At 35.7% G+C, this 1117332-nt stretch overlaps 6 protein-coding genes across 23 annotated transcripts in view; 3 read left to right on the top strand and 3 right to left on the bottom strand.

Moving 5' to 3' along the window:
* Window positions 1-140235, top strand: part of LOC145674976 (oxysterol-binding protein-related protein 6-like) — a 172582-nt gene extending 32347 nt beyond the window's left edge. Inside the window, exons 3-20 of one of the 5 annotated variants that reach the window (XM_081745328.1) lie at window positions 3021-3035; window positions 54738-54816; window positions 59538-59677; window positions 61824-61991; window positions 62575-62740; window positions 66186-66397; window positions 75513-75665; window positions 83591-83789; window positions 90470-90708; window positions 96967-97159; window positions 111955-112133; window positions 113139-113351; window positions 114004-114121; window positions 115201-115361; window positions 117136-117280; window positions 124149-124275; window positions 125070-125192; window positions 128217-140235. In XM_081745328.1, the coding sequence (XP_081601454.1) occupies window positions 3021-3035; window positions 54738-54816; window positions 59538-59677; window positions 61824-61991; window positions 62575-62740; window positions 66186-66397; window positions 75513-75665; window positions 83591-83789; window positions 90470-90708; window positions 96967-97159; window positions 111955-112133; window positions 113139-113351; window positions 114004-114121; window positions 115201-115361; window positions 117136-117280; window positions 124149-124275; window positions 125070-125192; window positions 128217-128325 (2739 nt within the window). In that variant the 3' untranslated portion in view covers window positions 128326-140235. Of the gene's footprint in view, window positions 1-3020; window positions 3036-54737; window positions 54817-59537; window positions 59678-61823; window positions 61992-62574; window positions 62741-66185; window positions 66398-75512; window positions 75666-83590; window positions 83790-90469; window positions 90727-96966; window positions 97160-111954; window positions 112134-113138; window positions 113352-114003; window positions 114122-115200; window positions 115362-117135; window positions 117281-124148; window positions 124276-125069; window positions 125193-128216 lie in introns of all 5 variants that reach the window. The other 4 variants (XM_081745310.1, XM_081745300.1, XM_081745318.1 and 1 more) reach the window with 4 other exon arrangements.
* A 12117-nt stretch (window positions 140236-152352) lies between these two features.
* On the bottom strand, window positions 152353-680195 carry LRP1 (LDL receptor protein 1). 4 transcript variants are annotated; one of them, XM_081745273.1, is made up of 76 exons: window positions 679922-680194; window positions 392022-392135; window positions 371751-371891; window positions 363308-363436; window positions 360331-360447; window positions 356979-357101; window positions 355204-355458; window positions 354517-354679; window positions 352284-352509; window positions 350993-351164; window positions 347727-347867; window positions 346693-346873; window positions 345951-346184; window positions 344215-344432; window positions 341571-341760; window positions 337855-338126; window positions 334945-335196; window positions 331870-332012; window positions 327765-328008; window positions 326118-326327; window positions 323836-324081; window positions 319554-319754; window positions 316059-316263; window positions 314239-314412; window positions 313845-314089; window positions 311583-311714; window positions 307343-307570; window positions 304927-305226; window positions 301589-301825; window positions 293432-293605; window positions 290001-290129; window positions 288284-288415; window positions 285670-285693; window positions 281851-282107; window positions 279776-279930; window positions 277475-277719; window positions 272297-272530; window positions 269997-270180; window positions 267150-267354; window positions 262561-262750; window positions 256718-256972; window positions 253227-253454; window positions 250838-251002; window positions 243368-243508; window positions 240197-240313; window positions 235861-236054; window positions 233466-233649; window positions 229824-229952; window positions 228586-228834; window positions 226460-226662; window positions 225326-225513; window positions 223921-224138; window positions 222200-222394; window positions 217517-217719; window positions 216823-216984; window positions 215584-215736; window positions 211815-211939; window positions 211360-211503; window positions 209721-209822; window positions 207628-207771; window positions 205545-205754; window positions 194075-194163; window positions 192264-192515; window positions 190469-190722; window positions 189909-190087; window positions 186749-186972; window positions 183750-183929; window positions 180994-181331; window positions 180116-180254; window positions 175998-176143; window positions 171407-171512; window positions 168223-168466; window positions 166302-166550; window positions 163458-163640; window positions 161608-161734; window positions 152353-157014 (listed from the first exon to the last, which is right to left on the bottom strand). In XM_081745273.1, the coding sequence occupies exons 1-76, from the start codon at window positions 680016-680018 to the stop codon at window positions 156874-156876; spliced, it is 14079 nt and encodes a 4692-aa protein (XP_081601399.1). In that variant the 5' UTR covers window positions 680019-680194; the 3' UTR covers window positions 152353-156873. The 4 variants fall into 4 exon arrangements, with proteins under 4 accessions (XP_081601399.1, XP_081601389.1, XP_081601415.1 ...); XM_081745263.1 differs by having other exon boundaries at window positions 307343-307575; window positions 311585-311714; XM_081745289.1 differs by lacking the exon at window positions 229824-229952 and having other exon boundaries at window positions 307343-307575; window positions 311585-311714; window positions 679922-680195.
* Window positions 680196-753094: 72899 nt separating this feature from the next.
* Window positions 753095-785074, top strand: ND-B12 (NADH dehydrogenase [ubiquinone] 1 beta subcomplex subunit 3). Of its 3 annotated transcripts, XM_081745230.1 has the most exons (4): window positions 753095-753119; window positions 754430-754462; window positions 774863-775006; window positions 784750-785074. In XM_081745230.1, the coding sequence occupies exons 3-4, from the start codon at window positions 774870-774872 to the stop codon at window positions 784928-784930; spliced, it is 318 nt and encodes a 105-aa protein (XP_081601356.1). In that variant the 5' UTR covers window positions 753095-753119; window positions 754430-754462; window positions 774863-774869; the 3' UTR covers window positions 784931-785074. The 3 variants fall into 3 exon arrangements, with proteins under 3 accessions (XP_081601356.1, XP_081601367.1, XP_081601376.1); XM_081745241.1 differs by lacking the exons at window positions 753095-753119; window positions 754430-754462 and adding an exon at window positions 754463-754548; XM_081745250.1 differs by lacking the exons at window positions 753095-753119; window positions 754430-754462 and adding an exon at window positions 754473-754489.
* A 28573-nt stretch (window positions 785075-813647) lies between these two features.
* Window positions 813648-938003, bottom strand: LOC145674929 (ankyrin repeat and IBR domain-containing protein 1-like). 5 transcript variants are annotated; one of them, XM_081745187.1, is made up of 19 exons: window positions 937664-938003; window positions 929458-929675; window positions 912165-912286; window positions 910719-910926; window positions 876878-877057; window positions 873159-873336; window positions 871545-871753; window positions 867005-867238; window positions 864234-864409; window positions 855328-855547; window positions 854625-854759; window positions 852829-852997; window positions 841812-841954; window positions 841037-841264; window positions 837161-837295; window positions 835268-835427; window positions 833361-833490; window positions 827298-827365; window positions 813648-820232 (listed from the first exon to the last, which is right to left on the bottom strand). In XM_081745187.1, the coding sequence occupies exons 2-19, from the start codon at window positions 929521-929523 to the stop codon at window positions 818731-818733; spliced, it is 4263 nt and encodes a 1420-aa protein (XP_081601313.1). In that variant the 5' UTR covers window positions 929524-929675; window positions 937664-938003; the 3' UTR covers window positions 813648-818730. The 5 variants fall into 5 exon arrangements, with proteins under 5 accessions (XP_081601313.1, XP_081601327.1, XP_081601321.1 ...); XM_081745201.1 differs by having other exon boundaries at window positions 835283-835427; XM_081745195.1 differs by lacking the exon at window positions 937664-938003 and adding an exon at window positions 937531-937634.
* A 44658-nt stretch (window positions 938004-982661) lies between these two features.
* Acsf3 (Acyl-CoA synthetase family member 3) lies at window positions 982662-1041231 on the bottom strand. Of its 2 annotated transcripts, XM_081745182.1 has the most exons (10): window positions 1041018-1041231; window positions 1040631-1040700; window positions 1031981-1032423; window positions 1022646-1022969; window positions 1013168-1013324; window positions 1004481-1004681; window positions 1002420-1002565; window positions 1000335-1000574; window positions 997508-997686; window positions 982662-983483 (listed from the first exon to the last, which is right to left on the bottom strand). In XM_081745182.1, the coding sequence occupies exons 3-10, from the start codon at window positions 1032399-1032401 to the stop codon at window positions 983274-983276; spliced, it is 1878 nt and encodes a 625-aa protein (XP_081601308.1). In that variant the 5' UTR covers window positions 1032402-1032423; window positions 1040631-1040700; window positions 1041018-1041231; the 3' UTR covers window positions 982662-983273. The 2 variants fall into 2 exon arrangements, with proteins under 2 accessions (XP_081601308.1, XP_081601303.1); XM_081745177.1 differs by lacking the exon at window positions 1040631-1040700 and having other exon boundaries at window positions 1041018-1041230.
* Window positions 1041232-1101223: 59992 nt separating this feature from the next.
* Window positions 1101224-1117332, top strand: part of LOC145674898 (triple QxxK/R motif-containing protein-like) — a 21128-nt gene continuing 5019 nt past the window's right edge. The window contains exons 1-3 of one of the 4 annotated variants that reach the window (XR_014129063.1): window positions 1101224-1101298; window positions 1111778-1111909; window positions 1117058-1117146. Coding sequence is in view for 2 of the 4 variants with exons in the window: in XM_081745158.1 (XP_081601284.1) it covers window positions 1111808-1111874; window positions 1117058-1117146 (156 nt within the window). In the remaining 2 variants the exon portion in view is untranslated. Of the gene's footprint in view, window positions 1101368-1111777; window positions 1111910-1117057; window positions 1117147-1117332 lie in introns of all 4 variants that reach the window. The other 3 variants (XM_081745158.1, XR_014129069.1, XM_081745165.1) reach the window with 3 other exon arrangements.

The following is a 1117332-nucleotide window of genomic DNA, read 5'->3' as shown; positions in this document are numbered from 1 at the left end:
CTGGGTGTCCCACGCTAAAGGCGCGTATGCTATCCACATAACTACGAGGGAGCTCTTCGCACCACATCTGTTGAGCGTTACTGACTCTTTTTCACTTCCCAGTGAAAGCTAATTTTCGGATTTCACGTTGTGCTGTAGATATATAGCTGTGGTACTAAAGGAGATGTTAAACTTTTTAAAAACACTTTTGATGAGTTAAGAACCCACAATAAACAAACACTGTGTGTTCCTTTCGGAAATGGATAATGCGTATACTCATTGTACACTCATGTCCAAAATGATTGTCGGATATCTATAACATCTTCTTGTAAGAATATAATTTGATAATGATTTTGCAGGGTACTTTTAATACTGATACTATGTGTATAATCGGGAAATGTATATTTGCAGTAAATTTCATAGGAAAAGAATTATAAATACGATAATTAGAATGAGTAAAACAAAATGTTTAGACTGAAAGTATTTGAGAACAGGATCCTGAGAAGAATATTCGGACCCAAGAGGAACGAGAATGGGGAATGGCGGAAGCTTCATAACGAGGAACTACATAGTTTATACGGTTTACCCAACATTGTTAGGGTCGTCAAGTCTAGGAGGCTTAGGTGGGCAGGTCATGTAGCTAGAATGGAAGAAAGTAGAAACGCTTTCAAAGTCTTGACTGGTAGACCCATAGGAAAACGACCATTAGGAAGACCTAGGCGCAGATGGGAGGATAATATTAAGATGGATCTCGCAGAGATAGGAATACAAAGTAGAAACTGGATCCAATTAGCTAAGAATAGAAGTCAGTGGAGAGCTTTTGCGAACGCGGCATTGAACCTCCGGGTTCCATAGGCCATAGAGTTAGTTAGTTAGTTAGTTAAAACAAAATGTTGCTAAATGGACATGAAAGTTTTATTTTCGTTTTACTGTTCTTATTTACTGCTCTTTTGACATGAAATTTGCCACGTACGTACACATGCCGATTATACACATACTAACATTATAAGAAATACCGGGCGAATTCGTTATCAAATTATATTCCAACAACAACGTATTTATAGACATGCGACAATAATTTTGGACATGAGTGTACCTGTGAAACACATTTGATCCCTGATGACACTTGCCGTGGGTACAAACCAAAGTAGTCATTCCGATCCAACTTTAAACTGCAAGTCCTGTGTCATATTACCTCGATGTTGAAGGGGCGTTAAATTCTAATGAATCAATTAATGTAATTTTGTACACTAAACGGAGATATGTCATTAATCATGCATGAAGTAATATCCTGGAGCTGAAGTGGAGCATGGTCCTTGAAATGTTACAGCAGTTTCTGCGTGCTCGTTTTCAGCTTTATTATTTATGTAGCTTTCAGATATTCATTCACAAGTTCGCTGTATAATTTCCTTTTTAATGTATTACAAATTTTTGTATTGTCGTGCAGAGTTCTGTATATTTTATTTTAAATGTCGGATTACCATTGTTTATCTTAATTTCCCTTTCCATTTCACTTTTCAGTGGCGATAGGAAATAAGTCCTGAGATCGGGAAAAAATCGAATACGAGATTTCAGCGAATCCGAAAAAGTGATTTTTGCATTCTGTCAAGCCATCCCGATATGTGTACACGCGCCTAGAGGACATGCCGTTCAACGTATCCATATTTTAAACATAAGATTTTACGATATTCTCTAGTAAGGTGTGTGGGAAAGGGATAGAACTTTTATTCTATCAATCAAAATGAGCTCTTTCGTAGCTAAGCGGTTAACATACGCACCTTTGGCGTGGGAGACCTGTGTTTGATTCCCGGCAGGAGCTCATGTGGTTCGGATTCCACGTAAACCAGTAGATCTGCGTCTCATATAGCTTCGCTGCTGCAAGGAACGTTAAACTCAAAATCAAATCTACTCTCTCTTCCAAAATGTGGGTAGTGTACTAGTAAGTGAAAATTGAAAATAAAATTTTCTCGAAAATGGAAAAATGGTTCTGAAGACTGTTTATATTTCGTATATTAATATTTAATTACAGCTTTATAATGTAGTATAATTTCTTTCGGAGAAACTCGGCAAGGGACAGTTTATTATTTGGGGAGAGTGCTTTTCAAACAGTTTTCTCACGAACAACACAAGCGATTTTGTTTACATTTCATAAATATTCCATGAACAACTTTACAGTATGATAAAAATTATTTCTCTTTTAAAAAATCACAAGGAACAGTTTAGTTTTGTGGGGTGTTTTTTCATCAGACGAAGTTTTCAGAAAACTTCTATTATAATTTTGTTCATCTGTCATAAATATTTCACTAATAACTGCATATAATACGATTTAATTTTAGAAATGAGTGATAAAGTTTAATACTGTGAAACATCTCTTTGATTTCCATTAGTGCCATGGTGTTTTTTTTTTTTTTTCCTAAAATATTTATACTTCTCTTGATTTTTTAAAAAGTACTTGTATCTCTTTAGTTGTATGTCCATATTCCCCTATAGTTAGGAAAAATGTTCTTTCTGTTCCTGGTGAAGTACGTTGTGTTGCTTTTAAGGAATCTTCCTTTCAATGTTTTTCCATAAGAAGTTCTCATGTGACTTATAGAAATATTTTAAGTCTAAATGATATAATGCGTAAAGTCCTACTATTAAGTGCACGTGATTGATTAGTAGATACGAGATGAAAAACTTGTATACTTGGTATATAACTAGTGTAAAACAACTTGTACTTATGCAGGTAAGATAGCTAGCGGTTCTGATTTCTTTTTACAGTAATTCACATGCATAGTACAATAAAATATAAATTAATTTAGTGTCCTAGGAGTGGCATGTTGTTTGTTTCCTTCATGTTCTTTTGTTTCTAATTAAATGTGCTCTAAACCTATGTGTCATTCATTGTATTTCAATGTTTGTTGTGTGATATAATTCTATTTGTCGCCAATTGCTGAACTTCTTATGCATTGTTAACTTTGCAAATGTGTGAAACCATTCTTTGGTGTTACTCTTCTTCGCATGAACTATGTTTACTAACTTTGTTCCCTTCTTTTATGCAGACCACATCTATAAAGGTATTTAGAAAAATCATTTCTCAACTAATATTCAAGATTATGGTGAGTTTGATTTATTTTGGTCTGTTGAAGTATGAGTTTCCTCCTGGTAGAAAAAGAAAACACCCTGTACCAGTGGCTAAGTTAAGAAACATTGGAAATATTTCTATAGGTATTGTAAAGAGAATTTTCAAAAGTGCTTTTAGTTGTGCCACGTGAAAACTTATTTTCAAATAAAGGTATTTTTTAGCTTGTATATATTAGATCCGGTGCTTGATATACGACACTGGTTTAAAATTTCTGTTTTTAAAAATAAAAAGTGTAATATTTCGTTTTTGCTTAATAGAGTATTAGATGTATATAAATCTTAGAATTCGAAATTGGGAATTAAAGATTATGGTTTTCTTTCTTTCTGCCAGCCATTCCTTTTATTCTTATACTGACTTGTCCAAAGTCTTGCAGAAAATATTAAACATCTATGTTATGTTTAAGGAACACCTATTAGCAACAGTAATTTGACTGATTTGTTATCTAATCTTGCAATAACAGCTTGATTCAATCGTTAATTTACAAGACTGTGCATATGTAGGGAACGTTGACGTAGTAGCACAGTGAATAGATTTATTCATTACTTTATGTTCGTATTGATTAGTTGTAAGGTATTTTTCTTTGTCTTACAAGAAGCTCTTATATTTAACTTCCGACAATATGCTAACACACTCAGGAATTTTATCAATTGTCTTATTTTAAATAAAGAAAAAATCGGCTTTCGGCTCTTCCCTGGAGCCTTGTTCATGGAGGATAAAAGTAGGTGTGAGAAATAAAAACACCAAGGAAATGTAAAGGTATTGAATCCTCGGCAAAGGGCAGTAAAGACGTACATTGTCAAGTGCAACTTGACACTTACCTAGTGGCTGACGAGTTGTCAACGATATCAGGACAGGTTATCCTATCATATGTTAACTAAAATACGTTTAAATTTTTTCAGGGAGTTCAATGTCACTATTCTTACTGTCTGAAAAATAGTTACAAAGTAAAACATCAAACTTGTAAACTAGTTAATGGTTACGGTGTAAAAATTGCATCAATAAGGTCAGTACCTCTATCCCACTTGAACTAGTCTTTGAGTTAATAACTTTGACCTTGTACACGAGGAGACCAACATTAGATACTAAAGGTATCTTCTTATTGTTTAACACCTTTTTAAACTTTTGAGGACAGTATATTTTACCGAATGGAGGAATTAATAATAGACAATCCCTTATCTCAGTTTTGGCCGTCAGTTCTCGACAAGTTTGAAAGTAGATTCTTAAATGCACAAGAATTGGGTGTTTTGGGTATTTACGCTGCTATAGAAATGCAAAAGAATATTACTTTTCTATGTAATGAAAATTTACAATTAGGCTTATTAATTAAATGATATTCATCCTTACTTAAAATTTACCGTTTAACATGAAAAGGAGGATAAATTTACCTACTTGGACCTTAGCATTAGACAACAACAATAACAGAGCTAAAGTTTTCACATTGCTTGTAAGCACATGCATATAATTTCATAATAAAATTAATAGAATTACTATTTAGTGTGTATTGTTTTGTTTCTTTTCCGAATCAATTTCGATTCCATTAATTTCTGAAATTTTCATTAGAGACTTAAGGTTTTAGGAACCACTGATGCAGATTTTCTGAGGTTATGAGCCACTAATTTAAGATTTCAGAAATTAATTAAATCGAAGTTGATTTCGAAAAGAAACAAAACAATACACTACAAGGCAATCCTGTTAATTTTATTATGTATAAATAAACATAGGTACACATTATATACATTATAATAAATCCGCACATTCAGGAGTGACAAAAGTTTATACAAGGAAAAACTTCTTTCTGCTTATTATAAGGCTTTCTTCTTTAGAATCAGATTTAAAGAAGGTGAATTATTCATTGAGGCTATGCAGTCTGAATGGATATCTGAAATGAAATGAAATCTTTCAGTTTAACGTTCCATGATTATGCCCTTTAGGCTAAGGGAGACTGATAACCAAGGCAAGTGAATAATAATGGAAGAATTGGTCGAATGGTAACGTAGGAGGAAACGGAAACACCTGTGAAAACCTACGGACACGATGATGCTCCCCACAAACTCATTTGACCGGAGACCACGCACCAGAGGTAAGCGCTCTTACATAGAGCCACTGTGCCCCGCCTGAATGGATATCCACTTTATTTAATCGATACAATCAAGTTACAAGGAACGTAGCTTTCTACAGTTTCGAAACCGAGACTACTGATAGGAAACAAGTTGGACTGCATACTATATTTCCCAAATTGACAACTTTATTGAATAAGAGTTTTCATAGTATGGTTTATATATGTTAACCCCCCCCCTAAAAAATAAGAAAAAGTGGACAAACATATTACCCAATATAAGAGCTATTACACAATTAGTAATGAAAAATTGAGTGTTTAGAAGAGAAAGTGCAGGCTGTCTGAAGGGTTATATCGGCATGATGAAAAAAATTTTTAATATGTCTTAGAGATCCTAAAACAAAACACCCGGTTTCAAATTTTTCGAAATATTAAAAACCAACACAGCACAATACTGTAAACTCAAGAATATATTTGAAGTTAAAGTGAAACTTACGGACTAGTTTTTGAACATCCAAAACTTAATATAGAAAAGGTTTAGTTAAGTAAGGAATAGGATACAGTAATTAAAAAATACAACCAGTATTGGCACAACAGCGATAAAAACATCAGTGTATATTGGCGAATTTCCTTTCCCGAACGAAAAATGCCCAACTTACAGTTTTACAGCGTGCCACATCACCCTTGACGAGTAACAATGAGCAATTGACAGGGTGTATCACTGTTCTCCATGTCTATGTTTCCATGATGTTTTTATTTCTTTTACTCCTACTTTCATCCTCAGTAAAGAAGGCTCCAGGGAAAAGCCAAAAGCTTAGAAGACAAGGATGTTGCTCTAGAATCAGAATTTAAAGAGAGATCGTTATATTTATAATTTAAAGAAAATTTAGTCACATGGATATCGGGTTATTTTAAGGAACTGACAGCTCTAACGACAAGCAAAATATTTTTGGGTGTGATTGTACACCACACACACAGTTAATCATTTTTTAAACTGCGGGAATGGAAATACTATACTGGCAGTGTACATACCTCGCATATGAGAGGCTTTGGAGTTCGATTTCTTATATTGTTCATTCTAACTAGTGTTTCATGGCCTTTGTTTTGGCAACACCAAAGTAATACCCATGCTACATTGAGTTATGATTAGGTTTGAAATAGAAATTATATTTAGCACCGATAATAGCTCTAGTGCGAATGAAATTCTGTAAGTTTTAGGTATTTCTTTCATAGATGTATCCATAAAGAAAAGATAGATACGAAACAGTAGAAGTTTCGGGAAGTCGTACTTTATTTTCCTACCTTGCAAATGATATACTTTTGGATGTTATTCATCCCAAATACTCTTTCTTTCTTTAGAACACTTTGTTCTTATATACAGAAAAGTTAGCAGTGACTATGTAATATAGTAAATATGCTTCATATTTACTATCTTGAAATAATTTAATGGAATAAAAGGAATTATATGTTATAGTAAAATATACTTATGTGCTAAATCTTTAAACTATAGAAGTTGAAGTTTTAATGAAATATTCAAATGCAATTTCGTATTCTTCATTAGAAATTCAATACTGCTAAGGAGGTGAAATGCTTGTGAATGCAGTTTTTCCATTCAACAAATTTTCTTTCTTTTTTTTTTAAAATTTATTTATTTATTTATATTCACAATGTAAAATAACCTTCATGTTGACTTTGCATTATGTTCTAGTGTATGCAATCCAAATTTCATCATTCTACTCTGAATGTCAATTTTTGTGTCTATTGTCAAGTTTCAGTGTTGCTCATGTGTTCAATATTTATGAGTATTTGAATGTGGTACTTTCACAAAAATTGGAAAATCTTAAGCATTTTAGAATTTTAATTAGGGTGACTGACATGTTCATATGCTAAAACACAAGTAGAGTTTTTAAATATATTCCAGTATGTGCAATTTAAGCCTTTAAGGTTAATGATTAATTTGCAAATTTATCCTGAAAGTGAATGTGTGTGTGTGTGTGTGTGCGTATGTGTGTATGTGAGAGAGAGAGAGAGAGGCGTACATAGCTTACAGTTTCTTGTTTTCTTTCCTACTTGCCATAAGTAATGAGCGGAAGGACTCCTTAAAGACGAGACTTCAGGGTTAGAGCGATTCATATCGATATGTGGTTTCTGCTTAGTAACTATTCCAGAATATAGTATCAACTGTTACGAAAAATAAAAATCATAAACAGAATAAATAATTGGTAGCGTACCTTAAAATAAAGGACACAACAGATGAAGGTTATAATGGCCAATATTACGTAGAACCCAAGAAGCTTTCAGTTACTCATTGTTCGTCAGCTTTGTCATTTTAATTTCATATCTAAAGCCTGATCTAACAGTAAAATTAGGTCGAGTATGAAATTACGAAGAGTCTTTTCTTCTCTTTCTGTTTCTTCTTTCTCTATAGAAAAGTTTTGACGGTTGTGGACAAGAGTGTATTGTACATATGCTTTTATATATTAATATCACTAATTCCGATTGCGGAATTAATTTCGAATAAGCACGTTAATTTTATGCATTTGAAAGAAATGAGTGTTTATGGTAATCGAGTCAATAGTTCTTGAACTACAATGATCTTGTAGTTAATAGATATTTCGAAATAGATCAAGTTAGTGGTACCTAGCATGGTTTTTAATGAATCTCTTAGTATATAGAGTAGATATTGAAACAGATGCGAAAAGAAAATTTTCGAGTGCGTATAATTCCTGTGATTTGCAAACGTTCCTATGTAATGTCATGTCATGTTATGTTTTTCGATTTAAAATAGTGAGAAAGTACAGATTTTTTACTTTCTCTAGTTTGATTATAGCATATTTCGGAGACGTAAATGTGTGTTTGAGGTGCTTTAAAACTTAGAAGAGCTTAACGTGTACGTTAATTTTGTTCGTTGGAACGTGTTAAGTAATATACACCGCGTTCATTCATATTAATATTATAATACCCAGATATGCATACAAAAATAAGGAAAACTTCATAAAATTGCTCTTAACTCGGCATACGCTTATTTTAATCGGCATACGCTCATAACAATTACAGGAATCAAAATAGTTGTATTCGAAAGCTTCAAGCATATTTTTTTAGGTGTCAAATCTTAATTTTAAGAACCGATAATGACTGTGCTTTGAAGATAAGCAATAAAGAATATGAATTAAACTTAATCATGCCTCGGTAACATGAAACATAAACATTTCCGTGTTCAGTTGGTGGATTTTTTACGTTTATTATTCATTTCAGGTAATTGCAAACAATTTGTTCTTTTACTTGTTTAATTTATTGAACTCAATCCTTACAATTCAGTCTTCTGAAAAAAAAAATTTGTACTTCCTTTCAACATATGAAATACGTAGTCATATAAATAAATGATTTTATATATATATATATATATATATATATATATATATATATATATATATATATATATATATATATAATGTACAGGTTTACTTTTGGCTCACCACTAGAAAGAATTATTGAAAAATTATCATTCTTTCACTAATTTCCTTCTTATTGACCCCTAAAAAGTTTCCAGTGGGCGACATGAAAATATCTCAGTTGGCATAGATAAAATTCAAGGGGGCCATCATAAGTAATTGATGAAGAATTACAATTCTTTTACGATTTGCATATAAGTACGGCTTCAGGATGTGTAGGAAAAAACTGGTGGAAGAGAATACAAACCAACCTGTGCTAGATAGCCACTAAAAAGCATGAATGCTATCTAACCAAGTCAGAGCAGGGTGAAGCAGGTGGGCCTGCGCAATAGCGCGTTCGAATAAAGCAGGTGCATCAGTGATGGTGAGTACGTGCGCAACCGAAGATAGTGGAAAGAAATGGGTTTTGGCAATGATACGAGTTTCAGTAATACTTGTCATGGTTTCATACTAGTAACACTGCACTTGTAAACATAAAATACAGGTCTTGTACACTGTTCAGAAATATGTCGCCGATGGAAAATAGCATCTAACAGAGCCATCTTTCATATGCATTCACTTATTTTATTCGTCGTAAAGCAGTCGTAATGATTTTACACCAGAACTCTAGACTTGTAAACCTAAAATACAGTACAGCTGTATTACTTTGTACCTAATTGTGTCGCCTGTACAAATTTGTTCCTTGTAAACATGTCTTTTCATGTACAATATTGAATTGAATTTTACCTTAAATCTTCCAAAATGTGGTGCGCCAAAACTAAATTTGCACATTATATATATATATATATATATATATATATATATATACATATATACTTAGGTGTGTATAAACACTACACTCATACAGGTGGACTACTTCCCATGATTTTCCGAAAGTTGTATCTACATATCAAATATGGATATGATGTAGTAAAAGCAAGAACTGTAAAATAACATAGTAAATTTTGTTCTGTCGCTTGTGCACAGTTCCTTTTAGTTTCGCTTAATTACTCATCCTAATAAGTAAAAGTATTGGAAGTAATGTGGTTGCAGAAACCAAAGAGATGTCCGTATATATCCTCTAGATACAGGACGTGAGAAGCATGATTTTTTTGCCGAGTAATGACGTGATATAGCGTTAGTTTCTGCACTTTGACTAAAGAGTTAAAGCCTTGGATAGCGTTCATCAGTTGCAGCCTTTATCTTTCTCGTTTTCCGTAACCTTCTACCTAACTTTCTTTTTAACGTGACCTATCCACCGTTATCTTCTACTTTTAATTATCTCGATAAGTGGCTTTTCCATTATCGAGATAGTGGTAGCAGTTCTCTATTCTTTCGTTGCTTTTTTCTTCACCTCTAAACATTGAATATACTGTGTTTGTTCCTATAATACAATGCTCTATATGAAACAATGATTAGTTAATATTTAATTGCTAGTTTAATGATTCACCACGTTTTTCTTCTTCCCAAAGGCTTATTTGGCCATTCTTATCTTGGTTGTATTTTTTGTTCACATTTCATATCTTCCTAAGTACCAAAAATTAAGGATCTGTTCTACTTTCAATTAAGGTTAACAGTTACCTTTGGACGAAGCAATTATGGCTTTGTCTTTGAAACATTTATTTTCATTCCGTGTTATTTATTTGTTTTCCTTAAATTAAAACTTCTCACATTAGGCAAAGAGAAGTGAACTTTTTGATGCAAATTCAACGAGTCTTTTTGGTAAGTAAAATTTATAAAACCGGAGAAGAAGGAGCTCGCTTAAGTAACACTGAGCTTAGTTCTCGAAATATCGTCCAACTTGATTTACATTAGTTTAGGTTCTGGTTTTTGATGCCATAGATAAATGCTGGGCTAGTAACTTGAGCTAAGACCAAAATTGCCAATTTGAATTTTACAGGAAAGGAATGAAGTTAGTTTAGTTGATTCTGTTTCTGAATTATTAATGTATAAGTTGACCCTGATATTTTAGTATGGTAAGCTTCGTAACTGGAATACCAGTGCAGTATTTTGATAATTTCTTAATGTTTCCAATGTTTCTGAAATGCAGCCCAATGTTCAGTAATATATTCTTGATTTTAATTTTGCTTGCTGCCATGCTCCTTTGTTATAGCGCTTATAGGTATCCATATAGTTTGAATAGCTTAGCAGTGCTCGTGTAGACTACCACTAGCACTAATGCAAAATTGCTTTAAGTTACAAATTTTGTAGCAATCTAGATTAGTATCTGTTGTCTTTATACTCATGGTAGTGTGACATTTTTTGTACTCATTGTTTTGTACTTAACGTTAGGACAGTATGATCACGAAAATAAGAGTATATTATTCTTAAAATTTATGTGAAGGCATGGAGATTATTAACAAGTACACAAATGCCTATTTTTGATAAAGTGAAACTTAAAAAAATTACTGTTTTAAAGTTTTTTTTGTAAAATTTCTAAACTGTGTATTTTCCAGTCGTTCATTATCATAGTCTTGTCATCTCTGTCATCCTGTCATGGAAATTGACTTTTAATTATAGGTGTGTACTAAATACTTAGCTGCGAATGTTACTCTCTGATAATCCTTAGTTTCTATCCATAACCTATTGTTTATTTCCATACATAACACTTTTTTAAGTTTAGTCAATAATAACCTTGTGCCAGTAAAAATCTTTTACTACAATAACCCGATAAAAATGTGAAATTAGTCTGAATGCATTGATCGTCTTATTCAAGTTTTCAAAGAGTTTATAAATTCTGAAGGAAAAGTCAGTTGACTACTGTAGTAATTTCTTTCTAAATTATATTAGAAGGATGAAGCGTGCTCAAAGGGACCACATCATATATATCGATTAGTTGACAAGTTAACTTTTAATAGCCCAAGAGCAAATAAACCCAAGATTACAATTAAATTTCAACTTTATTCTCAAAATATATTGTCTGACTGCACTTGATTAAATGAATGGGATAATACAATTTTTTGGGGAAAAAAACTCGTCATAAAATCTCTATTTATGTCGTGTTCACATTAAGGCCACGAGAAAAATGTCTCTTCAACAAGCTATTTAGCATTCTGGTATTGATATAAATGTCAAATATATCTCGTAAAGCTTTACTTATAGCAAAAAATAAAATGTAATACAAATTTTCAATATCAATGTAGATATTTCTGGTATGGGTATAAAACTAAAATAATACGTACAGTCAGGTGGTAACGTCAAGGAGTTCTTTTTACACCACAAATTTCAGTTTCATTTTGTTACTGTGTAGAAATATTTTGTGTGTTATTCAATTTCAAAACGTCTCTTGTGTCTATTTTATAAAACTGAAAAAAAAAAGAAAAAAAAACTTTTTAATCATCACTTCCACCAGAAAATAAACAAAATAAATTTGGTAAAATATAAAATAAATATTGAAGATATTAAATAGGATAAATTAGCAGAAATTAGGTCTTAATAAATCAAACACAGTGAAAAACCATTCCATAAAAGCGAACAAGGGACGTTCAGGAATTGGATTACTCATGTAAGAAATGTAAAAAATTATAGCTGAAAATCGATCGTTCAGTTTGTCATAAAAAGGAATCTTTGCCTCGTTGAGAAGAAAAGAAAGAAAAAAAAAGTGAAAAAGATTTTGCCACTTTTCATCATCAGCATCACAATCCCGGAATTTAGCATGTTTTCATTTCAGCCATGCATTCCCACCGACCTAGAAAATCTGGAAAACCTAGAAAAGTCAGGGAGTTCAGCTTACTTACAAAAAGTAGTTATAGTACAGAACATGGTATATATATATATATATATATATATATATATATATATATATATATATATCCATGTTCTGTACTATAACTATGGCCTATGAAACTTGGAGGTTTAATGCTGCATTCAGAAAAGCTTCCCATTGACTTCTGTCTTTAGCCAATTAGATTCAGTTTCTACTTTGTATTCTTATTTCAGCAAGAGTCGTGTTAATATTGTCCTCCCATTTGCGGCTAGGTCTTCATAATGGTCTTTCTCCAATTGTTTCCAGTTAAAATTTTGAAAGCGTTCTTACTTTCGTTCTGGTTACATGACCCACCCACCTAAAACTGCTAAACTTAATGGCCTTTAAAATGTTAGGTAACGGTATAAATTATGAAGTCCCCATCATTTCCCATTCCCGTCCCTCTTGGGTCCGAATATTCACCTTAGGATTTTATTTTCAATTACTTTCAGTCTGGGTTCTTCCCTTAAAGTAAGCGTCCATGTTTACTCCTCACCTTAATTTTCTTATTTCGTTCTGTTACATCAAGCGCGATTTTCTGTGTTCGTTTTTGCATTACGTCAGTTCCTTCCTCGAGCCTACACTCATTGTTTTTAATGGAGTGATTTATCTAAGCAGTATCATCAAGAAAATAGCAGAAATTGCTTTTAGACTATAAAATAGTGTCACAGCCTTTATATTTGAATGCAATTTAATGCATGAGTTTTACACTATTATTGTAAGAAAAACATGCCTTCTCTATTGTCGTATATGTCTTTTATGCTAATCATAAACGTACACAAAACAGTGCATAGTCCTGTGAAAATATTAGGACCATGGCAGTGGTAGTTCCTGTTCAATTTCTTTGAAGCGCTTGGGAGAGGTTCCATAGTTCTCAAGCCAGGTAGTTTTAAAACTCAATGTTCCACATTTTATGTGGTTTTTTAACTCTTAAAGGAGGCTTTTTCCGATTCATGTGTACTATTACTTTCTCCTTGCATTTGATATAAGGAATTACTCCCGGAGTTTGGTCACCTTCGTTCTAAACATACTGTATGTATAAATAAACGAATCATAATATAATTTTATAACTAATTACACTCACCAGGAATTAAACTCATTATAATGTTTATTATTATCATTTTAGTATCTACTCAAATATTGGTAATTTTTGGATTATCTGTAGTTGCTATTGCATTAAAAATAATTTAGAATATTAGATAGCACAGAGTATTTATCGACCTGTAAAAGGTTTTCCAATAGCTATAGTTAAGTTGGTGGGAACAAAGCTACTACTGAGAGGAGAGCTAAGCTTTCGAATAAGGGACCTGGCTTCTTGTTGCTCTGCCACTGTGTTACTCTTAAATTACACAGGAATATTCTTGCATAACATCGTTAATTGGTTTCAAGAATCGCCCGCGCTATGCAAAACATTGTTATTTTGAGGTGTAATGAGTTTAAATTTAAAAAAAAAAGTTTAGGGTACTAACCGAGTTTGAGCGAAATAGAAAATACTTTTAAACATATAAAAGTTGAAAATGATGGAAGTAAAATTTTTCAGTTTTACGTCCTACGATTATTCCCTGTAGACCAAGTGAAATGGATAATTAATGAAACTGAATGATTATGAAATAAATTGATGGAATGAGGATGTGGGAGAAAAGAACCGCAAGAAAACCCACAAACACATGGCGTGAGGTCGAATCAAGACTTTCGCACCACTAAGGTACCAAAACTCCGTTCTTCAATTGCAGTTAATATCGTCATATCACAAGTCAATACCTTGCTCTGCTTATACAGTATTTCAATTTAGGCATGATTACATGTTATTTACTACCTTTAGATTCAATTTTTTACAAATTTGAGTTGGCAGATTGACTGCTAATTCTTAAATTGTGTAATAATAAAAACTATTTTGTTCAAAACCGCGTTATGAAAGATAGTCCTGTATTTGTTTATCAATGACGTCTTCTAAAAGAGCAAAAGATGGCAACAATCGAGACTCTTGCCCATTTTCCCTCCCGTCTCAAACAAAACTTTGAGTCTCCTGTTTTGTTTACATAATTCAAATTGTTGTAAATTGTTACAATAGTTCATATTCCTAGAAAATCGAAACGTCCTTGCATTTTCTTTTAATTGAAGAGATACAGAACTTCTTACATTTATTTGACTTACTAAACGTTTGAATAAACAAGTTCAAAAATGTTATGATTCTAATATAATTTTCCTTGCTGGTATCTTCGGAATAAATTGTCAGTGGTCCCTTTGTTAAGAGAAAGTAAGCTTGGTATAAGCTATAGGGAACTGTCTATCCTGGCGCATGTGTATATTTTTCATCTTAGAAATAGTCCTGATTTCATTAATAATACTTTAAAATTAGAGGGAAGGGGAAGTTTTTTTATTTAACTATAACTTACAGAAGATTCTGAAGTGACAACAAACCATACTTCGCTGAAAATTTGAAGAACTAAAATTGAAACCGTTTAAGACGGAAGTGGAAAATGTTTATTGTTATTTCCAGATTTCAAGAAACTCTTGAGAAATACAGGGTGGGCTGGAATTAACTCCCCCCCCCCCTTTTTTTAACTAGTAAATCCTTAATCAATTTTAATAAAAAAAAAAAGCATTTGTTCCTTAAAATGGTAGAATTGTTATGCACCAGTTCCCATAAACGATTGGGCATGGTTATGGCAGACTTCTGCATACACTCCAGGAATACATTTTAAGAATTTGGCTAATTTACTCGTCCATTTCATCAAGAATTATTGGTTTTATCCGATTAACAAACCTCCTAACATCAAACACGGCTTCATCTGTCCACAGGATATTGTTGAAAAGATCAGACCAATTTTCATACCAAGCAAGCATAGTGTCTCCATACTCGAACTGGCGATCACAGTTTTCCGTCGAGAATTCCTGGCAGTAATATGGTTTCCTTGAACAAAAATTCAACTTTTCCTTCAGACGATTTGCTTGTTTATGTTCTCTGAAGATTTCGCGTGAATATTTTCTGAATCACTTGGATATTGCCCTCCGTCCTGGATTTTGAGGGGTGACAGGGTCTCCTGATATCTATTACAGAATCCGTATGCATTAGCTTCAAATTCTAAAATTCTAGTCCTTGAATTCACTGAGGCACGAGGTTCTTTCACACTTCACCATCATTTCTACTTGCACCATAGTCTCCCATACTTAGTACCGGACTCCAGCACAAATACTTGCAATTATATTAATGAGATATTATGTAATAAATTTTATCATTGTAGAGAACACGTTGGTTTTTGTGTCGTCAAAGTTTAAGTACTTAAAGAGTTTTAAACTATTTTCAATAGGAATAAATTCTGCTATACCTAGGTAGAATAATATTTTAGATTGTTTGCCATATTTATTTTAGTTGAGCTTACTAATCTGGTTAGACTTTCGCTCACCCATTAATAATCCTCCTGGGTAGTTCATGTGGAAAACGGATCACAGTTTATTCTTCTTTGGGTTGTACATTACTATTCTTTCACCACTATTCTTCGTTTATGAATCATAAGTAGTAAAACTAAACTACTATATACCTTTCTGACATACAGCATTATTTCGTACGTGTGGTATCCTTTGTGATAAATGGTGGGAACATGACTCCATATTTGGGAGAGCTGTTTGCAATTTTCCATTTTAGTAAACAGACAATTTTTGATAGTAATTTGCAATTAGTATAAGGTTTTTTTTTTTTTTTTGTTCAAAGTTTTTTTTTTGTTTGTTTTTGTTTTTGTTTTGTGACAATATCGAATGGTTAGATGCATCGGCAACATCAAAGAGTAATATGTATTAAACCAACGTTGTTATCATTAGCGTTCTAAAAAAGGCATTATACAAGGACGTCAGCTCTAAATATTTTGTATGGGAAAAACTGTGATTCTTACTACGTAGTAACTACTCCTCTTCAACAGACATCCATATCATTTCCGATTAGATGGTTCTCATGAGAGTAGGAATGTGTTCTCAAAATTTAGTCGTACTTATGTCTGTAGGACATTAAATAATTGGAAGAATATTATAACCAAATTCTATTAATGTTGCAAATTTGTTTATGTTATAGTAAGTTAGACTATTCATGGCTTTGGATTGATTGTTTTAACAAAAGAGACACTGACCAAAGCTTAAAACCCACTTTATTTTAAATTATAATTTGTAACTGTTTCGGATATCTAGCATATCCTTTTTCAGACACTATCGAAATTAATGAAAATACAGACATATATATAAATGTTATAACAAAGTTTAAATTCTTTAACCGTCATATATATAGTCATTGTTATAAAAAAGTTTAAATTCTTTTAACAGACGTATATATATAGTCATTGTTGTACTTTTTTATTTTTATTTTTTCTTTATTTTTATTATTATTATTATTTTTTTTTCTTATTTACTGAGGCCGTCAGCCAATCCTATAAGTCTTCGTGTTCACTTTCCAATTAATCACGTTCCTTCATTCTTGGTTCCCACAAGGGCCTTTTTTAATTTTTTTTTTATAATTTTGTTTTTCTCTATGTTATTCAAACTTCCTTGCCATAATTCATTAATTGGTAAGCCCCCAATCCAGTTCATCAGTTTATCTCTTCCTACCTTCTTTATCTAATCCGCTTCTTTCCACTTCCTTATTATCATTGTTTTCTCCATCTCTAATACTTCCGTCTTATCCCAATTAATTCTGTGATTCGTCTCCTTAACATGTTTGTATATGGCATTGGTATCTTTCTTCCTCCTAACATCATCTTCATGTTGTTTTATCCTTTCTTTCTTTCTCTTTCTTGTCTCTCCTATATATGACATATCGCAGTCCTCACACCATACCCTGTAGATGAACCTTCTTCCTCTTCATTAATCTTTTTAGTTCCTTTTCTATTCTTCTTCTTTATTGATCTTAATAAAGTTTCTCCACTCTTTCTATAAGATCTGACCCCTCCTTTCTTCAATAAATTCTTCAGTTTCTCCGTTTCTTCTCCCATACTTTCTATGCCATGCCGTTTTCCACTCTCATCCTCTTCATTCTTCTTTCTCCCTCTTTTCTTCTTCCTGCCACGTGGATAGGAGAATAGAAATGATAAGAAGAATATGATAAGAAGAATAGAAATGATGGAGGACGAAGAGGAAGGAAGGAAGGAGAGCATACAGAAATTCTACGGACAGTTAGAGAAGAACAGTTACAGCAAGAAAGAGTTAGAGAAGGAAGAACAACGCAGGAAAAAGAAAAGAGGGAGAAAGAAGAATGAAGAGGATGAGAGTGGAAAATGGCATGGCATAGAAAGTATGGGAGAAGAAACGGAGAAACTGAAGAATTTATTGAAGAAAGGAGGGGTCAGAACTTATAGAAAGAGTGGAGAAACTTTATTAAGATCAATAAAGAAGAAGAATAGAAAAGGAACTAAAAAGATTAAAGAAGAGGAAGAAGGGGTCATCTACAGGGTATGGTGTGAGTACTGCGATATGTCATATGTAGGAGAGACAGGAAAGAGAATGAAAGAAAGGATAAAACAACATGAAGATGATGTTAGGAGGAAGAAAGATACCAATGCCATATACAAACATGTTAAGGAGACGAATCACGGAATTAATTGGAATAAGACGGAAGTATTAGAGATGGAGAAAACAATGATAATAAGGAAGTGGAAAGAAGCGGATTGGATAAAGGTAGGAAGAGATAAACTGATGAAATGGACAGGGGGCTTACCAATTAATGAATTAATGCAAGGAAGTTTGAATAACATAGAGAAAAACAAAATTATAAAAAAAAAATAAAAAATAAAAAAAAGGCCCTTGTGTGAACCAAGAATGAAGGAACGTGATTAATTGGAAAGTGAACACGAAGACTTATAGGATTGGCTGACGGCCTCAATAAATAAGAAAAAAAATAATAAATAAATAAATAAAAATAAAGAAGTACAACAATGACTATATATATATATATATATATATATATATATATATATATATATATACAGGGTGGGCCATTTTAATTAATCCACGGAAATATCTGAAAAATGATATAACATAGAAGAAATGTTTCAAGTACACGTTATATATTGCTAAGGGGGAAACCCAATTCCGCCAAAAGTACCCCTCCTCGCTCCCCCTAAATGGGGGTAACGGGGGGTAACTTTGAAATGTCAAATGGGAACATGGGTCGAGTAATACCTCGTTCGAAAGGTCTTGGAAAACTAAGTAACGCTGTACCAAAAGATGTTCCATATTGTGCACCAGTTTCAAAATGGCCGCCATAATATGGTTCGGAAACTCCAGTACCCGTAGTGTGAAAACCATGGAAGGTAAATGAATGGAACAAAATTGAAATACGTAAATATCATAGGGCATATCGAACGGTGTGGTCCCTGTGATCCCAGTGGCCTCCCTAAAGGGGTCTTGTGGGCTAACTTCAAAATTTCAAATAGTAACATGAGTCGAGTGGTACCTCGTTCGATAAATCTTGCAAAATCTAACATATTGCAGGAGAAAACGATTGATGTGAAATGGCAGTGTTCTCAAAAGGCCGCCGAAACATAGTATCCGTGTCAGAGAAAAGGTTTAGTACCCGTAGTATGAAAGCGATTGGAGATAAATCAACAAAAGAAAAACTGGAGTAGCTAACTGACGTAAGGCACATCGAGAGGTGTTGTCGGGGTGACTCCAAGGGCCAACTGAAAGGTATCCGGGGCCAACTTGAAAATTTCAAATAGCAGCTTGAAGCGAGTAACATCACGTTACATAGACAAATTAATATCAAACAGCTTCTGTAAGAAAATTTTCGACATGAGACACCGTTTTCAAAATGATCGCAAAGACATGGTGACTGTGTCTAAGAAAACGTCTAGTGCCCATAGTATGAATACGGTTAGACATAAATGAAAATAACGAAAATTAAATAGGAAAACCACGGAGGCGTTCCAAGGCTCGAGAATAATACAACAGAGATAAAAATATTAGAGTAAAATTGCCATAATGTATAGAGAGAAATCCAAGTCCTGCAAAATAATCTCTCCCTGCGCTCTGTAAGTAAGTGGGGTGGAAAGTAAAGTGAAAGTTCAAACGAGAACTCTACTTTAATTCGTAAATTAAGGCTAACCTTACAAATAGGTATGGTGTGGTTGAAACATTTGTTTGTAAGGATGACGCTGTAGTGACTAAAAAAAGAGAAACTTTTATGCAATGAGTGCTGGTTATTCAGAAAGCATTTCGGGGATATACGTACACACCGTTTCGTCCCTCAAGCTGACAATATGACATTCATGCTAATAGTTAATCAAAATGTAACTGTGGCCATCCGCGTTAACTTAGTGCACCAATTCTCTATGCATGAAGTCTGCCTTCTAAACAGCATTGGGTAGGTCAAGCGTACGCCCGCACCGTTGTCCGGTCGGACATTGAAATTTTGAAGTTAGCCCATAAGACCCCTTCAGGGAGGCCACTGGGATCACAGGGATCACATCATTCGATATGCCCTATGATATTTACGTATTTCAATTTTGTTCCATTCATTTACCTTCCATGGTTTTCATACTACGGGTACTGGAGTTTCCGAACCATATCATGGCGGCCATTTTGAAACTGGTGCACAATATGAAACATCTTTTGGTACAGCGTTACTTAGTTTTCCAAGACCTTTCGAACGAGGTATTACTCGACCCATGTTCCCATTTGACATTTCAAAGTTACCCCCCGTTACCCCCATTTAGGGGGGGCGGGAAGGGGTACTTTTGGCGGAATTGGTTTTCCCCCTTAGCAATATATAACGTGTACTTAAAAAAATTTCTTCTATGTTTTATCATTTTTCAGATATTTCCGTGGATTAATTAAAATGGCCCACCCTGTATATATGTCTGTTAAAAGAATTTAAACTTTTTTATAACAATGACTATATATATGACGGTTAAAGAATTTAAACTTTGTTATAACATTTATATATATATGTCTGTATTTTCATTAATTTCGATAGTGTCTGAAGAAGGATATGCTAGATATCCGAAACAGTTACAAATTATAATTTAAATAAAGTGGGTTTTAAGCTTTGGTCAGTCTCTCTTTTGTTAAAAAAAATATATATATATATATATATAGTAAGTTATACAAATTCTGAAACCAGATCTTAGCAATCGGATTTTCTTGGTTTTGTTTTAAACTTTTGTAGTATTAGAGCTGTTTCCTTTTTAGATAGAAATGTCGTCTTTGTTGAGAAATCAGGTGAAAGTACGTACATGTGGTTCAAATTTCACGTTAAACAGTGGTCCCTTATGGCTTCTGTACTGATAAGGGACGTTAAGATCTTAACAAACAACCTTTATATTAGTTTTATATTAGGTTGTCAGAGAAAGTAATGTCAGATTTTCGAGTTGACATTTTTGACCCTTAGTATCAGTTATTCAAATTGACATGACTTCGACATTACCTACATGACGAATTTGAGCTTCAGTTCTTACTAGTCACATGTGTGTAATACATTAAACATATTAATAGGGATAGAGCTTCATAAGTTCGAGCTTGATCATAATATGGTACAAACCTAATGTAACTTAATTCCGTCGAAATATGAGAAAAGAAGCAACATCAAACATATATATAGGTGGTTCTGCGGTGGTTTGAAAAATTCAATGCTTGAGGCACGAGCGTATAAAAAGAAGGTGGATCGCTCACAATATTGTGACATGGATGTAGTTATCTCACGCATTAGGTTTCTTAGAGAACTCTGCAAGTCGTAGGACGTATCAGTGTCAACCATTTTTAAAGTGAAGATATTTAATACTGTGGGTTCTGCATGACCTGATCATCAGAAACAACAGCGGTTGAGACTTCCAGGAAACTTGTCCATCGGGAAGAAAAGGAACCTGTTCAAATATGTACCGAGGACTCCCTTATGTTAAACATCTTAGGTGAAGAGAAATAGTCGTATTCTTCTCCATGTTAATGCTGCCAAGACTTGTTACAAACAGTAAAACAAACCACATGAATTAAGGTAAGAAATAATCACATCCGGCATGTTAGAGCCTTTCTGTTTCAACTGTGCTGCTTCTGGCGCTGCTGTCAATGTATGTATGTTTTCCCGTACCTCCTTCAAAAGAGAAGGGACAGATTGCTGCGGCCGAGATCTTCGTATGCGTAAGCGAATCTTGTTGGATGCGTAAGCGTTGTCACAATTAATTATTTATGGACTTCGCTGTGCTTTGTCTTGTTAGCCATCCTAAGTAGTCTACGATCTTCACTCGTCAAAACTAAACGACAAATTGGCAACACAGCTGACGTCATTCGCTTCCTTTCCCTAAGCAAAGGAGGGTTTCCTCCGTCAGAGGCGGCAGGGGTAGAGCCGAAGTATGTTTTGAATATTTTCCGAGGGCACACCGGAGATTGACAGGCTCTTGTCTGACGGGTACTTGCAGATATCCATTTTTATGCATCTAAATTCCAGGAACAAATTGGATGCAGAAATTGCAATCTGTTACTTTCGTCCGGTCTGTCTATAGCGAAAATGTGTTCTGTTAAAAGATCCTAGATCCTATTGCAAATAGACCAATAATGTATATGACGCTGTTTTTTTTTTTTTTTTTTTTTTAACCAATCAAGCATTATTTTGCAAGGGCTTGGTGTGATCATGAAATAGCTGTTCACTCTGTACGAAAAATCTGTAAGTATTTTTGAACTGCGATCATGAAAAAATACGTCTTCATGCATAGTTCTTCGGCGTGGGATATCTGGGTTCGATTCCCGGTTGGGACTCCTGTGGTTCGGATCCCACGTTAAAGTGTAGTTTGTTTCATATAGCCTCGGTGCTGAAAGGGATTCTAAATACTAATAAACCAACAACCAATCATGCATACAGTAGTGGCGTATGTAATTGATTATGATATTCCAGATATAAGAGTAATAAAATATACTTGTTGATTGCAACACTACTTCATAAATACACGAATATAGGTTTATAGATAATTTGACTTAGTCCACCATTTACATACTATGTATTTTAACATTCGATTGTTTTATGTATCTATTTAATTTTTGCAATATGGACGTTTTCTTCTGTCAGATAATTTAGTCCATGTTTCTACATGATTCCATTCTTTTGTATTCAGTATTGAAACCACTAAAATGATATTGATGATTTGAGATCTGGCAAAGGGGTAGGTTGTTGAAAATATAGACGGGTAAACTTCCTTTAATATTAGAAAATGTTCATCTGTGTTTTGATATATTTGTACATCTATTAATTATTATTAGAAATAATTTTCTTGACATTTCTTATTCAATGCATAATCATTCTTATATATTTTAATTAATGTTGTATAAAATATCACTTGCTTTCTTCATCTTTAAATTCAAATTTAATTTGCTTTTCTGGCATGAAAATACATCCGAATTAGAGAGGTCTGCACGGGCTCGGGCCTAGAAAGCATAAATCACTTCGGGTCCTGAACGGGCTCGGATCATAAATTTTGCAATATAGAACCATATTTCTCAGGCCTTTTCGAGCATTACTTTGTAAATATACTGTGCAACGATATTTATTGGACTATCCTTTCTGGATAACTTTTAAAGCACAACTTCAAAATTGAACACTAATTGCTGTAAATAAAATTGCAATTTTGCGTTCATTATTAGATTTCTTTAATTCGGGCTTACTTGATTATCGCACGAGCTCGGACCTAAATGCTAAAACATATTTCGGACTCTGGTCGGGCCTCGCATTATAAATTCACGACCCGGGCCTGGCCCGGGCTAAAAATTCAGGCCCGTGCAGACCTTAAATCCGAATGAACGAATATCTTGTACTTGAATAAGAGCTTTGGTTTGTCTTCCTATGAGGAGAATATTTGTTCCCAAGGAGAATATGCACTGCTGGATATTTCAAATGTGACACCAAGAAGAGGTAGCAGCCCAATATATGACAAACATGTAGCTGAAGGTATGAGTGTAAAATTATTACACTTAGCGCTCTGTGCAATATGTGGAAGCCTGGCAGAAATTCTAAAAGTGCTTGGTTCCACCATGGGCGTTCAATGCGACTGCGACACACTATTCTGTCGTAAGGCAAGCCATGCGTCTGCATGTTGCCAAAGGTATGAACTGTAGCTTTGGGAGGTTTGTGGAGTGTGTGGAATTGTGAAATCGAGGACCAAACGTATTCAATCGGCGGGAGACCAAGTGAATATGCCACTGAAACAGTGGAATATCGTGTCCACCTAGGAAGTGTTAGGACGTTACCCTATTTATACTTCAACAATGATCCTGAATTGCTATAGCATGTAAGTTTTGTTTATGAATTTAAAGCTTAACTTTTTCAACTAAAATGTGGTATAGCATAATTTAGTGAAAGGTTAAACCACAAAAATAGTGTGTTTTCAATATAGCAATCTCTCCCTTTCATAAGAAAGGCTATGATAAAGTGGCTTAGCAAACGGCCCATGACCGAATCCAACACCTCGTCGATGTACTGTTCATTTATTAAAGACTGTTAATGCGTATTACACGCGAGCGGGTACTAAATTGAATGACACCCCGTACCATTACGCCTGGTATAGTACCGGTATGCTGATGTAGAATATAGATGTTCTCCAGCATGTTGCCGTGGTACAGTTCGATGCATAGGAAATGTTACAAAAAGTTTAAGTCCAACTTAGGAACAAACTCTTGCGCCGTGTGTTTATGCATCCAGAAATACACTTCTCATCGACTAGTTACTTCTGGTATTCAACCCAACTCACCCCCTCCTCCACCTCTCCTTGTCTAAAGCAGTGTTGACGTAATATACTCTTTCCATTCAGACGAAAAAAAAAAAAAAAAGCAGGAACCAGTTTACGAGGTTTATAGCTCTAAAACAGTCTCTTTCATTCGTTTGTTCTGAAATGCGTTTCTAGAGCCTGAATTAAAAAGAAAGTCACAAAATGTTTCCATAGCTTCATGAAAGCCCTTATTAGCATTCTTTTCCTTCTTCAAAGGCTGCATATCAGATCAAGCTAGGAAGATGCCTCTTGTGAAATCTATGGAAATCGTTAATCATGGCAGTAGGTTTTTTTCTTCCCAAAGTCAAAGGTAACAGTTTCTAGGCGCAAGTGATGTGCTACAGACCTATGCTGTTAATTCTATTGTTCTCCCATCCTGTTAACATTCTGCAAACGTGGGAGTCAAACATCATTTTTAATATTGTACAAGGTGGACTACCTAACTTGAAACGTCCTTGTAACTTCTAAATTAATCGATAAAAAAACTCTGAAATTTTGTACGAAGCACATGTCAAGGAGAGAGAAGCCGTTTGACATTTTCTACAATACTCCAGAAACTGTATTTTTTCAGTTGTACTAGGTAAGATTCTTATATGTCAACTTTGCACGTTAGTCTAAAGCTTAACAGCACCATATTGAAAGCATCAGGATACCTGACTCTAAACTACTATGGATGCACTCTGACCTGTTCGTGTCATTTGCGTTATTACTGTTGTAGAGACCTCCAAAATTTGGATGTTTCTGATACTGTAGTGTTTGTATTATTAGTGAAACTACAAATGCTGCAGTATTAGAAACGTCCAAATTTTGGAGGCCTCTACAGCTGTAATAACATAAATGACACGGACAAGCTATTCGGTCAGTGTGCATCCATAGTAGTTTAGAGTCGGATACTATGGCCATAATACAGTACGTCCCATTAGCTTTCGAACCCGAAAAAAACGTTATAATTTCCGAACAAATGTACATAAGAAAATGAAATTCACAATACACGTACCTTGTTTCATGCTAAACACGAGAAAGGGTTGAACAGAAGCGCACACGTCAAAACAAAGACGATAGGTGGCGCCAGGGGAAGTGCTACTTGGCGTCGTGCGCGTGCATTAGTGTGACTCGAGTCGCTGCATCGCGAGAATGGTTCTGTACACCGTACAGGAACGCGTGTTCATTGTTAAAAAGTATTGGATATCGGAATCGTATCAGACCGTTCAACGTGAATTTTGCCGTGAATTTGGATGCCGTAAAAGACCATCGAAATCATCAATACATCATTTGGTGAACAAGTTCGAAACAACAGGAACGTTGCTTACGGGACATAGAGGCGCGCGCCCACGGATGTCCGAGGAGACAGTACAGAATGTGCGGCAATGTCTTTTGCAGTCCCCTAAGAAGAGCCTGTGTCGATTATCACAAGAGGGATGTGAAAGTCAACTGTGCAAAGAGCCGCCAAAAGAGCCAAGCTGTTTCCATATCGCGTTACAGTCGTCCAGGAGTTGAAGACTACAGATTGGGAAAAGCGCGTGATGTATTGTCGTTGGTTGCAAGGTTTGTTGCATGACAATCCAGGAATCCTAGACTATACTTGGTTCACAGATGAAGCTTGGTTCCATCTCTCCGGTTATGTGAACTCGCAGAATACTCGGGTGTGGGCCGCCGAAAATCCGCATGTGTACCATGAGATTCCACTTCATCCCTTGAAGGTGGGAGTTTGTTGTGCAATTGAGTCCTTTTTGGTGACAGGATAATCTCCAAAGGATTGTGGCCGCCAAGATCCCCGGATTTGCCACCACCTGATTTCTTCTTATGGGGTTTTCTTAAAGATTGTGTCTACAGAAACAACCCACGATCACTGCAAGAGTTGCGAAACAACATTGAGAATGCGATTCATGAGATCACACCGGAGACTCTACATCGGACTTTTCACAATATGGAACGCCCTGTACAAACATGTCTTGACGTCCAGGGAGGACACTTTCAGCACCTGCTGTGACGGTCATGTATTCAGCATGAAACAAGGTACGTGTATTGTGAACTTCATTTTCCTATGCATATTTGTTCGGAAATTATAACGTTTTTTTCGGGTTCGAAAGCTAGTGGGATGCACTGTATGATGTATTTTGGATAAACAGGAACAAGGTGTAAAAATTGACTTAAAAGCTTTATTTCGAAAAAGTGCTTAGGTAAGTATCCATGTAAGGCTTACATGTACCCAATAGACGAAAACATCGAAATGTGTTTCCGAAAATTTTGTATCTCAAAATTGTACCGGAGATACGATCATCACTGACATAGTTTGCAACGCTGCGTAGAAAATCATGTAATTGCAAGAACATACAATCACCTGAAACTATTGGTATGATATGGTAGCACATGGAAGCACTGTTTGTATGTTGTTTCGAAGTTTGGCGTCCCTTTTCAGCACCGAACCTGTGTGAGACATGGACTTACAGTTTAAGGTGGAATGCGAACCATTGTAATACACCCATTTTTTATGCACTTCTACCGGGAACCAAACCCAGAACCACGTATACTAAAAATGCACGTGCTAGTCACTAGACCAGCAGGGAAGCATTTTAGACATTTCTGACAAATACGTCATTTAAATGCAGTATAACAATCTAATTCTATTTTTCGTATCTCCAGAATGGTTTGAAATATAAAATTGCTGTAAACGGCATTGTGTTTTTTTCCTCCATTAGAAACTATATAAGTCCTTGAATATGGTACTCGCGTAAGCGTGTATATACAGTATATATATATATATATATATATATATATATATATATATATATATATATATATATATATATATATATATATATATATATAATATATTCGAAATAAAGCCTTTTGTAAAAAGTCAAATTTTCAATCCCTTCTAACTTTGTTCTTATTTATTCCAAACATGCATCGTGGTAATAGTTTCCGATGTGCTCTCCCCCGTCCGGCTCAGTTGCGTTATTCCGTTTGTTTTGAGTTTTTGCTACAATCTAACAAAATTCGGATGTTAGACTGTAGCATCTGCAGTTTGTATGTATAAAAAATGTGGTATTGTAAGTTTTCGTGTAACATATAGATTTGGAATACATAATAATCAGACGGGAAGTGCATTTGGAAAAAAAATATATGTTTGTATGTTTGGGTTGTCAACACTGCTATTGTGACGTATTGCAGAGTATGTCAAACAACTTTCTCCTCTTGATAATAACTTCGTATAAAATTTTAGCGCTTGTATCATTTAGTTCAGAATTTATAAGGCCGCGTTAAGTTAAGAGGTCTGCCTTGTATATACAGTGTGATTCAAAGAAACGGGAAATTTTGACACTTGTGTAGGCAGCAGTGGGTGAATGGTAACACTGAATAATGTGCGCAGCCTGTCAACGACATCCTACCATTTAGTTATCATGTATGCTTGGAGTGGTGCGCAACGTGCTTTCAAAGCATTCTACAAGAACAAGGATATTGTGGAAGGGGCACGTAGAGAATTCCGCCATCATTTTAATTTAGAACGCCACGATTATGTTTTATCAGCACATTCAGTTAAAACATGGACACGTAATTTCAAGCAAACTGGTTTGGCAATGAAAAAGAAACCTCCAGGCAGTGTGCAAACTGTTCGTATACCAGTCAATATCCAAGCTGTTCGAAATGCTGTTATAAGAAGTCCTGTGCTTTCTTTAGTGAGGTCATTTAAAAGCGAAGTGTTCCTTAGTCGACCTGCTACAATAGAATAATTGAAAGTCAAAATCCGAGAAGCAGTTGCCGAAATGCCAGTTGAGATGTTACGTCAATCATGAACAATGTAACAAAGAGATTGTAGGAATGTTTGCGTAGAGGAGCTCACCTGGAAGATGTCATCTTTAAAAAAATAAATTGTACTGTATGTATTCTAAAACAGCATTATTTTTACTATTAATGAGATAAATGATTTTTAAAACACACTGTTTTCATGTGATTATTTAATTTCAAATTTTCCCTTTTTTTTAAATCATTCTGTATAATGTTCTGGAAACGAAGGCAGTAAGTACGAGGGTCATTTCATAAATAATGCAAACTATTTTTTTTTGTGATTTACATGTTTATTGTTTGGAGAGGATCTTTTTACAGCCCTTCAATATAATCTTCCTCCTTGACAATGAGGAATCCCTATGTCCGGGTAGCTTCTGTATTCCATCAAGGACGCCATCTTTGAAAAGGTGTGGAATGGTTCGTGTAACGGGAACGGCTGTAGAAAGCTCTCCCATATTGAAACCGACGTCCACACATACGTTGTTTCAACTTCGGGAACAGGTCTTCGTCTGGTGGACTCATGTCCGGACTGCAGGGAGCATGTGGTAACATTTCCCAACCGTATTTGCAAAGCTTTATACGCACAGTATTAGCGGTGTGCGGGCGAACGTTGTGGAGAATCAGTGGACTCGTCTTGAGCTACTGCTGTCGGATTTTTTGCGCAGTTTCAGCAGGATTTCACAATAATACGCTGCTGTAACACTTCCTCCGCATGAAACTCTGTCCGTTATAATAATCAGTTGGTGAATGTAAGCGAAAATAATCACTTGCTTGCCCTTTGATTGAGATCAGCGACACTTTTTGGTCTTGGAAAAGATAGAGCTCTCCACTCGTTGGATTGCGATTTCAGCTCCGGCTCAAATCTTTCATCCATGTTTCATCAGTAGCAATAATGCGACGCAGAAAGTTCTCACTTCAACGTTGAATCTTTGTTTCAGCACCGCTGTATTGTCAAGACGTGGCTGCTTCTGTTCAGCAGTCAAGAAGTGGGGGACCCATCGGGCAGAATTTTTTCTCTTCTGTAAATTACTTTGTCAGAATTCGATATACTGACGCAGATGAAATCCCTGTGATGTCAGAAAGTTGCTCACATGTCTCACAACGATCTTGTTCAAGTGCATCTGCTACAAGTTTCACACTTCTTTCATCGGTTGATGGTTTCAGCCTTCCTGGTCTTGCATCGTCCTTTATGTTCACACGAACACTACGAAAACGAGTAACCAGTGTTCGAAGTGGCTGAAAAGCATAGACGGTATGTTTTATTACAATTTTTACTCGACATACCGACTATCTAAATGTTGAAATACAGTGAAGGTATGTTGCCTGGAAGATTGCATTTCTATTTACATAATGAGCCAAAACCATGGAAAGCTATTCCATAGTTACAGGGAAAGGGAACACGGAGAGGCTTTACCCCCGCCCCCAACTTTCTGAGAAAAATAAATGAATATACCTTAATTATAGAGAATTATACACAAAAATGCTCAACAACTAAGTTTGTTTATGAACAATTTTTAAACAGCTTCTCGTGGTACAGTCCGCAGCAAGAAAACCTGTAACATTAGCATGTAAGTTTATGTGAAACTACCCCTAATAGCACAGGGAATCAACATAACGTCTAAATGGCACGAATCACGCTAGGGGAAACCTCGGCATCCTCCCCTGCACACTTATTTTGGAGGCAAAGACTTCGTCGTTTCAAAATAAACTTACATGCTCATGTTGCAAAGTTTTTTGCTGCTGATTGTAGAACTCCCGGACCCCAAATCGGCTGATAGGTATTCCAGACCTCCACAGCAGGCAAGCTGTAAATCAGCCCATACTCAAATTTTCAGATTTCAATGCACCCAAAGTTACCTTCGCACTTGTATACATAAAACAACCAAATCCATCATTATTGTATGTCAGCCACATATATTCTTTAAATTTGGTCTCCCATTGTGCTTTAGTAAGATAATCAAAAAATGCAACGAAATTCATGTCATGAGGGTCAACTTCCTGATAAATGAATTTATTGAGGAAGCATGTAAGAGAGGTTTTTTTTAAAAAAAAAAATTACTAAAAACTTCCATTAATTAGCAACATTAGATTCAATTGAAAGCAATCACCTCAAAGATCTAAATATTAGGGATACACTCACGCTCACAGATCACCGCATACATATTCACGGTGTTGTCCAATTATTAGAAAGACGCAAAAATACTTTTTAACAAAAACAACATATTTTTGATTGCATAAACTACTTTTTCGTATATCGGACTCAATTATGGATTTCTTTAGCATTGTAGACACAAAAGAAGTTCCAACGAACTCAATAATAATACTTTCCGATCTCAGTTTAAACGAGTCGCCTCCATAAACTACATTTCGTTTAGATTGGTCTCATAATTCATTTCTTTCTGCCATGTGATCCTTATCTGCAACCAACATAACCAACATGAGTTCTTGCATAGGAGCAACGGTTGAACTACTTTGTAGACACCTCATTTTAAAAACAAAAAAGGTAGGATAAATAAGAAATATGTCGATGTTGGCAACTTAGAAATTATTTCTAAAGAAGAAATTAAATCTCTGACGTGCAAAGCTATTCGTCAGTTACACGGATTTATTAAAGGTACATTAGCATCCACTTTCCAGTGATGGTATGTCTTGACCACTAAAAACCAGAGACAGTATGTCTTCATCACAGAAAAACCAGAGGCGGTATGGCATACCACCGCATACCGTCTCTCTCAGACCACTGCAAGTAGCCTATCGAGTAAGTCTACTACGGTCCGCTGTTGTCTCACCACAAACTTCACGTAATGCACTCTGAATTTCTGTGGGGGTTTTGCCACGTAAAGTTTCAATCTTCATGTACGACTTTTGATCTTCAATAAACACGTTACTTGAGACACCTGCCACCTCCATTTTCAACATATGTCACAGCCATACTGTATTCCCCCAGACAGCATACAAACACACGTCCTGTTGCCAAAAGACCTCAGCTTCAACTCACGAAATATTTACTTCGATGTCATCATCCACTCCGCAGTGTTGCCTTAAAATAACTAACTAACCCTATGGCCCATGGAACCTGGATGTTCAATGCCGCGTTCACAAAAGCTCTCCGCTGATTTCTATCCTTAGCTAACTGCATCCAGTTTCTACTTTGTATTCCTGTCTCTGCGAGATCCATCTTAATATTGTCCTCCCATCTGCGCCTAGGTCTTCCTAATGGTCGTTTTCCGATTGGTCTTCCAGTGAAAACTTTGAAAGCGTTTCTACTTTCTTCCATTCTAGCTACATGATCTGCCCACGTGAGCCTCCTAGACTTGACAACCCTAACAATGTTGGGTAAACCGTTTAAATTATGTAGTCCCTCGTTATGAAGTTTCCGCCACTCCCCATTCCTCTTGGGTCCGAATATTCGTCTCAGGATCTTGTTCTCAAATACTTTCAGTCTATGTTCTTCCCTTAGAGTAAGCGACCATGTGTCGCAACCATACAGAACAACAAGCATGGTTATCGTTTTATATATTTTAAGCTTCAAATTCCTCGACAGAATTCGCGACAACAAGAGATTTTAAACTGAATAATAACACAATTCCCTGCTTTTATTCGACATTTAATTTCGTGAATATGATTTTCGTCTGTTAATATTGATCCTAGATATTTGAAAGTATCCACTTTATCAAAAGTATTATTTAATATTTTAACGCATCCATAAATTTGCGGTCCCAACGCACTTCCATGTATTTAGTTTTCTCTGTATTTACTTCTAAACCCATGTCCTTGCAAGCGTTTAATAAGATCTCTGCATTTCTTTCTATTGTTCTATCATCCCCTATTAAATTTACATCATCAGCATATGCCATAACCTGGTGAATACCGTTCAACTGTAGGCCCTGGTTGCTATCTTTGATTTTCCTTATAGTGTATTCCAGAACAAAGTTAAATAATAATGGCGACAACGCATCTCCTTGTTTCAGACCATTTTCGACGTGAAAGCTCATGGACAAAAATTTTCCTACCCGGACTTTACTTTGGGATTCATTTAAACATATCTAAATTAATCTAATTAGCTTTCTCGGTATTCCAAGTTCTGTAAGAACGTTGTATAATGTTTCTCTCCTAACCGAGTCGTGCGCCTTTCTAAAATCAACAAATAGTTGATGTACCGGGGTATTGTATTCCCACTTTTTTTCGAGTATTTGGCGAATGGTAAATATTTGGTCGATGGTTGATCGATTTCGTCTAAATCCGCACTGATAATCTCCAATAATTTCATCTGCATATGGGGTCAATCTTGCTAATAGAATATTTGAAAGGATTTTATAGGATGTTGACAGAAGAGAAATGCTTCGATAATTATTACAATCAGTTTTATCGCCTTTCTTGTAAATTGGAACACGATTCTTGCCACTCTTGTGGCAATTTTTCCTTGTTCCAGATAAGGAGAATGAGTTTGTATATCTTGTTCCGCATTGTGTTCCGATTTGTGTTTCTTTAGTTTCTTTATAACTGTTTCTACTTCTGTTCGGTTGGGTTCTGGAATATACGGTTCTGCGGTGTGTATCTCCTTTTCTCCACGCACATTAGTTTTTTACTGCGTGTTCAGCAAATCATCAAACAAATCTTTCCATCTATTTAAGATGCTATCCGTATCAGTGAGAACTGCTCCTTCAGCTTTCTTTAATATATAAGCACGAGGTTGATAGCCTTTCTTAAATTTATTGATCCCCTTATACATGTCCCGAATATTTTTATTTTTACTATTATCTTCAAGTTCCTTAATTTTAGCTTTCACAAAGTTTTGGAAGTTTCCCGCCTGATATCTGCGAAATTTTGTGTAGTTATTTCATTCGGATTTTGTAGCCAGCCTAATTTTGCCTGTTTTCTCTTTCCTGCTAGTTTTATGCATTCCTGGTCGAACCATGGTTTGTTCCTACGTATTTCCGCGTGTTCCAGTTTTTCTTTTGCTGAACTTTTAATGCTGTCTCTAATTTCAATCCAGGTATCCTCAACATTAGTGCACTCCGAATCTTCTAAAGCCGACAATCTAGTCGAAAATTTAATCTGGCATTACTCTCTTACCTGGCTCTCTTCTAATTTCTTTAAATTGAATCTCTCCGTTTTTTTATTTTAGACAATGAATATTAGATTTATTCAACGATAATCTCTCTCGTATTATCGCTGCTACCAGATAGTGATCAGTGTCACAATCAGCCCCTCTAAACAACCGGACATCAATTATGCTAGATTGCCTTCTTCTATCTACTAAAACATGATCAATTTGATTATGTGTTTTTCCGTCTGGTGATGTCCAAGTGTATTTATGAACGTCGCGATGTGGGAATTTTGTACTCTTCACGATTAGGTGTTTGGATGTTGCAAAGCTCACGAGTCTAACACCGTTGTCATTATTTTCCTTATGCAGACCTTCGTTCCCTATAATCGGTTTGAAAATATCCTCTCGTCCTACCTTTGCATTGAAATCCCCTAATAGAATTTTCATATCGTATCGCGGGAGTTGGTCAAGTATCCGTTCCACTTCTTCGTAAAAACTGTCTTTTATATCGTTATCCTTATCTTCAGTTGGGGCATGTACATTTAAAACAATAATATCACGCCACCGTCCCTCAAAAGTGATAAAAGGAAGTCTGTCAGTAACAAATTCAACCCGTTTAATTGCTGGTAATATTCGTTTGTGAACGAAAAACCCTGTTCCTAACTGGTGACTTTTATTTCCTTCCCCGTAAGAGAACGTAAAATTTCCGGAATTCACAAATCATTTCTTTCCCATCTAACTTCCTGAACTCCTACTACTAGGTCCATCCTGTATTTCTCTCTCTCACTCATTACGGATTTTAACGCGCGTGCCCTATAGAGACTTCCAATATTCCATGTTCCAAATCTCATGTCCATTTTCTTTTGCTGAGGTCGTGCCAAGTTATCAGTCCTTGTCCGAGGCTTTTGTAAATGTTTCTGAACATTTTTTTTTTTTTTTTTTTTTTTTTTTTTTAACAGGATGAGGTGGTTAGCTTTACCCAAACTCCCAAGCTAGAGGACCACTCCTAGTCGTCTGTCCGCGACTGCGTATTCAGTATATTCGCAGCTAAACTCTATATCTAGAGGCCTTCTCCTCGATCCGCAACCTAAGGACGCGCCATGCCGCGGTGACAGGAACCCACGATAGCAGTGTTGCCTTAGTGTGCATTATTTATGAAAGGGTCCTCGTAGGAAATGAAAAATGAATACATTTGTTGTCTTCTCGAAAGACTGTTGGTATACGTGTTGACACTATTACGTAAGAAACTAGATTTTTCCTTTAGTTGGACACATTAATATAAAAGAGAAGGCTGGCTGAAAATCGTAGATACTTTTTTTTTTTTTTTTTTTTTTAACCCACTGATAAGTCATCTTGAGTCAGTAGGTATTTTGCTAGACTCACGCGTCATTACCACGACCATCACACGAAATTTGAATATTCGTTATATTCATGACCATTGATGTTTGTTGTATGTGATAAAAACGACTTGATGTTACAGAGTAATCTTGTATTTAACAAATACATACAAACATTAAACACAAAATGACTACGAATATAGTAGAAAATGTGTCTCGTAAAATACTTGATGGCTGTAATCAACTGATTGGAGCATTTGAGATAAAGAAAATGATGTGAAATGGAAGGGGAACGGACAATACGTAATCCTCACATCCTAAACAAAATTCAAATCAGCAACAAACAAGTTTTGCAATCGCTACCTGGGCAACATAGTTTCCATATACTATTTTATACATTAATGAACATCTTTAGTGGTTAAATTAGTGTGCATATTAGATATAAAGGAAATAAATGATATTCTAAAAAATAATCATGTGTTAAGTGTAGATTTGAATAATTGATATTTTCTTTCTGACCAAAACATTTAATTTAATAATTCCATTGTATAGAGCGAGTCTTCCATATATGTTATATGTAACATATGCCAAAGTCTACAGTAATCCTTGTACTTCTTAATTATCGCGTGAAACGTTGCAAAAATACTCTGCTTACGTCACATGTTGGTTTCTTACTGTAAATACAAATAAATTTAGTGGAGTAGTAAACGAAAAGTAACAAAATGAATAAGGTATTTACTGTATATAAATAGGACGCGTTAGTAAGAATGTTGTTGTTGTCTAAAATGCACTAGAAATCATCTGTTATGTTCTATCATTACAAATATTTTAGATATACTGGCAGGATTATATTATTATATTAGACCAGAAACATTAAGAGTCTAACTACTACATCAATTCAAAATTAAATCACGCACAGATTCAGAATATCGAGGGCACCGTATTACAACTGTAAATATTAAAACATGGCTTTGATTATCTTCAAAGTTTTTGTTCTATTAGCACCTTTATACTTTTCCAACTTCTTACCATACACATTGATAATTTGCGGAATGCATATTTTAAATGTAGTGAATTGCCCTGTTAATATACTACAGCTATATATACATATATAACACTTTCTGAAAAAAAGAAAAAAATCTTAAAACTTCGTATTGTACAACCACACACCGTTGCAACAACTACGGTTTTTGTTTTTTGAAATATTAATTTCTTTAAAGTACAAGAATTCGAATTATATTAGTGTGTCTACGGTTTTACTATAAAGCCATAAGTGGAATACTTACGTGACTTAACCAAGGAGAGTTAGAGCTAAAGAAAACGATAGCAGACTTAGGCACATTGGTAATTCAGAGAGTTAGGTTGCCAAAAGAGCATGAACAAGATGGATGTTAATGGATTCAACACATTAAATGTGCTATTATTTTGAGATTTGAAAGCAGCTTTTTCTGGCCTATGTTTAGTCCAAGGGGCCAGCTTTTTTTTTTTTTTTGAGAGAATGTTAGTCTCGCTGATTTCTGTTAATATTAGGTTAGTTTAGGGCAACTACTTACATCATTGTATCCGTATTCTCTTATGTGCGCTTCCGGTCGGTACATATAATCTCTATAGCATTTCGCATATATCATTTCTACATGCACTTCTATTCCACTTTTAAATGAGACACAAATCAATTACGTTTCCTTTAGTTCAACTCATTTCTCGTGTAAATCCTTTTTTTTTTTTTTTTCAGCTTCAGGTTCCTTTCATCTAAACACCCCCTTTTTCTTTTTAGCAACCTCACACGGAAAACCAAATACTTAAAATTCTTAATTTCTTTAACTCTCCCATAAAGACACTTGTTACGAGTACTCCTTTCCGTTTCTTCTTGTGTACACGAGGAACTTCCTTGTCTTTTTTAATTTCGTATTATCACTTTTCTTCAATTTCTCATTCGAATTTGCTAGTGCCTGTTGCATTTTGAATAATCCTTAGCTTTGAATATTATTAAATGTTAATCAGCCCATAATGCGTTTGTCAATAAAAAGTGTGTATATCATTGCCTACTTCTTTCCTGGCATAGTATATTTTCATTTCTGTAAATACTAGTGGTGTTATCTTGGGTTCTCAATTACTATGCTAAAGAATTATCTTTATAACCACCTTTTAAATAGGTTTTTTTTTTTTTTTTTATAAAGAAATATTGTAAAGAATAGCCTTCTTCTCATTTTTTGTCTTGTCATTGTGTAAACAACTCATGTCTTAAGAGCAGACAACGTATTGCTGAGTTTTTTTTTTTTGTTTTGTTTTGTTTTGTTTTGTTTTCTCCACTCTACGCTTTAATTCTGCGACTCTACATTTAAGGTGGGTATACTTCATGTCAACAGCTTAATAAGTTCACGGTCGCAGGTGACATTGCTAGTAGCAGAATACATCTTGTTTTACAATGCAGCATTATTATGACGAAAAGAAATATCACGTGATGGTATCAAGTAGTTAATCTTCAAAGAGCTGCTAGATTTTTTTTTGGGGGGGGGGGGGTAATCCATTACCGCTGATAGAATTTTGGTTGCACGACTTGGCTTATCTATAATAATGCGGAAGCCATAGTGTTACGAAAGTAACAACTAGAGCCATAGTTGTAGCTGCAGACGAATTACTGTTTTAACTGTATTGCTGTATGGCACTTGCGTTATGAATGACGTTTGTTTACAGGAAGGAAATCCCAATTCCTTGTGCGGCTTTTCGCTATATATTAAAAAAATGTAAATTTACGCTTAAGTTACACATATGTTTAGATATAGAAAAAATGCTTATCTGTGAAAGTAATTTAATTTTTATAATCAAGATTGTTGATGTGACCCACTTACTGGTTTCTCAGCTGAAGGGCTTTGCTTAATTGCCTCAAAAGCTAAAGTTCGTATTACTGTAATCATATATTGTATAATGGGAGGTTTTAATTCTCCAGAATACTTAAAGCAATTAATAGCAACTGAAGATTAGCAGTGAGTTCTAGCCAAATTAAGTTGACTGATTACACCAAGTGTAGGAAAGGCTGTAAGTTGAATTTATGGCTACAGAGAGTAATAAATATTTTTAATACAGCGATCATTATTTATTATTAATTAGAACATTTAGTAAACGAATTTTATTCTCGCTAGATATCACAAAGTGAATGAAACAATACGACGCACCGATGTGCAACAGTTTAAGCTCTGCTTTTGTTTTTTATTTCACTCCAGTAATGCAATTGATCTAGATAAAACCAAGAAGGAACACAAGATAAAATGTAATATACAAGATAAAATATGTATGTCTATGGATTAGTCAAGTAAAACATTTCTGCTGTATGAAATAATACACACTAATCAATGTGCGTCAAACAGTGCCTTTTGATAAACATATTTCCAATTGATTCACTTCACTTTAGATCTTACTTTTTCCAACACTGAGGCCGTATGAGACGGACACCATGGATCAAACTCGCAACCAAACGCAGAGCTCTGTCATGAATATTTGGTAAGTGTACGCATCTTTTGCGCTGATCCAGATTAGATTCACAATGAGTGCTCATGTGGTTCGGACTCCACGTTAAGCTGTAGGTCCACGTCTCATATAGCCACGCTGCTGAAAGGTATGCTGAACTCAAATCCAGACCCAATCGTAACCAAACGCCTTGGCTGTTTGACCCCAAAGAGAGTATTTCCAAGTGCCATGAGCACTAGAATACATTGTTGTATCTTATGAACCGTTTTTGATGTATTAATTCTTGATTTTACTAAAGTAAACTGTCACTGAATTCAAAAATGTATTTCGAGATTAGTTTAGCGTTTCATACCAATGATCTCATTAATGTCTTTTAACTGAAATGTAACCTTAGAATTTAATTTACAATTATGAGTCATCAATTTATTCAGTTTTATATTGTGAATAATTCGAGAGGGGTAGTCCTGGAGAGAAGTTTTTAACTCGGAGAGAAGTTTCCCGAGGCGTTTCTCAGATCGGGCTCAACCTGGGTTACCCGTGTTTTTGCAGTGCTAGTTTCATCCCCCGTTTATTTTGAGCGCCTCTCCAGGGAAAAGCTTCTAAAATCATAACTGGGTCTACGTGTTTTAATTGATTATAAAGGAAATTATGAAATAACCTGTTCCGATTAAGAATTTTAACACAAAAATTCAAATTAATGAAATTAATGTTTGAGAAACATCACCAGCGCATTTTTATACTCTAAATGGCAATATCCTTAAAGTGAGTTGCCTGAAAACCATGTATATTCATTAATCAAACTTGTAGTTAAGAACCATCAATGTGTAACTGTATACATTAATCAAGCTTGCAATTATTCCCTCCAATCAATCAACCCGAAAGAGTCCTTCCTTCATGAACTCTTCTCTCAACTTGAGCTTCCTTATGCCTATATGATTAGCATACGCGTTGGAGACCCGGATTCGATTCCGGACGGGAGCTCATATAAATGAAATGAAATCTTTGAGTTTTACGTCCCACGGGTTATGCCGGTTAGGCTAAAGGAGACGGTGGTGATGAAATAATGAGTGAAATGGTGGAATGAAGAAAGTGGGAGGAAACGGGAGAACTCCGAGAAAACCCACGCACACGGTGTTTGTCCACCACAAGGTTCACTTGGCGGGGGGGGGGGGAGCTCATATAGTTCGGATCCCACGTTAAACTATAGGTTCATCTCTCATATAGGCTGCCGGTGCACAAGTCGTTTAAACTAATCAATTAATAAATCCCGTTCCAACTTTATTTTCTGACAACAGCCGAGACGGTAAAATACTGATTTGGTTTGGTTAGCATGCATCAAGTTTTTTTTCCCCCTCGCTGTTCGTAATAATTAAATTATGAATAAGGGAATTAATATTTCTATGTGTTGCTTGCGCTTACTCAACGACGTAATCAGTTTTTTTAATTAAAGTATAATGACGGTTTAGGAATGAAAATATTTGTGAACTGTATAATAACAATCATTATTATTAATCACAAAGTGAGATTACCACTCATTTCCCGGGTAATTTGCGCATTAAGCTTCAACTTGTTGAACACTTCGGAAAATCAGATTTCAAGAATAATATATAACACATCCATATTTACTTATCCACCGAAAGTTTCAATAAGACAACTTGACGCTACATTAGAATAAGTGAATATTTTATTTAATTAATTTATAGATTAACACAGTGCTTCTTAACGAGAGCATTAATGCTCCCTAAGGGTGTTCTCGATTCCAAAGGAGCACTAGGCGATAGACTATTTCGGAGTCGTTCGAAATTTCATGACATGTTGTTAGACTTCTTATTATTGGGTGAAACGAAAGCCATTATACATTTTACAGATTTTCAAAAATTAAATTATTAGACATTTAAAAAATAAATTATTAGACATTTAAAAATATATATTATTTTCTAATCAGCAGCTATGGATTTAATCATTCTGGGAAAGAGCCACTTAATAAAACCTAAACTTTTGCAAAATTGGTTATTATAGCTTTAAAAAAGCATATGCCCTCTAGTGGTGAACAATATAACTGCAAGGCTTTAGGTTGGATTGTTTAAAAATTGGAGGCCTGGAAGTATAGATTAGTTTGAGCCTTTTAGTTGTCAAAAATGGAGCTCAAACGACATGATTTTTGTGCAGTGATCTTCTACGATTTTGAGTACAGTTTAACGCAAGAGCAATACCGTGATAGTTTTGAAAAGTGTTTCGAGGACTCTTCACGCGCAACCGTTTTTAATTAGTTTGTGGAATTTAAACGTGACCGACAGAACCTGACAGACGAGCTTCGCTGTGGATGCTTTAGCACTGTAGTTTCGAATGAAAATGTCGCAGCAGTGAGAAACCATGTGAAAGAAGATCGTCGTATCACATACGAGGAAACTCAGTCAGCCTTGAAGATTGGATTAATTGCCGTCCAATCCATAACAAAATATTATCTCGGCCTTTCCAAACGTTGCAGTCTCTGCGCTTTACATGTGCTTACACCTGACTATATACTTAAAAAGATTTTCACAGGGACAAAATAAAGACGTTTATAATATCGTCACAGGTGACGAAACATGGATTTACAACTATAACCCCGAAACAAAACAGCAGCGGCAGTATATATCAGTATATGTCGTTATATCATTTGGATTCTGTGTCTGTATTTATGTGGATGTTTTTCTCTTCTCCACTTTGAGTTGTCCTAATGAAATTAGTGAATTTATAAAAGCAATAAAATACTGCATTATTTCACACTCCGAAAATATGATACTTTTTAATATTCTGTTTGTAAATAAATAATTTATATTTTTAATGTCACGAAAGTCTTCATAAGAAGGTGCAAGACGTTCATGGATAACCGACTAATAAAAGAACGTAAAATAGTTGCGAGTATAGGCATCTCAAGAATGTCAGTACATCTCAGCTCAAGTTCGAGGGTATGAGGAAGCTATGTGTAAGGTGGCTGTCGTATTGCTAACAAGTGATCAAAACCACATTCGAGTATAAATATGTCGAAACAGTTTTGACTGTTTTAAGTGTCATAACACGAATTCATTCTCCAAGTTGTAACAGCAGGTATCACTTACGCTCATCGCTGTTTACTCAAACCAAAGAATAATTGAAACAATAAATAGAGGTTGATTGTTACGTAAGACTTTCTTGGACAAGCAAGATTATGGAATACTAAGAATAGTTAAGTGACTCTTGCTAAGGCGATATTTCGTTTCAACCCATACACCATGCAAAATGTCAATAACAGTTTGTACAACGAGAATGGTCCAACTACGAAGTGTAGCAGCATCCTAAACAGGGATCCAGTAGACTCAATCCTTAACGTAAGCCCAATGGAAAAATTCAGGGTTCCCACTCGTCTTGAAACGAGTATCCTCCAGAAACTCTGCTTTGTACCAGTATCAATCCTCCATAATCAGTTTATTTTCGCCACAGTACTTCCTCTTCAGTAAAATTTCATATAAATGCTGTTTGTGACAAGGTCATATATAGGTAAAATTCAATTCCTTGCTATACCAAAGAAACTTTTCTAAGTCTCTTGTACGTGAAGCAGAACAGAAGTTGTGCTTTACTTTGACAAAGTCAAATGCTATCCGTAAAGCAACTTCGCTGAAGAAGAAAGATTTTATGTCTATAGATGAGAAAATCACATAACTTTGTACTCAGTTAAAAAACTTGTAATATAATTCTTTTTTCCCCTAATTAAGCTGTCACAGTCACGCAATGTAGATGCCATCTGCCATGTACGAAGAATAATTTTTGTTGTTTGTAAATTTGTTCGGCGCACACTTAAAATGTCATGTAGAAAGAATGAAAATACATGTGCTGGATGAAGGTGGATCGGATAGTTATAAGGGGAGTTGGGAGAGAAAAAAAAAGCACATTACGCTCCGCTTTGTGTATTAATACTATACTTGCCTTAATATTCACTGCATAAGCTACTGTACTTTTCATTTCACTGTTGAGTTTTGAATCTACAGTTGCAATCCTGTTATACTTTCCTGTGTAGAAGTCCTGGAAAATTAGTGATTTGTCCTGGAAATGTCTGGAAATATTTTTGGGGGGAAAGAGAGTGGGAACACTAATAAAAAATATCTGTGTAAGTCTCGTGCAACTAGGATATTGCTCTTCTATAGAGGTAGGTCCACATTTGTGGAAACAAAGTGAAACGTCGGCTAGAGGTGCTAATCGCACGGTGAGAAAGCGAAGCGGAGCACTCAGAAGACACATTCTAGCAGACAGTTAGGTGCGCCAAGGTGAAATGCCTCCAAAAAAGTCACTCTGTTGTGGGAGGGATGTGTCTCAGCACTTTCTGACATAGGATACAACTATAGTGAAATTGCGGAAAGTGTTTGGCGAAGGATTTAACCATTTCTAAGAATGGGATTACCAATGTAATCAAACATGTACCCCAATGTAATCAAACATGCGACAAACATGCACCCCCAGAAGACGCTAGGTATGTACAGCAGCAAGAAAACAACACGCTTTCCCAAACGGACAATGGATGTGGTTCGTCAAGTGCAGCAAGTAGTCGCAAAGTAGAGCCATTGGTAGGATAGTGGAATCACCCAGGATTTACGGCTTAAAGTGAAGTTTAAGCCACGTGTTCACACACTCAAAGCCAGACACATCCGTGAACGCAGGGTACATTGCAGACGGGCGGCTTTATGAACGGTATGTAATGGATGACAAGTGGAAATGTATGGTAATCTTAGATAAAGACTGGGCCTGTTTGTCAACTCCCACACGGGTCCAAACAATGTACCATACCAAGGACCGGGCAAATTGGGTTCGCACTTGTAGCGGAAATTTCCCTCAAGGCTTCATGGTGGTTGCTAATTTTTGTCACAAAGGGAAATTTCCCCTACATCAAGTTGCGCATACTGTGAAAATTAACGCAGCATACTATCAACCGCATGTTCTGAAACCATTTTACCGGCAGGATATTATCCTTTTTTATATGGTGCAGAGGTGTCAAAGGTTTTCATTCATCAAAACAAAGCGTCCAGCCATACGGCTTTGTACAACTGTGCGTACATGGCCCGCCAAGCACGCGACACTGGTATTCGTACTACCCCATATTCCGATATCCATGTCAAGTTCACTGATGTTGCACCGATGTAATTTTATGCCTTCAGTTATTGAAGCGAGCCATTTCGCGCCGTCGTCCGCGCACAGTGCAAGGTTGTGGAAAAGTAGGAAAGGTGAATGGTTAAAACTAGATCAGATTTCTCTCAATAGAAGTCTGCTCCAATGGAAATTCCGGTGTCGGCTATTATCTACAGCCAGGGTAAGCATATAGAACACAATTGCTGGTGGAAACATGGCTTTACGTTCAAGAATAGGTGTTCTAAAATTATTTCCATAAACTGGAACTATCTCTATATGGCATATCCATCTTATAGGGAAATGTCCACCATCTTATAGGGATTTTAACTTTGGAACTACGTATAATCTAAATAAAATCTGATAAAAAAAATACATCTAAGTATCCGACCATCATGAATAATGTGAGCGGGAACTGACGTGTTGAGAAATGATAGATGGTTAGAACTCCTATCTGTGGCAGAAGATACTATCCTAAAATGTCACATTAAGTGTTCCCTGTAATATTGCCCTTACTGAACAAAAAATGAACCGAACATCATATTGTGCAGCTTAGAGGTACTGTAAATGTGTTTACGACTGGCATAATGATTTTCAGAGCCTATCCTGACTTAAAGAAAGTGGCTTTATCAGGAAACAAAGCACCTTTTTTTTAGACATTTACTGTCTTCAGTGATTTTCCCAAACGGAACAAGCGGATTCACAAACGCGAAGAATAGTCATTGCGCTGCATTGCACACTCACAAATCTGTACTCCACCGCGTCCCACACTATTTTCTATTATCCAGTACAGCACTAACACAAGACAGTTAAAATGCATAAATATTCAGTATTAGTTAGTAACTTACAATTGCTGCGTGTTGTACAAATACATTTCTATAACACATTAATGGTCGATTAAACTTCATTATAATCCCATCTGCCGCGGTAATTCACGATTTTTTTTTTTTTTTTTTTTTTTTTTGTTAGGAAGATTATTTAGCATTATTAACATTATAAGTAATATCAATAAGAACTGCTCCAAATTTGTGAAAACGTAGTTCGATTTCATTGTTTATGATTATCCATTTATATAGTGGTAAAATCTGTTCTTTTCTACAATAGTGTTCAGTTGAATTGGTCTTTAGCAATACGGAAATACATTTAAAATAGTTTAAAGTTATATGTGTATCCAGTGCGCCAAGCGCCCCGGACAAAAAATTACGAAGTGCGTATTTTATCAGTCAAGAAGACGTTACATCACCACAGTCGCGAACTACAGCTTTGATTTTGTGGCATGCTATCAAGGGGAGAGAATGACGTTCAAGTCCAATTCATTCCTAAAATGTAACCCATTCCTGGAACAACTGACCCCACAGAGGGGCCAATGTGGAGGAATGTGGATGTCTCCTCTTCACGGCCCATTCCAACATGTCCCAAATTTTCTCGATGACGTTGAGACAAGGAGAATCCATAGGCCAGGTGAGATGTGGGATGCCCACTTCATGTTCAGCAAACCATTTCCGCACACACCTGGATCGGTGAAAGCTCAATTGTCGTCTTGATAGTGGGACTGGGATGTGACCATCTCTCAGAAACTAAAGAAATGGCAACATCTCATGATCCAAAATGGACACATAATCCACAGCCTTCATGTTGTTCAGCACCTCTACCTCAAAGGCCCTACACCAACACTTGAAATACATTCCCACAACATAGCATTACCACCACCCTTCTGTACAACTCTTTGCACACATTCAGCCTTGCAGGCTTCTCCGGCCCGCCACGTCACCCTGGAATGGACGTCATTGGAATAGAGGCACAGCCGGGAATCATCTGATCACAGACTTGACAACTGAGTCCTGCATTGTACTCCTGTAGCAGTTCCTCTCGGATTTGGAATCATTATAGGTCGCTAATCTCCTCAGATGTCTACGGTCGCGCCCGGACATAGTGGGTTTCCTGGCACTGTAGCTCCGAGAGGATTGGTTTCTGCCAGACGGTCTCCACTCTGTAGGGACAGTACCTATCCTGTATTCGGATACGTCAACGAACTGTGCCATCTCCCGCAAGATATTTCCATGTTCACGCTCGTAGAGGGTGGCTTCTTTTTGCCATTTAGTTATATCCCTTCTTCGGTCTATGGTTCAACCTGAAATGGTACCTCGTCAACATGCACGTCTTATCAGCCGCAAACAGTCACAAATAACATACGTATTCACATTCGCAATATCTACTAGCATATTGTTGTGCCAGACCACTTTCTACAAGGCACACTTAGTAATATTTTGTCTAGTGTGCTTATGTTTAAAATATGAAAACTCTTTTTAAAAAACTGCACACTAAATAACTTAGTGACTTCCCAAAGAGTGTAGAAATAGCTCCGTTGTAAGGAGCTGACATCACATTATGGGGCCATTTTCAGATCTCCTGTCTTCTTATAATACTGTTTTTCTCCGAATTTTATATTTCCGTCATTGTTTATATTTTTTTCCCTCTTGTTCGTTTGACAACACAAAGAATGGTGTATTGTCAGTTAGTACATCAGTGCATAATTAACATACAATACCGTGTTTAATTTTCATAAAATGTATTGTATGAGTATCATAAGGCTCTATAAATTTCGAAATACTCGTGGCAAGAACAATTTTTACCAACATATTCAAAGGTTTTTCGATTAGATACTATTGGTGGTCCATTTATCTTGATACGCCCTTGTAACTTTAAACGAATAGAAAAAACGCTGAAATTTGGTACTATGCAAATATCGGCAGGGATACATTGTTCGACATACTCTGTGGTACCCCATGGTTGACGGTGTTGCAAACCCAACATCAAGTTGTATTTTTTCAAAGAGCACTAGGTCGGGTTATTATATATTTCTAATCTTCAACGAAAACGTAACAATAATATGCTTGTCATGCAGTGTGGCAAACTAAGAACACTACAATATCACAAAATCGAAAAACAATCACATTTTGGAGGGTTCTGCAGCAACAGGAATTACGCAAGTGATGGGACTAGAAACAAAGTTACAAGTAATGACTATTTCAAAAAAGTATTTAGATAAGTATCACTTTAAATTACGTAAATGATTTTCAATAAATATAAAGACCATAAGTGCGTTTACAGCAATGTTGTATCTTAAACCATTCGGGAGATACGAAAAAAATAGTTAAACTTGATGTATTACTTAAAATGGTATGTTTGTGAAAACTTGTTAAAATAATTTTTAATTTGCTTTACTTCTATAACTCTACACCAATACTCTTTGGTAGATGAAATTACAATAAGTTCTTGGGATTCATAATTTTAAACAATGTTGTAAACTTTAACAGTTTTATCATATATCCAGAACGATCCGAGAAATCAAATACCTGTAGACGGCATTGTGATCTTCAAATCTATTGAAAACAGTTATTCAGTTTGATGATGTACATAATGTAAGCAGTTTTTCGAAATAAAGGCTTTGAAACAATAATATTTTCAATTAATTGTCACTTCGTTCGTATTCAATGAAATTCGTCATATCATGATCATAGTATTAGACACTAAAAGTACTTTGGATGTGCATTGGCCCATCTGTCTCATTTGCGTTGTACTTCTGTAGAGGCTACCAAAATTTGGATGTTTGTTATACTGGAGCGTCCTTAGTTTGCAACATTGCGTAACAAGTGTGGTATTGTAAGTTTTCGTTTTACATGTAAATTTGAAATATGTTAGAATCTGTTTGTGTTTTAAAGGCAGATAAGAGGAATAAATTATAGTTATGTACAATCCGCAGCAAAAAACCTGCAACATGAGCATGTAAGTTTATTGTGAAACGACAAAGTCTTTTGCTCCAAAATAACTGTGAAGGGGAGGATGCTGAGGTTTCTCCTGGCGTGATTCGTGCCACTTAGGCGTTATGCTGATTCACTGCGCTGTTAGGCGTAGTTTCACATTAAACTTAAATGCTCATGTTGCAGGTTTTTTGCTGCGGACTGTACAAAAATGATAAAGGAAAAGATTATTACAGAAATTAGGTAGTGATAATTACTCAGAAACTAAGCAAATTCATAACCAGATATAATTTTCGGAATACAATGCTATATACGATACCTAAACGTTATGGAGAGTCTTATTTCCCCATACAATACAATACAATACTAACAGATGAAATAAATTATTTCGAAACAAATATATTAGACTTAGAAGAATTAAAGTTCACAAAATATTGCAGATCCGTAGAATCAACTAACCAAAGAATGTTGTGCTCTTCCTATATATCACATTGCGCTTCCGAACAACCGTCTGCTGGAGTATAGGGACGTGACGTAATCAGTTTCATGGTAGTGACTCTACTTACTATGTTAACTGTGTGATAGTCTGTGTGGAGTAGTGAAATAATCTCATAAAATTAATGTAGAAAAGTCTCTTATTTGGAAATGTCTGCCTTATGAATAAAAGTTGGGAACAAAGCCGGTTATAACAGCTCGAAACTTATGTAGGGCTTTCGAAGGAATTCAACAAGTGTAATGATACCCGTGAGTGGTTAAAGAAACTTTCGTTGGGGCAGAAGTCCTTTGTCGACAAACCTCGTGCAGGATGATCACTAACCATCAACGAAGATTCATTGAAAATAGTGACCAAAACTGATCCAAGCCCACGCATTCAAGCTTGCAAGAAGGTTTTAGGTAAGTATGAAACTAACATTTACACTGCAGCATTTACACTGAATCGGTAAAACCTGGAAGGAGCCTTTCATTTGGGTGTCCTATGAACTGGCACCAGACAACAAACCTTACTGTCTCATCATAGGTTCCTTACTATTATCTCATCATAACACAGCTTTTCCGGCAATGCCGGCCTGCATTGGTCAGTAGAAGAGGCATACTCTATCTTCAGGACAATGGTCGCTCTCACACAGCGCATGCAATCCCGGAAAGGATTTAAAACTAGCTGGAAACTTACCCTACTCTGTATTAGCTGAAAACTTACCCTATTCTCTTTATTAGCTATTCCCCACATCGCGCACACCTTTGGTTTATATATTCCGGGTTCGATTTCCGATGGGAAAGTATTGTTCGCATTACGGTGGTTCGAAATTCACCTTAAACTGTAGATGTAGGTCTCTTATAACCTTTGTGCTGAAAGGGATACCAACGTAAACAAACAAACAAACAAACAAAAAGAACAAATCCATCCTCCACATTCTCCAGACTTTAATAACTGACTATAACTTAATCCTGTTTCTGGATAACCATGTGAAGGACAGATAATACAGAAACAGTGATATGGGTGACTGCCTATTTTCATCTCCAAACAAATCGAAAACCATTGTGCTGCCTGCGTCTGGTTGACATAGTTGCAGCTTGCACAACCATTACTTCTAACAAATAAATTTGTCGTTGTTTAACATAACCGTGTTTCCTTTCTACTTCTCAAATGGGTACGAACGTTTTTAATTAGCTAATATAAAAGTGACGTAGTTATAGTATTTCCAGAAAAATATAATAGTATAGATTAAAAAAACTAACAGTAAGAGATTTTCTTTTTAAAAATCTTTGACAGAAACATTAATTTAGAAGAAAAAGATTAATTCATCACCAAAACTTACTGAAAATCCAGTGCAGTAATCAATACATTCGTTAAAAATTCAGGTCACTTTTATACGACTAAAGCAAATATTTGGATCAAATTTTTTATTATTATTAAAACAAACAGATTAATAAAATTAGAAGAGGATATGTGTGGCAGGAAAAAGCATTGACAAAAATACATAAATTGGAAAACAGGCAAATTATGTCTAGGGCAAAAAATTTTCAAAGTAAAATAAATTTGTATTCCGTAGTTCTCTGAAAACATCTTGGAAGTCAACACCACTTTCAAAACCCAGTTCAAACCCTGCATTAAAACTACCAGGAAGAGGCATTACATATTCCAGAACTTGACTTTAAAAAATTATATACAAAAAGCTTACATTGAATCAGAAGCCAAGCGTGGTGATAAACTAGCAAAAGGGATATAAAATTAATATTGAAAAGGCTGGTTGGACCTTAGTTAAGATACACCCTTGTAACTTTTAAACTAATAAATACAAAATGCTGAAATTTTGTACTGTGCAAATGTTGGCAGAAGGGAAACATTGTTTGGCATACTCTTGTATACTACCAGGTTAACAGTGTTGCCAATCCAACGTTATTACATTTTTCAAATGTCACTACATGAGATTATTATATCTGTCAAATCTGCATGTAAAACGAAAACGAAGATAAATAATATCACATTTGTTATTCAGTGCTGCAAACTAAGGACTCGATAGTATCACAAACATGCAAATGTTGGTGGCCTCTATTGGGTTAATAACGCAAGTGAGACGGATGGGGCAATGTGCGTCCAAAATACTTTAGTGTCTAATATTATGATAACGGATTTGGAATGAATAGAGACAAAGATATGAGATATTGATTTTTTTTTTGTTTACTTTTTTGAAAGCCTTTATTTCTAAAAGCTGCTTACCTAGGTTCCTCGTTGCAGGGAAGTCTTTTAATAGATGTGCAGATTTTTTTTTTTTTTTTTAACCCTTTATAGGAACTTAATTTCTCAAACCATTCTGGAAATACGGTAAATAACTTGCTACTGTTTAAAATTTTGTAATTGCGAGAACTTGTTGTAATTCAAAAAGTATTGTTATAATGTCATAGAACTAAAATTAATCAAAACGTGTTTTAAAAATTTCCCATAAACACACTATTTTAAACAATATGGTGTATCAAATTTAACATTTTTTTTCATATCTTCCTGATAGTTTGAGATATCAAATTGCTCTAAATGGCAGTATACCATTAATATCTACTGAAAACCAGCTACGTAATTGGATGTGATACTTATCTAAACACTTCTTCGAAATAGGCCTTTGAAAAGAAGACAAAGTTTTAATTCCTTGTAACTTTGTTCTGTCGATGTTTTCACGATGCGAAATTTCAGTGTTTTGTATCCATTCGTTTGAAAGTTACAAGGGCGTATCAAGATAGATGGTGCACTCTAAATATATGAAACTTAAGAATAGAGATACCACAATATCTGGCATTTAAAACATTTAGAAGAAACTTATATAAATTAGACATAGAAATCTTTCACAAGTTCATAATGATACACAGTTTAAATCTTTCCATCTTTGCATTATATATACAGAGTGTTTCAGATAAAACGTCCAGTGCTTATAAATCCGAAACGGCTGAGAATAAAAAGATGAAACAAAAACTGAGATAGAAAAGTGTCATAGGGCGCATCACATGGTGTTGTTGTGGTGACCCCCAGGGCCCTCCTTCAACGGGCCCAGGGGCCAACTTCAAATTTTCAAATAGGAACATGTATTGAATCATACCTCATTCAATAGTACTTGAAAAACGAAACAACTTTTGTAGGAAACAATTTTCGATTTGGTCCACCGTTTTTAAATGGCCACAAAAAGTGGGTCCTATATCAGATAAAACGTCCAGTGCTTATAAATCCGAAATGGCTGAGAATAAAAAGATGAAACAAAAACTGAGATAGGAAAATGTCATAGGGCGCATCACATGGTGTTGTCGTGGTGACCCACAGGGCCCTCCTTCAAGGGGGCTCAGGGGCCAACTTCAAATTTTCAAATGGGAACATGTATTGAATCATACCTCATTCAATAGTCCTTGAAATACGAAACAACTTTTGTAGGAAACAATTTTTCGATTTGGGCCACCGTTTTCAAAATGGCCGCAAAAAGTCCGCACAACACCACCACTTGATATGCTTTATCATCGTTTATATCTAAGTTTTTGTTTCATCTCTCTATTTTCAGCCGTTTCTGATTTAAGCCTATGAAAGCCTGTGCACTATGTTAAACCATGGAAAGTAATGCAGCTTGACAAAGCTCAGTTAAACCTGTAATACGAGTGCTAATTCGTAAGTCAAGACATTATTTTTTTTTCTCCCGTGCGAACTGGAGACAACACGAAAAAACTAAGATATACATTTGAAAGTGTAATTCCGAATGTTGCTACTAGGTTATGTGCGCAGAGTGGTGGGTATGAGCACGCACCTAATTTCAATCGTTGAGTGACACTGTTTTTGGAATGAAGGTGACGAATCTCGAGCAACATGTTCGCTTCTAGATAGTTTGTCGCAGCAAAATTGACGGGAGTACCATGCAGAGCTACAAGAGACAGTGGGTATTCGTGCTTACCCCATCAAAGAGTGACGAAATGGGGAAGGCGTTTAAATGGGGCAGAGTGTTAACTACTGATCAGCCCCGCAGTAAGACGTCCTATGTTCAAGAACAAAAATTTACGGATCATAATGGTTGAACAGCTAAGTGAGGACAGGGGCTGAATAATGGTAGAATTAGCCCAGCAAATAGGAATTTTGAGTCGATAATGCACAGCATTTATCATAAAGGATCTACGCTTGCAGAAACTTGTACAAAATTATGACATATCACTTAACCAAGATACAGTCCGCAGTAAAAAACCCTGCAACATGAACATGTAAGTTTATTATGAAATCAAGCCTAACAGCGCAGGGAATCAACATAACGCATAAATGGCACGAATCACGCCAGAGGAAATTTCGGCGTCCTCCCCATGACATTTGTTTTGGAACAAAAGACTTCGTCGTTTCACAATAAACTTACATGCTCATGTTGCAAGTTTTTTGCTGCGGACTGTACAAGTCTGGTGATATTTCAGCAAGTATAACATGCCATCCCCCGCTGCCCTATTTGAAGATATCCACTATTCAATAGGGTAAGGCATGCGCACCTACTTCTTGCTATAGCTCTGGATGACATTTTCGTTCATTTCTGCCAGGAATAAATTATATTTTGATGTACGCGCGTTCTTGCGACTCGTCACTCTAATCCCGAACACTGTTAATGACCGAACTTCTTTGCTTGCTCATCTGTTCACATTCTCAATCTGGTGGCAACATTTAGAAGTAACTGACACACTTTCAAATGTATATATGATTTTTATGTTGTTCCCAGAAAAAAAAAAATAGTTTCATGGCTTACGATTCAACCCTAATGTATACTAAATGCCAATTCCCTGTAAATCAGAAGTGTACTAAGTGATCCATGTAAGCATATGTAAGTCATTCACCGATACTATTCAGTGTACAGACTCGGTTTTCTGTTATAATAAAGTTATAAAAATCAATGCTCAGGATATATATTGAGTGATCTGCTTGTGGGAAAGCTACTAATCTACTTGGTATGTCTACGTCCACGTCAAGTATGAGGTTTGGAATTTAATGTAAAGTTGCTTCAACATTTTTGTCGAACGAAACATTTCCATAAATAGAAAGAATATATTTAAGATCAAATAGTGATAGTTGGTCAACCCGCCATGTATCAGAAGTTCGGTTCAAATTGGAGTTCAAAATTGCATTAGATGCTGTGAGCCAGATGTGGTAAGTTCAACGATCGGATAAGGGTGATTTGACTTTTATATTACGCTTGTATCTTTGATGTTATTTCTACTACTGTTTAATACTTAGTAGCTCAATCACTTTTATTTTCGTCTTTATAGACAACAATGAAATTATTTTCCTTTTTTTTTCTTTCCTTTAAATAGAGAATTGAAATTTAGTGTTCCTAGTATACTTACGTACTGAAGATTGATAAATACATAGCAAAGACCATATGATATTTTCATGTTTATAGGTTGAAGTGAGGTTAAATTTGTATTTATTTATTTATTTATTTGTGAACATCAGATATGCAACAGAACTAAATATTCTCTTTGGGTTAAAATCATTATAAAAAAACTTAAGATAATCTTGGGTCAGAACGTCATTACCCTATAAAATACATAATATATATTTCACGATAGTTACTTAGGTAGTGGTTTATATATATATAGTGGTTTAAAAGTTGGATCTTTTCTGAGTGATATATATAGATGGTTATCATTATAATGGGAACAGAAAAAAAGTGAGACTTACCAGATTAACATGGCGCTGGACCACCATTCACCCTCAGAACAGTCCCGAATCAACGTGGCATGGAATTGACTCATAGACGTCGTGAATGGCAGCAAGTGCAATATCTTTGTACACCGTTTCGCATATACTGCATCATTTAAACACAATCAAACTATTTGCTGAGCAAAACAATATATTCACATAAAAAACTACATGCATCATTTAGTTCCGTGAGAGAGGATGGAGGTGTCAGATTCATATCTCCAAAACGAACTGTTAATGTTGTTTCATCTGCTGGGAGGGGAGATGCTACTTGAGCTCCTCTGTCACTGAACCGGAGTTGCATGCTGGTTCTGCGTGACAATCCGCTTTAATGCTCGGCAGGTCCTGTTACTGAGGGTTTTCTCCGACCATTGTTCGTCTTCAGTAACGTGGTTTTGACATGAATTGTGTAGGCCGTTATCATCTTGAACCTTTGTCCCTCGCGACACATTCAACACACTCGGCACTTACATCACGCTTGTACACACAACCGAGCACCAATAATTTGCTCCTTTGGAAATCAGAGGTGTCACCCAATTTATAATATCATCGTCTGCTCAGTTCACTGCATACTCGTTCTGCTGCTCCGCATATAGCACGGAGTTTGTCGTAATACAGCATCTTCAACAGCCCGCAGCTGCAGTCGCCGCCTGATCACTGCCAACGCAGACATGCGCATGTTTGTAATTACAGGTATTTCAGTTACTCTGATAATCATTTGTGTATCTTCCATTGATTTAGTCGCTAAAAACTCAAGTCAACAGAGTCTTATGTTCACCGCATACCTTCATTTAAGGTTAATCACTCACTTAAGGTTGCAATTTGATTTTCACCTGCTATAATCGCATGCTAAGTAGTTGTTCATATCTTTCTTTATATATATATATATATATATATGAGTGCATCCTATGTTTAAATTAATTAATTGGAATGAAGTTTACTTCCTTTTAAGTACTGAGACTATAAGAGAAATAACGTTATTATGCCGTGTACATTCTGTTCCTTGTAACAATGACAGCATGCTAGTAAAAACTAAGCAGGAGTAAGAACGTAATGACGTTATAAAATACGTCAAATACCGAATACTCTTCGTAATAGGATTGTTTAGGGTAGTCTGTACAGGAAAAAACTCAACTTTTAGAACAATATACATCTTTCCTACAAAGCACATTTATTAATCATTTGTAACTAATGACATTGTATTACTTACAGTTTTAACTCCGCCTCATATATTCTTGATACTGAAAAAGGACGTTAAACTAACCAGACAATCAATTTGGTATAACGTTAACTGTCTCCACGAACTAGGCTTCTCTGAAATCACTTCGTACTCCACAAATCTCAACGAATATAGAATTTTATGACTACATCTTCTACCCATATTAAGTACACTGTAATCCTATCTAATCAGATGTGCTTGCATGTATCCAAAGCCAAAGCACTTTTCACCACAGTACTGAATAATACGTGGAAGCTATTTCTTTAAAGAGTAACCGACGAACAACTACTAAAATTCTATGTTCAGTTTCTAGATTAAAAATTAATTACAATAATTAAAATTATTAGTGATGTAGAATGCTAATAAAATATCCTAGACAAATCTCACACAAAACAATCTGTTGTTCCACAACTGTTGTCCTTTAGGCCTGATATAAAGGTTGGTTACTAATTTTTTTTTTTTTTTTTTTTTTTTTTTAACCTGTCTCTCTCATTATTGTTTTTGCTTTATGTTTATTTCTCATGGGTGGTTTGCTGATATTTACAGAGATTAAGGTTTCAAACATATCATTCACCAGAAGTATTAGAAAACAGCGTACCATCATAAAAAGCACAGAAAATAATTGATAGAAAATATTTATATTTAATTTCAAAAATGTAAAGTGTGTATTTTATGCAGTGTGAACTTTCTTCATGCACTTTCATATTTTATTTGCAGGAAGGAAGTGCCGAGACGAATAGCCTATCTGCAGAGTCTAATCACGAACTAGCAAAATCGCCATCAAAGGATAATGCAGGTATCTAGTTTGTAGTCGAACGTATATTCTTTGTAGTGACGAAGCTGAGGAAATCACATCTCTGAATTTCAATAGTGAAATTAAATGAAATCTTTGTGTCATAATTCTGTCCTGTGGGCTAATAGAGATAATTTCAATTCTGTGAATTGGACCGGGAGTGTACACACCCTAGATGTACGGTCCATTTAGCCAATGGTAAGCATGTAGGTGGACATTGAGGAAAACAAGTGGGTTTTATTTTTTTGGTCAAATGCTGGTGATTAAAAGTAAATGCCTACCTAGAGATTCCTTCTTGTAACTAATAAAATTATCTTGGGTGTTGTTCACATATTGCCTAAAAATTTAGATCCTGTTGTTGTTTGTGTTCTCATTACATGAAGTTTACAATTGACGTTTTCGAAGCCGTGATTGAGTCTGAGAATTTAAGTTAGTTGGACCTTTAAAGGTGTCTTGGTTAACGCTTGATATGAAGTGAGTTCGGTATAAAATTAGAAGGCTCATTGTCTTGAGGGAAATATAATAGCAAATATATTGATAAGTATTTAGAAGTTGCATGAATTTTCTTTGTACGTAGTAAATAACTCATACTTTAAATGGTCTAGCTCTGTAAAGAGAGACTTCATTGTATTACAATATTGAAGAACATATATAAAAGTTTGTATAATACAAACATCAAAATCACAGAACCTAATATATGATTCTCAGTAACACCAACAATGTTTGACAAGATAATAAAAACTATAGGCCAACCAGGGTAGAAATGCTTCCCGAACGAAAAAATGCAAAATTATTGTACTCACAACTTCGAGAACAATATGTCGGGTAATTCATTATTTTTAGTCGTAGATGCTATTAATGCACAATCGGATTGGGTGCAGGGGCGGACCAAGGGAAATCTCTCAAGATATTTGGTAACTCCTGGGGTATTTTATCAAAACTTCAAGAAGGAAACGAACAATAATGAAGTACAGTATTTCAGCGAGTAAAAGATAAGACTAAATCACAACAATACACTGAGCAAGGCTATGTGATAATATGTAACAAAACATACAATCACGTAACAATTTCGACACAATAACTGTGTCTTCATCAGACTTCCACTCCTTCTGGCTGTTTGGGAGTTGCTCAAGATCCATGATTTATAGAAAAAGATTTTGGGTGGAGCAGAAAAGATATAACGCAGGGGTGTTCCTAATTTAAAGTTTATTGAAAGCTTAGAAAACCTTGTTTAAAGTTCAGGTATCTATAAAGTAAGGCAGGTATGCTAATGCTAATTATATAAGAGAAAGTTCGGATAATGAAGAGTTGAGATCTGTGCAATTAAAAGTTGTTAAAAATGAAAGGAAGGATCTCATTGTTTCGTAAACATGACTTCCTCTCATTTTCTGAGACACATAAGCTGTAGCACTTGGATTTTATTTCATAATGTGTTTTATGAAGGGTATTTTACATTGTCGAAACTGTAACACTATTGTTTATTAAAAGTGATTTGCTTTGGTCAAATGTTACTTTTATTTTAGGGCAACACAGCCGCAAATCTAGAATTAACGCATTCAGAGTAAAAATCATAGTACATTGTTCAAGTTACAAGACACGGGTAGAATTCGAAAGAAGGAAAGGTAGACATATTTGATTAACAGAAAAAAACTCTCAGAGGAAACTATAATTTCGATCGAGTTTGACTTATCAATTTACGAAAAATATTGAAATATATTTGGTGCATGGGAGTTTGCAGTTTTTGTAAGTGTACTTACAAATGTCTTGTACTGCTTATTGGAGAGTTTATATCTATATCCATCCTTGGTCGGTTTACTCTTCTGCACTAATGTTCTATTGAACTTTCGACTATACAGTTTTTCTTTTCAGTTCTCCATTTCATTTATTTCTTGACTGTCCTTTCCCCCTTTTTTACTCTGAAGCTTCCATATTTTACGGTTCGTAGCCGCCTATCTTACACTGTCCTGTGTTACTTTGTTCGCTATACCATGAATTATACAATGAGTAAGAATCCTCTAGTGAATTTCTGTATAGATTTCTTTCGAATTCACTTTTCATCGAATATTGTACGAGTCAAGAAATAATTGTGACTAAATGAAACAGTTAATACAACTATTTCACTGTAGTTGACTACTAGGCCTTGTAGAATGTCTTAAGTGGAGTGCTAAATGTTAATATCGTGATGTGAAATACGCCACTGAGAGAGACGTCCAGTAATTATCCTCATTGTCTAAGTCTTGTAAGATATGAATTTAAGTTATCTGTACTGTTTCGTGGAGTGAAAAAGTACTTCTAGTGCGGGAAGCAAACACGGATCTCCTGCTTAACATGATGATACGTTAAGGTGGATCACCACCCGGAAGTCAGTACATATTTTAGCTCGTTCCCTTAACTATAAAATGGAGTTATATTTCAGCTACAACACAAGACACCGATTCATTTGGTTGTGTCGTCTGACATCGAAAAATGTAACAAATAAAAGAAAATATTTGATTCGTTTTACAATGAGCACACAAGATGGCACTTACTGTGAGATCTTACTAGAACTGCTCAGTTTAATGGAATGTTTATTTGTGTATGTAAAGTATTTTAAAGTAACAGTCTTATTACGAAATAGATATGTTTGACCGTTATTCGTGTTATGTTTCACATTTTGTTTAAATATTAATTTACATTTAAGAAAATAGTTTTTGAGAAGAAATTTGCGCAGAACGCCATAATGCGTTGTTGCCAAATTTGTACGTTTACTGCAGTAGTCACAATAAGAATTTTCCTGAACTCTAGTGTTGCAGTTCGAGAAGCGGAACTTAGCTGTAAATTGTGGTAATGGTCGAAAACTAATTTCACCAGGAAGTATTCAAGCAGAATTCCATGATTACTTTCTTTATTATCTGACTTCAGTAAACAGTTGGCAGTATCTGGCAACGCAACACTATTCAAGCAACGTTTAGCATAATACCGAGAACACCTAGTGATCCACCTTAATCAACTACGCTTCTTAGTCATTACCGAGATCAACCATACACTTATACTCAAAGGCGATGTGCGTCTCACATCATATGGGCTGTACTACAACTGACAGCTGTTGTGCTTGGATAAATCCATTAACGTTTACAGCCCACTCTCAAGGGGGAAAGCATGTTGTTGGTCTAAGAAAGGACTGAATAGCATCATGATTAATTCTCCAGCATGATAAGCCTGTAATCCGGTGTCGATATCGAGCAGTCGCAGCTCTTCACGCTTTGAAAGTCAATATATTTGTAATTTCACCTGCAGCAAAAATCAGATGATGAGAAATATTGATTGCCGGCTTGTCTTAAATGTATGCAAGAGTCGATATTTCGTGAGTAGAATTGGTTCAATGACTTCAGAATTTTGGTAGCATATGCCATATTTCGCTAAAAAGGAAACGCCATTCTCGTAGAGAATAACACTGGCTGGATAGAATTTTGGTTGAGAACGCTTGGGAAAAAAGACCTTAGGCTTAGAAAATAGAGAAGATAATATAAAAGAAAATTTTAGAGGAGTCTTAACAAACCTGATAATGTATCCTGGCGTGTTTGGTCCTGCGCTGACAACTTCCTTAACTTTTGAGTACTTGACTATGTAAACTCAAGATAAATACATGGCATCGGACGTTTGACCCAACCATATTTTTAGAGCTTATTACGCGTGCTAAATAAATGTTCTGAGCTTTGAGTTAAGTAGGACACATCTAAGAAGAACACTGTAGTTGTGAGTGGTTGTTAACGTTTTACAAAGAAAAGAAACGAGAGGGGGGGGGGGGGTCTAAAAACTTATGAAGAATTGTCTATATGACAGTTTCATTCTTGTTGTGTATTCTAGAGTTAAATCATGGAGTAAGTTAATATTGGTCATATTTCCGTAGTCTCAGTATTATGATTTTGGTTACGTTGAATAGTCTTCTAGTATAATTTATTTTTTGTGAAATAGAAGTATCTTATAAAAGTTCCATATTAATGTAAAAGTAACAAAGAAAATTTAAAATAAAAGGTTTATGCAGAAAAAGTTATTTTTGAATGTCATTTCGTCCCGATGTACGTACTCTTGTCGAAAAGCCATATCTTTCAACATATTTAGACCAAAGATTTAAGGTTTTATAACGAAATTTTTCGAATTTTCTTTGTACCACACATGACAAGAGTAATTTACAGAGGATAAAAATAAAAAAATTGTGAATTTTTATCAGAAAATTCTTTAACTGTTTCATTTGTATTTTATAAATCAATATTTTATTAATAATCCTATAATATGGTATAAGTCATTTTTCTGTGACAGACCCAGGAGTAGTAGTTTACGCAAGGGCAAATTCTTTGCAGTTTTGTTCATATGTCGTAAATAAACTTCTCATTAACAAGCTTACATGCAATAACTCATTCCTCCGAAATAAATCTGCAAAGGTAGTTTACTCTTATGAGATTTTCTCCGACAGTTTCCTCAAATATGACTCATGCGATTTAGTTCATACTTCATAATAAATATTTTGTTAACAGCCCTATAATATGGCATAATCCATTTTCCCATGAAAGATTTACAAGAAATAGTTTACTCTGAAGACGTGAGTTTTCTTCTAAGTCTTCCGAAAGTACTTATGTATTTATTTTTTCATTTCATATTTTCCATCTTTCTAAACACCTTTATATATAAGCTGCTTTGTGTAAATCATACATTTTCTCACTTGCTTCTTTTTGTGTAATTTCCAGGAAGCAAGCGTACGAGGCGTGGTTCGGAGTGGGAGATTCTTGAAGGTCTTAAAGATGGACAGCGATTTGAGAAGAAACCAGATGTGTTTGAAGGATACTTGCACAAAAAGAGAAAGTGGCCGCTCAAAGGCTGGCACAAGGTAATATTAGTATTACAAAATAAATAAATAAATAAATAAATAAAATAATAATAATAAATAAACTCACGGTAGGTATTCTGAAGCACACTAAAGAATTTAAATATAAATTATTTACAAAATGTATAGGGTTTAAGTAGAAAAATTGTTATAGTAAAATTTTGTGAGAAACATATCACACAAATTACTGAGGAATTTAGGCATCACATGCAGGGTGGGGGGACAACAGAGATTACAGTTATATTCTATATAGAATCAATATTGTACCTTAAGTCAGTTTTGCTAATAATTTATCCACGTCTGAACTTACTTATGTAAAGTTAAGCACACACAAAAGCGCTTAAAAATACATTTTGATCATGTAACGTATAATGTAGTTAGGAATAACGACAGGAAGACCAGTAAAGGCAATATAAGATATAAAATATAATAGATTAAGAAATTGGTTAGTGAAAAGATATTGCTTAATCTTATATGAATAAACATTTTCATATGTTTGTAAATGTTTATAAAACGTTGCTGGTGAACAGTTTATTGCTTGTTGTGTAAAATTGATTATTAGTCGTGTTTTCTTTCTGCTGCGTACGATGCATATAACTATAATTGTAACATTTGAATAAACAACACATTTTATATTTAATCATAGACCCATCTTCACACCCATGAATCTTGTTTAAAATGTAAAATTTGTGGTGGTTGTATTGAAGCACATACAAGGGCCGTTCATTTTTAATTCCCAAGCTGATGTAAAAAGATTGTAGGGACGACTTATTCATGCTTGTCCGCTTCAAAGTACTTTTGTGTTGGATTTATACACCAATTCTAACCTTGTCGTATTCTGGAATCAGTCTGGAATGCCTATTGTAGAATGCGCCGGAGGCCCCTCGTCCTCTTAACCTGGATGATTTCAAATCGGTTTCCTTTTAAGGTATATTTCACTGCAGGGAACGGAAAAAGTCACTCGGAACTAGATCCGGCGAGTGAGGGATGATATAGACGGGGATGTTTTTGACCAAGAAGTCTGACATTATTCCTGAAGTGTGAACCAGATCATTGTCACGATTCAAACGTTACTGTCCAAACCCCCACTTGTATGTTCATTTACGACAAACAGAATCGCATAACCATTGTAACATACTCTGCAGACCCCCTTCTTGATAGTTTGGCCACGTGGGACAAATTCGTGAATCACGCTTCAGATCAAGTCGAAAAATACAATCATTAACACTTTCACCCTTAAGTGGACGTGTCCGACCTTTTCGGGCTTAGGGTCATACCCTTAAACCCATTATTCATCCTGTGTGATGATACTACCAGAAATATTGAATTGTTGGCAGCTTTTTCCTTCAAATCCCTGCTGATGGTGACAATCAGTGTTATTATACAGGAAAGTTCAAAGTTTTCATTGGCTTATTTTACCAGTTCTTACACAAAGACCTAGGGATGCAGCGTACATCGGCGAAATTCGTGCCGAGAGTCTTATGTGAGAATCCTCTCAGTACGAATTTCACCGATGCACGCTCCATCCCTAGGTCTTTATGTAAGATTTAATGACATGAGCTGATGGAAATTTCGAACTCTCCTGCAATCAGTTGACGATCAGCCCTCACAAATATACTTACCTGAGCAATTCTATCCACATGCCACCTCACGGATGGGCGATCGTAACGATAATCATTCTCCACGGATATTCTTCCAGCTTGGAAATGTACAGACCATTGAAAGGTCTTCGCGAGACTGATTTTGCACCACTGAATGGTACTTGCAGTATTTCGTACGTTTTTGTAGCCGTTTTGTTTTCCAAGTTTAAAGTAAAATAAAACATAACACAGATTTGTTGTTCCTTTCGACCACCTATTTCACAGTCTAACAGGGATCACATCGTACACAATCATGTCTCACTGAACTGTGCCTGGACTCAGGTGAGCGATAATGCTGTGACGTCATCATGAGATATTGTCTGCCGTATGTACTTGAGGAGAGTATTCCGAGCTATAGTTAATACTTTTCGAGAAGAAAATCTGGGGATTAAAAAAACACCCTTGTATTTTGGAAGCACGATTACAATAATAGAAATAACGTCTTGTTTTTTCAAGTTTTTTCCTTTAATTTGTTACTGCTGTGCAATCAAATATTTTGTCTTTTTCAGCGTTACTTTGTGTTGGATAAAGGAATTCTTGTGTATGCTAAAGGACCTGGGGAAATTGCTAGGAATAAAATACATGGATCTCTTGATATAGGTCTGTCTGTGATCTCAGCTAAACTTAAAAGAAAGCGATTGGATATAGATGCTGAAGAATTCATTTATCACTTGAAGGTAACTCCATTCATTGTTTAGAACTAAGTAATAATATTTCTTTTTAATGAATAAACTAATTGTTCTTAGTGTTCTTTAGATACACTCATTATATGTTTATGTGAAAGTAATTTCAGACCAAGTAACCATCGTAATAGAACAACTACAATATAAGTAATACAAGTTAATAAATGAGATTAATTTCTACGCATTTTTTTTCTAATTTCAGATTTGCGTATGAAAGTTTGAATTCATTAAATCTAACATTATAGACTATAATGAAATTTGTTTCATCTATTTCACAAGAAACTAAATTAGGTTACTTCAAAAATTATAATTTCCAAGCAAGTTGAAGAGATAAGATTTGTGATTTATTAATTTTATAAGAAGCTTTTATCAGTTAATACATACATAAAAAACAAAGTATGTTATAGTAGTGAATTATTAATATAAATAAATAAAAAAAGTAGTTAAAACTTTTCCTTGCTATACAATATAAGAATTTTTAATTCATTTTCGGTGAAACAAGCATTAGAGCATCAAGGTTCGAGCTCAATTTTAAGTTGATTTCACGTGAATTAGAAACGAAAAATTTCATTTTCAGGCAAAGACACTAGAAAACTTTGTGCAGTGGGTAGATCAGTTGAAACAGCATCGCTTATATCGACAACATGTACTGACTTACGGCAACCGAGAAGCACCACTGCTTAGATCTCCTGGCAGTGGGGAAGATGACAGTCCTACTACAGTCCCTCCCACAGTACCAGGCAGTAAGTTGACTGTTAATGATATTTGATTATAATATATCAATTATGATGAAAGTAAACATTTTATTTCCGATCATTGTTGTAAAATATGCTTTCCTTCCTGGTCCTTACACACACCGTATATTCGTGTCAGTTATGATACGTACATAAACATCTTCAGACATTTTATAAGTGCGTTAAGAGCAGACTGAAGGGAGAATTAAATTATTTATTATAAGCGAAAATAACAAACAATATCTAGGAATTATAAGTATAAACATTGTGGATTGCACTCATTTTCTTATAAGAACATTACGCAGAAGTAGTGATTATTTAAGAAGATTCTACTCCCCCTTCTTCAGAGATTGAATAAACAGGGTTTGAATGTAGTACTTTCGAAAACACTTGGTCACCCAGGTTGAACACTATCGGAGAAATGGCCCGGGATCACCTCCTGAAATCATTACTCCACATAAGAGCTTGAAAGAAAACTGCTTCCAGTGTGTAACACCTTGATAATTTCACATATTGATAGCAGGTCTTGTCAATTGTTCATTGAAGTTTAGTGTTCCTTTTATGCACTGAGACTATACAGTAGAACCCAAACCACTATAATGAATTCAAATTCTTCAAGACTCCCATATTAAATCGCATCCGAGATCCCGTGAGCAAGGAAGAGCTACAAGCAAGCCTTGTCAGAGTATATAGATTTGTGCGTACTGAGGATGGCATTGAAATTCATTATAAATGTGCGTTTACTGAGGATGGCATTAAAAATAATTTAGGAATCACTTTCGATTTGGAGAAAATGGACGGGTATTCCTGGGATACTATGGAAGGATTGACCAAATGGGCATTAGACTTACATCTTTCTTTAGGCAGTAAGGTCTCAAATAAACCTTTGGATTTCCTTTACATTTTGACCAAAATTGTTATGTAATTTGAATAAAGTAGCCAAGAAATATGGCGTACAAGTTAGCTACAAATCTTCTTTAAATATCAATGAATAATTCACAGATTTCAAGAAATATTTTGTTAAAATGTTCGTTCATGTGGGAATCAGTGAAGCTCTTGAAGCTCTCTGTCAGTGTGCTGGTTCATACAGTGGTGTGACAAAGAGGAATATTAATACTAGGATAAACAGCACATAAAGAGACGTCAAGTATCATGATTCCGTAGTTTCCAATTTATCGAAGTATCTAAAGAAGTCGAAATCATCCTCTAAATCACACCACAAATAGAAAGGAACGTTCTTGAGTCTTAGTACTATTAAAACCAAAAGTTCTAATTTAAATATGAATGATGGCAAACTTAACAACAACTGGGGTCGATTCAACAATAGCATCATTCAAAATATTTCAGTTCGATTGACGTCAATCCTACCTATTCCCGTACCGCATTTCTTTTTCCGTACGTGTCCATACAGAGGAGCAATTTATCTTGGAGTGTAGTAATTGACAAGAGTGTGGTTCGGTTGTACTGAGGCCGATATGTTTCCCTCCGAACAACTTATAGACAGTGATTACCTGTCAATCTGGGTTTCACAAAGCAACAAAACTGTACGTATTCGTGTATCTGTCTCTCAGCTGTTGTGTAATAGAGTGAAGGTGTTGTAATGGGAAAACTGCGGCCGCCGAAAAAAAAAAATAGCTTTTGAGAAGGGTACGTCATGGCTCTCCCATGTAAATTTTAGTATTTTTCGCATGTTAAAACAGTGTGGAGTAATAGCTTTGTTATAGGACAGGCCATTATTAATGAGAAGTTATGCACAACAGCCCCCTCCACAATCCACATCACTAATGAAATCACATCCAAAGAGGGGTCAGTGAACTCACAAGACCTGTTCTAAAGAAAAACAGATGTGGCAGTTTGTGAGAATCAGCTTGATATGACCATACAAATACATGTGGCCCAATCTTGCAATCCTTCACAAATTGAGGCTATAACTGTTTGCAAGGCCAGTATGCATGCGTTAACATCATGGCATATCGCGGAGCGAAAGAGCAAGAGCTGAAGGTTGTACGAGCGCCACCTAGCTTGTGTCGCTCGAAATTAGTTGTGACAGTGGATGAAGTGTGGATCTATCTAAGTGATTGTGGGGAAGTTCAGACCATCATCTACAAAGGTGTTCATGAAATAGAGCGATGTAATAACGTAAATGCACAGAAAATTTGTTGGAATATATTATAATTATTAACTTTGGCTATAGAGAGAAGCTCAAGATTCGTAGTCAGTGCTGCTTACTACGAAAAACCTGTTTTATCTCTATTTTACACAAACGAAATACTAGCAGTGTATGCCAACGACACCTGTCGTGTGAAATTGCACCATAAAGTCACATGGCCAAAACATATCTGGCCTTCTACCGACGCATAGCATCTGCAACTGGTATCCATGCTATTCCGTTTAAGACATAGTCCGATTAGGAGTTCAGATACTAGTCTTTTGCATGACTGTACTTTTGGACTTTATTAGATTTATTAATTGCCTTTCATCACGTCAGATTCGCACGGTAAATGTCCTCTGGAAAGCCTGTAAGCAGTATTGAAACAATTAGCCATGTTGCAGTTGCAATGGAGTCCACTGTAGTAAAACCTCTGATGTGTAGTAATCCATAGCAGTGGTTATCACATCAAGCATGATAGATGGTGGTAGGATAGAATATCTTAGGTAAGCAGCAACTTTAATTTGTTTGGATGGAAACGGATCGTCCTCTGTATTTGAAGTGCTTTCTGATAGTTGATGTTTTTAGATTTATTAATACATATAAATTGTTTGTGTATACGAGTAGTAAGGACATATTTAGGTGGTCAACTAGCTTTTCTTAAGTAGAATAACTCACGTTACAGTACAATGTTAGAAAAGAACAAACATGAGTGTTGTTTGTTTTACTTCTGTGTTCATCTTTCGTCGACTGACTGACAAAGGAGCGAGAATAACTCTTGAAATTATCACTGCATAGAGAAGGTTAGCGATTGTATTACAATAAGGAAAATGTACCAAACGGTTTCTTTTAATACATAATACCATATTATTATTTACTTATTCATTCATTCATTCATTCATACACTCGTTTGTTGGTTCCTTCCTTTTTTTTTCAAGTCTCTCACCAGTAATCCAAATAATATTATTTCCTTTTGTTTTTGTTATACATTACTATAGTAATCGGCTTGAAATTGTTTCATGGGTTTCTTAAAGCCTTAAATAATATTCTCAGATTTCAGAGCTGTCACTGTTTTTTAAGTTCGGGAAGTTGAAATTATAATATCGGTCTTTTAGGTCGATGGAAATTAACAAATGAAGGAAGCATTTGTTAATTAATTATTAATTTTTGCATGTATATTGGTCTTATGTATAATTTTCTTTTGACTTCATTGATAGTGATTTTTCGTAAATACCTCAGTAAAATTTCAGCATAGTATCAAATTTTGAAGTTGTGACTATCAACTTGTGATTTTAAAATTCGCAGATTTACCTCGAGATGGATCCTTGCCACGGGGAGTAAAACCATGTTCCCCGCCTCCTCTGTTTACTGGGTCATCCAGTCGTCTTACAGCATGGATTCAAGACTCAGGTGCTTTGGATCAATTAAATAAAGATCTCACTTTAGTTCAACAAAACATTTATCAGCTTGCACGCATTTTGGAGCAGATTGAAGCTCTTCCTACGATTGAGCCAGAGGTAAGATTACTTCTGATTTTATAATTATTCTTAAATGCGTTTTATCCCCTTATTTTCATTTTCAGTTTTTCTGCTCTAATTTGGGTCTACATTGAATCTATGTATTTTTTAAATACATACTTGATTTAATTTAATATTGTTGTAATTGTGTAATTAACGTAAATTCTTCTTTTCCTATCCAGTGATATCGCTTATAGTATTTTCTGTGATTTCCTATGCGGCATTCAACAAGTTTACTTTTTCTCTTGTACTCACAACGAACATGATCTTACATGCTTTCGTTAGTTTATTATTCTCTTATCATCTTAATGACTATGAATAGCCCATTTGGACTGTATAACAATTAAAATTTATTAAAACATTTGTGTAGATATGCATTATTATTAACAATATGTACTTAATTAATACAAAAAGTTGTCGACTATAAAAATAGTTGACTTTGAACCACCTGACTAGCTAGTATATCTCCTTCGCTTTGACAACTTTCCATAGACCCTGCAAGGCATCGAGTAAGTGCCTGTTTCAGGAGTCCAATCCCACAATAATCTATTGGTGAGGCGTCGGGAGATTTCACAAGGGATGGACGGAAACGTGATCATTCGAATTCCCGCGTGTTCTGCCTTCCTTGCGTAGAACGTTTGGAATGTTCGAGCAATATGGCTGGAGGCCTTGTCCATTTGTTGTCTCGTCATCGTACAGATGGGATATGTGTTTGATATAGAGGATATTATATATGTGTGATATCCTCCTGGAAGTAAGTTGCAAAACTTTGATGTTGGAAGGTACGTACTTCGACGTGGCAGCCCTGAAACTGCAATATCCCACCACCACCAGAAATCCCTGGGAAAACTTCTCCTTGCACTGCAGCATAAAGTCAGAACAATTCTTATGGTCTGTTCGACTATATACATAAAATGTATTGAACTCTGTTAGTCTCATCCGGGATACATCCGTTTCCACTTCTCTCTTGCGAGGTATGTTTCATACAGTTTCTGGCGTTTGTAAACTTTGGAAGTAGTGCTCTGTGAGGCGGTATCCACTGGCCTTGTGACGCGCTTTCAATGCGAGGTTCTGCCGATTGTTGTTGAAAGCTTGTTTAAGATATCGTGTCATATCCCAGCTTGTCTGCATTGGGAAATTGTCCTATGTGACCGGTCTCCTAGTAGCACACACTGAATGCTCAGCCGACCACATATCGCAAGGACCTGTTCGGCACATTGTCAGATGATGAAATTCATACTAACTTTGTTGACGATTGAACTCTCATCTTTGCATAGTTTCATTATGGCTGAGAGGTTATAATGGGCGGCGGAATATCCACAAATGAACCTTTCCCAAAAAAGTGTAATTTTTAATTTCATCATTCTACTGATCGTAATCAAGTAATAGTTATCTAGTACAGGCTTCAGTGTTGTCAGCAATACACCGGGCCATAACAGAAATTAAATACGTCGTTCCGGCGGGTGCAATGAAAATCAACTATTTTTGTAGTGGGTAGTCTTCTATAGTAACAAGTATTTATGTAGCATATTAGCAGTGATCACTTTATATTAAACATGTTGTATATATTAACATACTTATTATTTAAAAATTTTCAATCTATTATAAGGAATGAAAATCTGCATAAGGAAAGTAATGGCAACGCCGTTAGGCTCGTAAACTTTGCAACAAACAAACAGAAACTTACCGTGAAGTGCACAAAATTTCCACATCGTAACATTTATAAATATACTTGAACCTCACCAAATGAAAATGAAAAAAAAAAAAAAAAAAAAGATCACGTTTTGGTAGATAGAAGAAGACAATCTAGCATAATTGATGTTCGGTCATTCGGAGTGGCTAAGTGTGACACTGATCACTACATTGTAGAGCGCTAATAAGAGGGAGATTATCGCCGAATAAAGGATATATTCAATATCTAAAAGCGGAGAGGTTTAATTTAAAGAAATTAGAGGAGAGCCAGGTGAGGTGGGAATACCAGATTGAAATGTCGAATAGATTCTCGGGTTAGAAGGTTTGGAATGCACTAGTGTTGAGGATACTTGGGTTGAAATTAGGGATAGCATTAACATTTCAACAAAAATTAAATTGGGTCATACGGAAATATATAGAAACAAACCATGGTTCAACCAGAAATGCAATAAACTAGCAGAGAAGAGAAAACAGACAAAACTACGCTGGTTGCAACAAATCTAAATATATAAAATTTCGTTGACATCAGGCAGGAAACTTCTAAAATTCTTAGAACAAAGAAACACGATTTTCTGAATAGTAGGGACGTTAACAAAAATTGTGCACTTCTGGAAAAAAGGTGAAACTCAGGAATGCTTTTTTTACACCCGGCAGAAGAAATCTAGAAGTAGAGCCCAAAGTTTTTGGCCGCCATATTGGAATATGGCCGCCATCTTCAAAAATAGAACTATTTTTCAGAATAACCATTTTAAGTGCAACACTATTCATCCGAATTACATGGTTGATATTTCATTCTCTTCAGAATGAAACAGGCTTTTAAATGCAACATGGACTATATCCATATGATGAACAAGAAAAGGGAAATTTTGAGGAAATCGGAAATTTTTCATTAAAAAATTTCGTTTTCGGAAGTTTAGCCCCCCCTAGAGTCGCTCCAGGTGAAAATACGCGAACCTAATGTACCCTGAAATAATACCAAGGGGTTATGGTATCTGTTTGCCAAATAACATTAGAATATCCTATATTGTGACATGAGAAAAATAATATTTCCTAATCCTGTTTGAAAGTAGGAAATTTGCACTCAGGGAAAATTGCGATCTAAAATTTTTGGATAAATTAATATTCCAACGAATTTCATGGTTAATACTTCATTTTCTTTAAAATGATACAATTTCTCAATTGCAATACTGTCCATGCCACTGTGAGGTATGGAAAAAGGGAAATTTGGGGGAAATCGGGAAATATATCTGAAAACCCTTTTTTAAAAACTGTTTCTTGCTCCTGAAATGATCGCGAGTGAAAGCACGTGACCTTAATATACCCTGAAAAATACATTGGAGTATTTGTAATGTTCTACCAAATACCATTCTGGTATCACACATAGTAACATTGTAAAAAATAATTTCCCAATTCTCTTTATTATACATTAGGTGGTTTTTTGATACCCTTTATTTTGAAACCTGAAGATATAAAGGGAAATTATTTATAACATTTCATTTGTTTGTGTTTCATTTAATTTTACATTATTGGACTTTATTCTTTTTCTTACTTTGACACAACAAACACCTTTGATCCTGACACGTCAAAAACAAGACGGAAAGAAGTATTAGAGATTAAACAACTTTTAAAATAAAGGTAAAACTAAGATCATGTAACAAACCACATTAAATGCCAGTCTCGCAACGTCGACAAAACCATCACCGCTAGTGTCAACACAAATAGGAAATTGGAATTGTTAACTTTCATTTTCACAGTCAGCACACTTGCAAAGCGTTGTACACTACACCCATGAACCTTTGCTCTTGTAACATGCTGCAGTTTTGTGCAATCGTGTAACAAGCCACATTAAATGTCAATTTCAACGCCGTCAAAATCATTATCACTACTGTCAACAAAAGTAGGAAGCTCGAATTGTTCACTTTCATTTTTCCAGTTAGTACACTTGCAAAGCATTGTACATTACATTTGTGAGCATTGTACACTGCATTTTGTACATGCAACGAGGAGTGTTGCACTTTAAGATGGGTCGCCACAAATAAGAATACAAAGTAGAAACTGGATCAAGTTGTCCAAGGACAGAAGTCAATGGAGAACTTTTGTGAACGCGGCATTAAACCTCGGGGTTCCCATAGGTCATAGAGTTAGTTATTGCTTGAATTTAGTGTGTTTGATAGGAGGTAATATACTTTATTTGTAATCGAAGTGTAAGGTACTTCGCGTATTATTTGCGAAGAATATGCACGATATGAATTATGATTACGTACGTTCATCTATAAATCATCATCAGGCTGCCACAGAAAGGAAAAGTAAATTTGTAAATGTTTATTGTCACGCCGAAGGTCTGTTGTATGCCAAATCAAGATCATGTCTTTATTGTATCGTGGGAAGCTATAAAATCTTTATTGTAATTATTTGATCCGTATCTTAGAATACTTTCCTAATCATTATATATATATTTGTGGGATATAATACAGTCTGTGTCACTGTATGTGGTATTCTGTTATTATGTAATATAGTATGTGCTTTATTGCCTTTTATTCCTCTTGTGCTTCTGTGTATTTTGCAATAAGCTAAATGTTGGTGCGCAAACGTGAGATAATTGTGTAGTAAGTATTACCATTAAATAAAAATAACAATCTGTGATTCTTGTATGCTATACTGTAATTTTGAAAATGTTCTAGCCTATTCTGTAATCATTTATGTTGACTGCACATAATTATTAACATGCTAATAATTTCATAAGAATACTATTAATCTGTTTTGTGACTAGTGACAAGTGCACTTGAAACATGGGTTGTAAGCTTTGCTTAGTTAATAATCAAGTCTCGACCCATCATTTCATATATCGTCATGCACCACGATTAAGTTTTTTCATTTATTTATTTTATTTTATTTTATTCTTTTAGAAAAAAGAAGTTATTTTAATGTAAGAATCCAAAGAATACAGCCATCATAGTCTATTGATAAAGTCAGTGCTATTAGACCGTTAACTGAGATCAAGAGTAAATGTCTATATACTGATATTTTTTAGTATTTTCCAAAGGCATATCTCATACCTTCCTGTACATTTTTCTTTCCGTAAATTGTATGCTTTCTTATGAAGCTTATTACTCAGGCTTGTGACAGAGTAAAGCTTTGGAATGAGTTAGATTATAAATGCAAATTAAGTAAATGTATGAATGTCCGAATTTATAGTACGTATGTGGTAAGCTTTTGGAGCGGGACACCAAATTAAAACACCTAATCATACTGGTGGTTGAGGTTTTGGGAACCGAATAAGAAAAACGGAAACGCTTCGTTTGAAAACAATATTATATATTAGCGCGGAGAGATGCCTCCTTTTTGGTAGTTAATAAGGCAGTAATTCGTTGTTGAGAGGATCATTCGTAGCTGCTTGCATTATGTTTGAAAATAAACTATCTATATCATTGAAATTTCTCAGAGAATAAGAACCTACAGAAAATACGCTAGTAGAAAATGAGAAATGAACACCCAAAAAGAAGTAACGTAGAAATACTCTATTCATTGGGCAGCTGGTAAAGGTTGTACATGTGATGATTAACAACAACTGCTCTGTGGATCTGTTGCGATTTTTGCATCAGAAAAAGTTACTCTTTCAACAGTACGAAATCACGTATTTTACGAACGCATTCTCCAGGGCATATTTATCTCTGTTGGACTGCATGGTTATCCCCTATTGATCATGTATGGAACGTGTGTGGTTGGCATTTAGTCTGTTTTGCAACTCCGAGAACAAACCCATAACAACTGCGTCACCGTGAAATACCATATCCGGAAATGACACCAAACACTTCTTGCAAGAGTGCAGATCTGCATTGAAGCAGAAGAAAGGTACACAGTGTTGTGGAGTCTTTTGACACACCCTGTACATTGTGTCCATAGGGTTAAGGCCCTGTGCACTTGAAATTATACCGCAATCTATAAAATGGGTATATAAAATTTCATTCACCTGAGCCAGTTATTTCAGGGTATTTATTTTTCATTTTCTAGTAGTGACTTTTCTTGCTTTTAATGAGCAAACAGGCGACTTCAATTCGTTGTATATATTTTTTGATTGTGATTCCACAATTTTTAGTTAATATTTTACATGTTAACGGCTGAAAGGTGACGTTAAACTTACAGCAATTATAATTCGTTATTTGTGTGGAAGTAATTATTTATTATTTTTTTTTTTCAAAGTTCAGAAAAGAAAATTATCTGATAAACATAGGTCGAAGCACATAAAAATGAAAGAAAATTTATCGGTAACTATTTAACATTCAAAGAGAATATTGGCCATATTCGTATTATAAAAATATTCACGTACAATGAGAGAATAATATTCCTTTCCCTAAAGTTTATGTATTTATTTATTTTTTTACATTCCTCACTCCACCTCATTTGTTAATAAAAGGTTAATTAAAGGTTGGAAACTGTGTAACGTATGTCGGTATTGTCTGTTGAAAAATTGGTACCATGTTTTGTATGTTGATTATAATAGACATAACAAAAAATTAAATACAAGTATCTATTACTATTATATTCTGTCGAGATATTCCATAGAAGGATAAATATTTTGTAAGAGTAGACACAAATGGCAGAAAAAATACATTATAAATGACATTAGTGTCATGGATTGAAAACAGTTTCTATCCAAACGTTTCTTCATTCCCATTTCTGAGTTATTGCTAACCAAAAGACATTACATCTGAAAGATTCAAAATTAGAGAATCTATCTATCCACAGTGTTTTGCTAATTTTCAAATAATACAAGAGCAAACGGACTGAAAGAAAAAAATGGCCAATAATATTAGTAAAAGGAGGAATCTATTGCATTCGTCGAATTTGAAGTTTGGTTATAGTATGTCAGTCGTAATTTCACAGTTTCATTCTTTTGATGTTTATGGTAATAATGTGGAGGAAATGAATAGAAAACCTTCAGTTAAATTAGTACAGTTACTTACATTAAATAATTCGCTATTTCATACACAAAAACATTTTATACATCCTATATAATAATAGAATTCTTCTGGAAGGGGAATGTTAATTTCCTGTTAATATTTAAAAATTGAAACAAATAACATCAACGATGTTAATTTCATTACCATTTTTAATTATTATAGTATTATTAGTCATTTACTTTACATAGCTATAATTTAAAATAACGTTTGTATTTTTAAATGAGTGAGTCGAGTTTTCAATGAAAAGAAGGAAATCGCTGGCGTTTTCTTTCTTTGTTTCTTCGTGTAGTAGTCTGACAGAAACCCCGTCATAGAATTCTATTTTCCTTTGTGATTTGGCGCTGCAGCGTATATAATTAGGTCAATAAGATGAAAACTGAAATTGTTAATATAAACAATATAAATTTGCAAACTTCAAAAAGCTTAGTTGCTTGTTTGCAAATCATTTTCTGTGTTTATTGTATCTGCACTGGCGCATCATATCTATACTGACGTAGTAGAAGATGCGTCATCTCTAAAAACAAATTGATTTTAGTTATGATTGTAGATTTATCTGCGAACTCTTAAAAGGTTCTTAAATTTCTTACAAATTCATAGTTATATCAAATTATTATTATTATTGATCGTATTCTGTTTAGTAAATAAGGATGCTGTGCAGTCATAAAGACATTGAAAATAGCTGAATTTTTACTCCGTGTATGATTGTTTTTCTAAACGTTGAGATCATAAAATTCTACGGAATCAAGATGGAACAAGCTTTGTGTTAAGCTAATTTTAAGCATTGCCATCGATTGTTAAGCTTTGTATTGTCTCCACTAATCTTTCCCTTCTTCTAACTGCATATCATATCACTAAACTTACATGTGTGTCTGTTAGGCTCTTTCATCTTGGGTATCCTTATTTATACTGAGATTTAATGGCGCTGATCACCTTCGTGCACAACATACGTACATAAAAAGGGTTCTGTCCTTCTAGTTAGCACACACTATGCTTTAAGAAATGTTTCTGTCTGTCGTCGAGTCTTCGTTATGGAAACAATTGTGGGTGTGTGAAGCTATAAATATAAAATGGCAGTCAGCGAGTGATAAAACACTTTTTGCTAGCACTTCTGTGTCTTTCTTTTATATTTACATTCATGAGCCAAAAAATTGTGGCCGTTTATAGCATATGGGGCTATTTTAACTTGGATAATTATCTGCATTCTCATAAACATACTCGGCCAAATCTCGACACGTTACTCGAAACTTGACACTAAATCTCGACAGATCTAACACTGAAAAGATAAAGAGGTGAGAGAACTTCAAAATATTCTGAAAATAGCTAACTGTGTGCGTTCGGTGTCTGTTAATATTATATCTCAAGTGGATAGAAGGCATCTAGATAATTTTGATTAGAATTATCATATTGCGATGATACCTCACATTTAATGGAACAGTGACGAAAATTTGGGGCGAAGTAAACTTTTGGAGTGATTTCATATTTTAATAGTGTGCTGAGTACGCTTTCATGCCGACGTAATTTAGGAGAAGCAGTTTAACATTGAGACTGACTGACTGAAAAACCGGAATATGATTATGCACTCCAACATAACTGGTATCACTTTTATGCTCGTGTACGCTCATCATAATGAATCATGTAAGGAAATTAATAAAATTAAATTCTTAAGCGCAGTTGTACCGTGCTGGTGGTGCACCATCAAGTATATATAGCACAGTTCTTCTCTGTTGTGCTGTTTGGATGTGAAGAGGTTATAGATGAAAAGGAGGTCAGGTTCTTGAAACTAAAGTCTCCAAGAAAATTAAAACAAACAAAGTAACAGAGGCATGGACAAAGTTACCTGACGTAAAACTACAATGTGGACTCTTATCGAATATATGTAGTTTTATCGAGACGTTTAAAATATATGAATCATTTCACTCAGAATGTAAAGATTCTTTGGGAAAGAAGTCTTTGGGTCGAACATGGAGGTGAGAGAACAATACAGGGATAAATATTACGGAGTTGCTACTACAATCATGACTAGACTGGCTGTGCACACAGTAGGATTCAGTGTCTGAAATATGTTTCTGCTGCGGTGAACCTTCGGGTGTCTAGAGCTACTCGTAATGTTTTCTGTGAACAAGTCATTGATTACTAACCATACTGACAGTTCTATTCGTTATACTTTACATTGCAGAAAACATGAGACACTGATACTGTTTTTCCTGGAATAATGAACATTTCTCATTCGAATCAGTCCTACGACTTTTTCTCCCTCTAATAAATAACTTCAGTTTTACTGCGTAAACAGAATATCCACTTTGAATTGTCTCTCTCTCAAATCACACCCATTCGAGGCGACATAAAAGGTTATAATATTTTGGCACATGAGTGTAGCGTATATCTCACCAGCGGAGCTCTTTCTTCATTAGAAAATATATCAATGTATGGAAGATACTTTTAAGCTGTTTTTTGATTTTTAGCCAAATGACAGTTGTTCACCAAACGTGAAAAAAGACAGGAAGAAATTTGGCTTAAGAAAAAAGAAAAGTTCCAAAGGAAGCACGATTGATTTGACAGGAAGCAGTCCAATCAAAGGCACAAACTGCGAAGGTGATACTGCTTCCTGTATGTCGGTAAGTAGTCTCGCGCACCACTTTCATCACACACCTCTGAGTTACTTAGAAATGGTTTACTTTTTCCTTCTTGCATGGTTCGCAGTAGCACCCCTATTCATTTTTCTTTCTTAACAATAACGTTTCTTTCACTTCTTTGTTTGATTAACTTTTATGATGATGCTTTTTCTCTCCTCGTTATTTGTTTTGTCTCAATCTTGGTCGTTAAAGATTACTTACCGTGGCAGATAAAGGTGCAAGCTTTTGGTCAATAAAATGCTCCTACTTAGTGGTGCATTTCTAAATTTGTTTCTTTATAGAATGATGATAAATAAGTTATGATTGCAAAAATACTTTTAGAACATCCTTACCTTTAAATTAATACTTTATCTTTCTCTTAGGATTCAGCTGGTAATTGACATTTAATTTGTATAGCATCTTTGCATGCTAAAGCTAACATATTTCGTTTTCCTTTTTCTCGCTTTTCTTCGGACGATACAGATTAGAAAAGTAATAATTTATATTTTCTGTGTTAGATTAAGCTATTTAAATACATAGATTAAGCTAATAAGAGCAGGCAATATAAAACAAAGATACAGCTGTTTCACAGCTTCTATTATGACCTTTGCAAGATTTACTACAAATGAAAACAAGTCATATTTCTGTGTAAAAATAAGTCCAAACAAATTTCATTTTTCGGTTAGTGTCCTGCAGTGTGCAAGAAAAACTTTAATAATAATAATAATAATAATAATAATAATAATAATAATAATAATAATAATAATAATAATAATAATAATAATAATAATAATAATAATAATAATAATAGCAGTGTCAGGTGTACACCACGTGAAGAAGTTTGGTTTGCATGACGTAATATTTTCTAAATTAATATTAAAACAGGAAGTGGTAGTATTTTTATACCACTTCCGGTTTTAGTATATAAATTAGAGTGGAAATGGAATAAATTCGTGGGACATTTAATTGGTTGTAGAAAACTGCTTCTTTATATCTTTACTATTTCATTCTATATCGATCACCATTAAAACCGAAAGTGATTGATTTCTACCGCTTCTGGTGTGAGTAGGTGATTAATAGAGAAGATGGTACCTATTCTTTGAACGCTAAATCAGCTCAAAAAACGTTTATCGTTATCACTTATTCTTTGAAATTGAAGTCATTCGGTTTTATGTCCCATGCTTGCGCCAGATAATCTAAATGAGACAGTGATAATAACGAAAAATTGTGGAATGAAGAAAGTAGAAGGAAATGGGAAAAATCCCGGGAAAACCCATGCACACAGTGTTTGTCCACCAAAACCTCCACTTGACGAGCTGCAGTTAAACCAGGAACTCCACACAACATAGGTGAACGCTCTACCACTGAGACTGCGGAACCTTTCTCTTAAACATTTTTTGCTGTGTGTAGTGCGATATTGAAACTCATGACGAATATTTATTACGGTTTTTATTCTATAGCAATCGATAAAATCAGAAGTAGTTAATTTCTGCTACTTTCGGTGTGAATACAGTGTTAAGAGAGATGATGGAGACTATTGTTAGCACTAAATCGATTCCTAAAAAACTTTTCTCTCGCTCTCTTATATTTTTGCTAATTTTTGCTATATAGAGCAATAGTGAAACCGGAAGTTGTAGTAGATTTCTATTCTTCCAATTTTAATACAGAGTTAAGCATGGAAACGAAATGTATTTTTGGGACGCTTAATTGATTGCAAAAACCGCTTCTCTCTATCTGTTACCATTTTTGTTATATAGTGATCAACGTAAAAACCGAGAATGCTTGATTTCTACCACTTTCGGTTTAAATATCGCGTCCGAAAACGAAGTTGGTTCCTAACTTTTGACACTCTACATCCTGACGAAATTTAGAGGTGATCCATCAAGTAGTTCGTAAGATTTTTTTGTCTCCCAAACATAAGGTCGGACACACAGACAGGGTAAATAAGTAAAGGAGTTTTGGTAAACCAAAATCCTTGATAAAATTAGTATTGGCTTTGAGAAGAAAACGATGTAGGAAAATTTTTGCTAAAATTTCTTGAATTAGTCAACAGTATCGAGTTTAAAACCTCGTGCATTGCCAAACAGAGCAGAGAATAATCTGCCCAGCAAAGATATAGCAATATGGCAAATTTCTTGCACAATACAGCGTTTGAATTGGATATTTTTGTGTAGTTCTAATATGACTCCTTCTAAAGTTTTACGCATTACTTTCTCTTAAATCGTGTTCAAATCTTAGTCTTCCTTTTCTCATATTTCGAGATTTGCAACTAAGAAATGAAGTTTATTTCGACTTTTCTTCAGGTAGATGATTTCGCTTATATTCGAGCGTAAATTTATCTTCGAAAGTTGTAACAAGAAATCTGAAATGCCATGTATACCTGTATTTTGATGGAGATTGACCCCTCATCTGGAATATAACCTGGTATCAAACGTGCAAATACCTCTTCTTGGAAACAACTAAAGATGCTTATATATCTGCCAAAATATATATCTTCGTTAAGTCGAATTTGAGCAGTATTTATTGGATTTAAAATAGAATATTACTAGTATTATAATTTTGTACACACTCGTAAATTCTGCTTTACAGGTTCTGAAGTAACACGGTAGGCTGCCAAAGTAATAAGATATTCTGAAAGAAGTTGCTGTAGTAACAGACGAATGCAAACGTACAGTATACTTTGAAAATTCAAAGTATATTTGTTCAGTTCTAACTAACGAACATATTCAACAAAATTCATCTGTTTTTCTCAGTGCCCTTTCATGGATAACGCGCGTTGGCCTCGGATACAAACCAGAATAGTAATTTCAATTAATTGTAAGCAGTAAGTCCTGTCGTAAATGTTCTCGTTGTTCAAAAGGAATAAATCTCCAGTCAACCGAATCGAGTCAGAATTACTTCGAGAGGCCTTAGCTATTAGTAGATAGTGTGGAAATGAAATAATAATAATAATAATAATAATAATAATAATAAAAATAATAATAATAATAATAATAATAATAATATATTTATTTTAGTGCCATGAACAGCCAGATAGCAAAAATACAGCACTTAGTCATAGAACTAAGGGTTATAACACACATCTTATATTCCTTTTAATATTCATTATATTCCTAATAATAATAATAATAATAATAATAATAATAATAATAATAATAATAATAATAATAATAATAATAATTTTTATTATTATTATTATTATTATTATTATTATTATTATTATTATTATTATTATTATTATTATTATTATTATTATTATTTTAACGTCCCACTGTTATGCTCTTCAAGCTAAAGGAGACGGGATAGAATCCTGTCGAATAAAGAAGAGGACTTCTAAGCTACTTTTAAAATCACTTTATATTTAAAAGCTTGAATTATTAAAAATATCTGTAAAACATATATAATACAGACTATTTACCGTAGATTTGAGGCTGAAGGCGGGGAGGGGGGAGTAGAGGGATTTCAAGAGGAAGTCGCTTCCTTTTCATCTTTTTATAAACGCGACTGTAGAAGATGGACAAAATATGTCAACCATTTGGCGGGTTCTTCGAAAGGATTTTTAAGTTATCACCTAGTGTGTTACTTCGGAATCGGTAAATACAATTTCATTAGTAATCTTGAAATATATTTCTTGCACTACAACTGAAGTACATTCTAACTTCAGACACTTAAATAATAACATGTTTGTGTTCCAAAATACGGAATTGAGTGGCATATTTGCTGCTAAAAAGAGATCCAACATAAATGTGTACCAAAAAATATATAAAACTACTGTATATTCTGAAATAAGGGAAAAAAGTGTTCCTTTCTTTCATATAGATGTAATTAGTGTATAATTTAAGTCAAGATGAGTATTAAGAATGCCATCTGAAGACTTTTTGACTACACAAAGAAAAGTGTCATTATGTGCAAATTTAACTGGATCGTACTTACGTGAGTACATGTTCTTACAATTATGTAGTCAGAAGGAACGTTCTTATAAAACGATGATAGTTATATAAAGAAAGAAAGAAAAGAAAAACAGGATTTGGATTAACATAGTTAGTTCTTAGTACAGTGTTAGTGTAAAAGTTTCTAGTTTCAGTTACACCTTTCTGATAATTAGTGTGGAGTCAAGTTGTTAATGTGATATAGCCATAAATGTGTAATACTGAGGTACACTCATGTCCAAAATTATTGTCGCATGTCTATAAATATGTTGTTGTAGGAATATAATTTGATAATGAATTCGCGCGGTATTTCTTATGATGTTAGTATCTGTATAATCGGCAAGTACATGTTTGTGGCAAATTTCATATCAAAAGAGCAGTAAATAGGCACAATAAAACGAAAATAAAACTTTCTTGTCCTTTCAGCAACATTTTGTTTTACTCATTCTAATTTTGTATTTATAATTCTCTTCCTGTGAAATTTAGCACAAACTTTTACCGATTATACATATAGTATTAGTATTAAATGTATCCTGCAAAATCATTATCAAATTATATGTTTACAAGAAGATAGTTATAGATATGCGACAATCATTTTGGACATGAGTGTACATAGCCGCAGTTTTCATGGTCTCTGGCTAAATCTAAATTTACGTGTTCAAATCACATGAGGGTCACTAAAATAGCAACTAAACGTAACTTGATATATTTATATTACGTAATAATCTACAGAAGATCATATACATATCAAGTCACATATCAAGTCACCGAATCAGGAACGCTACTGCTATTTGGGAAATGACGGTAGCGTCTGCTGTCGTGAACAATAGTGTGTTTAAAGGTGTAGATGTAGCGTCGTCAAATGGTGCCAAAATTAAGCCGTTAATGGGAAGGGTATTTCATAGCTCTTTCCCATGCTCTTTTTCTCGTGCATACACATAGTGAAACAGTGCCAGGATAATAGGTTCACATTCGGGGTGATGATAAAATAATCATATTGAATAGTTAATTCATGTGTATGCCAAATTTAGCCCTTAACAGTGTGTCTACATAAAATCAGATTTGTTAACAATATTGATTTAAACAGTTAAAAATATCGAAACCCTACAATTTAGAATGTTTTAGTAATAGTATGGTAAGTCTTTACAAAATATTTGAAGCTTTTAATCTTCGATTTCTACAAAGCGTAACAAACCTTAAAATATTCTTTTTACATTCGAGCGGCACGTAAATGAAGAAAGCATGTGATAATGAAAATAAATTCATAAATAAATAAAATCACTATTTTAACGGATTTACAGGTTCCGTGGTTCGTACATACCAAAAAAGTTGTTTACGGATGCCCTTCGTCTGACGTCTGTCCGTATTTGCAGAGTACGTGGTTACGTTGTTCAACATAACAAGACAAAATCTTAAACTTATAATAGCTTCCCGTAAAAGGAACGCAAATATGCTCTTACTTGTTCAACTGGAAATCGTTGTTTCCATTACAGCCACGAGTCTTTTTCACTTGAAGAATAGAAACAACCCTCTAAAGATGTTTTTTTTTCTTTCTTTTGTGTTTGTGTATCATCTATTCTGTAATTTTGTAAATGGTAGTTGAGATTTCTAGATCCTCTTTTAATTAAGCCAGTGAGAAAATGCTTCTCACACCATAAACCCATGGAAAATATGTGCAGACACTGTAAAACAGTATTAAAGCCAAATGCCTAGGCAGCTCATAAACGTAAAATCAAAGAGTCATCATCCTATCATCTTCTAGAAAAAAAGTGGCCACGAAAGGATTAATTTTTCTTTCCTTTTTTTCCTTTTTCCCGTCCCTGTGTAATAAAACCTTTATCAAATGTATTTATATAGTGTACTTAATTTTTGGTGTGTGTTTAGGTTTTTAGTTCCTCTATTATTATTATTATTTGAAATTATTTACACTATATAAAATTACGTGATTATAAACTCTTTGTTCATTATTGTTAAGCAGTTCATTTTCAGATCAAAAAAAAAAAAAAAAAAAGTATGTAACGTGTGTTTTCTGTGTTTTTGTAAACAGACATTTAGAACCAAATATTTCATGCTGTAAGCGATTGCTACGAGTTGTGTGGTGAAATATAGAAATTAATTCACTTACCAGAATTGTATTTCTTTCCTTTTCTCTCTCTCTCTCTCTCTTTTTTAATTCTGAGAGAAGGTACGATTGTTATGGTAAGTATACAGACAAACAGAAAATATAGAATACTTTCGTTATTTTATTAAAAATACACAAATAAGAACAATATAAAATTTATGATTTTCAATATCAACATAGTTTTAAGTCATGAAAAAGAAGCATGAAGGATGAAAATACGAACAATATAATAACCTGTCATGTAGTGTACATGTCAAGAGATGAATAATCTGGAAAAAGAAAATGATACGGGCACTGTTTCTGCACGTTCTGGAGATGTAGACATTGATAAATTGTAACACATTGGCAAGTTCCATGGTTCCGCGGATAATTCATGGTTGTATAATGGTAGGACATTGTGGTCAACAAAACAGTAGTAGACGTTGGAAAGTCTCATCACATTATAATTAATGGTAGATGTAATATACAATGACTGCTACTGAATTAGGCACATCTACCTAATACTGTATCGGTCTCCCTCTTGGTTTAAGAACTGCCGTGTCAAGATAATGACTTGACCATCTTCAGGATGTCGACTGAAAGTATTGCAAGCCATACGACCTCCACAGTGGTCCACTGCTGGTCTATGTTCAGTGGTGGGGGCTGTCTGTTTCGAACAGTTCTTTCCCACATCCCACAAATATTCAGCTGGATTCTATTTGGACTCCGGATGGGCCATTGCATTTACTGGAAGTTGGTAGAATGTTACTCGAACCACTCTGTTGTTGTCCAGAGCCTGTGAGCTAGACAGTTGTCTTGCATGATAATACCTGTCCCGTTGACATGAATCATGGTCTTGAATAGGTGTACGTGGTCCTACAGAATTTCCATATATCGTTTGCCATTCAGGAATCCTCTTAGGCAGACTAACGATCTCAATGATGTCCAACTGAAAACACCCCAGGCCGTAATAGACCCCCATCACCTTCCACTGTACCAACCTGTCATGCGGTATCAATAGTTTCATTCTGTTGTCGCCAGATTCGGACTCTTGCATCACCGCGATGCAATCGAAATTGGGACTCATCACTCGAGTTTATCCGTTTCCACTGTTCCGTGGTCCAATCCCTGTGCCCTCGAGCCCATGCAAGGCGTTTAGTCCGATGCCGACTTGTGAGCAGAGGCGCTCGGGTTGGTTTATTGCTTCAGAAGCCAAGGCGATGGAGGGAACGTTGAACTGTTCATGCACTAACACTTTGGATGAAACTCTCAATTTAGCTGGGATGTGGTTTGCAACAGAATTTGGTTCATACTGGTTCGTACGATAAGACTCAGCCCGCGTAGTCCACGTTCATTGAGGGTGCACTGACCTTTTCGGTGTGACTGGTTCCCGGATGTCTTCCCTGCATTTGCATAATTTGACACACTCTTGCAACTGTAGTACACGAGAACTCCAGTTGATTCACAATCCCTGAAATGGAGTCTGTTTCATAAAGCACAACAGTATGCTCTTGGTCGGATACATCAAAGTCCCGTGCTTGTCTCATTCACTTATCTCGACTATCGCACTTTGCAGCCACAGGTCCTGCCTATTTATTCCCCCAAGGCGAATATTCGTGACAATACATATGTAGCGTAGGAATGCGAGAACTTTAAACATTCAGGTGTGCCTAGTGTAGAGGCACGTTAAAGTGTAGTCCTGATAAATGTAGACCCCAAGTGATTTTGAGCATTAACCTATGTCACTATCGTGACGTATAAAGTCAATGTTTTCTTCAATATTATACATAAATAATGTCAAATAGAAGGGGTTTTATTTATTGATTTATTTATTGTTATTTATTTATTAAGATGGCGTTTGCTTCTTAATTCATGATTAACGTATTACTTTTTTTCAGACTAGTTCTTCTGGCCTACCTCAAATGGCTTCTTTAAGTAGCAGCAATCCGTCTCTTCCAACAGCAGTAGCAACGAGGCCTCAGAGCTTACCAGGCCCGGACCACTTACTTCCGTTAGCTTCAGCCCCTCTTGATCTCAAAGTGACAAGCACTCCAGATAATCAAGTGCGAGAGGATTTTATTGTTCTCGCAAAGGATGGTAAGGATAATATAATATAAGCGGGCGGTTGGAGTTATTAGATTTTTGTGACAAGCGTAAAAAAAATTGCTTCAAGTATTGAACGGAAGATCATATGGTCCAACTAATTAATAAGTTGATGAGGAGCCTTGTAGATTTACAAGGTGGAAAGGCACTAAGTGATGTTTTAATTTGGTTTTACTTGAGTTTAGCATCCCTTTCAGCAGCAAGGCTATATGAGACGTGGACCTATAGCTAAACATGGATCCGAACACGTCAGTTTCCATCATTAAGTGCTGTTGAATTACTGCGATCAATTGATGAAATGTGTAGAAAAAGGAAAGGAAAGTGTTCGTTGATTTATAGGAGGGTGCAGTGGTATAGCAGGAGAGCTGACCTGATTCAAGACCTCCCTCTCTCTTAGCGCAGTGATAATGAAAATGGATTGTAAAATTTTAATAAGCAATGGCACGACAGCTGCTTCTAAATAATGTATATAGAATAATCATAACAATATACAGTACTAGAAAAAAATTACTACAGTATGTTTAACCCTTTTACGATCTTGGGTTTTTGGGATATTTTTTAGACTTTCAGTCAGGCAGCTACTGCATCGTCACTATTTATCGTAGGATCATGGTTCATACTTCATTCTCTTCAAAATAGAGCGGACTTTCAACTGGTACCACTTACATGCCCATACCATATACCAGGAGAGGGAAAAATTGAGGGGAAAGGGGGAAATTCCCTGAAAATATTTTTTGTCACACTTTGGGCACCTCTGGAACGGTTCTATCTGAATGTAGAGATCTGAAAAAATCTGATAAATACTACTCGGTAGACTGAATGTGTGTACCAAATTTCAAGCTTCTTTCTTGTATAGTAAGGGCGGGAAAATATTTATCAATAATCCCCACAATTGCCCCAGATTACCCTAGATAACCTGATCGCAGGTAAAAAAAAATCTGAGACATGGTTCGTCCATGGTCCTAGAATCATGGTTTGTCCATCATTCTCTTCAGAATAGAACTGCCTTTCAAACGGTACCATTCACATATCTCCAGCATGTATCTGAGGCGGAAAATCCCGAAGAAAGGGATCGGGATTTTTTGGTTAAAATATCCTTTTTTTTTAACTTTTTTCCCTCTGGACCCTTCCTATGTTAACGCAGAGATCTGAAAAAAAAATCTGATAAATACTATTCGGTGGAGTGAATGTTTGTGCAAAATTTCATTCTTCTAGGTGCAAAAGTAAGCCTACCATAAAATAATAAAAATAAGCCTAACCAAAATATTTTTTTTCAGAACCTCAGGTAAAAATTTCCTGAGACATCCATATTCATCCTAGGATAATGGTTCGCCCATCATTCTCTTCAGAATAGAATTGCCTTTTAAACGGTGCTACTCACATATCTCCATCGTGTATCTGAAGCGGGAAAATCCCCCCACCAAAAGGGATTTTTTGTCAAAATATCCCTTTTTAATTTTTTTTGCCCTTCTGGAACCCCTCTGTTTTACCGTAGAGATCTGAAAGAATCTGATATAAATACTACTCGTCGGACTGAATGTTTGTGCAAAATTTCAATTTTCTAGGTGCAAAAGTAAGCCCGCCCCCCCCCCCCCCCAAAAAAAATATATCCACAATACCCCAGATTCCCGTATAAAACAGGATCTTGGGTAAAAATTTCCTGAAACATCCCTAATTAGCTTAGTATCATGGTTTGCCTATCGTTCTCTTCAGAATAAAACTGCTTTCAGATGGTACCATTCATGTGTCTCCATCATGTATCTGAGGCGTAAAAATAGCGAGAAAAGAGATTTTTTGGTTAAAATATCTCTTTTTCTTACTTTTTTGCCCCTCTGAAGCCCTCCTGTGCTAATGCAGAGATCTGAAAAAATCTTATAAATACTACTCGGTATACTGAATATTTGTGCAAAATTTCAATCTTCTAGATGCAAAAGTAAGCCCGCAAAAAAATAATGAAAATAGGACTAACAAAAAATATATATATTTTTAAAGTTATGACGTCATCCCGTCCTGTGTCTCGACGCAAGAAGGCATGAAACCGTACGTAACGTGTTCTACAATGCCTCTAGACTTAAAAAAACAAAATAAAACAAAGCAAAAAAAAAAAAAAAAAAAAACGGACGAAAAAGCTCAAATAGGAGAATTATAACGCAAAGTACTATAAAACACCCGTATGGTACAAATTATACCAAAGATCGTAAAAGGGTAAATATATGTTCCTTTCTTTTCCTGAAAACTAGTCTGGTTCAGTGTTATTCGCATTGAGAACGCAACACAATAACACAAACAACCATAAAATAGAAACATATGTGCGCATTTTATTGAAATTGATATTGTAGCACACTGAGTTATTCAGATTGAAAACAAGGAAAGCAAAATTATAAATTGAAAAATTTATATGCAGTTTATATGATCCTTTTTCGACAGTTACAAATATTTTCTGTAGATACCTTTCGAAAAGTAGCGAGTCAGTTATTAATAACAATTTATTAATGGTAGTTCATTTTAGACAGATTTCTTTTATTCTTTTTGGCACATATACATTCTAATTTTGTAGTTAACTACCTCTTGTTAATGAGCTACAAGTGTTTCCCTCGGAGCAAAAGATGTTTTGAGAAAATCTTAAGGGAATTCATATCTCAAAACCTCCGCTACCTTTCGACAAGCCGTCAGGTGCCGATAGTTGACAATTGAGATGGTTAGCTTTAACCTTGAGAATTTTCCGGAATTGCTAAAGCGCTCCACTCATGAAAGGAGCCGATATATCTAATGGTTTTTACCAAAACAGACAGGGTAAACAAATACGCACAACCATTTCCTGAATTCCTGTACGTGCTTTTTCTTACTTACATCTCCCTTCACCAGCCTTTGATCTGGGCAGTATTCTGGCCATTGACCTCCAAGAACAAATAGTGGGAATCCATGCTTCTGTGTCTCCAGTCACAAATAAAGAACATCTGTCCCTCATATGGGAATACGAAAGAATTAAGAAAAATAACAAAACGGTATTTTGCGTGGCCAAGATACGCAGGTAAATTTATCATTATCATCATAGGGTAAACATTATTTCATTTGGCTAACTAACGGAGTAATAAATAACAAATGTCTTATGGGAAAATGCAGGTTTCAAGACGAACCAGGCCAAGATAAGCAGGTGGCCAAGTTGACAGGTTTTACTGTAGTTACAAGTGAGTTCAAGAAGTAGAGTTAAATGTTTTCGCTTTGCAGATGATCTAACTCTTTTGAGATATCTAAATCTAAAATTAACGTGACGAAAAAAAAAAAAAAGTGAAAATGTGAGATGAAGGTATTCGGGGTCGGTGGCATAGTTGATATTGTGAGAGTTACTTTTGTATGATGATCTGTAACTCATCAACTACACCAAATTCACCCCAGGTTAATAGTAAGTCCTGTTCTTTACAACCTCGTTATTTCATAAGTACGCAAGACACAAAAACTCAGACTCAGCGAAATAAATATAAATATTAGAAGAGACCAAGGCAGTAGTAGTTAGAATGAAAGGAAATGTGGGAATTATGAAAGTTCGGAGGAAAAAGTTACAGGTGATAGTTTTTGATATTTAGGTTTCGGTCGGAGAACGAAATCTTTATGAACAAAGAAAGAATTCTATTTTAAGGGCTGCTGAATAGAGTTATAAAATGTTTTGAAGAGAGCATTATACTATATGGAGCATAACACGGGTGTTATGAACCATGCGTGGGAGTAATTTTTCCTTTCCCTCTGTTATAATAGATCACTGAATGTGTGTAAAGCATACATTTTCTAAATCTTTCTCATTTTCTTGGTATCTTGCTTCTTGTTTTATGTATCTAGGCCAATTAGAGCCTGAGCTACGAACATCTGAATGTGACCGTGAAATCTGCATTTATAAAAGGGTACCAATAGTCTTACCTTTAAGAATGGATTTGCTAAGCAATAGATTTAAAAGTACGTATTTTCAGAGTTAGAAGTCAAGTCTCGATTCAAATATATTATGATGACGAGCGTCAGTCTTCCTGTTATGCTTAGAGTTTTAAAAAAGAATCAATAACTTTTTGATTTTTATTCGCGGGCCAGATCCGGTCCACCTGCTACTATTTAACCATCATTGGGTTAGGACAGTGTTTGAGAAGAAATTGTTTTTGAATTTACTTAATAGAAAGTATGGGTGGAGATGAACAAAAGGACTACAATTGGAGGCTCCTGCTTCAAGACTAATATGGTAAGCTGGGATCCATAGTACACATTGCATATAGACACGTCTCAATGTATGGCTTATTAATTGCCAGTGATGACAGAATACTAACAAAGATGATGAGCCTTGAATTTAAAAACAGAACATATGGTACTGTTGTTTGAATAAGTATTCTCCTATTTGTATTCCTTAATGCAGAATAAACTTTCCAGTATTTTGGCTACTTACACGAATAACGTTTAACGAATATTAATGAGGCTTAAAAACGAGTTTGGAAGCAAACGTTGGCAGCAATGAATTGCAAGCGAAATCCATATTGGTAGTTTTAAGAAGGCGGAAAGTTACATCAAGATTGATGGAGAAAATTAATCTTCTGCATAGGTCTGAAAAATGAGAAATAACATCATCAATAGGTAAAAGTATATGGGAGTGCATTTTTCACTATCAATTTAGGGCAAGACTATCTATATCCTTTACATAGAAAGAGAAATTCTTCACTCTAAAACTACATAACTTTATAAGTAAATTCTACTTTTACTAAAACAATAAGCACGCGAAGATCTATCTCAATACACAACGTGTACAGGGTCGGTATTTTAAGTAATGAGAATAAATCCTGAAAACAAAATTTATTACAGATATCACTGCAAACCTTTACTGGTCTTGAAAGTATACTCCTTGAACATCAACAGACTTCTGCAGGCGAGTTTTCCACGTTTCGTACGCTCCCTGAAAGTCAGTAACAGCCTTCAGAGCATGCGTGCAAGCCGCTTTGACAGTATCCAGGGTTCCGTGGTGGTCCTTTGAAAACATTTTTTCACTCTGGGAAAGAGGAAAAGTCTGCAGAGTAAGGTCGGGACTGTAGGGAGGCTGAGGAATCGTTGTGATGCCAGTTTCCGTCAGGTACTCTGTAACCACAAAGCAGGTGTGACATGGTATTGTCATGATGGAGCTTCCAATTGGCGGCAATTTCTCGTCCCATTCGGTTGACCCGTCTCTTCAATCTTTTTAATACTTCTACGTAGAAAGCGCCATTGACTGTTCTTCAGACACAAATTCCGAGTGGACCGCACCTTTCTTGTCGAAAAATACAATCAGCAATGCTTTGATTCTAGGCTTGGATATGCGAGCTTTTTTCTTGAGGCAAATACGGAGTGTGCCATCCAGTGCTCTGCCGTTTTGTTTCGGGGTCGTACTCGAAGATCCAACTTTCATCTCCGGTAATGGCATTGTCCAAAAGCTGAGAGTTTCCTTCAATGCGTTCCAAAAAGAGCTTTCGAAACGGCCTCACGGTTTTGAATTTGCTCGTTCGTCAAAACTTTCGGGACGAGCTTGCTGCAAATCTTCCTCATCCCAAGATCCTCGGTGATGATTTTGTGAACAACCGTTTTATCGATTCCTAGCGTATCCGCTATAAAACGAACACTTAAACGCCGGTCCTAGTTCAGCAAATCACACACGTTTTTCATTGTCTCTGGTTCTTGAGGTTGACGGGCGACCTGCGCAGGGTTCGTCCTCCACGGCTCTCCTGGCCTTCTTTGAAAATTGTTTGCCACCTAAAACTTGAGCTTGTGATGAACTTTCACTGCCGTATGCTTGCCGAATCATTTCCAGCGTTGATGCACCAGATTTTCCAAGGCGAACACAAAATTTGATTGCTTTGCTACATTTTGCTCTTGCGCACTCTTCTTTGTAGACGTTTCAAATATGTTGTTGAAAATAGTCAGGAAGCAAAAATGAAAGTATGTGTATTGGTGAATGTAAATTAATTACAAATAGCCTCCATAGATATAGTTTATATGTTCAGCTCAATACCCATACCTCTAGCTATTACATACATCCAGAATTGGTTGAGACAATAAATTTAGTGATCTTGAAATGTATGAAATCAAACCAATGGCAAAAAGACGGGCTAGCTATGGAAAGGAAGTCTATTTTCCACTTTATTAGTCAAAAAAGTTACAAATAATTTTGCAACAAGTGTCTTGGGAAATTCCGAAGTTGGCAACAATGAAATGCAGTCGGAATCCATATTGTGGTTTTAAGGAAGTGGAAATTTACATCAAAATTAGTGAAGGAAATAATAATAATAATCTGCGTAGATCTACTCTACATTCACCATCAATTTGGGGGAAGCCCTTTGTTTCGATTATCCTTTACATGTAAAGGGAAGTTCTTCACTCTAAAAACACATTACTTTGTAGATAAATTTGAAATATCCATTGTTACTAAAACAATAAGCATGCAGAAATCTCAATATACAACATGTATTAAGCCTTATTAACCCTAAGTTAAGCTTACTCGTTTATGTAACTGAAATATTGGGAAGTTTATTCTGTATTGAAGTATATAAATGAGTGAGTACTTTAGTTATTGAAGCATTATTCCATATGTTCTCTCAGTCAATAATACTTTAAGATATGTCAGTTGGTATGTTAAACACAGACGTTATAATAATGCTATTATTTCTATTTTTCAGTTCATGGTAACCTGAAAGCTCTCCTTCGAACAATTCTGACTGAAAGGGATAGGTTGAAGCAAGCCCTAGAATCTGATGGTACTGGTCTAGCACATAATAATTCTTCGTTAGTTGCAAGTCTAAAGAATTCTCTCAACCAAGCTCTACAGCAGAATATTGAATTACGCGGGAGGTTAAACAGGATACATGAGAATTCTGACCTAAGTGATGTGTCTTCCATTCTACCATCATCAGAAGCAGTATGTACTCCTCCTTCTGTACGTAAAATCTTTCTCTTTGTCGTATCATTTAAAAAAGAAAAAAAGGAAAAGGAAGAAAAGAAAGTCAAGAATAATTGTAGATGATACTTCAGAAACAATTTTGAGGTGTAGAACTAGTTCCGGGAATGTGGGTGTTGATTTAGCATCGTGAGGCAATTGAGAAGCTGGCTGAATTCAGAAACATCGAAATCTGCTCTTGAAAGCCAGAAGCAACAGAACGAAAGCTTATGTGCTCACTACAGATCATTCAACTAAAAACCGCTTGGCTGTAACACCGAGAGTTCAGATTTTGTAATTTTATAATAGTAATACTAATAACAAAATGAAGTGCATAAATATAGCATTTTTTTGAGAAAAAAAATATTTTCATAAAACAGGATAGCTAATATTTAGCATGGGAGTTTTTAAGTAATAATAAAGTAACATGTAGTGAGCAAATGAGCATTTGTTGGTACAGAACAGATATTTTAATGAAATAGTATAATTAATATTTTTCCTGACAAGTGTTAAGTCATAAGTAGTACTAGTTCTAAACTTTCTTTTTTTAAACTTCCCTTGGAGTGGTTAAAAGATTAACTATAAATTGAAGTTTTACCTTCAAATAAAACTATTATTTTTTTTCTTTCTTTTAGAAACTTCCATAAAAGTAAGGTGTTGAGGAGCAATCTCATCAATAAATTCAAAGCTACTCACTTTTGCTCCTCCAAATTCTTACAGATCGTTCAAAAATCAAACTAAACGACGAATTTTTTGAACGATCTATAAGAATTTGTAAGAGTGTAAGGATTGGTAAAGTGTTCTTTGAGCTGTGAGAGCTCTTTTATTTATTTATTTATTTATTTATTTATTTATTTTATTTTATTTTATTTTTTTATTTATTTATCAAATTAGCCTCTTAGGTATTGAAAGTGAGTGTCATGAAATAACGCACATACCGGTGTTCACTGTTGTTTCATATTTGGTCTAGGAATTAATTCGTGCGGGTGGACAAGAGATGGCGCAACGAACGAAGAGTCCCACAGTTCCGTGTATCCACACATGTGTTGCAAACCCCTGTCATCGCGTATCGTTCGTAGTATAGGGCAGTGGATTAAAGCGTCAACAACACCAGTTTGTAGTTAAGTGAACATGGCGCAATTTGTGCCTGATAAAGTGTTTTTGCGGGGTGTCCTGCTGCATTACTTTAACATGCAGAAAAGTGCGACTGAAAGTCATCGTATTTTGGTGGAAGTGTATGGTGACCATGCTCTAGCTGAGCGAACGTGTCAGAAGTGGTTTGCACGGTTTAGAAGTGGTGATTTCGGCTTGGCAGACCAAGAGCGAGCTGGACAGCCAAAAAAATTTCAAGACGAAGAATTGACAGCATTGCTCGAGCAGGATTCGTGTCAAACGCAGGAACAACTTGCAGCAGCATTAGGCGTTGATCAAACAACAGTCTCCAAACGCTTGAAAGCCATGGGAATGATTCAAAAGATGTCACATTGGGTTCCACATGAATTGAAAGACAGAGACGTTGAAAGACGAAAAACCATTTGCGAATTGCTGCTTCAACGACAGAGCACAAAGGGGTTTCTGCATCGAATTATTACGGGTGATGAGAAGTGGATCCATTACGAGAACCCTAAACGAAAAATGGCCTGGGTGAAACCAGGTGAACCAGGTCCATCACAACCAAAACGAGATATTCACTGTGCAAAGGTTATGCTGTGCATATGGTGGGATATGAAAGGTGTGGTGTACTATGAGCTGCTGCAACCGGGTGAAACTATGAATGGAGAACGTTATCGACGACAATTAATGCGTTTGAAGCAAGCTCTGGCCAGAACACGACCAGAATGGGAGAACAGACATGATAAACTTATTGTTCAACATGATAACGCTCGCCCACATGTCGCAAAACCGGTCAAAACCTATTTAGAAAATGTCGGATGGGAAGTTTTACCCCACCCGCCGTATTCACCAGACGTTGCTCCTTCGGACTACTACTTGTTCGATTGCATGAACAACGATTTGATTGGACAGCGGTTTATTTCTTCAGAAGATATCGAAACATGGGTCTCTGACTGGATCGCTTCCAAGGATGAGGACTTCTTTCGCCACGGAATCCGTACATTGCCTGACAGATGGGCGAAAGTGGTGGCTAGCGATGGACAATATTTTTCTTAAGGTATTTATGTATTTTGTGTTTGTACTACAGCTTCAATGTGTGCGTACCAACCGCACGAATTAATTCCTAGACCAAATATATTAGTCTTTGGAAAGATTTAGTAAAGAAATTTTACAATGAAGATTGTATTGAAGATATATGTTGAAGGAACATTGAGAAAAATAATTAAATGTAAGGAATATTTAAGATAATTAATGCATATCAAGAGAAATAATAATTAAAGAAAGATCAAAGCTATGTGGTGTTCTTCTTGATATCTGTAGAATTCGGGTGAAGAACGGTCAATCATATATTAATTTCAATTAGGAGGGCTATATTCTAGAATTTCTAATACTAGATAGAGGATAATAAATAAAACTACAAGATTCACAAAATTACATTAGGCATATAAATAATAGATCTATAAAAGTTTTTTGTTTTCTATTATGTGACTTGGTATGTTCCCACGTGGAAACATTGACCATTTTCAGGTGTCAGTATTACGCTGTTCCATGGAATTTGGGCAATAATACCAGTAAACTTATAGTGACAACTAGGGATCCTGCCCTTGATTACGTTCGTGAATTTTGGTGAAGAAGTACAGCAGATTTCCTCTCCCAAAATCCTTTTTTTTTCTTTCTTCTTTTTTTAATTCACTTTCTTTCTTCCCATAAGGTTCGTGTATTTTCAAGTTGAAAAACCATTTCTTTCCATAAGGCTTAGGTTTGCAACTGGATACCATCCCATCAATTACATCCATAGCACGCATTACATTGTTGTACTTACATGCTATGTAATATTCAGAGACATGGATCCTTTGTTTGAGGTAGAGAGCATCGTTTTGTTCTTCCTGTTGGTAACTGGATCTGGTATTTGATACAAAGGCGGTTACGGAGTTCTTATTTCACCTGCATATGTAAATACCACTATCACACTGGAGATCATGTTCTCTTATCTTCTTTTTGTTTTCGTTTGCGCGGACCAAAGTAAAGTTACCGGTTCTTCATTGCAGTACTGTACCGGTTGCTTTAAGCCACTTGATTTGCAACTCTTTCAACAATGAGTACAAGGTGAATTCATTATCAAAGAATACTTCAGCTTACAAAGGATTAGTTACAATATCCAATGAAGTATTTGTCATTTTAGGCCAAATGGATTTGCGTGATCTATTATTCATTCCATTAGAGATAATGAAGGGTGAGTGATACGTAGAGAAATGTTAGGACTTGTAGTAATAGCAGTTTCTAGATTCATCAGTATCCTTCCCTTAATAGATTTGCTTGACATACTGGAATCCATCACATGAACAAAATGTCCAGATTTTGAATCCAAAACGAATAAGTTTTACTTTTGTAAACACCTTACACGACTCGATCATACGATGACCATAATAGGGTACCATTGATTCGTTTGAGTCATTGCCGTAGATTATTACTTAGTTCATCATACAATTGTGAAATTTTCTCAAGTGTATTTTATTACTTTAACTCGACATTAACGTGAAAATATGTCTCTATATACCAAAATTTCTGCTTGAACATTTGAGTTGAGGCAATTGATACATTATAGATCTTCTGCTGTCGACCGGCACGTATCTTTCTTTCCCTTGAGACGCTGTGGAAGCCATTGACTATACATGATGACTGAATATTCTCTACTTTACAAGAGTATATTACTAAAGAAGTTACTTTAAGAAGAAAATTAAGATTTCTCTATGAAATTTCCACAGAATTATTGTTTTCCTTAGTGGAAACGTTTTACCTTAGACTAGGGACTTAGACAAGAGAGAAAGTAAAAAAGCTCTAGTTATCTCACCCAAGTGATTAACAAAAGTTAAATGATTTTTCCCCCCTTTTTTTCAAAAATATGTAGAAGCCTATTCGGACTATGTTCTTATAGCTGGTAAAGATAATATGCAACATACTATAGTTGAAAGTTCTTGGTAATGTGAAAAAGAAGGCCACATTGATATTACTTGAGTTTTCATATACCAGCAGGATATGGTCTCTTGAAAAGTGTATGCTTTCTAAGTTGTAGGATGCAATGTTTCCTAAATATTAATAGCAAAGAAGGAAAAATCTCGTAACTTTCTTGGACAGACTTCTCAGATCCTTCAACTGAACTGTAGTATATATACATACGAAGAAATCGGAGGAAGAAATGAGTGAAACTTGCGTACAGTAGAGGGAATGAAAAGGCGTCAACTTCTGTGGATGGATATACACTTGAACAATTGACTGTACTAAAATCGTATTTCCATATTTTGATTCAACACAATATCGTATGTTACAGTTATGTTACAGTTAAATTAAAACTGATAGCTGTGGTTGTTTTTCTGTAAAGAATAGGATATAATAACTATGCTCTAGACATAAGCCTTATGGTAATAGCAAATCTAGATTGGTTATTAAGTAAACAAGATCCAATTAAAGACTTAAAATATTAATATTTCAGTTTATTATTTGGCAGAATTAAACCTCCTGATTTCTGTCTTCAAAACACTTTTCTAAGTAGGCTAATACTCGATCTGAATAACTGCCTGCTCAATAATAATTAAACATTTAAAAGGTATCCACCGATATCTGTTGATAGGTATTTCACATTTCTTTTTAAAAATATATTTTCCGCAATAATACTTGCCCTCAAGTGGACAGTATCATATTTTGAAGCATTTCTCACTTTAACAATTTATTCTTCCATAGTAGAAAATTGCGTCCTATCCGTTTATTTATTGATTTTTTTCTCCACCAATATAAATGAATTACACTGTATTTAAGCAGAAAATAGGTTGAAATGTATGAAAAATAATATTAGAATTGGATAAATAAAGTGATTTTAACGATTTAGAGAAAGTAGGAAAATTTATACGAGGTGTGACCAGAAAAAAAAAAAAAAAAAGCCAACTGAATTTAGATTTTGTTAACTGAAGCATTTGCAATAAATTGGTTAATGTTAAAGCAACGTTTCTCTTCTTTGTTGTCATGAAGTTTCGACTCACCCTACTGTGATAGTTTCAAGTAAAGGGTCATTCTGTGAAAATATGTGATCGTGTTGTGTCGGAAAGTAGCTGGTCTGAAAGAGAACAAAGGATTAACTTCAAGTTTCTTGTGACACTTATAAAGTCCTCAATTGAAACGTTCCGAATGCTTCACGGCAACTAAGGCATACGATGATACTTCTATGCAAAGAGTGCAAGTCTTTCAATGGCATGAATGTTTTTGTGAGGGAAAGTGTGGTAGAGTCAAGCTCATATTTTAAGGCAGTGCAACTTGTGTTCTTTGACATTCTTGGAATTGTAATGTTTGAGTGGACTTCTACTGGAGGACATTGCTACTGCAATAATGGTTGGACAAGCTGAAAGTAAAACTTCACGAAAAAGTGGAAGAAAGAGGCCTCAACTGTGGAAAAATTGATAGATTCTGCATTGTGACAGCGCGTTAACCATGAGGCTATGTCTGCCAATAATTTTTGGTGCTCAGACACATTACTCATGAAGCATCTCTACTCGGCGGGTCTTGGAGCATATGATCATCTTCTCCCCACACCTTCCGAAACTAAATTCTGACCTCTAGGTATCAAGTTTTGTCTCAGTTGAGAAAGTCATGACGAAAACGAAAACCTCACTGCCACAGAAAATGACTTCCAGTGTTGTTACCAACAGTGGTAGCAACGTATGCAGAAATCTGTAAATGCTGATTAGGACTAGTTTGAAGGTGATAAGCACAACAAGCAATAATGTGGTAAGTACCAGAACATATGAGTCCATTTTTTATTCCACGCGTCGTATTGAACGTACAAAACTTTTCAAAATCTTGAAGTATGTATTGAAAAGTAGAGATACAAGTGGTGGATAATATCAATCCCTACTGGATCGTCTCTGCACAAAATAGAATGCTATGCGTATAACTTGTATGCTTCTGCGGCGTATAAGTTGGGATTTCTTAACCATAGAATTAATTAGTTACATATATATTTCTTTTATAACTTGTTTCGTAGTGAATGTAAAGCTGTTATCATTTATGACAGTATGAATTTGTGGAAAACTGAAAATAAATTAACATAAGTATGTTACGTATGTGCTTTTTTTTTAGATTCAAAAGTCGCTGCACCAATCACTATCATACAGCAGTTCATGCATTAGCACATCCGAATTTTATGATGCTCAAGAGTATCAAGCCGATGTTGTAAGTGAAACTTCTTCAGAAGCCAGTCTGAGCAGCGAAGAAGGAAGCATAACTAGTGAGAACAGCGACCTTGGAACAGAATACACGCCAGCACAGAGCGGTGAGTCACCTGCCAAAGAGATGTTCGTCAATTTGAGCTCGAGTAAGTGATAAGTCCACTTTCTGTGCTGACTGCTCCGCAAGCAATGCGCTGTACAAGTTCAGGCGGACTTGCATCCCTCGCAGCAGCAAATCTTCCACAGCATAATATTGTATTTAGCTATCACTAATCATTCATTTAGGGTACTCATACTTAGCAAGTTGAAGTGCATCATGAAGTAGTTCAGTTAGTAATCTATTGAAAACAAATAGAATAATGAGTAGCATATTAAGACCACATTTCTGCGTGTAGTCACAATTCTTATTTTATTTTGGTGAACTTCATAGCAGAATGTTGTTCATCGGGAAGTCCTAATTTTATGTCAGAACGAGTAATGATTCCTGACAACAAATAATACGTATAGTTCGTACAAAGGAACCCCGAAGCGGGTATAGAAAACAAATTACTTATAAAACAATAAAAGTACTACTTTCACACAGATCAGAAGAAAATGGATCGTAATCTATTTCGCTGAGCGCCCCATCGGATAGGCATGGGAAGAATTGGTTGGGAGAAAGAAAAAAAAAAAAAGAAAAAAAAAAAAAAACAAAGTTCTGAAGTGGAGTTCAGGTTTCCAATGTAGCGCTTAGTTGGCGCTTCATAATTACCTCTTGTTCAGTTTCTCCGCTCCTGTCTATCTGATATGTTCGGCGAAAGCACTTACGGTTTTCCTTTATGTTATGGAGTAGTTTTTTATTATTATTTTGTGATGTCACTTTATAAAATATAAATCGAAATGAAATAAAAATAAAAGATATTTACAGTATAGGTTCGGACATAAGTATGTACTTAAATTGTTTTGACGAGTTTTTGGTCTAGTGTTAACAATTATTACGTATCTTGTTTTTATTTCGTTTTGATTTACTGTGGCCATGCTAGAATTCCTTCGTTCTAATCATATATGAGTTTAATAACGGTTAGTGTAGGAATTGGAAGATTTCTCCAAATAGCTACAATTTCAAGAAGTAGTAACTTCTTGATTGATTGATGTACTAGTAAGTTCGAGACAAATGAAGAAAGTATCTTTGGAATTAAAATAAAACCTGAATATATATATATATATATATATATATATATATATATATATATATATATATATATATATATATATATATATATATATACAGATGGTGATCAGAAAAATGGAAACACCTGAACGAAATTGCAACTTACCAGATTAATATGGTGTCGAGCCACCTTTCGCCTTCAGAACAACCTTGATGCGACGTGGGATGGAGGCATAGAGGTAGTCAATGGTAGCAAGTGGAATTTTACACCATTCCTCGTGCAGGGCATCGGCCAGTTCTGTGAGAGAGGATGGAGGTGGAAATCGTCGCCGGAGTCGTGTTTCCAAGACGGACCACAGATGTTCAATTACGTTGAGATCTGGGGATTGGGCGGGCCAGGGGAGGTGTTGAACTTCATCCCGATGTTCCTCAAACCACACTGGAACAACGCCAGTTGTGTGAATGGGTGCATTATCATCCTGGAAGATGGCGTCATTGTCCGGGAACAACATCCGGACCATAGGATGCTAGTGGTCTCCTAAAATTGCGGCATAATCGTTGGCAGTGATTCGTCCGCTAAGTGTGACCACAGGGCCCAATGAAAACCATGATGTGGCGGCCCACAGCATCACCGAGCCGCCGCCATGTTTCACAGTTGGACGGAGACACTGCAGATCATAAGCTTCTTTGAGCGTTCTCCACACATAAACACAGCCCGTGGTTGGGAATAGGGTGAAGGATGACTCATCCGACCATATCACACGTTTCCAGTCCTCAGCGGTCCAAGTTGCATGGTCACGGCACCATTTGCGGCGTGCGAAAGCGTTATGGTCCCTGATGAGCGGTTTGGCCCGTGCAACACGACCCCGTAAGTTCATGTCATGTAATTCGCGGCAGACTGTGATTGTCGAAACAGGGTGGGGGAGGTGCTGATTGAGTTCCTCCGTCACTTGCTCCGCAGTGGCACGACGGTTCTGCGTGACAATGCGCTTTAATACCCGGTGTGACCTGTCACTCCTAATTTTCTTTTGCCCACTGTTCCGCTTCCCCGATGTGGTTTTCCCGTGTGGTGTGTAGGCCGTCATCACCTTCGACACTGTCCCACGCGACACACCTAACACAGTAGCCACTGCCGTCACACTCACTCCACATAACCGCGCACCAACAATTTGCCCTCTGAAAATCTGAGAGGTCTCCCATTTTACACTACCTCCGTCTGCAGCAGCCACTGGACACTTCTGTTCCACTGCGCCTGACGTAGTATGGAGACCGACCTAACACACCACCACCAGCGGTCCGGCGCTGCGGGCGCCACGACACCACTGCCAACCCATACATCTGACGTGTTGCCAACTACAGATGTTTCCATTTTTCTGATCACCATCTGTATATATATATATATATATATATATATATATATATATATATATATATATATATATATATATATATATATATATATATATATATATATATATATATATATATATATAAAGCAAATCGAATGTAAAGCGATAAGTTTTGTAACTTTTCAGTATCAGTATCTCTCAAAAACTACGTTGAATTTTTAAAATGTATCAACTCCAAACCGCACGTACGTATTTTCATATCATAATTATGTCAACATATTTATGCAACTGCCTAAATTATGTGTCCGTGAAAGTTGGAAATTGATTTGCACTATAACGAGCAACATTGGTGGCGGCACAATGGTTCTAGTGGTAGAACACTCACCTCCGTTGTGAAAGGTTCCTGTTTCAATTCCAGGTAATATGAGTTTGTGATGGACAACGTCATGTCCTGGGGGTTACTTGAGTTCTTTTCCACTTTCTCATTTCACATCTTCCCACTTCCTTATTTTACCAAGTCTTCCATAGTTTACCTGTATTTATTGCTGTCTTCTTTAGCCTAAATTGCATAATCATGAGATTTGATGTGAAGATTTATAGCACGATGGACAAGACACAGCAGGAAGTTGTTATGTTTTAAAGTTGGTGCGAAGATTTTTAATAGCCAGTTCTCCTTGGTGACCCTATATATAACCTATTAGGTAATTTTACCTAAATTTTCTGCCTTTTGTCTTGGGTCTAGGCATTGATTTTATTTGAATTCTTAACTTTTATGCACCTAGTCCGTGCAATATCTATAGAATTAATTTATCCAAATAGTCTGTAAACTAGTATTGCACACTAACGAACGTTAAACGCGTATGGTAGAACGGAATGGTAGAACTTCCTTCCTGGCGAATTGCATACACAACATAGAGAAGTTCAGTATTTAATTGCCACTCTTCGGGCTATAGCTTTCTGAAATTGACGTCGAGAAATGTTCCTAGTTACGCCTCTTGTTCCTAAACGAAGCTTTTTTTTTTTTTTAACCATTGGATTTTTTTTTTTTTTTTTTTTTAAGTTCTGCGCCAATATTGTAAATACTTCTGTAAATGCCAATTTTGTACACATTTTTTTTAAGTAAAACCCAGAACACATTAAATATTTCTGGTCAATTTTATTAGTATGGTAGTGGTACAAACGTTATTCATTTGATTAATAGTGTTAGCGCGAATTCGAGTGGCACAGATCAAATTCTTCAACTGAAAATAATTTTAAATGTTTACGATTTCAATATATAGTTTGAATTTAAAAGCAAAAATGGATCATTTTAGTGATTCTTTTTTTAAAGAATATATTAATTCTGAGGCAGTTTCCAAGCAGTACATACGTTGATGAAAGATTTTATTATTACATTCGATACTGTAAGGACGCAGCGTGAAGATAAAAATAATCATCTGAACCGTGTTTTTTTAAAATCAATTCTCATGATTAAGGCGTGTAGTTCTACAGTGAAATGTTAGGAGAATATCATCAATTGAGAGTAAGACTGTTCAACCAGATGAATGTTGTACGACTTCAGGATCTTAGAACCGAACTAACAGATTAGAATCAAATTAAAGGACAAAAGTATCATTTTGATCGCAAGTGTAATTGTAAAAATATCGTTGTTAGATGCTCGAGGAATAAACCAAATTAAATCGATTGCCCGTTTTTCGTAGATAATAAGGCTAAGTTTTTAAAAATATTCTGTCGATGAGATGGTTGAAAAAAAAAAAAAAATACCTTTTTGTTCCACAAGACAGATCGATGAAGACACTTCATGGAAGTCGCATACTTACGTGAAAATGAAGTTCTATAAAAAGACAAAGAGTAATGATTGTTTTCACATTGTTCGAATCCTGATGGCAGACAATGTGAACGTAACTGTAATGAGACCTCTACCTTAACAAATTAAGCAAAATACTTTTTTCTTCTTTTAATTTATTGCATGAAGTTATATAGGACTACTACTATTTCAGTAGATAACTTAACGTTGGAATTTTACACTTGAATCATATAATAATTGCTTTATAGCTTATGCTGTCATAGTATGATAGTTTTGTAAACGATTTGCACATATGAGTTCCCAAGATATTTTTATCAGGTGCCTTTTGTGTATTCGTGTTTTTATGCATGATCATAAAAGTATTTTGCATGATCTTAGTAAACGGTATGTTGTGCTTTGTTAATATTTGAGTGACTATAAATTAAGTGAATAATGCAAATGTGTGAAAACAGTAATAAAAAATGTTCCTTTAAATAATAAAATAAATCAGCAGTGAAATGTTTCAATTTGAAATCAACGTTTCTTTCATAACTTTTCCCTTGTCCATTCTTCTCCACAACGCTTCCATTATCTTGCTTTTTTCTCTTATTGTGTGCCTTGAATTTTTTTCTTCAGTGCTTCTCATGGAATCTTCCCTTGTTTCATTCTTTTCACATGTACGTAATATTTCGATCTTTTCTTGCTTATATTCTGTGAGAAGCCATTCTTTCCCATTGCCTATTCCATGGTTTTATTTTTTCATTTATTTTTTATTTGTTCATTTTTGTCTTCTTTAATACGCTTTGTATAAACTTCATTTCTGCTTCCTCTATCTTATTCTCCCTCGTTAACTTCCCTGCTATTTGTTGTGTACAATAGTACAGAAGGTGCAATAGTTTTTATATATGATGTTTTTAACTTTTCTTTGATCTTTGTATGCACCTTCTGTACTATTGTGGTGCAATAGTTTTTATATATGATGTTTTTAACTTTTCTTTGATCTTTGTATGAAGGACTCTTCTGTCCCATTTTTAGCTCCCGGTGTAAGCATACGGGTGCTTATAGTTTCACTCGAGAGATAGATAGGTAGATAGGTAGGAAGGAAGCTATATATATATATATATATATATATATATATATTATATATATATTCGATAACTACCAGCTTGATCGGAATGAAATATGGTGGGCAGGTAGTCCAGGCAGGCAGTATGAATCCATGATTCAGGACACTGAATGAATATGTTCGCTTGAAATACACATTCTCTCGTCTCCCAGTCTCAAACCCATTCTTTTTTGATACTCTAAAAGCTGATGTTGAATCTGACCCCTATAAGATTCATAATGTCTGATGAAACCAAAGTGGATAGTAAAACAGTTACACGTTAATGATTTTCACAATAAACGTATTGTTTTGCTCAGCGAGTAGTTCAAATCAAATTTATGTATACTAAAAGCAAAGCTTGAACAATGGAACACACATATTGACATTGGATCAAAGTACCAGATATACTGATCACATTTGTAATAATAATGTTAAGAAAATCCTCATGTAATTAGCCGTAATAATATTTGGCATCGATTTGTTGGATGGAAAAACAGGGTGTGGTGAGTCGTCAGAATCGGAATGTGCGTAATTTACTTTTTATTTGAAATTGCGTAGTTTCAATTTATTCTACTTCTGGAAACAACAACAACAAAAACTACAGAGTAAATACTTAAATTTAGAAGCGGTAAAATGAATAATTCTTAAAATATTATTCTGATAATAAAATAATTTCACTATTCTATAAATTCACATACTAGAATCTCGTTCATTTTATTTTTTAACATTGCGTAATAAAAAACAAAGAGTATACGCTAAAAGCAGGACTTAAAATTTTAATGCAATTTTCGTAAACATTGGACATATTAGTACGTACAATTCATATATAAATAGTTTGCTTATAGCTTAACAAAATGGTAGAATTTACAATAGATCTGGATTTAATCACATGATTTCATACAAAGCAATCCATATATAGATTATAAATAATCTTTGAAATAATCACGAAATGAAATTGAAAAAGAAACATAATACAAATAACCTTTACAACAACAAGGGGAAAAATAGGGAAATGACAAAACTTCTAGGAGATAACAATTAAGAAAACGTATAACTCCTTTTCCGTGTATATTTCGTTTTCTCTGTATTACTGTTGTTATTGCAACTATTACGTTACAATATTTCCATGTTCTATTTATCACACTTGACTGATTTTTCAGTTGTCTTCCTTCTATCCTTAACTACCTTGTACAATTTATTCTTATTTTCTTAGCATTTTCGTCTAACCCCGCTGTAAACTTCTACAATACTTTTGTTGCTCCCACTCAGTATTTGTTCTCATTCTCTCTCTCTTTTTGGTATAACATTGTTTTCGCCGTGCTTCTCTAGTAGTCTTTCCAAGCTGTCTTTTTCTTTGACTGAGTGCCTCACACTTTCTTTCCACCTCGGAGGGAGGGTGTCTCACATTTATGCTTACCCCCCGATATTTAAACCATATCCACAGTTACATGATTTTTACCCGAATATACAATGCGTTTTAACCAGCATTTATATGTTCGTAACATTTCTCAATTTGTGTGAGAAACGCACAAGCTAAAACATTGTGAAATCATTAAGTTGCTTCTTCAAACGTTTGTTGTCAGTGACCTGTTGATAAGACACAACAGGTACATGGGAACAACATTTTGTAAATCTGAGACCGTAACTGGGCAGAAAGCCTAACGAACGATAAGACATTCAAAATTGCTAATTTATTATTATTTTTCGAACTGTTTTCTGTATATCATTAATCTAAAACATTTATCAACTCCTTAAATTTTCCATCGAAGTTAGTTGGAAATATTTCTATGAGACTATGAACCATGAGAAATCTTTTTTTTTTTTTTCCTCAAGGAGGTAAAAGCGCATAGTTACTTTCAGTGTAACTCGAACTAAGCAGATCAGCCTAAGGGCAATTACCATACATTCATATATGGGTTTTTCATGCGTCCACTAGTAACATCTTAAGGAGGATACTACCAACACCGAAATTTCCAGTTTTACTGATAACTACCAAATCCAACGCTGAAAAACTTTGTATTTCTCAGAGACGGTGTACTTCGTCGATACAGCAACCTCATTAGGTCATTCTTCATGTAGACTTATTGATTATAGCGCAACGGTGTTCAACGTTTATATTTTATACAGATAATATAGTAAAAACACGCTAAAACGGTAGTTAATAGTTTTCCATTGTGGAAGGAAGTTGAATCGTTTCCTGCTTTGTTCATAGGCTGTGAGATCGCTGTCAAGCTATTAAGACAATTATGGTAGTTCAGCCACTTATCTTCAAGCCGCTTGGAGGGCTAATAGAAGCATCATGGTAAGAAGTGTAATTCATCGTAGTCTTGGATAATCACCAATCCTCCTACGCCAGTGACTCCCTGAATTATACTCCCTCCCACTCGTCAAGTATCAGTGTATTTAAGTGATTCGAAATATGAGAATACTAGCGAAAGGGCATAATAATAATAATAATAATAATAATAATAATAATGATAAAATTTTAAGTGTCTTAATCGTCCATAATCTTAATATCGCGCTTAATGCGTGCAAGTGTTCGTGTTATACACTGCTCCACAAAACTTAAGCAACCAGGGAGAACGTGGTATAAGTGACGAGTGAGGCCCATTCAACACAGGTTAGTGGAATGCACATACACAGAGACATACAGGGAAGGCGAGCACCCACTCTATCGCATAAGCAGCACCGTAGGAAGCGCTATGAAGAAATTATGCCATGAGGCATCCACCACAGTCCAGTAGTGTCCGAGGCTCCAAGCATTGAGTTAGTGGTTCTTGTTGGGGTACACACCTTGCAATGGCTGGTAGACGACATTTGAGTGGCTTTGACCGCGGGCGAATAATTGGGCGGTTGGAAATGGGCCGATCGCAAGTGGAAGTGGCGCAGGGATTCAAGGTGAACAAAAGTGTTGTGTCGAGGCCGCGAAGTCGCTTCCAAAATGGAGGTGAAGTCAGTGGACATCATGGAGGAGGCCGTCCGAAAAAGACGTCGGCCGTCGATGACCGATTTCTCACAATTTCTGCCAAACGTAACCGTCAAGCTTCATGCTCTCAACTGGCCAATGAGTTGTTTCAGGCTACAGGACAACGTATGAGGCGTGAAACTGTTCGTCGGCGGCTCAATAGAGCAGGACTGTATGCAAGAAGGCCTGTGCTGTGTGTGCCATTGAAACTTGAGCACAAACGTGCTCGTTACACATGGTGTCAGGAACATGTTGCATGGGGGAAACCAGTGGGCGTGTGTCATGTTCTCCGATGAGTCGAGATTAAGCCTGTTGTCTGATTCTGGTCGGACTTTAGTGTGGAGAGAGCCAGGAACACGCTATCATCCAAATTTCATTGCTGAACGGCCGTCCTATGGCTGTGGTTCCATTATGGTGTGGGGTGAAATTATGCTGGATGTGAAAACGGACCTCCATATTGTGCAACATGGCACTTGACAGCACAATGCTACCGGGATGAAATTCTCAATACACATGTGCGCAATTTCAGCGGAGCATTTGGCCCAGACTTCCTGTTCATGGATGACAATGCCCGCCCACACCGTGCACATCTTGTGTCCGAGTATCTGGAGAGCGAAGACACTGTGCGTATTGCATGGCCTGCATATTCGCCGGACTTAAATCCCATCAAGCATATGTGGGATGCTCTTGGGCGGCGAATGGCGTAGCGCAGTCCGCCAGCACGCACTCTCCCTAACCTGCAAACAGCTCTCGTCGAGGAATGGCGCCATCTGCCACAAGACTTGATCAACACTCTGATTTGTAGCATGGAGGCCACATGTCGTGTCTGTATAGCTGTTCGTGGTGGTCACACGCCATTGACTGAATATGCCCTCGCACAATCCATCTTCACATGTTGAGGTATCGTTGTGCTGAACTTTTTGGTCACTTTGTACATTCTAACTGTATTGTTCGTCTTCACTTGTGTTGCATTGTGCATCTGGACCATCTGTTTTTCATTATACTTGGTGCAGTGATCGTGTCGTTTTATTTTCTGCCACTTCCTTCGAGTTGCTTAAGTTTTGTGGAGCAGTGTATTTTCATATATAGTTTTCTGGATGCATGCAATAAATATTCAGTATCCAGGTAACCGAATGTCTTTTATGTGGTGGTTGACATTTCATGCACCTCCTACATCGTTGCACGTAGGACATTTACCAGTTCGAAGAGAAAAGAATCTTACCCTTTTCCACATTTTAAATCTACAATCGTTTCTTACGATTACGAGAATTGCAAAAGTCTAATTCTCCAACTACTCAGGATATTATTTATTTTTTTCCTTTCTAACATACTAGGTTCCCGAACAGAGATTTCCTTTACTATGGTATGTAATAATTACTACTCTTCCAGGCCAGATCGCAATTTTAGTATTACAAGGAGTAACTGAATTTGACGTTTATTCAGTATTATTCTTCCAAGGACTGGGAAGTAGTAAACGATTATATCCCTTCGCATTCTTCAACATACCTTCGCTAATCCTTTTATGAAATTTCTTTGAAACATTCTCATTTCTGTTCCACACTTTGTATTCCTTCTCCAGCTCCAAAACGGTCTTTACTCTGTTGTTATTTCCTCTCCAGTTGCCTTCCATTTTGTCTCGTAATTCATAATATCCCTATTCCTGGATTCTATTAATTCATTAACTTCGCTTCTCAGTGTCATCTCCTTTATTATTCCTCTTCCGATAATCACTGACTTTTTGATCCTTTCTCTTTCCTTAATGTTTGTACATGATTTATTTCTATATCTTCTTGTTTCACCTTTCCTTTTTTAGGCCACTATTTTTTCCTTTCATGTTTAGACTTTTCTTAGCCACTGAGTCGGTATCTCCGTCGCATTTCATATCTTTTGCCACCCGTTTCTCTGTGTAAATCTGTGCTCCTTAAGTTCGTCCTTATTGTCTTGTTGAGATTCCATTAATTTTCCACTTCTGCTGTTCATTCTGGATCTTTAATCTCAGGTGGGGATTAGCGGGACACTTTGTTTACATAATGTGTTACTCTTCGTTTCTTCTTCATTTTGACTTGAGATTGAAATAAGCTGATTTTATCACATGCAAGTATAGCCGTCTTATCATATAAAAAATATTTCTCACTATTGTTAAAAGAAAGTTCCACGCTTTAGTTTTTGTAGAAATCCGGGAAATTGCTTGTGTAAATTATAAGGAAGGGTAGATAATGATAAACTACGATAATTCGTATTCAAAAATTAATTATAATCATTTTCGATATAGAAGAATAAATTTTATACAAGGTTGGTCCTGAAAGATGAGACTAATTTAAAAAAAAAAAAAAAGAACTCATTCTAGTTCCTTAAGATATATTGACAACATGTCCAAATACACGCAGTATTCTTCAAAGTAAATTCCTTTAGTATCAATACAGTGGTTTCAGCGTTGCTGCCACTGTAGCAGCTCAGAAAGTCTTGATCTGAGATGCATCGTAATTGCTTGGACTCTTTAGAAGTGTTCCAAAGCGGCCCTTTTATACGAGTCTTGAGTCTAGGAACACAAAAAAGTCGGCCGGAGCCAGATTCGGACTATACGGAAGGTGAGAAGTTGCCACCTTTTTCGCCTAGAAATTTCCTTACATGCAACGGTACAATGCACATTTGATTTCAGCAGATCTATCAGACGTGCGATTAACTTTAGACTGTAACACCAGCCACACCTCTGGAGCATGTTTTCCCTGGTTCGATTCCAGCTCTCGCCAAGTGGACCTTGAGATGGACCAATACCGTGTGTGTGGGTTTTCTCAAGGTTTTTCCGTCACTTCTCACTTTCCTCTTTCTCTATTATCATCCATCCTATTATTACTTTCTACCTTTGACTTGGAGCATAATCATAGAACAAAAATCTAACGCCAGTAAGAGGCCACACAGACTTCACTCCAGCCTCGTCACCGGGAGCTCTGGACGTTGTTCGAACTCGGAATTTTGTTCGTCCTCTGTGTCTTTCCTCTATTCTCTGAACTCTTTATGCCACCTGCATACTTGTGCTTTGACAAAGACGTTCTCAAAGGTTTATCTTAACATTTCAAGCACGTCGGTATCAAATTTATCAAGCTTGACGCAAAGATCTATGTTTGTATCGTTGGTAGAAACTGCTCTACATTTTCCGTCATGACGCGACACTGAAACATCTCATCTTGCTAGTGATCCGAACAATGTAACACTATGAAGGCAACTTAGTTAGGTCTGAATCTATGCTTGACATTCCCAACCTATCACCCTGCTTCCTAGATGTACCCTGACCGTTCTGATAGGCCTTTCTTAATTCATTTCTTGTCTGTTGGAGCAAACTGTCTACGCGAAGCTGGTTTTAAAAATTGCATCACTAATCAAGACACATGTGAGTGGAATGAGGTTTATACCGTAGATTAGGTACATCGCAATATAGAAATTATTACAATTTTCGAAAATGTACAACACTTCTAATCCCTACTGTTTAACCAGAACGGCGTGTAGCCTCCACATGCAGCAATCCATCTAATACATCATGGCATCGAATTAAACAGGTGTTGGATATGTTCCTTAGGAGTCGGCTGCCACGTTGTTTTTGTACGAATCCAGTCATCGACACAGCTGGAGAGCCGTGACCACAAGGTAACGACCAATCATTCCCCACGTATTTTAGGTGACCGTACAGAACAGTGATGCAGTGGTACACATAATTCTTCGATGAAGCTTCATCATTTGTGTTGCCGACATTATCGTGTTGAAATATGGCGTACGGAGTTGTTTGAAGGAACGGTATGACATCAGTCTTGAGCACTCCCTAATGTAGCGGTGACTCTGAGGTTACCCTCAATGCATGGCAGCCAAGATCATCGCGCAGCGCATGCCACGTAATTACACCTACTTTCTGTCGTTATATGCGTTGGCAGATTGAACTTATTACGATAGCACCTAACGCTTATGTGATCATCACATGAGCATAGGAAAAGTTGAAACGAGACTCGTCTGAAAATAAGTCCATCTGTCATTCAGTACACCAGTGATGTTGTTCACGTGTTCATTGTGGCCTAAGTAGTTTGTGGTTCTGGATCAACAAAATATGACACAAAAATAAGCATGCCGCCAATCCAGTTAAACAGGTCAGTGTCGAACCGTAGATACAGACAGGTTCTCACCTATTACTGTGCTCGAGCGTCGAGCTGTCACATTCTGCAGTTCACTGTCCAATCGTGGCCGCGTACGATTTTCTTCTATCCTCTGTTTTCGCACCGAATTACTGTTACAGCGACATGGCCTGTACGCACCCCAATTTTGTGGTACGAAAAACCATCTTCCGTAGGACTTATGCGGCCTCGTTCAGTCGCAGTCATTTGTTTACATTGCGCCCATTGATTCCACTCTTGTTCATCCACGATTCCCTATCTGAATTCTGCACAAGCTGCCTCTTGTAGTACTATTGTTAGCACCAAACCGAGAACTCTGATCTGCAGACGCATGTCCCATCCCATTGAAATTGGAATTGTTCCTACGTTTTATATCTTCGTGTGAATTTGAACGGATTCCTGTCATTCCTTCTTGGTGTTACAATTTTCAGAAACATCAATGTATAATTAATGTATAGGTACATTCTTTAGTAAATTCAAAATTCATTAAAAAAAAAAAAAAAGAAAAGAAAAGAAACTGTTCACACCCACAGACAGGAATTTTCTATATGTAGAATTACTCTAGTTCATTTAATACGCATTTTATGATATCGCCCTATCATATGTCTGAGGATTAATGTATTGTACCGAATGCAGTATGCAAAAAGATCGTTGTAAAGAAAAAAAATCGAAATAGTGTATCTAGTTAATATATTTTAAGAATCCTGGCGTGACTAAAAAAGCGAATGAACGATTTAAGAAAGACTCAAGAGGGCTGCGGTGGTTCAGTGGTAGAGCTCTCATTTCTGATGTGTGGAGTTCCTGGTTCAATCTCAGCTCCCGCCAAGTTGACTTTGTAATGGACAAAAATTATGTGCGTAGTTTTCGCGGGGTTTTCCCTCTTTTGTCATTCCCCATTATCATCCATCTCATCATCACGTTCTTCCTTAGCCTCAGTGCATCATCATGAGATGTTAAACTTAAGTAAAAATGAAAGATTTCATCTCGTTTTCAAGTATTGCTTCGTGGTCTTATAGATTGAGTGTTTTATTTCTTCGCGTGTGTACATGGATTCAGATCTTTCACAGAATATGATGCTTCGAATAAAATGTTTCGAGCACTGCATATACACGTAAATAATTCATCCCATCTATTTTGCCCATAAATTTGATCAGAAAATGTCTAAACCATTGGCGATTGGATCTCTCTGAAATATGGTTGTGTGTATATAATGAAACTAGCTTCTAAATATTTCTTGAAATACTTAATACGAAGGACAAAGGATCAGTCGGTGATCATCATACGAGTGTTTTTGTTTAATGGAACTTGCTAAATCCAGTGAAGGATATTCTACGAGGTGCTATCCAAAATTTTCGGGACTGATGTAAAAAATAGTTATTTACTGCTCGCAGTAACCACTTTTACATGCACATCAAATCTCTACTTTCGTTCGTTGCTGTAATATTTTCGAGAAATCATTTTACGAATGCCACTTGCGGTTCTTACTGAATCTTTTCGAAGATGTAAAACACAGGGCTTCAAAATCGCACGTGCCTGGTCTTCATGGCGACAGGAAATATGAGTCTGGCACCTAGCTAATTTATAATCATACATATAGACCTATGTATCAAATTGAATTTGTATTATTATAGCACTTGGTTTTAAGAATGCGCTAGACAGAAGAAAATTTTTCGAGCACTACATATAAATACATAATATGTTCATATCTGATAATGATCGTGGATAAGGAAATATTATCTTCTTAGACCATTGGCTGAATTCCTTTGCATACATCACAACGTTCTCTATTTTACTTCCACGTTTGGTGGTATGTTTATTCATGCTTAAATATTCGGTCAGATTTCTCAGACATATTCCATATCTCACGAGTCAATCTATTTTGGTGACAGGTTTCGGTAGTGTAGATGTTGGAGGATTTTTCTGTGCGGGTTCCTCACATTATTAAGGTTTGATAATGATGAATAACAGGAACTATGCCTATTTTTGAAAGACAGGATACTCCAAAGAAATGAAAGAAGAAAATGTGAAATCGTTAAAACTCGTAGTAATGCAAATAAAAACAATAAAATTGGCTCCATTACAAAGCAACATGACTATCGTAACATCAAATATGTTATTAAATTAAAAATAAACGACTCTTAATATATTCTTTAGATATTGAATAAAATGCAACCAAATCATGAATGCTGGCGGATTTTTCTGTATTTATATTCTTTCTATCTTTATGATCAGTACAGACGTAATTTCTGTATTATTTACACATTGTATGATTCGGTAACTTAAAAGTGATAATTTAGAGAGTGCATTCACAGAGACTTCTTGAAAACAATAATTTTCCTGTTAGAAAATTAATATTTGAAATCTGAATTTCTACATTTCTGTTACAGTAGCTACTGATCAAGATAACACAATAAAGTGCACAACAGGACGAAGAACGAAGTTGCCTGCACCTAAACCAGACACTGAAGGCCTCTCTTTGTGGAACCTGTTGTGTAAAAATATCGGAAAGGACTTATCCAAAGTCTCAATGCCAGTCGCTCTTAATGAACCACTGAACATGCTTCAGGTACTTATGAGCACTTTAATTATTCCAAATGTAATTCATGAATAACTGCTATAAAAATGTTGCAACTTAGTAGCTTTCTCTTCTTGATTTTTCTTTCTTTTTCATTTATGTCATAACTTATAGACTAACTATCTAAGCATATTTTTTTGAATTCTGTAAGTTACAACAATTTATATGAGTTCCTAAGTACTATGTTTCTAGTTCAACCACAGGTAACAATGTAAGAAGATTTCATGTCACGTTTTACGTTGCGTTTGTAAATAATCTTACCTGTTCCTTTCATTAATATACATGGTTTATTCTTTGTATGTAGCGTTTAGGATTATTAGTGTGGTATATTATTCGTAAAAAAGTCTGAAATGTGCTAAATTTTATGACCAATGAAATACTCTATACTTTATATTCAAGTTCCATGAATTCAGTAGTCGTGCTAGATAATGAATTGGGGAAAGGAAACAAAAATATTGTATCCTCTTTCTTAATTTGAACATCTTAAAATCTGTACCTTACTGTGGAAAGAATGAAACTAGTTGTACCTTGTGAAAGCTTTATCTTTTTTGTTTCTTTTTTCTTTTCCTGAGCAGCACGTGATTTTTAAAAAATTAAAAATAACTCAATCTGATTCTCTTGTTTAAATCCTTACTGGTCCCTGGAAGTGGAATAGTTAACATTGATTCTCGTGTTTAAATCCTTGCTTGTTCCTGGAAATAAATTCTTTCTTTTATCTATTTATTTCACAGTGTGATTCTCAAAAGCTACTTATTGTTGCAGGATGTAATATGTCTATCTCGCTGCTTGTGAGTTTTTACTTAGTTTACACATCTTGAGGTACCACTTCCTGAAACGTACAAGGTTTAAAATATGTATCTTTATGCATAAAGACATAAGTTGTAGCTGTCCATGTCTCGGTGAATATTTTTGTCTGTAGACATGTTCTGATACGAAATTAATAACTGAATATCAATAAATGAACCCAGCGTGATTTTTTTAAAATTAAAATTTCAGAGAATGTGTGAAGAATTAGAGTATAGTGAGCTCCTGGATAAAGCAGCAGAGTTAGAAGACCCCTACGAAAGAATGGTATATATGGCAGCTTTTGCTGTGTCCAGTTATGGTTCAGCGTACTTCCGTGCTGGAAGTAAACCGTTCAATCCACTGTTAGGTGAAACATACGAATGCATCCGAGAAGACAAGGGCTTCAGGTTCATTGCGGAACAAGTAAGTTGTTTGTGTTTATTTTCTTTATTCTCATGCTTCTCTTTTTTCTTAATTACAATAATATATAAAGAAAGTTGTGCCTCCTTCCCTTTAAGAAAAAAGCAAAATGATAGTATAGTGAACACTACAGCATCAGTAATGGTTCCCTCTGTCCACTGGTACGTACCAATGGTAACCGGTTCATTTTTCGGGTGTCTTATTTGCTTAGGTTAGGGTTATGTACTGTGACCGTATTTTCTGTATTTTAGATCCTATTCGTACAAGCTTATTGCTGTGGATATTTTATTTGGATATGTAGTTAATGTAATCTGCTAAATATTATAAAAGAGGAAGTAACACATTTCCGCATTTCTGTGCCTCCAGATCAAAGCCATGTGATATTGTTCCACTGTTGTGAGTTTCCTTAAAATCCAGTATATCCAGACGTTCTCTGCCCATCCGCTCTAGGTAAAAACTAGTGTTCAGAATTCCTTTTAGGAAGGTATATATCTTTGCTGCAACAGAGAAACATCCAGGGAAGAATTAACATTCAGTCGAATATAGGAACAAGAAACTGTTGTAAGAGGATTTTTGTCGCACTGTAGCTTTAAAAATTGTGTTTATTTTATTTTACTTCTCTTTTAAAAAATACTAATATGCATATCTGGTATAGGTGAGTCATCATCCTCCTATTAGTGTGTGCTATGCAGAATCGCGGAATTTCATCTTCTGGCAAGATGCAAGAATAAAAACCAAATTCTGGGGGAAGTCCATGGAGTTCCAACCTGCAGGTAAGTATCTCCATAAAAGAACTTAAAAATATTAAGCTTTCATCAAACTAAGTACTTTAATGTTAATGAACTGTCAAACTATACATTATAAGTTTAAATAATGCCAGTCTAATGTTTCTGTTAATTTGCCATTTTGTTTAGCTTCGTCGTATAAGTTGCGTATAATTTATTGTTACACATACATCAGCTAATATGATACACTTCTAATATATATAATGCATAAACAAATTTAGTCTCAATTATAGCGGAAGGTACTTTATATTACAAAAGAAGTGTATAACGCGATGTCGCTTTGAGTCCAAATCTATGAACGGGAATGAGATCTCAGTTTACTACTGATTAAGCCAACTGACACTAAATAGTATCAGATATATAAAGCTACCATATTCACAATAGATCACAGTAGAAATAGATAAATAAATAAATAGTATAAGAAAAGGATCTCGTTAAGCAGTACTTTTGCCATCTTTCCTCTCTCCCAACTTATTGGCTACTCTGAAACAATTCATCGAAAACAATTATGATTTTCATTATGCAGTATTCTGAAACTGTGTGTGAATTCTCTTACATTGCTTATTAAGGCTGGTAAATATTCTAAAAAGTTTTAATCATAAAACTGTTTATATCGTTGACAAAAACCAAGATTTTTTCTTTACTTCAGAAATAATTTTTAGCGGTAATTTCCAACCACCTACATTATACGGTGTAATATATAATATTAATAAAATGATATGTTTTAGTTGTATATGCAGATTCTTATGTTTTCCTTGCTATTGTCAGAAGGCACCATACCATATAGTTCTGGATGTAACTATCCTGTCTTAGTTGATGTACCAGTCTTGTGTTCATAGAAAGTATTCAAGTTTTAATGTATATTTATGCAAACAAAATATATCGAAGCGAACAGTCAAGTAAATTTACTAAACTAATATTTTTTTAAACTCGCACAGTAAATCACATTATTCTCTGTTTCGTATAGAAATTAGTTAACTATTCCATTTGTATTTAATCAGAATATAGTTACAATATAAAAATTTAGTTCTTGTGTAGACTATCATATATTATACATTTTCCTGTAGGTACAGTCAATGTGAGATTGCCCAAATTTGACGAACATTACCAATGGAATAAAGTTACGACGTGTGTACATAATTTATTCAGTGGACAAAGATGGGTGGACCAATATGGCGAATTAAGAATCACGAACGGAGATATTACTTGCAAATTAACTTTCGTCAAGGTATGTTCCGTACATTGATATATTACGTATGTGGTTTTATATATATATATATATATATATATAATATTTGCATATTAGGAAACATTAATGTTATTGAGAAATGTAAAAATAAATAACACACTAATAAATATTTTTCTAATTGTAACTGTTGGGTTGGCGCAATTGAAATGTGCGACTGACTTGCGACTTGCAAAGGCCAATAAAGATGAAAACCACAGTACGTACTTAGTCAAAGTAGTCTCAGGCTGCAGACACATACTTTTGCTGTTGCTGAGCCAACGATTAGATTCCATGACAAAAGAAGTGAAGAATCTGCATGTAAAGAAGTTCTCAACCCCCGTTGCACTGCACGATCTTCAGAGACGATGATCTTTGCCTAGAATTGATCGAGATGCCAGGAGAGATAGTTTAACGGGAGAGACGTCGAAAGGATACAAAAGCTGAGGAAGGGTTTATATTGTAACTTGTGGAGAGTAGATCGTCATTTGAGCAACATGTGAACGGGCATTAAGATGCTGTGACTTGACCATTGTCAGAAGTTTGCAATACATTTCGTGGAAGAATGGTTTTCAAAACCACCTTGAAAGTTGATCTTGGTCTGTTACTGTCCTGATTGTTTACGATTGTCGTAACAGATACATTTTTCATCAGGAGTGATAATCCGATGCAAGAAACCTTCCCAGTTATTCCATACACTCAGAAAACTACAAACTTCCAGATGGAGCTCCTTGTTGGACGTGTCAACTCATGCAGCACTCGTGAGCTTAAAGATTTTCACATTATCGATTGTGCGGAACCGCTGAACGACGGTAGTGTGGTGCATGCCTAACTCGTTTTCAGTTGAACGAACATTTTCCAAGGGTCTTCTTCCACGATGTTTCCAAAGAGCTCAGCAGAATATCATATTGATCGCTGGTCGTGGGGCTCTTTTTTAATGTTGTCACTAGCACGAAATTTCACAAACTTGTGGCAAATGATGCGTTCATTTACCACTCCTGGAACAAATGCACTATTGATTTTTTCTATCGCTAGGTATGCATCATGTACTAGTTTAAACTTAAAAGGAGATCTTCGCAATTGTATATCTTCCGTGGTGCAATTTCACATAATCCTGTTCAACAAAACACTGACTTCTGATTGATTATAGTTAGCATACGCACCTTTGACGTGGGAGACTCGGATTCGATTTCTGGTTTGAACTCATATGGTTCGGATTCTACGTTAAGCTGCAGGTCCACGTCTCATATAACCTCGCTGCTCAAAGGAACGTTAAGCTCAAAATCAAATGAAATCTGACTGTTGAACAGCTCATCCTGTTTTCTGAACATATACAGAGTTTGTAACGTCTTACGCGTGACTTTAATCACCTATTGGTTGGTTTAGAGAGAGTGTTTTCTTACCAGATATAAAATTTCAGATCATACATTTTAATCAAATCAAGCCAACACATGGCATTGGTGTTAGTATTATAGATAATTTTGAAATATTCAGTTTATTTCACATGGATGATTGTTTATATTTTCACTGAATAAAAGGAAATAGTATTCATCATACACCTCTTCAAAAATCTTTATGGTGACATGTTTTGAACAGACAGATGGTGAGTATGAATTTTTCCCTCTTTAGTGAATTTTAAAGTGTTCCGTTAATGATCCGGAATGAATTGAATCGAACATGCTTTTCAACATTAATCTTAAAAAAAATCTGATATATACTAACTTTGTGTTTATTAGTTACCTTGCTGTTTATTTATTATTTGTTTTAAATCATGCAGGCTAGTTATTGGTCAGCGAAACGTCATGAAGTTTTTGGGACAATCACAAATGAAGAAGGAAAAGTAGTTCGAAATTTATTTGGTAAATGGAGTGAAGCATTGTACTGTGGTGTGGCACCTTCAGCAAAGTGCATCTGGCGCCCTGGTTTGTATAAGTTATATTTTACTACTCATTCCACGTAAGATGATAGGCAATCAAAACAAACTCTCCTGCTTCCCCTGCCATTACAAAAGAGAATAAGTTATTGACCATATCAGGGAGGGAAATATTCTTAAGATAGAGAATCATGTCAAATCCAAATTCCCATCCCATCATTGTTCCTCATTTTAACTACTATCAACAACCGCTACAAACAATATTTAACTCCTCACCCCCTTTTTCCTTTTAAAAAATGTTATTATTTCTGTATTAAAGATTTGATTTTAGTCGTTTCTTTAAGTTGATTTTCTAGAAATGACCAGGGTGGCGACAAACGTGGAAAAGTCAAGAAATTTGAGAAGACCTGTTAAAGTCAGGGAACTCTGTTAAGAATCAGAGAATTTCGAAGAATGATACTTCATAAACATTTAAAATGAAATAAGAGAGATATATCAAAACATCCTCAAATGATCTTGTAATACTTGATATAGGAAGCTGTGAGTTACTTTACGTGGAACATTTAAGCTTAAATTGAGGTAACGAACAGGAGAATCATTTAATTTCTAAGAGTTTTACATAACTTATTTAAGGAATTTTCATCACGCGATGCCGAATATACTCTTGTAGAGGCTTAGAAAATTTTCCAGTGAAGAAAATAATAGTGTCGGCTTGAAAGTAGTAGTGTTGCCCAGCGATCCATTAACATTTATCCGCATATTCTGTTGTATATTGAACATGTCAAGAAGGATAATGAAGTTCCCAGCTATTCAAGCTATCAAATCATGTCAGATGAGTTGGAAGAGGATAGAATGCTTATTCCTAAACTTTATATATATATATATATATATATATATATATATATATATAAAGCTTCAAATGTAAAACTTCCTTTACTGAATTTCAGACTGACTGTCCTTTCAGTCAATTTTTTTTACAACAATTTATTGAACGTGATAAAATATATATATATATATATAATGCAAAGTAAGTGTTTTAAAACCAGATTTTTTTTTAGTTTTTCGAGATTGTGTTTACAAATTGATATGGAAAACGAAGACAATCTTCTTCCTATGAAAAACGCTGACATCGGTTTTGCTACACATACTGGAAGAAATGTCAACCAATAATGGTTTTGGACATTTTGATTTTCGTCGCAATTGGATAAAATGTCTATAGAAATTTGTTCTTAAACTTTTGAAGAAGTCACTTTTAAATTATAAATTTATTAGATGTTTATTAGATAGAAAGAGATTAGATCTTTCATGTTTGAATCTTAATGTTTCGTCAGGACCTGATATTTGAGTGAATCATATAAAGTCTTCTTTAGCTGAATTAATTGAAAATAATTTGTTAGATAGTAATAGGGCAAATATGTGAAAACGTGCAACAGGGTGGATTATACTTACTTTTGCTGTCTTATTATTGATGGATTCCTGCAACATAAACAATAAGGTTATTTTCAAAGATTTGAAGAGGCATATATCATGTTTCGTTAAAATCGAATAAGTTTTACAATACATACGGTGAAACAGATGGGCGGATGGACAGTCACACAAATGCTAATTGAGTCAAATGGTACAAACATTCGTTCGTACCAATTACGTGTAGTTGTGGATCAAGCTGATTTCTATATTTTATTAATGAAAAAGAAAAAAAATCTAGAACACCCTTTCGATCTGGAATCGTACTTGTTGTCTAATATTGTTATCTTAGGGAGAAAATAAAGACGAAACCAGATCTAAAACTGCAATACTATATTTTATGGCTATTCTTTCGACGAAAAGGAGAAAAGTGTACTTGAGGAAGAATGGACCATGGACCAGGTGAGTGGTAGGTTAAAACTGTACCTACTGCGCCAAATATTCATTTGCTGCATTCTTGCGATAAATTTTAAACATTTAAATGATTTTTATATTTCTGTTGTGTGGAACTTAACATATAACATTTTTTCTATTTACCCTGCGTGTTACACTATTTTTGTTATGTGTCGCGTTAACTGTATTTGCAAACGTAATATATTTCGTTATTTTGCCAAGGTTTACAGCTTTAAAACTTTTAATAAAGTCAGCAAGTGATTAAGTGAACTGATTTTCGTACACCTTCCATTGGTACAAGGGGGAAGAGACACTGTCCCGTGAAAAACATGCATTTTTTTTTATTGTGACAGGTAATACATGCGTGCACCGTTTTTCGGTGAATGTCTCACTGTGACTTTTTCCTTTCATATATGACGAAACTTTCATGTAATTGAAGTTGCAGATTAAAGTTTCAGGGAACATATTTAATTTCTAATTTTGTGCAGGAATTTCTGTTAGGTAAGTGTTCTGTAATTTCATAATAAAGTGCGTTGTATTTGTTTTTATATGCATTATTGTTCTAGTTGATTAGAGGAAGATATATATTACTTGTGTGTCATCGTTATCATGTTTTCTTGGTTTTGTTTTCCCATGAACGTGGAAAAATCTCTGTGGCTAAATTACATATCAGAGAAAATTTCAAGAAGTATTTTGGAAAACCAGAGAATCCTTTCCCGTAAATTTCAGAGAATTTGGGAATCCCTTCCCGTAAATTTTGTCGTCACCCTGAATAAGAGCTGAGTTGTTACGAACTTAATTCCGTGATTCTTTCATTAAAGATTCTGGGAGGTTGTAAGGCACAGGTCTGGGAGATCGGAGTTGTATAGTTGTTTCAAAGAAAGTAGTTTCCAAACGATAGAGTAATTAAATATATAGAGTACTGACGTACAAAATATAGTGTAAAATATCATGATGTCCTTTCATTTGTAAGCATTCCCTTGTGAACGTACAAAAATTATATTTAAGATATACATAATTTATTGATATTATGTAAGCGCATGAGAGGATTATTCAAATTAACAAAAAAAAAAAAAAAAAATGTTTACTAATAAATCCTCCCGTGAGAAGACTAATATTCTCCAAACGTATCGGAACAAGCTAGTTCTGTCTTCAGTAGCAAGGTAATAAGGATTAAAATGGATAAGAGAAATATGATATGGAAAGGGAATACATAACCACCAAATAAATATAACCTGAGAGATTGGTACTAAAAATCACGATTTGAGCACAGTGCGAAGGAAACGCGATGTCTGTGTTACGTTACTATTGCGAGATCTAAAATTACATTAAAGGTAGGTAACCAGATTTTATCAATGTTGCTAAAATTCAGATTTAAAGTCGGTTTATATTTGTGAATAAAGAATGATTCTTTAATCTACCGTTATTTTTTTTTCCTGAACATATCACATTAACTTGCTTTATATTATGTGTATGTTGTTTTAAGCGACAATCCCAACATATCCTCTTCTTGTGACCATCACGATTGTCTAATATGTAATTTAATTCGAGTGTTAATATTGCATTTCGTTTGACCTATATATGAAGAGTAACATTCACATTGAGCACGCTAAATACCTGACCTATTTAGTGGATCAACAAAATAACTTGTAAAGCCGGACACAGTAAATAAGTGATGTGCTCTGGTGCGAGAGGTTCGTGGTTCGATCACAGGCAATGTGAGTTTATGGTAGAAACATCGTGTCGATAGGTTTGTCGTGGTTTTGGCGTTTCCTTCCACATGACCATTCCACCGATTATTTTAAAACCATTCAATTTCATTAATCATCCGTGTGTCAGCCTACAAACATGAGACATGAAAATAAAAATTTAATTTCGTTTCATTCAGTAGTAAGTGAATTGGAACTAGTTTATCATCATACTGTGGTATCTATTTATTTGTTGATTTAACTGTTAACTTAACCCCCGACGTGGAGTCTGACGGACTCCGTGAGTAATGTTATATCTGTATATGTCCTTTTATTTTTAGCTCCACGCCCTTCTCAGTACCTGGTCAGTTGAGTTTGAACGCAGTTCTGCGGGGGGCGGGCTGAAAGTTCATTTCAGTGCTGCTCGAGCGTTTGCGCGGAGTCCGTGGGACTCCATGTTGGGGTTATGTAACATTTCTGTGCCATACCTGATTTATTGTTTCTAGCTGATAAGGTGGATTTAAATTGTGATATCTGTCGAAATTTAATTGTTTCGTTGCAATCCACTTTGAAAATGTCTCTGCCATCCATAGTTAAGGCTTCTGAACCAAAATTTGCAGAGAAAGTCACAAGAATAATGAATGATGTGGGTAGGGATTTATCTTATGTATTGTTTTCGGATGTGGATGATGAAAGGGCCGTCAGTGAAAGTAACCATGAAAGCAAGTGGGAGATATTAGAGAATGACAGTGACAGTTCATCTGATAAAGCTAAATGTGCTATTGGTGTGTTTTATTACGGACGAAACATACAAGAAGTAGAGTGCAAAAATATTGGTGATATTTGTGCTCTTCACGTTTGTAAACTATTGTGTCTGTTAAAGATGTGGTGGTTTCAATGTATTCTGATATCATTTTTTAACAAGAAGAAACAACATTTTATGTTAAGAACAGTAAATAAACTCTGTAGCTATGAAAAATGTTACCATGTAATATGGTCATGTTGCTAACCTACTTGATTTTTTTAAGTAGTGTATACTCTTTGGTTTTTAACTCAATTATGTAATAATACATTATAATATACATAAAGCATTAAAAAATAAGAAAAGGAATACAATTTTAAAAACAGTGATTTTTACGTACAAAAATATATAGATTATATTTCGGAGTCCGTGGGACTTCACGTCGGGGTTTACGTGAAAAATTCGGATCTCGGGGGTTAAGGATTAAGTGTTCAAGACACTTCAGTCGATCTCTAAATTTTCACATGGACCACTACTTATCAAACCACCTATATATCAGTTACTAGCAGAATACCCGTTCTTCGCACAGGGAGAATACGTTTAATTTTAGACATGAAGGGCCGACTTTAGATTTAAACGGCATTGGAAGTGTCACTGTTCATCTCAGCGACTCCGAAAACAATTGATTCGATACTAATATCGGTCATTTTCGATCAGTTTTAAATATATCCTCCCTCCTCATTTCCCTAAGATGCGCCATCAAAATAAAATGATAAAAAACATTCCAGGCCCGAACCTTGTCTATGCTGAAAATTTGATCGAGATCGGTCGTGTGGTTCAAGAGGTAAGAAGTCACAAACATAGTCACTTTCATTTTATATATATATAGATATACATTTATATACATATATATATATATATATATATATATATATATATATATATATATATATATATATATATATATATATATATATATATATATATATTAATTAATTAATACGAGTTTGTTCTATTGGCTAAAGGAAACGATGGTGCAGTAATATTTTTAATGTATAAAGTAATTTGATTATAGTATTAGGGAATTCCCAGAAAGCTCATCGGCATAATTATCATCTTAAGTATGTGGATCCTAGAATTTATATTTAGTGGGAATTAAATTATTTTTACTTGGAGGTCTGATCTTTTCTGGGTAAAGTTTTTCGGGACACTCTCTAATTGCATTCCTTATCGAATCTACGACAAATTTGCATACCAGAAAGTAGCATTCTATTATCAAATCACCGTTCTTTTACATCTTGACTTTTTCTTAAATATGAATAAGATTTCCTCCGTGGCTAAGCGGTTAGCGTACGCACCTTTGGCGTGGAAGGCCCGGGTTCGATTTCCGGCGAGAGCTCATGTGGTTCAGATTCAACATTAATCAGTAGGTCCCGTCTCATATAACCTCGCTGCTGAAAGGGACGTTAAACTCAAAATCAGCTCATTAAATATGAATAAGATTTCGCTTCGTAAGGTCGATTAATGACCCAAGCATAAGAACATTAATTAGTGTATTAACTCAGGCTTCAAATAATGCTCATTACGTAAAGATACTACATAAAATTATTGTGACAATAGTCTTTATATGCTTATACATTTAGCTAACATTAAAGCATTGATTCGTAAAAGAATTGCAAATTTTGAATAAGTACGTATGTTCATAGGCAGTAATCGTGTTATACTGCTAAGGAAGGTACACTAGTTAAATATTTAAGTAGTTTAGTAAATTAAATACATTGACTTTATTATTGATTTTATTACAAGTAATACTTTAGTGTATACGTTAGATACTTTGCAAATTAGTACACAATGGACTTGTCCTTAAATAGCAGAGTATTACTCGTATTCTTATTGCAAAGTATCAGATAGCAAAGTATACTCAAATAATTTATTATAAACAATAGTTTACTTTTCAAAGAAAAAAAAAGTTCAGTTACCTCTTTATTTCTCGTTTTATTAGCAACGCCGTAGACACTTGAAAAAAACATGCATCACATCTTTTTCTAAGCCGTTTCCGTACTGAGCGGTGCAGAGTTTCCCTGAACCGGCAGGTGAAGTACAAACGTGATGGTCGTTGTGTTAAGTGCACAAGTAACAGACCAAAATTCAAACGCATATTTCGACTAGATACAATCAACGCATTAGCGAAAGGAAATGTTTTCTGTAATCAGCTACCTGTAGGTTTTTTTTTTTTTTTTTTTTTAAAGCATAATAAAGAAAATTCAGTAAAATTGTCCATTATGAATATTTATTAACTACAATTGAAGTTACGAGTACTTATACAAAAAGCGTATTTCTAGCAAATAGAAGGTTATCAGTGGCGGTTCTTGAGGGAAATCACATCGGTAGAAATTTAAATTTTGTCGAGATAACGAAAGAAATGTTCATATTTTCTGAAGCTATATGAAATTTTCTTCCAGTACCTTGTGGCGGTAAAATTTAAACTTACGTGACTTTCTTTAAGAACCGTCACTCTAGGTATTAAATATTTTTGGGAATCTATTACTTTGGTAGTATTATTACAAAGATTAGAAATTAATGAAAGAAGAAGCATTGAAGAGGTGATACACAAAAGGTATTTATTATAGGTACAATGCCAGAAGATTATGAGCTTTACTATGGCTTTACTCGATTTGCTATGGAGTTAAATGAGCTGGATCCTGAAATGTCCAAGTACCTGCCACCTACAGACACAAGATTTAGACCAGATCAAAGGTAACTTTTACTCAAATTCTATTTCTGGTGGTAAATTTTTGTTAAATTCGCTTCCAAATGCACGAATATTTTTACCGATATTTCTGTATAGTGATATTTAAAATACGCTTACGAACCTCATTTATTGTTACATTGGTTTAATACAAAAATTTTAAAATATGGATGTGTGTGTCAGTTTTGAATATCAGGCGCGCACACACAAGATTTATGTTGGAAATCACGTAATCTGTGTGTGAAATAGTTTCTCCCAACTTGTGAAGTCCTAAATGTGTAGCACACTCTTTAATGAATGTGTCCCTTTGGTTTGATTTTGAGTGGAAACTCAATCTTCTTTAACCTTCAAAAGCCGTGGTACGAACAACTAAATAATCAATATGTTTGAAAGAAACTCAAGAGGTAGTATATATATATATATATATATATATATATATATATATATATATATATATATATATATATATATATATATAATATAATAATAAAACAAATGATGTGCTTGAATTTTCAAACTAATTGCATTCTCTCAATCAGACAAGGAAACAGTAAACATTTTGGTTGATTAATCAAGTGTCAGTGTTTAAATCTACAATGTAACTTCGCTGAGAAAACCAAAATATGAGATAGAATTCGGAATAAGGGGACAATCAGTTTTCTTTAGATAATCAATTGAAATTATTAATATACTTATACTTGTTACGAGATTAGTTTTAACAAATATAGAAGTAAAATGTATATTAACAAATGTTAGTGGAACATGTTTAATACTTATGTATTTGCTTTTTATTGTGTGTTAGGTTGCTAGAAGAAGGGCATCTTCAAGCTGCAGAAAACTTGAAACTTCAGTTAGAACAATCGCAGAGAGATCGGCGGAAACGAAGGGAACAAGAGGGTATATTCCATGAGCCGCTATGGTTCAAGTAAGTTTATTATTATTATTATTATTATTATTATTATTATTATTATTATTATTATTATTATTATTATTATTATTATTATTATTATTATTATTATATATTATGTGCAGTACCATGCTTTGTGGATAGCGCATGCGCCTTTGGTGCAGGTCCCGAGTTCGATTTCCAGTATGAGATCTTTGAAAAGTTTAATCGCGTTACAGTACGTCGAATTCCACTTTAAACTGTAGGTCCACGCCTTATATAACCGCGGTGCTAAAAAGGATGCTAAGCTCCAATTCAGCAGCTACAATAGCGTCTGTGGAACTACGAGAGTGTCAAAAAGTTTGAATTATTACCATAAACTAATAGAGACAAAGTGTTGTGTTTTATGTCCTTTCTTAAAGGCTTCTCTACATAGTCTCTATGTAGATTTACACATTTCTCCCACGGTTTTTTGACCTGTCGAAGGCTGTCATTGTGCAGCTATGTAGATTACAGGGAAAACCATTGTTCCACCTCCATTATGACGTCATTTGTTTTGTGAAATTAGTGACCCTAATGTGGATTCTTCATGTATGAGAACAAGAAGTCGCTTGGTACCAGATCAGGAGAATAGGATGGGTGCACAATATATCAAAGCTACATCTGGCAACTTCCACAGATGCTGCTTGGGATATATGAGCTGATGGATTGTTTCTTTGGTGAGCATACTGCGACATTCGTGCTTAACAGCATCTCGTAACCTCCTCGAAAGTAAGCAGTAGTATGTGCTAGTGATAGTACTACCTATATAAGGAAAAGTAGGAAAAAGAAACGAGAGCATGGCCTTACCAGTAGACTTTTGCCTTTTCTTTAGGAGGAGCGGACAGTGCTTCCACATCCACCTCATCTCTTTTATTTCAGGATCCTATAGATAGATCCAACATCTGTTCATATTCATCAGATGGGCAAAAAATCCTCATCATCTTGCTCCAAAACATTCAACAAGTGATGCGACATGTCACGCAGTGTTTGTCTCTGGTGAAGAATCAGCAAACGCGGAACCTAACGTACTAAAACCTTAGACATATGCCATTCTTCATGAATAATTTTCCACACACTACCATATCAGACTCCACTTTGCTGCATGATGTTATGGATGGTTGATCGTCGATCATCCAAGTTCAACTCTTCGATTATCCTTGCGTCATACGTGATTGATGGACGTCTGGGTCTTGGCTCATCTGTAAGGGACATGTAACATGTTTGGAAATTCCTTTTTCACCTCACTACAGTGTCATAGGGTGGGCAATCGTTACCATACACAAGTTTCATTTCATCAGGAATTGGCTGGGCGCTGTAACCTTTCAAATGCAGGAACTTTCTACGCGCTTCTGTTTTCTTCATCTTACACCTTACTGACAATTAGTGCAACTTGTAAAGAAAGTAATGACATTTATGAATAATTTTAAGTAAGCCGTACATGTAAGGTACAGTGTAGTGTCATCTTGTTGGCAAGGTGGGATGCCATCTTGTAATATAAAACTTGTCATTACAGTACATTGCACGAATGGCAGAAAAAAAACATTAATCATTGTTAGGTACTTTCCCAGTTAAAGTACAGTCTAAACGGAAAGGTTCAATGAGTCTCCCTAAGAGCAATCCATACTACACATCTACAGCAGGCAAATTCGCAGCATTTTCATCAGTAATTTGACGATTATCTTCTTCAGTCCAGTATATATAATTATATCTAGTGAGAATTCCATTAAATTGAATTGTACTTCGTCCGACCAATCTACCCGTATATACCGGTTCAGGTGTAACAATCTCTTGAACCCATTCACAGAATTGTTTCCTGCGATCTGGGTTGACATCGCTTGGCTGTTGCACCAGTCTTGAAGCGTACACAAGCAACTTACCTTTCTTCAATATGCGTAGCACACTACTAATACTTCCACTGCTCTCACGTGACCCTGCATTGATTTTTTTTTGGGGGGGGGGGTAGTAAACGCTGAAACAGTTCCAGCACCATAACTGAAAACTCAGCACTTGTAGGCGTGCGAAGTCGTCCTGATCGCAGTGGCGGATCCAGCGGGGGGCAATCGCCCCCCCCCAGAAGAGGATTTTTTTTTTATTTTATATATAAATAAAACCCATTCCAGAGTTTGGAGCTCTAGAAAGTAACTCTAAGTAGCAGTATTACAACCCACCGCCTCCTGGATCCGCCCCTGCCTGATCGGCCTTTCTGGACATCACACACTGTTCCTTGAACCTCGAGTTTGTATCATAGACCCGTAATTGTTAGACTTGAAGATGGATCAGTCCCATACTCACATCTTCACTGGCTCAGAATTGCAGCAACTTTCTTTAACTTCCAGTGCTACTTACTAATTTGCTTCCGCTTTTCAAAGCTCAAACGTCCGTTCGCCATGTTGATGTTACTTTCTTATCACTCACTCAGTTGTAAAGCTAGGTTGACCATTCTGCTGCCACTTGTTGAGGAAATGTAATAGTACTTTTCACCAGAAACTTAACCTTGTAGGTTATGAAATAAATTTTCTATGAAAGTTCAAAGTATGTATACATTTGTTTGATACACCGATAAAAAGAATTAAAAATGAAATATGCAAAATAATATGAAAAACGGAATGAAAGAATCAGAGACAAAATAAAATTGAAAGTTTGTTGGAAAAATAATAATTATTAAACGATTGTGGGGGGAGGGGGAAGGGGATTGATTGAGATCAGGTGGATGGTTCGCGGTAAATTACATTGCGCACTTCATTTGTAGGGTAATATTTGGTTGATGATGGTCTTTGGTATCACCATCTACTGTGCATGTGTCGAGAGTCATTTCTATAAATTAAAACTGTAAGGAAAAGATAAAAAAGACAAACATAGTATAAAATGGTGAAGTGAAAATAGCTCCTGAACACAAAAATAATACTAAAGTTAGTAAATATTTTAGTGTTTTACTTTTTTTCTAAAGTAATAGTTGCAAATTTCACTATCGGAGAAACATTTCTTATTTTCTGTCTTACATTTTTTTAAAAATTATTTTAGCAAAACACTCACCGAGACGGGAGAAGAAAATTGGCACTATAACTACAAGTACTGGGAATATCGCAAGAACCCAGGGTTCGTTAATATGCAGATTGAAGCTCTGTGGTGATGAGTATGCGTCGTAGGAGAGGGAGTTTTGTAAATATAGTGATTTCGTCACTAAGAACATTGGCCAAAGATTGGATAGGCATTGATGAATCTTTTGATTTTTTGTTTATAATGTTACTTTCAAAGTAAATAACGTATTGTAAGCTGTGAACAACAACATGGAAGACAGTTACGTCTATATACTTTAGGCAGTTTTGTCGCCCGCGAAAGACATGTAATGTGATTGTTATCTCATTCTTGTGTCTGCATTAAGATCACTTTTCTTTTGTTATTAGCTTGTTAAGGTTGATGATGATATTATTGAGATTTATGACTGTGACAATAAGTTTAAAAATACAAGGAAAAGATAGAATGTAGATATAGGGTAGTAGCCTATGCATAACTCGTGTAGCTTCAGCCTGACAAGTGAAGAGTACGTAATTATGCATTTTGAATGCATTAACTCCGTGCATACACAAAGTGATGCTCAACATTGAATGATTTTCGTTGGTAGTGTTTCCTGTTCGTTTGTTTGTTTGTTTATGACGCGGTTATCGAGTAAAATAAGCTAAGTAGATGTATCAAGATGCTTTGTAGTTGATGCATCTACAAAACTTAAGAAAAAACGAAATAAATACTCATTATATATAACATAATATTTCATAACATATAAAAGTATGAATTCCATCCTTATCAAGGTGTAATGCAGCTGTCTACTGAGTGTGTGCAAAGATCAGAATTTATTTTGAAACACATTTTTTATATATTAAAAGACGGAAAACAAGTAAAACATACTAAACCAATTAAAAAAAACATTAACAAAAGCAGGGTTGATTTAAATTGTAGTAACCCAATTATGTCTGTACGATTTGATGTTAAATGGCTGCAGATGTTTCTGCTTTTGATATATATAATTAAAACAGCAGGTTCTTCTCGAGATTATTATTATCATTATTAGAGAGTAGAGAACATATGGTTAGTGTCTGAATTTTCATGATGCACGTCAACTTTAATATGTACTTGACAGGATAGAGTTATAAGTTTAGGTGTCCTTTATTTTCATCTACTCGTTATTGTATTTAACACAAGATGCCCTAAAATGTATTTAGAAGTTGCTATTTTAATAATGCCATATATTGCTAATTAGCTCGTGTGAAATCACATAACAATGCATGTATGTGAGTATGAGAGTGAATGGATGTAAATAGCACTGATTATTGTATCGTTGTCATAGAAATTTGCCATTGCTATATTGAGGTCAATTTGTATCATACAAAAGCGAAGTGCCTGTTGAAATACGCGTAGTGAAATTATCTTGATTTTATCTAACCTAATTTTTTGGTTACTGAAAATACTGCATATTCATATATCTTAAATTATTTTGTTGGTTTACTTACCCAAATTGTTCGACAATGTTGTAATACATTTTTTCGCAAATTTTGGTGTTCGTCATATGTTAAGAAGCAAAATTTTTGGTGAAAAGTAGATATATATATATATATATAAACATAAATATATCTTACACGATTGTTAATTTAAGGAACTTACATTATTAAACATAATAAAATATAGTATTGTTTAGTGAAGTTAGTGACAAGAAAGAAACTACGTGCAATATTGTATGGTAGAGACACTGCATATCAACTAATATTGTTCCTTACCTCTAGAGATGATTTATAAATTGTCATAGACATGGCTAAACGTTAAGTACTTTCTTTTATGTGAAAAAAAGCAAAACTGTTCATTTAAGAACTGGTTATTGACTATGTGTCCAATAAAATGTTATGATGTGAGAAATTTTAATGCAATATTATTTGAAATGTGAGAGTTAGACCAAGCAATTTTTATCCATATTAATATGTATTTTGTGTCGAGGAAATAGATAATTTTACAATCTTCCATCTTGTTGGTGTTACATTATTTATGCACGTCTAAAACACACATTTGTTTAACATCAATGAATTAATATATATCGAAGGTTGTTAAAATGAAAAGAGTGTGATATGCGCGTGTGTACGTGTGCATACTTGTAAATATATGTATAGATGTTCATTTTTAATTTCTTTTGTTTCTGTGTTATACATTGAAATTGAAGTAACACCATACACATTAAAGTAATGCTTTAATTGAAAAGAATTTAAGGTGAAAGAATGACTACGCTGTTGTATATATGAATTTGGCGAAAACAGAGATATACAGGAGGATCTCCTTTGATTATCGTAAAGTTGGTGCTTAGCGTATTTTATCGGATAAGCTTTAAAAAGTAGTGAGTAACGAAAGAAAGATAATAAAAGTAGTTGGTTTTTCTGTAAGTAAAGGCATATGTTTCGGGTTTCTTTGATTGTGTTGTACACTTGCAATGAGTAAGTGGTAGTCTGAGTCTTTTGTGTAATATATTAGGAACTTTTAGTTTCAAGTATATATATATATATATAATATATATGTTAAATTCTATGGATCAACTTTAAAAATATAAACTGATTTAAATTTTTATTTTATATCATTATATATTATATTGTTGTTCATATATGCTATTTGAAATTTTATCTTTGGTTATGAATGTATGTGATTGAGTGTAAGTGTATATGTTGGAGATATCTCCAGTAGTGTAAGAGTTAAAAGGCTTGTTCGCTATTTTCTGTAATACTATAATTCTTCTGGTAATTTAAAATATGTTGTTTTCTTTACCTTCAAATTTTGGTAAAGCATCCGTAACGTGACTCGCAAATTGTTATACTTAATACTGTGATCAAATAACAGCCAGAAAAGGCCTATTGTTTATAATATAAGAGACATATCTAATGAATTATGTTGAATGTAAATACGTTTATTTGTAATAACAATTTATATACTATAGTTTTCCATTTCATGTGTAAATTATGGCGAGTACTGTATAATCTGGTGACCATTAATAGATTAGTCAACTATCCTGAGCAATAATATGATTTGATCCAAAGTTTCAGTACAGAGTGAGAAAGAGAGAGAAAGAAGAAAAAATAATGCCCGTGATAAATTGATTTAGTATTAAAGCTGAGTTCTACAAGAATCAACTTTGGATGATTGATTTGTGAAATTAAGATTTAAAATACCACCTCCAAGATAGCTTCTTAAGATCAAACTGTGTTTTCCGATGATTGTATCAGTATTTTAATTAAAAAAAAAATAAATAAATAAAGGAGAAAAATGTATACGAAATATGTTACCACATGAAAAATTAACCCTCTAAACGCCAAAATCGGCGCCAAATGATCCAGACACTCGCTTTCTTTTCTTTTCTCTTTTTTCAAGTGGTACATGCATTCGTTGTTTTGGAGATTAAAATATTCTCGAGATCGTGGTATTTTCTATAATTTTGAAAATTTTGAACAGTTTACCAAACAGCCAATCTTAAGTTGCAGCTTGGTGCGACAGATCCCGGTGCAATTCCCGGCGGGAGCTCATGTGGTTTGGATTCCACGTTAATCAGTAGGTCCACGTTGAGGCGTTAAACTCAAAATCAACTCAACTCATGGATTCCATGTTAAGCTGTAAGTCATATCTTATATAACCTCGGTGCTGGAAGGGACGTTAAATTAATCTATCAATTATGCTGCATCTGTGTTAATAACCATGATTTGTATGGATAAACACAGTACCTGGCTTTCCATATCCGTCATATATTTATTTTTTTAAAAAAAAATATTTCCTGAGTAAATGAGAAAATTGTGTTCTTTTGCAAATCACGGTTTTCAGTTTATAAATATTACAGATAGATGGCGTAACTAGTCAAAATATAGCATGTAACGAGTCTGGAAAATTGTGATGCAAACGAAAAATAGCATCGCATATGCGGTCTTCTATGATCATATATTTATTACCGAAATAATTTCAAAAAAGCATTATATAGTTTCTTTCATGATAGAAGGGTTCTCTTTGATCTCACATAATTGTGATGAATCTCTCATCGAAAACCTGACTTTTCCTTATAGGTGTCTCTTTGGTTCTCAATACTACATATCAGTTCACTATGGACTTCACCCTGTGACTCCGTGTGCGTGGGTTTCCTCGGGGTTCTCCCACTTCCTTCATTCCACCATATCATTCATTACTCATCAACACCGTCTCCTTTAGCCTAACCGGCATAACCGTGGGACGTAAAACTTAAAGATTTCATTTCATTTTTTTTTTTCACTCTGTGACTGAAGAGCTGACCGTAAAATTGATGACAAAGAGGCCATATGTACTTCGATATTTTATAGCATATGATAGTAAAGCGTCTTCAGTGGGCTTTCAAAATGGAAGACTCAGCTCACTTTTCGAAAATTAGATAACTAGCGAAAACACGGAACTTTAGCAGTACTTCCATTCTGTACTTCTGTTGTTTCGAGCATGTTGTACGATGACTCGATGGTAGAGCGCTTACTTCTGGTACATGGGGTCCCTGGTTCGATCCCCGGCCAAGTAAGAGTGTGGTGGACAGCATCGTGCTCGTGGGTTTTCTCGGAGTACTCCCTTTCCTCCTACTTTGTCATTCCACCAAATTTTTCATCATTCGCTTGCTTTAATCATCGTCTCCCTTAGTCTAACAGGCATAATCGTGGGACGTTAAACTCTAGATTTCATTTCATTTTTTAGGCTCGAGCCGGGTTTTTATTATGTCACTTCTATTAAAGTGGATATCCTAAACGGGAATAAACGGAAGCTTGAGCGTGAATGTGTCCACAAATTTGACTTTTTTTAATAAACCTCCTGTGCGAAGAATGCACATTTCAGTTAATGTAAATAACTAACAGTAACATATATTGCCCGTATCCTGGAAATAACCTCCTTTGTTACTAGAAATATGATGGCAAATGATGATGGCGTTCCGAGGGTTAGTAAATAGTGTTCGAAATATTTGATTAAAATCCAAACTGAAATTTAAAATAAGATTTCAGATCTTCTTGAATAGTTTCTGGATATCATACGTGTTAATTAATTTATTGTTTTGATGTAGAATATTTATGGGTCAACAGTATGTAGGCAATTTAAGGAGGTACTAAAAAGGCTTATTTTGGTATGATGAAATGTGAAGATTTTATATACATGCAGTTCAGTCGCTGTTTTGTGTTATGATCACATATTGTATGTTTTCGTTTAATTGCATATGTAGATATACATATATTGTATGTGTTACTTTTACGTGCATATAATTTTATATTAGAAACAAATTGGATGATTTTAGTATGTCAACGGTGTGATGCGTGTATTTGTCACTCTTTTATGGGTGTACAAAAACATAGTCATTCTTTGCGAAAGAAGTACCTTGATTTCGCAGTTTAATGAAAAATAGTTGTGGGTCGTAATTTATTTTTAACGAAAAAAAAAAAAAAATAGAAAAAATCTTCAGATGTTAATTGAAAAAAATCGCTAAATTTATAATATCTTCTTTGGTCCTCTCTCCGTTTCTCTTCCTGAAAAGTACTTAATTTTCAAATTTAACTTAATTTGTAGAGAAAATATAATTAACTTTAGAGAAATCTTCCAAAGTAATGTTGCCACATAAAAGAAAGTAATGGGGCAAAAATATCGTAATATAAGGACAATCACGGAAGCACTTTTAATACTAATTAAATAATGTGCTTCGTTCTAACGACAAAATATTTCTAACAATTTTTAAAAACACTGTGAAAAGCAATCTGGTATGTCCATCAGTAAAATGAATGAGTTTGTGCATTTCTCAAGAAATTAATTTTGTCGGCATGAAATGCCAATAACGAAGCCATTTATTTTGCTATCAACTTTTCCAAATATCATTTATTATATATTCAGTATTAATTGATGTGGTAGTGATCAAAATTTAATATTTATTTATATTGTATTTGACCAGCGTACTTTGATATATGAACATATATTTGTGAAGAAAGTATGGTGAGCAGTCCTGAAGGGATTTAATTCTGATGATAGTGTTTATATATATGCTGGAATGTCAATACATTACAACATTCATGCACGATAAAAGTTTAGAAGACATCTGTGATATTTTGATTAGCAAAGCAATTCAGTAATTTGCAAAGAAAATGAAAATAACTGGAGACGTGGTAGTAGTTAAGTCATCTAGTGAAGTACTTTTCTGCAACATAGATAAAGTTAATGATACTATTCTTGAGAAAGTAAACTATGGCTGTAATGAAATCTAAGTGCTAAAATGTGCAGTTTTTATATATGGAACAGTAAGAACATTGTAGGGCAACGAAATATATAAACGTAAAGAATCATTTGATTCCTTCTTTTCGTGAATCTTATTTAGCTTAGCTATACTCATTGCACGTAGGAAAAAATGTCAGTACTCATATTTAAGCCTATAATTGCAAAAGGACTATGTGGAATATTTATAGAACAATTCAGCGTCTATTTTATAGCACATGATGTACTTTGTCGAACTGCTGTAAATTAGATATATACATGAATAACTGTGAACTTCAAAAGATGCATAAAGAATACTGTGCACTTCACTATGTTTCCCAGAGTATTTAACTCTTCAAGATGACATTTCGTCTAAAATGTGAAGGAAAGTTAAAAGAAAGTCTAAAAATAACACGAATGCTTCTAACCAATTGAAGTATAAGAATAATTTGTTTTATAGGGGCATTTCACACGGTGAAAGAACTGGTTATATTTATGGCATACTCAGATGTATTTAACTTGTGCAAGAAGAGAAGAGATTGCTCAGGGCAGAATTTGAAGACAAAATACAAATAAATAAATAAATATACGGTGGAAGTTTAATGTAAGAAATGAAAGGATTGCTTTCATCGAGAGCTGTATCCTTTATTCATGTACTTTCTTTTTATATGTGGCTACTTTTGTTTTGGGAGTTAAGAGTGTTTCGAAAATACAATTCCTCAATATGAAGCAAGAAGCTAATTTTTAATTTATGAAGTTTCCTGGTATAAGATATTGAAACTTGTAGTTGAAAACTAGAAACAAACAGTATTGCGCCATAGTAGGACGATGTACTTAAAAAAAAATTTAATGCTAATATTTTAAATCTTAACATACATAGAATAATTATGTTAGTGCAAAATAAGCTTGCCATTTTTCGTATTTAAAAATTCATTACATAAAGACACCAATTATTATTCATTATTTTGTTCTTATTTATGTAAATATATATGTATAATTTAAAGACAACAAGCCTTAACGCGTCTGTCTTTATGTGTGAATATGGTGTGAAATATATAATATACATATATCTTGTGTTGTGTTTTAAAATTTTAAGCGGTCGATATATATATACATATATATATCAGCAATAAGTTTTAATGTAAAACACGAGTTCGATCAAAGAAAGGCAAAAGCTTGGTTGTGATAAATTCAACTTGTGCTCTGTGGTCTTTCAAGCAAGGACATATTTCTTGCAGGTTGTGAAATATTACGTATTTTCACTTAATTACAAATTCTGTATGCACCAAGGTAACATGTTTATATATATGACATGATAAATAGCTATATATCAGTCATATTGAAGTGTAAATTAAATGAAAGATAAAGTTTTAAGGGCAGAGTGCAAGATGAATGTTTGAACAGTGGATGGTAGTGATATACGAGATTCTGAAGAAAAAAATCAAATTATATATTTGCGTTAAAAGTCCGTTATTCACACTAGTATTTAGGCTCCAATACGTAAGATTTCTAATAAAAGATTGTGGTTGGTAATGTCCGTTTAGTTTTGAACAAGACTATATAATCTTGAATTCAATATTGCAAACTTCTAACCTGCAACAAAATATGCTTCTTTTTTCTAGAAAGAAATAATATTTTCATTTAAAATTATATCAGTTACTATTAAATTTTAATGTAGCATAAAAGTTTATGGAAATCGAATTTTTTTTTAGTCTATTTGTACGCACTGAGAATACGAAAATAACAAATCAATCAGTTTTACCACATTATATCCTCTGCATGTAAAAGAAGTGTAATTTCTACAGTATAAATGTAATTTCTACAGCTGGAAGCTGTCATCCTTGATCACGAAGGTAAGATGAGCTTGTTTTGAGGGTTATGAAGAGAAAGAAGTCAAGATTTTAAAACTGGACTTTTAAAATTATTTGTGATCCAGATGAGAGCTGTTTTATGAAATGGAGCGTAAGATATTTAGTGTTTCGCACTATTGTGCGAATTGTAGTTATCCAACAGTGATATGTACGTTCTATCTAAATTTTCTTTCGTCTGAGATTAATTTCGGACCAATGCAAATCAATTCGAAAACTTCACTTTTTGGAGCATATAAAATCCTCACTGGTACGAAATTATACTTTGTTACCCTTTATCGTTTAAAATAAAGAACCTCATTCACTGTCATCTGACTTTTAAGGTCCCTAATTTACAAAACAAATAACTAATTTGCTACAGACATTTACAGGAAGGTCACATATTCGTATGGCCGCTATGCATTCTTTGATACAAACACAATGTGTGCATGGGTTTATTTTTCTTTTTTCCATAAGATTTCCAACTTGCCGTCGGTCAGAATGATTTGTCATCAGTAATTGAATATGTGTATTAGGTCAAAAGAATGGATACAGAACAGACTTGCATTTGATTAAATATAAAGGGTACGATATTAGATCCTACATTCCACAAGAGTAATATAAAATAGCCTCCCCTTCTCCAAAGAATGTAGAAAAATCTATCTGGTTGCGTTAACACTGATATTTCGTCCTCACCAGGAGTGTATGAAACAATCTACGATTTTAATGAGTATGTAGTACTAATGTGATAACGGCATGGCATGAGAAAACACAAGATTAAAACCGAAACACGTGAGGAAAACAAAAGCAGATGACAGTATATCAAATCTGTTGGAACATTGAGGAAAACAGCTTGTAATCATGACCGAGTAAAAATTATATTCATCAAAAATTAATTCTGCAATTTAGATACGATATAAATATTATTGTTATATAACCACAATTTATAAAGATGGACATTAGAAGAAAACATTGAATGTTTAACCATTATTCATAAAATAGCATCCATCTGGATTACAATAGATTTTATAGTACAGTTTTAAAATCTCAATTAATCACTTCTCTTTAAATTTCAGAAAAACGTCATCCTGTTTTATTTATATTTTTAGCTGAAATATTGACGAAATTAAATTTACAAGGATGTTGAGACTGATTTCATTCTATGTAAGGACACGTTAGGAATACCTGAATATTTATGCATTTATTGCTAAAACAACCCACGTAGGTAAAAGCGATTTAATACATAAATTGACGAGAATGCATCTTTTTCAAAAATAATTATTTTGCAGATAAGGAAAATGAATGAATTACCCGTTTCACAGAAACTTTGGAAGAATATACTCTACTTACATCTAAACTATGAACATACATTCTCCGAAGTAAATCATGAACTTATATTCTCCTGACCGTAGAATACGAATGTAAAGAAAAACATTTTTCTTTCTTTAAGAAAAAAGAAGTCAAATTACTTAATGTTTTAGGATGTCTTTCTTGCGCTCATTATTATTATTCAATTCCAATCATATGCATCGATAAATACGAATGTATAAATGTGAAAAAAAAAAAAAATAAATAAATTGTACGGGTATGAATCATATAGAGATTTTTCAAATAGGTTCTTCTTATGATTTAACTCGGATCTTTATTATATATCAAGTGAATTTCGTTTCACAGTTTGAAGCTACGGTAGATTTCCGAACTATGTGAGTTTAATACTCAAACTGAAAGTAATACATCTGTGACTATTGGTTAAAATAAAATAAGATCAAAGATGGAATCTATTCATCGGACATTGAATCCATCACTTGCTATCCCTTTCTGTTTCTGTTCTAAAGCGACGGAAATTTTTAATTCGAACCACTTCCGGTTTAAATAGAGGGCTAATGGAGGAGATAGAACCTATTCTTGGGACGCTGAATCGATTGCAAAAAGTCGCTTCTCGATATATCTTACCGTTTTTGCTTTATAAAGATAAGTATTGAGATCGAAATACTAGTAAATTTAACTTCTTCCGGTTTCGGTACTGTGTTACAGGTAGTCTCGATATTTTATCTTGAGACGGTGAAACGATTGCTGAAAACTGCTCGTAGTTATTTATTACCGTTTTTACTCTATGGAAATCAGTGTTGAAACCGGAAGTGCTAATAAATTTCAAACCACTTTTGGTTTCTGCAGTGTGTTGCGAGTTTTGATGACATATTCCTTTGAAACGTTGAATCGACTGCAGAAAACCACGCGTCTCTATCTTTCACCAGTTTTGATCTATGGCTAATCTTTACCTTTTACCAATATTGATATCAGAAATTGTTAATTTGAATCATTTCCGGTTTCAGAGTTGGTAGAGGAGATGGAACCTATTCTTGGGACGCTGAATCGATTGCAAAAAGTCGCGTCTCGATATCTGTTACCGTTTTTGCTCTCATACCTGTGGACAGGCAGACAAATGGACGGATGTAACCGTTCTACAAGACTTCCGACATTACGTAAATCATAGTTTGTAAGCCTAAAAAAAGATAAATCGTGTTAGCACAGGCAGTCACTAACCGAAAAAAGCACTCTATTATAGGTGTACTTGTTACCATTGAAGACTCATTTTTATTGCAGTACAATCATCGACAAAAGACAGTAGCGTATCTTATATACAAATTATACGTTATTTTCTTGTGTCGCTGACTGGATAACAGATTATGATCAAGATGAATAATGGTGGAATAGCAATCTTACAGGAATATTTTTTTTTTTTAAAAAAGTCTACTGTTTATTTTTTTAATTAAAATTATATTTTTCATTCTTGATCAAGGGACGTTAATAATAGACTTGTATATATATCCACAGATGAGTCTTAGAAACTAATAATTTTGCTTTGTAATCATTTTCAATTACTACAAGCTTGAAAAATGAGAACCTGTGAAACTGTGTTAATACAATTTCTTGTTCTGTCGTAACGAATGGTGAAAGAAAGAAAAGAAATGCGGAAAAAGACAAATGTGTATTCTGCGTTGTTTAAGATCTGCGAGTAACTTTATTTTCATGCATCGTGTAATATTAGTACTTAAAAAGTTTTACTTAAGCGCAGCAATACTACTTACTTTATATAAATTGTACATATATTATTTCATAAATTACTGTAATGAACTTGTAAAGAAAATTCGTTACAGAAAAAGTAGTAAAATCGATTTCTAGAAGTCTGCGATATAAATGATAACCTGTTATTTTGTGATTTCTGTCCAGAACTGCAATTAATTATTGTACTTAACGATTATTTATTGTGTTCAGATATTAGTATACGTTTTAATCAAATTATTATTAAAATATTACTTTTATACTCCAGTGTTTAGTAATTGTAAAATTTGAAACTTAAAGTGTTTTATTCCAAATTTCCATTTATTTTTCGTTCAGGTTTCACTATGCAAGTTTGCTTTTCTTGCTGTGTACTTAATAAACATTGGTCTTACTATTCAAGAACCAACGTTTTAAAATGAAATGAATAGCAAGTTAAAGAATGTTCCTCATAACGATGAATTTTCCTTTGAAATGATTTTTATAGGAAAATGAATGCAAAATATGTATATACCTGAATAGCCTTTAAGTATTTGTACCTGTGAAAACTGTTCCTTTTATTTCTCGTATAAACAAAATATAGTTCAGTGTATAAGTTCAAATATTTGAGGTTTTAGATGTTCGTAAGATTCTTTTTATCTCCCGTAGTGTGTGAATTTCTTGTTGAATTAAAAAGCACCAAGTTTTAATTATTGTAAATAATCTTAAGAGTCAATTATTCTTTCCTTTTAAAAAAAATGCAATCGAAAGATGTGACCAATGACACCGTTTGTCTAAGTGTAAACATTGGAATATTTAAAATGTAATGACTAATGATAAACAAAATGGCAGCGGGTATAGGTTAATATCAGAAATGAATAAAATAAAAGCATTCATGTAAATCTTTTCATTTATTAGTGTCTTCATAGTGTATTTTTTTTTATTTGTTATAATTAATTTTATTTATATATACCTGAAGAATTAACACTTTTATAATTTCTTACTCAAACTTGTCAGTATGACAAACTTGTCAGTATGAGATGTGTAACTATTTAAATATATTTTCACCTTGCAGATTTTTTCAAGACTTTGAAATACCCACGCAATAGAATATGTTTCATAGCATGTTCGCCAAGGTGAAAGATACATTCCGTATTTCTGTGAGAGGCTATGTTCTAGTCACTGTTTAGCTGTCGAGCGATTCAAGAATGCTTTAATATAAAGGGAACTTCAAGTATGACCAATACAGTAATTCCAAATTCACAGATTCACTTAAAAATAAATAAATTTTTACTACTAATAAAATATTGTTCATGTCAATGTGTGTCTATCACCAGCTTTTCACATAGAAAGGAGTATGGTAGAGCCACCACATTTGGTACACCGATGGATCTTCACCAGATCTAATCCTGTATGAGGCACTTTGTTCACATTTCAACATGGGAGGAAATTATGGGGAGTCAAAATGTACTCATAAAAGGAGATGATAAATATCCAGGACGGTGGATATCAGTGTCAAAATCATAATTTTCGGACTTGCTGAAATGAATAGTAACACTTCTGGCACCGTAAAGCCCAATTTTAGCACCCCATCACTATGAAGGGTGGGGGCAGTGAAAAAGAAAATTAATATAAGTGTCAAATTCATAGTTGGATGAGTTAGTAACACACTCGACGCCGTCCTAGTCCAATTTTTCCCTCATCATCTTAGGGGGAAGCATAAAAAAATTCAAAAAGACCGATATTTATGTTGAATTCATAGTTTTTGGAATCACTAAGCTGATTTGTGGTAGTTCAAATGACATTTGAGCCCAAGTGTAGGCAAGTAGGTACATAGCAGCCGGTCTGGGACATGAGGGGCAACGCCTTTTGGCGTTGCTCTGTTATTTATATATTTCACTCATCTTGAAATGGGCAACGCAAAAGGTGTTACTCTTATTTATTTATTTCAGTGAATTTTTTACCTTCAAATATGATATATTGTATAAAACTTATCGTCCTCGTGCGAAGAACGGGTATTTCAACTAGTAAATAAATAAATAAAAATTGATTATATGTTAATAATATACACGTAATGAAAACTAAAAATGAAATAAAAGCTTCAAGTTTAATTCACGATTATGCCCTTTTAGGCTGAGGAAGACTGATGATTAAGGCAAGTGAATGATGAAAATAATGGTGAAATGAAACTGTTGGAGGAAGTGAGAGTACTCCGAGAAAGCTCACAGACACGATTTTTTTGTAAATATTCTTCACACTCTTCTGCCAATGCGCTTTGCTTAGCTACTTCCGTCAGTCGTTACTACCTCTGTCTCTACAGTTGATCTCTCTTTCTTCGACATTTTCTTTCTCAGTAGTTTAGCTGGTGTTACTAGATTTAATCTGCTTCCTTATAATTAATAGCAGAGAGTAGTTGGTTCTGCCTAATTTCTTCTTTTTTTTTTCATATTTTTTAAAATATTAATTTAATACACATACCGACACATTTCCATCTATGCATGCCGGAGCACCTGAATGGATTTTCTTTTTCTTGTATTTTTGCCTATAGATGCTTTTCCTGTTTTGCCCTTCTCCTCACTAGTAACACTGTGTTCCTCATACTATGTTCCTCACTTGTAATACTGCATTTCTAACTTTTTACTCACTTCTTAATAGTTTGCCACAATCGGAATTCGTGGCTGGCGTTTATCACTTTTACTTTTTATTTTATTTCTTTGCACTCGTGTTTCCTCACAGAGATTACTGATTACGCACTGCATACACCTCTTGAGACAAACAGGTCGGATGGAGCTCCTCCGTGGCTAAGCGGTTAGCGTACGCGCCTTTGGCGTGGGAGACCCGGGTTCGATTCCCGGCGGGAGCTCATGTGGTTCGGATTCCACGTTAATCAGTAGGTCCACGTCTCATATAGCCTCGCTGCTGAACGGGACGTTAAACTCAAAATCAACTCAACTCAACAAATATTGTCGGATATTGTGGCCTAGGCTACGATCACCACAAGAACTACACACACTCAAAACAGCAATATTATTTTTGCTGTTTTTCTTTCTTATACACTTTACTTTACATTATGGATGTGTGACTAGACTGAATTTCCTCGACTTACCTTTCTCTGCAGAACTACCTTGTTGCCAATTTCTTCGTATTCCGTTAGAAGATTTATTCGCTTCAGTGCTGCTTTCCGTTGATTATCCTCTTCTCCCAAGTCGTTGACGATACACCGTCCGACAATTAAGTAATAAAACTGATTTTATTGTGACCAAACAAACAAAGATATTGTAAGAATACTTTTTATTATTATTATTATTCAAAGTACGTCCCTCCTGCATGAATACAGCAGGAAGTAGAATGACCTCTGCAACTTAGTTTGTGGTATGTTCCGTAATGCCGTTCTCACAGCTGCTTGAATGTCTTCAACATTGTCAAAAAGTTGTTCTTTTAGTGGTAATTTCAGTTTAAGGAACAAAGTAGTCGCAGGGGACTTATCTGGAGAAAAGGAGGAGTGCTGGAGCGCATACACTTGTTTCTAGGTCAAATATTCCTGAACAAGTACTGCCCAGTGAGCGGTTGCATTGTCATGGATAAGGAACCTGCTATCTGGGGCTAAGTATTCAGGCTGAACACGGCAAAGTCTCTTCGTGAAACGCTCCGAAACACTTAAATAAACCTGGGCATTCATTATGTGACCTTCTGATTCAAATTAATGATCAATGATACTGTCGTAGAAACACAAGAGCAGTTGTCTTTGCTTTTGACTTCTGAAGTCAAAGTTTCTCCGTATCCCCACATTTCCATACACGTATTCTCCATATTATCCGCACCAAATCAACAGTTTCTGTGCCACTTTTATCCAATTTAACAGAATTTGATATTCGCTTTCTGCTCAATGTTGCGAGCATTACGAGGACCTCTCAGTGACTGCTGGTAGTGGCGTTGTATTTCCCGTCATGCTTCGTGTGAGACAATGGAATGTTGCCAAATTGTAGAGGAGAGATTACTTCGAACGCACATATTGATTTACGGATTGCATTTACTGTTTCGTCACAAGAAAATCAGTATCATTACTTAATTGGTGGACGGTGTGTTACGTGTTCTAATGTTTGTCGTTCTCCGCACTGACATTCTTTGCTTTCTCTTAATCCTCTTTTTTATAGTAGTCCCATGACCCTTTACTAGTTGTATCATTCCTCCGTCAGGATTAAATTTATCCTTCTTCAGTCTTTCTTCTACTGATAACAAGACAATGACTCGTCTTCCTTTTGTTGAGTTTTCCCATTCTCTTTGCCACTTTTCTGTAAGTAAACTTTTTCATCTCCATTTTTTTCCATCCAGTATTTCAACTGCTTTGATGTTCTTACTTTTCCTTTTCCTTTTCCTATACGTTGTCTTTTGGATTTATATATATATATATATTGGTGTTATTCTTGTTATCATTTGTAATGAGACTTGGAACGTTGTTCTGTATGCTCCCGTTAATCTTACCAGTATTATTCTTTGCACGCTGTCTGTTTGTTGTTGTTGTTGTTTTTTATTTTTACACTCTGCCTAATTCTATGTGCCCATATATTTGTGCCATATTTTTTATTGATATTATAATTGCTTGTTTATATATACTCTTAATGGTATTTTATGTTTTCTACTTATTAGTTATTTATATAGTTTATCTCTTTTTCCATCATCAATTGTTTTCTGCATCTTCTTTTTTAGTTTTGAATTTTGATAACTATCAGTTTCAGTTTGGTCATTTGGTAATAGTTTTCGTTAGTAATATTTGTACAATTTCTTTCCAATCTTTGGAATAAGTTCCATCTTATTTCTTAATAATGTTGTTGGTTTCTTAATTTTTTGCGTAGCTATTTTATATAGTACTTCCCATAGATCTAATTTCAAATTTTCTTCAAAAAATTCTCCCAACTCCTTAGCTTTGTGTTATGCAAAGCATTCTGAAAATCTCGTTTTGCTGCCCTATATGCCTCGATTTTTATTCTTCGAATAATTGGATCAACTGTATGCTGGTAACTTTTTTGTCGTGCTCTGTATGTTCTCCTTAGCTACTCTAGTTCTGGCGTCCAAATTTTTGGTTTAGAGACATTCCTTGCCTGTTCTGTTATTGGTATCGAGTATTTAATCGCGTTCTGTAATTCATTTTGTATATGTGTCGCCAATTCATCTTAACTCAAATGAACGATTTGCTTCAGTACAATCTGATAATTACGGACAAGTAGAACTTAATTTGGACAAGATCGTCTGATTCTTTAATTACGAGGCATATCTAGAAAATAAGTTACGAAACTGCCCTAAGATGACATGAGTGGTCAGGGTCGTACACGCTTACGTAGAAGTGGAGGGGAAAACAGCCATAACCTGGCGCAGGGGCAGTTGTGATGAAATTGTGGTACGATAAACATGGTTGCGCGTATACTCTCCCGCAGAGTGCGAAGTAAGCGCGACAATCAGATTTCTCCATGCTAAGAACCTGTCAGGTTCAGATATCCACCGAAAGTTGTGTAAAGTGTATGGACTGGATGTCATAAGTAAAGGTATGGTCAGATGATGTGCAGACAGTTCACACAGAAGGCTGCATCAATGTGCACGACAAACATCGTAGTAGCCGGGCATCCATATTATGCCTAAATTATTGGAAGTTGTGTAGCTAGCAATTCTGCAAGACCGGCGGTTTACAATATCCGAACTTTCATGTTTGTTTCCGCAGATCTACCGTTTCTTGTCACTCAGCGACTGGACTTTCGTTAGTTGTATAAACTATTCGCAATAATAAGAAAGCTCTTAGTGGGTGGTAATCGAAACTGTCCGAACAGTAGTATCCTCTTACTAGTGACGTACCTTAGTGTGTGTCCAACGACGTTGCCATAGTTTTGGTCGCCGTTTCACTCTGATTTAAGACTTACACATGTGGGTTTAAGAGGTCACTTTCCGTCTCTTTCTTTTTCCCCCTTGCTAATGAAAGATTGATACTTCCTTTCGTGTTACTTAAAGTAAATAAATTGAAACACGAAATTTTAACGTATACTACCACACCAATATTTTAATATATCGTACACTATATTTTTATTGTTTTTTCTATCCACAGCAAGAAATTGTGTGTATTATTCACTTTAATTTAATGCAAATCTCATAAATTATAATTTATTCTTAAATGTGTTTTAAAATACTAAATATATCACTTTAAACTCTTAAGAAGAATGAATTGTTTATTTATTTTGCTTATTTCAACTTTGTTTCAATAACTCATAAAAGTAAGAACATTAATTAAACAGACTGCACTAAGTCCCATTTAATCAAATCTCCGGGTTAACAGAATCGCTGAAAGAAATAAGCATTTACTCGTGCCCAACAACGAGTGAAATATTTGTTTTTAAATCATAAAACAGCTTTTTGCAATCGATTTAGTGTCCCAAGAATACGTTCTACTCTCGTTGAATTCTCATAGTTTGGAAGTCTTACAAGATACATTCGCGAAGGGTCCACTCGGGATTCGTGTAAAATCGATTCAAATGCATAGTTCTCCGCGGCCCAATGTGTATTGTACTAATTTTAGCTGCCCATACAGATAATTTACATATTTATGGGTCTTCATATACACGGAATTCAATAATACACTACTATAACGCTCAGACACAAAATTGCTTTTAGTTTCTTTAGATGTAACTGGACTGGCCCCGTGTATATATGTAATCCTTTACGTGAATGATTGTTGACGAAATATTCTCTGAACGTACATACCTACAGACACACACACGTCAATACGGAAATGGTAGGTCTTCACCCGAATCTGATCGTATCTGGATTTACATTAGGCATTTTGACCGTAATACAATGCTTGCTTGTAATAGTATAACATGGAAGTAATAACAGTTACTCACAGAAAAAATAAGATTATGAAACCAATGTTGTAAAGAGTTTGTTTATACCTACAGTCAGAGCCGGATTTAGGGGGTTGCACCGGTGCATGTGCACCTCCTTTCATTGTAAATATACACTATCTAAAATGAGAACCTAGCAGTAAAAACAGCAAGACTTTCTGAAACTTTCTGCCATTATTTTTCCGTTTGGGGCTTAAAAGAAACCAGAGCTTTGCAAAAGCAATAGTTTAAGTCGATTTTCTGAAGGTTGAAGGAAAATGATTCACCAAACAAAACAATATAACATTTTTCAAGTAGGGAAGAAAACAGAAGCCAGGAGGAGAGAAGTACATTTTTCCTGTGCATATCATCACCTTAAAATACTCCCCCCCTACTATGTATCAGCATTGTCAAGGGTAAAATTATTGTCGCATGTCACTTTGAAGAGTTTCAGAGTGATTGGTTACTTTGGTAGTTATTGGTGCACCCCCCTCAGAAAATCCTGGATCCGACCCTGCCTACAGTATTTTTCCACTTAGGAAGTTTTCGTCAACATCAAAAACCGAAGCGTAACTGATATTACTCTGCAATGCCTTTTCGCGAAGTGCCTGGAAGGATTTAACATACAATACCATCCAAGCGGTACAAACTACGGTAAAATTCACATTAGTGAAATTCCGAGAAAATTGTACATAAATTTGATGTATCACTTGCACCTATCGCCATTGGAAAAAACTAAAGTTGAATCCAATATGGTGGATCCAAGATGGCGGCCGGGGTGAGTAGCATGCATATGTTCGAAATACACTCAGCCCTAGCCAGAAGGCATTGTAAGCGGGTTACGTTTGGCAACATCGCACGGAAACAAATGAATGCTGAATTGCATTCTAAGCCATTCCTCCTCCTGTTACCACTACTACTACTACTATTATTATTATTATTATTGCTATGGATCTGTATAGTAGAAGGGCAAACTTATTTTAATGAAAGAAGTTTAATGAAAATTTTAAAAAATAATCGTTAAATCACTTTTTGAATATTATTTTTAATCTTATTTTAACGAAAGAAGTGTTATAAACATTTTTAAGAATAATAATAAAAAAAAGCTTTACTTAGGCCGGGTTTGAACCCACGCCAACAACGATTTTCTTTACTAGCATGTTGCGCTAGCTCACTCGGCTACGAGGACCAAAAGCATCTGGCGTTTACTTTGTGCTATATGTAGGTGATGTGATGTCACCAACAGGGTCGCGATATAGACGTCATTTATTTTTCCTACATTGTTGCCAAGCGTAACCGTTCACAATGCCTTATGGCTAGAGTTCAGTGTATTTCGAAAATACGCGGGTAGCATTGTCAGAGAAGGAGTACTTGATCCAATTTGTTTTCCATATGCCCACATTCATGTCCAGTTACATCTAAAGAAACACAAAGGAATTTTGTGTCCGAACGTTATAGTAGTGTATGATTGAATTCCGGATATATGAAGGCCCATAAATATGCTAATTACCGGTATGAGCCGCTAAATTTAGTACAATACACATTGGGCTACGGAGAACTTTGCATTTTAATCAATTTTACACGAATCCTGAGGGTACACTTCGCAAATGTACCTTGTTAGTTGCACATTGTGAAATGATACTTGCTTGTTATGTCATCAAATTGCATATGCTAAGATGGAGGAACGGGGTTTAAAATGTATGCCAAAAACAGAGTATTTCACATGTTAGGGAGATGAAATTTAGTATATAAACTCCTTATTAAAAGTAAGTGAACACATGCTCCAACATTTTCTGAAATTCCGCTTTTAAAAAGAAAAAAATCTATAATTATTATTATAGAATATATTACTTAAATACTTAATATAGAATTAATTACTTAATTTACGTTCTTAATATGTAATAAAACATACACTCTACTAAATTTTTTCGTTCCAATTTCTTAAACTATATATTATGCTGCAGTTATTGCTTAAACATGAAATACGATCATTATATTTTAGCGGAATTACGTTTAAAGAAAATCACCCACATTAACTATTTCATAAGAAGTAACTAATGAGGTAATGACATATAGCAGTGTTATTAATTGTTTTTATACTTTCAACGAAAATGCCGAAGATATTAATTTCTTCAGCTTGAAGTTTCTATAATTCTTACGTCGAATAACTATCGTATGGCTACACAACTGTATGAAATTAAATATCAATATACAATATAATGAGATGAGAGCGAAAAGAATAATTTCCGTCGGTGCTATATTACTATGGTGATATGACATAGCAATTACTTGTTCCCTCCGTAACTAAGTTATATATTTGGACGATTATTCTGCTTGTATAATTTGTTTTGTTTATCAGTTATCATTAGGATGGTACCAGAGAATAAAGGAAACAGCTACTTTCTTTTTATCACTCAGAAATACCAAAAGTAGTTTCCAAGACTTACGACGACAGTAATGTGTTAGAAATACAAATAATAATGTTATTAAGTATTTTGTTAGGTGCGCACCCAGTAATTTTTGTTGGAGAGTCCGAAATCGAAACACCGGAGGGGGTCCAGATCGAGAGGGTCCCACGTAAGTGTGCCCTGGTGTAGGCAAAGCATACGCACAGTATATTATAAAAAGAAGTAAAAGTTCTTAGGTTCTTGGTCCGAATCTAGTGGACCCCTTCCTTCTTGGATACGCCCTTGGCTGTTGCTACCAGAACTGTTACAAAGTGTGAAGCCTTCCTACGTCGTGATCTTTTAGCACTGAAAAAAAATTATTGTTTTTAATAACATACATCAGTTGTAATTTCTCTTCCTCTTCTAACATGAGGACCTGAACGAATTCTCTTCGTTTCACTATTTTATCATCGGACTATCTTTCCGTCAACCGTGGCTTCTACATAACACTAGGCATCTTTATCGAATAAGGAAGGAAAAGAAGAAAATATAATATTATACCAATGTTTTTCTGGTGTCATGAGGAAAACTCAGTTAAAGAAAATTAATTAGGACGGCTTGTGCTCTAGTGTAGAATTTTATAAGAATAATCGATTCAATATAATGTAATTTTGTAATAAAATAATTAGATATAATGTAAAATATAATTAAAATACACTATTCATAAATTTTTGATTTCACGCTCTATTATATAAATGAGAAAGTTAGATACTTCATCATACATTTCAGATATTATTATTTGATTAGAATTCAAAAGTATTTTATAGATTAAAATCCCATGCTTCTTTTTCAATAGATGTATTCATGTTTATAACTTTAAGAGAATGCACACTCCAAACTAGAGAAGAAGAAAATGAACACTGCTTGTATATGGTTTGTTCCTTCTCACTGGAAGAAGGAAGATTTTCTCTTGAAAGTGTCAAATAAGAAAACGGCATAAAGCATTAGGAGTTTCTAGGCTATTTTTTCTTCGTCGAAACATTTAAGTCACTCCGTTCCTTACTCAAATGACAGAGTAGATAGGTTTTTCTTACTCCCCTATCCCGGTTGAAAAATGTCGCTAGTTAGAATTTTGTTGGCAACATCGGATTTCGGAAAATATATAGGTTTCACTACCATGTAGTATGCGGAGAAGGCTAATAGGTCAATTTTGTGGACCACCCACTAAGGAGGTTAAGAAATTTCCTGAACTTCACAGATGAGATCCATACAACTGGCAGCGGAGCACAAGCTGCTGCTCGTAGCATACGCTTTGACCTGGCTGCTACTCTGTCGGTATCTTTAGTCAGTATTTTGTGTCAGTGATGAATACTTAACAACGTATAAGTGAACTATTATTCCGTAAGTTACAATTCGGACATAACGTTGTGCCAACACCCAAAACATCTGTCATGCAAAAGGGGGAGATACAAGAAATTCCTTGCAGGTTGTAAAACTGTCGAAGATCACCCAAGATCCAGCCGCTCCAAGGTATCAGATTCTTAGGTCATAACTATATGTAATTAAGAAAAATCCACTTGCCAGGAAACGACGACTGTCAAACCAATTCTAGCATGTCACAGTCCACTGTAGTGAGTCGCCTTCACGAACTTTGGAAAACCATTAGAAGCTACCGCATGAGTAGACCCCAGCTCAGGTCCAGGGCATGGATTTGCATTAACAACTACGGTACTGCAAAATTCGAATGATGTGCGTTTCCTGAAACAAGTTGACATATGCGAGAAAAAGTGGGCGTTTTCCCGAAATCTGAATGTGCAAAAACAATGGTAAGCAAGGGCCAACTCGCAGAACCGGTACTGAAACACGGTCGTTTCGAGCATAAGTCATGCTATGTGTGTATGATGAAAGTATGAGGGGTACTTCGTTTCCAGTTTGTTCCTAACGATCGTACCATCAATGCCGGTAGAGCAGATGTATGCTGCACTACGCCAAAAATATCCGGCATATAGTCCAAACCTTGCCCCTTCGATTATTATCTGTTTCAGTCTATGGCGCACTTCCTAAGATCATGAGAGAGATTGGAAAAGACATTGTTAATTTTGAAATTTATTAACCGAGCCTCGTATATGAAGGAATAATCTCGAAGCTTTTCTCATCAGTTCGGTATGTTTTTTGTATATGTGTTAGTAAGCCTAGCTTCGATTCTACGGCCATATATGGTCAAGAAACAGGGACCCTCATTACGTGACAGCAACATGCTTGGTGACTGTTTCTTTGTGTCTGATTTTCTGGACACTCACCCTTCACCTACGCACTGTTCTGGCTGAGAGTTAATTGGACGATAATTCTGGTCCCGATGCTATGGGTGAAAATCGCTATATACAAGCTATAGTTATCAAAAAGAACCTTCAGTGCTGTGCACGAATGCTTAGACGCGAGACCCGTCATGGTCGTCGCTCGGAAAAGCACCCACGAAGGCGCGTGGGGTGCCTTGTTCTAAAACGGACATACGTTATTCTTTTATAAGTGCTCCCCTGTATGGGTTGAGCTTCGCAAGTTAAATTGCTGTTTTGTGTACGTGAGAGCCATTTTTTTCAGTTTATCATCAGTGATCGTACAACATTTGTATACGCCTCAGTGTTATCACAGTTTTTCTAATATTGTGAAGAAATCAGCAGTGAAGTGACTAATAAGAGTCACAGGCAGTGTACTAGTGTATATATGTTAGCACCCTAACATTCGTTTGTATTCTGTTTTTGTGTGATAAACGCTGGCTCCAAATCGTTAAACAGGAAGGAATAATTGCACCAGCTTGGACAATTGCTTATTACTACCAGCAGAGGACTACAGTGGACCCTTGGGATTATCCGACGTGGAACGTCTGAGATTCTTACAACTGCAACGGCCCTAAAGGAGTTGACCGGTCGAAGATGACTGTGAGTAAAATGAAAATTTATTGATCGTGTTGCCACCTCGATGACGCAAAAGCCACCGTAAATATATAAAATAAACGTTTATTTGTCTGTGATCTTTTGATGTTATTTTTAATGTAGTATGAATTATATTAAGTTCCATTATATTCTTCACACATTTTAGTTAGGCTTTGTGATTTGCTCCCAAGGTAATTTTAATTTATTGTTATTTGTGCTTAGTTCAGTCATTTGCACATTTTTTTCATTTTACGGTACTTCTATTTTTGTCTGCCGTTCTCCCAGCTTCAGATAGGACATAAATGTAGATATTGGAAGAAATCGTTCTTCACCGTGGCAGAACTGGGATAAATACGCGCGCGTGAGAGAGACAGAGGTGTAAACTCTGTAGTGGAGGAAACAAACCTAAATGTTACGGTTACATTAACAGAATTCTAACCACGACGGAGACTACGATTTTAAATAACTACAGGTATGTTGTGTATCAGAATACGCACGACTTATGACACCCTTGTAAAATAATGTTCTTCTGATGTTTACAGTCTATTGGAATTTACTCGTGCCATGTAGCTGACGTGCCGTTAACGTCCAATAATTTTATTTATTTTAAGATAAGTGAGGGAGGGAGATGATTTTCTCATTTTTACGAAAATGTACATAACATTTTGGAAGATTAACTTTCTTTCGAATTTTGCTTTAAAAAAAATGTTAGCACAAGTTGAATTTTGTCCACTTAAATAGTACCAAATTAAGAATTTAAGAGGCTGAATAGACAATGACAAACAATATATATATCTTTGATATGTCATTATGAATTCAAAGATAATGAAACAGACAGATTGATGATGCATTTTTTATTCCACCATAAGTTCATGTACAAAATATTTTCGGGTACAAGGTATCACATTGTCACGCGAACCTTGAATTATGTATTTACAAAAATATGTCACATTCCCAAAAGATGCATTGCAGCACCTTTGTGGTAAATAGAATTAAATCGAGATCTCAGTGCCAGTTTATGATTGAAATTTGAGTCCTATTTTCCTCTCACTAACAGCAAATCAAGCTATATTCAAGAAGCACCCTCTTTGTGGTGGATTAAAAACTTTGTTAAGTTTACAGATAACAAGTTTTCTATACATTAAAAGAAACACAAACAAATATGGCAGAGATATTTCTTTGTCATGGACATGGCAAGAGTTTTCGTATCGAAAGGTTAATGGCCTTTCTGTACAATAATATAATAGACTTCTCGTTTATACAAAATATTACAAGTAGTTCAAAATTCCACCACAAGGACATCACACAACCCTTTAAAAGAATAACAATAATACACAACCAGTTTCATTCTTTCGAATTAAGCTGCTTCCAACACTTTGGTATGCGTTCATTTTATTTCGATTTATCACTCTTTAGGGTTCATTAAATACAACCAAAATTTGAGTTTTCCTATCAACGTCGTTCTACCAGCAAATAATCACAACAGAACTACGTTATCGAATAGAAAATCACAACTTACATTGGTAGAAATACAAATAATAGATTGTAAAGTACGATAACTATTTTATGTTCTGAAAATTCTGTAGTTTTCACATGATGTTCTTTAGCCGTACCTATACTTACAACATAACATCGCGAATAAAAATGCGCATAATGCATGTACTATTAAATTTTGATGTGCTTCAACTCACAAATTACGAGTACTACATTTATCTGCATAGTACAACATAGAAAACATTACGAAGATAACACCATGTCGTTTGTATAATATTACGGCGAAGTGGATAATCACATTTTCAAATTCTGCTCCGGAGATTACAGAATCATAACTTGATTTACAAACATAGCTTAAAGAAAAAATACAAGAAGATTTACATATTAAAATGACTAGGAACAGATACAACCATACACTATATTCTCTCCTTTCTTAAGATTAAAACCAAATCATTATCCATCTGACTACACAAAAGCATTAAGTTTTACAGCAATTTTCCACATCCAGAAGAAATATTTAAAAAAAAAAAAAAAAATGTTAAGCCTCAAGCAATAATCATAGATCTGACAAACATAATGTTCAATCTCAGCATGCTAAATATTACTATGGATAAATAAATTTGGAATCTATGGATTATAATTCTTATAATAGCTTTAATTGGTCACTGATTTTACACACAAATTGGTTCTGATGTCTCATTCATGATTCACTTATGGATTTCTCAATTTGGAAACATTTTTTTTTCTCTGTTGCTTACGATCTATTTGATACGACTATGGGTCATACAAAATCAAACAAAAAAGTGGTAACATATCAGTAAGTGATTCATTACTCAATATTAGAAGTGTTAAAATGATTTCGACATTTACAAATATAATTAAAAGTTCAAATTACGCCGTTATGTTTTTCAGGCATAGGAATTATAAACAGTACTGTAACATTCAAATGGTAGTTTTGGAAGTAAAATGAATTTTCAAATTTTTTAAAGTGTGTTAAGTATGACTATAGTCGGCCTAAGTGCTGGTGCATTGGAGGACTACTTTTTTTTTTTTTTAATTGGATAATTTGAAGAAAGCATGGATTATTCAATACTTTTATTTATTTATTATAATCTTTCCAGACAAAAATGTGAACAACGAAATCTTAGTCATTAATAAGTTGAAATTTTGGTTTCATTCGATACATTCATGAGATGGCAACGAAAACGAGAGAGAGAGAGAGAGAGAGAGAGACAGACAGAGACCGAGACCGACCTTACTATTACCTTAGAGGAAGTTCACTTTATATCCCTGAAGTGACTATTATAAAGGTTTTATGTAGAATGAATTAACCAACATTCTGAAAGAGCATTAAAAATGAACTGAAATAACTCTCAATCAATGTTAGCGGAAAGTATTATGCATGTTTGTTGAATTTCCGGTTTCCTAAATTTTGGTACGCAAATAATTCAAACAAAAATAAATAAATAAACTGTAACTCGACATTGTATTTTTAATGTTATTTACTAACTAGAGTAGTTAATAACAGTATTTTGAAGCTTTATACTTGTCAATTAAAAAAATGAGTATTTACACCCTAAAAACTACATCACATGTTAAAAATACAGTAATATTTTTTTCTAATGCACTTTGAGTGGAAGCTCAAATAGGCCGACTATCATCGCACTTTGTAAAATAATAATAATAATAATAATAAATGAATAAAATAAAAGAAGCAAGCGATACACGAAATACAAACTTTTAGAAAATACCGCGTTCAAATGTAGCACTTCGGGCAGCAACACACTTCTGCTAATATCCGTTACCATTTATCCGTTACCATCGACTGACGTGTTCCGACGAATACAGTATACAACATGAAAGTGCAAACTACACGTAGGTTGCATTATGTAGATTTGACGATGTTATCGAATTACTAATATTTCGTATAAAAAGCAAGGTTAAGCATTAAACTCAGCCAGATGGAGATGTAAACCCTGTTATGTACAGCGTACATGGAGAAATATTTTCCCGGACGTAAGCTTTACGAGTGTTAGAACCGATTCAAAGATGACAACGGTAACATGAAAGGAAATCCTTATCTACAAAATCTAAATTTGTTAGTAATGAAGAAGTGATTACTAGAATCTGTGAGGAACATCAAAGAAGATTACAAACAGTAGACAGATGATCTGGAAAGCATCTTTAATTGTTGCGTAGATAATCAATAATTTGAAAATGCATCATGTGTGCACGCATGATCCAAGGATGTTAACAGTATAAGCAAGCAGTAGTTAGCGCCGAATTCATTGATAAGCTGAAAAAAAATTTTAAAAATCTTTTGAACAAATAAATTGTGTGATGGGAGTGTGTGTGTGTGTGTGTGTGATTATATTTATTTGAAATTTATTCCTGAAGATCGAACTTTCAATAAATAACCGTATCATGCTATCTTATCAGTCATCACATAACCTCGTTGATATAAATCAGGCTTCCAACTAGATATTTCGCCAAGAACATCAAACATGTCCTTTTGCAGCCTTCGTATTCTCCAGACCCGGATCTCCTACTATCTGTTTCCCCAATCCAGAAACTTAATTAAGGATGCGAAATTGCCTCGCCGAAAGAAGAAAAATGCACGATACAAGCTCTAAAGATCACAAAAAATGACTTGCAAGTCTGTTTTGACACGAACACTGAAAGAAGTGTCTTGCTGCTCAAGATGATCAATTTGAAAGTGAGGTTTAGTAAAAGTTTGCACATATTATATAATAAAAATTTTCACAATTTTTTGGTTTATTTTTGACTCTGCCACGTATAGCATAAGAAAACAATTACTGAATCTGATATATTATTATATTGCAATATATTCAGAACTATTATCTGTAATGATGCGAAAAAATATGGAGAGAAACAATTGTTAACACTTACACAACACAAGCAAAGAATATAACTCAGAAGCGAGAATTAATTGTACAGCGCAAGAGCGCGGATGTAATAATACAAATCTATGTAATAGCTAAAAACACAAAAATGAAGTATAACAGTCTATGAGCAAATTCCATATCAATCGGTGAGATTCATCATAGTCTTTAACGATGTCCAAGTGGGGACTTTGATACACAATCAATATGAAGTCACATATTAAAAGTAACTTCTTTCTTTTTTGTCCCTTATAATTTAAAACATCAGTATGGAGAAAATACCTAAAACGTTATAAAATTGAGCTGACTGTGTTCTTCTTTCTCCTCGTACATTATATGATGGGAATTTCAAAAACTTCATTATCGGACTCTTCGAAAGCTATATATTCTTTCGCAAAGAAAGACCAAGCTCACATACAAAGAACTTTATGATGGATCGTTTGTTTGGCACTAATTATTTCCCCCTCGCCTCCTCTTGGCTTTAGTTGAGTAACGTGGCACATTTCTTGACTAGCTCCATCACTGCAGTGAGATACAATCACTGGAATCGCTCCAGACAATTACATTCTCCTGAGTGTCTAAAACCATATTTAGCAGGGGGCAAAGAAAAATATACACGTATCTCTAATAAACACTGTAAACATTAAGTCCAAATCTTTTGAATGTTGGATGCAATTACCCTGGTTTCATTTTCTTCCTGCAGTATCCCAAAGTGCTGCTGGACTGTGTCAAAAACTGTGGTTGTTGGTTTCTCTGAAATTTCATGCCAGCTGAAATCTTGATATTCTTTGAGAAATATAGCTACACTTGAGCACAAAACAAAGAGGGATTAAACTGCAGATTCTAGTGAGATTATATTTCCACGCAGGACCAGATTGTATTCTGCGTCAAAACTTCGCTCGCTTTATTTTATTATTTTTTAATGTGTAAATTGATAGACCAAATTCACTTGCATCTCGCTTATTACAGGGTTTCTTTATTGTCAGACAATGGGTCTTTAAATTTTTCTTTCTGTAACAGTCCTTTCTTTTCTTCACTTACTGCAGCTCCCGTTGTCCCAGTGTTGTACATTGTGTCATATACTGGATTTGCAAAGTTTGCAGTCTGTAAAATAAAATAAAATAAAATAATAAATTTTCGGACTTGTACTTTGATACACTAAAATTTTGATACAGCAATAAAAGATGTTAGTTTCTTTCTTATGACGAAAAAGTATAATTTTATTTAGAATCTAATATCACGCCCAAGAAATAAATAAGAAATCGGCATTTTAAAATATTATAGACATGCTTGCGATTCCTCACTCAGTTAGTTGTAGCATCACTTCCGTATTAAATAAGAATTCACGGTAGTCGTAATTGTTAAACATGTGCAGCTGTAACTGTGGAATGTAAATTGGTCACCAACTACGGATAGATAATGGAAAGCGTATTCCATCTCCTGATGGATAGGGCTCGTAGATTTCGCGCTCAGTGGTAGAAAATATATCCAGAACTATATTAACTTCGATAAATTGTGATTTTGTTTTACGTTCTTACGCAACCCAAGATTGTTAAGGATAGAATTTTATATTAGGGATCACGACACTATACTAACAACAAGGTTTGAATCTTGGACCCCGCGTACCAAAAGCGAGGATTCTACGAAGAAAGAATGGGGGTAGGATAGGGAGGGCATCGGCACACTTATACAACGAGCAAGTGTTGAAAAAACGAAACTGCCGACGAGTTAAAAAAAAAAAAAAAAAAAAAAGTAGGAACCACCAAATAAAAGACGTCCTTCCCGCTGGTTTAGTGCTATGTTAGGTAGTTCCAGGTTCGATTTTCAGTAAAAGAGCGTTGAACGCACTATGCTAGTTCGTATTCAACCTTAAGCTGTACGTCCACGTTTCACATAGCCTCGATGATGACGCTATACGTCAATAAATAAACAAATGAAAGGCGGTATACATAATTCAAACCAAAATAAATAGCGTCTCGTAGTGAACTGTCAATGTACTACGTAATGTAACTGCATCCCCACTGGTCCTGATAAGTCGTATTTTCACATGTTCTACCATTTGTGTAATACACATGCGAACAGCGCAAGTGGGGTAGTTGACTTGTTCCGTCAGACGATGATGTGCTAACTATGTAACAAGTTAACTATGATATGCTAACTATGTAACTATGTTGGTCATGTTGAAGTTCAAAAGGATAATTAGTAGGGGCAGGAGTTTTTCGCAATTTGAAATTAAAAATTTCGTATTTTGTCGCATTTTGAAATATGAAATTTCTCATTTTGTCGCTAAATAAATTATTATTCAAGCTCTAATATATGAACACTAATATAGGCCCAATATAAGCAATAAACAATAATACCACTTAGGACAATGAATTACAAAATTTACACATTAACGTTTGAATATCACTTACGTACAAGCCTTCACTAGCAAATTCACTTGCTCGATCTTATATCGACCTCTTTTTATTCACCATTTTTAAAATTATAAGATCTTTTAGCGAACATATTCCACAAAAACACCGAAGTGATGATTTTTGCTGTTTTAACACGACACTGAATGTTCCACATTCCAGAACTACCAGCTATAAACTTCAAACGGAAGTTAGTAGTAATCAACGTTGCAAAAGGAAAGCATTGCTTGGAAAATTGTACTTGTTATTTCTGTATTTTAACAACTGAAATTGACGTTTTAAAAAAGTCGCGTTTTGCGGCATATTTCGCTCAAAATGTCAGTTATCGCATTTTGTTGCGACTTCAAAATACCCATTTACTTTACTCAATCTGACGTAGTTCGTTGAAAAACCAAATCTCGGCTTTGTCGGAAAATTTTCGCAACTTGCGAAAACTCCTGCCCCTAATAGTGAAACGAGTATGTTTTCGTAAATACGATGTATACAATCTCGTTCCAGATTGTTTAACTCACATGGTAACCGCCTTCCTCATTTTCCATGGTTTGTTTCCGCAATCTGATACTCTGTACAAGTGACACACAAAATTCACTTTCATGTATTCTTTTTGGATTCCCGGGCTTGAATCGCATTAATTATGCTTGGACTATTAAAGACAAAATACAATGCATTTCAGTTCTTACCAACAATCACAACGTAATTTGGTGCACATCCGTTTGAGAATATTTGGGAAGCTATGCTCATAGAACGACTATAAACTTCATACACTTCATGCGATGTCGAATAAAATATCTGTTAATCGGGTGACGTTATTTTGATAGATGCCTGCGACAAATTTTGACAAGTCAATTTTATATGTATCTTTTCATTATATATATATATATATATATATATATATATAAAATTCATAATATATATAATTCTAATTCGTGGAGGGCGGAAACCTTTGAGAAATTTATTAGTACAGGTCTGAAAAATTATTTTACGTAGATTTAAATCAAATACATGATAAATGGTGATCATGCGTATGTATAATGATCACTTTTTCTAATTAGTATCGAAAAGCCCCGAAGTTTTACCTTTTCTATGCTTTTCTAGATGATATCAAATTCGAATAATTATTTACATACTTCTGTGAAGATGAAATAAACTGTATATAACTTCCATCTGCATTAATAGAAATAGAAATAAGTAAATAAAACCAACTTTTGTTGCCAAGAAACATTAAAATGAACAAGCAGAGTACTTTTTAAAATTTCTCATGGCACCCTACAAACAAAAACTAAGAACTGATATGATAATTAATTATACCTATTAATATTATTACTTTTTTTAGAAAATGTGGAACTTTCACGCTAAACCATGTAAGTATTTTGCATTTTGACTTACATATATCAAATATAAAGTAAGGAAAGTAGTTTGTGTAAGTCTACCATTGTTTTGTTCTGAAAACTCGTTCAGGCGCTAGATGTCCAGAAAATTTTAAATATATACATGAATTTATCTCTGCAAATTGTTTCGATAGAATAGCGAAGAGAAAGAAAGAGAGAAAAAAGAGCTCGTAATTCGTCCACTGAATATATATGTTAACTTGAAATATTCGTAACACTATATGAAAATAAGAAATACATCACTAATTAGTGGGGACTCGAACCCTAATCTTTCTCTTGCCAGGTCACAATAGTAAGTTAGTACCTTGTATCTATTACTTGATCATTTTATTTATCAATATTAAGTTTGTTTGACAGTATTAATGAAATTTTTGAGTTTTACGTCCCACGGTTATGCCGGTTAGGCTAAAGGAGACGGTGATGATGAGAGATGAATGAAATTGTGGAATGAAGAAAGTGGGAGGAAACGGGAGAACCCCGAGAAAACCCACGCACACGGTGTTTGTCCACCACAAAGTTCATTTGGCGGGAGCAGGGTTTGAACCCGAGACCCCTAGCACCAGAGGTGAACGCTCTACCACTGAGCCACCGCGGCCCTGTTTGACAGTATTAATTAGTTAGATACAGTTTAGTGAAGATAAAACTAATGTAATGGGTAGGTCGGTAAGGGAGTAGAAGAGCGAAGGAATAATAATGTGGAAAAAATATTTAATGTAAGGGAAACGTATAAAAAATAAAAAAGAAATTAACACAAAATAATAAATACATGTATATAAATAGATGCAGTGATGTTTATGAAAACCGCAATATCAAAAAGCAATTACAGAAATACGTTAAAACTTTCAGAATTTGTGGTAAAGTATGCTGTACGAACTATTATAATTTAAGCGTCGTACAGTTTTACACAGCACTCAAACAATAGAGCGTGGTCAAGCGAACAGAGAAATATTGGCAAGCGTTACTACATCTCATCAACGTCAAAATTTCCGATATATATATATACACAGATGACTGGCGTTCGAGTGGGGCCGCACGATCAGTCTGTGAGAAGATGGCTTCTACACGAAATTGGTGGGCGTACACGTCATACCGTCACAATAGTGATGATGAGTAAAAAGTAGTGAATAACAAAGAACAGTTCCTGATTGTCCAATGTGACCCACACCGCTACTATGGGAGCATGAACACTATTGGCTACGTGCTAATAGTAGACAGTTGTGTTTTCGGGCGAGTCTCGTTTCAACCAGTCTGATACTGATGGTCGCATGTGCAATTAGATGCTTTCGTACTGACAATTGTATTGCTAGCTTGTATTGTCGAGTGTCATAGCGGCAAAATGATTAATATCCTACCTTCAAAACTCCGCATGACATACTCAATAAGACAATGCTCGACATTTGTATCCCGGAATATGCAAGCCTTTATCGACGAACGTCGGATACGGCTGCTCCCAGCCTTCATGGTTGCCTATGGAACTTGTGTGGGATATGGTTACTCAGAACCCTGTTGATCACATTCTTCCATCAGACAGTGTCATACACAGCATGGCAAACGACCCATGAGGGATTTGTTGCCAGCTCGTTTGATTCAATGCCAGCACATATAGAGGCTCTGATCGGAACACATGAAGGTTTTTCACGATACTGATTTATGACTTTATGAAGGATTCGATACGTTTTTCAGTTCTGAGACTGTAATCATTTCTGTATAGTCATGTAACCAGTCAGTGGTATAAATTTAATCCCATTCACACCTTTTTGATGATGTAAGTGTTACACACACCAATGTGTATATACAGTTGATCGTTCACAAGCTTTTATTTCCTAAATTGGAATACTTTTAGTTGTTATCCGTCCAACTGGGGCTAGAAGACAAATGCTATTACTAGTACTAACCTTATCTGATTCTAAATTAAAATTGGGCTCCAAAGCATCTGCTTCTTCATCTACATCTTCCCTCAAATACATAGGATTACTAATTTCAACGTTATCTTGCATTCGTACATGCATGAAAGGTTTACCACTGTAAGAAGAAAGAATTAAACAGTTTAAGCATGTTATTACGCACCGAAAAATATCCTTAAAAATATTAAAAAGAAACCTATTAGAAATATTGGAAGAGACAGTATATCTATCTACTTTATCACTAAACCATAATATACAATAAATGTATGCAAATAATAAATCATGAGCAAATATACAATGTGAGTCAGATATATAACTACGTTTGATAGTTGGTGATATATGCTCTCACTGTTTCACTTACCGGAAACTGAATGATTGTGGCATTTGAAGAATAAATAACCATGACAGTACTTCAATCATAGCACCTTAACACTTTGCCATTCGAATATATATAAAGGTTTACGTTGCATATCTAAACAACACGTCCGCCAACAGAAGGACTTCAGGAAGACATTTATAGTGTTCCTGTGCCTTTCGATAGTGTACTTTTCAGGTCAATATCAACGAAGTGCAGTTTAAAACCAATAAAATAAAATTGTAGTTTTTTTTTTTTTTTTCGTAATATTTCCGCTGAAACAAACTAGTTTTTTTTTTTTTTTTTTTTCGATGTCAGCTTTATTTCCGGTAAATAACGGCAGCATAATGTGATCAAACACATAGCCATATTTCTGACTTATCACCAAGCACTTCTTAACTTGTTTCGTTCCAAGCTTACTTTCTGTGTGCTGAAAGGAATTATTTTATATCTAATGACCTACGTGCACTGATCATCTATTACTGCATTCAACTGATTTAAATAATAATCTTCAGTTTATACTCCCCTGACATTCGAGCCCTAAAATGCATGGTTAAAATAGAAGTTCTCGATAATATCAATATTTAACACACTTCGTTGCAATATACCTGCGTAGATTATCCCAGTTTTTCACTACATAGTTATTTAAATCTATTAACTTTTCAACAATTACTCTGTAGGCGTAGATTATCCCAGTTTTTCACTACATAGTTATTTAAATCTATTAACTTTTCAACAATTACTTTGTAGGGACCGTGCCTTTTCTTTGCGCATGTTTTTCTCCTTTGTAAATATCTATTCAGACTCATACAATCTTCCGTCATTCAAACATGGATTTTTGACTCCCCTCCCTTCTTTATTTACTAACTTTGATGACGAGGTTAGTCCTGAATAAAGTGTAATTTCGTTAAAACTATCATAAGTATCGTTTGTTATAAAAACAGGAAGTAAAGCTCAATCTAAGGATCTTAGCGGTAAAATGCCCACTTCTCAAAGCGACACTAAGTTCGATTGCAAGTCGTCATGATCGATTTGATAACAAAAACAGTCTCTCCCTTAACTTTATTTTTCCACCAATCGAATGGATATTATTCATGTATATTTCTCATCGTCTCCTTTAGGCTAATGTTCATAACAGAGGTCAAAAGTTATAACTTAATTTTGCTCCATTTTAATGTAATGCTTCTACCATATACACTCAAATCTTCAATTTTTTCTATTCTGAAACTTTTTTTTTTTAAATCCCTCTCAGGCACACTTGATATCCCAATCATTCGCTCATTTTTTGCTTTCTTTAGAAACCTGCTACTTTTCTCGTGACACAGCTATTTCTAAACTGTTACCGTAGGCCCTTCTGTTACTTCCGATATCTCGCTAAGGTTTTATTTTCCTTATATAATTACAAGATCTAAACAAAATGTTTTTCAGAATTGCATTTTCAAACTTCCTTTACATTATCAGAATATGTATAATTAAACACACTTACCTCCTTCTCTTACGAATGATGAAAATGCCTACCACAAGAGCTGCTATCAAGATTATTATGACTATTACAGCTATCACAATAGACGTAATCAAGGCAGTATTACTTCCATTTTGCATCATTATCGTGTTCGGGAGGTCTTTCTCTTGAGACTGACAACGTAAACCAACATAACCATCTGGACAACTAAAATGGAATATATAACATAGCTTATTAAAGTTATTTTTAAAAATTCTAAACATATTAATTTGTTTCATACTAGTTAGCATCAACCACAACATAAAAATATCACAGTGAAATAAAATACGTAATAATAAAATCGATCACACACATGAGAAAAAAAAAAAAGCTCCGCTGTTCAAAAACACAACTGGAACAAACGAGTCTCAAAGTGAATATGGAAAACGAAATACTTTAGCAATGATTAGAAGCGTTTATATTATCAAAGAAACTATATTGAATAAACATACGGAAACGTTGAAACACAATGTTAATTTGTGATTTAAACGAACTCTCTTTGTTCACTTCAATAAGTAAATATATACAGCCGAGATATAATGAGTTGTATTTTAGCTAAATAAATTGTATGGTGGTAACTGGCGGAGGTTTAGTCACTGGGAAATTCCTCAGTAGGTAAGGCAAAAGAAAAAGATAAGCAAGAACAAAGTAATTAAAACAGGACATGGAACGTACGAACTTCCTATATTACATGAAGTAAAATTAGGTCTCAAGCAAGAGATGAAGCGGATATTGTTGTTGTAATAATAATAATAAAGGTGACGAGTTTCTAATTATTCTAGCAGTAGTTTTTTTTCTTTTTTTCTTTCTTAAATTTACTTTTGCACGGTTTTATTCACTTAATTTGGAATAGTATCACTTTTCAAAAATTTGTTCGTCAGAATGGAAATATGGTTACTATGCACCGTTCAGAAAGCAATCAACCATTCATTCACGATATGATTCATTTATTTTAATGATGTACGGAGAAAATCATTTATCAGTATGACCTACACTGGAAATTGAACAGGTAATTGAAATTCACTACTTAATTTAAAATTTTCCTTTCTTTATCCTGTATCAATAGCATCCGATACAGTTTCAATATCCTGAGGCACAAGCTAAAGCAGTTTTAAATTGCATAAATACTATTCACAGTAGCATGACTACAGATACAGATTTGATCTTTTGTTTAAAGTTGGTTGCTATCTACTCAATTTCCGTTACATTTCATTTTTGCTTTAACTAACATGGTTACGAAAATTGAAGATATAACAGAATATTTATATTGAATAACCTTAAGTAGTACTTCTATATCCTGACATATCAACTTGCTAGGTGATGATATAGAGCGAGTACAAGGAAACGCGATTATCTTCTTGTCAGCACGTAAAAACATTTATCTGGAAAGTTAGATCAGAGAAAGGATAAGGCGTGTAGTTTTGAAAACTAATATCGGTTATCAAGGAAATTAAAAGCACATTAATAGTGGGAAATTTATATTACCACTGTATACAAACCTTCCATTGTTGTTAGTACAACAGAAAAATGAAAATATTTTATAAAGCACAATTCTACTTATATGAACATGGAAGTTGAGCCAATACTGCGAAGGATGAACTGATGTTGAGATTCCGAAATCAAAATTTTGAGGCAAGTATTTTCGGAGAAAATACATAAACAAATGCTGAATGAGAAAAATCTGTGTAATGTAGAGTTCTACAATATGAACACATCATTAACTACAAGGTAACCAAAGAAGTTTTTCCCGTTCGTGATCATCAGAAATGACTATACAGTCACAGTACTCAATGCTAAATATCGAAGCAATCTCTATCAGTATCCCCATCATCCTTTGTTAATGTTCCTGTAGTTGCGCAATGCCCTGACGATAAAACTCAGGAGTCTTGGATGAAATTAAGTCCGTGAGTACGTGCCGCAGTTCTGCCTCTGTCGAATGAATTCCCACTTAAGTGGTTGTCCAGCAAATGAAACAAGTAGTAATCCGATGGCGCTAGGTTCCGTGAGTATGATGATGGCAGTATGTTTCAGTCAAAACGCTAAATAATATCCTGACTGTCCTTGCCACCTGTGGTTCCCGCAGTCCCCTTGCGATTAATCAACGCTGGGTTCTTCAGTTGCACCCGTTAGCACAGCTACGAGTAAAGGCTATTATCAATGGTGTAACGCACCATTGTAATGCACCATTTGGTGACTAATCCATTGAACACAAAGCATGATCTTGCGTGGGTGCAGACGTGATCTTGAGGTGTGAGGCACAGGGTCATTTGGTGATAACCAATGTCTGGTAAGCTTAGGAGTATCATATTGGACTCATTTTTCATCATTCGTGAGCACTAGACTACATATCGTGTTGAGGTGCCGAGACAGCAACGACAAATAGGCTGTCATTGGTTACTAACAATGTGGGGTATTTACTTGCTCAACTTGTACATCTCCCCTACGCAGTGCAGGTTAAGTTTGACTGTTTCATCTGAAACCTGAAAGGTTTCGACAAATTCGACGTTTAATTCAATAGTATAGTTCCATATCCTATCCGAGAAGATAGTTCCATAGTATAATACAGGGTCTAATAAGTGGATAATAACTCGGATTGACCCAAATAGTATGCACTAGAGGATTTTTGTTTTGTTGCAAAGAACTTTTATCCAATTTGATATTTATTACTTCTGGCATTTCTTATAAAACTGTTACGAAAGCAGAAACCAACCATAAATTATTTGCAAAGTGATCACATGTGTCTTTCTTACAGAGATAAATGTTAGACTGTACTCTAGTTTGTAATATATTCGAAGAAGACATAAGAAAAATTAAAAACAAAATACTTACATACAGCTTGGTTTAAGGTTTTTGTCGGGTGACTCGATGCAAGTACCACCATTGAAGCAGAAATTGGCACAAGATGACCTTTCTTCGCAGCGCTCACCCGCCCATTCAGAATAGCACTTACATACAGGTGTATTGTTATCTGGAGATACAGTGCAAACACCTCCATGCTTACAATAGTCATCGTTTCTACATGGATTTTCGTTACCTACTGGAACATTGCATTTACTTCCTATCCAATCATCTGGACATCTACGAAAGCAAACATGAGGTAAATCAAAGTTCATCTTAAGAATATGGGGCAAATTAGAACAGTAAAGATAGGTCAATAGTAATTGCCTTTTTTATAGTTGACGGCAATACTAGTATCATAATTGGTAGTAATAGTACTCGAAGTCATAAGGAGGGGCCGCGGTGGCTCAGTGGTAGAGCGTTCACCTCTGGTGCATGGGGTCTCGGGTTCAAACCCTGCTCCCGCCAAGTAAACTTTGTGGTGGACAAACACCGTGTGCGTGGGTTTTCTCGGGGTTCTCCCGTTTCCTCCCACTTTCTTCATTCCACCATTTCATTCATTTCTCATAATCACCGTCTCCTTTAGCCTAACCGGCATAACCGTGGGACGTAAAACTCAAAGATTTCATTTCATTTCGAAGTCATAAGGAGTAGAGTGTGTTTGAAACAGTCGACGCTGATTTAAACTCCTGGAAAATTTAGGTTTCCCTTTTCTGTTACATTTCACTGAAATCAAACTGAATTAATTCATTAAGAACCAGTATGCTCATTAGTAGTGCGTTCGTGTTGGTCATTTTTATTTACCTGTCATCTTATCCCTATGTTCTTTATTTGAAACAATTTCATATTATTTCATTCATCTTACTGAAGAATTTAGCAAACACACCAAACTTACAAAATATCATTTCCATGGAACACAAACAAATGTTATATTGAAAAATGATAAGAATAAAAGAAGTGAATAATAGCTCATACTAATAAGTGAAGTAACTCACACGAATATATTAACTATTTATTAATTAACTAGTCTTCGGGCAGCTGGGAACTTTGTTCTCAGACCCCGCATTTGCTCGCCCTACAGCCTCGCACATCATAAATCCCTAACATATCTCTAATCTTAAGGGATTTTGAGATATTGCCATATTATTATAACTGCAACCCCCCTTTTTCTCCCTCCTTTTTTCTTCCCTTCTAACGGAAATATCAAAAACATTGAAACACGGGATTTCGAGGTATACCCTTGTTACAATATTTTAACAATTATAACTTCTACACTTTTTCTTCCCTTCTAAGAGAAACATGTAAAACACTGAAACACATCTTTAATTATTTTAAATTAAAAACTTCAATACTAACTTTCATGTCTCTAATCTTAAGAGATTTCGAAATATGGGCATTTTGTTTTAACAATTGCAACCCTGAGTTTTTTTTTTTTTTTCCTTTGTAGGAAAATTATCGAAAAATACGTCTTTAATTATTTTAAATGAAAAATCTAAATACCAAATTTCATATCTCTAAACTTAAAAAAGATTCCGAGATAGGACATCTTATAATAATTGTAATTCCCACCCCTTTTTCCTTTTCATCCTTTCTAGGTCAAATATGAAAAAAAAAAAAAAAACTGAAACACGTGTCTAATTATTTTAAATGAGAAATCCATATACTAACTTTACTCTGTCTAACTTTCAAAGATTCCGTGATATGCACAATTTAAGACAATAACTGCCACCTCTTTTTGACCTTACCCGTCGAATTCCCAAAAGTCTTTCCTTAGTAGGACCTTACGTTACAAATTCTATGTCCTGACCAAATTTCAAGTTTCTAACTTAACCGGTTTGGCCTAGGCGTTGATCGATCAGTCAATAATCAGGACTTCTTTTATATTGAGAAAGATATATTTATCTGTATTTACCTGCATACTGGTCCTTCTGGTAATACAACACAAGTGCCACCATGTTCACAGAAATCGCTCCAACACTTTCGTACAGAATTATTCTTACACAGCTCTTCAGACACAAAGACATCGTGTGGGCATTTACATGTTGGGTCCTTGGCTTTGCAGTCACGGCATTCACACAAATCAATTTCGCAGCGTCTTCCAGTAAACAAAGGAGGACACGTACAGAATGGCTTCTTACCAGTGTACTGGCATGTACCTTAAAAATTTACAATTATTTATCAGTTTAAGTGATAATGCAATGATAATTAAATTAATTTTCTACTATATATAATATTAAACATTTAGTATCTATGAACAGGCAATTTAAAGTGAATCTACTTGACTTCTTTACAGGGTAAACTATGGGATTCACAAGTTAAATTTTACTGGCTAGGGTTGCGACGTTGCCTTCCCCATTAAAAATTTGAAAATTAGATGCTACCAATAATTAGGTCATTATGTGTTCAATATGTCCCTTACGCGCATATTTAGGAAGGAGGAGACCGAAACAAGGTGTGTGGGGAGGGGAGGGGGAAGCAATTTCATTCATACTTTCGTACTCAATGTGAGACCACTAATTGGACCGGTTGAATGCCGATGGCCTAACTAATATTATATATATATATATATATATATATATATATATATAAATTAAATAAATAAGAAATAAACGTGTTAATGCTTTCATTCACTTCTATAGACTTTTTTTTTTTTTAATTGTAAACAGTAAATTATGAAACTACATACTTATGACTTCGGTTGCAAAAATAACAGAAATATGAATTATTCATGACATATTCAATTTCAAATTTTATTTCTGGAGAATTTCACTTTCGAAGTAGGCCAGTTAGCATCCAAGCCACCTACTTAGGTCATAATTGTTCTAATTTGTTCGCTATACCCCATAATTTGTTTACGCGTATTAAAGGGGAGAGATGAGGCCAACTTCACAGTTGCGTACTGCATATCACAGAATCAATCCAATACGTAAGTCATCTGTTCACTACGTACCACGATATTTGTTCAACCTTATACTGGAGCATAATGATCAATTTAAAGTACATTTGGGACTACCACAGAATTTTAAATTGCAATAAATAATAAATAAATAAAAACATATGAAACCTCATTAAATAATTTCTTCCAATTTGTCCACCGTGTCTCATAAATTATGTTACAAATTAAATAACCTCACATCACGAAATAGAACATAATTCGTTTCAATTTGTTCTCTATGTAAAAATTTTTTAGGGCTGTCATCGAACGTATTGCACAATAAAGACTAAAAATAGAATGAAGACAGAATTTTATATTGGAAATTCAAAGAACTACAGGAAATCTCACTAAATCATAATAAATCATTAGTAAACCACAATTTATTCGACTTGTGCACTATGTCCCATAATTTGTTCACGCTTATTTATAAAAATAGCGTCTAACACTTATTGGTGGGGCCAACTTGACGCTTGGACATTCAATGTCACACAGTCAATGCAAACCACAACCAATAATTAAGTTATAGTTTCTTACTACGTCCTATAATTTGTTTAAGGCTTATTTATAGATAGAACGTTTATCACAAGTTAATGGGACCAACTTTACACTTGTACTCGATATCACAGAATCAATGTAAACCACCACCAATAATTAATCATACTTTGTTACAATTTGTTCATGTCCCATAATTGGTTCATCTTTGTTTATAGAGAAAATGAACATCTTTCTCTATAAACCATATAAAGCTTTCAGTTTTACGTTCCAATGTTATACTGTGTAGCTGATTTATTCACAGAGAGCGGTATCACGGTGCTAGGGCCAACTTTACTTTTTCTTACTCAATGTCACAGAATCAATCGAAACCACCACCAATAATTAAGTTATAAATTGTTCCAATTTGTTCACTATGTTCCACAATATGTTCACACTTATATAATCATTGTCGCAGAATTAATCAAAATTCTGTCTCTGTTACAAATTTATCCTTAATTGTTCGCTATGTCCCAATTTAAGGCTAAAGAAATTATAGAACATAATGAAAAAAATTGGAACAAATTATAACCTGATTATTAATTTGGATTGATTCTGTGATATTGATTATACAAGAGTGAAGTTGCTCTTCTTTATTTTGATATCTCTCTCCTTAAATAAGAGTGAAGAAATAATGGAACATATTAAACAAATTGTGGCCTAATTATTGGTAGTAGTTTGAATTGATTCTATGATATAGAGTACAAAAGTGTGACGCTTGCCCCCTATCTTGTATCGGACACACTCTCCATAATTAAGTCTGAACAAACTATGAGACATCGTAAATGAATTGGAACATATTATCATCTAACTATTTTATGATGCTTCTTACGGCTCATGAATTTCCAACATAAAATTCTTTCTTTGATACAAATTTACTCTTCACGAACAAATTATGGGATTTTGTGTACAAATTGTGACCTAATTATTGTCACTGGTTTGGATTGATTCTGTAACATCGAGTACGCAAGTGTAAAGTTGGCCCTACCAGCTTGTTTGGTCTCTCTCTCTCTCTCTCTCTCTCTCTCTCTCTCTCTCTCTCTCTCTCTCTCTCTCTCTCCTAAAATAAGCGTGAACAAATTATACAACATGGTGAACAAATTATGTAATTATGACCTAATTTTTTATTGGAAGTTTTATTCATTTTGTGACTGAACATGGAAGTGTGAAATTGGCAACCAACCAAGGCCTGGAACGTGTATACACACTATGAATTACTTGTAAAATATTGAAAGTATCTTGTAATTTATCACCTTTCACGAGAATTCGTAATTTTCACACGTGATCATTATGACAATTACTAGTCAGTTTCAACAGAAGTTCAGATCTAATACTTCTTGCTTGCAACGAGTGTATTGAATGTACCTCTCTATTAAACAAAACAATTTTTCAGTGTTCTTACGTAACCTCATATTATTAAGTAACTCAGTTCTTGTACACAATGTATTCCTAACATTAGTTTCAATTTATCTCTTTACTCTCTTAACGTATTGAACTCCAGGAGAAAGGAAATGCCCACTTTAACCCGTTCATTTACAGGTTTGATGATTTCGTCTCAGTAAAGTTGCTGAATGGAAAAGAATTTCTTAGAATAGTCAGAAAAAGCAAGACATGTTTGAAAACAACTTACCTCCATTAAAACAGTGACTGGTACACAAATTACGTTCACATCTCTTCCCAGAATATCCTGGAGGACATCTACATTTCGGTTCGTTTCCGGTCACGGAACAAACTCCCTACAAACAGGAATAACCAAGTGAAATTCTACATACAATAAAACTGTTGGCAGACGTACGTGTTTTAAAAATAATGAATCTTTAGTTTGCAATCATATGGTTATGGTAGAAGACTAAAGGAAACTTATAATTAATGCAAGTAAATGGTACTGAAAGACTTTATGGAATGAGAGAGGAGGAGGAAACAGGTTAACTTCAAGAAAACACGTACACATTATGTTATAGCATGGATCGAGGCAAACAATTTTCGTATAAGAAATTTATTTTTTCGTCGGTTTTAAATAGAATACATTTTTCACGTCTAATATACAAATTTCTCACTAGTAAAATAGACTTTTATATCCTTTTATTCGTATTTTATCATATATATATATATATATATGTGTGTGTGTGTGTGTTTGTGTGTGTGTGTGTGTGTGTTAATATTTAGTTGCACAATAGGGTAAGTAATATATATATATATATATATATATATATTTCTAATTCGCATTTTCAATACCTCCAAAACAGTGACACCTCATCTACCAATTGCTGGAAGAAAACTTTACAGTTACATATCAATATCTACTATCGAAAATGGTCAAATTAAGTTTTTCTTTACTTAGCTAGAAGAATGCTTGCCAGCGAAAGCTTTGTTTTGATGTTTAACTTTTTTTTTTTTTTTCCGGCATAAACGCATTCTGAGACATGGGAAAAATAAAGTTTCACAGCGACTCGAAACACACGTAATACATCCTGCAATCGAATTTAAGCCTCCCGTATTACAAGCAAAAACATAACCATATTGTAAGGTGGTGTCTACACAGCAAAAAGCGCATGTAAGTACCATGGGGAAACTTAAGCTCTTGTTTGATTCAACAAAAGGCTACGAATACTTTATTTGTTAATGTCAAGTTTTTAGATACATGAAATTCACTCTTTAGATTAATGTTACTTTTTCGAATATGATCTGCATCCTGAAATACATAAATGTAAGTACATTATCATGAGGGGAAAGTTATGATTGTTAATAAAATGAGAGGACCCAGGAACTCATGTTTACCACAAATTCATATCATGTGCTGTCGAACGAAAGTATCTCACACCTGGGGGTGAATATTGGTTTCCTGCGATTGAAATGTCCTATTTTACGTATGATGCGAAACCAACTTCCGTAATACAAACAATACAGAGTGAGTCATAAGTCTCCATACAAGATGACTAATGTTTATTTTTGATTTTCCAGGTAGTAAGTCTCCATACAAGACGACTAATGTTTATTTTTCATATTCCAGGTACTAAGTTTCCATAGAAGATGACTAATGTTTATGTTTTACGTATTTTCCGGGTAGTAAGTCTCCATACAAGATCCCTAATGTTTATTTTTTATTTTCCAAGTAGTTGAACCAAAGTGAAAGAAGCGAAAGAATGCCACTTACGAAGGAAGAACGTATTGACATCATTCTGTTGGCTGGTAGTGGTACCACACGTCATTTAGCACGTGCGTTCAATGAAACATACAGAACGCAGATAACCCATGACACAGAAGCCAAACTCATTCAAAAATTCAAGAGGACAGGTTCTGTGGCCGGCGAACCTCGATGTGGAAGACCGAAGACGGAAACAAATGTGGAAGACGGATGGTGCTGGCAGTGATGGTCAAGAGTCCGAAAAAGGGAACCCGATGCCTCTCTGCAGAAATTGGTATCAGCCAAAGCACTGGCATGCGTATCTTGCATACTAACAAATGGCACCCATTCAAGCTACAAATGTTGCAGAAGCTGTCAGAAGACGATCCTGATCGCAGGGCAGAGTTTTGTGAATGGGCACTAAACATGTACACTCATGTCCGAGATTATTGTCGCATGTCTATAAATATGTTGTTGTAGGAATATAATTTGACAAGGAATTCGACCGGTATTTCTTATAATGTTACTATGTGTATAATCGGCAAAGACATGTATGTGGCAAATTTCATGTCAAAAGAGCAGTAAATAAGAACAATAAAACGAAAATAAAACTTTCTTGACCACTTAGCAACATTTTGTTTTACTCTTTCTAATTTTCATATTTATAATTCTTTTCCTATGAAATTTACCACAACTATACATTTCCCGATTATACACACAGTATCAGTATTAAAAGTACCCTGCAAAATCATTATCAAATTATATTCTTACAAGAAGATAGTTATAGATATGCGACAATTATTTTGCACATGAGTGTACCATAGTGATCATGATTTCGTTAGTACCATCCTTTTTTTTTTTTTTTTTTTTTCAGATGAGGCAAATTTTTATGTAAGTGGTGAGGTGAACAGGCAAAATGTGAGATACTGGAGTGATACCAACCCACATTGGATGTCTGAGTGCAAATAGCAAGGTGCAGCGAAACTCATGGTGTGCTGCGGGATATGGGGTAACAGGATTGTTGGCCCTTTTTTCATTGAAGGAAACCTTAACGCCAAAGGTTATCTTGACATGTTGAAAAATGACATCTTCATGTCAATCTTGGATGAGAGTGGGGACTTCCCTGCATTTTTTCAGCAGGATGGAGCACCACCCCACTACGGCATTGAAGTGCGCCGATGGCTGGACCAGCAGTTCCCTGGGAATTGGATCGGTCGACGTGGTCCGGTGGAGTGGCCACCAAGGTCACCAGACCTCACTCCCATGGATTTTTATTTGTGGGGCCACCTGAAATCGATTGTGTACCAGGAGAAAATTCGGGATTTGGATCATCTTAAACAAAGAATTAGTGCAGCTTGCAAACAAGTAACAAGTGCACCATTGACAAATGTTCGTCGGAATCGGTTGCAGCGCCTGTCATTTTGTCTCGACATGCAAGGGAAACATGTGGAACATATTTTACAACTGTAGTGTAGTATTATCATCATTTGTATGGAGACTTATGATTCACCCTGTGTTTACGCCTACAACGCTATGAACTCTGTATATGTTCACAAATAGGCTAGAGTTTATATATATTTGCTTAACCATAAAGCACATATATAGCACAAAATCATGGGAAAAAAAAGTTTATTTTATAAGGATTAATTGTGCGTTCTTTGAAAGGAATGATACTAAAATTTCCATATTAAATCTTTTCTCTTCACGAAAGTGCTTTTCGACTAATGACAATGAAAGTGTACACTTAATTTCAATGTAAAAAATAGCAAATTCACGAGCAGATCATATCTACACTTCCCTTAAAAGCCTGTTACTTCAAGTTCCATATACAAACTTAATAAAAGATATTTGGCTAGGAATTTTCGACGGAAGATATTTGGGATGGTATAATATTAGCTTTTTCCTTCGTAATTTTGATACATGGTTATGACTTTCAGACTAATTCAAACGTGTTTCACCGAGAACGGAACCTGAACTGGTTGTACTGAAAGCAACCGTAATAGCCATTCTATTGTATGTGGATGTGCTATTACATATTGTAGTTTACTCATTTTTGTAACAGTGACTATGCTATATTCTTTATGTTTGAGAATAAAATATTGATAGAAAACTGTAAATTTTCCATATACATTTTAACAGAAATTTAAGTTTGTCTTTGATATTGATAATCATTTCGAAGCAAAATATAATAAAGTAGTTTTAATAACACGTTAATAATATCTTTAAGAATTTCTCCATAATTACTCGAATTTAAGACGCACCCCGATTTCGCTGGGTTAAATTAAGTAAAAATAGTAATATGTTCTGTATTTACTATTACAAAAGCGCTCTTTGATATTGGTAATTTTCGGTTATTTTTATATATCCCTCTCCCCTCCCCATGTTGCAGGGCACAGCATGATAAAAATTATCCCAGTCCCGAATGTCATGTATGTTGAAAATTTGATCGAGATCGGTTGGGTGGTTCAAGAGTTAAGTTCTATTTATTTTTATATATTAATCTCCCCTCCTCTCCTCCTACCCTAAGTTCTACCGTCAAAGGGATATGATAAAAACCATCCCAGGTCCGGACCTCATCTATGTTGTTAAGTTGATTAAGATCGGTTCGGTGGTTTAAGAGTAATAAGTCACAAAGACTGTCACTTTTATTTTTATTTTTACATATATACCCCCTTTCCCTCCCGTACCTTGTGCGGTCAAAGTAACATGATGAAAACATCCCAGGTCGGAACCTTATCTATGTTGAAAGTTTGAGCGAGATCGTCGGGTGGTTCAAGAGTGATTAACTCTCGAACATGATCACTTTTGTTTTTATTTTTATTGATTTTTGTATCTCCCCTTCGTCCCATCCCCTACGTTATTCCGTCAAAGTGAAATAGTAAAATCCATCCCAGGCACGAATTTCATTTATGTTGAAAATTTGATCGAGATCGGTCGGGTGCTTCAAGAGATTAAGAGTCACAGTCACTTTTGCCGCTATTAATATTATTATTATTATTATAATAATAATAATAATAATAATAATAATAATAATAATAATAATAATAATAATAATAATAATAATAATAATAATAATAATAATAATAATAATACTTACCTTTACACAATAATTGTCACACACAGATTTTTCACAACGGCTTCCTCGATAATCAGGTGGACATATGCATACCTCCCTTCCATTCTCTTTCTGACAAGTGCCACCATTCTCACACAGGAAATTCACGCAGTTTTCGCACGTTAAGCCTAGAAATATATGTACATTTTAAAAATAACGGAAGCAAAATCTTAGATTTTATTATAATACTGAAGAGCAAACAGCTATAATGATTTCTCGGTACGTAACTAAAAGGATTCAGTTATATGTATAAACTTATCAATTTTAAAATTTTAATTATTTTCTGATATTTTTAAACATGAATATACTCGTATATATTTAAAAAAAAAAAAAAAAAATACAGATTACAGAAACAAATAGAAATTTGAATATAACGTATCTACAACAATTAGTTTTCCGACATTCTTGGATGAAAACCTCGGCTGAATATATGATTGTTTACAAATTTTTAAAATAATAATAACGATTCAAATAGAGGTCGATAACAATATTATCAAAATACTTTCAAATAGCGCTAAAAATGTTGATATCAACTTCTCTTTAACTGGAACGTCTTCTGCCTTCGAGATCTCCAAAGCCATGCTACTTTCCTCTAGGACATTGCATTTGACCTACTGTGCTCTCTGCTGAGAAAGGGAAAACCAGAATTGGTTTTCTTCGGGTTAACAGTTCTGTATAATGTATTGCCTGACGCTTTAACTCCCAGAAGATTTGGGGCTCAAATGTATTCTAGATCTCTAACTTTATTTCCAAATTTTAATGCTGTTAGTGAATTACCAATTTGTGTTTCATTTTCAGTTTAAGAACTAATAATTTCGGTTACTTTCTCATTTGTCATAGAAAGGGCGGGTTAGGAAGTTGAGGTATTACAGAAGGAAAAAATAAAGAGAATGAAGACAAAATTAATTGTTAATTCTGTAAAATTCAATATATCACATTTGTTTTGCTTTATTTATACCAGGTAGTGTAAAAAGTATTAAATATTTTGAGCACGAGATGGAGTTCATATCAAATCTCAAGTATATGAGTCGCAGCGGGTCAGCCCAATGTTATTTCACAGTTAAACCTAGCATATATGCAGGAAGTGTTGAATTCTTATATTCACACATAAGATGTTGCACCGTAAAGCTGAATGAACTTACCGCAAAATAGAACTATATTTTACAATTTTATTTCGATGAAGGCAAAAGTGGTGCCAAGGCCTGTGAAGAAATTTGTGCTGTTTATGGATAACATATGTTACCAAAAGCAACAGCCAAAATATTGTTTAGTCACATTCGTTCTGGAAATTTCGATGTCCAGTACGCTCCTCGCAGAAAAATGGGTGATATTCTGGCGAAAGTCAAGCAAGTCCGGAATGCAAGTAGTTATGACACTGCAAACAACCTAAACATCCATCATCAAACAGCGTTAAACTATTTGGAGAAATCTGGCTACGAAAAGAACCTCGACTTTTGAGTGTCACATGATCCGACTCAAAAACATTTGTTCGACTGAATTTCTATCTGTGAATCGCTAACGAAACGTAACGAACTAGAGTCATTTCTGAAGTGGTTGATCGCAAGTGATGAAAAGTCGTCGACAATGTGCGAAAATGATCGTAGCCAAAGCATGGAGAAAGTTCAAAGTCTATGACAAAGCCAATACTGATGCTCAGAATGGTTATACTGTGCGTTTGGTGGAATTGGAAGGGCAACGTGCATCAGGAGTTGCTGTCGCTCGGCAGAACGATAGACTCGCACCTACTATCAAGAACTAGCACGAGCGCATCTAGCAATTAAAAAAAAAAAAAAAAAAAAAAAAAAAAAAAAAAAAAAAAAAAAAAACGGTCAGAACTGGACAATAGAAAAAGTCGTATACCACGTTTCACATTTCTTTGACCAGAAATCACAGAAGTTCCAGAGCGACAGGATTATGGCGTTGCCGAAAAAATGGCAGATCGAACAGATTGTGTGTATATGTTTATTAATGAAATGGATCAGTTATATTTAATGTGTAATCTTCGCCACTGATTCTGTGAAATATTTTCGTTCTAACCGTTATCTCTCGACATGGCTTGGAGTAATAAGCCAAGAACGAAAGTTTAAAACATTACTGCAAATAAAGATTACTTCGCAGCTCAGTGTCTATTTCTAACTTGGACTTCACCGTGCAGCCACGAAGCAAAGGAAGGAGCTCTCCTCACTTTTTCCGCTTTTGGTGTTGTCACAACCAACCAACTAGGCTCTTCCGTTCATTTTTTCTTTCCCGTGTACAATAACAGTGATTACATCAGAGAATATACCATTTTCAGTAGTTTTCTATTAAAGGGGAAAGGTGAGGTGTTTGCTAGTGAATACAATAATCAATAGTTATTCAATTCATTTTAAGGAATATTTCAAATCTATCTTGCTCTTGTTTGCTCACACAAACTCACAGACATCAAGAAGACAGCGGCGCCCAGCGTGTTATCTAGTATCTACGATTCAGACGCTTCGTTTAATTGCACATGATATTTAAAGATCAGCCATGTTAGATCGAAGTTAATTTTCTCAAATGCAAAGAAAGCTAGTGGGGTATCAAATAACATTAAAACGTTACGCTGAATCAGATTTTATACATCTGTTATTACTTCAGAGTTAAGAGCATTAACACTTCACAGAACTTGTACTTTTGTCGTTCAACAGTCACTCCACATGAAGTTTAAGAACAAACACTAGTGTACGTACGTGCACAAATAGATAATGTGTTCAATGCTCAGTTCGACATTTAATCCCACGACATTATGCTTTATTTGAATAAATACATATTTTTTGACTATGAAGAACGTATCAAGAATACAATATTTCACTAAGTAGCATTTTCCAAATACTAAAATTACGAAGAGAAATTTTATATTGTAAGTTTTGTCTAAAAAGTATTGAAATTAAATTATTATTATTTTATTGTCCCGCGGTTATAACCTTTAGGTTAAGAAGCATGATTGATGCAAGTAATGAGTGTGAAATTGATTTTTGTGCTCTCGGGGAATCCAGCCCAAGACTAAATACACTAAACGCACATGCGCTAGCCACTAGACTAGCGGGGAGGCACTCTGTTGAAAATTTATCGAAACTGACTGTTTCTAGCCAAGGAAAAAGGGTGAGGGGTGGTCTCCATGCACAGGGACGACAGTGGGGATGTCAGGTATACGATGCTACCCGGCTCAGTTGATTTTGAGCTGTTGCAGAGCGCCTGGAGTGTGGATCGCGCCCGCAGGGAGCAGTTGTTTTATGTCGTCAGGAATCATGATGTAACACATGATTGAACAGCGGCATATGATCAAATTTTGTGTGAATTAAAAAAATAAATCCGATGCTGAGAATCTTGCCATGATCCATGAAACTTACGGGGTGAATGCCATATCCAAAATACGAGTCACAATTGCTATCCGTAAGGGAGTTTCTGGCGAAGCACAATGTGGCAACATTGTCTTTGCCTCCTTAAGGACTGCCTCACCTTACTTGTTCCTCTTCTCTCCGATGAAACAGAACCGGAAGAACCATTATGAGAACCGGTGGAAAAAGTGCAAACAGATTCGACACAGTGTGTGAAGAAGATTCTGGTTAGTCTTTTCTAGGGAGTGTACCAAGCGTGGTACAGAAGTGCTGGCAACGAAGTATTGACACAAAAAGAATCTTATTTTAAAGAATTTTAACCAATTGTACATATATCTGCAATATATATTAATTTCATGAATGTAGTTACAATTCTTTTTGGACAAACCTTGTAATCTTCAAATTCCACAATATTTTGAAAAACGTAAAATAAAAAAAAAAGGGACGGACTTATGAACACTCTTAACAAATAAAAGAAATATATAGTGTACAGTCCTCGAAATAATATAGCCTGAAAACTAAGATTAAACTAAAATTCTATTTTCACTAGTACAAAATAGAATTATGGAAGGAAATTTTGTTAATTTGCAATCTTTCGTAAGATTTATAGTGCGTTATATAAATGACATTTAGACTGAAGAAAAACCACAAAATTATTACTTGAAATTTGTAATTAACTACTTCCGTAATTTTATATTATTAATACTGTTTAGCAAACTACACATAAAGCGACTAGTCAGTTACCTGTAAATCCTGGAGGACAATTACATTGCGCCACTCCCGGTCGAGGAGTATAGCAGGTACCACCATTCAAGCATCGCCCTTCACATAAATGCACAGGAGTTTCACATCGCTCTCCGGTCCATTCAGGTGGACAATTGCACTGAAATATACATATATTATATAAACCACTATATTATAAGTTATGGATTAAGCAATGATAGATAAAACATACTACGACGAACTATTATGCACATGACATGCACAGATGAGAAATCCTGAATTAACTACACACATGATCCAATTTACTATATTTATATTGTTTAGATTCTTAGCTTTCTACATACTTACACAGAGGATATTATTATTATTATTATTAATAATAATAATAATAATATAATAATAATAATAATAATAATAATAATAATAATAATATAATAATAATAATAATAATAATAATAATAATAATAATAATAATAATAATAATAATAATAATAAAACACCACACACGCAGATCTGTGTATTATGCCACTATCTTTTAGAATCGAATATCGCTCTTCCCACTTCTCTAACGAAGCCCCGTTCATGAGTCTAGAACCCAGGCGTAAAATGAAGTCTCAATCCCCTCACAACATACGAATTTTTATTTATTTCGTCTGCACATGTACTCTCATTGGCTGGAGCATTGTCATGACGTATAAGAAAGGTATATGAGAATACGTTATCAGAATAGTTCTCACTGGTGAGGTTCAAACGTGAACAGAGGATCCATTGCAATGTAAAAAGAAAGAAAATGCAGAAATGGAACAAAACGCACTTTTTTAAGCCAAATGCATAAAATAAAATGAATATCCTCAAAATTAGTTCTAATAAAGATCACTATAAAATAATTCAATTCATACCTTCAGTGGTGGTGGCGAGCTACCATGCATAAGGTCTAAAAAGCAAAGACCTTTATTTCGGCAGAACTGTGAGCATCGATAGTGTTCACACCTTTCGCCGTCGTATTGTGGTGGACAACTGCACTGTTGTACATCGTTCTTAATCACACAAGTTCCTGCATGACAATTTAAGGTGCAGTGGCGTGGAATAGTTGGTAATTTTGTTTGGCAAACAACTTGATTGTTTTTATCTATAGTCTTCTGTAATTCATCAGAACATACACAAACTCTCGTAGTTGCAGAATTCATTAAACACATTGCAGAGTCATTGCATGGATCAATGCTGCAAGGATCGGACACTGGAAAGAAAAGAGTCATACACGTTATACTAGCATGGAAAATGAGTATACAATATGCAACAAATTTCGAAACTCAGAATGTCCTACTGGAAGGTTTAAATCTACGGCTAAACAAATCTAAGATTCGAGAATAGGCTAAAATTTATGGGAAATTTTACTTTTCATATTTAATTTACCTTCTAAATTGTAACTTCTAATTGTTATATGCATGGTAAGTTCATTGGTTAGAAATATTTTATGTCGAAAATAAGAAATCTTCCTACTACTAAGTTTTTAAGAGCAAACTTAAGAAAACGATATTTCTGAAAAGAATATCATTCCTTCTTTCCCCGAAATAAAATAAAACAACTCTAAAAAATTTGGTGGTTTTACCTCAAAAGAAAAAATGTTATTTATGTCAAAATATTAAACATTCAATATAAAAAGAAGACCAAGCGACGGTCATCTAAGATATATAATTTCTCAGTGGCCAGTACCAAACTGGTCCTCCTTCTGTTATTCTTCGAACCAAAATTTGCAACAACTTTGTTGTCCACGCTGTCTAAAAAGTCTTGATGAGTATAACAAACTTCTTGGGTCACAGCAGAACGTAAATTTGTTTTCAAACAGTGGAAACCACTGAAACTTCTTTCTACTGTACAGTTTCATTTCGATAAAATCAACGAAGGTCAACGATGCGTATTCACATTTGAAACTAGATTTCTTTCTTCAAGGCTCATATCAAGGAAATCAAACACCGCATCCTTAGCACTGGCAATGTTTTTATTGTTCAGGAACAATGTCAACTTTAAATTTGAAGAGGGTCAATTTCTGGACATAACTTCAATTCATCTTAGTTCTCTCCCGTGAGTAAATTTTTTCCTTTATTAGACCTTGTTTAATTCCTGGCTGGTCGAACTTATTCTTTTATCTCAAAAGAGCTCAGTCAATCATCTCTCAGTATTCTCTTCTATAGTAATCTTCTGTAGATTTATATGCATGAACATGTCGAGGTCCTGTAAGTCTTTTCGGGGCTTCTTCAATCTTGGAAGATTACTGGAAGGAGGCAAAGTTCCATTTTTGTCTCGCAAATTGAACATAAACCGTAAGAAACTTTTCTTTAGAACGCAAGTCACTAGTGACACTTGAGATCAATTCCACAGATTTCAGAATCTTGATAGGGTAATAGTTTCCCGCAATTCAAGAGCCATAATGCAGCCACAATAAGTAACTTCATTGACGAAACTGTGAAAACTACCCGTTTTCTCGTCCTCATGTTTAACCAACTTCTCCAGAATTTGCAATATTATTTTATATTTGTTTATAGCTTCTTTAATCTGATATTTTATATATAGCAACCGAGTTAAATACAGAGAACATATCTTCAAAATATCCATCCAAAGACCATATGCAACTTTTTCCTGAATATGATGAAATTTAGCTTTTGCTCTAGGGACTGACTGACAACATGTTGCAAAGTTAACTAGTCCACAGCATTGAGTTTCTGACTGTGTGTGATGCATCAACACTATCCTTTATAACTGAATTTACATAGTGGTCACCGCAGCATACAAAAGTGTGAGTGACTGTTTTCCCAGAAGAGACTGGACACTTAAAAAAAAAAAAAAAAAAAAAAAAAAAAAAAAAAAAAAAAAAAAAACCTGATATTGCCAGCTACATTGTAGCATTGCCCTCGTCAGTAGATAGTTGACGTTATAATAAAACATCTTCAATAATGGATGCTATAGCTTCACCAGTTGTTGTCGCAGCTTTGTAAAACCAATTTACTCAAACCAAATTTAACATCGTAGAAGAAATTAAATACTGATATCAGACATGACTAACTTTGCCAACTCTGGAAAATGAAACTGCTGGCACCAATTCACAAACTACGTATGACAGATCTTCCTTATTCGATGTAGCAGCAATATTTTCGACCCTCCAAGTGAAATACCGACTAGTTGGAAATCTCACACATGATATAGAAAATTATTGAGTGCGACTTGTCCTAGCCATCCCCCCCCCCCTCTAACGCCCGTGAGCAGTATAACATTTTTCTTGTCCTCTATTGGATGGGTCAGTCCATTACTATTCTTTACGCCATTATATCTTTCTTACAGATTTTCATAAAAATGATAAGAAGCCAATATTTAAACTAGGTCATAATCCTTTGCGTCCGATTACAGTAACTCCAAGCGTAGTGGCTTATACAAAATTTATTGAAGTTTAAAATTTCTTCTAAATACTAAGGCTATATAACACAAAACGCACAATTTAACAGGGATCCGAGAATGCAATCATTTGAATGTTCACACATTCAATATCATTAAAGTGCCAATCGTGAATAGCTATGAAAGACAGTCACACTTCACTTTAATCGACTTCATTAAAAATATGGACAGAGAATAAAGAGTAGGTTATTTATTTAAGTATACTTACAGTTTTTAGTTTGTTTGCTCTGTTGGACAATTATAATATCAGTAGCTTTATTGAGACCTTGAATAAGATAGGTATGGTTTCCTCTTCCAAATTTATCCATTCTTAGAATATTATTTGTTTGATATGTTGTAATATATAAGCTGTCTTCAAATACTTCAATTCTATATGGTCGATCTTCTCCTGAAAATTAAAATAATAATAATAATAATACTTCTGGAGTATCAACATTCGTGGCTTACTTTCGCTTTTTCATCCATAGAATAGAAAAGATAAAAGAAACTGCTCGATCCCAGTATTCACTTTAACAAGCTTCAATTAAATAAAATTATAATTTATTCACAGTGAGAACATTACATTTCAATCTTATAAATGGCTTTTATCTGTGCATGAAGTTCAAATAAGAAGAGTGTCTTTCAGGCATATACCAATAATAATATATGTTTACTCTATAGCTAAGCTAATAACAGAAAATCTCAATGCACAACAATATAAATTTTTATAGAGCATTCCTTTTACAGCATACTTCAACTTACAAATCTGAAATGTAATATAACGTACGTTATTATTCGAAACAAGCCTCATAAGTTATGTTATGCTGATATGCCTTAATGGCGCTGTTATAGGGATGAAGACCGAGCTTAAGTACTACCATATCCAGTGCCATAAAAACACACATACTTTGTCAATCTCGTATTGGTAATCATAAAGTATTCGCAGAAATGAACTATTTGACCTAGAAATATGATTTATATCTAATTTAACAGTCTTTCAATGAACATTTAGTAAATGTAAAGTGTTTGGTGTAGCGTTTTGAATTTGTGTATGTGAGGTTAGTCCTTGTATATCGATAAAGGAGACTAAACGCGAAGTCCACTGGATTCACTATTTATCCAATAGAACTTTGAATGAGAATAGATGGTATGTTACATCTCATAGGATATATTGAGTTCAGAGTTAGTGCCTGTTTATCTCTAAAAGGTTAAGGTGTTGGTCTGCTGGGGTGACTATACTAATACCGAATAAATAGAACTGGGAAATCCTCAGTTTATGTATCACAAAAGAGTTAGTACTGAAGACGTGGAAATGTATTACCTGTGGTGTCTAAAGTCCAAAATCTTGAAGGTACAGGAAAGTGTCAGTTTGAGAAAAATACGTTCATCAGCATAATGTAACTTGAAAGTTGTTCGTTTATTACAATTTGTTGCATACACAGTTTTACATGACACGAAAGTTATACAATGGAGACAAAGAAACATTTACAGATATAACGTTATTCTTTCCCAGCTTGTCTAAACGATTTAACAAGTGGTTAGAAAAACAAAACTAACAAATCGACGTGCGTGAAATAATCATAAAGATTTCGATAAAATTATAAAATATTAATTTCAATCTTTACTTCCTAATTACACAGTTATATCTAAACGCTATAAGTGTTGTAAACTAGAGTAATAATAAATTGAGTATGTATACTAACTTTGAACACATATATATGTATGACATGAGTAAGTAATTCGTACGTTTACATTGAACAACGGGTATCATAAACCACCTTGATAGACACTAATTTTACGAAGGTACTTATTAGTCTAGTAAGAAAGACGGCATGCTGCAGGACATTTAAACCTCTGTCGGCGGTAATTCCAGCCCTCCTGATTAATCTAAATGGCAGTAGCCAGATGATTGTCTTTAGTTCTTCCAATAATCGAAGTTGATGAAATCATAGTGATTAGTACGGTAACCTTGATATTAGTCCTAGGGGTGGTAAGAGTTATAATACTCAACTTTGGGTGGAAAGCAACAGACAACTAGAAGTGTATCTTTCGTACGATATCGACCAAAAAGAAACGAAAATACGTACAATGGTCCTTCGCAAATTTGGTAACAGAGGTAAAATATATCATCCTCCATTTGGATCTCCAGGAGGGAGATGTCTTGGAAAAGATTATTGAACGAGAAAGAAACAATGTACGGAAGATAGCTGGAAGAAAGAGATGAGCAAGAGGAAAAAGACAATATTATACATATGTGCACTACTACTGGAAGCAAAAATTAGATAATCTTAAAGAAATTAAATAATATGGATTTGGTAGTTTGTAAAGTTACATGGGAAGGTAATGAGGAATTCAAAAGCCAAAGAAAGAATATTTTGCTCAGGTACTAAGAAAGGTGGTCGTAATTGACAGCAATAATTCTAGTCAAGTTCCTGAAAGAAAAAATAGTGAAAATAAAATTTGCTGATGATAACAGTATCATACTAAGCTTTTAAAAATACGTATTTAATAGCGATTCATACATGCGCATCGATCACTGCGCAAGTAAACGGAAGAAACTATCATAGACAAAAAGAAGAAGGATGCTCGAAAAGATTGAAAGAAAAAGGGACTGATCAATATCTGCTAACAGAAGCCAATAGTAACGCTTTTAGAGAAACTTAGTTCAACTAGAAAATAGGATAAGATATATATATATATATATATATGGAAATCCTCAAGATGTGGCAGGAGATATGGCATCAAATAGATAATGGTGTGTAACTCGCGTCGGACTGTGATTGTTGGAATGTGCTGTTTTAGTTGTTGACTGAGTTTCGCAGTAACTTTTGCCATATTCGTTCTACGGCCCTTGTGACAATTCTCTCCAATGCTCGATGATCTGTTACTGAAACTTCTCTTCCATCCACTATTAGTCTTTGCTGATGCTGTTTTGCCATGATGTCTTTAGGCGATCATCTTGGACACTGCTCACGACTCGCCTAATACATAGGCCATCTTTACATATGTACGAATTAACTTATTTTGTATCACTACCGTCTGTCCGTTTCAACTTAAGCCTTAGTTTTACCTGTGCTGCACACCACCGTGCAATTGTCTCCATTATTTTTATGACTATTTTTATGACTATATATATATATATATATATATATATATATATATATATATATATATATATATATATATATATATATAGAGAGAGAGAGAGAGAGAGAGAGAGAGCGTTACCTGACTGAAACTTCTTCACTAGTTGTCTATCTCTTCCGTCAAGACCTATACTTTCAATTGTATGTGATTTTAAATCTGTCCAATATAGCCGCCGAGCAGGATAATCAATTGCAAGGCCTGTCGGCCAACGGATATGAGTGTCCACGAAAGACTTTCTTTGTGTCCCATCCATTCGTGCAACTTCTATTCTTGAGTTCATTCCCCAATCTGACCAAAACATTTTTCTGAAATAATAACAGTTAAAAAGATTTACTTTTTACATCACTGTAACAGAAATACAATTATATTTAACTTGCCGCATTCAAGAAACTTAGATAATAGATTCTTTGCATCATTACTTTTATGACAAACACCTCTTTATGAAGCTACAATTGCACAAATATTTAATCAGCAACTCTATCATTTAAGATGGAGTTACAAACATATCCACAACTTACTGTTGTATATTGCTTTAAATACATAAAAGAGCCACAGATAACTTCATAAAGTGTTTTGCATTCCTCAGAAAACTTATTTATCTTAGATTTTTTTTATTAGTTGGAAGAATTCTAAAAAAACTAAAACTTCGTATAAAAGGCTTTATCTTTAGCAGGAATACATTTAAAATTGTTTCTGCTGATGCAACTTTTCAACAAGCAGTAAATTCATAATTAAGTTATTGTAAGATAAATTTGCGCAATTTTCTACACTGATCACCAGTTGAATTATAGACAGCAGAACAGTTGCAGAAACCACCCTGCAGAAGCTTCACCAGTGCATATGAATGAAACGCATCGCAAGTGTACTGTTGCCGTGTGCTTCCTCTCTTGGTATCCATGTCAGTGCTGTGTGTGATGGGCAAGATGAAGGACCTGAGTGCATTTGACAGGGGTCCATCGTAGCGGTCAGACGACTGGGTGGCTCGATTTCGGGAGTGGCTGTCGCACTCGGATTTTGAAAGGCAACTGTGTCAAGAGTGTATTGTGAGTATCTAGCTTCCGGTAAAACCTCACGGGTGGTCAGGGGTGTGTCAACGACAGGGATAGGCGCCGACTGGCCCGCATCGTAACAGCCGATAGACGGCCCACAGTGCGTCAAATCGCGGAGAGGTTCAATAAAGGATAACAACGCCATGTTAGCAGCCACACAATCCACAATCACCCACTCGACATGGGGTACAGAAGCCATCGGCCCACGCAAGTACCCCTTCTAACCGCACAACACAGGAAACAACGTCTAGCATGGGCAAAGGAACACCACCAATGGACGGTGGAAATGTGAAAAAAAGGTGCCTGTACAGATGAGTCACATTTCACATTGGTACATGCCAATAGACGGGTACAGGTGCGTCGCAACCGCATGAGGCAATGGATCCATCACGGTAGCAAGGAACTGTACAGACCTGTGGTGGTGGTATTCTCATCTGGAGCATATTTACATGGGCTGAAATGGGTCCCCTAACCCGAGTGACTGGTGAATAGGTGTTACAGATGAACACTACCGCGATCTTCTGGATGACTATGTCCTGTCATTTGCTCGGATCCAGCATCGGGATGGTGACCTTATCTTTCAGCAGGACAATGCGCCGGCCCACCGCTCCAGGATGGCAGCTGACTGGTTTCATGAGCACTCCTCTGATCTGACAACACTTCCCTGTCCATCACGGTCACTGGACCTCAATCCTATCAAACATATCTGAGACGCAATGGAACGACGCCTTCAGGTCTGTGGGAGACTTTGCAGCAGATATGGATTGAGATGTCACAACAACACTTCAGGCACCTCGTACAGTCCATGCCCTGGCGGGTAGCAGCCGGTATCAGAGCGAAAGATGGTGTTTCGAAGTATTAGGTAGGTGTGTCTAATTCAACTAGTGATCAGTGTATAATCAAATTTTATCAATATTTGTTTCAACATCTAATAGAACAGATATTCTTTACATCAGAATGAAAAAAATACAAAAATTAAAATAAAATAAAAATCTTAGGTAGACCCTGCTGAGAGGTATCTGGCTTTTAAGTTGATCAGTATTAAAATACATGACGGAAATTTCCCCATATTCCAAGGCAATTTGAACGTACTCTCACAGAATTTTGTAGATATCTTTCTAAGGGTTTTTACTATATCAAATTTCTTATGGTTGTAACCATGAAACTAACAAGGAACGGACATGAACCTGTCAATCGGAATCCGAATCAAACCTAGTCCATTCGATAAACACACCAAAGATATGCTCATGCACAAAAAATTAGGTGCCATGGATAACGGAGTGAGTCCCTGGGGCCCATTAACCCTGTTAGTATAAAGAAAATCGTAGACTCGCAGTGAAATAGCTATTGCATCAATATTGTTCATTGGAAAGTCATAGTTTATAGTTCATTCTCTTAGTATTTTTCAAGATACATTTGGATTGTGTGTTTTTACCCGGGGCCACTCCAATGGGGTCCAAAGTTGATGGGAGGAATTTCTGGAGGGGAATTTTCCCATCATTCTCCCAATTTTCCCTGTTCAATACGTTATGGGACCAATACAAAACACCTCTGGAAAGCTTGTTTCATGCTGAAGAGAATTAACTATAAACCATGACTTTCCAATGAACAATATTGATGCAATAGCTATTTCACTGAGAGCCTGTGATTTTCTTTATACTAACAGGATTAATGGGTCTCAGGGACTTACTCCGTTGACCATGGCATCTAAATTTTTGTGCACGAACATATCTTTGTTATCGAATGGACTAAGTTTGATTCGGATACCTGCATGACACGTTCATGTCCATTCCTTGTAAGACTTTCTTCGTAAACTGAGAGAAAGAAAGAATTATTCTTACATGTAGAACATCTCTGGAAAATTTGAATGCAGAATATCCATGAACATTCAATATGAAGTGCTATAATGTAACTTTCGCGTGCAATGACAAATATCCAATGGTATAGTAACGATCTGGATTGCTAAGAAGCGACCTCAGGAGTGGAAGTATTTGGTCAGTCAAGAAGTAGACTGCATAGAGCAGGGGTTAGGCACCAGTACAGTAAGTAGAAGATCAGGGTTCGATTCTCAGTTTAGTCGAATATTTTTCACTCTTTGAATTTCATATTAACAATAATTCTTTTCCCAGTGACAACTAATATTAAATTCTACCTGGATAAAGCTTTACTTTACACCTTTTTAATATACTTACCCTGACTCAGGATCAACAACAATATCATGAGGCTTATCCAATTTGGTGTCCACGAGAGTTCGTCTTCTCTGTCCATCCAGGGACGATACTGCAATGAGGTCATATCCTGCATCTACCCAATAAAGCATTTTTCCTACCCAATCAACAGCAATGCCACGGGGATCTTTCAAATCGCTGATCTAGAAATGAAAACAAAACGATTGAAACAAAATACCGTAACGTTCAGAGTAAAAATATTTACACATCCAATGGAGGAATCATAGTTCTTAAGTATATTTTCAGGATTGATTGCAACATCAGCCACTTAAAATTCAAGTCGTTCAAGTATCCCGCATTAAAATCAGTCCAATAAATCTCATTTGATAAACATATATCAATAGGTTTGCCCCAAAAATAAATCTAGTGTTATAAATGTAAAGTATCGATCAGTTATACTTCCAATAAAACAGTTGATCTTCTATTCCTTCTAAGTTCTATGCACCAAATTACCCAAGTACAATGAATTAAATATCGTTATTATTTACTAACATCTCAATTAACTGTAACAATTTATGACTTACCACAACTTCAACATCTTCTCTTCGAACTCTGCGATTTGAATTCGGTGAAGGTAATCTATGTCGCATGATCTTCTTGTTATGATTGTCTGTCCAGAAAACCAAAGGACTGTTGGGATCATACAGAACATCTATAGATTCTATCTTCATAGTTCGCGGGTCTTCGAATAATTGATTTGGTGAGTTATCTCCTGGTTTATAAGGATTTAAAACTCGCAGTTGCGCATCATTTGCTACCATCAGGTACGCTTGTGGTCCTAAAATATTAAAAGAAGACATTTTAAATCAGTACGCAGCATGAACTTACAAAATATAATCAATACAAATATCTGCTAGAAAGTTCATTCTTAATAAATACAATTGGTTTTTATTTTTATTTTCAATTTTTATATATTAAATCGATTCTAAAATATAGTGGCTGTTATCTAGGAATTCAATATCAATTTGCATGAAGACAAATTTGTGTGTGCAACTGAAGAATAGGGGACAGAGAGCTTCATATTGATGCTTTCCTTCAAATAATGCTTGCATCTGAAGTGACTATTTTCTCAATAATCATTACTTCCTGGATTCATTTCTGTTGCTGAAATACAGATAATAGTGCAACTAAGTTGAATGTTTGCCGTTGCAACTAACGAAAGTATAGCTCATAGTCCGCACCATGCGCTTTCTTTCCGCAAATGCAGAATAAAACAAACGTCGCATTATACAATGTGCTTATGACTATAATGCTGGCGCTTGAAACAATGAAGACGGATGCGAAAATGACTTAACATATTCTAGAAGTGTTGAAAGACTGAATGCAACCATACGATATTGCGTGGGTTAAAATTTTTCTGATTGCAGGCTTTTAATGTAGGCTACTGCTACTATGTACTAATCTGCTCATATTTGCTTCAACTTCTCCTAGATTGCACTGAGTTGGCACAGTACGAGGTGGCACACTAACACTGAAGATAAGTAACACTGACTGTACTATGGCCAACTTTGTCAACACTGTATATGTTACGACTACTTGACACTGGACATTTCTACCTCTAATATGCCGTTTCAAAGCTTACAATCATATTTACATTGCCGTTACGTAATGTACTTCTTGGTAATGAACGGGATTATTCAGATCAATACAGTATATCGTACGAAAAGCGTAGCGTTACCCGTCTTTTCCTCTCTAACTGAAAAAGATGATACACTACGCCTCAAATCGATTTTCGATTTATTTGAAAAGGGAAGTGTTGGCTCAAAGTACATAATATATTTTTATGATAAAAAGCTGTTAAAAAAAAAAAAAAGTGCTAACTTTACTGTACGGTCAGCGTGACGGCACCAGATTCAAAGGAAATGGGGACGAAGACAGAAAGCAAAAATACTATTGCAAGCCCTATGAGCTCGTTATATGAAGGGTAATGATATTTAAAGACAGTGCGAGAGAAAATAACAGACTAACATACGTGGTATTGGTCTAACAGACCAACATACACGTGGTATTGGTCTAACATTAAATTCTCATAAAAGGAGAGAGTTTTGTAAAATATATATATTAATTAGTCTTAAATTAAGATCATTAGATTCATAATAAAAACAAAATTATACAGAAATAAACAATATACCATGAATTTTCTTTCCACTACTTGGACATTTGAAGAAATACAAAATAAACAAACTTATCACTAATGGCTATCAATATGCCTTTCAGATCAAAGTATCTCTGACAATATTATCTTCATATCAACTTTTCATATATATTTCCCCTTTCTGCAAAGCTGTAATTAATATTAAAGTAGAAATTTAAACTCACCTTCGGCTACACAGGTTTTGGTCTTCTCCCAACCAAGTGTGTACCCCGGAGCACAATAACATGTATAATTCAATTTTTTCTTGACTTCACAAACTTGAGAGCATGCGCCAAATTTACATGGCGAGACATCGCAGTCGTCTTCATCACTGTTGTCACCACAATCGTTCTCATTATCACATACTAATGTCTCATTGATGCAATAACCGTTCTTACAACGGAATTCACCACGGGCACATAACCCGGCAACTTGACCTAGAATTTAATAATAATTATATGTATTGCATCCAACAACTACCATATAAATAAAAATGATGAGTGAAAACACAATCTTTTCAATAGTTCAGCTGCCACTCTCAATTTGAATTTTAGTGTTTCCTAATGATCACATAATCAACCATCTCTTTGATCACCAATTCTTATTTCATTTTTGTAAATAAGTTATATATGAAGTGAATTAGTTACATGAAGAAAAGAACAAACATAGCCTAAGAGACATTATCATGTTTTGTTAATGTCTACACATCTTTCACGGTGTTAAATTGTCATTTCTTTCACAAAAACATTGCCGTAAAAAAAAAAAAAAAAAAAAAAAAACCTACGTAAACAACAAATTTAGTAAGAGATCTCTTTCTAGCTATGAACTCCTGCGCTAAAAATGCAAAAAAGTGTTTATGAAGTGATTTGATTTTATGTGAACTTAACCGACTTCAACAAAAGCGCTAAAAAGTGGATAATAATAATAATAATAATAATAAATTGCTTAAAAGCCGAAAGTATTATCTATGAATTATAACAAACTAATATGTGCCAAGTTAAAAATATTAATGTCTCATATCAATGAAACTAATTTTGTATTAATTTGTTTGACTTCACACAAACTTTTAATTTGTTATAGATAACAATAATGAATTACTTTCTGCTTTTAAGCTCTTTTATTTTTTTTTTATTTATTTATTTAATTTTTTTTTTTTTTTTACTTGTCTTGAAGTTGGTTAATGTTATTTTTTAAAAAAGGACTTTATTTTCGGTTTTTAGTGTGTGCTTTGAGTCGATTATTCTTCTTTTAGGTACATATAATTTTTCCGCTTTTTCGCTAAACCAGATTAGTGAAGGGTATATGGAGAAAGCATTATAAGCGATAGAATGGTATGGAAATGGAATGGTACGGTAGAACCTTTAAAGGTGGCCGCACGAACGCTCATGATGAGGAACGAAACGGGCGACCAAAAAGGTGATGATTTTCAGTCGCTTTCACGTCTTTAACACTTAGAAAACGAATACCAGCGCCTATTTCACAGCAGGCGGAATTCTCAATTTGCGGAGACATTTTAACTACTCACAAACAAACGTAAACACGGTCGAATGTTTTCGTGAAGGCTTGCTAACAGATGTAGGTACACAGCGCGCATGCGCGAGATGCCAATCACAGCGCTTTAGCGGTGAATTTGAAAACTGTACTTACTTAAAAAAAAAAAATACACCTCGTATTAATAAATAATCAACACATTTAAAATCATATTATATATGAGATAACATGAAAGATATCCCCGATACCAGGGGCGATTTCCTTTGAAACTCCAAAAGATACATTAAACGTAAGAGACCATTCGGTTACTTCAAACTATATCACTTTCAAAAATAGAAATCAATACATAATGGAAGTAAGGCAGGTTTTACAACAATACCAATACTCAAGTTTACACTGAAGTAAACGACATTTCAAGACACTTTTTCCTTTCTCTATTTTTCTTACTTTCTTTAGTACAACCTTTTGTACAATATTTTAAGAAAAATATATAAACGCTACTTACAAGCTGATGGTTCCTCATCCGATCCATCTCCACAGTTATCTATGCCATCACAAACAGACGTATGTGTAATACATTTATGATTTCGACATCTGAAATTAGAGAATTTATACTTTTCACTTCAATCTTGAAAAAAACTGCCTACCTAACTTACAAACAGAACATAAGTGTGTTCTTTCGGCAGCAAAGTAGGCATAATCGTGTAAAAAAGCTGCTAGTTTATATCTCTTGATAGTGCAAAGATTACAGAATTTGCATACTGCTGTGTTTTCGTACTTCTCTTGTTTCAAGAAGCTTTTACAATACTCTATTTTCCTCAAATACTTACAGGCCGCTTTTTCTTTTATATGTTATATTACCTTCCTTTAATTAATATTAAAAGTAAATCATTCGAATGCACATAATATGCAAACATTATCTGAATTTGCCATTTTAATATATTTGAAGATATACGTGTAACTTTTATGGTACTAAATTAACTGAATTCCCGTTACTTTCAGCGGAAGCTGCGCCGTGGGCAGGACTGGCATTTTAGTAAAGCAATTACCAAGTATTTGAAACAATGAAGAGAAACTGGTTCTGTCGTCGACAAGAAGCATGAAGAACCTTCAAGGACAGTTCGTACACCAGAAAACATCGATCGTATGCGCCAGGCTTTCTAGCGAAGTCTGCAAAGATAAACTCGTCGCCATGCAAGAACATTGCACAAGTCAAAAACATTAGTCGGTCACATTTTGAAAGAAGACCTACACTATCATCCATACACAATGCACACTGTGCCACAGATACAAGTATCTTAGAAAAGACTTTTGTGAACTGTTTTTAGACAAATTGAATCGCGATGAAGACTGGCTGGACAACCTTATGATGTCTAATGAGGCGAATTTCTACCTGAATGGATGTGTCAATAAACATAATTTTCGTTACTGGTCGGACACAAATCCTCAAATTCTCCATAAAACTCCTCAGTACAGCTCTAAGGCTGGTGTTTGGTGTAGCATCAGTGTCGTTGTGACACATTGTTTCACCTACCTGGTAATTGGTTTCCTGTTTCGCACACTAAAATGCAGGTCTTGCTCACGTCAGCTTCCGCTGAACAGCAACTATACTCTTTTCGCGAACAAAGACTTCCACCGCTTGAACATGCATGCACAGACCAACGATTCATGGTAAACTAAAAAACAGACCTCTGTAATGTAGACAGCATGGCAACTAGCGCCACCATGCGCTTCAGTTTAGCAGTGTTGCCACTTTCAAGTGTCCCATTTCCAGTGGCTCACCCTAAATTTAGAACAGTATATGGTGCTGATTTGCCTGACGTGTGAAGATTTTAGATTCCAAGTATTCGCCAGAAAATCCTGGGACGACATTTGGTGAAACCAAATTAGAAAACACACAAATTTCAATTAAATGAAGAAGTTTGTACTTTTTGTGAGTAGCTTCAAGAAAATAAAGTATCGGTCCACTACTTCCTCTAAAGTACATCTTGGGCACAACTTTAATGAAAAAGGGGATTCTCATAGGTGAACCTTATAGAAACTTCATCTAGGACATCTCTGCTTGTATGGACAACCTCTGCACTAATGTTGATCACGATACTAGAACCGATTCTCACACAGTTTAACCATAGGAAAATTGTGGGCTTATGCCTGCTCCGAGGTAGTCAATCTGCAGCTGATATCAAAAGCAAGAAGCGATCTTCAGGCGACGAGGGTATGTCGGAAGATATTTAGAAGTGTGGAAGTTGACGTATTAACAATTTTATGATAAGTATCAGCATTTTATCAAAAAAGACCCTGACTACACTTGGAATAATGGCAGAATTCTCTTTTGAGTCCCTCTACTCCTGAAAATATAAATTTAGGGCACCTTATGCCTAAAAGTTTTATGTACAAGAAGTTTGATAAGATGAAAGGAGTGAAAAGGAAGCGGTGATATGTACTACCATGAGCAAAATAAATGACGCGTCTCTTTATTTTGAAGTTTTTTGAAAATATCTCCGTTTTCTTTATATGTTCGAAATTTCGGAAGGTTTCCCCAGCAGGACAGGTTAATAACAAACCCGTTTTTAATATTTGTGTTAGATATTAGCTTAAAATAAAGAAATTAGAAGCAAAAAACATTAAATCGACAGAAATCTCGAGAATTACCAACTCTGCTAAAGTGGGAAATTTTCAAGAACGCGAGGGAATTCTGCAGTTCAACACGAAGCAGCGACATCTATGTCATTGAGAGAAGCGTGGATTAGATCTACAAACGAAAATTTTAACGAAATATTTCTAGTATGTCTTATTATATGCATTATCAGCGAACTCCAAATATATGAATCTATGCTAAGTATTAACGTATAGATAGTGCAAATAGTGGAAATTACCTATGGAAAAAGACGAATTGTTAGCCCAATCGTAATGAAAAATCGTCTTTACTGTAGAACAGGTTCAGGTTACTTAAGAGAGCAAATAGCTCAGTTAGGTAAAGCAACGAGCAACGAGTATACCGAAGATAGACGGTTCGAATCCCGTTGAAGTACTGTTGTCATTTTTATCACTAAGGTTTATTTGGGAAAGAATCAAATTGTAACATATGTGTAAAACTCATGACGATACCAAAAAAAAAAAAAAAAAAAAAAAAAAAAAAAAAAAAAAAAGAGAGAGAGAGAGAGAGAAAATATCGTCGCATTTGCATTAGTGTCTCTAATTTTTGTTTGCAAACAGATTCGTAATTATTTCCCCTGTGCTCACTGATGCATAACGAATGTTTTCCAGTAAATGTTAATTCTAATTTGGAGAATTTTATAGTTTCACAATGTTTCTCACTACATAGTCTTCTATCTACGTGTTTGGATATTTTGATAACAGATTTCCCTATTAAATGTTTAATTTTCTCTATAAATATTTGTCTTAAATTGAAATTGTTTTGAATTTACTACATAAGCAAAGTTGCCCGAAGGAGGGGAGCTCAAGTAATAGATATTCTACGTAAAAGCAACCTATTGTAGAATGATGATGCTTCTTACCTTCAGCACATAATCTTAACGTTAGAGAGTCAGAGAGAGAAAAATCCTGGTTTTTCCTCCTCTATGACCACCCATCTTAAACCTCTACATATCATTGTTCGTCTCACATAATTTCGGCTCTCCAAAGACATTCATATTTATTATTATTATTATTATTATTATTATTATTATTATTATTATTATTATTATTATTATTATTTAACACTCTTTATTCTACATGCCATCTCTCAATTTTTCGATACAGCCCCCTTAGTACTATGAAACTCTCTTCTTCCATAGTGAAATGGAAAAATATCATATAATTGCCACTACTTTACAAGAATATAAACCAAAAACGTCAGTAGAAAGCACATTATAAAATTTACTTTTTGAGGCTCGTTTTGGTGCCCCTCTTTCTCTGGCGCCCCGGGCAGTCGCCCGGCCCTTAGTCCGCCCTTGAAAGTACGGACGCATAACTAAGGACTGCGGAGGAGAGGTTAACCTTCATGTTATGCCACTGGTTTGACGTGTTTGAAATGTTCAGTAAGTGATCAGTTGGTGAAATAATTTCGACGGTTACTGATGTTTAAAGTTTAGCTAAGACAAAGCTACCTAATCAAATACATTTGATATCGCGATGTCACAATTTGATTTTTTCTCACATAAAAAAGATAAAAACAATAGTAATAAAAACCCTTACTCGTACTGGGCTCCTAACTAACTAACAACCTAATTCTTATAGACTAGTTGCTCTGACCAACTGAGTTTCGATTTCTTACGAGAAAGAAGTCTGTTATATTAAGAGGCATGCTTTTCATTATCAAAACTGTTCGAAGTAATACGAACATGGCTTAAGAACAGAGACGGAACTGAATTACCACTCGATTGACCTTGAGGGCAAATCACCAAAGCGTAGAGTTCAGCATGCATTTCTCTGGAGTTGTGTTCAGTACTCCTATCTGCCAGTCATGCTTGTTCGTAGGAGTAATATGTTACAAACCTAACCTTTCGATAGAGCACAATGACAGAGAATCAAAATTAATGAATTCTTGCCCTTGTGAACTTGGGATACCACCATGTGCAATAAAACTGTCGCGTCTTCTGAAGTGATATTTTATCGAAAATAACTCGTTTTCCTTTATATATCCGAAGTTTTTGAGGGTTTCAAAATGAGGAAACGTTACTGACAAACAAGGACGCATTTAGGGGTGGGTCCAGGTGGTCCGGACTCCCCTCTGAAATCCCAACTTCTCTGTAAATTTAGCCTAAATTTAAGGATTATCTTTTAAATTTTATTATAATTTATCCTAATATTGAAGTCGGACTTCTCCCGAAATAAATTACTGCATACGTGCCTGCTGACAATTTTCAATATATTCCTTAAATAAGTAAAATAACTAAATTAGGAGCAAAAAGCTTCAACACGGGCTAACTTTTGTCCACTGCCAATATTGTTAGAAGGGATATTAATAGCAAAAACTGCTAGGCAATGCTGAACCTTGGAACTTCACTCCGAACAGCAAGCTTATTATTGAGAACTACATATGAAACATTTTATCGAAACTTATCTAGCTTTTACCTGGCATGAAATTATTATATACACCAACATTCACTCTCCTAAAATGTGTATCTAAACATTGCTCTACGTATCTCCGAAGCAATGAAAATTATTTATCGAAATATGTGAGCAGGGAATTCTAACAGCCAGCCATTTTATTTAAATCGTAGTAAACCCTGTAACCGGGCGTTAACGTGAAGACAAAGCTTGGTCCATTGGTAAAGTGTTGGAAGAATATTAACTCAATGTTCGTAGGTTCGAATCTATCCACTCCCCATAACATTTTGTTCTTATGTGTAACGATGAAATAAGAAAGAAAAAATGTATAACCGTTAAGACAAAACTTCAACCAAGTCTGAAGAGAACAATACTAAAATAGTAATACATTGACGTCAACCAAAAATTATTTCATGTAGCGTTTAGACGAAATTACAGCTGTTAACAATTGCAGAAATAAAAACAGGCTGTAATGCAGTCTAGACTTCTGAATGCATTTACTTCCTGAAAACTTCCGTCTCGTCATTGGTATGCCGTTAATCATTGTAAAACCTTTCAATTGGAAGTGAAATGACACAAACTAAAACAGTTTTAAATCAATAAATGTCTATGTGTAAAAGTAGGTGTCTTTTATCTGTAGTTCTGAGTTCCTTTTACTTTGAAGTGACAAATGAGAGAAGAAAGTATGGTGTTCGAAAAAAAAAAATCAAATTTGACATTTCAACGAATTTACACGTATTATAAGCCCCTAACACCGAAAAAGTTATTTTTCGATACATGTCCATCAGTTCGTCCGTCCGTTCGCTACACTTTTCTATGCACTTGCCTAGAAGCCATACCGTTCAACTTATCTGCACCAAATTTTAGTTTAAGATTTTTATAGTATTTCCTATAGTTTTTTTTTTTATTTCTCCTACTCCCAAAACAAGGGTAGTTTCCTGTACGATGAAAATAAAAAAAAGATATTTTCTCATAACTGGCTCTAACGATCTTGTTTTCTTTCTTTTTTTATAAATCAATATTTAATTAGCAACCCTATTTTGTGGTATAAGGCATTTATCTGAGAAAAATCTACAAGGGGTAGTTTATACTAAGGGGGTGAGTTTTTTCTCAGTGATTTTCTCAAAATGGACTCAAATGTTTTCGTTCATATTTCATAAATAAAGATTTCATTAATAACTTATCAATATGGCATAACTCGTTTGTCCTAAAAAAAATGCGAGGGGTAGTTTATTCTTGGTGGAGTGTTGTCTGGGCGATTTTCTCAAAAACGACTCAAAAGAGTTTATTCATATTTCAAAAATAAATATTTCGTTAATAACCGAACAATATGGCAAAACTCGTTTGTCCTGAAAAAATATGCGAGGGGTAGTTTACTCTTGTGGGTGTTTTTCCTCCACCGTTTTCTCTAAAATGAGTCAAGCAATTTTGTTCGTACTCAGAAATAAATATTTCATTAAAAACCTAGTAATATGGAATAACTCGCTTACCCTGAAAGAATCCTCAAGAGATACCGTAGTTTATTCGGGGAGTTATTTTTCCCTCACGATTTTCTCAAAAATTACTCGGACAATTTTATTGATAATTCATAAATAAGTATTTCATTAATAACCCTATATTGTAGTATAAGTCGTTTCTATGAAAAACAATTACAACGGATAGTTTATTTTTGGGGTCAAAGTTTTTTCCCCGACAATTTTCTCGAACGACAGGCGATTTTGTTCAAATTTCGCAAATAAATATTTCATTAATAACCAAAAGTATACCTTAACTCATTGTTCGAAACAATTCACAAGAGGTAGGTTACTCCTGACGTGTTCTTTTTGAATGACTTTCCCAAAGTGACTCATTTGATTTTTTTCATATTTCATAAACAATGATTGCATTAATTGGTCTATTATATGTCTAATGAAAATGTGCTCAAAGTGTGAGTTAGTTTTGTAGTATGGATTTTCTTCAATCGAAGTTTTTTATTCGATAATCTGACATTCGATGTATTTGAATAATACGATAATTTTATTCGTATTATCCAAATACACACTTCAGTAACAACTGCGGCCTAACACAGTTAAGAAATTGAATTGAAAAAGTTTAGTGCGGTGGCCCTGTAATTGAATATTTTTTGAGAAACTCCCTAGCTTTTTGTGGTAAACTCAGGCTTTTCTTTTTCGAGCGACAAAAGAGAGAAGAAAATATAGTGATTGTGAAAATAATATCAAATTCAGATTTCAACGGATTTACGTGTTTCATGGCGTCTACATATCGAAAATGTGACTTTTCGACACCCGTCCTTCCGGTCCGTCCGTTCGGCACACTTTTATATGCACTCGCCTAGAGGCCATACCGTTCAACTTATCTACACCAAATTTTAAACTTAGGGTTTACTTAGTATTCTTACAGGAGCTTTTCCATTTTTCCTACCACCTAAAATAAATGTGGTTTACAAACAGCCGAAAATCGAAAAACGCTATTTTCTCAAAAATGGTTTTAACTATTTTGTTTATTTTTCATTAATCAATATTTAATTAACAACCCTATATTGCAGTATCAGATATTTCTCTTAGAAAAATTTACGAGGGGTAGTTTATTCTTGGAGGTGACTTTTTCTCGACGATTTTCTCAGAAAAGACCCTGGCGAATTTTGTACACACTTCATAAATAAATATTTGACCTTACAACATGGTATAAGTCAATTGACCTGAAAAATATATGAGTAGTAGTTTATTCTTGGACTTGAATTTATTCCCAGTGAGTTTCTCAAACACGACCAGTTGGCAACCCTGTATCTCGACAACGAAGCTGAATTCGAAAACTGCAAGAGGACCATTTGTCTCCTTTTGATGTCACGAATCACCTCCCGAAGTTTGTGGACATCTTTCAGGTTCACCCTTAATGAAGCTTCTTTTCGAAAAGTTAACTACTAACTTTAGGCATTGTTTATCTTTTTTTAAATCACAAATGTCGTTATTAATTTTAAGGCAGAGAACTACTTCTGAGAGAATAGATCTTGAAAAATAATTTTAAAACTTAGACTTTTGTTTTCGAGACATTCCAGACAAGACGAGACATTTTACAAGCTATCTCGTGTCCAAAACATTTGCGTCGTATTATCTTGGATGTCACAAAGCGCGTCTTGTCTCTTTCTCGAGACATGTCTTATCTCGTGCGCATTCGTTAACACTTGGGAAGGATTGAAATGAAATGAAATCTTTAAGTTTTACGTCCCACGGCTATGCCGGTTAGGCTAAAGGAGACGGTGATAATGAGAGATGAGTGAAATGGTGGAATGAAGAAAGTGGGAGGAAACGGGAGAACCCCGAGAAAACCCACGAGCGCGGTGTTTGTCCACCACAAAGTTCACTTGGCGGGGGCTGGGATCGAACCCGGGACCCCAAGCACCAGAGGTGAACGCTCTACCACTGAGCCACCGCGCCCCCTTGGGAAGGATTATCTTTCAACTCAAAGCATTGTTTTTATAATGGTTGCATATTTATGATAATTGCTGTCCACATAAATTACAGTCCTTTCAGTTGAATTAATTATTATTATTATTATTATTGAAATTGCAATATCTAGTTTAACGTTGGATGATTATGCACTTACGCTAAGGGAGAATGATGATGAATGAAATGGTGAAATGAAGAAAGTGGGAGGAAAATGGAAAATCTCAAGAAAACAAATACCCATGCACACGGTATTTGTCCACCTCAAATTTCACTTGGCACGAAGTGGAATCGAGCCACGAACCCCCTGCACCAAAGGTCCCTGTAATGCTTTATTATTATTATTATTATTATTATTATTATTAATAATAATAATAATAATAATAATAATAATAATAATAAAAATAATAATAATAATAATTGAAGCGAGCTAAACGAGTTTCAACCGTACGACTCAACCAACGTTTGGGTGCCTGTTCGTTCGTCTGCTCCTCTCATAAAAGACATTTCATTTTAATGAAACTAGTAAGTGCCTTCTTTTAGCTCTGCGAAGTAACTATTGCTTGGAATATGAATCTGCAAAACATAAGAGGTAAAATTAACCAAATGGTGCAAGTTTCCACTTATATATACAAAACAATTTTGCAATATCAACTACGTGAATCTTGTCCCATAAAGAAGCCGAAACCCCTACACCGAAGAGCCCTCCGAGATTTGATCATTGTCCACACGGACTGAAATTGTCATTTGAAGCCAAGACTTTAATATGAAGCCAATAATTTCTTTAAAATAGACGGAAAATTCGGAAGTTATAAGCATTTTCATATTTTTGCCTTTTCCCATAAGCGAGCCGTAGCCCCCTATACTGAAGACCCCCCCGGAGATTTGATCATTGTCCACTCGGACTGAATTTGTCACTTGGAACCAACACTTTAATACGAAGCAAAATATTTCTTTAAAATAGACGAAAAATTCGAAAGTTATAAACATGTTAATAATTTTGCCTTTTCTCATAAGGGGGCCGTATTAGCCTACACTGAAGAGCCCCACGAGATTTGATCATTGACCACTTGGACTGAAATTCTCATTTGAAACCAAAACTTTAATATGAAGCCAAAAATTAAACTTTTACATCAATTTAAATAGACTGGGTTCCGGTTCCCCCCACTATTGTTTAGTTTAGTTAAGTGGTAATTTGTGACAGCTTCACATCATCAAAAGAATATTTCACTTCCCCTCCCCTCCCCCAGGAGTTCGTGCTGGATCCACCACTGGAATCAATAGACACTCTTCCTATTCTTTTTGTCACCCTTGATTGTGTAGGGGCTCCCTCGTACAAATAAAGAAGCGGTAATATTACAATCAAGGGGCGCTATATATTAGGTATTTTTTTAGTTACCTACCCCTAACCGCACAGGGCCATCTTTCGTAGAATAAAAAATATTACGTGATATTCCAATCATGAAAGGGGAGAGGATGCTGTAAATATATTTCTTATTCATTTTGTCTGTCCTGCTTATCAAAAATTACTTTCTGTTGGAAGGCTACTGAAATGAGAGGGGCAAAATAAAAAGTCGTACCCCCTCCTACATGGTTGCTCAAATAAGTACTAAAGAAAGCATTTTAAACTAAGATATTTAAGATTTAAACTAGGAAACTAAGATATCCTACATTATGTAAGGATGGCATATTCAGGATTATTATTATTATTATTATTATTATTATTATTATTATTATTATTATTATTATTATTATTTGAATGTTTTTGGAGCACCGAAATTTTGAGAGACGAACAATGATATGTAGAGGTTTAAGATGGGTGGTCATAGAGGAGGAAAAACCAGGATTTTTCTCTGTCTGACTCTCTAACGTAAAGATTATGTGCTGAAGGTAAGAAGCATCATCATTCTACAATAGGTTGCTTTTACGTAGAATATCAATTACTTGAGTTCTCCTCCTTCGGTCTACTTACCTTATGTAGTAAATTCAAAACAATTTCAATTCAATACAAATACATTGTAAAACTTTTCCGTAATTAAACATCTAGGGAAAATTAAACATTTAATAGGGAAATCTGTTATCAAAATATCCAAACACGTAGATAGAAGACTATCTAGTGAGAAATATTGTGAAACTTTATAAAATTCTCCAAATTAGAATTAACATTTACTGGGAAACATTCGTTATGCGCCAGCGAGCATATGGTGAGCAGTGAGCACAGGGGAAATAATTACGAAACTTTGCAAACAAAATTAAGGACGCTACTGCAAGTGCGACAACAGCATTTTTTCTTTTTTTGGTATCGTCATGAGTTTTACACATACGTTACAATTTGATTTTTCCCAAATAAAAAAATAAAAAAAATAACCGTAGTGTAGTGATAAAAATGATAACGGTACTTCCAGGGGATCGAACCCGCTACCTTCAGCATACAGACTCGTTGCTTTAACTAACTGAGCTATTTGTTTTTTTACGTGAACTGAGCCTGTTCCGGTAAAGACGATATTTCATTACGATCGTCCTACCAATTCGTCCTTTTCCATAGATAATTTCCACTATTTGCTCTATCTTTATGTTAATACTTAGCATATATTCATATATTTGGAGTTTGCAGATAATGCATATAATAAGACATACTAGAAATATTCGTTAAAAGTTTAGTTTGTAGATTTAATCCACATTTCTCTCAATGTCATAGATGTCGCTGCTTCGTGTTGAACTGCAGAATTCCCTCGTGTTCTTGAAAATTTCCCACTTTAGCAGAGTTGGTAATTCTCGAGATTTCTGTCGATTTAATGTTTTTTGCTTCTAATTTCTTTATTTTAAGCTAATATCTAACACAAATATTAAAAACGGGTTTGTTATTAACCTGTCCTGCTGGGGAAACCTTCCGAAATTTCGAACATATAAAGAAAACGGAGATATTTTCAAAAAACTTCAAAATAAAGAGACGCGTCATTTATTTTGCTCATGGTAGTACAGTCATGTCCAAAATAATTGTCGCATGTCTATAAATATATTGTTGTAGGAATATAATTTGATAACGAATTCGCCCGGTATTTCTTATGATGTTAGTATGTGTATAATCGGCAAAGACATGTATGTGGCAAATTTCATGTCAAAAGAGCAGTAAATAAGAACAATAAAACGAAAATGAAATTTTCTTGTCCATTTAACATTTTGTTTTACTCATTTTAATGTTCGTATTTATAATTCTTTTCCTATGAAATTTACCACAAATATACATTTCCCGATTATACACATAGTAACAGTATTAAAAGTACCCTGTAAAATCATTATCAAATTATATTCTCACAAGACAGTTACAGATATGCGACAATCACTTTGGACATGACTGTATGTTCTACTACAGAGCTTATTTCGTTTTATTTTCTCAGCAATAGTTCGTGATCGGTTCAAACCAATCACATCTTTAAGATCACTATTGTTACCGGTGCCAATCTTGAACATTATACGTACCTGAATCTTCCTGGTTCACAAGCCAATGACGCACACAGGCTCTTCAATTCGTCTGAGCCGTCTCCACAATCATCATCGCCATCACATCTCCACAATGACGATATACATTCTCCATTTCGACATGTAAAGTCTCCCTCGGCACAGTGAATATTACAATTATGTTCATCGGAACCATCTGTGCAGTCCTGATCACCATCACATTGCCATTGCCTGTCAACCAATAAAATAAGTAAATAAAATATTATGAACAATATCTATAATAGTTGTTGAACTCTTGAGGAAAAAAAAAATAATAATGAAGAGTAATTTACATTACACTATTTAGAATTATAACGAGTTTTTATGGTTGTGTTAACTTGTATGTTTTTCGCAAAATGCAGAAAACAAAAATTATTTGATTTTTGACTGACTATTAACCCGTCGTTTGATCAAATTAGGGCTATTATAGGATGATAATAATAATAATAATAATAATAATAATAATATAATGTAGTAGTAGTAGTAGTAGTAGTAGTAGTAACAACAACAACAACAACAATTATCAACAAACAATAATTTAATAATTCTACTTAAAATGCTGTCACTTCAGTTTAATTTCTAAACAATCATTAACCGAAAACATTAAATCATTAACTGTGGTTAATAACAACAGCAGCGAGAAAAGAAGTTAGTGAGACCCTAAATTTAAAGATATTGAGAACATTTCAAAAACAGGGTCGTAATACATCAGGAAACGAGTATTATGATGGTTTATCTAACAGATTAATAATTAGTAAATTCAATGTTTAAACAATAATCATGAGACATGTGTATTGTATTGTAAACAATTAAATCACAATTGTACTTGCAACAATGTCATAATTTCTAAGTAACAAACTCCATGCAACCATATTACTTGACAGATTGCAATACTCAAGCATCCATAGATTTGTATTCATCGACAAAAGAAAGTAGCAGGTTTTATAGAACGAATACATACGAAACCTGCTATTTACTTTTGTTAATGTCTGTACAAGGATTCTCTTTAGTTTTGGATCATATTGTGTGTCATCCTAGAGGAAAAGCCACGATTTGGCTCCAAATATAAAGGGAAACTTTCTACAAACTTTCGAATCAAGTACTTCATTTTCCGTTATCTGTATAAAGGAAGAAACAAAGAAAAAATGTTCCAGCGGAGATTTATCATATATACCTACATTAGTTTGGACTGATGTTTGAAGAAGGATTCCAACTACTACTACAAATATTGATCAAGAATGTAAGGTATTTAGAGATATTTCTTATTATCGATTTTTTAAACATTTTATTAGGCTTTTCAGTATATTTCTACAAGTATATCATAGTGCATGTAAGTATCGTTTACAGCCATTGTAATATAAGAAAGCAGTTCATTTCGATATATTTTTGTTAGTACAACTAAACTTACGCATATTTTGTATTTGCTGGCCATAGCCGTTTGTAAGTTATAACGCTGGAAATTTAATTTGCATTTGTAGAAATCAAACATATTCATTATATATCTGTATAAATATCATGGTGTGGGACGAATTCATCTATCTAGTTTCAGTATTTATTGAAACTCACTTATTATCGCTCGCTCGCGTCGCACTACTATACAAATCATTCAATTATAAAGAAATATAAAATTAGTTTCACTACAGATATTCACAGAATATTTGAGAGAGAGAGAGTTGCAATAATCATGCTTTTGTAACCAACGTTAACAAACTAAATTTCAGTTACCAACATTTTAGTTTAACTTATTTAATGCTATAAGAGGGGAGGGAGGAGTATAGAAGAAATTCTAGCCTACAAAGCCAGTTCATACCGAAATCATTACCTATGTTCAACAACAACAGCCGCGAGGAAAGATGTTAGTTAGGGCCTACATTTAAAGTGTCATTCAGGCATTCACCTGGTGGAACTGAAGAAAAACCTCTGAAATAACTCAGTCACGATGGTTAATCCCAATTTGTTCGGATGGAGTTTGATGTTGGACTCTCCGAAATACGAAGCAAGTATGATAACCACTAGCCTAAATCTGTATGTTTAAGGTAACATATAAATCTACTGTTACACTTACACGTAAATACAGAACTGTGGATTATGACACTGGAACTCATGAGGTCCGCAAGTTGTATTGCAATTTGTCTCGTCACTGTGGTCATCGCAGTTGTATTCGCCATTACATCGTAAAGTTCCTCTTATACACCGACCATCTGAACACCTGCAACAAATATATTTGGTTAGAAACAAGTCCAAAGAATATACTTTTACCCACATTATCTAAAATTGTAAGTAAACTACCGAGAAACTGACGGATGCATAATATGAACTTAGTACTAAATGTCTTCAAGTAAAAACATTTTACTTTATGAAAAATAGAGAAGTCAATCGAACTTGCCTTACACTGTGTATCTTTACAGGTATTCCAGGATGACCAGATTTAGAAAATTAAAAAAGGGACATTCGACAAACAGGCATAACAACAACCCAGCTACCGTATAGTTATTCTTATCTCGTTATTCATACCAGTGACGAAGAAGTAACCTTCGATTATTTGCCATGGAATGTTACCGAGTATCGAAACAGAGTTCACTATGGAGCGGTCTATTCGAAAAATACGGAAGTATTTTATAAAATTTCGAAATCTTTCCAAACGAAGGTTTAGGAGGTTCTCTATACAAATAATGCTACGAACTATGAGCCAAAAAGGGGGAGCTTAAAAAAATGCGTTTCGTTTGCTTTTTTAGACATCGGACGACTTTTTGAAAGAAAAAAAAAATCTAGTTGAAATGAATGACTGGTCACCCTAAGATACTTTCGCTCAAAATTCGAAGAGTAAAAACGTGCGAATGGAATGTGAATCGAAATGCATTAATCACTTGACTACCCATCCACTTTCTCACTAGAAGTACTTTAGTGTGGGAACATGTTATATTACTCATTTTACAGCTGCTAGTTTTAGGTATCACATCTCCTTCAATTGTATTCTCAATTTTGCTGAGAAGCGAAAATTACTACACTTGCTTCCTTGATGTCTTCTCAAAAACTTCTCAAATCATATTCCAGTTATTGTGTCAAGTTACCAAAACACTTACAATGAAAATATGAACTATAACATGAAGCGTACATGTGATTAAGTGAAATTTAAGCATACTTTTAAATGATTTCTCCATTACAATCAACAATATTTCCGCTGGATTATAAATTTTATAATCATATTAATGTTTAGAATACAGAAGACATCGCGCTTTGTTACTGAGCTTTTGTAATCGCAGCATTATTGTATCCACACTCTATGAATGTTATTCAACTTTCGAACATACCACTTGCGGAAACAGTGTCTAACCATGATGTGATTTCTCATGTAGTGATTGATTGTGTCGGTTTCATAGTGTCTAATTATCTAAGTAGGCATTTATTTACAAGCAAATCTATAACACCATGATCAAATATAGTTTCCTAATTTCCGCAACGCTAGCAACATTTTAAGCTCCATCTAGATAAGCCGACGCCAAGCAACGTACAAATACAAACTGAACTTTTGTTCTGAAGCCGATATTGTAAAATCAGTTTTGTGTTGCTTACGTAAGACTATCATAGTAATTTTTTAACAAATTTAACATCAGTTAAGTTTAACATTATGCCTTTTTGTAAATTTCCAACTGTATTTTACAGTGATCTTGTATTCTTACATTTTGTTTTCTGGATTTTTTTTTTTTTTTTTTTTTAGATTAAAAAACTCTGAATTGTAACTGAACCAGAATTTTTCTTGGGAAATACTGGAGGTAAATGAATTAGGTAATAATAGATATACAGATATAATAGGATAGTAATATTATAATACCTGTATAATGTATATGTATCTAGGCTCTTACTACTTAGATAAAACTTTCGGCTTTTACACTCTAGGCTAAACATATTAAATCAAATTTCAAAGCATACTATCAGAAGTTCTTTGTTATAAAAGCATTTAAACTTTTCTTTTTAAATGTAATAGTTAAAGGTAAATTATAACGTGATTTTCATTAAATGAACAACAAAATTTTGAAAACTATTACAAAAAAATTCTTGCTTCAAGAAAATGATTTTACGCTAAAACTAAAGAAAGAAATAAAAGAACTATTATTAGAAAATTAAAAGTTTATAGTGCATTTATTAAAACCTATTCACCTGAATTCTGATTCACTGCACTGTCTTGGTGTGCAGCCTTCTTCATCTGAATTATCTCCACAGTCGTTGTCGTAATCACATCTCCATCTTCCAGGAATACACCTATAATAAAAGAATATCCTGTTTCACTACCCTCTGTAAAACTGCAAATGTAAAGATCACTTTCATTAATTGGATCGTTCGACGGACCATCCTACTCTTTTTAAAGTAAACTTATTCATTTTCCTTTCTTTTTTTTCTTTTTAATGTTTTGAGCATATGCCATTATACAAGTATACTTATATTTTTAAAATAATATTAATTATAATTCCCTTAATTTTATATTGATACTAAGAGAAGAAAACACATTTTTAAAAACTGAAGCCTATAAAAATATTTTATATTCATACATCTATATAAGGTATTAGAATTCAGATAATCTAGCTGCATACCTGTTTGAGCTTCTCATCTATAGTGACTGATACATAGCTCACTTGAATTTTTATTTTTTTTAAATTTTATTTATTTATTGACTAATGTTTCATCTAAGAGGACCGCAAGGGTAGATTCTGAGAGCCACTGGCCTATATTATGCCTTGACTCCATAGAACTGACCAATAATGTAAAAAAATATGAAAAAACTGATTACCTAAGAAAATTAACTACAAACATTTAAACAAAAACGACCATCTCATTCACTTGCAAATATTTAATGTGGCTGCTTTTTTTCTACATTGGTGGAAATAATAACGGAATTCGCTATATGGTGACTTTTTGATATACAGGAAATGAACATCTTACTCATTTGCAAGAAGAAATAATAATAATAATAATAATAATAATAATAATAATAATAATAATAATAATAATAATAATAATAATAATAATAATAATAATAATAATAATAATAATAATAATAATAATTGTATTTTGCCTGTTGGCAGCTCCTGGCACTAATGAGGTGTTTTTAATGTTAGGTTTTGCCCTTGAAACGTTTCTTCCACGTTTCTCGATCTTAAGCTTCCTCTTTTAACTCCCAATATTTTCTTCTATTTTTCAAATCATCGATCAGTTGTGTTCTTTTTCCTATTCCTCGCCGTCCTTCCATTTTTTTCCCACTTTATGGCGGTACGAAGAAGGCAAGAAGAAGATAATTTCTTCACAAGATATGTCCAAGCCAATTGGCTTCCTACAAAGAAAACTGGCTAAAAACGTCCCATTTTCTCCTACAAGTTTTAAAACATTTTCGTTTTTTACCCTCTCCGTCCATTTTATCTCTTCCATCTTCCTCAAGACCATATTTCGAAGCTATCTAAATATTTCTCTTCTAACTTTGTAATGTCCAAGTCTGCACACAACCCAGTACTCTATGCATAGTCAAAGATTTTAGATTGACTAAGAACCGAAAACTAAGATTTCGATTCTCGGCTGACGCTCTAGTATGTAGTAAGCTTCACAGAATTACAAGGTTTTTTTTTTTTTTTTTTTCGTATTAATGATCTCTTTTGTTTCCATAGGCATTACTTGAAAGCTACACATGACACCATTATTCACTTACACCAGTTTACAAAGTACTGATCACACACATATAAAGTATACTTATCAATCACGTTATTAGATAATATTTTTCAAATAGGAAAATAACTTCAACTTTACTTACTTGCTATTGTTGCACTTAAAGTATGTAGGCTCACATGTATGATATTCAGAACTGCTACATGTACTCGGCTCGTCCTCTCCTTCAGAACAATCCTCATCTCCGTCACAACGCCACGTCAAAGGAATACATCGTCCTGATTTGCAGCTGGAAACAAGATTAAACTTTAGAACTGCCTGAGTGTTTTAATGCTTTACCATGTATTTTTTCGACCTATTTTACTTCTAGAAAGCTGTCATTTTTCTATATAACATAAAAAATTCTATGCATAGAAGTCTGAATACAACAACTATATACTATATATCTGAATACAAAGTATTTTCAGAAAGGAAGATTTTCTGTGAATGATTTTCTATCCAAATTATACTCAATATAGTTGGTTAAGGAAATGAGCAAAATTTCACTCCTAATTATAAATGGTAGAAGTACATATGCTTCTCTTTCTTTGTATAACTCACCTAAAGTGATCCGCTGGACATTCGCGGTCTTTGCAGTCTGGACGTTCATCAGATGAATCGCCACAATCTCCGTCTCCATCGCAAACCCATACAGACGGTATACATTTCCCATTGTCACATTGGAACTGAAAAATCACCAGTACATACATCAGAAATTCTGAAGGTTTGAAGAACACCGAAATTAATGCTACATTAAAAGATAGGATATTTCAATTTATATTAAGAAAAATAGTGAAGTAGATCAAGTATTCATATTACATACAAATTGTTATATTTTCGACGGGTTCTTGAACATAATTTAGACCTATATTTAAAAAATAAAGAAAAAAACTAATACTTTCATTGGATTTAATGTTTCTCTTGCTGGTTAATTAATACATGTTACATGGAAAATAAATGATGTGGTGGTTGGGATGCTCAATTTATTAACAAAATAAGTGGAAAACATTGAAAGAGCGAACATTAAGATTAACTACTTGTATTTATGAGAGAAGAAGTGGTGAGAAACTTGAAGGAATGGGAACAGAAGTTTAAGAAGAAAGAGATACAGACTGGAAGAAGAGTAAAGTAGTTAGGATGGAGTGAAGAATAAGTAAAGTAAACTTAGAGTAGCGGTAATAGGGAATGTAGAAAAGATCAAGAGAGGTGTACAAAAAGAAATGTTCTTCGGAGGTTTATAATTTAGGACTAAGTTAAAAATTTAAGGTGAAAGAGGTTAAGACAAAAGCGAAGGAGGTAGTGTTTTCAGTAAGCAGGCCAGTATGGAGGTAACAGAAGAAGAACAGAGGGAAATAATAAAAAGAAAATCAGTTTTGATAGTGAAACAGAACACAGGCAGAAGAACAGAAACCCTTAAGAAGGAAGAGAAAGAAGGATTGAAAGCACTACAGAAAAGAAAGGATATTGTGATCGAAGAAGCAGACAAAGGAGGAGCAATAGTGGTCATGAAAGAGAAATGGTACAAGAAGATGAGTAGGAAGTGTGCGATTAAACACACGAAGTAATATGGTAATTATACATACGATGCCAGTGCTGGATTGTATGAATAATATTTTTGAACCGTTAGAAGAAGAGTTAGAGAGGATTGCAGAAGAAATAAGAGAAGGACAAGAAAGCAGACGATTGAAAAACACAGAAGAGGTTAAGAATATGTTAGAAGAGATAGGAAACAGGAGAAAAAATGGTTTTATTCAGTGTAGATGTAAGGGAAATGTTTTCTAGCATTAAAAGAGGGTACGTCTTAAAGGCACTGGAAGAGGATATGAATGATAAGACTATGAGAAAGTCGAAAAGGGAGAAAGGGATAAAAGCCTTAAAGTTGATTTGGGAGAAGAGTGTGTGAAAAAGAGGTGTAAATAAAAGAAGGGCTATGCATAGGGTCGAGATTAAGTTCGGTACTTGCGGAAATCATAATGAACAGTGGGAACAGAAAATGAAAGAAAAAGAAGGCTAGAATCTTATGTTTTGTAGGTATGCAGACAATTGTCCGGAGATATAGAAAGGGACTAGGAGGCAATTACAAAAATTTATTAGGAGAATAGAAGACGAAGAGAAAGCAGTAAAGTTAGAAATATAAATGGAAGAGGAAAAAAAACTTTTTATAGATATGATTATAGAGAACGACGGTGGAAAGTTCACGACAAGGTGTTACAGGAAGAAATGCTCTGCGGAGATTCCTCTGTCTTAGAGGAGCGACATAGATGAGGGACCAAAAGAAGCTTTATACGTAACATGAGAAGAAAAATAGAAATAATAGATAATGACGACAGAAGAAGGAAAAAGGAAATGAGAATATTTGACCTAATAGGAAATGGATACAGCAGAAAGGACTTAAAAATGAGAGGAGAAACAGAAAGGAATAAAAATAAGACGAGGAGTTGAGAAATACTTCGGAATTGAACACAGAGATTCTTAAGATGTTGCTGAGGAAAGGAGTAGTTAAATAAATAGAAAAAGAGAAAAGAAGATTTTAGACTTAGTTAGAGAGAAGAAAAAGTGGAACGAAAACGAGATAAACACAGAAAAGAAAGAAGTAGTATTGGAGAAAGGAATAAGGCAACACAAAGACGACGTCAGATTAAAAAGAGAGAACAATGCAATATAGAAGTACGTCAAGGCAAGAGGACATGAAATAGATTGGGAAACATTAGAAGGGCTAGAGCAGCGCTGTCCAAATGGCGGCCCGCGGGCCGCATGCGGCCCGCCAAACCATTTTCTGCGGCCCACAAAGCTCTCACGATTCGCAATTGTTATTAGCCCTACTGATATTATTTTCATTCATTCATTTAACGTTTCCACTCTTCTTTCGAAATAACGCATCCATTTAGCGCTTCTGTACAACAAAAAGGCGCGGACATCCACGGCAACACCTTTCCCTAAAAACTGAGTTCGTTCGGAAAAGAGCGTCAATGTTTGATAGCACTTATTTGTGTAAAAGTGCATTTTCTACCATGAAAATTGTGAACAATCGCTTCAGAAGCTGCCTTGGAGATTTTTCTTTTTTACATTTCCTGCGACTCACAACAACAGAAATGAATGTAGATATTCCACCTCTTGTAAACGCTGCTAGTCACCCTCATTTGTCATATTGAATAGGTATATAATATTTCAAATACTTTTTCTATATTTTTCTTTTGTAGCGTATTATTATTATTATTATTATTATTATTATTATTATTATTATTATAAGCTGCGGCCCTCCACTTTACTAGTAAAGACGGTTATGGCCCTCAGGCTCATTATAATTGGACACCACTGGGCAAGAGAGAGAGAGAGCGAGAGCGAGAGAGAGAAAGAGAGAGAGAGAAGAGAAACATGATATAGAAATGGAAAGAAGCTTAGGGAACATGGGAAGAAAGTATTGATGAATTGGATGAATGGACTCATAATTTTATGAATTATGAAATGCAGTGTTGGACAAAATTCAGAACAGGTGTGCAAATAATTGTGGACAGTATGTGACGAGCATCTAATTACAAATTTACGTTTTGCACACATGTAAAAAAATGAAGGGGAAAACCTGATTGGCTCTGGAAGAATGAGTGTGTCCTCCTTTCACTTTCTATATATATTTAAGGTGATATTCCTGGATTGATCTCTCGTAACGTGTCTGATGAAAGCGATGTTATATTGCGGAACTATTACACAAATGTTATTAATATATTTGTTGCTTTGGTCAGTTTTGTTTTACATGTTAAATATTTTCAAAGCTATAATGAACAATATAAAAATTGATATTTTCAAGTTCATCAATGGTATATTAAGTAAAAAGCTATAAATCAAATAAGGTAAGTTAAATTTTGTGAACTACGAGTTGAATCAAGAAAAGAAAACCTACACCTCTAGTGATTTGAGTCAACATGTTATTTCTTTGAAGTTTCAACTGCAGTATGGAAACAAAACACGTATTCAAAGGTCATCTCATACCCTAGATCCGACTGATTATTATTTCTGTTTCGGTATCTAGTCGAGACATACATAGTGTATAGTATTTGAATAAGATAATTTTTATAGTGCAAAATCAACAATTGTATTACAATCCGAAATGAGAACAGGAGAGAGGAAAGAAGTCAGCAAATATGCATATAAAGAAGATAAAAGTTCTGAAGTCAACTAATCTAATTATTCGACTCGATTAAAATTACTAAGATTATACTAACGACTCTTATTAATCTCATTAAGAACGAGTGGAGCACACATACACAATGAACATAAAAGCATGATTTCATTTTGAAAATACGAAAAATTGAGTACAACGTTACAAGTTTACCTGATTAGCAGGACATGTCTTCGGTGGACAATTCTGTTCATCTTCTCCCCCAGCACAATCTTCATGTCCATCACACTGTTTCCTTATATGAATACATTTTCCTGGTACTGTGCCATTTCCGGGACACTTAAATTGTGTGCTTAGACATGTATACTGTAAAAGAATAAAATCCAAAAGTTTGTACAATTTGCACTAATCTTGAAAAATTAAATGAAAATTATAATTGCTGAACAGAAATTCAGCTCAATACCTACAATAATACAAGAGTAATAGTGGAATTAATTATTCTAGAATCATTGTTCGACTTAATACCTCTCCTGTTGTTTTATCTGTCTTAATTTAAAAAAAAAATATCCTAAATTAGCCTCTATTTTAACGAAACCCTCTTCCTATCTCAAGTGTATTTATTTTGAAGAATTACGTTAGATCGATGACGTTCCTGTCAGCTGCTGGTAACAGAAGTAACTATGATTTTTTATCCATCATTTACATTTATAAAAAACACGGATATCTAGTTTAATTTACTTCTAATTTTCATTGCCTACTGCTGATCCATTTGCTAGATTCGGCAAAAATGTTTATGAAAAGTATACCCGGAATAAATAATTGGACAATAGTATATATATAATAATTACCCTTGTTGAATCGTATAAACTATATGAAAACTGTTAATTAGCTTTAGAAGTGTCATTAAGAGCAAGGGACTTTGCTGGATATGGAAACTCTAAATGCAGTTAAAAGGTTTTGTTGAAGTAACTGAATAAAGACATTTCTTGAATAAAGAATTACATCTTATGAATTTCAATAGTGTTTGTGGAGTAGATGCCCTCTAGATCTCAACTGCATCAGCGTCATGGTAATATAATGCAATTTGTATAATTTTGACTTCTGCTTATGTACAACTGCACAAGCTAATTTTTATTCAATTACATGCTAATAAATAATAAATAAATAAATCCACACACTAAACTAAAATATAACATCATTAAACCAAGTTAGTTACATTGTCGACACTGTTAGAACAAGAACATTATTTAAGTATTTCAAATAAAGAACTAAGAATTCTATAGTTGCTTCGAAAAGATTTAACATTAATACAAACAAGAAGCTCGTTCAGAAAATATATGGAACCTTATTATATACTGGAATTTAAAAATGTACAGAATTTACATGCAATAATACATTTAACGAGCCCAAACATTTCATTCTACATTAAAAAACAACAAATGGCTAACTTACTTTATCACAATCCATTTCATCGGAACCATCGCCACATTCAGAGTTTCCGTTACACAGTTGTGATGGATGAATACATTTTGAGTTGTTACACTGAAATTGACCTGGTAAACATTGGAATGCTGGGCACCCTTTAGGTTCATCAGATCCATCTCCACAGTCATCCTTTTAAAATATATATTAAAAATTTATTAACCAGAAGTTAATTGACCAGAAATAACACAAAACACTATCACACATGTACAGTATATATTTAAAATACAAAAATATTTAAATTAAAATGCCGCAAAAAGTAAGTGAGCTAAATGCACGTTATCTTCTAATTATTCAGTTCTGACAAGAAACGAAATTTATTCTACTGATTCTGTAAGTAGATACTGAAATGGTTTATAGTGAAGTGGTAGTCTATCACGGAGTGCATAGAGGGGGATTATATTCAGCAATTGAACCAAGAAACGTGAGACCGTGTCGGAAGACTATGCACTTTTTTCTGATTTTCTTCCAGCTACTATAATATGTAAGGAAGATCTATTCAATTAGAAAAGAGTTGTATAGGATTGGGCAGATGAGGTTAATACAAAAATGTAATTAAAAATTCTAACAATTTTACATCCAGAAAAAAATAATTTTAAAAAATCCATTCTTTTGAATAAACTAGGATTAAATCTGATTATGTATTCAAAAAAATGAAACTTACCTGTCTGTCACACTTCCACCAGAAGGGGATACATTTGTAGGTCTTGGCACAAACAAAATGGGCTGAAGTGCAGTTACTTATGCAACTTGTTTCATCGGAATCCAAGACGTAGTTTTCAGGACACATGCATTTCTTTTTACCTCCAGGTGACAACAAACATAACGTACTACATCCACCATTGTCTTCACAAGGGTTGTTTTCCACTATAATAATACAAAATCAGTGTATTGGGTTGATGCAAATGAAATATTCGTCCCAACAGCATCATTTTCAAACGCCAAAAATGTGAAAACTATAATACCCAGTTAATCAAAATAGTCGCCGTCTGCAACCATATATTTCTGTCATACTCAGCTAACGACTGGATTCTGTGGCGAAAGAAGTTTGGAGTATGCGATGAAAAGTTCTCAACTGCACGTTGTACCCCACGATCATCACGAAAGGCTTTCCCTCCGAAGAAGCGACTAAGATGTCAGAAGATACGATACTCGGTGAGAAAGACGTCAAAATACAGTGGATAAGGATCGATTTCATGCAACTCATGGAGCGTATGCAACGTCTTTTCAGCAATATTTGGGTGTGCATTTCATGAAGTTCAGTACTATAATGATCCTCAGTGATGTTTCCGCCTCGATGGGGAAAGAATGATTGATCAACGCCGCCATAGATCACCATACAACCAACATCTACAGGTTTTGGAAACTATCCTGGACTTTGATCAAGATCCAACTACTGTCCTGATCATTTATGATTGTCATAGAACATCCATTTATTAAAAATGACTATGTGCTGTAGAAAACTTTCCCGTTATTCCTTATACTCAGAGAACTGAACACCATTGGATGACTATTCTTGTTGGCCGGTGTCAACTCATGTGGCACCTGTAAGTCAAACTTTATAAGACTTTTCCGAGGGTCCAATTCCACGTGTTTCTGAGGAGCTGATCCGAACATAATGTTGATCAGTGCCCACGGGACTCATTTTGTAATGTTGCCACCGAAATGAAATTGAAAACCAAAAGGCAAATGGTGCGCTACTTGCGATTAATAGCCCAAATGCATTGTTACCTTTTTCAGCTTGCTATGCAGAATGTCCCAGTTTGAATTCGTGGAGAAAAAACGCCTGCGGTCGTGTTCTCCATGATGCATTTTCACACAATCCTGTTCAACAATGAACTGCCTTCTGACTGCCTCGGTAGTCCAGCCTGTTCGATAGTGCATACAGTTTGTAACGTTAAACGCGGAATCTTAGTCCATCCCTGTGTTGTGTTGCTGATACTACTATCCATTTCATAAAGATAGGCCCCTGACTTCGCGGTGCTGCCGTGACGTCCAGTCAAAACTTATACTGCATTGTCGTACCTCTTTGGAATTGTTGGAATGTTGTCTTTTCAATAATTAAGACGTACAAATTTTCTTTGTAGTGGGTAGTGAGAAAAAAATAGAAATTAATGAAAAAGTGTGTATTTTTTCGTACTTTTTTGGTAAATCAATGTTTATAGGACTATATCTCGGAAATGAGATAACATGAAATAATTTCCTGTGCACGATATGTAGGTGCATCTATTACCTGTAAGTTCTGAAAATTTCATTACTCAACACGTAGTAATTTTCTTGTTATTCAGTAAAAAGTGAGACATCATTATCTCTGAATTGCTGCGGTGTATTAACAATATGAAAAAACTTTTAGAAAGATCTTAAAATAGCTTTTTCAACCAAACTGTTTTGACTTGTTTTAAAAGATAAACAATCACAAATATGACATTATGATTATTTCTGCTTTGCGCCCTTCGCTATCGAAGTTTATACGGAGTGCTACGTTGCCACATTTTCCTGGCGCGTATAGACTCTCAGCCGGACGGGTATTTAAACTTGTCACGCACACTGTCCGGCACTTTTTAGAGATATTTTTAAAATGTAATGTCTCCACAGATTTTAAACCAATATCTTAGAAATTAACAGGATATACAGTAAATGTACCAAGTGTTCAAAATTAGAAAAGCAAACTCTTATCTTGTTTGGATTTGCATGTGATGGTCCTCGAAAATTTGTTGCTTTTTGTCAGTTTTTCACTTGTTGCACGCAGTACAAAAATACACTTGCACAGAAACAAAAACACGCACAAAGTTTATTATATGATACAACCATAGTTGATATGTAATATTGAGTTTACACTTCACAGAAAATCTGTTTTCAGATCTAAGAGCTCCAAGCTACATTAGAATCTGCCTTTGAATAGGAATGACGCGTTTTTTTGTTTTTTTTTCGGCGCAGCTTCAGGTTTACTTGAAACAGAGTTACTATCTTGTTCACTCCCGGATACGCCACTGAGCACAGAATAATCAATGTCCTTACTATTAATTACTAACTCATAACCGTCTGAGTCGGAGTCATTCATCAGTTCTGCAATTTCATTATCGCTAAACATTTTGCCTCTTCTTTTTGTAATATCGCCGCTCGTGAAGGAATATCCATTTTTTTTTTTCAATCAAAAAGCACAAGATATACTCACAAAAATATAAATGCCCATTCGTCCGTTTCATTGCAATGAACCCATATGATGTGAGTGTGTGTGGAAGTTTTTGACGCCTACGAACCGAAGGGAAGTGTTGAAGATTTAATCAGTGCGACGTGATTAGACGCAAATACAGCCCTCGTCACCTACTCATTGCATTGTTTACTTTCGTTGAAAGAAAACAAAGGACTCATTCTGTGTTACATTCGGCAGGGGAATTGATCGCAAAACTTGGGTGAACACATGATTGCCAAGGTTACAGTAGGGCTATATTTCTTTTTAACCTTTAACATGTTCGTAAGCTGTAGAGTGTGTATACTGATAAATCTTGAGGTAGAAATGGAGGCATTGTTTATAAATATTAGGGAAGATAGCAGGAGCAGCGATGAGTCAACAAAGCCATGACGAAAGTGAATGAAGTAAGTAGATTAAGAGATGAGTTTTTGGATGTGTTTCTTCAACGTTTTATTTCGATTACATTGACATGTGTACACTCATGTCCAAAATTATTGTCGCATATCTATAACTGTCTTCTTGTAAGAATATAATTTGATAATGATTTTGCAGGGTACTTTTAATACTGATACTATATGTAGAGTCGGGAAATGTATATTTGTAATAAATTTCATAGGAAAAGAATACGAAAATTAGCATGAGTAAAACAAAATGTTCCTAAATGGATAAGAAAATTTTAGTTTCGTTTTATTGTTCTTATTTACTGCTCTTTTGACATGAAATTTGCCACATACATGTCTTTGCCGATTATACACATACTAACATCATAAGAAATACCAGACGAATTCGTTATCAAATTATATTCCTACAATAACATATTTATAGACATGCGACAATAATTTTGGACATAAGTGTGCATGCATTAATATTTTTATGATGTTGTGAAAGGTTATAATAAATACTTTTCCTATTACATTCTTATGAAGTAGGCTTCGCGCTACAAGCTTCCTGAACGCGACAACAGTGCACGACAGCATTGCCGCACTTCCATTTACTGTATGCTGTTTCTTCATATAAGCGCGGGGAATTTAAAGATTGGGTTGCAACATGGCTCACCGCTTAACGCAGAGAATATGTTGAAGTAAACATTTTTTTTAAAAAAATAAATACTCTACCAACTAAACCCTTTTTTGTTTATAGTTCCAAATATTTGGAACACTAGACTTCCAAATTTTCGAACAGTGTTTTGTACGTTTCTCTACCTACAATGGTAAAGGAGATCAGAGCGTCGTACATTTGTTTTAATTACAGAAAAAATATCAAGTGATGAAAATTGAACTTTTCACATCTTACAGTTAATGGATGCATCTACATACTGTACACAGGAAATTATTTCACGTGATCTCTTTTCTGAGATATAGCTCTATAAACATTGATCTACCAAAAAAGTACGAAAAAACACGCACTTTTTCATTAATTTTTATTTTTTTCTCACTACATAGTACAAAGAAAATTTTTATATCTTAAGTATTGAAAAGACAACATTCCAGCAATTCCAACGAGGTATGACAATGAAATATAAGTTTTGACTGGACGTCACGGCAGCACCGCGAAGTCAGGGGCCTATCTTTATGAAATGGATAGTAGTTTCTTGCCAGATATGAAATACGGACATTTCATTCGTACCAACTTACTTAATTTATCTTTCTATTTATTTATAGATACAGACCCATCCGAGTATAACGGAAAAATACGAAAAAAATAACAGATTCAATTGCGAGTCACTATCAGTCATTTTATGTGCAGAATGAGAACAAAGTTATAAAAGAAAAAAAACTCCACTGTAATTTGTTTTCTGGTAAATATAAGACTATACTGGCAACACATACTCATCGCCCTCATCTAAAGCTTCTTCCTGTTGCACAATATATAAACATTTCTTTTGAAAAAATCGGCATCTGGTTTATTTTCCTAAATAATCAAATTAATATATTTTAACCAACAGAGATATATCCTTGAACAGTTCAGGTAGAAATGTTTCGTAGTTCACGGAAATGTGTCTTAAGTTATCTTTCTTAAATGATTTAGTTTCCCAGATTTTAATCTAAATAAAAATCAAAGTAACAAAATCGCATTTTTTTTAAAAAAAAAACCGTAATTTACTCTTATCAAAAATCATAAAATAAGACCCATAAACAAAATGAAGATACTTACTAGGCATTTGCCGCAGTGGATGGTAAGCCTGAATATCCATTGGTCTATGGAGAACTGTGGTTATAGTTCTTCTTTGGTCTCCTCTGTATTTATGACAAGTCTCTACTGATTTTGTTTCCCAATCTGTCCAATACAAGGAATCTTCGAAAAGGGTCATTGCAAAGATATGGTGCAACATGACTCCGGAATCACGTTCTGAAATTAAACACAAACTACAAATTATAACGTGTATTATACTATTTTGAAAATTCATGTTTACAGAATGCATTAAAAGAAAATTGTCGTTATTCATTTCGACAGGCTACCGATATTTTCTCACTCAAAACTTATTTCCTTCTTTTTCACTCGTGTTGATTTCAATCATCCTTCCATCTCATTCTCCACAAAAATAATGGTGAATATAATTTTTCGGTGTTTTACGCATTGCTAGCAGTACCGACAGTTTTCTTTTAGTGGAATACCTTGTTATGACATTCAATGAAGAGAAAGTCATTACCACGGTGGCTCAGTAGTAGATCGCCCACTTCTAGTGCATGGGGTCAAGTGGACTCTATGGTGCACTAATACCGTGTGGGTATTTTTCTCAGAGTTTTCCCGTTTCCTTCCACTTCATTTCACTATTATTATCCAATTCATCACCACCACCTGCCTTAGTCTCGGAGTGTAATCGCGGGACATTCAACTTTAAACTTACATGCTCATGTTGCAGGTTTTTTTTACTGCAGACTATACAAGGAAGGTTTGTACTGTAATTCGTTTTGTTTTTCCTTAAATTAGCTTTGTTTTCTTTCCCCTAGTAACGGCATTCACTTCGGTTAGTTGCGTACCATAAATTAATTCAAATGTCACGAAAAGACGTTAATTAATCAATTTCAATGCGCCTTCTTCTCTCTAGGAGAAAAGAGCGACAAAATCATTTTCACAGCAATAAAATGACATTAAAATGTATTACAGTATAATTTCACATAGGTAATATTAGATACAATATGATCACATTACTGTAGTCACAGTCCAATTATATAGGGTTTAAGTTTAATTTTGGGTGGGCACGGTCCACCAAGATTCATCGCCTTATCATTATCACCTAACACAGTGCAGTTGTGAGTTATGTAACTTCCTCCATACATTTAATTTAATTCTTCTCTTAGCATGTGCCCTTTACTGTGAGCTTATCAACTCATTTATTTACTATCCTCAATCTACATTAACTTTCAGACGGATTTCATAAAAGCTACAGTAATACACTTCCATTTTCGAGCATTTTGTACCCCTAGAAGTAAGTACAGATACATATGCAACGGCTGGGAGCCAGCAATTTAAGAAAAAATCCGGGCACTATTCTACCACACCTTGTTAACACAATTAAGAAAACGGAAATCAAGTATCAAATTATAACAAAAACAATATGTTGCTCGCCTTCGTACTAGCATTAAGATATAATCCACTTTATGCAAATTACGAAGCGGGAATATATTCAAATTATTGTCATGAGTTGATTTAAGTGTAAATGGTCAGAGTTAGTTTAATTATTACTTCTTTTTCTTTAATTGTTTTTTTTTTTCATTTACAAACAGATTCAAATACAGTAATCTAAAAATAAAAAAATAAAACTTCTACTATAAGTGTGCATATTTCAACACTTATCATTACAAGGCATATTTACGGATGAAAAGTAAATAAATAAATAAATAAATAAAATAAAAGTTCAACTATTTGCTTACCTCTGCTTATAATAATATGTTTGTTTCTTCCTTCCAAGTCAGCTACAGCAATGTAGTCCTCTCGTGCATCAGCCCAAAATATTTCATTGGTTGCGTAGGAGATGGTCAATGCATTAGGCCAGCCCAAGGAATCGTTTACTATATTCCTACGGTTGGAGCCATCCATACCAGCTTTTCCTATGTAAGGATTGTCACCCCAGTCCGTCCAGTACATGTACCTAATTAAAACCCATACAAATTAGTCACTTTTTGCTTAAAAAAGAAACCAAATGGAACACAAGAGTTTCGGAATTAATTGAATTACTGCATTAACATCATCATTCCATATGGATATATACATAATCCAAAACAAACTAATTTTCTGAATATTATAGTCATCCAGTTCGAAATAATTAATGATACTGTCTTAATCTTGATTATCAAGTGAGCTATTGGCACTATTTAGGTTCCAGACTAAAGAACAAATATCTGTGATATATGAATGAAAATATTGGAGTCCGTATGGTTACATTCACACAAAGACCCTGATGCATTGTGAAGTCTTTCAATAAACCTGCATAAAACATAACAAATCTACAATTGTAAAGGAATCTTAATTTCTGTTATATATGAATTTTGTAGTTTTGACAAGGAAAGTTAGCTACATATTGAAACCAATACTAGTTAGAGACAGAATAGGGTCAAAGTTTGGAAGTGACATACATTTTGATAGTTATTTTGTAAAACTAATTTGAATACAGTTTCTGAGGGTTGCCATCTTTCACATGGATTGGGTTCTCGACTAATGTCAACTTCATTGTATCAAGAGGACCAAATGTATAAAAGCCTATCTAACAGAAGTAATCATATGAATACAAAGTACAGTGAAGTTTATTGAGGCACTAATAAAAATAATACTCTATAAATACTAAAACAGAACATGTAAAATGATATAGAAGACATCTCATTCAAGGCTAAACCAGGTTTGAAACAGCAAAATGATAACTACCTTTGCTCGCCGATGTATCACGACAGCGTTAGGTAGTTTCAATGAGGAAATTAATTATTCAAGTTATTGAACTAGTTCAATTCAAATACAAAAGCCTAAGTTATGGTTTCACTGTATGTTTATGGGTTGCTTTTGCAGGTATATTTGAGCTCCATTCATACATACACTACAGTACTTTCTTGCTATAATGATTCACACTAAAATTGCTACCTTACCATTGGTTTGTAACAACACGATCTAAAACATGCAAACAGATCTACGAGTGTATTACAAGAAGTAGAGGTGATTTCATAATTTTTATTTCAGCATAGGAGCTTAGAAGGGTTCGAATACCTATTCAATAGTAAATGCAAATGCAATAAATTTAAATGAGAATCAGAAACTACTACACATTTGCAAAATGGGTTTGTAACTTACCCTTCATGAGGATTCAAAACAATGGCTCGTGGTTCTTGCAATCCCTTATTGATCAAAATTTTTCGATATCGTCCATCAAGCTTCGAAACTTCTATCGTATCTATTCCTTTATCTCCCCAATAAAGGTTACGACCAACCCAATCAACAGCAAGTCCATCAGGATTCAATAACGTTGCTGAATGAAGTACCTGAAATTGTATTGCTATGTAAAACTGATTGGCAATTACTATACAATTTGAAGTGTAACTTCATGACAATGTACGGGCATATTGAATCTCCGTCACACCATATATCCCTTTATAAAAGTTTTGAAAGTTAGCAATAAAAGCTTTATCACGTGTCACCAACAATTACTTTGGCAACAATTGTTTATATGTGTATTTTACCTCATTAAAATAACATTTTCTTTAATCATGATATAATGATAATTGAGGAAAGGCAATGTTCCGAGTACCTTCACAGAGTTTTACGCTACTTTTGAGGTACTCCATTTTGAAAAATCCTATTGGCGATAATTAAAACAAAAAAATCGTGAAGAACATCCTGCTTTAAAGTAATTCAACACATATTACTATCAGTTCCTTCCTCCACTGTGAGATGACCCATGTATGACACGTGAGATGACTCAATTTCTAATGCAATGAAGTCATGTTTGTATGTCAACATCTTTTATTTGGTAAATGATGTCATGTTTGTACGGATGGGTTTGCCTCAGCATCTATTATTCGGTTAATAATGCCATTTTTTATGGTAATACAAATTGTAGACATGTATTTGAATACCATACAAAAACCAGTGGACGGGTAAAAGTAAGAAAAAACACAACCTCATGGCTCTTAATGACTTAACTCCATTACTTTTCAAAACTGGACTACAGGATGTTCAAGCCCATAAAGGAACAACTTAATACCATGAACAGGTTTTACCTTTAAGCTAATGTCATCAACTATAAATATTAACAATGATTCTACAAAATAGGAAAACTATAATACGTAAAATGAGAATGAAAAGAAATTAACTACGTGAATTTTCTCATTTCTGAAATCATGTTTGTTCATATCTATAAATGTTTGTAAGTACGACTATGTATCTTCACTAGGTAGAAACGAATATAAGAAATATAGAAATTATTACCTCATAAGTTTGATTTACACCACACATCCTCTTCAAACTGCTGCCTAATGCCGTAACATCGGACCAATAGATACAGTTTTCTAGCCAATCGTAGTCTAAGGCTACAGCATTTGTTAAGTTATGTGCAAGAAGTTCCTGTGTGCCGTGAATGTCAACAAATCGAATATAGTATCGATTAGAGAAGACCAGTTTTAGCGGTTCAGCTGTAAAATATTATATTTTAGTTAAATCTACATAGGAGAAAACAAATTCTAATTTGCAATTTCACGTTAAACTAAAGTTAAATCTAAACTCGCTTTTTAGCTAAGAAAAAATCCTGTTCAGTGAACACAAGTGTTTTATTCTGAACGAAACGAAACATTAAATATTATTATTTAGTTAGGTTAAGATGCTAGCGACAGCTGCTAAAGCAAATTGATATAATTAATTAATTAATTAATAATAATAATAATAATAATAATAATAATAATAATAATAATAATAATAATAATAATAATAAGAAGAAGAAGAAGAAGAAACAATATTTTCATTTTTTTTTATTTATTTATTTTAAAGCAAGTTAACTTGAAGCATATTGGAAGCAGATTCACTGTTACCTCTGACTGATGGCAACCCGAAGCAGCATGCTCTACTAGGAACCATCGAAGAAAGAACTCGTGCTTCATAAAATTATAGTAATTACTAAAAACGTTATAACTAATTAAAAAAGATTAGGTGAATTCATACATTCACCTCTGAGAAATATCCGCTTCAAGTAATACGGATAAGTATTAAATATCAAGCAAACAAATATTATCCTTCAAAAAGGAGAATTTCTATGAAATTTGTTATAAACATATTTTAAAGTGGTGGGAGGAGAGGGAGTAATTTACGGATCTTTGCTGATTTCAATGTTAAGCAGTGGAGATGATTAGGAAGCATCAAGGAAAATATTCATCACATTGCATCAAAATCGAATAATGTTTACTAAAGTTTCATGAAAATTAGATAATTAGTAATACTATATTGTTGTGTTGCGAAATTAATGCAGTATTTTGAACCGAAGTTCAAACTGTCATATCTTGCTGACATTGGACGAAATTAATCAAAATAAAAGCCATCGACGTTAACACAATTGTACAAATTAAAAACAAGGTTCTTGTATCATAAAAGTCTGAGGTTCTGGAGCTTTGATCCAGCTTTCGAAGGCATTCTGAGCACTGGCTTGGTTGCTGAAGATGTTTCACCACAAGAACTTGTATTACGATACACAGAGCTCCGTATCGTAATAAGTGTAACTTCTGCAGGATTATTTATGTACTATTGTGGCGTAACATGATTAGATCATTCCTGTTGACCAATATATATTAATCAATAGTATAATATACCAATGAAAAACCTGGTATTGCTCTCCTATTTATATCGGAGAGAACTGACCTCTTCCGAAGCAAAACCTGAAATTATGCTACTCGCCACTACGTACTTGTTAAGAATGCGACGCCGGTGTTGGAGGAACTTTACAAGCGAAAACGTGATCCAACCATTGGGCAGAATGTTGTTAGTTGCTGCGCAGATTCCGTTTTTTATCGCATGTCTGAATGAGGTTTACAAAAGTGTTCTCTTTGTTACATAAGAGCAGCGGAGAATAGAATTTAAAGCGCCGATTTCTTTGGTTCTCGATCGATTCGTGCAGTATCTATTTGCTCATCTTTTTCTTATTTTTTCTAGTTTCTGCAAATACTGTGCGACAATCGAATGATCAATGTTGAGTTCCTCCTCCGCAACCTCTTGTGTCGTTTATCGACGATTTGCTTTCGTGATCATCTTTCAAATCAACATCATCAAATCAATATGTACATGACCTTTCTTAATTTCTAGGCCAATCCCCACGAAAGAATTTGAGGATCCAACGTTGCATTGATAATTATTTTGCCTTTCGATATTCTATCTTTTCAGATCTAAAAAAAATACGAAAGTACAGATATATATTTCTAAAAGGTTACGTAGCTAGAAAGAGCAGAATATAGCTTTCAAGTTAAACATAACAAGGCATTCTATGACCATATTCATATATTAAAGTTAAGATACCCGAATCCTGCATTAATTTTATAACTACTCAACAGTAAAAAAGATTCACACTGACTTACTTGAATTAGGTTTACAAGTATGTCTGTCGTCACGTAAAATATAGCCTTCCACACAAGCACATTTATATGAGCCCTTTGTGTTGATACATGTTTGTGAACAAGGGCGATCTTCACATTCATTTATATCGACGCAGAGACGTGGATCTTTGGAGTTTGCCTTGTATCCTGGATGACACTTACATTCGTAACCAACTTTTTTGTCGACACATATTTGAGAACACGCATTTGGCTGCTCACATTCATTGATATCTATAAAAGAAACAGAAAAAAAATCAACAACTCTAGCAGATATAAAATATATTTCTTTTCGATTGAGAAACAATAGAGCATGTTTCTGCAGTACTCGAAATAAATTATTAAAAATGAGTATTAAAAATGATTACAGGATTTTTAGTTATAATAAGAATTCTGTAATCATATTTTCAGGTGAATTGCTGGTGACAATATCAAAATTCAAAAATCTAAACAAAAGTTATCCAGTACCTTAAGTGAGGCAATACTTAAATTTCAACATGCATGAAGTTTGTATATCAAAACATTATAAAAATAAAAACAGGTTCTCTACAATTCAAATCATTTTAACATTTATATGTGCGATAAAAGCATTATTTCGAACTTGCGTGTATATATTCGAGTGAAATATGGAAGCCATGAACTATGACTGCTTACTCATCAAGATTTTATATACATACATATCCTTTCTTTGTTTAATCGCTCTTCACGATACTTCTTTCCTGCAAGCTTCCAAGCAATGAAACGAAAATTTACGTAGACTGAATTACCAATCTCAGGCATAATAGGTCCATCTGCCAATCAAGTTTTAATAAAAGCTTCGTGGCAAATCGGCTTGGAAATATTAACAATTTTAACAGTAATTTCTAGGATTTCCAGACTCAAATTTAATCTTCTCTTACAAATCTTGTTATTCGGATCCAAATTTTGTGATAAGGATTGCTGGAACTAAGGATGAATAAATTTCATTACGAATTGTTCCCAAAACCAAACCAGGATCTGCATCACGGGGTTTATAGGCTTCAAAATGTCAGAATATTCTTCACAAATACAAATGGAAAAGCGCATTAAGAATCAAAGAGTTTTTCTCTCTAGTGCATGACCTCTCAGTTTTTCACTTCGACATGGAACTTAGTTTAATTCCAGTTTCAGTATAACAAAGCCGGAAAGCTCAAACATCAATAATTTGTGATAGTGAGTTGTTAACGTTATATAGGGCCACTTACTGCACCTATCTTCATCAGTATAGTCTCCACAGTCATTTTCTCCGTCACAGAGTAACGTTTCGTTGATGCAGAGTTTGTTGTTGCATTGGAATGTACCGGGAACACATCTCCAAGATGTACCATTGTTTTCTGGAACAAGAAAACAATTAAGTACAGTCTTGTTTACAAAATGGACGCTACAGCAACTTCAACTGACGGAGATAAAAATGCAATTTTACGTCGTAATTCCACCTATAACACGTGAATAGAGCTCTCAAAAAGCCGGTGTCCATTTTATGGAACAAGACTGTACGACATGTTACGATAAACTGAGGGCACTTGCGTGAACATAGCACATAATAGATAATTGAATACGATAACTGAAAAACAATGAAAAAGAAGTATACATAAATTTCAAGGGGAAGAAGCGAATAATAATGAATAAGTAGAACTTCTAAAGGTACTTGGGAATAACACATAAAGCAGATTTGATTACTTCCCTCTTCACACTAGCTTAGGCTTTACTCTATAAACATTTTCAAAATTCAGCTACACAGGCAAACCCAGCATATAACATAAATAAAGCAAGTAAAATAGGTTAGAATCAAACGCAAGTTCAATTCTATCCACATATAGTATCCAGCACCCAAAGCAACTGTTTGATTATTCACTCTCTTCCATTTATTAATAGAACAAAGTTTCGAAAGATAAGTAAGTAATGACAATAAAGAAGGAAAGAAAAAATGACTCAATAATGAACACGTAATGCATTTTGCGATGTATTTAACGTACCTAAAAATTGAACCTATATTCTCATTGAACATTATCAAACATAGTAACTTTGCTGACAACATATAGTTATGATGTTTCAACTGTAGACCGTTAGCAAAAACATCGTTTAGTATTATGATCCACGGCTGAATATTTACTATTACCATTTGCTGGTTGTTCTTACATCCAAGAGATTACTGTTAACTAAAAAGAAATACTGAATCCTACAGGTACGAAGTTAGTAACGCCGTATTTGTAGAATATTTACGTTAACTATCACATTTTAGTACATGCTTACAGCTATTTTCTCATTTGACACACTTCCAATCTAGTGAAGTTTCTCGATATCGGAGTCATTAAACAATGTAGTCTATATACTTATTTAAATCCTATTTTACACTTCTGTGTTGATTATTATTAATATTTTAATCATCATATGTAATTTTTCAATGCCTCCAAAAACGACTACCGTTTGGACGAGGAAGGGATTCTAAAATATCTCATTTACACTGAAAGCACAACTCCTCTCTGATAACTGCTGTACGCGATTTTTATTATTATTATTATTATTATTATTATTATTATTATTATTATTATTATTATTATTATTATCACGAAGTGTACAAAGTCTCTGGTAGTAAGTCGCAGTATGCAACAACATACGCAACGTCCTCTTGAAACGAAGAAAATGATTATTTACTGTCCCAAAAGCTACTTACTTTGTTTTCATGATAAGGTTCATGCTTGGAGCAATTTATGGAGCGCCACATTACATTAAACGGAACATAATACGAGGCCTATGGTGTTAACACATCTTTCATTTCGTGTAACACAAGAAATGTTAATGCAGATTCACCTCTGATGCTGAGAAAAGTAATTAGTGCGCAAACTTTACAGAACTCTACTTTGATGGCATTTCAGAATAAATACTACTGCTTTACGGCATGTACTAAATACGTGGGTGAAAGATTAAATTATTTTTAAAAATATTAATAATTTATTTGTTTAGATCATTGTATCTTCACTTTCCGAATTTCGGTCGTAGTTTATATATATATATGTATGTATGTATGTATGTATACAATGTTTTCACTTCACTCTAACCAAGCAAAGACCAAAATTGTTCTCGACGTAAAACAATTCTTCTTTTATTAGAGAAGGGGCCATCTACAAAATTCAATAAAATATTAGGTTTTCTAAAAAGTATTTAGCTTTTTGTGCATGAGATGGCGTTTGTGGCCAAAATCTCAGGGTATATGAGTCCTACTGGGTCGGGTGGAACGTCACTTGACAACTGCTACTAGATGTTCTACGAGTGGTGGAATTCTTAATCGGACGTAAGCTATTCTGTCGTGAAGATGAGAGCGCTTTTGGCAGATTGTTCTACATTTTACAATTTTATTTGTAGAAAGGCACAAGTGCTGCACAAGTTCGTGAAGAAATTTGTGTTGTTTATGAAGAAAACGTTATCAAAAACAATAGCCAAAAGATGGTTCAGTCGATTTTGCTCTAGAAATTTTGAAGCCCAAGACGCAGTAGGCGACCAACCACAGCAAAAGTCAAGCAACACCGACATGTAAGCAATCATGACATCACCAAGAACCTAAACATCCATCACCTTATAGTGTTAAACCGTTTGGAGAAAGTTGGTTACAAAAAGAAGTTTGACAATGGATGCCACATGGTCTGAATCATTTTTACTTGATCAAATTACTATCTGCGAATCTCTATCGAAACGTACAAACTCGACCCATTTCTGAAGCGGTTGATCACGAATGATGGAAAGTGGATAACCTACAAATACAATGTGCGAAAAAGATCATGAATGAAGTGAGGAGAAGCTATACAGTCTATGGCAAGCCAACGCCCAGGAAGATTATACTGTGAGTTTGGTGAAATTGGATGGTTATTGTGCATCAAGAGCAGCTGCAAAACGAGTCTCGAACTTGTACTGTTGACAGTTAGCGTGAGTGCATCTAGCAATGCAAGAGAAAACGGTAGAATGGTCAACGTAGAGCGTGTCGTAACCACGTTGACAACACTAGACAGCATAAATCTTTAGAGACCCGTCAGAAATTAAGAGAACTTGGCTGAGAGGTTTTAATACATCCACCGCACACCACGGACCTGGCACTGTCAGACTATGGTTTGTTTTGATCTCTGCAGAACAACCTGAATGGTTTTATGTTAGTTTCAAAAGAGGTCTGTGAAAACCTCCTCGTGTAACAATCTTTTGACCAGAAACTGAGAAGTTCTATAGCGATAAGATTATGTTGATATCGGAAAAATAGCAGATCATAAAACAAAATTGTGTGTATATGTGCTTTCATAATGTTCTTTTCATATTACATTAAATGTATTTTCATTTTTTAACTCCAAAGGCTATATACTTTTGGACACCCTGATATTACCGAAACACCCTACGTTTAATTTCCTTTGTAAGGAAATACAATTTGAAGGGAAAAGAAAGGAATTTTCATTGTAGCAGTACTTAATGTTGTAGATACATAAGTGCGAAAAATACTAAATTAAGATATAAACTGATGCTAGGAAAATCTTCATCCCATATTTTAATGAAATACCCAATAATATAATGACTTGAGAATTCGGAGGTATGTCTGATCTAAGAGAACTACAGAGAGTTTAATTTATTCCGCAAAGAGAGGAAATAAACAAGAAAGTATAAGCTATTAAGAAATGTATACACATTTTGTATTGGTCTATAGGCTATTGAATGTAGCAGACTAAACACATTGATTGACTAGATTACATGAAATGTACGTATTTAGATTTATATATGACAAAAAATATTAGCGAAAAGCATTCTCAATTTAAGTCCAACAAACCAATAAACAAAAATGTAAATTAGTAACTAAAACAACAGACACATACCACAAAGCTGCTCGTCTTCATCTGAATTATCTCCGCAATTATCCTTTCCATCGCACTTGTCCTCCAGTGGGATACATTTATCATTGTTACACTTGAACTCATAAGATCTGCAAGTGTCGTAAACACATGTTTCTGGTTCATCACTATTATCTCCACAATCATTGTCTTTATCACAGTAGTATACCTGAAAATAAACACATCAACAACTTAAGTTACTATGTTCTATTTTATCAAACCCGTTGGATATGACATATCAGGGTTCCCACCGATCTAAAAAAAGTCCGGAAATTCAGATTATTCGTAAAAACTCCTGGAAAAGTCAGAGAATTTTAAATACGGATTTTTACTTCTCAGAAACCATTTCTCTTTTTGCCCTACCCGGGTATTGATAGGGATATTCCATAAAATTAATTAGTTTGTTTTGCAAAACTTTTCTACCTAGACACACTATATATTACGTGTAATGTAAAAATATAGCTTGCTTTCTTTTTTTTTTTAATACAATATACGGGGTGGATCATTTCTCTTGATACGCCCTTGTAATTCCTAAAGTAATAGACAAAATACGCTTAAATTTTGTACCATACAAATATCGGCCAGGGGACAGTATTGCCAACCCAACATAAAGTTGTATTTTGTCAAATGGCATTACACCAGGTTAAGTATTTCAAATTTGTGTGTTAAATGGAAACTTACAATGCTACATTTATTATTCAGTGTTGCAAACTAAGGAAGCTACAGTATCACAAACATCGAAATTTTGGTGGCCTCTACAGCAGTAATAATGAAAACAAGGCAGACACGATAATGCACATCCAAAAAACTTTAGCGTCTAGTAGTGTGATCATGATACGATGAATTTCGAATGAATGCAAACATAATTACAAAGGATTGAAATTGATTTTTTTTTCAAAAGTTTTTCGAAAAACTGGTCAGATAAGTACCTTACCCAATTCCAGAGATTGTTTTCAATAGGTGTGAAGATCACAATACCGTTTACAGCAACTTGATACCTCAAACAGTTCTGGAGATATTGTGAAATATTTTAAAGTTTGCAACACTGCTTAAAATTATGTAATTCTGAGACCTTATTGTAATTATACTTATCAAAAAGTATTGTTATAATGTCACAGAAGGAAGGTAAATCAAAAATTATTTTAAAAATTCCCATAAATACGCAGTTTTAAGCAATATATCAATTTTTACGAGTTTTTTCATATCTTCCGAATGGTTTGAGATATCAAATTGCTGTAAGCGGGATTATGATCTCTATATCAATTGAAAACTATCTACCTAATTCAATGTGATAATTATGTAAAGACCCGAAAGAAATAAAACCCTTTGAAAAAAGTCAAATTTTCAATTCCTTGTAACTTGGTTTCTATGAAATATGTCATATGATGACCGTAGTATTCAAGATTAAAATACTTTAGTATGCATTACTCCGTACCTCTGACTTGCGTTATTACTGTTGTAGAAGCCTCTAAAGTGTGATTGTTTTTCGATGTTTATCATACTTTAGCGTCCTCACTTCCCAACACTGCATAAAAAGTGTGATATTGTATGATTTCTCTACATATATATAGATTTGAAATTTGTAATAATTTGACGTAGTGCTATTTGAAAAAATACAACTTTATGTTGGAATGGCAACACCTAATCTTGTGGTATCACATAGTATACCAAATACTGTCCTCCTGCCAATATCTGCATGGTACAAAATTTTAGCGTTTCTTGGCCATTAGTTTAAAGGTCACAAAAGCGTATCAAGAAAAATTGACCACCTTGTATATAGACCTGGATATTTGTAACTCGTGACCTGGGAAAGTCATGGAATTCGTGCTCGCCAAGAAGTGGGAACCCTGCATAACTAAGTGATACGAAAAACTCACAAAAAACTCACGAAAAACTTACAAAAATGTACTTATTAAGCCTGTTTAGATATAGTTCACAATAATCAACACGAAAAAATTACAAGAATATACCCAGTATACCTTGATTAAGAAGAATATTACTGTTCATCTATGAAACTACTAGCTGTAACGTATTAGTATTATCCTTGCAGAGAAGATCAATTTCAAATTCTCAAAGTTAAATATTAATCATTTCTGTGATTTTTCTGTTTTGCTCTTTTAGTATTTGTGTTGGATTGTAAAGTTTTACCTGCAATATTTGAATAACGTAAACCGTGGTTACATCCTGCATCCAAAAATATGTAAATTAACACCTATCCTAGTTCCATCCTATATCCAAAAGTGCATATAAATGAACTCCTTCTCTTTAAATTCTTAGCATTTGATACAAAATAAATAAATTATAAGAAGATCTAACTTCACTAGTTTTTTTCTAAAATCGCAGCTTAGTGTATGATACGCAGTAACAAGTAAATTTTAACCTTTGAAATGCATTTTTGATTGGCACACTGGAATTCATCTGCTTCGCATGGTTTCGAATTTGAATTACAGTCTCGTTCTTCAGCTTCGTCTGAACCATCTTGACAATCCTTCTCACCATCACAAATCCATCTATGAGGAATGCAACGTCCAGTATCATTGCAACGAAACTCTGATTTCTGACACCATCTAGTAGCTAGGAGAGGAAAATAAAATAAGATAAATAAAGCATAATAATTCACTTATTAAATCATGCGACTCAATTAATCAACGTGTTATATGTCATCAATTTGAAGGAAACGATATATGTGAAGAAAATATTAACTTGTAATTATAAATGTTACTTTTGAATTTTCTTAAACAATTCAAAATCAAATTCGATACCACTAACGAAATATTAAGGTATAAATACTTAAGTTTTTATTTATTTTTATTTTTTAAAGTTTAAATCCCTATCATCCTGCGATGGTAAGGGAGGCAGTGATGATGATGATAAACGAAATGATGGAAACAGAAAATGGGAGGAAACGGGCAAATCCGAGAAAATCTACGCACACAGCATTTGCCAACTACGAAGCCCACTTGGCACAAGGAGGGATCGAATCGGAGATCCCATGCAGCAGAGGTGAGCGCTCTACCACTGAACTACGGTAGGTTTCACTTAAGAAAAGGAACTCTATGTTTTTTTCTTACTTTTCTCCATAATTACTTGTTTTTTCTTCTTCTTCTTCTTTCAGAAACTAATTACTCACTGCTAAAAAGTTTGATAACTTAAGAGTAAATATGAAATTTAAAAGACAATTTTTAAATTTGAAATTCTGTATTCTCTTATCAATGAGGCATCGTCTTAATTTCAGTACATGTAGATCATTATTCTAGCTCAACTGACCATGTAATATTATATAATTTCAAAATATTTACTTATGCTTTTCTTCTTCATTAAGCAATTGTAAAATTGTTATAAGTTATATATATTTTTCCTTTAATTATCAGTATTGAAGGTTGTACGAGGAGTGGTCAGAAAGTAAGGTTACAAAGTCTGCAGTGAAACGTGTACATATTATTTCATACAACCAATACAGCCAACACATAGTATAATACACATTAAGTTATTTTTCGACATTCTCCATATCGGTTGAGGCACTTGTCGCATCGTAGGATGAGTTTGAGCATTCACTTCTGGTAAAAATCCTGTCCTTGCGTTGTTCAGCCATGTTTTCACCAAGTGTTTCACCTCCTCGTTTGAAGCGAAGCGACGGCCTCCTAGGGGCTCCTTCAAGTGCAGGAGCAAGTGAAAGTCCTGAATCAGCTTCTCCATGCGAGCTACGTTCAAAACTTTTGATGCTGTGCCGGGTTGGCCCTGCGCTCCTCGTCGATGACGTTTTCTCTATCAGCCGCAAACTTTCGACATCATTTTGTGACATCTTGATGAAACATTAGTCTCTCAGTTAACCTATACCAGCTGCTGGTGAATTTCAGCTGCGGTTACATGTTTCGCCCACAGAAATCGAATAACTGAGCGGACTTCCTCGCGAGACCAGTTTTCCAAACGAGTTGCCATTTATGTTTACCTACAACTATTGCCGTAGCTGGCGGGTGGTTGAAACTCTACACAGTTGCCAACTCCATGTATTAAAATTACCGCACACTCCTCATTCCTCTATAACAGACGAAACTCCAGAAATATCGGCCTTGTAACATTAGTTCTGATCCTCCCTTGTATGTAGTCACTTTCAATTTATCCGCTTATGTTCAGTATCCATGTTTCCGAATTTTAGTGTTTTGTAATTGTTAATAGGCAATTACTTCTTAAAATAAATAATTAAAATTTAATTTTTATAATTATAGATATTAACGTCACATGCATATACCAAGGTAACACATAGAGATACAAAAGTTCGGGATTTTTTTAATATTCGAAGTTCTTTCCGCGACTTTTCTAAAAATTTGAGTTTGAGAAACAACAGTACGTTTCACCTTGGTTTTGCCATTACAACACGAAAAACGTTTAATTACTGCACGCTGAAGAGAAAATCTTAAAATTCATGAATCAAACAAAATCGGTCATCCGATTGGACAGACAAAGTGCAAATCAATGGATCCACTCCAGTTTCAACGAAATGTTTATAGAGTTATTAGGTAAAATTTCAATGACAGAAAACGTTTCATTAAAAAAATTCAATAGTGTTAGCAATAACTGTTCTGAAAATGTAGCGGACTTCGTGGTACAAAATTGTCATTTAAAATTGATGAATAAACCGAAACTTCATTATAACTACATATGACATTTACTTGAGGTCACTTGAATTCGGGAGAGAGCGTTTAACTCTACCCACAAATTCTTCACTTCAAAAATTTTGACACAACATATAATAGAAAGAAGGAATTCTGTGAACGTGACGTTAAAATAACATCATACTCAAAATAGTGTTTTACAGCTTTAATTTTGTAAACTGAACTTAATGAAACTTAGAGCAAAATGTTTTTCGAACACAGAACGACATGTAAGCAAGACAAAAACTACTTTTTCTTAACAAAAAGTATCGGTTTCTTGGAAATGAAATTTTTCAGTTTAACGTCTCACGTTAAGCCTATTAGGCTAAGGGAAACGGATGATTAAGGCAAGTGAATGATGATGAAATAATTGGTGGAATGAGATTGTGGAGAGAAACAGGAGTACCCCAAGAAAACTCACGGACACACTGTTGTCCACTACAAACGTACTTGGTGGGGAATCGAGAGGCATGCACCAGAGATAAGCGCTCTACCACTGAGTCACTGTGGCTCCCTAACGGTTTGTTGGTTTAAGATACTTTTTTTTTTTTTTTTTTTTTTTCACGAAAGAATGCATTTAAGCAACCAGTAAAACACGTATCAAAATGTGTAACTTCCTGGAACTTGATAAAATGGTTAGGCAACTAAAACAACAAATGAGATGTGGTGGACGCATAACGTACAGTTGCTGCAAACGACTTTCATCCCAAATTTTGAAAATTAATCAAGACAGCCAGCCCGGACTTGAACATAGGAGTCACAAGTATTGGATGTTTTAAACGGATTTTTTTATCGGTAAGATTCACTACAGGGAAACAAAAGTGGTATTTAAACAGCAAAGTCATAAAAAGTAAGGAAAAAAGTAAAATTTCTGTCCCCCTCCCCCCCAAGAAAAACTGGCTTTTATGGGGGGAAACTAATGTTCTTAAAAAAAAAGCCGGATTCTTGCATCTCTAGTAAAAAGTACTGTCTAAGTGAGCTTTACATTTTGCTGTGCTACAGAAGAATCATTAAGTAGAAAGTACTTTTGTTCAAGAAATCTCCGACCATATTTTTCTCCACATAAATTGCCAGTTCGTCAAGAAATTTTATTCCAGGTTGCACCTAAAAGGACGATGTTTTCATAAAGTTAACTTCAAGTGAGTGACATAAACCTGCTAAAAAGGCCACCGAATTAAATGCTCGAAACTATTTAGATAATAATTAGTATAACATCGCATAGAATACATGATGAATAACAACTTGAATAGTCTTATCTTACATCACAAAGTAGTTGTACTGGAATCGAACAGTTTCAGCGTACGCTGTCACCTCTGTTGATGACTTCTAAAAGTTGCGCAAACTAAAAGCAAGTAAAGATTCCTGCCTTCCAGTGGAGCCTGTCTGAGTGAAAAGTAAAGCACCTCCGTTCTCAGAACTTAAACAAACTCGGCTTCTTCGGAAAAGTACAAAGAACACTTGATAGGGTTTTTCACTCGTTTTAATTTGCTATCCTTCTCGTGAGTGAAATTTGGAATGAATTTCTAGACAACTGTAATTCTAGAAAAGTTTTATTCTCAGTAAGAATAATAAATTGATTGTTTACTTTTCTCTCAGAAAAGCTCACAGGAATGCAAGAAATTTCACATGTTTCCTGTTTGCGCAACTTTGGAGAATCACTGACAAAGGTGACAATGCACTTTGAATCTGTTTGATTTAAATACGACTACTTCGTGATACAAGGTAAGACTACTCATATTTGTGTCATTGTCTTACAGACGTACTTAATGACGTTGTTGAAAATTAGTATTAAAAATGAGTCAAAGACAGTCTTTAAATACAAATAAAAAATGTTATACAAAATACTCAAAATGGACTATGATGGTCTAAAAAGATACAGTTTGATACGTCAGGCTGAAAAAAAATCCTTACTGCCACACTCACTAAAAGTGAGTAATTTACTTGGAAAGGATGCATTATTTTTCTGTATTATTAATTTAATAAAAATTATAAAAAAAGGAAGCTAAAAATAAACATAAGTACAAAGACTAGAGAAGCAAATTAAAAAAAAAAAAAAAACCTTACCGCAAGCTGCTGTCTCATCAGAACCATCGCTACAGTCTTGACCTCCGTCGCACTGCCATGTGATTGGAATACATTCAGTGTTATTACATTGGAACTGGTCTTTGCGGCATTTAAATTCTGTAAAGGAAAGTAACAATATATTAAATATTATATTTACGACAAACATTTGTTCTCTGATTATGAACTCGAAATTAAATAGGTAAAAAAAGAGCTTGAACTAAATTAGTACTTTAATTAGCAATCACGATTTAAGATATGCTGAATTTATCTGTGTTAAAACAAATAAATCTCTTTTTACTATGATTTCATGTAAAAGAAGCACTTTTTTTCTTTTTCAGAGATAATGTTTCTTATATTTTTATGATTCACTTCAGATAGTAGTCTGAGATGTGTTCCTAATCGTCTCCTGCCAATAGGGAAGAGAAATGGCCGTCGAAATAATTTCAGCTATATCAATTCGAAAGAGCGAACATTGAACTTAAGATTCATTCTGTTCTCTTTCAAATTATACAATTTTTTTTCTTTCTTTCTTCACTATATTAAATGTCGAATTTTCCATGAAAGCTGTCAGCATCATCAAGGCTAAGGTAAGGAAATGTTTTTGGTAGAATGAGGTAGATGTAAATTAAATGTATGTAAATTTAAGTGTAATATTTAATTTCCATCATTCTATTCTACTAAAAACCTTTCCATACCTTAGTCTTGATAGCCTTGACAACTGTCACGGAAAATTTAAAGTTTAATAGGATTTATTTCCTTTTAATTTATAATAATTCGAACAAGCAAAAGTGAGTATCTTTTAAGTATATTTTTAACAAATACTTCGAACTTCATCTTTTAATATGCGAATTAACGAGAAAGAAAAGCTCAACGTTTTATCCACTAGGTTACGGCCGTCAAACTTTTCCAATGAGTATTTTGACAAAATAAAAACAATTGAAAGAGGAACGTTTCGCCAGATACCACATTGTAAGTTTTCAACATAATATTTAAAAAATATTAAGCTGCTTATAAAGGCGTTTTCATGATATACTTAAATTACTGTTAATAAGGCTACTGTTCACGTGTCTTCTTTCCCGATGAAAGTAGTACGGCTTACTGGCCACCAGATGTTTTTTAAACTTTTTGTATTATTAGCGCCTACAGCTACTATAAAAGAAAGCTTGCATCGCTCACTTCGAAACTGGAGGAAAACAGAGGTTACAAAGGAATATATAGATAGAGAGGGGCTGAGGAAGTGACAGAATTTCAAGGAGGGAGAGAGTTATTGTCTACTACTACTATCAGAACGTTGACCACAGGTGCGACAAAATATCCTCTTTTCATGCGTAACAAAACTGATTGAGACTTTTCTCTATCCGACTGTTTAGGACTGTTCCCAACTGCAAAAATGGCATCACAAAATACGATTCATTGTTCGAGGTATATTAGTCGTAAAAAGAAATGCATTTATTGGAACAAACATAATCTAGTTTCTACTCAATTCATGTGTGTGTGCTCCACAATTAACTTGATTTATTATAAATTAAGTTTGACCTTGATATATTTCGGTTCTGCTTCTAACAATAGTCAGAACGAAATTATCGCAATTGCATAAATCCATTTCCCTACATAATGAGCAGTACTACAAAGTTTAGTAGTCTTCTTATCGGAAACAATCGAATTATTAGTGACTGTTATACATGAACAATAGTTATCTTCAACAATGAGAGGATCAACAATATGGAGAATCTACATATACCAGGTACTGATGTGTTCATTTTGTTTAGTTAGTTGTTTTAGTTGAACTCTTTAATTGTCTCTTATTTTTATGATTACGTATCTATTTCCATATAGCAATATTGGTGAAGGTGGCGCCATCCTTTAACCTAGAATCAAACTATCTGAAGGTCCAAAACAACCTTAATGTTGTATTACTATATTAGCCATCGTATAGAACACCTTATATCTGACTCTGAAATTTTGACTATATATTATGAAGAGATTTACACAATATTAGAATTATATGTTGTTTTAAAATTAGTATGTCATTCTGTCGCATCAAAGAACTGTCCGTTTTAAGGACAAGATGGGAGCATGTATTGCGGTTGAGAGCGTGTTGTCTTAGACCGGTACCCTTTTCAGTGTACATCATGGTGTGGTTGGGAAAACATAGTACCTATCTTCTTGAGGAGTTTTAAAAAATAGCGGGTTACTCTTAGCAACGAAGCGTGCATTCTACCTCAGCCTCGCGCAAGAGTGAAATTCAGTACAAAACAACGTAAAACATTCTGTACACTATTCAGAAATAATAATAATAATAATAATAATAATAATAATAATAATAATAATAATAATAACAATAATAATAATAATAATAATAATAATAATAATAATAATAATAATAATAATAATAATAATAATAATCACCACCACCACCACCACCACAATTGCCTTTTCTTCAGTTTTGAATCTATTACCTTCCCAAATAGGGAAGGTGTTTCTCGCGCACTCTTTATTATAGCATTTCACACTGAATGCGATTTTGAAAATAAGAAAATGATAAAAATAAACCTAATCCCATGATAATTTAATATTGGGATCTAAACGCATTACGCAATACTTACACATATAAAGCAAGGAAATGAGTGAATTTTAGCAAAGATGTAAATGCTTATGAGAGGATATTTCTACAGGATGAAAGCACGTAGTTGTTATCCAAGAATGTATATAAAAAGAAAGGCTGTCATCGAAAAGAGAAGAGAAAATGATAAAGAGTAAACTTCTAATTTTAGTGATACGTACATGCACTTATTAACACCCAGACAAAAATAAGAGAGATTACTCGTAACCACGGGATTTACAAATTTAAATTAATGGTTAAATTTCAAATTAGAATTTAACAAAGAGACAAGGTGCAAAAATAAAACAGTCATATACGTTATAATAGCAGTTTGTATGAAGATTACCAGGCTATTACACACTGACGAAGTCGAAGGGAAATCCAGCAAAACGATCGTTAGATGAAACCTATTTGAAACTACGACCTGGAAACCTAGATGATATTTGAAATACGTACTAAGCTTTGAAGAAGTACTTAACAAGGAAATTTTGAAATTGGTTATCTGAAAACTAGACAAACTTATAAAGGTCAAAAGCATTTAATTTATTAACTTAAAACAAGGAACATACCGCAAGTCTGTTCATCAGAGCTCAGTTCATGAGCAGCAGCATCATTACAATCATCTTCTCCATCACACCGCCAATTTTTAGGGATACATCGGCCATTTTTGCACTGATGTTGGTTTGGTTGACATGTATGTTCTTCTTCGGCTGCAATAATAATTGTACAAGTACTGTAACAACTTGTAATATATTAAAACTTTGTATATTGTAGTTACAGAGCACTTATGGACATGTAAAACATATATCCACTGGAATCTTTTAGTGGTAAGACATAAAGCTAAATAAGAAATAATAATAATAATAATTAATTAATGTACATGTTACAGTTCAACGCTGGAATGATGATAACGGAAATATAATCAAGTGGAAATTTGTCTCGTGAGCTTTTCACAAACTTCACGTTACACCACAAGTCACAATAATAATAATAATAATAATAATAATAATAATAATAATAATAATAATAATAATAATAATAATAATAATAATAATAATAATAAATAACTATTTCAATCTTCAGGAGAAAAAGTCAAATAAATGGTACAAAATTTTTACTCACTCATTAGACGTTTTGATAAGCTAAATTAGAAAACTCACCCCATCAATATACCATCCTTTGTGGCCTTTCCCAAAAGAAATGCATTCGTTATGCTATATTATAGGGTTGTTAATGAAATATTTAATAATAAAATATAAACAAAATTGCTATAAACATTGTCGAAAGAACTGACCGAACAAAATTATAAAATTATTAATGAAATATATTGATAAAATATAAGGACAACCATCTTAGTCATTCTTCAAAAACTTGTTGAGAAACAGCTCAACTTACTAGTAAACTTCCTTTTCTCGATTTTTTTAAAGAAAAATAACCTGCCAGACTTTAAAGTTCTTGGTGAAATATTTATGAAAAAGGAAAAAAATCATTAAAGCCAATTTTGAGAAACCCGTTAAAAGAAAATTCACCTCACTGGTGAACTACACATTAGTTTCAGGGTGTTTTCGAGAGGAACCATTTACACCATATTCTAAAGTTGTTAATGAAACATTAAAATCTGTGTAGCTGTTTTCCAATACTACTACAATAATAATAACAATGTGAAAAGAATGAACTCACGGTTATCCCGGTTAGACTAAAGGAGACGGTGATGATGAGAGATGAGTGAAATGGTGGAATGAAGAAAGTGGGAGGAAACGGAAGAACCCCGAGAAAACCCCACGAGCAGTGTTTGTCCACCACAAAGTCCACACGGCGCGAGCTGGGATCGAACCAGAGACCCCAAGCACCGGAGGTGAACGCTCTACTACTGAGCCACCACGTCCCCTATAACAATGTGGACATGGTGAATCAGTGATAGGGATTCCACCTCTAACAAGTGGATCCCAGGTTCAATCCCAACCCCCGTCAAATGGCCTTGTGGTGGACAAACACTATGTGCATGGGTTTTCTTGGAGTTATCCCACTTTTGTCATTCCACCATTATCATTCATCTCATTATTACAGTTTCCCTTAGCCTCGGTGCATGATCATGGGACGCTAAACTCAAAATAATAATTCCTTTGGAATTTCTGCAAAAATCAATGACACTAATTTGCAAAGGCTGTCATCAAAATATTAATATAGAACTATAAGGAAAATTATTGCCGCTGTTTCCGAGAAGTGTAGTTGGTGAAAGCCTACTGCACCAGCGAACTCAGTCTTTGGGGAAGTTTAATAACCCCATATTGTAAAGTTGTTATTGAAATATTTAACTGTGAAGTGTACTCAAAACTGCTGGTGTTTTCGAAAAAAAATATCCGCCAAAGCTCACTCCCGTCAGTAAATTATCCTTTTTGAATTTTTCAGAAAGAAATTACTTATATTCTAAGTAGAAAAAAAGCATGGATCATCTAGAATATATCGTCCTGAAAAATCACTTCACAATAAAACTGCTTTTACTGGAATTTTTCAGAAAAATTACTTATTACATTAGAGAATTGGTAATGAAGTGTGTATGCATTTACTTACGAAATATGAACTAAATGAGCTGAACAGTGTTTGAGAAAATCGTCTGAAAATCTCAACACCACATAAACTAGTCGTTCTGATTTTTTAAAAGAGAAAGACGGCTTTTAGTATAATGTTGATAGTGATATATACAATAAAATTGCTGAGTCATTTCGAGAATATCTTGGAAACATTCATTCCCGTCAATAAAGCTCTTTCAGGACCTTTTCGTGAGCAGCAAATGATGCAATAGATTTCCTAATGTTATATTTATGAAAATGAAAAAAGCAGTTTCAGTTAATTTCGAGAGAATAGACATATTTGGTGTTCACTCTTCAGTACTTTCGGATGTACGGAGGAAATCCGAAAAACACCCCTGGAAAAGCCTAGAAATACCCTCAACTTCAAAATTTTGGATCGATACGTTTGACGGCGTGGTCTCGAGACCTGTATGCATCTCGAGGATGAACATCCAGAAACTATTTTCTCGACAAGTGGGAGTCGTGAAACGTGTAATTTTGTTGAAATATCGAATTCGACTTTTTTTTCACAATCACAAGACTTTCATTAATCTTATTCTCGCTCGAAATTCGAAAGGAAAATTATACACGTTTCACATGAAAAATTATATTATGCTTATATACACCGAACACAAAGAAAGAATTATTAAAATCTCCACGAACTTAAAGTGTAGTTCTTTTGGTATCTTTCCTTTGCTTCCTAGTCCTGTAGAAGGGTAATGGATTTTGCTCAAAATGTATTAGCTTGTACTGTTACACGTAGTTTGTAAAAATAGGTGAAATTAAGATTGTATTAAATTTTATTTTGATTGTATATATATTACCTATTACTGCATATGTTTACCCAAAATACAGATTTTGAGTATATATTTTATTAAGTTAACTAAACTGTTCATTTATTAGAGACCCAACATAACACTAAAGCACAGTTTAAAATATTAAATTGAAGGAAATGTGGACTGAAGCATATCAGAAAATTCTTATAAAGAGACTAACGGTAACCTTGGAGCAGGAAACCTACCCAAAAGTTGTTATAACATCATAATCCGATATACAAAGAAACATAGTGCAATAATGTTACTGAAAGTAATGTCATATTTGACAGCAATCATCTTTACTTCAGGCCAAAAGCTGATCATAAATTAATAACAAAATTGAGAAATATCCACTGACTCATTTGGTGCAAAGACAAACTTGAATTATTTATTCTAAAAAATCTCCTCAATAAGAAACCTTTCCTCCTCAGTTTATCACTAGACTGCAGCAAACACTCGTGGATGTTAAAAGTTTTCGTGGAATGAAACTAACAGCAGAGAAAAACATTATAAATAAATAAAATAAAGTTAAAAATATGCACTTCGTTGGAGTTTTAATTTCATCACCCAGTGTACTTAGTATTATATCTAAAGGTATTTTTCAAAACTATGACTTTGAAACTGTGTTCAAAAAGTCGCATCTATATCCTTTGTAACTGCTGAAATTATAACAGTCACCAGGTTATAGAAGTATTTTTTGTGGACGTTCTGTATATTTTGTAAGGATAGTAATTATTTTTCGATTTATACTTTATTCTGCGACGCAAATAAGTTCTTTCTTCGATGAGAGCTGTTTTTCTTACCACGCAACAGGTCAAAGAAGTCTTTATCGTTTATTCATATATATATATTTAAAACGTTGCTTTGTGGTGAGAACATTTTAGTGACCGACGAAGGTTTTCAGTGTTTCTCCCTAGACTTATTAATATGCAAAAACTAAGCACCCCGGACAAAAAATTAGTCACTCCCTTGGTACTCACGTTAATACCGTGTAGCACCGCCCCTGGCATGGATAACCGCCTGCATGCGGTCGGGAAGGGAGTCCACAAGGGTCTGCAAGGCCACCACATTCAGTTGAACCCACTCACGGAGGATAAGATCACGCAATTCCACCAAACGTCGGGGATGCTGATGTCGAAGTTTCACTCGCTGTTCCAAGTGGTCCCACAGATGCTCAATTGGGTTGAGGTCCGGTGATTTTGCGGGCCATTCGAGGTGTGGTAGGGTACCTGAGTGTTCCTCAAACCAGTCACATATGGGTCCAGCTCTGTGAATTCTGCTGTTGTCGTCTTGAAAAATGGGGGTGTCTATAGCAAAGTCATCGCGAAGAAAGTGACTGAAGGGCAACACCTGCTCGTCCTGGATGTTCAAATAAACACGCTGGTTCATGTTCGTGGACACCTCAATGAGTGGGCCCACCCCATAGTACGAAAAACACCCCCAGAACTTGACAGAACCACCCACGGCCTGCACACACTGCGAATGAAATGCTTCATGTGACCGTCGGTGGACACGCCGCCAGGCGTCATTCGAATACAGGCAAAATCGTGATTCGTCAAACCACATGACACGGCGCCGGTCTGCTACTGTCCATGTTTGAGGATTATTGGCCCACTGCAGACGAGCAACTTTATGTGCATGTGTGAGCAGTGGCCTTTTGCGAGGTACCCGACTCCATATATTCATTGCATTCAGTTCCCGTCGCAATGTTCTCTCGCTGACAGGTTGGACTGGGCCTGCATTCACGGACTGCAGTAATTCCTGGCGGGTTTGGAAGCGATTTCGATTCACAAGCCTGGCAACATGTCTTCGGGCCCGATCTGTGAGGATCTTTTTCCGACCACAGTTCTGGCGTCGTGTTTCATGGTCACGTGTGTTATAACACTGCTTGTAGACAAGTTGAACGACCCGCAGCGAAACCCCAACAAATCGGGCAACTTCCATCACTGTGTGGCCATGAGCACGGCCAAACACGATTGCCCCTTTTTGCCACTCCGTCACGTCCGCACTCTTTCCCATCTTGCCGCACACACACCGCTTCGATCGGTTCTGTGTCACTCCACAGTAATACCCTCTGATCGCCTCGAGGCAGTGTACGCACGTTTGGTCATGTATACGACCAAAACGCCATTTGTACCTGTTTGCCGACGAAGCCTTGCTCTCGCGCAGGGGTGACTAATTTTTTTGTCCGGGGTGCTTATGTTTTATGGTTATTTGGAACTGAATTAAGTGTATCTTCTAATCATCTATGGAAATACTGAAACCCAGAGCACATCAGGTGTCTGAGCGATAGAAGGACGCCAGCCATATCGCTTTACCAGTTCGTTATATGAATGTTCCCACTATCAAGTTATCGCAACGTCTTGTGCGTCGTGGCCAGTGGACTAAAATTAACGTTAACTCTTTTTTATGTTCTATTTGCATGCACACACAGGTGATTTAGCCTGAGTGTTTTTGAGAATGAACTGCCAACATTGATCAGGTGATCAGTGCAGCTCGTATCTCGAACCTCTGAGTTCGATGAGTCTTACTCCAGAACTGTGAGCAGAAACCACGCACGTTGCATCGGGCATCAAGTATAATGTTGTGCTAAGGGGCATCCGTTATTAGCCAGTCAAGGACCTAGTTATGGCTAACCCTAATCAGTGAAATCTCAGGTTCACATACCTAGTGCGTCCAAATTATAAACGCGCCCTCCAACATTATTATTCCACTCTGGTGACTATATATTTTTTGCTGAAGACTAATGTCGACCGCCAGGAATTTTTTCGGAGCAGCAGCCATACTACTTTGTGGGATCATCCCGATGTTACTCCCACAGTGCTAATCCCCCAAGTGCATTAATGGTGTAAGAAAAGTATTTATAGTGGAATCCCAATCATAATCTTCCATTCTAATATATAAAAGTGATAAAGGGCTATAGTGTAACAAAAAGCAAAGTGTGATCTTATTAGTGAAAATAATTATATATATTTAGTGTTGAGTGTTGTGATTGTTTCCTTCTACGTTATTTTTTTATAGTATTTTAATAAATAAGCATAGTGTCATTTAATCCAGTGCGTTTTTGTTACATGTATGAATAATGTTTGTGTGCGTTGTGGTCTGAATGATGGTCTGATCATCCGTGAGGTTTTCGAGACCAGACATCCGAACCTCTCTGTACCTAATGCTCATCTCGTTATTGAGACCGGCGCGCAATTTGGGAACGATTTTGTAATTCCTTTTTGGAGATGTCCTTCAACGTCTTACCCAGGTTAAGTCCAGGTCTCCGAAAAATACTCTTGGCAGGACAACGGAGGACACACCCCGGAAAGCGATTATAAATAAATTGACGCCCGAACAGCGACCAGACTTGGCGATTATAAAATATAGAGAAAATACGAGTATTATTCCGAATCCTAATTCTCAAATTATTTATTTGCGTTGCTCCGGTTTTCATATACTCTTACAACAAAATATAGTATATACTACTTTCTTAGTGGACTCGCCTTGCTCTGCTAGAAATAGAAGCTAGAGCAGAGACAGCCAACTGAACGAACGCGTACTACTACTAGTACGCGGACCCTCCTAACTATTACACGCAACGTCAGAAGCAGAGATAAGGCAAACTTCAGTCTGAAAGTTCTTGAGTCGTATTTTCAAAACCACACACGCAAAATATAGCCTACAGTGTACTGCCGGTTGACTATTATGGCCTACTACCTGATATCGGGCAATACAGACACTTGTACATATAAATAAGACATAGTAGATTGTGTAGTAACATTTAAAGTATACTCATTTCACACTTATTTTTAAATCCACAAACTCTATAACTTTTAGCCTGAATTTCGAAATCTAACAATGTAGCTAATAATTCAGTTTTCCTTTTGAATCTTTGCATAATATTTTCTTCCACACAGGTCTTCCATTGTTAATAAGTAGGTTAAACCCGTTTCAACAAGATTATACTGTTGCGACTACAAGTTCAACAGTTCTCCCTACATATTAATTTATCGATATATCCTAACGAAAGTACCGATTTGAGTAGCTTCTTTTGACACAGAAAGAGCGTAATTGTTTATACACCAATGAAAACAGTATTCAAAAAGTAGTTTATCTGTTACGAAGTTTTTGATAGAATAAGGAACCATATTTATTTTTGCTGGCATATATACAATGTGTTCGAAAATGAACTGTCCTAGCATTATCTTATTCCAATAATATACCAACGATATCAGTACAGTAACTTAAAAAAATAAACAAATAAATAAATATAAAAAGTACACATATTCTTTACATATCAAAAACACACACACTGAAAGGTGATTTTTTAAAAATACTTTTATATTAAAAGAAAGAGAAAAAACTTGAACCACGAGAACACTAAACAATATTGGCATAATAATATTATATAATTATCGCAGCAATCTAATAAAGCATCACAACCAACTTAAAGTTAATACATTGGTCCTTATCTAAAACTGGCATATGCTATTGATTTTTTTTTTAGATAAATAAAAAAATTGAACATGTATAATGATAAATGATCTAAACTGTCCGAAAACTCACATCATAAGAATCATAAGAGTTCGTTGTTAAACACACTTCCTGTTTCTTATCATGTAATAGAAAAATAATGATAAATTCGTCATAATCGGCACTGTGAACTTACTTGTTTCTGGAGGATAGTCACAATTTTCTTCGTCACTGTTGTCCCAGCAATCATTTGTACGATCACAAATCCAATCTCGATGAATGCAAGCAGTTGTGTACTTGCAATTAATCAAAGAGGAAGCTGGTAAACGATCTGCTTCAATATCTGTACAATTGCGAGGCGCTGAAATAATTGAAATAACCATTAAGCGAAAGAATAACTTAGTTATCGTTATTTTAAGAAACACAAAATGCTATCAGAAAACATCGTGAATATAATTCTTCAGAATGGTATTTAAAAATAATTATGAACGATCAGATGGTTTGTTAGATTGGATTTATTGTCCCTTTCAGCACAGAGACAATATGGGACGTAGACCTATAGATTAAGGTTCTATCCAAACCACCGTAATGAGTACAAATTTCAATGCTCTCCCACCGGAAATCGAGCCCGGGATCCCGTGCACCAAAGACACATGCGCTTGACATTAAACCAGGAAGGACTGCTAAATATAAATCGAAATATTTCATTGAATACACTGGAGGTCAGTTCAACTGCGTATTTTTCCACCAACTTTAGGTAAACAAACAATCCATATAATTATTAACACCAACCTTCTAATGTATATTTAATTTGAAGTTTTTCCACTCAATTATTTCAAGCACCTCGCTGTAATCTGCAATCGACTTCGTGAGGATTTCATTTTTTTTTTAAAGTTAAGAAAACTTTCCACTTACTAATAGCATTGGATTGGAAAGAATATAATATAGGTACATTATGACTAATGATTCTAGTTTCTCTAAAAAAAATATTTACATATTATTATATATTATTTTATATAATATATAATATATTTAATATATAAAAAAATTTATATATTATTTTGCAAAATGTAAGTTACTTTTAAATATAAACAGTCTCTAATAAAAATATCCTCAAATTCTGGTTAGAATACAAAAACACATTTACTTATCTTTTGTAGAATATGTAAATAATTTTAAATTGAGTTGATTTTGAGTTTAACATCCCGTTCAGCAGCGAGGCTATATGAGACGTGGACCTACTGATTAACGTCGAATCCGAACCACATGAGCTCCCGCCGGGGTAAATAATTTTAAGCTCCAACTACAATCAGTGGGGTTAATATAACAATATGTACATTCTGCTATTCAAATATTGTTAGTATTTAAAAAGCCTTGATTTTTAAAATACTTCTCCAACACTGTTCAAGATTAAAGCGAGGCATCCGAAATCATTAAGTGAAAAGAAAACAAAAATCGGTATTAAGTGTACACCACAAAGAGGAGTTTGGTTTGTACGACGTAATATTTTCTCAATTAATATTGAACCGAAGGTCTATTGATTTCTATCCCTTCGGGTTTAGAAAAAGAATTAGAATGTAGACAGAATATATACTCGGGATGCTTAATTGACTGCAGAAAACAGCTTCTCGCTATCTGTAACCGTTTCCTACGTTAGAATAATCAATGTTATAACGTTATCTGCTACGTTGTAACACCAACGTTAAAACCGGAAGTGGTTGATTTCTGTAACTTCCAGTTTTTATAGAGAGATTAGCGTGGAGAATATATTTCTATGACGCTTAACTGATTAAAGATTTTTTTTTTTTAATTCAATACTGATCAATGTTCAAACCAAAAATGATTCATTTCTGCTTCTTCCGGTTTGAATATGGGATTAAGGGAGAATATGGTACCTATTCTTAAAACACTAAATCGGTTTAAAAAAATAATTCTTACTATCTCTTATTGTTTTTTCTCTATGTAGACTATTGAAACTGGATGGGTTTCTATCACATCCAGTTTTAATAGAGAGTTAAGCATGAAGATAAAATGTATTCTTGGGACGCTTAATCCTTTGCAGCAAACCTCTTCTTGCTATCTATTCCAGTTTTCGCTCTAACGTACAAACCGGAAATCGTTGATTTCTACCAATTTCGTTTTGAATACCGTCTTCATCAACGAACTTGATTCCTGGACTTTCTACATCCTGACCAAGTCTGGACGTACGAACACACGGACAGGGTACTTTTGGTAAACCAAACTCTTTAAAAGTGGATACATAATTAAAAACAAAAATTTTAAAATTTCAAACATGATAAACTGAACTGTCACCAACTAGACAAAGTAAAGTTCAATTTCGTACTTTAGCATTCAGTCCTAAAAGTTCTTTATACGAAATACCTCGTCTATTAGTAAAAGTGTTCGCAATTGAGTTTGAAAATGATGCATGATTAAAAAAAAAAAAAAAAAAAAAAAAAAAAAAAATTACAGAAGTATTCTTATCGTATTCTGAGATCGAGCTTCACCTCACAGCATATTTTTACTTTGTGTTTGGAGCGTTTAATAACCCATTATTCGTTTACTGATAATGTTTTTATACTTACGGCAGTTCATTTCATCACTTGCGTCAGTGCAATCTGGATCGTGATCACATCGAAATGCTGACATTATACACAGACCATCCGAAGCACAACGGAAGTGATTATCGCTACAACTGCAGTTAGCTTCATCACTCCCATCACCACAGTCATTCGCTAGGTCGCAAGTCTTATTTTCAGGTATACATCTATTATTTTCGCATTGGAAGTAACCGTCGATACATTTTCTCATTGCTGAAACAAGCATAAAAAATCTTAATAATGTAATGAGAATTACAAACAAATAGGACAATTTCAGATTAAGATCTAACCTAAAATTTATGATAATGAGGTACGTTGTTTAGAATCTTAAGTGCAGTGTAATATTTAGGTGATATATGGAATAGTTACGTATCGATTTAAAACAAGGAACATTAGTCAATTTATTCAAAAGTTAAGAGAAATTCCATCAAAAGCGATTGTTACTTGAACTAAGTACAGTTTCTTATAAAAATTCTTAATAATCTACTATCAAGGTGTAAACACTTGCAGCATACCGCTTCTTTCCTATTATTTCTACTCATAATAATTAAGTGTCCCGTTCTTCACGAAAAATAAATATTTTAATAATCAACTTTATATATAATGGAAATTCATTTTGAAAACGTAAGGGACATCTAAACTAGACCTAAAGGGGAAATAAGCAAAAGCACAGCATTAAAAAAATCAATGGGTTAAATAAACAAAGACTGCCGAGATACACAATCCGTTAAGAGAGCAGAATAAATTGTGGTTAAAAAAGAACAGAAAAAAAGGAATTAAAAGAAAGAAAAGGCACACAAAGGATGTACTATCATCTTGTAATTTAACGAACAGAGTGTGATTCTTTACTACAAGTTATCACCAATTATTACTATGATATACTTGATATATTCTAGACTATCTACAAATTCTAAGTCCTACTACAATTATAATCCCTTCATACGTGTATACAGAATTCGACTAACTAGATCATAATATTCCAATGTTGTGCTGTGCTAACCCAAGTTCAGATAGTGACTTCACATACAGCATCAATCACATTAGGAAGGTGATACAAGTTTCGTCACTAATGCATTAATATACTTCCTACCATTTTGCGTCGACCTCACGCATTAAAGTAGATGATTTCGTGGTTAATTTGACGGCAGTAGTTTTCTAGAAATAATAAAATTGTTTGTGCTTGCGATTTTTTTCCTAATTTCCAAGCTCATAAAAAATTGAAAACTAGAGTATTACAACATACTCTTTTTAATTAATTATATTGAAGCACATAATTATTGAAAAGATATATATGTATGTATATCCCAATAAACATTGCACAACTTCAAGCATATATAAATCTAACAAGGAGTTCGTTTGCCCGTTTAACATTGCGCAAATACAGACCTGAGTCAAATAACAATATACGCGGATTTTGTTTTAACAGTTTGAAACACTGAAGATTCTGATACCTAACATTTTTATAATTCAAACAGAATTAAAATTGCAGGAATAAATGTGCATACAATTCACTACCTTATAACATGAATATATTTTGAATAGAAAATTCCCTTCTATTGTATTTTATTCTTACTGAAAAATTTTACTTAAGTAAATTATTTTTAAAATATACCAGTTCTAAGCCTTGTATGTTAGATTTTATCTACATTTGACATATTTTCAAATATGTATTTGACATTATGCTGAAAGTATTACAATGATTATCTTTCGTGTTTACAGATGCTGCTGCTGGATAGAAAAAAATATTTATTAGTCCATATACACACGTAATAATAGTTAGGATGAATAACCGAAGAACAGCAGGAACAAGCCGGAAAAAGTCTCAGGCTCGAATAAATATTTCGATATTTGAAGTTTAAACAAATTGAAAGGTATGAATACTTATAAAGCTTTTATTATTATTATTATTATTATTATTATTATTATTATTATTATTATTATTATTGACATTTCAATGTAAAATTTCTAGCATTTTGAAGTAAAAACATTTATTTCACAGATGAACACACAGAAAGTAGATGACATTAGGTATCTACAAACTTGTAAAATAATGACAGGGCAAGGTCCTCCAGTTAAGGCTTCACAATAAAAGTTTTCTGTGCTTGTTAGGGATTTGGAAAAGAACCTATTTTAATTTTCTTCTCATTCAAAAGTCTGGACATTGAATATTTATATAATAAACGCAGATCAGATCAGGTAAAAGTACCAATGACTCCCTTAATCTTGTATTTTTTTTTCTTTCTTTCTTTCTTTCTTTCTTTCTTGAGGAAAAATTGTAAATGCTATAACTAATAAAAACGTTAGGAAGCGAAATTTCTCACTTCCTTTCTTACCAAGAAACAAAATTAAGACAGATATTGAAAGAAATTAGCTGGGTACTATGAATTACAATTCAACTACTCTGACTGAAGTGTAACGCCTCACACAATAGCATTGCAAATACCCATTCGTGGACATTATATTGTGAACAATAGATTTTTTGAGTTCATAAGGTATCTTGAAATATAAATATATAAATATTTAGTTAGTTAATACTTTTCCGAACAGAGTACATACTTATTTATTAAAATTAAAATAAGTCATAACAGTTTTAATAACTTAACGTTACCTTTATCAGAGTTAAAGTTATTGAAACTGTTACGACTTATTTTAATCTTTAAAAATAAGTATATACTCTGGTCAAATAAGTATTAATTATTTAAGTAATAGTTTTAGAGTAAATATGGATAAAGTTAGATATTTAATACTCAGTCATAATTGAGTTTTAGGAAGATTGAGTCTATTTCATTTATAAGTATTTGTAACTACACTTTGAAATAGAATGCGAAGTATATTACATTTCATCCGAAGTAAACATATACAACAACAAATTTCACGAAATATGAAATGTAGTGAATATACATTACAAATACAGAAACAAGGGTTCATAATTGCGCAAGGTTGGTCGTAATAAACATTCCTGGTGCAATTGCATGACAAGATATTTTGGTAAAATATTCTTATTTCATCAAATAACGCAAAAATGATGATAAAAACAGAAGTGCATTTATTCTACCATGCAGAAAAGTTTGTGCAATATAGGAATATGATTTTTAAAGATTTTTTTAATATGGTATAGACAATTTACACTGGCTTTTCTTCCTCTGTCCCACCATATCGAATATTTGTGATGTTATTTCTTAAACCTTTCCTTTTAGCTGCAAGCTTTCAAACTACTAATTCAGGCATTCATTAAATAAATGCTTAAAATATTATCTTCTTATCAGTATGATTCTTATTGTCAATAATAATAATAATAATAATAATAATAATAATAATAATAATAATAATAATAATAATAATAACAGATAAAAGTCATTTGGAATATGTAATTTGCACGTTGTTTTGATAATGTAGTTCATGTAGTTCTTGTCGACTTCTGTGAGTAAGTCCTTTTCATGATTTGAAATCATTAGACTAAGTAATATGAATCTTACCACAATATCTCGGATCTTCGTCAGAATTATCCTCACAATGGAACACACTATCACATGTCAAGTAATAAGGAATACAACCACCGGCACTGCACTGGAAACTGGAGTTATCACAAGTGTCACTCTTGCTCACGCACCGGAATCCATCGGGCATCAGTTGACGGCCCACTTTGCAACTACACACCACCGTGCCTTTTGCATCCAGCTGACAAATATCTTCACAGCCTCCATTCAAAGTAAGGCATGGGTTCGCAGCACCTGCAAATAATTTTAATTTTAAATTGCAATATAAATCAACTTGAATAAAGACATACCAGCGTCACCTATGGGACTTAAATCCTTAGTTTATGGTTAAACTTTGCCTTGCAGCTATACAATGTTAAACTATTATTTTATTTTTTTCAAATTTCTATGATTTATCCTTCTCAATAAGAGGTATAACTATTATTATTTTTATTGTGATTATTATAGTGCGGGACAAAGTAACTACCTCAGATTTTGAAATTCCGAGTTGTGTCTGAAAATCAGGTAATCTATTACAGACATTTTGCATACTAATCTTCAAGATACGATTCGAAAACTTAACTAGTATGTCATCTATAGTGGAAAAAATAGTCCTTCATTCTTGGCAGATCTTGATTATAAATACACATTCCTCGCAACAGGTTTGCTAAGTCCAGGCCCGAAATTTGGTGACCAATAACTCGGGAAATAAATACTTACACTTTACAAAATTTGAGAAGTTGATAGACCTTAACAAGCTTAATACGAGCGTGAAATACCATGGTATGCAGGAGTTTGATTCTTGAGTTATTGGCTACCAAAATTGGGGCTTGGACTCAAGTAACTCCAAACCTCAACTTCAATGACAAGTAGCTCGAGGACAAAAGATCTCCACAGAATAATATTTCATAGCGTAGTAAGCTCATGGTCTACCACCAAATTTGGTCAAATCGAAAAAGTTTTGTCAATCACATTTCAGTGAAATTTCTTGATTTCACTGAGTTCAAACCTTACTTCGATGGTTAATAAGCTGTAAATTAAAGAACTGTATACCATAATGTTTTATATTATATTCGAATGTGTACAAAGTTCGCCAATATTTACCTCCATACCAAGTCTAGTCAAGATCGGATAATTTTTTGTTAATAGCGATTTAGTGAAATTTCATTTCACCAAATCAAAAGTACAAATTTGGTAGTCAATAATTCGAGAAGAAATGATACGATAATATTTCATGTACGTACCAAACTATACGCAGTTAACTACCAATACCAAATTTCGTCAAGATCGGATTAGTATCACCGATAGCATATGGTATCATTGGTTCTAGAGAACAAAATGATATTGCTGAATCTTAATTTAGAACTTTATGTTTCTCATCAAAACAATAAACCTTTGAACTAACCTTCAACAACTCTTACTAATTTTATAACGCGAGACAGAAATGAATGTAACACCCCCAATTACTTCTCGCGTTCCAAATCATTATTGAAACTTAGGAGAAATCTGAATAATGATTGGTAACTATGTGTTTGGTCACGTCTGGGTTGTCAGTAAATAAAATGACAATTGGTTTACACTTTTTTCACTATTCCCATTGGGAAACACGTGCCGTGACCCAACCTCTTGTACTGGATTTGTAACTAAACTATAATCTGGTCCAAATAATATATATAACGCTATTTACATTTTAAAACATCGTGTTTTTAAACCTTGGTTAAAACTACAATTCTTTTACATTTATTGATTGTTTTCAGTTCATAGTTCAGTTATTAATGTTCATAGAATCATTACGTTCATGCAAAAATAATAAGCCTGTGAAACTACAAAACACAAATAGAACTGATGGCCGTATTACATATTTATGTTTAAAAAATCAACTAATAATATTATTAAGGTATGTATAATATTTTCTTTTAACCCTTCGTAGTTTTGTGGCTCTGAATATACGTAATGCACGATATGCTTTTACACTGTTTCTTTTTCTTAACTGTGTAACATGACGATGCTAATACAAATGCTATCCTATCAATATTTCGCTACTGTAATCTTTTACAATGATTGTACTTCCTGAAATGGCTACTAGTCAATCGTACTAGTATAATATTCCTCAATGACAGCTACAATCTAATTTGTAGAAGGATTTTTGACAATTCCCAGACAATGTTTTTACTTACTGACTCGCAACCTTTGCGATGATGTCAGAATGATTACAGAATGCAACAAATTGCAAGGTCACAAAAAGTTTTTTCGAAAAGGTGGGCGTTCTATATGTATTTCGACCTCCTGAATTCGAAAATGATACTCAAAATATCGTATCACCAACAGTTTTGGCACAAATCGCTTACATTTGCAATTGATGACAATACAATATAATGATATTACAATATATAAGAAAACACCATATGAAGCTCAGAAGCAGCGCATCACTTTCAACAGTTGCGCCCCTAGCAGCACACAGCGAACTGTCACATTGGAAATTGCGCTTCCTGTTCGTCACTGTTTTGTTTGGGGAAGGAAGTACGTGTTAGTGTTAGTGTACAATGTCTATCCGAGGCTGTGTAAACTCTCCTAACAGTTTTTGTTATATTTGTGGTGAACTTGTGGTAGAAAAATGCCGAAGAAACATTAGTGATTTCGTCAAAAAGGTCTACCATGCCTATTTTGGAGTGAAACAAGGCAACATCAACAAACCATGGGCTCCAGAGATTGTATGTGTAGAAGATTTACGACGATGGGCGTCAGGAAAGAAGTCATTACGATTTGGCATCCCTATGGTCTGGCGGGAGTAACAATCATACCGACGACTGCTATTTCTGCTGTTGTAATATTTTTTTTTTTTTTTAACACACTTTAGTATCCGAACAACATTCGCTCAGCGATTCGTCCTGTTCCACATGGCCCGGATATACCTATACCACAACCTCCGCAGACATTAGATACGCACGACAGTGACGACATAGATACCGCGCAGGAGACGGATGATACGGAGTTTGAGGTAGGCACAGAAAAGGGCCCTATTCTGTTCAGTCAGTCAGATCTAAATGATTTAGTCCGTGATCTGGGACTGACAAAGGACTAAGCAGAGCTCCTACGGTCAAGACTGCGTGAAAGACATTTGTTAGCACCATTGTTCGTCCGTTACATTTTACAGACAAAGGGACTTGATATTCACACAATATTTTGCTCAAAAGGACTTGTTAGTGTACTGCAGTGATGTACAAGATTTGATAGGTCAGTTGAACATTTCGTACGCGACAGGTGACTGGAGACTGTTTATTGACTCATCTAAAAGAAGCCTGTAGGCAGTTCTGCTGCACATTGGTAATATGTATGCCTCAATACCTGACGGCCATAGTTGAGAACATGCTGACGAGATTCAAAGTGTTGGGATGCTCAATGAATCTGGAGTTACATTTTTACATTCGCATCTTGACGACTTCTCTCCAAATCTGGGTGCTGTAAGTGAGGAATAGGGTGAAAGATTCCATCAGGATATCAAGGGCATGGAATGACGATACCAAGGCACTTGGGATGTTCGGATGATGGGTGACTACGCCTGGATGCTTCACCATGAGTACCCGGAAATGCCGCATAAGAGGAAAAGCAGGGGCCACGCCATAACTTGTAACAAAGTACGGAATGAATGAGCTTAATGCAATGTGTTATCAATATTGGCAATGTATACGATTTGTGCCAAAACAGTGGGTGATAGGAAGTTTTGAGTATCATTTTCGAATTCAGGAGGTCGAAATACATACAGTACACCTACTTTTGCGAAAAAAAAAAATTCACTTATAATTTGTTTTCACCACACGTTGTGGCATTACAACACTTGAGGTGAAATTATAACACTCCACTGGAACGTACATTTACACAAGGTCCGCTCTTCGGCAGCTTGCCATGAATAACCTGGACAATAGCTATGTCATATGTCTGCCCAACAGTAAGAAGACTTGTGACTGGTTGGTTATTTGCGTACTGTCGTAATCTGTCCAATCAGAAGTGAGTTTTGAACCTTCTAAGACAAAGTGAAAAATTGCGTTGTATCCTTAAAAGCGTGTGAGAAAAAAAAAAAAAAAAAAATTCTCGTAATACTTTATGAATGTACGGCTTTGCTCTGCACACGCACAGATAAATCTTTCCATTTTCTTTGCAATTCGGTCACAAAAATATTGAAGGATGAAGTATCAGTGGTGTCAATTTAAGGTCACTTTTATCAAACTGGATGAAAAACAAATATATAATAAGGCTTTATTTCTTGCGAGGGCAAGAGCATAGTGTCGATCTCACATACCACACAATAGTCTTTTACTAAGTCGAACCCCAACTTTGATGGCCAATAACTCGGGAATCAAAAGCCTGTGCATCAAAAATATTCAATATGTGAACTAAGCTTGAGAGGTTCTATCACCATCCCAATTTTCGTCAAGATTGAACGAGTTTCATCGATCACGCATATATACACAATATATACCGGTACTGTCCTTTAAATATTGGCCATTTTAAAGAAAAAATCAAATGGGCCCAGAGATTTTTTTATAAACGTACATGTATGGGACAATACTTTACATGTGGAACACGTCATACTTCTTGTTTCAGAAGAGCGAGACCAACATTTGGTACATTACCTTTATTTTCTATCACAAATTTATCATGATACATTACATAATTTATCACACTAACTAAGAAACAAAAGAACTGAGTAACGAGAAGGCACAAATTCCATAATTCAGTCCAGAGAGAGCCGCTTTTCAAAGCAGGTATGCATTTAATCTTTACAAATTTTATATAATTACTCATACATACTGAAACTTTCAATACAGATTTTGAAAGTAATTACAGTTCAATATTCTATGACACACAGGGCTAGGAGAAAATTAATTATAAGGTGTTCAAAGGTTGTAGTGAAGATTTGCGTTTGCATGATACTGCACTCCTTGTGTGCTCTGATAATTTAATAAATATTTCTTGCTTTATTAGCGTAATTATGTTTTTATTTATTTATTTATTTATTTTAAATAACTGGAATTCCTCCCCTTCGAACTCTCCTAAACGAATTTTTTTGGAAGTCAAAATCTAGCTACATAAGTTTCTCGTTCCTGACAATGGAAGACTCACTTAAATTTAAAGAAAACAGATAAAATCATTATCTTCTCTTCGAAATAAATGTTTTTAATGTCTAGTATTTATCCCATACTTCATACGAAAATGACAAGAACTAAAATAAAATCACTTATCAAAGGTCTTCAACATTCATATTGCAATAGCAACAAACTGTTATCAATTACTATTCATCTTCTCCTAACTGTGACACACAAACTGCCAATACTCACACAGACAATCCTAATAGTTAAGCACATATTACTTGTAAATGTCTCGAAAGATCTGCATTTGCTTAATAGTCACATGTTACTGACATAATTAACTATGAAATTTATTCTGGCAAAATAAGTTTAATATGAAAGTGACACAACGCTTTTTTTTTTTTTTTTTTTTTTTTTTTTTTTTTTTTTTTAAATACAAATTTACCAGAGAACAGTTAGAGAAGGGATGAATACTGTACTATAAACGCTTGCCTTACCCGAACTGTGAAACAAAAGTCTTGATCTGGATGATGCCACATTTACACTACATCACTGAATTGCCAGTAAATTCTTTATTTTATACATAAAAGAAAACATTTCCGAATAATTTAATGATATCTAGAAGCAACACTATTTTAGATCATAATTTTTATTATAAGCAAAGGAAGACGACATTTCACTTTCGACTGTTATTGAGATTTGAAATTACAACAGATTTTATTTTTGTACCTAATAAATACAAGAGAAAATACTTACAATTGTCCGTGTCATTCGCAACAGCAATAATTCCCATTGGCCTAGGGACTTCTTTCCTTAGCCACACAACATCCTCTCCAGTGTATTTATTAGCACGAAGCACTGCATGTAATACCCAGTCGGTCCAGAAAATATAGTCCCCATAAACGGCAATGTCGAATGGATGTTGAGGAGTAACTTTGATTAGAACCTATAGCAGAAAAATAAAACAATTATGGATATCTTGTACGAGTATTTAACCACAATACAGCAATCTATTAAGAATTGCAACAGTCAATGGTCATAATTTCTACCAGAAATGTTTATAAACTACCAAGCACCTGGATCCGCCATAGTGCAAAATGTTCACCTTCTTAGAAGATTATTTTATACAAGAAAACTATGACACCAATGCCAAAAATAACTAGCAGCGGAAAATATATGAATTACTCATTCATTTCCCTGCTAGTCCAAATGAACGAGATTGCACAAAATCTAACACACTACAACAGTTCGAAAGGCTGCTGAAGATGCAACAAATTTAAACAACTAGCAACACAGTCAGCATCTGCTTAGCTTAGGATCTGGTCTGTATCGTTATCTATTAAATATATACACTACATGTCAACAGGCTTATGCCAGCCTTCCGATCCGATGAACATACAGAGAAAAAGAAAAAGATTGGAAATAGTAATTTCGAAGTAAGAGCAGAAAATGAATTAATTATTAGAAAATAGTGAAACACATACATAATACACACACTAATGGAGAGGTGAAATTTCTCCCTTGATTATTTACATGATTGAAGAAACTCAGAACGTTCTCGCCATGCACTTCTGTATTCTATAATGACGATCAAGCGAACATAATTGTCGAATTTTCGCTGTCAGCATTATCATGATATACGTAAGAAAAGTTTTTGATAGGAATATGTGAATTAACTAAAATGCTTTCTTTTTAAATTCTTCTATTTAACGAGATCTTCTTTCTGTTGCAGTATACACATTTTAGTTCTTAGCGCATCTTCTTCTAAGGTTGATAACGACGGTGAGGGTGTTAATTATGTTATACCAATTTCTGTCCAAAGTATCCATGTTGGAATTTAATTTTGATTCCTCCGTTCGATTAAACAAGGTCTTTCTATGAATGATTAAGCTTTTTTGGTCATTTCTGCTTTTCAATGCTGTGGTTTGTATCTTTCAAGTATTAGCCCAATGTTAGTGTATCGCTAGTTTGGCATTCCGAATATATTCTTTCGCTCTATTGTCAGTATTCCTTTCAGTCATGACTACATACAGATCATTATCAAAATAATGGAAATACCTGCAATTTGCAACACGTAAAATGTTTGAGGTGGTGTACTAGGTCATCGTCTGTAGTACGTTAAGCTAATAACGCAATTTTCAAAGATGACAATGAGCAATTCGTACTGCTGGAACTGCTGAGACGTGACTTCATGAACATCTGGATAAATTATAACACCTCCCCTGGCCTACCCCCCAACCTCAATACTATTCAGATCAGTTCTGGAGCTCTGGCTCCACAACAGTTATTCTTCTCATTCTCTCTGACGAAACTGAGTGCTGTATTGAATAAGGAAACGTAAACCACTCATCATTAATATGTCTCCATTCCATGATTAATCAGAGTTGTTTTTCAAGTAACGGTACTTCACGCCGTATTAATCTGGCAAGTTGCATTTTCGTCAGATGTTTCCATTATTTTAATAACGATCTGTGTGTCTTGGCATATACATGGTATCATTACAGACACATGCATAACCTATCGGGTTAGTGTAGGAACTTTTATATCTTCTGACGTTTTCCTCTATGATCTTTTGGGCTCTAATGCTGTGTTAAAATTATGCTTCTTGAGAACTTCTTGAATTTATTTGAAACCAAATGGAGTAAAGGTATAACTATCCATTTTATGGCATCACCACTTGTTTTAATACTGCCCGTTTTGAGTCATGTTTTACCCGATAACACGGATTTACTACTTTTATTTATTTAATAGGTTGGGCAAAAAATATTATTTTATCTGGCAATAGCTACGAATTAGAAGAAGAAAAAAACATTATAAAAATGTCATGAATAATCTCGATTTGTAAATGTTTTTATGTTGTTGCCGTTAGAGGTATATATATAATGTGTGTGTGTGTTATTCAGAAAGACGCCATATAAGTTAGAAGTGTATGGAATTGCTGAGAAGCAATTATCAATTATTTGGAAATATAGTGCTCCTAAGTGAACAAAATAGTGTCTAATCATTTAAATTATTATCGTAATAAACAGTAACAAGTTCTAATAAGTTTACTAGATTAAAAATAAGTAAAATCGAACTTCAAACTAGTGAGTGAGGTTACAGTTTCAACTTTATGTAACCATTTTTCTTTTCAATATTTAAAATTCAATTTCAGTTATTCTGTCGGTATAACTGGAACAAAGAATTGAGACTTTGTGGAAGAAACTCTTCCAAATCTTTAACTCTTGTTTTATTTGAATACACTGACTTTGCATGTTTGTACTGGGTATCGGCTGTGTATCTCTGCGGTCAATCTTGGCGTGCAACCCGTTTTCTTTTCTATGTATGATAGGTTCAGGCAATTAACACCATTATTCTTTCAATTTCCTTTGTTACCATAATGCTGAATTTTTAGACTGCTGTATAGAAGTGCTGAGCATCTCCCATTAAAAAAAAACGTCTCGTACAAAATTAGAATGTCTCGTATATGCATCTTAGGAAAGCATCCCACCCCTTTTTCTTTACTTCTAGGTCAAACAACTAAAAGCGCTGAAATACAATTTAATTATTCTAGATGAAAAGTCCAAACACAAATTTTCATATCTATCATCTTAAAAGATACCGAAATATGGATACCTTATCAAACACGCGTCTTATTATTTAAAATAAGTCCATATACTAAATTTTGTATCTCTAACATTCACAGATTGCGACATGTTAATATAGTAACTGCCACCCGTATTTCCCTTCCTTCTTGTCGAATTTTCTCTTCCTCCTTGTCGAATTTTCTCAAATCCTTCCTTAGTGGTACCTTACGTCACAAATTCTACGCTCATTCCAAATTTCAAGTTTCTAGCTTAAGTGGTTTGGTCTGAGTGTTGATCAGTCAGTCACTCAGGACTTCTTTTTATCTATATACAGAGATAATGAGTCATCCACAAAGGATATATTATACATATTATAATTCTGCAGATGTCATGATTTTGGTTTCAAAATGATTTCAGCATTGTTATATGCTTTAAAAAAATCCTTTCGAGTTTATTGGTAAGATTTTTCTTCAGTCGACTTACATTGTGTTATTTAATGAGTTCAGGGGACAGTAAAACTCCAATTATCCGAACTCAGGTCATCCGAATCCCTAAATATTCGGATCGATATTAGGATTTGGATTGGATTTTGAGTTTAGCGTCCCTTTCAGCAGCGAACTATATGAGAAGTGGACCTACTGATTAACGTGGAATCCCAACCACATGAGCTCCCGCCGGGATTCGAACCCGGGTTTCCTACGCCAAAGGCGCGCACGCTAGCCGCTTAGCCACAAGGGAGCTATTGGATCAATATTAGGAAATAAATTGCATTAAAAAAACTTACTGAAATGCGAAATCTATGTATTCTTTCATAAAAATATAATGTTCTTGAAATACTTACTTAAACTTGCGTTACAATTTGTATTTAATTGGAGTTTTCTGTAATTTTTTACTTATTTATAGTAAAAGTGATCTTATTTTCAACATACATTAGACTTATCTTTTTATTAAACGAATGCAATTTAAGAGAATGTTTTATCTCACAACGTGAATTTGTTTCTTATGGTTTCACCAATTATCCGAATTACGTCCAGAATTCATTGCTCTGGAAAATTGAGTCTCAAAGTAATTCAATTCGGTTTAGTCAAGCTGTCAATGCAGTCGAGCAACAGAATATTTTCCAACAAATGTTTATTTATATATTAACATGGTAAACTTCATGGACGAATTCCTAACTATTACAAAAGCTGACTAATGGTTGCCGAAGCGACTGCAACTACTAGTGGGCAACACGAGAAGATAGGAATGATGAAGATGGAAATACGTTTTTCCATATTAAGAAATAGGAGCTCCCTGCCATATGTTCAACGTTACTGGATGCGGTGGCCACGTTCATTGCAACTCTAAATGTAAACTCTCTTTTTCTTTAAGTTTTATTTATTGATTTATTATTATTATTATTATTATTATTATTATTATTATTATTATTATTATTATTATTATTATTATTATTATTATTATAGATTATGCGCTGAAGAGCAAGAACTTATTTTTATTGAAACACTACTTTACTACTTAAAAACATTCTTTGCTGTTTAAAGACACGTGGTTGTATAAACATGCAACCTATAAGCACCAGCCATCCTTGGCATTCGCTACTTTACAGGATTCTAAAATATCAAACGAATTTTCTTAGACATGTATTTACCTTATCTTACTTCTGAGAATAACCATTTCAGGAGTAAGGGTGGCTTGCTGCTTACTGACAAACAAGTATAATACAATGTATTAGACCCAGTATTTCTTAAATTTAAAGAAAGAAACATTACTATAACGTACCACTCTGTTAGATCCATCGTATTCACATCGCTCAATCTTATCAATTCTTGCGTCACTCCAATACAATTTTTGTGCCTTATGATCCAACGTTAGAGCATTAGGCATTCGAATTTCCGTTGTGATGATGGATTCCATATCATATCCAGTAACATAAGCTCTCTGAATAGACGGGTGGTGAGAATTCCAGTTTGTCCAATACATTCGCCTGGAAATAACAATATTTTTAGTTGATTAAAAAGATAAATAAATAATATACAGCATTTAAAGGTAAAATCCAAGAACGTTAGTTTTAAAACATCAGACAATAACTTTACAATTTATTACTCTACTGCGTCTTTTGTTATTATATGATCACGGAAATTAAATTCATTTTAATATTATTCAATTTTATGTATGTAGGTGGGAATCTCAAAGTTGCAGTTGTTACACAAATCTTTTCCCAAACATACACGAAGTTTCTTTAATACTTTTGAAAGACAAGATAGCGAAATGCACCTTGTTTTAACAGCGCACGATAAAATCACATTTAATGTCTAGTGAGATTGATTACACTAGTAGTGATAATATAGGTAAGAAGAAATCATTTTAAAGAAAAAGAAATGGGCTACACATTAATTAGGCATTTCAAACATGTATAAATCAGAGGTTCAATTTCTCGAATCATTAATATCATAAGAAAATATCATAAGTGCAACACGGCATATGTATTGATATGCAGTCTTTTAAGATAGATTTCAAAGGGACGAAAAATAGCTCCATATATAAGTTTTAAACGTATAATGAATAGGTGTATAAGTATGTAGATTCTACTTTTAGTAGTGGATAATATGGGGATTACATATTTTCAAAATGACTACGATTTTGTTCCCAGATTGGGTCCAATTTAGTCAGTTTATCACTTTTCATGAAGTTTGTAGTTCTTGTCACCCAAGGTTTCTACAATTACAATTACGCAACCAATATCATTATAAATACAAGGCAAATTTCTGTCTCAAAATAATAATAATAATTCAGGCCAAGATTATACGGTATTAGTTGCATCTAAAATATGACTATGACCTCTGTGATATCTTGTGTTCCGTTTGTACTTCGTGGGATCCTCAGATCTGCTTTTAATCTTCATAAAGCAAATTACAGTTCATTTTGAACATATATATTATTGTTATTATGTAATAAGTGCATCCCTTATATTAATTTACATTATTTCATACAAGGAGTCAGGTAATTTATAATTGCTTGTTTTGTCTCCTAGTACACTAGAGAAATTGTACACAACACTGGTCATCGATAAATAGGTTCAGAAGTTGAAAATCTTTTAAAGAAGAACTGGGAAGAGGCTGTTATCGAAATTAGGAGGCGCAAAAATATAGAAGTAGGTAGTAATGGCTTCCTCTATTGGGCAAGATAAAATCTTGTCAAAATGGGCAACAGATAGACTGAATCATCTTCGAAATGGACAAAAGTTGAAGTGTTACTCATGTGCACAAATAAAATTCAGATCGAAATAAGGAAAATTTTGGAAGTAGTGTGTTAATCGAAGAATCAAAGAGGAATTGAATAAACTATTGCGAAGGAATTGATAGAACTATAAACATCGGAAGGGAAAATGTGGTCTAAAGCGAGCTACAACAGAGAGATTCCTTTTGTAAGGAAAGGACTTCAGAACAGGATTAACCTGAAAACAACAAAATTCTGTCGTGCATGAATATAACGCAAAAATTTCATTAAAGAATGTGCGCAGGAATCTATTTAAAAGTGGCTTAAAGGCACGGCGGTCCGGTAGCGAACGAAAATTTATCCCAGCTATGGCGAAAAAGTGGCTTCACTGGGGTAAGTTATATAGAGACTAGACTATTCAACAATGGAGAAAGATAATTAAGTACAGTATATTAATTTTAAGATAAATATATCAAAATAGTAAGTAACACGAAATAACTCGTTGAAAATGCGTATTTTGCAGATAATCCTCTGTTTCTATTTTATTTCACAAATACACAACAAAAAGTATCGCGTACCTTTTCTTAGGTAGTGTTCAGTGATAAAACTATCATTTATACCACCCGTAAAATATCCTACTGAAGTGAAGAACTGGGGGCGTTATTTCAAAATATGGACAAAGCAAAATCTATGTCGTAGAAATATTATATATATATATATGAACAGTGAAAAATATAAGGAGGTCATCAGAGACTGCGTGGTCCAATAATGAATGAGTGATTTCCATCTGGTAATGAAACATTTATGCTAGACGGTGGACTTTGTCATTGATCAAAAACTAATTTCGGTAAATTTCTGTGTTCAATTAACAGGGCAACAGCCCAGACATGAACACTAAAAGCCGGGAAATGGTCCACACATGAACCCTATGGAGTTATTATGGGACATCCTGAGATCAAAATTAAAGTTAAAAGGTTTACGATAAAAATCTAATTGATAAAACACATGCTTACCATTTAGAGAAAGAGCGTTGAATTTTCAATTCTACAGAAAACAAAGATTGAAAGTACGCCAAAAATAAATAAATAAATAAATAAAAATAAATAAATTTAAAAATAAATAAATACATAAAATAAAATAAATTCTTAATTGTAGACAAGCAGTAAGTTATACCAAGTACTGATGTGTAACAGTATTAATAACTGGTCCTATCGCACTTAGATTTAGAGAAAAGCTCAATTTTTCAATAGCTCATTTTGCTAATAATTTATCCACTTCTGTATTATACAATTAATTAACATTTTTTCGCATGAATTTAAGTTTTATGTCGTTAGCACTGACTTTCACTGTGCAAACTGAAGAAATTGACAGCGTAAAAATATAGAACTGGAAATTCATTGTAAAACTTACATATCACAACTGTCCACTGCAATACCTCTGGGTTTGTCATTTTGTCCCAAATGTAGAATCTTTTGTATCGCGCTAGGGGCATCATCTGCAGCCTTTATCTTATTGATTGTTGCATCATTATTACATGTCCAATAGAGCATATCGTTCGCTGAGTCAAATGCAAGACCTTCTACTGAACCTTGATCTGAAATAGAGGAGGCGACTTATAATGTTTTTGAGCATTCATTTAAATACACTGTCATTCGACAAAATTAATTAGAAGATTAAGTACATATTAGAATCGTCATTATGGAGGATTTTTTCTTCCTAGCAATTTCTATAGCTGTTGGGCCTTCTAATTTTATCAAGTGATTGAGTATTCGAATGATTGAGTATACAGTCGACTCCCGAGTATCCGGCTCGCGACTATCCGGTCCAGTTTTCTTTTATCGTAATTAAATGGGAAGGGAAGGCGTTGCATTGGCAACACTACCAAGGCATTGGAAGCGGGCGTCTGCTATGATCCTTCTACGTGTTGTGTGCAAAATACAAGTTGTGACAAGAAAAGAGCAGCGTTTTGCTCATTGTTTCGTCAGTGTGTAATGGACCTCAATACAGTACGCTTGACGCTGTTCCTGATTATAACTATACAGTACGTACAGTACTGTATTCGTAAATTGGTATTGGGTTATGCTTACTTTTTTTTAAGCGTACTACAGTGAAGATTTGAAAATGGGTGATAAACGAAAAAAGTTATAACAGTGAGTTTTGGTATTGGTTGGGCAAAGAAATGAGTGCATAGAACTCCGGCCTATCCGGCTTTTTTGTTAACGGCCTATCCTTTCGCTACATCAGGCTGGATACTCGGGAGTCTACTGTAGTTTCAAAAATTCTCATCTGACTAAAATACTAAATAATAACAAATGGAGGTACAATTTCATGGTAATTTGTACATGATAACTACGTTAATAAAGTACGCGTTTTGCTAATGAAGAAACTCTTATAACATACGGTATCTCTACTAAAAGGCAGCGGCCTTCGGACTACAACCCAGTATTTGTTCTTCCAAAGTGAAAGCAGCAGCTCTGGTCGTCTTGTAATATTTGCACTGTGTATTAGGTAAAAATGCACACAATATTGTGTCTACAAGTAGCTCACACGAAGTGAGTAAATAATTAAACAAAACAATCTCCATGTGATATTACTTCAATATTATTTGAAATATTAAAAGAGTAAATGGCTCATTCGTCAACCCACAGCCAAACATATTGTTCTCAGAAATTTAAATGTGGACACTATACGTCTTTTATAACGTAGACAAAGGTTAAGAATGGGCTTTTAGAAATGCAGACCCAAACGACTTTTTTCTACGTATTGTTAAAAAAGAAACAACAATCACACGTCAATGAAGCTGGACACGTGAAACTCATCACTTAAAAATCTTAATTAAAACTAAGAAAACACGCGGTTAGAAGTTTCCCGAAATACTCCTAAACAAGGAAAAACAAATTCCTCAAAGAACGATGTCCAAAGGGGTGTCAAATTACACTTCCCAAAGTTGGAGGCGATCAAGTCTTCATTAACACCTGAAGCGCCATGTGCGTATATTTTATGCACACTTAGTCTATGGGGGACACGTGCATATATGTTATATACACTCCACGTGTTATTCAACAGACCAGTGAACGATGCTGGTCCCGGAGTAAAACTTCTGATTTTGAGGTTTGCTGCTTAAAGTGTTCACACAAATAAATGTGTGAGTGTCTGGTGAAATCCAACTTCGCGTAGTACCAGAGATCATTTTAAACTTCGATATTTTGATATTTATTTCGAGATTTATCTTCTTTATACTCACCATAATTTTTCGTTCATTTTTTTTTTCTCAGGAATAAAATTATCCATCATTTTGTTTATTTTTATTTTACATCAATTTCTCTGCCACTTTTGATGCTTAGGATAGATCATCTGTATCCATTTTTTTTCTGCTGGAGATATGTTTTATCGATCAGAATAATATAAATATATTTTTCATCTCATTTTAAATTGCATGTAGATTGACTATAAAATCCGTGCTAAGTGCCAAATTGAAAATGTTGAGTAAAGAGCCCAGATTTTACATCAGAACTACTGGCACATAGGCTCACGCGCATTCTTCTGGCGATTACTTTAACTACTTCCACAGTGAATACTAGAGAGCCCGATTTTAACTAAGCAATGTTAAGCATATAGTCCACACTTTGACATTAACCCGTTTATCATTTTAAGCACTTAGCACGGATTTCATTTTCAGTCTACGTATATATATAGTAGAACATACTTACTATCAACGAGTACTTTATGACTGCTGCCATTGAAATGCACACTGTTTATGCTACCTCGTTGAATATCTGAGTAAAATATCTTCTGGCGCTTGTAGTCAAACGATAGACCAATTGCATTTCTCATATATTCCTTAGATTTAATACTTGGGAATGGTGCGTTTGGATTATTTTCGTCGAACATATGGATGCTGTCAATTCTGATGACTCGTGAATACATAAGGAAAGCGTCATAATCTAAAGAAAACAAAAATTAGAATTTTTAGACACAAAACAATAACAAACACTAAAATACTAAATACTATTAACTTTGTGAATACAACTTGACATTTTTACTCAATAATCACTGATCCCCGAAAATCTAGGTACATTATTAAACAATCAACAAACTTCCATTGTCTGTATGATTGCTTCCGTTGCTAACCTTGAATTGGACAAATCGATTACAGAACATATTTCCGTAGCCAAACAAAATTTGACTTTACCCTAAATGACACTGAACTTTTCAGAACGATCAAAATTATTAAGATTTTGAGATAAGTAATTATATGGGTGGGAATATTAACTTCTGTTGGCGATTATACTCACAAGAAGTAAAAGAACACTTCCATGTGTTACGCGTATCTCAAGTTGTTACAATTTTTAAAGACTTTTGTTTACCAAAACTCTTTACCTTGTCCATCTGTCTACAAAAAAACTTCATAAACTACTTGACCAACCATCACAAAATTTGGTGAAACTGTAGAGAGTCAAAAGATACGAACCGAGTTCTTTCTTGGAGCCGATATTCAAACTACAAGCGACAGTGGAAGCGCTGGAAATTAACAATTTCCCGTTTTAACTTTGATCCTTATAAAACAAGAACGGTAATAAATACAGAGATGCTGTTTTCTGTAATCGGTACAGGGTCTCAACAACATTACACCTCCATCCTTAATTTTCTACTAAAACAGAAAGTGATGGAAACCCACCACAACTTCCGTTTCAATATTGAATTAGATGGAACAGAAACAATAACAGACAACGAGAAGCTTTTTTTTTTTTGTGGGGGGGGGGGTCAATTTAGCGCTCTAAGAATAGATACCATCTTCTCTCTTAACCACCTGTTCAAACTGGAAGTGGCAGAAATCCATCACTTCTGGTTTCAATGTTGATCGCCTTAGGATAAAAAACTATAAACAGCGGGAAGTGCTTTTCTGTAATCACTTTAGCGTCCCAAAAATATATTTCATCTCTTTCATAATCTCTCTACTGAACCCGAAAGGGCACAAATCAACTACATCTGACTTTAACGTTGATCGTTAAAAGTGAAAACGGTAACAGCAAGAAGCGGTTATCTAAGCGTCCCAAAAATAATTCATCTCCACCTTAATTTCTCTACTAAAACCTTAGGTGGCAGAAATCAACCACTTTCGATCTTAACTTTGATCGTTAAAGAGTGATAACAGTAATGGATAGTGAGAAGCTATTCTCTACTATTGATTAAGTGTCCAAAGAATATATTCAATTTGAAAATCAACCACTTCCGTTTTTAACGTTGATCGCTATGAATAGAAACGGCAATAAACAAATAGAAGTGTTTCCTTGTAATCGATTAAGTGAAAACAATACATTTTATTTCTATTCTAAGTCTCTACTAAAACCGGAAATGCTAGAAATCCACTACGACTTGTGGTTTCAATATTGACCTACATAGAACAAGAGAGAACCAGTTTTATGGAATCGATTTAGGTTATAAGAATAGGTATTACATTGTCTCTTAACCCCTATTCAAACCGGAAGTGATAGAAATCAAACACTTTCTGTTTTAACATTTATTGTTATAGAGTGAAAACAGCGAGTAGTTTACTGTAATCAATTAAGTGTTCCAAGAATATATTTTATCTCTACTCTAATCTCTCTACTAAACCCAGAAGTGGTATAAATCTATTACAACTCCCGGTTTTATTAATAATGAATAAAATACCACAACATTCAGACCAAACTCCTTCACGTGGTACACACGTGACAATGCTGCTTGTTAAATAACAGCTTTACTATACAGAGCTACTTTTAAGAATTTATCTAACTTATCTTCTTTCTCTCTCTCTCTCTCTCTCTCTCTCTCTCTCTCTCTCTCTCTCTCTCTCTCTCTCTCTCTCTCTCTCTCTCTCTCTCTCTCTCTCTCTCTCTCTCTCTCTCTCTCTCTCTCTCTCTCTCTCTCTCTCTCTCTCTCTCTCTCTCTCTCTCTCTCTCTCTCTCTCTCTCTCTCTCTCTCTCTCTCTCTCTCTCTCTCTCTCTCTCTCTCTCTCTCTCTCTCTCTCTCTCTCTCTCTCTCTCTCTCTCTCTCTCTCTCAAGGATATAATGTGAGAAAAAATCACTTATTTCTTTCATTAACCATTAGGGATTCAACATATAGACAATGAATTGCCCCGAGTATGTGGTCTAAATGGCTCAGCACCGGCCTCAAGAGTAAAGGTTTGACTGCTCACGAGGGACACTGGTACGCGTAGAGGTTAACGCACTGATCCGGTAAGCCGAAGAGCTGGGTTCGAATTTTGGTTTAGTTCAAATTTTCACTCTCTGAGAATTTTATTAAATTCGTGAGATTTTTGCAATTAGACAAATAATGGAAAAACCAAGAAAATTACATGTAGTGTTTATCGACTTGGAAAAAGCTCATGACAAAGTACAAGAGATGTGGAGATGCAGGAGCAGCAGAAGTGTATGAGTGAAGTATATGTGCCTCGCCAAAGATATACATGATGAAACTAGAACAAGAATCAACAGCAGCGTAGATCTCTCGGATTGGACATTTGTCAGGGTAAGATTACATCAAGGATCTTCAATATGTATTCAACCGATTTATGGATGTCCTATCTGAAGATACTACGAGTCACATTTATAATACATCCTATTTTTTTCTCACTAACTAATCACACGAAAACTACGAAACTTGAGTCATTTCTCGACGTAATATCCCTGCAACCGTACACATTTTTCACAATGTCGACGCCATGATTCTATGGCCGCAGCGAACGCTTCTTTAGGAGTATGTTTTGACCACTGGAAAATCAGATGCAATAGCGGCACTGCTAGTGAATGTGCGAACACGGAGAAAGTCTTTCATCGTTGGAAACAGTCAAAAGTCGCTAAGAGCCAGGTCAGGTGAGTAGGGGCATGAGAAATCACTTTGAAGTTGTCAGGAAGAAACAGCTGCGTCACGTTCGCCGGATGCGCTGGTGCGTTTTGGTGGAAGAGCACACGTGCAGCCTTTTCCGGCAGTTTTTTACGCAATGCTGGAAGGAACTTCTTCAAAACCTTTTGGTGTAGGATGCACTCTGTCACCGTAATGTCCTATGGAATGTAATGTGTAAGGGTTACTCCATCGCTGTCCCAGAACATAGCCACTATCATTTTGTCAGCACTGGCGCTTACTCCGATTTATATATATATATATATATATATATATATATATATATATATATATATATATATATATATATATATATATCTCTGTGCGCTTCCATTGAACAGACTGGCGCTTCGTTTCAGGATTGAGGAACGACATCCATATCTCACCCAGTGTCACAATCGATGAAAAGAAAATTCCAATCATGCCATCATCACACGTCAACATTGCCTGACAACATGCACGCGCGTAGCCTTGTGGTCGTCCGTCAACATCCGTGGCACCCACCTGGAGGGTACTTTTAGCATTTTCAGATCTTTATGCAGAATTGTGTGCACAGATTCTTAGGAAATCTTATGGAGGTGATGTGTTCCACACTCATTCGGCGATCCTCCAAAATATCTTTCTCCACTCTTTCAATCACGATGTGCGAGACCGAGATTGTCTTGGTTTGTTGTCACACGACGTTCTACCTTCTTTGAACTGTTGCATCCACGAACGCACATTAGACACATCCACGAGACCATCATCACATGTCTAACTCATCTGGCGATGAATTTCAAGCCGTATCACACCACGCAAATGGAGAAAACGAATGATTACACGCTGTTCTTGTAAGCGTGTTCTGTTCTACTTCTCTGTTCTGTACGTCTGTTCACGTCGCCATTTTACAGTATTATAAGTATCAAAAACAGTCATCACGCTGACTACTGCTACTACAGTTTTATGTGCGGTGTTGCCACCTTTGTCACGCACTGATATCGAGTGCTCGTATATTTTAAAACAAACGGCACGTTTCTATCTGTTACCAGTCCTGAGAAAAAAAATGGAGGTGTTATAACTTGAATGCATCTCATAAAAACTCACCATCTTAGTATATGCTGTTTGCAGATGACTGTCTTATAACCAACAGAGAAGAGATTGAAGACAAATTACAGGAGAGAAAGAAGAGCTCTGGGGAACAGAGGATTAAAAGTCAGAAGGAATAGCAATGAACTTCCACACATGAATATATAAACTTCAGAGATGAGGAGGAAACTACAAATAGAAGAACAGGGCCTAAAGAAAATGAATACATTTGAATACCTAGATTACATTGTGCGAATAAGAATGGGAGTTTAGATGCGGGAGTACAGAACAGAATTAGGATGGGATGAATGAACTGTCAGAAGATCTCTAGTATTCTTTGTGATATAAAGGATAAGAGTTAACGTGAAAAGAAGAGCCTACAAGACTGTAGTCAGACCCGCAACACTATACGAAGCAGAAACAGAGAACCAAGAGACGAAAGACAATAAACTAGATATGGTCGAAATGAAAATGCCCAGATGGATGTGTGGTATTACCAGGTTGGGATAAGATTAGAAATGAAAGCATAAGAGATAGCGTTAAATGACTGAGATCTCGAACAAAGAACAAGAGAGAAAATTACAGTGATATGGTCATGTTCTGAGAAGAAATTATGATTATGTCAGCAAGAGAGTGAGAAGATGAAGTAGAAGGCATAACAGGAAGAAAAAAAATAGTTTGTGTTACTACGGACTTGGAAGATAAGAAGTTAATAGAGGATAACGTTTGAGACCAAGCAAGATGGAAGCGAAGTATCAAAAATGTCGACCGAGAGAGAGTAAGCGAAGAAAGACAGTTAAAAAAAAAAAAAAAAAAGTTTCCTTCATTTACCAAATAATACCTTAGTTTTACTTTATAGTCGCAAGCAAAGTTGTAGCAGAGAAAACTGAGTGATTAAAGCACTTGCAAAAGCTTATTTTGTCTAAATAAGATATTTTACCTTCACATGTATGGCCATCACTTGCTACTTTTCCATGCGCACATGCACAGACAGGATGGGTTCCATTGAATAAACACAGTTCCTGGCATCCACCATTATTTTCTGCACATGGGTTTGTGCCCTTCTGCTTCTCGCGGGAAAACACTTGAATATCCTTCAGAGAATCACCAAGATTCTTTAATAGGTCTGTGTAATTCGATAAGTTGCTTATATTTGCTTGCTTTATACTGCCTTCATTATGCGTTCTGAAAGAAAAAAAATGTTCTGCAGTTTACACAAATCAATATGATTTTCACTGATAAAATACAAGCAGATTTTTAATATTTATTTATTTTAGTAAAGAAAAAAAGAAATGAAAAATAATTTTTGTCTCATTTTTCGCTTGCCTTTAAAGTGTGCAAATTAAATTCAGTTGAGTCACTGGTCATGCGAGTTTGCAGTTGACAACCTGTCCGTGTGTTTTCTCCCGTTTCTGCCCACTTTCTCACTCCACCAATTTGTCCATCGTTATAGACTTACCATTACATTTGTCTCATTTAGCCTACAAAATGCATTACAAATAGAAAGTTTTTTCTCATTTGTTATCTCCTTTCATCACAAGAGCAAGACAAGTAATGAGTAAGACTAGTGAAGTAATGAATAACTTTGGAAAATGAAATGAATTTTTTGAGTTTTACGTCCCACGGGTATGTCGGTTAGAGTAAAGGAGACTGTGATGATGAGTAATGAATGAAATGGTGGAATGAAGAAAGTGGGAGGAAACGGGAGAACCCCGAGGAAACCCACGCACACTGTGTTTGTCTACCACAAAGTTTACTTGGCGGGGGCTAGGATCGACCCCAAGCACCAGAGGCGAACGCTCTAACACTGAGCCACCGCGGCCCCATGAAGAACTTTGATACAGGGTTGAGATTTTACGGACTTACCAAGTCTTTTGAGTTTACTTTTGGTACACAAATTATTCCTTTAAAACTCAGAAATATGATGTGAATTGCGGAGTCCTTACTGATTATTAATGATTATCTCTCTCTCTAAACTTCGAATATATTTTACTCGTGACGGGGATATGAAAAAAAAAATGCAATATTATTAGCTATAAGGAAACAAACTCCAAGAAGAGAACTATATCAATCGATAGAGCTCATTGAGCAGAACAAAATTAGAAAAGTGAGTGTAAATTTCATGTAAACGCTATTTTCGAGAAAAGCTATTTTTCTTTTCATGTAAACTTAAAAATTTGATGACGTACGATAACCATGCCTCTTAGTAAGATGAAACTGATTCTGAAATATACGCTCCTCAAACTTTCCATTACGGAACTTGCAAGACGATACACTACAAAATGAAATCTTCAAGCTTACACGGCATGGTTAATGAGAGTGAGTCCAAAGACGAGAAACTTATCAATCAATAGATACCATTAAGTTGAACAAAATGAAATGTTTAACAGTAAATTTTCATGCGTAGTTTTCGAGAAAGTCGAGAAAAACGAATTTTTATGGCACTGAAACGCATGTCGTTCGTTGTTAATAACCTGACAGTTTTTATTCTTTTGTAAAGACTGTTTACGTATTGACGCACATATTACTTCTAAAACTATATGTACAAAAGAATATACGGGAGCCTATATACATATATAGGCTCCCGTATAACCAAATTTGATGGGAGTGATGATGCTTTGGTGAAACTGAAATAAGGGTTTTCTGATACATAGCACTGTATATTTGCATACAAATTTTAACTGGCAGGTGTCTCTTTACATTTACAGTACAATACAATACAAAATCAAATCTTCAAGCTTTACGTTCCACGGTTATTCCCGCTAGGCTACAGGAGATAGTGATGATGAGAAATGAAGCAAATGGTAGAATGAAGAAAGTGAGAGGAAACGGGAGAACCTCGAGAAAACCCACGGTGTTTGTCCACCACAAAGTTCACTTGGCGCCAGCTGGGATCGAGCCAAGGACCCCATTCACCAGAGGTGAATACTCTACCACTGAGCCACCGCAGTCACTACAATACAGTACAATACATATGTTAAAATAGACGGAGATTGGGAGTACAGTCAACCAATCGTAGCAATGAACTCACTCTTTGACAAATAACTGTTACAGCAAAACAAATACTGTACTCATTGTTTTGTTTTTAAATCAAAGTCGCGTACAACTAAAGGCATTTTCTTGGCAATTCCGATTAAATAGGAAACTTGGTTAAACGGTACTATAATATAACAAAAATTTAAAATTCCATAAATTTTCTAATAAAGAAAATAAAGATAAAATTGTGCCTCCAGCTACTTACATGTCAATCCAATATATCTGATCCTTATACACAGTCAGTGCAAATGGATTATCTAAAAATGCCTTAGAAGATGCCAATGTTTCTCTCTCAGTTCCATCATAATTTATTCTTTCAATGGCGTCTCTTGTTGAATCACACCAATACAGCTTTTGTGTCTACAAAACAAATGACAATGTTAACTACAAAGTGTAGCAAATTATTTTAATACGTAATTAGGTTGAAAAATTGAATTTTAATTTTTTTTTTCAATACATTGAAGTACTTTCGTATGTAGGAATAATTTAACCTTAACTTCTGTCTTCTACATTAACAAACTACATAATGACTGAAAGAAATATATCTGCCATGTGTTTTTCAATTTTAGACCTTGAAGATTACCTTTCAAAATCGAGATAAAAGCTCTAATGAAACGCAAGTTTACTTCCCCCCCTCCCCCAAACACATACGCATAACGTAATTTAATGAAACATAAAATAACGGATGCGAAGGATCAGGGTATAGTAGGTCATATGGAAGCCAAGTGATATTTCTTGCAATTTAAGATGAAACGGAAAAACACTGAATGCAGACAAAAAATCTAGATCTCACTTGGTCTTACTGAAAAGGCTAAAATAATAACTGTGTGACAGTTTTACCAACTAACTAAATATATTAGCTTCATCCGACACTTCAGCCAATATGTTTAGTTAATTGGCTAAACTGTCACACAGTTATTATTTTAAAATAAACGTTGCTTTATTCAGTGATTTGTTTTTCTACTTCAGCAAAGCTAATATGGACCAATTAGTTAAACAATCCTGTAAACAAAAAACTGGCATGATTCTGGCAATCTAAACATACTTAAAATAACCATCATTGATAATGCTTTCCCCTGTAATTGGAGGCAGAAAAGGGTTGAAATCCATTAAGAACTCCTGTATTTCAAAGAAAGTGCTGTATGTTGTAATTAACTAAAAAGGAATTACACTTAAATTGATCTAGCTCAAACTTCCAGGTGTTTATTTTTTTAATTTTCTGATATGCTAGGTCCACATGGAAATTATACCATACAAAAAATTACGAATGTTAGGATAATAATGTCTTATTTACCCACGTCATCATCTTTATTGCTCTCTATATGACTTGTATTTCTTTGTACCTAAAGTTCAGTCTCTGGATAAGCAACATTTAAATAACTTAATTCTGAGAAAAAACACTTCCACTAATTTTCAGTTTCATAAACTGGAAATGTTCTACCTGTGTAATTTAGTTTGTGGATAAGAAACGATAACTAAATTTTATTTAGAATGGAAGTTACTTTTAATAACTTTTTAAATTTATTTTCTTGCAAAGACGAAATACACTTAATTTTCTTTGAACAAAATTTCGAGAATTAAAACTTTTGCTAACTTTATTTTTTCTTTCTCTCTCTCTCTCAACCAAACCTCGAGTACTAGTAGTAAATTTTAGATTATTAACTTATTTTTAAAAAATTAAAAAGCTAAGTTAATTTTTGTTATGTAGTTTTATACTGAAGCGTTTCAATATGTAAAGAATCGACGTAATCTAAACTTCAAAAAATAATTTTTAATAATGAATATTGCAACTATTTGCAACAACGGATTAAACACATCTTAAACAATAACAATAATAATAATAATAATAATAATAATAATAATAATAATAATAATAATAATAAAAACATACAAAAAAGTCAACACAAATAAAAAGCAATGTAAAAACAGGAAATTTAAAATTAGAATTACTCAACATCCAAATCTCTGGGAAAGAAACATAAAGCATTTAACATTATGCGTCAAATTAAGTATACATGTGTACAGTAAGTAAGAATAAAAGAAGTTACCAGATTTATTAGTTTTAATTAAAAGTGAATTCTTCGCATGCTAAAAACGTTTAATCATATACAGTATTTTAAATCGTTTCCAATCTACTCAGGTAGCATTGACAGCACATTTGCTCTAGATTTATGATCTAAAAGCTTTTGATGATAACATTACTAATAAATCTAGAAATCAGTTCCTAGGAATGATATCTTTTTCAATAAGTACTAGCACACACATGAACGCAATAATTACCTCGTGGTCAATAGCCAAGTCATTAATATGGTGAATGCTCTCATTAACTAGAACCAGCCGATCGGAACCATCCAACCGTGCACGTTCAATGCGAGGCTCTTTTCCCCAATCACTCCAGAACAGGAAACCAGATGCCGGATCAACAGCAATGGCCATTGGCTTATCCATATTCCCACTTACAACTACATACCGATTAGAGCCATTTAATCGGGCTACCTCTATGGCACTAAACTTCGGATCAGTCCAATATATGTTACCTGAAGGAAAAAGGTAATTATCAGTAAATTCTGTGGAAACACTAGATAATACAAACAGTGCAGTCATTAGTGTATTTATTGTTAAAAAAAAAAAAAAAAAGTGAACTATAGGCTTATAACACAATATATATTAGGCCAATGCAATGCTCTACTTTTAAAGCTTTACTTGCAAGTTTTATTTAAACACAGTTTGATAATCACATACCATGACCATCAAATGCCTACATTATGATATAGAAAATGCGGGACTCCACTTAATTGAGGTATTGTATACACAATTATGCGTACACCTAAATGCACGTAAGACTATATATACACACTACAATGATACTAGATAAAAAGATAATAAATTATTTGAAATTTGTTGAGTGTTAAAGCTATTGCATTAAAAAACAAGTATAAGTGAATTATACTTATTTTTGCCAGATCATTAATAACAGTCCTTCTTAACCTTATTTTGTCAAAAAACAGCAAAAATATTCAATTCTATTTGAATTTATTAGCGCACAAAATAGAGACTATAAATACCATACAAGAGAGTGCAGGAACAACCTCGAAGCGTCTTTTGAATTGATATACACATTCTCAAATTCCGCAACTTGTTTTCTTCATTTCTTAGAAGCGAACCCTGATGTTTCCAAAGGTACCAATATTTACGTGTTTACGGATACTCTATTTTGTTACGTTACAATGTTTACGGATATTCTATTTTGTTAACAGAAAATAAATATCTATCTAATATTCAACACGGAGTGTCGAACAATCGTACTATCTTTGGCGCATATATCACTTTTACCTTGCCTAAAATAAAATTTCAACTCTTTCCTGAGTATCGTGATTTAGTTTGTGCGTATACAAAGAATTAACATGATATTACAAGTTTCAGCACATGTAAACTTCCACCTTTACAGAAGTCAAATGAAGAAGATAGAAACGGGAATTATTGCTCACTCATATGTGTTCGTCAATACTTACAGAGAACTGAACAGGCCTCTAACACCGAATATCCGTATACCTTCATTATATTTTCATGTTTTCTTATTACGTACTATGCTAATATAAGGTTCCCACTCTAATTCTGATACTGATTTCCTAGACTTCCCATGACTGAGTAATTAAAGTTTTACTGACTGGCAATACCGCGAACACTATAATTTAGGGTTAGGATTAGAATATATATGCAGAACAACCTGATTTTCGTACTGTAAATACTTATTATATCAAACTTCCTTAATTTGGAATACAACAAAACAGTACTTCCACATTAATAATATCTTTAGTATCTCGGCATTCTGAATACACTCATAAACACAAACAAGTAAACACATACCATAAATTGGCCTCCCTCTTCGATTATCTACAATCAACAAATCTTTGTTTGTTTGTTTCTTTCTTTCTTTCTTTCTTTCTTTCTTAGGTAGCAATTAAATTTTTTATTTAATTTGTCCTTTTTCTTTGAAAGCTTTAACATTTTTCAGCGTTCCTCAAAAATTTTCTATGATAGTTATCTTTTTTTCAACTTTTTTATTATCTTCTTTATGGATTTGCTCTACATATCTTTTGCGGGTAGCTAAAAACAAAATTCCTGACTCTTCTGTGAAATATAACAATTTTTCTGACTTTTGCCATATTTTGAAGAATTTTCCTAACTTTTCCCGACTTTCAAGGTCAGTGTGAATTCTGTAATAGTGTATCTTGGAGCTGATTACATTGAAAATATTTTTGTTGTATTTGTTTATTATTAAAATTACGAAACTAATGAAAGGATTACTCTCAATTCTTTCATTCAACACCAACATTGCTTTTTATGTCATCCTACCAAGCTGTTTCCTACTGCCTTAAACCTCATCTTCTCTACATTGCTGCTGTGCCATGAATCTTGTTCTGCTGGTATGTCAGCATCTCCACTTGAAAGCTTCACTTAGGTATGCTTCCCCATCTTATCCATTCCCTGTACTATCTGCAGCGTTTCTTATGTTACTAATTAATAACTTTCTAGCTGACAGATCACCAATTACTTTATACCTCTACTTTATTACAGGAGAAACGTTAAGCAAATATTACAAATACGCAAGCATGCATCTGCGGAAACAGTTATACCACAGAAATATATATATTTAATTTGACAGTGCAATAACTACTCTTTGTTATCATTCTACTTTAGGTTTATGAAATCCCTGAATATCACTCGCATTTCCAAGCTTTCAACTCTCCCCTGTCGCACACAGTCTAGATCACAGAGAAAAACAGAAGAAAGATAAATAGAAACATCACAGAAAATAAAAGGAACGGATTTACTTCGGTAGAAAACTCCTGGAGACACTTTGCCAAAACCAAAGATCACACATCAATGATGGAAACTGTGTTGCAATAAGGCGGGGTTAATTTGCGATTCTTGTGTTCATTCGTGGAAGGTTACCAACGCATGTTGATATTTTTATTGTTATGCCAATGATATGCAAATTTTAAAATTACTGATTCCCATTTATGATTTAACTATCCCCTAAATTTACCTAATGTTTCGAAACGAATAAACAAATTTTAAAAAAGAGTCTTTTTATTTCATTTTTAGCTTCCAATAAAATTTCTGAATCTATCTTGTGAGAGGTTCTATTAAATGTTATACAAAGAGTGAAAAAGTGCATGACTGGACCGGGATCTTCGGCATACAGTACCGATGTGTTAACCACCAAGCTACACTGTCCGCTCCCAAAACAGTCAACACTCTTCTCATTCTTGAAGTCGGTGTCCTTTCACTCAGACCATACGTGTTGCTCTTGGACAATCCACTGTCCACATTCAGATCACTTCTAACGGTTGTCTTGTACTAACGAATCGATGAAACAACCAATTTTTAAAAAACTCACTGGTATCAATTTCTCTATAGGTGAGAATTTAATTTCAATTCGTTAATTTCTTTTGACGACCGAACTTTCCGAAGTAGCATCTCTAATATGTTTCTTCACAAGGACTTGATATTTAGATATTTCCTTGATATTTAGATTTTTTTTTCTCTCCTGTTTTTATCCTGTGATAAAAATTCCAGGAGAGAGAGAGAGAGTCGAAAGCTCGGAATGCAAATAGTATTCAGAATTTTACAAACATATAAAGTACAATGATAATTAGAATTCCTGAGCGTGTCATTAGAATATTCGTTGCATTTTACAGTAAATAAGCAAACTGTTAGGCGACAGCAATAATTACACAATACTTGAAAGAAAAAAACAAATGAGATGAGAGATTAAGATAAAATATACTTGAACGAAATGTAGGGTATGAATCTACAACTACATAATTAGTTCTGTATTACTTGACGAATGAAGAAACATTTACGACATAGAACCAATAAACTACATGAAACATAGAAAACAAATAAAGCATGCTTAGCTTAATTGAATTACAATAAAATGCAATATTATCATGCAATGACACATTTGTAAGTAAAGCTTTATAAAATTTAAGATATTATATTAAAAAATCCTCAACACAGTTAAGCATATTAGCACATAGAATCAAATTTACAATTAAGCAACCTACAAGAATACGTATACTAATAATCTACCTCCAATCCAATCCACTGCCAAGCCTGCAAGAAAAATATGTATTTTCATTTCAGTATGGTGCACACACACACACACACCATACACATACACATATTTAGATGAAAACAAACAACGAAACGCATTACTTTTTTCCTCTGGTAACACACATACCCTCTCTCTTCCCATCATCGAAGCGAAATAAATATGAAACACACTTTAATCATATCCACCTTGTGCTTTGAATAGGAATATATTTCAAATGCTTTTTGAAGAGAGATAACAAGGAAATCATTGGGATCCTTTCTTATTTGTCATATACTACAGGAATATTTTTTTATGTGAAATAAATGTGAACCAAATGGGCGTGTTAAAAAATTAATAGAATATCTGCCTCAACCTCGCCCTACCCCCAAAGAGAAATTAAATAGATGAACAAAAAGGTTAAATTTCTCTCTTACAAGGTATCTACAGATAAAAATTACGAAATAATGACGATAAAATAAGTGATAGAACGAAAACGTAGACAAAAGTGTGAATATTGTGAGGATATCTGCTAGCTGCGATGGTTCACAAAGAAGAATATTAGTTAAAAATTTTGATAATGAAAAAGACAGGCTACACCTCAATAATAAATAAGTACTAATGACTTAGTAGCTGATGTTCTCTGAGGAATTGTTAATTATTATATGCAAAAATGCGAACAGGGCACACAAGCAACACAAAATGTAATACTTACGGTTCCACAGAACAGTCAAGAATTTTTATTATTCTTATTCTTCTTATTATTATTATTACAATTTTAGCAACTAACTGAGATTGTGTCTTGAAGGATAAAAAGACATGAAAAATAGGTTCAAAGAGATAAGTTAAAATTAAACGTACAGTCCAAATAAAGGTAAAATTTACAATAATAAGTACATTTCCTTTACAAATTTCTACCTCATTTTATGTATGTTTATGTTTAATTTAATTAATTTCCTTGAACTATTTTTTTAATCCTTTTTATCCTTGAAGATGGAAGTGTATTTAACTACTGAAATTATTGGGAGAAATTCTTTGTTCTATGTTTAATTTAATTAATTTCCTTGAACTATTTTTTAATCCTTTTTATCCTTGAAGATGGAAGTGTATTTAACTACTGAAATTATTGGGAGAAATTCTTTGTTCTATGGGATCGCAAGAATTTCATTTTATCTTTAACCGAAATTGCTGTGATGAAAATAGAATTTAACAGGTTCTAACTCATAATTGTTAATTTCTACTTACGAAAATGTTGATAAGTAATGGAGTTAACGCCCTAATTAATGATTCACACTAATTGATGACCACAATATTACAAAGGTAAGCCTTATGAAGCTAATGTAATTAAAGAAGTGAATTTACGACTCCTGTAGGATATAAACCTGCTACACGACGAAAAAAATATAAAAAAATTCAGTTTAATACATCTCTAATCACTTTCAAAAAATTGCATAAGAAAACCTCGACGAATTGCTACAAAGAAATCTGTCACATTGTTAGTACTTTTGCTTGAAGGAACTGTCATGGCCAAATGGTAATCTAACTACTTTTGGTGCGGAAGATGTAGATTCGATTCCCAATAGGAATACATATTAACAAAAAAATTGGCTACTTACCAATGAATCCTTCCTTGAAAAATTTAAATATTTTGATGTTTCGGAACTCTCAGCTGGTTCCTTCCTCAGTGGCAAGGTAAAAAGGATTAAAATGGAAAGGAGATAAAAGGAGTAAAACCAGGAATACATACCACTATATAAAAGTAACGTACAAAAAAGATCCTGAGATGAACAGAGCAGAGTGAAAAAAAAGAATGAACTGAATAAAAAAGATGATGAAACGTCAAAATCTTTAAATTTTTCAAGGGAGGATTCATTGGTAAGTAGCAATTTTTTTGTTAATTTTGAATATCCCCCCATACGCCCATGTCATTACAAGGAACACATATTGTTCAAATTCCTACATTAAATGGTAGGTTTGAGTCCTATGGTCTCAAGAGGTGAAAGAAAACGCTATAGTCCAAACAACGAAAACCCGGAACTTATGCTTCGCTTTTGTTGTATGAGAATAATACGTAGCCAGCGGTAAAAAAAAAATTCTGAAGTTTATTTATTATTACGGAAAATAAGCTTGCAAGAATAATATATTCGTTTCCCGTTAATACACGTCCAATGATATATACAATACAAGAAGAGAATCAAATAACGAAAATGAAATGAAATCTAAGTTTAACGTCCCACGGTTATGCCGGTTAGGCTAAAAGAGACGGTGATAATGAGAAATGAGTGAAATGGTGGAATGAAGAAAGTGGGAGGAAACGGTAGAACCCCGAGAAAACCCACGAGCACGGTGTTTGTCCACCACAAAGTCCACAAAACGCAAGCTGGGATCGAACCAGGGACCCCAAGCACCGGAGGTGAACGCTCTACCACTTAGTCACCGCGCCCCCGGAATCAAATAACGATTTTCGATGAACAAACACAATAATTCCTGAAACTTTGAAACAGTATATCATAAATAATGAACGGCTGGCTTCAAATTAGATGTAGCTTGCAACATCTATCACCATATATGAGAATTATCATAGCGAATAGAAATTTTAAGAAGCAAACTCACCTGTAACCCAATCAACAGCAATGCTTTCTACGGACTCAACATGTTCCACAACAACTTCTCTGCCAGTTCCATCACGATGAATTCGGGTTATGCTTGCACGATCACTATCTACCCAATATAAGTAGTCCAATTCTATAAGGATGGAAAAAAATATTAACATTTAGTCCTCCGTAGCTCGAAAGAAAATAAAATTATACGTGAAACAGCAATGTATATCAAACTGACGTCTAGTACATGAGAAGGCATACGAAGTATAGAAACGACTTTCCACAATTTATAAAATCTACATATACTCATTTTTGCATACTGACGACTCTATGATTTTATACAAGGTCGTGAAAGCAACGTTTAACAAGAACAGAATAATTTTTAAGTGTCAATATGTTTAAATATTATATAAGATAAATCCTTAAAATATATCAATATTTTTCAAGAACAGAGAAGAAAAAACTACGCAACATTCAAAACACAATGTTAATACTAAGTTAATCTGTGTTAATCAATGCATATTTTGATCAATTTAAACCACTATTCAAAAATAATATTAAATCATGGAGTTCAAGCTATGTGACTAGCTACATTAGTTTTAAAAGTCAGAAATGTGCTATTCGTACAATACATAAAGCACAACACCGAACAAGTCATGTAAATCTCTGTTTAAAAATGTACTTTTCTTTCTTTCAATCCTCTTCTTTATCTCATATTAATACTTGGCTAAAACTTCGCTATTACAGATAATAGGCTAAATAAAAAGTTTAATTTCCATGCATATAATGAGAGACAGGATATTAAAATTTACATGTTTACAATGTCGGTTAGACTGGATTCCAACACATACCTAATGTTTCAAAGTACTAAAAAGTACAACAAATTAGAGTTTGTAAAATTGGAACCAGCAAAATACTCAGTAAAACAATCTCTATGAATGATCTTTGGTGCCTTTGTCACTTTTACTTTTTTATATTATATTTTAATGTTCGGAATACCAGTTCCACCGCACATTTGCAACTTTGGACAAAATACTCTGTCAGAGCTCAAAATACAAAACTGGCACAAATAGAAGATTGAACACGACGATAATTAATTTTTAGAAACAGAAGCTGATCACTTATAAAATCAATATGATAATAATAAAGGATACATTCGTTTATTTGAAAGTGAAGATTACAGTGTTTCTTCTGCCTTGTTCGTTTCCTTTGGATTACATAAAATGGAGTACTAACTAGCATGATTCTCACAATAACTTTGAGACTGTATCCGTCATTTATAACTCTCAAATGCCATATTTATATTTACTCTTACAATCGAATAACCGGTAATGGTGGAATCGATCAACCAACAATTTAAGAAATCGACGCAGTAGACCAGAAAAGCATATGTCTTCCATTTAAAATGAAATGAAATCTGAGTTTTACGTCCCACGGTTATGCCCATTAGGCTAAAGCAGACTGTGATGATGAGAAATGAATGAAATGGTGGAATGAAGAAAGTGGGACGAAACGGGAGAAGCCCGAGAAAACCCACGAGCACGATGTTTGTCCACCACAAAGTCCACACAGCGCGAGCTGGGATCGAACTAGGGACCCCAAGCACCGGAGGTGAACGCTCTACCACTGAGCCACCGCGCCCCTTGTCTTCCATTTAGTTTCTTTTTGAATTACTGTGTCATACAAAACTTTAATTACACAAATGGAATACAGCAGATCTTTGAACTAACCTGCATGAAAGTCAACGCTTGTAGCCATAAGAACTCTAGATATTGGAGCAAGGACATCTGTTTTATTACTGCCTATAAGTAATCCTCTAATTTCCCAGTTCAGAGAGTAGAAAATGAATTCATCAATTCCTGTAATAAAGGAAAATAATTAAATAAATCCTACAAATAAGAATTTTATTCTTTCAGTTGTATATTTTACATCGTAAAAGAGCAAAGAACAATTAAATAATTAAATCTGAAATCTTTGGTAAAAATGACAGAAATATTATGATTTTAACTAAGAAAGAGATTTTCTACAAAACAGTGGTATCCATAAGACTTTACATTAATTTTGCTAATTTGCTTAGAAAAAATGTAGTACTATTATTTAATTAACGACTCGAAATTTATGAATTCGCAGAAAATGAAGTTTAAAAACTAGAAAAATAGTAAATGTATATATTCACAGATTAATAATGCTATATAGAGCAAAATCTCCAAATAATTCATTTAAATTACGTGTATTACATTCACTTTTTTTGCTATTCGATACAATACGTTTATATCATATATTATTATATGTGAATATGAACGAACATTCATTCATGTGAGATTAAGTAAGTAAACTATTTCCACTCCAACAACTGCTTTCGAAAAGTGTATGTGCATATGTTTACAACGCATTAATGGTATAAACGATTTAGAGAATTTTCAGATATTTGTATCACAACTTTATATGCTCAGTACCAGGTTCTTACAGAGTACCCAAAAAGACCTAACTTTCATTATTCAGTTAATCACTTTTAAATAGTGGTGGGCATAAAAACCGGTTTTCGAAAATTTTGAGAAAACCGGTTCGGTTTTTCACCGAAACCGGTTTTGGTTTTCTCCAAAACCAGAAATGTGTTCTCTTTCTGACTAGAATAGTGTTTTGTTGTTCTCCAGAAACAGTTCCGTTTCCACAGTTCTCACCGAAACCAGTTTCAGTGGAAACCAAACCGGTTTTGAAGAAAACCGAAACCGGTTTCGGTGAAAAAAGAACCGGTTTTGGAGAAAACCGACACCAGTTTCGGTGAAAAACCGACACCGGTTTTGGGGGAAAACCCGACACCAGTTTCGGTGAAAAACCGAAATATTGGTTTTTCGGGTTTCGGTTTTTTAGGAACCGGTTTCCTGTTTTTATAAAAACCGGTTTTGCCCATCCCTACTTTGCCCCCTAGTTTAAAATGTAATCAACAACATACACATAATGAAAGATACAACATTTATTTTATGAGTTGGATATATTAAGTTTTCCCGGGCCATTCTGTTTATGACAATGTCATGCAAGTCACTGAGGAATTTAGTAAGATATTGAACATATTAAAAAAGGAAGTGCCCTACCCAAAATTCGTTCATTTGTTTAGCTTTACATCCTACGTTTACGCCCTGTACGCAAACATGTTTACATATTAACTTCAACTTTGGTATACGTCAATATACCTTATTTATTTAAGTGACTAATTTTCAATGGGAAATCTCATTATCATTTCCTCAATGGATGGTTTATAACAAATACTGAATTGTACACTCCACTTGAAAATTAGCAATGAAAGTGCACTCAGCTTGAAATTACATGCAAATTTAACCAAATGGTACAGACTTACAGAACAGTAACTTCTTTATGTAATATTCACAATGACATGCTGACTCAACTTCTGGTTTTATCAAAATGGTACACATGAGATGTAGGGTAACATTTTTGATCTAACACTATTCATTGATGTAAAATTTATTTTTCATTGAATTAATACGACACTGTTAAATGGCAAAGGTCGTTATGTACATGAGAAGCGTGTAAAGTCATGTGCATAGAAATTCTCATGGTTAAAAAAAGACTATGCTCCCATCGGGAAACGAGTGCGAACAACGGTTTGGTGTTCCGTTAATATCATATATTCTCCATCAAATAACGAAAATGAATTTAATGAAATCATATTAATATTGTCTTGTTGCTTCACAATATGCAGCAGTATCAAACAGATGGATCCAATTTCAGAGCTTTATATCCCTCCAATCACGGGTCAACACTTATTGAGATATATCACACTTGAAGGGGTACGTCATAGATTTTCTAATTACAATATCTTGCTAGATGCCTTTCTAAATGCAGCAACAGTCGAACAACAATTGCCGTTAAATTTTCATTGAATTGAAATCTAAACGATTTTGTTAAGTAAAAAAGAAAGGTTTCTGTATTAAATGATGACTTCGCAACAGAAGGATTTATTTGCTCTAGAAATGCACAGGGCTGTCTCAGCAACTGCGATGAGGCGTATATTTAGACGACATTTTGGATAAAGCCACCCACAGCTAGCAGCATTCTTTGTTGGTACCAACGCTCTTGGAAATGACTGTTTATGTTAGGGGAAGAGCCAAGGTTGCAATGCATTTCAGAGAAAAATATGAGAAAAATTCAAAATAGTTTGGCAGGTAGCCCTTGCAAGTTGCGCCAGTACATAGCTTCAGATCTTTCATATGAATGTGTTGAGGCGACTTTTGCACATGCACTTCCTATCAGTGACAACAAAGATGTGTAAAATTTAAACGATGTTGAAGACGACAGTTTCTTGCAACATTTGAATTCCAGCGATGAGGAGACATTCCATTTAAACGGTAAAGTCAACTGGCACAATGTGCGAATCTGAGAACTAGAGAATCCACATGCAATTGTAGCGATTCGCCGAAAGTAAACATGCTCTGTACTATTTCTACAGGAAAGATGTACGGTCCTTTCTTATTTGAGGCGCAAACAGTTAATGGGAGTCACCCGTCAAAATGCTTCAAAACTGGCTTCTCTCACAACTTAATGAAGACTCTAATGATTCCATTTTTTTTTAGCAAGATGGAGCACCATCACATTGGTACAGAAAGGTTTTGACTGTTCTCAAATAGCACACTGATTCAACGTTGAATAGGTCGCAAGGAACTCGAACATTTAGCATTACATTCTCAGTTCTCAAGGTCCTGAAACATCCCATCGTGTGATAACTTCTTTTGAAGTTACGTGAAAGGCTGAGTTGTGCCTCCATTACCAAATGATATGAATGATCTCAGAAACAGAATCAGAGAGGCAATGAATTCAATGGAGGAAGGAATTTTGCAGAGAGTTTGGGAAGAATTCAGCTATCTTCTCGATGTTGTCCTTGCAACAGATGGAGGGTATACTAGTAAAGACTAAGTAAATGTTAAACAAGAAATTGACATCAAGAATTTACACACACACACAAAAGAAAAGAAAGAAAAAAGTGAACAGCAACCTTTCGTTTAGAAGCCATCTAGATTTAGTTTTATGAAAGACTGCAGCAAACAAAGCCGTCTTCTTAAACTTTTCTTTAACAAATTCGATTCAATACTATTTACTATTTTCATCGCTGAAAGTTGTGAACATGTAAATAAAAACTTTTACTTACCAATGCATTTAGTTTCATCATTTGGATCTGAAGTATAACCAGTGGCGCATTTACACACTCTCTCAGTTTTTGAAATGGGCAGACATAAATGTGAACAATTTCCCTTATTCACAGAACATGGATTAGTTCCTTGCTGTACTTCAGGATCATAAATCTTCAAAGACAATACTTGATCTGTAATAAATATGAATACAGAGTAAGTGTAAAATATTTCAGGAGTCAATGCCACTGCTTTTCAACATTTTGACACTTAAGCTTTTGTCGCCAGTGTTGGGCAAAATCAATTGAAATCAATTGCAATTGATCAATCAATTGAAAGTAATTGCTCTGAAAATCAATTGCAATTGATTTCAATTTGTAATTGACAATTAATTTCAATTGCAATTGAATTCAATCATAAAATTTGCAATTAAATTTTCGTCAATTGTTAATTGTTAATTGGTCACCAGGCAATTGAAACTTTTAATTGTTAATTGTCAATTGCAAAGGGTGCAATTGAAACATTTAATTGTTAATTGCAATTGACAATTGAAACTTGTAATTGTTAATTGTAATTGTTAATTGCAATTGAAATTAGCAATTAAAACTGAAGATAAGAAGATGTGTGTGTATTGTGTTGTCCACTTGTTACTGTTTTACATATTTCAAATAAGGTACTTATAAGAAATGCTGGATACCTACCATCCCTTCCCCCCCCCCCCCTGGGAAGAAAGCCAGGAAACTAAGTATTTTTTAAAATATATTATGTTTATGGTTCTATCCCCCTCGAAAGAACTCTATATGCCCGTCATGCATACAATAGGAATGGGCACCAGCGAGTTCGAGCGAGTTTTCTTTAAAACTCGACTCGACTCGAAGCAGACATCTTTGAGCTCGACTTGAGATCTCGGCTCGAAAAATTTCCCCCAACTCGACTCGAATTCGGATCGAGTTTCCAGTCGAGTCGAGCCAATTCGAGCTAAATCCTTTGTGTAGTTCCCAGTACTACTATCTTCAAGTATCCTACATAGACAATATAATAATCAATGATACTACTACTACTACTATAATTAATTATCATTATAACACCGTGTACCTGTATAAACATGGAATATAGGCGGTTTGTATCGGAATACTAAAAATTAGTTGACTGTCGATCTTGGTCGTCAAGAAATCTTCAGGAGGCAAGGACATCGGTCACGAGGTTCTTGGTTTGAGTTCAGGAGGAGCAAGTATTCGGGCTGAGCCAAAAATTGTTAGAAGTTATGGGACTCCAGCCAAACATGTTCAAAACTGCTCGACCCGGGCTTAGGGTTGTCAACAGCTCAAGCGGCTCCCTCACAGCTTATTCACTTATCGAGCCGAACCGAGAAGTGAGCCGAGCCAACAGCTCATCCAAGCAAGCCAGCTCCAGCCGATGGCTCACACGAGCCAAGCCGAATTGAGCTGATTGCTTACCCCAACCGAGCCCGTTCTAGCCATCGGCTCAGTTGAGCTGACTCGAACCCAGCCTATGGACTCGTTTCAACGGAGCTGGTTCGAGCCATTGGCTCCAATCGAGCCGAGCCGATGACTCGTCTTTACCGAGCCGGTTCAAGCCATTGGCTCAATTGAGCCCAGTCGATGGGTAATCCCAACCAAGCCAGCTCAAGCTGTACGCTCAGTTGAACCAAGCCGAGTCGGTTGACATAACTATTCCGGTTGGGCTTCTACTTTGGCTAAAAAATTGGACCGTGCAGTTCTCAGCCTTGATGGTAAGAACTACAAAAAATGATATGAAATCTTTAGTTTTACGTCCCACGATTATGCCGGTTAGGCTAAAGGAGATGGTGATGATGGGAAATGAATGAAATGAAGAAAGTGGGAGGAAACGGGAGAACCCCGAGAAAATCCACGAGCACGATGTTTGTCCACCACAAAGTCCAAACTGCGCGAGTTGGGATCGAACCAGGAACCTCAAGCACCGGAGGTGAACGCTCTACCACTGACCCACCGCGCCAACTGGTAAGAACTACAGTATATACTTATATTGGTGCTCACGGCGTCATTAACTTGTTCCGCCACCAACGAATTTCAAGGTACTTTGTTCTGCATCTTTTGTGCGTGTTTTGTGTCGCTTTATGCGCCTATTCCCACATTTTGTGCATCACCGGAAGTGGGTCAAAATGGGCCTACAAATATGACGGAACAAGTTATTGCTCTTCTGCCACCAATGAATTTCGAGATTGTTTCCTTCACATCGTTTTGTGCGTCTACTTCCGTTTTGTACGTCGTGGGAAGTGGGTTAAAATGAGTCCCCAAGGTGGGACGAAAACGATCAAGAGTTCCGCCACTATTAAATCTCGAGGTCGTTAATTTCACATCGCGTACCCTTTTGTACGTCTATTTCGACGTTTTGTGCGTCACTGGAAGACGGTCAAAATGGGCCTCGAAGGTGGGACGAAAATGACCCACTGCTCCGCCACTACCGAATTTCGATATCCTTCCTTTCGCATCGACTACTGAATTTTCGTGCTGTTTCGTGCCCCCATTTCCACGTTTCGTGCGTCACCAGAAATGGGTCAAAATGGGCTTCCAAGGTAGGACGAAAATGACACACTGTTCCGCCACTATCGAATTTCGAGGTTGTTAATTTCACATCGCGTACCCTTTTGTACGTCTATTTCGACGTTTTGTGCGTCACTGGAAGACGGTCAAAATGGGCCTCGAAGGTGGGACGAAAATGACCCACTGCTCCGCCACTACCGAATTTCGATATCCTTCCTTTCGCATGGACTACTGAATTTTCGTGCTGTTTCGTGCCCCCATTTCCACGTTTCGTGCGTCACCAGAAATGGGTCAAAATGGGCTTCCAAGGTAGGACGAAAATGACACACTGTTCCGCCACTATCGAATTTCGAGGTCGTTAATTTTACATCGCGTACCCTTTTGTGCGCCTATTTCGACGTTTTGTACGTCACTGGAAGATGGTCAAAATGGGCCTCGAAGGTGGGATGAAAATGACCAAGAGTTTCACCACTACTGAATTTCGATATTCTTCCTTTTGCATCGACTAGTGAATTTTCGTGCCGTTTCGTGCCCTTATTTCCACGTTTTTTGCGTCACCGTAAGTGGGTCAAAATGGGCTTCCAAGATGGGACGAAAATGACCAAGAGTTCCGCTACTATGGAATTTCGAGGTCGTTAATTTCACATTGCATACCCTTTTGTGCGCGTATTTCGACGTTTTGTGCGTCACTGGAAGACGGTCAAAATGGGCCTCGAAGGTGGGACGAAAATGACCCACTGTTCCGCCACTATACCTACCGAATTTCGTGGTCCTTCCTTTCGCGTCGAGTAGTGAATGTTTCGTGCCGTTTCGTGCTCTTATTTTCACGTTTTGCGCGTCACCAGAAGTGTGTAAAAATGGACGTCCAAAGTGTGACCAAAATGACCCATTGTTCCGACACTATCGAATTTCTAGGTCGTTTCTTTCGCATCGTTTAGTGATTATTTTTTTAAAAGTTTTCTGTGCCTACTTCCTCGTCTTGTGCGTCACCGGAAGTGAGTTAAACGGACCTTTAAAGTGGGAGTTAAATGGCTCACTATTCCGCCACTATCGAATTTCGGGGTTGGTTCTTTCGCATCGTTTAGTGTGTATTTTGTACCGTTCTGTTCGCCTACTTCCACGTTTTGAGCATCACCAGAAATGCGTCAAAATGGTCCATCAATGTGTGAGAAAATAGAGCCATTGTTCCGCCACTATCGAATGTGGGGGGTCGTTTCTTTCGCATCGTATAGTGCCTGCTTTGTACCGTTTTGTGCTCCTATTTCCACTTTAGTGCTTCTATTTCCACTTTAGTGCGACAACAAAAATGGGTCAAAATGGCCTACAAGTATAGCGGAATAACTTCCGTCACCATCAAATGAGGTCGTTTCCTTCACACTTTTTATACATGATTTGTGTCGCTTTGTGCATCAGTGGAAGAGGGTCAAAATGGACCTTGAAAGTGGAATGAATATGTCTTTCTCTGCCATATTTGTAGGTCACCTTTGACCCACTTTCGTTGGCCTACAAAACGTGAAAGTATGCGCAGAAACGGTATAAATATGCACTAAACAATGCGAAAAAAGCGACCTTGAAATTCGATACTGGTGGGAGAGTGGATCAGTTTTCTTCCCACATTGAATGCCCATTTTGACCCACTACCATTGATTCACAAAACGTGGAAATAGGCTTACAAAACGGTAGAAAACACGCACAAGACGATGTGAAGGAAACGACCTCGAAATCGTTCCTGACGGAACAGCATTAACTTGTTCCGCCATATTTGTAGGATAACGTTGACCCATTTCCGGTGACGCAGAAAACGAGGAAATAGGCGCACAAAACGACACAAAAATGGAAATTTAGCTTAATTACATGGAAATTTTAAGTTTGTAAGCTTAATTATATGGAAAATTTTATACATTTTTCCTTTAAGTTGGTCTACTTTACGTTGATTTGGGACTTTTAAATTGTATTCATTTTTCCACTGAAAAATATGTATAATTCAACAAGTTGATTTGATTTTGAGTTGCTTTTGGGGTTTAACGTCCCGGTCAGCAGCGAGGCTATATGAGACATGGACCTACTGATTTACGTGGAATCCGAACCACATGAGCTCCCGCAGGGAATCGAACCCGGGTTTCCCACGCCAAAGGCGCGTACGCTAACCGCTTAGCCACGGAGGAGCTCTATGATTCAACAAGGAAATATTTATTAGTTATAATTATAATAATTATCTATATAATTGAATTCATTGTAATTTGGTCCATAACAAACACTTTACCATTTCGTACTAGCTGTTATACCCGTTCTTCGCACGGATCAGATAAAATATCAATGTAAACAAACTGAACAACGAGAGAACAATTAAGAAACATTTCTAACATTGGATATATTTTGTGTGAATATATATCCAACAACGTACATGTGCTTTCATTGGGAAGGCCGATGGGGTTGAATTTGAACGTAAACACTATCGGGAGTGTCACTATACGTCTGAGCAACCCCGATAAATATGGATTCGACACAAATTCTACTACTTTTACATGTCCCGGTGAACACCCCCTCAGACCCCCTTGGTTCGTATTGTGAAACAATCTCCTCTGGCCCCCACCAACCCCCAACTAATACCACGAAAACTATGAATGTGACACTAACATCTGCCATTTTCTACTACTTTTTACATATGCCGGTAAAAATCCCTATAATCCTCTGGTTCCAATTTTGAAAAAAACAATGCCTCTGGTCCGCAGCCGATGGGGGCTGTATTTGGAAGTCAACGCCTGTGGAAGTATCACCATTCATCTCAGCAACAGCTAAAACTATGGATTTGGCACTAATATCGGTCACTTTCCATTAGTTTTACATGTCTCGCAATTCCCCACCCCCGGTGACTCCCGGCCCGCATACAATGCTGGCTAAATTTGAAAATCATCGCTAATGAAAGTATCACCATTAATCTCAGCCACCGCGAAAACTACGGAATTGACATCGGTCATTGTGGATTATTTTTACATGTCTCGTGATCCCCTTCATAATGCCCCCGTTTCTTATCTGATGGGGGCTAAATGTGAAAGTAAACGCGGTCTTGAGTTTCACCAATGAGCTCAGCTACCCCGAAAACTATGAATTTGACATTAATATCGGTCATTTTCGATTATTTTTTTACATGTCTCGGAATTCCCCCCTCTGGTGACCCAAGGCCCGCATACAACGGTGGATGAATTTGAAAGTCATCGCTACTGGTAATGTCACCATTGATATCAGCAACCGCGAAAACTATGGATTTGACACTAATATCGGTCATTTTGGATTACTTGTACGTTTCGGTATTCTCCCCCCCCCCCCCCCCATTGACCCACGGCCCGTAGCAGAATACGGTGAATTTGGAAGTTAATGCGATCGGAGTTTCACCATTGATCTCAGCGACCGCGAAAACTATGAAATCGACACTGATATCGGTCATTTTCTACTACTTTTACATGTCCCGGTAAACGCCCCCCTGAGACCCCCTGGTTCGAATTTTTTCGAAAAAGCTTTGCCTTGGTGTGAAACCTGGACCACGGTATCTTTGACCAAAATTTGGTAACTCTCGGTCGACTTGTCTGGTCCCCAGGCCGGTCCCGGTAAACGTCTCCTGGAGACCCCATAGTAAGGAATTAAAAAAAAAAAACTCTTCGTCTTGGTCTGGGGCCTAGACCAAGCTACCCGTGACCAAATTTTGAAAAGTTTCGGTCCACTCGTCTCGTCCACAGGCCGCACAAAGATAGACACACAGACACACGAACAAACTATTTTATTTATATTAGAAAGGTCAGATCCGCTGTTATTGTATTAGCGCGATGCTTGAGCGATTGATCGTAGAAATTCAAACTCCGATGAGTGATAATTTTATAGGCTTGTTTTATTACAAGTTTAAACTCTTTAGTCAGTAGAAAAGAGGGCGTGAATCATGGGTCAGAGTTGATGACAATGGGTTTTGGCGGGTCTGTGGGTCACAGTGGGTAAGAGTGATTTATGGTGGGTGGTGGTTCAGAGTGGGTCACGGTGGGTTGTGGGTCACAACGGGTGGTGAGTCAATTGGTCGTGGCTAAAGTTTTCATTGCCCCACGCCCTCTCTGAACTACAGTGTTGAAAATTAATCAGTGAAAATCAATTGCAATTGATCAATCAATTGAAAGTAATTGCTGTGGAAATCAATTGCAATTGAATCAATTGCCAATTAATTTCAATTGCAATTGAATTACAGAATTCAATTGCAATTACTTTCCACTGCAATTACTTTCAATCAATTGATCAATTGCAATTGATTCTCCTTTTTTAATGGCCAACTGCAATTAACAATTAACCATTACTTATTTCAATTGTTAATTGCAATTAACAATTAAATTTACAGATTAATTGTTAATTGTTAATTCAATTGAAATTTGCCCAACACTGTTTGTCGCTATACTTCTATTGAACACGAATTGGATCCACTTGTATCGACCCACTATAATTCCAATTTTGTACTCCACGTTTTGCCTTAACAAACGTGGAAACAAATAAAAACAAATTATATGGATCGTGCAACATGGTGCATTCATAAAAAGACCATTGACTAGTTCATTTCCTCTTTAGTTCAACATCATCATGTTTTGTGTAGAATATATATTGGATATAATGAAATTTGAGTGCTGCGACAAGTGAATGCATTGATCATGATCATCAAAAGAAATTGAATATTTGATTAACTTATACAGTATGTTATCTTAACAGTAAAGGGTAACATTTCATCACAAGAAAACACATTTTCACTGAATCACCTACTCCAAAGACAATATTGACTTGAATACAAGCAAATTTAATAATTTCCATGTACTAGTTCTTATGTTATTATTTAATAAATGTCTCAATTTAACTAAACTCTTAGTCTTTCTAACAACTAAAAGTTTCATTTTAATTTGTATATCGAAACAGTTTTTGATACATAGCCGAACTTACAAAGGTATATCATTATTCATACACATATATCATAAATTACGGATTAAAAGGAATTTTCTCGAAATCGTGAACTACATTCACTGTTACAGTAATAACAAGAATCCATATTTCATACGTAGTGCCCGATTTCCTTGATTGGTCGGTAAACATGTAGAGATGCTGGAAGCACGAAGTTAGTGCTGGGAGCAGAGCTGGCATCCTATCTCTTCAAGGAACTATACAACGCATGTCGAATGTCGTAAGCTGCGTTGCTACTAACGTAGCGACTCCGAAGGGACTATCATCCACGAACCCAATTCAGAAGATGGCAGCATAGGGCTTTCAGGTTCCACAGTGAAATTTTACGGTGGAGGTTCTAGTGAAGGAAATTTCACCTAACGATTAACTTTACTCATCTCTTTCACTATTTTTCACCCTAAACTTCTTCGTTTTTCATCATATACGTATGAAGAATCAAAGTGAACCACTGAAACAGCAACTAGTCTATATTTTTTCACGCAAAAATTTTAAATCAAACGTACTTAATCTCCGATATTATTATGCTTGCTTCATAATTATTTAAAAAATAAGTAAACTTCTAATGCAAGAAAAAAAAACCTTTACAATATGGTGACGTTTCACAAGTTACAGAATTAACATAAAAAAGCTAAGTATACCTACGATACATACTTGTATTATTCCTTAATATGACATCATTTTCACCAGTTGTTTTGTTGACGACATGAATAGCTGAATCATCCTGATTAGCAAAATATACCATGCCTTTGTATACAGTCAATGCTGTTGGACGAGCTGATGGCAGATTCAGAGTTTGTATTCGCTGTTCTGCAAAGTCGTAATAATCCACGGCGTGTGATTCACTGTTGATCCAGTATAAGCGCCAGTCTTCCACATCCATTGCTAAACCTATATTTGAAATTTACCATGAATAATAATAATAATAAATATTCATAACATGGAAGACTATAGTTTGTATCATTGTCGTAAGTTTAATACGGCTATGAGCATATAATTTGAAAGGAAAGATTGAATCACACTTAATCTAAAGTATATACATGAAAGATCAAAATACTTATTTTGTTATATAAATTTATATTTCCTAATATCTACAACATAAGACAACCCTCCTATTTTCTGTATATAATTGTAGTAAAAATTATTCACAAATACAAAGATGATATCTGCAATTATGTTTAAATATATATGCTATGCTATGCATATGAGTAAATGCTATTATTAAATGTGAATCGAGAATGCTACAAGAAGGAAAATTAGGATTGAGTTAATTCACAATTTTTATTATTATTTATTTATTTATTTATTATGATGCATCAATCTTCATTCCTCTATTCTACAAATTACTTTATTTTTACTTTACATCTACCATAGTACTGAGCTCTGGAACAGCGAAGGAAGAAAGGAAAAGTTTCGAGGGATTTAGATTATTTTAAGACCCCTAAATACCGATAAAATCAGGTTTGAATGTCCGTCCAACTACAGTCTGTCAGTACGCCCCACACTTTCCCTGATACTTAATTAAAATTTTAAACTTCCAGTTTTTAGGGAACTACTCGCCTTTTCTCCTCCTTTCTGGTACAAGGGCATTTCCTCATAAATGAAGAAACGTTAAAATTTTCTTCAAAATGACTAACAATTTTGTTCGTCTTCTGCCAAAAATCAATGACATTAATGCTCTATAGTATGACATCATTCATTTACTTTTACACATGTGGTAGTAGCTTTCTAGTAAGCTTTTTTTTTTTTTTTTTTTTTTTCTAAATTAGAAAATTAGTCTGAAGAATCATATTCTTTATAAGATTCACTGATTTAGTATTTATATAATTTATACAGAAAGAAATATTGCTCTCTCTGAGTGAAATATATTGACGAACTTGCTTTCTTTAATGTGTATATTTCTGAATATGAAGACGCAATCATTTGTTTATATATAAACTATTTTGAACATAGATTAGGATTTTGCTCTGAATCAGAATTAAGCCGTTCATTACTAAGAACAATGAAGCAAATTAACAACACGAACACATTGTAAAGAACCACTCATTCTATTTTTATAAAAACTATATTTATATTGAGATAATAATAATGCTGAATCTAGTTAATCTTTGCAATTATGAGGGACAGACTATAAATTTGCTATAGCTTATTTACAATAAACTTGTTCGTTCACTGAGATTTGATTTTAATCAATCTTTTCAAACCAAATACTTTAATTATAGTACTGTTATCACGTACAGGATTCCCCACTTATTTAGCAAGCACGAATTTGCAGACCTTTCCTGGTTTTCTAGGTCACAATTTACAAATTTTCAGATATATATATATATATATATATATATATGGTCTAGGAATTAATTCGTGCGGGTGGACAAGAGATGGCGCAACGAACGGAGCGTCCCACAGTTCCGTGTATCCACACATGTGTTGCAAACCCCTGTCATCGCGTATCGTTCGTAGTATAGGGCAGTGGATTAAAGCGTCAACAACACCAGTTTGTAGTTAAGTGAACATGGCCCAATTTGTGCCTGATAAAGTGTTTTTGCGGGGTGTCCTGCTGCATTACTTTAACATGCAGAAAAGTGCGACTGAAAGTCATCGTATTTTGGTGGAAGTGTATGGTGACCATGCTCTAGCTGAGCGAACGTGTCAGAAGTGGTTTGCACGGTTTAGAAGTGGTGATTTCGGCTTGGCAGACCAAGAGCGAGCTGGACAGCCAAAAAAATTTCAAGACGAAGAATTGACAGCATTGCTCGAGCAGGATTCGTGTCAAACGCAGGAACAACTTGCAGCAGCATTAGGCGTTGATCAAACAACAGTCTCCAAACGCTTGAAAGCCATGGGAATGATTCAAAAGATGTCACATTGGGTTCCACATGAATTGAAAGACAGAGACGTTGAAAGACGAAAAACCATTTGCGAATTGCTGCTTCAACGACAGAGCAGAAAGGGGTTTCTGCATCGAATTATTACGGGTGATGAGAAGTGGATCCATTACGAGAACCCTAAACGAAAAAAGGCCTGGGTGAAACCAGGTGAACCAGGTCCATCACAACCAAAACGAGATATTCACTGTGCAAAGGTTATGCTGTGCATATGGTGGGATATGAAAGGTGTGGTGTACTATGAGCTGCTGCAACCGGGTGAAACTATGAATGAAGAACGTTATCGACGACAATTAATGCGTTTGAAGCAAGCTCTGGCCAGAACACGACCAGAATGGGAGAACAGACATGATAAACTTATTGTTCAACATGATAACGCTCGCTCACATGTCGCAAAACCGGTCAAAACCTATTTAGAAAATGTCGGATGGGAAGTTTTACCCCACCCGCCGTATTCACCAGACGTTGCTCCTTCGAACTACTACTTGTTCGATTGCATGAACAACGATTTGATTGGACAGCGGTTTACTTCTTCAGAAGATATCGAAACATGGGTCTCTGACTGGATCGCTTCCAAGGATGAGGACTTCTTTCGCCACGGAATCCGTACATTGCCTGACAGATGGGCGAAAGTGGTGGCTAGCGATGGACAATATTTTTCTTAAGGTATTTATGTATTTTGTGTTTGTGCTACAGCTTCAATGTGTGCGTACCAACCGCACGAATTAATTCCTAGACCAAATATATATATATATGAAATGAATAAAAAAATGCACCAGAGATTCCTAATCTACTATGCATGTACATGTACATGTATATAGTATGTACCTGCGTAGACATTTTGCAAAACAATTTATTTTATAGAATGTCCCCTACTAAATAGCCGGGTTAGGAAAAAAGAGAAATGGGATATGAGAAGTAATAATCCCCATTTAAAATTCCCTGACTTCTCCAGGACTTTTACGAGTAAGCTGAATTCTCTAATTCTTCCATGTTTTCGAGATTTTCCTGGTCGGTGGGAACCCTCATGTAAAATATTTTTCCCAAAACCTCTATTTTCATATAAAGAAAAAAATGAGAAAAGTAGTGACAAAATATACAACTTGCCTCGTGGAATCTGTAAAGAAGGCCAGTCTCTTCTAGATACTAAAACTTTCCTGTTGCTTCCGTCCATATTAGCCATTTCTATAACGAATGCATAACCAGACATATCACTCCAGAATAGCGTTCCTCGAATAGGGTCAACAGCAAGTGATTGGACTTGGAAAATTTTCTCCGTTATAACTTGTGAAACATATTCCCCTTCCAGGTTGCACACCATTATCTGATTATAATGAGCTCCCGACGAAGATACAAACATATTTCCAGATATCCAATCAATTGCGAATCCTTCTGGTTGTTCAATTGCTGAAAACAGATATAACAGTTACATAAAACCTGTATCATACTTGAACTGGGTTAATTTCAAGTTTAAGGAAAAGCAAAGAATTTTGTAAAATATACGCCATTTTAAATATAAGATTAATCACATTAACTACATTATTTTACGTATCTTTGTATTTTAATATTAATCTTTGTATTATATATTACGTGTATGATTAATAATATCTGTAAACTAAATAACATTAAATTGAATACTTCTATAAAACGAAAATATTAACTGAACTTTTTTTCTTTTACAAGCAATAAAAGCTATTTCATTACATCATACTTGACAGGAATATTATGTATAAAAAATAATATCTTATATTATTTATATTATATTAAGACTATCATTTGGCTAGCTTGGGGCTCCGCCCTCAGTCCCTCGCGTTTGCTTGGCTTACGGCCTCGCGTCCCTTATGTATCAGCCTTTGCATCAAGAGTGAACTTCCTGCATTTGCTCTTAACATTTCCTGAATTTAGCCCAGCTGAGGGCTTCACCCCTGATCCTCGCATTTATTCGGCCTACGGCCTCACACCCCTTGAACCCATAATTCTACCAAATTTCAAGTTTCTTTTCGTATTTCAACTATCTAAAAGATAAGATTTTGTATCCCAAGAAAACGCCCATTTAAATAACATGGGAATTTCTTCTTCCCTCCTCTAGACCCCTTAAAAACTAAAAATATTCACTTTTCACAATTTTCCTGTGGGTTAGTCCCGGAAGGGTATAATCATGCCAAATTTCATCATTCTAATCCTGCTGGAAGTGCCTGAACATTTTCGGGTGTAGATGATGTCCCATATAAATAACACGGGAAAGGTTTTTCAGTTCCCCATAAAACCACCCTATAGTTGGAAATTTTTATTTTTGGTGATTTACTTAGCTAACACTAACGAAAACGTTCAAGCACACATACTTTCAAGTTTTTATTCCAATTCTAAGTACCTAAAATATGAGATTATAGGTCCAAAAAAGGGTTCATTTAAATAATATGGAGAATTTCTTTATTCCCCTTTTAGACCCTCTAAAAATTAAAAATATTTACTTTTGGCAATTTCCTGTGTGTTAGTCCCGGAAAGCTACAATCATGCCAAATTTCAACTTTCCACGTCAACCGGATGTACCTGTTATTTTATGCCAGTTCATGTAGTTTTATACATACATAGTTAGGATTAGGATTACAAAACAATCGATTCGTATGTTGTAATTCTTTTCTTTACGAAAAAAGAAATACTCCAGTAAACATCCCTTATTCTTCAACAAATGAATGCTCACTTTCGTAATAGCCAAAATCATTCTAAGTTAACAAGAATAAAACACACTGAAAAAATACAAAAATAAAACTACTACTAATAAAAAAAATCTTTAAAAAGCTTTAAAATAATGTATTTACTCCAGGATTTTACAAACCATGATCTTCTCAGAGTGAAAGTTCAAACTATTATATTAGTGAAAAAAATATCCTAACTCATGAATATATGATGCGTATTTGTGCTGTCTATATACAATATACATTTAGTCGAGATGACTTGTATCAAACGAAATGTTTTTGAAATAACTGTAAATGTAAAGTGAATAAAGAGATGAAAAACAAAAGCAAAAAATAAGAAAAGAATTTCGCATTTATATGAAAGTATGCTCAATGTCTTTTTAAACGGAAGAATTATTTAAAAGCCTAAATAATGCTATCAAAGAGAGCTTGTTATATTCTGCAATAAAAATTGTGATAATTCTTTTTCTAATTTTAAAAACTTTTACAACATAAATTGTATAGATATACTCTCATGAATGAATTACAATAATAGAAAGAAAGAAACTATATATAAAAAGCATAACAAAACAATTACAGGTAATGAATTACTTAACTTTTCGAAACAAACAAAAATACACATAGCTTGCACTGAAAACTTCAATTCACTTAATGATTTATAACTCTCCACCTATTTCATCTAAAAACTTCTTTAAAGATACAGTTTGGAGCTGAAAATTATGTATGTACCACATTCTGTAGATGCTAATTCTAAATAAAATTATTGAACTTCAACATAATTATAATCAAAACAGAGTCAAACAATAATATTCCATTTAAAAATATACCTGTATCTAGTATCACTTCTATTGCACCACCTGTTAGACCGGTTCTTTTTACTTCATTCACTTGTGTATCAGTCCAATAAATCTTCTTTGTCGCAGCACTGAAGTCCAGTTGTACAGGATTATGAACTTGTGGTAAACTGACTGTTGGGATAGTATGATAGTATGGCATCTTGAGGTCTACTCCCCGTATTTCATTGGCCCGTGAGAACAGCAGCACTTTCTCATTCACTGCAGCGGAAAGGAAATGTAACAAACATAATTGCATGCTTTGTAAACACATTATGTATAATTCTTTGTAGTTTTCTATTAGCTGTACCTTCTATTTAAATTATGTATCTAACAGATTTGGGGAGGAAAAGTTAGATATAAATTATAAATAATTAAGAATATATTCAAAAACTAATAATCTCATTAACTGTTATTTGATAATTCAAATATTTTAATTCTGCTTTACTTGCCTATGTAGACTTTCTTTGCTTGTCTAGAAAGAAGTGAAAACTCATGCTAAAAATAGATCTGATATTAAACACACATAATTCTCGATGCTGCCATAAAAAAGGCTTTAAAAATAGCAATTGCAGCTTACTACTCAATCAAATGTAGGAACTTTCTGATTTTGTAAAATCGGTTGGATCAGTGTTTCACAACCAATTTATTATTTATTTAACAAAACCATCTAAATAGAAAAAAACATCTTATATTAAACTTGTAACCGTCATTAATAATGCGATATAACAATACAATAGTTACTATTATATCAAAGCACTTATAGTAGATTGTGTTCACAAAGTTTAACAAATACCTTTCTGAGAAGAGAAGTCAGAGTGATTTGGAAATGTGTGACAGTGGAAATCTACTGGAAAAATTATGTCTATCTATACTATGACTATTCTTGAAATTCTGATGTAAAAGTACTTCTGGCATTTGATGTTGAACCAAGGGATGCAAATGTGAAGAAACAATAAAATGTTTTTCAGAAATTTCCGTAAAACTACTATAAATCGCAAGTTTCTTGCGAAAGTTAAAAGGCTTCAGTTGAAGATCAAAAAGAATTTTAAGAAAGAAAGAAATGTGCTTGATAGTGCGTATGAAGGAATCTATGGCATTTTCCAATTGATAGAGATTTGTGGCAGTTAGTATTGGTCAGATAGATAGACCGTATTTTAAATAGATGATACACAATGTAGATTCGAAGACAGAGTGTATTACTTGTAATGGAAAATACAGTAACTTACTGATTATCTGAGGCCATCGGGACCAAACTATCTCGAATAATAAGGATACGAAATCCATTTTAAGTCTATTCTATAAGTAGACCTTTTTAAATAAGTAAGTAATTTAAAACATCTTTATTATCAATACATCGAGTGCTAAGGCTAAAGAAGAATAATTTCAAGGAACATTTCTAAAGAAAAGCAGTTTTAAGAATGATACAGTAAAATGAAATTGTCCATGAACAGCAATTAACTTTACGAACACCAAATTTAAATTTAATTACAGGTACTAACAAGTGAGTTTCATTTCACAATGTGACAATACGGCAGACTTCCAAACTATGCAAATTCAGTACTCAAACTTGAAGTAGTACATCTGTAACTACAGGCTGCCATTAACTAATAAAATTAATTGTAGGATCTGCTTCTCTTACGCTGAATCGGTATCTGAAAGCTATTACTCGTTATTCCTTAATATTTATGTTCTATTACGATAAGTTGAAACCAAAAATCACCAATTTGAACCACTTTTGGTTCAAATAAATGATTAATGAAGAAGACAGAACTTACTCTTGGAAAGCTGAATAAATTGCAAAAAAAACTTCATCTTGATATTTTTTACATAAAGTAATGGAGAGATCTTGGGCACAGAGACTATCTTCATTATTTTTTGAGAACTTTTCAAACTATTTCCTGAATCATAACTTACTGTATATCTTAGTATTGGGGACTTCCCGTATATGCTAATTCAATCAAATGCTCATTGATTTCGTCCCAATATTATTTATTTACAATAGTATCTTCACATATTTTCCCGACTTCATCACTGAAATCTCTCATTACAGTTATACAGGTATCCATTTTTCTTTCTATGATGTTTTTTTATTTTTTCATATCTTTTATTTTCTTCATTACCGAGCAATCACTACCGTCTTACTCACAGCCTGAGAAGAATATAAAAAATATCGTATATCCTTTGCTTCCTACTTTTTCTATTACACCCACACACAACTTTGAAAATTCTTATTAACTATACGTTATTTTGTTTCAACTTTTATTTTTTGAGCTCTTCTAATTTTCTTTCCTTACATATGGTAAGTATGTTTTTCGTTCCAGTTCAAATTATTTCGTTTTTGCCTGTATTTTTCCCTAGATCTACTTTCACCATCTTTATCTTGCAATAGTCTCTCTGAAGTAATTCCCCTCCCAGAGACCCTATATGGGATATTTTAATTCCAGAGGTATTATTATTATTATTATTATTATTATTATTATTATTATTATTATTATTATTATTATAAAGGTAACCAAGAATGTTCTGTCGCTTTTTGTAGAGGTCTGTGTTCCATTGGCCCTCACACCGTGAGCTGAATTTTAGTGGAGATAAGTCGAAGATCAGTTGTTGGTGTGGGTATATCCAACATACTACCTGGTTGTGGCAGTTCAGTTACACCGTGAACTTGCGTAAGGACAGAGTGAACATTGGACCTCTACAGAGCGTCATAAGAGTGTATATGCTGTATGAGTTTAAACTGGGGTCAAACGCCGCTGCAGCGGGCCGGAATATATGCCAGATCTTTCGTGAGGGTGTCGTGATTACGCGGACACTGCAGCGGTGGTTTAACAAATTTCAGAACAGTGACGAAACAATCGAAAATGCACTAAGTCCCGGAAGAACAACACATGTACAAAATGAAGATCTTCAGGCAGCAATTGAGGCGAACAGTGACCAGACATGTGAGGAACTGGGATTACAACTCAGTGTGAGGGGAGAAACCATTCGGCAGCATCTTCATCGACTTGGGAAGCACTACAAGTTCGGTCGATGGGTCCCACATGATTTGACTCCGGGTCAGAAGGCAACACGAACAGACATCGTGTTTCTTTGGTGTCTCGTCTGAGGAAGGAGACATTTGTGAACAGGGTGTAGACATATGATGAGAAGTGGGTCCTGTATGAAGCTCCACGGCACCGTCATCATTGGTTAGCATCCCATGTGCCGGTTCCAAAACAGCACTGCACCAGAAGGTCCTCCTGTGTGTTTGGTGGACTGCTCGCAGCATCGTGCATCAGGAACTGCTACCAGCTGGTCAGGGCATCGATGTAACAGTGTACTGTCAGCAGTTGAACCGTGTTCAAGAAAAACTATCTGGAGCCATCACTTCTGAATCGCAAATGGGTCCTTCTGTTACAGGAAAACACTAAGCCCCACGTGGCTACGATGACCCGGGACACCCCTCTACGCCTTGGATGGGAAACACTATTGCATCCGCCATACTCCCCGGACATTGTGCCGTCCGATTATCACCTGTTCCATTCCTTGGACAATCATTTTAGAGGACGCCAGTTCAAATCCTTAGTAAAGGTGCAAAATTCACTTGATACCTTCGTCGCTTCACGGCCTACCAAGTTCTACCGCGATGGAATCCATGGCCTTCCAGAACGTTGGCAGAAGGTCGTCGATGCTGATGGAGGTTCGTTGATGCTTTACTTTTGTTCTTCCAGATATGTCTTAGGTGACATATCGATGTTCGAAGGTGGTGGGTGAAAAAGCGAGTTGGTTAGCTTTATAATAATAATAATAATAAATACCTGTAAATATATGTCCTTATGCTGTAAATCTTACGTACAAAACAGATAACTGGGTTTTAAGCTACCGCTAGATTTTTAATTTCTTTTGATTAACGTTATACACAATTTAAGTGCGTTATACACAGTTTAGTGTCATTTAACTCAACAATGACATTAAAACCAACAATATCAACAACATTCATCTTTAGAACAGTTCCACTAATCAAACTTCAAAAACAAATCTTAACGTATCTAGTGTAATGAATTCTTTTATTTTTATTTTATCTATTTATTTTCTTCAGACAAATCATTATTAAAAGCTTTTGTAACAAGATAAGAATATCAGGACGAGTCGTTTAGAGTTTATTTGTAAGAAGTATCAAGCGACTTACATAGATAGTTGCTAGCAAATTTACAAACAACAGAAATATAGAAAAATACATGCTACAACTTACCAACACATGTTTTACCATCTTCTGCTAAACGCATCACATGTGGGCAACTACAATTGTACGTGCCATTAAAACTCAAAAGGCAAAGGTGTGAACAATTACCATTATTCTCCGCACATGCATTTTTTACGGTTCCTATAGTAAAAAGACTTTATTAATTTTCGTGTAATTGAAAGGCAAAAAAACAACAAAACAATATTAAACCACATCTATTTTATTTCAGGGTTTTCTTTAAAATGAAATTAAAGTTATTTACATCCCAAATGTTCTGCACATCTCTAGTTCATTTGAATGAAAAGAAAAAAAGAAGTTATTATTCTTAGTAGGAAAGTAATACTGAAATCAATAACACTGTCATTTGACTTTTCTTTCTTTTGAATCACGTGTTGAACCGTTACATATTATACAATATTTAGATAGGAAAAGGAAAAACGAAAGCTATTTGCATGCATTTGCAAAATATTTTTTCTTTCTTAAAACATAAAAATAAGAAATGGATTTGCTATCTTGAGATCTACGTGCATTTTCCTCGAGGTAAGCACAAAAAATAAATAACGAACTAAAATATTGGTTTAAAAAGATGTAAACATGGAAAGGGGCATAATAGAGAGCTGAGCATTTTCATCTCAGATACTTTCTCGCTGGTCATTACGGATAGCAACATTTATTTCGTCTTTAACAACCAAAGCAACATAAATACTATACTAACTACATTATTTAGAACAAGGTTCATAACATTTAAGTTTCAAATAAATGCTACATATGTTCACGAACACACTTAGCTTTTTCATATTCAACACATTCATCTATTTATCCAGATCTTAACAGAGATAGTTATATAAATCAAAACAACTTAAATCATTATAATGAATAAGAAGGGAAAAATAGAAAAACCTCATTGTCGAAGCACTATTTTAAACATTTGTTGCTTGCTTTCAATAACATGTATACAATATAAGTTTTCATATTTAGGGCAAAACTTCATAATGGACATAGGTATTTAGCCGAAAATAATTATATATATATATATATTCGGCTAAATACCTATGTCCATTATATATATAAGTTGTGTTTGCATACTGCTTCAGTAAATTGACAAAGTAAGATTTTGTTTTTATTATTAGTTTTTCTACGTCTAAACATTGTCAGCTTAGTGAACATATGTGATTTCATTACTTTCTTTATTTATTTAATTTTACGTCTAATACTTATGTCCTATGCACTAAAGAAAATTAATGATCTATTAGAAAACGAATCCGGAGCCACAAAATACCGAATATTTTAATATTCCGAGAATTAATCTTAAATCTCATAATTTAAACGCCTAATTTCGAAATTATCTATCGAAAAAAATCAATTTACAAAATAAATTCCTAACTTTGATCTATAACAAAAAAGAAATCATTTAAGTAACTGACATTTATAATGTAAATTAATTAGTTTTATAACGTTATATTCCGTTGAGTTAGGTTGATTTTGAGTTTAACGTCCCGTTCAGTAGCGACGCTATGTAAGACGTGGACCTACTGATTAACGTGGAATCCGAACCACATGAGCTCCCGCCGGGAGTTGAACCCGGATTTCCCACGCCAAAAGCGCGTACGCTAAACGTTATATTCGGGTATATTAATATTCATGTTCCGACATAAAATGATAAATTAATTGGCACACAAATATTTTATTTTTACATTAAGATATAAAACGAGTAACAAAGATGAATTTTAAATATTATACTAATGACAGTAAATTCATCAGCAAGCTAACGCTAAAGAGATAAAACATTGTGAAACGAATCTCTGAAGAAAACGTTAATATTACGTTATTAAAGTAAAAATATTAATAATCTGAATATTTTCTTGATATTTAGTATCTATCACATATAACACATACTTTTAAAAAACTAGTTTTTTGAGTTCATATTGTGAAATTAAATTAACAGATTATATAACTATTATTACTCATGATTTAATTTTAAAGTAATGATGTTTAATATAAATACACGATGTTTAATATAAATACTTTTATGCAATATTAGAACTGACCATTTTTTTCACTTCATATCTTCGCCAATTATGCTGATCAGTTACAGCTCTACTTACATTTCATTTAAAATCACAATTATAACATAACATACTTCTCCATTTATGCGCAAAAGTGTATAAAAATAATAAGGAACAAAATAAAAAAATGTGTAACTTCAGAAGTTTGTTACTAACACCATTATTTATATTAAAATAAACTAGATTAATTCGTAACAATTCTCACCTCGCGGCTGTCGACTCGGATGTAAGATCTGAATGTCAAACGGCTGTGTCAATGTTCTTTGAATTATACTAATGTCTGATCCATTCCATTTATTAGCACGTATCACTGAGTTAGTTCTCCAATCTGTCCAATAGATGTAGTTTTCAAACAGAGATATTGCAAAAGGATGAGAGAGTGTTTCATGTCCTCGCATGATTTCTCGGTGATCCGTTCCCGCATATGTTGCTGTGTGTATAGAGTCAGATCTAGGAAAGAAAAGCACAGATGCGCAAATAAATTCAATTTCTTTCTGTATGGAAACTATGTACCATAATTATGACATCGTTAGTAGTTTTATATCCCAGTAGTTTTACAGCTTACTTCTAGGATCTGAAGAAATTCTATGAAAACTCACCTTGCATCCACCCAATAAATCCTTCTTGCGTTGTAATCAAGAGTTAATCCATTTGGCCATGCACCACCACTCGTAACTTCATTAACACGAAGAACAATGTGACGACCATCTCCACTCATGCTACAGGATTCAATTCTTGGTGCTTCTGCATCCCAGTCAGACCAGAAAAGGACACTATTTAAATATATACACACATTCATTAATATGACCACTCCTTGTTACGCATGTTTTAAGAATATAATAAGTACAATACGGACGCTGCACATTTGAAAGCAAATATTACAAAAACATATTCTAACTCATTTTATTTAATAAAATGTTGTTTAGTAAAATACGAGCTTGTGTTTAAGTACTACGCTACTTACTCTTTCCAAAATATTGCTGACTAAAACAAATGTACTTTTTATACCTTTGCTTCTTGTAATCTTCAAAAAAGCTTTTAATTACCCTAATGATGGATTAAAATACAGAATAATGAATAGCGTTTTTTGATTTGTTAATAATATATACACACAAAAAAGCAGAACAATTTGACATAAAAGAAAAAAAAACATTATATAGATATATAGATATATCTCAACGAAAATAAAATAATGAAAAGGTCCCGAGTTGGGGAGGACAAAAGGTGAGATTTGAGTAGTCACCAGCAGAGCTAATCCGATCAAAAGTAGGCAGAAAAAGGAAAGTGTATTAATTTTAATTTTGGTGCAACACAAATTTTCAATGACCTTTTCTCGTTCCACCTATCCCTAATTAGGTCAAGGGTAACTGACGAGTATACGTATTAACAAACTGCTTTCAACGAAATAATAAACAGATTTTCACAAATGTTTTTCTTTTGCACGTATTAAGATAAAGCACAATTTCGGCAAATTTTCTCCTCTCAATATTTAGAAGGAATTAAATACTCATTGTTTCTGCTGTAATTGGAAGAAAACAGAAAAAAAGAATGACATTGTTAATCACAGAAATTCTTATATTACTATAGCATAAATTCTTCATATCAAAATAACATAGTATTTCGCTGTTAAACAACGCAGAGAAGTAAACGAATACGAACATGAATGAACAGCACTTCTTGGTGACCTAGTGGCTAAGGTGTCTGCCTTTGGTGCATGAGGATTCAGGTTTAGTTCTTGACAGGAGAGCATCAAACGCACTACAGTGTTTTAAGTCCCATTTCAAAAACCGTAGGTCTTGTTCTATATAGAGTCTTGCTACTGTCAAAGGACGTAAATACAAAACAATCAATTTAACAATGACGTAGGGAAGGGTGAGTCTAGGGAGAAGTCTCCAAATTAGTGAAGTCTTCAACATAATTATATATACGTAGATATAAATCTAGCCGACAGACTGCCGGAGACTCGAATCTCATTCTGCAACTCGCTACGTGGTGTTACAGCTACAAACAATACGACCAGTTTTTTTGAGTTTTGGAATTTCATTCCTCTAGCACCTGCTGGTCGGCCTATTTGCTAATAATTTATAAAAGCAATTGAACACTGCATGCTTAACTCTGCCTTGTGTATATATGTATTTCAGTTAAGTAAAAATTTTGGCTATGTTATTCCTGAAGTAATCCATTGAATATGATCGAGAACACGAACTAACAGTTAAGTAGCATCGTTCTTCACGAATTCATCAGTTTCTATAAGTTCTCTGCTTTCTATATTCTGAACGTTAAAAATCAAGATTTCTGAACCATTAAGAAAGTAAGATATGGCAGAACTGTTGGTATACTAGAACATCAATATATAAATATGTATTCCAAAAATGGAAGTTGAAATTTATATTCCAGTAGGTTACATTAATTTACTTACCCATCTCTTGGATCCAAAGCAATCGCTCGTGGAGATTCCATGTCTCCAGCAATCAAAGTTCTTCGGAAGCTTCCATTTAAACGAGCAACTTCTATCTGATCAAGGTTACTTTCCACCCAATACAAATTTTCTCCTATCCAATCTACAGCAAGACCTTCTGCTGTCGCTAGGCCTACTTGAACCACTACTTCGATATTTGTTAATGCTGAAACATATTTAATTATCTTACTACAAAGCTGGAAATTTGTTGAAACTAGCTTCTGCTATTCCATTTATAGTACAAAAATGGATTTATATATGTCTGTGTATATGTATAAATGTATAAATGTTCCACCATACATTAAAAAAAAATAAATAAATAAATCTTGGTGTTTATTTTCTTTGCCACTTCCTTTTCAAACGTTGTTTGCGGCTGAAATTGATCAAAGATAAAAGGATAAAATTGAACCCCAACTTGGATTCTTTAAATCTTTACATAACCTAGATTAGTTTCCAGATTTAAGAAATCTCACCAGTCAACAACCTCAATATTGAGAGAGTTGAAGAAACCATAGTCGTATTAATATTCAAAAGTACTTTTATTAGAGAACTGAAAAATAATCCGAAAACATTTCAATAACGATAATCTGACTCAGCAAGACTTGAGCATATTTAATATCACCAATGATGCCAAATAAGTCAGCGACTTAAATTGCCCTATCGATGTATACGCAAACATGCAACGAACATCTTGTTCTCATTGTTATCTTCTTTTACTACTTCATCGATTAAGCTCCGGGAAGATTTGCTGAATCGCAAACTTATCCACTAATCAGTTTAACTTGTAAGAATATTATTTATTTCAGTTTTTTTATTAGTGATATTTATATTTGGATAAATATTTATATGTGATGTGTATATTGATGATGTGAAATACTTTGGTCCAGTGTAGATTTGATTGAGCGGGTGTGATAAAAATAAGGAATATATTATTTTCAACAATAGAAGAATATCTACAGAACAGAAAAATAGGAAAAAAATGCTTGAATTTTAATATGATCATGTATATGCACAGATGTCCTACGCGTCTTGCAACGGTTAACAAACATCAACTGGGAAAGAAAAATAATATAGAATATAATAAATATAAAAGAGCTTAGCTTGAGAATAAAATTAAATAGAACATAAAATTGACTAAAATAGATAAAGTCTTTCGTATGGCTACTATATATAACACCCTAACAAATACACAAATTCCGTCAAAAGAAGTTTTAACTAAAAGTAAAACATTCAACTGAAAAGTTAATGCAGCACAGAAAATTGAAAAATCGACTAAGTCCTGGAAAATTTTCCTGGTAAATTCCAAGTGAAACAAAATCTAAACAGGGAAAAAATAAAATAATGAAAAAGAAATCAAATTATACAACTACTAAGACTTAAATTACATAGGAAAATGACACCAGCACAATCATACAAAATCAATTATCCCTTGTCTTATTAGAGATTATCTTTTGAGTACAATGAGGTAATAGGAAACATCAATCACAAATTATTCCAATGTAATTCGACAAAGAAATTCCTTAACAATTTAATGGAATCATTAAGCAGATATTGTGCACAAGGTCCTTTTTCGTCCAAAATTTATCTTCTGCTAAATAATAATAATTCAAATAAAATTTTGTTTCTGAACTACAATAATGTTACATTACAAAACGTAAATATTTTGGGAAAAAAATGTAAAATAATGCAAATTTAAGTGGTGAATAACAATTTTAAAAAGTAGACAAAAAAATACAAACATATAGCATAAACAACAGAAGAAAGCACTCGTACATACCGCTTAAAACGTAAATAAGTAAAGAAAAACTAACAATACCAGCGTAGCTGGTGATTCAGATAAAGGTGGAAATTCCTTCTTCTGGTGACATAAGTAGAAATGAAAGAATGAGTATATATTCGAGCATTTCATTTACTTACTGAGAATTCAGTTTTATAGTGAAATGGGCGTTTTGAAAAACTGGTAAATTTATTTTGTATATACAGTTTTGAGAGCTTTCGGAAAAAAGTAACTAGCATATTTCATATACATAATCTGTAAATAAAGTATGCCAATTTGCTTTTTCCGATGGGAGCACGTTAAAATTTAAAAAGAAAAAAAGTCATTATGAAAGCTTTTTCTCTCAAACTTAGTAGAATGTGTTGAAACACCTCTATTCATAGATTTGTAAGGAGGGTTGCAAATGAATAAACATTATTTTTCTCTTTGGCATAATCTTTTCTACTGAAAAGAATACATAGTTTAAAACAATTACAGTAAAAACTAATTAATTTTAAAAAATACATACTAATTCTGTATCTAAACAAATACGACTAAGCGCACAATAATGGTTTAAGAGAAGAAAGAAACGAAGTATGAAATTCTAGAGCAACAGACATAATAGTACGTCTTACAGAAATTAAGTGCAAACTTAATTTTTGAACATGATCCTCAAATTGACGAAATATGCTAATCTGTAACGAAGCACATTGTATATTCTAATATTAATATTCAGCTTGAAACAAAAATATCCGAACTTTCGAAAATGTACTGAATATAAGTAATGCAGTTAATGCACTAGTAGAAAATTAAAAATGAAAGCATATACTGGTAAATCACGATCTAATCTAATGTAATGAAATTTTATACACATTTTCAACGAGCATGTTAGCTATGTGTAAGTAGCCACTGACTGTCAAAAAACATTTCACTGATAATGCAACAAAAACAAAATGCCTTGAATGATATTTTAGATGTACATTGTGCTGGTCAATGTTACCTGTAAGAATATCAGAGACGATATTCTGTACCGATCCCGCATCACTGCCGTGTACACACTGTGCCACATCCACAAATCATCATCAATAACGCCGAAAATGAATCGTTATCATAAATATAAAACACTAAACATATAATAAGCCACTCGTACTTTGAATTGCTTTTCTCGCTAACCCAATTGACGGGCTAAACAATGGCCAGCTCGAAGAGACAATTCGTAATCATAGTCATAGGCCCAGCAAATCGTCTGCTCCGAATGTCTAGGCGTGCATCTGTATGCAGCTATCATCCAAAACAGGGCTGGCGTGTGTTGCACACCCTCTTCGAACCACTGGCTAAAATGATTCAAAGCGGGCACTTCCTGTGCAATGTGTCGTGTGATTCTGCCGAACAAAGAGTCGGGACCCCTAAAGACTCATGATATGCTTTCGGCTAGAACTCTGTTAAGTGCACGCACTGAGCTCGCATACGTTATCCTGGTATCTTCACAACAAATTAGAACATAGTTTGAGGCGGGAAACATTTAAACAGTCCTTCGGCACGTCACCAATGCTGTCACGAGTTCGGAGTTTCCCGAAGAAAATATGACGATTCCAAGCAAATTTCTTTGGATGTTCATTTTTTTTAATTTTCTACTAGCATACTTACAGTTAACAATTAAACGATTACTAACAACAGATATTTAGGTAGTCATTACTTACATCCACTAACTAAAGTTCCTCTATATATTTTGTCATCAACCACGTCAGTCCAAAATATCATATCTGCACTCTCTGTGTGGTAGAAATCCAGAGCTATTGTATTCTTCAAACTCGATATAAGAGCTTTCACTTGGAATGTTCTCAGATCTACTCCTCTTATTTCATGCCTATTGCTAAATATTACGTATGGCGTTGCTTCAGCTGTAAGAAAAAACAAAGCAAATATATATTTGTATATGAATAAATGGAAGCATGCATTTCACTACATGCCATTTAAAGTTAAGAAATATTAACAGATACTGTTAATTATAAAATATCAGAAGTTTTTGGGACATAAGTTTATACTACTACACATTCATATAAAATTTGATAAGAGCAAACCAAAGATATGGATATAGATGTGGAAATATAATAATTTTTTCTAACATATTATCATAAACGAAAAAAGAATCAGAGCAAAAATAATAGAGCAAGCGATTAAAAAATAAATCTGACAGAAGTTTTAAAGAAAATCATGAAATAGACTCTTAAACCCTGAAAAATTCTCTCACGAAAACAGTGAAATATGTATTTGGAGGCACGAAGTCGCTGTAACACAAACAAAAAAGGAGCCAAAGCTGTAGGATTATCATATGGAATCCATTGAAGATCAAGTTTAAGTGAGAGAGTAAAGTTTCATAACGTAAAATGTAGATATGTAGGTGAAAAGTTCAGAGATTTCTTACAAATGCAAATACATTCTTCAGACAACATGTCAGACGTGTAACGACATATCATATCGTCTAATTTTTGTACTGATTATCTATTTAACCCCTTACACTGAAATGACGAGTCTAGCTCGTCATGGCCTCCCGGTGCCAAATCACACAATGACGAGCTACATTCGTCATAAAATTTAAACTATTGTAGCATCACGTAGAGTTACTACATTGATGCTTTGAAAGTTATATAATGATAAACCATCTATAATACACTTTTGTAACTTATTCTTCAATTATCAGAATTCAGAAAATAAATCGTAGTAGAAGGGCTTGATGTTAGTCTAAGTTCCAACCGTATTTGTCCATCTCAAATACTTTCTCTGCCCAACTCCGACAAGAACTTTCTTTAAGGCGTGTATATATATATATATATATATATATATATATATATACTAGCTGAACCTGCGCTCTCTACACAGCGCATTATTCGCATATGAGCATAAATCGCCTTATCATTCCTTACAACATCTGCACATGCCTCTTTACAGACACAAGTTAAAGACGTATTGATTAAAAAACAGCCAAGGGATATCATAAAGGGGAGATTTTTCGATTATTTTTCTGAATATCTCGCACCGTTTGCAAGATTTGAGCCTACTTCCGGTTGGAGTTTCTAATTCATGTATGACCAGTGTTTTTTTTCTTCTTGCATGCAGTATGTAATAAGCAAATACATTACATACAAAATTAATATAATGTCAGTTATATATGGTGTTCATTGGGCAAAACACTCCCAAAAAAACATCTTAGACTGGAGAAATGGTTATCCTTCCTTTTCCATTGTTATTTGGCTATGAAACAAATGCCGGAGACATATACAACCCCTATATACAACAGTGTGGTGTTGGAATGTATAATGATTAGGATGTGATGTTTTATTTTTTTTAATTTCAACACTTCTAATGTACCCGTAAAAACGTAATAAAGAAATAGTGCCCATGTTTTTTAAATATTCAATTAGAACTGGACAATCTACATGAAATTTGCAATCGATCAGTGAAAACGTTATCCTTCTAGAGCCTGTAGTTTCTGAGATCTCATTGTCGAAAGGATGGGCCGCAAACATATATGCGTATTTTAAAAGAGCTCCAAAGATGGCAGCACAATTCATTTGCATTTATTTCGGAGAAGGCTTACTAAAGGCAAAGGCCTTTGAACAATAATTTAAAAGGATAAACTTTGTGAAAAATATTTCTTTAAGTAATTTATTTAAACTACACTCCTTTAAAAATATTTGTCTTTGTTATAAACGTGAAATCACAAATTACCGTAAATCAAAGGTTTGAATGCTAAGGTTATAGTTTAGAGCTCGGTCGCTCTTAAATGTATAAACCTAGCATTTTAATATGTAGATATTCGTTCAGGAAAAGAGAACTGTGTGATACAAACATATCTCACAGTTAAAACTGCATCGATACGAACATGGAATCAGAAATTGAGTTTTCTCTTGATCCACGTAAGATGAAGATGGTACTGATGTAGAAATATTAAATTTTTCACACAACTTTTAAACAGAAAACCACATTTAAACACAAAATTCAACTCTTAAACTTTCCCCTATTCGTTTTTCTTTAGAAATGAAATCTTTGAGTTTAACGTCCCACGATTATGCCCTTTAGGCTAAGGGAGACGGTGGTTAAAGCAAGTGAATGAAGATGGAAGAATTGGTGGAATGAGAAAGTGAGAGGAAACGGGAGTTTCCCGAAAACACCCACGGACAAGATGTTCTCCACTACAAACTTACTTGGCTAGGGATCGAACCAGACGCTCGAGAGACTCGGCTCACGGCTTAGTCACCACCGAGCCGAGCCGAGAAGTGAGCCGAGTCAACAGCTCACCAAACCCAGCCGGCTCGAGCCGATGGATCACCTGAGCTGAGCCGAACCGAGGCGATGACTCACCTGAGCCAGTGGCTCATCGCAACCGAGCCGGCTCAAACTGATGGCTCATCTGAGCTGAGCCGAATCGAACCGATGGCTCACCCGAGCCGAACCGAACCAAGCCGATGGCTCATCGCAACCGAGCAGGCTCGAGCCGATGACTCAGGTGAACCGAGCCGAGCCGGCCTGGTTGGGCGCAGCATCGTCCTGATTAATAACAAAGAAAAAATACAAGTTCGCCTAGAAATATTTTTTCAGTTATTGATAAATAGATGGAAGTAATAAAACAAAACAAGTCTAGATAAACACAAATGATTAATTTTAAGAACTTCATAGATGCTGTTACACGACCTTAACAATATGTAGGCGTACTCGATCTTTTATATATTTGTACTATTATTTCATTAGTTTTTTTTGAATGATATTTGCAACAGAGATCAAACTAGTGCCCACTGATTTAAGAGATTAATTAACAAATCAGTTACTACAAACTCAAATATAAAACATTTTGTTTGTCTTCCCGTAACCCAACTTCGAAAATTGAACTTTTGTTTTAACATTTCGTAGCAAATAGTTGGCAACTTTCATCTAGTGTTGTCAACAGCTCGAGCGGCTCGGCTCACGGTCAGTCATCATTGAGCCGAGCCAACAACTCACCCAACTGAGCCGAGGACTCAAGCCGGCTCAGTTGGGTTGAACCGAGCCGAGCCGATGGCTCACCCCAAGCGAGCCGGCTCGAGCCGATGGTTCAGTTGAACCGAGCCGAGCCGTTTGACATGACTAACCAGGGATCCCTCGCACCGAAGGTAAGCACTCTACTACTCAGACCCCGTTCTCCCCACTCTCTCTTATCATTCTTCCCAATTTGGTGTAGATATGAGCATTCTGATAGCAAATTATCCTATTTTTCTATTATATCATTTTATTTTATTAGTATTATGATCATAACAAAATTGATTTTCCTTTTCAATGATAAATCGAATCAATGGTAACCAATCCACCGAATGAATAATAACTTCGCAATAAAATTCTAAACGCTCTTTGAACGTCAAAAACTCAGTCCATGTTTTTATCAGAAGATAAAATGACAAATTCATATCGTTCTTTTGTTTCCGAAATTTAAGATTTCTATATTAAGGACAACTGTAGAAACAGTTAACATTCTAGTATACCACCTGGCATATAAAATTCATTATAGAACTTTCATATACTATAGACAACGTTACAACTTAAAACATGGATAGTGAAAAGGATGCACAGAAAATAACTACGGAAATTATTAATAGCTTCCATGTCCTGATATTATATATATATTAAAATAATGAATGTGCTCGACATACTGTCATCAATCAGGACATGAAGGCTTAATTAGCTGTAGTGATTTTCCTCTATCCTTTCACATTTTACACTTTATATGTTTGTTCAGTGTTTGGGATTGTTCTTACATCATTTTCGCTACTCGGGAAGTTCAACAAATGTAAACAAAAGCTTGTGATTGAAAATTAAGATTCAGAGACAATCAAAAGCCTTCCTGCGCATAACTGATAGTGATTTTAAAAGAAAAGTTGTTCCTTTCTAATTTTTATACTTTTACTCTCAAAGAAACTAAAAAAGAAAGACAGACCAAAAATGAAAACCTACCAGTACTTTTACACGAAAATTTGTCGACTTCCAGCATGTAACCATCGTCACATGCACATTTGTATCCACTTTTAATTTTGACACATGTTTGAGAGCACGTTCCCCATTTATCACAAGGATGTACTTCTGAACAGGTAACGCCATCTGTTTGAAGGTGAAGATTCTCTGGACAGTAACAAAGTAATCCTTCTGGAGTGTTGTGACAGTAATGACTACAGTCACGAATATGAGCACATGCATTGTCCCCTGAAAATAAATTTAACGATTTTAGGGCCCAAACATTAAGCAACAGAAATAAAAATCTTCAAAGTCAATATCAATTACGAATAACTAACACATCACTTATGAAGTAGTGTAAAATAAAGAGTTCGACGTTGATTTCCAGTCACAAACAACGAAAATTTAAGAATGTGTTACATCGATAAATCTGCTATACCACAAGACAAAGACTAAGAAGGAACAGCAACACTTATAGAATTTAAGTTAATAATGAATAGACTTTTGCAGATAGTGTCATGTATATGTGTCCCTTTTTCGAGAAAAAGAAAATTATATATATCATAAGCATCTCATTACCTTTACTTTCCGCTACTCCTTAGTCAAAATTGTGTCAGACCGATCATTACACATGCCTATTGAGAATGCGAACTATATTTCATACTCAAGCGGTGTCATCAAGAAAAATACCTTATTCATTTATGTAATAAGTTTAAAAAGTACATAAAAAGAAACTACCTCAAGCACCTTTGTTCGTCCTCCAGAAAATATTAGAATACTCCACGTTGCCGCACAACGTATATTTGGAAATTTTAATAGGAGCTTTAAAGAAATTAAAATAATTCAATTTATCATCTTAATAACTGGTTACAACCTTCTTATTTTGCAAGATTATCTTTTACGCGCGTGTATTCCAATTGCTTTCCAGAGTACTCTCCAGAGAACTTTTAGCTCAGAATTAAATTTTTGCCTCCCCCTTTCCTTCCTCCTAATCATATATCAAACAGAAATCATTAGCGTTGAGGCTTGCAAATCACAAGGAACGCATGCCACGATAGCATAACAAACATACGATGCAGAAAAGTCAAAAACAACATGCTCACATTAAAAGGGTCAACTGTGCAATGAAACCCGTATTGAACATTACGATACTGTTACAAAATCACTTTCCAACGACAGTGTTCACAGTAATTATTGATTTATACGGAATTGTTATGTTCTCCTGGATATGAAAAACTACACTAATATTGTTACTTCATTATTTTCGAACTTGGTTACTGGGATTATTCGACTTGCGAATGCACTTTCAAGCGATAAATCAATATAAGTGCCACCTTGAAACTGTTTCACTTATTTTATTTTTTAAAAAATACGTTTATGCCGTAGTTAGATGTTCATACTTGTACTCAATCATGCTGCCTCTTGAATAGCACTTCTTACCTCGTATCTCAAGTTAGGTGATTTACATAGACAATTACTCTCCACTTTCTTTGGTAACATTTTAAAATTACTAAACTGGGTGCATTGATGGCTTCTTCCTTCCTGAAGAACTATTCTCGAAAAATTAGGGAATCTATAGTTTGTGAGGATTAAGGATTTACTCATTTTTCTAGGATAATTCTTCAAGAGGAAGAACCCAACAATGTGTCTTTTTTAGCAATTTTAAGATGCCATTTAGAATACAATGAAACTGCCTAAGTGAATCACTTATGTTGAGATACAAGGTAAAATGTTCTATTTTAAGTATTTGTTTTTATTTATTTTATTTTGAATGTATAAGGTGGCGTAGAACCTACTTACCAATTTTAAAGACAATTTTATCTTCAACTAAGTTATAAAATTTGAGAAAATATATGGGTCACATCATGTAATGCTGTGTAATTCAGTTTATCTGAGCAATTCCATATTTTTGAAAGAGCTAAAATCAGCTACAGAACGTAAAACTTTAGCAATTTTAGCAGAAGTTCATTTTTTTCTCAAATTCATATCAAAGATGTCAAATTCATGTCTGACATTGAGATAAAACAGTGTTGAGGAAAAACACTGAAGTAGAGGAAAAACATATTGTGAAAGTGCTGTAATATAAATGGCAGGATAGGTAGTCGTAACTAAAATTGAAATGAGAACTAAATAATTTTTTTTTTTTTCATTTATTAGTTATTCCCAATTTAAGTTGATAAGTAGATTTTGTACCACTTTGTATCTACTACAGATGCTGATTAATACGAATAACTAATAAACAGAAAGTTTTTGCACCGTAGCATATGTAAGAAAATGTAGCTTACCACACCGCAATCCTTCATCAGATCCATCTTTACAATCATATTTGCTATCGCACAGTTGATCTACTGTTATACATTTTGTTCTATTGTCACAAAATCTAGAGGGATATTCGCACTGTGGCATAGGCGTGCCAACATCACAGTCCTTGATACCAGGAATACATTGATCTGTTTTCTTGCAGTCATCTCCTGTGCAATTTTGAGTTTTGTTTGCTGAAACAAACAACAAGAGCATGAAATTAGGACAAAATAAACGAATGTTCTGTTAAAAAGAATTAATTAATTGGCATTTATTGTACCTGTCCAGTACCAAGTTATATGAGACAAGATTCACTGTTTTAAGTGGAATCCGAAGCTTCGTGCCGCACAGAGGATCACTATGCCTATCATTTTATCTTTCAATAAGAAATCAGAAATAATATGCCTCCTGATCCTGACGCCACTTTATCTTGTTATGCATGAAAAAGGAAAGTTTATACACGGTAGTAGCATTATACATGAATGCAAATAAGAGGTGAAGATATTGTTAAATTGACGCAAGATAGAAGCCCTCAAATGATTTATCGTACTATTAATGATGATATTTGCGTAACTTATTTTGAGTTAAAGGTTTCTTTCCAGCATAAACGCAAAGTAAGGTGGGAATTATAATTTAACATGGAATCTAAACCCATCAGAAAATAAACCAAAATCGCCACAACATACCACCTGATTCGACATACAAGTGATATTTTGTGAAGTAACTAGCACAAATTGTGCTTTGTAAGGATGTTCCCAATTTACAGATTTTCACGATAAATAATAATAATAATAATAATAATAATAATAATAATAATAATAATAATAATAATAATAATAATAATAATAATAATAATAATAATAATAATAATCGAAAAGAAAGAAAAAAAACGAAAAAATATTCCAAACCTGAACCGAATATTAAATACGCCATTTTCATTGGTTAATTATTTATTTCTTTGGTTGCTAATAGTGCTCAGTATACACTGTTACTGTAAGCTACTATTTCAATGGCTAAGCACAAACAGACAATTATACTTGTATATAATATATGAATTTTCATATCTTGTTTGGATACCACCGAAGTCTTGTACTTGTTAAGTGTGATGAGTCCAATTATTACTACTACCAGGAGGTCCAGGTTCGATTTTCAGTTGGAGTTCATGGGCTCGGATTCCACGGTAAAGCATAGGTTCACGTTTTACACAGCTTCGGTGCTAAATTGGTCGATAATCTCCAAATCAACCAACCAATCAATACTGCACCAAACTAGGAAATCTACAAAACTGAACTGTATTTTTTCTTTTTAATCGAAATGATGTATGTAATAAAAAGAGACTGTTTTATTTGAAGCTACACATCTCATATAGAACATGAACACTTTTTTCTTTTTTTACTTAGTAGCCTACGTTTAGGCCCTACAAGGTAACAGAAAGCAGATCCCGTCGCAAAATCAATCTAAAATAGTGAAAGCTGAACGTGCTAATTGTTCAGCAACTGGAGAGTCCGATCACCTGAAATAGCTATATAGAAATTAGTGACTTACAGAAATAGCTTATATGACAAACAAACGATTACGTAAACTAATAATATGCAAAATTATTTATACTAGAAATAATATTAATAACTAACCACAATCCACTTCATCACTGCCGTCTGCACAATCCCTATTCGAATCGCATACGAAGTGGCGAGGAATACAACTGTCGTCTGCACATGCAAACATATGGTCTCCACAATACGTATCTTTTTTCTTTGTAGGTTTCTTTCCACCGCCTGACGAACAAGCATTTTCGTCACTCCCATCACTGCAGTCAGTTTTATTGTTGCACACTAATTCTGAAGAGATACAAGTTTCATCCACGCGGCAATAGAACTAAAAAGAAACGAGAAACGTTTTACTGTTATTTTCAAACTTATGTTTTTACACATTACTAATGCTTTTTTGTGCTTTTTTACAATATTAACACTATTACTTTCTTTCATTAGAATGTTACATAAAATATAGAATCATTATTGTGATAACCACTGCAGGCTTGAGCAGTAATAATAATAATAATAATAATAATAATAATAATAATAATAATAATAATAATAATAATAATAATAATAATATCATCACAGCAGTCGATATAGCAGTATACGCGTAACCCAAATATATATTTTTTTCCTCTTTGTTTTTCCATTTACTCTGAGATCTGCAGAAGTTTCTTACAATTCTGCATGTGTCCAATACTACTCTTCTGTATTTTCTTTATTATTATTATTATTATTATTATTATTATTATTATTATTATTATTATTATTATTATTATTTTCAATTTCAATTGTCTCAAGTGTATTTTTAAACGTCTTGTGGGCCACCTCGGTATACGATATTACTATGGTATTATTTTCACATTTTTGGTCTCCCATTGTTCTTTTATGTTTTGGGATAGTTGTATTTTTCTATTTTTTCTCTGTGTGCTTTCTACAAGTTTGTTGATTTGGTATAGTAATGTCTATCAGATATACCATTCCGTCTCTTTGCTTATTACTGTGATGTCCGGCCTATTACGACGTACTCCTTCGTCGGTTAGTATTGTTCTGTCCAAGTGAAATTTGTGTTTATCTTTTTCTAGTATGGCTTCCCGTTGGTATTTGTAGCACAGTACTTCTAGTATCATTTTCTGTTTCATTGCTATTTCTCAATGTATGATTTTTGTCACTTTGTTATGTCTTTCCCTATATTCGGTTTGTGCTATCATTGAGCATCCATTTGTGATATGTATTGTTTCTTGATATATTTGACAACTGCATTTATCATCTTGTACTGCGATGTTTTTCATATTTTTTTAAAAATTCTTAAAAAATAATTTAAAAGTATTTTGTATTAATTACCTGGTCCTGTATTCCTTCCATGAAGCGTTCTGTTTCTGGGTATAAATCTCTGATTTCCATCCACTGAACTATCGTTTCTCTATCTACACGTTCCTGGTTGACTTGTTCTGGGAATCACTCATGTAGTAGCTTTTCTCTCCATTGCTTCTTTATGTCTTTTATTGTTTGTAATGTTGGTATTAGACTCCTCCGTCTATCCTAGGAGAAATGGTCTGTATTTGTAGTCTGCTGCTATTATTGCTCTATGCAGTTTTGAATTTTCTTGTTTTCCATAGAAATAATTTCTTAATTTTTGAATCTGACTGTAATGTAGATTTTGGATGTTGATTAGTCTTCGTTTCTTGGTAATGACTCTCTTCAGCAGCTCTTGAATGTAGTATTCTGTACTTTGCTAATATTGTTCTGGTTTTCACTTTGAGATCTGCTAGTAAGCTCTCTGACCATTTTATTTCAAATGAGTATGTCAGAACTGGTACTGCAAATGTATTAATAGCTTTACTTGTGTTCTTACTGTTGAGGTTTGTTTAGCATACATCTTTCAGTCTCTTTTAGTAGTTTTGAATTATTTCTTCTTTTATCTTTTTTAGGTTCTATTCTTCTGGACTGGTTGAATCCTAAAAATTGGTATACTTCTTTCGGCTTCATTGCTTCGATTGTCTCTTCTGTGGATAACTTATATTCTTTGGTTACCTGTTTTCATCGATAAACGTGGATTGTTTTGCATTTTTCTATTCCAAACTTCATTCTTACGTCTGTTGAGAACATTTCGGTGATCTTCAGTAGATTCCTCAGTTGTTTTCCGTGCTCGCATATAGTTTGATATCATTCATATGCATTAGGTGCGCTATTTTAAATTCTGTTTGCCTTTCAGTTTTATGTTGAATCCATACTTCGTGTTGTTCAGTAATTCTGACAGTGGATTTAGTCCTAAGCAGAATAGCAGCAGGCATAAGCTATCTCTTTGGAAAATTCCTCTCCTAATATGTATATCTTCTATCTGTAGTTTTGTCTGGTTATCTTTCAGATGTAGTGTTGTATTCTATCTCCTCATGTTGTTTTGTGCGAAGTGTATCAATTTCTCGTTTACTCTGTAGATATTCAAACAGTGTAACATCCGAGAGTGCGGTATTGAGTCGTATGCCTACTGATAGTCTATGCATGCTGTGTATATGTTACTGTTTTTATCATAAGCCTGGTTTGTTATTACTGCATCCATTATTAATTGTTCTTTACATGCTTGAGAGTATTTTCTGCAACCTTTCTGCTGTTCTGCTAATGTTCGCTTCGCAGTATTATTATTATTATTATTATTATTATTATTATTATTATTATTATTATTATTATTATTATTATTATTATTATTTCTTTTTAATACTAGGTTAGTTAAGAATAAATTTAATATACCGCATGGATAGTCAAAACGAATAAATATATTGTAACTCTATTTAACACATCAATATTAATTTATTTTAACATATAAAGGAACATACAGTCCTAGTGAAGGACGAATTAAATGCAGCACAGTAATACATTAACTGAAACTTTGTTTTAATGACTCAGTTTAAATCTATATTCTTATGTAAACGTTAAATAAAATTATATATACGAATAACAAGATTTTTCTTTAGCAATCTACACATCATTTGAGACTGACAGTTGTCATGTTTTAAATTAGATTTGTTGTTTTTCTGTATTTCTGTTTGGCAAAATTAATTCTTTGGAATTAAATATGAACAACAGAATTCCATTTCAATGTATTGTTTTATTACTGGTGCGAAACGAAGGAGTACAAACTAACTAGTCGCTATAATTCTGATGAATTTTAGTTAACTCATTGACTATCAACAAGATACTTATGTTTCCTTTTACTTACATATCGAGAAAATTGGCAATCACTTCTTTTAATAATATAATTTAATATTTAATCTCCTGCAGACTGCCCTTATTTATATTTTGCTAATATGCTTAGAACCAGCACTTTTTTCCAGCGGTACGCAGTGCTTGTACCTTTTTTTTCTTCTACACATTTTTAAAAGTAGCAATTTCCTTAGATCTTTTTAAAGAAAATGTATTTCTAAAATTAATTTAAATAAGATGCAATTTATGACAATCTGAAAGAAGCTGTTGGTAAGCGCCTGCTTGAAGGAGATAATGTTGATTTCCCTTACTGTACTAAGATTTAGAATTCCAAGTATTGTTCAGAAAATCCTGGACTAAGATTTGGGGAAGCCGAAACTAGAAAAGTAGCATACAAACTCTGTTTAAATGAAAGATCGTGATTTCCGTAACCTTAAGAAAATGAAGTCCCAGACAAACTAGTTCTTCTGAAGCACACTTTGGATGCAATTGCAATATGTTTCCGTGAATTGAAAGGACGATCCTCTCAGATTTATCTCACAGTAACTTCATCTAGGTCATCTCTCCTTGTACGAAAACTTCTGCAATTAAGTTAATTAGGATAGTAAGACCGCCTTTCGCATAGTTTAACCCTGGCAATTATGTAGACTCAGTCAGCCTAGGTTGCCATTCTGTAATTGATACCAAATGCTAGAAGTGAACTAGGAGAAGATGAAGATATGTCCGAAGATGTCTGGAAGTGTGGAAGTTACTGTAACAACCAATTCAAAGTGAGTACCAGTACTCTTTTTCTTTTCTTTTTCCAGAAATGAAAAAAAAAACTGTTTAGAACCAAAGTAATAGTTCACGATTATAAACAAGAACACACAGAATGTCACATATAAAACCCAGTAATAACAACATAAAATGAAAACAGTAGAGTGCCATCTACACACTTAGACCTTGTACATGAAAATACCTATAACACTACACAAAAAAGTAAAAATAACTACCCACTTACTTCCTTCGTCGTATCACATATTTCTCTGCAGTACTTTTCGTCGCTATTATCCCTACAGTCGTCATCACCATCACAATAATATTCTATAGGGATGCAATATTTGTTGTCACATGTAAACTCAGTAGGCAAACACTCTGGGTAGTCTGAAATAGCAAAATATAACTTAAATTTTTATCTGTAATTTTTGAAGACAGCAAAGTTGTGTGTCAGTTTCATAAATGAAAAAGAATGATAACCAGCGCTTTTTTTTCTGGCATTACACAACGGTATGCAGTACCGGGACCCTTCTTCTCTGAAGTTTAAGAAAATGCAGTTTCTCTATAGCTATTTTCTATGTTCGTGTTTATGAAATCAATTTTTCAATTTAAATCGACTGGATAACTGGAACAACAGTATATCATATGCGTTTAAAAGGTAATAAGATCAATAAATTCCGCTCAACACAAAGAGCAGTAGTTCGTGATTTCTGTACCTTCAGGAAAATAAATCTCGATAATACTGTTCTCTCTACAGCACACTTTAATAACAATTGCAATGTATTACAGCGAATCTGAAAGATGGTTCTCTCAGATGATTCTTATAATCTCTTCATCTAGGTAATTTCTGTTTGTACAGATAATTTCTGCATTGATTTTCGTCATAACAATAGGACTGTCGGTCAATCAGTGCCCCCCCCCCCTCCCCGAAGAGGAAACTTTTTTTAAATTTTATATATAAATAAAACCCACCCAAAGTTTGGAGCTCTTAAAAGTAGCTCTAAGTATAAGTATTACAACCCACCGCCCCCCCCCCCCAGAAGTCCGTCCTGGATCCGCCCCTGCTAGGACTGCTTCTTACACAATGTAACCCTAGCACATATATTGATTCATTGTTACTTCGATGCCGTCATTCTGAGGTTGCTAAGTATAGAAAATGATACGACGGACAATATATTGTAAGTGTGTAATTGCTGGTGAATGACGCCCCCCCCCCCCAAAAAAAAAGCACTGGATAAAGCTAATGGATTTTGAAATATAATACAAATACTAAACAAAAATAAATAATAAACTTATTAAGGACTTTGGTTTACCAAATACCGTACATCGAAAACTTCTATAAAACAAATGTAATGTGATTTCAAAACATATCTGCATTTAATGCAAAAATGCAAAGTACAGTCATAAAAATTGATATGTGAAGCAATGAAGTAGTCCACTATATGCTAATATCCTGCGAAAGTATTTGTTGCTTATATAGAGGGAGTAGGGGGAGGGGCAAAGTTGGCCAATTTTTTGATTCTCAGTTCTTTGACGTAGATTATATTTACTTTCTGGACGGTTCCGTGTAAGGCAAGATATCTTTTCACTGAATTGGCCTAGAAGCATAATTCTTATTTCTGTATTTTCTACGGATAATAATGAAAAAAAAAAAAAAAAAAATGTGTGCATACAACGTGGTACTATGGTGTAAGGGGGGAGAAGGGGGCGACAAAGTGAAAGTCTGAAACAGCCCTTCGAAAATAATATACAGAGCGTTTTTATAGGATTTTTTCTGAGTTTTTGTCTTGCTTTGTATTGCAGCAATAGCTGTAATTTTCAACGAACTTAAAAAGTTCGTTACTGAATTCTCTATGTCTGTGTGTCTGTACGTCTGTCTGTTATTTGCATTTTTTTCAATTTTGAACCCTGCATTCGACAGAGCATCGAAAACTATCAGAGAAAGTGATTAAATTTTTCGCGTCACTCTTACCGTTCCCGAGATATTGGCCAAAAAAATGGCCGACTTCCAGATATTTAAGGAGCCATATCTCGGGAATCGTAAGTCAGAGAGAGATTATATTGGTGTTGATCAATATCTGAAAGGATGGTAAATAGTTTGGTACCAAATAGTGCTTGGTGGCCATTGTCTAACTGGCCATTGGTTTTGCCTGTGGCCATCAATTATTATCGTTACCAAAATGTTTACCATACTCTTAGGGATGGATTAACACCAATATTATCTCTCTATGGCCAATTTCTAGATACTTAAGGAGCCGTAGTTCGGGAACCATAAGTTGTAGAGAGATGATATTGATGTTGATCAATATCTAAGAGGATGGTAAATATTTTGGTTCCAAATATTAACTGGTGGCCATTGTCTAACTGGCCATTGGTTTGGCCAGTGGCTAGTTGGATAGTGGCCATCAGTTAATATCGGTACGAAAATGTTTAACATTCTATTAGGGATTGATTGACACCAATATCACCTCTGTATGACTTCCCGTTTCCGTGATATCATCTCTCTATGATTGGCCAAAAGATAGCTCCGATTTCAGGAGATTTAAGGAACCAAATTTCGGAAACAGTAAGTCACACAGAGATCATATTGGAGTTGATCAATATCTAAGAGAATGGTGAACATTTTGGTACCAAATAGTAACCGGTAGCCACTGATTAACTGTCTATTGGCCAACTGGTCACCGTTCCCCAGATATTGGCCAAATTTTTCGAATTTCTAGATATTTAAGCAACAATATCTCGAGAACTGAAAGTCTTAGATAATATTTTGTTAATTTTTGCGAGAAAGAGAAGGTGCGGATAAAAATTTACTTCTACATCTAGGAACAATGACAGTTGTCCTTCCAGCTTTATCTCTCCATTCTTTTTAAGTTCGTTCTGACAATGCTCTTGGAGCATTCTCAACTGGTTTATATTATCGTCACAAGTGTATTGCCTACATATTAGCTTCATTTTGTCAGCGTAGAGTGAGTGTAAGGGTTGCCAGGTTCCCTCAAATTCTAATTTTTCATATATTTTAGGGTTTTGTTTCTTTTCTTCTACGAATAGGGCAGGAATTGTACAAGTGATACCTCGTTGGAAGTGTTCCATAAGTTTTCCAATGAGATATCAATCATTACTCTGTAATAATTAGGAGGGCCCCAACGTAAGAGTCTACGATTTCGTTCAAATCTCTGCCTGGTGTATAAAGGTTAAGTTATTCATGTTCTCTACTACATTGTTGTTATCGACTACGGTGTTTGCGTGGAACACGGTCTCGACGTGTCATCACGCCAAGCTCAATTCTTACTTGTCCAAATACTTGCTACGTTCTACTTACGGCAATTATCATGTTCATCTGAAAGGTCTCCATCACCACAATCAGGATCAGAGTCGCACGTCCATACTTGAGGAATACATCGTCCCGTTACCTTACAAGTGAATTGGGTGGAACTGCATGTTGAATTTTGACATAGTTTCACATCCTCATCAGATCCGTCATCACAATCTTGGTCGCTGTCGCACACCCAGTAATATGAAATACATCGATTATGATCACACTGAAACTGGTCTTTTCTACATGTTAATGTGTCTGGAAGAAATACAAAGATTAGCAATTAAATAAAAGAAACACTTCTGGCAAAACTATGAAACATTTTATAACACTTCAACAGAATCAAACACATTTAAAGCAACTAATAGCAAAAAAGGTAAATACTTTACTGAATAAATAAGAAAATACTACTTTTTCTATCACTCTAACGAACATATTCAACTCTGTCGTCAATCGGAGAGACTAAAAGATTTTAAACATACATGGTAATTAAGAAGAAAATCGTTGGAGGTCATTATCCACTAAAAGGTAGAGTGATTCTTAGATAAGAACAAGACAGTACCCGAAACAAAGGACTGACCCATCTTGTTTTCAATGCCAATGCAAGGTAATACTGTATGATTAGGCATAATGTTCAGTATCTTTCTACAGTGGTTATTTGCTGACACTTTTAACTGTACTTCTTATATGTTGTAGGAGGAAGCGGGTATTGTCGCACTAGGTATTCTAGATTATCTTCTATGATTAGAACTTATAAGCAATTTGGAAGAAGAATTTGATATTTTACATAAAACTATCTTCCAACTAAGAAGATCAAAGACTTGTGAAAAAAATACGAAACAATGACACCATGATTTAACTGACAGACACTTTTTTTTAAATACAAAACAAGAATAATTCACAACTCTTTGGGAATATTTTATCAATATATACTTCAATAATCGTATCAAAAAGTGTATATATCTTCATATAAATTAACTTACATCTTGACTTTATGAATTAGAGTTTATTAAATAAATATAAAATCATATTAACTTACAGAAAACTAAGAACACATCTATTCAGCTTGACTACTGACAATGACTTGCATCACTCAGTATTCGCATTTAAGACAACTACACATTATATAAAGATTTATTAGAAGCTATAGAATATTATTATTATTCTCGTTATAAATGAAGTGCAAGATCTAATTTAACTTTTGAAAAAAATATTTTGGCCTTGTCTATCTCTCAAATTAATTTTATTTGCTTCTATGTGATTTAGATTGTTTTATCAGGTCATCTAAGAGATATTGGGGCTTTTATACACGAGATGGTGTCAGTGTCAAAATTTCAAGGTATATGAGTCGCAACGGGTAGGGCGTATCATCATTTGAGAACTGACAGATGAAGCTAGGAGATGTATTAAATAATAATAATAATAATAATAATAATAATAATAATAATAATAATAATAATAATAATAATAATAATAATAATAATAATAATAATAATAATAATAATAAAAATAATAATAATAATAATAAAAGTGTGTTGAAACTCTTGAAATCAGATGTAACGTATTCAGCCGTTAAGATGAGTAAACTTTCCACAAAACAGGACTACGTTTTAATATTTTATTTTTCTAAAATAAATATTGCGCAAACCCTTGAAGAAATTTGTGCTGTTTATGGACAAGATATGTTATCTAAAGCAACAGCCAAAAAATAGTTCAATCACTTTCGTTTTGGAAATTTTTATGTCCAAGATGGCCCTCGCAGTGGGCGACCAATCATAGCAAAGTGAATAATACTCTGGCTGAAGTCCAGCAAGACTGACATGTAAGCAGTTATGACATCGCCAGACTTGAAAATCAATCAACAAATAGTTTTAAACCATTTGGAGAAAGCTGGCCACAAAATGTTCGAAGTTTGAGTGCCATATGAACCAACTCAATAATAGTTACTCGATCGAATTTCTAACTGCGAATCTCCACTGAAAAAGTAAAAAATTCGATCCATTTCTGAAGCAATAGATCACAAGTGATGAAAAATTGATAACCTATGACAACAATATGAGAAACACATCTGGTCGAAGAAGTAGTTGTTCCACAGTATCTGTTAAAGCCCGTAATGATGTCCAGGAAAGTTACGATGTGCGTTTGGTGGGATTGAAAGGGCATTGTGCATCACGAGCTAAAGCTGCCGGGGAGAACGATAGATTCGGACCTGTACTGTCGACAATTATCGCGAGTGAACCTAGCAATTCAAAAGAATTGGTTAGAACTGGTCAACAGAAAAGGTATCGTATACCACTTTGCCAACGCCAGACCGCATACATCTTTAACGACCCGTCGGAAGTACGATACTTGGCTGAGAGGTTTCAATGCATCCACCGTATATCCAGGACTTAGTACCGTCAGATTATCATTTGTTTTGGTCTCTATAAACCTTCCTGAATGGTGTTAAGTTTGTTTCAATAGAAGCCTGTGAAAACCACGTGTCACGATTTCCTTACCAGAAATGAAAAAAAGTTCTATAGCGACGGGATTATGGTGTTGCCAGAAAAATGGTAGAAAGTAATCAAACCAAATTGTGTACATGTAGTTTATAATGTTACTTTCAAATAACAATAAGCGTATAAGTGTGAGAGCTTCCCATTAGATTACAACTATAAAATTTCTTGTTCGAAAATCTCAAAAATATCAAAGTGTCATATTATGTATCTTCCTTCGCTTAGTTTCTATTATTTTCATCACTCATGATTGCAACCATTAATAAAATTTATTTAACAACCGTTACTAAAAGCTCTGAAAGCTCTTTGACTCAGGTTCCGCAAATACAACTTTAACTGCAAACAGTACGAAGAAGAACACACACATTGTTTGAAACTACTTTTCTTGCTTTGAGGAAAGTTGACAGGTTTTGTTACTTACTACAGGCTCCTCCTGGGCCAGCATTTTCATCAGATCCATCTCCACAATCATCATCTCCATCACATATATATCTCACATCTATGCACTTTAAGTTCTTTTCGCACTGAAAGTGGCCGGCATGGCACGGCGAAGGACCAGTATAGTTAGCTTCGGGTTCACAGGTCTTCTCCTTTTCACCAGGAGCATAACCGTCTCTACAAGCACATACAGCTCCAGAAGGAGTCGCCAAACATAAATCAGGGCACCCGTTGTTGTCCTCGGTACATTCATTGCTGCCTGAAATAACAGCATAGAGTTACTTCTAATATAAACTAGCAAAATTATTATCACTAAATTAACAACAGATATGTCAAAGTTACTAAATGAACAAAGTGAGAGAGCATTAAAACGTTAACCTTATGTACTAACTTGTTTTGTTAGTCAAATGTAATTAAATTTTTCATACATATGAAAACGGAAGAAGAACAAATATTGATCCTTTAATATTTCTAAATGACTAGGTAAAATCAGACTATATGTCAAAGAACATTTCAAATTCTGCAATAATATTTTGAGGACTCGTTACAATTAAGTCCACAATCCTAGTTATGAAAGAGGAAACTTCCCAGTCCATTATATGCGTCACGATAATTACTAATAAACTGCACTGTAATAGATGTCTCTAAATGCGCTCCTTGCCTGATACCAATGCATGTCGCTAGCATGCAAGCAATTCGCAGATTTAAAACTATTGTGGCGATTTAATTCAACATAAAAAGTGCATTGTTCCAATTTAATTATTTCAAAATAGGACAAGAGCTGTAACTATACTTCGATTTAAGCATTAATGGGCGTATTTGTGTATTTCTACAGAAATATATTTGACGATTTAATTGCAACTTAAACTGTACTACAGTATTTCAGCTTAATTATTTCAAAACGGATAGTGATCATACTGAACATGAACGTGCTTTGCATTTATTATTAGGACACAGGGACTGAGTAACCCTATTCATATTTAAGCTTTAATATTTGTATAACCGCACACTGGTTGGTAGATACACACTTTTTTTTTTTTTTTTTTTAATGTAAACAATTACAGCTCTTAGTTAAGCACGATTTCAACCAATAGTGCCCAGGGCGCCGACGGCTCGGGTGCAACAACTAATATAGGTAATGTATTTTAAATCTTGCTTTAAACGACACTCCGATACATTACTAACAAAGTTATAATTATAAGTAGAGTTATTTGTATGAGATCCTTCGGCAGTTAAATTGTTAGCGTTCTCTTATTTCGTGTGCGGGTTCGTACCTTGGTGAAGGCACATGTAGTTCAGTTTCACATTCATCTGAAAGACCTCGTCTTATATAGTTTCGGTGCTTACAAGGAAATGAAGTTTTTTGAGTTTTACGTCCCACGGTTATGCCGGCTAGGCTAAAAGAAACTGTGATGATGAGCAATGAATGAAATGGTGGAATGAAGAAAGTGGGTGGAAACGGGAGAACCCCGAGGAAACCCACGCATACGGTGTTTGTCCACCACAAAGTTCATTTGGTGAGAAAGTGCTTACAAGGAACATTTGCAACTTACAAGATAAGAAAAGAAAAAAAAAGTTTAATTAGTACATCATAGTAACCGTAGTTTAGAAAATCACAAAACGCGGACGCTGGGTATATTACTTTAGATCCACTAGTAATTTTTGTCCTCGCAATACACTATATTCTAACGATTTAACATACTACATTGTAACACAAGGTGAACCGAAATTCAAGACGACAGTTTCTTGAACATGCCAAACTTCACCATGTTGTAAATTATTCATTGTAGCTTTGGAAAATTCAAGAATACTAATAAAACTCCAACTGGTATTATATTTCATCATGCGGTTCCTCCACGCCATATAGTGAATGCTGCGTACTACCGCCCGTTCTTAGATCACAATCATCGTCTTACTTTGTGGAAGAAACAGGGACAGTTCCGAACACGTCAGCCCATTCGTTGTATAAGAATGTCCGTTGCCATAATGATGCTCTTGTGGACGACTTATTCCAGCGGTAAGGATAGGATATCCTTAAATATCCCTTTATACTCGTAAGATATAAGCAGCACTTGAAGGAACTATTTAAAAGATAGTGCTTCCCAACAGAGACCCAATTTCGCATACGATAAGACCCCTTATCATGAGCATCAATAAAACGGAAATGCTACTGGTGTCTAGCGTCTTTCAGCAGTATTCCAACGGGTTATAAATGTGACTGTGGATTATAATAATGCGATGTAAATATTTGTACCTTCTGCAAATGGGAATTTGTATTCTATGAATGTGTTGCAATGACTTTCCTTGCAACTCTCGTAAATGTTTCATTTTCGTGGGATATAACGTAACTATGTGTACAGCAATTCTTGAAATACTCGTACGCTGAATCACGACTACTTAATGATATACAACAATAATTATTTGCATATGTTTAGCCTCTTTTCAAAGATAATCATTGAACCATGAACATCACCATCAAAAATCTCTCCTTAAAAGATTCAGTGAGCGGTTATCAAGTGATTATCCAATTTCGGAGTGTGGAAGTTTATTAAATCGCAGAATTCTTCAGAAGGACGAAAAAAGGCGTCTCCAGGATTCATGTTGTGGACTCAGGCTGATTATTTCGTGAAAAATATCAGTAAATAGCACAAGCCCCGTTCACGCCAAATCCATGTGCTTGCAAAAGAGGATGGCCACTAGCATTGGAGGACGCAATTTGTGTTAACAGAAACAGCAGTGTTCGATTCCTCTCGGTGGAATTCAGTATGAGCATTAGAGTTCTTCATCCGGCAGTGAAGAAAGTTGGCGTGGACCGTGAAATGTGGATTCCCCAAATGCTTCACAGAGGTACAAATTGCAATCATGGAGTGTTCGCTTGATCATCTGACTAGTTACTAGTTAATGTAGATTGTTGTTGTAGGTGGAATCTGGTGTCATCACTTTGAACCAAGTGCACCGTTACTCTAACAGCTAACATTTTCAGACCGGAATCAAAAACAAACATTATGATAAGACAATATTAAACCACATATTATCCATAAGATTTGGGAAATGCTAACACTATTCTTGTAGCCCAGACATGTTATCTTGTAAGTTCCACTTTTCTGAACCGCAGGAAAAAAAAAAAAAAAAAAAAAAAGGCTTAAACATCAGATGCTCTATTCAGAGGTAAAAACCACTGTGCTGCGGTGGTTCAAAAAACAACCACCGGAATTTATCATTACGAAAATTCAGAACCCCTCAAACAATAGGACACGTCCTTTAGTGCTCAGAGAGTCCTAAAAAATATATCCCATAAAATCAGTCACTACAGGTGGCTGTATGTACTGTAAAAAGCTCCATACAAATATGACTCTTAGTTCTCCACAAAATACGGTTAAACATGTTTCATTTGAACATTTCAGGTAATGCAAATTTTATGATCTGAATACTGCAGGATCTATTAAATTTTAACCCCTTCTACTTTTACTTTATCACAAAACACAAGAATTATTATTAAAATATTTCATAATGAATATAGAGATGAATTATGGCAAAAGAATTAAAATAGAAGAATGGTATTTTTTTAAATGCTGTAGAAGGTAAATATAGAAATTTTGAAAAGCAATATGCAGATAAGGGTTAGCTCTTCTAATTATAAGGTTTGTAAAACCTCTCTTCGCATTCACATAAAGAAAAAAAATATATTCAGTAAAATACTTGCCTACTTGAGATGAATTGTCGAACACTCGAATTTCAAATAATGGCGGATTTTCAATGCTTAAAGTATCTAAAGTATTATCTTTAAGGTTGAGACGTTGAACAGTTCCATTTTCAAATTCTGCCCAAAATATGAAATCATCATGGTAAGCAAGACCATATGGATGGTCCAGTCTTTTATCTCCGAACACTACCTGTACAAAGAAAATACTAGCATTATAAAACTTCCACCCTAAAAATAAATAAATAAATGAACTTTTTAAAATTTGACAAAGAAAAGTCTGTGTACCATGAAAACATCACAGTACGTATTCTCCTAAGGTGAGTTAATTTGACAAAGAAAAGGCTGTTTACCATGTAAATATAATCATCATCACAAGTCATTGTAAGTATTCTCCCATGATAATTAAGTCATTTTTTACAAAGTAAGGAACTTTTACGCACTATAGTTTCAAATGACCTCTTCATCTTCACGTAGGACTGGTATGTGCTTTGAAACCGTCAAATAATTGTGATTCTTCCCTCCCTTTCTCTCTCGTTTTACTCCTATCATACCTTTTCTCAGAATACAATTCGCACGCTCTCTTTCCCCTGCGCTCCCTACAATTTCAGCATCTATACTTAATCCGCACAAAAAGAACAGCAATTCTTTATCTCGAAATATGTTTTTCCGAATTACATTTTCATACTTTCCTTTTTCAATGGATAGTTATTGCTTTGCAGAAATTTCTAAGAAATCTCTTGGTCACTCTCTCGTTTTGAACATTTTAGTGACAATTTCTTTCCTGTCTTTCCAACCCAACATTCTCAATAAATTAAATATATTTTCTTACCTCAGATCCCTTCCATTCCACATTTCTCAAAAATCTTGCTTGAACTTCCATATTATCTAAATCTTGCTTGAACTTACACTTCAACGTCCAAATTATCTATCATCCTCGCTTACTTAGTTTTTCTTTACAATAACTGAACTAGGTTTTGCATGTCATTTTAGAATGTATGCATACTATCTGCATAAAAAATTCACTCCAATAGTCTTCCTTAAGGGTAGTTTCTATTGTTATGATTCTCGTTTACTTTCTTTCCATGTATTATGTACAGTTTTATTATTATTATTATTATTATTATTATTTTAAATTTTATTTTTAAATCGGCTACCGACCTCTGTTTAAAATACCGTATTTTCATAACCGTACTTAAAACGATTTAGTATTTTGACTTGAAATAAAGATTACAAATTTGTTTGAAAATATTGCTTTTGGTTAAGCGTATAGGGATTTTTAAAGAAGGGTGTCTTGCCCAGGAGTTTTTGAACTAGACCATGCACTGAATTCACTTTCCATGTATGCGTCCATAACTTTACTCTCTCTAATTCCTCCATTGCAATTTCCACTTCATTTCTTACCTTCCTCATACTTCTTTTTGTTATTTACAAAGTATAACTTTGATAAATCTGCTTCCCGTTTTTTACCTTCTTCATATTTATTTATTATTTTTAAAGTAGTCTTGGAATCTTTCCCTTCATTTTTACCTTCTTCATATTTATTTATTTATTTATTTATTATTGTAAAATAGTCTTGGAATATTTCCCTTCATTTTTACCTTCTTCATATTTATTTATTTATTTATTATTTTTAAAATAGTCCTGGAATCTTTCCCTTCATTTTTACCTTCTTCATATTTATTTAATTATTTATTTATTATTTTTAAAATAGTCTTGGAATATTTCCCTTCATTTTTACCTTTTTCATATTTATTTACTATTTTGAAGTATAATCTTGGGAAATTTTCCAAATATTTTGCTTAATTTTACAAGTATCTACTACATCATTACACATTCTAATGTGGAAAAAGAGATAAATTCAAGTCTGTTCTCTGAAAATACGCATGTTCCACATAAATAAATCACAGTTAAAATGCAATTTTGTTTATCAGCTATTACCTTCATAATTCTTTTACCATAAAACCAACTTAGTTTTCAGTGGTTGTTCTTATATTAAAAATCAAATTGTTAAGTTCAATTCCTCAATTTTACTTTTAGTTCTACATTCCAAAGCATTGTGGATAATGTTTAGTTGATTCAATGATAAACAAAAGTGTATCATATAATATTAAAATTTAGTAACACTACTGAAATCGTATGTATATCCGAAACAAAGCGATCGCTAGAAAAGAAAACAATTATACTGATGAATGGAAGAAATAACAGATTTCATAACATAAATTACTCTTTAGATGCAAAATTCCATGATACACAAAGAATGAAAAATGTATGAATGGACTAAAATTCTAATCCGTGTCTCCAGTTTACCGTGAAAATGTGTTAGCCACTTACTAGTCCACTCGCTGAATAGTAATACATTGTATCACTCTTCTAAGTCGGTGTTCAGCCACTCAGTTCACACGGACTGGACCACATCCTCTGTTGTGCTTGGACATCCCAATCGTCTAAATTACAGAACACCTTTGACGATTGAATTTTATATGTGGAGCAGACTGAGAAGCGCTATGGTTAACGCATCGACACGATAAGCCGGCAACTTGGGTTCGATTCTCGGTCCAGCCATGCATTTTTCTTTACTCTTTATGTATCAGAAAACTATTAAACCAATACAGAGAAAAATATAAAACTACAAAGGAATACTTGCTTCTCTATTAGTGCCATCTAGTCCAATTCTTTCAATCTTATGTAAGTAAGCATCGCACCAATACAGCTTCTTCTCGACGTAATCAATACTAAGACCATTTGGCCATTGTAAATTGTTTTCTACGAAGACTTCTCTGCTTCTCCCATCCATCCATGCTCGTTCGATCTTTCCACCTTGCAACCCAGCTGACGACCAATCTGACCAATACATGTAGCTATAATAGAGAAAAATCATTAATGTAAGCTTTCATATTATTATATTGCCCAAAGGAATAACTTACAAAAATTAATAATTACTTTTTTTTTTTTTTCAATCGCTGCAAATTTTAATACTGAAAAAGGTAACCTTTTATATAGTTACGGCTGTTAAGAAACAGCTTCTTGAAAATAAAACGAGAACTATACTATGCATGTAGCAAAAGTAGAAATGAATTCATAGTTTAAAAGTACGATGAAATTTATGTTCAAAAGGGAATCAACACACGGGGCTTTTACGTTATCACCGAGAGAGTAGCTATTCGTAAGTATCGTGGCTATAGAAAAGAACAAGCGAAAGATTTTTGTAGAAACATTACAATGTTGCTGCTTTGTAACAAGTGTTTAGAAGTCTGTCAATAAATGCATAAAGAAGACATCCATGACTTCTTATGGGCACGAAATGACTTTTATTTCGTTGTGTTTACTTGCGCATGTTCGTCTCGCCATAATGTTTCTACATAATCTGGATTTTATGTTTTATTACGAATAGATTCTTTACCCATTTCTTTATACTGAGTATTATATTATGGAACAAATTCCGGGACCATTCTAATTTATCAATATTAAAGTTGTCAAAAGGAAAAGCAACTGATTCAATAATTCCCGGTATCTTATGTCGGACATTTAGTTCTTTTTAACAATCGTAAGTAAAGAATCTTTTTGCTTCTTGAGAGAATGAGAGGAAAAGCAAGAATCTCTATTTCTTGCTTTTCCCTCCTCACCTCCCATCTTACAAACACACACATTAGAACCACATTCCCTCTCATCCATCCAATCAAACAAAAGATTAACTGTTATCTCCATTGAAAACTTAGTTATTGAGGATGCCTTAGCGATTTACTTACGAAGTGGCAGCAGGGTAACACGTACTCCTTCAAATGTTAATTCGTTTCTTATTTTGCTACCAGTATAAATTCCGATATACCACGAAGCTTAGTTTCTTATCCGGAACTAATGAAGAATGTAAATATTTTATAGTCTGTAAATTCTAAAATAATTTAACATATATCAGGCGGAAAACAATGTACAACAGAAACAAAACAGAAGAGTAGTATGGTTCGACTTTTACTACATAAATATTAATAAGATTTGATGCACAGCAGTATTTGCATTATTAATTAAAATGTTGTGTATATAGAATAAATTTATAGAACTCCAGAATATATTTGCAAACGCAGAATATATTTACACATTAATAGGGTAAAATAAACATATTTAACACTAGACAATGTAAAATAAACATATTTGACACTCACACATGAACAGTCAAGGAAGATTCTGAAGGGCATTTCTGCATGGTGGAATCACAAATCACATTTACATAATTTTTAAGAGCAATATTTACACACTTGATATTTCTGATGCAGGTTATAATGACAGATACCCATCAGATGAATTTTCATTGTCTCAGAACAAAACGATCTTGCTAAGTATCTAATATTTTGTTTCTAATATAACTGCCATTAATTACTCACCCTTTTTTCGGATCTACCACAATTGCTCGGGGATGAAACATGTCTCCATGTATTAGCATTCTCCTTTTGGTCATGTCACTTAGTTTGACGACATTAATAGCCTTAAGACCCTCGTCAGTCCAATACAAATTCTTTCCCATCCAGTCTATTGCCAGTCCTTCACAGTTATTAATACCTTGGTCAAGAACAACTTCTCGCGATGTGCCATCCAATTTTTGTCTTTCTATTACATACCTAATGAAAAAGGAGAATCCTTGAATTAGATAATTCTTAATACTTTGATGATGTTATATTTATGAAAAAGGCGAACTACAGAAATAAACATACTCTAGTAATTGTTAAATATGTAAGATTGACAATTAACCTTAACTATTTTCACATTTCAATTTTGCTTTCTCGAGAGAGTGGAGATGTGCTTGCATATATGCCTACGCTCAAGTTATTCTATTTTAAGATGAATACATTTATTGGTATTGTTGGGTGAAATTGCTACAATATTACAAAGTTAGACTTTATTATATATATTGCGTATTACAACATTGCAAAGTTAGACTATATTAATGATGAAAAATGCAATTAGTTTAAAAGATTAGAGAGGTTGTGACGTAACATTACAAACAACTCAATAGTTCAATAGCATTATATCTACATGAGAGAAAAGCATCTACTCTATTTTCAAAACAAATAAATGGATGAGTTCAAACATTTTAATATCCAAATTTTTGTGCTAGCGTTTACTTACCTTTGATCATCTGAATAATAAATATATTGCGTTTTGACATCATAATCTAACGCTGTTGGGCGTGTAAGATTTGTAATAGGAATCATGACTTCTTGAGGTTTTGGTAAAACTGCCATCGAAATTCCTTTTATCATTCCAGGTCTACCTTTGCCATATAAAAGGAACTGGGCTTGTTTGGCAGCTAGAACGAAAAAACAGAAAAACGGATAATAATAATAATAATAATAATAATAATAATAATAATAATAATAATAATAATAATAATAATAATAATAATAATAATAATAATAATAATAATAATAATAATAAAAACGAACATCTCCACTGTTGGACAAAAAGTACCTATCTCTTTTGCCATCTTCGAGAAGGATACTAGTGACTCATTTAGTAAAACGTTTCTGTAATACTAGCGAACATCTATCAACAATAATATACAATAACGTAAAATGTGAACGTTCTGAGTTGAAATCTCCAACACCTTTATGCTAATATTTTGAAAGACACCTTTTACTGACTAAAGCTTACACAAAATACAATAAAATAAAAGGATTTCCAGAAAAGATAAAGAGATATCAAATTTCAATTCTAAGAGGATAATTAAACAGTTTTTAATGATATTGTAGTCTATATGTCTTATTAATGTTATTATGTGATACGGATGATTTCTTAAGTAGAACTATGACGACTGAATTACTATATTTTATATTGCTGAAATAAATGTCTTCTACATTGTTTCTTTGGTGTATATATATATATATATATATATATATATATATATATATATATATATATATATATATAACTACCAGACCTTTTTAGTAATATTGTCACTAGACCAGCGAGGAGAGCTTTAAAGTTTTGACTTAACTTCAGCTAAGCAAACCTGTGTACTCATTAACTGTTCTTCCTAGAAATTATTTTCATGAAATTTTTTTTAAGTGCGCATGTTACCTTTTCTTTATTAACGTTAAGAGTTTCAAATGTTTCTACCTTTCACCTGAATGGAAAGTAAAATATATTTGGTACAGACTTACTTGCACATTTTCCACCTTTCACAAGACGAAATCCGGGTTGACATAGACACAAGGCAACAGCTACATTAGGTGCATTCTTCTTCCACGAAGGGATACAAATGTGTTCACAGCCTCCGTTGTTAATTTGGCATGGATGTGACACTGAAAAATTAATAAATAGGTATCAGCAATAAGTAATAAACGAAACATTTTAGAACTTTGTTTGTTATAATAGCCACACCTCATCCTATTAAATTTACTGGACTTAAGGGAATTTTAAATTTTATAACGCTTTCTTGTAGTGAATGAAGACACAGTTGATTTAAATAGTTAGTTAATTTTTTAAAGAAGTTTTTACATATAAATAATCTAGTACCTTGAATATTTGTTTGATGCGTGTACTCTTTTTGGTATTGTAATTCAGTAAAGATACACAGATCCCTACTAGCCACTCAAAACTGATATAATAAAGTTTTTTATAGCCAATTCTCTACGTAGTGATTATGTCTACGTAGTTATCACTACCATTCATTATTATTAATTATACTTCATCAAACAATCGCTCCTATACAGTGCAGCTCGCAAAATATTTATAAGTCCACCCCATTTTCTCATCTTCGTGATTATTTACCAATACTATTGCCTTAAGTCCTTGATATGATTTACTATTGTTATTACTATTAACATCATGCATTTACCACAGTACCGTTTTATAGGTTACACGATTTCTTCCACCTCAATGCTATTACGTCGATATGGTGAGGGTTTGTTCATTTCTAGTAGTTATTTATTGTATATGAAAACTAGTGTAGACTCATTCCGAATTACTAATTTCTTCTTTTAAGATAAAAATTTCGTTAACAAAAACGCCAAAGACTACGTTAATGTAACGAAGTATCTGGTATTTTACGGAATTAAGAATATCAATAGTTGAATATTCTCGTGTGCATTCTACATGATACAGGCTCAGTCTCGTATCTGGTATCCAGGATATTGTTGGTCAATTAGTTATTGCTTTCAAAATATATTGTGTCTTGTACAATCGACCAACGGGATGCGATTGAGATGTTTGTTATGAATTTTTCTACAAATAGATTGTTAAGAATTGTTATTACTATTATTGTTGTGATATTGATGAAGATAAGTGAAAATGTTATTTGATTTGATTTAATCAGATTCAATGAGATAGGATTGCAAATGCTATTTGGCTTTCCTTCTATGATAAAACCCTGATTACTTTTGTCAAAGTCACAATTTCGACAAAGAAAAGTATAACAAATGGAACATTTATATTTATACATATATATGAATGATATTTGTTATTAGTTATTGCGTGATGCAGTTTCATTGTAACATGACTGTAGACACTAACAACTAAGCTACCTAATTAGTTGTACCAAAAATTGTGTAAATTACAGTGTGGTAAGTATTTCGATTTTTTTCTTTACGTATAATTATAAGAAAAAGCTCTAACGATAATCATACGTAAGTGAAGTTTATGTCTTGCTTCGGCTATTCTTTTCTTTTGTTACTTATCAATTTAAGTGAAGAAAAAGGAAAAGAACATAAAGACAAGTATGTAAAAACATGACAGTATACACTGTACGATCAACGCAATCTACGTGGAAAACTATGCATCTGTAGAACACTTAATAAACTTTCTTTAGCTGAAGTGATCAGGCTTGGATACTAAGATTTTTTCTTTCCTCCTGCATTACCTCAGAAGTTTTCTTATTTTCTAGTAAGAAAGAGTAGAAATAAGATACATATAATTTGATTAATTCTGATTTTTCTTTCCCAAATTCTAGCAGATTTCTCATGAGAAATGGGACTCACTTTCTCATTCAAGACTTTACACGATTATCGTGAAAAAAACAGTTTGTGCGTTAGAAAATCTAGGTGCGATTTTTTTTTTTTTAATTTTACGAGTTGAGGTTCTCTACATGTTGCTAGAAGTCCTAGAAGTCCGAAGCCCGCTATCTTTTTCTTTCGGATCCATCCCGTTGTTTAACACGACGATGTCCCAGTTGAGTGAAGGCAAACAGTCAACGCAACATCCAGTTTTCCTAGCAGCTATCCAACTAAATGATGATCAGATACGACACTGACTTTGGCGACCTCACGAGACTACTGGATTTAAGGCATTGGCTATTCACATCTAAATACCTAAAGTTTTCTTGAATGAAAGTTCAATGTACAGTATATAAAAATAATACCAATCTTACTATAACTGAATTATTAACTTTACAATTGTTCGATTTCATTTTGTATAGCAAAGAATTTAAAGGATTCAATTCTAAAATATTTTTTGCATACTCAGTGCAGACAATGTTGTTTAATACTTTTTCTTTGCTATTGTAAACTTCAAATTCCAGATGCAGTAAAATTAATGAGGCTTAATCTCAATTTGAAACATCACTATCAGTTAAGGGATCTCCAGGTGGTATGAAGTAGAGATTACGAGATCACGTGGTGGCGTGACAAATTACTACTCTTGAGGAAAATTACATCGGTAAATATTGAACATTTATCGCTACAAACGACATGAAGAAAACCTACTTAACGTACTAGTTCTTGTATACAAGAATTAGAACATAATTTGAAGCAATAAAAGCTTGATATTTACCGATGTGACTTCCCTCAAGAGCAGCCACTGGCGCAAATGAATTAGAACCTAGACCAAGACACGCCGATAATGCTGAGCAGGTGCGCTCACAAAGTGAACTCCATGACTGCATTATATGTTGATCCACGAGCTATTGACATCACGGGATTTTTCCAAAGACAGGTTCTTAATTGCTTTTCAGTAAGCAAAGTAGATATTACCAGTTTCAAAGTTACCTTTAGTCCATCAGATATTCAAAAAACTCCTTTCTCTTTCGCGATTAAAGTACCTTCGAATACTATCAATCAAACATGCATACAATTGATAAAGCTGAGAAAATTATAAACCAAAACTGTATGTCCTTTCCTAAGTTAAAGATAAGATATTCAAGACAGACATTTGTCTACAAATTTCGATTTGTCGATTGTTTTATATTTAATATCAGAAACAAGACCGAAAAAACAAAGATTCCTACTTTTTTTTCTTTAATATACAATTGCTCACTAAATGCAATTTGAAAACATTCTTTTTTAACTTGTTCTTAATCATGATATGATGTCAATTCGTTATTGTTTTATTACTATTATCATTAAATATTAAAAAAAAAAAATAATTATTAAAAGTAAGGAAAGAACTTCAATCAAATACAAACAACGAGGATTTTTTTAAAATTAATACCTACCATCCGGTTGTCTTTGGCGATGGTAAACGTGAATTGCAAACGGACGTGTAAAATTTCCCAATGTATCAAAATCTTCGGAGTGATATTTATTTATTCTAATTACACTTTGGTTTCTCCAACTTGTTACGAAGAGATTATTTTCAAACACTGAAACATCATACAAATTTTGAACCTGCAAAGAGAAGTTAATATATAAATAATTTACAACTTAAAGCATCCAAATTCTTTTTTCTTCTTTCTTTCTTTCTTTTTTTTTTTTTCGTCATGTCAGCATTTTCTCTGATATCGTTTATTTCGAAACAATGAAGCACTAGAAAACAATCTTACCATGCCTTTGCATTATTTAGATAAATACAAGGAAGCAGTCAGAAGTGTATATATATTCTTGGGATACAATGAAAACTCTTGACATAATTAAATAAAATTGAAAAGAAAAGAAAAAAAGTGTAATTAGTATATTTACGACAATGAGAAAAAGTACATGCAACTAATAATATAGGATATACAGATACATCGATAATTATGTACACTCATGTCTAAAATTATTGTCGCGTCTATAAATATGTTGTTGTAGGAATATAATTTGATAACGAATTCGCCTGGTATTTCTTATGATGTTAGTATGTGTATAATCGGCAAAGACATGTATGAGGCAAATTTCATGTCAAAAGAGTAGTAAATAAGAACAATAAAACGAAAATGAAATTTTCTTGTCCATTTAGCAACATTTTGTTTTACTCGTTTTAATTTTCGTATTTATAATTCTTTTCCTATGAAATTTATCACAAATATACATTTCCCGATTTATACACATAGTAGCAGTATTAAAAGTACCCTGCAAAATCATTATCAAATTATATTCTTACAAGATGATAGTTATAGACATGCGACAATCATTTTGGACATGAGTGTACATGCTATAAGCATATGCAATAATAAGTTAACATTTACAAGTAATTGCTGTTTTCAAATTAATCAAATATTAAAATATTTGATAAAATTAAAGATCATTAACTTATAGAAGATATTAAAATATCGAAAATGATTTAGCTGAGACTTTGTACTGAAGAAACAATTCCTTACGTTTACTTCATAATTAATCAAAAATTTTCATTCCATGAAAAGGTGCATTAACATTATTTCATTATATTGCTTAAAATATAAATGTAGGAAAACATGTTAAAAGAGAACTAGAATGCTGACTACAAAAAAGAAATGTATTTGTTGGAACTCTACGTTACAGAAATGTTCTAACTGCAAACATGAGTCATCGTGATGCAATTCCACTTACAGGAAATCCTTCTTTCACAGTTCTTCTCTGAGATCCGTCATAACGAACTCTTTCTACGAAGTCCAAGTAAGTATCTACCCAATAAACATGCTCAGTTGCATAGTCTACCGTTACACCATACGGATAGACTATCTTGTGATTCACTAATACTGTTCGTTCAGAGCCATCTAATAATGCTCGCTCAAGCATAGGAGGGGAAGAACCCCACTTTGTAAAAAACATGTATCTGAAAATTAAAAGAAAATGAAACATTTATATTAAGTCTCTCATTCAAAAAACTTCCAGCTGATACTTTGACCGCTGAATGAAACTACACGTTATAGTTTGTTCTTAAACTACAATATTTCAAGCATACACATACAAACAAAAAAAGAAAAGACTTAATGATAGCTTCAGAACACCTAGATTTTGTTCAGAATCTTATGAAAAATAAACGGTGAGATACATAAGGGTAGATCATTTATCTTGATGCGCCTTGTAACTTTTACACTAATAGATACAAAATGCTGAAATTTCGTCAAAGGCAAATATCCAAAGGAAAACCTGGTTTGACATACACTGCAATACAGCCAGATTAACAGTGTTGCCAACCCAACAAAGCTGCATTTTTTCAAATGGTACTACGTCAAATTATTACAAAATCTACATGTTAAATGAAAACTTACAACAGGAGATTTGTTGTGCGGTGCTAGAAACTAAGGACGCTATAGTATCACAAATGTCGAAAAACAACCAAATTTGGGAGGCTTCTACAACAGTAATAACAAGAGTAAGACTGACGGGCAATGCATATCCAAAGTACCTTAACGTCAAATACTACGGTCATCATATGAAGTATTTCAAACACGTAGAAACACAGTTACAAGGAACTGAAAATTTGACTTTATTCAAAGGACTATTTCGAAAAAGTTTTGAGATAAGTTCCATATCCAAATACAGTATGTAGATAACACTGAATAGAAATAGAGATCATAATATCGTTCACAGCCACTTGATATCTCAAACCACTCTGTAGGTATGAAAAATTTGCTATATTGCTTAAAATGTGGGCACTTTTCAAAACGGTTTTTGCCGTCCTTTGACTTTTTACATCCCAACAATAGTTTCTGGCAATACAATTACAACAAGTTCTCAAAAATTAATTTTAATCAGAGCTGCAAGCTTTACCAGTGTTTACCATATCTCCAGAAACGTTTGAGATATCAAATTGCTATAAACGGCATTGTGATCTTTACATCTAGTGAAAACCATTTCTGCGATTGGATGAGTTACTTAACAGTTTCTCGAAATAAAGGCTCTTGAAAAACGTCAAATTTTCAATTCCTTGTAACTTCATATTCATTCGAAATCCATCATATCATGATAATGGGACTAGACATTAAAGTACTTTAGATATGCATTGACAGGGCGCAAAATTTAAAAGTCAGATGCACTCGTCAATCCAAAAATGATGGTCGCCAGTATATCTCACGTACAGTACAAATTATGAACGCCTCCTCCCACATTCGTTGTGAAGACTTCACATTCCGTATTTTCTCTCACTCAGTGACAATAATTTTCGTGTGAAACAGAAACTGCGCAGCCCTGTGAGTTTAGGCAGAAACCCATTCCTACTGAACAATGGTCGCCAACTCTAAATTTCTAGTTGCCAATGGCAACCTGGCGACCGGAAATTCTGCGCCCTGTATTGATTTGTCAGTTTCACGTGCATTATTACTGTGTATACGTTATCAACATTTGGATGTTTGTGATTCTGTAGCGTGCTTAGTTTGCAACAGTGAATGACGAATTATATCGTAAGTTGATATGTAAATTTGAAATGTGTAATAAAATGACGTAGTGCAATATAAAACAATATGACTTTGTTGGGAAAGCAACACTGTTAATATGACGGTATCGCAGAACAATGTTCTCCGACCAATATCTGCTTGGTACAAAATTTCAGTCTTTCTTGTCTATCATTAAAGAGTTACAAGGGCGTCTCAAGATAAATAGTCCATCCTGTATATGAGACAGTAGCAGTATGACAAACAGTGACGAAAAAAGTTGATATGACCACGATTCTTTCAATCTAATAGTATGATCTCATAATGCTATTTACAAATGTCTCACGTACTTATACAAGAAGGCCAAAACAAATTAAAATCTTAATAACAAAAAAAGTTTCAATGCGAAAATAAAATACAAACATTTTCTGCATAATGGAAAATCACAGTAAATGTTTGTTAATTACCCTTTAAGTGGATCTAATGCAATCCCTCTCGGTTTGCTCAGGTTTACATCAACCAAAATGAGGCATGCTTTCATGGTTGCATTGCAGAGAAATATCGTCTCTCTGCCATCGTCCAGGAAATACCAATTTCCGCTGACCCAGTCCAATGCGATATGGTTCATTGCTGAAATAAATGTAAATGAATAAGTATAGACTCATGTATTACTGCTGTTTCTTTGCAGTTATTGATAATGTTATTTATAGTTGTAAATACAACAAACATAATGCACAATTGAAAAATGAGATTTGTATTAATTTAATGCCTGCAATAAGTAATACTAGAAAGTTAACAGAAGAAAGAGTTAGTCTTCTATTAATTGCTTAACCTCATAAAACTAACGTGAATTCTCAATAGATTCGTTATTACAGCTTTATTCTCTCAAGTATCGACAAGTTCCTACAGTTCAATTTGCATTCAAAGAGGCTACTCGAAATCATCACATTATTTTATGTTAAGGCTTGTTACGCATGATTGAAGACACACTAAAAACAACAAACGTATTATAAAACTGGATATAAAGTCATTTTTATGCAAGTAATTAACATACGTATCAAATTACTACGAGTATGATATTCATAATTTCACTAGAGCTTTCCTTGAAAGTGTGTTTTCAATGTTAAAACTTATACTAATTTTACGCAACGTACTTTCCAAAGAAAACATCGTAGGAGAAGGAAGATCCCATCGCTTCTCAAAATCTCTGTGATCTGCACATCGTAGAGATGTCTTCGAGTTATTTTGGTGTATAAAGCAAACTGTTCCATTCCTATGGTCAAATGTAAGAGCCATTGTTTCTGTTTGGTTATATATACTGTTTCCAGGACATGTAGTGCCATTTAAGAATATTCGTCTCACATCTTGAGTATTTGAAAAAATTATTGTGGGTGGTTCATCCTCAGGAACTGTAAACAAACAAATGAATGTTTTTTTTTTTTAAAAAAAAAAAGTAATAAGTACACAAAACTACATTATAATAATACAATAATTTCATTTACCCAAGTTAAATGTAAAAGGCAATTCTGAAAGACACTGTAAAATTTAAAAGAAAATAGAAGGTTATTCATAAATATTAACGAGAGGAGAGAATTTGATTTATGAAATGCACAGGACGTAGCACCATGGTGGTTAGTCACACAGTCATTAGCACTCGAGTGTATTCTGACGTATGCGTACTTGTAATTAATTAATTAAAAATACAGAAACTGAGAACTGATGAAGATTGCTTGAGTTAATGCATTTACACTGTTTATATCTCGTGAAAGCATTGTTATATTTACTGACTAGGTACTAAACATTTTATTTGCCATTCTACCTACAAAGTGCGTTGTTTTTGGACCCTCCATAATTAGAATAACATAACATCAAATCCCTGTTCTTATTAGAAATAAAACTGAAAGCCTTATTTTCTTGCATAAATTAGTAAATGTAATTGAGTTAAATTTGAAAGTGTTCTCAGTAATACAATATCTATCCGGTCTATCAGATGTACAGATCTTTACGTTAGTACCTCACGAATTAGGGTACATTTTAATGGAAGATGGGACTTTTTTCTCAACACACTCAGAAAAATGTCTAGGATTTAAGAATTATTGGATAATATGCTTTCTAATGGCAATACTATACCAAAACTTGAGTGCAATATCCTCCGACGGTAGTATCCAAGTTAAACACGAGTGAAACACCCGCATTTAAGATGGTACCGAACGTCAGCACATGCAAGTAGCATATATTTATCATGTGACACGAGTCCCCATCTTAACAATATGGATGTTTCACTCGTATTTAAGTAGAACGCTACCATCCAAGGATATCCCACTCCAGCCTTAGCATGGGGTTCCCACCAGAAAGCATATTATCCAATAATTCTTCCTAAATCCTAGATTTTTCCTTACTGCATTATTTACGTAAGTCAAAATATCATCTTCTATTATTATTATCTGGTTCTATAAATCATTAGTCAAATAATCTGGTTCTTGGATTTAAAATCTTGATGACCAAATGGTGGCTCATGGATTCGGCCATTTTTTTTTTTTTTTTTTTTTTTTTAACTCCCTACGTAATAGGAAGAGAGTAGATGGCCACCATAATATACCTGAATCGGGACATAACTTCTAACTTAAAACTGACAAACTTGATTGTACCTATTTAAAATAATACTTGTTCTTCTATTGTGTATCAAACATTTTTGTTTTAATATTTGAGTAATAATACTATGTTCTTAAGTTGCCTATGTTTTTATTATTATTTATCTATTTATTTTTATTTTGGCTAGCTTCCAACTATGATTTTAGTTTGCCATGGCCCTCAGGGCAATATGTAGTGACAATCTCCAACTTAAAAGATTGGAGACCTCTGACTTTAATCATGCATCATATACGGAACCATATGTTTATTCGAACATATTTTAAGACAACTTGCTTACCATTTATAGCTTTACAAGACGAGCCTTCTGATACATAGCCTTGCACACACGAACAGGTAAATGATCCACCCGTATTTTCACACAATTGGTCGCACGAGCCTTCTGCTTGACATTCATCTGAATCTGAGAGAAGGAAAAAAAAAAATAGTATAAAGTATATTTCATTTGTAGATATATATTATCTAACCTAGTCAAGTATTGCCACGTCGTAATAATTTAACATATTACATCTGACAGTTGAACATAATATTACAAATTAATAAAACCACTTACCTCTCTCTACATACTTAATAGAATTTATATTTTATGTGCGCGTGTGTGTTTGTGTGTTATAAAATTACCATATATTAAATTATTTAGCGGTATCTCCATTATCGATATCGAACATTGGGATCGAACCAGGGACTCACTGCACCAGAGGTGAACTATCTACCACTGAGCCACCATCCTCCCTTATTTTATACTTTTGCTTGACATTTTTTTTAAATCAATATTTTATAAATACAACTCTAAACAGATTTAACTTCCTTTATGTAATGATAGAAGTAATGAATAGCACTTATGAAGTAATAATAATAATTAACAATCAGAACTATGTACCAGTTTAAATATTTTCAATTAAACCTTAAATGATTTATCTGTCTATCTAGTTTGATTAAAATACTTCTATCAACTAAAGCAGCTGAATCTTTAGCTTATTTTTAACTCTTGTTTAGGGTGACCACACGTCCCGATCATTTCTCCCTATCATTTTTTAGAAGATAATTTTATTCTACTCATATCTTCTCTAAAATCTAGAACGTTAAGGAAACTAGGAAAAAAGCAACATATGAGCTCCCTCATGGCTAAGCGGTTAGCGTATGCGCCTTTGGAGTAGGAGACCCGGGTTTGATTCCTGGAGGAAGCTAATGTGGTTCGGATTCCACATTAATCAGTAGGTCCACGTCTCAGCCTCGCTGCTGAAAAGAACGCTAAACTCAAAATCCAATCCAAAAAGCAGCATATTATATTATATATATATATATATATATATATATATATATATATATATATATATATATATATATATATATATACCACGCTACCAAATAATAATAATTATGCGAAAGACGTTTCGAGTATAGTTTCAAGGAGTGGTGCATTCGCGAACGGAGTAATCAAACTTTTGTATAAGAGGAAGGTAAATTTTTAATAAAATTATGCTTATCTCAACTAAAATATTTCAGTCAAGTATGAACTTAGATTTTCATACGAATTAACTGGTGATCGAACCATAGATCAAATCACCAAGTACATATGCGAAAAAAAAAAAAAATGGTTATAAAAACTGTAATTGAAAATATTGCATATATTCTAGTATGAATTCTTGCTATAGATAGTTTGTATGTCTTAGCTGTCACAGTAACTTAGACGGAACACATTCTATCGTTAATATGATTGTAATTTTATCACTATTTCTCTTCTTTGTGAGATGAAACGCTTGAAGAATAAACAGAACACCGGATGTATTGGGATGCAGTTATTGATTTATAGATAACAATAGTTCACCTAATCTATAACACGTACATCCTGTAATATGATGTTCCTAGCACATTAATTTGATAACCAATGATAGGAATAAAACAGGATTATCCTAAACCGATAAAACAATTTTGTCAAAATGTTCTGATCATTCCTTATGTACATCATATAAGCAGTAATAGGCTTCATAACTTGACCTATACTTCTTAAAAGCTATAAGGCGTTCCACACGCGCTATAAGGCATGCGCATGATATGTTCATAACTTTCTTATTTTTAATCTGTTCTAGCCAGTATTTAGTATTTTAATTTAACTTTACTTGGTACTTATACTCGTACAAAAACTGCATCGAGTATTTAATACAGGTGTCTCAAAAGTCCCTTGACATAGGGAAACTTATTATCAGAGCTACAACGAAATGTAAGAGGATACGACGTTTTCAATCTACAGTGAAGGAATTTTTTAAAATCGGACGATCCGTCTGGGCTGTACACTCTTTATGCCCCCAATGTTAAATGAAAATGAAACCTGGATCCACAACATAAGTGAATGAAGATCCTGTCTGTTATGCTAACGTGTCAATGGCCAGCCCCCATTTCAAACATGTTCCCACTCACTACACTCTTACAAAATTTGTCCACCTCCTGTCCCGTCCTTTTCTCCCCAAGCCCCAGGTAAATGACAACGTTTCATTTTCATTTAACATTGGGCGCATAAAGAGTGTATAGCTCAAACGGTTCGTCCGATTTAAAAAATTCCTTCACTTTAGATTGAAACCATTATATTTGGAGACAGTTTCCCCTCTTACATTTTATTTTAACTCTGATAATAACACAGTTACCTTATGTCAGGGGACTTTTTGAGTCACTTTGTATACTCGAAAACAAAAATGTATTCAAAACTAGTTATAAGCATCCGTCGATACAGTATCTTAATTCAGAACCTAGATTTAAAAAAAAAAAAAAAGTCTATTCTCCGGTTATTTATCCTCTGCTCTTATATAACTTAAACCCGCACAACGAAAACGTAATGCGGGATGCCTAAAGGAAAGTATATTCTTAAAAACTGAGAGAAACGTGCATACATCATAGCATAGATTTTTACCCCCAAATCTAACCTCCCCTGAGCCCAAAATAAAAAAAGACTACGTGTACGATTAGATATGGTGAAGATATATTTATGTACAAAATTTGATGGCTCTAGAGCCCGTCTATCTCAGGTGTGCCCTTGGAAAATACGCGAAACATACTTCGGTCCCACCCCCGCCCACCCTCTGACGGAGGAAACCCTCACTTTGCTAAGGGTAAAGAAATGAATGACCTCAGCTGTGTTGCCATGACTGTGTTGTCATTCAGTCATTTGGTCTTGACAAGTGAAGATCGTAGGCTACTTAGAATGGCTAACAAAGCAGAGCACAGCGAAGTCTGTGGAATAATTTATTGTGGCAACGCTTCCGCATCCAACAATTGAAAAATCTCGACCGCAGCAACTTGTCAATACGCTTTCGAGGGAGGTACAGGAAAACGCACATCGACAGTAGCGCCAGAAGGGGCACACTTGAAATAGAAATGCTCTAGATCACTCCTTTCTATGCGACACATACATTATTTTTAATATTATTAAATATTCCTACAGAGAAATACTTGGATTAAATTAACTGTTGGTTTTCACTTTAAAAAGAAGAAGGTTATGAAATGAAACTGACAAGATCTAACTGCTATAAATAAATGATTTTCTGTTACCACTATTTCAGCCACCCTATATAATGTTCTTACTGGATTCTCAAAATACAACACTCATTTCGTGAAAAGACTACTCGAATATTACGTACCAACACAATCCGTTCCTTCAGGTTCTTTCCCAGGCGGACAATAACAGTATGCCAAATCTCTTGGACCAGGTTTACACGCATATTTACATTTACTCTCCTGACAAGTATCGGGATTTTCTGTAAAATAAAGATGCTAATTTAAAACATTGTTTTAAAAAAGTCAAAAATAACTTATTTCCTTTCTTTTTATTTGACTTAATAAGTTGCAGGACATGACACAAAAAGTTCTCTTTTAAGGTTTCCCATGAAAGAAGGACTTGCATTTTCGCAGTTACAATATTAAACTACAGCTTTGTTCAAATTTCTGTGTGTTTCTGGTCTTTCCGCGGAAGGCTTCTGTTCAAAAATAACATTACCAATAATACTATACTAATTACATAGAGAGATTACGGTTGATATAAAATAATGTTCCAATTAGACTTTCCTCTCTCTCATTCCTTGAAGCTTCCCGCCAGGGTTGGCTGGTTTAAACCAAGGTGGTTTAAACCAGCTGGTTTAAAAAAACAAAACTGGTTTAAACCAAAAAACAAAAAAATGTTCGTAAAAGTGTAAGTGTTTGTAAAATCTTGATGAACACACATTTGTGGGTTATCACGTTTCACTCCCGTATATTATTCGTATTATATTCAGACTTAAATTCCCCATTCATTACTCAAAAAGATTATACTACAAAAGCAACTTTTTTTTTTACAAGTTTATAAATGTTTATTTTGTGATTTTTTTGTAGTTGTTATTATTGTTATGTAATTGCAATCGAAGAAAAATTCTAAATATTGTTTCGTTTCAATGTTTACTATTGATAAAATACATCGAAAATGCCGTACTTTTTGTGTGTGTGTGCGGGGGGGTCATACAGACCCCACGAGAGGCATTTAGTGAAATAAGTATCTTTGGTATCTATCTATGTATAAATGAGTTTGAGCCAAAGTGGACTCAAATAATTCGTATCTTTATTCACTTTTCTTATTGATATGCAGATTAAGTCGGTGTATTTCTTTAATTTGGACCAATAAAAGTCGTTGTTAACTAACTTGAACTAAATTAGTTCTTCTGTACTCCGTAATACTTTGAAATTGTTCATATGTAATTCTGTGTAATGGTTTCACTTGTGCAACTGTTTATCTTTTTGTCCTTCTGAAATGACTCTTGACAGTTATATTAAGAAGCATGTAAAGATCAGTACAATGTATTTTTTTTTTTTTTTATCAGGATTCCTTCGTGAGTGAGTCGGCAGACGTATCGCATTTGTGGCCAATTAGTCCTGGTTCTGAGTTCAAATGGAGGACAATTTCTCTCGGATGTAACTCGAGAAGCGGTTTTTATTCCGCTTTAAGCTTATGTGACCCCTTCCAGCATAACCCGGTTGTTGCATAATAACATCAAGGCGAAACAAACTTATTTCTGTCCACATATGATATGAATATATAGAGCAAATCATTTAAACCATAAAAACCTGGTTTAAACCAAAAAAAAAAAACGGTTTTTTTTGTTTTTTTAAATAAAAACCATGGTTTTTGCCAACCCTGCTTCCCGCTCGCTTTTCAAGTTATTAAAAACCCACAGAAATTGTTCAAAATAAAACAAAAGTATACGTAACATATTTTGAAAAATTATATCAAAAGATGGCTTAGAAAAAACTAGTTGTGTTTTACTTGTATTTTAAAACAAATCATTTAACATTTTACGTCCATGATGCTTCAGGAGACTGATGGCAATTCAAATAAATGTATGTAAGAAATGGAACAGAAATGTGTAAGGAAACCGTTGCCACTCGAGAAAAACCACGAAGATAATGCCGTTCACTCAAAGCTCATATGAATGGAACCAGGGATCTCTTGTGCCAGAAGTAAGCGCTCTACCATTAGGCCACCATTCTCTCTATATATGTATCCATGTTGTTACATTTAACATCAATTCAAACCAATAAAAAGCTCATGAAGGAGGCATGGGTTCGATTACCGGCGGGAGCTCATGTGGTTCGGATCCCATGTTAAGCTGTAAATCTACTTCCCATACAGTCTCGCTGCTAGGAAAGACGCTAAACTTAAATTCAACCCATGAACGAATAAATCAACTTACGGGGCTGGAGGTATATGATAACATGTATAATATACACCAAAGTGTAGCACTTGCTGCTTCAAAAATGGTTTATTTATACATACGAGGAGATATCAAAAAGTTCGTGCAATTACCTAGAAGGTGACGAACTACGAACCCCTTTGAACTAGAACAACTTTTTCTTTTTTCAGGTAAATCACTGAAGGTACGATGACTGACAAGCTTGAAGCACGGAGCTCCTCCATCTTCACAGAAAATCAGCAAAGCAGATCTACATAGAGATGAAAGAAGTCTAGGAATGAAAGCCTATGAGATGGTATTCATTGACTGGCCGCCTCGTAAAGCAGACCTCAATCCCATGGAAAATATGTGGGCACAGGTGAAGCGTACTCTAAGGGACACTTGGCCTGAGACAGATCCACCAAGAATTTGGGATGATCTGTGGGATATTGTTTCCGAGGCATGGCGAAAGGAGAGGGATTTCTTAGTAAAAATCATAATGGGGCATTTATTAATATTAAGTGGTAAATTGTTAATTATATCCACTGATAACATGAATCAAGGTCATGTTGTAGTTTGTTATTTGACAGCAGATGGCAAGTCGTTAATGAAAAGTAGGAATTTTCAATAAAGGGCCTAAATTAATCTTTGAAGGATGCCAGATTATGCAATAATGGGAAGACAATATATGATTGAAAATAATTGTATATTTCCGATTAAGTAAATATGAAGATAGTAATATTAAAAAGTTATCAAATAAAGCAAAGGAATCTAACTTAGCAAATAAAAGAGAATGCTATCTTTTCTAAGATTTATCAAATGCCTTAGAAAAATCAATATATGTTTAAACACATGTGTATTAGGTTAGTAGTTTCAGCAAAGAATCTATTTTATACTGCATAAAACTGCATATACTTACGGCAAAAATCCTCTTCATCGGAACCATCAGGACAATCAGTAACATTATCACAAAGTTTGGACAACGGAATGCACGTCACATTGTTCGCACAACGAAAATTATTTTTTGGACAAGTATTAACCTTTCTACCTAGAAGAGAAAAACGTGTTAGTCTCTATGCAAGAAAAAAAAAAAAACGATTACATAATTTTAAAACTAAGTGCGCAATCTTCATAATTTAAATATTATTACAGAAACACTGGTATTTTATTCGTACAGTTTAATAACCTTAGGGGCCGTCCACACAGCTATTTTGGCCAATTTTTACCCCCTCCCTCCCCTCTGTCATACTTCGTAGCGCAAAGTGTAACCCCTCCCCCTTTGTTATGTAACACATTTTGATTTTTCGTTTTTCCACAAGTTTGCTTATTTTGGGGATTATTACAATAAAAAAACTATTTTTAATGGTAGTACTTTTGATTACACAATGTTAGTGTTCTGAATATATTTGTGGTGTTTTCCCCCTACAAATCAAAGTGTTACAAAATGAAATTATTCTGGTACTATTTTAACCCCATAAGTTTATTTAATTAATCGGTCTAAATTCTTCGAAACTGAATACTGTAGTTTTCCCAAGGAGATCACACCCATCCTTTTAGGTCACCGATGATTGGCAAGGAGGAAATGATGCAGGAAGATACAGGTGAAACGGGATCTAAAGAACTGACATCGAACTCTTTTTCCGGGATACAGGATGCTTATGCTTCATGTATTTGAAGTTCGTCGACGATGCAAAGAAGTTTTCTCTCTTGTCGACCACAGATTTGAAGTGACCGCACATAGTAGGGACCGAAAAAGTAGGGACATATCGTCAGTGGTGCTATTCTAATTTTTTAACAACCGGTTATATATATATATATATATATATATATATATATATATATATATATATATATATATATCGAGAGAGAGAGAGAGAGAGAGAGAGAGAGAAATGTTAGATGGATATGGATCGGTAGATAGATAGATAGATATAACTCTCGTAGGAAGCAAACCATACAAGGTAGACAAAAGCAAAGTTTTTACTGGACACCACCAAGTGACAAGTAGCAACCTACACAGCACCCTAATATTACAAGGTGGTGTGAAAAAATTAGGTAGCACTGGGAATATCTTGGAAACGAATTATCCAAGAGATGGTTGTCAAAAAGTATTGGAAAGACCTTCATCCAGCAATAGATCAACAATTATTGATAATGGTATGTACCTGTTTCAATTATAAACCAGTTGAGAGTGCTCCAACAGCATTGACAGAACGAACTTTTAAAAAAAATGGAGAGATGGAGTGGGAAGAACAACTGATTTTCCTTTCATGTAAAAGTAAACCTTTTCATCCCTACTTTCCGTTGCTCGCAAAATGTCATCTCTCTATGATTTACGGTTCCCGAGATATGTCTCCTTAAATCTCACAAAATTCGAACTTTTTTGGTCAATATCTGGGGAACGGTGACTAGTTGGTCAGAGGCCACCGCTTATTATTTAGTACCAATATATTCATGATCATCTTAGATATTTATCAATACTAATATGATCTCTCTATGACTTACGGTTCCCGAGATATGGCTCCTTAAATCTCTCGAAATCGGAACTACTTTTTGGCCAATATCTTGGGAACAGTAAGTCATAGATGATATGGGTGTTGATCAATACCTAAGAGGATGGTAAACATTTTGGTACCAAAATATTCACCATCCTCTTAGGTATTGATCAACGCCAATATCATCTCTCTATAGCTTATGATTCCCGAGATATGGCTCCTTGAATCTCCCGAAATTGGCCTCGACACTTTGGGCTAATATCTCGGGAATGGTAAGAGTAACGCGAAAAGTTTTATCATTTTCTCAGATAGTTTTTGATGCTCTATCGAATGGAGGGCTCAAAATTGAAAAATTCGCAAATAACAGACAGACACACACAGATATAGAGAATTCAGGAACGAACTTCTTAAGTTTGTTGATAACCCTCACCACTACACTCATGTGATCTCAGTTTTCATTCTTGATATCTGTGCATTTGAGATTAAGAAATAAACGATTATACTTTGTTCTCAGAGATTGTATGTTTAACCTGCAGCTGTAAGAATTTCAAGGGAAAAAAAAAAAAAGATAGTTAAACTAAATTTTACTGTTCCTTGGTATAACTGGATAAAATTTATTGTCATGTCTGGGTATAACAAACGGTTCTGCGAACTCGAAATATTTTAACAGACGGTTCTAGCGAACCGGTGCGAACCGGCTGAATAGCACCACTGCATATCGTTTGTGAACAGGCTTTCAAGCATCTTCTTTGGACTTCAGTTTATTAATTTCCAAATTCTTCTTGACCTAAATCAGTGCCAGAATGAGAATAAACTCGATTTCTCCAGAAATATTCAAATCCAAAAATGAAAAAAAAATCAGTATGAGATGAATATCCGACGGTTTTTAATATCTTATTTTGCTCTGCAAATCGTGGATCGATCCATGGCGGAAAATAATATTTCATGAAAGAGCTTCTTCTGTTTCACATGGAAAACCCTTAGAAGAATAGAGTGGGTAATGATTCAAATCAAAAGTTTTAAATAAGAGTCTCAGAAATAGCGATACGAGTGAGAACGTGAGGGGATTTTCAAGTGGTGGTTACCAAGGGCGCACATCAGGGGGGCAAGGTGGGGTGCTCGCCCCCCCCCAAGAAGAAATTGTACTTGGGAATATTGAAAACCCAATAGAATTTTTACGTTACAGCAAAATTTGAAACTATATTTGAAACGTCGCTTATACTTGCCCCCCCCCCCCTTGGAAACTACAACATGGGGGCCCTTGGTGGTTACGATCATTAACAATTAACTCCAGAAAAAAGTGCCATAAGTGCAATGCTGCGATAGCCACAAACGAATTTTTATTGTATTGTAATGCACGAAGTGTTCATCACCAGTCTGCTGGTGTCTAATAGTGGCTTTGAATCTCTTCTGCATGATTCAATTTTATGTAGGCTATATGTTCGCAATTTCCCAAAACAATGTTTATTTATTTATAAGAAAGAAAAGAACTGAATAAAATTATTTGTTTAAAAGATTGCATATAAACCTGAGAATAAAAATAAAAATGACAGCAAAAACACGTGTGTTAGGTAACGAAGACGTAAACCTCCTCCTCCCCGTTGTCACACTTCGTAACGCAAGGCCGAACCCACTCCCCCCGTTGACGCGTTACGTAATATGTGGACGACCCCTTACACAAACAATTTCATGCACTATATTAAATATATGTGAATTTACCAATACAAAACAGATGTAATAATTACTTCGAATTTCTGCTACTTCCTTGTAACATACACAGCTAAAATTTGACTTTAAATTTGGAAATTCAAAGGGAAACCAACTTTGCCATTTAAAACACTATTTTCTGCTGATTATCTTGATCGGTTGGAGTAAAGTTAAACGAAAGTACGGAAGTGTTATCTGTTATCACACAAATCTCATCGAAAGCATTATTTAAATATAAATATCAATCTCAACTTCAATACAATTATAAAAGAAGCAATAGCATTGCCATTTAAAAATTTAACTACTCTCATGAGATCTCACAGACTTGAGCCATCACATGTTCCTCTCCAAATTTAAAGATGCTCAACAGATGAAGCTAATTTCTTGTCTACTCTCAAAGTTTGACGTGAACAACCAATGTATAACAGAACAAAATCAAGTACTGTAGCTTGTCGCACTATAATTTGCTTGGGGACCGAGATATCCCACCAGAGTATAAGCGTTAGTATTTTTTACTGAATATCTTAAATGATAAACTCAGTTTTCTATAAATGTTTATCTTTTGCTTTTACATTTTGTTTTATAGCCTACATACAAATCTCAAACGACAAAATATGCCACTGACCCTAGAGAAGGCGTTCCCTTCTGTGGATAGACTATTTTCAAATGAGAAATTGCACCTCTATATTTTATACACGAGGGGCGTATTATGATGATTTACACTTCCTCTTCTCATTCCAATTGCAGTGGACCACTGAACTTGGGAAGGCAGTCAAAGGCTCCTTCGATCTTCATATACCAACTGGAAGCGTCACTGGCAACGAGAAAGACAGCAGCGTCCTATGCAGCGCATTTCTTGAACCCCTGTAAGTGTTACTAACGGACAACGTGGAAAGTGATTATGAAGGACAGCGCTTGACGTCGTGGTTCCTGTTGATAGAGAGCGTGGCCGCTATTGAAATTCATAGGGGATTTTTGGTAGTGTGTGTGCAGAACATGCACCGTCGCAGGAAACAGCGTACAACTGGGTAGAAGGTTGGAAAGTGGGTAGCACCTTGACAGAAAAGAGGAACAATTCTAGAAGGAAAGTGACAATGGCAACACTAACCATCATTGCCGTGGTAAAGAGGATCATTCAAAAGAATAAATACATCACATTCTCTGAGATGAAGGCTATCACAGGACTAACTAGAAATATCCTGCAGCGCATTATGCACAACTACTGGCAATTGGGGAAGGTCAGTGCAAGATGGGTTCCAAAACTATTGTCTGCAAAGCAAAAACAATATTGTGTGGGTATGTGCAGGGAACTTTTGCATGCTCTATTATTATGAACCGACAACGAAGAAGCAATCAATGCAGTAGAAACATCATAACAGTCCACCGCCAAAGAAATTTCGAACATCTTCAGCTGGGTAATTTATCGTTACAGTGTCCTGGGAGACGAAAGGCATTATCCTGATTGACTGCTGGAAGGTAGTGCCACGATTAACACTATAGCGTATATGGAGACCCTTAGACGATTAGGTCGTGCGATTCAAAGGAAGCAGCCAGGAAAATGGGCGGAAGAAGTGCTTCTGCAACATGATAATGCATGTCCTCACACCAGCCGGGAAACCACTGTTGCCATTGATCAACTAGGGTTTGCAATGCTGCCACAGTCTCCCTACTCTCTGGACCTGGCTCCCAGCGATTACCACCTATTGGGAGAAATGAAACAGCCTCTTGAGTGGTAGTCAGTTTGCAGATGATCATGAACTTGAACAAGCGTCCAAACGTGGATGCGTAGGACTCCAAACAATTGGATTCAGGAGGATCTTCTGAAGTTGACACACCGCTGCCAAAAGTGCATAAAGATAAAGGGAGATCATATTGAGAAGGTAGACACATCAATTGCTGTGTAACCTTTATGAATATGTTTGAAAAAAGTGTAAATCATTACAGTACCCCCTCGTGTATTATTGGACAACCATATCCTGGTATTCTGCCGGACCTATCATCCTGCATGGACATGTCACTGTCAAGGACTACATAACCATTTTGAGAACCAGCTGCATTCCATGGTGTAAACTTTGTTCCAGATGGTACTGCCGTGTTTCAAGATGACAGAGCCCCCTCTTCATACAGCTCACATCGTCCAGGGCTCGTTTGATGAGTAAGAAGATAAAATGTCTCATCTATCATGGCCTTCACAATCGCCAGATCTCAATCTCATTGAGACCTTGTGGTCAGTTTTGGAGAGTCGTCTCTACAACTTGTAGATGCTTTGCCGAAAGAATGGTATCCCTTTGACAACTATACGCGGCCTGTATTTCTCAATTTCCTCTCGACTGTGCAGACAGTTCTGCGTGCCAAAGGCAGTCTTACTCGCTATTAATAAAGATAATATGTAAATTTCAGGTATGTTTATATTTTTGTCCACTCAAATGGCTGGCTTCTACATTTTTCTCTCCCTTTCGAATGACATAAGTAGTATTATTTACGAGACCAGAAAATTCTTGTGTCTCGTTTCGAAAACCCATACTTTCCAGAGACAAGAGGTAGACAACCATTCAACACAATGAGACGAGACAATTTTACGAGACGCGACGAGACCAGAGCATAAATAATGATGCTCACCAGACGAGAAACGTTATTTATTTGTTCGAGGAGAGGACACAAAAAGAGATTGGGGCCTCCACTAAGAGGTCACATCAGCCCTTTAGGTGATGTCTAGGACTGGAAAAGGAAGCGGTCCTGGCTTGAGAAAAGAGACTATCCCGGCATGCACCCGGGGGTACTGAGGTAAACCAAGGAAAATCTCAGTCAGGATGGCCGGTCGGAGAAGGGTTCGTGCCCACGTTCCACGTACCCAAATGTCGTGTGGCAGGCAGGTACGCACGCTACCCCTACACCACCGCCTGGGTACGAGATAATTAATCTGTCTCCTTTCAACAAGATCCTCGTCTGGAAACGTGACGATACATGCGCTTTTGTTTCTAGACGAGACAGGAATTGAATAATGATAAAGGATCTAAGTGCAGCAATAAGTAGAATTGACTTGTATCGTTCAAAGTTACGGGACACACTATATATACAGAGTGTTTTGAAACAACACTGTCAACGTTTTCGGAATTGATTTCTGACACCAAGGTAAGACAAAAAGTATAGATCAACCTGGGTGAACAAATGCTTCCTTTCGGAGTTATAGGTTGCCGAAAACATGAAACAATGAACTTTAAAGGTCTATAGCTCCAAAACTATGGGACCTACTATAGTGGGTCAAGACTTACTTAGAAACTAGCATGTGCCCTATCCAAATATCCAAGTTTCAGAATCCTGCGGCACTTCCGCGAACAATTTTTATAGAGGTAGTTGGTGAGTACTTCAAATTAAATGCCCGTAGCCAAACTGCCTCTATAAAAAAATGTTGCGTGAGTACCTTAGGATTCTGAAACATGTATTTTTGGATAGCGCACATATTATTCCTAAGTGAAGTCTTGGCCCGACTACGATAGATCCCATAGTTTTGAAGCTATGGAACTTTAAATTTTTCATACTTTCGGCAGCCTATAACTCCAAAAGGAAGCATTTGTGCACCCAGGTTGGTCTATACTTTATCTTGGTACCAGGAATCACCTAACAAACGTCGGTGTTGTTTTGAAATACCATATATATATATATATATATATATATATATATATATATATATATAATATCTAAATTTGCGAGCATTTGATGACTAAATATCAAGAAGTCTTGGAAACAGTTGAAAGAGGAAACAAACGAGGAAACTAAAGTGATGTTAAGCCAAGATCAACTGGATGACTGATCACTTAATCACTAGTGGCGAATCTTGTCTTTAGGAAAAACATGACAGTAACGATGAGGAAACAGGAGTTGACATTTTTAAGGCACTTTTACATTGCATATCTGGAAATGAAAATAAGAAAAAAATCATTGTCTTCGTAAAAAGATCTTATCTAGGCGCATATTTCTCAACGTGGCATTAGTACTTTCTAAGCAGATTTGCATTTAATCGTTCAACGAGTTCATAATTTTATTTTATTTATTGATAAAGGACCCCGTACAATCCCTATAGAAATTGGATCTCTGTAGAGCTCCAAACCGTGGTATGTTGTAGATATTGTGTTTTTGAGAAAAAAATCTTAATGGGCACAACTACCAATCATTGTCCGTTTGGCCACTACAGGGCCAGTTTAAAAAAAAAAAAAAAACGAAGATATCGATAATATGGATTTCGATGAAAATGACTGAAAGCGTGATATGTTACAAATATTGTGATCCTGAGAAAAGTCTTGATGGACACAACTAACAATCCCTGACAGTCTGGCCACTACGAGGCCACATTTTTGGAAGCAGCCGAAGATAATCATATTCTGAATTTCGGTGAAAATGATTGAAACCGTGATATGTTGTAGATATTGTGATCCTGAGAAAATGTCTTAATGGACACAACCACCAATCACTGACCGTTTGGTCATTACAGAGCCACTTTTATGAAAACAACCGAGTATAAGATGTTTTGGATTTCGGTGAAAAATGAATCTTTCAATTTAATGACCCACGAATATGTCCTTCAGGATAAGGGAGACAATGATTAAGGCAAGGGAATGATGATAGCAGAATTAGTCGAATGAGATACTGGAAGGAAAAGGAGTACCACAAGAAAACCCACGGACACAATGTTGTTCACTACGAACTTACCTTGCTGGGAAGCGAACCAGAGACTCCACGTACCAAAGGTAAGGCTCTACCACCGAATATAAGAGAGAAACAGAACTTTAACTTAGCCGTGGAATTAGAAAAGCACGGCTTACAAGCCGTGAATTACACAGTTAACTGCGAAAGAAACAATTAGGGTTTGTCAGACCCCACTGGAGTTTAAATATAACTTTTTTGCACCAGAGTAGTTAAGGATTAATAAAGGAGTAAACTAACAGAAGAAATTCAGATAGAAATATTCTGTCCCTAGAAAATTCAAACAGACCAGAAATTATATTCCACTACCATAAGCCTACTCTAATCAAATTTCTGTGTGCAGTTCTAGTTCAACGTAATAGATAAATAGCAGTACAGTATATTCTTTCTATTACTAACCACAAATATAAAATACGTACTGTAGTTTGCGAAGTTACAATAAAACAAAATAAAACTTACATGTTCCTACATCTTCATCTGACGTATCAAGAGTTTGATTTTCCGTCATCCCACAATCGGGTTCCCCGTCACACAACCACCCTGTTGGAATGCACTTAAGAGAATACGCACACTGGAACTGTGGCTTACACGAGTGTGGAGCTAAAAGGAAGAAAATACATATAAGAATTATGCAAATATAATTAATCCATATCAAAATTATATTTTGCGTATTATAAGATGTTTGAAAAAAATTTACAAAATACTCCCTATTATAGATCAGAAATTTCTTCTGGAAATTTTGTAATACACTTCTTTATTAGCCACATACTCATTTTAAAAAAAGCATATGTGTTTATTTTTCTAATTTTAAACTGCAGTAAGTTATACGAGAAGATGCTGGAAAGTTCATGAAATCATCAAGAAGAAATTTACCTGGAAAAACCATTTTAATACACTATTCAACGTATTCCCCCCGAAGTTCAATACACTTTTCACAACGATGATGCGACATTTCTAACACTAGCAAATAGAAGGTCTTGCCCTGCTGTGCAAACAAGCCCTCCACCACCACAATGAGTACCTCATCGGATGGAAAATGTTTGCCTTTGAGATGTTTTTTTGAGATGTGGGAAGAGGTGATAGTCGGAGGGAGCCAGATCAGGTGAGAAGGGTGGGTGAGGTACACAGGTGATGTTCTGGAGAAACTGAACACCACTGTTCACTTTTCCTCGACGTTTTTTCTTCAGAGCCTCCTTCAGCTTAATTAAATAGTTGAAATAAACCCCAGCATTGATGGTTTCACCCTTTAAGATATTTGATAAGGATGACACTATCCTTATCCCAAAACACCGATGTAAGCACCTTCCCAGCTGATCTTTGGCTTCGGATCTTCTTCGGTCGAGGAGATCCATTGTGGCGCCACTCCATAGATTGCTGTTTAGTCTCTGGATCATAGTAGTGCAGCCATGTTTCATCTTCTGTCACCAGACTGCGCAAGAACTCACCAGGGTTTTGAAACTTTTGCAAAATTTCCTGTGACATCTGCACACGTGTTCTATTCTGGTCAGCATTCGAACTTTTTGGGATCCATTTGGCACTGACCTTCCGCATGTCCAAATATTCTGCTATTATGACACCCACACGCTCAAGCGATATCCCCACACACGCAGCAATGTTTTTGATCGATATACGCCTCCTCCATTATCATGCCATGCACGTTGTCAATGTTTTCCGTGGTCACTGCACTTGAAGGCCTGCCTGAGCGAGGTTCATCTTCAGTCTCACGATGACCAGTCTTAAAACGCCTCACCCACTTCGCTATTGTTGTATACCCAGGAACCTGTTCCTCCAAAGTATCCTGCAAAGTTTTATGAATTTCTATAGATGATTTGCTTTGCAGCACAAAAAACTTGATGACACTGCGAAACTCATTCTTCTCGAATTTCCTTAGATCCTTCGCCATATCTTCTTACAGAAGCTGTAACAAAGGAAATAATGATAAAATGATCATATACTGGATGAGAGGTTCACAATATATGACCTTTCTAATTACTATAATGATATGTTTCAATTTTTATTTCTTCTTGGTGATTGCATGAATTTTCCAGCCCCCCTTGTATTTCCAATTAACCGAATTTCCGGGCTAACCGAATCGCATGACTTTTATTTCTTTAAAAATACCAACAATAAGTGCAGTATTTGCTTTGGTCTACCAGTTATTTGTCCAAGGGTAGGTTCATTGTTATGCTGTACTCACTCATTTCCCCATTCCCGTCTACTTTTACCCCACGTACTGTATTGAACTGTAAAGGTCAAGAGATAACTTCCAGTTAAATTGTAAACAAATATATAGTACTGTATATTAAAAAAAAAAAAAAAAAAAACTTTATTCCGGTTCAATCGAATTTTCGCTCAACCGAACCACCAGCATCAGTCCCATCAAATTCGATTAAACGGTACTCTACTGTAATTTAATTCCAATATACTTCTAACTATTTTGGTTTTGCTCAATCTGATGTAAGGATTATCCATTTCATTTCTGCGCCCTTTATTGTGAGCAAACAGTACTCGTGTAACGTACAATTTTATTTGACATACCTGGTATATAAAGCAGTTTATCAATATATATATATATATATATATATATATATATATATATATATATAGAGAGAGAGAGAGAGAGAGAGAGAGAGAGAGAGAGAGGTGATCGTTCATTTTTTTACGAACACGGGAAGAAGCAATAAATTTTGAAATATGATATGCAAATAGTTTACTGTAGTATCAATATAAACGTTACATGCAGAGAATTGGATGAATATACATATTCCCACCGAAAAAAAAGCACGAGAAAAATGAGTACAACGAATTGTTTGTTTCATATGTTTTACCTCGAATGATGACATTAAAAATCATTACAAGCACTATTATAATTATGCGTAAGGCCCAGGTCAGTGGTATCTACAGTCCTTCAAAGTAGTCTTCCAAAGAATACACCACTTGACAGGATCATGACGCCACAGTAATGCCACATGACCAATTGTGAACGTAGGGTACTATTCCCGCATTTTTTCTGCAACGATATATACATCGGGCTGTTCGGGAGAAAAGCCCTGAGCATACCTACACGATGCGTTTATCCTTCATGAGAACGCGACAGCCCATGATTCATAACACAACGCTCATGTTACTCGAAGCGCTGTACAAGCCAAGCGCCACTTCCTTGGCCTACACAGCCACCTGAACCTGTTCAACAACGAGTTCTATTGAATGCATCTGGTCCAGACTGCAACCCGCGCGACAAACTTTGAGCAAAGCGCGCTACAATCTACTACAAGGTAGAACAATATTTTGGATGTCATCCAGCATCTACGACCTCTATGAAAAAAAAAAAAAAGCAATGTCTGTTTTTACGCTGAAACAATGTTCAGAAAATACTGACTGTTAAAAAAAAATACCGTTTATTAATTATATCTACTGGTGTAGAACCCTATGCACATAATTTACAGGTATGTATGTAAAATTTCACTTACATGAGACTGTTTCGCACTATTTCTCACTTTTTACTAGTATAATATGAATTTTGGGTTCTATTTTTTAGAAAATAAAAAAGTGAAGAAAAGTAACTATTCTATTAGTTTACTGGTGGGGTTTCCTTCAGATAATTTTTTCAAAGATGGGTCTAGTGCTTTTAACAACTTTTTTAAATTCATATTTCATTAACAAGACTACATACGCCATAATGTTTTTTATTTACTAGCATCAATTACCCGCTTTGCTGGGATAAATTAAGAAAAAATAGTAATGTGTTCCGTTGGTCAGTCATTTTCCGGTGGTTTTTATATTTCTCTCCCCCTCCTCCCCATACTGTGTGGCTGAATTGAGATTTAAACGCCAACGAAAGTGTAACTGTTCATCACACAGACACCGAAAACTATGGATTCACCACCAAAATCGATTATTTGTATATATCTCCCTACTCCCCATCCCATGATGCGAAGCACAGCATAGGAAGTGTCATTTTATTCATCTCAGGGACCTCGATAACTATGAATTCGACACTAATATCCGTCATTTTCAATCATTTTATATATTTCCCCTCCTCTAAATTGCGGGACAGAATTTAAACAGCATTAGAGTGTCACTATTAATCACACCGACACCGAAAACTATGGATTCAACACCAATATTGGTTATTTTTGATCATTTATATATAGCAGGTGGTCCATTTGCGCCGTACAATAGTGAAGTTAGACAACCAACCATATAGTGAAGTAAGCTGGGCTGCCTAAATCCGAGGGGTAACACGCTTACAAATGCAATTGTCTTCGTATGGAAAAATATATCATACTTTTAAGAATTACAAGTCACTTTCGCCGATTCTAAAGGTAACAAACTATATTTGTATAGTATAAGAGACGTGGAAGTTGTTTAGAAATTATTACTGCTCCAAAAAAACATGCATTTAACAACAATCTACATTTACGGTAAATGAGGTAAACGAAAAAAAAAAAAAAAAACAGGAAAGAAAATAGAATTCCCAATACATCCCAATAAATCTTATCACTTTTATGTTTTTCGCGAGAGTGGCAAGTACTTTTACATGTCCCGGTAAACGCTTCCCTGAGACTCCCCTGGTTCGAATTTTGAAAAAGCAAAAAACGCTTCGTTTTGGTCTAGGGCCTAGACCAAGGTACAAGTGACCAAATTTTGGTAACTCGGTCCACTCGTCTGATCCCCAGACCGCACACGCAGACACAGACAAACACACAAACAAACTCTATTTTATTGATATTAGATTCTTCGCTCAATAATTGTGCAGATGAAAGATTTGAAAAATACAAAAATCTGGTCATTGTAGAACTAACTAATTAAAGAAAATCAACGAATTCTTTTATACGACAAACTGAATGACTTGATATCCACCTTTCCTAATATTTTTTGCTCAGATCAGCTTAAGAATGAACTTATCAACTTATGTTCCGATAGTGACCAACACACTTCTCTTCCCCCCAAAACTTGAAATATATTCTCAGTAATGAATTTCAAAGCGTATATCAGGAAACAACAAAGCTGCTAAATATGGTATTGAACATTCCATCAACTTCAGTCAATGAGTGTCCTAAAAAGAGTGAAAACTTACTTAACGAACAACATGACAAATTAGAGACACACTTTCTGAATTACGGACACTTGCAATGAAGAACTTTGTGTTGAAGCTTTGTAGGATACCTGAATACAAAGAAAGAGCTATTAATATTTTCGCCGAAATTAAGAACAGGGTATGGAGCTCATTTACAAGACTGTAAGGTATTAGATAAGGTATTTGGTATTAGGTTGTGTGTTGTAAGGTGTTTTACTTCTTTTTTACAGTGGTCGAAGAGACTGTATGCGATGGCATGCCATATCGCCTCTGGTTTTTAATGATCAAGACACCGTCACGGGAGAGTAGATGCTAAATACCTTTAATAAATCCACTTTTATACACATTAATTGGGGAATAGTTTTGGCACGTAAAAAAAATCTACTTCTTATGTAGAGAAATAATTTCTAAGTTGACAACACCGATATTTTGTTATATTTTCCTACCTTTTGTTTTTAAAATGAGGTGTGTTCAAAGAAGTCCATCTAGTTTATATTTTGATGTGCCATATTGAATTGTTTCTTTCATATGTATGGATATTTATGTCTTCTTGCCTTAATGCATATAAATGTCGTGTTTTGAGCGTGAGCGGATTTAGGGGATGTCTGCTGTTTGGGCGGATCTTTTGGGAGTTTGGAATACCGAAGGGTCCGGAAATGTCCCTGCAGGAAATTGTTAATACAATAACTCGGTTTTAAGCATTTTCGTGTATAATTCTCTATAATACAATATAAGAGGATATATATTTTTTTTCAGAAAGTTGTTGGTAAGGGATCAAAGTCTCTTCATGCCTCCTCCCCGTAACTAAAGGGAAGCTCTACAGTGGTTTTCAGTTATTATGTAAGTTGAAATGCAATTTTTAGGCAACATACCCTCACTGTATTTCAACATTTAGATAGCCGGTATGTTGAGTTAAAATCGTAACATACCGCCTCTGCTTTTTTCCACTTCGAACACTATATTATATATATATATATATATATATATATATATATATATATATATATATATATATATATATATATATATGTATGTGTGTGTGTGTGTGTGTGTGTGTGTGTCTGTCTGTCTACCCAGTTTTCTTTCTTTTCTTTTTTTTACGGCACGTTTCGCCACTGAACTCCTCCTCCCCTAAGTTTTACTGTCAAAGTAAAATGATACGTAAAAACACTCCTAGGCCCCAACCTCATCTATGTTGAAAATATGATCGAGATCGGTTGGGTGGTTCAAGAGTTTTAGTCACAAACATAGTCAATTTCAATTTTATAATATAGATTCTTATTTATTACTTTTTCTTTTTGCAAATTCCAGGAAAAGTAGTTTATTAGTGGGGGTGAATTTTTATTCATACTATCTCCAAAACTACTCACGATTCAATGGCATAATTCGTTATCTCGCAAAAATCCAGAAAGGGCAATTTATTGGTAATAGTGAATCCTTTCTGGGCAATGGTTTTCGAAGTAGTAATAACAATTTTGTTCATACGCCGTGAATATTTCACTGAAAACAATGTAAAAACACCACAATCCAGTTTAATAAGAATAAATCAGAAGAGGACTTCATTGAGAGAGAGTCTATTTCTTAGTTCTAATGATTTTATTCGCATTTCATTAATATCTTCTGAATTAACTACAATATATCACAATTATATTTCTCACAAAATTCCTGAAGAGTTAATTTACGGGTAGAAGTGAATTTGGTTCGGATAATCTGTAAAACACATATATTTTATTCATATTTTTGTAATAATATTAACATTGAACATTCTCTCAACAAATGCACCATTAGTATAGCCTCTGCTGAAAAGGGATATTAAACACCAATCGATCAGTCCAAAAATCCAGAAGAATTGTACTGAATATATGAGTGCTTTATTAATGACATTTTGTTGTGTTTATGACGATTTCCTTTATATAGGGTGTTACAAAAATATGTCTCAATATTTTGGGAACAGATTCCTCGTATCAAAATAAGAAAAAAAAGAGAAAAGAAAAAAGAAAACCTCATAGACCTCTGCTCAAAAGTGGACAGTTTCGGAGTTATATAGAGGTGTCGAAAACGTGAAAAAAGTTAACTCTAAACTAAAGGTTCATAGCTTCACTACTATGAGGCCTACCGTAGTCGGGTCAATACATCACTGAGGAACTGATACGTGAACTATCCAAATATCCATGTTTAAGAATGCTCCATTACTCGCACACCAATTTTAGAGTGTTAGGTGGAGAGTGATCAAGTACTCCGCAACAGTCCTCTAAAAATGATTGTACAAGCATCAAAGGTTCAGAAAGATGGATATTTGGATAGTTCACATACTAGTTCCTCAGTAATGTCTTGACCTGACTACGATCGGTCCTATAATAGTGGAACTATGGATCATTCAAGTTCATTTTTTTACGTTTTCGGCACCCTATAACTACGAAACAATGCATTTTCGACCACAGGTCCATATTACTTTTTTTTCTTATTTTGATATAAGGAATTTATTCCCAAAATATTGTGATAAATTTTTGTAGCACCTTGTATTTCCTAATAAATATTTCATTACTAATTTTGCAATGTAGCGAATTTCTTCGGATGAAGTGCTTTGAAAACACACAACAATTTTATTGAATTTCAAAAATAGATATTTCAGTAGTAACTCTGCAATACGGTATGATTCAATTAATCGCGAAATCTTAGTTCAGTGGGCAGAACGTTTTACTGTTTTTAATACGAGCTTTACTTTCTATATTAATTTTACGAGACATGAAGGGAATCTCTGTGCTTACCAGAACAGGTTCCAACGACGACAACCTCATACATTGTAGTCTTACATTTATTCTTACGGTCTGTCAATGTCGGTTTTCAATATTTACAAATCCATAATATTCTTTAAAATGTTTCATTACCAATAGTACAAATTTGAAAATATTTATACCACATAAAATCTTTATAATGTTGTCTACAAAATAACACTGGCACAAAAATGCGAATATTTACCTGTCCCGATATATATACAAGTGTTTGTTGATATTACTCTTTTAACAATCAATAAATAAACATTGGGTTTAGTAAAATACATCAATATATTGAAAATATTACCGTGGAACAACTCTTTCATATCATTGGTTTTACAATTTTATGGTCACCAATGACCCCAAGTATTCACTATTGGAATTACTGTCATTTGGATACGAAACCCTGATACTGGAAATTGTATGAGCTCTAATGGTATACACTGGTGAATAATACTGATTTAAAAAAAAAAAAAAAAAAAAAAAAACTTCTTTAGATAGTAACTTTACGAAAAATATAATAGATTCAAGGACTAATGCACCATACAAGCACAAAAGTGAAATTCTCGTAGGAAGTGATTCAATAATGACTAACATTACTAGTGTAAAAATGACCGGATTACAAAACAATTAGTTTTTTTTTCTTCATTTTACTTTTTTATTTTTGAGATTTTTTATTCGTACTTAAAAAAAACAATTTGAGGGTTAAATTCGAAGTACAGAAAAAATCAATGTTAAAACATTTTTGCTCCCCTTTAGACTTGTGGCAAATTTACTTTGTGTGGTTTTCATAATAGGAAAGTGCAAAATCCACATGTCTGACTAATGCATTCGCTGTCATACATTCAAATGTGTGAAACATTTTATTACTACAAGGATATCAATGTACTGCAGAAAATATGTAGATGATATCTCCAGTAAAAATGTTCCATTAGAGAAGAGATACAAAGCGAAGTGCACTTACGACTTCTATGAAAGAAGACATATTCATATACGTCCCGTATTTTACAGGATTGTCCCTTGTTACGAGATTGTGCCCCGGCGTCCCAACAAAATTTATCGGGACGTAGAATTGTTTCGTAATCTGTGGAATTGTGATTAACGTTCTCACTCTTAAATTAAACATATAATTGAAAAAAAAAAACTTTCGTAATAAAAATGGCCTACTAATTTGCAATTCTCTTATACTGCGAAATCAATATCACTAGTAGATCAGATAAAAAGTAAGCAGCACTAACTTGGTATGACACTGATCTGTTATGAATATAAAATTAGTTTTATTTCGAAGATCTTCAAAATGATAAATGTATTCTCACAGAAAATATAAGGACTAAATATCCATTTACTATACCCAGTGGCGTATTTAGGGGGTGGCTTCTGGGCTTAAGCCCCCCCCCCCGAAATCTTACTTAGTATAGTAAAGTAAATGAAATATCTTACAGAATTTTCACATTTCCAGGCAAAGCGCCCCCAACCCCGAAAGTTATCAAAGCCCCTCCCGTAACAAAATCGTAAATACGCCACTGACTATACCATATAACTGCGATGGAAAAAGTGTCCCGCATTATTCAAAGAAAAGATACTCCGTATATTTTAAAGGAAGTTTGTTTACCAACAATCCTTTATGTAATTACTTTGCCTGTCCATGTATCCGTCCGTGTGTATCGAAAACAAAACAATCTCAAGAATTACTTGCTGGATCAAGATTATTTTTGGTCAGGATGCAGAGGGTTAAAAGTTAGGAATCTAGTTTACTGATGTTGATCACCATAAAGCAAAAATGATAGAAAACGAGAAGGTGTTACGGGTCCCAAGAATGCATTTGATCTTCATCCTTAATTCTCTACTAACACAGAAGTGATAGAAATCTACAACACATTTTGGTTTCAATATTGATCACGATACAACAAAAAAAGATATTAAGTGATAGCGAGAGATTCTTTTTAATCAACTGAGTTCTGAAAATAGTCTTTTAACCTGCTATTCAAATCAGAAGAGGCAGAAATTAACCACTTCTAGTTTTAACGCTGATCACTATAGAGTAAAACCGGTAATAGGTTGCGAGAAGCTGTTTTCTGCAATCTATTAAGCGTCTTAAGAATATATTCCATCTCTACTTTAATCGATCTATTAAAGCTGACAGTGCGAGAAATCAACTACCACTTCCGGTTTCAGTATTAACTGAGAAAATACCACGCCGTACAAACCAAACTCCTTCACAGTATGTACACGTGATACCGCTTCTAATTTTGTTAATTGCCACCCAAATATTCTTACATCATCATCATTAGTATCCTGCTACAATTTACAAATTACTCTCCCAAATTCAAATCTCTCGAACTCTATGGTCCTATGCTAAACTCTTTATTTTGACCTAAGGGTTTCTTCAACAATATCACCCAGCATCTGTCAAACAAAAGCATGTTTTTCGAGGGATAGTATCGTCTGCCCCTTGCCGCTATCGATGGTATGAAAATAAACTACTGCAACATTGCTCCATAACATTTCGACAGTAGATTCCTATTTTCTGATCAGTTAAAACCGTATTCTTGGACACCGTGGCGAAAAATGTATCTCTTTTTTCATGCATTGTACGAAAAACAAAGAATGGATGGAATTAAAACGAAAGAAGGAAAAAGACTCAACGTACGATACTTTGCCCCTTTCGACAGATCACTCAACGTATCGTTTACTTTACAAGCTACGTCTCCGTGTGTAATAGGTAACAACGTGGACTCGGTGGGGTTGTCAGACCGATACCTGCTAAAACTATGTTCTTTTCTTTTTTTTTTCAGAAAATAAAAGTTATGTATATCTAGTCAGTCATACGAGAAAAGCAAATTGTGTAGAAACACAACATTTCACTTTGGCGGACACATTAGCGCCAAGAAATATTTTCATTTTTTACTGTCCAATCCATAGACAATGAACTAGTGAATACGTTTATCGATCTCTCTATATACAATATCCAGGGTTGTCGCCGGCAACTATGGATCTTAAAGCACAAGTTAAATTTTCGACAGTCTTTATTTTTTAGAACGACAAACGAAGGAAAGAAAGTCACATACCCGAAGCTATCGATAGAAATAGAAGATATACAGTGACTGAAAAAAGTATTCATACACCCAAAAAATTAGTCGTAGGTGCATTATATGTGAGAGAAGGAAAATAAAACTTATATTGAAACAAAGATACGGAATAACACTAACAGTTGCATGAGTTGAAAATCCACCAAGACTATAAGGAGACAAACACAATGTGAATCACGTAATTATGAGACTCAAAAAAGTATTCATACAGCGAGACAGGTATCCTGTTCTGTGCCTTGAACACTTGTAGTGTCTAACTCGAACAGTCGTACTGTACCTGCATTGTCTGTTACCTGCAGTTCACTGCATGTCTGTTAGCCTGTTCTCATTGTGAGTGCTAGTGGTCAACATGGGGCGCAAGAAGAGTGAACTTTCCTTAACGCAACGTGATGGGGTAGTTTCTCTTTATAAAGGTAGGAGTTATCGTGAAATTGCAAAGACTCTCTCAATTAGTTTTGGTACTGTTAGTTCCATCATAAGGAAGTATAAAGAAACTGGAACAACAGAAAATAGACGAAGGTCAGGACGCCCAAAAGTGCTTACACGCCGCGACCAACGGAAAATAGTCAATTTAGGACGTAAAGACCCCTTCAGAAGTGCTGTGTCTTTGGCTGAAGAAATCGCGTCAACGTCTACTTGCACTGTGAATCCTCAAACTATACGAAATGTGCTACATAGTGCCAATTTTCATGCTAGGACAGCTAGAAAAAAACCATACATCTCAGAAGTAAACCGACAAAAGCGCTTAAAATTTGCCAACGAATACCATACTAAGCCTAACGAATTTTGGGATACTGTTATATTTTCCGATGAATCTAAGTTTAATATATTCGGATCAGATGGCAAAAGATGGGTGTGGCGAAAGCCAAACACTGAATTGCAATCGCAACATATTATTCCTACAGTAAAACACGGAGGAGGGAGTGTGATGGTTTGGGGATGCATGGCATCTTCTGGAGTGGGAAATTTAGTTTTTATTGAAGGTGTCATGGATGCTAATAAGTATATTAGTGTGTTGCGCCATAACTTGTCAAGCAGTGTGCAGAAGTTGGGTCTTGACAGGGTCTTTGTTTTCCAACAGGACAATGACCCTAAGCACACTGCTTTGAAAACTAGGGAGTGGTTACTGTATAACGCTCCACGACGGCTTCTGACTCCTCCACAAAGCCCAGATGTGAATCCTATCGAGCATTTGTGGGATTATCTGGGCAAAAAAGTACAGAAACGCCGTCCTTCGAGCAAGGAAGCACTACAAAAGATACTTTCGGATGAGTGGTCTAAGATTTCCCAAGAAATGACCAAAACGCTCGTTCGGTCCATGCCAAGGCTTCTCGAGTCAATAATTAGTGTTAAAGGTATGCACACAAAGTATTAAAATTTTGATTTTCTCATACAGATTGTTAGAACTTGTCGAGATTTGTAGTTCGTGTTGCTGTATGAATACTTTTTTTGAGTTGAGAAAGAACATTTATTTACTTTTGTCATCTAAAGATTTCTTCTTTTGATATTTTTTTTACGAAGAAACATAGTAAATTATGTATATTTTTAGATGATTGTAACATTGTTTTTATTTAACTTTATATATAATCCTACGTCAAAAAAATTGCGTGTACGAATACTTTTTTGATTCACTGTATATGGCAGATGATTCTTAAGTTTACACCTGAACGTAATAATATTAAGTTTATGGTTTTACAAATAGGTCATTTTATGACAAGAAATGGAGTATAAATATTTGTTAGCTGGAAGTAATAATTAATTTGGTTCACCCTTCTAGGTAGGAAGATGAAGTGACACCTTAAATAAAATAGTTCTTGTGACTAGGGTTGTAAGTTTGATTACTATTTGTAATTTGTGTCGTTCTTTTAATGCTTTATCAACTATGTATGAAGCGTTAAAGCTAATAAAAATTTATTGACGAAATTACGAGTAAAATTGTAAGACTGAGTCTGTTGTATAAATTCTCACATTGGACCAAACCAACGAGGCTGGAGTAATGTGCGTATGTCTTTCGTAACAAAATCAATCCATTTTCCTTTTCTCTGTATTGTTCCTCGTGGAGTATTGGATAGCAAGATAATCTGGTGGTCCGTGGATCGACTCTTATTCACACCGTACCCTTTTTGTTTCTTGAGCACACGTAGACAAAGTAAATTTGAAAAAAGACTTTCGCATCATGTAAAATATGGAGCTCACCTGAACCCAAGTTAAGGGTCATTACGTGACTTCTTTAAAGAAACAATAAAATAGAGGAAAAATGTGTTATCTCTGTCTAGGAATGAGAGAATAAATGAAAGAAATAACCAGAGTATGTATGTTCTGTTCTGGAAGATTGCGCCCACTCTTAATAAAAAGGGGAACAATACATAAAAGAAAATCATTAAAGAAAACTAACCTCTTTGAATCTGTCTGAGCATGAGGCAATGGCGTAATTAAGGGGGAGGGCTTGAGTCCGGAAGCCCCCGAAATTTTATTTGCTATATTAAAGTAAAGTAAATGAAGTATCTTGCAGAATTTTCACATTTCCAGGGGGGAAAAAAGGTTAGCAAAGCTTCCCCCCTTCCCCGAAACAAAATCGTAAATACGCCACTGATGAGAGGTAATTCTTTTCCTGCGTTTAGAAACATCAACAAGAAACAATAAAAGAAACTAAAATATTTCAGGTTACATAAACATCTAGGCGAACATGTACGTTTCCATATCTTCTTTACTGTCTAGCATTTGTACCTTTCCTGTCTTGTTAAGAAACTTCAGGTTAAGGAAATCTGGCCATCTATTCATTTACGAAATGAAATCTTCCAGTTTAACGTCCCACGTTTATGCCCTTTAGATTAAGGGAGACATGATTAAGGCAAGTGAATAATGATGGAAGAATTGGTGAAATGAGAATGTGGGAGAAACTGAAGTATCCCGAGAAAACCCATGGACACGATGTTGTCCACTACAAACTTATTCAGGCGGGGATTGAACGAGGGATCCCATGCACCATGTATAAGTGCTTTACCATTGAGCCACCGTGTCCTCCCCTTTATTTACTTACGACAATGACATCTATATAAGCGTGTCAATGTTTTGTTAAGTCAAAACGATAGTATTATATTATTCTATTGCGTCAATGCTATTTCGTTATCTTGTTATTCCATTATACAGGGTGACCCAAAAGTAGGTACACAGTACCGTACTAATCAGCTCATATCATTTCTTATTGTTACCCATCAGGTAGGCTTAGTTTCTTTATTATTTGTTCTTAATGTGTTTTACTTACATCTTAAGCTCGGAAGAGCCAATAACCTCGGAAGAGCAAATAAACCCATAAACTAGAATGTTACACTTGATCAATGCAGGGGTGTATACCAACTTTTGGGTCACCCTATATAGCCTACTCTTTATGGTATGTGGATTTCTATCAAATTATTGTTAAATAATTATTTTAGTAACAGTAACATACTAATCTGACCTTCAGCTGTTAAGTCTTTGTACATCATGCTACATTTTTAAAAGTGTTTATACTTTCTTTTAAGTAACGATTTTTATTCACATTTTTAATACGGTGTCAGAATTCAGGTTCTGTGTCAAAATTATTGTAAATTGTACTATCTGCCGCTCAATAGCCTATTTCTTTAAAACGAAACCCTAAAATGTTAAGAAGTTTTCGTAGTAGACATGAAGTATCCCTCCTTAGTGTAACTTGTCACCATAATATGCATAAAGTTATTTCCATTTTGGTTGATCGATGGCACTGTCTATCAAATGCATTCGTATTACGGAAACAAGTGAGAATCATAAATTTTCAATGAAAAGAATGCGTGCATTAGAAATCACATGTTCTTCCTTTGTGTTGAAAGCAAATGTAGCATATTATTTGTCTGACAGAACAATTAGTATGACCCATCAAAGAACCTAGATGACGGTGATTCTGTATTTGGCATGGATGAAATTCTAAACGAAATTGATGATCAACTCAGCGATATTGAAAGTGTTACGATCGAGAATTCGAAGAAACAATTAATAGTGATAGTTATTGGCCGAGTGGCGATTACCATGGCAACGAGAAGGATGTGACGTCACACTATTTCAGTCTATTTCCCTTCCTCGTTCCATGACCATTCCACCAATCATGATCATTTGAGCTCCCTCGTGGCTAAGCGATTAGTGTATGCGCCTATGGCGTGGGGAACCCGGGTTCGAATCCCGGCGGGAGCTCATCTGGTTCGGAACCCACGTTAAGCTGTAGCTCCACGTCTCATACAGCCTCACTGTTAAACTAAAAAATCAAATCTTTTATAATCATTCACTATCATTAATCATCTGTCTTTCTTTGTCTAGGGCATATTCGTGGAACATAAAAGTAGAAATTTTATTTTATTCGGCAATCACCCAATGGTAACTATAGTTTATCATCATTACTGTGTTACTTTATGTTTGTTTATTGGTTTGAATGTTATCTCATGTATTCAAAACATTTCAGTCGATCTGTAAATATCCACACGAACTAAAACAATTTACGAGTGTGTTCCATGGGCTAAAGAAAACTACAGTAAGCGTGAAAATATTATGGTGAAATAATATTATTAATGTGTAAAGTAGTTCGATAATAGCACTGATGAATTCTCAGGAAGCTCATGGACATCATTCTCATCTTAAGTTTGTAATTGTTGTGTTGAACTCAGTAAACAACTTAGGTTATTTTTACTTGGATTTTTTTTTTTTTTTTTTTTTTAATGTGTTAATTTCCTCGGGCTCCCCGCTGAACGCGTAACTATCGAATCCATGATGAACTTGCATACAAGACATCAGTGTTCTTTTATCAAATCCCTGTGCTTCTATATTGTTGATTTTTTCCTTAAGAATGAATAAAATTCGCTTTGTACGATAGTCGGTGACCCAAACATTAGAACATCCATTAGTTTATTAACTAGGCTGCAAACATGTCAATTATATTGCAAATTAATACGCTACAACTTTGTCCTTAATTATTCGAATATATTCAAATAATTGGTAATAAATAAGTAAATAAATAGTTTACTGAAAGAAGTCTTAAGTTCTGTTACTTTTCTTATTCTTTGTTTTATTAGCAATGTCGTACACATTTGAAAAACGCTTCACATCTTTCGTTGAGCCGTTTCCCTATTGAGCGGCGCAGTTTGACCTGAACCGACATACGACGTACAAACATGGCGGTCATTGTTTTAAGAGCACGAACAGCAGACCGGAATTTAATCGCAAATTTCAACTAGTTAGAGTCTTTCTATTTCAAGTGTGCCCTCAAAAAATATGTGAAACATACTTCGGCCCCACCTCCGCCGCCCTCTGACGGAGGAAACCCTCCCTTTGCTTAGACGATAAAAGTGAATGATCTCGGCTGTGTTGCCAATTTGTCATTCAGTTGTTTGGTCTTGAGTGAATATTATAGGCTATTTGGAACGGCTATGAAGACAGTGCGCAGCGAAGTCAGTGAAATAATTCATTGTGGCAACGCTTCCACATCCAACAATTGAAAAATCTCGGCCGCAGCAACTTGTCCTTCCTCTTTCGAGGGAGGTAGGGAAAACACATCGACAGCAGCGCCTGTAGAGTCACACTTGAAATAGAGGGGCTCCTAGCTAGAATCATCGCATGAGCGCAAGAAAGTGTTCTCCGTAACCAGGTAGCTTTTAAATATTTTTAGTGCAATAAAAAAATGTAGAAACGTCCATTAGCCATTGCTCTTTAACCGAAAATTCAATGTCCTCGGGCAGTATCAGAAACACATTTTACTCGTTCAGACACTGACAACTGCTGCCACCTAGTAAACAAAATCTGCACTGCTTAGAGACGAAGGATAGTCTCTGATGCAGCAGATGCTTTCTTGAAATTGAAAGAAAAAAAAAATAGTGGACTTGAGAACAAAACTGCAAGTACTTTTGCCGTGCACCTCGTAAAATATGTTCAATTTTTAAAAATGACAATAATTAAGTGTTACATTATTATTTTTAAATCTGTAATTTTTAAATCCTACCCCTATAACTGCGCAAAATAAGTGTGCTTCACAGAAAGTTCTGTGGTTCAGATTCAATACTATAGTTGTCCTCGATAAATTACAGAAATTATTGCTCAAGGTATATCTAGAAAGAGAGATTATATATTATTGGCTCCCTGTATATTTGGTATTGAGTTAAGAGATTTTCGCTGGCGATTTTTCACGCAGAATATAGACTTTAGATCAATTCAAATCAAAATAATTTCGCCCCAACCCTAAAAAGTCTCTGTTCTATTGGGAATTGAACCTGTTATACTCACGTCCGCTAAACATTCGACTACCCATATTTTGCTCCTGAATATTACTCCTGTAATATTTCTCTCTTCAGAGCATAAAATTATTGAACAAGCATGAGTGAGCTTTTACCAGCTTTGAGCACGTTTATGTAGTTGTTGATTCCCAGTGGGAGAGCATTAAAGATTTTTGAACATATTACGGTGGTTCGGATTCCACCTTATACTATCAGTTTATCCCTCAAATAGCATCGAATAGTGACGATACAGGAGGTTCTGTTTCTAGAGGAGACAAGTGGATAATGAGAAAATGTCTTAGTGCCTCAATAAGTAGAATTGAGTTCTATCGCTGAAAGTTCTCAGTACCAAGCAGAATACGATTGTAAAGGGTTTATAACTTTAAATTTGTTGCTTCTGTTTTAAAGCACTCACATGGTCGTAGTACATGTTTCACTTGTATTGCGATAACTCATGATCATTGACTATTCTCTGTTTTTTGAGTTTCGGCACTTAAACCCTTTCTAATTTTATTTAATCGCTCTTTTATCTCGGTGACATCGCTACAGGCATCGTTAATATCAAATTGCCGTGAATAAATTCAATTTCTTTTTCATACCTGACCCCTTCTGATGGTTACGCCACTGCCTTGGAATGATATTGCATGTGATCCTTCCTCATATCCTTTATTATGGCAGTCCTTTCTATTCTCTGGGTGCAGGGTACTTCCAACTACGCACTTTTTCCTTCATTGTTGTCCAAAGCTGTGGCAAGGTTGCATTTTTCTTTTATTTATTTATTTATTTTTACCACTGGGCGCTATACCAGTGTAGAGCCCAAGCGTTGATCCAATTCCGAAAATTCCAACATTTTACATTGAAAATACATACTTTCCAATAACGTCACTCCCTTATCATTTTTTCATATCTTCAATAGTTACCGAGATGGCCTATGTACACGGATTTCAAGACTGACGCGCTGTATATTTGGATGTATGTATGTGAATGTATATACCAGCCTAACTTCGGAACGTCTGGAGCAATCTCCACCAAAGTTGATAGACATATGACTTACAAACTGAAAAATAGCCTACTGTGGAAGTTGGAAGGAGTGACATGTAAAAAATAATCCACAACGACTGATGATAGTGTGAAATCCATAGTTTTCGGGGTCACTGAAATGAATAGTGACGCTCACAATGCCGTTTAAGCCCAAGGTCAGCCCCATCTGCAAGGGGTAAAGTGGGGAAAATGAAACATAAAATATAAAAAAATGACAGATTTGTGTCGAATTCATAGTTTTTGGGGTCAGGACGTAGTATTAATCTCACACTGAGCTTTTAAATAATATACTTTTGATGCAAGACATATTCTGTGGGGTAACGTGTTTCAACAATTATGCCAACACACACACACACATTATATTAATCCACAACGACTGATGATAGTGTGAAATCCATAGTTTTCGGGGTCACTGAAATGAATAGTGACGCTCACAATGCCGTTTAAGCCCAAGGTCAGCCCCATCTGCAAGGGGTAAAGTGGGGAAAATGAAACATAAAATATAAAAAAATGACAGATTTGTGTCGAATTCATAGTTTTTGGGGTCAGGACGTAGTATTAATCTCACACTGAGCTTTTAAATAATATACTTTTGATGCAAGACATATTCTGTGGGGTAACGTGTTTCAACATTTATGCCAACACACACACACACATTTTATATATATATATATATATATATATATATATATATATATATATATATATATATATATATGCCCATTCTTCTTACGGAAAGAATAGGTTTATGGGAAATATTTGAATACCCTCCTGCCTTGGGATACTTATTTCAAGAAATGTGTAATGATTTTATATATATATATATATATATATATATATATATATATATAAAATCATTACACATTTCTTGAAATAAGTATCCCAAGGCAGGAGGGTATTCAAATATTTCCCATAAACCTATTCTTTCCGTAAGAAGAATGGGCATTTCAACTAATAATATACTAAAACCTAACATTTTATATACATAAATAAAAAATAATTATATTGCAGAACGTACATTCATTATACTACGAAATACTACCTTATATAGACTTCAAGAATTTATCAAGTTATTGTATACAAGGGCGTTTCCCGTGCTTTTCTTTCCAGTCATGAATATTTTTCAAAAGAATTTTTTTTCAAAACTTTTTTTTACTTGTTTAGTACAATCAGTTTTAATTTGTTTGTGAACTACCGAAAACGAGTATTTTAAAAATATGTTTATTTTATTAAACATATGCACAATTTCTGTATCATTCCTTTCCTAAATTTTTTAAAAAAAATCATGAAGGCTGGACAAGCCCTTCGTTCCAGCTGGTAAAGTTTAGTTTATAAGTAACACGTAAAGGTGAGATATACAGTATGAACTAATATGTGCAATAAACATAGATTCAAGGGAAATGCATATATGTCCGCTTCGTTGTATGCGATTGCTGGCCGGATGACATCACATTAATTGACTAAAGTTCACTTGCACGTTTGTGGCCTGTATTTGTGCTTTTGAGCGTTGTGACTGTTTTTGCGCGCATTGTGACACCGGATTTTGAGCAATTTGACCGTTTTGAAACTTGGAGGTTCTGGCTTAGATCAAAATATTTTATATAAATAGGTAACCTTAAGGGACGGTTTCCTCCACCGTCTTCTTCGTTCCGCCAGTGTACTGAAGCAATGTAACGTATCTATACTCAAAGTCCGGTATGAATTATAGTAGTGTTGCTACCAGTGGCGTACAATATGCAAGGGGATTTCAGGTATTAATTCCTCTCCTTGAACAAGAAGTTATGAAAGATAAATATTTACAAAGATCGCACGTCTTAAAACAATATGAGCTTAGGTGCCTGAATTCTTCCCTTGACGAAATTCTGTGTACGGCACTGGTTGCTACTACTCTTGATCCAGCTCATGTATTATGCATAGTTAGAGTAGCAATAATATTTGTGAGTACATAGTCTCATTAACTGCTGGAAAACGAAAATGAGAGCTCAGTCAGAAAGTTCTCCTCCGCCAAGCATTTCGAAAAGAAGAAAGGGGAAGGGACAAAAATTCGGTGTTCTTACAGCTGACGTCCTTATGCAGTACAGTGCCGAGCAACAACAAATTTGCCGCACAGTAAAAGTAATAAATTGCACATTATGGAGGAAAATTGGAATTTTCTAAGTAATAATTAATGACTGCAAAACACAATTCACTTGGTTTCATAACAGAGCTGCTGCTAGCAGAGAACTTTGAGGAATAATATGAAGTTTACAGCATATCTTTTTCATCATAATTTACAAAGGTCTGAAAAATTAAGGAAGCGTGGTCCCCTTCTTGTGAATCTGTTTCACTCTACTTTGGTAAGAACCAGGTCAAAATAAAGTCAAAGTTACAAATTCATTTTCCCGTTTTTGTAAGTGTAAAAATAAGCTACTTTTTAATTGCGCAATGAAATTAAACTCCATGTAAAAGATAAACTAGAAATAAATAATAAAACTTACGACAATCCGGCGGTTCATCTGAGCCATCCTCACAGTCTGGAGTATTGTCACATTTCCACCGCTTTGGTATACACCGTCCATTTTCACAACGAAATTCTTCTTCTGCACACGTACCTGCAGAAAATAAAAGGAGAAAATTAGTTCACTGACGTACCGCCAAGGGAAAAGCTCAAAATTAATTCATACATTATGATCTATCATATCACTTCCAGTCACAGGTTTTATGGTCTCTTTGTGACTTGTTTAATTACTTTAATGGGTGTGGTAAAAAAAAGAAAAAAGAAAAAATAATAGGAATGCAAATTTATGTCTCTAAACAATTCACCACACTAGTCTCTTCTGAAGAATCAGATGTGACAAAGAAAAATAACTCTCAACCCGTACAGTGTCATCGCGAATGTATTTATATTTACCAGTCCAGTAAAATTATAGAAAGACAAGTCTTGTTTCTCTGCTGGTCTATACTCTAATAGCCAATTATGTTACGCTAGATTAGCGTTTTTCAAACTGTGGTCTGCGTGGTCTGTCCTTGTGATCCTATTACATTGAACATTAGTCGGGAGAAGACAGATAAAAACAAAATTCGGCTTGCTTATATCCTATGTAGATGTAATATTGTAAAAGAGTCTCGGAAGCTGAATATTTTTTGAATTCTTATTTCAGCAGATCTTAAGATCTTTCTCTTCCTTCGCAATCATCTGATGCTCTAAAAAGAGTTCTTCACCATAATTCAACAACTGTCTGATGTGATCCTTGCAGTTCGGACACTTTCCTTCTTCTGTTTCACAGAATCACAAATTTCGTCATAATATGAATGCTGACCGATCCTTTTTCTCCAATTCTACACTTGCATATATCAATCATCCCTCTCAGTCTACATATTTGAATCTCTCTCTCTCTCTCTCTCTCTCTCTCTCTCTCTCTCTTGCAAGTCGTCCACTATGAACGCAAATGGCTTGGGATCAAATCTTCGACTCTTGAAACCAAGTTTAAGCGCTCTAGCAAATGTGCTGCGTAACTCTATAGGTTTGTTACTACAAGCAGTGTAATTTTAGATTTTGTTCCGGGGGGGAAGGGGGGTATTTTCCGCCGACATAAAAGTTTCACTTTTTATACCAGTGTTTTACTATACACTTGATCAAACAATGTGTGTTTACCACACTCAAGGGAGGGGGTAATTACACTCCCCTATTGTCCAAATGACGCCCCTGGAACACTTGCTTGCAATTACTGGGAAACAGAATTAAATTAATCACTGAATAACACTCATTTTTTGTCAGTAGCTTTTACAGCTCTGCGCTCGCATTACAGACTTTGAAACCTACTGCCGTGATTGACAATTTCCAAAGATTTCACAAGAAGCGTCTTGCTAGCTTGATGTGATATGCAGTCTTTGACGAAGGAAAAGAATGCAAATAAAGGCGTTTATGAAGCGATGGGAACATTTTGTGACTTTTTTTTTTTAATTCAGGTTCTACAAAGGCATATCAAAACAAAAGAATGAAAGAGACGGGTTTTAGAGCTATAAGGCTTGTAAAACATGGTTCCTTTTTTTTTTTTTTTTTTCGTCTAAATGAAAAGAGTATATTACATCACGCAGACTGCTTTACACAAGGAGAGAAGTGGGTTGAATACCAGGACCAGAAGTTCACCGAGAAGTGTATTTCTGAATGCCTAAGTACACGACGAAAGAGTTTGTTTGTAATTTGGACTTAAACTCTTTGTAACATTTTCTAAGCCGCGAACTGTACAACACATCTCTAGTTCGATGGGCCTCTGATTTGGTTCCAAGTCACGTATACTTTTGGTGAGCATAATCGTGTCTATACGAGTCTTCTGTGGTTCTCCCATTTTCTCTGACTGACTTTAATCCAACATTTTTTCATAATAATTAATTGTTCTTATTTATCAGTTCCTTTAGCTCAAGACATAAGTTTTATTTTCTGATACCTGTTCCCGATAAACTTCCCCATCTGCAAAACAGCCAAGTCAATTCTACATATTGAGGACCGCGGTGGCTCAGTGGTAGAGCGTTCACCTCTGGTGATTGGGGTCCCGGGTTCGATCCCTGCCCCCGCCAAGTAGACTTTGTGGTGGACAAACACTGTGTGCGTGGGTTTTCTCGGGGTTATCCCATTTCCTCCCACTTTATTCATTCCATCATTTCATTCATTACTCATCATCACCGTTTCCTTTAGCCTAACCGGCATATCGTGGGACGTAAAACTCAGAGATTTCATTTTTTTTTCATTTCAATTCCGCATATTAATCGTGTTGTTTACAATGTTTTGTTTCGAAAAATCCACGTTATAAAATAAAAATAAAAATCGGTTTTCCTTCAATGTTCCATCACTTTTACATCATCTTCGAAAACAGTTACTACTGCTGTTAAAAGTTCAATTCTACATAAGAGGAACTCAAATAGTGGCTGTACAATCGAATGCAAAATTAATGCTCCATGATGAGTAAATAAATAGCCTTATTGCTGTTCTAATTCAACTCCAAACCAATCAATACACAGTTCTGTTTACCTTTTAAAAATATACGTGATGATCGTAGAACAATTTCAACATTTTTGTTTCCTTAACTTTAACCCGCCGTCGCACGCGCCGCGGAGTCACACTCCGCGGATAGAGAAATTTTAGTTTTCTTAGAATTGTTAAGAGTTTGTGCTGTAAAATATACATGCACAATTGTCAAAAACGTTGCAAAGAAAATATGAAACAGTTTAATATCGCTTCAAAACAAAATGCACATTAAAATTAAGATATAGGCCTATAAATAAATAAATATTGCGGAGTGAGACTCCGCGCGCGTGCCTTGATATTACAATTGACCACGCGTGCTATGGAGGGTTAAATAATACATGATATTAATCAAAAGAATTCGCAGAAACAGTACATTGCAACAAATATCTTTCAAATTATCTGTCTTTTTGAGAATATTTTATACACACTTTAAGAACAAGAAGCAAATTTTCTTGATTTACTTTTATAGAATAATTATCTGTCCAGAATCAATTATTAACACAACAGTTTTTAAATAAAACAATTATAGTCTTTCTCAAGATTTATTATTATTATTATTCTCCTCTTACTGTGATTAACCTTCAATTCTTTACAACTTCTCTATCAACACATACATGTGGAACCAACAAAGGATGTGTCAATAAGCACTTAGAACGTGAACACTAATATACAGACGAAGAGCCATGACTTAAATTTTACTTTACTATTTACACAAAAAGAAAGGATTTACATACAGAATTCATTAGGGTTTCAGTTCATTGTCAACAAAATTTCTATTTAATATTTATTCGTTCTACTCGAACATATTGTAAGAGTTTCCTCGTGTGTATATCAATGGTTAGCTTTTTTGCTTTGGTATCGGAAACCCAAGTTCCAAAGCGGAATAAGTAATTAAACTAAAAGCGGTAGTGGATCCAAGAGAGGGACGGGGCATGTCCCCTCTTTTTAAAAGGAAATGTAATTATTTTTGTGTTATTTCAACAACATGAGCAGACAAGAGCATTTTTCTGTGATAGTCTGCATACTCTACCTAATATCCTCAAATGAAGAGAGATGAATCTTCGAAGGTCAAGGCCTAACATGTGGGGAAAAACAATGTTCGAGATGTGTTTTATGTGATTATGGTCCCCGTCATCACACCGGAACCTGAAAGCTGATACTCCAAATTGAACGTACCAGCAAGAAATAGTGGGAAAATAGCGAAAATATCTCAAATCTATTCCGCTCAAGAAAATTTTAGTTTCGTCCCTGATTGTAAGCTTGCGTCATAAATAAGGTTTTGCTTCTACTCAAGTTTAATAGCTTCGGAATGAAAAACTAGCATATTTTCTCTTATTATAGAAAGAAAGCAACTTAACAAAAGAGTACTCATATTGAGCCACTCTGTCTGATGTTATTGATACGATAGGGAGGAAAAGAGCACACTTTTGTTAGCAACTGTACGTAAATACCCTATGCGTTTAGTCATAGTAATGAGAATTCTAAACAAAATCACTCAGCAATCAACTCGTTGCTAAAATTATAAGCAGATGATGACTCAGTGTTTCCGTTAGAATAAGTAAATAAATAGGCTTATTTCATGCTACACTGGTGAAAGGGATCATTACGACAGTAGCGAGATGGCAGTAGACCTATATAAGGTTAATGAGAAATGGCCTAAAACAGTAATTAACTTTTATATTTTAATTTCTGTTTAACTAAAATATTGTCCAAATATAAGATATATTTGATGGTTTTTATTTTGCTGGAAGAAATTATTGTTTATGTGCTGTACACGTAGCAAAATGCTATTTATGTGGTGTACATTGTTAATATATTGTTGTTTTACGCACTTAATACTTGTAAAACTATATAATAAACTAACGTTACCAAATTCTGCCTGACAAATTTCAAATTTGCAGTTTTTTTAAAAAAAATCTTAAAATGATTATTACATAATCACCTATTTCATAGCACAGAGGAATTACTTCAATCGAGCAAATACACATACGCATTACAAGCGGAAATTCATGTTAAAAATTGTTACTTTTTCAGCATTATTATAGTGAAATCTTGGGGTTTTACGTCCCACGATTATGGCGATTAGGCTGAAGGAGACGGTGATGATGAGAAATGAATGTAATGGTAGGAAGAAACGGGAGAACCGCGAGAAAACCCACGCACATGGTGTTTGTCCACCATAAAGTTTACTTGGCGCGAGCTGGGATCGAACTAGCGACCCCACGCACCAAAGGTGAACACACTACCTCTGAGCCACCGCGAGTCCCTTCAGCATTAATATATTGTATTTAATATATTTATTTGAGTTACAGTATCTCTACAGTATTCTTTTTAAACATTTTGTATCTCCTGAAGAAGTCGTGAACTTAGACTTCCTAAGGCGGAAAATTAATTAAATAAACAAATGCCTAAATTACTCCAATCATACTTGGGTGCAGTCCCTATTGCATTCAATAAGTGAGGTTTACTATAAAAACTATGGAAAGTCACTACAACTAACTATACTTCTATACTTCCTAAAACCTGAAACAGATTAGCAAAACACATTTAATGATTATACATCCTGCTATATATATATATATATATATATATATATATATATATATATATATATATATATATATATATATATATATATATATATATATATATATATATATATAAAACGGAGCAAAATATGTCATTCTTTTTTATTGACATTTTGTGTTCTCAAAACGGAACAATCAGGATTAATTGGGACGTATGATCATTCTATCTGCGCGGGATTTCCCCTCGGAACTAAATCTACGTTCATGATCAATGTGTGTTACCGGTATATTCATAGTATTGAAAGTTCTCCCTCAATCTGGGGAAAATCTGAAATTATCTCGCCTCGTACTTTATTTCTTTTAACTTACGAAACTCAAAATATATACTGGTTGTATCTTTCGAATAATTATCAATTAATTGAGTTTCTGATGGGCATGTCTTTATAAGTACGAAACGAAAACAGTAACAGATTACCGTTTTCTATTTAAAAATATCTTGTTTCGTGATTTGTCAGTAAGCTTTATAATACTGACGTCAAATAAAATTTATAGGAACGCAAAATCACATATTAAACGAAAGTGATAAACTAGTAACTAGTGTTAAAATGGCATAGCAGATAATAGGGAAATTTGTCCGATGTTAATTCTTTAAAGAAAGAACTTTTTAAAAAAAAAAAAAAAAAAAAACGCATATCAGAAGTAACCAGGTCACTTTTACAGTTACTACATTTTATTAAATTTACGTAAAATTTGATAGTACTGCGATGTAGTACTAACAATATTGATATCATTACGTTTATACATTCTCCTCTACAGAAACAGTACGTGCCAGTATCTACACAGTTAAGGCTAAGTGTGTGGCAGTACACAATTGAAATGCTAAAATAATAATAATAATATTGCTGAGTGTATTTCAGTACATATTTTCTTTATTTTAAGTAGAGAAGGTATCATAGAGGTAAGACAGCATTTGATTGCATACTTTATCGACATGGTGTGTATTTAGGTGCTTAAAATTTCGTTTAATGAATATAGGGACTTACAAAGTAGTACGTGACAAGTTTCCGAAAGCGAAACACTTCGCAAATTGCGTTAAATTAATCACTCGCCATAATTTTCTAATACGCATATTCACAAACTGTCTCAATTTACAAAAAAACAGAAAAGTTAGAAAGTTTGGTTTTACGTCAACACTGATGGACTGTCATGATGGACAAGACCTGCTCCGAAACACGGCCGGGTTTAAATCTGGTTGTCGGCGAGTACGCAAACCATCATTCAAAATCAATCTTTACAGCAGGGTTGCCAAATAAAAATAGTCAAAATAAGGGACGGGTTATGAATTTTAATAAGTATTACGGGAAAGGTTTCGATGAACATGATATATTAGTAGATAATGATCTAGGCATGAAATAAAAAGAGTAATCATTTAGTCGCAAAGAAATAGAAAAAGTATGAACTAACCCAAGAGTTATTATAAGAAAACAGATAAATCTTACTTTTCAAACATTGGATTTAGATTACTTAAACTTTTTTCAAAAAATCATACTTCACGCTTCACTTAACTGCACTTATAATCATGTTCAAGTTCGAATTTTTCTTTAGGCTGTCGAAAAAAAAACTCATTGCAACTTGAAGTCAGCGTTGATTGCTATTGTAAGTTCAGCTGTAAGTTCAGCTTTCATCAACTGGGCAGAACACCTAGTTCGTGTGTCAGTCCATTTCAAATTCATATGCGAGAAAACTCTTTCCACAAATGAATTTGACGGTGGGGTGCTTAGGAAATAGGAGACGGCCTTAACTAATTTGGCAACTCAGACCTTTTCTGCAATAGCATTTGCCATTTACTGCTCACACTTATGACGACTCATTAAAAAATTGCGGGCTTTAAAGTCGTTGTCTGAGGTAAATTTATCATTTGGGCAAAATACGGGACTTTTGCCGTCCCGTACCGAAGCTCCCCGGGACGCTCGGCAAAATCGTAAAATAAGGGACTGTCTCTTAAAACCCGGGACATCTGGGAACCCTGCTTTACAGGCCACGGCCCCGCTACACTATCTCTATATCAAGATAGCTAGATTACAGTACCACGCCACCGGTCCCAACTACCAAGGAAATTCGAGGGAACGATGACTTGTATCGGATTATGCGAAGAGTGTCACTTTCCAAACCAGTCAATATTACAGGGGCCCTATTTTAGTACATAGATATGTCATTCACGAGGTTACATGACTGCTTTCAATTGTGTAACGTGCTATGGGTCTTGTTACTTCATATTTCAACGTGGACACAAATTAGTAATACATCGTTGCAGGTGTCTAACATTCGTGATAGACCGTTGCAACATACCACATGGCATGGTATCATACTCCTTTCTAGTCACTACTTCCAAAGTGTTCAAATCACGTGGTTTTATGGCACACACTTGAAGTATTCACAGAGAAAGAAATTTAATGGAGTCAAATCTGCGCTTCGCGGCGCCCACTCAATATTTCCGGGACGTCAGACAACGTGGCCTGGAAAAGTGTTAACAATGCATAAAGTGCACATTGTCCACATCATATTCACACTTTATGAAATGGCAAGGACCGTATTGGATTATTCAGTTGAAAGTAAATGTAGGCAAGGACCGTATTGGATTATTCAGTTGAAAGTAAATGTAACTTCATTAACGACATTACTATAGTAAACATAGGTACATAATACCACCTGGTATCACATGGATCACCCTGTATTGTCACCAGAACAAATACATTACACAGAATTTGAAGCACACATGTATAAAGGAATATACATTTTCTTTCTGAGCCTTATCATACGATGACTTATCATGTAAGTCTAAGTAAGTCTCTTATGACTAACTACGGCTCGCTCAATGTGAAACATTCTTGAAAATGTTATAGTGATCGAACTACGAAACACTGAAACTGTAAAGTGTGCAACGCCTAATGAGATAATTATGTATGAGACTAACATAATTCATGGTCAGAAGTATTTTTAGGCAATTCCCCAATATGTGCGTTTCTATTTTCCTTATACTCATTATCTTAGAAAATGAAATATGATGGCGTAAACTTTGGTGTAAAAAAGTGTTTAGAATAACCTTTCAGAGAATTAAAAATATTTTATTCTCACGTGACACAAAAGAGAGAGAATGGAGGAGAGAGAGAGAGAGATCGAAAAATCAATCTTGTGAGTGCGGAAGTAGATTCCCCATCAATAGAAACGTCTGACTTTAAGAAACACTGTGACAGATAGTGCAATCTGTTATTGGGAAAAACTGAACATACCTAGAATCTAAAGTTATAAATATTATAATTGTTAGATCGACGTTACTAACACAAAAATAAACAAAATGACTACTTTTCATTCGTTAAAAAGTTTATATTTAATGGTAACTACCTTCAATAAATACTTATGTCTCAATTGTTAACATGAGTAAATGTAGTAAATTATTTTAGTACATGGAGCTGGAAATGTGCTTCCAATGCATATCACGAAGCAAAATTCAATATTCAGAACAACTTTTGGGCAGTTCGTATGCTACATAAAATGAAATTTTAAGTTTACACGCAAACCTATGTAAAATAGGAAATTTCTGTACTGACAGAATTTATAAAACACATGACAATGATTTTGAAACATCCATTTACGTAGAACTGAAAAATTTATAGTTTTATTATTATTATTATTATTATTATTATTATTATTATTATTATTATTATTATTATTATTATTATTATTATTCTATTTTGTGCAAGGAAGTCATTCATATATATCATATTTATTTCCTACCTTTATCCAAATTAACAATGTCACTGCAGTAAATACATTTTTTTTTTTTAAAGTGTGTTTAAACAGTAAAATATACATATTAATGGGTCCAATCGGTTCATGACTATACTTGCAGTACAGACACTCATAAAACTCTTAAGATATTAAATCAAGTAATATGATAGTTCTAGTTTATTTTAATACAAATGCTATTTTAGGCATATTACTATCTTTAAAAGATAGGGAGAGAGAATTTTAGCGAATACTATCATAATAAACGAGAATCCCTTACCATATGATTTGCGTGTACGTTACAATTGGCTAGTTCAAGCATTTTTTTTTTCAATTATTCATTTAAAATGTATGAAAACAAGAACATCAGAAAAGAGAAATTATGTATGCGATTCCCGGAGAGACTACTCGATCCTAACATAAAATATCCATATCTTGTAATCGAGTTGAAAGGAAAACAGTGAGTGCTTTTACCAGTTCACCTAATTACAAGATAACATTCAATACATTTATATAGAGAGTAGGGGAGACCGGGGCTGGTTGGCAGCAGGGGCTGGTTGACGAACTGCATATAACTCCTTCATTAATTAACATAATGAGCTGTTGCTGCTGTCATAAAAGAGCGACCTATTGATGCAGCTGCCACCTTCATATGGAATTTGTAACTTGCGGATTATGGCGTCTCTATTAGATAAAGAGTGTTTTTGCCAGTCTGAAATATTTTTTTCAGTTCTCCGTCACATCACAGAATCGTCAGTACTTGGAGTTCAGAGGTAAGTAATATAGCATTAGTTAGTCTGGACTTTGTTTTTATGGATATTCAAACATAAAACGTAAATGCCAAACAATTGCTGAGTAATTACGACTTTGCTGCACAACATGGGCTTGGGGTTAGTTGGCGTATAGCATTTGGGGTTGGTTGGTAAGTGCGCCAAACAACCCCGTGTGGAATTTGTTTATTTTTTTTACTTTTATTGTTACATTGTTTGTTTTATTGTTATGTTGCTTACAATATCAAATATCAAAAATGTTTACAATATTTATTGTTATGTTGTTCTATCAATATTTTACTTCAATGTTAGAAAATAGCATGCACGTATTGGATTACTGTCAAAATTTAGAAATCGAGATAAGATTGTATGCCGGATTCTGAATTTTCTGAGTAGGCCTAATTCTCAGGATCAAGAATATTTTGTATTTGCTCTTTTGTTACAAAAATAGGGGCCTAGCTATTGCTTTTTCTTTCTTTGTGGAAAGTAGGAAATAAATTGCATTTCTCGATAATTCAGCTAAAACATATCTGTTTCTCTTAGCTACTTTGTGAACAGCGGGAAATAAACTAAGTTTCTTTTATAGTTCTTGATAGTTCAGTTATTTTAATTACATTTTGAAATAATATGAAGAATTAACCTACACCAAATCACATATTAAAACTGATGTGGTTTGATAATCTTGTAGCTTTCAATGTCATGATAACCAAGCTACAATGAAAGAAGCTTTCATATTTCATAATGCTGATTCTTTTAAATGTTGTGAATAAAAGTCATTTCAAACTTCAAATAGCCTGCTTCATTGCAATATATATATACAATAGAATTTAGAAAAATAACGTTTATTTCTAATAAATCCAATTTTTGTTTGTGTTTTGCTATATTTAAAAAGTATGCCAATTAGACCCACAATATCAGTCAACCAGCCCCTTACTAGGGGTCGGTTGGCATACTCTGTTTTAAAAGAAAATTTCTCGAAAACTGTAAGCAACAAAACAAAAACAAAAAATTGAATTTATTAGAGGAAACATTGGTCTGTCCGTACACATCCATTACATTGCAATAAAGTGCACCATCTGCTCATAAAAAAAAAAAAATTAATAAAAGTTCGCCAACCAGCCCCGGTCTCCCCTACTTGAAAACATTTCATCACACAGAGGATAATTCGTGTCCTGGATTATAACAGTACGAACTATAACTACAATTTCTAATCACTAATAAAAGACCTGCAAATTTCATTTAAGTTTACCTAATGCCTACATTTCCAAATTGTGACATTATTTACTCTTCTGGTGTTCTTTACAAATAGGTCTTAAAACAGAGAATACCGGAAGTAGAGATGCTCCTAATATACTTTTGGACTATTCTGAAATATATCTGAATTTTAAGAATAGGCTGTAGCGAAAAAAAGGAAAAAGAAAAAGAAGAAATAAAGGGAAAAAATACTTTACTACTTGAAACAGCCAGCTACTTTTAGTTAACTCTCAGCTGAAAAAAACATAACTTTTTTTTTTCTAAAGTTACAATTTACTTTAACGGAAATCCTTACTGAGCATATAAATTGTCAAACAGTGTGCTCATTTACATTCCAAACAATGATTCTTTGTTCTGTGAATTGCACCTGCATCTGTCTTCCTGGCATTTAAATGAGTAATTTATAGTTGACTACATTTCATCCACCCAAAATAACCGTACTTATCTGCAGTTACATAGAGTGAGTGCGAACTTTAAATCTTAATTGACGATCACATAACAGATGTTCGGAAGCTCTGAATTCTTGAATTGAATTTCATCTACTAGTTCGTGAACTGCATATTTTTCATACTCATTAATAAACTCTAGTTGATATCGTACACAAAACAAATCACTACTAAGTTGATATCGAAGCTCACACACAAATCAAATAAGGAAAATGTGTACGAATTAAATGAGATCTGATATTTCATACAACATATGTTGAGAATAGAACACTTGTCTACCCTTGAAGTCAAGGGAACGGATAAAGCACAGTTCAAGAACTATATTCGTTTTCAGAACGCCATGAACACAGAGGGCCAATAAAGTCAGAAAAAATGGCGATCTTATGAACAGCACATTACCTTAATGTAACTTCTCTCAAACTGTGGATCGTGAACCACAACCGAGGTCGGCCCTTGTTCTTTGATTAAAAATTAGTTCAAACCGGAAGAAAAACATCAACTGAATTGCGTATCACGCAATATAGTTGAAAATCTTAAGCAGGCATAGTTTAGACCAGGGTTTCTCAACCTGAGGGTCGTGAGAGGTGTTTTAGAGGTATTGCGAATATAAGCGGAAGATATATATTACGGCAAAAATTGATCCAACCTAGACATTTAAAATGAAAAGATGAAACCTGTTGGAATATGCTCTATGCACCGGTTTTATTACCCTGCAAAAAATCCCAAAAAAATCCAGTTGTGGGGTTTCCGCCATTTTGAATACGTAGTCTGTCATTTTGGAAATTATAAGAGGGTCGCTGGCAAGAGGGTGTGATAAAGTGGAGGTCGCGATAGGAATTAGGTTGAGAACCACTGGTTTAGACAAATAACACATTATGCTGTTTAATAAGGTGAAGATCATACAAATTCTAATACCTTATAGGCCTACAAATTTATTATAAAATATTCTTAATAACCTTCAATTATTAAAAAAAGAAAAAAACTAATAAAATAGCTTCTTTCTATTAAAACCAATATATTCTAATAACGTCTCTGAACAGTCTTAACAATGTTGTGCTACTTTGTTATATTAATTAGACAATATCATGAATGTAATTACTGTAACCTGGAATATTGTAATTGGGCAGCAGCCTGTTGTATTCTTTTTCTTTAAATAAATTAAATTAAGAAAATTTTTAATTAATATTACTTAGATATTTTCAAATTACAAGTACATTGGTATATACTAAAAACTAGTGTTTTTCTTTAGTTGCACGAAACCAATGCCGGAACACTGCCATTAAATATAGGCCCCTGTCCGACTTTCGTCCAATTTCTCTCCTCACTAATGTTTTAAATTATGATTACTGTACAGTAAATTATTTCAGTGATCTTATAGGCTATCTGGAAGTTTGTTAAATAAAGAAATAACGTGAAACAAGGTGTGAATAATACTTCAGTTAGCCATCCCCGCTGGTGTATTGCTAGTGGTACGCCTTTGGTGCACGGGATCCTGGGTTCGATTCCCAGAAGGAAAACTGAAAATATGAACTAATTCCATCTTAAACTGTAGATCCACGACATTTCATGTATATCACTTGTACCATAACTAAATAAATAAATAAACAGAAATTCAGTCTACTATCTATTCACTAGGTTAGTAGCAGAAGCAAAATATGTTGTCAACAATCTCCAGATCAATGATGTTTACAATTTATTCGTTTATTAATGCATTATCGAAATTTGGTACACCCTCTCAAAAAGTCTTCTAATCCCGAGCAAAACCGATAAAAACAGTTTTAAGCGCAGTTCTGGCATAAAATCACATAAAGCAAGAAAATTGTATTTTATGTTCTATCTTTCACAGAAAAAATATGTGAATCATGCGTTTATGTATTTCCATTAGACTTGTCTTGGATACACATGATTCCGGTTAGATTGCCGGTTACAAGCATAGAATATTTCAGTGCTGGTTCAGCATGACAAAGAAATGAAGTTTTAAGTCCAACGTTTACGTCGGCTAGGCTAAAGGAGACTGTGATGATGAGAAAAGAATGAAATAGTAGGATGAAAAGGGGGGAGGAAATGGGAGAACCCCTAGAAAACCCACGCACAAGGTGTTTGTCCATCACAAAGCTCACTTGATGCTAGCTGTGATCGAACCAAGGACCACATACATCACAGGGAACGCTCCACTACTGAGCCACCGCAACCCAGCATGACAGAAATAGTAGCAATAGAAGCTGATATTTTGATCACACATCACTCAATTAGTAAACAGCCTGGCTGGTCAAAGTCCTACACGGGTGTAACAATCAAATTTTAACTCCGATTATTAAATTGTGTGGAATCAATTGAGAGATTACAAATATCAGCCGATCTCCTTTGGGTTCGACTGTAAGCAAATCCGGCAAACGTAGTTACGACAAGATTAAATCCTACATTTTTCTTCACATTGATGTACAGTACATCTTTGGAGCATCCGAAAATAGATCTCTCTCTATTATTTAAGGAATAATGTAACTCTGTGGAGAACGCGAATGTGTTGTTTGTTTCTTTTCCGTACAAATTACGTTATAACGTATTTTGACATTTCGGTAATGTAAACTGCTTTACGGAAGATACTTATATATATAACCCACAACATCTGGTATCCTTGGAAATTTGTAAACACATTAAAACAAACAGATTTTGCATACAGCATGTGCAGGCCACTCGTTCTTTTCGTCGAGAAATCATAAATAAACTATTTTAAAACGAAACTACAGGACAAAATTATTCTGGCACAGCCAACATAAAAAAGTTGTTTAGGTCGTGAAAACACATTGGAAACAAGCTTGTTGCCAGACTTCAACTCGTATACGAGTATTATAGGCCGAAGTTTCTCAAACTTTTTTCAGGTAAAGACCAAATTTGTTAGACAGTATGTTCTACCTTGTCTCTTTCGAAAATCATTGAGTATATGTTAACACAATATATATTAACATCAGTATTCTTAAACTTTTAAATTACAGAATTATTTATTCTCTGTGTAGTATCAATTAAAATTCTTTAATTTTAGCATATCGTTATTAATTAATACATGAAAATATATAGTAGTTTCTTTTAATGGTAATAATTGCAGGCTATCACGAACATTTTATTGGGTAGATTAGAAATGAATTTCACGAATTATCAGTTCTAGAGGAGAAAGTGAAAGATGTATGTACGTAATTTCCAAACCACGTTCTTTTCTTCTGTCATTTTTAAATTAACGTTCAATCTAAGAGGACCACAAGACACTAGAGGCATCCAGGATGTTTTGTAAGGAAGGCATGTCCCTTTATTTATGAAAATTGAAAGAACTTCACGTGTAGTCCAACGGTATTCTTTGGGGGACATCAGCGTTGTAGGAAGCCTGTCACAAGGACAGACCTCGAAGGTCACTTGGGATCCGCGAACCACAATTTAAGAAACGCTGTTTTACGTTGTTAAGATGCTCATGTATACAAACTGTACATTCTAGAAGACAAAATGCAAAATGTCTGACGAACGCAGAAATTACAACTAGCCTTCTTATAGAAATCTTGCACTGCTTGAGTATTATACTTCAAGGTGGTTTCTAACTCACATGGTGTTTGAAACCATGTATATGGTAAACTGGACATTGAAGAGTAGGATTAGAATAGTGATAGATCAAAAATTAGAATTGGATAACATGTTACGAGAAACTAAGTTATTGTAGAAACAAAATTATTCATTAAGTGCCGAAGATCCGAGTTCGATTCCCGATGGGGACTCATTTGGTTTGAATCCCAAGTTAAGCTCTAGGTTCACGTCTCATACGAGGCGCATTTCAAAAGAAAGGGCTGATATTTAATTGGAAACAGGTAAGTAAGTTTAGCAACATTGTTTTATTGGGTAAAAACAAGAACACATCCACTTTATTTTCCAACATAGTCACCATTATTTTCCGAACACTTTCTGTACCGTGGCACAAGTGTTTTTTTTTTTTTTTTTTAACTTTCTGCATAGAAGTTCGCCGCCTGGGAGTTCAGCCACTTCAACACTGCCGTTTCCAATTTATCAGGTTCTTCAAATCGTTGAGATGAAAGCCACTTTTTTAGGTGCAGAAAGAGGTGATAGTCACTTGGTAATGGATAAGCTACGATTTTCTTTAACTTTTTTTATTCACTTGCTGCTACAAGTCGTCAATCTGAATACTTAGTCTTCCACTCTTCTCTTCGTCGTGGATATTTATACGGCCTTCTTTGAATGCACGACACCATTGCCGTACCTTTCCATCACTCATTACACTGTCGCCGTACACTGCACACAATCTATATATATAAAAGAGAACGTACAAAATCCTTTGTCCGCTCATCACGCTAATACGGCTGAACCAATTTCTTTCATTTTTGGGGGGTTATTAGGATTTGGACCCTAGATGGTTTTTATCATATCACTTTAATTTTTAATTACCAGTGTCTTGAGATAATTGACCATTCAAGTGTCCATAACGTACAAATCCTTTGTTATTAGTTCATCATAGGTAAAAATAAACGTATTTATATGCAACCCGCATGACCGTGTCACTCGGCGGGTTAACATAAATGACAGGCGATATACAGCGGAAAATAGCTTGAATCTTCTGTTTAAAATTTTTTAATTGATTTGCTTATTTTTACAGACACTTTTACAATATGCCAGCACCGGGATGACCGCAGCGAAGCGGGGCGGGTTAACATAAATGACAGGCGATATAATGTTAAGATTTACTGCAATCTTCTATGGTTTTTATCATATCACTTGAAAGCGAAAAAGTAAAAATTATCTAAGTAACAAAGTTTATTGCGTTCCGGGGTGACCGCAGCGAAGCGGGGTGAACGCTGCTAGTTCTCTATGAATTTCAGCAACACTTTGTCCTTTGGGATGAAGATATCTAATCACAGAGTGGACCTCGCACCTGGCGGGATTGTGTATGCGTGCAGCCATTTTAACACGCTCCAGCACACACGAAAACAAACGGATGAATGGCGAAACTATGGTTGTTTGATAGCCAATGGACCAAGTGATGTTACTGCGCAAGCGTGATCCGATCACTATTGCCAGTCGGTTATAATAAAATATCGGCCCTTTCTTTTGAAATTCGCCTCGTATATCCTCGCTGCTGGACGGAACGCTAAACTCCAAATCAACAAACGAAGAAATTATTCACTCTTATTCATCAATTAAGACTTTAAACGCCATGTGTATATACTATTTTAATGTACACTTGGTCTATTACTGGGAGCCATGTTCATATATGTTATGCATATTTCACATATTATTCAACAGACCAGTGAATGCTCCTGGTCTCGATGTAAAATATCTGATTTTGGAGCTTGGAGCTTAAAGTATTAATATTCCCCCGATATGTCATCTGTTAAAAATAAGAAGTTTATAGTGCCTTTTATCTGATGAATATTAAGTGACGTGTACAAGTGACTATGTATGTAATGAGCCCTAATTACCCAATAACCCTACTATTCACTTTCTGTATGAGAGCTCCTCCGTGGCTAAGCGGTTAGCATTCGCGCCTTTGGCGTGGGAGGCCCGGGTTCGATTCCCGGCGGGAGCTCATGTGGTTCGGATTCGACGTTAAATCAGTAGGTCCACGTCTCATATAGCCTCGCTGTTGAACGGGACGTTAAACTCAAAATCAACTCAACTCACTTTCTGTATGCGAGGTGTTCTTAATTTTAAACCTACCTTTCCAGTCTTTTTTTTTTTTCTTTCTTAATTTCCAGTTTTTCTATGCTCTTTTCAACCACAGGGAAAAGAACTGATCATACTTAGTCTCAGTCTCGTCTCAAATGACAGACTGCGGTCTTGTCTCGATCAACAGACGCTTGTCTCAATCTCGGTTTCAGTAGAAGGTCAAATCTCGATCTCGATAATCTTGAAAGAAACTGTGCGAAAATTAAAGTCGTGTAAGAAGCGTCACTTGCATTTCTTACTTTTTTTTCAATTCATTCTTGACTGGACAATGTATCAATATTGTTTTATCAATATAGAAGTACAACAACTTCTTTTAAAATACAGTAAAGAGTGCGAAGATCTGTGCGTGAAAGAAATACCTATGTCCATTTTCGTCTAGTTTCTCAAATATTAATTTTGTTCTATCACTTTGAAACCCAAAAGATATTCTAACTAGATATAAGCATGAAGAAAAAACTCCGATGGGTAGAAGTATTTTCCTTGTTGCACGTTGGATTAGTGGTGCAGCGCCTACCTCTAGCGCTAGGGGTCCCTGGTTCGATCCTAGGTCAAGTGAGTTTGTGGTAAACAACAATGTGTACATAGATTTCCTTGAGGTTTTCCCGTTTTCTCTCACATTCTCGTTCCACCAACTCTTTCATAACCATTCTTTGTCGTTAAATCACGTGTCTCCTTTAGCCTAAAGAGCACAAGCGTTCGACGTAAAATTTTATTTCAAATTACTAATATTCCGTAATATTCAGTATTATAGTGTATTTTACTCGTATGGGAGACCGGGGCACGTTTTCTAACTGGCTTTAGTTCTGAAAGCATCCGGTAGATCGCTCCTGTGGGTGGACTGGCTGAAGAAGCAATGCTTGGCACGCCATTTACGCAAGTTTCAGTTGAGTAGCTGTGTTGACGTAGGCAGGAGATCTTGTGAAATCAGTTTTTCGATGGTGAGTAAAGTATCAGGTTTGCATTAAAACTTAAAATAAATGAACTAGCGTTAAACGTACTGTTTTGACATTGCATGTATTAAAGACGGTGTTCTTCCTTTACGTAATGATGTGTGTATTTTGCAAATAATATACACCATTACTCGTCAAGGTTATGTTGAAATTCAAAAATGGCGATGGGGTAGGTTTACCAACAACATACGGGGCACGTATTCCAATATTTTTCCGGTCTTACCGTTAGTCAGTTTCTTTAATTGTAGTAGAAGTATAACAAATGCAAGTAGGGCCTACTGTGTAAAAGAATGTCGGAAATAATAATGTATGGTACAAAATACGTAGCCCTGGACCAGCCACGCAGCCAGGCGGGGAGTAAAAAAAAAAAAAAAAACCTAATGTTATTATATGCTGACTTTTTTTTTTTTTAATGACGTCCGAACAATTCCGTCGAAATATCGAAGCTGCTGTGGCCTTATCCCTCCCACCCAAATATTACTGAATACGTGCTTGCCACTGACCACATAGTATATTGTGTAAGAAACTAATTCAAGTGATGAAGATGATGATGATTGTTTATGCATTTATTGCTTTGAACCTTTCTCCAACTCTCAGGCAAAGGAAAAGTGGGTGAGGTGCACAAAATGCAAGAACTGGACACACGAAAACTGTTCAGAGAGAGATGTATTTTTTGTTTGCGTTAATTGTGATTCGGACAATTTCTTTTGTTAACTTGTTGACTAGGCCTACCATAATCTCACTTCTGTATACTGTCCAAGCAATAAGCAAAAGGCACATTTTTAGTAAAAGCAACAATTTATTACCTGTGAAGTAGTAACATGTAAAGCATGTGTGTTTTAGTATGTGAAGTAGTTGGAACACTTAGCCCTGTATAGTTTTAGTAGGTTGGCCAACTTGCCCCGCATACGGGGCACATTTTCCAATGTTACATGATCACACTTAACCATTGGTACTCAAAACCAATATTCATTTTGTGAAACAATACCTGTTCCACTTCGTTCATAAAGGTATAAGGAATATAATAATATCCTGTTTACCTCTAAATAGGTTTCAGATAAAATACCACAAATGCAATTTTAAAAAAAAGTTGGCAAATGTGCCCCGGTCTCCCTTACTTTCAAAAATTCAACATTGTAAATTTTTATCTGACGTATGTTAAAAATTAATTACAAATCTGTAAGGAAGCGAAACAAATAATATGAGTGAACAATAATATGAGTGCTACTGACAACAATACTACATTGGTTATTTTAACCAGTTACTCACTCTAAAGTTAATTGAAGAAAGCGTAAGGAAGCTTTTATTCGGCCTTCATCAGTATTCGTGTCTCTCCGTCTGTTTCACGGTAACTCCTAAAATGTATTCGATTTTAATGAAATTTGGCACAAGTCTCCTTTAAATTGCAGGAAAAAAAAAAAACTACAGTTTGGGGTTACAATTCATCACGAATAAGAAGTGTAAAATTCTGATTCAGGTTATTTCCACAGCTTGCTTTCCAATCTTCAAAGAATGGAAAGGTATTTTTATGTTAGTTACTTCCTCTTCTCGAAATTTAAAAAATAAAATAAAATAAAATAAAATAAAATAAACAAGTTCCACGAGAATTTCTTTAAACAAATATTTGATTTTGGTGTTATATTTCACACATTTTCTTTAAGGCTCGCCAATCATATCCTCTATCCAGAGTAAAATTAGTATAGAATAAAATATTGGATTTACCTCTTCCCGATTTTTTCATTTACTTGTTTGTTTGTCCAACCAATGATCACTTTTGTAAAACTCATTCGACTTTGATAAATATTATGTATAGTTTCTTTCACTTTTTTCAGTAATTCTAATGCTTGCGATTAAAATTAGTCCAGAGTAAGTGATGACTCCCTAATGTGGGATGCATTACCCTTCTCCCCTCCCCGATTAATATGATCCACGATATCTTGGATTTAAAATCAATCAAGAACAAGTGAATGAACTTGCCACCCCCTTCCTCCAGTTTTTTAAAGATATTCCATAATAATGTTCGTAAAAGTTTTTCGATTTTGGAATAATATGGTGTACGCATTTATTGGGATTTCCACTCATTCCTCACTACTTGAAGCCAGTCAAATATAAGAACTCCGTTACCCCTTCCCTCTCTCAAGATTAAAAAAAAAATGTCGGAAATAACTGTCCTATAGTAACTTTCGTTTAACAAAATGGTCGAATATGGCGTAATATTGTTTCAGTATTTTCAATCGTTTCAAATGCTTGAAGTTAAAAATGGGTCAGTAATGACGGAGTATATTTTGTATGCTGCACAACCTCCATCATACGAAATTCCAAGCACACATCAGTTGACAGTACCTAATTGCTTAAATATTGATATCATACATGAAGACGAATGCAAGGAATCAATAAAGAAATTAAAATCAAGTAAATCTAGTGGACCTGACCAAATACCTCAGTATATATATAAAGGATGTCGCGATCTAATAGTGAAGCCTCTGTGTTATATATATAATATTCTGAAAACTCAAATATTTCCTGATAAGTGGAAACTTAGTAAAGTTTGTCCCATTCACAAATCGGGTAATCCTGATGTAATTGAGAACTATAGGCCAATATCATTAATTTCAACACCCTCTAAAATATTTGAACAGATTTTGTACAAAAGAATATATTTAATATAATCATGTAAAATCATATATTTCTGAATTCCAGCATGGCTTTTGTCCTAAAAGATCTACAGTGACAAATTTAGTAACGTTTACTCAATTTATATCTAATGCAATTAACAATGGTAACTCAGTTGATGTAATTTATACAGATTTTGCTAAAGCGTTTGACAAACATGATCACTCTATCTTGACCAAAAAATTGGCTATGTATGGTTTCTCCAATAGTTTGTTGAAATTGATCATATCCTATGTATCAAGTCGAAAACAGTACGTTTCCTATTATCAAACTAATTCAGTACAGTATGAAGTTCTATCAGGTGTCCCACAAGGTTCCAACTTAGGACCATTATTTTATGTGTTATTTATAAATGATCTACCGCAAACAATTAAGTCATCTCATTGTTTGCTGGTTGCAGATGACCTTAAAATATATAAAAGTAGTTAATAAAATAAATGATGCCTTAGATTTGCAGGCTGACTTAAATAATTGTTACAAGTGGAGCATAGAAAACAGATTGTTTTTTAATGTAAGAAAATGTCTTGTTATATAATTTTCTAGAAAATTAGTAACATATAAATATGAGTATAAGATGAATGACGAAATACTACGAAGAGAGGATAAAGTGAAAGATTTAGGTGTGACAATTAGTTGCCGTCTTACATATGAAAACCATATTGAATCTGTTATTAATGATGCATACAGAACATTGGGTTTTATAAACAAAAATACTGTTGATTTCAGAAATATAAATGCAATTTGCAGTCTATACAATAGCTTTGTAAGAACTAAATTAGAATATGGATGTATAATTTGGGCTCCCTGCTATCAATATTATATAAAAAGGATTGAACGGGTACAAAATACATTTTTAAGATGTCTCTTTTATAAAAAACATAAAAGGTCATCGTATCAAGAAAGAATATCGTATAAAACCCTTTTAACGGAATTTCATTATGATAGCTTGTGTGATAGGAGGGAATTAATTGATCAAATGTTCTTGTACAAAATAGTTAATGGTTTGGTCGATAGTCAGGAATTATTACATTCATTAAATTTTAATATTAGGAAGCACAGTCTACGAGTTCGATTACATTTTCACTGTTGTAAGTCTAATACACTCGTACATCAAAACTCGCCAATAGCAAGGATAACTAGAAAGCATAATCTATTAGTGAAAAAATGTTGTAGTGTCGAGTTTGCAATGAATATTGAATATTATATTAGCATAATAAAAGAATACATTAATAAGTAAAACAGTACCTTTGTAGCTAATGAGGACCTACTGATTTGCAATGCGATTTGGACCATGTATATTTAGAAACTACAAAACAAATATCAAATACATATGAAATTATATATAGGAATATCTACGGTTTGCACTTTGTTCATGTATTCACTTTTTACACATTTATAACAAAACAATGTATTTACTCTTTTACTATGTAATGTATTGAATGTATGTACTATTTTCTTTCATAATTCTGTATACGTTTGTTACTTTTCTTTTCACTTTGTTTATTCTTTTCTCTTCTTTCTTTTTGTAATGTCCGTCTTTATTAGTTTTACTGTGTAATTTTATAAGAAAAATACCTGTAATACCTATTGTAAAGGGAGCAATAGCTCTGTAATAGGTAATAACGATAAATAAATAAATAAATTTTCTCCGATTTTATATTACATCTTTTTACTGAAAATTAATTTTAAAAAGCTGAAATTTTTATACAGTAGAACATGATGTGTGCTTTGTTGGAGGTTAGAGAATTACTCCTATGGTTTGAGGTTCAAATTAGTGAGGACGAAGAAGAAAAATCACTTGCTTCAATATCAACAATGTACACCATCACTAGTTTTAGAGAAAAATATTTTACACAGGTTCCATGTAGTTTGTCTTTAGCAGAAAATTGCCACAACGCAATTAAAGATTATATTAAGAACAAGTTTTACTCATTTCCCATATTAGGAAAAAATAAAGAAATAGAAAAATACCCACCACATTATATGACTATGGTATTGTATTCTCTATATAAAACAAAGTCTTGACTGACTGACTGATCAACGCCCAGGCCAAACCGCTTAAGCTAGAAACTTGAAATTTGGATAGGGCATATGATTTGAGATGTAAGGTCCCAGTAAGCAAGGTTTCTTGGAAATACAGCGCGGAAGGGGGATAGAGATGTGGCAAATTTTTATCCTAAATTGTCCATATCTCGGAATCTCTGAAGGTTAGAGACAAAATTTGGTATATGGACTTCATTTAAAATGATTAGACACATTTTTAAATGTTTTTGATATTTGACCTAGAAGAGAAAGAAATGTGGTGAGAAGACATAAGTTTCACCATTCTTTTGATATTTGTCCTAGAAGGGAAGAAAAACGGGAGAATGGCTATATCTCAAAATTCGTGAAAGTTAGAGACATGAAATTTAATATTTAGATCTTTCATTTAAAACAATTAAAGACGCCCTAGACGCGGTTTGGCGTTTATTATATATATTCCCTAGGAGGGATGAAAAAGATGGGTAGAAAAAAGTGGAGGTTGCAATTGTTAAAATAAGATGGTGATATCTCGAAATCCCTGGAAATTAGAGGCATGAATATTGGTATTTAGGTTCTTAATTTAAAATAATTAATGAGGTGTTTCAGCATTTTTAAGGTTTCTCTTAGAAGGAAAGAAAAAGGGTTGTAACTGCTAAAATAACGTGGGCATATCTCGAAATTCCTTAAGATTAGAGATATGTTAGGGATATGAGAAGTGCAAGGCCGTAGGCTGAGCAAATGCAGGGCTCTGGGGAAGAAGTCCTCAGCTAGCCGAAGGTTAGTATACGCATACATACATCATGGTCCGGAAGTGGGCTCCTCGTGACTCCAGAGTATCTCCGCAAAACATCTGCGAGAACTTGGCGCAGAATTCAGCTGTGTTAAGATATGGATGGTGATCATACCGATGTTTATGACTCTTAAGACTTCAAGGTAACTATGTACAGACATTCTACCATAACTCACACTATACTGTTGAAACCAAGGGGGGTACGCCCACTTCCGGACCACCCTGTATATATATATATATATATATATATATATATATATATATATATATATATATACAGGGTGTTTAATAAATAATGGTCATAAATTAAACCGTAGATACTACATGCCAAAACTAACAAAAAAGTCTTAGTAAACATGTGTCCGCAAACGCTTCGTAACGGAGATAGGGGCTGTCGAAAGTGTGGGAAAATGAAGTTAGAGACGAATATCTCAAAAAGTATGAATCGGACAGAGGGTGGTCCAATGAATGACTATCGAAGTCAGATATGCGCTATGCAGAAATGCATGGTTGATAACTCTGCAATGTGCGCGCAGGGGATTCCCCAAAGAAACGGAGGGATTCCCGGAAAATTGTCTAAGGAAAGGGGGCTCGAGATGAATATCGAGGGCGAGTCTATCCACCAGTAATTCATAAGTCGTGGTACCAGGTCGAAAGCTCGAAAAGATACAAAATGGCGGACAATGTTTACGTGCCGGGTGTGGTTGCATAACCAGCAGGAAATGAGAGAGGTACTCGAAGTGTGGTGATGTACATTGTAAATGGCTCCAGGAAGAATTCCAACAACTAATGCATACGTACAAGTGTGGCAGCACTTAGGTAAATCAAACAGTATGCAAGGCACCAATGAAGCATTATGTGCTAAGCAGTTAACGTAACGAATATCCGCAAATTGGATTGCAATGGAAAAAGCATGACAACATTCGAGTATGTGGGAGGCGAATCAAATATTGCACATGTTGAACGCGTAAGTGTATTACAACAAGCAAAAAATTATGGACATGTCGTGTTTGTCCGTATTAACAAACAGAAATCGTCATGTTGGTAATGTGTACAGTATTAACCATAAGGTAAACAGTAAATACCCAGATGTGTAATCACAGAAGAGATGCATGAGAAATTAACGTACCTCTATCATTAAAGTAAATGTTGGAAGTGTCGTCCATTCATGCGAATGCATGCTCGTACCCGTTTTCGCAAAGATCCACGTACTCGTGATAACATGTCGGTATCCTGTTGAATATGTCCGCACCATTGTTCCACCCTTTCTCGAAGGTCTTCTAATGTTGCAACAGGGGTAAAATAAACTTGCGATTTCACATGGCCCCAGAGAAAGAAATCTAAAGGATTTAAGTCCGGGGAGCGCGGTGGCCTAGCAATAGGAACCCCACGTCCTATCCACTTTCCGAATTGGGCATGTAAATGTTCTCTGACACGATTAAAGAGAGGTGCTGGCGCTCCATCATGCATAAACGACAGTCGCTGACGCCTATCAAGAGGTATATCTTCGAGTAGAAGCGGCAAACCGTATTGGGGAAAAAATCCAAACATGAGACTGCGGTTAATGCATTAGGAAGAAAGAATGGTCTTACGAGCTGATCATCTAAGAGTCCTACCCACACATTTAAGGAAAACCTACGCTGATGTCCTAATTCCAATATTGCATGTGGATTCTTAGAGGCCCATACATGAGAATTGTGAAAATTAACAATGCCATTCCGGGTGAATTGTGCTTCATCAGTAAATAGGACGTCATCAGTGAAATGAGGATTGCCAGTAATTTATCTGCGAAGCTCTGACAAAACTGCATTCTCGTCGGAAAGTCTGTGGGAGGGCAGAGGTTGGACACGTTGCAGATGTTATTGGTACAACTGCTGTTCATGGAGAATGTGCCATACGAGAGCATTGGATACCACCACCTTTCTTCGATTGCCTCTCTCATTTCCTGCTGGTTATGCAACCACACACGGCACGTGAACATTGTTCGCCATTTTGTATCTCTTCGAACTTTCGACCTGGTATCACGACGTATGAATTACTGGTGGATAGACTCGCCCTCGATGTTCATCTCGAGCCCCCTTTCCTTAGACAATTTTCCGGGAATCCCTCCGTTTCTTTGGGGAATCCCTTGCGCGCACATTGCAGAGTCATCAACCATGCATTTCTGCATAGCGCATGTCTGACTTCGATAGTCATTCATTAGACCGCTCTGTGTCCGATTCATACTTTTTGAGATATTCGTCTCCAAATTTCATTTTCCCACACTTTCGACAGCCCCTATCTCCGTTACGAAGCGTTTGCGGACACATGTTTACTAAGACTTTTTTGTTAGTTTTGGCATGTACTATCTACGGTTTAATTTATGACCATTACTTTTTAAACACCCTATATATATATATATATATATATATATATATTAAAGAGTATATCATAGTATACTATAATATTGGTGTGTATAGCGTCTATAAGAAAGAAAGAAAGAAAGAAATAGTTAATTTACAATGTACAAGATAATTTTGTTTTAATTTTCTGATTTCTTCCTTATTTTAAAAATGTACTGTTTTAAAATTAAATTTTGAGTCTTGTTTTGATGGTGGATAAGCCTTCTTAGAGCTTTAACCTCGATACATGAAATAAGGCCGAAATAAATAAATAAATAAGTTTAATAGACTACCATAGAAGAAAGTTCGTAATTGATATTGTAAAATATAAGCCATGAATAATATTTTAAAAAAAGGCATAAACAACTACATTACAATCCCGTTTAACTGAATTTCAGGGTTAATTAAATTATTACACCGTAGCTATCTATCATGCCGGGGGATTTTCCAAGGATTTTGTTTAGTTCTACCAGGCTAATACCAGGATTTTGTACTTTTAATAATATAGGCCCTAAACACCTATTTAAACATTTTCCCACATTGTTTAGTAGTTGGTTGAACTCTAGTCAGTTGGACTGGATAATAGTTACCAAACTGACACTATTATCAGGTTCACACTAAAATCTTGGTATTGATATTCCTGAATTTCCATGATTAAGTAAATTTTCCCTATTCCGCGATATCGGACACACTATCATTTACAGCAGCGTTTCCCAACCGGTGTGCCGTGAATGGGCCGCTGGTGTGCCGCGAGGAAATCGAAACAAAATTATTAATTCTATAGCATAAAATTAGAAAACGTAGGGAAAAATGTACATTTCTATTTCACACTACTATGAACCACTACTATGAATCTACAATTTTAAGTTTCATACCGTGTTACTTTTTGTACATTTTTAATGTTGAAGAAAGTATGTATCATTGTTATGACCATTATTGCTTCTTTGTTGTTGCAGACTATTTCGTAACTTGAAAATTTAAAATATCATTCAATCTCTTCGACAAAGCAAACATGTATACAAATTGTGTTTTAAAAGTAAAAGAGATTTGTTTGTTTGTTCGTTCGTTATTTAGTGATCTTCCTTCTTAGTGAAAGGTTGGGTACAGTTTTCGAAAAAAAAGCGTATTTTTAAAAACCTGTTCCAATAGTTAATTGCAATTGTTTTCTATTTTTAAATTAGAATGAAGAATAAGCATAATGATTTACCACCGGGGAAAACTAGTGATCGAGCTTTCTTTTGTGTGAGAAGGAGATCAGTAATCACAGGAAAAAATACCACTGTGTTTTATGTTTACAAATAATAATATCTGTAAGTGTGCCGCGAGAATTCAAGTTATACGCGTAGTGTGCCGCCGTTTGAAGAAGGTTGGGAAACGCTGATTTACAGTAAGGTTTAGAAAAAGAAATAATTTTCCTTATCGACTTCCACTCCATAGAAGTCCAACGCTTTCCTTTTTATTTTTATTTTTTTAAATACAGTATAAGGGTATATACTTATTATAATCAAACTACCTGTGTTTGGCTTACAATAAATCACTAGTACCAAAACATTAGTGATAACTTTAATATATTTGCATTCTGAGTACAGTTACAAACATAAACAAGTAAACATGTATTATAATTTGGCCTCTCTCTTTGATTATCTACGATCAACAAATGTGACTATTTCTGTAGTAAAGAATTTGGATTTCTTTACTTAATTTGTTCTTCTCTCAAAGTTTGAGGCTTAAACACCTTTTGGCGCTTCTCAAGCTTCTTTATTTCTAAAGGTAATTTTCTTTTTCACTTGCTTTCTTATTATCATCTTTCTAAATCTGTTTGATGTGCTCCTTATATCTTCTGTGGCAGAAAAAACTGCGAAATATAGTTCTTGACTTCGGCATATTTTGAAGCACATCCTTTTAATTCTCTGACTTTCATGATTAGTATAAAGTCTGTATGTGATATGTGTGCCATTTAAGATGCACTGTAAAAAATTACGCTCATATTTACTGACCAATTACCGTCAATTCTGGCTGTCAAATGATTACTCAAAAATTTACGGTATTACTGTAAAATGTATGGTTATGGGCCATAAAAAGGTCTTATTTATGCCCTATTACCATAACTTTAACAGTAATACCGTAAATTTTAGCGAATTGGTTGGCAGCCAGAAATTGGCGGTAATTGTTCAGTAATTGTTTGCAGTGTGGAGTCCGAACCACTCCAATGCATTCAAATTTCAAGCCTCTCCACTGGAAATCGAACCAGGGTTCCCATGCACTAAAGGCACACGCCAGAAACTAGACCAGTAGAAAGGGATTTCTTCGCAATGTTGTTGATTGCTAATGATTTCAGTTTTGATTTGCATTGCAGTCTACACCTAGAAGTTTGATAAATAAATAAATATAGCTTCCCAATCTACTTCACTGTTCTGAACCAACACCGAATATGTCCCCACTCGAACTATGGACCAAGCGCTCTACAGACACGCAAGCTAACTACTTACATAAACGGAAGTACTTTATTTGCTATGAAAAAAAAGTGTATATCATCACTTAATATTGAACGTTTTCACTCATTAACTCAAACAAAAGAGTGGCTCTTGTAACATCTTGTATAAGACAATAGACACACACTATTTGGATGTAAACTGTCACTTTACTTCATATTGATCATAGCAGATGGTCTGCAAGGCTGACCATCTGCTGGAAGATGCAATATCACCAGACGGCACTCTTATGCTTCAATGAAGCAAATTAGCTTCGTTATCAACTGCAGCTTGTATCTGTAAAGTAAGACTTCAGTCTGAATTTGATAGAAGTCAATTTCCCTCTCATCTTGTGAGGAAAAGAGAACGAAAAGTTTAAACTGATAAGAGGATATTGCTACTGAAGATTACACTACTGTCATGTTCAATAAAACCGTAAACATGATATAATTAAGCCCTTATTACAAAATGGTGTGAAGAATTACATGTGTAAATGTCACAAATAATGTAACAAAGGCTGAGAAATCGAATTTAGGTCTCCTCAACACTTTCTTTTGTGTATTAATTTTCTTTTTTTCTTTTTTTAATCCTTGCAACACACATCAAATAAATAAAAATTTGTTAAAATATTAAAAGATCATATTCATTTGCTAACGTGAAAAGATCAGAAACTAAGGTTACAAGGCCGCTTATTCCTGGGATATAGAGGAATGTGGCATGTGCGGTAACAGAGTTGGCAACTGTGCAAAGTTTCAGCCACCCACCACCTACGACGTTAGTTGTATGTGAACACAAATGGTACCTCGTTTGGAAAACTAGTTTCGCGAAGTCCGTTCATGTGGGCGAAACATCTAACCGCAGCTGAAATTCAGCGGAAGCTGGTAGAGGTTTATGGGGAGATTGTAATGTCTCATCAGCATGTCATAGAATGATGTCGAAAGTTTGCGTGTGGTAGAGAAAACGTCACCGACGAGAAGTGCAGTGGCCGACCCAGTATCACGTTGTTGAAGTAATTTCGCTGGGACATCGTCGACTACCTTCCCTACACCTCGGGCCTCGCTCCAAACGACTTGCACCTGTTCTCGCACATGAAGGAGCACCTAGGAGGCCGTCGCTTCGCTTCAGACGTGGAAGTGAAACACTTCATGACAACAGGGCTGAACACGCAAGGACAAGATTTTTACCACGAGGGAATCTTCAAGTGCATCAACCGATATGGAGACTATGTCGAAAATCACAATGTATGTACTACCTGTTGGCTGTATTGATTGTATGAAATAATATACACGTTTCATTGCAAACTTTGTAACCTTACTTTCTGATCACCCCTTGTAGTAATTAATTGTTTACTACATTTACTAAAGTCATATTTAATGGTGATGGTATTATTTTACGCTTCCAAGGCATTTGGTTCTACTCTTTTTTTTTTTAATTATTATTGTTATTTGTATGAAATGATTTTATACTCGCCAGTGTAAGTGCATATCGTTTTAAGTTACTTTCGAGCGTTCTTCGGACTATACTGCAATTGTGTAAGTGTCTGTAAACTATATTCATTGTGGACTATTTGTTCTGATGTTATTCAAAAGTATTGAAGAGTTACGGGCAACCAGTCTGAACTTTCTCGCTCCCATTTCTTACATCGAATTAAGTTTTCCAGTTATTACGGAAATATTTATTTATAAAATGCGAACTAAATTATAAAAGAAGTTTACGGAGAAATTTGTCAGAAAGAAACTCTCTTCCAAGCGTAAACTACCCGTTATGGATTTCTTAATGAGAAATAGCCTATGCCACATTGAAACATTTATTTATGAAGAACGAACAAAAGCATTTGAGTAGTTTTTGAGAGATTGCGGAAAAGAGCTCACTTCAAAAGTAAACTATCCTTGCTGGATTTTTTCGTAAGTAATGAATGATGCCATAATTGTAGGGATGTTAATGAAATATTTATAAAATATGAACGAAGTCACTTTTTATTTATTTATTTATTTATTTATTTATTTATTTTGAAAACCATCCAACACGAATCTACCAACAAGAGTAAACTACCTCTTCTGGATTTTTGCCAGAAAAATGGCATACGACATTGAAGAGTTTTAAATGAAATACTGATTAATGAAAAATAAAATCCGAGCTATTTCTCAGAAAATAGCACATTTTAATTCATTTTTACTCTCCAGGAAACTACAGTTATTTTTTTTAGGGTAGAAAGAAAATTCGAAAAGCCCTTAGAAAATCTTTTTTAAAAATGGCCCGGATACGTTGAACGAAATGATTTCTACGCGAGTGTACACACATTGTAACGGATAGACATCCAAAAATAACTTTCTTGATACCTAGAGGGCCAAATGTGTAAATCATTCAAATCTCAAATTCGACATTTTACTACCATACGTTCTTCTTTCTTACGTCGCTCGTAAGTAAAAAGAGAGAAAGGTGGGCTCACACTGGAAACTACTACAAACACGTTTCATTAAAATAAGAAAAGAAAACATGATCGTTACTATCTTGTACTTCAGAGCTTAGTTTTGGAATTAAATGGAGACATGTTTCAGCAATATTTAGGTTTACGTCTCCCAAAGTATTAAATACGACTTCATTGGCATCGATAAACAACAATAGCACACAAGAAACTACTTAAATAAATGGGACATTTTTCTGATCTCCTACAGGCAAACATTGCGTCAATATCTTCTGCGGTATCACAAAGTGTAAAGTATATTCATACGAGTGAAAAATCGGAATCACTCTACGGAAAAGTTAAAGCTGATATTACTTTATATGCGTAAAACGGTCTGACCCAACATAGGCCTAATACGACATACAGTTGTCACGCGATTGCTTGTTAATCCATAAATTTAATCAGCGAAAGCATACAATCCTTATTATAGAAAAAAAAAGTTTACTTTTTAAGTAAAGCTACTGCAAAATTCGAAACACTTAAAAAGTTGTGGGTTCCATAGACATCTACATATTGATATCGTTAATCCTATTAAAAATTAAAAACGCTCTAATTCCCAATAGTTCATAGTCAAGTTAACAATTGTTGCCAAATGCACTCTCTTAATAAAAAGAGCTCTTTGCACGTCATTAGAATGCAGGTAATTTGCAGACGAGCCGAAGGCTTGAGAGCAACAACTAGTAGTCGTTTCCAATAAAGTTTATTATTATTATTATTATTATTATTATTATTATTATTATTATTATTATTATTATTATTATTATTATTATTATTTACATCAAAATCTACCTCCCATGATGTGTAGCGCGAAATTTTAAAATTACAAAGGACTTAATAATTAGTTAAAATCAATTTTGAGACAGACTCTACCTGTCTATAGAAGCTTATAGAGTTACACTATTACTACAGAACAAGTGTGTCGCGATGCTGTGTAAGTTCAATAAAGTGTGTCGTCAATCAAGAATGGTTGTGAACTACTGTTCTATCGCAGTGTTGTGTTAAACAAGTGAATTTCGTTTTACAATGTGAAACTACAGCAGACTTTCAAATTACAGAAATTCAATACTCAAACTTGAAGTAGTACATTTATATCTACTGATTGCAATAGTTTAATAAGATCAAAGATAGAACCTGTTCCTCGGACGCGAAATCCATTTTAAAAGTCATCACTCTCTATGCCGTACTTTTTTTTCTATGGGGATAAAAACTGAAATCAGAAATTATTAATTGAAATCAATTACGGATTTAATAGATGGTTAAAGGAGGAGACGACTAACTCTTGGGAAGCTGAATCAATTGCAATAAACTGCATCTCGTATCTCTTATAGTTTTTGCTCTACGGAAATCAGTATTGAAACTGGAAGTCGCAGTAATTTAAACCACTTCTACTTTTGGTAGAGTGATGGTATGTTCTCTTGAGATCGTAAATCGTTTGCAGAAAACAGTTTGTCGCTATATAATACCATTTTGTTCTATGGTGATAAACGCTGAAACCGGAAATGGTTAATTCGAACCAATTCAGGTTTGAATAGAGAGTTAACGGAGATGGCACCAATTCTTGGCATGCTGAATCAATTGCACAAAACTGCATCTCCGTATCTCTTAACGGGTTTGCTATAAAAAATCAGTATTGAAACTAGAAGTAATTTTAAATTTGAGCCAGTTCTGGTTTAGGTTGAATGTTCGGAGTCGCAGTACGTTGCCTTGAGATGCTGAAGCGTTTGCAGAAAACTGTTTCTTGCAATCTGTTACCATCTTCCTTCTATAGCAATAAACGTTGAAACCAGAAATTACTAACTTGAACCAGTTCTGGTTTGAATAGATGGTTAACCAAGATGAAACCTATTCTTGGGATGATGAATCGATTGCAAGAAAACCGCATTTCAATATCTTTTACAATTTTTGCTCTGTATTTGTCAATGGACGGACGGAGAAAACCATTCTAATAGACTGCCGACACTTTTGCATGGCATAGTCTGGAAATCTAATAATATCTTAAATAAGAAGTTAATATGAAACGTAACTGACAAGTGAGACAACAAAGTATACGTTTTATTATATTCTTTTTACAGGTTTTTAAAGATTATGGAAGTCCAGTCACTCGTTCAGACACGATTCTGTTCTCGAATAGGGATGGCCACAAAGTTCTTGGAGATCCGGTTTTCAGAACCGGTTCCGGACCTGGATCCGAAAACCCGGTTCCAGAACCGGATCTTAGGAACCGGTTCCATACCTGGATCCGAAAACCCGGTTCCAGAACCGGATCTTAAGAACCGGTTCCAGATCTGGATCTGAAAACCCGGTTCCAGAACCGGATCTTAGGAACCGGTTCCAGATCTGGATCTGAAAACCCGGTTCCAGACCTGGATCGGAAAGCCCCCAAAGACCCGTAAATGAGGCATAAAGATCACCTTCAAAAATAATGCAAAGAGGACCATGCGCTTGTGCTTTCCTCGCCCAGACACGCTTGTGCCCCCAGAAAAAAATTTTGGTCCACCAGTGGGTGTTTAGCCAAATGAGTTGGCCAGTTTGCCTATTTAACCAATGAGTTTGCCAGTTACCCAGTTTATTTAGCCAAATGAGACAAGCTGCCGCCGCCTGGGCGCCTGCCTGTCGCTTCCACCATTTCATGTAGCATACTGTTCACAGCTTGCCAGCAGCTCGGGTTTAGTGTAGGGATGGTCACAAAGTTTCGGTTCCAGCGGAACGGTTCTGTTTCAGAACCGGTTCCAGACCTGGATCCGAAAAACCGGATCCAGACCTGGATCCGAAAAACCGGATCTTCTAGAACCGGATCCGTTCAGACCCGAAAACCGGTTCCACTAGGAACCGGTTCTGGCCATCCCTATTCTCGAATTGAGTGATGTAGCTTACTAAGCTAATAACCATAAAGGCTTGAGAAATCCAAAATCACAGATGCTTTATTCGTGACTTGAAATCCGGAGACCACGTTCTGTGGGACGAAAATGAAAATTTTAAATTTTATTTCTTACGTCGTACCCTTAACACTAAAGGAGACGAAATGGTTAATGGAAGTGAATTATTATGAAATAATTGATGGAATAAGAATGTGGGAGGAAATGGGAGTACTACTAGCAATCCTACGGACACGATGTTGTCCATCACGAACTCACTTGGCCCGCGATCGGACTGGGGACCTCTTCGTACAATTGGTGAAAGTTATATACCTGAATCACCGTGACCCTCCACATTCAGTCTTTCATAGCGGAAATCGATTGGTTATGACTAAAATCACGATGTTTAGACTGAGGTAAGTATGACCATGCCCAAGTATGACCATTCACGTCGAAACTCAAAGTAGGCCTACATGATTCTGGGCGTACACCAACTTCCTATACTACACCGCAATTTTAGTTAAAATCATTATTCTCGTAATCTACACCCTGTATACTGAGATATAGAACGAGATTAAATGAGCAACTGTATAGACATGTTCAAACATTCTCTACAACGTATTTTACTAGCGTAAAAACTAATCGGCCTGATGATTAGTGGATATTAGACATTATTATTATTTTTTTTTTTTTTTGGTTCAATATGTATGTCTACGTTGTTTTATATTATATATATATATCATTTTGCGTTTGTGTAGGTAAGTACTCTAATGTAAATTCACTAAGTTGCATGCTAGTTGCTGAGATTGAGAGAAGAGCCATATTACGTGAAAAATAAATGATCAGAATATTGAACCTTAAGAGGGGGGAAGGAAATCGTATGAAGTATAAATAATTTTGATTTATAACGCTTTAATTTGATGCCTGTTATATCCTTACATAAAAAAAATGTAAATATAGTATTGTATAATCCGCTTTTTTCTTCTTTAATGTGGACATAATTTGAAACACCTTAAAACCAAACAGTACTACCTATTTCATCCAGGAGTGCCGTTGTTTATTTGGAGGCGCTGATGTGGTCAACAGTGAGTCATGCGCCGCCTGTCTCTGTATTGGCGAGTGCTGCTAATGCACAATATCGAAAACAAACTGAACAAAGCGTCACGTTCCAACACAAGGTACGGAACATATTATGAAACGTGCTACATTTTGAAACTTTATAACATACTCCTAAAAACATGAAAAATAAAGTTGTAAGAATTTGTCTTGATGGTCTTTAGAAATCCTGCTGTAAGCACTTAGACATCCTAATGCATCTCTTTGTTAATCCTGTTGTAAGAACAGCCAAAAAAAAAAAAAAAAAAAAAAAAAAAGTAGAATTGTAAAGGATTTATCCTTACTAGTGGCGTAGCTAAGGGGGTTCTAGAGGTGGCTACGCCCCACATAGATCCAAGTTTAATCCCACGTAGAAAAATCAAAAGTTAAGAAAAAAGAACTCATGGAAATAATTGCAAAAGATTATTGAAGTTTTAGCCAATACAAACTGTGTACCGTTCGACAAATATTTTCATCTATACTAAAAACAGAAATATAAAACCTTACATTTCATATTTCAGTCTTTATTCCTGTTTTGTGGTTATTGTTAGTATGCTGGACCCGGGATTAGGGTGCGAAATTCTTCCAACCTAGGTGGGGGGAATGTTTCTTCTCAAGTGGAATGTTTCTTCTCGTGAGTTCGTACCTTACCCGGGACCCACGACCCCGTCTATATCCCAGTAGGCCCCTATCTTCCCTATATTCTCCGTCGCTCCTTTAATAGGAGGCGTTTCATACACTACACCACGGCGGGACCCTAGCCCCCTCTAGGCTTTAGTACTAGCTACGCATCTGCTCATCACAAAGCAAGAGAGAGACAGAAAGAAAGTGCTCAAAGAAGTGAACAGGTGAACATACCTGAAATAGTAAAATAACTCGCATACAGAAGCATTGCATACTTCCTAATGCGAAATGTATGTCCCAACGACCAGATCTGTTGCTAATTTTCTGCAGATTAGCAAAAGAAACAACAATCTCTTGCAACGACAATAAGAACAAAAGCTTTGCAAAGGAGTTAAAAATGGTGATTAAGGTTGACCATATATTTTTTCCAAAAATGCCGGGGAGAATCGGGAGAACTTGTAACGTTATTTGAATTATGGGGGATATGCATGTACTTGTACCGATGTTGTAATAGATTAAGTAAACTAAAGAGCCCTATAACTGATATTTCATGTTGGCAAATGTGTGCAATTAAACAACCGTTACAACATTATGCATAAAGAAACATGTTCCTGTTTACCGGACTTTCTTTCTTTCTTTTTTTTTATTTATTCGGAATTGTCTTCTTTGGAGGCAGAACGACCTATATTGCGTGACCGAGTTGTTAGTAACGTCCTAAATGAGCTGGTAAGCTTCAAAGGACCGGACTTACCCTACAGTCCACCGGGAACCGAACCCAGGATTCCTTGAGTACAAAGCATCGAGCGTTACCACCCACGGGGTCACTTGCACCTAGATATAGGCCTAAGTATGTTTCCGAACATCTAAATGGATCATTGTACCACATCTAATGCGCAGCAATATATAAGACAGAGGTCATTTTTCTACTATTGCGTAGTATATTTAAAAATAGGAACTCGAAGGATACGTAGTCTTAAAACTGGGGAGGAAAAAACAGCGATAAATCAGAGCTGAACACGAGTCACTTACGTTAACCCGATTTGACCCGCACCTAAGTGACGCAGCGACAGAATCCGAAACGTGACCTGAATGACTCGATCTAGGAACTGTAAAGTTTGGCGTCAGATTTTCCGGGTTAGCGTCGCTGACTACAGATTGAGGGGTCCCGGGTTCGATTCCCGGCGAATCCGAAGCTTACATCGGGTTCGAAACTTGACCCGATCGAGCCATTCCAATATCCCCTCCCCCATCATCTCCCTACCTGTGCCTAATGTCTAAAGTCCAGAAAGAAATGAAAATCTAAAACAAAGCGTCAGGTTTGATATTATGACATTATAATAATGAATGCATATATGCCTAAAACAATAGTGCGGTCGTGGCTTGTATGTACAAGATGTTTCATGATGCACTGATATTACAAGATGTTTCATGATGCACTGATATTACCTATGATATTGTAAATTTCAAGGCTTCTAGGCAAATTTAGTTCATGGCGTGAAATTACTTGAACTCTGGGTGTTGTTTCTGCTTAACACAAGGCAAGACATCCTTCACGCCATGAACTATACTGTAGTAATATAATGACAATGTACTATTTTGAAGGCATATAAACTTGAAAAAGGGCATAGAAATAAATGATTTACTATCGAATTACGACACTAATATTCATTGTCACTTATTACCCCCCCCCCCAAAAAAAAAATAAAACAGTGACACATTGGGCAAAAGCAAAGTTAGGTATGAAATTCTTATTAGTTGTTATGAACAATTGCACCTTTTTATGTTGCAGTCTGGTATTACCTGACCAGGATAGCTGTGCGGTTTTGGAAGGATGGCGCTGCTGTTGTGTTTACATCAGTTTCTTGGCAAGCGCGGTGGGACAGGGGAGCGGAGAGTTTCACTTTGCAGTGTATCCAACGGTTTTTTAAAGTTGCAGTTTAGATGTTATCCATAGTCTAATCTCTTTACGCCGTAACTTATGTATGTATTGTAGTGAACCATTCCTGCAGTAATGCAGATGTATTGTGAATAGTGATTTATGAATGGAAATTAACAATTTAAGAACAACATAGCACAGTTGACAATTCAGTGAGCTTCTACCGTGTATTAAGCAGATTGTATAAAAATTGATTACGTTTTATTCGATTTCATTATAAAACAGTAGCAGCCTGTAAAACGCAGGAATGACAATGTCAGTGACTAAAAGATTAATTTTGGGTTGATAGCTTGAAGAAATAACCTCTGGACTAACTCTGAATTTCTCTTAGGTTTTAGCTATCATGTTACAAAGAATTAAATCTACTAACTGTTTTCACACACAATATAATTTTGAAACTTGGGAGCCTAGTGTTATATTTGTGTCTATAGTATATAATAATGCTGATACGTTATTCTGTTGAACATCTTAAAGGTATTTGTCGATTGACTTCAAAGGACTGAGTTTAGCTCGTAAACACAAGTTGCCCTTAATTCAAACATATCAGATGTACGGTCTTGTTTACTAAACCTGCTCCTCCCTGTCCTCTATCTGTAAAGCCCTATATTGTTATTCACATATGAAATTCAAAGGCAAAGTCAATCGTCGTTATTTAGTTCTATTTTTATTTCAAGTGTAAGTATTAAAATGCGCTACGCATGGTTGTAAGAGGTTCGGTGCCTTTTTAAAAAAAATACTGAACTGACACATCTAACATTGGCACTCATCTTCTTTATAAATTGATGTAAGAAACAGCCGATTTATTTCCAGCCATTACTTCATCACCGGTATCTTTGAACAATGAGATAACAATGGAAGACAAACTTCGTTCTTTTCAAACTTGATAATTTGAAAAACTTATGAAGTGGTTTTGTTGTTCAAATACATATTCGCTGTAATCAATTTCAGAAATAACATTAATCTTAGAATAACGTAATGGCTGTAAGAGTTACCCTGAAAATTTATTTTGTATGTTTTCTTTTTTACGTAATTCAGAGATTTTGTCTGAATTTTACTGGAGTTATAAGGAACCTTCAATTATCAGGCACCCCATTTTAATCGCTCCCCCTCCGCCGTCAATGCAACACTTCTAACCGTCTCCCCAGGAGTCCTGGGTCCACCCCTGATTGAGATGGTACATAAAAATAACTTTGTCTAATCTCTGTCATTATTTAGCATGGTTTAGTATTTTTTTTTTTAAAAAAAAAAAAGATATTTCTGCCACATTTACAAAACTTTATTTGAAAGTTTTCAAATTGTGGCAGAAATATATATTTTTTTAAAATTACTAAACCATGCTAAATAATGACAGAGATTAGACAAAATTATGTACCATCTCAATCAGGGGGTGGACCCAGGACCCCTGGGGAGACGGTTAGGAATGTGGCGGTGAAAGATTATCAGTTCTCTCTCTCACCAAACTTTCGAAGTACATCCGAATATGATGTTAATGCAAATGAATTTTCTTACTCAAGAACCCCAATCGCTACGCCCCTGACTTGAACATATGCGTGAAGTCGTTTATTACGAACAAGACAGAAAGAACTGTGATAGATTGATTACAAGTAGTCCGGTTAGAAACACTGCTGCTTGCATTTTAGTTCCAAAACCGGCCGCCCGCACTCGTTCGCTGGTTGTGTTATATTGTACAATAAAACTAAATATTGACGTTATGAAAAGTATTGTTATTGCATTGTTATAACTATGACGTTATCTTCTCGCACCAGCCCTAGAAACTGCGCTCTGATTTTGTGTAACTGATACGCAAACATAATTGTATTCGTTTGTAGTTTGTTTTTTGGCATGTAGTAGGCCCTAGTGTTCGAATTATTTTTTAAACGATTAGGATGGGTTAATTATTCCTGTCAGAGATGTGTTTTTTTCATTACGTATATGAGCCGAGAATAAGCTTTCACGAGAGACCGATTTCCCCGGCATCCGCTGTTAATTCGAACACTGGCAGCAAGCCCCGGCTTGAGAGTTCTGTGACTATGACAGGGAAATATATAGAGAGAGGGAGGGAGAGCAGTTGAAGCAAACAATTCTTGTCACTCACATGCCCATACATTTACTCCTACGATAACTTAAACCATGCTTGTTTCCACAAAGAAAGTACCATGTTTTCGGCAAAAACGTACTGAGTTTTCAACACTGCAGAACACTGAATCACGAGTGGGTTGTCACGTCTTAGTTGCGTTCTGTTTACTTCTTAGTTCTGTGTTTTGCCACCATAAACAACGGCAATCCCATCTGAAACGGGTAGTACATATGAAAGATGTGGTGAAAAGGAAGTTTTGTAGTCGGACTGAATTTACTTCAACATATATTTCTGCGTTATTTATGCACAAACGGAAAAACGAATTGGATTTTCAAGTTACGTAGTTGTAAAATAACGTGATTGCACCACAAAATAACAATTTCTAATAATTATTTTTACTGGAAGTATTCAATGATTAATTTTATATACTGTTATTAGAATTTTATATACTGTTTCTTGCTCTGCAATTTAAAAAAAAACATACTTGGAAACTGCTTCCTGTCGCAAAGCCAAGTATCGTGAATTTCCTTGAAGTTAATCATAATATAACTTTGGTTTTGACAGATATCCTTGCAATTATGATACATTTTATGTATGAAAAACTTAAAAAAAAAAAATCTCAGACGATGAAGTAGTACGTTTAGCATTAACGAAGAAGTCTGTTTCCCGTCATCTGTCACGGAACACTTGACTTACTATAAATAAGATCAAGGGCTTCTTTATTATTTGGCAACAAGAAGTCGGAATTAATCTCATTTCTGTGTCAATTAAAGTATTAACAGTTTAGGTCACAAAAACCACTTGAATATTGTAGATGGTAGTAGTAAAGAGCGAAAATATTTTAACGAATATGCTCGAATGATGTATTATTCGTACATCAGATCTGAATCTTTTCAACCTTATCTCGATCTTCTATACCGACCGCACAAATTGAATCAAATTTCTTAAGAGGCTCTATCACGGTGAAATTAAAACATCGCTAATTTTACAGTAATTATGTGATATCTTCAAATAGATAAAAGATAATCGAAATGTGGAACAAGAGCGCCCTAGCCAATATTATTTTACATGAGGTACTTTCATCACGACTCACTTATCTCCTTTCGATTTCCAGCCATTTTGAAAATCGGCATTTATTTTCGCATTTCTAAATGGCTGCAAACGGAAAGATACTAGGTGACTCGTGATAACGGTATCTCATGAAAAAAAAATATCGTCTAGGGCGCTCTTATTCCACATTTCGATTATATCTTTTATCTATTTGAATATATCACATAATTACTGTAAAATTAGCGGTATTTTAATTTAATTCGTTTAATTAGGCCTCTTAATTTATTTTGTTATAGCAGGTTGGTTGTAAGTGAACAGAACTTACATATTCATTAATTCTCCTAATTATAGGAGAATGATTACATATTAGAATTTAACGTATCTATTAGGAAATATTGCTCCGAAAATAATTTATTCATTAGAAAGTAATTATTCATGCTCAGTGATGATTTCAGGGGGTGGCCCGAGGGAAAATATTCCCCTCCCGGAGCTATGAATTTTCCTCGGGCATATCTCCAATCATGTTCAACGTGAGAGACCAGTATTTTCGCAATACTATTTTCATCCCTCGTGTACTGGAAGTTTCCTTCCGAGCAATCTTCTAAATTTATCACTGTTCACACCTATAATACAGGGTCTTTGTAAAAAGAATTACTGAATTCTAAACGCTTGTCATGTATTTTGTGTGTTCAATTAACAATTTTTGTTTTCCTTTCGCAGACTCGGAAGAAAATCATGAAATTTGTTACCTGGAAAAGTGAGACTGCTGTGTCATTACGTTTCAACTCCACCTGACTTTAACCAAAACTTCTGGCGTCACGGTGTCGGTCGGGCAGTGCAATTGAGAATCTAGTCCCGAAAGCACCGAGTTATTCAGTTTTAGAGCTATAAAGCTTGTAAACATGGTTCCTGTTTTTTTTTTTTTTTTTCCTCGTCTGAATGGAAAGAGTATATTACGTCACACAGACTACATAGGGAGACTAGGAGGGCGAGGTAGATTGAATACAGGAGTTGGTAGTCCATCGAGACATATGTCTGAACGCATAAACACATGGCGAAAGAGTCTGTTAGTACTTTGGACTTAAACTTTTTGTAATGCTTTCATTGTTACGTTTCATGTGTTTCAGAATTCACAAATACTATGTCTATTACATGCTCACACACCTTCGGATTAAACCATGGACCATGAACTACCGTGCTGACTAGTGTTATCCACACGATAAGATGAGACAAGAAGTAAAGTTTTCTTGTTTCGTTTTGTAAATTTATGTATAAAATTTATGTCCTGATTTTTATTACGTTAGTCTAGAACTTATCAAAATCCTTCCGAGTCACATGAAATGTATGAACGGTATCATACAATAACATTACTGAGTATATTATTACTGAGTATATTTTATTACTGAGTATTATTACTTTATTACTGAGCATATTTTGTAAAGGCTTGTGTACCTTTAAACGTTGATTAATGCTCTTCATTCTGTTAGTACAAGCACTATCTGTAGTTTCTATACTAGGAATCATGAACATTAAGAGGCTCCATCACGATTAAATTAAAATACCGCTAATTTTGCAGTAATTATGTGATATCTTCAAATAGATAAAAGATAATCGAAAAGGAACAATAGCTACTTAGACAATATTATTTTACATGAGATACCGTTATCACGACTCCCTTATCTTCTTTCGATTTCCAGCTATTTAGAAAATCGCCATTTATTTTCGCGTTTCTAAATGGCTGCAAACTGAAAGCTACTAGTGGTACCTTATGAAAAATAATATTGTCCAGGGCGCTCTTGTTCCATATTTCGATTATCTTTTATCTACTTGAAGATATAACATAATTACTGTAAAATCAGCGGTATTTTAATTTCACAGTGATTAGGCCTCTTAAAACAGTGTCTGAAATCTAAGATTTGGGCTAACTAGTGTTTTCCGTGAGGTTCGTGAAATTTCTCATCTCGCCTCAAATTTAAAAATGTACTTCTCTTCTCAACTCTTCTTTCGTGGGCAACACTAGTGCTGTCTTAGTCATATTGTGTACTTTTCTATACTGAATTCTATACAATTACATTCAATCGATCTATTTAAAAAGTCGGTTGATGTAGCTCTTCATGAGTCAGTATTGGTCTACTATATATTTCTCGAGTTACATTCTGATTACATTATATGGTATTCGTAGTTGTTGTACGTTGTGTGAATGCACGTGTGTGTGTATTATGATTTACTCGTGATGTATATATAAATTTGATGTGTGCCTTTAGTAGTAATATGTTATTTTAATAATTATGTTTTGATTTTTAACTGAAATTTATACTAACGTTAACATAATTAATTTAGAGACAAATCATGATTAGCCTTAACTTAGCCAAGTACAACAAGACTAAAAATAAATAAATAAATAAATAAATAAATGAAGCTCAGTGCATAAATATATTGAACCCTATATATAAATTAAAAAATAGTGTAAGAAATTAAATACTACATGTTAATGAATTATAATCTCTGTTATATATATATATATATATATATATATATATATATATATATATATATATATATATATATAACGAAGTGATAATGAATAGAAAGAAATAAAACCTTACAATAACGGACATGTGTGGGAATTACCAAGAGGAAGACTACAAATACATTAAGAAAGACAGTTAGAGCTAATTATATCTTAATAATTGCTGGTTCTTTTACAATATAGTTGTTCACCATTAAAGGGAACAATACTATACAATTGAACACGTCAAGAGAGACGAACAGGATGATTATCTTTGGAAACATATGATACCGTTACGGATGCGAGAAAAAATCTTGAAGTAACAGAAAACAATTCAACATTCGTAGTTGAATCTCTCCGAGATTCTGCTTCTGCTTCGTCAAATTTGGTTGAAACAGACACTCTCTCCTAGTAACAAAATATCATCCACCATAACAACTTTTGATTTCTGCCGACGTCTTAGATTTAAATCCATCCCCACCCTTCCACTTCCTGTTGCGTGAGTACAAATTACACATGCCGCTGGTCAAGGTATTCACAACAGCTTAAAAGAAAAAAAGAAGGCGTAGAGCGACTTTGAGCTGAAACAAGAAATGCACAGAAACCGGCATCTTCAAGTACAGAAATTGATAATACGGATAAGAAAAGATTATTATCTCTTCATGGCTTATTATCAAACATTGTATTTAGTCTTAACGCAAAATTAGTGTTCATGCCAATTTATTTACATCATCCTACAGTTATATTGAAAAGAATATATTATATATATATATATATATATATATATATATATATATATGCTTAATACCATAAAACAAGACAAATTCTTAAGAAGTCTTTGTCAATTCACTGTTTTCTTACAATTTTTAAAGGAACGCACAAATTAAAATTTGAAATTCATGTTTTAGAATTGTAGTCTCAGCTCCCACCAAGTGGGCTTTGTAGTGGACAAATACAACGTCCGTGAGTTTCTTCTGGATTCTCCTGTGTGTTCCTATTTTCGTCATACACAATTCATTCACCTCATCACCATCTCAACCTCACTGCATAATCGTGGGACCTTAAAAAAAATTGCATGCAGTGTTGCCCTCAAGACAAGATTATTAACAATGGAATTCCACGTTTCATTTTCGGACAGCCCTACTTCAAATCCAAGAGTTTCAAATACTGTTTTATATTATGCAATAGATTAATAATTAAAAGAAAAACATAAATGGATAAACTGATTGTAATTTTAAGAGAATTTATAAACGCTTAAATATACATAAGTTATAGATTGCGAAAATTAGATATGTACCTTTTTATGTTTTATTTATTTATTTATTTATTTATTTTTAATCATTGAAATTTGTGAGAGTTGTCTTTATACAGCATTGATGGTCAACACATTGACCGTGGTAGTTTGTATCATACTGTCTATATCCGATCATTATTACTATTTTATGATTGCCCAGTAAACTGATAAGCAGATTTCTAAAATGGCAAGTAGCTCTCAATCCTAAAACGGTTGCCCACTCCTGCTATGTAGCAACTATATTTCCTATTACTCAGTAGAATATTCTGCCAAGATTAGTTCCAAAAGTAAAATACATAAATTTACAGGAGACGAGGAAAGATTCCCGAAAATCAAGACGAGACGATAAAGAATCCTATGCGAATCGAGAGAAGACTTCTATAGAAGTTACCAAACGAGATAAAAAAAAAAAAAAACTAGTTTTCGTCTTCTCACGTGGGCAAAACTAATCGCACGATTTTACAGTCAGGCATTATAGCGCGGTTCACCAGGTGAGACTTAGCCTCAGCTTGTTTTTAAACGTTTTGCGCAGGGGCGAATCCAGGACGGACTTCTGGGGGGATGTAATACTGCTACTTAGAGCTACTTTTAAGAGCTCCAAATTCTGGGGTGGGTTTTATTTATATATAAAAAGAAAGTTTCCTCTTCTGGGGGGGAGCCGATTGCCTCGATCGCCCCCCTGGATCCGCCACTGGTTTTGCGATAAATTTGAAATGAAGCACATTTTAAAGATAAAACTCATTAAAAATCATTTGACATATGCAATACAAACAAACGTCTTAGAATTCGTTCTAGATAGTTGAAGTTAAAAAAAAAAAGTATATTCATAGGCTTGATAATTTCTAGTTTTTAAATTTCCAGCTCTGTAATGAGGCCTGAAACAGATTTTGCCTCATCAGTAACAAGTACTGTGTCGAAGGCAAACATCCCTCCTACAGACTGAAAGAGGAGAGATGTTACTTGAGGGCATTAGTATTGGGCTAGGAATTACTTTTTTTGTTATTGTTTTTTTTTTTTTTTTTTTTTTTTTTTAACCAGTGACCTGTTAGCCTTTCATGGAATTAAAATTAATCGGAATTTGACCAAATCATTTGATCGCCAACAATCAGCATTTGATCACCACGCGTAGTTGCGTCATACGCATAATTTGTAGGGGGTAGTAAGTTCACCTGCTCACCCACACGGAGGCAGAATTAATCGGTCCTGAACCAGATCATTTGATCGCGTTGGATCGCCATTAATTGACGCTTGATTGCCACGTGTGGTGAGACGCAATACACATAATTTGTACAGAGTTAAAAAGTTAAGCAGGTAAGCATAATAAATCGGAATTGGGTAAAATTGTTTGATCGTCGTTTGATTGTGTTTCATCGCAAACAATCATCGCTTCATTACCACGCATTGTGATATATTAAGCATAATTTTGTAAGGAGGGTTAACCTGTAAGTCCCCATGTAAGCATAATAGATCAGAATTGAGCCAGACAGTTTGATCATGTTCGATCGCATCAATCAACATTTGAGCAGCATACATAGTGGCGTCGTATTTATAATTTTGTAGGGGAGTTAAATAAGTTAAACTGTTACAACCAGGAGGCAAAATTGAACGGAATTGGTCCAGATCATTTGATCGTCGTTTAATCGCGTTTCATCGCTACATGCATAAATTTGTAGGAGGAATAAACTAAACCTGTTAGTCTTCCATGAAAGCAAGATTAATCAGAATTGGGTCAGATGTTTGATCACATTTGATAGCCACGAGTAGTGACGTAATATTTATGTGCCTATCCGTCCGGGTTACAATCTTATATCTCAAGAACTACTTGCTGGATCTCCATCGAGTTTGGGCATGGCATGGGCTAACAAGTTAACCTGTTCGGCCCCATGGAAGCAAAATCAATAGAAATTGGGCCAGATAGTTTTATCGTGACTGATCGCCACGCGTAGTGACGTAATACACATTAATATGTTAACTTCTTCATATCAATGGAGGCAAAACTGATCGGAATTGAACCAGATCGCTTGATGATCATTTCATCGAATTTGATACGAACAATCAGAGTTTCATCACCACACACAGTGAAGTTAATACGCATAGTTTTATGGAGGAGTTAAGCTGGCCTGTTCGCGCCAATGAAAGGAAAATTGATCTGCTTTGCAACAGATCTTTTGATCGTCGTTTGATAGTTTAAAATTTCCACGATTATGCCCTTTAGGCTAAGGGAGACGATGATTAAGGCAAGTGAATGATGGAAAAATGGTGGAATGAGAAAGTGGGAGGAAATTGGGAGTACCCTGAGAAAACTCATGGACATGATTTATCATCAGCAGCACAAACTTACTTTGTTAGAGATAGAACCAGGGACCCCACGCAGCAGGGTAAAAACTATCACTGAACCACTGTGACTCCCGTTCTTTGCTCGAGTTTGAACGTCAACAATCATTTTTTGATCGACCTCGTAGAGCATAATACACATAATTTTGTAGGGGCTATTAAGTTTACGGGTTAATGCCCCATGTAAGCAAAATTGATCGGAATTGGGCCAGACAACGGTTTCATCGTTGTTTGACTGTTGCCAATAACCATTGTCTGATCGCCACACGAAATGACGTAATAAGCATACTTTTGTAGGGAAACTAAAAAGTTTACTTGTTGACTCTCACGGAAGCAAAATTGATTGGAATTGGGCCAGATCGTTTGATCATCGATTGAACGACAACAAACCATAGTTTGATCGTCACGTGTAGTGACGCAATATTCATAGTTTGGTAGGGGAACTAATAAATTAGCCTGTCAGCCTCCCATGAAAGTAAAATTGATCGGGACTGGTCCAGATCATTCGATTCTCCCTTGATAGTCAACAATCACTGTCTGGACGCCGCGCTTAAAAACGCAATATGCAAGATTTTGAAATGGGATTAATAAATATGGGGTTCGTAATAAAGGGATTTATTTGGACCTGAACGACATCGGAAGTGCCACTGTTCGTCTCAGCGACCCCAAAAAACTATGGATTTGGCACTAATATCGGTAATTTTTTCGATCACTTTTAAATATCTCCCCCTCCGCTAAGTTGCACCATCAAAGTGAAATGATAAAAATGATCCCAGGCCCGAACCTCACCTATATGGCAAATTTAATAGAGATCGGTCTGTGGTTAAAGAGTTATTAAGTCACAGTCACTTTCATTTATAAATTTGATTTATTATATTTAATATATATATTAAATATGTTATTATATTTACTATATTATTTATATGATTTATTTATTTTACATTAATGATTATAATTCCCCTTGTCTCCAAAAACAACTAACAGAATTCACTAGTTTATCGTTGATCGATTACAATCCAAAGAAACAAGATTATTCTTACAACTTAAGGGGATTAGGATTAGGAATTCGATTTCTGGGCTTTCGATATCTATGGCCATTACACTACTCAGAGAATCGGGAAGGAAGCAGCAGGGAACCATCATGTTAGGTACCATTCCGCATTTGTCTGGTGTGAATGAGGAAAACTTCACTCAAGATGGCTGGCATGGAAAAGCTTTTACACTTTTTCGACCAAGTGTCCCCACCGGGAACTGAACCCGGGACCGCTCGCATCAAAGCCGAAAGTGTTAGCGACACGCTAGGCGGAGCCAGTTGTGTCTTAATAAAACGTATGTGCCAGGTATTATCGTTCACTTTATCATAAAGGAAATAATCCCGTACGAACGTCAAACGGAAGATTTCATTACTATCTGCTCGGTACAAATAGGTAAACTACATATATTATTTTAGTAGCGCCTCATATTTCCTAAAGTATCAAAACAGAAATCTACTGAACACGATAGCAGCTACATTTATTCTAAACACTAAAAATGGATTTAGTTCATAAATGTTATAAAAACTCATACTATTAACAGGATACCTCTACCCCGGAAACTTACCTGCCTCGTGGCTATGTAGTTAAGGTAAACGAATTTAGTGCGGAAACTCTGGTTCGGATCCCGTTAAGGTATACGTAGGTCCATCTTTCGTATAGCATCGGTGTGGAAATGGACGTTGAACTCCATTCCAACCCATCTACCACGGACCGACCTACCCACATTAACGTTTATGCATAGTCCTGCACACTGAGAAGTCAAAACTAACTTTCTCCAGTGACAATTATTGTACAAAGCTTGCAGTTCTCGTGCAATAATTACGTTGTCGAGCAACTCTGCAAAAAGTAAGGAGGATTGTCTTGAATTGCTCGGTCTCACGTGATCTCAGCACTTCAGTTTTTTTTTTTTTTTTTTTTTTCACTTCACCACTCTCTTCGAACCATGAGTGCACGCACTCCCTCCGGTCTCGAGAAAGAAAGAAGTACGAACAAGTTCTCCGGCGCGAGACGAGATATTCTTGGAATAATTTATAAAAAATGGAAGAAGTTGTAACACTTCATGTCATCAGTTATTACCATAAGACAGTATTTTGCTTCCCTCTAAGCACCCGTTGAATACCAATGCTAACCTATATCGTACAATATAAAACAGGCCAATTTTCATATCTACCTGCAATCCATCCTTCCCTGTAAATACAAGAAAATTTTCAGCTTGAAAGAACTGTACACATGTGCAGTGGAGTATTTACGATTTTGTTTCGGTAGGGGGGGGGGGCTTTGCCTAGAAATGTGAACATTCTGCAAGATATTTCATTTACTTTACTATAGTAAGTAAGATTTCGGGGTCTTAAGCCCGGAAGCCCCCCTAAATACGCCACTGCAGATGTGTATTTAATATTTCCATACAATATATTTTTAAAAATCCTGATTACCGCCCGTCCTTCTAAAAGCTTCTTACATCATTATACATATATACACTCAATTTTGCAATATGTAACTTAAAGAAGGAAGATAAGCTATTGATTTACACAATTCTATCTATGAGTAAATAAATTTCCAAAGATAACGTTCTGAGAAGAAACTATCTTTAATGTCAGCTCACTACAATACGTTAGGAAAAATATGAATTGGGAATTACAACCGATCAATAATTAGTCATACGAACATTAAATTCTTGCTCCCGATAACCCACTCATATTCATTATACAGAATTAAGTGAATAATAGCAGCGTTGTAATAATCTCAGAGCATATGCCTATTTACAGTGTTGTGTTCAATATTTTTCATTGACGGATATTACATGTTCAATTATTTCACTAATTTTTACATACTTAAAAAAATAATAACGAAAGGTAATTTACTCACGACCACCAAGAATTTCTTATCGCCGGGAATATTGCCGCCTATGACCTTTAATTACTTTCTCAAGAATGGCTGGAAACTACTAACATTATACCGTAATAACATTGTACAAAACTAGTAGTCTTAGTTGTTTTAATAACTACTCCCTGAGGAGTAAGCTGGGAACGGCGTACTCATTTCCTTTCGGTTGCTTTCAATCATAATCAATTTTAAGATTTTTCGCTTACAATTCTCAACACAAAAATCAACTTCCAAAAACATGCTTTCCTTTGAAAATTCGTACTAAAAAGTAACAAAAAAATACTTTTCAAAAGTAAATGCATGACTAAAGAGAAAAATATACAATCAATTTATATCATAATTTGATTTGATCTAACTTTCAGTTTAGCGCTCCTTTTAGTTTAGCAGGGAGGCTATATGAGACTACTGATTAACATGGAATCGAACCCGAGTCTCCCACACAAAGGCGCGTACGCTAACCGTTTAGCCACGAGAGAGCGCAATTTATATAAGTTGCTTGGAATATTTTTAAGTAACTGTATCGAAGAGATGAAATTTTGGAAGAGACCATAGGCTACTTAGAATAGGCATACCCTAAAAACGGAGAACGGATTTCACATCAAAAGGAACGATTTGTGCCAAAAATTGAAGATCTCACGAGCTTCTCATGTTAGGAAGATGAAACTCAGTGCGTACACTTATTTTTTAAACCAAGTACTTATACACATATGACTTCAATCGGGGAAAATATTGTGTGGGTAAGATAGCCCTAGCACCGACGGGAGAGATAAGGGTGTGACGTAAAAATAATCGAGAGCAACCAATATTCATATCGAATCTATAGTTTCGAGGTCGTTAAAGTCATTGACGACTATGCCAATTAGATTTAAGCCCAAGTTTAGCAAAGAACGTGCTATCAGCTGGGCCGGGAATTGACATTACAACCCCTCGTCGTTATTTATATTACTCAGTCTTTCATGTTTTGACGGGATTTTTCTCGAAGTTTTGCCTTAGCGTCATCTTACGAATCGAGAAAAAAGTTTCATTTTTTTTTTTTTCATATTTAATATTCAATAGGCAACGGGGGTCCCAATTTGAGTTTTCAAAGTTCTCCATCCCACTCACACATGGAGAGGGGAGCTTGCTAATTTTATCACAGGTTAATTTTCTTTTCTTTTTCGAAAAGTTTTTTTTTTTTTTTTTTCATTCGATGCTTATATTTGTTTAGTAAGAAAGCACAAAATCTTTTAGTTGAAATATTCGGAACTCAAACGAGCCAAGAATAGGTGCAAGTAGTAACTGACAGTGGGAGCATAATAAGCTTTGCCTACAGCAGACTGAAGGAGAATGTTAACGCGAACAAAATACCTAAGAAACCATGGGTTACAGAACATATGTTGCAGAAAATGAGGCAAAAGAAGACATGGGAACAGGTTGATACACAAGACAGAAAGATGTACAAGAAATTAAAGAACAAGTTACGAAGGAAAACAGACAGAGCAAGGGAAGAGGCGTATAAAAGAAAATGGGAGGATATAGCAAAATTAGAAAAAGTTTAGAAATATGAGAAAATGTACAAGGAAGTTGATTTTATGGAACTTCGGAGGAAACAAGGGGTATTATGATGGCAGCAGAAAAAAGAACGGGAAGGTAGCTACGAGAGCAGTGGTCTTAGCAAGATGGAAAGAAGATGCTGAGGAATTATATGAGGGTAGAGACAGATCATGTGGCGTAGATGCTGAAGTAGAAAATGAAGTAGGAGAGGATGATAAAGTGTTTAGTATCTTCGGAATGAGCTTAATAATAATAATAACAATAATAACAATAATAATAATAATAATAATAATAATAATAATAATAATAATAATAAATAATAATAATAAAAATTCCAGATTAGGAAAGGAAAGGCAACCGGAATAGGTAATATATCAATCGAATTAATTAAGAATATGGGAGACGAGGGTAAGAAAGAATAGGTCCGACTCTGCAATCTATATATTAAAATGCTAGGTTTGTATGATTGTGGTCAAGAAAGTTTATATGTTTGTGGCCATAATGTATATTAAATATGCTAGGTTTATACAATTTGTGGTCAAATCTTTTCGCCAATGAGATCTCGAAAATCACTAGTGCCAGAAACGTGCGGTTTTCGCTGGTCGGTTTGAAATTGTGTAATTTCCCACTTCTCATGGTTTTTTTTTTTAAACTTGTCTTTATTTTTCTATTCCACATTTTAGGCGTCGTTTTGACCACAGTTTAATATTGCCACTAGGACGTTAAGGCAGATACCGTTGTGAAAGGCAACCAGTAGAGGAGTAACGTATAGCGAGTTGATGGACATTTCAGGTGCTTTGAATGACTGAACTGAACTGAACTGAAGAGTGTCTGTTTATCCTCTCTGGTGGGAGAGGAACGGACTTCCAGCCAGAGGCTGCTTTGTCCATAAGAGTGGTGAAAATTGTTTTGTTAGATGAAATGAGCTGAAGCAGCATTTTCACAAAACGTGTGGACGCAGAAAAGCAGAGAAAGATCTCTTGGGGAGGTTAAAAGCTGTCTGTGTTGGCTTTCGTCATATGTCTGCTGTGGTATGCCTTGGGAGGAGGAGTGGAGGTAAGTTGTTTTTGTGTTTAGTAGTGTTGAGTGTGTGGTCAAGTCTGGGTTTGTGTTTTGGATTTTTTTTTTTTAGTTATTATTTTGTTGTTGTGTCCATTCTGTTGAGTAGTGTTTTGTGTTTTTATTTGCTTTAGTGCTCTACTTTTAGTTTTGTGTTCTAGAGTGTGTTTTTGTGTTCATCATTGTTTCTCATGTGTTAGTCTTTTGTGTATTGCTTTGGAGATGAGTTTCCGTTTGTGTGTTTCCTTCGTTTCTTGAAGTGTTCTTCGTTGTATTTTGTGTTCTTCTATGTTTTAGTGTTCTTCATTGTTTTCTCATGTGTTCGTCTTTTGTGTACTACTTTAAAGATGTGTTTCTTGTTTTTGTGTTCTCCTAAGTTCCTTGAAGTGTTCTTCATTGTATTTTGTATTCTTCTATGTTTTAGTTTTCTTCTTTTGTTTTGTTCTTCATTGTTGGTGAATTTTGCGTGTGTGTTCTTCTTTGTATTGTGCTAATGGTAGCTTAGTTTGTGGATTTTCCTTTGATTGTGATTTTGCTTTTCTTCTCAGAGTTCATGGTTGTAGTTATGAGAGAGATAAGATGTATTGTAAGGTTGTGTTAATGGGATCTTGTTGGTCTCTTCTGTCGTACGTTGCTAGATGCGTTTGGTAGAAACGTTTATTCTTGAGTTGTTGGCTGTATCTTGAATTCAAGTGTTCTATGGTTTCGTCGATGGGAGTTATGTTAGCAAGTTGATATAATTCTTCTCTGGGAGTGTTGAAGGCCATGTAAGTTCTCCTTATCCAATAGCGCTCTGCCCTTGCTACGTCTTCTATGTTGTTGTTTGAGAATATGGGGTGGCCATAAAGGAGGAGTGGTCTAATTGCCGTGAGGTACAGGTGTCGTCTGTTTCTTTCTGCGAAGTGGGCGTGTCTGGTGAGAGGCAGAAGGGCACCCGTGGCAGCAATTGCTTTTTTCCTAAGGAGCTTTATATGCGTTTGCAGTGTCAGTTTGTTGTCAAGTGTGATACCCAAGTAGTTTGCCGTAGGCTTCGGGTGGATGTGTTGGTCACCAATCTTTATCGTTTTCTGCAGGTCGCTGTAAATTCCTCTGTGGTTTGTGGGTGGGTAGAATAGGAGAATTTGTGTCTTATTGGGATTTAGCTCCAGTTTCCATTTTTCGCACCATAGTTTGAAGTACACAATTTGGGTCTGGATGTTTTTTAGAATGTATTTTACTGCTTTCCCCGTTGTCCAGTATGCAGTGTCGTCGGCGAATAGACCCAGCTTCGTGCTCAGATGGTTATGGACAGGTGTGTCATTTACGTAAATTATGTATAGTATGGGTGCTATAGTTGAGCCTTGGGGCACTCCCCTTTCTACGTTTATGGTGTCCGATAGCTGTTGGTTGATTTTTATTTTCGTGGTTCTGTTGGAGAGGTAGTTGTTGACCCATCGGATTATTGTTGTAGGAAGATTGAGGTCTGCAAGTTTCGTTATCAGTCCTTCGTGCCACATGGCGTCGAAGGCACCCGTGAGGTCCAAGAACGCTGCTCCTCCACGCATTCTCTTATTGAGAGCCACTTCTATGTCATTGTATATTCGGAGTACTTGGTCTATGGTTGAGTGATGTGTCGAAATCCTGCTTGGTTTGGAGTTAGCTGGTTACTGGTGTCGAAGTATTGGTGTAGTCTATTTACCAGGATCTTCTTCATTAGTTTAGAGATGGTGGAGGTAAGCGAGATGGGCCTGTAGTTTTTTGACTGTTGTTTGGGTTTCCCCGGTTTTGGAATGATTACAGTTTCGGATTGTTTCCACGTAGTGGGGATGTAACCCGTTGCTAGGCTAGCAGTAAACAGGGTTGCCAGTTTTTGGTGTAGAATTTGGGGAGCTTGCTTAAGGTGCCTGTTGTGTACCCTGTCCGGTTCTGGGGCAGTATTCCTCTTCTTTTTGAGGGCGTGTACTATTTCCTGTATCGTTACTTCACTGACGAGTATTGCTGTGTCGCCGGGATGGTCGTCGTTGAGATTTGTGTTAGGTTGTTGTAGTGGTTTATATTGTTGCGGATGTGGGTTGCTCTTGTTTGGATTTGATTTTGTTCTGTGCTGTCGGGCGGGCTGTATTGGAACTTTTCCCGCATAACGTTGGCAAAAAATTCTAGTTTGTCTTTTGTAGTGTTGAGCTGTCTGCCGTCTATTGTGTTGGCAATTTTTCCACATGGTTTTCGAAGGCTTGTAGACCTACAGTGAGGCGTACTCGGATATGGAATTATAAGAAAAAAAAAGTATTAGCATCTGGTATCATCTATCACTTAATCCAAGTTTGCCACACACTCTCCCCAATATTCTATATATTAAAAGACTACAATTATGTGTTTGTCTATAGCAATTCACTCCATTTGAGAGTTTTCCTGTCCTTTACTTGTGTCCGTAAAGGGACTTGCACAGATATAGTGAAAAGTGGGAAGGAGGTTCATGCTCATATTAGAACTGTGCGCTGTGTAAATAGCGCAGGTTCAGCTAGTCTGTCTACCTATCTATCTATCTATTAAAATGCTACAACAGCAATAGAAACGCCTGAGCTCCAACCTCTAACTTTTGATTTCAACTCTAACTTTAATTTACGGTTATTTGTTATTTCACGTTTAACAAAGAAAAATATTTTAAAGTATGTGTACTTTAAATAAATTAATTAAATAGATCTTTTTCATAAAGTTTATTTTTTTTAATTTTTGTCAAAGCCTTTGTATTTTAATAAGCCTTCACCAAAATCAATGCAAAAGAATTATACTGCCATCTTTGGAGTTCTTTTAAACTATACGTTTATGGAAGTTTATATGTTTGTGGCCATGGCCAATCCTTTTGACAATGAGATCTCGGAAACTACGGGCTCTAGAAAGATGAAGTTTTCACTGATCGATTGGAAATTTTGCGTAGATTGTCCAGTTCTAATTGAATGTTTAAAATAAACATAACCATTATTTCTTTATTGCATTTTTACGGGTACGCTGGAAGTGTTGAATTAAAAAAAAACTAAAGCATCATACCCTACGCATTATACATTCAACACCACATAATTGTATACATGGGTTGCATATTTATCAGGAGTTTGTTTCATGGCCAAATTATAATGGAAAACGAAGGATAACTATTTCTCCACTCTACGATGAATGTTTATTGTCTGGAGTGTTTTGCCCAATGAACACCATATATCACTGACATTATAATTAATTGTGCGTGTAATGTATTTGTTTATTACATACTGCAGGCAAGAAGAAATAAAACACTGACATACATGAATTAGAAACTCCAGGCGAAGGTATGCTCAAATCTTGCAAACGGTGCCAGATATTGAAAAAGAAATCGAAAAAATCTCCCGTTTACGGTATCTCTTGCCAATTTTCATCAAGACGTCTTTCGCTTGTGTCTGTAAAGGAAGATGTTTAGATGTGACGAATAACAGGGATATTCAGGTTCATACGTGAATGATAAGCTGTGTAGAGAGCGCAGGTTCAGTTAGTGAAATATAAGAAACAGGGAAGTGACTATCTATCTATTAAAATGCTACAATAGTAGCATAAGCCCCTGAGCTCCAACCTATAACCTCTGATTTCAAACCTTTGATTTACGGTTATTTGTGATTTCACGTTTAACAGAAGTAAATATTTTAAACTATGTGTACTTAAATTATTTACGTCGACCTTTTTCATATAAAGTTTATATTTCTCAAATTATTGTTCAAAGCCTTTGTATTTTAATAAGGCTTTTCCAAAATCAATTCAAATGAACTGTGCTGCCATCTTCGGAGTTCTTTTAAATTATACGTTTGTGGGTGTTTATATGTTTGTGGCCAATCCTTTCGACAATGATCTCTCGGAAAGTACAGGCTCTAGAAAGATGACGTTTTCACTGATCGATTGCAAATTTTGTGTAGATGGTCCAGTTCTAATTGAATATTAAAAAAAAACATGGCCATTATTTCTTTATTACATTTTTACGGGTACACTCGAAGTGTTGAAATTAAAAAAGAAAAAAAACTAAAGCATCATATCCTACACATTATAAGTTCCAACATCCCCTTAATTGTATATATGGGTTGCATACCACTCAGGCGTTTTTCATGGCCAATGATAATGAAAAAAGAAGGATAACCATTTCTCCATTTTAACAGTAAGTTAAATCTTTATTGTTTGGAGTGTTTTGCCCAATAAACACCATATATCACTGACATAATTAATTGGTGTGTAATGAGTTTGTTTATTACATACTGCATGCAAGAAAAAAGAAAACACTGACATACATGAATTAGAAACTCCAAGCGAAGGTAAGCTCAAATCTTGCAAACGGTGCGATATTGTAAAAAGAACCTAAGAAAATTTCCACTTTATGGTACCCCTTGCTGATTTTTATCAAGACGTCTTTCATTTGTGTCTGTAAAGGGACATCGACAGATGTTATGAGGAATGATGAGACTGATGCTCATATGTGAATGATGCGCTGTGTACAGGACGCAGGTTCAGTTAGTGAAATATATGAAACAGGGAAGTGGCCAAAACATTTCCTGAAGATGATCATGGTACCGATGGCTAAGAAATTGAACTTAGGGAGATGTGAGGATTATTAAATATTAGTATCATATCGCGCGCAGCAAAAGTTTTGCTTTGAATACTGAACAGAAGGTCGTACGGAAGAACAATGGTCGTATGGAGGAATAGTTCGCGTTTAAGAGAGGTAAAGGACAAGAGATGTAACTTATTATAAAGGATGATCGGTGAAAGGTTTACAAAAAAGTATATTTTATTTATTGATCTAGAAAAGGCTTTGACCGCGTGAATTGGGAAAGAGCCTTCATAATCAAAATGGCATTTCGGTAAAAAAAAGTAGAATGATTAGGAATATACGGTTTGGAGATGATATGGCGCTTGCTGCGGAATCAACAACGTGTTAGAAAAACCTGAGAAAGGGTTGTGAAAAATAAGAGATGAAAATAAATGTTAGAAAGAAAGCCATGATGATTGGAACGAGATGGTTGGTGTCAAACATAGAAGTAGGAGGGGAGAAAATGGAACAGATGACTAGTTTTTAATAACTAGGTAGTATTAGTACAGTGAAACCTCTCAATAACGGACACCAGTGGGACATGAATTTTTGTCCGTTACTGAGAGGTGTCCGTTACAGAGAGGTTACAAAAATTTAATTTCTCACAACAGTAATTGTATGCAGTAATATACAATGAATTCATTACGTATGAGCGTACATACGTACAATTCAATATGAAAATACTATATTTAGTACGTATTTGAATTACTGGGAGGGATGAAGGAGAAATTCATTTGTGTTAAATAAGATTATTGCTAGGGATGTGTTAATATATTCATATACCGTACCGCAATAGATAATGCGTGTATGGTAATTTTCTTAAATACATGTCATCACCCTGTAAAAATATCCATTAATTCAAATAAAATTGTCGGGAAAGATGCAAAGCCCAGAGGAAAAGGTCTAATTTGCTAGGGAAGGGAAGATATTTCGCATACGACTGACCCTGCATGAGTGTTATTGCTTGCTGAAGATTTTCTAGGATTTCCACCAGAAAGTATTTTTTTGCGGGCAAAAAAAAAAAAACAAATCAAGTTCAGCTTGAAGTTGTATTGTTTGATGGCTCACCAAGTCTAGACTCATGATAGATACACTTATAGGGAAAAGACTTTTCTGTCTACTGTAATATATCGCACAACCGAGAATAATTCCTGTCCGTTATAAAGAGGTTATTGAAACGTTTTGGGAGAAAAGGACTGTCTGTGTCCGTATCTGAGAGTGTCCGTAAAAGAGAGGGTTTTGTTCCGTAAGAGAACATATATTTCTGCCGGGACAAAAAAATCTGTCCGTATTATAGAGGTGTCCGTTATTGAGAGGTGTCCGTTAAGGGAGGTTTCACTGTAGTAATAGTATGAAATGTGAACGTGAAATGAAAGCAAGGACAGAAATGGCGAAAGAAGCCTCTAAAAGAAAGAAAAGTATTTTGTGGGACCCTGAATAGAGAGTTGAGAAAAAAACTCATAAAATGTTCCGTGTGGAGTATTGTACTGCATAAGTCAGAAACATGGATATTACGCAAAAGTGATGAAAAACGACTGGAAGCTTTCGAAATTGGATGTGGACAAGAATGGAGAGAATTAGCTGGGTCGAGCGGAAAACGAATGAGAGGATGTTAGAAATGATAGGGGAGAAAATAATAGTTTTAGATATTGTTGAGAAAAATAAGAAAAACTGGTTGGTACATTGGCTAAGGAGGAACTGTATTGTGAGGAACGTTCTAGAGGTATACTAGCAGGAAAGAGGAAGGGGGCGATGGAGACTACAATTGATGGACGTTATTAAAGCAGAAAAATTTTACGAGAAGACGAATATTCTACACCATGGAATAGCTAAAGACCGTTGAGCACGAAAGTTTGTCAGTGAGGCAACTCACCTGCCAATAATGGCAGAATACCCACGATGATTACATATTTAGTTATTTTGCAGTCTTAAGTTAAAAAAGCTCACTCTGCTTCTGTTCAGGCAAAATTCAGCCTATATCTTGAAACGATTGATTGTAAGAATTAAGTATATGGACCTTATTCTGTGTATTCCATAAACTACAATTTTGCTCGAAACTACTTTCCTCTCTCTCTCTCTATTATATATATATATATATATATATATATATATATATATATATATATATATATATATATATATATATATATATATATATATATTCGAGATAACTGCAAAACCTAAAATCCTCCTTCCCCCCTTAAAAACAAATAAAAACCCAAGGCTCCAAACATGGATACTTTTCAGAATATGTTGAGGACATCAAAATAAAGATCTCCACAAAAATCCAGCTTCTTCGGATTTTTTTCGAGATTTTCCTCTGAATTGTCTATTTTGTCTGGACTATTAACTAACTAACTCTATAGCAGCCCATACACGTAAACACATGCCTGAAGAAACAGCCCGACTTGTATGAAAAATGATAAAACCACAGGCAAGTTGATCGTGTATGGCCTCGTTCATTCATGTTAAAAGTTTTCAAAATCTTCTGAAAACATGTTTGATGTTTTTGCCGTTCTGCGTGCATGTTTACCGTCTATGGGCTCGTTCATGCAAGGTGGCTGTTTTATATTTAGGTCCGCCAATCACGACAGCGGAAGAAATCACGTGAGTCTCTCCTCCGTCGCATGCCAAGGTCGTGCAGTTGCAGAAAGAAAAAGCACGCGTTTCCTCGTCCTCCACATTTCTCAAACTACTTTCAGTATGTTGGACAGCACGTTGGTACGTGTGTGGGCAAAAAATTCTTTCAAGATGCATGATGAAAGAAACCTTTCATACATGTTGGTAATGCAAGTGCGTGCGTCTATGGCGCGCGACTATGGTATATGGAACTCGGAGTTTGGATGCCGCATTCATAAAAGCTTTCCACTGACACTTGTCCTTACCCAGCTGGATCCAGTTTCTCCTATTTCTGCGAGATTCGTCATAATATTGTCCTCTCACCTACGCCTACACCTTCCTAATGGTCCAACTGAGTTCCCAGTTAAAATTTTGAAATAGTTTCTACTTTCTTCCATTATAGCTACATGACCTGTCCACGTAAGCTCCTACACTTAATGACCCTAATAATGTCATATAAACCGTATAAATAATGAAGTTTCTTCCATTCCCGTCCGTCTTGATTCGAATATTCGCCTTAGGATTTATTTTCAAATATTTTCAGGCTGCGTTCTTCTCTTCAAGTAAGCGACCATTTTTCGAATCATACAGCACAAAGGCATAAATATCGTTTTATATATTTTAAGCTTCAAATTCTTCGACAAGATTCGCGAAAACAAGAGATTTTGAACTGAATAACAACATGAATTCCTTGTCTTAAGTCGACATTTAATTTATTCATGGATATGGTTTTGGACAGTTAATGTTGATCCTAGATATTTGGAAGTATCCATTTTGTCGGAATTATTAATTCATATCTTAATGTATCAATCATCTGCAGTATTACGGAACGGCAAATTTCCATTAATTTAGTTTCCTATGAAGTTTACTTCCAAAGTCTGTAAGCGTTTAATAAAACCTCTGCATTTCTATTGTCCTCATATCAAGTCCTATCAGATTTAAATAATAAACATAAGCCATAACGTGGTGAGAGCCAATCAGTTGTAACCCCTAGTTGATATCTTTTGATTTTTCTTATAGCGCATTCGACAACAAAACTGAATAATAATGGAGACAATGCATCTCCTTGTTTCAAGCCATTCTCTACGTGAAAGCTCATGCTTCCCTACCCTTTGGGATTCATTTAAACACGTCTTAATTACTCTAACCAGCTTTTTCTTATTCCGAATTCGGTAAGAATGTTACATAGTGTTTCCCTCCTAAGAGGGAAATCGATAAATAATTAATAGTCCATTCTACATTTCTCTAACTCATTTGTTACGGATTTTAATGCGCCGTCCTGTAAACACTTCTTATAGTTCATGTTCCAAATCTCTTGTCCATTTTACTTTGCTGAACTCATCCCAAGTTATCAGCACCGATCCGAGGCTTCTGTGAATTTTTTTTTTTTTTTTTTTTTTAAAGATGAAGTGCTGTTAGCCTCATCCAACTCCTAAGCTGGAGGACAACCCCCTGTAGCTTATTTAAAATATTTTATTTATTTTGGTTTAACACATCTGAAACAATCTGATCTTTCTTGACTTTTTTTTCCTTTCTTTAAAATCTTGTTGTAATACGGATACTATCCATCACAGCACCGAAAATTCAACTTTATTAGCGTTTAACGAAATAAAAAATGTTCACATATGAGACACAGTAGTAGGCCCCGGCGTATATTGCGTCGAGTCAGCAAAAATTTTTGTGACGTCATAGGTCAAAGGTCAATGACCTTGGCCCGGGGTCAATGACCTAGGGGTACCTAGGACCACCCCCTCTAAATTTTGGCAGGGGTACCTTGGCCCACCCCCTAAATTTTGGCAGGGGTACATAGGACCACCCCCCTTAAATTTTGGAAATTGCCAAATCTAAAAATTGGGTGTGGTAGCCTAGGACCATAGTATGTACCTCTATCAGTATTGGGGGTCTATGTCGTTCCCTTTCATGGGTAAAAAATTGCCAAAAATTCAAATTTCGGGGGTTTTTGACCTAATTTATCCCCTTTGATGAGGTATTATTACCCTATATGGTTATATGGGCGTATACAGGGGTCCATTACCTTTCATAAGACATGGGTATATTAATGCACCCTTTGAAAAATTTGGGAGGGGGTACGTTGGCCCACCCCTTAAATTTTGGAAATTGCCCAATTTAAACATTGGGTATTATAGTACAGGACCCTAATATGTATCATGATAAATTTGGGTGGTCCACCTCGTTCCCTTCTAGGGGTACACAATTGCCAAAATATAAACGTAAGCAATACGTTGTACCACGTGTTTGGTTTCGACCTAAGTTATCCCTTTGATGAGGTGTTATTACCCTATATGGTTATATGGGCGTATACAGGAGTCCATTACCTTTCATAAGACATGGGAATATTAATGCACCCCTTTAAAAATTTGGGAGGGGTACCTGGCCCACCCCTTCATTTTTAGAAATTGCCCAATTTAAACATTTGGTATTATAGTATAGGACGCTAATATGGATCACTATAAATTTGGGTGGTCCACCTCGTTCCCTTTTACAGCATTTGCACACGTCCCCGGCAATGCCGGATCCGGTTCCGACAATGCCGGCGATGGAGTCGGCGGCAATGTAATCAAATGGTAGCTGGCACACGCTTTCCGACCCGGCAAAAAAGCCGGTGGAACTCCCGGCTCCGGCAAATGCAGCCGGACTAGCCGCCGACATGTCGGTGCCGGCTCCGGCTCCGGTTTTGTCGGCGGCAATGTTTTATTATGCGTAGATGCACACGCAGCCGGTAAAGACGGAGCCGGCTTGTTGATAGGTTTCTTCAATCTAGCTACAGTGAGTGAGTGGCAAGGCGTTGTGTATCCTTGTTTCTTTTCCTGTATTTGGATTTTTTGTTTACTTCAGGTTTTTTGTTATTTTCTTTTTTTCACATCATATGAATATATAATGAAGAATGAAATAATAAAAATGGCTGTGAGGTACCACAGATATAGTGGCTTGCTATTTACATAAATTCTCAGCAAGGGAAATTCGGATCTTGTTTGAATTATCCAACTACGGCAACGCGTAAAGTGAGTTTCACACATGTATGTATGTATATTAATTTGTTATCTTCTACAGCTGAAACTTACTTAAACGATTTAAACAAAGGGGTCGTTGGATTCGTTTTGATAGAGAATATGTCTTAGCATATATGAAGTCATAATTTTTAAAAAATCAACTTGCCGGAAATGAACAAAATGGAGATACGAAGAAATTATGAATCTAGGATAGTTATCCAGTGCTTATCCTGTTAATTATGCAACCCAGTATATACGGTATAAATATCCATCATAATCGTAGAAGTAGGCATTTTCAAGCATAACAAAGGTTGTAAATAAAATTAAAGTAAATAAAAACTACAACACAGCTACAGAAAGAACTGAAAATGCACAAACAGAACAAGAAAATTTCTATTCTTGTGGTTGCATACTGTTTTACCTTATAGATCGTAATAAAAATATGTACTCTGTCTTGTCTGGTATTTGTTCCATAGAACGATTGTATACTGAGTGAATAGGCAGCCGCAATGTTGCCTTTGTAGAGCTTATTATTATTATTATTATTATTATTATTATTATTATTATTTTAAATAGCTTGATCTCAGCATGTTTCAATTTTGAGAAATTTAAATAGATGTTAAAATTATGGCAACAAAAGTGAAAAAAAGAGAAAGAAACCAAAAGAAGGCCATATACCTCGTGCGCACACATCCACACACACAAAGAGCAAATATACCTTTGTGTACTAAAGAAAAGATATTTGGGGATTTAGACGTTAATGCTCCTACGTCACTTGATTGACGTAATACAATTAACTTTGTTCTTTGCATTGAGCTATTTCTCAGATATTGAACGACCCTTCCATTTATTCAAGTCAGTCTGTAATATTACACGGCTCTTGCAAAAAAAAAAAAAAAAAAAATCTGAACAGCGCTGAATATGATTACTAATTCGTTGTACTAAGAAATCGAACGTTTGTTTAGACATTTGAAAGTAATTAATAAAAAAATTTCGAATCATATGTACGCAGCTTTTCATATAATGTATAAAACGGACTCATGTTCTCTCCTTCACGTTCAAACTCAAACTACCTTTCGGCACCGGCATTACCGGGATGTGTGTGCAAAGCAGCGCCGGCACCGACATTGCCGGATCCGGCTCCGGTTTTGCCGGCTGCGTGTGCAAAGCAGCCCCGGTTCCGGTTCCGGCATTGTCGGTGCCGGATCCGGCATTGCCGGGGACGTGTGCAAATACTCTTAGGGGTACACAATTGCCAAAATATAAACGTAAGCAATACGTTATACCACGTGTTTTGTTTCGACCTAAGTTATCCCTTTGATGAGGTGTTATTACCCTATATGGTTATATGAGCGTATACAGGGGTCCATTACCTTTCATAAGACATGGGTATATTAATGCACCCCTTTAAAAATTTGGGAGGGGTACCTTGGCCCACCCCTTCATTTTTAGAAATTGCCCAATTTAAATATTTGGTATTATAGTATAGGACGTTAATATGGATCACTATAAATTTGGGTGGTCCACCTTGTTCCCTTTTTTAGGGGTACAAAATTGCCAAAATATAAACGTAAGCAATACGTTGTACCACGTGTTTGGTTTTTGACCTAATTTATCTCCTTGGATGAGGTCCTATTACCTTATATGGTTATATTGTAATGCATAGGTGTTCATTTCCTATCATAAGACATAGGTACATTGGTGCATCCCTTTCAATTTTAGGAGAGGTACGTACCTTGGCCCGCCCCTTAAATTTTGGAATTTTTTTGATTTAAGCATTCGGTATTATAGTACAGGACCTTAATATGTATCATGATAAATTTGGATGGTCCACATCGTCCACTTTCATGGGTACGAAATTGCCAAAATATAAACGTAAGCAATACGTTGTACCACGTGTTTGACATTTTGACCCAATTTATCTCTTGGATGCGGTCCTATTACCTTATATGTTTATATGGTTATGTATAGGGGTCTATTCCCTATCATAAGACATAGGTACATTTGTGCACCCCTTTAAAATTTGTTAGGGGTACCTTGGCCCATCCCTTAAATTTTAGAAATTGCTCATTTTATATATTTGGTATTATAGTACTGGACCCTAACATGTATTATGATAAATTTGGGTGGTTTACCTCGTTTCTCTTTCATGGGTACATGTTATATGGATATGTACAGAGGTTTATTACCTTTATATGTTTATGTTCCCTTTTAAATTTGGGGAATTATCAAATAACAAAATTCGGTAAACTTTTTTCTAGGACCCATTGGTGTTCCTCTTATGGCCAAATATTCAAAATTTAAAGGTTATTGACCGGCTTTATTATTGAATAAGTACAGGATTTATTACTTTTTCATAACACACAGGTGTATTTGTGTACCAATCTTAAATTTTGGGAGGGGTACATTTCTTATTGTCATATCAATAATTGGTAATGGTTCTTAAAATTGGATAGTATCTCATTCATTGGGTAAATCATTATGATCACGTAATCAGTTATTGACCTATGATGGAATTAGGAGTCCAGGACATTGGAACATTGAAACTTTGTAGGATAATTTGAGAATTGTGTCATTGGTTTTGATTATTCCCGCCAAATATAAACGTAAGCAAGACGTTGTACCACGTGATTGACCTTGATGAGGTAATGTACAGGGATTCTTTTCCTTTGTTGTGGTACTTCTTAAGTTTGAGTACACACACACACTTCTAGAAAACAGTTGGTTCTACTCAGGTAAACAATTGACGGACATTATTGACCTTATTGAACATATAATGATATGATTAACTCTAAGACTTAGGTATATCAAGAGAAGTATTCTTTAAATTTGGGAATGGTGATAAACAGAATTTTAACATAAGGTGCGAAATTTGAAACAATACATTGAACTTTAGTCACAGCTCATAGTCTAAGATCATTGGTGGTGATTGATTTGAAATCTGATAGCTAACCTTATGGAATTTTATGACTCATAGTCTTAAGGGAATACATGCTACAACACTGGCAAAGTTATTGTTGATGCAATTTGATTGGCTGATCACTATCTTTCCTGCAATCTGATTGATCACTATCTTTCGTGCAATCTGATTGGTTGATGAGTTTTAAATCTTTGCTGTATTCAGTTTGAAGTTTTGTTTTACATTTAAAAATCTTGGTTTCGTTCAACATTTTGCACTCAATGATAAATATGATCAAAACCGTTTATTTGTTAATCGAATAGTTAAAAACCGGATAAAGTTTGACGGTTAACCGTGAAACGTAAAAATTTTTTAGTTTGAAATTTTTTTTTGCTTGAAACATTTTGTTTGAAAATTCTTGCTTTCAAATTTTTTGTTTGAATTTTTTGTTTGAGAATTTTGTTTGAAATTTTTTTGACAACTTTTGTTTCAAAATTTTTTGTTTAAAATTTTTTGTTTGAAATTTTTTTCGTTTCAAAATTTTGTTTAAAATTTTTGTTTGAAATTTTTTTCGTTTGAAATTTTTTGTTTGCAAATTTTTGTTCGAAAATTTTGTTTAAAATTTTTTGTTTAAAACTTTTCGTTTCCAAATTTTTTGTTTGAAATTTTTTGTTTCAAAATTTTGTTTGAAATTTTTTTCGCTTCAAAATTTTGTTTGAATTTTTTTTTGGTTTGAAATTTTTTGTTTGAATTTTTTTTTCGTTTCAAAATTTTGTTTCAAAGATTTTTGTTTGAAATTTTTGTTTCAAAGTTTGAGTTGACATTTTTAAAAGTTTGTGCACTTATTAGTAAAGAACTGGAACTGTTTAGAACAAAAACCTCTGGCAACATTGTGGTGCAATAGTACACGTCAGAACATGATAATGCAACGTCATCAGTTTTTCATCGTATATAAGTATCGTTCGAGTTAGTATTCATGATAACATCATCATGGCTACTTGTCTGCAGTTTCTAAACACGCGTGATGTGATGAAATCATTTACCAAGATTACTGATTTACAACAGAATGTACCTTATAGAATCTTAGCTAGCCAAAAAATCCCTACAAAGTTTGGATTAAGAATCGTAGTGAAGCTTGAAAATGATAAGAATATAATTTTACCAGCAAGATATTTACCCATGGAAGCATCAAAACAAGAAGAACTGCTGCGTTTCTTAAATACTGGATCTGTATCTTTATGTTACAAAGGATTCTTGGGTCGAAGCCATCAATTTGAATTTAGTACACAGCCAGATTCGTCAGCCATTGTGATGAAATCATGAATCAGCACATTAGACGTAGTTGTATGAATTTGGTTGATCGGCATGACGTCAGCAACTGTGATGAAATCATGAATTCAAACGTCAGCACATTCCTTTCCAATGACGTCAGCAATAACTATAAACCAGCAAATACAGTGTCATCCCACGAAATCATTTGAGCAAGTGCTTTTCAGGAGGAAAGATGTGTACTTCTAACGATAAAGAGTTCATCTTCGCAAGCTATTATCCAATAAATATATTTCAAACAAAACATGTGATGCTTGGTATCAGTGCTAGAACATTTGAACCTGTGATTCGATTGGGTAAAGCAGAACAATTTGGTGTACAACTGACCTGTGAAGAATGGCAAATATTATGTTCACGAATCGACCAAATGAACGATTATTTTCATGATGAGCTAAATGTAACCATAGTCAAATCATTAGGCTCAAATCATGAAGTGGTGCTGCGTACAGTCCTCGAAGAGAAGATGGTGTTGTTACGTAAAAAGAGTACATTTCATGTCCCTCGCAACATGGTGTATCTAACACAAACGGAATGGAACAAATTCACAGCGTATTTCCGTGTGTGAAACATGCAGTGGAAGTGTGCAACAAAACTAGTATATTCCTGAAAAAGTACTATTTTGAAAAATGTGTTATGCATATTGTACAACATGTATCTAGATATTGTGATGGTTGTCAACATCGTTCGTGGGTGCATAACTGTATTGATAAACAGTTTATTTGTGATCAAATGGACATTGAGTTTCCACCAATTGATATTGCATTAGACCTTAAAAGACTTCAACTGGAATTAAAATTATACGCTAAAGACAAACTAGTGCAAGAAGTTCAAAATACATTGTATCGACAATATCCAGAACCACTATCTGGTATGGATGTATGTGGAGTGTAATAAAATGATCCATTTCAATGAATTGTGTTTTTTCATTTCAAGTACAACCCCAGGTTCCGACGTGTACTATTGCACCACAATGTTGCCAGAGGTTTTTGTTCTAAACAGTTCCAGTTCTTTACTAATAAGTGCACAAACTTTTAAAAATGTCAACTCAAACTTTGAAACAAAAATTTCAAACAAAAATCTTTGAAACAAAATTTTGAAACGAAAAAAAAATTCAAACAAAAAATTTCAAACCAAAAAAAATTCAAACAAAATTTTGAAGCGAAAAAAATTTCAAACAAAATTTTGAAACAAAAAATTTCAAACAAAAAATTTGGAAACGAAAAATTTTAAACAAAAATTTTAAACAAAATTTTCGAACAAAAATTTGCAAACAAAAAATTTCAAACGAAAAAAATTTCAAACAGAAATTTTAAACAAAATTTTGAAACGAAAAAAATTTCAAACAAAAAAATTTTAAACAAAAAATTTTGAAACAAAAGTTGTCAAAAAAATTTCAAACAAAATTCTCAAACAAAAAATTCAAACAAAAAATTTGAAAGCAAGAATTTTCAAACAAAATGTTTCAAGCAAAAAAAAATTTCAAACTAAAAAATTTTTACGTTTCACGGTTAACCGTCAAACTTTATCCGGTTTTTAACTATTCGATTAACAAATAAACGGTTTTGATCATATTTATCATTGAGTGCAAAATGTTGAACGAAACCAAGATTTTTAAATGTAAAACAAAACTTCAAACTGAATACAGCAAAGATTTAAAACTCATCAACCAATCAGATTGCACGAAAGATAGTGATCAACCAATCAGATTGCAGGAAAGATAGTGATCAGCCAATCAAATTGCATCAACAATAACTTTGCCAGTGTTGTAGCATGTATTCCCTTAAGACTATGAGTCATAAGATTCCATAAGGTTAGCTATCAGATTTCAAATCAATCACCACCAATGATCTTAGACTATGAGCTGTGACTAAAGTTCAATGTATTGTTTCAAATTTCGCACCTTATGTTAAAATTCTGTTTATCACCATTCCCAAATTTAAAGAATACTTCTCTTGATATACCTAAGTCTTAGAGTTAATCATATCATTATATGTTCAATAAGGTCAATAATGTCCGTCAATTGTTTACCTGAGTAGAACCAACTGTTTTCTAGAAGTGTGTGTGTACTCAAACTTAAGAAGTACCACAACAAAGGAAATGAATCCCTGTACATTACCTCATCAAGGTCAATCACGTGGTACAACGTCTTGCTTACGTTTATATTTGGCGGGAATAATCAAAACCAATGACACAATTCTCAAATTATCCTACAAAGTTTCAATGTTCCAATGTCCTGGACTCCTAATTCCATCATAGGTCAATAACTGATTACGTGATCACAATGATTTACCCAAAGAACATTTACCAATTACTGATATGACAATAAGAAATGTACCCCTCCCAAAATTTAAGATTGGTACACAAATACACCTGTGTGTTATGAAAAAGTAATAAATCCTGTACTTATTCAATAATAAAGCCGGTCAATAACCTTTAAATTTTGAATATTTGGCCATAAGAGGAACACCAATGGGTCCTAGAAAAAGGTTTACCGAATTTTGTTATTTGATAATTCCCCAAATTTAAAAGGGAACATAAACATATAAAGGTAATAAACCTCTGTACATACCCATATAACATGTACCCATGAAAGAGAAACGAGGTAAACCACCCAAATTTATCATAATACATGTTAGGGTCCAGTACTATAATACCAAATATATAAAATGAGCAATTTCTAAAATTTAAGGGATGGGCCAAGGTACCCCTAACAAATTTTAAAGGGGTGCACAAATGTACCTATGTCTTATGATAGGGAATAGACCCCTATACATAACCATATAAACATATAAGGTAATAGGACCGCATCCAAGAGATAAATTGGGTCAAAATGTCAAACACGTGGTACAACGTATTGCTTACGTTTATATTTTGGCAATTTCGTACCCATGAAAGTGGACGATGTGGACCATCCAAATTTATCATGATACATATTAAGGTCCTGTACTATAATACCGAATGCTTAAATCAAAAAAATTCCAAAATTTAAGGGGCGGGCCAAGGTACGTACCTCTCCTAAAATTGAAAGGGATGCACCAATGTACCTATGTCTTATGATAGGAAATGAACACCTATGCATTACAATATAACCATATAAGGTAATAGGACCTCATCCAAGGAGATAAATTAGGTCAAAAACCAAACACGTGGTACAACGTATTGCTTACGTTTATATTTTGGCAATTTTGTACCCCTAAAAAAGGGAACGAGGTGGACCACCCAAATTTATAGTGATCCATATTAACGTCCTATACTATAATACCAAATGTTTAAATTGGGCAATTTCTAAAAATGAAGGGGTGGGCCAAGGTACCCCTCCCAAATTTTTAAAGGGGTGCATTAATATACCCATGTCTTATGAAAGGTAATGGACCCCTGTATACGCTCATATAACCATATAGGGTAATAACACCTCATCAAAGGGATAACTTAGGTCGAAACAAAACACGTGGTATAACGTATTGCTTACGTTTATATTTTGGCAATTGTGTACCCCTAAAAGGGAACGAGGTGGACCACCCAAATTTATAGTGATCCATATTAGCGTCCTATACTATAATACCAAATGTTTAAATTGGACAATTTCTAAAAATGAAGGGGTGGGCCAGGTACCCCTCCCAAATTTTTAAAGGGGTGCATTAATATTCCCATGTCTTATGAAAGGTAATGGACTCCTGTATACGCCCATATAACCATATAGGGTAATAACACCTCATCAAAGGGATAACTTAGGTCGAAATCAAACACGTGGTACAACGTATTGCTTACGTTTATATTTTGGCAATTGTGTACCCCTAGAAGGGAACGAGGTGGACCACCCAAATTTATCATGATACATATTAGGGTCCTGTACTATAATACCCAATGTTTAAATTGGGCAATTTCCAAAATTTAAGGGGTGGGCCAACGTACCCCCTCCCAAATTTTTCAAAGGGTGCATTAATATACCCATGTCTTATGAAAGGTAATGGACCCCTGTATACGCCCATATAACCATATAGGGTAATAATACCTCATCAAAGGGGATAAATTAGGTCAAAAACCCCCGAAATTTGAATTTTTGGCAATTTTTTACCCATGAAAGGGAACGACATAGACCCCCAATACTGATAGAGGTACATACTATGGTCCTAGGCTACCACACCCAATTTTTAGATTTGGCAATTTCCAAAATTTAAGGGGGGTGGTCCTATGTACCCCTGCCAAAATTTAGGGGGTGGGCCAAGGTACCCCTGCCAAAATTTAGAGGGGGTGGTCCTAGGTACCCCTAGGTCATTGACCCCGGGCCAAGGTCATTGACCTTTGACCTATGACGTCACAAAAATTTTTGCTGACTCGACGCAATATACGCCGGGGCCTACTACTGACACATAGGTCTAAATATAGATCTTATTGAGCTGAGCAAAATAATATGGGCAAAGTGTAAATCCTCATGCGTAGTTTTCCAGAAAAATAGAGAAAAAGTTCTTTTTCGATCTAAAAGGTAATGTACGATAACCTAAATTCGAAATAATGTTCTCATCAGGCATTTCGTTATGACAGTGGCAGGACGATAGTACACCGTACGATTAATGAGGTAATACCCAGGCCAAAATTATGATTAACTTTTGGCTTTAATTTTTGTTTAAATGTACAATCCAACGATGTAATTGTGTTTAAATGTACTTGAGCCACCGTTCCCCCTTAGTACTTCTTGTATACAGACTTTTTAAGCAGTATGAAGGCCTTTTCCTTTAGCTTGTTGAAAAAAAAAAGCTTAAATTTTTACCAATGCGACATTCCTCAAGAGTCACCACTGATTTCTATTATATTTTAATTCTTAAAAATATTGGTCATTGATAATACCCTAACTCACTATTAAACTGAGTTTACTACTACAATTAATATAAAAATTTTTGTAACATACAGCTACACTACTTATATCATAATAAACGAGAAAATACGTTCATATGTATCCCGTTTACTTTGTCAATTAATGAAAATTGTGGCTTTTAAGAAATAACATACAAAATTGATGAGTTGATTTTTAGTTTAACGTCCCTTTCAGCAGCGAGACTATGTAAGACGGGACCTACTGATTAACGTTGAATCCGAAACTACATGAGCTCCCGTCGGGAACGAATCCGGGTCTCTCATGCCAAAGGCGAGTACGCTAACCGCTTAGCCACGAAGGAGCTCACATACAAAATGGAGATAGAAATTATGTGATGATCAGCAGTGAAACCGGCATAAGCACAATTCTAAACGGCAATCATATCAGTATATTCGTCATGCTATCCTGGAATGTTATACATCCTTGCTTTAGAGTTTCGTAATGATGTCTGCTGAAAGACAAATGGCATGATAAGGATCCTTGTAATAAACGGCAAACGCCTTAATGCGTCATGCTAATACAGAGGTTGATTCATTTATGATGTTAATGTGCAACTGTATCGTGCATGCACAACCCATCGCCGTGACTAGTGCTCTCAAACGGGTCGGATTGTCGGGTAGGGTCAGCTCGGGTCAGTTCACTTTGCTCAACTGAGTTTAGGTTGAGCTTAAACTCGGCTGGAGTCGAAAACTGCTGCATTTCACTAGCTGCCTAATTAAAAATAGCAATTTTCAATTGATTTTATAGAAACCATAAACCTATTTTGAACACTTGCAGCTAGTATTTTTATGGTAAATGCTTATTTCTGTACTTGTGTGTACTTTAATTTTTAAATGTGGAAGATTGATTTTACCAATCGAAAGAAAGATTGGATATGGACAACCAAGCCCAAGCGGGGCCGCGGTGGCTCAGTGGTAGAGAATTCATCTCCGGTGCGTGGTGTCCATGGTTCGATCCCAGATTGTGCTAAGTGGGCTTTGTGGTGGAGAAACGCCGTGTAGTGGGTGTTTTTCGGGTTCTCATGTTTCCTCCCACTTTCTTCATTCCACCATTTCATTCATTTCTCATGGTCACCATCTCCCTTAGCCTCGGTGCAGAATCGAGGGACCTTAAACTGAAGATTTCATTTCATTTCACCAAGCCCAAGAACATCGATACAAGAACGAGATAAAAATTGGATATGCAAGACGAAGTGCATAGTAATCTTGCTCTTGGCCTTGTTTTGGTGATCACGAAGTAGCGATGAGCATATTTTCTTGCTTTCCGTATAGTATGAAAGACCATAATCAAAATCACACTTGGTCTTCATTTGTGCCGATGAGGCGAGCATTCTTGGCTCTTGTATAGCATGAAAGACCACCAAGACTACGAAATGCAGGACCAAGACTTGACTGTGCAAGACGAAGAATAAGACGCAGTATTGATGACCAAGACCCAGGGTGCGAATTGTTTGAATTTCATTTGTTGGGCTAAAAGTGATGAAATAAAATTAGTACTTTATAATTAATTATCACATTGTATTTTTAAATTTTAAATTACAAAATTCACATTATGTATCTTCTTACTTGCAACTACGTATATATACTGTAAAATAAGTTTTAATTACCGAAAAAGAAAAAGAAAAATCAAAGTGGCGAGGGTCTCGGAATCATAAGAACCTATGTTGGAATGAAAGTTGAAGGGTTGGAAAAAAATCACAGGTGTTCTCCCGTTTTCTCAACCCTTATCACTGTAGATAAACGATTTTCTTTTGTCTCCGCAAAGAGACTTGCTACTGCCTTCCGAGCAGGTGAGACACTGACCTTGAAGAAAAAGTTCGTCACAGAACTAAAGCAAGAAAAAAATAATAAATTTCTCCCACGTCGGACATTGGCGTCAGTTATAAAAAGAAATAACCAAACCTCAAAAGTGCCAAATATTCCCTAAGATGCATATACAAATCCCCCGCTTGATCTAGCTAGTGGTTAACGTGTAAGACTTCGGTACACGTGGTCCGGGTTTAATTCCCAATGGGAGTGCATTTTGGCGTTCACCCAGTGTCGTAACGTAGTGCTCTCAAACGGGTCGGGTCAGGCTACTCGGGTCGGGTCAGATCGGATCGGGTTGTTGGATCAGATCGTTGGATCGGATTGGATCGGGATCGGATCAGATCGTTGAGAACACTAGCTGTGAGATTGCCACGAGACGAGCAATACTTTCTCGTTAGTCATGCAATACAGCAGTGTGGTCGAGCGTATTCTGATGTCGATTTTTGGTGGGGTTCATTGTGGCCCTTTCCGTTGCTAAGTTCACGGCGTCACACATTGCATTGTGTAATTTTCGTGTAGGTCGTGCCACTGTGAACTGTATTAAACGAAAATATGCGACACAGAGTCCTGGGCACACCACACCGACGCGAGCAACTGGAAACCGAACTCCTATGAAGAGGACCCCGCTGCTATTGTGTGTGGTCGGTCGGCGAATAGCGATTTCCGAAAATCCACACACACAGCGTGCGATGGCTAGAAAATACCGCACATCGCAGGTAACAATCAACATCGCCATTCCCAGGTAGCTTATGGTAGTTCGCAAGAGCAGTGTACACACCTTGAAACCATGTCATGTGGCTGAGCGAAAAAGGAACTGCAGGAGGCTGTATAAACGTCATCTTGCGGGTGATCGGTGGAAGTTTGTTGTTACCCTTGATGAGGCGTGGATTTACGTCACAAACTGTGGTAAAGTTCGTGTCATTACATACAAACCTGTCGACGTCAAAGGCTGAAGCAGTTCTGCCAGTGCGCAGAGACTTTCCCAAAACAATTCATGATTGTGACCGGTTTTTTGTGTAGAGACTGATGCCAAGGGCCGAAGCACGTTATTCCGCCAGTGTACATAGAGTTTTCCAAAATGGTTCATAATTGTGGCTAGTTTCTCGTACAGGAACAAACTGAGTCTCCGAAAAAGGGAGAGAAACGTCAAAATCAATGCTCCGTACTACCATATTCATGTCCTAATTGAAATGTGCAGTATTAAATCCCAGCATTGTGCAGACAAGGGTGAACTAGGTTGAATTACACCACAACAAGACATCCAGCCACACGCAGAAAACATCGCTGGATTCTATCGCGGTATGGAACAGGACACTGGAATTTCAGTAATTTCCTTCTCTGATATCCCTGTCAGGAGTCCAGATGTCAGCGAATGGACTACTGTGCTTTCGGACTCCTCTTGCGGCGCCTGTCCCATCGTTGAGTGCGCACCGTTTCTGGCCTGTGGAAAGCCTGTAAAAGTGGGATGCAAACACTCAAGATCCAGTTGCAACGTAGTATCCTGCAATGGAAACTCCGATGCCGGGCAATAGTCAGCAGAAGTAGCCTGCAGATAAGAGCGCAACTGGTGGTGGAAACACGGCATTTCCTAGCTAAGCGGGGCATTCAAATTCGGTTCAATATACATGAATCAATTTCTGTAGTAGAGTCACACTAAAAGATATCGCTACCTGCGTGACTGCTGTACAGTGGCATAACTGAGGTGCCCGCAGGGTTTGGGGGCCCACCGCAAAGCAAATGTCAAGAACTATAGGCTACAAAAAGTGAGCTGAATACGGAATAACCATTTCCCTGAACATTATTTACTTTAGAAAAGAAAAATATGCTCTGGGTGAAAATTCATCCATTCTAGCAACATCAGTTTTAAAAAATCATCTTAACACTCTAAGGTTAAGGGAAAATAATTTTTGCCTTTTTCGGTGAGTATTAATTTTAATTGTAATTTTATTATATTCCATGAATTTATTAACCATTGTCTTCTACAGGGGCGTAATATAGTGGATGGGTATGGGAAGGGAGGGCCAAAAATAATCCTGCGGGGGGCCGACATTTTTGCGTTACGCTACTGCTGCTGTATATAAAGAAGCAGTACAATAATTGCATAAAAACAAATTGTATGAAGTTTGGAGTGATTGATGGGCAAACTAAAATTATTAAAAGGAAAAAATAGTGCGTTCAATAAACCACGAGTTTAAAACTTACTGTGTTCAGCAGTCCGAACACTTCAGCGTAACAGTAAATAATGTGAGATTTCGTTTGTTAGAAATACTTGTAGTTTTATACCTATTATCTTTTGCCTTAATTTTATTCTTAGAATGAACGCACACATTTTGTACTCAACATATTAGAATAAAAATCTGCTAATCATCTTGGGAAAGTGAGTAATCAGTCACTGACGACGGCAGTTATAATATTGCCAAATACTCGTTGTGGAATGAAAGTATGACATTTATTTTACTAGCGTAATAAAAATTGAACTCTTCCTAAATGTAATACAAAATATAATAATTATTTATCTTCTTTATAACTGAAGAAATGTTCTTCAATTGTAATAGTGTTACAATTCAAGGAAATCAAGGAACTAGTCGAACCGATTTACACAGTTGCATGTATCTGTGTGACGTAGACAGCTGCTAGGTTTCTACATCTCTACACGCTTCAGTGCACGGGATAATTAATTTTAATTAAGAACCTATTTAGGATCATACGTCATAACATTTGGTTCTCATGACAAAATGCATCTAATTCTCAGTGCTTCTGTTTAATGCGGCGTTAAATAACTCCACGATAGCGTTAAATGGGCCTTCATACTTGAAGTACGAGGTGCACACCAAAAGTACATGCCGTTTCGTTTCAAATTCCAAGGAAATACAGGGAAATAACCTACGTATTTCTCAACTGCCATCGCTCCGCCTATTTTGTGCTGGCATGGTTATTTTTGGTGATATGTTTCAGATACTTACCAGAGATAATCTACTGGCAAAATGGCATCCAAGAAGAGAATATTTGAAGTTTGGAAAAAAAAAGTCACTCGGGGCTAAATCTGGTAAGTAAAAAGGATGTGGCAGTAAATTATCCATGTGGAGGATGAGATTACTATTTGTCATTTGTGGTTGTTTCTCAGTCAATTTTGGCAAAACTTCTGTATCCAAAATTGTACGAAAATACTCGCACGTAATTGCATGAAATTTCGGAACAAGTTGGGGCAATATCACTCCCGGGAATCGCAGAAGACAACGTACAGTACAGCATCTCCTCATTGGATGCCATCTGACGATTTTTTTTTTTGGGGGGGGGACTGTGAATCTTCATTTCTACTGCATCGACTGCGTTTTTGTTTCTGGATTGAATAATGGAATTTATGATTTAACCATTGTCACAATATTTTCCAAGAAATTCTGTTTCTCTTCCAAAGCGTGTCAAATTGATCAAATCATTGCCTCTTTTTCATTAAGCATTCCTGGAGCCCAGCGAGAAGAAACTTTTTCATTGTTAGAGCTAATGTATCATAAATCTCCTGAATGGTGACACGCCTATCTTCCATTTTTGGACGTCCAGACCTCTGCTAATTTTTCACACCGTTCGCCCTCGCACCACTTCCTAACAGCATTTTCTGCAAGGGGACTATCACCACACACATCCTCCAATTTGCGATGAGTATCGGCTGCATAGTGCCCAGCTGCGGGGAGGAATTTCATAATTTCCCGTTGCTCTTCAACCGAAAATTCCATGCTCACAGGCACTATCAGAAACACGTCTTACTCGTTCAGGCACTGACTCAACTGCTTTCATCTAGTAAACAAAGCCTGAGCTGCTTAGAGACAAAGGATGGAGGTCTCCAATGCCGCAGTTGCTTTCCTGAAATGACAAAAAATGTGGACTTTGAAACAAAACACCACGTACTTTTGGTGTGTACCTCGTACATGGACTATTTCTTGACATCTTGTATGCTTCTCCAAGGAACAGTATTAGAAAGTGAAACACAAAACTGCAATTAAGTCTGCAGGTTTACAATGGTAACATTGCCCTACCAGCATTTACTTACCTAAAAATTGGTTTAGTGAAAAAACTGTAAATGATTGACGTATAACCAGGGGGTAAAACTGCGTGGGAATGCGGGGCTACGCCATCCCCTCACCTCGAAAAAGTATGTAAGGCGTCCCTCCAGTTCCTTAAAAAAAATACAATGGGCAAAGATAGGCAGCGGGAACGGCGTGGCGACATGCCGCTACCTACTGTCCCCCACCTTTTTAGATCCACTTTTACACCTGCGTAAAACAATTTGAAATTTCTTTTCACTATGAATGGTCATTGTTTATACGTATTCTTGAGCTTCATTTTATAGATTACAGTCGTTCTGGTGTATTTCAAGACAGTGGACACGATCTTGATAGACAAAGCTACGTCGTTAGCATCCCTAAGAAGGCATTAACGCAGATAATGTCCAGGTACAACCTCAGACTGTTTTACTTCCACAAACTTCCACGAAATATTGTTTACCATGGGCTTATCCATTACCGTTGATGAAACACAAAGATCTGCTCATCAGGAGAAGGGTTTCAGAGCAAGCAAGCACTTCTACGGTTTAATTTCCCAAAATTACATTGCTACTCACTCACCTCTGTATTCAACATGCAAATATTTATTTAGATCATTTGTACGATGCTTCAAGGTTTACATTTCATTTCCATTCTCTCGTATGAGTCAAAGAGGAAAAGTTTATAAAATAAAATATTCCAATTTAAAATGAAAATGTGCCTTTACAAATTTACACAGCTAAACATATAGCTCTATAGAAAACTACTAATGTTGACGATAAAAACTGTGGATTAAAAACTTGAAAAATACAGTTAGTCTCTTACAACACAATACGATTAGTATCTTAGAATAACATTTTTAACGCTTTGCATGTTAAAAAATAATCACAGTCCAATTACTGCTTCAGATTTTTTCAAAGCATTGTTTATAAGTGTTTAAACCAAAAAGCTTTAAAGAACACTACTGAAATTATTTTCCAAAAGGCTTATCAATTGCTGTATATAAAATGCAATCTCGAAAGAAAAACTCCTACAATAATAATGATAGAGGGCACAATGGCTGAGTGGTAGAGTGCTTACCTCTGGTGCATGAGGTCACTGGTTCGTTCCCGGGCCAAGTATAGTGGACAACATCATGCTCGTAGGTTTACTCGCGGTACTCCCATTTCCTCCCACATTATCATTCCTCCAATTCTTTCACCATTGTTCATTTGTTTTAACCCTCCGTCTCCCTTAGCCTAAGAGACATAATAGTGCGGGACGTTAAACTGAAAAAATTCAATTAAATCATAATGATGATAACGCACATTATTTTATTTGTTCATGTTCATAAACATAGTCTATGGGTTATAAAACGAAAAGAAGAGAAAATATGAGCTTATACAATTCAATGTTCACATAGAAAGCATTTTCTTGGCTTTGAATCCAGTGATAGTTAATCTGAATAAAACCAAGGAATAAAACACCGGACAGAAATGCAGAAGTACACAAAATTCATAAATCAATTATCACATAAAATAGTATGCATTACGAAAAGTGAAAGAAATAATATCTTTAGATATTCCAATTTTCACTGTTATACTTCTATAACTGTATGAATCTTACCAGTTAACGAACGCTTGATTTCTTTCGACTAGTACTACTACGGTAACAATAAAAATGATAGTAATAGATAGTAATAAATGTATGCAGGAATATACAAAAGAAAAAAAACTAACCCCCTTTTTCCAATTTATTATATTTGTTTATATTTGCCTCAGGCGCTACATTTACATACTGTCATACACTAGCAGTTTAATGCTGTATCTAGTAGAAAACTAAATAGCAGAATTAATAATGATTAGAGCCTGGATTTCTATGAACAAACCAACCACGAGATATGCATGCATATGTGCATATATTAAAAAATGCATTAAAAATTTAATATACGCGCTAAAATATACACTAAGAAAATAAAATCTCAGTTTCGTACAAAAATATCTTACCTTAATGGCATATGATGCAATGAACTGTGAACGTTTTTCTTACGTTTTCTTCTGTAAACCCTCTGCTTTTATCAGCAAGAAACGTTTTGTAGATCGGAAAGTTCCTTTCTACATCAACAAAAATCACTGGTGCATGTGAAACACACCAAATGTTTTCGTGTGTTAGGTCCTCTTCCAATTACTTATTTTCAAGATTAAGTACATTTGCAATGTCCCAAATTGTTTTCTATCACGGATTTTTGCCAAATATTTGGCAAAATTTATCTGATGCTATTTTCGCAACACCGTGAGTTTCACTGGATAAAGTCTGCGATAATTCTCCCAACAAGGAGAGAATGTTGCAAAGCATTGTTACGGGATTCCAATTGTATGATAATTACAGGTATTCAGTAGTGGTTGGGTTCCTACTTGCAGAGAAACATTTTTGTGGCACATAAATGGCGGCTGCATTATCGGCATTTAGTGAGTCTACATATAAATCAGGGCTGTAATAATGATAAAGACTTATGCTGGTTTGGAAAGAATTAAGGTCATATTATATATATATATATATATTTAGTTTAACGTGCCTTTCAACAGGGAGGCTATATGAGACGTAGACCTACTTATTAACGTGAAATTCGAACCACATGAGCTCCTGCCGAGAATCGAACCCGGGTCTCTTACAGGAAAGACGCGTACGCTAATCGCTTAGCTACGAGAGTTCTGTGTATATATATATATATATAGTGAGAAAGAGGGAGGGCGTTAAGGCATAGAGTTAAGATTACAGTTTGATGATAATAGAATGCTGGAAATTGTCAAGATGAAAACTGACTTTATCGACTCGAATATGACCCGATGAATGACTGCTGACCATACAAATGAGTCTCAGTATAACTTTATGATCAGAATAAGATCACGAGTGCCTTTTATTCTTACTTTTGAGAATGATAGAATGGCAACGTGGACACATGAGAATTCACTATTGTACGAGGTATAGATTCACAAACACGGAAAACTCAACTTTTAATAGATTGTAAAAGTATTAAAGAATGAGGAAAGTGTATTTGATAATCTCCAACTCAACATAAAATATCTTCTCATAGGGAAAAGAACACGCGCCGTACATAGGGATGCGCTCGAGTCGAGACATGTCTCGAATCTCGACTCGACTCGACTCGAATTCGAGTCGAGATTCGAGTCGAGACACACTTTGTAAAATTCGAGACGAGTCGAGACAAACGTATTTCTCGACTCGAATTTTCGAGTCGAGTCGAGACGGCTCTTAAAAATCTCGACTCGACTCGAATGTCTCGAAAATCTTTCTATAATTTTTAATATTATTTTGAAGAAAGTATTCACTCAGAAACAGCCTTGAAACCAATTCCAGCTTTTATTCCTTTAGAAAGGTACAGAACGCATAAAATAAATAGTTAATCTTTAAAGATCAAGATTTAATTTTCAGCTCAATTCAGTTAATTAGAACTAATAGTTAATGTCATTGTATTTGGTTGTACTGCAAATATAATGATAATAATTGATTATCTAGTTTGTATAAAACTATTATCCGTAGTCTAAATCTAGTTTGTACGATAGAGTGAACTTCATAAATTCTCTGAATGAGCAGTTGGTAGTCTATAGTAATTTAGAATAGTTATAATTATTGTGTTTTCGTTCCCATGAACGCAATAGGGTTACGTAACTTCTGGATTATTCACTTGCCCAACTATTCTGAGGCTTTAATATGTTGCAGCATATCACGAGCTACGGATAATATATAATGTAACATTTGTTGTACATCACATATTATGATACGAGACTATTTTACATAGTATATCTTATCTAATATAAATAAAATAAAGAGTTTGTATGTGTGTTTGTCTGTCTGTCTGTGCGACCTGGGGACCAGACGAGTGGACCGAGAGTTCCCAAAATTTGGTCACGGGTACCTTAGTCCAGGCCCCAGATCAAGACGAAGCGTTTTTTTTAAAATTTCGAACCAGGGGGGTCTCGGGGGGGACGTTTACTGGGACCGACCTGGGGACCAGACAAGTTGACCGAGAGTTACCAAATTTTGGTCACGGATACCTTGGTCCAGGTCCCTGTCGAAGGCGAAGCGTTTTTGTCAAAATTGGAACCAGGGGGTCTCAGGGGGGCGTTTAGCGAGACATGTAGTAAAAGTAATCCAAATTGATCGACATTAGTGTCAAATCCATAGTTTTCACGGTCGCTGAGATCAATGGTGACACTTCCATCAGCGATGACTTGCAAATTCAGCTACTACTGTATGCGGGCCGGGTGTCAGCGGGTGAGGAATACCGAGACATGTATAAATAGCCCATATTGATTGATACTAGTGTCAAATCCATAGTTTTCGCGGTCACTGAAATGAATGGTGATACTTCCACAGGTGTTGACTTACAAATACAGCCCCCATGCGAAGAATGGGTATATTAAGCTAGTATTACAATAAATGGACTGCTTGGATGCCAAGAACTAGTACAGATAAGTACCATCAACTTCTATGAATAGGTATTTTTTAAAAGGATTTTTGTAAACAATAAGTTATAAAACAATGAACTACATACAGTAGTTATGGTTTTGGTTCCCAACATAAAAGAAATATGGATTGTTCATGAGATATTGAACTTCAACTTTCACTCCTGGAAAATTTCAATTTTGGAGTTAGGCCACTTGGCATCAAAGCAGTTCACTGTAAGATAAATACATTCCGCACATTAGTAGCATAGTTGTTCAGGAGCCTTCGATTTCCATCCTCTCAAATGAAAGCTGAACGATTGCTTGATACTTGCTGACTATATAGGAGAAATAGTGTATTAAGTTTTCGAGCTTTGGTGCGTATCCGTATTTACACTCTAATATAACTTTAAGTTCACACTCAAATCGAGCTAATTGTTTAATGCATTTCGAAAGCTTTTGTTTTTATGCAGCTCATTAAGGAAAATCTATTTCATAATCGTAACATTTATGTACTAAGAAACTATGAACGTAAAGTGGACTCGACCTAGCCCTGTGGCCGCTGTGACTCAGTGGCACAGCTCTCACCCTTGGTGTGTGAGGACTCTGATTCTGTGTGTGTGTGTGAACTCCGCGGCTAGTGTATGCGTACAGAGTCGGAAACGGTAGGTATTGTTTATACTACTTACAACGTTACCCCCCACATAAAATATAAATTCACCCTTTCTCCCTTCTCTTTTTCGAATACAATGAACCGACTCTTTTGCTGAAGAACGATGCTAAAAGAAAATTGAAACATCTGTATCTAAACTTTCTTTGAAGCGCAGTCTTTTGTATTTGTAAGGTTTTGCGAGTGTTTTCGAGATAGCCAAATTTTTACCATGGACTCCTGCTGCGAACTGACCGTGAGTAAACACCCAATCTCGCTGTGCTCAATTTCTCTCGCACACGTGAAATGGGTTTGTTGTTTCCAAAACAAATAGGAAGTTACCTTGTGCTTTTGCATTTCTGCACGCACACAGGTACCATTGTTGTTTTAATGATCAGAAGAAATATCAAAACCATCCGATATATATGAATACAAAACAGCTAACAGAGGGAGGCAAAGATAAAAGTAGGCCTATACCAAGTTTTCCGCGTGGTACCATTATGGAGAATAAATATTTGATAAAGTCACGTAGATGCGCTTAAACCTATTCCATCTGTCCTTATAATTTTTCTGGTCTCATCAATTTCTGAGGAGAATACGTACAACATATGTCCAAATTCCATATATACTCTTTCTAAACTAATGAGTAAACTCATTAAGAACACCAACTGATATCAATAAACAGGAGAGAATAAAATACTTTATACTTCTATCATTTGGTACACATCTCTATGAAGCACAGCTTGTTTCTTTTTGAAATAGCTCCTTCGTGTCACAGCTGTGGTTAGTTTTGTTTTGTGTTAGGATGAAAGAGAGAAATGCAACATTTGCTTCGAGGTGAAGTTATATATATTATTAAGATGAGCGGTGATTAAGCGAGGTTTAACAAAGAGTGCCTTTCGGATGCACAATTTAACGGGTAGTTGCAGTCCGTGTTGAGAATCGAACCAAAGCTATGTAAGACATGTTAATATTGAGCTCTTTTGTGGTAAAAGTGAACTTCAGAAACACACAAAAGACTTGAAACATCAAGCTAATGTAAAGCAATTGAAAAATAGCCTACCTATCGCTGCATCTTTTCTGTGGCTAGAAACATGCAGTGTGTAGCAACAAGAATCGTGTTAAGGACTTTTTTTTCGAACATAACATTCCCTTCCACATCATAAAAGACAATATAATGTTTGTTAAAAGAAAGTGCACATAATATTTTTAAATTTTGTTTGTGATCCTATCATGCATACTTATAAATAATGCCTTTCATACTACGAGAATGAGTTCAACTATACGTCATGGCCCATCTAAAGCGGGGCCGCGGTGGCTCAGTGGTAGATCGTTCACCTCTGGTGCTTGGGGACCCTGGTTCGACCCCAGCTCGTACCAAGTGAACTTTGTGGTGGACAAACACCGTGTGCGTGGGTTTCCTCGGGGTTCTTCCGTTCCTCCCACTTTCTTCATTCCACGATTTCACTAATTTCTCGTCATCACCCCTCTCCTTTAGCCTAACAGGCATAACCGTGGGACGTAAAACTCAAAGATTTCACTTCATTTTTTCCCTCGAAAGCGATATCTTTCAAAATTATTTATTGTTAGATATTGTAAATTTACGGTATCTATTTTAGTGGACGGGAAATTTTGCATCTAATCGGATAATTTCATGGCTTCTAACAGGAATTCGCAGTTACGAAATTTGCATCACTGCCTTTTGAAAGGATGCCTAGAAAAAATACTACTAGAAAATAACTGAAAACACAAAATGGATTTGATAGCCAAATTCACGTGATCTTGGTGCGTCATCATTTTTCTTTAAATATTTGTATTTAGTATTAGATTAGAGTTTAGTGTCCCTTTCAGCATCAAGGCTATATGAGACGTGAACTTACAAATTAACGTGGGTTCAGAACCACAGGAGTTCCCATCGGAAACCGAACCTAGGTCTCCCGCACCAAAGACGCGTACGCTAATCATATGGACAAGGGTGTTCGATATTTAGTAATGTGTACATAAAGTTGTGAAATTGCGCTTGTATAATGGAATGCAATTCCTTCTACTGACATAAACCTTCACAATACTTAGCTGGACAAAGTATCTTTAAAAAGAAAATGTCACTCTTTATGTTTCAGTTCCTGGTTCGACTGAAGGATGGAACAAATTGCAATGAGCGTTTTTGGATCCTACTTTGTGTAGTTGATTCATCATAAACTTGGTATTTGATACGGATATGAACTATTACACTTATTTGGTGTTTATTTCTAAATAATAAGTCCTAATACAATTTCATAAAGTTGTAATTCTTCTTTAGTTTGTATCACTTTACACAATGACAAATCCAAAAGGTGTGTTGTATCGGTGCAGTACCAGTTTTTCACGTTTTTCAAAATGTTCCAAAACCCAAAGAATAATCTTTAATTTCTGATATTTTAGTCGTCACAAATTACAATTTTATAATGTAGTCAATGTTTATAATTACTGGGCAGTTGGGCGTTTAAACTAATGACATTATAATAAAGTCAAAACCCTAATTTTGAGTTGAATTGATTCTGATTTTAACGTCCCGTTCAGCAGCGAGGCTATGTGAGACGTGGACCTACTGATTAACGTGGAATCCGAACCTCATGAACTCCCACCGGGAATCAAGCCCAGGTTTCCCACGCCAAAGGCAAGTATGCTAACCGTTAGCCACGAAGGAGCTCCACCATAATTTTAGTGGGCGATAAGAAATATCTCGCCAGTGCTTTTACAATAAATAAAAGTTTATAAGTATTAAAGAATAGTGGTAAGAGATTTTATAATAGCTCTTTTATTTATGAGATATGAGTATTTTGAAAAAAAAAAAACAACTAAAGAATAGATTGGCGGAACCACAAAAGACTCGTAAAATAAACTTTCTTATAAATACATACGCACCTTACTCACCTTTTATAAGTGCTATGCTTACGTTCTCCATAAAAACAGAAATTCTCTTTTAGTGATACTTTACACAAGATCATGAAGTGGGTTCAAATTTAATTAAAGGCAAAATACAATACAATAATCCACAAATATTGCCTCAAGTGAGTTTAAAGATTTCTAAACACTAGTGCGAAACCGGGCTCTGCCGTTGCGATCGATTTACAGGTCTTGAGACGAAAGTAAGAAGGGTCTTACGCACACAGTAAGTAAAAACAATTAATATGCCTGTAACTTTCCCCCAAATGGGTGTATCTTAAAACTAACTTCACCATTATTTTTCTAATTAAATTCTAGCCCGAAATTATGTATCATATTACCCTATTCCCATTTTGAAAACTTGACCTTAATTCAAAATGGCGGATTTCAAGATGGCTGCCATCAAGGTCATATCTCCCATACGACTTCCCCCCAGGACTTATATGTATCCACATGGTTTTTCTTCACTTTTCTTCATTAACGCTCCGTTTACAAAGGGTAGTAAGGGACTTCTGTGGTAATCTCTAATAACCACATTACAACTCTTAAAAGTTATTAAAAAAAATAGAAAACATGCTCCATGGCAAAAATTTGTCATCACAAGTAATGATGCATACATGCCTTCTATCAGCAAAAAAAGTTTCATTGAAATTGGAGCCGGACATTTGAGTGATGTCCCTTGTGGGATATGATTGAACGTGACGTCAGAACACATCGCCCCCCTTCCCGGAATTTACGGGAATTAGGTGACCTGAGTGAGCACATGTGGTGCCAGCTCTCTCCAGCGACCTATCAAGGATCATTGCGTGTATGCCAAGACGTGTCGCCGTTTTTATCCATGCCAAAAGTCGACGTACTGACAATTAGGTAGGTAGTCATGATGGTCCGGCTGATGTGTGCGTATATTTTAACTCGTACATTTTGTCTCGACTCGAATTTCGAGACGTCTCGACTCGAATTCGAGTCGAGTCGAGACAGAGATTGTCGAGTCGAGACAGAAACATATTTTCGAGTCGAGACACGAGTCGAGACAACATTTTCTCGAGACGAGTCGAGACAGGCTTAAATCTCGACTCGACTCGACTCGAATGCATCCCTAGCCGTACACAATACTGGCACGTGTATCTTATAACAAAGAGTTACGTCAAAGTAGGCATACAGTTTATTATTATTATTATTATTATTATTCAGATAATTATGACTAGTAATTATATCATATGTATTATGACTATTACATTTATTATTTTTTCTAATAATCATTGTTGGTATTTAACCAACAACCAACAGAAGTGGATAATCAAACAATACAGGGAAGTAGAGAATGTTGACAAGGTTCGACGAAAATATGATACAACAATTTACAGATTACTAATAAATTTTGATGAAAATAACTCCATCTGTAATGCGACAAAGAGTGGTCAGTGTTACTACTCACGACAACGAAATGTTAGATGTCCAAGTATTTATCCAAAGTCCAAAAAAATTAAAGAAGAGAGCTTTTCGTGATTTAGACATTTCCCATAGATCTTTGGAGCGTCTCATGCAACATTTAGATTTGAAAATGTATTGGCTAGATTTCTTCAAAGATTTTAGAGGATTATCCAGATCACAGATTACAATTCTGTGAGGTAATGTTGAATGCTGAAAAACAAGATGGCATCATTCGAAAAGTGTATTGGTGAGATGACGTGAATTTTAAACTTTCAGATGCTGTTAACAGGAATAGGTGTCTATTACGCAACAGAAAACCTCTATGTAACACTTAACCAACAATTGAGCCTACCTTTTTTAATGGATCTGTTACCCACGACCTGTATCTTAACATGCTATGAGACACCGTTATTCCACAATTACGGCGTGATGACTTCTATTTACAGCAAGATAGAGCTCCTCACCATTATGCTATAATAGTGTGCTAATTTCCTGACAATGAATTACCCAATCGGTGGATAGGCCGACAAGAGCCAGTTGAATGACCACCACGATCACCAGACCTCACGCCAATTGATTATTTTTTTAGGGGTGCTGTCAAAGATGACATATTTTCAAGTAAACCACACCCTAATGACATGATTAATTCCACAAAAGAGAACCATGCCAAGAAATTAATAACGACAAAAACCTCCACACGAAAATGTGCTTGCATGTAGCTTCTTAGCTCTGTATTGGGTGAATTTTCCTAAACATATAAATATTGCAGATTTCAAACCAGAAAACTTACAGTATAGTTCATTATCATGGAAACTAATTTTAAGTCTCCCTCTCCCACCTTCCAACCTCTGTAGAGTTATTAACTGAAAACAGGGGTAACAATGAAAATAATTTAAACCTAGCCTTTTGTTACAATAAAAATACAAATATTGTGAATATTTAATAACTTCTTTAATTCTTTTCGTTGGCATACTTTTATATGTAAACCCGAAGATTTAATTCGTTGGCCACAGACCCGTTCAATATATTCAAACCCAGAGACTCCGGGCAGGACCCAAAGATCCGGGAACCCTAGTGGAGGCTGATTAGATAGACTCGTGCAAGATGGTATTCTCGATTGCTACCCTACAATTACGAAGAAATATTATTTTATTTACATGTTCATTTTGCATAATGTAAAATTCAATAAAGGGTAAAATGACAAGGGTATCGCAATCACCACAATTGATTCTGTACGCAACGTAGGTTTAAGCGTCGTTACTGTAACAACTGTCTACCACGTGTGGAACTAATTTAAGAAACAAGTTGACTCGCAGAAACACAGTAATAAAACCACCTCGTAAAGCTCACGTGAAGGAAAGCTACGCAGCATTGTAGTAGCACTTCGTTCGACAATACGAACACTTAAAAAATATCAGAATATTTGATATATACAGGATATATAACTATATAATGGATTCCCAAAGGGCTTCCAAGTAACACTTTTTTCATAGAATTGGACATATCTACCTAGCAATGTATTTTAATACAATTATATCTACTGTTCTAGAACAAGCCAGTGGAGCTGGTCTTGACATGTGATGAGATAAATGAGAGAGGAGGAGAAAGATCCAAGAATTGAGAACAAAGGTAAAGAAAGATCAGTTCTACTGTTCGTGTGAAGTTTAAAGTCCGCTTTCATCTACAGCTCAAAACGGATAGCAAATATTTATTTCAAACCTTAAGATCATGGGCGTCTCTGGCGGGGGGGGGGGGACCAGGGGAACGCGACCCCCCAATAGTTTGAAGTACAAGATATTCATATTTTGTTCTAATTTAAATTTATTTACTGACGACAGAATAACATATAAATAATAGTCTAATAATTCTACTTATTTGGAATGTAATATTCAGACTGTGAAACGATTATAACAGAGACCTTGATATACCTTAGGGGGTCCGTGAAGGTAAGCCGAAAGGAAACAAATGGAATCGAAGATAATAAAAGGTTGGGCTAGGTAGTACCATTTAAATCACGTTCTTTGATGTCCCCCCAAATTTTACATGCCAGAGACACTAGTGCTTAAAACTCTCCACTTGCTAAGATTACCTCTCATTTTTTGAAATGCAGTGAATAAATGAGACAATGTAGAATAGTATATATATACTAGCTGAACCTGAGCTCTCTACACAGCGCATCATTCACATATGAGCATGAATCTCCTTGTTGTTCCTCACATCTGTACATGTCCTTTGCAGACACAAGTGAAAGGCGTCTTGATAAAAATCGGCAAGAGATACCGTAAAGGGGAGATTTTTTATTAGGTTTTCAATATATCGCACCGTTTCCAAGATTTGAGCCTACTTTCGGTTGGAGTTAATTTATATATGATCAGTGTTTTCTTTCTTCTTGCTTGCAATATGTAATAAGCAAATACATAAACTAACTCTATGGCCTATGGAACCCGGAGGTTCAATGCTGCGTTTACAAAAGCTCTCCACTGACTTCTATCCTTAGCCTATTGGATCCAGTTTCTACTTTGTATTCCTATTTCTGCAAGATCCATCTTAATATTGTCCTCCCATCTGCGCCGTCTTCCTAATGGTCGTTTTCCTGCTGGTCTTCTAGTTAAGATTTTGAAAGCGTTTCTTCTTCTTCCGTCCTGGCAACATGACCTGCCCACCTGATCCTCCTAGATTTGATGACCCTAACAATGTCGGGTAAACCGTATAAATTATGTAGTTCCTCGTTATGAAGTTTCCGCCATTCCCTATTCCCGTTTCTCTTGGGTCCGAATATTCGTCTCAGGATCTTGTTTTCAAATACTTTCAATCGATGTTCTTCCTTCCGAATAAGCGACCATGTTTCGCAACCATACAGAACAACAGGCATGATTATCGTTTTATATATTTTAAAATAAGCTAATACATTACACATACAATCAATTATAATGTCAGTGATATATGGTGTTCATTGGGCAAAACACTTCAAACAATAAAGATTCAACTTAGTCTGAAGAAATGGTTATCCTTCGTTTTTCATTATCATTTGGCCATGGATTAAACGCCTGAGAAGCATGCAACCCCTATATACAATTATGTTGTGTTGGAATGTATAATAGGTAGGATATGATGCTGTAGGTTTTTTTTTTTATTATTTCAACACTTCCAGTGTACCCGTAAAAATGTAATAAAGGAATAACGGCCATGTTTTTAAAATATTGAGTTAGAACTGGACAATCTACGCAAAATTTGCAATCGATCAGTGAAAACATCATCTGTCTAGAGCCTGTAGTTTCAGAGCCTGTAGTGCCAAAGATGGCAGCACAATTCATTTGCATCTATTTTGGAGAAGGCTTATTAAAATGCAAAGGCTTTGAACAATAATTTAAAAGGATAAAAGTTATGGAAAAGATCTCTTTAAGTAATTTATTTAAAAGTACACATACTTTAAAATATTTGTCTTTGTTACAAACGTGAAAATACAAATAACCGTAAAGCAAAAATTTGAAATCAAAAGTTATAAGTTGAGCTCAGGCGCTTTTGTTGCTATTGTAGCATTTTAATAATAATAATAATAATATTGTATATATATATATATATATATATATATATATATATATATATATATATATATATATATATATATATATATATATATATATACAGGAATATCTACAAAATGTTATTAAACCAACTACTAGCCGTTTCTAGACCTTATAGTAATTATAAACCAGAGATCAGGGTGCGCAGTTTATTATATCATAACTATTGAGCACTCAAATTTAGACATTATACGTGTGATCTTGAAAACAATTATATTAGTTCATATAGTATCGCTTTCTAGATACTATCTGACTCATTTCCTACATTTTTTATATTCTTCATTGTCTCTAAGTCATTCACTAAATTAAAAAATAAAATAGTGGGGATTAGCTTTGGGGAAAAGCAGAATTGAAGACGACACCATTCTCATAGAAAGTATGCTTCCTAACCATACTTGTGAGCATACAATAAAAACAGCCACACACAAGTTCGAACTGCTTAAATTCAATCAACAGAGGGGGGACAAAATAGAAAAACCATGTAAAAACCCTTAGTAGGGTAAAATTTTTCACAAACAAGGCTTCAAAAAGCAATCCGTAGGCTTTGCTTTGCTACAGGCGACAACTATTATTTTTCTATTTCTCATAACCTATGTGAGTAAAAAATCATGTTTGCCACTCGTAAATTTCATGGAGTCGCGGAAAATTCAAGATGGTGGGCAATATGGCGGTCCGAAAACAAAAACAAATTAGTTTTTATGTGTTATCATGTTTGGAATCAATTTCTACGTTTTTACGGTCGTAGAATTAAAAAATGATATCAGAAATAGCGCTAGATGCATACAGAAAGACACAGACAAATGTGGCAAATAATAAAATTACTATAAGCTTAAGGAACATTCATGTAAAATGGTATATTGTCGTTTAAGATGACTGGAGTTCTGTTTGTGGAAATACAGCGAAGGAATGTTCAGAGAAAACGAAAACGTTAATCATTTGTCGACGCTGAATTTAAAGATTGTATTGTACACCTAGAAAGACGTATTGTTTGACTGCCTTCATATGAGAACACGTCTTGGCATTAAAAATTCTACAGTCCGTTCACACACCAAAATCATATTGATCGGTTGATGAAGAAACAAGCAAAGATGAACACAAGAACGGCGAAATTAGTGATTTAAGACGATAGGCTTCCAACTACAGGTGAAGAGATTTTTCAGCCTGCGAAAGCTTCTATGCGATCATTAGTCAATAATGTTAATTGTCAGGTTTATATTTTCTGTCAAAAAGGGAAGATGACAAAATACTATCTGAAGTTTTAACATTCGAATGTGCTTCTACTATTCGCAGACTCCAATAAACCACTTCGATATCAAATAGGTATAGAAGACCTGATTGCAGTGGTAGCACACTATCATCCAAGCTGTCAAAGGAATGAAGAGAGGGCAATTAAATTTAAAGTACTTTTGAAACCACTGGTACTTCACAGATGGTACTCACTGATACTCCATGGAAACTCTGTATTCTCTAAGGTAGCTACTGAGCTGGAATGAGGATTTCATGTTGCAAACATTTGCACAATAAAAGAAATAGCACACATATATAGCCAACTGACAAAAGAAAAAACTGGCATTTCGTTGACAGTTAGTAACAAAGATACGAAGAAAATGCAATCTGAATATTATGTAAACAATATACAATTTCGAAAACAAATATGCAGAAAATTGCCTTCTGCTTGTCTTCAAGAAAATTAAGTACAATCGAAGCTGTAGAAGCTGTCATGACTCAAGAGGGCTCAATGATGAATTTTCAAGAAATTATTTCTCAAATATGTTCTATAGGCAAAGAAAATCTGATCAGACCTTCAATTTATTCCTGGAATTGAGGATTGCAATCAATTAACTTTAAATGTTGAACGCCAATGTTTGCTGAAAGCCTGTATACCTTTCTCCGCTGACATACAATGAAAGAGGAAGATTATGTGACATGGCAAAAGACTTTGCTAGAGTGCGAACACATTCAGAATGTATAATGAGTCATACGCAGGAAGACTAATGGCATGATGATTCTGCAGCAATATGTTCAGGAAGAACAATAGATATAAAGGACATCCTAACATACGAACTTACCAGTAATCCACCAGCAATTTCAAGACCTGATAGCTCACGTTCAGCAGACAAACTCCAGTTTTCATATACTGACAGAAGAAAAATACACTGATTTGACTGCTTCAAGCAATGAGCACTGTGCTGTAATAGTAGATGGTATGTGTCTTGTACATCGACTTGGAAAACCAAAAGATGCTGCAACATTTGAGGACTTTCGCATGAGGCAGATACGTATTTCAGGTACTAAACAAAGAACAAACACTTCAAAAGAATTAATGTTGTATTTGTCAGATACACTTACTGTAAAAGGTGCAACAAGAATAAGAGAATCAACTCTGCCCAAAGTTGGAAGTATTAGACACCTCATTTAAGATCGAAATACGCCTTTACCTAAAAATTGGTAGCAATTTATCAATAACTCTGAAAATAAAACAAATTTAATTACATTCCTGGCTGAGCAATTCATTTCTAATGGTACAAATCTGCTTGATTTAGAGTTTATTGTTGATGGACTAACAAAAGATGAAGCTGATACATTATATTGCACAGTCCACAAGCACTACAGAAAGGTTATTCGACAATAGTTATCCACCCTGACGAGATTGGTGTTCTTGTTCTTTTGATATGGCATGATTTTTCTACAAATATGTGGATGCAGCGAAGTAATCCAATTAGGTACATCAATATACATGCCATTGTTCTTAAGTTGGAATGTGCAGTAAAGAATTTTCTGCTTGGTTTTCACAGCATAACAGCATGTGATACTGACAGTCAATTCCTTTTAATAAGGAAAGAACAACTTGGAAAGTTTTCATTGAACAACCAGATTTGTTGAAAAATATAGGACTAACTAGTACAGTCATTTTTCCATGATATTGAAACATTTGTAAATTGTATAGCTTATCCACAACTATACAAGTGTGGATGCTTTATGTGTTCATCTATTTCAACAGGGTAAGCCATTCAATAATCTAGCGCCGATCAGCGATGCCTTGACGTTACATGCACAACGTGCTTCGTATCGAACATTAGTGTGGGCTAAAGCTGCAGAGCAGAATCCTTGCTTACCAGCTACTACTGACTGTGGTTGGGAGTTAGAAGATGAAGCTCTCAAAACTGATTTTCGTGATCCTTTCCCTTAAAAAAAAAAAAAAATAAATAAATAAATAAAAATAAAAATAAAAAAATTACCTGCATATGTTTTAAGAAGTTCTGTGATGCTTCATGTACCTGCAAGAATGCTTAAATGATTTGTACTCCAGGATAATCATTTCTTGGAAGAATATGAGTGAATCCATTTATAAAATACAATGACAAAACAAGTGATGAAGAAGACTTTTAAAATTGATTACTATATGAGCCTTTCATTATACTTGAGTGTGTTAACACTACATTGGTTTATATCCAAGTCTGTACATAAAATTGCTTGTGTTTTGGAATGAATGTGCACCATGCGCGGAATAGGTTCAAGTTGAGGCTTTTTAATATTGTTTTGTTGATGGTTCAAATATTGTGTACATTGTAATTCTACTTACGATATCATTTTAATATGGAGATGCACTAATTTTTAAGATACATTGTTTGTTAATCATACGTAGTATTGAAGAATGTTTGGTGCTCTTTCAATTCACTGAGAAATTCAGAAATTATACCTTTTTAAAGGTATATTTGCACGATGGTATTCAGATGATTTGAATACAATTTTTATAAACATAACTGAAGTGAAATAAACCTTTCGTTTCTTTTAAATAAGTGAAGTTATATTTTTAAGTTCGTTATGATTCGGGAATGCCGGTACTTGATGGTCTATAAACAAAGATTATTATGAATACGTATTCTTATGTTTAATGTGGTGGGCCTTAGAGTTAATGACTTGGTTACTTGCATAACTATTCATGCGATTGAGATTGAGAAGTCGAATGCTCTAAGATTTCATGTTTCCAAATTAGGGATGGTATCGAGACGAGACGAGACGAGACTTTGTACAGTCTCGGTCTCGTCTCGGTTTAAAAATAGCTGTCTCGGTCTCGGTCTCGTCTCGAGTCAAAAATCGCCGTCTCGGTCTCGGTCTCGTCTCGGTCAACAAATGCTTGTCTCGATCTCGGTCTCGGTCTCGAGGGCCAAATCTCGGTCTCGTCTCGGTCTCGTCTCGAAAGTCTCGAAATAAATAGGTGAAACTAAAATTGTAAAAGTATTATTATTGTAAAGTCTGTCGTTTCTGCTTCTTATTTTTGGCCTTATTCTTGACTTAGAATTATAGTATGGTGTACTTCTTCAGAGCTAATTTGATAGCGCTGATGCCTTCCATGCGTGTGTTCCAGTTTCAATCATCAGCGGGTATATCATATCTGGGATAAAATTCTAATAGTAACTCATATTTCACTTTCAGCAAAAGACTTTCTCATATGGCCTTAGTACTGCCTATACAATTAAACTCTATTAAATTAACTTCAGTGCTATAGAGTAGTTTCTTTCCTTCCTTAGAATAAGAATTGTTCAATACATTCTAACGGATAACGCAACACACAGCAGCATGAATGTATTTAATCGTACCGAAATTGAAATTTTACAATTTCTCATTTAGTATCCAATACATTCTGTTTTGACTGTCATTTTAAAAACATAATATAACGTTCATTATCTGAACAAATAGGATAAATTATTACTACAATATATTAAATATTTTGTTTAAAATTGATCAAATGCTTTATTACCGTTTCACATCTACGTGTTTAATTGACACCTTATAACACGAAATTCCTGAACTTTGTGGTGGGAGCTACGGCACTCATCTTTGCTATGTGTGGCCTCGGGTTGCATCACGAAACAAGTTAGATTCAAAGTCAGATGTTTCGCATAGTTCGCGTCTAAATTTAAGTACATTCTGTTTCTTATACAAGTTCCTAAAGTTGTAATGCATTACCTACGCATACGTATATCCACTGCCGTAACATAGATTAAGCTTATTCCTGAGCTCTTAGCGATGCATGTGATCTTTATTCGAGAAAACCAATAGTGCGTTCATTACGTTGAAATTTTATATTGATTGAAAATTACTTGCGAAATATGAATATACATAATATATAAGTATATAGTTAATTCGAGCTAGCTGTATCTATTTTCTCTCTCTCGCCAAAGCAAGTGATTTTAACTTTCTAGTTTTCTTTTGTATTAATTTTCGTAGTTTTTCAGCAACATGAAGTATTAAATAGTCAAAAATATTTTTTTTTCTTCGCTGTATGACTCGTTAACTTTGGATCCAATTTTACCCTACCTTACCTAGTAAATTTACACAGTATATATATATATATATATATATATATATATATATATATATATATATATATATATATATATATATATATATATATATATATATATATATGAACATTAGTGGTAGACTATGTTAAGTCACTTTTTGGTCAAATTCAGTTAGAATACTTTTTAAAAATAGACTACGTTCTTTCTAGTGGTGTAATAATGTAAGTCTAAAGCCATCTTACTACTTTGTAACTACTTAGTATAGTTTGAAAAACAGTATTATAGATCTTATTTAAGGAACCGGTTTTTCGCTTCTGTAAAATTACGAAATTATGACTTGGTTTAGTTTACCTCTGAGATCTCGATATAAAATCATCACCATCATCATAATCAAGCATTATCAATCCACTGCTGGATGAAGTCTTCCCAAGTTTTCTCTACAACTATCTATCTTGGGTAATTCTTTTCCAGGTTACTCCCCAGTGGTTCGTGATTTTGTCACAATTTCTTGTATGCGGACATTTCCTAGGCTGTTTTTGTCATGTGATATCCAATCTAAAATTGTTTTCGTCTATCAATCATAATTTTGTCTTGCGATATGTCCATCACATTTTTCGGTCTATTTTAAACATTATTTTATTAGTACCAGTCATTAGTTGCCAAATAATTCATTTCTATATATTTGGGCTACAAATAGTTCATATCCTCTACTTTTGGAGCACAGACACTCTACTTTTTGATCTTCGGATCTGGCAACACTGACTCAATTATTTAAATCAACACAATGTAAGAACCCCCATTTGCTGTAAAGGCTAGTACGCTTGATTTTCGTTCGCATGGTCCCGAGTTCGATTCCCGGTGGCGGTAATGTTCCACGACCAAAGTTTTTCGGGTTCCAATATGATTAGTAACTCCACGTCTCCTTTAGCCGCCTTAGCATACACCAGGCCTAAGGCTTAGGGAGAACAACTATTTCTACTGAAAAGTTGACAGTTACGTTTAATTTCAGTTGCAATTTGCTTTTACATTTATTGCTGGAACGAAAACTGACATTAACATTATAAGTACCCCAAAGACAATGAAAAACATCGTGTTTTGAAAACATTCTTGCACCATAAAACAAATTACGAGTAATTTTAAAATATTTTGCACTTTAGCGACGTTATTTGCACTATATTTATAATAATATTTAGCAATTTATTTAAGTTCGCAACACTGCTTAAAATAATGTAACTGCGACTTGTTGTAATTAAAACTACCGAACACTAATGTTATAATGTTCCTGCCGTTTGCGTTATTAGAGATCTCCAAAATGTTGATGTTAGAGATATGTATTGTCCTTTGTTACACTGAATAATGTATGTGGTATTGTGGTTTTACTTAATATTTAAATTAGAAACATGTAGAGTTCTTTCGTGGCTAACCAGTTAGCCTATGGCGTGAGAGACCCCCCGGGTTAGATTCCCAGCGGGAGCTCATGTGGTTTAGATTCAACGTTAATCAGTAGGTTCAGTCTCATATAGCCTCCCTGCTGAAAAAGGCATTGAACTCAATACAAAATGAAATTAAATTTTTGAGTTTTACGTCCCACGGTTATGCCGGTTACTCTAAAGGAGACTGTGATGATGAGAGATGAATGAAATGGTGGAATGAAGAAAGTGGGAGGAAACGGGAGAACCACGTGAAAACCCACGCACTAAACAAAATTAACTGAACAGAAATATGTAATATCAAACGTAGTGCAATTTGAGAAATTACAACTTTATGTTGCGTTGGCAACATTGCTTGTTTATCTAGTGGTATTGCAGAGTATCTAGAAGAATTTCCCCTTCCATATTTCACACAGCATGTTAAAAAAAATTAGCATTTTTAATATATATGACTATTATATATAATAGATGAAATACCCATTTTTCGCATGGGACCAGTATTTGGAAGTCAAGGCCTGTGGGAGTATCACTATCTCAGCAACCGCAAAAAACTATGTATTTGACACTAATATCGGTCATTTTGTATTATTTTTACATGAATCGGTGTCCCCTGCCCAGCAGGTGAACCCCAGCCCGCATGCACTGGTAGCTGAATTTGAAAGTCATCGCTAATGGAAGTGACACCATTGATCTCAGCGACCGCAAAAACTATACATTTAACACCAATATCGGGCATTTTGGATTACTTTTACATATCTCGGTATCCCTCCTTTGAACTCCGGCCCGCAGCTGAATGGGGGTGAATTTGGAAGTTAATGCGATCGGAGTTTCACCATTGATCTCAGAAAACGCGAAAACTATTTGACACTAATATCGGTCATTTTGTATTATTTTTACGTCTCGGTACTCCCCTCCCCCGCAAGTGAACCACGGCCCGCATGCACTGGTAGCTGACTTTGAAAGTCATCGCTAATGGAAGTATCATCATTGATCTCAGCGACTGCGAAAACTATGTATTCGACACTAATATCGGTCATTTTCTACTACTTTTACATGTCCTGGTAAACGCCCCTCCTGATTCAAAATTTAAAAAGCAAAAACGCTTCTTCTTGGTCTGAGGCCTGGGACATGATACTTGCCACCCAAATTTCTTAACTCTTGGAATCTCGTCTGGTCCCCAGGCCGCACACAGGCAATCAGAAAGACAGGTACGCTCAGCTATACACTGTATAAAATGGGCTTCAATCCTACTTCTTTCTTTACATTGGATAAAATGTCAAACTATGGTTTAGCCCCTCCCTCGATCATATCCTGGATCCGCTGGTATATTATATATATATATATATATATATATATATATATATTATATATATTATATATATTATATTGAGAGAGGGAGAGAGAGACAGAGATGACTATACACATCAGTAGTGGATTTTGTTTCGGGAGAGGCTTGAGAACGAGTAAGAAATATATGTATTGTACGTGCAATGCGAAAAAATGATCACAAATCTATTTCGGAAGGGTCCGATAGCCATCCCCTTAATACGCCATTGAACATTAGTCAACTGTTCCCATATTACCTAATACAGCAACGAAAGAAATTTTGAGTAAAGGTCAATCTTAATAGTTGTCTATATCAATATTCGAGACGAGACCGAGACTTTCGAGACTGACCTAAGTCTCGTCTCGGTCTCGTCTCGATTTATAGAGCCCCGTCTCGGTCTCGGTCTCGTCTCGGTAAATAAAAGGCTGTCTCGATCTCGGTCTCGTCTCGGTATATAAAAGGCCGTCTCGGTCTCGGTCTCGTCTCGATAATTCGAGACGATACCGAGACGAGACCGAGACTTGTCTCGGTCTCGGTACCATCCCTATTCCAAATATTTCCATTCAGTTTACTTTACTGAAATGTGATCTCATTTTTTGCTTATATATATGTTAATCTCCTTGATGTCCTTGCCAATCACGTAAATACCTTATACTGTATATGCCTGGTAACATTTTGAACATATTGTTTTTAATGCAATAGCCACAAAAGCATGAAAATCGACAGCACGTTTGATGCCATTGTCAATTTGAACTTACTATGCCATATGTCAACTTACTTGAACTTGAAGCCATATGTTAACTGAACTTCGCTATTTGGCGGCCATCTTGTCCACCACCTTTGATTTCTGGTGACTCCAAGGAACTGATAGGTGGCAAATGGGATTTTCTGCTAAAACCAGTTTTAAGAATCATAAAAATAATGATTGCCACTTGTAGCAGAGAAAAGCCTACGAGATGTAAACTTATTTCCCTTTTGGGCGGTCATCTTGCCCGCCATCTTTAATTTCTGGTGACCCCACGGAATTGACGGATGGCAAACGCAATTTTCTGTTACAACCATTTTTAAGAATCATAAAAAACAATGATTGCCACTTGTAGCAAAGAAAAGCCTACGGGTCGCAACTTTTCACTTATTCATTCCCTACTTCAGTCTTAGTTCTACTAGCCAATGGTGAAAATCAATACGCGCGAATGAAGCCTAACTATGGATTGATGATACACAGGTAATGTATACGTAAGTTATGTTTAATAAATACTGTAACTGTATACACAATTTTAATTATTATTAAATTTTTGCACACATTGAGAGCCTATATTGAAGTTCTGTTTTACAAAAATGAACCAAAATGTGTTGGTTCAGACTTCGTAGAAAGCAAGCTTTTGAAAAAGCTTTATCATTGTAATATATTAGCAGGAATTTTAAATTAAGCACTGTAATTAAAAGCAAAATACTAGTCTTTCGGAGGAAATAAAAACACCCTCACTGACGAACTATAATCAACAATTGAACAAGAATATTCAATCTTGAAGTAGTGTATCTATAAGTACTGGTTGCAATAAAGTAATAAGATCAAAGATAGAACTTATTCCTCGGATGCTGAACCTATATCAAGATGCCATTATTTGCAATCCCTTACTATTTTTGTTCTATGGTGATAAAGGTTCAAATCAAAAATCATTTATTTCAACTACTTCCTGTTTAAGTATAAGGCTAAGGAAGGAGACAAAACCTATTCTTGGGACGCTTAATCTACTGGGAAAAACTCATCTAGATAGCATTTATTGACTTTGCTCTACGGAAATATATATTGAAACCGGAAGTAATAGTAAATTTGAACCACTTTCAATTTCTGTAGTGTTTTTCATAGTCATAATATGTTATCTTGAGACGTTGAATCGTTTACACAAACCACCTTCTTCTTGTTACCGTTTTCGTTCTATGCCGATGAACGTTGAAAGCGGAAATGGCTAATTTTAATAATTTCCGATTTGAATAGAAGGTTAACGGAGCAAATGGAATCTATTCATGGGATGCTGAATCGATTGCAAAAGAACCGTATCTTGACAACATTTATCGATTTTGCTCTAGGGAAAATCAGTATGGAAACCGGAAGAAATAGTAAGTTTGAACCACTTCTGGTTTTAGAGTGTTCAAGATAGTCATGTCATGATATATCTTGAGACGCTGAATTGTTTAAATATTATATATATATATATATATCGTTGCTACCACTTTCGTTCTATGGCGAAAAACGTTGAAACCAAAAATGACTAATTGGAACCACTTCCAGTTTGAATACAGAGTTAATGGAGATTATGGAATCTATTCTTGGGACGCTGAATCGATAGTAAAAAACTACATTTCGATATATCTTACCGTTTTTACTCTGATACCTGTCGACAGACAGACGAACAGAGCCTTCTATAAGACATCCGATACTTATGCGTATCATAATTTGGAAGTCTAATAAAACGTAAGCATAATTGGTTCCCTCTGATGAAATTATCCTGAGAGCTACGGTATCTTATGCAAATTTCAATAATGCAAGAAGAAAATAGTAGACGTAGTTTTTTTTTGTTTTTTTTAAGTAAAGAAGTCCGATAAAGAGTATATTCGATATCGAAAATTAAGACAACTACTATAGTTCTTGTCTGGTTAGGAGGAAGAGCAGTGGCGGATCCAGGGGAAGACCCCCAGAATAGGAAACTTTTATTTTATTTTATAAAATAAAACCCATCCCAGAGTGTTGGAGCTCTTAAAAGTATCTCTAAGTAGCAGTATTACAAAACACCGCCCTCCTCCAGAAGTCCGTCCTGGATCCGCCCCTGAGGGAGAGGATGTAAATACTGCTAGCATGTATTAAAATCTTAGATTTAATCTGAACCATGAACACTTTTCACCTTGAGTCTGAAATTTTATTTTGTTTTGATTTTTCAATTGCACCTTTAGCAGTTCAATGTAAACGACAGATACATTAATGGACTTGACCAATGGAAGCTTCTTGCGCATCTTTGTTATAGTGTATTACATTGTTACAGAACCGCATAGGAAAATCTTAGTAATTAATTCAAAAATAGTATTAGCGTTTAACACTAAAATAATAATAATAATAATAATAATAATAATAACTAGCTGAACCTGCGCTGTCACAAATGAGCATGAATCTCCTTGTCATTCCTCACAACAAATGTACAGGTTCTTTTCCAGACACAAGTGAAAGACGTCTTGATAAAAGAAATCGGCAAGGTATACCGAAAAGGGGAGATTTTTTCGATTATTTTTTCAATATCTCGCACCGTTTACAAGATTTGAGCCTACTTCCGGTTGGAGATTCTAATTCATGTATGATCAGCATTTTCTTTCTCCTTGCATGCAGTGTGCAATAAGCAAATACATTACACACACAATTAATTATAATGTCAGTGATATATATGGTGTTCATTCAGCCAAACACTTCAAACAAAAAAGATTCATCTCAGATTATAGAAATGGTTATCCTTCGTTTTTCATTACCATTTGGCCATGAAACAAACGCCGGAGAGATACACTAACCTCGTATACAAATGTATGGCATTGAAAAGTATAACTCGTAGGATATGATGCTTTTTTTTTTTAATTTCAACTCTTCCAGTGTACTCCTAAAAATGTAATAAAGAAATAACGCCCTTTTTTAAATATTCAATTAGAACTGAACAATCTACATAAAATTTGCAATCAATCAGTGAAAACGGCATCTTTCTAGAGCTTGTGGTTTCCGAGATATCATTCTCCAAAGAATTGGCCACAAACGTATAAACCTAGCATTTTAATATAATAATAATAAAAATAATAAAAATAATAATAATAATAATAATAATAATAATAATAATAATAATAATAATAATAATAATAATAATAATAATAATAATAGGCCCAAAGATGAGAGATGTACAAATCGATAGATCTAAGTGTTAGTATCATGAACAGTTTATGAGAAAATAAATAAAGAAAAAAAAATACGCTAATTTGTAAACCTGAATTTTGATGCGACGATACGAAATTTTTTCCACTTCTGAGGTGAAGCAGATACTGAAATGTATCCTCAAGACAGTATGTAACATGGTTAATTATCATCATCTTTAACATGGTTAACACGTAATATTATGATCTTTTAAAGATTAATTTTCTGTTTAACTAGAATACTGCCCAAATTTTAGACATATCAGTCGCTAGATTAAATAGAGCTGAAGAAAATAACGTGTGTGGGGGTAAGTTCTCATAAGTAATTTTCGCGAAATTGAAAAAAAAAAACGAATTATAGAGTTAGAAAGTATTTCGTTAGTTTCCAATAATATTTGAAGGTTTTTCTTATTTCGCTATTATACCATCTGTATCCACTGCTACTTGAAATTTAGGAATTTTGATTATATGGTCACTAGGGATTGCCTTTTTCGAAAAAACTTTTTTTATTATTTTCGAAAACGTTTTTCCGAAAATTTTTCGTTTTCCGAAAAAATGTTTTTCATTTATCGATTTTTTCTTTTTCCATTTTTCGAAGAATATTTCGGTTTTAGAAAAAAAAAATAGTTTTCGAAAAATGTGGCCATTCCTAATGGTCACATCCTTCTACGGACAGCTTTAAGAAAATTAAAGTACTATCACGTCGTACGTTCGAATAAAATGCTTCGTGTTTACATTTCAGGTGCAACTCTCTAACAGCTACAATACAAATTAAAATCTGAATATAAAAATAGAACAGGTAGAATTTATTAATTTTTGTATATTCACAATCCTTTTCTGCGGAAGAAACCAACTTTTGTAATATTGTGCGGAACTAAAGCAGTGTACGTAGTTTTGAAACTGGAGTATGACTTGCAATTTCATTTATATTCCTTTTTCTAATGAGAGTTTCTCACATTAACATTCTGAAGGACGCTGATTAAAGTAATTAAGCGATATGTTTCACATACTTTACATGAGAAATAATTACGCAATGGAATATAATTTCGTTTTCTCTTCCTTTTTGAGTGAACCCTAAGAGAGAACTTATTTCCCTGAAAGATCAAGTGTCTTGCTCATTGACATGGGGCACATTCACCATCTTACTCAAGATTTTCTTTTTTATGTATTTTGCTGCCTTCCAACATTAAAGTTTTCTATTATGGATAATTATGCCTTCCCCCTTAACAAACTTTTTTTTTTTAAGTATTTTGCTCCTTTCCAACGTTTCTATTACGGACTTTCCACACATTCTAATGTCATCGTTTTAACAGACTTAATTACTGTAACATGTTTCCTGTAACGCGTACGCGTATACGATAACTGAGTTAAAATAAAATGAAATTAAGTTTTAACTTATACTATATTATACCCTGTAGGTTTAAAGTGACAAATTATTAATTAAAGTGAATTAATATGGAAAGATACTATAAAAGGCTATACAAGACGGAGATCTACGGCTTTAATGTGGAATCCGAACCACAGGAGCTCCCACTGAGAACCTATCGATTGGATTGGGCATACGTTTGTCTACCTAAAATACCACATACCTACGAAAGCTTACACAGACTGCGATCGAATCAAGACACCAGAGGCGAGCGCTCTCCACCTCTGAACCATCGTGTTACAATATCAAATTATTTGCATATACATAAGGGGTATATTATATTGATTTACAGTACATTTTTAATTTTACATCATACACTATCCAATAACACTTATATCAGCAGAAATAATAATAATAAAACACCTTTCAGATATAACTTCATGAAATTGAATGCACTAGCGCGGTAATCTTCCATAATTGTTAACACTTGAAAAAATATTTAAGGATAAAGATCACCATAATCAATCAATAACACTTCATGGATATGAGAAGAATGAATTAGCAGCCCCAGTCTCAGCACTGCTGACCTGAAATGTGTATTATATGTATATGAATTAACATATATTATGTACGCGAACAATTCTTATTTACAAAAAGATCCACGTCGTTTTTGTGCTATTTTTTCTTCAGATCTAGTATGTAAAGAACGTAACAATATGCATTATTTAACATTAGCATCAGGTGGAGACTCCAATGCATAACAAGAGTTTTGCACATTAACAAATGGGAAACTTCAGATTTTCTTCTGCAAAGCGAGACCGAAAGTTCCTTGTATAAAGTCCTGAGGGAGATGTGTGGTGAATGTGGTTAACCGGCCGCTCGAGCAATGTTAAATTGGATGATGTAGGATCTGCAAGTTATGAGTCCTATAGCCGTCATTGCTGATTTTCACGACCTGATTTACTTATATATATATATATATATATATATATATATAAATTATTCCCTTCGTAACCAAGTGGCTAACCCGGCACAAGATCGACTCACGTTGCGTATAGTTGCCACAGACACACAAAATATTTATTTTACTACTTCGAACAGAGAAAAAAAATACCCCGTATTCATATCGTTAGTGCTGAACATGGACAGTAACCATCAATTAATCAAGGAATCAATCATAGCAAAATTATCAAATGAAAGGAAATGAATGTAGACATAAACAAGCGGTAGTGTCATGTGCACACTACATAAAGGAGTTTGGTTCTCAATTAACACTGAAAGCGAAAGTGGCAGTAGAAATCAATTAGTTCTGGTTTTAGTATAAATTTTAGACTGGAGACAATATATTCCTAGGACACAATTGACTGAAGAAAGCAGATTCTCGTTACCTGTTACAGTTATTTTTCCTTTTATTCTATAGCGATTGCCGTTAAAACAATTCCACTTCCAATTTGATATGGGGACAGAAGATATGGGGATACCGTAGTCTAGTGGTTAGAGCGTTGGATTCATGTCCGCGTGGTCCCGGGTTCCCGGCCGGAGCTTCCCAATTTTCGGCGTCCTCCCAGCGTCGTGAGGCAAACTGGGGATCACGTGAAAACAACGCGTGACGGTCAATAGGCCTAGAAAGCTCCCGATACGCTGGTTAGTGATATGGCGATGCGACTAGGCTGGACGTAGTACCACCAGACGCTAACAGATAGCGTGGAGTGTCTCAGGCCTACAAACCCGGCCGGCATTTTTGCCGATCCCAAACGTTTCAGCATTCTTGCCAATTTGATGTCGAGAACATAATCCAAACAACCCCTGCGGGGCTTCTAACCCGTTCCTACTACTACTACTACTACAACTACTACTATTACTACATTAGCTGTGGTGGATCTATATAGTACAAGGGCAAACGTACTACTACATTTGCTGTGGATCTATATAGTACAAGGGCAAACTTATTTTAATGAAAGAAGTTTAATGAAAATTTTAAAACAATGATCGTTAAATCACTTTTTGAATATTATTTTTAATCTTATTTTAACGAAAGAAGTGTTTTAAACATTTTTAAAAGTAGTAAAAAAAACTGTCCGTAGGCAGGATTCGAACCCTCGCCAAAAACATTTTTGTTACTAGCATGTTACGCTAGACCACTCGACTATCAGAGCCGACAACAATTATCGTTTATTTTGTGCTATATGTAGATCATGTCTTGTGATATCGCATCTGTATCGACCAATCAGATCAGAGGATATGCTGAAACGTTTGGGATCCGCAAATATGCACCCGGCCGTTACGCCGTTTTCTTTTTTCTTTTTTTTTTATGACAGAAGACGGTGCCTCTTAGAACGCTACATCAATTTTTAAAAAAGCTTGTCGATATTGCTTATCGGTTTTGCGCTATATAGAGCAATATTGAAACAAAGTTGTAGTGGATTTCTGTCACTACTAGTTTTAGTAGAGAGTTAAGATGGAGATGAAATGTATTTTTTGAACGATTAATCGATTGCAGGAAACCACTTCTCGCTATTTATTTATTTATTTATTTATTTCTTACTCTCTCTCTCTCTCTCTCTCTCTCTCTCTCCAATGATCAACGTTAAAACTGGAAATGGTTGATTTTTATCACTTCAGATTCGAACATAACTTCCATCAACGTATTCTATTTCTAACTTTTCGAAATTTCGAACTCGATCATGGCCAAAATTTATGGTGATCCAAATAATTCATTAGATTTTCTGTCTCCCGGACGCACCGGCAAGGTAAATACTACAAGTTTTGGTTTATTTTTTAAGAAGAAAAAAAAATACTACGATACTTACTAATCACGTGCTTGTTCAAAAATCCACAATGAATTTTATGTTGTGCATGTTACGGTGAAATCGTCATGCTCACAAGAGCAGACAAGTGGTTCACTAAACAAAAAATGAAGCATCATAATTACGTACCCACCCACATTCACTTAACTGTGTAGTAACTTGTAAAACCAACACGGCATGCTGACTTCCTTCACTTGCATTCAACTTCTACTAGTATATAGAAAGTAGTAGAGCCTTTTAGAAATTACAAATACGAAACGAATGCTGAGTGCTCAAATGTAATTCATCCATACATACCAGTTTCTTTTATTCAGTACACTGTGGATAGTTATATACAGGAAACTCCTTTAAAGTTGTTGTAATTACTACTTTAAAAATCATCCAATTTCAAGATCTGTCCGACATAAATACATGGTGCTTTCCAACAAACAAATACAATTTACAGCACACATTAATTTTATTAAAAGACACGCAAGATATAGAGAGGGCTTCACAACTTTGGGTGTCTACTATAAGTAACTGCAATTTTAAAAGATCTCAGTACGTTTAAAAAGGAACATGTTACGCCCAATTACCCAGTCATTTCACAGTAACTGGGCAAGATCGGAAATTATCCAAATGCTTGACATGTTTAAATATCTTCAAGAAACCGCTTGAATAAGAACATATTTTCTTTAATTAAAACAAATTTAGAAAAGAGTTGTAAACCTTCACTAAATCGAATTTATACTAACTTTAGCATTGAACTGAACCACCAATAACTCTACCATGTAAAGACAATAGTACTTAATTCGTGGTAACTAGTCTTATCTTTATAGCTATCTATAGGCCTACTGTTGATACAAGTTAGGTCTAATTTAATATTACGAGGGCACATTATCTACATAACGCTTCTTACACTGTGTATCTTCTAACGCCTGATTTTACGGAATTACATAGAAGTCTATTGGCATAGAGTACTGATACCAATATTTCGGAAGTAATTGGGTCGAGGCTGGGGTGCCCGGAAACGTCTGCTCACGAGATTTCAGGGGGAAGGGTAATTTTTCATTTAAAATGGCAGAATCGAACTCTAATTGTTTCTTATCTATCGCAGTTTCAACTAAGTCCCATTAAATGGCAACGGTGTCGCGCAGAAAATTAATACAGTAGACTTTCGTTAGTCCGGCACCCAACAGTTTGGAATTTCCGATGGTCCAATACCAGGATGATGTAGTTTTTTCTTCTATCAAACTTCTTGTAGATAAACAATAGTACGGTAATACTGTATTAGTCTGCATTCTTTAAGATATAGAATTAAAATTAAGCTTTGGTTGTTTTAAGTTGAAATGATCCTGTTGTTCCTGGTAAATACTACTTGCTGCCAATCATAATGTTATAGGCCTAGCTATACTCAGTCTACGTCTTAGCGTTTAGCGATCACACGAAGCACAGCACGATAATCAGGCATTTTTGATAATCCGACATTGGCCAAGTCCCGATCCCGAACGTGCAGGATTATCTGCTGTAGTAAGTATGCTTTCTCACCATGTACGAGTAACTAATTTCCTGACAGTGAGATTAAACATTTCCATTTACAGCTTGAAACGTTTTTGAAACACTCTGTAGGTGGAGAATGCTAAATATTGTAAAAATATTTTCTTCAACAGAATGTGACACCCGCTAGAATTCCATTACTATAAAATGTCCTTTACTTACAAAACCATTACCCGTAGCAGGGGCCTCACATCTTCATAAAAGAGCAATCAATGCAGTTACTTACCTAAAAGACAGAAAAATACAATAAATAAATAAATAAGTAAATAAATAAATAAATAAATAGGTATTTGATAAAATAAAACATTTAAAAAAGTAATGATATGATCTTCAACTGGAGAACAATTTAAGTACTAATTCGTTAAGAAACATCCTCAACGGACATTTAAAAATTACGTAAGTTCACATTATTTCATAATCATTCTTCACTACACTACGTTAATTTGTTGAGCACAATTCTCAATTGAACGCTGTCCATTAGTAGACTTTCGAGAAACTCAGTGTTACATAAGTCATCTTTACACAGTCAAAAAACAAATATTATTATTATATATATATATATATATCTCCAGCTTAACCATTATCGTACAGAAGTAATTTAGCGTATTTTTTTTAAACATGAAATGCTCGTACAAGTTTCCGCAAACACGACTAAATTTAAATGGGACATTGAAACAGGATGTACTGTACCTCGAATTTAACTTGACCGTTGTACGGTATACTTACTAAAGACATGGTAACTCAGGTAGTACACTGATTACCGGGATATGAGAGTCTATATTGAACAATACTATGTTCGTGGATTGCTTTTTGATTCTTTTATCATATTTCATTTATCACCCACTTTTTTTTTTTTTTTTTTTTTTTTTAGCTTAGCCTACAGGACGCTCCTAATAGTTTTATTTATTTCCTACGTACTGTATACATCTTGCAACTCTGTGTTCCCTAATAGTTGAGTAGCAAGCACAAGTGTTCGGGCGAGAATCGTCCTGTGTTCAATGCACGATGGGTAGCATATTGGCCTATATTCGTACACTGAACTGCATCTTTTCAAATAGTCGCGGAGATGAGTGTCACTAATCTAATGAAAATCCAGTGGTGGCTCTTCAGGAAAATAACATCGGTAAAAATTAAAACAAGCTAAAGAAGAAAATGGTTTGTACAATCCGCGGCAAAAAACCTGCAACATGAGCATATAAGTTTATTGTGAAATGACGAAGACTTTTGCTCCAAAATAAGTGTGCACGGGAGGAGACCGAGGTTTATCCTGGCGTGATTCGTTCCACTTAGACGTTATGTTCATTCCCTGTGCTGTTAGGCGTAGTTTCACAATAAACTTATATCCTCATATTGCAGGTTTTTTTTTTTTTTTTGCCGCGGATTGTACAAAAATGAGGACATTAGGCAAGTTTTCTTCCCTTAGCTTGTAACATTAAAATTTTAATTTTTACCGATGTGACTTCCCTCACGGACCGCCATTGAGAAAATCCAAATTCATTGTGAAAGAGCTGCCCGCAAGGTTACACAGAAAATAATTGTCACTAAGATAGTCAAATTATTATATGTTTAAATAATCATCCTATTTGTCTTGATCCCACTTAAAATGTCAGGTAATAGTTTTCGATAAACCAATATATCGTTAAAGACTAACACCGCTAAAGAACACAATATGAAATTAAAACATTTCCGTTTCTCAGAAATCAATTTAACTAACTTTATTAAAAAGTTTGTTTAGCAAAATTATTCACTACCTGGTTTATCAATAATACCTAGACTCACGTGCTAAAATGTCTATTTTCTTTCTTTTTTTTTTTTCGAAAATAGGAATTAATTAACAACCCATGGAAATCTTTAGAATTTGGCTCTTTAAACAAATTATTTTCTATTTGAATTCCATAACTTTGAGTTGAAAAATAAGAAAAAGTTCAAAGTGGAACTCAATTCTTCGAACACAGAAGCCATTTCTTGCTGTCTTACCGTTTATGCTGTATAAAGATCAATATTCAAACCATAGATGGAAGCGGATTTCTACTACTCCCGGTCCACTAGAGGAATAAAGTCGGATGCAGCATATTCTTGCGGTACTACATCAATATTAAGAAAACTGCTTACTACTATCACCGTTTCTTCACTATGACAACCTGTGTTGAAACTGAAATGGTTAATTTCTTCCACTGGTTTGAATAAAGGGTAAAGGTTCTCTCCGATCCCTTGAAACGCTGGATCGGCTCCGAAAACACCTTCTTACTATCTCTTACAATTTTTGTTCTATGAAAATTAACTTCAACAGGAAGTGATAGTAGATTCCGGTTTTAGTACACACATCAGAATGAAGATGCAATATCTCCTTGGAATGCTTAATAGATTGCAGAAAACCATCTTTCACTATTTTCGCTCTATGGCGATCAAATTATAAAACCAGATGTGATTGAGTTATACCAGTTCCGCTTTGGTATAAATCCAGAATAAACGGCTACGGGAGGTGACATCACCTATTCTTCGGACGCTGAATCGATTCTAAATAATTGCTCCTATCTCGTATCAAGTTTGCGGTTACATATTAAAACCGGATGTTGCAGTAAATGTCCACTGCTTCCGGTTTTAATAGAGAGATATGATTAATAATGATATATTTTCTTGGACGCTGAATCGATTTAAAAAACAGCTTATATCTGTAACCGTGTTTATTCTACGGCGATCAATGTTGAAAATGGAAGTAGTTAATTTTCACCATGTCCTGTTTGAATAGAGAGTTAATTGAAGAAATTGAACATATTCTTGAGACGGTGAATCGATTCCAGAAGACCGTTTCTAGATCTCTCTTACTGTGATACCTGTCGATTACTGTGATGGACAGACACAGTCGTTCTGTAAGATTTCCGATACCTATGCATAGCATAATTTGGAAGTCTAAAAAACGCTGACAGAGATTCAGTTTGTAATCACACTCACTACGCCATTTCTCATATCTTCTAAATAACTCGGTAACAACGATCTATAGCTTTCATTTATTTCAGAAAGCAGGCTGTTTAATAATCACAGAATGCTTTTAGACGAAGTAATAATAGTTGATGTACAAACCATACTCGACTGTAACTCTTGCTTCTTCCCATTTCATGCTGTGGCCGATGAACAAAATAGCCACGTGCAGGAACACTCGCAGGATTTTTCTTCAAGGGGATTTCATGTGAAACAACTATTTACGCAGATTGTATAACTTCATTAAGATGAGTGAAACGGCACCTAAATTGCAAATAGATTCAGCACATCTTCCTATACTCCCAATGTAGTTCTTTACGGAGTAACAATATTCAGAATAATTTAGTGGAAGGCAAGAGATGGATGTCAACACTTTACTCAAAGACAAATTGAAGAAATTTTCACATAATAATCCGTTCACTTTTCAATTACTATAATCCATTTATTATTGAGAACGCTTTTATTTACACTCCAATAATATGTTTCCAATAATAAAATCTCACAACACTGAAAGGTACGAAATATCAAAGGAATGCACGGATTGAGGGCTGATTATTGAATCAATTTAACTTGGGACGAAGTTTCAACTTACTTGTGAATATTTGGTTACTCCGTTAGCAGTATACTGAGAGATTACCAGAAACACGTTGCCACCTATTGACGATAGGAGCATCTTTACACTCACCTTAACTACGGTTAGTATACTGGAGTATTGTAGTATTTAATATAAATATACTAAATAGTATAATGTGTGAGTAAGCAAATTTAATGTGTTTTCACAAGTTTCTCGAAGAAATTGACACCCTTCGAAAAACCTGCTCCCCTTTGCCTCATTCTGCAGGTGGCCAGCATAATGTGGAACATGTCGCAAAAATTAGTTTCTTTGAACGTTTTCCTTATGCCAAATTCTGCTGGTATCTGCTAATAATTTATTAGCGCTTCTGAATTGTGAATTATTGGAATTTGTTGATTGATTGAGAGTCTGGTAGATTTGTGCTAACGGTCGTGTTCTTTTTGCGTGTCTAGAATATGGCAACATCGAAAGCAATCCCATACCTTCGACTACGACGGGAAGAGGACACAACAGGCGCGTCATTTAGGGGGGAAAGGAGGGGGCAATTGCCCCCACCCCCAAAGTTTGAGGAATACATTTACTTTAATAGATTATCTACTAATACACTAGTACAAAACATGAAATTCTTATGTCGGTGGTGTTCCTCCCCCCCCTCAAGCGAAATCTGAAATGACGCCCCTGGGACAGAATTAAGGTGAACCCAATACTATGAAGTAATTAATGAACTAGCATGCTACCCATTAATTTGAATACTCAGTATATAACGTCATAAATTGCACCATAGTTTTCTCGTCTATAAGAGAAGACTTGGAAACAATTATAAACTTAGGTATGTTTTTTTACAAAGCAATATATATTGCCTCATAATAGAAAAATCTACAATAAAAATAATAAAGGAAATGGACGGGAGTTGGCCAGGGCTTATATTTAAATATATTCCCTCGTCATTCGAATAGTGAAAATGGAAGGAATGCCGCCTGGGGGAGGGGGGAGGTAGGGTTTGAAAACGTTATTTCCAGTGTTAAACAAGAACACTAACTATAATATTTGTCTTTTTCAACAGCATTTTGTACTATTAATAAACAATTTACTTGTTTCCAAAACCCAAAATGACTTTATACACTATTAATACAAGAGTGAAGGGAAATACCTAAAGTAGGAACATTAGTCAATCCTTCACTAGAATAGTTATCATCGGTAATTGTTTGCTAATATTTATTAAAATAATCTCAGGTGCCATTCTGTGGTTCATTAAACAATAATGGCAAGACAAACTTCCTTATGATTTCCACTAAATAACAATACTAAGAATACATAAAGAATAAATACATACATCATATCACATTGTCTATTACGTACAAATTAGTTAACAGTAACACATTAAAATATTGTCATGATATCCAGAAGTACCAGATGCAAAACTCGCATATTGAAACTACTGGTTATTTTTTTTTTCTTTTTAATACTTGAGACTATGCAATTAAGCATAGGCACATTTTTTTGATTGATTACTTTGTAAAAAAAAAAAAAAAAAAGTATTATTTGAACAAAAGAGAAAGTAAACTTCACTCTGTTGAAATATTACGTTGAATCTTATTTGTTTGAAGATCTTATAACATGTTTATTTCTCTTTCGCACTAACGAACATCAATTACAAAATTATAAAATTTAAGAAGAAAAAAAAAATTGTGCAATCCACTAAGTTCGGAACTTTCCTCAATTTCATTATGACTGTTTTTATTTCCTTTAAGAGTACTCCATACTCATTACAGAAACTTGTTTCCTTTTAACCACAATGACGAAGGAAGAATGAAAGAAAAAAAAGAACAGGTAAATAAACGCGTGTTCTTCCCCCTTATTTCCTTTCGTGATTCATTTCGAAAACGTCAGAAACATTTGTAACATCCTTTTTATGGCTTCACTCGGGAAGTTTCTCAAAGGACAATGAGTGGTAATTATGGCTCATGTGAAGAATGGAGTTTTACTAATTTATCTACCATTGATATCAAATATAAATCCTTACCCGATCAAAGAGGGACACGCGCATTAAGTGGACACTTAAGAATCATAAAAGTGAATACGAAAGTAACTTCCTCGAATATTTAGAAGGATAAGTCATAAGTATTTTAATATTTCTAACAGCGTGTATTGGTCGTAATCGACAGTATGTACAAGGTCAAACTGGCCTACGAGTTAGTGTGATAAGCAGAATATTTAGTACGGAGGTTGCCAATACGTTAGTATCTTCAGTCATTTTTTAGTGATAATGACGATGAGTGGTCAACAACGTCTGATACTTGAAATGTTAACCTATGAGTTCGAACTCGGGCATAACGCTGGGCCAGCAATCCAAAATATTTGTCACGCGAAAGGAAATGATGTAGTAAACCAAAGCACAGCAACTCGTTGGTTCCAGAAATTTCGAGTAGGTTGTAAAAATGTCGAACATCAGCCACGGTCTGGCAACCGACCAATTGTAATAGATTCTGAGGTCATACGACACCCCCTGAGGAAAATTGATCTACTACCGCACGATGATTCTGAAACAAACTCGACATGTTCCAGTCCACTGTACTGCATCAACTTCACGAACTCGGGAAAACCATCACAAGTTGCCGAGTTGACCCTAGCTCAGGTCCAGACGGGGGTGAATGTGTGCCGACAACTGCTGCAATATACGCGTGATGTACGCTTCCCGAAACGAACTGTCACATGCGATGAAAGTGGGTATCTTTTCCGAAATCTGAATTTGAAAAAAAAGAAAGGGAAAAAAGTAAGAAAGTGGTTGAACAAGAGACAACTTCCAGAACCGGTCGTCAAACAGCGTCATAGAGTCATGCTCTGTATGGTGGAACTACGAGAGGGTAATTCACAAAGTTCCTTCTTCACGGTCATACCACCAATGCCGACGTTATTCCGAACAGTTGGAGCGGCTGTATGCAGCACTACGCCAAAAATAACCTGCATTGGTAAACTGAAAGCGCGCCTGCTGCAACAGGTTAACGCAAAACAAAACTCGGCCTGAAAAACGCAACAAAAATGCAGCAACTTGATGATATCGAAATGATGCCACGCCCGGTATACTGTGCTAACCTTGTCCCTTCTGTTTACTTACTACCTGTTTCGGTTATATTTCCTAAAATCATGATGCTGCTTCACAAACCAACAGGAGGTAGAAAGAGCACTGACTGACTTCTTTGCCTCTAAAGACAAGACGTGTTATCGACTTGGAATCGAGGATGTAGCAGGAGGGTGGCTGCAGAAAGTCCAATACGAATACCTGATTTTACCGTACTGTAAAAAAGACATGTACGTTGTGTACTAGAATATTGCAAGACTTGTGACTTATCCTTGTACGTACACTATAAGGAGCTTCAGTTGCGCAGAAGACGAACTAAACAGGATTTTCATAACGAGATTCGTCAGCTCTCCGAATAAAAACAGATATATTTTCGAGACGAGACATCCCTTTCACAACAGATTTTTGTGCCAAGCACAGCCTCAATTCTTGTCTTTTGAGCATGCCTATACAGAGTGGAACTCTCACCATTTGACTTTAAGTTCAATTAGGCTTTCAATAAATTTATTTTAAAAGCTGTTCCTGCTTCCTTTCTCTCCAGGATTGTCGTATCTCCAGAAGATTGTTTGAGTGCACAGGTTCAAAATATATTCTACGTGCCTATGAGCTTACGCTATCAATAATTAGTTATCTATGTCATTTACGCCTTATAATATAGTAGTTGTTGCGCCTAAGCCTTCGGCCCTCTGTAAACTAAACTAACTCGTTAGCCTACGAAACCTGGAGGTTCAATGCCGCGTTCACAAAAACCCTCCATTTACTTCCATCCATACCCAACTTGACCCAGTTTCTACTTTGTATTCCTATTTCTGCGTGGCCCATCTTACTCTCGTCCCCCTATCTGCGCCCACTCTTCCTAATGGTCGTTTCTCCAACTTGACTTCCAGTTAAAACTTTGAAAGCTTTCCTACTTTCTTCCATTCTAGCTACATGGCCCGTCCACCTGAGCCTCCTCCTGACTTGATGACGATAATAATGTTCGGTAAACGGTACAAATTATGTAGTTTCTTGTTATGAAGTTACCGCCATTCCCCATTCCTGTTCCTCTTCGGTAAGACTATTTGTCTCAGGATCTTATTCTCAAATACTTTCAGTCTACGTTCTTTCCCCATAATAAGCGATTATGTTTCGCAACCATACAGAACAACAGGCATGATTATTGTTTCATATATTTTTAGCTTCAAATTCCTCGACAGAATTCGCGACGACAAAAGATTTTGAACTGAACAACACGAATTTCCTGCTTTTTGTCGACATTTAATTTCTTCGTTAATAGTCTATGGTTTTGATCCACTAATCGGTTAAAATAGTGTTTCATTAAAAGCTTTGTTTGTTTGTTTGTCCTAGCAATAAACAGCAAAAGCAGATTCATGTTCAGTATCATTACCCATTTTCAAATAATGAAATTTAAAAAATACAGTTTAATAGTTAAGTTTTAATTAAACCTTCACAATGTATTACTGCAGAAATATGCACGAATGTTACTCGTAATACTCAAATTTAAATATGGTTACAGTTATAGGTGTCCTTCAGCCGGTTCGCGCGAACTGCTATTATTTGTTTTTTTTTTTTTTTTTTTTTTTTTTTCAGTTCCTGGTCCTGGTTGTTAACACTTATTTATTAACCTCTTATATTCAGTATTAACGAAAAAAGTGAAGTCAAACATTTGCACAACTTGATTCTAGTTAATATAACTATTACATAATAATATAGTCAAAAGTGATAATAAAATATTAGTTAACTTATGAATTCCTACTACAGACATATCCGGTTGCAATGATGTGAACAGACTTTTGGGGAGATGGTTAAACTTCAGGTCAAATGTAGAAAAGACTATGTAGATTCTATATTACAAAAGCAAATTATCCTAAAATGGATGGAACATAGTCAAGAAGCCGAAACATTAATATTAATGCCAATGGAAAGTTAATGAAAAACAATAATTCCTCCACTTTTCTTTATTTAAAAAAAAAAAAAAAAAAAAAAAGGAAGATGGCTGAAATTTAGCTTAAATATAGAACAAACTATGTAGATTCTACATTCAGGAAGGAAATTATCCTAAAATGGATGGAACATAGTAAAAAATCACGAAACATGAATATAAAAATCAATGAAAACAATGAAGTCGTTCACATACCTTCTCAAAAACTATTGCAAAGACATAATGAAGAGTTTAAAAACGATGTATAGCACAGTAAGGGAAATAAGGATAGAACAGTATCAAAAGTCAAGATATTTGAGTAAAACCAATAATAATGATAAAGTATATGCATCTTCTTCGAATTACCCAGGGCGTCCCACACGGAGGTTACGTGCTTGAAATATATCACATCTGGTTTTGGAATCTCCAGACTCGCACACTATCGGTCAACGCACGCAACGTGACTTTTGAACTGATCAAGTGACACAGTCTGCTCCTTATGGCAAACCGGATAGGCCCTAATAGACTCTGGTTTGAATCACACCACTGGTTATAGTCCTATTTTGAAAATTAAATTTGCACAATGTTTTTCAATTACATCGTCATAATAGTTTCATATTTGTAAACTGCCTGCACACTAGCGACGTCTATTGGCATCAGACAGGCAGGAAGCGCATGTACTGACATGTATTAGCATAGGAATTACACACAGGTTGCCATGTTTTTGTATTATAAACTAACAGACGTGCCCGTTCTTCGCATTGATTGAACAGTATGCAACTAAAACAGAGAGTAGATTGGTTCTGTAACTTCAGGAACTCCTGTGACACTCTATACTTTGTAAACTTCCAGAATGTATGACCCTCCCAAATTTGTCGATCCTCAAGTCGAAAATCGAAAAAAAAAAAAAAAAAAAGAGCTTCGTATGTAATTAAATCTGGTGAATATCTACTTATGTACGAAGTCTGGTGGCTCTCCTTCCTATGCGAAAATCTGATGTCATACACACTCACATATTCTTTTATATATATATATATATATATATATATATATATATATATATATATATATATATATATATATATATATATATAAGTATAAAGAGGATATTATTGTTAGTTATTTACAAGTGTTACATAAGTTTATTGTAACAAAGGCTAGGTTTTAAGTTCTTTTCATTATCGAATGACAACAGTCCGCGCTCGCATCTGCTATGTGGAGGATCAAGGGGGGTTCAAATTTGCCAGCGTTGGTTTTAAGCAGCTTTCAGCGTATATTTGTTGAATTTGAATGTTTAACTAAATTTGAAAAGAGAGACTTTCCAAGGAATTGTGCTCATTCTTTGGATTTTTTTAAAAGAATAAATATAGCTCATAAAACTGCTTATGTATTATATCAAATTTCTTACGATACTATGCAGAACACCAGTATTATAACAAACAGTCGACAAGTTCTATCAAAGCCCGAGTATTTATATAGAGGAGGAAAGTCATTTTTAAAAATACAAGTTTTAAGATATTTGAGCGACGAAACAATGGTTTATTGTTTTGCACATTTAATTAAACATGAAAACTGGTAAGTTAATTGAGAACTAATTTATTTGTATTACTATTTCAAAGTTGTGGACTGTATGTATAAGCTGCTGACATAATAAGTATTAGAATAAAGAAAATATAACACAAACACTGAAGACCCCGCACATGAAGCTTCTGCACAAGAGCACAACACAACATTGTAAAAAACAGACTTAACAGTACTTTTGCCCCCGCCAAGTGAACTTTGTGGTGGACAAACACCGTGTGCGTGGGTTTTCTCGGGGTTCTCCCGTTTCCTCCCACTTTCTTCATTCCACCATTTCATTCATTACTCATCATCACCGTCTCCTTTAGCCTAACCGGCATAACCGTGGGACGTAAAGCTCAAAGATTTCATTTCATTTTTTAACATTACTTTTGAAAAGAGAGACAAGAGACCGCCAGAGTAAGAGGCTACAAATAGAAACAAAACTGATCTGAAGAGACATCTGTACAGAGGCTCAAACGCTGAAAAAGATAAGCCTCCTTTCTAAACTTATTTTTATGAAACAGGCAGAATGGCCCAAACAATATTTTTAAAAAAAAAATTAAAGGGATTTTAGGGAAACAAAGATGAGTAGCACCTATGACCAAGGGGATGGGGTCAAATCGGCCTGCACAACATTAATTATATTTTTTTAAACAAAAAATGCAGTTTATTCCAGTTGGAAAAAAAGGTGAAAATGAACCTTTCATCAAAAGAAACAACAAAAAAAATCCTGAATACATATTAATCCATATAAACTAAATAGAACAGAACTTGCGGGCAAAATTGACCCCCTTTTGGTGTTCCTAGGGTTAAACATTTCAGTTTAACGTACGTACCATTCATTATGCCCTTTAGGCTGAAGGAGACGGATGATCAAGGCAAGTAAATGATGGAAGAACTGATGGAATGAGAATGTGGGAAGAAACGTGTACCCCGTGAAATCCCACGGACACGATGTTATTCACCACAAACTTACTTGGCCTGAGATCTACGCAGGGACCCCACACACTAGAAGCAGCGCTCTACCACTAAGCCACCGTACCCCTAATGATTTGACAACCGCATAGGGCCTAATTATTAGTTCAAAATTAATTTTGATTAAAACCACTGTACAATAAATGTTTTGAAATATACATTATCAACAATTAGTAGGGTTATTTTATTTTTTAATTTTACGATAAAGGGCACACACGAAACTTGTTTAAAATAATGCAGTTCTTGCGATACCAGTGCGTAGTACATCGCTATTGTCGAACAAGAGTTTAGTGTAATAAAATGTTACGGTCACATGATAGAATGTCAACAAACCATGTGATAACCGTAATTTGTGTTAAGAATGACGTCAAAATTAGCACAAAAGGGTTGTGGAAAATAGGACTTCAAGTAGCGAAGAGGTATTATATATATATATATATATATATATATATATATACAAGGGCGGATCTAAGGGGGGGCTACGGGGCTATAGCCCCCCCCTTGACGCTCAGGTTTACACTGGATAAAATGGGCTTCAATTCAGCTTTACACTGGATAAAACGGCAAATTATGGTTTAGCCCCTCCCTTGATCATATCCTGGATCCGCCACTGTATATATATATATATATATATATATATATATATATATATATATATATATATATATACACGAATAATCAGGTACGCGTCAATAATCACCACTGTTTTGTATTAATTTAATTAATTTGTTACATCTAAGTTTGCTTAGTAGTAGTGTTTATAAGTGTTAGAAGTAACAATGGTAATAACAACAGGCAGAAAACTTCAGTTTCAAATTTGTCTCTCCATAAATGTCTCTGGTCTTTGGGCCTGTCTTAGGTTAATTGTGGAAAACCTACCTTTCTCTGATATTTTATATACTGCCTTGCTTAAGCTATAATATTACCAGTGGAAAATACACATGCGTTACTTTTCGTTCTTACAAAAGCACAAACAGAAAAATATTTAAAAAAAAAAAAAAACACACACACATATAGGCCTATTCCTATTCAGACAGAGAAAGATTCCACAGAAGATCTTAAAAATACAATGTCCTAAAAGTTCAATCTTTAGTATACAGTCCACAAAAAACTATAGTTTACTAGGTAGTACATACTCAGCTGATTGATGCCTTTATCAAACTTATTTTTAAGTAGTATTTCTACCTAACTAAAGAAATTCCCCATCCAAAACTGTCTTGCGTTTGTGCCGCAGTTGGGAATCAAACTTGGAATCACATGTGCTAACCATGGCTATAGACGAGCACCGATCTCCTACATAGCTCACAAAAAAGTTTGTCACAAATATACAAGAAATGTTCTATTGTCACTTTGTGCGCTTCTATCGACACAAATATTCACTTATCTGCTTGGCAATAGCAACAGAGTTAGTACCTCATTACCTTTAACCCCTTGACTTCAAATGACGAGCCTAGCTCGTCATGGCCTCCCGGTGCCAAATCACATAATGACGAGCTACACTCGTCATGAAATTTAAACTATTGTAGCATCACGTAGGGTTACTACATTGATGCTTTGGAAGTTATATAATGATAAACCATCTATAATACGCTTTTTATAACTTATACTCCAATTATCAGAATTCAGAAAATAAATCGTAGTGTAAGTCAAATAATGTTGGTTACGAAAAAACAAAGAAAAAGAAAGAAAGAAAGGAGAACAACTGAAGAACGACTAAGGAATGCGAATACATAGTATCGAAGGATAGGAACACAAGCGAGTAAGAGAAAAGTGCTTGGAATGTATATAAGAAAAGGTGGTTGAAAAAGAACAATAAGGTGCTAAAAGCAAGCAGTGTGTATAGACTACTATCATTGTGCGACTATTAAAGTGTGTGTTTTTCTTTCTTTCTTTTCAAATGCGTTAAGAATAGCATACGTGATCGGCAATCAACCAACAGGAAAATCTAATGTGAATATAAATCGATTGCTATCGACATACATATTCCAGCTGGAAAAGGGGTCCATATTTCAATCCTAATTTTAAAAGATTATTATTTTATTCGAATGTATTTAGTATCCAACTTTTCTGATTGTAATCTCTTGAATATATTACACTGATCAGAGCAAACGAATCAGTAAAGAAGTTTATTTCAATGGACGAATTAGTAATACAGTATATACCTAATAATGGTGTTTTAATATATTTTTCGGAAACCGAAAATCGAGTTTTGAAAGTTAGAGTGTCAAAAAAAAATCAATTTTCGATCTTCAAAATATATTTTCAGTTTTCAAAATTGATTTACGGATTCAGTGTTCGATTATTGTTTTCTTTCTTCACGGCGTAAACTTTATTTAAGGTGAATGTAAACGGAAATAATGAAACAAAGTGAGGTTAATAAACAGAAATAGTACACTCGCATGTTTGAATGTGTTTAATTTGTGCTATAATTAGGCATAGGCTACGATTGTAATGTTCTACAACACACACACGTTACATACATATGTATGGTATAGACGTTTCTTGCATCAAAAACGGCTATTAAGTTCAACGCAGCGTGTTAAGCCCTGCTTTGAGTCCCGAGATTAGTACCTTAAACCATAGTGATTGCAGATGCCGAACAGTATCTACACCACGGCATGAGACTGTACTCGCACGAAAAGACAATGTCACAGTACGAAATAATAATAATAATAATAATAATAATAATAATAATAATAATAATAATAATAATAAATAAACAAATAAATAAATAAATAAATAAAAGTGAATGATGTCACGTACTTTCTCCTAGTAGTCAGGTACTTACTCCTACTCTGTACCGCGATGGCAATCCATCGCAGTTACACTTGTTTTTATCAACTTGACTTGTTGGCACATCGTCACATTTTTATTGGGATCTATCGCCGAAACAATGCTCCGAAGGTTATCATGTCATATATTATCGTCTTCTTTTTATCTCTAGCATCAGCCTCCGCTGATTGATTTTATTTTTTTTTAGTTTAACGCCCCGTTCAGCAGCAAAGCTATATGAGACGTGGACCTACTGATTAACGTGGAATCCGAACCACATGAGCTCCCGCCGGGAATCGAATCTGGGTCTCCCACGCCAAAGACGTTAAGCACGGGCTCTAGCTTTAAAACAACCCACGCAGATGTATTTATTCTGAAAGTCCTAATGCTATGTTAATGAAGTACTATCTGTACCACAGCCGCTCAATATGTAATTACTGTGTGTGTTGCAGGAGCGCACCCACGTGGCAGATACACCGGGTCCGGACCCCCTCCCCAAAAATCTTCGTAAGTACATACATTTGTACACTTAATAGAACTATATTTGTTTGGCCGAGAAATAATTGTAGACAAAAAAAAAGTCTTTGCTCATAATCTGAACTATACTTCATTGACAAAAAAATTTAGTTCCGGTTTTATCATTTGTCGTGAGAATACTGGTGGTAGTACTCAAAACTACTTATCGTTTCTTTTCAGGTGTACTCTACATAAACGCATTCGATATTACATAAACGTCATGTTTTGTATTATTAGACTACCCAAACTTTGTACCCCTCCCAACAAAATTTCTGGGTGCCTGTCTGGTGTGTTTTCTTTACTTCACAAAACGCATTAAACAAGAATGGTGCCCTTATTGCCCCCTAAAAACAATCTAGCTAAGCTACTGCTTATAATATTGTTCTATCCCACACAGTGCGGCAATTTGAAATCGAGACCGATTTTTCTCAACATGTGGCACAGCTTTGCAAGTGCTGTGGTACAAAGAAAATGAAAGAAAGAAAGAAAAATAAATATTTCAGAGTAACTAAGTACCCGGCTCTTTGAGGCGATCGCAAAGCGTATTTATTGCTCATGCGTACGCTTGGAATACGCTGACCGTGTATTTAAATGTAGATGGCTAATCTCAAACGCGAAAGCAATAAAAACGCGGAGAAAACGTCAGCTCGAGCGTACTTGGTGAGTTTCGGAACAATAGACCGCCTGCTGTTTAAAAAAGATTTCAAAAGGAAGGACAAAAAGGAAAGATGTGTTACCAGGCAAGGGGATTGTAGCAAGAAACAGCTGATTGGAAGATGGTTTGTACAGAGTATTGGAACTCTGTTAGTATAGACCTGGACCTGGCAAAAAAAAAAAAAAAAAAAAAAAAAAAAAAAAAAAAAAACGGAAGTGAAGCCCTGACTGGCTCACAGTATGATTTACAACTCTGGCAAAAGTAAAATTACTGAATAGCCACCTTGGCCGCGTTCGCTACAGGGAGTAACGCATCAAAAATGTTTTCTCAAATAGCCACTCTGTAATACTAAATACATTGATCTTGACTGACAAGTGTGGGCGTGGTAGTGTAGACAAGTGTTGCTAAGCTGTGTCGTTGAGTTGAACGTGAAACAAAGAGCGAACATCAAGCTTTATGCGCGTCTGGGTAAGATTGCTACAGAAATGTTGCAACAAATGTGTGGGTGGTATGTTTATCCCGTGCGCGTGTATGTGCATTAGGGTGGAGTGAAAAGAGGCCAAAAAAATTTTTTTTCGAAATTCGATTTTGGATAGGGGGCAAAAGTTGCATCATATCGTAGTACTTTACCATGCAAAATTTCAATTTTCTAAAATAATTTTTAGCCGGGGCGCAATGGGCCTTAAGTTTGATAGAGTTTATAAATGAGTGAAAAGAGCCCAAATTTTTATTTTTTTAAATTCGAATTCGGATATAGGGCAAAAGTTGCACCATATTGTAGCACTTTACCACCGGAAATTTCAATTCTCTAAAATAGTCTTTAGCAGGAGTGCAATAAGCCTTAAGTTTGATAGGTTTTGTAAATAAACACACGTTTATTGTTCATTTGTATAATTATTAGGCAGCTCTTCGCTTGAAGGAGACTGTAATTTGAAGGTATTATGATTTGTTGTCATGTCCAGGTGGATTTCTAAAGCTATCGAAGTTCATATTGTATGTTACAAACTACATCAATCCAGAACTCACCACATGGAGGTGGCTACCGTCGAGTTCCATCCCACTTACCCACCAGTATTAAATTGAATGTTTCATAAATATCATTCACGTCTTCAAGCAAAATACTGTGACTTTATCTGAAAAGTAGTCATATATTTTCTTAAGTCAAATTTGGAACGAATAAAGAAATCTCTCCTGGCTCACATACTGACGTAGAATCTTCACTAAGTATTTTCACCAATCTTTCCACTGCTTGCGTATAACATGGAAACTCAGGGATATCTATACTTGTACTTTCTCAAGAACAAATTTTCGCAATTTGTCATCTGTGATATGAGTCAGTATTGGCAGCTCTGTTGTTACACCCTTTTAGTTTACCATTTCTGTGTAATTACTAGCCTCGAAGTTTAACACTGGCACTTGGAAGGAACGAGCTTCACTTTTACATTGTTTTCTGGATTGGAGGATTTTATCGGTAGCAAGGATTCGCGTAGCTGATCTGTAGTCACCAATCATGGCAATAAGAATATTTTCAGAATTCGCATAGAATGCATTTCTGGAAATTACTTCATTGACAAAAGTCATGTATGGTTCTTGTAAATATGTCGAAAGTCTTATGGTCAAGAACAAATGTTTAGCTCCGTATTTGGCAAGAGGTTTCAGTTTTATGCTGAACCACACTGGTACATACACTTTTACTACGAATTTAATGAGAGTTTAGAGCTTCTCTGAAGAATTTGGCATTGATATATATAGACGCAAAAGTCTGCAAGCCATTGTTAACCAGCGAGTATGCGCAAGTTTCCTAGGTTTCTTATCTGCTAGGTTTTTATCACAGCCTCCTCTTACGACAGATTGACATATTTCATACAAATATCTTTGATCATAACTGAGATGACGCACGTTTAGGTATGTAGGGAGTTCTGAAGAAATCTTTCCGAAGCTGCACACTGGATTCGTCTCACAATTCACCAATGATCTATTAATAGGACCAGACAAAGTACCAGTAGTCACATCATCGATTTCTTTCAGTAAATGATGAAGTGGTAGTTCAATGATGTGCAATAAACGTATGCAGTTTTTACACTTTTACGATTTTTCGCAATCTCTCTTTGTATTTTACTTCTATCAATTATGTTTTGCAGCTGCTCTGGACTTACAATATTAAAATCTTCCAAAACTTCAGTAGCAATAGCTGCATTTTGTCTTCCAGTCACGCCGGTTTTCTCCTTTACTTTTGCTAATGTTGGGAGGAATTTTCTCACTTCTATGCATCTAATCTGTGATTGCTTTCTTGTCTTAAAGGATACTTCCAACTAAAATCAGGATCTCCTCCATCTTTAGCGTGTTCTTTATTGCCTTCGTTTCTTGTTTCCAAAGAAGGACGAGGAGTCTAAAGATTCAATAATGTAACTGGTACTGTTTTGGTTGAAAGTTTTACCGCTAGTTGCTTTTTGGCTTTCCTTTCTTCTCTTTTCTTTGTCCAAGTAACATCAATACCACCGATTACCATTTTTCTACTCATCCTTTGGTCTGATAAAACACTCTCTCCGATTCAGGCATTTTGAGTGTCCTGTGCAACGACACACCGTGAAATCTAAACACTTGCAAGCTGCTATAACAAATGGTTTATTGCCTGCTACTTCAATTCTTGTAATTTATTTCTTCTTTCATGCTCCCTCTTACTGCCAATTTTAAAAATATTTTCAGTTTCCAGTGGTAACTGTTGATCACTATTGATACACAGCCGAACGAAACAACAGGAATTGAAACACGATACCAAATGTCTTCCACCTTTTCTGCTACCTTCGTGGAAACCAAATTCTCTGCTGGTTCTTTACTTCCGCCCCCTTCAGCTGCTGACGCGTAAATAAATAACATGCCATAACGTCTTCGTAAGTTGGAAGCGTTCTCCAGTCGCGACCTTTGGCACTACGAAACATCTCTTGTGCTCTTGACATATTCTACCTTGTTGATTTTACCATCTTTCTTCTTTATAGCACAAAACAAAAACACCAGATGTTAGGCTGTAATACAATGGTAGATAATAAAGCCACCAGTAACTACAAAAGCGCAAAACTAATCAAATCACTAACGTCACAACACGGCCGCTAACCAGATCCGTACCCCGAGCACAGGTACAACACTAATAACAATCGTCAAGCTGTCAAACAGTCGCATAAGACTTTAGCACCTGCACGAGTGCGCGTCCTGATTTCGTTCTGTACCCTCTTATCTCCACCCACCAAACTATCATACTAATGACTTAGTACTGCCAACAAGTTCATTATACCAGAAAAAGACTGTTACTAAATAGCAAAAAAAAAAAAAAAAAAAAAAAAACTTCTTTATGGCAAACTAGCAAATTGCTTATAGTTGATCACTTTTCGTCTAATTATTCCCAAATTTCAGGGCCATTGCGCCCCGGCTAAAAATAATTTTAGTGAATTAAAAGTTATTGTTGTTATCTAGTGATACAGGATGCATCTTTTGCACCCTATCTACACTAAAACTTACAGTCTGCTTCCAGCGAAGATATGCCAAATAGTTACATAGTAAATGGAAATTGATTTGCAAAATCTTAAACTTAAGGCCCCTTGCGCCCCGGCTAAAAGTTATTTCAGAGAGCTGAAATTTTCTATGGTAAAGTATTATGATATGATGCAACTTTTGCCCCCGATCCAAATTCGCATTTCGAAAAAAATTTTTTTCGCTCCACCCTAATGTGCATGGCACAGGTGTTTCGGGGGTGGACGGTAGATAATTTAAGTCGACGAACATCCGGGTGCAACAAGGACAGTGAGAATACAAGAACTGGTGAAGAAAGTGAGGCCATTGATCACGGAATACCGAAATGCGACACTGTGAATCCTTGCTGAATAATTGCATATGGATAAAGAAACTGCGGCAAATAACCCACAATCTCAAGAGAAAGGTCTATGACCGTTTCGTACTTCATCATTAACAAATGACCAATAAAAGAACTGGGTTGATCACTGAAAAAAAAAAAAAAAACTCATTGCTACCGCCAATAGAGACTAACTTCCTCCTGAATATCGTTACTGAGAATGATATAATGATTTTCCAATATGATGAAGCCCCCCTCCCCCCCAAAAAAAAAATTGCCAGTCAAAATACAAAATCAAACTTTTGCTCATTGTTTTTTACGATAGTAAGGGCATTCTGTTTATAGAACAAACAGTTAATGCCTCAATTTACCTTCAAGTATTGAAGCAGTTAGTGCAACGTACAACACATGTGAGGCCCGAGTATCGCGGTGATAAGTGGCGTCTGCTCCATGACACAAGGCAGTGATTGGGCAAGACTTTTTGTTCCTAAGTCCCCGGCTACTTTAAGCGATCGCAAAGCGTATTTATTGCTCCTGCGTATGCTTGAAATACGCTGACCATGTATTTAAATCTGAGCGGCTAAACATGAACGCGAAAGCAATAAAATCGCTGAAAAAACGCCGGCTCGAGCGTATTTGGTGCAGGTCGGAACAATAGACCGCCTGCTGTTTAAAAGATTTCAAAAGGAAGGACAGAAAAGAAAGACGTGTTGCCAGGCAAGGGGATTGTAGCAAGAAACAGCTGTTTGGAAGACGCTTTGTGCAGAGAATGGAACTCTGCTATTATAAAGTATGTGTGTATAACAAAAGAAAATTCACAAAAATAGAAGGAAATTCCGAAAAATTAGCTAATTACAGAAAAATCTATGTAACACAATAGGGTGATTTCTCGTGATACACTTGATTGACAGTTAGCTGATGCCATGGTAATCTATAAGCAAAATATTTGGCTTTAGGCAAAAGATGAAACAACGAAATAACTTGAATTTGAGCCCCTATCTCCGAAGCTCGAACTCCACCCCCAAAACAGATAACCACAAGTGTAATCACAAAGAGAAATTATCAGTTGTGTTTGAAAACGTGTCCTGTGTACATATCCAGTCATGGTTAGTGTGTTTAACACAGAGGCGTTTATAATCGAAATACAAAATATGCCATGCCTATATGATTTAAGAGATCCGAACTACATGAATCGTGACTTAAAAATAAAAATGTGAAGAGAAGTGGCTGCGATATTTGTTCCAGACTGAAAGGGAATGGAACGGAATTCTCAGAATGAAGAAGGTAAGAATATTCTTATTTTATGATTTCATTTAATACTGTTAAGTAGAGCTACATCGAGCCAAATTGATGTTCACTATGAATAATTAATAATAATAATAATAATAATAATAATAATAATAATAATAATAATAAATACTTTGTTAAAGTTGTGCCAACTTCCAATATACCTAATATATACCAAACCTTCAGGCGCAACAGTCCGAAAGGGCCAGGGTCGCCTATGCGTCATTTTATGGGGTGGATGATGGAACAATTGCCCTTAGATGGTTTAAGCCATAGATGTGTGCACAGTAGAAAGGCGGAAAATGCCACCTCTAATAGTTTGGTACTTAGGTATATCGAAAATGTTTTAAACAGCAAAGACCATAATTTTAAATTGGGGTTCAATACATCTTATTCTCTTTCCAGTCTTTGAAATGACCGAAAAACTACGTTGCCAAATTATTTCGAAACTTAGTTTTGTAAAACAAACACATAATGTTTCAGTTTCCAGACATTTCTTTCCATGCAGCTTAGAAATATTCCTGGGAAAGATATGTTTATTTTATTTTATTTATTTATTTTAACTGTAACTGCTCGTGTTTTATCAACTTTGTTCTGAAACTGAAAATAAGGTGCTAAAATTGGAAGAGAGTAGGAATTTCAGAAGAAGCCAAAATCATGAGAGGAAAAAAATTAAAAGATTAAACCAGAGAATTGGTTAAAAATATCATGATGTAAATTTTATACTTGGTGGCTTGGAATTTAGCGGTCCTTTCAGCACCGAAGCTATACAAGATGTGAACCTACAGTTTAAGGTGGAATCTAAACTACCTTTATGCGCTGAAACTTTTCAATGATCTCCCAGAGGATTCGAATCCGGAACCCCATTCTCCAAAGGCACGTGCATAGCTAGTAAAGTATAAAGTAGTGTAAATGTTGGAAGTTATTGATTGGGGTCTAATATTTGTTTTCGATACAGAGGATATCTTTAAGAAAATGCCTCTTGCTTCGTCTCTTTCGACTATATCAGCGAGGCTACATCAGACGTGAACTACAGCTCAACGTGGGACCCTAACCACATAACCTCCTGCCTAGAATCGAATCCAGGTCTACCACTTCTGGCGCGGGAAATGAAAAGAAAAGACCTGGAAACCCTGACTGGCTCATAGTATGATTTACAACTTTGGTGAAACTAAAATTACCGTTTAGCCACTTAGGCCGCGTTCACTGTGGGGGGTAACGCTTTGTCGACTAGCCTAGTCCTAAAGGGGCTCTGTGTGTTGCCCTACCCTCTCTTTCCCCGTGCGATTACTTTTTATTTCTTAAATTCAAGTCTACACTCAAAGGTTCGTACTTTGATGACGTTAACAGCCATCAGGAGAGTTCCGACAAGTTTTTCAATAGCATTACAAAATTACTTCCAACAATCTTGTAGCACTGACGGCCAGGGCGCAATGATGTACGGATGCAGGAGGATCGTATCTTGAATGTTCTAAAGTAAGTACTTTCTATGTTCACTCTTTTTCTCTACAGCTCCAGTCTCGGTTTCAAATTGTCGCACTATATGTATGTAAAATATGGCAAAATAAATTTTTGTGTGTGTCAGCTGCAATTTACATAAAGTTAACGGTTCGATTATTCTGCTTCAGGTGTTTTCCCGTGAACTAGGTTACAAGAATATAGAAGATTAGAGATTAGAGACGAGGTTCTAGAAAACATCTATATAGTTATTGTACACATATACACACAGGTATATTGATATCGTGACACAAAATTACAATTCGATAAATTCGGTTTACCCGAACAGAATTGCATGTTTTTAGCACATGTTATGCGTAGATGCATTTGCATTATCTAAAATGAACATCAAAATCGCACTTCCCATTGGTCTAGCACCTATCGCGTGTTCCTTTGGCGTTTACGTGAACATGCGTTCGATTTTCGGTGGCAATAACGTGATGCAAGAATACATTTATCCACTTCGTGCTGACTTTCGTATTGTTCTTTCTATCAATCATTCTGAATATCTAAAAGTTAGTATTAACCAGTAGTAGGAGTATATTCAGAGCCGTGACAATCAGTGAGGGACGAAGTGTAACGTACCGAGGCCTCCGGACGAAGGGGTCCAGGCCCGCCCCACATCTACTGTTTGTAGCTCATATTATCTATCGCGGAATACTTAAATTACTCTGTTATTCATTGTGTGTGAGATTTGTACATTTTGAAGTTTCATATTAGTAACGAACTTGATTTGATTCCTTTTCCCACTGCTAATATGCAAGTAATTTTTAAGAAGTAAAAATAATTAAATATTAAAACATCTAACATAGCTTGCATCGCATTGTCCAATACATATTATCTTGCAGAAAGCCAAATTAAGCTGGGTCCCTTGAATGCAGAATAGCAAAGGAGTCACAAACGCCGGTGAAACTGATCAATATATCATAATAAATTATCTGAAGATATATTACACACTTTGTGTGTTAGTAAGTCTTTGTTGAAAACATAGTAGGCTGACTTGTCTTGTTTTAATGGCCTTACCCATTCGTGGCTCTCAGAAAGAGATAGCTAGAAGCCCGAGGAAACAAGGCATCACAGAACCAATCGGGGAACCACATACGTATATAAATTCAAAAACTGTGTCATTGAAACTTTAGTAGAGTCAAAACAAATTGTTAAAATATTTAAACCAGTTAGCAATTCACATTTTGTGTAAAATATTATATATATATATAATAAGATGACCAACAAGAACGTAGCCAGCCCAAAAATGTAGGGGGCGGTAAAGTTAGGAGACGACCCAACCATATTATAGTTCATTTGCAAGCCTACCGTGATAATTTTAGGGGAGCCAGTGAAAATTTAGGGGAGGCCCCCTAGCCCCCCGTGGATACGGGCCTGTTGACCAGATATCTGGTTTTAAAAGGGATCTTCCTTTTGTAGAGAATCGGCCCGTGTCCTGAGGAAAGTGCAAACGGGACACAAATTGTCCCATTTTTTAAAAGAAAAAAAAAATAAAAGCGTTCTCATTTTTAATAAAAGCGTTCAGTTTTGGCTTGCAATTACATAGTATTTGTGTGATTTCTTGTATAGACTTCGACAGTGTTCAAGGAATTCAGACATTAAAAGAAGAAAAATTAAGAGAATCTATTCTGGTATCTGTTAAATATTATATAAAGCACAATGTAAAAATTAAAATCGGATGTAAGTTTCGTTTCACAGTGTGAAATTACAGTAGACTTTCAAACTGGGAATTTAATACTCAAACTTGAAGTATAGGTCGACAGAGCGATGAGCGGGTCGTGGTCACAAGTGAAACTTACATCAAATCAAAACACACTTTCTTCTGCAGGGTTACCAACTACAGAATATGTTTCAATAATCTGCATCCCAAGTAAAATACCATCCACGCACTTTTTGTTTGATCGAATGTCATGTGAAATGTACGACAATTTTGAAATATTATTCAGTGCATTATTACTTTAATAATGTGCAATATTATTTAATACGGTGTTTAGAGGGAATTTGATATATTTAGTAGGATAACTGGTGATTGATGGACCATTGGATTTTTCGCTAGTAGCATTGATTTATAATCCGTAGTTCGCGGAACAATACTGCCCTGTCGCGACGAAACGCTGTAACTTTGGCGGAGCAGTTTTGAGAAAAAGAGCCGTAAAGTCGCCACCGACCGGCTAATTTCCTACTTACATCGAAATTCACTTTGGTATATTTTCAAAAGTATTTGACTCAGCTCAATGCTGGGCCTGGTGAACATAAATATCGGTGGCGGGAAATTCAAAAATGCTTATAGCGACAAAACAATGTAACTCAAGTCACAGCGTTTTGTCGCGACTTCTTACTACTACTAGATGAATCTAGGATTTGAACCCAAGATTTGAGCGATTTTGAAACCAGAATGCTAAATGCTTTTATTTGTTCTACCAAGTACACACAGAGCCGTAGCTAGAGGGGGGCGAGCGGAGCGGTCGCCCCGGGCGCTGATAGAAGGGGGCGCCGAACGAGCAAGAAGAAAGAAAAAGTGTTCGGAAAGAGCATACGACGCTGCGCCCTATATGACTATTGGCGACCTACTAAATCAATATTGTTGTCGGTTTGCAAGGAAATAAATTTGTTAATTTTCTTGCTCGCTCCGCTCGCGATTCACACTTTTCAATAAGAGTCACAACAAATTTTTAATTATTACTTTGATTGACAATGTGATACACAAGGTGCCGAGTAATGACTTATTGTGTACGCAGGAGCGGTTTTAAAATCGGAAACGGCCAAGTCTGAAATACGCGTTCAGCGTTGTAAGGGTGATGTGTTTGCTTAGTTAATCACGATTTCTACCCAATCGGATTAATCACTATGGTGAGAATGAAGGTACGGAAATGAGAGGAGCACGCAAGCTGCTGTTTGCGCGGGAATATTAAAAGTGTACGTAAACAAGAGTAATAATAACTTTTTTGAACTTGTAGAATAGGGGCTTCAGGCGTCAGAACTTAACCCAACGAATTTTGTCACCTATAAACATATTCTTCACCTCCATCGAAAGTCAGAGGGGGCTCCTCCTGAATTTCCGTTATTCTTCACAGTTTTTTTTTTTTTTTTTTTTTCGTAAAAGAACTAACAGTTTATGGTCTATGGAATCCGGATGTTCAATGCCACGTTCAAAAAACCTCTCCACTGATTTCTATCCTTAGCCAACTGGATCCAATTTCTACTTTGTATTCCTATTTCTGCGAGATCCATCTTAATACTGTCCTCCCATCAGCCCCTAACGATCGTTTTCCGATTGATCTTCCACTTAAAATTTTGAAAGCCTTCCTACTTTTTTCGATCATGAGCTGCTCACTTGAGCCTCCTAGATTTGATGATTCTAACAATATTTGGTAAGCCGTATAAGTTGTGATGTTCCTCTCTATGAAATTTTCGCCATTCCCCATTCCCGTCTCTCTTGGGTACGAATATTCGTCTCAGGATCTTGTTTTCAAATACTTCCAGTTTATGTTCTTCCCTCAGAGTAAGCGACCATGTTTCACAACCATACAGAACAACAGGCATGATTATCGTTTTATATATTTTATTTTAAGCTTTAAATTCCTCGACAGAATTCGCGTCGACAAAAAATTTTGAACCGAATAATAACACGAATTCGTTGCTTTCAGTCGAATTTAATTTCTTCGTGGATATGATTTTGATCCTAGATACTTTAAAGTATCCATTTCATCGAAAGTATTATTTGATACTTTGACGGATCCATAATATGCAGTATTCTGCTGTCCTAAGCGAAAAGACCTTAACTCCACATTTTTCGAAAATCGAGATATTGGTATGGGAATGTTCGTAGTAGAATTCTGCATCTATCTAAAGTGAAATTGACGTGGTTTGACCAATAGGTATGGGGGTAATGACGTCATGAGTGTTTACCTTATGTTCAAAACTGTAACTGAAACTAAGCAAAAAGACTAAGTGGCAATACATAAACAAAAATATTTAACTGTATTACCACACAAATTTTAGATCGTGAAAATATATTTAATAAAGTTTTACTGAAATACAACAACAAATTTGAACGTACAGCCTAAGCCAAAACACGTTTTGCTTATTTTCTCGAAAGTATGTGAAATGGAGCTAAGGCTTTTTTTGCTTAGCAGAGCAGTATTACGATCGCAACGAACTTCCATGTATTTAGTTTTTTCTGCATTTACTTCTAAACCTGCAAGCGTTTAATAAGGCCTCTGCATTTCTTTCGATTTTCCTTCTATCATCCCTTACTAAATTTAGATAATCAGCATCGCCATAACCTGGTGAATACCATTTAGCTCTAGGCCCTGGTTGCTATCTTTGATATCCCTTATAGCATACTCCAGAATAAAGTTGAATAATAATGTCGACAACGCATCTCCTTCTTTCAGGCCATTCTCGATGTAGAAGCTTGTGGACAAGAATTTTCCTATTCGAATTTTACTTCGAGATTTATATAAACATATCTTAATTGCTCTAACTTGCTTTTTCGATATTACAAATCCTGCAAAAATGTACAATGTTTCTTTCCTAAAAGATTCATAAGCCTTTCAAAAATCAACAAATAATTGATGGAGTATTGTATTCCCATTTCCTTTCGAGTATTTGTCAAATGGTAGATATCTGATCGATAATTGATTGATTTCTTTTACATCCACACTGGTAATCTCCAATAATTTCATCTGCATATGGGATCAATCGTGCTAATAGAATGTTTCAGAGGATTTTATATGATGATGACACAAGAGGCCTGCCTATAGGAAAATGCCTCGATAATTATTACAATTTCCTTTGTCGCCTTTCTTGTGAATTGGAACAATGATTTATTCTTTCCACTCTTATGGTAATTCCTCTTTATTTCAAATAAGGAGAATAAGTTTGTGTATCTTCTTCCAGATTTTCCCCTCCAACTAAAATTAACTCAGCCGGAATTTCGTCTATACCAGGAAATTTGTGTTTCTTTAATTTCTTTATAGCGATGGTTCTGCTGTGTGCAATTCTCTTTCCTACGGACATTAGTTTTTGCCTGCGTATTAAGCAAATCGTCAAAGAAATCTTTCCATCTATTCAAGATGCCATCTGTATAAGTGAGAATTGTTCCGTCATCTCTCTTTAAATTATATGCGCGAGGTTGATACCCTCTTTTAAATTCGATGATGCCCTTATACATGTTTCGACTTTTTTACTATTATCTTCAAGTTCATTAATTTTAGCCATCTAAAAATCATGTTTCTTTGTTGTATACATTTTGGAAGTTTCCCATCTGATGTCAATGAAATTTTGTGTAGTTATATCGTTCGAATTTTGTACCCAACGCAGTACCGCCTGTTTTCCCTTCTCTGCTAGTTTAATGCATTCCTGGTCGAACCATGGTTTGTTCCTACGTATTTCGGCGTGCCCCATTTTTTATCTTGCTGAAATTTTACTGCTATCCCTAATTTGAACCCAAGTACCCCAACACTAGTGTTCTCAAAACCTTCTAAAACCGATAATCTATTCGACACTTCAATCTGGTATTTCCCTTTAGCCTGGTTCTCTAATTTCTTTGAACTAAACCTCTTCATTTTTCCATCTAGAAAAGGTCCATGTGTATTTATGAACATCGCACGAATTTTTACTCTTCACGATAAGGTTTTTGGATGTTGCTAAGATCACGATTCTAATGCCGTTGTCATTACTTTTTAAATGCAAACTTTCTTTCCCTTTCGCATTGAAATCCCCTAATAGAATTTTCATATAGTATCGCTGGAGTTGGACAAATACCCGTTCTATTACTTCTTCGTAAACACTGTCTTGTATATCGTCATCTATAAAAGAAAGTCTATCATTAACAAATTCAACCAGTTTATTTGCTAGTATTAAACGAATAGAATTTAAAATGCTATTTGTGCGGTCATATGCAGAATAAAATTACAAAAGTTGTTTAAAATTATTACAGGAAATTAATGCTGTCACCTATTTCGAATATTTTAAAAGCACAGTTTCTAATGTATTTACATTTCATTTCTTATCGATAGTATGAAACGTTGTAAATAGCTACGAGGGCTGCTATATATATTTCTGGCCTAATAATGAAAATACGAATATTTATCAACGAAAATGGTTTTATTGTTTTTCAAAATATTCTCCATCAAGATTTATACACTTTTGCATGCGCTCAAACCAATTTTCGAAGCACTTTTTCCACTCCGATTGAGACACCTCCAAAACATGGTTTTTGAATGCTTCAACAGCATTTTCTGGCGACGAAAATCGTTGACCACGCATTTTTTTCTTGATGTGTGGGAATAAAAAGAAGTCATTGGGTGCCAAGTCAGGGCTGTACGGCGGATGACCCATCACTTCGACGTTTTGGCCGGTCAAAAATGCGCTGGTTTGAGCCGATGTGTGAGAGCTCGCATTGTCATGGTGCACAATGATTCGTCTTCTCTTGTTCATTTTTCGAATTTCTCCGAAGACTTCAGGCAAACAAATGGTGGTGTACCACTCAGAATTGACCGTCCTACGTTGCTCAAGCGGAACAGTCGCCACATGACCAGTTATGCCGAAGAAACAGGCGACCATTTGCTTCGAAGTGCTTCTTCCACGAACAACTTTCGTTGGATTTGGCTCGTCTTGGAAGACCCACACGGTCGATTGCTGTTTTGTTTCGGGCTCATACGCATAGATCCATGATTCGTCACCTGTGACGATCTTATAAACGTCTTTTGAAGCACCGCGATCGTATTTTTTCAGCATTTCTTTACACCAATCCACACGAGCTTTCTTTTGAGCGATTGTCAAATTGTGCGGGATCCAACGAGAACAAACCTTTTTTACGGCCAGGTGTTCATGCAATATCGAATGTATGCTGGTGGAAGAAATGCCTAGGCATGCCTCTATCTCACGGTAAGTCACATGACGGTCTTGCATTATCAGTTCACGTACGGCATCGATGTTTTCTGGCACAACGGCTGTTTTTGGACGACCTTCACGGAATTCGTCTTTGAGCGAGCGTCGGCCACGATTGAATTCGTTGTACCAGTTTTTCACAGTGCTATAGGATGGTGCTTCGTCGCCATACAAAGATTTAAGTTCATCGATGCACTCTTGTCGTGATAATCCACGTCGAAAGTTGTGAAAAATGATCGCACGAAAATGTTCACGAGTTAATTCCATTTTTTTGCCAAGTTGATTTCTTCAAGTACCTGTAAAAGAAAAAAAAATTGTCGTAAGTCAAAAAGTTCTGAGTACATTTATACTACAAAATGTCAAACTTTCCAATGGAAATGTCAGATTGCACCTGGCAACACTTAGTGTTGCCTAGGCCAGAAATATATATAGCAACCCTCGTATTCATAACTGTTCTCAAAATGGATTTGTATACAACCAAAGGTAGTTTTATAAAGTTTTAATAATAATAAAAAAAAAAATCCTCTTGAAAACAGCTCTTATTTGAAGGGTAAGGGGAAAAAACAAGGAATGTCCATGTATGTGCTTTTTCGGGTGCTTTGTCCTATCTGTTGGTGACTCTTGGTACTATTTGACTGTATATGCCATGCATACGTAGATGTAAAAATGTCCATGTAAAAAGGGTCAAAAGATGTAACTAACCCTACTCTTCTTATGCGGTTTTCAATATTAAATCGCAATTTTCTCGAAAATGCAGTTTTGTGACATTTGTAAAAGAATACATAATGATCGTTTTTGAATGTTGCAATAGTCTGTACAGGCAGCTTGATAAAAGTTCAGCACATCATAACAACAAAAGCTGCTTATAAAAAAAAAAAAAGTTTGGTATGGTGAATGTAGGGGGGTCGCCGAATTTTACTTCGCCCCGGGCGCCGAAATATCTAGCTACGGCTCTGAGTACACATACCGAGTACAAAAAAAAAAAAAAAAAAAAAAAAAAAAACGAACGCAGGATTTACTAAGATCACACGACCCGTTCCGTTTCACTCGTGTAGTTTCACACTGTCACTAGTATGACGATTATGCAAACCGATTGATCGTATTGGAATTACGAATATTTTCACGAAAAGTATGACACGGAGTTGTCAGATGTTTCTAGTTCATCGAAATCTGCAGAGTGAATGTGTTAACCTCGCCATCTGAGCATTCCTTTTAACCTCTGCCTCATATCTACCCCAAATATCTCATTTGTTTTCAGTAAAGAACCAGAAAAAAAAAATCAGCCTGCAGTCAAATCATAGTAAAATCTGAGAGGATTACAGAAATAATAAACTGCAGTGTAACATTACACTTGCGTTAGACAGAAGCATTTTTCGAACGCTGCTTATTATAAAGAAATTAATTCCAATTTATTATGCCAACATACAGCTAGCGGCGTAGTAAATTCTTACGATGACCTTGGCGAAAAATGTTCGCGGATCCCTAGGCAAGAAAAGTCTGTAACGCATCAGTTTTTTTTTTTTCCCAAGTAGCTAATGATAATAATAAATTTTCGAAATCAATTAATCTCAACGATGCTATTAGTGCTAAACAAATGAAAGATCTGTTTGCTTTCATTATTGCAATGTTAAAGTGAGCTCACTGCCTGTCGCCTATGTTAGTGGCCTAATATTACAAGAATAGATGATTAAGTTTGTTTCAAGCAACCATTATGTAATGTTTTATGTTAACAAATCCGAATTCATTAATTGTTTATATTTACACTGAATCTATGGGTCTTTATAAAATCAGTATCAAATTGTATTTAGGTTATTTGGCTTTGTGAGGCTTCTAAAACCGTGAGGTCCTGGGCCATTACCCACAGACACAACAAATGCATCAAACTATTAAATAAAAATAACTAGGAATGCAATGGATGTACCCGATTGCAATGAAATGAGCTGAGAGAGCTTAAACTACGTAATCATTCCTGGCCATTATGCAATAATAAATGCCATTTTTAATTGTTGACAAAAAAATCGCGTGAAATATTTTTCCCCATGTTAAGTCTATGCAAGCGTTTTTCGGTGATTATTCCTCGATGGTACATCGGATTTTTGATTTCGACCTATGTTGTCACTCAGCACGACATACTCTATCAGCGTGCTAAGTTTGGTTGAGATCGGCCAAATGGTCTAGGAGGAAGCGTTTTTCGGTGATTATTCCTCGATGGTACATCGGATTTTTGATTCCGACCTATGTTGTCACTTAGCACGACATACTCTATCAGCGTGCTAAGTTTGGTTGAGATCGGCCAAACGGTCTAGGAGGAGTTCGCGGACAACCAAACGGCTAACCCGAGTATAAGAGCTTCGCTTCGCTCAGTTCAACTAGGAATGCAATGGATGTACCCGATTGCAATGAAATGAGCTGAGCGAGCTTAAACTACGTAATCATTCCTGGCCATTATGCAATAATAAATGCCATTTTTAATTATTGACAAAAAAAATCGCGTGAAAACTTTTCCCCCATGTTAAGTCTATGCAAGCGTTTTTCGTTGATTATTCCTCGATGGTACATCGGATTTTTGATTTCGACCTATGTTGTCACTCAGCACGACATACTCTATCAGCGTGCTAAGTTTGGTTGAGATCGGCCAAACGGTCTAGGAGGAGTTCGCGGACAACCAAACGGCTAACCCGAGTATAAGAGCTTCGCTTCGCTCAGCTCAATAAATTATTTTACTTTCAAATGGTCATGCCGTGTTGTTTAATATTAGAAGAAGGCACAAGTTTTTATTATTGCTGAAATAATAATTCTTTCTGTTCGTATGCCTATCTTTTAAGAAAGATAAGATACCGAGCACTAACAACATGTATTATCTGCTATCGACACTGCCTCTCCCACTCGATTACTTTCTGCTTTTGTCTCTAACACGTTTAGTTTCCTAATGCTTTAAGCCATTGGCAACTCTTCTATGATGTAAACAAAGCGACACTAGCGACCTCAGGAAAAGGGAGTCAGCGCTTGGTGACACAGTGACAGTAGTATATTACTAAGCTACAAGTAGAACCTGTTCCTCGGATGCTGAGTTCATATCAGGAAGCCATTACTCGTTGCCTTACTGATTTTATTCTATGGATATAAAGACTGAAACCGGAAATTGTTAATTTGAACCACTTCTGGTTTCAATGTATGGTTAAGAAAGATGATAAAATACTCTTGAGAAGCTAAATCGATTGCAAAAAAACTGCATCTCGATATCTATTACTGTTTTTGCAGTAGGTAAATCAGTATTAGAACCGGAATTGGAGTAAATTTGACCCACTTCCGGTTTTGCAGGTTGTAATGGTATGTTCTATTGGCATCCTGAATCGTTTGCAGAAAACCGCTTGTCGCTATCTAATAACCATTTCCGAATTGAATAGAAAGTTAAATAGAGAAGATGGACCCTATCCTTGTGACACTGAATCGATTGCAGAACACCTCATCTAAATATCTCATACCATTTTTGCTCTGATACCTGTCGACAGATGAACGGTCAAAGCTGTTTTGACTTCCGATTTCTGCATGGCATAGTTTGGAAATCTAAAAACTGGTAAAATCGAAAGCAAGAGACTTCTTACTCACTGGCACCACATAACAATGATTATACCTGGGTGGCCAATTACATTATACCAATTTGCCCAGTGTATTATATATATATATATATATATATATATATATATATATATATATATATATATATATATATATATATATATATATATATATATATATATATATATACAGTAGAACCCCTCTCGTCCGCCCTCGGCTGGTCCGACACTCCGGTTGATCCGACCGTGCTCTAGCCGAACTTCTCCCGACTCGTCGCTGACTCACGAGGCCCACTGTCGTTTTCTGCCGTCGCAGCATAGTTGTTTACTTGCTGTTACCGCATATCCGCTTTAGTGCTCCGTTATTTCTTGTATCGTTTCTTTCATTTGTGCATGTTTCCTGTACTGCGCAGTGTTTAGTGCTTACTGTTCGTTTGCTTTTGCTATAGACGTGTAGAGAACAATACCAACACCCTCCTATAATAAGAGGGTGTTGACAATACAGTCATTTCTGAGTTCAGATATTGTTTATTTTACTGTAAATACGTATTTCTCTTGTATTTTCTGATAATCCGCCCTTTTTCTTGCGTTCCGACCGTACCCCCAGTCCTAAAGATGACAGATTAAAGGATAAATATCTGTCTATTAAAATACTACAATAGCAATACAAACGCCTCAGCTCCAACCTGTAACTTTTGATTTCAAACCATTGACTTACGGTTATTTGTGATTTCACGTTTAACAAAGACAAATATTTTAAAGTATGTGCACTTTAAAAAAAATATTTAAATAGATCTTTTTCACAAAGTTTACTCCTTTTTAAATTATTGTTCAAAGTCTTTGTATTTTAATAAACCTTCTCCAAAATCAATGCAAATGAGTTGTGCTGTCATCTTTGGAGTTCTTTTAACTATATGTTTGTGGTCAATCCTTTCGACAATGAGATCTCGGAAACTACAGGCTCTAGAAAGATGACGTTTTCACTGATTGATTGCACATTTTGCGTAGACTGTCCAGTTCTAATTGAATTTAAAAAAAAAAAATAGTCATTCTTTCTTTATTACATTTTTAGGGTACACTGAAAGTTTTGAAATTAAAAAAAAAAAAAGCTAAAGCATCATATCCTATGCATTAAAGATTCCAATAGGGGTTGCATACATCTCAGGGGTTTCTTTCGTTGCCAAATTATAATGTAAAACGAAGGATAATTTCTCCAGTCTAATCTTTATTGTTTGGAGTGTTTTGCCCAATGAACACCATATATCATTGGCATTATAATTAATTGTGTATGCAATGTATCTGCTTATTACATACTTCATGCAAGAAGAAAGAAAACACTGATTATACATGAATTAAAAACTTCAACCAGAAGTAGGCTCAAATCTTGCAAACGGTGCGAGGTATTGAAAAAATAATCGGAAAAAAAAAATCTCCCATTTACGGTATCTCTTGCCGATTTTTATCAAGACGTCTTTCACTTGTGTCTGTAAAGGGACATGCACAGATGTGAGAAATAGCAAGGAGATTCATGCTCATATGTGAATGATGCGCTGTGTAGAGAGCGCAGGTTCAGCTAGTATATACATAAAAAGTCTTTTCACCCTAATTTATAAAAGAACAAGATTTACTCAAGGCCTCGCTCAGGTGGGATGTAGCTCATTATCACTGCAGGTATTACTTTTTTTTTGGGGGGGGGGGGGGTGTCAGAAAAGAATTTAATGTGGTACATTATGGTCCACGGAGAATGGAGACTTTTTGTCTAACCCGCGTTCTCGAATACTCAAACGGGTATCCGAACTGCCTTCCCCGAAAACAGTGATGATTTCAGTGTGGAGCTCGGGAAAAATTCCCCCTCCCCCTTGGCAGATATCCAGTCGTGCTCAGCAACGCTTACAAGTATTTTTACAGTACTACTTTAACCCCCTGAGTATTGAAATTTACCCCTCCCGGAAATCGTCTAAAATCATCACTGCCTTGGAAAGTTACCTAATCAGATTTTGGTGTTTCAAGTTTTGCACTGTGTCAACCATAAATTTTCAATAATCAAGATACGTTACAGCACTAAACTCAGCAACCGACTGACTACAACTGACACAAAGTTAATAACATTAATGTCATTATGAAGGATTATTATAGCAATGGAGTAGATTCTCCCTTGTTGCCTAATTCAGCCCCACTCATGATGAGTATTCATAGATGGCCTAGGGCTATGTTTTAGCTAAGTTTAATGTCGCTGACTTATCCTTCTCAGTGGTTAAACATGGTTTGATTACATGCCGTTCTTTGTTTTCTTTCACTTTCTTATTCATACATCATTCACATACCTTTGCTATCCATATCCTTCAGCTCACAGGATTTTAGGATTTAAAATTTAGATTTCTGAGCTTTCGGCATCTATGGCCATGTTAGCCCGGCACATTTGAGGAATGACGTCCCTCGGCGGTCACACTATCCGAGGAAAGGGAAGGAAGAAAGTGGCCTGGGATCTATATGTTAGGTACTACCGCGGCATTTGCCTGGTGTGAATGAGGGAAAACCTCATTCAGGATGGCTAGCCTAAAAAGCTTTTTACACTTTTTTGACCGAGTGCCCCCACCGGGAATCGAACCCGGGAGCACACAAAGTAGTACTTCCACGAGACGAGATGAGAAATGAGGTTTTCTCGTCTCGTTTTACAAATTTATGGACAAAATTTAGGTCCTGAGTTTGTACTTAATTTTATTTAGATCATATCTGAATCCTTCCTCGTAATAAGATGTTAGCAAAGGGCGTGAAATAATAACATTTAAACCGCATTTACTATCAAAGTATTACGTATATTGTGTAAAGACTTGCGCATTTTTAAATGTTCTTCACTGTATTCATAGTCACTATTAGTTATGATATGAATGTATGTAGCACTAAAACAGTATGAGACTAGTGCTGTTAAAATTTCTCGAATAATTAGCCGAATATTCGTTATTGAAGTAACGAATAATCAAATAACACATAATTCGAATATTCAGGTAAGACCAATTCCATTTCAAACCAGGCAAACCACAATTGGTCCCCATCATAGTCTCAGATTTCATTTATTTTTTGTATATGGGATCTACATGCAATATTATTAGACCCATATTTTTTTATTTTTGCTGAAAAAAATTTTTCCTTCGATATACAGCCTTCCAAAATGGCTGCCCTCCTCTCGGATTACTCGAAAAATTGAAAAACATGTCAAATTAAAAGTTTTGTTGTAGAGAAACTAATGTACTTAGTAACATAATCGCAATAGCAGGAAGAGTATAAAGTTGTATGTTTCGTTGGAGGGTAAAAATTCGTCTATTGGTCCAATAGGAATCGCGCAATTCACTCGCAATGTTGCCAACTTTGATGAAAATTTTGCTAACTTCAAACTTTTTTTTTTCTGTTCTTACGAGCAATATCAACCATCTGCTTGTAGCATCGAAATCTACTCCATAAGGTCTCTTGAAAATGTAAAGGACTTGCATTTCTGATTATTACATCCCACGTTATAGCATGATGAAAAGCTGAAAATTTCATTAAGACGCCATGTTTGGACGCCATTTTCTCAAAAACCCCACCTTTTAAAAATCTGAATTTTTTACATGTATTGGAAAAGTACCTAAGTATTTAATATCCGTTAACCGTTCATGCGGCTGAAGCCCCTAACATTCGCAATTAATTATTGAAATTTCGATTTTTGTACTTGCAATGTAAATATTTCCTATGGGCATTTAGGTCCTATACACAAGGCGATTTGAAAGGGAGTATGAAAATTTTGAGAGATGAATCCTGACATCAAATCCAGTAAAAAAGTTCCTATAAACATGAGTCGAATTCCGCTTCGTTTTCGAGTTACAGGGTTTCCAACTCGGGACCAAAAATCGGCTCGCGACAATGGAAAATAAAATTTATATTTCGCGTTAAATCAGAAACTGCGTGCTAAAGTTATGATGAAGTTCAGAAAGTTGATTTGTATCAATATGAAAATTTTTACGTGCGTTGCAATTCGGTTGGCAGTGTTGCCAACTTGGTAGAACTTTTATTTCTTTCCAAATGACACTACGTGGATTTTATTTGATATTTGGTATTCATTAATGATTGCAAACATCACATAAAGCACAATTTTCCCCACATCACCACAGTTTTCGAAAACTTACATGGATTTCATTAAAAGGTTTATCTCGTGCGTTATTGATAGTTTGCAAAATTAAGTGTGAATTTCACTCGATGTTTGTCATCATTAGTAAAACCAAAATGTCGAATAAAAACTACGTCTGTGTAAGTTGTAATAATCATAATAATAATAATAATAATAAAAAGAAGAAAAAAATATTCTTTATTATTGCAAAACCTCTCATAACTCCACGCATCAAGTTCGAACTTGTTCAAGAAGTTCTGCTGAAACCACGAAACAGTTTATTACGAGGTTTGGTGTCGTGAACATCGTCCTAGTGTTCTCTGGAACCATGAAAATTGTTTTTACTGGTAACATGACATTGTAGTGCACTAGTTACAGTGTTCGTGTGAATAACAATGAGGAAGTCCTATTACAGTAAGGACCGTATTAAATGTGTTGCTGATTCTAAAAGGCATAAGATAATTGTGTACAGAAAGAATTCTTGACAAACATTTTATTTTGTGGTAAAATATATGTATTGCGTACAGCGCGTCTGCCAAAACGTAGCATTAGGAGAGGATGATTATTTGTGTAAAGGGTGTTTTGAGTATTTACCGTGAACAACGTGAATGTGTGTGAGATATTGGTGACCACGAAAGAGATGTAAATATAAAATTATGCACCAGCAAGATAAAGAATTTGTTCCTCTGAATGTAGATTTTGAAACCATTAACCAGACAGCTAACATTCTAAACAAGAAAGTGTCCCCATTAAAACGGCCGTTATCGGTGAAACCTAGACTACGGTGAAGGATTCACATCTCAAAATTTTTCATACTGGCTTTCAAATCGCCTTGTGTACAGAACACAAATAATCATCCTCCCCTAATAGTACGTTTGGGCTGACACGCTGTACGCAATCCATATATTTTACCGCAAGATAAATTTTTTCTCTAGAATTCTTTCTGTGCACAATTCTCTTACGGCTTTTAGCATAAACAACACACTTAATACGGTCCTTACTCTAATAGGACTTCCCCATTGTTATTCACACAAACACTTAACTAGTGCACTAGAATGTCATACTACCAGTGTAAACAATTTTCATGGTTCCAGAGAACACTAGGACGATGTTCACGACACCGAAACACACAAACTATCAATAACGCATGTGATAAACCTTTTAATGAAATACATGTAAGTTTTTGAAAACTGTGGTGATGTTGGGAAAATTGTGCTTCATGTGATGTTTGCAATCATTAATGAATACCAAATATCAAATAAAATCCACGTAGTGTCATTTGGAAAGAAATAAAAGTTCTACCAAGTTGGCAACACTGCCAACCGAATTGCAACGCACGTAAAAATTTTCATATTGATACAAATCAACTTTCTGAACTTCATCATAACTTTAGCACGCAGTTTCTGATTTAACGCGAAATATATATTTTATTTTCCATTGTCGCGAGCCGATTTTTGGTCCCGAGTTGGAAACCCTGTAACTCGAAAACGAAGCGGAATTCGACTCATGTTTATAGGAACTTTTTTACTGGATTTGATGTCAGGATTCATCTCTCAAAATTTTCATACTCCCTTTCAAATCGCCTTGTGTATAGGACCTAAATGCCCATAGGAAATATTTACATTGCAAGTACAAAAATCGAAATTTCAATAATTAATTGCGAATGTTAGGGGCTTCAGCCGCATGAACGGTTAACGGATATTAAATACTTAGGTACTTTTCCAATACATGTAAAAAATTCAGATTTTTAAAAGGTGGGGTTTTTGAGAAAATGGCGTCCAAACATGGCGTCTTAATGAAATTTTCAGCTTTTCATCATGCTATAACGTGGGATGTAATAATCAGAAATGCAAGTCCTTTACATTTTCAAGAGACCTTATGGAGTAGATTTCGATGCTACAAGCAGATGGTTGATATTGCTCGTGAGGACAGAAAAAAAAAAAGTTTGAAGTTAGCAAAAATTTCATCAAAGTTGGCAATATTGCGAGTGAATTGCGCGATTCCTATTGGACCAATAGACGAATTTTTACTCTCCAACGAAACATACAACTTTATACTCTTCCTGCTATTGCGATTATGTTACTAAGTACACTGGTTTCTCTACAATAAAATTTTTAATTTGACATGTTTTTCAATTTTTTGAGCAATCCGAGAGGAGGGCGGCCATTTTGGAAGGCTGTATATCGAAGAAAAAATTTTTTTCAGCAAAAAGAAAAAAATATGGGTCTAATAATTTTGTATGTAGTTTCTTATTTTAAAAAATAAGTTAAATCTGAGATAGTCGTGTGGACCACCCTGGACGATTTGAAATGGAATCACTCGTAATTAATTGTTCAAATTTTAACCACTATTTGAGACCTAAGACTTGGATGCTATTGTCACCCACGAGACTTGTATAATCTCTCCTCTCCATAATAATCTTGAAAACGAGCCGACAATTGTAATGTTTCACGTCTCGTTTCGAATATATATATATATATATATATATATATATATATATATATATATATATATATATATATATATATATATATATATATACACCCTCCATTCCAAAAGAAACCGAACTTTTGAAAACAAATAGTACCACTAGTGCCATCTGTTGTAATATTTTACCGGTAGATGACTTAGTCCCTCATTGACAACTGGTATAAATGTCATGACATTTGGATGCACGGCAACAAAGTTATTGCGTTTCAACTGTCAGTGTGTTGTGTACATAGGTCGGAAAATGAGTTTCAAACAACGAGCTGCAATTGAGTTTTGTGTTAAACTGGGTAAAACTTTTAGTGAAACGCACCAAATGCTACAAAATGCATATGGTGATGAGTGTCTGTCCCGTACGCAAGTTTACGAATGGTTCAGGCGATTCAAATCGGGTAGAGAGACGCTGGATGATGATGAAAGATCAGGCCGTCCCAGAACCGGATTATCGGAAGAAAACATCAAAAAAGTGCGTGAATTCATCAAACATAACAAAAAATCGTCGGTGAAAGTTATTGAAATGGAATTAGGCATTCCTCAAACAACCGCATACCGCATTTTGACCGAAGTTTTGGGCCTTAAGAAGGTTAATTCGCGGTTTGTACCACACAAACTCACCGAAGACCAAAAAGTTGATCGAATTGCGCATCGCAAAGACATCGTTAAAAGTGCTCGGCAGGATCGAAACTTCTTGAAATCGATTGTAACTGGTGACGAGACGTGGTGTTTTGAATATGAGCCCGAAACAAAGCGGCAAAGTGCTGAATGGAGAGCGCCGGATGAAGGAACACCCAAAAAAAGTCGCTTGGTGAAGTCAAAAGTTAAGGTGATGCTGATTTGTTTTTACGATTCAAAACGAATTATCCACAAAGAATTTGTTCAGCCCGGCCAGACAGTCACTGGAGAGTTTTACTTGGGCGTTATGAAGCGTTTGCTGGCAAGAATTCGTCGTATTCGGCCCGAATATCGCGAAATCGGCAGTTGGACTCTTTCGGACGATAATGCACCATCACATCGTTCGCGACTTGTAACTGAATTTTTGGTCAAAAATCACATTATTCGGTTGCACCATCCGCCCTATTCACCAGATCTCGCTCCGTGCGATTTCTATCTGTTCCCGAAAGTGCATTTGGCGATGAAAGGAAAGTGGCACGCATCGATTGATGCCATTGAGAAGGCGACGACCGCCGTCCTAAAGACCATTCCAATAAAGGACATGGAGAAGTCGTTTGACAACTTGTTGGAGCGTGCAAATATGTGTATCGATGCAGAAGTGGAATACATTGATTAATAAAAATGATTTGTTCCAAAATGTACATTGCTTTTTGTTTTTTTAAAACGTTCGGTTTCTTTTGGAATGGAGGGTGTATATCGTCTCTATTCGCGTCTCGTTCGCCACCTTAGCATAACCATGAGAAGTTTAACTAAGTGATATATTTTATTCTAATAATTGTCTTCAAAGCAAATTAATATGTCGTCAATATTATTTAATTCCTCAAAGTTACGAACACAGCTTACAAACACTTTAAGCATTAGTTTTATGTTCAGTTTTACACAAATGCGTGTATTTAATTAGCAAACTAATTAAATTTACTGTCTGCGATATTGACATTCCATTAGCACTGTGAACAATTACGAGAAAACATAATTCAGCATTCAAAATATTCATTACTCATATTTATTCATGAAGTACCAAGTCACTATATTGACAACAATCAAATATAACTAACTATTAGTAATAAAATATAACACATCACTACCATGTAAGTTTTTTCCTCATAGCTCTCCAGTCATGTGAGTTTAATATTTGAAATGTTGATAAACATAACTATTCAAACTTAATCAGCTTTCACTTGTGAGTTATGAAAACAAAAGTATTATTATTGGTTAAGTTTTACTACAATTCATAAACACATATTGTTCACGTTTGCACACGTTGTTTTGAAGCTTAACTATTAAATGAGATGAGTTAGAAAATTTCAATTCATGAATGAGTAATATTTAAAGTTAACGGTATGTACAATCCATCACAACCGGTACCGTTAAAATCCTGAATAATCTCTTATTTACAACTTTCGATGGATTTCCTTTTTAACATAATTACGTGTGTCAAGTTTTCTGTACAATGGAATTGTGAAAAACAATTCATTACAATACACACTTAACTACTTTTAGTAATGTAGTAAGAAAAAAACAGTTTTTAGTTTAAAGTTCCATGGTTATGCCATTTAGGCCAAAGAAGATGGATGATTAATGAATGTGAATGACTTAAATTATTTTTTTTGTAATTTTCCACAGGAATTGAACCCGGGACCACGTGCACGAAAGACATGTGCTACCCAAGGTCAGGAGGAGGCTAGTAGTAATGTAGTAGGTACCGTAGTGTCTCAATTGTTGTTGTATTATGGTGTTTCCATATTGATAATGGTTTGAGTAGGTCCAGGAATAACTATAAATAGTCTGTGTTGTCATTAAAGGGTGATCTGGCGAAATCTATCTCCCTGACTTCTCTCTGACATTTGGAACGCAATTCTGATTACTTTCATGACAAGTGTCGGATGACGTTGACATATATACATACATACATGTGTGTCAACACATTACATACAGGGTGGTCATACATCAATGATGGAAAATTTGGGAGATGAATCTACAGGTAAAAACAAGCAAAAAATGTCATATGAACATTGGATGAATGCGGCTTCGTTTGGACGCCAGAGGCATCTGAATTGTTATCTTCCGAAGCGGCAATTTTCAATATCGCAAGAACGGAGCAATGTGTTGGCTTGTATTGGTGACAAAGTTGTGGGACCACACTTCTTACAACAGCGATTTAACGCAAGCAATATCATATCTTCAGTTTCTGACCCAGGGCCTACCTATTCTGCTTGAAGACGTGCCACTGAAGACATGACAGTGTATATGGTTTATGCATGATGGCGTCCCTTTCCATTCATGTAACTTCACCTCTGGTGCTAGGGGTCTCGGGTTCAAACCCTGCTCCCGCCAAGTGAACTTTGTGGTGGACAAACACCGTGTGCGTGGGTTTTCTCGGGGTTCTCCCGTTTCCTCCCACTTTCTTCATTCCACCATTTCATTCATTACTCATTATCACCGTCTCCTTTAGCCTAACCGGCATAACTGTGGGACGTAAAACTCAAAATTTCATTTCATTTTCCATTCATGTAACACTATTCGCGCATATCTGAACCAAACATTTCCACGCAGGTGGATAGATCGTGGTAGCAGACGAGCATGGCTCCCACGTTTACCCGACCTGAATATCATAGTTGTTTTCCTGTGGGGTTACGTGAAGTCTTGTGTATACACGGCCCCTGCATGATGTTGAAGATCTTCGCCAGCGTGTATGTGCTGCATTTGCCACATTACGGCAAACGCCAGCGATATTGCCAACAATCAGAGAATCCTTTCGCCATCGTGTGACTGTTTGTCTCGAAGAACGAGGAGGACATATTGAACACCTTTTGTAGGATGGAATTATGTTGACCACGGTAAGTACAATACCTCTTGCTTTTGCAGTACACTGGGTCTCATCTTCCATAGGTGTTTTGTACGATCTGCACGTATCATCACTAAGAGTGTTTAACAGTTTCTTTGTAGCTTCCATGCGCCGCCACTGTTCCGCAGGACGTGTGCATAATTGGATTCTTCGGATGGGGTTTGGGGTTTCCCTTGATATCTTTTGACCAGACATTCCTATTTCTCTCAATTACAAAGATACTGTATTCGAACATTCCGACTCCCATAGTGTCCCTGCAGCGTAGCCATTGTTGCCTTTGTTTATTAACATCTGTTTCTGTTTGTTCCATGTAACATCCCCTCCTACAATTTTTCAGTGTAAATTGCTCATTTTTCTCCGCGTTTCATTCACTTTCTTTGTGCCCCCCTCTGGCGCCGCCACTATTTCACCATCACTTATGCATAATTGGTTTCTTCGGATGGGGTTTCCTTTGATATCTTTTGACCCGACATTCATATTTCTCTCCGTTCTTGCAACATTGCAAATTGCCGCTTCGGAAGGTAACATTTCGGATGGTTCTGTCAACCAAGTAAGGTCAAGGCAGCTATGGAGCCAGTAAAGGCGACCCCGTGAAGAGTGAAGACAGATTGAGGGTGTCATTAGTTAGTCTAATACAGAGGCGGCCTTTGGGGGTGGCGACTGGGGCATCCGCCCCAGGCCCCGCGATAGGATATTCTCTTGTCACAGTCAGCTCAAATATGCGGGGCCTCTGCAACATTCGAATGTACCGTAGCTTAGAGTTAAGTGAATACTTTGGCTAATAATACGGTGTGGTGGATTTCTTCGGAAACCAGTTTTCATAAACCAGAACTTCTTACTCAATATTTTACTTTTAGAAGCCTTAAATTCCCGAAATCTACACCATTACTATGAAAGCGTTTTGCATGATATCTTTGGTTTTAAAGTACCGTAATAATTACACCCTTGAGTTTCGGATTAACAATGGGTCAGCAAACAAGGCGACGCTAATACCATGCACGTGACTCTAAATGGCCTTATCTCAACTTTTCTTGTCGAAATAGAGTGAGAAGTCAGGTTGTTTGTTGCTTTTGGGTCAAAAGAGTGGTTCTGTTGCTACGCACACCTCTGAGTCATCGCTTCCAAGAAATAGCTCCTATTGCACGCCTTGTGTAGCACCTCAGTTTGACTTCGGAATTCGGACCACGCAGTCGTAGTGAGATGTGGATACGTAATATTATGATTAGTGCGTGAGTGTCTTCCGATTATTCGTTTATTGGGAAAAGAATAAGTGACCATCATGAGTGGCAGAGACAGAGACAAATTCAGTAAATACGAAAGTGGGGCTGCGAAAGCCAAGAAAAAGAAATATAAAGATTTCATTCAGAAGCAAAAGGGATCTTTGGACAAGTTTGTTGTAGCGGTAAAAATCAGCGGATCAACACCAAAAACTTGAGAACACGGATGATGATTTGTCTGTGACAGTGAGCGACCCGTGTGATGCGACAGACCAGGTTGTGATACCAAGTTTTGCGTCCGACGAAGAAAACAAACTAGCCGGCAACAAAACTGTTTCTACGCCTTGTTGTCCCACAAGCAACAATGAAAACTTGGTGGAATTCTCTGGAGACAACGTTGTTGCAACAGACTCAGAAAGTGACCTCTCCTGTGAAAGCGCGACCATTCCTCTGCATACTTCTGACACTCTTCAAACGACGAGCACACTGCTCGAGGACATATACGATCCTGGTAATTGGAAACATATTAACAGTGAAGTGCGTGACATGTTAGTGGAGAAGGGTCCAATCAGGCTAAGTGACTGTGAATACCCAAAGGACGAAGCTAACAGACATTTTTCGAACAATTTCTTTACACGGAGGATGCCGAACGGAGAAACAGTGGATAGGCGATGGCTAAGTTATTCGAAAATCAGAGACAGAGTATTTTGCTTTCCTTGTAAGTTGTTTGGCACGACAGCTACTAGAGACCAGTTAGCAAACGAAGGCTGCTGCGACGGGAAGCATCTTGGCGATAAACTTCAGCACCACGAAGTTTCTGTAAATCACGTTAAGTGCATGACAGCGTGGTCGGAATCAGCTCGGAGAATGTCCAATGGTAGCGCAATAGATAACATGATGCTAGAACGAATTAGAAAAGAAAAGCTGCATTGGCCCGCAGTGTTAACAAGAATTCTAGCGATTGTACAGTACCTTGCCGAAAACAACAGCGCATTTCGTGGGAGAACGGAGAAACTTTATGCGCCGAACAATGGTCAGTTTTTAGGCTTAGTTGAGATGCCGGCCAAATTCGATCCAACCATGCAAGAATACCTCCGCCGAATTAAGAACGACGAGGCTCACAACCATTACCTCGGGCATAGGATCCAAAACGAGCTTATCGACCTGATGGCGTCAGAAGTAAAGGGGAAAATTATTGATAGAGTGAAACTTGCTAAATATTTTGCCGTCATCCTTGACTGCACGCCTGATGTTGGCCACAAAGAGCAGATGTTCCTAATATTGCGTTTTGTGGACGTATCAGATCCGGAAGTGAAGGTGGTGGAGCACTTCATCGAATTTCTGGATGTGGACAACGCAACAGGAAAGGGGTTGTCTGAAGCTCTTCTTGCCGCACTGGCGAACCTCGGTCTCGACATCGCCGATTGTCGTGGCCAGGGGTACGACAATGGTGCGAACATGAAGGGAAAACACCAAGGAGTTCAAGCGCACATTCTTCGCATGAACAATCGAGCATTTTACACTCCGTGTGGCTGCCATAATTTGAACCTTGTTTTAGGAGACATGGCTAAATGCAACTCCCAAGCAGTGACGTTTTTTGGTGTCACACAGAGAATATATAAATGCTTTGCTGCCTCGGCTGAAAGGTGGAAAATTTTGGAAGAAACCGTGTCTTTCTTGACTACAAAATCACTTTCAGAAACGCGTGGGAGTGCCGCCTGGAAAGTGTGAAAGCAATGCGTTATCAGACGAAAGATGTCAGGGAGGCACTGTTGACTGTCGCAGATACTTCCAATGATCCGCTAGTAAAAAGTGAAGCCGAATGTCTTGGAAATTATGAGTTCGAAAGCTTCGAGTTTATTCTGAGCTTAATCATATGATATGACATTTTATTTGCTGTGAATGCTGTCAGCAAAACTTTGCAATCAGCTGACATGCAGCTCGATGTGGCAATACAGCAAATCAAAGGCCTTGTTACTTTCTTGAGAAAGTACCGGGAAACCGGATTCTCCGATGCTACGATCGCAGCAAAGGAAATTGCGTCCGAAATGAACGTAGCTCAGAAATTCAAGGAACGAAGAGTCAGATGCAAGAAAAAACAATTCGATTATGAGGGTAATGACGAAGAAACATCTTCGCCGGAGGAGTCCTTCAGAACAGGATATTTCTTATGGATAGTGGATCAAGCACTTACCTCAATGGAAAAAAATTCGAATAACTGGAAGAGTATGCTTCAATCTTTGGATTTCTATACAATTTGAAGGGTTTGCGGTCATTAAACGACGAGTATTTGTTAAAGTGCTGCATGGATTTGGACATCATGTTACGCGCAGAAGATTCACGGGATTTGGACGGAATTGACTTGTGCGCAGAATTGAAGATTTTTCGAGAAATGCTTCCTGATAACATCAATGCCGCCCAAGAGTGTCTTCAGTACGTTTGGCCCATTCGAGATTCATTTCCCAACATCGTTATTGCATACAGAATTATGTTGACAATTCCTGTGACAGTTTCCAGTGCGGAAAGAAGCTTTTCGAAGTTGAAACTTATCAAAAACTATCTACGATCAACAATGTCGCAAAGCAGATTGTGCGGTTTAGCTATTTTGTCCATCGAAAAGGAAGTTGCCTCAACAATGGACTACGAGGACCTTATCAACGATTTTGCACAGCGAAAAGCCAGAAAAGTGGACTTCCGTCTGTGACCGTCAAAACAGCTGCTTCGTAAGTCAGTGATAGTTTTATTATGTGTTCTAGTTTGTTGATCTTGCATGCATGTAAAATGTTTCCGAATCATTAATGTCGTAAGTTATATCGACCCCCATGCCATAAGAACCCCTTACCCCCTCAAAAATTTCACCTATGTTTTCTGGCCTCAGCGGGGGCTTCGCCTACCGACTCCCCCGCCCGGGGCCGCGCACACTAGTAAGACCGCCTCTGGTCTAATACACTCATTTTTGAATGAGTAGAAATTTGGCAGCATAGAGAAAATGTTTTCCTTTTCATGTGTGTGTGTGGGTGAATGAGTGTGTTGGAGAGCAGTTTTTAGAAAAAGAAGGTTAATGGGGGAAAGGGGTGTGATTTTAAAGGGGACTGCAATCCCTGTCCTCAACTCGACTGACCAATGTCCAATGTAGGAAACCCTTGTCTTTCTCCACTTTCCTCTTCCGCCTACCATCACCCACGCCTTTGTCTGCTTAAATAGGCCGTAGCACTCTTCTCACTTAAAGGTCTTTGAGGGGGAAGTATTTGCATGCTTTCTTTTGGAGCAAAATAAATCACGCCGGAAAAAATCATGTATTTGGAGTCTGTATGATGCATACAATATTTATTTATATAAATTTGCATATCAACTTTTTGTTAATATGCATATATGGAAATGATTGATTTGCATATCGATATTTTAATTATATTATATATATTTAATAAGGAGTTAGTTGTAGAAGCATAATTCTATATTTAGGTAATATTATGTATGTGTAATTTTGTTTGTTTATATATTTTGAAATTGGGGGAGGACTTAGATATTTTATTGCTTGATTAATCATATATCTTAGCTGTAATATGGATGGAATAATGGAGAGTTACTTTTCTTATTAATTATTATATTGATTCGTATGAAGCTTCCGATTCACTCAGAAAGTCATAGCGTAGGAGCTATGTATGAAAAAAAAAAAAGTTTTAAAGACAGAGTTTTTGTTTCGTACGATAGCTGTACTCTTGTAGTGGAGTATATGGAGCATCGTTGCTATCCGTAAGGAGCAACTTGAATAAACTACTGTGTAGTTTTAAATTTGCAAATTGCCTGCACACTAGTGCCATCCATTGATATCAGGCAGGCACAAAGCGGAGCGGCAAATGTTAACTATTACAATGTAACGTTACTCACAGACAGGATAACAGTTTGTGTCAACGCAACGAAAAATTGTGCTTTAAATGGTGATAATAGGCATAACAGTTTTAATTGATTCTTACACGTTTTGTTTCGTTATGGTCCGCAATATTTGCGAAGGCTCATACGGAATATGGCCATGAAACATTTTTCTCTTATAACGATCCAAGGACTTTCTATGTTTAAATTGTTAATTGTTACGATGATTAGATTACAACTATATACGGCTCACTGTAAGAATGATGCTAATGTAAATAAAGTGCTATTGTATATTTCCGCCCTGATCCAACAGATGAAGCATCGTTGCCAAGTCGGAAAGTCACAGTATCTGTCAGATTTTAAATCCATATTTAATATTTCATATATGGGAAATATGTGAAGTACTGGCAGGACAGTCAACCCAACAATGTAGGTGGGACCCGGTTAGAGAGGCCCGACCCAACCATATTATAATTCATTTGCAAGCCTACTGTGAACATTTTAGGGGGATCGGCCCACCCTAATCCCCTGTGGATACGGGCCTGAGTACTGGTAATTTGTATAACTTTCAGCTTCTTCAATATAGTAGGGCTAGTTCATAGATAATGCCGAAACAGAGCATATGAAATAATTTGTTCTTGCAGCATTCAGAGCAAAGATCTCAATAACATATTTGATATTTTTATCAACCTGGCAGTTTAGCCATTTCCGATCCTTTGTCGAGTGAGGCTTTAGAAAAGTGGGACTCAACATCAGAATGGAATGAACCGTTTTTTGCAGTTGATTTCGTCCAATATCAGTGTTGGTTCTTTGATTTTGCTACTAGGCTATATCCTGTATTTTTACCCGTTTTAATGATTGGCGTTAATGTAGTAAGCTTTAACTTAGAAGAATATGGGTTCAGTTCATATATATATATATTTTTTTTTTTTACATCACTCTTCTTTCTTTAAATGATACTCCAATAGATTTTTTTTTTAGGCGGGTGTCTAAATAACCGGGCACAGATTGTTAATCTGTCGGCAAACTGATATGCCACAAAAATTATTATTGTTGCGAAAAACAAACTAACTTATACTTTTGGGGAAAGGGGAATAAAATGATACTGTCAGGCATGAACTGTAATTTTCTTGGTGCATTCGCATATAATTGAGTACAGATTGATAATGTGTGTGCAAACTGATATGCCATGAAAACGATAATTCATGATAGAAAAGTAACATGCATCAACATATGCTACAGTAGAATATCTTAAGTTAGGACTGTAGGGTAGGTTACGTTAGATAAGTGCTTGTATGTTGTCTTTACAAGTCCTTAATGTCGGTTTCACACTGATATAGAGTTCCCACAATGTTTGCAATGCTTTCACAGGTATAAAATAAGTATATACCAGGTATATAATTGTACCGTCACTAGTAGGTATGTGAAACCATTGCAAATACTGTAGGAACTCTATATCACTGTGAAACCGACATTAAGGACTTCTAAAGACAACATACAAGCACATTGGTGCACTGTGAAGAAAGACTGTCCCGGGGGAGTCCTCTTTTATATGTACTTATTTAAATCGTTTTTATAGCACTTGTAATGACTTCAAAACAGGGTATGAAATCCTGGGGGAGATTAGGGAAATTCCCCTTCCTTAATATTTTTGGAAGAAAATATTCCATTTAAAAACTTATGGGGGTAAATAAAGGGACACTGTTGTCACAAGTTTGCAAATTAATTACAGTGATTTACATATAATTAAAATGTATTTCAGATGTAATTAATGAGTGAGCGTGTGATTAATGGTATCCCTAATCTTATTTATTTATTTATTTATTTATTTATTTTAACTCCTGTCCTCCGTACTTCGATTGTTATGATTTCGGAGCCTGTCTCAAACTAGTAACACCCGTAAACATAAAATAAAGCTGTACTATAGTGTGTAGAAAAAAAAACTTCCGCCGGAAGTTAATTTCTAATACAATCCTCTTTCATATATACTCACTTATTTTAACATAAAATCACCAGAGAGTGGCTTCTACACTATCCTTACTCTGCACTATAAATAGCTATATACCAAACAATGTAATATGGCAAATTAATATAGACCTGTTCAGATAAACTCGGGGAACATAATAGGACGGCAGTGTTAAGTTCACATTGCTATTTGTTACATACACACTATAAAATACTAAAGAAAAAAGGTGAATTTCCTTTCAGAGTTTTGAAATTACGATAGATTCCAAACTATGTGATTTCAATATTGGAACAGATCTATAACTTCAGGCCACAATAAAGGACTAATATGAGAGATGGAAATTGTCCATCTGACGCTGAAACCATACCAAAGAAAGTTTCTTGCCACCTCTTACAATTATTACAATACACTAATCAATATTGAAATCAAAATTTCTACTACTTGTTACTACTTCCCATTTCAATAGAAGAATATCGCTCATATGAAATCAAATCTTCAGGTACTAAATCCATTAAAAAAAAAAAAAAATCCCTCGCCGCCCCTACTATCTTTTTTGATGTTCGGAAAATAACATAAAACCAAAATTAGCAGTAAGTTTCTATTATTTCTGGTTGCAATACAGAAGTAAAAGTGGAGATGGGAATTAAATGAATATTAATAACCCGCATCTCGCTATCTCTTTTTCAAAACGGACAGACACAACCGTTTAATAACTTTCGACATTTGTGCATAGCATAGTTTGGTAGTATAAAAATCTGTAGATCATACCGACAATTCCGGTTTTCCGCATTGCTTTGAAAAATATGTAGATCTACAGATAAATCTGTACATCTGGCAACGCTAATTACTGACGTGAAAGACCGGCAATATTGGTGATGAGACGTCATAATGATGTAATAGTGACAAAATTTCCCGTTAATTTTCCTCCTCCTTATGATATAAGATGATAATACTTTTTTTTTTTTTTTTTTAAGAATTTTCACATCTGGAATTCATATTTAGAACTAAATTAAAAGCGTGAACTAATATTGAATCTATTTTCTGTGGATGCATATCTTCTATTTTGCAATTCAATCCCGATCACGTAGGTTTGTTTTGAATGAGATCATTTTTACATTGAAAATGTATTAGAATGTGCGTAAAGGAGTTCATCGAAGTCAGCCATCGAGTGCTTCCCGTGTAATATGTAAAGGAAGAGGAACAAGTGGGACTTCTTCACACATGCACTACACTTACATATATCTTCTTTGTACATTTACTAGTTCTCAAAATTTCTCCCTGTTCGCCACCGCCTTGTTCACCTGGGTACTAACCCCTCTTTCATTGTCTGAACATCTCTTCCGATTTTGACGTTTTGTTTTCCCGATTGTGACATTTATTTTTCACGTTCTTTTACCTTATTATAATTATTATTTTGTAGATTATCTATTATTTTCCTATACTTATTACCTTTTACCTTTCTTCTACTATTCAAATCTTAAGATTAGACATGTTTAATTACTTTTGTAAATTGTCAATAAGTTTTGTCCAAGACAGTGGTAACGTCCTTTGCGTCGCGTTTCTGGCGCTAAACAGAAGAATATGTGTAAAGGAGTAAGTTGGTCAAAGTGACGAAAAGAGAAACAAAAATAGATAAAGCCTGTTAGTTAAGTATTTCTTACTATATATGTAATACATTAACAAATTGTATGATTTATTCCAGTAAAATAAAAACAATTATTATTAGCAACGATTGACACAGCTTTTAACACCGCACAAGTACGTTTTATTTATTTACTAGCAGAATACCCGTTCTTCGCACGGGAAAAGCACGTTTCATTTTGGGCACAAAGGGTTGAATTTGAATTTAAACTGCATCGGAAGTGTCACTGTTCGTTTCAGAGACCTCGAAAAACTATAGATTCGACACTAATACCAGTCATTTTCCATCGTTTATAAATATTTTCCTCTCCCCCAGTTGCCGGGCTAAATTTGGATATTAACGACATCGGAAGTGTCATTATTCGTCTCAGCGACCCCAAACTATGAATTAGACACTAATATCAATCATTTTCGATTAGTTTTAAATATCTCCCCCTCCTGTAAGTTGCACCGTCCAAGTGAAATGATAGAAACCATCCCAGGTCCGAGCCTCATCTACGTTGAAAATTTGATCGATATCGGTCGGGTGGTTCAAGACTTATGAAGTCACAAACATAGTAACTTTCATTTTTATATATATCGTATAGATATATTTATTTTCTTGGAAACTATACGTGAGAATTTACCCTCAACTATGCAATTTTAAACATAAATTAAAATTTAATAGTTAAGGTAATTTTAGGATATATCTACGTATTGTCCTGTTGGTACTGTCATAATGAAGACCTTAAGAGTCTTCATCCCGGCGAAATTAAAATATCGCTAATTTTACAGTAATTATGTGATATCTTCAAATAGATAAAAGATAATCAAAATGTGGAACAAGAGCGCCCTAGACAATATTATTTTACATGAGAAACCGTTATTACAACTCACTTATCTGCTTTCGATTTCGAGCCATTTTGAAAATCGGCATTTATTTTCGCGTTTCTAAACAGCTGGAAACGGAAAGCCGCTAGGTGACTTGTGATAACGATACCTCACGCAAAATAATATTGTCTAGGGCGCTCTTGTTCCATATTTCAATTATCTTTTATCTATTTGAAGATATTACATAATTACTGTAAAATTAGCGGCATTTTAATTTCGCCGGGATGAAGACTCTTAATAAGAATATATTTCAGTTTTAGCTTCATCTCAACTGTCGCAGTTCTCGTATAGCATCAATTTTCATGTTTACGAAGAAATCGGATTTTCCCTATTCTCTCGAAAACTATGCATGAAGTTTTGCACATATCATTCTGTTTAGCTCAATTAGATCTATCCATTAGTATATATTGTCATCTTTGGATAATTTTTTTTTACGTTAAACGCTAATAATGTAGAATTTTGAGGAAAGAACGTAAGATAAATACAAGAGTTATCTAGTTTCTCTACCACACCCGTTAACCTATTTGATCATATGTGTGAGATTCACGAATAGCTTATATTAGGAAGTCTCGATTTTTCCTCTTGCTACAATGCTTCGTGGAATCTTATCAGGAGTTGTGTGTACAAGAGAACTGAGAACTTAAGTCACGACAAATAACATTTTGGTTGGTTATTTTGAGAAACTTGCCTTCCGATACAGTAGTAACACTTTTTTCTCTTCATAGATGTCCCTGTTCTGTTTCAAATATCACCTCCACTCCTGAGAAGGGATGTCGCATTCTCTAGCTAAATCATAAACAGATCAGGTTTGACATGTTCTGAAGTCTTTACTTTGTTCTATGTATTAAAAAAGTCCTAGGTTGTAGTTTTATTTTATTTTATTTTATTTTTTTTTTTAATATATGCCTTACAAGCAAAAATATCCAGTGGACATGGAAGGATCTATTGTCTGTATACGTTTTATTAGCTTAAAGGAAAAAATAAAACTGAAGATTTTAATCCATACCAGCTGCACTCATGCCTCTTAAGTTTCTGTTCGTATTCTGTTAACACATACTGATGAGTAGATATATAGGGCCGCTTTTCACGTTGTATTAAGGGTTAGACTAACGCGTGATGTTAACTTACGTATTTAGAAACAGTAGTAAACTTAACAACTATTTATATTGAAAAACATCAACCTCGACATTTTAGCAGGGTTGATCAAATACATTTGGAGTAATCGAGGCAAATGAGATCTATTCTCTTTACATTGATTTCTCTTAATCCGATTCCTGGCAGGAGCTCATAGTTCGGATCCCACGTTAGCCTGTAGGTCCACATCTCTCATATTGCCTAGCTGCTGAAAAGGCACGCTATACTGAAAATCAAATCCCATCAAATCAATCAAATTAATTCCATTTTCAATGGAAAACAAGAGAGCTTAGCAAAAAGAATACTTCCGGATCAATACCATGGAACAACTAGACGCGTTTTTATAAACAACTAGACTTTTTACCAGAGTTTGGAACAACTATGAAAAGATGGAATGGCAAAGAAAAAAAAGCTACTACTAAAGTCCCGTGTTTTTTTGCTAGTGATCTTGTTTCTGTAAAATAAGATGGGATATTGCATCTCGAAATCTGATTAAGGTGCCTTATTTCCAGATGCAACATAATGCCAAACTACACAATGTATCTTTACAGTCATTCCTATGACCAATCTCCAGTAATATGATGTGTAGTCGATAGCGCAATGGTTTCTATTATTGAGAACCTAAAATACACACAAAGGGGAAAGCTTGAGTTATCGAGCGATAAATTTTGTACGAGTATGGTAAATGGGAGCTGGTCATTTACACGTTAGTGTAAAAGACAGTAACTTCATTCACTTATGCTATGGGTCCAGGTAAACGGCAACGTTGCCTTTTCATCACCATTGGGCGCATAAAGAGTGCACAGCACAAACGGCTCGTCCGATTTAAAGAATTCCTTCACTTAGATTAAAAACATATTTGGAGAAGGTTTTCTCTTACATTTTGTTGTAACTCTGATAATAACAGAGTTAGCCTATGTCAGGGGACTTTTGAGAACCTTGTATATAGTTCTTTTATAATATTTATTTATTTATTTACTAAAATTGAAGGACTACTCCCTCATTAACTTCGACACATTCATTTTCATATTTTTAATATCAAGAAATAACCATTTTGCCTGACACCCGGTACAGTATGTATTTTTCTCTCCGTACATCATTGCCCAGATGAATGTGATATTGCAAAATCTATGCTAATCGTGTGGATTTGTAGCTTCGGAAAAAACTTCTAAATTACTGTTTTCAAACATTTTTTTTTTAATCTTGTTAAAACGCATTTTCTATAAAGGGTAATTAGACCTTCGAACCATCCTGCACACGGAGACGTAGTGAGTGCGATACTCTTGGGATGGCCATGAGCCTGAACCCAGCAATAGGAGATGATTAACGATGTGTGGAAAACAGCTCATGAACGAGCTACGTTAGCGCTTTAGTTTTAACTTCAGACAGTATCAGCCTGAAGCAGCAAGATAAGCAACGTTCTGAATCATGATGTTTGGTGAAATTTGACCTTATGTATGATGTTGCTAAGTGCAGTTGAGAAAAATTAACTTAATGGGAAAAAGAAAAGTGACTATCGTAAAGAATAAACTTCCCGACATTATAGTATTATTGTTTGATCACTTTCTTTCATTGTACAAACATTCCTTTCACTGCCAGCTTTTGATAGATAATTACTATATGTATGATATTAAATACTGACAGTGTTCGAAAATAAATGGTTCGTCTCCCAATGACACGCCTCGCATATGCCGGTACTTTCCTCTAACTCTTGTTTATTTTCAGATGTCTCTTATGGTTATATGGCTAACGTACACTCATGTCCAAAATTACTGTCGAATGTCTATAAATATGTTGTTGTAGGAATATAATTTGATAACGAATTCGCCCGATATTTCTATCTGTATAATCGGCAAAGACATGTATGTGGCAAATTTCATGTCAAAATAAGAACAATAAAACGAAAATAAAACTTTCTTCTCCACTTAGCAACATTTTGTTTTACTGATTTTAATTTTCGTATTTATAATTCTTTGCTTATGAAATTTAGCACAAATATACATTTCCCGATTATACACATAGTATCAGTATTAAAAGTATCCTGCAAAAACATTATGAAATTATATTCTTACAAGAAGACAGTTATAGATATGAGACAATCATTTTAGACATGAGTGTACACGCCTTTGGTTCAGGAGAGACCGGATTCGATTGAAGGGTCCTCTGCAATAACAAGGTAAGTGAAAAGTGGAGGTTTTGAGTCACGTTGAAAGTTATAAACTTGAAGTGCAACGCGGTAATAAACAGGAGTAAATCTATGTATACACGTCTATGGAGAAAAGTGATGTAGCACATGGTCTGTGCTTTGGAGCATAAAATAGCGAATATCAAAAATGCGGAGTAATGCATAACAAAGGTGGAAAAGTAGGCATTTAGCTTGTTATTGCATAACGTAAAGTAATGGTGAAAAGAAAAAGGACAGTAGGAACACACAACGACGTGTGTCACACACGCGCGTTATGTATCGCAATACACGAGAATACAAAATATCAATAATTTGAGCGTTGTAGGCAACAAAATCCGTAAACTGTCTTGTTTAAAATTTTAAATCTGATACGTCTATTTCAGATTCAGAATCCGAAAGCGCAATTATATATATATATATATATATATATATATATATATATATATATATATATATATATATATATAAGAGGTTCAGCACGTTCTTGTAAAACTGCTGCTTGGCTGAGTAACAAATCGTAGCAAAGCTTCCACATCCTTCTTTGAGTCCTTAATTCCCGATTTGGATGGTTTCTTGAGGAAGAACAGAATGATGTCCAGTGGGGTGCCTGCACGGTGGCACGTTTCCCAAACTGACAGATCCAGTGGGGTGTTTTAAACCTCCTCCTTGCCCGATTTATTAGTAAATCCGAAAACCGGATTCGGATTAGACATCCGAATTACAAATTATGTCTGCAACTTTTGGTTTACAAATCAGACATCTGAAATCCGGATTTAAATATGAATCTGCATATACAGAATTCGAATTTTTCAAAATTCGAATATTCCCATATCCCGATTTTTGATAGCACTGTCTGAATTTCCATATTAACATCGAGGAAAGAAACAAACCACTGAATTTGCCCTGATTTTGCATATTCCTTTGTCAGAGTTCGTTTATCTTTCTTTTTCATCCCTTCCGCTTCTGTCATTCTTCTTCGACTGCTTCGATTTTGTCCAGTTCGAAACAAAATAGTCAAGCATGTTTCCGTAGCAGTGCTTTCACTTGAACCGACCCTTGAAAACAAAGTTACTGGCAGAGGTGCATTTCGCCAGCCCCCCCCCCCACCTTGGAGTTTCGAAAAAAAACCTATGCCAATCGTTTGTGCTACGTTTGTGCCGGAATGTACCGCAAAAATTTTCGTTTGTACCACTTCCGCTACGAAGTTATAATAGTTTTAAAGTGGGGGGGGGGGCTGGGGAAACGGCAGCCCCCCCACCTTGGAATTTCGAAACGAAACCTATGCCAATCGTTTGTGCTACGTTTGTGCCGGAATGTACCGCAAAAATTTTCGTTTGTACCACTTCCGGTACGAAGTTATAAGGGTTTTAAAGTGGGGGGGCTGGGGAAACGGCAGCCCCCCCCACCTAGGAATTTCAAAACAAAACCTATGCCAATCGTTTGTGCTACGTTTGTGCCGGAATGTACCGCAAAAATTTTCGTTTGTACCACTTCCGGTACGAAGTTATAAGGGTTTTAAAGTGGGGGGGGGCTGGAGAAACGGCAGCCTCCAAACTTCGAATTTCGAAACAAAACCTATGCCAATCGTTTGTGCTACGTTTGTGCCGCAATGTACCGCAAAAATTTTCGTTTGTACCACTTCCGGTACGAAGTTATAAGGGTTTTAAAGTGGGGGGCTGGAGAAAAGGCAGCCACCAAACTTGGAATTTTGAAACAAAACCTATGCCAGTCGTTAGTGCTAAGTTTGTGCCGGAATATACAGTAAAAATTTTCGTTTGTACCACTTCCGGTACGAAGTTATAAGAGTTTTAAAGCAGGGGTTGGGGAAACGGCAGCCCCCACCTAGGAATTTCAAAACAAAACCTATGCCAATCGTTTGTGCTACGTTTGTGCCGGAATGTACCGCAAAAATTTTCGTTTGTACCACTTCCGGTACGAAGTTATAAGGGTTTTGAAGTGGAGTGGCTGGAGAAACGAAAGCATCCAACCTTGGGGAAACGGCAGCCCCCCCACCTAGGAATTTCAAAACAAAACCTATGCCAATCGTTTGTGCTACGTTTGTGCCGGAATGTACCGCAAAAATTTTCGTTTGTACCACTTCCGGTACGAAGTTATAAGGGTTTTAAAGTGGGGGGGGGCTGGAGAAACGGCAGCCTCCAAACTTCGAATTTCGAAACAAAACCTATGCCAATCGTTTGTGCTACGTTTGTGTCGGAATGTACCGCAAAAATTTTCGTTTGTACCACTTCCGGTACGAAGTTATAAGGGTTTTAAAGTGGGAGGGCTGGGAAAACGGCAGCCTCCCACCCAAGAATTTCAAAACAAAACCTATGCCAATCGTTTGTGCTACGTTTGTGCCGGAATGTACCGCAAAAATTTTCGTTTGTACCACTTCCGGTACGAAGTTATAAGGGTTTTAAAGTGGGAGGGCTGGAGAAACGGCAGCCTCCCTACTTGGAATTTCGAAACAAAACCTATACCAATCGTCTGTGCTATGTTTGTGCCGGAATGTACCGCAAAAAATTTCGTTTGTACCACTTCCGGTACGAAGTTATAATAGTTTTAAAGTGGGGGGCAAAATTCAGAAACATCAAATTCAATACAAATAGAGATAGAAACATTGAGTTAACGGGAATCGTTAGTGCGCTTATAAGCACTAAGCACTAACGTTAGGGCTATCATATTTTGGGATTTATTCAAGATTTTTGGTGGGGGAGCCAATTTCAGAAATATCAAATTCTATACAAATAAAGGTAGAAACATAGTGTTAACAGCAATCATTAGTGCATCATTAGTGCACTTATTCGCACTAAGCACTAACGTTAGCGCTACTATATTTTGAGATTTATTCAAAAAATTTGGTGGGGTGGTCAATTTCAGAAATATCAAATTCTATACAAATAGAGATAGGAACATAGAGTTAACGGCAATCGTTAGTGCATCGTTAGTGCACTTAAAATACTAAACACTGACGTTAGTGCTACAATATTTTGGGATTTATTCAAGATTTTAGATGGGGGCCAACTTCAGAAATATCAAATTCTATACAAATAGAGGTAGAAACATGCAGTTAAAGACAATCGTTGTTGCATCGTTAGTGCACTTAAATGCACTAAGCATTAAGGTTAGCATTACCATATTTTGGGATTTATTCAAGATTTCTGGTGGGACCAACTTCAGAAATATCAAATTTCATACAAACATTTAGTGCTTTCTAGAAGCACTAACAATACACTAATGAATGGCATTAATTTTTTGTTAGTGCTTGAAGTTGACGCAAGTTCACCGTGCCCTCCAAAGATATTGTACCTGTAGCACCTACACTAATGAAGTACTAACGTTAGGGGTTGGTGCACTAAGAACCACTAACAATTGCACTAGAAGATATCATTAGTGCTTTTGAATATGGCGGAAATTTGATGCAATTAAAAATTCCCAATAAATGTCTTATAGGAGTTTAGTGACATTTAATTGTCCATAACTACACTAATATTGAAGGACAAACGAAACTGTTAGTGTTTTCTAGAGGCACTAACGATGCACTAACGATTGCACTAGAATAGATCATTAGTACTCTTGAATTTGACTGAAATTTGACGCAATGAAAAATTTCCCATAAATTTATTATGTGTTTCGTTACATGTAATTGGCCATAACTAAACTAATATTGAAGTTCTAACTAAATTGTTAGTGTTTTCCAGAAGCACTACCAATGCACTAACGAATGGCACTAAGTTTTAGTTAGTGCTTGAAGTGGGGGCGCTAAGTTCACTCTGGCCTCAAAAGGTATTTTAATTGTAGCACATTTACTAATGAAGCACTAACCTTAGGTGTAGATGCGCTAAAAAGCACTAACAATGCACTAACGATCGCTCTAGAAGAGATCATTAGTGATTGTGAATTTGGCGGAAATTTGATTCAATGAAAAATTTGCCTAAATTTCTTGTGAGTCTCGTGATATGTAATTGGCCATAACTACATTAATAGTGAAGCACTAACAAAATTGTTAGTGCTTTATAGAAGCACTAACGAATTGGACTATTTTTTCCGTTAGTGCTTAAAGTGTCGGTGCGAAATTCACGCTGACTTCCCCATAGGTTTTTTTTTACTTGTAACACCTACACTAATGAAGCACTAACGTTAGGTGTTTGTGCTCTAAGAAGCAATTACGATGCACTAACAATTGCACTAACAGAGGTAATTAGTGCTTTTGAATGAGATGGGAATTTGATACAATGAATAATTTCCCATGTGTTTCTTATGGGAGTTTTGAGACTTATAATTGGCCATTTCTACACTAATGGTGAAACACTAACGAAACTACTTGTATCTTCTAGAAGTACTAACAATGCACTAACGTATAAAACTAATTTTTTCGTTAGTGCTTGTAGTGGGGGCTAAGTTCACGATAAATTCGAAAGTTTTCTTTCCTTGTAATATTAGTGCTTCCTAGTGCACCAACACCTAAGTTTCGTGCTTCATTAGTGTAGGTGCTACAAGTAAGAAACCTTTGCGGGCCAGCGTGAACTTGGTTTCCACTTCAAGCAGTAACGAAAAATAAGTCCATTCGTTAATGTATCGTTAGCGCTTCTGCAAAACACTCATAGTTCCGTTAATGCTTAACTATTGATGTAGATACGGCCAATTATATGCCACAAAAATCCCATAAGAGATTCATGTGGAATTTTTCATTGCGTCAAATTTCCGCCAAAATCAAAAGCACTAATGACCTCTTCTACTGAAATTATTAGTGTTTCTTAGTGCATTAAAACCTAACGTTAGTTCTTCATTAATGTAGGTCCTACAAGTAAAAAAACCTTTGGAAGCTTTCATGAACTTGGCGCCCCACTTCAACCGATAACGAAAAAATTAGAGCCGTTTTCGTTAGTGCTTCACTATTAGTGTAGTTATATTCAGTTACATCTCAGGAAACTCACATAAGAAATTTAAGGGGAGTTTTTCATTGTGTCAAATTTCTGCCAAATTAAAAAGCACTAAAAATCATTTCCAGTACAATCCTTAGTCCATCGTTAGTGCTTCTTCGTGCACCAACCCCTAACGTTAGTGCTTAATTAGTGTAGGTGCTACAAGTAAAATATCTTTGGTGGTCAGCGTGAATTTGCGCCCTCTTCAAGCACTAACAAAGTAATTAGTGCATTCGTTACTGATTCCTGAAAATACTGACACTTTGTATGGAATTTGATATTTCTGAAAATGGCCCCCACCAAAAATTTTGAATAAATTTCAAAATGTGGTAACACTAACGTTAGTGCTTAGTGCATTTAAGTGCACTAATCACGCTCTAACGATTGCCATTAACTCCATATTTCTACCTCTATTTGTATAAAATTTGATATTTTTGAAGTTGGCCCCCCACCAAAGATCTTGAATAAATCCCAAAATATGGTAGCACTAACGTTAGTGCTTATTGCGTTTAAGTGCACTAACAATGCACTAACGATTACCGTCAACCCCATGTTTCTACCTCTATTTGTATAGAATTTGATATTTCTGAAGTTGGCCCCCCACCGAAAATCTTGAATAATCCCAAAATATGGTAGCACTTACGGTAGTGCTTAGTGTACTTAAGTGCACTAACGATGCACTAACGATGCGCTATGTTTAGTGAAAATCTGTCTGCATAAAGATGGGTGGGGGGCTAACTTCATATGAAGTTGGTCCCCCACCAAATTCTTCAATATCTCGTAAACGCTGATAGCACTAACGTTAGTTCTAAATGCACTGACGTGCACTAACGATGCATTAACGATGTGCAACGTTTGGTGTAATTTGGAAGAGGTGGGGGGCCAACTTAAGGCACTTTTTTTTTGCGGTACATTCCGGTAAAAACGTACCACAAACGATTGACATAGTCTTATCTCGAAATTCCAAGATGGGGGGTTCTGGAAACGGCAGCCCCCTAGTTAAAACTGTCATACTTTTGCACTGGAAGTGATACAAACAAAAATGTTTGCGATACATTCCGACACAAATGTTGTTAAACGATTTGCATAGGTCTCGTTTCGAAACTCAGAGGGGTTTGAAAACGGCAGCACCGTAGTTTGAAACTCTCGAATCTTTGCACCGGAAGTAGCACAGAAAAGAGTTTAGCGAAAAGTTCCTGTTCAAAAGTAGTTTAAAGAGTGGGCATAGGTTTCATTTCGAAATTACTGGGTGCAGGGTTGCCGTTACCACAGCCCCTCTTGAAAACTCATATAACTTCGTACCGGAAGTGGAACAAACGCAACTTTTTGCGGTACATTGCGACACAAACGTAGCACACACGATTGGCATAGGTTTTGTATCGAAATTCCAAAGTTGGAGGCTGCCGTTTCTCCAGCCCCCCCCCACTTTAAAACCCTTAAAACTACGTACTGGAAGTGGTACAAACGAAAATTTTTGCGGTACATTCCGGCACAAACGTAGCACAAACGATTGGCATAGGTTTTGTTTTGAAATTCCAAGTTTGCAGGCTGCCGTTTCTCCAGCCCCCCTTTAAAACCCTTATAACATCGTACCGGAAGTGGTACAATACGAAGCAAAAAACCTGCAACATGAAAGTTTAAGTTCATTGTGAAACTACGCCAACAACATAGGCAACCAACCTAACGTCTTTGTGGCACTGATCACGCCAGGATAACCTTCGGCTTCGTCCCCCTGCACACTTCGTTTGGAGCAAGAAATGCATAGACCACGTGACTACAAACCACAAATTTCTCACAAGATGGAGTAATAGATTGAGGTTCTTCTCATTTCTCTTCTCATTTTACATCCTCAGTTTTAAAGAGAGAAAAAGAGAAAAAGGTCAACGTGATAAAAACTAAATAAAGAGGAATATGCGAAATATAAAGGAAAATAAAACGTGAGCATATATTGACAAATGACACATGCACTTCAAAGGAGACCATCTCAAATTTTGTTATGAACCATATATAATAACTGTGAGAATCAGCAAACCACAAAGACATAATTACACACAGTAAGTGTTATACAACACATATTTATTTAAACAAATAAAAATGCTTGCAGAAAGCTGAAAATGTCTTTAAAATCTCAACCATAACTGAAACAAGAGATTACTTCTCTATTGTTTTTCTTCATAGCATCCATCTACATGGAGAAATGAGAAAGAGATAACATCTTAAGAGATTCGCACGTATACAATATCGGAAACTGCTAAATGGAAAAAAAGTACCGTCTTTGGCTGGGATTCGAACCCAGAACCATAGTGTTAGAAATCCAACACACTACCAATGTAGCTAGTCTGACAGTAATACCCTGTTCCTCCATCATTACCTATGAAAGATGGAATGGAATCTGCAGAAAACTACGTCTAACATGTCCACGACAGACCGCCTATAACCTATGTCTAATTGGTACTTAAGAGGGAGAAGGAGTGCGTCACAGCGGCCGGAATATTGGTGTTCAATTTAACATGGGATCTCAACCATTTTTTAGGCAAATCACGGTTTCATTTCGTTCTTTCGCAAAAATGTCTCAGTAGCGCACTAAATATGATGCATCTCATTTTAAAGGTGCAATTTGAACGCTGTGCGTGATATTTTCTTCTTATAAATACAGATAATTATAATCCAAATTCCCATAAGAAAATGATCAAAATCAGACGGAAAAGTCTTCTGTTTTTTTACAGTAAGGAAAAGAGCTAAAAACTCCGGACTTTTTTGAGAATGGAGTACAATCTTTGTATTTGTGCGCTACTGTACTATTTTTTCGCTGTTTCCAAAGACATCCATTTCACAATCGATGAGAAATTATATCCTTCATAATTGAATCTACAGAAATCAGAAATCAGATTTTTTCGTGTTCACGTACTTGGCCGTATAACTGCTAGATGTCACTATAGTCATTCCTCATCCCCCTTTCCTTCTCAGCGGGAGCCAGTCCTTTTGAAAATCTACTTTGAACTTCTTAACAGGGGCGGGAGGAAGGAAATCATTGTGAAGAACGGGAACTTCAAACACGAGGAATGGCAAAATTTATGACCTCTTTGGTTGATGGTTTCTGTTTCAGCAGTACAGTGTGTTTGTAGATGGTTTCTGTGAGAAGAAGTAATTTGTGTTTGTAGCGATAAAGTCAACCTTTCGACAAAAAATTGTGAAGGAGAAGCCGAACCAAAGTCTTCGTTTATCTATTCCAAGAAAGAAATGAAAACTTCCTGCAGGCTAAGAATATACATGCAAGAGAAAAAATAAGATACATTATTATAATCTTTAGGATAGATTAATTCCGGAAATATTCTTTGTTTACCTGTCAAAAAATCAAGAATAATATGGTATAAAGCTCTTTCATCAGCTTCCATCGTACAACATACTAGATACACACATTTATATACATACATACATGTACATATATATATATATATATATATATATATATATATATATATATATATATATGTAGTGGCGGATCCACGATATGATCAAGGGAGGAGGTAAAACCATAGTTTGCCTCTTTATCCAGAGTAAACAGGATTGAAGCCCATTTTATCCAGTGTATACCTGAGCGTCAAGGGGGTGGGGGGCTATAACCTCTATAGCCACCCTTGGATCCGCGCCTGTATATGTATACTATTTACAGTGCCGGAGTTACGTGTAAGCGAAACGAGCTATAGCTTAGGGCCCCGCTCTCTTGGGGGCCCCAAAATCTAAAGAAAAATTGGATTTCTAAAATATAAGAAAATTTAAAAAAATAAAGTAAAATTTATATATACGTAGCAACAGTGCTTCCTGCTGTGTAGCCTACGTTCGTGTAATTAATAGGGCTCCTTCTACCAGTCTGCTTCCTAAATTATCTCTAGTTTCTTCATTGCTGTATGTAGGGTGCGTATGTTCATCTGGACACATAAAGGACCCCATTACCTTCAACAGCTTGGGGCCCCACTAAACCTAAATCCGACTCTGACTATCCCTTTATGCATGTTTGCTCCCTCTTTTTTCGAAGCAGTGCTTCTTTGATATTGCTTCCAATTTCGGCAGGTTTTACCAAGGGGGGAAGAGTCCTTACTCATTCCAGGCATTCAAACTAGGGACTGGACTACTTGCTTCCAACATTCTGTCCCCCATGTTTCCCGGTCTGAATCAATTGTCTAAAGCCCATAAAACATTCAAATTCATATGTAGATGTTGCTCATTAGTGTCGACACCTAAATATTTCTCAATCAACGGTAGGAGTGTTTGGTATCCTCAATCTGTCTCCCCCTTATTAGCGGAGCGGTAGTAATATTCGGTAGTAATTCTTTTTAAAAAAATGTTTTTTAATGTATGTAGTAACGCATAGGAAACTAAATTTTAATATACCCTAGTAGTATAGAAAAGTACCATACGGTACCTTACCAAAATAAACACCCTATGCCAAGGACGCAAACATTAACAATAATAAAAAAAAGATAATAATAAACATTTTAAAGATATTCTTTCATTAATCAAGTCGCACTTAAAAGTTTAAAAAAAATGTTTATGCGTGACTAAAAAAAAGGGATGCGCTCTCATATAGGCTTACAGTTACTTTATAAATTCTTAAAATGACGCACTCCATTCTTTTTATTTAGTCTTGCATAAACAAAATTATTTTTAACTTTTTAGTGGGAATTTATTAACAAAAGAATGTCTTTAAAAGATGTCTTATCATTTTTTTTAATTCGTTGGACACCTTTTCCAGGATAAGGAAGTTGAAAATAAAAACATATTAAAATTTGCTTTTAAAATAAATAGGTATATTGCAAAGTATGAAAGTAAGAATGGAATATTGTATTGTCACCGGACTTACATCGCTCTGCAACAGTTCTTAGTTCTATGACGTCAGGAAATAAGTTCAATTTATACGAACACTTATTTAATGTTTGAAACAAACACCTGTTACATCCTTGTACACTCATGTCCAAAATGATTGTCGCATTTCTATAACTGTCTTCTTGTAAAAATATCATGTAATAATGATTTTGCAGGAGACTTTTAATACTGATACTATGTGTACAATCGGGAAATATATGTGGTAAATTTCATAGGAAAATACAGTAATTATAAATAAGAAGATTAGAATGAGTAAAATAAAATGTTGCTAAATGGACACGAAAGTTTTGTTTTCGTTTTATTGTTCTTATTTACTGCTCTTTTGACATGAAATTTGCCACATACATGTCTTTGCCGATTGTACGCATACTAACATTATAAGAAATACCGGGTGAATTCGTTATCAAATTATATTCCTACAATAACATATTTATAGACATGCGACAATAATTTTGGACATGAGTGACACATCTTTTAATTCTATTGTTAATGAAGTGGTCTATTTCCCCCAATAAAAACCAACATCAAGCAGGGCATGTGCTCCCTCCTGTCCTTCTAAGCCGGCCCCCAAGGCTGAATGTAACATTGCGGCTTTTTACTGTTATAATAGGAAAAACTCAGGATGGTCAGCAACTGGTATCGAACCCAGGACCATTCGAATGTGAAGGCGAGAGAGAGGGTAAATCTGGTGGTCATATTTTGAAAAGAAAATAAGGAAATTGATTCCACTAAAAAAAAATGATTCACATTGTCAATACATTTCAAATCTTTGTCTGGGTTTTCTGCCTTTCAATTCCAAGTTTTTTTTTAAAACCACGAAGGCTCTAAATAAATTAGAATATCGATTCTCCCGTGTGTGTGTTTTTTTCTTTTTTTTTAATATTGGCATGGTTCTTCATTTTATATCAGATTCTTCCCGCACTATTCTGTTATTTACCATAGGTAGAATCCTTTGAGAAAGAGACAGGCGACAAGTGCTTTAGTTCTCTATGGTATGTTTGTGACCGTTGTAGATATTTGAGTGGCTCTCTGACAGGGAGCTGACGGCTGATATCATGTTGGTCCCTCTTATTTATTTGTTTCTTCAGTTCTGTTTCTCTTTTAGCCAAAAGAAAAGAATTTCACTCTTCTGTCCCATTTACAGCCGTAACCATCCCCCTCCTACGCTGTCCAACTTTGACCACATGCAGGGGAAAACGAAGGAAAAGGACGGGTGCATTTGCTTTGACGGCATTTCAGCGACAACCCCATCTGTTGCCAAAATAAGGAAACACTTTGCACTGCGATATCTTCGATTTGTCAAGGTCACTTGACTCCCGCCGGCTCTTAAAAAAGCTAGTTCTACACGTGCATAGAAAAGTAAAATCAAATGAGTAGTTAGTACACATCACTTTGTCTGTCTCACTCTATCTCTGACTATAGAAATAGAGGAAGAAGAAAAAAATATAGAGGTGAGAACACAGGAAAAACAAGCAAAAATATAAGTTGCAGGAAAATGAATATCAAGGAGAGAGAGAGAGACATAGAGACAGAGAGAAAAATAGAGGGAACGGAGCAAATGATTTAATATACATCGGAAAAGAAGATTCACAACTGTGCTATACATTTAGTGTATTGAATACTCTGCAGGCCCGTATCCACGGGGGGGCTAGGGGGCCGCCCCCCCCTAAACTTTGGCTGGCCCCAATAAAGGTTTCACGATAGGCTTGCAAATAAACTATAATATGGTGATGAAGTATAATATGATTGGATCGGGCTCCCCCTAACTTCGGCCGCCCCCCCCTAAATTTGTGGGCTGGCTACGGGCCTGATACTCTGTTTCTTCTAAATTGCTTGCTAGATGACAAATATTAATTTGTAAAAACGTAGCAAATGCTCGCGTTGTCTTGTTTTCTTACTATTTCAGTAATAGTGGAAAACGTGGTTTATGCAACATAATAAATTACTAATTTTCCCACAACAACCATGTAGATGTTGTTGATGATTTTGAGTTTAACGTCCGTTCAGCAGCGAGATTATATGAGACGTTGACCTACTTATTAACGTGGAATCCGAACCATATGAGCTGCTGCCGGGAATCGAAGCAACCATGTACTGTTGGTAAGAAATTTCTAAGCAAAAGAAAAAACTGATCAGCAAAATACATAAAACGATAGTCCTGCAAACTATTACTTAAAGAGAATTTATTGTAAACTCAATACATCCATGTGGCGGTATATAGTCGTAAAGTGATTAGAAAACTTAATATTAAACTGTCGATCACATCGTTTTACTTATTTGAATTCAATGTCGTATAGATTCGGTTTTAGCTCTAGATTTCAGCGTTCTCACATCGATTCTTAACTTGTTGGAAATATGCATTAATCGAAATTATAAAAACATACGAAATTTAACTAGCTAAAAGAAGAGAATAACATAAAAATCCGGATTAGAGTATTACAATAAACATGTGTATTTTCTTTAGGGTTTGCAAGTCATAGCTTATAGGAATTATAGAAAAAACGTTCGTTGTGAAAGCACAAGAAAAAAAAACAGAGAATAGACACAAACCTCAGGTGGGTTTGAACACGAGAAGGCGGAGGTAGTAGACTACTCTACTAAACCGCTCGGCTATATCTTAATCCTCTAGTACGTTTTGATAAATATTGTCTATAGTATTTGCACTTTACTTGTTTCTGTTTTGTTGTTTGTCATATAATGTATACGAGTGGCGAATAATAGAATAGAACTGTTTTAGACGAGTATAAACAAATTTCCCGGACAAGTTGTAATCTTATATGTATCTAAATTGCACAAATAAATCAGATTAAATCTGTAAAGTGCTTCGTGGGTTTTGATGGAAGTTAACTGTTGCATAGTTACGAGTTTTTGTTTATGCCCACCACTCGATGGAAGTTATGTTCTTAAAAAATAGTAACTGCTACTATATTCTAATGTATTGGATTTAAAAAAATGGAAAATATTTTGTTACTAACAGTGAGTGAGTATTCTTGCGTGCAACAACAGTTGATTACAGGCACAGCTACTTCTTCTACGCATGCCTTTCATAATACGACGTCATGTATAGCAATATGTTGCATTATCTTATATTCAAAGACGTTCTAGCACTTTTACTTTGGTGTGTAAGGATGGCGCAATATGATCATTCTGTACGCGAGAGTGTTATCGCTCTAATTGAGCATGCGGAATTGAGTGTTCCTGAAGCAGGCGCTCGATTAGGCGTGCATCGTGCAACAGCGTTCAGGTGGTGGAAAAAATATGAGGAAACTGGAAGCCTAACTCGAAAATCTGGAAGTGGTCGGCCACGAGTGTCCTCACCGACACAAGACCAACGATTAATTGATCAATGCTGTCGACAGCCTTTCATGTGTGCCCGAAAACTGCAACAGTCTACCGCCTTTCCAGGTTATGTAACTACAATCTGACGGCGAATTCGGGCCGCAGGCTTAAGGTCCTTCCGGGCTGCTGTTAAGGAGAGATTGACAGAAGATCACAAAGTCAATAGACTGGCGTTTGCAGAGCTAAATATTACTTGTCACTGGGACACTGTTGTCTTTACAGATGAAAAAATATTTTCCACTGGAAATTTTGGGCCAACACGTGTGTATCGCCCATCTGGAAGACTGTTTGATCCACAATATATGGCCCGTTCAGCGCGAATGGGTCATGTGACGATTCACTGTTGGGGATGGATATGCGAGACTGCAGGTTAGGTGGTATCCATCGAATTATAGGCCGATTTAATGGTAAAAAAAATGTTGATCTTCTCGACTTTATGCTCCCTGAAATAAAAGCACATGTTGGCGACGACGTACTCTAATCCGGATTTTTATGTTATTCTCTTCTTTTAGCTAGTTAAATTTCGTATGTTTTTATAATTTCGATTAATGCATATTTCCAACAAGTTAAGAATCGATGTGAGAACGCTGAAATCTAGAGCTAAAACCGAATCTATACGACATTGAATTCAAATAAGTAAAACGATGTGATCGACAGTTTAATATTAAGTTTTCTAATCACTTTACGACTATATACCGCCACATGGATGTATTGAGTTTACAATAAATTCTCTTTAAGTAATAGTTTGCAGGACTATCGTTTTATGTATTTTGCTGATCAGTTTTTTCTTTTGCTTAGAAATTTCTTACCAACAGTACATGGTTGCTTCGATTCCCGGCAGCAGCTCATATGGTTCGGATTCCACGTTAATAAGTAGGTCAACGTCTCATATAATCTCGCTGCTGAACGGACGTTAAACTCAAAATCATCAACAACATCTACATGGTTGTTGTGGGAAAATTAGTAATTTATTATGTTGCATAAACCACGTTTTCCACTATTACTGAAATAGTAAGAAAACAAGACAACGCGAGCATTTGCTACGTTTTTACAAATTAATATTTGTCATCTAGCAAGCAATTTAGAAGAAACAGAGTATCAGGCCCGTAGCCAGCCCACAAATTTAGGGGGGGGGCGGCCGAAGTTAGGGGGAGCCCGATCCAATCATATTATACTTCATCACCATATTATAGTTTATTTGCAAGCCTATCGTGAAACCTTTATTGGGGCCAGCCAAAGTTTAGGGGGGGGCGGCCCCCTAGCCCCCCCGTGGATACGGGCCTGCAGAGTATTCAATACACTAAATGTATAGCACAGTTGTGAATCTTCTTTTCCGATGTATATTAAATCATTTGCTCCGTTCCCTCTATTTTTCTCTCTGTCTCTATGTCTCTCTCTCTCTCCTTGATATTCATTTTCCTGCAACTTATATTTTTGCTTGTTTTTCCTGTGTTCTCACCTCTATATTTTTTTCTTCTTCCTCTATTTCTATAGTCAGAGATAGAGTGAGACAGACAAAGTGATGTGTACTAACTACTCATTTGATTTTACTTTTCTATGCACGTGTAGAACTAGCTTTTTTAAGAGCCGGCGGGAGTCAAGTGACCTTGACAAATCGAAGATATCGCAGTGCAAAGTGTTTCCTTATTTTGGCAACAGATGGGGTTGTCGCTGAAATGCCGTCAAAGCAAATGCACCCGTCCTTTTCCTTCGTTTTCCCCTGCATGTGGTCAAAGTTGGACAGCGTAGGAGGGGGATAGTTACGGCTGTAAATGGGACAGAAGAGTGAAATTCTTTTCTTTTGGCTAAAAGAGAAACAGAACTGAAGAAACAAATAAATAAGAGGGACCAACATGATATCAGCCGTCAGCTCCCTGTCAGAGAGCCACTCAAATATCTACAACGGTCACAAACATACCATAGAGAACTAAAGCACTTGTCGCCTGTCTCTTTCTCAAAGGATTCTACCTATGGTAAATAACAGAATAGTGCGGGAAGAATCTGATATAAAATGAAGAACCATGCCAATATTAAAAAAAAAAGAAAAAAACACACACACGGGAGAATCGATATTCTAATTTATTTAGAGCCTTCGTGGTTTTAAAAAAAAACTTGGAATTGAAAGGCAGAAAACCCAGACAAAGATTTGAAATGTATTGACAATGTGAATCATTTTTTTTTAGTGGAATCAATTTCCTTATTTTCTTTTCAAAATATGACCACCAGATTTACCCTCTCTCTCGCCTTCACATTCGAATGGTCCTGGGTTCGATACCAGTTGCTGACCATCCTGAGTTTTTCCTATTATAACAGTAAAAAGCCGCAATGTTACATTCAGCCTTGGGGGCCGGCTTAGAAGGACAGGAGGGAGCACATGCCCTGCTTGATGTTGGTTTTTATTGGGGGAAATAGACCACTTCATTAACAATAGAATTAAAAGATGTGTCACTCATGTCCAAAATTATTGTCGCATGTCTATAAATATGTTATTGTAGGAATATAATTTGATAACGAATTCACCCGGTATTTCTTATAATGTTAGTATGCGTACAATCGGCAAAGACATGTATGTGGCAAATTTCATGTCAAAAGAGCAGTAAATAAGAACAATAAAACGAAAACAAAACTTTCGTGTCCATTTAGCAACATTTTATTTTACTCATTCTAATCTTCTTATTTATAATTACTGTATTTTCCTATGAAATTTACCACATATATTTCCCGATTGTACACATAGTATCAGTATTAAAAGTCTCCTGCAAAATCATTATTACATGATATTTTTACAAGAAGACAGTTATAGAAATGCGACAATCATTTTGGACATGAGTGTACAAGGATGTAACAGGTGTTTGTTTCAAACATTAAATAAGTGTTCGTATAAATTGAACTTATTTCCTGACGTCATAGAACTAAGAACTGTTGCAGAGCGATGTAAGTCCGGTGACAATACAATATTCCATTCTTACTTTCATACTTTGCAATATACCTATTTATTTTAAAAGCAAATTTTAATATGTTTTTATTTTCAACTTCCTTATCCTGGAAAAGGTAATTTATTATGTTGCATAAACCACGTTTTCCACTATTACTGAAATAGTAAGAAAACAAGACAACGCGGGCATTTGCTACGTTTTTACAAATTAATATTTGTCATCTAGCAAGCAATTTAGAAGAAACAGAGTATCAGGCCCGTAGCCAGCCCACAATTTTAGGGGGGGCGGCCGAAGTTAGGGGGAGCCCGACCCAATCATATTATACTTCATCACCATATTATAGTTTATTTGCAAGCCTATCGTGAAACCTTTATTGGGGCCAGCCAAAGTTTAGGGGGGCGGCCCCCTAGCCCCCCCGTGGATACGGGCCTGCAGAGTATTCAATACACTAAATGTATAGCACAGTTGTGAATCTTCTTTTCCGATGTATATTAAATCATTTGCTCCGTTCCCTCTATTTTTCTCTCTGTCTCTATGTCTCTCTCTCTCTCCTTGATATTCATTTTCCTGCAACTTATATTTTTGCTTGTTTTTCCTGTGTTCTCACCTCTATATTTTTTCTTCTTCCTCTATTTCTATAGTCAGAGATAGAGTGAGACAGACAAAGTGATGTGTACTAACTACTCATTTGATTTTACTTTTCTATGCACGTGTAGAACTAGCTTTTTTAAGTACCAATTAGACATAGGTTATAGGCGGTCTGTCGTGGACATGTTAGACGTAGTTTTCTGCAGATTCCATTCCATCTTTCATAGGTAATGATGGAGGAACAGGGTATTACTGTCAGACTAAGCTACATCGGTAGAGTGTTGGATTTCTAACACTATGGTTCTGGGTTCGAATCCCAGCCAAAGATGGTACTTTTTTTCCATTTAGCAGTTTCCGATATTGTATACGTGCGAATCTCTTAAGATGTTATCTGTTTCTCATTTCTCCATGTAGATGGATGCTATGAAGAAAAACAATAGAGAAGTAATCTCTTGTTTCAGTTATGGTTGAGATTTTAAAGACATTTTCAGCTTTCTGCAAGCATTTTTATTTGTTTAAATAAATATGTGTTGTATAACACTTACTGTGTGTAATTATGTCTGTGGTTTGCTGATTCTCACAGTTATTATATATGGTTCATAACAAAATTTGAGATGGTCTCCTTTGAAGTGCATGTGTCATTTGTCAATATATGCGCACGTTTTATTTTCCTTTATATTTCGCATATTCCTCTATTTAGTTTTTATCACGTTGACCTTTTTCTCTTTCTCTCTCTTTAAAACTGAGGATGTAAAATGAGAAGAGAAATGAGAAGAACCTCAATCTATTACTCCATCTTGTGAGAAATTTGTGGTTTGTAGTCACGTGGTCTATGCATTTCTTGCTCCAAACGAAGTGTGCAGGGGGGCGAAGCCGAAGGTTATCCTGGCGTGATTAGTGCCACAAAGACGTTAGGTTGGTTGCCTATGTTGTTGGCGTAGTTTCACAATGAACTTAAACTTTCATGTTGCAGGTTTTTTGCTTCGTATTGTACAAACGAAAATGTTTGCGGTACATTCCGTCACAAACGTAGCACAAACGATTGGCATAGGTTTTGTTTCGAAATTCGAAGTTTGGAGGCTGCCGTTTCTCCAGCCCCCACCCCACTTTAAAACCCTTATAACTTCGTACCGGAAGTGGTACGAACAAAACTTTTTTCTGTACATTCAGGCACAAATGTAGCACAAACGATTGACATAAGTTTTGTTTTGAAATTCCTAGGTGGGAGGCTACCGTTTCCCAGCCTCCCACTTCAAAACCCTTATAACTTCGTACCGGATGTGGTACAAACGAAAATTTTTGCGGTACATTCCGGCACAAGTGTTGCACAAACGATTGACATAGGTTTAGTTTTGAAATTCCTAGGTGGCGGACTGCCGTTTTTCCAGCTCCCCACTTTAAAACCCTTATAACTTCGTACCGGAAGTGGTACGAACGAAAATTTTTGCGGTACATTCCGGCACAAACGTAGCACAAACGATTGGCATAGGTTTCGTTTCGAAATTCCAAGGTGGGGGGCTTCCGTTTCCCCAGCCCCCCACTTTAAAACTATTATTACTTCGTGCCGGAAGTGGTACAAACGAAAATTTTTGCGTTACATTGCGGCACAAACATAGCACAAACGATTGGCATAGTTTTTGTTTCGAAATTCCAAGGTTGGAGGCTTCCATTTCTCCACCCCCCCCCACTTTAAAACCCTTATAACTTCGTACCGGAAGTGGTACAAACGAAAATTTTTGCGGTACATTGCGGCACAAACGTAGCACAAACGATTGGCATAGTTTTTGTTTCGAAATTCCAAGGTTGGAGGCTTCCGTTTCTCCAGCCCCCCCACTTTAAAACCCTTATAACTTCGTACCGGAAGTGGTACAAACGAAAATTTTTGCGGTACATTCCGGCACAAACGTAGCACAAACGATTGCCATAGGTTTTGTTTCGAAATTCGAAGTTTGGAGGCTGCCGTTTCTCCAGCCCCCCACTTTAAAACCCTTATAACTTCGTACCGGAAGTGGTACAAACAAAAATTTTTGCGGTACATTCCGGCACAAACGTAGCACAAACGATTGGCATAGGTTTTGTTTTGAAATTCCTAGGTGGGGGCTTCCGTCTCCTGAGCCACACACTTTAAAACCCTTATAACTTCGTACCGGAAGTGGTACGAACGAAAATTTTTGCGGTACATTCCGGCACAAACGTAACACAAACGATTGCCATAGGTTTTGTTTCGAAATTTTAAGTTTGGAGGCTGCCGCTTCTCCAGCCCCCCACTTTAAAACCCTTATAACTTCGTACCGGAAGTGGTATAATCCGCGGCAAAAAACCTGCAACATGAGCATGTAAGTTTATTGTGAAACTACGCCTAACAGGACAGGGAATGAACATAACGTCTAAGTGGATCGAATCACGCCAGGATAAACCTCGGCCTCCTCCCGTGCACACTTATTTTGGAGCAAAAGACTTCGTCATTTTACAATAAACTTATATGCTCATGTTGCAGGTTTTTTGCCGCGGATTGTACAAACGAAAATTTTTGCGGTACATTCCGGCACAAACGTAGCACAAACGATTGCCATAGGTTTTGTTTCGAAATTCGAAGTTTGGAGGCTGCCGTTTCTCCAGCCCCCCACTTTAAATGACATAATTTCTTACCGGAAGTGGTACAAACGAAAATTTTTGCGGTACATTCCGGCACAAACGATTGCCATAGGCTTTGTTTCGAAATTCGAAGTTTGGAGGCTGCCGCTTCACCAGCCCCCCCACTTTAAAACCCTTACAACTTCCTACCGGAAGTGGTACAAACGAAAATTTTAGCGGTACATTCCGGCACAAACGTAGCACAAACGATTGCCATAGGTTTTGTTTAGAAATTCCAAGTTTGGAGGCTGCCGTTTCTCCAGCCCCCCACTTTAAAACCCTTATAACTTCGTACCGGAAGTGGTACAAACAAAAATTTTTGCGGTACATTCCGGCACAAACGTAGCACAAACGATTGGCATAGGTTTTGTTTTGAAATTCCTAGGTGGGGGCTTCCGTTTCCTGAGCCCCACACTTTAAAACCCTTATAACTTCGTACCGGAAGTGGTACGAACGAAAATTTTTGCGGTACATTCCGGCACAAACGTAACACAAACGATTGCCATAGGTTTTGTTTCGAAATTTTAAGTTTGGAGGCTGCCGCTTCTCCAGCCCCCCACTTTAAAACCCTTATAACTTCGTACCGGAAGTGGTACAAACGAAAATTTTTGCGGTACATTCCGGCACAAACGTAGCACAAACGATTGGCATAGGTTTTGTTTCGAAATTCCAAGTTTGGAGGCTGCCGTTTCTCCAGCCCCCACTTTAAAACCCTTATAACTTCGTACCGGAAGTGGTACAAACGAAAATTTTTGCGGTACATTCTGGCACAAGTGTAGCACAAACGATTGACATAGGTTTAGTTTTCAAATTCCTAGGTGGCGGACTGCCGTTTCCCCAGCCCCCCCCCCACTTGAAAACTATTATAACTTCGTACCGGAAGTGGTACAAACGAAAATTTTTGCGGTACATTCCGGCACAAACGTAGCACAAACGATTGGCATAGTTTTTGTTTCGAAATTCCAAGGTTGGAGGCTTCCGTTTCTCCAGCCCCCACTTTAAAACCCTTATAACTTCGTACCGAAAGTGGTACAAACGAAAATTTTTGCGGTACATTCCGGCACAAACGTAGCACAAACGATTGGCATAGGTTTCGTTTCGAAATTCCAAGGTGGGGGGGCTGCCGTTTCCCCTGTCCCCCCACTTTAAAACTATTATTACTTCGTACCGGAAGTGGTACAAACGAAAAATTTTTGCGGTACATTCCGGCACAAACGTAGCACAAACGATTGGCATAGTTTTTGTTTCGAAATTCCAAGGTTGGAGGCTTCCGTTTCTCCAGCCCCCCCCCCCACTTTAAAACCCTTATAACTTCGTACCGGAAGTGGTACAAACGAAAATTTTTGCGGTACATTCCGGCACAAACGTAGCACAAACGATTGCCATAGGTTTTTTTTCTAAACTCCAAGGTGGGGGGGCTGGCGAAATGCACCTTACAGGCAGGTCGTGTCGCCTCCTCGCATCTACCAGAGCTTGCTTCACTAGCCGCAGACAGCGGCGCCCTCTGTTATCCGCATCGGGAAACTGCGACTCCATGCATATCAATTGCGTTTTTCTCATAAGACGCTTCGAATGCACACTAGAGGCGACAAAAGGAAAGTAAGTCCTTACGTCTTCTTTAATCTGTGAGGTGACTCGACTTCCTTGTTATTGCAGAGGGGCCTTCAGTTAATGGTGGAACTCATGTGGTTGGGATCTAACGTTACCCTTTAAATCCACGTCTCATGTAGCCTCTGTGAACGGAATGCTACATTCCAATCCAAGCACCCAGTCTATTGTGTATTTTCAAGTTAGTTCGAACTGAAAGGAAATATGATCTTGTACCAATAACGTGGTCGGATTCTTTGCGTATCACGAAATGTAAACTTTATGAACTGGAGATACCCACATAAAACAAGTACTTTGGTATGTTGTTTGTATTCGAAATTGATTTTGTAGTTCCACCATAGCACTGGCGCAAATCCGGGGGGACGAAGGGGACATGTCCTCCCAATCCGATTTGAAATGTGTTTTTTGGGGGAAAATGTGATGTCCTCCCAATCCGATTTGAAATGTGTTTTTTGGGGGAAAATGTGATGATTTGTGTCCGATTGCCACAAAGGAAAATGAGATGACATTGACATCCACCCAGAATAAACCTCAAATCTGCCCGCATCCTAGTGTTGAAGACAACTCTGCTCCCTGATCCTCCACAGGATTGTTTTTCAACTTCACAATTATTTTGAGCATCGCTTAACAAAAACAAAAAACTCTTACTTGTCTTCCCCCCCCCCCCATTGTTGAAGACAGATTTGCGCCGCTGCACCATAGTGCTGCTTGGAGCCTTCGATTAGAATCAGGCGCGCACCCAAAAATTTATGTTGGGAGGGATCCAAAATTTAGGGGGAGGTCCAATACTACAAGGCACTAGGTCTATGTAATATTAAACCTTTGTTATACTGCATTCGAAAAGAAGATACAGTAATTATTAATTACTGCCACCTTTTTCTCAGAAAATATATCTAGATTGTCTTTACGTACAACAAAGGAAAGAATACAGATGAATGTAAGATCAAATCTTACATCAATCTTTTCTGTGCTAAAAAAAAAAGTTTTATTAAAGTGTACAAAGGTATGTCGAGTTAGAAATATTTTTTATGGGGATGGGGAGTCTGAGTCCAGTGAACCTCCTGCGTGAATATGTGTCTGATTAGAATCATTATTTCGTTTCGTAGATACTCGGGAAGAGAATATTTTAAAATACAACAAATTCAAAATATAAAGTCAGCCAAAAAGTAACACACATTTCACCGTAGCTCGGTAATGATAAGCGCTCGCAAAATTAAATTCTTCAGGCAGAAGCATTGCTCTTTTGGAGCATCTCATAACCCTTTGCTTAACAAATTTAAATCTTCTACTAAAGAGGATACTAGATCCTTTCATGAGTTAACGGTCGTTGTGCACATTGGTTTACTTAAATGTTGGAACTTTTATTTACATGCACTATATTATTTTTAACAGTTAAGCGCCACGTAGGCTCCATGGGACCTACACCTGTATATATCCATTTTATTTCGTTACTTCCTCAGAAAGCCGTTGATCAGATCATCGTGAGACTTTCTCATTAGAAGGCAAGAGTATTGTGCTAACAGTCCATTAATATTGCATTTCTATTTTTTTCATTTACAAAATTATTATAGCAGTCATTTACATTTTCCATTTACAAAATTTACCACGACACACTATGTATTTTTTTTTTTTTTTTTTTAAATAAAGTAACAGTTAAATGGCGCTGTAAAGATGAGTTTGCTGTTATATTGTTACAGTTCTGAGTTTAATTCTGTTAGAAGTAAGACTGAATATTTGGTATGTTACATTCATATGCGGCTGTATCTGTTATCAGTTAACTTTACTTTACCTTTTCATGTTGCTATATCCGCACTCGAAAAGCAAATGGTTCAAACTAAGTCTTCAAACGTTACTTTGGATAAGTTAAGTATATAACTGAAGACCTAAACTAGCACTTACTTTAAAATGAATTACTCTGAGAAAAAAACAGTTAAATGAAAAACACCAGCATCTGGTAACGTCTTCGTTCCTTTTAAGAAACGAGGAGCGCAATAAGTCTTTTGTATGTGTTGTATGAAAATTCGAATACGGAATCAACAACTCCAACGTTTATGCGTGCTCACCATATTACCAATATTAACAAACAGGGCCAACGCATGACTTCTCTAGAGTGTACTATAAAAGTAAGATGTACGAACATTAGATCCTGAAAGTTTGAGTTCTATCTCATGTTTCCTTGTAGTTGCGAGAGCAACCTATATTCTTGGCAACCACCCAAAGAACATTATGATTTTCTGTTCTTGGTGCCAACATCGAAGCATCAAGAGAGAGAGCAATGCTACTTCTTTGACATTTCTTTGGGTTCTTGATAGCCCTACGTGGGAGGATTAATTCCACTCCATATCTCTTCATTCTAGCGGACCACTTGCATCCTGTGATGCAGAAAATCTACTTTTCGGTGGCCTTTGTTGCAATAAGCCAATTCACTCACTGGTAGCTCCATGTGCTCTATGCTTTAACATGAACATTTGTTTCAACACAAACATTGTTAAATTTTAAATTCATATGAAAATCATCAGAAAGTCAACATAATAGAGAATACAGAGAAGTAAAAAAGAAAAAAAAGTACTCACTGTAATTACATAATTCCTAAACGAAAAGACTTGCACTCACTAATTTAATGCGTAGTGTAGTAGGGGTTAAAGTCGTAGTAGGCGGAGCTAGCAATTTATGCCGCACATGAGCTGGTGGTTAGTGGTCGAACGAGCCAGTCTTAGCCAGTGCAGCAAAAGACAGTCGAGTAGCAAAATAGTTAAGACTCGCTTATTTGTTGAACACAAGACGAGAACATTCACGAAGTGAAACGGCATTGACAGAGAGTTTGGAACACCGCTACTAATACGTCGAACAATATGGCCTGCATTCGCGATAAATTCGAAGCTCCAAGCCGAGAGAACAGTTAAAGCTGTGCACAAGAAAACATCCGGATGACCACGATCAGCTACAAGTCTGGCACCCAGTGCTGCCGTGTTGTAAACATTTCACCCGATCACCGCAAAAATCAGTTCATATAAGAGTGCGCGAAAGTGGGGTGAGGTGGTGAAGTGTAAGACGCATTTTGAAGAGGGCAAAGTGGAAAATGTGCATTCCAAGACTGCTATATGCGATGAATGAGGACGACCCAGATCAAAGGATGAAGTACTATGAATGGTTTCAGCACATTGTTGGCTAAGAATTTGCAGAGAAGTTTTGTTGGACTAACGGGATGCAATTCAAACTTAAAGGACTGTGAACCACCACATCTGGGTCTGCTGGACTCCTGTAAATCCTCACGTGTGGACAGAGCAGTGAATCTACAGGAGGTTGTTGTGTTGTGTGGTCTATCAGTACATGGTATGATTGGTCCCTTCTTCGAGGGTACCGTGACTGGTGAGGCATATCTTGATATGCTTCAGACAAAGATTTTGCCTATCATCCAAAACCTGAATGGTGATTAAATGTTTTTCATATGCAACAAGACAAAGTCCCACCTCACTACTATCGAGACGTTAGGTTCTATCTCGATAAAATCCTATCCGGACGGTGGATTGGTCGAAGAGATCCTGTTAACCACCCATTTCAGTCTATTGACATTTCTGGTCTTCATCTGAGGAACCGTCAAGAATGATATGTATCGACAAAAACATCAATAATAGACTACCTAACGTAAAGTCATATATTGCCATTACACCAGACATACTAGCCGTAGTTCGGTGTGCTGTTCGGCGCCATGGGCGTTGTATAGAAGCTGCTGGTCATTTCGAACACATACTATAACCCTCTCTCAGTGCCAAAAATTGTCAAGTCAAATCAAATTTGTTTCGACACATGGACAACAAAGACTAAGTACATGTTGATCCCTTTATTTAATGAGCCATTACGTCTATTATATAGAAATAGTACTCAGTTTCCATGATTGCCACAAATTATTATTCCAGTTCATGTAAACCTATATTATTTTTTAATGTACTGAATGTTCGGAAATGATTTCTCACATGAAAACGTAAGAAACCAACGTAAGTGCACAAATGCAAACATTTCGGAGTCATAGACCACCAATATTGGCGGTAACCACGTAAAATTGATCATAACTCGAGAACGCAATGTCGGATGAAAGTCAGCTAAAAGAACAGTTATTTTCGCCCAGATTCCATTAATATACCAGCGGATATAGAATGTGTCAGTTATATGTAGTTCCCAATCATTTTTTTTTTTTTTTTTTTTTCGTTTCTGGAAGACCTTGTGAATTACTTTCTATGCTTCGATATTAACCCTGTCGCCACTGCTGTTCCACATCCACTGGTAAATTAATGGAATCTAAGCTCAAAACAAGCTCAATGCCCTCTTACCCGACCTTCATCCGACATTTCATTAATTCTCGAGTTATCACCCTTTATTTTATCGGCAGTCTGGAGCTCCAAAATTACATTTGTCAACCCATGTTGTTCTCTATTATATAGCCTGTCTTCCTGTGAGATTTAATTTTGCACACTTTGTGTATGTGTATATAATATATATATATATATATATATATATATATATATATATATATATATATATATATATATATATATATATATATATATATATATAATGATTCTTTACAATAACTTCCTAGTACTTCCTGAAAACAATTTACATTATGAACGGAATATATTCTGGGTACCGTTTGTTAGAAATCCCAAGATCATCATTACGTTTTGAAGGTGATGTATAGAAGACGTTACAGCGCATTTTCTTTTTTTTTTTCCTTCTTTTTTTTTTAAGTATTAACCGAGCGGAGTGACGAACCCTTGTGAACCTGGCCCCCACACCTCTCGGTACAAACGATTTCAGCATATCAATAAAAAGTACTTCGTTTGTACCGGTTTGTACCGCAAATATTTTAGTTTGTACTATACTGCAGTATGAGAAATTAAGAAAACAGTGGGGGGGCCAAGTTCACGCAGCCCCCCCACATTGTCCTAGGATCGATTTAATTGGCTCATTTGAAACATTTTCGTTTGTACCGGATTGTACCGTAGTTTGTTTCGTTTGTACCGTTCTGGATTATGAAAAATTAACGAAACAAAATGGGGGCCCAGATAAAACAGGCCCCTAAATCACGACTTTATACACTGGGTACACATGAGTTTTGTATGCTATATGAAAGTACGTCGTTAGTGCCGGATTGTACCACAAAGAGTTTTACTTTAGCCATAATAGATTATGAAAAATTAAGAAAACAAAATTGGGGGGGGCTGTGTGAACCTGGCCCCCCCACCACGTCGTGCAAACGATTTAGTTGGCTCATTTGAAAGATTTTCGTTTGTACCGGATTGTACCGTAGTTTGTTTCGTTTGTACCGTTCCCGATTATGAAAAATTAACGAAACAAAATGGGGGCCCAGATCAAACAGGCCCCCAAATCACGACTTTATACACTGCGTACACATGATTTTTGTATGCGATATGAAAGTAAGTCATTAGTACCGGATTGTACCACAAAGAGTTTTATTTTAGAGATAATAGATTATGAAAAATTAAGAAAACAAAATTGGGGGGCTGCGTGAACCTGGCCCCCCACCACGTCGTACAGACGATTTAGTTGGCTCATTTGAAAGATTTTCGTTTGTACCGGATTGTACCGTAGTTTGTTTCGTTTGTACCGTAGTTTGTTTCGTTTGTACCGTTCCCGATTATGAAAAATTAACGAAACAAAATGGGGGCCCAGATCAAACAGGCCCCCAAATCACGACTTAATACACCGAGTACACATAATTTTTGTATATCACATAAAAGTACTTGGTTAGTTCCGGATTGTACCATAAAGAGTTTTATTTTAGCCATAATAGATTATGAAAAATTAAGAAAACAAAATTGGGGGACTGTGTGAACCTGCCCCCCCCCACCATATCGTACAAACGATTTAGTTGGCTCATTTGAAAGATTTTCGTTTGTACCGGATTGTACCGTAGTTTGTTTCGTTTGTACCGTTCCCGATTATGAAAAAATAACGAAACAAAATGGGGGCCCAGATCAAGCAGGTCCCCAAATCACGACTTAACACACCGGGTACACATGCTTTTTGTATGTCATATGAAAGTACTTTGTTAGTACCGCATTGTACCACAATGAGTTTTTGTTTAACCATAACAGATTATGAAAAATTAAGAAAACAAAATTGGGGTCTGTGTGAACCTGGCCCCCCCACCACGTCGTACAAACGATTTAGTTCGCTCATTTGAAAGATTTTCGTTTGTACCGGATTGTACCGTAGTTTGTTTCGTTTGCACCGTTCCCGATTATGAAAAATTAACGAAACAAAATGGGGGCCCAGATCAAACAGGCCCCCAAATCACGACTTAATACACCGGGTACACATGCTTTTTGTATGTCATATGAAAGTACTTTGTTAGTACCGCATTGTACCACAAGGAGTTTTTGTTTAACCATAATAGATTATGAAAAATTAAGAAAACAAAATTGGGGGGCAGTGTGAACCTGGCCCCCCCACCACGTCGTACAAACGACTTAGTTGGCTCATTTGAAAGATTTTCGTTTGTACCGGATTGTACCGTAGTTTGTTTCGTTTGTACCGTTCCCGATAATGAAAAATTAACGAAACAAAATGGGGGCCCAGATCAAGCAGGCCCCCAAATCACGACCTAATACACTGGGTACACATGATTTTTGTATGTCATATGAAAGTACTTTGTTAGTACCGGATTGTACCACAATGAGTTTTATTTTAACCATAACAGATTATGAAAAATTAAGAAAACAAAATTGGGGTCTGTGTGAACCTGGCCCCCCCACCACGTCGTACAAACGATTTAGTTGGCTCATTTGAAAGATTTTCGTTCGTACAGGATTGTACCGTAGTTTGTTTCGTTTGTACCGTCCTGGATTATGAAAAATTAACGAAACAAAATGGGGGCCCAGATCAAACAGGCCCCCAAATCATGACTTTATACACCGAGTACACGTGCTTTTTGTATGTCATATGAAAGTACTTTGTTAGTACCGGATTGTACCACAAAGAGTTTTAGTTTAACCATAACAGATTATGAAAAATTAAGAAAACAAAATTGGGGGGCTGTGTGAACCTGGCCCCCCCACCACGTCGTACAAACGATTTAGTTGGCTCATTTGAAAGATTTTCGTTCGTACAGGATTGTACCGTAGTTTGTTTCGTTTGTACCGTCCTGGATTATGAAAAATTAACGAAACAAAATGGGGGCCCAGATCAAACAGGCCCCCAAATCACGACTTAATACACCGAGTACACATGATTTTTGTATATCACATAAAAGTACTTGGTTAGTACAGGATTGTACCACAAAGAGTTTTATTTTAGCCATATTAGATTATGAAAAATTAAGAAAACAAAATTGGGAGGCTGTGTGAACCTGTCCCCCCACCACGTTGTACAAACGATTTAGTTGGCTCATTTGAAAGATTTTCGTTTGTACCGGATTGTACCGTAGTTTATTTCGTTTTTACCGCCGTAGATTATGTTAAATTTCTTATGTTAAATATGACTTTCGAGAAACTTGAATTTGTCATGGCAGGTCAACCTGGCCCGCACATGTTTGTTTTCTTTCAATTCGAATCAAAGCGTCACCAATAATTTGTACCAGTATGTATCAATTTATAGCATCAAAGTTAGAATTTGTACCGCCATCAATTTCGAGAAATTTGAATTTTTGATGGCAGGTCAAACTGATCCAGAAAACATATATATTTTTCAATTCGAATGAAAACGGTACCAAAAATTTGTACCCAATATATGCCAATTTGTACCAGCAAAATAAGAATTTGAACTCTTACCAGGTTGTAGACGTTTGAATTTTTGTTGGTGGGTCAAGCTAGAACGCACTTTATTTTCTTTCTAATTTGAACTAAAAATTTGTACCCAATATATACCAATTTTTACCACCAAAATTAAGATTTCTACCCCCACAAATTCCGAGAATTATGAATTTTTAATGGCGCGTCAGGCTGGGCTGGAGAATTTATTTTCCTTTTCAATTCGAAGCAAAAAAACTACCAAAACTTGTATCCAATATGCACCAATCTGTACCACAAAAATTAGAAATTGTTCCCCGAATATTTTTTGAGAAAATTGAACTTTTGTTGGGAAGTCAATGTAGTCAATCTGGACAGCACAAGTCATTTTTCGTCTCAATTCCAACTAAACCGGTACCAAAATTTCTACCCAATATATACCAATTTGTAGCACCAAAATTAGAATCTGTACTACCACCAATTTCGACAAACATACATTTTATTGGCGGATTAAACTGACCCGCAGAACTTTTTATCATTCGAATTTGAATCGAAACGGCACCAAAAATTTGTAACCAATATGTACTAATTTGTATTACGAAAATTACAATTTGATCCCCCATGAATTTCGAGAAATTTTAATTTTTGATGGCGAGTCAAACAGGCCCACACAACATATTTTTCTGTTCAATTCGGATGAAAACAATATCAAAAATTTGTAAGAATTTTTACTCCCACCAATTTCTACAAATTTAAATTTTTGATGTGTCACGCTGGCCCGCACAACTTTGTTTTTCTTTCCAATTCCAATCAAAGCGTTACCAAAAATTTGTACGCAATTTGTACCACAAAATTTAGATTTGTACTCCCACCAATTTTGAGAATTGTGAATTTTTGATGGCGGATCGAAGTTACCCTCATGACTTATTTTTCTTTACAATTCGAATCAAAACGGGGCCAAAAATTTGTAGCAGATCTGTACCAATTCGTATCGCTAAAATTAGAATTGGAACCCGCATCAATATCTAGAAATTTTAATTTTTGATGGAGGGTCATGCTGGTTTGGGCAACTTATTTTTCTTTCAAATTCGAATCAACACGGTATCAAAAAAATTGTAGCCAATATTTACGAATTTGCAGTATCAAAATTAGAATATATATCCCCACCAATTTCGAGAAATACAAATTTAATTATGCGGGTTTAACTGATCCGCACAACTTATTTGATTTTAAAATTCGAATCAAAACTGTACCAAACACCTGTACCCTATATGTACCGATTTGTACCGCCAAACTTAAAATCTGTACCCTCACTAATTTCGAAAAAAAAAAAAGAAATTTTCACATATAACAGGTGAAGCAGATCCGAAGAACTCTTTTCCCTTCCAATTCGAATCAAAATGGCAACAAATGTTGGTACCCAATATGTACCAATTTGTGCGACGAAAATTAGAGTTATACTCCAACTAATTTCGAGAAATTTGAATTTTTGTGGTGGTAAAAGTTCTCCTCCACTGTTTTTTTTTTCATTCTAGTTCGAATCAAAACGGTACCAAAAATTTGTACCCTATATGTAGAAATTTGTATCAACAAAATTAGAATTTCTACCCCCACTAATTTCGAGAAATTAGAATTTTTGATGGCGGGCCAGGTTGATGACAAGGTGGCCCGGACAACACATTTTCATTAAAATTAGAATCAAAACGGTACCAAATATTTGTAACCAATATGTACCAATTTGTACCACCAAAATTAGAATTTGCACCTCCACCAATATCAAGAAATTTGAATTTATGTTGGCGGTTCAAGCTGGCCTGCACAACTTGTTTATCTTTCTAATTCGAATCAGTACAGTATCAAAATTTTGTACTCAATATGTACCAATTTGTACCACCAAAATTAAATTTGTATCCCCAGTTATTTCGAGAAATTTGAATTTTTGGTGGCAACGTCAAGCTGGCCCCCACAACTTATTCTCTTTCCAATTCGGATCGAAATGGTATCGAAAATATGTACCTCATATGTACCAATTTGTACCACAAAAATTAGAATTTGTGCAACTACCAATTTTGAGAAATTTGAATTCTCAATACTCGATCCAACTTGACGTCGAAACCTGGCTCGCCCAACACATTTCTTTTATTAATTCCAATCAAAATGTTACCAAAAATTTGTGCCAAATAGATATCAGTTTGCGCCATCTATAAACACCGAAGACAAAATTATTTTAATATTTTTCTACGGTGTACCAAATGTTAGAAAGAATAAAGGAAAGCATTATCACAAAACGAGTTGTTCGATAGGCGGCAGATTAAATGGATAGCATTGGCATTTGTACAACTTGGTTGGGGGAGAGAGAGTCAAACATCTACATATGTTGATGACTCCAAAATATTTATGAGCGAGTGATTTTTTCCCCAACCATTTGTGAAAATGGACAATATTAATTTTTATTATAGAACTCATTCAGAGGATCAGTTCTGTGAAGTCATCTCTATTCACTCATATCTCCGTTTCGAAAACAGAGTATAAGTTCTAATTTTGCTTATACAACTTTTTACAAATTCAGTTACCATCAATAATACACTCCAGAGTTAAAATGTTTAATGGAAATAGTAACAAATTAATTTGCGAAGTAGTGATGTCGAATTTTAAAAAAATGTGTTTCTCTGGTTTGCCTTGAGATCAAATAGATAAACATATTTGAGTAAGCATTTCAGATTTATTGAATTGGTGCAGGTACAATGTAATATTTTTTGGTTACAAATTGTCTAAAAAAAAATTTGGACAATTTTCATATGAATTCTGAATAAGCCTTTGGCATGAAAGAGTTGACTTGGTGATAAATTTTCCGTTCGTTGAATAACAATTTCTTTATTCATACATGATTTTGCTCATGCAAATCATAAGCAAATTTTCCGTTCTGCTTTTATGAATTGCGGGGAAATTTGGTTGCACGTTCTCGTTCGAATCGAATACTATTTTGATTGAATACAAAAAAAAAAGGGATTGCCATGCCCAGGAAGACTGCAATGAAAATTTAAATTTCTAGAAATTGGTAAGGTTGGAAATTCTAATTTTGAGAGTACAAACTGGTACTTACTTCGCACAAACTTTAGGTAACATTTTAATCCGAATTCGTAAACGAAATGTGTTGCGCGAGCCAAGTTTCGACGTTAAGTTGGCTCCAGCACTGAAAATTCAAATTTCTCCAAATCGGTAAGGGTACAAATTCTAATTTTAATGGTAGAGATTGATACATATCGAGTACACATTATTGGTACCGTTTTCATTCGAATTGCAAAGAAAAATAAGTTACGCGGGCCAGTTTCACCCGCCACCAAAAATTATAATTTCTCGAAATTAGTGGGGGTACAAATTCTAATTGCGTCGGTACAAATTGGTACATATTTTGTTCAAATTTTTGGTGAGGTTTTGAGTCGAATTTGAAACAAAAATAAGTTGGCCGACCAGTTTGACCTGCAATTAAATTCATATTTCTTGAAATTGGTTGCTGTACAAATTCTAGTTTTGGAGATACAAGTTGTTACATATTGGCTACAAGTTTTTGGTACAGTTTTGATTCGAATTTGGAAGAAAAAAGTTTTGTGCTCGCCAGATTGACCGCCTAACTAAAATTCAAATTTCTCGAAATTGGTGAAGGTACAAATTCTTATTTGGGTAGTTCAAATTGGTACATAATGGGTAAAAATTTTTGTAAGGTTTTAGATTCAAATTGGAAAGAAAGTGTTTGTGAGTCAATTTGAACCGCCATCAAAAATTCAAGTTCCTCGAAATTGGTGGGGCTAGAAATTCTAATTTTTGTTGAAAAAGTTGTACATATCGGGTACAAATTTTTGAACAATTTTGATTCAAATTGGAAAGAAAAATAAGTTGTGTGGGCAAGTTTGACCTGCCAACAAAATTCTGTCTGACGTGACTTGCCACGCTCCACGAAATTTCTTGGGATATAAATTCTAATTTTGGTGTTACAAATTGGTACACATTGGGTACAGAGTTCTGATACCGTTTTGATTTGAATTGGGAAGAAAAAGTGTGCAAGCTTACCTGACTCGCCATTAAAAATTCAATTCTTGCGAAATTGGTGAAGGTGCAAATCATAGTTTTGGAGGTACAAATTGTTTACAAAGTTTTAGTACCGTTTTCATTCGAATTGAAATAAAATGTGTTGTGTAGACCAGTTGACGTCATATTGATCCTCCATTACATCCCAATTTTGTCGAAATAAGTAGTGTGTACAAATTCTAATTTTCGTGGTACAAGTGGGCGCATAGTGGGTACAATTTTCTGGTACCGTTGTGATTCGAATTTGAAAGGAAAATAAGTGGTGCAATCCAGTTTGACCCGCCATCAAAACTAAAATTTCTCGAAATTGGTGGAAGTATAAGTGCTAATTTGGTGGTACAAATTGGTAAGTATGGGTACCAATTTATGGTGCCATTTTGATTCGAATTGGAAAGAAAAAGACTTGTGCGGCTTTGCTCCACCCGTTACCGGTATCAAAAATCAAATCTTTTTCGAAATTGATGAGGGTACAAACTTTAATTTTGGCGTTACAAATTTGTACATATCGGGTAAAAATATTTGATACCGTTTGGATGTGAATTTTAATGAAACATAAGTTGTGCGGGCCAGTTTAACCCACAAACCTAAATCTAGATCAAACAAAAATCATTGTCTTACATTCCGCTACTAACCAAGTACTTTCATATGACATACAAAAATCATGTGTACCCGGTTTATTAAGTCGTGGTTTGGGGGCCTGTTTGATCTGGGCCTCCATTTTGTTTCGTTAATTTTTCATAATCCAGAACGGTACAAACGAAACAGACTACGGTACAATCCGGTACAAACGAAAATCTTTCAAATGAGCCAACTAAATCGTTTCTACGACGTGGTGGGGGGGGGGGGCAGGTTCACAAAGCCCTCCCAATATTGTTTTCTTAATTTTTCATAATCTATTATGGTTAAACTAAAACTCATTGTGGTACAATCCGGTACTAACAAAGTACTTTCATATGACATACAAAAATCATGTGTACCCGATGTATTAGGTCGTGATTTGGGGGCCTGCTTGATCTGGGCCCCCATTTTGTTTCGTTAATTTTTCATAATCGGGAACGGTACAAACGAAACAAACTACGGTACAATCCGGTACAAACGAAAATCTTTCAAATTAGCGAACTAAATCGTTTGTACGACGTGGTGGGGGGCCCAGGTTCACACAGCCCCCCATTTTTGTTTTCTTAATTTTTCATAATCTATTATGGCTAAAATAAAACTCTTTGTGGTACAATCCGGTACTAACCACGTACTTTTATGTGATATACAAAAATCATGTGTACTCGGTGTATTAAGTCGTGATTTGGGGGCCTGTTTGATCTGGGCCCCCATTTTGTTTCGTTAATTTTTTATAATCGGGAACTGTACAAACGAAACAAACTACGGTACAATCCGGTACAAACGAAAATCTTTCAAATGAGCCAACTAAATCGTTTCTACGACGTGGTGGGGGGGCTAGGTTCACACATCCCCCCAATTTTGTTTTCTTAATTTTTCATAATCTATTATGGTTAAACTAAAACTCATTGTGGTACAATCCGGTACTAACCACGTACTTTCATGTCGCATACAAAAATCATGTGTACCCAGTGTATAAAGTCGTGATTTGGGGGCCGGTTTGATCTGGGCCCCCATTTTGTTTCGTTAATTTTTCATAATCCAGAACGGTACAAACGAAACAAACTACGGTACAATCCGGTACAAACGAAAATCTTTCAAATGGGCCAACTAAATCGTTTGTACGACGTGGTGGGGGGGCCAGGTTCACACAGCCCCCCAATTTTGTTTTCTTAATTTTTCATAATCTATTATGGCTAAAGTAAAACTCTTTGCGGTACAATCTGGTACTAACCACGTACTTTCATATCGCATACAAAAATCATGTGTACCCAGTGTATAAAGTCGTGATTTGGGAGCCTGTTTGATCTGGGCCCCCATTTTGTTTCGTTAATTTTTCATAATCCAGAACGGTACAAACGAAACAAACTACGGTACAATCCGGTACAAACGGATATCTTTCAAATGAGCCAATTAAATCGATCCTAGGACAATGTGGGGGGGCTGCGTGAACTTGCCCCCCCCACTTTGTTTTCTTAATTTCTCATACTGCAGTACAGTACAAACAAAAATATTTTCGGTACAAACCGGTACAAACGAAGTACTTTTTATTGATATGCTGAAATCGTTTGTACCGAGAGGTGGGGGGGCCAGGTTCACAAGAGTGAGTGACGAGCAGGTTTCATCTTGGACTATATTCAGCTAGACCTGTTTCCCGAATCAAACAAATTGACTGAAACTTTCATTTTTAGTGAGCCAAGCAACAAGTGGTACATTGCATTGAATCAAAATTTTCGTATAGAGAAATTACAAATGTAGAAAAGAGGGGAGAGTCAAGGTATAAAGCCTACCAAACAAGTAAATAAACATTTCAAATTCTGTGAAAACTTCACAAAGTCACGGAGAAACCTTCACTTTAATTTCCGCAAACGGTAGATGGACACATTTATGTAATGCGTTTGGGTACGCATATGTATACCACGGTAAGAATGAGAAGTACATTATTATACTTCTTAGGTATAAATATGTGTTGGAATTTGATGTCTTTCCAGAGCTGATAACATACCACATACGGACGTTCATCTTAATGTGAGACTGAACATTTTTCCCCACCGCAAATCAATTTGTTTATACAAAAATGTACGGTAATTTATGTAGTCGGGAGGCAGAATCTGGAAAAGTCTCCAAAATAAGGAGTTGGATCAAACCGAGAGAGTAAAAGCAACCAGTGGTCCTAAATCATCAAGCCCACTATCCTAATCATTTTTATACCGCTGGTCGCTTGATGTGAGCGGAATTTCTCCCTGTACATCCCCTCCCTCTCTATTGTAACTAAAAAATGACCGCTTCTAATACAAGGCCATATCTCCGAAAGTAATCAAGATATCAATGAATTTACTTTTCTGGTTTTATATGTAAGGAGTGCTTTACATTTTTTTTTCTATTCATGCTTTGGATAGGTCCAATGGTTCTTCGGAAAATTTAACATGAACATTATACACTGACATATTTTGTCCTTAATATTTTCTTCTTTTGCTCTGTATCTCTCCAAAATTTTACCTTGAACACCATTGACATGGACTGCAAAACACATTACGTACACCTAATAAACACTTTAGAATCATTAAGATTTGTGACCTCGCAAATAAATAAATAAGTTAATTAAATTAAATAAAAAATAAAGTGTTGAAAAGTCTTTACAATGCCTTTGTATGTAAACGAAAGAAGTGTCTGGCTCAAAGATCCACTTCAATTCCATATTAATAGTCAGATGAGCGAAAAAAAAATGAGTGCAATGACGTTCAAGAAATTTACCACGCCACCAAATTCCACTTGTGTTCTTCACTCATTCGATCACAGATCCGTAAAGGCTGTTACATCCATGAGTTTTACCACAATGTGCATCAACGTATCATCTGGTCCCAATGTACTGGATCTAATAGAGTTGAACCTACGTAAACAGTCCTAAATTAACGAAAACGTTTGCCTCATTTGATCAATTTAACACTAGCTGCGTCAATATTCCCCTGGCTCTATTACAGATAAATTGCACAAATACAGTTAAATCCGTATTAAACGTAAACTGTCTTCGGTGAAAATGTGTCTTTAAGGTAAACATTTTGTGGTTACATGAGCTTTTAAACAATGTAAGCTGTGTAGCAAATGGAAACGTGTATTACAATGAAAATAAAACACGGTACTAACATGATTCTGTTGGGGACATGTTTCACCGTAACAAGTATTACATACCTATAATTACAGACATTTTCCAAGTTTATTTTACTGGTCAGTATTCCAGCGAGTGAATGTGGTAAAATAGTTTTTAAGCGTGAATGAATGAATATGAAAACTCGTAGCACAACTTGAAACAATAAATTACAAAAGAAATATTTTGAAACTAGAGTATTCAAAAAATAAACCACTCCCTACGGCAAATCAGTTTGTTCAAAGAAATTTGCTTAATCAATCAATCATGCAATGAAGTTTAGTTAGTTGTGTCGTAGCAGGAAGTTCTAAGCTACAGGGACGGAAGAGAGTATTTTGAAAATGAGAGGACAACAAATCGAATTGTCCGAAAGAAAAAGGTATTTCCTCTTCTGGAATCTCTCCTCTAATTTCTATGTTCCAAATGCCACCGTAGCTTGGAAAATTTTGCTGAAAATAGATGAGAACCCTTCAATCTTCATTGCCATTTCATAAATCGAATAATATAGGCCTCCATCTCTTTTATTACTCTTTATTTAATCTTCCTAAAATAACTACGCTTAATTAGTATTAGCTATATAAATATCCATCATTAATTACCTCCGAAAAAGTAGAAAACTTGCATTTTTGGCTGCCATTTTTTTACTATCTGACTGGCCATAACTTACATTTCGAAGGCTTTTAGATGTCATTGGGTTTACTGCACAATGTATACAATACTACAGCAACGTTGGTATTGGCTTATTCCTGTTTCACTGTTTGTAAAATTTTGAACAGTTTCGCACATTTGTAGAGTTATATTATGGGATGAACTGTATCCCTGTACTGCAGCAACCGACTTTTTTTTTATAAGGGAGGATATATATTGAAAAATGTTCACAGTGATGCCTGTGAAACTAAAAGAGACGAATGGTTAATGAAAAATGGTTCGATTACATGTAAACGAATTACAGGATTGAGAATGCACGAGAGAACGGGAAAATTGCAAAAAAAAAAAACCCGCGAACATGGTGCTGTCTACCATAAACTCTCATGATTAGGGATCGAACCAGGGATCCCTTGCACCAGAGGAAAGCGCCCTATCACGACAGTACCGTACCTTTATTAAATGATTGATACACGTTACTCAGGGCCGGATTAAAGGAGGGGCTTAGGGGGGCTGTATTCACTCTGATTAAAATCTCAACTGACTGTCTAAAAAAAATCATATTAGGTACAATTATCACCATAAGATAACATATGACCACAAATATGAAACATATTTACTTAACTTTCCTACTGTACTTCCACAGAAATGTTTTAGGTGGAGTCAGCAGGGGCCACATATTTTTTCTAGCCCCGGGCCTCCAAATGGGTTGATCCGGTCCTGACATTACTAGTCGAAAATCATTTTGTGTTTCCACATATATATCATATTAGTTTTCCAATTAAGTTTCTTGAGTTTGAGCCTATGTAATCCAACACCTGTACACAGATCTGCCATAAAATTACGTATTTTTACATATATTTAAAAATATATTGTAAATAAAGGTGTGTATGCTATTTTCTGTTCAGTCGTTCTGTAACCAATGCGAATCGCGATTATATTGCCAATAATAGCTGGTATTGTAGAAGCTTTCTCGTGGCTTGGCTATACGATAACTGGTATACTTGTCATCGGTGCCAGAGACCCATGATTTGATTCCCGGAGGAGCTCATGCGATTTGGATCTCACTTTAAGATCTAGATCCATGTCTTACATAATCCTTGTAACGAAAGGAAACTTCAAACTTCGAAACACTAACTAGCCAATGATAAGTATTGCGAGGTCCCTTTTTTTTTTTTTTTTTTCCTTTTCTGTTTTAAATTTCATCTTGTAGAGAGAATCCCTTGACGTGAGTCAACCGAATGAATAAATAACGAGTGATTATTAAGGCTTCAGTTTTAAAGAGGATGTTGCCGAAAGAAATCAATGAAGATGTGCAGCATTTACTCCGTTACACACTACAACGAAAACTTAAGTTCGAGATAACACACGCAAACAAAAAAGGAAACTTTTTAAAGAGAAACTGAAGTACCTAGTTATCTGAGTAAGATAAAGGAAAATAAAAGAATGCTAACACTACTAAAGTTATTACTCTTTAAAACCCGTAGAATACTTTTATAATTAATAACAATATCTATTGTTATTCATTTGGTATTAACCCCTTTCTGCATGATTTTCTATTTTAGCAATAATAATAATAATAATAATAATAATAATAATAATAATAATAAATTGGAAATCCTCATATGGGAACTGGAATTTTAGATTTTTCACTTAATTCCGACGAGAAATAAGTAAGTGCCATATATGACACACAATTCACAAAGAACATACCAGATGACACCAAAATATCTTATTCATACACGTCAATATCTCACACATCAGACAAAACAGTCATTTGATGCCTTCGATGAATCACAAAAAAAAGCTAAAGTGAAAAGGGGTATGTGCTATATATGGCACGGCATGCGGTAAGGGGTTAAATACATCGCAGTAACCTATACTTCAAATATCGAAAAGTAATTGTCGCTCTAAATATTCTTCCTTATAGAAAGAACTTCGGTTAATGACGATACTTCCTTTAAAATAAGGTCTTACTTCTTCGAAAAATACATGTTTCAAGTTTGGATGAAGCATACAGGGTCACTCCATGCGAAGTGATCGAGAAAAAAGAAAAACTGCCGCTCGACCTTTTCAAAAAAAAAAAAAAAAATCATGAGTTTATTCTATATAGGGCACTTCAAAAACCACAATTAATTAATTATTTTTTTTATAACATCCCATGGCGACACAGCGACTGCCGCCATTTTTCGATTTTTCGAATTTAGGCGTTTGCGTTGTTTTGAATATCTCAGCATGTATTTGTCCTACGAAATTGAAAATTGCTGGACGTCTCCAACTCGTGCAGAGCTAAAACTCTGATCTCTTAACATTTTCCTCTAAAACCACTTGAAGGGAGTGAAATCAGGGTCTACACTAGCAATATATTTGGACATTGAAGACATGTTTGGGAAGAGGAAACAACTGACGTAGTGGTATGAATTTGTGTGTGCATGTAGTCCGGCGTCATAATTAATACACAAAAATTTACAGACCTGTAGCTGCTCCTAAAGGCCTGAAAAAAAAAAATCGTATAGTTGGGGAATTATGCCAATTTAGTATGTTTCACTGTCCAATATCTCTAATGGGCCTGGATTAAAAAAAAAAAATTGAAATATTGGGAATAGTTAGTCCTTTAGCATACCATAACACACAACAAAGCGCGTTTTGTGTTTTTGAGCAGAAGGGAGTCAAAGTATTAAGTAATGACGTCATACTCTAGGAGGTGTTTTGTTCACAAATTCAACTGGAAATTTGTTGTTGTGAAGTAAAATAAAGTAGGATCAACAGTTAATCCAGTCAAGGCTCTCAAGCTCGTCTCTTTCCTCAAGTTGTAACACTGTCTTAGCAGCACTGGTGAAGAATGCCGCTATCAACAGAGGACGAGGAAAGTCAAAATATACCCTTGACAAAGAAGTCCGTAAGTACTCCTTGAGAAGTACAACTAGAGAAAAGAGACGAGCTTGAGAGCTTTGACTGGACTAACCACTCATCCTACTTTATTTTACTTCACAACAACAAATTTCCAGTAGATTTTATGAAAAAAACACTACCTAGAGTATGACATCATTACTTAATACTCTGGCCCCCTTCTAATCAAAAACACAAAACGCGCTTTGTTGTGTGTTATGGTATACTAAAGGACTAATCCCAAAATTTCAGATTCTTTTTATCCAGGTCCATTGGAGATATTGGACAGTGAAACATGCTAAATTAGCATAATTCCCCAACTTTTCATTTTTTTTTTCAGGGCTTTAGGAGCAGCTACAGGTCTGTAAATTTTTGCGTATTAACTTATGACCCCGGACTACATGCACATACAAATTCATACCTTTACGTCAGTTGTTTCCTCTTTTCAAATATGTCTTCAATGTCCAAAAATATTGCTACTGTAGACCCTGATTTCACCCCCTTCAAGTGGTTCTAGGCAAAAAATGTTAAGAGATCAACGTTTTAGCTCTGCACGAGTTGGAGACGTCCAGCAATTTTCAATTTCGTAGGACAAATACATGCTGAGATAATCAAAACAACGTAACCGCAAAATGGCTGCAGCCGCTGTGTCGCCATGGGATATTGTAAAAAATAATTAATTGTGGTTTTGAAGTACCCTGATATAGGATAAATATTCATGAAAAAAAAAAAATTGGAGATGGTCGAGCGGCACATCCTTGATCACTTAGAATGGATTGACTCTACAGTAACTCGTTCCTCGCGATTAGCTACGTTTTTCCAGACATCAAGAAGGTTTTCTTTCTTAATACAGTAGGAAGTCGAAAATCCGAACTAATTGGGTCCACAGGAAGTTCGGATTTTCAAATTGTTCGGATTTTCGAAAATGACCAATAAAATGCCATTTAGGCTTAAATATACTATATGGTATGCTCTCTTATCGATACAGTGGTTATGCAGAACATACAGTAATTACAAAACCGCACATAAAGTTACTTACATTTAATGTTTTTGAAGAACCTGCGCGTACACTAAATTACACTGTTCTTGTAATTCACTCTTAAAACTTAACTTGTGTAGGTCTGAGGGAAAATAAAAATATGGTTCGCAAACAATTACATATGAATGAGCTTTTGTAAAAACACTGACTATAAACAAAGAAAATTGAATTAGTGTACTGTCACTAGCTTCTAGGGACCGCGTTCGGATTTTTGACGTTCGATTATCGACGCTACTGTACTTCACTCTGAAAAAAATATCAGTTTTAAAAATAACTCTAATAGCCACTAGAAACAGTGGCGTAGGAGAAACTCATCAAGGGGGAGCTCGCACACAAACATCATTATATATATATATATATATATATATATATATATATATATATATATATATATATATATATATATATATATATATATATATATATATATATTGGTCTAGGAATTAATTCGTGCGGTTGGTACGCACACATTGAAGCTGTAGTACAAACACAAAATACATAAATACCTTAAGAAAAATATTGTCCATCGCTAGCCACCACTTTCGCCCATTTGTCAGGCAATGTACGGATTCCGTGGCGAAAGAAGTCCTCATCCTTGGAAGCGATCCAGTCAAAGACCCATGTTTCGATATCTTCTGAACAAGTAAACCGCTGTCAAATCAAATCGTTGTTCATGCAATTGAACAAGTAGTAGTCCGAAGGAGCAACGTCTGGTGAATACGGCGGGTGGGGTAAAACTTCCCATCCGACATTTTCTAAATAGGTTTTGACCGGTTTTGCGACATGTGGGCGAGCGTTATCATGTTGAACAATAAGTTTATCATGTCTGTTCTCCCATTCTGGTCGTGTTCTGGCAAGAGCTTGCTTCAAACGCATTAATTGTCGTCGATAACGTTCTCCATTCATAGTTTCACCCGGTTGCAGCAGCTCATAGTACACCACACCTTTCATATCCCACCATATGCACAGCATAACCTTTGCACAGTGAATATCTCGTTTTGGTTGTGATGGACCTGGTTCACATGGTTTCACCCAGGCCTTTTTTTGTTTAGGGTTCTCGTAATGGATCGACTTCTCATCACCCGTAATAATTCGATGCAGAAACCCCTTTCTGCTCTGTCGTTGAAGCAGCAATTCGCAAATGGTTTTTCGTCTTTCAACGTCTCTGTCTTTCAATTCATGTGGAACCCAATGTGACACCTTTTGAATCATTCCCATGGCTTTCAAGCGTTTGGAGACTGTTGTTTGATCAACGCCTAATGCTGCTGCAAGTTGTTCCTGCTTTTGACACGAATCCTGCTCGAGCAATGCTGTCAATTCTTCGTCTTGAAATTTTTTTGGCTGTCCAGCTCGCTCTTGGTCTGCCAAGCCGAAATCACCACTTCTAAACCGTGCAAACCACTTCTGACACGTTCGCTCAGCTAGAGCATGGTCACCATACACTTCCACCAAAATACGATGACTTTCAGTCGCACTTTTCTGCATGTTAAAGTAATGCAGCAGGACACCCCGCAAAAACACTTTATCAGGCACAAATTGTGCCATGTTCACTTAACTACAAACTGGTGTTGTTGACGCTTTAATCTACTGCCCTATACTACGAACGATACACGATGACAGGGGTTTGCAACACATGTGTGGATACACGGAACTGTGGGACGCTTCGTTCGTTGCGCCATCTCTTGTCCACCCGCACGAATTAATTCCTAGACCAAATATATATATAGGGGGCTTGAAAAATTAAAAATCCAGTGTTAGGTCACCATGGCAACTAGAAATACGAATCTGGCGCCTAATTTAAGGCCAAGCCATGTGCGCCTATGTATCAAATTCGTCGCCACGTCAGAATTTTTGATCGCCAGGTCGCCATTGGTGACTGAATATTTCAGTAAAGCTATAGACATTTGCATAAATTATATCTTGCAACAAAACTCTTATGATCTTGTTACTGGACTAAGACTTCAGGTTTCGTGGCATGCCCGTAATATATAGCAAAGCAGTATATAGAAATCATTAAATATACCGGCCTGAAAAGGTCAGAAATATGGCATTTGAAGCAAATAGCTGACCATGTACAGGGCCAAATGAACATATTCTCACACCCAAGATTATACTTCAGCCTCTCCCACTTCCGTCAAAGAAAATATATTTGTAGTTCTTGTGTTGTAAATTGCAATAATCTAATTGTCGTCACAATGAATTCTGCATTTAGTCGAGACTACAAAAAATTTCACTTTTAATGCATGTTTATAGGAAATTTCTAGTACAATGAATCAATTTATTTTATAACACACAAGGCTGGCGAGAGGGAGTCAAATATGTGGTAATAGGTTGAAGCCAGTGGCGTAGCAGCTGCCCCCGCAACCCCCGCAGTGCGGGGGGGCCCGACGTATAGGGGGCCCCGAAGTCTTGCGATGAATAAAGATTTAAAGAAGTAGAACTTCAGCCTTACTTCTGTCGGCTTTACAACTAGGGCCCCTTCTCTATACTTTGCGGGAGGGCCCGCAAAAGTGTGCTACGCCACTGGTTGAAGCCTAAGCGCTAAATTAAGCCTGACCACTATCACCGGTATGTGCACCATGTAGCAGGCTAGACTAATATTATTTTCAGTTTTCTTTAGTTACACGATATTGGGAAACCGATGAAATTTGCTTCTAGGTAGAGGGAAGTTCCCTTCGCCACAGCCCATAAAGATCTCTGGCCGGCCAGATGGCGCTCTATCTACTTGGTGATGCATGGTTAGCCAATCACCGCTCCGACGCCATTATTTTTGGCTTCATGGACTGGAGTTTGATAGATCTGGATTCAGATAGCATCCCAATTACATTATGATACTAAACGAACACTGGATAATTTTAGTGCTACAACTGGAAGTAATGGGCCCTTAACAAAAAGTCGCGCGCACAAATAATCCGAATAAGCTGGAGCTCAGTAATGTAGAAACAGTATATATTCAACATACTTTTTTTTTTTTTTTTTTGTTTAATGCTCTCTATTTGTTATCGAAGTTAGTAAATTAGTAACGTCAAACAAAAGGAGATCGAAACGATGAAGGATACTGTATATAATATTTGTTGAAATCTTAAGTAGGGTTAAATTTAGAGCTTCCAGGATTTTTTTAAACATGATTAATCCTTGTTTTTCTTTGTGATATATGATAACAAGGGGAACACAGCTAGTGAACCGAACTCGGAAGCTTCCAGTGTGCATAGCTGTGGAACACAGCCTCTGTTGCCGAGCCTGTATACGGCCAAGCTTGGCCAGTAAACAGTGACGACGCCAGCTGTAAGTTCCTAGGGGGGCAAAGGAGGGGCAGATACATTTTCGGGGGGGGGGCTATTTTCCACAGCAAAAATGACATTTATTATGTTTGACTTACTTTACATTCTGTATTTCATTGTTGTTTTTATATTAGGCCTATATGATAAACTTATTTCAAGTAAAATTTGTAACTAACAAATAAGTAACTTATGCACATGAAATATTTTTCATTGCAACTTTTGAAACCTAAATTGAATTACTTTCGCGTTTGCTACAAGTAACAAATTCGTCTAGTATTATATGTTACGTATATATATATAATTTACAAGGGGCTGCTGAAAATCCAGTAATCCAACCCAGAAGGAGTGTAGGTACTAGGTAGAAAGATGAAACTGTAGTTTTGAAAAACATGTTTTCAACACACTTTCATATTAATAATGAAAACAAGTTTTCATATTAATAATGAAATTCTTATTGCTTTCTCAGGCCTCTGAAGTGATTATGTGTGCCCAAACAGCGAATTTCACGAACATCCAGATCACAACTATTATAACATTTTTGTTCCAGCAAGGATAGTCACCAAAGGAAATTAATGAGAAATTCAATGAAACACTACGGGACTCTCCTCCATTATATACAGTGGTGAAGAAGTGATGGCTTAGTTCAAACGTGGCGGTTTCTCAACAAATTATGCTTTACATCCAGGATGACTTTACATCCAGTGACTGTTCCCGAAATCATGGATGCAAATTGTGACATTATTCTTGAAAATTGCAGCATTTCAGCCAGTGGTAGATATAACCTGGGGCCGGGGTTCCTACGCCACCCAAGTTTTTGACTGACAAAAAGAATTTAAGCTATTATTTATACACTTTTTAAAGTGTATAGCACTCACGATATACTTATTATAGTCTGAGGTCTGGCTGCAACCCCCTTCCTCAGTTTTTACCGTCTCAGTAAAACTTGTGTCAGAGATTGTGGGCATTTCTTTGGAACGCGTCGGTAGTATAATTCAGAATGGCTTGGGTATGCGCAAGTTCTTGACACAATGGGTTCCCAAAAAATCTGTCAGGAGAATAAAAGAGTGACGGCATTAAGAAAAGTCTTCTTCCAGTTTGAATGTAATGCTGATCATTTCGCTCACGAATAGTAACCATGAACGAAATATGATTGTACCACTATGATCCTGAAACGAAACAACAGTCAATGGAGTAGTAGCACTAATTTCTCCCTCGCCCCAAGAAGTTCAAGACACAGAAGTAGGTTGAAAAACTGTTTGCAACATTCTTCTGGGATACGTGTGGAGTCGTACTCATAGACTACCTCCGCAACGGTCAGATATTTAATTCAGAATCCGTACATTACTCACAAAACTGAAAGAAGAATTTAAAGTTCAACACCGCGGAAAATGAAAAGAAAGGAATTGTGTCCCTTTAAGAGAATACGCCTGTCCATCGAACCCCTGCGAACACAATTAGCATTGCATAATCTAGGATTTCAATGTCTAGGTCATCATCCTTATTCCCCAGATTTAGCTCCGTCTAACTATTGCCTGTATTTATTTCCCAAACTTAGATCTGATTGAACTTCAGATCTGATAAGGGTAGTGTTACGAACAGTGGTGCGAGGAAGTCTCCAGATTTTTTAACTTCTGCAAAACTGGAGCACTGTACAAAGTATATATTGACTCTCGGGGGAAGTGTAGAAGTAAAACTTCACCATTCCATGTGCACTCCTGGGTTGGGCTACGAATTTTTCAGCAGCTCCACGTACATTTCTAGCCAATATGTTAGACGTCATGTCAGTACTTTGAAACAAAATAAGTAAGGGAGCACTAGTGCATACCAATTACTAACTAAAGATCAACACTCTGACAATACGTTTTATTGGGAGCTAAATAAATAATCGATTTAATTCCATACATTTATTATCATTTGCAGGAAGGGAAAACACAACTTTTTTTTCCTTCAAAAAGTTAAGCCCTGGTAGTCGCAAATTAAGCTGTTATAAGCCCATCTTCCGAATATTGAAAGCCGAGAATAATGTTTCACGAAATAGAATTATAGAACCTTTAAATAAAACAAAATATGAAACTGAAAACTTCAAAACTGGATAAATACAAACAAGTTATGTAATTGGTTTTACCTTTCTTTTGTTTCCAATCGAAGTTGATCCAATGAGAAGAAAACAAGTGGACCAAATTTACTATTGTTCGCTAGGCACAGTAATTAAAATTCATAAGAAAGAACTGTAACTAAAATTTACCGGAAAAGATGCTAAATTAGAAAACAGAAATATGCGTGCATATCCAGACGCTCCAAGAAGAAAGCTTGAGGACTATCTGCCACATAGTAAATGTATAGATAGTACGATCTGACAATGAGATTGGTTATGATATTGATATAAAATGCTATATGTAGAATGTTTTATGATGTAGGAGTCTGGGGGGCAGTCAGGGGGGCAGGAGTAGCCACCAGGGGGGCGCTCGCCCCCCTTGCCCCCCCTCTGGCGTCGTCACTGCCAGCAAATGAAGTGATCCTTATTCTTAGACGATGGGCTACTTGTCCAACAAATTTCCTTCAGATCCGGCCAGTACTTACTAAGAAATAAAGTATATACAAGCAGAGCCGAGCCTGCCCTGGCCGAGTCGACCACCAAGTATAGCGATCTTTATTCTTTAGATAATAAGCTACCTGCCTATCCAATTTCGATTATATTCGGCCAGTAGTTATCGAGAAACGAGATACAACATACAAGACAAGTCTAGCCGAGCCTGTCGCCGACCGAACCCAGACATCAATTGGTCTTTATTCCTTAGGCGATTGGGTACTTGGACGCCCAATTTTATTTAAATCTGGGCAGTAGTTATCGAGAAATCAAGTATCACATACTCGTACAAACAGAGCCGAGTCGAGCCTGTCCTTGGCCGAGTCCTGCACCAAGTATAGTGATCTTCTTTAGACAAATGGCTATCTGTCCACCAAATTTCGATGATATTAGACTAGTAGTTACCGAGAGAAAAAAAAGTGCAACATATAAGGCAAGCCGAGCCGAGCCTGTTGCCGGCCGAGCTCGGCCATCATATAGTGATCTTTATTCCTTAGATGATTGGGTACTTGCGTGCCAAATTTGGTTTAAATTTGGCTGGTAGTTACCGAGGCATAAAGTACTACATATACACACATACCTGGAGTAAAACTACAAGCTCCCGTATCACGTCGGGAGCTAAAATGAAAGGTCCTAATATTGCATATGTAACATAGTGCATATAAGCAGAATCCACTTTCAACATCACAACACTAATGGGAAGTGGGGGGGGGCTTGAGCCGAATGAGCACCCCCTGGCTACGCCACTGACTAGAAGGAAAATACCAAAACGGACAAAAAAGCAATCTATTATCTTCCATTTCAAACAAAGTTATGTTCAGAAGCACTGTAAGAGAAAAAATCAACCAGAAAAATAATATTTATGTATACATTACAAACGGCCTAGGGCTGTAGTGCCTCAGTGTTTGAGCGTTCACCTCTGTGCGTGGGGTCCCTGGTTCGATCCCAGCTTGCGTAAAGTGAACTTTGTGGTGGATAAACACCGTAAGCATGGGTTTTATAGGGGTTCTCCCGTTTCCTCCCACTTTCTTCATTCCACCATTTCATTCATTTCTCATCATCACCGTCTCTCTAAGCCTCGATGCGTAGTTGTGAGACGTTAAACTAAACATTTCATTTTCATTTCATCACAGGCGGCTCGCTTGGGAAGTCGCATTTGTAATAATTATATAGTTTTATCGCTTTAAACTAAGAGGAAGAAAGTTACCCAATGTTTTAGTTGTTGTATGCAATATATAATACATTAAATGCGTTTTATTTTCTTTGTCTGAAATGATAAAACTTTTTTTTTTATTTTTTAACCAATGAAACTTTCCTCGCGAGTCACCTCTGGTATGCAGCATATATGCGTGCGTGACAAACATTGCCAGCAATCAGACTAAATTATTCGTATAATTAGGGATGCACAAAAGACAAAATTTCAGTGTCTCCTCCCGAAAATGTACTGTGAAAGTGATGTATTGTCTCCAAAAAAAAAATATATATATATATATATATATATATATATATATATATATATATTTTATTCTAACAGCTGTCCCGTCTTAAAATTTCGTCACGAAAATTGTCCCACCTTGTCTTGTGTGCAATCATCTTCGTACTTATTTACGAACTATATAGTACATACTGCACCGTGTCTAAATTAGCCTAATTCTGTCAAAATTGGAATAATTTATTATTCGTATATAGCATTCTTTAAATATTCGTTGCTCTAATATTTGAACACAATTCATTATTCGAACGATTATTTGGATTATTCGAATAAAAAATATTTTTTCTAATATTGAAAACGAATACTCGGATATACAAATAATAGAAGAAAATTATTCGAATAATCTTAATAGCACTAATTTAGACCACCTACAACAGGATATTTTATATTTATATATATATATATATATATATATATATATATATATATATATATATATATATATATATATATATATATATATATATATATATATATATATATATAATTACACTTGCGCAATATGTTACCTTCTTAAATACACTTGGAAAATATTAGCATTGTCAATTATCATTAGAACTATTTTCCACTACAATCCAGAAGTGCAGCGTCACAGATCTGATACCAATGTATGAAGACGTCCTGATGAACAAATAATGTTTGTGTCAAAAGGGAGGATGAGTTTCTTACAATTTTTCGTATTTCTCCACTCTTCTTATTTTATTAATTAATAAAAATTACGATAGTTTCTCAACCTACAATATATATTTGTAAGGTGTTAAATATCAAGGGATTCTTATTTTTCTCATTTTTCGTCTTGAGATAGAACAGGATTTAAGGCGAGAACACCGCATCGTATATATATATGAGAAAGAGAGTGAGTGAGTCTGGAACCTTGTACTCAACTCTCCTTCTATTACACAAACCCAGAACTACAGTGAATCTCAGATATAATTTGTCTAGTTTCATTCTTTCAACTGTTTTATATTTTATTTTAATTAGATAAGGCAAAACGTTAATTATTGGAAATAAAACTAAGACATCTTTAGTCAAAATATGAACTAATTTCTCCAACAGAAGACAATATAATCCGCTCGTCGCATGACAAAGTAAATTAACGAGTCAATTACGCATTTCTGCAGGGAGGAAAAGGACGACTAATTACCTACTTTCTGGTGACGCCCATACGCAGAAGACCTTCACATATTGTATAACATTTTACACTACGTCACAGAAGTCACGCGTCAAATGGATAAACGCGTTCAAAATATCAACGAGAAAAAATGACCGAGATGATTTAAATATTTTTCCTGGAATTAGGAACAACATATAATTAATACGACCGGTTTATTTTTGATGAGAGATACAATGCTGTAGTATACAAATAGAATAGCGTGTAACAAGTAATACGCTAACTTCCTATGATTACTTTAAAACAAATGAACAGATATATGATGATTTAATTGCTGGCATTATTGAAGCTCCAATTTAATTTTCAGATCCTAAAACTAAAGCGGACCTTTTTGGTGTTACAATTTACGCAGAGCTATGGCAGGCCAAACGTCTTTTCCGTCGACTGACGTACGTTCAGTATAATTCTCTCACAAATGCAGTTATTTCTGATTTTCTAGACCGATCGGATTTTATTATCTCTTAATGCAAATAGCTCCAAGATTGTTTTACGATGCTGAACAGCAGTGAAAGAACTATTCGCTCATCCCAAGTGTAAAACTGTCCACTCTTGGATAAATCTCTAGTTGTTCTCTATACTCATTTCAGGACACATGATTCAGTGGAACTATATTTCAAGAAATTTGTCCATGTGGTAACGAAAGTAACTTAAAATTTGGGATATAAGAAAATATACATATCCGAACTTTGAGATCATTTTCCTCCTGATCACATAGACAGATCTATATTATAAAATGGAAAGTGACTATGTTTGTGACTAAATCTCTTGAACTGCCCGACCGATCGCGATCAAATTTTCAACGTAGATACGGTTCTGGTCTGGGAGTGTTTTTAGCTATTTACTTTGACGGTACAACTTAAGGGAGGGGGACAAAAAATAAATAAGATAACTTGAACCATCCGACGGATCTTGATCAAATTTTCAATATACAATGAAGTTCGGGACTGGGATGATTTTTATCATTTCACTTTGACGGAGCAACGTAGGGAAGGAGATGGAGGGAGAGAGATACAAAAAGGCAATAAATATAAAAATAAAAGTGACTATGTTTGTGAATTAATTACTCTTGAACCACCCGATCGATCTCAATCAAATTTTCAACAAATATGAAGTTGAAACCTGGGAAGTTTTTTATTCTTGCATTTTGACAGTAGATCTTAGGGGAGGAGGAGGAAATATATGAAAATAAATAAAACTTAGTAACTCTTGGACCACCCGACCGATCTCGATCAAACTTTCAACATAGATAAGGTTCGAGCCTGGGATGTTTCCTTCATTTCACTTTTACAGTGCAACGAAGGGAAGGGGAAGGGGGAGACATATGTAAAAAAAAAAAAGTAAAAATAAAAGTGACTGTCTTTGTGACTTCATCACACTTTAACCACATGACCAATCTAAACCAAATTTTCAATATGAATGAAGTTCGGACCTGGGGTGGTTTTTATCATATCACTTTGACAGTAGATCTTGGGGAGGAGGAGAGGAGGGGACAAATATATAGAAATAAATAAAACTTAACTCTTGAACCACCCAACCGATCTCGATCAAATTTTCAACATAGATGACGTTCGGGCTTGGGATTTTTATCATTTAACTTTGACGGTGCAACGTACGGGAGGAGGAGATATATATGTGAAAAAAATAAAATAAAATAAAAATGAAAGTGACTGTCTATGTGACTTTACTCTTGAACCACTTGACCAATCTGGATCAAATTTTCAACATAGATGAGGTTCGGGCCTGGGATGGTATTTATCTATTCACTTTGACGATAGAACTTAGGGGAGGAGGTAGGAGGGGGAGATATAAAAAATTAATAAAACTTAATAACTCTTGAACCACCGGACCGATCTCGATCAAATTTTCAACCTAGATTAAGTTCAAAGATGAGATAATTTTTGTCATATCACTTTGACGATGTAACTTAAAGGAGGGGAAAGACATTTACAAATGATCGAAAATGACATATATATTAGTATCGAATCTATAGATTTTGAGGTCACTGAGATGAACAGTGATACTTCTGATGCCATTTAAATCCAAAGCGAGCCCCACAAGAATTGTGGGAGGGGAGGGATATATAAATGTATAATCAAAATTAACAATATCAGTGTCGAATTCATACTTTTCGGGGTCGCTGAGATGAAGAATGACACTCCTGATGCCGTGGCCCGCAACATGGAGAGGAGAGGGGATATATAAAAATCATCGAAAATGACCAATATCAAGGAGCGCTTTTGTAAAAAGTGACTGACTAACGAAACATATTACTATTTTTTCTTAATTTAACCCAGCGAAGCGGATAATTGATGCTAGTCTTAAATAATAGTTATAGTGGATGCCGTGTCCTCAAATTAGTATAAAACGTGCAATTACAAACTTACCCAAGCCATGGGCACTTTTGCCATTGGTATGAGGGGTAGTTCTTTGTGCCTAAACCGGAATCAAATTTGGCCGAAGATACGGACTATTAGTAGTACTATAACTGTCAAAAAAAAAAAAAAAAGAAAAAAAAAGAAAATTTCTGGAATACAAACACTACATGCTGAGGATAAAGAAATCCCTTTCAGAATGCCCTGAAGTCCTGTGGAATTAATATTAAGAAGAAATTTTTAACGTGTCAATTATTAATAGCAACACCAAATAACTAACCCTATGGCTCAAGAAACTTAAGGGTTCATCGCCGCAGAAACAAAAAGGTCGCCACTGAGACCCACCCTACGCCAAGCCCATTAAGATTTTTCTTATCTATTTCCCTAGCATCTTGCCAGACATGATCTTATCATCATCTTGGAAATCATGAATATCTAGTTCCTGTCATACTGAAGTTAATAACTTATGTATAAATAGAACCCACATTACTATAACTGGAATTCTTTATAACTCTCTGAATTTCCCGAAGCCGGGTTCGATTCCCGGCGGAAGCTTATGTGGTTCGGATTGCACATTAAGCTGTAGGTCCACGTCTCGCACAGTATCACTGCTGAAAGGGACGCCAAACTGGAAATTAAATTAAAATCTTAATTTCCCGAAAATTTAAGAGACGCTCAGTTCCTATAGATATATTATACGTATATAGCTAAGAAAATAGAACATTTCTCAAACTAGTGCGCGAACCACAAATGATTCTCTAGGTCTGCTTTTGTGGTCCTCTTAGTTTGAACATTAAAAATTATATTTTTAAAAAAGAGAGAAATTTAGATAAATTGCGTAGCACATACACTATAGTTTAGAACCTCAAATAGATATAAATTATACAATGCAATAAAGTAAACATAGTAACTGTAATAGTTTATATAGATGTATTTATTACGATCACACTAGTTGGTCTTATAAAATCGTACAGTACGTTCGTCCGTTACTCCACACGGGAACTCTCAAGTAGAAGCAACTTTTTGAATTATGCTTTCCGTAATTGATAGCTAGATAGATTATCTCGGCCGATTTCGTTAATGGAGTCATTCCGTTAAAATCTTCAGAGGTAGCGGTGGTTTTAATGGTAGCGATCCATATACCATATCCTCTCATACATGGAAATGTTTCGCATGATCCTCCTTACTGTTTTTACCAAAGATTTTTAATTTTTTTGGAAACTTCCAATTATTAAAACTCTTCTATTAATAACAATTAATGAAATTTTAATTAATCAGAAACGCTGATGTAAACAATAAAAGCGCATGGGGCAACTATGTATAAACAATCTCTTTTCTGAAAGATAAAAGCTGTATATATGTCTGTGGGATCATTTTTTTCATCTTGAACACAATATATGGACCATTTTTTGGTGATTTCCTTTTCCTTTCTCCGGTTTATCCCACTTCTCATTGAATTATTATGAGTTGTTTACTCAGGATCCAGAAGTAGAAAGAATATGCGTTGAAAAGCCAGTAATAGAGACTACCTGCTGCTGCATCTTTTATTTCAGAAAAATCTGAAGAGAAAAGGCAGGAGAACTGCAGAAGAGCAAACAAGAGATGCAGAGGTGATGAGGGCGTTCAAGGGATGCTGCTGAAGAGAAAGAAAATCAATACGAAAGCTGCTGGCTTGATGGCGTCACATCCTCCCACACATACATACATGCACATGCTCTTCTCTCACAACACTACGAAAAGCAGTGAGGTCTTCCCTTTAACACCAGATATTTCCCCATAGTCAACCAGTGGGGAAAAAAGGTAATCCCTTCGAGGGAAGTGACATTGTTTTATGTTTAAAGGGCACCGAGTATATATATATACAGTTGCAAAACTGCCCATTCATCCTCTTCGATTGACTTTCATCTCTTCTTACCTTGAGAACAGCATTAAATGTCTGTAGCAAAGAAAGACCATGAGGACTTTTCTTAGAAGCTTTCAGTGACTATTACATGACATGAAACAAGGAAAAACAAACAAAACAGTAGCACACTCCTTCATTCGACCTTTCACGTGTCGCACACTACAGGGTACGCCAGAAGTGTAAAACGATTATAAAGAAAGCGAGTTTCAAGAAGAAAAAAAGAGGAAGATGGTAAATACACCAGGGAAGCATTGTGGCCCGAAAATAAGAACGCAGATTTATACGTTCGAGCTGTATTCATATTATCACCATTTTAAATTAAAACAGGTAATTTTTGTGAATGCTTCGAAAATATGAATTCAAGTTTATGCTTATTATTAGTACTTAATTTCAATTTTATAGTTCTTACGTACAAATTGCAAATATCAGGGTCGTAAATAATGGCCCTGCAGACCCCGCACTGCAGGGAGGCCCCAACCCATCAGGGGGACCCTTAATCTTAAAATAGGACGTAGAGATGGGGTCCCACTTCACGCTGTCTGCGAAGAGCCCCCAAGCCTTTAGTTACGTCACTGAAAAATGCCCATCTTTCCCGTTGAAGAATTTTCCAATATCTTAGTGGATTGAATATTATAAGAGCGTTTAGATAAACGTAAACTCATAGGTAATTGTGTTTAGCAGTTTTATCATGTTTAATTCTAGCTTGTTCTATGTTTCTTTGATCATCTCGATGTAGGTCTGTGTATAACTGCAAGCGACCTATTAAATTCTTAGCAGAATCCAATGAATTAAAGTAGTTGTTTATCAAGAAAATATGAGTTTATGAGTTCATTTTTCGTCGCTGTCATACAATTCTTGGGTATCTACTGTATCTTGAAATGGCAATCTGACATGGCCCACTCTAATTTGAGACCACAAACTTCATATATAACTTGACAACAATAAATTGCAGCATTCATTGCACACAACATAATTCATCTTTTAATGTGACTAACCAAAACCAATAATGAAACTATAATGAACAGTGTCTCAACTCATGAAAATCTATCCCTTTCCCACTGTAATTCCTTTTAGTAGTTTGAAATTTATACATTTTACGACGAAACATAGAATATATATATTTGCATACCATAGAATATTATATATATATATATATATATATATATATATATATATATATATATATATATATATATATATATATATATATATATATATATATATATATATATATATATATTGCATACCAAGAGGTGAAAAACTATTAGTTACGATTTTCTCCCTATCTTCACCCTACCAAATCGAAAGTCTTAAAGAAGATAAACTGGTAACTAGTTACATGGACAATACGTTCAGCTCTTAGCACCATATCATTTAGAAATAAGCTTGTGTCGAAGTAAAAATGGACTTTATTTAAAATATACTTTATTTGATAAGAAATTTACCGAATCAATCTATTTTCTCACGTATAAACAAACAATATCGCGAAAATATTGATCACTTAAGCTAAACAAATAGGATAACGTTAAGAAGACTATTTTTGTTTAATTTGGAAAGGAGTAAAGTAATGAATACATGCAGATTCTTCATCTGTGCTGAAAAAAACGTTAAGAAAAAATAGAAAGCAAAGGAGATCTAAACATTTTAACTACGTCTAGCTGTTATCCTGTTGCCTAGGCCATAATTAAAAGGGAAATGCTAAGTTCTTTCTACATTTTTCGTTTTACAATCCCCTTCGATGACAGTTCTCCTATAATAGAATTACTAGCTTACTAACGAATGAGACTGGGTACATTAATATTGACATACGCGATTTGGAGTTTTGCCAATCCATGTTTTCAACGAAATCCCCTGTCATTGATGTCAAGAAAGGTGTTCCACGCTAATATCCGATTCATGCACAATCTGACACTTCGTGCCTTATGTAAGTACGTGATTAATAAGATTATGTATTAAAATATTAAAGAGTAAATAGACTGAATACTGAGCAATATGAACGTGAATTTTTCTTCTTTTTCTGCAAGTTGACAATTCTTACGCGGTTAAAGATAAGCAAATGGTAAATAAAGTAGTCATTTCCAATTGGTTGATGTATGACGTACGACTTAGCTTTTAAAGTGAGAGAAAATAGGAACACACTGAGGAAAGGGAGAGAATGACGTAGAATAATGTAATAAGTAAGCATTAACAGTGTATGCATAATCACGAATCCAAAAGTTGAGTGCCAGCAAAACCATTTACTATGCAACTGATGCTGTTCCCTGTTACTATTGTATTTTATCAATACTAAGTTACCTGCCTGGTCCTTCCACTCTCCCTATGATTTACTGAGAAGGATAACAGCAAACTGTGACATCACACAGAGCAAACCGTTTGAAATGACTAGTATCAAAGACACAGAAACGAAGATCCAAGAAATGCAAAGAAGTGACAATGAAGAATGTACGATACAGTGGTAGTTACGTTGATTTTTCAAAGTTGGTGCTTCAGTTAAAATCTTGTTGTAAATCTTTAACTTTCATTTTCTTAAAACCGTTTTGTGAAATATATGTAGGTCTACCTCTTTCTCAAAGACTACTAACATCAAAATAACATATACTTTCCTCTTTCTTTCTGATGTGGAGGACTCAAATTCAAAGATCAAAACATCGACAAATTCCAAGGAGTCGTTTTGGGACATTTCGTTATACTGACAAGGTAGAGAATTTCTTAGTTCATAGATATCTCATTGCCTCCTACCTAACGGTTTTTTACAGATCGACATCGACACTATGGTTTTAGAATCCCCATCAGGAGTCACGGTAGCATAAATTAAGCGAAAATTTAAATATGCATTTATGTATTTATACAGGGTGTTTCAAAACAACACCGACAATGTTTGGGAGGTGATTCCTAACACCAAGATAAGACAAAAAAGCATAGACAACCTTGATGCACAAATGCTTCCTTTCGGAGTTATAGGTTGCCGAAAACATATAGCTTTAAGCCTATGGGATCTACCGTAGTCGGGTCAAGACTTCACTTAGGAACTAATATGTGGGCTATCCAAAGATATATGTTTCAAAATCCTAAGGTACTCACAAAGCAAATTTTATAGACGGAGTTTGGCTACGGGCATATAATTTCAAGCACTCTCCAACTACCTCCATAAAAATTGTTACGAAGTACCGCAGCATTCTGAAACTTGGATCTCACAAAGTTCATTTTTTCATGTTTTCGGCACTCTGTAACTCCGAAAGGAAGCATTTGTGCACTCAAGATGGTCTGTAGTTTTTGTCTTATCTTGGCGTCAGGAATCACCTCCCAAATTTTATCGGTGTTATTTTAAAACACCCTGTATAAAATTAAAGTGTAAGAGCCACAGACTTTACTCAAGGAATGTACATGCTTTATTTTAAAACTCTTGCCATTAAAAGCTATTTGTTCGATTAAATTTACGACATTTCCGCAAAGAATTGGCAAAGAATTAAGAGTTTCGTCTCCCTTTCGGTATCAAGGCTACATAAGATCTGGACTTACAGTTTAAAGGTGGAATCCGACCCACTATATTGCACTCAAATTTTTCAAGGCTCTCCCGCCGGGAAGGGAATCGAATCCGGGACTCCGTAAACTGTACAATGTATTAACAATCGTTTTATTTTAACCAAACGAATATGAATTCTCCCCTTCCTTTCTTATTTTCTCAATGGCAGACTTCAAAAGTTGAAAGAAAAAAAGAATACAGATATTAGGACGATTTTGAAAAGGAGATCTTAATATTTGGCAAATTAATAAGATATGAGTACAGTCCTTTGCAAATAACCATTAAATTCTCATTAAAATGAAGAGATCACCACTTATATTCATGACCCGAAGTGAACAAGATATCTTTCACTTCAATTTTCCTCCTTAGAATGAAAGGTTAAGATCCATTACAGAAGTCGTTGCTTGAAGGTTGGGGAGGAGGAGGGAAGATCATGCGAACAAGTAGAATAAGCTTTCATCTAGTTCTTTAAAATCTCAATTATGACGTAACGTTTCCGCAATCAGACACTTGGCATCCCTCCAATAATATACAGGTCCTCTTACGAAGTCAAGAGTGAACAAAAGCAAGGTCATCAAAAGGTCAAATCGTTTTGTTTTTTTTATTAAACTTCTCAGAATTAGATTTAGATCTTATTAAATTCTGTAAACACATTTTATTATAATCCTATAGTTTAACTACCATAAGTTGCATCTCACTGCAGAAGGCATTAGATGATATGATAGATACATCATTAACTCCCTCATGTGATGCACTTCAGCAGCCTCTGGCTTTCTAATTGAAGCTGTGATCTAACAACCTACTGTATATTGAATGAAACATGAGAAGCCACTGAACTCATCAAACATCGATCCTAAATTATTCGGTAACTATCTACACGTGAATAGTAAGGCAATGAATGAACTGGGGCACATTTTTCAAAACTACTTGCTTGTAATACTAGTGAATTTTTTTTCAAAAATCAAATATTGTACTGTATACTTGTACTATACATGAAATCGTGACAAATTAGAGCTATCAGTATTATAAATGACTTTTATTCTAGAATTTATATTTCATGATATTTTGCAACTTATAAAACGTATATTACAAGACTTACTGCTTTAAGTAATGGGTTCCTGATCATTCATTAAATAAAAACGAATTTTCATTGTGTTGTTTCTAAATTAAAACTATTTTGAACAAATTTCTTATGTCTGTTACATTCATGATGCGCGTTATGGACACGTAGCGCTTGAATTTAAAATCGAAGAAAAAGTACGCTGTTCCAATCTCATCTGTCAGTAGCTCAAAGAAATGTATTATATATATATATATATATATATATATATATATATATATATATATATATATATATATATATATATATATATATATATATATATATATATATATATATATATATATATATATATATAATAGTTTTGTAACGTTCTATGCGAGAAAATCAAAGTTTTCCAAGTATGTTTTGTCGTTCGAGTAAAGTGCAAATTAAATACACTAAATGGAAATAAGATTTCGGGTTTAACGTTGCACATTATGTACTAAGGCGGTGATTATAATGAATGAAATGGTGGAATGAAGACAGTGGAAGGAAACGGGAGAACCCTGAAAAAAAAACACGCACACAGTGTCTGTCCACCACAAAGTCTATTTGGCATTAGTTGGATCTAACCAGAGACCACACACAATAGAGATGAATGCTCTACCACTGAGCTACCGCAATTCAAATATACATTATCCTGACAGGTAAATAGAGACTAACAAGGGAACACAATTTCATTGAAAGATTAAACGAATGTGAACGGTCGATAAGTATGACGCAGGTGGTATAAGTATGCAGTACGGAAAATGTTAACAGGATCAGCGTGTTTGCACACGATACCGACAAAGTCGGCGGAAGCCCCGACAATGTCGGTGCCGGCCTACTTTGCACACGTCGCCGACAATGTCGGTGGAAGCCTCGGCAAATATGGGTGCCGGCAATGGTTTGCACACGTGGTCGGCAGTGTTGGACAAGATGTGAATGAGAGAAGACGAGTCCAGCTATCAACAAGAGAGATCTTCTTGCCTTGTTGTACTTACGACGTAGAAACAGGAAACGTAGTGCACAAAAAGATTCAGCCATTATTGGCTGTATGTAATGTAGAAGCAGGGGCGTATCCAGGAGGCGATCAGGGCGATTGCCCCTTCCCTAGAAGAGAGAACTTTATTATTTTATATATAAATAAAACCCATCCCAGAGTTTGGAGCTCTTAAAAGTAGCTCTAACTAGCAGTGTTACAACCCACCCACCCCCCAGAAGTCCGTCCTGGATCCGCGCTTTAGATGTGTAGAAGGCGCTTTTTACACACTATACGAGAAACTATTCGAAGACTATGTGATTTTTTAAAAATTACGATCGGATGTCCACAGAAACTTTTGATTTTTTTAAGAGAAAGAATTGGAAATCATATTCAGTGCCACAATGCAGAAATGAGACCCTGTACTCCACCAATAGAAATGTTGGCAGTTGCAGTAAGTCTATTATTATTATTATTATTATTATTATTATTATATTACTGACTGACTGGTCACTTTTGAACTGTAAACCATTTCCATTAGAGATAGCGACCCTACGTTTTTCTTCATTCGTTTCCTCATGGTCGGTTTTAATAACAGAAGTTCAAGCATCGAATAAAGAATAAACCTTGCGAAAAAGGGACAAAATATCACCCGAATTTCGAGTTTTTAGCTTATTTATTTAACTTTTTTTTTCTTTTCTTTTTTTTTCTTTTTTTTTTTTACAAAGGTCCTGGGGAGCATTTTTGGTTACCATCGATATTTTCTCCAATTTCATACTTTCAATTAGAAACGTGTTTGTTTCTCAATCGTAGTTTGTGGCCATTTTCAGTCGCTTCTGAAGGTAAAACTAACTGTCCAATCGAAAAAGACTTGAATGAACAAAGATTTTGATATATTTTTTTATTCGATCACATTCTACTCCTCATAGAGCCATGAAACTTCCCTGACCCTCTAACTCAATCTTTTTTTTGCCAGAAGTCCCAGAAGTCGGGGGGAGAAACCCCCTGGTGGTCTAGGCTAGTTATTATTAATAATAATAATAATAATAATAATAATAATAATAATATACAAGACAATTAAAAGTAAAAAAGTAAATCTATTCGACGCATAGAGACAAAAGAGGGGAGGGGTGAGGCGGGAGATTGACATGGAGAAAAAAATATATCTGAGTAATAATGGCTCCACAAATATTGATCTACCTGCAAAACTTATTGGTTCTGTCATCAACTGAGAGGTCTGTATCATCACAAGACTGTCTTTCATAGAAAAATTTATAGTGCCAGTTCTCAGTAAGAGGATACAGGCGCACTATAATGTCCGTACCATCTAACAACATGAGAATTATATGGAGTAACCGCTTCAATCATAAGCACTTTATCTTGCATATAGTTAACTTTTATCAATCTTGCTGAGTGATGCTAACTAGCCCGAATGTACAGGACCTTTGAAGTTGAGGGTTAACTGGGAAAGGATCCGGACACGAACTTTTTGGACGTCCCTCATAGTATCACATTGTAGGGGAAAGTCGGATAAAACCGGGTAGGTGGATAAAACTGAGACCTGGATTTTCTGGTTATATTAGTGCCACCATCTGTCGGCCAATGCATGAAATTAGTTGCAAACAGCCGCCATGTCATTCTTAGTTTAATAGAAAGCTAAGTGACTCCTTTGTCGTTGGCGATGTGTTGAAGAATTTGTGTAGAAGAGTTTTGATTTGTGTCCCATCAATAATATACTGCTGTTCCTAACCACTGACAGATTGACTTATGTAAGTAGGCCTATACAACATATAATAACTCCTCTTGCTGTTATTTCATGTCTTGAATCAGGATTTTTGTGCTCTTTGAGAGGTGCTAAGGCCTGTAGTTCTGAATAATGGCGTAGTATGATAAAACCGGGACATCAACAGTCTGACAGAACCGGGTAGTACAGTGTAAATCTGAGAAGGTTGGATACAGTGTCTTAACTATAAAGTATGGGCACACGAAGCTTGTAGCAATGTGGACGAATATGATGAAACTTTTATTTGTGATTTTTGTTCTTCGATTTAACAAAATCGTGACCTAAAGTTATTTTTTCTATATTATTGATCTAATACAGTCTAGGCCTCTATATTTTCCGTACTTTTTAAGCTCACATATTTTTTCAGTTGTATTGATTCTTACTGTACTAGTTCTTGGAATAATTACATATTTTTCTTGTAAAAGAAAAGTTTATTAATAATTATTTTATATGTACCCGGTTTTGTCCGACCAGTCGGACAAAACCGAGTTTCTGCTTACCCTTCTAAAAAATGTTTATACTCTTGAAATTTACCAGCTTTTCCCACTGAAATAAACATTTTTGTGTCAATAACAAATCTATTTAGCATTTGGAAACTAATTTAATCTATACTATCTATATAGATGCTGAGGAACAAGCAAAAACATTTTGGGTCCCAGTTTTGTCCGACCTTCCTCTATTAACAATTTAAAACTTATCGCAACATAAAGTACTTAAAACATATCCGATGTGTCAATTAACTTTAGATATCACTTACGCCTAATTCGATGGAGCAAAGTACCAAATTGTGGCCTTCCTTGATATTTGTTCCCACCACTTTGTCCGCTTCCTTTTCCAATAATATCTTGTTTAATAATATGTCGACAAAAAGTTAGTTTGTTCCTAGAACTTCAGGTGACAAAATAGTTTTTGTATCTTACGATCAATCAATTATTCACTATCTGACAAAGATATTATATTCCTAGTTAAGCAGATTTCTTCATCAACATACACATCTTTTCGAAGCGAATAATATAATAAAAGAAGAATGTTAGTAGAAAGTGTAAAGGATCCATTAAATTCTTAGAAATTACTTTATTTATTTATTTCACTTAATGAAACGAATAAATTTAACTATGACAAAAATCGAGTCTTAAGTACGTACATTAAGCTTTATACGTCTTTTATGTTTATGTTAACTTCAATCTTCTGACAAGTTTTTATTTGCTATTGCTAACTCAATACGTTTCCTTTTGTAGCTTCCGTTGTCATGAAACAACTTATGTACACATTGCAGAAACGAATTTACGTAGGCGCACTACTTGTTTGATCTTAATTTCCTTTCACCACGTAAGAACAATCAAGAAAATAATTCTCTCGTTCCTTCTTTCGCTCGCTCATAATTCGTTTCAATTCTGTTCTATAAATATAGTGGCATGCTTTCACCTCTCGAAGTCTAATGTATTTATATCTATATAGTATGCAGTACCTTTAGAGCCCGTCTTTATTCACAGTTCGTTCACCTTTATTGAATTTCAGTTCTTATGTTAAGATGCGAATGAACACGATGTATGTTTATTATGCAAGGTTCAATTACGGATACAACTTGCAACTTTCATCGTGTTATTATAATCTATTTTGTTAAATTTAATGTTCAAATGATATACATGGGAACCAAATTATACGTCTTCCTCTTAAGGAAATATTTTATATTTCCTTTTCTGAAACGTTTTAATATACTTCCTTAGAACTGTGTTCTCATATCCTCTCGTACAAGACATTATGTCATTCGTATAGAAATACTTCCATGGCAGTTTCTTTTTCACGAAGAGTCTCTCAAATTCTTTCGTCTCTTTGAAAGAAGAAATATATTGATAAATGTCATAACCTTGTATTTCGGAGATTCTAGATTTAGTATGGCCATCCGAACTATTTTCCTATTATACATGTAATATACCCATCAACAGAACAGCTCTTTCTTCCAATATTCTTACCCTAAGAACGGATAAAATAGCAGGTGCATACCCTCTACGAATTCAAACATCATACTACACAGCGAAAAATGATGGAATTGATACGTCAATCATGTTATACATAATAATTATTGTAATTAATTTGCAAAGTCTGATAGTATTGTCACTTAATACACCCCAGGTAACTTATTAATGAAGGGGATTTTATTACAAATATATTAAGTGGTGAAATTCCCTCATCCCCCCGGGCATTTTGTATCCTATACTCACGGAGAAGAGTAAACATATTTCAAATACCCTAACAGGAACAAATGGAATAAACTGCAAAGCACAAGTTATGAATACTCAATTTTACAAAGTATTTTGATGTGTATACTATTACTATTACTGCTACTATTATTATGCTATGCTATACATAATCCATTATATGCTATGCATAAGTGTTGGAAGTCCTATAGAACGGCTTTGTCCGTCCGTCAATCTGCTGACAGGTATCAGTGTAAACACAATAAGAGATATCGAGAAGGGTTTTATCGCAACAGATTCAGCATTCCAAGAACAGAGTCCATCTTCTTCGTTAACTCTCTATTCAAACCGGAAGTTCTGAAATTAGTCACTTCAGGTTTTAACGTTCATCGCCATAGAACGAAAACGTAACAGATAGCGAGCTTTAAACGATACACAGCAACGAACCAATTGATTGGAGAGCAAAGGGCTTAGAATTGGGACCTACAGATTAACGTGGAATCTGAACCACATGAGCTCTCACCGGGAATCGAACCAGGTTCTCCCACGCCAAAGGCGCGTACGCTAACCGCTTAGCTACGGAGGAGCTCGTCTTTTTAGGAAAAGTCTCTTTCATATTGCCGCCCGAAAAAGGATCTACTTCAGAATACAGAGTGCAACAAATTTTTCAAATTGCGACATCTCTAAATATGTTTAACTGGTTCCTTCTAACATATTCTTGAGAAACTTGATTTCTCACTGCTCTCAAATTTCTGAGTTTCTCATGAAAAATACGAAGGCTGTAAAACAATATATCACCGTATATAAACAATATTAACAGTATTAATTTTAATAATAATAATAATAATAATAATAATAATAATAATAATAATAATAGGCGAAACAACAGAAAAGAATAAAAACGTCGAAGAAAAAAGGTATAGCCGATATATCATATTATACAAGATTTAGAAAATATCAAACGACCATACTAGAAGCGCTACATGGTAACTAAAGGAAATTACGATTATTAAATGAAATGAAATTTCTAGTTCAATGTACCATTATTACGGCCATCGGCTAAAGGAAACAGATGATTACTGAAAGTAAATTATGACAGAATTGGTAAATGAGAATATGGGAGGAAACAGAAGAGTTTCAAAAAAAAAAAAAAAAACATGGGCACGCTGTTGTCCACTACAAACTCATATGATTTAGTATAAACCAGGGACCCCTACTACAAAGATTAATGCTCTACCACTGACCCACCGTATTAGCCATGGTTATTAAATTACACAGAATAGAAATGTACAGAAACATTTGGTAAATCATTAAACAACAATACATATATTATATACCCAAAGGTAGGGCCTATATAAAAACTGCGTCAAGTGATGGTCGTCACATGACAAGACTGACGCATATACCTTATTTGGAGTTCATGGGTTTACTGGATTGTCTCCATAGTTTCAAAAGATTTAACAAATTAAACTTAATTTTAAAAGAACAAGAAGCTGGCAGAATATAAAGTAATGAGAATCATCAACTATCATCGCCTTTTTCTTGATAACCACGTACTCCCTACCCGCGAGTTACTACTTCAGTTGCCATCAAACCGGATTTTTATCAAGTGTCTCTCCTGATTTTGTTGAAATTGACCGGCGTCCCAACGTGGCTATGTCGGGACTTTAAAATGTTCCCGACTTTCATATTTATTTCTGAAATTGGTAACAATTATTATTAATTTTGGAACTTATTCCCATTGTTATAGAGAAATATCAAAATAAGAGGAAGAAACCAGTCCCCCTAAACTTTTCGTGGCCCCTCCAGGCCTCAATACAAAATGCACAATTTAGATATTTGTAAGAGACTTTTTTATGATTTGCCCCCCTCCCCCCAACATATTCATGGCTCCCCAAATCTCTGCCTGGTTTGGGCCTGACAATAACAACAATCGGTATTTTCTTACAACAAAAATTGTAATACTGAGGTAATTAACTGTATCTGTTTTTACTTTGCATGTACTTAGGCGTTATACGCCAATACTTACACCACATACTATTCAAATTGGCCATATTTATATTATATACTTGATAGGTCCTATCTGATTAGGTCTTCACTACAGAAAGATACATACTACATTATAACGGAAAAAGAAACGCTGGTACACCTCTTCCCCGGCCGAAAAGCTAACATGGAGCGTCCCGACATTTTGCTTTCGAAATGAGGCAACCCTAATTCCTACTGGGTGCTTTCCAAAATGTTTCCACCACTTACTGGTATATAGTATGTAGAAGTACATTGATATATCTTCGTCCACGCATTATCAATATAATGTCAAATTACACACATATTTTCAATATTTTTATTTTACGTAAGTACTCTTGAATATTGGTTAGATAAATCAAAAGTGGATATGGTGGCTCAGTGGTAGGGAGCTTACCTCTAGTAAGCCCCTGGTTCGATCCTCGGAAAAGTAAGTTTGTGGTGGACAACATTGTGCCCGTGGGTCTTCTCCTGGTACTCCCGTTTCCTCTTACATTTTAATTCCATTGATTTTCTCATCGTCATTCATTTGCCTTAATCATTCGTACGAATGCGCACGAGACAAGATTTGAGGCTGTCTCGTCTCGAAAATGTGCTCTAAAAGTGATGTCTCAACTCGAAAAATGTATTCTTTTCTATTGGAAGAGCTGTGTCTCGACTCGAATTTTGTCAGGAAAATTCTGTCTCGACTCGTCTTGCGCACATCCCTAATCATTCGTCTCCTTCAGCCTAAAGGGATGCTGAACTGAATTATTTCATTTTCATTTCAAAGATAAACGAACAGATTATCCACTAATGAAGACTGTCGTAATGAAGATAAGAATGCACAATAACGATTTATTGATATCAAATTAACGCAGTAAAGTTAAATTTGATAGATTCTACTATTACTAGCAAACAGAAGTTGGAAATAATGAGTAAATCAATTATCGAATCATTTAAGGGTTCGGAAGTAAGCTTCTTGCCTTAGGCTAACATTCGTCAAGAGTAATGGGAGCAAATGGAGGGAGATCAGTCCCGAGTTGGAAGTTCCCATATATATACATACGTAATGTGATAAAATTTTACATAGGGTCTAATAACTTCCATTTAAAATATATATATATATATGCTATACGATAGTAATTGACAATCTTTTTAGGTTTCAGGGCTACTTTTAATTTCGGAAATTGCTGGGGATCTACTTATCTGTTCAATAGCCTGCTAGCTGTAATCATACAACAATAGTAATCGATACAAACAGTACAACACAGTAGAGACCTGCACGGGCCGGGCTTGGGCGGGCCAACTCTTATTTCTTTGGGCCGGGCCGGGCCGGGCTTGGGCGGGCCGACACTGTTATTTTTTTGGGCCGGGCCGGGCTTGGGCTGGCCGAAACTGATTTCTCTTCAGGTCGGGCCGGGCTGGGGCCGATCAATTGCAATTCTTTAATAATTATTGACTTTCGTTAAACGATAATTGGAATAAAGCCAAATGTTGAAGAAGTGTGTCCGTGAAAAATTTTACAAAGAATGCAATAGCTATTTACAGTTTGTGTTGTTTAGCAGCTCCATTTTCACTATAGAGGATTGCAGGCATTATGTGGTAAATTGAGCTCTGACCTTGACCTCCACTGAACTCAAAATATAAAAAGAAGAGGTGGGAATGTTTTGCCTGTCGCTAAACAATATTGCCATCTCCACTTTATGCTAAAAATCAATTAAGTTAGATTTTTGTTACAGGTAATGGAGTTTTTGTTCTCTCGGTGACAGGCAAAGTTCTAGGAGGCAATGGTACCATTCGGGAGGCAAGCGTCAGGTTGTGAACCAGAGTTTAGAAAATATTTCTGAGGGTTAGGTCAAATTTAGTACAAAATTTTGAGAAAGATTCGGGCTCGAGCTAATTTTTTAAAAAAATTATCGGGCCGGGGTCGGGCCAAAAATTTTTTAAAATTTATCGGGCCCGGGCCGGGCTTGGACCAAGAAATTTGAAAAACTTATCGGACCGGGTCGGGCTCGGGCCGAAAACTCCAAAATTTTTCGGGCCCGGGCCGAAAAATTCGGCCCGTGCAGGTCTCTACAACACAGGCCATCAGAGGCTCTCTCACACACACAACTTGCTGGTTGATGCATTGGTCACCCCTGCAATATGATTTCATTTATTGGAGGTTCTTCAAGCATTACTGTTGCTTGGGGCTGGAAACGGTTCTGAGGGAGATACATTTACCCGAAATTTAAGAAAATTTTCAAAGTAACTATTATAACAAATATTTTAAAAACATACTGTAATGAGTACAGTATTTTTTTTCTTCAAATAGTTGGTAGTGAACAATTGAAATTCAAATATGCTTCAGAACTAAAACTTAGATAAAGGCTACAAAATTCACAAATTCATATAATAGAGTTTACATAAATACTCCCCACAATGTGTTTTACGCGCACATTACGGAAAAGAGGTACCGGTAACGAACAAAATTTTATCCCATTCATACGTTGTTCAGTATTACTTTAAAGTTCAAGCAAATAGTTTTTAATATTTATTAAGGAGTTAATTACAGTATTTCACCCATATACTGATAAAGAGAATTACTTTTTTTTTTTTTTGATGTAGCTAAGCTTTGTTCAATTATCTTTTCTTCTAACAATATTGACCATTGAATTGTGATATCAAAGATTAAATTGTCTCACTTTACATTAAACATTGAGAACCTTCAATATAAACTGATTATGAATATGGGGAGCGAAGTTTAAAATTTAGCCTATGAAAATCATCGTACAAGTAATAATAAATTCTGCCTTCTAGCCATTCATTACTGAATAATGTAATCAAAGAACTGAGAAATGCCAAAAATCAAACCAACAATCACAAATACAACGGAATTCAGTGACATACGCAGGATTTCATCAAAAGGGGTCCAAATAATCTGATATCCTGTCATAATAGGAGTGCCCCTTTTGCATACGCCAATGATGGAATTAATGAAATATTAAAATCAACATTACGAATTCAATTTTAGTGTTCTATAATTACAGCGTGAATGCGGATATCTGCATCAATATAACATTTTTCGCGTATAATTTTATTTTCTTTGTGGATGGCGTATCTCTGGTACGTGGGGTCCCTGATTCGATCCCCGACCAAGTAAGTTTGTGGTGGACATCGTGTCCGTGAGGTTTCTCGGGTACTATCGTTTCCTCCCACACTCTCATTCCACAAATTATTCCATCATCATTAACTTGCGTTCATCATCGTCTCCCTTAGCCTACAGGCTTTGTAAATCGTGGGACGTTAAACTGTAGGGTTTGTAGATAGTGGATAAAATTATGAATATATATATATATATATATATATATATATATATATATATATATATATATATATATATATATATATATATATATATATATATACGTGAAAAGATAAGAACTTCCGTGGACATTCCTCACAGCTCTATTAATAATGAGTTCTTGTACTCAAGTACGATGACTATTTTGTGCAAATAGCCACAAGAACACAACTGTATTTGTCTTTCTTCTCTCCTTGTGTTTAAAATCTTATAAATATGAAATGTAATGTGATATTATGTAAGTGTATTTGCTTGCTTTTCTTCCTCAAAGACTTTTCTTCATTTTACATGTGTGTTCGGAACAAATACACTAATAAAGTGAAAAAAGCGACGTGATCTAAAGTTATTTGACAGATACCGCATTACCAATTTCACAATTTTGTTGACAGAAATGTGTATTCTGAGAGAAGTATGTTGCGTACGTACTTATCCCAATAACTTCGTCATTTAAGTCTTAGATGGATTTTATTGCATTTTATTTAACGCAGCTGACTAATGTGAATGAATTGTATTTGATGCTTACCTTGATGGTTGATTTGGAGTTTAGCAATGAGGCTAAGTGCACGGCTATGCCATGCGTTCGAAACGCATTTCTATGGTTCATGAGTACGGTTGGAATACGCTGACCATGTATTTAAATGTGGATGGCTAATCTCAATGCGCTGTAAACGCGAAAGAAATAAAAACGCGAAGAATATGTCGGCTTGAACATATTTGGTGCATTTCGGAACCATGGGCGTCTCTGGCACGTTAAAGTTGAGGAGGACGGGGACAACTAATATACTAGTAGGCCCTAACTAAAATTATGTCAAAATTATGTGTAAACTGGAATCTACTAACAGGATCCCCTCCTTCTCTTTATTCTTGATATCATCCTGTTCTTCGTGTATTCTTTCTATCTTCCTCAAGTAATTCGCTTATTTAGGCTCATTTCTACCTATAGTTTCTATAGTCTCCCTTGCTCCGTTCTATTTAGATCTAAATGAAATTTACCCTCATATACATTATTCAAATTTTCACATCCTTTTTGAGTCATCTTGTCACCTTTGCTTCTATTGTATATTTCTCTGTCCTTGTATAATTTCCCTACTTAATTCGCAGATCGACTTTAGATACGTCCTTTCCTTCAATTCTACAGTCTTTTCGTCATAGAATATAATTGCTGCTGGTTAAGCAATGAAAAAGTGCGTAACTGCAGCCAGATTACTTTGACTAACCAAAAAAGTGTATCTTCCAAAAAGAAAAAAGAACGAAAGAAAGAAAAGAAAAAAGAAAGAAAGAAAGGAATCTTTGAAAGTGGTACACAACAGGCAAACATTTTATCTCGTCAACCCAATATTTAGCAACAGAAAATTTTCATTTGTTCTGCCTATGTTTTTTGCTTCTTCCATATGGATCCAGAGCCGTAGCTAGAGATTTCGGCGCCCCTTACACTCACCTTACCAATAATTATATTTTATATATATATATATATATATATATATATATATATATATATATATATATATATATATATATATATATATATATATATCAGAAAAGCAGCTTTTGTTGTTATGGTACACTGAATTTTTATTAATCTTCTTGGAAGACCATTGCAGGAACCAAAAACGATCATTATGTATCCTTTGTCAAGAAGAGTCTTATTTTGGACTTTTTGTTAAACTTGACAAAACTATCTTTGGTTATATACAGATTCACTAGGAGAACAGTTATGAAGAGTTACTACTATTTACAACGTTTCATACTATCGATAAGAAATGAAATTTTAATACATTAAAAACTAATACATTAATATTTTAAATTGTTCGAAATAGGTGACAGTATTAGTTTCCAGTAATAAATGTAAAATTTTAAATTTTATTCTCTATGTGACCACATCAATAGCATTTCAATTTCGATCTTTTTACGGTAAGAAATATTTTGTAAAATGTAATGGAAATTCAGAAGGAGCCTTCTTTGTGAATTTCTAAGTATTGATCGATGGTGGTGAACAATATGTTCAATTTTTGTACTTAAAATCCAAAATATACTTTGGCTACTACATATGTCTGAAATTATAGTAATTACTTAATTTCTTAATGAATGAAAGTTCCGAATTTAAGATACTTATTATTAATTAACATATTAAAATACACTAACACGTACATATATAAAGAGTGTGTGTACTTATGTTTTGTATGTACGTAGATAGATAAAAACATCACACAACTAGACACGTATGCACAAAATAATATGCTGGCGATACAAAAAGTTGATGAAAAAATGACCCTAATAAATTCCTCCAAATTGGAAGCATTTGATATGTCAACGAAATTTAAAAATAAATCATTGGTAGTGATAAGTGTCGGCAAAAGTCGAACTTCGTTGGGCTAAGTTCTGATCCCTTAAGCCCCTATTCTATTGAAGTTCGAAAATGTTATTGTTCCCCTCGTTTACCTTTTCTTTTATTTTTAATATTCCCGCGCAAACAGCAGTTTGAATGTGTCTCTTTACTCTTCTCACTTTCATACCTTCATTCTCACCGTCGCACAGTGGGACCAAACTAGGCAATTCTTAGCAAAAACTCGAAGAATGAAGTAAAAGATTGACTCGATATAATTTGTTGTAATGAAACCTTAATAGTGTACACATAAGATAGTGTGCAGGAAAAGAAGTGATAGCAGTTTACAATGAACTCATGGGACGTGTAAATTTGGTTATCCGCCGAAGTCGAAGAGGCGCTGCTTAGTGACAGAAAATAGGAAATTGATTTTGAATGCGACTATTCCTCCATTACGTGTAGATATTCAGTGGCTGGTAAACATGGTGACACAACCGACATGTATGTATCGTTTTATATCATATATTTAGAATGTTGATGTGGTGCGTAGTCAATAATCACATTTGGAATGATGCTAATATCATTATCATATTCCTATGATAATCCCCTACTTAATATCATATTTGGAAAATGCTGTGGTACTGAAAGCATATAAACTATGGTCAAACGATAGAATGGCATTTTAGTAGAAAATATGGCATAATATGTCTGTGAGTTTTTAATATGCCCGTAGCGAAAACATTGTTATTACTGTATGCAAAGAGTAAACCTGCACATATCTGCACTTTTTGGAAAAATAGCGCATGAAAATGTTTGAGGAAAACCGCCTTCTGGATGCAATGCTGCTTTTGAATTGATTTGGGATGAATGTGAGAATAAGTGTTAGGTTATTAGACGTGTGTTCCACATGTACGCAGTGACAAGGTTGAATATAGGTCGATTCTGGTAATTTTGCCCCCAGGCCTCGTTGGTGCTTCGTCCCCAGGACCCATCTTGATTCCAACATCTAGTCATATTTCTCTGGCAATCACCAACAGAACTAAACTCTAGTCAAACATATTTGATTAATGGTGGCGACATTTTGAAACGCCAATGTTTGCTAAACAATCTATGGACCATAAGGTAGAACCATATTGAAAATGGTGTTGATCAATTCAGTATTTTTATTTTTTATTTTATTTATTTATTTATTTTATTTTATTTTTTATTTTCTGTGACGCGTGCAAAGAAGTGTTCCAATCAAGCCCTGAAATGAGCTCACGTAATGCACGATGCCATATATGAAACAACCTGAACAGGTTACTGATGTTTGTAAATCATATATTTAATATATCTGATAATATATTCATATCGAGAACTTATAATGAGATAATTTTTATGCATTGAAGCGTCCTTGCATCCTCATTGTCATAACGAATCCTCCACAACTTTGAAATAATTTTGAGGAGCAAGAACGTTTCTTCAATTTTATTACTCTTCAGTTGTAAAATGAATAAGTACACTTTTTCCTTTCATGCGTAAGAATGTAAGCCAATCATAAATTGGCAAATCAAAGCATATTGCCCATGCGTTTCTTTATGCCAATCATATAATCTGTTATATAATTTAGGCGCGAATATAAGGAATATTTCCTTTTATGATGTAAAACTCTATGTTTTTGATTAAATAATGTCGAAATAATATTATTGTAGCAACTGCAAACACTGAACTAATTGGTTTTTTTTTCAGTGTTCTGCTTCATATTGCGAATTCTTATTTTTGTCAAGAATTCAGTGCTTTGGCCCCACTGTGTTTCATGATTAATCCGATTGGGTAGAAAAACGTTTCGAACTGAGCAACCTCATCACTGTCAAAACACCGAACACGACTTTGCTCGTTTCGGATTTTGCAAATGCTCCTGCGTACACTATAAGTCATTACTCGGCGCCTTGTATAACACATGTCATTAAGAAATCATTTATAATACTTCTGTAAGTAATAAGTAAAAACTTGTTGTGATTTATTCAAACTCTTGGATTGCGAGCGAAGCGAGCAAGAAAATTTTTAAGAAATCTACGTATTTCAATGATAACCGACAGCAATATTGATCCAATAGGGCACTAATACTTTCTGGGGGCGACTCATCTCTAATCATGTCCAACACCACTTTTTCTTTCTCCTTGTTCGTTCGGCGCCCCCTTGCTATCAGCGCCCGGGGCGGGCGCCCCGCTGGCCCCCCCTTAGCTACGGCTCTGTATGAATCTAAATACTTTCAGCATTGATCCATTTATCTCGTACTCAGAATATTTGGGGGGACGCGTCCCCCAGTCTCCCCGACAGAGACACCCGTGTTCGGAACAACAGACTGCCTGCTGCTTCGGAATCAGTAAAAGATGTCTCAAGGAAGGAAAAACAGACAGACATGTTGCCAGGCAAGGGGATTTTAGCAAGAAACAGCGCCTTGGAAAATGTTTTGTGCAGTGTATTGGAACTATGCTATTATAAAGTATGTGCGTGTATAACAAAAGAAAAATTCACAAAAATACAAGGAAATTCCGAAAAATTAGATAATCACAGAAAAATCTATGAAACACAATAGGGTTATTTCTCGTGATTGGCATGAATGAGAATAAGGGTGTGGCAGTAAGGCCTGGAAACTCTGACTCGCAGTATGATTTATAACTCTGGTGAAAGTAAAATTACCAAGTAGCCACCTAGGTCGCGTTCGCTGCGAGGGATAACGCACAGGAAACGCATCCTCGATGGCCACAGTCTAGTTGGGCGGCTATTCCACGCGTTCGCAACGCGTTTCTATTGATCATGCGTACGCTTCCAATACACTGACTGTGTATTTAAATGCGGATGGCTAATTACAATGCGCTGCAAAAGCGAAAGCAATAAAAATGCGCAGAAAACGCTGGCTTGAGCGTATTTGGTGAGTTTCGGAACAATAGATCGCCTGCTGTTTAAAGGATGTCTAAAGGAAGGGGAGAAAAGGAAAGACGTGTTACCAGGCAAGGGGATTTTAGCAAGAAACAACTGCTTGGAAGATGGTTTGTACAGAGTATTGGAACTCGTCTATTATAGAACTGGACCTGGCAAAACAGACCTGGAATCCCTGACTGGCTCACAGTATGATTTATAACTCAGGCGAAAGTAAAATTACCGTACCGTTCGGTACGGCGAGTAACGCATCGGAAACGCATTGTCGAATAGCCATACTCTTGAGTCCCGTTCCGAAGCAAAGTTATATGTGTGAATATTAAAGTTATTAAATTTGTCTTTTTCGGCACAAAATAAAGGATTAGCAATGCAGGGACTAAATAATAAGTTTAACCGAGTTTCGGAAAAGGATTAAGGTAATCAATTATATTCAGAAGCTGAAGACAAACCATAATTACTTTACACAAACTTTTTTCATGACAGTTATTTTTGTGCTTACAAACTAATCAAATGTTTGCTTGGATTTTACGAAAAAATTACAAAATTCGAATCTTCTATATGAAAGAAGAGTTTGACTTAGGGTTTGCGAGATTCCCTACCGATATTGCGAATTATATAATATGTCGAATGAATTAAGTCATTATCATATAATTAAATGAATGATTGTACAATACCGTAGTGTGCCTTAATACGATAAATATGAATTTGACCATTTAGTCTTCTCATATCTATTATTGCTAATAAATACATATAAACAATATAGTACAATCTAGTAGCCATGACCTTGAACTTAAACTTGTTTGACTCATTTCAATACGTAGGCAAAAATCTGCAGATATCATACGATCAACAAAAAATTAAATGAATAAAGAATTCAATATGAAGAACAAGTTGAAACTACATACCACTCATACTGTCTAATCTTTTGGATTTGCTATAAACGATTGTTTCAAATTTAAGGGTGTCAATCTTAAGATGTCATTTCAGTCTTTTACCAACAAAAAATTAAGAAGTTCACAGTTCGATTTCAATTTCAAATATTGGTTCATTGTCCACAATTCTGTTTGATACCTCTATATTCTTCCCCTTCTGCAAAATTTATTTTAACAGTAATACAAATATTTAAGCAAAGGTTACACTTGCGAAATGAAAAGGGCTACAAAAAGTCCTCAATTCTGATTCTTGGTTTGACTTCAGGCTCGGTAAAGGATCTTTTTTGTTGGTATATTTTCAAAGGCCTTATTTCGGAAAAGTGCTTAAATGAGTATCATATTTCAATCATACAGATGGTTTCTATTAGGGATAAAATTCATATCATTTACAGACATTTGATGCTCAACTGTTCCGGAGGTACTAAGAACATGGGTAGAGATTACTGTACTGCCTAAAACAGCGTTATTTGTTGGAACATTTTAAAATAATTGTTTTGCTTTGCTTCTATAACATTACAGCAATACTTTTTGCAGTTCTAATTACAACTTAATATAAGTACGTTTACTTAAACCTATTTACAAGATTGAGATTTTTGAATTGCCGTAAGACGGGGTTACTTTGCACATCAGGGGTAACTTTGTACAAAATATAAAAAGAATTGCACACTCCCCTGTCAGTAAAACCATGAAATGTAAAGAGAAAGTTTCAACTGCCACCGTAAGATAAAACATCTAACTGTATTTCGGCTATAATGTCGGTGGTTAACATCAGTTCTAATTACCAGAATGGTTTGTTGTTGTAGAGGTATGGAAAGCAGTCACTGTAAAGGCCGACAAAATTTGAAAGATATCACCCACAAGAATTTCCGTCAAAGTTGTCAGTTTCGTAGAATGCTACTGCATATAATGGGATTTTGAAGCAACAGTTGAAATTGAAGTGTGAAACGCTTTATACAGTTATAAAAAGAATAAAACTGGGAGAAGGCGGTTTCCCAAAGTATTCCAAAGTATTTCTTCGGAATTACTTTGCACTGGTCCAAAGTAACCCCTTAGATAGGAAATTACTAATACTGGTACCACCTGTCTTCTAATTTTTGGTAAATTTCCTATTTAGGTAGATGACGGAATGAATTTCTCGTTAAAAAATAAATTACGAACAGTGGCGGATCCAGAAAAATAGTTCAAATATTGATAATTCATACTTAGTACTGATACCAGTACCATTATACTTATATCAATATTTGGAGACTGCATGCAATTTTGTATAAGAAGTGAAATGTATAAATACTGAAGGGGAAACATTACACAAACATTATATTCTTATGTTGAACTATTTTTGTATGTTGTACAAAGTATCCCAAGCTATGGGGTTACTTTGCACTAAAGTTTATATTTCAATAACTATGGTCATATTGAATATTACTAATGCATTTGCACGAATGTTTTCCTTATATATCTATCCCGTTAAAATAAGCACAGAAAGGGGTTTCAAATCGATCTGCAACCTTCTTGCAATAACTCCTTGCAACTACAATTGTTTTTGGCTAACTGCAGAGCATTTCAAACCAGAAGATTTTTTGTAATTGTAATTTTCTACCCTTAAACCCTCAAGCATTGCATAAAATAAAAATTTAAAACACTTCCGTAAATCTCCTTGTAAGTGATCAAGCATGTGCCGCTCGACCATTTTCTAAAAATCTAAATTTTTCATGAATGGTTATACTATATCAGGGTACTTCAAAAGCACAATTAATTATTTCTTAAAACATATCGTAGCGACGCAGCTTCTGCCGCCATTTTGCGTTTTCTCGATTTCAGGCGTTTACGCTGTTTTGAATATCTCAGCATGTATTTGTTCCAGCAAATTGAAAATTGCTGCGCGTGTCCAACTCGTGCAGAGCTAAAACGTTGTCCTCTTAACATTTTTGCCTAAAACCATTTGAAAGGGGTGAAATCAGGCCCTACAGTAGCAACATCTTTGGAAATTGAAAACATGTTTGGGAAGAGGAAACAACTGACGTAGAGGCCTGAATTTGTGGGTGCATGTAGTCCGGGGTCATACATTTATACTCAAAAATTTGCAGACCTGTAGCTGCTCCCAAAGGCCTGGAAAATAACGTAAAGTTGGGGAATTATGCAAATTTGGCACATTTCACTGTTCAATATCTCCAATGGGCCTGGATAAAAAAAAAAAAATCTGAAATTTTGGGAATAATTACTCGTTTAGTATACTACAACACACAACAAAGCGCGTTTTGTGTTTTTGATCAGAAGGCGATCAAAGTATTAAGGAATGACGTCATACTCTAGGTGTTTGTTCACAAATTTAACTGGAAATTCGTTGTTGTGAAGTAAAATAAAGAAGGATGAGTGGCTACTCCAGTTAAGGCTCTCAAGCTAATTTTTTCCTCTAGTTGTGACTGTCTTATCACCCACAGCAGGACTAGTGAGAATGCCGCTATCAGCAGAAGGCGGGAAAAGTTAAAATGCATGCTTGGCAAAAAAAAAAAAAAAAAAAAAAAAAAAAAAAATCCGTTGAAAAAATGAACTTTAAAGGTCCATAGCTCCAAAGCTATGGGTACCACCGTTATCGGGTCAAGACTTTACTTAGAAACTAATATGTGCCCTATCCAAAAATACATGTCTCAGAATCATGCGGTACTTCTGTAACAATTTTTATAGGGGCAGTTTGGCTAGGGGAATATAATCTGAAGTACTCACCAACTAACCCTATAAAAATTGTTGTGGAAGTACCACAGAATTCTAAAACTATATATAATGATCATATACTGAGTATATAATGAACATGCATATACCTACTAATGTACGGACAATTCCGACAAAATAGCTATAGCATACATGTTTATGTGTTGAAATTAAACGACACTTTTAGCACCATGGCTATATGAGACGTAGACCTACAGTTTAAGATGGAATTCGAAAAACCATATTGCATCCTAATTTTGTAAAGAGCCTACATGATGATGATTGCATTTCGGTAGGAGGTAGAATGATTAGATGCATAAGATTTGCAGACGATATGGCCCTTGTTGCAGAATCTGAAAAGAAAATCAACAAAATGTTAGAAAAAATGAGAAAGGGCTTTGAAGAATATGGGATGAAAATAAATGTTAGAAAGACAAAAGCCATGGTGATTGGAACGAAGGGGTCTGTGTCAAATATAAAAGTAGGAGGGGAGAAAATAGAACAAGTGAATAGTTTTCGATACCTGGGTAGTATTCTTAGTAATAACATGAAATGCGAACGTGAAATAAAAGCAAGGATAGGAATGGCGAAAGAAGTCTTTAAAAGAAAGAAAAGTCTGTTTTGTGGGACATTGAACAAAAAGTTGAGAAAAAGACTCATAAAATGCTTCGTGTGGAGTGTTGTACTGTATGGGGCGGAAACGTGGACATTACGTAAAGGTGACGAAAATCGACTGGAAGCATTCGAAATGTGAGTGTGGAGAAGAATGGAAAGAATTAGTTGGGTCGATCGGAAAACGAATGAGAGAGTATTAGAAATGGTGGGTGAGAAAAGAACACTTTTAGATATTACTAGGAAGAGGAAGAGAAACTGGTTGGGGCATTGCTAAGAAGAGATTGTATCATGAGGGACGTCCTAGAGGGTATGGTGGCGGGAAAGAGAGGGAGGGGGCTAAGGAGACTACAATTAATGGATGATATTAAAACAGAAAGATCATACGCGAAGACGAAAAGGTTAGCGGAGGACCGTGGAGCATGGAAGGTTCTCAGCTGAGGCAAGTGACCTGCCAATAAAGGCAGAATACCTATGATGATGATGATCTCACCGGGAACCGAAAGACGGAACACGTGCACCAAAACCGCACACGCTAGCGGGAAGTGCTCAGTATTTATTTTGAAAGCAAATATAGACGAGTGTTAACATTGATATTTGTACGAATGCATTCACAAGCTATGCTACATTGTCGCGAACGTATAGTTCTACAAAACTTTATGAAGGGAATTCCACCTTAAAGTTCCTAATAAATTTGTATGATGACTGCTAATGCATGTTATTCATCCCCTGCACAAAACGCCCGAATTCAAGCAGAATTAAATTGGTGTTTAAAGAGTAAAGAAAAACTCCATACATATATATTTAAAAATATCTCCACCGAAACAACTAAAACAATGAAATAAAAATTGCTCAATCTAAGAAATTGCGGATGAAGATTACTGCAACTAAAAAAAGCAACGGAAAGATGGGACATGAGTATGCATAAAGGATGCCATGTCATTACGTCGTATAATTAATGAGGTGCTGTAAAACATTCACGTTTTATGTGCTATTGTCTTTTTTCAAAAAGAAAGAAAGAATACATTTTGTCTTGACTCTTCAAGGAGGTTTGATACTTATATTGTAGAAAGTTGGTTTACCTTTTAAAATACAATGTACAGTTGATTTTATGATAAAATGCTCACAATACAAAACGAGGAAAGAATACTAACGAAAATCTTTCTTCATTTAGTAGAGGGGGTTTCTTAGAATTTATTCATTTAAAAAGTACATGTACATACTATATTTGGTTCACACTTTTGGAAAATGCATTTGCCTTATTGCATCTCACGTCCATACAGAACGTTCATTTCCCACACCTTAATTATGATTATGCATAGTATATGAGAAACTGAATACTGACATATACGAATATTGAAATTGCTGTCACATACTTAAAAAAACATTGAATTCGCACTCATTCTGGCCCTCTGCTTATCCAAAAATTTAATATTCAATAACGAAAGTTTTACTCCTCCAAGAAATATCCAACTGTAAACACTATGTTCTGTAGTATACCGTAGTGTTCGTTGAAGAACATAACTTCCGTACTTGAACCTATGAAATTCTTAAAATACTTACAAGACATAAATTTGTACCTTATAGAATAATATACACTGACGGAAAAAGAAATTCCAACACCAAGAAGATGTTATGCTAAGCGAATGAAACTTGAATATTCCCCTACATATTTTATTCCAGTGATACCAGTAACAAGGTCAACTCCAAGGACGCGCGTGCACTGCCATATAAATACGGAATGGGTGGAGCCATAAGAAAGGTGCTACGCTGGTGACAAGCAGTGGTGTCATTGTGCCAGTCTACGGTAACGCGTGATACGACCTCGAAGACGACAACGAGCTGTTTATGGGCAGTTAACGCAATTAGAATGGGGCCGCGTGGTAGGTCTGCGAGAGGGTGGATTTTCATTTCGTGACATTGCAGCAAGAATCGATCAAGATGTCTCCCTCCACGGTATACAACTGTTGACAACAATGGTCCCGAGCCTACTACCAGAAGACTGGGTTCCGGGCCTTTCCGGTCTACCGGTGAAAGAGAGGATCGGTGTATTTGCAGGATGGCCTTGGCGGATCAGAGGGCGTCTGCAGCTGAAATTCGAGCTGCAGTGACACCTGTAGTCAGTATAAGAACTGTTGTAAATCGTCTACTGGAGTATGGGATCCGCTCTAGACGTCCTATGGAGTGTTTTCCGCTTACTCCTACCCAACGTCAAAACTGTCTACAGTGGTGTCGCGTGAGAGCCCATTGGAGGGCAGAATGGAACTATGTGGTATTCACGGACGAGAGAGGTTTCTGCCTCGGTACTAGTGATGGACGTACACGAGTCAGGAGGTGGCCTGATGAACGTTTGTTGACACCTGCATTAGTCGTTGTCATGCCGGTCCGACCTCCGGCATTATGGTATGAGGAGGCATTTCGTATGACCACAGGCCCCCACTAATGATTATTCTTAACACCATGACATCGTAGGTCTACATTTCAATGGTGATCGAACCCGTTGTTTTCCCGTTCATGAACGCTATGGAATGTGGCTTGTTTCAACAAGATAACGCTCGTCCCCATACCACAGCTACAACTCTACGTATTCTTCAAGATGTTAATGTGTTACTTTGGCCGGCTCGATACAGATCTCCAGATTTGTATCCAATAGAACACGTTTAGGACATGATTGGACAACGCCTCCGGACCCATCCTCAACTAGCAACTACCATCGCTGATCTGACATTACAGGTGCAGCAAGCGTGGAACGCAATCCCACAAGATGGCATCCGAAACCTCTACGATTGAGTGCCTGCTCGTGTGGACGCCTTCATTCAACGAGGTGGTGACTACACTGGACACTAAAGACGATTATCGTCCACTTTCGTCTGGCGGTGTACCTGCATTCTGTAAGTTCTGTACTTTAAACTTGATTGATTGATTTTGAGTTTTACGTCCCGTTCAGCAGCGAGGCTATATGAGACATGGACCTACTGATTAACGTGGAATCCGAACCACATGAGCTCCCGCCGGGAATCGAACCCGGGTCTCCCGCGCCAAAGGCGCGTACGCTAACAGCTTAGCCACGAAGGAGCTCTACTTTAAACTTGAATCAATGTAATAACACATGTACATGATTATTCTGTATAAGTTTCATTTACCTAGCATAACTCCTCCTTGGTGTTGGGATTTCCATTTCCGTCAGTGTAGTACTGTATATACACAAATTTCAAGATACATTTATATATTTTTTTAAAAAATTATATAACTATTTCAAATAATGAATTTTGCGCAGTATCTATAGGTTTAGTACCCCTAGTATGAGAAGCCCATGGTTTGATTCTAAGCCAGGTGAGTTTGTAGTGGACACCACGTTCGGGGATTTTCTCGGAGTTCTCCCGTTACTTCCTACATTCTCACCCCACTAATTTTTCCATTTGTCACCCACTTCCTTTAGCCTACAGACCACAATCGTGTGACGTAAAACTGAAAAATTCCAATATTTATTTAATGTAAAACCTATAAGACATTTTCCAGCGACATAAACAGTTTTTTTTTTATTATTATTATTGATGTATGATGATATGTATTCCTAAATAAAATATATGTATTTCAAACTAAAGGGACAATTTTCCCCTCTCTCTAAATGACACCCCTCTCTCAATCATACACTGCACGAAAGATTTAATTATCAAAAAATTGAACTTGTAGATACAAAACTATAAGCAACTTGAGGCTTGTTACACATTTGACGCACTATTCTATTTCCACAAAAAAAGCTTCAAAGAAAACAAGTTTTTGAAAATGCACTGTGCGGTAGCACTATCAACCAGTTTCGCTTTCGGGTGAAAATTTCGGTTGAATTTCACTCATCACGTTCATTCCCACTGACAGAAAATCATCTGGGACACATTATCAATAGATACTAGAAAGAAGAATGACTATTACAATAGGCTTTAACAGATAATTAGAACATAAACCAAAGGAAGTAACTTTCTCTGTAGTTAAGGTCGAAGCCTGGACAGCAGAAGGAAGCAAACATTTATGTTACTTCACGATTTGACGTCTTGTTATACTCAAGGATATAGAAAAAAAGTACAATTGTGTTTTCTCCATACTTAACGATTATTATTATTATTATTATTATTATTATTATTATTATTATTGGTGGTGGTGGTGTTAGTAGTGAAGAGAGACTTATCACCAAAGTGCAAATCCCCTGAGAATATATAAGGCTTGAAAACATATAAAGATTGGATGTTCTTCACTAATCAAACTTTAACCATCAAAGACGAGATATGATAAAAAGAAATCACAAAATACGACTGCAGCCAGTGCATGGAGAGATCCGACATGAATGCAATCTGACAATAAGAAACATACAATTGATGACTAATATACACACTTTGTAAGAATTATTATAACTAGTTCTGTGTTTTGAAGTTGCCATATAGTTTGTAGGTACTGATTTATTTGCAAACTAGTAAATTTCTTTATAAAGGAAAAAATTGTCTTTAATTAATTTTTAGCAAATCATCTTTATAAAAATTCACACTGCGATTCTTTCCCCTAATAGGTTTGTGAAGTTAGAAATAGGATAGCCAATAATTTGGAAATCAAAGGTCTCCACCTGACAAAATTTAAAATGTTAATACCTGGTAGCCCTTAACAAGCTTAATAAGCACATGAAGTATTGTGGTATGCAGACCTTAGGTTCACGAATTATTGGTCACGAAATTTTTGATTTGGACTGAAATAAGTCCGAACCCAACTATGATTTGTACACCATATTTTAATTTGAATTTGATTTAAGTTCAGCGTTCCGTACAGCAGTGAGATTATAAGACGTGGGATCCGAACAGCATGAGCTCCCACCGGGAGTCAAACCTGGATACGCCAGATTTCATATACGTACTAAGCTTATAAAGGTCACCGCTATGCCAAGTTTGGTCAAGACCAGATGCGTTTAATCGATAGAGTTTCAGTGAAATTTCTTCCGGATGTCGAATGAATAAAGATATGACGGTATAAAAATTTGACTTTTTTTTTTTATTATTATTTTCAAAAGCCTTTATTTGAAAGTCTGCTTAGATTAGTACCTTACACAATTACATCGATGGCTTTCAATAAATCTGATGATTATAATGCCGTTTACAACTACTTAATATCTCAAACCTTTCTGGACATATTATAAATACTGGTAAAGTTTGTAACACTGCTTAAAATTATGTACTTCCGAGACCATGTAATTACATTTACCCAAAAGTATTGTTGTAATTTTACAGAAGCAAAGTAAATGAAAACGTATTTTAAAAAGTACCCACAAATATGCCATTTTGAACAATATATCAAACAACCATTTTCGTACACTCAGAATGGTTTGATATATCAAATTGATGTAAAGGACATATGATCTTTAAGTCTATTGAAAACTCCCTACGTAATTGGATGTAAGGCTTTTTCGAAATAAAATCCTTCGAAAAAAGTCAAATTTTCAGTCCCGTGTAATGGTTCTACTTGTTCAAAAATACGTCATATGATGTCCGTCCATGCCATTTGTGTTATTTTTGTAGAAGCCTCCAAAATTTGGTTGTTTTTCGGTATTTGTGATACATAATAAAATGTGGAATTGTAAGTTTTCGTTTCACATGTCGATTTGAAACATGTAATAAGCTGAAGTAACTAGTACCATTTGAAAAAATTACAACTGAGTTGACAACTCTGTTAATCTGGCTGTATTGAAGAGTATGCCAAAATTATCCCCTGTTGATATTTGCATAAAATTTAGAAAACATACCTTTACACTTTTCAATAAAAAGACCGCCATCATACACACTAGCCAATAAATAGCAATTACTTTTAGCTTGACATCATCTATTAAAATGAAGGTACACTGAGCGTACGGTATCTATAAATAGTTCTTAAGACCCCCCCCCCAAAAAAAAATACAACTGATGATTATAGAACGTCTGAAACAGATGGAGTTACGAAAAGGTTGAAGCAACGGACTATGAGGCCACTGACTTCGCCTTCTCTTTTACGATCGTCAATCTCTAAATGTTTGTGTGCGTCTGAGCTCAGAAAACACCACTATTTGCTCTTTCACAGTCAATACAAAGAACAGCCACTTTAAGCACACAATTAGACTACAAAGGAATATGTTCCAAATTTCACTGGCCATGTAACATTGAATTGCCTAGTCTATGATGTGCATTGCATATTATAAATACCGGTATTTAAAATACTTGTAATTCATAAAATTTACCAGCATAAGATGAAAACTACATAATTAGTCATTTTTCCTTATAGCTGGTATAATGCAGGTTCGTGTAAATAAGGAGTTTTTAATAAAAAGTCGATGATTGGATTATAATCAATTAACTTTGTAGAAAAATAAATGAAATTCCGAATAGATAACTTCCAACAAAACCCGTATTTAATACAGCCTTTCAGTAAGTCGTTTAACTAATTAAATGGTATGCACACACTTCGTTTAATCATAGAAGAAAAGAAACACTCCAACGCACGTTAGTAACAATCATTTCTGTCAATGTTTACTTAGAAATTGAAGAAAACGGGAAACAAGCTCTACAGATAATTAAATTAATATTTGCTAGAACATTCAATATTTTTTTCAAATGATGGAGCAGAATAAAATCACATTACACAACAAAATGAAAGTGAATTTAAAGTGGCAGATTTCAAAATGGGCAGCCACCGACATCACATGTCAAAAAAAAAAAAAAAAAAAAATCCCTCACATGTACTACCAACCTACAACGTCCCTTTCGTACTTACAAGGAACATCACCCAATTGTCCGGCTCCGATTTCAATGTAATTTTTCTAGCTGATAGAGTACATATATGTATTATTTGTGATGACAGAAATTTTTGCCATGGTGCATGTTTTCCATTTTTTAATAATTTTTAAGAGTTGTGATGTGGTTATTAGAGATTATTGCAGAAGTCAGCATTAATGAAAGAACAACCATGTAGATATATATAAGGCCTAGGGGGAAGTTGTATGGTAGGTATGACCTTGACGGCAGCCATCTTGAAATCCGCCATTTTGAATTAAGGTCAAGTTTTTTAAATAGCAATAGGGTAATATGATACATAATTTCAGGCTAGAATTTAATCAGGAAGACAATGGTGAAGCTAGTTTTTAGATACACCCATTTGGGGAAAAGTTACAGGCATTTAATTGTTCACTTCTACGTGTGAAAGTCCCTTACCTCCGCTTCTAACCCGCGTATTAATGATAATAACTGGATAAAAGCTTCGGTAATACATGTTATGCCTAGAGGGAAGTGATACGGTAAGAGTATGCTTGACGGCACTCATCTTGAAATCCGCCATTTTGAATTAAAGTGAAGTTTGAAAAATGAAAACCAGAGCATGTGACACCTCATTTTAATAGCAAATTTTCCCAAAAACCCAATGGTATGCTTATTTTTGTTCTATAGTTAACAAGTATGAATTTAGGACTGCTTTTAATGTGCACCAAACTTCCATTATTCGATCTTTCGAACTGGCAACACTCCTAATTTTCATCGCATGTTTTAAGATTCCAACGGGCACTGCAATTATTACCATGGCTCATGTTTTCTAAATTTATTACATTTTTTAAGAGTTGCGATTTGTCAGTTCATGAATAGTGTTGGGATAAGTATCCAGCAATCTTTCTGAATTTTGAAGATTATCCATGTAATTATTTATTTCCTATACCTGCGCTTCTAAAACTCGTTTACTGACATGAATAATCGCATAACGAAACAACTCCAATTTTGCATTCAGGTAATACCGAAGACGTAGCTTGTATAGTAGATGCGACGAAAAATCAAATGAAAATTCACTTCAAAAAGAAAAACGAAATACGATTGCTGTGTAATGTTTTGAGAACAGTCATATTATGCCTCTTTGATATTTTCTATCATTGCTGCTGTTCTTTTAAAATTGTATTTATTAAAAATATTTTATTGTTATTCGTTTGCGCAACATGCATGCTACATTTCCTGATAATTTTGTGTTCGTATAACACCAGTTTGTTATAATTTCATTTGTATTTCTTTACGTCACATAGGTTCATAGGTTCTTCATGTATTCTCGTTTAAAAGAAATAATTAGATTGCAAGTCTTCAAAATTCAGAAGGATTGCTGGATGCTTTTCCCAACACTATTCACGAACCAACAAATAGCAACTCTTAGAAAATGTAATAAATTTAGAAAACATGAGCCATGGTAATATGTATCATATTACCCTATTACTATTTTAAAAACTTGACCTTAATTTAAAATGGCGGATTTCAAGATGGCTGCCGTCAAGGTCATACCTACCATACAACTTCCCCCTAGGACTTATATATATCTACATGGTTGTTCTTTCATTAATGCTCCGTTTAGAAAGGTTAGTAAGGGACTTCTGCAATAATCTCTAATAACCACATCACAACTCTTAAAAATTATTAAAAAAATGGAAAACATGCACCATGGCAAAAATTTCTGTCATCACAAATAATACATATATGTCCTCTATCAGCTAGAAAAATTTCATTGAAATCGGAGCCGGACAATTGGGTGATGTCCCTTGTTAGTTTAAAACCTTGCCTTTGATTTGGTTATTTCAAAACTTTTAGACTACCCTATAGTCTTGAATCGAATGAGCACTATCGGTGTCACCTACGGGATTTCGCGGTCTCAAAATTTTACTTGAAACTATTTTCTAAGATATGAAATATATATACTACTGTAAAACTATAAGAACGAACCTACAGTAATACTATGTTCAATGTAAACTTTAAAATAAAAATACAATTACTTTAGCATAACTTAAAAATATACTTTTTCTTTTCTAAATGGTTTCTCAAAATAGGGTATTTCCAGTCTAACCAGACATTATTATTCTTAAGCATGATTCAGCAGTTATTAGTCATTCTGTATGTATTCCTTCATTCTTAAAGTTAATGGTATTTTCCTTCTCCCCAAACTCAGAAATCTCAGCAGGGTGCCAATAATGACATGCGTGTTAGGGAAGCCAACGAAGCGCAAAGTAGGGTGAGTGAAATGAAATGTTATCGACTAAGCGTAAGGAAGAGGTAGAAAAGAAATAATTTGCTTCCCAGAGTGAACGCATTCCTTTTCTACTACAATGTTTACCTAAACGGGAGCCCTCCAAACTACCGCACGCCATAGTTTAACTAAATTGTAAGAATTTACTAGGTAAATTATACAAAATAATAATCAGACGTTTTTACACAACCAATTAAGAAACATAATAAGTGAATGAAATTGTACATCTTAACAGTAATTGAAGATACGAGATCTGTCCTAAAAAATTAACAATAATTGACCTACGTAGGTAATTCACATAATGATATTAAACATTATAATTATGATTAATGAGATTTATGCAACTGTAACTTTAATTTGCAGTTGTGGATAAAGATTACTAGTGGAAATTATCAGCAGCGACTTCAATCGCTCATCAGTTACATTGGATCTTTTTATGTACATTTCACTTTCGAGAATGTTGTTTCACACAGACAAGTAGTTCCGAAAGTAGAAAAAATGACACGAGCGAATTCATGCAACTGATTAAACTGTGTTAAGTGGAAAACTTCAATAAAATTTCAGCAATTATGATTTCAAATATTTGTCTTAAAGTATATCGGTACACTGCAAATCAATCATTTCTATTTGAAGTTTTGGGGTAAGGTCTTCTATGTCGGCATTAAAAAGGTTTGAAAAATCTTAATGCCGTTCGCAATTGCATTAATATCTGAAAAAGGAGGTTAATTTCCAAAGTACCCAAAGCTTCAATTGCAAAATCTAACGGAAATGAACTCTCAGTTTGTTGATGGAATAATTGGCATTTATTAAAATGCGTGAAACATTCTTCTTTCTCGATCGGAGATTGAAACAAAACAATCTTCGTCGAAAGGACTTAATATGAGTATATAAATCAGGCAGAAGCTGGTTTTATACATGTAATTTTAAATTAAGGTCATTCGTAAGTTTAGTTAAATCTGTGCTAACTTCCATAACCGGTCACTGTTGTGTAACTCACCCCGATGACTATTCTTTACAGTCAAATTTCGATTACTGTTCGGAACCCAAGAAATCGTGTCAGAATCTTTCAGTAGCTAAACCAGCGTACTATAGTATAATATTGTAAGCCATTTTCTCCAATCTCTTCAATAAACTCGTGGAATTGACGATCGCTGAGCACGTGTGATCTGATACAGTATAATTAACAGCTGACATGACTTGATCCCACGACCCACTAACCCATTCCATCTCTGAAACTAAAATACTTTAATAACGACCTGAGATTTCATACCGATATTAAATATTCTTTAAAACGCTAATGTGAATGCGTATGAATAAAGTCGCACGCAAGTAATACAGTGCATGCTTTTACCAGTTTGTTTCATTTCATTAGACGTCGTCCAACACATTTCCAGCAACTTTAAATGGTAATCACTAAGGCCCGGAAGGTTTTTTTTTGGGGGGGGGAGTGCCCGAAGACGAGGCTTAACATAATATATGTTCATTTTGGGTCATTGTAGGCCAGAAAATGGTTGATTTATCCTTTTTTTCCTTTTTTCGGCGTTTTTTGTTTATTGCCTTTTTAAAGTTTTTAAAATAGATCTTAACGACTTTTTTTGGCACTTTATATTTCAGCAATAAATTTACTAGTCGTAAACTCCAACGAACACCACCTTTTAAATTAAGCCTAGTACAACTTCATTTTTGCCTGAAATTAGACCAGGGTGGCCCAAAGATGGGCGCTTGTCTGGAACGCCCTCGTCAGGGGTTCGTGGGGAAGGAACCAAAAAATTACCAAGTTTTGTACTTTTTCTGAACAGTTATGTTTAGAGCTGAATGGCGGGAACTTCGAGCAGACCGTAACGGCTGTTTGGAGTGGCGTATTTAGGGGGACTATTGGGCTGAAGATTTCCGCGAATTATTTTTTAAAATCATTTTCTTGCATCTGCAAATGGAGATTTTGTGACCTGTGTAGTGCATATACCCCCGAAACAAAATTTTAAATACGCCACTGCCTGCTTGAGACTATATTGCACCTCAGAATTGCATTACAACCCATCCTACCTTCTTCTGAAAAATGGCTTCTAAATTATTAAAATCATTGTAATAAAATGTAAACCGTATGTTAGTACTAGGAAAGAAGCAACAAATTTCTTTGCCCAGATGAAAATTTTGCCTTGAGCCGAACCTGGGAAAGAGCTAATGAAAATTTATTTTCGTACATCTTGCTACTCAAGGCTGCCGAATTCACGTCCGGCGGGGAAGTAATTTTGTTCTTTACCTACAATTTAAAGCATTATATACATTACGTGCCAACTGATACACAGATCAATTATAATTTCAGAGCGTTACGGGCCAATGTGGTGTCCCGGCCTTCTCCAAAAGTGTCAGGCTTGTAGTTGTCCTCCAAAAGTGTTCAAAATGTAGGATTTAACTTGGACAACAGAAACAATATAACAAAAATGCAAATTGAACGACAAAGCAAGTTTCTTTCAACTGTATATTGTATACTACCAGAAGCTTGTATTTCTTGAGCATTATATTCATTAAATATATAATTCTAATTAAATTGTTTTTATTTATTTTTTTTCATCCTTTTTTCCCGTTTCTAGGCCCTTGCTTAGATATTTTAAGTCGTTTTGTAGGTCCTTCTAAGGCAATTTTTAGGTCTTCAATTTCCGAGCCCTAGAAATCAGTAACTGCAGAATGTATTCTATTTTCTTTGGTACTACCAAAATCATTCATTGGATTGGTAAATCGACTGAATCCTAGTTTCTAAAGGTTTTAATGCCAATTTTAATATCATACACGAAGCTCTTGCTTTGTCTTTTGTGATTTTTGCATCTTTTTTATTTCGAACCTTCGCCAGCCATTAATACCAGGCTTCATTACGAACAATAGTTTCATTTCTTTAGTAAGAACACTAGTGTTCGTGTGTACTTTCACCAATAAAATTTGCTATTTGCTACTTGGAAAAGATACATAAACACGAAAAACGTATTTCGTAATAAATAGATGAAAAAGTGTGAATATACCTAATAATTTTAAAAGGTTTCAAGAATGGACAAACTTCCTATAATAAGTACCGGTTAAAATGACACCTGCCTCGCTCATGACTGTTAAATGATTCATAGAGACCTTGTGACAATAAAACAGCTCAATCCATGATCTAAAATACCATTTTCACATTTAACTAAGAAGACAGAAGAAATATAAAATAGAGAATGACCTGGGGTCTAATTCAGTAACGTTTTAGGTCAACGCAACGCAAAATTTGGGTTTAGTTTGCGATAACCGGCATAACAGTAACAATTATTACTTTTTTTTTTTTTTCGATCCGAATACTTTGCGAAGAATGGTACGGAGCAAGTTTCCAGATCAAATACTGCTTTTATAAGTTGGAATAATTATAAAATATACCCTTCTTTGAATATGTTGCTTGTTATAATCAACTCACATTAAACATATCGCACCGACAATTAACCTTTAGACGACGAAGGGATTTAAATGCCGCAGCCCCTTTTATACGGCGCCATTTAAAGCGTTTTCGTAAGAGTTTACAAACAAGTCCATATCTTCACCCCTATTTATCCTAGGATCATGGTTCATACCTCATTCTCTTCAGAATGAAGCTGGCTTTCAAATGGTACCACTTGCATGCTCGTACCATATACCAGGAGAGGGGAAAATTATGTTAAAGGGAAAATTTTGAGAGGGGGAATTTTTTTTCCACACTTTGGGCCCCTCTGAAACGGCCCTGTGTGAACGTAGATTTCTCAAAAAAATCTGATAAATAGTACTTGGTATACTGAATGTGTGTGCGAAATTTCAAGTTTATATCTTGAATACTAAGGGCGGGAGAAATTTTATCAAGAATTCCCACAATGCCCCAAATTACCGCAAAACACCATGATCTCAGGTAAAAAATTTCCTGAGACATCTCTATTTACCCTAGAACTATAATCCGTCAATCATTCTCTTCAGAATAGAACTGCCTTTCAGGCGGTACCATTCACATGTCTCCATCATGTATCTAAGGCGGGAAAATCCCGAAAAAAGGATTTTTTTGGTGTAAATATCCCTTTTTTCAACTTTTAGCCCCTCTGGCTCCCCCTGTTTTAACGCAGAAATCTGAAAAAAAATCTGTTAAATACTACTCGGTGGACTGAATGTTTGTGCACAATTTCAATCTTCTAGGTTCAAAAATAGGCCCGCAAAAAATTATATATACCGACAATGTCCCATATTCCCCTATACAGAAGTATATTTTGATAAAAATTCCCTGACACATCCCTAATTACCCTAGGGGCATGTTTCGCCCATCATTCTTTTCAGAATAGAACTGCCTTTCAGACGGTATGACTCACGTGTCTCCATCATGTATCTAAGGCGGGAAAATCCCGAAGAAAGGGATTTTTGGGTCTAAATATCCCTTTTTTCAACTTTTAGCCCCTCTGGACCCCCCCTGTTTTAACGCAGAGATCTGAAAAAAAATCTGATAAATACTACTTGGTGGGCTCAATGTTTATGCACAATTTCAATCTTCTAGGTGCAAAAGTAAGCCTGCCAAAAATATATATATACCGACAATGTACCATATTCCCGTATACAGAGGGATATTTTTGAAAATTCCCTGAGACATCCCTAATTACCCTAGAATCATGGTTTGCACATCATTTTCTTTAGAATAGAACTGCCTTTCAGGCGGTACCATTCACATGTCTCCATCATGTATTTAAGACGGGAAAATCCCGAAAAAAAGGATTTTTTGATAAAAATATCCCTTTTTTCAACTTTTTGCCTCTCTGGATCCCCCCTGTTTTAACGCAGAAATCTAAAAAAAAAAAATCTGTTAAATACTACTCGGTGGAGTGAATGTTTGTGCAAAATTTCAATCTTCTACGTGCAAAAATAAGCCCGCCAAAAAATAATGAACATAGGCTTAATAAAAGAAAATATATATTTGAGAATTATGACGTCATCACCTCCTATGTCTCGACGCAGGAAGGTGTGAAACCATACGTAAGGTCTTCTACAATGCTTCTGGACTTGAAAAACAAAAATAACCCATACGAAAAAGCTCAAATAGGAGAGTTATAAGGCAATGTAACACCCAAAGGGATAGAGTGTGGACTGTCTGGACAGAAACACTCACACACACACACACAAACGCATTCACACACACTTTTTCCCTTATCTCATCAACATCATTGGTAATAAACACCTCGAAGTGTAAGCTGAGTTTCTCACAAGAGAAACAATCTCCTCATGTCAGCAGAAATAATTGATAAGCAAGCGGTCACAAAAGTCAACGTGAAGAAATGAAAAAAAATAAAGGGAGGAAAAGTAACCAATTTTTTGGTTTGTTTGGGTTACAACTGGTGAACCATTTTTCTGTCACGTGTTCCTTTGATCGTTTTAGAACACACAAATGCTAGCAGCGGAAGGTTTGATGCAGGATAGCCAGTGCTACATTAGTTATTGGTCTGAATAATTTTTTTGGTCGAAAAAGACCAAACCGTATATTCAGCCAAAATCGCTATTGGTCGAAAACGACCAAGTTCGTCGTCTAAAGGTTAATTTGTGATACATAGTGATAAAAGATCAGAATGATAACCCAGTCAAGTATATTTTGCCAGACGAACAATATACCGGTATTCTCCAATACATACATAAAAATACGACGATGAATTTTCTCATGGCAATTTGAAATGTCTATGGCTATAATGTACCTAAGACATGGGTGGGTTCGAGTCCCGCTTAGGACAAGTATATGCTTGTTTGTTGTTCTGTCAATATTAAAGTCATATCATCGCACTTTATTGTCCACCAGGAAAATGGCTTCATCATGTAACTTTTGAAAAATAAAAATACTTTTTGAACACACTACAGTAATAAAAACACAAGATAAAGAAATGCTGTAAAACATTGAGATGCCAGATGTCCTTTACTTTACCCCTTATACTGTGTACATATATTGACCTTGCTGACGCAACAAATATAGGAAAGGAGGGAATATACTCTTACCACAGGAAGAAAAATGGAAACTATAAAAGCCTTGGAAGAAAAGATATGCAAACCACGGTTCAAGGATACTGTGAGACAATCACACCACACGTGCAAACAAACCATATTCAGTAAAAGAAAGTCGTACCACCTACGAATATTGTTAAGATTCTAATAATATTTTTTTTTTTTATAGAGTCCACTGTCACTTGAAAGGTCTACAGAAGTAGAATAATGATCATAAAACATACAAACCGCAGAATCGAGTGTAAACTAAAGGATATCTAGCAAAGAATGTAAATTTCATTATCTTCTCATCCTGTATATAAAATCATACCCTCAGAACGAAAATATCAAATACATAAAATTTACTAACTCAAAAAATTTACATATCCGGGAGGCTAGAACGCATGGCTTCAGATTCTATTGGTAACAGAATTATTGTCTGCACATTTAAAAGGGAGCTAGGAGCTGTATTACTCCGTACCGACCTCTGTCAAAACTTTATGCTAGTTTGCAATTTAAAACACTTCCACATTCAAACATTGTAACAGAACAATTCTTGTAAATTTCATATTCAAAAACAGCCATTAAAAATACATATAATGAAATAAATAGTTTGAGGCAAACGACTTTAAATTTTAGTCGCAAGTGTTCACTTCGCAATGGAAATAACTTATTTGCAGGAACGAATCTATCGTTTATAGAATGTATCAAAGCGATTGTCTCGGCTAAAGGAAAATCATTTAGGGACACCTAACCTAAGCAAATTATAGGGAAATTAACTGTCTGCATTAAGTGAGTATGACTTCGGGAAAATGTATAATATAATATATGGTTTCAACTTACCGTGGAAAGGTCTGTTTTCAAAGACTTTATACTTTTAAAAAAATCAGGACTAACTATATATCTGAAAAGCAATCTTAGACTAAGACTTGCTTTACTTGTTTATGCAATTATTATTACCGTATATGCGGGATGTTTTATGCAACTATCATATAAGAATGCTAGCATACCGCAACTGCAGATTATCGTTCCACGACATTAGGCGGAACGTTTTCATAGAACATGAATTAGGCCCCATGAAGGGAATGCACAATGACGTTCATGATCCGACCGAGACAACATATTTCTTGTATGGATAGTTATACTGATTATAGCGAACCAGACAGTTATATCTCAAACACTGGCGCACGAAACTGAAATTGTGCTGCGACTAGTGTCCCCATGAACAGTTCGGCGACGTGTGATAGGATATTTGCACGGCACCCACTGCTCCACTCCCTTTACTGCATAAAATGTGCATGTAAAGCTGCAGTTGAGCCGCGCATGAAGATCCGAACGGCTAAACATTCCCTTCTTGGACAAATTCCGCATCTGTCTGCAGCATCATTATGGCCACTTCCACGTCTAGTACGAGTATTACTGTGGCAACAGGTTCAGCGTGGCCTGCCACCTTCACCGCCACAGCGTGAGGTTCTGGTCGTTCTGGTATGGAGTACCATCGGATTCCGTTTCCAATCATGTTTAATACGTACTAACGGACCTTTCACCAACGTCGATGAGCTCTGTACACCATGGAGCTATTTTCCAACAGGATAATGCGGAACTCACGCAACGTGCATCCTACACTTCCTGGATGGATACGATGTTCTATCTTTCGCAAACATAACACATGTAGTCCACGATTGCACAAGACCTGACACATACCTCCTCCAATCAGAGTTATGAGGTTTGGCAACATGTTGCAAACACATGAGTCGCACTGCCCGACTAGGACACTCTAGGTCCCTGGTCTCTCTATACTTTGTCCTATCACAATCGTTTCCGACGCTAAACATCTCACATTTGCGCCTCAAACTGTCTGTCAGTCAAATTTCGGGTTGCTATTTATCCTTCTTGTGATGCATTTCTAACATCTAGCAATATAATATACAAGCCAATCTATATTTAGTATCAACTACAGGGTTTAATGTATTTCGATTGCTTGTCTTAGTATAAACATTCTATGCAATTATGGAGTGACGTTTAATCGCTTTTTCAAGATCCGATGTTTTCTTAACAGCTTTTACAATTAATTGTTTTGGCTAATAATAATGATGGTGATAATAATAATAATAATAATAATAATAATAATAATAATAATAATAATAATAATAACGTAACAAAAACTAATACAATGAATTGCATATGGAAGCTTAACGCCATCATTTACTCTGAAAGTGTCGGTCCATGACCGAACTTCTTGAACGTAGTGAATGGTTATGTAACTTCATTATCACTCATAGCATATTCCAGAACTGCAGTGACGCAACCACAAAGTAGTCTACCTACCAAATGGGCGACCTGAGTTCAATCCTCGGTGGGGACGGGAATTGCTCTCTCATTCGACCCTCGATCCAATGCAGTTCATGGGTTCACCCAAGCTCTATAAAAGGACAGCTGAAGAGCAAAGGCGACCAGAAAATAGTGCAGTTATATCATTTTCTGTATATACTTACCGAAGTCTATATATTCTGATTTAAATTTGTGTACGTGTGTAACTTTTTTTTTTAAAAAAAAACAAAGGACAGGTGGTAGCAAACAACCAAAGCCAGCCCAATTCTTGATAGGAAGCCGTGTCGATGGAAAAAAGAAGTCCAAGCTTGCCCTCCCCTTTGATCTAGTAGTGTCTACCGAGAATGGCTTTAATGCACGTGGACCCTAGCTCGATTCGCGGTGGAACAACATTGAAATTTGAACACATTTCGTTGTTTCGAATTCCATCCTAAACCGTAGGTCCATGACTAATACAGCCTCGATGCTAAATTTTAAACAATACACGAGAATGATTAGCTTGCGTAGGCACATATTCAAATCCCAGTACAAGAACTTTTTTCTTTTTAATGTTGATCCACTGCGCACTGTTGTGAAGATATTGAACTAAAAGTTAGCGAATTCCGGCCAAGAAAGCCAGAAATAAAAATGCTGAAAGAAGGTGCATGAAGTACGCTTATGTCGTAATATATAGCACGTACACTATTTCAAAAGTCATTCGCCTATGTTAAAAAGTCTTCTTTTGTGTCCATCATTGGGAAGAATAAACAGTTCATCTGCTTATAGACAAATAATATGAACTGGCCTAATCGTTTCAACATACTGCGAACACATGAACTTCTGCAGAACTCAATATTACAGAAGATTGATACGTCTGCTAGGCAAGTACCTTCCCACCGTAGAGTGACCATTCCCCTTACATTCACTTCTTATCGTGTCATCCACAAAACAAAATGAGCCGAAGAAAGCGAAGTCAGGAATAAAAATGAAAGAAAAAAAAAATTCCGTTCCCAACCTATGAAAGACGAAGCGCCTTGCTTTTATGTTCTTTCAAGGTCAACCTTTCTAGATCTTCACATTTGGCAACAATGCGCGCAATGCTCTACCCAAATGCATGTGCTAGCTTCAATAAAAAGGCTTCCTCTCCTTATAGGTAAGTAAGTACCCATGTTGCCTGCTGCCCTCACAAGAGTAAAAACTCAAATGTAGACAAACGCATGAAAAAAAAGAAAGAAAGAACGAACGAAAGAGAAGAAAATAAAGGGACAATGTTTTGCATTGGCAACAACAAATGTAGAGACAGGAGAAGGCTTCTTGAACCAACCAGCCCCTGAATGGATGCCTTCGATCGCGTGATTCACAGATATCGCCCTTTTTATCTTTCCACTTTTATTTACAAAGAAAACACCAAAACAGCGATTTTATACTGTGCATGCGATATGGTTGCTAGATTTACTCGAATCAGTCACTAAACTAAAATTCTAACCAATCAAGTTACACATGAACAGGCTATACCGCACCAATACCACCCACAGACAGATCTTTTAAAGTAAGTTAATTACTGGGTATTTATTCTATCAATACTTATCCATATGTATAGTACCATTATATACGCGTTCATAAACTGACAAAGTTGTTAATGAAGAACAGATGAGACCATGGCTGAAGCCAAATGATAACATAAAAACCAAAATAAAATAAGCAAATTGAACATATACATACAATTAACCACAGCTTTCTGCAATGAAACAATAATAACTATTCACAAACAAATGAAAAACTACATTTTCGCTAGCATAGGGTTGCTAGAAGACGTCCCTTTTCACCCGATGTCTTCTTTCTCAAGCCTTAAAATCGGTCCGTGTGGGCCTTTAAGAATATCATATTTTTGTCAGATACAGACTCGACTTCAAGATTCGAATTTTCACTTAGTATTATGAGCAAAATTTGACAGACGTTGCTGCTTCTTGCCAGAACATTAAGAGATTTGTCGAGTGAAATCTAGAAATGCCCTCTTAAAAAAAAAAATAAAAAAAAAAATAGTAGCCACATACTGGCAGCACGGGCGCAGATTTCTCTGTATATTTATGTGGGGGGGGGGTATTCAGATGCAGAAGGTATATATATATATATATATATATATATATATATGAGGATTTTAAGCAAAACTGCATTCAAATTATGCTAAATACTGTATATTCATAAATACAATGGAGCCCACATGAACTTTGGGGGGCCCTGGTCCCCAGGATCGGCGCCCTTGACTGGCAGTAGTGTAGGATACAAATGCACCGGTGGATAATATAACAACTGAATGGAGGTTGTCTCCAATTCTTACTGGGTGAGCTGAGAACCGATCCTTAACTAAGAATGGTAACGAACATATCTATCAGATGTCTAAAGCAGTATTTAAGATGTTAAATATCTACAATATTATTAGCATTTAACAAACAAACAAACAAAAAAAAACTAAAGATGAGACATACCAATTGACAGATCTCATTGAGCTGAACGAAAAGATATGGGTGAGTACATCCTCATGCGCTTTATTACACAAAAATTATTTTTAAAAACTCAAAACTGTTGCTGTATGATAACTACGAAAAAGATTGAACTCATATTAGAGTATATGCCAACGAAGGCGCGTGGCAAGCCTATTTCTTGGGAGGGGGGGGGATTCGAAGAAATGAATACTGAGAGGACAATCACAAAGACATCAAAGAACACCAAACAGATTATTTAACTATTACTCATGCCATCTGTAACAGGGCTGTGCATCCTTAAACTAAATAAGCCAGCTATACTCATGGTTTTGAGTATCCGGATTTGAATAACGGTACAATATCAAAACTATCGATTTATCGAAACATATTAAACAACATTTAATACCGAAAATATTGTTTAAAAAACGAAAAATATCGGATATCGAAATATTTAAATATCAAAACATCGAAAAAAATGTTGAATTGTCGATCGACCGACCTGTATAATGAAATGTCGAACAACCCTAGGTCTATGATACTCAGGACAAAATTTGAAACGACAAAGGTCAAGTCATGGTCAGTATTGGTCGTTATATTTTTAAAAAAAGGTCATTATAAACATTGACCAATTCATGAGAGATAAGGATACACAACCTTTGCAACTGGCGCCCAAATGGCTATTTTAAGAGACATGATAATGATAACAGTTAGAATGACGCACAGAACAAATACCAATGACAAATGACTAAGTTACAAACATCTAACTACAGTAATTAAGACATTCAGAAAAAGAATATACGGAATGTATAGAAAACATGCTATTTTTTTCTGCTCTACACTGGATACGTACATAGTAAAAATACTGCCAAAAAGAGTTATTGTCTAAATTATTTTTCTTTGGCCTTGAAAGTAGTAGAAAGTGTAAGTATATTCAAGACACCTATTTTCTACAAATCATTTTGCATGGATCTGAAAACCAAGACCACAACAAAAGGGAACAGCAGCAATACGTTATTTCCAACCTATTACTATTTTCGGGTTTTGAAATTAGTGATCAGGTCATTCGTTTGAGGTCCTTGCTTCGAGTCCCAGCCAAGAAGTTTGTGGTGGACAATACTGTGTTCGCAGGTCTTCTCGGGGTACTCCCGACTCTTCCCACATGCTCATTCCATCAATCATTATCACTTGTCATAATCATCCGTTTCCCTTAACCTCAAGGGAATAATCATGAAATAGGGTCATTTGCCCAAGTGTCTATTTCCTCAAGTCTCTAAACTAGAGTCATTTCCTAAAGTGGTTATCTTTTTTCTTAATCTGATGATCATCAACCGAAACAGAAGGGACACCTGCTGCATTCTTAGCAAATACCAGAAAGGGGATGGATGGTTTCGCTGCAGGCTATTATGAAATATCTCCGATAGACAGGGTTGCAGTGTGTCACATAAAATTGTGTTGCTTTTAAAAATATGGTAAACTAAGCATAGTTGAAACTAGTTCAACTGAAAAAGAAGCATAAACTAAGACTTTACAATATAAAATGTCTGTTTTACAATAAATTAACTGAACTTTTCTTTAAAAACATATCACAACCTAAAAGTACTGACTAAATTATCTCAATGTGAAAGCGAAGCAAAAATAAGAAGTTATGTTGATTAAGTATCGAATTTCTATTGACGCCGTTATTTTATTTTTTAGCCTAACGTCTTATGATTATGCACCGAGGCTAAAGGACACAAGCATGAGACGGATCACAATGCTGGAGTAAAGGAAGTTGGAGAAAACGGTAGGATCCGAGAAAACCAACGCACACGGTGCTCACAACAAAGCCTACTTTGCTCGGGCTGGAATTGAACCAGGAACCCCACGAACCAGAGGGTTGACGCCATTAGGACCAAGTTTTCAAATATATGCTGAATAAGTCAGTTTTATTATTATTATTATTATTATTATTATTATTATTGTTTCGAAAGAGATGTTCAATTTTAATTTAAAGTTACGTTCTTTGGTCAAATGTTTTGTTATTATCCTACGTACTAGGCATAACTCTTACTAGTAGTTCTATCAAAATTTCCTTCAATCTTAATTAAGAAGAAAAGACAATATTAAAATAGTATCTGGTACATAGTTTGTGCTGCACTTACTAATCGTAAGATTCCGAGTTCAAATCCCGAGTCCGTACATCCTGGTTAGGCCATCCAGGCAAGCGTGGATCCAAGGTGGGGGAGGGATCGGGCGACTTGGATTAAACTTTAATTACTACTTAAATAGAATGGATTTCAGATTACTTAAATTTTGGAAAAGTGACAATCTTAATGTATGGAGGAGGGTTAATTTATAGGCATTACGTTACATCGCTTCCAAATGTTCAGAAAATTTTTAACAGGCTACAGTATATACTTATCCAAATAAAGGGATATTTTAACCAAACCGTGAAGGAAATGTAGAGACGATTACTTCAAGCACCACACCATAACTGCATTGGACAGGAGATTTGGATGAGATCCCCGATTGTATTTTATACATTCCCAATGTTTTCCAGAGTGGGGTATTGTATTGCATAGTGTACCTCAAGAACTTTTGAAAGGGGGAGATAAGATAAAATTCCAAATATTTTATTATTTGTAAATAAAGAAGGAAAATCAAATTTACTTATTTTAGTTAAATAAACAAATAATGGGGAGAGAGAATATCGGGATTTGGTATTTGGAACCTGAATATCAGGGAGTGGAGAAAAAGTATGAAGAGTAGGCGAGAAGAACGATGAAAATCAATTTGCAATTTAAAACAGTTAAAAAAAAGGTATATCAGAAATGTGAAAATATGATTTTTATCGTTCGTCCCACATACTCTTCATATTTATGTGGAGAGGGGGAGTATCAGGAAGAGAAGTGAACATGCGCTCTACAAAACACAATAGGAAGATATTATTATTATCACAGTTATTACATATCCTCTCCCATCGAATATTTCTGCCAAAGCCTATGTAGTATATAGACCTATAGTCAAATTTAACTTCTCTCAATTACGCTCAAAGGCTATAGGAGACATTGATGAATGAAAGAATGAAAGAAACATGCCATAATTAGAATTTATATATAAAAAATATGGTACATTTGAAAATAATAGGGTATTATGCGAAAATTTCTATAAACTTATTTAGCAAATAGTCCGAAGAGAAAACGTTATTTAAGCAAAATTCAGTTTTTTATAAACTATAAAAGTATCTATAGTACATAAAAGACACATAAATTAACCAATCTCTGGTAAGGTGCACTGCTGGGACATAAGCGATACAGTTGAGTTGGATCAGACCCACTGCTGCTTCAAATGGAAAATGTTGAAACGACGAGTTTTAAGCAGAGCGTTTCTATTTTAGTAATTTAGGTTTCATGTAATAAACTCTGCTTCTTTCAGAACAGGAAAGTTACCTATTACTCTGAAAAATTAAAAAGAAAGAAGGAACTTCGAAAGATTCATAAAAGTAACGTATAATTCGAGGGTAGTTCAACACTAATATAACGCCAACATGTCTGAATAAAACGCCGACATGTACAATCTCGAAGATTACTAACATAATAGTTGGATTAAGTACATGAGAGTATTACACTTGCAATACACAAGCTTCAGAAAAAGAAAAAAGTTTGGTGCTGGTGTGTCCAAACACGTAATTGAGTATATTCTTCATTTACTCCTCCGATCTACAATCAATTGCTGGAATATCTTGCTCTAGTGAAGTTTTCTCCTGATGGTACACCTTCAATACGTGTCGTCTGCTCGAACTTGCTCTTATAGGTAAAAACTGAGAAATGGGTGACTGGTGTGAAATAAATCTTCTGTATAAGAAATATAGATACAAAGCCAGTGCGTTTTCATCATACGATGCACAAAAGTGTAATTGGAAATGTTATTTCGGATTCGAAGTACATTTGTTGAATATACTGACAACTTATTGCAATTAACTATTTCCCAAGTAATTTCTAACAAGTCTTGTTCTCTTTCTGGAACAGAGACAAAGTCGTGTCACTTCCTGAAAATTAATGTGAAAACAGTATTACATCACCCATACTTCCTCCTGTAATTTCATGTATTTATACATTTTGACTGGTTGATGAAATCTGCCTTCTTTATGAAAGAGTTTTAAAAAATCAGAAAACTACTCTTGAAAGAAACAGACACAAGCCTACTCTATCATTTGTAACTTCATATCTACCTAACCTACAAAAATGTATTATATATCAAACGAAATGAAATTTTACTTCGAAAATATTTTGTTATAACTTTCAAGACCGTAGAATTGAACGTAAAGTAAGAAATCAAGGAAAGCATCATTCTTCTATAGACAAAGGCGGCCAAATTAGGTATGGCAGCCATATTTGCTGAAGCTTAAAGCGCACTTCCAGGATATGCCTATACTTGATGGAAAGAAGCTGCCCTGCAAGTTTAATTAAGTTACTTTTTTTTTTTTTTTTTTTTTAGTTCAGACTCCTACATACTGGACTAAAAAGTTTGCACTTAATTAAACTTCTCAAATATATATCAACCCACAGACCAAACTGTTCAAACTATAAACTTGAAATTTGGACAATATGTAAGATTTATGACATAGGGTACTACTAAAAAAGAATTTTTGGAAATTCGACGGGGAAGGGGGAGAAATAAGAATGGAAATTAACTTAATAAGATGGCCATATCTCCGAATTCCTTAAAGTGACAGATTTGAAATTTGGTATTGAGATTTCTCATTTAAAATAATGTGATACTTTTTTTTCAGCGTTTTCTGATATTTTACTAAAAGGGTAAGAAAAGAAATGGAAAGTGGAAAAGAAGTGGGGGTTTGCAATTATTATATATCGATATTTCGAATCTCTGAAGGTTAGAAACATCTGATATTTTAATAAAAAGAGGAAGAAAAATGGTGGGGAAAAGATAGGGAATGCAATTATTATGATAAGATGTCACTATACGTATTTTTAACATCTGGCCTAGAAGAAAAGAAAAAGGTGAGGATCACAATTACAATAAGATGTTCATATTTTTGGATCCCTGAAGATTAGAGGCATGAAACTTGGTAGTTGAACTGAAATTCGGTACTCTATAGGTTCATGGGATGTAAACCCGTGGGCCGGCCGAACGCAGGTTTGGGGGCAAAGTCGCCTGGTACTTGAAATTATCAGTGTATTTCGACATTCAGGATGGTTAGAGAAATGAAAGTTAGTATTTGAACTGAAATTCGGTGTGCTTGTACGTTTATGAGCTGCGAGACAGTAGGCTGAACATATGCAAGAGTCTGAGGACGAAACACCTAGCTAGTCGAAGTACTACTATTATTAGGATCACGTAGTGGTACTTATAAGATTACAATGTTAGTACATACGTCCGTTACTCCACACGATAACTTTTGAACGAATGCGAATTTTTAAATTCTGTTTTTTGCCATAGATAGATAGAGTGATTATCTCGAGGGAGTTCGTTGATGGAGGTGATTTGCCTACCGGAAGTAGTAGAAATGAGCCATTTCCGGTTTCCACATTTATCAGAGGAAAAACGGAAATAGACAGAGATAAACGGTTTTCGGAAATCAATTACAAATTTCAAGGACAACTTTCATCTTCATCCTTAACACCCTAGTGAAATCGCAAGTTGTAGAAATAAGACACATCTTCTTTTATCGTTGATCACTATATATCAAAAACAGTAATATATAGCGAAAACCTGTTTTCGTAATCGATTAAACGTTTCAAGGACAACATTCATCTTCATCCTTAACATTCTAGAATAACCGGAAGTAGAAGTTACTCTCTTCCGGTTATAATGCTGATCACTGTAAATTAAAAATGGTAATAGATAGCGAGAAGCAATTTTCTTTAATCAATTAAGTGTCCCAAGAATAGCCTATATTCCATTTCAACACTAATCTTTCTACTCAAACCGGAATTGAAAGAACCATACTATAACTTCCATATTCAATATTAAATGATAAAATATTACGTAATCCTCTTTACGGATTACAATAATACATTCATATCTAGGGATCCCGAAAGTTAGAAACATGAAACTTGATGTTTGAACTGAAAATCGGTATGCTTGCAGGTGTATGAGATGTGAGGCCGTAGGCTGAGGAAACACGGCGGTTTCTGGGCGAAGTCCCCAGACAACCGAAGGCTAGTTATTAAATACATATTTTATCGTATTCTGATTATACATACAGTAGCAGAAGTTTCTGTTTTCCTTACAGGAAGATAAAGTGTAATAAATACAATACCGGAAATTTAAATTGTCACACTCGGCACTTTATGTATAAATAAAAGGAATTTTCAATATAATAAATATGACCTTCTTTTTGCTCTTGAAACATGTGTTCCCTTATTTTTAACTAAAAATCTATGTACTGAATTCCACATCTCCAACTTAAGCGAATCTTCACATTCGACAGTCTCTGAAGAAAGGAAGAGAAGTTTGAATATTATAGAAATGTCTCCGCTAGAAACGGCATTTTTGAAAGCGCTAAAAATACGTATTCTCTTATTATAAAGAAGAGTTTATATGCTGAGTTTCATCTCTCTAATTTCATGAATGTGTGAGATACTGAATTCTTTTTTTAAAAAAGAAAAAAAACTTTAAAAACCTCTTTATTTCCCTTGGAATACGTGCTCCAAAAATCCTTTCTTATCTCTTGCCTCCGTAATAAAAGGGATAGGCCGTAGGCCGGGAGTGCTCAAATAAAGGCCTCTGTGCGATCATGACACAAATAAGAAACCTCGAGTGCACAAAATATGATGCAAAGATACTCCATTGTGTAAAACAGTTTTTGGCAAGTGATTTTTTTTTTCAAAATCACCATCCTCCACCCTCGAAACAAATATTGCATTATCACTGAACACAAGATTAGTTAATTTATTTCGCGCTGGAGAAGAAAACAGAATTTGGAGATAGGTCAACATATTACGTGTCACGTCTTTATACTTTCATATTGTCAGTATATTCTTTAAAAAAGTAAACTGCTGTTCTCTATTAACATATGGTATCATTTTCAAAGTAAACAGCAAGAATAATTGTGCATAAATGAAATTCAAGAATCCTATTTTAAATTGTCTAAAACTGGTACACAAACAAACTTAAATTTTCCCCTTCACGAAAGTTACACATTTAGCGGCACTTATACTGTGGTGCTAGCCGGTGATGTTCACTATTCTCTTTTTTATAGGTGCTAACTAAAAATGGGTAAACGTCAATTAAAGACATATAGTGGATATAAAATTTACTATATAATAATATTACGTATATGTTATACTTCTTGCTATTTACCTTTTCATACAAAACATCTTCCCGTATTTTTCACAAATCAAAATGTAGCAATTAATCGTGTTATAATAAACGTCTATTATATTTCTTGATATTTGCCTCTCTATGTAACAGGAACAATCTCTTATATAGCCATAATTTGTAAAACAAATCTAACCATGACAACGCAATATCGAATATTGTGTGCTCGCAATACCATAAGCACTTTATTTCATTTCTTTGTGCGCTACTGGAGTACACCCGAGGAATATTCTGTCAAAAATTTCAGTTTATTTTTACCTAAAGAAGCATGATCTAGGCGATGATAAGAGAATCACTTCCATTCTTGTATATAATAGTACTATATAGATTATGGAATTAGTGTTACCCAACATAATGTCGAGAGAGAATTTTTGAGATGACACCGAACTCTTCCAAAAACTCATTTTTAAAGACAACACTTTCAAGCCTCCTTTTTAAGACGAAACAGCCTTAAATCTCTTCTCTTGGCTAATAGGCCTACTATTCTTAATCGTTGTTATACTCTACGCATAAAACATTTTGTTTCAAACAATGGAACATTTAATATAATCTCCTTCAATACAGCTCATTTGAATTATACTGTACATAACCTGAGAAATTAATGTTATTTATTTAAGAATTCGTACATACTGTGTATCGTTTGTAATTAATTATTCTCTTTTTCTTAAATCTTTTAAGCAATAAAAGAAATCCAGTTTGTACCTTGAATTGCTCAGATACAATGTTTTGCCTTCGTAATATGGAAAATATGATATCTAACTTGTGGCAACCCTGCACATATTTTATCATATATGAAAATCTCAACCCCCGTTCTGGCCATTAGCCAATATTTTCGCGCCTGTGATGGATTTCCAGTTCATGATCAATAGCAAGATAAGACACTTGAGCAAATGTCCCACATTTTAATAGTTGAGCAAAACACACTTGAGCATCTGACCTGATACCATAATGATGGGATGTTAAACTGAAAGATTTCTAGTTGCACGGAAAAATGTCAGGGCTGCATTTCAAAATTCGTATGCTGCTTTCGTATTCAGGGCTGCATTTAATCTTAGTAAAACAGTAAATCGTACGAACATTTAATTCGTACAATTAACGAATTGTACGAACGAAAATTGTACTGTCATTTAAAACAGTAAATCGTACGAAACTGATACCATTGTTTAATAAACGCAAAAGAAACAAAATCCTCCCTAATCGATTCTATCGATTCTAAATCAATCAATTGAATTGATATTACACACTTCCCTAGCAGAGCTTGCAGTATATCATTATCCCACCGTTAGTCTATTCAAACGTCTCTTTTCGTTTAAGCTTCCCGACCAGTGATGGAATGAGTCACCAAGTTTGTGACATGACCCGGAGTTCGGACGAAACGTTGTCATACACATGGGAAGTATGTATGAGGCTACTAATACAATTCTAACAAAAATGATTGTCTCCTCTATCATTGCCTTTTCAACAAACACAGATTACTTTCTCGTATCTTGTTTGCGTCTATTTCTATCAAACATTGCACTGAAAGTCAACTACAAGATTTATTTGGTCTAGGAATTAATTCGTGCGGGTGGACAAGAGATGGCGCAACGAACGGAGCGTCCCACAGTTCCGTGTATCCACACATGTGTTGCAAACCCCTGTCATCGCGTATCGTTCGTAGTATAGGGCAGTGGATTAAAGCGTCAACAACACCAGTTTGTAGTTAAGTGAACATGGCGCAATTTGTGCCTGATAAAGTGTTTTTGCGGGGTGTCCTGCTGCATTACTTTAACATGCAGAAAAGTGCGACTGAAAGTCATCGTATTTTGGTGGAAGTGTATGGTGACCATGCTCTAGCTGAGCGAACGTGTCAGAAGTGGTTTGCACGGTTTAGAAGTGGTGATTTCGGCTTGGCAGACCAAGAGCGAGCTGGACAGCCAAAAAAATTTCAAGACGAAGAATTGACAGCATTGCTCGAGCAGGATTCGTGTCAAACGCAGGAACAACTTGCATCAGCATTAGGCGTTGATCAAACAACAGTCTCCAAACGCTTGAAAGCCATGGGAATGATTCAAAAGATGTCACATTGGGTTCCACATGAATTGAAAGACAGAGACGTTGAAAGACGAAAAACCATTTGCGAATTGCTGCTTCAACGACAGAGCAGAAAGGGGTTTCTGCATCGAATTATTACGGGTGATGAGAAGTGGATCCATTACGAGAACCCTAAACGAAAAAAGGCCTGGGTGAAACCAGGTGAACCAGGTCCATCACAACCAAAACGAGATATTCACTGTGCAAAGGTTATGCTGTGCATATGGTGGGATATGAAAGGTGTGGTGTACTATGAGCTGCTGCAACCGGGTGAAACTATGAATGGAGAACGTTATCGACGACAATTAATGCGTTTGAAGCAAGCTCTGGCCAGAACACGACCAGAATGGGAGAACAGACATGATAAACTTATTGTTCAACATGATAACGCTCGCCCACATGTCGCAAAACCGGTCAAAACCTATTTAGAAACTGTCGGATGGGAAGTTTTACCCCACCCGCCGTATTCACCAGACGTTGCTCCTTCGGACTACTACTTGTTCGATTGCATGAACAACGATTTGATTGGACAGCGGTTTACTTCTTCAGAAGATATCGAAACATGGGTCTCTGACTGGATCGCTTCCAAGGATGAGGACTTCTTTCGCCACGGAATCCGTACATTGCCTGACAGATGGGCGAAAGTGGTGGCTAGCGATGGACAATATTTTCCTTAAGGTATTTATGTATTTTGTGTTTGTACTACAGCTTCAATGTGTGCGTACCAACCGCACGAATTAATTCCTAGACCAAATATCAGAGTACAAACAAGTGAGAATCACAAAAGACAAACTACGTGTTTATTTTACGAGAAAATACAGAAGATACTATTGAGCCCGAACAGTGTTTTGTTACTTATTTTTGCATAAAATTACGTATGGGAACACGAATAAACGTTAAATTTTATTTGAAATATTCAAGACATAGCATATCAATTAAGAAATACCACACCGGGAATCAAACAAATGAATGTTCGAGCTCAAGCAGTGAGCATCACTAATCAAATATCAAATTATATAATTCTGCATACTGTTTTCACTTGTGTAACTATCTTTTTGTCCTTCTGAAATGACTTAATTATAACAACAAGCATGTACAGATCAGTACAACGTATTTTTATCAGGAGTCCTTCGTGAATGAGTCGGCAGAGTCATCGCATTTGTGGCCAATTAGTCCCGGTTTCGAGTCCAAATGGAGGACAGTTTCTCTTGGATGTAAGCCGAGAAGCGCTTATGTGACCCCTTCCAGCATAACCCTGTTGTCGCATAATAACACCAAGGTGAAGCAAACTTAACAGAAGCATATTACATTTCTGTCCATATTTAATATAAACACATAGAGCAAATTATTTAAACCAAAAGTTTTTTTTTTTTAAATAAAAACCATGGTTTTTGCCAACCCTGATAAGTGAACGTCAATGGCATAAAATGTGACCCGCGAAACATGAAATAGGCTTCACGGATTCCCTTGTGTCACATTTTCCTTTCTTTTTTTTCTTACTTTTTTCAGTGTTTACTAGCTGAAACTGCGCTCTCTACACAGCGAATAATTTCGCATATGAGCATAAATATCCTTCTCGTTCCTCACAACATCTGTACATGTCCCTTTAAAGACACAAGTGAAATACGTCTTGATAAAAATCGGCAAGGCGAATCAAAGGGGAAATTTTATCGATTATCTTTTTTCTCAATATCTCGCATCGTTTGCAAGATTTGAGCCTACTTCTGGGTGGAGTTTCTAATTCACGAGTGATGAGTGTTTTCTTTCTTCTTACATGCAGTATGTAATAAGCAAATACATTACATACACAATTAATTATAATATCAAGTTATATATGATGTTTATTGGGCATAACACTCCAAAACTAAAGATTCATCTTAGACTGGAGAAATGATTATCCTTCCTTTTTCATTATTATTTGGCTATGAAACAAACGCCTAAGGCATATGCAACCCCTATATACAACAGTGTGGTGTTGGAATGTATAATGAGTAGGATATGATGCTTTAGTTTTTTTTTTTTTAATTTCAACGCTTCCAGCGTACCCTTAAAAATGTAATAAAGAAAAAAATCTTTTTGAGTTTTACGTCCCACGGTTATACCGGTTAGGCTAAAGGAGACGGTGATGATGAGAGATGAGTGAAATGGTGGAATGAAGAAAGTGGGAGAAAACGGGAGAACCCCGAGAAAACCCACGAGCACGGTGTTTGTCCACCACAAAGTTCACTTGGCGGGGACTGGGATCGAACTCGGGAACCCTAGCACCAGAGGTGAACGCTCTACCACTGAGCCACCGCGCCCCCTAAAATGTAATAAAGAAATAACGGCCAAGGTTTTTTTTTTTAATATTCAATTAGAACTGGGCAATCTGTGCAAAATTTGCAATCGATCAGTGAAAACGTCATCTTTCTAGAGCCTGTAGTTTCCGAGATCTCACTGTCGAAAGGACTGACCACAAACATATAAACGTCCACGACATATAGTTTTAAAATACTCGGAAGAAGGAAGCACAATTCACGTGCATTGATTTTAGAGAAGGCTTATTAAAATACAAAGGTTTTGAACAATAATTTTAAAACATAAGCTTTATGAAAAAGATCTAGTGAACTAATTTATTTAAAGAACACATACTCAAAATGTTTGTCTCTGTTAAACGTGAAATCACACACAACCTGAAATGAAAGATTTGAAAGCCAAAGTTATAGGTTGGAGCTCAGTCGCTTTTAATTGCTATTTGTAGCATTTTAATAGATAGATTAATTTTAGTTCAATGTCTCATGATCATGCACCGAGGCTAAGAGAGGCTATCATGTTGAGATGGATGACAATGGTACCATGACGAAAGTGGGAGGAAACTGTAGACCCTCGAGAAAATCCATGAACACGTGTCTGTCCACAACAAAACCCACTTGCCGGTAGCTGGAATCGAATTAGGAACCCGCTACAGCCCCGTAAGGGAATTCCGTAGCTTCATGTATACAACAGAACATGATTGTTTAAATTATATTTTGAGTAGCAATATGACTAAATATACGCAGAAAATTTAATAAAATCCAATATTGGCCAATAAAGCCCACTAGGCTTTTTTTTTAACTGGGTTTTTCACAACCCTGTGCCTAAGTGATCCGCTAACCCATTCCATTACTTCCCGACTAGAACTCTGTGCAACCAGCACGTATTAGTCCTGCAAGTAACGTATGCCATCTACTAGACGTCTCTACATGATATGACATTCCTATGATATTTGGAGGCTAACGCTCGCTGAAGACATACTTGTAACAATCTAAATTCACTCGTTTCTTTGCTTTCGCATTTATTATCAAAACTACTTCTGAATACAAACCAAACCTGTGCTTTTGATAACCATACAACGTATCGAACAGAATTCATACTTATAATTTCTTAGATATAAGTTGTGACGATGAAAGATCTTACATAAATAAAAAATAAAATATCCATTTGGCTTCCCACTAATAAAATTCATATTCCTATTAACTTCGTTCCGATTTTCTACCACCAAAACTAAGTCTAGGTAAATAAAGCATACAATTTATTCTATTGTTATTATGTCCAGTACGGACCTCTGTAGCTGAAAGTCAGTATCAGAAACTAGAGAGAACACAAAAGAAGTTTTAAAAACACATTTAAAACTCGGTACGATTTTACTGCTTATAATTACTAACAATGGACTATGTACAGTATTTAAAACCTGACCTATTAAGAAAAAAAATGTGTGTCACATGTTAGTGATGCAGAGAACTTTGAAAATAACAAGTAAGTTCGTTTCGCAGCGTGAAACTAAAATAATAGCAATTCAATACTCAAACATCAAGCAGTACAAATATAACTACAGTATGCTGCAATAGATTAATAAGATCGACGCAAATCCATATCAGAATTCCATTATTCGCTATGCCTAACTGATTTTGCTCTATCGTGAAGATTGCAACAGGAAATAGTTAATGTGAAGCACTTTCGGTTCGAGTAATGGCGATAAACGTTAAAAACCTCACATGGCTTATTTGAACCACTTCCGGTTTGAATAGATTACTGAAGAAGATGGAACATATTCTTGGGACGTTGAATCGATTTCAGAAAACCGCATCTCGATATCTTTTACCGTTTTTGCTATGAGGAAATCAGTACTAAACCGGAAATAAGATTAAATTGGAACACCACTTCCGGTCTTGGTAGTGTGGTCAGAGTAGTTATGGTACATCGCCTTTGGACGCTGAATAGTTTGAAAAAAAAACTCTTATCGTTTTCGTTTCACCGCGATACACGTTGAAACTGGAGAGGACTAATTTCAACCACTTCTGGTTCGAACAGAAGATTATTGGAAAAGATTAAACATCCCAGGAACGCTGAATCGACTGAAAAAAAAAGGCATCTGATTTCTCTAACCGTTTTTGCTCTAACATCTGTCGGCAGACGGACGAACGGATCAAGGCTGCGTTCTGTAATACTTCCGACATTTATGCATAGCATAATTTGGAAGTAAAAAATAAAAATGCCCAGCTCTTACATTTAAAAAAAAATGGAAGTTCTAATGCAAAATGAAGACCATTAATAGACATAGTACGTTTATTTTAAGTAGGAAGCCAAGAAACTGCAATTAAAAGATCTCAAAAGAAAAAAAGATAACTACTCAAGAAAAAAAGATAACTACTATCACGAGTTTACATAAACCAACATTTAAGTGATAAGAAGTCACGATGTAATAAGTATGCGAATATTTTGGTGTCCTATCTCTTTCTTTGATGCTTGCATTTCTGACTGTTCAAATGTAAGACTTTTACGGTACAATCCTGTAGGTTGAATGTAAAATAAAACTTATTATTAGATCTCGGATTACAGGGGTGTAGCCAAGGGGGGGCCATCGGGGCCAGGCCCCCCAAATGGTTTCCTGCCCCCCTCAAATGACCAGCTTTTAAAACATCATAGTAAAATTATCTCGCTTCATTCATTTAAAAGTAACGAAGTTTATTGACAATTAATAATTTATGGTAAAATAGTATAGAGAAATGTTTTTCCATACCGATCGAAAAATAGTATAGTATCTCTTCCTTATACCGATCGAAAAATAGGATACTTTTTTGTGACGGCAGATTACAAAATTTACTGCGATTTATATTTGACAGTTTGAAGACAAACGTTTTAACAAGGTACTACAAATTCAGCCATAAAACAAAGGTACTAAACTGATTTGTAAGTATAGTATATTTTTATATGTTTTAACAAGTGTTTTAAAAGACATAGAGGACGGAAAATTTGGTAAGAAACAATTATTTTGTTCTATTTGGATTTCATTCGGTCTCTGTTTTATTTCTCCTCGGTGTAATAAAGAATTATGTTTTTTAAGTTACGAATAATAAATAAATATTTTTGTCAGGAAACCATAAAGAAAATTAAGTGAAATTTCAAAGCAAATCAATCTTGTGTAGATAGGTTCTGTATACAAGGTCTTAAATTTAAATATAAAGGTAACCAAGAAAAGTGTTGTTGCTTTTTCACCCACCACCTTCCAACATCGATATGTCACCTAACCTGGAAGATCAAAAATAGTCCCCATCAGCATCGATGACCTGAAAACGTTCTGGAAGGCCATGGAATCCATCGCGGTAGAACTTGGTGGGCCGTGAAACGAAGAAGGTATCAGGTGCATTTTGGACTTTTACTAGGGATTTGAACTGGCGTCCTCTAAGGTGATTGTCCAAAGAATGGAACAGGTGATAATCGGACGGTGCAATACCCGGGGCATATAGTGGTTGCAATATTGTTTCCCATCCAAGCCGGAAAATTGTGTCCTGAGTCATCCTAGCCACGAGAGACTTAGCGTTGTCGCGTAAACGAGGACCCATTTGCAATTCAGAAGTGAGTTTTTGTTGAGCACAGCTCAACTGCTGACACTACACAGTTGCATTGATACTCTGACCAGCTGGTAGTGGTTCCCGATGCACGATGCACCAAACACACAGAAGGACCTTCTTCTGGAACAGTGCTGGTTTCGGCTGTTTGAAATCGGTTCATTGGATGCTAACCAATGATGACGACCCCGTGGAGCTTCGTATAGGACACACTTTTTAATACATGTCAACGCCCTGCCCAGAAATGGCTCCGAAACAGTAAATAAACACAGGCGACTGCCGCGTTGCCTTCTGGCCCGGAGTCAAAATATGTGAGATCCATCGACCCAACTTGTAGTGTTTCACAAGTTGATGGATGTGCAGCCGAATGGTTTCTCCACACACTGAATTGTAGTCCCAGTTCCTCTTTGTACATGTGTTAGTCTTCTGGCACGTGGTGTTTTCGGGTGTTTCGTCATCGTCCTTAAACTTGTTAAACCATCGCTGCAATGTCCGCGTCGTCACGACACCCTCACCAAACGCCTGGCATATCTTCTGTCCCGCTACAGCGGCGTTTGACCTCCATTTGAACTCGTTCAGCATACATGCTCTTATGACGCTCTGTGGATGTCCCATGTTCCCTCTGTTTTTACGCAAGTTCACGGTGTCTGAATTGCCACAACCAGGTAGTATGTTGTATATACCCACACCAACAACTGACGTTCGCCTTATCTCCACTCGCATTCAACTCACGGTGTGAGGTCCAATTGAACACAGACCTCCACGAAAAGGGACAGAACTTTCTTGGTTACCTTTATAGTTATGCACAAAAGTATAGCGTTTGGTCCCGGGCAGTAGTTCTTGATTAAGCATAATAAAAACTATCTTGAATATAATTTATGGATAATAATAATAAGCTAAAATAGTGTTTGAACATTAAAGCTGCCCCCCCGCAAAAACAACGCCCCCCCCCTACACAAACTTGCTGGCTACACCCCTGTCGGATTATAAGTACGATCAATTTGAAGAAAAAGCATGCAAATATGCGTTATAAATTAAAAAAATAAGCACCAAATTAAGCCCAAACAGATACACAAGAATTAAATTGAATATTTGTCTCGATGAAGTTCTTTTTTATTCGAGGGTGTTACAGTAGGCCTATGTAAGAAAGGTCACCATCAGTTGTCCTTCTATGAAGCTCCTGTCAGTGAAAAACTGTTTATATAGTGAAAATGTACTTTTCACGTTGCATGACGCTACAGGGACATATGAAAAGCAACCAAATTATTCGGTGAATTCCCTTTTTACATAATGTTTCGCAATAAAGATAATACCTGACTGAAATTGTCGAATGTAATTTTAGCATCATGGGCCTCTGAAGACAATATCACTGATAGAATGTTTTAGTAATTTCTTCCTGAAATTACACTGCTTCCTTTCTATTCGCACTTTACACTTAGTTCCTAAAGACTGATCACCAATATTAGAATTTTCTTGAGAATACTGAATTCTTCCAAGACAATGTAATATTGCCTCCTGGCAGAACCGCAGGCTTTCTCAAATTATCAATCAGCGCAATTATCTCAATTATCATCATAAATGAACTTTTTAGTAGAGCTTCAAAACTACCAAGATACAAGGCTACAAAAGAGGATACTCCTCAAAGTAATGTGTGTCTTATTTATGATATGTTGTCAGAAAGTAACGTAGGCTTCGCGGACGTCTACAGGACTTCTCACAAAAAGAGGCAATATCTGTAATGCTTTCTTTCTTTATTTTATGCATAAAAAATATATATATAACGCATACAAGACTAAGTTCCGGATAGCGGACGGGCAAGGATGTTTAAAGGAGTAATCCAAAGGCTGAATCGTATGATACCAATCTTGATTATCATTGCATAGTTTTCAACAAAAAGGCAAAGGCTTTAATAATCTACTGACCAACTAGTATACATATAAATGAAAGCGACTATGTCTGGGACTTAACTCTTGAACAACTCGACTGATCTCAAATTTTCAACATAGATGAGATTTGAGCCTGGGATGGTTCACTTCGACGGTGTAACTTAGGGGAAAGGTGATATATATATATATATATATATACATATATATAATCGAAAATGACCGATAGTGTCGAATAAATAGTATTCGGGATCGCTGAGATGAACAGTGACACTTCTCATGCCTTTTAAATCCAAATTTAGCCCCACAACTTTGGGGGAAGTACATAAATCTGATCGAAAAATGACTGATATGAGTGCTGAATCCATAGTTTTCGGGGTCGTTGAAGTGAACAGCGACACTTTTGATGTCGTTTAAATTCAAAGTGGCAACTGTCACGAAACAAAATACAGCTAATCAGAAGTAATAATAGTATGAACACAGCATAAAAAGTACTCTAAGCGTTTTACCACTGAGTAAAATAAATTTAAAAAAGAAAAGCACAATGAAAAAGATATTTGTGTACGTAATCTCTATTCATCAAATTTGATTACTTCACTTCTCTAGCATAATAGAAATATGCAAGTCCCTCCCTCCCTCTATTATATATAAACTACTTGATGGACGGATTCGGATGTTATCTATTCTAATGAAAAAATCGAATAAAGATAGTAACCAGTAAATAACTAAAATCATTTCTTAAATATCCGATCGTGTATAAGACGCATAGATGTTTCATCCAATTTGTCACTTCAAACTTTCATACAACAAAAATCAGAGTCAATAAATAAATGATTTATAAAATTATCATCTTATGTCTAACAAGCCTATAAGATCATTCACATACGCATATTTAAAACAAATTACTAAAAATATGTGAGAACTTAAATCACATAACATATGATATATATTTATACATTTACGGCTTATTACTATTCATGAGCAATACATGACGGGAAAAAAGGAAAACTTATTTCGTTGTGCCTACACTTCCTATTCCCAAGCACTTTCTTCCTACACATAAAAGAAAGAAACTCAAATAACTGAAAATAACAAGCGCCTCTAATCTTCGTCGTTTAGCTTTCCGCTAACCCCAACTCCCCTTATTTTGGGAATTTTAATGAATAACTTAAAGACAATGAAGAACATAAAAAATACAGAAAATAAACAAATAGTATCTGCAAAATGTTACTACATAACTAATAACACTAATCAACAATCACTTTTTGACACATGACTGAAAAGAGGCACAATTAAATCAACATTATGCGCTATTAATGAATATGGACAGGGAAATGTTCCATTATCCTCCATTCTGATGTATTCCTCTATAGTTACCTGCATCTACTACCAGGATTATTGTATTGTAACGAACATTATCTTGTTCTACTTGTTACAACTGACTCAAAAATACCTTCAACCATCTTCTAAGCTTGCTAATTTGGCAGAGACTGAAGGAAATTTGTGAAATTCCACAGGAAAGACTCCCTTTTCAGGGCTTCAATCCCTTTCATGTCAAAAGTGCAGCCCCCATGGATTTTGCATTACCTCGTAAAAATACTATATTCTATCACCAACACGTGTGAAAAATTTCGTAAACCGAACGAATTAGAAAAAAAAAAGTATACTTTAGGGAAATTCTTTATCGCAAAGTATTTAAGTTAAAAATTATTTTTACGAAAATGGCATTAGTTTATTGTATGCACCCTGTGTTATCTTAGCTGTAAAATTAGTTTAATCTGTTGTAATCAGATTTCATAGTTAAATAAACATTACAGTGACATAATTAAGTCAACAAAATAGACTAGTTTGTTGTTTTTGCCAGAATTAAAGTTGCTTTTGTCACACAAAAATCTTACGTTTAAGAACTTTTATTGTCATTTCCATGTTCAGAAGTGTAAATTTAGTTAAAAGGACTTGTTTTTGTCCATGTGGCAGATAAAAAGTCTAAAATTGTCCAGTAAAATATTTTCTAAATCTTTAATGTAGTGTATAAATTTGGACGTCAAACTGCTCACTCAGGAACTTCAACTTTACAAGGAAGAGTCTGCAAACAGTTTCATTAATAGCATTTTGTATGCATTATCTCGCTCACTTTCTACAATTTTGATATTCTTGAAGCTATTCACTAAAATTATAAAAAGTGGCAAAGCACTGTATATAATTGTTACAAACAAATAACTTTAATCTCTTTATATAAAATTAGTCATTAACAGGGCCCGGATCTTGTTGACAAGTCAACTTTTTTCTGTTACGCATAGGACAAGGCAAGTTCAAATAGAAATATTATCCATCAACTCTTGGTTCTAAAAATATATATATTTAGGGTCAACTTTTGGCCACTTTTTGCCATTTTGAAGTTTCAAGTCAATTTTTAATATTTTAAGGTAACTTTTAGGCCACTTATGGTCTTTTTATTTTTTTCTTCTACATAAGGAAACCTTAAAATGAAAACTGTTTACGGATTTAAAAACACGAAGTTAAATTAACTTTTTCCCTGCTTCCTGATTGTTGGGGTGGAAAAACTGCATTCCTAATAAGTTAATGAACACTTAGCAGTAGCTGATTGACGATGGCTGGGGTTCGTAAGTGGCCAAAGCAGATGGTTGTAGGTTGTTTACCACAAAAGATATGACTACGTGAATAACTAAAAATAGATTAGAAGACGTACAAAGATTTTAAACAGGGCATACACAATCTACACTTGCGAACTTTTACTCTTTAAGTATGCTTCCTAGTTTCAACTTGAGAGTGAATTGATGCTTTCAGTATGTAGAGTACCGAGGCCTTAACCATCAACAAATTCTCATTTAAGACAGATTGTTTCTGAATTTGGTGTGGATGTTTTTAGTACTGACGGTACAATATTGCTTTGCAAAGTATGTGAAGTAAAAGTGGCAGCAGAGAAAAGATACACCGTGCAGAAGCATATCAGAAGCGAAAAACATTCACGCGCAGTTGAAAACAAACATGAAAGCAAGTGTTCGCAGTTGTTACTTGTGAAGAGTACTTCGAATAGTAAAGGCAAATCCTCAGTTTTCAAAAGAGTTGTGTGAAGTTTTAGTATCTTCCAATTTTCCTCTTTGGAAACTCAATAATGTAAAATTGCGGGATTTCCTGGAGCGTCATACAGGTCGTTCCATTCCAGACGAAACGAATCTTAGGAAAAATTACATGCCAAAGTGTAACGAGGACACAATAAGAAAAATAAGAGAGGAACTTTGGACTCAGAAAATTTTTGTTTCTATAGACAGACTAGTGATGTGAAGGAACGCTATATAGTCAATATTATTGTTGGGGCCATGAAAGCCGACGAACCTACTAAATATTTTTGCTAACTGGTGAAGTGTTGGAATCTATAAACCATTTTACAATATGTATTCTTTTCGATAAATCGCTATCCCTACTTTGGCCTGAAGGTGTCCAGCATGACCATGTTGTTTTTGTATCAGATGCTGTTCCGTATATAATTAAGGCTGCTAATTCAATAAAATCGTAACAATGTTTACAGTTATTTACTACAATGCTGAATAAAATATTAGCTAAATTTTGTGACGATTACAAAGTTCCTGAGTTAGTTTGTTGTATCACAGCTTATAAAATGTTTATATGTTGCTTAACTGGATATAGGCCTATATATCTGTAATTCAAATATGAAATACTTCGCTATTTACTAAATTGGTCAAAGTTTAGTTTCAATATTATTGCTTCTTTTTAAACCACAGATACAAATGATCAATTGACTGCAACTAACTGAAACAAAACTTTTGAAAATGAGTGCAAATGGTAATTAAAATCCAATAGATATTTTTAAAATGTCAATGTTTTAATGAAATAAACGTTTAAAATACTACAAGTTTTAAGGTCAACTTTTGTGGATTTTAGGGTCATTTTACAGGAATTTTAGAGTCATTTTATAGGTTACTTTTTAGAAAATTTTAGGTCGACAAAATCCGGGCCCTGGTCATTAAATACAAAGCAGATTATGTAGGAATGTTAGGAAATCTCTATTAAACTACCAGTAACATAAGAAAACATTTACTGAAACTAGCAACGACGGATACAATGAACTCGAAACAAAACAGAAAATGAGATTTCACAATGAACATAGCTAGATGCCCTATGATCTTTGACCTGAGTCCATAGTTGAAATTAATCGGGACGAACGTTTCTGAGGCATAATGATAACGATGAGAGAAAATAAATAACAGGTAATATTTATCAAATTTAGGCCTTTAATATAGGAGAAATACACTTAAATACCGGGTTATATACCCAAAACATTCCAGACAGTAGACCAGGCAGCCGGAACAGCAATATAACCGAAGTTCACATTACAGACCAAAATAATAAAAATAAAGCGGCTGTTCTCCACAAGAAACCAGCGAACGAGATGAAGGTTCTCGAAGGAGACATGTCTATAAGAAAAGGAGGTATGGGTATTAATGCTGTTAAGATTATTCGAAAATTCGAATATTTATTTTCAAAATTCGAACAATTACTTTTATCCAAATAATAGTTCGAATATTCGATGAATCCATTATCAGAACATTTAGAATAATGAATTAGTCGAGAGCTTCTTCGTGGCTAAGCGATTAGCGTATGCGCCTTTGGCGTGGGAGAGACAGATTCAATCCTCTGCAGAAGCTCATATGATTCGGATTCCACGTTAATCAACAGGTCCACGTCTCATAGCCTCGCTGCTGAAAGAGACGCTACACTCAATACCTACTCAATGAATTACTTGAATTTTATTTAACAGCACTAGTAGGTATGATCCATTCATAACCAGATGATACCGAGCAAACCAGACTATTCTCGCAGGAATCGCAAGCATTCCTTGGTCTTGCCTCAGTGACCGTTCTGCTAGCAAGTGCCTGAAGGTAGACTAGTTGACAAGGCAGATCTAGGACGCATTTGTTTGGGAGGGGGATTTTTCATTGCACATTAAACTTCAAGTATACCGTAATGATGTTTTCAAGAACAGCTGAGAGTTCAGAAGCTGAATAAAATTTATCTTCAAATTAAATCAAAGCATATTAGTTTCGTCACAACCAACTTCAATCTTCTTCACTACCACTTCTTTTTTTAGACGGTGCAGTATATTCGAGGGGAATGTGCCCAAGTACTTGGGAAGAAAGGCACCACTGCTAGCCTACTTAGATAACGTGTAATTACGACGCCAGAAGAACTGGACAGGGTAAGCAGTTTCTATTTATTATTTCGAAAAAGGTACACTCATGTCCAAAATGATTGTCGCATATCTATAACTGTCTTCTTGGAAGAATATAATTTGATAATAATTTTGCAGGGTACTTTTAAAGCTAACACTACGTGTATAATCGGGAAATGTAACTTATATTTAAGGTAAATTTCATGGGAAAAGAGTTATAAATACGAAAATTAGAATGAGTAAAACAAAATGTTGCTAAATGGACAAGAAAGTTTTGTTTTCGTTTTACTGTTCTTATTTATTGCTCTTTTGACATGAATTTTGATATATATGTGCCTTTGCTGATTATACACATACCAATATTATAAGAAATAAGGGGCGAATTCATTATCAAATTATATTCCTACAACTCATACTTATAGACATGCGACAATAATTTTGGATATGAGTGTACATAGTAAAATGGAGAGCAATTAAGGGATAAATTGTAAACTAGGATGTTATGAATCATAGAATCCACCCAGCTAGATTTTGCGAGACTCGTTCCTCGATTTAATACACAGGATGGACAATTTATCTTGATACGCCCATGTAACTTTAAAACTAAATGACAAAGAACGCAGAAATTTCGTCCTACACAATTCTTCGGCATACTCCATGATACCACAAGGTTAACAGTATTGCCAACCAAACAAAGTTGATTTTTAACAAATGGCGCTTTAGTGAGGTTATTTATTACACATTTTAAATCTGTATGTAAAACGAAAACATACAATATCATACTTGCCATTGACTACGGACGCTACAGTTATCACAAACATCCAACTTTCGCTGGCCTCTACTGCAATAATTAAACAAATGAGACAGAAAAAGGAATAAAAATTTAAAGTGTTTTAGTGTTTAATAATATGATAATGATATGACGGATCTCGAACACAAAATTACAAGGGATTAAAAGTGTGGCTTTCTTCAAAGATCTTCATTTTGAACAACTGCTTAGGAAGGAACAATCTAATAACGCATATAGTTTTCAATTGAAGTGAAGATCACAATGCCGTTTACAGCAATTTGATATTTCAAACCGTTTTGGAAATATGCTTCTTAAAAAACTAAAAAGTTTGCAACACTGCTTACCTTATGAAATTCTAAGGACTTATTGTAATTACATCTACCTCAAAAGTAATGTAATGTTACAGAAGCAAAACAAATCAAATTGTTTTCACATTTCTCACAAATAGGCCTATGTAATTTTGAACACTATATCAAATTTTTCCCTTTTTTCCCCATATTTCCGGAATGGTTTGAGATAAATTGCTGAACCGCATTATGACTTTTATGTATATTTTGAACTATCTACTTAACTCGATATGATGTTTATCTAAATATTTTTTCAAAAGAAAGTTAAATTTTTAAACCCCTGTAAATTTGATTTTACCGTTCGAAATATGAAGGCAGTAACTTCAGTATTCGACATTAACGTTCATTGGATGACTGTTTTCCCGCCCGTCCCAATTGTGTTACTGATTAATACCCCCACCCCTCAAAAAAATTGGTGCTTTTCGATGTTTGTGATACTGTAGTGCCCTTAGCTAGCAGCACTGCATGCCGAGTGTGCATGCTTTCGGTTTACACGTAGATTTAATAAATTTAGTAACATGATGCGATGCCATTGATTATTATTATTTTTTCGTACCGCACAATATCCTCCTGTTGACATTTAGCAGCTGCATCACACAAGATTTCAGCTGTTTGTCTATTAGTTCAAAAATTACAAGGCCATCTTAAGATAAATAGTCCACTCTGTATGTTGTAGGTTTGCTTTTTTAGTGTTGGGGATCCCGGGTTCGGTCCATCTTAAATTGTAGATTCGCGTTTCGCCCACAAAATTATGCTAAAATTCAATAAAGAAACAGCAAATCGAATGGATGATATGAAGAAAATGGAAAAACCTCGAGAAAACCCACGCACCCAGTGTTTGGCTCCCACAAAATTCACTTGGCGCAAGCTTGGATCAAGTTAGGAACCAAATCACAAAAAAGTAGGCATTCCACCTCTCAGCTACCGTGGCCCTACACTCGAATCATGATACGAACAGTGGCGTATTTACGATTTTGTTTCGGGAGAAGGGGCTTTGCTAACTTTATTTCTGGAAATGTGAAAATTCTGCAAGATAATTCATTTACTTTAAAATAGTAAATAAAATTAAAGGGAGGGCTTAAGCCCGGAAGCCCCCCTTAAATACGTCACTGGATAAGATTAGTTAATCATATAATTATAATCAGGTCCGATCACAGACCTAGAGACGATAAGCAGGACCAAAAAAAAAAAAAAAACAGACAAACGGTCTTGGAAACGAAATAAACGAATACCAGTTAGACACTTTTCTTTTCTTTTACATATTAGATTCTGACATAATTACAAGATATTACACTGCTACGCGACGAACTTTATAAGGAACAAAATTTTCCATCTTCTTTATCATCAATGTTTATTTATCATTTCGTTCCCTAATTGGGGCTCCCTCCGAGGTTGCGGCCCTACCTCGTCACATGGCTTTTGCTTAGGCAGAAGTTTTACGCCAATGATTTCGCGCAACTATTCGAATTTCAAATGCAATAACAAAGACAAAATCTAAAATGTAGGATTGAGTACTATGCTGGTACTCACCCAAAATGCAAGAGGACGGCCTCGGCTCCAAGGCTAAAAGGCTAAAACTCCCGTTACCAAACGGCAATCTTATCCAAAGAATTCACTTTCGAATAATCAGAAACCAATTACTTTTAATCATAAAATACACAGACGTTCGCAGGAATTTATTTCGGGGAGTCCAGGTTCAAAATGTCAAATCTTACTAAAATTCATAAAATAAATAAATAAATAAATAAAATAAGTTATATTCAATTTCCGGGAGGTCCGGACCCGTACATCCCTGATTAAATATATATATTAAGTAAACATCAGAAATAGTCTATATAAATAGTGGAGAAAGTTATTCATCACAGCCAGGTTAGAAGGATAATATTTAAAAAAATAAAATAAAATAAAAAAGACCCTTCAATGCAGTTAAACGATAACTAAAGTTATAAAATATATAAATAAAGTAGACGTTTTATCAAAAGGTTCTTTCAACAGAGCTACCAAGGTAAGAACACCCTAATCATTCAAGTCCGTAATAAAATGAGATGCACATCCCTGATGCGGAAAATCAGGCATAAAGTTCCATTGGACAGGGGTACCTACAGGTGGGTTTTAGGGCGGAGGTTGCGCCCATTACTTTTTTTTTTTTAATGGGGAAGTTGTCCATTAATTATACCATAATTAAGCCTTTAAAGACTCTCAATTGATTGAACGGAATCTAGTACACAAAGCAAGTTATCGTAGTTTTTCGCTCAACCACCTTCCGTCTCCCGTACTACTTTTTTTTTGGGGGGGGTTGGGGAAATAATAGATTCTTGGGACGGGAAATACTAAAACTGGGAGTACCTTGTTTTAGTCTCAGATCAAAGACTGAACATATAAACCAGAACCTGTAATACAGTATTCGAAAATATAAGATTAATGTTTGATGCTGTAAAGAAAATCTCCAACTATATCACATGATTATATCTTGTTAGCGGCATCAACACAACACTAAGCTTCGCTACCTGCGCGCAACACAAATAATCACTTGGCTAATATCATAAATAAGAATGAAATGACGTACTGATATACGATAAAATGTTTACGCCGTTTCGGGATTTTACATCTAAATTTTATTTTCAATCTTGTTTACATATCCCATAAATAAAGCATCAAAAGAAAAACAAAATAAAATAATTAACCAAAAGAAAGAAAAAAATAATTGAGCGATCCCCCACCTGTTTATACACCTTACGTTTCACGTTTTGATATTTAAAAAAAAAAATCATTCCAAATAATTCCAAAATTATAATTACCGTAAAATGTACAGTGAATATTTTATCTCGTATAGTGTACACTTCCAACAGCATGGAAATCATTCTGTCTCAAATCTCTGATATGAAAGATTATTATGTTCCAGTAATGTGAATAAAGTGTAGTAAATTATTGGAACTGGGTCTAATGCCAGTTCAATTTCTAACAATCTAGATATTCTTTCTAAACTTATAATAAAATTTCTTAAATAATAAAAAAATATATATATTTGTCTTCAATCATTAACGTGGTGTACGAAGAAATTTGTTTCTACGAAGAATAAAATTTAATTGTATTTTGAAAATCAACTTAATTTGGGGGCGAATGAAAACTCACCAGAGGTGCGTCCTTCGTCCGATGCACACACATGCGAAATACACGCAAACAGAAGTAAAAAACATAATTTTAAAACACTATCTTGCACAACCATCATGGTTATATTATACCGGAAAAATGCGTACGGTCCACTTTTATGGAATCATTAGCACATATGCATAATTGTACACTTTCCGACTTAGTTCACTCACCGCGCGAGAACTACATAAAGCCACTATTCTCGTGTTGAACACCACTTGCGCTTACTGGAAGAAAGCGAAATCAACTCACATCCCGCAGAGCTTGTTTTGCTCAGCAACGCCGCGTAGCGGTGAATCTGTTGAAGCTTAGCTACCAAAGACCATTAAACTTTCTAGATGCTTCATATTTTGCCAAACGTCTGGAATTGAATTCTTCCTTACATATGGTAGGAATATCATTGGAATTGCATCAATAGGTTTGAAGACAGAATTCACACTCACGAAGTCACACATCATACCTTTTAAAATAAACAATTCAGTCATCTCATTAACAGGTGCATCTCATTAATCTTTCAGTCATCTCATTAATCCTTCCCAGTAGAATTGGATGTCTTCCATATGTTTTGAAATTTCCCATGTTCATTTTTTCGAAATGAAATGAAATCTTTGAGTTTTACGTCCCACGGTTATGCCGCTTAGGCTAAAGGAGACGGTGATGATGAGTGATGAATGAAATGGTGGAATGAAGAAAGTGGGAGGAAACGGGAGAATCCCGAGAAAACCCACGCACACGGTGTTTGTCCACCACAAAGTTCACTTGGCGGAGGCTGGGATCGAACCCGGGACCCCAAACACCAGAGGTGAACGCTCTACCACTGTCATTTTTTCGAATGTGCATTTTATTCCCCTCTAATTAGTCTTTTGATTTGCACACTGATTGCCCTTTAGGTGGGTCTCTATTTGCCCCCCCTTTAATCAACAGAACATGTGTATTAAGTTTAAGAAGTTAATTTCTTTTAAACGGCTTCAGGGGTGCATAATTGGATGGCGAACTGTATCTAGGGGTACCCGAGAAAAAAAGGCTGAATAGTACTGCTCTAGAGGAATCATTCCGTCCTAGTTTTCGCAAAATTCTGCGTACAGCAACGAAACGCAAAACGTGTAAAAATCATTATAGACCTAACTACTATGCCGATTATCACAAACTAAATGCGATGCGTTGACGCAAACCGTTACGGAACGTGCCCGCGGACCTCCAAAACTATTAAGCATATAGGGTTGCCATACGTCCGTATTTTGTACGGATTGTTTGTATTTTGGGGTCTATGTCCCTGTCCATATCCTACAAAGCATGAAATAAGAAAATATCCCTATTTGAAAATTTTGCAGCTACCCGGAAATTCCCGAGTCGGGAATCGCTAAAATCTGGGGCGAAATTCAGTTTTTATTACTGACGTTGTAGAGCAGTCAAGATAAGGATTGACCTTGAACAAATTGCAATAGAAATTAAACATGCGCCAAAATGATGCTGAAAACATTCTAAACAAACCTGAAAAAGTCCTCAAGAATATTCAATCTGGAAGGTCGTTAAATCCAATATGGCTGCCATTAGTGGTCATCTAAGCCAGACATAATAACGAACGGAATATTTATGTGACTTTGTTACAAAATTACAGGCTCAACATTACTGATAAAAGTTGTTCACCTTTATGTGTCCTTTCGAATGACGCATTGAACATATCTTTAATATATAGGGTGTATCAAAAGTCCCCTGATATAGGGAAACTCTGTTATTATCAGAGTTACAACAAAATGTAAGAGAGTAGACCGTCTCCAAATATGATGTTTTCAATCTAAAGTGAAGGATTTTTTTTAAAATTGGACGAGCCGTTTATGCTGTACACTCTGCATACGCCCAATGTTAAATGAAAATGCAACGTTGCCCTTCACCGGGAGGTGGATAAATTTTGTAAGAGTATTATAAATGGGGGCATGTTTGAAATGGTAGCTGGCCATCGACACGTTAGCATAACAGACAGTAACTTCATTCACTTCTGTTGTTTGTCCCGGTAGGTGTTAACGTTGCTTTTCATTTAACATTGGGCATATAAAGAGTGTATAGCTCAAACGGGTACACCGATTAAAAAAAAAATAATCCTTCATTTTAGATTGGAAACATTTGGAGATTTTCCCTCTTACATTTGGATGTAACTCTGATAACAACAGCGGTACCATATGTCAAGGGACTTTTGAGACACCCTGTATTTTATTCATTATCTACACATAGTAGATCCTTTATGCTTCTTGTAAGTGTAAATGTAACTCTGTTGTTATTGTTTTCAAATGACTGAATAGTTGAATACTGAAGTGTGACTGATGATTTTAATTTTATTTATCTCAGAAGGAATGCCAAGGAATTCAGAAAGCGAGTGAATTATGTGAATTATAAAAAAAAAAAAAAAAAAAAAAACGTCAGGAATACCGAAGGAAGTATGCGAATTTCAGTCAAATTAAAAGGGATACGCAATCTAGAATACCGTCCGATTAAGAGGCATCTGCAAGTATTCTGTGTTCAAATTCGTCAGCATTTCATTTTGCTCTTAACGTTTGTTGTGTGGTGAGCCTGATAGATACGACGGTAAGTGGAATGATCACTGCTTAATTTCACTAAAAGCGAATTCTTTTCAAGAAACAATATTGAGATTATGTGAAGAATGCAATGATGATTGGCTTATGACTGTAAAAAGTCGTATTGAATATGCCAGAGATTTGTTTGCGGAAGACGCAGCGTACCGTACTACTTCCAGTGTAAATTTTATAATAGGAAGGGGGATACCTGGAAAGACGAGGAAGTGGATGTCATTAGGTAAATACGAACCGAAGAAAAAGGCATGCCTATGCACATTGAAAGAAACGATGCTTTGTTGTGAGTAGTTGAGTGTTTGGGGATGAACGATGATAGGAGGTTACCATATGAGATTTATTATATGTTATGGAACAGGAGCTGTGCTATTCAGAAAAGCAAGCGTACTCTGTCAGATACATGAAAGGTAAACTATTGGAATTATTTGAGGAAGGAATCACCACAACTGAAATAAATGATGAAGTATAGTTGTTACTTTCAAAGAGACATCTGCTAGAATCCTTCAAGAGTTGTATGAGGAGAACATCAGAAAAGATATAGCACCACAAAATATGAAACACAATACCAGTGACGGTACAGGGTGTGCAATAGAAAGCGGGAACCAAAAGCGTGGTGCATCTGTAAGCCCAAACCAACCTGTAGCGGAGGTTGCATCAGTTTTGGTCGAGCTAACTCCATTATACACTGACCCAAGGAAGCAATTTTGGTTTCAGTGTGTGCAAATGTAGCGATCTCTTTTACAAATACTCTTAACATCTCGGGAAAAATGGCATAGAACTTTCAAGATTGTACTCGTCAGTGTAAGGGTAGTACTATTTTGATGTTTCCATGGACTTTATTGTACATTTTATTATCTTTGCTGCAGTTTGCACTAATCTTAACTGCTCTTGCACAATATTTTTTTTTTATGTTCTTCTCATAAAAAATATTGAAGAATTCTGGAAAATGTCACTTTGACAGTAACAACTCTGCCATTTTGTTCAGTTATATTGATTCCTTCCCTGCTATCATCGTTCATCCCCAAGTACTCAACTACTCGAAAGAAAGCACCCTTCTTCGGTTCGTATACATGTGATGACATCCGTTTCCTCGTCTTTCCTGCAATCCCTTTCCTGTTCTAAAATTCACACTGCAAAAAGTGTGGTACACTGAGTCTTCCGCAAACAAACCTCTGGCATATTCAATACGACTTTTTACAGTCATGAGCCAATCATCATTGCGTTCTTCACATAATCCCAATATTGTTTCTTGAAAAGAATTCGCTTTTAGTGAAATTAAGCAGTGATCATTCCACTTACCGTCGTATCTATCAGGCTCACCACACAACAAACGTTAAGAGCAAAATGAAATGCTGACGAATTTGAACACAGAATACTTGCAGATGCCTCTTAATCGGACGGTATTCTAGATTGCGTATCCCTCTTAATTTGACTGAAATTCGCATACTTCCTTCGGTATTCCTGACGTTTTTTTTTTTTTTTCATAATTCACATAATTCACTCGCTTTCTGAATTCCTTGGCATTCCTTCTGAGATAAATAAAATTAAAATCATCAGTCACACTTCAGTATTCAACTATTCAGTCATTTGAAAACAATAACAACAGAGTTACATTTACACTTACAAGAAGCATAAAGGATCTACTATGCGTAGATAATGAATAAAATACAGGGTGTCTCAAAAGTCCCTTGACATATGGTACCGCTGTTGTTATCAGAGTTACAACCAAATGTAAGAGGGAAAATCTTCTCCAAATGTTTCCAATCTAAAATGAAGGATTATTATTATTATTTTTTTTAATCGGTGTAGCCGTTTGAGCTATACACTCTTTATATGCCCAATGTTAAATGAAAAGCAACGTTAACACCTACCGGGACCCACAACATAAGTGAATGAAGTTACTGTCTGTTACGCTAACGTGTCGATGGCCAGCTACCATTTCAAACATGCCCCCATTTATAATACTCTTACAAAATTTATCCACCTCCCGGTGAAGGGCAACGTTGCATTTTCATTTAACATTGGGCGTATGCAGAGTGTACAGCATAAACGGCTCGTCCAATTAAAAAAATTCCTTCACTTTAGATTGAAAACATCATATTTGGAGACGATTTACTCTCTTACATTTTGTTGTAACTCTGATAATAACAGAGTTTCCCTATATCAGGGGACTTTTGATACACCCTATATATTAAAGATATGTTCAATGCGTCATTCGAAAGGACACATAAAGGTGAACAACTTTTATCAGTAATGTTGAGCCTGTAATTTTGTAACAAAGTCACATAAATATTCCGTTCGTTATTATGTCTGGCTTAGATGACCACTAATGACAGCCATATTGGATTTAACGACCTTCCAGATTGAATATTCTTGAGGACTTTTTCAGGTTTGCTTAGAATGTTCTCAGCATCATTTTGGCGCATGTTTAATTTCTATTGCAATTTGTTCAAGGTAAAGTGTCTTTTTTTACGTACTTTGACTGGACTATTGGTAGCAATACTGTTACCGTGACAGGGTATACGGGCCAAATCGCGCGGCCGAAATATCGCCGCCCAAAATCTCGTGTGGCCAAAACCTCGTGGGCCAAAATCTCGCCTGGTCAAAACCTTGCGGACCAAAATCTCGTGTGGCCAAAACCTTGCCGAATAAAACCTTTCCTTAAAATTTACCGAATGAGTTTCTTAATATGCAATTCCATATTTTAAATAATAATAATAATAATAATAATAATAATAATAATAATAATAATAATAATAATAATAATAATAATAATAATAATAATAATAATAATAATAATAATAATAATAATAAAATATGATGATGCAAAATATCGTGTGCGTAGGCTTTCTCGGGGTATTCCACAGCCTTGTCTGGTACATATATAGAAGGCTGTGGGTATTCTCGTTTCCTTCCACTTTCTTCATTCCATTATTTCCTTCATCCTGATCATCTACATTTCCTTTAACCTACAAGACATAATCGAGGGACGTAAAATCTCTGATATTATTTCATACTTTCATAAATATTATTCGATTTTATTAGAATTTCCTAAGGTCACCGTCAAAGTGAAATAAAAAGCATCCCAGGCTCAAACCCCATATATGTTGAAAATTTCATCGAGACCGGTCGGGTGGTTCAAGAGTTATTAAGTCACAAGCGCAGCCACTTTCATCTTTATGTATGTCTATATGTCTCCCCTTCCCCTCCCCCTTCCCGTCAAAGTGAAATGATAAAAACCATCTTAGGGTCTAACCTAATCTGTGTAGCAAATTAGATACTGATTGCTCTCGTGGTTCAAGTTTTATTTATTTTTATGTATCTCCCCCTCTCCTTCGTTGTGCCGTCAAAGTGAAATTATAAAATACATCCCAGGCATGAACCTGTTTTATGTTGAAAATTTCATCGAGATATGTTGGGTGGTATGATGTCATCATCAAGATGTATTATGTCACAAACATAGTCATTTTCATTTTATATAGGACTAGCAGCGTTCACCCCGCTTCGCTGCGGTCACCCCGGAACGCAATAAACTTTGTTACTTAGATAATTTTTACTTTTTCGCTTTCAAGTGATATGATAAAAACCATAGAAGATTGCATTAAATGTTAACATTATATCGCCTGTCATTTATGTTAACCCGCCCCGCTTCGCTGCGGTCACCCCGGAAGTTTTCGCTTTCAAGTGATATGATAAAAACCATAGTAGATTGCAGTAAATGTTAACATTATATCGCCTGTCATTTATGTTAACCCGCCGAGTGACACGGTCATGCGGGTTGCATATAAATACGTTTATTTTTACCTATGATGAACTAACAAAGGATTTGTACGTTATGGACACTTGAATGGTCAATTATCTCAAGACACTGGTAATTAAAAATTAAAGTGATATGATAAAAACCATCTAGGGTCCAAATCCTAATAACCCCCCAAAAATAAAAGAAATTGGTTCAGCCGTATTAGCGTGATGAGGTAACAAAGGATTTGTGCGTTCTCTTTTATATATATAGATAGATTTTCAAAGCACGCGTTAGAATTTTCTTCTCGTTATTTTAATGGTATTATGTGCTATTCTACATCGAAGAAATCGTCTTGACGTTTTATACTGACGACATTTTTTTCCCAGGCGAGATTAGGTCCCGCGTCGTTTAGACCAGGCAAGATTATGTGTCCCGAGATCAGGAACGCGAGGTTTTGACCAGGCGAGATTTTGGGTATGACGAGATTTTGGGACTCGGGGTTTTGGCAAGGCGAGGTTCTGGCCCGGCAAGATTTTGGGCGGCGAGGTTTTGGCCCGGCGAGGTTTTGGTCCGCGAGGTTTTGTATCCAAACCCCGTGACAGACCACAACCACCGTAGCGCCGTATCACCGCTCAAAATAGTGTACGTTCTTATTCATGTACATAAACAGTATAGGAAAGGTGCCGAATATCGGATAGTGTTTGAAAAAAAGAAATAAAAACTTTACCAACAGATATTTCATTGATATAGCCTCTTCTAAATATTCTGTCATCTTTGTAGATTATAATTTGGAAGTTTCAAAGCAATAAGGAAATATCAAAAAAGAAAAATGCATACACTTTGGTACAAAGAGACATTTTTTTCAGTTCGGAAAAAGGTTGCCCAATATCGAATAGTAAGGGGTCTTAATGTCGGACGGAAATTAAATGAGAAGGATTTAAGGAAAACCACATTTGGAGAAGACTATGCATTATTTTAATTATATTATATGGTGTAAACATATACAAAACGTAAAGTTGCAAAATAGGTAGATTTAACTAAACGTTGTTCCAGAAAATAGACTACTCTCTAAATATGTAGATATGTAAATTTATCTTAACTAAACATTGTTCTATAAAGTCGTAAACGTTTTCAACATGTAGATTTACTTTTAAATAAACATTGTTCTATCAAACAGACAACTTTCTAAATATGCAGATTTTCTGGTACTTAAACATTATTCAACAAAAGCGGCTTCTTTCTAATAGTGTAGATTTATTTGTAACTAAACGTTGTTTTACTCATCTGTAGTTGGATCTACCAGGAAGTTAATTACTGGCAAAAATCACAAACAGAGGATTTCCACGTTTTTGGATTAGTACCTGCACATAGTGTGCCCATTAGTGTGGCCATTTAAGACATTGGATACATCGTATCCATCGTTCACCACCTTTGCAAGTTTACGTGGCTGTGAACAAACCATTGAATATTTCGGATGTCTTGATTAATCCCATTCTCTTTCCCTTGACGGCAGCAACAGCCTTTAGCGTAGCCTCAGGATCTCACTTCTTCCTTCAAGCTATTTCTGTCATCTGTAATAATCGAAGAATTACTTTAGCAATACCGTTCCCTAATATCTGATATTTGGAACCTTTGTACTATCCGATATTGACAACGTTGGTCGTCTGGCAGCTTTCAACTATATACATCACGTAAACAGAAACGAACTACCAAAACATCATGTAATTTAAAACTACTCTTCTTAACCTATATTATAATTATAGTATTAATCCGCCTTATGCAGAGTCGTTTTGATATATAATTATCATCATACTAAAGGCATGATTACTGCAGGAAACTTATGTTAGTCGAACTCTGTAGTATGGTACTAATCACGCGTCAAAAAACTCTGCATAAAGCCCAATATGATTAGGTTACCTTTATGGATGACATAATGCAATCAACTGCAGTATTATAAATATTCCAAAAGATCAAAATCACAAAAAACTTCACCACATAAATAAACATGTTGCGAGAGATATCATAACTCAGGCGCCTAATGGCCCACCGATTGGTTTGTAGTTACGATAACAGGCGCTAGGCTGCAGCACTGTACATGGAATATTTCTCGGTATCCGATATTGGGAAATCACCCGATATTCGACATCTTGACCCTACTATTGTGCTGCCAAAATGTCTTGAGCCGTGGCAAAAATGCGAACTAAAGCTCACACCCCGACACACCCACGCGCTGAGCCAATAAGGGTTCAGCAACTGCTAAGCGAGAGAGCCTTAGCGAAAGAGAGTGGAATTCCTTCAGCCGATAACAGCGCCTGAAACGGAAGACTAGGTTTCAAGTCAATGTGGTATATTTTATAACATATGCAATTATTTCGAAAAACTACAGTATCAATGTAATTATTTAATAAGTTTTCTTTTTCATTTTTTATACAATGTTTGTTTGTTTGTTTTTATTTTTTTTTTTTAATTTGGCACTCCTGGTGTGATAAAGGCAAATATCGAAGTTACTAAATTAATGTAAAAGAATTGTATTTTCATCATAAACTTATATTTTAGTTACCATTAATAAAATAGGTTACAAGAAAAGTCTTATTTTTCCATTCCATGTCTCTTTTGGTTAGATTTAATTACGTAATCTATTACCATGGTTTATTATATTTGTCTTAATGGAAAAATATAAAACATGTTGGTTTCTAATAATGTTTTAAGTATTACAGTAAACAATTGTGTGATAACCTAAAAAGGTGACTTTTAGGTAAGATTCAAAATATTTATTCTGTGTTTGACCACTGTATTTTTGACGTGACGTCGTTTTAAGGCTTGTCCGTATTTTGGATCAAAAAATTATGGCAACCCTAAGCATAGAACATTGAAATTTTTATTAATATTTCTCATATACTCTAGGCTGACGGTTAGATAGAGTTTATGAAATGTGATCCCTAAGGGACGGAATGAGCATTTACGTAACCCCAGTGAAATTGAACTTGCATCAATAACATAGAGGCGGGTCAGGAGAAAAATCACACTGGTAAAAGTTTAAGTTTTGTCGTTTGAAACTTACCTAATATAGCAATCGAGTCTATTGCAATTAGTGCATCAGATAATTTTCCTTCTCTTAGTTTGAAGCGATGAAACTTAAATTTTTACCAGCGTGAGTGTGATTTCTTTCATGGCTGCCTCTGATTAATAAGTAATTTATATACACCCAGTTTCAAAAAGAATATACGTATTTCGAATGCATATATTTATTAAACTTTAAGACATACGAATATGAAATTTTACACACGTATTTACGAACCTCTCAAGTTCAAATTACAGATGTTCAATATGTCCTCCATCAGCGACACGAACAATATCACATCGATACTCAAATTCCTCCCATACTCGGACAAGCATGTCCTGCGTCGCTGATGTTATGGCAGTACGGCAGTACGGATTCTTCAACTCTTCCAGGTTCCGTAGGAGTGGTGGTACATAAACGTTTTCTTTAATATCCCAGGAACAAGTCACAGGGTGCTAAATCCGATGACCGTGGAGGCCAGCTGAGACATGCTAAGTCGCCAGCTCCTTGACGACCAATCCAACGGTTCGGTAGAGTTTCATTCAGATATTCACTCACTTGGCGACTCCCAGCCTCCGCCAAGTGAACTTTGTGGTGGACAAACACCGTGTGCGTGGGTTTCCTCTGGGTTCTCCCGTTTCCTCCCACTTTCTTCATTCCACCATTTCATTCATTACTCACCATCACCATCTCCTTTAGCCTTATCGGCATAACCGTGGGACGTAAAACCCAAAGATTTCATTTTCACTTGGCGACTTCAGTGAGGAGGTGCCCCGTCTTGTTGAAAAATGAAGTTGCCTTCGTGCAGCCTCGGAAACAACCAGTTTTGTAACATAGTTTTGATACTGCTGACTGTTAACCATGTTTCCATTAAAGAAGAATGGGCCGTAAACAGATGATCGGGATATCGCACAAAACACATTGACTCGTACATGTTCAATGACTGCATGTGGGTTCTGTAGGTCCCAAATTCGAACATTTTGTTTGTTTACGTGACCATTAACATGGAAAGTCGCTTCATCACTTAACATTATGCGTTGTGCAAAAGTGTTATCATTGTCAATAGCATCCAGAATCTCGTTACAAAATGCCACACGTTTGCGTTTGTCATCAGGACGCAGAGCTTGTAACAGCTGTAACTTGTACAGCTTCATAACCAACTGACGTCTCAAAACACGCCAAATTGTTTTTGTCGGCACTTGTAACTCCTGACTGGCACGACGAGTTGATTTTGAAAGACTACGTTGGAAAACAGTTTGAATTTGTGCAACATTTTCTTCAGGAACACGAGGGCGGCCAGGACTCTTTCCTTTACATACACATCCTGTATCTACAAACTGTTGATACCATCTGCGAATGTTCCACCCATTCGGAGGATCAATTTGGTACCTCAACCTGAAACGTCTTTGCACTGTAATCACGGCATTACACTTCGCAAACATATAACGGTTACCAAGCAAAACAAAAGATAACTGCCATCTAGGAGCTATTAATATAAACTAAACTATGTATTCGTTTCTCTAATAGCCGAGCCGAGGTGGAGCGATCGATAGTTTGGACAAAATAATTCTTCGTAATACGTATATTCTTTTTGAAACGGTATGTATATATATATAGAATAGTTTCCATATACAGTGAAATATCTACTAACGGACATATTTTGTAATCCCCAAACACTGTAATAGGATAAAACATATTGGCAAACCTCTCTAAAGCGGACACTCTCTAGTACGGACACGGACAGTCTTTTCTGTCCTTTATAGGTATTATTACGGACACTTTCTCTATAAATAAGTTGAAAAGTATTGTAAATATACATTTTTAGTAATTCATACATGTGTCACCAAGAAAGCATTGTGACATTTTGTCTCCTCAACTGTCTACTCAGCAATCCAGACGAAAAGTCTCTGTTTAACAACACTCTTATGTCCTTTGCTTGCATTCCACTCCATCCCAAGCTGTTTTAGACACAAAAGTGATTGACAGTTGCCTGCCGTTTGGAATAACACGTTATTCTACTGTCCTGCTGGAATCTCTAACCAAGTAGAAGACAAGTTCGGTAGTTTTTGCCCGCGGGTACGCATATTATCACAAAAAAGACACTACTGGACTGCAATTAACCCACAAATTAAAGCGACATACTGAAAATGTAAGTGTAAAGTGCAGAGAACTATAACATCTTATTTCCATCTTGTGCCTCGAACATAGAGTATTGGACAGCAGAGGACGACACAGGTACAGTAAAATTTTGGTAATATTCGTGAATACACGATTCATCCAAAAATATTGTTACTAATTGCATATTACCTTCTTTACTAATTTACGTAAGAAAATATCAAAACCTCTCTAAGGCGGACACCTCTCTATAGCGGACAATTATTGATTCCCCACGGCTGTCCGCTTTAGAGAGGTTTCACTGTATTTTATTTTTCTCCTTGTGAAAAACATTCTGCTAGTGCGTGATATAGCAGATAAATCATTCGTTTTTAAAATTTTTTAACGTCTCAAGTTTATTCACCGAGGCTAAGGGAGATAGTGGCGATAAGATAAATGATAATGGTGGAATGATGAAAGTGAAATAAACGGAAAAACTCAGTTAAAATCCCACGTACACGGAGTTTGTCCACCATTAAACCCATTTGGCGGTAGCTAGGATCGAGTCAGGGTCAGTGCTCAATCACTGAGCTGCTGCGGACTCAATAACCTTCCTAAATGTAATAAAAATTTTTTTAAATGGTTAGTAACAGAACAGTTAGGATTCGCAAAATATCTGTAGTAAATTTAAGCCTGAATTAAAAAGAAAAATATTGGTTGCGCTAATGAGTAATTTACAACATTGCTAAGTCTATTGTTTTACTATACGCATAAACACAAACTTCCACGTTGGGATTGAATTTATTATCTTTTGAACCTCTTTATTCTTGAGTGATTTCAACCAATGATGCCAACCTAGGAGGAAAATCCCATTTTGTGGGTTTTCTTAACATTAATTTCTCGAAAAAGTATAAAGATAATTTTTGTCACAATTGGCGTAAATATTTGATATTTTATCGACATCAACAAAATTCTCGATAAATGAAAAGTAGACTCTTCAATAATCTTGAAATCAATATTTTAAAATTTTGGCACCGAAAAATATATACTAACGCAACAGTAACTTGTGATTAAAAAAAAAAAAAAATCCAAGAAATGTAAATTATGCTCTGGTATCTTTTTTAAACACAAAGAATATAATTAACGGAAATAAGTAGAGTTGAGTTGATTGTGAGGTTATATGAGACGGTAGCAGCGAGGCTATATGAGACGAGATCTACTGATTAACGTGGAATGTGGAATGCGAACCAGAGGAGCCCCCGTCAGGAGGAAACAAATAGAATGCACAATGAGAAGCAAACAACTTTCAAAACGTTTTACACAAATCGATTGGAGTTGTTCTTTTAGTATCCTTACATCCATTACAATATGATAACACAGAGGAATTATGTAAATACTGAATCTTGACGACAGGAATTATGTAAATACTGAATCTTGACGACAAAATGTACTTGTTTTCGCCAATGTTTCCAACTGTATTTTTTAACCAAAATAAATATTCATCAACTACTTGATAAATGTAGATGATCGAGATTTATGGGTAGCTTACTTATACCACGTGCTTATACCTATGTATATTGAAGAAAATGTGTGACATATAATATTTCCATATTTATTTATTTATTTTTAAATTTTAATTTTGTAATTAGTATAACGTAGAAAATCAAATAGCAGAATGGGAATTTCTACCTCTCGAGATTGGACTTTACAATGTTTCAGGTTGGCAGCACTGATTTCTACCATAAGTAATATACTTAATTACGAATAATGCATTCAATGAAGCATATTTCACCTATCATAAAGATTTTGATCATACGTCTATATGATATTAATATCTAAACTTCCCAAAATTCCTCAAACTCAAAGAAAGATTTCCGCTACATTTTATTTATTTATTTATTTATTTATTTACGATAATTACCGTAAAACTCACTTATAAGAATTTGTAAATTCACTCTTCCTTTCTACTTGATAGATTTCAACTTTAAGCAGCTCTTGTTAATAATCAATTAAAAAAAAAATGTGAAAAATTATTTTGTTATCACATTATGTAAAGTCAATGTGAGCAATGGCGAAATCATTTGAAAATGGTGGGGGGAAAAGTTCAGCGATCCACACTAATGCTTCGTGGAGCCTCCAAAAAATTGAAATATTAATGGATTATTATTATTATTATTATTATTATTATTATTATTATTATTATTATTATTATTATTATTATTATTATTATTATTATTATTATTATTATTATTATTATTAATAATAATAATAATGTTCAAACTAGTCGTAATTGTTATTTAAAAATACTTTAATGTTATTTATTCATTTAACCAAAATTGGTAACTTATTTACTGCATTTAATATACACTTCGGTGCGTATGGTCCAGGGTTAGACTCTAGTGGGAGCACAGTACCCTTGTGTTTACCATTATATTGAAGATTACATTCGCGAAAATAGCAGTAGAGATATATGTCAGAAATCATAGTCCCTGAGAACCGATGTCCTAACCAAGCATTAGAACTACTAACTTGAAGCGCTCCACCTGGCAAGCTATACATCCTCATGAGCTGTAGAGTCAGAGTATAGTTTTTATTATTATTTATGAAATTCTCGTTTCTTCGCTACGTACGTAGTGTTTTAGTTTGGTCGTTCAGATATACGGTCACCTTTGTAAGTCTAAATAATACTATGTATCTATATTGTATTATTAGCAAGAATACATTATTATAAATAATGATTTCAATACAAATACTTGATAGACAACAAAAAGCTGTGTTGCCTCAGTGGTAGAGCGCTCACCTCAGGTGCGTGGAATCATCGGCTGGATCCTAGCTCGCGCCAAATTCTGCTTGTGGTCTACAAACAATTGTGTGGGGGTTTTCTCGGGGTCCTCTCGCTTACTTCCACTATCCTAGTCAACCATTATAATTCATCTCATCATGACCGTCTTCCTTAGCCGTGGTGAATATTCATAGGACGTAAAACTTTAGAAAATAAAAGCACAAACACTATAATACGACTGATTTGCTGATTTAAGTTTAATGACCCTTTTCAGCAGCGAGGCTATGAAATGTGGACTTACAGTTTAAGGTGAAATCCGAACCACTGTAATCGTTCAAATTTTTGTCCTGTGGATCTGCGACTGTCGCGATACTTTTAAGTGTTGCAGCTGTAGATGACTTACTGATCACCTGGTAAAGTTCGCCTAACAAACATGCAAAGTTGTGAACAGTATTCACAACACCAAAAACTCTTTCAGAAACAAGATCAATTCGATGAGCCATGCAGTGCATGCTAATTAGGCATGGGTTGGCATTTCTTCTAATTTGAGCAGCAATACCTTCGTTTCTCCCAGTAAACACTGCATCCCCGTCCGAACTAAATCCAACCAGTTTTTCTTTAAGATTAAAAATATCTATGCCATCTTCGGAAAAATGCTTGAATAATTTTCTCTTTAAGGGATTTTGCATCGGCATTTTCTACAGGCATTAATTTATAAAAACGACAACAAGGTTTATTTTCTTCGTTCACATATGTTCATATAACATCAAGTGCTTATCCGCAAACCTGTTTGTAGGTTAGTCCACTGAAATTGAAAAACAATCTGTTTGTTTGAGAAATTTTACCAATTTTGCATGCAACTGGCACGCTAGAGAATAAAGGTCCTCATCTCGTCAACAACCGAACAACCGAAAAAGTTAAACACCTGATCCTTTTACAAATAAACGTTTTTTAAAACCGCATGCATTTAAAATTATTGTTTGTCTGAAAATTTTCTTTATAGATCTACTTATATTTTCCTTTTAAGGTGTCCCCCCTTAATCCCTCCCGTCCCTCCCGGGATTTCGCACCCTGCAATGGATCTCCAACCGGCTACCTTTGTATTGTAGCGAAACATCTCCCGATGTCTGCAATTCTTCTAATATGTCATAAATAGCATGTGTGATGTTCTGGTAATGGGTTGTTATTATCAATTGAGCACTTAAAATATTTTTAAAATCTGGACATTTTACTGGTTACTTGTAGCTGTACGTACAGTATGTGAATGTATGGGTGTTTTAGCTTTTTCTTCTAGCAGCGCTAAGTGGATGCCATTGGGCCAGTAAAATAAAACTTTCCCCAAAGTTTATACATATAAAAGCAAATGAAGAACTGAAGTGAACTAATATAATAGATTCATAATTAAGATTAGAACCACCACATATATAAAAACTCAGTGATTATGGCTTACAATAAAACGTTAATCTCAGTTATTGTCCTTATAAAAAATAGTCTGGCTGATATTACTTTAATTTTCTCTTACGGAACGTATGGATCACAATTAAACTTGCTCGTGTGAAAAAAAAAAAAAAAAAAAAAAGCGAAGAAACAGTTTGACTACAAAATTAGACCATAGCTTAAGAAGCTTCAAGGTTGTTTACCGTTGAAACAAAACGCCTCCATTACATAATATCCTGTGATGAGCTAATCAAATCTGAATAAATATTACACAATTCACAAAGATTATCGCTTATACATGGTGTTTCAAAACAACATCGACAACGTTTGGGAGATGATTTCTGATACCAAGATAAGACGAAAAGTATAGACCAACCTGCGTGCAGAAATTCGTCATTTCGGAGTTATAGACTGCTGAAAACATGAAAAAACTGAACTTTAAAGGTCCATAGCTCCAATATTAAGGGACCTACCGTAGTCGGGTCAAGATTTTACTTAGGAACTTCATATGTGCGCTATCCAAAAATACACGATTCAGAATCATGCGGTACTCACACAACAATTTTTATAGACGGAGTTTGGCTATGGACATATAATTTAAAGTACTCACCATATACCTGTATAAAAATTGTTGCGGAAGTAGGCCTACCGCAGGATTTTGAAACATGGATATTTGGATAGGAAATGAAATCTTTGAGTTGAGTTGAGTTGAATTTCAGTTTAGCGTCCCTTTCAGCAGCGAGGCTATGTGAGACGTGGACCTACTGATTAACGTGGAATCCGAACCACATGAGCTCCCGCCGGGAATCGAACCCGGGTCTCCCGCGCCAAGAGCGCGTACGCTAACCATGAAATCTTTGAGTTTTACGTCCCACGGTTATGCCGGTTAGGCTAAAGGAGACGGTGATAATGAGAGATGAGTGAAATGGTGGAATGAAGAAAGTGGGAGGAAACGGGAGTACCCCGAGAAAACCCACGAGCACGGTGTTTGTCCACCACAAAGTTCACTTGGCGGGGGATATTTGGATAGGGTACATACTAGTTCCTAATTGGTATCTTGACCCGACTACTGTAGGTCTCATAATATTTGGAACTATGGACCTTTAAAGTTTGTGTTTTCATGTTTCCGGCAGCCTATAACTCCGAAATGATGGATTTCTGCAACTAAGTTGGTCCATACTTTTTGTCTTCTCTTGGTCACGAATCACCTCTCTAACGTTGTGGGTGTTGTTTTGAAACACCCTGTATAATGTACCCGTGTTCTTAATATTTTCAAAGGTCTGTTTTTCAATTAATTTTCGAATGGAACTCTATACACGACATTCACATCTTCCATGCAAGCAACATATCCTTGATTTTATTATCCATATTATATTCGATGACCTACAGCAAAAGCTAGCTAAACGAAAATTAAACATTCGGTTTAACGTCTTGAAGGCTAAAGGAGACGGATGAAATTGCAAGTGAATGGCTATGAAAAAATTAGTGAAATTGGAAAGTGGGAGGAAAGGGAAAACTCCGATAAAATCCCCACACACGATGTCGTCCACCACGAACTCACTTGGCCTGGAATCGAACCAAAAACTCATGAAACCAGATGTGAGTGCTCTACTACCGAAGTTATCATGCGCCACCATAATATAGTTAATCGTTATGTGGTTTTGTAGAATGTCCTTCGATTCGTTTCGTTTTGCGCCACATATTTTTTCCGAAACTTTGTTCTTTGATATTGTAGGTTTCGCGCTTCTCGGTGTTTAAGCGATCAATTATCAAATCCAAACAATAGTGTGGACAGGTTAATTTCTTCGATATTGGGGTACATATTTTCCACTTTTTTATATTTTTTTCTCTAACTTGTTTCTATTTGTTACACCATGCCTAGCCTCGTGGAACCTGAGGCTAATTTTTGGTTGCTCAAGCAACCAAAAGTTTTTTCTTTTTTCGATTTCATGCGTCACCCCATGATTTCAGTGATTGTGAACCAGATGGCTAGTCGAGCAACCTTGTTGGAACGTAACGAAAATATAAGAAGTTTCTTATTCCGCCACAAGTGGCACAACAATCGACAAGTAACCATACAAGTAACAGTTCTATTAAAACTGACGTGTATGTTAGGTAGGTCTCATACCTTGTGCGTATAAGTTATAAACGCGCCCTCCAACATTATCATTTCATTATGGTGATCGTCAACTTATTTTTACTGAGGATTAACGTCGACATTTGAGGATTGTTTGAAGGAGCAACTATATTACTTTGTGGGATTATCCCGGTGACATTTGCCCAGTGCTAATCCCCCAAGTGCATTAATGGTGTGAGAAAAGCATATCTAGTGGAATCATTATCATAATCTTTTCTACCGATATATGAAAGTGATAAAGGGCTATAGTGTAGTGAAAAAGGGAAGTGCTATTTTATTAATGAAAATAATTATACATATTCAGTGTTAAGTTTTGTGATTGTTTCTCTCCGTTATTTTTTAAAATAGTATTTTAATAAATGAGCATGGTGTCGTTTAATCCAGTGCGTTTTTGTTGTGTGTATGAATAATGTTTGTGTGCATTGTGGTCTGTATGACCGTTTGATCGTCCGTGAGGTTTCCGAGATGCAACATCGGAACCCCTCAGCGCCTAATGCTCGTCTCGTTATTGAGACCGGCGGGCAATTTAAAACGATTTTGTAATCCCCTTTTGGAGATGTCCTTCAGCGCCTTACCCAGGTAATTCCAGGTCCTCGAAAAGCACTCATTGGCAGGACAATGAAGGATAGACCTCGGAAAACGGTTACATGAAAAATTACGTCTGAACAGCAAATCGACTTGGCGATTACATGATAAATAACACCCGAACAGCGTCCTGATACCTGGCGATTATAAAGCAAACTCTTATACTTTCATTGTATGATAGTGAAACAAATTGGACCAAAATACACAGGTCCGGCCTTTAGCTGATTGGACCGATTGCTCCAAATCAGGCCCCGCGCTTAAAGTGGCCCCCCGTTAGTGCCGTATACTCTATGGTTCAGTCTAATCTACTCTCCAGTGCCGTTTTAACATAGCAAACAAGTGTGTTGTGGTTCCTATGGCTAAATTTTGCTCCTAATACATGACATTTTGCTTGCAGGGTCCCCGGCCAAGTGGTTATGGGATCATTAAGATGTCTCTGCTACTCTCGGTTGTCAATTGCACACAACAACATATTGCAATACAGGTACATCCATGGACTCCACAAGGAAGAGTATGGATGGCCTCTCTCTAACAAGTAAGTGAATAGTTTGTATTAAGATTCCGGGCATAAGCAAATATTTTCTGAATTTAATACTGCAGTAGTTTCTTTATTTTTTTACGTTTACAACTTCTGTTGTAAAAATAGATATTGGGTCTTATGCAGAGTCGTTTTGACTTATGATTAGCGTCATACTAAAGACCTGACTATTGCAGGAAACATATGCTAGTCAATTTTGAATAGAAGTGGTGAGTACAACTGCACATGTTTCTAGATCCGATAATTAACTCTTTTATGGCTATATGATTCGCGTACTCGTCATCGGGCGAGAGACCCGCATTCGATTTCCGGAGGGAGTGCATGTAGTTCTGATCGCTCGTTAGGCTGTAGGTCCACATCTCATAGAGCCTTGTTGTTGAAGGAGACGATAAATCCATCCATCCAATCATAGTTCTGCTTAGGGTCAAATGTAATTTTATCGAGTAGAGTTCCGAGTCGAGTCACTGTTTTAAGGTCGAGTTTCGAGTCGAGTCGAGTCGAGTTCGATAAATGACTCGCTCGTTCAGCTCATTTTAACTCGTTTTGAAATCATGGTCTGATTAGACTGGAAGGCGAAAGCCAAGAGAAATGTAAGCAGTAGTGTGGGATACTTTTAGTGTTGCTCACAATTGGGTTGCATCTCGTCTCGTACTTTTAGTGTGGGGTACTTTAGTGTGTCTCGTCTCGTCTCTATAACGAGACGACAAAATATATTATAACGAGACAGCCTCAAATGTCGTGAGCACCAATATAAATACATAGTTCTTTTCATCAAGGTTAAGACCTGCACGGTCGAAATTTGAGCCCAAGCAGAAGCCCTACCCAGGTAGTAATGTCTACCGACTCGGCTCGGTTCAACTAAGCGAACTGCTCAAGCCGGATCGGGTGGAATGAGCCACGATTCGACTCGAGCCAGCTTCGTTGAAACGAGTCCATTGGGTCGGTTCGACTCACCTCAACTGAGTCGATGGCTGGAACTGGCTCAGTTGGGTAAGCAATCAGCTCGATTCGGTTCGGATGAGCCATCGGTTCGGCTCGGATGAACCATCGGTTCAAACCAGTTCGGTTGGGTGAGCTGTTGGCTCGGGCCACTTCTCGTTTCGGCTCGATAGTGAATGAGCTGTGAGTCGAGCCGCTCGAGCCGTTCACAACCCTAAACCCGGGACAAGCAGTTTTGAACATATTTTGAACATGCTTATAAGTTTTAACAATTTTTGGCTCGAGCCCGAATACTTGCTTATCCGGAACTCAAACCCAGAACCTCGTGACCGATGTCCTTGCCTCCTGAAGACTTCTCGACGACCGAGATCGATAGTCAACTAGTTTTCAGTATTCAGATACAAACCGCCTACCTTTTATAGTTATACAAGGTATTGTTATAACAATAATAATAATTTTAGTAGAGTATTAGTATCATTGATACTACTACTACTACATATTGTCTATTCAGAATACTTGAAGAGAGTACTTGGACCTACACACAGGGTTAAGCTCGAATTGGCTCGACTCGAAACTCGAGGAGAATTCGAGTCGAATTGGAGGAAAATTTTCGAGCCGAGTTCTCGAGGCCAGCTCAACGATGTCTATTTTGAGTCGAGTCGAATTTCAAAGAAAACTTGCTCGAACTCGCTCGCGCCCATCCCTCTGCTAGTAGGGCCACTAAGTCATCATGTAATAGTGGCACTGAATCCTAACATTTTAGATAGATTTTCTGCTAGAGGAAACTTTAGTAATGGGGATAGTAAGTTTTAGTTGTAATTTACACTGGTAGAAGGAATTTAACGTTCTGCCCTTCTTCCTCCTGGTGCGTGTCTGCGTTTACATAGTAGTTCAAAAATTCGGGAGAGCAGTGCGTACGCCACTGCAAACGAGAGAAAATGGTTCCTGATTGTCCTATCACAAGCCCATGCCATTTTATTTTCAATCTCATTGTTTTCCTCCCTTCAGTTTGTTTGTTCATATCTTAGCACAAAATTACATATAACATTGTTCGTTTAATTAGTTGGCAACATTTCTGCACTGCAGTCTACATTGTTTACAAAGGGTGCAATGCAAAGCTTCGTGAAAATCAGAATAGCATCAATTACCCGCTTTGCTGGCTTAAATTAAGAAAAAATAGTAGTATGTTCCGTTAGTCAGTCACTTTTTACTATTGCTAAAGCGCTTTTTGATATCGGTCATTTTCAATGATTTTTATATATCCCCTCTCCTCCCATTGTTGCGGGGCACGGTATCGGACATGTCATTGTTCAACCCAGCGACCCCGAAAACTATGAATTCGAAACTAATATTTTTCATTTCGATCATTTTCATATATTTCCCTCATCCCCCAAGTTGCGGAACTTCATTTGGATTTAAACGTCATCAGAAGTATCACTGTTTCTCTTAGCGACCCTGAAAACTGGATTCGACACTAATATCGGTCATTTTCGATCATTTTTAAATCGCTCTCCCTTTCCCCTACCTTTAAATTACATCGTGAAAATGATATGGCGAAAACCATCACACGTTTAAACTTCATCTAGGTTGTAAATTTCATCGAGATCGTTCCGGTGGTTCAAGAGTTATTAAGTTTTATTTATTTTTATATATATCCCCTCCTATCCCCTCCCCTATGTTCTACCATTAAAGTGAAATGATAAAAAAATCATCTTAGGCCGGAACTTCATGTAAAAAAAAAAAAAAATCCAGATTGATCGTTTAGTTCAAGAGTTATTAAGTTTTATTTATTTGTAACTCCTTCCTCTCCCTCCCCTACGTCCGATCGTCAAAGTGAATAAATAAATACCATCCCTGGTCGGAACCTCATCTATGTGGAAAATTTGATCGAGATCGGTCGAGTGGTTTAAGAACGATGAAGTCACAAAGACAGTCACCTTCATTTTAATTTTTTACATGCATCTTCCCCTTCCCCTCCCCTACGTTGCATCGTCAAAATGTTAAATGACAAAAATTATTCCAGTCTCAAACGTCATCTATACTGAAAAATTGATCAAGATGATTGGGTGGTTCAAGAGTTAAGCTTTATTTGTTTTTATATATGAATTCCCTCTCCCTTCCCTAAGTTCTACCGTCAAAGTAAAAATATAAAAAAGTTACAGTTCCAAACCTCATCTATGTTGAAAATTTGATCAAGATCGGTCGGGTAGTTCAAGAGTTATTAAGTTTTATTCATTTTCATATGTTTCCCCTCCTCATCTCACCTCCCCTAAAATTTACCGTCAAAGTGAAATGATAAAAATCTTCCCAGGTTCGAACCTCATCTATGTTGAAAATTTGATTGAGACCGATTCTGCGGTTCAAGAGTTATTAACTAAAGAACATAGTCACTTTTATTTTTTATTTTTTAATTTGTATTACAATTCCCCCTCCTCCCCTCCCTTATGTTACTCCGTCAAAGTGAAATGATAAAAAAGCAATGTAGGCCCGAGCCTTATCTATGTTGAAAGTTTGATCGAGGTCGGTCGTTTGGTTCAAGAGTTATTAGGTTTTATTTATTTTTTATAATTGCCCTCCTCCCCCTCCCCTAGGTTCCAACGTCAAAATGAATAGCTAGAAACACTCCCAGGCCAGAACTGCATTTACGACAGAAATTTGAGCGAGATCGGTTGGGCGGTTCAAGAGATTAAGAGTCGAAAACATAGTCACTTTTATAATATAGATTGGGTTGTATAAATAGTGTAGCCTTCTTTCATAATCATTTGAGAGCGAGAATATTAATAAGCCAGTATTATCTAGTAATATGCTTTCCTAATTACAAACCTTTCTTCAACAAAGTATTGATGCTTGAAGAAATTTGGCCAGTTTCAAGAGGGAAAAATTGAGCTTTCTTCCTCACAACTGACAATTCAAATGTTAAAAGGAACATTAATGTCATAAGAGATCGAATTGATGACAGGACCGAGAAAATAGTCCACAAAGAGAAGAATTAATGAAAAATTAAAAAAAAAAAAAAAATACTGCACATAATGGAATAGAGAAGGAAAATAATACATGATCAGTGCCAGACTTCCGTATAAACTAAGCAAGCTATAGCCTAGGGTTTCATACTCTTGGGGGCCCTAAAATTCAAGAAAAAATTGAATGCACATTTTCAAAATATAAGAAAAACAATGAATAAAGTAACATCTACATATAGCAACAGTGATTCGTTTGTGTAGGCCACTATGATGTAAGTAATGGGGCACCTTCTCATGGGCGCCGATCCTGGGGTGCCCGGGTCCCCCAAAGCTCATGTGGGCCGCCGTGTATTCTTATGAATATGCATTTTTCTTGTTATATGTATTTTTTATGATTGCCGGCCCCCCCCCCCCTCAAACTTAGAGAGAAATCAGCGCCCTTGCTCCTTCTGCTAGTCTGCTTCGTAAAATATCACTGGTTTCTTCATTCCTGTATATTGGTTCCTACGTTCATCTGGACCATAAAGGGCCCCATTATCTTCAGTAGCTTAGGGCTCCACCAAACCTAGATCCAGCTCTGTACGTGATGTTATAATTTGCGAAGCTAAAGCCCGGTTAAGTTCACAGAACAACTCATGGTAGTAATGTTGTTTGAACCACATGTATTTACTCAGTACACCTCAAATTTTCCTAGAGAAACCAGCGGCGTAGCGCAAGGGAACGCCGGTATGCCCGGCATCCCCTGTTAATAAGAAAAAGTACGTATTTCATTATATATAAATTGTCTGCGTGTAATTATCACAATTATTTCCACTGCAATCTTCTGGCGCGCTCTCTCGACTTACTTTGACAAGAGGAACCTACGCATGCGCGTCGCTCAGATGCACATTTTCTGTCTTTCCTCCTGTCGTATGCTATTTTCCTCGGGCTTCCAGGAATACTGAAAGCATCGGGGTTTTCGTCTGCTTTCTGTTGAATGCGCATGCGCAATACTTCCCTTCTCACTCCTCCTCATCCCTTGGAACCCAACATTTGCTTTAGATATACGCTGGCATATTCAAGTATTTCCAACTCTATATATATTGAACTAAGCTATAGTTTCTGAACAGAACGTACGAGCCCTAATATTATGGAAATGGAACAAAACGGAAATGGTTATGTAAATAATAGTATTAAAATAGTTATGCCTTAATCGTAACTAAATGCATCGTAATTGTAATCTTCATCGTAAAGGAGCTCACAGACACAGGCATAAATTTAAAGCATTCTGTAGAATTACGGTCACCGATCTGGTAGGACAAGAGAGCCACCACTCCCCGTCACTCACAAAGATTGTGCCAGGGCCCTTCAGTCACTGGCACAAATCTCGGGGACATAAGGGGAACATGTTCCCTACAATCTTGTCCACTCCCCCCCCAATAATCCGATTTGAGATTGTGATTATGATGATTTCTATCCGACTGCTACAAAGGAAACTGATGTCCTTTGACTTGTTGCATTTTTAAAAAAGAATCGTATTCTTTAATATTTCATTGTCATTAATTATTAGTAGTCTATTTTCAACTATTTGTTTAATTCCTGTAACAATTCCTATAATGCTATTGTGGTAATCATAATTTTGCTCAGATAAGAGTATTGTTGCGCCAAATATAGGCCTGATTGATTTTCTTTCATAGTTTTGGGGAAGTCATTATTTGTATTGTTATAAAACAAATGTCCTAAAATTTTAATGTGGATCATTGTGGATGCGTAAGTAGAAACATGTCAATTATTATTATGCATACATTCAAATTTCAGAATGTGCTCATGGCACTGAGTTGTAATAATGATATGTACCACTATTTCATCTACATAATTTGGTATATAGTATACGAGTACAACAGGTTTACCTCAGAAATCTCATTCATCTATTGTAATATGAGTCTCTTCTCCCCTCCCCCCACAATAACTCAAAAATGTGCCCTCCTGCCGACGTTATAGACAACTCTGCTCTCCTAATCCTCCACAGCATTTTTTTCAACTTCATAAATAATTTGAACATCGTTAAAAAAGGAAAGCATTATGGGAACAGTCTTACCCATCCCACAAACGTTGAAGACAGATTTGCGCCCTTGACTTCAGTATCAGGATACAGAAACAGGCCTCCAGAGTTGGTTTAAGTGCTTTGTATTTACATCTTCAAATGATATATACACTCAGGCCCATATTCACGAACGGGAGCCTGAGTTCCGGACCCAAGATGACAAATTTCTAGGGGCGATATATTTTTTGAAAGAACGAGATTGACGTGTGGTATGTGGAGAAAAAAGCCGCCCACGAGAAAGAAATGAAGGGAACGATACTGGAAACAATGTTCATACAAAAGTGGGGCCTAGTTTTCTCGTCACAACGGTAGTGGCAAGAAGGAGCTGAGACAATTGGTTATTAAATTCTAACGTAATCCACGCATTCGCTTCTCTATGCCCCACTAGACCTCCAATTAGGGGGGCTTCCTCCTAAATTTTGCATAACCCTATATTTCCATTCGGAATAGCTATGTATTGCTGCTTGCAGTAGTACTATATCGCACAAATGACTAACTTTGGCATCCCCCTTTCGGAATATCACGCTACGCTACTGAGAGAAACCGTGAATAAAGTTTGTTCAATTTACAGTTAAAAAAAAAAAAAAGTCATTTTAGTACAAATGTTGGATCCTCCATAAGATCTCATTGTTAAACTCAAGTAGTTCCAAATTCGAACACCATGCGGCGCACCCTTCGTTTAGTGAAAACGGAAAATAAAGTGGATATACAGGGTAGAAGGTAAAAACACCGAAAAACTTAGAGAGGTGATTCCTTATATGAAATGAAACAAAAAAAAAAAAAAAGTTCTAATAAACATGGGTCAAAAAACGTCTCCTTTCAGAGTTATGAACTGCCGAATATTCAAAAAATCACGTTTCAAAACGCCCTAGCTTAGAAACTATAGGACCTATCCCAAGCGGTTTAAGGATTTACACGGGAACCAGTATGCGCTCTGTCTAAATATTCACGTTTCAGAATTCACCGGTACCAGCAAAATGAACGCACCATTAGTACTTAAAGGAGTATTCCTATACTTCAACTTCCTTTTTACAGTTCGTTTCGCCAATAATGGAGGATGATGAAACACGGATATTTAGATAGAGCGCATACAACTTCTTGTGTAATTCCTCAAACCGCTTGGGATAGATCATATAATTTCAAAGCCAGGACATTTTGGAACGTGATTTTTCGAATTTTGGCAGTTCATAACTCTGAAAGGAGACGTTTTTCGACCCATGTTTATTAGACCTTTTTTTTTTTTTTTGTTTCATTTCGTATAAGGAATCACCTCCCAAAGTTTTTCGGTGTTGTTACCTTCCACCCTGTATACTTGTAATTTTAGTGCCAGTGAGGTTTTGTGTCAGTTCTTTTCAATCATTTGATTTTTTTTTATCATGCCAGGTTATTTTGTACCAGGTTGTGTCAGGACATACTAAAGGTGATGATTGGCATTTTTTAGACATCCAGAAGATTGATTAGGCGTGTGGAACAGAAAAAATCCTAGAAGTGACCGTACGTTAACACTGAATGACCGTGCCTATGATATACATTTCAGAGGTGACATGCTACTGATAAAAGATTCTTTTACAGTAGATGGGAGACGAGTGGAAATAACGCATGACAAGTGGAAACTAACCCAAATGCATCACCGCATAATTTTTCCGGGATCCTAAGTTGTTTAAGTTTCGATTTACGTAAACGAAAAATCCCCACTAAACGTCGGTGATCCCCTTCAACCTGAAAGAAAAATAAATCGGAAGTAATTTCGAACCCAGAACCAGATAGTGCGACAGTAAGAGCTTACAGTGCAGAAGATAGCTCAATTGCGAGCAATTCAAATAACCTAGAAAATGAAGTGATGCATCTTTGTAGAGAAGTGAAACGACCAAAACATGCTCACTCGAAACCAGAAGAAGCGACGTGATCATGTCGATGAAATTGAAAAATTACAAACTATTATACCACAATACAAAACGGAAAGACTACCGGGCAAACAAAAACTAGTCGTTCGTACCATGAGAAAGAAAAGTGAATAAAAGAAATGTAGAATGCGCTAAGAATCATAATTTATTTTAGAAAGTTTGCTCTTGTTAATAAAAATCTAGGAAAGGATATGAACATTGTGTAAATTATCAATTGTTACCGTTGCCTTCCGTTTCTTTATTCCTTAAATTATTGCGAGATCTCAAGTGTAATTATGGTATAAATCCTCATGCTCTCTCAGTTATAGCTAAGGACATGGACGATAGTGACAAAAACAGTTGTAATTGTGTTCTGATATTTGATGAAGTGAAATTACGGGAGGATATTAGATACAATACCAGCAAGTGTAGTTTCGATGGGTGAATTCACAAAGAAGAAAAGAATGTTTTAGGTGATGGTTCAGTATTGTTCCTCGCTTCTCTTATGAAATCGCGGGTGCAATTTACTTAAGCAAGAATGCCACTGAGTGCTATACACTTGCAAAAATCATTTTACAAGTTATTATCCAATTAGAAAATAATATCGTAGGGTAGTGGCTTTCACATGCAATGGTAGTCATCTAACAAAAAGGCTTGGAAAAATTTAGGAAATTCAGGAAATTTAGGCAATATAAAGAATTTCATTTCTAACCCCTGCAGTGACAATATACATTTTTTTTTTTTTTTTTTTTTGCTATGGAAGACATTTGTCATATCATCAAATGTATTAGGAATAATTTTCAAAAATTTTAAAGTGTAATTTACAATGGTCACTCTGTGCGGTTTGATTATTACAGAAAACTATATGATTCTGAGACCAAATCACAAACTAAGACAGTAGTTTCGAAATTAACTTCCTCTCACATAAACCCTAAGACTTTTCAGAAGATGAGCGTAAAATTACTTGTACAGGTTTTCAGTAGAACAGTTGCAACAGATATGAAGTTTTACCGGGAACTTGGAATGGAGTGCGGCTTCAAAAGCAACCAAGAAACAGAATTATTCACGCAAGACATGAATCAAGTTTTTGATGCATTGAATTCTAAACATCCAATAGAAGGACTTCGGAAAGGAGACAAACTTCACTACACATTGAAACATTTCTTCGAAATTCTTCAGCGTTCAGACAACATTTTTACATCCAAACAAACTTTAGAATCCCTTCGAGTGACGATTAAAAGTACTATTGAATTGTGTGAATTGCTTTGGTCGTCAGCTTATAAATATGTTTTTACAGCTAAATTTAACCAAGATCCTGCTGAAAGACATTTTGATCTTACACGTGGTTTGAGTAGTGATGATCATCTGACATCAATTGACTTCTTCTATCTTCACCTATTTCAGTCCATGTACGTACACTTGAAAGGAGTAGAACGATAAATATTCCTTTTAATTCAAGTTCTAGCCCTAATTCGTTAATCTATCTCAATGAATTATATCATTATACATACCAACTAACGTCGATTTATTCTTTCCTTTATACATATATTATGGATCAATAACAACCATACCGTTTTATGTACGTATCCTCCCAATAATTATGTTTTCCATGACAACATGTCCTATCAATAACAGCGTTCTTTCTTTTAATTATATATAAGCTATATGCTTAATTATTGCGCCTCTGATCAATGTTGATAATATAGGTACAGATTAATTATAATAGGGATATATAGGGATATATCGCTGTAAATGTCGCCCAGAACGGGAATTCCGTAACAGTATTACAGTGAAGGAAAGAACCCTGGATATTTTCAAAACACTCACTTTTTGAATAGCCCTCGTACTAATTATTATTACATCAATCCTCGTATTAATTATTATTATTACATCAATATAAATATTTTTCTTTTCTCTTCTTTCTCCATATATATATATCAATTCAATTCATTTATAACAACATTTTTCTTTTATTACTAATTACGTATCATAAAACGTCGATTCATTACAAATATCATTTATGGGTCTATTCAAAATTATAACTAATTGATGACTTACGCAGAGTTACTAGTTAGTTGTTCCTCTTTTACATTGAACGATAACATCCATATACAAACAACATTATTTATAATTAAGATCGTCATCTTATCAAAACAACAACAAGATCAGAAGGCAATAATTACATTTAAAGGCTTCAATTTAAAATCAATGTCATAGATTTCAAGTTAACATAATCAAATCTCTTTTGAACATGTAAAGTAAAATAAAGGTAAACATAACACTCAAAGTTAATACAAAGATAAGATAAATTAATCACATCATAACATGTTGCAGAAATATAAAGTCCAAATGAAGTATTCACAACACAACTCGTAACATCTGAGAGAATAAATTAAGAATTGTTATCCAAATTTAATTTAGTTAACATATCAGGGTTGAAATTTTAACCAACTTTAGCCGTTTACCTGCTCCAGCTTTTCATATCTAAATTATATTTATCATCAATATTATTCACAAATAAATTAATAGACGAATTTTGCGTCGAATAACCGTGGGAACCTTCGGCTGGTATGGGATTAACCCCAACCATATCAGCGGGTTTTAGTTTAAATTATGGTTAACAAACGAGTCAATTAGAGTACATTGAACACCACAATCCTGGTTACTTTCTCTCGATCCACTTCCTGTTCCATTTATTGTTTCGATCCTATTTCGACAATTCCTGCCATCTCGAGGTCTCCAATTAAATCTGTTTTGGGTCACACTGGTATGCATGACATTGTTACTGTAATTACGTCTTCCACGAAAGTTTCTTCCGTTCGTCCAACTGTTCCTCGGATTATTATAATTCGTTCCATTTCTACCGCTAGAATTGAATCTTCCATTAGCTCCAGTTCCAGTACGTATAACAGATCTTTCACTAATTCCAATGCCAGTATTGTCACGTGATCTCTCATCGCTGCGAAGATTTTCGGTATTTTCATTAGTTATATTCAAGTTTCTGACGGCAATCGGATTCGATGGATTACGATTACTCCCATTAGGATTCGGGAATTGATTCTCGAAGTTTTGAACTAAAATTATCAGATGATTGAAGTTTACGCATTGAGCAGACAACAGAATCTGTTGTAATTTATACGGCAATAAAATGCGTACGGAAGCGATTATTCTGGATTCGGGCTGAAACGGATTGACGAGTTTAAGTTCATTATATGCATTGATTGTAAAATCCGTAAGAGATTTATCGACCCGAGGTGAATAGTGTCGAGTTCGCACCATCGCATCACGGTTAGCTAACAAGAAATCATTTTCGTAATTAGCCAACAAGGCCCGTTTAAATTCTTCGTAGGATTTTATATGGTCGCGAATAGCCTTAAACCACAAGGAACAAGGAGGAAGTAACAGATGTGGTAACAACTTCATAAATTTAGATTGATCTACACCCATAATTTCACACTCTGCTTCAAATTTTTCTAAAAACGAGCTTGCGGTTTCGTCACACTTACCGCTGAATTTAGTCATGGCCTTAATTTCACTGACCTTAACGTTTATTTTACTATAGTTATGTTTTTGTTGGCGTTGATAATGGTCTGGAACCCTTTCGCACTTATTTATCTCCTTTCTTCTTTTGCGATCACGATTTTGGAATCGTCTTCTGTGGTTTTCCGTAACTAAATCATCATCAGTAGAACTCTTAGAAGAAGATATCCTGTCGGTTTCTATTAATGGAGTTCTCGGGCGGTGATGCAATGTTTCCTGTTGATGATGCATTGTTTCCTGTTGATTGGGAGTACCCAAAGCCTCCTTATACATAGGATTATTGTAGTCACATTCCCTCTCTTGTAACGATCTGATTTCCTCTTGTATGTTGGATATCAGTATGCTATGTGAATTGACCTGGGCAGTAATATTCACTATCTGATTTTTTTGTTGGGCTGTCGTCGATTCCACGGCTTCAACGGCTTTCTTTATCGACTCTGTTTCTAGAGCTAGTTGATCCTGTCTATCTTGCCATTTGTTACTAAATTGTTGAAACCTAGTATCAACTTCTCGCGTCATATCATTTGTAATTTTGATGGTAACTTCATCAGCTAATACTTGCAAATTTTCTTTCAAATTGTGTTGCAAGCGATCAAAATTTTCTTGTACACCTTGTACTTTATCTGCAAGAGATTTATGTTGCTCTAGTATCTGTTCTAGCTTTACATGGTTTGATTTCAGCTTTTGATCGTTCAATTTCTGTATCTGTTCTAGCTTTTCATCGTTCAACTTTTGTTGTTGATCAAATTTAGCATCTAGTAGTTGACTAATCGTATCAATAAGATTAGAATGAGAACGTTCGGACACAGTTACGGCATTTCCAGATATGGTTTCATTTAAAATACTGGGTACTTCTTCAATCTCGGAATCCTGCATATTACCAATTCTTTGGATTTTCCTCCCACTTCTCAAAGTAGTGAAACTCATAAAAGTTAGATATATGTATACACATAAACTCAGTTCTTACTATCCTTCAGAACTAAAGGTTTTCAGTATATTCCCGGGTCTACGGCACCAGATAGAACGATAAATATTCCTTTTAATTCAAGTTCTAGCCCTAATTCGTTAATCTATCTCAATGAATTATATCATTATACATACCAACTAACGTCGATTTATTCTTTCCTTTATACATATATTATGGATCAATAACAACCATACCGTTTTATGTACGTATCCTCCCAATAATTATGTTTTCCATGACAACATGTCCTATCAATAACAGCGTTCTTTCTTTTAATTATATATAAGCTATATGCTTAATTATTGCGCCTCTGATCAATGTTGATAATATAGGTACAGATTAATTATAATAGGGATATATCGCTGTAGGAGCACTTTCTTCAAAAACAAATTGTGAAGATTCCGTTGATGCAAAGTTAACATCCTTTACGCAACAAATAAAATCTATGGCTCAAATGAAGATAAACAAAATCAAGGAGATAAAGAAAGACATTCAAGATCAAATAAAGAAATCAATTATTCTAACTGACATTAAATCGGAATTAGACCCTTTTTATGTATCAGGTGATCAGAGCGCAACCGTAAGGTAATGTAATGTAATGCACCGTAAGAAATAATGTAATTTATTATTTCTGTGGCTATTTGCTTCATAGTTCAAGTAAACAACTTCCTGCGTGCAAAGATTGCTTGACATCCTTGCAAAGTGACCCTGAATCTCCAAACGATACAAATGCCGTTCATATTCTTACTCTGGTTAAGAGACTTTGGGGGCAACAATTATAGTTATCTCAAATATCCTTCTATAGCATTTTATGATGTAATAAGACATGTCAACAATATGTTGGAAGATGCACTTTATGGTGATGTATTTTCTGATTGTGTGGAAATGTACCTGTTCATGTTCCGTACTTACCAAAGTTAGTGTTCCACTACATTAAGTGTCATTTCATTTTTCGTGCGAAAGGAATTTCAAGGGAAAGAACATCTGCATCAGTTGCAAAATCGCCAAATTGAGCGAACTTTCCTCCAGCTAGGGTAAATAGAATTTCTTAAAATATTTTATTTTTTAAAAAAATCAAATTTCTCTTTCTAAACACTTAGCTTCAGTTTGTTATTTTGAAAAGTGTGAATCCATTGTTATGGTTACTATTTTCTTTTTCGTATATAGTGTGTGTATGTGGGCAAAAATATTTACTTGTTTTCTTGCGCTATGCAGTGCATTTTCTGGTATCTCCTCAGTTTCTTTTTTACCAAGCAGCACTAACACAACCAAGCGGCAGGAACGTTGTACTTATCTAGCTCCACCACTTATAAGACAAAGCGCCCTGCTTAGTACTTAGGTTACAATTATGTTGGATAATTATTGAGTCCAATTTCTACCTTCTGCCTCTTAGCTTTCTTATTGCAACACCCGGCATTACAATTCACCAGCCTCCACTGCCAAGTGTAGTCTCCCTGGTGTGACTGAAGGCAGCCACAGAAATCCTCGGTCAGAACCGTTGGCTATTCTCACCCTCTTGTTGTGCAACCACGCATAGTTCCCAGACGACGACCGCCAGCTTGTCTCTACTTACGATATCGACTTCCCGCCAATGCATTCTGTGTTCACTGCTGTTATATTTCTTGTAGGCGATCCAAGAAAGCTTGAACAAGACTCTTGTTCAAGACCATTCAAGACTATTTGATGAAAAAGACATCAGCACTGACGTCATTTCTGTCTTGAATTCAATAGTTTCATTCAAGAAATTTCGTTTCGGTCCTGTTCTAAACAATCCAATTCAAGAGCTTTCAATAGCCAATCAGCACTCGAGTTGAGTGCAGGAAAATACAAAACAAGTATGATAGCGTGGTGAGACAGCGGCAGTTGTTGAATAAATATATTTTCATAATTTTTTTCCATAATTATCTGTTTCCAAGTGCGCATTAATATTAAACAAAAGCTAACAGCTCGCTGGAAGATATTGTTTGTAGGGTGCGGCAGAAATAGTTAGACGATGTTTTTCTTTAAATTAAATATTTTAATGACCTTTTATGAACAAAAGTTTTACATGTCCAGAAAGTACATACAAAAGCATTACATATGGTAACTACGTCTTGAAAATTATGTCAGTGAGGTGTGCACCATGGTTATTCAAACAGATCTCTGCACGTCGCTTCACAGCACTCACAGCTCGTTGAACCATGTCCAGCAGGGTTTGGTGGATTTCATGTTGAATGGATTCACGCAAATCCTGTAATGTTGCAGGTTTTGTTGCATACACTTGTTGCTTCAAGTAACCCCATAGGAAGAAGTCACATGTCTATAGGTCGGGCGAGCGTGCAGGCCAAGGAACATTGCCGCGACGAGAGATAACTCGTCCTGGAAACATCCTCCCAAGAATGTTGATCGATGCAGTTGTTGTGTGTGACGTGGCCCCGTCTTGTTGGAACCACATCTGTCTAAGGCGACGCCGTCGCAGTTCTGGGAATAAAAAGTTTTCGAGCATGTCCACATATCGAGCACACGTGACAGTTACAGTGTTACCATCCTCGTCGTTGAAAAAGTATGGTCTAATAATCCCATCAAAATAAACACCACACCATACTGTTACTTTAGGACTATGAAGGGGCACTTCATGCAACAACCTTGGATTTCTGGGTGCCCAGTAACGGAAATTCTTCTTATTTACACACACATCAATGTAAAAATGAGCCTCGTCGGACATGATTAACCTCTGTAGAAAGTTTGGGTTCTCATTAATCATTTGCAACAGCGTATTGCAGAATTGTACACGAGCATTAAAATCCTCAGGGAGCAACTTATAAATCATCTGAATTTTGAATGGGTGGAAGTGTAGGTCCTGGTGTAATAGTCACCACACACTCCTATCTGACATGCCAAGTGATACAGCATGCCGACGAACTGAACGCCTTGGACTTCTAATTAATTCTTCTCGAACCTTCTCTATGTTGCCTGGTGTTCTCACTGAACGTCGACGACCTGGGAATTTCTTTGATCTTGCAGAAGCCGAAGCTCGGAACTTTTTCACCCAATTAAGAATAGTTTGTTGTGTCGGTACTTGTAAATTTCTGCCAATGTTAAAATGACTCCGAAACTTACGCTGTGTAATTGTTGCAGAGTCTTTGTTTTTGAAGAAACACTTCACTACGAAAGCGCGATGTTCGTCCGACCAACGCTCCATGGCTACCGACGGAAGGCTTACGTAATTCTTCCAAATACTGCGCATGCGCACCTAACAGTCGAACAAAACTACACGCGTACACAAAGCTTTGAACCACTTTACAAAACAAAACAAAACAACAATGAGCACGTTATCTATCGGGTTACGTTTTCTATGTTCATTTTATATCGTCTAACTATTTCTGCCGCACCCTTTATTTTTTTGTTGATAATATACACGATTTATTTAGTTACAGTGCTTGCATGCCCATTGCTATTGTTAAATTTTGAGGAAATGAGAATTATAAGTATTAATTTGAGAGTTTAATATACAAGAATATCGGGTGTAGATTAACAAAAAAGTGTCCATCATAAAAAAATATATTACTGACTTTTCTTGATTTAATAAGACGTTTTGTACTGTTATTAATCTGGGATAATATCAAATAATTGCGTACAGATTAATAATATGCTCGCAAACTGAAGTACCCTGGAAATGATTACATGTTATCTTATTTTAATGTAATTATTTTATCACGAAATCCACACGTACAGGTAGAAGTTGCTTTCATGCGTGCACATTGATTTTACGAGGACTTTCTCTTAAGGTATAAATGCGCATCCTGACATATGCCACATATAAGAAAGTGCAAAAAATTCAGAATGCTATTTAACAGTGTCAGGGCAGGAGCATAGAAGCGGGCCCACGCGAGAGCACGTCTGTAGGGAGTATGCGCGTCATCGACGGAGGTTACAGTGCAAGAAACATAAGAATAATAAATAATAAATTAGAATAGTGCAACAAACCCTTGACATCGTATTCACTCATTTGAAATCAGCTATAGTAATTGTAATGATTTGATACTGGTAACATTAAACTTCTAAACAAAATACTGATTCCCTACATTATACAAGTATGTTCCGACAGTGGAAATTATCTCAGACAGCCCTCTCTCATACGCACTCACACATTTTAACAGTAAAATTACTATTTGTTTGAACGGCTATTCTTAACCAATACCAAATATGGGATAGGTTTGTGAAGAAAGTCTGATGCAGATATGGACGGTAAGTCCAGTAGCTGAAAAAAGTATTATCATTGCTTAGTTTAGTTTCCTGTGTTTTCAGCCTTTCTTCGATGTCATAGCATAAATAATATAAAAAGGCAGTCATTACCTCATGATACACATAACTTTGGGAAACAGTTCTCTATTTTTCTTGAGTGTGATTCTGCCATCAGTACGCCATGTGAAGAAACAGATTTAAAAAAATAGTACAGGAAACGATTTTATACTTAGATAGCATTTTACTCTTTTAATGTGAGCTAACATAAACCCACATTTAATGTAAGAGGGACTAAATACGTAATGAAAATTCGATTTCGTTGCTAAAAATAATAATAATAATAATAATAATAATAATAATAATTGACCTATTTTCTGAACGATTTAATATACTCTATTAAACCAAGCACCTGAAGAAAGAAATACTAATATTATAGCTATTCATGCACTGGTCTGAACTAAATCAGTACGCAGTTTCGGTTTCATTTGTTTTCATAGTTTCGGCAATTTCTTTAGGACTGCCACCTATCAACAAGTATACAAAACATGATTCAATACCTCTATGATCGTGTAAAAGTTGTTTCAAGTTCATTCGAGACTCTTGTTCAAGTGTCTTGAACAATATTCCTTTGAACGTGTAAATTTGAGGTATTGAATGGTCTTGTTCAAGCTTCCTTTGACGGTGTACAAACAACATTAAGGCTTATTTTCTACCTTCTTTGAACCCACCGTTATGTTCAAAAATTTCTAGCGATCACTTATTCTTTCTGGGGAATATCTTATCCACCCAAGCACTTTGTTAAAATATGCATTTTTGGATAACATATGTATGACTTCCTCTATGTAATTATAAGCTGCCGGCACCATAGTTTCTTCTGGTCGAAATTACGTATTTATCATCCATATTGGACTGGCCTAGCTTTCAAATTGCGCACTTTTCTCCACAGATTCATGATTAAAAAAAAATGAATTCAAGAATCATTTCCTACTGTTTATAAGTCAAGTTCATTAATTGAATAAGCATGAATAGAATACACAATTTCTTTAGTATTTACCATTACCGAGGTGCGTTACTCTCTCTTCTTCTTCTTTTTCTTCTTTACATCTGTGTATATTTGAAGAAGAATCAGAAACTAAGATTACAAGGCCGATATTTCTGTGGTTTCGTCTGTTGTAGAGAAATTAGGAGTGTGCGGCAATTTTGATACATGGAGTTGGCAACTGTACAGTGTTTCAACCGCCCGCCACCTAGGGCGCTAGTTGTAAGTGAACACAAATGGTGACTCGTTTGGAAAACTGGTCTCATGAAGAAGTCCGCTCAGTTATTCGATTTTTGTTGGTGAAACATAAAACTGCGGCTGAAATTCCCCGGCAGCTGGTAGAGGTTTACGGAGAGACTGTAATGTCTCGTCAGCATGTCGCAGAATAGTGTTGAAAGTTTGCGGCTGGTAGAAAAACGTCGCCGAGGAAGAGCGCAGTGGCTTACCCAGGGGCGTCATTTAGGGAGGGCGGGAGGGGGCGATTGCCCCCTCAAGAGTTTGAGGAATAAATATACTTTAATCGATTGTATACTAATACAGTAGTACAAAACGTGAAAGTCTTATGTCGGTGGTGCTCTTGCCCTCTCCAAGCAAAGCCTGAAATGACGCCCCTGGGCTTACCCAGCCCGGCATCAACAAATTTGAACACATCACGTGTGGAGGAGCTAATTCAGGACTATAGGAGGATCACGTTACCCGTTACGGCATCTGATGGCAAAATTGGGAATGTCGTTCGGAAGCTTTCGTCACATTCTGCACGAAATTCTGCAGTACCGGAAAGTTTATTCCTGATCGGTTCCACGTAATCTGTCCAACCAACACAAAGAGAAGCACATAGGGACAAGTCTGTACTTTTGGATGGGTTCTCCACAGAAGGAAACTGTTTTTTCACCGCATTGTCATGGGTGACGAAACATGGATCCTCCATTACACCCCCAGCAGTAAGTGGTCATCAAAGGAGTGGAAACACCCCTCCTCTCGAAAAAAAATTAAGGTGACGCCATCCGTTGGGAAGGTGATGGTCACAGTGTTTTGGGACAGCGCCGGTGTCATACTCGTGGAGTTTTTGGAAACAGGGCGTACAGTGACCGCTGACCGATACTGAGACCTTGACATTATTACACGAAGTAATCAAGAGGAAACGTCCAGGACTTCTCACTGACGGTTTCTTCTTCCCTCACGACAAAGCGCGCCCACGTACAGCTCAGAAGAGCACTACACTTTAAAGCAGTTTCGCTGGAACATCATCGACCACCCTCCTTGCAGCACGGACTTCGCTCCACTCGACGTTCATCTGTTCCCGCACTTGAAGGAGCACCTAGGAGACCGTCGCTTCGCTTCACGTGAGGAAATGAAACACTTCGTGACAACGTGGCTGAATACGCAAGGACAGGATTTTTACCAGGAGGAAATCTTCAAACGCATCCCATGATGCGACAAATGCTTCAACCGATATGGAGACTATGTTGAAAAGTAACCTAATATATACACTATCTGTTCGCTTTATTGGTTGTATGAAACAATATATACACGTCACTGCAGGCTTTGTTATCTTACTTTTTGATCACACTTCGTATATTACGGTGGATCCTGAAAAACAAAATTTAGGATTTCGTAACTCCTTAGTGCTCAAATTTTGAGTGGCTACTAGTTAGTCCAGTCTAGCTGGCATAATTGTAGGCCAAACCCGGACATATTGTTGAATTTCTGAAACTTTGCATACGGAATCTTTAAGAGGATGTCTAACCATCATCAGAAGCTTCAGAATCTCCAAAAGGTAAGATGTAAAATTTAATTCATAAATATCTTACAAAATACTGCACTTAGAAACTTGCAATTTTCTATACGAATGCCAAAGAGCAATACAAAGTAGATGGTTATCTCAATTTTAAACATAATGACTTAATGGTAGTAATTACTTCCGTAATGAAATAATTACTACTGCAGGTAAAGGATCAAAAGACCACTTTTATACCTCATAAATTACTACAGGTGACATTCTTTAAATAACACATGCTGGGGAAGGATGCATTGTAGTAATTTGAAAATCGAAACACATGTCTACCACCTCCATTTTTATAATCATTTACGCCTTGAGCAGTCTCCCTTCCCACTAGTGTTGTAAAAAACAGTTTTTTTCTGTGAAGTTTTTTTCAATAAAAAACATCGTTCTTTTTCATGTTTTTTTTTCCTGGCAGCTATTATTTATTGATTTATGTTGAAAATTATTGAAATAATCAATAGAACTTGAGTCGAAGCCCTCGTAACTTACAAATCGTTTGTTTCCTTGTACCTATACGAGCAAAATCGTGTGATTATTCCTTTCGGACCCAGATCATTTTTGGCGTTTTCCTACTTTGTCAGTTAGTGACTTATTGCTCAAAAACCATTTACCCTATTGATATGGTTAAGACCTTGTTTTTTAGAAAAGGAATGTGGCTATTTTTTGGTGTACGTTACATTGCAGTGTTGCGAGCGGGTGGGAAATTACTGAGGGAAATGTAGGGGTGAAAATTTACAAAAAATCCCTAACCGAATTTCAAGATTTTTTGTATCTAGCATTACTGTTGCCATATGGGTCTAAGTCACCTAAAAAAATTCTTTCGTGCGTTGACATGGTACAGTAAAAATCTAAAGTCGCTGGCCTCCATTCAAAGAGAGAAAGAAAAAATTCTCTGTTTCCATACACATGAAATTTTGACACTTTTTACGCCTCAGAAGCAAAACCCACCAGATATGCCGGGGCTACAGCTTCTCTAATTATCCTATTGAAACTTTTTATAGTGCGTTCTGTAGGCTAAAGAGAAGGCGTTCAGGTAGTGGTACATTTGTTGCAACGTAGCGAGCAACAGGGAAATAATAGAGGGGAAAGGGAAATTTGCCAAATTTTTTACTTAAAATCGGGAATTAATTATTTTGGCTGGAAACACTGCCATAAAACAGACATAAACTATCTGAAAGTGAACCTTCGTACCCCAAGAATACAACCTACAAGTATCATGGCGATATCTAACAAAGTAAGCACGATTTTTTCTTAAAATTTATCATTCTACCTCAGAAATTCACAATTTTCTTAACATTTACAAAACATAGTTTAATATAAGCCTTAACTGTACTTCCCCTAATTATTCTACCGAAACTTTTTATGGTGTGCTGTGTAGGCTAAGGACGAGGCTTTCAGACAGTGGTATGTTTGTTCGAATGTAGCCAACAAGAGGGAAATAATAGAGACAAAAAGGGATTTTTTTCAAAATTTCTCCCTAAAATAGGAAATTAAAATTTTCTGTAGCTGGCAACAGTGCTAGCAGACACACACAAACTATCTTAAAAGAAGCTTTGGTATCTCTATAATATACCCTATAAGTATTTGTAGCTATATCTAATAAAGTAAGCAGGTCATTAAAAATATTTCAGTCTACCTAAAAAAAATCACAGTTATCTTTCCACTTAGAGAACAAGGTCTACTGTAAGCCTTAACTGTTCTTCCCCTACCTATCCTATTGAAACTTTCTATAGTGCGTTGTGAAGGGTAAAGACAAGACTTTCAGATACTGGTAATTTTCTTCCTATGTAGCCAACAAGAGGGATATAATAGACAAAACACGTAATTTTCTCCTAACATCTTGAATTAAAATTTTCCGTAGCTGGCAACACTGCTACCAGACAGACGAAAACTATCTTAAAATAAACACTGGTACATTACTAATAAATCCTACAAGTATCATGGCGATATTTAAGAAATAATGCTTTTAATTACCAAAAATATATTTCGATAAAGAGAAAAGTATGGGAAAATCAAGAGTTAGAACCTTAATCCGAATTTTTCGTGCGTCCCCTAATTACCCCACTGTAATGATATGTACCCGAGTTTGTTCAGTAAGAACAAATGTTCGACTGGCGTAAGTTGACTTGCATTCGGACGTATAGGCACGGTTTATAACAAAAAATTCGAATTTTTTGTCCAAATTTAAGGAGAATTTAATTCTGTAGTTGGTAACACTGCGCGCAAGCCCGTCCAATTGATGTCAGCAATTAAGTATCCATCCGACGTATCTACCTGACAAGTCTTAAGGAGGTCTCTCTACAACGAATGAAGCTACAGGAGCAAAGTAATAAAATCGAAAATTCTTGAAATTTTGACTGGGGTGAAATTTGAGAGGGAAATTCGACACACAGAAGAAAAAGGAACTAAAATGATAAACTATGGACCAACCATATTTGGCAAAAAATATATATACCGATATCTTAATTAGTGACCATACAGGAGTGGATTAAAAAATGGACACACCCGTATGTGCCACTTTGACCACCTGGATCCGAAAGGGTTACGAGTGTACATTTAATTACATTTTTTTTTGACTACTAACTTGTGTTGTTGTAGTAATTATAGTCTTGACTAATAATAATATCGTTGTTGTAAACAATCACAATCTCTCCTTTTTACATCTTAGTTCCAATACTGATGCTGAGAAAAGCAGGGTGTTTTAAAATGAATATCGGGGGAATTAAGTCTTCGTAGTACTTATTACATTTTACGCACAATTATAAACAATACATCAAATAAAAGAACACCTCAAACAGTTTTTGCTTCAAGTGTTCGATGTGAGCTTCATTCGTCACATGGCACATATTGAGTCAATAGGTGAGAAAGGCCCATAAACTTTCCGCCATATGGCACAAAACATTCAATTCACACAGACGGTTGCACTGTAACTACAGATTCAGTCTTTGCAAAGTTAAAACACAAAGCTTTCTGGTCTCTAGTCTCCATCTTTGCTACTTGCTCTTTCTAACGGCAGACAGAGGAAACAATGCATGACATGCGTGTGTACAAAACTGTTTGAGTTGCTCTTTTATTTGATAATACTTATAATTGTAAGTTAATTGTTAATTGTTCAAAACCGTAATATTCATTTTGAAACACCCTACATTACTTCAAATTATGTCATCCTATATTCATGTCTTGTGTGTACACTAATGTCCAAGATTATTGTCGCATGTCTATAAATATGTTGTTGTAGGAATATAATTTGATAACGAATCCGCCTGGTATTTCTTATAATGTTAGTATGTGTGGCAAAGACATGTATGTGGAAAATTTCATGTCAAAACAGCAGTAAATAAGAACAATAAAACGAAAATAAAACTTTCTTGTCCATTTAGCAACAGTTTTTTTACTCTTTCTCATTTTCGTATTTATAATTCTTTTCCTTTGAAATTTACCACAAATATACATTTTCCGATTATACACACAGCATCAGTAGACCTATTAAAAGTACCCTGCAAAATCATTATCAAATTATATTCTTACAAGAAGACAGTTATAGATATGCGACAATCATTATGGACATGAGTGTACATATCATCAGGCCGGCCCTAGGCAATTTGTCGCCCGCACAATGACGTAATTTGCCGCCTAAATCTTTCTCCAGAAAGAAGAAATCTTAAAAGTCGCGATTTTAAGTATGCTACTCCAGCATGAACAACGAAAGGGAGGGAAACTACACTCGCAGTCAGAAAGGCTTAAATACTTACTACAAATACAATATTGTTGTGTCTGTATTTTTCTTTAAATATTAATCTATTATGTTAGTGAAAGATAAAGCAAATACATCTGAAAGATGATAATCCTTTTTATAGAATTCAATATCGAGTTTCAATCTCAACATATCAGTTTGCAATTATAGTGCAACTAGTTCTTTTATCTTTATTTCTTGATTTTCCTTCTACATCTGTTATTTTTTTTTTTAAGTGTTTCCACCTTCCATGATAACGATCTTATTTGCGACAAAGACAAGAGAAGCTTCATATCAGAACTTTGATAACTAACCAAAGGGGACAGGCATTCGAGAATTGAGTTCCTGTATTTGACAACAATCAAGCAATTTATTCTGGGATTTATTTTACCATTTGCTTTAGCACTGATCATGTGACTTAAACTAATGCGACCTAAACATAATTTATGAATGTAGTATTCAAATAGAAGGTCAGCTTAGTCAGTGGTGCCCACCCCCCTCATGTCCATGAAGCACCCCCTCAATTGTCTATCCGTAGGTGTTCTTCCATGAAAAAAATCTTTTCGATTAATTTTTACACACCCTCAAGCATATTTATATAGATTTTTAACCCCCCCAAATATTTCAATGACCCAATTTGCGTCATAGCCCCCCCTTGTGGGCACGTCTGCCTTAGTAAATTTAGCTACCATGATCATGAAGTCTGTCTCCAACAAGAAATATTTATTTTAAATAAAATACTTATGACAGATATTGCATCTCAGTGCAAGTGCACGTGTTGCACATATGGTAGAGTCAGCAATGCATATCATATATCTAGTCGACAAATTATTTATATATGATATTCAGAAAAATGTTAGTAGAAAAATTAGTGTTAGTTTTTACCTTTAGACAAGTTATTTGCATTTTATACTGTTCGTGATATTATTTTCGTTCTTATTAAAGGCCTACTTTCACGAATAAAACAAATGCTCATTTATACTTTTATTTCTTCGTTGATATTGGTGAAACAGTACAGAAACTCGGATTATTAGTAGGTACGCTACTCATATAAACTGTAAAATATTTGTACCGTATCAGTATCTAGTATTTAATTTATGTTGCATTTTATGGTAATTACACCTACATAAAAATACTTCAGGCTTAAATGACGTAAGATACATTACAAATGACTATTTGAAAAAAAACGAAATTTAGAAAAAAACGAGAGGCAATGTTTTTTTCTAAAAAAACGTACATTTCAGAAAAAATACGAACGTTTTTTTTCTATTTACAACACTACTTCCCACCCCCACCCCCACTTCCCTACTGTGTTCCTACACCTTTACGACGGCAACTATCTGAATTTGCCTTTTCGGTGGAAGCTGGTGTGACTCACGTGTCAACAAAATATTTGGCAGAACAAAGATAATGATCTTTGAAACCTCAGTATTGAACATTATGTTTCCGATTGCTTTTCTACATCTTTTGTTGCTTGAAACAGATGGATTCTTCTTTCAAGCAATAGCTTCCACCGGTGCCACTCACAACTATACAACCAAGAAAAGTCTAAATGTTTCTTATTTACCTATCTTTTGTTTTCTGGAAGGATAGATTTCATTTCATTTTATATTATTTATCATAGAAAATAGACAGTGTGATGTTTCTGTGGTTAGAACGGATTAATTGTATGAAGGGGTGGCAAAAACCTAGTTTTCCTTGTTTGGTTTTCAAATAACTAGAATTTGGTTTACATACTCCTTTATATATTTACCATAACCATGTGTGCACAGAAAAAAACTAAGGAACTACTTGATGGATCATCACCAAATTTGGTCAAAATATAGTCAAGAGTTAGGAATTGAATTTGTTATTAAAACACCTACTCAAACAGGAAGTGGTTTAAATAAACCATTTCTGGTTTGATAATTGATCACCAAAGATCGAAAACGGTAATATGTAGTGAGGTCCGGTTTTCTGTTTCGTAAGAACATATTTAATCTCCAACTCTCTACTAAAACCGAAAATGGTTTAAATCAACTATAATTTCTAGTTTCAATAAATATTGATCTACGTAGAACAAAAACAGTAAAAAATAGATGAAAGCGGTTTTCTACAATCGAGCAGCTCTCAAGCGTTTAGTGTACCTTTCATCTCCTTTTGCGATCTTCAATTGAAACTTGAAGTAGTAAAAATTAACCACTTCCAGTTTCAATACTGATCTCCATAGAACAGGAATGGTAAAATCAAGAAGCGTTTTTTTTTTTTTTTTTTGCTTTCTATTCAGCGTTCTAAAAATAATTTCTATCTTCTGTCTCAAGCCTCTATTCAAACCAAAAGAGGTTGAAATGTACTACTTCCGGTTTTAACGTTTATGGCTATAGAATAAAAACTGTAATAGATAACAACAACCGGTTTTCTGCAATTAATTAGGCGTCCCAAGGATATATTTCATCTCTAGTCTAATCTCTCTACTAAAATCGGAAGTGGTAGAAATCTACTACAATTTTTAGTTTCAATATTAATTGTGAAAATATCGTACCACAAAAAACAAACTCTTTTACCTGGTGTACACGTGGCACTGCTATTTGTTTTTGAACAGTTTTCTTTATTTTGTGGATAATCGTGGCCTCTATTTTTTAAACAATAAAATAAGTCAAACTCGAGGTCATACGTAAACTTGTTTTACAAATAATTTACCAGTAGAGCACAAATTATTTACTGGAAGCTAATATATAAAATTATTTGCATGAATTAATCTACTTTAGATTTGTAGTAAGGGATAAGAAATCTTAAACATCTGAGAGGTTACTTGGTTCACACAATTACAGTTTAGAAATAGATAGAATAAGATAGATTGGGTTAGAGCCTAAGTTAGGATAAAGCGGGAAGTATAAAACCTTCCATTATGCTATTTTGTGACAAGCAATTAGGGATGCATTCGAGTCGAGTCGAGTCGAGATTTAAGCCTGTCTCGACTCGTCTCGAGAAAATGTTGTCTCGACTCGAATATATGTTTCTGTCTCGACTTGTGTCTCGACTCGACAGTCTCTGTCTCGACTCGACTCGAATTCGAGTCGAGACGTCTCGAAATTCGAGTCGAGACAAAATGTACGAGTTAAAATATACGCACACATCAGCCAGACCATCATGACTACCTACCTAATTGTCAGTATGTCGACTTTTGGCATGGATAAAAACGGCGACACGTCTTGGCATACACGCAATGATCCTTGATAGGTCGCTGGAGAGAGCTGGCACCACATGTGCTCACTCAGGTTACCTAATTCCCGTAAATTCCGGGAAGGGGGGCGATGTGTTCTGACGTCACGTTCAATCACATCCCACAAGGGACATCACTCAAATGTCCGGCTCCAATTTCAATGAAACTTTTTTTGCTGATAGAAGGCATGTATGCATCATTACTTGTGATGACAAATTTTTGCCATGGTGCATGTTTTCTATTTTTTTTAAATAACTTTTAAGAATTGTGATGTGGTTATTAGAGATTACTACAGAAGTCCCTTACTACCCTTTGTAAACGGAGCGTTAATGAAGAAAAGTGAAGAAAAACCATGTGGATACATATAAGTCCTGGGGGGGAAGTCGTATGGTAGATATGACCTTGATGGCAGCCATCTTGAAATCCGCCATTTTGAATTAAGGTCAAGTTTTCAAAATGGGAATAGGGTAATATGATACATAATTTCGGGCTAGAATTTAATTAGAAAAATAATGGTGAGGTTAGTTTTAAGATACACTCATTTGGGAGAAAGTTACAGGCATATTAATTGTTTTTACTTACTGTGTGCGTAAGTCCCTTCTTACTTTCGTCTCAAGACCTGTAAATCGATCGCAACGGCAGAGCCCGGTTTCGCACTAGTGTTTAAAAATCTTTAAACTCACTTGAGACAATATTTCTGGATTATTGTATTGTATTTTGCCTTTAATTAAATTTGAACCCACTTCATGATCTTGTGTAAAGTATCACTAAAAGAGAATTTCTGTTTTTATGGAGAACGTAAGCATGGCAATTATAAAAGGTGAGTAAGGTGCGTATGTATTTATAAGAAAGTTTGTTTTACGAGTCTTTTGTGGTTCCGCCAACCTATTCTTTAGTTGTTGTTTTTTTTTTCAAAATACTCATATCTCATAAATAAAAGAGCTATTAAAAAATCTCTTACCACTATTCTTTAATACTTATAAAATTTTATTTATTGTAAAAGCACTGGCAAGATATTTCTTATCGCCCACTAAAATTATGGTGGAGCTCCTTCGTGGCTAACGGATAGCATACTTGCCTTTGGCGTGGGAAACCTGGGCTTGATTCCCGGTGGGTGTTCATGTGGTTCGGATTCCACGTTAATCAGTAGGTCCACGTCTCACATAGCCTCGCTGCTGAACGGGACGTTAAACTCAGAATCAATTCAACTCAAAATTATGGTTTTGACTTTATTATGATGTCATTAGTTTAAACGCCCAACTGCCCAGTAATTATAAACATTGACTACATTATAAAATTGTAATTTGTGACGACTAAAATATCAGAAATCAAAGATTATTCTTTGGGTTTTGGAACATTTTGAAAAACGTGAAAAACTGGTACTGCACCGATACAACACACCTTTTGGATTTATCATAACATGTCTTACATAGCTTTGGTTCGATTCTCAACACGGACTGCAACTACCCGTTAAATTGTGCATCCGAAAGGCACTCTTTGTTAAACCTCGCTTATCACCGCTCATCTTAATAATATATATAACTTCACCGCGAAGCAAATATTGCATTTCTCTCTTTCATCCTAACACAAAACAAAACTAACCACAGCTGTGACACAGAGGAGCTATTTCGAAAAGAAACAAGCTATGCTTCATAGAGATGTGTACCAAATGATAGAAGTATAAAGTATTGTTTTCTTTACTGTTTATTGATATCAGTTGGTGTTCTTAATGAGTTTACTCATTAGTTTAGAAAGAGTATATATGGAATTTGGACATATGTTGTACGTATTCTCCTGAGAAATTGATGAGACCAGAAAAGTTATAAGGATAGATGGAATAGGTTTAAGCGCATCTACGTGACTTTATCAAATATTTATTCTCCATAATGGTACCACGCGGAAAACTTGGCATAGGCCTACTTTTATCTGCCTCCCTCTGTTAGCTGTTTTGTATCATATATATCGGATGGTTTTGATATTTCTTCTGATCATTAAAACAACAATGGTACCTGTGTGCGTGCAGAAATGCAAAAGCACAAGGTAACTTCCTATTTGTTTTGGAAACAACAAACCCATTTCACGTGTGCGAGAGAAATTGAGCACAGCGAGATCGGGTGTTTACTCACGGTCAGTTCGCAGCAGGAGTCCATGGTAAAAGATTTGGCTATCTCGAAAACACTCGCAAAACCTTACAAATACAAAAGACTGCGCTTCAAAGAAAGTTTAGACACAGATGTTTCAATTTTCTTTTAGCATCGTTCTTCAGCAAAAGAGTCGGTTCATTGTATTCGAAAAAGGGAAGGGAGAAAGGTTGAATTTATATTTTATGTGGGGGGTAACGTTGTAAGTAGTATAAACAATACATACCGCTTCCGACTCTGTACTGAAGCACTTCCTTTAGCGGTATATCACTAGATCTATTCTGACCCTCATCCCACCTCAAGTTGTAAAGTAGAAAGGGACAGAAGTATTCAACATGACTGCGCACTTGAGTTTCAGATCAAAATACGAAAACTAGTGAGCAAGTAAACAGTCTTTTGTAGGATCGTGTTTTACTTCTTGAATTTATTTTTGAACATTTCTGTGAATTCAACAACAGAACGCAGTAGAAATACGGACTAGTTTTTACTCCAACCATTACTTTCGCTCCAACCCAGGGATGCCACATTTATGATTTCGTACTAGATTTAGTGATTTTACTATTGGACTAGTGATCTAGTACGTACTTTGGGTAAATAGGCACATTCTAGTGATTTTTTGCATTTTTTCTGATGCAGACAAATGAGAAGGAAATGATTCTTAAAATAAAAGGAAGAAGTATATTGCAGTTCAAAACAAATGTAGAAACCTTAAATTATTTTTTCTTTTCCCTCTGACTGAATGAAACCCCTGCTGTGTAACGACCTTAGGTAAACAACGGCTATCTTTGGTCCGCTACCTCCTTTTGTTAGCCGACATGATATGGGTTACTTTTTTTTCTGGAAGAAAGTGAAGAAATAATTATCCAGTACATTTACGTTTTGTCAGGCACACAGGCGCAGTCTGTACTTGTTTCCCAACGAATTTTAGCAACATAACATAAATGAAACATATGTACCAGAAAATAGAGGCAGTACAAACGGAAATTTTCATCTGTGACACATTTGATGAGAAATATAGTTAGATGTCACGTGCAAGCACTCTAAACATGTCCTATCCTGTAATTCTATTCGTATGTTTATGTAGGTGAGACTGAGAAATCAAGAAACAATAATAACTGGTTTTCTTCCAGGGGAAAAATCTAAATGTGAAGGGGTGTTACACTGGGACTTTAATTGCGTCCTTTGTACAAGATTAACAAGTAATAGCAATTTTTTAATTTATTTTAGTTCTTGAGGAGAGGAAGAAGGAAGCGAACCCTCGTAAGGACCTCTGCAAGGAAACATGAATACTATCCGCCACTGTTTGTTACATTACACAAAATAGTTATATATATATATATATATATATATATATATATATATATATATATATATATATATTGAGTTTTAGTCAGGGTTTTCATTCTGCAGGAGAGGGGGGGATAGTAATACCTGACGAACATTTTCTATTCTCAGAGTGTTGCAATGGTAGCATTTCCTCCATTATAACTTGGCCAAGCTAGTTGCATTATATGTAAGATTAAGTTAGCCTAAAAAGCTTAAATTTCTATGCCTGTTTTACTCTGTACCATATTATATGTATGGTTATATGAGGCATGGATCTACAGTTTAAAGTGGGATACCGGTAACAACTTCATGAGCTTCCACCGTAAATCGAACCAGAGTCTCCCGCGATCAAGGCGTATGTGTTAACCATACAGCCACGAGGAAATTCACATAAGCACACACACATATATATTGTTGAGTTGATTTTGACTTTACCGTCTCTTTCAGCAGCGAAGATATATGAAATGTAGACCTACTGATTAACGTGGAATCCGAACTACATGAGCTCGCGCCGGGAATTGAGCCCGAGTCTTCCACGGCAAAGACGCGTACACTAGCCGCGGAGTTCACACACACACACAGAATCAGAGTCCTCACACACCAAGGGTGAGAGCTGTGCCACTGAGTCACAGCGGCCACGGGGCTAGGTCGAGTCCACTTTACGTTCATAGTTTCTTAGTACATAAATGTTACGATTATGAAATAGATTTTCCTTAATGAGCTGCACAAAAACAAAAGCTTTCGAAATGCATTAAACAATTAGCTCGATTTGAGTGTGAACTTAAAGTTATATCAGAGTGTAAATACGGATACGCACCAAATCTCGAAAACTTAATACACTATTTCTCCTATATAGTCAGCATGTATCAAGCAATCGTTCAGCTTTCATTTGAGAGGATGGAAATCGAAGGCCCCTGAACAACTATGTTACTAATGTGCGGAATGTATTTATCTTACAGTGAACTGCTTTGATGCCAAGTGGCCTAACTCCAAAATTGAAATTTTCCAGGAGTGAAAGTTAAAGTTCAATATCTCATGAACAATCCATATTTCTTTTATGTTGGGAACCAAAACCATAACTACTGTATGTAGTTCATTGTTTTATAACTTAGTGTTTACAAAAATCCTTTTAAAAAATACCTATTCATAGAAGTGAATGATACTTATCTGTACTAGTTCTTGGCATCCAAGCAGTCCATTTATTGTAATACTAGCTTAATATACCCATTCTTCGCATGGGGACTGTATTTGGAAGTCAACACCTGTGGAAGTATCACCATTCATTTCTTGACCGCGAAAACTATGGATTTGACACTAGTATCAATCAATATGGGCTATTTATACATGTCTCGGTATTCCTCACCCGCTGACACCCGGCCCGCATACAGTAGTAGCTGAATTTGCAAGCCATCGCTGATGGAAGTGTCACCATTGATCTCAGCGACCGTGAAAACTATGGATTTGACACTAATGTCGATCAATTTGGATTACTTTTACTACATGTCTCGCTAAACGCCCCCCCCTGAGACCCCCTGGTTCCAATTTTGACAAAAAGGCTTCGCCTTAGACTGGGACCTGGACCAAGGTATCCGTGACCATAATTTGGTAACTCTCGGTCAACTTGTCTAGTCCCCAGGTCGGTCCCAGTAAACGTCCCCCCGAGACCCCCCTGGTTCGAAATTAAAAAAAAAACGCTTCGTCTTGATCTGGGGCCTGGACTAAGGTACCCGTGACCAAATTTTGGGAACTCTCGGTCCACTTGTCTGGTCCCCAGGTCGCACACAGACAGACAGACAAACACACAAACAAACTCTTTATTTTATTTATATTAGATAAGATATACTATGTAAAATAGTCTCGTATCATAATATGTGATTTACAACAAATGTTACATTATATATTATCCGTAGCTCGTGATATGCTGCAACATATTAAAGCCTCAGAATAGTTGGGCAAGCGAATAATCCAGAAGTTACGTAACCCTATTGCGTTCATGGGAACGAAAACACAATAATTATAACTATGCTAAATTACTATAGACTACCAACTGCTCATTCAGAGAATTTATGAAGTTCACTTTATCGCAATAGTTTTATACAAACTAGATTTAGACTACGGATAATAGTTTTATACAAACTAGATAGTCAATTATTGTTATTATTATCATTATATTTGCAGTGCAACCAAATACAACGACATTAACTATTAGTTCTAATTAACTGAATTGAGCTGAAAATTAAATCTTGATCTTTAAAGATTAACTATTAATTTTATGCGTTCTGTACCTTTCTGAAGGAATAAAAGCTGGAATTGGTTTCAAGGCTGTTTCTGAGTGAATACTTTCTTCAAAATAATATTAAAAATTATAGAAAGATTTTCGAGACATTCGAGTCGAGTCGAGATTTTTAAGAGCCGTCTCGACTCGACTCGTGTCTCGACTCGAAAATTCGAGTCGAGAAATACGTTTGTCTCGACTCGTCTCGAATTTTACAAAGTGTGTCTCGACTCGAATCTCGACTCGAATTCGAGTCGAGTCGAGTCGAGATTCGAGACATGTCTCGACTCGAGCGCATCCCTACAAGCAATTAGGTTACATAATCTTCAATAACACTCGTAAGCAGGCCTGTATTTATACTGTATACTGTGCACCCCTGTGCTCCAAATGATTTGCCGCCCCTCGCACAAAATTTCCCCCTCACCCGGAAAACGACCTATATTGGAGTTGAATTCACAGTTTTTGAGGTCGCTAAGATGAATAGTGACAGTTTAAATCCAATCAACTTCCATGTCATATTTCACTCCCCAGGGAGGGGACGAGATTTTAAAAGTAATCGAAAACGACAGATATTAATGTTGAATTCATAGTTTTCGAAGTCGCTGAATTTAACAGTACCAGTTTTCATGTTGTTCAAGTTCATCCTCACCTATTGGGTGGAGATGGGAGAGGGTAACATTTTAAAAATAATCAGATAAGCTAGCTAATTAGTAAGTAAGTAATTTGAGCGAATTAAATACATATTTTCTCGAGCTTGTGCTGGACACTGCGAGTTGCTAGTTTTAAATATGTGCAAAGAAATCCAAAATTTTGCCGCCCCTAAATTCTGCCGCCCTGTGCTCGAGCACAGAATAGCACTTACCTAAATACGGGCCTGCTCGTAAGCGCTTACACACTTGTAATGAAAATTTTGATTCTGAGCGAAGAGAGCTAGTTGACCTTTGACCTCGAGTTAGACCAGTTTGCGGTCACTTCTTGAGAATGAGACCGAGCCCAGTCAATTAGCACCCTCAACTTGCAGTTATTCCTTTAAAAAAAAGAAGAAGAAGGGGCCATGGCTACAACACTTACTTTATTTAGATTACATATGGATAGAAATAAATTTTATAGCCCGTTCTTATGTAACAGTGGAGTTATGAAGTACGGGACCTACAGTTTAAGGGCGGGTACAAACCACTACTCGCTTTGAATCTGAGAGAAATTGTCCTCTAGCTGGGCTTAAATCTGGGACCCCTGATTATAAAAGTGACAATTCTAAGACTCGTCCACGGTTAACACCTGATAAAGATACGTATATTGTACTGATCTTGCATGTACTGTATACTCGTGAATATTTTAAGACTCTTTACAAGGACAAAAAAAAAAGAAAAGAAAAAGAAAGAAGAAAAGAAAAAGAAAAGAAAAAGAAAAGAAAAGAAAAGAAAAAGGAAAACTGCACAAGTGAATTCACTACAAAGTTCAAAAGATATACTTTATTTCTCCAAGTTAGTTCACAGAGTCAAAAATTTAGCGACCTAATTTAATTTGCATATAAATATAAGAAGTGAATACATATATTAATCATTTGAGTTCACTCTAGTTCTGAACCATTTATATTATTTTATTGGTTTAAATCAATTGTTTGTTTAACACACATATACAAATTCTAATTAAATGTATTTATTTGAACTTCAATGGGAAAATAATTTTGGTTCACACACAGCGGAATAGTTATGAGCACGAGTCGAGCTAAAACTCAACTCGACTCGAATTTCGAGTCGAGCCAAAGGTAATTTTCTCGAGTCAAGTTCCGAGCCGAGTCACTGTTTTTGAGGTCGAGTTTCGAGTCGAGTCGAGTTTGATAAACTCGTTCGGAATACTGCCCGGTTCGGCCCTAAACTGATAAACTCGATGGAATGCTCGTTCAGTTCGTTTTAACTCGTTTTGAAATTATGGCCTGATTAGACTGGAAAGCGAAAGCCATGAAAAATGTAAGCAGTGGTGTGGAATGCTTTTTATATTTAGTGTTGCTCACGACAAGAAACACTAATCGCATCTCGTCTCGTCTCGATAACGAGACGACAATAACTTTTTATAACGAGACAGCGTCAAATGTCATGAGCACGAATACTGTAGTTCATACTATCAAAGGCGAAATCTACACGGTCGAACTTTGAGCTCAAGCAGAAGCCCAACTGAGTGAACAGCTCGAGCCGGCTTAGTTTAGATGAGCTATCGGCTCGGCTCGATTGAGCCGATGACTTGAGCCAGCTTGGTTGGGACGAGCCATCGACTGGCACAATTGAGCTTATGGCTCGAACACGTTCGGTTGGGATGAGCCACCGACTCGGCCTCAGATAAGCCATCGGCTCGAACCAGCTCCATTGAAACGAGTTCATCAGCTCAATTCGACTTAGCTCAACTGAGCCGGTTGGTCGAGCCGGCTCGGTTGGGTAAGCTGTTAGCTAGGCTCACTTCTCGGTTCGGCTCGATAGTGAATGAGCTATGAACCAAGCCGTTCGAGCCACCAACAACCCTAAACTCGAGCCGAGCAGTTTTGAACATGTTTGGCCGGCGCCCTGTAACTTTTAACAATTTTTGGCTCGAGCCTGAATACTTACTTCTCCGGATCTCAAACCCAGAACCTCGTGAACAATGTCCTTGCCTCCTGCAGACTTCTCGGCGACCGAGATCGGCAGACTAGTTTTTAGTATTCAGGTACAAACCGCCTATCTTTCATGTTTATACACGATATTGTTATAATAATAATAATAATAATAATAATAATAATAATAATAATAATAATAATAATAATAATAATAATAATAATAATAATAACCCTTACAATTTATAAAACACCCTCACCCTCCATCTACACAGTGTCTAATTTCTGGTACGCCTTCACATAGGGTGTTTTGCAGCGATGAAGCACTACTGATGCAATTTCCGATGATCCTTTGGCTACGTGTGCTTCTGTCCAATAATACCGTATAAACAATTTGTTCTTTGTTCGCCTATCGGTTGACGTTCCTTCGTAAATCGTAAAATTAAACAACTAAAATTGTGCTGCTCTAATAGGCGGTTTGATTCGGAACTCGAGGAAGAACATGATTCTTTTGCGGAACGCGAGGAAGAACATGAGAAAAACAGTTTTAAATGCCTCATTTTTCAAATGTTTGTAAGCTATTTTGATTTTTGTCGATTACGACGCCATCTATCATGCAACGAAAAAATGTTCAATATAAAAGTTATGTATTTTTTCACGGAGAATCAGAATATGCAATAAAAAATGGGGGTTCCCATTTAAGATTTCAAAGTTGACCCCTTCTCTTCTCCGGGGGATGGGGAAGAGGGTCGAGTGTAGTATCATTGGATTTCCCCCTTCGAGGCGAAAAACTTTTGTTACAACTTCTTTAAAATCCGATTTGTAGTTTTCCAGATGTTCCCAAAAACAGTTTTATATGCCTTATTTTTTTCGTTTGTAAGCCATTTTGATTTTTGTCGATTACAACTCCATCTATCACGCAACGAAAAAATGTTCAATATAAAAGTTACGTATTTTTTCAAGGAGAATCAGAATATGCAATAAAAAATGGGGGTTCCTATTTAAGATTTCAAAGTTGACCCCTCCCTCCCCCGGGTGGTGGGGGAAGGGGTCGAGTGTGCTTTCATTAGATGTCCCCCTTCAAGGCGAACAACTTTTGTTATAACTTTTTAATAATCCGATTTGTAGTTTTCCAGATATTCCCAAAAACAGTTTTAAATCCCTCACCCGGTACCATAGACCCCCCTATATATAAAGTACATATACATATATACAGATTTATATGGAATAAAATTGCAACTGGGTGCATCTAGTTATTTAAAAGAGTCAGGGCTGGATCCAGGACGGGGCGATGCGTTGTAATACTGCTACTTAGAGCTACTTTCAAGAGCTCCAAACTCTGGAATGGGTTTTATTTATACATAAAATAAGAAAATTTCCTCTTCTGGGGGGAGCTTCGCCCCGATTGTTCGCTCCCTGGCTCCGCCCCTGATGAGAGCACCACCATTGAGTCACCGAGCAGGCATGTCACAATGTAAAGTAAATAATGAAGTTGTCGATGACATCATTAAGCGCCTACAAACGGAAGATAAATTCCTTAATCGGCAGCAAATTATAATGACAGTACCACAGTACGGCATAAAATGAAAATTACGTTTCCAGAGCCGTAGCTAGAGATTTCGGCGCCCGGGGCAAAGTAGAATTCGGCGCCCCTACACACCACACAAAGCTTGCTTTTTCTCTCTTTCTTTCTTTTCCTTTTGTTGTTATGCTACGCTGATTTTTTATGAAGTTGCTTGAACAGACCATTATGTGCACGAGCTGTTTTCAAAAGGCTTATTTTAAACTTTTTGTTAAACTTGATAAAACTGACTTTGGTTGTGTATAAATCTACTTGAAGAACAGTTACGGAAATTTACAACTATTTGTAACGTTTCATATTATCGATAAGAAATGAAATTTCAATACAATAGAAACTATGTGCTTTTAAAATGTTAGAAATGGGTAACATCATTAATTTCTACTAATAATTGTAAACTTTTGTAGTTTTATTCTGTATATGACCACACAAATAGCATTTTAATTTCGATACGTTTAATACCAGCAATTAAACGGATAGAACTTGTTAATGATAGGCTTTCTTTTATTACTCTTAAAGGTCGGTGATGGTAATACTATTGTTTTAAATGTACATGCTCCAACAGAAGATAAGGATGACGATTTAAAAGACACTTTTTAAGAAGTATCACGGGTATTCGACAAAGTCCCGCGATAGGAAGGTGGGGCGACAGGATGGTTTCAAACCGGTTATAGGGAAAGGAAGTCTGCACAAGGAAAGTAACGACAACGGGGTTAGTTTCGTGAACTTTGGCACATCCAAAAACCTTATCGTGAAGAGTACAAAATTCCCACATCGCGACGTTCATAAATACACATGGACCTCGCCACATGGTAGAATACACAATCAAATTGATCACGTTTGAGTAGATACAAGAAAACAGTCTAGCATAATTGATCTTCGGTCGTTCAGAGGACCTGAATGTGACACTGATCACTATCAGATAGCAGCGATTATCGTTGAATAAAGAGAATACTCAACAACTGAAAACAGAAAGGTTTAGTTTAAAGAAATTAGAAGAGAACCAGGCGAGAAAGAAATACCAGATTGAAGTGTAATAAATTCTCGTTTTTAGAAGGTTTTGAGAGCTCTAATGTTGAGGATACTTGGGCTAAAATTAGGGATAGCATTAAAATTTCAACAAGAGAAAAATTGGGACACGCAGAAATATGTAAATAGGGATGCGCTCGAGTCGAGACATGTCTCGAATCTCGACTCGACTCGACTCGAATTCGAGTCGAGATTCGAGTCGAGACACACTTTGTAAAATTCGAGACGAGTCGAGACAAACGTATTTCTCGACTCGAATTTTCGAGTCGAGACACGAGTCGAGTCGAGACGGCTCTTAAAAATCTCGACTCGACTCGAATGTCTCGAAAATCTTTCTATAATTTTTAATATTATTTTGAAGAAAGTATTCACTCAGAAACAGCCTTGAAACCAATTCCAGCTTTTATTCCTTCAGAAAGGTACAGAACGCATAAAATTAATAGTTAATCTTTAAAGATCAAGATTTAATTTTCAGCTCAATTCAGTTAATTAGAACTAATAGTTAATGTCGTTGTATTTGGTTGTACTGCAAATATAATGATAATGATAGTAATAATTGATTATCTAGTTTGTATAAAACTATTATCCGTAGTCTAAATCTAGTTTGTATAAAACTATTGCGATAAAGTGAACTTCATAAATTCTCTGAATGAGCAGTTGGTAGTCTATAGTAATTTAGAATAGTTATAATTATTGTGTTTTCGTTCCCATGAACGCAATAGGGTTACGTAACTTCTGGATTATTCGCTTGCCCAACTATTCTGAGGCTTTAATATGTTGCAGCATATCACGAGCTACGGATAATATATAATGTAACATATGTTGTACATCACATATTATGATACGAGACTATTTTACATAGTATATCTTATCTAATATAAATAAAATAAAGAGTTTGTTTGTGTGTTTGTCTGTCTGTCTGTGTGCGACCTGGGGACCAGACGAGTGGACCGAGAGTTCCCAAAATTTGGTTACGGGTACCTTAGTCCAGGCCCTAGATCAAGACGAAGCGTTTTTTTTTTAAATTTCGAACCAGGGAGGTCTCGGGGGGACGTTTACTGGGACCGACCTGGGAACCAGACAAGTTGACCGAGAGTTACCAAATTTTGGTCACGGATACCTTGGTCCAGGTCCCAGTCTAAGGCGAAGTGTTTTTGTCAAAATTGGAACCAGGGGGTCTCAGGGGGGCGTTTAGCGAGACATGTAGTCATGGTTTGCCCAAGTGGGCCCAGCCCGAAAAAACCCGGTGGGTTTTTTCGGGTTGGACCCACGTGAAAAACCCACTTTAAAATCCACCTGGGTTTTTGGCCTATTTGTTAGTATATTATTGGTACAACTAAGGTGATCACATTGTAAGTGATTTTTATCAGATTTTAGAATTTCCTTGGGCGAATTAGAGGCTTTCACGTTAAGGTATACAACAATATTCAACATAAGACCTTTATAAAGTTCTGAATGCACTAAATGATTAACAAAAACACCTTAGCTTGAGATAGTTAAACAACAAATTAATGTATGGATTATGCTTATAGCCTATTTGAAGTAAAATAAGCAATTTTGTACTTTAGAAAATATTTTCCGTAAATAGTGTGCTCGTCGACTTGGCGACACCGAAAGACATTATAACTCATACGTTTGACGGGTTTAAGGTCATAGGTGCCGGTACTAATAGTACATATGTAAATACATTAGTAAAACTATTAGTATTATTTCTTCCTTTGATGTAAAACAGAAGTTTCTTCAACTAAAATTTGGTTTTCCAACAATAACAGTTTAGTTCAGTCAAATTTCAAATTCAAATTTCAGTTCAAATTTCCGTACTAGTGGAAGATTTTATGTACACGCCGTGAAAGAAGTGCTCGGGAAATTCCCGAATTAAACGCAGAAGGATCGGAAATGAATACTTCAACAATAAAACGATTTATTTTACGCTTAAGCCTGCCATACGTCCCGTAAAAAACGGGACAGTCCCGCTTTGGGCCCGTGTCCCGCGTCTCCGTAAATTTAGTCGGGACAGGGAAATGTCCCGTATTTTAACTCCGTTCCATTTCTGATATCAATATCAGCTTATTCGAAAAGTGAAACAAAAAATTCTGACATTTGCTGGGAATCCCGTAATTAGTGAATGAACAGTACGCTGTTGCATGCAACAGTTTCGAGGAAGTTATTCACCATCCTGTTCGACTTGATTGCGAGCGAAATTTGCAATGCTACTTTTTCCATTGCACTTGATGGAAACTCGAATACACTCCGGAAAAAAAAGGATGGCTTTGAGTGTTTTTACATTTACAAACACCGGAAAGATGACTGAACTTTTGTCCAGCAACACATTAGATAAGTTAACAAGAATTATAATACTTTTCAGAGGCTAGGGGCACAAAATTGTACTTTGGTCCAGGTCTTAGAAAAATGTAAATCTGGTCCTGACAATTACACACGACACAAGGAGAAAAATCAGCTTTTCATCAGATTAAACTGACGAACGTAATTTTGGCAAATACAGCCATATAAATAAATATTGCTAAACGCGCGAAGAATATTGAAGGTAGATTGTACCACTGATTTAAATAATTTGCGTATTGTTTTCCTGTAAAGAATTCTTATAGCACATCTTAAGTTTTTAAGCAACTTCAGTCTGTAGAATTAATTGCAGGGTGGAATTAATTGCAGAGAAAAGCAGCTGCTGCTTAGTGAACTTTCACCTATTATATTCTTGAGAAAAAAAAATAATAAAATCTTTTAGTCTCACGGTTATGCCTGCTATGCTCAAGGTGATGGTGATGATGAGAAATGGATGAAATGACGGAATGAAGAAAGTTTGAGGAAACGTGAGAATCCCGAGAAAACCCATACACAAGGTGTTTCCCCACCACAAAGCTCACTTGGCGCGAGCTGGGATCGAACTAAGAACCCCATGCACTAGAAGTGAACGCTCTATCACTGAGTCACCGCGACCTATTATACTTTTGTTCATAACCAAACTACAGTTGATTCCATTGTGTTGTAAAGTTGACAGGGTTTGAAAAAACCCGGGCTTTTTTGAAAAAGCCCAACCCACCTGGGCCCATATGGGTTTTTTCGGGTATTTTCGGGTTTAATTGGGTTTTTTCGGGTTCAATCGGGTTTTTTCGAAATATTTCAATGTCTTTGGGGTAAAAGTGTTAAAATGTTATTTATATTTCAAGATTGTCATTGTCACAACTTTCTACTCGCTGCTGTTTTGAAAAAAATGGACGCCATTTTGAAATTTTACATTCAATCGCCGAGAAAATCTATACAGCAAATTTAGCATATCTCGTGCTTCCACCGTCAAAATTTCAACTTAAAAGACTGAAAATTGCTCTTCGTAGCGTGGATACTCACTGGTTTGAAAAAATGGCCGCCATTTTGATATTTTAAGTTGGTATGCCGCCAATATCTATACAAGAAATTTACACTGTGTCATGCTTGTACTCTGAAAATTTTAACTTAAAAGGCCGAAATTGTACCCTGTAGTGTGTGTGGTAGAGGCAGACAAACGAGTTGAGTTGGTGTTTAACGTCCCTTTCAGCAGCGAGGCTATATGAGACGGGACCTACTGATTAAGGGAGAATCCAAACCACATGAGCTCCCTCGGGGAAGCAAACCCGGGTCCCACGCCGAAGACGCGTACATTAACCGCATAGCCTGAAGGAGCTCGGCAGACAAACGAACAAATGTAGATCAAGTCATCCACAAGCCTGACTGACGTTCGCCAAATATGAATACCAAAAGGGATCTATGAATTTAAAACAAAGATACAATTCATGTTGTATGAAATAAATAAATGGTTTAAAATGTCTTATATGAAATTAACATCTTACAGTGTAAATAAACCAGTCATATTTTCTCCATGAGAATACGGGACACCTCAGATTCCCCTCCCCCCCTCAACTTTACAACACAATGGAATCAACTGTAGTTTGGTTATGAACAAAAGTATAATAGGTCGCGGTGACTCAATGGTAGAGCGTTCACCTCTAGTGCATGGGGTTCTTAGTTCGATCCCAGCTCGCGCCAAGTGAGCTTAGTGGTGGACAAACACCTTGTGTGTGGGTTTTCTCGGGATTCTCACGTTTCCTCAAACTTTCTTCATTCCGTCATTTCATCCATTTCTCATCATCACCATCACCTTGAGCATAGCAGGCATAACCGTGAGACTAAAAGATTTTATTATTTTTTTTTTTCTCAAGAATATAATAGGCGAAAGTTCACTAAGCAGCAGCTGCTTTTCTCTGCAATTAATTCCACCCTGCAATTAATTCTACAGACTGAAGTTGCTTAAAAACTTAAGATGTGCTATAAGAATTCTTTACAGGAAAACAATACGCAAATTATTTAAATCAGTGGTACAATCTACCTTCAATATTCTTCGCGCGTTTAGCAATATTTATTTATATGGCTGTATTTGCCAAAATTACGTTCGTCAGTTTAATCTGATGAAAAGCTGATTTTTCTCCTTGTGTCGGGTGTAATTGTCAGGACCAGATTTACATTTTTCTAAGATCTGGACCAAAGTACAATTTTGTGCCCCTAGCCTCTGAAAAGTATTATAATTCTTGTTAACTTATCTAATGTGTTGCTGGACAAAAGTTCAGTCATCTTTCCGGTGTTTGTAAATGTAAAAACACTCAAAGCCATCCTTTTTTTTCCGGAGTGTATTCGAGTTTCCATCAAGTGCAATGGAAAATGTAGCATTGCAAATTTCGCTCGCAATCAAGTCGAACAGGATGGTGAATAACTTCCTCGAAACTGTTGCATGCAACAGCGTACTGTTCATTCACTAATTACGGGATTCCCAGCAAATGTCAGAATTTTTTGTTTCACTTTTCGAATAAGCTGATATTGATATCAGAAATGGAACGGAGTTAAAATACGGGACATTTCCCTGTCCCGACTAAATTTACGGAGACGCGGGACACGGGCCCAAAGCGGGACTGTCCCGTTTTTTACGGGACGTATGGCAGGCTTAAGCGTAAAATAAATCGTTTTATTGTTGAAGTATTCATTTCCGATCCTTCTGCGTTTAATTCGGGAATTTCCCGAGCACTTCTTTCACGGCGTGTACATAAAATCTTCCACTAGTACGGAAATTTGAACTGAAATTTGAATTTGAAATTTGACTGAACTAAACTGTTATTGTTGGAAAACCAAATTTTAGTTGAAGAAACTTCTGTTTTACATCAAAGGAAGAAATAATACTAATAGTTTTACTAATGTATTTACATATGTACTATTAGTACCGGCACCTATGACCTTAAACCCGTCAAACGTATGAGTTATAATGTCTTTCGGTGTCGCCAAGTCGACGAGCACACTATTCACGGAAAATATTTTCTAAAGTGCAAAACTGCTTATTTTACTTCAAATAGGCTATAAGCATAATCCATACATTAATTTGTTGTATAACTATCTCAAGCTAAGGTGTTTTTGTTAATCATTTAGTGCATTCAGAACTTTATGTAACACGATTGGATCGTGTTGGGTTCGGTTCCAGTTCGGGGCACCCATTATTGTAACCTGCTGGATTCGATTCTCGTTTGTCCATGCTCGGGAAGACATTATTGTGACACGATTGGATTCGTTTCTCGTTGCTCCTTGTTCGGGATAAGCCATTATTGTGGCCTGCGTGGGTCCATATCTTGTTCGGTACGCCTTTTATTGTGATGGTACTGGGTTCGATCCTAAGGTGTGCATTCTCAGAGTAAAGTCTTTTGATACAATACATTGATCCCACAGCTCAATGTATGGGCTCGGACATCTATCATAGTCCGGGATTCGACCCTTTTCTACTAAGATATCTCCTCAAATATGTAATAACAATTTGGATCATTCATTTTAGCCTGACATATAGCCACTGGACACACAACTTAAGAATTCGAACCAGAACGTTTTAAAGAACCAACATAAAATAGATTCTAATTGTACATTTAGCGCTGATGCAATTTACTAATACACGTATTATTAAGTTGCATAGGCGCTAATCACTCGTGCTGTAAGGAAAGAATAAATTACATTATTTCTTAAAATTAATACATGTAAATTTAGATTATGATTATTGTTTTGAAAGGATACTCAACTTTTGGATTTTTCTTTTAATTAACACTTCAACCTCATGAATAAAAATTACATAAGCGGTAGCACTTCACTTTATATAACCAATATTTTAAGCCCATTTAATACGAAAGACGCGGATGTCGCGGTTGACACGAATTATTGTTAGGTTTCGTCACATTGCTAATTATTTCACTTTCACAGGCACTGTTCACTTACTTCGGCACTAGAAGGGGAACTGTATTGGATATTCAGGGGTGATGTCCTGTAAGTTGCGGGTTGCTCTCCTGTCATCTTCCTTGAGGCGAATTGAGTTGCATGCCGATCTCCAGCTCCTTGTCGGAAGAACTTTGATTTACACTTCTAAACAAACGTTTTAAAACATTTCAAATCTTCATAACAATAGCACTAGTTCGATATTATTACATTTTGAATTTATTACATTTCACACTTGACAAAATTCAATGTTGTTTAAGTTATTTCTTCATTTCAGTTATGCGCACCATACTCAACGTGGTTGCTTCCCCGTAAGTGTAAGTCAGACTACTGCACCTTTTCTTTCCGTCTCGTCGTGTTGCTAGGCAAAAGAATCGGTTTGCTACGCAGTTTGGTGATGTCAAGAGCTAAAAATAGCCATGACAGCCCATAGACAGGAATGTTTTGAGACGACGTTTGTCCATTGTGCTGAATTTTAGCTCCTTATATGGGAAGGAGAGAGGAACTCTGTGATTTCCGTTGGAGTCGAGACGTACATACATATATGCACATTCGTTTATTGGCTGAGAGAAAAATTCTTGTGAGCACTTTTATGCGAGGTTCATTTGAAAAGTTAAAAATTTCTTCTTAAAAATTGATTGAGCTAAACTGTATGGTTACATTTATAAAGGTCTTATGTTGAATATTGTTGTATACCTTAACGTGAAAGCCTCTAATTCGCCCAAGGAAATTCTAAAATCTGATAAAAATCACTTACAATGTGATCACCTTAGTTGTACCAATAATATACTAACAAATAGGTCAAAAACGCAGGTGGGTTTTAAAGTGGGTTTTTCACGTGGGTCCAACCCGAAAAAACCCACCGGGTTTTTTCGGGCTGGGCCCACTTGGGCAAACCCTGAAAGTTGAGGGGGGGAGGGGAATCTGAGGTGTCCCGTATTCTCATGGAGAAAATATGACAGGTTTATTTACACTGTAAGATGTTAATTTCATATAAGACATTTTAAACCATTTATTTATTTCATACAACATGAATTGTATCATTGTTTTAAATTCATAGATCCCTTTTGGTATTCATATTTGGCGAACGTCAGTCAGGCTTGTGGATGACTTGATCTACATTTGTTCGTTTGTCTGCCGAGCTCCTTCAGGCTATGCGGTTAATGTACGCGTCTTCGGCGTGGGACCCGGGTTTGCTTCCCCGAGGGAGCTCATGTGGTTTGGATTCTCCCTTAATCAGTAGGTCCCGTCTCATATAGCCTCGCTGCTGAAAGGGACGTTAAACACCAACTCAACTCGTTTGTCTGCCTCTACCACACACACTACAGGGTACAATTTCGGCCTTTTAAGTTAAAATTTTCAGAGTACAAGCATGACACAGTGTAAATTTCTTGTATAGATATTGGCGGCATACCAACTTAAAATATCAAAATGGCGGCCATTTTTTCAAACCAGTGAGTATCCACGCTACGAAGAGCAATTTTCAGTCTTTTAAGTTGAAATTTTGACGGTGGAAGCACGAGATATGCTAAATTTGCTGTATAGATTTTCTCGGCGATTGAATGTAAAATTTCAAAATGGCGTCCATTTTTTTCAAAACAGCAGCGAGTAGAAAATTGTTGCAAGTTGTGACAATGACAATCTTGAAATATAAATAACATTTTAACACTTTTACCCCAAAGACATTGAAATATTTCGAAAAAACCCGATTGAACCCGAAAAAACTCAATTAAACCCGAAAAAAACCAATTAAACCCGAAAATACCCGAAAAAACCCATATGGGCCCAGGTCGGTTGGGCTTTTTCAAAAAAGCCCGGGTTTTTTCAAACCCTGCATGTAGTAAAAGTAATCCAAATTGATCGACATTAGTGTCAAATCCATAGTTTTCACGGTCGCTGAGATCAATTTTGACACTTCCATCAGCGATGACTTGCAAATTCAGCTACTACTGTATGCGGGTCGGGTGTCAGCGGGTGAGGAATACCGAGACATGTATAAATAGCCCATATTGATTGATACTAGTGTCAAATCCATAGTTTTCGCGGTCACTGAAATGAATGGTGATACTTCCACAGGTGTTGACTTCCAAATACAGCCCCCATGCGAAGAATGAGTATATTAAGCTAGTATTACAATAAATGGACTGCTTGGATGCCAAGAACTAATACAGATAAGTACCATTCACTTCTATGAATAGGTATTTTTAAAAGGATTTTTGTAAACACTAAGTTATAAAACAATGAACTACATACAGTAGTTATGGTTTTGGTTCCCAACATAAAAGAAATATGGATTGTTCATGAGATATTGAACTTCAACTTTCACTCCTGGAAAATTTCAATTTTGGAGTTAGGCCACTTGGCATCAAAGCAGTTCACTGTAAGATAAATACATTCCGCACATTAGTAACATAGTTGTTCAGGGGCCTTCGATTTCCATCCTCTCAAATGAAAGCTAAACGATTGCTTGATACATGCTTACTATATAGGAGAAATAGTGTATTAAGTTTTCGAGCTTTGGTGCGTATCCGTATTTACACTCTGATATAAGTTCACACTCAAATCGAGCTAATTGTTTAATGCATTTCCAAAGCTTTTGTTTTTATGCAGCTCATTAAGGAAAATCTATTTCATAATCGTAACATTTATGTACTAAGAAACTATGAACGTAAAGTGGACTCGACCTAGCCCCGTGGCCGCTGTGACTCAGTGGCACAGCTCTCACCCTTGGTGTGTGAGGACTCTGATTCTGTGTGTGTGTGTGTGTGTGTGAGGCAATAATCCACAAATATTGCCTCAAGTGAGTTTAAAGATTTCTAAACACTAGTGCAAAACCGGGCTCTGCCGTTGCGATCGATTTACAGGTCTTGAGACGAAAGTAAGAAGGGACTTACGCACACAATAAGTAAAAACAATTAATATGCCTGTAACTTTCCCCCAAATGGGTGTATCTTAAAATTAACCTCGCCATTATTTTTCTAATTAAATTCTAGCCCGAAATTATGTATCATATTACCCTATTCCCATTTTGAAAACTTGACCTTAATTCAAAATGGCGGATTTCAAGATGGCTGCCATCAAGGTCATATCTACCATACGACTTCCCCCCAGGACTTATATGTATCCACATGGTTTTTCTTCACTTTTCTTCATTAACGCTCCGTTTACAAAGGGTAGTAAGGGACTTCTGTAGTAATCTCTAATAACCACATCACAACTCTTAAAAGTTATTTAAAAAAAATAGAAAACATGCACCATGGCAAAAATTTGTCATCACAAGTAATGATGCATACATGCCTTCTATCAGCAAAAAAAGTTTCATTGAAATTGGAGCCGGACATTTGAGTGATGTCCCTTGTGGGATGTGATTGAACGTGACGTCAGAACACATCGCCCCCCTTCCCGGAATTTACGGGAATTAGGTGACCTGAGTGAGCACATGTGGTGCCAGCTCTCTCCAGCGACCTATCAAGGATCATTGCGTGTATGCCAAGACGTGTCGCCGTTTTTATCCATGCCAAAAGTCGACATACTGACAATTAGGTAGGTAGTCATGATGGTCTGGCTGATGTGTGCGTATATTTTAACTCGTACATTTTGTCTCGACTCGAATTTCGAGACGTCTCGACTCGAATTCGAGTCGAGTCGAGACAGAGACTGTCGAGTCGAGACACGAGTCGAGACAGAAACATATTTTCGAGTCGAGACACGAGTCGAGACAACATTTTCTCGAGACGAGTCGAGACAGGCTTAAATCTCGACTCGACTCGACTCGAATGCATCCCTATATGTAAACAAATCATGGTTCGAGTAGGAATGCACCGAACTAACGGAGAAGGGAAAATAGACGAAACTGAGTTGGCTAAAAAATCCGAATGATATAACTACACTAATTTCCGTTGACATCAGACGGGAAACTTCCAAAATGTTTAGAAGATAGAAACACGATTTTTTGAAAGCATAAATTAATGAACTTGAAGATGATAAGAAAAGAAAAAAATCAAGACATGTTCAAGGGCATCAACGAATTTAAGAAAGAGTATCAATCTCACGCGTATATATTAAAGGGGGATGATGGAACAATTCTTACTGATACAGATTACTTCTTGAATAGATGGAAAGATTTCTTTAACGATTTGCTTAATAAGCAGCCAAAAACTAATATTCGTCGGGAAAGGGAAATGCATAGCAGAACCATAAATTTCAGTCTAGCCGAACAGAAGTAGAAATTGCTATAAAGACATTGAAGAAACACAAATCTCTGGGTGTAGACGAAATTCTGGATGAGTTAGTTTTAGCTAGATGGGGAAATTTTGAAACAAGAAACACACATTCATTCTCTTTATCTGGGACAAGGAGGAATTACCACACGAGTGGAAAGAATCAATCATTGTTCCAATTCACACGAAAGGCGACAAAGCGGAGTGTAATAATTTTCGAGGCATTTCTTTTGTGTCAACATTCTATAAGATTCTCTCAAACATTTTATTAGCAAGATTAATCCCATACGCGGATGAAATTATTGGAGATTATCAGTGTGGATTTAGACGAAATCAATCAACTGTAGACCAGATATTTACCATTTGGCAAATACTCGAAAAGAAGTGGGAATACAATACCTCGATACATAAGTTATTTATTGATTTTAGGAAGACTTACGATTATCTTAGGAGATAAATATTATGTAACATTCTTGCTGAATAAAGCCAGTTAGATTAATTAAGACGTGTTTAAACGAATTCCAAAGTAAACTCCGAGTAGGAAAATTCCTGTCCACGAGCTTCCTCGTCGAGAATGGTCTGAAACAAGGAGATACGTTGTCGACATTATTATTAAACTTTATTCTGGAGTACGCTATAAGGAAAATCAAAGATAGCAACCAGTGCCTACAGCTGAATAGTATTCAGGTTATGGCGTATGCTGATGAAGTAAATCTGATATCAGATGATAGGAGAACAATAGAAGGAAATGTAGAGACATTATTAAATGCTTGCAGGCTTAGAAGTAAATGTAGAAAAAACTAAATACATGGAAGTTCACTTGGATCGTAATAGGCCTACTGCAAATTATGGATGCGTCGAATTATCAAATAATATTTTCGATAAAGTGGATTCTTTCAAATATCCAGGATCAATATTAACAGACCAAAATCATATCCACGAAGAAATTAAATTTCGAGTGAAAGCAGAGAATTCGTGTTATTATTCAGTCCAAAATCTTTTGTCGTCGCGAATTCTGTCGAGGAATTTGAAGCTCAAAATATATAGAATGATAATCATGCCTGTCGTTCTGTATTGTTGCGAAACATAGTCGTTTATTTTAAGGGAAGAAAGCAAACCGAAAGTATTTGAGAATAAAATTCTGAGACGAATATTCGAACTCAAGGGGAACGGCAATCGGGATGGCGGAAACTTCATAACGAGATATTGCATAATTTACACCCTTTACCAAACATTGTTAGGGTCATCAAGTCTAGGAGGCTCGAGTGGGCAGGTCATGTAGCGAGAATGAAAGAAATCAGAAATGGTTTCAAAGTTTTGACTGGAAATCCAATCGGAAAACGTGCATTAGGAAGACCTAGATGCAGATGGAAGGACAATATTAGATGAATCTCCAAGAAATAGGAATACGAAGTAGAAACTGGATTCAGTTGCGTCAGGACAGAAGTCATTGGAGAGGTTTTATGAACGCGGCATTGAACCTCTGGGTTCTATAGGCCATAGAGTTTGTGTGTTGTTTTACGGTAAAATTTTTTTTTTTGTCAAATATAACAGAAATTTAGAAGGTTTATGTTTTGTTTGTATGTAGATAGATAAAACAGAACACAACTGATACGTTTGCGCAGAAATCATATCCTGGCAATCAAGTAGTTGATGGAGAAACGAACCCAATAAATTCCTTCAAATTGGAAGCATTTCATATATCAATGGAATAAAAAAATCACTGCTAGTGATTATATTTTGAAAAGGCTGACCTTTTTAGCCCCTACTCTACGATTTTGAATATGTTACTATTACCGTTGTTTACCTTCATTTTTAAGCAACTTGTGTGTCTCTCTACATTCCTCTCATTTTCATACCTTCATCCTCACCATCATGATTAATCCGATTGAGTAGATAAGCGTGATTAACTAAGCTAACTCATCACAATTATAACGCTGAACACGTATTTCAGACTTTGACCGTTGCCGATTTTGAAGACGCTTCTACATGACATTACTCGACTCCTTTTATATCACATCGTCATTAACAATTCGTATATAATAATTATCTTTAGGTAATAAGTAAAAACTTGTTGTGACTTATTGAAAATTTTGGGTTGCGAGCGGAGCGAGCAAGAACATTTTTAACAAATGTATTTCTTTGCAAACCGACAATATTGATTTAATAGGGCGCCAATTCTTTCAGGGGGCGCCGCGTCGTTTACTCTTTTCCAACACCTTTTCTTTCTTCTTGCTTGTTCGGCGCCCAATTGCTATCAGCGCCCGGGGCAACCGCCTCGCTCACCCTCCCCTAGCTACGGCTCTGCCTATTTCTAGATAAGGGATAATTGATAGTATGTTAGGGTAAGCTTTCCTGTAATTGGCACTGCCCAGTTATTTGGCATTTCAAAGAATAGTATCAAAAATTAAGATATATACTAAACTGACAACATTGATTTGGTTCCCTCCCTTTAGCCTGGTCTTCAGTTGTTGTTATTTGCAAGTGGCGTCAACTTCGCTGGACATTTGTTTTGAAATAATTGCGTGTATTTGGAAAGCTTTTTTGATTTTCAACATTTCTGCCCAATTCTAAGCAGGTAGTTTAAGAAATGCACTTTCATTATTCTGTTGTTATTTACTGTTGTAATAAAAGTATAATACATGATTGTCTTTCAACGGTTAGTTATACCTTTAAAGAAGTGGATTACTTCTTCTTGCCAACAATGGTCAGATCGTTTTATGTTTTCAGGGGGTGCCAATAATTGGTATTGCTAATATATTTAATGTCCATTTACTTGGCACAGGGGCCAATAACTGGCATTTTTATATAAATATATTTTTCATATTTTAACACTACCATTGTTCTATTTAACGCATAAGAATTACGATGCTAGCACTCTTACTTTGATAGCTTTATTTCTACCAGTTGTTGGCACCAGTGCCAAGTACCGGCATTCAGAGTGCCAATTATTGGTACAAACTTTCGGTGCACTTATAGTACCTATTTTAACTATTGATCTTCGTTGTCTTAGTAGACCAGGAGAAGTTTAAAGTCAGTGTTAGAATTTTTATGCGTAGGTCTACGCTTCATTTTGGCTTTTTTAAAAGCCGTTACTCGATAATGTAAGAAGAAAGAAGGGTAGAGCAAGATTTCGTAGTTATTGGAATATAGTCTAAAATGTTGATGTTGTCAAGAAGGTGTTTCCAGGGCCGGTGTACAATTTATCTTTATCAAGTGTCTCATGTTCACAAACTGTAATCTAAAAGAGTCAGTGACACTGAATGTTGAAAATTTCTGTAGTTGCACGGATGGAAAGGACAGTTGTAACATTAGATAAACATAGGCGAACATTTTAAGCACTGACATTCTTGTAGTTCAGTCTTTCCTCGTTACTCCAGAAGTCCAACGCCTTCATTTCTGCAACGCGCAATTTCTGCTCTTCTCTTTTTCTTCATCGTTTACCACTGAATTTTCTGGATCACACAAAATGGCTGGCTGGTTGTATTACTGTTTTTTCTTTGAGGAACACTGGTAACCTGGGATCACATAATGCTTCTGGCGCTTCTCTACACTTTGTATAGTCGACTGCTTACGCCTGCTCAATTCCTTAATTTTTCTGTGATACATGTAAATTCTATTTAGAAATCCTCTCTCCATCGCCCAATCGAATTTAATAGTTCTACTTTCGCCTCCAGCTCTACTACTACTGCTGCTAGTATTACTATACCTACTATTATTACCGCTATTTCTATAGCAAGTAAGGCCACAATTGCTACTACTAGTACTATTACATCTACTTCTAGTACTATTACAGCTAGTACGCATATTAAAATAGCCCTATTTTGTGTTTGTTTATATATATATATATATATATATATATATATATATATATATATATATATATATATATATATATATATATATACACAGATGATCAGAAAAATGGAAACACCTGAACGAAATTGCAACTTACCAGATTAATATGGTGTCGGGCCACCTTTCGCCTTCAGAACAGCCTTGATGCGACGTGGGATGGAGGCATAGAGGTCGTGAATGGTAGCAAGTGGAATTTTGCAATTTTGCACCATTCCTCGTGCAGGACATCGGCCAGTTCTGTGAGAGAGGATGGAGGTGGCCGGAGTCATGTTTCCAAGACAGACCACAGATGTTCAATTATGTTGAGATCTGGGGATTGGGCAGGCTAGGGGAGGTGTTGAACTTCATCCCGATGTTCCTCAAACCACGCTTCAACAACACCAGCTGTGTGAATGGGTGCATTATCATCCTGGGAGATGGCGTCGTTGTCCGGGAACAACATCCGGACCATAGGATGCAAGTGGTCTCCTAAAATTGCGACATAATCGTTGGCAGTGATTCGTCCGCTAAGTGACCACAGGACCCAATGAAAACCATGATATTGCGGCCCACAACATCACCGAGCCGCCACCATGTTTCACAGTTGGGCGGAGACACTGCAGATCATAAGTTTCTTTGGGCGTTCTCCACACATAAACACGGCCCGTGATTGGGAATAGGGTGAAGGATGACTCATCCGACCATATCACACGTTTCCAGTCCTCAACGGTCCAAGTTGCATGGTCGCGGCACCATTTGCGGCGTGCGAAAGCGTTATGGTCCCTGATGAGCGATTTGGCCCGTGCAACACGACTTCGTAAGTTCATGTCATGTAATTCGCGGCGGACTGTGATTGTCGAAACAGGGTGGGGGAGGTGCTGATTGAGTTTCACCGTCACTTGCTCCGCAGTGGCATGACGGTTCTGCGTGACAATGCGCTTTAATACCTGGCGTGACCTGTCACTCATGATTTTCTTCCGCCCACTGTTCCGCTTCCCCGATGTGGTTTTCCCGTGTGAGGCTGTCATCACCTTCGACACTGTCCCATGCGACACACCTAACACAGTAGCCACTGTCGTCACACTCACTCCACATAACCGCGCACCAACAATTTGCCCTCTTTGAAAGTCTGAGAGGTCTCCCATTTTACACTACCTCCGTCTAATGCAGCCACTGGACACTGCTGTTCCACTGCGCCTGACGTAGTATGGAGACCGACCTAACACACCACCACCAGCGGTCCGGCGCTGTGGGCGCCACGACACCACTGCCAACCCATACATCTGACGTGTTGCCAACTACAGGTGTTTCCATTTTTCTGATCACCATCTGTATATATATATATATATATATATATATATATATATATATATATATATATATATATATATATATATATATATATATATATGTGTGTGTGTGTGTGTGTGTGTGTGTCTGTCTGTCTTGAGGTCCGAAGTAGTCTAAGATCACGGAAGAACAGGAAACTTTGTAATTTTTATCCATAAATACAGAATAAAACCTTGTAGTTCAAACGTTTCTCAGTTTTATTTTTCTGAGTTTTTCATAACTTTAATTGAGTATATATTCAATTTTTATTTTAATACTTTTATAATTACAATATATTCGTATTGTATACTACTTAATGATAGTTTGATGAATTAATGCTTGCAATAACTGTAAACGTTTTAGGATAAGTAAGCCTAGGTCTACTATGTAAAGGTGAGGTGCCAATAACTGGGCATCAGGTGACAATAATTGGTCAGTGTGTGCCAACAACTAGGCATTTTGAGGTTCTCAATAAAAAATATATTTTAAAGGAATAAATACTTTCCGTTTTCGCTATGTCTCACTAGTTTTCACTTCAGAAAAGGTGTAAAAGTTTATAAAATGACTCAACCCAAAAATTGTAGCGATACAATACGCTTATTTACTTTTTTCTTTAAAAAATCCTCTTAAAGTGCCAATAACTGGTATGTTTACCCTATAACGACTTACCCGAAAACATAAGAGACGAATATTCAAGCGTAAAATTTAAATTATATGTTTAAAATAGATACGTTGATATAATTTGCATTTGCAGGTTCTTGTATCCAGTGTAAATAGTTGAGTTCACAGTTTGCATACGTAATCGCATTCCGATGCAATGTAGAAGCGGCTAGCGAATCATTTTTAGAGCGCAAAAAATGAAGTATTCTTTATATTATTATCTACAAATTGAGTGCTGTTTTACTATACGGATCCACAGATTGTAAAATGTGGGGAAAAGATTGGGAAAGTCTTTAATTTGCGTATTTTATATCGGGAACAGAACCCCACGAACCACTACGGGACTTTTAACCCGTTCCACTTTTACTACTACCCCTACTCCTATTACTACTTATATTATGGATCCGTATAGTAAAACTGCACGACGAATTGTATAATGTTTTATTGCATAATATATTGAAATTAAAAATCCAAAAATCTTCTTGTTACTCGTACGAACATTGTGTTTAGAAAAGGTTGATGATCAAGAAGTGAAATCCTGCGTAGGTACAATACACTCAACATAATAAAAACTAAATAGGTAACTGGTATCGGTTGTAGCCAGTGTTGCCAGGTCTCCTGATATTCCAGGAGATTTCCTGGTTTTGTAAGTTATCTCCTGGTCTACTGATTTTTCTTTTAAAAATGTTAAAAACTCCTGATTTGGCGCATCATCCAAAAGCTCTTAGAAAATGTAGTCTTCAGAAACCAAAAGGAGTTCTTATATACAGATGAAATGTACTTTGCAGCAAAAGTTTCCCTATCCATGGCATCAAGAAATCTCGCAAATTATGGACTGCAAGATTTTAAACTCAGGTCTCTTGAATTATATATTGAAGCAGTACATCACATTCGAGAGAGATATGAGATCCTCTGTGGATAAGCGGTTAGCGTACAAGATTTTGGCGTGGAAGGACCGGGTTCAATTCCCGGTGGGACCTTATGTAGTTCGGATTCCACGTTAATCAGTAGGCCTACGTCTAATATAGCCTCGCTGTTAACGGGACGTTAAACTCAACTCAACGCAACTCAAGAGAGAGATATGCTTCATGATTCTGTCATGAAACATTTAGAGATGATTAGCCCATCAAATGAGATAAAGAAATCGCTCCTCTCGTAGCTAACTTTCCTAATGATATAGAATAGAGTAAATTGCAACAAGTAGACACAGAATGGCGGTTATTGCGAAACACAGATTTGTAAACTGAAAATGATATTTCTATTCAAGATTTTTGGATGCTTGTCAGGAGCATCATTTCCGATTTTGCTTAGGGGGGATAAGACCCTTTGTTATAAGTAAAATTTCGCACATTTCATTGATCCCCTACTACTCTATTGATAAAATCAATATAAATCTCCAACTCAGGGAGGGCAATTGCCCCTCCCCGTCCTCCCTAAATGACGCCTCTGATGCTTGTTAGAAAAAAAAAAGAAGTAGATAGCCTAACCAGTTAATATTTCCGAATTTATCCACATTTGTTATGTGTTTGCTCTGCCTTCCTCAAGAGTCACTGTAGAAAAAAGTGTTTTCAATCGTAAATTTGATGAAGGCGAAACAGACAGACTTGATACCCAAACTTTGCAAGGATTGCTGCACACAAGAAGGCTCACTTCTAACAAATCATGCTAGGATCCCCTCTGAATCGCTCTCTGACCAGCAGAGTCAGTGTTAACATGTACGCAGATAAAGATGATTAACCTTTTATTGGTAAATATAATAATTGATGGGTGGATTGTTTGCCTTGTAAAAAAAAAATAATCATTCTAATTAACATCTTTAGATTTTAAGTTGTATCTCCTGGATTTTTCCTGGATTTTGTACAAGAATTTTCCTGATTTTTCGAAAAATTGGTTGGCAACACTGGTTGTAGCAGAAGCTGGAGTAGCATAAGTTTAGTACATTAAGTAAGTATAAGTTAGATTGCAAGAAAGGTAAAACAGAACAGAAGCATAGATTAGATTGTTAGAAAGGACAAGAATGTGGATGACTGGTCTGCACACTTTTTATATTCTTTTCTACAGACTTTTCATCTTTATAAGCACATTCATTTCTTTTCCAGCTTTCCATTATATTTTTATACATTTTGTATTTTGTGTAATCCTTGTAATTATTCCTACAAAATTGTAGGCTCCCTTTTGACTTCACGAACTGTACCTTGAGTTTTTTTTTTTTAAATTATTTTTTAAAGGGGGGTAGGTTGTTAATTTTACAATGCCGCTCCAGCTGGTATACTCACTCAGAAGCGAGAGAGTATACTAATTTTCTGAAATGGGTAAAAACTTCCCAAACCTTAAGCTAACCCATTCCTACACCTACCCTACTTACCCCTATCATGCTCTACCCTACCCTTTCAAAGTGGTCCTACTCATCGATGCGCAGGACGCAGCGTGTGTTGTAAAGTTTACCCCCTTTTTTTTAAAAAAAAAAAATCCGGTTGTAACCCTTTAGAAACAGATAAGAGAAGTTTGGTGGCAGTTTGTTTGAAAATGTGCAGATGAAATTTATTACCGTGTTATTCTATTTTATGTGGGCATACTTATAATTATTGAAATGTGCACTTCTCTTAGCAGGAAATGCACTTTCACTGCCTTAGTGTTTTTTTAAGAAAGGAGTTGCGTTAATTGATGCATATTCACTTTAGGAGAACTGAACAAACATAAAAACAAATTAGGGTCCATGTTCCGTTAAGGGGGTCCAAAACTACACTGGATCCCCTTAAGCTAACCTAACCTGACCTGATCTAACCTAACGTAACCTAACCTAACAGAACCTAATATAACGTTATATTATGTAATCAAACGAAAATCAATAAAAAGAAGTGTCAAAGACACTCGACCCCCTAACGGAACATTGACCCAAATTAGCTAGTGCTAGTTGGCATGGGCGGATCCAGGACGGATTCGGAGGGGGGGGGGGCTTGTAATACTGCTACTTAGAGCTACTTTTAAGAGCTCCAAACTCTGGGATAGGTTTTATTTATATGTAAAATTAAAATAAAGTTTCCTCTTCTGGATCCGCCACTGCTAGTTGGCCACTAAACTGCACGAGTTTTATTTAACGGATTCAGGGAAGGAGTGAGCGGTAGAAAAGGGGTCTGCTCGTAGGGAGTAGGTGCTTCAGTGATGGTGGGTATGCACGTAAAGTAAATGTCATCACAACTACCATACTTTCTACTGGAATTTTCACCAATTCTTTCTTCTTTTCTCTGTACCTTTTCTTTAGAATTTCTTGTATTTCACATGTTACTCTACTGCAAACAGGGTTGGCTGGTTTAAACCAAACCAGAAAAGAACGAAAAATGCTTTAAATCGTGTGAACTTCATGGTGAGTCTCCACATATGAAACCATCTGCATTACGTTTATGTACTTTTCACCTTTTAATCAAGGGGTCCCGTGTTCAATTTTCGGTCGAACCATAACCCATCTTTCAAGTGTAAACCAGTTAGCGATTCGAGGTGTCCCTTTAAGCGAAAGTCTTCTCCGTGATAACCTTGGTATTTCATAAGGATGTTAAGCCGAAGCATACGAAACGAAACCAAATTATATATTTCTACTTGCTTGAATGCCTGTTGTTTTATAAAGAAACCAAGGTTGCTTAAATATATTGATAGAAATTGGCAAAATTTATCAACTGCCTTCGCAGCTTCCAACATCAGCTTGGATTTGACTTTGTTTTAATTTTATTGAGTGATATCTACATACCAAATTTCTAATGTAATACCTCAGTTTTAGCATAGTGATTATGATACGCTGACCTTAAAATTTTATATACAAATACAGTTAAAGTAATAACAGTATTTATATATAATTGTATAATGTTTTTACTTCTGTAACTGTTTATCTTTTTGTCCTTCTGAAATAACTCTTGACAATTATATTAACAACTAGGCCTATGTATAGATCAGTACAACGTATTTTTATCAGGAGTCTTTCGTGAGTGAGTCGGCAATCGCATTTGTGATCAATTAGTCCCTGTTTCGTGTCGAAATGGACAATTTTTCTTGAAGGAAGCCGAGAAGCGATTTGTATTCCGCTTTAAGCTTATGTGACCCCTTCCCCATAACCTTGTTGTTGCATAATAACACCAAGGCGAAACAAACTAATTTCTGTCCATATCTAATATAAATACATAGAGTAAATTATGTAAACCAAAAAAAAAACCCGGTTTTTTGGTTTTTTCAATAAAAAACATGTTTTTTGTCAACCCTGACTGCATATCATGTAAAGTCATCAACTGATTTCTTTCTCTTTATTACTGTCATATACTCGTCACATTTGTGGCATATTACATGACACTTGAATAACTCACTCTTCAAATATTTAATTACGTTCTTTTCGTATAACATATGAATATGAGAAATCGAAGATTAGGAATTTCTTATATTTTGTGAAATCCCGATTTTTCATCTAGGGATGGGCAAAATCTGTTTTTATAAAACCCGGAAACAGGTTTCTAGAAAAACCGAAATCTGAGAAACCGACATTTCGGTTTCCCCCCAAACCGGTTTGGTTTCTCACCGAAACTGGTTTCGGTTTTCTCCAAAACGTGTTCGATTTTTTCACCGAAACCCGGTTTCGGTTTTTTCCAAACTGGTTTCGGTGAAAACTTTTGGAGAACACATACAGTTATTTTTGTGGAAACGGAATCAGTTTCCTGAGAACAACGAAGCACTATTCTGGTCAGAAATAGAACAGTTTTGGAAAAACTGAAACCGGTTTTGGAGAAGAACCCGTTTTGAAGTAAATCGAACCGGTTTTGGAGAAAACCGGGTTTAGGCGAAAACAGGTTTTTTTAAAATTAAAAAACTTTCGGCTTTACTGAAAACCGAAAAACCGGTGTTTGTGCCATCCAGTACTTTTTATCCTTTCACACGTAAGGTGATTCAAATTGCTACTGTAGTATTCTCCGCTATACCTTGCAACTGTTCTCGGACACTATTAGCACTATCAGCACGTTATTTCAGACTGCTCACTGTAACGAGTCGGACATTTTTAGGCACTTTTCGGATTCTTCTATCTTTAAGGATCACGATTTACAACATTGCCCATTATCACTTCCATGTTCTTATATACACAGTACGTTCGTATGTGCTTACAAATGCAGAATTGTATTAGATATTTTCGTATTTTGCGCAAGCTACAAATAAGATCCACATATATTCCGATTTCTTATATATTCCTCTTTCAAAATTAGAATTCATAAATCTTCCATAAATTTTACAAAACTGTTACCCCATAAAATAGGATAGCATCTTTATTTATTTATTTATTTATTTAAAAAAAATGTATGGAGGCGACTAACCTCTAACTCAAGTATTAACAGAGAGACAAGTTAGCTGTATTATAATTGTCTTGTACTACATGCAGGTAGGGCTTGGAGGGCACTTTATAAAATTCTTTCACGTGCATGCTTAGTTTAGGCACACAACATTTTGCAAAATTTATAGGTAAAATTCGCACTGCGACGAAATTAAGTAGTAAGTTATATAGCTGTACTTTATATTTACAAGTGTAGGGTTACTAGTGTAAAATCATTACAAGTGCTGTACGACGGTTGAAGTAAGCTAGTGCATACGAAAGATTCTGTATTAGGTATTGGTTCCGTGCAGATTAAGAATAGTCCGTCAAATTTAAAAAAAAAAAAAAAAAAAACCTTACTTTTCTCGATTTAAATGATACCGGAAGGTGTTCTGGACCATTATTAACTTGGCCCATGCCCAAATAATTGCGGACAGGCTGATAATATGCATGGGAAATAGTATATCCTGGAATTGATCACGTGCTGTCCTGTTATGTGCAATTACTCCTTCCACTCCACATGAAATTTTTCTGAAGCAAAGACTGCTGAAACGGCAGAACATTTTGACTGATTTTGCTAAAGAACATGGAAGCTTCTAATTTTTCAATTAATTGACAAAGGATAGTGTATATGCAAGATATTTGCAAGAAGATTGTTCATGTGGATACTGAGAAAATGTTCATGTAAATAAAGAACGTACATGTTTTAACATTGCACGAGTTCTTTACTGTTATTAGTGGTCCGTCTTGTAAAGCACGTTCATTATCCTCGTATACAGTTGCTGTCCGATGCCGGCATACCGTGGGTGGTGGAGGATGTCACCGAACTCAGTATGGGGCCTTATTTATGGCTGGTCGAAAGAAAGTGCGTGAGGCTGGCAGATCTGTAGTTGCCACATTTTTCTTTATGTGTTATTTCTAGAAACTTAAAAAAAAAAAAAAAAAAAAAAAAGTACTACATTAAAAGTTAATACCTAAGAATTTTGTATACGAGGAAACGCGTGCAAAACTGCTAACATATATAAAACTGGTTAGCAAGGAATAATAATAATTATTATAATTATTTAAGTATTACGTTTGTCCTACAGATTGCCTAAGTAGGTTTTAAATGAGCACATATGATTTTTTTTTTTTTTTTTTTTATTAACTACTGAATCCACAGTGACTTGAAGAAACAAGCAGTTGAAATTGTGCCGACCAGAAAATAAACCTTCATAATTATGACAAAAACACAAAAACATGAATTCACGCAGATATTCATTTCTAATTTATATTTCAGCGAAATGCTACTGGAACTTTTTTATTTTATATTTTTTCACTAATCCCTAGAGTTTTTTCTAGTGTTGCTTTAATTCTGTGTCTTTCCTACACGACTAATTAAGCGTAATTTATTGTTAGGGTATATAGTATTCGACTAGTGTTGCCCCCGGGATGATAAGTATCTTGTAAATTCGGGATGAGATTAGAAAAATGACAACTCTCGTCTCATTTTCGAGACTAGAACCAAGACGAGACGATAAATTTCATGAGTTTGGCTGACAACTCGAGTTTATCCCGATCTCAGTTCTCGAACTTTGTTTATTGACACATGAACCATAGCATTAAAAATCATAAATTGATAAAATGAGTGTACAAACACAATGTGGAACATTTATCAATTTTTTATAAAAATACGCAAGTCATTACATCAGGGATGCAAATAACCACTCGCCCTGGGCGAGTGGTTCATTGGTGCGGGTGAGTATTTAATATCATACCGAGGGTAAGTAAATTATTTCTATTGTGGGATGTGGGCTAGTAGCTTTTTTCTTGAGCGAGTAAAATTTTGTTGCTTATTTGCATCCCTGCATTACACTATATACCCCAATGAAAAATATGGTTTAAATTTTCCCTTGATGAACCTCTCGTTACGCTAAAGGATTCTGGTAACTTCTAGATAATATTAGTGAATTTTGAAGCTACGTAAGACTTCCAAATCATCCGAATACAATACTCAAACTTCGGAGTAGTCGGTTACATCTACAACTTCAGCTTATAAAAGAGGAATAATTTCAAAGAAACAACCTGTTCCTTAGTCCATATACTGTATATATATAAAAAAAATCTCGCTATTCCTTACTGTTTTCGTTCTATGGTGATAAATAGGGTTAGGATCTTGCTGATTTTGCATCTTTTTTCTGGATTAGTATAAACATTGCTCGTTGTGTTATAAATCTTGTTTTATTAAGAAGAAGTAATTTAAGACAAACTTGTTTGTGCATTTTTTTGCATTTTTTGCCCATTTCTGTGTATAAGTGCATTTTTTAAAGTTTTTGGGCATTTTAGTGCATATTTAGTATTTATTCTTACTTTTAACTGCATAATTCTCATTTTCTTATAAAAACAATAAATTGAAGTAGAATGCTTCCACCTACACGATTCTAGTTCGAAATATTCGTTGGAGCGAGGTGTGTGATACGGCAAGAAAATTTGTACTGCCTTGCCGAAAGAAAATTTACCGTTGAACAGCATGTTTCAAGGGACAAACACGCACGGGGACTTAAGTTACGTGCAAACGAGAGGCAAACGCCGCGCAACAACTTCTCCCGCAGTGTGGTACATCCAAAAATCATTCTGTTTTTTCGAAGATTTTTGTGAAGCATTTATTTGTGCTGACATTCCGTTGAACAAAGTGGACAACGTGACATTGCGTGCCTTTTTGGAAAAATACACTTGTAAACCCCTCCCCGATTCTTCGACATTAAGGAAGAATTATGTGAACAAACTTTACGAGAAAACAATGCAGTGCATTAGACAAGAAATGGCCGGAAAGAAAATATGGGTGCCCATGGATGAAATTTGTGATTCGGAGGGACGAAATGTAGTGAATGTTGCTGGAATGATGCATGACGGGAGGCAGGGTAAAACATTTCTTTTGAATTGCGAAGTTCTGGAAAAGGTCATTTATTCCACGATCAGTAAGTTATTTGATAAATCAATGCATCTCTTATGGCCTAATGGCGTCCTTTACGAAAACGTGCTGCTCTTTGTAACCGATTCTGCACCGTATATGGTAAAAGCAGCGAACTCACTGCAGGCGCTATATTCGAAAATGGTTCACATTACGTGCCTCGCGCATGGTTGCCACAGAGTGGCTGAAGAGATACGTGTGCAGTTTCCTGATGTTGATAAACTCATAGGAAGTGTTCAGTAAGGACCGACCACGTGTAGCTGCTTTTAAGTCGGAGCATCCTGAACTCCCTCTACCACCTAGCCCCGTTCTTACCAGGTGGAGAACGTGGCTAGAAGCCTGTAAATACTATTGTCAAAACTTCGAAGCTGTGAAGAAAACGATAGACTCTTTCGACTCCTCCAAAGCTTCCACGATTCGAACTGCACAAGAGATACTGGTCAATCCTGAAATTCAAGGTAAGCTTATGAACATTCAATCTAATTTTGGATTTCTACCAGGTGTGATTACTTCTTTAGAGAAGTCTGAAGAAAAGTTGACTTCAATTGACGCAATCAAAAATGCAGCAAGTGCATTAGAAAGTGTTCCTGGGGAAGTAGGACTTGTACTGTCAAGAAAAATGACAGATATATCGAAAAAACAGGTTACCATGTTTTGTGTACGATAGTGAACATTCTTTCAGGCAGAAAATTTGTACTGCCCAAATTAGAAAGTGATCTAGGAATTAGTGATATGGTCTATTTCGAATATGCTACTGTGGTTTCTGTAGAAACTGAAAGAACCTTTTCAATGTACAAATCGTTATTTGCAAATAACCGCCATGCATTCCAGTTCGAAAACCAACCTTCACATTTTTTGTTGTTGTGTTGTTTATTGCAACTCAGTGTTAGGTGCAACTTTTGAGAAAAACACAAGAGTAGAGCCACGTATATATATATATATATATATATATATATATATATATATATATATATATATAGGTAATGCACTAATAAATAGTAACAGATGATTCTCTGTGAAAGCATTTTTTTCAAATTATAGTGCATTTTTTTAGATTTTTAGTGCATAATTGCATTTTTTATTTTGCATTTTCCCCGCATTTATAGTGCAATAAAATCCTAACCCTAGTGATAAATGTTGAAACCAAAAATCGTTAATTTGACCCACTTCTAATTTGAATAGAGGTTTAAGGGAGGGTATAGAACCTATTCTTGGGACGCTGAATCGCTTTAAAAAACGTGCTTTTCAATATCTTTTACAGTTCTTGCTCTATGAAAATCAGTATTGAAACCAGAAGTACTGTAAACTGAATCACTTCCGGCTTCGATAGAGTGTTGAAAGTAGTGATAATATATATGGGTCAGTCCATATATAATCACCGAAATTAGAAAAAAATCCCCAGTCGACCATCAGGGATTTTGACGAAAATTGACACACAGGTACCTACATCTCTCGTAAGAAAGCCTATAATTTTTTATTCTCCTGTCTCTACCAGTTCCTGAGAAATTAACTTAGAAGCGAGGCAGTCCGCATCATGACTTGCCGAACACGCTGATTATTTAAGTTTTTAATGCGCAAGAATTCGGTCACTAATTATGTTACATAGGTCAAACTTTTTCTGCAATAAATATATGCATCGTTGTAATGAAGTAATATGTTGAAAGTGGCATGACCATTTTATGTTCGGGTATATAAACTATCAAAGTCAGCACTTTTTTACATTACCGTTTGTAAAGCTCATTTTTTAACATGTCACAGATTTCCTACATAAAACAACAAATGCCTGTATTTGTGTGTAGTACCTTACAGGGTAGTGAACTATATGCACCAGTAATGCAGAGCTGTTTACATTTTATTTAGAGGATTTATGGGAGGTTAAAGTTTGTATCATTGCAAGAAAACAAACTTTTTGCTTATTTTCAGAGCTCTATTTAACTATGTTGACAGTTGAATATAAGTGTGATATTTTGGATGAATATTGCTACTTATGTAACAAATAACTTGTGTGAATTTCAAAATCCTGATGTATTTTCTTCCATTTTAAATCATCGCCTTTGTCAACAGGTGTCGGTAGTCTTTCAGGTTTAGAACGGATATGGAGAATGGAAGTAATTTTACTTTCAGAGTTCCTCTCCACTCTGGATGAGGACAAAATCAATGAGCTTCGTGTTAACCTCGTGCCAGGACAAGTTGTGCTAAACATGTGTTAGATGTGCCAGTTCCAGAAACAGCAGTGATAATGATTATAAGTATGATCCTAGATACACACCACACACTGTTCACCAGGAGCAACTAAACGTGTCTCTCAAATCTGTAGGCTGCTCACCACTGAAGAATGTAAGTAAGAGAGACAGACAAGGATACAGTAAGAGAAAAGTGAAGCAGATAACAAATGTCATACAGGGGAAGATGTTCTTGGAATACCGAGCACTACGTTTCTCTACTAAAAAGACATGTGACAGGTATGCTAATTTCTCTATGCTTATACAGCAGCTTGTAGAAAAGTATCACAAAACATTTTCCTATAAACAGAAAGTCCAAATCTTAACAATTGCTCCTGCAACTTGGAGTATCAGAAAAACTGCACAGAGTGTTAAGGTCTCAGATTATTTAGTGCGAAGAGCAAAGAACTTAAGATGAGAATCCTATCACTTCAAGAACAGAAGCCTCGGAAAATAATTCCCCAGGTATTAGTGAATGACGTAGTTTCATTTATGAAAGCGACGGGTGTTCCAGAATCTGTCCTGGAATGAAAGAATGTATGTATGTGCATCCAGAAGAAGGTAAAGTTCAAGTTCAAAAAAGGCTACTACTAACGAATATACATGAAACATATGTTGAATTCTGCTAACAGAAACCCAGTTTCAAATTGGGTTTGCAAAGTTTTGTGCCTTAAGGCCGAAGTGGTGCATTACAGTTAAGGCAAATGGCACTCATTCAGTGTGTGTGTGTGTCAAAATCATCAAAACATGAAACTGGTGGTCGATGCCCTTCCTGGATCAGGGCACAGCTACAAGACACTGCTGAACATTGCAGTATGTGATGACAGTGTAGGTTACATTACTGTGCCAACTGTGGAAGGAAGAAGGCTGTGCAAGATTATTTAGTAAAACGTTTTGATGATCACTTACTTGAAGGTGATGACTGTGTTAAATTTAAAAACTAGGTTCACACAGACCGGTTGACATTACAAATCCTACAGCTCTCTGTGAATAAGTTTTGTGACACATTGACTCAGGGAATCGATAGTCTTAGACAGCACCATTACATAGTCAAGGCTCAAGCTGCATACCTGAAGCTCAGCCTTGACTTCAGAAACTTCACTTCAGAAAGCAGGGCTAATTGTTTTACTGGAATTCGGCCAAAATTACACTTTGGTTATAAAGGACGAGGTTCACGGGCACCATTGGGAGAAGATGAAATTTTTGAGATTTACATCCCACGCTTATGCCGGTTAGGCTAAAGGAGACGGTGAAGATGAGTAATGAATGAAATGGTGGAATGAAGAAAGTGGGAGGAAATGGGAGAACCCCGAGAGAACCCACGCACACGGTGTTTGTCCACCACAACACCATTGGGAGAAATCCCAGGCAACTGTGCATCCTTTCGTGGTGTACTATAATGATAATGGAATCCTGCATTGCTGTAGCCTATCCAAGGAGAGGCTATAGGGGCTATCATATTCCACAGGTTTATTATGTTCCTTTTCACTTTGTGTGCATGTTTCTTTATTTATTTGAACGCTCAATTTCTTATTACTAATACTGAACTGTAATTTTCAACCACATAATTCTACTATATTCTAACAATTAATTTGATTATGTGGCACATTGTTTCTTCTTATAGTCTTACACAGGGTTGGCTGGTTTAAACCAAGGTGGTTTAAACCAAGGTTTAAACCAGCTGGTTTAAACCAAAAAACGAAAAATGTTCGTAAAAGTGTAAGTGTTTGTAAAATCTTGATGAACACACATTTGTGAGTTATCAGTTTTCACTCCCGTGTATTATTCGTATTATATTCAGACCTAAATTCCTCATTCATTACTCAAAAAGATTATACTATAAATACAAAAGCAACTTTTTTATATAAGTTTATAAATGTTCGTTTTGTGATTTTTAGTAGCTGTTATTATTGTTGTGTAATTGCAATCAAAGAAAAATTCTAAATATTGTTTTGTTTCAATGTTTACTATTGATAAAATACATCGTACTTTGTGTGTGTGTGTGTGTGGGGGGGGGGGGGTCATACAGACCCCACGAGAGGCATTTAGTGAAATGAGAAGTATCTTTGGTATCTATTTATGTATAAATGAGTCTGAGCCAAAGTGGACTCAAATAATTCGTATCTTTAGTCACTTTTCTAACTGATATGCAAATTAAGTCGTTGTATTTCTTTAATTTGGACCAATAAAAGTCGTTGTTAACTAACTTGAACTAAATTAGTTCTTCTGTACTCCGTAGTACTTTGAAATTGTCCATATGTAATTCTGTATAATGGTTTCACTTGTGCAACTGTTCATCTTTTTGTCCTGAAATGACTCTTGACAGTTATATTAAGAAGCATGTAAGGTCAGTACAACGTATTTTTATCAGGATTTCTTCGTGAGTGAGTCGGCAGACGTATCGCATTTGTAGCCAATTAGTCCTGGTTCCGAGTTCAAATGGAGGACAATTTCTCTCGGATGTAACTCGAGAAGCAGTTTTTATTCCGCTTTAAGCTTATGTGACCCCTTCCAGCATAACCCGGTTGTTGCATAATAACATCAAGGCGAAACAAACTTATTTCTGTCCATATATGATATGAATACATAGAGCAAATTATTTAAACCAAATAAACCTGGTTTAAACCAAAAAAACCTGGTTTAAACCATAAAAACCGGTTTTTTTTGGTTTTTTTAAATAAAAACCATGGTTTTTGCCAACCCTGGTCTTACAATATGTTTTCAAGTGCTCAATCAGTGTAAATGATTTTACCTGGCGCAAACGTACTTCTTTACTTCCATTCTTCATATCCGTTCTAAACCTGAAAGATTACCGACACCTGTTGACAAAGGCGATGATTTAAAATGGAAGAAAATACATCAGGGTTTTGAAATTCACACAAGTTATTTGTTACATAAGTAGCAATATTCATCCAAAATACCATACTCATATTTAACTGTCAACATAGTTAAACAGGACTCTGAAAATAAGCAAAAAGTTGGTGTTTATACAATGATACCAATTTTAACCTCCCATAAATCCTGTAAATAAAATGTAAACAGCTCTGCATTACTGGTGCATATAGTTCACTACCCTGTAAGGTTCTGCGCACAAACACAGACATTTGTTGTGTTATCTAGGAAATCTGTGACATGTTAAAAAATGAGCTTTATAAACGGTAATGTAAAAAAAGTGCTGACTTTGACAGTTTATATATCCGAACATAAAATGGTCATACCGCTTTCAACATATTACTGCATTACAACAATGCGTATATTTATAGCAGAAAAAGTTTGACCCATGTAACGTAATTAGTAACTGAGTTCTTGCTCTTTACAAACTTACAAAAACCAACGTGTTCAGAAAGGCACGATGCGGACTGCCGAACTTCTAGGTCAATTTCTCAGGAACAGGTAGCGGCAGGAAAATAAAACATTACAGACTTTCTTACGAAGGATGTAGGTACTTGTGTGCTAAATTTCATCAAAATCCCAGATGGTCACCTGGGGACTGTTTGACGATTTATAATGGAATAACCCATATACTCTTGAGACCATGAATCTATTGCAGAAAAATGTTTTTCGCTGTCTATTACCATTTTTGTTTATATTGTTTTGTTTTATTTACCATAAATATTGAAACCCGAAATGATTCATTTTAATTATTTCTGGTTTGATTAGAGAGTTAATGAAGAAGACAAAACCTGTTTCTGGGACGCTGAATCAATTGCAAAATCCGCATCTCGATATCTGCTATTGTTTTGGCTGTGCTACTTGACGACAGACAGACAAACTCGTTCTGTAAGACTTCCGACACTTATGCATAGCATAGTTTGAAAATCTAAAAAATCGAATCATATATTTTGTATGTGAATTTACAAAATGAAACGACACGAAGACATCTCTTTGGATAATCGAAACTTAAAAAAAAATCTTTGAAAGTGAAACAAGGAAACCTTATTCCTCGTCTCATCTCGTGAACAGCACTATATCAGACGCATTTATTATTAAAATATAATTAATTATTAACAGTATTCTATCTGTGTTACACAATAGACTTCAGTGTTTATCAAAATTTGAGAGTGCGTCTATTACAGTACATTTCTTTGGTTTTGCTACAGTCAATAGTTACTATTTATATAGTACCTATTATAATATTTCAACAGTGTTAAAGGGAGACGTTTATGCTTGTTGTGTTAGATTGCTCTAGTTTCGCAGCAAAATGTTTACTTTATCTGAATTATGGGAAAGTAACATAAAAGTGTGTTGTGAAAAATATTTTTAAAGATTGACAGGAAAAGAAGATAAGGAAAATAGTCACTGGTCATCAGATCACTTTCTTGACAATTTGGAAAGACATAAGGCAACGTCGTACAAGCATTGATGGATCGGTTTTGCCAGCGGGAGGATTGTCTGCTAGCGTTATTTGAGTGCTGTTTTGTGGTTCTAGGGAAGGGAGGGGGGGGGGGGGACGATGCCTTTGAATTTCTGAAACTGTATAAGAGGGTAGCGAACAAAGTATAAATGATATTTATACAAGTTAAATGCTTATAATTATTTTTTAAAGATTAGAAGCCGTAAAGTAAAGATGTGCGATGTTCTACAAACTATACATTTTTTTTTTTTTTTTTTTTTTAATAATTTTGGTGTCTCAAGAATGTTCCCCGTGTGAATTAATAATCAAGATTAAGCTTACCTGCGGGAGAAGAGTTGATAACGGAAACTCCAGAGAGGGTTGAATTTATTTAATACAACACATCATTCTTTTGGGTTACAAGGATAGTAGTTAATTTTTATTTAATAGTAGGTATCCTATAGCCCCCATTAATAAATACTGACATATGCGATTTGAAAAATAGAACATTATGTGAGTTTGGCAATACTGTTAATCTAGTAGTGTTACAGAATATGTCAAATAGTATCCTGTCCCCCAATGAGTATTTTTATCGTGCAAAATCTCGTTGACTTTTATGTATTAGTTTAAAAATTACAGCCACGTTTCCAGTAAATAGCATTTTAAAAAATTACAGCCACGTTTCCAGCATTTTAAAAAATAAAATGATATTCAAAATGGCATACTTCAAGATGACGGTCGTAATGGTCACGTGAGTTTTTATGTTCCCCCACCCCCACTCATAATCTGACCAACGTGGACCTCTAGCCCAACAGACTTTTCTGTTACAAGACTGTCACCTGACTTTTGGCCCACCCTTTACATTACAAATATTCACAGTTTTGTTTATACAGTTCGTCAGTTGTCGATTTCATTATTTTTATTTCTTAATTTATTTGTTAACAGACAGCAGGTACATCTCAGACGCCATTTTACACTAGATATGTAACAAAGGGAAGGATTTCGGATGGGATCGGCCAGGGCCTATATGCTAAGTACCATCCCTTCATTTGTCTGGTAGGACTGAAAGGAACCCTGGGAAACATAAGTCAGGACAGTCAGCGGCGAGACATGAACCCGCGGTGACGTCCTGAATGTGAATCCAAGGTGCTCCCAAGTGCGCCGCGACGAGTTGCATTATGTTACTGTCCGAGATTTAAATTAATTAGTTACGTTTTATAGATTCTTAACTCCCTCACACCTTGCAGTAACAAGATGTAATTTATATGACATTTACAATATGATATGGTCTTCATGTATGCATGGATAGAACTTCGTACGGGCTATCAGAAATGTGCTACAGTGTTGCCAACTTGTGTATTTTTTCGTTGTTTTTGCTTTTTTTCGTATTTTCATTGTTAAATTACAACAAAAGTAAGTGGCTTACAGTTTCGTTATTACCCTGTTTGAAAGTCGACAAGGTAGTGTATCCAAGGACTGGTAGAGGTTTTCCCCACCCACTCTCTTCTTCCCATAAAAATGTTGAACTTTGTAACATTTTACTATTTCGTTTTTTTGTTTCGCTTTGAAATGAATATATCAGCCAGAATTGGTACTGGAAAATCATTCTGCTGCTGTTAGTATAAACTTTGTGTTCAGTTCTGTAAATCCTGTAAATTTCACTTTGATATCATTCATGATGAGGAAGTTGTGAGACTGAAAACGCACCGCGAGCAACTTTGCTCATTTCGGTAAATGTTGAGCCTACGGACTGCGGTGCATATCTTATTATAACTTTGGTTTTATTTACAGGAGTGCTTTTAAACTTGGTATTTTATCTCTTGATACTACCCAGCTTATGTGTACAACTTTTCATGATGGGCACTGGGAAGGGGTGGTCGATCTGAGGTGGAATGACTCATATATATAAAATATATCAGGGTTGTTTTGTTTAAAACAAATGATTAAAACATGTTTTAAACAATTGATTTTGTTTTAAACACGTGTATTTTTTAAGACTTGTTTCAAACATATGTTTATTTTTATTTCAGTTCATTTTTGTAATAAATAAATAAATAAATAAATAAATAAAATAAAAAAAAACATCCAAAGAAAGAAAATGGTCGAAAAGTGCTTCTCATTCAAAAGAATATTTTCTTCCCATGTGAATGTTTTGATTTCTCGTGGCTACAGCAGCGATGTGGGTTTTTCCGGGTATTTTCGGGTTTAATTGGGTTTTTTCGAAATATTTCAATGTCTTTGGAGTAAAAGTGTTAAAATTTGATTTATATTTCAAGATTGTCATTGTCGCAACTTGCAACAATATTCTGTTCACTACTGTTTTGAAAAAATGGCCGCAATTTTGAAATTTTACATTGAATCACCAAGAAAATCTACACGGCAAATTTAGAACGTCTTGCTTCTATCCTCAAAATTTAAACTTAAAGGCCCGAAAATTGCACTCTGTAGCGTGGATACCCTCTAGTTGAAAAATGGCCGCCATTTTGAAATTTTACGTTGGATGGCCGCCAAAATATATATACAGCTAATTTAGAGTTCTCGTGCTTCTACTCTGAAAATTTGTATTCAAAAGACCCAAAATTGCGCCTTGTAGTGTGGATACCTGCTATTTTGAAGGAAAAAAAATTCCACCATTTTGAAATTTTACGTTGGTATGCCGCCAAAATCGATACAGGAAATCTAGTGTGTCTCGTGCTTGTACCCTGAAAATTTAAACTTAAAAGACCGAAAGTTGTACCCTGTAATGTGTGTGGTACAGGCAGACAAACGAACAAGTGTAGATCAAGTCATCCCAGGAGCTTTAGTAACGTTCGCCAAATATGAATACCAAATATATTAATTTAAAACAAAGATATCACTCATGGCAAATATTTTACGGTGTAAAATAAATGGTTTTGTTTTTGAAGTTCAAACTGACACACAATCATAGTCATACGTCTTGCGAATAAAAACCAGAAAAATAAACACACTGCTGAACAAGACTGCACTTATTTAATATAAAAACACATTTACACGTGACGTTTCGATCTTCTAGCCAAGGTCTTCTGATGAGGATCTTGGCTAGAAGTCGAAACGTCACGTGTAAATGTGTTTTTATATTAAATAAGTGCAGTCTTGTTCAGCAGTGTGTTTATTTATTTATTTATTTATTTATTTATTTTTGAAGTTCACTTCCGATACTTTGCGCGTTCAATTACGGGAATTTCCCTAGTACTAGCAAGACTGTTCTTTCCTGAAAATGAATTCAAAACAATTAACAAAGAGATAATTCACATTTTATAAAATAAGTGTTTCAAACTGCCTTAAATGAAATTAAATATCTTCCAGCTTAAAATAAGTAGTTTTATTGTTGACGTATTCACTTCCGATGCTTTGTGCATTCAATTGCGGGAATTTCCCGAGCACTTATTTCACGACGTGTTTTCCCCGAAAATGTAGCTTTCTTTACTATACATCGACACTTCCACTAGTACGAATGTTTGACTTCAGCACTTGAAATAGTAGAGTTACATAGTCTTCGGAACTCCGAGCATTAAGCTCCTTAAATCTGACAAGAATTTTTACGCTATTGCTGGTGTTGATTCTACAGAATGCTTATTTGAAGAGTAGCAACTAATGACGGAACTACACTACTGTTGTTGTAAAACAAAATTTTACGTAAGAATACTTATGTTTCCATCAAATGTGTAAAATAATACAAATGTATTTACATATTTACTGCTGGTACAGGCACCTATGGCCTTAAACTCGTCAAATGCATTGGGGATAACGTCCCCCGGCGTCACCGAGTTGGCGAACACACTATTCACGGAAAGTATTTTCTAAAATATAAAATTGCATATTTTACTTCAAGTAGGCTATAAACACAATCCATACATTAATTTGTTCTGTAATTATCTCAAGCTAAAGTAAGCTTTTTTATTCGTTCAGTACATTCAGAACTTTATATAGGTCTAACGTTGAATGTTGTTGTATAATTTAACATGAAAGCATCTAATTCGCCCAAGGAAACTCGAAGATCTGATAAAAATCACTTTCAATGTGATCACCTTAGTTGTACCAATAATATACTAACAAAAAGGTCAAAAACCCAGGTGGGTTTTAAAGTGGTATTTTTCGGGCTGGGCTCACTTGGGCAAACCCTGTTTATTGTACTGTTTAAATGCTTATCAGTTAACTTGCGAGAAAGTGTCGTAGTCGAAGGTTGAAATTCTTATAGAAGTGATATTAAAAAATAAATAAAAGAATTATCATGGAAACAAGTTTTTGTGTTATATTCAGAAAACAAACAAAGGGTTTTTTGCTAAATTGGGATCCTGAAATATCGCAGGCATTCGTTGATACAGTACATGTTGGTTCTCAGTCTTCATATATACTTACTTTAGAGAAAGAAAAAATCCGAAATGAAAGAAAGAAAAACTATATGACAAGGTGCAATCTAGAGTTTTATATGATTGCTGCTAGAGAGGGGCGTCCGTTTAGAGGTCATCCACCCCCAATTTCAGATGTTGGTAGCAGTAATAAAGATTTAGAAACCCTTTACTCAGCAAAATCCACAGAAAAAAATTGAAGTCCTTATACCGAATAAATACGGACTTTGATTACAATTTCTATTGACCGTAAGGAACTATAGGCCTAAATTTCTTTCTTGTTTATTTTTTGGCCTAGGATTTCAAAGGTGGATCTACTTTCCAGTTTCGGGCCTGCTTAAAATTCTGGAAATTGGGCCTAAGCAACGTTCCAGTTTTGATCATCTATATTTCCTCCGTATTTATTCGGTGTAAGGACCTCAAACTTGTTCTGTTGGACTTTGCTTATCAAAAGGTTTCTAAAACTGCCTTACTGTCCCCAAAATCTGAGATTCAAGGTGGGGTTGGGGCGGCTGCCCTCTGCCCCACTGATGCTCCTGTCTAGCGGCTGTCGTATGAAACTATCCTACGCCATTTCATGTGGTTTTAGTTACATTTATTTCGAACTCTTGACTGCGGTTTTGAAATAGAATTCATTTCCTGAGTAAAATTGAACCTTATTGAAAATGGACTTTATTGTGCTCCATTGTTCGATTGTGCTCTGAACGCCCAAACATGACTTTTCTTCAATAAATTATTGACTTGAAAAAAGAAACCAATTATATAGGCTTGCAGAAAATATTCTAAAGTTAACACAACGCGAAGTGTGCTCCAAATATTACTTTTCGAAAATTTATTATTTTAAAATAATTTTAAAGTGTTCTGAAATAGTAATAAAATTTTGCAACTAAAATCTCACCCGCCTCACGAAACGTGAGTTTAGCCCCTAAGGACATAACTAGGAAACTTTCAGAAACATTAACTGTGAAATGACTTGTCTTAGGGCTAAAATAATCACACAGGCATATTTCTGGTAAAATTCTAACCTTAAAACATGTAAAATGACTCTCTTTGCATTTGAAATTTCGAATTGCAATCAAAGATGGTCGCTATGATGCTTGATAGCACCATCTGATGTGTCAGACCACTTTCAAGTTTCATCATTCTCCCTCAACCCGTTCTAAAAATGAGTGGAAGTTGTATGTTTAGAGCGAAAGTTTTTTTTTTTTTTTTTTAACTTTGAAAGTGGCAATTTTGAATTGAGATTGGTTTAGAGAGGTGATTAGGATTGTCTCTGCGCCCATTTGCAGTCAAGGGAAGGTTTGGGAGAACCTAGGGTCCACTCGCAGTCAAGAGATTGGTGTACGATCTCAGAGCCCAGACGTAGGCAAGAAAACAATAGGAGTGATCGATCTGCCGAGAGTGCTGTGGGATTTACAGGAACAACTAATAAAATAAGTCACTTTATTCATACAGACGTGAACTATTGTTGTTGTAAAACGTTTGTGGTACAAAAGTAGAAACACAGATTAAGAATGGGGACGAAGAATATGTAAGGATTTAGGGGGCTGCGGTGACTCAGTGGTAGAGCATTTATCTCTGGTGTTTGGGGTTCCTGGTTCGATCCCAGTTCGCGCCCAGTGAACTTTGTGGTGGACAAATACCGTGAGCGTGGGTTTCCTCGGAATTCTCCCGTTTCCTCCCACTTTCTTCATTCCACCGTTTCATTCATTTCTCATCATCATCTTCTCCTTTAGCCTAGCCGGCATAAGCGTGGGACGTAAAAGTTAAAGATTTCATTTCATATGTAAGGATTAAAGACAGACAACGGTAAACCTAAGTCATACCTAAGGAATGTTGAATTAAAGAAAGTATGTATATTTAAACAACGGAGAGAATGATGAGATAAAGTGCTTGGACGTCACAGTGCACAGAGCACTGTTATTATTTACATATGAGGTTATCTTCTGTGTCAACACTGATGTTTGACATGGCGGAAGCCCTTGTTAGAAGGAAGTCACTGTGCGAACGATGGGTATATGTGCGGATTGAATTCTGATAGATGATAGGTAGCGAAAAGATTATTGGTAGGATGCTTGGGATGTGTCCGGCTATAGATGGAGAGTAGATGCCGAAGTGGAGGATAGCAATAGTTAGGCGAGTTGGAAAGGTTACCATCAATGTGTATAGTATCCATAAGCGTATGATGCAGAGTTCTCCATTTCTTATCTATGTATCAGGAACTAAGATCTTTCAGATGGCTAGTGATGTGCGGGAATGTTAGTTTTGCGTGTAAGAGACACGTGGGACTAGATAAGCTGATTTGAAAAGCGAGACACAAACCATGATGATCTATAGTACGTAGTTAGTCATAAAATCACTCGCACTAACCCAGGCAGTATGACCATGAGTGAGACAAGGGCAATGATATCAATGTGTAATCCCAAGGTAGTACCGGACAGACGTTTCAATAGAGTTTTGGGCTTTCTCCTTGATGGAAAGAAGGTGAGGTTTCCAAGATAATTTAGTATCAAAGATTACCCTAGATATTTAGAAATAGTACTGGGATGGATGGGTCGCCTTCACGTTAATGCCAAGTAATGATGGATTGTGGCATACTCGACTATGTCTCTTGTGTGGAAGTATTACTAGAGTGTGGGTTTTGGTACAGTTTAATTTGAACTTTCATCGACTGCACTGGTTGCCAAAAGCATTTACAGCTTTTTATAGAGAAATGTTTATTTGATGCATAGTTTTGCAACAAGCCAGCAGTGCAGTATCATCTGCAAACGTTTAATTTCTATTTAATAAAACAAAGTGATACCCCAGTATAAATTGGTTCAGGCCTCACAGGCAGGTCAGTAACATATATAGTGTTAAGAAGTATTAATAATTCAATGTCAATTTATTAAAAATAATTAATGCTAAAACATTTTGTATGCAATTCTCAGCTGGAAGATTAGCAAAGTTTATTTAATATGTTATGTGTTTTTTCAAGGGTCTGTATGCAATATGAATGTAGTTAAAGGCCTAGTGTGAATTAATGGCTATAATTAATTCATTCACGGTATTTAACTTTACATTGATTGAATATCTGCATCATTTGTTTAATGCTGACGAAAGCTCGAATCAAATTCAATTATATTTTACAGATCCAAGATGGGAGGGGACCATGGTCATGGACATGCACCTTATAAGGTCCCTGATTACAGAATTTATAAAGTAGAAGATGCACCAGAACTAGTGAAACTCAGAGATGCGTTGGCGCAAAAGGGACTGAAGGATCCCTGGATTCGGTAAGACAGGGATAATAATAATAATAATAATAGAGTCGTAGGTGAATGGTAAGAGTGTCTCTTTTCCTCTCTAAAAAAGAAAATAAGTATTTTCTCTTTTTTTTCCTCTCCTTTCTTTCTTCCAGTGTAAGTTCTGGATTGCAGTGGAGTGGGAAATTACGTCTCTTCTACTGAATATTATTTTCTCTCATGGTAGCTCTCCCTCGCTTTTTTAACTATTTTTTTCTTTCTTTTTTCTTTTTTTTAAGTTTGTCCAAATATTAATGCTGGAATCTAAATATGTTACGTTACGGCCGTTATCCTAATAATAAACAGCAGAGGACATTCATATTAGAAATCGTCACAATACAGTTTCTAGTTTCTACAGACCTGAAAGTCACGGAAATGACATTTGGTTCAGGAAAGCCAGGGAAGCATATAAGTAATCGGGAAAATTTAACACATATAGTAGACTCACAGCTATCCATTCTTATATGGCGGAAAGGTACAAAAAGCAGTGGATAATAAAAAGCCAGGGCCGGTGTACTGTAATTCTCATTTCTGCCCATATCCACCATTAAAAACACACTATTCATACCAAAACTCATTCATATTTTCTGACCTCTTAGGTCAGTTCTTTATGAATGTTTATTATGTGCTGTATTGTAAATAAATAAATAATAAAACAAAAAAGGAAGTCTAAGAATAAAAATATTGTACTCATTTTAAGACATTTTGGGGCCAGATTATAATGGCTAACTTAAATGCAGGAAACATAAAATGATGCATTATATCAGATACAATTTTAAAATAAACAAATAATTAACGTAAAATGTAGGCTTAGTTCTTAAAAAAAAAACTTTTTGACCATGGATAAATGATTACACAAAAATGTAAAAAAGATAGGCTTAAGAAGAGTTTTTAGTGAGTGAAAAAGTCCTTAATAGATGATTGTTTCTCCTTGACAAAGTCGCATTTTTATAAAGGCATTAAATGTTGAGTAGATCTTTCAAAAAATTAATCGTAATTTTATTGCGGAACTTTTTTTTTTTTTTAAATCTAGGCCGATAGTCGAAAGTCTATTAAAATATCTTAGGAATAAAGAAGCTGAAACTAGGTTACACCAGGCTGCTGGTAGGTATATTTGAATATGCATATTTAAAAAATAATAATATTTTTAAATTAGTAGATAAATGATTAGGAGCTGACTACTAAGCAAAAAGAAATTTATAGAAGAATTTTACGCTATGTTCAGTGAACGCGGCAAAGATATCAGAAACACTTAAGAGATTAATAGTAAATTACGACGGGATGAAGAAACTAAAGATATAGAAAAGAGAAAATTAGAAACTGAGTTAAAGCAGCTTAAAAGAAAAGAAAGGATAAGATGAGAAGCAGATTCGTACAATTAGACATTGAAAATAAAGTACAAGAACTGCGAAAGAAAATTAAACATAGGTAAAATTTCTTCGTATGTATCAATTTCATAAAGAAACGAGTACATTCCATGGAATTAAACATTAATATTAAAGTAATGGAATAATTGAAAATAGAGGGAGAGAAAGATAAACAGAAGTAGCGTTTAAAAATTTAAGTTATCAGTAGTGTTGTTAATATGTGACTGAACACTTAATTGTAATTCCGTGTAATCAGTATATATGGACAATTATAATCCACGAAGCACGTTGAATTAAAAGAATAGAAATCGAAAACAAAACTATTAAAATATCATATAAACATTTGTAGCAGGTTCATATATCCCTTATTTTGTAACTAAGCATTAAATTGTAATATTAAAAATAACCTGGAAAGATAGAACGTATAGGCGAAGTATGGTCGACAAAAATGTCAGGAAAAATTTACATTGAAGTGAGGAAAATTAAAACTAAGGTATCTGTGTAAACCGTGCAATATATATGCTCACCAGCCAAAACATTATGACCACTCGTTATTTTTCAGCAAAGTTATTCAGCTGACGTAAGAGCCACGGGGCACAAAAGAACCGCTCGGCAGACGGTAACAGAAATCTCACTCAATTAGTCAATGTAATGTTTCTGCGTATAATGAGGAAGGCCAGCGACAGATCAGAGTTCGCTTGGGGCCAGATTGTGGTGGCCAGACGGCTGGGAACGAGCATCTTGGAAACAGCGCAACTTGTCGGGTATTCGCGAACTGTCGTAGTTAATGTCTTCCAAAAGTGGGAAAATGGAAGTGAAACCAACACCAAACAAGACGTGGGGCGGCCACATCTCATTAAAAACGTCGGACGTCGAGGTTTGTACAACAGGCTAGAACATAAACTGTGGTGCAGACTTTAATAGTGGACAAAGCACCAGTGTGTCTGAGCACACTGTTAGATACGAGCCTCCGCAGCTGATGCCTTCAGCCTTGTTGCTGCCGTCCTGCGAGACAAAAGTGGACATATCAGGTACAAGGTAGGTGGTTGTAATGTTTTGGTTCGTGAATATTTTACTGTACAGATACATACATATTAATGCTCATATTTAAATATGGATACACACTTGTCTATTTTGAAATAATTAAATTGAAACAGTAATTTTTAAGTTACAATTAAACGTTATAATAGTGTTAAATTGGCAAATTACCTGCATAATAGCGACATCTATTAACGTCAGGTGGGCAAACGATAGCGCAGGTAGCGACATCTATTAGCGTGATTGTTTATTATTTGGAATATGCGTGACATATGGTCCCTTGCTCGAAACTTCATAACAAGGAACTGCATAATTTATATCAGTTACCAAACATTTTGAGTCTAGGAGGCTCAGGTGGACAGCTCATGAAACCAGAATGAAAGTAAGTATGAACGCTTTCAAAATTTTAACTAACAATCCAATGGGGAAACGACTATTAGTTAGATCTAGGCAAAGATTGGAGGACAATATTAAGATAGATCTCACAGAAGTAGGAATACAAGGTAGAAACTGGATCTAGTTCCCTAAGGACAGAAGTCAATGGAGAGCTTTTGTGAACACGGCATTGAACCTCCGTGTTCCATAGGCCATGAAGTGAGTGAGTCAGCGTGACACACTGAGACGTTTTCCGTGTATACAATACCGGCCGAAAGGACATGACATTGTGGTTTTTATAGTATAACTAATTTTAGAGCTTACAGTACGCAATGAACTTTTTACAGGAAATGGCAGGAGCTATGTGCATATTACTACAAAGTAGTTCGCAAATAAGTGAAGCAAAAACTGATTTTATCAAATTTCTTTTGACTTTGAGGGTATTTGCCTGGGAGTGGTACATGTCCTTTTGTAAGTACTTTCTTTAGTTTTCTCTTCATTGTTTTGCATTTCAAAAACATTTTAAATATTATTTTTGTTTGTTCAAAGCGCGTGGAGCTCTATATCCGGATGAGAGGCAGCAGCGAGCCGTTGAAGGTCGAAAACGAAGGATGACACACTGTAAGCTTGTTCAGTAGTTTGGCGTTTTCAGAACAACGGTAACGAATTTTTTTGAAGCGGTGGAACCTGCAAGTCGGACATATGAAGAACATTTCAAGTGACCGTTCCTTAGGTGATTGTAACATCCATCGTATATCCAGATGTGACTGCCATCTCACAACGCCCGGATTCACCAAGGAAATATTAACCACAAAAGGCCCTTCACGTCTGTACGGACCATCATTACCATCTGCGATCAGCAGGACTAATGTCACAACGTCCAGTCAAGAAATCTTAACATTTTTAATGCTCAATTCCAGTGGCCGAAATCATTTTTTTTGGGGGGGGGGGGGAATTCAGCAGTGGTCTATGTTATTTGGACATACTAGAACAGGGAGGTCGACGGCCAGCTACTAAGCTTTGGCTCCTAAATATCAAAAATCGACCATCAAGCATGGCGGAGGAAAAGTCATCCTTTCCAGTTAAGAATACGTGGACACGTCACTAAATTGAGAGTTGGGTCGTCAAATTTCCATTAGAAATTTGGAAAATATTATGCTGCCTTATGCGAGGCGTTCTCGTGGTTGTGAATGTCTTTTTATTAGCAGAATAACGATCTGAAGTATAATGCTACTGATGTACAGGTATAATCCCAGCGCCACTATATACCACTCCTCGACTGGCCAATCTAAAGCCGTGACCTGAATATCATAGAGCATCTGTGGAACAAACACCATACAAAAAAACTGAAAGATTCAGTAGCTGTAGGGAGAGTGGAACAACATTTCCTAGACAGTGATCGATACATATATCTATCACTTCTTGACTGGTGTAGAGCGCCGATCAAAGCAAATGGCTTCATTACTGTAAATCAAACTTCGATGCTTGTTTTGATTGATTGTTTGAGTTTTGATAAAATCTTCTTTGTGGGTACAATCGAACGTAGAATTACGTTAAATAAGCGATAAACACTTTCAGAAAAAAAACGTACTTCAATTTGCTGAATATTAGTTCACTCTACTATCTGTTAAACTCTAAAAACCAAAATGTCAAATCTGTTTGCCTATATTTTAAGTGGGATTATTATTATCTAAAGCCTAAATTAAATCTGTTCGTAAAACAAATTCAAGGGCTATTATTTTTCAGTGACTAGTTAGTTAAAAGTTTTAATGGTAAATATAAATTATTTAATAGTAATTGTATTGTACTTAAAAGCTGTTCAAATATCTGTTAGGTGAGTTGCAACTTTCGTAGAACTCTCTAGTTAGAGTTGCAAGCGAATACGTAGAATAAGCAATAGTGTTGCTACATGTTGCCGTATCTATTTTGATAAGACCCTCCTGGACGCTTCACAGCTACTTCTCTGTTTCTTAAATTCTCTTTTGCTCTCCTCCTGCTACTTTCCCAACCTATTTGATGAAGCGTCAGCAAAAGTGTTTATACTGTACTTTTTAGTGTGTGGGATTGTTTTCATTATTTTCTGGTTAGTAATTGACTTCTTTACTTTGAATTTATGTTGTCTTATTGTTCTCCACTGGCGAAATAGAAAGTCATACTCTGCTACCGTATTTTCTGTGTCCCTTTTACGGCACGTTTTAGTAACCAAAACAAATTGTGCACTGTGATTATTAAAAGTTGCGCATAATTTGAAAAAAAAAAAAAAAAATCGTCCGTAATTTCATTTTTATTTTACGTATAACTTAGAAACCATCATATTTTACAAGCTTGTATAACAGGTCAAGATCTACCACCATGCCAAGCTTGGTCTAGATCGGGTAAGTTCGGTTCAACTCGTATGATGTGTATTGCGCGTTTAGCGTACAAGAGAATCAAATCCATTTTTGGTCATTTTGGACATTATATATCTTAAATATCTTTCTCTCTGAAACTCGTTTCAGTGCGTACAAAATTCGTGTCCAGATATTGTAAATAACTCATAATTATAAACTTAAAAACTTTTCCTTGTACTTAATCGTACCGTACAAACTTGATCTATTTTTCTTACAACTATGGTAATTGGATTTTATTCCTTTGTCCTCTGAACACCGCATATACTGTCTTCGTCAGGGAAATTTCGTGGTAAAATCAAATGAAAAATGAAAATACAGGGTGAAGCACGAAATGTCATACCATTTGTTGTTTTGTTCATTACACACGTAATATTATAGATGGAATGTTGAAAACTCGTATTCGTATACTTTGGTTTATGGAAAAACCGATAGATGTCACGAGAAGTTAGTATCGAATATTTACTTGGCGCCAAATAGCGGTTTTCATGATGGCGGATAAGAGCAGATTGAGTGTCGAACACAAAGTGGAAGTTGTATTTTTTTTTTTTTAACAGAAGCGAGGAGTTTTGTAGCGACATAAACAGAGCTCCCAGCTGTCCTATTTTCCTGTTTTTTCCTATATTTTGGAAATGTGTGTATATTTGTCCTATATTTTGATCTTGTCCTTTATTTCCTATATTTTTCAATGATTGAATTATTATAAATACAAGCCATGGGCAGTTCCAGTGATATTTAAATTGCTGCATATTAGCAATATGTCAAATGTGTCATAGCATTTTTTTCCCCCCTGAGAGACTAGTCACTAATCCTCAGTATTATTTTTTTTTTTAATTTTCTTTTTCGTATCCTCTCACGTCCACTCTTTTTCTTTCCTGTGTGCTTATTCTTCCCCAGTGAAGCTTAACTGAGGAACCTTGCCATGCTCCAGTTTCTTATAACGCAATCTGTGTTAGCATTAGTCTTTGAGTAGTGTGCGCAGCAGTATTGGCTAGGCATTAAGGTTTGTTGGTATTCACCAACATATCCCAACGCCTTCCAATATTGCTGTATATAATATGCAGGGTTCCCACGTGTTCTGGAAAAACTGGAAATAAAAGTGTCATGCAAACGCGCTGAAAAAGTCACGGAAAGCAGAAAAATGGTGAAAATCTTGGAAATTATTTGTGAACTGGAAATATCCTGAAGTTTATGTTGTATATTAGCTGTTAGAGGTGTATATATAATTTGCAGTGCTATGATGAGTGAAATGCTGTTACATAATTTATTTCAGAGGGAAATACGTTGATGAAACAATTTAATGTTTAATTAGATTCAAATATTTCATTACAGAGAAATAAGTCATAAATCTTTTTTTTTCCATTAGAAAGATCTGAAGTAATAAAAAATTAAGTTCTAGTAAGTTCAAAAAGTACAAGGTTATACATACTCTTATTCTGTATTAATCTAAATCTTGTTTTCAGTTGCTCATTGGGTGAAGAGTGGCATTTTCTTACAATACATTTATATTTTTTTTGTGTTTCAGAGCATAATATTCTATTGTATAAACCAAACTGTCCTATTTTGTAAACCAAACTGTCCTATTTTATAAATCAAACTGTCCTATATTTTTTCAATGTCTTGCTGGGAGCAAGGGCGCCGATCCTTGGGGCTCAAGGGGTCCCGGGTCCCCCAAAGCTCATGTGAGCCCCCCTATTGTATATTTGAATATACAATATTTGGCATAATTTGAGTGCAATTTGTCTTAAAATCTTCATATATATACCTTTTGCATCTGAATGCCCCCCCCCCCCCAATTTACAGAGAAATCGGCGCCCTTGGCTGGGAGACGTTTTCGTACACACGTTCGCACAAAATGGGCTCTATGTAAACAGAGTGTTCAGAGATTGTATCGTCAATTTGAAACAACTAGTGTGGTGGAGAAGAATCGATAGCGCGAATCAAGTGTCTACACCCCTGAAAACTTCGAAGCAGTTTGCGTTGCTTTGACACGACGTCCTAGCTAATCAACAAGGAGGACGGCTGCTGAGTTAGGAATACTTCGTCGGTCGATATAATGGAAGCCTGCAACTGCAGCTTAACTCAGGGCTCTCATCATGCAGTTGTGCCGTCTAATTTCGGAAGACTTGTGCAGGAAGGTTGAGACAAATGTAAAGGTTCGCTTGCAAGAGGTTGTGAAACAAAATATTGATCACATTGAACATATACTATAAAAGTAACCAAGAAAGTTCTGTCGCTTTTTCACCCACCACCTCATAACATCGATATGTTTCTTAAGACGCACCTGGAAGATCAAAAACAGTCCCCATCAGCATCGACGTCCTTCTACCAACGCTCTGGAAGGTCATGGATTCCATCGCCGTAGAACTTGGTGGGTCGTGAAGCGAACAAGGTATCAAGTGCATTTTGCACCTCTATTAGGGATTTGAACTTGGCGCCCTCTAACGTGATTGTCCAACGAATGGAACAGGTGATAATCGAACGGTGCAATGTCCGGGGAGTATGGCGGATGCAATAGTGTTTCCCGTCCAAGACGTAGAATGGTGTCCCGGGACATCGTAGCCACGTGGGGCTTAGCGTTGTCCTGTAATAGGAGGACCCCTTTACGATTCGGAAGTGCTGGCTCCAGAGTTTTGAGTTTTTCTTGAACACGGCTCAACTGCTGACAGTGACAGTACACAGTTGCATTGATGCTCTGACCAGCTGGTAGCAGTTCCTGATTCACGATGCCGCGAGCAGTGCACCAAACACACAGGAGGATCTTATTCTGGTGCAGTGTTGGTTTCGGAATCGGTTCATGGATGCTAACCAATGATAATGGCGCCGTGGAGCTTCATTTTGGACCCACTTCTCATCACATATCAACACCATGTCCAGAAATGGCTCCTACCCCAAACGAGACAGCAAAGGAACAGTGTTTGCTCGCGTTGCTTTCTGGCCCAGAGTCAAATCATGTGGGACCCATCGACTCAACTTTAATACTTCCGAAGTTGATGGAGCTGCCGCCGAATGTTTTTTACACTCACACTTCTGTACATATTTAGCCACTGTTCGCCCTAATGGCTGCCTGAAAATCTTTATTTTGCACATGTTGGTCTTCCAGTACGTGGTGCGTCTTCGAGTGTTTCGTCACAGTCCTTAAACTTGTTAAACCACTGTTGCACTGTCCGCGTAGTCACGACATCCTCACCAAAGGCTTGGCATATCTTCCACCCCGCTGCAGCGGCGCTTGACCCCAGTTTGAACTTGTACAGCATACACGCCCTTCTGTGGAGGCCCCATGTTTACTCTATTCTTACGCAGGTTCACGGTGTAACTGATCTGCCGCAACCAGGTAGTATGTTGGATAAACCCACACCAACAACTGACCTTCGCCTTATCTTCATTCGCATTGAACTCACGATGTAAGGGCTAATTGAACACAGACCCCCACAAAAAGCGACAGAATTTTCTTGATTACCTTTATACATTGAACTAAATATCCATGCTCATAAATTAATTCTGTACTAATTTTGTAATATTTTGAGGTTAAATACATGTGTAATGAACAAAACAAATTGTATGACATTTTGTGCGCTACCCTGTATTTTTGGTTTAATAATATTCAGGTTTAATTGGAATTCATTTAAATCACTTTATTTTTTAAATAAAAATCATTGATTTAAATCAAATTCCGAAATAAATTAATGTAAAGTGAAAATAAGTAAAATCCAGTTTGTTCTGTTATTTCGATTATGGAAGAAGATAATCATAATACAGCGAGAGAGAAATATATGTACAGCACAGTATGAAAACGAGTATCATGTAGAGAATGATTAGGGAAAATCCCATTTTGAACGGATAGCAGGGGAATCCTGCTTTCTTCTCTTCGTAACTTATGAGTTTGTAAATCGTTAACTATTCCGTAGGGGAAATCACAGTCGACATTTAAGACGAAAATTCTTTTGTGTGCGCGTCTGTTTGTTCCCAGATAATAGGGGCGTATTTAGAGGGATTCTATCCCCTCTCGGAAACTTATTATTTTTTTTTTTAAGATTTTATAACTTCAGGCGAAATTTATGCATTTTATATGTATTTCGTGCTGCAAGCTAGTTCCGATTTTTTAAAAATATACCCGTGCCAATAATCAGTAACTTTTGTGAGAAAGGGTGTGATGTTGATAAACGTTGATGTACTTTTTCCTTAATGCTTATAAAACATTGTTTGGGATTGAAATAGGTTAACAATTGGGATTAATTCAAGGTCCAACCTCAATAGTTCCACTTAAATGGCATAATTAACATTTAATACTAATTCTTAATATTTTTTTCTTCCGTTCGAGACTTGTATCATACGAGGAGAAAGATGTGATTTAAATAAAAAAATCGATTTAAACAAAAAAAATGATTTTTTTAAACAAATCATTTATGATTTTTTCCACCATGCTAACAAGCAAAAATGATGTGAAAATAAACGTATAGTAATTTTAAATCAGATTATGAATGATTGAGTCAGTTGATTTTGTAGTGTGGTGATCATTTTATCATTGTGGTGGAAGCTCATGAAACTTATTGCGTTGTCATTGCAGGAATGAAGTTTGGAGGTATGATCCAAGACATTTTGGGACGGCGAAGCAACGATGGATGGATTTTCTGTTTCGTGGTTTTCGATATGGATTTGCTGCCTTTCTGGTTACTATCGCATTAGAGAAAGCTTGGGAGAAACTAGGGCCAAGCGATCAACATGGACATGGAGGGGGTCATCATTAATTATAACTTAGGAATGTAGTGTGTAATATATGCATATTGTTAACTTTCAAAAGAAAGGTGTGATTAGAACTGTGTAGATATTTTCGTCACATTCATTTTTGTTTTTAAAACATTAGATTAATAAAGACATTTTTCAAAAAATAATATTAAATTTCCTTAAAATGTATTAGAAGTAACTAACGTAAAAGCTAATTTGTCCTGTCTATAGTGTGCATACGTGACAATTGATTTAATTTAATATGATCAACGATTATTATTAGAGCTAGTATATGATGCGCTCAAGTATAAAAGAGCGGATTCAGACATATATCGGTGTGCAAGACAGGTGCGCCATTTATTCATATTAGTTGGTTGGAATAAAAAGGTCATTGAGTTAATTTGTGCAAGAACGTTTTTGTGCTCTTGTACGAGGGGTGTTCAACAATTCTTGTCCTGATATAGAAGAAAAAATATTTTCTTCTAGTCACCCCACTACAGAAATGCGCTTCATCCACTTATGTTGGGGAGCTGTTAGATTTTGTTTATATATATATACACAGTGTGTTTCAAAACAACACCGACAACCAGTAAGTACGCCAGAAATTTTTACTTGGGGGTGTTCAAAATAAAAGGAGGGGTGCTCTCACAATAGTGATCTACATTTTTAAACAAACTCAAAGAAAACAATATATTTTGTTACGCAACTATTGCAATACTACTATTACTACTACTACTACTACTAACAATAATAGACCTAATAATAATAATAATAATATCAGCTCTTAGCAGTAGTAGGTTCAATAAAGGAAGTTCACACATTTGAGCATTTATTATTATTAAACCTAAGTAATACAGTGAAACCTCTCAAAACGGACATCGGTGGAACACGATTATTTGTCCGTAAATGAGAGTGTCCCTAAAAGAAAGGGTTCTCTCTCATAACACCACACCACACATATTTATGGCATGGAAGAATAAGAAAGTTTGTCCTCTTATGAAGATGTCCACTATTGAGAGATGCCTCTTAAGAGAGGTTTCACTGTATTAGGAATTAACTACCACTATTTTACCCAGTAATTACATATGAATTGATTACATACGAATTATTGTAATCATTTTGCAAAATTCTGCCATTATTTCAATTTTTTCACTCCCAGCAAGTTTTAGTGGGTGTGTTTTTTTTTTTTAATACGAGGCGCATCCAGAAAGTAAGTTTCCCACGCGTCCCATAGCTAGGAAACTATGTTGCGCGAAGCGACTGCGTGTACGTGAGAGAGTAAGGTACTAACATGGCACATGCGCCAGCTGAATTTTCCTAATTCTCTCAGTAGCGTCGTGGCAGCGATTGAAGATGTTTCTATTCCAGCTCCCGCCGCGTGTGAAGTGCGAGCAGTGATAAAGTTTTTGAATGCACAGGGCATAGCACTGATTGAAATCCATCGTCAGCTGTATCGTTGTAAAAATGTCAATGCTGACCCTATGCGCCTTGCTTTGTGCTCTAGGGTCAGTTGCTTCAACACAAAACTTCTTGATCAACAGGAACTCCGTGACAGTGGTGTGCGTTAAGGAGCGGAAAATCTGCAGAAACTGCTTGCTCATGCCGTTAGGCCCATGGACCTGGCACAGCTAGGGATGGATTTCAATTGGTGCTATGCCCTTTGCATTTAAAAACTTTATCACTGCTCGCACTTCACACGCGGCGGGAGCTGGAATAGGAACGTCCATCTTCAACCACTGCCACGACGTTACTGAGAGCACTAGGGAAGTTCCGCTAGTGCATGTGCCATGTTATGACCTTACTATCTCACGTACACGCAGTCGCTTTGCGCAACATACCGTTTCCTAGCTATGGGACGCGTGGGAAACGTACTTTCTAGATACGCCTCGTATTAATTGGGAAAAAATTTCCTTGTCCCATGCTGAAATCATATTCGTTTAGCAATTAATACTGTACATAGTTGCAATTTCATTATTTTAATGTTCTAACCCTGTTGTTAACGTTAATTGTTGTGATATTATTTGATCTCTTAATCTTCGCTCCTGCCCCTTCCTTGGCTACGTTATTGGCTCTGAATATCTTTCATAAGAAAATTATTCATTGATTTAATTGTTTTACAGAAATCCAGTTTTTCAATTTACAAATATTTTGAATCTTTCTGTTTTGTCTTTTTTTAATGCAGCGTAATTTTAATAATCCGTTCAATGAATTAACGTGAATAAAAATGTACTTTACAAAAAATTAAGCTAGCGAAAATGCGTTCCTGCATAACACTAGACTCATTTTAAAATATATATAATTCTTACTTCGATCTCTATTTCTAAAAACTTTTTGACTACACCCTTCTAACTTCCATCCGTTGATACACCACTTCCAGAGTAGCACTTACCAACTGAATCTCGTATAGGCTTATTATTACTATATATTGTCACATTTTTTCTTATTGAGGAGGAGGCAAGTGAATGACCGCTCAAGACGCTGCCATGCCAATTTCAGTCATCTGCATCTGTCCATCAATCTCTCTTCTCGGAAACGATTGCAGAACCCAGGAGGGTAGGTATAAGCGGGTCTGTTTTGTCAATTCCTTTTCCATCCAGGGGTGTGTGTAAAGAAAGTTTGGGGGTGTTAAGGGGTGTAGATTACTCCCTGCCGACAACCCTTGGGAGGTGATTCCTGACACTCAAGATAAGACGAAAAATATAGACCAACCTGGGTGCACAATAGCTTCCTTTCGGAGTTATAGGCTGCCGAAAACGTGAAAACAATGAACTTTAAAGGTCCATAGCTCCAAAGCTATGGGACCTATCGTCATAGGCGCCGACTTTGGGGGGCAGGATACTTTTGCCCCCCCCCCCCAATATTTAGAGGTGGAGTCCTCGCCCCTTCAATATAATCCGGCCGAGAAAGAATTAACAAAGAGGAGCAAGAATTTCTGTTGTAAACTTCACCATTCCTTTAATTCAATGTTAGGAATAGCCTTCTAGGAATGGGTACGAGTCGAGCTAAACCTCGACTCGACTCGAATTCAAATCGAGTTTCGAGTCGAGTCAAACGTAATTTTCTCGAGTCGAGTTCCGAACCGAGTCGCTGTTTTAGGTCGAGTTTGATAAATGGCTCCCTCGTTCAGCTCGTTTTAACTCCTTTTAAAATCATGGCATGACTAGACTGGAAAGCAAAAGCCATGAGAAATGTAAGCGATAAAGTGGAATACTTTTAGTATTGTTCACGATAGGGGACACTGCTTGCATCTCGTTTCGTCTCGATAACGAGACGACAAAGGCTTTTATAACGAGGCCTCAAATGTCATTAGCACCAATTTAAGTATATACTTTAGTTCTTACCATCAAGGCTGAGACCTGCACGGTCGAATTTTTGAGCCCAAACAGAAGCTCAACCCGGGTAGTGATGTAAACTTGCTCGGCTTAGTTCAACGGAGCGAAATGCTCGAGCCGGCATGGTTGGGATGAGCCATCGATTCGCCCCAACTGAGCTATCAGCTCTGTTCGTCTCGGTTTGGGTGAGCCATAACCCTAAGCCCGAGCAGAGCAGTTTTGAACATGTTTGGCCAGCGCCCTATAACTTTTAACAATATTTGGCCTTAGCCAAATCCTTGCTTCTCCGGAACTCAAATCCAAAATCTCATGAACGATGGCCATGCCTCCTATACTTCACGACTACCGAGGTCGGCAGTCAATTAGTTTTTAGTATTCAGATAGAAACCACCTATCTTACATGTTTATACATTGTGTTGTTATAATAATAATAATAATAATAAGTTGTAGTAACAGTAGTATCATTGATAATAATTACACTGTCTATGTAGGATAGTTGAAGAGAGTACTTGAAACTACATAAAATTTAGCTCCATTTGGTTCGTTCTGGCTCGACTCGACCTGAATTCGAGTTGAGTTGGAAGAAATGTTTCGAGCCGAGTTCTCGAGTCGAGCTTAAATATGTCTGTTTCGAGTCGATTTTCAAAGAAAACTCGCTCGTGGCCATCCCGACAGCCTTCTTATTCGATAGAAAAGGCGGTTTTCAGACTTGTGTTGAATAGAGCACTGAAGCTTCAACCAACACTCTGGCAACACTGACCTGACAAGTGAAGATCAATGCAGTGTGAATTTTGCAGCGTAGTAGTCGATCGAGATTTGGGGGGGGGAGAGGGCCTTCATCAAGCAGTTAATTGAAAACGGTTGAATATGATGATGATATATTTATTCATTGCTTGGACCCCCCCCCCCAATATTTTCTTCAAGTCGGCGCCTAAGCCTACCGTAGTCGGGTCAAGACTTCGTTTATAAATTAGTACGTGCCAGATCCAAATAACCAAGTTTCAGAATCCTGCAGTACTTCCGCAACAATTTTTATTGACGTAGTTAGTGAGTACCGGTACTTCAAATTATATGCCCGTAGCCAAACTTCCTCTATAAAAATTGTTGTGTGAGTACGTTATGATTCTGAAATATGTATTTTTGGATAGCGCACATATTAGTCCCAAGTGAAGTCTTGACCAGACTGCTGTAGGTTCCATAGTTTTGGAGCTATGGATCTTCAAAGTTCACTTTTTCATGTTTTCGACAGCCTATAACTCCGAAAGGAAGCATTTGTGCACCCAGGTTGGTCTACCCACTTTTCGTCTTGTCTTGGTGTCAGGAATCACCTTCCAAACGTTGTCAGTGTTGTTTTGAAACACCCTATATATATATATAAAAGTTGATCAGCGGGTCATTATTCCACAGCATGTGTAACAGGCGTATCATTTTCAAACTTCTTCCTACGAATATGTTGTTTTAACTTAAGGAAGAAATGGAAATCGCTGGGAACGAGGTCTGGCGAGTAAGGAGGATCAAGTAGTTGAAACCCAGCAGCCTTAATTGCTGCTGTTGTATGGTGACTTTCGTGAGTCATGGCATTATCCCACGGCTCATAGCTTGTCACATTTTTAACTAAAAGTTACTATTTTTCAAGTTGGTCACTAAAAGTTAGTTTTTTTTTTTTAAGTTTGTCACTAAAAGTTACTTTTATGGGGGTAAAGTGATTTATGTTCTGCATTGGTAGTTTTCTAAGAAATGTATAAAAATAAATGGTAAAGGGCAGAAATATGCAATACCTGTTTCCATTTCACATAGACTAAATTTATTTGAAAATATGAAAATCTGTTAGTATATGTTCTTGTTGCTGCTTTTTATTTCATTTTCTATGCAACTGCGTTTTTAGTTAACATTTGTAATTTATTTTAAAAGTTCATAATAGGGTATAAACATAGTCTACATTATTTGCTTTGATCTTATTGTGTTAAAGGAAAATGACATATATATTACCTGTTTACAGTTCATTTTTCATCGTATGCGAAATGTTGGTAGAAGCCATACTTATGTTTATCAATCACATGGTACGAAGACAAAATTTGTAACAAAGAGTTGTACGATACAAAATATTATTACCAGTTAATGGTAATCTAGGTGCCATGTATTAATTACATTACTTTAATTTTCTATTATTGGACATAATGAAAATTATGAAATTGGCTTTACCCTATCCAGATCAAAGTTGAAATACAAAACCGTGCAAAGTCTAATTAATAATGAACCTCTAAACAAAGTAAGCCATTTTTTTTATTAGCTGACAAAGTTAAGTAAAATAATTTTTAATCTTAACATGTTATAACATTACGTATTTCAGCTATGATGCCCTATTTTGGTTAAAAAAATGTAAAACTCAATTTATGCCCAAGTTTGGCATCAAGGTTTAAAGTTATTTTTGATGAGATTTTGGTAACTTTTTCCTGTGGTTTTGGTCACTTCTCAACTATGAGCCCTGTTATCCTGATGCAAGAAGACTTGTCTGCGTAATATGCCTTTTTTTTTTTTTTTTTAATTGGTAGCTACCCGTAATTTGAGAATTAGTGTGTAGTTGTGTGCGTATGTTCCAGACAGTCAATGAGTAAAATACTCTTGGCATCCCAAAACACGGTAGCTATAACTTTACCAGCGGATGGTTAGACTTTGAATTTGTGGTGAGGAAAAATCCTTGGTGCTTGCACTGCATGCTTTCCTGTTTACCTTCAGATTAAAAATAGTGTACTTATATCTCATTAACGGTTACGTAACTGGCAATAAAGTTCTCAGGATCCATTTGAACAGGGCTAAATTAGTCGCTGATGCACGCACTCTTTCTTGTTTTTGATCCACAATTGGCATTTTTGGGATCCATCTGGAAGACGTCTTTCATTCATTACCAGATCATGCACAACATTAAAGTTTTCTTCCGTACATACTATGTGCATGTTCACAATTTTGCCTGCCATAGCGGAAATTACGTGACCAGAATTTTTACCATTTGATAGGAGGGTCACTATTAACCAACACAAACCAAATCAGCATGCATCTCCGTCGGTGTTAGTCCTTTTGTCTCAGACGTATTTGATGACGGCACACACTTCAGTTTCTCCATTTCATAATATGAGCGCACTTGTTACCTGCAAAACGCAGAGAACACGGGTATCAATGATATTGCTCTATACTTTGGCGAATATATTACAAGCATAATATTTTTGTTCAATTCATATATCAGGGGCAATCTTTGTTTAAGAAATGTGTTTATCTCCAATTGAATGACAAATTTAGGTTTGCTTCTGAGAAATTTTCAGCAGGAAGAGTTGTGTAGTGAAAGATAAAATTATACAAAAAGTAAGTCTCAGAACGCAAAACGTGATACTTAAAACAATGCACAAGAATCAAATGCTGAAATTGTTGCTGATTATTTGTCGGTGATTGTGAGTGGTTTGTGATAATAATGATGATGATCTTTTGGTTGTGATGCTCAGTAAGCAAGAACTACTATTAACAAGAGTGCCTTTGTTCGTATTATATATACGGGGTATTAACGAACTAAATCGACAAACTGTAAGAGGTGATTCCTCACATTAAAATAAACAGTTCATATGGACCTGTGGGGTAAAGTGCATAGTTTAAGACCTAGGGCTCTCCAAAATCGCGAAAGAGCCAAATTTCAAGAGGCCCTATTTCGAATTCGAGAGACTGTAGATGGTGGTCTTGATCAGCGTAAAGGAAGTTATGCGTACGCAATCAAAAAATGCACAATTCATTAATGTTCAATGGGTGTACAGACTATTCCCTGCAGAGTGGAATTGCCAGACATGCCATGAAGCGAATTTTGAGACATGCTCTGACTCTATGATTTGTCCAAAGTAGGTAAACGATAAGTCTTGATACCAGTGAACACGGGTTCCTTTGGCGCGATGTCGGAAGTGTTAAGGATCGTCAGCAGCACGGTTTCTCGTACTCGGGAAAACGCATGGTGTGATGTTTTCTCATGCTTATACGTGAAGAAAACGTGAAATATACCATAACGAAATATATCGCATCACACGTTATTCTGAACACAAACAAACATGGAGCTGCCGGTTCCTAACACTTCCGACTTCCCTCCGAATCATTGGAGGCCCATTGCTGTTAAGGCTTACCTCCTGCCTACTTTGGACCCCCCCTTGAAATCAAGGTATATCTGAAAACTCTATTTAGAGCATATCTGAGAATTACACCCTGTACACCTATTGAAAATTGATTAGATATGCACTTTTGAATTGTGTTTGCGTGGCTTCCTTTACACTGATAAGGACATCCCCAGTTTCTGGAATTCGAAATAGGGCCTGTTCAAATTTAGGTTTTTCGCGATTTTGGACAGTCGTAGCTCTGAAACTATGCACTTGTCGCCATAGGTCCATATAAACTTTTTCTCTTATTTTGCTGTACGGAATCACCTCTTACAGTTTGTCGGTATAGTTCATTAACACCATGTATATGTTCGTCTTCTGTTGCGAAATTCATATTTTTAGTTTTACTTCAACTTACTTATCGTGTGTCCAATATCGCTGTTTTGTATCCAGACAAACCCAATTATGTATTACTTTCTTTTCCGAATTCCTGCGTGATTCTTCATTAACGTTGTATCACTGTCACGTACTTTCCTTCGCATTGGCAGTCATTTTATACATACTTCAGTATACTATCTTTACATTTGGTAAGTTTTTGCTTTTCAAATTCCTTGCAGATCGCGAAGCTAATCCAGATTACGATAGGATCCTTGAGTGAAACAGAAAATTGGATTTATTCGTATGGCATTGAACTCTACTCCAGGGACGTAGTGTCCATTAAGGCTATAAGGCTTAGCCTATCCATTTATTTATACACCAGCCTCAAATGTTGCTTTTGGATATTGATACGGATTTATTTTATAATATCCTGTTTAAACATTAAGCGAGTTAAAGCGAAAACTTCTGCAAGAACGCATTGAAGGCTATCGGCGGCTAGCCTTCCGCTTCTCTCATGGAATTAGGAGAATGGGGCGGTGACAATCACTTTCCCGCCACCCTCAGCAGACGAAAACTTCTTGAGCTATACACAAATTCAACATGATGCAACGAAAGTGGACGAATGTTGACGAAAGGCTAGCCTTTCGGGTGTTTGGCGAAACAAAAGCGACAGGATGCGGTCTTGTAAGAAAGTATAGAACAGAGACTATGAAAAATTTAGAAGCTCACATTCAGTAACGAGTTTTGACCAAGAAAGAAAGAAAAAAAAAGAGAATAAAAATGTTATGTTATTATGAATAGTATTAATACATCAGAGACCTTATTGCGTACTGGTTTGCGTTATCACAGCGTAAAATTTACATTTTAGTTTTCGATAATTGACATAGCAGTTATAATTACTTGTATTTTTTTGCGTTGCGTTGCGTCCGCAAGTTTTTCGAAGATCGATACTGAAGGATACCTCAGATGAGGTATAGTTTCTTTTTTTTTTTAATACTTTCAATCTACAAATAGCTTTTTCTGTAAAAATCATCAATTGACTGTGAGCTACTGCTCCACTGTTTTCAATTAGTATGCTGATATGTGTTGTTGTGGGTGAAGTGCTTAAGTTTGTCTATGATTTGGGGAAGTTACACTTAAGATCGTCCTATAGCTATCCGTTTTTATTTGTTTCTTTGAAACAGTAATACGGTGTATGTGTGATATGCGAGTATCGCATATGTAAGGGAACAGTATATGTAAGGGAAATATGAAGCAGAACCACTCTTATACTTTTTCTTGCATTGTATGAAAAATATATTGCATGAATTAGCATTTTTCTATCAAACATTACAGTGTAGTCAGAACACTAAGACGTGATCGTTTAAATAAGGGCGGGATAGTTTTTTTTGGGGGGTAACTTGAATTCACTTTACACTCATACATACATAGGGTTATTTTGTGGAATATGGGCAGAGCTAAGCTTTTCATAGTACCACTGGAAGAGGAACTAGGTAGAAACGAAACCTGGTAGTTGGTAACACTGTGTGGAGTATTGGCACAACGAAGAGACAGCGTGGTGGTGTTCGGCTTCAAGTTCGTGGTATTTTGGAATTAAAAAGGGAGGCAATCTGCATATTTTCTATTGTATATTTTATTGTTTGTAAAATATAAGGTATTACAAATTAGAAATTCACGCGAAATAAACGTTTGGGTAGAAAAATCGCCTTGGTGGGTGTAATCTGTGAACATTGCATCATATAGTTATCCGAAATTGGAGGGAACTTGCACGATGTCTTCTTGCTGCAGTGTTTCAACTTACTAAATAATATCACTATGGGGAAAATGAACATATACGTTTTGTATAAAACGGGCAGATGCATTGAACATAGGATAAGTACATTTTGGAGAAAATCGAATAAAAGGATTCGCATAGTTAAGAAGTTCATCATCATGAAAGAATACAGGCATATTTAAAAATACATATTTCTGAAAAATTATAAATAAATTTACTAATTTATTTTCTTCAATATTGTACTTAAGTAGCATTAGAACTTGACTTCTGTCTATTCGATTCGCTGAGTGGTCACAACACTGGAGAATTAATCCTTCGATACAATCCTTAGCATTAATTTTGTATTAGGTACTAAATGTGAAAATATATAATCTTGAATCAAGCACAGGATCCATAATATTAAAAGTGATGATATGCGGTTTAAAAAAATCGAGTACAATATTGCAGTTAATGCAGCAAACAAGCATGTTTGAATTGTTGGTACTTGTTCAATAACTCAGCCGGATGTGTTTCCCAAACATTACAATTGTAAGCTAGCGAGAAAAATGAAAACATCAAACGAGAACTAATTAGCATAGCTCATTGCCGCTAGTGTTGATCACGAGACAAGACGAGACGAGACTTGATCCTGTCTCGTCTTATCTCGTAAAATAGGTGTCTCGTCTCCTCTCCTCTTATCTTGCAAAAACAATCATAAAAGTCTTCGAGACAAACGTGACGAGACGAGACAGGTAGGGAAGGTATCGTCTCGAGTTTCAAAAGTCCTGTCTCTTCTCGTGGCCATCACTAATAGCCACAGCTCTTATAAGCACTGTTGGAAACAAATGATCTGCAAATGAATAAAAGACCAAGATATGTAGTTTGTGAAAAAGGGAAGAAGACTACCTACTCTATCAGTCCTTAAGAAAAATTAGAGACAGTGACCATATTAGCGTGTTGTAATGCTGCGGGAAATTATCTTCCTCCCTTCGTCTTGTTGAAAGGTGAACGGCAAAGGCAGGAATTCGAAGACCATCTTCCTCCTGGAAGTCACATTCCTATGACTGATAGCGGATACATAACTTCTGAGGTATTCTCTTTCATCAAACAGTTTGTAGCGTATTTTAGCGTTACTTTAGACAATCCTGCGCTTCTACTTCTGGATGGTCACGACACTCATTGTAGTAACCCTGCAATGCTAACATATTTTAAGGACAATGGGGTGTGCTTGGTGTGTTTTCCTCCTCACACAACTCACTGGCTGCAACCAACAGACAGGTCTTTCTTCAAACTATTGAAGAAATACTTTTATGAGTTTGCGCAAATGTTTGTGCGTATTCACCAGGGTCGCGCTTTCACCAAACTTGAATTTTGTGACGTATTTTCACAAGCACGGCAAAGGTCGGCACATGCAGCAAATGCCACCAATGGATTCCGTGCAACAGGGATTTGACTGTTTAATCCACATGCAATTCCAAATAGGCTTTCATCGGAGAAGACGTGGAATGTGCTATCCAAGCAGAGTCTTCGGCAAGACGATCTACAAGCTCGAATGCAGAAACTTCATAACAACTTGATGAAATTCCTGGTCCCTCCGGCATGCAACGATGTCGCACAGGCTTACAGAGTCAACAGCAATACCTTCCTAGAACAACGCTGCCTTTATCAAGACCATCTGCTACAGCCAACGCAGCGAGTACGACAGCAATTCATCGCACGAAAGCTTTACAACAATCTGATGCAACTCCTGGTCCTTCCGGCATGCAATGATGTAGCAAAGGCGAGGCAGCAAAGGCTCTGCTCCCTCCCACAACACTTTTTTCATCACGTTCGTCAGATTCGTCGTTAAGTTTGGTGGAGGACCAACAGCGAAGTCTACCAGACATTCTTCGTTCTATTTCTCGTGTTCCGAAGATAAAGTTCCCAGCCAGGAGAGTGAACTCTCGACGTCGATGCACCAGAGAACTGACTAGCTAGCGACGCGGAAATAAATGAATCAGTCGTTAGAAAGAAAAAAAAAACGGGAAAAGAAGCCAAGTTTTCAGGCATCTAAACGAGGGAAGAAAGTAACAACGAGCAATAGTGTTCAATCGAAATGTCCTATTTGTGCCGTTGATTTTTATTCTAAAACACATGGAGAAAGGTGGGTTGAGTGTCAGATGTGTGCTGTGTGGTATCATGAGTTCTGCGTTGGTACCGGGTCTCGAAGTGAGTTTATCTGCGTTAAATCTAAGATATAATACACACGTTGCAGTGAAACAGTGCTCATTAGAGAACAACTGTACGTGGTGTCTAATGTATCCAAACATGAGCGTAGTTTGAGATCGTGGCTTTGATCTCTTATTATTTCATGTTTTTTAATTTAGTTTTCTTACTTCTTCATATTTTTTGCATTTTCTTTTCGTGAATAATGGATTTAAAACGAATTGGTTAAAACAATTATTATTATAACGAAACAGTACGCCTGCCCATATTATCCAAACTACTTGCCCATATTACACATATACTTCGGTTAATATGGGCATTTGAAGTAAGGTTAGTATTTAATATTTCCTCGCAAGACCTTTATATATTGGTGAACATAAAATCCATGAAAGGGTAAGTAAGGTATCATTCCATGTTTCTGTAACATTTCTTGTCATATTATCTATTGATGAATATAAGTAATATTACATTTTGTTTTTTTCTGCCCATTTTACCCAAAATTACCCTCTATATATATATATATATATATATATATACAAAAAATGCAAGTTTCAGGGGATTGGCCCCTCTCCTAGCCACCCTCTAGCTACGGATCTAATTTCAGCCTACCCATTTCAAAATTTCACGCTACGTTACTGATCTACTCTAAACAACAGGTCTAAAAAGCTATAGTTATCATAGCGTTTGTTCTAGAATGTCAGATATTATAGTGATTAGCAGAGTTATAAGTCCAGCACTGACATGTATATTTCAGTTGCTAAACAGTGTTTGCTGATTGATTGAATAGCAAGGGCTTACATGGAACTCGGAAAATACAACTAACGTGTTTCGTTTTAGATTGGGTGTTAGCACTGTAATTTTAGTTGTGCAAGAGTTTGGTTGCGTGATAATGTACCAAGTGTTTATCCGTTGAAGTTGCATGTGTGCACACTGTTAAATATTCCTCCTTTATATGTGGGTTGTAAATAAAATGAAAAAAAAAAAAAAAAAAAAAAAAAAAAACATTGTAGAATGGACATTGACAATAACATTACAAGATTTCGATATAATCTCTTGCGTTGCCTTGCACTGTTTCCCCAAATCCATGATAATCGTTCCATGTCATTAATGAAATTGTTTTTGTTAACCCTCAAGTTTTATGGTAACTTTTGTTACCATGGCGTAGTATCGTTTTTGACCGCTTATTTATGTTCTACAACAGGTATTTAATCCGTTTTATTTATTGGTCAAGTCAAGAATGAACCAAAGAACTCCTCAGATGCGTTTTGGAACCGGATGGTCAACTTGGCGACGCAAAGTGGGGGCGGAGGGGCGTGATTTTTTTCTTATGGCATATTTCGAAAATTTTTCACGCCTTTAGTTTTCAAGATATTAGATTTTGCATACAATTGTGAGCACCTTCGGGTAATTCCAAATTTTTTTGAGATCCCTTCGTGAAACCGGGGCGGGCCCGAGGGGCGTAAGTGTTCCAAGTGGGTGATTTATTTTTTAAAAACAAATCCGATATTTCCCGATTTGTTCGGTTTAGGTGTATGATACGGACTACTCTAGGACCAGTAAATATTATATATATATATTTTATATATATATATTATATATATATTATATATATACAGGGGTTGACAAAAAATCTAAAAACACTTCATACAGGACACGTAAGTCTGGCCCTTCACTGTACAACACGTGTTGCCGTTCGTTTTTTGTTTTCAATGTGTCATGTGGACTTTCCTCTTCCATCAGCAGTAACTAGTTCACCTGTGAGTGTCGTGGTGTGAAAGTGGTGCGGTAAAATAGGCGACCTGACAGACTTCCAAAGAGTCATGATCATTGGTGCCCGACTGGTTGGAGCTTCGTGGCAACAGTGGCGAGCATTGTGGCGGTATCGAAAAACACTGTGTCCAATATCACGAGGGCATACACAATTCATGGGCAAACGCGTCTGCAAAGCATAACAGTGGTCGAAAGACAATCCTGTCAGATAGGGACCGGAGGGCATTAAAACGGATTATAGCAGATACAAAGAAGACCACTGCAATGAAAATTACGTCTGAACTCAATTCCGGCCTACAGAATCCGGTTTCATCGAAAACAGTGCGACGGGAATTTTATAAAATGAAAATTCATGGCAGGACCGCTATCGCCAAACCCCTGGTCACAGCAGTAAATGCGAAGAGGCGTATCCAGTGGTGCAAGGGAAAGTGGAATCATGAGCAGTGGAAACACATTATGTTGTCCGATGAATAGACCTTCACCTTGTTTCCAGCAACCGATCGTGTTTACGCATGGAGAAAACCGTCGCAGGCCTATGATACAGACTGTCTGCTCCCAATTGTAAAGCATGGGGGTGGTTCTGTTACAGTATGGGCAGTGATACCGTGGTTTTCTGCAGGTCCCATCATAGCCCTGCATGGAATGATGAATGCTAAGGCTTATGAGGCCATTTTGGGAAACCAGGTTCTACCTATGGCCCAGATATTGTTCCCTGATGGTGATGGCATCTACCAAGATGATTTGGCACCCTGTCACGCTGCAAAACGTGAAATCATGGTTTGAGGAGCATGACCAGGAGCTATCACACCTCCACTGGGTCCCACAATCACCAGATCTGAACATCATTGAGCCATTGTGATCTGAGTTAGAAAGGCTTGTTCGGTCCTATTACCCTCCACCATCATCCCTTAAGGAACTGGAGCATGTTTTGGAGGAACAATGGTTCAAAATTCCACACACCGCGATTCAGGAGCTCTATACGTCCATTCCACGTCGGATCCAAGCTGTTTTGGACGCAAAAGGAGGCCCTACACCATACTAGGTATGATTTTCACACTTTTGCAAATCAGAGACGTGTAGTGCGTATTACTGCTGTTATCGCGGTAACGGTAAAAATATTACAGTTTTTCGTTGTTTTCATATATCTTCAAATTTCATTATCGATATGGGAAGATGTTTACATTTACATTTTCCTTTTCTTTCTTTCTTTTTTTAAGTTTGGATGGCTTATGCTTCATTTACATTGTGAACGAATGCAACATGCCAACACCAAATAGGAACACTGTTGTTGATACCGCAGATTTCAGAGGTAACGCGAACCCCGATAGCGTTCGTTCACTCCAGAAGCACCTTTTAGCGTGCCAGCCAGAAGCATCCTGCGCGCTCGTATTTGGACTTTCGGAATAGCCCTTATGTTACCGTTCGGCTGAGTGGAACAGGAAAAATTAGGAACGTTCCCTGTCAAAACAAGGAGAATCTAGAATATCATCAACATGTATATTCTACTCACCGCCCGCTTAGGAGTCTATTCGCTCTCCTCTCGCTGTAGAGGATCGAGCGGGCGGTAACTCTACTATACTGTTTCGTTTGCTTCCCATTCTAAGGATAGAAACTTGGCTGTAATTTCAGTATGCATAAGATTATTTCATTGTCTTAACAGCATACAATTTCGGACAAATATAAGTAGCAGGTTTTTCATACTAATAGCATTTAATACGTGCTACTGTGAGACTGATGTTCTAGTGCATTATTTATATGTTAATCTATCATTTTTACACGACACGTTATCTTTAAATTTGAATAATACAGCAACAGTGAACAAGAAGAATATATTCCATAGGATATTCTAACAAAAATTTAATATAGGTTTACTTTGATTCAAAATAAAGTTTCTCATTGAATGTTAATTTGAGCTTACGGGCATTATTTTTTTAAATTGAGATTTCTGCTTAAACGGTATATAAATTTAGATGGTTGTCTCATACCTGAAGGAGCAAAGATATTGTCAATCCCTGAAGTATCATTAAATATATAGAAATGCCTATCGATGAAACAGATTGTACTATATGGGAACTGTTTCAAGAGCAAGAGGAAATAGTAATGATAATTAGAGCGAAGCAGAGGTGTTGTCCACGCTCCTTCCAATTCGAGTAATTATTATTATTTAAGATTTATGCTAATTAAGTTGAAAATATTTTGTTTTTAATTTAATATAGAAATCTTTCGATGCAACAAATTTCCAACTCTAGCCGCTAGCCTACTAGTTGAATTTGCACTTTGATGCAGTTTGATGTGTTGAAAAAGAACCGCAATCGTCTTCATCGTGCCGCAGTTTGACTGTCTGACTAATTTTAAATACTGAAAACTTGTTGCTCAAACATACGATGAAACTCCAGTTATGGTTGGTGAGGTAGGGAACTGCAGCCTCATGTTAATTATATTTTCATTCTTATGTCCATAGACTTAATTTAGTTTTAGAAAAGTCCGTTGATTATACAAAAGGGCACAGGCGTAAATAGCACCCCGCAACCCTCGTGGCGGAGGAGGGACGCACGACCTCCAGGGTCGCAAAATATATCGAAACTAGGGGCGCATAACTAAAGGTTGCGGGGGCACTGAAGCTTCAAGTTACGCTACTTGAAAAGGGTATATATATAAATTGTGTTGGGACTTGCTTCCTCTTCCTCGAAGTCTTCAAAAAGAACAAATACTCTGGATTATTTAGTTAACAAAAGTATCCCAACAGTCTCAAACACAGGGTATGGAACTATATAAGTAGGGTAAATGATATGTTGTATGTCTTTAAAGATGAACTGTTAGGAGTCTTTAAATCCATGATGGATAAAGCGGACGAATAGGATTCTCAAACCAGAGTCTGTGTAGCAAAATTCTATCAAACCTTTCAAAGTTTTGACTTGAACTATTTTCTGTTATAGCATCAAGATAAGAAATCTTGTTCAATATCTTACAAAAGAAAGTTCATGATGTAGGTTACTGCAGAAAGAAAACGGATGAGTTTGAAGAATACCTAAGACCATTGAGAGACAGTTTCAATAATATTTAATAAAAAATAAATAAATAAATAAATAAATAAAATAAAAAAATGAAAGAACCTGAAGAGTCACATTGTTCAAAAAGGTCAAAAGTAAATGCAGTGGGATTTGATCACTTTGCCAATGCCTATAGTTTGAAATGATTGACACTGAAAGAAAAAGTGAGTACTAGATTATCTGTTATTAAAAAAAATGAAATCTTTGAGTTTTACGTCCCACGGTTATGCCGGTTAGGCTAAAGGAGACGGTGATGATGAGTAATGAATGAAATGGTGGAATGAGAAAGTGGGAGGAAACGGGAGAACCCCGAGAAAACCCACGCACACTGTGTTTATCCACCACAAAGTTCACTTGGCGGGGGCTGGGATCGAACCAGAGGTGAACGCTCTACCACTGAGCCACCCTATTTTTCACTCATTCTCAGCACCTAGGATTGTAACGCTATCGGGATTGTAATCATTGACCTAAGCGAAATCGTGAACTATTGATTTGACACTAATATCGGTAGTTTCTGATTATTTTACATGTATACTCCTTTCCACCATCCCAAGAGTGCTAATGGGAGTTAAATGTAGACTTGACCCTTTTTTAATTTATGCTTTTTTAAAGGTAAATTACAGACTTTCAGTCAAGCAGCAACAGAATCTCTCTATTTATCCTACGATCATGGTTTGCACCTCATTCTCTTCAGAATAGAACAGCCTTTCAAACGGTACTGTACCATTCACATTTCCCTATCATGCCCATGAGGCGGGAAATTTGGAGAGAAATCGGATTTTTTTTTTCAAATTTTGAGCCTCTGGACCCCCTGTGTTAACGTCCAGATCTCAAAATGAACTGAAAATTAGTAAGGAATGTAAGAAATGTATGTACAAAATTTCAACCTTCTATTTTGAATAATAAGGGCGGGAAAAATATTTACCAAGAGCTAAGAACATCCCCAGAATGTCCCAGATAACCCCCAAAACTCAGATGTAATATAAAAAGGTGGCTGGAGACAGTCAACATGAGAGGATATACTTTGCATATTAACCTCCTTTCATTGTACTGTAATAAATACAGGTACCATTTTTTTTTTCATTTAAGGCCTCTACATTCTCCTGCCGTTGCCAATTACTTTTGGATTTATTATAGAGCAGTCGCAACTTAGCCTCTGCCTTTATTTTCTCTCTTTTACTTTTATTTTAGTTTCTCTCTCTCTTCTGTTCGGTTATTATTCCTCAGCAGGTTGAGGTGAGGCAAATTTTTCTAGCATGGCATCTAATACTTTAAACTATGCCCTTTTATGTCTCTTTTTTCTTATTATATTTTAATTATCATCATTATTATTATTACAAAAAACGCACAATTCTGTAAAAGAATAATACATTTATACATAAGATAAAATTTCTTTTTTTTTCATTTGTCATTCATTAAAATTTTCATTGCACTATTTTAGACTGCTTCCTCTACCGTCACCTGAAAATAAACTAAAAAGAATATACATTAATAACAATATAGCTACAAGAGAGACAGCGAAACAGATATTAGTTTAGTACAAGTTTCTTCTGAGTTTTTTCCTGTCTTTTATTATTTCTTTTTATATTATTATTATTATTTTGTTTACTTTTTGAGATCGCACCAAACATTCACATTTAAGAGACACAAATAATATGACACTAGCACTGACACTAAACACAAAACAAGAGTAGCGTCTTTCTATTCCGGTTTTCAATCCAGGAATTTTCTTTTATTTATTATTTGTGGACAGAATTCTGTTTTTTTTTCTTTCTAAATCTAGTTTCTGTTCTGTTCTCTCCTCCTTCTGTTTTCAATTCTTCTATTCCACTATGTGTTTTGTCAATTCTTGGAACTTCTGTAGCTTTATTTTATTGTCTGATGTTTTCCCATGTATCGTTTTTGACTTCATTTCTGATATTTATTATATCTTCCCTAGTTATGAAATGCAGACAAGTCCATGTTACATGCTCGGGTATCTGGGCCATTCCGCAGATACATGTCTGATTTTCTTCTATCGTGATCCTATATAAATGTGACTTAAAAGGACCATGGCCAGAAAGTATCTCCATGGTCTCCTTATTTAGGCTTGGCATCTCTTTCCTTATTTGTATTGTCGGTATGTATTCTTTTAGTTTTTGTCCTTTACTTGAGCTTTCCCATTTTTGTTGCAATTTCCTTTCAATAATTTTATCTAACTCTGTCTCGTTGTCTGGAATTTGTCTAAGTATTTCTAAAAATCTTGTCCTTTCGTTATTGTTCGTCCACATCTTATAAGCCTGTCTTAGTACCTGAAAATGTATTGGTTCTTCCTGAACCAGTACCTGTAGAGCCTCCGTTGACATGGTTTTTGTTACACCTAGGGTTCTTATAAGTACCCCTCTTTGTGCCCGATTTATTGTCTGTCTTAGTTTTATATTCATAAAAAGTCTGTAACACCAGACACTGGCACAATAGCTAAGTACTGGCATGGTCACTATTTTCTTGTAAGTTTGCAATATCCTCTTAGAGATTTGGTAGTCCCTTCTTGCTGCTATTAATAATTTGTGTGCTACTTTTTTGCTCTTATTCGTAATCTCCTCTATGTTTTCCGTAATTTAATTTTTCATCTATCCATACTCCCAGGTACTTCAACTCTTTAACTCTATCTATCTTTTTGTTGGATATCTTTAGAATACGACCCCTTCGAATTTTCTGTCCAAAAATTGTATAGGGCTACTTCGTTTTTGTTCCAGAAAGAACACCATTTTTATAGCTTTTCTAATATTATATTTCCCTTTCTGTCTACTTCGTGTCTTGATGATGCCGACAATACTATCGCTATGTCATCAGAATAACCAACCACTCCTGCTTCTTCAAGTCGATTGAGACATTTCAGACATGGATCTATTACAATATCTCCCAATGTAGGGCCAGATATGGATCCTTGTGGGCATCCTTTTGTACTATATGCAGTTATATTTTTATTTGATGCTGTATATGTTATGATCCTATCGGTGTAGTAATCTATAATCAATTCATACAGGGACTTTGGTATCTCCATTTCTTTAAATTGCTGAAATAGTGATGGCCACCATAGGTTATCAAAGGTCCCACTTATATCTACGTATATTACTACCTGATATTTCTCCGTCTCACCCTTCTCAATTAGTTCCAAAAGTCTCCTTATTGCAGTCTCAGTACTTCCTTTCCGAAAATCATGTTGTAGTCTATCATTTTCTATATTTCTGTATTTGTTTAATTTTTGTACGATAACTCTCTCGGAGAGTTGCCAATTGTATTTAGGAGACATATTGGTCTGTGCACTTTTGGATCGTCATTCTTTTTGATTATGACTAAATTGGCTTTCTTCCAGTTTTTAGGTACCCTTCTCTGTTTTAGACACAAGTTGCACAGCCTCGATGAGTATGGTGCCTATTTCTCCATTTGATCCTTGTATATTTCTGATTTAATATTGTCCGGTCCTGCGACCTTCTTGTTTTTCAGCATTTTTATGTATGCTATTTTCTCTTCGTAGTTTCTTTTATTTGTTCATAATTTCTCGGTGGTATTTTCATCTGATTTCGTGTCTGCCTATGTTCATCGTTGTCTTTAGTTGGGTCGTCAGTCGGTAAGAGCTTTGTCATTATATAATTCACTGTATTTTCCCAACCCTTGGTATGTTCTTCATTGTCCATTTTGAGGGTAGAAAGCGCTGTTGGCTTGTTAACTTTGTTACTAATTATTTTATAGGGTTCGCCCCATATGTCTAAATTTATATTTTCCTTTAAAAATTCTTTCCAACTTCTTAATTTTGTTTCTTTTAGTTTATCTTGATATTTGTTTTTAGTTTCTATATTTTTCTAGTCTTCTTTGAAATCGGCATCCTACGTGGCTAGGCATAATTTCCTTGCTTTTCTGGTTTTCGTTTTCAGATTTTGCAACTCCCCATTCCTTTTTTTTTTTTTTTTTTAATCTGTTTGTCATATTGTGATTTTGTTTGTGTTGAACTTTTGATAGCGTTTATTATTTCGGCTTCTATTTTTACTGACAAATCATAGACATCATCATCATCATTTATGCTCGGTAAGTTTATGTCTCTCCAAAATTTTTCTCAGTTTATTCTTTTGGTGGTGTAAATGTGTGTTTTCTTGTGCTTTCATATCATCGTTCACATTTATACCGTTGATCTCGAACATAATAACATTGTGCTCACATAGTATGGCCGTATCTAAAACCCTCCAGTTGCATATTCTGTTAGTTGTAATGTTGATAATGTTACGTCTATATTCGATTCCCCACCTTGCGTGTTTCTAAATGTTGGCGGATGTCTTCCTTCGTTTATAACCACTAGCTCATTTTGCGCGATCATTTCTTCTTTTTCCCTTTTTCATCCGTAAGCCTACTATTCCAGATTGGTGATTTAGCATTTGCATCCATACAAATAAGTATTTCGTCATTTCTATGTTTCGCATATTTTTGTCAAATTTATTAAAAAAGGTTCGATGTTCAGACTAAACTGACAGTAGCAATTTATGATTTTATAATTTCCCATTACTGTTTTGAGTTCGATGTTAATTTTCCACGGATCTCTCAATTGAATTAATGTTTTGAAATTCTTGTTTCTATTTACTATAACCGCCATTGATTTCTCTCCTGTGTTATTTTTGTTCGGTTTCTCCCATGTGCCTGGTTTATCACCTGGTCTTAGTTTTCTTCACTCTCTCTCCTGCATAGATAACCTCCATTGATCCTATTACTGTTAATTTATTGTTTTTAGTGCAGGGTTCCTGTATGAGAATAATATCAATCTCCTCTTTTTTCTAATTCTTGAATCTCGTCCATGACCGTTATTGAGTTTCCTGCGTTGATCTTCATGATTTTGATCTTATTGTTTCTAGTTAGTTCAACCATTTTGATAGATTAAAAATTTTGACGTGGCAGTGTGGCCACTTTGCTTTCTGGTCATAGACGATTCTCCCATATTGTTTAGCGAACTCTATACACCTTTTGCAAGTCCAGTGTCATTTCTCTTCTTTTGTATACTTTGTTGACATGTTCTAAAAAAGATTGTATGGATCAGATGTTATCCCATTTGTCGGCCATTGTCTTCCCGCAATTGGAAGACATGGATGAAATAGAACTAAAGGCAAATGGGATGTTGTGTACCAGAATATTCCAAGACTTATGACTTTCTTGTAATACAGCAATACTTTGGAATCCGAACTTAATTAGTTCAGGAGACCATTCGAGTTCCCAGACAATTTTCCCGTATTTAAAATAAAGAAACTGGATTAATCCATTCCTGAGTACCACGAACTAAAAACAATTCAAGATGATTTAGAGTGTAAATATTCTGGATTTTGAGGTTAAAATGAGATCACACAACATTTGTTGTCACTACAACTTGCGAAATGAATTAGACAAAACGTATGGATTGCCTGAGCGCTGGAGAAACGTACGCACACTCATGTCCAAAATGATTGTCGTATATCTATAACTGTCTTCTTGTAAGAATATAATTTGATAATGGTTTTGCAGGCATTTTTAATACTGATACTATGTGTATAATCGGGAAATGTATGTTTGTGATAAATTTCATAGGAAAAGAATTATAAATACGAAAATTAGAATGAATAAAACAAAATGTTGCTAAATGGACAAGAAAGTTTTATTTTGGTTTTATTGTTCTTATTTACTGCTCTTTTGACATTAAATTTGCCACATATATGTCTTTGCCGATTATACACATACTAACATTATAAGAAATACCAGGCGAATTCATTATCAAATTATATTTCTACAACAACATATTTATAGACATGCGACAATAATTTTGGACATGAGCATGGGCGGCGATTAGGGGGGGCAAAGGGGGGCAGTTGCCCCCCCACTTTTCTGAAATGGCCTATTAATGTATATAGTTTCAACAAGAGAAATTTGTATATTAACATTGATATACAAATATTCAGATCATGTCTTGCCCCCCCACTTTTAACGTCCAATCGCCGCCACTGGACATGAGTGTACATAACGTGCTGGGCGTTCGGATTCCGGAGGTAATGGTATATTACTTGTCACGCGAAGGATACTTCAGTTCGTGTATAATCAAACCACTACCACGAAATACAAATAAAAATGGAACTGTGGCAAATGAGTTAGAGTAGCGTTACGTCTGGTAGCTAAGATAATGCGACTTTATCCCACGAGGCTATTTTATTTCTTCAATATTTCTTTCCGCTAGAGGACACCGTAATCTAGTGGTTAGAGTTAGATTCATCCCGGGTTCGATTCCTGGCCGGTGCTTCCCAATTTTCGGCGCCCACCCAGCGTCGTGAGGCAAACTGGGGTGTCACGTGAATAAAAGACGTGACGTCTGCTAGGTCTAGATAGCTCCCGATATGCCGGTTAGCGATAGTGTGACGCGGTGCGCTGTCCACGCGTTCGTCGCTAGGTTGGACGTAGTTCCATCACACACTAATAGATGGCGTGAAGCGGTTCAGGTCCACAAATCGGGCCGTTACGCTAAGTATTTTATTTCTTTCTGCTCTTTTGTTTCCCTTTGTCTGATGAAGTGGCACGAGCTTATAATGTAATTTATCTTTATTCGTGACAGTATTTTTTATAATTTACTCACGGCCATATAAACAAATACGAGATGTATTAAAAAAAAAAAAGATGAACTTTTGAAATAGCGTGCCGACACAGGGAGCGCGCTGCGGCTACTAAGCGCACTAGCAGCAGGTTTAAACAAAATACTGCCATTTGTCTCATTTCGCTATGACTGTCAGTCGCCGAGCTACAGCCGCGAAAGTGAGCACGCACACAAGTTGTTCGTCAGCTTAGTGACAATGAAAGAGTTTGAAGAACGTGTGTGTGTGTGTGACATTTTGCCACAAACTTGGTTAAATCAAATTTATCGACATATTTCAATTACTTGACCCAGCATACGGGAAGGATTGTATGAGTCTGTCAAAGATTAAGGTGATGATGTTGATTTCTGATTGAAAGCGGATTGTCCATCGTGAATTTATACCACGTTGTCAGATGGTAAACAGTTGTAGCAGGAAGTTTTAGTTGTGTCCGTTCGGGGGATGCTGTGCTCAGAAAGAAGCCTGAATTGTGGGAAAACTAGATCTGGATGATGCACTATAACACTGCGCCGGCTCACGAGTCGCTCCTAGCAAAACATCAGACTCACCCATTGTGCTCCATCTACCCTGTTTTCCAGATTTAGCTCCAGCATACTTTTTCGTTTCCAAAACTTAAATTACCTTGAAAAAACGTCTTTACCAAACCAAAGAAGAGATTTAGGACAATACGACAGAAGACCTGCATTCCAGAAAGTGCGTTGCAGGAGGCTTTCCGAAAATGAAAGAAACGTTGGGAACGGTGTATCGCCAGTGGAGGGGACAATGCACACAATGTTGTAAAATATTCAGTACAAATCTTATAGCAAAAGGTTTTTTTTTTAATTTTATTTTTTTTACACACACACACACAAACACCTCGCACACCAGCTATTCCATACCTCTTGTACTTTTTGTATGTCGAAACAAATACTCAATGGGGAAAAATCGTGTTAACATATTAGGCAACAACACAAGATGAACAATAAATTCAACAGTTATTTGTTAAATGTTTCTATGGTATTATAGTTTAGTATGCATTTTGAATGCATCCAAAGTAAAAACCAATAAAATTGCATTTACTTAATAGTGGTGCAATTTACGGTTTCTACAGCATTACTAAGATTCGGTATTTCAAGGTATACACGATAGTAACATAAGGTCCTTGAAGTACGTGAGTGATGTTGAAGAGTGTGGGGTAATTCACACTTTTATTCTTGGCTGATTTTAATCCTAAGCTGTAGGGATATTCCCAATGTCATAAAGAAAATATAATATATATATATATATATATATATATATATATATATATATATATATATATATATATATATTTAAGATTAGTCGAAAAATGTTTACGCGGTTTATGTTGGAAAACTCTCTTGCAGGTTTATGTATAAATTGCTAGATGTGGTCGATTTTACCGCCTTTACCCTCTTATACTTGATAGATTCCAATTCCAAATAATAGGATTATTTCTGGAAGTGGAAATAAGGCACATATTACTTTTAATCAAAATCGGATTAATTTTATGAGAGTTATTGTGGAACAGACACAAAAATGTCGATAGATTCGAATAGTAGACGCTTCGCTAATACTCCCTTCAAGGAGGAGATAAATAGTTTACTTTTTAAACCTTTAGGTCCTGTTACTTTTTAATAATCTTAGTTTCATTGGCAAGTCGTACACACTTGAGAAACATGAATCATTTCCTTGCTAAGTAAGTTTCCCCGTACCAACAATGACGTACGTACAAAATATGGCGGTCCGTTTTAAACATACGAGTAACAGACCGACATTCAACTGCAAATTTTGACTAGTTAGATTCAACGTATGATGTGTTTCCCGTCGACAGTTATTTCTGAAGTATTTTATAGCGTAATAATAATTGCGGAAATGTCCATAACGTAACAATTGTTATAGTGATTTGTATCCTTCGTATTTATATTCGGATTTCTGGTGATCAAGAGTAGAAGTTTGTGGATACATAGTGAAACTCAATTGTGACTGAAATTAAAAATTTGGAAGGTAAATTTCAGCTAACGTGAAAGAAATCATTACAGCATCCCACAAATATCCCTAAATACTTTTGTACATCATCTGAGTCTATACCATGTCCAAGAACTATGAACGTTTTATAATTACTCTCATACTCTTCAAAGCAAGCACTAACCGACTTTCCAGTTTGTGTAGGAAGTACATTGTTACATATTCGATATACAAAATACCTAACGGAAATAAATAAATAAGTACAAAAATAGGATACTTAGCCTCAGATTTGAATTCCCACGTTCCTTTTCTTTGCATGTAAAGACAAGTGTGTAATAAGCTCCTACGGTGCCATTTAGAAACTGTTTGGTTGACCAGATTGTTCATTTGGTATTTAATTGAGCAGTGAGTTTTGCTTCAGTCATAATATACGCTAATGGTCAGAAGAACAGCACAACTAAGAATGAAAGAAGTTAATAATCGTTGAAAATGTAAATTAATATTTATTTTTAAATAAATGGTTTCCCTTCCAACAAGGCTTCGTATGAAATTGTAGTGCGTATTTTCATCTATAGTTTACCAGCCACAATAGATGAGACATCCACCATAATATGCTTCACACTGAAATTCTGATAATTTACCGGAATTTCCATCGCTAAGTAAGTAAATTTATCCTGAACTGTGACACTGCGTAACGCTTTCATTTGTGGTTAAGCTAAAAGAAATCATTTTCTAATCGGCCTCCACCATCCCCATAGTCGTTCAATGCTCTCCTTTTCAATTTTTTAAATATTCAATCTAATCTTACTTTTTTACTGTAAATACTTACGCCTCTGTATGAGTTAAACTTCATGTATTTGGAACACAATAAACATACACAACTAAACATATAACCTGGCCTATCTCTTTGATTATCTACAGCCAACAACCTAAATTTAATGTCTTCTTCTATAGCATCTAATTTTTTTTATTTAGTTTTTCATTCGAAGTTTCACTGTTCGTTCAAAATTTTAACACCTTTCGGTGTTCCTCAGGCTTGTTCCATTTCTAAAGATAATTATCTTTGTACAGCCTTTTATCTTCGTTTGGAATCTGCACTGATTCTTTGGGGTGTTTTTCATATTTTCTATAAGCAGCGGTAATGCTTCTTAACGTCGCTTGAGTAGTAGGAACTCTGAATACTTTCAAGAAATCTGATTGCATTTTCCCCTGATTCTTCTGTGAAATACAGCAAATTTTCTGACTCTTGGCATATTTTGAGGCATTTCCTTGCCTCGTTTTAAAATTTCCTCACTTTCAAGTCACTGTTAACCTTGTGTAACTGAAATAATATAATAATAATAATAAAAATTAAAAGAAAGAGATTGAAGTGTCTGGTTACACAGACATGATATATACTGGCTGTAACGATTTGATCTGAAGAAATTAAAGGTCCTTGAAATAATACGTTATTGCAATAATGCGATAAGCCTGGGGAAAAAAGTGATATAAAAAGTAATATGTTATATCAGACATCGAATGTATTTTTAATACTCCACCGTAAAGGTTTTGCTTTTTTTAGTTTTCTAGTAGCCTTAATCTTAGACATCTGAGAAACAGTTTTCTTGAATCCTACCAATTATATTAATGCTTATATATCGAATAAAAAACAAAAGTTAATAAAACAACATGGTACATGTTACTGTATTTGAAAAAAGTGCAACGTAATAATGGAGTTGATGTCACTAAAATTATTCATCAAAAAAAAAATTCTTTCTTTTTACAATTCAGGTCACTTCTTTATTTAAAGGAACAAAACAGTGGAATGTACTCATGCAACAGTACAGAAAAAAAAAGAACAAAAATGGTTAAACCATTGCTTTAGCCAGTCATGTATATATTCAGTATAAATAAACAAATTACAGAACTTGTGCGGCAACTTATGCATACATACTGTATTAGAGATGAAGCTAAAGAAATGCACCTCTGTGATTATTATTGAAATTTTGTTTTAACAGATTGAGACAAAATTCCAAAACCATACAGTAGTTGTCTGAATCAAAGTAGCATTTCAACCTGTTATATATCTTTTTGTTCCTCAAATGAACCAGCGAACGACTTAATAATAGCAACATCTACAAACGTATTACCACCGCATTTTCTACACATTATTATTTTTTTTCTTTTAAATATTTCCTTACTCAGAAAACGTTCACTTATATCGATCCATTACTGCTGGTCCGACTATCAACAACAAACGCACATACACAAATCTTCACAAATATATCCTTCTAATCCATATATTACAGGAAACATTTTGTATTGAGTAACTCCAATAGACAAAACAGTAACTACATTAAATATCCCTGTATCGCAACAGTATATAACTGTACTAATATAGTTATCCAAAACTTACATCAGTATATTCACATAGAACATCCAGCATATTTCGTTCAAAGCAATACTTCATCTTGTATATTTAATATTTAATTTTACAATTGGTTATTCCAATATAAAATTCATCCATCTTCTAAAGATTTTCAACAGAAATCAAATCAACATCACTTTATTACCTAAAACAATATCTCTTGTAAGAGAGCATAGTGACATAACATTTCTAACTAAATTTTTATATATTCGTAATCAACTCGAAAACAAGAATAGGCCCTTATATACTTTCCAATTGGCCAACTTACAAAGGAAAGAAAAACTGTTATATTTTATATCACATATAGTATGACCAAGCATAAACATTTCAACATATTAACAGAGATAACGATAAATAGAAATACAGTCTTCATCATTACAGTCTACCAAAGCAAATAAATTTAAAGAAAAAGTTCGATTATTTTCGTCTTACATAAAAATTACATTATATGTAATTTTTTCTTAAATATTTACATTTTAATTTCCAGTAATCCATAAAAAACTTAATTTAAATAAATTTAAGAACAAAATCTGCATCTACTATGTACTGAAAAGCACCGCAATGGATAATTGATCAAACAGAGGCAATTTCATTATACTGAATAATATAAATAAAATTAAATAATACTAAAACAAAATAAAATCGGTTCTTTGTTTCCTAATTCTTAAATACAATAATACTTGATATAAAATATTGTAACACTGTAATTCTGTCATATATATATATATCTATATATATCTCCTTTAAATATATGTCACAGTAATAAATTCTTGAAATCTCTTTTCCTGCCTGCTTCTGTTACTAAGAATACCTGGCTACTTAGTTCAACATCGAAATCTATTTGTGAATAAACCTTTTTTTTCTTTCTTTTAATCCAACATGTAAGTTCAATGGTATAGCACTTCTCACCTCTGTGCTATTCAACTTGTTTTGTCTTCTTCCTTTCATTGATTTTTTTTATTACATATTTACATTTATGTAAGAGAATGTTGAAGTCAGTCAGTGTGATAAAACACATCTGTATTATTTACCTTTCTTGTACTTACACGTGAAGAAGTACTTTTTAAAATTATCTATTCACTTATGAGCTAACGTCAATCTTAGTAAATCATAGTTTTTTTAAAAAATACAAATGTAACACTGCGACCTGACGGACCACTGCTAGGTTCATGTGTATGAGTAACACCACCCATTAAGAAGCATCAATATAATCCGAATAAATGCATCCCCTTTATTTCCTTCAATGCTCTTACAAAGTTTGTTCTCATGTCCAATCATAAATGTGGAAATTTCAGTTGTATAGAAACAAGTAATTATATAACATGCTTTACAATACATACTCACACATACATCAATATCTTAATTTTACCACTATCTCACAAAATTTGACTTCTGATTTAGTTTTCCATATTACCTCTTTCAATTACATACTCAAACCCGATATTCATTTCGATTTTTTTTTTATCTCTATGTACAAAAAAGCTTTTATAGCATACAGCTTGTTTGTCTTATTACTTAAATTGTAGAATTATTTTAATATATTTGTACGTCGTAGTCGATTTGAACCATATGAACTTATCAAATTTTTGCCGAAATAAATAAAAACTCTCGATGTAAGAACACTCCGTTATATATAACGGAAAGTAACAATATCTGCACGAAAAGATTCTTTGATTTCAATGCTAAAAATGTGCATACTGGATTATTTTTTTAAGTTTCCTACTCACTACAAATTCACAATATTATTACTGTTGTATATTCAACTATTTATTTTGAAGTGATCTATGGCGGTTTCTAATAACTGAAGTAAGCCGTATGGAAAGAGCTTTTAGGAAAACTTATTCATTCTGGGGAGGGATAACAATTATCATGAACTGGATGAAATTACAATCATGGGGTATTAGAAAGTGGTTTCCCTACGTATTGACATGAAGACAGCTATTTAGTAATCATTGCATAAAAACTCATTTTAGGGAGGCCTCACAATCTTACAATTATGAAAAAATAGAAGAAATTATAGACAGGAAGAAGAAGGATGTATGTGTAATTGTAATGGGAGACTTAAATGCAGTTTGTGGATTGGATGAAGGACAGAAACGTACACAAATATAATTTAGTCGAAAGAAATGAAAGGAGAGGGGAACTGGCCAATTTCTGTAGGCAGAAATCATTAGTAATTGAGAACATTTGCTTCATTCAACACAAGATATATACATGGAAATCCTTAAGAGATGCCCGAAGGTAATAAACAGGCTATGCTATGATTCAAGACAAATATCAGAACAGATTGGAGAACGTAAAGACGCTTCCCGGGGCAGACATTTTCTCCGAACCTTGTACTAGTCGAAGTAGAAAATGAAATTTTTGAGTTTTACGTCCCACGGTTATGCCGGTTAGGCTAAAGAAGACGGTGATTATGAGTAATGAATGAAATGGTGGAATGAAGAAAGTGGGAGGAAACTGGAGAACCCCGAGGAAAGCCACGCACACGCTGTTTGTCCACCACAAAGTTCACTTGGCGGGGGCTGGGATCGAACCCGGGACCCCAAGCACCAGAGGTGAACGCTCTACCACTGAGCCACCGCGGCCCCCATAGTCGAAGTAGATATTCAATTGAAAAGTGTAGCAAGAAGAAAAGTACACAACAAGAAGCTGAATATTGAAAAACTTAGAAATGAGGAAATAAATGAATGTCAGATGGAAAAAATATGTTGAGGACTTGTATGAGAGTAGGGATAGATCGTACGGTCTAGATGCTGAAATTGAAAATGAAGCACTCAAGAACGATAAAAGATTTCTTCTGGATGAGTTTGAAAAGCTATATCCAAGATTAGGAAAGGAAAGACAACCAGGATAGATAATACACCAATCAAATTTATTAAGAATATGGAGACAAGGACAAGAAAGAACTGTCTCAACTATATAATGGAATATATGAAGCAGGAGAGTGACCGAAAGATTTCCTGAAGACGATCATGATACCACAGGAGTGGACGGTATCGTGATACCCAGAGAGATGTGAGGACCGCAGAACTATTAGTCTTACATCGCACGCAGCAAAAATTATGCTTGAATACCGAACAGAAAGTTGTAAGGAAGAGCAAATGATGGAAGGTGAAAAACAGTTCAGGTTTGGAAGAAGTAAGGGCACAAGAGATGCAATTGGCTTATTAAGGACAATCTATGAAAGGTTTACTAAAAAGTTATGATGTTATGTTTATTGATCTAGAAAAGACTTTTGACTGAGTGATCTAGGGATTGTTGACGGAATTTCTAAAGGTTGGGTTGGAACAGAAAGATCGAAGACTCATATGAAACTTATATATGGAAATAAATCAAGTGTTAGAATAAGAGAAGAAATGACGGAGGAAAGTGCAACTGTAAGGAGTTCAACAGAGATGTCTGTCACCAATATTATTTAATATCTATTCAGAAGAGAGAATGAAGAAAAGCCTGTATAATGAAGACGGCATTTCGGTAGGAAGCAAAATGACTAGGTGAATTCGATTTGTAGATGATATATAGTTTGTTGCGGAATCGAAAAAGAAAATCAATCTAAAACTTGAGGAAAGGCTGTGAAGAATATGGAATGAAAATAAATATTAGAAAGACATAAGCACAGTGATTGAAACTAAGCAGTCGGTGTCAAATATAGATGTAGGAGAGAAGAAGAAAACAACAGGTGACTAGTTTTCGATACCTGGGCAGTATTATTGGTGATGACTTGAAGTGCCAACGTAAAATAAAAGCAACGATAGAAATGATTGAAAAAAAAAAAAAATTAGAAGAAAGAAAATACTATTTTGCAGGTTCTTGAATAAAGAGTTTAAAAAATCATAAATTGTTTCAGGTGGAGTATTATACACTATGGAGCAGACACATGGACATTACGCAAAAGCGATGAAAGAAAAGGACTGGAAGTTTTCGAAATGTAGGTGTAGAGAAGAATGAGAGAATTAGCTGGGTCAAATGTAAATGCAACTGAAATAAGGAAGATAAACTAGTTGGGGCATTAGTTAAGAAGAAACTATCATGAAGGATGTGCTGGAGGGTATGGTAGCAGGAAGGAGGCTACAGTTGATGGACGGCATGAAAACAGAAAAATCACACGTAAAGACAAAAAAGGTTAGCTGAATACCACGTGCGAGGCAGCTTCTCAGTTGGAGCAAGTGACTTACCAATAATGGCAGAATATCTATGATGATTATAATTACAATTTTACAGAACAACTGTGTGAAATACAATGACTTATTTTCAGAGACAAGGAAATATTTTAATATATTTTAACTTTCGAAAAATACATTTAGAAGACACTTCAAGAACAAGAAACTCCATTTAACTTGAACCCGCGTCAAGTTTTCCACAGCAAAAGTCGAAAAGATGTGTATCTTCCAAATGTTTTCTATTAATCGATCTCTGTATCTTTTTTAGAAAGTAGCAGATACAACAGTAACAAATAGAAAAACAATATAGCAGCACCAAGTCACCAATTTGATAGCATAATTTCTAATATCAACTCCACATTTTTATTTCTGTTAGTAGTACAAAAACAAGAGGAGTAACCGAAACATATCAAACACATGCTACGGAAAATCCCGAGTAGGTGCACATTTATAAGGAACACCTTCAATCACACGAACAAGAAGCTACTACAAGTTCAGACTACACATTTTCCTTATTTGGAATTTAGAATTACGGAACGAAATCATTAGTTATCTTCACAACTAAGTACATATAAACTTCACAAACGTTTTAGAGAGTTATTTTTCACAATCTCTATCATGATGTTTTCCCATGGGAATGAAACAACTGATATTTCCACACTTTAAAATCTTCACCCCCCCCTTCCTACTTTGCATTCGGTTAATATTAATTCATATGCATAATCATCAAAAGCAATCTTAATTTAATAATTTTCCATAGGATATCTGATAGTAGTCTCCGAAAACATTCAATAAAATCGGGTTTGTCTATAATAAAAATGTTTGTTGTTTCAACAAGAGCACCACCAAGCAGCCAAGTAGTGACGTAACAAGAAACAATGAATACTCGAACACTGAATGAGACTCAAGATTCGAATTTGTACCATTATAATTCCACATTGCCATTCATATTACTAGATCTCCTTGACAAGTGAACACATTTTTTTAAACGGCTTTGTTCATGTTCTTTATATTGTTATATTTACCATGTTTCTAAAACACATAGGAAATATAGAAACGTTAACTATGGCATTCTGCATCGTTATTTACAACGTCATCTTTCGTGTACATACAAAAACCACTGTAATTGGTTTAGAATAATTTACAAACATTAATTGGAATTTGTGCGTCAGTCAAAGCACCTGCACCAGATTTTACACAAAACAAAGGGAATATGTATTATACCAGTTAACATGGTTACCGGGAAAGCCACAATAACATAAAGATCGAACTAAATAAAATTTGACACTCAATGATTACGAGTGCATCGCTACATATGAATAACAATTACACTTACATTCCATGAGCACACTAGTGTTACACGCGCACTCAAAAGATAGATATATGTATCTATATATGTATATTTACAAATACGCTCATTCATTTGTAATTCACATGTATCACATGTATGCAGTTAAAAAGGATCACCTCCCCTCACTTACTGTACCTGACTGAACAATTTCTTTCTCATTACTACAAAAATTACACAAAATATTTCCCACAATAAACTTGTTTCCCTGATGATCTACATTCATCTGCCCCAATGGAAGCTATAGATAATTTCTTTCGAAACATTATCACACTAGCGCAATTTTATTTGATAATAATAAGGCAGTTGAACCGATATATATATAATAAAAGATCGTATTTTTGTATTTACGTAACTTTTTTTTATATAAAATTACATATCGTAATTTGCTTCCTGTACTTAATGTATACGATTTACGACTACGTATGGTACAGATTTATTAAATCAATTAAAAATTATACGAATAAATATACAATTAACTCATCAAAGGGACGTGAAATGCTACACCACAACAAACGGAATCCAAAAGTTTCTGGCCCCTTTCTGCTTCCCATCACATTTAAATGTAATGGAAATAACAAGTGTACCGTTTAAAAATATAAACTACTTTTCCTAGTAGTCCATTGTTTGCCGACATTTATTACGAAGATATTAAAAAAATATCTAATATTCAGCTTACGACCTGCTATGAATACTTCACAAAATTGAACTGGCTTCCTTGTTTTTTCGATCTTTATTATCCCAATTTTCCTTGTTTCTGTCTTTCTTTGATTTTTTTCTCTTTTTGGAAGATTTTGGAGAACGTTCCAAGAAAAGGGCCTCATGGAAGTCATCAGAACTCAAATTGCTTTCTTGGACATGTAACACAGAACTTAGAGCACCATCTGTGGATGATTTGGGGAAACGAAACATTTCCTTCTCTCGTTCTGGTTCACTCGCAGACTTTGACACACCGGGCACTGTTGCTGCATCTGAACACATTCGAGGGGACCCCGCCTGAGCATTTGGTGACTGTGGAGGAGTGACTACCGTCATGGCTGTACTAACTGTTGTAGTGGGGACAGCAAGAGCTGATGAACGCGATCGCTCTGCCGATCTGTTTGGAGAGCCGGGCTCTAACAACGGAGATTTTGGGGATCGAGGTTCTGGCGACACGGCCACAGGGACGGTGAGACTCGAAGAGCGTGACTGGCGACCAGTAACAACTGCCACTACGGCAGGTGATCTTGGCTCAGGCGTCCTACTAATAGAAACACCACTAATATATAAGGTGGGGGATTTCGGAATTCCAGTTTCTGATTCGTATTCGTTAGAACTATCAGTCTCTAACTTGGGAGATTTGCATATTCTTATTCTTAATGCAGACGATTTTGAAACACGAAACACTTTTCTGTGAGTACCAAGAAATGAACTTTTCGATGTTGATGATGATATATTGTCATCACTTCGTACTTTCATTTGACAAATTTGCACTTTTGGTTCACTACTATCTTCATCCGTTGTTCCAAGAATACCACATACCTCCAAATCAGCATTGAGCGAATCAGAAGTGTCTTCAACTGAAGACTGGCCGTAAATACCAACTTCACTTGTGCAATCGTCTTCAGCTTCAGCACTGGAAGCTTGTCTTAAACTCCTTTTCAGGGCAAGACTCATTCGAGCGACGTCTTCGGGCTTCTCATCGTGGCTATGATCGGAATCGAAATACTGAATGTCACTTTCATGTGAACGCAGGTAAAGATCACCTGTTGAGTGGGATCGTCGAAGACGGCTTTCCTCCTCCACATCTATCGTATCAAAGCGACCGTTTTCATGAATATCACCTATTTCAAATCGACCATCTTCCACTTCACTGGCACACATTTTGAAACAAATAGGTTCTTTGTCTGCTTTATTAGACCAGTCTTTTTCAATGTTAAAATTTTTCAAATCAATTTCTTTGCTTGCCAAACTTTTCAGAAAGTAATCCACAGTAATGTCTGCACTAGTTTTCTGGTAGACAAGAACACTCGATTCTTCTAGTTTATTTCCACCACATTCTTCCACGCCAGGTGATCGACCGTCTTCACCATTTGCGATTGTTTTGTCTGTTGATGTTAGACTCTTCTGAACAACTTCTAAAACTGGGGCTGGTAATTTACTGGATTCTTGGAGGGAGAGCTGAATTGCCAACTTCAACTGGTGGTCATCAAGGATTTCTAAAACAAACCATGAAATGCATTACACTTAAGTGTCTCGTTTTTCAGGGCTCTACGGATGTTAATACAACTTCAAATTAGTTAATTATCCACCATCCGCTACATTTTCTGCGCTTAAAAAAACTACAGCTATACACACTGATGGAAATACATTTAAAACACCCAGTAGGAATTCACGGATATGGTCCAAGGTTGGTATAAAGGGTGACGAAGGTAGTAGTTACCTCAACATTAGCCGTGGGGCATCCCGATCTTATATACAGTAGCATCTTAATAGCACATGTAAACACCCGAACCCTTCGGATAGGTAGATGGTCGTACAAAGGAGAAATATGAGGCGCCGTCCCACTGTACACGTGTTCGTTAGGACTTACATCCGGAGATTTAGTAAAAGTACACGGGTTGCCCTGACGGTACGGGGACATGCGTGATCCTGGTGAAAGACGAGGTCCCGCAAAGTGTCTACATAAGATTGGAAGGACAGAATTAACGACGTCAGAGATAGAAATCCAAGGTGAACGGGATATGTAGCTTACTGCTTGCATATCAGAATGAAAGGTATGAGTCCCGATGTCGAGTACACAATGAATTCTGCCACTTACCTGTACACCTACGGTCACACACACACACTCGGCCATCACTCTATCGAGACAGAAACTACTATTTTTACCGCTGAACGTCCCTGTCCTCCATTGCCCTTTTCATTGCAGACTCTACATGCCACCAAAGACGTTCTCGGTAGCAGAGTAGAGTAGAATAAGAGACTGTCTGGTTGCGTCAACAGTTAGGTCGTTTTGCACCCATACAAAGACCTGAGTTAATCATAAAAACAAATGAAACACAAAATCCACAATAGTAAAACTAGGAATAAGTTAACTAAAATACGAGAAAATACATCCACATAGAAGTTAAAATTAAATGGCATGCAAAATCTGGAGCTCTTGCAAAAATAGCAGCAGTCCGTGAAGAAAACGTGTGTTGTCACCAAGCAGCAAGTGTAGCTCTTTCACAAGCTTGTAACGTTGTCGATGCCGAGTCAGAAGGGGGCAAGCGACAAGATGACGAATAGATAAAACGTCTCCACATAAAACACATTCTGGAACTCCACGTAAAAGATATGCATGCGTTATATGACTGTGCCCAATACGCAGTCGAGTTAAAACTATTTCTTCGCGACCAGACTGTCGGGAACTACAGGTACAGACTCCGAGGCGTGGTTTAATGGCATGCAATTTGTTGACATGTGCAAGATCCCATTCCGACTGCCATTGTTGAAGACGACGAGATGTCAACACCGCGTAAAAATCAGTGCAAGGCAGGGGCGTCATGAGTGCAACACCTTGAAGATCTGCATCTTCTGCCACAGAATCCGCCTGCTCATTACCAGGAATGCCAACATGGCTAACGTTCTCGGTAGTGTTAAGGATAATCGTATGATAGGAACGTGAGGACATAGGTCTTTATATAATAATCGGCTGTACAGAATTTACACGATTACACGGGGAGTCACGTGACTGACTGTACTGGCAGTTAATGAGGGGCCAGTACGAGCTTTCTATAGAGGCCCTCTCCGGTGCGTCACGTCAGCATAACGTGAGCATGACTTTTGAGAACCTTCTGCCTCCAATCGAGTATATCACCAATGGAACACACGTCATAAGCACACGAGCAATTTTGCGGAACGATCATACGGCCTCTTATAGTTTCTCCATATGACTACACTCGAAGTAACTTTAATTAGACATCATACGTTCGCGGAGTCATGAATTCGTTAAAACACATTGTGATCCACATACTATGGATTCATGCATACATTGTGATCCACACACTATGGATTCATACATACATTGTGATCCACACACTATGGATTCATACATACAACTACACTTGTTGTTCGATAATCTACAAACCACTACTACTACAGACATTTTGAGGTGGAATTTCAATAGAATCGGGAGATTTCTTATATATATATATATATATATATATATATATATATATATATATATATATATATATATATATATATATATATATACAGGGTGCGGAAGAAGTCCCGGAACGATCCAATATCTCGCGAAGTATAAAGATCAGCAAAACAAAAATAACACGTGTTAAATAGTTTTGAAAAAGCTGTCTAATGATACTAAACACAACCCCCTATCCCCACCCCCTTCGGGGTACGGGGGTAACTTTAAAATTTTAAAAGGAAACCCCAATTTTTTATTGCACATTTCGATTCTCCAGAAAAAGTGACAATGATTTAACCAAAATTGAAAACAGTGCCTTCACGGATCGCATTTGAATCGACACACACACAAAAAAGGAACACAAAACGTTATGAAAATGTGGTATCTCGGCATCGTGCTCTGTGACCATGCGGTTAGCGTACTGGACTGTGGAACCAGAGGTCTTGAGTTCGATTCCCGCACAGAGTAACATCTTTATGTGATTTTCCTACACCCAAATAATGAATTCATGCATTTTAACTTCGATAAAAAAATAATGTATTTGTCTATATTTGCAAGAAAATGCAAATGGCGACAAAAATGGTTTATTTTTGTTGTAAGTAACCCTATTACTAAGAACTACTTCATAAAGCTAGTTTGCAAAACAATAATCAAAATTTGTATTCTATGTAACTTCAAAAAAGTATTAATTGAGGTTAAAACATATGAAATTTATTTGGGGAAATAAAAGAAAAAAAGATTGCCTTGAACGCGGATCGAACTCGCAACCTCTGACTCCGTTAAGCCAGTACGCTAACCATACGGCCTCAGAGCACGGGACTGACAGTTCGCATTTTCATAACGTTTTGCTGCACCACCTTTTATTGTGTATCGATTCAAACGCCATCTGCGAAGACACGGTTTTCAATTTTGGGTCAAATTACTGTCACTTTTTCTGGAGAATCCGAATATGCAATAAGAAATAGATGTTCCCATTTAAAATTTTAAAGTTACCCCCTGTACCTCCGAAGGGTGTGGGGATAGGGGGTTGCGTTTGGTATCGGTGGATAGATTTTTAAAACCAATTTAACATTTGGACCATTTCGGGACTTTTTCCGCACCCTGTATATACATGTACACAACGAAACCTCTGAATAACGAACACCAATGGAACATGATTATTTATTAGTTTAGACAGGTCACACAAATTTAGATTACTCACAGTTCAAATAGTAATTGTGTGCAGTATACAGAATATATATCAGTTATGAATATAAACTAAGATCGAAATATAGTACACGATGTTCGAATTACTAGGACGATGAAGGGGAAATCCCTTTCTGCAAAGAAACCAAAGTATTGCTCGGAGATGTGTTTGTATCGGCGTGTAATGCAAAATATACTGCTTGTGTAGTAATTTTATTCTCAGGTACATACCACCCTCCTTTAAAAATCCCTTAAAATTCGCATTGACTATACTAAAAGTAAATTGCATCTGTTCTGTGTGATGGTTCACCAGGTGATTTATGTGAAAGACATTTTGTGAAAAAAGTTCTTTTTTTCTGTTTACTGTATTATATTAGCAGATTTATTTTCGAAATGCAGGAGGTATTTTCGGTGCTAAATACATATGAACAGAGAATAAATCCTATTTGTTATAAAAAGATTATCAAAAACGTTACGAGAGGCTGGGGGAGAGAAGGCTGTTTGTGTCCATAAGAGAGAGGTTCTGTCCCATAATACATACTTTTTTTGCCGGGACAAAAAATCTGTCCATATTGCGAATATGTTTTATTGAGATGTGTTCACTAAGGAAGGCTCCACTGTATTAACACCATGAAAATATAGTATATACCCTTTGGCTAAAACATTTATCACATACAGAGGGAAACAGATTGGGAGGAAAAAAAAATAAACAGCCGAGAAATAGGTGAGAAGCATCGAGCCGAATGTCATGTTGAAATATGGGATCATGTAATACTCGTAGTATTACTACACCCGTAATATTATGGACAGTGATGTGAAAGAAGAGACTGAAGAAAGAAATATGTGCAATGGGCAATATGGCAGGTAAAGTACAAAACAGTTGGGGAAAAATTAAACAGACTCTATTAGACACACTTCATAATAACTGGCAGGATAGGAAGAATACCGAGAAAATCATGGATAACTGAAGTGATGCTTAAGAAGAGGAGGAAAGCGGAAGGGCGAAAACTAGGGATATCAAAGAATACAGAAAGCTGAATAATGAATTAAGAGAGACGGACAAAGCCAAAGAAAAGTAAATGGAACAGATATGTGAAGAAATAATGGAACTTCAACGACGTGGGAGATATGATCTGACGTATCAGAAAACACAATAATTAGGACGGAAAGCTAACAAAAGTATATGCACGTCTGGAATCGAAGATCAACAAGGTCATGCAGTCACTCACCATCCAAGAATCTTTAGAATCTGGGAGGAATATATAAAATATATGTATGATCAGAAGAATTACCCCAAATATATTGCGATCGAAGCAGAAGAAGAGGTGGATGATTATGAAAAAGGATCCAGTATATTGAAAAGTGAAGGTAATACAAGCAATGCAAGACATGCGAAGAGAAGGCCATAGGAGACGACATACTAGCAGATCTGCTAAATGCAATAAAAGTTCTGACTTCATTTATTAACAAGATCTACCCAAGTGGAGAATTGTCAAATTATTTTTCTTGATGTTACACCGATTGCATTACTCAAGAAAAAGCAAGCAACGAAGTGCAGCAATCATAGAACCACTAGCCTTATTTCCCACACTGGAAAGATTATTGCGCGCGTACTGAACACGCGGCTAAAAAATAAGAAAAAAGAAATGTTGGAGGAAGATCAATTTGATTTCCAGAAAGGAAAAGGAGCCAGAGTTGCTATTGGGTTCATGAGAATTATATCAGAACGAGTTCTTGACGTAAAGGAAGGGTTATGTTTGTGCTTCATCGATTGGCAAAAAGCTTTTGACCAAGTCAATTAGACCAAACTTCTGAAAATACCTGAAGAAATCGGAGTTAACTGGAGAGACCGACGACTCATTTGTAACCTGTACACAGGACGATGAGTGAAGTTGAGCTTAAATTAAGGAGAAACCAATAGTGAAGAGACTGGAAGAGTGAAACGGATGTAGTATGTCGCTCTAATTATTCAACATTTACAATGAATGTTTAATGAAGGAAATGATAGGGTAGATAAATTATGATATTTTTCATTCGCGGAAGACCAATGTCGTCCTACCACTAAATTACTGGTGAAAACGATTCGCGGTAAGCTAACTCTATTGCCAACAACATATCTCCCATTACTTGTAAGGCGGCTGCTAATATTCTGAAGAAGGTTGGGGGAGGGGGGACGCCCACCTTCCAGTTATACTTACTGGTGAAGGGACTTCAAGAATCTACGGGCATATCTAATACCCAACAGGAGCAATTAAGGTGAACTCCCTTCCCTCTAGCCGTGTCAGGAAGCGTCCAACCCATCAGGAAGCAAATCAACGATTTGACCGCAATTTGGCAGGATCCAACCCGATTCGGCAGCTTTCTGAAACCAGGAAGGTACTAGAGTCCCGGGTCTGCCTACATCATGTTAGGGCGAAGGAACCATGTGCATTACTACGCACAATGATACGTGCAATCCGCCTATTTCGAAGTGGCACGAATCTTTCCTCCCCTCCACAAAACCACTCTAACTTAACGGTTCTGCCTGGTCCAGTGCAATCCACAGAACTTAATGAACTACTGGGTGCTTGAATTAATTCCCGCTGTTTTTATACCAATGATAAATTGTCATTCCATAAGAACAGAACAATATCTTTTACTGAAAGTACTGTCCCTCGGCAGCTACCTTTTCCCACTTTTTGGGTAATAAATGTATTTCGCGATAGGAAATTGCGGGTTTCTGTGAGGCAATTCATCCATCGAGCCAATTTTGGATATCTTAGACAGTTCTGAAGTGTTGGTCAGAAAGGTCATGCTGCATGGATCGAAACAAATGGTAGTCGGATGGGGCGACGTCTGGTGAATATAGAGGGTAGGGTAAAAACATCCCATCGCAATTCCTGTAAAGTTTCTTTCACTACATTTGCAACATGCGGTCTGGCATTGTAATGGAGCAGAATCACTTTGTCGTATCTCTGGTCATACTCCGGTCGTTTTTCTTGAAGTGGTTGTTTCAGATGCAATAATTGTATTCGGTAACGATCAGCATTCATCGTTTGACCCGGTGGAAGCAGCTCATTATAAACCACACTGACTTGATCCCACCAAATGCACAGAATGATTTTCATTCCATGAATGTCCGGTTTTAGCGTTGATGTTGGTGGTTCTCCGGGCCTTACCCATGATTTTCTGCGCTTGGGATTATCGTAACGAATCCACTTTTTATCGTAGGTTAGAATGCAATGCAAAAACGACTTCCGTTTATGTCTTTGAAGCAGCACTTCACAAATGGATAAACGTTTCGCAATATGTCTTTCCGTTAATTCATGTGGCACCCAGTTTCGCCACTTTCTGGATCATTACGATGGATTTTAAATGCTTGCTAACAGTTGATTCATGAACATTAGAGTTTGAGACAACTTTTTAAACATCTGAGATGAATCTTCTTTCAGTAGTGACTAAGTCTCCATTTTCAAACTTTTTCAACTGACTAGGACGCACTTTGTCGCTCAAGTCAAAATCATTGTTTCTGAATCGTCGAAACCACTCTCTATACGTTGTTTTTGATAGAGCATGCTTTCCATACGCCTCCACTAGCAAACGATAAATTTCTGCAGCAATTTCTAAAGATGGAAGCAGAAGAGTAGCGCTTCCCGCAAATGATGATTTTTCAGGCGCAAAGCCCGCCATGTTCAAGACACTAAAAACAAATGTTCTTTTCCCTTCACTCGAAGATTAAATAGTGCTCTGATAGCCCAAGGATAGCACTTCCAAATAGATATCCTGTCGCAGTCCGCTGTGCTGCAATAACACAACTACTGCCCTGTGTTAATCAACAGCGATAATTAATTCAAGCACCTAATACATTTTCAAGAGAGCAACTAGACTTATATAAATATGTTATTACGTTTATCAAACACTGTAAACTTACCCTGAGTTGTTGTTAAAGTAGGCTCACTTGTCTCCCCAACACTCGAACCACCAGCAATTACATCCTCGCTGAAACAAAAATATTACTTTTAATATTAAAGCCACACATACAAAAATGATATAGCTTGGGAACGGAAGTTCATGACCTAAAAAATAGATATACGATCTATAGAATGTCCTAAAAAACAGGGTAAAATGGTCTAAAATTGGAAAATCACGATTAAATTTGTAGCTTTAAAAAAGTACAACGAACATACCAAATGACGGGCATCTTGTTCGCGACTCCAGAAAAAATGAGGTAGGTTCTTCAGTTGAGTTTGATTTTAAATGAAAATAACCAAATAAAGTATAAACAATTTGATGATTAGGACAGCAAGTTATTCAGCGTAAAATGAATTTATTTCTTACATCTCGGCTTACTATGTAGCATAGTATGTTTTCATGTCTTGCGCATTACTACAAACATAAAAAAAACATGCCTCCAGTAAATCGTGTAATAATTGTTTAGAATTAACAAACTGTATGTGAACACTGGGAAAGTGAAAAATCAGGGACAATTCAAGAGAGGGGGACTTCCTAAGCACGCTGCCTGTTTCCGCCAAAATACAGATCGTCGAAAAAGCAACTGATTTAAATGCCGATCATTGAACAAGGTTCGAAGGTTCGGGAGTATTGCCGAGTCCGTTGTGAGAATGGAGAATCCTAGGGCTGAAACCCAAACGAATATGATTGAAAATGAAAAGATGGAATTGATGAAGTTCAAAAGACAAGTAACCCTCCGAAAGTGAAAACTTTCGTCAATCCTCTAAATGCCGTAATTGTGCTATGCTCGCAAGTACATATTGCAATACTTGGTCCTCGCTGGCACAGTAACTAACACACGAGAGGTTAGGCTTCTTGGTTAAATGTGTACCTCATATTGTAAATCCATGCAAAGCTTAAGGTCGCTTCCAGCATCATTTAGTATTATTCAATTGAGCTAATTTTTCTGATGGGTTACTTTAGTCCGATGTGGAATTATTTTAGGGGGGAGGGGGTGAGACTCAAAGGAAAACTTGGGAGTCTAAACATACGAACCGTCTAATGAGTTACAGTATTTTCCAGAAATGGGGCATTTCATGATACTAGTCCATTGTTTTTTTTTTTTTTTTTTTGTTTTTTTTGTATGAACGACCTTTTAGTTGTAATGAAATAAGAAAAAGCATAACAAAAATGGACGGTATTGAGACTGCAATTTAGAATTAAAAGATTATTTTTATATTTATATAATTACATTAAAATGTCAGCTCCATGGACTGTAACTCGTTTCATTTTCAAATGCATTGGTGCAGTATGTGGTGTTTTAATACTGCTGATTTTGGATGTTATATAATCGCATTCTATATACTATGAGAAACTACCTACAACATCCTGTCTTTCAAAAGTGATGATTTTATCTTCAGAACAAATGTGCTTCAAATTATTATAATTATCATTTTACCTCCATGGAAAGAATGGAAGTTAGATATATTATAATAGTTGGTAGCGCAGATTGTTAGCAGACGGCTGTTTTGGAGGGAAGATGCCATATTATGCGTTGCGAGTGTATGTATGTTGTGAAGTATCGTAACATGAAACGTAAGATTAGTCATGTCACATTTTTTACTTGTAAGCTTCAAAGTGCACTTTACAAAGAATAGTTGTACTTTTCACTGTCAACAGGGGCCGCGGTGGCTCAGTTGTAGAGCGTTCACCTCTGGTGCTTGGGGTCCCGGGTTCGATCCCAGCCCCCGCCAAGTGAACTTTGTGGTGGACAAACACCGTGTGCGTGGCTTTCCTCGAGGTTCTCCCGTTTCCTCCCACTTTCTTCATTCCACCATTTCATTCATTACTCATCATCACCGTCTCCTTTAGCCTAACCGGCTAAATCGTGGGACGTAAAACTCAAATATTTCATTTCATTTTATTTCACTGTCAACAAGAATGCTAACTAGTAAATAATATCAACTGAAGATCGTGTGCACTAGCTTATTGTTCTTCCTTGAGAAACAAGATGTACAGCTATGTTTATTGGAATTTTCTCAGCTCTATGCCACAACGTGTACTATTCACGTCCATTAAGATGACAGTATGGCATGGAGTGGACTAACCTTAATTAATAGTATGGGAATCTTTATTACATTTAAAAGAATTCGTTTCAACGAATGTAAGCTACCTATTTTTGCGTTTTTCGTTGTATGTTGGGACCAAATTGATTTTGTTGGTTTAAGTTTGAAGTGACTAACATGGAGTACGTTATTAACCTTTGGAATTGGGGGTCGCAAGTTCGAATTCCACTCCGAACATGTGGGTTTATCCATCCTGATCTGTAGTTCGGAATCTACCTTAAACTTTGGGTCCCGTCCTTCTTATCAAAATTAATTTAGAACTAATCAAAAGAGAAGAGGTAATAGCGATGATACTTATAGCCCGTTCACCTGATCTTGAAATAAACGAAGGATTATGATTTAAATTTCTGGGCTTTCGGCATCGATGGCCTTGGTAGTCCGTCACCAGGGTGTCTACAAATTTTCTTGACCAAGTACTACAGTATTTTAGGGTATTTTTTTTTTTTTTTAAATCCCCTACCAATGACCAGTTAAGATGAAAGCTAAAGGTATTTTACACTTTTGTCTTAGCAACTTGTAATTAATAAAGACTGGACATTTAATTTATCTAATTTTATCATCTCAGTGTTAACTCTTAGAATACACTTTAACTTTGATCCTGGATGAGGTATGGCTTTACTTGTTATTATGTCATAATTAACTCTTTCTCTGTGAATACACTTCTACTAAATGACATTAGAGTGATTTATGACATTCTAAAACTCAGTACCGTGACAAAAAAAGATCACCACAATACATATGGTAACTTACAGATTTGTACTTGCATAAAACATTTATCTTCACTCATCTCATAAATACTTTAAGCGACGAAAAATACACATTACTAAGCAAAAATGTAAGCAGTAACAAATCCTTTTTAACAGAACATCTATGTTAGACTAAGCACACTTACATACTCATTTTCTTTTTTAGATTTGTAATTTCTCTTTGTACAAAGAATCAACTTCTTCATGTGTTTGCTGCATAAATCTTTTCTTCTTCATCATCTCTAACAAACTTAATTCTTGTGCAGCCTTTTCTCTTACCGTCAGCCACTTCCTTTTCTTTGCTCTTCTTATCATTTATAGCTTCCTGTCTTCCAGATGATGAATTTCTTACCACCAAAACCATTGCTTTAATTATCTCAACGTTCGAAATCATTCCTGCAGCTGTAACTGCTAAGTACACTGCTCGTTGAGCAACAAGCGACTCTTCTGTCAAGATACTGAGAAACCTCTTTCCACAGCAGCATTGCCGTGAAACAAGGTCAAAAGCTGGTGAAAAAACATAGTTGTCAAAACACTATTCACACCTATGTTACGGAGAACGTTAGAAAGAAACACATCCAGTTTGTCTGTCTTCCAACCAAATGATTTAACTGTTTTCTCAAAATACGGGGAATCGCAAAGTTGAAGATAGTCCCATTTCACACAATCGGCTATCGATGCAGATAAACGCAGAAATTCTTGTACCTTTTCAAAGGAATATAAAACACAAATTCTTGACCTACTGTGCCATTACCTAACTTTTCTTCACATTCTTGATCTAGTGTTCAATTTCTTGACATTTCCTTGACTTTCTTGACCTGCAGACACCCTGGTAATGTATGAGGGATAACGTCCCTCGGCGATCACATTATCCGGGGAAAGGGAAGGAAGGAAGCGGCCTGGGACCTGTACGTTAGGTACCATCCCGGCATTTGCCTGGTGTGAATGAGGAAAACCCAGGAAAAACTATGGCTGGCCTGAAAAAGCTTTACAGACTTTTTTGACTGGGTGTCCCCACAGGGGATCGAACCCGGGACCCGCTCCCACCAAAGACGAGAGGATTAGCGACTATACTAAGCGGGGTCACTTGCAATAAACGAAGATCTACCTTAAGATGCTCATCATGATCAATCAATATCTGAACCTAGTAGAAATCTGAACCTACTGTACACTCGTATGATACCATCAAAAAACAATACTTCAAAAAGTGATAATAGTCTATCTTGTAGCAGAGTCAGATAGAAAACAGAAGACGCATCTACAGAAGAGCGAGCAGGAAATTTAGGAAATTCGAAGATATTGAAAAGAAAGTGAAAAAAGAACAACGGAAAAAAATATGAAATTTGGAAATTCAAATAATTTAGATAGCTGGAAAGAGAACAATAAATTAAAAATACTCCTAAAACAAACGTAATAATAAAGATACAAAAGTGAAGCTAAAATTAAGAGTTCAATGAAATACTTGCTGCACAAATGAAGATATAAGTTGAAGCAGAGGAAAGAATAAATCTTAAATAAGTAGTTTTTGGGAGTTTTTGTAGGAAAAAAATATGAAAAATATAGATGTTTAAAAACGATGAGTCCAATTATTAATTATACAGTTCGTAAAATTTCACATAGATCACCAAGAAAATTACAGAATTTACAGAAGATTAAAAAAGGACAAAAAATTCTAAATGATGATTTACATAATAGACAGACCCCTCAGGTAAAGGACACAATAACAAAACTGATAAAAATAATTCGTTCCTCATCAAATTTATGAGGTAGAGCAAACACAAGCGTTTTTATTCTCAGATGCCGAAGATCAACAGCGGGACGAGAGATACGATATTAAACAAGTGTTGCCAGATCCTACCAGCTTTCGTCGTGGAAGGAAACTTTTCAAGATTTTAACTTGTGAAAGTTTCCACAAATGAGATAATTTCGAAAACAGTTACTTTTACTATGAGAATTTGGTTTCACTACGAGTTTCAAGAAGTTATATAAGGTGTTTCAAAACAACACCGACAAGGTTCGGGAGGTGATTCCTGACACCAAGATAAGACAAAAAGTATAAATCAACCTGGATGCACAAATGCTTCCTTTCAGAGTTATCGGTTGCCGATTAAAAAATAAATAAATAAATAAATAAAAAATAAAAAAAAAAAATAAATAAAGGTCTATACATAGCTCCAATACTATGGGACCTACCGTAGTTGGGTCAAGACTTCACTTAGAAACTAGTATGTGTTCTATCCAAGTTCCAGAATATTCCGGTACTTCCGCAACATTTTTTATAGAGGAAGTTGATGAGTACTTCAAATTATATCTCGGTAGCCAAACTCCCTCCACAAAAATAGTTCCGTGACTACCTTAGGATTCTGAAACATGTATTTTTGAATAGTGCACATATTAGTTCCTAAGTAAAGTCTTGACCCGACTATGGTACGTCCCATAGTTTTGGGGCTACGGACCTTTAAAGTTCATTTTTTCATGTTTTCGACAGCCTATAACCCGAAAGGAAGCATTTGTGTACCCACGTTGGTATATACTTTTTGTCTTATCTTGGTGTCAGGAATCACCCCCCCCCCCCCCTTCCAAACATCAGTGTTGTTTTGAAACACCATATATATGTTTTCTCAAATATACAAGTATTTTACTCACACATTATTAGCTACTTCCGTGGAACTAACGGTAAAAACATTCCATTTGTTTACTTCAAGAGAAGTCCCATACTTTATGTGCTATCCAATGGAAGAAACTACCTGGCCTAAAAATTACAGTTAAATGTAATGCACATTTATTTCTTCCAAATAAGTTACCCAGCTCCAGAATTATTCGTTGGTCACATTTTCATATATAACTTCCTTTTTTCAAGTTTTGTAACTGTTCTGTAAATGAATATTGTTGTATATTGACAATCAACAATATGCCACTAACGCCTAATCCATGACACTGTTAGCAACTTCGTGCCAAATATAGTCAGCTCTATGGAATGTACGAAATATAGAAGATAGTAAAAAAGTGAGACAAGAGTTTTAATCTCTGCTGCTAACCACCAGAACACACTTATTATGTCAACATGATTCAAAGTAAAAAAGAAATGTGAATTTGCTCAAGCATTTTTTTCCTCGAAAATAAGCTCACAATTCCCCATTTTTGGAGAATGACCCATACACATATAATTACCTGTTCGAGCCCTCTTCTACAGCAGTCTGTTGTTTCTTCTTCATCTCATCTTCTATCATCTGAAGGCGAGACATCTCCAATGCTATCACTAAATCCATATTATAATCTGCAGTAACACTCACTCTGTACACTGGAACACAAAGATAAGACGCTACATTAACATTTGTAATTATTCTCTCTCACCTCATCCTGTGATTAGCCTTATATATAGCAAACCGAACTGTCTCACTACCACTTAGTAGGAACTCACTACATAAAATTGCTAAAATGACATTCTGGAGAAATTTAAAAAACGCTACGCCAATGAAGCGTATTAGGCTGTCCATCCCTTTATTTTCCGTTTAAGTTTTCAGGTTTAACTAACTTTAGGCAAAGCTTAAAATAAAATAATAAACGTACTGAGAGCATCATTCTGGCACTCAATTGATACAACACTACGCTACCTGAAATTGGTACCTTCAAATGAAATTAAATGAAATCTCTTAGTTTAACGTCCCACCACGTTTATGCCCTTTTCACTAGAGAAGAAAAATGATTAAGGCAAGTGAATAATGATGGAAGAACTGGTAGGGTGAGTGTGGGAGGAAATGGGAGTACCCCGAGAAAACCCACGGACATGACGTTATCCAACACAAATTTATTTGGCTGGGGATCGAACCAGGGACCTCATGCACAAGAGATAAGTGCTCTACCACTGAGCCATCGTGCCCCTGGTATCTCCAAATAAAATGGATATAATCCCATTATTACGTTTCGTACAAAAATATCAGCAAGGAAACAAAAGAAATAAACAAAAATACTGCACAACGAAGGAATTAATTAAAAAAAAAAATTGTAATGTGAAGTATTGAAGAAAATGATCACTAAATAAGACATCATCACAAATCTGAACTTTTATTAAATAACAAAAACAGTACAGTAATATCGACTGTAAAAACGTTTAATTCAAATCTATAATTACAGTTACGGGATTTCTACTTTTATTTCCTTATAAACATTTCGTTTATTATTTTATTAGAGTAAAAAATTCATAGCTAAAATTTAGAATTTTGTAGTATAACTGTCCAACTATGTAGCAGACCACTTTGTCACGGTAACACGAATTGTGGTTCTTATGTTGCCATATCAGTTTAAGAGAAAATAATAAAATCTCATACGACACGAAATTCATGAGGTGAAGCGAGTTCTAAATTCTAAATTTACCTTTTAAGTGCCTTTAACGATATTAGTGAAATTTTGTGAAAATTAGTTTTCGGTCTGACGAAAATTTATTTTCGCCGTGAAACATTATTTTTGGGGTTTGTTAAAATTTGTTTAGTACAGCAACATTTTCAAAGAAGTGCCTAAACTGAAAATGAGTCCAACGATTTTCACAAAATTTAGTTAAGATTCGCTCGAGATGAATTTCAGTACGAGAAACTGCTGTAACCAGATTTCTATTATGAGAAATTCAGTCGTGTCAAATATTCTGTATTTAACGAAATAATATCTAATTTAGTATTATACAGCCATTTGATCATATAATTCTGAAACTTAACTATGAGCTTATTTTCCTTTCCTTTTTCCTTATTTCTTTATAGAAGAGGAAATCTGCTTATTATCACGCGTAGCTGAGATATTAAACAACCAACCAAAGGATTACGTGAAGTACATGTTGAAGCACCAATTAAAGGTTCAATAATTTTGGCGTGGGTTTTCTTCATTTATATAGAACCAAGTCTTTGCATAAACAAATTAGGTACTTTCTATGCTAATACTTTGCTTTATCAACACCTAACAATTATAATATAATATATATATATTACAAATTAACTTACGATACAGAGAACTTACTCTAGGAGAAAAACATATTTTGTTAAAAGTTTTGTTAAACACGAGAAGAAAGAAAAAATGTACAGATGCATTACCATCTTCATCGGTACCTAGCTGAGCTGCTTTACTACAGCGAAGACTACAATAATCATGAATGGTTCCTGTGCGAGGATTTCGTGCACGCGGCCTCGAACATCCTGGTCTGTCGCATTCTCCCAGAAGACTGACAGCAAGAGCTTGATTAACCTCTGATTCCTATAAACGTTAAAATCAAACATGTTAGACATGGAACGAACACATTCATCAAATGACAATTACTAACACACCTTGAACAAAGTTCGCCATTATATTCTATCCTGCTCGAAGCAAAACAAATTAGGACTGTCATTATTAGACTCAAATAATCCACTTTTCAACTATTCTCGCAAGACCCTTTTGGTCCATCCAAAAGAATTTCCCCATGCTAATATTGTAAAGTGCCTCATGCAAATCCTATTATTCGCCTGATATTTGATGCAATATACGAGAATTATTTTTTCTTTTAAAAGGCTGTTTGTGAATACCGTTTGAAATTTCACGTGCCCTTGAGAATGACTGCACGCGAAGGCTTTTGGCAATTCTTGTATAAACTGGACAGCATTTGCATTCATGACGTCAATTTGTACGCTTCATAGTGTAAAGTTAACGTGTTTTTAAGATTATCGAGCAACTCTCCAGTAAGAAACATGACAGCTCCGAATATTCATCGCTAGACATATGAGGTATACGATGGGAATATAATGAGTGATAGTAAAGTGCGAAAGTGAGTCTGATTGTTCAAGGAAGGCCGGGAAAATGTCCATGACAAATCGCGACTGGGAGGAATTTGATTATCCGCCATACAGTCTAGACCCTGCATCCAACGACTACCACCTCTTCCACCATCTGAAGATCTTCCTGGGCGGCAGGTATGTAGATACTGATTAACAAGTGGAAATGACAGTGAATAACTGACTATTATCTCAGGCACCAGAGTTCTATGAGGGTATCCAAAAACTTACTGCTTGTTGCGATACATATTTAAACTGGAAAGGAAATTCCGTAGAAAAACAGAGGTTTGTAGATAGATTCAGAATATATATTGTACATAAACAATATTTGTTCCGTTTTTAATGAAAACGGATTGCACTAAAAAACTCGTACTTACTATGATTACTGGCATGTACTTATTGGGATTACATTGGATAATCTTCATGTTAATTTGCTTCTTCGTATATTTTTGCATCAAATTACTACATATAGCAAATTTAAGTTTTCCATTAGTTTTATTAAATTACAGTTATGTGGCCTAAGTAAAAGCACAATTCTGATATTGCATTTCACAATCAAATCGAAGCCGTGAATGTTATAGGGTGTCCCCTTCACTCTCTTCTCTTACGAAGCATAGAGAATATTTCTTGGGGGTATAGTATTAGCGAATTATGCCTAAGTACAAATGTTTAACAGAAAATAATTCAAACAATCTGGAAACACTATATTCCACACTATAAAATCACGATCAAGCTCTACAAAATATACTTAAAGAATTACGGTACTACTGATTTCTTACCAAATTGTAACGTAAAAATATGGAACACCTCATTTAAGTAAGTTATCTTTGACGTAATTTAAGTTACTTATATCAATTATATAAATTAAATAAATACTTTCGAACAAAGGAGGTAAAAATTATATATGTTTAAAACTTCATAATTTCATCACTTACCAACACAAATATATAACTTAATTGTTTCAGACAATATCAGCACCAAATTAATTGAGAAATCACTACTATCTAAATTTTATCAAGGAAAAAACTATATAGTCAATAAAATTCCATATAGCCTACTCCCAGATCATGTTGTGCTGAAAAACATTTAACGTTAAAAAACATTGTGTGGTTCACTTAAGAAAACGACGGGGAGGGAAAGTAATTATACCATTACAATTATAATAGCAAAAACGTTTACCTCTTCATCTGAATCAAAATCCGGCCAATCATATATCGCAGTTAAGTTTGTATGTCGACCTTGTGCATCTTTTATCCATGGGTTATTTGGGTCGTAATCTTTCAGTGATGCTGCTATTGCCTGTCTCATCTGATCCTGAAAACACAGTAACCTGAATCAGCTACAGAAATCTAATCACGATTTTTTAAAGACTATTTATATGAAAATTAACCTCAGACTTATTTTGATCATTTTTAAGTCATTACCAGACAAGATGAAGTACTCGTATATAATGTCAACACTGAACAAACAAGAAGGAAAGAAGACCGCCACAGTCAGTATATTATCATTATTATTATTATTTTGTTTTGAACAATAACTTTGCCACAATAGATTTAGTTAGATATTCCATTATAATCTATTTCACCTTACTATAACTATTAACGTGACATAATGATGGCAGTAATATACTTGATCCTAATAATAGTACATTTTTGAACACTAACTTAAACTTGGGTGGCCTTTAGCAATTAAATTCACTAAGACAATATCTACATATTAAACACGCTCGGTCTCCAGTCCCATTAGTTGACAACAATTCAGCCTTTACACTATTGTATATAAGTAATCACAGATGAAGTTACTACATGGATCAGCCAAAAAATTTTGAGCACCCCGCTACTTTTCGAACGAAATCATTGGGCCGAAGTAAAAGTAACGGTGCACAACAGAATCTCTCCTCATACGTGACAGAGATTTCACTCGATTTTATGTATAGAATGGGGAAGGCCGGCGATATATATTTGAGTTGAATAGGGGCCAGATCGTGATGACCAGTGAGCTAGAAACGAGTATCTCTGAAATAGACTTGGGGTGTTCGCGAGCTGCGATGGTTGAAGTCTTTTAAAGATGGGAAAAGAATGGTGCAACCAGCATTAAACGGCAAGGAGTGAGCCTGCCACACCTGATTAAAAATGTCAGACGTCGTAGTGTGTCAAGATTGGTACAATAGGATAAAGCGCAATATGTGGCACAATTGGCACTATAATTATTAACGTAACATAATAATGGCAGTAATATACCTGACTCCTAATAATAGTACATTTTCTAACACCAGCTTAAACTTGAGTGGCCTTTAGCAATTAAATTCACTAAGACAATATCAATCATATTAAACACTTCAACAGCGGACGGTACAGTTCATCGTGCACTGTTAGATATAAGCCTCTGCACCGTGAGTCCCACACGTGTACCAATGTTAACTGAACAGCATCATCAATAACAAGTGGAATGGGTACGTGTTCATCGTCATTGGGCTGCAGAGCAACCGCACAACGTTGCATGGCCCGACGAATCACGATACTGTCTTCATCACATCAATGCCCGGATCAGAATCCGTCGTCTTCCAGGGGACCAGCTATTCGAGACGTACACACTAGGACGACAGGCACTGGTGGCTCTATTATAGGAATTTTCACATGTTCATCCATGGCCCAGTAGTGCGCGTGGAGGCCAACATGACTCCTCGCTATCGGCCGGCTATTGCTGATCATGTATACCCAGTTAAGTCGGCCATGTATCCAGCTGTAGATGGCATCTTTCAGCAAGACAACTCTCCTCATCACAAGGTTAATTAATGTGTGCTACAGTGGTTCAAACAGAACAGTGGTGAATTTTAATTGCTGCAATGGCCCCCAACAAACTCGATCTTAACTGAACATGTTTGAGGTGTCATTGAACGTCAAATCCAAGCTCATAGCGGCATTTACAGGAATTAACTGACTTGTGTGTGCAGATGTGGTACGCCATGTCTCCAGCCCCTACTAAGGTCTCATTGATTCCATGCCAAATAGCACTGCTGCAGTCCTATGAGTCAAAGGTGGACATACCAGATATTAGGTAGGCGGTCATAATGTTTTGGTTGGTCAGTGTACATCAAAAGTAAGGATTCGAGTGTAGTCGCGAATTATTTGAAATTCAATGCGGTAATACATATTAATTCTTTTGCTTACATACACCATAAAAGTGATATAAAAATTACCATAAAAGACTAATGTACACTCATGTCCAAAATTATTGTCACATGTCTAGAAATGTTGTTGTAGGAATATAATTTGATAACGAATTCGCCCAGTATTTCTTATAATGTTAATATGTGTATAATCTGCAAAGACATGTATGTGGAAAATTTCATGTCAAAAGAGCAGTAAATAAGAATAAAACCAAAATAAAACTGTCTTGTCCATTAGCAACATTTTGTTTTACTCATTCTAAGTTTCGTATTTATAATTAAATTCTTATGAAATTTACCACAAATATACATTTCCCGATTATACACACAGTATCAGTATTAAAAGTACCTTGCAAAATCATTTATATTATATTCTTACAAGAAGATAGTTATAGATATGCGACAATCATTTTGGATATGAGTGTACCTGCCTATATAATCCCGTAAAATCTATATGAATAAAAATCTATTTTCATTCAAACTTTCGCTATGTTACATTCTTATTAACGCTGATACGTAAAAGTACTAACGAAGATCTTTACTTCACGATGAAGGAAACGTTTACACAGAATTTAATAGATTCTGAGCGCTTCAATCAGTATAAAGAAAAGGAAGCAAGCATGAATTCTGTGTAACACTAAACAGAAAAAACTATTAAGAAAATGTGATTGTACATAATTCAGAGTAAGATATAGTCAAACCGCAGCAGATATACTGAGAATCGTGTAATGTTTGTCATATTAAATGAAGTTTTACGTCCCTTAGTTATGTCGGCTAGGCTAAAAAAGACGGTGATGATGAGAAATGAATGCAATGGTGGAATGAATAAAGTGAAAGGGGACGGAAGAACAAGGAGAAAACCCACGAACACAGTGTTTGTCTACCACAAAGCCCATTTGGTGCAAGCTGGGATCGAACCAGGGACACCACAGATGTACGCTCTACCACTGAGCCACCGTGCCCCCATTTGTCATATTAAGTAGGATGGTGTACCAAACTTACATCTTGGAAAGTATGTTTCATCTTCCCGATTAAGTCGTATATCAAAACAATAGCATAAACGCAAAAGTGATTTATTCACAAATACAATGTCATTTGCGAAATTTGGAACAAAGGACACGTATTTCATTCGAAGTAAATTTATTAATGTTAGCCGAGAAAGTAAGTATTTTTATTTGTAAACTATATTATACAACTAAATATCAATTGGCTTTTGCTAGTTTCTGTAATACCGTTTTGGAGCAGTAATGGGGTTGAAGAAAAATGGTTTTCAATATATCACATTGCATCGTAAGATACCGTAACGTATAAAGAAAGTTTTACAGATCGTTCTTCGTATATAATAGTACTTGAAATAGCACTATTTAATAAAAATCACGAGTTTGCCAATCCCCTATCCTGTTTTCCTACTTTCAATCTAGAAGTAATACGAAGACATAGAAAATCTTTGAGTTTTACGTCCCACGGATATGCTGGTTAGGCTAAAGGAGACGGTGATGATGAGTAATGAATGAAATAGTGGAATGGAGAAAGTGGGAGGAAACGGGAGAACCCCGAGAAAACCCCCACACACGGTACGAAGACACAGACTACAACCTGAATCGCCTATGACACAGAGTAGTAAACCGGCTATATATATATATATATATATATATATATATATATATATATATATATATATTCATTCCCCACTTCGATGGGTTTTGGTTAATGAATTTCAAAGAGAGTTATGTTGCAGCTGATTTTAAGCTGCAATATTTCTTAATAATATATAATACATCACTACATAGTATTTTACGAAATAGTACCTGCAGAGTAATGAAGAATATATTTCTGGAATTAGAAAAGTTAAAAAGTAGGTCCAAGACTGATGCTTTTAAACTTACATCATCAACTGGGTCCATTCCCATCAAGCCAGGGATTTTCTTCTTGCGAGCTTTTCGGAGAGCTGGAGGTGTCTCAGGAGGAATTAGGCCTTTGGATACTGCTCGTACAAATTCATGTCTCTTTCGTCGAGCCAAGGCGGTTGTCTGAATAATGACGCTTCGGGGTGTGCGTAGATATGGCCTCGCAATCATTTCGGATAGCTTTTCAGTCACTTCTTCCAATTCGTTCTATAGAAAAACAAATGCAAAGTATTTAGTCAAAACAAGTAAATCAAGTAATACTAACTTAAGGTTCAGTTGCATTGTAACTATATCGAGTTAAATAATATTTCGCTAACTGGAGTCCGCTTAACTATTCTGTTAAATCTAATTCTTAATTTGTCATGATTGAACACAGTAAGGAATACTTTACTGTACATATACACACTAAACAGAAAAAAAAAGTGTCTTGATCATGCAAATTCCTGTACGTTAAATGAGCTGTCAGAAAACAAAAAATTTACACATCTGATAAACTTGTTCTCGAGTTGATCAACTTCTAGTCTAAGTTTTAAAATTGAGCAGAATATTTATATGTACGATATTTACCTTGTGTGAAAATCTTCCGTAACGTAGTTATATAGAGGGTGGAATTTAGAATTAAAATCGAACACAAACAAGAGCATTTTAAAAATCCATCCTTCAATTGAACTGAAAACACTAAATTTACTTCAATACTGTAGAACATGATAAAAAAAAATAAAAAAATAAAAATAAAATAAAATAAAAAAAATACCTGCATAAATTCGAAGATAGTTTTGTTATAGCCATTATCTTCTAAATAATACCCATACACATATGATCCACAAAGAACCCTTCTAGCTTTCAGCAATTCCCTGACGCCTTCTTCAACAAATTTGGTTCCTTTCTCAGCAGATTCTGAAATAAACAAAATACTAGTAATTAGTTCCGTACATCTTGAAAAAAAATGATGTGGTTTAACACTTATTGGACATTTATTAGAACTAAAAGATTATACGCATTTTTTTTTATTTTTTTATTTTTTTTTTTTATGTATTCAAACCTTGTAATCACTATTATTATTCAAAAATCTCCTTATGATCAAAGAATAGGAAACTATTCCTTGTACACTAAAGGCAAATGCTACTGTATATAAAATTACTGAAATTGTTCCTTGTCCACAAAGAGACTGAGTAGCTACACTAATTATAAATTGGGAATTATATTTCTCGGCTATCGGCATTTATGGCCATTTGAAGCCATCACGTATGAGGGATGACATCCCTCGGTGATCACACTACCTGGGGAAGTGGAGAAGTCAGTCTGAGACCTTTACGTTAGGTACCAATGCGTCATTTGTCTAATGTGAATGAGAAAACCCACGAAAAACTTCGTTTAGGAAGGCTTACCTGAAAACGCTTTTACACATTTCCAACCGAATGTCCCCACAGAGAACTGAACCCGGGACCGCTTGCACCATGATGATTACAAATAAATGGTGAAAGTATTCATATTTTGTACGTAATGACATCTTGATATTAGAAATTTGGGAAAAAACTCAGTAACATAGTTATATACAGGGTGGGCCATTTTAATTAATCCACGGAAATATCTGAAAAATGATAAAACATAGAAGAAATGTTTGAAGTAAACATTATATATTGCTAAGGGGGAAAACCATTTCCGCCAAAAGTACCCCTGGGGGTAACGGGAGGTAACTTTGAAATGTCAAATGGGAACATGGGTCGAGTAATTCCTCGTTCGAAAGGTCTTGGAAAACTAAGTAACGCTGTACCAAAATTTGTTTCATATGGAGCACCAGTTTCAAAATGGCCGCCATGATATAGTTCGGAAACTCCAGTAGCCGTAGTATGAAAACCATGGGAGGTAAATGAATGGAACAAAATTGAAATACGTAAATATCAAGGGCATATCGAATGGTGTGGTCCCTGTGATCCCAGTGGCCTCCCTGAAGGGGTCTTGGGGGCTAACTTCAAGATTTCAAATAGTAACATGAGTCGAGTGGTACCTCGTTCAATAAATCTTGCAAAATCAAACATCTTGCAGGAGTAAACGATTGAGGTGAAATGGCAGTGTTCTCAAAAGGCCGCCGAAACATAGTATCAGTGTCAGAGAAAAGGTTTAGTATCCGTAGTATGAAAGCGATTGGAGATAAATCAACAGAAGAAAAACTGGAGTAGGTAACTGACGTAAGGCACATCGAGAGGTGTTGTCGGGGTGACTCCACTGAAAGGTATCCGGGGCCAACTTGAAAATTTCAAATAGCAACTTGAAGCGAGTAACATCATGTTACATAGACAAATGAATATCAAACAGCTTCTGTAAGAATATTTTCGACATGAGACACCGTTTTCAAAATGATCGCCAAGACATGGTGAATGTGTCTAAGAAAACGTCTAGTGCCCATAGTATAAATACGGGTAGAGATAAATGAAAATAACCAAAATTAAATAGGAAAACCACGAAGGCCTTCCAAGGCTCGAGAATGATACAACAGAGATAAAAATGTTAGAGTAAAATTGCCATAATGTATAGAGAGATATCCAAGTCCTGCAAAATAATCTTTTCCTGTGCTCTGTATGTGAGCGGGGTGGAAAGTAACAGTGAAAGTTCAAATGAGAACTCTACTTTAATTCGCAAATTAAGGCTACCTTACAAATAGGTATGGTATGGTTGAAACATTTGTTTGTAAGGATGACGCTGTAGTGACTAAAAAAAGGTGAAATTTTATTTGAATGGTAACGCATATCTGTATGGCTAAGTATGATTTGATGCGAAAACAGAAGGAACGTTATACGAAAGAAGTTGTCGAATAATGCAGTTGCTGGAACTTACAAACGTGTGAATTTGCTAATCTCCGTCGCCACAGAAACTTTTATGCAATGCGTGCTGGTTATTCGGAAAGCATTTCGGGGATATACGTACACACTGTTTCGTCCCTCAAGCTCACAATACGACATGAGTGCTAATAGTTAATCAAAATGTAACTGTGGCCAAGGGCGCCCATGTTGTGGTTTCCAAGGGAGGCAAGAAAAAGCGACATTTCAAATATAGTTTCAAATTTTGCTGTAGCTATTCTAAAAATTCTATTGAGTTTTCGATATTCCGAAGCACAATTTCCTCTAGGGGGCGACAGCCCCCCTTGCCCCCCTTATGGGCGCTCTTGACTGTGGCCATCCGCATTAACTGAGTGCACTAATTCTCTATCCCTGAAGTCTGCCTTCCAAACAGCATTGGGTAGGTCAAGCGTACGCCCGAACCGTTGTCCGGTCGGACATTGAAACTTTGAAGTTAGCTCACAAGATCCCTTCAGGGAAGCCGCTGGGATCGCAGGGGTCACATCATTCGACATGCCTATGATATTTACGTATTTCAATTTTGTTCCATTCATTTACCTCCCATGGTTTTCATACTACGGCTACTGGAGTTTCCGAACTATATCATGGCGGCCATTTTGAAACTGGTGCTCCATATGAAACAAATTTTGGTACAGCGTTACTTAGTTTTCCAAGACCTTTCGAACGAGGTATTACTCGACCCATGTTCCCATTTGACATTTCAAAGTTACCCCCCGTTACCCCCATTTCCGGGGGGTGGGGAGGGGTACTTTTGGCGGAAATGGTTTTCCCCCTTAGCAATATATAACGTGTACTTCAAACGTTTCTTCTATGTTTTATCATTTTTCAGATATTTCCGTGGATTAATTAAAATGGCCCACCCTGTATAGTACCAAAATTAATTACAAACATACAAGAGCATTAAATTTTAACGATTGGACTGATGTCTTTAAGAGTAGAAAACAACTTATCTTTTGAAACTTTCACATATCGTTCACTGTTCCGTTGAAGTACATCCGTTTAGCCATCGAAATAATTGGTGTTTCATTATTAACACTTAATGGAGCACTTGCGAGATAAAGAATTTAATTTTCTTTTTTTCTTTTTTTTATGTTCTCTACGCTCGTTTCTAATTTTTGTTTATTTAATTTACTGCGGATTTAATGGTGACGTCAACAACGAGGTTGTTTGTGTCCGCCAATCTAATTCATTTCTGTGTGTATTTCAGTAAGATTTAAAAAAAAAAAAATCCTCGCAAAAATGTAAAAACGCTAACAATGTTTACTAGGAAGTGCACATAAACACGGATCTTTCACAAAATACTCACGTAATACTTTCACGCTACAGTGCTTTCGGAGGAAGTTTTTGAAAATTAAGATAAGAAAGACTTCTCGGTTTCATTCATTTTTATATTAACGACAAGTGCTTCCATTTCCATTTTTCAGGTGTATTCTCTGTTATTTCTAGTTTTACAATTGTCATCCAATTTGCTCTTCTCAGCTATCTGTTGTCGTGCTTATTTAAGTCTCATATTGCGAGTATTGTTGGTAATTTATACTTGCATATTTCATATGAATGATCCATTTGTACATGTTCAATGCTTTCTGATACCCGTAACTCATCATGGTTCAACCAGTGGAAATTTAATTGAAAACCTTTTGATCATTGTATTTTCATGAAAGAATAACAGTCCAAGTTCTAGTAGTTTCCACAAATGTTTGTAGTCTTTATTGTTGACCAGAAACCTGCTAACACAGCCGATTTATTTATTTATTTATTTTTTTAAGCAACTTTATCGCCAATAATGTGAAAAGTATAGAGTTTACCTAGAAGAAAGCTTCCTGAATCATACATGGGATGGATGCTGGATCAAATGATAACCACGGCAGACCACATACGTTTTGTGTTTCAAAGGATTTTAACGTTGAATTTTTAAATGTACAAGTTAAATTGCTCACTCAGGATAGAAATTCCAGTGTTAGGAGGTATAGTGTTTTAATAAAAAGTATCAATTTTTACTATCCAGCTCCCCTCCCCTCCAAAAACAAAAGTCCAGAAGTAGAAGGATTTATAAATAATAGAATGGGAATTAAATCTTCAGTTTAACATCTCTGATTATATCACCAATACTAAAGAAAATAGATTATTAATGAAAATGAATGATTATGAAACAATTGGTGGTATACGAGGAAAAGTGAGAACTGCGAGAAAACCCAGCGACACGATGTGTTTACAAGCTCTGGAAAGGAACTACAGGATCCATCGTACTAGAAGTGAAAGCTCTCCATTGAAACACATGTTTTTTAAACGAAATGTACCGATACATTTCAATAGATATAAAATTTACTACTGGAAATGCATTTTAAGCACACCAAATACACATCGGTCCGATTCCAATGAGATTGATACATAAAATGTGTGTGTGGGGGGGGGGGGAGGCATGTTGGTAGCAGTTGGAACGTCGTCGGACAACCACGAGTATAGTGGTACATGTCTCTACAATGCAAGAGAAAGTCCATTAAAAAGCACCGTAGCCATATAGTAGGATTTCGAGAAACTGCAGAATTGACGTTTGCGTGGATCGAAACGTGTCAGTGATGTAACAGTGATGTTGGAGGAGATTGCAGTGAGGAAGCGAATGGAGGATCATGAGAGTAGTTCCTATCTTGGACGTAACGATGGCCGTATTCGTGTTATGTAAATGTGTAGGTGAACGAAATTATACAGCGTGTGACGACACTTGATATGCAAGACTTACACCTGACATTACGGTATGGGGGCAACAAGCTACACATCTTACTCATCTCAGGTCTTCATCTCTGGTTTAGTGCGTCGTATATACATGATGTCAATCTTGTTCTTCGACCTAATCTAGAGACTTTACAGTATTCCACATTCCAGCAAGATAACTCACGTTTCCATACCACCAGGGAAACCCAACGTGATTTATTCGGCATACGTCTTCTATCTTGTTTTGATACATATCCAAACCTGGTCCTATCGAGTATGTATGCAGATGGTGGGATGACGTTTCACTTTCACCATCGTCCACGTACACCAAGATCTGTATATCAAACAATCAGCATCTGTGCGTCTGTCTATTTGTCTGAACAATTAGCGCCATGTTACAATAATTGCTATTGTATCATCACCTTTTTGTTGTGTACCAACTTTGGATCAGATCCATGAATTCTTATTGTGTATTCTTAAATATGTTTCCACTAGTATATACCTAGTTATTTAATAAATAGAGATTTAGACTGCCGTTTGACCATGCTGGGTATCAGTGAGTGCTGCCATCAAAGTATCGTAGGTGAAGTAGGTCACTGAGCTTTTCATTATACGATGAGACGCGTGGTAGTGGGAACGTGTAACGATGTAGTGGGGCGACTACAAGAATCGTGTTGCAGCCATAGCGTTACACAAGGCGAACATGCCACCACCACGGATCTTTGCCACCCTGAAATTCCTGCAACTCAGTGAACGATTTGTCTACCGCACCATCCAGTGTTACAATGAAGCAGAAAGTGTCAATGACCGGTAGCATAGTGGCAGGCCGCGCACAGTGAGGACACCACGCATAGTTAAAGCCGTAGCTGCAAGGATTGGGGACAATCTCGTTAGGGCTCAATCAGTAATATCTCGAGAGATGTCAATTTCGAGACCAACCATGTCACGAGTTCTCAATCAGGACATGAGACTTAGGAGTGACCTTCAATGTACTGGCCACTCCCTGACTGATACATTACGCTGGAGAGAGTGATAAGTTAAACGTCTCATCAATATTTACGCAGGAATGGTCCCAGGACAATTCTCTTTTCCAACGAGAAACTGTCCACAGTTGAGCAGTCCCTTAAACGCTGAAAATGGCCGTGTGCACGCATCTTCATCAGTAGAAGCTCCTGGACATGTTTCCAGAGTGAAAAGTTGCATCACTCAGTATCAGTCATGGTGTGGTAGAGTGTGAACTTCAACGGCACAACACGGCACCATTTTTGTGAACGAGGGGTGAAGACATTGGCTACAGTGTACCAAATCACAACTGGAACCTACTAATATGTTTCCCAACCAACAGTAGCCCATCCAACAAGATTCTGCTCCTGCGCACAAGAAACTATCAACACAGGAGTGTCTACGGGTCAACGTCCCAAACTTCATCTTCACATCAGATTGTTCCTTTAACAGCCCGGATTAGAACGCGTTTGACTACAAACTGTGGTCAGTGCTTCAGTCAATGGTTTGCAAGACGAGTTCCTAAAGCGAGTCCTGTTCAAGGCAACCCGCCACCTTTTATTAACATTGTAATTCCATTGACGAATGGCTTGCCCGCTCCGAGCATATATATCCAGGCTCAAGTTGGACATTTTGAAAACTGATTGGTGCTTTTCATGCTCCAGGTTTCCATGTATAATCTTGCAAAGGAATATCAATATATCGTTAACACTGTGTCTGTGTTTCATTTCCTAACCTCTGACAGTATTTATGAAATAACAAGGCAGACTTACTTGGATAATTCTAAAAAGAAAATTCATAATTTCAGTCAATCCTATCCTCATCACAAATCTCAAATGGTAAAGACTGGAGAAAAGTAATTATGGGAAAGGAAGAGTGCCCAGGGGCGTATTTCTCAGAAACTACTACCTTTATAATGCAAGCGTCAGTCGTAAATCTTGCAATATTTCCATAACCCGAACAGCAGGTACGTGTGTATGCCGTGGTTGGCCCATCAAACTGGCCAAGAGGTAGTGTAGAAAGAGAACTATTTAATATGGAGGCCGCCACTCCGTCAATATCTTCAGACAGTTTTCAGTGGCAGTGGCGATCAGCGCTCAGCGTCCGATACGTTACCTGTTACTGTATGAGTTCGAACGCTGAGGCAGCAACCCAAAGCATTTGTTACGAAGAATAGGATGGTGTAGTAAAACTAATACAACACAGCAACTCGCTGATTCCAGAAACTTCGTGCAAGATGTAAAAATATCAAAGATCAGTCAAGCTTCAGCCACCTCAGGGTAACACAGATTCTTAGGTAATACGACACGTCATTGAGGAAAATCTATCCACCAGCACAAGACGATTGTTAAAGCAAGAGAAGTCGGCATGTTCCAGTCCATTGTAGTGCGCCACTTTCATGAATTCAGGAAAACTATCAGGAGCTGCTGCATTATACCATATGAATTGACCCCAGCTCAGATAGATATGTGCCGAGAACTGCTGCAAAATCCGTGTGATATGCATTTGCTGAAACGGATTGTCACATGTGACGAAAAGTGAGTGTGTTCTCCGAAATCTACATGTGCAAAAACAATGATGAGCACGAATTAAGTTTCATAACCGGTTGTGAAATAGGTCTGTTTTGAGGCGAAACAATTTTACAGTAATTAGAATTCTGGCTGTGTACGCCAAACTTGAAAAGCGCTATTTACGCTAGTTCGATTCTATGGCTGGTACCACCAGCTTGAGACGAAACATCCTAGGCTACGGGAAGCCAGCTTGGAAAGAAAAAAAAAAAAACTATTTATCTTAAGACGTATCCGTAGCCGACGTTAAGGGAAAGGGAAAGGAAAGAAATAAAAATTTGGGTCGCCGATATTATTCCTTTCTTACGCTGTAATTATAGACCAGTAAACACAACGCTACTTAACTCCAGATTCTTGTACACTAATGGCATCGTCGATGTTGCGGAAGAAGAGATAGAGAGAAAAAAAAAATCATTCAGGACAACACCATATATCTTGCAACTCTGTTTATTTAACTTTCCTTGTAATAACGTATAATACTAGACTCTCATTAACATTTATGATCATGGATAGCTAGATTCAAATAAAAAAATTATATGTATTCCGTTTAAAATTTTTAAACCTTTAATGCCAACACAACTCAAAGATGAGTAACAGTAGAAGTTAAACAGTACTGTAATAACAGTGAAAGAGTTGTTTACAATTTAACTAAACATTAGCACAAAATCCTCGGTAGGCTACTTCACCAAAAAAAAAAAAAAAAAAAAGAAAAAGGAAATTTACCAATTACATTACTGCTCGTAAACATCTCATTGCAGAGAGAGAGTAGACCTACGGCTGTGTCGATTGACCTTCCCCCTTTAAGTACATAACATCTCCACTTTGTCCGCATCCAACTGTTAAGAGGACATTTCCCTCAACATAATTTAAAATTAACAGCGGCGGTAATAACAATACACACTGTAGAACATTACGGGGAATACAAGACCAGCCAGTGAAATTAGACTCAACTCCTGACACTTTCGCATTGAAGTACGAGCGGTATCGTACACCCACCGTCTTAGCGCGCCTCACTGAACTAGTGAGCAACATTATAGCTAAAACATGACATGAAGACAACTCGAGGATTTAACACAAATTTTGTAGTGTGGCGACTTAATACTTGGGTTGTAAACTATATATATATATATATATATATATATATATATATATATATATATATATATATGGATATTAATAGACAATACGGAATACCCGCTACTAGACGAACATGAGCTAGATGGTAGCGAGTAATACGTTATACATCTAAACAACTCTAGGAAATGATTTATTCAAAGCAAGAAAGAAACGGTGTTGATATCAGACTACCCCGCCGGCGTATGATTCGACTTACTGGATAGAGACTCACTTTCGTTTACTCGGACATGTTACTGACGAGACTCATTTTAGACAATATTATAGACATCGTGAACTGACGCAGATAATATAAATGCACTGAAAACCCAAAAATTATTGAATGTATATTATTGCTTGTTTATAAACGATCTGTATCAATAGAAGGAACACACGAAAATATTAATATGACGTTAGATATTGTGATCGGAAACGATTTGGACGGATTATAAACGGTGGACAAATTTCTTTCACAACTTCCTGGACGATATCAGTTTCTTCACGAGACGGAATAAAGAATAGTAGACATAATTACCTGGGGAACAGTTACCAAAGCTCATCAAACCTTACTCTCTCTTCACGAGTAGGAACACTGCAGAAACATTGTGAGACAATGTCCCAGCGTGACACCCGGTCCTGACGACTTCTCCAACATCTCACCATACAGCAATCATAACCATAACTTCGGCACAGATTGACCAAAGGGTGACATCTCCTTAGTTTATGCTAAGTAAGCACATTCCACCACTACTTTCACCAGGTAGACAGAAGTTTGCTGCAAGGCTACTACAACACTTGTGTTCGCAACAGTAACCGCAGTCCAGGAGCATTAATCCCACAGAAGCAGGTGTGACCAAAAACCAGTAACACGGGACGGAGTCCCTTATTAAGAAATCTGACGACACAAAGTCACTACGTTGAAAGACGAGGCTACACCCAATTGAATGTAGTGCTAAAGACAAACTTGAAAGGATCACTGGACTTCAACTCTCATCACAACAGTGATTAACGAGTATTGCGCCAATCCCAGCAATACGTCAGACACACACACGCTGAGCAAGTTTTAGATGAATCCCTTTTAATTCACCGCATATTCATTCCTCCAACATACTGTTTGACCACAGCGATGCTTAAGAGGGCATTGATAATAAAAAGGACAATCGTTTACTGCATAATTCGTAGGAAATTTTATGTCCAAAGACATGGACAAATTATGCTTCTCACTACACCTCCGCCATGTTTGCTATTACAAAGAAGCTAAGTCAAAGGGGGGGCACGCTCCACGGCCTGCTCGCTCCTGATTGGTCGCTCCATACAGCGCATCAGAGCGTAGAATGGAAACGACAACTTTAATAATAATGTATATATGACTGAGTGGAAATAAAAATTATCTATGTAAACATTTATATACTTACGTTTATAATTAATCTCTCTGTTTAAACGAAACACGAAATTTAAAATTATTTCGAACAGTCAGAGCTATTCTCAAAGGCCGCTCAACGCAAAACAAAGACATATAAAGAAAAGTAGCATGCTATAGCTACACACACTGGTCCAATTGTCGACCATCTTGAATCCTTCACGAGAGTCGAGAATTGAGAAAATATAGAAAGAAATAACATTAACTAAGAGCTGATTAAACATTTCCACAAATAATCTCTTTGAGAAAATGTAACGCTCAAAGAGGAACGTTACAGTTTCGAGTATAAAGTCATGATGTATGTGTCGTTGGAACTTAAGAGATTAATGAAATTAAATCTTTCAGTTTAACGTCCCACGAATATGTTAAAACAAATGAACGATGATGGCAGAATCGGCGGAATGAAAATGTGGGAGGAAACGGGAATACCCGGGAAAACCCATGGATTGTCCACAACGAACTTACTTGATTTGAGATCCAACCAGGGACTCCACGGACCAGAAATAAGTGCTCTACCACTAAGTCACCTTGCCCAACGTAATTCACTTTTGAGTTAGTTTGTAACGGTCGTATCATCAATGTAGGCCTTTATTCCGAACAGTTGGAGTGGATGTATGCTGTTATACACCAAAAATATACTACATTGGTGAGCCGAAAGCGCGCCCCGCTGTAACAGGATTACGCAAAACCACACACGGCTCGAAAAATGCAACACAAATGCAGGAGCTTGGTGACATTAAACCGATGTCATAAACGAATCCTGACCTTATCCCTTCTCACCCTTGTGCTAATGTGAAACTTTTCAAAATCAAACATTTTACACTTGCTTATACCATAAAATCATGACAAATTAGAGGTTTTATCATTAATATTTAGAAATGAATTTTACTATTATTCTAGTATTTCTGCTTCACGATGTTTTCCCATTTGTAAAAAACATATTAGAAGACTAATAACTTTGAGAAATAGCCCCAAATGGTTTATTTATATTACGAACGGTATGATCAAACAAGATATACTTTTAATTTCATATATAAATATATGACAAATACTACGAAAAACAAATCTGAAATTAAATGGGACAGCTTTAAATGAACATACCTTCTCCTTGCTGACCTTGGACCAAAGATGATGCAAGAACTTCCATCTTATGTCTCACAGCATTAAGAAGAGGTTCTTCAAGCTTTTGACTATTTTCATGATTTTTGAAGCGTGTGTAGTAATGAAGGAAGCGATTTAATTCTTGCATTTGCTGGTTTCTTAGAGTTGCCTGAAAATAGGGTAAAACAATTTGTTTAGTACACGACAAATCAAATGGCTAAATCCATCCATCGGAAGCAAATGATAAGTACTCACTTCTAATGTCACAGACAAGTTCGAAAAAAAAAAAAAAAAAAAAAAAAAAAAAAAAAGAAACTACCGTTTATTGAGCAGTTGTTTTGCCACTGAGCTACCAGCAAAATTATTTTTTTTTCTGCATGTTTTAATTATTCCTTATACTTAAGCTAACAAGAATTTCTTTTAGTGTAATTTATTAGTGAATGTTTCATTTTGTTTTCATGCATTATCAATGTGCATGAAACCATGTTGATAAAATAAATCTATTTGGTATTATGTTTTATCTACAAATGCCTTGAATCGTACTTCGAACTTTTTTAGGATTCAAGATATATTTGTATTTACGTTTTTTTGCTTTTTTTTATCTAGCAAGCTAGACTAATACCTTCATTAGCTAGGTATTATTATTATCGCTAAAATATCAAAATTACACAACTATAAAAATCTTTCTGCACTTATCATTTAATTTTCCATTAAAAACAGACGTTCCGAATCCAAAATAAGAAAACAAAACGTTTATGCATCTTCAGCAAATAGGAAGGACAGCAACTATAGGTAGAATGTACATCGATTGTAAATAGATCAGGTTAATTTAAAACCAATATTCACACTGAGAGATCGTCAAAAGAAACTGCTGTTATTCTGGAGCCGGCCTTGCTATCTGGCATTAAAGCTGCTAGATTTTAATCAACAACATGTTTCATACATACAGAAACGGAATCTATAATTACGTCTCAGTTACGTGAAATTGACAAAGTCCAAATTTATTGCGTAATTTTTCCCCCCCATAAGAAACGGCTCGTCACCATATTTTTATATTGTTATTTATTTTAAATAAAACTGTAGCTTTTAATATCATGAGAGCTGTTATACTTTTGTATGTTGCGCTACATCAGAAATAAAACATTCTGTTCTTCTTGTTTTACTGCTAACACAAATAATAATAATAATAATAAAACATAATGACGAACTATATCAATACCCATATACTATTTGCATGTAACTTCTACATATTTATACTAATGATAGCTGCAGATTATAAGAAATTTTCTGCAATACTATTGCCATACAATGAAATGGCATGAAATAATAATAATAAAGTTCAAAGATGAGACGGTATGAGCTGAACAAAATTACATGCATAACGGTAAATTCTTAAGCGTAGTTCAAGAAAATCGACAAAAATAAATTTTTATGACGGTAAAAAATATGTAATTCATGGGCAACAATAATAGGCTCATAACACGCCATTTATTTTGGTAAAACTGATAGTGACATATTGTATCAAGGCTTTCATTATAACATTGGCGAGAGGACAGTACACAATATAGTTTATGAGATATATTAACCTTTAATTTTTGAATATTTGTCAATGCTCTGAGTGTTGTATGTATTTCTTGTAAAATAGACTTCTTATAGATTACCTCAATAGCTTTCTAAGTTTTTATGTGAATTTGAAAAGCTAACGAAGTAAGTTTTACAAGTTCGATTTTACTGCTCTCCATTGCTTTAGCAATTATGATACTAATATCATGCACTTATTATTCAATGAACCATACCTCACTTATTAGAAGACCTTGTTTCTCATCTGCTTTATGTACAGCTTCGAACCTATTGCATCTAAAATAGCCACCGGTCGCAGAACTATGTTTCTTCCAGCTCTCGAGACACACCCAACAAAAATCAAACTTGCACTAAAAAGAAAAGTACATTTGCTGTATATGTGGCCTATTGGCGTATATACATGAATATTCCAAAATAGTGCCAAACTTATCAATTACTATATTTTCTTCCTACTTCTTACCCATCATATATAATGAAGCATTAGGGAAAAGACTTATAGAAGTATCTTGTTTGATGTTGCGCAATAATGTTTTCACTATTTGCTGGTAAGTAGTGTTCTAGAAGCAAAATGAAGAAACATTTATAACGAATTAGAGCATCGTATTTCACTTCATCACTTTACTAAGATTTATCTCATTTTATTCTGCTAAACATATTTAAAAACATACTAAACTTTCAAATAGACGAGCTTTAGCAATGTGATATGGTATGTTTAGCTTCCTGTATATATGACACACAGTATTCTAAATATCATGTATACGTTGAAGTATTCTAATTCATATTTAACATCGTTGTCAAGCAATACTAAGGCAATTCAAGATTATGAAATGATCACCTTAAAACAATCACAAAGAAAAAAATACTCTATCAAATTATTTAATTCTGATATAACGGTCTAAATATGATTATATTATTTACCTTGGAACACTTCATATGGTTACATCCTTCATTTTTTTGAATAGGAGACTTGCAATTCGGGCAAGGTTTAGAATTGGTAACGAGCCAAAGACAATTAGCTGCATCTTCGGTTTCGATGCATGAAGAACGAAGTTCTTCAGGTTTCACCTCTGATATTTTTTGCTGCCATTCGAGCCACTGATCACACCCACATGGTGCATGAGCTTCACCTAAGCACTCCCTACAATGGGAAAAATATACATTTCTTATACCAATTTATAAAAAAATCAACACAGATCAAACATTTCACTACTAAATACATTTACATTTTATCTATTGCATTTTCGACACAAACAGAACTTTTTCTTGTATCAATTTTAATTTAGATCAGAAAAAGTGTAGTCGAATTGTTGGCTGCTGTAAGATTTTGTTGCTAAAACTACTCATGCTCTACATTGTTGAAGCGAGCGATTTTCCTTCTAATTCTAACCCTGTAGAAGTAAGTCTCTAATATCCAACAAAACACACAGCGTTCTATAACAATCTGAGTGTTTTAATAAATATTAAGGAAAATATGTTAAATACAGGATTTAGGATTTAGATTTCTGGGTTTTCGGCATCTAAGGCCATTTAGCCCGTCATGTATGAGGGATGACGTCCCTCAACGAGCATACCATCCGGGAAAAGGAAAGGACGCGGCCTGGGATCTATAAGTCAGGTACCATTCCGACATTTGCCTGGTGTGAATGAAGAAAATCTAGGAAAACCTCATTCAAGATGGCTGGCCTTGAATAGCTTTTTACACTTTTTCGACCGAGTGCACCCACCGGAAATAATGTTATATAAAATTGGGAGAACGTGCTCCATTATTATTGGTCCATTTCAACTGCAAATAACTGAGGTAATTAGAAACACTTAGAAAAGAAATAAACCATATTTGACTAAATTTTATCATTTACAAAAATTATTATGGAATTTTTATTTAAATCTTCGTGGGGAGGGGAGGGGGTAAATGAGTCCTAATATTTGGTTTTCAACTGCAAGAGTAGGAATTATATGAACACCTCAAAATACACACACATGATATTGAGTAAAAATCGAATAATATTTACGAAAGGTAACATAGAGCATATTATTTTATCTTGGGACGGAGAAGGATACTCTCGTTCTCGACTGATTTTAAATCCAAGTAGTGGACATGACTGTGAAGCCTCAAAAAGTATACGCTATATTCCATGAAAATCTAATATTTTTAATTAATTAATTAATTTATTTATATATATATATATATATATATATATATATATATATATATATATATATATATATATATATATATATATATATATTTTGTCAAAAACCGAATGAGTTTTATTTATGGTGGAACTCTAAAAAGAATGGGGGAAGGGGCTAATAACAGCTCTACGTAGAGTAAATGATTGTGAAGCCTTAAAGAAAATATATATGTTACACCACAATTGAACAGTTGTAATGGAAATGATTGTGGAACATATCTTTTTACTTGGAAGTGGGGGAAGAAGTAATCCATCCCACATGAGGAAAGTGAATTCACGCTCATTTTTGACCGATTTTTATTCCAAGCACTGGGGATTACGGCAAAACAGGAGTGAAAGAAAATGCGTATTATATGTATTAAAACTGAATGAATTTAGGAAAACCTATCATGGATCTCTTAAAAGAAATCTGGAGTGGGGGAGGCTACGAAGGTATATCTACTACTTTAATTCTTTACAGATTTTAACTTACCAGAAGGGGTGAGTGGGAAGTTCCCTAACGAAAATGATCATCGGACATATTTTTGAAAACCAGTTTTATACTCGACTGATTTTAATCCTAAGACGTGAGCATCTTCCAAGTACCATAAGAAAATATAGATTTTTTTTTTTTTTTTCGTGGACTAGGTTGGAAACTCGTCTCGCACATACATGTGTAAACTTATGTTGTTCGGACTCTACGTTAAAACTGTAGATCCACGTCTCATATAGCCTCCTCACTACTAAACGGGACGCTAAACACAAATTAAATGTGTAAACTTTCTACATGGGTTGGATTTTACTCCCTTATTCTGAAGGGACTGCAACCTCAAACAATAGGGTTATTTCTGCAAGTGAGAGGAAGGCAATACCAAATTTTATCAAAATCAGATAAGTTAATGAGCGTTATCGTGGAACAGATGAAGGGACACACACAAATGCCAGTCAAGTTGAATAGTAGAAGGTTCATTAACGCTCGCTTCAATTATTCGAATAATTTTTCTGCTGTTATTGGAATAATAAATTATTCGAATTTTAACAGCACTCGTGGAGAATTTGGTTTGCGGAGGAGAAACTTTCTAATGATGACCCAGCATCACACCCGAATCAAGAGCTACTTGAAGTCCAATAGAACAAGTTCTGAGCTCGAAAAAGCCATATAAATATAGCAATGATAATGTATAAAGTGAGGCATAAGTCGGTTAACACTCCTGTAGCACACGAACGGCTTGATGTTCACACTTGGTTTATGATATATGTTGTTCGGGTGGGTAATGGACCATGTTGCACGACATGGTTTCCCTGGCGGCCATCTTGTATCCAACTTTGGATTTTTAAATGTGAAAGGGGGGCATATGGGGTACCACTCGACACGAGCTCAATCTCAGGGAAACAGTGGTGCAGTCCATTTTCACCTACCTTTATTGATTAAGAAGTTATTGCGTCACAAAGGATAAAAACTTAGCATTACAGCACGTTTTTCTCTGTTATTCCAGGTGATGTAAGATGTCGCTAACAATCCCAGAACGAATCGAGATCGTGAAGAATAGTGGACGATCTGCCAGAGTGATTGCGGCTGAGTTTAATGCATTCCACCCAGAGAGGGATAACATCTCACACGTTGCAGTGTTTAAGATGTTGAAGTAGTTTTATGAAGCGGGCTTGGTGCACGATAAGCATCGATTTGGACGCCCACCGTTATTGCCGACCACAACGCAACAGAAGTGTTGGCTGCTGTTGTGAAAAGCCCAAACCGAAGTTCTCGTCGTGTGGTATCCATAACAGGAATCAGTCAGCGATCAGTGCTACGGGCATTGCAGGTGAACAAGTGGCACCCATACAAACAAACTCCAGCAGTGGTTAAAAGAGCATGATCCAGACAGGCGAGTGTAGTTTGTTGAATGGGCCATAGAAAGATGTGAGGAGGATCCCATGTTCCCACAACGTGTTCTTTCCAATGAGGCATTATTTTTCGTCCGCGGATAAGTCAATGAACAAAATCAAATATACTGAAGTGACACATGCCCAGATTGGCGTCAACAATAGAGGTGGTGGGGGAAAAGGTGATGGTGTAGTGTGGGATCTGGGGGACGCGAATTATTGGACCGTACTTCATCCACGGCACCTTGACTGGTGAGAAATATCGTGATCTGCTCGAGGATGATGTGTTCCCTGCTCTCTTGAATGAGGAAGTGATTTCCCATCCTTTTTCCAGCAAGACGGGGCTCCACCTCACTTTGCCTTATTTTCACGCCAATGGCTCGAAAGATAATTTCCGAGACATTGGATAGGGCGGCGGTGACCGATACAGTGGCCACCACGATCCCCAGATCTTACACTGCTAGACTTCTTCCTCTGGGGCCATCTGAAGAACCTGGTTTATCAAGAACCCATCCGTGATATCCACCATCTGATGCAGCGAACTCTGCAATGTTGTGAACCGTCGACCCGGGCATGCTGTTGCGAGTCCATGCGGATTGCCAGAGGCGCCTTGTAGTATCTTGCTCAAGAAGGACAGCACATAGAGCACATCCAAATTTTCACCCTTTGTGACTCCGTAATTTCTTAACCAATAACGGTAGGTAAAAATGGACTGCACCACTGTTTCCCTGAGATCGAGCTCGTGTTAAATGATAACCCACGTCCCCCTTCATATTTAAAAATCCAAACTTGGATCCAAGATGGTCGCCATGGCAACCACTGTTTCCCTGAGATCGAGCTCGTGTCAAATGATAACCCACGTCCCCCTTCACATTTAAAAATCCAAACTTGGATCCAAGATGGTCGCCATGGCAACCACTGTTTCCCTGAGATCGAGCTCGTGTCAAATGATAACCCACGTCCCCCTTCACATTTAAAAATCCAAACTTGGATCCAAGATGGTCGCCATGGCAACCACTGTTTCCCTGAGATCGAGCTCGTGTCAAATGATAACCCACGTCCCCCTTCACATTTAAAAATCCAAACTTGGATCCAAGATGGTCGCCATGGCAACCACTGTTTCCCTGAGATCGAGCTCGTGTCAAATGATAACCCACGTCCCCCTTCACATTTAAAAATCCAAACTTGGATCCAAGATGGTCGCTATGGCAACCATATCGTGTAATATAGTCCATTACCCACCAGAACAACATATACCATGAACCCAGTGTGACGTCAAGCCGTTCGTGTGCTACAGGGGTGTTACTCGACTTATCCCTCACCCTGTATAATTATCAGGCCCATAAGAATTTTTGCACTGAAATGCTACAGAGTTTTAGTTCAGAAATTTGGCAAGAACTACTTCACCTGGTAGCTGTCTTGCAGATCTCACTAGTCAAATTTTTCGTGACAAAACAAGATATATTAAACTCAATGTTTGTTTTTCTCTGGAAAAATCATCATGAAGTTTTATCAATATATTTTTCCATTTATCTTTTCAAACAGAAAATGGCGTATAAAATATTTTAAGGTTCACGTACTTCCCTTGTCCTTTTTTCTAAATAAATCTTCTTAAACAGAACAGAGAAGTATAATCAGTTTTGTAACTAAAACCTAGCCTGTAATGTCCCATACACTATTAAGAAATTACCACTCTTTGATGCAACACTGTCTAATAATGTAAAGTTATTGCTCTTAATGAGTAAGGCATAAAGGCAATGAATTAATACTGGACGTTGCACTCTATTTGAGTACTTTGGTCAATACTGATTTAGATCAAGCTTACATTAGTCACAATGAAGCTAACCTTCTGTAATGATGCCGTAATACTACAGCTGCGAAATGAATTAGTCTACAAATGAAGAGTGTTCGTGAAATTTGATATGAATAATTAGGGTTATGGTACTATATATCGAACACTTAAGCGCATTAGTATGAATATTTAATCAATATTTTTTATCAGTGAGGAACAGGCACCTATATGAGCGATAAAACTTTAATGGTGTTATTTATTGGTTGAAACCAGCCTATTATGACAATTATAATTAAGAATTTTGAAATTTGAGGTACATTTTAATAGGAAAGTTTTATTAATTCTTGTACCGAACGGGTTGTGCTATATATCGAACAATAAGATTTTAATTATCGAACGGGATGTTTTATATATTGAACAGCGAGGCTTAAATATCGAACACAATATTTTATTTTTAAACAAGTTCATTTTAAGGGTTATATGGATATAGTAACATTGTAGACACACTGCAATAATTCAAAAATATAAACTAAGATAGCAAATGCAAAGAGAAATACATATTAAAATGTTCTTTTGCTACAAAATATTTGTTTCATATCGCCACTCTTCAGCACAGAAAGGAGCACCTTACGTTAATCTTTTTTATCGTGTTTCCTTTTCTTCGATTCTTCCGGTATTCCTCGGAAGATATTGCATGCGTTTTCTTCAACCTAAATTGATGGTTTCTCCAGAGCTTCAGGAATTTTGAGAAACTCCTTGAAAGAATCATCACTACTACTTGAGGAAGGCGAACATGCTAATTCCGAAGCGATCTCATCTTGATGCAGTAATTTTGGCATGCGAATTTTTATTCCACTTTTTGAAATGACGGTACCTGGAAGATCCTTCTTGGATGAAGGTGCGTACACCTTTAAGCCTTCATTATTCCATGTGAATTCACGATTATCACTTTCTTGCTCTTCGTTTTCTTCTTCTGAGCTTGAACCACTTGTTTAGTTTTGATCAGCCAATAGTTTTCATGTCTCGCACTGTATCGGGTTTTAACACTTTTCTAATAAGCATCCAAATTTGGATCACCATCACTCTGTTCCTCTTCATCACATTTTAGTTTGTCACGAAACATATTAAGAACACGAGAAGGCAGGAATTCTTCCAGATCATCAAACACGAACTTCATTTTCTGATGAAGAGTAGGGAACAGTTGTAGAAGAAGATGAAGGGGTATTCTGGTCACTCTTTTGCTGTGGTTTTCAAAATATTGAAAACACACTTTCTATAGTCCACAGCAGCAGGACTCAATGGATAAAGAACACACTTACGAAATGCGCTTTTCACAATTTCTGATTTTACATCATCTCAAACTTCCTTCAACAGAAGTGTAAAATTTACCTTTCATTACGGATGCTCCGAGAGTTTTGATTTTCTCGTCCTAAAGAACATTCTTCAATGTTCGTTTCAAGCGTAAAAATACGCCTACGTCTGCTCGTTGCAGAAGATGAGTTGCGTTGGGTAAAACACAATACAACAGTATTTTATGATCGTGACAATATTCATTGACCTGGAGTGATAGATAACTCCTGTGCCCATCAAGAAAGAGAATAACAGAAAGTGTGATTTTCTCTGTCTCTAGCCACGACCTAAACCGTTGGAGGTAAATAAAAATGTTATAGTCTTCATTCCGGCAGTTTGTTTTCTCGTTGATCCATGGCTCAGGTACACTATTCTTCATAATGTGCTGAAGTCGTATGTTGCTGTAGACGATTATGGTTGGGGTGCAACGCCCGTCAGCACAGAAATTGCCGAGTACTCTGTTATGCAATTTTTTCTTTAGATGTTACTGTAATTTCAAGCTGTTCTCTCACACTAAGGTACTTTCCAGAAACCTTGTGGAAGAGAAAGTTTGTTTCAGCTGCGTTGAGGATCCTTCTTGGGTCTTTCATAATTGCACTTAATCCCTCAGAATCAAGATAGCTAGAAAGATCAGCAAACCAGCCGCGTATTCTCTCCTCCTAAACCGCAGCCCTGCCCTTGCTAATAGTTTCAGCCTTCTTCTGAGCCATGCAAGGTATCGTCCCATAAAACACCTGAACCAAGTTTTCCCTGGTCGTCCATGCTTGAACGGTGTGCTCCTTCCTAAAAACTAAAATTTGCTGAACAATGTCCAGTAAATTACTTTTCTTCAACGGAAATCTTCTCTTTACCATGTTCATGATCCATTCAGAAATTCCGTCTTCTTCTTGTGGGCTCAGGAGTGGCTTCGGACCAAGAGCAATCTCAATCTTGTGAAGCCCAGATAACTTATCATTGAAAGTTGTCGAGGAAACTGGAAGGATTTCAATGCCTTCCTTTGGGACATCATACCGCACCTCACCTGCTGAACAGCTTCAGTCAAGGCAAATAGCTAATACTGGCATCGTTTCAATTTATTTTTACAGGCTTGGTTCTGTTTTGGGGACTCCATCCTTGTTGGGGTTACTAATTTTGCCCATTGTCAAGTTCTGAGCTGTAGTTAAGGAAACTCGACAAGAAATGTTAAAAAAAATCTTTTTTATGGTTAACTTCTACAGTGTTTACTAACCTATACATTGAGGACGAGGACAGCCCGAGGACAAAAGTCTGAAATAATGCGATCAGCACGAAGTTAAGACCTCGATTAGATAGGCTCTCTATCACGAAACTACTAAAAAGGTAAATATTTTTTATAACGGCTTGAACCCATGAACTATTAGATACAAGGTGAAACTTTAAAATTCAGTGCAAAATGCTGTATTCAGTGCAAACGATATCAACAACTTAGTTAAATTAATATTTAAATCATGAATAGTCCTTCCAATTACAATAATATTCGATACAAAAGAACACTTTTCCTTCAAGGAACCTCTTTTATCGAACGGCATTTCGATATTATAAAATGGGTCTCAAATATCGAACTTTATTTTCTTTTCGGTTCAAATAAGATGATAGCTGAAAAATAACATTATAACAAATTAATTTACACACACTGATATTAACACATCGCATCATTAAAAGGATACTTTATGACTACACCATCACACAAGAAAGAAAAAAAAAATGTTACTGCGGTGTTGCACCTTACAAAAAAATATAGTGATTTCTGCAATCTTCAGCCAAAACTACAGACTAGAAAACGTTCCCGCGTTCGCTAATATCGAAACATATCAACCTATTGTTTTCATAAGGCGAGATTTGGAAGGGTGTGTTCACAAATTTCCGATAGTGCGCAACGTTTTCTGTATTATTATTATTTTTTAATGAAATGACCAAGGTGCTTGATAATTAAAGGGTGTTCGATATTTACTGCCATTACCCTACATACGTTCAGTACCAACTAGAAAATTGGCTAAAATTATATGTGTTACAAATATATTGAATAAAAAGCACGTTAAGATTTTAGGAGAACGATTACGTTGTCTTGTTTATTTGTACTTATATAACGTCTAAGTCAGTCACGTATAATGAGCGCTACAGCAACAATAAAAATATTCGTGAAAATAATATATCTTCTCTCACACACAGTCAATAACCAGTGGGGATCTTGAACGAAGTCACATCAGTAAAAATTACAATTTTAGCAACCTTCTATAAACTTACTACAGTCATATGATACAGGTAAGTATAACAACGGAAGACGTTAGGTGTATGTATTTACTTTAAGCCTGTAGCAATAAAATTGTATTTTTTTTCTCCGATGTGACTTCCCTCAAGAGCTGCCATTGCCAATAGCAAAAGTACACTTCGTCTTGGATAAGTTCTTTTGGCAATAACTTTGGAACGAATAAACCAAGTTGAACACGATTACGAAAGAAAGAAAAAAAAAAAGTAAAAGCAACTGGCCTTTTATTTCGAAATTACTAAGAGAAGCACACCCATCTTCGCAGATGATTGTAAAAGTAATATTCCCAGACACGTTTATCATTTTCATATAACTTATGAACAAAATGAAGGTAGTGTTTCCTTACCAGCAGAAGAAATGTCCATTCCCACAATCTACTGCGTGTGAAGTAAGGAGAGGAGCTTTAGCTGAAGGAATGTTGAGGGATTCAGGCTGAATTTGTTCTGTTTCAGGAAGACGAACAGCACGTCCACATCCGGGCATTGGACACCACTTGATGCTTCTGTTACTTTCAACGAAGGCCTAAAATATATATATATATTTATTAAAAAAAACATTTGTTAAAAAGCTTGCTGTATTTACTTAGCTTAAAACATTCTTCCTTTTCTTCTTTTTATTATTATTATTGATTGGTTGTTTTTCAGCACAGAGGCTATATGAGAGGGATCTACTGTACACTTCAGCGGATTTTACCACGTTCCCCACCATTTTCTTCAACTTTAATGCGCATCTTCAAAACGATACGTTTGTATATTACATATACACTTCTTTTCATACTTTTATATTCTTAATATTTATTTCTTGCCATTATAACACTTTCTTTCTTTAGTTTCTGTCTTCTGTTACCTTTTCTGTATTCAGTGTTTTTATAGTATTTATCTTTTAAGTCTAACTCGTGGATTAAACTTACCCTTCTACCCCCAACGATTGCAGTTACAGTTAAATTCTGATGCTATTGGACGAAGTCCATTTTCTTCTTCATTTTCTTTTTGCAACTACTAGTTTATTACACTTTATGGTTTTAAGAAAAAAATGTTTTTATTTCCAATTATGTAATCTGGAACTATTACAAATACGCAACGATAGTACGAAACAGAAAAACTGTCCATCGGTACACGTATAAATTACATGACTTTTGCATGAAGGTCTATTCTAATGTATACGTACCTAGTCTGGCCATAAATTCTGTTACAAAGGTAAAAGTGAAAATCTGCAACATGGTGAAACATAATTTAATATGCATAAATGATGTGAAGCATACATGGTCTGACAACAGTTCGCACCGATCATATTTCAAAATATCCGCCGTTAACACGCACACAATCTTGGAATTTGAAGGCCCACTCGTTTATTGCGCAAGCAGTCTCCAGCCAAAATGTCGCCGCTGCAGCCAGTAAAGAGCGCTTCAAATTGTCAACTGTAAGGCGACTCTTCTTGGAGGCAACACCCTGAAGCATTGTCCACAGCTTGGAACCCAGGGGTTTAAAGTCAGGGTTGCTAGAGGACCAGTTATCAGTGAATGTGAAAACACGCACATTGTGCTCCAGCCACTCCTGAGTTGATTTCGCCTTGTAGGCTGGAGCAGAATCATGCTGGAAAGTCCACTGTGGCATTCTGAACAAAGTGGTGGTAAAGTTCTTCACTATGGGTTCTAGTAGTGTGTTTTGGAACACCCAAGCACCGGTTTTCACAAAAATAAAGACGTGTAGTTTCACTCCCCAGTACACTATGACTAACGCGGGATAACTGCCTCTGGATTTCGGAACCCTCTGAGGTAATTAGTCATATACCTTATCATTCTGGTGAATGAAACTCTCTGATGGTGAACAGTTACTAATGAGTGACATTATTTGTGCCTTCAGATGACACGTCAAAAAATGTCCCGTTGACCATCAGTAAGCTATAAGACCAAGATTGTTTCTGAGTTGCCTGGACAGCATTCGCTTGGAGATGTTCATATCATGGGCCGTCACTCCCTGTTTCCATACAGGATTTCTCCTCACACGCCCACCAATGCTTCAACAGCTTTTGAGTTCTTGCGCTTCATGGACGATCCTTAAATGGACCCAGTATCAAGGAATCGCTGGATTACACGGTACATAAACATCGAATGATTTCAGTTTTTAAGCGTGTTGAAAATTTGACCCACTGGTTTTCAAACACTGTGTGGCGCTATTATTACTACCTGGTTTTCATAATCACTCCATTCCATTTTCCCTGGCACGTAAGGATTACGTGACTCCCTTTCTACAGCAGCATTCACAGTGGCTCGTCGCACATTCCACCGCCAGGTTCGTTCATACTCCTTACAACGGACAGTGTAGCATCCTCTGGAACTTCGTATCGATATTTATGGCCGGACTAGGTATGATATATTTTTAATTTGCTGCTTATGCATTGCTAAAGCATATGAAAACAAAGCCGTTTTAATTGTGCCTATGTGCTTTGAATAGGCTTAAGTGTCCCTCATCGTTAATAGTTTGTTGATTTTAGTGACACTCACAGAATCGAAACTAAAAAGAAAGTATAGATTGTAGCATTTCAAGCTGTGAATATTAAACAGTAAACATACTGAACTTTCTCTGTTTAAAATATTCATCCTATTTCCGGAGTTCCCAAGAATACTGCACTTAATAAGCCAAAGCATTTTGAGACTATCGTGCAAAGCAACGCATTACGAATACTAACATGACACTTCGCAAGAATAAATTAGTGCTCTTAAATGATAAACCTGTTTGCACCTTATTTATATATCAGAGCTAAATCATATACGTACATGTATCCATTTTCAAATCTTACTCTACTGTTCCTACAATACTGAAACAATGAACAGTAAAGAAAGCAACAGGAATTCAATCATTATTTATGTTTATTTGATATTATTTCTAAGTTCTTGAAAAGATGTGACATGACGGCAAGGGATTTTCGACTACTAATACTACTACTACTAATAATAATAATAATAGCAGCAGCCAGAGAAACGATCTGGCAAGCACGATACCAAAGTTCGAATGTCCGTTGGTCACCGTTCAGATTTGTGTATATTACTACATATGTACACGTAGATTAATTTGCACTCAACACAGGTCCTTATAACTACGATAGTTAACGTCTCACCTTTATGTCAAACTGAAGATAACGGCGAGCCATTTCTGGACTCACTAATCTTTCAATAACTTCCACAGGGACTAGAATATGACACTGAAATGCAGGACACAGGATGTGGTGAGCATCACCTTCTTGGATCTTGACAGTCAAATAACTCTCCCAACATGCAGTGCAGAATCGGTGCTCGCAGCTGATGTGCACTGGTTCATCCCAGCAAGGAATGGGGTTTGTGCAGATTTCACACTTTAAGAAAAGCAAGCCACGAATGTGATAGAAAGCTTTTTCCAAGCAAGTATATTAACAAAAGCACTGAAGTAACACTCTGACTTATGCGTATACGAACAGCTTAAACACTTTATGCGATTGAGGTAGACTTCCCCATATGTTTATTATTTTAAACAACATATAATTTTATAATATTAAACCCCCATTAAGATAAAGAACTCTATTTCCTATAACTCCCATGAATAGGAAAAAAAAATCTTTCTTTACGTTTGATTAAAGATTAATAAAAAAAATTAAGGTGCCTCACTTACAGCCCTCAGACTACTTTAGATGAAGTTCCATTCATAATAGTTCCTTTACTTTACTCTGGCTGGACAAAGTTAATCTCGTTGCCTGAATATTGACAATAATATTAATACTATTGGGAATAAAAGTACAAAGTGTGAGCACCCGATGTAGTTCGTGGGGTTTGCCGCAACGTAGCGTTAGTGCTGCACCCAGACGAACACTCCAATACAGATTCTAGCAAATGGTGCGTCAAGTTTACGAAAAGGTTTTGTTCTTGTAGTATATTAATGAAACGTCTTCCTACAAATTAGACACATAAAATGGATGTTGTAATGATTAACAATTATGGAAATTGTATTATCTGATTTTCGAATACTTTTAATCGAAATTGATTGTATTCATTTTCATTTAAATAGTTGACACAAATCGAATAACTTGACCGTTTCTCATATTTGATTTCTTGGTATGTTATATGTAATGTTGTAAACAGTAGCATTAAAACATAAATATAACCGTTACCAATTATTTTAAACTCGTATGAAGGATATAAAACAAAAATCAAATAAATAATAAATACCAATTTGAGTAGAATATAGATCTATCTTAACCTCCCGCAATTCCGGGTACGACTTTTTTTCCTCATATAATTTTTCCTTTTAATTACTGTCATGGTGTAGTCCAAAGTCTGTAGAAGATATGAGGCATTCTAACACCTTTTTGACAGATTTATAGTAAGGCAGTTAGATTCACTAGCCTTTGATTGTAGTACGATTCCTCCTTTCTCGATGAATTGTGACAAGTAATGGTCAATGTTGAAATAGATATGTACAGCACTTGTTACTGAATTCCATTTGTTTCACGTAATTTCTCCTTTCTTTCCGTTTACAATAATAAGTGGAGAAAATATATTAGGTGTCTTAAGTGCATCCTCTATTTGGCACAAAAAATCATACCATTACAAATCAAATGTATGTATACTAACCACGGAATCGCGGAAACGCGCATCGAATCACTTGTTCTTTAACGCGTTCTTCTAGATGCGACAGCAGCGATGTAGTTCGCCTGTTTGCTGCAAGACCGAAGCTTATTTTATCTTTAGCATGTTAAACAAGTAGAGTGCGCCCACTTTTTACTTCTATTCGTTATGGTGATACTAAAACATATACGAACTTTCTAATTATTCATCTCATTTTACAGTCATTATGAAACTGACACATTGTAAATTCGTTTTCATCCTACGTCAATTAATGAATTAATTCAAACTAGTGGTGTTGATAAAAATATTTATCTTCACTAGGTATTTGGAATGGCATGTTATGGGAAAGGAAGAAATAATCAATGTTTTTTTGTTTCGCTAAGTTCCTCTTTTACTCCTATCTAATAAATAAAAAATAACTGATGTATGTGATCGAATCACGAAAAGCGAATGATCTGTTTGAAATGAATTTTTGATATATAGTTACCACCTACACCGAGAACTAAGTCAACTTGATTAATATGCGTATGCTGTAGTTGGGGAGAGGGGGGGAGGAAGTAGGAAGAGAAATAGGGGTAATAGTTCATGCTAAAAATTGAATTTCTCACGAGCCTGTCAAGCCAGGAAAATAAAATTCGGAATTTATTTAAATTCCTTATTACAAATAAGCGAACATGTACCCCAATGATCTTTGAAAATCCCCATTTTATATTGATAGCAACGTTGTATTTTGTTTGTGATTGCATCACATGGGAAAAGGGTTGACTCGTTTAAAATGAATTTTGGAACACAGCACCTACATCCAGCTAGGTTTCTATTATGTTACTTTGATTAAAGAGCGTACCCTAGAGAGGTTTAAATTTATGCGAAAAACAAAGTATCTCACAAGCCCGTCAAGTTAGGACGATAAAACTCTGTATGTAAACTACTCATTAAAAGTAAGCGACATTGCCTGTTGTTTGAGATCGTATCACGAGAAAACGGGAGACTTTTGAAATGATTTTGGAGCTACATCAAGCTACCTTTTAATGTTACTTTGATTACAGAACGTATTCTAAGGAGAACATCGTGCGTTAAAAATGTATGTCAAAAACTCACGAACCCCTTAACTTCGGAAAATGAAACTTAGTATATAAACTCATCACAAATAAGCTGAAGCGGACAGGTGTCCCAGCGTTTCTCAAAATCCGGCTTTAAGAAGGGAAGATGGGTAATTTCTACATATTTTTTCCACCACATTGATTTCTAATAGGTCACCCGTTTTCTCGTGATGCCATCACAAACAGCACACAATATCGATTTCGATTTTGAAAGATAGTACGTACTTCAACCTGACCTATCATCAAGTCACTTTGATTAGAGGAAGTGGGGGAAGGGGGTTAAATATTCTCCATAATCCTATTCTTCCTGTGCGAAGAACGGACATTTCACCTAGTACTTTACAGAAATATCTTTCTGAAGTATATAAAGCTTATTACTATGATATATAAGTGGATTAATTTTGTGTAAGTAAAATGCTATTAGGCAGAAGGTATAAAATAAAATAAAATAATAATAATAATAATAATAATAAAACTACGAAGTTAGTTCACCCCGACTATAAACCTTATTTTCTTTTCGATAACTAAAGAATGAGTCAGAAAAAACTTGGCCGCTTTCCTCCCGCCATATTTTCTAGTATGTAAGATGAACATCGGCAGCACTGTGCATAAGCAAGGACAGACTGCCGATCTTACTCACGAATATATTGTCAGTTGTGAAGTGCACATGGTGTGGTAAAGAACGATGAGTCAGTTAGAAAAACGAAAACTAATTGTGAACAAATACCTCGAAAATCCAGGTATGTCCTTAAATAAATTAAGCAAACTCGTAAAGTACCCTCGGTCTACTGTGCAAAATGTAATTAAAAAGTACACACAAGATTTAACTGTTGAAAGAAAACTTGGCTCAGGTAGAAAACCGGGGACTAGCCAACCGAAGCTGGAGAAAAAGATTACTGCATTGCTGCGTCAAAATCCGAATTTATCGGAAAGAGCAGTTGCTGGTGTGGTCAAAGCGTCCCAATCTACATTGCACAGAATTAAAGCAAGGAAAGGTTTACGATCTTTCAAAGTGCAAAAGGTACCTAACCGAGACGAAAAGCAACAACTGACGGCAAAATCCTGAGCAAGAAAACTCTATGATCAGTACCTTACTCAATATGAATGTTGCATTATGGACGACGAAACCTATTGTGTCGCTGATTTCAGTCAAATTCCCGGAAAGGAGTACTACGTGACACTGAGGAGGGGAGATGTGCAGGATAAATTTAAACAACGGAAGGCATCCAAATATCCCAAAAAATATTTGATTTGGCAAGCTATTTGTTCATGTGGTAAAAGCAAGGCGTTCATCACAACAGGGACAATTAACGGCGAAATTTATACGAAGGAATGTTTACAAAAACGCTTGTATCCATTTCTGATGTCACACCGTAACTGTTTTCTTTTGGACAGATCTTGCTACCTCTCACTACTCTAAAGCAGCCACTGATTGTTATAAAGAAAAGGGTATCGTCGCAGTTCGAAGAGAGGCAAATCCGCCAAATTGCCCTGAACTTAGGCCAATTGCAAAATATTGGGCCCACATTAAAAGAACATTGAAAACATCAAAAGGGAAGGCGGCTGACTTGAAAACTTTTCGTCGCAAGTGGACTGCAGCTGTCAATCAAATAACAGAAGAAGATGTGCGAACTCTCATGAAGAGGATTAAAAGAAATGTACGAGCATTTTTCCATAATTAGTTCTTTATGATATCTTTTGTGTGTTTATTTATTTATTTATTTTACTTTATAGTCAACTAAAGTATTATAACGACCTTTCTTCTTTTCATTTCTTTACCTACTTTTTTGGTCAAAGTTACTGGCCAAGTTTTTTCTGAGTCATTCTTTATATTACGAAGCGTCGACTATACTCTAAAGGATACGTCTCCTAATTTTTCTGCAGATCCTGTTCTTGTTTATCAAAATGAAACGTACTTCGAGAAAAGAATCCGTTATAGATCTATCACCATGACACTTACAATTGTTTCAGTCTCTTGTTGTTTGTTGTTTTTGATACTAGGAGAGCCGTAACTCCCTCCTTGGTACTCAAGAGTCACCTCATCCGACGATACAGGTGGATTCATATTGGAATGCTGTAGTGCTGAAGCTGGTGGTTGGACCCCAGCTAACTGGCAACACAGTACAGGATCCTTCATCCATTTTTCAAGCAAAGCTTCTCGCGACCATTCTGTAAGATAAACAAGAATTTTTCCTTTTTATTTATGTCAAGATTAATTACCGTATAGTAGTGTTTCATCATGCAATTGAGGAGTTTGATGTAATAAAACTGTCTACCACACGAGGTCGGAGAAGTGGGACGCTTATAGGGCATTATTAAATAATTATTGGGCATACCACTAAACTTCAGAAGAGTTTAGTCAATATCCGACTGAGAAACCAGAAGTCAGAACCCAGATTAGTGGGTTACGTAAATATTTTCAGAGGTTAGAAACAGCGATTCGTACTTCATTTTGGACTGATTCACGGAAACTATTTCAATACACCAATCAGGCATTACAATCTGAAGCTACTACCTTAAATGACATTTAAAATTGTATAATTCACTCAAGAATTGTATACAAGGTCTTAGGGATAGATTTGAATTTTACGAAGAAAGGGGAATGAAATATCTCGAGTAGACTGTTACCAACTAGACAAAAGCAAGCGAAGGAAAGAGATAATAAGAGAGGATAATTTCATAATTATATGGAATTTTATATAAAGTCGTATATGAAAATCGACACAATTTATTTGATAATTGATAAATTAGCAACAGACTTGGAAAGGATAAATTTCACACTTGATTTGGTTTCCTCAGTAACTTAAACTTACTTTCTTCAGAAGATACTTAAAACAGCTAGAAATTATGTGAAGAATTACAATCAAGATTTATCGTGTGAACTAATTGGAGAATGTGTCTAGTTTGTAGAATTTCTGAAAGATTGAAGTGAAATTTGCTGGTAAATCCTTAAAACTTGAGTACTTTTCCCAAACCTAAGCACTGCTTTAAGAATTTTTATGACTATTCTACTTTCTAATGCAAGTGGAAAGCGAAGTGTCTTAAAGAAAATAAAAACTGCTCTTATAAATTCAACATCAGAAGGCAGAATTTCATCTTTGGTATCATTCACAGCGAATGCTGATGTCCTGCAAGAAGTTGACTTTGAGAGTCTCATATACAGCAATTTGCGGCTAAAAAAGCAAGAAGAAAGGACTTGTAGATGAGTTTTCTTTCAAATGAAAAGTGCTTTTTACAGAGTATTTTTTATTTTATGGAATATTCAATTTACAACTCCAAATTACAGCAAAAAAAGTATTTTGCCATGTAATGGTCACGTGCAAGGTACCACGTATGAAAACAAGAGCTTAATTATTATTATTATAGTGCCTAAAATGGAGACTGGCCTAGGGGCCAAAACTTCATAGATCCCCCACTGCGTAATTTTAAATATTACTCGTATCATTCTTTGTTAAAATATGAACTAAGGATCTCTTGAGCTATAAAGTCGCCTCTTGCATGTAAGTTAGTAATAGAATAAGAACATTTAAAAAACAATACTACACAATCATAAAGTAATCAAATATGAACCTACCGTTATCACGTAGAAGAGCTTCTGCTGTGAAAAGTGGAATATGTAACATATCGGAAGTTTCCACCAGAAGCTGGTCTTTCGCTTCTTGTAAGTCTTGTGTTCTCAGTCCACTATAGACCTCATCTTGTTCACCAGATCCATAAAGCTCTGCTTCGTTGATAGTATCGCTGCTGTCAGCCTGAAAATAATTTATGAAAACACATCAATCTCTGGATTTAATTAGTAAGGCCATTCAAGCCAAATTTACACTTTTGAATTTTCAAATCAACAGAATACACTGAGATGAGTGACAACGACTGTTATTTTTTGATGTAATCCTACTTGAAAGATTTAAACAATAAATAATAATTAAAAAAAACTTTTGGTCCAAAACTAGCATCACTAATATGTATCTTTTCTACTATGTTACATACCCGCACTCTTTCATAATAAATATGATTCCGTAACTTACGTAATGTTCATTAATTGTTATATTCCATAATATTCAATAATTATTATATTACTAGCTGAAATGCCCGTTCTTAACACGGGGGAGATATGTTTATAGGAGATATGTGACTCGCTATAAATTGATTTGTGACTATTTAATAAGTTGCTTACTTTTATATATGAAGTGCACGGTTATGCAAGATTTGAAAATTTGGTAAACGGAAATTCATTTAAAAAGAAAAGCAACAATAATGCAATTAAATTCAAATAAAGAAAATTATACTGATCCATTTTACCAATGACAACGTGTATGTGTTTGTTATACTCTTTAGTGAGATCATAACGGAGTGCCTCACCTGACAAACTATAATTTCTACTTCTTCTGCTTCGCACGTCTCGTACACTAATGTTTTGTTCATGAGCCTGCGATCGTTATCTTTCACGGGCTCCATTCATTGTAGTTCTACTTCGTTCATTTTGTAATGATGTTTCTTCAGCAGTTTCTCTGTATCTGCTTGCTGCGTGTCTCACTTGATCCTCTTCTTTAATTTCTTCTCGTGCATATGTTAAGCTTTCTCTTAATGTATTCATTCTCTTCCGTTGTGACGCTAAAAGTATACTTCGTGCTCCTTATCTGTTTCATTTCTTCGCTGTTCTTTTTGCGTCCTTCTTTTAGAGTCACCAGTGGCAAGATTACCTCCTCTTTTATGTTTTGGCGTTCTGTTTAACATTATTATTACTTAACACTCTTAAATATAATTTAATACACTGTTCACTAAGTTTTACCTTTAGCAATTTACTTTCACTTGTTACATTTTAAACATATCACTGGGATACAATTAACTGTCAGGCATTTTCACTTTTCCTTAATCCGATCTTATATTTTAAAAGTTTCCCTGGCACATATTTCATTTTCAATTTATAGAGAGAAATTCATTTCCTATAAACGTATTTTTCTTGTGCGAAGAACGAGCATTTTAGGTACTTTTTGATAATTCTGAAACCATCATTGTATTTTCAATGATGTCTGTAGAACAAACTTGTAAACTTCAAACTTTAAACTTCAATGTAATGGCTCAGACTCCGGTTCATCGTTGCCTGTTATCTTTCTTTGGTGCTATTTGAGCACACTGGTGCCAAAGAGCTTTACGAAGATGAAACTGGCATATATTTAACTTCCTGTCAATGTACCTCCCAGAAAAGTTGTTTCTCAGAAATCTATAATTTTAGTTTATTATGCTTCTGAATTAGTAATTCTTATCGTAACTCTGAAACACGTTTCTTTGTGGAAATAGTGTCGCTACCCTATATAGACTCCTCTTGTGTTGGCGCATGGCGATACTCGACCTGGAACAGGAAAAACTTCAGGGACGCCACAGAGATAATTATGTTTAGGTATGGGAGGCAGCCTTTAGTAAAAGCAGTAGTACAAATAGTAATAGTGCTAGTAGTTGTATTGATTGTAAGTTGTAAGTAGTTGTAAGTAATTGTTTATTATGATTATTGAATTAAGTTTGTATATTGGTTGTTGATGGGTAATCTTCATGTGTTCAGGTAGAAGTTAAATATATGTTATATTAGAGGAAACGGCTTATTAATTTTAATAATTAAGACAGAGTAATATAAGGTACAAGAATAATAAATGGCGCAGTACTTAATTCAATAATAAAATAAACAATCTAGGCTTCTTTTCTCCTCTTTGAAGGTATGTGCACGGAACTCTATCCATTTTCGTCCTCAACAACTTTATTCAAAAGTTTCCTATTAAAATAGAAGCGTGGAATTTTTTAAACTTCTCCAATTAATATCTCCTGAGTTCAAGACACTTTTTACACTAATCCAGAATTTGTCTTAACATGTAAAGACAATTCCAGAGTTCTAGTATTGAGGAAATCATAAAAAGTAATCACAACTTCTTCATCCCTGCTTTTAAGTTAAAGAAGCAGAAAAATGTTTGGGAATGCTAAATCTGGAGAGTACTGGGGTGAAGCAACATTTCATAACAGTGCTTCTTCGCAGTTGGCTGTGGCACGACCTCCGAGCTGATGCGCTGTCTTAATGTATCAAGATGTTTTACACAGCTTCCATAGAGATCACACCTACGTTTACCAAGCAAACGTCTTGAAAGTCTCAAAAGAACATTGGACATCATCTTACCAATAGACGGTACCAAATGAAACTTTTTGAGACTGTGAGGAGGGTTAGTTCACTGCTTTGAAGTCGCTTTTATTTCGGGGTCAAAACGGTAGGTATAAGTTTCATCCCAGGTTACCTATCTTGACCAAAACTTGCTTAAATCCTATTTATAAAGGAGAACGTTCTTCTCACAAGTGGGCACTCGCTGTAAGCCGTGTTCAGTATTCAGAAAATAGGGAATCTGGCCGATACTTTCCCCATGTCCAGCACTTCCGTCAGTATGTATTGTACCCTTTCATATGAAATACCAATAGTTTGCAATAAACCGAAGGGTTGTTCTTTGATCCTGTAATTACTTCTTCAATGCACGTCCGTCCCTTTTTGAAATTTGCAACGCAATTTGAGGCGTACTAAAATGAAAAGTTCCCCAAAGTTTGTCGAATATCAAGATGGATTTCTTCAGGAGTAACGTCCTTCTTGTGAAAATACTCACTGATTGCTCGGTTCATCGTACGTTGTTCCTTGTACATGAATATGCAGATACTATGACCTTTCAGTACACTCAATATTTGATACCTCAGCTTTCACAAGATAACATCTTTTAAACCTAGTACCAATATTTCGGGTCGAAGCTAGAAACTTGTTCATCATTCTTCATACTTTTCATTTGCGCAGAATGTTTGACAAATGTGACTATTTTCGCATTATTAGAGAAAGCAAACATTTACAGCTCCGCAAAACAAGTAATTCACTTAATACTTTCAGCAACTAGCTGTGGCTGTCTTCAAGAGTAAATATACAAGAATATTTATAAATGATTTTGAATAACCCTGGTATAATCTTACTGGCAATTTTTGAAAATAACTCAGGATCGTTATCTATTACTGTTTTTTCTATTCGAATTATAACGTAAATTGGCGACAATTCTTTCTTTCCCCACAATACATTTCTCAGTCTTTCCATGCTCTTTTGTGTAATTTCATTTGATATCCTATCTTTTTAATTATTTCTACGTTTAATTCTCTATATGAACAATCTAAGAAGTTAATTAAGTTTTGCTTGGTATATAGCATTTAACTACATGGAATTTTCCTACATATCTAAAACCTGTATTATTTACGCTAACTGGGTTATATCACATTTTTAATACTTACAAATACCATCTTCGATTCAAGATAGAGAGCAATGTCATGATGATTACTCTTCATTGCCATATCACATGGTGTGAGTTTGTCGTGATTCTCAACGAACAATGGCGTGCCATGGGCTACCAATAACTCCACACACTTCTTGAGTCCTGACGCTGCTGCATAATGTAAGGCAGTATTTCCTTTCTGTAATGACGAAAATCGCAAATTATTTAATTAGAACTAGATTATTAAATAGTCTATTTGCGAAGCACATATAAGAGTATGACAGAAAAGTATATATACATGCGATTCACCCTTTGTTAGTTGCTTCAAGCAGCCAGTTAAAAACGAAAGGCTTTCTTAGCATTCAAACTCACCTATGAAGATACTTGTACTACAGAATTTTGCTGTGAACAGTTGATTACAATCATCAATGAAACTTTCTAATATTTTATTTTTTTACTTTGAGTTTATTCAAATGTATCACAAGTACCTTCAAGTTTGGAAGTAATAACTTTGAGTTTTCTTCATTTTTACTTGTTAATTAAAACACAGCTAGTTACTATTAACCGTAGTCTATTTTCTCATAAAAGATATTGGGAAATTCTACTTACGTACAAATCTGTAAGGTATACTAACCAATCTGAATTCAATAATTTAAATAAAAAAAAGTAATTATCGTATACGTATGTCCTTTTCATAAACACAATGATTAGTCTATTCAAGTAAAGTCTATATGCATTTTAATTGTTATTGGCCTCTGGTATGGTGAAAAGAAACTTCTTTTTAACCATAAAACACTATTCTGGTTTGATTTTGATAGCAACTTGCAGATCGGCGCACTCAACAAAATTACTCAGAACAGCCAAGTCAAGCTCTTACACAATTTTTTCATATTTACTTCCTTCAATACAGAGATCTAACATAGAACACACATCAACGGAAGTATTTAATACATGGTTCACACTGAAATGCTGATGTTGATATCCTGACTTCCCTTAATTTCCACGATTAAATACCGGTAAATTTTCCCTGATCCGCGAACACTTATCATTTATTGGTTAGATTTAGAAAAACGTCTACTTTTTAAATCGGCCTCCACTACTCTCATACCCGTCCAACCTCTTATTTGCATTTTCTAAATATGGTATAAGCTTATCTTCTTACTGTAAATACTTACTATGAGTCAAACTTCCAGTATCTGAAATGCAGGAAGCACTAATACCAAACAATAATTATATACTTACAATATCTTTAATACCTCGGTATTCTGAATACATTCATACAGAAGTAAACATATAATTTGGCCTATCTCTATGATTATATACAACAAACACTTCTGGAACATTTGTTTTTTTAACGTTTTTTTATTACTTTGTTTTTGTTCGTTCAAATCTTGAAGTTTAGGTACTCCCCAAGTTTCTTTATTATCATTCAAGATAATTTTCTATTTCAGCCCTTTTCTTATCGTCTTTTTGAATTTGTCTCTGTGTTTTAAGTCATTCTTCATATCTTCGGTGGGCAGCTCTAATTGTTTAACATGCCTTGAGTAATAAGACTTTCTGAATACATTCGTGGAATCTCATTCCATTTTCTACTGTCCTCTGAGCAACTAGAAAATTTACGGAGCATATTCACGTAAATCTTCTACAAGTAATTTTCGTTTATAGGGCGGGGGGAGGAGGGGATTAATAAACATTCTCCACTGCATCGTTCTTATGTGAAAATATCAAGCTTAATTTAATAGCCTGCCACGAGATTCCGAGTAAGGTGTGTTACGATAAATTTCGTTTTCCCAGCAACAACATATGTGATTCTCCTATTAGTGTAAAATGATTCTAATATAAGCCTTTGCTCCTCTTGCTCTAGCTGGTGAAAAATTGTAACCAAGATCAAATGATGATAAACCCTGAGGGATGGCATCTTTCTAAAATGTTCTCTGTCATTTTGATGATGACTCATTTTATCCTTTCAATATCAGTTTCGTTAGAACTAATTTCTTTAAGAATTTGTCTGAAAATCCAGTCGATACTTTTTAAGTTACGTAAATTTTCTTTGACATGAAGATCCAAAAGAAGATTTCACTAGTTGTGGCAGGCATTCTGTTTGACTACCAACCTCTCCAACAAACTGAACAACAGCTTGCAATTTCACAGAAATATTTTTCAAAAATGCCAATTTTAACACTTCATAAAAATATTTTTAGTTTATGTTAATTCTTTTAATGGTATTGAGAAATTTCTCACTGTCAATAAACTTCTTAGTATCTTCGAAAATAGTCTAAGTTCTGTCAATGGACGGTATAATTTCCAGCCATTTCATTGTACAATATTTCAAAGAAAATACTTTTTTTTTTTTTAATCAGAGTGGTAAATTCAGCACGTTTGGCTGGAAAATCATTGAAAATGAATTATACATATCGCAAGGAACTATCCACATCTTATTTGGCAAATTCTACCTCAGATTTACTAAACAATCTGCCTATATACGTGTATTAATGTATATGAAAAAATATAAGAGCAAGCTATTACTATTAGGAAAGGTACATGACCGTAAATATTGATAAAAGTTACGTAATATTCTTTTAATTCCACTGTGGAGACAAAAGAAGAGAATATGAAAAAACCTGTCACGAAAAAGGAATTAACCACTATGTGCCCTTGAGAATGAATAGTCAAATGTCCTATTCGAAATATCAAAGAAAAAATTGAAAGGAACATTATCGTAATTTGGAACATAGGAGATGCATCTGAAATACTTATAGATGCACTAAGAAGTTTTAAAGGATGACTAAATCTGAAATCTTCCTGACTACTGTGAAATATAGCAAATTCCCTGACTTTAAGGTCAGTGTGAACCTTGTCATACGAATCAGTAAAATATAATTTAGTTACCAAGAGAATTAATTAATTTAAGAGTTTTTACAATAATCGGTTACTATTTAAAAAATCAATGGTTGACAGCATCTATAAGAAACAGCTATAACAACACTTTTATTCTTTATAAAGCATTAAACAGCTATAACAACACTTTTATTCTTTCTAAAGCATTAGTATAATTATCTAATTTTGATCTACATTACGACAAAAATACATATTTTCTTTAATCATTTGATCCACACTGAAAAATTACAAAACTATTGCACTAATTACAATTTCTTTCACATTGCTATTTAGAAAAGACTCATGGTAATATAAAGTATATTGAAGAGTATTTCTACGACTGTGATCACTGTGAAATTTTTACTTCTCCTAATCCACTGTGTACATAGAATTGTAGCATAACTCTGTGAGCTACACAACTTTCTATTTGGTTCAGTATTCGTGAAGTGCCTGACATTTAACATGAAATACCTTACAGACGGTACAAGGTACGGTAAAACTCACATCAATGACTTTCCGAGAAAACTGTACATGAATTTGATTTATTACTTATACCTTTCCCAGTGTCGGACTGGATAGAGTGCCGAGGAAGAGATCGCCTGCGCCCACCCTCTTGTGGCGCCCCTTTGTCACAATAAAATAAGTTTAGGTGTATTGAACTAAAAGATAATTTAAAATTTCCATTATTGTCATTATAATCAACATTAAACCATAGAGTTATTGCAGGTTTGCGTAGATTATTTAAGAGCTATAAGCTGTCAAGTCGCCATGTTTCCTTCGTTGCGGGTGTTAGCACTGCCAGATATCCTAGATGATATGGAGCAACTCTGTATGATCTAATTTTATCACAAATGGCCTAGTGATTGCTGTAGGCTAATTCTGTAGTTGTGCTATTTGACTGTGGTAGTGTTATAGTATTAGCGTCGAAACTCAACGTAAGCAGCACTTGCGTGTTCCCAGGTAGAAAAGTAGGTGTTAATCAAGGAAGGAATATTGTGTGTTATTGTAGTTTAATTTATTAATGTTTGGATGGAAACAAATGAAAAATATACGTCACGAAAAAGTTAAAATACATCAGAAGCTTGGAGTAACACGATGGTGGGCTAAACGTAACTCTCTTTCAGCCGTGTTCTGTAAGAACGAAGATTCTATTTATGGTATCAAGAAGTACGGCTTAATAATCAGTGTACTGCAGGAAATAAGAACATCCAGTGACTTTGATGGAAATACAGCCAGAGCAAGAAGTTTATGAGACAAATGATTGAAACTCGAAACTGCAATGACACAAGCTCTTTATACAGAGCTAGCTGAGCTTATAACACCAACTTCAAATTGCCTACAGTCCCCAAATATGGACTACTTAACGGCGTAAAAATTGGTCCAAACACTAGCAACAAGTTTGAAGTCACTCAGAGAGAAATTTTCTCATAGGTATGGAAATGTTAAATTGTTTTCCGAAAATCTTAACAGAGAATTTGAAAAAAAAAAACGAACGTCATCTAAGGGTATGTGTGATTTTATAACAAAGTGGATTCGGCGTGAAAAAGCGTTTTTTGATGAAACCTGCTCTGATAAAGACTAATCTTTGCAAGAAGGATGGTAGAAATAGTTCCAAGTAGAATCCTTTTACAGAATTTGTAACACCACTTTTAACAAGTGTTGAGAGAATTGCTCAAAGTGAATATTTAATGAAAGATTGTGTTTGTTTGGATCCAAAAAGATTTGAAGAAATAAAGAAAAGTGGATTACCAGATGGAGGCCTGAAAACATTAGTAGAAAATACACGCGTGTGTAAAGAAACCCTGACACGTGAACTAAAAGAATTTGCGACTCATTATAAAGATTACTTCAAGAATATGAATGATGCTTCTAGTAGTGACTTTAATGTGGTTCGTGCCCAGCTGATTCTGGAAATTAAGACTAATGTGATGAAAACAAAACGGAAAGTCTGGATCAGCTGAATCCTCACCGTTGTAAAGAGGGTTGCATCGACTGTACGGTTACACTCTTGTATGAGCTGATTTTATATAAAAGTATTTATAGCAATTTGTGTTGTCTGTACAAATATGTTATGACTCGTCCAACTATCCAGGTAACGTGTAAACGTTTATTTTCTAATGTGAAGATCATTAAATCAAAACTGATTTGACTTTTGGGGTAAAATCTACTGTAAAATTTAATGCTCCTTAATGCTGAATATGTCCAGAATTTTCCTGTAGATTACAATGTTATTGGAAGCGAAATAGCAGAAAGCTCAAGAGATCTTAAACGATTACTCATGCTGTGAAATTTAATATAGTCATACAATTGTACCTAGTGATATTTTTCCTCCTATTTGTGCTGAAATAGGTAAGCTACTGCTAAATTATCTATTCTACATTCACATTTTTGTTCTATGTAATATACTAGTAATTTCGCGTGTATGCTTAATGCTGTGAAAAAATTAAAATATCCGCCTAGCTCTGACAGCTCCAGTCCGACACTGCCTATTTCCATTTGAAAAAAACAAAAGTTGAATCCAATATGGTGGATCCAAGATGGCGACCGAGGGAGGAGGGTAACATGTGTTAGGGAAGCAGTACCTGATCTAATTTGTTTTGTATATGCCCACATTCATATCCATTTACACCTAAACTAAAATCAATTTTATGTCCGAGCGTTTTAGTAGTGTATGATTGAATTTTGGATATATGAAGGCCCATGAATATGCAAATTACCGGTATGGGCCACTAAAATTAGAACAATACAAATTGGGTTGCGGAGAACTTTGCATTTGAATCAATTCTGCACGGATCCCGAAAGCACACTTCGCGAATGTACCTTGTAAGACGCAGTATAAAAGAAGAAGAAATTATATCACTCGTAAATGGAGACTTGCCAAGGAGGAGTGGATACGACAATAATGTGAAGAAATAAAAACGGATATGAACTCAGGAAGAGTATTTGTGGCTTATAAGAAGATTAAGATGAACTTCAAACCATGGAGACCAAAGGCTAATGTATTAGAAGATGAAGGACGATTCATAACTGAAGCTGGAGATAAAGTAAAAACATGGAAGAAATATTTAGAAAGACTCTACGGAAGCAACGAGCAGTCAGAAGAATTAGAAAACATTAGAAGAGGCAAGCGAAGACTTTATACTCAGATCCGAATACGACAAAGCATTATATGACCCAAGGTAAAGCATGAAAAAGCTCCAGGTGTAGATGAGATACCACCAGAAATCTTACAAAGTGCGGGAAAGGATGTTCAGGACAGATTCTATAAATTAATTAACTACATTTATAAAAAAGGGCATGTGCCTATACACTTCCTGGGCATATGCCAGCAAGATAGTGGCAATATCAAAAAAAGAAGGTGCTGATAAATTCGAGAATCGCAGAGCAATAAGCTTGCTTACGCATGCGTCAAAAATCCTGACAAAGATAATCTATAGAAGATTGGAATCCAAGACATAAGGGTACTAGCAGATGATCAGTTCGGATTCAGAAAGTAAAGCGAAACAAGGGAAGCAATACTTGTATTAAGAGATCGATCGCTAGAAGAATTTGAGTGGAAGTGCCTCACACAGCATTTGTGGACCTGGAAAAAGCATCTGATAATGTAGAATGTAACAAAATATGCAAAATTCTGAAAGAAGCAGGAATACACTACAAGGAGCGAAGAATAATATATAACCTGTACAAAGAACAGACGGCATCAATAAGCAACAGAAGAAACAAAGGACATTCATAGCATGGGAATAACCCTTCATGGGCAGAAAATACACACATTTAGGTTTGCGGACGATATCGTAATGTTGGCAGACAGAAAAAATAAACATGTCTAAACGATACACAACGGTTGCTTAGCAGCAATTCAACATGAAAATGAATAAGATCAAAACAAAGGTTATGAGATGCGCTAGAAAATTAACAACAAGAAAGATGAAGATCAAAATAGGAGATCACCTGTTGGAAAAAGTGGAGGAATTCTGCTACTTATGAGTAAACGAGCGGATTACAAGTAAAACAAGATACAATATAAGATCCAGAATAGCTCAGGCGAAGAAGGCATTTGAAGAAAACCAGATGTTTGTGACCGGAACTATCAGCACAGAACTGAAGAAAAGGTTGATGAGAGCATGTGTCGAGTGTAGCATTGTATGAGAGTGAGAATAAACATTAGAAGAAGAGAGAAAACGAATGGAAGCTTTGAAATGTGGAGGTATAGACAAATGATAAAAATTAGATGGACGGACAACGTATGAAATGAAATATTGAAAATGGTAGGAGGGAAAAGGAGTATATTGAAGAATATTTCGAAAACATAAGATAGGATGATTGGAAGAGGAGTCTCACTAGTAGCTATGGAGGGAATTGAAGGAGGAAAAGTACCTCCTCCTTCAATTTAGGGAAGAAAAGAAACAAAGAAAATGAAAAGCCTGATCCAGGATAGGGAAAGATGGAAAGCTGCGTCAAACCAATCGAGAGATCGTTGACCTGAGATGATGATGATGATGATGATGCAGATACACAACTAAAGTTTAAAGTGGATCTCAACTACTATACCGCGTTCGATGTTGTTCTATCTGGAATCAAATCAGAAATTTCCCACAAGCCCGCACGAGTTAGTCACTGATCAGAGAATTGTGTTTTCTCTCTCTGATACTGATCTACTATTATCAGATATTCGAAGACGTGCATATGTAACCAATTAACACATTATCTCATACATTCCTTGTATTCTAGATTTCTAAGAAATTTCGATGTTAAAAATAAATGAGTAATTAGGCATAATTTTACATCATACCTATCACATAAAAAAAATTACTTTGTAGTTAGATATGATGAATTACGAGGGCTGCTCTATATATTTCTGGCCTAATAATGAAAATACGAATATTTATCAACGAAAATGGTTTTATTGTTTTTCAAAATATTCTCCATCAAGATTTATACACTTTTGCATGCGCTCAAACCAATTTTCGAAGCACTTTTTCCACTCCGATTGAGACACCTCCAAAACATGGTTTTTGAATGCTTCAACAGCATTTTCTGGCGACGAAAATCGTTGACCACGCATTTTTTTCTTGATGTGTGGGAATAAAAAGAAGTCATTGGGTGCCAAGTCAGGGCTGTACGGCGGATGACCCATCACTTCGACGTTTTGGCCGGTCAAAAATGCGCTGGTTTGAGCCGATGTGTGAGAGCTCGCATTGTCATGGTGCACAATGATTCGTCTTCTCTTGTTCATTTTTCGAATTTCTCCGAAGACTTCAGGCAAACAAATGGTGGTGTACCACTCAGAATTGACCGTCCTACGTTGCTCAAGCGGAACAGTCGCCACATGACCAGTTATGCCGAAGAAACAGGCGACCATTTGCTTCGAAGTGCTTCTTCCACGAACAACTTTCGTTGGATTTGGCTCGTCTTGGAAGACCCACACGGTCGATTGCTGTTTTGTTTCGGGCTCATACGCATAGATCCATGATTCGTCACCTGTGACGATCTTATAAACGTCTTTTGAAGCACCGCGATCGTATTTTTTCAGCATTTCTTTACACCAATCCACACGAGCTTTCTTTTGAGCGATTGTCAAATTGTGCGGGATCCAACGAGAACAAACCTTTTTTACGGCCAGGTGTTCATGCAATATCGAATGTATGCTGGTGGAAGAAATGCCTAGGCATGCCTCTATCTCACGGTAAGTCACATGACGGTCTTGCATTATCAGTTCACGTACGGCATCGATGTTTTCTGGCACAACGGCTGTTTTTGGACGACCTTCACGGAATTCGTCTTTGAGCGAGCGTCGGCCACGATTGAATTCGTTGTACCAGTTTTTCACAGTGCTATAGGATGGTGCTTCGTCGCCATACAAAGATTTAAGTTCATCGATGCACTCTTGTCGTGATAATCCACGTCGAAAGTTGTGAAAAATGATCGCACGAAAATGTTCACGAGTTAATTCCATTTTTTTGCCAAGTTGATTTCTTCAAGTACCTGTAAAAGAAAAAAAAATTGTCGTAAGTCAAAAAGTTCTGAGTACATTTATGCTACAAAATGTCAAACTTTCCAATGGAAATGTCAGATTGCACCTGGCAACACTTAGTGTTGCCTAGGCCAGAAATATATATAGCAACCTACGTATATTAATATGAATCCACTTCATTGGTGAGTTCATATTTCAAAGTTTTCATGTGACCTACGAACTGCGGCGACCCGGAAGTCTTGCCCCACTCATTCTTTCTTTTGTTAAGAGCAAAGAATGTCACTTATCGTCGATGGAGATTTTAACACTCGACTCTGGAACATTTAAAATCATTATGCAAAGAAATAAGTGTATCACGACGCAACTATTTCTTTGTGCCAAATATTTGAAAGCTCATTGATTTATGGAACAGTAGCGTATGTACTGTTCTGAACGTAACACAAAAAATCATCGGCCATTAATCACGTAATGTAAGGTGGTAGAAAGATGAGCAAGAAGTGTGTCAATTGGGTTCGTGTTCAGCTTAGAGAAAGAATGTTTTCACTGTTTCACCATTCGTAACTCATTGGAACAGACAGGGAGATTATAAATGTCCCGAGTCACTTATCACTTTATATATATATTTGGCCTAGGAATTAATTCGTGCGGGTGGACAAGAGATGGCGCAACGAACGGAGCGTCCCACAGTTCCGTGTATCCACACATGTGTTGCAAACCCCTGTCATCGCGTATCGTTCGTAGTATAGGGCAGTGGATTAAAGCGTCAACAACACCAGTTTGTAGTTAAGTGAACATGGCGCAATTTGTGCCTGATAAAGTGTTTTTGCGGGGTGTCCTGCTGCATTACTTTAACATGCAGAAAAGTGCGACTGAAAGTCATCGTATTTTGGTGGAAGTGTATGGTGACCATGCTCTAGCTGAGCGAACGTGTCAGAAGTGGTTTGCACGGTTTAGAAGTGGTGATTTCGGCTTGGCAGACCAAGAGCGAGCTGGACAGCCAAAAAAATTTCAAGACGAAGAATTGACAGCATTGCTCGAGCAGGATTCGTGTCAAACGCAGGAACAACTTGCAGCAGCATTAGGCGTTGATCAAACAACAGTCTCCAAACGCTTTGAAAGCCATGGGAATGATTCAAAAGATGTCACATTGGGTTCCACATGAATTAAAAGACAGAGACGTTGAAAGACGAAAAACCATTTGCGAATTGCTGCTTCAACGACAGAGCAGAAAGGGGTTTCTGCATCGAATTATTACGGGTGATGAGAAGAGGATCCATTACGAGAACCCTAAACGAAAAAAGGCCTGGGTGAAACCAGGTGAACCAGGTCCATCACAACTAAAACGAGATATTCACTGTGCAAAGGTTATGCTGTGCATATGGTGGGATATGAAAGGTGTGGTGTACTATGAGCTGCTGCAACCGGGTGAAACTATGAATGGAGAACGTTATCGACGACAATTAATGCGTTTGAAGCAAGCTCTGGCCAGAACACGACCAGAATGGGAGAAAAGACATGATAAACTTATTGTTCAACATGATAACGCTTGCCCACATGTCGCAAAACCGGTCAAAACCTATTTAGAAAATGTCGGATGGGAAGTTTTACCCCACCCGCCGTATTCACCAGACGTTGCTCCTTCGGACTACTACTTGTTCGATTGCATGAACAACGATTTGATTGGACAGCGGTTTACTTCTTCAGAAGATATCGAAACATGGGTCTCTGACTGGATCGCTTCCAAGGATGAGGACTTCTTTCGCCACGGAATCCGTACATTGCCTGACAGATGGGCGAAAGTGGTGGCTAGCGATGGACAATATTTTTCTTAAGGTATTTATGTATTTTGTGTTTGTACTACAGCTTCAATGTGTGCGTACCAACCGCACGAATTAATTCCTAGACCAAATATATATATATATATATATATATATATATATATATATATATATATATATATATATATATATATATATATATATATATATATATATATATTACACAATGGTTATTTCAAATAAGCGCTTTCTCTATATTGGTCTTTTTTCTCGAATTTATCATGATTAACTTTTTCTCCATGATGAAAGTAGAATCTTAAACTCATATCATGGCACTGTTGACACAAAGAACTAAAAACTACACGTTTCTCCGATGAATCCTTTATGATCGTATCCTTTAGTATATATATCCAGTTAACTCACTGGCGGTTCTACAGGGGGACGAGAAGGGGCAACCGCCAACCCAATATTTTTTTCTCGCCCCCATTTCGCTCTTTTTTTTTTTTACAATTGGTGAACTCTAGATCACGAACTGCTCTTGTAGAATTTGCTACTGAAATCTACGTAACATCGAAATCTATGTTGTTCATTGACATGTTTACAAATGTAGAAGCTACCTAGGTTCATTAACGCATTCTTTAATGCTGGTTCTGATTCCTAATTAACTTGGCTCTTCTGAGTATGGCTAACCACTGAGTTTTTCCATGTTTCTCTCAATTGAAAAACAAATTTCTGAAGTTCTGGATTTGATAAAAAAAGTTATTAAAGAATTCGCAGATGTACATAAAAACAGAAGAATTTTGTTGTAGCTAAGATCCATTCCAGTTTTGTTAGATAAGTTGAGAGTTTTTACTTTTTATATTTGCTATTACAATGAACAGAATTTTATACAAAAACTGAAAAACTCTCGCAGTAATGTATATTGATGTTTCTTTACATGTAATTGCTTTCATAATACTGTTACATGCCTTTATAAAATTCATGTTACTTCTTGTTTCAAGTACAGCCATGTCCAAAATGATTGTCGCATATCTGTAACTGTCTTGTTGTGGGAATATAATTTGATAATAATTTTGCAGGGTACTTTTAATACTGTTACTGTGTGTATAATTGGGAAATATATATTTGTGGTAAATTTCACAAGAAAAGAATTATAAATACGAAAATTAAAATGAGTAAGGAAAAATGAGGGAATGGTGACCACTTAGGACAAAATTTTAAAATCTCAAAAAAATTGTACGGAGTAAAATAAAAAGAAAATATGCGTCTGAGAAAGCAATGTTTCTAGTATATTTTTGCATGTTATTTTGTTGTCTATCGTTAACAGTTATTTCCGCAAACGTCAGAAAGTAACAATGTACGTTTGAGCGCAATTGCCCTACCGGTACGGTAATGGTACTCAACATCCATCCTAATAGCAAATCAATACCATTTCTTGTACTATAGAGAAAACCTATCTTTCTGTGCCTAAATTTATTAATACGAATATACAAATTAAATGAAACATTAAACAGACATTATAGAAGATATAATGAGAATGTAACATGATTTCAAAATCTGTCCTTTTATGTAGTGCGATGTTCTCAATTATATTCATATGAAAAATGCACACTGAAGGAATCTTCAGAAATAACTACAAAAGCAAAATCTTAAAGGTACGTTAATTATAGAGTTTGTTAAAATCCTGAGTTTTCTTTCAAATAACCAGACACAAAATAATACTAGCAAAACTCAAACTGTTGTATCGAAGCAAAGAAAACTATTTTAGTCATCTCCATAACTATACAATTCACAAATATATTATTTAATATTAGATGCCGCACAACACGCAGAGTGTGCGCACTGCAAACAATTTCCACACCTAAACCAAAGCTCGTTTTTTTTTTTTTTTTTTTTTTACCGAACTCCCTCACATATTACACAAATATCATCAGCATCATTATCATCATCACATAGATAAGCAGAATCAACATCATGACTGTCTAATGAACTTTCGAACTGAAGACACTTTTTTCTCGAACAGAATTCCCTTCCTTTCTCCTAATTGACTACCTTGCTGGTTTCTTCTCCCCTTTTCCTGCGTTCTTTGCTTTTGTGATGACTGTTCCCTTTCCTGTTTAGCATGTAATTTGGATTTCGGTGTTGCTGTCAAAATCGTTGATTATCCTCGTTCAGGGGCGGCTTGACTATAAGTGCTGCAGAGCTGCAGAACTACCAGCTATTTTATAGAATAAATATATTTTCAATTGAGTTGAATTGTGCTTAATTTAATCAAGGTAATAGCACGTAATGATGATATTTGATCTAACTGTGACCTGAAATTCTACTGCTGGATATGTTACATAGCGTAGAATTTTTAGAAACACCTTCTGAAGCTTAATAATATTGCAAGAGCTGTGCACGGATTACCCTATGCTTTAGCATTGAGACCAAAATCTTCACCAGCCGCACTGTATTACGTTTTCCTTGTTTGTTAGATAGGATTTACTAGAGCTGCACTTCCAGCAGCTCAAAACTCACGAATACTTCCGAAGAAGCCGAAAACACACGACGTGATACGACTAGCAGACATGAGTAAAGACACTTGTTTCATAGAATCTGGAAAGTCCTCAAAATTCTCCCTGCTGTTCTTGGCGAAATTTGTTAGAGATTTATGACCCCTGTTACCTAAAAATCAACGGTGCCACATCTCTCTGTTGTCCCTTTCTTTTATCTTCCATTTATTACTTCTTGAAGAAAAAAAAAATGCTGAGTTTTATCAGCCGAGGGTTGTGTGTGGGGAAAATCGGTAGTGGTTAGGGCAAGACATCTCTAAGTTTGTCTGCAAAACCTCTTGTTTTCTGATCAAGGTGTTTAGTGTAAGTGTTGTGCGCTATTTTTTGTGCGAGTTTGTGTGTTCGGTGGGGATTATTTATGGTAAATATTGTAAGGTAAACAATATTCTTAAAATGACTTCCGTGAAACATTTGTTACAACAACCTTTCTCTTCATTAAGTTACGAAGAAAAGCTTCAAATTAAGGAAGAAGGCAGGCCTCTTCCTGATTTAACACTCGAAGTTTCAGGCAGCAGTCGTGGCAAAACTTACATTAGGCGTTTTAACAAAGATATATACAACAGAAATAACTGGATATGTGGATGTGATAACACGAATGCGCTCTTCTGTTTTCCTTGTCTTCTTTTTGGTGGGGATTATGCATGGTCAAAGGGAGGGATAAAAGATCTTGTGCATCTTACCGAAAAAATTAAGAAACATGAAAATTCGAAGCTCCACTTGAACAATCAAACAGATTTGTCGCTTTTAGGGACAATCAATATACGCTCATAACTTGATTCTGCGTACTGGGCAAGTATACAGAAACATAATGAAAATGTAACCAGGAATAGATACATCCTTCATAAAATAATAAATTGTATAAAATTTTGTGGTGCTTTTGAACTCGCAATGCGGGGCCATGACGAGGCAGAAGGTTCCTCCAATCCGGGGATATTTCGTGGACTGATAGATTTCAGCGCTGATTTAGACCAAACATTAAGGGAACATTTACAGAGCTCTAGTAATTTTAAAGGAACCTCCAAAACCATTCAAAACGAGTTGTTAGACAGCATGCTATTAGTGTTCAGAGAAGAAATAACACGTGAAATAGAGCAAACACGTTTTGTAGCACTTCTTTCTGACGAAACTTCAGATTGTTCATCACAATTTCAACTGGTAGTGATATTAAGATACGTGAGAGAAGGTACTCCAGTTGAACGTTTTTGGGAATTTTTATTACCTCCAAAGCATGACAGTGAAAGCCTTGCTCAAGCTATTTTGAGTGAAATCCAACCTATTATACCGTCGCACAAATTAATTGCTCAGTGCTACGATGGTGCTGCAGTTATGAGTGGTCAACATGGCGGGGTCCAAGTAAAAATTAAAGCAGAAAATCCATCAGCACACTTTGTGCACTGCTATGCTCATCAGTTAAATTTAATAATGCAGCAAGCGTGTTCGCAAAATACAGAGGTTAGGACATTTTTCGCTAACTTACAAGACATCCCAGCTTTTTTCTCTCATTCACCACAACGAGTTGCTGTACTGGATCGAATAGTTAAAAGAAGAGTGCCGCGGTCCGCTCCAACTCGTTGGAATTTTTATATTCGAACAGTAAATGTTGTTTTTGAATACCGAAATGAACTTATTGAGTGCATGGAAAACATTAGGAAGGAACTTAGTCAATATACAGCGATAAATCAAGCCTCAGCTATTGAAAGAATGTTGCAGTGTGAAACATTTGTATTCTGGTTGACATTTTTTCATCATATTATGCCACACGTGGACATACTATACAATCAGCTGCAAAAGAGGAAAGCTGATCCTAGTTATCTAGAGAATGCCCTTAAATCATTTGAGAGCAATGTACAAAGGTTGAGAGGAAGCATTTCCGAAATACAAGAAGAAGCACAGAATTTGGCAACAACATCTGCACCTCACGAAATAAAAAGAAGACGAAGAGAAGATACAATAAATTCTCGTCGAATTGCAGCGATTGAAGTGTGTGATGTGATCATAAATACAGCGAAATCTAGGTTCCAATATACTGGTCACCTTGTCGCATCATCACTTTTGTGTTCAGAAAACTTTCTTCAGTATGTTAGTATGTTCAGTTTCCCAGTGATGAATTAAGTGCAACTGTGACACAATATCCATACTTAGAGAAAGAGCGTCTTCGAACTGAGTTGGGTGTCATTTATGACCGGATCGAGTTCAGAAATATGCAAGGTGCCTTACCATTTTTAAATTTTCTGAACAAACACAATTTGTGTGACAATTTTAGGGAAACCCTAAAACTTTTGGAAATTTTTTTAACTACCCCAATGACAACAGCTGAAGCAGAACGTTGCTTCTCAAGTTTAAAAAGAAATGAAATGAAATCTTTAAGTTTAACGTCCCACGGTTATGCCGTTTAGGCTAAAGGAGACGGTGATAATGAGAAATGAGTGAAATGGTGGAATGAAGAAAGTGGGAGGAAACGGGAGAACCCCGAGAAAACCCACGAGCACGGTGTTTGTCCACCACAAAGTCCACACGGCGCGAGCTGGGATCGAACCAGGGACCCCAAAAGTTTAAAAAGAGTTAAAACATTTTTGAGAAGCACAATGTGCCAGGAAAGACTCAATGCTTTGGCTGTCTTATCAATCGAGCGTGATTTCATATCCACCATTCCGAACTTCAATGATAGAGTAATAGAACATTTTGCACAGCAGAAGACACGTCGGATGGACTTCATTTACAAACGATAAGGTAAGATGTCTATAATTCAGTAGTATTGATAAAATTTCTGTCTGTAGACATTACATGAATTCGGAATTTTTATGGTATATAAAAACAGCATGTTTCTTACGATATGGATATGGTATTTTTAAGTTTGTTGTACGCAACAGTGGTGTATTTAGGAGGGAGACATCGGGTTCACGCTCCCCCGAATTTCATAAAACTTGTCGGCATCCAAAAGGAAAAATCGAAGTGTCTATTCAATATGTTGTGTATAGCTCCTCCCGAAACAAAATCCTAAATACGCTACTGACACGCAATAATCAAAACAATAGTGTTTTGGTTGCATGATACAGTAAAGCTGTATACATATTTGTCAATGTCCAATTATAATTGTCATTTATAACGATTAAGAGTGATAAAATTTTATGCTGGTTGGTGTATGCACATTTTATAATTAATTACTGCGAAGAGTAAATTCAATATTCACAAAACAAACTGTGCAGAACTACCTCAGATTATGGTATCGAGCCGCTACTGTCCTCGTTGCTCAAGTTTTGTCTTCATATATTTCATGTGTTCTATACCATAACTCGTAAATTTTGTACGATTAAGTATAATTTAAAAGCCACGGAAAGAAGGAAATTTAAATCTATGTTTTAATAAATAATTGTGAAATGGCGCTCACAGTAGGAAAATACCGCTCAGTTTGAGCGTCCTTATCTGATAGGCTCCATTTTATATTATTTGTTTTTTGTCTCATGAAGACGGTCAAATATTTAGCTTATAATAATGAAGAAATACAATTGTTATATATGTAAAAATGGCAATATTCTATCTTAAACATTGAATCCACTTCTTTTTTTTTCACTTTTTGTCTTCTCTATTTTATAACGAATTACCCAGAATTTGTTTGTCTCTCGTTACTTTATATTTGGGTGATATGCTTCTTTCAATATTTGTTGTAAGTTTATGTTTCTGTGTTGTGCTTACATTTAAGTGTGTTCAGAAACGTGCCGATGTTCATTTCCTAAACACAAGCATAAAGCTGTGCAGTCAGAAATACATTGGATTGGTAGAAGCTCAGAATCAAATAATAATGAAGTAAAACAAGTGTGGTTGACTCGCCTCCCCTCTTGCCCCCCTACTATTGCGAGCCTAGCGCCGCCACTGAGTTAACTTTGTTACAGTTCTTGTTACCTTTGAGGCCTCGAAAGTCAAAACTTATTATTCAAGCGCGATCAAGTTATTACTCGGATTTATACGCGACGTATACTCCAGCTGATTCTGCACTTGCAAACATATGTGTTGAAAGAAAGAAACCTAACCAGAAGGATACGAAAATCTCCTAGGGTACTACCATGAGAAATAATAAAATAAATAAATAAATAAATAATAGTACACGGTTAGACGAAGTTCCAGGACTGTTTCTGGTACTCTGTGACTGGTTTGTCATGGGATTTAACATGTAAATACAGTTGAAATTTTGAAACGAAGTTTTTATTCGAATTATATCGCTAAAGCGCCAAAGCGAAACAGTGGATATAGTTGCAGTTTCATTTTAAGGCTATAGTAAAGTGGTGAAAGTAATCGAGCTGTTAAAAGTCGATGTGCACGTAATATAGTATTGGTTATTCAGTTGGCAAATGGAATAGCAGCTTTGATCGCCAACGTAAAAATACTACATCTGTTGTGTAACAACCAGAAACATGAAGTGGATTTAATTTGTTGATGGAACTTCTTTAATGAACCGCTCTTGGAACACTGAAACAATGTCGCCAATGCAAGCATGTCATGTAGCAGTCACGTGGGTTCGATTAAAAAGTAATACAGAGCGACAGAGCACATAACTGTTTTATTTATTGCAGTGAGACGATTATTCTTAAATTATTTAAGCAAGGAGCAAAAGTAACTTATCAAAGGAGAATGAATTGCTAAATAACAACAAATTTAAATTTTAAAGGCCACTACACAAGTTTCCTGTATATAACAAACTTGTAGGAATCCAAAAGTATTTAATTTTATTATTTTATTGCCGGTTTAAATACAGTGTTTATGAATGTTTTCTATTGCAAAAATATAAAATTGTATAACGTTTGTAATAGTTAGATTTTGCAAAAGTCCTGTAATTACTGCATTTCAATTCAATGTCACTTTGTTTTCTTTACAAAGACTGCCATCGAACTGATTATAAGTTCATTCTAACAACGAAATTATCGGTTGCGAACAGTTACTTTCGAATCAGTTTTACTCTCTTCAATCTATCAATCTATCCACCTATCTAAAATATACATAATGTGGTGTTGAGTAGATGTTCAGCAAAGAAGCACTCCCGATCTTTACTTGACATTCGCTCTTCGGCTGGAAGGATCGTGAATGGAAGCATGTTGGAGGAAACTATTGGCTAGCAGTGGAGCGAAAATTAATTATCTGAGACAAAAGACGAAAATTCACCAATTTATGGTCAACCTAATGGGCTTCTTTCCCACAATACTGAAATTAAGCTTTGAGATTTAAAAAAAAAATAAATAAATAAATAAATAAAATAAAAATAAAAAAATAAAGGACATGTGAAGATAAGGTAAAGAGGGCATCTGTGCCTTTCAAATATCGGTTATTATCCTGGTTCCCATTATCACGAATTTTTACGTGGAACAAAAAGGAGAACGTAAAGGTTTACTGTAAGTTCGGGAAATCAGCACCAGAGGCTTACGAGATGTTACAGTGAGAATGTTTAAGTCTTATTTGAACAGTACATCAGATTTGTAATGCAAGTGAAAAGGTTTTTGATGTCCTTACAAAGCGACATCCATCAAACACTCGAAGGATAATATGAAGTATGCTCGCGACCTGCTGCAGTCAGATGGTTCCATATAAGACCAAAGTAACCTATAAGAAAAATTAGCTGACTTGAATAATATTAAATGGTCCCGCAAGCGACCTAAAGTTTTAATACATTTACAGTATACAATATGAGGCAATAGAACGATGCAAGTTGGAAACGGCTGGAGGGAGTGAGACCGTCTTGGATAGGGATAATGAATGTAGATCCCCATCTATTACTGAGTAGCATCTTCATGGCGGCCACTTTGAAGTCAGCCATCTTGAATTCAGGTCAACATTTTTAATAGGATGCACACCACTTCAGCTTCTCGCTCTTACTGAGCATTCCTTGCACCTCGATAAGTTATTTATTGATTTATTTAACAATCACCAGATACATCTCTCAGGTCATTTTGTATTGTATATCTAACAACAACAATGGAAAGGATTTGGGAAGATATCGGCCAGCGCGTTTAATAGGTAACATCCCGGTATTTGCCTGGTAGGACAGAGGAAAACCCTGGAAAATCTTAGCCTGCAGGAATCGAACCCACGAACTTCCGAATGCGAAACCAACGTACTACCACTTGACCTACTTTGCTCCGTTGTTTACTTGGAGAAACTTACTCGTATTTTATAACAAGTAGGTATATATTTAATAATAAAATTAATTATTTCTCTTGTAACTTATTATTACTATATTATTATTATTATTAATTATTTCTTACTTCCCATGTCTCTGTAACTCTGACGGTCACCAATAAAGATTGCACAAGTAACGCAGCTTTACCACGCAAAGATGCTTTCAGATATTGAAGCTTCTAGTAAGCTGTTTAATTCAACACCAATAGTAATGCGGCATACAAGCGCTAAGTAAGAATAGGAAATGATGTAAGTCGAAAATTTCAATATTACAAAGGAGTCAAGCAAGGAGATGGGCTATCCACCACGCTCTTTATTATAGCACTGCACGCAGCTGTACAGGAAATAGACAAAAGAGGGTCAATTTTCACCAAAAGCACCCAGATCTGCGCATATGTAGATGGTATTGTAATAGTGGCTAAAACAGAAAAAGACTTGGCGGAAATATATCAAAGATTAGAAGAAGCAAATAAACTTGGATTAGAAACAAACGTCAACAAAACAAAATACATAATTGTCACTAGGAAGCCAGAGAAATTTAAAAAAGAAAGCATAGATATACATGGAAAAGAATTTGGAAGAGTGAGCTCGTTTAAATATTTGGGTATTTCAATTAACGAAAAGGGGGAAACAACAAGAGAAAGGACATACATGGGAAAAAAAGACTTACTACGCAAACATGCAACTAATCAAAATAAACTCAAACAGGAAAACCAAGGTTACTATCTACAAAACACTAGTTAGGCCAACCGTAACAGAAATGTTTGTCATGAATAAGGCGGAAGCAGCAGCTCTACGAAGATTCGAAAGAAGAATACGCAAAATATACGGCCGAGTGAAAGAAGACGATATAGGGAGAATAAGGAGCAATGAAGAAGTAAACAGTATATTAAAAAATGAAGATATTATAAAGTTTATTAAATCTCAAAGAATAAGATGGCTAGGTCACGTACAGAGAATACCAGAATCGAGAATACAAAGGAAAATAATGAAAGAGCAAATATATTTCGTAAGAAGGAAAGGAAGACTAATAACAAGGTAGATAGAAGACGTAACGGAATGGTGGGAGATCGCCAAGGATAGGAAAACATGGAGGCACATTCTTAGGGAGGTCAAGGCTCACAAAGGGCTGTACCGCCAGTTGGTAAGGTAAGGTAAGATAAGGTACTGTCCACGGATGCCATGAGATGGCCAGTCTTTTAATCATCCATCAAAAATTGTCAGCTCTAACTTCGGTAACCGCACTTCACATATCTGACGAAGAAGTCACATTTTCATTTGAAATGGATGAAACTTCTGACTGCTGCATTACAATCAGTTTTCCAATTAATTCGTCCACTCTATAATGTTTCCATTTCTTTTTCACACACTTCCATGGTCTGTGCATCACAAGTTGTTGTGAAGTCTAACACAAGTTTTTTTACAGTCTTCGGTTAATTGATTTACTTTGTCTATATACGTGTTCACCAGTGCTTTGTTGAGAGATTCACTGTTAACTTTTTCTCCAAGCGCGTTACTTCGAGTTTTCGTCGCAATTAATTGCTCTATTACTTTTCACTGGACGGTAAGAAACAAAATGAACGAGACAGACAGTTAAGCAGATGGACAAAATTCCACTGCTGTTTTTTAGTTTCGACCTTTTCTCCAGAAGCACTACTCAAATGTTATAGTTTTCAAACAAATACAGAAAAGTTCACAATACTGCTGTCTTTGAATTTTTAGCAAGAGCAAGATCCGACCACCGGAGGACTATATGGCAAGAATGCAGGCACAAATTTTGCTCCTCGCTCTTATTGAGCATTCCTAGAGTCTCGCTAAGTTGTTTGCTTGGAGAAAATTACTCGTATAACAAGAGTATGTATATTATATATATATATATATATATATATATATATATATATATATATATATATAGAGAGAGAGAGAGAGAGAGAGAGAGAGAGAGAGAGAGAGAGAGATGCAAAAAAGCCGGCTTTTTTGGAAAAAAAAAAAACGAGAATTTTGGAAATTTTGGCTTTTTTCATTTTCATGATTTTTCTGTTTAAATAGCTTTCTTATAGTATACTCTAAAGTTAAATAAGATTTCATGACCTGAATGCCATATTTCGTTCTGGAATTCACCATCATAATGAATGGAGCACATGGTTTATGAATTAAAGTAAACATAAATTACGTAGTATTTGAGGGCAATTTTAGAAGCTGTTTAACCTTATGTTAACTTCTGAATCATCGACATTTTTTTCTTCTCCTGATCATTTCTTTTTAGTCATTCGTGTTTCATATCTTGGAGCTTAGAACCCTAGCTTCTAGCACATAATTAAACTTATGTTTTTCAACATATCCATCAGAGCGTACATCCACATTTCCGTTATACTGTAGCTGTGCAATGATTTAACAATAACCTTCCGGACACAACTTTGAATACCATTTGATACAAATAATCAGTATCGGATTTAGAAAAATATTTGGGAGGGGTTTTTCCGAATAATGTTTGGTTTTCTAAAAATTCCTAATTTTTATTTAAGAGGAGCTTAAGTTTATGAGTACAGGCATAATAAATATTTCGTTCGTTTGTATGTTCAGCTATAATCTTTCAGATACAACCTTGAAGACCATTTTATACTGATAATCAGTGGCGGATTTAGAAAAGTATTTTGGGAGGGGCTTTTTTTATTAATGTTTAGTTTTTCTAAAAATTCCTATTATTTTTTTTTTTTAATTTGAGGACAGCTTGAAGTTTATGAGTAAAGGGAAAAGTAATATTTAGTTTGTTTGAGAAATTCCGTAATTTCGGGGTAAAGGCTTCAATCCGAAAGACATCCCCACCCCTAACCCTCTTTGCAAATCCATCACTGCTGGTAATTAGTAATAACAAAGATTTAAAAACGATTAGAAAGGAAGTCGGCCAGGACACACAGTACACGCACTATCTCTACATTCACAGATGGGATTAAGAAAACTTTTGTCAAAATGGTCGAATGCGGGGTTGAATCCCGGACTTCACGATAGAAGCGCGAAAGCTAACCACTTATTCATGTTTGTTGTGCTTAACTTAAATGTATTCTCTCTTTCTCTTTGTCTATGGCCACAAAAGCTCTCCATTGACTTCTGTCCTTATCTAATTCAATCCAGTTTCTACTCTGTATTCCTACACTGAGAAAAAAAGGACTAAGATTTCCGTGTGGATACATCGTATTTACGCGGGTGAGCTCCTTAAGTAATGTAATTTCATGTATAAAAGTACAGCAGGTGGGAACACCATGCCAAGTCTGGAGTTCGGCGCCGAACTAAACTCGCTGTGATTGGATAATTTTATTCACATGATTGATTTTGTGTTAAAAACGATTACTCTTGTAAGGTAGGGAGTCACAGATTTAGAAAGAACCAAGAGGGGACAGTCGTAGGATGGTAGTAACAACATTATATACCTAAGTTACCACCGTCAGAATGGGTATGGCGTTAATTCTAGATTTGAAATGGTGGTCCCACAATACAAAATTTTCGCTGGACGGTGGTGTAGATCGTACTACTGATGAAACAACATTACTTAATGTGGTGACGCACGTAACCTGGTAAAAACAGCATTTACATGCCGACTGGATTATGCATTTTTCTCCGTGTATTTCTGCTATATCCATCTTAATATTGTCCTCCCATCTGGGCCTAGGTTTTCCTAATGGACGTTTCCCGATTGGATTTCCAGATAAAACTTTGAAACCGTTCCTACTTTTTTCCATTATGGCTACATGACCTGCCCACCTGATCCTCCTAGACTTGATGACTCTAACGATGTTTGGTAAACCATATAAATTATGTAGTTCCTCCTTATGAAGTTTCTGAAATTCCCCATTCCCGTTCCTCTTGGGTCCAAAAATTCGTCTCAGAATTTTATTCTTAAATAATTTCAGCCTACGTTCTTCCTTCAGCGTAAACGACCATATTTCACAACCATAAAGCATAACAGGCATGACTATCATTTTATATATTTTAAGCTTTAAATTCCTTGACAGAATTCGCGACGACAAAATATTTTGAATTGAATAATAACAAGAATTTCCTGATTTCAGTCGACATTTAATTTCTTTGTGGGTATGATTTTGGTCTGGTAATACTGATTCAAGATTTTTGAAAATATCCACTATGTCAAAAGTATTAATTGATATTTTAACGCACTTATAATTTGCCATTACTCATATCCTTGCAAGCGTTTAATAAAGCCTCTTCATTTCTTTCGATTATTCTCCTATTAGATTTACATCATCAGTATACACCATAACCTGGTAAACACCATTGAACTCTAGGCCTTGGTTCCTATCTTTGATTTTTCTTATAGCGTACTCCAGAACAAAGCTGAATAATAACGGCAATAACGCATATCCTTGTTTCAGGCCAATCTCGGCGTGGAAGCTCGTATTTTTCTACTTGGACTATACTCTGGGATTCATTTAAACGCTTAGTAAATCTAGCTTTTTCAGTATTCCAAATTCTGTAAGAATGTTGTACAATGTTTCCCTCCTAACCGAGTTGTAAGCCTTTCTAAAATCAATAAACAATCGATGTACTGGGTAATATATTCCCATTTCTTTTCGAGTATTTGTCGAATGGTAAATATCTGATCGATTTCGACTAAATACACACTGATAATCTCCAATAATTTCATCTTCGTATGGGGTCAATCTTATTAATATAATGTTGTGAAATGCCTCGATAATTATTGCAATCAATTTTGTCTCCTTTCTTGTGAATTGGAACAGTGATTGATTCTTCCACTCTTTTTAAATGTATTCCATAGTTTTTCTTTTTGGTGAAAAAAAAAAAGTTTCGTAACGATATGTTGAATTTTCTTGTTAAAAATTCAGAAACCTTCAGGACTGGGTAAACCGTGATGGTGGTTATATATTCTACAGCCTAGGAAACCATACGCTCAGATGAACCGTCTATTACGTATATGATCCATGAACAGAAAATTCGATACTTTTCCGATTCTGAACAAGCTTAAGGAACAGTCAGTGCATTACAGAATTTGGAGCTTTACCGATTTTGCAGATCCGAAGCACCTGATAGGTGGTAACAGATTATTACGTTTGTGATCAATCAGTGAAAAATTTGTTCGAAATATTCATACAATGTATATGAAAGTTAAAACTTAACTGAAAAATTTCAAGAATGTACAGAGCTACCCGAAACGAAGCTCTTGTTGTGCATATTTCTCTCATGTTTATCTTTATTTTGCTTCAAAAAGAGGGTGTGTGATATTTTGAAGTAAAAATACTACATACAATTTTGCTAGTTATTTATGTATCATTTTTAAAGTACTTATTGTATATAAGAGGCTAAAATATTATTACATATATTGGTTAATCCTTTGAAATTCATAATGTAAAAATGTTAAGAATTAAAAACAAAAATCTTTTTGAAATTCATGGTTTATTTTCGAGGTTTCATATTATTATTTGCATCAACCACTAATTAAATGAGTTTTTTTGTTGTAGAGAAGCGAAACAGTCTGCATTATCAGTTTAAAGCAAAATTTTCAAAAAAGCCCAAAATTTCCCAAGCAAAAAAGCGAAGCAGAAAAAACAGTTTTTTTCCAAAAAAAGCCGGTTTTTTCCGAGCCCTTGCATCTATATTATTTATATATATATATATATATATATATAGACAAATAGATAGATAAACATACATAAGAATAGTAGACGACATATAATATGTATAATCAAGTTACTCCTCATTGAAAGTCTGTATTGTTTATTTACTAGGATTGTTCTGCACAGATACACACATACGTAACATTGGTAACTGTTCAAATATCTCTCACCTACTCACGGGGGCGTTCTTTCTGGCATCTCCACAAAGGAGAAGAGAAAGCTTACTCTTCGAGCGCGAAAGAAAACAGGATCGCTGATCGTAGAACTGCATCATCTATTAGAGTATGTTTCGATAAGTCTAACTGCATTTTGCAAGAAAGAAAAAAAAAATCAATTCAATAAAGGGGGTTATGTGACATCGTTTTGGTCTAGCTTTTTGTCACAAACACAAATCCGGCATTATTTTTAACGTCTCTTTGATCATTATATATTAAACGTATGTACAAAAATGCATCACGAAGGTAACAAGTATTGGATGATTTAGAGATAAGTTTAAAATAATGTCAGATTTGTGTTTGTGGTGAAAAGCTACCCAAAAACGATGCTACGTGATTCTCTTCCTATTAAGAAATTTAGACAATCCAAGATGGCCGCCAGGAGGATGCTACACACTATTAGTTGCGGTTATACCTCCATTACCCCTGTCTAAGATATAATCTTGTTTCCTCCAGCCATTTCCAACTTACATGGGTCTATTACAGACCTCTGCCTCACATTGTATACTGTAAATGTATTAAAACTGTCACTTGCGGCACCATTTAACGTTATTCAATTGAAACAATTGAAATAACTTTTCTCAAGGGTTACTTTGGTCTGATATGGAGCCATTTTACGGTGAGTCACTCAAAAGGAGTTGGAAGACGAAAAATAAGGAGTACCCTAATGCTGCATATCTACCGTAAAAGTAACAAGCAGATACTGATTGAAGATCTGAGAAAAAGCAATATTTTGTCAGGTTTGTATTCACTCAGTGTTAATTGTTATAGAGTTATTAGCGAAGTGTGTGATCCCGAGGCTCTCATTCTTCATTTTCGCCGGATTTGCCTCCCAAAGACTTCTTCCTATTCCCCAAACTCAAACTGGCATGCAGAGACAGCAATTAACCATTGTTCAGGACATCCAGACATTTGTGGCGGTACAACCACCACATTTCAGTGCATGACTTCAAAACCAGTTTCACAGTTCTCGTGAAATAGACAAATCTATGCACTCAGAAATGAATGATCTTTATCGTAGTTTGCTCCAGAAATCTCCACTTTCCAGGTGCAAACATTAGTAATTGCATCTTATTGCCAAATCTTGTACATGAGAACTTGGCTTCTTGCTTTCTGCTAAGAGACTAATTTGTTTGGATTTTCATCTCATTCAATTACTTACGTTAACAAACACGTGATTTAAGAGAAATAACCGAGTGGCTGTAGGTGAACTGTTAATAGTGTTCTTGCTTCGCAATCAGGAGATTCCGATTCGAATTTCGCGTCCGGCCATTACAGAAGATAGTTTTCAGTTTTAGCAAGAAATGTGACGATATTGTATCCAGTGTAAAATGGATTCGAAGCTGTACCTGGAGCTTTGCTAGCAAATAAAATAAACTGGTAGCGGAAAACCCTGTGAACTAAATTATAAAACACGATCAAAAACAACACGTAGGAAATAATGGTTGGACAAAGTCAAAATACCCTGAAAGCTAAACGCTATAGACCACTACTGTTCTTGAATTTAGTCACGTATTCACACGATGCATATTAAACATACTCAATCTCTTAACGAATTGAAAACGTATCTATTTACTAACCAACAAATGAAACATACTTAGTTCTACAATGAAGCCTGTCGTACAGGGTTAGTCATAAAAACTATGCGACATACGCGGAAAATAACTTCATTACGTTCATTCTCTTTTGTCTTTTCTTAAAATTTTATGTGGCATTGTTTCAGTTTTGAGTATTCTTCTGACGGTTTCTACACAGAATTTTGTAATGTTTGAACTAGTTTATTCTAATAAAATATTAATGCGCTACTTATATTAATACTGAAAGAAGGAAAGTAGCAAAATATTTTCTATAACCTTCGCAACAGGATTTTAATACAACTTCGAGTCTAGTAACTATTCCGTTAGTGATCCATAGAATAGGATTACAAAACCTTATTTTTTGCATAGAAAGAAATACACACATGTACTTCAGATCATAGAGGGAGATTTTTTATATTAGAAGTCTTTACAAAATTTGTTTGTATGTCAAATACTAGTTAAATTACTTATAACACATTACGAAAAGTATTTTCAATTAAGAAAAGAAGATACAGAACAACAATGCAATACAGAAACCTAACTGTCAAACTGACGGGAATTCGAACCACATTTCCTGCCTGCATGGACGATGCTCTACTAATTAAGACACCAGTAATATGACAAGTTATTCTATATTTTGACCGCTTTATTCCGTAAGCCCCACCTAAATAACCACCAAGGACTCCTGACAATGGACGTCAGAACCGAATACATTTATTACGTTACTTCATCGTAGATAAACTTTCAAATATTTGATACAGTAAACCCAGTCACTTAAAAAAAGCCACCTGTATAAGTTATTTAGAAATTCGAAGAGCAAACTCGGGTATGATTCTTTATATATGAAGTTTTCATAAATATAGGTTATAAATAACCGAAAATGGAAAAAAAAAGTAATGTTTTAAAACGCCACAGCTTGAAAACTTTGGAATCTACCGTACGCGGTTCACGGAATTACACAGGAACTAGTATGTGCTCTATTTAACTGAGCTTTCGTTTCACCGGTACCGGAAGATTCTGAAACATGGACGCTTAGATAGAGTGCATATTAGTTCCTGTATGAATCCTTGAATCGTTTGCGATAGGCCCCACTGTTTTCAAAATAAAGGGTTTGAAAACGTAACAGTCCTAATTTTCAGCGGTTTAAATCGATAGGAGGAGTTTTTGAACTTATGTTTAATAGAACTTTTTGTTTTCTTTTATTTGACATTAGGACCCGGTATATGGTCACCGAATTTCTAAAGACATATACATATATAGAGAGAAAGAGATACAGAGACAGATCAATAGATAAAATTCAGGAAACTGAAAGCGAACTTTTACCTCTTTCAAAGTTTTGCTACAAGTCTAAATATTAAATGTCTTGTCTACTGTCAATTTGAGCAGAAGGATTTCCAAAGAAAACTGTGTGGCTTAAATATTCTAAACATGAGTATATGTAACCTCTCTACAACACAATCTCAATAACCATCAAGTCACTACATATTTCACTTTTTGATGGTTCTAGAGAAAAGCATGTAACTACGACTACTTCTGGCAAGACACACAAAGTAGAGGAAATCAGGTTTAAAATGAATTAAGGGAGAACAACAAGCTCACACTATCACATTAATCAGATTTCAGTTGACAATCAAAACACATGAACACTGTCACAGAGAATACACATGCAAACATTTCGAAGCCTAAGACTACCCTTAATTCTACCTACATGAACTACATTACTAAGGTTGACTCACATTACTGATATTTGTAGAAGTTATTCTTAGAAACGTACAGCTTACATTTAATTTTTAACTTCATTAATTATAGTTATCTTTCCTCAATATGTCTATCATTTAATGCCACTAACCTACAAATCATAATTATTACCATTAGTTTTAAGATCACCTTTTTAATTTTACTTTTACACCTTTTTTATTTTTAAACGAGGAGGGGACAGGTTGTTTCTCATCCCTTTTTGGCACCGAGATTGAGACATGGACCTTCAGATTAACAAGGAATTCGAACTACGTTGAATTCGTTTTTCCGTATCAAAGACTAGAACGGTATTCGTTATACTACGGAGATCAGTGAAGCTGTGCGAGCTGTACTAAAATGTTAAATCACTTTAGGCGTCACCAAGCAATGGGTACACTCGATCACACTGTCCAAATTTCAAGATTTTTCATGCTTTAATTTGTTACTTTCATCTGCAAGTCATTGCAGTAATAATCTGTATATTAAAACGCTAGGTTTATATGTTTCTCTCCAATCCTTTCGACAATGAGATCTCGAAAACAAGTGCTAGAAGCGTGCCGTTTTCACTGGTTAATTCCAAATTTTGTGTAGATTATCCAGTTCTAATTGAATATTTTAAAAAACATGGCCGTTATTTCTTTATTACATTTTTTTTTAGCAATATCTGGAAGTGTTGAAATTTGTAAGAAAAAAAAGTAAAAAGCATCATATCCTACGAGTTATGCATTCCAACATAACAATTGTATGTATGGGTTGCATATCTCTCAGGCGTTTGTTTCCTCCTCAAATTATGATAAAAAAAAAAAAAACGAAGGATAACCATTTGTCCAGTATAAGATGAATCTTTATTGTTTGGAGTGTTTTGCCCAATGAACACAATATATATCACTGATATTATAATTAATTGTGTGTGTAATGTATTTGCTTATTACATACTGCATGCAAGAAAACACTCGTCATACAAACACCAACCGGAAGTAGGCTCAAATCTTAAAAACGGTGCGAGATACTGAAACCCATTTACTGAGTCCTTGCCAATTTTTATCCAGACGTCTTTCACTTGTGTCTATAAAGGGACATGTACAGATATTGTAAGGAGTGACAAGGAGATTTGTGCTCATGTGTGAACGATGTGCTGTGTAGAAAGCGCAGGTTCAGCTAGTCTATATTATAAAATTGAAAGTGACTATGTCTGTGACTTCGCACCCTTGAATCACCCGACCGATCTCGATTAAATTTTCAACATAGATGAGATTCGGTCCGCGGATGGTTTACATTTCACTTTGACGGTGCAACTTAGGAAAGGGGGGATATTTAAAAATGAACAAAAATGACCGAAATTAGTGTCGAATCCATAGTTTTTGGAGTCGCCGAGATGAACAATGACACTTCCGATGCCATTTAAATTCAAATTCAGCTCCGTAACTTGGGGGAAGGGTAGATATATGAAAATGATCGATAGTGTCGAATCCATAATTTTCGGAGTCGGTGAGATGAATAGTGACACTTCCGATTCCGTTTAAGTCCAAACTCAGTCCCACAACTTGGGGGTGGAGGGTACATATATAAAAATGATCGAATATAACCGAGATTAATGTCGAATCCATAGTCTCCGGGGACGCCGAGACGAACAGTGATACTTCCAATGCAGTTTAAATCGATGCTACTAAAAACAAATATGCAACATTTCAGGGTACCAAATACATGAGATAAGGAGTTATACATTTAAAATTTTTATTTTAACCCAGCAAAGTGGGTAATCGATACTAGTTAAATTAAAAAGTAATGACACATGCAATGAACGGTATTTCACTCAAACACTGTTCACATTGAAAACTCAGCAAAAATCTATTTTAATGCGATTTGCTTCCATGTGAGATTGTTCGGTTACAATCAATTCTGTTTCTCGAAAGACCACAAATCAAAACTATAATAAAATTCAGTTAACAGTATAACGAAAATAATTGTCATTTCTACGCGTGAGTTCTGGATTCTACGGGAGCATTTACTTCCGTACAAAAAACTTGATAGAGGTTTGGATCCTACTTTAAGAGCAGATCCCGTCTCATATGCCTTCGACACTGAAAAGAGATGTTCAATCGGTAGCATATTTATTATAACCTGAACATAAGTTATTATTCTTTAAATACTACTTAAAAACCAAATCGATTCACTTTTCCTTCAGGTGTTTATTTCCTTAATGAATATTAAAAAGTCATAAGATAGTTGTTTGGTTATGCTTGACTGCCCTTACATTATAGGGAGATAACGAATAGCGGGGCTTACTAATGAAGATAGGAATCATTACTTGAGGATTTGATTCGATACACAGTACTTCTAGTACGATTAATAACAAAACGTAATTTTTTAAAGTTTTGACGCTTTATCCAATACAATTAAAGACAATTTCGTTGTTAATATTATTTTTCAATTCATATTTCCTATATTTTTGGTTAGAAGATGTGTTTTTATTCAGTATATTAAGTACCTACATTATTTTAATTTTACAATTTCTTGTGATTTCGATTTCTCATAAAGCATAATGGGCAACTTGAAACTGATGTACATATCAAACCCACCAACTGCATCCAAACCTTTACTTCAATTTTGGTTGCTTTCTTATGACTTTCCTTCTTACCACATAAATTGTTTCTTCCTTACACATTTGCCATTCATGGAATATACACCTACTTCACTATATCACCACAAAATTACATTACACCACCGATGTCAGCACTCGTTAATTGAGGATATTTCTGCACCTCTATCTAGAAGTAACTAGTTGTGCAATACTACTACTTCAGCCAGTTTGGTAGCTGCGACTCCTTCAATATCATCTCTCTAGAATATTCTCTCCTACACTTTATAACAGAGAAGCCCCAATCAATTTACCCGCATCAACAATAATAATCGTTACGCCTGCAATACTCAGATTCTCCATTTACTCGTACCTGAACACACAGACAATCATATCTCAACCCCGACAGAAAGTTTCGTGTTTGTATCTTAGAAATTCTCCATCCAAACTGCCCTTCTTCCTTCAGAAAAAGATGGGAACACATACACATTTCCATTCTATTACCAGCTGCCATCTTCAAGTAAACCGACTGGAACTTTCTCCCTCCATTTTTCCTATCCCCTTTTCACCCTGTAGTAATAACGATCGCTGTCGAATTATTCTTTTGTTATAATACTCCAACACAGTATTCAATAAGATCAACAATGACTAGTGCTGAATTAAATCCTGTGTAGACCTCTAATCACTCGAAATATTTGGGCACACATCTCCTAATACAATTTTAGATTTATTACCATCCAACAAGTTACGTAAACGAATTTTGTTAGAAGAAAGACTAACAACCGTGAGGTTCAGTAAAAGAAAAGTCCGTTTCAATGTTCCAAGAAACAACGAGCCCATTAACGAATGACGTAATATAAATGTACGGAATAGACATGCACAAAATCCACCATTGTCCTCTTGTGGATATGTTACATCTATGTGCTTCTTCACATTAATAGCACATAACTGCAGGAGCATTTTTATATCGGCTTTGACCCTTATTCTACTGACTCTTTTAATCATTTAATATTATTAAATAAGTTAACGTCTTATGTTACCTCAAATTTGTGGTGAATCTTACAAGATACTTTCTATCTTTTTTTTTTTTTTTTTTTTTTTTTTTTTTTTTTTCAACGACCAACGATTATGCAGTGAGGCTAAGATTCGGAGATGATAATGAATGAAGATAAAACCGAGAAAACTCAAACGAACTGTGTATGTTCATACAAAATCCACTTCGCGACCTTTGATCGAACCAGGGACTCCACGCACCAAAGATGAGCATTTTACTACTAAGTCAGAAAGGATATTCTGCAAGATCTTGTAATCAGTGCCAATTATGCCACGTCATTTCAGTCGTTCTAGGTTATTTTAAATTTGATGACAATTTTCCAGCAGTTTTAATCTCGAAATCGCTCATTCATTACTAACGTTTGTCATTCACGAAAAATTTGTAATCTTTTAATGGTTATCCTAGTGGAAAATATTGAGTGCATTAAGTTAATAATAAATTTGTACGATCGCCATGATGGTACTGTTTCATCATCTTTGAAATACTTTAATTGTGATATGAAATACTTAAAATGACGCATTTCATCTGCAAACTCCTTCTCGATGTCATCTGGATAATTAAATCTAAAATTCTGGGTAGCTTCTTTTAATATATGGTTAAAAAAATACTTTTGAATTTTGAATTTTTTGTTAAGACCAAAAAAATATATATATATCCAGCTTATAGACTCTCATAAAACAAGAAACTGCCTCACAGGTATACTCTTAAACTGACACGAAACGAAGAATGAACAAATAATACTTCTATCGACGTGCAGTACATCAGAAACAATTACTACTTCGGATAAAAGAGGTAAATTATTGAAAAATAATGACAATTTAAAAATGCATTAAACAAATGAAACAAAATGTTAGCGCTACATTTTAACAAAAGAGACACTGACCAAAGCTTAAAACTTTACTTTATTTTAAATTATAATTTGTAACTGTTTCGGATATCTAGCATATCCTTCTTCAGACACGATCGAAATTAATGAAAATACAGACATATATATAAATGTTGTTCTCTTTTTTATATATATCTGTCTCGGAGAACAACATTTATATATATGTCTATTTTCATTAATTTCGATCGTGTCTGAAGAAGGATATGCTAGATATCCGAAACAGTTACAAATTATAATTTAAAATAAAGTAAAGTTTTAAGCTTTGGTCAGTGTCTCTTTTGTTAAAACAATTAATCCAAAGCCATGAATAGTCTCGCTACATTTTATACCATCTTTTATCAAGCCTAATTTTCCAAATCATTTATTTATCTAATTATCTTCTAATGAAATGAAATATCTTTAGTTAACGTACTACTACTAAGTTCTGTAGGTTAAAGGAGAGGGAAGATAAATATAAGCAAATGGTGGAATAAAAATCTAGAAAGAACCGGGAAAACCCCGAAAAATCCCCAAGCATATATACTATCTGTCCACCAAAAAGCTTCGTTAATGAATGATTCACTTTTCATAAATGTTACCCTACTCGGTAGAAGTTTGTATTAATAATCATAATGTCAATTTCCTACCATCTTGAAAACTAAGTTTCAAAATACGAAAATAATGTAGTTCACACAATCTACTGAGCACACAAAAATAATCAAACAGACATATTATATTTTGGATTATATATTTAATGGAAAAGAGTTACTTTCTCACATGCTAACATGCATACATGTAATGCATTCCACATCGATTGATTCCACAAAGCGCATTTACTTCATCTTGTGCAGGGAGGTCAACCTTCTCCTTCTCACCACCAGGAAGAGTGACGCCTCGCCACTGAAGCAGCAATACAACACACGCTGCTCTCCTTTCCTGCGCAGATAGTGATTTTTGCTGCATCAAATGGCAAGCACAATGAAGGGAGGTCTCATTGCAACCATTCTTTTTATTTGGATTTCCACCTAAATCATTCAGAAAAGTCCTAGAATGAAAAAAAAAAATGCATTGTTTTATCTCTTAGTATAGAATTGCGAATGTGAACACACATTCAACAACAGACAATGTTCTTTACAATAAATGATTTGACATATATTTTTGTTGGCACAAGATATTGAGATTTTCTTTAACTTCCAACAAACTATACTGAATTCAGTCCATTGAATATAGAGAAGTTGAGAAAAGAAACAGTATACTACTGGCGATTATACAAAATAACACAACATTAACTGTGGCAATTATATATTATATATACCAAAATATATTATATTACTCTCATAGAAAATTAACTTACACAGCACTATTTGTTAACACTTTGTTTAGACAATCATAAAATCGTTAACTAAACGAATAAGTGGACAGGTCTGGAACCAAAAATAATGTAACCAATATTTTCGGTGTTCACTAAAATGTACCTTGAAAACCCATCTCGTAAAACTATTAAGAATGGCTTATCACGTTGTATTCCGAGACCGTTAAGTTGATATTAGATAAACTGCATACAAATAAACTGTCTTTATCGTAATAAATACATAAATTAATAACTCTCACCTCTTTTATTGGGAAATGTTTAATTCATATATTTGTTAATTGTGGAAAACATTTAATTGGAATAAGCATATTAATTAAGGTTCAGCGAAAGTTGGGATGGCCACCACAGGTAGATTCACATAACTTGAAGAAGTCCCAGATGACAGTGATGACTAATGAAAACATTCATTAAAAATAGTCTCCAGCGAAAGACGTAAACACGATATTGTTTGACAATATCTATAAAGCGCATTGTATAATGCTCAGTTTAACAAGCATCCAGATAGTCTTTTATTCAGTTTTATCAATTAATTTAAGTTTCTTTGCACTTGAATTACGGATCTAAGGCGAAGGCTTTCAAAATAATTCGACAATTTATTTTTCATAAGATCGACTACGGATTATAACATTTTTGTACAATTGAAGGGTAAGGGGAAAAAACCAAGGAATGTCCATGTGTGTGCTTTAGTGAGTGCTTTGGCCTATCTGTTGGTGACTCTTGGTACTATTTCACTGCGTACAATAACGAATGGAAATATAACCTTTAACTTTATTAAGTGATGATCGTTCTTGTAATTCAACCCTATTTATTTTGTACTCTGTTTTCAATGTTAAAAAGCCGTTTTCTCGAAAATGTAGTTTTGACATTCCTTTTTTTCTCTTACCCTTCAATTATGGTAATATTATAGTTACCTGAGTAGATGTTTCATTCCATGTTTGGCAGCATAATGTAGGGCAGTGTTGTGGTGATGATTATCACCATAACTCAAATTTGGATCTAGATTCTTCCTAAGTTCTGGAGAACTTTGGAAAACCTGCAAAATAACAATAGAGGCATATTAACAGATAATAATTTAATTATTAAATTTATTTAGAATTTCCTTTTTTTCAAAAAAAAATTATACTTGTCAACTAACATCAAATATTATAATTATTACAATAATAAAGTTTACTTTCAGGGCTGGCCTGAAGTAGGGGTGTTCGATAAGCCTGAGGACCTATCGAACTTCGGGAGCGAAAATTAATCGAGTTGTCATCGGTTACTCGAAACTGTTCGAGTATTTGAAATTATCGAAGTTTCCAGTATTATCGAAATTTCGAGTATTATCGAAGTTTCGGGCATTATTGAAGTTTCGGGTATTATCGAAATTTCGAGTATTATCGAAGTTTCGGGTATTATCAAGTATTATGGAAGTTTCTTGTATTATGGAAGTTTCTTGCAGCCAATGATTCGTTTTTGAAGCCAAACTAATCAGACAACTTTTATTATCTGATAAGTTATTGCAAAGCTGTATTTGTGAGGAGAAAGGATAGCGTGCAGAAAGGGACTGCTTTTTCGACAGACACACACACACACACATTGAAGTTCAATTTTTTCCTAAATTCTAACTTTTGTTTATTTGTTGACCATCTGTTGTATCAGTGTTGCCAAACATATGGCCTTAAACGTACAAATATGGTAATTTGCTCTTCGTACAATATAGTATACGGCCCAACACCTCAACCATATTAATCATGTGCGGTGTTGCTAAAATTTTGTAGCATTTTTTTTTTTTTTTCAGCCAAATGTGTTATTTTCTCATGTTTTCTCTCTCTCAATGGCCTCTAGTTCACACATTGCCGCAATCAGATATGATGATGTTTTGGGCGCAAACTCCCCCTTTCGCCTTTCAGTAAAATAAATGTTAATCAAATCAGTGGTGATTTCAGAGGGTTGCTCAGGAGGGATATTTCCCCACAAACATGTGTCTGATCGTGTTCACCTTGGGTTACCAGTATTTTGCTACTTTCATCCTCCGTGTATTCAAAATCTCCCATGGTAGGTAGGATTACCATAATTTCTGGACACCAATCCCGTGGGGTAAAGTATTCTTCCGAAGAACACCTTATCGCTACTGATTTTTTCATAAATATCAGCACAAGTCAGATTTGCAAACCAACCATTTGACCAAACACAGTGAATTTCTTGACCTTCCATTTTCCCTAAAATTTCTGACATTAGTTAATTCCAGACAATCTTCCGGACACAGGATTGAATCCCGGATGTATGGTAAGCCTACCCGGGGGAAACTTTGAAATTATTACTGAGTTTAATGAAGATGATGAAAAACGGAAATAAATCTATTACCGCGACAGTGAATATATACAGTGTATGTTCTAAACAGTCGGCTTGTACAGTCACGAACATTAATAAATGGAGATTGGAGCCATAAGAAATAATGGCTTCAGCCTCCGTTTATTAATGTTCGTGACTGTACATTATGATGAATTCACACACTAGAGGATTCAGAAGCATTGTTTGGAAGGGGCAGATTGCTTCCTGAATCAATAATGTAGGCCTAAAATACGTTAACAGTTTTACGTCAATTCAGAATAACGTGCTGCATTATTTTATATATAGGCCTATTAAAAGGTAGATTAAATATTAGCAACCTTGACTTAGAAACATAGTCGTAAAAGGATCAGAATTTTGGAAAGTATATTAGTTCACTCAGTGGCGTATGCAAAGGTTCATCAAGACGGCTTTAAGCTCCCAAGTTCGTATATATATATATATATATATATATATATATATATATATATATATATATATATATATATATATATATATATATATATATATAGACAGACAGACAGGGTGTTAATGAACTGTACCGACAAACTGTAGAAGGTGATTCCTCACATCAAAATAAGAGAAAAAGTTTATATTTACCTATGGCGAAAAGTGCATAGTTTTAGAGCTAGGGCTGTCCAAAATCGCGTAAAAGCCAAATTTCCAGAGGACCTACTTCGAATTTCAGAAGATGTGGATGGTGGTTCTTATCAGCGTAAAGGAAGTCACGCATACACAATCCAAAATTGTATATTTCATCCATTTTGAATAGGTATATAAGGTATTCTCCACAGGATGTAATTCTCAGATATGATCTCAATAGAGTTTTCAGATTTCAAGGAGGGTCCAAAGTAGGCACGAGGTAAGCCTTAACAACAATGGACACCCAATTATTCGGAGGGAAGTCGGAAGTGTTAGGAACCGGCAGCTCCACGTATTTTCGTATTCGGAATAGCGTGTGCTGCAATGTAATTCGTCACGGTATATTTCATATTTTCTTCACTAATAAGCGTGAAAGAAAACATCGCAGCATGCGTTTTCCCGAGTACGAGGAACCGTGGTGCTGACAATCTTTAACACTTCCCACATCCCGCCAAAGGTGTCTGTGTTCACTGCTGTCAAGGTTTATTACTTGCCTACTTTGGGCCAATCACAGAGCATATCTCAAAATTCGGTTGAGAGCACGTATGGGAATTTCACCCTGCAGAGAATACTCTGTACACCCATTGAGCATTAATGAAATATGTATTTTTGGAATGGGCATGCGTGACTTCCTTTACGCTGATACGGACCACCATCCATTTCGAACTAGGTCCTCTTGAAATTTGGCTTTTTCGCGATTTTGAACAGCCCTAGCTCTGAAACTATACACTTTCCCCCACAGGTCGATATGGACGTTTTCTCTTATTTTGATGTAAGGAATCACCTCTTACAGTTTGTCGGTATAGTTCAATAACATCCTGTATATAATGAAGGGAGGTTAAAACCCCGAAACCCCCTCATCTTTGTAGGAATATTTGGGATAGGACTCTGGCTGACATATCATGCTGTAAGAGAGATTCTTTTATTCGTAGTGAAACAAACTTTTAGGTTATCTTAGAGCTAAGCGAAGTGGTTAATATTCGTATGGTTCCGGTTTCGATCCTAGTGAAGGTGCCTGCCTTTGAGAAATGTCGGAGTAATGTTCTGAATCTCACTGTATGAAATAGGGATTATCCCATACAGCCTTTGTGTTGAACTGTAATATTAATACCCAATCAAACAATCGATTGTGAATTTTACAGTACGATACATGACGATGCATCAACATACAGATGGTAATCAGAAAAATGGAAACACCTGTAGTTGGCAACACGTCAGATGTATGAGTTGGCAGTGGTGTCGTGGCGCCCGCAGCGCCGGACCGCAGGTGGTGGTGTGTTAGATCGGTCTCCATACTACGTCAGGCGCAGTGGAACAGCAGTGTCCAGTGGCTGCAGTAGACGGAGGTAGTGTAAAATAGGAGACCTCTCAGATTTTCAAAGAGGGCAAATTGTTGGTGCGCGGTTATGTGGAGTGAGTGTGACGGCAGTGTCTACTGTATTAGGTGTGTCGCGTGGGACAGTGTCGAAGGTGATGACTGCCTACACAACAGACGGGAAAACCACATTGGGGAAGCGGAACAGTGGGCGGAAGAAAATCATGAGTGACAGGTCACGCCGGGTATTAAAGCGCATTGTCACGCAGAACCGTCGTGCCACTGCGGAGCAAGTGACGGAGGAACTCAATCAGCACCTCCCCCACCCTGTTTCGACAATCACAGTCCGCCGCGAATTACATGACATGAACTTACGGGGTCGTGTTGCACGAGCCAAATCGCTCATCAGGGACCATAACGCTTTCGCACGCCGCAAATGGTGCCGCGACCATGCCACTTGGACCGTTGAGGACTGGAAACGTGTGATATAATCGTATGAGTCATCCTTCACCCTATTCCCAACCATGGGCCGTGTTTATGTGTGGAGAACGCCCAAAGAAGCTTATGATCTGCAGTGTCTTCGCCCAACTGTGAAACATGGCGGCGGTTCGGTGATGCCGTGGGCCGCCATATCATCGTTTTCATTGGGTCCTGTGGTCACACTTAGCGGACGAATCACTGCCAACGATCATGTCGCAATTTTAGGAGACCACTTGCATCCTATGGTCCGGATGTTGTTCCCGGACAATGACGCCATCTTCCAGGATGATAATGCACCCATTCACACAGCTGGCATTGTTGCAGCGTGGTTTGAGGAAGATCGGGATGAAGTTCAACACCTCTCCTGGCCCGCCCAATCCCCAGATCTCAACATAATTGAACATCTGTGGTCCGTCTTGGAAACACGACTCCGGCGACGATTTTCACCTCCATCCTCTCTCACAGAACTGTCCGATGCCCTGCACGAGGAATGGTGTAAAATTCCACTTGCTACCATTCACGACCTCTATGCCTCCATCCCACGTCGCATCAAGGCTGTTCTGAAGGCGAAAGGTGGCCCGACACCATATTAATCTGGTAAGTTGCAATTTCGTTCAGGTGTTTCCATTTTTCTGATCACCATCTGTAGGTTACACCAAAAAACTCATTTTCTGAATTGCAATACAAAACATCAGTAGACCTGGTAATCCTGAACACCTGTGGAAGAGATGAAAGTCAACAAACATTCTGGTAAGACTAGTTGCTACTCTCCCTATTCCTTCATTGGTAGAGGAGTTTCGTGATCAGAATATTCTTAGAAGGGATACAAAAATCACAAAGGAGGCTTGGTTGTTTGTAGGCATACGCAGTAGACCTTTTACTCCCCTCCCCCCCTCTCTCTCTATGTGTCATACATTGTCCAATTGTCCATCTGTTTTGCAATATTACCTTTGTGTGATTCCATCTATATCAATCCATCAACTGGATCTACTCTTGAACTTGTGGGGCCTTATGCAGAGTCGTTCTGACGTGTGATTAGTGCCATACTAAAGACATCGACTAACATGTTTCCTGCAGTAGTCAGGCTTTTAGTATGACGCTAAACATACCTCAAAATGACTCTGTATAAGGCGGGTGTTGTTTGGTTCCGCGCTCTAGTTCCATTTAACCGAATCCACTGTCTCAATCAGTCTCTTCCTTCCGCTGAGCGAATCCGTCTTTTGATTCCGCCAGTCAATCCCGTTCCTTTTAGAGATTCGATCCTTTCATTCCACTAAAGGATTCGTTCTTCTGGAACGAGTTGAGTTGATTTTGAGTTTAACGTATCTTTTCAGCAGCGAGGCTATATGAGACGTGGATCTACTGATTAAATTGGAATCCGAACCACATGAGCTCCCGCCGGGAATCGAACCCGGGTCTCCCGCGCCACAGGCGCGTACGCTAACCGCTTAGCCACGGAGGAGCTCTTCTGGAACGAATCGTTCTGGAGCTACCCATCACTAACTGAAAGTATGAATACTATCGAAAGTTCGAATATTATCGAAGTTTCGGATATTTAAAAGTTCCAGTGTTATCAAAATTTCAGGTAATTTTGAAATTTTGATTATTACAGAAATTTCGGGTATACTCGAAACTTATAATACAAACAAAATTTCTGGTATTCTCGAAACTTTGGGTATTATCGAAATTTCGAGCATTATCTAAACTTTCAATTTTACTGACATTTCGGTTATTGTCGAACCATTTACGGAACTTTATTAGTCGAGTATTCAAAAGTTTTCGAATGTCACCAAATTGTCAACCATGCTTTTTTTTTTTTTTTTTATGTGGTTGTAGGCTCGTCCCTTATGCGCGAGGCTAATGGTGCCGAAAAAAAATATACATGCCTGAATGACATTCGAATCAAGGATCCCTAGCTTCGGAGTGCAGCAAGCTAACCCCCTTTGCTAGCAAGTTTGGCATGAAATCTTAAGTGTCCGTAACAATGCGGAAATTAATTATAATTATGTCAGGTATGAAGGAAATATGCGCTTATTAATGCTTGATATTTTACCTGTAATTTGAAAGGTTTAGAATTTATCAATGTCGCCCCCATAGAGAGGAAATTGATACTACTAGATGTTAACATGGTTTTTTTTAAAAAAAAAAAAAAAAGATTCAAACCCTACAGCCGTCGAGCAATCCACTCTGACCCATTTTTCTGTACTTTTTAGCCCACCCTATAAGAAGAGATGGGCTAAAGTAACGGCTCGCGCCGTGTATGTGTGTGTGTACCATGCAAAGGGCACCAGATAGAGTGATGCGCTTTTGCGGGTACAAACATTCTAAGTTAAGTGGGACAGACAACAGAGCCGGCGCAGTAAAAGTTGTCAGTCGCACCATTCCATTTCAACATGGTGGCCAAAAGAAAATGAAGACAATGGGAAAGTGACGAAGTATAATTATCCTAATATTCTAAACTGATAAACCGAATCGAGTGATTCTTTGCACGACTACTGACCTTAGTCAACTACAGTTACAGGCTTATAATTTCATGAGGGACGGGCTCCGGCGTGTGCCAAAAGGAATGTTCGAAAACGGCAAAAATGAGGGTTCTTCTGCGCACTGGCGTCTCTGGCATGTAAAATTTGAAGAAGACATCAAAGAAAATGATTTAAATGGTACTATCTAGCCCAACCTGTTTATTAACTTCGATTCCATTTGTTACCTTTCTGCTTACCTCCACGAACCCCCTAAGGTATGTCAAAAAAAATGAAAAAGAAATTTTTGAGTTTTATATCCCACGATTACGCCGGTTAGGCTAAAGGAGACTGTGATAATGAGTAATGAATGAAATGGTGGAATGAAGAAAGTGAGAGGGAACGGGAGAACCCCTAGGAAACCCACGCACACGGTGTTTGTCCACTACAAAGTCCACTTGGCGGGGACTGGGATCGAACCCGGGACCCCAAGCACCAGAGGTGAACGCGCTACCACTGAGCCACCGCGGCTCCCTAAAGTATATCAATAACTTGATTACAATCGCTTCACAGCCTGAAGATTATATTCCAAATAAATATAATTATTATTGGTTATATGATATTCTGTCGTTAGTAAATAAATTAGAATAAAATATTGAATATTTTGTACTTCAAAATATTGGAGGGGACGCATTCCCCTTGTCCCCCCGCCAGAGACGCCCGTGTTTCTGCGAACCTTCTTATCGGAGGGGGGAATGTGTCCGATTACTACGGTACGTGATTATAGGCATTTCAACATGGCGCAAAACGGAAATTTTGTTCATAGACAGGCGCGCTAAAAATAGAAGGGCGGTCTCAATTCCCGATTTCTAATCGTTACGTATTACTACAGTACATGATCATAGCCATTTCAAAATGGCAGCAAACAAAATTGAGAACAACAAGATGGTGATTTTATATATATATATATATATATATATATATATATATATATAAACAAGAAAGGTGAACACTGGCGGAAGGGCGGGTCTAGATTGTTTTCCATGCAGCAAATATTTGATGGAAAGAGATCTTTAATAATGTAATGAAATTTAGTTTTCTAATACGATTGCGGTATTCGCCTTTTTTGATTGTAGTTAAAATTTGAGTTGAGTTTATTTTGAGTTTAACGTCCCGTTTAGCAGCAAGACTATGTGAGATGTGGACCTACTGAATAACGTGAAATCCAAACCACATGAGCTCCCGCCGGGAATCGAACCCGGGTCTCCCACGCCAAAGGCGCGTACGCTAACCACTTAGCCACGAAGGAGCTCTAGTTAAAATTTAATTGGGTTGTGTAACTTTAAACTATTCTAAAACATATCAATAAGTAGTAAAATCTACCTACTTCACATAACACATGGTATCATGAGTCTACTATGAAGAAAGGAAAAAGGCTGAAATATACTACTGAAACGTATTAAACGTCAGATCCAAAAAGAACAGAAAAAGATTATAGTAGTAATATTAATATTGAGAAAACCGTAATATTAATAATAGTCATAACATCACGAATATGCTCAAAGAATAAATACTCGAATTTGAGGGAGTTCCCCTTGTCGTAAGGCAACCAAAAACAACAGGTGCATGATGAAAGCAAAGAGGAACATTTTAAAGTAAGTTCCATCAAAATCGTACAATCTGTTCGAAAGTTATCGTCGGACATAACAAAATCACATACAAAGAGATAGCGCGATCTAGAGTGAGCTTCGCACCGAAAATTCCCAAAATTTGTTTCAATGATACTCGAAGTCCAGATATTACACGAAATTCAGACCATCTCAGATAGTCAAAGGGTTTCAAGTATCGGGTAATAAATTCTCAAAACCAAAGTCCGAAAAGTCTTCAACCTTATCGAACTTCCTTACCTCTACTTACGGTATATCAGAAGCTGTCTCCATCGAGAACTAAATCCTCGAAACAGAAAAAAAATCCTTTTTCTGCCTACTCTGTTGTTGACAATCGGTAAAGTGACAGTTTGTAGACTAATTGGGTTTTATGCATAGTCGTTTTGCCGTATGATTAGCGTCATATTAAATGCCTGACTGCTGCAGGAAACATGTTAGTCGAACTCTTTAATATTGCACTAATCATGGGTCAGAACGACTCCGCATAAGGCCCATGGATCTTGGATTCCAATCCTGTTCGGGTGATGCATGTTTTATCTTCCTTCCTTTGGCTCTGTCTGTCTGCCTCTCTCTCTCTCTCTCTCTCTCTCTCTCTTTCCTGACAAGACTACTTAATCCTTGTACAGTGAAACCTGTCGACTTGGCCACCTCTCTAAGTTGGCCACCTACTTATCTTGGCCTAGTTTGTCTTGAACCTGCATTTTCCCATAAGACATTCGTTACTTACTACTCTATAAGTTGGCCACCTATCTATCTTGGAAGTTGGCCACAATGAAGCAATGTTTATCCTATGATGGTAACGATAAATTTACCTGTGTATCTTGGCCAAGCAAAATACCGTTTTGTTATTTTTCTTAACTCTTTCGTATTCCCATATGAGAGGCAGATATTCTGTATTTGTGACTGGAGAAAAGAAGCAAGGATTCGCGCGATTTGCTCTTGGAGGTCAATGGCCAGAAGACTACCCTGTTAAAGGGGTGGTAAAGGAAGATATGAATAAGAAAAATTACGTACAGGAATTTAGGAAGTGGTTGTACGTATTTGTTTACCTGTCTGTTTTGGTAAAACCATTAGCTATATCAGCTCCTCTCATCAGTGGGGAGCTTTTTTAATTCCGGAAATTTCTCAAAGTTAAAACTAACCATCTCAATTAACTATTGGCACCTGTCGGCTTGTCAAAAGATAGCGGAGTTTTTGAGATATGAATTCCCTCAAGATTTTCTCAAAACAACATTTGCTCCGAGGAAAACACTTCTAGCTCATTAACAAGAGGTAGTTAACTACAATATTAGAATGTCCATATCTGCCAAAAAGAATAAAACAAATACGTCTAGAATGAACCACCATTCAGTAACAACTGAAAAGAAGTCATAAATTGCATATGAATTTCTCAATTTATAACTTAGCTTTTCTTTTTTTTAATCTGAATAATTTAGTGTGCTATAATATCAATTTTAATAAACTGCGTACATATGCTTCTATTTCATGGTTGTTTGTGTTAGTGTGTTTTCAATCCGAATAATCCAATGTACCATACTAGTTTTCAGGAGGCGAAAGGTATGCACATATATTAAACATACTATAGTAATATTTTCTAGTACTGTATATTTTTATGATTACTCTATATACGTTATTCATAAGTAGCTGTTGTGCCACTGCTTGTTAAAATTTTACAATCAAGTAATACTAGAAATCCTATTCTAAAAATACACCAATCACACTTGTTTTCTGTAAGTTGGCCACTTTTTGATGGAACCGATGGTGGCCAACACAGACAGGTTTCACTGTACATGAATAAACATTGGTCTTAAAGACATGTTGGTAGAAACTTTCTTTCACTTCATTTCAAGGGAGACAACTTTTAAAATGAACACCCTGCGTATATGTACTGCATATATAAGACTATACCTACGATAACATCGATTGCATTGTTTCTTCCAGATCTTTCAGTATTTGCTGCTTTCGAACAAATCGAATCTCTCAAACTCGTTGAATGTTACTAACACTTCGAGTGTGTCAAACGTTTCGAAAGTCTCAAACATTTCGAGAGTCTCGAAAGTTCGATAAAATTAAAATTCTTTATCGATGAAACGGTTTTGAAATTTTATCGAATTGTTATCGATTACTCGATTATCGGAGCAACCCTAGCCTGAAGCCGATTGCTCCCAATCGGGTCCCGCTCTAGTGTCGTCTACTCTACTCTCCAGTGTCGTTTTAACATAGGAAACAAGTGTGTTGTTGTCCCTATGACTAAATTTTGCTCCTAACACAAGTAATTAATATATGAAATTATGGTCGCGGGGCCTCCAGCCAAGTGGTTAAGATGGCTCTGCTACTCTCGGTTGTCAAGTGCACTCAACAACATATTGCAATACAGGTACATCCATGGACTCCATAAGGGAGGGTATGGCCTCTCCCTAACAAGTAAATGAATATTAATCCAATGTTCTCGGGATTGCCGCCAGAGTAAATGTTGCTGTGCTTTTGTTTCGTTACGAACACTCACACAACATCATTCACTCTGGCAGCAATCCCAAGAACATTGGATTAATAGTAGACGCCAGCAAAACTTCAAGATCATCGTGAGGTAAATGAATAGTTTGTATCAAGTTTCCGGGCATAAGCAAATATTTTCTGAATTTAATGCTGCAGTAGCTCCTTTAATTTTTTACGTTTCTGCATCTCCCAACACCCCTAACACTCCCCTAAATTTCCTTACACATAACCGTGGACGTAAAAATATAGTTTACTTTGAGTTTGTGTAAAGAAATTTATATCATTATTATGGATGCACACCATCTTTTATTTTGAACACCCCACTAAGTAAAAGTTCCTGGCGTTCTTACTGATTATGTCATGTGATACTACCGTGAATACCGAGATGGTGTCAAATAAATCAGCCTCAGTGCGACTTCTTTGTATATCCTTTCTTTTATATTAAAAATACAAACCAGAGAACAAACTTTGCCCTCTCCTGCGAAAAATCCCATGGATGTATCTTTTAAAAATCAAATCAGGATAATTGAATATATACTAGTACATACTGAATAGGTCGCTGCTTGTAAAGGTTTGTCTTCTAACTCGAATATTCCAATGGAAAATGTCATCCATCTTCCATCAGTTCCTTAAGGTTTGTGATCGTCTCATCACCATTTCATTTTGTCTGCAGTTAATAACGATTTCAAGCTGCTTATAACTGTCATAAGTAGCTATCTACGATGTTCTCACTACCGATTTTCCTGACTTGAATTCTTTTCAAAAAGATACAGCTCTAAAGAAATCTTTGAACAAATGAATTCATATCAATGTGCACTTCATTACGTCTTACAAATATAAACTTACGGAAACATAGATTTCACCATCGTATTTCTCGTAAAATTCTAGCCCAAATTGATATTTTACATGATGACCTCCTTTCTATTTAAAATATCGAACGAAATAGAAGATGGTCGATTTCAAGATGGCGGTCACGATGATAAGCGTACCCTCAAATTGATATCTACTTCTTTCCGGTGTCAGTCAATGTGTTGTTTTTCATTCCTTTACCGTTTTACAAATAAAGTGAAATTTTTTAACTTGAAACACGTTGTTATGGCTTATTCTGATCAATCAGGTTTTTGGCCTTGTGGCAGTCTTTATGGACGGAAGCACTTTAAATTTTGCTTAGACTCGTTTTTTGATATTCCACACTTATATCTGTAAAGTTTGGTTAAGAAACTAGATTTTGGCATCCATAAGTTTACTTGTAACAGAAGAAAACTATGAAATACTGGTACATAACCTTGAAAAACTGCGAGGCACAAGAGTGAAATTAGCTGCTATAAGCAATGTACAGGGTGACGTTTTCACCAGAACATTTTGCAGATGGAAAAAACGTTATAAAGGGAAGTGAGGCCCGTCCATGATGAGAGGTTACTATTAATTCCTCCTGAAAGAGGACTCCACAACATACAAACAGGGAAATGTTTCGAAACTGTCTTTGCCGTTAATCGTTTTTCTTATTAAAGCTTATAAGTAAACATGCAGGATGTTCCGGGGATAGACTGACAAACTTATCTTATGTATTCTGCATCTCAATACAAGAAAAATATTTTTGTGCGGGAGAATACTGAAGTGCACCCGTCGTGTCGACAGGTTTACGTTTGTTTCACATAATAAAAGAGGGTATGACTTGTGTGCGTTTTCGTGCTGCGAACACAATTGATTGGGATTTACGATTATTTTACCACTGAAATATAATTGAGGTAAGTTTTAGTGATCAATATATAAACAATGTATCTCAAATATGAAGTTACTGGTCTTTGAAAGAATAGCATAAAGAGCAGTAGGAAATGTCAATAAAACATCAGGTAAAAGATCATCATTGAGTATGACTGACAATGAAGATGCCTTTAGGAACGGGCGACTTTTCATAAGAGATTATACGCAGGTGTTATGTTGTATTCAATTATAAGTCATATTAGGGGTCATAGTGGTCTGGTCTCTTGTAAATAGTTGAAAAGTGACCAAAAGCACACGATAAAGTGACCAAAAGCACACAAAAAAGTGACCAAAATATTATCATGGCCCTTTTTTTCCTTTATCAATTTCTCCATCGCCTCTCTCTTTGTTGTTTTGTTTAATCTTTTCTTCTTTACTTTTTTTTTTTTTTTTGAGCTTCCTCCTTTCTAGGTTTTCTAAGTATGCTTTGTAATTACGGTAAGCAGACTTAGCAGGTGTAAGAAGCTTCTGAGTAGGTGGAACCAGTTCTGGCCTATTTCCGAATTTCTTCATCCCAGACATTATATTTAACTTAGCACTGAGAGTTCTCAACGGCATGAAATATTCAAATCATCACCTATTCTTAAGAAGAACATACAAGAAGCATAACACAAGACGAACATGAACCACACATACACAACGTTGAGCGGAGCGTTAACTATTACGAGAGAAAACTATAAGACTATTATGATAGAAGAAAGAATAGACACAGAAGATTTCTCAACCCCACCTTGAGAGCTTAAGCATCTACCAACCATTCACTGTGCTTTAGAAAGAATAAAAGCTGAAGTGAGAATAAAGCTGACTGTTTCACATGTGGCAACAAGTACTAAAGCTTTCAGAAGAGTAATGAGTAACAAGTTTCTGCCTTTTTCCATTTATTTTTATAACATTTTTCTTAGAAAACTGCCAATGCAAAACATAAATTACATGAAAAAGTCACTTTACCTCCCACAAAAGTAAGTTGACTGTAACCAACTTGAAAAAAAGTGACTCGCTATGAGCCCTATCATATTAACGCACATTTCAAATAGGGCCTATTATTTTGACCTCAAATTGCAAAATAACTTCCGAAAATCAATTCGTGTAAGGCCTAACTGACAAGTATTTATAGTTATTATGACGCATTTAAGACGTCATTCACTTATATTTCCAACAATATAAGGATTGTTGATAGCTTTTGCTAAATTTTTAAATCACATCTTAAAAAGTATAATTATTGTTGTACGCATGACTGCCCGAAGGGTGGGGAAAGGGGTCAGTTACATCACCTATATTTTCGAAAAAGTGTTAAATTATTCGAAATACATGCCAAAACTTGTTAGATTGGCTTGCTGATACACTGTCGTATTTAATAGATTAGTATGAAATTCGGTAATACTATAGATATTTACTATATTTAATATATGCATAGTGGCGTAGCGGATTTTATTTCGGGGAGGGTATGGGGGTACTCCCCCGGAAAGTTTTCGGCAATGGGGAAACTAAACCGTAATTTTAGGGTTTCTTTTAACAACTTCAACATTTCCGGGGGCCTTCAGTGTTAGGTAATGTGGGAACTGATAACGTAATTTTAGATTTTATTTTAAAAACTATTCAAAATTTCGGAGGTCACTAAACAAGTAGTATTATGATTATGTCCTTTTCAGATATGATGTATAACATTGCTAGTTGTAGATTTACGTATATATAATTTTACAATGAAATGTACCTTATATATGTTTAGTATATTAACTTTCACGCACTATTTAAGAGCACATTTTGATTTCCATCCATTCTGACTGCAAAATCTGTATTAAACATTTGAAATGAAATGAAAATTATATTATATATATATATATATATATATATATATATATATAGATAGATAGATAGATAGATAGAGGTTCTACAGACGACCGGCCCTGCTTACTTTCACTTGATATCCAAATTTAACTGAAAAACAGACTCAAGGAGAGATGGTTTATAGAACCTATAAAAATTATAGATCGATAGAACACCTGTCTTAATGATAGGAATAACTAATTTTAGCACCATTAAAATGAAATACGTTACGTAATATTCTGTTATGTGAAAAAATCTTACTCATCGCTTCTTCGATGTTTCTTTATTCTTTTTAGTTTAACATCGCACGATTATGCACCGAGGCTAACGGAAACGGTAATGATGAGATGGACGATGATGGTAGAATAACGAAAGTAAAAGCAAACGAGAGAACTGAAAAACAACATACACACGGTGTTCATCTATCACAAAGCCCACTTGGCGCAAGTTGGGATCGAACCAGGGACCCTACGCGTTAGAGGTGAGCATTTAACAATTGAGCACGGCGGGTTTTATTTGGGCAATCATTTCATTCAGTTCGTTGTTTTGAAACCGAGCGAAGAAAACATTAGTAGTCTTTATTCTTTCTTTCACGGTTAATATAAAAGGAAGCAAGAAATAAGTACAGACATTTGGACAATCACAATGCGGGTAAGACAGAGGTGACGAAGAAACATGAAAAAACTTAAGAGATCGTTCGGTGGTCACTTCCGAAAAGAGTTGTTAAGTCTGCTGATAGGCCAAGGTCAGCTCGGAGCTGAGCATGATGAAGGCAATCCACAAGCCGATGTTGAATACTTTGTCCAGCTCCACATGCTGCACAAAATGATAGATCTTCCCCACGAAGTAGAAAGTCATATGTTAAGTGTGATTGTCTAATGCGAAGTCGAGTTACAATTCGTTCCTTCTGTCGAGATCATCTTGAGCTGCTGGTCTAGTGCATATAATTTATTGTTATAGCTTGGTCCCATTCGAGCTGTCAAACAGTGGTCCAACTGAGTACGAATAACGAGCACAGATCCATGCTGGGTATAGGGAGAAGAAGCTCTCTTCCTTCATGGGCACCGATTTTCGCCCGACCAGCTATGCCAATATGACTCGGAACAAAACACCCATGTACTAATATACGACATAAGAGGATTTGCTGTACAAAAGGATGTTTACATTACACATCAAAGAAGCTACTCAGGACAAGGACTTAATACACATGTTACATCGAGTGATATGGAAGGCCAGTCCAGAAAACTTAGTGAGTATGGTGCATCACTTGATACAGGTGGCCATCCAAGAGAATCACGGTACCTATTACGGGGCATGAGAGGTCATTTACGAAGGTGATTCAAATGAAAATCTTAAAAGTGCTACAGTATAAATATCACAACAATTAAGAAAAAGCATACCTATCATTTTTCAACGTAGTCTCCCTAACGTTCAATGAAGTATTCCAACGCTTCGGAAGTGTATGGATACCACGTTTAAAAAAGTCTCTTGATCGTGACTGCAGCTATTCGTGTACCGCGGTTTTCACCACTTCTGAAATTCTTGGATCCCAACGCTTCTTTGAGCGGTCCAAACACATTGTAGTTACTAAAGAGGTCTAGTGAATAAGGTGGGTGTGGGGGCATCCAATTCCAAATCCTGTATAGTTTCAACTGTCAAACGGATCGAGCGTTGTCATGGTGCAAGAATACACCTGAAGTCAGAAGTTCTCGTCGTTTATTCCGAATTGCAGGGCAAAGTTGGTTTGTGAGCGGATATAAATAAGAAGTGCTGGTTATTGTTGCCATCTCTCCATGTAATGTTCCAAAATGATCCCCTTTGCATTTCAGAGGAGAATGAACATGATTTTCCCGCTGATGGTTGAGAGCAGAATTTTTTAGGTTTCGGTGATAAGGCATGGTGTCATTCCTTGCTTCTGGTCATTCGATCTTCTTGTTTCTGGTTGGCGGTATGAACCCAGGTCTCATCAACCTAACGATTCTTTCCAGAAATGACTTACCTTCGACGTGACAGTCTTTCAATTCAGCTGTCAAGCAAGGTGACATCCATCTTGCATACATTTTATTGAACTGAAGCATGTTCTGGATAATATTGTGCGCTAAACTAACACTAATGTTCAAAATTGTGACTATTTCCTTCAGAATACTATGCCTGTTATCTTTATAAGCTCTTCCACTATAATACTGTTTTCATCCGTCACTACGCGGTGAGCCTGCCCCGGTCGTGGGGCATTCTCCACAGAATGGAAACAGCACTGGTGGTCTATGGTACTACATGAGAGCAAGACACCCAACTATAATAGAAGAAAACACAGGGACGGCCACACTTTCTCAAGATGAAAACGCTGATGATGTCACAGAAGTTGTTGAAGTGCGAATACCTTCAGATTTTACCATCCCTGATGAAAACTACTAACTATATAGTCACAAGGAAGATCTTTCCCACTGAAATTTTCCTGTTTCCGAACGTCTAAAATGAGCTAGAGGAAATACATAAAATTAAATTCATATTCATATAATGGTTGAAATTCACCTCGAAAAGGTGTCAGTCAGTCAGTTGTCTAAGTGCTACTTTTGCGTAATTTCTAAATTTTTGCCACTATTACTGGGATTTAAATTATATGGCAATCAATTATCAACTAATCGGTTTATTTTTAAGTCAAGAGTCTTTTCTATTTTCAGTTTTGATGGTTCGCACTCTACTATTTGTACAATCGTCGCAGATAGTGATATGTTGTCGGGATATGATGCATGTAGTAGCACATGTTGTAGGCTGTTACGTCGAGTTTCAAAACTAATTTGTATTTGTTTCCAATTCAAAACTTCAGGCTACAAGAACAAATTCTAAGAAATATTTCATGACTCACTGATACGTTGGTTAATTCTTCACAAACATCTGATTTGCAGCAAAGTATCCTAAATTTTAAAACCTTTTTATATTAAAATCATTTTGTTCCTTATCGCACTGAAGAAGGTTCCACAAGAAAGAAAAAAAAAGGGGGGAGGTAAATGTATACATAAACAGCGGTGAGGAAAGTTGAATCAATACTTCGTCAATTTCTAACGATTTCTGCAAGAAAAGGCTTCTTGGTATAAATATATACACGCAACTTTTTTTTTAAGTGCATCTCTTGCAAATTCTAGTACATTTAATTCAAAATTCAATTAAACACTTGTTCGGTAGTGTTACCAGTGAACTATCTCATACAACAGAAACTACAACTTACCTGCATTGCAGCGAACTCATCTCCATGTTGAAGATATTTTTTGAATTTTGAAGAAGCACTCCCCATGGTGGGTTGCAAATGAAAAATAAAGTACTGTAATTGCCCTTTCGTTCAGAGTATTCGTCAAGAAATCCTGTATCCTCTAGTGTGATGTATAAACCGCAATGTTCGTAGCAATGTTCTCATTGGAATGTTGTTTACCATCATCTTAGAATTTCCTGAAAGAAAGAAATAAAAAATCACAATAGGAATAACACTCGCTCTTCAAAAATAAATTATTCGCTTCACACATCACTATGTCAAATTTACCTATTTTAAGCAGAAATGTATGATTTACGGCTGAGTATGTTTACACAACATCAAAACATTCAATAAACGATATACATGAAAAGAATAATCGAGTATTCTTCTAAAATAAGTTTTAATGTTTAGCAATTAACAATGTATGTCCCTTAATGACATGATGGCACGTTGTCTCTCCGTCTCAACCCTGAATTTTTGTCACTAGAGATTACCAATGTTATTATGAGATCGGATAAACATAAACTCAAGTTTCGAGATTATTTCTTGGTGGTCAAGTGGACAACGTTTGCACACTCTACATTAATCTAGTCTAATACAGCCACGGTGATAAAAGTAATGTTGAACTTCAATTAATGAATTGGGCTTTTTCAGGTTTTCTGTCTACTCTTTTGTCTTTGAGAAACTCTTTCTTGTAAAAACTCTAAATACATCACTTAAAACCTGCATCCTTTTAATGATAAATTAACATAAAGCTTCAGTGAAGAAATGAAATGTTGGTAAGTAGAAGAGAAATTAGTAAATATAAAATGAAGTACAAAATTGCAGTAAAACCAAATTTTTCTCACTAGTAACTTTCAATACAAAGATAAATTTGGATATACATACCTAGGTATAAGGTATAACTTAATGAAACAAACGTCAGAGGCGATTTCTGACACCAAGATAAACAAAACAAAATAGGTCTTATGAAATTATAGTATTGATTATATTGGCAGAATTAGCGAGAGCCGAAAGCGTGGGAACAGTTAATTTCGAACCGGTAGATATCGACGTGTAGAGAAAGACAAACGTACGTTGTCGGACACATCACAAAAGATGTTCATGCATGACAAGGCCGGATTATGGATTGACGACTCTGTTCGAAGATACCTGGGTCATGGCGAACAGTTGCACACGTGTTATGGACACGATGTTCCAAGTGTGACATCGTTGATAGCAGTAGTATACACCACACTTTTCATGTATACCCAACAGATAAAAATCTACCGAATTCAGGTCCCGAGATCGGGCAGGCCAATGCACTGTACCGCCACTCCTGATCCAACGTCTTGGAAAGTTGTTCAACCACCGGCAAACATTCGCAATGAAGTGCGCAGGAGCCCCATAATGCATGTACAGATTGATAAAATTAAAGTATTTACAAAAAGTCCAATTACTAACAAACTCGAGCGCCGTGTGCTTTGCATTCAGAAACACAAGTCTCGATCCACTAATTGCTCCTGGTATCAATTCAACTCGTCGTCGTCCTCCTCCTCTCCTTGTTTAAAGCAGTCTGTGAGACCTAATATACTCTTTCCAGGCAAATGGAAAACCATGTTTATAAGCTTTATAGCTCTGAAACACCGTTTTAGAGCCTGAATAAAAAAGTAACAAAATGTTCCCATAGCTTCATAAACGCCGTTATTTGCATTCTTTCCCTTCTTCAAAGACTGCATATCACATCAATCTAGGAAGATACTCCTTGTGAAATCTGAAAATTGTCAATCACGGCAGTTGTTTTGTGCTTCCCAGAGTTTGTAACGCGGGCGAAAAGCTCTAAAAACTACTGACAGAAATGAGTGCAATTCAATGATTAATTTAATTTTGTTTTCCAGTAATTGCAAGCAAATGTTCCAGGGGTCTGATTTAGGCAGGACAGAAGGATGTAATTTCCCCTTCCCTAGAGGCTGATAAACACATATTGTGTGATCAAATGTATAGTAAACCATTGATATTAAAAGTGAAACACTTATGTTGGCAAATTCCCCCCCCCCCCCCCCCCGAACAAAATCTAAAATGAGGCTACTTTAAGCAACAAACCGATAGAGTTACGATAGCACATTGCTAGAGCGCTTACATTTGGTTTCAAAAGTCGAAGGTTGATTCAAAGCCATGTGCGTTCATAGTGGATGACATTGAGAGAGAGATTCAAATATCGAGACAGAAAATGCAACTTTAGAACTGGTTATAAACCGATAGGACAACATCAATATTAGGACGAAATTTGTGATTGTGTGAAACAGAAGAAGAGACTCCGAACTGCGAGGATCACATTAGGCAGTTATCGAATTAAGATGAACTCTTTCTAGAGCATCCGACGATTGCGAAGAGGGAGAAAGATACTAAGATCTGGGGAATTAAGAATTAAAAAAAAAAAAATTAACTTCCGAGACAGGTTTCGAATCATGAACCTCTTAGCTATTGAACCATGACTATCCATTCAGCCACGGAGAACTCTACGCAGTCATTCATATACTTTTCCTTTAGCTACACTGAGAAACTAATAGAATGGAATATTCCAAAAGTTGACACGGTGGGTGCGCCTGTTACACTGAACGTAGACCTCTTGTAGCTCAGTTACACGGTGCATAATGAACTTCCCCTTGTTCAGGAATACTTTTTAAGGCAGTAGAAGTTTGTTACTACTGTTTGAGTTATATTTGATGGAACGATCTTGATCACGAAGCTCTAGTAGAAAATGAAATCGTCCTAAACATGTTAGACTTTTGAAAATAACGTCTTAAGAAAAAAGTGGAAATACCCATAAGAGTATCACTTGGGTGCGAACCCATAACTTTAATAAATAGCGTATTTACGTCATTGCCTGTTAGATGAATGGTTAATTTAAGAGACTTCTACGTGGACTGTCCTAGGTTCGAATCCCGACCACTCTTATCGTTTTTATTTCTATTAGCTACGTTCATACTGTGCATTCCAGAAGCTGAAGTTTGAATTAAATGTAGCCGCAGCTAGTTTAACCCGAAATTATTTTCAAATATGAAATTTGTTATTACATCCTTTTAACTTGCGTTGTTTCAACTTTGATATTAAATCTTACAACCTTAACTCATTCCCCTACGACATATCAAGATGAAGTTTTGCACAACTACGACAGTCGGGCGGTAATACAATATTGGATTGTTACTGTAATTATATAGCTTCAGAAACATTTGACTCAGAAAAATACGTACAGTGGACCGTACGATACACATGGACTCCTGGACGAATTTCAAACAAATTTAGTATACGCATAAATTTCCATCTGAAAAATATACTGTGAAGCGAGGGTGTAAGACAGTGAAACCATTCCTAGGAGGGGAAGGAGTGATATGTAAAAGTAATAGAATATGAGATATCGGTGTCGAATTCTTTCTGCGTTCGAAGAGATGAATAGTGGCACTCCAAACGAACGCCCTATTTTTTTTTTTTAGCCATGCATAAATAGGAAATGATTTTAAAATTATATTTTTTTCATTCAAGTATGACTTTTTAAAATACCTGTCCTTCACTTTTATTTTTTAAATTTGTACTTCTTAGTTATAATTACATACATATTCTGTTTATATTTTATTCTATGTTATACATTTATTAATTACATTTTATGTCTTATATATTTGAAGAGAAGTTTATGACAATTCAGAGCAGCAGGGCCTTACACAGGATTTAAGCCCTAGATGTCTAGAGTCCCCCCCTCCCCCGACATCACTACTTTTCTGTAAATGTTACTTAATTCTAGAGATGATGTTCAACATTTTAGTACAGTATGTGCTCATATTGAATATAAACCCCTCAAAAAGATTTCGATCCCTGAAACAATAACAAGTCACTCTCAACCAAGACAAAATACCAATTATAAGTATGTATTAACTTGGGATCAAAGCATTCTCTGTAGAGTGACGGAAATAATATAATTCAATGAATAAAAACTAAACTAACCTTCTCCATAGCAGAACATGCTGCGATCCGCGATGTGATCGCAGAAAATTTGCCACGCCTGTGCAGAAAAATTGCCACAGGAAAAAAAATAGCCAACAGGAAAGTATGAAAACATGCCTGCTATGTGTAGATGTCAAATACTCGTACGACTCGCATACATACTGGTCGGGATAACCATGGGACGTAAAACAAAGATTTTAGAAGATTTCAGACTCGTATAAATATAGTTTGAACTTTTTCTTTTTCGTCTCGTAAAGCGCATTTTTTCTTTTAGCAAAACTTAAAAAAAAAAAAGTGACTTCAGAGGTCGTAATTCGAACAGTGGCGGATCTAGCCCGGGGCCGGGGAGTCTAGGCCCCCCCCCCAAATTTTGAACTTTTTACCTTCTAGATCCGCCTCTTAACTCGAACTAGGGACACCGCTGAAAACTGTTTACCATGCTTCATTTAACACTGTAATAAAAACATGATGGTATCATCTTAATTTTTTTGATCTGGTATTCCTGCAGAAAATTTTTGACTTACGAAAGCTCATCGCAGAAAGACAAAGCAAGTTTTGCCATCGGGCTAATCTTAACAATTAAATTCTTTTAACCGAACAAGTTAACAAAAAGGCAAACTAGTAAAATGTTATTTTCGTGAAGTACATTCCCACAAAATACAAGGAAAACAGCAGACATTGAGGTCAAGGCAAGACTGAATATAAAGTGGTATAAATATTGAAGGGAGGCAAGCCCCCCTAACACAGACGAAATAATAACATTACTATTATAATAAATACCTGTCTATGTTTAACAATTTTAAAATAATAACGTAACACACCAACAGTACCGAACTACTTTCGTAAACATCCACCTCTGAATAGAAAGTTACGAACTAGACCTGACATGAATTTTCACCGCAGGAGTATTTCTACACAATGTAGGAAAGCTATATATTATGTTGGTTTAATTGCCTCAGATGGCGGCCCCGAAATACAGAATTTACAGAGAAATGAACAGAATCAGTATGAGAGTACCAAAACAGGTAATAAAGGCCATCAGTGTATGGTGATTAATTAGTAAGAGAAACGAAGTTAAATTCTGGGCTATGTGAGTTTGCCTATTGATGCCACAGAGGCAATAGGACATCATATGACAGTGTTTCAAACACTGTCGTATTAACTAACCTACGACGTGTATGCTGCTGAAATAGAGGAAATACAGAAATATAGTGCGGAAACCAATGAAACGAAAGTTGCATGTGAACCAAATTTTGGATGCAATCCATTTTATGGGGACATAAATTTGTAAGACCCACTAAAGAAATAGTTACTTGATTTGGTACAAATACGAAATGGAACTGTGTTCTTTACCAAGTAGTACTCCATAAGAAAGATATGATAAAGTGAAGTTCACACTTACTAACTACATAAATTCACTAAAGAAAATGATCATTTATATAAACTCCATCTCCCTTAGCCTCAATCTATAATCGTGGGACGTTAAACTAAATATTTCACTTCATTTCATTCATATAAATTCTCATGAAATGGAGACATGAATCCTCTAAATATTTATAGCAGAATGTCAATGTGTGCAAATTCTTTGCAAATGGATGTGTACTGAACTCAGTCCTCAAAGCAGCTTTCCTTTTTCCCCTCATGCTCACTAAATAATCTATTTTTCTTTTTCTAGAACTGTTGAAGTGGGGAATAAGTGCAATTGTTGCTATTTAGTTTCGGCAACGTTAGAGTCCTCTCTTTACAAGTGAAAATAGGAATGCTATATTTTTCGTGCAGAATTTGTGAAAGAAATGCTACCGATATTATTAACACAAATAATAATAAATAAAAAAAATAGACATCATCTTGAAGAAAAAAAAGCAAAGTAACTTGAACTGAATGTTTTCGTTCCTTTAATTCAGTGCAAGAAACAGTAGTTTCACTCACAGGCAAGCTAAGCATATTTATTTCTGTTACTTTTACTTTCTCTCTCCACTACACAGTTAGATTTTCTCTCAATTGCACGATAGATTTTTAGTGTACGCGTCTTAAGTTAGAAATTTAGATGTGCTTTAAAAGTTCTCCAGAAAGAATGATCGAATAAATATCGTTGTACGTATATTTACAAAGTTAGGCCCGAAGAGTCCCGAGAAATAGGGTTGGATATTTAAAAAATTTATGGTCGGAATCTTACTAAGCTCGCGGTCTCGACCCGAGCCCGAGCAGACCTCTACCAGTGACCGACTGGGACAAAATGGGTGTTATTTGATTACTATTCACACGTACATTAATAATTAATATGCTATTTTCCCGAAAATTCTAGTTTGACCCTGAAAATCTGGGATTTGGGGCAATTTGCACCTGTGATCAACTGGCACGAAATGGGTGTCTTCGATTCGTATTCACACGTACATGAATAACTGATATTCCATTTTTCTGAAAATTAGCAAACATCTGCAATTTTGGATCTTGGATTTTCGTTGATTATCCGGATCAAAATGGAATTTCCGGGAAAATGACAGGGTTAACTGTTGTATCGCCGGATCATTTTTAGTAAATTAACCAGATGAATGGAGAATTTAATTTGGTTTGTGGGGAAGAGTCAGTGTAAGTCAAATGAGGAAATACTTGAAGTTAAGAAAATATTGTTGTGTTGTTTTTGATTATGTAAGCGGTACTATATGTGGAGGTGGAAGGAACTATTTGGCGGAGAGGTATACTTATGATTTATGGGAAAGGCAATGTGGAAATGTTACGTAAATGACAAGATTGTCACATATCGTGTTGGAGTTTTATCGAGTTGTCCAAAAGTAAGGAGTGTCAGTTGTTGAAATCGTGAGAAAGGCATGGTCTATTAAACAGGCGAACACTTTGTCGTAAGGGTAGAAACGAATTGAAACTAGAGAAAGTAGGAATCAAACAAAAAATAGGAACATCTAACCAAACAATCTAATCTAACCTAATTTAGTACATTTTGTTAGTTTTTTGGATGGCATTTAGTATTCCTCCAAAGCTGTGCAACACATAAGCCATGCGTTTTATGACGTGGTTTTCCTCTACCGTGATTTATGTTTATACCCACCGTCGTTCACGCGCCTGGTCCTTATGGAGGCAGATCTTCACTACCGCTTGGGCCCGCCGCTGCGCTCTCGTCCTGACTCGGTTACATAGCACTCGTGCTTTTTAGTGGCCACCTAAGACAAGTTGGTACGTGTTTCATGCACTTTTTCTTTTCGCCCACACCATTTCGAACAATAATCACTACTAAGTATGCCAGGATCACAACCTAGTATTTTGGAAGATAAACTATATTATTCCGGTTTTTTCCGATCTTAGTGCAGTCCTGCGATACAGCAATAATGCCAAATGGCATATCAATTATTCATGTACATGTGAATAAGAATCGAACGACACCCATTTTATCCCAACAAGTCACTGGTTCGCATTGCGCAAATGGTTGCACTTTTTATTTTGGACCCATAATTTGACCTTGAAGCGTTTGTCTCCAAAAATCTCAAGTGGTACCACTGGACACAGCTCATCAAAATTGCATTTTAAACCCAAAAAAAAGTTTCAAAATACGGGGCCACGGTAACTCCCTTTTAATTGGAAAGTGAAGTAAAATTTATTTGAATTTTCATATTATTGTAAATTTGCACATTGCAATCAACATGCTACACCTACGTATTTTCGAGTTTAATAGGAACCACGGAACATAACCTTGTAATCCTTACTAATGCTCTATTGTTTACATTTGTATCTAAGGTAGTAACACAAATTCTAATTTTTCAAGCACTATCTATATTAAACGACGCTCATAAACCGTCTGAGAAACTTTATAACGTATTAGCACGCACAATTTTTATAAAATATTATCAAGGTATATTTATTGGAAATTTGACAGGTACCAGAAACACCGCGCGGGCCATAATGTTTTGAGGAAATGTAGACTGTCTACTTCGGTTTCAGATGGTTGAATGGATAACTTGAAATTATCAGCAACCGAAATTATAACTACAGTATCACCAAATTATATGGATATGTAATACATAGCAACAAAACATTTATTATACACTATAGTTATGAACTCACACTCGGAACAACAATCAGCTGCTAGCACACACACATCCTTCTTAAATTGCTTGCAATATGAGCTCTCCCACAATCGACTCGAGAGTGTCCAAAATGGCGCTAATATTATAATTTACAATAAATATATACTTACACCCATATAGCTTTCGAGATGTTGAGCCTTCATTGTTCACCTAATTTTATTTACGAACATCTTTCATGCTTAAATAATATACACTTTCCTTCCCATTTCAACACCACTGCCAGTAATCGATCTCATGCCTTTAACGTCTAGCACAGTAGCATTTGCACAAAGCCTTCAGAGCAGACACAACCACAAGAATTATCGATAAAATTTCCCTCCTGATCGCATAATTTCCCTTAAGCTGGTAAAATTCCCTGTCCAATCTAGAAAATTTTGGTAAAAGAGAACACTTCAGTATCACATTGAGAAAGATGATACGCTTTAAATCACAGAGGTACAACATTCTAACCAGGTGTGCAGCCCCGGTTTCTATAGGGTGATTAGGAAGCGATTGAAACTATTTTGAAACGTTAAATTTATATTTAAAAAGTTATCCAATTATTACCGTTTTCTGTTCTCTAGGAAACAACAGTGAAACCGGAAATTGTAGTAAATTTCTAGAACTTCAATTTTAGTTCAGGCAGGAGTGTCCATAAGGGGGGAACATGACGTGAATGGCGTTATTAGAATTAGGGGGTATTTTTAAATGTAAAATAATTAAAATTGCCTCATTTCACGCAAAGACAAAAAATGTAAAAACTATTTAGTCACGCGAGCTCCTCCGTGGGTAAGTGGTTAGCGTACGCGCCTTTGGCGTGGGAGACCCGGGTTCGATTCCCGGCGGGAGCTCATGTGGTTCGGATTCCACGTTAATCAGTAGGTCCACGTCTCATATAGACTCGCTGCTGAAAGGGACGCTAAAATCAACTCAACTATTTACTCATTCAATTACTACATTATTAGACTATACCTTTCTGCTCCCCCTTCTTTCTCCAATCCACCGTTGTAGTACCGTAACCATTTTAATGAACGTTTTTCTGCCTTGTAATTTGATTTTTCCCAATTAAACAGAATCATATAACAAATATAATTAAACTCCTTCCCCCCAGAATTTTCTAAGGCTACCAAATATTCTTGCCAGTACGGGTATTCAAAAATCTTCAAACCAGCGGCGGATCCAGGGAAGCGATCGCCCCCCCAGAAGAGGGAACTTTCTTATTCTATACATATAAATAAAACCCATTCCAGAGTTTGAAGCTGTTAAAAGTAGCTCTAAGTAACAGTATGACAACCCACCGCTTCCCCCCAGCAGTAGAATAGCCAGGATGTGTGTTTGGGGGGGGGCAAGTGCTGTTATAGGTACATATAGAAAAATTACAAACAAAAAATATATAAACATAAAAATATATAAAAAATTACAAACATCAAAGCACCAAAGTACATTGTCGGACCTCTTTGGGGGGCGGCCCCTCCGGCCTTCCCTTCCCTACGCCACTGCCCCCCCCAGAAGTCGGTCCTGGATCCACCCCTGCTTCAAACACACGCATAACGAAAGTTTGCTTAATACTTATTTATATAAGAGTGAAAATATAATTTTGCAAACAGGAAAACAGAACTATTTTTAGAGTAACCTCCCATTCCTAGACTTGCCTCGGCTAAATAAAAGCTAATTTTACATAAATATACGTGTAAAAAATAAATCAGTAAATTACTGATTATAATTGAATATTTTGGTGTATAGGGAATTTAAGGCCAGTTAAAACGTAAAATAAAAATAATTTTTAATTAAGTGTTCCAGACATAGGGGAATTACTCTGACAAAAAAAAAAAAAAAAAATTAAAAGTTTAAAGTCAGAGACAAACAACAAAAGTTCTTGTTGGGGATAGTCGAGAATCACAGAGAAATCGAACCAATCGAACAAAAGAAATTGCAACATTCGAAGTTAATTAATATAACACGTTTTGCCTATCGTACTACCTATTAATCTTACTGTCTAGTTCATTGGCGGATTAAACCAAACGTCTTAGGAGGGGGGGCTCTTTGTTGTGGAGTGGGATATGTTCCCATAAATTACCCCCTCCCCCAAAAAGAAAGGTAAAACGGATTCAGGAAAAGAGGGTAAAAGATATAATTGCTACGGAATTTTCACCACAATGCCCCCTCCCCCGAAAAGATATTCTGTCTATAGGCCTGGTCGTGGCTATGCTTTACTAAATATTTCGCTAGAAAAAAAATATCAGGTTAAACATTTCTTAGAACGCTCATAATGTTTCTGTATTTTAGTAAAATAAACTAAACAAAAGAACAAAAGAACTTACGACAAGTTGCAACCAGTGTTGAATTCAGACATTTTCAACCGGGGGGGAATGTCAACTCCTCGGGGGGGAGGGTTGTTTTTCTGTATTTTTGCAAGAAAGCAGCATATTTAACAAATCCATTCACATGCACATCTTAGCTAATATTGAGACTAATTGCTGATAAATATTCAATGTGAGATTATATTTTTTTTAAAAAAAAGTCCTCTAATTTTATCTAAAACATTAAATAAAGACTGGCAAATATATTTTTAGACTAAACTTTAACTGCTATTTACAGTAGCTATTTTGGTTATTTTTTCCCTATATTCAGTAGTTACTGTTTTTTACTAATGTAGAAGTTTTTTAAAAGATTTAAATTAACTCAAATATTTTTTGTCCTAAAACAAATATACATAGGAATATCTTAACAGAAAGTAATCATTTTTTCTCACACTTCTGATTCTAAATCAAGTATATTAGCCTTGGTTTCTTCACTGCATACACATCAATAGTTTAGTTTACGAAATCTTCAGTAGGATTAGTGCCGTGTCGTGAAAAATCAGCGCTTGGGGCGAGACTATACGACGGCACCCCCGTACATATGAGTGAGGTCGACAGACCAGCTGCGAAAGGTGAGAAAGTTTTAAAAAGTAAACCCTGCTTTTCCTTGATTTTGAGCACTTTTTAGTACTTTTTTCCTTTCATTTTATATATGTGCACGTGTTTCATTCCTCTCTTTTTTCTTTCCTTCTTTTCTTTTTTTCCCTCCCGAATCGTGCGCCCCTTACTTCGGTGCCCGGGACCGTCGCCCAGCTTGATCCTCCTTCGTCACCTTCAATAGTAATCTTTCACTTATATACTACTATTATATTGATAAATTCTATATACCGGTAAATCTCTAACCCAGTAGGAATAACTGTTCTTCCCCGATCCCTCTAAACGACACCCTCTGAATCTCACCCTTTAACTGACTTACTTTTACTTAAGATTCTTCATCCCGGCGAAATTAAAATACCGCTAATTTTACAGTAATTATGTGATATCTTCAAATAGATAAAAGATAATCGAAATGTGGAACAAGAGCGCCCAAACAATATTATTTTACATGAGAAACCGTTATCACGACTCACTTATCTGTTTTCGATTTCGAGCCATTTTGAAAATCGGCATTTATTTTCGCGTTTCTAAACAGCTGAAAACGGAAAGCCACTAGGGGACTTGTGATAATTGTACCTCACGCAAAATAATATTGTTTAGGGCGCTCTTGTTCCATATTTCAATTATCTTTTATCTATTTGAAGATATCACATAATTACTGTAAAATTAGCGGTATTTTAATTTCGCCGGGATGAAGACTCTTAAAGAAAGGTGTGTTTACTTTAACAATCGTAAAACACATTTACGTCTGTTACTTCCGATGTGAGAAATGGGATTTAGGCGCTCTATTTCAAATAATGCAAGAGCTGTACATTTTCAAGAAATGAAGTCTGCTGACATCAGAGATCATATAGAATGATCGAAAGATCTTCCCTATTTTTCCTTTCCTATCTCAATCTGTGCTAGTGCTACCTACTAATATATAATATAGGGCGAGAGTATAGTACCTACTAAAATACAAACGTTTCTTCAACAGTTGACAATTTCATGTTCTGCCAAACTCGGTCATAGCGTTAAGAAATACAGGTTTTATTGACTATTTGGTATTCTACCTTAGATGTTGCATGTTTAATATTTATATAGAATGAGTCTGCGTCATTTATATGTATATTGAGAGATCGGATTTCGTCTGCACGTGCACGGAAAGAAAAACAAATATTTGGGTGAAGTAATTTCTACATTTTGTGACTGAAATTTTGGGAGCTTCTTCGGGGGGGAATGAATTTTCTTCGGGGGGGAGATTCTCCCGGGCTACCCCCTGAATTCATCCCTAGTTGCAACGCAAAACGCGCTTTTTCGGTGAATATCACCCAAGGCGTATCTGTCGATATAGTATTGTCGCGATCTACGACAATGTTCCTGTGACATTCAAAAGTGCTAGTCCTCCCACTTTCTCCATTCCACCATTTCATTCATTGCTCATCATCACCATCTCGTTTAGCCTAGCCCGCATAATCGTGGAACGTAAAACTCAAAAATTTCATTTTCATTTATTCCATTCAGCCGCTTTTCGCCAGAACGAGATCGCAATTACGTTTTCAGTCGGTGCAATGTGGATTAACATCGTTCTGCACTGGCCACGCAGTAGTATGGGCCCCACTTCAGGAAACTTTTTGGCCCCTGGGTTCCTGCCTTAGGACCCATGGTCCCTGGCCCGGGGTCAATGACCTAGGGGTACCATGGCCCACCCCTTAATTTTGGCAGGGGTACATAGGACCACCCCCAGGACCTATGGTCCCTGGCCCGGGTCAATGATCTAGGGGTACATAGGACCACCCCCTCTAAAATTTGGCAGGGGTACATAGGACCACCCCCTTAAATTTTTGGAAATTGCCAAATCTAAAAATTTGGTGTGGTAGCCTAGGACCATAGTATGTACCTCTATTAGTATTGGGGGGTCTATGTTGTTCCCTTTCATGGGCAAAAAACTGCCAAAAATTTAAATTTCGGAGGTTTTTGACCTAATTTATCCCCTTTGATGGGGTATTATTATCATATATGGTTATATGTGCATATACAGGGGTTCATTACCTTTCATAAGACATGGGTATATTGGTGCACCCCTTTAAATTTTTGGGAGGTGTATCTTGGCCCACCCCTTCAATTTTGGAAATTGCCCAATTTAAACATTTGGTACAATAGTATAGAACCCTAGTATGTATTATTATAAATTTGGGTGGTCCACTTCGTTCCCTTTTAGGGGTACAAAATTGCAAAAAATATAAACGTAAGCAATACGTTGTACCACGTGTTTGTTCTTTTGGCCCAATTTATTTCCTTGGATGAGGTCCTATTACCTTATATGGTTATATGGTTATGTATAGGGGTCTATTCCCTATCATAAGACATGGGTATATTGGTGCACCCCTTTAAAAATTTGGCAGGAGTGCCTTGGCCCACCCCTTAAATTTTGGAAATTGCCCAATTTAAACATTTGGTATAATAGTATAGAACCCTAATATAGATCACTATAAATTTCGGTGGTCTATCTCGTTCCCCTTTTAGATGTATAAAATTGCCAAAATATAAACGTAAGCAATACGTTGTACCACGTGTTTGGTTTTGACCTAATTTATTTTCTTGGATGATATCCTATTATCTTATATGGTTATATGGTCATGTATAGGGGTCCATTCTCTATTATAAGACATAGGTACATATGTGCACCCCCGGGAATGGTATCTTGGCCCGCCCCTTAAGTTTTAGAAATTGCCAAATTTAAACATTTGGTATCATAGTACTGGACCCTAATATATATTACTATAAATTTGGGTGGTCCACCTCGTTCTTTTTAGAGGCCATTTTGTTCAGCTTTAGGGGTGAACATGGATACAGTGGTCCACCTCGTTCCCTTTTAGGGGGCATTTTGTTCCGCTTTAGGGGTGAACATGGATACCTTGGAAGCGTCCCGAGTTTGATTCTTGGAAATGTTGAATTTAACGTCCCCGCGAAAACGGTGAGAAATGATAGGACGAAACATGAACTTACTTGACTGAGGATTGAAGCAGGGACCTCATACAGTAGAGACAAGCGCTAAGCCATCGTACACGTGTGTTGATTACTATGCAATGGTCCCGAGTTTGATTCTTGGTGCTAGTTTCAGGAAATGTTAACGCCCCCTTGAAACGATGATGAGAAATGAGAAAACATCATAAACTTACTTGCTTGCGGCTTGAAGCAGAGACCTCACACATCAGAAAAAAAAAACGCTGAGCCACCATGCTAACTTCAGTGCGAGCAATTTCACGTATGAAAAAGAACATGGACATATTATGTTACATTACACATTTCTGCTCGTTGTTAAGCATAGAAGTTTGTTATTGTGAAATTGCAGAATCTGCTTATACTACATCAGCATTTTTTTCTCAGCTGACGGACTTTTTAAAGCTCAACTTTACATTTATGTCAAAGACAGTTTCGTAACATATCGATGAGTGTTACATTTTTTCAATCAAGTTTAAGAAAAATAAATCACATTTTAGATGTGGTAATTTGAATGTCGTATTAAACTAACGAGTCAACGGTATGATGTCATGATCAAAATTGCGATACTAGATGTCGTAACGATTGATGTGTAAGGAGAAAAAACGTGAATAATGTCACAACCAATCAGATTGCTTCTTACATCACGTTTCGGCTCATGATACATGATGAAAGCTGTGTTTTCATTGGTTCTCCGTGATGTCATTGATTCATTTTCCTCGTTTCTGATTGGCTGATAGTGTTGTCACTTTATAGTTGAACCGTTTTAGATCTAAATAAAATTCTTAATTTCATTTTCAAATCCTACTTCCACGAAGATCTTGAATGATCGTAGGTGTACCTCTAGTGACAGCGTGACTTTACTCCGTTCCTTGAATTTGAGGTAAGTATGAACCGCGTTTTCTTAATATCAATGGAGTGCTTTTGCATGAGGATAACATTGTTATCACTGTTTTTTATTTAGCATGAAATATTTAGCAAATGGAAGAATAACCCTTACTTACTTGACCGGGAATCCCGCACATTAGAAGTAGGCGCGAGAAATTTGTGGATTTTGGTTTAGCGTCCCTTCAGTAGTGGGGCTAGGAATACAGCTTAATGTTGAATCTGAGCGCATACTGGGTGTTGAACCCGGGCCACATCCCACACATTAGAAGTAAGCACGAGAAATTTGTTGATTTTGGTTTAGCGTCCCTTCAGTAGTGGGGCTAGGAATACAGCTTAATGTTGAATCTGAGCGCATACTGGGTGTTGAACCCGGGCCAGAGGTGCGTAACGCTAACCACTTAGCTCAGTTTTCTGAAAGTTACCATTAACGTAAACAAAGAAACTACGCACGATTTTGTTCCCTACAACGTGCCTTTTAACAGTGAGACGTGGACCTACAATTTAATGTGGGATCTGATCTCCCGCCGAGAAACGAATTCGAGTCTTTCTTGCCTTAGCTCGAGAAAAGCAAGCGCATGAGATTTTGTTTACGTTTCATGTTCGTCATACGTTTTAAAGTTCAGTGTCAGAGGAAAAAATGCTTACTACAATGATTCTCTTAACACAGTTTAATAAAAAACAATTTCATTCATTCTTTTTATCACTACAGAAAGTTAGGTCAGTTACATGTTGGTCCCGGGTTTGATTTCCAGTATGACGACAATAAAAAATTTTTAACAGTAAAACTATTTGAGATATGATAATTCTTTTAGGATTGATCGTGTAGTCATTTTGATACAGTTAAACATGTTAGCGATTTTCTGAATTCAATTTTAATTCGTGCTTTTTTTTCGTTTTAGATATTTGTTTTCTTGGCCTATTCCTTTTTTGCTTACCTTACCTTTTTTCCCTATTTGAATATGGCTACTTCTGGCTTTACTGTCTTGCGAGAAATCAATAGACATTATCGGCGTTTTAATCTCGAAGGACGAATGCTGGAAATTCAAATTAATGCTCCGGCCAGTGGCACCGATATTGTTGAATGGGTTCAGGCCTCCTTTCAACAGATGTTGGATTACTTATTGGAAAATGTCGACGAATTATCGATGGTTGGATTGTCGATTTTATCTCATGATGAGAAGAACAAACCGTTTTATTTATCTTTTCGGCGTGCAAGTAATTTGACACTGGAAACTTTATGGGCTTCCTTTGATCGTATCCTTCAAAGTAACGATAGCTTTCTCATGAACGAACCGTTCGTTGTACATTTTCATCATGTGGATGTGCCCCGTGGATTTGGGAGAATGCGTCGAGGTCTTTTATCAAACGACGAATTATTAAAACGCAAGAAAGGCATTCTACGAGTGAAAAACACCGACAAGAAATGTTTGGCTTATGCAATTGTGATTGCTATTGGCCTAAAGAAATATAAGGATACAAATAAAAAAGTTTACGATCAATATCGCAAACAGTGCAAGTGTGTTGTTCTCCCTGAGGTACATGAACTTTTGTCTCGTTCATCAGTGAATTTAGACCATGGGGGATCCGTGGAAGAATTACGACAATTGCAACGTTACTTGACAAATTATAAACTTACCGTATACACCAGCTTTTCCGGAGAAGATATTCTGTATGAAGGGCCGGGTGGCGAAGACAAGATTCCAATCAATTTAATGTGCATCAATTCTCATTATGACATCATCACGTCATTAACGTCTGTTTTTTCTACTAAGTACTATTGTGTTGCATGCCACAAAAAATATGATCATCTTAATAGACACGTCAAGAACTGTTCGGCCATGTGTGAGAAATGTTTGCAGAAACCGCCATGCAGTAAGACCAATACGGAGAAGCAGTGTCCAGAATGCAATCGTGAATTTTATGGTGAAACATGTTATACAAATCATCTGACTGTACCATATCATAAGGGCCAGCCAATATGCAAGATGGTGAAACAGTGTTCCAAATGTCTACGCATTTATTCGTTTGTCCGTACAGGGGAAAGAAAACATGATTGTACAGATTATTTTTGTAATGTGTGTCGTAAACACGTTACGTCTACCCACCAATGCTACATGAAGCCTGATACGACTCAATTAAAACCTGGAGTTCCATCAGTGTTACATGCCAAGAAGGCTATGATTGTCTTCTATGATATCGAAGCCACACAGGATACTTTCTTCGATGAAGACACGTTCATTCATAAGCCCAATTTACTGGTGGCCCAACAAGTATGTTACAACTGTGTTCAAGATGAAGATATACATCATCCGTGTGAAGTTTGTGGACAGCGGGAACATATTTTTCAAGATGATCCGATTAATGCCTTTCTTGCGTATTTACGTCAACCACGACCCAACATCAAACTTATTGTATCTTTGGCACATAACTGTAAGGGCTATGATGGTCATTTTATTCTTAAATCTTTAGTGGAAGAACATGAATTGAAACCTACTTTGATCTTGAACGGAGCAAAAATTTTAAGCATGAAAGTGAATCACTTATCGTTTATTGACTCCTTAAATTTCATGCCAATGGCTTTAAGTAAATTATCCAAGGCATTTCATTTACCAGCGACCAAAGGATATTTTCCACACTTTTTTAATACTGCTGCAAATCAAACGTATGTGGGAAAATTACCGGACATCCATTATTATGGTGCAGATGAAATGAAAGTGGATGAACGAGAGAAATTCATGACATGGTACAACGAACACCAGAACGATACGTTTATTTTCCAAGAAGAATTGGTAAACTATTGTGTCCAGGACGTCAACGTACTTCGAATGGCTTGTATATCTTTCATGACCACTTTTGAACAAGAAACTCACGTCAATCCTTTCCTGGAGGCTATCACTTTGGCGAGTGCGTGCAATTTAGTATTTCGACGAAATTTCTTAAAACCCAATACTATTAGCATTCTTCCTGCACGAGGATACCGTCACAGAAACAATCAGTCACGGATTGCTTTGCAGTGGCTTGCCTACATGGAAGAAAAAGAGGGTCATTCAATTCAACATGCGGCCAAAGGCAAAGAAGTTTATGTTGCTGGTTTTCATCTGGACGGCTACTACAAAGATCCCGACACTAAAGAGGAACACGTGTATGAATTTGAAGGGTGCAGATTCCATGGCTGTCCTCTATGTGTCCCTACAGGCCGTGATCAACCCATTTATGAGAACTCCGAAGAAACAATGAACTATCGCTACGAGAGAACACAGCGTAAAATGAAATTATTACGATCCATGGGATATAAAGTACATGAAATGTGGGAATGTGAATTTCGTCAAGTGTTAAAATCCAATCCAGCATTGGCCTCTTCTTTAAGCACACATCCTTATACTAATAAGACACCATTAAATCCAAGAGACAGCTTCTATGGTGGCCGTGTTAATGCCATTAAATTGTATCACGTCGCAAATGAAAATGAAGGCGAAGAAATAAAATTCTTGGATATCGTCTCCCTGTATCCTTATGTGAATAAATGTGGACGGTATCCAATAGGGCACCCACGAATATATCTACAGAGAGATCCAGAAATGCCCGACATTCAAGATGTTAACGGATTGGTCAAGTTGAAGATTTTGCCTAGCAGAAATGTGTTTCATCCAGTGCTGCCATTTCGTTCAAATAAGAAGTTGTTGTTTCCACTTTGTGCTGCCTGTGCCACAGCATTAAATCAAGATTCTGAATGTACACATTCCGACAGTGAACGAAGTCTAACAGGAACGTGGGTGTCCTATGAAATTCAAAAAGCCATTGAACTTGGGTATCAAGTCATTGAAATTTACGAAATTTGGGATTACGACATCACCGTATATGATCCAGAAACCAAGACTGGCGGATTATTCAGCGAATACATTAACACATTTTTGAAATCGAAGCTGGAAGCTTCTGGTTGGCCTGCCAATTGCGTCACCGAAGAAGAAAAGCAGCAGTATATTCAAGTGGTACAACAACGTGAAGGCATAACTTTAGATGCAGCAAATATAATGACAAATTCATCACGTCGTAGTCTTGCAAAACTCTGTTTGAATGCCTTCTGGGGACGACTCGCTATAAGAGACAATTTCAGCCAAACGACCATCATTAACGACCCCAAAGAACTGTATCAGAAATTAACTGCTCCAGACATAAAAGTCAACCAAATTTTACCTGTTAACGATTCGATGTTATACCTTTATTGGCAGTATGAAGATGATGTTCCAGTACAAAATCACAATGCTAATGTTGTCCTTGGAGCATTTACAACGTGTCAAGCTCGTCTGGAACTTTACAAATATTTAGAATTGCTGCAAGAAAGAGTACTATATTTCGATACAGATTCCGTGATATTCACGCAGCGACCATCACAGCCCACAATAGAACCAGAAGTATTTCTTGGTTCAATGTCAAATGAACTGGAATCAATTGGACCAAAAGCATACATTAAAAAATTCGTGTCTGGTGGCCCAAAACAGTACGTCTTGGAAATCTACAACCCCGACACGAAATCAACCAGTTATGTATGCAAAATTCGTGGGTTTACACTCAATTATACTGCAAGTCAAAAGTTAAATTTTAATAGTCTGGAGCAAATGATCATAAATCAATCGAGTGAAAAAATCTCCATTAGCACGCCGCACAAAATTTACAGAACCCACGATCATCATCTTGTCACAAAACCTGAAGAAAAGAAGTACAGTTTCAACTATAAAAAACGCCGATTAATACCAGACACATACGAGACATTGCCCTATGGGTATAAAAAAGCCAGAACAGAATAACAGCCATATTTTTCCCTAATCCCACCAACATCACCTCCCAAAGAAGGGGCAAAGAATCAACACGGGACATGCTTCAACGATGCACGAGCGGAAACAAAACTCAGATGACATCACCTTGCAGAAACCCGTGGAGAAAAAAAAAGGAATTCAGGTACGTCACATTTGCTTTTCTTTTTCTCACCTCACTTTCTCTCTTGATCAGTTAGTTCGATGTTAATAATCTGTTTTTCTTCTTTCACAGGAAAAAAAATAAATATTACCATGCATATTCATATGTTTTATTTTCTCTTTACAGAATTTGTACCCGTCACGGACACGTCTTCCTTTGAAGAAAAAGAAATTCTGTATTCTATTTCACTTGCTAAAAATAAATGTACAGAAACATGATTCTGTGTTTTATTTCACATCCTAAATCAAATTCTTTTTCCTGTACTGCGATTTCAATTTCTTTTTTCTGAATCAGTTTACCGATAAAATAAATCAATGTTTTGCGGAAAAAAAATCAAACTAAATTATTTCAGAAATTTTTTTGTGTACGAAAAGAAAACTGATTCAGAAAATTTTTGTGTACGAAAAAAATGTTTACAGAAAAAATTTTTGTGTACGAAAACAAAATTCTGTTTCAGAAATTTTTTGTGTACAAAACAAAAATTGTTTCAGAAAAAAATTTTTATGTACAAACAAAATTCTGTTTCAGAAAAAATTTTTTTATGTACAAACAAAATTCTGTTTCAGAAAAAAATTTGTGTGCAAAACAAAAATCAGTTTTCGTCACGAAACTGCTCCGACTAAATGAATCGATTCATTCTGATAGTGTTGGCAACACTGGAAAATTTCGGTAAGTATCGCTCAGGCACTGAGTTACAGCGAACATAACTAGATTCGAACCAACAACCTTACATGTCTGATTCATCTCTAAATACAGCCAACTAAACAATAAGATTGTGTGTATACGTCAATGCTTAGCACTGAGTCAGCAAAGGTTTTTTCTTCAAGGTCAAAGTTGCACACGAAGTAAAAAGATGACAACACAGATCTTCTATCTTTCTATATGAAACATAAACCTAGTGTAAACTGCTCGCACTGAAATGTGTAATGTAACATAATCTGTTCGTCTTCTTTTCATACGCGAAACTGTTCGCACTAAATGGAGTACGGTGGCTCAGCGCTTGTCTCTAACGAGTGAGGTTCCTGCTTCAATCCACAACGAAGTAAGTTCATGTTTCCTCCTATCATTTTTCATCATCGTTTCAAGGGGACGTTAAAACTCAACATTTCCTGAAACTAATACAAAAAATCAAACTCGGGACCATGACATAGTAATCAACAAACTGAACTTCTCAATGGAGTATGGTAACTCAGCTCTTATATCTGATGTTTGAGGTCTCTGCTTCAATCCGCAAGCAAGTAAGTTTATGATGTTTTCTCATTTTCATCATCGTTTCAAGGGAACGTTAACATTTCCTGAAACTAACACCAAGAATCAAACTCGGGACCATTGCATAGTAATCAACACACGTGTACGGTCGCTTAGCGTTTGTCTCTAGTGTATGAGGTCCCTGCTTCAATCCTCAGTCAAGGAAGTTCATGTTTTCACCATTTTTCATCACCATCGTTTTCGCGGGGACATTAAATTCAACATTTCCTGAAAATAGCACCAAGCATTGAACTCGGGACGATTCCAAGGTATCCATGTTCACCCCTAAAGCTGAACAAAATGGCCTCTAAAAAGAACGAGGTGGACCACCCAAATTTATAGTAATATATATTAGGGTCCAGTACTATGATACCAAATGTTTAAATTTGGCAATTTCTAAAACTTAAGGGCGGGCCAAGATACCATTCCCGGGGGTGCACAAATGTACCTATGTCTTATAATAGGGAATGGACCCCTATACATGACCATATAACCATATAAGATAATAGGATATCATCCAAGAAAATAAATTAGGTCAAAACCAAACACGTGGTACAACGTATTGCTTACGTTTATATTTTGGCAATTTTATACATCTAAAAGGGGAACGAGATAGACCACCGAAATTTATAGTGATCTATATTAGGGTTCTATACTATTGTACCAAATGTTTAAATTGGGCAATTTCCAAAATTGAAGGGGTGGGCCAAGATACACCTCCCAAAAATTTAAAGGGGTGCACCAATATACCCATGTCTTATGAAAGGTAATGAACCCCTGTATATGCACATATAACCATATATGATAATAATACCCCATCAAAGGGGATAAATTAGGTCAAAAACCTCCGAAATTTAAATTTTTGGCAATTTTTTACCCATGAAAGGGAACAACATAGACCCCCCAATACTAATAGAGGTACATACTATGGTCCTAGGCTACCACACCAAATTTTTAGATTTGGCAATTTCCAAAATTTAAGGGGGTGGTCCTATGTACCCCTGCCAAATTTTAGAGGGGGTGGTCCTATGTACCCCTAGATCATTGACCCGGGCCAGGGACCATAGGTCCTGGGGGTGGTCCTATGTACCCCTGCCAAAATTAAGGGGTGGGCCATGGTACCCCTAGGTCATTGACCCCGGGCCAGGGACCATGGGTCCTAAGGCAGGAACCCAGGGGCCAAAAAGTTTCCTGAAGTGGGGCCCATACTACTCACGCTCGAAGGCAGGGTTACAAGTATGCATAGCAGTTTTCGACAAGTCACGTGAAGATCTTCGTCACTGGTGGCAGAGGCTTTCAACGCAGTCCATGATAGAGTTCCACTTCTTCTTTAATTCTCTTCCATTTAGAAGTGCAGATTGCAATTTCAGAACTAAGGAGGGAAAACAGTATTTTTTCTTCAGTTCCGATAGTTTTGTAAAGTCTTTCTGCTAGAATGCGGAAGTGTTGCTCAGAGTTTTGTCAGTTGCGCGTGTTGGCAATAGAATGTTGAGTCCGTATACGTTTAAAACTTCCGGCGCAAGACGCAATTTTAGGTCACCTACAACCGACTCTATCAACGGAATGTAGACAGTTCTTCAGTAGTAAGATGTGTCATCTGCCCTGAAGTGCGTACGATGGGGAGAGATGAGGGTGCGTTTGTCCTTGGGTGAGATGAGGAGTTTGAATCTGCACGTCGACACTGGCAGTCATTCTGGATATTGCTTCGAAAATTGCCTTGAACTCTTCTTTGCTGTTTGAACGCTTCTTGTTTAATGCTGCGATAGTGTCCTGAATGGCATCTCACGCTGCATTCATGTCTAAATCTGTCTTCTGCAAAAGTCGATTAAGGGGAGGGTTATCGTGAGAACATCCTGAAGACAAGTAATAGTTACGATAAACTCGCTGTCGTGCATGGCAGAAGGAAGCGCCCGTGGTTTGGCTGCTGTATCTACTTGGATCACTTGGAACACACTGTGGAGCCTCACTAATTTCTTGAAATTTCACGTGAAATTGTAACACTACGTCGTTCCGTTCAACCCATCTCGTTTCACAAAATGTTTCCAACTGGCCACCAATTGTAAGCTTAAGAACAGTATTACGTTTTGACGATGCGGTGGAAAACGCAATGATCTCTTTCATTGTTCCCAGACATTTCCTCACGCACTATACTGACGATGACATTAAGATGGACAAATTGAGGCTGTGATTGCAATATGAACAGTACAGTGCGTTTGAAGCCTCCTTCTGTGTCTCCTGCACTGCCTCGCGACTTTGAGAGGTCATGACGGCGCAACCATCTGCACCAATACCAACGCAGTTTTTCGGGTCGAGTGAGAAATCTCGTAGCAAAGATAGAACAATTTCTGCAATTTTTCTTCCTGAAATTTATCTGATATTATGACCCGAGTTATCGTTAGCGTAAACGCGGCATGCTGAACAGAGACAATTTTTAAATAGAATTTAAATAATTAACCATCTTTTGAAATAACGCAAGAACGATCCCAAACTTTCGTTCGTGTGGCGGTAAGCTACAAGCAGCAGTGTGTGTAATTTTAATATTTTGGAGGGCTCCTTGGGGGGAGCGATCGTCCCCCTCGCCCCCTTAAATCCGCCCCTGGTCTAGTTTTGGTATTATTTTGTTTGTGATGTCTAATTTTAAAAATAGAAGTAATTAACGTATAAAAATCGTATTTTTGCCTATCTTTACAATGCAACCTCTAACTTATCGAATCTTTTTGAAATTTGTATCTATATCTTTTACATCACTGAGACTAAGAGCATAAGCAAAGTCTGCAAACATTTTACTTTTTTTTTTTTTTTTTTTTTTGCTTTACAAAATGAAACATCCTAAATTGTACAAAGATTAATTATCGAATTTACGTTAAAGGAGCAGTTCGAGTTAAAAACAAGTTTGGTGCAATAGAAAGAGAAACAAAAAATAAGAGACACGTATTTTTTTAATATCTTGATAGACCGTCTCGTTCAGCTTCTACAGGCATTTGTTTTTGATGAATCGTAAATGGTGACGTCATGGGCGGGATACGTGAGAAACTCAATGTGAGTCAGCAACCACTCCCTTGTACGCAGCTGATAAACCTTTAATACTGCATTGCATTTAATAGATTGTGTTTTGGATTTGTTAGCAGTCTTGGTCTGTGTTAAATTCTTGGGGGAAGTGTTTGTTAGTAGTTTTCCTATAGCATTAGTATAAAAAAGAGTAGAGAGAGAGTAGTAATTACGTTTGTTGTGCGAAACAGTATTTCTTCCAGACATGTTTTTAGGGTGGCACTGTCTCCCGGAGCTCTGAGAGTTTCCCCAGGAGGAGACCAAAATAATACGTCTATAATGTAATAAATAGTACTGTATAAAAATAATGTGTCTCTCCGAATACTAAGTGTCCCCCCCCCCCGGATTTTTTTTCTGAAAGAAACACTAGTGTGAAGTAGAAAACACGTGTTAGTACATCGCGTGCTGTGCTTGTGAAGTGAAGTAGAAATGCCTAACACCTGCTGTGTTTTCGGTTGTAATTCTTGTGCAATTGAAGCTGAGGACGTAAAGTATCTTTTCTTACGTTTCTAAGTCGTGAGAAATCACCAGATCGATATAAATTATGGCCCAAGAAAATCAATGAAAAAAAAAATGTACCAAATAAAATCACTCGTGTTCCAAACATTTTGAAGAGCCTGCCTTCGAGAAGTCAAGTTTACTGAAAGAAAAGACGGATCTAGGCTGGGGGCGGTTGCCTAGGCCCCCAGTTTTTGAGTTACAAAATTGATTTAAGCTATTATTTAGATATTTTTGAAAGTTTTGTAAACATGATATACATATCATAGTCTGGGTTCTGACTCCCCCCCTGAGTTTTTACCGTCTAGATCCACTTCTGGCTAATGCCAGGAGAATTATTTACACGCAAACTGAGAAAGAATGCTGTTCCAAGTACAAGGTTTAAAATCCGAGCCATTGAACAAGCACCGATCTATGTCCAGTTAACAACGTACAAATATCGTACAAGACGCAATTGATGGTTATAGTCAAGACGAGGTATTAGAGGGTAATAGAGACGGTGTCACTCATGATTCTGAAGATACTGCTTTAGAAATAAGCTATACAGTGTGAATTAGGGAGTGAAATATACCGGCTTGTAGAAGGAATCAGTGACAATGACTGTTCCTCAAGACATTGATCCATCGTTTAATTTCTCTGTATCATGTGACAATGATCATGAAACGGGTGATGAGAGTTGTTCCGCGGACAGCTATGAGAATAAAAGAAATTTAACCAATGAAGTATTTTCCATATTCTGGCAAACTTTACAGATGTTATTTCATTTTTGCCTCATATGTTACGCCCTTGTACATACCTTGGAGCACAAAATTATATGGTCAGTGTTAAGAATTGCAACAAAACGTGAAAATGAACATACTTATGTTTGGGAATCGGAAGAATGATTAAAGAAAAGGTACTTAAGTGTTGCAGCAATCTCGTTCGTCATCTATTTACATATTGGTTTCGATTTTTTTTTTGAAACGCTGAGCTCATGCTTTATAGGATACGTTTTATAATATTATAAAAACGTTTGTACAACCCACCATCAGATATCATTTTCTACATGCAGATGATATTTGTAAGTCTTTGCAATCAGTTCTGGAAAAGGAAACCGCACTTAGAACGTGCCACCGCACCTCTCACAAACGAAATGCTTGGCACTGTGTAGTATGTAAGCCTGCTCTCGCTCCTTGCCCACCTATGACGTCATCACAAAATCTTTCTTCCTCTGTTACTCGCTAACGACTGAACGTATCGCAATCACACAAACACCATTCCTTTTAGAATTTTCAACTCTATAAAAGGAAATAAATTGTAAAAAATGCATTTCGAAGTCGAACTGCTCCTTTAATATAAACTATATTTAAATTTAAATTTTGGGTAATTGCAATGTGACTCTTGACTCCTTTTTTATTACCAATGACCTGACGTGTTGTGATAGGAATAGGTGTAACATTAATTGTGAGGAGGATACTTTGTTAATTTGGGGGATTGGCGTAACAGCCTTTGGAGGGATTGGTACCCCTGAGAACAGGATAAAAGTTAAGATGGCAACTATTTTTTAGCCCACCCAACACAAGTACATACTGATCATGTGTAAAGAATGTTCCTCGAGGTACATTGGAATGTACATGATAGGTACGTGAATAGAGCAATCATGTGAAATACACATGTAAGGAATAAGGTTACTTCCGCCCAAAAGTACGTGCATGACACATACCGAGGAATGTATCTATTATGTGTATATCACGTACCGTGTATGTACTTGACACATTTACTTGGCATTGGCATGTGCCAGGAATGTACTAGGCATGTCAGTAATGTTCCTTAGGGCAGTGCTATGCAACTGGGGGTGCGAGTACTTAAATACTAAAACCTTAACGCTTCACTTTTACGTTCGAATTTAGAAGCTTGTACTTTTAAAAAAAGCCAAGCAACTAACTCTGAAAATATATGCCCTCCTCCGACATCTGTGTGGCAATTTAACTATCTATTAAAATACTACAGTAACATTTACGAGCTCAGCTCAGCTCAGCTCAGCTTGAAAGTGTAGTTTTGTGTCGAGTATCGGACAAAAGTCCCTGACTCGATGACAGCTGTAGAAAACAAAATGATTAGACCTTTGGGGGGTGAGCTAGAACATGAGATACGACGACGTCATGTGGCCTTCAGCTGCAACTGTCGCAGTGAGGGGGAGAGTGTGGGTAAAGAGTTATGCTACAAACGTGGCGTCCTGTAAGTTCGTCGGTGTGTATGCGCTGTGCCAATGGCTGCAATAGCGGGGTTGACGTGGCGGGGGAGGTTGGCCCAAAAACGAGTATGGTGTTGATGTAACACGTCCCGGATAGGATATATGTTTAAGTCCTCTAGAAGTTGACGATTACGCGTATATCGGTCATGGCCTGTTATGATACGAGCTGCCCTGGTTTGCACACTCTCGACCGTGCGCAAGTGACTGAGTGCCGCATGTTGCCATGCTGGACATGCATAGGTGATTGTGGACAAAATTACCATTTTAAAGACGTGGAGTCTTGTTTCATGACTTAAGGCACTGCAACGCAGAATAGTATAGAGGGCAGACAATTTTCGAAGGGCTCGGTGTTTAATGTCCCTGATATGAAGACCAAAAGTAAGGCCTCGATCTAAGATAACTCCCAAGTATTTAGCATGCAGACGGTGTGGAACTTCAATGTTGTCATAATATAAACGATGGATGGTTCTGCTGCGTCTTTTGCTATAACAGACTGCAACGCTCTTATCCGCGTTGATTTTTAGGCGCCAGGTGGTAGCCCAACGTTGAAAGACATTGAGTTGCCGCTGCATGTAGTGGTAGGAAAGACGAAGATTGCTGCTGTTCGTGAAGAAAGCAGTGTCATCGGCGTATGTTGCAGGAAAACAGTGTGGCACAATGGGTAAGTCAGCGGTGTATAAGGTGTAAAGCAGAGGCGAAAGAACCGCGCCTTGAGGCACACCAGCTTGAATTGGTTTGGGAGCAGACTTGGTCTGTCCCACAGAGACATGGAAAAAGCGATGAAAGAGGTATGAAGTGAGGAGTTTGAGATAAGGTAAAGAGAAACCTTGTAAGCGAAGTTTATAAATGAGGCCTGGTAACCACACTTTATCAAACGCCTTCGAGATATCAAGGTATACACCTACAACATAATGTCGTCGATGAAAAGAGGTAGTCAGATGGTCGACTACCCTCACTAATTGGCTTGTTGTGCTGTGGTTAGCACGAAAACCAAATTGATGGTGGGGGAGTATATCTAGAGTGGTGACGTGCTCCTGAAGTCGGGCGAGAAGCACTCGTTCGAAGAGTTTGCATTTACGAGCGACCGAGCTCTAACCTATAATCTTAGCATTCAAACCTTTGATTTACGGTTATTTGTGATTTCACGTGTATAACAAAGACAAATATTTTTAAAAGAGTGTAGTTTAAATAAATTACTGAAATAAATATTTTTCACAAAGTTTATCCTTTTAAATTATTGTTCAAAGGCCTTTGCCTTTAGTAAGCCTTCTCCGAAATACATGCAAATGAATTGTGCTGCCATCTTTGGAGCTCTTTTAAAATACACATATATGTTTCTCGACAATGAGATCTCAGAAACTACAGGCTCTAGAAAGATGACGTTTTCACTGATCGATTGCAAATTTCATGTAGATTGTCCAGTTCTAATTGAATATTTAAAAAACATGGGCACTATTTCTTTAGTACATTTTTACGGGTACATTGGAAGTGTTGAACTTTCAAAAAAATAAAATAAAACATCACATCCTAATCATTACACATTCCAACACCACACTGTTGTATATAGCGGTTGTATATGTCTCCGGCATTTGTTTCATAGCCAAATAATAATGGAAAAGGAAGGATAACCATTTCTCCAGTCTAAGATGAACTTTTTTGGGAAGTGTTTTTCCCAATAAGCACCATATATAACTGACAATATATTAATTTTGTATGTATATTACAATGTGGCTAAACTCAGAAAGTGGCTATAGAAGTGAAAAGCATATGGCTAAAAAGCCACTATTGGCTCTTTGGAAATTATGTGACTAACGACGTTCTCAAAATGGCCAGATCTCGTCACAAAGTGGCTAAATTGGCAACCCTAGTCGCAATACGAAGCAACTTACGCACAACCATGCCATGGTACATGGGGTATGTGCCATTCACATTCCTCACATTCCAGTGAAGCATGTAAAAGTACCTTTCAAGTGTCAGAAATTCCTCGAAAGGCACGTACCTAGAGACACGTGCTATGCATATGAAATGTACATTTTTCAAGTACCAGGTACGTAAACGGTACATATGGAACTTAAATGGCACGTTCCTAGAATGTACCTGGTTGGGTGGGAGGGGGCGCGGTGGCTCAGTGGTAGAGCGTTCATCTCCGGTGCATGGGGTCCATGGTTCGATTCCAGCTCCCGCCGTGTGGACTTTGTGGTGCACAAACACCGTGCTCGTGGGTATTCTTGGGGTTCTCCCGTTTCCTCCCACTTTCTTCATTCCACCATTTGACTCATCTCTCATTATCACCGTCTCCTTTAGCCTAACCGGCGTAACCGTGGGACGTAAAACTTAAAGATTTCATTTCATTACAATGGTATATTTAAGAGGGTAGCTTCTGAACTTAAGCACTTACTGAAATGTTATCACAACTGTTTATTGTTTTATACATATTACAGAATTTTCACATTTCCAGGAATAAAGTTAGCAAAGCCCATTCCGAAACAAGCAAAGCCCTCCGAAACAAAATCGAAAATGTTTCACAGATTCTATGAAATTGAAAACTCAACTAAAATTACAGGACTAGCTCGGGAGAGTAATGCTCCCGGAAGTAGAAACGAGAAACACATCCACTTCTTGCCACGTTGTATTCAAACAGCAGACAACAAAGGCTTCTTGTTGTCGACCTCAGTGGCCGAGTTCTCCTGAAGCACGTCACACGTACAAGGACTTCCTGTGTTTACGATATGGTAAATTCCCTCCGCCAAGAAAGAAAATATTATTTGCTAATTATCTGAATTATCTCTTCTATGGTCAATCTTTATAATTTTTATATTACACATTCTGTACTGACAATGTAATTATAACTGTCAATTATGTAACTTTATTATTGTAATTCGACAATAATGTAAATAATAAGTGAATAATAATAATAAAAAACTGAAAAAAAAAGTGGTTTAGCATAGCATGCTAGTAACAAAAATGTTTTTGGCGAGGGTTCGAATCCTGCCTACGGACAGTTTTTTTTACTACTTTTGAAAATGTTTATAACACTTCTTTCGTTAAAATAAGATTAAAAATAATATTCAAAAAGTGAAAAAAAAAGTGGGCTAGCGCTATATGCTAGTAATAAAGTCCTCTTTTGGCGCGAGTTCAAACCCCGCCCGAGGAAAGTTTTTTTACATTTTTTTTACATTTTTTTACATTTTTATAACACTTATTAAATTAAAATAATATGAAAATAATACTTAAAAAGTGATTTATTTATTTTTATGCAGATAAGTAGTTGTAGTACTTATGCCCTTGTACTCCATGATATAGGGTCGTTTTGTTCCCCTTGTACTTCATGATATAAATTTTGTGACCAACTTAAAACAACTGGCTAGGATAGCGCGTAAAACAGCTGTCTAGAGTAGCGAGCGGAAAAACGTATTTTCGGGAGTATTACTCTCCCGAGCGGGTCGTAAAATTACAAATATAATTGTTTTATCCTGTACGGTAGCGTTTGTAAATTTGTACATATGTTTACTGTATCACACTTATATTCTATATGCTATTATGGACAGTAAGTACGCCAGAAATATTTACTTGGGGGGTATTCAAAATAAAAGGGGGGTGTGCTCTCAGAATAGTGATATAATTTTTAAACAAACTCAAACAACAAAACAGTATATTTTGTTACGCAACTATTGCAATACTATTACTATTATTACTACTACTACTAGTACTAGTACTACTATACTACTACTATTATTACAATAATAATAATAATAAAAATAAAAATAATAATATCAGCTCTTCGCAATGGTAGGTTCAATAAAATAAGTTCACACATTTGAGTATTTATTATTATTATGAAACTAAGTAATACAGTGAAACCTCTCAAAACGGACATCGGTGGAACACGATTATTTGTCCGTAAATGAGAGGTGTCCCTAAAAGGAAGGGTTTTCTCTTACAACACCACACCACACATATTTATGGAATGGAAGAATAAGAAAGTTTGTCCTCTTATGAAGATGTCCATTATTGAGAGATGTCCGTTAAGAGAAGTTTCACTGTATTAGGAATTAACCTCTACTATTTTACCCCGTAATTACACGTGAATTGATTACATACGAATTATTGTAATTATTTTGCAAAATTCTGCTATTATTTCAATTTATTCACCCCCGGCAAGTTTTAGTGGGTGATATTTTTCCAAAATATTAATTGGGAAAAAATTCCCTCGTCCCATGCTGAAATCACATTCGTTTAGTAATTTATAATGTACATAGTTCCAATTTCATTATTTTAATATTCTAACCCTGTTGTTAACCTTAATTGTTGTAATATTATTTGATCTCTTAATCTCCGTTCCTGCCCCTTCCTGGCTACGTTATTGGTTCTGAATATCTCTCATAAGAACATTATTCATTGATTTAGTTGTTTTCCAGAAATCCAGCTTTTCGATTTACAAACATTTTTTATCTTTCTGCTTTTTCTTCTTTAATATACCCTAATTTTAATAATCCCTGGACTCATAGTGGTCTGGTCTCTTGTAAATAGTTGAAAAGTAAAAAAAAAAAAAAAAAAAAAAAAATGGCCAAAAGCACACGAAAAAGTGACCAAAATCTCATCATGTCTCTTTCTTCCTTTGTCAATTTCTCCATTACCTCTCTCTTTGTTTGTTGTTTTGTTTCTTCTTTACTTCTTCTTTTTGAGCTTCCTCCTTTCTTAGGTTTTCAAAGTAAGCTTTGTAGTTACAGTAAGCAGACTTAGTAGATGTAAAAAGCTTCTGAGTAAGTGGAACTAGTTCTGGCCTATTTCCGAATTTCTTTATCCCAGACATTATATTTAACTTCGCATTAAGAGTTCTCAAACACGTGAAATATTCAAATTCATCACCTACTCTTAAGAAGACGAACATGATAAACCATGACACACACACACACACACACACACACACACACACACACACACACACACACACACACACACACACACACACACAACGTTCAACGGAGCGTTAACTATTACGAGAGAAAACTAAAAGACTATTATGATAGAAAACTAAAAGACTATTATGATAGAAGTGTAGAGATATTGGATTTCCCTCATATTATTAATATTCAGTGTATAAACAAATCAAGATTTAATAACGATTTTATTTTTTATTTTTATTTTTTTTCTTTATTTTCTGTGGATGATGAGAGACAGTCACAACTTGGAATAATAAGACAGTCAGCAAACATTTCAAAATTCTCTTTAGTAGACGATTCCTCATTCTTCATTCTTGGTAAATTTATGTAACCTGATGTAACCGAAGTGTTCTGTAACTTTTGACAAATTATTAAATAAGTCGAGAATTCCATTTACTTGCACTTTCCTCAATCCTTACACGTGCGTACTTTGGATGTTTTTCCGTAATTTCAACGGCCATCTTCCTACTTTGGTTGATATAAAAACGTCCCAGGACCCAGAAGAGAGGAGTAGCACACGAGAAGCGGTGAAGTACACGAGGAGTGAGTGTGAGCAACGGCAGGAGAGATCTATACCAAATCCCACGCCAATTCGATACAGAGGCCGAGACAAGGAGACGACCAGTCGACGACCAGGAACTGAGGTACGGAATACACATCCAAGGTCCTAAACGCCCAAACAACCTTCCTTTTCTTTCTTCCTAAACAGACTCTCGACTCTCTCTTTTTTTAAAATATTTGTTCTTATTTATTTCTACCCACATGCCCTACAAACTAAAAACGCTCGTCGTCTTCTTAGATACCTTTCAATTCTACCAGTGAGCTATATTTCCCAAATTAACGATTATAGTTTCTATTCTTTCTTCAAAACGACGACGAAAGCATTCCAACCGAATGCAAAAGCGTAAGATGATGGAGATGCTGATCTTTTTTCTTTCATCAGCGTAAGATGGTGATCAATGCTGGTTTTCTTTCAAATTTTTAAACCGTTTTTTCTTTATTTTTTTACAAGCCTTTTTAGAACCACCTCCAACTTCCCCGCCACCAACCCTCTACGAAACTAGTTTTCTTCTCTTTTGTTTTTTTATTTTTGAGCAATCTTCCCTATGCTATTCTATAATTACCTTTCTTTCTCTCTCCTTTTCGGAAAGTGGTGGAGCCCCAATACATCTTGTGTATGTTTTATGTGTTATATTTAGTTTTTAGTGTAGGTATAACATATTTAAGGTCTTGACTTGTGTCCAATAGTTTTATTAGTTGTGTTATATGTTGCGAAGACTAGCGGACGAATTTTTGATACCTTTAGAGGATATTTTTAACTTAAGTGCTACTGTCTATTTCGATCCCGCGGCCTGTTCGTCTCCTAAATAGACTAAATTCACACGTAATTATTTAGAACAACTTAAAAAGAAGCTAGAATTTTCGGAATCGTTTTCAGACATTTCTCCTGATTCTTTAGACATAACTGTTCATTGTTCTAGTTCTAGCCGTATGGCTACAGGAGGAAACGATCCACCTCCGCCCATGCACGGCACAATTGTGAAACCGGAGCCTTTTTACGCCCGGTTAGGCGACGATGTAAACACGTACATCAAACGATATGAGACCATAGCTAGCATAAATGCATGGGATGGTATGAGACGAAAATTGGTGCTGGGGAGCCTACTCCGTGGCCCCGCTGAAAACTGGTTTGCTGGCATAGAAAGAAAGCCAGAATTTGCCCAAATGACTTACGACCAGTTCAAGTAAGCTTTTATAAACGCTTTTAAGGACAATTTGGTGCCACAATTATCTGAAGCTCAGATGCGAGCCCGTGAACAAAATGAGACAGAATCCGTTCTAGAGTATGTTTATGCGAAGCAGGATTTTGTTTTACGCGCAGACCAGACTGCCGATGAAAAGAAACAATTACAATTCATTGTGGAAGGAATTTTACCCGATTACTTTAAAGTTGTAGTACGAAAGGAGTATAACACGGTCAGTGACCTTTTGAACGACCTAATTATCGAGGAAAGGACTAAACTATTACTGAAGCGTAAGGAATTAGAGAAATTCTTGAAAAAGATTCTGCTGTTTTGCAGTCGTCTTTATTTTCTCCGGCTAGCATAGATGCTAATACTCAGTATAATGCTGAAGTAAGGGTTCAAAGTCCAATTACTGTTCAACCATATAATACACAGTCAGCATTAGAGATGCAAAAAAGCCGGCTTTTTTGAATCGATGGTTTTTTTCACATAAAAAGCCGGCTTTTTTGGAAAAAAACCGAGAATTTTGGAAATTTTGCTTTTTTCATTTTCATGATTTTTCTATCCAAATAGCTTTCTTATAGTATATTCTATAGTTAGATAAGATTTCCACGACCTGAATGCCATATTTAGCTCTGTAATTCACCATCAAGATGGATGGAGCACATATTTTACGAATTAAAGCTAACATGAAGAATGTAGTATTTGAGGGCAATTTTACAGGCTATTTAACTTTATTTTAACTTTTGAGTTATCGACATTTTTTCCTTCTCTAGATCATTTTAGTTTGTCATCCGTGTTTCATTTCTAAGAGCTTAGTACTTCAGCTTCTAGCACGAAAGTTAAACTTACGTTTTTCTGTATATCCGTCAAAGCATACGTTTTTCAATATTTCCGTCAAACCGTATTTCCACATTTCTGTTATACTGTAGTTGTGCAATGATTTAGCAATAATTTTCCAGATACAACCTTGAATACCAATTTATACAAATGATCAATAGCGGATTTAGAAAAGTACTTTGGGAGGGGTTTCTCTGATTGTTTCGTTTTCTAAAAAGTCCTAATTTTATTTGGGAGATGCTTGAAGTTTATGAGTACAGGCATAACTAATATTTCGTTTCGTTTATATGTTTAGCAATAATCTTCCGGATACAACCTTGAAGATCATTTTATACTGAGAATCAGTGGCGAATTTAAAAAAGTGTTTTGGGAGGAGTTTTCTTACTACTAATGTTTAGTTTTTCTAAACATTCGTAATTTTTATTTGACGGGAGCTTAAAGTTTATGAGTAAAGGCATAAATAATAGATATTTCGTTCGTTTTAGACATTTCACAACTTTGGAGAACAGGCTTCAGTCCGAAAGACCTATCCTCTAACCTTCGCAAAACCGTCACTGCTGGTAATTAGTAATAATAACGATTTAAAAACAATAAGAAAGGAAGTCAGCCAACTCCTACACTCCTAGTCGGCCAGTACACGCACTAGGCCTATTTCTACATTCTCAGATGGAATGAAGGAAGGCTTTGTCAGAATGGTCGAATGCTGGGTTGAATCCAGGACTTCCCGATAGAAGCGCAAAAGCCAATCACTCAGTCACGTTTGTTGTGCAGTTGTATTTAGCTTAACTTAAATATATTCCTTTTTTTTTTTTGGAAGTTCCGTAATGATATGTTGAATCCCTCTTGTTAAAAATTCAGAAAACTTGAGGACTGGGTAAACCGTGATGGTGGTCAAGGGCGCCCATGTTGTGGTTTCCAAGGAGGGGCAAGTATAAGCGACGTTTCAAAACTAGTTTCAAATTTTGCTGTAACTAATGTAAAAATCCTATTGGATTTTCAATATTCTGAAGTACATTTTCGTCTATGGGGGGCAAGCGCCCTCTTAACCCCCCTGATGGGCGCCCTTGATGGTGGTTATAAAAAACTTGACTGTAGAATTTCAAGAATATACAGAACCAAAAGTTCCAGATGTGCAGCCTTTAATTGTATCATATAAATCTAAGTATTTCTCTTATGATTTATTTTAATTTTATTTTGTTTCAAAAAGAGGGTATGGAATATTTTGAAGTAAAAATACTATATATTATTCGGCGTAAGCTCTAAACTGCGATAAACAAAGCCACGTGAAACTAAATCTCGCTGATTTGCTGTTGTCCTACCGACGCTTGTACTCCTCCGCAAAATAGTTCATGTGATTGCATTAATACTTTTACTATGAAGCTTCATATAAAACTGTTATATTATTATAAATGACAAAAATATAATACGGATTATCTAATAATACTGCAATCAAGTGTGGCTAATGAAACAATAGAAATAAACACTAAGCATGCGCAGTAATTATGGCGCCAACTCAACTGTGGACGGGTGTTCTGCTTTTAAAATCAGAAAGATGACTGGCATGAATCCCGGTTCCGCGAGTGTTGTGGTGAAACACCAACAAGGCAAACCTTTACCCACTAAGCAACAATTGTTTACCAGCGAAATTCAAATACTTTTTTTAATCTTTCGAGTTTTTTTCTTTCCTTTCTGCTGCTGCTGTAAGTATCTGGACAACACGAGACAGTATTGTCAAAATGCATGTGTATAATTTTCTCCTCCCCGTGGGGAGTGGGAGTGATACATCACTAGCCAATCGTATTTGTGACAAGCGGAAGGATACAAATATTTTGTTTATCGGAGTTTAGAGCTTACGCTGAACAATGTATACATAGAATTTTGCTAGTTATTTGTGTATTTTTTAAAAGAAGTTTTTACTCTTAGGGTTGGCTCGTTTACACCAGCTGTTTTTTTAATAGCTGGTTTAAACTAAAAAAATTAAAAAAAAACAAAAATGCGAATCGTGTGAACTTCATGGTGACGTTTCACACGTCAAACCATCTGCATTAGTCTTATTTCCTTTTCACCTTTTAATCAAGGTATCCCATGTTCAATTCTCGGTCGAACCACAACCCTTCTTTCATGTGTAAACCAAGTACTCTTTTGGATGCCACTTTAAGCGAAAGTCTTCTCCTTGATAACCTCGGTATTACGTAAGGATGTTAAGCCTAAACATACGAAACGAAACCAAATTATATATATTTCTGCATGCCTGTTGTTTTATAAAGAAGCGAAGGTTGCTTAAATATATTGATTAAAATTGGTAAAATTTATCGATTGCCTACTTAGCTTCCAACATTAGCTTGGATTGGACTTTCAATGATACCTACATACTAAATTTGAAATTTAATACCTCAGTTTTAGCGTACTGATTATAATACGTTGACCTTTAAATTTTACATGCAAATTAAATTTTACAGGATTTTCCCGTTATTGTTTTATATTTAAAAGAATGACGGGATTTTCCCGATGGCCAGGGCGGGAGTTTCTCAATTTAAGAAATTTACTAACCGGACTTCTTTAAGCTTATGGGACCTCTTCCAGCATAGCCCCGTTGTTGAATAATAACACCAAGGCGAAACAAACTTATTTCTGTGAATATGTAATATAAATACATAAAGCAAAATATCTAAATCAAAAAATCTGGTTTAAACCCCAAAAAAGCCTGGTTTAAACTGCCCCCCATAAACGGGTTTTTGGCATTTTCAGAAACAACCATGGTTCTTGCCAACTCTGCTTATTTTTGTATATAGGAGGTTAAAATGTGTTTATTATATACATTGGTTAATCCTTTGGAATTCATAATGTAAAAATGTTGAAGTAAAATTGTTTAAAATATCTTTTCGAAATTCATGGTTTACTTTCGAGGTTTTATATTATTATCGGCATCAACCACTAATTAAATGACTTTCTGTGTTATAGAGAAGCGAAACAAAGTCTGCTTTATCGATTTAAAGCAGAATTTTGAAAAAAGCCCAAAATTTCCGAAGCAAAAAAGCGAAGCAGAAAAAACCGAGTTTTTTCCAAAAAAGCCGGGTTTTTTCCGAGCCCTTGCATCTCTAGTCAGCATACTTGCAAAACCAGCAGACTCAACAGAACCAACCGGTAATCGACCCGTTGACTGACACACAGCAACAACTGTCAAAGTTGACGCTGAAGATTTCAGCCTTAGCTCCTTCAACAAATTGTGAAAGAAGCGATGATTCTCAGTATAGGAAAAATCAGTTTAATCATCCGAAAAATGTAGGTCAGTATTACCAAGGAAAACGGAACGGTAATCAAAACAACAGAAGCCAGTATAATAATGCTAATACTAATAAAAATTCTAGCAGTGATTTTGCGTCCTCAACTAATTGTAATTCTTCGCCAGGTCAGGGTTCGACTCCAAATAGAGGCCAAATTATTTGTTACAAATGCAAATTACCCAATTATATTGCGAGATATTGTCGTATGCCTTCTTTAAACACGCAGTCAGAGTAGATGGTCGGGACGAATCTACTCAAGGTTGTGTATAGTCCCTATAGTGTCCTTTAATGAATTGCCTCATGTGTCAGCTTTTATGAACGGGAAAGACGTAGAATTGATGATTGACAGTGGCAGCCAAATTAGTTGTCTGGGGGAAAATTTGGTCCCGGAAAATGCTAAACGTTTCCGTATTAATACTAGACTTCGAGGAGTGACAGGGAAGTCTATACAAGTTTCTGAGATAGCTTTACTAAAATTTAGGATTGGTAAAAAACGGTTTACTCATGTATTCAGAGTAATTCCAAATTTTGCTTATGGGCCTTTGATTGGCGCCGATTTTTTGGAAAAGCACAGGGCTGTTTTAGATTACAATAAGCAAAATATAACTCTCTTTCGATTCGGACACCCTCCTTCGAAAACGTTACCTCCGAGGAATTTAGAAATCAATTTGTCAAAAGTCTTAACATCCAGGCTTGCGCAGGGATCTCGAGCTATTTTTAGAGTATTGGAAAACATGTTCTTACCACCTCGCTCGGATACTCTGGTGAAGCTACACAGTTGCTGGCATATTTCGGGGAAGAAGTTATTACTGTCGCCCTCTCGCCGGATAGAAGAAATACTGGACATTTTTATTCCATGTGCGATAGTGAATGGAGGATGCTCCGTGGTGTATGTTACGAATCCCACCTTTAAGGAGATCAAACTGCGAAAAGGTACACATCTTGGGGATGATGAAGATTTTGAGGAGGTCCCAGAGGAGCCTGAGGAGAGGAGTTTTTTGTCGGTAGAAGAAAGCCTACCGTCCCCAGAGAAAATGGAGCTGTCCAGGCGACTTTGTGATCCTAGTCGTGTCGACGTCAATCCCGAGCTATCTCCAGAAGACAAAGAAAGATTTTACAGTCTCATATGAAAATTTCCTGATGTTTGGAGTTGGTCTGAGGACATAGGTCTCGCACGAGGCTACCTTCATAAAATTCGTCTATCCGATCGTACACCCGTCAATAAGACGCCGTACTCAATGCCTTATCATCTCCGTGGGGTACTCAAGCAGCAGTTGGACACGATGCTTCGTCAAGGGATTCTGAGGGAAAAAATCTCGCCCTGGAACCACCCCGTCTTGCTGATTAGGAAGCGTAATAATCAGTTTCGATTTGTAAGTGATTTACAGGAATTAAATCTGCAATCATACCCTTCGAATTTTGCGACACCGTCGGTGGACGACATAATCAATCGTATGGCAGGTCATCTACTTTATACCTCGAGCGATTTGACCAAAGGGTTCTTCCAAATTCCGATTACAGAGGAGTCGAAAGAGTGTACAGGCTTCTCGATACCAGGCATGTCAAGTTATCAATATTGTGTCCTACCTATGGGACATATTTCTTCCGCAGCAGCGCTTAATAGACTGGTCAAATTGACGGTAGCAGGCGTTCCAAGTACAAATATTATGCATTATGTGGACGACTTCTACATTATCGCGTCATCTGTAGACGAGATGGTGCATTGGTGCAAGGTTCTTTTTGAAAAACTTAGAGAACGGGGACTAAAATTGTCTCCCGAGAAGACAAAGATCGCACATTATTCTTTGATAGTGTTGGGACATCGTTTACCAAAATTTGGAGTGCAAGTTTCGGATTGAATGTTAGCCACAATTCAGAATTTTCAACGTCCACGCACGAAGAAGAATTTAAAAAGATTTTTTAGGGGTGTGCTCCTTTTTGCGACGGTATGTTAAGGATTTCTCGGAAATCGCTTATCCTTTTCAAACTCTGCTTCGAAAAGACCAAAATTTTAAGTGAGGAACCCAGCAACAAGAATCTTTTGAAGCTCTGAAAAAAGCAATTTTAGAGGTTCCAACATTGATGGCATACAAACGAGAGAGGGATGCTAAAACCTTAAAAATAGGTTTGCAATCTACCTTAAACGTGACCTGTTTTGTGACGTAAAAGGCAGTTAGAAACTTCCGGAGGCATGTCGAACGGAGACCTCTTGTCTGGGTCGCGAACCCCAAACAATTCTCATACATGAAAACTACTGAATGGCCTTAACATCCATCCAGTTTCCTCCAGTTAAAGAAGTAATTTAAACTAATGCAAGTCTTGGGGCGTAGATAGCGTAGCTCAGAATTAGAAACATGGGAGTAGAATTTCAAAGATAAAATTCGACAATACAGAAATAATTTAGAATAAGAATTTAATGAACTGATCTTGAATGATTGAATAACTACAGAGCATGATGTGGACTGGTATGACTTAAAGACTAGAGAAGACAATGCATAATCACTTACTTTTGGTAACGATGACGAGCAGAACTTCTGATGGACAGAATGACGGAGTGACAAAAACTAATTATGAATAATTTGACTCGCAGAGTTTCGACGTCAAAATAGAACTTCTCCTACCCGGAAGAGAATCCGGTAGTATTTATATGATTTTTTCCGTCATGTCAACATTCTTGCACATTCTTTCTGAGTCTTCCTAGTTCTAGAAGTCATAGTCGGTCATTTGCATTGTAGAAGTCAAGGCACTCTAAATTTTCCATTGGATTATGAATCCTAAAGAATATTCAAACTGCCTCCACTTCGTACATCGCCTGTTTTATACACAAAGTTCGTGACTGGTTCATCCGGTTTTTGTATTCTTTCTCGCAATTGATCTTCTATGTCTAAACCTAGTGTAGATCTACCAAATTCCTTAAAAATAAGTGTCTTTAAATTGTCATAAGATTCTGGCTCTTCACTTTGTCTCTGCAAAAATACCCGTAACCTTTTTCTAAATTGCCCTGTAAATGCTAAAGGTAACATTTCCTTTTTCTTAGTTTCGTCCCAACCATTGATCCTACATACATCTTCATATTCTTCCATAAATAAACGTATATCATCACCACTTTTGACATCGAACCTCGGAATAGGCAACAAATCTCGAGCAATCTCAACCTTAACCGAATTGTTTGCCGGAGTTTCTGTATTCGTTCCCTGATTCATTTTGCTGTTTAGCCTAGTATTATATTTATGTGGAAATCTTGTTTGCGTTTGCGCTGACTTTTTCTTTAATTTCACTACATGTAAATGTATGTCATCTAACAATTCTGTTAACTCATCAATGGGCATGAGCAAAATAAGGCAAGAAAAATCTCTTAACTTAAATAACTAATATAACATTGTACTCTATGTAATATAACCTTAAACTCCTAAACCACCTTAAATAAACCTTAGCACTTAAATTCTAAAACGTTTAAATACACTTTGAAATATGATTGCACACTCCCGCGCTTGGAGAAACATTACGATACCGAAATCAATTTGAACAGTGAATTTCAACATACAAAATAGCTTGTAGCACTATCCAAAAGACCGCGCACTCCACCATATCTACACCGATGCCTGCAAGAAGGGCCTCGCAGCTGTAGCAAAGCAACCTATTTCATACGATCCTGAAGCTGAATTAGTGGCGATCGCATATGCCAGTCGAGCAGTGGACCTTCAGAAAAAAAATTTCTGTGTACCATTTGGAACTCTTGGCTCTGCTGTATGCCCTGCGGTCGGTCGACATTTCTATCTCCATACAAACTCCAAAGCTATTACGTTCCTTCGCCACAGCGTAAGAGAAGAAAGAATAGACACAGAAGATTTCTCAACCCTACTTTGAGAGCTTAAGCATCCGCCGACCGCCCACTGTGCTTTAGAAATAATAAAACCTGAAGTGAGAATAAAGCTGATTGTTTCACATGTGGCAGCAAGTACTGAAGCTTTCAGAAGAGTAATGAGTAACAAGTTTCTGCCTTTTTCCATTTGTTTTTATATTTTTCTTAAAAACTGCCAATGCAAAACATAAATCACACGAAAAAGTCACTTTACCTATCAAAAAAGTAACTTTTATTGACAAATTTGAAAAAAAGTATCTTTTAGTGACCAGCTTGAAAAAAAAGTAAATTTTAGTTAAAAAAGTGACTCGCTATGGAACCTATTCCACTCTATGAATTTATGTGAATAAAAATATACTTTATAAAAATCAAGCTAGCGCCAAATACGTTCCTGCATAACACTAGACTCAGTCTAAAATATATATCAAATTCTTACTTCGATCGATCTCTTCATTTCTAAAAACGTTTTGACTACACACTTCTAACGCCCGTCCGCTGATACACCACTTGCAGAGCAGGCTTGAAACCAGCCACAGAGCTTTGGGGGGCCATGTTAGGAGGGGCCAAGTCATTAAAAAATTATCTTACAAATATCTAAATTGTGCATTTCGTATTGAGGTCTGCCTTCAACGTTAAATCTAAATTCCCAGAGGCGAACCTTAGAACCTTCCCAAAAATGCGTGCAATCCCAAGCGAAAATAGCTTCGCTCCCTGAGCAGCATAGCCCGTAAACCTGTCTAGCGAGTGGTGAGACTCAGAAGGGACTCCGGTTTCCAACCTACTATTTTGTTACCAAAAACCCGACATGTTGAAGTATTGATTTTAATTTATAAAAAAACAGTGGTAGAGAAAATATACGGTAGAAAACGGGTTAGGCCCGGCCTCAGAGCTTCATAGTACGCTTCGCTACTCTTCCAGTTTTATTTATTTTTTCTAAATAGCTGTATTCAATCGTTAATTATTTGCATGTTTGTTTGCCTAATTTCGATTATTGAATGCTATTTGAATGTATCAATTTTCTTAGAACTTTGCATGCATGCTTATAAGCTTTATGTATTAAGAGACCCTGCCATCTCTTTAAATACCGAGTAGGTGTAATTCTTTTTCTTCTAATGGGTTGTTGTTGTGAGAATAATATAGAAAGAAGAAGTGTATTTAGTTTATGATACATTTTGAGTAATTAATCTTCGTTAATATTATCTGATGTCGGTAAATCTGTCCATTGTTAATTTAATTGTGGCATTAATTTTTATTATTGTGTTTGTTTGCTTTTTAGGTGTAGCTGTTTTCAATACATAATCTTATTTTACATAAAGTTATCATTTCATGATCAATTGTGTCCATCCACTGGTGCCTCATACAAATGCAAATGGCACCCAAATAACATCTCAAGTCTTTAATACTAACATCATCCCTATCTCTTCAGACTCAATGGAAATATCTAACGAAATGGAATTACAAAAAAAGTTCAAAATACTCAGGGAACTGAATCAATACCAATCGTAGAAAAAATTCAAAATAAGAAACATGAATTTCAAAACTTTTCGAAACATAATGATCATGTTGTAAATCTATATAGTGATCATCATTCCTACCCATATTGTATCCTTTTAAAAGTAAACAATGCAGAAATTGGGAGAAAGCACATTATGTCTATAAGTCGGAAACTATCTAGCAGAAATCCCTGGCATTAACAAAATTCAAACAATTGGCAGAAACCTTTTAAAAATTTACTTTAATACAGGACCTGAAGCAAGTCAATTCATGAAACATAGGACTGGTCGTCCTATGTTCCAAATCACGCTTTATATTCTACGGGAGTGGTGAGACATATTGATGTTGACATTTCAACAGATGACTTACTACAGGACTTGGATTCTGAGATATCAATTATCTCTGTGCGCCGAATTCTTAGAAATGGAAATAATAACCAGAAACTTCCCACTAGAATAGTTATTCTCACTTTTAATTCTCAACGATTACCATCAGAAGTAAAACTGTACTTTCTCAAACTTCCTGTAGAACCATATATTCCAGCCATCGGCAGTGCCTTGACGGATGTTTAAAATACGGTCACACAAACCGTACGTGTAAAGCAGGCACAAAATTATGTACAATCTGTGGTCAAAATCATTCTAAAACTGATTGTTCCAATCCTACACAGTGCTACCATTGCAAGTCTAATCATAGAACAGATTTCTCTCAGTGTCCTGAACGATTGTGACAAAAAAGAATCGTCCAATTAATGGCCACGAGGAGTGAGTGTGCAATATATATATATATATATATATATATATATATATATATATATATATAAAGGTTATTCAAAAAGTAAGGTAATCAGGTATATGAAATGTTTAACGGTCCAGGATTCTTTCTTCAATTGTAATCAATTCAAGAAGTCCTATAGTTCGGGAGTCATACATACAACGATAATGTATATTTTGTATGTACTACTAAGTATTGTTTCTATTTACGGACTAAAGTGCTATTTAAAAGAGCACAAGCAGTTAAGAAGAAGAAAATATACAAAGAAATAATTTAAAATATTTTGTATTATATCGATATATTTCTTGTTTTCGTTGCTATGACAACTTGTTTATCTTAACTAGAAAACTAGAAAAAGATAGAACGAAGAACCATATTGTTAGAATTGGATGCATATTATTTTAATGTGACAAATACGGTATATGTTGAAATATATATATATATATATATCCAAAAGTGCATAACTGTGTTGTGTGATTCATTGTAATCTCGTGTACTTTATAAATATTCAATATATTTGGAACCAGGGAATGTAACGGAAGAAATGTTAAAATTTTACGTGATTTCTAAGTATAAATAAGTTTTTCTTTGTGACAAATTTAATGTCATTGTATTTACTTCATATATATGTAAAAATGCATTGGCTTCGACAGTTTTTGAAAATTTGAGCTCAGACTCACTTTCGCGTGGAATGGTCCTCAAGTATGATCGTATCAGTTTAGGAAATCATTATTGTTAATAGAAAACGAAGCAAATAAACGATTTCATTATCAATATACTCACTTGTAATATTAATATTTTAAAATTTTTAAGTACATATTTTATGACTTTAGCTAGAAGAACTCGTTTATGTGTCTGTTTTCGAGTTATAAGCATATACGTTAATAGTTACTATATAAATAACCCTCATATATTATATAACATTTTAAATAACCCGCTATGAGATCGATGATGACATAATCCATACCAGGTGAAAGTTTTATCCTTCCACGATAATCTGAAACTTAAATAATCCTTCTGTTAATAAGCAGCTAAGCTATGCCACTAGAAACACATGCATGTTTTAAGAAAATAGGCCAATTTCGCACATTAGAGTAAAAAATAATCTCTAGTGGAAAACTTTGGACTATATTTTTTTAATTCAGGAGGACGAACTGGATCCGGTTCAGCATTTACTTCTTTTATAAATGATCATGATGACCAATGTAATTGATTAATTAAAAATAAATGCCAGGAAAAGTAATGGCTAGAATTAAAATTAACTTGAAAAATTAATTCTTTAAAATTGAGATAATAATGACAATTTTCACTATACTGTATTCAAGAATTGTAGTGAACACTAATGTAAAATTGAATACATAAAATTTATGCGTGAGAAAATTAATTGGTTATTTTGAAAATGTGTAAGAAAATACGGGACTATAGGCCAACTCTGTTAGGAGCAAAGATGCGAAAAAATGGAAAGTATTAAAAATAAGTAGTTTTTAACCTAAAACTGTGTATTTTTTCAATCGGTCTAGCTGTTTGGGCTTCCACTTGTAAGGGACCTATGTTTAATGAAAAAATCAATGTTTCCACTTCAAAATGCTATTCAAAAGGAACGTAACAGTACGATAAAAGACACATGAACGTGGACGATGTTATATGAGTGAACTTTAGAATATCTAGAATCCGTTTGCCACGAACACTGTATTGTTGGTATGTTGAAGGCCCAAGGGAACGGACTTTCAAACTGGCAACGTTGCTTTTCCATTCTGCACAAGCGATAGACGGGAATTCAATTTCGAATTTCAACTAGTTGGAATCATCGCATGAGCGAAAGGGAGTATTCTCCGTAATGAGCAAGCTCTGAAGTATGTTATAGCGGAATATAAAATCATTGGAAATGTCCATTGATGATCGATATCAAAACAGAAACATCGTATGTGAAGACGAAGAGGTGAGCTGAAGACCGTGTAGCATGGAAGCTTTCAGTTTCGGCAAGTGATCTGCCAACAACAGAATACCTATAATAATAATGATGATGCACAGTAAAACAGAAAGGTCCACTTTACTAACGTTTCTGATACGAATCACAACGCGAATTTCTAACAGGCTGTCAACATGTCTAGCTCCAAAGGCTGTAGAGTACTCTTGCTCTGCGAGGGGAAATCATAGTCCAAGCAACAATGGAACAAACTGTCCCTCAAAGCGCCACGGATCTTGGCTGTGACGAGAAAAGTCAAGAAATGGATTTAGCGACATGAAAGTTCTAAGTATTTCACGTCAAAAAGGAATAGACCTCTACACCACATAGTCTATCTTCTTGGACAAAGCCAGGAGATATAATTGTTCTCATGAACCATGAATAAGAACAAGGTTATTGGAGGCTAGTCTAAACTGTTCAAGACCCACTACGAATTCTGTTCACAGAAACTCACAAGACCAGACGAATGGAATGGGCACAGAACATAATCTACCTTAATCATATTGGGACTTCATCTGGATCAAAGTTTTCAAGTTTAACCACCGAGGCAAAGTTATATTGTGTAGACCACACAGGACAATGCGCCGAAGAAAATGTCACTTTTCGTTCAGAACGAATATTAGCACACTTCTGGGGATGTATGGCGGCTGTTGGTTCAGAAGATTTGGTTGCAGTGCCTGAAGAATTATTAGCAGTGTTTACGTTAATATCCTCGAAACTATGTTGTTGCATTCTGTAGAAAGAAACTTCTCCTAACAGGAAGAGCGTGTATTTATGCATGACAGCAGTACTGTTCTCATTTCTCGGTGAACACACGAGTGGCGAAGTGAACATCCGGAGCTAATTGTGTAGAATGTCCCCTTTATCTCAATATTTGAATCCAATCGGACATATGTGGTCTATATGGTGCAAGAATGGATTGAGAGGCCTCAGGGCAGAGACTAAAAGTTTCTCCAAAACCATTTTAAGGAACTGTTGCAACACTTTTGAAACATACCGTCTTACTCGAGATTTTTATGTAGTACTCCGTCGACTCCAAGAAGTTATTGACTCTAGAAGTGATTACATGAACTAGTGTTACTTTCATATAAACATTTGTTTCAGTTCCAATTATTATATTTTCTCAAGATATTCGTTCATTTTTTTAAACTTATTAGTTACGTTAAACCATAAGGGAATAATAATAAAAAAAGTATTTTTGAATTTAGTTTGAACGTCTTTGAAAATATTTTTTTTCTTACTCTACAATATTTCATTTCAGTTCATTAATGACTAATTCACATTCCGGATAACCGTATCCCCACCTTATTTAACGATGATTTTTTTCTATAGGTGATTTAATTTCTGGTTTCAAGTGTCATCTCGAGTGAATAAATATCATTTTATTTATTGTCACTTCTTTAGCTGAGTTCGAATTCGAGAAAAATGTGGTATAAGTTAATTTGTTCTGTGTTTATATGGTGTAGTAATAACATAATATTAATTTTTACTTTTCATGAATCCAGTTGATTAGTGAAAAATTAGATAAGCATTAACCTGGTGACTCTTTACGCAATGACAAGCGTAATATTATATATATATCTTAGCTGTTCTTTGTTCTCCACGATAATGAACCACGCCTTAAAAAATAAAGCAACGAGGAATTTGCTAAGATTTTTTTTTTCCGTATAGGACATGAAATAAAGGGAGGCAATAGAAGTGCTAACATATACGTAATATTTCGAATTTTTAACAACCTATTATTGATTATTGTATTTTTTAGGTTTAGTTGGGAAGAAACAGGAAAGATGAAAGTGCAGAGATTTACAATAAACTACTTGATATTTACTATCATTGTAATTTGGATATTTTATTTCTAAAAAGAACAATGAATTAAAAATATATTTAGGCCGTGTCCAAAAGATACAAGTACGCATTCGAAGTATGCTTATTTCCGGAACTAACGTCATCTAATGTGTATCGATTTACTAAGATTGAGTATTGTATTTACTGATATAGATGCATAGAAATAAATCATCTTAATTGGTAGTATCTTAGATCGCTATTATCTTAATTAGTAGCATAGTGGTTTTCTTTTTAGATTATTAATTTAGGTTTCAAATGTCTTGAAATGAAATTCAGTTTGATGTAAGTTTATTAGATAACAAATCAGATTATTAACAAAACATCTTACAAATGTTGCAGACATGTTCAAAGTTAATAATTCTAATAATTGATAATTTGGTGCACTAAAGATGTCTGCTATCTTCAAGACAAGTTAAAATTTACTGTACCGAGATCTGAAGGATCTGGTAATTTAATAGGCCTATTAGGAGACCTCCATGAGGACAATTTAAATACATTCTCAATGCAAGACAAAATTCAACAAATTAAAAAAGGTTAACTTACATGAAAGTATTCGTATGAAATACATTCTCATATCTCGATGAATATAGACGTCAGCCAGTAATCCTTCCCGTCTTCTTTCTTATCGACAATAAAATTTTGGGAAGTATTTATATGAATTGTGAAGTACTTTCACTGGCTTATAATACAAAAACAACTAGAACGTCATACATCCTTGTAGACTATTTTAAAGTTGTTTTTGCATTTGAAAGTTTCTCTATATTCTAACAATAACTATATGTGTAGTTCTTGTACATGCTTAATCAAAAGTTTTTGATACTTTAATTTTAATACAATAAAAAATTTGATACTTTAATTTTAATACAATAAAAAATTTGATACTTTAATTTTAATACAATAAAAAATTTTAATATTTCACAGATTGTTAAAAGATGTTAACAATAGTCAACACAAATGTGTGTCAAAAGGTCCAAGTTCACAAGTCTGCAAGTGCACAGTGCTTAGTGTGCGAGGATATACACTACGTTAGTACACTTGTGCGCTTAACATGGCGGTTCCTCTTAGTAGGAACAACGATATTGTTAAAAATGACTTAATAAATTTTTTTAAAGTAATGTTTTAATATTTTTGTGAGCTGATCTTATAATAATTTACTTGATAAATATACAATTTATGATTTTATAAGTGGAATATAAAACTGTTACACAAATAACAAACGTATTTACAGTATGTTATGTTCTCTGAGTGTGCAATGGACTTTAAAATAGTATAGAAAAAGCAACCGAATATATTTTTCTAATAATGCTATAAAGACATTTGTGCTTAAATTTGCATGGTTTATGTAGCTTAATTGTGATAATCAGTAATGCAGCTACTTACATATAAATTACAAACTTAAATGGCATATGGGTTAAAATGTTAAGCTTTAGCATTGAATAATAAATGCCTAGATTATTCGGTATAGTTTTGGATTTGGGAAGCCAGTACTAAGCTAATATAACCTAACCTGAATCAACAAAAATACAGAAAATGTATCAAGTAAGAAATTTAAATTTAAAAAATTCTGCCCCTCCCCCCAAATCCCAAATGTGGCGATTATTCATTACTCTATGGTTATAGCTACAGCTGCAAATATTATTTTGTATATAGGCCTAATTTTCGAGTTTTATTCTAAACAAACAATTTTTTTTTCATAGTTAACATATTTCTTTGCACTTGGTCTGTATGAGGGAGCGTAATATGACAGTTACCGTATAATTTGCATTTTCACAGCTGACAAAGTATAATGCAGATCAAAAATTTATTTCTACTTATTTATCATAAAACTGTAATCTTACATTTTTGTTATTTTTACCACATTTCTTTAATTAGGGTTATCCACTTTGAGTATATGTGATCCTTATACATTGGTACTTCATAGTGACATGATAGCTTTTTCCTGTAAATTTTGACCCTCAAGTTGTTCGATTGTATCACTTCATTTCTTGTCATACTTGTAAGTACTAACTTTTGGTGGTAAATCTTGGAAAAGCAACACTCTGTGTGTATAAAAGTCGGTTAAATTATAGTATGATTTATCACTTCCAAATGTGTATATGTGAATGGGTACAGTATGTAATCATCCAGGAAAATTAAGGAAACAAAGGGACTTCGTAAACCCTGCAACTTCACGCCCCTTCCTTCCCGTTCGTTGGTCATACTTTTTGTCTCTCTCTCTCTCTTACGCTTTCTGCGATTTCAAATAAATAATAATAGTAATAATCTCACCAATTTATATTTACTTCCAGCAAGATTTTCGCATACCCTATTAGTGCAGTATTGTTGTTTTGTAAATGGTCATTATAAAATTGTCAAGGGTCATAAGAGGTAGTGCTTTATTCATTCACGGTTTATTTTTGCCAGTAGCTTTTGTCCCTTTACTCGCTCTTCACACCTCCCCAGGAGGAGGCTGCGCGCTCACTGATTGTGAACCACTTCTTTCGAACGAAAAAAATTAAATATTTCAGTTTAACGTCCCACAATTTATGCTCTTTAGGCTAAGAGAAACGATGATTAGGGCAAGTGAACGGTGACAAACTTCGTGGAATGTGGAAGTGGGAAGAAACGGGAGTATCCCGAGAAAGCTCACAGACACGATGTTGTTTACCACAATTTATTGGTCGGGGATCGAACCAGGGACCCCACGCACCATAGGGAAGCGCTCTACCACTGAGCAACCGTGCCCCCTTCTTTCGAGCTAGGCATAATGACAGTCTGTCAGAAAGCTGCTTTGTGGCTCGTATCAGAAACGTCAACAAAGTGGATCTTTCTGTTTCTACTGCGTATGCATCAGCGAATTTTGATGTAAGATCATGAATAATTCTCGTAATTTTTATAATACTTATAAACGAATATGTAATAAAACCTATATCAATAACATACATCGTTCACCAAAGTGATGAATACTGCAAACATGAAAATTTCAATAGACATATTCCATCAGGGCAAAATTTTCTTAAACTTCAGACAATATAAAATAAATTTCATTCTGTGCTACTCGAAATATGTTCGATGGAATTTTAAGCTGTTGCCCTAGCCGAATAGTCTAAAGCACCCGGCTGTAGATTGTAAGCCATCATTGAAGGTTATTTAGAGTCCCACCAGAGTACAATGTTTCTTGTATCTGTTCTTGGTGTTCCTGTCGGGTTTGATTAAATAAAATTTCGAATTGAGACTAAAAAGGTATCTATTTATCTATATAAAAGTAACCAAGACAGTTCTGTCGCTTTTTCGCCCACCACCTTCGAACATCGATATGTCACCTAAGACGTATCTGGAAGATCAAAGACAGTTCCCATCAGCATCGACGACCTTCTGCCAACGTTCTGGAAGGCCATGGATTCCATCGCGGTAGAACATGGTGAGCCGTGAAGCGAAGAAGGTATCAAGTGCATTTTGCACCTCTACTAGGGATTTGAACTGGCGTCCTCTAAGGTGATTGTCCAAGAAATGGAATAAGTGATAATCAGACAGTGCAATGTCCGGAGAGTATGTAGGATGCAATACTGTTTTCCATCCAAGGCGTACAATGGTAGTCTCGTGTCATCCTAGCCACGTGGGGCTTAGCGTTGTCCTGTAACAGGAGGACACCTGTGCTATTCACAAGTGCTGGTTCCAGAGTTTTGAGTTGTTTTTTTGAACACGGCTCAACTGCTGACAATACACAGTTGCATTGATGCTCTGACAAGCTGGTAGCAGTTCCCGATGCACGATGCCGCGAGCGGTCCACCAAACACACAGAAGAATCTTGTTCTGGTGCAGTGCTGATTTCAGCGGTTTTGGAACCGGTTCATAGGAAGTTACTAATAATGATGACGCCGTGAAGCTTCGTACAGAACACTTCTCATCATATGTCAACATGCTCTCCAAAAATGGCTCCTACCTCAGACGAGACAGCAAAGAAACACAAGTGTCTGCACGCGTTGACTTGTGGCCCGGAGTCAAATCATGTGGGACCCATCGACCCAACTTGTAGTGCTTTCCAAGTTGATGGAGGTGCTGCCGAATGTTTTTTCCACTCACACTGAATTGTAGTCCCAGTCCCAGTTCCTCACATATCCGGCCACTGTTTGCCTCAATTACTGCCTGAAGATCTTCATTTTGTACATATATTGGTCTTCTGGCACCTGGTGCGTCTTCGAGTGTTCCGTCACCGTCCTTATTTGTTAAAGCACCGCTGCGCTGTCCGTGTAGTCACGACATCATCACCAAAGGTCTGGCATATCTTCCCTACCGCTGCAGCGGCGTTTGACCCCAGTTTGAACTCGTACAGCATACACGCCCTTATGATGCTCTGTAGAGGTCCCATGTTCACTTTATCCTTACGCAAGTTCACGGCGTAACTGAACTGCCACAACCAGGTAGTATACTGGATATACCCGCACCAACAACTGACCTTCGCCTTATCTCCATTCGCATTCATCTCACGGTGTGAGAGCCAATGGAACACACCACAAAAAGCGACATAACTTTCTTGGTTACCTTTATATATATATCTATCGATTTGATTTCATGCTCAATGTGCTTATCTTCGATCCTGCTCAAGTTGGACTTCAAGTGTTTTTGCAGAACTTCTTTCCTCCGCATATTGACAATCTTCCCGGCGAATCTTCTGAAATAATTACTGCTTACAGGTTTTCGTTACAAATCAGAGGATGATAATGGAATAGTGAATTCAGTTATGCATTTTAGAATTACAATTCATATCATGTTCCGTTCTAATCGAATTTGAAGGAAAAAGAGTTGCCAGAGTTATTCAAAGAAATGTTCTCAGTCTCCGGATGAAAATCAGAACACATTTAAAAAAGAAAAAAAGACTTCCTTCTGGGTTTGATCATAAACATCTGATTGTCAGACCATTGACGCAACCCGCTCGACCATTTCGTATGCAGTCGGAAACCTTCTTTTAACTTCCGTGTAAAATATTCTTTTGCTCCACACTTGTCTTTGTTTAGTCCGATACGACTAGGAGTTTGTGGTGAATATTTGGAAGTTACAGCTCTTGTAATCTATAAAAGTACTTTTCGAAGTAATCACATTCGATTTTACGTCCTAGTAACTTATATAAAGCAGGTTGAACCGTGAAATAATTGGGGTTGGAGTGATTTAAATGTTTCCATTGTTAGGGGTCTGGATATGCCCGTAAATTCTCACACAAACCCGTTTAACGTGGGGATTTACTTTCTTAAAATATGGTATATCTAGTGTACAAGAGTATGGAGCGTACCAGAACTCAAGAACCGAATTGACACTACGTGAATTGAGGTATGAAATCTGTAACAACTAATAGGTGTCATTATTAGGACAAATCTGGTTCGATAAGAAACAAAAGTTTTGAAATTGGGACGCTTCAATGATTTTCTTTTGTTCTACGAAAGTAACACCTAATACATGTACATTTCCGAAGCTTTATATACAGACAACATTATGGCATTTATTTTAAATCTTCGCAGTGTCGTTGTGTTATTTATTAGTAAGTGATGGTAGAGGTAAATAAGCACACAATGAATTCCATCAGTCTTCTATTATTTGACCAACTAGGGTCATTTCTTTTTACACTGAATTACAGGAAGGAAAAAAATTCAGTCTTGTTTGCTAAAAATCAAAGACTGATTTCACAAAACATCGATATTTACACAATCATTCTCTTCTGTATTTCTTCCCGCATACACACAGATACATGTATATTACATATACAACAAAAAAAAAAAAAATACACACACGTACACAAATTACTACATAACGAGCCGAGCTATGAATATAACATTGCTATATTGATTATGACAAGTTTAGCAACAGTAACACAACAGTACGCTGTGCATATATCTCGAACATCATTAATTAGTTTGAATCACCAGCAATACGACAGAAAGCAATTCACATTTTCCACATACCCTCAAAGTCGTTCATTAAACATGATTCGAAGTTCCCTCTTGGCTTGATTGGGCATATCAAAATCAATCTGACCAAAAATACAAGACTTCCTTTCATTGATTGGTTAGTTTCAATAAATTTCATATCAGTCTTCCCACTATGCATTCTTTCCCGCGTTTGAAGCGAATGAAAATATAAAACTAGATTGCAGAAAAGAGAAAATATACTTTGGTTCAATGTTCAATATTCAACCTTTGTGTTGTCCTTTTAAATAATCAGAAAACACACGGTTCAGAAGTTCCTTTTTGTTAACTTTTCCCATGTGATTTTTCGGTAACTTATCTAAACATCTAAGAACGGTTGGGATTGAATATGATGGCATACGAGGTTTCGCCCATTCTCGCACTTTGGACAAAATTATTTCTTTACCTTCTTTGGGCACAACAACTGCAGCGACCTGGAAAACAAAGGAAAATCACATAAGTTATTAAGTACTTTTCTCAATATGCCTACTATCAAGAAAGACGCAATTAAAAGACATTATTCATTATGAACACGATCTTAGTTTTAAAAATGCTTTCTAATACAAAACACAAAATCACTAGGTATTCATTATCACGGTGGTTCTATTCAATCTTAGCCCAATTCAATGAAAACAAACAAATCTTATTGAAATTGTTAAATATGTGGAAACCTTTATTAACCTTAAAATGTTTAGCAACAGTACAAACTTATTCCTGACTAACTTTTGATGGTGTTTTGCCCATCAACCACCCAAAACTATAAACCATATTAACGCAATTAATCAAAGACTTTGTTATACAGACAAGCAATAGACAGTAGAGACACCTATTAGTGTAATGCACAAACTGAGATGTTTGCATTTTATTGGTAGGATTTATGTTTTCTAATTTTCGCTGAAAGATGTTAGATTTTTCTGCATCATGCGTATATTTACCAAACATCACAATACTAAAAGCTACCTAGCTGACTATAATCCTTCTTAGTTTATAGCGTTTGAAAGCTGAACTACTGTATGTAAAGTATTTGTAACTGTTCCAACATTCACTTCTGCTTAGAATGTCAATAGCGTAAGGCAATGGTGCTTGATGACAAAAGAGAAACAAGTGACTATATGTCTCAAGTGCCGATAACAATCACAATTTACTCTTTTAGTGAGTATTTTTACTTTACTGTAGCTTATTTTAACCGAAAGACAATACTCACACTTCCATATTATTCCATAGAATGTAGCAGCTATTAGCATTCCCAAATTAATAAGCCGAAGGTGGTTTGTAGAATTCAAATTTTAGTAATCTTCAAAATAACCTATACGTTTTATCACTTTCTTAGCTGATTTTTAATATTCAACCATGAGAAGAGTACATAATCAACTTTCTGCATATTTAAGATGATGTCTACATACACACACACTTATTTACTACGTTTCCATAGCAACAATTCTTTTTCTAGTTAACGATTACAAAAAAATCTCTCGATATCTCTGTGTGTCTTTCTTTTCTTTATATATATAATACTGCTAAAATAATTCGCCTCTGATCCCTTTTTATAAGCTGGCACAGATTGCAAATACTATATACAACGTTATCGTTGTACATATATATATATATATATATCTGAACACATATTTGTCATTTTATAGCGAAGTGTTCATTGCGTATTCTAACGTACTTTTATGTTTTATGTATAGTCAGTTTCAAGCGCAGAATACCACTACGGACAATTAACCAATGAACGATTCAATATCATCTTTCCTTTTATAGAAGTGTTCATAAACTATTTTACGATATTTAAGGGATTCAAAGTATATTTCGCATAATTAAATATATCGCCCAAGAGGTCTGACTAGCACTTTGTACCACCCAAATTACAGTCCTGAAATATTGTCTTCCGTATATAATGGTTTCGAAATGTGACTGAAGCGAAATTTTGAAGTTCAATCCGTAACCTCTGAAGGTCAAATTTGTGGATGGATCATATAATGTAGTGCCCATCCGAAGTCCAACAAAGGAGATGATAATATCACAAAATGTATTCTACATAGTTTTGATTAGCTATCTAAGTAAAGAAATACAAAGACTGGTCACCTTTAAATAAATGACTCCACCATAATAACTTCTCATATGGATTGCAATGAAAACACATATAATATGATATGCTACTAATGCGCACATTATGTTATTTTTACAACCACCTGCATAACAGAAGAATAAAGAGCTGTAATAAAGTTCTTCCAAATAGAGAGGACGCAAATCACATTAACAATGTTAGAAGAAGGATGAAAAAGTTCCAGGAGGCGCAGAAAGTCAGTGGCGAGTAAACATCAAAATAGAATACCAACAACCGTAGTGACGAATGAAAACCAAGAACGTGCGCTGATTACAATGAAACAGTGTCTGAGGTAACTGGTTGCAGACATAATGCTATGGAAACATTAGTTCATAAGTTAGGATATACAGAAATATGTGCAAAATAGATGCCGAGTACCTAATCCACGAGCAGCATCTACATATGATGGGTATGCAAAAATTTGTTGAAATGATTTGAGAGGGAGGGGGACGCGTTTATCAGGAATGTGGATAAAGCCTAAGTCTTCTATGCAACAGAAACCAAACGCGTATCAATGGTATGGCATCTGCATTCCAAAAAGATAAGAACCATATGATCCACACAGATGGTGACGATGTTCAGGGACAGAGAGGGTGTACTACATCCGGTGTAGTCTGTACGGATTTCTTGCACGATGCTGAAACAATGAACAATGTTCGATGCGCAGTTTTAAAAAGCTGAGGTAAGTTATTCGACGAAAACACATTCTACTGAACAGTGATGTTCTACACCAATAATATGTATATGTAGTAGTTGTTCCCTTAACCCTTCGGCTAATGTTCATTTACATGTTAGCGTTAACTCACAGACTGGGATGTTTACGCTTTATAAAGGCTACCAGCTCCCCAAGCCTTCGACTCGTCATATGCTATAAGTTCAAATCGTCCTTAATGGAAAGTTCTAATTTTTTATATTTATTTATTTATTTATTTATTTTTAAATTTGCTCAACTAACTTGCGGTTACACAAATATTAGCGCTCAAATCTAAACTGCTAATGGCGATATCCTTCATTGGTGTGTTAGTCGTAAAATTCGTTAAATACTGAATTGTTCTAAAGGTAAACAGTGACAACTGTCTGTAATTTATATACTAAGTTTATATTGGTTAGCTACTGAATTATATTGTACTTGACATGGAATAAATACTTGTGGATTTTATATAATTATAATCTTATTACATTTAGTATGGCGCTTATTTTAATAATAAACAGCAGAGCACATTCTTATTAAGCATCATCACTATTCACTTTCAAATCAAGGCAGACAGCGAACGTAGCACAGCGGCGAGTGTTAACCATTAGGAATTAGCGCTACTCACAGTGAGTGAGACGTTTCTGAGAAGTTTCTTTCCTAAATAGATTAAGATATTCCAGATACAGCATGTTAGTGATTTTATGCTGCAACATGTAACAACAGTAATAATAAAAACATAGTAATAATGATAACAATAGCATTAAACATGAATTAATATTTACAACTTAATTTTGCACAATGCTGACAGGAAAATTTGGGGATAAAGTATCAATGATAGGTGTAAGTCTACTAAACTCAATAGGATTATTGCAAACCTAGGTTTTGGAACATACACTGGTAAAACCAATTAGGGAAGAAATCCAGGAAATGCAAAGACGAGGGAGGGAAATAGAAATTCCCAATGTATTTACTTGTGGGCGTTGTTGCCGTGATTACTACAACGCGCCTGTGCTGGATGAACAGCACGAATGAACTCCAAGAGTGATTTATGCACCTAAGTGCAAAATACTCACAAGACGACATCACAGTAACATGACGAAACGAGACATTTGCACAACAAAACGAGTTCTTGCAGAAAATTCTTGATGTACGCACGTCTCTCGCTGGTACGGAAGTCTGTCAGGGATCTGAACCACATGATCTCCCACCAGAAGGATAATTTCAAGATCCATATTCCCTCCAGTTGAGATTGCGTCGATTGTCTAGCTGGAACGCTGACTCGTCAGTGTAAAGAACAATTTTCCACTCAACATGCCCCCACTTAAGATGTTCAATAGCCCAGTTTCTGTGACCTTACGCTGTTGGACGGTCAAAGAGCTACACACTATCGCCTTTTGCGCAGAAGGGCCTCCTTCCCGCAGCCATTGCACATGGTTGACATCCTGCGCCTTGTTGACATTATGGGCGACCTTATCCTGGCCTCTCAACGTATTTTGATCATCTGTTAAAAACATGTCCAGAGTCTGAAAATAACACTGCGAGACACGTCAGACCTTCAGCTACCACACATTACATGTACTTGGTCTTCATCCTGCCCCTGGCTCTTCATACCACAGATTCCGTTGAATCATGTTGTGCTTCGGTTGTCCCTATTCAACACTATACCACAACAGCCCATCTCCATTCACACACAAAGCAAACACAACTTACAAAGTAGCCTGATGATGTCATCTCATTTCATATTGTACCTCGTGACATCATAAATGCATTCGTTTATACTGACTACCCTGCACAGGTACACTGCAGTTACTAAGGCAACAACCACCACAACTAAATATATCGGAAATTTCGATGTCTCTCGGTCGTTTTTGAGTTTTCTAGCTTGGTCACTTAATTGTTTTCACCAGTTCATTCCATGTTGTGCGAATGACGGTCTGAAATAAATGTGGGAAGCAGAGAGGGACCGTTTATTTTTTCCACTTACTATTTAAGTAGAACCTTTTTTTTTGGGGGGGAGGAGGGGGACAACAAGTAGTCTATGATGCTAATATTGCACTTCACTATTGCACTTGCGTAGCTCTGCAGTGAACAATAGCTAGAAAAAGGACGGAATATAATAAAGTGGTGACGATTACACATCAATAAGAAATAAAATGAAATCTTTCAATTTAACGTCCCACGATTATGGCCTTTAGGTTAAGGGAGACATGATGAAAACAAGTAAATGAGTATGAAAGAACTGGTGTTATCAGAACGTGGGAGGAAACGGGAATACCCTGAGAAAAATCACGGACATGATGTTTTCTATTATGAACTTACTCTGCCAGGGATCGAACCAGGGACACCACACACCACAGGTGAGCTCTCTACCACTGAGCCATTATGGTCCCCTAAACACCAGTAGAATAATGAAGCACAAAATTATCTCGAAATGTGTTTCATAGTATCAGGTTATCTAAAAAGTATTGAGACTTTGGAGGTTAACATTGAAAACACATTTACAGTTATCTGCAAATGATACTACGAAACCACGTATCATAAATGTTCAATGACCTGCCATCTTTCCAGTAACACCATAACCCGATTGGTAAAGAATTGTGGTATCTGGCCAAGAAAAATTGCGATCCGTGGTTTTCACAGGCCTCTTTTCAAACTAATTTAATGCCATTCAGGGAGTTTTGTAGAGATTGAAACAAATCAGTGCTAGGTCTAAGCTATACGGCGGGTGCATTAAAACTTTCAGCCAAGTTCTCGCAATTTTTGACGGGTCGGAAACGATGTATGAAGTCTGGCATTGCCAGCATGAAATATGACATCCTTTCTGTTGACCAGTTCCAGCCGTATCTTTTGAAATGCTAGGTGCTTTCGCGCCAACTGTCGACAGTACAGGTCCGAATTTATCGTTCTCCCCGGTGAAAGTAGCTAATGATGAATGATGCCCTACCTCTCTCATTAAACACACAGCATAACATTCCTGGGCGTTAGTGTAGGCTTTGCCATAGGCTGTAGAGCTTCTTCTCGGTTGCATGAGCGTGATCATTTTTGTTCATTGTTGTAGTTATTCACGTTTCATCGCTCTTAATGAAATGCTTCAGAATTAAGTTCGTTATGTTTCAGAACGGATTCGCAGATAAAATTTCGATCGGGTCAATATTATTGGATGAGTTCATTAGGCGCTCAAATGTAAAGGTTCTTTTTGCAATCAGCTTTCTCCAAGTGGTTTAAAACTGTTTGGTGATTGATATTTAGGTCATTGGTGATGTCCTGACTGCTAATCTGCCGGTCTTGCTTGACTTTTGATTGCCCACTGCGAGGAATATCTTAGACAGTGAAATATCAAGAACAGAAGGACTGAACCATTTTTGACTGTTGCTTTTGATAACGTACCTTGCCTATAAACATCATACACATTTTCACGAGTCTCTGAAGCATTTGCGCCTTTATTGAAATAAAATTGTAAAATGTAGAGCAAATTTGCGGAGACTACATCTCATCTTCAGAAGTGCAATATCTTACTTAGTCTGGTTATATGAATTTCTACACTTTTTGCACATCTACTAGGTTCAACTCTCAGTTGTCGAATGACGTTAGCCTGACCCGCTGCGATTCATATACCCTCAGATCTAAGACACTAACGCCATTTCGTGCTCAAGAGGCTCACTACTTTATACTATCCGATTTAAAGAATAGCATAGCAAAGTGGAGAAGATCAAACACAGAGGAGACAGAAAACGATTTCAAAAGAAAAATCAAATCACAAATATCAGACACAACCTATACGGGAGAAACGAACACACAATCTTACCAGAATCTTTACTAACATATAAAACAGTACATCATAATGTAATGCATCACACCTACTAACAAAATGGAAGAAGAACTAAAGTACAACTCATAAGAAAATACAATGCCCAACATGCCAAACCCCAAAACGCATACAAAGAAGAATAGCACATAGATAAGCAAATGCAAACACAAAAGAGAAAGGCTAATTTAAAATCAAGGAAATAATATAAACAGTAATTTCAAAAAGAGACAATTCACAAAGAATAGCACAAAAGCATTATCTCAGCACATGGGATAAGGAAAAATAATGGTGTTGGTCAAGTTTAGGCTCACAACATTTTGCAATAGTTACACGTAAAATTTAATACTCTGCACGAAATGACATGTGCATAAGAAACAATTTCTACAGGCGGCAGAATTAATAATAAGCAATACAGCTGTATTTTATATTTACAAGTGTAGCGCTACTAGTATAAAATCATTACAAGTGCTATCCGACAGTTAAAATAAGTAACGACAAGTGCATATGAAAAAGGACTATATTAGATATTATTTTCTGACGACGTAGTATTTCTGCATAATACAGAAAAGCTGTATATAGCGTTACTAGTGTGAAACCATTATAAGTGGTATAGGAAATCATTTCATTGTGAAAATGAACGTATTTTCACTACCCTCGCATACGCGCATACCAACCAGGTTCGCACTGCTCCAATTCAGACAGAATTCGTGCTTTTTCGTGGCCTACTACCACAGATTGGTAGGTGTTTTTTGTACTAGCTTTTGTCCGGACGCTGTATTTAGATGTACATCGTGAGAGAATTGTAAAATTCCAACAATTATTTTTAGTGGTCCCCTTGAATTTCGTGTATGCTAAGTGGGGTATTGTCAAGTCAAACGTTTTGGCGGACAATAAGAAAAAGAGTATTAGTAAAAGAATTATATTTTTCAATTATTTCAAATGGCGTGCCTAAGCCTGAGGTGTACGAAAATAATTACGAAATCACAGGCAGAAATAACATTGGACACATTCAAAATACAGCAGAGTACGCCTAATTTGGGCTAGATGAGATCGGACTTCGTTTGGATCACCAAAAGTCCGAATTAAACTGAATTTTCCTTAAAATGCATGTAATACAAGGTTTAGATTTGTACCTCATCTGAAGTTTAATATTTTGGTTCTTTTAATGTGCTTCTCTTCCCTAAACTGTCTTTGCTAACCATTTTGGAACAAAGATCTTCATTTTTTTCCCAGTCAGAAACAGTATGTTTTCCCACATCTATTTTAGCTGGGATTCCCATGCAGCAATATGAAACAAATCTTGAAGTTTTTGCTCCAGTCACAGTCACTTTCTTCCGTTTACTTGCCATTTTCACACTAAAACACTTACATTGAGCAGTACGTAAAAACAACGGAACACAGCCGTAACGGATACACGATTAATTCGATACGAATATTAACTGACAAGTGACAATACGAAAACAAAAGAAAACGAAAGAGATCTTCTACAAACAGTAAAGTAAGTGCGTCACTTCCTGGAAAACAGTATGTGTACGCAGACTTTTTTTGTTCGCGCTTTTTCTTCTTCACCTGCACTGAGGTCGTCAATTACGTAGTACTAATTCTGCTATTTTGATCATATTTTTTTAAAATTCCATCCGGATGTCCGGATTAGCGGGACTTTACTTTATTCAGGCATGAAACTGAAAAATATCAATTTAAAAATTATATTTGGAAAAATCCATATACCATCAAGATAACTACAGAGCTTGAAGTGTCTACAATGCTTTAAGCTGATTATACAGCAGTAGTAGTTGTTCATGTTATTTTAAATTCTTCCTAATGCACTCGGGTACATGTATATGTATTTCCTTTCAGGGTCCGGTTTCGACCAAAAGCCAGTAAAACTTAGACAAGTGTACCGAAGTACCCAAACTGAAAATACTGCAAGTGAGCAATGTATCATCGCAATAAAGCATCAAGATAACGAAAATAATTCATATTACATTCTACAAAACTTAATAAAAATCTCACTTGTAGGAAGAATGTCATACAAGTAAGCACTTGCAATCCATTTTAACAAATCTTGTAACGGATAAAACAAAATTCTTAATTCCCAACTTTAGTTTTTAATTTTATCCAAGTTATTATCTCTGCACATTACGAAAGATCGATGTAAATGACTAAGAGTTCGAAACGTAGAAGAGTGGAGAAGAATGAGAATAAATTATTGGAAGTATTAAAAAACTAGAGAGAAGAGCAATATACTAGATAAAGACAATAATAATTTACATTGGATAGTGGTTAAAAAGAAACTGCTTGGTCAAAGATTTCATACAATAGTACAGAAATAAAAGATTAGCGACAAGACGCCAATTTATGGAACATATTAAGGTAATTTTTTAACTCAAAACGAAAAGATTAGAGGAGAAAAATACTGCATGAAAGAATCTAAAGCAATAGTTACGTGTCTTGTCTTGTCTTCACCGTTATCGGTGTTACTTGCAAAAAGCATCAGCTATTATAAGCCAGTATGCTACTAATGTTTATTATGTAATTGTCTGTCAAATCCATGTCTTCTTTGGCATATTTGAATGGTCATAATTTGAAGCTATATTGTTTATATTGATAGTAGAAGCTTTTATTTTATTTTCCAAATTGCCCTTGTCCAACTTGGTTTCTTATTCCAGATATACTGTTTACATTTTTCTTGATCATAATACAGCTTCATAGAAGTTATTTTATTTTATATAATTATATATATTGTCTTTTTCTTTTTTCTTTCTTTCTTTTTTTTTCTTTTTTTTTTTTGATATATTGAGATAAATAACTGATCCTTTATCGAAATTTTTCTTCTTGAATTATGATGTTAGTTTTAATTAATTATTATTGATCCATGAATTCCTATGATTGTAAAATTGATAATATAAGGATTTTTTTCCTTTTATTTTGGTTTGATTTAATTTATTTATTTTTTTATAAGTTGATACCAGTTTCTATCAAGAATTGTATAATCAGTTTTATTGAATTCCAATTGTGTGATGCCAATATAAATTTATATGAAATAGTATTTTCATGAGTTTTGACCAGTAGTTCATATAAGTTTTTCCTTAAATTTTGATACAATTTACATTCAAATAATAGATAATTAACGGTTCCAATGCCTTTGTCACACCAACAGCGGTAGGTTTCCTTTTTTTTTAATTTTGAATAATTTGTATGGAGTTAATGCAGAATGACTCCATGATCTTTTGTGGAGGGAATCGTGAGTTTTAAACACCCGTCTACGTTTTATTTGGAAGTACCTTATTGCTATCTTTCGCAATCTCCAAAACACCAGAAAAAGCAATTTGTTGCAATAATATCTCATTTTGATTTTCATGGAACGTGAGTCGCAAAACAATATGAATTTTTATTATCACGCGAATTCGCAATATCATGAAAACCACAGCAAATATACAAGATTAAATGTTGTGCGAGTGTTGCAACTGTGTTCAGAATGTCTGGATTGATACGGGCATTTGTTGTTCTAAGATTTTCTACACTAGATGTTAACTACAGTGAAACCTCTGAATAACTGACATCAATGGGACATGAATTTTTGTCCGTTACAGAGAGGTTACAGAAATTTAAGTTCTCACAACAGTAATTGTGTGCTGTAATATACAGTAAATACATTGTGTATGAACGTAAGTACATAAAATTCAATATGCAAATACTCTACTTAGTACGTATTTGAATTACTGGGAGGGATGAAGGAGAAATTCATTTCTGTTAAATAATATTATTGCTGGGAGATGGGTTTAATATATTCGTATACCGGTACTGCAAAAGATAATGCGTGTATGATAATTTTCTTAAGTACATGTCATCACCCTGTAAACGTTTCTCATTTATTTCAAATTCTCAGATCCTTCTCAAAAGATGCGTTAGCAACCAACTATCGACTACACCCTCTTGTTTAGCGAAAAAGGCACACTTTTTCTTCTACAAGGGTAATAAAACTCATTAGAAAGTGTCCTCTGAAAATCCTCAGTACGGTTGCGAAAGAAACATTGTGTGTGTGCGCGCGTTTGTGTACTGGCGCGGTATCTTCGTTGGCGGAATGGACGGAAAGGCATATGAAAGTGGATATGTTTATTTACCCAGCCCCAATCACATAGAACTTCCTCTTAAAGTGAAAATGAAGCCGGGAAAACTCCAACCCAGACTTGTTCCAGTAACATAAGTAAAAGAAAACTGTTGCTTTTCCAAAAGACACAGGAAACATTGCTCGTTGAAAATGTTATTGTAGAACAAACAATGTCTGTTTTGTTATCCCATTAAATTGTCGGGAAAGCTGCAAGGCCCAGAGGCAAAAGGACTAAATTTGTTAGGGAAGGGAAGATAGTTCGCCTAGAATTCTTGACCATCGACTGACCCTGCATGAGTGTTATCGCGTATTGAAGGTTTTCTAGGATTTCCACCAGAAAGCACTTTATTGCTGGCAGAAAAAAAAAAAAAAAAAAATCAAATTCAGCTTAAAGCTGTTCTGTTTGATGCTTCACTAGGTCTAGACTTATGATACATGCGCTTGTGAGGAATAATATATCGCAGAACCGAGAATAATTCCTGTCCGTTATGAAGAGATTATTGAGACGTCTGGGAGGAAAAAGGACTGTCCGCGTCCGTATCTGAGAGTATCCGTAAAAGGGAGGATTTTGTTCTATAAGGGAACATATATTTTTGCCGGGACAAAAAATGTGTCCGTATTATAGAGGTGTTCGTTAAGAGAGGTTGCACTGTATGACTTACTTAGAGAAAACTTTGGTTGACAGTCATTCAAAAGTAAGTTGGGAACAATAGTAGACTTATATTTTATATAAACCAGAGTTTAGATGAAGAGATAGAATTCAAATTCTATTTGATTTTATTGTTCCTTTTTTAACCAGTAGGTTTTAGATTTCTTATAGATGTACATTAATTACAGGAAACGCAATATCTGCTACGCACCACAGTACCAGCATGCTGTGGAGCTGCTTTAGAATAATGGTGAAATAAACATATTGTTTAAATTCTGTGTTCTGTTCCAGTGAACAATACAGATTTCTTTTAAAAAAAGTTACATTAAAAAATGTAAGTGTTTACTTAATAGTAAATATCGATGTCTTGTTTCTTAATCAATTGAATAAACTCTGGCGAAATATTATAGTATAAGCAATATTATCTAGGTATGCAAGACACTATAGTACCAGATAGTTCGGAAATAAAAGGCCGAAATGCATCACAATTCAACTCTTGCGGTCTCCATACGCTCTGGAACAACGGAACTACGAGTAACACTTGCTGAAGATCACCTCAATATGCAACCATCAACGCCAGAGGTATAGGTGCAGATATCGTAAGACATGCTACTGTGATCTACTTAAAATGTTGTCTCAGTGTGATTTATGGGTAATGATGTTGAATGAATGTGAACTGGGCCACAATACAACAGAAACATAACATGTTGAGATAGGGGAGACAGATTTCACTTCAGTGACTTTATTTGCCCTTTCGATGCAACGACAGAACAATGCAGAAACAAAAAAAGAGGACGGCAAAAGACGCACGCAAAGGTGGGTAACGACGCTTTAGAACCAATTAACATATCTGAACTAACATTCACTCATTTCTTCTTTAAAAAATACCTTTGGCAAATTCTTAGACATGACTGAATATTAGTGCTATGATATTTACAACTATATTAGTAAAATAATACCCATATTTAATTGTATGTGAGACTGGATTTTCTGTACTTTAGACATTTCCTCCTATCTACTAATGTTCTTTAGAGAAACATTTTAGCACTTTTCTCCTACGTAAGTTGGAAGTGTGGAATGACACTTTAGAGTATTTTATTCGAAGTTATGAGATTTTCTAGGGTGCAAAATTCATTTATATGTGGTCAGTTTAGCAGTGCAGCAGAATAAAACACACCAAGGAAGGGTCGAGAGCAGCTATGAAACAGATTATGTCAATGTACACAAATATGATAAAATAAGATGATAGTCTTTTCAAATATTAAATATGCATCTTATAGCATCCATCGGTAAATAATGAATTACATTTACGTCAAAATCTTCAGTGATCAATCTTCAGAAAGGAACGTCGAATCTATATTTCCTTCGTAGATTATATTCGGATTGCTAAAATTCCGAAATTCTTCTATTTGTATCCTATAAAAGTCCTAAATTCACTCAAACGTTGGAAAATAATTTACCTCACTTTAAGGAAGCTACGTCACCAAGAACTAGTCATTAAGAACTGTCTTCGCATCAAGTGTCCACAAAAAATCATATGTACTTTAATTTACGAGCACTTTTTTTTTCATTCTGCAAGAATAAAATAATATGTTACGTATATTTAACCATAATCTTAAAAGATTTCGTCCACAGCGAATTCCTCTTAGTTCTATTTTGTAGGGCTTAGTTCTACTTTTTACTTGATTATGCTCCTTAAAATAACTACGACTTTCTCCAATTTTGATTCAACAAAATCTGATCTGTCATTTCTAAAAATACTGATACAAGTTTTTCATCTAACTATACCTCTTATATATTTTCTTCTTTGAAGGCAACAAGAATTTTTTCTACAAAATGTATTGAATAGGCCGTAGAAATAAACCTATATAATATTAACTATTCTAACAGCCCTCTGCTAAGTAGCATAACTTTCTGCTTCGTTCATTCACTAATGCACTCAACTAACATACCTTCACGTCACTTGAATTACTTTCTAAACATGTAAGATACACAGATGGTATTTTGATTTGATTTGAAGTGGTATTTTGCGAAAAGTGATCAGTTTCAATTTATATGAACTTGAACAACTTTAACAGGAGTTTGTCCATATTTGTGTTCAGTTCCAATTGTCAGGAGTCGATTTTGGATTCCAAGTTGGCAACCCTGTATCTCAAAACCGAAGCTGAAATCGAGAAACTGCAAAGGGGACGTTTTCTCTTCTTTTGATCTCACGAATCACCTGCCGAAGTCTGTAACGACCTTTCCTTTACACCCTTTTCTTTATCTTCAACATTCAATTTTGCTTCAGTTTGTTTTACTTTCTGGAACAATAGTAATAAACAACAAACCGGTATGTGTATATATATATATATATATATATATATATATATATATATATATATAAAAACTAATTTTGTTAGAAATCAGACATAATTACTCCAATCTTCACGTATTCCTTAAATCGGGTATTCTCTAATATATATATATATTCTTACTACAAGTATTTTATATTGAGAAAAGCTAACAATATGAAATAAGACATTTATTTCTCATAAACATTACATGTACAGTGACATATATTTCAACACATTCAGTTCATTATATACAAGCAAATACACATATTTATCACTCATACCGACACACTCATTCATAACACACATCTACATACACTCATGGAACAAAGTTTTTATCAAAAGATGCAGCGGGATATCAAAACCTGATCTAGATATCAAAAATCAGCAATAAATTCTTTAAGCTTTAAAGCACTGAATTCTAAAGCAAGCAATATGCAGTTGATAAATAATACAAGGCAAACATGGATTGCTGTAAGGAGGCAAGCACATAAATAGTGCAGATGGACAAAATTGAATCTCCATGCAATGTGCACGAAGTGGTTACACACTTATTTCGACTAGCTTTTGCAAAATGTCTCTGCGTCGCCGTCGCCATCACCATCACCATCACCACCACCTCCCATTTCCAATTTCCAATAGGCGATTTCTAAAATAATATCTCGGCATCCAAGAAGCAGCAAACCCATGCACGCATATAGTGACTCTTTAGTTCTTGGTGGGAAATAAACAGGGATCTGGAGTACAAGTGCTTACCTTCTGTCCCCACGTAATATCTGGAAGTCCAATAACACTACAGTCCGATATGTCTGGATGTCCAAGTAGATGCGTTTCTACTTCCAAAGCACTTACTTTATACCCACCCGTTTTAATTATGTCAACTGAAGTTCTTCCAAGTATTTTATAAGCTCCATCCACATACTGTGCTGTATCACCTACAAAAATAAGGAAAAATACTAATGTACTTAATAATGTATCTACATACAAATTCTCAAAATAGAAAGGAATCACATAATAAAAATATCTATTATTACATACTCTGTAATACATTAATGCTTTCCGGTTCTAGTGCTAACTTTTAATGGGAAATGTGGTTAACACAGTAATGAATCAGTACAAAAACTACGTAAGACAATAATCGAAACAAAAAATTGACACATGACTTGGCAGCATATTTCTCTTCATGTTTTGTCCTGTTTGCCTTGACAAATTATATTATTTTCAGGAAGGCACAAGGATATGAATTATCTGGGAGTCAATGATGCTGATAAATAATAAATGAGATCTTTTGCCTTTTGTTCTTTTCCAAAATTCTGTGCAGGAAGAGGGAAATATCTCTGGTATAAAGAATTTGTGCAAAATGCATCCACTATCACGACTTTGGCTAGGGTTTATTTTTTTTTAAATCAACATTTGTCCCCTTCATCCTCCCCTCCCTCTCTCTCTTCTGTTTCTCGACAACAAAGTAATCACGTGTAGAAAATGTTTTATATTTAGACACATTCAAACCGAAAGACAAATAAACCGATTGTTTGCATTTTTTTTTTTTTTTTTAAATGCAAAACTACACCCACATACACAAAACAAACTGCAATCTTTATCTTGCTATTTCACCCTCTTAGTGCAAACTGTCGTCAAGCAATTGTATTGGCTGTCGTTTTCCATGGCCAAAATTGTGTTCTTGTCGCAGCGTTTCTAGACTAACTGATGATGGGAGTTTTTGTCTGAGCAAGTTTTCAGTAAGGGTTTTATTACAGCATTATTTTATTCCCTCTGTAGAAATTAACGAATATTAGTTTCCTTATGTGTTGGGAGTGACTCGAAGGTACTTCGGAGAGGCAGATATGGTCTCTCAAATTACTTCCTCTCAGACAGTGACGACTGTGAATTTAGGTCTTGGTAGTAATGAGTAGGATTGTGATATTGAGTGGCACAGAAAAACAAAATGATTTACCGAACGACCTACCATCACCAGGTACTGCTACCAGTTGGAAGATTTATTTGTTGGGCGAATACTCCAATTCGTGTACTGAGTGACCCTGTTTTCACAGAAACATGCAGTTCATGGAACATCAATTCGTTGGTGGGAATATTCGTCTTATTGCCCTGTATCACAAGATATTACAACAAAATGACAAGACCACTGAAGAACGAACGGATTTCAGTCATATTCTGGCATTCCTTTAGTTTGAGAATAAGACAAAGTAGCGATCCCCACTAAATGACTGGGGTAGTTTCGCATTTCTTTAGAATATTAAACAGTCCCCAAGAGTGTGTAGTAGCTATCGATGAAATTACAGAACTGCCTGAAGGAAAGGTAGGTTTCAAACTGTATATGCCAAAGAAACAGACACATTTGGAATAAAGATTTTCTAAATCTATAATGCTTCTAGTTATACGTACAAAATAGCAATATAGTTGGGGAACTGACAGGATCTCAAGAAACTTACTCTTGTTTAGTTTTTTTATTAGCGGAAATGCTGAAGCATGCTAGCTATAAAATATGGAGAACTTCAAGCTCCACCCTGTTCACCGAACTCAAGCAATGGGGAATATACTGTACAGTGATTTCCAGAAGGAAAGAAATGCCTTCACGGTTTAGTCCTCAGGAATTACATCTAAAAAGTTACAACATTGCTGCTCAGCGGGATGAACTGGCTCAATAACAATGGAAGGACAAAGAGAGAGACTTACATGCTTACCAGTACACACGTTCCACCAGGAAGTTGGAAAGTTTCAGAATGCCTGTGGAAACTACACTAATCCTAATTCGGAGATAGTCACTGGTTATAACAGATGTGTAGGTAAGAGCACAAAGCAGACAAAATTAATATCTTTTATAGAACAAAGCGGAAAACGATTTAAGTAAACGACCAAGCTCTTTTACCACCTCCGCAATACCACAGTGAAAAAGCATTTGCTTTCAATGGTTGCCGTTTGGAAATCACAGAGATTTTCGGATGATAAGATATTGTAATACTAGAGATAACCTCACAAGTCTATAAATGCTGCTAATCCCGAGAAAAGAATGAAGAGCTAAACAGACCGTTTTTGTGAACTTCACTAAATCATGAGCACATGAAGAAACCGTCTCAGGTATGGTACAATGAATGTTACAAGGAAATTTGTGAGAACGTGGCTTATTGTGATAAAGCTATATTAAAAGATTGGACATCAGCTACACTGGTTGTTGCTCCCACCTTCTTGGAAACCACAGTAAGTAAGTGCAAAATGCTTCTCTTCATTTCTTGCTTGTTTGGGTATTGTGTGGGAGTGTTTTCTTAATCCCTAATATTTCGTTCATTTTTTCTTCGAAGAAGCTTTCAAAAGCAAATTAGGATATTATTATTATTATTATTATTATTAAAAAAGTACCTCATGGCTAAAAACTTACAGTGAGTCATAACATAGTTGCGTAACATGAAAAGCATAACTGGCTTTACAAATTGCCATGATAATGGCATTTAACTTACGAGATATTCTGGAAGTGAATGAGTATCGTGTAAGTTTTCAATTCGATAAGACTAATTCTAAAATTTAGGAATTATGATTTCTTATCTGTTTTATCAATTGCATGTCTTACCTGTTTTAAACCATCCATCGTCTGTGAACTCCTTTTTAGTAGCTTCAGGTCTATTATAGTAACAACGAAACACATTGGGTCCTTTAACCAATAATTCTCCAGTTTCTCCTTCTTTGCCAGGAGTAACAGTCGTTCCTGATTCTGAACCTTCTGCAATGACTTGATAGTTCGAATTAGGAAATCCTGGTTTGAATTGTGCTATTCGAACGTTCACGTAAGGCAAAGGGTAACCCACAAAACCTATAAAAATAAATGATGATATAAAATTTATATTCTATACACCTGTACACACAACTAGAAAAGCCAGCAATAATAAAGGCAAAGCTGAATATAATAAAACGATTTCACATAGTCACAATACCTAATCGGGAAATTTTTTACATGAAATGAGTGGGAATATATATTAAGGAACTAATAATCTTAACAAGAACGAAATTTAACTGCAAGCATACGCATTTTCATCTGTCTTTTATTCTTCCTTTTACATAGGACTGGTTCGGTCTTATTTCGGCGTATTACCTCCAGTCTTAAATGGAATTACATTTTTTTAAAATTCTAACTTAAAGAAGGCAGTCAGTCTTTAGCGTTATATTCTATGTTCTAGCCTTATACTAAGAACAAAGAAGCTACACTGGATACATTTCGACAGCTCCTTTCGTTTGTCATTAAAGGCGAATAATGCCTTAACCGAAACAGGCTAATAGTACATAACGATGCTGAGTTACATAGCCCTAAAAATAAAAGCCATACTTTAAACGAGTTAATCAAATAGAGTCGATACGGGTAATCATGTGCAGAAATAAATCAATCTATGTAAACTAAATGTACGAAACTTACAATCATAGTTTAGATGCCATTAACTTATATATATATGTAATATCTAACATGTTCTCGTGTTTGTAAATGCATTTAAGTCTCTTATTTCTCTTTCTTTTCAAATAAGATAAATTTTCCTCCATCCAATAATAATGTTTATTTAATTTCCAGTTATTGTGGATTGATCCGGTTCTGCAACGCCATTCATAAGAAAGAAGTAATTGTACTTCTGAAGAAAAGATGTACAAAAATTCTTTCATCAACTGCTGCGACTTTCCTGATCGTAGGAATTTTATGATATTTAGTGACATACTACGTTACAAGAATCATAATGTTTGTAACTTCATGATGCATTTTGCTTAGAGAGTTTTGTTTTTCTTAGTCATAGTTGTGTAATATTTATTTAGAATTGTAAGAAAGTTTTGCCAAGAATACTAAGTAGAGTGAAATGTGTATTTGAACTCGAGCCTACCAACTGAGGCAAGACAATGTTAACCAACTAAGTAAAAATGCAATACGTTTAAACTTAGGTATAAGTTTAAGGAATAGAATACAAGGAAATAAATCATGGTGGTGTGTAGTTCAATCAAGCACTGGTTTCACTCTCTTTTGGTACACAACTGCACTGAGTACTCCATATATATATATATATATATATATATATAAAGACACACACACACACAAAAGCATTTATCAAATTTTCAGTAGATTCCATGACAACTATTTGATACTGGTACATAGACAACTTTATAAAATATATTAAGAATGGTAAATCATAAGTTAGCATTTGTTGACTATTAGAGCAAAACACAAGTAAGAGACGGACGATTAAAATACGATACTTAATAAACAAAGATTCTTTGAGCGATTAAAAGTAACATATACGCTGGAAAATAAACATATAACTGTTTTTAAAATAACTTGTTTTTTCAATATGAATTATTCTCAAGCAGCTACAAACATTAATTACCGGTATCAGATAAGGATGATCTACTTGAAAGCAGGTTCTAGCCTGTATCTTACGTGCCTAGGTGAAACTACTAAGGCAGTAAATGCATATATTGGGATATAACTAGTAAAAACTAATTGTTGTTGGAAAGTGTGCTGCGGCTGTAACTTCTGAATTGGTATTCTCTGAGCAAATTGATAAAGATTTCTTTCTTCTTATTTTGATATGATGAATCTATAGGTTTTATTGAACACGTGCGAACACACGATTACATTAAACTGATAATTATAATCTTTCTTGAAATTTTGACGAAATCCTACCTGGTTTCCTAACACCATGATAAGGATTTGAAAGAGCCATTCCTACTTCAGTCATTCCAAACCGTTCTAGTAATTTATGTCCTGTTATCTCCTCCCATCTCTCAAACACTGGAACGGGAAGCGGTGCTGAACCACTAACCATCAATCTGTAAGAGTGAATTGTTAGGAGTTGGATAGGGTGAATTGTTAAAATACAGAAACTGCAATGTATCAACAAAATTTTGGAAAAGGACTACAATTTTCGATTTTGATTTCTTACACTAGCTGACAGTCTGCAGATACATGACCCCCCAAGTAGAACGTTTCCCACCTTTCTGCGACGGCTTACGAAATACCCAAAACTTTCTACAAGCATTTTAGTAATAACGTAGTAAAATTACAATGTAAAATTTTCAAGCGCATGAAAGCAAGCAAGTCTTCATAATTCTATTTTTCTAAACATTTATTTTACTTATAGACTTTTTATTTATGGAGAAATATACAAGAGGCTTATAGGGCTGTATAATAACAATAAGTAATAAATCAAGAAATTCTCACATATATTTATTCAAAAAGCATTTACAGGTACTTACTGGTTTTTGTTCATTTTAACAGATGTCAAAAATGAGTCTAAAGCACTGATAATGTCTAAAAAAGAATCGAAACTTTGTCATTAGCTACATTATTTCTCGAAAATATCACGGAGTCCAAGGTAAACTAAAAAATGGCTGTAACAGACTATTGGGTTCATCTGTATTTAGGCAAGTCTGGCATTGTTCTTTGAGTGACACTAGAAACTTCAATAACTTTTGGGAACAATTTACAATTTCATGCATTACTTCGCTGCCAACTGTCTTAAGCCCAATCATGCTTTGTTTACAGAGAAGAAAATAATTCTGCAACCGTAATTTTCATTACAGAAAAGAAAATCTTTTTTTGCAACCGTAACTTTCGTCTAGAAGTTTGTTAATCTTTCTACAGCCCGCGTTTTCTTTCTGCGACATTGTCGAGTCGTCGCCTGTTTTTCTGCTTTGGAGTACATGACTATGGCTATTATAACAGACGCTTAATTAAGTATACGAGGTGATTTATTATTATCGTTAATTATTCTATTTAATAAATGGTGTAATTGTTATTAGAAGTACAATAAATGAAGAAAGAAATGAGCAACTGGGTATCATATTATTCTTTTTATTTTTTTCTGCCAAAATAAACATTTAAGTCAAAGTTCTTTTATTTTCCTTATTGTGCGTTAGCTTAATGTACCCAATGCGAAAATTCAAACTCCTTCCTGACGCCATACATTTTTAAAGGTGATTCCGGGATAAATTGACAAACCGAAACAAACTTGAATTGATAGTCCTTATGTACCAAAAAGTTGTTCTCAGTAACAGAGCAAAACCCACAATAATCAACATTCCTCTTCATTAGTTCTTAATAAACCCAAACATCTTCTACAAACCCACTTATTTCGAAACAGAAACAACATAGAAAACTCCCCACACAGTTTCTCTGCAGACTGGTATCAATTAGTAACGAGTTCCAATACTTTTCGACGACAGCTGTCTAGCGATATGAATAATTTATCGGCCTTGAATAATTACAACCATAAAATGTATTCTACGGAATCACAAAAAGCTGTTACTTTCAATTACTCATTTGTTGGGAATATACTTTAGAGCAGAAGATGAGTCAGACCTTAAAATTAAAGACGAAATAATAATAATAATAATAATACACATCACTCAAAAAGATTTGAGAGAATTTAAAGTACGAATAAGAATATCAGTTGCTTGTTATAATAAATAGTAACACTGCCTTACAGAAAAAAAAAGTCTTAAAAGTAAATTAACAATAACTGATTCACTGGAGTTGTTTGTAGGCTAATGCAAGCGATAGAGCGAAACTGAAGTATTTGATAATAACCCATTAATGGTCTTGGCTACAGCCAAGCACAGATGGCACGAAGTAGAATAGAGTAACATTTCCCACATTTAAGAACATAAAATCACTTTCAAAACATTTTAAATAATTCTAATACAAGCACATGACAAACATGTCAAATTTTACGCACATACCCACCTTATTTTATTTTGACATACGGTTTTAATGTATTCCTGCATTCGGGAATTTTTTGTAAATATTCTGTCATATTCTTCAATCAACATTTTATACATGGTTGGGACTGCCATAAACATGTTGATTCTTTCTGATGCTGGAACATTGATAGAGAGCAAATGACTCCAAACTTGTGAGCTCTCAAATTTAGGAAGCATCACACACCTATAAGTATAAGCATTTATTACCTGCATATGAGCGCTAAAATTTTTTTATGTATAAATATGTTAGAAATCGCACTAAAATGTGGAAGACTGCAAATATGCAATTTAGCAAATAACAAAGAAAAAAATATTATGGTAAAAATGTTCTCTACAAATAAAGCATGATAAGCTATGCATTTTAAGTTGGAGTCGTACACTTGTCCGATTCCAACATCAAGTAACAGGAGTAATTCTTAGGTCTTACAAAAAATGCATGTCATCTTTCACGAAAGTCGGTTTTTTTTTTGTAGGAATTGGTTGCTGGTGGTAGTTAAGAGGTGAATTCATGCCTCACCTTTGGGAGAGTCCACGTCGAACAATTATTCCTACTGGGAAGCGTAAATAATTTTTTTTTTTTTTTTAAAAAGCATTTTTTAAAGTCTCATTTCTTGGAAAGTTAATTGTTAATTTTTTTGGCATTTAGCCTATGTTACGGACAAATAGATAGTCAAAAACAATGAATATATCCGTCTGCCTGCAAACAAGTATCAGATGAAAAACTGTAAGGAAGAGCTTGAAATACTTTTCTGCTTTGGCTTATCTTCGCCCTTATTCTTTCATTGAAACCTGAAATACCAACACATCTACCACTTCTAGTTAGACTCTCATAGTCTGGAAATCTACTGTAATTTTACGACGTAGAAAAGGGTAAATTTACCCCCTTATCTTTGATTACTTCGACCCCAAGCAACATAGCAACTTTAGGAACTCCTAAGAAATGTACATTAGGATGGTCCAAATTTATATGGGGAAAAATAAATTTAGGAATTTCTTTGGACTCACCAACTAAAATGGTTCCATATGGAACCAAATTAAGCCAGGAGAAAAATTAGATCCATTGAATAATTTTAAATGGTGTCCCAAACGACCTAAAATTTTGAATGCGTTTACAATATGGGGAAAAGATGGAATAAACTCACGTAATTTAGAAACGGCTCAAGGGAATGAAAAGATATCTTGGATAATGGAACTAGAGGAAGAGACCAACCTAATCTTGTATACGTTATCATGGCGCCATCTTGAATTCAGGTCAAAATTTTTAAATAGGAAGACGGTCATGTGACATATCTTTTTGAGGTAGCATTTCACCAGATGCACAAATCTGGTATTATTTTCAAGTTACCTATATTCATTTAAGAGTTATTACGTGTGAAAAACAAAATGCTTCATGTAATGTTATTTTATTGCAGTTATGGAACACAGATATGTACGAATTTTGGAAGTCTTTTACATAAACTGAAACAAACTGCTTGTTTCGCTTTGAACTACAAATAAGTTTATTCATCAAGATGATTCATAGACTATTATGAGAAAAAAGAAAAATTATAACTTGGGAGAAATTGAAATATCCCTATTTATGTAGTATCTTTTTGGTAAGTTATGAATCTTATTTGCTACATAGTTCACTTTGTCGCGTATAGGAAAAGATTGTCTGTGGGCCTTTATTATCTGCAAAAGAAACTGTTTGTGCTCCTCATTTTTCGTAAGAACGTTATTGTAATCTTCTATTAGTTACACTCCCTTTCTGCACACCGTTTGTTACGTAGATGAATTAAACTATTGTCTTTCCTTGAAGATAGTCATTGTTATTTGGCCATGAAGTCGGATCACACTCAAGAAACCCTTTGGGTATTTTAAATCTCTCGAGGAAAATTTGTTTGTTGTAACAAAATCACTGATTTCTCTTTTCACAAGAATTATTATGGTATCATCTCTTGCGTCAAGCCTCTTTGCTGCTTCGCGGTTTCCCCTTATAGTTTTCATTCTTTCAACCATTTTTTTTTTGCTTTTCCATTATGGTAATTCCATCATCAAAAAACTCCAATGCTACGTGTTCCTCCGTCAAGTACCAGAGTCGGCGTGAAAATTTAGAAAGAGCCACTTCAGATAATTCAGCATCTATTTGTCTTTAACTGTACAAATCTTTCAAAAATTGTAGATCTTGTAATGGGGAATGGAAGGTTTGATCACATTTAAGACAACTGTGAACATATAGTAGGATCAGCAAGTGCATACTCTCCGAAGACCCGTTTCAGGGTGTCTACTAAAATTCCAAAATGAAATTTCGTGACTTTTTCGTGACCTTTTCTTCACCAAATTATAAAATTTCCTAACATTTTCAAGAGCAAATTCGGGTGAGAATTAGATCGAATTTTCATCCATGCGATAGAAACGTACTTTGCTTGCGATTTGGTAGCATCTATAGCCGACCATAGACATTTTTGGTGGTGAATTTTGACGTTTTATAGAACGAAATTTTCGAATCTGTACTTACATTTGTATAGTTAAAAAAAAAATCATGACCCAAAAGCTAAATTTCGTGACTTTCATGACCGTTTTCTGATTTCGTCACTTTTTCGTGACTTTCGTGACCGATACACACCCTGCGTTTCTACTTGCTTCGTTAAACGAAATTGTTGGCGAAAGAGAAATATTTTAAATAGTAGCTTGCTTTTCCCATCCACCTTACATGGTGAATTGCTCCAGGCAAACGAAAGAAAACTCCTCAAGGAGGTATGTCACCCAAGAATATGATGGTCAGTTCTAAAAATTCCCTGTAATCATCTCTGCAGTGTCCTGCTTCTACAAGTTTGATAGCAAAATTCAACACTTCATTTCTTACATCGGAAATATTGTTTGTTACATCATCATCAATTCCTGGAATAAAGTTAGTGCAATCTATTCTAGACCACTCGTTCTGAAAACACTTCAAGAGGAGAACGTCCGGTCCAGATGCAAACGAAACACAACAGTTACCAAATACACATTTTAAAACTAATTCATAAATGTGGTGTATACAAGGAAGGTATAGAAGGTTATTTTGGAGCTACTGCTCTAAAATGCAAGCACCGTTGACAATATCCATATTACAAGGGGTAGTGTCACAATAAACTGCCTGCACGAACTTTACCAAGTTCCATTCTTCAAGCGAATGTATTATAGTAGAATCAATATGTTCTCTTGATAACGACAAAATGGGGACCAATTAGCCTTTCATGACCATCTCCTGTAATAATTATTGATAACCTGCCGGTAGTCTCTCTGCCAGTCAAATTCAGCAGTAGTTTTCCGTTCCAATGCACAACTAACACACTTGATGCACTCTGAAATTGTTTCTTGTAGTTCTGTGCAACTTCACTACTGGTTTTCTCTCAGCATCGGTGAATGGAAGACCCATTTATTGCTAGTTCCTCTACATTATGGCCTAATGCCTCTGCCGTCGCTGTCAGAATATGTATTGCTGCTCTTATCAGTGATCTTTTATCGATTAAGAGCAACACCAGTCTTTGAGTAATAAAATTAGTTTTTCGCCCTTTTACATCTCTTGGACGGTCCGGGCACACACGCATTCGTATTTACATTTTTTCTAACATTCTCAACTGAGTTTTCCTCTTCATTACTTGAACTGTTCTATGTCTTTTGGCGTATAAAGTTCAAACAAATCATTTTCAGAAGTGCATTTTCTTTCGCGTTCCTCTTTCGTTTGAAGCCGTACATATCCCTTTCGTTCTTTTCACGCCAAACTCATGTCTTCACTTTTAGTCGTGTAAGAATTATTAATCTGAAAAGGAGAAATCTTTTCACAGGTAATAATTCTTACATGACTAAAGCTATCTTTAAAATAGTACCAGATTTGTGCTTCTGGTAAAACGATCCTCAAAACGATATGTCACATGACCCTCTTTCTATTTAAAAATTTTGACCTGAATCCAAGATGGTGGTTTTCAAGATGGCCGCAATGGCAGTACTATACAAAATTAGATATGTTTCTTCCTCTATTTCTATTATCCAGGGTATCTTTGCATTACCTTTAGCCGTTTCTAAATTACATGAGTTTATTCCAGATATTTCCCATATACTATGCACTGTAATCGAATTCAAAATTTTAGGTCGCTTGGGGCACCATTTAATATTATTCAATGAAGCAAATTTTTCTTTTGGCTTAATTTAGTCCCATATTTAGGGGGTGAGACCAGCCCGATCTGAAAATTGATATTTATGGACCACCCTAATGTACATAGTAATATTACATGAATACTGGCTAATTCTTAGGAGCATATATTTATAATACAGAAACACGCAAGTCTGTGTGTAACTCTAATATACTAAATGTTATACACTTCTGCTTAACATATGTGTTATGTTGGTTGCAAAAACACCGGGCCACAATGAAACTTCCTTATAATACATGACAAACGTCTTATGCATCACGCTAACAGATGTCGCTACATAGGCTATCACTTGCCTGCCTCACGCTAATAGATGATCTTACCTGCGGAAGCACGCTAATACATGATGCTACCTGATGTGTATAACGAAGTCCTTGGGTAATTGGATAAAAATATAGTATGGAGTTTGAGGTAGTTGCTGGCCAAACTTTTAAAAAAAAATTAAAAAATAAAAATGTAAACAATTAAAGCGTTTAATTAAGCGTAATTGGAACCTATAGTGTACAACGAGCCGAAGGCTTGGGTGCAACAACTGGTATATATACACAAATGAGTATACATATTACTGCTTGCCTCTGATTAATTTCAGTATGCTAATTTGAAGATCTCAAAAGAACACATAACGTTTTCGAAATTTATCAAGTAATATATTTTTCCAAGATGGAGATAAAGTATGCTCTACTTTTGAAAAGCAATTTCAATCTCAAGCAATGGTAATAATTAGAAGGAAAAAAAATTCGTCGTACTGATGTACGTTTAAAGAAAAATGTTGAATGAGCTGAGTAAATAGAGTTTGGTGCGAAGTCAGGTTATACTGCGTTGACATTGTATGTGTTAGTATACGTTCAGTACTGAAAGAATAATTAATTAAAAAAAGGTTAAATACAACAATATTAAACAGAACAACGCAGGGGAATTATACTAAACCCTCTTTCAATTAAACCAAATAATTTTTACAGAAACGTTTTATTTTTTAATTTTAACGTCCGAAGTTCAAACACTATAGGTTCAAAAGTGCCTACTACAAAAATGTACACATATTACAATGTATATGCAATAGTGTTACCAACTGGAAAGTTGGATGACTTCAGAACAAAAAGATAAAACTAATGGGACGGCTTGATCGATAATCACACAGAAGAAGGAATTGTAAACGAAGACGGAAATTTATACGTAATTATTCAAATATGAAAGGAGTAAAAATAAAAGCTGAAAGGTACACATTCTGCTCACAAAAAGTGAAACAGTCTTCCAGAGGCTAAGTCGTACAAGTTGAACCCAGATCCTTACGTCCCACGGATCTCCTTACAAGAGAAATTATTTTCATTACATTCTGTTACAGAGCAATGTGCGTATTCTGTAATAGAAACACACAATCTGGACATCATCTCCAAGTAAATATTCAGGTGGCATGTCGAAAACAATCATAAAATATCAGAACAAAAGAAGCTAAAATGTAAAACCTGGCATACTACATGATACAATATTAAAGCTGTGGAAAATATATCGTTATCAGAGCAGTAACAGAAACAAACACAAAAAGCAATCGTCGAATTCTGGCGAGGAGAGCTTTTTATATGTAAATAAAAGAATCTGCATTTTACTGGCAAGGAGCATTCACGTTTGAAGGCAAGAAATTTATAAATATATACAATTATGTAATATAGTACATAGAACATAAACAAAATCACAACTGCTCCTTCTCTTGCCTCTAACGTTTACTTCGGTGTGGATAATCCATGTTCGATTCCAGTCAAGATCTCATGTGGTTCGAATTCTACGTTGAACAATATGTCCAGGTCTTATATAACCTTCGTGTTGAAAGGAACGCCAAACCTAAATACAGCACAGTCTAATATTTACTCATGCAAGCAGAGGCGTCATTTCTGGAGGGCAGGTGGGCAAATAAAAAATGAAATGAAATCTTTAGTGTTACATCCCACAGTTATGCCGGCTAGGCTAAAGGAGATGGTGATGAGAAATGAGTGAAATTGTGGAATGAAGAAAGTGGGAGGAAACGGAGAAACCCCGAGGAAACCCACGCACACGGTGTTTGTCCACCACAAAGTTTACGTGCGCGAGCTGGGATCGAACCAGAGTCCCCAAGCACCAGATGTGAACGCTCTACCATTAAGCCTCCGTGGTCCCAGGCAGATGGGTAATTACCCTCCCTGAGTTTGAGATGTATACTAATTACTATTAATATACTAATGAAGAACGTGAAACTATGTATATCGGAAAATCTCGTTCTCCCCAAGCAAAACATGTAATAATCCTACTGCATGCAAGGAGAATCATTGTGTAAGAAAATAAACAGCCGCTAAATTTTATTAATACTAACAAAAATGTCATTTGAGCGTACAGGAAGAATAAAATATAATAAAGCCGAAAATTTTGAATATTGTAGAAATTGTCTTCCTGTTCCCCTTCAAATTAAAAAAAAAAAAAAAAAAAAAAAAAAAAAAAAAAATGCTGAATCACGCATTTTTCATGAACAGATTGTGTACCGAAGAGTACACCTCCAACTTAAGCACATCCCAATATTGAGCATTTTCGGAATAAAGAAAGGGAAAATTAAATATTTTATAATTTTTTCCCTTTTCTTCCTTACAGAGGAATTTCCGAAAAAGTATTCCCTCATTTTTAATTAAAATCATGAATATGCTCAGGATGGTCATTTTGTAAATAAAGAAAAGGAAATTCAGATATCATAGAAATGATCATTTTTCCATTTTCAGAAGCGGAACTTCTAGAAACAACGAAACGCATATAAGCATATTTGCTTATATTTAATTAAAAATTTATTTACTGAATTTTACATCTCCATGTTAAACGAATCTTAACATTTGGCACTTTCAAATAAAGCAAAGAAAGGTAAATTTAGAAACAGAAATGACCCCTTAGGGCAGAAATTTTAATGAAACGCTAGAACATATTTCATTACTTTTTTAATTAAAAACCTACGACAAATCAACTCCTACTTAAGCAAATTTTTACATTCGGCATTTTATGAATAAAGAAAGAGAAATGATATCTCTTTTCCTCCTTAGAAGCGAAGTTTCGAAAAGTCTGAAACATGTATTTCCTTGTTTTTAATGAAAAATCTCTAATCTCGGAGACGTCGAATGTTTTCATACTCCCTTGATTTATCACCATGCGATTATTTTTCTTATGAGCTATTTGAAGGATACGGTCTACTTCCACCGTCGTTATACTATAAATGAATCGCGGTGTTTTTGTTATTATTATTATTATTATTATTATTTTAAATGATTTACAACAATTCTCTGAAAAATTCACTCCACTGATTCAAATAACCAGAAAGGAATCGTTGGTCTGTTTGAATTTCAAAGGGACGTTAACTTCTTTAAGACGCATACTCATAAGACGCACCGAACCGTTCCAGGTGTTCTATGTAAAGCGGCTGGTTGGCGGAGAGCAGAACAGATGAGAACTATGCTGAAAGGCTTGTGATCTGAATTAGAAAGGAAGAAAGCGGCGGGGGTTGGAACTATCATAATATGATTAGGTATCTCTGAATTCGTTCTAGTCAAACATCAGAGACTTTTCATTTAAAATAATGAAAGACGTGATTCAGCAGTTTTTGATATTTGACCTATAAGGGGAAAAAATAGTTGGGGTGGTTCACTAAGATACTCATATGAGCCGTTCCACTTTCGTGCGAAGTGGAGAATCAGAGGAATAATATAAGAAGATACAAAAGGAGTAACGCAAAATATTGCCCACAGTAACAAGTGTGGCACTCGCTAGTATATATCTATATCTATTCCAAACCATTGAAACCTTTATGATGGCTGTCAACTTCCCTTCTTAAATATATGATTTTGTGCCATTTTCAATTATCAATATTCCATCAATCATTTAATTACCTTTAATACGTTTTCATATTGCTATGAACAGCCATATGGTTTTTGATAGATGTTGTTCCATGCTTGAATGTTGGCAGGAGTACAGATTTGAATTGTAGATTAAACTAAAGGATTAGGATTAGGAATTAAGATTTCTGGGCTTTCGGCATCTATGGTCATGTTAACCCGTCACATATCAGGGATGACGTCCCTCGGCGATCACACTATCCGACGAAAGGGAAGGAAGGAGCCTGGGACCTGTGTGTAAGGTGCCATCCCGGCATTTGCCTGGTGTGAATGAGGAAAACCCAGGAAAATCTCATTCAGGATGGTTGGCCTGTAAAACCTTTTACACTTTTTCAACCGAGTGTCCCCATCGGGAATCGAAGGCGGGACGGCTCGCATCATAGATTAAATTAAAATTCTTCTTCCAATTAACATCAGTACTAGAAAGCAATGTTAAAAATTCCTAATACAAGCAGTATTCTCACATACATTCACACATTACTGTCTTTCAACGTTCGCATAATATGTTCATTGTCAACAATGTATGTATTGGGAGCCTGTATACACGCTCTTTGGAAGAAGCTTAATATCCAAATGATTAATTTATTTACAAATCTACTTACTTTGCTCCTACAATTAACGGACACATTAATACATTGATAATTCCATGTAAGTGATGTAATGGTAAAGCATGAAGAACAATATCCTTTTGACTCCAATGCCACGCCTGAATTAATGCAGACGTCTGTACATTTATATTGCTATGAGTTAACACAACACCTGTAAAATACAAAGTGCAAAGGTAAAATACACACACACATACACATGTTACAGTTTTTATTATTTTTCATTTTCAATTACGGACATAATTCAACACCTTTATCAGTACAAACGAATTATAATTTTTTTTGATTCTAATATATATGAATAATTTTAAAGTAATTTTTGTACCTACATACTTATCTTTCGTGCAAGAAAACACTAAGTTTTATTAAATTATTATAATTGTATACGAAAAAAAATCACATCAACTTTTGGTATATCTACTAATTACTTTCGCTCCATAAAAACTGCAGTAAATGAAAGCAGGAACGATAATGCAAGTTCAGGTTAAATGAATTTAGACATTCCCCCTCTTTGAAAAACCATGCAGTCTTTATTTTTCCTATCTTCCTTTAAAAAAAACTTCTTGCTAACCAGAGTTTACGATTATGTACAGAAGATCGTTCAAAGAGAAATGAGTTTTTCCAACATTACTGTAGATACAAACCTGAACTATTTTCTCTTAAAATCCATAATTGGAATCTTTCAATGGAGAGGGTGGAGTTCTTTATACAGGACCTATTTCTAAATACTTAGTATTCTATTTCAAAATTTCACTGTTTACTTACACTTTTTTCTTTATACAAGACCTACTTAGTATTCTATTTCAAAATTTCACTGTTTACTTACACTTTTTTAAAGTTGCATGTAAGATCTAAGACCATGAATATATGCTCTTTGCGTATCATAACGTACTAAGGAATATGTCCGAAAACCAATTTGATCTTCCTAGGCAAATTTGAAAAAAGAACGAAGAAGTAAACAAACAGTGAAATACATTGGTGATAGTACTTACTAGGATTTACAATCAAAACAAAGCTACAACCGTTCAAATAATTCGCTCCGCCTGTCATTTTATTCTCATACCACAGAAGAATGTTACATCCGTTTAGACACCCCCCCCCCCTTCACCTCATTCGAATTTCACAAAAATTGTCTCAAACTTTCAGTTTGTGCATAACTGAAGTGTGATTTTTTGCGTATCTACTTAGGGCTTCCTTCTTCCCCCCCCCCGTTCCCCCGCGCCGACTGGAACCAAACTGGTCTCAATCGTTAGTGCATCGTTTGTGCGGGCAAAATTTGAGTTGAGTTGATTTTGAGTTTAACGTCTTATTTCAAAACAAGGCCATATGAAACGGGATCTACTGATTAACGTGGAATCCGAAACACATGAGCTTCCGCCGGGAATCGAACCCGGGTGTCCCACGCTAAGGCGCGTACACCAACCGCTTAGCCACGAAGGTGTTCAGGGGCAAAATTTGAGTTTGTGCACGATAGTAAGTGTGAAATACTAATGTATCTACTTTAGGAGTCCCACACCAACTGGCGCCAAAAGTTGGAGAGTTTACTCTCCATGAAGCTCTGAAAAATAACAATTTTTCAATTTTTCTTTTCCTATTTGGTGGAAGTAGAAATTGTATATTCCCCCATGTAATCTCATGGTTCAGCTGTTGGATCTACCATAGAATGAGTTTGATGACTGGAACCAACTTGCAGGACCCAAGTTTTCGTTCTGCAATTAAATAATAATAATAATAATAATAATAATAAACTTATCTATTTACATATAGAATGGGGACAGACAGGCTTGTATTTAGGTAAGTGCTATTCTGTGATCGAGCACAGAGAGGCAGAATTTAGGAGGCGGCAAAATTTTGATTTTTTTAAAAAAGATTTACAATAAAGTAATATTTAAAACTAACAACTCGCAGAGTCCCGCGCAAGCGCCAGAAAATGTGTTAATGTGTTTAATTCGCTCTAATTACAGTAGTTACTAATTAGCTAGCTTATTTGATTATTTTTAAAAATTAATTCTCTCCTACACCAACCCCAAGGGGTGAGGATGAGCTTGAACATCATGAAAACTGATATCAAACTCAGCGACCTCGAAAACTATGAATTCAACACTAATATCTGTCGACTTCGATTACTTTTAAAATCTCGATTCATCCCTGGAGAGTGGAGTATGACCTCGTCATCCGTGCTATATCATCAGCAAACCTTATTGTGTTGAAAACCTGACCATTTACTTTTACGCCTTTCTCGTTTTTATCCAAGAATTCTTTCATAGTCCCTTCTATATAGACGTTGAACACCCAGCGAAATAAGAACATCAATCTACCTGTATTACGAATCCCGTCCCGAAGTTGGAGTGAAGGACGCTTTATCTAAACTGTTGAACATAGTAACACGAAATTTGCAGCTCTATTTTGAAAACATTTAACTATTATTATTATTATTATTATTATTATTATTATTATTATTATTATTATTATTATTACATGTTTCTCCCGTCGCAAACAAAGGTACACAATTTGGTGCACGACCAAACCATCTTAGTCAACCCTGCGGCCGCACAAGATAAATCCATTTTTTAACTGCTAAACTTTAAAGGAACGAAATTTGCTATCGGGTCTTTTAGATAGCAGGAAGGATAACCTTATTCACTTCCACGGACACGAATACCTAATTCAATTCACCCATTCACTTGCACCAATGTTAGATATTCCATACCTTCGGAAGTAGACAATGATTAGATACAGTAGATAAAACACTCTCTCAATCATTTTTCACAACGGCTCAAAATACTGTTAATACTGGATTTTTGTTAGACAGAATACAAATATAATTCGCTCCTATGAATTACGGAAATTCCTCTCCGAGAGAGTCACGGAAGGTAGAATTCAACTATTACGACATACGACTTCTGAGCTCTTCAATATAAAAGTATGAAATTTGATACAATAGTTTATTAATAGTCAGGAAACAGAATGTCACTTACTGCACGAATGATGGGAATCCAATCTTGAAATAAATAGCGGACATGTAAAACTGCGGACAAAGAACGAAAGTACCTTTTAGTAGCTGAACTTGAAAGGAGTAACATTTCCTATAAGGACTTCTAGATAGTCAGAAACGAAAGCGCATTCAGTTGCACGAATGATGGAAATCCAATCTCGAAAGCCTGGCAGATGAATATATTAACATTGTGGATGCAGAAGGAATTTTTTAACCGCTGAACTCAAAATGAACAAAATTTGCTAAAGGAACACTTAGATGGTCAAGAAAAGCAATCTCATTCACAATTCACCGCACGAATGATGGAAAGTCAATTTCCAAACGATTGACGTAAACTCAAAAGAAAGTAAACTTGCTATAGGGGGTTCCAAATAGTCACGAAACGCAATGTCATTCATCTGCACGAATGGTAAAATTTAATCTCGAAAAGATGGCGGCCGCACAAGGTTGGCAAAAACAAGTTTTTTTTTTAAATGTTTATTTGGTTTAAATCCGTTTTTTTGTTTTACACTTTTTTTTAGTTTAAATAATTTGCTCTATGTATTTATATTTCATATGGACAGAAATAAGTTTGTTTCGCCTTGGTGTTATTAAAAACAACGGGGTTATGCTGAAAGGGGTCACATAAGCTTAAAGCGGAATCCAAACCACTTCTTGGCTTACATCCGAGAGAAACTGTCCTCCTTTTCGATTTGGAGCAGCAGAATGGAAGTTCCACCCACTTCACTGCAACAGCTTCGCTTCGCTTATTCGGAAATCAGGACTCTCCCGTTTCATTGTAAAGTTGGGTGGTCTAGTCAGTAAATTTCTTAAATCGGAAGCCTTAGCCACCGGGAAAATCCTATTATTACTTTAATTGCAAAGCAATAACGGTAAAATCCCGTTATTGCTTTGAATATAAAACTTTACGATTATCGTATCATAATTAGTACGTTAAAACTAAGATATAAATTACAAATTTAGTATGTAGATATCATTCAATAAAATTAAAACTGAAAAGTTCAATCCAAGCTAATGTTGGAAGCTACGTAGGCAGTCGATAAATGTTGCCAATTTCTATCAATATATTTAAGCAACCTTGGCTTCTTTATAAAACAGACATTCATGCAAGCAGAAATACACAATTTGGTTTCATTTCGTATGTTTATGTTTAATATCCTTACATAATACCAAGGTTATCAAGGAGAAGACTTTCGCGTAAAATGACATCCGAACCGCTATTGATTTACACTTGAAAGAAGCGTTGTGATTCGACCGAGAATTGAACATGGGATGCCTTGATTAAAAGCTGAAAAGGAGATAAAACTAATGCAGATAGTCTGATATGTGGAAACGTCACCATGAAGTTCACACGATTTAAAGCATTTTTCGTTCTTTTTTGTTTGGTTTAAACCTTTTTTTTTTTTTTGTTTGTTTTTTGTTTGAAAGAAACATTTGGTTTAAACCACCTTGGTCAACCCTGCGGCCGCACAAGAGAAATCAATTTTTTAACTGCTAAACTTTAAAGGAACGAAATTTGCTATCGGGTCTTTTAGATAGCAGGAAGGATAATCTTATTCACTTCCATGAACAGTAGGAATCCAATCTCGAAAGGATGCAGGCATGTAATATTGTAAACCCAGAAGGCAAATAAGCTTTTAACCACTACACTCAAAAGGAACGATATTTCTTATAGGGGCTTATAAAGTCAGGAAAATCATTCATTTACATGAATGATGGGAATGTAATCCCAAAAGGAAGGCGGATAAATATAACACTGAGGAAAAGAAGGAAAAGAATCTTCCCCGCTGGAGTAGTAAGACACCAAATTTTGTACAAATAAACTTTTCGCTGCACATAATGCATCCCGTCCACTTGCGCGAATGTTGGAAATTTCACTCCGAAGGGGTTACATATAAATTCAGTACGACGGACGCAACAGCAGGACTTTTTTCTATGTTGGTATAAACGGACGAAATTTTGTATATACGTAAATTACAAAAATGCAAATATCGCAAATTAATGCATAATTTTAGAAACTACTCTAAAGACGTGGTGGAAGGAAATTTATTACTACACGCTTCTTAACTGTAAAACCAATTTTTTTTTTATTATTATTTTTTAATTAACACGATTCGATTATTTTATTCACTTGTACTACCATAGGAAATTCCATCTTAAAAATGTGACAAATTCAACATCCCAAAAGAAAAAAACATGGTGAAGTTTTTTCTTTTTCCTGAATACTTCAATACCAAAACAAAAAAATTATGTGCACGTTATATATATATATATATATATATATATATATATATATATATGTATGTATGTATGTATGTATGGCGCTAAATTCGTTGTACAAAAGCAGAGGAGTGATTCCTGAGAGTAAAACAAACAAAAAAGTTCCAATAAACATAGGGCGAAAACCGCGTCGTTTACGTGTTATTAGCTGCCGAAAGCGTGGGAAAACAAACTTTAGAGTTAAATATTTCACTAACTACTGAGCGTAGACGTGATGCGGCATGATATCATCAAAGGACCCTACCCTGATCTAACAAAATTTGCAGTTTTCAGATTTGGGCAATGGCGGCGCAAGGGAATCCCCAAAGGACGTTAGGGATTCCCGGACATTTTATGACGTAATTTGAGTGGACAAGAGCATCTAAAAACGTCTCATTACCTAGAAATAATACTAGGTGTCAGATCAATACTCATACAAGCAGATTACAAGATGGTGGATGAGGTAATAATCACTGTGCGTGGTTGCATACCTCCTCAAAAAAGTATTAGTAAAAACATTGTACAACAGTTCACCGGAAACGTTACGTCAGTACAATGTAAAAAAAATACGTACAACACAAACCGATAGGAACAGAAAGTAAAGAAATTCCGATTGCTGATCTGCTCATATTAATGGTATCGCAACGCTTTTGAGAACACTTCCAATTCTAATAGCACAGGAATTGAAGAAGAACTACTATTAAGAGATAACTAAAGAACGCATAATAATAATAATAATAATAATAATAATAATAATAATAATAATAATAATAATAATAATAATAATAATTGTTTGAGCACATTCATTTTGATCAGTATATCACATAAATGCGACTACCATACGTTATTGTTTTTTTTTTTTTTTTTTTGAATCAATGTTCTAAACTGACGGATGTGAAAAAAAAAAAACATTCGTTCCACTTGCGATATTTTTTGTAACAGAGGTTGATGTTTCTGATCCCAAATCGTATAACAGGACTGCGTACCGAAGAGAGTTGTAAGGTACAAGGTACAGAGAAGAGTCTATGTTGAAATGAAAAGAGGATGGTTGTAAGAACTGTCACTACAAAAGTGTTCAAAGTTTCGACCCGCCACTTCATTGCTAAGGTTACAGCAGCGGCGAAGGGACCGGCGGACGCGGTGATACGCTCCTGGCATTTCCCTAATGCTCTAGGTAGCACCAAAACTCCGAGAAACCAGATCCTCCTCTGATTGTAGCGGCGTTGCTTAGACTAGTTGTTTCATATGGCCCCAGAAAAATAAATCTAAGGGGTTAAGGTCTGGTGAGCGAGGTGGCCAAGACATTCTCCGCCGATCCATTGTTCGGAATGCGTTGAGAAAATTTTGCATATCCGCAGCGAAATGTGCTATAGCACCATCGTGAATAAATCACATGTTCCGACGAACAGCCAGTGCCACAATCTCTAATAGTTCAGGCAGAACCTCTCCCTAAAATATGCGATACTCCCACCCGGTCAAGCATTGTGGTAGTAGGTACAATCAAATGAGATAATATTCAACGATTCCTGCCCACACATTCACAGAACACCGTTCCTAATGGGCAAGAGTTTATATTCCATGTGGGTTTGCCTCAGATCACAAATGTTGATTGTGAGTATTGAACACTCCATCACTTGAAAACGTAGCTTCATATGTGAAAAGAACAAAAGACATGAAGCGAGGTGTATTAGCATGCCGTTCGCGTAGCCACTAGACAAACTGATTAACATGGAATGCGAACCACATGACCCCCCGACTGGAATCAAACCCGGGTCTCCCATGGAAAAGTCGCATACGCTAACCGCTTAGCCACGATGGGGCTGAAAAGATACTGGACAGAATGACAGACGAGTAGTACACTACGAAAAACAAACTAAATGGCAGTAGCATTAGTAACAGATCGTCATTAAAAGCGTTGCGTTATTATTAATATGAGCAGATCAGCAATCGGAATTTCTTTATTTTCTGTTACCTATCGGTTTGTGTTGTACGTATTTTTTATATTGTACTGACGTGACGTTTCCGGTGAATTCTTGTACAACGTTTTTACTAGTACGTTTTTGAGGAGGTATGCAACCACGCAGTGATTATTACCTCATCCGCCATCTTGTAATCTGCGTGTATGAGTACTGATCTGACACGTAGTATTGTTTCCAGGCAGTGAGACATTCTTTACATGCTCTTCTCCACTCAAATTACGTCATAAAATGTCCGGGAATCCCTTGCGCCGCCATTGCCCAAATCTGAGAACTGCAAATTTTGATAGATCAGGTTAGGATCCTTTGACGATACCATGCCGCATCACGTCTACGCCCAGTAGTTTGTGAAATATTTAACTCTGAAGTTTGTTTTCCCACGCTTTCGGCAGCCAATAACACGTAAACGACGCGTTTTTCGCCCTGTTTATTGGAACTTTTTTGTTTGTTTTAATCTCAGGAATCACTCCTCTGCTTTTGTATTAGCGCCATACTGTATATATACAAGGTATCTTACAAGTTTTCTAACATAAGATAACTCTGTTATTATCAGAGTTACAACAAAACGTAAGAGGGGAAACCATCTTCAAATATGATGTTTTCAATTTCAAGTGAAGGAACTTTTTAAATTAGACGAGCCGATTGGGCTGTACACTCTTTATGCGGCCAATGTTAAATGAAAATGCAACGTTGCCATTTACCTGGATCCACAACGTAAGTGAATGAAGTTACTATCTTTTACGCTAATGTGTTGATGGCCAGCTCCCATTTCAAACATGCTCTCAATCACTTTATGTTGTAGGTCCAGGTAAATGGCAACGTTGCATTTTCATTTAAAATTGGGCGCATAAAGAGTGTACAGCCCACACGGCTCGTCCGATTTAAAAAAATTCCTTCACTTTATATCGGAAACAACATATTTGGAGACGGTTTTCCCTCTTGCATTTTGTTGCAACTCTGCTAATAACAGAGTTACCCTATATCAGGGGACTTTTGAGACACCCTGTATATACAAAATATCTCATTCATCTGAATGAACTTCAAAATCACTCTGCAGGGTGAAAAACGGCAAACTTATTATAACTAACATTTGTTCTCAACTGTTGGGATATAAAGGCAAAACATTTAGTATGCAAGGCCCTTTTGACATATACAGAATACGAGTAACTCGAAATTTGCATAAATATTGGGAATTCCACCACGAAGGCGTTGGGGATGAGTTCAATATTGCGGACGCAGTGGCTGGGAGAGAAGGGTTTCCTGAACTGTTGGGACATAAACGCAGGAAATTTGTATACGCAGAATATTTGATACACAAAACGTAAATTCATTCACTTGTTCAAATTTAGAAAACATTTCCGCGAAGGTGGGGAAGAACTTTTCTTACGTTTGGCTTCTAAATCCTTGCATACATACAAGCACGAATTTGGAATGCCGGTTCATCATTCCTGCTGTTCAGATTATTCGCATACTCGTTTTCAATATTCGAACGATTATTCGAGTAAAAGATTTTGTTCGAATATTAGAAGAATCCATTATTCGAATGTTAACAGCACTAATTCAGATGTTGACCGGGTTCGATTCCCGACGGGAGCTCATATAGTTCGGATCCCACGTTAAGTTGTAGGTCCACGTCTCATATAGCCTCGCTACTGAAAGGGATACTAAATTCAAAATCAACAAATCAACAACTCAGACGCTCTCAGGCGCGGTGGCTCAGTGGAAGAGAGTTCACCTATGGTGCATAGGGGTCCCTGGTTCGATCCCAGCTCGCACCAAGTGAACTTTGTGGCGGACAAACAACGTGTGTGAGTTTTCTCGGGGTTCTCCCGTTTCCTCCCGCTTTCTTCACTCCTCATCATCACCGTCTCCTTTAGCCTAGCCGGCATAATCGTGGAACGTACAACTTACAGATTTCATTTCATTTCAGATATTCCCAGATATACAGAATACCAATATGCCATTTATCAGGACGAATACAGTTCACGAAGCGCTATGGCTAGCCAAATGATGTTTAGTCGAATAATGTACAGCCAATTCATCAGTTCTTATTGCAGTTATCTCTAGCTTTTTTGACCGGCATTCGTTGTATTTTAATTCGAGTAACTTCTCGTTTGACTTATGTATATGATGCTGGAATAACACCGAAAACAATTAGCTTCCATTAAGAATCAAATCAGAGATCACACAATCAATAAATCGTATATCGATATACGAGGAATACACATTCGTTAATTTAACAAACCTTTGGGTGATCCTGTAGTACCACTCGTGTATAATATCAAAGCATCACTGTCACAGTAAAATTCATCTTCCAGTCCTCCTTCCAACGGCTGTGCAGCAGAAATTTCTTCTCCTTCTGGAAGAATGACGGAACCAGGTTTCACAACGGGCTTCATAGCAAGAACTCGAAGAGTGTCATCAAGAACTATTAATTTTCGATTCATTTCTTCTGCCAGTGGACCAAGAACGTCTGCGTACTCAGGTGCTGCGACCAACAACTTAGCTTGACTATCTTGAATGTAATATTTCAGCACTGTAGATGGATGTTCCTTGAAAAGTGGAACAGCTGAAATAAATAATTTTATTTGTCAGTTCTTGCTCTTTTTACATATTTCGCATGTTATTTATTATTTTTGATTCAATACCAACATTTGAAAGACTTAAAATTAAGAACTTTATATCCCAAAGATTTGTAAGAGTGAAATTTTGACATCGATACTTTTCATCAAGTACTGTTTTCCACTAGTTTACGAAATTAAAGGCCACTTTGTTTCTTTTCATCTTGGCTCTACGGATATGCTTTGGGGAATTCAAGTGACCTAGTTATTATCATTGTAATTTTGGATAATTGTAATTTTCAATAATCTTATGACGAAAGTATTTTCATACTATATTTCTAGAATAATCTAATACAATAATCAGAGTTACAAGTGTACATCACTTACATTATACGTCTCTCTTAAAGAGTGACTCAAACCATTTGATCAAATAAATGTGTCTTTCATTTAATACAAATTTCTAAAAATAAATAAAACTATAGGTGTATAATTAGAGAGGGAGATAAGAGTCAGAGGGGCATATTGACAATGGAAAGTTGTGAGAATAATTTAAACTTGACAGTAATATTTTATATATATATATATATAAAGGGTGGTCCGGAAGTGGGCGTACCCCCCTTTAGTTTCATCAGTATAATGTTAGTTATAATAGAATGTCTGTACACAGTTACCTTGAAGTCTTACGAGTCTTAAGTCATCAACATCGGCATGATCACCAACAATGTCGCAAAACAACTGAATTTTGCGCCAAATTCTCGCAGATGCTTTGCGGAGATACTCTGGTGTCACGAGGGTGAAGGGGTGTTCCACAGCTGCTCGTAATTCCTTCGTTCTGTAATATCGAGTGTTTCTTACTTGTTGCTTTATGAAACAACAGAGAGAATTGTCGTGTCGTCAGATCGGGACTTTTTGGAGGCCAGGCAAAGGGAGCTGGTGAAGATTCACAACCTCTTCCAATCCAGCGGCCAGGAAACGTATGATTCGATTAATTGCGCACGTGAGTCGTGAAGTGCGCTGGTGCTCCATCCTGCTGTATCACAACAATGTCTTTGATACCATTTTCTTCAGTTGAGAAATTTCTATGAAAGTACATCTGAGCACTGGCACGGTGACAAGTATACCAAAACTTTGCAAGCTGGATGCTCCTTATGCAAAACTAGACCCATATGAAGGAATAACACCCGTGCAGAAGAGCTTGGCATGGAATTGCCATGGGTTTTTACCAATGCTTCCAAGCATTTAAAGGATTGGTTTGTCAATCAAATCTTACTGACGCCAAAGGCAATGCGCAAAATACTCAGGAAGAGCTTTTAAGAACCATTTAAAGCTCAAGAAAACACTAAGCACAAGAGACCGGACATCGCGACTGAAGTTAGCTACGTGTCACAAGAACTTTACTGTAGTAGGCTGGTCGATAAATCATTTAGTCCGACGAGACAAAAATAAACTGCTTCCTGTCTGTGAAGCAATGGGGCAACGAGAGACCGTAGAAAGTCTCTAGGACCATCAAGTACGGAGTGTACACACTTTGAAATCAATGACTAGAAGAATTCAGCAGTCATCAGTGCCATAGAAGGGGGTACACAAACTATTAATAAGGAAGTGAATCTATCTTTATTAAAATAAACTATTTGATAAAATGTCTTGTTTAATTTTTCTGATCATACCAGGTTTGGCAAAGACCATGGTTTTTATTGAAAAAAACAAACAATCCGTTTTTTGTTTAAACCTTTTGTTTGTTTAAACCAGGTTTTTTGGTTTAAATCACTTCCTTCATGTATATATTACATATGGACAGAAATAAGTTTGTTTCGCCTTGGTGTTATTGTACAACAACGGAGTTACGCTGGAAGAGGTCACATAAGCTTAATGCGGAAACCAAACCGCTTCTCGGCTTAAATCCGAGAGAAATTGTCCTCCATTTGGGCTAGGAACAGTAGAATGGAAGTTCCACCTACTTCACCCCAACACCAATAGTATATTCGGTTATTCGGAACTCAGAACTGACCCGTTTCATTATAAAGTTTGGTGGTCCAGTCAGTAAAATTCTAAAATAGGGAAACTCCCACCTTAGCCAAAGGGAAAATCCTCTTATTACTTTAAATGCAAAGCAATAACGGGAAAATCTCGTTATTGCTTTGCATGTACAGTAAAATTTTACGGTCAACGTGTCATAATTAGTACGCTAAAACTGAGGTATTAAATTACAAATTTAGTATGTAGATATAATTCAAAAAAATTAAAATAAAGTCCAATCCAACTAATGTTGGAAGCTACGTAGGCAGTCGATAAATTTTACCAATTTCTATCAATATATATAAGCAACCTTGGCTTCTTCATAAAACAAGCGTTCAGGCAAGCAGAAATATACAATTTGGTTTCGTTTCGTATGTTTAGACTTAACATCCTTATGTAATACGGAGTTTATCAAGAAGACGACTTTCGTTTAAAGTGACAACCGAACCGCTACTTGGTTTACACTTGAAAGAAGGATTGTGGTTCGATCGAGGATTGAACATGGGACGTCTTGATTAAAAGGTGAGAAGGAGATAAAACTAATGCAGATGGTTTGATATGTGGAAACATCATCATGAAGTTCACATGATTTAAAGCATTATTCTTTTTCTTTCTTTCTCCCCCCCCCCCTTTTGTTTTTTGGTTTAAACCTTTTATTTTTTTTTAAAAAAAAAGACAGCTGGTTTAAACCAGCCAACCCTGGATCATACTGCATAAAATTTTAAAAGTACACCAATTAACATTAGTTATTTTAAATAAAAAATCTTAAAGTACCGTGTTTTATCCTTCCCTAACTGAAACTAAATTAGACTAAAAATATAACAGCGCTTGATTCAATTTATTTGGTTTATTTGATCAAACAGCTGAATTACTTCATGTGGATGGGCTGAATCGAGCTTTTTAATGGTTTTAATGGTTTACTTATCTTTGCATTCGTATATACACAACTGTATCTTAAATGAAAACAAACTCTAACCAAAGCAATATTTATTACTAATATGTGTTGAGTCATTCTATTTCAAATCAACTAATGTTGAAAAATTAGTGTCTCTGATAATTTATTTTTAAATTGAAAGATGTTTTCGAATTCCATTTCCAGCGGCGGCTGGTACTATATGTTGCATGGTTGTGCAACCGGATATTTTTTTTTAATACTTAGATTATTTTTAAGTATTGAAGTAGTGTATCAGTAAAGAATAAACCTTTGCTCTTGAGCGCAAAACAGTATTGATGCATTTCTGAAAAAAGTCAATTAAAAACCGGAAAGAAAGAGATTGACATTTCCAGTGGCAGCGAACGTTGCCACTGGAAGCAGTAGCATTGAGCATATGGCAGCGAGCTCCTATCTCTTAACATGGGGAAGTGGATTTATTCTTGCATCGCTCCTATCTTCCCATACTGCTCTTTTGCGGTTGCACTTTCTTCCGTAACTGGTCAGCTTTTGTAATAATTACGAATTCCTCCGCTTAGCAGCGCTTGACTCAATTGATAGGGTGAGGGAGATACAGACGCTTGGAAGAAAGAAGTTATTCACAAACTCGCAAAGAACAAATATAAGTCTGGTGGTAGCAGGGACGGATCCAGGCTGAAAGTTTTTTTTTTTTTGGGGGGGGGGGTCGTTCTAAGTCAATAGATTTTATTTAACATTTATAATACAAAGGTGAAAATTCTTGGGATAAGTTTCATTTTTTAAAAAATCCTATTCTGGGGGGGGGGGGTGGATCCAGTCTCGAAGAAGAAAATGTCTTACTACTGGTCTAATTCCTAGCTCTGTGTCTTTCGTGCACATGATTCCGTGTTCGATTTCCGGCGGAGAGCATAAATTAATATCAAATCATTCACTTCCAATACTCATCTGTCTTCTTTAGCCCATTTGCTGGAAAGTTAAACTTTTTTTCTTTTCGAAGGAAAACATCTTAGATTTCATGCTTCTTTACAGACAAAAATACGTGGTTTTTGAAAATGGACTTTTTGTACCGTATATTTATACAAAAAAATGCTAACAAACTGCATATTGTCGGAGGAGAGAGGTGTTTCTGGATCCTAAAGAAAATAAAGCGGAAAATATTTGCGGTAGCGATACTTTCTATTCAAAGAAACTTGGCGAGCAGCATTTCAGATTTCAATAAAGTCATAGAAAAATTTGAAGCCCAAAAGATCGAAGAAAGACTTTCCATTCTAAAATAATGCATAATTTGTATAATTAAATAATTTTGTTTAACTGCGTGCATGCAATTTTCTTGCTTTTTTTTCTTCTTTTCGGATTAACGCCATCATTCATGGCTTACAGCACATACTATATATTCGATTTATCTCGTGTTCAATAACATGAGTGTAGAGGTTTTGTACATAGTGTATAAACGTACATTGATAGTGGTTGTTTAAAAAAAAGGAAATAGCTTATATATTAAATCAATATTAGAGAAATAATTTAATCAATAATATACAAATAGAGCTTTAAAGACTTTCCTCTTCATATTTCCTGAATATTTTTTGGATAAGACTCAAGAATGCTGGGGGAGGGAAACTCTTCTGCGTATCTACATACCTTTGATATTGCAACATTGCAACCGGTGCTTGTACAGACTACGAGCTCCTACTGGTTATTTCCCAAAATAAAACTTTTCGAGCCTTTACAGTTAATTAATAATTAATTACGCAATCAGCTTCAAAGAACACGACTCAAAAACGTCTGATTTTGCATTTTATTATTTATTTCAATAACCATAAGAGCTATGAAGCTAAAAATGCTCCGCAAATGAAGATAAAATTTTTTAGCTTCATAGCTCTTATGGTTATTGAAATAAATAATAAAAACGCAAAATCAGCTGTTTTTGAGTCGTGACATTGAAGCTGATTGTGTAATTAATTAGTAATTAACTATAAGGGCTGAAAAAGGTTTATTTTGGGAAATAACTATTCACAAACATGTCTTTCAATATACAAAAAATTATCAAAATCTGAGACTATGAATTTTCATCATTGGTTGACTTGAGATAGAATGGCTGTTACAATTTCAGCAATATATTATTAGCAGAGACCGGATGTTTAGGCATTAAAAACCTGGAAAATAGGCACTTAAAATTCAATTTACCATGTATATTTGGTAAATACATACTATACAACACTTTATAATACACATAGCAGTCCGAAGTTTTACAGTATTTTATGTCTATAAACAGCAATTCGTAATTTACATTTGATTTGTACACACAGGAGTTCATACCACAACACGCAACAGTCAGAAGATGACATATTGGCAGATTTAAAAAGATAAATTGTTCTGTGTATTTTAATGCAATACATTCTAATGCTTGTCGACACGAGGAATTATTCGTCCCAACTGGACATGATTACAAGATATTTTTTTGAGGTTTTCAACTGATAAATTAAGTCTTCGATTGGATAACACTTGTTTCAAAATTGAGAACGATCGCTCTATTTCCACGGATGTAACCAGGGCATATTTGAACCACGCAAGAACATGTAGATCAAATTCATTGGGCACACTTTCACCTTTCAACACTTATTTTTAGTTTGTCCAAGTCCTTATTGGTTGCAGTAACTCTCTTACATTTCTCACGAACCGCTTGGCCCTTGGCACCTGACACAGAACAAATTTTGTTTACTACAGAGTGAAAGATGTTTCAGGGAGCAGGGAATTGCTCAAGGTTTTATTTCTCTCTTCCAGAAATGCTATTACGCCTGGCAAAATTGAATGGTGTGTAGAAATGAAAGCTAAATCGTTTCGCACATCACTATTCAACATTTGTTATGATATGCGAATTGATGAGGCATTCTCTTCACAAACAGAAAATTTACTACTTCCTCTACGGTCTGAAAGTTGGCTGCGTAATATAGAGCTGCGGAAATCCAAGTACTTCAACTTGTTACTACTGAATTTGGAGATAAATCAAGTTCAGGGGCGGTTTCTTTAAATAACTGGATCCGGGATGGAGCTTTGAGTTTATTATTATTATTAAAATGGAGATTAAAGCATCTTATTTGTGAAATAAACCACGAATTTCCTCAGCAATTCGATGCAGAGCATGTGCGAGACAAGTTATGTGAAGCATAGCTGGGAAAAGAACTTTAAGTGCTGTTTTTCATATATGGTGCTGCGTCCATGATAAATAAAAGCATATCTTGATGTTTAACACCATCCGGCCGAAGTGAAGTCAGTGAGGACGTGAATAACTGAGCAATTGCTGTACTTTTGTTTTTCGCAGTTCCTTACATGCTGAGAGAAATATTTTGGGACTGATTACAACATTAGCAAGGAACTGTCCCGCACCATCGGTCGTTTCGTCAATCGAAACCAAATTTTTTTCTCACTCACTTCCTTCCTAATTCTTTCAATAACATCGGAATAACAACCGTCTAGTAACTTTTGTGCAGTGTTGATCACTCGGTATCTGTTCACCTATGTACTTTGACAAGAAAGGCTTCAAGGAATCATTTTGTAATTTTCCTAGAGGTATACCTGATTCTATAAATGCCTTACACAAATCTGTAGAAAACTGACACTGTCGACCAGTAGTAGCGTACGAGGTAATCAGTGAAGGTTTTGCTAATTTTTGTTTTCTATTTGAAGCAGATTTACGTTTGGTGGTTTCTAAATGTTGTGTGACGTGATTTTTTTTTTTTTTGCACAATTCACTGTCTCTTTACATAGTTTGCAATAAAGTATGTATCCGTCAGTTGTAAACACATCACAACCGAAAGTCTTCACATAATTATTCAATTTACTACTCAAAGATGTGGCTTCCTTAGGCGTCTTGAAAGAACTTCTTCGTTTGCTCACACAATCACGCATACACGATATCAGAAACCACACAGCCGGTCACAAGAAGAACACTATGCTGAAATGAGGACTTAAAGAATGTTAATTCTTTTGTGCATCTGTAGAATGCAACCTGCTGCACACAAGAGAAGTGGGAGGGGAAAATGTGGATCATACTATGTCACTGCTTTCGGCGACATTCTTTTACTGTAGTGGGGTGAAGCTTGACCTTGACCTGTCCAAAGTTAGTTTGTCTTAATCTTATATTCTCGGAAGAGGCAGAATCCTTTCTTGAAATACGAAATTATATATTTTCCCAGTGAAGGCTTATTTTGAACACAATGCATAGAATAGGCAACATTAGGCCCTACAGCAATTACTCAGGCAGTAAGGCAAAATAGGCAAAATAAAACTGGCTTAGGCTAAACTGAAACTATAACCCTCATATAAATTTTAAAACGTTATTTTTGATCACATCTTTAATATCACAGAATAGGCATTTTGCCTAACATCCGGTTTCTAATTATTATCTTCAGACGTGTTACCAGACAATGTGTCTGCTAAAATAATAAAGCATAAAGGCAATGATATATTGCTGAAACTGTAACACAGATTAGTAACAGTAAGTGTCGCTTTGGTCAGATTTTATTTTCATTTAAGTTATACGTAGTTCCAAAACTAAAATGAGAAGTATTCGGACATTTGTATCTACATATCCAGTCACCTGAAGATAAAAATTACAGCACTGATCAATAAGATTAAATCAGAAGCACACGTTACGTAATATGTACCAGAAAGTACATATTACATGCCACCAGAAAGTTACTATAATTTTAAACTTCCATGTCTGCTTCAAATGTTGATCTATGTATTGACAAATATTAAGAAGTGAGGTTATTTTATTAATATGGTACAAAAAAACATTCCTTAAGAAATGTCCTTTCTTCATGTTCTATCAAATTAGATCTGACTTTAAAGAGAGAGAGAGAAAAAAGTAATAAAACATAATTTTATTTTACACTAGAGGAACATCTCTACAAAACTTTCATTTCTATACAATTTTTATACAGAAAACTGCTGACAACACTTCGAACACGCAATGTTGCAATACTATTCCACGGTGACGGTAACACACTTGATAACTGATTGCTACGTATAATAGTGACAAAATTACATTTCCAATGAATAACTAAAGAAGTAAATCATATCTGAAATGATCCTTGTGAATTTTAATTCGAAAGGCAATAACTACAATTACTTATTGAATATGTCTTGAGTGAACTGGAATCAGAATGAATTAACTTGGATTGTATAAGAATACAGAAAAAAAAAGAAGTTAATAACTAATAAGAAGAAATATTGGAAATGTGATCTTTCATTACTCTAATTTGAAATGCATGAGAAATGCAATATTCAGGAACAGTCATAAACAGAAAGATGAAATTTCAGAGACAATCAGAGAAAATCCAAGTACGAAATACATAGTTCTTGAATGTCTTGCGAATCAACAACTTATTTAAAAAATAGGTACATAAATAGGAAAAATAAAACTGAAATATACAATACTAATAAAAGGAGATAAGTAGAGAATAAGGAACAATAATAAAATCAGTGAAATTTTGGAAAGGAGAGATGTAGTGAAATTTATAACAGTTCCCACTGATCTGGAGAAACCTATTTCCTTGACTTTCCCAGACCTTTGGCAGGAAATTCCCTGACTGTCATGACAGGTGTCGGATGACGTTAATATAAATAAGGGATAAATAACGGTGAATATTTATATACGAGAACATTTATTCTATAGAGACAAATAGTAATCAATTGCTCATATGTACATCGAACTTATCTTCCACAAAAATCTTAACGTCCATTATAATGGTTGGCTAAGCTTGAAACTGGTATACAATTAATGTTACAAAACATATATTTTATAAAATTTCCCTGACCAGTCGGAATCCTGTTATAAAGGCAAAAATACTTAGATAATTGGAATCTAATACGGATGGAAGATACAAGAATGCCAAAAAAAAAAAGCAATGAAAGAGAAAATTTACAGGATGATTTAAGGAAGATATGAATCCAGTCATGAGAATAGAGGAGTGTTGTAGATCCACACAGAGCTGTCGATCTAGCTAGTAAGCCAAGTACTCAACTTACACACAATCGTAAAACAAATTATACTTAATGACTAAAATTACCATACGTAATGAAGTAGCTTACCTATTTGTCCACTCATCCAGCACGCCCATTGTGTGATAACATAGGAAGCATCATTCTGGCACATGAAGGCAACTCTTTCTTGTCTTTTGTTATCCAGTTCAGCTGATATCATACTTGCCAATTGATTACTACTAAGAAATATTCCTTGGTAAGTATAGTCGCCATGCCTATCCCGTATTGCAATACGATCAACATATTTTTCTGCATGACGAAAAACGGGTATCACTTTCTGTTCAGTCGGAGTAGAAGCAACCACACTCTGAGGACGAGTAGCATAAGTTCTATTCATACCACCATTATACCTAATACTTATTCTTCCGAAGTAACTTGAACACCACTTCACACTGATAGGAGTCCGAATTAAACATCTACTCATATTGTAAGCTAATCTTGGATACGCTGATTTCATGACGAAGCCCATTTCCACAACTTGACTATCTTAACTGGAAGAATAAAATATTCTATGATAACATACTTCTACGTAATAAGGTTAAAGATATATATATATATATATATATTAATTTTGGAGTTTACTGTGCCAGTCACCAGTATTACGTACATATACCTAGCTAAAATTTAATTTAAAATTACACATTATTCCAGTACAAAAATTCCAAGCATCAAAAATATCATTTGAATCTTCCGATGTTTTGCCAAATTACAAAACAGTTTTTGTAATCCATGGCAACTATATATTCACAAGAGGTGAAACTTCACAAATTGGTCAAACATCATAATAAAATCAATAAATAAATATGAAAGCAATAGTGAATAAGAATAACAAGAAGAAACGCGTAACTCCAAGAAAATCCACGGAAACTATTCTATCCACAACTAGCTCACATATAGAAGCAAAAGTGAAAAATTTTTCCCAGTGAATCATTGCATTCCATTCTCCTAAAATTAATAAAATGCGACGCACAATAAATTCACATGCATGTACACGAAAAGAAGAAACTAATTTAGAAATTCCAAATGCAAGTAAAGTATTTGGATAACACGATGTAGTCTAAATCAAGACTATAATTAATATTTCACTCGTTGATACAAACTTTCTTTTGTATTTTGTTATTTTTCTTATTTCACTCATTGATACAAACTTTCTTTCGTATTGTTATTTTTCTTGTTCTTCCTTTTTGGAAGATGGGGGACTGTTCTCTATGTTACCTATTTCTATTGTGACGTTACTAGTTTAGTAATAAATTCAACTGTAAAACGAGATACCTTGGTTTGAATCCTCGTCAGTTCAGAAAGTTCCCTACGCTATTATTTCGACTAGGCTTTGTACATAGCTACAATATGGATGATAAAATTTCTGCATCCTTAATTGCCTCTTGTTAGGTTGGTGATAATGAAATTTCCGCTTTAAAGCCTGGTGAGAAACTCACTTCAGGACGCAATACAGGGATAGGATGAAGTTACACCCTTACTAACTCTGTACGCGTCTAGCAAACAGGCTGGGGTATCCAGTCAGTTCTTTGTTGTTCAGGGTGGTATGAAAGTGCATCATGCATCGTGAGTGATATTCAACGAAGTTCGTTACCGAATTCTCTATGACTGTGTATGTGTGTTTGTTATTTGCGAATTTTTCAATTTTGAGCCCTCTATTCGATAGAGCATCAAAAACTATTTGAAAAAATTATGGAATTTTTCACATCACTCTTACCGTTCCCGAGATATTGGCCAAAAAAATTTCCGATTTCGGGCGAGTTAAGGAGCCATATTTCGGGAACTGTAAATCATAGAGAGAAGACATTCTGCAAATTTTTCAATTTTGAGCCGTCAATTTCGAGAATATGTCCCCGTAAAACAACATATTGTAGAGCGTTTTAACAGAACTCTTAAGCAAAACATGTGGAAAAGATTTAGTACTCGAGGAAATTATAAATGGCTAGATATATTATAAGAATTGCTTAAGGAGTATAATAATAACAATAAAGCCTGTAGAATAAGAAAACTTAATTTTTTTAAAGTTCGTTCTAGCAATGCCCTTAGAACATTCTCAACTAGTTATTTATGAATTCAAGCTGGAACATCCTGTACAGCAAGTACCAAGTAACACTAACAATGCATTTGTACCAGGCATGGCGAATGAACGTACCATTTACCTTTAGTATGTCAAATTTCATGCCCGTGACACAGCATTGTGAAATGAGCCCTATGGGAACCATATGTTCAGATGAGCTTATCAGGAACATTGTGGAAGTAGTCCCAGTTAGAAGTGTTTATGCCATCGCAGATGAGTTAGGCATACACTATACCGAGGTCGCTCGGCAGCTCCGTGCAATCGATAAGGTAAACGAGTTAAAACTCACGAGTGCCACATGAATTGACATCGACCAAGAAGAATCGCTATTTGGAGGTGTGCAGTTTTCTGAGTGTAAAGAATAACCGCGAAAGCTATCTGCATCGGATCAGTTTGTTATATGAATTATTATTGCTCTTAGTCATTATAAAGGAACCGATTTATAGTTAAAAATAAATTAATTAATAAATAAATAGGTTGAATCATAATAACAATTTCAAAAATTCTTATCATGAACTTTAAAGAAACGGTTAATAAAGAACCATCTCGTTCTTTTAAACTTGTTAGTGAATAGATACAGCAAAACCTGTTAATTTGGCCTCATTTTTCTTGAACTTACAATGTCTCATAAGACACGCATTACGTATTATTCTCCAAATTGGCACCTATCTATCTTGGAACTTGGCCGCTTTGTAGCAACGTTTGTTCTTTGATGTTAATGATAAATTTATCTATCTATCTTGGCCAGTCAGAATTCCATATTTCTGTTATATTTCTTAACATATTTTCTACATATATGAGAAAGATATGCTGCATTTGTGTTTCGAAATTTTGATGCATACATTTAAACGATTTATCTGGAAGGTCAATGATCAGAATACGACCCTGATTGACGAAAAGGGTGAAGATGGAAAAAACACGTACAGGAATTCAAGTAAGTAGTTGCTTTGTTTATTTTGTCAGTCTTGGGAAAGACAATGGACATATCGGCGCATTTCTTTAATGGAGTTTCAGTAATTCCGGAAAACTTTTACGATTACAGCTAGCCATCTCAACTAATCGCACTTGACGAGTTATTAATAACTCGTTAACAGGTAGTGGAGCTCTTGAAGTATGGATTCCCTTAAAATTTTCTCAGATCACCTTTTGCTCCGAGACAAACATTCGTAGCTCACTAACAACAGGTGGTTAAAAATAAAATGAAATCTTTGAGTTTTACGACCCACGGTTATGCCGGTTAAGCTAAAGGAAATGGTGATGATGAGTGATGAATGAAATGGTGGAATGAGGAAAGTGGGAGGAAACGGGAGAACCCCGAGAAAACCCACGCACACGGTGTTTGTCCACCACAAAGTTCACTTGGCGGGGCTGGGATCGAACCCGGGACCCCAAGCCCCAGAGGTGAACGCTCTACCACTGAGCCACCGCGGTCCCCAACAGGTGGTTAAGTTCAGAATTAAAATGTACATATATGGGAGAAAGAATAAAAGAAATACGCATAAAATGCACCATCAAGAATAAAATTGTTACTAACAACTGACTTTCTGCGAAGGACGGTAAATAAAATCCACAATGATTGTTATTCTATGTATGATTTTCATGTTTTTTTTTTTTTTTTTTTTTTTTGTATCAATTTGAATAATTCACTTCACTGTATCAATCAACTGCGTATACGAGTGATTCCATTTCAAATCGTCCAGGGTGGTCAACACAACTGTCTCAGATTTAGTTTATTTTTTAAAATAGGAAACTACATACAAAATTATTAGACCGATATTTTTTCTTTTTGCTGAAAAAAAAATTTCTTCGATATACAGCCTTCCAAAATGGCTGTCCTCCTCTCGGATTGCTCAAACATGTCAAATTAAAAATTTTATTGTAGAGAAACGAGTGTACTTAGTAACATAATCGCAATAACAGGAAGAGTATAAGGGTGTAAGTTTCGGTGGAGGGCCAAAATTCGTCTATTGGTCCAATAGAAATTGCGCAATTCACTCGCAATGTTGCCAACATTGCTGAAATTTTTGCTAACTTCAAACTTTTTTTTTGTCCTCACGAGCAATATCAACCATCTGCTTCTAGCATCGAAATCTACTCCATAAGGTCTCTTGCAAATGTAAAGGACTTACGTTTCTGATTATTACATTCCACGTTATAGCATGATGAAAAGCTGAAAATTTCATTAAGACGTCGTGTTTGGACGCCATTTTCTCAAAAACCCCACCTTTTAAAAATATGATTTTTTTACGTATCGAAGAAGTACCTAAGTATTTAATATCCACTAACGTGTTGCCTAACATTCGCAATTAATTATTGAAATTTTGAATTTTGTACTTGAAATGTAAATATTTCCTATGGGCATTTAGATCCTATACACAAGGCAAATTGAAAGAGAGTATGAAAATTTTGAGAGATGAATCCTGACATCAAATCCAGTAGAAAAGTTTCTACAAACATGAATCGAATTCCTGTTTTCAATTACAGGGTTTCCAACTTGGGACTCAAAATCGGCTCGGGACAATAGAAAATAAAATATATATTACGCGTTAAATCAGAAACTGTGTGTTAAAGCTTTGAAGTTCAGAAAGTTGATTTATATCAATATGATGATTTTTACGTGCGTTGCAATTCGGTTGGCAGTGTTGCCAACTTGGTAAAACTTTTATTTGTTTCCAAATGACACTACGTGGATTTTACTTGATATTTGGTATTTATTAATGATTGTAAACATCTCATGAAGCACGATTTTTCCCACATCACCACAGTTTTCGAAAACTTACATGTATTCCATTAAAAAGTTTCATCTCGTGCGCTATTGATGGTTTGAGTGATTCGGTGTCGTGAACATCGTCCTAGTGTTCTCTGGAACCATGAAAATTGTTTTCACTGGTAACATGACATTGTAGTGCACCAATTACAGTGTTTGTGTAAATAATAATGGAGAAGTCCTATTACAGTAAGGACCGTATTAAACGTGCTGATTATCTTAAAAGCCATAAGAGGATTGTGGACAGAAAGAATTCTAGACAAAAATTTTATCTGGCGGTAAAGTATATGGATTGCGTACAGCGTGTCTGCCCAAACGTATTATTAGGGGAGGATGATTATTTGTGTCCTGTACACAACGCGATTTGAAAGGCAGTATGAAAAATTTTGAGGGGTGAATCCTTCACCGTAGTCTAGGTTTCACCGATAGCGGGCGTTTTAATGGCGACACATTCATGTTTAGCATGTTAACTGTTTGGTTAATGGTTTCCAAATCTGCATTCAGAGGAACAAATTCTTTATCTTGCTGGTGCATAATTTCATATTTACACCTTCTTCCGTGGCCACCAATATCTCACACACACTCACGTTGTTCACGGTAAATATCCAAAGCACCCTTTACACAAATAATCATCCTCTCCTAATACTATGTTTTGGCAGACGCGCTGTACGCAATACATATATTTTACCGCAAGATAAACTTTTTGTTAAGAATTCTTTCTGTACATAATCCTCTTATGCCTTTTAGAATAATCAACACATTTAATAGGTCCTTACTGTAATAGGACTTCTCATTGTTATTCACACAAACACTGTAACTAGTGCACTACAATGTCATGTTACCAGTGAAAACAATTTTCATGGTTCCTGGGAACACCAGGACCATGTTCACGACACCGAATCATCTAATAAACTGTTTCGTGGTTTCAGCAGAACTTCTTGAACAAGTTCGAACTTGATACATGGAGTTACGAGAGGTTCTGCAATAATAAAAAATAAATTTTCTTCTTCTTCTTCTTCTTATTATTATTATTATTACAACTTACACATACATAGTTTTTATTTGTCATTTTGGTTTTACTAATGATGGCAAACATCAAATGAAATTCACACTTAACTTTGCAAATTATCAATAACGCACGAGATAAAACCTTTTAATGAATTACCTGTAAGTTTTCGAAAACTGTGGTGATGTGGAGAAAATTGTGCTTCATGTGATGTTTATAATCATTAATAAATACCAAATATCAAATAAAAACCAGGTAGTATCGTTTGGAAACAAATAAAAGTTTAACCAAGTTGGCAACACTGACAACCGAATTGCAACGCACGTAAAAATTATCATATTCATACAAATCAACTTTCTGAACTTCATCATAACTTTAACACATAGTTCTGATTTAACGCGAAATTTATATTTAATTTTCCATTGTCGCGAGTCGATTTTGGGTCCCGAGTTGGAAACCCGTAACTCGAAAAAGAAGAGGTATTTACCAAATTTTGACACATTCCGTACATTTTCAGGTTAGGTTAGAGCAGCGTTTCCCAACCGGTGTGCCGCGAGGAAATTGAAACAAAATTATTAATTCTATAGCAACCAAATTGCAAGACATTGCGAAAAAATGTATATTTTTGTATTTCACAATACTATGAATTTCTACCATGGAAAAATTACTGTAATCGTAATATATTATTCTACATCTATTACTGCGTAGCAGACAGTATTTCGGCTCGTACACATTTCCACGGTTAGCTGCTATGTTACGCTTCAATTGAGTCACATTAGCACCGAGAAATGGAAGAACTTGTACGGTACACGTCAAGTGAACGTTCATACAACACTCTCTCGAACGTGGATAACAGAACAACACTTTGTTCAACAGCTGTGTTTTGACTTCGACGCATCGCGAGCTGTGTGATTGCAATAATATGCACCTGTTTTGGTTAAAACAGCAAAGTTAAAAGTACAAGACATTTGTTTGTTCGTTTGTTATTTAGTGATCTTCTTCTTAGTGAAAGGCTGGATACAGTTTTCGAAAAAGAAAGCGTATTTTTAAAAATCTGAGCCCTATATTTCATTGCAATTGTTTTTTATTTTAAAATTAGAATAAAAAATAAGCACAATGAATTAGCATAGGGGAAAACCAGTGATCGAGCTTTCATCTCTGTGAGGAGATAAGTAATCAGAGAAAAAAAAATTACCATGGTATTCTATATTTGCAAATAATAATATCTATGAGTGTCCCGCGAGAATTCAAGCTACACCCGTAATGTGCCGCAAGTTGAAAAAGGCTGGGAAACGCTGGGTTAGAGCTTTGTATTTCTTTTAGGAGAGCATTAAATGAGAAATTCCATTACTACTTGCAGATTGAGTTCTCGAGGGCTGAGTATAAATACAGTGTGGACGTATGGCATAAAGACTACAGTGTATAAAACACGAACCAACTTGTGCTAGGGCCACTAAAAAGCACGAATGCTATTTAACAGAGACAGGGCAGGAGCGCAGTGAGGGGGTGCGTCCGTAGGGAGCAGGCGCATAAACGAGGATAGTGGAAGAGCACACTTACACATACAATACTTTCACTACCACTCTTCAATATGTTGTGCACGACAGTAATTACTTATATTCACACTCTCATTCTTCCACGAAAAATTTTTCACATCGTATTTTACCTATAAATTTTCTATTTGGTAGAACCGTCTGCTCGAGTGAACAATTTGACTTCACAATAGGACTACAAATAATTAAAATACACTGTACAGAGATCTTACCTCTTTTATGTATAATAAGATAGAAATATGAAAAGGAAAGCGTGTTCTTTACTACGTAGTAATCCATAAGAACAAGATGAAGTGTAAGAAGTGACCATAGAAACGTCGTAAAGCTATGGCACACACACGGCATGTGTATTATGCCATATGATGCGTTTTTCCACTTTTCATGTTTATGTATATATGCACCTTCGCTGACGTGGCTACTCCTCGACGGACGTAGCCTACCCCCTCATTGTCACCCGGGCTTATTGCTGCGCTTCTATCCTGACAGCAATCGTGCTTTTTACTGGTCACCTAGCACTAGTTCGTGTGTTTTTGAAAATTCATGTTTTATGTACTACAGTTTTCATGCCATATGTGCACACGCAGTAGTGATAATACTGCTCTTTTAAAAGTCAATCTGCACAAATTATTCGGTAAAAGACAATTCCTAAGACAGTAAGAGTCCATTTCCTGATAAAACTTAATATTCCATTAATATAAGTATCCCCTTATGTGGTAATCTAGTACAGTAAAGAAGTATTTTTGGTATGCGTTTCTTAACTTTTAATGTCCCGGGATTACGGTATGAATTCGATAAATGGCTCCACCTCCAATCCTTCTTCTACAAGAATATTTACATAACACCGATGAATATGTACCTAGTGAAAAGCAAAAAAGCATGAAAATCAAATATATACGTGATTAATACTTAAGACTGAACGACGGAAACGAAGTAAGAGTAATTGTAGGGGAGATGTAATAAATAGTAATTCAAAGTTGAAAGCAGATTTATGTGGGTCTAATACGAGGCCGGCATGTTTGAAAGATTAGCCCATTGCAATTCACACACAAGGCCAAATTGTCGTTTGGCTGCTACTCAAGTTGTATAAAACCTATCTTGCAGAACTGTTATTCTTGTCTAAATCCAAGGCCACCAACTTACGAAGGTTACATTTTCCGAAGAATTCTGTACTTGATTTCTGTTTATTTTCAGATAATAAAATAAGCAGCTAATTTCACAGTGTTAATCCCAAACAAGCTTTAGTTTCTATTTAAGTAAATTACAAACTTATTATCAAATATTTTAAATCAAAAACTTACCAATATACTTTTTTTTCTAGCAGTATATGAAAAATAAGAGTTGTCGCATTACATTGATGAAGAGTATTTCCTAAAACAATCCAACAATAAATAAATAAATAATAAAATAACATAAAATAAATCAGAAAAAAACACGTTTATGCTATGAAAAGCGATGCAGTAAAGAAAATGATCAGTGCTCAGAAAAGCAATACTTCGATAAAACAAAATTTATTTAATATTAACAAATCTCCAATGATGTAATCAAAGACCATTTCGGCCAATGTACGATTAAAACAACATAAACAATTTTAACTTTAATTCTACAAGTTGCATGTAATGCATATTAGGCTGTAAACGTAATATTCGTATTTCATTATGTCACAAGATAACTAATGTCAGCTTTACCTTATCATGGATAACTGTCCTTCTTAATGTAGAAATTTGACTGTCTCCATTCGCTAACTTGTTCCCTCGCTGTAATTTGTGTCTTGAAGTAAAAGATCATTACATTATACACCATTGCCTACACAAACATTTTACACATTGATGTTCGCTGATAAGTCCCATTTTCACTATTTCTTCTCGGAAAGAATATCGAAGCTCCTAAGAGAGTGACCACCCAAGAGAAAAGATTAAAAAAAAAAAAAAAAAAAAAACGAAGAAAAACAGATAAAGAAAATAAAAAAGCGATTGAAGCAAGTAGTGAATTGAATTGAAAAATAAGTTGCTGAAATTTTTGAGTTGTGACCTTTATTTAATGTCAGGATTTTATTAAATTTGTCCGGGAACTTTCCACAAATTTTGTGAACAGCAAGGCAAGATTAGATCTCTTTAGTAGTGTTTCTATGAAAGTACGGTGTTTCCGGAGGCAAACTATGATTTCCATCTCAATTCCCCAATACGCAAGATTTTTGCAATACAAAATTAGCGACATAAAAATTAAAAAAATAAGTATGTGATATCGAATATTGCAAACCCAAACGAAAACTATACCAACCGACAGGCCTATAGAATAAAACATCTCGAAACTTTCAGTTAACCGTTAGCAGATTTGTCAGGGGCGTGTTTGGGGAGAGCAGCGGAACTTGCCTTCTGAACCTCAGAAACACTTTTTAATAAATTGCATACTAATAGCAAAATGTGTAGCTTTTACAACGGTAGACCGTCTTATCCCACTTCAGGAAAACATGAAATGATGTTACTAAGATTTGTATTGAAAATTTAACGTATCGTAAAAAATAAATGTTCAAGATCTGTTTAAGTACACATTAAATTTTAAAACTATATATATGGGCTTTGTACACAGACCGATTAAGGGGGTTATTCCATTCCACGCAATTGTACGTCAATTAACGCAAATTTTGCTTAGCGTTGATGCAAATACTTACAAAATATGACTTAAGTGTCGGTTTCTAAATATCAAATTTTTGCAGATTTCCAAGGACAGTGGTAAGACCAAGACTACGTGATTTTTTTTTACTTTATATCAGGGTTAGCAAACGACCCGCTCGGGAGAGTAATGCTCCCGGAAGTACATTTTTTCGCGCGCTACTCTAGCCAGCTGTTTTACGCGCTATCCTAGTCAGTTATTTTAAGTTGGTTACAAAATTTATATCATGGAGTACAAGGGGAACAAAACGAGCCCTGCCTGGCTTCTAACCCGTTCCTACTACTATTACTATTACTTATCTGCACAAAAGTAAGTAAATCACTTTTTTGAGCATTCTTTTCATATTATTATAATTTAAAAAGTGTTATAAAATGTAAAAAAATGTTTTAAAAAAACTTTCATCGGGCCGGGTTTGAACTCACGCCAAAAGAGACTTTCGTTACTAGTATATATCGCTAGCCTACTTGGCTACTAAGACCGACAACAACAATACTTTGATTTCTGCTATTTGAATGCAACGTGGCATATAATGGATAAGGCCAACCAATTAGAACTGTGTTCCTCGTTCCTACTTCCGGGAGCATTACTCTCCCTAGCTACTCCTGTTAACAAGGAATCAACTCTTTAACTGTTGTCTCTCTTCAACAGATATTTTCTCTTCTACGAGAGTGAAAACCAGAGGGAAGATAGTGGCTTGTAAGAGAAAGTTATTATGACTGAGAAAATAATTTATGAATTTTTTGCTGTGGATTATGCAATATATTGTGGAATATGTTATAGTAAACTTATAGGACCTTGTGCAAGTTGGTTTTGACGTATGCTTAGCGTCATACTAAAGACTTGACTACGCTGGAAACAAATTTTAGACGAACTCTCTAGTATGGCACTAATCATCGCCAGAACAACTCTGCATAAGGCAGATAATGTTATTGGGATTGCGCAATTCTGTGTAAGTATAAACTGAAAGCAAGAAGGATTGAATTTGCAAAATAAGTAACAAAGTAACAAACTCCTTCTGGATTTTCGACTAGGTTTACGGTACATTATAAGTGAGACCGTTTTCATCTTATTTGTTTAAATTAATTTGTAAAAAGTATACATATTTTTGAGGCAATAACTGATTTATATTTCCATTTTGCGATTTGCATATGTTGAAGAAGATAACTACAAGGGTAAGATCCGTCATCAAAATGGCGGAAGATGTGCTTAATTGTAATGCCAAAAACAAAGACAATAGTGCAACCTGTAACATGATTATTAGTTCTAAAGATTCACAAAGTATAAATATTGTTGTTGATATGCAAGTTAATAATAATAACTCAGATGTTGTAGATTATATAAATAAAGACTGTTCTAAAAATAATAATCGTAATACTGAAAAAATTACAAAGAAACAGGATTTATTCAGAATACTAGAAATATGTATCAAATGGCTCATTTGATGCCGTATGTTGTGTATGTTAAATAGCTTTCAGAAGATTTGCGAAAGGAGCATATAATGGCATTAAGCCGTAAAATATACTTAGTTGGTATTCCAGATATACAATCAATACATCGAATAGGTCGAAATTTAATTAAAACACAGTTCCGCTCAGCGCAGGAGACGAATAATTTTCTAACCCTTTCAACACGGAGACAAACCGAGTGAGTGATTTCAGTGAAAGTTGTTTATTTCCGACTAGTATTGACCCATGATACACAAAAATCACAATGATTTTCCCATATCATTGTTGCCTTGGGAGAGGGTGAGGGCGCACAATTGTGCAGCTTAGCTTTTTGCTTAGTACTAAATAACTCTTACAATAACTACATAACTTTTAAATAACTATTTAAATATTGAACTGCGCAATAGTTTACATCAGAGACTAATAAAAGGTTCTTTGAGGTCACTTTCTGTACATATTTATTTCTGTATTCATTGATTAAGTACAAGATTGTTACAAATAGTATTACGATATTATGATCTAACAAAACAATGCGTTCAATTGTCATCGACGTTCATGCTAACTTATTGCGTGTGGAATTTAAGAAAACAATTTTTCTCTTTGTAAGGCAAAGATAGGAGTCACATTTCACACATCGAATTCTTGTTCTCTTGCTCACCTTTCCATTCGAAAAGATCTAGCTGATGTCAGATTGTCGATTTCTGGCCAGTGGTCATAACCGTCATATCTCTGGTCTTTAATGTTTTCTTAGATGACCTGTAGATCCTTTGTGTCTGTCGTTGGGTGGAATCAGAATAATCTTGTCAGCATCTTCTCGTCTTCGTTTGCGATTTGGTGTTGATAATAATACTTTTGCTAGGTCCGTTCTGAAATCCAATAGGTCGTCTACCTCTTACCTTGAAATTCCATTTGCTCTACAATCTTCTCTGTACTGTAACCATGAGTTCACGACGCACATATCAAGGAAATGCAAGGTGACTTTCAGTATCCACTTTCTTGCCTAGAATCATGCTCTGCAACACTCAAGGAGTTAATCTCATACATCTAAGCCATTCATGTTTGCATTTGCTCCAAAGAAACTTCTTCATTTTCCTCTGTTCTTTCTTCCTGCTCGGATGCCAAGTGATCACTTTTAGTGGGCTGCATGTCGAATAGAGTCTCAGCTTTTGTGGTAGGCGTTTCTTTATCTTCGCCACTAGACAGATCTTCAATATCTTAGAATATTAAAATATCTGCCGAAAAACCTGAAAAGAGAAATATATGATGTTAAAGACCATTTGTATTAATATTAACGCTTTATTAATTATACATAAAAATATTACAACTCTATATTACTTCTGTTTCGGACAGTTTACTATTTTAAGTAATGATGATAATGATCTACTATCAGGCTGTAGGTTCCTAAACTGAAAGTGTACAGACAATGAAAGAATAAAGGTTTTGTCATTGCCTTCAAGCAACATTTGGGGAGGATAAGCCCTTTGTCCCCCCTCTGAATGGGGACCTGTTATTTCCCTCGCCGAATTTCTGTGTCCTAACCCCTTTGCTTGGCTAATCTGCTCATTAACCTTTTACTTCACAATCTATATTCCCATTATTTGAAATATGTACCGTCATTATCTAAGTGAATTAAAAATCTACTAAGTCGCACAATTGTGTTACCTACAAAAAGCGTCCTTTTCACAACTATATGGTACATAGATTTTAAAATGTAACATTTACATCAGAATCTTTGTTATATTGATACACGAAATTAATTAAAATACGTGAAAAATAATACTTAAGAAAAGGTATAAAAAACAAAAACATTACCTTTAGATGTCATGGCTTCGTTGAGAACACTACTTTTCTTTCTTCTTTTACGCGCCAAAAATTGCCTATCACAAAACAACTGCAAATCGTTGGATGAATTTACACAATACCTGTACGCGTTTCGAAACACAAAAATAATAGGGACCACTTCTACATCGACTTTAACCAACCCGCACAATTGTGTTTCCCCGTGTTGAAAGTTCTAGATCACAATATTTTAAAACAATATCCCAATATAAACATAAACGATTTACTTAATGATGCTGACGTAACGTGTAAATCATATCTGCCAACAGAATCATTTGCTAAGAGTCTAATATAAAATTAATTCCAACCAAAACTGCCATCTTAAGGTTTGATACTCAGAAGTTACCTAGAGAAGTAAAACTGAACTACTTACGTTACCGAAAGTCGCATATATACCAGCGATTCGAGAATACCTCAACGGCTGCTTCAATTTCAATCACGTAAAACATATTTAGCGCATTTAAAAAATAAAAAAAAATAGGTTTATGACACGATAGTGAAACCTGTATTGTCCCTGTTCGTTGTATTAATTATGGAGTTGATCAGCCAGCAGATAACAATGGGTGTTCGAAATACGATAGACAAAGGAGAATCATCCAAGCTATGGCGATAAATAAATTATCATTTTATGAAACTAAAGTCTTTCCAGCCTTAGAACAAAGTAGACGTAAACAAAGCGAAATGTATTATTCCGCGGCTTACACGTGCTTCGGCAGTGTGACGTGCACAGGAAGATCGTCTGCTAGCTTAATGACGTCGCATAATTTCCAAAGCGTAAGGCTCCGTTGGTTGTTAAATAATAAACGCATTGACACTGACTACTGCATGTTGGAAATAACATTTTCTTAAATCGTTATATAAACGAGATTGTCTCTGTTTCTGTTGTCCTCTTTTGTGTTTTATAGCATGAGACGAAGATGGATTATTGTCACTCATCGTCACCATGAAACTCTGTATTCTAGAATTTCAAATGAGCGGAGACGGCGCGCGAACGCATACGCATGCGCAGTAAATACTATGGGCGGTATTCAGAGAGAATTCGTTAATCGAGGGTTAGTCACAGGCTAGTTAGAATAAATACTAATACTGTACTAAGGAAGGTGCACTTTTTGGTTTTCAGAGTCAACTTTGAGTGCAACTAAAATGATGATTTGAGTATGATTAACTTATATAACCCCAATGCATCGGGTAAGGAAAATAAATGTGGCAACTACGGAAAGGTAGATCAGCGCATGCGTAGTCTGTATAAATGAAAATACATGAAATACGAAATGTGTCGCACGCTAAACCGTGGGTAAGAGGTTAGTCTCTGCTTTAGATTAATTAGTCACATGTGATTAACTTCGTTCAATGTCCAAGTTGGATGAGGTTAAAATAAAGCTACATCTGTTGTTAAATATTACATTTACTGCGTTTCTTATCACAAAATAAAGGATAAATTCAGATATTTTTATTCAAATTAATATTTTAGTAGGTATTATATAGCGGTAGGATATTAGTGCAGTGAGACCAACAAAAAATCACTAGTCATTCACTCATTGGTAGTCAGGTGGGTTTGTTTACATCTACTTTTTTCTAAAGCTGGAAAGAGAATAGTAATAATATTAGTAAGAATCAGCCGAATTTAATCAACTATCACGCTTATCGGAAATAAGAATTTAAAGTCTAATATAGTGGGCTACAAGGGAATAAAGTTAACTTTCTTCCATTCTATGCATCAGCAGCTTCTCATGCTCAAATGCCTCCACTGGTCACACCTAAAGAACCGGTGTCGGAATCGCAGCTAGGGAAAGAACGTCGTAACATGAATTTGGAACTTCTTTCGAATTCTGGATACATACTGGGGGTACAAACATAATTCGATACCAAAGAAAGAGAATGAAGTTTTCTTCAAACTATAACTTCAACTCCATCGTTATAATGCTATTTAGATTTCAAGAAGGTGGATGCAAGTTATAAATGAAAATTCCCTAGAAGTAGTATCTTGAAGGAACGAAATAGAAGCACACAGGATATTTTTAAAACTCAACATAAATTAATAAACATCGAAGAACAAGAAAGAAATCCATTTTTGGGGCTTTATAAGACTGCATAATAGAAAAAGAAGAATTTAGATGTGTTCACAAGTTTAGGAAAAGAGAAAAGAAATCATTGTATGATGTCTATCTACAATTTTCACAACCTTAGATTCAAGATACCGATCTCGTTTGGAAAAACTTTCACACAACTAACTCATCATTGAATCTTAAATAATTATAGATACATATTCATACAATAATCTTATAGTGCTACAATGGAACCTTCAAAGTGTTATGGGAAACAATACCAATTAAAATGTTACTAACATCTTGATTGATTGATTTTGAGTTTTACATCCCGTTCAGCAGCGAGGCTATATGAGACGTGGACCTACTGATTAACGTGGAATCCGAACCACATGAGCTCCTGCCGGGAACGATCCCGGGTCTCCCGCGCCAAATGCGCGTACGCTAACCGCCTAGCCACGGAGGAGCTCTGTTACTAACATCTGTTCTCCTGACTTAACTTCACTACAGGAAAAATAATGTTTTCCCAACATTCCGTTACGAATTAAAATTTATGATGTAGTTAATCAGATAAGACATGAAGGGTATGGAGGCATAGCAACTTGTGTCAAAGATAACTACAGTTATGGTTCATTCAAGTTCAATATTTCTAATTACAATTATAATATCCTATACATTTCCATAATAGTAGAAGACATAATAGTAGTTTTTAAAAAATGTATATTCCACCTGATAGTACCCCAGGAAACAACTATTGATCGAAAATCTTTCATCCTTTCTTTTATAGTGACAAACATTTTATAGATGGTGTTCTAAATTCAAATTCAGTCCGATGGGGTTCTTGTAGGAATAATACTTTGGGCAATATTCTAGCAAGTATGGCAGGCGCTATACGCCATTTAAAAAACTAAGTAAATCCTGGCTGTAGATGTCACTTTATAACATTACTACTTCTCGAAGAAAACAAAATTCTCTTCTTTTATGAATCCTAAATGATTTAGTTATCTCTATAGTTACAATTTTTCTCATCCACAAATATGCTAAAATTTATTACTGTTAATGTTATGCGCAACGGTTATGAATTTTAGAGAAAATAAATTATTTACCTGTACATCTAAGAACTTGTGGTAATGGCTTCCGATAAGCAGTCTAATAAACATCTTATCCTTACGTCTGTATCCAGTCATCCCATGAACTACTATTTTACTCAGATTTATATATATGTATATATATATAAATGAAAGGGGAATTTTTGAATATTAGTAAAACATTTATTTCTTTTTGTTAACAGAAAAAGGAAAACTCAAATATCAATAGAAGACAAGAAGAAAAAACTATACAAAACTATTGTCATTAATTTCAAGAGGAAGTTTATAATTTTGACCACAAACGATTTTTATTACATCCTAGTTATTCTTATTCTCTGATGCCGACTATCTATGAATAGTTTATTTCTGTATTTCAATGTATAAAAGATATCACAATAAATTATCGCTGTTAAACATATTTCTAATTATTTAAGTAATTAGTTAAAAGCTACAGTATTTAACAGTTTTGGTCAGTCTAGGTACAGTTCCATTCAAGCATTTCATATATTATAAACATATAAATTATATCCGTATCACAGTCTGCAATCGTTCATGGTAATATCAACCCACATTTTTTTTTATTAAATCTCTTTCCTTCGACATGTGGTTCACATATTTAAAACATATTCTTATGTTTCACTATTTGCATTCAAATTGTCGTTACCTTTTACCACATGCAATTATTACATTATAAAACATTCAAATCAATTATATATTACTAACTAATAGAAGCCCTAACTTAACTAACCTAATCTAACTTAACCTAAATATTATGGACATATTTAAATTACTCAAGAGGAAGAAAAAATAAAATTATTGCACCCTTAAAGGTATTCTTCCGTGAACGATGTATGAAATTATTATTATTATTATTAGTACCTAGACTGAACTTAAAGTAGCATATGACATAGTCGATATCCCGGTCAAGCTTCAAATATTATAATTAACAGCATTCATAGTACTATTCAATTATATAATACAGCCGACATCATAATTTGATTCACAGATTTTCCGAGTTAATTAAATCTGATGTCCAATAACGTATTCCATGTTTCTGAATAATAAAATGGGTGACTATGTTCAGAGGACACTAATACATTTTCATAGACCTGTCAGCGATAAAGTTACTCCACTCCTATAGGCCTACCCAGGATTATGTGCAAATGAAAGGAGTTTAGTTACTCATGGTGGGAAATTTAGCGTTCTCCCATAAATCCATCGTCACTATGAAGATTTTGTGAATAAAAAAAAACTCACTTTTACACGAATTTACATTTACGGACAAGATGGCTATTGTTAATGGTTACCAATCCCGAAGAAGTTAATACTTAAAGTTTTATGTTTTAACACTAAGGGTCAGTCCTACAATATCCTGATATTCTTTCTGATACTACCAGACAGAATTAGATATTAGGAAGTTGTCAGTTACTTTAACCCGTGGTTCGTTCTACAATATACTGTGCCTGATATATACTCTGGCAGATAGTTAACCCGAAGCAAGGTTTTAACGGACCATTTGATTGGTTGGTTCTCTGTTGATCATACTGAAAACAATTGAAACGTCAAATTTATAACTAAAATTTATAACGTTAATTTCGTTATATATTACACTCCATTTTATAATACTACACGTAATAACACAATCTGAGTTTTAATTAATTCATTTATTTGATATTCCACATTTACAAATATGTAAATTAGATTAATAATTTAGATATGTTTTGTATATCATTTAATTTCAATAATTAAACTCTATATTTTACATAGAATATATTTCTTCATCTTCTAACTACACAAATTACATGGCGCTTATGTGCGGGCACTTGTAGCCAACGGGTACTACTTATCGTTATAAATTGGTATATATTCGAGCTAAAATGGTCTTCTAGGCCTCGCTATATATTAAACGATCTCCTCATCGTCCTCGGACACCATCAACAATTCTTCGATTTCGTCCATGATTCACTACACTACAACTAACAAGTAGCTGATAGCTGTTAACAGGCAATTGAACTTCCTGTCAAAGTACCAACCAGCTGATAGGGTTTATCAGTCACCTGATTGTTATCAGGACATTGTAGAACACTTATCGGGAAAATGTCAGGAGGATATTTATATCAGACAGATATCAGAAGATGGTAGGATTGGCCCTTAATTGGCAAGTACCCATATGTCCAAATGATCTGAAGGTTGTCCTGATTTTAATATTTTTCAATTTCTGGGTACTGCCTATATTAAGAAACTTACTTCACCTTCTACGCCTTCTTCATTTTCACTGCACCGAATATCGTAGCGCCCTGTGGGACAACTATTACTATTATTATATACTTCCATATATTCGCTTTGTTATTAAATTTAGTATTATTTCATTTCCTAAATTTCTAATTTAATTTTAGCAACCCAATTTTATTACTATTATGTATACCCATTGTAAATTTTATACTTAATTTAAATTACCAAACTTCCTGTTTCCGACATCAGGCAGGTATGTAAATAAATAATATTCATTGACTCTTAGCCATCACTTTCACTATTAAAACCCTCACGTGACCTCAACAATCATATTAAAAGTTCGTAAGTTTTTACCTGATCTAAATGAAATTAAATTTGTTAATTTTATAGAGGAAAATGCTATAGAAATTAACTACTCGTACATTGCATCTAAGCCTACTTCAACAATACAATTCTTTACTCGGTTCTTTCACATGTATATTAATAACCTGTTTCTGCTCTGCATGTCCAATCAACGTCATAAATGCCATCTGAACCCCAATTTAATTGCAATAAATGGAATTTCTAGCCTAAGAAGCAATCCTAAATATCGATTAAACAAGGCTATGTGTAATACCAAATCGTAAACATTGTCAACGGAAGTAATGTTCACCAGCTGGCGCAGACTAAGAATAAGCAGACCACAATACGTCCTTCCGAAAATAACCCCTAAGATTCTCAATGTAAAATCTTAATATAATATCCAAGGATTTTATAAAATAGAGGATCTGCCCTTACAAACAAATATTGAAGCCATACGTCACAGTTTCGCATCCCCTACTCTGCCCACTCCGCCCAATATTATCGCGATGTTTTGAGCCAACAATCATGGCGGAAACGAAAGTATCCAATCTAACAATGGCAGAAACGAGAGTAGCCAATCAGACGTGCCGATGCTTGGTTGTTTATTAGCTTCATCGATTTAATAGGATGAAGGTACATATGGGCAGATCCTCTATTTATAACATCCTTGATAATATCTACGTATTTATGTCTATACGAACATATTCCGCCTTATGCAGAGTCGTTTTGACGTAAGATTAGCGTCATACTAAAATCCTGACTACTGCAGGAATCTTACGTTAGTCGAACTCTTTAGTATGGCCCTAATCACGCTTCAAAACGACTCTGCATAAGGCCCATAAAAACTATATTGTTACAGTTTACGGGAAAAGTGAACTGTAACACAAGTACATTATATTTTCTTCTTATTTATATTAGAATTATCAATACTTAGTTTTAATTACTTTCAAAGGGAGAAGTTTTCAAAACATTATTGCAAAGAATAAATTTTACTTGGAGACAGAATCGAAAACATATTTTGGCCCTTGTTGGAGTGATTATCTGCCTGCACTGGATCCAAAATCCTGTAAAGTTGAACGATTAATGGTATGAGTAAATCCATTAATAACCAATGACAACCATGGCAATAGAAAGGAAATGGAAGTAAATTTTCAGAGTCTATATTTAAAAACTCCTCCCTGTTTTAACGAGAAAAGCCTCAGTCAAAATGGATACAAGGTTCGAATCCAAGATATCTCGATTACGAATAACGAACGCTTACTACTAGATTACTATACCCGAATAAAATTATAGCGAGTACAAGTGGCAATAAATTTACTAATTGTAATTCAAACAATAGTTCTTTTCAAAAAATGCAAAACATTTCTCTGGTTTTCACAGAAAATAAGAATGTTTCAAAGCTTAAGATAAATCTCTGGCTGATTCACATTTGAAGCAAGAGGCATCTAATTCGTAATTGTTAACACATGGAGCATACACAGAGTATAAGGTTGCAGTAAGCGGTACGTGTATTACATTTTTCGGTGTGTCAAATATACACGTTTATAGACATTGTAAAGTATGCTCCTGAATTATGCAGACAGTGATTCTATTATTGTTGTTCTCTTGTTCTAAGGTGATACAGCCGCAATGAAAAGAAATTCAGGTGTATATAAACGTGAGCATCTGTATTGAAAAGAGAAGCTTGAAAAGCTTGTAAAATAATTGGTTTTGGTGTTTGTTTGTTTATTGAAGTCCAGCGTCACTTTTAGCAATATAAAACGTGAATCTACATTAATCTACGTGTAATCCGAACCATGTAATGCTGGTGGATGATGACGAATTGATGTCTAAGAAACCAAAAGTAACAGCAACGGTATCTGATGTGGTGACCACAAACACTCAAACAAAAACGTTTGGCTCACTTTAGCCTTCAGGGATTAAAAGGATCCTGAAATTCTTGTAATCGAAAACATTCTACATTTTGTAGAATTTATTCAATTTATTTATTTTATTAATATGCAATTCTAGACTTAGATAATGATCTTTCAACTCAGTTTATTTAATACGCAATCAATCTTTAATTATCTGATATACTACTTTGTCTGTTATGTGTTTAATAATTTGTTCAGGAAGAAAAACTTTAAATCAAACACATTGGATCAACACGCTTTTTCAAAACAGATTTTTATCCTCTTTGTTTATCCTTTCAATTTTATGTTCTTTGTTTACTTCTAGTTTTTGTAACCAATAACTAGCTTTTGTTCAATGTTTGACATCTTATTAAAATGTTAAGTTGCTTCGCCATTTCTTTATATTATAAAATTGAAAGTGGCTATGTTTGTGACTCTTAATCTCTTGAACCATCTGACCGAACTCGATCAAATTTTCAACATAGATGAGGTTCGGGCCTGAAAATTTTTTTATCATTTAACTTTGATTGTAAAACTCAGGGAAGATGGAGCTGGGGAGTCATGAAAAATAAGTAAAACTTAATAACCCTTGAACCAAACGACCAATCTCGATCAAATTTTCAACATTGATGAGATTTAAACCTGTGGTGGTTTTTATCCTATCAATTTGACGGTAAAATTTATGGATGGGGAGGTATATAAAATAAATAAAACTTAAAACTTTTGAAACACTCGACCGATCTCAATAAAATTTTCAACATAGATGAAGTTCAGACCAGAGATGTTTTTTTAATATTACTTTGCCGGTTCAACTTAGGGGAGGGAGAGGAGGAGAAGCATTTAAAAACAATCAAAAATGACCGATATTAGTGTCGAATCTACAGTTTTCAAGGTCGCTGAGAAGAACAGTAACACTTACGATGCTGTTTAAAACCAAATTCAGTCCGACAGCTTGAGAGATGGGGGAGATATATTAAAATGATCGAAAGTGATTAATATTAGTGTCGAATCCATATAACTCAATTAAAACTCTTCAATAATTTTCTGATTCTTTGATCATACGTCAATTTTTCTGATCAATTGAAATCGCATACCAAATTGTATTATTAGGTACAATTTTTGGAAATTCTTCAAAATCTTTATATTTCTTCTTCCATTTATATATATGCTCTTTTTATGCTACAATTAATCAAATATATTGGGCTATTTTTAATGAATTGTTCTGGTTCACCATTTATTTCTGCGTTTCTACATGTTATCCTCATATATGCTGGATAAACTTCATACATATTAAGATAATCATTATCTGCAATACCTAGGTTTCTACTTTATTTGGAAAACAGTTTATTTCTACAATTTCTACGGATAATGTTCTTCATTCTGCAATGGTCAAATTTACTAGCATCTTTTGTCTGATTTTACCTTCTATTATTTTGGAAAGTTACAATTACAAAATGAAGGATATCGAATTGTCTTAAGTCATGTAATTGCATCAAAATCAAATTATGTATGTAACTTTTAGAATACGTTGTTACATATTAAATGAATATATGGTTCTTGATACTTTTAATATATCTTCTTTAACTCACTCTCGGCGTTTCATTCACATCCAACTTTTGACATTCTTATCTCCATATTGTTTATTACAGGATTGTAAACGCTCACTTTTGAAACGAGCTTAACTCAGCTAAAACTCAGAGTGTAAATGGTTCGTTAACTCAAGTTCAAATTCAGTCTTTTTAAAAGGAGAGCACTCATGTCACGCTCCATTTTTGACCTACGCCGAAGTTCACACTCAACATACGGAAAACACCCTCTAATGATTTAATAAGTAATTTTTTTTCAATTGTGCAGATTAAGAACAGTCCAAATTACAATTGGAAATATTAAGTTTAAGCATATTAAGAAGAAAGAATGGTGTCCAAGGAACTCATTTATACAAACAGCAAATCTGTAATTACTGAAATAAGGTAGAACGTGACCTTCGTATGTTCCTTCGTAAGAAAAGCACTCTATACATTTTATGTGCCCGACACCTAATAAGCATTTGTCTGAAGTATTGTAAAGCTGTGTGATTTCTACACCTTTACATTATGCCATTCGCTCGTCTTTACTCCCTCAGCTCTGTAGGTTGGCAGTCTGAGAACAGACTAAATACATTTACAACTTCAAAAGATTTAAAATATCATAATGAATGCATTAAAAACAGTCCAAAAAATATTGTAAGGTTCCGCATGTCTTCACACCAGGATGTAGCCATGTGTTTATTACACGTGTTTACAGTAAATAAATACAGCGCAGACGACAGTATCGAAGAGGATTCGCCCACCATCGCTTACAGTTGGCAAGAAGGAGATCAACGAAGGTAGCCGACATTTTAGGATAAAAGACAGCAGCACACCTCAAGAATCATCAATCTCTCCGGGTTCACCAAGCCACCAAACCCCTTAGGCGCCTGGCCATTGGGAACACTTTACCCTCTTACGACGTTTGGTCAATTGAGAGATAACTTCCCTAAAAGCTCTACGACGCCCGGTAATTGGGCTTCTTTTCTCTCTCACAACGCCCGGTCCCGAGAGACACCTAATCACACAAACTCTCATTCCTTCTCACGACGCCTGGTCATTGGGTTCCTTACTTTACCTATATATTAGAGAAAACTACCTATTGCAATATACTTTTGTACTCAAGATCTTTTATAATAAAAGGTGATGGGAAAGTCCAATCTTCCGTGTACGATAATTCCTCTCCCTACATAAATAGAGAGAATTTTACAATATGAAGTTGCTTGGCATAAAGGGGGTTGCCTTACCATTTTTAATTTTTAGAGATTTGTTTACATAGTATTATCATATACATTCGCAGCATTAAAATGTTTTTTTTTTTTATAGTTTTATTTTAAGCCAGTTTTTGAGCGGTAGTAGCTTTGTTAAGAATTGCGTGCCAACAAGTGATTTTGTAAATGTTAACGTAAACTTGTATATCTTAGGACTGGGCGATTCAAAAATAAGACCTGAGATTAATGCGTGAAAATCGAAGTTCATTTTTATTACAATTTCATACTGTACTATAGGTATTGTAATTAAAGTCCACTAGTACATTTTTTATATCTTTTTAAAATTTGATTTTGTAATTTTTGTAATTTTAAACATAGATATGATACCTCTGGGGGGACATGGCAATTACAGATACATGTAGAAAGAAGTTGGTGAACACATTGGGCCTTATAGGGAGTCGTACTGAAGCGTGATTAGTGCCAAACTAAAGAGCTCGATTAACATGTTTCCTGCAGTAGTCAGCCTTTAATATGATTCTAATCGTACGTCAAAACGACTCTGCATAAGGCCCATTAAGGCTAAATATTTTAGTGGAGGGTAAATATATGAAAATGAATAAAATTTAATCTCTTGAACCACCCAACCGATCTTGGTCAAACTTTCAACATAGATCAGGTTTGGATCTGGGATGTTTTCATAATTTTACTTTGACGGTACAACGTAGGGGAGGGGAAGGAGACATATGTATACATTGAAGACGAAAATGAAATGTAATCTTTAAGTTTTACGTCCCACGGTTATGCCAGTTAGGCTAAAGGAGACGGTGATGATCAGAGATGAGTGAAATGGTGGAATGAAGAAAGTGGGAGGAAACGGGAGAACCCCGAAAAGACCTACGATCACGGTGTTTGTCCACCAGAAAGTACATTGAAGACGAATAAGAATTTATGGATAAAGTATGTTTAAGTAACTCTTATGACTATAACAGTTTTTATACAGTATAAATAAATGTTACCTATACATTACCAGATTCAAGATAATTTTAAGGACCATCCAATTAATTCAATAGAAGTGTGTGACTATTAGGATTTTTTTCTAATATGTGAAAGACATACATTTAAATGAAGACAATCGAGGTAAAGTTATTGATTTAAGGAATCAATTTATCCCTTTGTTTCTATATAGACATGTTGTATAAGTTATATCCGGAAATGGAATTATGAGATTTGCTAAAGAAAAGTGAGATTGGAGAGAACTCAAGGTATATAGATGAAATAATAGAGCTTGTGGGATAACAATACAATGGTATAATAGCAGGGTTTGACCAAGTGGGCCCAGCCCGAAAAAACCCGGTGGGTTTTTTCGGGTTGGACCCACCTGAAAAAAAAACACTTTAAAACCCACCTGGGTTTTTGACCTATTTGTTAGTATATTATTGATACACCTAAGGTGATCACATTGTAAGTGATTTTTATCTGATTTTAGACTTTCCTTGGGTGAATTAGAGGCTTTCACGTTAAGGTATACAACAACATTCAACATAAGACATTCATAAAGTTCTGAATGCCCTAAATGATTAAAAAAAACTTACCTTAGTTAGAGGTAGTTATACAACAAATTAATGTATGGATTATGCTTATAGCCTATTTGAAGTAAAATAAGCAATTTTGTACAGTACTTTAGAAAATATTTTCCGTGAATAGTGTGCTCGTCGACTTGGCGACACCGAGGGACATTATCACTCATACGTTTGACGGGTTTAAGGTCATAGGTGCCGGTACTCAGTGGCGTATTTACGATTTTGTTTCGGGACGGGCTTTGCTAACTTTCGGGGGGGGGGGGGCTTTGCCTGAAAATATGAAAATTCTGCAAGATATTTCATATACTTTACTATAGTAAGTAAGATTTCGGGGGGGATTAAGCCCGGAAGCCCCCCCTAAATACGCCACTGCCGGTACTAATAGTACATATGTAAATACATTAGTAAAACTATTAGTATTATTTCTTACCTTTGATGTAAAACCTTTTTTCTTTTGTAAGTTTCTTCAACTAAAATTTGGTTTTCCAACAATAACAGTTTAGTTCAGTCATTTGTTGCTACTCTTCAAATAAGCATTCTGTAAAATCAACACCATCAGTAGCGTAAAAATTCTTGTCAAATTTAAGAAGCTTAATGCTCGGGGTTCCGAAGACTATGTAACGCTTACTATTTCAAGTGCTGAGTTCAGATTTCCGTACTAGTGGAAGATTTTATGTACACGCCGTGAAAGAAGTGCTCGGGAAATTCACGAATTAAACGCAGAAGTATCGGAAATGAATACTTCAACAATAAAACTATTTATTTTACGCTTAAGCCTGCCATACGTCCCGTAAAAAACGGGACAGCCCCGCTTTTGGGCCCGAGTGTCCCGCGTCCACGTAAATTTAGTCGGGACAGGAAAATGTCCCGTATTTTAACTCCGTTCCATTTCTGCTATCAATATCAGCTTATTCGCAAAGTGAAACAAAAAATTCAGACATTGGCTGAGAATCCTGTAATTGGTGAATGAACAGTACGCTGTTGCATGCAACAGTTTTTACATGCATTAATCAGCTTTTCATCAGATTAAACTGACGAACGTAATTTTGGCAAATAGAGCCATGTAAATAAATATTGCTAAACGCGTGAAGAATATTGAAGGTAGATTGTACTACTGATTTAAATAATTTGCATGTTGTTTTCCTGTAAAGCATTTTATAGCACATCTTAAGTTTTTCAGCATCTTCAATCTGTGCAATTAATTGCAGGGTTCGAACAGAGAAAAGCAGCTGCTGCTTAGTGAACTTTCGCCTATCATATTCTTGAAAAAAAATGAAATGAAATCTTTTAGTCTCATGGTTATGCCTGCTATGCCCAAGGTGACGGTGATTATGAGAAATGAATGAAATGACGGAATGAAGAAAGTGGGAGGAAACATGAGAATCCCAAGAAAACCCACACACAAGGTGTTTGTCCACCACAAAGCTCACTTGGCGCGAGCTGGGATCGAACTAAGAACCCCATGCACTAGAGGTGAATGCTCTACCACTGAGCCACCGCGGCCTATTATACTTTTGTTCATAACCAGACTACAGTTCATTGCACTGTGTTGGAAAGTTGAGGGAGGGAGGGACCTGAAGTGTCCCGTATTCTCATTGAGAAAATACGGCAGATTTATGTACGCTGGAAGATGATAATTTCATATAAGACATTTTAAAACATTCATTTATTTCATACAACATGAATTGTATCTTTGTTTTAAATTAATATACCCCTTTTGGTATTCATATTTGGCGAACGTCAGTCAGGCTTCTGGATGACGTGATCTACATTTGTTCGTTTGTCTGCCGAGCTCCTTCATGGCTATGCGGTTAATGTACGCGTCTTCGGCGTGGGACCCGGGTTTGCTTCTCGGAGGGAGCTCATGTGGTTCGGATTCCACGTTAATCAGTAGGTCCCGTCTCATATAGCCTCGCTTCTGAAAGAGACGTTAAACACAAAATCAACTCAACTCTTTTGTCTGCCTCTACCACACACACTACAGTGTACAACTATCAGCCTTTTAAGTTAAAACTTTCAGAGTACAAGCACGAGACACTGTAAATTCCTTGTATACATTTTGTCGGCATACCAACGTAAAATATCAAAATGGCAGCCATTTTCTCAAACAAGCGAGTATCCACGCTACGAAGCGCAATTTTCAGTCTTTTAAGTTGAAATTTTGACGGTGGAAGCACGAGATATGCTAAATTTGCTGTTTAAATTTTCTCGGCGATTGCATGTAAAATTTCAAAATGGCGGCCATTTTTTTCAAAACAGCACCGAGTCGAAAATTGTTGCAAATTGTGACAATGACAATCTTGAAATATAAATCACATTTTAACACTTTCACCCCAAAGACATTGAAATATTTCGAAAAAAGCCGATTAAACCCGAAAATACCCGAAAAACCCATATGGGCCCAGGTGGGTTGGTCTTTTTCAAAAAAGTCCGGATTTTTTCAAACCCTGTATAATAGTACAAAGGATTAAAGTTGACATTCTATCGTATACAAGGCTTACAAACTAAAGTTATTCCAAAGTAGGTTTATGATGTTAGATGATGGTTTCAGAATATATTGAAAGATCAAATATCGGTGCAAGATATTTTAAACATTTTAAAAGAATAAATATTCATATTATGACGATTTTTATTTAATACATTGCCATTTACAAGAGAAGTACTGCTAAGCTTACCACATGTGGAAGAAGCATTTGTAGAAGAGCTTAAGGAGTTGTTAAATCTTTTCTAAACTTTACAAATATAGGCATTCGTTTTAAATATGAAGTTTGTTATTATCTACTGAAAAAACAGCACACACATTGATATTGATTTCAAAAGCTCAAGAAAGCATAAACATATAGTGAAAGTGTTCTTTGAGAATGTAGTTTGTTAGTCGTCATTATCAGTTGCTTATAATAATCATGGATATATTGGTAATGATGTAGATAGGAAGGACGATATTATAATACCTTCATTAGACAATTACGATGGAAAGAAAAATTTTGATCAATGTAAAATTGAAAATGTATTATACACATCACGATCTTGCAGTCAAGGCGAACCTTTACACAAAATAAGTCAAGAAAATCATCAGCATTAGATAATGCTAAAATGATGTGACACACTTGCTACGAAAGAAAACTTTCAAACGATAACGCTAGATATGTTTGAGCTATTATGCAGACACAAACTACTCATATAAACTTGTGTCGATTAAGAAGTAACTATGTTAAAGAACCAATCTTCAGAATATTTAATTTATCTGACGCTTATGTATTTCTATAATGATAAGACAATGCCTATGGAATTAAACTATAATAAATGCTTTCTAAATATATTTTTAAACGATATTATAATTGAAAACTATTCTATTGACTTTAAAAAGAACGATATAATTACGTTTCAACCACATAAGAATTCTTTTATCCTAGAAAAAAAATTATTGTTTGTTATTATAATATCTATATAGAAAAACTACTTCTAACGATTTCTATTAAGTAAATAGTAACAATGATGTACAAAACATACTTTAATGAATTTGCTAGGTATTACTAATGTAGAGCGAAAGGTATGTTAGCAGAGAACTAAAACATAAGGTTTGGAAGAATATGATATTGAGAACTGGATACCTAAAACCCTAAACTTTGAAAAGGATGTTGAGGATGAGAAACTTAAAAGTCAGAACGTTGAAAAATAATTAAAGATAAAAGAGTTAGATCATGAGATTGAAACATTGCAGAGTAAGAAGTAAATGTTTTATGAATACGGCTCACATACATATTACTATTTATTTTACTTTTATAGTCACTAGGTATAAAATATATAGTTAAATATTAAACAGATTTTCTGTAATTACTCCAGTTGCTGTATTTAATAAGTCATCATGTTTGGACTGTTAAAACTTTGTATTATTATACTCCTTCAACCTACATTTTCTGTAAATAAATATATACATTTTATAGAAAGATCTTGACAGTGAAATTTTGTACTGAGAAACTCTATCTTTAAAGTCTGTAACCAATGCCTGCTCACTTTTGGTACATGGAAATTATTTACCAATGAACATAATCACTTATAAGGTTTTTAGTTAAAGTTCGGTTAGCTGATAAACAGCATCAAGGAAGCTTATTGGTTTGTTTTGTATGAAACTTTCTAGAAGTTCGCACTCTTAACATTTTTTTAAAAATTAACTTTGTTTAAACTGATTAATTAAACATTCAGTCAAGTTTTGGTTTAAGAATAACTCATCCTAATCAATTTTATCCGCGAATTGTCCAAGAAAATCTTATAGTTTGTTCCATGATATGGTTTTCCAACTAAACTTATGCCTATATTTATATGTAAAACATTCTGTACTGATTATATTCATCAGCATGTTCATTATCACATGTAGAGGGCCATTGCTAATTGAACAGTGATATTAACATCTAATCTCAGAATTTCATAACGCAAGAATAGAAAGACAAATGTTGTTAAAAGGAAAAGAAATATAATTAAAATACAGTTAGGAGAACATTATAAAGCAGAATGATTTATTATAAAACAACTGAAACAAAGATGATGGATTCATCAAACTAAAATATAGAACTATTGATTACAAATGCGAAGGTCCGTGGGTAATGCCTCATGGAGACCCAATAACTTCCCCTGCTAGCTCAATTCTTGTTTTATAACTTTTTAGCCACTAGATCTGACAACACTAGACTTATATTGAGTTTGCGTTATTGCAGTATCACTGAAAGTGTTGTCTCAGTTAATGTCTACAGACCATGTCATTATTTCAGTTGTGCGGAGCTATGTATGCAAATATAATTGTACTTCATCTATCTTCAATCTGGAACTATTACTGAAACAGTTAATACTTTTGTGAGCAGTATAATTGTGTTACTTATCCATGTTAACGTAAGAGTAAATTGAGTTACAACAATGACAAATAAATTACAGACGTGAGGAATAATAGCGAAAACAAAGACTGTAAACGGTACAAAGTGTATTTCAGAGTTGAAATCCGAAAGGTTGTCCATTCTATACTATCACCAGTTCGTTGCACACTGCAGTTTTATTTCCCCTAACGTAATATGAAGTTTGCACTAATACGTTACTACCAATTGTAAGAAAGTGCGGTCGACGCGAGCTCGTTGCTAACAGACATTTGACGTATTTCGAATTCCAGGTTCCATTAAATCAATAAAGATATATACGACCTCTGTACAGAAGTTCCCGAATGTGACAATATTTCGAAAGGAATGTTGTCTTACCTGAAACGTAGTATTACCCTCCTATGTAAATCCATTTGATGGTGATGCACTTCTAGAAACCGCTGCACGAGTCCTGGAAATTCCTGGCGTACCCATCTTTAGGGATGGGCTTCAGTTGGGTTGTAACATTACGTTGGACATCCGAGAACCTCTGGTCCTTCTGGGCTGAGTTCAATTTGAGGATCAAGAAAAAGTCCTGGGAAGACAAATCTGGGCAGTAGGGTAGGTGTTTGAGTGACACAACTACCCTGTTAGCCAGGAACTGCTGCGTTAGAAAGGCAGTGTGTGTCCGGGTATTTTCGTGGAGCATTGTTTAGTCGCCTTGCTTGGCGTACTGGGGGCATACCCGCTTGATCTGCTGCAGGAGACGTTTTAATATTTCCACGTACATAGTGTTCACGTAATACGCTTTTTTCGATTACTTATGGAAATACTCGCAGGCCTGGTACTTGAACCTCTGACGGACGCCAACCAATATTGCCCATTATGTTATTATCTCAAAGTTCTCACGTTTGAATTAATCACTTCTTCTTCTACACTGTGACCAGTGAACTGTGAATTAACGTATTCTTTCAACATTTAATTTACATATCCTTACAGGTTGCTTAAATCAGATTGCATTTTAAAATGAATTGCCAATGTTTTCGTCTCATGTATTCGAATTTTTTCTGTGTGCCGCGGTCTATGCGTTTGTGTGGATGTAAACGAGGATTTTGTGATGATACATCCGAACCCTTATGCTCAATTCATTGTCGAGACCCAAGAACGACCAGAGAGGAGTTCTGTAATTCCTTTTTAGAGATGTTCTTCAATGTCTTAACCAGGTAAGCTACGCTGTTTTGAAAGTATTCGTTGGTTGGACAAGAGCAGATCCAGAAAGCGGATGCAGAATAGATAGCACCCGAAATAGTAACACGAATCTAGACCGTTGATGCTCTAATATTTATAAGATTAATCCTGTAATATACTATTTCTTTTCCAGCCCGGTTTCAAGATCGGAGGTCTGTCATTCTGATCACAAACGAAATCCTTTTTCTCTAGCCACAGGGCTAGAACCTCCGAAGACTAAAATAGAATGTCGTTAAACTACCGGAGGATTGAGTTGAGTTGATTTTGAGTTTAACGTAGCAGCGAAGCGATATGAGACGTGGACCTACTGATTAACGTGGAATCCGAACCACATGAGCTCCCACCGGGAACCGAACCCGGGTCTCCCACGCCAAAGGCTTCCCCAGGATTGTCTATGTCAGATCTCCTCTACCAATTCACTCCGACTTATTCCATTAACTCCGACTAACTCCCTGTTTCCGAGTTGACCTAGATTTTAAAAGACCCAAGTTTTTTTAATGGTGTTGCTGACCCTAGCCACGTACTGACAGGCATTTGAGGTCAGAGATGGTTGGATAATCGATAAGGGAGCTCTGCGGGGCTTCTGACCCGTTCCTACTATTACCACTCCTCCTCCTCCTACTACTACTACTTATCTGCACAATAGTAAGTAAATCACTTTTTAGAGTATAATTTTCATCTTATTTTAATGAAAAAAATGTTATGATGTTTTTAAAAATATCTTTCCTTGGGCTGGGTTTGAACCCACCCCAAAAGCACTTTTCCGTTATTAGCAAGTAGCGCTAGCAAGCTCGGCCACGATTTCTGTTATATGAATGCTACGTGGCAAGAAACGGATAACGCCAATCAATTAGAACCGTGTATATCGTTCTTAGTTCTGGGAGCATTACTATCCTGAGCTAGTCGTAAGATAACGGAATGCGACCGCAGCAATCATTTAAAAGGATTTTATTGCTTCAAGGAACAAATGTGCTGAACGTTGTCCCTAGTGAAACATCAATATGCTTTAATGCAGTGAGTGATAAACAAGCTAGAGCCTTTCTATTTGAACTGTGGCCCCCCTGGCGCTGCAGTCAATATGTGCTTTCCCGTACCTCCCTCAAAAGAGGAGGGAGAAGTTGTTGCGGCCGAGATCTTTCAATTGTTAGATGCGGAAGCGTTGCCAAAATGAATTATTTCACGAACTTCCCTGTCCTCTATCTTGTTAGCCATTCTAAGCAGCCTACGATCTTCCCTCATCAAGACCAAACGATTGAATGACAAATTGGCAACACAGGTAAGATCATTCACTTCTTTTCCGTAAGCAAACGGAGAATTTCCTCCATCAGAGGGCGGCGGGGTGAGAGGGCGGCGAAGGTGGGGCCGAAGTATAGTTCGCATACTTTCCGAGGGCATAGATGAGATAGACAGGCTCTATTTAACTAGCTATTTTTAAAATAGCCCTTAAGTGTAGAACCCTTAAACTCTTATGCACGAGTATTACGCTTACGTAATCCATTCTCACACCACATCACAGTGTTACCAAATAACTCATCGTAATTTTTGGTGAGGAATCTAATTTTATTCCATTTTCTTTAAACGGCAAGTATTCTCAACATGTACTTCATGTGCACTTGATAGGATGGTCTCGTGTTAGGAGCCAATTTATATAACCGTTACCAGGTTATATAAGTAATTTTTGGACTCTGTATATTTTTGAAGGACAGAAACCATTATTCTGTCATTTCCAAAAGTATTTCAGGTCTCAAAGTTACGTGAGCCACCCCGTGTGAGTATGTGTGTGTGTGGGTGGGGTGGGGCCTACAAATAGTTCAAATCCGCTAGTTTTGTAGCTCAACCTCGCTACTTTATAATCTTCAGATCTGGCAACATTGATGCACTAATTTGATTTTTGAGGATGCAGTGTTGCCAGACCTACTGATTTCGCACGAGATGTCCTGTTTTTTCTACGTTCTATTGATCTGCTGTGAAAGAAATAAAAAGTGAACAATCTCCTGCTTTTTCCTTACTTCGAGAAGTTACAGTAATATATTATTATTAATATTGAATTTTCATTTTTTCTTACATAAAAAGAGGAAATTTCTCTGTATCCATACACAAAGCTCTGTAGTGCAAATAGTTATAGTTTTGATGTATATAATATGAATACAAGGATACAACTGTACGTCATCTTCTATATGCATGATGGTTGGTGATCATGTGTAAGATTTACGAGTAAGTGTTGTTTAGATTGGGACTTGGGTTGGAAGCAGGGTAAAAGTGAGCGGTATGCCGGGGGACGTCGTTACCCAACTTCCAAAAATATCTATGGCGTCCCCCACTTCGTAAAAAATTACAGTAAATAAACATAGCCAAGGAGGATGGCCTACGGCCTATCATGCGTCATCCTACTATTTCAGAACCACTTTTACCCTGGTTGGAAGAGTAGCTTAGATCACTTTTCCACGATCGTCAGCTCCAGGGAGTAATCTACTCCCCCAACACCCCCTAACCCCCCAAATTTCTTTACACACACCCCTGGATGGAAAAGGAATACTCCCCCAAATCCAATTGTATCAATCAGTATCATATAGGTTATTTTTATCACATCAAGTTAAAAAAGGTTTAGCGTTTAGGAAAGGCAATCAATGAATAATTTTCTTATGAAAGATATTCAGAGCCAATAACGTAGGCAGGAAGGAGCTGGAGCAGAGATTAAGAGATCAAATAATATTACAACAATTAACGTTAACAACAAGGTTAGAATATTAAAATAATGAAATTGCAACAATGTACAGTATTAATTACTAAACGAATGTGATTTCAGCATGGGACGAGGGAGTTTTTTCCCCAATGAATATTTTTAAAAAAATCACCCACTAAAACTTGCTGGGGGTGAATAAATTGAAATAATGGCAGAATTTTGCAAAATAATTACAATAATTCGTATGTAATCAATTCATATGTAATTACTGGGTAAAATAGTGGTGGTTAATTCCTAATACAGTGAAACCTCTCTTAATGGGCATCTGTTAATAGTGGACAACTTCATAAGACGACAAACTTTCTTATTCTTCCACGCCATAAATATGTGTGGTATGGTGTTATGAGAGAGAACTCTTCCTTTTAGGGATACCTCATTTACGGACAAACAATCGTGTTCCACCGATGTCCGTTTTGAGAGGTTTCACTGTGTTACTTAGTTTAATAATAATAATAATAAATGCTCAAATGTGTGAACTTCCTATATTGAACCTACCACTGCGAGAAGCTGATAATTTTATTATTATTATTATTATTATTATTATTATTATTATTATTATTATTATTAGTAGTAGTAGTAGTAGTAGTAGTAGTAGTAGTAGTAGTAGTATTTGCTCTTCTTTCTTCCCTCCACTTCCTTGTCATTATTTCGCACCCTGGAAGCACTTTCTCCGGAAGTATTTTGAATTACAGTATTATTTAGTATTTTAATTCCGAATCATTTCTTTACTAACGCCATCCTCCTCAGAATAACATACAGCACAAGTTATAATAATTATATGTAGTTGTACATACTATTCAGGCTGTACAATAGGGTCTATCGAGAAAACTTTTTTTTTTTTCGAAATCATGTTATCCTTAGTGTTCATTTTTTTGTTTTTTGTTTTGCCGAGTATAAGAAATATTAAATCGACGCTTCAATTTTAAAGTTGCGAAATTTAAAAAAAATGAAAAATCGAAAATTTTTTTAAAGTTAAATACTGCACTTATTACCTTACACTGTATTATCCTTAGTAATAATCATAATAAGTATACCTCAAGTTTTCAGATGCCACAGAAAGGAGAAAATCGATAAACTTTATAATATTGTGTACGAAGTGTGATAACGTCCTACCGCTATGGAAAAATTGACTCATCAACAAGATAATGCACCATATCACAAGGCCAGGAGTGTGATTGAGTGGTTCGAGAAACACAATGGCGAGTTCTAATTGATGTGCTGGCCCACTAACTCGCCGGGTCTGAACCAGTGATGTGCCGTAAACTATAATTTTACGTCCACGCGATTGTCTACTGTAATCTATACGTAATCTACATTACATCTTTTCCCGTGTAGACTATGTAGACAACCACTATCAAATGTAAGGAAGAATTTCGTTGCTCGTTTGTTCATATTTCCTCATTCAGTTGTTCCGTGTGCGTGGGTTTTCTCGGGGTTCTCCCGTTTCCTCCCACTTTCTTCATTCCACCATTTCACTTATTTCTCATTACCACCGTCTCCTTTAGCCTAACCGGCATAAACGTGGGACGTTAAACTTAAAGATTTCATTTTATTTTCATTCAGTTGTTTTGCTTCGGTGCAGGCCCTTAGCCAGCCCGAAAATGTAGGGTGGGGCCGGTGGAAGTTAGGAGGGGCCCGATCCAAAAATGTTAGTTCATCCCATATTATAGTTCATTTGCAAACCTACCCTGAAAATTTTAGAGGAGGCCAGTAAAAATTTAGGGGGGCGGGCCTCCCTAGACCCCCTGGATACGGGCTTGCTTCGGTGCAGCGAAAGATTAGGGAAACGACTAACATATAAAAAGTAGAGGGAATTATCTAATCTGTATGTTTACTCTGCTCTGCACATACCACTTTCTTAGATTTTCCACTTCGAGCACTGCTTATATAATGAAACTTACAAAACTTATTCTCATCTGTGGGCTTTCAGTCTTGAAGCTGCTGTATTTGCCAATTTTTTCTTGCATATTTTACAAAATGCGTAATATTTTTCATTTTACTTCATCACGACGAAACTAAGTATTCGAAAGTTACTATTCGCTGGTCTAGGCATTTTATTTTGTACGCAATTTCGCAAGGTAACAACAAAAGAAAGCTCCTTTATTGTCCACGACGCCATATTAAATTACGTGTTGTTGACATATTCTACATAGTCTACGTTGTTTACATTGTCTACGCATAGTTGACACGTAAACGTAAACTATCGTTTTTTACGCGTAGACGCACATCTCTGGTCTGAACCAATCGAACACATTTCAGATGTGATTGAACGTGACTTCAGAGAGCATCGCCTCCTTCCCCGCAATTTACGGGAATTAGGTGACATGTGTGTACAGATGTGTCAACTCCATCCAGCGAACTACAAGGCCTCATGCTTCCCTGTCAAGATACGTCGCCGCTGTTGTCAGTGCCAAAAGTGGACATACAGATTATTAGGTAGTTTGCCGTAATGTTCTGGCTAATCATATTTACACAAAGCAATATCAAATAAGGTATCTCTGATAACTATTATAGGGGGAGAACGTTGCCACACATCTTATCAAATACGTATTATATAGGTTTCTATCCGTTTTTTCCTCACGAGAGAAAGAAACTGCGGCAGCTAAAAAACTTGAAGTATTCTTTTTTTATTTTACAATATATTTATAAAATAATTATTACTAAGGATAACACGGTATAAGGTAATAAGTATTAACTTATTGTTTTTTTTTAATCTACGATTTTATTTGTTTTCGATTTCCAAGGCAATGACGGCAACTCAAAAGTTAAGGCGCCTCGGTATACTGTAAAAGAAAGCGTGAATAGAATTTGAAGACGTTCTTATATTTCTAAAAATTTGGATTCATTCCTGTTTAATTTTCCTTTAATTTGAATATTTGATTGTGCCATAAAGCCTATATTCAAGGTAACATTAGGAGTATGTTTGACGACAGTGTTTTGCTTAACTTATTTCAAATTATTTCCTGCAATGATGAGTTCATTTTAGATCAATGTAACCCTTGAGTATCACACTATGGCCTACGGAAATGTTTTACTCTCTTCATACATATTGTTTAATACTCCAAGCTCTAAGTGAGTGCCAAATTATGGTGGTGCAGTGACTACAATCGGATAAGCACTAGAAAAGGAAGGGGGCGTTAGACGCAGACTCGAACCTTGCTTGGCCCAAGCATTCTGAGTCCGGTAGCCAGCCCCAAAATGTAGATGGGCCCGGCCGAAGTTAGGGGGGGCCGATCTAACTATATTATAGTTCATCACCATATTATAGTTCATTTGCAAGCCTACCGTGAAAATTTTAGGGGGGCAGCGAAAATTTAGGGGGCCTAGACCCCCCTGGGTACGGGCCTGTCCTGGAGCTATGCTTATTACCACTAAATAAATGCTCTGATAGTGCCTTGAATATATGCCTTGCTCATGGATTCGAATCCAAAAGTATCTCTCTAGATATAATCCAAAAATTAAAAAGAAAAAGTATGAAGTGTGATTTATTATGAAATCTTCGTCGCTAAATAAAAGACAGTTCTTACAACTACGTCTTCAAAGTTTTCTCTGTCAAGAATCTTCAACACAACAGAAAAGACAAGGGACTTTTTTTTTCATATTTTCGTAAGAGCATATCCAAAGTAGATCTAAAAGAAGAATCTGATGGACCTTCTTCAAAGACTATGATGAAATCTTCACTAACTGAAGACAGTGTTCTTAAACCAATTCCCCCACTCCCACCTGCACCTACCAAGAACGTTGAAAATCAGTGCGTTAAGGAGGGCAATATTGTGTTGTCCACTCCTTCAACTTCGGGACAAACTGTGAGGAATCTTTCATGTTACGACAAATTTCCTTGCCTAAAGAGAACATCCGACGGTTATATATGTGAAATTTGTAGTAAATACAGTGTGTTAAGATCTGGTCCCTGGATTACAGAAAAAATATCGTTGTCAGCAAGCAAAAAAAAATTTCAGGGAAGGTGCAGAAGCATGCTAACAGCAGAAATCATATGGTTACTGTCTCAGCTTCAGGCTGCATGAAGTCTGGAAGGAACAAGGAAGTAAATGTAGCGGAGCAGATTGTAATCCACGCGAATCGACAGGATGAAACAAGCCAATTAATAAGAAAGGACCTGTTTAAATTAGCATATTTCATGTTCTCATCTGAAATACCACACACACATAACTGGAGACCTCTCGATTCAGCTGTTGCACAAACTGACCATAGCGGTTTGATTCAACAGTTCATACCGGCAGCACCTCAAAATGCACACCATTTGTCTCGAGTTGCTATCACAGATATACTTGAAACATTTGGTGATGCTATAAATTCCATCCAGAAAGATCATTTCTTTAGTACGAAAGAGTTTTCTGTTATGGCAGATGAATGCACAGACGAGCTGTTCTTAGCACATGCATTCGCCATATAAAGGATAATGACATAGTAGAAACATTTATTTCAGCTATCCCTATGAAATGAACACTCGCGGCTGATATAAGTGAAAACTTTGATTTCACAAGTAAAAAAGGTAGGATTAAACCCGAAAAATATGGTAGCAGCATCTTTTGATGGAGCAGCCAATTTTAGTGGAAAACATTCTGGGGTGCAAGCATTGTTAAAGAAAGAATCCCCAAATTTACTCTTCGTACATTGTCGTGCTCACCTGCTACAACTGTGCCTAATAAATGCATGTGAGGGAATACCTGAAATTAAAAGAAGTATTTCTTCTTTGAACGAACTTTTTAGTTATGTACGGCTTCAAGTGCTCAAAGATGTGCAGATTACTTTGGGAACTGTGCCTCAAAAATTGGTACAGCCCACCCCAACTAGGTGTCTATCATATGAAGGAAGCATAGAGGTTGTTTGCAAGCATTTCTCAGCAATATACATTGCTCTGGAACCAGGGATGAATTCAGTGGGTAGCCCGGGGAGGAATGTCCTCCCGAAGAAAATTAATTCCCCCCCGGAGAAACTCCCAAAATTTTAGTCACAAAATGTAGAAATTACTTCACTCAATTATTTGCTTTTCTTTCCTTGCACGTGCAGACGAAATCCGATCTCTCTCAATATACATATAAATGACGCAGACCCATTCTATATAAATGTTAAACATGTAACATCTAAGATAGAATATCAAATAGTCAATAAAACCTGTATTTTTTACGCTATGACCGAGTTTGGCAGAACGTGAAATTGTCAACTGTTGAAGAAAGGTTTGTATTTTAGTAGGTACTATACTCTCGCCCTATATTATATATTAGTAGGTAGCACTAGCACAGATTGAGATAGGAAAGGAAAGATATGCTTGATTTAGAATCAGAAGTGTGAGAAAGAATGATAACTTTTTGTTAAGATATTCTTATGTATGTTTGTTTTAGGACAAAAAATATTTGAGTTAATTTAAATCTTTTTAAAAACTTCTACATTAGTAACAAACAGTAACTACTGAATATAGGAAATAATAATAATAATAATAAAATAGCTACTGTAAATAGCAGTTAAAGTTTAGTCTAAAATATTTTTGCCAGTCTTTATTTAATGTTTCAGATAAAATTAGGTTTTGTTTTAAAATTATAATCTCACATTGAATATTTATCAGCAATTAGTCTTAATATTAGATAAGATGTGCATGTGAATGGAATTGTTAAATATGTTGCTTTCTTGCAAAAATACAGAAAAACACCCCTCCCCCGAGTAGTTCAAATTCCCTCCCGGGTGAAAATGTCTGAATTCAACACTCTGGAACACATTTACATGGACGATGGCGACTTTTCGTCTAGAGCTGGTGGACTTCTACTACGCTTTAAAATGCCATCTACCGCATTCCTTTTACACCTGCTCTCTGCAATGTCGAAACCCCTTGCTCATTTGAACAAGGTATTGCAGCAGGGATCACCAACATTATGACACATTGAACCATGTTGAAGCTGTTCGTGAACACATAAATGCAATCCCAATAAAAGACATTGTAGACTAGGCGAACAGTGCAATCCGTTCCACGGAACAGGCTGGCTTCAGATTCAAGGGTGACGAAGATATGCTTCGTGACAAATTGGAGGCTACAGGTCAGAAATATAAGAAAAAAATGGTTGAAAACATGAGGACTCGATTTTCAGATAACTTCGTGCAAGTTGCAAAATTTCACGAAGCGCTAAAAGAAAAACAATTGAAACCCAATTTCAGAGATATTTATACAATGTATAGTATTTGTGAAGACGACTGCCTGTGTGAAGTTGCCCCCCCAAAAGTTTGGGCTACACGAGATATTTATTGGGCCAGAAAGTACATCATTTGGGCTGTTTGGGCTAGCAACTTTTAGCGTTTGGGCTACTCTGGAAACAAAGTTACAGCCTCACAAAGTTTGGGGGCCAACTTCACGTTAGCCCCCCAAGTGTTTGGGCCAGACGAGATTTTTATTGGGCTGGGTAGTACTTCGTTTGGGCTAATTGGGTCAGCAACTTTTACCGTTTGGGCTATTATAGTTTCCGAAATATGGGCTATTAAACTTTTTGAAAAATGATTTTCCTGCTTGTTTTGTCGGGGCCAACTTCACTAATATGATATTTCTGACAAACATGTTTATTGGAATTTACAGTACTTTGTGTCGACTAGCAATTTAGGAAGTTTCAAGATTTGGGCTGTTTTCGAAACAGAATTAGAGCTTCACAAAGTTTGGGGGGCCAACTTCACATTAACCCCCAAGTGATTGGGCCAGTCGAGATTTTTATTGGGCTGGATAGTACTTCGTTTGGTCTGAATGGGTCAGCAACTTTTAGCGTTTGGGCTATTACAGTTTCCGAAATGTGGGCTATTAAACTTTTTGAAAAGTGATTTTCCTGCTTCTTTTGTGGGGGCCAACTTCACTAATATGATATTTCTGACAAACGTGTTTATTGGAATTTACAGTACTTTGTGTCGACTAGCAATTTAGGAAGTTTCAAGATTTGGGCTGTTTTCGAAAGAGGATTAGAGCTTCACAAAGTTTGGGGGCCAACTTCACATTAGCCCCCAAGTGATTGGACCAGACGAGATTTTTATTGGGCTGGATAGTACTTCGTTTGGGCTGATTGGGTCAGCAACTTTTAGCGTTTGGGCTATTATAGTTTCCGAAATATGGGCTATTAAACTTTTTGAAAAGTGATTTTCCTGCTTTTTGCTGGGGCCAACTTCACTAATATGATATTTCTGACAAACGTGTTTATTGGAATTTACAGTACTTTGTGTCGACTAGCAATTTAGGAAGTTTCAAGATTTGGGCTGTTTTCGAAACAGGATTAAAGCTTCACCAAGTTTGGGAGGCCAACTTCACATTAGCCCCCAAGTGATTGGGCCAGACGAGATTTTTATTGGGCTGGATAGTACTTCGTTTGGTTTGTTTGGGTCACCAACTTTTAGCGTTTGGGCTATTATAAGTTTCCGAAATGTGGGCTATTAAACTTTTTGAAAAGTGATTTTCCTGCTTCTTTTGTCGGGGCCAACTTCACTAATATGATATTTCTGACAAACATGTTTATTGGAATTTATAGTACTTTGTATCGGCTAGCAATTTAGGATGTTTCAAGATTTGGGATGTTTTCGAAACAGAATTAGAGCTTCACACAGTTTGGGGGGCCAACTTCACATTAGCCCTCATGTGATTGGGCCAGACGAGATTTTTATTGGGCTGGATAGTACTTCGTTTGGTCTGAATGGGTCAGCAACTTTTAGCGTTTGGGCTATTATAGTTTCCGAAATATGGGCTATTAAACTTTTTGAAAAGTGATTTTTCTGCTTCTTTTGACGGGGCCAACTTCACTAATATGATATTTCTGACAAACATGTTTATTGGAATTTATAGTACTTTGTATCGACTAGCAATTTAGGAAGTTTCAAGATTTGGGCTGTTTTCGAAACAGAATTAGAGCTTCACAAATTTTGAGGGGCCAACTTCACATTAGCCCCCAAGTGATTGGGCCAGACGAGATTTTTATTGGGCTGGATAGTACTTCGTTTGGTTTGTTTGGGTCATCAACTTTTAGCGTTTGGGCTATTATAGTTTCCGAAATATGGGCTAGTAAACTTTTTGAAAAGTGATTTTCCTGCTTCTTTTGTCAGGGTTATCTTCACTAATGTGATATTTGTGACAAATACTTTTAGTAATTAGTGCAATTTCTCTCTCTCTCTCTCTCTCTTTTTTTTTTAGTTGTTTAAGTGTTATTTATAATGGAGATTATACTTGTGCCAACTAATTTGAGATAGATTAAGATACCAGTTACTATATACGCAAATATACGGTGTTTTCTTTGTCTTTATGTAATACAATTTGGAATTGTTTTTCATAAGATTTTGTCTAATGCTGCCCAACATGCATATATCCAGATTTTAGTATTTCATTATACGAAATCCGGATTTCGGCTTTCATCATTTTATTATCCGAAGTCCGTTTTCGGTTCTTGACATTTCATTATCCGAAATTCTAATTTCGGTTTCTGACATTTTATTATGGGTCATTCGGATTTCGGTTTCAGTTGAAATTCTAAATCAGGATTTTGTGAATCTGAATTTTTGACAGCCCTAATTTTGTGTAAGTAGTTATCGGCTTTAATCTCCTAAATTTAGACTGGAAAACAATTACTGTCTTAATAAAGTGTAAAAGCAATAACTTTACAATTGTTTGGTTATATACGGTAATCTGACCTATGAATAAGACACTGACATACATAATTGAATTACGTCAAACCTTGAAGAATTATGTCCAAATAATTTTTATATCCATCATTCTTTCCTTTTTACGTAAGCCTTTCGTGAATACGTGAATAATATATATCTGTGTTAGATGCAAAAGCTCCAGGTTTGATTCCCAATGGAGTCTCAAGGAGCATACAGTATTGTAACTAGTCTCCTTTATATTATTATTATTATTATTATTATTATTATTATTATTATTATTATTATTATTATTATTATTATTAACAATTCTTTGTAATTTTTAAGCCGAATATTCATCTACATTATATTGTATATAGGAAAAGCAATAAGAAAGCAATCTTTTTTTCTCACTTCGTTTATTTTAAAAGATTACGATGAGCACTTCATGTTTCTAGGGAAGCACTTGAATCCTTCTGCTCCACCTTGCTGAAAACGAAATACAATATTATGAATTTGAAGTATAAAGCTTTTCTATATTTTTCGCCTATTTATAAAGGTATCAACGCAGGTGGGTCAAGTTTTTGCTGGAGTCTTGGCAGTCTTGGTATTCTTACACATTTAGTCTTGGTTTTGGTCTTGCATATGCATCCTCGGTCCAGGAGCGTAACAAGTCTGGGGCAACCGGGGCGATACCCCCGTCCAAAGGCGATCACGGTGCTCGCAGGTACAGTCGTAAATAAATGGGAGTCGTAATTAAAAGACCTACATTTTAATGGTGACGTTCAGTTTCTCACGGTGCAATTTCACACGGTCCTGTTTATCGGATTAATCATTCTGCAGGTGTCGTGCACTTTCACACGGTCCACCGTCACACGATCATTTGATTCATCTTGAAAACGCTTTCACTATAGGAGGAGGGAGGACACAGAACGACTGTCAACTAACTAAGAACAGAAAAAGAGCAAACACAAGTTAAATATAAACAATTGCAATTAATACTACAGGACAGCTTAGGAAATGTTTCACTTTCACAAAAAGAATAATCAAAATAAGCGGAAATTAAAATATCTTACGAACAAGACAGAAGAAAAGATAAGCAAACCTAAGTTATAGTAAGGAAGGAGAGAAAATAATAACATAAACAATATGAAATTGAAATTAATAGGAAAAATAACAAAAATTATCGCAAATTGAAATAGATGAAAACAAAAAAGAATAGCAAATGAAAATAAATAATAAGAACAGAAAAGGAACATAAAAATTGTAATCATCAGAAATAGGAGATAGAACAATCACAAATTAAAATAAATAAATGATAAAATAAGTAGCACATCAGAGAATTCAGTCAGGAAGTTTAAAAAGCGAAAAAAAATGTGCCCGCCTCAAAGCATAGAAAAACGTTGTTATTTGTGAAACACAAAACTTTAGCTGTATACTCCAAGGCAGTTTGAAGACGAACCTTGTCGTCTTGATATTTTCCGAGCGAACAATACATTGCTGAGGTAGAACATTCAGAGGTACTTCTGTACATCGTCAATCCATTTTGTACAAATCATAGTTCATTATTCCAGCTTTTGAAGATGGGTAGGAGCAAGTTCGAGCGAGTTCTTTTGAAACAGACATCTTTAAGCTTGAATCGAGAACTCGGCTCGAACAATTTCCTCCAACAAATTAATGTTAAGTTTCGAGTCGAGTTGAGCTAAATTGAGACAAATCTTGTGTGTAATTTCAAGTACTTTTTTCAAGTATCCTACATAGACAATATAATTAATATCAATGATATTACTACTGCTAGAACTTTATTATTATTATTATTATTATTATTATTATTATTATTATTATTATTATTATTATTATTATTATTAACAACAACAACAACAACAACAACACAGCATATAAAGAGGAAAGACAGGCGGTTTATATCTGAATACCAAAATCCAAGGCGAGTCTAGGAGGCAATGACACCGTTTACGAGATTTTCGGTTTGAGTTTCGGAGAAGCAAGTATTCGAGCTCGAGCCAAAAATCATTAAAAGTTATAGGGCATCGGGCAAACATGTTCAAAAATGCTCGGCCCGGATTTAGGGCTGTCAACGGCTTGAGCTGCTCAGGTCACAGCTCACTATCGAGCTGAACCGAGAAGTTGGCCGAGCTTACAACTCATCCAACCGAGCCGGCTCGAGCCATGGGCTCAGTTGAGCCTAGTCAAACCGAGCCGATGCACTCGTTTCAACCCAGCCTGCTCAAGCCACCGGCTCAATGGAGGTAGTATTAATTCAATTGTTCATATTTATTTTAAATTGTGTTTGCTCAGTTTCTGTTCTTATTTAGTTGACATTTTTCTGTCCTCCCTGCCCCTATAGTGAAAGCGGTTTCAGGATGAATCACATGATTGACAGGTGGACCGTGTGAGAATGCACCACACCTGCAGAATGATTAATCCGATAAAGAAGACGGTGTGAAATTGCTCGATAATGAATGCTCGATAGTGAATCATTTTAATGGTTTTGGGTGACCACTTCCAACCTCTGCCAAAGGTAAATTTAGTACTATCGTAGATATTAATAATGACGAAATTCTGTGTCAAATCCTCTTGCATAATGTGTGGAACATTGCATCTTTCTTCACCATTTGGTGTTCCACCGATGTATAGTCCAAACAGTTTATAAGATAAAAAAAAATCCCATACCTATTACATTGAAACCTATAATTTCCGGCAGCAAAATATCTGGTCTAACCTCTTTGAAATACAGACCAAATATTAATAGCTTAAAATACTAAAACTTGATGACCCAATCAGCCCAAACGAAATACTCTCCAGCCTATTAAAATTTTCGTCAGGTCCAGTCACTTGGAAGGGCTTGAACGTAGCCCCCCCAAACTTCGTGAAGGTCCAACTATTTCAACTACAGCTCAAATCTTGAAATTTGCTACACTACTAGTCGAAGTAGAAATGGAGCGACTTCTACACTTGAATAGCTTTTATTGCCCTCTTAATTGCTTTTATTGCTTTTATGACTGTGTAGATTTGATGTCAATATGGCCGTGTCGGCCTTGGAGAGGCCGGCCCCGTCCTTGGGGGAGGTTTCTGGGGGAAGTGGTTTTATTAGTTGTGCAATAGAGGTTGTTTGGAAAAGTGGAATGACCTTCTTTCTTGTTGAAACACGCTCCTATACGATTCTTGAATCGAAATTATAATCAAATTAGAATTAAAACCATGATTTTGATAATTAGAGCAATGGTATACGGCTTTGAATGCGATCCAACACGATATTTGATTGAGGATACGGCTTTGAACGCTGTTCCTAGCTTTAAACATGAACCTATACGTTTTTGAATCGAAATTATAATTAAATTAGAATTAAAACTATGATTTAGATAATTAGAACTTCAGTATATGGCTTAAAACGCGGTCCCTAGTTCCCACAAGGTTTTTCCCCATTAATTTAATTATGATCTGACTTGTAAAGCTTGTAACTAATTGAACACTCTTATTTGAACTAGAAAATTATGAATAATGAATATGATTACACCCTTTAAGCTCCAATGTTTAGCAATGATTTTAATGGTGCTTTGTTTTACGGAGTAAAGTATTAAGATGGGGAAAAAAGGAAGGAAAGGAAGAAATATTTATTTATTTTCATTTATTTTTCTTGTTGCGAACTGCACTTCTTTCGTTTAGCTTGCGTGGTTCTTAAATGACAGACTTAACTTTGCCATTTTTCAGCGGTACAGAGCTGAAGATACGCAAGCTCCTGTGTTCTCTCCAACATCCATTGCAATACTGAGCGTTGGTAGAATGACGTTTAGTTTCTCACACCCTATGCAAACAACCTTGCGATATGATTGGTCAGGAAAAACCAGTTTGCTCCGCCTCCAATGTTTAACCATGGGAGATAGATACCTGCCAATCACTTCCTCTAGTTTGAGTGAACGGGAGAACCAACCCTTCCCCCGCCTCTCTTTGGCCGCATCTTGTGTGAACAAGTTTCTACCCTCTCTCCCCAACCCCGCGACAATTGACATACATTTCTTGTCCCCACCCTTTACCGCCTCTCTTTGGCCGCATCCTGTGTGAACAGGTTTTTACCCTCTCTCCCCCTAACCGCGACAACTGACATAGATTTTTCCTCACAAAGGATGTTTTCTTCAAACCACTTCTGATGGTTGGTCTTGCGGACAACAACCTTTCCCCCGCCCACTACCCTGTTCGGACAAACAAACAAGGTGTTGCCAGGCTGTCCTTGGATTTTATGTCGATAACCTGATGAATAAATGGTTGTCCTTCATTTTGAGTTTGCAAAACAACACACACACAAAAAAGAACCTGTAGAATGGTTTTTGTGTATTGCCACATACAATAATTGTCCTGTTCTTTTCGGCAAAATACAAGTTATTGAAACAGATGTTGAAAATGATAGCTATATAGCTTACTGAATAAAGCCGGAATTTTAAAATTTAGGAACATTGTCGCCTGAACCCAGCTAACGAATTTTATTGCTTGGTAAACAACTATTGCCGTGAAAAATACGACAATTTGGCGTCTTTGAGGTACGAATTCAGACATGCTGGCGATGTTTTTCAAACTTTAGGCATTGTGTGAAAATTCCCTGGTATTACCTCTATAGAAAAAGAAAGAAATATTTACTTCGATTCGGCAAGAGACCGACAAAGGAATTCTTTTCTGCTTCTTTGCAGAGTGAGGCAATGCTGTATTACAAGGCAAATTCATTTACTTTATTTTTTTTCTCCCCCTATTCCATTCCCCTTATATTAATGAATAAATAAAAAATATATTATATAAATGGAGTACACATTTTCTGTATCAACAATTTTGCTCGTGAAGTCTTTTGCGTTGGTTCTTTAAAGTGTTTTTCTGGATTTTTTTTTCTGTGTCTTGTTCAAAGAAGAAGATATCATATTCAAGTAAGTTTTATATCATTATAATTGATTAGATATATTTGCATAAGTATCGAATGGTGGGACTCCCCTAGAAAATTAACACATATTGTTTTTTCTTATGAAAATAATTAACACAGTGTAGAAACGAACTAAGAGTTTGCCAATATGTTTTAACTTGTGGGGGAGCAAAGCACCCCCAAACAGGGGGAACCTCCCATGACTTATATTGCCGTCCGTGTTTGCCAAAACCGGGGGAACCATACATGGGGGCATAGTGCCCCAAACAGGGGGAACCTTCCATGACTTATATTACCTTCCGTGGTTGCCAAAACCGGGGGAACCATACATGGGGGAATAGTGCCCCAAACAGGGGAACCTCCCATGACATATTGCCTTCCGTGTTTGCCAAACAGGGGGATCCATACATGCGGGGGCATAACGCCCAACACCGGAAAAGCTAGCTTCCTGAACGGTCAGCACGAAGGAACGAAATATTTGTTTTTTGTTTTTTAAAAATTGTTTGAATACTATGTTTGAGTTTTGATTCCGTTTCGGTTGCGTTTTTGGACAAGTTGACCACATGAAAGAGTGAAGAATGGAACTAGCATTATTATATTATAGTTAAGAATATGTGGGGACACGAAAAATATCTTGGCAGTGTTAATCTTTTTAGAGAAAAATGCGTGGTGACATCCCTTAAGAATCGCCAATGACGGACGGACTTATAGTTTACTACAGAATTTTTTGACGTTTTTAGAAATGCGCGGTGACATCCCTTAAGAATTGCCAATGAGATACTTTATAGTTTTAGAAATGCGTGGTGACAACCCTTAAGAATCGCCAATGAGATACTTTATAGTTTTAGAAATGCGTGGTGACGTCCCTTAAGAGCCGTCAATGAGATACTTTATAGTTTTGGAAACGTTTGGCAATGTGCCTTAAGACACGCCACTGAAGGACTTTACGGCAAAAATCAAGTGTGCAATTTCTTTGAATCTTTATAACTGAAATTGTGATTAAACAGAATTGCGTACTGTCCAATATTTTTTGATGGTAGATTTTATATAAATCTTTACGACAAAAATCAAGTGTGCAATTTCTTTGAATCTTTATAACTGGAATTGTGATTAAACAGAATTGCGTACTGTCCAATATTTTTGATGGTAGATTTTATATAAATACATTGTGTCTGAATGATTTGTCATGAATCTGTATTCATATTGGGAAGTCTTTTCGGAAAATAAGCAATTTACACATAAAGAACACTTTTAGAACACATACATATTCAATATTTACTACAGATAATGTTCAAAATATATTGTTTAGTGTAAAATAATTAAGTTCAACAGAAAAGATAGACAATTGTTTTGCTTGTATCCCTAATATTTAGAAAATCAGTCAGTATTAAGTGCACAGATGTATTCACAAAGTGTTCAGAAGTGAGCAAAAAGTGTCCAGAACCGCGAAAAAGTGTTTTCATACTGAAAAATGTACTTATATAAAGAGCTCTTAGTTGTAGTGGATGCAATTTTCCAAGATACATGCGAATATTGCAATTTTTACGTAAATGTGTAGACTTTTCTTTCCCACAGTTAGACTCGAAAGAAAAGAACCACGTTCATTGATTCATTTTGGATCATAGCGGCCAACTTTTCCCTTTGCATTTGTGTTAGAATAGCTTGGCTATCACGAAACGTAGTGAATACTCAAATGGATCTTTTTGTATATACTAACTCTATATTAAGCAAGGTAATGAGTGAGAAAAATAAATATTGGCTTTGTAAAAATGAAATGAAATATGAAATATCTTGTTAGGGGCTGCAGAAAGAGAATCCAATGCAGTGTGAACGCGCTCTTTTTTGCGTGGGGAAGAGGGGGCGACTATGCCTGGACTGAATTCCCCCTCATAACTTTTCCAAATAGTGAACGCGCTCTTTTTTTGCGTTGGGGAATAGGGGTCACTATGCCCGGACTGAATTCCCCCTCACAACTTTTCAATTACTGAATGCACTCTTTTGCGTTGGGGAATAGGGGTCACTATGCCCGGACTGAATTCCTCCCTCATAACTTTTCCAAATAGTGAACGCGTTCTTTTTGCGTTGGGGAATAGGGGGCACTATGCCCGGACTGAATTCCCCGCTCATAACTTTTCCAAATAGTGAACGCGATCTTTTTGCGTTGGGGAATAGGGGTACTATACCCGGAGTGAATTCCCCCTCATAACTTTTAATTACTGAATGCGGTCTTTTGCGTAGAGAAGAGGGGCTATACCCGTCTTTAAGAGTAATGCCTCCCATTACTGAACGTTACTTGTTTTATACATGGATTTGGAGTGAGAGATTTTGGTTTATCCCGTCTTTTTGGCACTAGGATTTCAATGTAAACGTATGCAGCAATACTAGTAGCGGGGGTCATCCCCCCTGAAATGATGAGGTAGTGGTCCCTCACTGAAAGACTGGGGCTTCATACCCCAGAAATGATGTGGTACCGCACCACTTAAGTAAATATTTGCTCTGTCACTGAAAGACATGGGTTTATATTCCTTATTTAACCCAATAGTTTTACATATACGTGTTTGATTTTCAATACTTTGATAGAATATTAAGACCAACAGAATATAGAAGCATATGTATTTGAATGAAGTGAATATGTGCTATGGTTTATTACACATTGAAAACATATATATATATATATATATATATATATATATATATATATATATATACTCACCTGAGAAATATACGGAACTCAGTTACACACGCGTCAGCACTGCTGGACTTTCAACGCACAACTAATCTTTAATTATGACTTTTGCCGATAGGTGTCACTAGTAGTAGTGGTTGTGCAATACATGATAGGACATGATATAACATGCATTTGGCGTGTGGGGGTATCATTTCCTTTCACGGCAGCGTACGTGTAAGATCAAGGACAAGCTTTAGCTCATCTTAATTAATTAACTATATAGTTTTAATACTATTAAATAAAGTATAAAGAAATTGATTCAAGCCTATTGTATTCCAGACATTGAAGCTTTGCCGAACCTTGAGTGGTGGTAGCAGCACAAATAGAACACCCAGACATATTGTTGTTTAGACTTACAGCGACGCAGAGTCGACATTTTTTTCTTCTTTTTCTGGTGTTGTGAACGAACAACTAAGGCTTAAAAGGTGTGTATTTCTTCACTTATTGTTTTTTAAAAGAAAGAAATTATACATATTTGAGCTGTATTTAACCAATATTAATGAACAGAGAGAGACTTATTGTGTATGGATATTTTAAAAGAATAGTTTACAACTCAATATAAGTGAATATATTTTACTGATTTTTTTTTCATAAATTGAACAAATTGTTTTCTATTTACATATCATTATTTGACTATAGATTGAAAATAAGTGTATGCTTTTTATTTACATATCATTAAAATATAACTATAGGTTGAAAGTAATTGAATGTGCTCTCTCTCTTTTATATTCAAGTGATATATTAACGTCAACTTGATAACTCAAAATAGTTTTTCTTTGTTTTATTTCTTTCAGATGGATTTCTTCTGCCCGTCCGAAGAATTGAATATGGTTGATGAAATTTATCTCCAGGAATTGGTGCGCGGTTTCAACGACTACCCGAGGGTCTTCAGTACCTGGAAAGCCATCATGGAATTGAACAGGCTGGGATATCGGGGGTCGGGGAGATGCGACGCACTCCTACGCGGCCTTCGTGCCTTCGAAGGTAATGATACATTACTTCTCCAGCACTGCGTAAGCAGTGCTGATATAATAGATTTATTTTTGTATGGATTTTTCCGTACATGTGATACTTACGAATCGGCGCAGTCAAAACTCTTTTATTTATTATCATGTAAGGAAGGTCAGGTGGATAGGATAAAAGATACAGAGTTATCGGACTTTTTTGATTTTGGCACGCGCTTTGTTTCGGAACCGTGCTTAATCCCACCCGCAAATAATACCATAGTCATGCCCGCTCAAGAAAATCATAACTTGAGTCCTAATAATCTATATCAATTAACAAATGAAGATTTAGCTTTCTTGGATGAAGTAAATGGGATTGGCACTCAAAATTCCGATGAAATACCAGCTGAAGAAATGAGGAGTTTGGTTCAAAACGAGGACAATGCTGTGGATATACCCACGCAACAAGTCCAGGGAGAAAATCCTGTATACAATCCACCTGAATACTGTGTACAGGATAATCATGACTATGGGGACCAAATGATTTTTACTCCTCATCCTGACCCGTCATATGCCAATGTTCCAGCAATGGTTGGACATGGCAACATAAACAACAATAGTACAACTGGTACTACTAGTAGTCCTAATAGTGGTAGTACAGGTGGTAGTGGTAGTGATAATAATAATGGCGGGGATAATCAAAGAAATAGTAATTTCGAAGTTATAAGAGAAAGCAGACAAAGGTTTCGTAAGTTCCATCTTACGGGACATGAAATTGCCGTCAGACCTGTGGGTGATGAAAGGAATATTAATAACCCAGAGGCTTATATCGAAAGTTTAATTGATTTTGCGTTGGAACATGTGATCTCCAATGCACGCCCCTCGGACTACATTGGCTTATACATAGAGAGTAGTAATAGTACCAACAACAAACCAGTGTACGTTCCGTTTAGAAGAAAGGGCAATTTCTCTGCTAGGACAGTCCTCACTTCAATCGAACGTGTATTAAATTCGAATGAAGTGTTCCTTTTGGGGCAAGAACTATTGTTTCGATTCCATATCGCTGAGAGTATGCACGGCCAGGGAAGAAATAATGCAACGAGTGCCGTTGACAAATATGCAAAATATCAAGATTACTTAGAAAAACGATTAATTCGTATTGAAAATAGAAATATTTACTGCCTCCCTATGACCATTGTATATTGGATAACCAAGCATACATCAAGCAGTCAGACTTTGTGTAATTTAAGAACAAGAAACCATGATACATGGCTTCTTAAAGCAGAAGTTCTCTGCGAGATGGCAGGGGTTAACGTTGAAAGTAAACAAGGTTGTGACTTTTCCGATCTGGACCTCTTTCAAACATATTTGAAAGGGGAATATCAAATCGTAGTTTATGAGGAGCATGAAAAGAATAACCGGGAATATATAGTGCGTTACCCGGGAGAACCGGCAGAAAATAAGATTTTTATCCTTTATCGGAGAGGTAACACTATTGGTCATTTCGAACCCATTCGTAACATTAGAACTTTCCTCAAGGCACGAAAGTATTGTTATTATTGTTTGGAAGCTTATGATGAAAGGTCACGTACACACAAGTGTAAAACTCGTTGTACTTTTTGCGAACATACTCACGAACGTGATTATACTGCAAACAAAATTAAATGCAATGCGTGCAATAGAGAGTTTGCTGAAGGTGAATGCTTTAATAATCATGTGACATGTAATAAATCGGCTAGATCTGTATGTGATAATGTAAAGCTCTGCATCAATTGCGGCGTCATCTTTGATAAGAGAGGTCGAAAATCTGATCACATGTGTGGTGAACATTTCTGTTCAACGTGCCACGCATATGTTGATACAAACCATACATGTTTTGTTCAGAGACAGCGACCTGTTCATACGAAAAGGTTTATGTACATCACCTATGATGTAGAGACGATGTTGAAGGCACCGAATGATCGCGGTGAAAGGGAACACGAAGTTGTACTGGTGTGTTGTCGCCATGTTTGTCACGCCTGTATAAGAAAAGGTATTGATGAGCCTTGTAAAACGTGCGGTGACAATGTTGGAAATCGTTCGTTTTCTTTTAAGACAATGACGGCTTTTATTAACCATGTGTTAGTGGAGCGTCCTGTCTTTCAGAAGATCGTGGCAATCGCCCATAATGGTAGTCGCTACGATGGTCTCTTCTGTCTTAGAACTCTAATAGAAGACCAGCATATTGTACCTAGTGTCCTTATTCAGGGTCAAAAGATTTTTAATATCAGTATAGGTAATCGTATCTTTTTCCGCGACTCTTTCCTTTTTATTGGTACGAAATTATCCAAATTACCAAAAACGTTAGGCCTTAGTCAAAATTTAAAGAAGGGAGATTTCCCATATTTATTCAATACTGAAGAAAATCAAAATTATGTTGGTCCCTACCCTCCGATTGAGTACTATGACCCTGAAGGGCGAAGCACAGAAGAAAGAAAACAACTGGAAGCCTGGCACCAAGAACGTGCGGAAAGTGGCGAGGAGTTTAACCTGCAGAGGGATATGCTGGCTTATTGTGAGAATGATGTTAGAATTCTAACAGAAGCGGTCATTAAGTTTAGCGATATCATCGAAGAGAAAACGGAGGGTTTGCAATGTTTCATAACATCATCTACCATTGCAAGTCTTGCGATGCGGACATATCGTACCTTGCACTTACCGGAGAATACTATTCCTATCATTCCCGCGTTGGGATTTCATCATAAGACCAAGTATAGTACAAAAGCTATGCAATGGCTTATGTATATGGAAGAACAATTAGGGATAGAAATCCAGCATGCTAGGAGAGGTGGGGAAAAGTATATTGGTAGGTACAAGGTCGATGGATGGCACGAAGGACTCAACGCTGCCTTCGACTTTTACGGGTGTTATTTCCATGCCTGCCGCCTTTGCTTCCCCTTTAACCGTGACGCGGTTTTGCACGATGCCCAGGACTCGTACAATACGATGGAGAAACGATATGAGCAAACCATGCGCCTCCGTAGGTACCTGAAAAGTATAGGTGTAAACCTATACGAAATATGGGAATGTTCTTGGGACAATAAGGTAAAGATGGATAAGGAAGTGCAAAAGTTTGTTCAAGAACGTTGTACTAATCTACCTGATTTTCTTATTCCTAAGAACTGTTACAACGGGGGTCGCACGGAGGTCTTTCGTTCCTACGTCAATTGTGCGAGTGATGAGCGAATTTCCTACGCCGATGTAACATCGTTATACCGTTGGGTGATGGCACGTAAACCTATGCCGGTTAAATCACCTAAGATTCATACGGGACCGGACTTTCCAGATGTGGAAAGTATTCACGGTGTAGTCAAATGCACAATCGTCCCTGCAAAGGACCTCTACTTTCCGATCTTACCATACGTTGCGGGAGGTCGATTACTTTTCGGCCTTTGCCGCACATGCATGGAAGAAGAAAACACTAACGAATGTACCCATAGCGACGCTGAGTGTGCTCTCACAGGAACATTTTGTACACCAGAGTTACACCTTGCTCTTAAAAAAGGTTACAAAATAATCGATATACATGAGATATGGGAATTTGAACTTTTAGATCCTGAAGAGGGGAATTCAGGAGGGCTGTTCGGGACCTACGTGAATTCCTTCCTTCAGATGAAGCAGGAAGCCTCTGGTTTTCCTGCTTACTGTACCACTGAAGAAGACAAGCAAAAATATATCGATGAATATTATGTCCATGAAGGCATACGATTAAATTATGACAATATTAGGATGAACCCGGGATTGAGGCAATGTGCGAAGCTATACCTCAATTCATTGTATGGAAAGTGGGGGCAACGCACAGACATGTCGCAGAGTATAATCGCTAGTGATGAGGTTACCTTTCTTAGGTATTTAACTACGGCAAGGTATGAAATTCAAAGTGTGGTGCCAATTGATGATGACCATCTCATTCTCACGAACAGAGACATTGAAAATGAAAACGTTCCGTTGGAGTTTTCCAATGTGATACTAGCCGCATTTATTACTTCGTGGGCTAGACTTAGACTTTACGAACTACTGACGACTGTAGGACCTGACAGAGTAATCTACTGTGACACTGACAGTATCATGTACTTACAGAAAAAAGATGAGGAACCCTTGTTACCGCTCGGAAACTATTTGGGTGATCTGACGAATGAAATTCCTGAAGGTTGGGAGTTTACAACCTTTATTGGTCTTGGCTGTAAAAATTATGCTATGCGGCTAACAAACGCCCAAGGGGATGTTCGGCATATATACAAAATTAGGGGGATAACACTAAATGATAGAACCTCTCAGAAAATTAACTTTGAGAGTTTCTATAAATTAGTGTCTGGACAATTAGAGTCCACAGTAATAGAAAACCCAAAGAGCATCGTTCGTAGACCGGGGTTCCGTATCTTTAGCTGTAGAGAGACAAAGACACACCGTGAGGTCAACAAAAAACGAAAACGGATTGACGAACCTGACATGACCGACGATGAACCAATACGAAAACGTGCAAGTGTACCTTACGGTTATAGACCCACGAATGAGTGAATGTGACTTGTATGATTGTCTCTTTCGTGTAATGAAACCCCGAACCATCATCGATTGTAAAAATATTTATTTTTTAATTTATTTTAATTTATTCTTAATTTATTTAATTTATTCTTAATTTATTTTATTCTTTTTTATATTTTCGTTTGCTGTGCAAACAATTTATAAACTAGTCACTTCAGCTTTAATCTTATATCCCAGTGATTTTTATCCATTTCATTACTATGTATACTCCGAACAATCAATGATTGTGAAAATATTAAAATTCAATGTATGAGTGTGAGTGTGTATATAAAGCAGAGTCTCTATTGTATGCATTCATTTGATTACAAGATGTTAAAATTTGAACATCCCTCTACTATTTTAATCGCTGGTCCTTCAAGGGCTGGTAAAACTTGTTTTGTAAATCGTTTACTTAATGAACATGATCAAATGTTTAGTATAAAGTTTAATGATATTGTTTGGTGTTATGGTGCAGTAATACCAAAATTAGATGCAAATGCAAAAATACGTTTTGTAGAGGGAATACCTGACATGAATAATTTTGAAATCAAAGAAAATTCATTATTAATACTTGATGATTTAATGTCAGAAACTAATGGCGATGTTGCTAATTTATTTACAAAGTATGCACATCACAAAAAGTTAACTGTAATATTTATTATTCAAAATTTATTTCCAAAAGGAAAACATGCACGTGATATTAGTTTAAATGCACATTATATTATAGTATTTAAAAATCCACGTGATAAATTACAAATACAATATTTAGCAAGGCAAATTATGCCTCGGTATAGTAAAGAAGTCGTGAGTGTGTTCGAAGAAGTAACACGAGAGCCTCACACTTATTTATTATTTGACTTGACACAAAAAACAAACGATGCATTGCGAATACGTACAAATATTTTTCCGAATGAAATCATGTATGTGTACGCTAACGTAAAAGACATGCATACAGAAATTTTTGTTTAGTCTGCATCAAGATGTTGAAGGTGAAACAACACTACAGCACGCTCCGTGCTCTGTGCAAATGCAAGAATACCAAACGAAAACAAATTTTACAAAATGCTTCAGGGGATTTAATAAGAACAATATCTCAAGTAGCTAAGAACACAATAAAAGGAAAAATCCCTTTAAATTCTCGTCAGAAGCAACGTTTACGTAGACATAAAAAGATCTTACGTGCTCTATCTCAGCAACGTACTGCATTGAATAAAAAGAAAAAGTTGTTACTACAGAAAGGTGGTGCTCTTTTACCGTTAATCTTGGGACCACTTCTTGCAGCAGTGGGAAGCAGTATTTTTAGTCGTTAAGTATGTCAGAATTACGTAAAATGATTTTAGTTCCTGAAAATGCTGTACATGAAATTCAATCGAATCTTAAATCCATAGATTCACATCAGTCACGTTTAGATGAAGAAATGAATAACATCTTAAAACGTCGTGATCTTAGTGTACAACAAAAGTGGAAATTATATCAACAAGCTTTACATCGTTATTTACAGTATACATCTTCCTCACATAAACCTATTACTTTACCTATCATTCAAGAAGAAGAAGAAGAAGAAAAATCATCATCATCATCAACAACTTCCAAACAAGATAGCAATACTTCTATTTTACCATTTGTATCAGACATTTTACAATCAGTACCGAAAACACTTCGTAGGAAAACAGATCTATTATTAAAACAGTTGAGAAGTTGTAATAAAATTCAGTGGGATAAGTCTGGTACAGTACGTATTCATGAAAAAACAATACCAGGTTCAAATATTATAGATTTAGTAAATGATGTTGTTCGTACAAGAAAATATTCAAGAAATCCTATAGGTATTCATGAATTTAAAAATTTATTAGAAGATCTTAATGTTCCTAAAGAATTTATTGGTACACCTATTAGCACGCCAGCATCAAAAGTGAAAAGAAGTAGTAGTAGTAGTAGTAGTAGACGACAACGTATTCGTAAAGTAAGAAAATCTCCTAGTCCTGCAGTAGTAGCTAATTTATTTAAACATTGGAAAGAATATAGTATGTAAAAATGACAAAATTATCAAAAATATATTATGATTATTCAAATCCTGATTCTTTATCAAGTATACAAACATTACAACGCAAAACAATGTTATCTAAAAAGAAAATTAAAAAATGGTTAGCTTCTCAAGATGCTTATACATTACATGCACCAGCTCGTAAAGTTTTTGAACGTAAAAAGTATTATGTTAGTGCACCAAATGAAACATTACAAATGGACTTAGCAGATATGCAAAATATTGCAAAGTATAATAATAATTATAAATATATATTATGTTGTATTGACATTTTTTCACGTTATGCATATTGTGTTCCGTTAAAAACAAAGAAAGGTCCTGAAATGGTAAAAGCAATAACAAAAATTTTTAAAAATTTCAAGTTACCTGTGTTTAACGTAGAAACAGATTTAGGTGGTGAATTTTATAATCGGCATGTAAAACAATTGTTTAAAGAATATGAAATTAATCATTATAGTGTTCATTCCGAAATTAAGTGCGCGTTAGCAGAACGCTTTATACGTACATTAAAAGAAAGATTGTATCGTTATTTTACTGCAAAGAATACTTATCGTTATATTAATATATTAGATCAAATTGTAAAACATTATAATCATTCATACCATTCAAGTATTAAAATGGCACCTGCACAAGTAAATGATTCCAATGTGAATCAAGTGTGGGAAACATTATACGGAAATAAAAAGAATAAGAAAAATATAACTTGTAAATTTAGTTCGGGTGATTATGTTCGTGTTAGTAAGTATAAACATAAATTAGAAAAAGGATATTTACCTAAATGGTCACAAGAAATATTTATTGTTGACAAATGTATAAAGTCAGATCCTGTCACTTACAAATTAAAAGATTGGAACGGTGAAGAAATTAAAGGAATATTTTATGCAGAAGAATTACAAAAAGTAATTATAAATTCAAAGAAAACATATCTTATTGAAAAAGTATTGAAACGTAAAAATGGGTGGATGTATGTAAAATGGTTAGGATATCCATCAAGTATGAATTCGTGGATTAGATCAGATTCTATTCAGTCTGCAAAATGAATTCGAACTTTACACACGACTTTTACGTTACTCTTCCTTCAAATGCAAGTAGCAATCTTTTTGATAATAATACAACATCATCATTTCGAGTTAAATTGGCACAACCTATTGATTTACGTGATGGGGAATGGGGTTAATTTGCATTAACACAAATTAATATTCCGTGGAGTTTTTACAATGTTGGTGAAAATGAAGAAATTATAATTACTAGTGTTATCGATGGTAAAGTTGAACGCCACCATGTTCCAATTACACCTGGATATTATTCATCAATTGAATCTATTCTACAATTAATTCCTGAAAATGCTCGTATGTTACACTATTTAAAAAATAAAAATCAAATTGTTATTAAACATTCTTTGAAATTAGAAGATCAATGTATGATTGGTGTTATACCAGGATTACAACACATTTTTGGATTTATTAATGAAAATACGTATGATGTTAAAAAAGTTATATACACAAAAGTTAGAAATGTTGATTTAATATTAGCACGTGGAAAATTTCCATGTGATTTAGATTATAATATTCCCAATACAATTAATGTTTGCATTGATATTGTAAAACAACAACAAAATATAGGACCATTAGTTCGAAAACTTAGTGTATATAATGTACAACACGGTCATGTAAAATCTTTTGTGTTTCACTCACCACATTATGTTAAAGTTGAAAAGAAATATTTTGATACGATAGAAGTAAACTTAAAAGATGAACAGGGGTTAAAATTACCATTTCGTTTTGGAACTTCAAACCTAACACTTCACTTTAAACGAAAATGATTTCTGAAAGTATTGATGATAGTTTTTACATTACACTAGTTTCAAATGCTAGTGCAGATGTATATCCTACAAATAGTCCAACACATTTTATTAATCAATTAAAAAATAATATTCGTTTATCAGAATCCGATTAGTATGTAGGATTAAGTGAAGTACATATTCCATTAACATGTTATAATGTTACTGAAGGTGAAAATGTTATATGGTACAAAATTAAAAATGCAGAACCTATGAAAAGTAAAATTCTTGTTGGATATTATCCATCCATTCATCATTTACTAGAGGAATTAAACGCAATACCAAGTTTTATAAAATTTAGTTTTTCAAATGTTGTGCATGTTGAATGTGATGAACGTGTAGAATCAGTGACATTGTCGCCTACATTAGCTTTACAATTAGGTTTTTCTGAAAAATCAGATCTTGTTAAAGAATCTCGTGGATTCAAACAACCATATGTTGATATCGGATATCCACATCAAATTTTTATATATACAGATATTATACAATATCAATTTTTAGGTGATACAAAAGCACCATTATTACGAATAGCAACAATCTCTGATATTAAATACGGAAAAGTTCAAACAATTACCTTTGAAGATATTCATTATATGCCACTTGCAAAATTTTGTTTTAACACAATTGAAATACTATTAAAAGATCATGCAGGGCGAAATTTGCCATTTCGTTCTGGGACACTGACCGTAACACTACATTTTAAACGCTCTCCTGCATCTGCTAAATAATAATAATTATAGAAAAAAAGATGAGAGCAAGACGTGTTACTTATCACCGTGGACGTGGAATACCATATTTTTCAGGACCTGTATATCAAAGGGGACATGGTATAGGTAGTTTCTTTAAAGGATTATTTCGTTTTGCTTTACCATTTCTTAAACAAGGTGCAAAAACTGTAGGACGTCAGGCGTTACAAACCGGTATGCAAGTTGCGGGTGATGTATTAGAAAATCGACCATTTAAAGAATCTGTTCGTGCGCGTGTGAAAGAAGCTGGTAATAGTTTAAAGACAAAAGCAATCAATAAAGTTGGACAGTTGCTAACTGGTAACGGCAAGAGACGGTCACGCAAGAGGAAAGCTCCTGCAATTGTAAAGTTTGGACCACCAACAAAACGTAAACATATACACGACATCTTTTCATAATGGCACTCCTAAATTCAAGTAGTTTTGAATGTTGTACCAATGAATTTGATTTCTTTTCTATACCAATGACACAAACAGCTATTGAAGCAACTACAAATGCTGAATATCGTCCTATTTCCACATTAACCTCAGAAGGACCTATTGAATTTGTTATTCCAGGAGAAACAGGGGAATTTATTCATCCTGCATATCTATATCTTTATGTACGTTGTAAAATTACTAAAGCTGATGGTACAACTTTAGCTAATGATGATACTGTTGCACCAGTAAATAATTTCTTACATTCATTATTTAGTCAAATTGATATTTCATTAAATGATAAATTAATTAGTTCTTCATCAGGATCTTATCCTTATCGTGCATACATTGAAACATTATTAAATTATTCTTATGATGCTTCTCAAACACATTTAGCATGTGGATTGTGGCATAAAGATACTGCAAAAAATTTTAATAAATTAGATAATACAAATGCTGGTTTTCAAAAACGTGCTAATAAGGTGAAAAATAGTAAATCTTTTGAAATGTATGGACGTCTTCATACTGATATTGTAAGTTTAGATCGTATGCTTCCTAACAAAGTAAGTTTACGTGTACTACATGGTAGTAAAGATAATTTTTGCTTAATGTCTCCTGAAAATACAAGTTATAAAGTTGCACTTGAGGAAGTTATTCTTCATGTACGACGTATTGATGTAGCTGCAGATTTAGCTATGCAATTAAATACACGAATGGGTTCGGAAACGGCCAAGTTACCTCTGACGAGAGTGGAGACAAGATCTTATACTATACCTGCACAAGTAAAGTCTTACAACATTGATAATCTTTTCCTGGGTAATGTTCCTAAAGGCCTGGTTATTGGTTTCATCTCCAACACAGCCTTCAATGGGAAATCACATCTTAATCCCTTTGAATTTCGAAACTTTAACGTTAACAAACTGCAATTACAAGTCGGCTCAAAATCATTTCCTCCCAACCCCCTCACTGCTGATTTTAATAACAATTTATACCTTCTAAGTTACTATACTTTGATTTCAGGTACTGGTATATATTATCAAAATTATTCACATACTGTTACTCTTGATGAGTATCCAAACGGATATGCTCTGTATGCTTTTATTCTATCTCCAACAGGAACTTTAGACGATAACACGTGGGATGTGGTACGCGATTCCCCTGTAAATTTAAAAGTATCATTTTCAGAAACTTTAACTGAACCTGTTACATGCATTGTGTACGCACAATTCGATTCTTTAGCACAAGTAGACAAAGATAGAAATATTTATACTGATAACACCTTCTAATTTATTCAGTTGAGTAGGATGAGGGTTGTTGTACACTTCTCGGCGTATCATGATAACGAAGATGACTTTATTGTAAAAGAATTAGCCATTGTAAATCCTGACGTTCCCTTTTTCCAAAATTGGATTTTTAAACCACCATTTCCTTTAAATAAGTTAGCTGAGCCGATCGTAAGTACAAACAAATATCTAGGTGAGAATGTGTATGGCATTACCTGGCACGAAGGCGATGTAGAATATTCCCATCTTAAGGAAATACTTCAATCATATTGTTCAAATACTACAACAATATACACCTACGGAATAAATAGAAAGTGTTTTCTTCAAGAAATTCTTCAAAGAGAAGTTACAAATTTAGAAGAAATAAACTGTCCAAAGTATACTGCATTAAGTTTTCACGTTCATCGGTGTGCACATAATAAGCATCGTTTCGGACAATATAGGTGCAGTGTTCATGAAGCATTACTGTATAGTGAATATGTAAAAGTGTATGACTATGTCTTACATGTGAATAACAGTGATAGTTACATACCTACTACAATTAAAAATAATAATCTTCATCATGTATAGTGACGAATTGTTAAAAGTGTTACTAAGTGATAAAGTGACTGGTGCAAGTGTTACTGGAATTTACCCTATTGACAGACTTCCTGTAACGGTAGAACCTCCTGCTGCACTTGTGATTAATCTTGATACATCTGATTCTGCTGGTTCCCACTGGGTCGCAGTGTACATCAATAAGAAAAAACATGGGTACTACTTTGACAGTCTTGCTATGGACATTCCCAAAGAAATAAAAAACTTTTTGTCGAAAAATACTAAAATGTACTTTACGAATAATCATCAATATCAACATGATAATTCTGTGTTGTGCGGGTATTTTGTGTTGTTCTTTTTGCATCATATTATCCGCACTCAATCATTTCAAAAGTGTTTAAAAATGTTTAACAAGAAAAATTTGAAAAAGAATGATGATATCGTTTATAAACATGTGAACAAATTTTTTAAAAAAAGAAAACAGAAATATTTTTTTAATTTTTTTATATTTTTTTTCTTATTATATGTTTACAATTTTTTTATTTTTTTATCATATATACAATTTTTTTTCTTAAATTTTCAATAATTTTTTTTAAAACTTACATCCCTGCATTTTATTTACAATTCCTAAGAAAAACATTACAATCTTGATAATGCATTAGTTAATGCTGTTGATCTTTCATATTTCCACCAATAATTCAACTGATGTGCATTACGATATGCACATCCTGATTTCTTTACAATATTTGTATGAAAATTACAATAATCATTAAATGTGTTTCCACATAATTCACTTAATGGTGGACAATGTTTTGTTTCTAAATCAATGACATTATCTAATGCAAATATTCTTTTAATCCAAAGAGATTTCTCTAAACCTTTACAATAAAAGGATGAATTCTTTGAACATAATTGATATACAAGGTTTCGTATGCATGATACAGTATATCCAGTTTTGCTATTCCATTTCAAACCATGTAAATTTAAAGTTAACCAATCAATTTGTTTTTGACATCCTAATGATAATAAATTATAATCTATTGGTGATTTTACCAAGCAATGGAAATTTACTGTATCATCGCATGCAGTTAAACAAAACTCACGAATGATAAATTCATTATCAGACATTTTAAAACCTTGAATATCGATAATATATTGATTTACACATGGTGAAATTTCATTTGTGTGATAAATGAAAAACGGAATAATCTGTCCAACAAATTCTGTATTTTTTAAAAGATCACAAATTTTACGCATAAACCATATAAATGAGATTTCACTATGTTCTTGTTCAAAAACTTCAAAAAGTTCACTAAGAGTTTTATCAAGAGATAAGTACTTCGTTGCAAATGTTCCAGTATTATGAAGATGAGTACAATCATGAGGAAGATTTAACTTGCATTCCATGCATTCAATTGGATTGGTGTTACGTAAGTATACTTTTATAGTTTTTAATACACAGTTCACATTAATGTTTTCATCACTGCATAACACACATGAAACACTAACTCTATTCAAATACATTTTCTCAATCTGAAATATTCGCTTTCCGTTTGTCTTTTCTTATGAAAATGTCCAGTAATTCCGGAAGATAGTCTGTATCACTTAATAATTCCACATACGTTTCATAGAATTTTTCTCTTGTTAATATTCCAATAATATGGGTGTTTGCATACAAGTAAAACACATCTTCTTCAACACTAGGACTTGCAATAATACTCCATGCACGGGTTTCCAATGACTCTGGGTGTACATTCATACAATCATGCGCAAAATCATGAGGGGATCCTTCTCTACAGCCATCGCAAATTAATGTATCGTTGAAATCCCATTTTTCAATAGCCTTCTTTATACATTCACGGTCCACCTTTTGACTATTACAACTACAATCTAAACCCCAAAATCGTGATGTTCTTGATAATACTGCTGGAGATGACGGCGTTGTTGGTGAAACTGTTGTTAGCACTGGTGAATCTATTGCATCAAAATCATATTCTTCATCTGACGATGATTCGTATATTTCTGTTTCAGCATCGGATATTGCTTCGGTGTTAACCTCGTAGTGTTCTTCTTTCTCAAAGAGATACATGGTGTCTCTCTATATATTTTCCGCTATAGCCCTATTTAAAGTATTTTCATAGCCACAAGGTAATCACGTGTTCATCATTCGCCGCGCAAAACTTCTTTTCTATTACCAATTAGCATAGGGGCATGATTCAACATGTTTACCTGGCACAACCGCAATCTTCTTTGTATTCTTCGCCGACAATGTCTTGTGTTCAACTACCCTGACGCCAAACTTGTTTTTATTACTTGGTCGGCACTCTGTGATGTGTACTAAACGTGTCGTCGGTTTTCCTTTGTATTTGTCTTCATGTTTTAACACGCACCTGTTACCCAACAACGCCATCTTTCCCTCTTGCCCAGCCAGTTTCCAAAAAGCGCGCGAAAAGTTCAGTTCGCGTCTTAAGTTCACCAGCGAAAGACGTACGAAAACAACGCTCTGTATATGTACCAGCAATGCTTATCATACCGCAGTATACATATTCTATACACGAGCTTTTACCACGCTCACCGAGTATGCTATGCATACGATCCGTCAAATTAAAAAGTCCCGCATAAATAAAGTTTATTCCCTCCAATTTATAACAACGAGTATTATTACAAATAATACGAAAGAACAAAAAAAATTAATATGATCACAATCAAATTTAACAACGAGTATGCTTTAGCATACGATTCATCAAAATACAAGTTGCTATGCAAATGGTCAAATTAATTAATATAATCACAATCAAATTTAACAACGTGTATGGTTTAGCATACGATCCAATAAATAAGGAACTTGCAGGGCAAGCAATCCGTAAAGTAAGATGTTCCGATTAATTTATTAAGAGAATTAATTAATATAATCACAATCAGAGATTGTTCTATGGAGTATGCTTTAGCATACGATTTGGGAAAAACATAATATAATCACAATCAAATTTAACAACGAGTTTGCACAGCAAACGATCCAATAAATAAGCAGAGTATGCTTTAGCATACAATCCAATAAATAAGGAGCTTGCTCAGCAAGCGAACCAATACAAATTGTTCCAACTAATTTATTAAGAAATACAAATAAAAGAATAATTAATTTGATCATAGCATAGCTGTTAGAAACAACCCTATCAAATCACGTGATACATGTCCTTCAACCTCTTTTCTAGAAACTACTCCATCCCTCCTAACACGCAACCTTTTCCAGGAACCCGTCTAACCACCTAACAAACAGGGTAATAAAACCATCTCCCCCTAAAACACCCCCAAGGCCGACACGGCCATATTGACATCAAATCTACACAGTCATAAAAGCAATAAAAGCAATTAAGAGGGCAATAAAATCTATTCAAGTGTAGAAGTCGCTCCATTTCTACTAGTCGATACAAAGTATTGCCAATTCTAGTAAATGTATTTGTCAGAAATGTCATATTAGTGAACTTGGCCCCGACAAAAAGAGCAGGAAAATAACTTTTCAAAGAGTTTAATAGCCCATATTTCGGAAAATATAATAGCCCAAACACTAAAAGTTGCTGACCCAATCAGCCCAAACGAAGTACTATCCAGCCCAATAAAAATCTCGTCTGGCCCAATCACTTGGGGGCTAATGTGAAGTTGGCCCCCAAACTTTGTGAAGCTCTAATTCTGTTTCGAAAACAGCCCAAATCTTGAAACTTCCTAAATTGCTAGTCGACACAAAGTACTGTAAATTCCAATAAACATGTTTGTCAGAAATATCATATTAGTGAAGTTGGCCCCGACAAAAGAAGCAGAAAAATCACTTTTCAAAAAGTTTAATAGCCCATATTTCGGAAACTATAATAGCCCAAACGCTAAAAGTTGCTGACCCAATCAGCCCAAACGAAGTACTATGCAGCCCAATAAAAATCTCGTCTGGCCCAAACACTTGGGGGGCTAACGTGAAGTTGGACCCCCAAACTTTGTGAAGCTCTAATTCTGTTTCGGAAACAGCCCAAATCTTGAAACTTCCTATGCTGCTAGTCGAGACAAAGTACTGTAAATTCCAATAAACGTGTTTGTCAGAAATATCATAGTGAAGTTGGCCCCGACAAAAGAAGCAGGAAAATCACTTTTCAGAAAGTTTAATAGCCCATATTTCGGAAACTATATTAGCCCAAACGGTAAAAGTTGCTACCCAATCAGCCCAAACGAAGTACTACCCAGCCCAATAAAAATCTCGTCTGGCCCAAACACTTGGGGGGCTATCGTGAAGTTGGCCCCTCAAACTTTGTGAGGCTGTAACTTTGTTTCCAGAGTAGCCCAAACGCTAAAAGTTGCTAGCCCAAACAGCCCAAATGAAGTACTTTCTGGCCCAATAAATATCTCGTGTAGCCCAAACTTTTGGGGGGCCAACTTCACACAGGCAAGACACTTCATGTTTGAATATGGACTTATTTGGCGACTTCCTGGTGATCTTTCTTCGAAAAAGTTCCTTCTCCACCTTGCTACAGACGCTGACAAACAGTGTTTGTTACCCATTTTGTCAGCACTGGTAAAAAATGTACTGCTTCTACCTGTAGGAACTGCCAGTGTAGAGCGATCATTTCCCACAATAAATCGCATATTGACTTCCGAACGCTGTAGGCTGTCTGCCCCACACGTTGATGCTCTCATGAAACTCTTAATTGAAGGACCAAATATCCCGGATGTAAGGGAAGGAACTCAGGACGAGAAAGATTTACTGGAGCTTGTATTAAATAGAGCTTATGAGGAGTGGTTAAAACGACCTAGAAGAAATGTGTAGTGTAAATAGTGTAAATTATAGTGTGGAAAATAGTGTATATGCAAGATAATCAAATTGAAAAGTTGCAAGATTTAGTTAAAAAATTGACGTAGTTAGCGTAAATTGTGAGACTGCCAAAAGTGCCCAAACATTTCTGTATTTTCTTCAATAAACAGTCTTTAAATTAAGACGAAATGATATTTCTGTTGAGTATCATAACTCAAGATCAGGTAAGTCAATTTTTTTTTATTGGTTTGTTATTTAGCAAAAATAAATAAATAAATAACGGATTTGAACTTGGTTCTCTCTTATTAATATGAAATCTTTGAACTTAGTTTCCTATTCGTGTTAATATATTTTATTTTAATGATCCACTGTACAGAAATTAATCTACAGGGTTATTCAAAAAGAAAGAACAGATTTCAAACATTTATTTCTTCCAAAATACGAAATATAGAAACATGATTCGAACGTTACTTGATTAAAAAGTTTACAATTTATTGTTAGTAATTATGGTGTGCATTCAATATGAGCACCGTGTGTTACACGACAAATTTCAAAACGGTGGCTCATTTCTTGCCACAGACGAATCAGCTGGTCTCTAGTTATCGAATTCACAGCTTCAACAAGCTGTGAATTCTAAACCCAAATTCTGACGTTAGTGCGATTAAGTTTACCAGAAAGATGAAAAGTGGATTCATCGGAAAAAATTAATCGCTGAGCAAAATTGTCTTCTTCCATATCACCTAACATGCTAATGCAAAATTCGTACCTTTTGTTGTGATCGTCAGGATGCAATGCTTGCAATAGCTGCAGTTTGTATGGTTTCATGTGCAGACGATGTTTTAGAGCTCGCCATACCGATGATTGAGGAATGTTAAGCTCTTTGCGTGCTCGTGATGTGGATTTCTTTGGGCTCCTTTCGTAAAGTGTACGAATACGCTCGACATTCTCGTTCGATGTGCGTGGACGTCCCGTGCTTTTCCCTTTGCAGATCCAACCATCTTCTACGAATTTTCGATGCCACTCGTAAATTTGCTTATGATGCGGCGGTTGTTTATTAAATTGACGGCAAAATGCTCGCTGAACTGCAACAATGGACTCAAGTTTTGCCAATTGTAGCACACAAAAAGACTTCTCCTGTGGTGACGCCGCCATTTTACTACAGACAAACAACAACAAACAATAGCGCCAATGCGGACGTGATTGGAACTTCTATCCGGGCTGTTTAAATTATAAACTTATCTTAATCAAGTAACGTTCGAATCATGTTTCTATCTTTTGTAGTTTGGAATAAATAAATGTTTGAAATCTGTTCTTTGTTTTTGAATAACCCTATTACAACTATTTTTTTTTTTTTAGCAGATTGAGCTCCATAAATGATGCTAATAGTTGCGTAACACAATATACTGTTTTCTTTGAGTTTGTTTAAAAATGTAGGTCTATATCACTATTCTGAGAGCACCCCCTTTTATTTTGAACACCCCCCTATAAAATTTTCTGGCGTACTTACTGCTCAGCTCTTATTTTGAAGTAATTAAAATTCAAATTTATGTTTTCTATGTATTGTTTTATCTTGAAACTAAAGTAATAATGAATTCTGGACCTCTTGTTTTGACTGCTGTCCCCTTAATAATGGCAAATGTTTTGGTCCCCCTGCATTTGCACTAAAATGCCGCAACTTTTCTGTGTCTACTGCTTTCACCTGTTTTTTTTTTTTTTTTTTTAATTTTAAGTTCGAATCTTCTGCTTTTCCAACTGATCGGTCTGGCAACACTGTGAGGATGGGGATTTGGCGTTTTCCATTTAAGTAAGAATTTTAGTGAGAAATTACACGTAATACTACATTCTTAGTCTATGCTTAGTAACTGGAAGAAAAGTAAATAGTGTATATGGAATTATATTTTAATATTCATAGTGGTTGTAAAAAACGTAATATGAAACTACAGAATATGTATAAAAAGTAGTCAATGCGGCGACATTACCTTTTTTGGTAATGCGCATCACTCTAAATTGGGTATAATTTTACTATACGGATCCACAGATTGTACAAGGCCCCCCCCCCAAAATTATTGAAGTCTGCCCATTTTATGTCGAGAACAGAACCCAACGAACCCCTGCGGTGCTTTTAACCCGTTTCTACTCCTATCCCTGCTTCAGCTACTACTGGATCCGTGTAGTAAAACTGCGTGGTAAATTGTTGGAAAAATATATAATCGTTCCCGTCCACGTTAAGTATAGGTACACAAAATTCTTTCAGTAATCTTATTGTCTTCTAAAAGATTTACGCTTGGCGACGTGACAAAACTACCGGTAGTAATTGTCGAAAAATTAGTTCTTTCAAGTACGCGTTTGAAAATATGCGATAAAAACTATAATGCAAGAAAACACAATCCAAGCTCTGCTAGGTGGCCACAAAAGCGCACATGCTATCTAAAAGAGTCAGGACAGGGTAAAGTAATTGAGCGTCCGGGAACAGGAGCGTCAGCGATGATGGGTATGTTGGAAAGCGAGAGTTGTGGAAATAGGTGGGTTCGGAGCAACACCGATTAATATTCATAGCAGTTGAATGTTTTCACACTTGCAATACTACAGTTCTAAACACTTGTAAACATATAATACACCTCTATTACTATTTGGTTCTACTGCCTGCAGAAATTTGTTCCTTATAAGCATGTATTTAGACGCAAAGTATTGTATTTTATCAGTAAATTTTCCAAAATGTGGTGTGCCCAGGCCCGTATTTAGGTAAGTGCTACTCTGTGCTCGAGCGCAGGGCGGCAGAATTTAGGGGACGGCAAAATTTTTAATTTTGTAAAATGAAATGAAATCTTTAATCCCACGATCATGCCGCGGGGGTTAAAGGAAACGGTGATAATGAGGATGAATGAAATGGTGGAATGAAGAAAGTGGGAGAAAATGGGAGAACCTCGAGAAAACAAACATACACGGCGTTTGTCCACCACAAAGCTCACTTGGCGCAAGGTGGGATCGAACTAAGAACCTCATGTACAAGAGGTGAACGTTCTACCACTGAGCCACCGCAGCCCTCAGGATTCTTTTTTAAAGATTCACAATAAAGTAACATTTAAAAGTAGCAACCCGCAGAATACCGCGCAAGCGCGAGAAAATATGTTATTGTGTTTAATTCGCTCTAATTACAGCAGTTACTAATTAGCTAGCTTATCTGATTATTTTTAAAAAATCATCCTCTCGCTCACAAGGGCGAGAATGAACGTGAAGATCATGAAAGCTGATACTGTTAAACTCCGCAACCTTGAAAACTATGAATTCAACAATATACGCTGGCCGGCGAACGATGATTTCTGACAGCTCAGCTCGCGAGGACGACTGAGGAGTGCGGTGTTGCCATATGCTTCTCGCGCAAGGGTAGAATTGTCTGCTTCCTCATTGAGGGTGAGAGGGGGTGAGTGAAAGTTTGGCAATGTGTGGTGGTTACCATGGAGACTCGACAGGTTCTGAGCCTAAGGTTGGTTGACCTGCTGTCTTCTGCTCGCTCGCCGTGGCCTTGTGCAAAGCTGTCAGAAATCATCGTTCACTGGCCAGGGTATAATACTGGCCGTTCACTGCCATTTTCGATGACTTTTAAAATCTCGCCTCCTCTCTGGGAAGTGGAGTATGACCTTGAAGATGAATTGGATTAAAACTTATTATTCATCTGAGCGACCCTAAAAACTATGAATTCAACTCTAATATTTGTCGTTTTCGGAGGGGGCGGCAAGTTATTTAGAGCACAGGGACGCACAATATCTAAATACGGGCCTGGGTGTGCCTAAACTCGATCTGTACATTTTTGGTTAAGAACAGGGGCGTCATTTAGGGAGGGCAGGAGGGGGCAATTGCCCCCCCCAAGAGTTTGAGGAGTGCATATGCTTTAGTAGATTGTATACTAATACACTAGTACAAAACGTGAGATTCTTGTCAGTGGTGCTCTTGCCCCTCCCAAGTGAAGTCTGAAATGACGCCCCTGGTTGAGAATCGTATTAAAATAACGGAAAATTGTGTATCAAGTGTAGGATTGTCATAATCATAATTAAATAACCGGTATTTCGAAATGGTTTGTATATTTTAATATGAGCGGGCTTATGATTCCTGAACTGTAAAATGCAGTGCTGGACAAGATAGAAAGGAAGGAAAAAAAAAAGATGGACAGTGTCCAAATTTAGAATAGGTGTGCGAATTTTGGAGAAATATTGTGACAAGCACCTAATTAAAAATTTACATTTTATACCTAATTAAAAACGTGCGTTTTTAGAAATGGGTGTAAAAAGTGAAGGGGGGAACAAGATGGCGACGGACATCTTTACATCTGGAGTATCATGCTCCTTCAATTGTGCAATTGTGAATTCGTACATAATTTTAAATTTTGACAAAATTTAGTTTCTTTACAGTTTTTATATGTTACATCTGTTTTATATCCCTACATCAACCCAGGCCCGGGCCAGAGGAGCAAAGTGTTTTGTCGGGATTTTCAAAAAATATTCCGGAATTTTCCCGAATTTTTTGGTTTAGGTGTATGATACGGATATGTGAGTTGTACCGTTGGAAAGGGCTCGTTATACTGAAGAAAATGGCGTTTAAAGCATGACTCTAGATCAAATACTAATGACGTAGTACATTTTTAAAGTATTATATATATATATATATATATATATATATATATATATATATATATATATATATATATATATATATATATATATATATAATACTTTAATATATATATATATATATATATATATATATATATATATATATATATATATATATATATATATATATATATATATATATGCCACTATATATATATACAGTGGCGGATCCAGGATATGATCAAGGGAGGGGCTAAACCATAGTTTGCCGTTTTATCCAGTGTAAAACAGGACTGAAGCCCATTTTATCCAGTGTAAACCTGAGCGTCAAGGGGGCTATAGCCCCTTAGCCCCCTTGGATCCGCCCTTGTATATATATATAAAATGAAAAAATGAGTTACCTTCAGGCTTTCAAAAATTTCTCCCGACCTTAATTTTCAAGATGCAAGATTGAAATTTTGCACACGTATTATGTACATAAGGTTTTTTTTTTTTTTTTTTTTTTTTAAATTCAGATTCCTACGTGAACCCAAGCCCGGGCAAGTCGGTTCACGCCAAGCCGGTTTGAACAAAAATCTTTTTCGAACTCCCGGTTTTTCCGATTTTCTCGTTTATGGCGTACAATACGGACAAGGGAGTGTACCGTTGAAAAGTATGCTCTTTCTGAAAGAAACGTATGAACCATGATCCTACGATAAATAGTAAGGAAACAGTGTCTGTTTGAGTGAAAATCTAAAATTTACATAAAAAAGTGGAGATCCTAAAAGGGTTAATATACGTGGTTTGCTATATCACATATACACTTTGTTGAGCCAAGAATCCGGTCCCCGCCCTTCCCTCCTCCTTCGGGCGTCCATGGTCAGGATAGCAGACCCAGCAACACCTGGTTCACCACGCATAACTTTTTAAACAGTAAAAATTTATAACGGTAGAATCCGTTTGTATTATATGTATGCAGGGGCGGCGATTAGAGGAGTTGCCCCCCTACGCTTTTTTGAAGAGACCCTTTAATGTATATAGTTTCGTTTGGAAATATAAAGTTTTTGTACGTGTTACTGGTTCATAGAAAAAAATGACACGATATAATATTTGCCGTGGCGTGAGTACGTAGGGGCCTATTGGTTATTTGTCTTCCCGTGGAGTTAAGAAAGCTACATGAATTGCGTTTCAATTGCCACAAAAAAATGGCCCAAAATTAACTTTGTGGAGCGCAATAATTCCAGCGTACTTTCGTTTCTTCTTACAAGGGCTCGATATGTTAGTCAGCCGCTTTGAAACTAATTGAGAGAGCATTTCGCAAAGTAAGGAAAGTCTTTCACAAGTTACTCTTTAATTGCACAAAAATTGACAGTTCCTAAAATGTATTTTCTTCTTTCTAATAGTAAGGAATATTGATTAAAAAGAGAGCAATAAGAATCAACTTCTACCTTTTTCATTGTTTTGCGTACCGCATTTATGATATTCCGCAGTTATAAATTGGTGGTGAAAGAAAAAAATGTTTCTTTCTTTATTAGCAGACACAACATTGCCCTTTTCGCAGACACAGCAAAGCCCTTTTCGTTGGCTTTTTTCTTTGGAACAGAAAACAACAAAGAAACAGTTGAGAATGCTCGAAGAACATTGCCAAAACGAACTTAAAAATATTCTTTTTCTTTTCGAAATTTGTATGAAATTGTATATTAAATGTATTTCAGTAAATTCAATATGTAATACATTTACATATTTAGAACCTGCGTATTAGGGGATCTGTTGAATTAGCTATATTCCACTGTCACTTTATATCACCGTATATGTATTGAAAATGAGGTGGCCACCGGTTACTATTTGTTAACAAAATTCTCACCATCCTCTTAGGCATTGACCAACACCAATATCATCTCTCTATGACTTACGGTTCTCGAGATATGGCTTCTTAAATCTTCCAAAATCGGAACTTTTTGGCCAATATCTTGGGAACGGTAAGTCATAGAGAGATGATATTGGTGTTGATCAATACCTAAGAGGATGGTAAACATTTTGGTATCAAATAGTAACCGGTGGCCACTAACTAACTGGCCACTGGCCAAATCACAATTTTCCAGACAGAATTTTAAGATGTCCATGAGCAAGGAATCAAATCTCTTCTTAGATCTTCGTTGTTTAAGAGTACAAAGGGCTAGGACCTACTTGCGTTGCTCTTGTCAATTTAATAAAATACGATATTTTAAGTGAAAATATAGTATCCTATTAATTATATAACCTTTCGTCAAACAAAGTGTTAGAAACAAGCAGGAAAACTAACATTGATATACAAATATTCAGTTCACGTCTTACTCCCCCCTCTTTTAACGTCCAGTCGCCGCCACTATGTGTATGTAATAGAGACTAGTAAATGCAATATAACTATCAAAGTACATTGTCACTCTAAATATCAATCACTGACTTAGAATTAAGTTTACACAATATAAGTATTTGCTGCTTTTTACGAGGGCAAGTCAAAAAATATCTACACTTTTCATTCTACAGTTTACTCACATAAAGCTAGGATTATACTATCAGGGCTCATAGCGAGTCACTTTTTTAACTAAAAGTTACTCTTTTGGGAGGTAAAGTGACTTTTTCGTGTGATTTATGTTTTGCATTAGCAGTTTTCTAAGAAAAATGAATGGAAAAGGCAGAAACGTGTTACATATTACTCTTCTGAAAGCTTCAGTACTTGCTGCCACATGTAAAACAGTCAGCTTTATTCTCACTTCAGGTTTTATTCTTTCTAAAGCACAGTAGATGATTGGTGGATGCTTAAGCTGTCAAGGTGGGGTTGAGAACCCTTCTGTGTCTATTCTTTCTTCTATTATAATAGTCTTTTAGTTTTCTCTCGTGATAATTAACGCTACACTCAACGTTGTGTGTGTGTGTGTTTGTGTTTGTGTGGTTCATCATGTTCGTCTCGTGTTATGCTTCGTGTATGATGTTCTTAAGAGTAGGTGATGAATGCTCTCAATGCTAAGTTGAATATAATGTCTGGGATGAAGAAATTCGGAAATAGGCCAGAACTGGTTCCACTTACTCAGAAGCTTCTTACATCTGCTAAGTCTGCTTACCGTAACTACAAAGCATACTTAGAAAACCTAAGAAAGGAGGAAGCTCAAAGAAGAAAAGATGAAACAAAACAACAAACAAAGAGAGAGGTGATGGAGAAATTGACAAAGGAAAACGGGGCATGATGAGATTTTGGTCACTTTTTCGTATGCTTTTGGTCACTTTTCAACTATTTACAAGAGGTCAGACCGCTATGAGCCCTGTACTATGCGCATCATTTCTCTACGTAATCTCTCTCCTTATCAATGCACTTGGCCCAACGGTAAACAAGCTTACGTATTCCTTCCAAATAAAAGGTTTTCGGTTGGTCGTGAAGCCACTTTTGCACCGCATTTTGCACATCTAAATCTGAGGCAAATCGGCGACCACGCATGGATGATTTGATGGGCAGAGCCATGAATGATGTTCAAAGCAGCTGCTACCTCATCGATAGTGATTCGCCTTTTTGCCAGAGCCTGCTGAACGCTGTCATCTGTAGTGGAGGTTGATGGCCCTCCTGCTCCCTCTTCATGTGCGTTACACTTGTTCGACCACTTTTAAACTTCTCGAGTCACAGAAACACAGTTTTACGTGACAGTGCACTATCACCCATATTGCGATGAATGTCTAACCCTTTGACACCCTTCGACCAGAGGAATCGAATCACTGCTCGTTGTTCCTGTTTGGTGCATGCTTCTAATGGAGGAGCCATGATATATCTGCAACAGAAGGAAGAAAAATGGAGGAATTAAGATCACACTTTCACAGCATTACCACAGCAGTATAACAATAAAATATGCGAGGACAGAAGACAAAGTGCGCAATGTAAGAAAAGTTATGACAAAAGTGTAGATAATTTTTGACTCGCCCTCGTAGTTCATTTTATGTGAGCTGGATTAAATTTAGAAGAAATATATCTTTTGTGTGAAGCCTAATATGAAATTCTGCTTTTTGTCTTCGTATGTCAAATTTTGGCCTTATATCTAATATACCCTATTACAATGTTGATCATCTCATTATTTTGAAAATTCCTGATAATATATAAGAATCAGTATAATGTGTCCAAAAGTATCGGTATCGGTAGTATCAGCCTCTTCAGTATCGGTATCTGAAAAAATGCTATCGGTACTTCCCTAATCAGTGCGAGGTCTGGTTAGGGGAATGGTGGATGACCGTTCTTACCAGATGAGACGCTTTTGCACTCGGACTCCAGCCTAGGTTGACCCGAGTCTTCACTCAGTGCGAAATCCAATGAGACCTATATGTGCAAAGTAGTGCAGTATTCAGCCCACATATGTATGTGTGCTAACCCGTGCCGAAGTTATCACAGCAGTGCCTCCAGTGGAATCACTCGATTGTAAATTGAAATGTGAACTGTGTACTACAGGATCCGAATGCGAATTACATCAGCATGTCGTTAAAAGTTATAGCATAACATGTTAAGCTTGAAAATTCTTATCTTAATCTTTGAGAGAGCGAATAATCTTATCTTAATCTTTGAGAGAGCGAATAACAACATATTTACAAGGTTCACTTAACTAGACAGAGTTATTTTCCCTGTAAGTTTATAGTTGGTTGTCAATTAAAAAAAATAAATAAAATAAAAACTTTAAATGATTCCTTAAAACATTCTGCACTATTACTTCTCTGCTGCATGCCCAAATACTTACAGGTTTGAAATTCACACTTAGCTGACCTCAATCTCATGAAGCAAGCATGAGACTAAGTAAGTGTACTGTCGGAATGGTTTGAGCATGAGGTTGAGTGGCGTGATGACTAAATGATGCAAGTGTAAGATTGAGTGAACATGTGAGAGATGTGAAGTGAGCATAACGTTGAGTAATTGTAATGTTCAAATAACGATGTGAGTGTGCGGTTGTATAAGATGACGTCAATGTAAGCACCTCTTGTCATTAACACTCGTGGTTCTAAATTGGATTCTCGGTAGAAGTACATGTTATTCGGATTCCTCGTAAAAAAATAACTTGATTAAAATAAATAGTTTTTTTTGTAAGTATTTAACATAGGTCGTTGCTCTATATTTAATGATTGGTGTAATATCTACAAGGAAATTAAAAATTATTTTGATTTGCTAAAGGGTATTGTTAATTACTTATTGAGTGTATAGAACCATAATTAATTGACTACTCACCTAGATTTTTTTAAAATTATATTTCTTGAACATTATTCAGATGAGGGTCTTGTTAAGTTGAACTTCAGTTCAAAATACCATGGATGAAAAGCCCCATAGCAGAACATGCCGCGATCTGCGATGTGATCGCAGAAAATCTGCCGCGCTTGTGCAGAATAATTGCCATGTAACGCTGTAATAAAAGTATGATAGTATCATCTTGATTTTTTATTTTGGAATTGCTGCAGAAAATTTTTGACTTACAGAAGCTTATCGCAGAAATACAAAGTTCTGCCATCGGGATGAAAAGTTTACACAAATAATAGGCAAATAAATAACACGGAAAGTTTTTCAATCAAATTTTTATTTAAAAAAAAAAATAATAATAACAACATTAAATTCTGACCAAGAAAGTTTAGATAAAACATGAATATCTTGGCTATATAACTACAATATACATAACTAGCAGCGTTCACCCCGCTTCGCTGCGGTCACCCCGGAACGCAATAAACTTTGTTACTTAGATAATTTTTACTTTTTCGCTTTCAAGTGATATGATAAAAACCATAGAAGATTGCAGTAAATGTTAACATTATATCGCCTGTCATTTATGTTAACCCGCCCCGCTTCGCTGCGGTCACCCCCGAACGCAATAAACTTTGTTACTTAGATAATTTTTACTTTTTCGCTTTCAAGTGATATGATAAAAACCATTATAACGCCTGTCATGTATGTTAACCCGCCGAGTGACACGGTCATGCGGGTTGCATATAAATACGTTTATTTTTATACCTATGATGAACTAACAAAGGATTTGTACGTAATGGACACCTGAATGGTCAATTATCTCAAGACACTGGTAATTGAAAATTAAAGTGATATGATAAAAACCATCTAGGGTCCAAATCCTAATAACCCCCCAAAAATAAAAGAAATTGGTTCAGCCGTATTAGCGTGATGAGCGGACAAAGGATTTGTACGTTCTCTTTTATATATATAGATAAAAATAGGCACAATTGTTGAAAACACTGAATATATAATCGCCAGTTTCATCGGATACCACTGGTCTGGATTATAGTTCTGCAGTATGATTACCGTTTCACGCATAAAGAAAATTGTCCAAAGATGAGACATGTATATCAGTCGACAGATTTAATCTATCTGAGCTAAACGATATTGGGTGAATAGTTTTCGACATTTTTTTTTCAAACTGAAAACTTGATGCTGTACAGTAATTATGCGACCTATTAAGATAAAAGTACACACTAACCAAGCTCTTCATTGTGCTGCTAGCAAGAGGACAGTATATAGCATGGTTAATGTGATACTTAAAATTACGATTAATTCGTAAATTTTATTTTATTTTATTTATTTTTTTTTTTTTGTTTAAGTATAATATTGTGCAAACACGAGACATCGAACAGACACGAGACCTCGAGCTAAGCTAAATGACAAGCTTGAGGGTGAATTCTCATGTGTAGTTTTCGAGAAAATCATGAAAATCTCTTGTTGCCGATAATAATTGATAAATTTTTATTCTGCTGTAACTGTATTTATCAAACAATGCACTGCATATATAAAAGATACATTCTTAAGTAGTAGATCATATCTATTGTTGTTTGCTCCAAACACTGGCACACACATTTCTAAAATACGTACGAGGGGCGTTCAATAAGTTATCTACCTAGACAGGAAAGAATGCGGGTGGAATGATCTGGTCATCACTGATTTTCGATGTAGTCCCCATGGAGGTCTATGCACCGTCCCCATTTTGTGGGCACCGAAGAAATTCCAGGGAAAAAGAAATCTTTGTCATGGCCTGCAAACTACTGGAAAATAGCCTCGTCCGAAAAACGTTGTCCCCGCAGGTGTTTTTTTTTCAGGTCTCTAGGGGCCATGTCCAGACTGTAGGGACGATGATTCAACACTTGGAAACCACGGTCAGCAATGGCAGCCTGAACCTTCTGGACCGTCACACAAACATTCGCTACGCGCTGTAACACGAAAAAACACTTTGCTCACGGCCACTGCGTTGCTCCGACTGACCTTAAATTGCGCAGCGGGATTCTCCACAGTGGCCTTTGCGTGCGTCTCAAGCGTCATTATGGTCTGCCCCTCCCATCCTCTCTAGGTAGATAACTTAATTAATGCTCCTCTTATATACTCTAATAGTGACATATATAGTCCTAGCGCTGACGCACGTACTACTTGTAATTTTCAGAGTACAATTTTAACATCTTGATTGCCCATTTCTATCGCCTAAATTTTCAAAATGAATTCCATCCTATCTTTCACGATTTTCAGTAAAAAAAAAAAAAAAAAAAAAAAAAAAAAAAAATAAATTTCATTTATTTATATGCAAGAGAGATAGCGAGGGAAGATGGTTCCATTGTTTGTGCATTCCTGTTGCGTAAAACAAAGATATAGCATAAATATTATCTGTAAGTTTTTCAAGTGAGAAATTATATTGTTTTTGTTTTTGTTTTAGGGAGTGAGTGGAGGTACTGTAGTTTGAAAAATGGGTCGCAATCGCAAAGATAGCACAGGCTCCTCAACGCCTATTGACCGATATAGGAAGCAGATTGGTACGATCTCTGATATTAATTTTATTTGATGTGAGGTATGAGATAATAATAAAACTATAAATTTGGTGGAGGTGAACTTTACTGCGTCCTCTAATACTTAAGGACTTCAATACTGAAATTGTGGATTGTTAACTATGGATTAATTGTAAGATGGTGTGCAAATGGTTTTAAAAGTATATGACGAAGTGAGCGAAATACCAGAAAGTTGAATACTAGGGAATATGATAAAGAGTTACTTGCTTGTGGGCACGGTGAAGGAAGTTCTGTTTTCCTATGTATTTCTTGAGTAAAGACGATCCATTATAAATTTAGTACTTAGAGAGAATCCTCCGAAAGAATAGTCATAATTGATATTGCCGATATTTCGAACAAATTCATTCTTCTTCCGGACTACTTAAGATTACTGAGTACCTGCCTTTTTTCCCTACAATTTAAAGTAATATAATTAATCGTCACATCAGACAACACAATGCTTCGTAGAATTGGCAAACACTATTTTGATAATCACTCCACATAATGTATGAAAAGTGAATTTTGTCTCATTTCTACAAATCATCTGTTTTCTGATGTGATTATCAACTAGTTTTCTTCAACATGTCTAGAGGAAATAAGACAATAGTTTTATAGACTCAAGTAATTTGGAAGGAAATCAACAAATTCGTTTGAAATTTCAGCAGTATTAATACAATTCCCTTGGATATTCTCTGAAAATGCTAAATTCATCTTATAATGTGCTCCGTACGCTTGATTTCAAGTTACAGTCAGTATTAATATAAACCGCTTGAAGAGCTGTCTTTTTAAATGAACTCAACAGATACTTATGTTGCTCTTCTGTATCTTGTTGCAGTTTTGTTCAGAAAGCTATATTAAACGCCTGCTGACTATTACTAGCATTGTCAGGACATAGGTAAGAAATAGAAGGTTTAGTGGAATGGGGTTAATTATATAGATTATAACTGTATACATGGCATATCTACATTAATAAACACGATTATCTTGAGGCTTCCAGTATGAGCTTTCACAGTATACAAATCTTAAGCCTGTGCTTTTGGTGCTATGTAGAAGTTTTGACTGAGCACCTTGTAAATAAATCTACCGTCCACGAATCAGTAGTCTTTTGCAATTTTTTAAAATTTCGGTTTCAACATGGACCAGTACTGCATTCGCTAAAAAAAATAGAGGTTATATAACTATAAATTTCCTGGACCTGGATATATAAAGAAAATCAAACAAGCTGAACACCAAAGTATACCGCAACGATACAGCAGGCATTTAATACATACACGCAAAATTGCCATACTCAAGCAAAACGAAACTATCATGTGGAAGAAATTCTTTCGCAGAATCCGTTCCAGTGGCAATGAAAGAACAAGAGAAATATTTTTTTTTGTTAAACATCGGAGAAAGAAATGGGTATACTTTAGTTTTTGCGTGTGAAAAAAAAATAAAATAAAATAAATTCGTGGAAGTAGAAAACGAGAAGATACTAAAAATAGACATAATGCCTAAAACAGCATTAGTGTCTGCAAAAATTATAGAGGAAATCTTAACATGGTGTAAAATTTTTACACTGGTCTATTGGATTTCGCAGGTCTTATGCATGAGGCAAGACACTTATATAGACATGACGAAAAGGCATACAGCAAATTGAGAAAACATGTTGCTGATGCCAGATATAACGATGTTTCAATATCAGACCTTTCAAATAGCACAATATTGATACAGTGAAAGTGATCAAAAAATCTTTATCGTTCGTCGAAAGAGAAGCACAAGAAACTTTTATTATATCAACAAAAAACTCCTAATGTGTTGATTTGACACCTTCATCATTAACCACAAAAGAAGTACAGTGGCGTCAGATCTGTACACTGTGGAAACCCGCACTGAAAACCTCACGACATGTGTGTTTACTAGTGTAGATATTGCCAGTGTGTATAGTTACTATCTGTATAATTAATTCTAATCAACCCTATATCAAATGAACCTCCTTATGTTCTTATTTATGTTCTGATAATGCTTATAGCAGTCAGACAAAATTCGGTGTTTATTATAATTTTGTGAACAAATCCGTAACAGGATACACAAAAGTAAGGTGAATACTTATTGAGCTCATGTACTGCCCATGTTCTTTCTTTGTTTCACTATACTACCGTAAATATTTACCTGTTACTTTTATTTCAGTACATATATACATATAGGGTGAGAGATAAACAGAAAGAAAATGTTCATCGACCAAGAGTCATAAAAAGTCGAGAAATTAGAATAAATAATAATAAACATAAATTAATACTTATAACACTTTTAATAACAAAGAAACTAATAGATCATACTATAACATTTCCCAATACATAAAGCTGTAACCAATTCGTAAATACATATTGTATTCATTCTGCTTCAAACCAGTCTAATTTTAAGAGTTCTGATTCCCCAACAACAGTCTTCTACTTCTTCTTCAGTAAGAGACAGTGCTTCACATAAGTATTTTCCGCCCAGCATTTTCTCCTCTTATGATAGTTGAACTGCTTGACATCTTCTGTTAAGTTTCTTATCAGGACTAACCTTTTAAGAATATTCTTCCGCTTTCATTTCTTCATAGCACTCCTTTACCATCTGAATAGTGTGATCTCTCTCTCTCTCTTTTCTAACTCGTCCTTCGCAAACCATTTTCCAACTTGTATATTCCTTCTTCCATTTGTGTAATTTTGAAGTCTCCTTTCGAAAACTCAATCTCAGTTTGTTTACATTAATTATCTTCCCACCTATTCCATTCTTTTCTCTCCTTAGAGCAATCTTCCATTTGTTGGACAAATCATCTTCAATTTTCTCAAACCTTTCATCATTCTGCCTGTATAGTCCTAATATTCGATCATTTTCTTTTCTTAAATCTTCATTTTCCGTTAATAACACACACATTGTCTTCCAAGATTCTCTCTTCTTTGTGATTAATAACAGTATCTCCACTATTCTCCTTGTTATTGAGGTTAGAGTCCCCGGTACTCCGAGTAACTGTGGAAATATGACATTAATTTTCTTAGCTTTCCTCTTGCGTTTATTTTTATTGTAATTTATCTTCTTCTTTGTCTTATTATTATTATTATTATTATTCGACAGACTGTGCAGTCTCTGAACTCTCCCTTCCACTTCCGGTAATTCACATAAATGTATTTGCTGATTGTCATCTGATAAACCCTTCGCCAGATCGTGTGTGATCGTGGAAACAAGTTTCTGTATAAGTGTAGCTGATCTTGTCAAAAATGAAGAACATACGTTCCAACTGAAACAGTGGCGACATTTTTTACCTACTGCAGAACATAACTGAGAAACAACTTACAATTTCGAACTTTATATTAATAACAGACTATATTATATGCAATACTTATTAATACATTAAATTCATGTATCTGATAATTATTACATTCCTTTACTTGTGACGGTGGTTATTGTGAAGTGTGAACATTTTTACATTTTAATCTTTAAAATTATAACAAACAATACAAATTTCATCAAAAGTACTATGGATAATAATATGTTTAACAAGATCGTCGCCACCATGAACAATTGATTAATTCAACATTAATTGTGTACAATATAGTGATGTAGTTGACTGGGACTTGTGTTATAATATCTTGTAAAGGGTAATAAAAGTAAAAAGTAAAAGTTTCCGATCATCCGCATTAAGCAAAATTAATTTGTAAATATTTGTTACTTTTTTTTTTTTCTTCTTGATACATTGCTATTTTTTGTATTATTGTATTGTTGAATTCTGTTTGTGTTTTCAAACTGTTGTTACGTGTTTCAGTGTAAAGTAGCCAATGTGCGGTATCTCGAACTATACATATAAATAAGTAAGTACGTAAGGTGGAAATTTATAAACATCCTGCTGTCACCATGTTCTTATTGTAATTATATATGCATATACATTTTGTACAGTTGTCAACGAAAGTACGTGTTAAGAAAGCCGAATTAATATTTTAACTTCTCCTTGTTTGGTGAACGTTGTTCTCTGATCGTTTTACCTCATAGCTTATCGTTATTTTTATGCATAAAGTAATAAATTGAATGATGATTTCTAAATTCATTGCATGTAATTCGAAATTTCATATCTTCTCGGCTTGCAAGTAATGCTATTATATTATTCAGTATTAACTACGTCAACATCTGGACTGTTATTATTACTTCTATTTGATATATAATTCTTAATTTTACTGTTTTTACATTATTATTATTATTAGGTTGGTGCGAATGAAACTCACCTTAGCGTCCCAAGACAGAAATGGACTAAAGTCAAGCGTCTAACGTGTCGATCAAAGGACGGTGCAGGTCTCCATGTGTTGGAATATGAAACCTCTCTCATTCACCGTGTTCTCACGTCTGTTGTGGCCCTGCGTAGCGTAGTCGCTAACGCTCTCACCTTCGGTGCGAGCGGTCCCGGGTTCGATTCCCGGTGGGGCACTGGGTCGAAAAAGTGTAAAAAGCTTTTCAGGCCAGCCATCCTGAATGAGGTTTTCCTCTTTCACACCAGGCAAATGCCGGGGTAGTACCTAACATATAGATTCCAGGCCACTTCCTTTCTTCTTTCCCTTTGCCCGGATAGGGTGTTTGCCGAGGGACGTCATCCCTCAAACGTGATGAGCTAACATGGGCATAGATACTGAAAGCTCAGAATTCTAAATCCTAAACCCTGGCGTCTCTTCTACTGACTACGAATTCTAGCACATTGAGGCATTTCTAGCACTTCTTGGAACGGAAGTCCTTACGATCAGGCAGTGAAATGCACTTGAAGACTTCTTCACATTGCAGACTCCAGACTTCTTTCGCCACGGAACCCAATCGTTGACTGAACGATGGTGAAAGTATATAGTTGCAGACGGCGACTATTTTAATTAACAAAGTGTTTTAATTTTCAAATTTTTGGCCTTTGGAAATGACACTTGGGACGAGCTTTTCATTCGTATCAACCTAATATTTATAATTTTATTGATTTAATTTAGGTGTGCATCAATGCTGTGTATAAAGTTAAAGAAAGTAAAGAGAGATAGCATATAAAGCATCAATACTTTGAAATATGTATTTTCGAAAAGATTGAACTTAAAACACTTCAGATTTGGGTTATACTTTACTTTGGTAACAGATATGTATTAAGTGAACGTTTCGCATTAATTTCATTATTATTTCGCCTACAGGAAAACAGGATTACAAGAAAACAAAGGAAAATCTTCGGGATACGAAAACAAAAGCAACATTGAAGGAAAATGCTCCCGCAGTATATAAGGTAATTACAGGTTATTTCAAATATCTCGAACATGAAGTTTGAGCTGTATTGAAATAATACGTGTGTGTAAATCCAGATGAAGCAACGCGAAGAGGACAATCCAGTTTGATAGTATTTCTCAATAGGCGTGAAGGTTTTCATTTTTTGATTTGTACGGCTTTACTCATCACAAATTAAGTCTACTGT

The sequence above is a fragment of the Thermobia domestica genome, chromosome 2 (genome assembly GCF_964235325.1).
Source record: "Thermobia domestica chromosome 2, izTheDome1.hap1.1, whole genome shotgun sequence".
In the NCBI taxonomy this organism is placed as follows: Eukaryota; Metazoa; Arthropoda; class Insecta; order Zygentoma; family Lepismatidae; genus Thermobia; species Thermobia domestica.
The sequence above is the reverse complement of the archived record's forward strand: the minus strand, read 5'-3'. Positions and strand labels throughout refer to the sequence as shown.

What these genes read in the sequence shown, in the direction of transcription:
- Acsf3 (XM_081745182.1), bottom strand. Translation starts at nt 1,032,401, where the DNA reads ATGGGCTTCGTCATGAAATCAGCGTATCCAAGATTAGCTTACAATATG. An exon ending in CCGTTAATTGTAGGAGCAAA is followed by an intron (nt 1,004,682 to 1,013,167) that starts GTAAGTAGATTT and finishes TTATACTTATAG; the next exon opens with GTGTGTGATGCTTCCTAAAT. An exon ending in TCATGGTGTTAGGAAACCAG is followed by an intron (nt 1,000,575 to 1,002,419) that starts GTAGGATTTCGT and finishes TTATTTTTATAG; the next exon opens with GTTTTGTGGGTTACCCTTTG.
- LOC145674929 (XM_081745187.1), bottom strand. Translation starts at nt 929,523, where the DNA reads ATGGGGAGTGCTTCTTCAAAATTCAAAAAATATCTTCAACATGGAGAT. An exon ending in CCAAGGTCAGCAAGGAGAAG is followed by an intron (nt 841,955 to 852,828) that starts GTATGTTCATTT and finishes TGTTTATTTCAG; the next exon opens with AATCTGCTGAGAAAGGAACC. An exon ending in CTATCTTCGAATTTATGCAG is followed by an intron (nt 841,265 to 841,811) that starts GTATTTTTTTTA and finishes GTTTTTCTATAG; the next exon opens with AACGAATTGGAAGAAGTGAC.
- ND-B12 (XM_081745230.1), top strand. Translation starts at nt 774,870, where the DNA reads ATGGGAGGGGACCATGGTCATGGACATGCACCTTATAAGGTCCCTGAT. An exon ending in CTGAAGGATCCCTGGATTCG is followed by an intron (nt 775,007 to 784,749) that starts GTAAGACAGGGA and finishes TTGTCATTGCAG; the next exon opens with GAATGAAGTTTGGAGGTATG.
- LRP1 (XM_081745263.1), bottom strand. Translation starts at nt 680,018, where the DNA reads ATGATGGTTGTGCAAGATAGTGTTTTAAAATTATGTTTTTTACTTCTG. An exon ending in CAGATATATTGGATTGACAT is followed by an intron (nt 277,720 to 279,775) that starts GTAAGTAGCTGG and finishes TTTTTCTTTCAG; the next exon opens with AACGCATAATGAAGGCAGTA. An exon ending in TCCACTGCGGCAAATGCCTA is followed by an intron (nt 217,720 to 222,199) that starts GTAAGTATCTTC and finishes GTATTATTATAG; the next exon opens with TGGAAAACAACCCTTGTGAA.